At 45.4% G+C, this 1,001,300-nt stretch overlaps 8 protein-coding genes, 1 long non-coding RNA gene, 3 other non-coding genes and 1 pseudogene across 21 annotated transcripts; 3 read left to right on the plus strand and 10 right to left on the minus strand.

Moving 5' to 3' along the window:
* Positions 1–27,667: 27,667 nt before the first annotated feature.
* Positions 27,668–657,915, plus strand: ALK (ALK receptor tyrosine kinase). Its single transcript, XM_053924484.1, has 29 exons — positions 27,668–29,277; positions 212,946–213,065; positions 230,945–231,109; positions 364,271–364,472; positions 505,303–505,430; positions 554,086–554,217; positions 561,432–561,563; positions 563,843–563,943; positions 579,959–580,128; positions 594,606–594,700; positions 594,877–595,005; positions 614,194–614,356; positions 623,768–623,918; positions 629,705–629,836; positions 630,557–630,701; positions 633,267–633,449; positions 634,688–634,786; positions 635,271–635,423; positions 636,407–636,511; positions 638,154–638,340; positions 638,987–639,077; positions 639,157–639,221; positions 640,548–640,677; positions 644,666–644,763; positions 648,296–648,388; positions 650,570–650,671; positions 653,939–654,073; positions 654,826–654,916; positions 657,232–657,915. Exons 1-29 carry the CDS (start codon positions 28,593–28,595, stop codon positions 657,913–657,915), a joined length of 4,866 nt encoding a protein of 1,621 aa, XP_053780459.1. The 5' UTR covers positions 27,668–28,592.
* An 8,468-nt stretch (positions 657,916–666,383) lies between these two features.
* Positions 666,384–728,698, minus strand: CLIP4 (CAP-Gly domain containing linker protein family member 4). 6 transcript variants are annotated; one of them, XM_053925371.1, is made up of 17 exons: positions 728,326–728,698; positions 718,663–718,799; positions 706,508–706,655; positions 703,906–704,045; positions 703,054–703,147; positions 701,911–702,072; positions 700,073–700,191; positions 694,164–694,400; positions 690,050–690,185; positions 686,003–686,143; positions 681,842–681,931; positions 680,936–681,079; positions 679,119–679,253; positions 675,997–676,120; positions 673,753–673,817; positions 669,764–669,836; positions 666,384–668,080 (listed from the first exon to the last, which is right to left on the minus strand). In XM_053925371.1, exons 3-17 carry the CDS (start codon positions 706,638–706,640, stop codon positions 667,762–667,764), a joined length of 2,112 nt encoding a protein of 703 aa, XP_053781346.1. In that variant the 5' UTR covers positions 706,641–706,655; positions 718,663–718,799; positions 728,326–728,698; the 3' UTR covers positions 666,384–667,761. The 6 variants fall into 6 exon arrangements, with proteins under 6 accessions (XP_053781346.1, XP_053781345.1, XP_053781344.1 ...); XM_053925370.1 differs by having other exon boundaries at positions 727,217–728,698; XM_053925369.2 differs by lacking the exons at positions 718,663–718,799; positions 728,326–728,698 and adding an exon at positions 713,581–713,847.
* Positions 728,699–729,202: 504 nt separating this feature from the next.
* Positions 729,203–738,662, minus strand: LOC123478971 (uncharacterized). The gene is made up of 3 exons (XR_006654406.3): positions 738,236–738,662; positions 731,172–731,289; positions 729,203–729,682 (listed from the first exon to the last, which is right to left on the minus strand). It is a non-coding gene; the product is annotated as an uncharacterized lncRNA (long non-coding RNA).
* Positions 738,663–738,909: 247 nt separating this feature from the next.
* PCARE (photoreceptor cilium actin regulator) lies at positions 738,910–748,463 on the plus strand. The gene is made up of 2 exons (XM_024552836.3): positions 738,910–742,838; positions 747,086–748,463. Exons 1-2 carry the CDS (start codon positions 739,168–739,170, stop codon positions 747,264–747,266), a joined length of 3,852 nt encoding a protein of 1,283 aa, XP_024408604.2. The 5' UTR covers positions 738,910–739,167; the 3' UTR covers positions 747,267–748,463.
* Positions 748,464–758,378: 9,915 nt separating this feature from the next.
* TOGARAM2 (TOG array regulator of axonemal microtubules 2) lies at positions 758,379–806,882 on the minus strand. 2 transcript variants are annotated; one of them, XM_024553089.3, is made up of 20 exons: positions 806,672–806,882; positions 797,699–797,832; positions 795,609–795,734; positions 793,698–793,979; positions 793,372–793,583; positions 792,405–792,595; positions 788,503–788,549; positions 786,063–786,229; positions 783,374–783,524; positions 782,994–783,158; positions 781,292–781,445; positions 780,497–780,602; positions 779,525–779,760; positions 777,549–777,707; positions 774,445–774,562; positions 773,985–774,079; positions 772,367–772,559; positions 771,259–771,475; positions 762,569–762,655; positions 758,379–758,846 (listed from the first exon to the last, which is right to left on the minus strand). In XM_024553089.3, the coding sequence occupies exons 2-20, from the start codon at positions 797,724–797,726 to the stop codon at positions 758,590–758,592; spliced, it is 2,991 nt and encodes a 996-aa protein (XP_024408857.3). In that variant the 5' UTR covers positions 797,727–797,832; positions 806,672–806,882; the 3' UTR covers positions 758,379–758,589. The 2 variants fall into 2 exon arrangements, 1 of the variants encoding a protein (XP_024408857.3); XR_008426930.1 differs by having other exon boundaries at positions 758,810–758,846; positions 771,259–771,452.
* Positions 806,883–827,274: 20,392 nt separating this feature from the next.
* WDR43 (WD repeat domain 43) lies at positions 827,275–857,978 on the minus strand. Its single transcript, XM_024552609.3, has 18 exons — positions 857,723–857,978; positions 852,316–852,453; positions 850,212–850,333; positions 848,540–848,660; positions 847,651–847,790; positions 845,789–845,891; positions 845,012–845,076; positions 842,631–842,802; positions 841,075–841,161; positions 840,104–840,235; positions 838,511–838,642; positions 835,428–835,514; positions 835,228–835,259; positions 834,174–834,237; positions 831,896–832,009; positions 831,175–831,244; positions 828,986–829,032; positions 827,275–828,887 (listed from the first exon to the last, which is right to left on the minus strand). The coding sequence occupies exons 1-18, from the start codon at positions 857,945–857,947 to the stop codon at positions 828,708–828,710; spliced, it is 2,031 nt and encodes a 676-aa protein (XP_024408377.1). The 5' UTR covers positions 857,948–857,978; the 3' UTR covers positions 827,275–828,707.
* LOC112298230 (small nucleolar RNA SNORD53/SNORD92) lies at positions 839,743–839,818 on the minus strand. Its single transcript, XR_002974135.1, has one exon. It is a non-coding gene; the product is annotated as a small nucleolar RNA SNORD53/SNORD92 (small nucleolar RNA).
* LOC112298229 (small nucleolar RNA SNORD53/SNORD92) lies at positions 840,572–840,649 on the minus strand. The gene has a single exon (XR_002974134.1). It is a non-coding gene; the product is annotated as a small nucleolar RNA SNORD53/SNORD92 (small nucleolar RNA).
* On the minus strand, positions 848,091–848,175 carry LOC112298231 (small nucleolar RNA SNORD53/SNORD92). The gene has a single exon (XR_002974136.1). It is a non-coding gene; the product is annotated as a small nucleolar RNA SNORD53/SNORD92 (small nucleolar RNA).
* A 227-nt stretch (positions 857,979–858,205) lies between the features above and the next one.
* Positions 858,206–859,355, minus strand: LOC112298118 (small ribosomal subunit protein uS2-like; annotated as a pseudogene).
* Positions 859,356–862,850: 3,495 nt separating this feature from the next.
* TRMT61B (tRNA methyltransferase 61B) lies at positions 862,851–873,081 on the plus strand. Its single transcript, XM_024553023.4, has 7 exons — positions 862,851–863,580; positions 864,737–864,839; positions 866,941–867,131; positions 870,223–870,314; positions 870,719–870,945; positions 871,906–871,983; positions 872,068–873,081. The coding sequence occupies exons 1-7, from the start codon at positions 862,885–862,887 to the stop codon at positions 872,127–872,129; spliced, it is 1,449 nt and encodes a 482-aa protein (XP_024408791.2). The 5' UTR covers positions 862,851–862,884; the 3' UTR covers positions 872,130–873,081.
* On the minus strand, positions 871,686–900,831 carry SPDYA (speedy/RINGO cell cycle regulator family member A). 2 transcript variants are annotated; one of them, XM_024553024.3, is made up of 7 exons: positions 900,588–900,831; positions 897,340–897,592; positions 895,326–895,384; positions 893,121–893,206; positions 889,644–889,815; positions 880,816–881,113; positions 871,686–872,458 (listed from the first exon to the last, which is right to left on the minus strand). In XM_024553024.3, exons 2-7 carry the CDS (start codon positions 897,572–897,574, stop codon positions 872,367–872,369), a joined length of 942 nt encoding a protein of 313 aa, XP_024408792.1. In that variant the 5' UTR covers positions 897,575–897,592; positions 900,588–900,831; the 3' UTR covers positions 871,686–872,366. The 2 variants fall into 2 exon arrangements, with proteins under 2 accessions (XP_024408792.1, XP_045045225.1); XM_045189290.2 differs by lacking the exon at positions 900,588–900,831 and adding an exon at positions 899,154–899,342 and having other exon boundaries at positions 872,367–872,458.
* A 1,985-nt stretch (positions 900,832–902,816) lies between these two features.
* PPP1CB (protein phosphatase 1 catalytic subunit beta) lies at positions 902,817–938,067 on the minus strand. 3 transcript variants are annotated; one of them, XM_053924043.2, is made up of 9 exons: positions 937,945–938,067; positions 937,550–937,689; positions 924,448–924,579; positions 922,196–922,426; positions 918,551–918,655; positions 916,336–916,407; positions 910,621–910,772; positions 906,967–907,101; positions 902,817–904,626 (listed from the first exon to the last, which is right to left on the minus strand). In XM_053924043.2, exons 2-9 carry the CDS (start codon positions 937,599–937,601, stop codon positions 904,522–904,524), a joined length of 984 nt encoding a protein of 327 aa, XP_053780018.1. In that variant the 5' UTR covers positions 937,602–937,689; positions 937,945–938,067; the 3' UTR covers positions 902,817–904,521. The 3 variants fall into 3 exon arrangements, with proteins under 3 accessions (XP_053780018.1, XP_024408376.1, XP_053780019.1); XM_024552608.4 differs by having other exon boundaries at positions 937,908–938,001; XM_053924044.1 differs by lacking the exon at positions 937,945–938,067 and adding an exon at positions 937,866–937,884.
* Positions 938,068–1,001,300: the final 63,233 nt, after the last annotated feature.

Below are 1,001,300 nucleotides of genomic sequence, written 5' to 3' on the forward strand. Positions count from 1 at the left end.
CGTATCCTTTCCTTTAAAAACAGGGGTTGGGAAACTTTTCTGTAAAGGGATAGATAGTAGAAGCTGTAAGTTTAATGGGCCATACAGTCTTTGTCACAACTACTTAACTCTGCTACTATTGTTTAAAAGCAGACATAGACAGTACATAGGAAGCACGGCCGTGTGCCAATAAAACATTATTTACGAAAGTGGATAGCAGGCCAATTTAACCTGTGGACCATAGTTTGCTGACTGTTTTGTTAGAGGGGCCCCTGTGGGATCGGGTGGTTTCCCGTTCCAGTAGAGGTTGAAAGATCCTCTTAATGGTGCCAGGGAGTGTGGCCCTGCCTTGGGTGGGGGTTCTGATTAGCTGGCCCATGGGGTCTCTTCTCATACTAAACCCCACCATACTTAGCGGATGGACAGAGGGAGAAACCATGGGGTCCTAAGTGTCTGTGAGGGGGCAGAGGACCTTGGAAAGAGAAGCCGGGGCTCACAAGACGAACTCCACAATTACCCTGGGGCTGCTGCCATCTACCATTTACTTTTGATTCCTCTCTCTTTGGAGGAACATTGTCTGAGAAGGATTTTCTTTTCTTACAGTTTTGGCAGGTTTGAGGGGGACCTCATGGAGATGGTCAATGATTAATATGTCAGGTGGGAAAAAATTTCTTCTTTCTTTTCTCATTTTGGTTCCCCCTTCCCCCATTTACCCAACACATACATACACACGCGCACACACACACATGTACTTCACCACTCGCTAGTTGTGTTTACATGTCTATGCAGACCAGCCGAATACAAAGCAGACATCTAATAACCCAAAAGAAGCCCAGTGTGAGTAGAAAGCTGTAGCTCTCTCTCATCCCCATGGCCTTCTTTGCGTGGTTTGCTCCGATAGGACATCATACCCTTTTGGGTTTCCTTCATAATCTGTCAGTCTTCCAAAAAATGTAGCAGGGCCTGAAGCAGAAGGAGGGGTTTGGGGTTGCTGGAGGGAACACCGTGTGTACACACCCGTGCTGCTGCCGTGCGACACCAGGCCACCAAGCGCCATGTGGCGTGTAAGACACTGGGCTCCTCCAGGGGCTGCCAGCAGCTCCCTGTGGGTCCTATAAGAGGCCACTGTAAAGCCCAGCTCAGACGAAGCCAGGTAAGCTTCTAGGTCTTTATTTGTCCATTTCCTCCAGTCAAGAGCCAGCTGGGCATTCTTACAGACCAGCACTGAGTTATCCTTCAGTCTCATGGGGAGGCTGCCTGCAGATTTCTAAGACCTGACCTGCAGAACACTGGCCTTTTTGCTATTTTAGCATCTTCACTGTTTCCGAGTAGAAATACGATGGGAGGAGAAGTCAGACCATTTGGGTTCAAGTCCTTCCTGACTCCATCAGTTAGTAGGTGCAGGGCCTTGGACGGTTTTCAGCCTGGTGAGACTTAAGTTCTCCATTTATGAAACGGAAATTAAAAATTAAAAGAAAACAAAGCCCTTCTAGTACAGTGGATTTCTTTTTTATTCATGGTAGTTATGTTCCATAATCTATAAAATTACCCGAACATTGAATTAGCCAATCCTGAACCAGCGCTCCTAGGGGAAATGGAGTCAGGTTCCTGTGAACTTCTGGCCACACAGTTAAATCAGTCTGTCAACACGTAACATTGTCTTATGTGTGTTTCTGTTTAAAGACATCTTATTTAGTATACAACTGTTGATTCATTAATGTTAAACTCACGGCCAATAGCACCGTGACCCGTGCCTCAATGAAGCTAATCTAACACATGAATTTTCTCAGTAAGGCACATCACAGCCTCCTTGCTGTGCAGAACTCCAGCACTGTACTTGGGGGCTATTTTAAACAGTGAAATCACCATCATAAAGCACAAAAATGAGAAAAATCTGGTGCTAAATAGGTGGCAAAAAGGGCACTTGTTTATAGAATGAGAGCTGAAACAAAATAGGCAGGGCGTCGCCTCGTTTGCCCTCAGCTGGGAACTTGTGCAAAAATTTTGCTGCTCTGCACACGTCTGTAAATGACAGTGGAAGTGCTGCAAGAATTGATTTTGGGGTTACAAGTAAGCTTCAGCGAGGGGAGACTTTGCAGATATCAAATCTGTGAGTGACGAGGACCGGCTGCGCCTCAGAGAGTCACGGTGAGAGTCTGTGGCGATGAAGCCCAAGGGACCCTGCCAGTGTGTGGGGCCCTCCCAGGGCTGTCCCTTGTCTGCTCCTCCAGCCCTTTCGGCAGCTGCTTCTACGGGTATTCCAGCCGTCCTGCTGTTCTCCGGTCAGGAAATGCTCTTGCTTGCCTCAGCCCCATGGCACGCACTCTGTTTTTTGACGGAAATGCCCTCTTTGTCCTTACCAACGTATGCTATCATGCTTCTCCAGGGTTGCCAATATATAGGAAACCCGGTCTTCCACACAATCTGGATATTTGTCTTCAAGTAAAAGAGTTTGCTTTTTAAGATTTATTTTTTAAGACACACATAAGTCATGAGACAAACATGAAATTTTTTTTGTCGAGGACATGTTTCTTCCATTTCTCCTAATCACTGGTCACTGGCGAATGCCATCCGAGTCAGGGCTCCATTTTCTCTGGCTTTGAGGAACCCTCCTCATTCCCAGCCTGTGGTTTCCAACCTGGACCTAAGCTTTCATCACATAAGGCCCTTCAGAGTGGCAAGGTTGGAACAAGCACCACCAAAACATCATCAGAAATCAAGGCCAACACTCTGTGTCTCAGGGTAACAGCCTGGCGCTCAGCCTTGGTCACTCCATATCTGGGCTGGACTTCTTAGAGGTATAGAGCCAGGGATGCAACGAGCGCCATGGCTCTAGACCCCAGGCAGTGGCCTCTGAGCAGCTTGGCTAGATGTCACTGCCAGTTGGGTTTGGGGTCTCCTCTGTTCTGCCTACACCTTGGACATGCCTGCTCTAATTCTACCTTGATCTGGTCCTGGGGCTTGTTTCGTCTTCATTCTAGCCGGCTAATTTCTAGCTGCTCCAGGCTTCTCTACCTGTATGAACTGCCTCTCTACTACCTCTCCTGCCAAGGATTTGAGACCCTCTGACTCCAAGAAAAGGGAGCACTGGATAGCAAAATAACACTGGGTTGATAGTTAAGCAGACAGGGGTTCTGGCCCTGTTCCTATCTCTCGTTATCTGGGTGTTCTTGTGCTAAGCCTTTGTTTTTCTGTGCTCCTGTTTCCCCATGTATTAAGTGAAGAGCATTGACTAGATTACTGAGGGCTTTCCATTCACATTCTATGATGTCATAAGTGCTTGGAAGGGAGCTGAGTAGGATGCACCTGATTTGTCCACAGGTGGGTAAGTTACCTTTGACTAGCTCCAGGGCTCATGAAAAATCTGCTCTGTCACTGTGTGGTTGAAAGAGTGCAGGGCACACACTTCTGGAGGCCTGCTGGTGGTACCACCTATGCGGGTGCTGTCACAAAAATGAAAATTAGGCATAAGCAAAAGTACTCCAGAGGGTACATTATTTGGTCTTCCAAGTAATCTCACACTCATTTGTTACTCATTTTTTGGAGGAGAAAAACTTCTCAGGGCATTGGAGAGAGCCTTATTGCTCACTTTTCTAGTGTTGCTTGGAGGTTCAGTGATTGACTCAAAAAGGAAACACAAATAGCCAAATGCCCATGAATCAAGTAAAGAGAAGGTTCAGGAATTTGGGGCATTTACAATTTGAAATGAACAACACGAGAAGATAATGTTGAGGATGGTGGAGATGGTGGTGACGATGGTGATGATGATGATAACAATAGTCAGCACATACAGAGTATATATATATATATATATATATATATATATATATATATATATGATTGACCAAAATTTTTGTTCTGTTTTTAAGTAAAAATAAAAACATTTTTCATTGTGACCAATATCTTTATTGAACAACATACTCACTATTTTGTTCCACTACCTTCTGCCATCTTTAAGGCAACTTCATAATTCCATCTTCCCAGAACTTTTTGTCTTTTTGAGCAAAACACTGTTCCAGGTGCCTTTTGCAGTCTTCCAGGGAGTTGAAATCTTTTCCATTAGGAGAATTTTGTAAAGACTGAAATAAATAGAAACCCGAAGGTGCAACTGTGGATGAATCCGAACTTCCCAGCCAAGCTGTAACAGGTTTTGCCTGGTCGCCAAACATGCGGTCTTGCCTTATCTCAATGGAAGATTGTGTGTTTTCTGTTAACTGATTCCGGACACTTTTCGTCCAGCGCTGCTTTCAGTTGGTCTAATTGGGAGCAGTACTGGTTGGAATTAATCATCTAGTTTTCTGGAAGGAGCTCATAATAGAGGACTCCCTTCCAGTCTTACCATATACACAACATCACCTTCTTTGGATGAAGACTGGCCTTTGGTGTGGTTTGGAGGTGGTTCATTGAACTTTCCCTACGATCTCGTCTAATCCATGTTATTGTAAAGTATCCACTTTTCATCTGTTGTCACAATTTGTTTGAAAAATGGAATATTTTCATTATATTTAAGTAGAGAATTGCATGTATAAATAGGGTCAAGAAGATTGTTTTTGTTTGGTTTTTTTTGCTTACCTTATGTGGAACCCAAACAGAAAAAGGGATTAACATAACCCCTGGTACAGATGATTTTCAGTGCTTGATTTGGATATTTTGAGTATGTCGGCTACCTCCCACTTCGTATAACATTGATTGTTCTCAGTTCATGTCTCAATTTGATCGTTGTCAATTTCAACTGGTTTACGCAATCGTGGAGCATCGTTCGGCGAGAAATCTCTAGCACAAAACTTCACAAACCACTTTTGACATGTTCGATCAGTCACTTTCTCCGTACACTGCACAAATCTTTTTTTTTTTTTTGCATTTCAGTTGTGTTTTTACCTTTCTTGAAAGAATAAAGCATAATATGCTGAAAATGTTGCATATATTCCTCCATCTTCAATAGTAAAATGACTATGCAAAAATCCACCAATTTTGGTAAGATTTTTTTAAAATGCACACTGATGTGACAGCTATCATTATACAATCTAACAAGATTTTTTCAAATAAAGTTAAAGACAACTAAGTGCTACTAGAGCCATCTTATGGAAAAAAATGAATGAACATTTGGCCAGCCCAGTATTATGTGCTAGGACCTGTGCTAAATCTATATACCATCTCATTTAATCTTTGGAGCTGCATTGTACTCTTATCCAAGGTCACACTAATGAATAAACAGTGACACTGTATAAACCACAAACTCAGACCTGTTTAGGAAACAGTAGTAATATTAGTAAGTAGTAATAGTATCTTCCATTTATTTCCAATTTATAAGCCATTTCTTATCTATGATACCTTTTCTGTTTTGACTTTGGCAAGACATGGACAGGGTGAATGTATCTTGTGTGACAGATGAGGAAATTGAGACTTGAAAAGGCAAAGTAATAAACCAACAAACATGTAAGAAGTAACTCACGAAGAGCACTTCAGGGCAGCTGCACTGAGGATTCGAAGACAATCTCATCGTTGCAATTTGTACAACGTGAAGAGAACAAAGTATTTACTTTTATATCGCAAAGGCATTTGCTTCATTGCATGCCATTTGGCTATGTTCAAACATGATTTGGAAATATTTGAGACTGTGAAAGTTCCCTAAATTTTTTAAAACAAAATTGGTTCCCCTTCCCCTCCATGACCCTGGGCTTGCTGTTTTTCTGTCCTGGTGGGACTCTGGCCCTGCCTGCCCAAAGCTCATCCCATGAGTTAGCTATGGGGGGTTTGCTCTATCATTACAACTACTGCTAATCTCTGCCTCTCAGTAATGGCTGCTTTCTTTGTTGGGTTTATCTTTGAAATCATTATCCTTTGAAATGTAGGCATGCTTGCTTAATCTCCAGTTAGTGTTACCCTAGCTGCAACAAACCCTTAACTCAGGCCCTGCGTGGAATGGGCCGATGGGCATTGGAGTAAAGTCTGAGATCAAGGCCCTTCTCCTCTCCGCTCTGCCGTTAGTCCCCACGAGGAGAACCAAAAGGCTTAGACAAGAATTAAAGGTGGTCTCAGTGTGCTCACCTCCTGTGTCTGCATTCCAGAACTTTATGAACTCATTCTTTTTATCTTTCTTTGCATTTCTGCCTTGTCTCAGCTTAGTACCTTGTGCCCTTCTAACTTTCTTCTTATTTCACCTTCTAGGTCATTCATAAGGATGTTAGTCATTTAGAAGGATGTCAGCTTTCCTTACCCAGAGAAAGCTTTTTCCTGAACTCATCCAAAGTCTCTTTGATTTGCCCAAGAACTAAGAAAATAAAATCTAGATTCCATGAGAAAATATTCTGTGTGAGTAGCATATTTATAAGCTGTGGATGTTACATCAAAACCCCCACACTGTGGAGAGGACCGCAGGCTGCTCCCATGGGCAGAGTAGATGGCTGCCTATGTAATGTATTTTAAATTTTGCTAGAAAAAGCTTCCTGCCTCTAAATATATTGCCTTGGATTTTGCCATTACAGACATAGAGCTTAGTGTTAAATATTGCCTCTAATGTTCATGTAATAGGGGTGAAAACCTCTTTTAAAATAAGAATGCTTCTAAGGTGGTTTTCAGCTAGAATAGCGTTTGTCTGGGGTAACGGAGTCTGGATTGAGTTTTAGCAGGTAGAGCAGATGTCTCGCTCATCCATGCCTATATGAGATTCTTACTGCTACTGCGAATATCCCCAAACTGGTCCCAGGACCCTTCGGGCTGCAGGAGCATGTTTGGCCTGTCTGTGCGTAGGGCAAGCCCACGTGCTGGATAGTTAATGCACTACAGAAGCAGCCCTCTCCCAAGGAGGGATGGGATTTCATGGACGCATACCCTAGCTCCCTCTCCCCTTGATGGGATCATTGTGGTCTGTGTTCTACATAGTCTGTCAGGCTTGACCAGTGGGACTAAGCTCCAGTTTCCCATGGTGGTCACTGGCTTGATTACACACTATTCCTGGCTTCCTTCCCTTCCTGTGTTACTTCCTACCCCCCTATTTGCATTTCCTGAGAATTACTTCCCAAATAAACTACAGTTAAATTCTTGTCTCTGGGCTGCTCTGGGGAAACCCAAACCTAGCCACCAGGTAACAGCAAATAGGCACAATCTACGAGACATGGAGGACCCGGCTGCATCTTTCAGCTCCATCACTTGCGTCTGTGGTCTTTAGTGTCGTGGCAGCAAGAGACCTGTTGCCCCTCCAGGCATCAGATCCATGTTTCAGGCAGGAAAAAGGAGAAAACACCAAAAGCTGAGGCAGAAGCCGAAGCCTTCACCAGAGGTTTTACCACTGCAAACAGAAAGGGATGCCTTCTTCAGAGCTGTGCCTACATCTCTTTTGTCAGAATTATGTCACTCCCACTCCCACTAAAATGGAGAGTGAGCACATTACTCTGCCAAGCAAATCTGGGACTCTGTTGAAAAATAAAAGGAGAGGGGACATTGGATAGGTAAGCAGCAGTATTTGTTACAGAAGTTAGTGCCTTATTAGGTGTTGCTGACACCTGTGTGTGGCACGGGCTTATTAGACTCATGCTCCTCAAAGTGTCTGACTAGCAGCACCAGCATCACCTGGGGACTTGTTAGAAATGCAGGGTCTCAGGCCAACCCAGACCTGCTAAATCAGACTCCGCTTCTGAAGGAGATTCGCCCCGATGCCCCAAACAGGTCATTGGTATGCATGATCAAGTTTGAGAACCCTTGTCTTAAATCGCTTTTCTTCTGTCAAGATGAGCAAGGGAATCCCTGGCTCTTGGTATCCTTTCCTTGGCCTCACCCAGTGCTTTGTCAGTGGTGATTTCTGCCGAATGATTGAATAAGTGATGCCCATCCAGGCTGGGGGAGAAGCTTCCTCCTTAGTCCCTCACAGTCAAAGTGATCCCCTCTCATTTGGACAACCCCTGTCCTCCTCAAAGCCCTTTGCGTCTCTTTTCTGTATCATAGTCAGTTTTGAACATCTCTCATTGTTCCCGTGTATCAAAAAGTCTAGGGTCTTGTCTCATTCATCTTTGGCATCATTGCAACTTTACCCACTCCCAGCATCCACTGGGTGCTTCGCTAAGTTAAATTGAGCTGAGTTAAACTTTCTTCTATACCTAGTTGTACCTTTGTTTTTTTTTTCATTGCTTTGACTATTCATTTCTGTGTTTCTTTTTTTAAAGCAACTATCACAATAAGGTAGTGTTTTCTCTCTGGATTTTTTTGGTCTTGTTGCAAATGGCTATGGTATTTGAATAAACAGAGAAATGTAGTGCAGAGATTTCAGACAATTTTTGGCAGCAGGATTCTTTCTGCAAACCTTGAAACTCATTGTGTGTTCAGATTTGAGGCAAACTGCTGTGCTTTCATGAAGTGGTGTGGGGGGCCTGGACCCCGCTATGGGCATCCCGTGTGGGGTTCCTCCCAGCCCTGTGATTTTGACTACAGCCCACTTGCACGAGGCAAAAGACTCCATGACTCACCCATTCCCTCTTTCGGTGATGGGTAGGGGTTGAAGAGGGTAAGGAAGAATTGGAGAAGAACAAATCACCGAATTGTGATCAGCTTGTTACCAGTAAGAAACACATACTGCGTACTATTCACGTTGTGACAGAATAGTGTGCGCATATCCCGTCTGTGCGCTGAGACAGCGCTCTGGGAGCTTCAGCAACCCAGTGGTTTTATTACACTTCCTTTGACAGAAGGTTTAACTCACTCCGGTGGCGCAAATTCACGGGCAGCACATTACAAATTAAGTGTCCTTATAAAAACCAATTAGCACAGGGATATAAATGATTAATATTAAACTTTAATTGTTGGAAAAATTATAGGCCCGAAATACTGTTAATGCAACTATATATCACTATACACTGTAGGGTTAACCAAATAATTGATAATATTCTAAATTGATAATGAAGCTAAATGAACAGCAATTCATATTTTAACAAATCAAAAATAGCAGCTCTTGAAAACCTCGCCAGCTCAAAATAGTGGTGTTAATCTTGTTGCTAGTAAGAAATCATGAAGAGTTTTACTGGCATGATGAGTGAAACTCCGTAACACTGAAGACCTGCTGACGAGAAAGCCAACTTCCTCAAAATTGTTGGGCGTACAACTACCTATAAACAATTGCACGCACAGTAAGCAGGAGCTAGGAAACGTGGTCAGGCTTTGCCAGGCATACTTATTTTTTAGTGGATACTGAATTAAACTCCTCTGCAAACTCCAATGATAAGCTGTTTTTAGCTTATGAATGCCAATATTTAATAACCTCAATAACTCAATTTAAGTTGTTACTAAGTAGCCCGGAGTCCCATGTCATGATTCAAGTCTACAGAATAGCTCGTCATTCCCTGCAAGAAAGGGAAACCTCTTGCCTTTGCCAGGCTTTGAAAATCACTGCTGTAAAGAAGGCAGAGAGATTGGCTGGAAAAATGCTTTGCTTCCCTCAGAGGAGCCTCCTTCATTATGTCCTGCTGCTGGAGATAGAAGCTCAACTTGCCAGATGGGCTCCCTTGATGGGCCAGGCACACATTCATCTCTCAGTAAACTTGCCTTGATGTTGTGTGACTTGCGGGGAAGTAACTGGCCACGGTGCTGGGGGTTCATTAGCAGCGTCCTCGGAGGCCCCAGGAGGCCTGTCAGTAGAGCAGCTTCCGGGCGAGTGTTCCTTAATGGGCTGAGCTCCTTTACTCTTTTGCTTAAAGACCAGCTGAAGAGCAGTTCTGCAGTTCTGCTGCTCCTCGCCACCCTTGACCCTAACCGCAGGAGCTGCCTGTGGGTCTCCTCAGTGTTCGAAAGCCACTTTCCAAAGTGGCCCTGCCTCTGTGCATGTGAGCAGGAGACGATTTGTAAAAACGTCTGGTTGTCTCCAGGGATGCTTGTCCTCGTAAGTGGCTATAATTCAGGCAGGCTGCAGGTGAGATGCAGTGAGCATTAGCAGGTGGGGAGAGGAAGAAACAGGAGGAGGGCAGAGATGGATACAAGGCAACCAACTTCCTCTCACAAAAATGGGAGCCAGCAGACCAGCAATGGGGTGAGCAGGGCGTGCATCCGATGCCAAGCTGACTGCAGTCACCCTTAGTACCCGAGGCAGTTAGAGGCAGGCGTGGGGTTCTGAGACACTGCGCAGTTAGAGAAAGGCTTGCTTTGTGGGTGTGGTCTTACAGAGCCGGCCTTGGGCGCACTACTCTCTACAGCTGGAAAGATTTCCTTGTTGTAGGCTCTTATGGCCCATCCTAGTTAAGGCTGATTTCTCGAAAGAAGGTTCCAAGTTACCTCATTTAATTAATGGGCGTGTCTTGCCCGCTTTCTTCAGAATGTCCCTTGGAGTCTACCCAGGGATGATTTGCATGTGTCTCCATCTTCCCATGAATTCATGGAAACCCTTGGAGACTCTAGGTCAGAATAGTTTAGAAAAAGTGTCTGCTCCTTCTAGGGGGGTCAGAGCATGCTTATTAAACAGTGCTAGTGACAGCCCGTGCATTTAACTTGATCTGGAAGAATCGAGGAGGAAGAGTTGGTCCTTCTAGGTTCTGGGGGGAAGTTCACCAGCCCTTGTAACAGTGATGGAACTACAAGGCAGTGCTTCTTCGACGTCGGTTTGCAGGTCTCTGCAGCCCAGGATTCTACAGTTTTAAGCGAGCATCCCAGGCTATTCTTAGTTTATTGCGAATCCCTGCTGTGAAGTTTGGCTTTACAGCCTCCACAGTAGCTGTTTTGGGGTCAGGATAGAAAGTGTCTGAAATGAGTCATGAGTCCAGGGCTGAGATACACTTTGCGAATCAGAGACAGACAAGGACTTAGGGGGCTTAGAGGGAAGAGAGAGAGAGAGAGAGAGAGAGAACATAAGCGCACCGTCGCGAGGGCAAGCGCTTAGACAGATCAAGGTGTATGAATAGGTTTGGGTTTGAAGATCTTACAGGCATAGTTTCCTTTTCTTAAATGTTCCTTAAAAACTAGTCAGGCCCCAGGAACAACTTCTTACTCAGCACCCTAAACTAAAATTTTAGTGTGGTGCCATTTTGGGGGGTAATCCCTTTTAGAAGAGAATGTTTAAAAATATCCTGTCCTGGTCTCCAGGCCAGAGTTTTCCACCTGATTCTCGGCGGCAGACTCACCCCCCAGTCTGAAATGTGCACACGTTGTCTGGCAGGTGGAGGACGGGGCCCAACACACTGATTGGGAGAGCAGAAGTTTTGATGGAAACATGGAGGTTCGAAATGTAAGGGTCGCGACTCACTAAAAAGATGTATTTCTCAAGGCAAACTCCAGCATCTTAACAGTGAGATATTAGAATCATTCCCACAAGGTCAGGAGCAACACAAAGCCCTACACTCCATTCACTGTGATGTGCTTTTGTTTTTGGAGGAGCTAGCCAATAAAACTTCACAAGAGAAGGAAAGGTGGTACAATAATCAGAGAGAATGAAGCAGAATTATCATTGTTTGTGGGTGATATCATCGTATACCTGGAAAATCCAAGAGAATCAACTGATAAAATGTTGTAAGCAATAAGTGGTATCTAGTGAAGAAGGATGGACGCAAAATGAATAGAGAAAAATCAACGGCATCCCCATATACATTGCCGATCACCAGTTAGAAATTATATTTGAAAGAAAAAAATCCCATTTACAAGAGGAAAAAAACAATAGAAATAAACATTACAAGGAATATGCAAGAACTATATGAAGAAATTGTGAAATGTTACTAAGAACATGGTAAAAAAAATTAAGTTCTTGAATAGAAAGGCAACATTATAAAGATGCAGATCTCCCTATATTAACTTGTTAATTTTAAGTGATCTCAATAAATAAAGTAACAGAATTTTTTAAAAGTAGTTGAGTCAGTTCTAAAATTTATATGGTAAAATAAAGGCATGAGGATAGGGAACTTCTGTAAAGGGAGGATAATTGGAAAGAGGGAACGGCTTTCTATTTGTGATTCCCCTGGGGAGGGGTAGACAGATGGATCCATAAACAGAATGGGGGAGCCAGAAACAGATTCAAATACAGGCAAAAAATATTTTATACCAAAGGTATTTCTTATCACTGAGGAAACGATATATGTCTATATATCTGTATATCTATATATCTTCGCCCAAGGACATGCTTATTGATTTTAGAGAGAAGGGAAGGGAGGGAGAGAAAGAGGGAGAGAAGTGTCAGTGTGAGAAAGAAACATCAATTGCTTGCCTCTCTTAAGAGCCCTGATAGGCATGTGCCCTGCCTGGGAATCGAACCTGCAGCCTTTCAGTTTATGGAACAATGCTCCAACCAACTGAGTCACACTGGCCAGGGCTGAGGAAAATATATTTTAATGAAATAAATATTGAATTTATTCAGTGAGTCCCATATAGGAAGGAGATTAAAAAAGTTGGATTCTAATGTAATTCTTTTTTTTAAAGATTTTATTTATTTACCTTTAGAGAGAGGGGAAGGGAGGGAGAAAGAGAGGGAGAGAAACATCCATGTGCAAGAGATACATCTATTGGTTGTCTCTCGCATGCCCCTATCGGGGACCTGGCCCATAATCCGGGCATGTGCCCTGACCAGGAATCGAACCGGTGATGTTTCAGTGTGCAGGCTGGCACTCAGTCCACTGAGCCACACCAGCCAGGGTTCTAATCTAATTCTTTACAAAAAAAATCCAAATACATTAGAAAGATTAAAACCTAAAAACTCATAAAAATACTAGAAGAAAATATAGGATAAATTTAAAAATACTGTGTGTGTAGGTGTGGGACCTTATAACCCAGAAGCCATAAAAGAGATTATTAATTTGATAGTTGCAAAATTCATTTTGTGTGGTGAGATAAAATAATCAAAAGATAAAAAACAGAAATGTGCTAATTTCCTTAATATGTAAAGAGATCCTACGAATAAATAAGAAAGCACAAATCAAAAGACAAATAGGCAAAGCACATAAGCAGAAACTTTCCAGAAAAGATACAAAAGACTTTTCAAAATAGGAAACTATACTGATCTACTGTTAATAAGAGAAATGGAATTTAAGAGTAAAATAGGATACCATGTTTTTAACTGTCAGATATTAATGACCAAAAGTTTGATAGCATCCTGTGATGAAGGTGAAGTTGTGAGGAGGCAGTCACTCTCAGCTGTTTTGGTTATGTTCTCTGTGGAAGGCGATTTGGCAGCCCCTGTTTTAAATGTGTCTCCCCTCGGAGCCGGCAGTTCCACCACTGTGAGTTCACTGCAGAGACGTACCGCAGTCCTCCCTCATCTGCAGTTTGACTTTCCACAGTTCCAGTTACCTGTGGTCAACTGCCGTTTGAGAATGTTACATGGAAAATTCCAGAAATAAGCAGTGCACAAGGTTTAAATTGCACAGCATTCCGAGAAGAATGATGAAGTCGCATGCTGTCCTGTTCCTTCCCACCTGGGACATGAAGCATCCCTTTGTACAATCTCCCCGCCTGATAGAGGTGGGGGTCAGGCCACATTCACGTAACTTGTGTCACAGCATATTGTTATAATTGTCATATTTTATTATCTGTTGTCATTAAACTCTAGCTGTCTTTGTTTACAAACTTTATTATGGTTATGTGTGTATGTATAGGAAAAACAATGTTGGCAGAGTTTGGTACTATCCGCAATTCCAGGCATCCACTGGGGGGTTGTAACGTATCCCCTGAGGATTAGAGAACAAGGTTATTCTATGCAATATTGTCATATAATAGTAACGGTAGAAGCAAAGATTTGAAAAAAAAACATTTCATCAATAGGAGCAGGTTAATACATATGGAACAATCATAAAATAGAATGAAATCGTTATTTTAAAACACCAAGGCTGCTTTGTAGATGTTGAGATGAAATAATCTCAAAGATATATTGTCATATTTAAGAAGCTACAGCAGGCATGCCAACAATTGTGAGCATGTGTGAACATGTGCATGCTCTAAGGTCTGAACCAAAATATTTCAAAAATTTTGGTCTCAAGAGGCCCTTACGCTCTTAGAAATTACGAAGAGCCCCAATCAAGGATTGTCTTAGAAACGAATGTACAACCACACATTCCATTAGTGTCAAAGTAATGGTGTCATCACACGTCATGCAGCTTCTAGAAAATGCCTTTGTACACTTGTGAGAGAATAAAAGTGAAGCAAATGCATAGTGCCCTTGGTGTCATTATAAGAAGGGTTTTGACCTTGTGGACTCCTTGAAAGGGTCTTGAGGATTTCCAGGGGTCTGCTGATCTACCCATATTGATTATATGTGCATAGAAGAGTTCTTTACGAATACCTCAGAATAGGTAACAATTATTGCCTCTGGAAAAAGAAACTGGGAGGATCAGAGAACCCAGTGGGAGGAAGATATATTTCACTGAATAGCCTTGTAACTTTTCAATTCTATGCATGTGTTACTGGTTACGTTTTTTTAAACAAAGGAACTTAAGGATCCAAAGAAATGAAATGCAAACAGATTTATGAGCTACAGAATTAATCAGAGTCATGGACTAAGATGGATGTACATGAATGTTTGCCACAAAATTATTTACAACAGCAAAGACTTAGAAACAACCCACACATCCAAAATAGAGCCTGGTTAAACAAATAATGGTACATTTATACATAGTAATTCTTTGTAGTCATTAAAAATCATAAATCCCCAGAATGTTCTGTGAAATGGGAAAATGCTCACAATCTAATGTTAAAAAATATAGCAGGATATAACTTTGCATGAGCTAAATTGTACTAATTTAAAGCGATACTGGAATTCTGAGTCATTATTTTTGGATAGTGAGATTATGGGTTATTTAAACTTCCATTTAAATATATTTCTGAAATTTCCAAATTCCTATAATTAATATGTATCACTTTTATAATCAGGAAGAAAATGCTGTGAAAGAAGAAAATGTAAATGATTCATTCCCAGGGCTGTGAGGGATGTGTAGCTTCTGCTGCAGGTTCTGATAGAATAGGGAGGTGTTTTTGAGCGGTAGCCTGCCCCTGACTGCTGGGACTGAGGGGCTGTGTGTGGCCTGTAGAGATGAATGCTGTCTCAGGGATGTTTGGGCGCAGGTGGCACGAGCTGTGGTGGATTGCCCTGTAGCAGCATGGTTTGGCTGGAAATGCAGGGCAAGAGGAAATAGAGGAACCTCGTGAATTTAAAGGGGGTGGTGGTGTGTTCCTTACCTATTACTACACAACAAATTAAGCCCAAACTTAGCAATGTAAAATAACAATGAACATTATCATCCCACAGGTTACATGAATCAAGAATTTGACTTAGGTGGTTCTGGCTCAGTGTCTCTTGTGAGGCTACTGTGAAGGTATAAGCTGAGGTTACAGACATCTGAAGGCTTGACTGGGGCCAGAGGTTCCACTTCCAAGGTGACGTACTCACCTGCCTGGCACAATGGGACTGGCTATTGGCAGGAATCCTTTGCTCTTTGCCACATGGACCTCTTCATGGGGATTGTTGAATATCCTTATACCTTGGCAGATGGTTTCGCATAGAGCAAATGATCCAACAAAGCCACATCTTTTATGACCAAACTTAGAAGGCACGCACTATTATTACTACATACCTGTTGGTGACACTGGTCAGCCCTGATCAGTGTGGGAGGGCAATGCACAAGGCTATGCATACAAAGAGAAAGGGCCATCTTTGAGGCTGGTTACTACAGTGGGCACTTGGCTATTCAAAGTAGTGAGCAAGGCTCCAGAGCTTGGTTAATGCTGCATGGCCAGGCATCCTGGGCTGGTGGTGGGCTTGAGCGTCCGTTTTGCAGATGGGAACTGACTCTCTGGGCCGCACGGAGGCTGCTAAGCCACGAGTAGCCATCAGGCAGGGTTTGGGAGTTGGAAAGTGGAAGGATATATAGACAAGGCTCTTTCCTTTTGAAACTAGATGGCTTACTCTGTTTATAGCACTGGTGTCACATGCTGGGGGCCCAAGTATTGGTCACTGGTATTATAGCCTTGTGTTCTGGATGCTTTAGATCAGCATGATGTAACTTTATTTCTCATAAATCCTTGAAATAGCTGCAAAATATGAACATCGCAGCATTCAAATTGCCTCTTATGTGGAAACCTGCTATACACAGAGATCATATCAGACCACATGTCAAGATCTATGGCTTTGAAAATATGGTCCTTGTGGACTTCCGGTCAAGGTGGCAGCGTAGGCAGACATGGCTTGCCTTTTTGCACAACCACATCAAAATTACAACTAAAATATAGAACAGCTATCACTCAGAACCGTCAGGATCAAGTTGAATGGTAAGAGGGGCACAGATGCGGAACAAGCTAATCCCTCACCCATATGTGGTGGATAAAAACTCAGGAGGGATATCTTGGGAGTGAGGAGTCCCTGCCCCACACAAGGTCTCCCCAGCCCAGGGTTCCAGTGCCAGGAAGGTAAGTCCCCACAACTTCTGACTGCAAAAATGAGTGGGGATTGAGTTAGTGGAAGACACTGATGGAATCCCAAGCAGCTCCTCTTAAAGAATCCAAAGGTGGACTCACCAACTCATACTTACTGCGTCTGGGCTCTGATGCCAGGGTGGCAGCTTGAGGAGCACCAGTGGCATGCAGGGGGAGGCTGAAGTGTCTGGCATTGTCCCTTTTCTGGGCCCTCCCCCCAGAGAGCTGGCAGGCTGGTGCATTATCTGAGACTCCATCAACCTGGCTAACACTGACCCACCTTGGAGATCCCCAGAGACTGTGTCCACCCAATTTATGGGCCCACCCAAGCTGCTTTTCCATATGAATGGCTCATCTGGGCTTATGCTTCACAACTTCCTAAATTCTCTCAAACAAGCATCAGCTGGCCTCAGTGAGTCCCAGGCCTGGCACTAGCAGCAGCCAAATTATATTCACATCTTGGCTTCGCCTGGAAATCTTCAAGCCTGGCACAAGTAGCAGACATCTCAGATTGCTTTATAACTCAGGCAGGGTGGCCCTGGGCAAACCATAGGTGGGAGCTGATCTTGGCTTGTACCACTGGGCAAACCCCAGGGGCCAGTACACCCAGTAGACAGCTACAGACCACGTCAGAGCACCACCACTCTGCCCCTGCACAGCAGATCCTCCACAAAGGGTGAAGGTTTGTGGTCAGTGGTCACAGCCAATCAGCTGACTGGCCTGGATAAATCCCTCCCATTGACCTGCCAACAGCAATCAAGGCTCAACTACAAGAGGAGGGTGTACTGAGCCCACATGAAGGGCCCACCTCAAGTACCCGGCTTGGGTGATAGGGAAGGCTGTGGCACTGGACCTTATAAGACACTTGCTACACTAGGCCACACTACCAAGACACGGAGTCAAAGCAGCACTATCTAATACATAGAACCAAACACAGGGAGGCTGCCAAAATCAGGAGACAAAGAAACATGGCCCAAATAAAAGAACAGATCAAAACTCTAGAAAAAGACCTAAACAAAATGGAGATAAGCAATCTATCAGATGCAAGGCTCAAAACACTGGTTATAAGGATGCTCAAGGAACTTAGGGAGGACCTCCACAGCATAAAAAAGATCCAGCCAGAAACAAAGGATACACTAATTGAAATAAAGAACAATTCACAGGGAAACAACAGTAGAGTGGGTGAAGCCATGAAAGAAATCAATGATTTGGAACATAAGGAAGCAAAAAACAACCAATCAGAACAACAAGAAGGAAAAAGAATCCCCCAAAATGAGGATAGTATAAGAATCCTCTGGGACAACTTCAAGAAGTCCAACATTCACATCATGGGGGTGCCAGAAGGAGAAGAGAGAGAGCAAGAAATTGGAAATAAAATATTTGAAAAAATAATGAAAGAAAACTTCCCTAATTTGGTGAAGGAAATAGATATGCAAGTCCAGGAAGCACAGAGAGTCCCAAACAAGATGGATGCAAGGAGGCCCACTCCAAGACATATCCTAATTAATATGCAAAAGATAAAAGTAAAGAGAGAATCTTAAAAGCTGCAAGAGAATAGAAGTTAGTTACCTACGGAGGAGTTCCCATAAGACTGTCAGCTGATTTCTTAAAAGAAACTTTGCAGGGTAGAATGAATTGGCAAGAAATATTCAAAGTGACAGGAAGCAGGGAACTACAGCCAAGAGTGCTCTACCCAGTAAAGATACCATTTAGAATCAAAGGGCAGATATTCCCAGACGAGAAAAACTAAAGTTCATTATCACCAAACCATTATTATAGGAAATGTTAAAGGGACTTATTTAAGAAAAAGAAGATCAAAACTATGAACAATAAAATGGCAAAAAATACATATCTATCAACAATTGAATCTAAAAAGCAAACTAAGCAAACAAGAAGAACAGAGACAGAATCATGGTTATGGAGAGCATTTTGGTAGTTGCCTGATGGGAGGAGGATGTAGGGGAATGGGTGAAGAGGTGAGGGAATTAAGAAGTACAAATAGATATCCTAGAATAGCTATGGGGATATAAATTATAGTGTAGGAAATGGAATAGCCCATAACTTGTACCCATGACCCATGGACATGAACAATGGTAGGGGGATTGCCTGAGGGAGTGGGGGGTGCTAGGTAGAAGGAGGCAAAGGGGGAAAATTAGGACAACTGCAATAGCATAATCAATAAAATATAATTTTAAAAAATATGGCCCTTGTGGATCTAGGTCTCTCCAGTGCTGGCCAAATCTACCTGGTTACTCAGTTCGCAGTCAAAACAGAAATGACAGCAGAAGGCCAGTTCTCAGACTGTCTTAGTTTGATTTGCCAGGAGCAAAATCCATCCTGAATTTGCCCCCAAAGTGAGTTTATTCATTGTAAGGCCACAGATCTGTTTTAAACCATCAGTCCTCAGGGTGCCCCACTATTAACATAACTCTAATGTCATTTCCACACAGCCTCTTTGATTCCTAGTTCAAATTTTGGAGAGGGGAGCTGATGGGCTCAGCCTACTGTAGGGATTGGTCTTTCTAAAGTCAAGGGTTCATCTCTGGCCTAATCAGCTATGGCCATGGCTTGTATCCCATGGTAATTAGTGATACTTTCTCTTTGCTGTGGGCCCAATTAGAAGAAGCAGGGAAAGGAGGAAAGTTGGGCATCTTTATTTCACATCCCTGGGAGAGGAGACTGGGAAATAGTGTATCTACACCTGGGCCAACAGAGGATTGTGGCCTCAGGGAAGCCAGCTAGTGGAGAGCAGACTTCAGAGAAAAGGGTATTGCGTGGAGACAGGGCTAAGCCAGTCCTTTAAGAAATTAGGGATGAGGTGTGGCTTGGTCACAGGGGAAAATAAAATAGCAGTTATTTGAAATAGGATTTAAAGTAAGAGGATGTTTAGTATGAGAGTCAGATGATGCTGAGCCTTCTGATCTTAATTCTTCCTAAGTAGAACCAAGATTGGTCTCTGAACCTGGTAGGGCTCAGTCAAAGGGGTTCATTCAGCTCTGGGTCTGGAGAAGAAAGGAAAGGAGGAATAGAAGACCAGCCAGGACAACACAAATGTGAAATGATGGATCAGATAGGACTGGCTAGTGGGAACTGTCTGTTATGTTGGTCATTAAGGCAACTGGAGCAGGTCAATTAGATGTAAATCATTGCTCGGAGATTGACTTGTCTACAGTCGAACTGATTCATCACACAAACATGACTACTCTCTAAGATACCAAAGCCTTCTCCTTGATGCCAGTAAAGGTCACAGGCAGCACACTAACCCGTGTTAACAAAAGCCAGAAAGAGCTAAATGGAATGGATACTGTGCATTGGGTCAGAGGTCATTATCAGGCTTTTCAAGAAGACTATTGATAAACAGATCACCCCAAAAATGTATTTTCCTCTTCCTCAGCCAAAAAGGATGTTTTAAAAAATAAGAACTAAAAAGATATTTAAAAAGACAAGAAAATATTAGCATAGCAGCAGGTGATAAGATCAACACATGCTGCTCACAGTAATAGCTCACGCTCTTTTTCCCCAATGTACCACCATGCTTCGGCAGGCGCAGGGATTGCTGTGAAATACATAGCCGTGTACCGCTTGCTCTTATCTTCTTGTTCCTTTTCTCTTCAGTGAATGTGGTATTGTTTATAGTTTCTGGGAGGGAGCTGTCACCGTCCAGTGTTTGAGAAGGGTTTTCCTGTTGTATGGCCTCGTATCACACATCGGGAGGGGGAGAGTAGACTGAGCTCTTTCGTTGTTTCCATGATGACATATGCACTGACTTGAGAGGCTGTGGTATCTGATGGTGGCTAGGTTCCCCAGTTGGCTGTGGGTCCCAGGGGAATTAAGGTCTTTTTCTTCCAGTCTTCTAGAGCCCTCCTGGTTCAAGTCATCTAATGCAACACCTGCAGGTTTTCTCCCTCTTTGGAAGTCAGTAAAGCTGTTTGCTAGATATTTCTGACTGTCTACCTTGTCAGTCCTCTCATGAAAGGTTAGGACCATATAGGTATTTATAACCAGAATTGTGAGGGAAGATAACAAGTGACATTTCCAGGCTGGAGTAGTTAGTCGTTGGTGCTAGACCCTCCAAGTTCACAGTAGTAGCTGCTCCGTCAGCAGGGGTCCCTAAATGATGATGATTAACTCCCTCTGCTCACCTGAAATGGATATGGACTATCAGAAGAATATATTTTATTGTTTTAAAGTTACTGAAATTTGGGGGTTTTGTTTGTTTATTATTGCAACACAATCTGACTATCCTGACTGATACGAGGTCTGTCCAGAAGGGATCTAGCCATGTAATATGAAAAATAGAGACATTTATTGAAGAAGATACAAGGTACAAGAAACATTGTACATAGGACAGTGATGCCTTAGTCCCCTTCAAAGTAGGCACCTTGGGACCTCACACAATTCTCCCAATCACCATCAGCTGCTCCATCGTATTTACCTGAATCTCATCAACAGTCTGAAATCTCTTTCCTTTCAAAGGTGATTTTAGTTTTTGGAAATGCCAGAAATCATAGGGTGCCAAATCTGGGCTGTAGTGGGGCTGAGTCACCTAGGTGATTTGATGTTTCACCAAAAAATTCCACGTGAGATGAGATGCATGAGCAGGTGCATTATCGTAATAGCTGCCAATCACCAGTCGCCCATAGCTGTGGCCTTCTGAATCATCCAGATAGTTTCTGCAGAGGAATGTTCAAGCTTAGCGCAAAATTTGGTGCAGATTTGTTGCTCTGCTTGCTCAGTCACTTTGAATGTGAAAGCCACACAGTGCGCATACTCACTGAACAGCGTCTCACTCCCCCACAGACGAGTACACTGAAGCTGTAATTGTTCATGCATGCGCATTCTAGTCACCTCTCTCTGGCTGCCAGTTTACACTGATGTCGTGCGTACTGTTCTTGTTATGTTAACAATGGCCGGACTTTTCCCGGACAGACCTTGTGTACTTTATCAAATTCTATTACTATAGGAGTCAAATTCTATTATTATACAAACCACTAAAAGTTATTTGTGAAAAGAAAACAACACCCACAGTTCCACTCCAAGAAGTCTATTTTTCAATGTTTTCCTCTACTTTATTTTTTCTATTTGTAATAATTACTTGCAGCCTAAGCATGAATTCAATATTGTATCCTGGTTTATTTAATTTAATTTTATCAGGGCCTCATGTGGTTTTATTCACCACAGTATCTCTCCTCAGCACCTTATGCAAAGCCAAGTGCACAGTAGGTACCTAATAAATAATGGGTGAATTAATAGCTATAACTACTTTCTTCTTAGCATGATGATTATTAGAAGATACCTTATGCATGACTGGTCAGCAATCGCAGAATACAGATCTAGAGCTCAGATTTGTCTAGTGGCAGTTACATATATATACGTGTGTGTGTGTGTGTGTGTATACACATACACATCCATTCCTCACTTGAGGATATGTTCATTGATCTTAGAGAGAGTGGAAGGGAGAGAGAGAGAAGCACTGATGTGAGAGAGAAACACTGATTGTTTGCCTTTCATACATGCCCAGACCAGGAATCAAAACTGCGACCTAGATATGTGCCTTGACTGGGAATCCAATCCGCAACCTTTTGGTGTATGGGACAATACTCCAACCAACTGAGCCACTTGGCCAGGGTAAAGAAATCTATTTAGTTTTTCTACTCTTCAGCATTAGATCCAGGCTTTTTTCCTGGTTCCCATTGAAGTTCATAATCTTCCTTTAGAAGCTGTCAACTCTGGTCTCCAGTCTTGGATGAGATTTTTCTTTTTTGGGGCGGGGGGCACTTGGAGAATCTCACAGTGGACATGTGTCTTAAAAGACTATACCTGGTCCTTCCTTTAACTTGATACATGGGCCCAGAAAAATCAAGGTCTTCCCAAGCATATAGCTTCTGAGAATCAAGGTTGTGATTAAAATCCAGTTTCCTGAACACAGATCCAGTTTATTCTCAGTTCTAGCTCTTGGCTCAGGGTAAGCTCCTCAGGTTGTGGGTTTCCAAATGTCTTAGCAGCATTTCCTAATGTCTAGCTTCAGTTCAACCTACTGATATTTTTCTTGCCTGTCTGTCTTTCTTTCTCCTTCTCCTTCCTCTTTTTCTTGATCCTCTTTCTTTTTTCCTTCTTTCTTTTTTCTTTCCACCTTCTCTTCCTCCTCCTTCTTCTTGACCAACTGTAAATGCTTAACTCTTTAGGTCTCAGTCAGATTTTACTGTTGAGGGGTGTATTTTTGAATTAAGTCACACTGCCTGGATTTGAAATGCCATTTTTATTATTGCTCCCCTTACAGAGGATTCAAATGCCTCCTGAACTGAGTTGTCCATGTCCTCATTTCCAGAAACTGGAAATTTTCTGAGGAGGGTCTTAGTGCTCTCGGTGTCCTCCTTGGCCCAATCCCCCTCTTGGTACATTGTCTACTCACCAACCTGCCTCCCCAACTTAACTGCGGGAGCCCTAGGCTAGGTGACTCGGTGCAGCCCACTTCATTAACTGCGCCCTCAGGGCTTCCAGCGTCTGCACGCCCACCCTCTATTGTTCTCTTTTTGAGTTGGGTATGTAGTTTCTTCCTATCTTCACCTTTGCCCATCTCCGTTTATTCCACCAGCTTCATTTTCTCTCTTGGGAAGTTGCTCAGGATTTGACAGCATGAAGTTCTTAGTCAGATATCCAGGTTCAAATAATTTAACAAATCTTGTTACCTATGTCATTTTGTTGTTAGAAAGTTACCCTCGGAGAACCAAGATGGCGGCGTAGGTAGACACACTGCGCCTCCTCGCACAACCAGAACTGACAGAGAATCGAACAGCAAGGGGGACCGACACCAAGGAAACAGAAAATAATCATTCATCCAGACTGGTAGGAGGGGCGGAGACGGCACTGGGGTGGAGAGGACTCGCGTGGCTGTGGCGGGACTGAGACTGGCGGAGTGTGGGACAAATGGCGCAGGCAGTCCGAGCACTAGCAGACCCTGCGGCCCCACATTTGCACAGATAAACCCAGAGGGCCGGACTCAGAGTGGTGGAGAGTGGGGCAGGCAGAGTGGCGGATAGCACATTGCGGCACCACATTCGCCCACAGATAAACCGGACGAACGGCGGGCAGAGAAGCAGACCGCTGCGCAACCCAGGGCTCCAGCTCGGGGAAATAAAGCCTCAAACCTCTGATTGAAAGCGCCCCTGGGGGTTGGGGCGGCAGGAGAGACTCCCAGCCTCACAGGAGAGGTTGTTGGAGAGACCCACAGGGGCCTAGAGTGTGCACAGGCCCACTTACTCGGGAACCAGCACCAGAGGGGCCCAGTTTGATTGTGGGTAGCGGAGTGAAAGACTGAAATCCGGAGGAGAGTGAAGCGGGCACCATTGCTCCCTCTCGGCCCCGCCCCCACATACAGCGTCACAGCGCAGCGACCAGCATTACCCCGCCCCGGTGAACACCTAAGGCTCCGCCCCTTAAAGTAACAGACGCGCCAAGACAAACAAACAAAATGGCCCAAATGACAGAACACTTCAAAGCTCCAGAAAAAATACAACTAAGCGACGAAGAGATAGCCAACCTATCAGATGCACAGTTCAAAGCACTGGTTATCAATATGCTCACAGACTTGGTTGAATCTATTCGAAAAACAGATGAAAAAATGAAGCCTATGCTAACAGAAACAAAGGAAAATGTACAGGGAACCAATAGTGATGAGAAGGAAACTGGGACTCAAATCAATGGTATGGACCAGAAGGAAGAAACAAACATTCAACCAGAAAAGAATGAAGAAACAAGAACTTGGAAAAATGAGGAGAGGCTTAGGAACCTCCAGGACACCTTGAAACGTTCCAACATCCGAATTATAGGGGTGCCAGAAGGAGAAGAGGAAGAACAAAAAATTGAAAACTTATTTGAACAAATAATGGAGAACTTCCCCGATCTGGCAAAGGAAATAGACTTCCGGGAAGTCCAGGAAGCTCAGAGAGTCCCAAAGAAGCTGGACCCAAGGAGGAACACAACAAGACACATCATAATTACATTACCCAAGATTAAACGCAAGGACCTACGTCCAAGATTACTATATCCAGCAAAGCTATCATTTAGAATGGAAGGGAGGATAAAGTGCTTCTCAGATAAGGTCAAGTTGAAGAGGCTCATCATCACCAAGCCCTTATTATATGAAATGTTAAAGGGAGTTACCTAAGAAAAAGATCAAAAATAGGAACAGTAAAAATGACACCAAACTCACAGTTATTAACGACCACACATAAAACAAAAACGAGAGCAAACTAGGCAAACAACTAGAACATGAGGGTTGTCAATAAGGGAGTGGGAGGGGGAGAGGGGGGTAAAGGTACAGAGAATAAGTAGCATAGATGATAGGTGGAAAATAGACAGGGGGAGGGTAAAAATAGTGTAGGAAATGTAGAAGCCAAAGAACTTATAAGTATGACCCATGGACATGAACTATGGGGGGGGAATGTGGGAGGGAGGGGGGTGGGCAGGATGGAGTGGAGTGGGGGGGGAAATGGGACAACTGTAATAGCATAATCAATAAATATATTAAAAAAAAAAAAAAAAGAAAAAAAAAAAAAAAAAAAAAAGAAAGTTACCCTCTTTGAGCTTTCATTTGTGACCTGTAAAATAGAGGAGATACTATTACTTCCCCTTGTAGTGTTATTGTGAATATTATATTCTGGAAGCCAATCCAGAGTCATAATACATGATAATTATTTTGAAATATGCCGGCCCATATTAAGTGTACAAGACATGTTTGCTATTACCTTTTCTTACACTTTTGATCTTTCTGTCTCTATTTCCCCATTTGCTTTTAACTGCATTCTCTCATTTCCCCTCCTCTAGATGGCAATGGTATAGGATAGAACTGTCAAAATTATAGCTATCAGCATGAGGGAAGGGCCTTATTTGTTCCAGCAGGGTGTGTAAATTTGGGGGAAAGAATCACTGGTTTGAATTCCAGCTCTGTTATTTACTTGTTGTTTGACCTTGGGTAGATTATTTTGCCTCTCTGAGCCTTAACTGTTTTGTCTCTGTAATGGGAATAATAATGTATAACTTTCCACAAAAGGCTACAGTGTGATGTGGCGCACACACACAGACTCCTACCGATGCATTTGTATTGTGATTGAAAGACTTTATTAATGTTCATTCCTGTCTCCTTTTTTAAATTAACAAAAGGGAACATTTTTGAGATTTGGTATGATATAATCTACAGGAAGAAGCACTTGCCTTTATTTGGGGGAAATTTGAGAGAACTTAGAAAAGCATGAGAATTAATCAAGACCTCTGCATTTACTGGGTGCAAACACAATGCAATGAATGGTCCAGAATAGTATCCTGAAGAATGTAAAAACCCTGGCTACTCTTCTGAAGTTTCAAGTCTCGGCAGCCCCCTAGTGGCCATTGATTGTAGCAGATCTATAGTTACTGAAAAATTACTGGAGTCAATTTGATTTAGAACAAGAATTATATAGAGGATAGGGGATGGAGTGAGGAGTGAAAAGGCCTAAATTTTAGTTTAAAAAAACATTAAAATGGAAAGTTATTCTTTCATTAGTGTGCATGCCAGCAAAACCTGATGAAAATCCAAATACATAAGCTCACATACTAGCAAAGTTATCAATGTCTATACCCTTTCCTTACTCTTCTCTTTCTCCTCCTTCCTCCCTGCCATCCTGTACCTAGGGAGGAGCATAATTTCTTCTTAGGTCAAATTAATCTTTGCCCTTAAACTTTAAGAGCCAGTGTATCCAGTTTGAGTTTCAGGGAAGAGGCCAGTCGCCTGTCAAATTAAGAGAGTTGCCAAACATAGAGCAGAAAGCAAGTCACTCTTAGAATCAGTCTTTGTTGTTATTGTTGTTGTTGTTATTTGGTCTTCCATATTGCTAAAGGCAATATGCCACAGTGCTCAAAAGAGCCCTGCTTGGGAGAGCAGGGACCCTGCTTGGCCACCACTGCTGTGGGGCAGTGGGCAGGTTACTGATGCAGCCTTTTGAGGCTCAATGAGGGAAATTCAATTCAACACTGCTCTGACTCCACGAGGAACTCCTCTGCTACCTGCCAGGCTATTGAGCTCCTGAAGGGAGGACCTTGCCTTATTTTTAACTCCTACAGTTAGCACGAGATCTGACAATTGAGCTTTAAGAAGAAGGAACACAGACAAATTTGTGTCAACTAAAGGTTGTAGTTTTGTCTCTGGTCCTAGTGAATCACTTGTTATAAACACAGCCTTTATATGAGTTCTGAGTAGGCAGCTGGGAGAGAGATGAAGGGAAAGAGAGACCAGAGGTGCAGTCCTTACTTACTTCACAGGCAAGTAAAAAAAAAGGCCTGCGGTTCTGAACTCTCAGGATTGTGAGGAAGAATATCAGAACGTTACTCTTTCCAGCTAAGCCACCTCTAGATCTTCTTGACCTGTCACTCAAAGTTGGGGGTGGTGGTGAGGCAGAGCAGTGGTTAAGAGCACATGAGTATGACTGTGTGAGTTTGGGAGACACGTATGACTATGTGAGCCAAGGAAAATCAATTTAATGCAACAGAATTCCTAATCTTAAAACCGGAATTTAAAATATTTACCTTGTGGAGACAGGAGGTGACACATGTAAGTGCTATTCTGAGAAAACGCAGGGGGAATGGCAGGTCTGAAAACTACATCTATTCTGCTACATTTATTGTAGCAGAAGAACTCTGTGACATCACTGCCCTTCCCATCCACAACCCTGCCAACTTTCCCTGTGTAGATGGCAGACTGCAAGGTCCCTGGAAATGTGTTCAAATAATAGAAGAGTCAGAGAAAAGTCTCTCAAGGTCCTAATCCAGGCTTTCCTGGGATTTGGCAATGTGGCCCTGCCCCTTCTTATCCCTTCCTTCCTAATCCTCGCCTCCAGTTTTATTCCAGAACCTGATTTTTCCAAAGTCGGGCCCATTTAATCTCTTAAATGCATAATTAGGGAGAGTGCTTGATTGCAAAGGCCTCTTCCATCCTCCCATTTATCTAAAACAAGCTCTTGTTCACACTGCAGAGAAATAGGGCAGGGAATCTGGTGGAGAGGGAAGGAAGGAGAGAGGGAGTGGTGGAGGGAGGGCGGGATGGGCTCTGTGCTTTTCTCAATGAATGCCGAGGCCTCTGCAGATTTGCATAGGAACCGACATCGCCGCGCCATTGGTTGGCAGCTGCTAGAGGAACGGGGCAGGCCTGCGTGGGTTTGGCCGTGGTGGGAGGTGGCTTCTGAGTCCCACCCCCGCCGAGTCCCCGCCCCCACGAGGCGCGCGCTCGCGCCTCTGCCAGCTAGCTGCAAGTGGCGGGCGCCCAGGCAGATGCGATCCAGCGGCTCCAGGGACGGCGGCGGTAGCAGCTGGCACTTCCTGCCGCCGCTGTCTGGAGGGTCGCAGGGCACCGCGGCGCCTTGTGGCCTCCCTCCCGCCAGCCTACCCGAAGCCGTGGGGGCCGCGGGTGCGTGAGGACAGGGCGGCAAGATTTCGGGCTCTCCTGCCCTGAATGCGTTCACTCTGCTGCTGCCGCTGGGGCTGTTTTGGTGGTGCCTGAGAACTCCGAAGAGAAGGGACTGGAGGAGAGCAAGGACGCTACAGCAAACTTGCGCCTGAGCCTCCGCTGCACAGTGCGGGGGCTCGATTCAAGCCCAGAAGTTTAGCAAGCGGTGCAGTCCGAAGAATTCCCGCAGCAGGAGGGTTCTCGTGAAGCAGTCCCCGCCCTTGCCACCCCTTACCTCCCGAAGAAGGGGCGAGAAGCTCAAAGGAGCTGAAGGAAGTGCAGCCACCGTCCAGAAGAGCAGACAGTGGGAGCCACCGTTCCCGGCTGAAAAGTTGTGGAGGATTGGAAGCCAGTCCAGAGCAGACAGACCACAGCTCAGGCCACGGGGGGCAGGAGAGGACGGCAGCCAATTGCCACCTCCCTTCAACCTTAGTAGTTTTTCTTGTTCGGAGCAGGAGCACCGCGAGCCAGCTACAGACGGGGGCGCGGCGCACCGGAGGCACAGGGTCCCAGCTGGTGAGCCCAGTGCGCCTCAGCTTCTCTTGACACGCCCCTGAGCTTCCAGCTCCGTTTCATTGAGACTCCCGCTGGCCTCCTTGCAGTTGGAGGAAAGCGAGAGAATCAGTCGAGTGCACGAGCGGTTCTCCAGAGATCAGGTGGAAGGAGCCGTTCGGGACCAAAGACTGTTTGGAACCTCTTTCCATTTGGGAAGCGAAGGGCGAGGCTGGATTCCAGAGAGCCGGGAGCATAGTATAAATAACCTTTCCGTGGCGGGATGGCAGCCATAGGACTCCTATGGCTGCTGCCGCCTCTGTATTCAGCAGCAGCCTTGGGCCCCGGGACTGAGACCAGGACCGGGACCGACCAGCGCGTGGGCTCGCCGGCAGCTGGGCCGGCGCTGCAGCCCCGAGAGCCGCTTAGCTACTCACGCCTGCAGAGGAAGAGCCTGGCAGTGGACTTTGTGGTGCCCTCGCTCTTCCGTGTCTACGCTCGGGAGCTGCTGCTGCCGCCGCCTTCCCCCTCGCAGGCAAGGGATGGCCGGCCGGAGGCGCGCGGCTCGCTGGCTCTGGATTGCGCCCCACTGCTTAGGCTGGTGGGGCCACCACCGAGAGTCTCCTGGACAGGGAGCACCAGCTCACCAGACCCGGCGCGGGCGCTGTCCAGGGTTCTGAAGGGCGGCTCAGTCCGCAAGCTCCGAAGGGCCAAGCAGCTGGTGCTAGAGTTGGGAGAGGAGGCTATCCTTGAGGGCTGCGTCGGGCCCCCAGAGGAGGCGGCTGCAGGGCTGCTCCAGTTCAACCTTAGTGAGCTGTTCAGCTGGTGGATTCGCCACGGCGAGGGTCGGCTGAGGATCCGCCTGATGCCTGAGAAGAAGGCGTCGGAAGTAGGCAGAGAGGGAAAGCTGTCAGCAGCGATCCGTGCCTCCCAGCCCCGCCTTTTCTTCCAGATCTTTGGGACCTGGGGTGAGCAGCTCCCGCTTTAGCTTGTCGGGATTTGGTTTTTTTAGACATCAGTTTGCAGCCATTGTCAACTAACTTCCGTTTCCAAAACCTCAGCCTCTGGCTTTTAGCGCCCTTTTCTCCTTCTACAAACCTTCCCCCCCCACCCCCCCCCCCCCAGTTCGACCATATTTTCTTATTTTCTCCATGAAGGCAGTCATTCCCCAAAGGTCTTCCTTCCTCTCCAGCAACCAAATTGGGAGAAAAGTTTTCTGCTCTTGGCAGAACGCCTCCTCCTGACTTACACAGGGTCCCAGCCCAAACTGGATGCCCTTCTTTGGAGTCTTGTGTGACAGCTGAAATACCTCTATTATTTCTGTGTTTCAAGTTTAGTTTTAGATCTGAGAACTACTGCCCATCTTCCCTTCCTCTAGTTCCTCTTCCCGTCCACCACAAGTTTGGGTAATGTGGTACACTTTCTCAGGGAATGTAGAATTCCTCGTCACATTGAACTCCACCCAGCCGTTTCTGTCAAATGTTGGGTTGCCCAGGGATTGCCTCTTCTTTAGTTCATCTTACCCCCAACCCCATCTGCTATCTACTTTTAAACTCCTGTTATTCCCCTCAGATGTTGTTGGGACAGTGCCGGAGGGACCACGGGGCAGGGCGCAGGAGGGAGATGTGGAGAGAGGGAGTAAAGTTGCCAAGATTGCCTTTCTGTGAGGAGTCACTGTGGAGTCAGGGAGGGAATAGTTGATTTCTGTTCCTTCCCCTGCCCCCTTCTCTCCAACTCTTATCTTGAATGTCTGCAGCGGCAGCTCTGGATGACTGTCTCTGGCAGGCCTGTTTCACTGCAGTTCTGTCTGCTGGAGACTCCTGAAATGAGGTTTCTGTTTCATTTACTCTCTCATTTTCTTCCCATATTCACTGAGGTGTGTGTGTGTGTGGGTAGGCACTTACTTCTGTTTCTTCCCATAGTATCTTTTGACTGGATAACCAGGTGGTTTTGGAAGGCTATTTCTTTTGTAAGACCACTGGGGAAAGACTCGTGAATAAAATATACAATGTAAATGAATGAGAAAGCACAGAAAAGAAACCATGCCTTTTAAAAGCCTACACCAATTCCTTTGAGCAAACCCAGCATCTTTTATGTCATTCTTATCGTCAGAAATAAATGAAATTCTTATGCTCCACTGGTTACTAATGTCTAGTATTAATTGGATGAAAAGCATGAGAAAAACCCACTGTAGAGCTACAAGTATCTCCCATGCTTGTCCCAACACACACGCATATTCCCACATACACCCAGTACTCTCATGCAGCAGGGATATTCAGAAGCTGAGGCTCCTAAGTCATTGCACGGCAAACATACTGGTATGTGGTCCCCAAGCAAAAACAGAGTCTAGATGCATATTTTAGCGTTAACATTAGTGGCACTGACATCTAAAATGACCCCTTTGTGCTCAAGGCTGGAATATGTATTAATGCATAGTGAAAGGCAAGGTCTGCTTTCTGTGAACTGAGATAGGAGACCAATACTGTTGTCTCACCACAAATACTTTTGTAAAGAATAGCTGTGTTTTAATGTCATTGTGACTTCTGTGGTTTATACATACAACATTCTCTTTTAGTGCCTAATGTTTTTGTAGTGGATATAAGAATGACTTCTCTGGGAATGTGGATTCCCCCCCCACCCCGCAACTTTCATGTCTATGAGCATCTCTAGAGCTTTACCATTATCTCTTCTAAATGACCATAGGCCCTAGCAGTCTAGATCAGCTATTGTTAGATGTTGGCAACAGGCAAAAGGGGTTCTTTCTTCAGCCCTGAGCTTGCCTATTATGAACAGGCAGGTTGCATGAAGTTATTAGAGGGTGTCTCTGAAGAGTCACACGCTTATTGCATTTGAAGAATATATTCCAGTTGAGCCTCAGATAAGAGATGAAGCTGCTGAGTGGGGGAGTTTCATGTAGCTTCAAGAGCTGCTCTGATACTGAGAGTAGGGAAGCACTGTGAGCATCCCAAGTCCTCCCTCAGCAGCACAGTCTATTTGGCAGCTGGACCAAGCCCTTATGCATCATTTGACACATCTAGCAATCCTGGTTTCAGAAAGAGCCAGGATTCTGCCATTAAAAAGCTAGAAATTTTGGCCAAGCATTTTTCAGCAGGATTGGGATCAAATGATAATTGATAGAACCAAATAAGACACTAAGCGTAACTGGATGAGTTCCCCATGACCTCGAGGGAGACAGACAGCTTATTGAAAAGCACTTTGGGCCTTGTGGTGATCACACTTGGAACAGGCTGCGCTCTCCTGCTCTGAAGCATATGCTGTCTTCAGTTAGGCAGCTGGCCATGCAGGACTAGCCTCTTGTCTTCCCACTGCCTCCCCAGCCTCATGCAGATACAGTCTCCGCTGCAAGACCTCTCCACGGAGGGAGTGGACACATCCTGCTATATCATGTTTCATGTTTGGGGCAACATATGTCATTGTGGCTTCATTCATTTTCTTGTATGAAAATTTAAGCTTCGGTTATCACACTTGGATTGATTTTACTATTTATCACGTTTGAGGAAATGAGTTTATTCATTTTATATAGGCTGTGATTTATTGAAAAAGCATTTAACTCCTCCGTGACATAGAATCTTCAAGTATAAAAAGGGAAAATAGGCACAACTCAGTTTATATCGCCCTGCTTCTGCCCAGATGACTGGTGGTCTGGCCTCGAGGGGCACAATGATGAGGTTATCTGTGGGGAGGGAAGGGGAGAGGATGGGTGTCCTGCCACCCCTTGTGGTAAGGGGCCTAGAGTAGCCATTTGTCTGACTGACAGTAGCTTCCTCAGTCTAAGCGGGATCATGACTAGGGATGGGATAAAAGTGGAAAAATACCCTGTCAGGACAAAGCGGTATCTTTGTATTGATTGTGGTTCGGGTTGTCTGAGAGGACAAAAGGATTTCTGAGACGCCTTATAACACGTGACATGCTAATGTTTTTTTCTATGTGGATTGCTTTGAACTCACAAATGGGATCAGTACTTCAAAGTCAGAGGTGGGTCCCCAGAGCACCCATTTGAGGGGAAGAGGTAGAGAGACAATTGCTGGGACTGTACCGGTGGTAGTGCACCATCAGCCCAGACCTCAGAAAGAGGTCTGCCTGGAGGCTACTACATTGCTCTCGGCTGCACTCTGTAGCCTGATTTGTAGATGTTTTAACATCTTGCATGATGACTTGTGGTGGGATAGGAGGGCCTATTTCCCTGTGAGTACTCCCCTTCTTCCCATTCCAGGAAAGGGGATATATGACTGGGGACTTCATGTGTACTGTGGAGAGGCCTGAGCAATTTAAAGTAGATGTGTGCAATCTAATACACCTGACTCTTGACCTCATATATCTGTCAGTCCCTTCCCATTTCATTTCTGGAGAGGACAAAGAGAGTGAAGGAAGATAGAGGAAATTGGAGCTCTCAGAAGGGATATCAGTTGTTGGAAGTGAATTGGGAGAGATGGAACTAGTTCAGAGAAGAGCAGAGAGCTGATTTAAGAGTTGAAGGGACTGATTTGTGATGAAAGATGAAAAGAATTAAATATATATGGCTGGGCTACGTGGTGATGAAGAGGAAGGTGTGGTAACAATCTATAGATCTCTGAAGAGGGAGAGCAGCAGTGAAGGAGAGGAGTTATTTAGTGGGGCCCATAGAAGTAATAGAATGATACTTTCAGAAGGAAACTTCAGGTAGGGTATCAGGGAAACCTTATTTTCTGAAATTGATACTCCCTTGCTAGGGAATAGAATTCCAAGGGAGCAGAGAGTAAGGTGAGATGTGGGTCAGACAAGCCACGGAGTTCATAATTAATCAGTTCTATATTTTCAAATGTTGAGAAACCATAGGGACAGGAGAGCTGGGATGGCGAAGTGTCAGGAACCAGGATCCTTTGGGATACAACTCTCCTTTCTATTTCATTTCTTAATTTTTAATTTTTTAAATTTTCAATTACAGTTGACATGCAATATTATATTAGTTTCAGGTGTGCAACACAGTGATTAGACATCTTGGGATATAACTCTTGAGAGCCTTTGAGTATTGGTGTTTCCAGGGGAAAAAGAAAATAATTGCATATGTATTCAAAGTTGGTAGCAAGTGTTTATAAGAAGGTTGTTAGTGAAAAAAATATTTTGAAATTACTGGGTTTATTCTTCTCTGCCCCCAGATTAAACACAGGGTATTTCTCCAGGCTGTTGTTTGTATGCCCAGTGGGAGGAGGCACACTCACCAAAGCATTCAGATGCATCTGTAGGTGTGCGCATCATCAAGGCGTTGGGCAGGGCAGGAGGTACCTGGGTCTTGAGAAGATGAGCTCGGTTCTAGATTTGGTGGTCTCCTACTGGCTCCCCGAAAACCCTTTGCAGTGCTGAGAGTATATATGGCTATTTGAAAAAAGAAGTTCATCTAAATCCAATCGATCCTTTCACAAATGTGCAAAAAGGAAAAAGTAGGAAAGCGTTATCATTAGTAAAAATGAATCTTTATAAGGAAGTTTATCTGCTGGAGGTCAGGAGGGACTAGCCTGCAGGGAAAAGAGAGGGGAATTGGATCAGCAGAAGTTGCAGTCCCTTGCCACTCTTTGGATTATCGCTGGGAATTTGCCCAGCTTGACTCCTAGAAGACATTTTGCCTTTATGACTATTATTACCATCCTGTTATGGGACTTTACAGTTTATAAAGCATTTTCATATTTATTATTTTTACCAGTCCTACAGGAGGCAGGGCAATGGTGCCGTCTGGAGTTGCACAGTCCTTATTCGTGGCCATATGTGGCAACCCTGGCAGCAGCAGTTGTGAGACTGTGGGTTTCCCATGCAACTAACTTGCAATTCCTAACAGATGAGAGGTGGGCTCTGGTGGAAGTGGGGAGAGTGACCAGAGTGGAGGTTTCTAGTTCCTTGCTGTGGGAGGCCTCTTTCCCAGGATTGTGGATGAGAAGGATTGAGGTGTGGTATTTCATTAATTTTTATCAATTTGTATCCTCATATTCACAGTCCAGTTCTTTTTCTTCTACAGAAAGAAACCAAGCCTTAACTTTATAAGAGTATGAAATCTAATACTGAGGAAGATGAAGATAGAGGCATTACAGAGGGGTAGTTTTCAGATAGTGGATCCTCCCTGAGAGTGACCTCTGTAGTTCAAGCCCCTCCACGCCCTGATAAGTGCTGGGCCACTGGCCTCTGGAGACTCCTTTGTTGTAATTAGCTGGAGCTGTGTCCTTTTCTTACATTCCTAGCCTCATCATTCATTGTCAAGTGGAAGGCGGGAAAGAGCGATGGAAAGTACCAACTGGTTAATGGACATGAGCCCATTAAGAGCAGTTAAACCTTTGAGATTCCATGGAAACACCTGGCTCAAGGATCTGAGTGGGAGGCTGCCCCAGGAAAGTGCCTCAACCTGAAAGAAGCTGTTACACAGCATCCACACAGCATTTTATAGGTGATGTTTTTTTTATGAGCCGTAGCTGAGTGATTGCCTCCCAAAGAAGCACATGGACATCATCTCTGCTCGGGAGTAGATGAAGAACAGGGAGAATTGGTGAGAATGGTTATAGGTGTCCAGGAGTCACATGGAGAGAGCTGTGAACGAAGCTATCAAGGAGCCCTAGGGATGCGTTCTTCCTTAGAGACATTATGTGTCCTCTGGTCTAGCAGGTGGCCGGTGTTTCTTAATCCATTGGTGACCTGGCTCTTTCACACAGGTCAAAGTGTGAAGAAGGAGAAGTTGAAAGGAGGTTTTGGCCTGGCAGTGAGGTAGTGAGGGGGTAGGAGCTATCCCAGTACCTTGTTCAGTGAGCCAAATTTTTCAGAACAACTTTTTTTTTTTCTTCAGTAAATCTTGTGAAGGATTTTCCAGCTGGGCTGTTTTGAGCTTGGGTCTTTCCCCAGGGGAATCCTATCAGAGTCACTCGGTGATATAATGAGGCATTCCGGAAAGTGTAAGGGCTCAGACTAGATCAGACTAGACTGAAGGGGAGCTCCCTCAGAGAAGATACACCCAACACTTACCTTTGTGGTTAAGGGACAACAGGTGCGTGCAGAAGTAGGCAGTCAGAAAAGGGCTAAAGGCGGGCAACTAACCAAAGGAAAATTTAAGCCATTGGCTATAGTTTTCTTTTCCTCTTATTTATCTTTTATTCAGTTTTCGTTGGCATGTAGTTCATGAGGGTAGGCATGGGCAGGCCTCCTTTACAGATCCTTTCCACATTCTCAGCCCAGATCATTAAAGTAGGTGTTCTGTGGCAGAGAAGACACTACATTAGGAGACAGAAGACTTAGATTCTATTATGATATTTGCTTTGAAATCTTGGGAAACTCCCTTAACCTTGTTGAGCCTCTGGGTCTTGGTTCCTAAAGGAGGTAATACAAAACTTGTCTTGACTACCCCATGGAATCTCTATGAGCATTACGTGGGGTAACTTATGTGCGATGCTCCAGTCTGGATTATTTAGAAATATATATAGAAGGCAGTAGAGAAAAGAGTATACGAGATCATAAAAAGTGCTGAGAGTCTATGGTTTCAACCAACCCTTGGCTTTAGGAGCAGCAGTATAAAGCTCCCAGACTTTGAGGTAGGTCTTGGGGTTCAGTTAACAGCAATAGCTCAGTAGTCCTGAAAGGGGGTTATGTGGCCCCTCCCCAAGGTTTCTCAAAATGTGAGTTTTATTTTTCCACTGGAGTCAATTTTCTGAATTCCAGACTTTTCTGGAAATGAATCTCTGGTAGTGGGACATAAGAACTTGCATTTAACATTAGATTTAAAAAAAAACAAAAACGAGGGATGACAAATATACTCAATTGCATTGAATGCATTAATCTCTGTACAGCTTGATGAGAATTCACATGTGCAGAATCCATATGATCACTGCTCAGATAAAGATACACAACATTTCTAGCATCTCAGAAAGTTCCCTCCTGTCATTTTCTAGTCTGTATCTCCCCACACCCAAGGTAACATCCTTCTGATCTCCATGTCATCGGTTAGTGCTGCTTGGTTTTGAACTTCATGTGGATGGAAGTTCATATCACCTGTTCAGGTTTCTTTTATCAACATGACTTCTGTGGGCTTCATCAGTGTTGTTGTGTGTACCAGTATTCTTTCTTTTTTTATTATGGTGTTGTAGTCCCTTATGTGAATGTAACACAATTTATTTATCCATTTTCCTACCAAGGGTTAGATTTATGGAAAAGTAAATCTAAAGGAGTCTCTTCCAAATAATGGGTGGCGTAAGTCCTACATGTGGGGTTGGAGCCCTGCTCTACCATTTACTGGCCCAAGGCTATTTATTTTCTTGTCTTTGAACTTCAATTTTCTTATTCGTAAAGTGAGAAAAATAATACCAGTCTTCCAGGGTTATTGTGGTAATTAAATGGGATGAGGCATGTAGCAGTCCCTGACACACAGTTAGTATTCAAGAGTGTTCGTTTTCCCTCCGTTCTTGATTATATTTTTTTCCCCTTCATGGCCAGAATGGAGACTTCAGGAATTTCCTGAAGCAGGGAAGGGGAACTTGTTTAGGAGTGACATCATTAACTCACAGAGGTAAAAGTAATAATGAAGGACCATTAAATTACAGGTAATAATTTTTAATAAATGCTTTTATTTAAACTTAATACAATAATTTTAATAAAACAAATATTTTTACACTTTCAAAATTGACAACGAAAATAAACTATTCAATAAATAAATTAATTAATTAAAAAAATAAAACCTCTTTGGTCTCACATCCAGATCAATTAAAGAAGAGAGAAAACCTCATGCCTTAGGGCAGCTCGGGGCTTGCAAGGGGCCCTCTGGCTGAGACGCAGGCTTGGCTGCTCCCGGGGCCTCACTGGATTCCATTCAGCCCATAGGCCAAGGGAGTCCTGGACTTGGCACCACACCCTCTGCAGCCTTACCTGTGCCTTCTGTCATTGGACAAGCCCATTGGAACCTGGCTACTTTAGTGGCCATGTACCTGGAGCATTGGTGTGGCAGCTGAACTGGGTTGTTTTCCAGATTGGTACATGTTAGCTCCTCTTTGGCACTCGAGCTGTTCTGATGTGTGGAGCAGGCTTTACTGTTACTGATAATGTGGTGCGGGGATGCGACTCCAATAAAAGGTGACAAGAACAGCAAATCACCCAATAGCAGCTAGAGACATTTCAACTTTTCAGTCTTCGTTTTCCTCCAGGGACAGTTGACCCTGGCACTTGGGTGTTCTCCTGTGTCTGAATTACTCCAGTATAGCTCTTGGAGCAGCACCACTACTTCTTGTCATTATCTACCCCCTAATGAAAGGAATTATGTACTGACCTCAATTAGCCTTGGAGTTCACTTTTAATTGGGGAGCATTACTTGGATGGTATGCTGTCAGGGGTTCCTGTGATCCATCTGTTTGACTACCTCTTCATTTTTCTAGAATTACGTGGGCTCTAATATATGATATTATCTATGCCATCAGGACAAGGGAGATGATGCTCCAGTTGGTGTTAAGTCCACAGCACTGAGGTTTCGTGAAAACACCAAGCAGTGGCTTAGTGGCTTCAGTGCAGTGATGCGGGGCACGCTGAGCCTGGTGGGAGTGAACACTGGTCAGACCACGCTCTGTTACACTGCCCTGGCTGCTGCAGGAGCCCATCTGACTCACCAGGTTTCCAGTCTAGACGTCCACAGACTTGAGGATTGGTGGGATAAATTTTCTTCCAACCGAACAATAGGACTGATGGTACTTTTAGGGATTGTCCTCAGGAACTTGTGGAAAGAAAAGAGGACAGATGAAACAAAGAAAAATACAGATAGTAGAACAACATGAGCAAATGGAGTTTATCTAGGAATTTTTAAATCAGACTTTTACAAAACACTCCCAGGTCTTGTTGCTACATAATTAGGTTTCAATAAGAGTCATACACTCTGTGAACGAGTTAAGAACCTGGAGATGAAGACTTAGAGCATATTCGCCTGGATTTTAGTTCAAGTATTTACTAGACAAATTTTTCCTCTGTCACAGAAACGTGGGACTCTTCAGGATTTGAGATGACCTCGAGTGTTTAAGCTGATGTGATCTGCTCATTATAATTCTTCCCCGTAGTTATGGGAATTGTATGAGTTTTGGCTTTAAAAGAAACCTGACATGTATCTCCCCTAAATGAATGTCTATAGGAAAAATGGACTCTCTTTAGGGAAAAGTAAAAGCTACCACAGAGAGTTGGGGCTTATTGGTCTTTATTGTGACCTTTATTCACTGCCAAAAGCTGTAATTCAGAGAACTATTCTGTTTTTTAAAAAATATATATTTTAGGAGAATTTAAGTAAGTAAAAAACTTTCCTACTGTGACTGTAAAAAATAAAGAGAAAAAAAAGTGTAGAGGAGACAGAAAAAGGTGGACAGAGAAACAACCACATTTTAAGAAAGAGACAAAAATGACTGAGAATAACGGAGATACAAGTGGAGAAACAGAAGAATGTGAAAGAAGAGGCAACCCAGGAAAGCAGAAGGCAAGAATGGTCTCCTGGGCACGGAGATGAATAGATACAGATGAAGAGACCAAGAGAGTGACAAAAAGAGATGGGGGAAACAAGGCGGGAGGAGCGAGGGCACGTTTGATTATTTTGATGGGGAGGGATTCTGATCTGGTATCAAAATCTGCACTCCGATTCCATGGCCAACATTATATGATGTTTATTTTCAATTTCACTGAAGTATAACTCACATATGATGCACCTATTTGAAGTGTACCACTTGATTTGTTTAATAAACCTAACACCTGTACACCCACCACCCTAATTAGGATACAGAACATTTCTGTCAACCCCCGGAAGATCCTTCTTGACTTTCTACAATGAACCCTCTCCACTTCCTGTTTTAGGCAACTTTGGATTTTATTCCTATCACACTAGATTAATTTTGTCTGTTTTGGAGGTTCATATAAATCATACAGTATAGTCTCTTTTGCGTCTTGCTTTTTTCATTTAGAAAATGCTTTTATTTGTGTTTTTTTGTGTATTAGTAGTTTATTTGTTTGTTGCTGAATAGTATTTCATTGTATGAAAACATCACACTTTTTTAATCCACTCATCTGTTGATGGACATCTGTTTTCAATCTGGACTCTCAAAATAAAGCTGTTGTAAACATTTTGTGTAGAAGTCGTTTGTGGACATATGTTGTCAGTTCTCTTAAATCCATTATGGAATTGCTGGGTTGTGTGGTAAATGTATGTTTAACTTTATAAGAAGTGAAAAGCTGTTTTTCCAAGTAGTTCTACCACGTTATACTCCCCACAGTAATGTGTGAGAGTTCTGTGTGCTCCACATCCTTGGGAATACGTGGTATTGTCAAACCATGGGAGTATCTCATGGTTTTAATGGATCTTTCTTTGTATGGGTTATCTAATACTGCATAGGAAATTAGCCTGAAACGTAGGGGCTCAGAACAACAAGAACAACAGTAATCCTGTATTCTCTTTTATGGTTCCTGTGAGTTAGGAATTTCGGGGCAGCTTGACCGGGTATCTTTTGCTTGGCCTCTCATGAGATCGTGGTCAGACACTAGCCACTGCCGCAGTCATTTCAAAGCCTGACTGGGGCTACGGGGCTGCTTGCCACGGGCCTTGCTCTTGCAGCGGGCTGTTTGTGGGAGGTCTCAGTTCTCCAGGTGGTTCTCCCCATAAGGCTGCCGGAACATCTTTGTGGCATGGTATCCGGCTTCCCTCAGAGTGAGCATCTATTGAGATGGTCATATGATTTTTCTTTCTTTCTTTTTTTTCTTTTGTAAATATGATGAATTGTAGAGTTTGGTTTTTTAAAGGATGAATTAGCTTTACATTCCCAGGATAAACCCCACATGGTCATGATATATTATCCTTTCTATACATTGCTGAATCAGTTTACTACTATCTCATTTAGGATTTCTGCATCTTTTATTCGTAAGTATCATTGGTCTGTAGTTTTCTTGTCTTGTTTTTGACAGGTTTTAGTTTTGACAGGTTTTGTCTTTTACTTGATCTGGGTAATGCTAGGCTCACAAAATGACTTGGTAAATAAATGCTCCCTTTTCTAATTTTCATGGAAGAGAATTGCAATTTTTTCTTTCTTAAATTTTTATTGAGTAGAATTTGCCACTGAAGTCATCTTGGCCTGGTAAGATGGTCTTTGTTGGAAAGTTTAAATTACCAGTTAGATTTATTTTATAACAATTATAGGATTATTCAGATTACTTATTTCTTTTAAAGTGAACTGTAACAGTTTGTATCCTTTAAGAAATTGGTTCATTTCATCTAAGTTGTCGAACTACTACAGGTTAAGTTGTTTGTAATATCCTCTCTTTATGTTTCTATGTCCGTAGGGTCAATAGTGATGCTCCTTCTTTTGCACTTGATACTGGTAATTTACATCATCTCTCCCTTTTCTTTGTGGTAGTTCTGGCTAGAGGTTTACCAATTTTATTGATTCTTTTTAAAAAACAGCTTTATATGATACCAATTTCTTTTTTAAAATTTTGACTTGATTGGTTTCTGCTCTTATTATCTTTCTTTCATTTTGTTTGGCTTGAGTTTAATTTGCTCTTGTTTCTAGTTTCTTAAGGTGAAAGCTTAGATAATTGATTTAACACTTTCTTTCTTTTTCTAATATAAGCATGTAATGCAAAAATTTCCCCTAATAACTGTTTTAGCTGCATTGTAAAAATGTCATTATGTTATAGTGGAATTTCATTTATATTCAATTAAAATAATTTCTAATTTTCCATTTGTCTTTCTCTTTGACTCATGGTTATTCATGTGTGTTTTAGTTCAGGATATTAGGGCATTTTCCAATTATCCTTCTCTTAACTGATTTCTAGTTTAATTCTGATATTATCTGAGAACATGCTTGGTTTGATTTCAGTTATTTAAAAATGTTTAAGGTTTATTTAATGGTCCAGAGTATACCCTGTCTTGCTGAATGTTTCACGTACACTTGAAAAGAACATATTTTCTGCGGTTGTTGAGTGGAGTGCTCAATCAATGTCAGTTAGGTCAGTTTGGTTAATAGTGTTGGACAGGTCTGTGTCCGCACTGATTTTCTGTCTGTTACATATATTACCAGTAGAGGAGTGCTAAAGCCTCCAAGTTTTGCGTTTACTATTTTTCCTTGCAATTCTGTCAAATTTTCCTTCATGTATTTTGAATTATTAGGTGCCTACACATTTAGAATTGAGTCTTCTCTTGATGATTTGACTCCCTTATTATTGTGTAATATCTCTTTTCATCCCTGGTGGTATTCATATTTTGAAGTTTGATTGATATTAATATTGCCAGTCAGGGTTTTTTTTTTTGATTAGTGCTTGCATGGCGTATTTATTTTATACTTTTACTTTATGTCTTTATTTAAAGTGAGTTTATTATAGGAAACATATAATTGGGTCTTGTGTGATTTTTTAAAAATTCAGTTTTATTTATTTGTTTAATTGAAATATTGGGGTGACCTTGGTTAATAATGTTAAATAGGCTTCAGGTGTACAGTTCTACAGTACGTCATCTGTATATTGTGTGTGTGTTCACTACCCCACGTCAAGTCTCCTCCCATCACCATTTATACTCCCTTTACTTTCTTCTACCTCCCCGCTTAAGAATTTAGTTTTATAATCTTTGTCTTTTACTTGATCTGTTAAGCACTAGTATTTAATGTTATAATCAATATGTTGTATTTTGGTCTACCATTTTATTATTTGTTTTTTTGTTTGTTTGTTGCCCCGTATTCTCTTCCTTCCTTCTTTCCTTCCTTCCTTCCTTCCTTCCTTCCTTCCTTCTTTCCTTCCTTCCTCCCTCTCTCCCTCTCTCCCTCCCTCCCTCTCTCCCTTCCTTTCTTTCATAATATAAGTCTCAATACCATAATTTGAAAAAATCTGGTTGGAGAAAAATGTCAAGAAGTACAAATGCAGATTTGATACATCTGACCTTTTTTTCTCTGCAGAAAAATAAATGTCAAATAGCTTAAAATGACAGCCAGGATGGCTAGAGATTATTAACGTGCTTAAATAGTTAGGGAAGAAACATAATTTAGACTTAAGTCTACTTTATGTAAAGAGTCTGACCTAGGAGAATCATAGGCACTTTTAAGGAACCAGTATAAGCAGTGATGTTTACATTTCAGGAAGCAGAAAATGTGAAAAATCAGAATAGATTGAAGTGCTAAATGATTTGTGATAGGTAATAAGAACATCAAGATAGTATTTTGCAATGCAAAATTGTGTTTGGGTTTTCCTATCTGTGTGGCGTGGTATATTGGCATTCCAGAGAAAGACCCACAATCCCACATGTCCTTTCTTTTGATAAAATACAAAATATTTTATAGTATGTGCTTTTTCACTTGTATCTCTTATCCCCATTTTACTGAAGACATTTTATTGTTAAAACAGAAGGAGGGAGAGTCATCTTGCTCCAGCTGTGTAAATCCTGATAGAAGTATAATCCTCCAGCCTGGAGTGTAATTCTCTACTCAGCCTCATACTCAATTATCATCAGAAGCAGCAGCTTCCCTTTCATAGTGGAGGCTCTGAAAGGTGGTTTTGTTTTTAAAATAACTGTGAACACGAGTTAACCCATTTACTTCTGAAAGGACACAATATTGCACTGTGTTAAGAAAATAGAATGTAACGTTAGTTCTCAGTCTGGTACTCAGCTTCAGAGCTTACTAGTTACAAGTTTTTAAGGTATGACAATAACTTAATTTTTCTGCTCTTGGCATTCTCATCTATAAAATAGAGATTATTATAGAATTTGTTTTATAGGGTTTTTATGAGGAATAAATGAGATGATTTTAAGAAAGAGTATAGTATTAGCCCCTGCTACATGGTTAAAACACTGAAAATATTACCCATTATCTTCTGTTTTATTACTGTTGTTTTATTAAAAAAGGGGTTTCTCTCCTTATTATTTTTTGGCTTTCTTTTCATATCATCTTTGCTGAAATCTAACTATACTTGAAATTAGTTTACCTTGTAAAAAATAAGCAAGTAGAATAGCCAAAGGAAATATTTACATATTGTGGACTAAAACAGCCTGTTTCCTCAAACAGCTAAAGTCATCAGAAAATCAGTGTCATCCTGTTGTGTATTTTCTCAGGATTCCATTAGGAATCAGTAAGTCTTATTTATTTTTAATGCCAAATTATTTTAATTAAGTCATGAAGGTTATTTCTAAATTCTTTTTAAATTTAATTTATTTACATTTTTTATTATATTTTTTACAATGATACTTTTTATTAAATCATTTTTTATTGTTATTCTATTACAGTTGTCCCAATTTTTCCCCCTTTGCCCTCCTCCACCCATCCCATCCCCCACCCCACAGTCCTTTCCCACACTATTGCCCAGGTCCATGGGGCATTCGATTACCATTTGGTTACCTGATACCATCCTCCCCCTGCAATTACCGCACTGTTGTCCAGGTCCATGAGTCCTTTTTCCTTTTTGCTCAATCCCTCCGCTCCCTCAACTTTACTGTCATCTTGTTCTCTATCTGTGAGTCTGTCTCTATTTTCCTTGTTAGTTCAGTTTGTTCGTTAGGTTCCACATATGAGTGAAATGTATTTGTCTTTCTCTGTCTGGCTTATTTCACTTAGCAAAATGTTCTCCAGGTCCATCCATACTATCTATTGCAAAGGGTAAAATTTTCTTCTTTTTAATGGCCGAGTATTGTTCCGTTGTGTAAATGTCCCATAGTCGTTTTATCCACTCATCTACTGACGGACACTTGGACTGCTTCCATATATTGGCAACTGTAAATAATGCTGAAATGAACATAGGGGTGCTTATGTTCTTTCCAATGAGTGTTTTGGGTTCCTTCAGATATATTCCCAGAAGTGGGATTGCTGGGTCAAAAGGAAGATCTGTTTTTAATTTTTTGAGGTATCTCCATAATGCTTTCCACAGTGGGTGCACCAATCTGTATTCCCACCAACAGTGAAAAAGGGTTACCTTTTCTCCACATCCCTGCCAGCACTTTTTGCTTATTGATTTATTGATGATACGCATTCTGACAGGTGTGAGATGATACCTCAGTGTGGTTTTAATTTGCATTTTTCTGATGATTAATGACATTGAGAATCTCCTCATATGTCTATCCCTGTATGTCCTCTGTATGTCCTCTTTGGATAAGTGGCTATTCATGTCTTTGCCCATTTTTTAATTGGGTTCTTTGTTTTTTTGGTGTTGAGTTTTGTTAAGTTCTTAATAAATTTTGGATATTAACCCCTTATCAGATGTATCAAATGTTCTCCCATTCTGTGGGTTGTCTTTTTATTTTGTTGATGATTTCCTTTGCTATGCAAAAACATTTTAATTTGATGCAGTCCCATTTATACTTTCTTTTGTTCCCCTTGCCTGGGGATATACATCTGGTAAAAAATTGCTATGAGCAATGTCCAAGATTTTGCTGCCTATGTTTTCTTCTAGGATTTTTATGGTTTCAGGTGTAACATTTGAGTCTTTGACCCATTTTGAATTTGTTGTGTGTGGTGTAAGAACGTGGTCTAGTTTCATTTTTTCTGCACACATCTGTCCAATTTTCCCAACACCATTTATTGAATAAACTCTCTTTAGCCCGTTGTGTGTGCTTGCTTCCTCTGTCAACTATTAATTGACTATAAAGTTGTGGGTTTATTTCTGGGCTCTCTGTTCTTTTCCATTGATCTATGTGTCTGTTTTTATGCCAGTACCATGCTGTTTTGATTAATTACTATGGCCTTGTAGTACAGTTTGATATTGGATAGTGTGATTCCTCCAACTTCGATCTTGTTTCTCAGGATCACTGTGGCTATGTGGGGCCTTTTGTGGGCCCATATAAATTTTTGAAATAATTGTTCTTATTCCATGACATATGTCATTGGAATCTTGATAGGAATTGTACTGAATCTATAGATTGCTTTGCATAGTATGGACATTTTAATGATGTTAATCCACCCACTTATGAACATGGTATTTGTCTTCCATATATTCATATGTTCTTCAATTTCTTTCCTCAGTGTCTTATAATTTTCCAAATACAGGTGTTTTACTTACTTGGTTAGGTTTATTCCTAGGTATTTTATTCTTTTTGAAGCAATTGTGAATGGGATTGTTCTCTTGATTTCCCTTTTGGTTAGTTCATTATTGTCATATAAAAATGCAACTGATTTCTGGGTATTAATTTTATATCCTGCTACTTTGCTGAATTTATCAGTTCTAGTAGATTTTTTTGTGTAATCTTTGGAGTTCTCTATGTACAGAATCATGTTATCTGTAAATAAAGACAGTTTTATTACTTCCTTTCCAATATGGATGCCTTGTATTTCTTCTTTTTGTCTGATTGCTGTGGCTAGGACTTCCAGTACTTTGTTGAATAAGAGAGGTGAACGGGGACATCTCTGTCTTGTTCCCAATTTTAAGGGGAATGCTTGTAGTTTTTGCCTGTTGAGTTTGATGCTGGCAGTGGGCTTGTCATATGTGGCCTCTATTATGTTTAGATAAGTTCCCTTTACTCCCACTTTGCTGAGAGTTTTTTATTATAAATGGGTGCTGGATTGTATCAAATGAGTTTTCTGCATCTATTGATATGGTCATGTGGTTTTTATTTTTCCTTTTGTTTATGTGATGAATCAAATTTATTGATTTGTGAATGTTGTACCAACCTTGCAATTCTAGAATAAATCCCACTTGATCATGGTGTATGATCTCTTTGATGCATTGCTATATTTGGTTTGCTGATATTCTGTGGAGGATTTTAGCATCTATGTTCATCAGGGATGCTGACCTATAACTTTCTTCTTCTGTACTGTCTTTATCTGGTTTTAAAGTTAGGATAATACTGGCCTTGTAAAATGAGCTTGGGACCTTTCCCTCCTCTTGAATTTTATGAAATAGTTTGATAAGAGGTGTTAGTTCTACCCAGAATGTTTGGTAAAATTCTCTGGTGAAGCCATCCAGTCCAGAGCTTTTGTTTGTTGGGTGTTTTTTGATAACTGCTTCAATTTCACTAATCTATTTATTCAGATTCTCTGATTCTTCCTAATTTAGTTTTAGAAGATTGTATATTTCTAGAAATTTATCCATTTTGCCTAGGTTGTCCAGTTTGTTGGCATATAGTTGTTCATAATATTTTCTTACAATCCTTTGTATTTCTTTGCTGTCAGTTGTTATTTCTCCTTTCATTTCTGATTTTATTTATTTGGGTTATTCTCTTTTTGTCTTATGAGTCTGGTTAAAGGTTTGTCAGTCTTGTTTATCTTTTCAAATAAGTGCTCTTGGATTATATGATTTTTTTGTATTGTTTTTTTAGATTCTATTTTGTTTATCTGCTCTGATCTTTATTATTACCTTCCTTCTACTCACTTTGGACTTTTTTTTTTTTTTTGGTCCTTTTTCAAGTTCCTTTAAGTTTAAAGTTAGATTGTTTATTTGATGTTTATTTGAGCTTTTTCTTGTTATTGTTTGTTTCTTTCCCTCTCTCTCTCTCTTTCTTTTCTTTTCTCTCTCTCTTTATTTCATCAGCCTGTAATGCTATGCATTTCCTTTTTATTTTTCTTTCTGTGTGTCCCACAGATTTTGGATTGTTGTATCCTCATTTTCATTTGTTTCAAGGTATCTTTTGATATCTTTCTTGATCTCATTGTTGACTCATTCACTATTTAGTAACCAGTTATTTAGCTTCCATGTAATTGTGTGTTTCTCAGTATTTTTCCAGTAATTGATTTCTAGTTTTATAGCACTGTGGTCAGAGATGATGCTTGATATGATGTCAGTCTTCTTAAATGTACTGAGACTTGTTTTGTGTCCTAACATGTGGTCTATCCTAGAAAATGTTCCATGTGCACTTGAAAGGTATGTATATTTTGCTGCTTTGGAGTGAAATGCTCTGAAGATATCAATTAAATTCATTTGATCTAGTGTGTCGCTTAAGGCCACCGTTGTTGATTTTCTGTCTGGAAGGTCTGTCCATTGAAGTCAATGGGTTGTGAGATCCCTAACTATGGCTGTATTTCTGTGGATCTCTCCTTTTTTGTCTGTCAAGATTTGCTTTACATACTTAGGTGTTCCCATGTTGAGTGTGTAAAGATTTACTAGGTTTATATCCTCTTGTTGATTGTTTCCTTTATCATTATGTAGTGTCCCTTATCTCTTACTGTGACCTTTGTTTTAAAGTCTGTTTTGTAGGATATAAATATTGCTACCCCAGCTTTTTTTTCTCTTTCCACTTGCATGGTATATCTTTTTCCATCCCTTTACTTTTAGTCTGTGTGTATCCTTCGACCTGAGGAGGGTCTCTTGGAGGCAGCATATATATGGGTTTTGTTTTCTTTCAGTGCCGGTGGATGCCCAACCAACTGAGCCACACTGGCCAGGGCCTGGTCTTGTTTTCTTATCCATTCAGTTACCCTATGTCTTTTGGTTGGGGCATTTAAGCCATTTAAATTTAAGATGATTATTGATAGATACGTATTTAGTGCCATTTTATTGTTAGACTATTTTCCTCTGTTTTTCCCTCTTCTTCTTCCTCTTCCTCTTCCCCTTCTTCTTCTTTCTCCTAGTCTTCCTCTTCCCCTTCCTCCCTCCTCCTTCGTCTTCTTCCTCTCCTTCTCCTTCTTCTCCTCCTTCTTCTAGCAAGCCCTTCGACATTTGTTGCAGTAGTGGTTTGGTGTTAACACACTCCTTTACCTTTTTCTTGTTTCAGTCTGGTTAGCTCTTTATTTTTCCTTCAATTTTAAGTGATAGCCTAGCTGGGTAAAGTAGCCTTGGTTATAGGTCCTTGCTTTTCATCACCTTAAATATTTTATGCCATTCTCTTCTGGCCTGAAATGTTTCTGTTGACATATCAAATGATAGTTTAATTGGTACTCCCTCATAGGTAACTACTTGCTTTTCTCTTGCACCTTTTAGGATTTTTTTCCTCTTCTTTTAGCCTTGTTGTTTGAATTATAATGTGTCTTGGCATAGACCTCCTTGTGTTGAACTTGTTTGGGCCTCTCTGAGCTTTTTGGATTTGTGTGTCTTTTTCCTTCACCCAGTTAGGGAAGTGTTTGGTCATTATTTCTTCAAATAGTTTCTCAATCCCTTGCTCAGTCTGTTCTTCTGTCATTCCCATGATGCAGATGTTGTTATGTTTCATATTGCCCAAAATGTTTCCTAAGCTCTCCTCATTTTTTAATTCTTTTTTCTTTTTGCTGCTCTGCCTGGGTGTTTTTTTCTACCTTGTCTTCCATATCACTGATTTGATCCTCTGCTTCATCTAACTGACTGTTTTTTTCTTCCAGTTTTTATTATTAATTTCAAATATTGCATTATTTCCGCCTGGTCCCTTTTTATGGTTTGTATGTCTTTTTTCATGCTGTTGAGTATCCTTACAATCATTATTCTAAACTCTGAAAAATTGCTTGCCTCTATTTCATCTAGATCTTTTCTGGAGAATTTTCTCGTTCTTTCATTTGGGGTCTGGTGTTTTTATTTTTTTTTAATTTCTTCCCATTTTGGCTCCTTCTTTGTATTTGTTTCTATGTATTTGGTATATCTGCAAAGACTCTGGGACTGTCCTATGTCAGACGATGCTTGTACTAGCCCTGGGCAACCTGTTTGGACCTATCTGCAATACACAGATTGTGGCTCCCTCTCCTGGGCCTATGGCATGCAGAAAGAACCAAGCTGCACACCAAGGCCAACTTTTACTAGCACCAGCCCGGGGGAGAGTCCACTAGTCTCAGAGCTCCCAGAAATCTGCTTTAGTTGTTAAACTAATTAGCGATATAGCCTCAAGCTCTGCTGGGGCATCTTTGTCTGGAGAAGAGATTTTATGTTGGAAAGTATAGTTGAATGGAGAGAATGGGATCAAGATATGGCAGGTGGGCCTTGGAGAGAAAGTAATAGTGTTTAACCTCATAACAAGAAGTAGGCAGCCATCAATAGGTCTGATGTGAACAGCTTTTTAGGAATGGAATTGGTAATCGTGCACAGTCTGGATTAGTATGTAGAGACTGCAGTCAGTCATCTGGAGTGGTGGGATAGGGAAGATTTAGAAAGTTGAAATGGCAGAAAAAAATGACTCAAAAAAACTTCATAGATGTTGGCATCAGAGGCAGAAGAGGGAGGACTGCAAGTTTTTCTAGGACTTTCTGCCAGCAATGTTAGGATAACAATGGCTCATTTAATAGGAAAGAAGAATTGGGGAAGAAATGGAAGTTGGGAGGAAGAGTTAAGTTGTGTTTGCACATGGGGAGATGGGATGATAGCTGACTCTGGGCAGCAGTATCCTACAGGTGATTAGAAATGTGGGACTAGAACCCATGTAAGAGGTCAGAGCTGTAGGCGTGAGGGATTTAGGAGTCATCAGCATAGAGATTCCTCATACATTATGCACTTCGCTTTGAACTTAACTTTTGTGATTTTTAGAATATAAGAGAAGTGAAAAACTTGCTGAATTATGGATATGCAAATGTATTAAAAGCAATTCTCTCTTTCCCCCTCCCCTTTGCATCCCTGGTGATTTTCGTGTTCTTTCTTTCCTCTGATCTATGTCCCCTCCCCCTAATACTCTGTAAACTGAGGGACACAGTAACCTTTACTTCTGTCAGAACAGAAGATTGTCAGTGAAGGATTAAGGTGATCCGGAATGTTCACCAGAAGATACGATGATCCTCTTGACACCCTCTCCAATCCTTCAGAGATCAGAGGGATGCAAGCTTTCTCTAGAGGAAAGCAATCATATCTGTTTACATAAGGAAATGTTTAAAGAGCTAAATTCTCAGTTCCCTGGACAGCGCTGTTGTTTGATTTGCAGCTTTTCTTAAGTAAAGCACTGATTTTCAACAAGAGATGAGCTGCTTGGCAGATAATGTGCTCAGATGAAGTAGAGCTTGTAGAGCCTGGTGGATGGTCTTGAAGCTGGGCTTCCGCTCCTGGCACCAAGCTTTCATTTGCAGTTTTTCTTAAGCATTACCTGGTACAGAGAGCATCAGACTTGACATTAGGTAAGTTAATAATGGGGATGGGGAGTTGGAGAAGTAAGACACACCGTGCTAACATTTATTGAACATTATTATATGCCAAGCACTTGACATTCTCTTGAGAGACTTGCCTAGAACATACTACTAGTAAGTGGCTCAATGGAGATTTGGTTCCCTTAACTGGGATTAGGTACCTGAAGATCCCCTTCTTGTTCCAAGCTTGTGCTTTCTTCCCATCCCTATTATAAAGAAAACAACTATTTAAAAAAGGATCTTGGTTGTAATTTTCCAGAGGCCAAGGGAGTCGGACGAGGATCCAGTGGTGCTTATATCCGTCTACTCCTCAGCTATGTCACTCATTGCCTTTGTTCCTCTTTTCTTCCTGCATTCTCCTGTGTCACCTCCACCTCTCTCTCTCTTGAGCTGGGTGGGTTAAAGGATGAGGCAGAGTGGCGAAGCAGTACAGCATCATTTTTTTTTCAGCACCTTTATTTTTCAGGGTGACCTGTGCACTTTTCATTGACCTTCTATGCAGCCCAGTCAAGGGAGGTAGATACTACAGCGTAGCTGCATTACAGCCTCTTATTTTCACTTTGACTGCAGACAGACATTAAGAAAAAGTACCTACAATGTATGCACTTCTACTATGTACATAGCACAGTGAATGCTAGAAAAAATTACTTTGAAGTGACTAAATTAAAATTTCCTTAACATAAAAAAGAGTGCTTAAGTTTTGCATATTTAAGAACTGTGGGCCTTAGAGAAAGAAGTAGGGAGGAGAAAGAAGCCGGCAGCAACCTTGCTCAGAGGCTGAGTTCCTGGGCATAAGAGGCAAAACCAGCTTGATGTGTGTCCCTGGCCACTTCCCAGGTCCCCACCACATGGTCCTGCTTGGTTCATAACCCTCATGTGTCCGTGACTGTCTATGAGGCAGCCCTTTCCACTGACATCCCTCAGGTGGTGCTCCATGCAGATTCTCTACTACCCTTAGATTTTCCTCCCCCTCTGAAATCCAGTACATAAATGAATGGATGAGTTGGCTTATGCCCAGGGTCGATCTTTCTGTGCTTTCCAAGACCCCTTAGTCTGGGCAGAACAGGAAAACGAGTGGCCCAGGGCCCTCAGAGCACTCCCAGGTCAGTCAGTGCGTGTTACCTACCACCTAGAAATGTTGCTAATGTGAGGATTTTAGGTCAGTGAGGCAGTGAGGCCAGCTGTGAAGAGGATTGAGGTGATGCACATGAGTCTCCATAAGTCACCACAGCACTTGGCACATGTTCAGTGCCCCAGAGATGTTATTTAGTAGCTAAATAATCTTGTAATGAGAGCTGCAGAATGTGGCTCCAGGGTTGGTTAATTCAGTGGCACAGGACAAACTCAAGGACCTAGGTCCTTCCTCTCTGTTCACTGTGTCTTCTTCAGGGTTGGTAGCTGAAGAAGCTCCAGACACCTTCACCTACAGCTGTAAAGGGGCAAGTGTTTGCCCTTTGTTCTTTCATAAGAAAAAGGAAAACTTTTCCAAAGGCCGCCAGTGTATTTCTTCTTGTGCCCTGTTTGCTAGGGCGGCCTTCCATGACTATGCCTAAATCAAGAGGAAATCTAAAGGAAACAACACAATTCACTTGGTGTCAAACTTGAAAATGCAACAGAATCACTGGCAGGGCTTGTTAAAACAGACATTGCTGGGCCCCGTCCCCAGTTCAGTAGGTCTAGGGTAGGGCCTGAGAATTTGCATTTCTGCCAGGAGCTCTATTGGTGTGGGGACCACACTTTGAGAAGCATTGGCCTAAACTATTCAACAGTCATTTCCCAGGTGCAGGCCAGTGCCCTTGGGTACAGAGATGCCCCAAATCTGATCAAAACCGAGCTTCTGTTAGCAAGAAGGAAGGGGGAAATGTCTGCTGAGTGGCCACATCACCATTTGAAACTTTGGAGTTATACAAAGGACAGACAGTTCCATATAATGCTCTTCGTTTTCTCTGGGTTGTACCTTGTAGGGAGCTTTCCCTCATTTGGGACAGTCCTGGGCAGTGTCTGGATTGCAATTCCAACTCAGCAGGAGATAGGAGGACTTTCACTATCATTCTGTACCCAGGTTTGTGGCATCAAACACTTAGATTAGCGGAACACTGGGAGTGGTGCCAATGGCTTCTTGTCCCCCGCTCCTCTTCCTTCTCTTCTCCCTCCTTCATTTTCCTTCCTGCAAACTTCAGTGTCATATGAAAGTTGTACTTTCCAGATATAAAACATTTTTTGCCCTGCAATGAATACACTCAAAACCACTTTAGGGATGTGCAGCGTCTGTGGCAGCGAGGGCTGAGGGCCTCTCAGCTGGAAGCTGAGCGGCCACAGATTGAGCCATTAGGGAACTCGATGCTGCAGTTATTTCTAAATGAATGCTCGTTATTGATGCTAATAGAGCTTGTAGTTAATGAAAAGGATTATTTTACAGGGCTTAAGTCAAGGCCAAAATTGTTATTACAGGTTAATTATTCTCCTTAAAAGGTACCATTACAGCTATGATTGTTTTTTATCAGCCTTTTCTCTGGTACTGAAAGAGATTTCTTCGAAGGAAGATTTCTGATATAATTAGTCACTTCATCTAATTCTTAACCACCAATCATTTCTCTCTAGATAAAGGTTAATCAAAGGTATATAAGTTGGATAGTCGGCCTTAATTGCATTTGATCAGTTTTAAAGAAACTCTTTTCCATTTTTTGGTAAGGAATGTGGCCTTTCCCTGTGCTTTTAAACCTAAAATCTGGAAGAGGGGATCAGAAGGGGCTCACTGAAAGAATGTACCTGCTCTGCTGCTGGTGGCAGGGGGAGATGGACATCTCTGGGAGTTCCTGGGGCTGTGGTAGGGAGAGGGAGGGGACTCTCTTTCGCTCTGTTGTTGGGAATTAATGATGTAGAAACTGGGTCTCTGCTATCCTTTCCCTTCACTCTCCTTCCTTATTTTTTTCTTGCGTGGGTAGGGCGGGGAGGAACACAGTTCACAGCAACAACCAATGTACCCTCACAGCTCTGTGCTTTTGTCAAGTGGTTCCCTCTTTTTGGGTGCCCTTTCCATGTCTCTCTATCCTGGGAAATGCTCTTTCCCATTTTTGCTCAAATGTTAACTCCTACCAGACACAGAGCCTTCATAGGGCCCTCCCTGCCTCCCCACAAGCGAGACCCACTCCCTCCTTCATGCTCCCCAAGAGCTGTGACTGCATGCTCTGCCTTGCTGTTTCAGTGGCAGTGTCTGGGCCTCTCAACCCCCCCCACCCCTCCCACCTTCCCATTGCAGGTAACAGTTTGTGAACCCCATGGAGCCATTCAGTGTGTGTCCCATATTTCAGGATAGAGAGACCTGTGCCAAAATCTTCTGGCATGACACACAGCATCTGGTAAATGCATGGAAGGCCAGGGGAAGAGACCACACATAACATGTAGCCAGCCCCGTTCTGCACCCCAGGCCATTAGAATACCAGAGAACCACGGGCTCACGTCTGTGGTCTTCCTTTCGAACCACATTGGATAAAAGAAAGACTCTTGGGAGAGCAATAACCTGGCTGGTAAGCTGATAATTGACTAGATTGAGGCTCACAATTAACTCCTGAAGTGAGATGGTGAGGGACCTCCTGAATTAAGCCACTGGAAGGACTATTAAAATGCAAATGCTATCTAGAGGGAATAAAATAGGAAACTGTGGTCGATCATGCAACATTCATTTACTAAGACCATGCATTCTTTTTCACATTATTTAACCAGTTACCCAGTGGGTTTCTGACCGACTGGTGCAGGAACCGGACCATGGTTGAGCCAGGCTGGTAGCTACGGTGCAGGGATTCTTGGAGTGTAGCTTCCTGCCTCCATTCTCGGCTTTTGTCTTCCTGCCAAGACTACTAGTCATGTAACTCAGCTCACAACCCATTCTCTTTCAGAGTACAGCTTTGTCTTCTAACCCTGTTGTCTTTCAGTGTCTTTCAAAACGAACAGGATTTTTAATGGAATCCTGATTCACTCCAGTGTGGTCTGCCTTCCCAGGGTGTCACCCATTCACAGTGCAAAGTGGTGCAAAGGGGGCCATCCCAAGTAATAACTTTCAGGGCTGATTAAGGCTTTAAATTATTCTAGAGAATTAGCATCGACCAGCAGCCCTCCTGTATGCTGCTGTAACTTGCCAGCCCCCAATCCTACCTTATCTCCAGGAATAAAAGCCACATAAAGTTTTAAGAGCTGGTTCAAAACAAATTATGGTTAATGATGACACCTTGATATTAAGTCTGCAGAAAGGAGCCTGGGCATATGACTTGACATGCTAAGATTTTACCACTGATAGAAATGGTAGGGGTTTTTATGGTTTCCATTGATTGTTAAGCAAATACTACATCTTTCCACAGGAAAACCTGGCTCCCAAAATGTATTTTAAGAGGAATAATGTAACTTGTGTGTTGTGTGTGTGTGTGCGTGCTTGAAGCATCACTGTTCTCAGATATTGACATGTTCCCCTTGTCTTTCTCCTAATGGAAAAGCAAAATACTTGAGAATTTAAAGGGAGTCAAAAAATACACTGCATTAAAAGTGTTTAGGTGTAAGAATGAAACAGTATATAATAACACACTGATGTTTTAAAGTTTTATTTTTCTTCTGCAGTAGAAGAAAATATCCTGACTAGAAACCATGTTTCTTGGGCTCTCATTGCTTTCCCATTAACTCACCAGGTGATCTTAGATAGGTTATTGAAAGTTTTAAGAGCTAACACTTTACAGTGGGTTTTGGGTTTTTTTGAATTTGGTTTTGTCTCTGGGTTTCTTGACATTCTACTGGAGAAAAGAGTTTGGATCCTTGACATCCTTTCCATTTGAAAGCTTAAGAGCATTTAAACTATTTGCAAGGACTTCTAGTCTTCCATTTCTTTATTAATATTATTAGTCACACACTTTTATTGCATGACAGGCACTCTGCTATGGGTTTTTATAGGATCATTTAATTTAGTCCTCATACCAGTCCAGGTATGACTGCAAATGAGGAATCGGAGGCTCAGAAAGGTTACCTTGGCCAAGGCCATTCCGTTTATAAATGGCAGTGCGCGGATTTGAATCCAGCACTATCAGCCCCGTGCTTTCCTCATGCAAGCAACTTCTTGAGCTACTGCTCTCAAATTTAGTAAGCTCCATTCATTTAAATGAACTAATTCTTATTACTACAGACATCATGGAAATAGAAATGTAGGGAACCGAGCAATCTGGAAGCCAGGGCAGCAATCTGCTTATTATAGGCAGCGTTTTATACCAGGGAATTCAGACCTGGACGGCCTCAGCCCTGGCGTTTGGTTTGTTTGCAGCTGAGAATGTATCCAGGAGTCTTCATGGCAGTGAGACTTAATATTTCACCTCAGTGGATTGAACTTGGGATGTTGTTCGTTTTAAAACCAACAACAAAGAAGTAGTATTTATACACCTTTTTGTATTTTCCCAGGCCCTTCTACATCCATTATCTCATTTGGTAAGAGGAAAAGAATAATGGAATGAGTTGGAAGCCTGGAAATATATAAAATGATACTGAATCTGCCAGGGAGAAACTCAGAGCAGTGAGAAAAAGGAGCAGGGTCACCCGTCAAAGGAGAGGGGCTTATCTCTAAACACCTGATCAAGAAGGCGGCTGAGCAGTAGTTAAATGTATGAAGGCCCACGGAGCTGAGAATAAATGGAGCAGTCTTTTTCTGAATGGAAACTGGCAGAAATTCCAGGGCCAGGGAAGAGGAGGGGTGGAAATATTCAGAAATTATGGCCTGGGAAGAATCCCTAAAACTGTCAGTCAGTGGGGGATAAGAACAAGCCCATCACGAGTGGTCTGGAACAGATGAGGCTGTAAATCAAGGGGAGAAGCCATATGGCTGTGACAAGACACTGCTGTGCCTTCATGGGGACTGGGCTGAAGGATTTTGTAAAGCTGGGTTTGCCTGGTTCTGGGCATGATGGGATTGACTGTGTCAGCCTTGGGAAGGCCCCAGATTCAACTTGCTTTTAGGAATGGGATTGTGGGGTGCTTAGATCATTCTGGAGATCAAGTCATTTCCCCCCCTCTTCCAAGAGTCTTTTTGAAAATACAAAAGATTGTATTGTGTTGGGAGATAGGGTGTGTGTTGGGCAGGAGAGAGGTTCTGGTGTTCAGGCCCCTTTGTGTTCCAATCATCAGCACCTACAGACGCAGTCCAGAGTGGTGCTGGTGGGAGCCTGGGCCCTGGCCTGGATGCTCTTGGTTTCAAGTACCAGATCGGGCACCTCCAATTATGTGACCAATCCCTTTTGTTCTCAGCCCTCAGGTTTGCTCAGCCTTAACTCTATCGTGTGTCAAACGGAAACAAAATATCTCAGTTATTGCTCATTGTGATGATCAAATGAGCTAATGATTGTAAAGCACCTAACACCGTGTCTAGTGCAGAGCGAGTGATCAGAAAATGTGATTTAAGGGGAAAACAGGTGTGTCTCTTCCTTCAGAAGTCCCAATCCAACAACAGATGGAGTGTAGCAGAAAGTTTTCTCCGGACTATGCTGCATAAATGACCTCAAACTCTGGTTGGTTGCTTTCCAACATTTGCGCATTTCTCATTCATGCCCTGGTGCCCCGGGATGGCTGCTGCTGCTCTGCTCCAGGCTGTAGGCAGGTTCAGGTATGCCTCACGCATCTTTTCCCTCTGGGGTTCAGTGTGAAGGGGCTGCTCTCACCTGAGCCTTGTTTTCCCATGGCAAAGGCAACTGGTGCAAGAGCTCTGAGAGCCTCTGCTTGGAGCTAGTGTCTTGGTACTTCTGCACACATTCTAGTTGCCGAAGGAAATCCTGAGGCCGAGCCAACAACAGTGGGACAGGGAAATATACCCTCCCATGGGTGGGGAGAGGAGAGACTGAAGTTTTCAGGAGAATAAGAGTGCACCTTACTTAAGGGGTAGGTTTGGGACTGTGACTACAAAGTCATGGTCCGTGAGTACAAAGTCATTTGAGAGGATCAGGGGGAAGTTGGTCGAACTCAGTCAAACCAGCGTTTCCCCAACGTCCGCACCGTCCGAGAATGGGCTTTTGCTGAATCTTGCTCTTGGCTGTGGCCTTGTGGGGAGAGAGGCTGGATGTCAGGAGGGCTGTGCCCATGTTCTCCCCACCACTGTCACCCTTAGGTGTTGCTGTCTCTGTGCCTCCACCTGTGATATGGCAAAGACTCCATGACCCATGCCTCGCTCTCAGTCCCCAGGTGGCAGGTTCAGGTCTGTGTGGGCTGACATGAGGCAGGTCTCCCTAAGTAGTTGGGTATAAATGTTAGCACCTGTGCCCAGGCAGTGTCAGAATTCAGCAATTTCTTATAGTTCTCCTCAGAATTATAAAATGTCCTTCTTTATGGGCCCCAGGCTTGTCATGTACAAATGAAATGTGGTAGAGTGATTTCCTGGGCCATTTCCAGTGTCTGTGGTCTGTGAGCACGGTGTTTGGACAGGTGTTTGGCAGCACATATGAAATACTTGGTCTGAAACTTCCTAATGCATGTGTGTTAATCCCAACATTATGCTCGTGAAAGTCGCATTGTGTTACCCACATTACTGTGCGAGGACGACCGTCAGCCAGCATCTTCTCCAAGTCTCTTGTTACTCCGGGGTGCTCATTTCTCCTGCGTTCACCTCTTCAAAGAAACCTGCAAAGCTGCAGGCTGTCACTAAGGTGTACATGAGCGATCATTGTTTCATTATTCTTAAAGGGGATGAGTCTGTACCCCCAAAGGAATAACTTCCAAATACCATGGTGTGACAGGTAGTGGAGGAAGGCATTTTAGGGCAGGGAGGCCCTGTTTTTCCTTTTTTTCAATTTAATAAGTATTTATAGAGCACCTGTGTTTCTCACCAAGCTGTGTGCTTTCAGTTATGTTGGCTCACTTCATCCTCACTAAACCCCCTTGAAGGAAGTAGTAGCACCCCCATTTTATACATGAAAACTGAGTTCCGAAGAAATGAACTTACCTAAAGTCATCCAGCAGGAAAGGCAGATCTAGGATGCAAACCTAGGTCTTTTTCCATGGAATTTCCATACCCCCCCCCCCCCTTTTTGGTTATATGATTTTATTTTGGTTTTTATTTTATTTTAATTTTTTAAAAAGTTTAATCTTAAGTGTAGCGTTGCCATGGCGAGGGTGCAGCGCCAGGCCGCCCCTGCGGCGCCTGGAGAAGCGCGGGGCTTACTGACCGGTGGACCAGATCCGGTCCACTGCGCGAGGCTGAAGAAAATAATAATTAGAGGAACCAAGATGGCGGCGTAGGTAGACACACTGCGCCTCCTCGCACAACCAGAACTGACAGAGAATCGAACAGCAAGGGGGACCAACACCAAGGAAATAGAAAATAAACATTCATCCAGACCGGTAGGAGGGGCGGAGACGGGCACCGGGGTGGAGAGGACTCGCGTGGCTGTGGCGGGACTGAGACTGGCAGAGTGTGGGACAAATGGCGCAGGCAGTCCAAGCACTAGCAGACCCTGTGGCCCCACATTTGCACAGATAAACCCAGAGGGCCGCACTCAGAGTGGCGGAGAGTGGGGCAGGCAGAGTGGCGGGTAGCACCCTGCGGCACCACATTCGCCCACAGATAAACCGGACGAACGGCGGGCAGCGAAGCGGACCCAGCAACCCAGGGATCCAGCTCGGGGAAATAAAGCCTCAAACCTCTGATTGAAAGCGCCCCTGGGGGTTGGGGCGGCAGCAGGAGAGACTCCCAGCCTCACAGGAGAGGTTGTTGGAGAGACCCACAGGGGCCTAGAGTGTGCACAGGCCCACTTACTCGGGAACCAGCACCAGAGGGGCCCAGTTTGATTGTGGATAGCGGAGTGAAAGATTGAAATCCGGAGGACAGTGAGGCGGGCGCCATTGCTCCCACTTGGCCCCTCCCCCACGTACAGCGTCACAGCGCTGCGACCAGCATTACCCCGCCCTGGTGAACACCTAAGGCTCCGCCCCTTAAAGTAACAGACGCGCCAAGACAAACAAACAAACAAAAAATGGCCCAAACGACAGAACACTTCAAAGCTCCAGAAAAAATACAACTAAGCGAGGAAGAGATAGCCAACCTATCGGATGCACAGTTCAAAGCACTGGTTATCAATATGCTCACAGACTTGGTTGAATCTGCTCGAAAAACAGATGAAAAAATGAAGCCTATGCTAAGAGAAACAAAGGAAAATGTACAGGGAACCAATAGTGATGAGAAGGAAACTGGGACTCAAATCAATGGTATGGACCAGAAGGAAGAAACAAACATCCAACCAGAAAAGAATGAAGAAACAAGAACTTGGAAAAATGAGGAGAGGCTTAGGAACCTCCAGGACACCTTGAAACGTTCCAACATCCAAATTATAGGGGTGCCAGAAGGAGAAGAGGAAGAACAAAAAATTGAAAACTTATTTGAACAAATAATGGAGAACTTCCCTGATCTGGCAAAGGAAACAGACTTCCGGGAAGTCCAGGAAGCTCAGAGAGTCCCAAAGAAGCTGGACCCAAGGAGGAACACACCAAGGCACATCATAATTACATTACCCAAGATTAAACGCAAGGACCTACATCCAAGATTACTGTATCCAGCAAAGCTATCATTTAGAATGGAAGGGCAGATAAAGTGCTTCTCAGATAAGGTCAAGTTAAAGAAGCTCATCATCACCAAGCCCTTATTATATGAAATGTTAAAGGGAGTTACCTAAGAAAAAGAAGATCAAAAATAGGAACAGTAAAAATGACAGCAAACTCACAGTTATTAACGACCACACATAAAACAAAAACGAGAGCAAACTAGGCAAACAACTAGAACATGAGGGTTGTCAATAAGGGAGTGGGAGGGGGAGAGGGGGGTAAAGGTACAGAGAATAAGTAGCATAGATGATAGGAGGAAAATAGACAGGGGTAGGGCAAAAATAGTGTAGGAAATGTAGAAGCCAAAGAACTTATAAGTATGACCCATGAACTATGGGGGGGGAATGTGGGAGGGAGGGGGGTGGGCAGGATGGAGTGGAGTAGGGGGGGAAATGGGACAACTGTAATAGCATAATCAATAAATATATTTTAAAAAAGTTTAATCTTTATTATATTTTTTACATTACCCTTAGTCCCCTTCTACCCCTGTACTCCCAGCAACCATCTCACTATTGTCCATGTCCATGAGTACTTTTTCCTTTGTGCTCAACCCCTCCGCCCCCTCCCTTTCCCCCCATACTAGCTGCCATCCTGTTCTCCATCTATGAGTCTGTCCCCATTTTCCTTGTTAGTCCCATTTGTTCATTAGATTCCACATGCGAGTGAAGTCATATGGTATTTGTCTTTCTCTAACTGGCTTATTTCACTTAGCATAATATCCTCTAGGTCCATCCATACTGTTGCAAAAGGTAAAATTTTCTTCTTTTTTATGGCCGAGCGGTATTCCGTTGTGTAAATGTCCCATAGTCGTTTTATCCACTCATCTACTGATGGACACTTGGGCTGCTTCCGTACCTTGATGATTGTAAATAAAGGTGCAATGAACATAGGGGTGCTTATGTTCTTTCCAATGAGTGTTTTGGGTTCCTTCAGATATATTCCCAGAAGTGGGATTCAAAAGGCAGATCCACTTTTAATTTTTTGAGGTTTCTCCATACTGCTTTCCACAGTAGCTGCACCAATCTGCATTCCACCAGTGGTGCAAAAGGGTTCCCCTTTCTCCACATCCTTGCCTGCACTGGCCCATGTGGCCTGAGGCAAGGCTCTGACAGGGTGGGGTGGAGGCTGGGAAGTGTTTAACTCCTAGGGGACCTTTGTTTTAGATCCAGGTTCTCAGCTCATCCTTTCAATGACTTTAGATTGGTCACATACGTAAAGCAGGGTACCTGCCCTGCCCACCTCACATGGATTCTGAGGGAGTCTGAGGGAAGAATAAATGGGAAAATACTTTGTAAACCTTAATATCATTCAAATATATGGCATTGTTGGTGGTTCTCCTTAGAAGGAATGGGAACAAAGCTGACTGCCACTTCCCTTTTTAAAGACAGGTTCTGCCTGAAAGGGAAACCCTACCTGCCCAAATGTTTATTTTGAGGGTTCCAGGATACAGCAGATGAACGATTAAGTCCGTACCTTCTTTGCAGAAGAGAAAACAAAAGACAGAATTCCAAACTCAATTTTCAAAAACTCAGTGTGCAGAAATCCAGGTTTTCATCGAAGACATTTAGGGATTCAGGCCCAGGCTTGCTTGACTTTGAAAACTCCCACTTTTTGGGCTTAAAACACTGCTTTGACTGAGTACTAGTAGAGGTTACCAAATACAAGACATGGTCCCTTCGTTTTTGTAACATACACTCTGATTGCAATGGGGGAAAAGGCACATTTACGTAGAAGAGCTAAATCCCAGCGCAAAATCTGCAAAGTTGTCTGGGGTGTGGGTCTTGAGAAAGTGAGGGTGGAGCTGGCATCTGCTCTCTCCTACTGGTAGGCTCTTTATGGTCAACTGGGAGTGTGAGTGGCCTGGAAATGCTTGTTTAGGGGGCTAAAATCCTCAGCATATGCATATACTGTTATTTTCCTTTAACAAGCTAGGTCATAAAGAGGTGGGGTGACTGCTCGGTCACCCAGGATTAAGAGGGTCTGTAGCCCCATCTTCCTCAGAAGGTCTGTTCCCAACCCGGCACACCCATGTCTCATTCATTCTCTCAGGTATGTAGGTAGGTGTCTAGATTTCCTGCCTTCTTCTCTCTCTTTCTTCTACAAAGAAACCGTTATATAGCTCTGGAAACATTTTGTTCTATTTAAATGTACTTTTAAACATTACCAAGACATTGTAAAAAAAGAACAATAATAACATTAAAAACAAAACCCAAAGTAAAAAGAACTTTTTAAGAGAAAGCTGCCAAATTAGTTCTCTATTCAAAGTCACTTTCGATTTAAATGAACTTCTACCCAGTGTTTTTCCAAATGTGTCCAGACATAAAGATGCTGCTCCGCTGTAGACTCCGCCATCTCTGCTCTCTCTCGTTAGCTTCATACATGGGATCTTCTTAAGACCTCACTGGACAAAATGTTCTGATACAACCAAATGGCACGCAAATCCCTCTTTTACACCAACGGTGAGTCCCCAGGAGTCAGAAGGCAATGGTGTACCAGATATTAGAGTAAGTGAGAGTTTTCTATGGTAAAGGAACCATCTTAGAAGTCGGCATGTAAGTTGGCATTTTTTCCCAAACGTTTTTTGAATGAAAGGGTAAAAGAGGCAAAGATTGTGGGTATAATAAGAAGAACTCCTTTGGGGAAATAAAAAGGAAGTCACGTACATCTGTCGAACTTGACTTTTGTGAATTAGAGTGCTCCAGAGCTAATTGGGTACACTGGAAAGAAGCAGTAGTGGTTTCTTTTGGGAAAATTATGTCGTGTTTCAAGGCCCCTGGTGCCCACGTGCTTCTGAGTTCTGAAGTAGCTCCCGCGGCTGGAGCAGCACAGCTCCTGGAAGTTCCGGACCGGCCAGACTCACACTTGCTTTGGTTGAACAAAGGGGAGAATCTCTTTAAAGAAAATAGACGCTGCAGAGATGATAATTTGTCGCAGGTGAGAATCAACCCAGAAGTCACCATATTACATCTAGAGGTTTATAATCTTTTAAAATTCTGCTTTGAATTGTATCATTCCTTAAATAAACAAGTAAATGTTAGTAAATAAAGTGCTATTAGCATTGATCATTAGCTAATTCTTAGGGTCCTTTTTACAGAAAAAATAATTTACTGAACTGTGTACTCAGTGCCTTCAAGCCCTCAACACCCAGGAACAGCCGAGATAACGGGGTCGCTGACTTGTATGACTGGAACCCAAGGCATCGATATTTATTGTTCAGCGACTAGCTGAGTCACAGTTACTGTTTGTGTATGTCAGAGGTGATAAGCTGCCAGTGAGTCCTCATCTCACAATTGTCTTTTTGTGTGTGTGTCTCTACTCAAATGGGTAGTGGAGGAAAAGGTACCCGAAAGGTTTATGACTAGCTGACCTGACTCCTCCTTTGCCAAATGTTTCTCTTTAGCCATTTTATGCTCCCTTGTGAAATCTAAACACAGGGATGTTTCTTGCTTTTCAAATAAAGGTCTTTGAACATAGCAGTCCTTCCAGCAACCCTGAGAGAAGATTGGCTGACCGAGTTGTAAATTAAATGAAGCTACAAGGGAGTAAGACAACAGAAAAGTAAGAGAGAGGATGTTGGTGCCATGGAAAATGCAGCCTAATGGGTTGTTGAACCCTTTCCTACTGAAAGTGTAATCTATGGAATGACAGTATCAGCATCATTGGAAATTTGTTAAAATGTAGAATCCCAGGCCCCACTGCAGATCTAAATTAGAATCTGCATTTCAGCAAGATTTCCAGGGTGGCAGTTTAAAAATTGGGCCCCGATTCTTTGATACTCCTCTTGCTGAGAGGTGTGTATTCTGTGTCTCCTCCTTTGAATCCGGGCAGGCTTGTTACTGTTTGACCAGTAGTGTATGGCAGCAGTGACTCTGCATGACCTTCTGAGAGCAGGTCAGAAATGGCCATTCCCCTGATTCTCCTGAGATGCTCACTGTGGAATAAACCAGCTGCTATGGAAGAAGTCTGAGAACCCTCAGGTAGCCACGAAGGCACTTTGGTAATCTGTCCCTCCTAAGCCTAGATTTCCAGCCACTCGTACCAAAGTGCTAGATATGTGAAAGAAGCCACCGTGGGCCCTGCAGCCCTACTGAATGCCACCAAATGACCCTAGTTGATGCTACATGGAGCAGAATAATCACCCAGCCCAGCCCTTCTTGAATTTCCGAACCACAGAACTCATGAGATGTAATAAAATGGTGTTGTTCTGAGCCACTGCATTTGATGGTACTTTGTTAGACGGCAAGATACGTGAAATGTATCTGTGCCAGGTGAAGTGTATGCCCAATAAAAATTTAGGAAGCACAAGACAAAATAACAATAGTAAATTACTCAGGGAGGCATTGAGAGAAATGTGCAGAGTGGTCAAAATGCTAGGGTGGGTTAGGATGTTCCTGACTTCAAGTCAGAAATGTTCTTTTTGTCTTTCTCTTTCCATCTTTACTGTGTCACCATGGCATGTCTTACCATAAGAATTTCAAAACTGATGTCTGTTAAGTATCTACTCTGCCAAGTGTTGAGCTAAGTGCTTTACTGAGTTATGTCAGCTACTCTTTATAGCAACCCTGTGAGTTGGATGTAATTATTCCTATGGACTATGATGGAGCTGAAGCAAAAGAGGTTATGTAATTTGCCAAGGTCATTCACCTGAAAGTTAAATGTAGGTCTCCCTGACTCGAATGCTTCTTTTTCTCATGTTATACCGTCTCTCGATGGCATAAGGTTGAGTGCACTTGCCCTCAGACCAGACAAGGTACTGTCAAGGGCACTCTTCCTTCCTTCTCTTCTGTCCTGGGAGAAATGACATGGTTGGTGCTGTTGGCCTGAGCTTTGAGTTTCATCTTTTTTTTTTTTTAATATCCAGTCTCTGATGGAGGGCTAATGAAGATCAAGATGCAGGTGACCGGGGACGCGCAGGACCAGGGTGGTGCACAAATGTGATGGACACCTCTTAGGCATCCAGTTCAAATGTAATTAATTGGCCTAAGGTAAAATTCTGTCTTAGTCTTCAAAGAATGCGTAGGCCTGAGCCTAGTTTTACGCCATCGAGTATGAGTTATTCAGCTTCTCTGTATTCATTTTGGGAGAGAAATGCATGTTAATTTAGCATCTTTTCCTGAGTATCACTGTGTGTCTGGTGCAGTGCTGGCACTGCTGGGGGGATGCAGTGGTGAAAAAGCTTCTGCACCATCAAGGGCTTCATCGTGCACTGATGGAGATCACTGGGCAGAGGGTGGACAGTCTGGGAAGGCAGGGAAGCTTTTCCAGAGAAGGTGGGCTAAGGCGGGCCTAGAGGAATTTCACAGAGATGGGGTGGAAGGCATTCATCCAGAGGGACACTTAAAGCCCAGGCCACGAGTGAGGAAAAGGTGGGAGGGATTTGGGGAGTAGCAAACAGACCTCAGTGGCTGGAGTTAGTCCAGGCTTTGTGTTGTGTATGTGGATGGGGCGAGGTGGTGGTGGGGACTCCCCATTCCGCAGACCTTTCTAACAGGTAGTAAAGGACCCTTTAATGCTTTTTTTTTTTTGAGAAAAAAATTCCTTTCAATGTCAACAGTAAGCTTACTCGTTTTTTTCATTTATGACGAAGGGAAAAAAATGTTTGGGTACTAGATAGAGCTTCTAGATTTAGCAAATGAAACTACAGGATGCCCAGTTAAATTTGAATTTCAGATAAACATGTTCCCTACACTATTCAGAATACACCCATGCTAAACATGTGTTCTTTCATTCTTTATCTATAATTCAAATTTAATTGGGTGGTCTGTATTTTATCAGGCAGCTGTAGTGTTAAGAAAATATAAACAGCCCCTTTGACTCCTCACGTCTGTTCCACAGGTGAGATGAAACCTATCTGGTATTGCTTAGGTTTTATAAATAGATGAAATTTTAATTTAATGTTTATGTCAGACCTGTTGTGTTTATACATTACTTTTTGTTTCTTTTTTTTAAACACATATTTGTATTTTGTCACTTGGTTTCTCCCTGTCTTTATTCTCCTGATTTTAATACTTTCGAGTCTGACAACCATAGTTCTGGAAGGTGTTCTGCCTCAAAACAAGGTTTGCTTTGACGGGTTACCAAGGCTGTCATACTTAGAATCCTTTACAGCCTTTTGTTTCGTGACTAACTTGGAAATGATTATGTTTAGTCAGAAAGCCTCAGATACTATGTCCTGTTTGCAGGTGGGCAGACTGAGCGAGGGCTGTGGTATGGGTGAGGGTCTTCACCCGGCTGCTGAGGAGCTGGGGACCGGGAAGGGGGGCATAACCCCACAGGGCCTGCCCCCTCCTGGGGCCCAGTGGGTCAAGGAGCCTCTAGTTGTTTCCCCTCCAATTTCACGGCAGTAGAAATTTTAGAGAATTTGGGATTTCAAAACTAGGGAAAGCGGGGAGGAGTATATAATGAAAATAATGGTGAGAGGGTGATTCATTTTGATACTGAGAAGGTGACGGGGGTGCAGGCAGGTAAGGAATTAGGAAAAGATTCACGGAGGAGGTGGCATTTCAGCTGAGCCTTACAAAGTTGTGTGGAATTTGTGCCCCATTCTTGCCTGGGGAATCTCACCCACCCTTCCGGTCCCGTCATGTTACTTTGTGATGAGTACAACCGCCCACCTTGTCTCAGCACACTGAGGAGTCAGGGAGATGGCCAGCCGCCTGTTGTGTCTGGGTGAGCAGGCCTGGAGCCCGCTCCATAGGCGTGAAAGTTTGCCAGGCCCACAATGCCACCGAGCCCTTTGCTCCAGAGTCAGAGCAGTCCGGCTCCATCTCTCTCCCTTACTTCCTATAAAATGCAGAATGCTGCTCTTTGGAACTTGGTAAAAGCATTAACCTGCCAATCAGAAGAGGGAAGATCACAATTAATGATAATAGCCTTGTTTTAATTATGGCTATTTAGCAAGTGAGCAGAACAACACTAATAACAGCTCGACACTGAATGGGTTGGTAGCAGCCTGCTGTTTTCTCAGCATTCACGTGGTGCCCCTGGAAGTCTGCAAGGCTCAGCTCCCTGTAACTGGAGGGACTGCAAGTGAGAACTAAGCAGTCTGCGTCTCCTCCTTCCCCACAAGGTCTTTCTTTCTTGCTGTCTTTCATACAGTTTACCTCTCATGCCACATGCATCGAGCTTGAGTAGGTGGCCTCTGAGGCTACAAGGGTGAAGGTGGACCCACATTCTGTTGGGGTGGAGGCAAGAACCAGGGTATTCAGATGCCAGGGAGGCCCCTTCTCAGCTCTTCATTCTTGGCTCATCTCTCTGTCCTGGCCAGACCTAGAATCCTAGAAAGTTAGGTCTGGAAGGGACCTTAGAGATCCTCTAATCCAAAGACTTTCAAAATTTTTAAGGCCAGAAGACTTGCCTTCTGATTGAAAGGGAGGACTAAGAGAATGCCCACAAAACACTGCCACCTCGCCTGCATCTTGCCCCTCGCTACAGCCGCCTATTTGCTCCATGGAACCCTTAAGACTCCTTGAAGAAATTGTTCATTACCCTCATTTTTAAGATGGGGTACTAGAGGAAATGCATTTTTTCTACACCCAAACAATTAGATATTGGAAAAATTAAAACCCGGATCTTTTCCATCCCATGCATCTGCCCTTATAATAAACCCACTTAGGTTATTATTTCAATGCTGAAAATTCAAATCCATCTATTCATAGATTCCCTGGGTAGGTCTTCAGGCGGGGGAGAGCCCGTAAATCAGTGGCTTTTAAGCTGGGGTCCACAAGTGGGCTGGGGAATTGTGTGTGTGTGGGAGGTAGCACTTATGGGCACTTTTTTCTTTGAGAAGAGGGTTCATAGTTTTCAATAGATTTAAGCAAGATTCGTGACCTCCAGTATTCAAGAACAACTGCCCAAGGTTGCTTAGCAAGTCATTTGGGGGCTCTGACAAACCCCAAGCTCCTGTTTCCTTTCCAGATCAGACCATCACATCTACCCGCACTGGGGCACATCAGCCTTCCCAGCTGATTTTTACTACTTCACAGCTAATTCCAAATGACCACAGACACAGTCGAGATAGAACCTGACAGGTAGCAGAGGCATGAAGCAGAATGGAGAGGAACAGGTTCTTCCCCAAGGCAGCCAGGGAGAGATTTGCTCTGCGACATGACAAAGTGGCCTTGTCATTAATGAGGCAGACATCTCTCCAAGGATGGGTCTGCAGGAAAGATGGCATTTCCGCAATCCCCTTTTTGACATGACACAACCTTTAACAGATGCAGAAGAAATCTCTAGGACGAGGTTTCTTGGATCTGCTTTAAATATGCCATGGAACATTGGCAGTCAGAAAAAAATCATCTTGGATGATAAAGAGTTGGATCAGCATCAGATGACTATCCAGTAATAATTTGTCCCTTTGGCATAATTCAGGCAGCCTTCGTTTTCTCTCCCAGATTCAACCCATGAAGCTTTGGCCTTAGTAGTTATCAGATTTACAGGAAACTTATTGGCTGCTTCTTACCAAAGGGAAGAGAAATTTCTCTCTAATAGACTTTTTGGCCTGGCAGTTTCCTTTCCTCTTCTTCTGATTCATAGGTGGACATGCTCTCTTTTGTTTCCAAGGGGCAATAACTCTGTTGCTTTTGGCAGCAAAAGGATAGAGTAAGCTGGTGCCCTACAACTATCCCATCTTTTGGGTCAAGATGAATAGACTGCTGTTTAGGAGGCAAGTCCTGGAGGCCACAGCTTCCTGTGTTGTCAGTCTCCTGGGACACACGTGGAATTGCAGCCTTGGATTGGGAGAGGCAGGACATTGGGTCAAGGAGCTGGAGCAGAATAGTCTAAAACAGGCTGCCTGTTCACACACCGTCGCCTGTCATTGGTGAGATAAGGATCTTGAACCAGAATGTAAATGACCTACATCACTTAATTTGAGGGTTAGTTCAGTTGACCTTTTTTTTTTTTTTTTTAATTGCAAGACCTTCTTGAAGGAGGATTCAGCGTGTTGCCAGCTTGGCTTGGCTTGGTATAAAATCCTAATTTTGTCATAGACCAATACTTTTGAGAAGCACTGGTTGAAAATGAAAATATTTCCATAAGCTGCTTTGCTTAGAGGTTGAACATTTTCCAGGCCCGATGTTCTCTGAATCTTGGAAAGTTAATTGGAGGAGGGATTCCTGTCTGCTGGGTCAGAGCTGGTCCCGGTGGTTCCACGAAGGCCCAGGCTACCTGTAGACAGGAGCCTTTAGGACCACGCAGGGGAAGGAGGAATGCCCTAGCTCACTGACTTCAAAGAATGTCATGGTTGTGGAGTCATTGTTGGCAAAAGGTGCTGGGTGGAATTGCCTTCCCCAGGTGCCCTTGGGCCCATCAGGGTGCTTGGCATCAGTCTTGTTTCTCGTCTGCTCACTGGCTCCTCTGCCTGGACTCTGCCCAGCTAGCCTGTTGTGTTCCTATGCAGCTCTTTGCCCTGGCCTCTTTCCGGGCTCTATCTACCAGCTTTGCCTTCCTAACTCTGGATTCCTGGCTGATTTTGTCTCCTGCTGCTACTTTGCTCATAGACCCAGGGACTCTGTACTCCATACACCTGCCAACTACAATGCTCCCCAACCTCTCAACCCAGCTCTCTACTGGGCCTACTGCCACTGTGTTGGCCCAGCTCCCCTACTTTGGAGTTCTCTCTGCTACCTAATCCTATGTCAAGGACATTCATCATAGTGATTGGTAACTGGTTCATTCTCTAAGGTGGACTGGAAATTTCAAGGCCCCAGTAGTGACCTGGGCTTGCTGGTAACATCCATATCTGAGCTGGGTGAGGTTGTGTACAGAAGGCTCCAGCAAGACAGCTTGGCATATTTGCTTAGAAATGGTCAGAGATCAAAATCTAGGCCTGGGATTAAATCTGGGGTTGATGGTTACCAGCTGTTGGAGTTCAGGCAAGTCATGTGACTGCTAAGCCTCAGTTTACCCACCTGTAACATATGGGTAATCACAGGAATGCATGAGGACGATAGATGCAGTGGATGTACATTTGAAATGAGGCTTGGCTTATCATAATTTCCATTATAATTATTCAACTGCGTGGAGACCTAGACCCATACTTTCTTCTTTGTCTTTTCTCTCTGTTTTCTGTACTCCTGTACTCCTCAGTGGGTGGAATACTGTGGCTCCCCACTAATGCTTCTCAGAGGCAATCAAGTCCCTTTACAAATGGTAAACATGTGGTTTCTTGGTAAACAAAAAGCTGTGTACTTGATGTATCCTGCAATCCGACAAAATGAGAGACTGTTTTTCATTCTGTACAATAGCAAAAAGCTATTTTTACCAAACAATACTCTCCTCAGCTTGTCTGCCAAGTTTGGGTGGGTAGGATAATGGCCCTCACAGACGGCAATAGCAATATGCAGGTGGGCCCCTCACCCTCTGATCTGGGGCATGTCTTTCCTCTGGGTCTTGGGAGGAGGCCAGTGTCCTGGTGCTGGGCAGAGGAAGAGGGAGTTCCTTGCCTCTGCTTCTGGGAGCCACGTGACAGTGGGTCATCCCCCAGGGAATGCACCCTCCTGGGCAGCCCCTGCATTCTCCCACCACCGAGACATGGGTAGCCACCAGGGGCAGACCTGGCCCCCCTGCTGTGAGGGCCTGGTTCCCAAACCAGAGATGCATAGAGCCTTCACGTGGGAGGAGTGGGGAAGTGGGGGCCTTGTCCATAATTTGCCTTTACGGTCTGGCAAATTGGACCAGTTATGAATCAGTGGTGGACCAGGCCTCAGGAATTCATAGAATAAACAATTGACTAACTCACTGAATTAATGAATGAATGAGCAAATGAACAATCATTTATTTAATACCTATTGTGTGTCAGGCATCATTTCAAGCACTAGGAATACAGCAATAAATAAAATGGATAAAAGTTTCTGCTCTCATGGTTTTTATATTCTAGAGGGGAGGGCAGACAAATATGCCACGAAACACATAGCATGTCGGGCATGAAGGGGTAGGGAGAAAATGTAGCTGGGGAAAGGGTGGACAGTGACGTGTGGGGAGGGTGCTCATTTACGTAGGATGCACAGGGCAGGTTCTGTGACAAGTGACGCTAGAGCAGGAACGGGAATGACGTGAGAGACAGAGCTGTGAGATTCGGGGGGAAATTTCTCCAAGCGGAGGAGCAGCAAGTACAAAGGGTCTGAGGTAGGAGCTTTTTGGCCCACATCAGCCTCCTTTAGCTTACAAACAGATGAAAACGTTCCAAGGAGACTGATTCTCAAGCAGGTACTTCGTTGGACCTCTATGGTTTTGCCTTACCTAGGACCTGCACATAAATGAAGTGATGCAATATTTGCCCTTTTGTGTCTGGCTTACTTCACTTAGCATGACGTTTTCAAGGTCCATCCATGTTGTCAGAGTCTCACTTCTCTAAGGCCGAGTAATGTTCCGTGGTGTGTGTAGACTGCACTTTGTTTAGCATTCATCTGTGGATGGACATGGGGTTGTTTCCACCTGTTAGCTATTGAGAGTAATGCTGCTGTGCACATTAGTGTACAAGCATCTGCTTGAGTCCCTGCTTTCCATTTTGGGGGGATCTAAACTCAGAAGTGAAATTGCTGGATCATACAGTAATTCTGTTTGATTTTTGAGGAGATGCCAAATACAGGTGTGTTTTTAAAAGTTCCCTAGGTGTCCAGGCCGGTGTGGCTAAGTTGATTGGAGCATCATCCTGTAGACCAATGCCGGTTTGATCCCTGGTTGGGGCACATACCTAGGTTGTGGGTTAGATCACTAGGCGCAGTGCATGTGGGTGGCAGCCAATCCATTTTTCTCTTTCACATCAATGTTTCTCTCTCCCTTCCCTTTCTCTCTCTAAAAGCAATGAAGAAATGTTCTTGGATGAGTATTAAAAAAGAGTTCCATAGGCGATTGATGTGCAGCAGAGTGGTAAGAACTGACTATAGGCGAGGATGGCTGAGGAGGCCCATTGATGGGTGGAGAAGGATGCAGCTAGGAGTCAAGGCCGATCTTGGTAGTTAAGTGCAAGGTGTTTGTGTCTGTGCAAACTCACCTCCAGTGCCATTTGTTATATCTCATACCTGAGATATGACAGTTAAGTGTGTCCAAGTCCAGAATCTATTCCTGACCCTCCCATTTGCTTCCTGTAGGGTTTTCGGAAATGACGTTCCCATGTGTCTCTGTTCCCTCTTGGGAAAGCCCTATTGTGCCTGCACCCACCTTTCTTCCTGGCACGTTGAGGAAGGACATTGGTCATGTGGAGACAAAGTCTCTGAAGTGTGCTTGAGTAATGTGGGCCAAGAGGTTCTGCCCATGAGGTGGTAACTGCTTCAGGTAAGGACACCTGCGGGGTAGCTTACCTGCAACGTCTGAATCTCCTCGTTGGTTTGGGGGCTCCTCTCAAGAGGGAGGAAAATGTCTGATCTGATGTCGCTGTTATTCACTTAGTCCCTTTGGATTCAGCTTGACATCGCCAAGGTGTCTTTCAAGTACGTCAGCTTTTGTCACACCAACAGAGCATTTTTTTTATGCTGGGCTTCAGTTGACAGATGTCAAATGTTGCTTGGTCCTGGATGGTGGGCGTGGAGTGGGGACCAGTGAAGGAAGCTAGAGATAAGGAAATAATTCCACAATCTTTTAAAGCCACAAAAGCGATAGTACTGACAAGTGCTTTGGGGCGCACACATCCTGGGGAGAAGAGGGTTTGTACGTACATTTCTTTGCATCTTTCACATTTGGTCAGTAGTTGGATGCTTTGATTGTGGAGCAATTTCTGTTCACGGTTGGGAGGTCAGTGGGAAAATGTTCCCCTATGGAATCTGTGTTTCTTCACTGCTTAATTTGGGCCATGCCAAGAGAGAGCTTCCAGAACAAACCAGGTTCCCATGACACCTAGGGACGTATCTGCTTTACTGGCCAGAGGCCATTGCTTTGTTGGGGACATTTCAAGGGTCAGGCTTTTGAGGCCCAACCTGAGAGTGGAAGTGCTCACAGGCATCCGGGGTCTGGGCTGTGAGGAAGCAGCAGGGGTTCTGATGGTTCCGGTTGCATTTCCGTATCACAGAGGCCCAAGAAGAGAGACTTCAGGTCCGAAGTCTGCTGCTTTGCCCAGGAAGGGGCTACTGCGAGGCATCTGCTCTCCACCTGATTCTGCAGCACCCACGTCCTTTCTTCCTCTCCCTCCAGTGGGAAGTGAGGGCACTGTTGTTTGGGCAGCCGCACCTTCCTCTGTCCTCACCAACGGAGGCTGTGCCGTCGTGTTCCACTGTACTCTTAACTGAAGCGGGGCAAGGACACTTGGTCCTCAGGACAACCCTGAGAGGCGGGAAGGCCAAGAGTGGAGGCCTACATTTGCAGACGAGGAAACTGAAAATCCATGCAGTGAAAGAGCTTGTCCAGGGTTGTAAAGAACAGCAGCTGGAGCTGAGATGCCTTGACTTGGAGTCTGGGAATTTCCACTTAATAGGCCTCAGTTTCCGTCTGATGTGGTGACTGTCTTTGTGGCTCTGGGCCACTTCTCAGTCTCTTTGTTTCAGTTTCCCTAAAAGTGAGTCACAAAACATCCCAAGTTGTAAGCCCTGAAGTTGTCAGAGACAAAATAACATTGTTGCAATTCATGAAATCAGTTGAATGACATGAATATAGCAACAAAATGGTTGAATATCTCTTTAGGACAAGAGAACCTTGTAATCTGATGAAATTACCTTCCAGAAATATCATTGTGACTATTTTTAATACAGAAGTCACATACTGAGCAAATGACTATTTTGGTTATGCTACTTCTACTTCTGACAATCTCTCTTTTATTAAGGACTGAACTCTCTCGAATGGATGTGAGGACATGAGGAAGAAACTTAATTTTGCCTTCTTTGACATGCTTATTTGAGCTCTGGGCCACTATAAATTGGGAGCTGCTCTCCGGATAGTTTCTCTTCAACCTGTCATTCTGCTGTCGCGGGTGGGAGTGCCCTGCAGAATGTGCCGTGGGCTGGAGGTTTTCTTTATGTAAATATATTAGTCCTTCTACTGCCCTGAAAATTGTCATCCAGTGCCAGTCAGATCATGAATTTTGCCCTTCAAATGTTGAGTCAGTATATATATTTCATCCAAAAGACAGAAACTGGCTTGTGTGTAAGTGGCAAGAAAGGTCTAGGAATGTAGTTTTGACAGGTGCCCAGGGTCCCCAGGGTCACTGCTGTCTGTGAGCCACAGTCAGAGCGAGCAGGGACAGACAGCCCTGAGGAGCCTCACTGGGGTGCCTGGTACAGGTTTCTTGCCCACATGGTTGTGAAACCGGAAAAGCCGGTGTTCATGCCGCCTGTCCCCTCCCAGACCCAATAAGCAGAGACAGGGATTGAATCTTCACGGGCACTTTATGCAGATGGTTGGCGATCTGAGAATATGGTGCGTTTGTACCCTAAGACAGACTGAAGACAGACTGTCTTCAATTCCATTTTCAACTGCCCCTTTCTGTAAGGAGAGGAAAAGAGTAGGTAAGGGGCTGGAATTCAGGGAAAAGTTAATCAGATAAAAAGCTGCAGCGTTCTTTCACCTGTGTCCTGGGAGGTGGTCTTTAATTATGTGCTGGTCATGGGTGTCTCACCCTGGAGCACACTGGCTCAGACACCATCTTGATGGCTTGCAGTCCTCCTGGGGCACCAAGGGGAACGGCTTTGGTCTCCTAGAGTCAGGGTGGGTCATACCTTCAGTTCCTGAAACAATACCTTTTTACGTGCAGTGATTACTAAGCTTATCAACTATTACCTGAAACTACGTATGTTCCAGCATTTGAGTCTCCCATCAGTTGTTGCAAGAGTTTTGGAGTTTCAAGCAGGTGATTTGTACTTCATATGGCCCATTTTCAATAGGCCTTTGAGTACCTTTTCCTTCTGTTTATGTCTCTCTGAACCCCCTTAATTATGGAGCTGTGTTTGTCTGCTAACTCTTAATTCCTCCTTACATAGGTTCTCTTTAGTCATCACTAGTTCCTGCTAAATCTACATATCACAGTGATTAGCCTGGGGCATAGGGATGTAGCTCACAAATTTAGCCTGTAAATAGAACTGGAGTTTAATCTCCTTATTACCATAGAGATTAAAAATTCTTCCACTCCCATGTAGATTTGGTCCTTAGACAAGGTCCACTGAACCCACCGACTCCTAGCGGGCCGTGAAAGCCTTGTGCGTGCTGCTCACTGAGCTCGCACCTTCCTCTGAAAGGCGTCAGATGCTGCCAGCCCTCCCTGGTCCAGGCCCCTGGTGTATTGAGCTGTCAAATGTTGCTTTATAAATATCAGGTTGGCCAAAAGTTAGTTTAGTTTTTTCAGAAGGATGCCTCTATAAAGTGCTTAGCTGTCTTTAACTTCATTTGAAACAAATGTGTTAGAGTGCATTGTGACAGCATTTAAAAATAACTTACAAAAATTGGTGAATTTTTGTGTAGCCATTTTAATACTGAAGATGGAAGAAAATACGCAACTTTTTGGTGTATTATGCTTTATTATTTCAAGAAAGGTAAAAATGCACTGAAACACACACACAAAAAAAAGACTTGTGCAGTGTATGGAGAAGGTGCTGTGACTGATTGAACATGTCAAAAGTGGTTTGCAAAGTTCCTTGGTAGTGACATTTTGGCCAAATAATCCTTTGCTGTGGGGCCGTCTTAGGCATTGGAAGAAAGTTAGCCCTGGCCTCTACGCACTAGAAGCCAATAACAGGAGATAGCTGACATACTCAAAATATCCAAATCAATAAGTTATTGGTAGAAATGAAAAATGTCTTTTATTTTACAGAAAAAATTAAATGGACTCTTTTGGCCAACCCAATACAACAGGTTTCACTGCCATTCCTTTCTGTCCAGTTCCCAGTCAATGGGAGGGAGTTCAGTTCCTGGAGCTCAGCTGCAGATGAGAGATGACGCGGAGGAGGAAGACTCTGTCTCCTGAGGCACCGGGTAGCTTCATTCCTGTCTCTGAGGCGTGGGATGCTGCCTGTGGCCTGGTCAGGGTCAGCCTGCAGCTCTCCCTTGCTTTCCCTCATGCCCTTGTCTTTCTCTCCCCTGTAAAGAAAGATTGATGTAGCTGCGGTTCTAGAAACAGTGGAAACAACTGTTAGTTTAATTTGAAAAAAATTAAAGAACCCACTCCCTGCCAAGCATCAGGCCATATGCCAAAGATCCAATGCTGAATGACTGGTCCATGCTACCAGAGACCTCTGGGCATCCAGAGACCTGGTTTTAAGCTTTGAGTCCTCTCTTACTGATAATATGACTTTGGGCAATAATAACAATATCATTAATCATAATATCTTGTGTTTGGGGGCATAACTATGTACCAGGTATAATGTTAAGTGATTTCACACACATTATCTATTTAAGTAAATTTGCCTTTTCAACTTTCTTTTCTTTTCTTTTCTTTTTGATATTGGACATTTTGTCGGCCTAGCTTTTTATCCATCATAGTCCCATGTCCATGTCCCCATGGCTATGGTCATGTGATCTAGGGATGGATATCTGAGCAAAGATGGGCCAATAGTTCCTTTTCCTGGTATTTAGGGAGTGAGTTGTGTCAGGGAGAGAGAGAGGAAGAGGGAGGAAGAGAGGGAGAGAAAGAAAGAGGAAGAATACGAATCTTTGAGTCTCTGAGTGTGTGGTTATTCCACATCCACCTCAGGAGCAGGGAGGAGCAGGGAGGAGCAGAGGGAGTCAGTCCATGCTTGACAAACGAATAAAGCAAACTGGCAGAATGGTGGAGACAAAAGAAGGTGGGAGGGGTCCCAGGGACTCTCCAGGCCCAGGTACCCGTGTGTTGTGGATATCCAGCTGTTGATCTGTTCTTGGACTCTGAGAGACAGCCCAGATATTAGGAAAATCTTCCCTTCCTGGCTGGAGCTAGTATAAATTGGCTCTCTAGCCATTATAACAAAAAATCCTAAGTAATACATTTCTTTTGTGTAAAGGGGAATTGCCAGAATTAAATGGGATCATGTGTCTGAGGATGCTTTATAAGCTGAAAGAATTTATTGTTGAACGATGATGAAGGCCATAGTGATGATAATTAATGTTACCCAATGACAGGTTAGGTTGTTTACAAGATGAGAGCTGAGGGGAATTTTCTAACAGAAGTCAAATGATGCTAGTGTTACTGGTGTCAGGTGGAGGAGACTTGGAGTCGTTGCTGAGTCCGGTGGCTTCCAGGATGACTAAGTTGCTGATCTAGAAGTTTGAGCTCAGTGAGGATGGAACTTGGGTGAGGGGAGCAGCTGGGTTCCCTCCTAAAAGAGCTTCAAGGACCATGGCCCTAGACCTGCCAGAATGGGTCTCCATCCTTCCCCTCAGGAGAAGTGTTCCCGGCAACACTCGACCCTAACACTAACCCCATGACCTTGAACTGGTTTTGACCAGCTGTTCAGTAAGAGTGGGGGTTAAACTGAAGTCCCATGAAGTGCATGTGCCCTGAGCAGCTCACCTTAGGGTGACAAGAAGGTCATGGCTGTGTTGGGAAGATGTCATTGAACAAAATCACTCCAGCCACCAGCTCTATTATTTTGTCAGCAGCAGAGTTCTGCCTTGGGCTGACAGGGACAAACCCACTGAACTTGGTAGCACTAGGCCAGACTGTGGCTGAAAGGACTTGGCTGACATCGCTGACACCTTTGATGGATAACAGCCCTGCTTGATCTCCAGTGTCCTTCAGGGTTGAGGATTGGAGGTGTTTGTCATCACGATGTGACTTGCATTTGAACCGCTAGCTTTATATATACACGTCTTCCCAGAAAAACACTGCCATTTCTCCAAAGATGGGACACTTCCTCACAGGCTGCAGACTCTCCCCTTACCAGGGACACCCTGGCACCCAAGGCCATTTGGGGGACGTAAGGAGTGGTCTTTTTTCCCATCCAGTAGATTTAACCTCTGTCTTTTCTTTCCTTTATATTCTCTGCTCCCTGTCATTAAACAAGATAATATCTGTGGGAAGATGACATGCAAATGCATTCATTATTCACCCGTTCATCCCTCTATTCATCAAACATGTGCTGTGTGCCAGGCACTGTACCAGGACTTATTAATACACTAGAAAGAGAAGCCATGATTCTTGGTGTCATAAGACTTGCACTCTAGGGGCAGAAACAGATGAAAACACTAAGCAGTAAAGGAAAGGAAATAATCTTACATTGAAGTGAGTGCAATGAAGGAAATAAGCCAGGGGCAGAGATGGAGGAAAACAGAAAAGATATACTTAGGGAGGCCAAGGAGTACTCTTCTGCCAAGACCTAATGGAGGAGGAAGAGCCAGCCCTTTAAGAGAAGAGTGTCCCAGGTAGAAGAAACTGTGGGCAGAGGCGCAAGGCAGGAAGAAGTGGGTGTGTTCAGGACAGGGAATATGCCCAGTGTGGCTGCAGTGATCTTGAGTAAGCTCTTACCCATTCTTTGCCTCACCTGGAAAGTGGGGATAATAGTACTTGTGTCTTGGGTTATCGTAATTATGAAATGGGATAAAGCATTATATTCAGTCAAGTCTTTGGAAAAGCAGATCCATGATAGGGTTAGGTGTGCAACAGATTTGTTGGGAGAAACACGTTGGAAGATAGAGGAGAAGAAGCCAGAAAAGGTGAGAGGGTCTTCAGACGTCAGTGCAGGTCTGACATCTATGAAGGACACAGGGAAGGATGCTGTTCCAAGAAGATTTGGCCGGAAGGGAGCCAGAGGTGCATGTTGGAGGAGGCTTACCACTCAATGAACAGGTGTGGGCCTATAGCGGTCTCTCTGCTTTGCTTAGTCATTGGTTGGGAACTGCCAGGGAAGGGCGTGGCCTTGCCGTGGACCCCATGGCGCCAGAGTGGTGGCTGCTGGGGCTGTCAGTCAACTGTGCTCCCACAGCTGGAGATCTGAGCAGTACCCTTTCATGGCTGCCAGCAGTATGGTACCTAACAGGTGTTAAAATCAAGGTATAGCTTCTGTTATTACCAAGAAATCTTAATAATTACAATTGTTATCTTATCCTTGTTTTTCTGATTTCCTTTTCTGTTTCTTTCTCTCCTGCCTTGGCTGTCCTCTAGCCAGCTGCTAGAACCCTGGACATTACCTGTCTTCACACAGACACACAGAAGTACAAGTGAAACTGGGGAAATCTGACTCAGATGGTTGGATTGTCTCATTGTCAGTGTCCTGGCTGCGCTATTGTACTATAATTATACAGGATGTTGCCACTGGGGGAAACTGGGTAAGAGGTACACCACAGGATCTCTCTCTCTATTATTTTTTACTACTGCATATGGATATATACTTACCTCGAGATAAAAAGTTTAATTAAAAAAAATTGTTAGCACTCCTGGATCTAATACTCAGTGGTATTTGTTGAATTGAACCATTTATTTTTCAGCAAGTTCTGCCTCTTGAGAGTAATAGATTTCATAGGGTTTCCGTTCACCTAATGAGAGAATATTTCCACTTGCTTTCCAAATGTACCTCTGGCTTCAGCTTCTCCAGCGTCGTCTGTATTCTCATATTCACGATTTTGTAGACATCATTCACATGGCCCTCGGGGCTCTTGCCCGTGAACTGAAGAACCCGGGAATTTTAGCACAACCTCAGCGCTCCTCTGGCTGTTTAAAGCGCCCTTCTCTGGTCCCTCGCCTGTGCATTGTTTGCTCTCCACAAGTTCTGCGCGTCGTGGGATCAGGGCCACACTCAGCCGCCGCCCAGTTGTGATGGCGCCATGATGCGTCACAGCCAGTGTGGGATCTCCCCTTTGGTTCTTATTTCCCCTCATCCTCCTGTTTTTCTTCCCCACATGTCTGGCTACAGAAGCACATTAAATGGAAGTCTTTGGGGTCCAGTCTAGGGAAGACTCCCAGGGGAATGCCATGGGTCTTAACTGAGAACTTGGAGCTTTGACTCCTGGAGAGAGGAGGAGACTCCTCACTGTCTCTCCACACCTGTATACAGGGCGCTGCTGGCTTTCCCCCATCAGTTTGCCAACTTAATACCCAGAGAAACTTAGTGTCACCCTGAAAAACATGAAAGCATCCTGCACCATACTTTGGGTAATTTATAAGTGAGGTAAATAAATTTGAGCCCCATTCTCATTCCACAGAGGTGCACATTCACCCCTTCCAGATGTCTCCTATGTCCAGGTCAGCGTTCTGTGACGTATTTGCCAAATCTCATCCCCACAGCTCGCTGCGCTGCCTGCACAGTCACACAGGGACACGAAGATGGCTTGGCTGAATGTGAAACTAAGAACTGGGGTCTTACTTGTGACGAAATCCTAGGGGCAGACAAGACTGAGTCATCTGATTTCTAATTCAATGCTCTACCTAACTCAAGAGCTCATTTGTCAGACAATCTTTCTCATGGTGAGTCCATGGTTCTTGGCCCTCAGGAGGGACATGGGTCCCTCTACCTATGATACTTCTGTTCCCATTGATGCTCCTGCCCCCTCACAGTCACACATGCTTGTTTTTCCAGCCATTCTGTGCCTGTGAAGAGTTGACAGATAACATCACCCATCCTTATTTTTACCCACTTACAAGTGAGTGTCTCCACAGAGGTATGATTCGGCAAAAGCGGCCTGATGCTGGACTTACAAAGATCTGGATTCAAATATCTACTCCTGTTCCTACTAACTGGGTGACCGTGAGCAAATGACTAGCTCACCCTCAGGCTAGTTCTTCTCATGTAAAACCCTCAAAAGGCTGAGGTGAGAAGTGAGGTCATGGATGTACAATACCTGGTACATAGTCCCTGCCTTCCTTATGAGGACTTACATCACTAGTAGTGTCTGCAGAAATCCGTTGAACACTTAGTGCATGCTAGAGGCTGCACTGAGCGCTTCCCATGCAGATGCAGTTTTTACTCCTCACAACTACCCTGTAGTAAAGTGGCTATTTTTATTTTCTGCTCTACAGATGGAGAGCTGAGGCCGGGTTATGTCACTTGCCACGGCCACGTAGCTGGGAAATGGTAGGACCAAAATTCAACCTCAGATTTTTCTGACAGTTGAGGAAGGAGTCCTAACCCACGGCTCCACGTCCATTTTCCCCTTCCTCCTTCAGAGGACCTCAGTAGGTTAATCAGGCAGTCGCCTCACGTCTTTCTTAGGAAGAGACAGCATATCAGTGAAGAGAATATGCATATTTTAACTGGAAAGAGCCACGATACCTCTCACTCAATGTTTATGTAATTATTATGAATCTCAAGTTAATGTCATCTGAATTAATGAGGTCACACATTAAAGAAACAAAACATGGTCTTTAGGGCATTTTTTGGTTTTAAAATTTGATGGTTCTTTACACAAAGCAAATTGTAGGGAAGTAAACAACTAAATAATTGAAGAATTGAGAAGGCAAAACAGAGGCTAGTTTTGATCAGGGTTATTTTAGAAACCACAGGCCATGGCCATACTAAGACAAAGTGGACAGGCCGCCATCTGTCCAACTTTCTAGAATTTGTGGCTCTAAAGCAAGAACCAAGACATACATTTCTGTAACCACTTACTTAATGGAGCCATGGAGACTTTTGTCAGTGTGTTGGTTTCTACTAATTAATTTTTAGAATCTCTCCTGTTAATATTTCCTAAAGTTCAAGGGGCAATCTTTGAATATTGACCAGCTAATTAAAAGTTATGTATGGGCCTATTAATCAAGGTTTTCATCTTCACATTTCCATCTTCCCAGGAATGTGAGGCAGCAATGTGTTGGCAGAAAGAAGAAGGGGATACCTGTCCTAGTATCACTCCCAGGAGATGACCATGGCACTACATCAGGAGCCGGGTCGGTTGTGCATCTAGCCGGCAGCGCTGTGCAGCTTTGCGCACGATTCAAACTGACTCAGGAGCTAGTCTTTTAACCTACGAGCTGTAGTGTACTCAAGTACAGAGAGCACGTAACATCACTCATTATAGGGCCGCTGTGAAGATTAGATGAGGTGATGGACGTTAAGGGCCACAGCACCTGCTCCTTCCCTGGTTCAGTCAATAAATATTTAGCGAGCCCTCTGTGCGCCAGGCTCGTGCCGGGCACCAGGATTACAGTGGGTTACATTGTCTACATTAGAAAATAAGGCAGGTTGTTCCTACCCTCAAGGAGCTCACAGTGTAATGGAAAAGATGAGCAAAAAAAAGTCACAGATAAAATATGTAATTACAAAATATGTTAAAGGACATGGGAAAGAATACAGAATTAAAGTGAGTGTATCAGCGAGCGGCTGTAGGAAGAGGGAAATGGGAAGTTTCTGTTCAATGGGTATAAAGTGTTTGTTTTGCAAGGTAAATACATTCTAGACATCTGTTGTACAACATTATGACTTAAAATTTTGTTAAGTGGGTAGACCTCAGGTTAAGTGTTCATAGCGCAGTAAGACAAATACATAGATTAGTGTGTGTGACTACAAAAAAGTATGTACACACATCAATGAATTGATATTAGTAGCATTTAGAATATTGACTGATATGGAGGAAGTGCTAGAGAAGTGCATGTTGACTGAAATAGATAAGTTCAAATATTAGGGCTTTATTCCAAGAAAATAATTGTGGATAAACAGAGATTGAATCTCAATGATGTTTAATGCCAGGATTGGTTGGTTTTGGTGTTGTTTTGTTTGTATGTCACAGAATTTAATTTCCAGATTTTAGGAATGATGAATTAAAAATAGTACTAGTACCTTTTATTGCATTTATCGGAATAATATCTATTTCTCTCAGGCCAAAACTTTAGAATTTTCTATTGTGTCATCCTTCCTGTTCTTTTTTCTTTTTCTTACTATTAAAAAAATTTATTGGGGTGACATTGAATGCCAGGATTGTTACTCTGAAGTTGAAAGCAACCTAATGGTCCAATAGTGGATGATTGATTAAGTAAATGATACTAATCCATAAAGAATAAATACAAGAGAACCCAGGGAGCGTTTATATAGATAATGTGGATAGTGAGTGCCCCTTTGAGGAGCTGACTATCTGGTTAATGAATGATGGGAAAGGCTCATTCTGTGTGGCATGTTGTGGGGGGTGAGGGCCACTTAGGGAACAGTAAATGCAAAGGCTGGGAGGTAAGGAGGGGTTTAGCAAGTCTGAAAAATGAGCCCCAAATGAGGGGAGAACTGAAGGAGGAAGGAGAGGTATCGGAGAGGCTGGAGATCCAGACAGGGTCTGATCCTGCTAGATCTCCAGGCCATCGACAGGAATTTAGATTTTATTCCAAAGGTGTTGGGAAGAGTTTGAAAGGATTAAGTGGAGGATGGCATGATCTGAATTACATGCTAGGAAGACTGCTCAAATGGCTGCCTGGAGAATGGACGGGGAGGAGGGCAGAGGTGGAGGCCTGGAGGCAGGCTGACTCCGAGAGCGGTGTTGGCAGACGGGCTGGTGCGTGAGCAGGGGGAGCAGAATGGGTGGCTCTGTGTTTTTGGAGTCAGAACCAAGAGTGCATGCCGAGAGACTGGTTACCTGGATGAGAGGAGGGGGATAATTCAGAACAGAGCCTGAATTTCTGGGGTAAGTAATAGGAAGATTCAAGGTGTCATTAACTAAGATGGGGAAGTCTGGTTTGTGGGGAGAAACACCACGTTCTGCTGTGGACGTGCTGGATTTGAGGTGTCTGTGAAACACCCAATTGGAGAGAGAAATCAGGCTGTGGAGAAGCTGGGACTGGAGGTCGGAGTTTGGAAGTCAGTGGATTGCTACTTAATAATAGCACCTTCTAGTGTGCAAGTTTCCCCTGTTGCTCCTCAGGGATGGCTGTCAAGTGTGCCCAGTAGGTGGTGTCCCGTCAGGAGCTGTAACTGAGTGAGTTTGGGTGAGGGGAGCATTTGTGGAGGAAGCTTTCAGAACTTTGGGAATTTTCTTCTGGGCAGGCTGCTCCTCCAGTTCCAACTCCTATAGCTAGGATTTGAGATACCTGCCCCATGGTGTGAGACCTTGATTTTGGAGAATACATTAGCACAAGCTGTCATACTCCTAGGCCCCCCCTGGGGTGGCTTATATTGGTGAGCCTGGGTGATGGTGGGCGAGACTGCTGGCCTGTTTGTGAGTCTGTAAGGGTTAGGGAGAGCCTCATAGATTTCACTGCAAAGGAGAAGATTCGTAGCCTCTGCACTGACGTGCCTTGTCTGCCTGTCGCATCGTCACCTGGGTGGAATGCTGTGATATCTGTGGAAAGGAAGATATTGTATGAATTACTGGTTCATTGCTGCCTTAGCTGCCTTAGCACACACAGCTTAAGGAATCAAACTCCGTGCCCCAGAACATGTGATAAATGCTACATAATGGCCTGGAGTTCTTATTCCTGAGGAGGCACCTAAGGGAGAAGAGAAAAATCAAAGACAGTTTTTGTTCTTTTCTCTATCTGCGCCCATAGGCAAATATAGCCAGAACAGAGTAACAGTATGAAAAAGTTCTCTTGGGCCGAAACGGGAAAAATCAGGTTCTAGCTTTCACTGTGGTGTTTACTACCTGTCTGACCTTTTCCTGCAAGTTCTCTGGGCATCCTGAGTCTCCGCTGGTCCAACTGGAGAGTAGGAGCAGTCAGCACCTGCCCCTCCCTATTCCCAGAGCTGTTTTAAAGATCAAATGAGACCACATGTGGAAGGTTCTTTGGTAACATTAAAGTGCCAGAAGTCAAACTTTGAAAAAGCAGGGGATTCCTGTATTCAGCCACACCCCTGCCCTTGTGGAAGGTAGAGTCTGGTGAGAAGGATAAACACCAAAGGAACAATGACAAGTGTGGCCACAAAGGGGATAAGAAGAGATGGCCTTGGAGACTACTTGGTCTTGACCAGTCCCCCTACCAGTAATAGTGTCACCTGGGAACTGGCTAAACATGAAAATTTCCAGGTTTCACCCCAAACCTGCTGAATCAGAAAGGCTGAGGGCTTTGTGTTAACACGCCCTCCAGGAGATTCTGGCTCTTGGCCAAGACTGAGAGCCCCTGGTCCAGGCACTTGGGAAAGCCTTCCTGAGAAAACGACTTCACCAGAACTGGAGAGGCAGAATTGGCTCACAGAGGAGGGGAGCAAGGGTCAACAATACCATTCCAGAGGAATGCCCTTTTGAGAACCTGAAATTAGTCCTATGTGGCAGGAGCAAAGAAAGAGCAAATGCAGAAGGGAGGGAAGGACGCAGCCCAGTGGAAGGGGCCATGTAAACTTTAGGAAAGATTTTGCAGTTTATGCTCAGGTCAGTGGGGCTCCATTAACAGGTTTTAAGAAGGGAAGTACTTTTTCTGGTCAATAACATACTATTGTAATTTTAAAACATTTCCTTACAATCCAATAAAGGCAGTTAATTATCTTAATTAGAGCTTATGCTCTAATTCAGGAAAAGGTGCACTATAACTACTGGGCAAACCCATGAATGTATATCCACCACTGATTATGTGTGTGGCACTGTGCTAGGCATGATAAAGGATGCAGAAAACACATGTCTGCTTCTTTCAAAGGATGGAGAACCTGGATGAGAAGACAAAAGTACATGCACACAGTTCCCATCCAGTGAAGGATGCCGGTCATTCCTCGTGGCCTGGGTTGGCAGGATTCTAGAGACGGGGTAGTTACAGGAGTGCTGGGGCAGACAAGGCTTCCCAGAGAAGGAGGGGCAGGAGCTTGGCACAGCAGAGGAGGAGGACCTTGGAGGAAAGTGTAGACGCAGAGATTTGCCAGGAATTTCTCTGTATCCTTGGGGAACGGGCTAGACAGGAGTTCAAAGATCACAGTGGGAAGTATTGGAAACTACTTTGGGAGGAGTGGCTGAGGCCAGATTGTGCAACCCGGTGTAGGAGGAGGAAGCGCCCCCGTCTGGCCATATAGGCCCTGAAACTTTTCTGACCTCAGATGAAGCCATCCCTGGGCTGCTGGCCAGGGCATTGATGGGAGCCCTCAAGCAGGACAATCAGTGGGGGCCATTTTCTGCAATTGCTGCTGAGAATTTCTTCTTCATCTCTTTGCCAGGCTCTTGGGCATCCCTGATAGTTGATTGCTTTGTGTTTGTGTTTATATCCTCTTGTTGAAATATGCTAATCACAGATCTTAAGTTAACAGCATAAAGAATTTCCCCAAATAAACACACCTTTGTTAACCCCACCGTGATCAAGGAATGGGGCATTTCAGCACCCCGAAATCCCCCTTCCCCCGCCATTTGCTTCCAAGTGCCCATTTTCTAGAGAATCACTGTTCTGGCTGCTAACTTGCTTTTTTTTGTAGCTTATGGGTTCTCTGTTTCTGGATTCCCAACGGTACGTTTGTGAGATCTGTCTGCATTATTGCCTGAAGTTGCAGATTTTTCCTTCTCGTTGTGCCCATTGTGTGGGTGTGGGACAGTGTCCTTCTCCATTCCACTGTCGATGAGCATTTCGGGTCTTTCCCGTTGGCAGCTACTACTTCGTCACACTTTAGCCTTTGATCCGGGCCTTCTTCTTCAGTTTGCTCGGATTTCCCTTTTTGTCACTAAACTTATCTCCTCTAAAACTTTGAATGCTCTTCCGTACTCGTATGTGCGTTTGGCAAAGGAAATAAATAGAAATGAATTTTAAATAAAAAATGAACAGCAAGCAATAGGTGGTTTGAGAAAAACAAAACCGCCTCCCCCATCCTCTGTCTCCTCCCCGCTCCTCCTCCTCTGCAGGGAACCCAGGGAAGTCGCTGCAGCCTGCGCAGCGTGCCGCCAGCCAAGCACTCCTGCAGCTGGGCCAGGTGGATCGCTCTCCAGAGCCTGTGGAGGGTGGGAAATATCACTTGTTCGTTTTTATAAATGGCTTGGTGCAGGCACTTTGTAAATGTTTCTTGAATGAGTGAGTTTCTAATAAAACAAAGCACTCAAGTTGCTGTGAATCTATGATGTGCCAGGTAGGCCCTGAGAATACAGCGAGGTATGAAATCCTTCTCCTGAGGATCTTCTGAAAAATGTTTGTCAAGTACTTCTCTCTATGCCAGCGGCCTTAGGTGCTTTATATCCCTGGCCTCCTTTAATTCTTACACAGCTCTGTGGGGTAGTTACTCTTCTAACCCCCATGTGCAGAAGGGGAAGTTGAGGCACAGCTGGCCTAAGCAGCGTTCCAGGCCCGCACTCATAGTCTCACAGGTAACATTCAAAGCCAGCTGGTCAGGCTCACATCTGTGCTCTTCACTGCTACAACTGGGGTCAAATGAGCACAGCCAGCAGTAAGGGTTGGGGGGCAAGGGCAGACAGGGAGCCATTCCCAGGTGTGGCCGTGGGATCCCTAGCTTTTCAGAGGAGATGGGACTTGGGTGGGACCGTAAGAAGGGGTGATGCTTGCTCTGGTGGAGAAGCGGTCAGGTCCTGTGAGATAGAGGACCAGCCTGAGCACCCTCCTGGGGTATGCATGGGAGTGAGAGAGCTGGGGGCCCAACGAGGTTACCAGAGGGGGTGGGAGAGGCATATCCCGATTGTACTGAGAATACACACTCTAGGAGGATGTCATGCAGCTCAGTCCACCAAGTACTGCCCAGTCATTATTTCCTACTCCAAGATCTCTGTGGCTTGGCCTCTGTTCGGCCTTCTGGCTGCCGAGTCTCTGGGGCCCTGACTCCTGCATTTCCTGTGAACTCAGCTTCCTTCCTCACCCGGTCTCCTGAGTTAGCTGCTGTCCACCACCCTCAGGACTTGGCCTTCCTTGGGGCGCTCACCTGACACTCAGAGCAAGGCTGCCCCATCTCATCCCCCTGGCACCGGGCAGGATCAGGAGCCTCAGGGTCCAGACCTACTGAACCTCTCCCCTCCTACAGACCTGACAGCTTAATCTGCACTCCCTGTCTTAGGGAAACCTCTGGACAGCAGTAACAAAAAAAATCCATTAACATTCACTAAGGTTTTAGAAGCTAGGTATTAAAACATTATGCAGAAACCCTGCTGGTTAGTAGAGACACTTTAGATTTCTCTTCTCATCCCCCTTTCACCGCTGGCAATTTGATAATTATCTTGAAGACCATATGGTTTGAAAACCCATCATCTGCATAGAGATGCTCCTTTCCTGCTTCCCTTTAAGTCTAGCTCAGTGGTTCTCAAACTGGCTTGTGAAAAAGCTTTTCTGAACCATGCGGTAAACACAAAGCATGTACGCTGCACTTTATAGGCAATTTATAGGATTTTCAAGCACAGTTTTGACTCTGTGTGATGTTTTCTAACCTTTTCACTGACTTTTGAATTGAATTCCCACTGTGCTGCTGAGTTGGCTGGGAAGACAAGTCCTGCCACCTCCCAGGGGCACTAGGGCACACTCATGCCTCACTGCCCGTGAGCCCCCAGGGACCTTGGCAGCTGCATACCCAGCCTCACCAGCAGCCAAGAGGACACTTCCTGGAGAATTGGAAATCCCTGCCACTTACCGAGGGATTTACATCCAGTTGGCTCCTGAGCTGAGTCCATATTTTTGGAGCTGGGAGTCTATCTCCATGATAGACAATGAGCTCATCAAAGGCAAGATTCTTTCCTCTTCTCCCTCTCCTCCTCCTGCTCTCTCTTCTCATTCTCCTACCTCTTCTCCTCTTACTTGCTTCTTCTTTTTTGCCCTCTTTCCTCTTCCTCTTACCTCCTTTTCCTCCTCCCTTTATTTCCCCCCCCTTCATATTCCACTGTTGAGCAGAGTGCCTGGCACAGAACAACTATTGTATAAAGTATGATGAATGAATGAATGAGTGAATAAATGAATGTCATTATTTGGCTTCAGAGGAAAATTCACCTTTTTTTGGTCTGGGGTACATGGAATTGGATTGTCATGTTCACCTTTCTGTCTTTTTCATTATTCTCTGAAAGCACAAACTCAATTTAGGCTTTAGTGAAAAATGAAGAGCATTAGACCAACCTTTTAAAATTGCTTGGTCAGTGCTTCCTGCTCGCTTGTACTTCATGGTGCTGTCATCACCCGGTAATTATAACATTAAGTATGTACCTGATCAGCAAGTTGCTTTAATTAAAATCCCCGGTTGGTTTTCTAGCACCTCAGGGCTCCTGGAGCATTTGTTCAGCTCCTTGGGCTGCTGGCCAAGTTTGAGCTCCAGGGGGAACAGAAGCAGGCTTCCAGAGGGCCTGGTCAATGTATCCCCCCCAATCCCTCTTCTAGCTTTCCCACTAGTATTTTTGCCAGCTCTGTGGTGAGCAGCTCGTCATGTTCCCCTCTAGAAGGGAGCTAACTGTCCATAAGCTGGGGAATGCTGAGGCCCCTCAAAGAGAGGAAGGAACCTGTGGAGCCAGAGCTCTTGGTGATTCGTAAACTACCTGCAGTGAGATTCCTCCCTGTGCCTTAGCTGGTGGGGCCACCCAGCCCCTCTTCTTGTGTTTCTATGCAGGGGAGCTGGCAAGTGTGGCAGAGCTATTTCTACTGCTCTCCCCTTCACGTGTATTTACAGTTCTACAGCTGAGTGAGAGTCTGGTTCTGGGGACAGGCAGACCTGTTTATAAGTCCTAGGACCGGTGACTTTTTTCTGAACTTCATTCCTCATTTGTAAAGTGGAAAAATAATAGAACCTATCTCTTGGAATTCTTTTGAGGATTAAATGATGTATGTAAAAGGCTTTACATGTTCACATGTTTGCAGCATGTAAGCTCTCAATAAGTAGTGTCTACAACTACTGTTATTACTACTACTACTGGCAGCAGCAGAAGCAGCAGAAGTAGTATTTCCTGACAAATGCCCAGGAAGGAAGTTGCCCAACTTTGATGGTCTCCACAGGAGGATGGCATCACTTTCTTGCAGTGTGGCATGTCCTTCAGTGCCAGGGAGAGGAGGTGGGTCTTGGATCCCCCAGAAGGCTATATGGATGGAGAAAGAAAAACCTTTGCCAAGGTAGATTGAACAGCAAGTGGAAACTGAGAATCTAAAAATGACACAGCATCAATCTTTGAACGTCAACATTAGTGCCAGTAAAACTCACTTACACTTAAAGTAAATGGCTATTTCTTTCTGCTGAAAGATTATATCCCCCTCACCCATATAAACAAAAAATGATGTATTATGGTTGTATTTCATAAGAATTTATTCAACACTTGTAGATCATCTAGTGGATGTGATAAATATTTAATCAGTCACTCAGCGACGTTTCGTGTGCCTACCCCGAGTTGGGTGTAGGTATACAAGGGTGAATGGCTGAACTGCTACAGAAAAGGAGGAAATGAGGCACAGAGAGGTCAAGAGCCTTCTCTACGGGGACACAGTGGTAGAACCACGATCGATCCCAGGCTTCTTCTCACCCTGGCTTCCTTCTGCTGCACTGCACTGATGGCAACGGTCTCTGCCCTCAAGGAGATTGCAGCACTTCTTAAGGGACAAAAGTTAGAAGCAGCAAATCTTCGAGAACATTCGTTCATTCAACAAATATTGAACATATCTACTATGAGCCAGGTTCTAGGATGAGTACAAGAGACACATTCTTATTCTCGTGAAGCTTATATTTTAGCAGGGAAGACTGACAGTAAATAAGCATATAAATCGATGAACAAGGCACTCTTACACAGTGATAAGTACTATGAAAAAAATAAAATAGGGCAGTGGAACAGCAGGCAAGGCAGAGAGGGGTGCTGCTGAGTTCCAGTGGCTGATGAGAAAGAGCCAGCTGGCCTGAGCTGGCTGTGGGGCAGAAGAGTAGACAAATGCAGGAATGACCCTGACATGTTCAAGACACAGACAGGAGCCCAGGGTGACTGGCCTAGGAGAGGACAATTCCAGGTGATGTCAGAGAGACTAGAAGGGTCAGACCATGAGACTTTCAAGACATCATATTCCTAAGTCCTAATTAAATCATGGGCTAAAATGTGTGGCCCAACCTGTAAGCACTAAATGTAGACTGGACTGCTGGAGAAGGCATCCCCCACGAAGCAGGATTTAATATGAGCCTTGCCTGGGAAATGAGGCTTCTGCCTTGCGCTATAGGGAGCCCCGCCATGAACCAGGGCGTGGGGGTCTTTCAGGAGCACTTTGGAGAGCCACAGTTCCCAAAAGTCTGCCTTGGAGCACGGGTGCTCTGAGATGCTCCTCAACCAAAGGCTTCTGGGAAAGTCTTTAAAGACTCTGGGGAAATAATAAACTAGATCTCCTTCTCCAGGGTTAAAAAAAAATGTCATAAAGGGTTGGGGGAGTCTTGCAGCAAAGATATCTGTTTTACCTTTTGTGATCCAATGTATCCCAAGTTTATACGACCATGGAATCTTATTTATTTTCAGAATTCTTGTTAATTCCCCTAGGATTAAGGTACCAAAGAACACCTTTTGGGAATCAATGCTGAAGAAAAAGCTGGGGCTTTTGCGGGCCTGAGGGATCAGTAGCTTCAGCCTCGGAATCCAAGGATGAATGATTCACCACTTGTGCCTACGATTGTTCACGCTGATGATCCCCTCCAGTGACTCAAATCATTGAGTGTCAACTGTGCCTTTGTTGGCTCGGATCCACTTGCTTTATTTTCACTTTGCTAGCAGGACAAGGGAGGCCCTGGAGAGAGGAAGTGACTAGATATGTATTCATAATCCTGCCTGACTCAGCTGCAACTGAACTGGTTATGAAAATGCTCCTGGGCCTTTGACGACAGCCCTGTGAACCCCCAGAGCCAGTGTTTTGAAAAGATCAATTATCAAAACCCTGTGAGGGTCTTTCCTTAGATGGGCTGTGTGTGTGTGTGTGTGTGTGAGAGAGAGAGAGAGAGAGAAGGAGGGGGGGAGAGAGAGAACGGAACCAGTGGGAGGATGAGTGTATTCTGTATTCTGATGACAGCAATATTGAACCCATGTTTTCTAACTCTGAGCTCTAATTTCTCTCTGGTGACAGTGAACTTTAGTTTGTCAGCTCCTTAGATGACTCAGTGTTAGTCTTAGGCTCACGAATCTCAGAGATGGAAGGGACCCTAGTGAGAGATCATCCTCCAGTAAGAACCAGGATAAGGTTCTAACCTCTGGAGGATCGTGGACCCTTTTGGGAATCTGATGACAGCTATGGACCTTAACCCTGGAGCCAAAGTGCAGACAGGTACTCAAATAACATTTCACCTACCACAGCAGAAGTTTACAAGCCTTTCAACATTCCTTATCTATAGTATATTCAGTACCAATTTCTTGAGTACCTGTTTAAATCCCTTTAATTGACTCCCTTTTCTCTGTGGATAAAGTGAAAACATTCTGTAAAATGGCTCAGATGGCCCTGCATGAAGTGACCCCCTGCCCACTGGCGCCACCCGGCCCTACTCATCTGTCCCCATTTGCTGCCCCCCAAGCTGTGCTGTGACCCGCTGAGGGCTCTTGTGCTCGCTGTGCTCTCCCTACCACAGTGCCTTGGCTTATTCTATTCCCTCTGCCTAACACATTTTTTCTTCCCTTGTTGCCCAGACAAAACCATCCTGTCTTTCAGATAGCAGTTCAGGGGTTACTTCCTCAAGAACGTTTCCCCGACTTCTTTCACCAGGTCCTATATGCCAGGTTATTCATCCTGTGCCCTCATGGCACTGTGGATGTTTCTTTCTAAGTGCCTGTCACTGTTGAGTTTACCTGTCTTTGTGAGAGTAATGGATTGGTTGATGCCTGGATCCCCCACTAGGTGGTAAGCTTCATGAGGGCAGGGGCTGGGTCTTTGGTGCCTAATGATGTGCTTGACAAGCAGTAGGTGCTGTTTGGTGACTGTGTGTGGGATAAAGGGACATTTTTTTGTCACCAATGTGCACTGTATCTCGAGGTAACCCATTCCATGTTCCCAGTGCTTCTGTTGGCTGCTGGTTTTGATAAATGAAAGTTTGTTGATTGTGTTCATTATACTGACAAATTATGAGAGGCTTTGTCCTTCCCCAGGTAAATCAATGAGCACTTCAGTCTTCACAACGCTGTTGGCCAGGTCTCTACAGTATGAATTTCCCTAAATGAATGAATCTGCGGGCAGAACTCGGACCTCACTCTGCTCACTCTCAGGCTGTAGGAGTATATGAGATCTGTCCAGAAGGTGTCCAGCCATACAATATGATAAATAGACCTGGCTGGTGGGGCTCCGTGGGTTGGGCACTGGCCTGCGAACCAGAAGGTTGCAGGTTCAATTCCCTGTCGGGGCATATGTGTGAGTTGTGGGCCAGGTCCCCATTTGAGAGGAGAGGCAACCAATTGATGTTTCTTTCCCTCTCTTTCTCCCTCCCTTCTCTGCTCTCTGGAAATAAACAGATAAATAGAGACATTTATTGAAGAAGATGCAAGATACAAGAAGCATTGTACATAAGACAGTGATGCCTCAGTCCCCTTCAAAGTAGGCACCTTGGGACCTCACACAGTTCTCCCATTCACCATCAGCTCTCCATTGTATTTTCCTGAATCTCACTGACAGTCTGAAATCTCTTCCCTTTCAAAGATGATTTTAGTTCTGGGAAAAGCCAGAAGTCTCAGGGACCCAAATCTGGGCTATAGTGGGGCTGAGTCACCTGGGTGATTTGATGTTTCACCAAAAAATTGCACCAAATGTGATACATGAAAAGGCACGTTGTCGTGACGAAGCTGCCAATCACTAGTTGCCCATAGCTGAAGCCTTCTGAATCATCTGAATAGTTTCCGTGGAGGAATGTTCAAGCTTAGAGCAAAATTTGATGCAGATTTGCTGCTCTACGTGCCCATTTTGAATGCAGTGGCTACACAGTACACATGCTCACACAATGGTGTCTATGCCCCCACTGACTAGTAAAGTGAAGTCGTCATTGTTCACACATGCACATTCCGGTCCACTCTCCTTGGCTGCCAGGTTACATCAATTCTGGCAAACCATTTTCATTATATTAACAATGGCTGGACTTTTTCTGGACAGACCTTGTATAATAACCACATCCAACAATAGCCTCTATCCTTCCTTCCTTCCTTCCTCTCTAACTCCCTCTCTCTTTTTTCTTTTTTTCTTCCTTTCCTCCTTCTAGCAGTTGCATAAGCACCGTCAGAAGTTAAGAAGTTGTGCGCACACATAGAGAAATGTCTTGGAGGAAATTTTATGCATGTGTGTACCTGGTGGGTGGGACTAGGTGCAAAGTCGGGCAAAATTTCCTTATCAGTAATTCCAGTTCATAGTTGAAACTAACTCTGAGTGGTGGTGGGGCACTAAGACCCCCTCTAGCTGATAACCCTCTTTCCCTTCCCCCTCGTCCCATCCCGTTTCCCTCCTCTCCACCAATACCACCTCATGATGTCAGTATTACTCAAGTTAGAAGTCCTAATATCTTTTTCACCCAATCATCCTTACATGCTCACCCTTCCCCTGCCACTTGGTCAGCTATGTCCTGGGGACTTCCCACTGTGGGGAGGAAAGATCTGAACCTAGTCTCACAAGAGGCGAGAAGGCAAAGGCCTTTCCCTTTTTCATTTCCTCTGCCTATAGTGTTAGAACATTTCCTAAAATGTCCTAAAATGTCCCCTCTCCTTCAGCTTTCTGTCACCCAAATATGCATGGCCTTTGAGCCCACAGTTCCCCAGATGAACCCTACCACCCCACTTGTAAGAGAGGAACTTGGGTGGAATGAGGTGTGGAAAGGTGTGCTTCCACAGCCCCAGGTGCTCAGAGTACACTGCGTGCTCTCTGAGACTACGCAGTCACATGAAGCGCTTGGCAGAGCTGCCCTGATGGAGAGGGGTCCTGCCTGCCCAGCACCTCTTTACCTTCTTCCTTCCCCATGTGGCCCAGTCCCTATGTTTGGTCCGTGCTGTGGAGGCCTGGCGGCCGGTGGTAATATGCTGTTGCCCTGTTGCTGTTGGAAATGCCCAGGGGCTTTACTGCCTGCCCCTTAAGCACCACTCCCCTAACCCAGAAGCATGCGTGTCTTCCTTACAGAGTTGGGTGATAACCACGTGCTATAAAAAGTCCATTGTTAAAGTGATAAAACAACATTGTTAAGTGATAAAAACAACAACAACAACACGGACACATGGGATGTGGCCGTGTGCCCTGGTGGAGCACTAGAATGATGAGGGAGCCCCCAACACACCCACAGATTCACATGCACCCTCCAGCTTCTGCTGTTCCTGAAGTGTTATGGCGGGGCTCTGCTTGAGCTCCTGTACTCAGGGATCCTCCCGATGAATCCCGTTACCTGAGATAACTCATCGCAACCACTTGTGTCTGTGTAGCCCAAGCCTCTCCTGGGGTCCTTAATATCTCTCCTTTTAAACAGAAACACTGTAGTCATGAAGACACCCGTTCTGTTTTCCCCACCAGATTATAAACTCCACGAGGCAGGCTCCAGTTCAAAGTCACCTTTCTAGCTTCCGATAAAACTTGTTAGAATAAAGAGAAAGGAAGGAAGGAGGGAGGACAGGAGGGAAGGAGGGAGGAAGAAGAGAGGGAAAAGGGAAAAAAGGAGGGAGGAAGGGAGAGAAGGAGAAAAAGGAGAAGAGGGTGAGTAAGAAGGAAGGAGGCGTGGGGGAAGAGAGGAATGGAGGGAGGAGGTAAAGTTCATTTTTAGGAGGCGTGTGGTGTCCTGCGTGACCTAGATGTCATCACGCTGTACGCCATGGCTGAGGTAAGAATGTGGAGGAGGTGGGATGAGGGTGAAGGACATTTTTCATTAAAAAAGGCCAGACAAACTTGATTCAGAGCTGAGGTGGTTTTTTGTTTTGTTTTGTTTTTGTTTTTTAGAAATTAGTTTTGATGGATATTTTTGGAAGTTGCGGAAATGGAAGTTTACTTCATTGCCCCGTCTGCCTTATTTCAATTTGGCGGACACAGATTCCTTCACCCTGCTTTGTGTTTTAGACGGCACATCAGGGGCTGTATTGGTTCTGACGGTGGATCTGTTGTAGGTCTAGCTCTCCAGACCTCAATGAGCAGAGCCCCAGCGGAGACCACCTGCTGTTCCCCAGAAGGCCAATAGAGGGCTCCCAAGAACACTGAGCAAAATTGGGTGGATGTCTCCAGAGAGGTTCCACTATAATGACAATGGTTTTTATGGTTACCTCACACAAACAGGTAGAACCAGATTCAGATGGTAAAGGTAAAAATGAAGGCGTATTTGCCATGAGTGCAATAGAATCTTCTGCATTGGAGGGAGCTCAGGTTAGATTAATTTGCATACAGTACGTATACAGTATGCTGGATATGTTAAAACCTTGATTCTGTGCACTATGCTATTTTGAAAAAAATCACTTATTTCTCTAAGCCTTAGTTTGCCTACTTAAAAAATGATGAAATGATATCGAGATAGTGAGAGTCTGGCTTTCCAAGGTCTTTTAAGGCATAACTTTCTATTACTACGAGTTCCAGGAACCACATTAGAAATGACCTGACAAAAATAGCTTACTCAAAAGGAAGAGGGTTAATCCTGCCCCCCAACACAGGCCTAGCAAAATGGCCACTTACCCGTTATATATACACTTAGAATAATAGTGAGAATAGGGAATGCAGTCTCTGATGACCAGTAAGCTGGATACAGTATGGGGTGGCTGAAATATAACATCTCAGCCAGAAGACCTAGCCTGGGAGCTTGACTTTATCTCCTAGCTAATCCCTTTACCTCCAGAGTCTCAGTTCACTCCTGGCAGAGTTGGGATAATCCAAATTGCCTTGTCTGTTCTGCGGTGTGAAGGTCAGATAAGATAATACAGGGAAGCACTTTGCCTACTGCAGTGTGTCACACAAGTGTCCAGTTGTTAGCAGATGCACTAACTCACGTGGTCCAAACTTAGCGACAGAGTGAATGCTTTAATCCTTTCTTTCCTGAACTTAAGATCCCATTAAACTGCATTATAGCCATAGTTTTCCTTTGTAATCTTCTTCCAACAGAAAACAAATTAGAAAAGAGATATAGACATATTTCTGAGGTACAGAGGAGCAGAAACTAGCCTTACAGATCTTAGAATGGAAGGGAATTCACGAGACTGAGTGAAACCAGATGATTTATAGCCAATATTGAGACTATGTTTGAAGTAGGAACTAAGATTTGTTTGTAGTCATTTATTTATTCATTTATTCATTCACTTTAGTTGCTTAAGGTTCTAGGAATATAAATTTCTGAATTGGGGAAAGAATTAGAATCTCACAGTGGGCTTGTCTTGCTATTCATCCTTCCAAGCATATGTTGAGATGTATCTATTTCTCAGGTACCATGTGAAGTGCAGGCAGCAATACAAGGCTGTGCCAACCATGATCCCTCCCTTGAAGGGACACTGAACCGTCACATTGCAAGTGCTACAGAGACAAAGACACTAGGCTTTTGTTGTTATTGTTTGAGGATAAACAGATGCAGGATGTCTGGAGATAGAATCATGGTGAAGAACAAAAGGCTGTGTGAGTCAGGCAGCTTTGGGGCTGATCCTGCATCTGCTAAGTGGACTAGTTTTGCCCTTGAGCAAGTTTGGCTTGTCTAAAACCTTGGTCTCCTCTTTAATGCTGTCTGCCTTGAGGAGTGGCTGTAGGGATTGACCGAGTTGATGTATATAAAGCACAGTGAGTAGCGTGGATTAGTAAACCCATAATACAGGGTTGTTACTGTTGGTGTCATCATCATTATTACAAGTCACAGTAACAAGGCAAGTGAGATTTCTGAGACAGGCACTGGGAGTCATGGGAGTTCAGAGGAGGGAACACTCAGCAAAGGCTTTGTGGGGAGTGATCCTTGGCTACAAGGATGAAAGGGTTTTCCACTGGCAGATACAAGGAAAACAGAGAGAGGGAGAGAGAGAGAGACTGTGTGTGTGTGTATGAGAGAGAGAGAGAGAGAGAGAGAGAGAGATGAGCCGAAGAAGGAAGCAGGAGAGAATGTGGCAAGTGCTGGGAATCTGGGACTGGGGAGACATTCATTCTGCCATGAGCAAAAAGTTCATGTTGTGATCTACTTAATGTATTCATTCTGACTTTGAAATTTCTATAAAAATGTCTTGCCATGTCTCTGTGTAGGAAATTGCCTCAATTATCCTAATGTTTTTCTGGTCTGAATTGGAAGGCAGTTATGTGAAATCTTGAAGATGATGAAATTTGTCTTCTGGAATTCTCAGCCACTTTTCTGTCTGCCAGTTTTGTCATCTGGCTGAGTCTCCCACCCTGCCTAGTCATCCAGGATCTCCACGTACTCAAAACAAAACAAAACAAGAACCTTCATTCATTTTTCTTAAGACCCAAGTATTATATGTTTATTGAGAAAAATTAGAACACACAAGAGAAAGCTGTCCCGACCCCGATGGTATTTGACCCAGCCGTCTCATTCTTAGAAAAGGCATTCTTAGAAAAGACCCTGATAAACTAATTTATAAATAAAGTGAAAATGGTTTTCAATATGACTTCATTTAAGGGTTTCTGCTTTTTGAACAGGGATGGAGCATCAGATAAATAAGTGGAAATTTTAGGCATTCATAGCCTCACAGGAAAGTCATTGTAGGTGATAAAGGTAAAACCAGCGTGTACCTAAAAAATGAAGTATGCTGTTTGTTGACCACTTACCCATAGATGTCGATTTTCCTTTAAATTTTTTTACTGAAGATAAAATATATACCATGAGATACACATATTTTTAGTGTACGGTTGGACGAGTTCTGACAATTGCATGTACCTGTGTAAACCTCATTCCTGTCACGGCGCACAGTTCCATCGCCACAGAAGAGTCCCTCACCCCTTGCCAGTGACGCCCCTACAGAGGCAACTACTGTCATTTCTTCAACACAGGTTTGTCTTTCCTGTTCTAGAACTTCGTGTAAATGTAATGATATACTGTGTGTTCTTTTGTGTTTGGCTTCTTTCACTTAGCATATTTTCATAGCAGTACTGTTTTGTGTCTGGCTGGCTTCACTTAGCATAGTATCTGTGGACTCAAACATGTTGTGTATATCGGTTGTTCCTTGTTATTGATGAATACTATTCCATTGTGTAATTATATTACAACTTTTTATATATTCTTGTTGATGGATTTTTGGGCTATTTCCAGTGAGGAGCTATTATTATAAATAAAGTTGCAATGCACGTTCTTATACAATCTTTTTTCTCTCTATCATTGGTTTTTTAAAACAATTTGATTACGATAATGCTTTGGTATAGCCTTATTTGTATTTATCTTGCTTAGAATTCATTGAAATGCTTAGATCTGTAGATTTTTTGTTTTCACCAAACTCGGAAAATTTTTAACCATTATTTTTTCAAAAATTTTTTCTGACCCCAACTCTCCTCTCTTTCTGTTAGTCCTATTACAGGCATGTTATACTGCTTAGTAGTTTTTCATAAGTCACTGAGGCTTTGCTCATTTTTTTGGTCATTCTTTTCTCTTGGTTTCTTTTTTTATTAATGTTTTATTGTTTATGCTATTACAATTGTCCCATTTTTCCCCCTTCCTCCCTCCACCCAGCCTGCCCCTCAACTTCCATAATCGATCCCCACACCATTGTCGATGTCTGTGGGTCCTTCATATATGTTATTTGGCTAATCCCTTCATCCTCTTTCTATTAGTCCCCATTACTTTCCTCCCCTCTTACAGCTGTCAGTCTGTTCCATGTTTCCATGCCTCTGACTCTGTTTTGCTCATTAGTTCATTTTGTTCATTAGATTCCTCTTATAAGTGAGATCATATGGTATTTGTCTGTTACTGACTGGCTTATTTCACTTAGGATAATAGTGTCTAGTTCCATCCATGCCGTTGCAAAGAGTAGGAATTCCTTCTTTTTTCTGCTGCATAGTGTTCCATTATGTAACTTTTTAGTTTAGATTGTTCTTACTGACTGCTTTTCAAGTTCACTAAGTTCACTGATCTTTTCTTTCACAGTGTCATCTGTTGTTAATGCCGTCTAGTGAAATTTTTATTTCAGATATTACATTTCTCTATTCTAGAATTGCCATTTGGTTATTTTTTTACTTATAATTTCTCTGTTGTGGTTCCTTCTTTGTTTTCTCATTATGTGCATATTTTTCTTTAAATATTTGATTGGATATAATACCAGTATATAATTATAATGGATATAATTTTAAAGTCATGACTAATTCATTGTTCTCTATTATTTCCAATGTTCTTACTAACTTTTCTCTTGGCTACTGGATCACATTTTCTTGCCTCCTTGCTGATCTGGTTGTTTTTATTGCATGCTGGCTATTATTTATGCTACTTGGCCTTGATTTTGTTGTCTCCCTTAATAATTAAATTTTGTTCTGGCAAGCAATTTACTTGCAAATCAGTTTAATACTTTTGAGGCTTTCTTTTAAACTTTCTTAAGGAATACTTAGAGTAGCCTTGAACCTAGGGCTAGCTTAGGCCTACTTTTAAATCATGGGCTTTCTGGGGTTTCTACTGAATTCATTGATGATTTCCCACTTTGGTTCGTGAGGACTCTAATGTCTCCCAGTCCTGTGTAACCTCTAGTAAATATGGGAACAGTTATTCTCTGGTCATATTTCTTTCTCAAGTAAGTATCATCTTCCTTGCCCCTGAAGTCTTGCCTTGAATATGGCGACATAGTGTTCAGCCAAACACCAAAGGACAGCCCTTTGCAGATTGTGGATCTCCTTTGTGTAGTTTCCTTCTTTCTTGTGCCATGCCCCACAAATTCCTGCCACCTCAGTAGCCTTGAACCCCAATATCTGTCTCCTGGGCTCAGCAATGTCATGTTTGCGTTCCTTCTTGTTGGGCCACAATCCAGCAAGTGTCTCCAGACAGAAAACTGAGTCCATTGCATAATTCGTCTTGTGTGTTTCTCTTTACTCAGGAATCAGTTTTTTGCTGCTTCCTGAACGGGAAATTGCACCCCTATGATTTGGACGTTGGAACGTTTAAAGATGTCCTGGAGGTTCCTAAGCCTCTCCTCATTTTTTTGAATTCTTGTCTCTTCATTCTGTTCTGGTTGGATGTTCCTTTCTTCCTTCCTTCTGGTCCACACCGTTGATTTGAGTCCCAGTTTCCTTTGCATCACTATTGGTTCCCTGTACATTTTCCTTTGTTTCTCTTAGCATAGCCTTCATTTTTTCATCTAATTTGCGGCCAAATTCAACCAATTCTGTGAGCATCCTAATTACCAGTGTTTTGAACTGTGCATCTGATAGGTTGGCTATCTCTTCGTTGCTTAGTTGTATTTTTTGTGCAGCTTTGATCTGTTCTTTCATTTGGGCTATTTTTTTTGTCTTGGCGTGCCTATTATGTAAAGGGGAGGAGCCTTAGGTATTCACTGGGGTGGGGTAATGCTGGTTGCTGCTCTGTGACACTGTACATGGGGGAGGGGCCAAGAGGGAGCAATGGCGCTTGCTCCACTCTCTGCCGGTTTTCAGTCACTCCCCCCACTACCCACAAGCAAATTGGTCCCTTCTGGTGCTACTTCCCAAGTGGGTGGGTTTGTGTACATTCTAGGCCCCTGTGGGTCTCTCCAACAAGCTCTCCTGTGAGACTGGGGGTTTCTCCCGCTGCAGCCTCAGCACCCCTAGGTGTTTTCAACCAGTGGTCTGAGGCTTTATTTCCCTGTGCTGGAGCCCTGGGTTGCGCGGTCTGTTGTCGAGTCTACCAGCTGCTGCCTTGCCGGCCAGCTGCAGCTCTGTCCGCCCCAGTCCACAATCCGCGACCTCGCTGGGTCTGCCAGCCACCACCTTTCCGCAAGTCCTCTCTGCCCAGCTGCCCATCTCCGCCCCTCCTACAAGTCTGGATGAATGTTTCTTCTTTATCTCCTTGGTTGTCTGACTTCCATACAGTTCAATTTTCTGACAGTTCTGGTTGTTTTTTGTTTTTAAATTGTTGTTGTCCTTCTTTTGGTTGTGCAAGGAGGCGCAGTATGTCTACCTATGCCTCCATCTTGGCTGGAAGTCTCTTTTCTTTTTTAAAATTGTTAAATTACAGTTGTCCCCATTTGCCCCCATTACTCTCCCCACCCAACCCACCTCCACCTCTCACATTCAATCCTCCCTTGCCCCAGTTGTCTTTGTCCATGGGTCCTTTATACATGTTCCTTGATGACCCTTCCCTTTCTTTCCCCCATTATCCCTGTCCCACTGTGGTTACTGTCAGTTTGTTCTTTATTTCCATGTCTCTGGTTCTATTTTTCTCATTTGTTTTTTCGATTAGGTTCCACTTACAGTTGAGATCATATGGTATTTGTCTTTCACTGCCTGGCTTATTTCTGTTAGCATAATGCTCTCCAGTTCCATCCATGCTGTCATGAAAGGTAGGAGCTCCTTCTTTCTTTCTGCTGCATAGTATTACATTGTATAAATGTACCATAGTTTTTTGATCCACTCATTTACATCAGTGGGCACATAGTTTTTTGATCCACTCATTTACTGAGTGGGCACTTAGGTTGCTTCTAGCACTTGGCTATTGTAAATTGTGCTGTTAGGAACATTAGGGTACATATGTTCTTTCGAGTCACTGAGCTTTTGCCCCAAAGCTTAGTATTTTTTCCTACTTTCTCATCCTCTGAATCAATGTAGAGCAAAAGAGACCTTCAAAATTTGCCTTCAACCCTTGTTATTTATTATTTGCTGGCTGCCATCAAGGTACTCAGACCACTTTGCTGTACAAAAAGACATGGTTCACAGTTGCTTGTTTCCTTGTCACCACTTGATTTACTCCCTCATCAGCCCAACTGAGAGATGCTGTCTCCTTATGTAGCTTAGCTCTCAAGGCTTTGGGGAGCTTGGTTAATGGAGATAATTTTTTTTCTTTACTAATAGAGCTGAATGAGTTACATTGCCTTCGTGCTCTTTAGAAAGGTAAAGCAAATGGGATTTTGCCTGCCACAGTTGGAAGTGAAGGTGTGTGATTCTTTTTCTGTAGTTGATAGTGCAGTCAGTGCTAAAGGCAGATCAGGGCATCTCTGGTCTTTGTGTTTTGGTGTGAGTGATGTGGACCGATTTCTAAATTAGGTGCAGTAAAGTGGTTTGCCACCAGTTGCCAATTTGGGAATATACAATCATTGCCCTGTTTTGCTTTCCCTCTTTTTATGGTGATCTCCCTTCTCCACACTCAGACCTCTTTTATTTGTTTAAGTTTCTAGACAAAATATTTCCTGCTGTAATCTCAGTTCTTCAACTTGATTTTTAACCTGATAGAATGTTTCTTATAAAGGCATTATCATGATGTCTAAACCAACTTCATTACTAACTTTGGAAAATTGTTATTGTCCCTTCACAGTCTTTATAGTTGCTACATGTTAACATTGCCTTAACTGTTTATAGTTGATCCTTCCTGTAGAATCTTCTGCCTCTAGCTTTGTCAACCCATTTGCCAAAATAACCTGTCAAATCAGTGGAGAAAATTGATGAGACTGGCTACCTGGCATTCAGCTGACTCAGCTGAATTTTTCATATTTTTACTAATTGGGTGGGTACCATGTACCCAGTAAAGATACCATGTAAATTAGATCTCTCAGTCATAAAGAAGCATTCTTCTCACATTGCCCCCAAACAGCACTGGCTAAGAAGTCAGTGGCTTGTACCTTACTAGATGTGTGTGACCTTGCTAGATACATTATCTAATTTTACTAGCATTTTGGAGTCTCACATTCCTGATGTGTATCTTAAGATATTATAAATAATGCATCAAACACTTGTATGGCCCTTGGTAGTTTACAAAATGCTTTATATATATCTGCTTTCATTTTATCTGCCCTACTTTGTGCCCTTTTGACTTTACATTATTAAATTGTGTGGCCTGGCTTAAGAAAATGAGGGCTGAGTTGGACTGGGAAATGCAATTGCTGTTGCTAATGGCAAAATCTGTAGACTTTGGGGTCTCCAGAAACCATGTAACTAAGCTTCCAAGGACAGTGACACCAAAACTGCCTAAAACTGGAGGTTGTGAGTTACATTTGTAATTTTGCAGGAAGGGAGATATAGGGAAGACCTTTAAAATCAGGTAGGCTTAGGTTCTACTCGTGAATCCACCACGTACTAATTGTGTCACCTTGGGTAAATTCTACATCTTTGAGTCTATTCCCTCACTTGTGAAATGAGAGTTAAAATGCCTACAACATGCAGTACTGTTGTGAAAATTAAATAAAACAACTTATGGGAAGCACATGTACTATGCCTGGCACATAGTATATGTTCACTAAAAGGCAACTATTATTCCACTTACTGAATAATCCTTGCTATGGGGACTCCTTAATCATGTTTAACTTCAGTTTCTTTCAGAGAGATCAGAATATGGAAAATGACTCTGAATTCTTTAACCCAACTGGAGAAAATTCAGGTGATGGAGCATGGGTGACTGTTATGTCCTAAGATGGACCTGATAATATGCAGAGAGCTAGATATTTTTTGTCTATTCTCTTCCAGATTCAGGGCCAAGCCTCAAGGCTGCTACATTATTTATTGATTGAGAATTGGTTCTCACACAGGTGATATGAGGGGTGGTGGAGGAAGATACAGACAGAGGAGTGTAGAGCTGCCTTTTCATCATTTATTCCATCAGATACCTACAGATATTCAGAAAGAGGAGAGGAGAATAAGGGCCTGGTACTCATTGGCCTTCTGGGCATGAAGACTTCTAAGTGGCTGAAATCTGATGGCTACGCTAAAGGTTTTGTCCTCCGATAGACCTCTCTGTCCTGTGCATTGTGACTCTGTCTCCCTGGGCTCTCCACCCCATCTACTTTGGCCTTCTCTTGGCTCTTCCTACCCCTCTTTGCCAAGTCAGTTCCTACACATCCTTCAGAGTTCAGCTCAGTTGCCATTTTCTTAGGGAACTAAGCCTCTGCTGAACTCTTAACTACATCAAATTTCCTTACATGCTCTCATACTAGGGTGACAGTTTTACACTCATTTCTGTGCTTACTTGATCTATGTCCACTAGTCTTAGAGATCCATGGGGGTAAACACTGCCTCTCTCAAAGCCTAGCACATAGTAGGTACTCTATAATTATTTGTAGGATGGGTGGGTAAATGAGTGGATGGGAGAAGATTAGGAAGCAGACACAATGGCCTATGGCTGGCCCAATGTGCTGGAGAAGCACAAGCTCTAGCTTTCCAACTGGCCCTCAGAAGCTGAGTTCAGAAACTTTAAGATCCCTGGGCAAAGCAGCCACATCTGTAGTGTGATGAGGTGTAACAGGGGAAGGTAGGGCATTTGTGTAAACCCTAGTGTGCACATACCCTCCCTCTCGTGTGCATTCTTCATATTTTGACTCTCCAAAGACAACTCCCTTGGAGCTTCTTGATTGTTGTTCCTTGGTTTATCCCTTTGAGAGATTAACCCTTTTCTCTTCACCATGATTCCTTGGTTCTGACATATTGGGCTCTTTCTCTGCCTCTTGGACATACTCCTGCTTCTAAGACCTACTGCCAGGGGCTAATTTGATAGGATCCCCCACTCCCAGCATTCTGAAATTGCCACCTGCTGGCCTCATATTTCTGATTTTTGGGTCTTCCACCCTCTCCCTTCTTGTCACTAGTCCAGAGTCCTATGGAACTGGCTTCTGATGGTCCAGAATTCCAATCCACTCTCTCCATTATATTGAGTAAGATATCCCACGTTATCTTCCCTTGCTTGTCCATTTCCATGGCGATGACAATTCAGACAGGAGACCTTACCATTCAATATAGTAAAGATTCACCTTTACTCAAGATTTCTTTCCTGTTGCTAGAGGTTCTTCATAAAGTCTGCTAAGTACACTGAAGTCTTTGAATGATAAAATTTACCTAGATGGAGAGCATTGTGAAACCCCAACTTTTCTAAAAGCCTTACAATTAAGTATGGGATGAAAATGGTTAGCCTATTCAGGAGAATAGTGGCCATTAACCCAGACAGATGCTCACAAATAATGCCTTGCATTCTTTGTATAATAATGAGCATTGTTAAATATGCATGACCTCATTTGTCCTCCTGGCATGTGTGTCCCATTGAGAGTGACACATACGTATATCACCATTTAGCACCTAGAGAAATGGTAGCCTAGACAGGTTAAGTGATTTTTTATTAACAACAGAGGCTAACTATTAGGTATTAAACCTTGAGAAGAGATTGAATTTGGCAAACTGACTTGGGTCAACAGTTCTGGGACTGGGTCCTCCTGGGACACAGTATGAAGTAAAAGCAGGACAGTTGCTGATTAGGAGCTAGGAGCTCAGCCTGTAGGGGAGTCCTTATACCTAACAGCACAGGGGAAAGAAGATCTAAAGTGCACTTCTCAAAGTTTAACATGTACACGTCCTCTAGGGATGTTGTTAAAATGCAGATTCTGATTCAGGAGGTCAGAGGTCAGGCCTGGAACTCTGCATTTCTAACAAGCTCTGAGGCCATGTTGATGCTATTGGTTACTGGATCATCTTGAATAGCCAGGGCCTCAGGGGCCCTGGGCTGGGACTGGAGAAGACCTTGCATCAGTATGACTGCTCTTAGCTAAAGTCTCTTTTGAAAGCCTCAGATCTATTTCCCCAATGGCGTCTTTTTACATCCTAGGAGTGGGGAGGTAATGACTGTCAACGGAGCATGTTGGTATGCCCACATCCTGGAAATTGACCAGTGATTGTATTCCTTAGTCCGTATTAACAGCAACCCTACTTTTTGAAGATTAGGAATCATCCCCCCCCTCCAATAATTAATTCAGGTGAAAGGACAGAGAACTCTTTGCTGTTGGTGTCTATGTGAAGGACAAAGCATGTATTTGTTCACAGAGATGAAAGAAACTATTGAAAATATGTTTTCCTCAAGGTATTTACAGCCAAGAGCCTCACTAAAACATCCACTCCATGCTGAATAGAAGGGGTGAGAGGCTTCATGAACACTCTGTCTTCAAAATCAGCACCAAGTCAACGTTAAACCTGCCGGCAGCCTGTGACTCCGTGGCACTTTGGTTTGCCAAGGGAGTGGTGAAGGTTGTCCAGATTGGAAAGCCAAACCTGGGAGAGACAGCAAATTATGGCATCAAATTAATGGAAATCTCCAATCTTTACTTGGAGGCTGATAGCTCCTGTTCTCCCACAACCCGGAGTGTTTGATGAGACTTGAAGCTACTGAGAAGAGAGACCAAAGTCAAGTAGAGGAAAGAGCATCACAGACCAGGATCATGACGGGCTGGAGAGGAGATGGATGCATGCACCCATAGTTCGGAGTAACAGGCTCCAGAGAAACTGGGACAGCCTTGCACTGGTATTCTGGGATTTTCCTAACACCAGAATGTGGTAGCAGTGGGATGGGTTCACTGTTCACTGAGGGTTAATATAATGAAGAATGCACTTCCCTGTGTAGGTGTGGAAATGATCTTAGAAGTATATCCACCTCATTCATACAAGTGCAGACAGTGCAGACTGTTCCCAAAACAACTGTGACAAGCCTAAAGCTTGTACAACCTTGCTTGGTAATGACCTTAAGCAGTAGGACTGAGAATAAGGCATATTCTTGATCTCTGCCTTACAACTACCCAGCCTGCTCCCCACCCAGCTCCCTTGTTTTGTGAGGGATGCTAGAATCTATAAGTTTAGCTTCAGCCAGCCCCAGGAGTTCCACTGGGTTAGTTCAGTCATATGCACCCGTCATCCCAGGTCCCCTTGCAAAACCAGTGGTGGGAATTTTTCTCGGACTGTGGAACTAGTTTCTCAGTAGGGCCACTAAATCACCTCAGATGGGTTTTGAGCCTTCTTTTGGTTTGCAGAACGATGCCCAATCCACTGAGCTACACCAGTCAGGGGTATTTTGAGCCTTGTAATCAAGTCCCTGACCCTGCCTTCAGCCAACAGAGCTCACCAAACAGATTGGACGAAGAACTAGGGATAGTAACCAGAAAGCATCTCTAATATGTAAACTCTGCTGAGAACTCATCATTTGATAGCAGCTCATAACAGAGCAGACCTGTGCATCAGGGAATATCACATCATTACAGGGAACCACAGGGAGCAAATGTGTTTCTTGTTGGCAATGTTTGGCTTGTCCCTTCTTCTTAAAAGGTCAGTGGGGTTTTGCATTACACAGTGAACCACAAATTAGGGATTTTGAATAAATTCCTCAGGCTCTCTGGGCCTTGACTCCTCACATAGAAATTGATCTTAGAGGTCTTCCCTTCAAGCTCTGATGTTCTAATTTCCCTGTGATTGGCAAAAGCTATGCATCCAGAACTGTTTCTAAACTGTACGCTGTCCTGAGACCATTACCTGTTATTTCTTAGCCTGTCTTTTCCTTTTAGCAATATTTGTTCCATCAAATACCTTACCATCATTGGTTGAAAGATGCTGGATTGAGACTGATTTCTCTGTTAGTCTCCAGCACTTGGATTTAAGTTAATATATTTGGAAATCAATCTCCTGTAAGCGTGTGGCAGCCAAAGGCAAACCTTTCTGAAACGTCCCACTATTAACATGCCCCCTTAAGCGGGTTTAAAGTTTGACATCTGACTAACACCAGCATAGCAGATGCCTGTAGAATTGCAGCCAGGAGATTAGATAAAAGCCTTCTGAGCGCCAGTCCCATTCTCTGTTCTTTGCAGCGAAGAAACCGGGCAGTGTCTTCTCTTCAGCGCTCAGTCAATGTTTGGGGGGTCCCGAGGAGGTGGCAGGTACCTGGGGAGAAAGAGAGCTGATTCATTGCTCTGATTAATCATGGAGGACAAGACAGGAATTGCTCTGGCGTTGGCCTTTTCCTGAGCGAGTGTAAGAGCATTATTCTCCTCAGTCCTTCCACACCAGGAACATTTGCTGCTGCTTCAAGCGCAGAAAGGGTTGCACAAACATTTGAATATTGCATGAGGCTTGTGTAAAACTGACTGAGTACGTGAATGCTAAATCCTGACATACAAAGAGACACAGGAAGAGAGAGAGAAAGAGAGCGCCTGGGAAAGACCTAAGGTTGTTTGTCTGTTTGTTTGTTTGTTTGTTTGATTAACCAGGAGGCTGGCTGTAGTAACTCAGCATGTTTTGATGATTCTTACTGTAGAATTTTGTCATGGTGATATATCAAAGCCCATGGTAAATCAAGCCCAAATGCCAAGAACTAGAGGGGTAATTCCTGTTTTTGCTTGATTTTCACACACAAAAAAGTCTTATAAAATCAAAGCCACTCTGTGTTTCTTTTTCTCCACGAGTATGTGGTTTTGCAGTTGGATTTCTACTAGCCCAGATGAAGAGGCAGGCTTCCTGTAGGTTTCAGAACCACGATCTGTTTGTTCTCTTACAGAACCATAGGGCCATGGCAGAGCAGCTGCGGAAGGGGTTGTAGGGCAGCTCAGGGCAGGCCAGTCCTGGTGGGTGCCTCTCACTTAAAAGGGCCCCGGAGAGAACAGTTGTGGAGGGAAGACTTACTTTGTTGGGTTTAGCACTCAGGGAGTCACAAAATCAAGACGTGGGTCGCCAGGCATTTTTAGTCACGATTCCCCCGCCTCCAGAGCATTCCTTATAATCACTCTCTTCCAAGCCCCACCACTGCAACATCTAGTTGCTTGTTTGTTGTTTCAATTCTAGCTTCTGAATTTCATTTCTCAGACGCTTCCATGAGTCTCCATCTCCATCCTAGTGCAAGTTCAAATCACCTCATGACTGGAACACTGCATTGGCCTCCTAGCTGGTTTCCTTTATCTTCCTCTGACCAATCCATGCCACACAATAGTGTTCTCTCTCTCTTTTTTAATTGAAAAATGATCTTTTCAAGACAAAAACCTACCTGCATCACAACTATGCTTAAAATCACTCAATGATCTTTTCTAGGATTCCTTTAGACAGAAAATATCCTCCTTAAACTGAAGTATCTGGTCCTTCAGATCTGCATCCTGCCTGTTCTCCAGCTTCAATTACCATCATTCCTTGACTTGTACTTCATGGCCCAACCCTATTGACTTTTTAAAGTTGAATTTATTGTGGTGCCATTGGCTAATAAAATTATATGGTTTCAGGTGTACAATCCCATAATATATCATCTGTTTATTGTATTGTGTGTTCACCAGCCCAAGTCAAGTCTCCTTCCATCACCATTTATCCCCCTTTACCCTTTTCTACTTACCCCTTACCCCCTTTCCCTCTTGTTGTTACCATATTGTTGTCTGTGTCTATGAAGATTATTTTTGCTTAATCTCTTCACCTTTTTAACCCAGTCCCCAATCCCCTTCTTCTCTGACAGCTGTCAGTCTGTTCTCTGTATCTATGAGTCTGTTTGTATTTTGTTTGTTAATTTTGTTCATTAGATTCCACATATAAGTGAAATCATATGGTACTTGTCTTTCTCTGAATGGTTTATTTCACTTAGCATAATACTTTCCATATCCATTTATGCTGTCCCAAAGGTAAGATTTTCTTCTTTTTTTGTGGCTAATATTCCATTGTGTAAATGTACCATAGCTTTTTTATCCACTCATCTACTGATGGGTAGTTGGGCTGTTCCCAAATCTTGGCTCTTGTGAGTAACTCTGCATTGAACATAGGGGTGCATACATTCTTTCGAATTAGTGTTTTGAATTTCTTTGGACATATTGCCAGAAGTGGAATTGCTGGGTCATAAAGCAGTTCCATTTTTAAATTTTTGTGGTACCTCCATACAGCTTTGGACAGTGGCTGCACCAATCTGCATTCCCACCCACAGTGCAGGAGGGCTTCCTTTTCTTCACATCTTTACCAGCACTTGTTTGTTGATTTATTGGTGATAGCCATTCTGACAAGGTGTGAGGTGATATCTGATTGTGGTTTTAATTTGCATTTCCCTGATGATTAATGATGTTGAGTGTCTTTTCATATGTCTACTGGCCATCTGCATGTCTTCTTTGGAAAAGGGACTTTTTAGGTTGCCCATTTCTTAATTGGATTGTTTGGTTTTTTGGTGTTGTGTTTTATAAGTTCCTTATGAATTTTGGATATTAAGCTCTCATCAGATATATTGGTGAATATGTTCTCCCATTCAGTGGGTTGTCTTTTCATTTTGTTGATAGTTTCCTTTGTCCGAGGAGATATATCAGAAAAAATATTGTTACAAGAAATGTCCAAGATTTTACTGCCTATGTTTTCTTCTAGGATTTTTATGATTTTGAGTCTAACATTTAACTCTTTAGTCCATTTCAAGTTTATTCTTGTGTATGGTGTAAGAAGGTGGTCTAGTTTCATTTCTGCATGAATCTGTCCAATTTTCCCAATACAGTTTTTTGAATAGCCTATTTTTAACCCATTGTATGTTTTTGCCTCTTTTGTCTAATATTAATTGACTAAAGGTGTGGGTGTATTTCTGGGCTCTCTATTCTGTTTCATTTACCTATATGTCTGTTTTTATGTCAGTGACTTAAAAAAAATACAAAAAATCAATGAAACCAAGAGCTTGTTCTTGGAAAGATGAACAATATTGACAAACCTTTAACCACACTTACCAAGAAAAAAAGAGAGAGGACCCAAATAAATAAAATAAAAAGAGGAGAAGTAACAACTGACACCAAAGAAACACAAAGGATTGTAAGAAAATATTAAAAACAACTATATGCCAACAAATTGGGAAATCTGGATAAAATGGATAAATTCCTAGAAATACATGATCTTCAAGAACTAAAATATTGGGATGAATCAGAGAATCTGAATAAACAGATTACAACTAGTGAAATGGAAGCAGTAATCAAAAAACTTCTATTGACTTTTGTTTTTAAATTCCTTGAAGCACCAAGGTCTCTTGTTCCTTTAGCTCTTCACACATACTTTGTGGTACTTATTTCATTCTCTGCCTCTCCTCCTTGACTGTCGTGAGCATATTCACACAACCATGACCATCTTTCTCATTGCTATGTCCCAGTGCCTAACAGAAAACCTAGCCAACTAGCGACAACAATATGTATGTGACAAGTGAATAGACGGACAGGTGAAGAGACGAAGTAAAGAGGAGAGTCAATGTCTAGAACAGACTCTTTCTACCATAGCTTCTTCCATGTCCAATCACTGAATTTAGAGATAGAGGCCAGAAGTGGGAGGGACCTTAGGGAGAGTTTAACCAACTGCCTCATTTTATAGGTGAGAGAATCAAGGCTCTTTCAAGTAATTCACCCAACATCACACAGCCAGCTAGTGTGCTAAGACTAGAATCTAGCTCTTCCAATGCCTATCCAATAATCCTGTATCCCTTTCTGTATATCCAAATGTTTCATATTTATCAACTCCTAGAACTTGAGAGATGGGAGGAATGTGTTGTTTTATGAGTAAAGAACACTGCTGAGGCTCAGAAAGGCAGAGGGACTTGCTCCAGCTCGGGTTTTGCAAATTGCCAAAGTCCTAGAGAACAGGATGGGCATCAGCCACTCAATGGTAGCCACTTTCAAGCTGAAGTGAGGCAACCCATGACTTTTAGCTTGAGGCCAATAGCACATGACTTTTGACTACTTATGAGGCCAGAGAAATGGAGAGTTCAGATTTAGCCATACCAGTTTCACATTTCCACACTCCACTTCCCAGCTGAGAACTGTTTCTGCCTTTGCCTTCCCTCTGCTTAATTGCTCTGGCACTTAGCTCCCTAGGCTGGTTCTGTAAACCACCAGCAGATGCTAGGTAGTGGTCCAAGGCAAACAAGGTGGAATTCCAGACCTCCCCCACAGGCAGTGGGGAGATGTGCTTTGGTTCCTCTCTCAGCTGCCTCAGGAGGCATCCAGAGCCAGTGAACTTTCTTGACTGGGTTGCTGGAAAAATGTGGATTAAAATCCTTTGTTTTATTTTTGCATGAATCTGTCCAATTCATGGACTCCTTGGGGGAAAGGGCAGTGTAAAGCCCAGACATCATTTTTATTTCTTCCTGCAGAAGAAGGACTGATTTTAGGCTTAGAAGCTAAGGAAATAGGGGCTGAGGAAGCTTCCTGAGATCCTTTTACTTCCTAGTAGGCCATGAGGAATGTCAGGGCAATGTATGGGATAGCCACCTTGGAGTGGCCCATCAGCCCCTAAATCCCCCTCTGTGTTCATCTTTAGAAGGGCAGCTGTGGGGAGGGGGAGGTCACACAAGACTGCTTTTCCTTTGTTAAGACTTAATTGTGGCTGGCAGGTGGGAGATTGAGTTTCCCTCTTGTCTGCCAGTTCTGAGGATGGGAACAACAGAGGGAGGCCAGGACAATTCACTTTGTGAAGTGCATTCCAGAGGTCTTCCAGTTAGTGCTGGGACTAGTCAGGAGCTGAGTGGTCTGGAGTAACTGAGCACCCCAGAACCCCTCCAGATGCAGGGCTGGGTGGCCAGGGTTGGGGGTGGGGCTAGCTTCCTTTTTATTTCTATTTGTGAAAGTTGGTCTTGACTTTCTTAGGGCAGGAGGATTAAGTCACAAGGATCAGAACTTATCACCAGGAGGGTCTCTTGGTTTTGAGGATCAGGCTTTCTTCACTTTTATCTCCTATGCAAGAGAAATTTGCCAAGATTAGTGCCAGTCCTCCTACACAAACTTTCTAAGAGGTAGATCCTTGAGGGGGGAGGGGTGGAGGAACAGAGAGTGCAGAGGAGAGGAAACCAAGCAGGGTGGGAGAGGGTTGGAAGGTAGAGTTGGGGAGAGTGGCCTCCATTACTCATAACCTGCCTCTTTTTTCTCTGGCACCAGTGTGTTGGAAGAACAGAAGATGGTTCCACATAGTTCCACACGGTGCCACCTTCCCCAGGCATCACTGGGGATGCTTGTTTGACAGCACTGTCAGCCACTGCTCTGGTGGGGGCTTCAGTCGGACCCCTCCCCTCACCCAGATGGAGTGCCATCTCCTCCCTCCCCCTTCTCCACATTCCTCCTTCTTCCCACCTACTTTCTATGACAGCAACATGGATCCCCAAGGCAAATGTACTGGGGTTAGGTTAACAGCTGGGTGGGGTCTGAAAGCTAGAAACAAAAAAAGGAAAAGGGGAAAGAGGAGAAGTATTGTATAGGGGTAGCAGCTCCAGTCCTCAGAGACCCGTATGTTAGGTCTCTGACCTCACATCCCCTCTATTCTTCTGAGAGGATGATCAGTTCAGGGACCCTTTCAGTGCCTCAAAACCAGCCAGTGGCACAGCCAGGATCAAACTCAAGTCTTCAGGCACTGAAGTCTGTGTCCTTTAAAGTTACTAAGAATTCAAGGATTTCACAAGGCCTCATATTCTCTCATGGCCTGAGACTTGCTGCTTTTTCAGCCTGATCCCTGTCCTCCTCCATTCCTCTGCATTACTCAGGCTTTCAGGAGATGTCCATTTGACTTTTACCAGGCCAGTGTATTAGTTATATACTGCTGCGTAACAGATTTCCCCACAACTTCGTGCCTCAAAACAGCAAAAAACTTTTATTGTACCACACAGCTTTGGTGGGTTAGTCATCCAGAAGGGCCTAAGCTGGCTAGTCTGGGCTTAGGGTCTTGCCTGAGGGTGCATTCAAGTTGTTGGTCAAGGCTAGAGTCTTTTGAGGGTTTGACTAGGGCTTGAGGAGCTGCTTCATTATGGCCCACCCCCAGGGACTGAGTTCCTCCCTATGTGGACCTCTTTATATAGCTGCTTGACTGAGCTCTTGCCATGGTAACTGGCTTTTCCCAGAGCAGGAGATGTGAGAGAGAGAAAAGAGGAAGCTGTCAGGCCACCTATCACCTTATCTTGCACTAGACAGGGTCCAGCAGAAGTAACACCTGCTTGAGTGTGGTTGGTAGGGTAATAACATGGGTGGAATACTGTACAGTTTTAATTTGAACATTTCACCCAGAATGTCACATTGTGTGCTTGAGTGCTGGTATTGTTATGTTACAGAATTGCATGCTTATGGTTTTTTAATAAAAGATTTTGTAATAAAAAGAGGTATTATTTGTGCCGGACCATGTATATTCTGTTCATTAGAAGTGAGTAACTAAGTGCTGGTCACTTTCAAGGACAGAGGAGTTAAGGTCCATCTCTTGAGGAGAAGGGTATCAGAGAACTTGTGAACATATTTGAAAACCACCTAGCCTGTTACCCACATCACCCCAATCATTGGGACAGATGATTTTCACCCTCATACCGGGTAAATGTGGGTACTGGAGTTGCCTGTCCCTCCTCACCTTCAGTGGAGCCCAGTCCCCAGAAAGACACATTGCATTCTGGTCCACTGAGGGAGCATCATGGGTGGTGTGGATGGCATAAGGCAAGCTTTTGGTGACATCTTTTAGTGCCCTGCTGACGGTGGGGAGTCTGTCTCTCAGAGTGAAGTCCTTTCAGCGAAGGAGAACAAAGGTACATGTATCCTAGTGCTGAGTCTACTTGCTTTAACACTTTCCTAGTGCCCTCCTGCTACCATGCAATCGGTAACACCGGTTTGGAGTGTCCACAGACTTCTGTACACACAAGGGCGTGTGGAAACACCGGTGCGCGTGCCAGTCTAGGGTCTCTCCCAGTCGTCCCTCTCATGTAACAGTGACAGGGAACACCTACAATGACTCAGCCGTGTTTCAAGCAGCATCCACTGATCTCCTTCACACAGCAATTCAGTGAAATAAATGCTGTAATTTATTTTACAGATGAGAAACTGAAGCATAAGGAGGCTGTATAACGTATACAGAGTGAAGTAAGTAGCAGAGTGGTTTTCTCAGGTAGTGTCTGACTGCCGCCCTGGGCTCCGAGACGTGAGTCCCAGTGTCTGTACACATAGCTTTGAATGAAAAACGGGGCTACGACTGTTTCTCAGTCCGTAATGTGAATACGAGTCCTCTGGAGTCCAGCAGGACTTGCTAAAACGAACCCTGATTCAGTGGGCTCCTGTTGGGGGTCGAGACTGCATTTTTAACAGGCTCCCAGGTGATGTTGATGGGGGTGGGTGGAACTACACTTTGAGTGATGAGCCGTCCTCCGCCATCTCCTCATTCTCCTTCTGGAACAAGGGTCCTCCACCCCGGCTGGACATCAGAATCATGTAGGGGTAGCATGGAGTATGAAGACATTGAAGAAACAAAAACAAACAGACAAAAATCTTCTGCTGATGTTCCATCCTCGGATGTTTCGATTCACTTGGTCTGGAGCATCTTTCTGGGGAAGCAGTGTTTTTAAAGCACTCGAGGTGATTCTCATTTGCAGCCAGAATGTGGAACCAAGGCCCTAGGGGTAAACTCGCAGTCTGGGACCGCAACCGTCTCACTTCCCTCTGCGGAATCTTTGGGATGGAGGTCCCACGATGAGGTTTGGTAGTGCCTGGCCCAGTGTGGGCCGACCCATGCCGAGCCAGGCGCTGCCAAACCCTTTATCTGCTGCCTAGCTGCTGAAGGGGTTGGGGACAGAGCAGCTCAGAGCCGTATTGCATAGGCACCGGAATATTCCTGGAGCGCTAATGGGCTGCCTTGCTGTAGGAAAGAACAGCAGGTCCCAGCCTAGAAATCCTACACGCTGTTCCCGGCTTGTGCGTGTCGGAGATCGTGCGCACGTGTGCCCAGCCAGGCTTCCTGTAACGTCTCATTTTGCATAACAGTTTTTGTTTTCATTATGCCTAAATTTGGCCTGCCCAGAGAGCGTGATTAAAATGAAAACCTAATTCTAATAGAGCTCAGAAAATAGGAGAAGGAACCTAAAAATAGGCCATGGAAAAGGGAAGAACTCAAGTGGTATAATGACCAAGTTGGTTCAAACACACACTCGCAGTGGTTTCTCTTGGAGAGAGAAAACAGTGGTGACGTCCATGCGGGTGTTTGTAAACTCCGGGTCACATCAACACTCCTGTCTGTCTCACAAACTTAAAACCCGGGTTGGCGGGGGGGGGGGGGGGGTGGAAACAAAGAGTAATCAGTAATAGGAGATAATAATAAGAATAATAAGTCTTACTCCCTGCCTCTCTCAGAATTTGGTGAGCCAAGAGGGTATCTGTAACACACTGTACTCTGCAGAGAAATGCTGGATGGCAAAGGAAATACTGTAACATGCTAACGCAAAGCCTGAGGAGGACTGGCCATGGGCACTTGGGATTTGGTTTCCTTCCTTGCTTTCTCTATAATCAGATAACCCACAGCTAAGAGTTCTGCCTAAACTTAACTCCTCGTAGAAGGCATACTCTAGTCCCCTGGCCTAAGTTAAGTTTTCCAGATGCAGGTTCTCAGCACCCCCACTCCATTTCCCCATTAGGGGACTCTTTTCTCTTTATTACTTTTGTTTAACCTATGTTTAACTCAGCCTACATCCCCATGACTTTGTACAATACAAAACACATAGAAGATGCTTAGTATGAATGAATGAATGAATGAATGAATGAATTCCTGGGAAAGTCACTTAAGTTCCTTAGGCCTCTGTGTTCAAGTCAGTAGAATGTTGGTGGAGAAGTTTTGGGCAGGTGACCTTGAAGCACCCTTTCTCACCTGATGCTCCATTATGAAGGCTCTAGTTTTGCTGGCTTAGCAGTGCAGTGTGTGGGGTGGTGGTTGGCTGGGCCCAGCGGTGGTGGAAGACTTGGCCCTACCCTTGTTACTCAGAGGATCCGAAAAGGCCACTAGAAAATGTGACTCCATCTTGCAGTCACCTTGCTTGCTTGTCTCGCGCCTCGTTTCCCCCACTGCATTCATGCCTTTTGATCTCCACTTTGTTCTGCTGGTTGAGTGTGGATTGCGTTGGCTCTGGGATCTTACTGCCTGGGTTTAAATATCAGGCCTTGCTCCTTACTTTTGCTAAGTTGTATGACTGGGGGCAAATTACTACCTACCCTCCCTATGCCTCTGTCTTGTCCCTTGTAAAAGAGGGGTGATAATTTTTGTACCTTATAGAGTTGTTGTGAAGAATTAATGAGTTAATACACATAAAGCACTTTATAACAGGGCCCAAAGTAGGTACTCAATAAATGTCAGCCTTTTTTTATTACCCCCTTTCTCTTGTATATTCCTGTCTCTGCCTCTGCACCTTTATTCATGAGCTCCCACTCCTCTACTCAAATTTGATTCATCTTTCAAGGCCCAGCCCTTCACAGCCCATAGATCACAGCCTGTCCAGCTGGGAGGAGCCATGCAGATAATTGAATTCAACCCCCTCATTTTACAGATGAGAAGTCAGAGGCACAGAGAGGTGCAGCCAGTTGCTCAAGGTCGAAGAGCCAGCTGGTAAAGCACCAGCCACAAACCCACGGGGACCAACTTTGCAGCCAGGGTTTTCCTCCTCACACTGGGCAGCCTCCCTCTTTGGAACTCAGAGCTGTTCTTTCCATCTGGTGCCCGCTCTCTTGTGAAGCCTTATTACTAGGATGTGATTCCTAATTACTTATAGAGCAGTCTTTCTTTATTAATCTTACATCCTCATGTGCTGAGCATGTTATTTTGTCCATAGTAGGTATTCACTAATAATAGCAATGAGCTATATTGGATTAGGAGTTCATTATTTACAAAGTACTGTAATAAGATATATTACTATCTTATTGATGCAACAATGCCAAGAGGCAGTGATTATTTTTATCTTCTCTAGAGAGGAGAAACAGGTTTACAGAAAGAAAGAGAATTGCTCGGGGCCACTCAGCCAGCATGGAGGGTACCCGTCTGTCTGCAAATGGCCCGCTCTTCCTGTTTGCCTGAATGAATGAATGTTACTTAATGTTTCATGTGGATTTGTCTTGTTTTCTTCACTGGAAAGCCTGGATCATGTGTTAAGAATTCTTTGTATTCTTAAAGAGTCTATGGTAATCACAGCAGGCTCACAATATGTGTTTGTTGAAGACATTATTAACAGTTTTTTACTGCTGCCTCCAACCCCGAAGAGATAGGGCCTGTCAGACACAAATGTTGTTTTCTGTGTGGCCTCAATCCACTTACTCACCAGTCTGTGTTTCTCTTCTATACAATGTGGTTGAAGCTGTTTGCCTTCTACTTCTTGATGATGCTTTGAGACCAGGCTGGCCACTGACCATTTACGGTCTCCTCAGACTGCGTGGACCCAAAGCCAGGGGAAGGAGAACATACGGGAACTTCAGGGGCTCAGTCATGGGACAGAGTGTTTCAGGATTCCATCAGGAAGCAAAAGTTCGGGGGGCAGGGGCAGGAAGTGGGAGGGAGGCATGCCCTGTTTCCTTGGTCTTTAAATCCTTCCTTATTTCATGAATGAATGATGGTATCGCCACCTGAATATTATTCATTAAAGCAGTTGATTTCATGAAACTCTGCGTGGCCTTCTCTGTGAATCCCACCAGAGAGGCCCCTCCACAGTCTAACAGCAGAAGGCTTCAAGAGCAAACCTCTCCTCTGTCAGAAGGGGACCAGCCCTCAAGACACCTCCCTCACCTCTGGGTCCCAACAAAGAGAACTTTCTGAACAGATGGTGGACCAGGAATAGTGTGGTCAGTCACTCAAAGATAAGAATGAACAGCCCCTATTCCCTCCCTTTAATTTTTAAATAAATTTAAAAGATCTATAAAAACAGATCATTTTAATTGACTCCAAAGGGATCACACATTTAAATGCCTCATAGGTGAAGGCAATCTATGCAATGCAATGAGAGATTAAAAGGAGCCCAGGCTGATAAAATGGGACAAGTGGCTTGAAGGGAAGTGGCCAGGGTCGGCTTAGGTTGACTCTTGCCCAATGGGAACCTGAACCCTAATGAAAGCTTGCTCTTTTTTTAAGTATTGGCAACTGATTTAAAAGGGAACGAAATAAAATGGCACACACACACAAAACGTGGGATGAACAAGACTGAGTGTAGGGCGAGGTGCAACCTGGGCCACCAGTTTAAGAGACCCAGCAGTGCGACTGCATCCGTGTGAGTGACGCCAAAGGACCTCACTCTGGGGGGAAGAGAAGCTTTTGTAGGTGTTTGGGGGTGGAGGGGCAGAGCAAGTGTTTGCTACTTATTTATTTTTTTTTAGTTTAAGCCAAGGGGGGTTAGTAGTGACTCTATAAAGAAATGCCAGGGACTGTGTTAAATACTGTACACACTTTGGCTCTTATCCTCATGACCCTGCCAGTTGGCTATTGTTATCTGCATTTGACAGAGAAAAACAAAGGCTAGGAAAGCCTGAGTAACAACTTAGCCAACGTCACACAATTACTAAGTGACAGAAGTAAGATTTTCTCCAGTTTAGCATGCTGCAGCAGGAATATCTGAGGTCCCAGCAACAATGCGCAAAACACTGGGTTTTTGTGGTTCTCTGCTCATAGCCTGGAACATGCCAGAAAGTGTGTTACGCTAAGACAGGACCTACTCAGCCCCATTCTTTCAGTCACCCCAGACTGTATTAGGGGGTCTCTGGGACTTGCCGTGACGTGGGTCTGGGGCGCAGCACCACCACTGCTGCCAGCGCCGTTTTCCTGCATTGACGGCTTGCTGGGGGGCAGGTTCTGTTCTGTGTGTTTAATTGCATGCAGTCCGAGTACCAGTCCTGTGACATAGGTGTCGGTCCCATTTCAAAGAGGAGAAAGCGGAGGCTCGAAGAGTTAAATAATGTGCTCAAGTTCGTGCAGTAATGAGGCAGACCGAGGACTGGGGCTAGGATGTCAGACTCTTAATCCCTGAGCAGTGGTGGAGCGTTGCAGAAGGGGTGTGGTCTGTCTTCCCAAGGGCACTGGGAGAGCTCTGCTGACTGCCTGAGTTGGGGTTAGGGCTCCACCGTTTACAGTAAATAGAGTGAGTGCGAGATGGGCAGTTCGCTTGGCCTCATCTGTAAAGTGGGATGGCAGTGGCCCACCTACCTCCCAGGGTTGTTGTTGGGTTCACACACAGGGAGGGGCAGAAGGAGGTTCGCAGTGATCTGAATAGGAAATAATGCAGGAATAAGCTATGAACTCACAACTGTAAACTCACTTTTGCCACACCCTGTGTATGCGTGCTCAGAGCCATGCCTGACCCATACTGAAGTGTTCAATTATTGAAGTATTCGTTTTTTTACAGTCAGCTGCATGTCCTTCCCTCCCCTGCACCACGGAGGGAGAAACGAGGCCCCAGACTTCCAGAGAGAGGCTCGAAGAGACAGCCTCTCTGATGTGAAGGAAACATCAACTCATCCTTTCTTCCTTTCCTTAAGTTTCTTTCAGCCATGACACAGCCATGGACTTAATAGAATTTAATTCACTAAAGTAGTATTAGTTCTGGATATGAGTTATAGAAGGAGCTTTCCTAGGAAGCTGCTTATGGGCCCGGCAGAGCAACAGCTATTTGCCGCACAGCTGTGGATTAGAGCGCTCACAGGGAGGACGAGCTGGAGTGGTTTAGGGGAGACGCGCCCGAGCAGCCGGGTGCGTGTGCCGCGGGGGCGTGTTGCAGAGCTCAGCACCCGGGCGGGCAACACGCTGGTGTGGCTACCGTGGAGTATTATTTGCGCAGGGGTGGGAGGCCTCCCATTTTTTGAGGAAACATGCCCTCACCCCTGTAAGTTCTAGGAGGTTTACTTTAATGCTTCTTTCTTCATCTAAGTAGTGACTGTTTGGAGGGAGACATTGTCTCTGTGCTTCTGGTACAACAAGAATATGTAGCCAACTTTGAGCCCTTGAGAGAGTCATTGTCATGGCCTGCTTCCCTCCTCCTTCATCCACTTCCTGGTTCCTCTTGCACCTCCGAGCTTAGTGCCAGAGATTCTAGCTCGTGACACAACTGCTTTGCGCTTCTTTGGAGATGGCTAGCCAGACCGAAAGGGTTGGTGGGCTCCTTCACTGAAATACAAGAAAGAACACACTGACCAGAGGGTGGGGGAGCCCAAAAGGGACATCGTTCTGTCTCCTTTGACATCTGGCACGATGTGGAACCTTTAGTAGGTGCCCCACAAATACTGGTTGGAGGGAGGCATGAGTGTTCTGTGCTCAGAACTGGCCATATGTACTGGGATGCTCATCAACCCTCCATCACTTCCTCAGTGGTGTTTGGCCTGATTACATCTTCATCCAGAAATGCTGTCTTCCACTGTCATATCCCAGGAGGTTTATCTCTACCTCTTAGGAGAGTGTCATGCTTCACATGGTGTCAGGTGTAAGTCCTGGCTCCCTGGAAGAAGAGCACATGTTTTCAAATTAGGGCCGGGGCCCCCTCTTCAATCTCTGAATAGTACCTAGCTTGGAGCTCTTAGTGAGAGGGGTGTGTGTGTGTGTGTGTGTGAACTTGAACAGCATTTTCTCTACAAGTGTGGTTTGCATTGTAACTTATAAGTTGGCTCTTCCTCCAGACTGTGGACTTCTTCTAGGTCAGCGATGGTGTCTTACTCATTTTTGCCTCTTACCCTAGCCCATGGCAGAACCACATGCTCCTCACACAGCCAGGTTCGTGCTTGCCCTCCCCCCCCGCCTGCCACACAACTGCTCTTGTCTTCTCTTCAGCAACAATGCACATTTCTTCTCACCTTTCAAGACCCTGCCAGGTACCCTCTTTGAGATTTCAGATTAAATTCCATTTGCCTTAGGATGAGTGATGCAAAGAAGACACTCAGCAGTTGTTAATAGCCTGGCATTTCCCTCCCCTCAGAGGTGTGTTGGAGTTCAGTTCACACGAGCCCCTGAGAGCCAATTTTGAATGTTTTCTAAACTGTTCTGTGACTTTTTGTTGGCAGCTAGAAAGTGACAATGGCGGGGAGGGGGTGTATTTATACCGCAGAAATTGGCAAATGCTGCAAATCAGAGCTTATCTTTTCTCCTATGCGTTGCTAAATGTTTACCAGCACGCTGCCTCACCCTCCTTCCCTCTCACTTCCCCCTGACCCACTGTTCCAGCAGGCTGTGCCTGTGTTTACCTGTGTGCAGCCTGCAGTGGACTCAGCATAGTAAAGTACATGAAGGAGAACCGGAATGTGGACTATGTTGTAGCCTTCTGGGTCTCATACTTCCTTCTTCCTTCAGGTACCTGTGTGCCCCTGGCAAACACCTGGTTGGTACGAGGAGATGTGGAAGACCTGAATTACTACAGTTTAAAAACAAGGATGTACCTTGTCATCTTTTACATTTATCTGTGCTTTCCCATTTCTGTCTTTTTCCCCTTTCATCCCCTACTTATTTTTTTCCAAGTCTTCTATATTTGTGCCACAGAGCTTTGCCATATTAGCATGACAGAATCTATGAGCATTTGAACGAAAAGGGACTTAGACACCATCCAGAACCCAGGAAGGCAAATAGGTTTTATACCTTGTATCGGATTGAATCCACTAAGACTTACCTTTGTTGTTAGTTGGTATCTAAGCTCAGTCAGAATGAGAGCCAGGGTTGATTTTTGTTTTTTCATTTTTTTGCCTGCCAAGGGTGTGGGTATGGGAAGCAGGACTGGCTTTGCACTGGCCATGCACTCGCAGACCCTGAGTTCCAGCCACTTCATGAAGTGGGTAAGGAAACTGGGGATCAGAAGGATTAAGTGGTTTGCCAGGGCCACATAGCTCATAAGTAGTTATCCTGGGATTTAAACTCAGTCTTCCCCAGCGCCTTAGCTTATATTTTATTTATGCAGAGCTCTGCAGCCTTGAGGGAGGAGAGTAGCATCGCCAAAAATTTGAACTTTAAATCCAGATCAGAACCAGGAATGGAGGAGCAAAGAGATTTCAGACCTTACAGTTCACTCTACCATCCTCTGCCTGGTCTTCTTGCTTTTGTGCTTCAGAGTCACCTCCTGTGTGGAATCAGCTCGTGCGAAGAGGAGAGCAGGACATTCCCTCTGTGAGCCCAGCAGTACCATCTCACACCCTGTTGCTGAGCCACGTGCCTGAATCTGTGAGAGCTCTGCTTGTGCCTAGCCTTGGGAGTCAGGGGCACCCAGTTAGGAAGGACTGTCGCATTTGGTCTAATCCTCTTCTCTTGAGATGTGGTTCAATCTCACAATGACCCAATGTAACTGCTATTTTAAAATATCTCATGGGCTGGCAATCTCCACATCTTAATGTAAGATCTGCAATCTCTCTGCTTCTCTATTCCTGGTTCTGATCTGGATTTAAAGGTCAGCTACTTCTTAAGAACCTTGACCCCTAACTACCAAACTTCTGTCTCGTGCTCTTCCATTGCAACGGACGAGTCACATGTGCCCTCTCTACTTGTCATCTCCCCCTTGCTTCCTCCCAGCCTGGCCTCAGAACACGTGGACGTTCCTCTCTTGTGCGTCACTTCGCCACTCCTTTACACCTCATCTTTCCGGACTCTACGGTATCCTGACCAGCTGCCCTAGTGAACACCACAGACGTGGTTCAAACAGCAGGAATGTATCCCAGCTCCAGAGACTGGGAGTCCAAGGTCAAGGTACCATCAGGCTTGGTTTCTGGTAAGGCTTCTTGTCCCGGCCTGTGGATGGCCACCTTCTCACAGTGTCCCGACAGTCTTCCCCCTGTGCGTGTAAGGAGAAAGGGAGAGACCTCTAGTGTCTCTTCCTTTTCCTGTAAGGACACCCATCCTATCAGGTTAGGGCCCCACCTTTGTGACCTTATTTATCCTTAATTACCTCCCTGAAGGCCTTATCTCCAAATGTGGTCGAGTTGGGAATTGGGGCTTCAACCTGTGAATTCTGGGGAAACACAGTTCAGTCCATAACAGGCCCTTAGTAGAAGGTTCAGGGGACAGTCGGGACAGTATTGTGACCGTCATTTTAATAGTGTGGGATCTGAGGCTCAAATCTTGGCAGTAGAGTCAGTCGACTCGCACAGGGTTGCCAGCTGATCGATGTGGAAGTTGTGGAGAGCAACTGAGTTGTCTGTCTCTGCCCTTGACCTCTTCCCATTGTGCTCCCAGGTCCCCCACCACAAGTCATTCCTGACCAAAAGGGGCAACAGTCTTTTCTCGGTCCTTGTCTCCTTGACAGCATTTCACAATAAGACTACATACCCATTAATTTTTAATGATGACATCTCTGGTAATTTAAATTGTGAAGAAGAAAGTTTTACCCAAAACACCACCATCTTGACAAAATCACGGCTCTTCTTTGTGTCAACTTTCAAGTTTTGTCCATACATATTCATTAGCTCAGTCATAACGAGTGACTTGGAGCAGGAAATCCAGGGGCTTGTCAAGCTCGTTCAGTCAATAACTTGGGAGGATTCCAGAGCCACAGGCGGGCACAAGCCAGTGCAGCGGAAACTGGTTGCAGATAGCATGGTTTTTCCCTGTGAGGCCGGGAAGCCCAGCAGCTACTCTGTTGCTGTCTTTGCACATCAGCGGGCTAACACTAGTTGCTCTCTGCAATTTTCTGGCCTTTATGTGCATCTCTGGGAAGGAATAATTGGAATTCAGGACAGGGCAGCACAAGACACACCAAGAGCCCCATGAAGCCTACGTTCTGACTGTATCTGAAGATGGGAAGCGGGTGTCACTGGGATTTCACACACTCTTCCAAATGTCCTTCACCTCTAACCTCAGGATAAGGGACTGGTAGGATGCAAGGCACCAGGAAAATACATCAGGAAGAAGCAGCCCCCTCCTGCCCTTAAACCAAGCTTTCCCACTGAGGGAGAAGTGGGAGGTCTAGTACAGTGAGTGTGGATGGAGTCGGACTGACCACAGTTCACATCCCAGCTCGGTCATGTAGTCATTCATTCTTTCACATCCTCTCTCATTCCTGCAAAGTTTTTAAATGGCTTGCTCTCTTGCTACTTGCTATTGGGGTGATATTCGTAAGCCACTTAGCTGATTCTGATTCACAGTATAATGGAGATACTAACAGCCTCCTTGTAAGGCTGTTTGGAGGATTAAACAAAATAATACATGAAATTTCCAAGTAAAACATGTGGCAGATTGTAGATGCCCAATAAAGAGTATCCATTATTTAAGAAATGGAAATGTGTGATAGTCCCTGACCCATACTCTTCTTTAAAATTCATATGCTCTTGGATGCAGTTTAGCTTCTGTGTAAAGTTTATGCTGCCCCAGCATCATCAATAAGGGACTTATCATTTCATTGGTTTGGCGAAGCAATCCCTGGAAAGGCATTAAGATTTGGGAATGGTGGGTCATTATGGATGGGGCTAAGTTATTGACTTCATCAAAGCGTCTCTGGGATTTATCATGCAGACCTGTCACAGGAAGCTGTTCATAAAGATGAAAAATGGCCCCTTTAACTCAGGGGTCCGAAAGGTCGCTAGGACCGTGGCAGACATACAGAGTTGTGTTTGCTGCATCCATCAAGATGCAATTGTGTGCGGGTGTGATGCATGGCAGGCCGCGTGAAGGTGGACTTCTGCTTTCCGCTTTGTATTCTGGTCATGCCGGGCTACCACCTGGAAAGGCAGCGACTAGCCCTCCCGAGGCCCAGGATCCCGCACGTACACCATTCTGTGAAGCCACTGCCTCCTGTGGTGGGGCGTTCGGGACATCAGGGGTTTGGAGAACAGACCAGTGAGTATAGGGTAATGGCATGTCTGATTTTCTGTCTGATGGATGTCCTGGCTGGAGCTCAACTGTTATCTCCCAGGGATCTAGGAAATTGATGTAAAAGGAAAAGAAAATGAGGCAAAGTGACTTATTCTATCATCACCACACAATGTACTTACTTGACTCTTGGTTGTAGGTTTCTTGGCCTGAGAAGGCCCTCCTGCTGAGGATCTTGGGACCCAGAGCTTTAGGGAAATCATGTGGTTTCTCTGAGCTCCACATGCTTTTTGGACAAGGCTAACTTTTACCTCCGCTACACCTTCATACAATTCCAACAGCAGGAGGGGAAGACACCCACCAAATATGCCTCTGTGGGCAAGTCTTCCGCTGCTCAGGGCCCAATGTCTTTATTCTCCAAGCTCTAGTCACCTTGGTGCCACCTTCATCATCTGCGTTCTCTTTGTGTAATGTGCACTTAGTATTTTCCCAGTGGACTAACATTTTATTTCAATAAATTTATTTTTAAATGAGAAACCTTATATTGTTAGAGTAAATGGATATAGAAAACGTGTGAAGAAATAATTAAAATGAAAACCAAACAATGAAATAAAATCCTTGCTAGAGACATTGGTCAAACAGTCCCAACGTTAGAAGTTTGTTCTCTTTTTGTTAAAAAGGGAGTTGGCAGGCGCTAGAGAAGCATTGAAGACATCATGGCTCCCAGCTCACACTTTCTCTTGGAGGTGCCGGGAAGGGCTGCAAGAGAGTGGAGACAAGGAGCAACTTTCTCACAATATAACTTGATGTTATTTAATAGCCCATACTGATGTCATTCCTTACGGCATTTTCTGGGCCACCTAAAATCATGTATAATATTAACAATGGCATGAATGTTATACTCTGAGGGAAACGGTATTAGGGATCTTTCGTTCCATTCAACTTCAAAGTTTTGTTTCTTTCTTCTGTTGTCCCTAATGATCACCTGACTAACCCTTTCTGTTTCCACTTTCACTTTACTAGTTGCTTACTGGCCTGCATTAAGCTGGTATTTATTTGAACCACTCACCTAGCACTTTGCACCTTCAAAAAACTTTTAAGTGCTAATTAAAAACCACTGACATCTAAACTCAGCAAATGACTGGAGCCTGGCAGCAGGCCAGGGAGCGAGCCTGAGAACCCTTGTGCCTACCGCTCCTGGCACGCACTGGGCTCTTGACTACAGAGCCCTTCCTAGAGGAAGGGAACCTCCTCGCGCCCTTCCTGAGCCAGCCGCCATTCCAGTGAGTAATGTTTTGAGACAGATGCACAATCGATAGCACTAGACTCACACCGCTCTGGTTATCTTCTATTGTTTTTCATTCAGCCTCCCTTGGCTTCCACAGATGAGAGTCTGGGGAGAGATTCATCTCCTCCCTTGTTGCTTATTATATCGCTGTGGTAGCCACAGGGACGAGAGGGACTGGTATTTCCAGGCTGTCCAGGGAGAGAGAGGAAAGATGAGCTCTTTGTAGCACCTGCCAACTCACTATAAAAACTCAAAGTACTATTTGTGGGTTTAAAAAAATTAACATTTTAACTGTCATTTTCAGTCTGCACAGATTGTAATCCTTGCTGAGGATCGCTCCCAAGTGAAGTTTGAAAGTGCTTTGGGTGGTTGGGCTGTCTGAGATCTCTTTAATAAAGGTAGGGATGTGTGTGTGTGTGTGTGTGTGTGTTTCCCCTGACAGTTGTTTAACACGGACCAATGATCTTTTCCTCCAAGACCCCTGCTTGTTCTTCTTATCACCACTAACTCTAAACCTCCTTCCGCGACTCCCTCCTTTTGTTTTCTGTCTCTTAGCCACCCCAAAATGCCCCGCTGCCCAGGCCTCACTGTTCCCCTTGAAGTGGGGGAACTGTCATGAATCGGTCATTTCCCCACCTGGACTCCTCATGGTGCCACCAGTTCTTCAGCGTCCCGCTGGGAAGCTTAAAGTCCTTACCTCTCCTTCTTCCAATCTCAGAATTCATCTGGAAAGATCCACATTGCTCAGGTAGGAAATCTTGCCAGGAGAGCACATGGGAAGGATGGCCTCCACCAGCCCTAGGTCCCACCCACATGTGCCAGCCAGCCAGCCACTCTGCAGTCTTCAGGTAGATTTGTATTTGTCCCCATGGACTTGGAGTTCCTTCTCCCTAAATTCCAATTCTTTAACAGTAGAGTCTACAGCTCTCCTGCCATTTTGCTGGCATATCCCTAGTCTTCTATCTCATCTTCTTTTCTAAATTATTTTTTCCTTTTCTTCTACCCCATGGGCCTTTTCCCTTCCAGTATATAACACTGTTAGTCTTCTTCAAATGCCGCAGAGAAGGTAGTCTCAGGAGTTCGCCATTCCATGGCACCCCCTGCTCCCCAGCAACATCCACAAGGGACACAACGCACACGCATACACGCTGTGCTTTAGGGCTTTCACTCAACTTTCTCCGACCCTGTCTTCAGCTCTGAAACCTCCCTAAAGCTTCAGGCCTTTCCATACGGTGACACAGCTAGAAGACAATGGAAAAGTGTGTCAGTGCATTGGGAGTTGTAATTAGACACCTGCATATTGGAAAGCTCCTGGAAGTCACTCACCCACTGAGGGCTGAGGTTGTGCAGACTCATCTTTAGTTTCCCAGATTGTTCTAGTGGGCGTGCACCTGTGCGCGCGTGTGTATGCACACGTGCACAGACACACACACACGGCCCTCCCTTTCACCTCCTCACTCACATGTACGTGCCTTGCCCAATATGTCAAGTGTCTTGCAGACTGGATCTGTTCTTCTCAGCTGGTCTTTGTCTGTCTCACCCAGCACTGTGAAGAAGAGGGCGTTCAGGTAAAGAGTGAGACAGAAGATGAAGAGACAGGGACAGAGGGCTGGAAGAAACTAGCGGTCTGATACTCACAAGCAATGGCTGGAAGGGGTGGTAGTGGGAGAAACTTGCTCCGTGGGGCTGATGCCCCCACGTAGGGTTCCTGTCTTGCAGTCCTTGATGTGTGTGAGGCCTCCTTGTCTATTCTCTTAGCTGCTCCCCACAGTCACTCTGTGAGGTTGGGGCGTGGACACTATTCTTGCCTCATTGTATAGGTGATGGATCTAAGAAAAAGAGCACAGACATGTTCTGGGAGGTGAGAGGTAGGCCTGATGGGCCAGTACCCATGATGAGCACCTTCATCCCAATGCTCGCATCCCTCTAGAACATGCAAAGCAGCAGAGGGATGGTAGGGGCCACGGGCCCTCCCTCCATGTAAGCTGTTATTAGTCCAGTATCCACTTTGAACTTCTGCTGCCCTAACAGTTGAATGCAGACAGTCACTGTGGCCTCACTTCCCTCACATGGTCCTGGTCATAAGCTGCATATGACGTGAGGGTATAAAAGTTCTCTGTGACCTGAAGAATGCTGTACCAATGTAAGGCCCCAGGGACTAATTCATCCCCTGCATGCAGGCCCACTGCAGCTCTCAGAGACCTCATTGGTTCCAAGTGGGATGAAGTGGCATTGAGGGGGACAGAGTGCTGGCTGCTCTGCCTTGTACCCAACCTGTGACCCCCACTCATCTGTCTGTGGGACCAGGAGCAGCAGGCAGGCGCCTTTAATGTTCACTTGGAAATTTGTCTGTAAGTACAATAGTTAGCTCTTGGAAAATAAGATTACTGTTCCAAAAATGTTCTAACCGCTGGCTTCACAGATAGGCAGTCTTTTAAATTTGCAGTGTAGTAATGAGGGGAAAAAAAGAGATTTAGTTTTCCTGGTTTGCCTCTGAGTATTACCCAATTGTCTTGAAAAACAATTGGTACGGTGTTTCTTACTCTGCTTCTAACACTTAGCATTACATATATTCTGTCTCCCCGCTTACTTATCTGCTGCTGCTGTTGCTTGGGGAAGGTTAATTTCTCCTCAGTCTAAGTTGTTTGTTTCCTGAAAATGCTGCCTTTAAGGGACGTCAAGGCTGAGCCCATATGGGTGAATGGGGACATGGAGAGCTGTGTCATTTACCGAGGCACAGAAAGTTTGGGCTGCCTTCCTTCATCCTCGACTTCCAAGCTTGGGATTCCATTACCTGTGTGTGTAGCTGTCTTAGATCTGCCTTGCACTATGTAGACAACCCGAGACAGTGGTTATTCTACCTGGTGCAGTTAATTTATTTCTCTTAGTTACTAAGAGACTTAGTTACCAAGACTTAGTAGGATGAAACGACAGTCTCCACCTGATGGATCTGGTCACACGCACAGCGATCTGAATTTATGTTTTAACAGGTGAAGACCAGCACCCTGACAGCCAAGGCAATTAAAACAGTTAAAACATTCTATTTAATCTTCCACCCCTTGACTGCGAAAAATCCCCCAAACATGATAGTGGGGCAGCGGACTTATGCAAATAACCCATTACTGTTTTAAAGAAGTTAATAACCAGTTACCAGTCACTTAATTATTATTAAACAATCAGTTAAATTCAAGCAAAAAGGGTGTGCTTGACTATATTCAGCTTTTCCATAATAGCTTTGGGAGCTTGATCTCTTCTGTCTCATTCCCTGCCCAAGTCAGCTGCCTAATGAGCTAAGCTGCTCAGAAGCCCCTGTTAATGGAGCTGCGGCGATGGCAGACTTCTTTGGTCTGAATTATGTGGACAATTGCCCGAACTACCACTTTGTTTTGCTGGCATGGATACAGCTCATTGAGAGTGAGTACTGTATCTCCCTGAGGTTGCTTTAAAAAAAGATTTGGCATTTAATAAAAGCAATTCCTCACTTGCATTACAGTTTGAGCTTTTTAGATAATTAAGAAAGAATTCCTTTGAAAACCTCTTAACTATTTTTAAAAGTACTCTTATTTTTTAAAAGAACCCATTTAGGTTATTTGCACATTCGAGGGGAACAGAGAAACTGGACTTGAGCCAGAATCCCAGGTTTGGGAGCTGGCGTAGACGGAGGGGCTGCAACCATCTCAAATGTGCCGTGGGCTTCTGTTCTGGTTTTAAACCTCACTTTTTGTTGTTGTTGTTGTAAACCACAATACCAACCACACAAATTAGTTTCAGTGTTTTGTTTGTTTTCCTCTTTTCAGTGTAGGTACAAGGGAATATAGCATTGATCTAAAAATCATACTGGCAAAGGAAGGTGAAAAAAGCAAAGATCCTGAATAATCTGCCAACATGACAATCAGCCCTTGAATACAGAATCGGCTATAGAGGGTTTTCTTGTCTTCTGTCTTCATTCTCCCCACCCATGCCCTCCTCCTCCCCTCCCTTCCCTTCCCTCCCCCTCTCTTCCCTCCCCCCTCCCTGCTCTTCCCTTCCCTTCCCTTCCCTCCCCTCCCACTCCCTTCTCTTTCTACTTCTTCCCCTCCCTTCCCCTCCCTCTCCCCTCTCCTCCCTCTCCCCTCCCCTCCCCTTCCTTCCCCTTCCCTTCCCTCTGTAAAATGAGAGTTGCTTACTACAACTGTTAAGATTTCTTCTCCTCTCATTCAGTCTCCATACTTGACTGAGCTTAAGTGGGTAGCTATTTTGGGAGACATGCGTGGGTTTCTTATGTGACTAAGCAAAACATATTTGATCTTAAATTAGATTTGGGAGATTTTATTTTGTTTTGTTTTGACATTTAAACCAAGTAAACATTTAAAACAGAACTATTTTCTTTGACAGTACAGTTTACCTTCCAACACTAGAGGTAGATTTTGGTTTGGAATCTGTTACTGTTACCGTCACTATTGTGTAGCCCTTCTAGATAGGCCTCGGGGTTCAGAAGTCGCTAACTCTCACACCCCAAAGTGCTTTGCCCTGCAGCCACGCTGCAGAGCCACAGTACAAAGACTGTGGACAAGGAGTCGACTGACCTGGTCCCAGAGCTGACTCCATAAACAACTGTGATTCCAGGCTGTGATTTCTCCACCTTGATTTCCTCAATGTCAAATGATGAGTTACTGGAAGATTTCTAGAGATCCTTTTAACTTCAATGGTTTGTATGCATCCAGAAAATGGGGAGATGTGTTTCTTTTCTCCTGGGGTTGGGGTGGGGGGAGGGGGGAGGGGGATAGGCAGAAGGAAAGAAAACAGAAAATGAGGAAGTTAGGGAAGAAAAGGAGGAAAAAACAAGGAATAGAAGCAAATTTTTATTGAAGTAGCTGTGTGGCTCCTCTGATCCTTCGAGGCCGAAGGTAGCAGCAACACACACAATACGTGATGCAGGCAAAACTTACACATCTTGGAGCTGAATTCACAGTCGTTAGAAGTGAATTAGAACATGGGAATGTTGCTTAGTACAGGTAGCAATCAGAATGCTCTCTTTTTAAGAAACACAAACAAACAAACAAACAAAAAACAGTCTCTGGAACCAAGAGATAGATGACTAGTCATTAAGCTTAAAAAATTCTGCAAGGTTTTCAAATTAGGTGCAATGAAGGGGAACTGCATACTGGGAAAGAAAATGGGTCCTTGTTTACCATGGTTCTTGTTTTCTTCTCTTAAACTCTTGGTGACAGGCATTTCTTCCATCATCCACTAGTTATTATATATAGTTTTCTTTTCCTCCATCATCTAGGTATGGGAGGGGTCTCCTTGGACTCCACAGTCTTCTCTGGGTTCAAGGTTGTACACATCTTGCTACCTGTGGGTTCAGGGGAGCCTGGGAGAGCTGCCTCAAGTACCTGTCACTCCCCGGGGAAGGCTGTGCGTGCCTTCAGGTTGTTCTCCCCTTAGCTGTGAGTAAGACCCATCTGAAACTAAGTGTGTGTTGGGTGGCGGGCGGAGAGAGGGAAAGCAAATATGAACATGGGAGCCAACAGCATGGACATTCCCAGCTGCAAGACTCTCCTCTGTCACTACATATCAGAGTTTCAAAGTGAGTAAGCTGTGAGTTAGCTCTCCAAGTTGAATTGCTGGGACCTAGAGGCCCCAGCCCTTGGGGAAGTTCCCTTTTGCCTGTGTTCCTTTGTGGTGGGAGCTGATGGGACTAGACTTGATTCAAAAGGACTCTTCAGCCTCAAAGAGAAGAATCTGCTGTTCAGTCCTAGGAGAAGGAAATCTGAATGCCCTCTGTGTCCTCCCTGGCCCTTCTGAAAGATCTCCAGTTTCCAGCACTTTCCACTAGAAGCTTCCAGGGGCCCTAATCCCATTTTTTTTGGGTGGGGGGAGGGTGATAACAGAGGCTTGTGGGCAGTATGTTGCATTTTGGGTCTACTATTGCATTCCTGTGCAGTCAAATGTAATTTGTTAATGATAGTAAAGTATTTCATTTTTCATTTTGAAATATTCTTTTATAATGCTTTCTTATCCTTTTCTCCATTTTTTTTGCTTTTTTGGCCAACTCTTCTCTAACTTACAAACAAAACAAAACAAAACCCAAATACTAAGGTTCTTAAAGTGATGCATGGTCATTCTTCCTGACCCATCTGTTCCCTACAGCCCCGTTCAGAAACACTTCAGTGTCCTCCTTGCCACCCTGGGTGGACCATTCAGGAGGTTTTCTTTCCTTTCTGTTCTTTATTCTTTTTTAAATTAGAGTGGAAGTTTCTTTCTTTCGTCTTCTTTGTTTTTAATGTGTTAACTCTTTTATTTTTTCTTAACCTGTAAAGATTTTTAATATTTTTAAGTATATTTTATTGATTATGCTATTACACTTGTCTTATTTTTTTCTCCCTCTTTATATCCCTCCACCCTTTACCCCCTCTCCCTCCAGCATTCCTGTCCCCCTTAGTTCATGTCCATGGATTGTAAGTATAGGTTCTTTGGCTTCTGCATTTCCTATACTATTCGTAACCTCCCCTGTCTATTTCATACCTACTGATTATGCTTCTTATTCTCTGTACCTCTTCCCCCCATTCTCCTCCTCCCCACTGATAGCCCTCCATGTGGTCTCCATTTCTGTGATTCTGTTCCTGTTCTAGTTGTTTGCTTAGCTTGTTTTTGTTTTTTAGGTTCAGTTGTTGATAGTTGTGAGTTTGTTTTACTGTTCATATATTTTTTCAATTATTACATTTTTATTCATAGTTTCCATTTGATTCTTTTTTATATTTTCAACTTCCCTGACAAAATTCTCAATCTTGTCATATAAACCCTTACACATGTCAGCTATTTAAAACCTGTGTTTTATATCTGCATCTCTGTGGTGTACTTCTACTGGCCACAATTTCTCTTAATTTTTAGTCACTTGCATGACTGAAGTCTTTTTATTTTTTATTTTTAATTATTTTATTGTTGTTCGATTATAGTTGTCTGCATTTACACCCCACCCGAGCCATCCCTATCTCCCTCCCCTGCAACTACCCCCCTTGGTTTTGTCCATGTGTCCTTTATAGTTGTTCCTGAAAACCCTTCCCTGCTTCCCCCCATTATCCCCTCCCACCTCCCCTCTGGTTACTGTCAGATTGTTCTTAATTTCAATGTCTCTGGTTATATTTTGTTTGCTTGTTTGTTTTGTTGATCAGGTTCCACTTAAAGGTGAGATCATATGGTATTTGTTATCTTCTTTTTCTTAGATAAGTCCCTTTAACATTTCATATAATAAGGGCTTGGTGATGATGAACTCCTTTAACATGACCTTATCTGGGAAGCACTTTATCTGCCCTTCCATTCTAAATGATAGCTTTGCTGGATAGAGTAACCTTGGATGTAGGTTCTTGCCTTTCATGACTTCAAATACTTCCTAGCCCCTTCTTGCCTGCAAGGTTTCTTTTGAGAAATCAATTGATAGTCTGATGGGAACTCCTTTGTAGGTAACGGTCTCCTTTTCTCTTGCTGCTTTTAAGATTCTCTCCTTATCTTTAATCTTGGATAATTTAATTCTAATGTGTCTTGGTGTTTTCCTCCTTGTGTCCATTTTGTTTGGGACTCTCTGAGCTTCCTGGACTTGTATATCTAGTTCCTTTGCTAGATTTGGGAAGTTTTCCTACATTATTTTTTCAAATAAGTTTTCAATTTCCTGCTCTTCCTCTTCTCCATCTGGCACCCCTATGATTCGGATGTTGGAATGTTTAAAATTGTCCTGGAGGTTCCTAAACCTCTCCTCATTTTTTTGAATTCCTGTTTCTTCATTCTGTTACAGTTGAATGTTTAGTTCTTCCTTCTGTTACAAATCATTGATTTGAGTCCCAGTTCCCTTCCTTTCACTGTTGGTTCCCTGTATATTTTCCTTTATTTCACTTTGCATAGCCTTCACTTCTTCTATTTTGTGTCTGTACTCAGTCATTTCTGTGAGCATCCTGATTACCAGTGTTTTGAACTCTGCATTTGATAGGCTGGCTGTCTCCTTGTTGCCTAGTTCTTTTTTTGAGTTTTGATCTGTTCTTTCATTTGGTCCATATTTCTTTGTTTTGGCACACCTGTTACATTGTAAGGGGTGAAGCCTTAGGTATTTGCCAGGGCAGAGCAACCCACAGTGCTGTGTTGTGGAGCTGTATGTGGGGGAGGGATTAGAGAGGGATCAATGCTGCTTGCTCAGCTCTTGGCCGGCCTTCAGTCTCTTCCTCTGCTACCCACAAATGAATTGGGCCCTTCTGGTGCTGATTCCCTGTGGGTGGGTTTGCATATGTTCTAGAACCCTGTGGGTCCCTTCATCAGACTCTCCTTTGAGACTGGGAGTTTCTCCTGCAGCTGCAACCCCCACAGATTTTTACAGCCAGAGGTTTTTAAGGCTTTATTTCCCTGCACTGGAACACTGGATTGCACGGTCTGTCTCACTCCCCAGTTGTTCCTCCCGGTTTATCCACATGTGAATGTAGGACCTCCTGGTCCACCAGCCGCCGCCTCACCTGCCTGGTCTGCCAGCTGCCGCCTTGCCATGCATCCTCTCCACCCCAGCTGCCTGTCTTCACCCCTCCTACCAGTCTGGATGAATGTTTCTTCTTTAACTCCTTGGTTGTCAGACTTTCATACTGTTCGATATTCTGGCAGTTCTAGTTGTTTTTGTTTTTAAATTGGTGGTTGTCCTTCTTTTGGTTGTGTAAGGAAGCAAAGTGTATCTACCTACACCTCCATCTTGGGTGGAAGTCTAGAGTGGAAGTTTCTGAATGTTTCTTCTTTAGTTGAAAGACAAGTTAAGTGAAAAAAATGTATAGAGTATGTCTATGGAAACTTCGTTGTTTTCATTCTAATCTGGCTAGTGAGAAACGCCACATCAAAAATAGCTCAGGGCAATTTTTGTCAAAATATCAATGGTGTTTTTCACAGAAGTAGAATAATTCAAAATTTTATGTGGAACCACAAAAGACCCTGAATAGCCCCAGTGACCTTGAGAAAGAAGAGCAGACTCAGAGGTATCACAGTACCTGATACCAAACTATACTACAAGGATATGGTAATCAAAACAGCATTGTACTGGCATTAAAAACAGATATATAGATCAATGGAACAGAATAGAAAGCCCAGAAATAAGCCCATGTTCATGTGGTCAATTAATATATAACACAGGAGGCAAGAACACAGACCAGGGTAAAGACAGTCTATTCAATTAATGGTGTTGGGAAAATTGGACCGATACATGCAAAAAAATGAAGCTAGATCACCTTCTTGTACCATGCACAAGAATAAACTAAAAATGGGTTAAAGACTTAAATATAAGATTCAAAACCATAAAACTCCTAGAAGAAAACATAGGCAGTAAAATCTCTGACATTCCTGTTAGCAAATTTTTTTCTGATATATCTTCTTGGGCAAGGGAAACAAAAGACAGAATAAAGAAAGGGTACTATATCAAGCTAAAAAGTTTTGCACAGCAAAGGAAACTATTAACAAAATGAGAAAACCTACTGAATAGGAGAAGCTATTCAACAATGATACAACTCATAAGAGGTTAGTATTCACAATTTATAAAGAACTTACACAACTTACCACCAAAAAGACAAGCAATTCAATTAAAAAAATGGGCAGAAGAAGAAAAAAGAATAAAAAAATGTTATGATAGTGTAAGTAGCCTCTAGGACAAGTTCAAGCGTACCATTATTTGCATCATAGGGGTGCCAGAAGGAGAAGAGAAAGAGCAAGAAATTAGAAACCTATTTGAAAAAATAATGAAAGAAAACTTTCCTAACTTGGTGAAGGAAACAGACAATCAACTGCAGGAAGCACAGAGAGTCCCAAACAAGGTGAACACAAAGAGGCCCACTCCAAGACACATCATAATTAAAATGCCAAAGGTTAAATGCAAAGAGAGAATCTTAAAAGCTGCATCAGAGAAGCAGTTAATTATCTACAAGGAAGCCCCATAAGACTGTTGGCTGATTTCTCAAAAGAAACTGCAGGCTAGAAGGGCTGAAACATTCAAAGTGATGAAAACCAAGGACCTACAACCAAGTTTACCCAGCAAAGGTATCATTTAGAACTGAAGGACAGATAAAGAGCTTCCCAGACAATAAAAAGCTAAAGGAGTTCATCATCACCAAACCAGTATTATATGAAATATTAAAGGGTCTTCTTTAAGAAGAAGACCAAAGCTTTTGACAATAAAATTGCAATAAATACATATCTATCAAAAATTAATCTAAAAAAACAAAATAAACAAGCAGAACAGAAACAGAATCATAGATACAGAAAACATTTTGATGGTTGCCAGATGGGAAGGGGGGTCAGAGGAATGGTTGAAAAAGATGATGGGATTAAGAGAAGTATAAATGGATAGTTACAGAATAGCCATGGGGATGTAAAGTACAGCATAAGGAATAGAGTAACTAAAGAAATCTATGCAGGACCCATGGACATAGACAGCTGTATGGGAATTGGCTGAGGGCTGGGTGGGGGCTGGTGCAGGGGGACAAGAGAAAATTTTGGGCAACTGTAACAGCATAAACAGTGAAATATAATTTTTAAAAAATGGGCAGACAACCTGAATAGACACTTCTCCATAGAGGACATACAGATGGCCCATAGACATATGAAAAGATGCTAATGTCCCTAATCAGCAGAGAAATGCAAATTAAAACCACAATAAGGTATCACCTCACACCTGTCAGAATGGCCATCATCAATCCACAAAGACAAGTGTTGACAAGGATGTGGAGCAAAGGGAACCTTCGTTGGGAATGCAGATTGGTACAGCCATTATAGAAAACAGTATGAAGGTTCCTCAAAAAATAAAAGTGGAACTGCCTTATTACTCAGCAATTCGACTCCTGCATATACAGTATCCAAAGGAATTCAGAGCACTAATGTGAAAGAATGTATGCACCCCTTTGTTCATTGCAGCGTTATTTACAATAGCTAAGCTAGGGAATCATCCCAAGCACCCATCAGTAGGTGAGTGGATAAAATGTGGTGGTACACATATATTAATTATTAACATATTACCCAGCCATAAGAAAAGGATGGAATCTTACCGTTTGTGACAGCATGGACCTAGAGGGTTTTATGCTAAGTAAAGTAAGTCAGTCAGAGAAAGACAAATACTATATGACTTCACTTATATGTAAAATCTAAAGAACAAAGTTAACAAACAAAATAGAAACAGGATCATAGACCCAGAGATCAGACTGAGATCTCTGGGTGCCAGAGCAGAAGGAGTTTGGGGGCTGGGTGAAAAAGGTGAAGAGATTAAGAAATACAAATTGGCAGTCACAAAATAGTTATAGGGATGTAAAGTGCGGCCAAAGGACTGTAGTCAATGTTGTAGTAACTGTGGTGCCACCTGGGTATTTGAAATATCAGTGGGACCACTTCGTAAACTATATGATTGTCTAATCACTATGCTGAACACCTGAAACTAGTACAAAAGAATATTGAATGTAAATTGTAATTGAAAAATTTAAAAAAATAGCTGGAACAGCCATGGGTTAAGATTTCAGACGTTTTTACATCCCCACATCTTACTGATAATAGCTCTGTGAGCTAGGTGGAGTAAATCTTTATAATATTCTCATTTTAAATGTTGTAAACCTGAAACTCAGACATACTCAACAGTGAACTCAAGTTCTCATGGACAGTGCGCTCGGAGGCAGGGCTAGAGCCAGTACCTCCGACTGAACACATTGTTCCAGCCGCTGCACCAAGTAGCCTCCTCTCTGTCTCTGTCTCTGTCTCTCTTTCTCTCTTTTCGGAAAAATAGTGCAGAAAAGTCGGCATCCTTTCCTATCTGGGACCAAGCTTTCTGAACACAGCCTCCTTAGGTGCGAGATAAAGTCTTCTTAAGTAGGGTTTGGAGGATGAGTGGAGTTCTTTGAGTTATTACCATTGCACTTGGAATGTCCCAGGAGGCATGATGGGGTCTAGAAATGGAGGCAATTTATAAACATGACCAAAGATCACATCCTAATTCTCAACAGCTTCGCCACCCCTTAAATACAGGTGAAAGTACTTATTCTACAAAGAGTTGGCACTGGGAGTAGGGAATTTTGTAGTTTGTGGTGAGAAGATGACATTCTACATATTTTTTGTCCAACAAAAATCTATGTCATGTATAATTTCTAAGTTCTAAGTATTCTCATCCCAGCAACATTTGAAACTACAGTTTTTCAACTTCAATAAAACAGGAATCTAATTCCTTAGTTTTCCATTTAATGGGACTTATGTGGGTAGCTTTGCTTCTGTGTGCCAACCTACGGCTGAGAGCACTTGGCTATCCCAAAGTGAAGGGGAGCTGGTGAAGATACTGATGTAGCAATAGAGCACCCACAATACGTCCACACATGAGCAGAGAAAGAGAGGATTTGGCTGTGTTAAAATTAGCAAAATGGTGGCGATTATTCCCCTTTTGTGCTCATTTCCTGATTAGCTATGAAGGGCACTGGAAGGTGTGGGAAATCTGCCTACCCACTCTCGCATTCCCAGATCAGGGTCTGATGGCAACACAATGCAATCAATGCCCAAGCTCAAGATACCCGGTCGTTACCCTCAGGCAGCTTCCCCAGCTGCAAGACTTGCTCGCTGACCAGGGAGATCCAGAAGCTCACTACCCCAGTGTCTTCTGCAGATGGTCTCACCCACCCATTTTTGCCTTCCTCTTGTGCCCATTGGTTGGCTAGGGCTAAAGTGTTGCTTGAGTCAGACCCTTGGACCAGTGGCTGCACGAAAGAACAAGTGTAGTCCTTTGATGAAAGTGAGAAATTCTTCACATTTTGCATTTGATTCAACAGATATTTATTGAGCACCTACTTTATGCATGAATATAGACATAAGTAAGATTCACTGATCTTAAAGAGATTTAAAATCTAAGAGTAGACAAATAACTAGTCAATACATGAGTCGTTTCATCACTCAACAAATATGTTGCAAGTACTTTTGTGCCAAGCCCTGCGCCAGGTATTTGGGCTTTATTGATGGATGAGTCAGACATGGTTCCTGCCTTCGTCCAGCAAAGGAGGCAGGGACAGGCGGGGAGTCTGTTGTCCAGCAAGGGAGAGAGACAATTAAACAAGCAGCAGTAGTAGGAATAATGACTAATTGGATGGAGGGTTGAGAGGGTGGTCTGGGATCTCATAGGCTGGGTGACTATTCTAATCAACAGGTTCTTCAGACAGACTCAAGGCAAGAAATAACTGTAATTGGGGATGGAGAGGCAGGATTCAGAGGTTGCTTCAAGGAGAAGCATTTGAAAAAAGTCTTCCATAGACCAGTGAATAGTAGTGGGAGGACGGCATTTTTGGTAGAGGGTACGGCAGGAAAAAAAGGCAAGGGGATGGGAAAGCAGAGAATGTGCTCACGAAATACTGGTTAGAATATAGAATGTACACCAGTTATGGAAACAGGACCTAAAAGAAGTTCCAGGACAAATGTTTTTAATTTATTTTTAAAATCTAAAAGTGATTCAAACTTAAAGAAAAATGGCTAGAATATATAAATCGCCATGTATAGTTCTGTTAGATTTGTCAATTCTTGACATTTTTCTATACTCCCCCTCACTACAAGTGTACATGTATACATATATGTGTATATGTCTGTATATTATATGTATATATGTGCATCTACTTACAATTTTTGTTATTGTGCTGTCATTGAACCGTTTGATAATAAGGTGTAGACATCATGACCGTGTGTATATCTGCTAAAATCAAGCAAGTAGGATTTTATTTGAACTTAATCTTTTACATAAAAAAAAAACATTAATGGACAGCTCAACTGGTCTTCCCTTCCCCCATGACATTCTTCATAAACTATTCCCACGCCTCCCCGCAACCCCATCCCAGCCACCCCAGGTTTTCTTTAAGGTAATTTCATCTCTACCTTCATCTTTCTGAGCCTTGAAATGAGCAGCTGCTGAACAGCCAGGCTGCTTGGAGAAAAGGAACAAGTTTAAACAACTCCCAGGTTGTTCGTGCACTCTGCTGGGCCCGAGCAGACGGGGCCATCTGTGCTTTCTGTTCCTGTTGCAGGGCCTCAGAGAAAATGTTCTGTGAGGCTTAGGAGAAAATGACATAAAATGAATCCATTCTGCTGTCAGGGATCATGATGAAACTGGAGAAGAGGTACAAAATCAATTCATTCTTATTACAGTTTTCAGATTGCCATCTTCCCGTTTATTCAGACGTGGGGCTGATGGCTCAAATTGGTCTTTGGAATATTTAAGGAGCTTTTTTGGTCTCTTAATATTGGCTTATCAGTTCCTGTAATTTTACCTCCCAGAGTGAAATTGGCTGCTAACATTTGGAGGAAATCTGTGCTATATTTTTTTATAAGTTTTGCTGATCGTTACCCACCAGGCTACAGTAAATGTGCTTCTGGCTTATTAGGAAGACAGCCACAGGGACTGGACGCTTTATCACAAAATCTATGGTCATTACAGGCGCTCTTCCCCAGCAGAGAGAGCCTTTGTCAAGCATTTACCTATTTTTCTCCCGCATATTGCTTTAGATCTCCTGTTTAGAGGAAACCTTCCCATTTGGCTGCTAGGATAAAAGGGAAAAGTCAGGCCTATGACAAGTAATCCTTTTATTCCTCTTTCAGGGCTATATATGTGGGCTTCATAGAGAGAGATTAGGAAAGAAAAGAAGGGTAGAAAGAAAGGATGACTGAGTTTGAAAACCCCATCCCATTTTGCTTGTGTTGTAAAGTAATAACTGGAATGTACACCTGTGCTTTGTTTATAAAGCTACTATTTTAATTGTAAAATAACATATTAATTTTAAATAATTGAAAAAATAGAGAGTAAAATAACTATTCTACCAACCCAAAATAACTACTTTTAGCAATTTAATATTTCCTGTCAATCTTTACTTTATGAGTCTTAAATGTAGAGGCGAAAATATATTCCATATAATGTTTCTAAGGTGTTTTCACTTACCATTACATAAACTCTTAATCAACATCTTTTTTAGAGGTTACCCTTTAACCTGTGGACGTCCGTAACTTACTTTATCCTTTCTTATTTTGGGTAGCTAGTTTGCTTCCTAGTTGTGCTGGGGTTTTCCCCCTTTATAAAGATTGGAGCAATGAATATCCTCATGCAAAAAACTTTTATGTGTATTTCGGATCACTTTGTTGGGATGGATTTTAATAAGTGAAATTACTGTGTCAAAAGGCATATTGTAAGGACTATCTACATTTTTCCTTCAGAGAGTTTTTAAAAATGCTCTGCTAGGCCCTGGCTGCTGTGGCTCAGTGGATTGAGTGCTGGGTTGTGAACCAAAACATCGCCAGTTCGATTCCCAGTCAGGGCACATGCCTGGGTTGCAGGGCAGGTCCCCGGTAGGGGAGCGTTTGAGAGGCAACCACACATTGATGCTTCTCTCCCTCTCTTTCTCCCTTCTCCTCTCTAAAAATAAATAAATAAAATCTTTAAAAATATTAAAAATAAATAATGTTCTGCTTGAAAAATTTACTCCCTTAGCAGTGTCTGAGAAAGCCTATCTCAATGAACACTTGTCAGAACTGAGTATTACTTAAAAAATATGTTAATTTAGTAGGTAAAGAAAAACATACTATCATATTTTAAATGAAAATTCCTTGCTTGTTAGTGAGTTTGCTTATTAGTGAGTTTGAACAAAACTTTGTTTTTTAGCAATGTGTATGTGAATTTTTGGTATGTTCATAGTATTTGTAACTGCTAGTCTTAGTTTTTTCCTAAATCACTTCAATGATATCAGGAGTAGCCCTCTGTGTACCATGTCTGTTGTAAATTTTTCCCAGTTCGAATGCCTTTTAGACAATTTTTATACAGTTTTAAAATTTCACATAGTAATTTTTTTCTTTTTAACAATTTTCTACTGTTTTTAATCTTAGAAAATCCTCTTTTATTTAGAGATTGTGTGAAATGCTACTTTATATTTTCATTGAGTTCTATTATGGATTAACTTTCTTTTTAGACTTTGATTGATCTGCCTTTCATTGTGGTGGATGATTTGAACTGAGGTTCCGCAGGTAGTTAGCCAGTGGTTCTAGCAACATTTATTGACTAATCTCACCCTCCTTCTAAACTGAGATACTCCATTTATTATATATAACTAATAAATTCTTATTTAGATCTGGGTCTGTTTCTGGCATTTCCATTGAGTTCCACTGGTCTATTTTTGTATCAGCACAAACTTTTTAAGAATTAAAACTTTATAAAATACATTAATGTTTGGTTAGAGAATTCCTCATTCATTATTCTTTTTCCAAAAAAAAGGTTAAAACTATTTGTTATAAGAGGAATTTTAAAGTTATTTTTCCAAGCTCCAAAGTAAACCTGCTGGTGTTTTGGTTAGAATTGTTAACCCTGTACATGAACCCAACTTTCTTCAAGGTTCCAACTTAACTTCTATTTCATCACTCATGTAATGATCAGAATTGTTGATTCCTGAGTATGAAATACTGAATACTGATTTTCAGATCACTTGGTGCATCTAAATTATCCTGTTTTTTGGAGAGAGCTCAGAAATGAAATGTTTTAAATTCCCTAGAATTTAAATTATGCATTGATCATTAATGACAAAGTCTGTCTCTGGGTCTATATTGGGCAAAACACAAAAATTAGTTGAATGTAAGTCAATGAGTGAATGATATTACAGATAGACTGTGAAGAAAAAAAAATACGGCTTACTAGATGCCTTCATTGCCACCTGGGTGGAGTGACTGCTACTTGAAAATCCTTGATATTAAGTCTGATAATAGCAACCAATGTTCCCCCATTTATTGTCCAGAGATTGGAAACTAAACGTTTATTGACCTATACAAGGTGTTTTGCTAGGTGCTTTTCATGCATTATAAAAGAAAATATGGTACAAAAAAGGAAGAAACTTGCCTAGAGGTCACAAAGGTTATAAAAGGTGAAGCCAGATACAAATTCCTATCTCTTGGTCTCCGGAGTCTGTGTGATCCATTCCAGTTCCTATCACCTGTGCATGATGAGCAAGGCGAATGTACAGGTTCTTCAACAAAGATTTCACCTGTTCCAATTTCAATGTATGAGAAGGAGCACAGAGAGTAATATTTTAGAAATGGAGTCCCACTGATGACTATTTATTCTTTGAAGAGACCTATAGGATTCACCTTTTGTTTCTTTTATATGAAAGTAAGTCCACAAAGACTTGGGCCTCAAAGTAGCCTACTGGTACGTGCTTGAAAACCAGAGGGTTCTGAAAAGATTAATATTTTTGAAGTCAAGTCCATGTCAATTGTGATTGAGTAGACATGTCTCATGAACACTTGCCCTGACATCTCATCTTAACAAGAGCAAACCTTCTTTAATCTACTTTCCACTCTGATGCTCTCCATGCAGCCTGGATAGTCTAATTGTGGCAGATGCAACGTTGTGAACTATATAGTTTATTCTTGCTTAAAAAAATGACATTAATGTTGCTGTAATCATTCCTTAGCTGCGTATATTAGAGATTCCTGCCCCAGAGCCCCAAACACTTTGCAAATATGATCTCATTAACCCACATACCAACCCTCTGTGGTAGGTCAGCCTTCTTGGTGGCATTCGGGAATTGAATTATGCAAAGAGAATGTGGTCTTTTCAGAGCTGTCTGCCAGTTAGGGATGGGATCGAGAGTAATAGGGATCTTAGAATTGTGCAGGTCCCCACCTATCACTTGGTTCAACATTTTCGTTAAATAAAACAGAAACCGAGGTCCAGAAGGACTATCTTGCTAAACTTCTCAGTCATGGCTATGTGTTAGTATCACCTGGGAAGCTTTAAAAATATAAACCATTGTCCAGGCTCCACCCCAGATCAATTTAATCAGTGTCTCTGAGGTCTCACTCTATCAAAGATTTTATTTTATCTTTTTGGTTCAGAGTCAGATTTTTAAAATTTTTTTATTGTTGTTTAATTACAGTTGTCCCTGTTTTCCCCCATTACTCTCCCCTGCCCTCCTCCCACATATCCACCTCCCACATTCAGTCCTCCCCCCATTGTCTTTGTCCATGGGTCCTTTATACATGTTCCTTCACTTGACCCTTTAAAAGCTTCATAGATAATTCCATTGAGTATCCAGAGTTGCAATTTAGCTGGACAAAGGCAATCTAAGAGGGTGGGGCCCTATCTATCTATACATTCCTGTCTAGGGATCTGTCCATGGCTTCCCTTTGTCATTCTGTGTCACACAGTTTGTCTATGTCAAAAGTTTTTGAGGTTTTAATAGTCCAGGCTAGTATTTTTGATACAGGAAATATTTGGAGTAATTTCTTAGCTTTTCACTTTATTTCACCAACAGAGGCACATCGCAAAGCTATGACAACAAGATGCTAAAGTAACTGTGTTATGCTTCCAAGGTAGTCAATCAACCAGTCATTTTACTGGACAGAATCAGTCAAATCAGTTTGTTGGCTGGCTCGGGCATTTCAGATAGAAGGGTCTACTTAGTCATCTGACATTACTTTTCTAGCCCTTGCCTGTTCCAGGGTGTATAATGATATTTATTTGCTATTAGGAGCTTAGTGCCAGGGGACACTGGAGATTCTCAGCATTAGTTCTATAAAGGATGTATGAAATCCAATCCTCTGGCTCTATAAAGATTAGTGATTCAAGGGTTGATCAGTGTCCATAGTAGGTGTTCGATAAGTGGTAGTGATTATTGGGTTGGCCAAAAGCTTAGTTTAGTTTTTTCCATACGATGACTCTAGTAGTGCTTTGTTGTCTTCAATTTCTTTTCTTTCTTTTTTTTTAAATTTTATTGTTATTCAATTACAGTTGTCTGCATTTTCTCCCCATCCCTCCACCCTACCCCAGCTGAACCCACCTCCCTCCCCTGCCTCCACCCTCCCCCTTGATTTTGTCCATGTGTCCTTTATAGTAGTTCCTGTAAACCCCTCTCCCCACTGTTCCCTCCCCACTCCCCTCTGACTATTGTTAGATTGTTCTTAACTTCAATGTCTCTGGTTATATTTTGTTTGCTTTTTTCTTTTGTTGATTATGTTCCAGTTAAAGGTGAGATCATATGGTATTTGTCCCCTACTGCCTGGCTTATTTCACTTAGCGTAATGCTCTCCAGTTCCATCCATGCCGTTTAATTTCATTTGAAACAATTTTGTTAGAATGTATTGTGACAGCTGTCATACCAGCATGCATTTTAAAAAAAGCCTACCAAGTTGGTAAATTTTTGTGCAGCCATTTTAATATTGAAGATGGAAGAAAATACTCAACATTTTCAGTGCATTTTGATTGATTATTTTAAGAAAGGTAAAATGCAACTGAAATGCAAAAAAGAGATTTGTGCAGCGTATGAAGAAGGTGCTATGACTAATCGACGGTTTCAAAAGTGGTTTGCGAAGTTCCTTGGTACCATTGATATTTTGGCCAAATAATTCTTTGCTGTGGGGCTGTCTCATACAATGGAAGACGTTTAGCTTCTAGTGGTCTCTACCCACTAGAAGCCAATAGCGGGAGATAGCCAACATACTCAAAATATCCCAGTCAATAAAGTTATTGGTGAAAATGAAAAATGTGTCTTCTATTTTATGGAAAAAACTACATGGACTTTTTGGCCAACCCAGTATTATACTTTTGTTGCCTTGGGATATTGCGCGACCTAGGCCCATGGACCTAGGCACGATCCAGACAAACACTTGTGTGTGTGTGCATGTACCAGTATGGGGCATGTTTTTAGAACTGGCTATTTGCAAAACTTGGCTAAAGTTGAGGGTGGGAGGAAGAAACAACCAGATATGAAGTAATAGTACAGAAAGTGAAATTGGTTGGGGAGCTGGAAACACAAATAATATAAAGCTATGTCTGAACAAGAAAAGGCAGTTACTCACGTTTTAGCTTTATATGGGGTGCACTACAGTGAACTTCTTGGCTCCTGCTCCTTAGCTCTCCGGCTCCTGAAGCTCAAGCTCCTTCACCCTGGAATCTGGAACCATTTCTATCCCCCAGCTCAGCAGCTCTGTATGTCCCTCTCAGTTTTGTTATTTTTGACAGTAAGCCAGTGCCCTTGAGGTCTTGCCTGGACCTGTGCTCTGTTCCCAGTAACTTGAGTCTCGCTTGGTTCCTGGGAAACTTGTCCTATCTCTCATTCAGGAACTGAATCCTTATCTAGTTCTCTCTCTTGCCCTTTCCTATGAGTTCCTGGGTCCCCATACAACCTGTCAGTTCTCATGGGCCCCAGGAATCCTGCCTCTGCATCACACAAGCCCCCAAGGGAGGCTGTTGGAGGGACCTCTCTGGTTTCATCAGTTCTATCTCTTCCTTCCCTAATGAAGAATGTTATGTTAGCATGCCCACTGGCACGTTCCCTTACTGCCTGCCTTCCATGACACTCTAGCCCTTCTTGTTGTGAAACCTGTTATGACAGGTGCTATGGCTACGTGGCCAAGTCATGAACTTGACAAATGCACTGAAGCACTTGACAGATTATCACTAGGCCCCTTAATCTAAACAGCTGTTTCTCCCTCGGATGGCTGGGTGAGCTAAGACAACTCCGTTTCTTACCCCTAAAGGTAGGCCACAGTCTGAAGAGCAGGCAGAGGCTGCGAAGCAGATCTCTTATCAACTGTAAGCACTGCTTGCTTTCAAGAAATTCTCTTGCCTTCATAGGAATTCTTAATGTCTGCGGCAAATGAGAATGTGTTTCCTTTTCCACAAATATGCATACATGCCATACCTAACCAACATTATCATTAAAGATACAAAGTCTAACCTTGCTTTACTGGGATTAATGCGTTAATGAGGATGAACTATCATCATATGGATTACTGGGATGTCAATGTGCGCTACCTAAAGCCTGAGTACCGACGGTGATCATTAGTGGCTTTGACACCTTTTTTTCTGGTGAGGGGCATGGTCAGTTATTTACTCCCACCCCCCTTTCCAGCATCATTTCCTGCCCTTCCTTCAGAAAACCACTTCACTGTCCCCTGTAGGGAAGCCAACCTTCTCTCTCACAGCGCCATAGTTCTACACTTGCTTCTTCCTCTCTCTGGAATGTTCTTCTCCTATTCTCTTCCTGGCTAATTCTTCCTCACCTTTCAAACCTCAACCCACATGTCAGCTCTGCTATAAAGGCTTCCCTGAGCTGTCCTCCTTCTCCCTCCCTGTGTGAGTACCTTTTGTATGCATACGTCCTATGGCCCATTTATATTTCTTTGAACTCTTTTTTTTAAATCCTCACCTGAGGATATGTTTATTGTTTTTAGAGAAAGAAGAAGCGGGGGAGAGAGAGACAGAGAGTGGAAAACATTAATGAGACAGAGAAACATGGATCGGTTGCCTCCCGTTCGACCGGGGATCGAACCTGCAGTCTTTTGGTGTATGGGAAGGTGCTCCAACCAACTCAGCCACCTGGCCTGGGCTCTGTAAACTCTTGAAGGAGAAGCCTGGCTATCATTTGGTTTCACATACATGATATATACAGTATAAGCACAAATAGTGTTTTTGATACAAGTGAATAAATTTAAGTTCCAAGTAACAAACACCAGGCCTTGTATTGCCATCTGTTACTTCTGATTCAATCATTGAAAAATGTTAAGTGGCTTGAAGAGTGAAGCACTGATTTATTCATCTTAGTACCCATCAGCTGACACCTAGCTCTGTGTCTAGTACATAATAGGTGCATAATGCGTGTTTTCTAGATGAATGAACCATCACCACATGAATTACTGCGGTACCACTGTGCCCTACTTGAAAATGATACTTGCTTGGGTTACATTGAACCTGACGAGGAACATGCAGGAAATTGGACTTCAGGAGAATTTTCTTTTTGTTAGTAGGTTTCCATCTATTTTGAAAACTCCCAGAGCAATCCTTGGGACATTTGTCTGTGCGAACTAAAGAAACAAAGGGAAGGGAAGGAAACTTCATTTTCACTTACCAGTAGTTTTCACCTGGACTTGGGGCTCCCACCACCGAGACTCTTGAGTCCTCTAGTCAGACAACTGTTATTCCCCTTGAAGTCTAATTTCCTAGCTCAGTGCCTGGTACACGCCCGGTGCTTTTTAAATATTACTCAAGGAACACCCACGTCATGATCTCTACATTACTCAGGGAAGCCCTTTTGTACCATCTCTCCTAACACACATTTGGGATTAACATCAATCATTATGGATGCATTTCTTTCCTAGGCAAAGGTTTTTGTTCAAATGCAACTCACTTGCTTGTCCTCAGAAAAAGAACTCCTGCCCATTGAGCTGATGCTTCAATAAAGGGAATGAGGTGATTTCCATTTTTGCATTGTTGAAAACTGCTGTCATGTTGGCTTGGGGGTGGGGGTTAGAGCTGGGGGAGCAGACTTGTCCTTTCTGGGCTCTGTGGAAGTTTCAGGTAATGTGAGGAAAATAAATGAAAGACTGGATGGAAGAAGGGGGGAAAACTAAGCAAGGCAAAGAAAACGAATATGAAAGAACTCTCCAAAGGACATAAAACTCATTGGCATTCATCATTAAAAATAGGAGCATCAATCATACCCAGTCTCATTTTATTTTTATTGTATATGTGAGTGAAGGCACAAGTAGAAGTGACAATGGTGAATAACTTTTAAAAGGTACTTTATCCAGGAACAGTGAATAAAAAATATATTTAATTCCAACCTTGCAGATAGGGTAAAAAAAGAAATCTATCAACTCTAAAACATTGTCCTCCTGGGTGGAGGAAATTCCTCTGAACCTTTCTGGTGCTTTCTAATACCGAGGGAATGAAAGACAAGGTGTAGTCAGAGCTCACAGGAACATGCCCTTGAGGAACCAGGGTGGGGCTCAGTGGTGGTGCCTGGCTGTAATTCATACCAAATTCTTTCTCCTGCTGCAATATTTATTTTCAGTCTCAGCTGCTTTCTTTCTGGGTCTTAGTCTTGAGTCCTGCACAAATTTGCATACTTTGCTGTGTGTTTTACACATTTTTCCAAGTCACATGGGCTTATACCCATGTGATTCTCCTTTGTTAATGTAAGGCTGTGTGAAGGTTGTGGACAAATGGAACTTTTGTAAGTTTAACCATCTTTTAAATATACTTGGAAGCTTTCTATTTAACAGAAGCCAGGCTGAGTCTTGCACAAAATAAGAAAGACTTTAACATTCTCACTCACATTATCAGCGTATCAGTTTGTCTGCTCTGAAAGGCTTTTTTCTTTTTTAACCATCAATTTCTTAAGTATATTTTATTGATTATGCTATTACAGTTGTCCCAATTTTTTTCTCCCCTTTATTCCCCTCTTCCCTGCACCCCCACTCCCCCCTGCATTCCCCCCCCCCCGCCCCCAATTAGTTCATGTGCATGAATTGTACATATAAATTCTTTGGCTTCCCTATTTTCTATACTGTTCTTAACCTCCCCCTGTCTATTTTGTACTGACAATTTATGTTTCTTATTCTGTGTACCTTCCCCCCCACCCCGATTCTCCCCATCCCCACTGATAACCCTCCATGTGATCTCCATTTCTGTGATTCTGTTTCTGTTTAGTTATTTGCTTAGTGTTTGTTTTTATTGTTTAGGTTAAGTTGTTGATAATTGTGAGTTTGTTGTCATTTTACTGTTCATAGTTTTGATCTTATTTTTCTTAGATAAGTCCCTTTAACATTTCATATAATAAGGGCTTAGTGATGATGAACTCCTTTAACTTGACCTTACCTGGGAAGCACTTTATCTGCCCTTCCATTCTAAATGATAGCTTTGCTAGATAGAGTAATCTGGATGTAGGTCTTTGCGTTTCTTGACTTTGAATACTTCTTTCCAGCCCCTTCTTGCCTATAAGGTTTCTTTTGGGAAATCAGCTTAAGGTCTTATGGGAACTCCTTTGTAAGTAACTGTGTCCTTTTCTCTTGCTGCTTTTAATATTCTCCCCTTATCTTTAATCTTGGGTAATGTAATTATGATGTGCCTTGGTGTGTTTCTTCTTGGATCCAATTTCTTTGGAACTCTCTGAGCTTCCTGGACTTCCTGGCAGTCTATTTCCTTTGTCAGATTGGGGAAGTTCTCCTTCATTATTTTTTCAAGTAAGTTTACAATTTCTTGCTCTTCCTCTTCTCCTTCTGGCACCCCTATGATTTGGATGTTGGAGTGTTTACAGTTGTCCTAGATGTTCCCCAGCCTTTCCTCATTTTTTTGAAATTTTGTTTCTTCATTCTGTTCTGGTTGGGTGTTTATTTCTAACTTTTGTTCCAAATTGTTGATTTGAGTCCTGGTTTCCTTCCCTTCACTGTTGGTTCCCTGTATATTTTCCTTTATTTCACTTTGTATAGTCTTCATTTCTTCCTTCATTTTGCAACCAAACTCAATAATTTCTGTGAGCATCCTGATTCCCAGTGTTTTGAACTCTGCATCTGATAGCTTGGGTATCTCCTCGTCGCTTAGTTCTTTTTCTGGAGTTTTGATCTGCCCTTTCATTTGGGCCATATTTCTTTGTCTGGGCACACCTGTTATGTTGTAAGGGGCAGAGCCTTAGGTATTCACCAGGACGGGGCAGCCCGCATCGCTGCGTTGTGAAGCTATATGTGGGAGGGGTCAGAGAGGGAACAATGCCAATTGCTCAGCTCTCGCCCCACTTTCTGTTACTTCTCTCACTTCCCACAAGCAGATTGTGCCTTTTTAGGTGCTGATTCCCAGGTAGGTGGGTTTGTGTACATTCTAGGATGCTGTGGGCCTTTCCAACAGACTCTGCTGTGAGACTGGGAGCTTCTCCCGCCTTCACAACCTCCATAGAATTTTACAGCCAGAGGTTTTGAGTCTTTAGTTTCCATGCTGAAACCCTAGTTTTCTCAGTCTGTCTCCCTCCCTGTTGTTCTTCCCAGCTTATCCACACACGAATGTGGGAGCACCCAGACTGCTAGCCCTGGCCTTGCCTGCATGGTTCTCCATCTTGCTGCCTGTCCTCTCTGCCCAGCTGCCCACCTCCCAGTCTGGATGAATGTTTCTTTATCTCCTTGGTTGTTGGAGTTCCACGAGGTTTGATTTTCTGGCAGTTCTCTAATCAACAATTTTCCGAAAGCTGAGCCTGACTTTCCCGAAGCAATGAATAGGAGCCTGCAGTTTGCAGGGCATCAGTGTACTCTGCTGAAACAGCTCTGATCTCCCTCATCCCCTCACCTATTCCCAGGAAGTGCCTGGAACAGAACTGTCCCTTGCTTAAATGTAACAACTTATACCTATTAGCACATGTGCACCCAGGTTTTCTACAGTGCTTGGATGTAGGGCAGATAGGGCCCAGAAGAACCATGCCAGAAATCTGTGACACGAGTCTAGACTGGGCCCTCCAGATTTCTAAGCGAGTGCTTGTCCCTCTTTTATGCCGTAGTGGGATTCATCCTAAAACATGATACTTCTTGTCAATGATTTAGGGTATGTTTACCTTTACCTTCTCCTTCTACATTAGGGGCATATTCAGAACTGCTGATGGATAAAGATGCTACCTTCATGGATTTTTGATAAATCCTCTCCTTGAACTATACTTTAGAAACTCAAGCAGAAGAGAGCACTGATCTCTTGCTAAAGAATTGGAAGAGTGGCTTCCGAGGCAGTGTAATATTACAGAGAGACTGGCTTGGGTTCTCGGGTTCAAACATGGGCCAATTAATTATTAGCAGAGTGAACTTGGACCACTTTCTTAACCTCTGTGAAACTCATCTGTAAGATGGATGTATTAATACTAACCTCAGAAAGCTGGGGATATTAGAGAAAATGTGTGTATAGCACAGTAGGTTCTAAATAAACAGACCCCATCGCCATGGTGTTTATTAGCACAAAAGTTATTTTGACCTCATCTTTTTATCCTTACCTCCCCATTTTGTCTGCCTTTCCATTTTCTGTTATTATACTTCTCATGTGGTTGCCTACAGACATATTCTATCTTATGTCTCCTCACTTCCTAATTTCTCTCTCACTCTCTCTCTGCTACTTTCAATCTTGCTCTCCATCACATCTAATGTTACTGTATTCCCCATCTAAGAATCATAACATGTCAGAGCTAAAATAGTCCCTGGAGATTTCTGTATCCAGCTTCTGTGTGTCAGATGAGACAACTGAAGCCCAAGGAAATTTACATAGACACAAGGTCACCAGGTGGTGGAATCCTGGAGAACTCTGGTGTGTGCTCAGTGTACCTGCTCCTGTGTGACTCTGTGTCCCTGGGGGGACCATGTGAGACGTGCTCATCCCTAATGAGCCTGGTGAGGACAGGGATGTTACAGTTCTCAGTCTCCCTAAGGGAGAATGTTTTTTCACTTTCCCTTCTAATCCCTCAGGAACATTTTATATTTCAAAGCTCTTTGATAAAACAGCTAAACCAGCTCATCTCCTGGGGCGGCAAAACTCAGCTGAGATTTCTTATGAAATTCTCTTGTGGGACTGGGGGTATTTACACTTTTTTCAGTTATATAAAAGTCTACAGTTGCTCAGCATGGATAATACATCATGAATGAACAATGTGAGCATTTGATCTAATTTGTGTGTATGTCTGCTTTCTCAATAATAAATGGGCTTTTGTTATGAGACTGGTTGACACTTACTGAGTTTGCTTTTCATTGGTTCATGGTGAGTTGGGAGCAGCTGAGGATGTGCTTGCTTTTCTTAGTCCTATAGCAAAACTGTGACTTGACACGTAATTGGACATTGTTGCTTAGGCCCGTTCAATATTCTGGGCATTGAAGAGAGAGAAGATTGTGTTCCATCTGGGAGAATAGCATCCAAACTAAATGTCAGGTGACAATTTAGCATAGTGTTGCCTGATATGCTCCATCACAAAGGAGAGAAGAACTATTGATTATGATGCTGAAAAGAGAAAAACATGTCCCAGAGAAAAAGATAGGGGAAAAAAGGGAACCGCTAATGTAGCCTGCTATCTGTAAGTCACTGACCTTGAGTAATGACAAATGCCTTGCACTGGTTCGGATTTCTTTGAATCAGCCTGGAAATGGAGCCCAGCACCTTAGCATGGAAGGCATCAGGAGTAATGTTAAAGAAATCCTCAGCCTGTCATTCAAAGCTTTTCATACTTTGTCCTTTCCATCTCTTTTCATTCTTATCCTGAACAAACACTCCCTTATATCTTGTTTTTCAGTCTTACTGACTTGTGAGCCCTCCTTCAAAACTCCATTGTCATTTCTCACCTGTGGGCCTTTACCCAAGCTCCTCTACATAGAATATTCCCTTGCCCCCTTACAAACTTAAAAAGAAATTGAGTTATACAAATTCCATTTAAATTCTTCTCTGAAATATTACTATTACCCTGGCTGGGTGGCTTAGTGGATTGGGCGCTGGCCTGTGAACTGAAAGGTCACTGGTTTGATTGAATTCCTAGTCAGGGCACGTGCCTGGGTTGTGACCCATGTCCTCAGTTGGGGGTGTGTGAGACGCCACTGATTGATGTTTCTCTCCCTGTCTTTCTCCCTCCCTTCCCTGGTCTCTAAAAGTAAATAAATAAAAATCTTAAAAATATTACTCTCTCTTTTATTTAGACTCCCTCATTCCTTTATTTCTTCATTCTTTTTTTCTTATGATTGTATTTCATATTTAATTGTTTTAAACATTATTTTAAACATAGTAGTCAAATGAAGAGAGAGAGAAAAAAATAAAATATAGGCTAGTGTCTGTGATAGTCTCAGGTTTTTCTTCCTTGTGTGTGCTTGCTGCTCTAGCCCAACAAGAAATCAAGTCTATTTTCCTTTTCCTTAAATCTGGACTGGCTCTGTGACTTGCTTTGACTAATAGAATATGGTGCAAGTGGCAAGCTCAGACTTTTGAGTCCAGGCCTGAAGAAGATTGGCATTTTTTGCCTCTTTCCTGTAAAAGCCAGATACTTTGTAAGAAAATGAACTACTGGGCCACCATGTTGTGAAGAAGCCAAGCCAGTAATGTGGAGAGGTCGCGTGGATGAACACAGCCAGGGAAGCCTTCTTACAATGTCCAGGCCATCCCAACCTTCAGCTAACTGCTGGTGAGTGAGTTCCTCCAGCCAGTGACTGTACAGCAAAAGAACCTCTTGGAAAAGCCCAACCAATGCACAAAATCCTAAACTTGTTGTTGTTTTAAGCCACTACATTAAAGATGTTTCAGTACTAGATAACTAAAAGTTTCTTTTTAAAAATATATCTATTGATTACGCTATTACAGTTGTCCCAATTTTTCCCCTTTGCCCCCATCCACCTGGTACCCCTATTCTCTCCAGCAGTCCCCCCCTTAGTTCATATCCATGGGTCATGCATACAAGTTCTTTTGCTACTCCATTTCCTATACTGTTCTTAACACCCTGTTGTCTGTTGTGTACTCACCAATTTGTGCTTTTTAATCCCTGTACCTTTCCTCCCATTCTCCTCCTTCCCTCTCCCAACTGATAACCCTCCAAATAATCTCCATATCTGTGATTCTGTTTCTGTTCTGTTTCTTTGCGTAGTTTGTTACTTGGATTCAATTATGTATAGTTTTGAATTTATTGCCATTTTAATGTTCATAATTTTGATCTTTTGATCTTTTTCTGATATAATTCCCTGTAGCCTTTCATATAATAATGGCTTGGTGATGATGAACTCCTTTAGCTTTACCTTGTCTGGGAAGCACTTTATCTGTCCTTCCTTCTAAATGATGGCTTTGCTGGATAGAGTCATCTAGGTTGTAGGGCCTTGCTTTTCATCACTTTGAATACTTCTTGCCAGTCCCTTCTAGCCTGAAAAGTTTCTTTTGAGAAATCAGCTGACAGTCTTATGGGAACTCCTTTGTAGGTAACTCTCTGCTTTTTCTTGCTGCTTTTAAGATTCACTCTTTAACTTTAATCTTTGGTATTTTAATTATGATGTGTTTTGATGTGTTCCTCTTTGGGTCCATCTTGTCTGGGAATCTGTGCTTCCTGGACTTGTATGTCTATTTCATTCACCAAATTAGGGGAGTTTTCTTTCATTATTTTTCAAAAATGTTTTCAATTTCTTGCTCTTCTTCTTCTTCTGGCATCCCTATGATTCGGATGTTGGTACATTAAAAGATGTCCCAGAGGTTCCTAAGCCTATCCTCGTTCTTTTGAACTCTTGTTTCTTTCTTCTGTTCTGATTGAATGCTTTTTCCTTTCTTGTGTTCCAAATCATTGATTTTATTCTTGAGTTCCTCCCCTGCACTGTTGGTTCCCTGTAGATTTTTCTTTATTTCATTTAATGCAACCTTCATTTCCACCTGGGTCTTTTTTATGGTGTTGAAGTACTCAATGAGTTTCTGGAGCATACTAATAACGAATGTTTTGAACTATGCATCTGATAGGTTGCTTATCTCCATTTCATTTAGTTCTTTTTCTGAAGTTTTGTTCTGTTTTTTCATTTGGGCCATATTTCCTTGTCTCATCATTTTGTCAGCCTACCTGTGTTTGTTTCTGTGTATTAGGTAGAGCTGCTTTACTCCCTGTTTTAGCACAGCTGTTAAGTTGTATGGGGTGAAGCCTTACATAGTCACCAGGGTGGGGCACCTTGTGTCACCACTCTGTTGCTCTGTGGGAGGGAGGGCTCACAGAGAGGACAATACTGCTGCCTGGCCTCTGGAGTTTTGCCTGGGAAGAAGCTGTCTCCCCACTCACATTTCACTTTCTCCCCTTATGCCGCTGGTGCCCTTCCAGGTATTGCCCTGGTTCGGAATCCCAGAGAGGGTGGGTCTGCATGATTCCTAAGTCCACTGTGGGCCATTTAAGAGGGTGCAGTTTCTTTTGCCATTCCAACCCCCACTGGTTTTTATAGCCAGAAGTTATAGGGACTTATCTTCCTGGTGCTGGAAGCCTGGGCTTGGTGGTCTGGATGGGGGCTGGGATCCCTTGCTCCCGAGGTATCCCTCCTGTTTTTTATTCACCACACGTTGGTGTGGGACCACCTGTTCCCATGTCCGTGCCTCTCAGTGCCACTCTGCCTCTCCATACCTCTCCACACCTCTCCTCATTTCTCCTCGTCGTTGCTCCTCCTACCCATCTGGGTGAATGTGGCTTCTTTTATTCCTTGGTTGTTGCACTTCCACACAGCTCAATTTTCTGGCAGTTCTGGGTGACATTTGTTTTGGAGGGTAGCTATATTTGTTGCTGTAGTTGCGTGCAGAGGTGAGGTGTACTTACCTATGCCTCCATCCTGACACGAGTCTAAAAATTTCTTAACTGCTTAGTGTCTGATTTAGGTAAAAAGAAAAGTTTTTGCTCTTAAGAAGATTGAAAGTAGCAAGCAAACAAATTAGAGATTACCTGTAAATACACTTCAAAAATATTATCTTTTACTTTTTACTATTACTGGTCATTTTTAAAATTCATTATTGGTTGGTTGAAAATTCTGTCACAACTACTCATTAAGCTAAATGACTCGTCAGTTTACTTTATCTCTGTGCCTCATTTCAATCATCATTAAAGTGGAGATAATAATATTGTCTCCCTTGGAGATCTGTTGTGAGGGTCAAATAAGTTAATGATGGTAACATTCTTAACACAGTGCCTGATTGAAGTAAGGCCCTATTAAGTGTTTGCAATTATGATTGTTATTACTATACTCAAGAAATAAGTAAGTCTCAAAAATGCCTGACAAGAAGAAAGTTGCTAGAAAATCATCACTCTAGGAGAAGCTCAAGATGAAGCATTCCTTTTATATCTAAGTGCTGCGAAATACCCGTGTTTGCTTTTTCTGAGGACCCTATATTGTCTCCAAGGTTTTGCCTTTTGATTTGCCATTAAGGAATTTCATAATCAAATGAAATTTAAAGTTAGCCATTGCAAATGTGCAGAATCTTAAGGCCTGGTTATCCTTTTTTTTTTTTTTTTTTTTTTTTTTTTTTTACTTTGGAAGGAGTTTGCAACTCAAAAATATGCAAAAAATGTGAATGGTTAGATTTTTAAAAAATTTTGGTTTTGAATCTGTCCAAATTTTTTTTTTGCCAACAGTATGCAAATATGAGCTAAGTGTTAAAATATATTTATATAACATATGCAAATGAAGCTTTCTGGTTTATCAGATAATACAAATTTGTAAAATGTTATATGTAGTTTTGTCATTAAAATCATATTGCTAGTTATAAAAAAAAAAGAAAGCCCTTTTGAGTAATGTTAATGAATAGCAGAACGACTCACACAGCAGGACATCCCTTAGAACGTGGTTGAAGGGCACTCTGCAACAGGGTCTGAGAATAAGGAGGAGAGGCTAGGAACTGGCATGAACATGTCAAGAAGGCTCATCTTCCTGTGCTCTGGCAAAGGGACGGGAGAGGCAAAGCCGGAGGCTGGCTCTGGGGAGTGATAATGGTTTTTGGAGCCTTTCACTTCAGTGCAGGTCACTGGTTCATTTCAAACCCTAACTGCTGGAAATTGTTACAGCTTGATGGCTGATGAGAAATTAGGTCCTGGCTTTCAGTTGACTTCCTAAACGTATTCACTGTAATTGGTCTCCCTTCCTGGAAGACTGCCGAAGGCTGTGAAGGGCAATAGGTACAGAATTGTTGCGAGGCCAGAGGGGATTCTGCAGGGGTGGGGTGGGGGAGTTAAATGCTGGGCAGGCATGGGATGAAAGGTAGTGAAGTGGAGGGAAGAAAATGCTTTCTTTATCCCTCTGGCTCCTCAAAGTGTGAGGGCTGCAGGGACCCTAAGGCCAGCCCATTAGCGGACCAGCTTGGGAGCACAGGACGGGAGTCAGGCTGAGTCCCATGAAGAAACTCTGCCTGACCCACAACGGCCTCTTTGCCCCTCTGATTTGCCTCTCTCTGCTCTCCCTCCTCTCCAGGCTTCAGAGAGTCCTAATGTAATTTGGGGCAAGGGAGCATGATTTGGGAGCTAGCTTCTGAATCCCTTTCATAAGCCTCTAGCCCTTCAAGTCTTAGGCTGATGCAAAGCCCAGGCTCTTGTAAAGCAGAGCTTTGGCTCTTAGATTTCAACCACTTCTCTTGGTTTTCTATTGTCACCCCTCTCCTGATGCAGTGAATGGGAAGGGGAAGTGTCAGTAGGTAAGGGACATACATGGAATAAAAAGCCCATCAATTATTATCTCCAGCTGACACCCTGTTCTACTTCATTACTCGTGTTTCTTTCAACACTTAGCTTATTTCCGAGCTTTTGAAGCCTGCACCCAGGTCAGCAGGGGGCATCCATCTGTGAGTCCATCAGCTTCTTGTGAAGAAAGAATTCTTTCTGTGGGCAATTCTAAAAGTCCAAAAGCGCCACAAATATCTATCTTATAGAGTGAGATAGGAGATAGAAGACAGGAGGCAGAGGAAAGAGCCCATGAGAAACCTGGAAGGGTCTAATATTTTATGGCTTTACAACCTCTTGGTCTGAAGCAAGGGAAATGAGAGGGGGAAAACGCAATACGGCTCTTCACCCATCATCATAAGTAGGCAGTGTCATTTCTGTATAGATGAGATAATTTATATTTGTTTACTTTTCATATTGTAATGATTTCATGTCTCTTTGCAGGTGATGTTTCTAAAATGTGTGCCTAGCATGTTAATTGTGTGATCACGGGCAGGTTCTCTCTCCTTGGAGGCGGGAGCCTGGTTTCTGCCATGGAAGGCCGTAGGAGAGTCGGGAAACGAGTGTGCTACCGCTGTTGGGGAGCCTGCGAGAAGCCCAGAGGGTGGTTTCCACTTGTCTCTGCAGCACAGGATTTGTGCAAAAGCTTAAATGCTGGGGTGCAGTTTTTTGAGGGAAAGACAGAGGATGGGATGGAAAACAAAGATGGCGTTTTCTGGAACAAGCTGCTGCATTTGCACTCAGGGTCGGAAATAGGTGGGCGTGTCTTAAATATTTCTATGTAACTGCCTCCTCTGTTACAACTTGAACTCCACGGAGGCAGCGTCTGAATCATTGGTGTCCCCTTCTTTCTTGGCAGCTGCCAGACACAAAGTAGGCGCACAGAGAGCACCTGCTATAAGAATAAGTGAGGGGAGAACAGAGCTTGGGGTAGTTCTAACTTTACTGAAGATGGTGCTTGGCTGCTTTGACGTGTTTTTCGGTCAGTTCCTCCCGGACCTTCTCTTCAGACTACACTTAAACATCCAGAAAGTCATCAAAGAACATTTTGCTGAGTAGGTGAGAAACATCTTAAAAATTAGAACTTAGGCTTTCATATGATGATGATAAGGTCAAAGCTTAGTCAACAGAAAGGGTGTCAGAGATATCGGGAAAGCCTTTGCCAGCATCACCTTCTTCAAGCAACGCAGGCTCTTCCTGTGGCATTTGTTCCCACCTACAGCCCATGAGCTGTGCTTCGCGGCCGGTCCACTTCAGTGGAGGGTGCGCCTCCGACCCCCCTCAGGGTCCAGGGATTAGTTTTCCCCACCTGGCTCCCTCCTGCATGCTCCTGAACCCAGGCGACGCTGTCATGATGCAGGTAGGTCCAATCAATAGTCTTTTAAAATAAGCTTTGCCCTTTGAAAGCCAGCCTGAAGTTCTCTTCATCCCTTTCCTGTTTGAAAAGTTCAGTTTTGTTCTATGCTCAGATTTAAAAATACCCATGTGAGTCGAAGGCGCAAGCCGTGCAGTTCAGAGCTGTTCCAGCAGGTGAGGGTCCCCGGGCTTGACAGTGAACTTGTGGTGGTGAATCCATCGTGCCTCAGGAAAAGGTCTGCGTGAGAGACAGAGCAGGGAAGTGAGCAGTCTGTCACATGGCAATGTCAACTCCGTAGACAACAGGAGGGCACCAAGATCCTGAGAGCTGTCGAGATGCCAGAGTCGAAAATTGCTGTGACATGTCTCAACTTCTCTTCTTCTCGAGCGGATGCAGTGTGTAGACAGTACTGACCGTAGACCGACTGAGAGTCTTCAGTCTGTGTTCTTGAGCACGCGTGTGGGGACCAGGAGCCGGTACCCATTGTCTTCCAGGCTGGGATGCTTGCTCCACGATTGATGCCTGTTATTTGGTTCTCAGCATTCCCGAGACTAAAGAGCCCTGTAAGTGAAAGACTATTTACTGTTTCTGAATATGAGTGAAGTAATATGTTTGTCCCTTTTGCTTATAATTGCCCCAAAGCGGGTAGCAAAATGTCTGTTTTGTCTCCATGTCCTTGGAGAATAAAGGCACAAGGAGATACATGCTGTTCAAACACTAAGCTTTTTACACTCTGTTTATTTGATTCTTCTGTTTAATTAAAGTTACCCTCTATACTTGATTGGTTTTTAAAGCCTAATATTTGACAATTAAACCTTCTTTCTTCTAACAACTAGGTGGCACTTCTCTGAGTGATTTCGCACATGATGTAGTATTTACAGAACCAAAGACGGGCTCCCTTGGAGAGCTTCATTGCAGAATTTAATGTCTGGATGACCACTCTGAGCACCCACCCAGGAATTTGTAGGTAGAATCGTGTGGATTAGTACCATATGGTACTAATGGATTAGGAATCCATGGATTAGGAATCATGGAGCTGGTATGGAGAGAGCCTTGGCTTGAATTAGGATTCAGACACTTGATGTAATGCCCTGTGAGGCTGTTCTTCTAGAGCTCCTCAAGGCTTTCAAAGGCACTTTATCCATGTCTACCAGTCACAGCCAAAGAAACGCTGGCGTAGCTGTTAGCAGAGAAACTGGCCTGCCCCCACCATTCCAGCGGGCCTGTAGCCCAGTCAGCCCGGGCCTGTGCTAGGCCTCCCTGGTACATACTGTGCTTTGCTTGATGGTGGGCTGCTGGTGGGTCTTGGGACACACACAGCTTCCAAACTGGACGGGCAAAGACTCCACGGGTAAATCACCTCCCCTCGGTCCTTCCTGGTAGTCCAGTCAGACACCACAAAGCTTGGCTTCGTTCCATGTCTTCTCAGACGGGAAACCTGTGGCCAGCTGGACATTCAGGGAGTGGAGAGGTCACCGAGATCACAGTCATAACCCCACCCCTCTCTTCCTGCGAGTGGACCGTATTTCCTATTTAAGTTGGTTAGACTGTTGAAGGATGGAGTTGTAATGTCATCTTTTCCAGGGAAATGGAGAAAAGGCGGTTGAGTTACCTTTCAAGTGCCCTTGAAAGGTGGATGCTAAGGAGATGGCAGCCATTTTACAGAGGGAGGGCCCCCGTTTTACCTCTTCCTCCCTGCTGTGCTCCTGCTGCCCTCCCAACACATACATGCACACGTGCACACATGTGCACACATGCACACACAGCCTGGCATGTGCAAAGCCAGCAAATCTCAGCTGTCTAGGAACAAACAAGGTACTGTCATTCTGGTCTGTTCTTATTCTGGTGGGAAGACATCTTCTCCAAGTCTGGCATTTGAACTGAAATTTACTCAGCAACAGCGGCCACTCCTCGGAGCCTGGTCCAACCACATAAGACATTCTTTATTTGTTTGAGAGTCTTTTCAGTCATTTATCCTCACATATGAGCCCACAGTGATGCTTAAGGGAGGCTGAATTACTGCCACCAACCCGATCTGATTCACTGTGAGGTGATTAGCTCTGCCTCCTGACACCAAGGACTGTGGAGAGCATCCTAATGTGTTTGTGTTTCCTGTTCTGTGAATGCAAATGATTTAGGGGGATTCTTTTAGACTTCTTATCCTTTCCCGAGGACTCCTCCGGGGAGGATAACGGGAGCTATTGAAGGCCTGCTGTAGTCGTTCTAAGGGTCTGTAAGCTTCGTTAGCAACACCGCCTGCCTGGAGCGGAGGTGTCCTCCTGCCCCTGGAGTCCTTCCACATCTGGGCTTCATGGTTTTTACCAGGTGGAGGACTGGGCTGGTGTGTGGGGACAGCTGGAAAAGCAAGTGGTCTGTAGGAATGACTCCTGAGACTGCATTGTTTCCTGAACTTCTGGCCAAGATGGCTCTGGCTCACAGGCTTGAGGCAGCCAGAGCTGGAAGGGTCTCGAGTCCCTCCCTACACTGTTGCAGGCTGACGACCAGCGACATCAACATTATGCAGGAGCGTGGTAGCACGTGGAGTCTCAGACCCCCACCTAGACACGCTGAGTCAGAGTCTGCACTTCACCGAGAGCCCCAGGTGGTCTGTAGACATGTTAGAGAAAACAGCCCGGCAGCTCCCTCATCTTACGGGCTGTCCTTTTAACCACGGTCCCTCTGAGACATGCTGCACGGAGGAAACGTACGTGTGGGGACAGAAAGGAAGCAGGCCTGCAGGAGTTTGCTGCGTGGGTTTCTGACTCGGGGTCTGGGTGGCAGAAGGACCAAGGCACCCAGCAGTAGGCAAAGGAATAGCTGGTGACTCGAGAGGGGCCAGTGAGAGGTCTGATTGGACTTTCTTGACATCCCTTTCTCCTTTTCTCTTTCTTCACAAGCCAGCTGCCACTCACTTCATAAACTGCGACTTCTAGGCTGGGTGATGATTTTAAGACACCCTGGTCCCTAAGAAGTTTATGGTATATTCATTTCCCTGCTCCTACCATAAAATTAAAAATAAAATAGCAGTAAACTGTAAAACAGGTATAAAAAATTTAATGAAATTATAATTTCCTCTTGATGAATATTTTGATCTTTGCTTTAAAGTAGCAAATGCAAGTTTTGTGGGTGAGCCCCCAGCATTGCTGGTGCCCCAAGCGTATCACTAGGGCATCAGACCTTGCCCGCTGACCCTCATTGTATCCACACTTCAATTTGAGGAGACTCCTTCCTAATACAAGATGAGAAGGCTAAGGTCCCAGCTCTGTGGTTTCTTCTCAGTGACAGCGTCTTTTACCAGCAAATAGAGGGCCATAACCTGGTAATTGGGGTCCTGCCTGGAGAGGTGCTTCTACTCAGGTAATCCTAGGTCCACCTCGGCACAGCCGGTGCCCTGAAGGAGTCATGAAAATAATGTTGGCTGCCAGGGTGTGACACAAACTAGGACCTGTTCTGAATTTCTCCACATCTTAGCGTGTGGGTGCTGACGAAAAGCAGACCCGACTCAGACTTGAACGAGCCAACTAGGCATGGAACCACCGCATTTCACTACATGCTTCCGGGTCAGAGGGACAGCTTGGCTCCCTGACAGACCCATAGGAGTTACACCGCAAGGAATGGGTCCCTGACAGACTCATTCAGAAGGTCAGAGTAGCCAGGAAGCAAAGGGAGAAGCCACCTTCCTGAATGCTAGCCTCAGCCTCTTGCCCACCGCTGCTTCTCACCCAGCACTGAGTCAAGGCTGGGAGTGGAAGGACTGAGGAGGAAGTTAAGAATCTTGGCTGCTTTACACTTGTCTCTCAATCTTTTTGTCAGTCAATTTTTGATGAACATCTTTCTTGCCCATGCTTCAAGGGTGAGCTTATCAAAAGTCTTGTTGACAGTACACTCTCTTTTCTAAAATTCCATCGCTTTTTAAAAATTCCAGATAAGGGATATATATTAGGGATATACAGGGTCTGGCACAAGTAATACCGCTTTTTATTATAAAATCTTTAATTACAAAATTATAAGCATGTAATTCTGTAACATAACAATATCACACTCAAGCACACTTGAGTGTATAACATTTTAGGTGAAATGTTCAAATTAAAACTGTAAATTATTACGCCCATATTATTGCCCTACCAACCACACTCCAGCAGGTGTTACTTCTGCCGGACCCTGCACACCCTTCTTCTTTAAGGACGTGTTAAATGCAACTTTGAACTTCCTGTCAGGCCCAGCGCCAAGCCTGGCAAGGAGAAGGTGATCAACATATGTCTAATTCAGGGTGTGTGATAGCATCGATCCCATGGTTCACTGCTTCTAAAGTGGACATTAGAAAGTGTCCCTGTCCGTGCCTTACACATGTTCTCTTGTAGACCCGGGGGTTCTCTAGTCTTGAAACAGGCGTGTGACTTTTTCAAAATGATCAAGGTTTGTGAAACACCCCATGATGCCAAGACTTTTCTTGCTGTGACTTTCGTGGCTCTCCTTCGGGGCAACACGCTCTCAGTGAAAACTTCGACCTACCCCAATTGCTCGTTCTAGTATCCATTGGGTGGTTACCATGTCCAGCAAGGAGGCTCAGTGACTCTCTTCAATTTAGTTCTGCAAAAGCCAATTGCTCAGTACTCTGATTTGCACACATTTTACAGATTAAGTAGCTGCCTCAGAGTCCCCCAGCTAGTACGCGGGGAGGCAGGGATTTGAACCCAAAGAAGACTTTCTAGAGGAGCTAAGCTGTTAACTGCTATGTTGTCATCTTCTAAAGGTGTATTTTCCCTCTCTGTCTCTCTCGCCACCTGCTTTAGTGTTTTTGCAGGTGAGGGAAACTACTCACATCCCACATGGTGGGCCAGGTTCCCAGCTATGAGGAAGAGGTATAACATTTCAGTCCTTCATCTCATCCTTCCGTGTGTGTTGGGGGGGGGGTTAATCTTAATCTATATTGTATTTTTCCCATTACCCTTTAGTCCCCTTATTCTATGATTACCTCTGGTTCCTCCGGTTAGCAAGCTAGTAAGGTTCTGTCACTTTCACTGAGGTCGAGTGTTTTGGTAACAGAAATAGTCAGCTCCAGTGAGTGAGACAGTACCCCGACTTCCAAGTTAGAGAATGGTTTTGCTCAGAGTTAATCGAGACCTGAGCATTATACGGGATTTTAAAGGCCCTTTTGTCCAAATCCCTATCTAATGGAGGACTCCCCTTTATAACCTCCCACCAAGCATCATGCATTTCATTTTATCTTTGAGTCAAAGGGAAGGGCCTTGTGCTTGTTGACACTTCCAATAATTTAATTAACTGATCCCCAAGTCAAAATTTTGAAATCATCTTTTTTGGCAACTCTTTGGTGAAGTTCATTTCATCTATTGATTTTTCTTGAGAGTACGGTTATGTCATCCATTTTCAAAAAGAGGTCCTGTATGCACAGCCGGAACTGTTTAATTGCCCTCTCCAGTTTGTATGCTTTTCTGGTTCACAGTGTGGTGGTGCCTTGTGCATTCTGTTGGAAGAAATTTCTCCAATGTGTAGCATTCTATTTTTACCTCTTAAGTCCATTTCTGAGTCCAAGTGTCAGCCTTTCATGGAAAGGACACTGGGCTAGAAGCCAAAATAACCGAGTGAATCCTAGGTTGAATTCTGCCCTGAAAACTTGGGTTTCATCCTCACCAAGGAAAATGGTACAAGGAAAGTGGGCTTTATGCCAGCTCTGCCCTAGCCATAGGATTGTTGAGAGCCTCAAAATGTGTGTAAGAGCATTCTGTACACGGTGATACAGGATGGCAAATACAAGGCCAAGGCCCGGGCTCCCAGAATGGGTATGAAGTGGGCAAGTATGGAGATGGGGAGCTAGTGAGCAAGAGAGCCCCAAGCTTTCAAACTGGCATCTGATTCTTGTCCGTTCGGAGTGTGTGTCTGCAGATGTCTGGGAGGAGTTGAGATTAAGCTGCCTCAGAGCTGAGCATTCCTGTCACTCAGAAATGGGTCAGCCAGGGAGTCTCAAAGCAGCGGGAGAGGAAATCCACTGACGGCCATTTGTACCAGTTTTGTGGACACTAACTAAACAGCCTGTTTGTGTGCCACACATCTCACCTGGGCCTTTTTAGGAGGCGGCATCAGCTAGAGGTGTGTCGTTCCAGCCGCCACTGTGCTTTGGTGCCTCATTTATATCGTTTGAACATCTTCCTCCATGGGACTAGCTCTCCATTGGCTATTATCCTACCAAGTTACATTTTTCCAAAGATTTTTATGTCTGGTGCCATCCTAGTTCTAATACCTTCTCTTTAAAGAAGTCCTCACATGGAAGAAGTCTTCGTAGATCCTCTTCCTTCTCCTTGTTCCCTTCAAGATTTTAAATTAATTTCTTCTTCCTTTGATGTCCTATTTTTTTGTGCTGTTTTTTGAAAAGGTTAAAATTTCATAAGGAAATGCATGAAACTGAATGCAACCAAAGATGCATAGTGCTTAATATAATACATAGTTCAGTTGTCATTTCCATCATCCATCCCAAGGGATGAATGTTTTAGTTGCATTTCTTTAAAAATTGATGAAATTTTTAGCTGTCAATAGTTCCTGATTTTATATCAAAGAAACCCATTTTATGTAGTGAGTTTTGCCCACTATGGGCATCAGTGCCAGAGCCCTTTGGGAAAAGCCACCACGTTGGTCATTGGCGAAGTCAGAGCTGAGACCTTCCCGAAGGGCAGAGGGTTCCTCTCCCCATGCAGCAGAGAATAACGAGGTGAGGACAGAGGTCGCTTCCGAGAACACCAGCCCTGAGGAATGATTGGCCGGTTCTCTGTCTTCAGTCAGGATTTCTCATTGCTCATCCCTGAGCAATAGGTCTAGGTCCAGGGGTGTGCTGGCAAATGACTTTCTGAAAAGAAAAGAGAGTGAGAGAGTGTGTGTGTGTGTGTGTGCCTATGTACACACACACACATTTACTATCAATTTTACTGATCTAAAAGATGCGTAGCACACCATTTACAAAGAATAAAAATGCGTTTTATATTTTTAAATTCATATTGATTCTCACAGGATGCTTTTGTTGCTTTTGGCCAAAAATTTTATTTGTAGCCAACATATGGTTGTAATTAAACAAATGGGTATGGTTACGGCATCAGTGCTGTTTGATGTGTTTGCTCGTGTTCGCAGGTAAGGCAGACGCGAAGCAGTGGGATAGATTGGAACTGCAGCACGCGGTTCTGTGAGCCCCGTCCTCCTCGAGCTGGGAGGAGGAGGAAGTCTTCCCACGTCTAAGCCCGAGTCCTTACGTCGTATGCTGAGCCCGTCCTCTGCCTTGAAAACTGGTTTAGGCAGGAAAACTGCTACCACCTCTGAGAGTGAAGGGCACTTGGACAATTGAGAGTCCCCCCTTTTTTAGGTTCTAGTATTTTACCAAATTTTGTACATGCCCATTGTTTAAAATGTAATTTACAAGACTTGTCGTGGAAAACAGCAGCCCAGCGCCCCTCACCCTCCGTTTCCCTTCACCAGAGAGACAACTTTCAACTCAGGTAGCTGATGTCGGGGCACCCCCTGCTCTCTGTCTCTAAATAACATGATTATATTGTTATGTCTTGATTTGGGGTTTCTAAAGCAATCTGTTGAGTTCCCATGATGCTAGGTGAGGAATGGATTCTTTCATGCTTCCATAATCCCCTCTGTCCTCCCCAACTCCCCCACTGTGCTCTGCGTGCCAAGACGGGCCTTTCTTTTCCCTCCACTCTCCCAATAGTGTTACATTTTAATTTTGTTCAAATCAATATTCAGTGTTTATATTATATGGCAATGCAAATGATATTGATGGCTAAGCTTTTCCTTTTCCTTTCATGCACACTCTTTTATTTTCTTTAGAGCTTTTGTTTTGTTTTATATTTACATTTAGATTACATTATATCACTTTATATTAGCTTAGTCTCCGCTGAATTTATTGCTATTTCAACCCCAAACTCTCCGTTAGCTGTCTCAGTGTTTTCTCCACATGTCAGATGCCTGTGCTCTGCAGCCAATCTCATTTTCTTTAAGAATTCTCTCCTGGAACCCTCTGCCCTGCTCTGTCCTGATGGATGGGTTACCCGCTGGCACCCCGGGCCCGCCCTTCTGCCTCATCCCGGGAATTCCCTTTGTCTCTCCTGTGTGGGACCCCACTCTTCCAGGATCCCACTGATACTGATGGAGCACATCCGCAGGCAGCTCCCTGAGAGTGACTACAGGGAGACGCGCCGTGTGGGGCCTTGTACATCCGACAGAGCCATCGTCGTACCGTCACATCTGGTCAGTGGTTTCTCTGCGTATAGAATTCTAGGGTGGACGTTATTTTCTGGCTCCTGACATTGCTATTGAGAAGTTCAAGGCCTTTCAGAGTCACAATCTTTGGATTGGGATGCTTTGTTTTTCTCTCCTTGGAAGTTTATTTGTGTCTTTGTGCTGTGATCTAAAACTTCACGACACTGTGACTTTTGAGTTTACTTTATCTATATTGCTTGATGGACCCCCTTAATGGGAAAGTCAAGTCTTTCAGTTTAGGGACATTTCCCTAAATTATTTTATGGTCTGCTTTTTTCTTTTCATTGTGTACGTTTGTGTGTGTGTCGTTTTTTCTGTCTGGAACTCTTATTGCTTGCATGTTGGGTATTCTGGACTTGCCATTTATTTTTCTTATCTTTTCTGTTCTATTTTCTGTCTATTTTATAACCCTCTGTCAACATTTTCCATTTCTACAGTAATATTTTTAATTTCACCAGTCTTATTTTACTGTCAGTGTTCATTTTTTATAGTATCCAGCTTTTTTCATAAATGCAATATATCTTGTTTTATATCTCTCAGGATATTAAATATATTTCAAATATAAAATGCCTTTTTTTTTTTTTTTGCATAAACCCTGCTAGGTTGCATTTATCCTGTTTGTTTCATTTAATTTCCATCTTTTATGTTAGAAACTTTCCTCAAATGTCTATGAACTCTAGTTTCTGCTCTTATTCAGGGAGTGCTCAGATGCTATCTGAAGTTCTGAACCTGCCATTGGGGCCTGTCACCTGTGGGCTTCCCTGTAGGGTGGGGCTGAGCTGGTTTGTTGGAGAACCTCAATTTCAGTGTCTTTAGATCTTTCCCCTTGAGCTGTTTAAATTCCTCTAGAAAATTCTCCCAGTCTACTGCTTGCGGGTTTAGGCCTGGTGGCCACATTTGTGGAAACCCAACAGGGAAGAAGGTCGGAGGTCTTGGCATTTAAGGTGCCAATGCTCACGCCGTCCCCCTGTGCCCAGTACTCCGCCCTCTTCCTCTGCTTGTGCCTGCTGCCCATCGGGAGTCTCCATTTCTCCCAGGCCAGAGAGCAAACACCTAGTTCCTCCTGGGGATGCAGAGGTGATTTGTGGATCCCATTGCCTCTCAGGTAGACTTTGATCAAATTTCTCTACATAACTCCCCTCCCTTCCCACACTCTCAGAGGCAGCAACATCAGTTCTGCACTGTTTGCGGGGTTCTGCTGAAAAAGTAGGGCTGCTGCTCGGCCCTCGCACTGTCACCTGAGGATACGGTTTTCTCACATCTCTTAAATCAGTTGGACCTTCGTCTCGTTATCCATTTGCTGCCCGATTTCCAAAATGTTGCCCTTGCCTTGTCATTCTCTTTGTCCTTGCACGTTTATGCCCCCTTTCCTTCCCTAGCATTCATTTCAGAGCACGTTGATTTCACCACACCTCTTTCTGTTTGTCACAGTTCATTGTAAATCGAATTTCTCCTCTGAAGAGGGCGTGCCTCCGAAGGAAGAAATGCATCCCGCGTATTTAATAGCCCTCAGTACTTAGCAGTGAGTACATAGCCATGTGCTGAAGTGTGTGTACCCTAAGGTCAGTTCAGTGGCCAAGCTAGACGCAGGGCTGGGAGCTGTGGCTCAGACAGCAGTGGGCCAGCCTCCGCCCTGACGGAGCTTACTACTGGGTGATGTTTTCCTCCCTTCAACCACAGGGAGTCGGGTTCTGACTGTGGGCATCTCAGTGGCTGAGGAGAGACGTGATGGTTCCAATCACAAGCTTTTGTTGCTCTCTCTTGATCAGAAAAGAGACATGGGGGAGGTGAAGGATAACCAAGATCCAAAGAGACGCAACGTTCTGGAGGCTGGTAGGACAGGGAAGGGCTGCGGTGAGGGTGAGAACCGAGAAGCCTCAACCCCTTTTCCATCTTTGCCCTTTTTATATGAAAGATTGTTTTCTGATTAGAAAGTAATACAAGTTCGGTGTGGGGAATTTGAGAAGTAAAGAGAAGTGTAGAGAAAATACTTAAAGTTGCTGATAATCCCACCACTTTTAAAGATTCTGTGATAATTCTGTGTGTATATGTATATATATATACACACATAAATAAATATATATAAAAATATATATAGGGTGGGGCAAAAGTAGGTTTACAGTTGTTTGTGTGGAAAGTAATACAATAATTAATAAATGATAACATAAGAATTATTTCTTTTTATAATAATAAAGCATAATTTTAATAAGAATTATTTATTCTAATCTGTTTCTTGTATGTACAGCTGTAAACCTCCTTTTGCCCTACCCTGTATACACATACACACACATATAATTAACTGACACTGGAATCATGCTGAATACAGTTTTAAATACCACTTTTATACTCATTATTACATAGTGAGCTCTTCTTATATCCGTTTCCTTCGAAAGCATGATTCTTAATGACTGCAGAATTTTACTGTGTAGATATATTTTTAATTTTAAACTAGGCTTTTAAAATTTTTCATTATTATAAATAATGCTTTAATTATATTTATTTAGAGATTATAGAAATGGATCTACTGGCTTATGGGGAATGGGCATTTGTAAAGAGGTTAACTCATGTTATAAGATTGCTAAAAAGACCGTGTAGCACTCATACCTAATACCCCCACAGAGGACAGAAGAAACTGTCTAGTCCCTCACACATGTTCGTGTGTCTGTGTGTGTTGCACAAGCAACATTTATTTTTAAAATTTGCAATTCTACATTTAGTTAAACTATTGCCCTTCTTATTTTTTTTAGTTATTAGGTAACTTTTTTAAATTACTACTTTGTTAATTTTGCCCAATTTAATATCTCAAGTTTTATCATTTTCAACTGATTATTAAGAACTCTACATATCCATCTTATCAGCGTTTTATTGTGTCTTTTCCTTTTTCTGCTTTTCACATCTTCTGACATGGAAATTAGTAGATTTTTATGTAATCAAACCTCTCCATTTTTTTCCTAAGACACTTTACCAAGCAAATTTTCTGAACAGGACAGGAGCAGCCATATTTTTCCAGAAGCTGTCAGGTTTCCTGCGGTCGCTCAATGATCACGCATTAGGCTCACACTTACTTGGAACCTGACAGCTTGAGGGTGAGGCTCTTTGGAAGTCCTGGGTGCCTAGTTCAGTCCGTCTGTTCTCCCCTCTGCTGCTTTCAGGGGCAGGACCTGCTAGCTGCAGGCAGAACCACAGACTTTGCCACAGCTGTCATCAGATCTCTAAACTGAAAATTCCTAGGCAGCCCCTTGGGATACTCCAGCCTACATCCACCTTAATTTGAAAGTCTTAGGAACCTCCCCAGAAGACTTGCTAAAAAGCCCAGCGGCAAAGACTGCTCTAGGCACCAACTGATAGTCGGGCTGTAGCAAGTAATTCTGCTCTCCTTATAGCTACCTACCGAGGACCCACCAAGACTTCCCTAGAATGGGGCCAGGAGATGAGCAGTGTTCCTGGGAGTTAATGTCCTTTCATTGTGCCTGTTTGACATCCCTGTTGACAGGACCTGAGGTGGCGGGCCAGATGGTGCTAGGCACATTCTACAGATGAGCGGCAGGAGCCCAGGTGTGCTGAGCAGGGGAGGAGGCGGGGGAGACACTGGGTACTTCATCACTGGAGTGTGCTAGAAAGCACGGTTCCAGCTGGGGTCCGTCTCTTCTTGAGAGCCTGGCTGATTGATGTTCTAAACAGATTCCAGAACACCCGTTTCACTGAGGGCTCAGGAAAAAATGAGCGTGTGCATCCAAATGACTTCATCTTCCCCTGTGAAGAGAGAAAACACGGTTTGTGGTAGAAAGAGCCTTGTGTTAGGAGTCAGAGGCCCTGGGTTCTAGTACCTTACAGGGTGAACGGTCATCCTGGTTTGATGGGTTGCCCAGGACATAACACATTTCATTTTACAATTGCAACAGTCCTGGGCACACTGGGATGGTTGGTCTCCTTACCAGCTATGTGGCCTTGGCTGTGTCCTTCATTCTGCTGAGCCAGTCTCTGGACATCTATCCCTGCTCTGCCTTTAAAAAGTTGAAGAAGGAATGCCAAGGTATTGGGAGGTAGAGTAATTTATAAGTTGTATTACCTTGATCAGGTTACTTAACCTCTTTAAGCCAGACCTCACTTCATGGTCTCTACGATGGGGGTAATACTAGTGAATACCTCATCAGATTACTGTGAGAATAGAACGAAAAAAATGTAAATTCCTGATCACAGTGCCTGACACACAGTAGGCCTTATTAAATGTTAGCTGTGGCTCTCATTTTCAGTGCATGTAAAACATTGTCAAAAGTGGGCTATACTTACAAAATAGAAACAGAGAATAGCTGACAGAGGGCAGGGGGTCGGGGTTGCTGGGTGAAGAAGGTAAAGGGATTAAACAAAGAAAGAAAATCGTAGACAGAGACAAGAGTATGCTGACCACCACAGGGAAAGGGCAGTGGGGGGAGGTAGAAGAGGGTAAAGAGGGAATAAACGGTGATGGAAGGAGGCTTGACTTGGGGGGTGGAGAACACACAATACACTATACAGATGCTGTATTATAGACTTGTACATCTGAAACCTATATAATTTTATTAACCAATGCCACTCTAATAAATTCAATACAATTTTTTTTAAAAGTAGGTTACACTTATATCATTGTTACTGGAAGAGCCCTTGGGTTTGGGAAAGTCAGCCCCACCCTCGGGGTTGAACTGACTTCACCAGGAGGAGTCAGAAGTCTCAAAAGGCCAGGGTGAGCAGCGGCTTCTGGAAGAGCCTTCTGGAGGCTGGGCTCTGGGCAAATTATTAGTCACACTGAGAAGCTGGCAGTAAAAATCTCCTCCTCTTCCCCGAACAAGTGTTCCAATTCTGTCAGGGACGGTTCCATGCCCCTTCTGAGAACGTAAATGCTGGAGGGGAGATGAAAGTACATAAAGGATTTTATTTAACAATCGTTACCAAGCTCCAGCTCTGCTCCGGGCCTGATTCAGGTTCTTTTGCACACAAAGTTGCGGAGGACTCAGTTCCTACCACATGTTTGAGGAGCAGCAGCCCTGTTGCGCAGACGGATTTGCATGACCTTGGGCCATAGACACTTGTTTTGGTGCCAGGCGGAGGTGTGTGTGCAGTACCGGGCAGCTCGGGGAAGGCACTGACCGCCGCCATGGGTGTGTCTTGAGGAATGAGCAGGGGATGGTGGGAAAGAGAAGGGGACTTCAGAGACCAGAAAGACAATTTTCAAATACACGAGGCATAGCCTGTATGGAGCCTGTGGAACAATTCATGATGATTGAGGAAGAGAATGGAGTCCATACTGTGTAAATTTAAATACCCAGCGTACCGTCTGAGAGATGCCGAGCATCCTGAAGGGCACCGAACACTCTGTGAAGGAGCTGGGCTTTGTAGGTGGTCCAAGGGGACCCATCCCAGGTGTGTAAGGGGAAAACGGGAAAGATGAAGTTTCTGGGTTTGAACTTGCTTTGTCTATACAGATTTCTCTTCGGTTCCGTTCCCCAGGGTTTTGTTTATACTAGCAAAAATTAGAGTTTTCACGTTTAGTTCAGTGTGCACGGATACAATAGAATATCATACACTATTTAAAGTTATATTGGTGATGTATATTCATTGGCATGGACAAACTTTGAAGAAGGGGTTACAAAAAAGGATGCAGTGTTTCCACACTTCACTTTAAATTATGTGTGTATTTTACAGTGGTCTGCAAGAGCCAGCTCTTAGGATCTTGAAAGAACCATATTCTTTTGAGCATCTCTTCCCAAGTCCATGTTCAGTGACATCATCCTAATAGCTTGAAATCAGCCGAGTGGAAGTATTTATAAAGGGAATCGGCAAATACTACAAATCAGGGCTTTTTGTTGTTGTTAACAGAGAGCAACGTGTTGACTTATCAGCACATTACTCTGTGTGTGTGTGTGTGTGTGTATTCAGGGAAAAGCCTGGGCACCACTGAGTGGTAAGCTTAGAGATGACATGCCTTACCTCTGTTTTCCAAGTTTGTAAAGTTAGCACGCATTTCTTAGGTAATTATTTTAATTTAAAAAACAAAAACAGGCTCTCTCTGGCAGCATTGTCATGATGAGGGGTGGGAACAGGGAGACTAAGTAGAAGAAGATCATTCTGACGGTCCTGGAGGACTCGTGAGAGCCTGGGATGAGGCACCGTTAGTGCGGGGAGGGGAGGGGGTGCATTCAGATTCCTGAAAGAGGCCACCCTGAAACTTCGAAGGCTCTCAGTCACTTTCAGGTGAGAACTGCATGGAAAATGGGTACTTGGCTAATACCTTTTCTACAACCAACCTAAGGAAGCCCAGAAACAAATGTGATGAAAATAAAGCATCCGTGGCTTTGAATGGGATTGCTGACCTTCATTCTGGCCTAGAATTTCAAATCCTTTCTCAAGCACATTATTATTGAAGCTGATGACAAAAAGCAAATTGGCTAGACTTCAATGTCTCTGCTCTTGGGATCCCACGGACCCTCCAGGGATAGATCAAACCAGTGACAGAACAAAAGACATAAGCAGACAAGATCTGTTACCCGTTTATATCTGCAGTGCCTTGCACAGGGCCTGGCCCAGAGTGAGCGCTCAAAGAAAGTTCAATGAATGCACGAATAAAAGACGGGCCCACCCCTGTGCTGTGCTGGTGAATGTTGAACAACCAGCTCTCGGGAGAAAAAATCTCGTAATCTGTCGTTTGTGGTACAGATACTCTCGCCATGGCCACTTTCAGGTTCTGCATGTGAAGTTACCGAACTCGGGGTTAGACAGTGATCAGCACAATGGGCTCTTGGGAGCTTGTGGGAGCAGCTCCAGCACACAACTTTCCACCTGGTACCGGGGCCTCCAGTCACCACCACCAGGCACCTCTCTGGCTGGACCCACCATCCTCCTACTCTTTTGGAGAGCCCTGCTTTGCCCCTTGCCCTGTAGTCATCCCAAGGCCTCTCCCTGACCTTGAGAAAACTTGCAGTGAATGCTGTGGTCCCTGAACAGAGTCTAGAAGAAGTCAAGGATTGACACCAAATAGAGAGTCCATTGGAAATGTTGGATTAGGGTTGAGAAATCTGGGTTACGGTCGTGGCCGACCCCAAAGAGGTCACAGGAGGTATCTGGTTTCACCCTCTCATCTGTTCCTTGGTGGTTAGTGATTTCCACCTCCCAAGGTGACTATAAGGGCAAAATAAATAAGGTCTTACTGGAGGGAGTTATTAGGGATTCCTGGAAGTGGGCATGGAAGCCTGGAAGTCATTTCTTTCCCTCCTCCTCTCTTTCTCCACCCGTTTGTACCCTCCTCCCCAAACTGGCCCAGGCCTTATTGTATAGGAACAGGAGCTAAGACTTCTTTTTCAGTGTCCTGGGGTTAGGGGACATGGATTAAGGTTTCAGTATCTCTGGGCGCTAAGACAAATCACAAACAAGGTGTGGAGTGTGGAGTGCAGCCCTCAAAACTGAAGTGAAAGGGGCAGCAGGACAGTGCTCTCAGCCCTCCTGCTCCAGCCGCTGGCCCGTCAGGCAGGCCCACCGGCTTCCCTTACAGCAGAGGTGCCTTGGGCTCCCCCAGAGGCAGCTTGGTCTCCAACGGCCAATAAACGTGGGGGCTGAGCCTGCTTTGATGGGGAAACACTTAATTTCCTGATTTACGAATCACTGATTTTTATTAACTGTTCTACTTTATTAGGCCTCACTCACGACTTGGGAAAATCCCTATCCTTATGGTTCTCAATGCCAAGATTACCACGTAAGCAGAGATGGTCAGGGGCCACATGTCTGGAGAAAAGCTTACTCACAAAATGACTAGAGGAGGTAATGGCATTTATAACCATCGTAATAACACTGTGTTGGTGCCTGCCATGACCTGATCCTGGGCTGGTGCTTTATATGTCGTCCAATCCTCAAAGCAACCCTATGGGATGGGTGTCATTACCTCCATTTTGCAGATGAATAAATCAAGGTTTAGCAAATGTATGCAACTTGTCCAGTGTCACACAGGTGGACAGTGCTGGTGCAAGACCTATACTCAGGTCACCTGACTCCAGAGCCCATTATTGAGGCACTCACTGCCTTATATTCTCGGAGCTAGAAGGGGCTTACAGCTCTCCCCTACAGCCTTCTTGGGGGCTGGGTACCTTTAGCTAGTTACTTATACCCCCTTGTATCCTCATTCCTCCTTCTGTTTCACAGTTCAGAGGCACAGTGGGGTATGTCTCCAAGAGGTGCTATATTTTTAGGGCTAACATTATCTCCGCCATAACTGAGTCCTAAGCCAGCCTTTACTTTTCTGTGTCTCTCCTGAAACATGACTCTGGTATGATGCTTTTCTCTTGTCAGATGGATTGAGGGTTACAAGTTCTTCTGCAATATATACTCATGGGGAGACTGCAAAAAGCAACCCTCTGCTCAGCTATTAAAATAACCTTCCCTCTCTAATGGATTAGTTATTTCAGCAATGAGGCCCATTTGAAGGGAGATCATGAGACAATTGACTGTCAAACAGTTGAGCAATGTTAAGGTCAATTGTAGTGGAGGTCAATTCATTTGAACAATGGGCTTGCATCTGACAGGCTTCATAATGTTGATAATAATAACTTTGGTTTAATGGAAGTGTTCAATGATGTTAGAGAAGAATGACCTATTAGATGTTCAGATTAAGTATTGTCTAAACTCAGAAGGTTTTCGAGATGGTTTGATCATAGCAAATGCAAAATCCTCGGCTAGGGAAAAACCAACTTTAAAGAACAGCTGGATTTAATATTAAACGATTTTCTTTCCCTCTTTCCCGATTGACTTGAATTTACACTGTACAGACCATGATTATTCCCCAACTCTGTATTTATAGCTGCTCATTTGCATTTTCCAGAATAATTAAGAATTTAACCTGGAATGAGCCATTTTTGAGTAGAGGTGAATGACTTCTGATTTTTAAATGAGCCGTCTAAATTAGATACTAAATATACATTATACTCTCCTTGCCTCCTGCTTAAAGTCCTTCTAAACTCCTGGACGCATTACCGGAACCCAAGGGGAGAAATTGCTTGCCCCATCCAGAAGCCTGACTTTTTCCGGGAGGGTGACTGTCATCTGCAGAGGACGGCGGGCTGTTTTACAGGTGTGACCCTCCACCCACGGTTGTGTAGAGCCGGAGGGCAAGCCTGCAGTCTCTCTAGTGGGGCCGCCGAGGGACTCCCCAGCAAGTGCGCAGCAGACGCCAGAAGGGGGAGGCAGCTCCATCGTCTTTGTTTAAATTCTGCTGGAAGTCATTTCCAGTGTCTTTTGCTTTGCTTGCCAGTATCGGCTCTTCCTTGTGTGCTTTTAAAGGATGTACTTCTTCAGGGAGATTGTAACTGCACACCCCCTCGAGTAACGCTGCCCTTCAGACTCCGAGGAGAAGGGAAGAGCCTCCTTCTGTGAGGAGTGTCTTAATCTTTGCTGCGGTCCCCTCAGGCACAGGAGGTCTGAGCCTCTCAGGGGTAAGAAACATGCCCCACATCACGAAAGGGCTAGAAAGACTAGGAACTTGACCCACATCTTCCATAAATCTCTGCTTACTCTTCCTCTCCGCTCTGATACCTCCCACGTTTATAAACAGGTGCCTGGTGGGTGTCTTCTCCCTGAGTTTATTTTCTGTTAGCGAGTAGGGTAGGGGACCACTGAGGCCCAGTTGACCCTGCAGCTTCAGGATTCTGTAATGTGACAGAAAGTTTCTAAGGGAGGGGATGTGTTCTCTCTGGGCAGGTGGGCCCTGTGTCCCCTGGCAGGCATGCTCAGAGCTTCAGAGAGAATTCATCAGAGCTTTCTAGAAAACTTTCAGCCACAGGCAGTTGTTTTTCCTTACAGCAGAAGGGAAGGAGGGGGCACCACGCAGCTCTGTAGGTATGAAAACAGCAGAGACTTCCTCAGAGTTCCAGGAAGGAGGCAGGGGGTGTTGAGGTATGTTGAGGATGGCACATGTGATTTTACTGTAGATTGACAAATTGTTGGCAAACTTCTCTGGTGGACTCCGGGGTCCCAAGCACTCCTTCTGTCCTGAAGGAAAATGAGCAGTAATCCTAACATTAGTGTCTAGGATAACCGTTGCAGGAGACACAACACAGGGTCATGCAGGGTCACTCATAAATCCATGGGCACTCATCTGGGCCGGGGCATAGGTCAGACTAATGAGCAAACACCAAAGGGGATTCCATGGTTTTATGGAATCTCATGGGTCCATCATGCTGTTGAAATCCAGCACTTGTGACATCCCTGGGAAGGACGGGCCTTGGTGAGGTTCTGAGCTGGGGGGAGCGTGGCCAGCAACAACAACAATGACAACAACAACAATGACAACAACAACAATGACAACAACAACAATGGCAACAACAACAATGACAACAACAACAACACATGTTGACGTTTAGCAGTCCCTCACTACATGCCAGCTGTGGCAACCAGGACTTTGACACGCATTTTCTCATTCCATCCTCACGCAGTAAGGATGCAGGGACTGCTGTTATCCTTGGTATCCAGATGAAGAAACCGAGACTTGGAGAGATAAATAGCTTGCCTGAGATCACCCAGATAACAAGCGCCAGTACCCAGAGTCTCACACGAGTCAATCACTCAGACTCCAGGGACAGGCTGAGCAAACAGGAAGGCGTGCGTGTCTGTGGCGGATGAAGATGAAAGGGGAGGGACTTTGTCTCTTTCACAGTTGTCTTGAGTTGTGCATTCCTGTGACTACATGGGAAGAAGCAAATATATATTTGCCATCACTTTCTTTCCCATGTTAGGGCCATCAAACAAAATTCTCAGTATAAATTGTGACGAACCATTGCTCTATGTTTATCTGGAAGGCTGGTATAAAATTCACAGCCAGAGTAAAGCACTTATCAAAACAATTTTTCCAATATCGAGGAGATAAAATAATATTCATGCATGCTCAATAAACAAGCCTGTCCTGAAAACCTGCAAGTAACTCTCCTTTAGAATTCATCTTCCCCACTTTCCGACTGGCCAGAATGAGGCCAAGCGTCCTGCCTGGCCTGAAAGCAAGAGAATGGTGGCTGAGTAAGATACTTGTAGCTTAGTCATACTTCCTGTGATAGAAAAAAAGACTTTACCTCCCTGAGAATGACAGGCAGGGTTTTAAAGAAATACTGTAATACTTCCTTTGTTTTGGCCTTAAACATGCTGTTGATAGCAGCTGTTACGAGTGTGCAGTGTGTTTATCGTCGAGTAATTGCGTTTTGTTTTCATATTGGCAACGCCGTTATTGGGCTCTCAGGTGCAGCAGACATCTCGTGTGCACAAATGCCTTAATGTGACAATGGCTTTTGACTTTGGAAGCAGTGAATTATTAATACTTTTATCTGCAATGTTGTTAAATAAATATTCACATCTGCTCATCACGGTGCCTCTCACTAATGGGTTTCTTCAGCTATGCATTCCACCGGATCGTGAAACCCAAAGGACCAGATGACAGAGAAGAGAGAAATCGTGGACATTTCTCTTATGATTTTGAATCCTGTCCAAAAGCCATAGAGTGTTTCTGATTTAAAACAGATTGGTCAAAGCCAGACATTGGAAACTCCCCAGAGAGGATGTCAAGGGAAGACTCGTGTGGTGTATGCTGTCCCTAGAAGACTAAATCAAAATGACATTTCTGTCCCTTAATCCCACGCAGATGTGCGTGAGTGCGCACACCCATATTCAGGGATCTTTCATTTCTTTCGAATTTCCTAAGTACCTGGTGGAGGGTTCATTCAATAGTATTGTTTGGCTGTTTTATTATTACTTACCGTTTCTCGTACACCAGGCAACCTGCAGTTAGCTAAATCACCCACTAAATTGCTTAAGTGGAAAGGCAGACAGAAAACCTAAGTTAGGTGAAAGATGATGAGAATTCTCAAGGAACAGGAAGGTACAATAATGAAGAGAAAGGTCTGGTGTGAAGATCCTGTAGACTTACATTCAAATTGGTTAACTTCAGAAAAGAAATGAGGCTGGCAAGCAGCAAGGAGACAGCTTAGACACACAGAGAAAGGGGAATTCACATGAAAGAATTCCACTGGGCAAATATTCTGACACCTTCACTATGTACAAACAAGTGTGGATTGAAGAAAAAGGGAGATCTGCTTTGAATCCCTGGAGAAGTCAAATCTTTAGACAATGTACACCAAGCCAATAAAGAAGTGGTGGTTTCCATGCATACGAAAGGGCTTTGGGGGGGGGGCACTGTGAGAACAAGAGGGGAACAAGGCTTTGCCTCTGAGAGTCTCTCAGGCAAATCTGAAATGACTAGAAAATGGGAAACTTGAAGGTCTGATGGAGGAAGGAATACGTTTTGGCTGAAGCCTTTTTAATTAGGAGGAGAAGAAAGAGAAGAAGAATCAGGAGAGGCCAGGAGGGGGTCACCCATGGGGACAGGTGATGAATAAGGCAGCAGCAGAGCCTGGGGGGAGAGGAAGAAGTCCAGGAGAGTGATGGGGCCCAGAAGCCACACACAGAGGGACGGGAGCAGAAAGGAGCCCAAGGAGACTGGTCTACAAGGTGCAAATCCTGCTCATCTCTGATACATCACATGGGCATGGAAGCGTTGGGGTCAGATCACCATCCCAGATGCAGCCAGGACAAGCCTGATCCTCAGAAAAGGCTTATCCAGAGCCTTGTTAGTCAGGAGCCATGCTGAACTGGAATGCCAAAGTGAGTGCCGACTCTAGATCGGCAGGCAGCTGTTCCTCTTACCGCAGCCAGCCCCCCAAGCTCCCTGAATAAAAGTGTTGTGGGTAAGGTGTGAATACTGTCTCTTAGGAGTGTGCAAGAGTTTTCTTGAGTGCAAAGAATCCAGACCCAAGTTAGATCATGTCTGTCTAGAACCTTCTAGACCAAGGATCCCAAACTTCAGGTGGTATATACCCTGTGAGCTAAGATAGTTTTTACATTTTCAAGGGGTTGTTAAAAACACTCAACAGCAACCAAAAAACAAAGAAGGATGTTTGAAAAGAGACTATATGAGGCTTTCAAAGCTCAAAATATTTACTATCTGTTCCTTTGAAGAAAACGTTTGCCAACCTCTGCTCTAGAGGATTTTGGCACATTTAGGAAAAACCTAAGTTCATTACGGCTTACAGGAAGTGTTGACAGGTCAGACAAGTCACCAGCAATGAGAACAACGATGGAAACAGGATGTCCACACAACATTGCAGGGGGGGGGTGCTCATACTAGAAAACTACTTGCTATTTATCTGAAATTTAAGTGCAACTGGGCATCCTGTATTTTATCTGGCAACCTTAAGTACAGAGCATGGGCTCTGGAATCAGGCTGTCTGGGTTCAAATCCCAGCTTTGCCACTTACACAACTGAGTGCGCCATTGACTACTCTATGCCTCAGGTTGCCATCTGTAAAATGTGGATGATGGCATCTCGTGGGCACCAGAAACAGCGGCTGACACTGGGAAGATGATCAGGAGCATCAGCTGTTGTCATTACATCATCTAACTCCAGGGTATCTGTCTGACTTCACTCCCTGCCTCTCTCTACACCCAGACTTCACTCCAGCCACTGCACCTGGCCTTGCCCACGCCCTGCCACAGGGGCTCCCACCTTAAAGCCTGTGCACCTGCATCCTTGGCCTGGAACTCTCTTCTGGAATTCTGCTCAGCTGCTGTCTCCTTAGGAGGCCCTCCCAGACCACCCTGTCACTCCCTAGCCCTTTATTCTGCTTTACTTTGTCCTTACAGCTTTTACCATTCCCTGACATTACACACCTATGCTGTTGGCTCCTGGTCTATACTCCTACTGGAATGTCAGTTTTCTGGGGGCAGGATCTTGCTGATCTTATTCACTTGCTCCTAATCTCCAGTACAGTGCCTGGCATTTATTTGAAAAATAAATGAATTAATAAATGATGGAATGTACTTCCATAAGGAGCTTAGTTCAGAATTCCAAGGCTGTTATAAAACAGTCAACATATGTTTGGGAGGGCCTTCTACCTGCAGGGAGATAGAGCCAGCCTTGGGTGTTTTTCCACTGACAAGCTATAATCGTGGACAAGTTAGTTACCCTCAACTTCTCCAGGTATAAAATTGGGAGATGAATATGATATGTACCTCATAAAGTTAACAAGACAATCACATGAAAAGGTATATAATATGCTTGGTGTGTTGTCTGCCACAGGCAGGGCACCCAAGAATGGTGAGCTCCTATCTTCCACTTCCCACATCTCAAACCCAGCCTTCTCCTACTTGGTAGGATCCATTCTGAGGAGAAGCAAGACTTTAGCTTAGCATTTTCTGTTATGTGCCCTTTGAATCCCAGTCCCCTGAGATAGCCTGCAGATATAGGTGCTGTGGTAAAACAGTTCCCCAGAGAAGTCCTCCCCTAAAACCTCAGGGTTCCTTCTCAAAGCACCAACCGGTGGATTTGTCTCAGCACAGAGCCAAGGATGTGTGTGTGTGTGTTTTATGCCCTGGAGCCTCCTAGCGAAGTCGTTTTGTGATGCAGCATAGCTCCACATACAGGGTCACTCATCTGTGGAGAGTCAGGCCTACAAATCTAGGGTTGAGGTGTTTTGAGGAGAAACAGATTCATTCCAAAAGAAGAAGTCCATGCATGAGGGAAGGTGGGGCTAAGAAACAAGCATCCCAAGGACAGGGAGTTGGCCACTAGCTTCAGAATGACATCACCTCATTGTGGACAATTGCCAGAAGACCCCTCATAGCTCCACCCCACAACTCCCCCCACGCCGAGCACCCCCCTCTTGAAGTTAAAGCTGTTAGAGAAGCTGCTGGTGGGGAAACTTTGTGAACATTTTTTTCATAGTCAACCAAGCTCAAAATCACCTATTCATACGCCCTTCACACCAGCTCTGAGGCTGGATCTGGAAGAAGAGACCTGGCCCTTTGTATGTTCATACTGACACGCAGCAGCTCCTCAGACTGCGGGAACATTTGTCCTGCACATGTCTGTACTGCTTTTCCTCAAATGAATATAGAAGCTGTTGTCATTAGGAAAGTATAAACTCATTCAGAATTTCCTTCTTATTCTTACTGGTAAATAATAGCATTGACTACTAATGTATACCTATCATCATGCATGAGTTGACAAAAATGTTTAGTCTTAGAATAGATCTTCATTCCCAAATACATTTGGAACGCTGCTTTAGAATATTTAGCATTCCCTCATCAGAGATGAAGGAGCAGTCAGGGAGTGGCTGATTTCCGCTTACGGTCAGCCAGGGTGGGCAGGGGATACGTGTGTTAGCTCACAGCCAGTGTGATGAGGTCACTCTTCAAACTGCTCTGTCCTAATCTGCCACCGCAGGGAGATGCATCTAGGGGAGAAAGGGTGCTGCGTTTTGCATTCTGCCACGGTCGCTCATGATTAACTCAATGGCCTGGATTCAAGGCCCGGCTGCCTTCTCTGATGAGGCCACTCGTCTTTGTTTGGGCCAGCAGTGTCCAGGAAAGGTGCGAGGAAGAGCAGAAAGAGCGCTGCCTTAGGAGTCAGAGAACCTGGGTTCTAATCCAGTTTAATTACATGCTATCCATGTTTCTTGGAGCCAGTCAATTCTTTTTTTTTTTTTTTTGGTATCAATGTTCACATCTGTATAATGGGGGGAAAACTCCCTTGTCTTCCTTACAAAGATGGTGCAAAGTTGTAATAAGATGTCAAACACTTTGAAGACATGTAGAGCAATTCAGCCAGATTCAGGCTGCAACTGTATTTAGGTGTAAATGTCAAAAGCAAATGTTTTCATTTCTTTCGGCATGTTTAGCATCAAGATCCATGGCCTGAAACTATAAAAAATTGACCAGAAAAAGTTTCTTGGAGTCTTTCAAGGGCACCCAGTTATGGTTCAGTTGAGTTTAAACCTTGGGACGCTGCAGGATGAAATTGGAAATCACCCTGGGTAATGTAGAGCCAAATTGGGCCTCAGAGCGGGTAGCGGGGTGACTTATTTTTTAATGTTTCTAACATGAAAGAACACAATTGATTTTTTTCCTCCTTAATCCTTCCAACTCTCTAGCTTTTATTGTTTCTAAAATAAGATAAACCAAGCAGGTGTTATTTCAGCTCAGTAAACAATCTTTATTTTTCTGGCTGATAGGAATAGAAATTGAGACGGAGACCAGGCTTGCTAGGGGGGAAACAAGGTAATCAAGGAAATCATTGATCCTAAGACTCCAACTACTTCTGCAAATGCTGGCAGTGGTCCTGTCCCCTCCCCCCAGTCTTTGTGGATGCCTCATGGAAGTTCGGAGCCTCCGGCAGCGAAATCTTCAAATGCTCTGGTTCCTTTCATGGCTCAAATCATACTCATTATTTTCTAAGATTAGTGGCTGCTCCAAAAATGACTTCACCTTCTCGATCCAGGCAAATAATTGTCAAATGATTTTATTTTAATGTCTCAGTGCTAGAAGCACTGCAGGGGGTTCCATTTTATTGCACATTCTGAAATTCTCAACCTGTTTCTCCTCCTTTTGTGTGCTTCTGCCATGGGCAGAACAATGCTAGCTTCAAAGGCCTTGTCTGAGTTGGCACACCCTCAGCCGCATGTTGACAGAATGAGACTGAACGGGCCTAACAGAGGGGACAGGCACTTTATCCCGGGTGTGGGGCACACAGCCCCACTCCCTCTAGCCTTAGGACCAAGTGGCAGCTGGACATGTGTGGCCCAGAGGATATCCCCTTTTTGACTCCACTTGCAGGCTCTGGCAGACACCCAGCTAGCTGCTGCCGGAGTACAGGCATCCAGCCAGCCAAGCCGCAGTGCCTGTTCCAGCTCAGCCTTGGGTGTGTCCCTTGACTTCTTGGGGAGTGAGGTTGGTGTAGCTGGCTGGATGACAAGACTGTTTTTCCTTCGTCCTACCTTCCGGGGCCGTTCTACAGGGCTGGCATAGTACGTGAGAGGAGAAGCAGCAGGATATAGATAAAAGCACAGGGAACGTCTTCGGTGACAGGCCCAGGTTAGATGGTGGTAGCTTTGGGCAGTAACTTTAGCTTTCCAAGTCTCTCTTTCCTTATTTCTAAAAGGGGGAGATGTTTTTTCTTGTCTCCCAGCTGAGGTGAGGAAGGGGGCCAAGACGTGGGGGCCAAGCTGGTACATGAACTTGGTGGCCTCCTAAAGTACCTTCCAACCCTGAGATCCTGTGAGAATCTCAAAGATATTCTCTTCTGATCCCTTCAAAATTAACGTACCCACATGGTGAATCAATGGTGTCCATAAAGAAGATGATGGAAACTTCCACTTTAATTGGTGTGAAGATACTGGTTCATTCATTTGTTCATTTGTTCAACATTTAATGTCATTTGTTCAGTGATTCTGATGTCTGCTACTTGTAGATAATTGTTCCTTAATTTGTTTTTCGGTTTTATTATGGAAACAGTCTTACTTAAGAGCACCTGCTTTCAAAGGCAAGTTTTTAAAATTTCAGACTAGCTGGAACATATTATTATGAATAAAGTGCTGATTAGAGAAGAAATGGGCTGTTTGCCCTCCTGTTTCTTAAACAGCAGTTTGAGGAAGGTCAAACTGAAGTTCTAAATAAAGAGGACTTTCCATTAGTCAGCACTGGCCACTCATGGATTATAGTGACTCTCCCCACCCCCCATCCTCCCACCCTTGAAAACACACTTGAAACCTTGTGGAGGAAAGGCAGCAGGATCCGCTGCTATTACCAAGGGCTTTAAGCTGGTACATGAACTTGGCGGCCTCCTAAAGTACCTTCCAACCCTGAGATCCTGTGAGAAATAGAGGAACACATGAGATTCATCTCAGAGACGGTGGTTCTTTTAGCATAACGATACCTAATATATGGCTTATTCCATTCTGTTTCTGTAGGATGAGCAGAAGGGCTGGCAAGTGCACGATAGATTCTATTTTTCTCTCCCAGGTGAGAAGACACTGGGAAGATGGCTCAAACACAATGGACTGAGCAGAAAACATAAAAGGCTTAGAGTGCAGTAGGTATCTCAAAGCTAGCAACTGGGAACAATTATAGATGTTTTTGTTCCTAAATTAGCCCGAAGTTCTGGGGTTGCAGAGGAGCCCAGCAAACATCAGGGTTCTCTCACTAACAAGTCTCTCAGTTACATGAGTGCCTCACAAGACACAACTAGGAGAAACGCCGGAGGTGACACGGGGCCAAGTTCTGTGTCAAAACCTATTCCTAGGTAGAAAACTGAGAGTTTAGTATCAGCTACATTAAGTCATCCTCTTAGTTAAAGGGCTCAAGCAAAGCTGAACCTTTTCGCACCACTCCTTGTTTGTCTTCTGAAGATCCCATCTTCAAGTGACTCACGAACGCTGCTCCAGCGATTTGGGCACTGTCACCAGCAAGCAGGGACCCAGTCCAAATACTAGCTTTATGTCAGGAGTGCATTGTCAGAGATCCTGGTGTGCACTTCTCATTTTTTTTTTGTAAAAATTGTTTAAAATTGACCTCCAGTTGCTTTTTTATCAGACCTTTAAAGAAACCCATTGTTGGCAGTATTACTTAATAGCAGAGAGACCAGGCTATGGAGCCAGGCAGACCTCCGTGGGAATCTTAGCCTTGATTCTTCCTAGCAGTGTTAACTTACAGCAGGTTCCATATCTTCTCTGAACCTAAGATTCCTCATCTATAAAATGGTCAGGATTCTAACACACATGCTACAGGGTTATTGTAAGGATTCAATGTCATACCTCTCATCGAGAGCTAGCGGAGTATCTGGCTCATAGTTAAGTAGTTCATGAAGATGGCTATTATAACTGACTCTTCCATAGTGGGGTTTGAAGGTACGGACCTATGGCCATAGCATCCTGGAGGTCAAGAATTGATCTCAAGATATTCACAGTCTAGGATCGTTATTTCATTCATTCATTTGTTCATCCCCAAATACTCTCTACTAGGCACTATTTTAGGCACTTGGTGTAGATGAATAAGATAGCAATTTTCCCTGCCCTCGTGGAGCTTACAGTCTAGGAGGGGAGTCAGACAATGAACAAGTGATCAAACGGGTGGATTGGGATGGACAATGTGAAGGACACAAACAATGGACAGTGATAGAGCATACCAGTGTGCAGAACCTTCTCTGATAGGGTATTAGGGAAGGACTTTTTGAAAAAGTGTCATCGAAGCTGGGCCTGAAGGATGAAAAAGATCTGATCAGCAAAAAACTACTGACCCTGCCAACAGCACACAAGGTGGACGTGGTTTTACTAGTACTCCATCCAAGTGGAGAGTTCCAGTTTTCTTCCTATTTGTGTAAGACGTAGACTCTGCCAGCAACTGTGAGAGTTCTGCTAATTTATTGCACATCACGGTTCTCTAGGGCTCGGTATTTTTTTTTAGGATGTTGCACCATGTACTAGTCAGCGTCCTCCAGAGAAATAAGACCATAAGATATATATGAGGTTTTCGATAAGGAATTGGCTCCTGCAATTATGAAGGCTGAGAATTTCCACGGTCTGCCATCTGCAAACTGGAAACCCAGGAGAGCCAGTGGTGTGATTTTCAGTTGGAGTCCCAATGCCTTAGAACCAGGAGCACCATTGAAGGTGTAAGTTTCTGCCCAAGGGCAGGAGAAGACTGAAGTCTTAGTTCAAAGAGTCAGCAAGAGAGAGAAGATATTACCTTTTCCCCCCTTTATGTTCTATTCAGTGGATTGGATGAAGCCCACCCACATCAGGGAGGGCCATTTGCTTTACTCAGTCCATCAACTCAAATGCTAATCTCTTCCAGAAACACCTGTACAGACATACCTGAAATAATGTTTAACTAGCTATCTGGGCATCCCTTGGCTGAATGAAAGGTGACGTATAAATTAACCATCACACATCACCAGGATACAGTTCCTGCCCACTGCTGACACGCAGCTTGTGAGAAGAGAACGAGCTTTCTCTGCCAGTTCCTAGTTGAGTGAGCTTAGGCAAATTAATTCTCAGAGTCTCAGTTTACTCATCTGTAAAATGAGAGTGGGGTTTCTTGTTGTTAGGAATAAAATTGAAATGAGATAATGCACATAAAATGTTTAATATAGTGCTTTTTATAGAGGAGGCACAGAGTAAGCCAGTTTTCCTGTGGGATTATTTAAAATAGTGGAAACCCTTTCCTATTTTCTACTCCATGTGGTAGAAAAGGAAGTCTTTGGCTATGGTGACTTTAAACATGTCTGCAAGTTCTTTGACACTCCTCGCTTCTCCTTGGAAGTGGGTTTGCCTGGGTTATTCACACCTCACTAACAGACAGCAGTGACATTGAGTGACTTCTGAGGCTACACTGGAAAGGGTAATAGCTTCCATCTGGCTCTCTCTCGCTCTCTCTTGGGATGCCCCACCCACCCAAACCCTAGGAACCCAGGAACCTAGGAACTCTTCACAGCTCCCGTGCTGTGAAGAGGCCAAGCAGTCGCGTGGAAAGGCCACTTCTAGGTGTTCCAGCCACTGCCCTGGGGGATGTCCCAGCCAAGAGTCAGCATTGACCACCTGACCTGTGAGCAAATGAGCCTTTGGATGATTCCAGCCTCCAGCCTTCAAATGCCCTAGCTGATTCTGAGTGGAACAGGGATAAACTACCCATGCCAAGCCCTGCCCACACTGCAGATTTGTGGCAAAACAGATGTTGTCATTGTTTGAAGCCCTAAATATCAGAGTGGCTTGCCACATAGCAACAGACAACTGGAAAAGCACACTTCCCTGCCTTGACCCATCCTGCTCCTACCCAGAGCCTCTCCCATTACCCTGGGCCCAAAGTAGCAGAGATATTAGGAAGGACACTGTACTGTAGAAATCCTATTTCTTCTACCAGCACTATGAAAAGTTTTGGGCAAGTAGTTTCTCCTCTGTGGGCCTCAGTTTCCCTCCAGTGCAGTAACTTTGGGTTAGATACTCTCGGAAATTTGCTAGTCTCACGGTCATGTAGGAAACTGATACGGAAATAAGAAAAAAAAATGCCAGCTTTCGGTACTTTGGATTGCAAGCCTGTTGTTTGTTTGTTTGTTTGTTTTTACATTCTGTAGTATAGAAATCCATCATTGTGTTCTCTGAGAGCTTGCTTTGTGGATTTTCAATTAGAGAAAACAGAGTCTACGCACCTTTGACCTGAGAAGGAGCGTTTACATGTCTGGAGACCTCCGCGTGAACCACCAAACGGGCTTGGCTGGAGCCTCACAGGCCTGTCCTGATCCAATTGTCTAGTAATTCTCAGCATCCTCATGAGAACCTGTGCCCTGAAGAGGCCTGCCATGGGGAGGGGGGGGCACTTAACACCTGCCAATTCTCTTAAAGTTTAAACAAAGGCTGGCTAACAGAATTGTAGGCCCTTATCTGTTGAGTGGTTTCTGGCAGATGGTCTCTAAAGGGTGCTGTGTGTTTTATCATTTCAGTTGCTTCTGAAGAAGGATTTAAAATCAATTTCAGGGTCATGTTTGAGGACTTTGTCAAAACTACAGGCTCCAAGTCAAACAGGAATCAGCCCTCAGGGGCCTGTAATGACAAAGAGAAAGGGATCTGGGCTGTTCTGAGCATCCCTGTTCTCATCCCCCTTCTTTGCCAAGCGGGTGGCTTTTCTCTGGAACTCTATTGCCTCCTTCACTTATTCTTTGATTTTATACCACCGAGGTGAGTCTGCTCTGTTTTGTGTATGTAACTACTCTGTGAGCTGGGGTTCTGTAATGGACAAAGGCTAGCATGAGGAGGGGTACTTTGAAAAGCAGGTCATCATGCCAAACATCACACCTCTAAATGAAACAGAAGAAACTCTTCTAATGAAAGAAGACTTCTGGGCAAGCTTTGGACAGGGGAAAAGAAAACAATAAATTGTGGAGACTTTAGAGGTCTCTGCTAGTTTATGGGATATCAATGTGGGAAGGTGGGTTGGTTTGCTTTTCTTCACCCCCGGCCCTGAACCCCTACCCACGGACAGGCGAATCATGAAACAATGTCAGAAAAAGCTGGTACTAAGAACCCAGCAAGAACACAACTTGTTTCTCCCAGTCTGTTTAAGGCTACTGAGATTGGATTATATCCCTGTGACATTGGCTTTTCTCTCCTCCTACTGCCCAGAGCTTGGCCATTATTGATATTGGCAGAGATGTTGCCAAAGTGCAAGAAATGCTTGGTGTTAGGAGTCCTTCACTAAAGGATGACCAACATACGAAGGGCTCTGCTCATCAGCTAGGTTACGCAACTGTCACCCTCGTGCGGGCTGCAGCTGTGTGTAGGGTTGGCTCTTGTTCTGGGACGCTCTATCTGTCCCAGAGCAAAGGAGAAGCAGAGAATATGCAGTTCCGCTCACCTGGCTAGAATGAGAGAGTAGGTCAGACATGCCAGTGGTCTCTTGCCTGGCGGGTCCCTGGCCCTGAGCTGCAGTGGCTGGCTTCCGTTGGTTAGAGCACTGGACTAAGGGATCCACATCCAGTGTTGGATCCCTAGCTGGATGAAGGGTCTAAGATGCGGATATAAAGGCTGGAGGCACAATCAGAGCTAGGAGGGACCCTGGCAACCAATTATTCCAGCCCCTTTATATTACAAATGCAGAGTCTGAGATTTACAGCCAGGAAATGATTTGCCCACAACCTGTAACAGAGGCAAGGCTGCTCTTCTTTTCTCTCAACTCCAGCCTAGGTGTCAATTCAGGTTGCAGCCTCTAAAGGCAAGCCCTTGATCACAGAGGTGACCAGAGGAGCTGTTAGCACCAATCCATATCTGCTATGGGAAAGGCAATTTAGAGTGTTTGCTCTCTGAGTACTTGTCACCAGTGACACCTTCAGGTTAAAGATGGCACCTCACGTAATGAACCTGGCCCTGTGTCTCCTCTAGCCGGAGGGCCCTGGACAAAACAACCTCCCTGCCCTGTTCATCCGTAGTCATGCGGGCCCTACCGTGTGGTAGAGGTGTTTTCCGGTCCCAGGGGAGCCCTGTGGCAGTGAAGCTGTTGGTGTGGAAGAGGCTGATATGCTCACTGATACAGGAGGCAGATTTTAGGGTTTTTTGCAAAAATGTATAGTGGTTTTTGGGGTTTTTTTTTTCCATAGATGATGAAAACTTCTCAGTCCCAGCACTTCGGTTAAGTGGTTCTCCTTCCCACCCAACTCCTCCTCCAAACTTCCTTTGGACCCAGTCAACTACCAGTCAGGCATTGCCATTTGAGTCCCTCTGTAGCTACAGAGGAGCCCGCAGCTTGAATCTGATTCTGTTTATCTGTGTGGCACCTTCCACTTGCCCTGGGGAGATTTGTAAGAGGATACCGGCCAAAGAGGCTTTTGTGTTGGTAGAATCACCATGAATGGTTCTCTTAAGAGAGGGGTCGAGCCTGCTCCCTGTGAACTTCCAATGACTAGGTGCCTGTCAGTGGGGGAGACATGGGTCATTAGCATGATAACCAAGCAGCTTCACTGAAAGGCTCAGAATTGATGTGACTTCCTTTTTAGATTTTTGGATTTAGATTTTTGGCGAGGATTGATTGGTTTCAGTATGCTGATTATAGAAATGTTTAAAAATTAAATATACTTATGTTAGCATGTTTTGTCTTTTATTTGACAATTAATATTGACACTTTTCATTATCATTTAGAATCTAATACTCTCTTTTTTTTTATTCTTACCCAAGGGCATTTTTTTCATTGCTTTTAGAGAGAAAGGAAGGGGTTGGGGGTGCGGGGGAGAGAGCTATCCATGTAAGAGAGTAACGTCAATCAGGTCACCTTTCACAGGCACCTGACCAGGGATTGAACCCGCAACCCTGTGGTCCATGGGATGACACTGACCAGCTGAGACACCAGGACAGGGCTTCCTCTCATTTTTAGAATGTGTGTTTCAATGGCTTGTGAGGTGGATAAGATGCTGTCGTGGTTTAAATATAAGAGGTCAGAGTCTTTGGCAGTCTGACTGTCCTCTGTGTAAGTGCCTGTCTTTCTGAATGTCCCTTTGTCTTTCTGACTGTCCTCCATGTCTGCAACTGTCCCTCTCTTTCCTTCCCTCTTTCTGTTGTCTTCTGACCCTTCCTTTCTCCTTTTTTATTAAGTATTTGATCTCCTACTCTGTAGAAAACATTGTTTTTTGTTAGTTTATGAAGCTGGTAGAACTCCTTTGTACCAGCATGGAGCTTAATGGCCAAGTAAACGGGCACTGAGGGCTGAGGACAGAAAGCCTCCCGATGTCAGTCAGAACAAGAGATTGGAAACACCAGTCTCTGACCTCACATGGGAATGCAGTAGCTCTCTGAAGTTCTGCTGAACTAGAAAATGAATATGGATGATGTAGGCACTCAATAAATGTTTGCTGAATTGAATACAATAAAAATGATAAAAGAGACATTACAAATGCATTCTTTAAAACTTCATTACATGTACTGAAAGATGTTTTTGACGTTTTATCTACATTTCTAGTTGCATCTCTAGCACCAGGCACAGGCGATGATAGAATTCCTCATGCTCCCATGTTGTGAACCAGCTGGCACAGAGTCGAACCCGTGCTGGCCTCCCATAATTGGACTCTCACGAGGGAAGGGGAGACTCGCATTAAGGCAGTCACTGATATGTGCGTGGCATTTACAATACACATCTCATAAAATCTTTTAATAGTCACATAAAACAGACTTTTCATCTGTGTTCAGTTTTTTAACTGATGAAAAAATTGAGACTCAAATATGCTCATATCATATACCTAATAAATAGTCAGATAGAAATGTAAATTCAGGCTTATCAAACTTTGAAAAATATGTAACCATGTTTTTCCCACACTTTTCTGTGTTCCCTTGAAATCACATAATCACATAATTGGTCACAGAAATTTATTATCATCATTATTATTTATTATTATTATGATACTATTTTTGGATTTGAGTTATCAGTGGAAAATATCCTTCCATGTTCTAACTTAGAAACATCTCATTTTGAGTCTTAATGAAATTTTGAGCATAAAGCTTTAAATAAAGCAAATGGCTCATGGTGTTCTTACCATGTTTTAGCTTTAAATCCGGGCCAGTCTTTCATGAATTCATTTTCAAAAAAGGATAAATGAGTTCCATAGTCTTTGTTTGATTATTTCAGTTTTTCATTTGACACCTTTTCTTCCTGTTGAAAAGTCCTAAGATCTGCACACTTAAATCATGCCTCAATTTTAATTTTTTTTTTGGTCTTAAAAACCTGGGCACCTTACTCTAAATGATCAGGGATTCATACATGAGCCACTTTCTGGCCCCCCTGTACATCTGGAGTGACAACAAAACAGGAGAGGACTGTGCCAGTTAAAGAATTTGCTCAGTGGGCTTGTGAGCCGAATTATGCTGTCAGGACATAAACATGGAAGCCTACTTTATGATAAAAAGTAATGACACATAGAATTGGAGCATGATTCTTCTGCAAAAAGAACATGTGAATTTGTAATGTGTCATTTATTTTTCAACAAAACGTATTTGGTCATTCTTTTCTATCGACACGAGCTCCTCCCCCCATGAGGGCCTAGGACACCTGGATGTGCAACTCAGTTTTGTGTCCCCAGCACCCGAATACTCAGGTAGTATTTGATGAATGAATGAATGAGTATAACATAACAAGAGCCCCTTCCTGGCCTGAGGCACTTGGAAAGCTACTGCCGAAGCCATCTTTCTATTTGTTGTTGCTTCTCACTTCCTCCCATGCCATCGGGGCTCCAGGCTCTCACTCGGCCCCCCAGGCCTGTGCTTTTGCCCCTGTGTTCTCGTGTGCCTGCCTTTCTCCTCACTTTCACTTGGTTCCTCTCCACAGGGCCTTTCTGACCCTGCTGGGCCTAGCTCCAGCTCCAACTCCAGCCATTTCCCACCCTCCATGCAGACAATACTGTGCTTTTCTGGGGAAGTAGCCCAGGACGTTTCCCAGTGGTAGATACTTAGGGAGGATTATGTAAAAGGGAATGATAGCAAGTTGGGAAGGATGGCTTAGAGGTGATGCCTCCCAGTAGACTCTGCTTTTCTGGGCAAACTTTGCTTATGACAGATGTCCCTGCCACCTGCTGCTTTGCTCTGGACTCCCTGGTTTGGTGGTTCTTTTCCTAAAATAATGCCAAAAACTGAATGCAGTATTATCTATGTGCTTTGCCCATTGCGGAGCCCAGGGGAGTCACTGCTGTCCATAGTCTGGAGGTTTTGCCTCTAGTGGTGTCACTTAAAATTGGAATTAACGTCTTTTTAGCAGCCATGCTGTGTTGCTGCCACGTAAGAGCTCAGGGCAATCGAACAGCCAGACTTTGTTTTTTTCTTTTGGTGCATGAAATGTTATAAAATCAGCACGAACTGCAACACCCCCAAATGTATTATAGAGTTGTAGAGAAGATATTTTTACATTAAAAAAGTAATTTCGCATTTAATAGAGTATCGTGAAAAAATACAAACACATAAAGCTACCTGTATTACATCATGCAAAGCTGTGTGCCACTAACATTTTAATATATAGCCTTCCAAACTGTATTCTATGTGTTTATCTCTAGCTACTTACCACTTTTATATTTTTAACCAAATCAGGATCATGCTGTTTGTATTGTTTTGTGAGGTCTGTCCAGAAAGTATCCTCCATCTACTATTAAAAAATAAGAGACATTTATTGAAGAAGATACAAGAGACATTGTACATAGAACAATGATGCCTCAGTCCTTTCAAAGTTATGACCTTTTGAGGAAATCTGGTTCATTGGCAGTGGTTTGAATCAAGTCATTAGCAGCTGCACCACAATATTCCTTCTGCTCTGGTAGAAGAAGCTACAGAATGAAATTTGCCATGACAAGTTTCATGCCAAGATCCTGCGTCAAAATCTTGGACATAGTAGTTTTTGGAATCCCCAGATCAGCTTCTGGTTCTCACACTGTCATTCACTGATTTTTGTTGATTGCAGCCCATACATGTTCAACATTCTCAGGTGATCTGCTTGTTGCAGGCCTTCCAGAATGTGGGTCACTTTCAACAGATTCTCTACCATCTTGGAAGCGCTTGTGCCACACTTTTATTTGTGCTGCACTCATTGCATCGTCCCCGAAAGGATTCTGAATCATCCAAATAGTTTCCGCGGAGGAATGCTCAAGCTTAACGCAAAACTTGATGCAGATTCATTGCTCTACTCACTCAGTCATTTTGAACGTGATGGTCACACAATACACATATTCACTCAACAGCATCTACCACCCCCGCTGACTAGTACAGTGAAGCTGTCATTGTTCACACATGCACATTCCAGTCCACTCGCTTTGGCTGCCAGGTTCCATTGATGTCGCGTGAACTGTTCTCATTATATTAACAATGCCTGGACTTTTTCTGGACAGACTTCGTATAACCGAACTTTTTAATGTAACATATTATGGAAATACTTCTACATCAGTAAGTAAATTCTTACAACAGCCTTTGACTGGATAACATTCTGTTTTAAGTATACCCACAGTATATTCAGCCTTTCATCCTACAGATCTAATCGTTTCTAATCTTTGGGTGCATCAAGGAACGTCACTGGAGCTAAGCCTTTGTGCACTTCCATAGTGATTTCCTTGGGGTGTTTCTTGAGTCAGTAAATCAATGGATACGTCATTTTAAGACTTGTGATAGATAAAAAGTTGATACTTGGGAAGCTTTATTGAGTCTTACGTTTTATCTGAATTTAGTGTAGATCATTGCAGATGTGACTGTTTCCTGCAGCATCAGTTATCACAATGAATTTGGTAAACAATTCTTCCATGTTTTGTCATTGATTCTTTAAAATATTAAATAAGAGAAGGTTGCTCATTCTGAAAATATTTTCCAAAAGTTAACAATGAATAAGACACTGTTCGATTCTGGGGTAAAGGGACCAGAAATTCAAGAGGGCATAAACCTTAATTCTGGCCCTCTTTTATTTACTTAATACAAGAAGCATTGTTCCACTAATAAATCATTGGAGACACTTTATATTAAACTTGTTCCCTTTCTTAACGCACTAAACACAAGTTACTTTGTCAAACTTTAAAATACAGTATCAAAATGGAGCTAAGGGTGATTGGGCGTGAGCATGACTTTTTTCTACCCTGGATTATTTTTAAAGCACTTGCTTGTTTTAGTAAACTACAAAGATTCAGAAAAATAAAAAGAAGAAAATAATTGACCAGACCATTCAAAGGCAATTAGTATTAATTGGTGTGTTTTCTTCCAGGCATTTTCTTTTTGTGCGTGTGTATGTGTATGTATATATATGTAAATATTGCCAAAGTTGCTTCTATGCACTTATCTACAGTATTGTACAGTTTGTTATTCTCAGCAGGGAGATGACTGTGCCCAAATCAGAATAACCTATGGGACTTTTTCAGTTCTGCTCCCGTCTTCTCTCTCCTCCTCCTCCCTTCCCCAGATGGCAAGTGAGAATCAAAATTCTACAGCACTTGAAACTCTTATCCTCTTAATGTCTTCATTAATGTCTGCAAATTGAAGATATCACTGTGTGTTGCCTGGAGTTGTGATAAATAAATAAAACGATGTGTGTGTGTTTAGGGCTTTACACATAGTAAGCTCTCGTTGTTAGCCCTAATTACATTATTATCACAAATAATTAAATTTATTATGTAAATTCCTCTAGGAATGGATAAAAAATTTTTTATTTTATTATCCCTACCCATGTTGGGCATAATTATTTAAAAATTTATTTTAAATTAATTTAAATTGTTTAAAATATTAAATATTATTTTTAAATATTTCCTAGTTCAGTAAGTAAAAGGTAGTATTTCAGTGTTTTCATTTGCCTTTCTTCGGTTACTGTTGGAGTTGAACTTTTCTCAACAATTAATTAGCCATTTGCATTTTCGTATGCGTGTGTCAGTAAAAGGGAGGTTGAAAGAGAGAGAGCAGGAAGTACTTATTGCAGAGGGGTCTGGATTTTATACTTCTTTTACTTTTTGGGGGGAGGCAGGGAATGTGGGGGTAGGAGCGTGTTGCTTTTTTGATAGCAATGATATTATCCTTAAGACCTAGTTTTGTCTCCCTGTAGTTAGTGTACGTTTCTGAAGCTCTCTAAGCCGTCTGGTTAATTATCTATTTTAGAATTTTACCAGAGACCATTTTTAACCTTGTAAGTCTATGGTTCCTGAACTCTATTTTATTTTCCCATTAAAAAAAATCTGAAAACATTAGCCAATATTCTATCTCTGGCACAACTTGAAATCTTCATGATTGCTCAGAACTTCCAGAAGGTGACGGAAATTTTCTGCAGTACCTTCTGCTTGGACTTGAATGTGGGCAAGCGGAATGACTACAAAGAGCACAGACTACTCGATTATAGTCAGTGAATCTGGGACATGCGGTCAGAAGGAGGCTGACACCTGGGCCCAGTCTCGGTTCTCTATCCTTTCCTGCTGCTTATTCTCCACACTTCCTCTACTTCTGCCACTCCCCGCCCCCCAACGCACAGCAGCCGGGTCCCTATTTTCCATGCCTGAGTTCTTGACTCGGTAACCTGACTTACGTTTTGCTGGCTCCCAGACTGACAACCTAGCAGACACTCTCCACTGTTGGTGAGCATTCACGCTCCAAGTTCAGGCCATCTACTGCTGGCCTCTCTGATACTGGCCAGTGGTCTATCAGGATCTGCAGCCCATGCTCCCATCGCCACCTCTTCCTGAGACAGTGCCTCTAACCCCTCCCGTGGCTGTGTCTGTGGCTGTGGCTGGGTGCCCACAAAACGCATGTTCTCCCTTGTAAGGATCATGTAGGCTCTTTCCTGAAATTTTAGAATTCAGACCTCTTATTGGCTGGGCTAAAATTTTGTCCAACATTTACGTTACTCACTATAATAATAAATTATTATTTATGGTAATATAATAACATTTCTAAACACTCTACGCTAAGTATTATACTAAGAGGTTCATACTTTCTCTTTGCAACTTCAAGGCAAGCAAACGGTTCTATCATTGTTCCCGCATCACAGGTGAAGAAAGCAAAGCCTAGAGAAGTTATAGTTTGCCTGAGGTCACATGGGTGACAGTAACCTATGAATTGATTTCAGGTCAAACTGATACCTAAGCCCATGGTCTAAACTCCAAGATAATATGGCACCATCTGGGATTCCCCATCTGACCTCCTCTTCCTAATCTAGTTTACAGCCCCTTTTATAAGCCCACATCTCGTCTCTACCAACAACGGCAGTCCAAAGCTGGGAGAGGCCCCGGCTGTCACTTCATTCCATTGGGGTGATACCAGGTTTTCTCATCCCTGATCCTGCTTGTAATCCCTGCGTGACTCTCAGGGATGCTGGCTGTGTTACTCTTCAGCTGTGCGCCCTCGCAGGGGGCCAGTCGTGTGTCTGTCTCTGGTGTCACATTCTCCTATTTGCTGCATGAGTGGATTTTCTTCTGCTCACTTCCTAGCTTCCTTCCTGCACTCCCTGGCAGCCTGCTTCATATCCTAGAGTTTCTGTTTCCCTTATGTCCATTCCACTTTATCTTTGGGATCTCTCTAACGGTTAGCAACCCAGATACATGCCTTCCTCGAGTCTTTTCACTTCAAGGCTGCGTTAAACCTATTGTGGACCTAAGGGCTACTGATCTCGGATAGGAAAACTGCATAGATCTACAAATGTGGACAGTGAGGAAACCATGCTTAGTTCGAACTTTTGGGGTGTGTGCTACCAGTTATTGCGTCCCGCAGCCCCTGGCCTGTTCAGAGTCTGGACCCCCAATATACTCTCAGTGAATTTCAGATACCTGGAAAAGTACTTTTTATATCTGATTATATTCCTCTTTTATATCTTGATTATAGCAACTTCTCAGTGGTGGCAGATTTCATAGTCACAGTTCTTACTATTTGCAAATGACTCCAAATTCCATGATATGCAATAAATTGTCATTTTGCTGAGACACGAATTTGAAAGTCTCATACTGTTAGGCTGGGTGTGGTCACAAGTCGCTTAGTGAATGACTGTTGTTTTATGCCCCCTGTGGCAGTCCATTTTATGAAGGTACTGGTGTGGTACGGCACGATTTAAGGATGTGGGAATCTCAGAAGTCTCTGGGTGGATCTGCCCCAAATTGAGGGTTAACCTGTGTGTAAGACACAGGGCAAAGAGATGCCTCTCCTCCCCACCCAGTGCTAATGGGAGCAATTAGCAGGCAAGTGACTTTACCTTCCTACAGCACCTTTCCAGGTCATTGACAGAGTGTCCCTAGAAGTCAGGCATGCTCTCTATGCAAAATTATTAGTGATAAAAGTAGTAGTATTTGGTTAGCCCATGTTTCATTCACCTGCTCCAAATATTTTTAATGCTTGCTTCTGACTGCTTCTGTTGAGTTGGATTGGTTAGGGCACGTTATCCTGATGAGAGTGGAAACCTTTGGTTTGCACGTGGAGATATTCAGGGAACTCAGGAAATATTTTTATTTTTCCATCCAGAGGTTTAACGTTGTGAAGACGCTTCCTGAGTATAACTTGCTCGTGTCGAACATAACCTTTCGTTCAGCGGGCTAGAAAGCCTCGGTTCACACACACCTGGTGCAGCAGCCATCGTGCCGCAGTGCCGCCCAAATCTCTGGTGACCGCGAGACCTGGGAAGTCTTGGGGAGATAGAGTGTCACTTGCAGAAAAAGAGTCCATTATCCTGGAAGCCACTCCTGGAATCATTGCTGAAAGCAATTTCTCAGAGTTAATGCTCAAACCTTAGAAGGCTCCTCCTGCCATTATGATTGAAGGGACAAGGGAGGGAGCCAAGCCATTTTGGTCGACAAATGACATCAGTCATGATGAGCCACTAATCCTGATGAGACTTCTGATAAGACTCTGGTATGATGACAGATGAGGCAGTGTACAGCAGTTAACTCAGTCATTTGTAATCATTACTTTTTGGCCATTCAGTTACCATCCTGTGAAATTATTTTCTGCATTTCTCAGAGTAGAGAAAGGAGCTGAATTTTACCCTTTTTCTTCGGTGAAGCAGTCCAGCAGTATAAATGCTTGAAGGGAATGTTCTAGGGCCCCATCAGAACCAACTTCAGCACTCTTGTTCACCCAAATCACCTGTATTGTGTGGGTGATGACAGAGCATTGGACACCCCTGCTCTTTTCTTGACTCTGCCCACAAACTAAGTCAGAGTTCTTTCCTGGCTCGCATCTGTATTGCTGTTGCAAATGTCCCCGGGGCAAGATGCAGGGTGGATGGCACTCTCCCACTTCTCACAGTGTCACTGGGGCCACACCCCTGGGCCCGGAGCTCCCTTACCGGCAATGGGCGTTGGTCGAGGGAGTGCTACAGATGGCCAAGTGTGCAGAAGAGACACCAAACTGTTGGCCCCCGCAGCACTCTGGGAGGCTGGGCTGGACCAGGAGCGGCTGAAGCACTCGGTCCAGTTGCCTTTGATTGTGGGCAGCTTCCTCTCGTGCCCCAGTGGGCTGCACAAATATTATCATTTTCTCTGTGTGGCGTGATATGAAAAAAGGTTAGAAAGTATTGACTTTGTTTTTCATTTTCCTCCTCTGTAAGTTGGGCTTTTAAAAAATTATCTTACAAGACCACATTGAGGATCGAAGACTTGAATGCATGTGAAGGGCCGTAAGAGCTGTCATCAGGCATTAGCACCGGCCACAGGGCGATAGGACTGGGTCTTCAGTTTACCCTCACAGGTTGGAATTCCAGTTTTTAAAAATCTTTTTCAAGTCATGAAATCACTGTCCTGCATCTCTCATTGAGGTTCAAGCACTGACACGGTTCATTTTCTATGGTTTTTGGTTCTTGCGACTCCTTTTAGGCATCTACCGAAGCAAAGGACACAGGCGGCTTCTGTTCCTTGCCTCTCTGCCCAGTGATGCTGAAGATACACAGCAGCGTATCCACCTCCCCCAGTCTGTCTGCATGTACATCCCAAACGCTCTCAAGTCCACCCAGGCTCAGGCCTCCCTCCCCACTGAAGACTGGCCTTTGCTCTCTCATAGCCTGCGTTACCTTTGAATGTGGGCCAAGAGCATCTCAAGTTTCCATACTTTCAGAATGTGTGCTCTAGGCTACGGACTAACTGGTGCTGACGCCTGAGGTAGTTCCAAAAAGTGACTTCTCCTCCCTCCTCTCAGCCCTGCAGACAGAGATTTCATGGGTTGAGAGGAACTCCCTTCTGTCCTTCTCCTCGTCAGGCCTGAAGCCAAATGTTACCTTGATAAATGTATGAAAACCGAATCACAAAACAATATACCATAAAATGTTAACGCTTGTTTCACGGATGCGGGAGGTGTGGGTTATATTTAACTTCTTTAGACCTTCCTGATTTTTTCAGATTTTCTATAGTGAAGCTGAGAGTGTGTTAAATTATATTTCTAAAAGATGCACTCAAGATGTGCTTCATGAAGGCAAATAACAGCTCTGACATTCCTTCACACTTGCTGGCTCAAAATTACTGCCTCTGCTTTTAGAGCCAGGCTATTTGGAGGGGGTGGAAGTCAGGAGGGAGGGAGAGGAGGCAGCAATGTGGGCCATTGAATTTCCTCTTTTCAGACACTGCTCTGGCAGCTAATTCCAGGGTGCTCATCTGTATGGTGGCAGCTTGACTTTCATGTTTTCCCCAAGGTGTTTTATGGCCTTTTTACAAGGGTACTTTGAATAACTTTTCCTCTCCCTCGTAACTTCCAAATCGTGAAAAATACCAGATGATTTCTCTCTCTGTCTGCACTTTTCTTCTTTGTTTCTGCCCGTTCCTTATTTTATTGTTAGTATCTTCACTGTCTCTTCTTTCAACTTCCTCCCTCTTCTTGTTCTCTCTTTTTCAGCTGCCCTCCCACCCTGACTCTCTTCACCTAGTATTTAAAGCAAAATAAAACATGGTGGTGAGAAAGACGGGATTGGATTAGGTAGCAGGGGCCCTGGGAGGGGAATGGAAATACACGTTGATCATAAGGAGCGAGGTGGCTGCAAGAGTGGTTCCAGGGCAGTTTTATCCCTTTACTTTGCCAGAAGCTAATTCAGTTTTCAGATCTGTAACAACGGACATACCTTTGTTTCCCTTCATCCTTAAGGTCAGGGGAGAATTGCCTGAGAAATTGATGCATAAGCTGAGGCCCTAAAGTAGATGAGTAGAGTTAACCAGTTAGAGAGAGTGGGCTGGGAGGGGAGGCCAGAGGGGTCATTTGCCCTTAGTTAGGGAATGCTGCAGACATCTGTGAGCTGATCTCTCTTTCTGCAGTACTGAGACATCCCTGTTCTCCAGGGGAATCGGCTTCATGTCTAAGAGGTTTTGAAATAAATAGCGGCGTCACTGGTTGGTCCATGCAGCAGGAATCCTCAGTAATACCTCACCTTTCCTGGTGGTGATTGAGGAGCAAGTGCTCTGGGCTGACACAGACTTGGGCTTGAAAAGACCCCTGCACTCTCTGGCCTCCCACACCATCCAGAACCCTTTAACTAGTTAACTCTGCTCATCCACTTTAGGACCTAGCTCAAGCATCAGTTTCCTGGGCAATCCTCCCTGAGCCATAAGGATGAAGTCAATTTTATGCATGCTCCTACGACTGTGCATTTCTCCTTCACAACATATACCAGCATTGAGATGTGGCAAGGATCTGTGAGGTTGTTGGCGTGCTGTCTGTGGCCCTACCACACTCTAAGCTCCTTAGCCTATAGCTTCTAACAGGGTAATGTTTAATTCTGTGCACTAATGTATCCCAACTGCCAAGGGCGGAGCTTGCCACATAGGAGATGCTCAGTAAATATTCATCGAAGAATTAGGTACTCTTAGCTTGGCTGTAGGACCTTAGACAAGCTACTTACCCTCTCTGAGCCTCAGGTCCTTCAATGGACATAGGGATAACAATCCCCCCACTGAGAAAACTCTGTGATTTACATGGACAATGGTTGTAAGCAACCAGTATGGGGCCCACATACATAGCAGTCACACACACATGAAGTAATGGTTTCTTTCCTTTTTCTTCCCTCAGTATTGCAGAGTAGCTGTTTAAAGGTTTAAAAAGCAAAAATACATGTGCCCTCTCCTCTCTTCCCTTCTTGGTACCTTCTTCCTTGGTTGGGGGAGGCACAGAATAAAAGGTTAGAAGATCAGATTCTTGATTTTTCACGAATAAGAAGACCTTGGGTAAAGCATTGGTCCTTCCTGTGTTTCAGCTTCCTCGTGTACGGGATGGGAAGATAAGTGGTCTTCAGTCCTCCCCAACTCTCTCATCCTGGGCCTCTGTATAGGGGTTAAGGGTGATATCAATCACTATTATTCACAGCACAAGATGAATGGAAGCAACCAGGAAATGCAGCATCAGAACAGGGAGAAGCAAATTAGGCTATTGGCCTATCTATTTTTAATACAAGCTGAGTTTATTTTAGTTATACAGGTGAAGGATGTTTTAAAATGTATCATCATGACAATGCCCTTTGGTAACAGCGCAAGGAGTTCTAGTGTATCTCTCTCCAAAGAACCTGAGGGCTTTGTACATACCGTCTCATTAATTCTCAGGGCATCTCTGAAGTTGGATGGGAAAGCGTGATGAGTTCTGTTTTATATGTGGAGAAACAAATCTTCCCAAAGGTTAAGTAGCAGATGCAAGGTTGCACAGTAACATCGCTGTTCCCAGGAACCCAGGTCTCTAGCTAGCACACCAGCCTGTTAGAACATTCTGCTTCCAATCTCTGGAAATGTGCCCACCCACGGGTGAGGTCTTTGTTCTGAGCAATGTGACAGTTAGTGTGGTTTCCTGGAGGATAGACTGTTTTTGCTGCAATCAGAGGGGTGACGAGCAGATAAAGAGGGATTGAGAAGGCTAGATGTTAGTAGAAAGTTTTTTCCCCTCTTCCTCCTCCCATCCTAAACATTCTTTCACTGGACCAGCTAAGGCCCCATCTCAAGGGCCAAGCATCAGGCCTGGTTGCCATGGAAACAGTGCTAGTTGAGCCTGAGGCTCTGGAGAGCCAGCTGCATTGACTAAAGGTGCGTGATTCTAGGTCACTTTCCTGGCTGACCTGAAGGGATTCTGTCATCCTCAGTTAGGAGAGTGTTGCAGCCCCTGCAATCCGATCAATCTTTCTGCTGTATTTAACTCGGTGCAGCTGTTCTCCAGGGCAGTCAACCTGGTCTCCAAGAGAGCTGTGTGGGAGAGTGGCATTTCCGGTTCCACATATCGGGGGTCCTTGGTCGCGCGTCCTATTCTGGTTCTCATTAGCTCTGGGACCTAGGGAAGAGCAGTTGTGCTTTCTGAGCCTCAGTCTTCTCACTTATAAACGAGGTTAACTAACAGGACTATTATGAGGATTTTGAGAGTACATGGCTCTGAAAGGCATCAGTGAGCCACAAATCATGATGAATGTATAATAGTATCCATTCTTCTGTGCTCACCAGTTCTTGTGAAAGTGGGCCACGACCTTCCGTTGGGTCACCCTGGTAACTGTCTCTTCCCAATTTGAAACATCAACTCAAGAAAAGAGCCAGTTTTTTCTGGATAGTTTGTAGCGTCTTGTCTAATTTACCCAGAGACTACGGGCTTGCTCTGAAAGAGAGAGGTCTTTCATTGATGGACTTGGTGTTCTGGCTGCCAGGCCTTTGTGTCACTTGCAGTACATTAATTATTTAGTGCCTGGTAAAGTTCCCTGAGATCACAAGATGAAAGGCCTAGTGGCAGTTCTAAGTTTCCCTTTTGATTATTATTCTAGTCAACATATTTTGGGGAGAGGAAATAGGCTTAGATCACAGTGGAGCAAATTTCTTAAAGAATAGAGTAAAAGCAAGGCACAGAAATGGGCCCAGAGTCCTGTTGCCCTGCTAATGGAAGCACTCAGGCCTGGCATGCGTGTGCACGCGCGTGTGCGTGTGTAGAATCTCGCCACCTGGAGATACCCTCTTAGCTGCTCTCTTGGATTAGTACTGATGTCAGTTAGTCTTCTTTTGCTCCCACCCTGAGAGCCCACCCTGGCCGGGTCGGTTGGATCGGTGACCGAGAACACTTGGAGCAGAGACTCCGGTGCCGGAGGAGGTATCACGGGGCTTACAGGCCAGGCAGGAGCACTTGCTGGGGACAGTGAGGCCATCTCTGGGTAAGTGAAAATGTAGCGATTAGGGGCACAAATTCTGAGGGGGTGGCATCCATGGTCACATTGCCTTTATTATCTAGTAGCTTACATAGACATGGTCAGGAGATGCCTCTGATTTGACCCTGACCTTGCCCCTGCCCTTGGGAAGCATATTCTGCATAAGACTGAACAACAGCCTCATGAAAAGTTTTTCCCTAATTTCTTCTAAATATGGGATCTTGAGATTTGTAAATGAAATTAATATATTATTATACTCCATTGTCAGGATCAACCAGAGTAGCTTGGACAACATGTTTGATAAATGGCCTAGTTGTCATCGTCCTAAGTGGCAATAGCAGTGGCCGTTAAGGAGGTAGGTAGGCCCAGCTCACATTTCGTTTTGCGCACACTGAATCCCAGTTCAACGCCTTTGGTACTTCAGCCCAGGGAAGATGGGAAACCTTGGGGAAGGTGGGACTTGGACTGGGCCTTTAAGAAAGGGTAGGATTCAGAAACACTGTGGGTGAGGGAAGACATTTGAGGCAGAGATCAGCGTGGCCAAAAGTTTGGAGACTTCTGAGTGACTGAAGGGATAGAATGTGAAAGGATCTGGAGTGGGAAATAAGGCTGAAAAAAATAAGTAGTAGCCAAAATGCGAAGGCTTCAAATTTCAGCTGTTTCTGCAGTAACCACGTTGTTGTTCCCGTTGTGGTGTGGTGTAGTACGTCCTGGAGGTAACCTGCTTCCTGGGGCCAGGGGCCCCGATAACATCTTCCTTTGTGTCACCCTCAATAGTCCTTGATGCTGTGCCTGGGGAAGGAGTGCTGCTGTTATTAAATGAGATTTGATTCACCACTGAATGAATTCAGTAGTTCTACACAGGTCCTTCTGGGGCTGGGGAGAGGCGAGAAGCATGTTGAAATGATAACCGTACAAGAGAATATTATAGTAGGTAATTTTTGCTTCAGGACCCGAGCTACCAAAAGAGTGCAAACCTTCCCTGGCAGGGTGGGGGCGGGGCTTAGAGGAAGGTGAGGTGCGGTGGGGGCTGTTCCGTTCCATTCAAATTCCGCCCCTGGCGTTAATAGCTCCTCTCTGAATGAGCCAGCTGGAGGAAAGTGAAAGCAGCTCTGGAGAACTGACAGTGTGTGAACTGGAGAGGACCTCAGTGAACAGTTAGCTCAACCCCCTCGCTTTCCAGGCCCAAAGAAGGTGTGGGAGGTCTGTGTGTTTAGGACAAAGGCCACATCTGCTCACCCTCCTTTCTTTGCTCTGAAAACCGTATCTGTTTTTCAGACTAAATGAACTGCCTATTACTACTTCAACATCACTGCTGACTCTGATAGTCATATAAATTCTCTGAGAAGGTTTCTTTGGCTGAACAGGTACGGGCTAAACACAGTGAATACTGAAGCCTGTTCTCTAGGGCTCCCAGTCCCAGACGGGAGGCCTGCCGAGCCTGCTCCCCGCCACCATTTGACATCCGGACTACTATTTATTTGGCCACATTAAGCTTTGCTTTGTGTGACAAAAAATCGTTGTACAAGAATGCATTATTAAGAGTGTTTTCGAATACAGAGGGAAACTAGCAGGCTGTCACTGATTGCTTTATTATTGGAAGAAAAATAAATAATTAAAATGTGTACAAGGCAGGAGCAGTTCCAAGGAGCATTTAGAAGAGAGACATTTTTACATTTTATTGAAGTAGGTTTGTAAAACATGCTTGCTAGTGAACCCAGGGCATTCGTGTGAATAAGCATCGCACATGTATAGCTCTTGATTATTTACGCCGACACACGCACGATACATTCACTACGTTATGTACATTGGCCGAGGAATAAACAGGCACAGAGTGAGACATGTAAAAATAAAGACTGGAGATAGGGATACTGCCAACGGGCTGAAATTGGGGTAGCAGAGATCGTGGACAGCTGGCAGAACTAATCATTAACGAGTGAATAATAGAGAAGCAGTTCTTTGGGAGCACTTTGGATTTCTGGACATTGTATTCAAGATCTGGATATAGGGAAGAACCAAGACTCCCATCCACTTTGGATTCTGAAGCAGAGACAGGACCACAAAACTCCAAGAATGGCATGACTGATATTTAAAGAGCATGTCATGCACACGTTGTCCTCTGGCCCTTAAGAAGCCCTGAGAGTTGGTAGAGCGTACGTTACTCTTGTTCTCATCCTCTTTTTCAGAGCATTGAGGTTCCACAGAGTTATGTGATCAGCCTGCAGTTTAACAGCTAATGAGTACTAGTGCTAATAATTTTCTCCAGGGCTCTGGTTTCATTCATCTGACAAATACTTATTGAGTGCCTAGTATGAGCGAAGCATGGGGATACAGCAGTGACTAGCGCGGCAGATACACAATAAACCAATTACTATAACTGTAAGAAATGGTTAGTGCAGGGCAAGGGGATAGGGAGTAGCCTATGGGGGGTGACATTTTTCTGCAGGATGATCCAAAAGCTGTTTCTGAGGAGGTGACACTTGGGCAGAGGGCTGGGCAGAGAGAGGCGATGGCCTATGTGTCCAGAGGAGGGGAGCTTTCCGGGAAGAGAGCACCCCCTGTGAGTGTAGTTGGCAAGCGTGAGGACCAACGAGGAGGCCTGAGGGGCTGGAGCTCCACAAGCAAGGGGAAGATGATTGGACATGAGGCCAGAGAGAGAACCAATGCCTGGTCATGTGGGCCTTCATGGGGTAGGCAATGGCAAGAAATGTGAAAACTATTCCAGGGCTCTAGTGTCAGTCTAACTGCTGTGTGGGGAACACCCTAAAGGTGAGCACCAGTAGAAGCAGGGAGACCAGCTGGGAGCTTCTAGCAGTACTTAGGGTGAAAGATGATGTGGGAGAGATGAGAAGGGATAAAACTCAGGTAAAGATTTATTGAGGAATTGATGTGGGTGCGGGAAAAAGAAGAAAGTCAAGGATTCAACTTTGGTTCTTGGCCCAGTGGATCACTTTCTGAAACGGGGGCCACCTGGGGTTTAGGAGGAGTGGCATTATGTTTATCTTGCATGTGTTAAGTTGGAGATATCTATCAGGCAACACGATGAAGTTCAGACTGGCAGTGGGATTTTTGTTCTGTTGCTCAGGGGAGTGGGGGAGCCTGGAGATGTAAATGTGGCAGTCCTGGTATACAGATGCTGTTTAAATCTGTGATGCTGAATGAGATCATTTTGGGAGTGAGTTTAGATGGGAAAAAAGGCCTAAGCTTCCCAGCTTTTAACAATTGTCAAATAATAAAACAGAAAACTCCCCTCCCCAAATAAAGTGTTCAAAAGCTGAGCTTATTGACATGTCAGGCAAGAAGTTCCCTGAGTATTCTCTAAGGAAGAAAGATCAGAGTTGCTAAAGCTCTAAGAAGAGGGTCATGTGGCGGTCATGCTCATTCCGAGCTGAACGTCAGCGCTTTGGATAGGAGAGAAGGGGTGTATACGTCTGTATGTGATTGGTTGAAACAAGTCCCTTGTTCATTGAAGTCCATGAAGGGCCTTGTGTCCTGGGGTTGTTTGGAATTCATGGTCTATGATCTCTGTCAGCTGATTAAAGCCACCGTAATGAAATACAGTATTCAGCCATGAAATCTCCTAGGCATATGCTGCTGGAAAGTGGAGACTGTTCGTTTTGTACAGCCTAGAAAGTGAGGAGACTTGGCAAAGAATAGTACAGAGGACCAGCCACTCAAGTAGGAGACAAGGATTATGGCAACCAACGACCATGTGGTCACCCAGATGGGAGGAATCCAAGGTGGTTGGCAGGGTCCAGTGCTACTGAGAGGTTGAGTAAGATAAGGACTGAGACATGTCCATTGTATCTGCAACTTGGGGTTGCCGGTGACCTTGACCTGGAGTAGTGGAGACAATCTTGATTTTATTGACTTTAAGAGAAAATGGGAGGGAAGAAGTGGAGACAGGAGCATAGGGAAGTCTTTTAAGAGATGGAGCTGTGAGAAAGAGCAGAGTAATGGGACAACGGCTGAAGGAGAGTGTGAAGGTCAGGGACACTTTTTTCTCTCTTTTACTACTTAGGATGGTGTATATTTGCTGCAGATAATACTGACTCGGTAGAGGGGGGTGGATTGTTGGTAGAGGAGAAAGGGGGGGCTATTGCAAGAGCAGATTTCTTGAGAAGGGATGAGATTCACGCCCAAGTGGAGAGGCTGCCGCTGCAATGAGTGTACACAGTGTGAAATGGGAGGGAAGGTAGCATGGAGGGCTACTGACCCCTGTAAGTTGGTGAATTTGCTTCTCTTTTCCAAATGAAATAAGAAGCAAGACTACTAGCTGAGAATGTACATGAATGGGGGGAGTGGGAGATGTGAGGGGTAAGGAAAAGTGGGGAGTGGTGGTGCTGGCGAGAGAGAAGGGAAGCTGAGCTCAGGGAATGTAGTAGGATTCCCGGGCAGTCCTGAGGGTTCGCCAGAGGTTTGTGGTTATGAACTTAAAGTGAGACTTGTCCGCACGGTGGTGTATCCCTCCTCTCCACCCCCCCATTCAGCTGCTCAGGACAGTTGTGAAGGAGGAGGGAGGCAAAGGAGGTGCATTGTTTGCAAGGGAATCATTACAGTGATGAGCAAGAAGGAGAGGCACTGTGGAAAGAGTTGTGTCAGTAAGTCCAGGGTTTCACTCTGCCCGCTACCCTGCAGTGCCTGGAAAGGGCTCAGGGAAAAACAAAAACCCAAACCCTGAGCAGCATTATCTGTAGCCTATGCAGTGTAACAATGCCTCAGTGCAGCGTGCATTCCTTTACTTCTCTCTCCTCGGGTGGTGTTGGGTGGCGGGCCTTAGCTGGGTGTTTGAAAGCTCTTGCTCCTACTTTCCCCTTTCCTTTCCTTTCCACCCCTCTTCCCCAGGGTCCAAGATACCCTCTTCCTGAGCCAGAGGGTCCTAACTCACACCTGCAGCCACCTGTTGGTTCTGGTTAGGCCAGTTTCACCCTGGATCCTCACATTTTCAGAGGGGAGCCCCAGAAACAAGCTTTTCTCTTGCTTACATGGATTGTTCCTCATGGCCTCACTTGGCCCTGTGCTGGGCTGAGGACGGGGAGAGGAGGGGAGGGAATGTGATGGCAATGGACAGCCTCTTCCCTGCCCTTGCTAAGTGCAGAAGTACTTCCTTCTTTATATTCTAAGTTTATAAATATTCTAGGAACTGTGACTAGAACTCACGCCTGTGTCAGCGCTTTAGACATTGGCAAACAACTTCATTCATGCTGGCTGTGTTTTTCTTGGTCTTTTCCTTTTCAGGCGAGGAGGCCCATCCTTTCGGTTGATCTCTCTGTTTATACCCCTAGCCTCATCCAGTAAAGCACTCCCCACTACCCTTCGAGAGCCCTGCGAGCTCAGCCTGCTGGCAGAAATTCTAGGAGTTCCTGTAAGGGCGAGACAGAAATTCCTGCTTTCTCTCCAGTGTTGGACTTTGAAGATGGCCAGTAATTTATTGGCATTTTTTTTGATACAAAATGCTTTAAGCTTATCTTTCGGGATGACCCACAGTGGCACCCATGGCTCTTTGCTGGGCCATGATTCAGTTCTCAGAACCCTTCCTTTTGAATGGTCTCAGATATTTTTCTGTCCCTGAATATATAACCTGGCCCTTGTCCATATTGAAAGCCATCTGTCATTCTGTGCCCACTCACAGATCCGTAAGTGCTTCCTGAAGTCTAGCCCCATCTGCTTGGTGCTTCACATCCAGGAAGAAGTTCATACCATTCCCAAACTGTACATTTAAGAAAAATGACCTCACTTGGAAATCAGGAAATACAGCTAGGCTTGATCTTTCTGTTGCTCAAAAGTACTTAAAATTTGATCTACACTTATGACTCAGACATAGAAGTGCTAATTTTTATTCACAGGAGATCATCATAGGGGTTAGTTGCCAGGATCTTCTCAGACCCCTCACACTATTGTCCTATTCAGGAGCATGCTCCGTGGTGAACTCTGACTTGCGCTGTTGCCCTGTGGGGGCCCTGAGTGGCCCTGCAGAGAGCTGCAGAACACAGAACACCCTGCAGTAGTTTGTGGGGGTCCATAAAGAGCAATGAAGAACTGTAGGTAATAGCATCAGACCAAGCTAGTCTGTTGACTCTGGCCTCTTGCCTACTCGCTGGGTGGCCACAGAATATCCAATCTCTCTCCACCTCAGTTTCCCTGGCTACAAAATGAGGACCAACAATAGTACCTATTCACAAGGTTGTCATAAGCAGTGAATGTAATCAGACATTTAAAGCACTCAGTGTAATGCCTGGTCCCTAGGTGCTTAGTTCATACGATTAATTATTTGAAAGTCTCATAACTCAAGCTTGCCCCAGGTAGACCTATCTGGCCTTGGGCCTCACCTCCCTCGGCCCCGTCGCCCATCTCTATAGCAGGTGCGGCGAGGGTGAAATGAGATGACCTCTCTCTGAAACTGACTAGCAGAGATCCTGACCCCTTTCCGTGTATTTCCTCCGAGCCATTGTGTAGAAATGCTACCAGAAAGCTGTGTCTGGGCCACATATTTGTTTACTAAACAGAATTTATTTTCAAACCCTTCTTTCTTTAATAGCAAATGCTTTGCATGCCCTAAAACATTAGCAAAAACAGTGATTGAGTTGGGGACTTCGGGGAAGAACTGCAGAAGAGCCTGTAATGTGTGTTCATTTGATTTGTAGATTAATTAATTTTTTAAAAGTCTAATAAACTTAAACCTGCCCCCACGTAGACCCGCATGGCCTTAGATGAAATTACTTTTCACCACACAAAGCCCGTCAAGGCGCTGTTACACAAAGGAATAATGTTGCTTTTGCTCCTTTTCTCCCAGTCCTTTTTTCTCCCATGCAGATGAGGAACATTAATACTCTGGGGCTTTCTGGACTCTTGGCTATGGGGAAAAAACCCATCACCTAACTTTAAAAAAAAATAACATAATTGTCAAAAACTCATAATTTCTGAGTGCAATTCCACTCCTCTCATTGATAAGGCAATAACCCAAGCGAACAACAGGTAATGAAGTTACGAGTCTGAACATAAAGTAGAGTAGAAGCATTGTTTGGGTGAGACAAGTTGAAGTTCTCTAGAAAGCTGCACAAATTCCTGTGGGCAGGATAGACTTTGGACAGAGCTGTTAGACCAAGCCATCAGGTAGCCGGGCTTCTGGTTCACCTCCCAGAGACCTTCGGCGTGGCCTTGGTCACAGGACTCAGACTTCTTCGATTTGGCTGCCCTTGGTAACAAGTGTGCATTGAGGCCCTAACGTCTACTCTGTATTCTAGTGGCTCAGTCTTTCCCCCTCGTTTTCCAGTGGATGTCATGAAAGCCTCTTCTTACGAACTTTCTTTGATAAGTGATATGAGTGACAGATGAAAGATACATCCCCAGCACCTGTATTATTATTCTCTTTGTTTTTACATCCAGGTCACAGCTCCTTAGAGTCACCGACAAATCTGTCTTCTCTTCCTTCTGATTCTTTTGCATGGAATTTGACCTGGATAATGAAAGACTCCTTCCCTTTCCTGTCTCATCGCAGCCGATACGGTGAGTATTTTTTTGAGGTACAATCACCATCTCATGTTTAAGGAAGTTGCAAATTTCAGTGTGTTATCTATCCATGGACCCCTCAACCCTCCCCCCCCCAACCATACACCAGGGAAGTCTTTCTGTGCCTGTGGTCTTCCACTGATACCCAGGCCTTTCCCCGCCAGGCTCGTAGTTGCATTCTGTGTCCTGAAGGAAACCAAGGGCTTTACTGCTGCCGTATCTCACTGCCCCCAGCCTTTATGGTATTCCCAGCACCCCCTTACCGATCATTAGATGTAATGCTTACTTGCATTTTGACTGTGATTTTCCAGAAAAAGGGTTCTAACCAATGAGTGTTGTTAATAGTGCTGATCTCCTGAGAGAAGATTGTTATTATGAGGGTTGCTGGTCTAATGGAACCCTCAGGTGACTCCCTACGTTTGGTATCTCTTTGGAGGTGCCTAAAAATGTTCCTAGATATTATTTCAGTTCATTTGATTCTGCAGTATCCTTAGTGGTAAAGAGGCCAAGTCTCATTCCACTTTAACAAATGTACACACTGAGCCTAATAAGATCACACAGAGTAGATTCCCTGACTACGAAACCAGAATTCTTTCCTTGTGTTCACTTTGTCTCCCAGGGATCTATCTGCCTACTCAGCCTGCTAGGTCCTATCCTCGGATCACTCAGGAGGCCATGTTCATGTGAGATAGGATTCCTTTTTCCCTGTGCTCATCCCGACAGCTCGCAAGAGCTGGGCCTCTGCAGAGGAGTGAGCAGCTTTGGAGGAGAGCTGATGTATTTCCAGGTGGACATTTTTTTCTTCTCTTGAACTTCTCTAGAGTGAGCCCCATGAGGGCAGGCACTAAGCTGTGTTTGCTCCTCGCATTATCCCATCACATAGAAGACACTCGCAAAGGTAGTGCATGATAAATGAATGAAGGCCTCCAGGGATGGAACTCACTCATCAGGCCTGAAATATTGATGAACCTGGTACGGCACTGAGTTCTGGATCTCTTCTGGGCATATTTACCTATTCCAGATACTCAGTCTCTGCCCTTGAGCCTGAGCTTTTTAAAATGCGCCTAACAGAGATTTTCCACTCACTGCTGTCCCTCATCCATAATGCAGTTAGTCTTGGTTAATAATAGCTGTACCTTTCATTTAAAAATTAAAAACATAAATGCATCAAAAACCCTAAGGCAGTGCAGGATTATGCTGTACTGGGACAGCTCCCTCCTAGTCCTAAACCTTCCCAGTGGGAGAGGAAGATTAGTAGTTGTCCGGAGATTCCAGATAAGAATTGCTTCTTGATCTTATTTAACCCAGACATTGAATGTCATCTTATAATAAGGGCAAGTGTCTATAAATAACTGAAATATGGCCCTTTGTATCATTATTGCCTTTTAACCAGATTTGTGATAAAAAACTAATCTTTGGATAAAATTTTGAATTTGCTTTTCAGATCATTCAGTATCTCCACAGAATGACAACTTTTATAAAATGCAGAATTTCCAAAAAAGGCAGGTTTACCTCCTGCAGGACACAGAGGACATTGCATTTACTCTCTGCGGAGAATCCAGAAGGAAGTTGCAGGTTGAGAGTAGAGCTGATCTAGCTGCTGGCTCCCACGGGTTGGCCCTGACACACCTACTTCCTCTCCCTGGGCCTCCTCTTTCTCATCTGTGTAATTAGGGTGGAGGGGCAAAGGAGTAGATCTGGAGGATTCCCACGGTCCCTTTCAGGCTCTCCTTGTCTCCCAGAATCCTCATGATTTTCCTTCTTGAGAGAGGAGAGGACCCACATTGTTGGCCAGACATTTGCGATACGCTCCGGGAGGATACCGAGGTGGGCACCATTATCACCATTGATACACAGGGCAGCAAGAGCTGATTCATCATTTCTTATTATATTTAATTCAACTGAGAATTCAACTGAGTCTGAGTTAAAGACTCAGACCTACCCCCACCACCACCTCTGTTTGCCTGGTCCAGGGCCAGATGCTGGAGGTGATACAAATACAAAAATGAGTAAGACTTGCTCCTGCTCTCTCAGAGCTCAGAAAACAGAGAAGCAATTCTGTAGGCAGCTAGGCTCATTGCCCCGAGGGCCTCTGGGGACTCACCCCAGAGCACCGAGGCTGAGGACTCACCCTGAGAACCACTGCAGAGCAAACTAAAGGCAGGGTTAGGGCCAGACAGGGTTCCGCCCATGTCTCTCTATGAACCAAAGAGGCTGCCAGGCTCCATGGTGATAAATCCACACCTTTCAGTTGCCTACCATGAAAGACATTTTAAGAAATGTTAACAACTTCATTAATTTTAAGTCTTCAAACTTGGGCAGAGAAATTTGACTGGGAAATTGCCGCCTGAAGGGGTAGTACTTCATACAGTGAGAAGTAATCGAGTCTCCACAAGGCGACGCAGGCACTTGAGTGATAGAGCTTTGTGCCCAGCTGGCCGTCCTCACCTGCCTCCTGGGGAGGAGGAGCCAGGAGGGGTGACAAGAGCAAGCACCACCAGCCCGGCCACAGCGGCAGGCAAGCTGTCCAGCCCTGCACTGAGTGTGGCTTTCTTTTCACAGGTGTTTTATGGGAAGAGACAAGGTAGAGAGAGGCCAATCAAGTTGACTCAGCCCTAGCCCGTAATTACCCACCTGAGGAAAAAAGTTTGACCTGCCTTTTTGAAGTCTCTCTATATTTCTTCTAACTTACATCAGGGCCTTTTCTGTTGTGTAAAATATATTCTCTTCACTGGCATTGGGTATCGGATTTCAGTTCTCACTGGCCTCCTGTCCTGAATGACAGAGCCTGCTAATTTCATCATGGGCAAGCAGAGAGCTGCCCATTCATTCCCCTAGGCTTTGAAGGAGGGAGGACATCTGAAGAAAGACTTTTTTTTTTTTTCCTTTTATCATCAGCTCTGATGCCCGAAGACTTATTTATATGCTTGACTACAAGGACTGGGCTCTAACTACCCCCCCAGATAAAAATCTGTTCCATCCATTAGCTCCAGGTGCCAAGAAATTAAGGCCACTGTGGGGTTTGATGACTCATGGGAGGCACAGAGTTCTAGAGCCACAGAACAGATGGTGTCCCAACCAACCGTAATTCATGTTTGCTCACTCTGGGTGTGGGAAAATCAGATGAACGTTTAAAACTGAACAACCAAAGGTTCAGGCCCAAATAAAGAGGAGAAAGAAAATTTTCATGTTTTGAAAAAAGTTTGATACTTTACAAAACTCTTTCATACTCCGTTTTAAACTTAAACTTGTTATAAAATTGTGGTAGGTGGCTATTATTTTACATAACATTTCTATAGAAATGTAAAGTGAGGGCCAAAGAAGTTTAGTAATGTGCTCCCAAGCTATGGAGCAGGTGAGCAGGTAGAAAAGACTGAACACAGGTTCTCTGGCTCCAAGGTGAGTGCTCTTTCTGCCACACCACAGAGTTAATTCAAAGGTGAAGTCTCCTCTAAAAAAGAGGGCTCTCTCTTCCTAGACAACCTGATGTTTGGACGGAACGACAAGTCTGATATTCAAGATTTGGGCAGCTGGAGACCAAGACTTGATGTCCCTGAATCGAGACTGTCCCCACAGGCCAAGTAATGTACCTCTTCCTAAACATGGGTACAGACCCCCAGGCACTGTGGTCCATCTTGTCTTCCCCACCATGGACTGTGGTCTCTGTTATCAGGTGGACTGTGTACACCTAGTACCTGGGAATGTGATCTTACTTGGAAACAGGGTCTTTGCAGATGCAGTCAAGTCGAGACCATACTGGATTAGAGTGAGCGCTAATTCAGCATAACTGGTGCCCGTATCACAAGAATAAACAGACACAGGGTGAGCACCATTTAAAGATGGAGGCAGAGATTAGAGCGATGCATCTACAAGCCAAGGAATGCTGAGGGTTGCTGGCACTCACCACGGGATACGAGAAAGGCCTGAGGCAGATTCTCTGCTAGAGCTGTGGAGGAGAGCCTGGCCCTGACAACACCTTGATTTTGGACTTCCGGTCCTCCAATGTCCGGGACATTAACTCCTGCAAAAGAAGGATTCCTCCCAACACCTCAACATCAGGGCACAACAAAGTCCTTGCTGGACTTTAAATAAAACTTCTATTAAAACTTTGTTTGCTTTCAAACCCATGGGACCATCCAATTTGGGGACAGGTGCTTTTGGAAAGAAAGAAAAATTAGACTTTTTAATTACTTTCCCTGCTGCAGTTGCCACTGTCACCTGTCCTGTTAATATATCAATTTCTTTGATTGAAAAGACTGGGTAAATTAAATATATTTCTCCCTCAAAAAAAAATCAACCTACCACAGAACCAAAAATGGAAACCAAAAGGCCCTCTAGTCCCCTGTAGGATTTGCTTCATAGCTCTGACAGGAAGTCAGTTTGATCCCATTTCTGAAAGTACATATTTAATGTGGCTGGCTACGTTCAGCCACTCCACCCTCCAGAGCCTGGGATCAGTGAAAAGCAGCTCCCAGCTCCCTTGTGGACCATTGTCAGGGCTGAAAGCTTTCTTACCAATTCTTCTGCCCCAATAGGCCAGGCCTTTTTGTGTTCTCTCCCCATCCCTGCTTCGCTGAGCTGGGAAGTCACGTTCTTTCTTGCTCCATGCTACTGCATTTTTATCTACAACATGGTAAGCAAAAGGCTTCTGGGTGCAATCACCATAAAGGCTGAGTCCCAAAGGGGACAGCAATGCAAAGAATCATACAAGAGCAAGAGCAGGGAACATCTGTCGCCCTGAGGGCCACTGGCCCTGCTGGGAGCCAATGAACTCAATCCATGGAAATAAATAAAGAGAAGTTGGTGTTTCGAGGAGAGGCTTGTTTAAAATGCTCCACTTGATCATATCTTGTACCTTTAAAATGAAGACACAGAGATCCACTCAATAAATACCAACAATTATTTCTGTTAGTGACCGACTGAATAAAAAGAAGACAGGAAACAAGTCAGATTGAAATATAATAAATGATTAACCAGCTGACACAAAGACTAGAAAAGCAGGTCAAAAAGAGATCCACTTAAAACAATTATCACAGCCACAGCGGGAAAAGCATCAACAAAAGGGAAAGAAAGAGAGAGAAACCGAGAGCAAGAGAGACAGACAGTCATGGAAAGGATCACTCAGGGCTGCTGGGCTTCTGTCTACATATTCGTGCTCCTGCTGACAAGCTCTCAGCTTTCACACCTGGGCGGGTGGCTCCCAATTTTGTCCTCCCTCCTGAGGGTCATTTGTGCATCCCCACCTACATACATTATTTCCCTCTTAGTGAATGGGAGGATGGGGATACACATTCTTTGAGCACCAAAGGTTTGCCTGGTTCTGCTCTAGGCATAGCAGTAATTAGGACAAATAGACACACACTCCCTTCCCTCGAGGAGCTCTCAGGGAGAGGCAGACTTGCCTGCTCTATGACAAGTGCAGTCACAGAGGCATGTTCGAAGCTCCCTGAAACTCAGCAGGGACCAGTTCCATAGAAGACTTTCTGGGCTGGGCCTTGGACCCCAGGGACAACCAAGACTAGTGAGAAGGGCATTCCAGGCGGAGGGAATGAGTGTGCAAATTGATGGAATTTTAAAAATAACACTAGAGTGGTATCATCCCCCTCTTGAAATCTGAGAAAATTCTGATTTATCCAGGGAATGGTTATTTCCTGACCATCGCAAATTCTCCAAGAATCCAATTGGATGATGCCCATTCTCACAAAGCCTGGAGCTTCCCTGATGTGTCTTTCCAACCAAATCACTTTTGTACTTTATCCCTTTTATGACCCAAATGTAAACTAGGCTACCTGATAAGCAATCATAGATGAGTCTGACGCACCCAACCAAAAAGCAGAGAAGACGTCGAACGCCACATTTACCTCTTTCTTCCTTTCTTCCTTCAGTCCTGCCTCACTTCTTTCCCTTCCCTTCCCTTCCCTTCCCTTCCCTTCCCTTCCCTTCCCTTCCCTTCCCTTCCCTTCCCCTCCTTCCCTCCCTCCCTTCCTGTCTTCCTTCCTTCCTTCTTTCCTTCTTCCCTCATTTATCCACTCATCCAATGAGTGTTTACAGTTTGCCAAGCTCTTGCCCCTGCTTCTCGTCGAGATTCTAACCTAGTTCGTTTTCCTTTTTATTGTTGTTCAGTTACAGTTGCCCCACTTTTCCCCGCTTTGCTCTCCCCTGCCCCCCCATAGTCAATCCCCACCCCATTGTCCATGCCCGTGGCTCCTTTACACATGTTCCTTGACTTGCGCCTTCCCCTTCTCTTCTATCACTGGTCTTAGATGGTCCCAAACAACTATCTGAAAAGTGCTTTTTAAATACTTGTTACATGATTGGGTTTTTTTGTTGTTGTTCTATTACAGTTGTCCCAATTTTCTCCCATTGCTCTCTCCTGCCCACGCCTCCCCCCACAGTTGTTACCCACTCCCTTGTCCATGTCCATGGGTCATTTATACCTGTTTGTTCATTAGACCCTTTCCCTTCTTTCTCCCTTGTCCCCCTTCCCCCTCCCCTCTGGTCACTGTCAGTTTGTTCTTTATTTCCACATTTCTGATTCTATTTTACTCATTTGTTTGTTTTGTTCATTAGGTTCCTTTTATGGGTGAGATCATATGGTATTTCTCTTTCACCACCTGGCTTATTTCACTTAACATAATGCTCTCCAGCTCCATCCATGCTGTCGCAAAGGGTAGGATTGTTTTATATGTATATGCAGTACCTCTGGGTTGAGGAACCACCAAACCTAATAGGAAGGTTTGCTTGGCAAACAAAGCAGTTCAGTTTTAGCAAAGACATAGAAGCCCTGTTAGATTTAGAAGAGCTTCTTTTTGGAAGCCATACAGTGAGCATTCACAGCTAGCAGCTGGGGACCACATTAACCCCCAATTTTAATAGCCTGCAAGGTTGTGGGCCTCACTTTCCCCATTTTGCCCCAAGGGAGGTTATATAATGTCCTTCCACAGCACTTTCTGTGCCTGATGTCAGTTTTCCTGATACCTTAGTTATTCATGTCCCCGAAACATCATGATTCCTAGATGGTGAGCTCTTTGAGGTTAAGGGATCCACATCTTGTTCCATTTTGCATCCCCAGGACTTAATCCAGTGTTTTGTCCTCAGTAGGGTTCTTAATAAATATATAATTGATGAAACTGCAACATTTGCTGAACAATCCCGGGGCAAACTGGGAGTGTATGCAGGTCTCTCAATTTACAACCTGGACCTTTTCAACCCCTGAGGGTATCTGTTTCATTTAAAACAAAACAAAACAAAACAAAAAAAACGGGGATGTTCCCAATAACCCTCTCATTCCTAAAGTCATATAATTTGTTCCAGGAAAGACATATGGCTAAGGGGAAAACAGTAGCTGGGCTGACATACTTTGGTTTAGAATTCAAAGCTGTGACTTTAACTACTATGGGAAATCTTATGTTTTCTCTTAATCCAAAACAGCATATTCAGTAAGCGGGAGTGCGCTGAGAAGTTTTTGTTTTGACAGCTTTGGGACATCTGAGATATTATGTACAGAACATTTCTAGCCAGCTTAGAAAGACATGTGGCCAAAGCATATGCAGGGAAATGACTGATCAAGAGTGAGAAAAACGAGAGGAAATCCTCTTAAACTGAAATGTTTTGTCAAGGGCAACCTTGGATGCAAAACTTTATGTCAGAGGAGACCTCAGATTAATAGGATTTTAACTAGCCCATTTGGGTAGATGACTAGTACAGTTTGTCTATGGGAGATTCGCAGCGACTGTGAGCTGTCAGGACCCACAGCTGTCTGGTCAAATAGTCTCATCTCACACGCGGGGAAGTTAGGCACAGAGAAGTCAGCGCCCTGCCTGAGGCTGGCCGTCTGTTTGGCAGAGCCCACATGTAATCCCTCCAGAGCAGAGCGGCCCAGGCCACGGTTCCTGTTTTCCCAGACTTGGACTACAAAGCATTTCCTCACATGTCACTCCTGTCTATTGCTTTACCCATCCCGTCACTTTAACTCCGAGTCGCCACCAGCCCAGTGGACTTGTGCTATCCTCAGGGTTGCCTGTCAGTACCATCCCGGTATGGGTGGGCCCAGGGCAAGGCCCAGTCTAGTTGCCTCATTGTCACCTGGAGAACTTCTTAAAAACAAGACCCTGGGTTCTGGGGACTGTAGGGTAGGTTTGGGAACCACAGGTGTCTCATTCAACTCTTCATTGCCTATTTCGATCTCCTTTGTGACATCCAAGCCAGCGGTCTTCTAGCCCCTGTCTGAAAGGAAAGAGCAGAACAGTGGGGAAGAAACGTACATTGGGAGCCGAGAAGTGAAATTCATTCCCAGTTCTGATTCTTGTGAGTTGTTCATTACCTTTAGCCAGTAAACTACTCTTTTGATTCTGTTTGTCATCTGAGAATGGGGATGGTCATGATTCCTAATTGACAGCATCATCGTAAAAACTCTGGGGACAGGTACCCATGTGTCCAGAACACCGGTGCCCTCTGAAGAGGACTGAGGCTCATTCCCGTGAGAGGCCAGTAAAATAGCCTGCGTTTTGGTGGCACAGCTCTAATGCTAGAAGGTTTTTCCTTTAAACTCTTTAGTCCTTAGTTTTGCCCTTTTCAACCTCAAAGCACTTCACCTTTAACCATGATACTGTCTAAGCTAGGATTTAATCCTGTTCAGTCCAGCTTCAAAATGTATATCACTACACAAAAATAAGCAATACTAGTTCCCACCTGCCTGGAATAACCTCATTTGTTCCTCTATTCTTAACAAACATCCTAGCTAAACTTTACCATCTATAGAAATCCTTTCACTCTTCAAGATGCAGTCCAAAAGTTGTCTGCTTCATGAGCTTCTGCCCCCCCCACCCCCAGGTAGTAAGTCTCTTCTGTTCTATGTCCCATGGTCACACTGTGTCTGCTCACGATAAGCGTCAAGTGTGAGTAAGTCCATCTCCTCCATTGGACTGGGAATTCCAGAAGGGCACAAAGCCCATCCTAGGGAAACCTGGTATCTGCTGTTTTGTTGAGATCGGTATCAGAGAAGAACTCCATATTCACCTGCAGCCTCCAGGAGCTCCTCACCGGCAGAGACAGAAGAGTAAGTGGGCAGGACCGTCCTGCGTGTTCTGAGGCAGAGACCTTCTGTGTCCAACAGCCTCCTCTGGCTGTTGTGGATACCGCACTACTCAGAGCTGTCGGCCCACCTGCTGGTTTCAGGAATGATCTCGTCTGGATGGATGTCATGCTGAGCAGTCTACACACCACTAGGGTTTCTATCAGGCCTGCTTCATTCTGTTAGAGGCCCCACAGGGGCGGTTGCTTCTGTGGATGCTTCCTGGAAATCACGAGCAGAGAAGCGGACTGGAAGTCCAGGCTGAGTTCTGATCCCCACTCTCTCACTTCTCCAGACCCTAGCTATTCCAGTTTAGGCAAGTCATGTCACCTTCCTGAGCTTCCATTTTCCCATCTGTGAAATGAGGAGGCTTGGCTAGTAACTTCAGAATGCCTACGATTTTAATTATTTTCAGTGTTCTGTTTTGGAATGAGGGGCAAAGTCCCATTTGCTTATTCTGTAACATTGCTATGGCCACAGATAAGAGAAATGAGAATTAAGCTTTTGGTGCCTAGCTCCCACCATGTGGGCATGCGTGCTAAACAGCCTCTCCCAGGACTGTCTTCCAAGGCTGTGTTTACATAATTGATTCATTGAAGGAGACTTGGCCCTCCTTCACTGCAGCTTGATTACAAGTGAGCTAAACAGATGTCTCGGATTGGGTGATTGGTTCCCAGATGCATTCTAGGGAGCAAACTGGTGGGAAGTGAATGATTTCAGTTCCAGGGCCCCATGACAAATGAAGAGTGGCTGTGGGAGGGGCCAGGCAGGTGCCAGGTTTGGTGCTTGGTTTTATGAAATGCATGACCAGATGTTGACGACAGCTGCTGGGTTAATATCAAAGGTGACTGGTGGGCTAAGTGCCCCTTTAGGAGACAACCCAGACAGGGAGGAGTAGAAGCCCCTAATTATTTGAGCCTGGGCTGGAAGTCAGGACTCTTGGGATCCTGCTGACTAGCCGACTAGAGCCAAGCTACAGAGCTCATTTCAGCCGTCTCCCCAAAAGGTAAAATCGGTCTTAGAATGGTAGAGACGGAGGAGACCTGAGAAGCATTTTATTTCTCCACTTTATTTTTTCAGGTGGGGAACTGAGGCCTAGAGAGGCCTTAAATGACTTGCTTGAAGTCGCACCACAGAGCCAGGGCTAGCATCCAGCTCTTATTACTCAAGGTCTAGTGTGACTTCACTTCCAAAGGGAAGCTTGATCAACACATCAAAAAGCAAAAAGCTTGAGTAAGGAGTTTCAACAAGGGTGGACATAGCCACAGTTTTCTGCCTTCAGTGCTGGGCATGCGCCCCTTTAACTCTCCCCTGCCGTGGCCGACCCCTGGAGCCACCTGAAGAGCCCCAGTGACGGCTGCCGTCATTTCACACTAAACCATGTGCGAGTCACTGCACGAGGTGCTTCAATTCCATACTGCATTTCGTCCTCCTCACAGCTCCCTGAGGTGGTCCCTGCTTTAATCCTCATCTTACAGACGAACCACTGAGGCACAGAGAATTTGGATGATTTGGCGTGAGAGACACATCTCGTAAAGTGGCAGAGCAGCCTGACTGTACACAGCATGCGTGCTCCTTAGTACTCCAGGGGACACCTGGGTGTGCAAGTGCTCAAGAGCAAGGGAGGAGGACACCTGTTCTAGTCAGCCTTTCCGGGGGTCCTCCAAGGTTAAATCAGTTCAGTTGCTCGTGGTAAATCTGAGGCTCTGGGTGGTAAGGACATCCACTCACAGAATCTCAGTTAAGAAAGCACTTCCACATTCAGTTCCTTATTTCTTTGTCACAGCAGATATTATTTTTATCAGCATGATTATTGTGATAAACATCTCAGGTTTATACACTAGAAAACCAAGACTCAAATTGACCAAAAGTATAGACCGATTGGCCCACTGTTGGAAGTTTCCAAGAATTCTCTAGAGATCTTTCTCCTTCACTCCTAAGCTGCTGCTTCCCCTCCCTCTGTTCTCTCCTCATTTCTGTCCTGTGCACAGACTTGCTCTTTAGCAGGGAGCTTCGATAGCCGTCAAAAAGCAGCTGGTTGGCAGAAGAGTATATCTAGGATGCAAGAATCCAGCAAGCCTTACTGGAGATTATTTGAGCTATTGAATTATTGGGAGATATTTGAAACCTAGCCATTATGTTTTTGCTAGCTTACTCCAGAAAACTATACTCTAGATTTTTGAGAATTTTCCTAATACTTTAAGGCACTGTTTGCTCGTTTGTTACCCACAGCTTTTATTCATCATCATCATTAGTGTCAGCAGCAGCAGCAGCAGCATCACAGGGTTAGGAACAGGATTTTAGTACCAGTTTTGCAACCCACCCTCTGTGCACCCTTAGACGAGCTCCAACATGTCTCTGGGCCTCACTTTCTCAATGTCAGATGGTCTTCAAGGTCTCTTGTGACCCTAAAAGGTAATGATTGGGAAGTTCTGAAGAATCACTTAAGAAAAAGGGACCCTGCCTCATGCCTCAGGATAGGTGATAGCCTAGGAAGTGCCCTCGAGCTGGATACAGTCTTTAAGGACTGACAGTGTTTTGAGAATGCTGATTTCTGGGGCTCTGTATAATAAACCATAGCTTCAAATATGAAGCTCTGTTATGTGACCTGTAAGAGAACTGTGTAATTCACCTATAAGAGAATTGTCACATGGGCATGATGCTTCTATATGGCTGTTTGTTGAACACACAAATCAGGCTTGTCGGGAAAATACTGGCATTTGTATGTGTCAACCATGAAGCAATCCAGCCTCGGCTTAACTGTGCCAGTAAGCTGAGCCTGAGGAAGTGAGGTCTGGTGGTTTAGTAACTGGCGTCCAGCCTAGGCCAGGCCTGGGGCTGCCTGAGAGGATGGCACTCAGCAAGGCCTTCACAGCTAGTAGAAATGACTGCCACACTGTGTGTGAGGGACTCTGACCAGCCACATGACCCTGGGAAAGTCTTTTTTCTTGCCTGGGTCTTGGTTTTCTTTCATCTGTCCAATGGGAGAAGCAGTTGAGAAATGTTGTTTCACGTTTTAATAGCCTCTGACTCTGTGAATATCTCCTAAAGGCAGACATGCCACCCTTCTCACAGTATACCGAAACACTAAGGGAACGGTCACCTTCCATCGGTTGGAATACCCTACACAAATACTGCTTCTCAGGGTAAACATGAAATGTGTTCTCAATGGGCATGGCTGTGTGCACTGAGTCAGCTCACGTGCACTGGAATTTCCCCATTTTGAGCACATGCGTCATCTCACTGGGTCCTCCCAGCAGTTCTGGGAAGTTAGGCTTACCACTGATGTCACTGATGCTCAGGGTGAGGGAGGGAGCACCCCGCCCCCTACAGCACACGACTGACAGGTGGCAGCATTGGAGTCAAATTGTAGGTCTTGCGCTCTCTCCCTGAGGAAGAATCATGGCGATACTAAGGTCACTTAACACATACGGGTACAAATACATAGGAGAGGATTGTAGGGCTGGGTGCTATCTTAGAGACTACCATTTAACAAGTGAGGCGTGTCAAACCCAATATCAAGGCCATCTGAATTCTGGCAGTTAAACATCAGGTCAAAAACTAACTAGAGATAGGAAAATAACCCCAGGACATAGTTACAATCATGTTGTCATATTTTAAACTAGCAGCACACCTGATAATTCTCTGATTTCAGATGCAAATCCCCTGGCCAAGTATCCAGTTGGATAAACTCCTATGGCCATAGGAACCTTGCAGACCCCACCCTCAGTTCCCTCTTCTGGGACCCCTAGCCTCACCCAATAAACACAGCAGATCCTGGAAGGTATCAGGACACCTAGATGGGAACATTGAGCCCTGGGACTCCCTGTACACGTAGCCTTGGCTTCTTGAGTCATATACCCACTGGGGTTAAGACTTGCGTCTTGGAGATGTGTGCTCTGACTCACTCCTTGCTAGAGCCCCAAGTTCAACTTTATAAAGGTGGTGTCAGGTCTTTTAAGGACAGCTCAGATGCTCTGGCTTCTGTCCTGCCTCCAGCTTGGCCCTGCCTGTCCCTTCATGGGTTTGGTTGCTGTCCTGCCTCATTCGAGGTCTCAACCCCTTCTGGCGTCTGTGCCTCTGAATGTGGGGAGCTATTTCTGCTACCACTTTGATTCACAGTTCCCTGTTCGTGAGATATTGACATCAAGGCCTCAGGCGTCCCACGGAAGAAGCAGATCAGTGGTAGTCTACTCAGTCACTTCCCGTCTTGGTCACCTCAGATGTGACTTCTCTAAGCCCCAGGGTCTTCCTCTGTTAAATGGGAGATAAGACGCCTGCCTACATCATAGGGATTGAATAAGGTAATGATGTAGGTGCCTGACCTAGCATCTGACCACAGAAAAACCTCAGGAAATGTTACCAGTTGTGAGAATCCTTTCCAAGGCCTTCATGGGGGTCCCACCCTCTGGGTTTGGGGCTCTTCTATAAGCACACACCCAGTGCCACCAGAGTCAAGGACTTAAGTGTGACCCCAAGCTTGACTTCTGAAACACTTGTAACAAGAGACAAAACGAAACAGTGTGAGTGTCCATGGGATTGATAAACACGTGTTCTTCTCTTTTTTTATTACTGGTTTTCACTTTGTAATAATTGCTTCCTGATCTTGTTACGACTGAGACTGAGTCACATTAACCAGTGGATTCCTGTGACCTGCTCCAGGACAGCTGCTTTTAAGGCCTCTGCCACCTTGGGGCCATCTGGAAACTGGTCGGCCCCTGAACGAGTGTCTTAAAAACTAAAGGGGGCTGCTTGTCCCCTAACTTGAAATTGACTCAGGGACTGAAGAAAGGAGTGGGAGGTCCCTGGGTTTGCAGGGTCAAGATCTGGAACGCACAGAAGGCCTTGACTCAAGGGACTTTTGTAGGTTTTTGGGGGGCATTTCTCAGCCTGCCCAAGCGAAGATCTGAGTGTCCAAAGTACCCAACTCCATGCTATCCTTCCGTGGTGTTACCGACAGTGCCTGAAACTTCGGTGCAATCCCCTTCACGTGGCTCAGGCTGGGACGGCCCCCATCTCTGCCAGGGAATGACCTTCACAGACAGAGGGCACCGTAGAAGGTGCATGCTCAATTTACTTCATTTTTCAAATGCACAAAACTGGACACAGAGCGGGGAATACACCTGCTGAGGTCCTTCAGCTGCTGTTTGCAGGACTGAGCCTGGAACCATCCACTGTCCTGCCAAGACCTTTCCCTTAACAGCACTTGACTCTCGGCAGGCTGGCTCTTTCCAGGAGATTCCATGACCTTATTTTTCTTTCATGATGGAAGTGACTAGAAAGTGGGTAGTTGTGATTTCAACTATGTGATCAGCAGTTTCTGGAAAGTTCATCTATTTCTCATTGCGTTTTTCAATAATTAGATTCTCCTCCTAGGTCCTAACTGGTGCAAAAAGTAAGGTTGAGATCTTAGGATTCTTCCGAAGATCACTGTCACTTTGCAAAATGGGCCTGACACAGAGGAAATATCGATCTGTCCCCTTAGGGTAGTGGAGGAGCCTTCGCAGATCTGATGAGGTTGCAGACTTTGAGTCTAATAACCAAATCTAATAGTGGATTGAGGTTTTGAAGCTGTAGAGGTGCAGTGAAAAATACCTGGATTTCCATCATTATCCAGCCCTGGGTCATGGTTCTGACCCAGGGCTGGATAATGATGGTTCTTGATGGCATATTCTGGTTCTACCTCAGGGTAGCTCTTTGATCTTTGGGCAAGAAGAATAAACTTTCTGAGCCTCAGTGTTCTCATCTGTACAGAGAGGACATCATTCACTTCTCATTGTTTTTCTGCAGATTAAATGTAGTGACATAAGAATATACCTAGCATAGTCCCTGGCAGGGAGCAGGGACTCAGTGAGTGTTACTTCCCCATCCTCCCCTCAGTATGGACCTGCCTTTGCCAGTGGGTTACTTAAAGCGAAACACTGTGCTGAAGCCCTTGACCCCTCTGAGGCCCATCTGTAAGGCAGACTGGATGGTTCCAATCTCACAGGGACTGTGTCAGAGGAGGGTTTAGGAGAGAGACTCAAGAAGCACCCTCTGTCTAGAACCTCAGAGAAGACCTAAGGAGATGAGACTTCACCCGGGTTCTGAGAGCAGACATATCCCGGGTAGTGTAGCGTCGCACAAAAGGCAGCGAGGCTAGCTCAGGAGAAACAGCCCCATCTTGACGTTTTATGAGAAATGAAATCAGAATGTAGAAAAGCCCAATTTAATTTCACCCAAAATGAGCAGGAATGTTAACTCCATTTTTATTTAAAACCAAATAGTACAGCTTTGACAGCTAAAGGGAGGCTGCCTTGGAGCAGGAATTTCAAAATGAACCCATTTGATAATCGGAATATCTGCCTACCCTGTTTCACTAGGCAGGGTCTGGTCCAAAAACGGCCGATTATTAGACTTTGCAGAGTTCAAAGATCCCGATATTGATGATACTTGATGATGGGATTTGATATTCTGTTCTCTGTTTATCTATAATATGTACACAGGGGACATTGGCCAGGCAGTGTCTGAGAATGCACACCATGCCACCGTCCCAAACAGAAATAGGATGACTTTAATCGATCGGAGGGAAAAAATCAAGATAGAGGATGGGCCACAGAAGTTGAAGCTTTGAGAAAGGTACCAATAGTTGTCGATGTGGTTTGGGGATGGCCAGAAACTTTCTCTCCCATCTTCCAACTTGACCATTTCCTAGTGTGGATGGGTCTTTTTGAGCCTTCCCAGAAAAGCCAGATATAGCGGCTATACCTTTCATTATGAGGATGGTTTTTGTGTTACAGAGTACCAAATGTTGCATCAGTTTTCTCCTTGCATTTTGCTATCAAAACCAAATGTCTGGCAACAAAGTCTTGGAGATTAAGGCAGCCTACAAGTCATGGACACCAATTCATAGCAGCAGCTCAGCCCCCAGAGGCAGGCAGAAGGTCTTCAAGGCTGATAAAATATGTAGGCAGCAAGTGTCATGTCAACTCAAACAAGGCCTGTTTCAGCTTGCCATTATAAAGGTGAACTGTCTGGATCGTGAAGGGCAAGTGGTATTAACCTTAGGACCAGGAGAGTGGCAGCTTCTGCAGAGTAGTTGGTACATAAATCTCTTCTGGCCGAGAAGCAGAAAGATACTTAATAGAAGTGTAATTGAAAGGGTTTTTCTCTTCCCCTTAAACTTAGATAGTTTGGCTGGTGTCAATGGGTATTATTTCACTCCTACTGCAGGGCAGGGCCAGCTAGCTGCCTACAGGTATGACAATCCAGTGACCCAACTGCCTATGTTAGAATTGTCCCCACTTCTCAGCATTCTGAAATCCTCAACACCAGACTCATCCTGGAGCACAAGATAGCAATAGCCCCAGAATCAGCTATTGAAATATTGAAATGCACACTGATAATAGGAACTTAGCACCCATTAGCTCCATCACACAGACGGATTTATCAAATCAGTTATAACCATTCTGAGTGCACGGATGTGCAACCTTAAAAAAGTTACATCAACATGGAGCTTCAGAAAACAGCTAGTCTAGTTCTCAGTTTGAGGAAGTGGAGGCTCATTGAGGTTAAGTGGCTTATTAAAAGTAACCAACAAATCAGAGGCAGGGCTGGAGCTGGAACTCAGGTTTCACTGGGTTCCTGTTTCTAGAATCATGTTGTCTAAACCCCTCATTTTGCAGTTGAGTGTACCAGGTTCCACATGTGAGAAGACTGGCCAAGCCTGGACACCGCCATATTCCCCCAGATTTCCAACCCAGTAGTTCATCCCTGCTATCACATTCTTTCTTTCTTCACATCCCCACGCTAAGGAGAGACGATGAAGTAAAAGGGGAATGAATAACTCGCATTTTGGCACATACTCTGTCGACGCATCAGCCAGCATTTTCCAGCAGCTAAAAAGTACTTCACCCACTTTGGGTAATGCACAATGAGCAAGGAAGGGAAAGAGAGGTGAGTGTATCCTAAAAGGAGAGCAAACATGGGATGATTTGGATACAAGGATGATTCTCCCCCAAAGAAGCCGAGAAAAAGGTCATAAAACATCCCAGGGCCTGGCCTCTTCCTGCCTCTCTTTTCTATTTCTTCTTACCCAGTGACCTTTCCCATTCCCGCCCCAAGACACTATATACCTGGATTAGCTGGCATAGCCTTGGCCCTCTTCTCTGGTGAGGGGTCGGAGGGTAGACAGGGCTGGCAAACAGGGCTGTGAGTAAGACTTTCATTCCATTTGGCTTCCTCTTCTCAGGTAGGGCAGGCCCTGACTCGTATTTTTCCTGAGCATTGACGATGGACTGGGCTCATGAATGTAGATAATGCATTATCCTACGAGTTCTGACAGCAAACTCTAGAAGTAGTTATTACCACCCCCAATGTACAGGTGTGGAAACTTGAGGCCAGAGGGGTTCATTTGATCTCCCAGCATCGCCCGGCTGGTAAATGGCAGGGCCAGACTTAGATTCAGACCTATCAGGTTGCAAAGCCAGGCTCTGCCCACGTGACCTCAGGCCCTCTCCATGTCACCAGGCAGCCTCCTAGAATGTAGAGTGTCTAATGGTACAGGCTCTTTTTTTTTTTTTTTTTTACCTGCCTTCCCTGAAGACACCTTCCATCATCTGAGTCATACGAAGAACACCTTTTTTCTCTTAGTCTCTTTTTCACCAACATGGAGCCCAGCCATATGTGAAATTGACAACTTGCCACCCAAGAAAGGGTGAAGACTTGTAGGAGATGAAGGCCAGCTTCCGAGAGTGGGGGAGTGGGACTGAAAAGTCACATTTGGGAAGCGGCGTGCTCTGCTGAGTGCCGGCTGTCGTTGCAGGTCTGGAGTGCAGCTTCGACTTCCCCTGCGAGCTGGAGTACTCCCCTCCACTGCATGACCTTGGGAACCAGAGCTGGTCCTGGCGCCGTGTCCCCTCCGAGGAGGCCTCCCAGATGGACCTGTTGGACGGACCTGAGGCAGAGCATTCCAAGGAGATGCCCAGAGGTAAGGGCAGAGGCCACTGCAAAGTGTTCTGGATGGGTCAGGACCGGGCTGGAATGTCAGTTTCTGTTTGAAAATTTTAAGGTCTCTCCACCCCTGCTCTATCCTATTTCCTTTGAAACCTGCTTTTAATATCTGGGCCTCTCCATGTGTTCTTGGACCATGCAAGGAAGGAGAGGATGCAAGTCCAATTTCAAGATCAATCCATCCTTTAGTCTCTTACCAAGGGGAAAAAACCCCCAGGATTTCAATACTCTCTTTCATGCAGATTTCCCAACCTAAGATATAGGAGAAAGTGCTGGTCTGTTTGTCTATGTGGAACAGGGGTGCCAGGTAAATATAAGACACCCAGTTAAACTTGAGCAACAGATTATTTTTTCATATAAATATATCTCATGTAGTACCTGGGACATACTTATACTTTAAAAGTTATTTGGATTATACTAAAAGAATTCAAATTTAATTGAGTGCACTGCACTTTTATTTGCTAAATCTGGCAATCCTAATTTGGAAGATATTGTGTAACTAGATTAAATGTTAGTTTCAAAGCCATTAATGAAATTCAGTGTACTTATTAGCTGTGCAAGGTGCTCCTAATAGTCCCGAGCTGTCTGTGAACATCCCCTTCTGAATTATCACGGGCTGGTAAAGGCTGGGTCTGGGTAAGTAGTAGGTGCTTGTTAAAATAAACATTTGCTGAGTGTTTAGAGAGAGATGTGGAGACCCTGAGCCCGATTCCTGCCTTCAGGTCTCTCTAAGGCAAATCTTAGAGTTTCTAATTCCTTGGACCCAGAAAACTGCTGACTGCGTTTCTGCCTCTTAGGAAGAAATAAGAATTGACATGGTCCTTTCAGTTTGCAGAGCCCTTTTGCCTCCACTCTCTCACTGGATTCTGCTTTTATGAGGGAGACCATGAAGACGAGAAGGCTAGGGTTCAGGGAGAGGAAGTGACTTACTAAAGATCACACAGCTTGTGTGTGCGGGTCCAGGTCTAGATGTCTGTTGTGATGTGTCCTAGACAAGGACACTTTCTACCACATTGTGTTTCTTCTTTGTAGAAAAAGTTACAGCCAGAGCTTGCCCTGGGCCCCTCGCGCAGCAGCGATTACCCTAGACTCATGTTAGCGAGCATCTAATGGGAATAGGGCTCGGGTAAGCTCACGGGGGTCATTGGAGGTGGCACAAAATTACCCGGTGCTCTCAGGCTTCCACATCAGCCCTGAACCCTTGAATCCTACAGACTCTCCTTTTCTTTTGTTCTCTCTTGAATTTGCCCGACTTTGATTTATGTGGTAAGCTGCTTTCACCAGGATATCGATGTGTATCGTAGGATGTGTGTTTGTATGTAGATGGTCGACTTTTGACTCGATAGTGCGCCCAGATCTTCTGGAGAAGTTATAAAAACACTGCATAGGCCCCGCAGCCTGAGATTCTGATTCGACAGATCTGAGGTGGGTCTAGAAATCTGTGTACTTTTAGATTTTTATTATAGAAGTTAGCGTGTGCAAAAAAGAAGATATAACATACATGCATGGCTTAAAGATCACAATAGAGTCAACACTTGTATTCCCACCGCCAAGTGTAAGAATTTGCACATGGTCCGTGCCTTTACAATCTCTTCTGTCCTTCGCCTAGATCAAAAATCTCTTCCTCCCTCAGAGGTAACCTCTGTCCTGCATTTCGTGTGCATCATTTACTTGCTTTTGTTTATGGCCTTATCACTTCTGTATGTGGCCCCAAACAACATATGGACTAGATCTGCAAACTGTTATACCAACGGGATAATACTGTTGTTTTGTGATTTGTCCATTTTGATGCATGTTGCTATGGTTCATTTGGTTTTGAATCCATTGCATGAAAGTACCACAGTTTATCTCTTCTACTCCCGTTAGACATTTGGGTTGTTCCCAGGTTTTTGCTGTTACCAACAACACTAATGTGAGCATTTTTGTGTATATTTTGGGGCATGTACATGTCTAAGAGTTTCCCTAGAGCGTAGACCTAGAAATGGGATTTCTGGGTTACGGGTACGGCTCCCACTTTAATGGGTAATGGCGATCTCTTTTCCAAAGTGGGGGCACCAAGTCATACCCCCACTAGTGATGTGTTAGTGTTCTTCCCGAGGACTGTGCATTCGCATGGTGCTGGTACTGTCAGCTCTGTCGTTTTTGTTCATGCGGTAGATGGAATAGAGTATCTTATTGCAGCTTCAGTTTCCATGGGACTCTGTTTTATTTTATGTTTTTGTAAGCGTCTCGGTTGATTCTGAGGTACCGCAAGCTTTGTCATGCTGTTGATGTGAACCCCTTTCAGACTTACTCCCATTCAGCCGCCCCTAGGGATTATCTCTGGCTCTCAGTCCCCAACTTCTAGAAATAGTCCTGCAGTGCATACAGTTTTCATCTTTGTAGGGGTTTTTTTTTGATAACTGTTGTATTGTGATCACAATTCAGTGAGATCAGGAGAGAGAGACAAATATCAATTGTATACACTTTGTGGAGTCAGACTTTATAACGTTGAGAGCTGGGGCTTTTCAAATTTTTAAACAATTTTTGCAACAGTGCCAATAGATTGTGCAGTGACACTCTGCCCACCCCTCCTCTCCATCTTCTCTATCTTGTGATCTCTGACATCTGCACGTTGCACGGGTCACTGTGAGAAAAAGGAAGGAAGAGGGAGCAGAGGGAAAGACACTCACTTATTGGTGTGGAAATATATCAGTGCCTTTATGTTTTTATAAAGCTGGGTCCCAAGAACCAGGGCATGTACTGAATGTGAACCTTTCTCATTAGATAAATCAGCCAAGATTGGAATATCTAGTTTTTAGTAATTATTGCCAACTTCCATCGCTCTGAATAATTATTGCTCTTCCAGTGTGGTGGTATATCACGTCACTGAGGACGATGATGTGAATAACCATGACAAACGCCACTGTGGATCGACCAATCTACTTTATCAAATGTGTTAGTGAGCAGACACATCCAAACATAACTTGGGGAAAGCTCACCACTGTCAAAAAGCTTGTGTTTATTTTTCCTGGACTATAACAGGAGAATCTATACGCACACAGCCTTCATCAGTCTTAGAACCAAGGGACCCGCATCCCAGATTCCATAGGGACACTTCTGGAATGTCGCTGAGAGGTGTTCAGAACTTCCAATAATGGGCCGTTCATTCCTTTTTGAGTCAACTAATTTTACATCACTACCTGTTCCCTGAGGTAGGATTGTACCTCATGAAGCAGGCCGATGCATCTTTAAGTCCCTTGACCATCGAGAAAGGTAAAGGTAAAGGGCAAAACCCTTGTTAAAGGGTTTAGCAAGGAGTTTGCCCCTTGCTAAAGGGCAAATGTCCTACATTCTATTTCTAACTCCCAGCTCTTTAGAATCTCACTTTCTTGGTCTTTTTGGCAGAGAGTATGCTGGTAGTAGAGGTAAGAAGGAGCGATGAGTGCCCTTTAGACTAGTGTAGTCACTAGAGTTTTTTTTAACTCAACATTTATTGGTTAGATGGTATTTAGACTCTGTTGCCATATTTCTTGTCAGGGGATATAGAAGGGCCAGAAAAAAGCAGTGAGATAATACCAATCATAGATAATGAACTGTAAGATTATAAATTCTGCATGATTTTAATTTATGGCCCCAGTAGATGAGAATAATAAGGGAGATACAATTCAGAGCAGCAAGATAATAAAAAGTGATGATCTTGATGGAACACAATATTATAAATTAATAAAGTCTTGAGGAATCATCAGGTTGATGAATTCTATGACTTTTCAAGAAGTCCCAGGGGCATATTTGATTTCTGCTACCTCCAGTGTTTTGGAATGTAGTCAAATGAACATGTCTTTCTTCTCCAGAAAGACAAGATTTTGATCTCTAGCATGAACCCTAGCTTTAAAATGGAAAGCAGATTAGTAGCCCCTCCTCAGAGCCCCTCCCCAGCCCCTCGCTCATACACAAAAAGAATGGGAGTAGACTCAGCTGCAAGGGGCTGACTCTTCCTATATCAACTCAACTTTTGTCCAGGGTACCGAGTCTCAAATTTTTGTTTTCGGTTGAGGATCTGGGTAGAGAACTCTGCTACTGAGATTCTTCTGTTTCCCAGGGTCACTTCGTTTGCAAAAGGTTGGGAAACATTGTCCTAGAGCTCAGGAACGGCTGACAATGCTGCGATGGGAGACTAGGGTACTGCAGTGCCAGAATGGGGTCATCCGGTCTTTTGGTCCACTCCTGTTATACCTGTGTGTCTTAGTTTCTTGCAGTTGCTATAACAAATTAATATAAACTGGGTGGCTTAAAGTAACAGAAACTTATCCTCTTCCAATTCTGGAAGCCAGCAGTCCCAAATCAAGATGTTGGAAGGGTGGGTACCGTCTGGAGGCTGTGCAGGAGAGTCCATTCCATGCCCTTATCTGGCCTCTGCGGATTGCTGGTATTCAGTGCTGTTCCTTGGCTCGTAGACACATCTCTCCAATTTCTGCTCCATCTTTACATGGCATTCTCCTCTGTGCCTCAGTGTTTCAAATCTGTCTCTTGTAGGGACACATGTCACACTGGATTTAGGGCCCACCTTAAACTCAGTGTGATCTCATTCCAAGATCCTTGATTACATCTGCAAAGGTCCTGTTTTCCGAGTCCATAATTATTCATTACTTTTATAATAAGATAAAACATATTATTTTTAATACCAGTGGATCAAAAATTATCAGTTAATAATCTATTAAATTATTTTTTACTTTTTGGGGGGAAAAACATGTTAACTACTTTATACCACAACAATAACCGAAAAAGCCGGCACTACTGATTGGGGTGAGATAGACTAGCAGACAGACGAGCAGGTGGTTTTCCCTCCTGCCGGGGTGGGCACAGGCATCAGCAGTTCACGTGGGCTTACAAATCCAGAGCACCCCACACTAACCTCTGCCTGTTCGGCTTATCCTTAAAGGGTTGGCCTTAAAGGCACACCCCATGTGCCACGGGCTCAGGAATGCACGCAGGGGTCAAGTGCAGAATGTAGGCAGGAGTGACCTGAACGTGTTCCATTTCAGTTCAGTTTCTGCCCTGCCTCCGAAGGGTTCTGGCTCGTCATGCCTTGCATTTGAGCATGACCTCTCAACATCCTAAGGTTACTGGGGGGATTTGTAGCCTCTCATCCCTGTCCCTCTTCTGGAACTTTCCATAAGAGGCTACATTAGTGCGCTAGTTCTGTTTGTAGAAATGTATCCCTTGGATCCTGAGCAGTGAGGTCCCTGGACCTTAGACCCTGACCCTTGAGCAATCCCTTCCACAAGGTGCACCTGGTGATTCTGTCATCCTCGAGAGGTTATGGTGCCATCCTGGCAGCTGGAGCTCGAGCTCCAGAGAGGGACTTGCCTTACGGAGTGGGGCATCTGGTGAAGTATCTTGCTCCTCCCCATCAGGACGGGCCTCTCCTAGGCTGTTGCCTCTGTCTTCTAAGGAAATCCTTCAGTGGGAGGGAAGGAATGGATTAAGATGGACCTAACAACTCTGCCCACAGGGCAGTGGGAATGAAGGCATGTCGAGTAAGGAAAGAAGGACAGATATTGCAGGTAGAAGGGACTTGGGCTCTTGTCCCAGAACTGCTGTGAGAGATGCCACTTTATTTCTTTGACCCTCCAGTTTCACATTTGCAAGGTAAATGTCTCAGACTAGGTTGCCAATGAGGCTATTTCCTGCTCTGATGTAAGAATGGGATTAGGCATATCCATTGCCAAGGGTGGCCATGTGTCCTTGGCTCAAAATTTGTGAACCACAGAAATCCCCCCAACCTTGGGAGAAATATCCATCTCCTGAGGTTTGGCCATAGCTTCTGGAAGCCTGACAGTCCCATGGATTGGGTTACTCTCTGAACTGCTACATCAAGATGGGAGCATTGCCTCTAGAAACCTGTGTGGCACCTGGAGGAAGAAAGAGGAGCTCCCACATCCATTAGCACAGACGGATTGGTCAGGTCAGCCCCGGGAGGCCAGGGGCCTGAGGCACAGGGCCGTGGGCTGTGTGGCAGCTAAGATGACAACTGCCCAGAGCAGTCCTAATCCCCAGAACCTGGGACTATGTTGCCTTTTGTGTCAAAAGGGACTTTGTAGATGAGATTATCCTGGATTACCTGGGTGGACCCAATGAAATGACAGGGGTTCAAATAAGAGAAAGAAGGAAGCAGGAGAGCCAGAGCCAGAGAGATGTGAGGATGGTGGAAGCAGAGGCCAGAGAGTGACAGAGATGTGGAGGGCATTATAATTAGGCGGTAGTTTGTATCAATTTTAACATTTCATTTATTCTTTGGGTCATATATTTCTTCATTGACCTAAAACTAACTAAGTCCCTACTGAAAGCAGGACACTACAGTTGAGAATCTAAGTTGGGGGATATCTAAAATCAAGGGGGGTGCAGTTCCACGTACAGCGGCAGCACACAGCTGTTGACATCGAAGATGGAGGAAGGGGCCGTGAGGGTAGAAGCAGGCAGCTTCTAGCAGCTGGAGAAAAACAAAAGGTAAGCAATTGGATTCTCCGTAGAAACTTGTCCAGAAGGAACAGAGCCCCACCAACCCTGTTTAGACTTCTGACCCCCAGAACTGTGAGGTAATACATCTTTGTTGTTGTAAGCCACTGAGTTTCTGGTAATTTGTTACAGCAGCCACGGGAAGCTAGTACAGCAGGTCTTGACCAAGTCTGGAGAAAATGTGGTGTGCTCTGGCGTCACCATTCCAGAAAAAGCAGGGCTTGGAGGGCCTCAGGGCCTCGGAGAAAACTTCCCTGTAGTCATTGTAGAAGGTGTCCCATGAGTTATTGCTGGGAGGACAGTCTGTAGCCTCGCCCCGCCCCCCCAGCAACACAGCAAGCGTCTTTGTCGTTCACAAATGGAACAGAAGTAGTAGCAGCAGGATCTGAGGCGAAAAATGAGCAGCTGGGTCTGGGAGTTTGTCTCCTGTGGGTCAGAGGGACTGGAGGCAACCCTGGCAGGGGCCTGGAGAGGGGCACTGCCTGAACTGCTGGAGCGGGGTGAGCCATCCTCACCAGCAGAAGGCAGCCACGGCATGGCCCAGGGCGGCTCCTGTGGAGTTCCTAAGCGATGGTGGCTGGGGGAGGTGTGAGTCACTGCACAGGGCCTGTGGTGAGCTGTCAGCTGGGCTCAGGGACAGGCCCTGGGCTCTGTCCCAAATGAAACTGGCAAGAGCTACAGACTCCAAAGTGCTTTCCATGTGCAATCACGTTTGATTTTCATAACATAGCGAGATAAGTATTACTTGTTTTCCTAACTTAATAGCTTGTTAAACTGAGGCTAAATCCTAAGCTTTAGACAGAGGAAACTCGGTCTTTCTCATTCTTGTGCTGTCCCAAGAACCTGGCCTAAGTTCCAGGATGAAGTAGATACTCATGAAACATTTCTCGACCCACAGATGGAAGCTTGGAGAGAAAAAGTGCATTGTCCCCGCCTGCAAAGCCAGTATGTGGCAGAGCTGGATTTGGATTTCAGTTTTTGAACTCTGAACCCCACGTTCTTTATGTTATATTAAACCCTTCCTAAAACACAGTGTCTTACCTACCTAAGGCTTACCTTCCTTGATCGTCTAGCAGTACATTCAGAAATTTAGGGCATTGTTCACAGTCCAGCGATGCCGAGGAGACTCACTCTGCTCTGTGACACAACCAGATCGTATCCCCTGTGGTGTCCATTAAGGGCAGAGTGTTCAGGAGAGTCTTAGGAAGCCCACCCTCACCTGTATCTGCTTGGTAGATGGACTGGGCGGGGTGCTGCCTAAGGCACCGCAGCATGAAATATGCCAGCCAGGCTACTGAGTGGCGCAATTAGTGGGAGAAGACAGAGTCAGGTTATTCTAACCAGCACCGCCTTTCAGAAATGAAAAGAGTCCTGTGCTGAGAGTCACAAGTGCACAGTGGACCTGCCACTGGCTGGCATGTGACCCTTGGCCTCAGTTTTCAGTTGATAAACTGAGTGGGCTGGGTTGGGTCACCTCTAAGAGTAAGTGAATCTGTCTTTCTGAGTTCCTTACTTCCTCTTGTTGGGGACCTAACCTTGGTGTTATCTGGGGTTTTTCGCCTCACTGAGTTCTGTAGGGTGGGGCAAAAGTAGCTTCACAATTGTGAGCATGTGAAACACAGAGTTTATTCTTATACTATTATTTATTAATTATTCTATTTTCCATATGAACAGCTTTTTCTGCATCCTGTACATATCAAATGGTTCAGATAAGACACGTGTTAAAGAAATACAGGCTCTGTCTAAGAAAAACCATGAGCTGCTCTGAATTTATGCTTGAAGAGAATTGAAGGAAAGCCAGGACCTTGCAAAGAGAAAGAAAATAAAACTCTCTTGAATGCAGATAACTACAGTGTAATTCTACTTAAAATGGAAGATAATCTTTATTCATTCAAGATGGAGAAAGACTGGTTCAGTGTAAGGTGAAGAGAGATCTGGGGCTCATTTTACCTCTGCGGCTCTCTTTCCTAACTTATTATGAATAGAAATGGAAATAATGCACCAGAAACCACTCTGTGAACAGGAAAACGGCCTGACGCAGTCCAGTTGGGCAGCAGTCATCCCAGGCACAGCGGGCTGAAGCAAGAGTTTCTGCTCTGTCTGCATTGAAGAACCATGACCCTGGAAGGCAGGCGGCTTATTCCACCCAGCTATCCATGTACAAGAGTTCTAGGAGTATATCTCAATTTAGGGCTTTTGGACATGACAAAAGCATTTGCTGGGAATCACTGAGCCCTCGCCCGTGACGGTGGCCATGCACGTTTACAAATGGAATGACGGGATCTACAGATTACGCACGTGTTGGGATCTCAGTGTCCAGTTCTCCCCACCGAACAGCTGGGAAAAACCTTTAACCTGGGTGGTTACGATGGTAGTTTGGGTTATTCTTGTCCAAAGCATTATGATCTATTTTGATTCTTTTCACTTCTTCCTTTAGAATTCTCAGTACTGGTTGCTAGTCATGCTTGATTGATGTGCATTTCTTGGGTATTGGGTCTTCCTTAGTTGATTTATATTCACACTGTTATCATTTGAAAATATGCTGGATGCTGGATTTACTCGTTAATGAAGTGGGTTGCATGCATGGGATGGAAGCCCCCTGGTGTCTTTGTCATGTGCTCCCTGACCTGCACTTTTGTTGTCTCTGGCAACTATCTTCTCTCTAATGTTGTCAGCATTTCTGCACCTGGAAACAATGGAAGAGGCATTTAAAATATTATGCTGGCCCTGGCAGGGTGGCTCAGTTGGTTGGAGCATCATCCCATACACCAAAAGTTTGAGGGTTTAGTTCCTGGTCAGGGCACATATCTGGGTCGTGGGTTTGATACCCGATCAGGGTGCATGTGGGAGGCAACTGGTCAATGTTTCTCTCTCACACTGATGGTTTTTGTTTCCTCTCTTTCCCTTCCTCTCTCTCTAAAATCAATTAAAACATATCCTCGGGTGAGGATTAGAGAGAGCGAGAGAGAGATATATCGCTGGCAATAAGGAGCTCCTTATTCCTTACACATAAAATGAGAATGATTTTCTCATTGTAAAGTGGATAGACATTAAACCCACTGTGGCAACAACAGCGTAGGGTACTCTTGTTTAATACCCTTGTCTCCAGTATTGCTTGGGCGATGCAAATATGAAGTATCGTTAACATATCATTCCTTAGATTATACGAGCATCCTCCCCCTCTCCTAAGAATTCTTTTCCCTTATTTGTTAACATGATGTGTTTGTGTGTTTACACCGGATAGGTACCCATTGCGCAGCGGTGTGCATGCAGGGGGCTGAGTGTGCGCGTGCTCAGTGCAGTTGCTGCTGTTCCCGCCCCCCATGTCCAAGCTCTTAACACAGATTATACCCTATTGAGAGTCTTTAACTGTAAGCTTGATCAAGAACATTGACAGCATAAAAAATAGAACAATTAAAGTAGTTAATGCTTCCAAAATGGGATTTGGGGGAAGGTGAGAAAGTCGCAGTCCTTCAGGCATGGCCGTTCTCCAGACATTCCCACGACGGTCCAGCCTTCACACTGCGTTTCTTCCTTTTCTGTCACATGCTTTTTCCTCTCTCTTCTGTCCCCGTGTGCCTTTTTTCTCTTCCTTCCTCAGCCTCTTTTTCTCCTCAAAAGCCAGAGGCACCCTCCCCATGTATAACTCTGGAAGCAGAAGGGCCAGCAGGTTTGGCGGGCACACAGCTGAGAGTGGGCTTCCCCCACCAAAACCACAAAAGGCCTATTCAGACCTGTTGGTCTCTCGTGTGATGTGTGCAAGGGTACATTTGAGAAACATTGCTTGCTAGAGGAACAAGAGGGTTAGGCAGATTCTGGAAGTCCTCTGCTCCATGAGGAAATAAATTAAAATAAAAATCTCATGTAACAGAAAAATAAGCTGAGTCAATTGGCTTCCTTGTTCCTGAGTGAAAATCAGTGTCCTTCAGAATGAAACCAGGTGCCTATATGGAGTGAAAGAAGGATCCTGGAGGGGCCCTCTGTCTTTCAGAGGGATTCAGAACCTGAGTTTCTGCAGGAAATCTAATTAGCAACACTTTCCAACACCCCACCACCAGTGGCAGCAGCAGCAGCACCCCACAACTTTTTAAAAATTCATGATTCTATAAATGCATGAGTAAAGTCACCAAGCCCATTTACTTGGAAAGGGAAAGAAAACATAAAGTGAAAATAGATGAGAAACAACCAAAGAGCATGAGACTGATCCGGAGCTCTTGTGTGAGCATGCTGGGCCAACTCAAGGTAAAGGGCTCAGCCTGAACCAAGGAGGGCTGGGACCGAGGGGAGGGAAAGCAACAGGAGCCAGTGTGCCGGAACCAGCAAAGCTGTGTGGCACCTGTGTGTTAATTAGAAAAACCTTTCCTTCTCCGGGTGAAGGAATTAGGAAGAATGCCTCCTCTGGATGGATGAAGCCAGGGCTAGAACCCAAGCGGAGAGTGAGCTGAGTCTTGGCCCCATGTACCCCCTCACTCAGCATGTTTTTGCAGAGCACACATATCAGAGCTCACACGTATCAGTCAGAGCACATGTATCAGTCAGAGGTCACATGTATCAGAGCACACGTATCAGTCAGATCCCATGTTTCAGTCAACTGGGTGCAGTGGCCCTGTCGATGTTTACTTACCAAGGGCTTACGTTATGCCAATCATTCGTCATACATTGCCTTATATGATTTTTACAGTAACCCCATAAAATTGTTTCAGAAGCATGGATAACCATGTTCCAGACTAATGAAATTCAAACAAGGAAGGTGAGGCAGGACTTCCAGCTATTTCAGTTGAAGAGAGTAGCAAATTCTCTCCCCCAAAAGCAACTCTAAAGCTGGACAAAATTGACATAAACAATGAGACTGTATATATATTTCCAGTGGCGATGGGAAGGGGTCCAAGCTAGCCAGAACCTTCTCACTAACCCTAAAACTGTGTGTATGTGCAGAGGAGGCATGAAAGAGATCAGCAGCCTGAAAATGGGAAGCACTCCCCTACTGACACACATCGCTGCTGGCAAAAGACAGAGAAGACTCACTGGTCAAGGTGTCCGGGCACATCCTCTGTCTAATGTTAGTACGCCACTAGGCTACACACAGATGTCCGCTAGGAAGCCAGACTGACAAGCCAAAACAAGAACATTTTTTAAAAAGCTGAACAGATATATTAGCAGTCACACACTGCAGGGAAAACAGATTTCACAGATATAGCTCAGCCAAGTTATTAAAGAAACAAACTAACTTAAGCAAGAAATAAAACAAAATAGCAACAATAAAAGAATCACCAACAATCTTCATAGCAGAAAATTGGAATCCGAATTTGCTAACAGAGTTGCCTTACAATAAATATTACAGTAAGTCCTTCAGACTGAAATGAAATCACGCCAGGAGATAACTTGAAGAACACCAAAAATAGTAGACACGTGGGTTAATAAAGAAGACTCAATAGATATGTTTTCTCTTACTTCTTTTCTGAACATCTTTGGAACGCATAAGATTATATAAAGGCATAGCCACAAAGCTACAGTGTTGGGCTGATGCATACAGACAACTAGTATCTATGACAGTGAAGGGTAGGAAATGGAATGGAGCTGTATTGGAGCACAGTTTCTATATTTTACTGGCATTGGGTAGCATTAATCTGAAGTAGACTGTGGTAGGTTCAAATGCATATAATATAGAGCAGCCACCAAGAAAGTAACTCCAAAAACATTTTAAAAAATCAGAGAAGTTTTTAACACTGAAAAATACTTTGCAGTCAAGTAGGAATAGAGGAACCAAAATGAGATATATAAAAAATAAATAGCAAAAAGACTAATGTAAATCAAACCAATCACTAATTATATTAAATGCAAACAGTTCAGTCAATCAAAAGACAGAAATTGTCAGACTAGATTAAAAAGAAATCAAGATCCAACAATATCCATTTTACTAGTTGTACACCATCTATTCAAAGAGGTGGGAAGTAAAAGGATGGAAGAAGAGACACTGTGTAAACAGTAACCGTGAAAGAATGGGAGTAGCCACATTAATATCAGATAAATGGACTTTGACACTAGAAATATTACTAAAAAAGTAGATATTTAATGATGATAAAGGAGTCCATTCACCAGGAATATATAACAATTATAAGTGTGTATGTATCTAACAATAGAGCCTCCAAACACATGAAGCAAAAATGTCATAACTTAAAGGAGAAACAGATAATTTAACAGGTATAGGTGGAGATTTCAATTACCCGTTTCCTACAATGAATAGAATGACTAAACAGAAAACAATGTAGAAGACTCGAACAGTACTGCCAACCAACTGGACTAACTGAAAAATATCGTACATTCTACCCAGGGGCTGTAGAGGACACACTCCTTTTCAGGGCACAGAAAACTTTCTCCAGCATAGACCACAGGCTAGGCTATAAAACAAGTCTACTAATAGAATTCATACAAAATAGGTTCTTCAACCACAATGCAATATATTAGAAGTTAATAACTAAAAGAAATGTGGAAAATCCACAAACATTAAGAAATTATATAATCAATGCATAAAGGAAGAAATCACATGGGAAATTAGAAAATAGTTTAACTTAAAAAATTAAAATAAAATATATCAAAACTTATGGGACAAAACTTAAATGCCTAGGGAGAAAGGTATAGCTTTACATGTCTATATTAGGAAAAAAGTCTTAAATCCAAACCTAATGTTCTACTTCCAGAAACAAACAAAAATCAGTGTAAACCCAAAGCATACAGGGGAAAAGAAATAAAGATTAAAGCAGAAATCAATGGAATGGAAAACAGAAAAAACAATAGTGAAAACTAATGAAATCAAAAGTTGGTTCTTGGGAAAGAGCAACAAAATTGATGAACCTTTACTTAGACTTACTAATGGGAAAGAAGGAGAACGAAGACACAACAAATGACCAAAATCAGAAATGAAAAAGCTAACACCACTACTCTCCCTAAAGAAATTAAATGGAAAAAATAATCAAATGATTATAAGGATATATTACACATATACTTTTGCCAATAAATTAGACAACTTAGGTGAAATGGACAAGTTCCTAGAAAGACACAAATTACCAGAATTAATGAAAAAAAGTGAAAATTTTGAACAGACCTATAACAGATAAATAACTTGTTTTATTGTAGTAAGTGAAATCTTTCCACAAAAAAAAGCCCAAACCCAGATGTCTTTGCTGGTGAATTCTATCAAGTATTTGAGGAACAAAGAACATGAATTCTTCATATGCTCTTTGAGGAAATAGAGGGATGAACACCCCAACTCATCCTGTAAGACCGCTCTTTTCGCCGATACTACAGCTAGAAAAAGACATCACGAAGAAACTAAGCCACCTACCAACAACATTCTTTATGTACATAGACACAAAAATCCTTAACAAAATACTAACAAAGAAAATCCAGCAGCATATGAAAAGGATGATACTGCAGTAAACTGGAATTTATCCAGAAAGGCAAGGTTGGTTTAACATCTACAAAGCAATCAGTGCAGCACTGCATGTTACCAGGGTAAAGGATATAAACCATCTCAATAGAAACAGAAGAGGCATTTGGTAAATTCCAACATCCCTGATGATTAAAAAAAAATCTCTCTAAAAACGAGGAATGGAAGGGAATTTCTGAAACCTGAAAAATAGTATTTTTGAAAAACCCATACCTAATGGCATACTTGATGAGAGACTGAAAGCTTTCCTCGAAGACTGGGAACAAGGTAAAGATTTCTGCTTTCATCACTTCTGTTCAACAGTAAACCGAGCCCGTGCAATAAGAAAAAGAGAAAGGTAAAAGAAGAGAGGGAGGGAGGGAGGAAAACAATTCACACAACAAAGGCATCTAAAAGAAGAAAATGGGAATAAATTTAACAAAAGAAGTGAAAGCCTTGCACACTAAAAGGTACAGAGCATGGTTGAAAGAAATTAAGGATAATGTAAACAACAAGAGAGACATCTCCTTTTCACGGATGGAAAACTCAATAGCGTAAGATGGCATTTCTCACCAAGTAGATCTGTAAATCCAGTGCAATCCCTGTCAAAACTCCAGAAGGCCTTCTATTTTGTAGCCTAAAATTTGTATGAAAAGTGCAAAGGACCTGGAATAAATAAGACAATCTTTAAAAAAAAACTTGGAGAAATTATGCTACCTGATTTTAAAACTTGATATAAAGCCAAAGTAATAGAGACACTGCAATATTGGAGCAAAGAGAAGCATATATATCAAAGGAACAGAATTGAGAGCCCAGAAATAAATTCTTGTATTTATGATCTTTGGATTTTTGATGAGGGTGCCTAGGCAGTTCAATATGGGGAAGATAGTCTTTTCAACAAATAGTGCTAGGTTAATTGGATATCCATATACAAAAATAAAATAAACAGATCCTTACCTCATGCCATATATAACAATTAATTCATTATAAATCATAGATGTAAGTGTGAAAGGTAAAACTAGAAAAGAAGGAAAAAATCTTTTTGATTTTGTATTGGGAAAATAATTCTTAGGTATGACAATAAAATCACAAGGAAAAAATGAAATATTGATAACTTGTACTTTATCAAAATTCAAACATTTGTGCTTACAAGACACTATTCAGAAAATGAAATAACAAGACAGACTAGGAGAAAATATTTGCAAATTATATATCATGTAAAGGACTTATATTCAGAATATGTAAGTAAATAACTCTTATAATTCAATAATAAGACTAAAACTCCAATTAAAGATGAGTCATCTCATGCATTTCAAAGGGATTTAAATAATGCACTAAATTAAGGTAATGTACTAAAGCTCTTTCTGGCATAAAGTTTGGCATATAGTAAATACTCAATAAATGATCAGAAATGTTATAATTATTTTATAAATAAACTGAGCTCCAGAGAAAGTAAAGAACTTGCCCAAGGACACTCCGGGTATAAGCAACAGCATAAACCAGGCTCCAGCCTGCAGCATCCAAGGAGGATTTGGAAAATTCCACGGTGAACGTCACACTGGGCATGTGAAAGGTGACAAGATGAGGCCTCCTCCCCGTCTCTGTCCCTTCCAGTTCTGCTACTAGGGGAGCTTGGGGAGAGTGAAAGAGGCAGGCTGCGTTTAGTGGGTCACTCTCCTGGTCTCACAGTTCCCACCCTTCCCCTCATTTGTTTTCACTGATCATGTAAACATTACTATAGTTCATTGTCAGTATTATTTGAAAGAGAAAAATTGAAAACTATTTTAAATGTCCATTAACAGGGACCAGCCAAATTAACTAGGAATTATCCACACAAATTTAATTACAAAATCAATACACACTTACTGTGAAAAAGTTTTAGGTAGCTGTAGGCACTGACATGGGAAACATGAATAGTTAAACTAAGAATGTAGGTTGTAAAACAATATGCATATCATGACCTCATTTTGGTTTCCTATATATTTATGTAGGTATAGGGAATATCCTGGAAGTACACATCAAAACATTATCACCAGTTACTAGTGGAAAGTGGAATTTTGGTTGGAGACCCAAGGGGAAAATACATTTCTGTATCATTAGAGTTTTTTTTGTGTATTTTTTTTGTAATTAAAAAGTAAAAAAAAAAACATTTTAAATGTTTTTATTTCAAAATTTTTATTTACTTCCCATTTAAAAAGAAAGAAAGTGACTTAAAGTCACACAGCTAGTAAATGGCACACTCAGGATTTGAGCTCAAATCTGTGCTCTCTTCTTTTGAAGGGACCTGGATGAGAAATTAGAAAGTGCTTCCTGACTCACAACATAAGGTTGTGAATCATTGATTCATTTATCAAAAGAGGTCTCAGATTCTCCTGTTTGGGGACAGTGGTCCAGGGGGATAATGGACAGTCTGAAATAGTTCGGGATGTGACCAGAGCCTTGTGAAGAAACAGGGGCACTGACCATGTGACTCCTGGAAACCCCTTTTGTATTCTCCTATGATTCGACTGAATAGAGAAATACCATTTTGTTGATACTATCTCGTTAGGTAGCAGACTTTCAAAGCGGCAAGGGAAAAAGGGATCCTAGAAATGACCATCTAGTAATTCAATCCCTGGTCAAATAGTGGAACAAATATTAAGAGGAAAAAATACTATCTAGGATAATGGAATTATGAGCAATAAGCATTATGGGTTTTAAAAGAACAAATCATGCCAGACAAAGTTGATTGCTTTTTTGATTAGTAGACTAAGGGAATAGAGTAGATGTAATATATCTTGATTTTAGCAAAAGGCTTGATAGTGTCTCGTGAAATTTTACTCAGGAAATTAATTGAAAATGGCCTAGAGATGAGCGCTGTTGTGTGAACTCCAGCGCGGTGGCAGGGTGGCAGAGGGGAACAAGGAATGGCGATGCATCACAGTGAGGAGATGTGGGGCGGGGAGGTTCAGGTCAGGGGCCAGTTCTATTTAATTATTGCATCACTTCTCAGGAAGAAGTGGAGGCAGCTCTTACGTGAGTAAAATTTATAGTCTGTCTTATCTGTGTGTTTTAATGAAAAAACCCTTGGAAAGCTAGCATGTCTACCTGGTTTCCAATCACAGGTGTAGCCCCATCCTGGGTCCCCTGAGAAGCCCTGCGGATGCAAGCAACATCATAATGAGCTTCAGTTCTAATTCTGAATGATGAGTAAGTGTGATCGCCTTAGACAAGAGCCCCACCTGTCGTTGTCGCCACACCCTTATCCTGTTTAGGGACCCTCTCAACCAATACCAGGGAGCCCTCCAACACCTTGGATCCCAGCGCTCAACCCTGTAATTAAATACTGAATACCTACCATTGTCAGGCCCACGTAGACATACAGGATAGAGGATGTCACAGATACATAAACATGAAGGATAGTCCTAGTTTAGAGTAGGTGACAGACACATTAACTGGTAGTGGTTATTGCTGTAATCAAATTTAAACAACATTCTGTGGGAAAACAGGGGAGGCTGAAAGTAACAGTAGATGGGAGGTAAGGGGAGTTTGGGAGAGCTGGAGGTTGCTGAGACTGGCCTTGAACAGGAGATGACATTTTGCCAGGGGCTTAAAGGAAGGTTAGATTTTTATATAGGATAGAAAAAGAAAGGGCAATTCAGCCAGAGGACAGAGACTAGTGGGGGAACCTGGACAAGTTACTGAAGCTCTGTAAATGCCCTGTACAACTCTGCCAGGGCTCACATCAGTCCTAGGTGGTTTGTGAGGATGGCCTAGCACTGTGCAGAGCAGAGGAGAGGTTCAACAGTCGGAGGCCACTATGGGTGGGGGCAAGGGGCCGTGGGGGATGTTGTAGTGAGACATGGGTACGAAAAGACAGGTTTAGAGCCAGCGTGTGAGGCAGGACCTTTAAAGTCATAAGGAATCCAGGCTTTATAAGGCAGACAATAAATAGAAGAACTGTAACGAGTTTATAGAGGAGTAACTTGACCAGATCTTGTTTTACCAAGATCACTCTTGACAGTGGTGGAGGAGGAGTATAGCACGGAGTGGCCGGAACACAGCCAGGTAAGAGGCTTCCTAAGTAGTCAGCTGACAAAGACTGAAACTAGGGCAGTCACATTGGGAGTAGAAAGAAAGATCTTTGAATCTGAGATCTGTCTCGGTAGCCGAAGAAAAGAGCATTAATATTAATTTAATTGTATAGTGCAGACAACTGGATATTTAGTAATATCACTATCCAAGAAATGGAGCTCAGAAACAGCAGACCATGCGGTTGGCTTTCGTCATCCCACGGAAAGTTTCTCTGGACGTATTCAAATCAAGGCTCTGAACTACGTGGTAGGGGTGCCATTCTCATCTTCATTACCTGTGCTTGTAGAAGTCCTGATAGGCTGACCCGGAGCTGTCTGTTCTGGATCCCAGAAACATTGGCGATTGGAGCGTTACTTGGAGGTTTTACCCGGGGAAGAACTGGAAAAGCTGTACTAAGTAAGAGGAAGTAAATTAGGCATCAACAAAACATGGGAGTTCCCAAAGATAGTACCCTCCTTCCTTTCTTCCAATCTTGTGTCGTTTTTTTTAATATAACAAAGAAGCGTTTTCAACAGTCATTTTCAGGGTGCTTTCAGCATGGGCCCAAACATTTCATTATTTCTCGACTTGGCATATAGGCAAACACTAGAGGGAAGTGTTAGAAATATCCTGACCTGAAACGTATCAGGTTATACACTAGCCTTACTTGCTGTGGTTTCCTGCATTGTTACATGGAACCAAGTCTAAACTTTCACAACCCCTGACGTCTAAAGTTCAATTATGGCCTGTGCTTTCTTTTAAACGTTAAACAAAACAGAATGGAATTAGTTGATATTGCCTGATTCATTGAAACCTATTGTGAGAAGATATTAAATGACTTAGATCAGTGATTTTCAACCTTTTTCATCTCATGGCACATGTAAACTAATTGCTAAAACTGCAACACACCAAAAAATATATTTTTTGCTGATCTGATAAAAAAAGATAGGTATAATTTTGATTCATTCACACCAGGCAGCTATTGTGTTGGCTATTGTCATTTTTTTTTAAAGATTTTATTTATTTTTTGAGAGAAAGGGGAAGGGAGGGAGAAAGAGAAACATCAATGTGTGGTTGCTTCTCGTACACCCCCAACTGGGGACCTGGCTCGCAACCCAGGCAGGTGCCCTGACTGGGAATCGAACCGGAGACCCTTTGGTTCGCAGGCCAGCACTGAATCCACCGAGCCACACCAGCCAGGGCTGGCTATTGTCATTTTTTTAAAATTTCACAATCTAACAGAAAAGAGGGCAGCGCCCCTGACTAAACAGTCAGGTGCGGCACGTTTTAAAAATTCTGGCAGCACACCAGTTAAAAATCACAGTCTTAGATACGTGACATAACTGTGAGTCACCCAAAACGCAACCCAGTCCCTCGAAATGGTCCTCCTGGGGAGGAACTCACTGGAGGGAAATGGTGCCGGGGTCTCACAGCTGTCCTCGCCGCCTGTACTCTTCCCTGGGTGAAAGGTGCTGAGGGACTGGCGGCCGGAGTGGCGGAGGACAGTGGGAAGGAGAAAGGGAGGGAGAGCAATCATTTCGGGACCAAGAATTTTCTTTCACTCCCTTCCTTTAAAGCATTGACTGATTATGTTTACTTTGAGTCACCTGAAGTGATTAATAAGGGTGTAAATTCGTGAAGGAATATTGTGTCAGTGTAATCAAGACAATTTTACTTAAACTTTTTTCAGTGCCCCCAGGATATAATCACTAGGTCATTTTGGAATCATGTTTTATGGTTGCTCGGGAAGATGAATATTACGAGTTTCAATGGGGAAATTAGGCTCACAGTTTAGTCTGCTCTGATTTATGAATTGTCCTTTAAGAAAATATAGTGGTAGCTGCATATGGATTTATGGAGAGTCGGTGTTGTTCAGAGAATGTGTTCAGTGCAGGGAGTATTAGTCTAATAGTTGGACTTCCTGTGAGTGGAGGTGGGAACGTACAAATCGCGTTTCTCCTTTGTCCTCCAGCAGTGCTTCAGCACCTAGTACCCAAGAGCGCTCTTCTAGGCGCGGTGAGAAGCACGTGCTAGTGCTGGACGATTCCTGTCCAAGGACCTTGTACTTCGTCCAGGCGACGCGTATCACAAACATGTGCTAAGGGTCAAAAACTGCGTTAAGAAAGCTGGCACACAAATTCTTCTGGAGAAGAAACTGTCTCTGTTTGGAGAAGCATCTTAAGATGGATTGCTTGAAGGATGGATAACAGATCTTACGTCATGGATGCCCATATATTCTGATGCAAATAACGAGAGAACATTTCCAAAAAAAAGAAAGTGGGGAGAGAAGACCAGTGAAACCATATTTTTTTCATTGGTCTGCACTTTAAAATTTGTTTCTTTGTTTTAAATTTTCTTTTTCAGTTGTAGTTTACATCCGCTGTTATGCTGTGGTGGTTTCAGTGTGCAGCACAGTGGTTAGATAATCACATACTTCGCTGTGATCCCCCGGATGTTTCCAGGGCCCTGCTGGCACCATGTACAGTTACTACCATATTACTGACCGTATTCCCCAGGCTGCACTTTACATCCCCATGACTATTTTGTAACTGTCAATTCGTGCTTCTTTGTTGTTGTTGTTGTTGTTAAGAGATTATTTTAAACAAGCATCTGGGAGTTTTTCTTTATTTCTTTTTTTAATTTTGCCTCCTTTACTTGTATTAACATTCAATAACTGAATAAAACAGTTCATGAAATCTAATTAGTTAATTATCTTCACCCAAGGACATTTTTGCATTGCTTTTAGAGCAAGAGGAAGGGAGAGAGAGAAATACTGATGCAAGAGAGAAGCATCAACTGGTTGACTTTTGTGCCGGGACCGTGGATGGAACCCCCAACCCAGGCAATATTCCTTGCCTGGGAGTTGAACCTGCACCCTTTTGGCTATAGGATAATGTTCCAACCATCTGAACCCCACTGGCCAGAGCCAGTTCATGAAATTTAATAATTCTGAATGAGCCTTGGGAAAATTGGTGAAGAAATACTGGTCTTTGAGGGTCATCCTGAACAACTTTCACTTACGTCTTTCTCTTTCTTGTCACCCATTTCCCAGTTCCTTTCTAGCTTTTAGAGAATCATTTCCTAATTTCCCAATCCAATGGGTCATACTAGTGTTTCATATTTTTCCTTCCTGTAGCACTGAATGGAAGATAAGCTTACTTCCTTGATTTCTGTCTCAGAAGTCTGCCGATATATTTGTACTTCCTTTCTGACTTTTTCAAGTTGCTCTCCTTATCCCTTTGATGAGATTATCTTCTGCTCTCTGCCCATTAAACAATTTTCCCCATGCTGCCATTCTTCTTTCTCTTCTCAGCTGTAATACACTGTGAAAATCTTCTAAAAACTTGAATCTTACTGAATTACATTTATTTATTTTTTATTTTTTTGGTTAAGAAAATATTTTTTATTTTCAGTTATAATTGTCTGTATTTTCTCCCCTTCCCTCCACCCCACCCCAGCCAGTCCCTTAAGAAAATATAGTGGTAGCTGTATATGGATTTATGGAAAGTCGGTGTTGTTCAGAGAATGTGTTCAGTGCAGGGAGTATTAGTCTAATAGTTGGACTTCCTGTGAGTCGATGTGGGAACGTACAAATCGCGTTTCTTGTTTGTCCTCGAGCGGCGCAAGTCACCCAAAATGCATCCCAGTCCCTTGAAATGGTCCTCCTGGGGAGAAACTCACTGGAGGGAAATGGCACCGGGGTCTCACAGCTGTCGTAGCTGCTCCCCTCCCCCTTGATTTTAATCTCTTCCCCTTTTCCACCCATGCCTCCAACCCCCATCCCCTCTGGCAACCATCAGTCTGTCCTTGCGTCTCTGAGTCATTTCCATTTTGTTTGTTCACGGAGACATTCAGGAAGAGACAGAAAATAATGGAAATGAAGAGATTCCACAGGGAAGAAATCAGTGCACTTTGGTGCAGCTGTACACACTTTTGACTAGAAGGAAAGTTCCAGCCTTCCCTGGCTCCCTGCTCGCTGCCTCTCCCTTTGCCCTCCTTCTCCTCTTTCTCTTGCTTCTATCTCTCTATTTCTATTCTTTTCCCCAGTCATCTCCCTGTTTCCTTCATCCCCCTTGTGCCCTCACCTCTTCCTGTGTGGCTTTCTTTCTTTCATTCAACATCACATTGGTCTGAGGGTTGACTGATATGGGCAGATTGCATTCAGGCGGTAGCCCTGCCCCCTTGGCCAACCTCCAGACAAGCGGGGGCCCTGGAGGGAGCCGCTGAGACCTGCATTGGGCACTTTTCTTACACTGTTTGTTCCCTACTCCTCTGGACAAATTGGGCACAGATGACTCAGATTTTAAAATGTTCAATGGTCTGTGTTCACAGTCAGTCTGCCTACTTCATTATTTAGTTGGTACAGCATCTCCTGGACCAGAGTTAAATCACAAAGTCAGCAAGCGTATTTGGGGGTCTGTGGGTGCAGAACCCTGGCTGCACTTTGCGTCCCAGAGGGACCATCCTGGGAAAGCTCTCAATGCCTCCATTTTCTATGGTACATCAGGGACATGCTGGCTAAAGGCAAGGCTTCCTCCCAGAATTCTATGTATTAAAGGGCTGTTCTGTGATGTCCTGGGATGGGAGTGTTGATTTTTTCAAAGGATATATTCTAACTAATAATATAGAAAATGAGGATATGCAATAAAGGACCATATGAATATAAGGAAAAGGGAGAAGGCAGAGTAGGAGAGGAGAGATGAGACAAGGTGAGATGGAAGAGAAAGGGGGGTAGAAGGGTAAAAGATTGATCAAATTGTTTGTATTATGTTTAACAAAGATCAAGACCCCAAAATAAAAATACATGTATACATACATACATACATACATACATACATACATACATAAATACATAAGTTACATTTTCAGAAACTAACAGCCACACTCACTTGATAAGTGAATATTGCGTTAGAGTGAATTGTCCTTGAGGACAGATATTAAAAATGTAAAGATGGGTTGGTTTTTATATTGGTGTCTGTTTACCTGGTAGGCTGGTGGAATTTGTTTGTTTGCTTGCTTGACTTTTTAATATCTTGGGTCTAGTCTCAGCCTTGAGACAAGTTCAAATATCTCACCTTTCTTAAGGGGCTACTCATATAAAGCATGTGGCCAGCTTTTGGAAGCAGTCCAGGCCCTGTGCAGTGCTAAGTCACAGAAGACAGCAGCAGCAGAAGAGACCCCCAGAATAAGAACCACCCCCAGGACAGACCCAACTAAAGGGCGGGCATCTCCTTAGCTCACTTTCCCAAAGCACAGGAGCCCACTCCTGGGTTCAGCGATGTTTAGTCATAGACTAGCCGAGGGACCGTCACCAGCTGATTTGTCATGGGATTGAAGTGCTGTCTGTAAATGCAATGCTTATTTCATTAAGGAGCATTGTTCTGGTGAGACTGCAAATCTCCCTCTCAGCCACTAATTCTTTTGTCTGAAGGGAGGGGACCCCAGTCATTCCTGTTAACTACCTGCAGCAGGCTTGAGAGAGTGTGTGTGGAGGAGGCAGGAGGAGAGGAAAACCGTAGCGCATGAGCGCCTGGATAGGCACTAAAACTTGGGCTTTAACATCACAGTGAGGAGGTGGAGGGACGGCAGTTCTGAAAGCCCAGTAAGATGTATGCAGTGACTTGAGATAATGAGCCCCTCCCCAATTTTATTTTTTCTTTTTGCTGAAACTTTTATAATGTCAAGTAAAATATAAGAGATTTAAAAACCACAGGAGCTGAACAGTCGCTTAAACCGGCTCAAAGAGGGGATTAAACTCACGGTCTCTGCTTTAGTGTAGCTTGTCTTGGTCTATTCTGGAAGTGAATATGTAATAAGTATTATATATGTATATATATTAAGCAGCACACATAATTAAGAAAGCTTGTATCGCTTAATCCACCCTAGAAAATAAATGTACAACATGAGTTGCATGCTAAAAAGATAGCATTCGCTGTGCTTGCATACTATTCATCTTTAAAAAAAAAAAAACTAATATTTTTTGAGGCCAGGTCAACCTCTCTACAAATACATGGACTTTTTTTGGAACACTTTCTTAACCTTGTCTCTTCCATCTCTGAATAGGGTCTGTACTAAGCCACTGATTTCTCTCTGAGAGGGTGTTCAGAGTTATTTGGAAAATGCCTTTTTCTCTAGACATTTCCCTAGAAGAGATTGAGGCGAACTGAGAGAAGCCTGGAGAGGCAAAAGCAACCTTATCATATAGTTCTAGAAGTCTTCATTGCCGAGTACGGGCATACAGTCTGGGCTAGAACTTTTGCAAGCTCTGCAGTGTTAGTTACATCATAGCACTCTGCTTCTCATTGGAATGATGGGTGTGCAGAGGTGGAAAGAACCTCCTTCTAAGTATTCTTGTCTTCTCTGTGTCTTGTGGAATTCTTTCACCTGTCTAGAGGGGTCACGGGGAGAAAGGATCAGGAAGAGTGCTGGAATGGAAGCTCACGTTTCGTTGTCCTTGTAGCTGACCCCACCTATGCCCAGGACTAGGATATACGCATGGACTGGAGACACACCTACCATCCCTCTAACTGTTCAGTTGAGTGAGACAAATGAGCCAGCCTTGCAAGTGACCTGAAGTGACTGGCAAAAATTAATTAACTTGTTGCAGAACTAATAATAAGCTGCTGGTTTGTTTTTTCTTTTCCTAACACCAGTCGCCAAAGAGTTTTTCATTAGGGGGCTGAATGCTTCCTTTGTAACCAGAATAACCTCATTAGTTATGGTCCCATCACGGCTGGAGAGTTAGACAACAAATCATTGTCTCCTCTTCAGCCGCTGTGACCTAACTTGTCATCTTTCATTGTCTTGCTGGGAGGCGTTTCTCTCCACCCCCAACATTCTCCATCCCTTCGTTAAGGTCTCTTTCAGAAGGGACTTTCAAACAAATCTACTTATAGTTTTGCATTGACAGCACAGCCATTTGGGTGACCTGGGCACTTGCTCTGTGTTTATATCACCAGCCTTCCTGGCCTCTCTGCCCAGCCGCCCTGGTTCGGTGTTCGGCCATCTTGATTCATATGTGCAGGGTGCTTTACAAGGTGCACATCAGCTTGACTTTTTTGGTCTGCGCAACAGCCCTGCGATGCTATCCCATTTTACAGATGAGGTCACTGAGGCTCGAAGACACGACGTACCCAGAGCCGAGCTTCCTTTGAAAGGTGCAGCTGGTAGAAGACAGGGCTCCCGACCCCACATCAGTGCTTTCCCTAACCCACCCCAGTTGCCCCTTGGCCCCTTGTTTTCTTCGGTTATCTTTGCAGTCCATGTTTTCATCCCCCACACCTCTTTCTTTTACCTCAGCCCCAATTGTTCCTTTCTTGGAGACTTTTGGGCCCAACTGTCTTAAAGTCACTGTAAGTAGATTCATTGGCTCATTCTCCTAGGGACCTCAGAACTGACACCCCAGTCCTTGGTGAATGCTTTGTGTGCTTAGTGAGGAGGAGAAAATGAGGAGCCCGACTAGGGAGGCATGGTGCTCTTTATATAACTAGGAAGAGGTTTCTAAGATTTCTTCCCTGAACAATTTTATCTCATGCAAAAAAGGGATGGAGTAGAGGACCGAGGACAGTGATGTATGTCAGTAACGGGGACCCTAGACTCCAAAATTCCAGATCTGGCCATTGGGAGAATTGTGTGAGGTCCCAAGATGCCTACTTTGGAGGGGACTGAGGTGTCATTGTTCTATATACAAGGTTTCTTGCATCTTTTTCAATAAATGTCTCTATTTTTTGTATTACATGTCTAGATACCTTCTGGACTGACGTGTGTGTGTGTGTGTGTGTGTATGTGTATACCCCTTATTTATGTTAGGTTGGGTTATTTGAGTATTTAATACACAAATTTACATTTATAAAATTCATTTTTTGTAATGTACTTTCCCATGAGTTTGGATAATACACGCAGCTGTAAAATCACCACCAAAGAAAGAAAAACTTTTCACCTTAAAAATTTCTGTCATGCCTCCTCTGTGTATTTGAATCTGTATATACACATATGCTTTTGACCCTCAGGCAGAATTATAGATTCTTAGAGCAAGCAGTCTGTTGATAGAGGTAGCCATAGAAATAAAGATAGAGATAGAGATGGAGATAGAGGTAGATGCATTTAGTGGAATGGAGACTCAACTCCTGTGACCCAGTCTTTAGCTATTATGTGATTATATGTCAATTAGTAGAGAATGCAAGAATTACTGAGAGACTTGAGGTTTAATTCAGCATTTTTCTAAGTTATTTAAGCTCAATCCCTCAGAAAAGAAAAATGGAACTATATATATTTTTTTCTACAAAGAGTAGCTATTTTTAATGAACCTGATCTCTGAAACCAGTTGAGCCTTTACACTACAAGGTGAGGGTGGTGGAGTCCAAGGGTCATAGGCCTAGAACCGAAAGGATCCTTCTTGCCCCACGTGATCATGGCTGAGCCTACGTGGACACAGCTCAGACCACTGGAGGGAGGACTTTGTGAGTTTCTCCTGGAATCTGTTGTTAGATTCATGTGGATCTCCTGAGATGTTATTATGTTCAGTATCTTTTCAAGCACCCAAGAGACTGGCTTGGGGAAACGCCTTAGGGAGCGGGTATATTATCATTTACTATTCCTTTAGACATCTCGATATCTTTCCAAAGTCATGAAGCTCAAAACAATTCATCCAGGTCCACAAAGTGCACAGTTCCCAGTTTCCCCAAATACCCAGTCTATTAATGCCACCATCTTCAACACCCACCAACATTTCTACAATATCCCAAAGGTGCCACTTTCCACTTTCAGGAGCAATCTGAGGTCACTGTTCTCTAATTCAGACACATCCAACCTCCTTAGAATTTGAAAGGTGGTAAATCAGAGGCAAATATGGCTTATTTTCTTTGGTTTTTGCATACTTCTGTTAGTATTTTTTAATGTTTCTCTGAATTCTGTTTCTGGGAACCAATATCTGGTCTTCAGTAGCTAAGCTCCATTTTTAAGCACCTTGAAGATGTCTCTAGTTGGTGAAACAAAGACCTGGTTTTATTGGCTTGTGGTAAGCTAGCAATGACAGAAGCAGCCAGTTTATCATCTTTTCTTTATTAACAGATGTCAAAGTAATTGATGAAGGCTTTTTTCCCCCCAACCTCTAGTATATTTTTTAAATGGATTGATTCTGGGGCATTTCAGTTCATTTGCTGACAGTGTCTTAAGAAGTAGAATGTGACTATAATCAATTTTCATTATCATTGTGTAGCTAATAGGGCTAAAAATAAGAACTTATAATTTGCTATGGCATGATTGATTATCCAAGAAGAATATGGAAATAGTGTCTTTTAATATGCCTGGAGAGTTACACCAGACCTTTAAAGTTTTTATCCTCAAAACATCATTTCCTGTAATTTTCTATCCACTAATAACAATATCCTTAATGTCCATGGGTAATCTCCAGTTATAGTTTGCATACCCAGGGTTCCCTGTACACATACATAGTCATGGGCCAGGCTTTCTTTTTTATTCTCTTCATTCTTGTTTCTCTTGGGATATTTGATAGAAGCCATGCTAGACTTGGAAGACCCAAAGCAGCTTCCCAGAGTCCTGACTCTGCTTGCCTAAGTTCTCTCCAGACCACAAGCCAGTCATCTGGGCGGGGGGGCGGGGGGGGGATTCCTCACAGAGTCCTGGAGGTAGTGTGGTCAGGATGGAAATTTGAGGATCATACGGTCTCATGAGCAAAGTACTTGGCTGGGGATAAGGAGACGTTTCATCGTTTAGGCCAGCTCTTTTCTGTCTGGAACTTCAGCCTCTTCATCTATAAAATGAAGCGAATACCTGTCCCGTCTCACAGGGTTGTTGGGATATGCCCAGGATACAAAGTACATAAATTTGCATTATAACTATAAAATTCTGTATATTATTTTTACTACTTCTCATATTCTTTCTCTCCCTATATTGCATCTTTTGTTCCTCACACCACACATCTTCCTCAATTCCTTTACTTTCCAATAAAACTTTGGTTACGTTTACTCCTGACTAATATTCAGTGAACATCTACACAAATCTGGTCCTTTGGGATGTGTTGAAGCATTTAATCCTCACAATAACTCTGGAGTGCTTATTGCCATGGCCTCTTACAGACAAGTGACTGATGTTCGAGTTAAGTTAACTTAGGTGAGCAAGGGGCAGAGTCCTGCTTTGAACCAAAGACTGTCTGACTTTGGGGCACCGTCCTCAGCAAGGTCTTCTCAGGTCTGAAGAGATCGCTATTTCCTGGCCTGGCCTAATTAAAAGACAAGGTATGATTCACTGAAAGGCAGAGAGAGAGGCAAAGAACAGACACTGGAGAAAGCTGCAAATGTGTGAATTGATGGCTTTTTTCCTTCTTTAGGACTGATGTTTTTTGAGCCCTTCAAGTTATCCAGGAAACTTTCGTTATGGAACAAACAGGATAGTTCTCAGCAGAACACCTTCACCATTCTCCCCTTTCCTTTTAAATTACTGAAGAGAGTGCTTTATCACTTGTTAACTGCCCTCGATCATTCTTTCCTTCACTATGGGAAGGACACCCTAAGCCAGGCGTTTCTAACCTGAGGCCTGTTATACTTGGGGAACTACGATACAGAATCCCAAAATCTGTGGACTAAAAAGATAAAATGCCTTACACTCCTAGATGCTACTTTTCAAAATTTTATAGAAGCAATGATTAAGAACAAAATACAGATTCATCTGAGAGCATCACTAAATTCACAGGACAGTAGAAGCTCTCTTAATTAATTTCCACTTTACCAACTCACTGTATTAAACCACTCCCTCAGTTAAGCGTTCTGATTGATGACCATAGCAGCCCAAACTGGAGGTCAATGGGCTTTTTTCTACTGTACCTGCACATTTCTGCTGCCGGGGGTAAAGGTGTTAGTTTCCCAAGAGTCCATTGTATTTGTTCTCAAAGTTATTTATGGTAATTACAAAATTCAATTACAATGCAAGAAGAGAGCTATTATTTCTATGAAAATTCAGTTGAACGCTTTGGAAAGATTCAGTAAAGTCAAGCCAGTAAAAAAAAGAAGTTGCTGCTGAAGGAGGCAGAACCACTGAGAAGGGCTCTGCAGGTTGGCACTGCACAGCTCTAGGGGGTGCTCCGGAAGTCGCCCTCCTGTTGTGTAGGGCACAAGTGCAGAGCAGTATGGAGCCTTTGCTTTAGGAGTATGAGGATGAAGTTTGGAAGGAAAAGTATTAATATTTTTATCATCTTATTACTATTTTAATATCTTATTAATATCTTAATATCTGTAAGAATTTTCTATTTCAAATGCTCTGCAAATCTTTTTAGGTTTTTTTTCCCCTTTACATAAACCCAGATCAGAAATTATAGACAATACGTTGTCTTAAGGGTATGGCGAGAATGTAAGGAAGATGACTCATAAACAGAGGGCCCAAGACCTTGGCCTTGGTCCTATATTAAAACATCAGTGTATGAACATATGTTTAAGGTATGCTATTTTATGATTCTCTGATTTAACTGGCTTTTTTGATTAGCACATGAACTTCTAGTCCATGGGGAACCTAGCTTTTGCTTGTTTTATATGTTCCCAACCAGCAGATATTCAAAGTACGGCCACTATCGTGTTATGAAGGGTGGTCTGTGAAAAGTTTTGAAGTTACAAAGGAAATTTGTTTTGGTGGCACTCAGTCAGCCCTTACCTGAGTACAGGGCTAGGTAAGGCTGTCCTTGTCAGAGAGAGGACTGTGGTGCCTGTGAACACCCACATCCGTTTCTGTGTATGCCACTCACACCCTGAATGGCCCTCCCCACTGTTGTTCCAAGAGCTCCAAGTCACTGTGAGGCAACCAGCAGACTCTGCATTCTCCATAATTATACCCAATTTTCCAATTGAATTATCGCATGATTTAATTCATTGGCTGCATCTGGAGAGCATCAGCATTGTGCAGCTGTTGCAGCTTCAAGAGCTAATTGTTGCTAAGCACATTAGAAGTAGCCCTATTGCAATGCACTGGAGTCAGAAGGGGAGGGGTGCAAACTTTCACTTCCTATTTTCTCTTTGGTTGAATCATCACCCAAAGAGCCTGAAGGGGTAGAAAACATTTAAGCTCTGTTAACATGGAGACCTCATCGGGTATGGTTAGTGTCACTGGATGAAAGCCCTTAAGTGAATCAGACATATCTAGATACCAAAATACACAGAGACCTGAAAGCTTTATTTGGTATGTCTCAGAGAATCATGACAAATGAGATTAAGTTAGAAACTAAAGGCCTTGGTAAAGGGGAGGCAGTACATCATCAAAAAAGTATTAGGAAGCCAATTGTTGATACCCAAAGACCCCAAATCTTAGTTCCAACAAGAAGCAACCATATACCCGCCAGCCAATGCCTATGTTAAATTCACCTTAATGTATTTCCATAGAGCATCTACTATGTGCATACTCATGCGAAGGCTTGCTTCAGTTTAAAATACTTCCTAGTGTTCATTTTCAATCTGTTGTTATTTTGTATCTTAAAGCCAGAGATCTGAAACTCTGAAAGACATTGACTGGGCATTTCCCTTTCTTTAGTCCCTTCCTGTTGTTCTAAGGGTGTGGAGTTTGATTCCCAAAAGGTCTGGGTCCTCTGCCTAAATTAGGGATTTATACATAGGTCCCATTTCATATGTGAAAGATAAAACTTATGAATTCATTAAAAATATCAGAAATATGTCTTAACTGAAGGCTGGCAGGGGAGGAAAGCAGGCATTGGGGGAGACATGTGTAAAGGCTAAAGGGTGCAGGGGGTCAACTGAAGAAAAGAATAGAGGGACCCAAAGTAGACTCTAAAGTCAGAGTCCCAGAGACAGGCAGAGATGAGAGCTTGGGTGGATTACGGGAGAGTAGTATCTGAATGGTGAGATTCCCTAGCCTGCTCCTCCTCTGTGCCCCCAGGCTTCAGAAGAGTGGCAGTCAGGCTTACATCCTCCCACCTACGAATGAAAGCAGAAGGTTTCTCCTTGAGGGGCCTGGCAAGCCCAAGAGAAATGTCTAATGATAGAGATGTGAGGAAACCTTTATGCAATGGTTAGGTCTTGGCCCGATCACCCTCCTGTAAAATTTACAAGGCGACAGCCCTTGTCCATGTACACAGAAATGCTGATTGGTTCTTAACTTATCCCAATATTCAACAAGAAAGGATAAAACGAGCACCAGATGTTTAATAATAGACTTCTATCAGAAAAAAATACAAAAACAAAAGCAGAGAACAAAACCAAAACCAAGTAAAAAATCACAGCAAACAGGTTTCTCAGAGTCAATGCTGAGAAGAGCAATCAACTTCGAACACAACACACACACACACTAACCTCAGGAAGTGCCTAACATGATTAATTCCAAAATATGAAAGCTGTATACAATAGCACATAATTGCAAAATTTTGAAACACTAGACAACAAGGAAAGATTGTATATCTTTCATAGGACAAAATATAGATCACATACAAATAACAGAGAAAGAGAATAGTTTCTGCCTTAATATTTGCAATTTTGGGTTCTAGAAGTCAATTACAAATGTCTTCAAAATCTCAAAGAAAATTACTTCCACCCTAGAATTCTATACCCAACCAAACTATCATTAAATGTAAAGTTAAAGTAAAGATACTTTTAGAAATGCAAAGTCTTTAGAAATTTACCTTTTGTGCACCTTGCTTAAAAAGATACTGGAGGATGCACCACATGGAAATGAAGGAATAAAACAAGGAATAGGAAAATATGGGAACCAGGAAGCAGAAGAGCCATCCCATAAGGGAAACAAAGAAAATTCCCAGCCTGAAGGAGAAAAGAAGTCCCGGGGTGAACTGAAAGTGTTGCGTGCTACCATACAACATAGGTGAACCTCAGAGTCACTATGCTAGGTGAAATAACCCAGCCACAGGTCGACAAATACTGCCCAGTTCCACTTATATGGGAGTGAGAGTAGTCAAATTCATAGAGAAGGAAAGTAGAGTGGTGCTTGCCAAGAGCTAGGAGGATGGGGAAATTGGAAGTTATTTTTTAATGGGTATGAAATTTCAGTTTGGAAGAAGGAAAAATTCTGGAGATAGATGGTGGTGGTGATGCACAATATGTGGTTGTACTTATTGCCACTGAACTCCACACCTAAAAATGGTTAAAATGATAAATTTTATATTGTATATATTTTATGACAATTAAAAGAAAGAATTGGAAGCGTTTTCTCTGTGGAGTGGGAATTAGGAAGGAGGGACAACTGCTTGCTATTTTAAGTCTAAAGTACAAATTGACTATCTAAACTGTATATATGTAATGCTTCGATTTTAAACACCCTAAAACTAAATTTTTATTATGATAGGCAAAGGGAACTGCATGAAAAAAGTCATAGAACCACGAAACAGTGTGGAGTGAATCCTAAGAAGTTCCATGTTCTTGGAGGGAGTTGAATAGGCCACGGGAAAGAGCTAGGGCTTTGTTCTCTAGGCCAGTGCTTCCCATTGTGTGGTGGGTGCTTACAGATGTACCAAATGATCTTTGTCATTGGAATAGTTATATATTTAATTTTAAGGTTACCTTCAATTCATAACAAATGACACTGGTTTCTAGTTTATGGTGGTAATAATGCGATACGTTTATAAGTGTGAGTTGATTTTAAGAAAACCATTAAGTGACCATTCACTCCTTCATTCATACCACAACTGTTTATTCAACACTTATGTGCAAGGATCTCTTCTAAAACTGGAGACCCATCAGTGAACAGAAGTGACATCGGTTTCTGTCTTTCTGATGCTCAAACTCTCATAGAAAGAGACAAAAAATAAATAAGTAAAATATACAATGGGTTGGAAGTGAATGTGTGCTATAAAAATAATAAGGCTGGGGGAAAAGATAAAGCTGGGAGGGCAGGAATGATGGGTATCATTTTTGAAAGGATGGTCAGTTAAAGCCTTGTGTGGGGGTTGACATAAGAGCAAAGACTTGAAGGAGGTAAAATAATGAGCATGCAGATATTTGGGGGAAGAACGTCCAGGCAGAGGGAATAGCAAGCATGAAGGCCCTGAGGCAGGAGAATGCCTGGAATGTTCAGGAATAGCCAGCAGTCCAATGTGGCTAGAAGCAGGGTTAGCAACTGGGAGAGTATCAGGAGCTGAGCTCAGGGAAGTGTGGGGGCAGTGGGATGTGCAGGTTCCTATAGACCATTATAAGTACTTTGGCTTTTACTCTTAGAGGAATAGAATGCCTCTGGAGGGTCTGGAGCAAAGGGGTGACATATTCTAACAAGTTTTAAAAGGACCCCTTTAACTGGTATGTTGAGCCTAGACTGCAGTGCAGCCAGGGATGAGCCAGGTAGATGTGTAGAAGGCATTTGCAAGAATGCAGGCAAGGAGAAAAAACATTAACTTGAATCAGATGCTAGCAGGACAGGGGGTAAGAGGTTATCAGACTGGAGGGATATTTTGGAGGTAGAGTGAATAATTTGGATGTGGAATGTGAGAGAAACATTCTAATGCTTTTGGCCTAGAAGAATGGAGTTGCAACTAATTAGAGTTTTGAAAGACTATGAGTAAATCAAGTTTGTGTGGGTGATTATGAATTCAGTTTTTGAAACAGAAAGTTTAAACATCTGTTAGCTGCCCAAGTGGAGATTTTAGGGAGACAGAGAGATAAATGGACCTGAAACTTACTGGAGTGGTCTGGGCTGCAGATCCAACTCTGGGGTCTCCCCAAGGGAGATGGGCTTCCCCAAGGAAATGAGTGTAGCTGAAGAAGAGCAGAGGTCCAAAGGTTGAGTCCTGGGGAACTCCACCATTAAAAAGTTGGGGAGATGAGGAGGAAGTACAAAAAAGATTGAAGAGAGTGGGGTCGTGAGTGCGGAGGAAAACCGAGAGGCTTTCCTGTGTCCTGGAAGCCCGGGGAAGAAAGTGTGGGAATGGCCTGTCAGTTGTGGACAAGTGCTGCTGAAGATCGGGGAAGGGGGTCTGAGGGCTGACAACATGGAAGTGACTAGTGACACTGACAGGAGCGGCTTGAGGGAGGGTGGGGGCACCAGCCTGGTGGCATAATTGCTGGACTCGGTCCACGCATGCTGGGTGACTTTGGGTAAATCACGTCACTTCTGTGGAGTCAGTTTCCTCATTTGTCAAGTGAGGGGTGTGCAGGAGAAGATCTCTAAAACTCCTTCTAGCTCTAAAATTATCAGCTTTTATGATGCTCCTAATGGAACAGGTTCTATTTTTGTGAAACTGATACCGTGAAAGTATTTGGAACCTGAAACTTGCGTGTGGGGCGTCTCTTCCCTCAGAGGGAGAAAAATGAGGGTGGAAATGCAGGACGTGCAACAAGCTGACCATTGGCCCTTATGTGGAAAAAAGCCAAGTTAGTTCATAGATTCTTTCCATTCAGTGCGCGTGCGCACGAACCCACACATATTTTTTGCACTTTTCCCACAAGGAAAGATACCTCATTTACATTTGTATTTTTGTTTGTGTTTTGTGTGTAATCTGGATCCTATTTAATTAAGATTTCCAGACTCTCATTAAACAGAGCTTGTTTCAGTAATTTCCTTGAAGTGAGCCTTTACACTCTGATAACTCCACCTTTCCCGAGGATGCACCTACCTACTACCACCTGGTGGTAGCAAAAATATTACAAAATAGAGCAAAGGGGAAAAGCAAAGAGCCTTTCTTAGTCCCCTGCTCTTGAGGATTGGTGCTAGGTCTTTCGGGGCAATACTGACTTGGTGAGGCTTCCGAGGCCTCTGAGGCGGTGGGATCTGCATGACCCCAAGGAGGTCTGACAGCCGGGACTTGGCATGGCATCCTTACGCCCAAAGCCAAAGAAATCCAGATGCGCTGAACATATTCTGAATATTCTTGGAGGAAGGAACCGAGTAAGGGAGGGCCGTTAAAATTCATCCTGACTTTCCAAAACTGCTATGATTCCCTGTTTCTGAAATTATCTATGCAAACAGGGTTTTTATAATTTCCTTTTTGAAGAGTTACCTTTAGAAAACTTTTTAGTAGAGGTTGAATTTTTGTATCCTTGAGGTCTTCCATTTGTGCCAGAGACAAACTGGGAGCGTATCTGGTTGCTAAGGGATAGAAAACTTCTTTTAAGTTATCAGCCAACATAATAACTAACAACTGGATTCCTACATGAATGGAGAAGATTCTGCTATTCCTGGGGAGAGGGAGAAAAAGAGCAAAACCAAAATTCCCTTTAGTTTGGAAAAAATGTTACTGGGATTTATTCTGCCAGTGCAAAGACATACCAGCATGATAATTTCTCTGTGTTTCTGAAACCACAGGGAAAGCTGGAAGCAGCTCATAGTAAGGAATAATGAAAGACAACAGGAAACTGCTAGAGTTCTATCACTGTAGCAGCCCATCTCCTCTCCTCCTCAGATTATCCTGAGCCAGTGCCGTCTGAGGTGTACGACAGGGACAGGCCAAATTTTGACCCACGCCAAGGGGAAGGGGCATTTTCCCCCGAAGAAGCTGGTGTTGTCCTGAGCAGCCCCAGGATTCAACACCAGATCAAAGGAGGGAGATAAAGCTGTGAGAGTTTCTCTTAGTAAAGGCAGCGATTAAAGACCATATGAATTTAAGACCACTTTAAAGGATAATTTTACCTGGATGGTTATTTCTTGAAATAGCTCTATATAAATATAGAAAAGTTTTAAAGTGTACTAGGTAATATTTGAGTGACAGTTTGTCTAATCGTGACAGAAAATGAGAAGAAACAGGCGGGCTCAAACTGAGGACGGAGACCTAAACATTCTACAATCCAATTTTATAATTTGATACGGGAAGAATTGAAGCAGCAGGCAGACCAAGTAAATTTAGAAGAAGTGTCAAATTATCAGTAATTTGGCATTGGAAAGGAGAAAATGTAACGTGTTTGAGTGATGTCATAGAGAGGGCAACTGCTGGTCTTCATATACTTCACAGAAGTCACAGTAGAAAGTCACAGACTGTGGATCTCCTCCTCTCTACTGCTCTGTAGTCCTCTCTATGTTATTTATTTTTTTTAAAGATTTTATTTATTTTTAGGGAGAGGGGAAGGGAGGGAGAAAGAGAGGAAGAGAAACACCAAAATGAGAGAGAAACATCGATTGGTTGCCTGTCTTATGTGCCCTGACCAGGGACTGGACCCTCAACCCCGGCACGTGACCTGACCAGGAATCGAACTGGTGACCTTCTACTTTGTAGGACAAGGTCCAACCAACTGAGCCACACTGGTCAGGGCTCCTCTTCACTTTAGATGCAAAGTCAGGACCAGAGAAGTGGGATTGTCTACCCCACGTCTCAGGGAAATTAGTGCATGCGTGCTACACTAGAGTCTGGGTTTCCCAGGCCAGTGCTCTTCCTAAGGATTCAGTGGCCTCTGTAAGCCATCTGTGAAGTGTAAGACTCGAGGGGCGTATCCGAATGAGAAGCTTTGATTGACACAGGTGGGGAAAGCTGCTGTGAAGGACGGACAGATGGCGGAGAGCATGTAGGTAAAGAACTTTCGGCTCTGCCGTGTTGGTATCAGAACCCTTGGCAATGTCCTCTTCCTTCTCCTCGTCCAGTCTCATTCAGTCCCATGCCCTTAACTTCATCTTTAAGATGGTGGTCCCAAATCACTGCCTTCAGTCTCTTCCAGTCTCAATTACACATTTCTGAGTGCCTGCTGGACATTTCCTCCTGAACTCTCCTGGCATCTGAATTTACTGGATTTACTGCCTTTATTTCAAGATGACCATCTTGATTCCCTAATTAGTAGCATTGAGATCCAAACTTTTAGCATCACTTTTACTTCTTTTCCTTCCTTGCCAACATCCAATGAGCTGCAGGCTAGTTAGATGCCAGTTGTAGTCTTTTATGACATTATATCTGTTGCTCCTGCCCCTCTTCACTGCCTGCGCTTAGCACACGCCTACATAGCCCTCTGCGAAGTCTTCATATATCCTTCCTCTGGGCTTTCCATGTCCAATACCTTATCGACAGGATTTTTCTCCAAAATCTCAGACTAGGCTGTGTTACTCCTCTGTTGAGAGAGCCTTCAGAGGTGTCTGTTTCTAATAGAATAAAGTTTAAATTTCTTAGCCTAAAATCTGAAACACCCACGATTGTTCTGGCATAGTTTTTCATTATTTTGTCTTCAAACCAGGGCCACTCAAGTCAACTCTGCTAGATTCAGTTGGCCACTCCCCCTAATGCGGTAGCCACCAGGCCTTTGAATGTGCTGTCCTCTTTACTGGTGATGTCTTTCTTTTGCAGGGCCAGCCCTAGAAATTTAACACCTACCCATATTGTTTTCACTTGTCAATGTATATTTCAAACCCACTGTGAGCCTCAAGAAATCTTTAGTCCAGAGCAGGAGCTCTGTGATCACACAAGCTGGAGTCAAATCCTAGCCAAGCTGCTGCCAACTATGTAACCTGACGAACAGTCTAAGGTTTGAATGTGGTTTCACCAAGTTTCTAAAAAGAAGTGAAGAAAGATCCTGTCTGCCAGGAAGGGGAGTGTGGGGTGCAGCCCGCAGCCAGGTCAGGGCTCCTCATCCATGCCTCAGAACCTTTGCACCTGGCTGGTGACGCTGGTGGCCTGGGTGGCCACGGAGAAAGTGCACCTGGCTCCACACCCCACAGAAAAGATGGGGGGGTCCCTGAAGGAGGTGGGTTACATCTGGGCAGGATTTAGATGGCTGCAGCACTTGGCTTTGAGGAGGCTCTGTCCTCCAGGACCCTGGGGAAGGCATCAGGTGGCTTGCATAGCTGGCACCCAGGCTGAGTGAGCTCTGGTATATGGGGCCTCCAGTGTCCTGAACAGTCCCTGCATGGTGGCCTGTATGGTGACAAATGCCTGCAACCCACTGTAGTAAGTCCCAGGTGCTAAGGAGTCCAGAAGGGGTTGGCCAGCCATGGAGGCCTCATGCTTTGCCCTTTGAGGCCACTGGACTCGCACGGGCACCTTTCTCTGTGATGTGGCCATGGAGGCATCACAAGCACCTGCCTGAACAGTTAGTTCCATGCATGCGAGACCTTGAGAAGAGTCAAAAGCTAAGGAGCTTTTCCAGTTTTGTACTCCATTTTCACGTTTGTTTAGCACACAACTGGCTCCATATGGGCTATTTGCTTTGTAAGTTTTGTCTCTCATCTTACTACTGTCCCTTGCACAGTGGCCATCACCCGGTGGCTTTTCCTGTCTGCTGTGATGACGTCTTGCCTGACCAGGAGTGCCCCGCTGCCTCCACGTCTGCCCTCCACCCGGGTCACAGGCTGTTTCACCAGGATGGTATGCCTGTACTCGGCTTTTACATTGAGCTGAGGGGGCGGTATCTAACCTGCAGGCCATGTGTTCCCCTCTGGGGATCCTCCCCTTAGGGAGTTGTAAGGATGCTCCAAAGAAGCCTGTGCTGTCTGCCTGTAATTTCATGATATTTGGACACTCGAGAACCATAAATATCCCTCCTTCGGGGCACAGATTTATTCTCCTGAGTTCACCACCTGAGTAGGTGGTCCAGGCTGTGAAGCCTGTTTCGTTCAGTATCATCTCTTTTGCCCAAAGGAGGTGGAGGTAAAGTTCCAAGAAGAGCCCCTAAAGGGACGGCAAAGAACGAAGAGCATCCCATAGAGACCAATGGACAGGTCGGCCAGAGCAGCCCCTATAGCAGTGGGGCTCTACCCTGTCGTCTAGGCTCCTAAAGACCAGTGGGGTCCTCCCTTCCCTCAGTGCAGTCCTAGGCCTCTGGACCTCCATCCCAAGCATCCACAGGACAGCTTGCATGAGAGTGCCCAGATGTCTCCCGTGTGTTCCTCTCCAAAGGCCAGGTGGTCGCAGGCTCACACAGCCTTGCGGGAGATGCCCTGCCTCCCCTGAAGCCTGAGTCAGAAGCAGCAGTGCTCTCTGACCCAACCCCATGCTGCTTCCTGCTGCCGGAGATCCACAAAGAACATGCTGGGGGAAGACCATCCGCCCAGCTTGCCAGGTCCCTGAGGCCGGGTAAGGACATGCATAGTGGAAAGCCTTTTTATATCCCTTCAAGGAACTCTTCTCCAGAAAGTACAGTCTCCTCCACTGGACCACCTGCACCAAAGGACTCCTGCCCTCCCCACACCATCCCTTTGGCCTCCAAACCACCCCTCATCGCACATTAGGGGCCCCTCATGGTCAGCAGAAGAGAACCTCCCCCCGCCCAGTGCTCCTGTTAGCTAGCGTCAGTCTCTTCCCGTGGATTCTGTGCTCCAGTGGACAGCACCTCTGCAAGCTTCAACCCTGCCATTGACACCAACGCTATGGACACCATGCCTCCTTCCCGGGCTGTCATTTCCAGTCTCCCCATCTCCAGGGAGAACCACTCCCCATTTTGCACGGCACAGGTGGTGTGGAGATGGGAGGCGATGGCACCATTGCCATGATCGGAGGCCCTAGTGTTCGCACTTGCCCTCCGTGCACCTGCGGCCAACTGGGCATAGAAAGCCTCCTACACTTGCCACACCACCGCCATGGAGAAGAGATGTATATCAAGAGACACATCTGTCTCCACCTGTCATTAGACCACCTGGAGCTCACCTGGCTACATCACGTCCATTATAGATACCAGTGCCCACACCATTCCTGTATTTAGACACACTTCTAGTTCCACCTTATTTCCCAGCACCTGGAGCCCACCAGTGCGGACTCCAGGTGCTGCTATGGGAGCGTACGTTACTCCCACGACCGGAGGATGTGTTAGTCTCACTTTCTGTCAGTACCGCTGGACCCAGCTGGCCAAACACAGGTGGTGCACTCAGAGGGAACAATGTCTCACCGGAGGTGGGAGGCCACTGTGTCATCAGGCCATCAGAACACTTGGAGCCTAACTCTCTAGACCACAGGTACAGTAGTGGGGGACAGCACCATACTGCAAAGGTTGTGTACTTAGGGTCCCCTGTTCGTACAGAGCGCCTGGGCCCCCTTACCAAAGCAGTAGTGCTATGGGGACAACGCCACTCTCAGTCAAAACACCTGCTTCCCTCCCCCCGCCTTAGGGTATCCCGCTGACCTTGGAGGAGCCAGGACTGTGTTTAGAGGACCCTGCTCAGAGCAACTGTGCCTGTACTCTGTTCATGACAGATGGTAGCCTTGAACCTGGAGCACCTGCCCAGAGACTCAGAAAAGCCACCCATGAATTCTGTCATGAATCCCAACACATTAGGAGCAGATCTTACACACACTATGTGTGGCATGAATGGACTTTGCTCCACTAGACAGGGGCTTAGCCCCTTTGAGTGAAACCTAGCCTGCTGTTGGTCGAATATCAAGCAGAAGACCACACCTCAGGGTCCTCCTGTGCTGTATGTGCATGGGTGTGTGTACTGAGGGGCTCTTATCCTTCCCAGATTGCTTGTGTGTGGGTATATATATGTATAAATAAACTCTTGTTCTTGTTACCAAAGAAAGAAGAGTATCTTCCCCAACCAAAAGGGATCTTTCCTTTGGCTTTCTCCCAAACTATTTTATCTCTTTCTTTTCTGAAATCTTTACTTTGAACTTTCTGTTAGGTATTATCATTCCTGAAGTTTAAATCCCTAATAAACTATGTGCTTCCAGAGGGTAGAGACAGGTTCAATTTAACCTCACCTAGTATGCTATGTGGCGTATCATACTAAGTAGGTGCTCAGTAAATATTAGGTGAATTAATGACTAAATGAATGTTAATGAATAAATTCCTCAAAACAGTAGGCAAATCGAATGTGAGTAGAGAGGAAAGAGAGTTGGCATTTATTCATATACTACTGATGGAAAGAATTACAACAGGTTTTTGTGGTGGTTGTTGCTTATTTCATTTGCCTCTTTTTAAACAGTAGATGAAAAGGTGAGATCCAGGTCTGAGAGGAAGGAAAATGCAGAACATAACCCAGGATGAGAAAGACCCCGTGAAAAAAGAAGTTGAAAGGGAGAAGGATATACAGTACCCCTGAGGAGAAATTTATATTGACCCGGATTTGACGTCAACCTCTGATTATCTACTATTTATATATTTTAAAGAAATATGCACAGATTTTAGTGCTTCCTTTTTTTCTTTTCTCCCAATATATGCATGAGCCAGCACAATCCAGGACTTGATTTACCTTTGTTGATTCGGCTTCTTCTCTCCAAGCTTATTTATGGCTGTGAGAGAGACAGTGTGTCCTTGTTGATAAAGGACAACCAGTATTCCAGGCTCAGCCGGCGAGCTGCTGTGTGACTCCCAGGAAGCTGAATGTTCCCCAGTGGCCGGGTTTTCCTGAACTATAGGAAATGAGGACCATGTTTGAAAGGTAGAGTCCTAGACTAGAGCACCTACAATTTTAACATGAACTCCATCTCCTGGGACTTTTGTTTAGAAAGTAGGTTCTGTTTCAGCAGATCGGGAGTGGGATCTGAGATTCTGCAAGTCCAACCAGTTCTCACACTGAGTAGCAGGGTCCTAGACTTTTAAAAACAGAAAGAATCTTCGAACTGAGCCAAGACTGATTGTGGGAATCACAGGGGAGCATTTTAGAATACAGATACCCAGGCGCCACACTCAGAGTCTTGGATGGGCCCAAACAGCTAAGTTTTTAATAAGCTAGTTCATTGTGACGTACAACTGGGTTTGAGGACCACAAATATTGCCCGATCCCCCTGCCCCTGCAGACTGGAAATGGCTAAACTGAGGCCCAGAGACCACTTCAGTTCCATGAAGAAAGATTCTGTTAATATGGAAGAGGTTTTCCTGAAAAAACTAACCCCTATGCATTTTGCTACCCGAATGGAAAGTTCTCCTTTAAAACCACAGAAGTAACTGATCCCTGTATATATTTTATTTCTTTAAATCTACTAACACAAAAAAACAATTTTTTTCTGACTCTTTTAGAATGCTAAATACTCCAGAATATTGTGGTTTCATTGTAATAGTAGGGGGTGGTAGTGCTAGTGGTAAGGAATAGCTATTAAGCAATTATGCTATTCAAACACATCATCATTATTATTACCGTGATGAGTGGACTCATTATAATTGGACAATAGAAGCACAAATGACTTTGCATTGTTATTAGTGTCTGTCTGAGGGCCCCTGCCTTTCCCAGGGGCTCTTGCGTTCAGCAGACATGATTCACGATGTACCGTACTTGCAGTGCCACACTTGCAAGCTGCTGAATTGATTTTCAGCATCCGATGTAGTCATCTTTTCTGGTACTGACCTGTCGTTCATTCAAGACTCTTCTCTCTCCCAAGACCCTTCCCTCCCCCATCCCCTACCAAGTAACCTAATCTGAGGAAGAGTTGGGGCTTTCTGCCTCCAATCTTGTCCTCCCTATTTATTCTATTTTATTTTTCCACACAGCAGCTATTGATCATCAGAAATATCGAGTGGTGTTACAATTCTCTTGCTTAAAATCTGCCAGTGTCTGCCTGTTTCTTTCAGGATAAAATAAACATCCTTGGCAAGGCTTCCCAGGCCCTTAATAAACTGTGCCGCTTCCTTTTAGCAACCTCATTACCAGCCACTCTTCCTCTCCCTCTCTCCAGACTGTTTTGGGGCTCTGCAATGTTCTAACATCTCTCGCCGAGGGACTTTGTACATGCTCTTCTTCCTGTTTCTAAAATTCCTTCCCCAGCTATGTTCTTTTCATCCTTCAGTTCTCAGCTTAAATTTCAGTTTCTCAGGGAGACTTCCGTGATAAGAAGACTAAATTAACACCCCCCAGCCAGCCCCTCTATACTACCTGGTGCTTCTCCATTGGTGACACCAAGTACACCCATAATTACTCAATGTCTTTGTTCTCTCACTCATGATAAACCCCCAAAGGACATGACTGTCCTTTTGAAGCTAATTCCCCATTGTCCAACACAAATCTGGCTTACTAGTTATTTGTTGGAGGAATGGGTGTAAGACCAGGCCCCTGAATTGGCCACACAGAATCATGGAGATCTAAGGGGAGACAGAGGCATGGGGCTTACCCCTGCCTATTCCCCAGAATAGGCACTGCCTTCCTTTTCTTAGTATTCACAGCTCCCATATGTTTTTAAAAACTTTAAGTGATTAAGATATTTTTATCCCTAAATTAAACACCAAGACCCAACATGTTGGATATGTGGTCTGTCCAGAAGGTATCCAGATATGCAATATGAAAAATAGAGAATTTTATTGAAGATACAAGATACAAGAAACATTGTACATAGACCAATTATACCTCAGTCCCCTTCAAAGTAGGCCCTTGGGACCTCACACAGTTCTCCCAGTCGCCATCAGCTGCCCCGTTGTATTTTCCTGAATCTCAGCGATGGTCTGAAATCTCTTCCCTTCAAAGGTGATTTTAGTTTTGGGAAAAGACAGAAGTTGCAGGGCACCAAATCTGGGCTGTAGGGGGGCTGAGTCACCTGGGTGATCTGATGTTTCACGAGAAAACTCTGCACAAGATGTGATGCACGAGCGAGCGTGTTGCAATGAAGTTGCCAATCACCAGTTGCCCATACCGTTGGCCTTCTGAATCATCTGAGTAGTTTCCACAGAGGAATGTGCAAGCTGAACACAAAATTTGATGTAGATTTGTTGCTCACTCAGTCATTATGAATGTGATGGCCACACAATATACATGCTCACTGAATGGCATCTACCACCCCCACTGACTAGTACAGTGAAGTTGTCATTGTTCACGCATGTGCATTCCAGTCCACTCTCCTTGGCTGCCGGGTTATATTGATGTCGTGCAAACTGTTCTCACTATATTAATAATGGCTGGACTTTTTCCAGACAGACCTCTACACTTCTGGAAACTGTTGCCACAGTATTACTCTAGAACAACAATTTTCAACCTTTTTCATCTCGTGTAAACTAATTACTAAAATTCTGTGGCATACCAAAAACTACATTATTTCTCTTGCTGACCTGACCCTCCACAAAAAGGTATAATTTTGATTCATTCACACCAGATGACTATTGTTGTTTTGGCTGTTGTCATTTTTTAATTTTATAATCTAGGGCAAGGTGTCCAGTCTTTTTGGCATCTCTGGGCCACACTGGAAGAAGCAGAGTTGTCTTGGGCCACACATTAAATACGTTGTGACACGTAATCACAAAAAATCTCATAATGTTTTAAGTAAATTTATGATCTTGTGTTGGGCTGCATTCATAGCCATCCTGGGCTGCATGCAGCCCACGGGCCACAGGTTGGACACCCCCGAGGGGAAAAGAAGTCAGTGCCCCTTACTCAATGGTCAGGTATTACATGTAAAAATTCTTGCGGCACAGCAGTTGAAAACGGCTGTTCTAGAAGAATACATGGGTGCAGCTGTGCAGAGTCCAGAACTGTGCTTTGTGGACATGTTGTTGAGGATGCTGTTTGCTAAAGCACTTGGTGTCCCTTACAGAAAGGCTCACCCAAGAAGTGGCTCCTTTCGATTTTTGCCAGGGAGAGCTTTGCTTCCTTCAGAAATTGTTGAGTGCTTTCCTTACGTCCACTGAGTTTGTGTACTGCAGTTTTTGCTGTTAACTTTTCGTGCCAAGAAGTTCAGAGCCATAGTCTCAGCTTAACTGTTGTAACTGTGGAAACCTATGGCTTGCATACTTGCAGTGTAGCTTTGCGCTGGTCTCAGTTTTCTAAATTTATTTTCTATGGTCTTGATATATTAGATTACTTCTACCTTTTTATTTTAGAATATGAAGCCCTGCTAGCTTCCTCAAATCCTTACTGGAATAAGGTAGGGAGATATGAATATGAAAAAAACTTCACGTGTCTCTGAGAGACAGTCCCCTTAAAGGCAGAGTGTTCGCCTCTGCAAGTAGCATTGGCAGGACCCAGGAACAGAGAGAGTCCTGCGGGCAAGGGTGTGCCATCGCCATGTGAAGACACGGCAGGGCTTCCAGGAGCGGGGGGTCCTTCTGGAACAGCTTATTGGGGTGATTTTGTTTCTTGTCTCTTGCCAAAGCTGTCCTCAGGTGACCCACTTCTGTGTGAGTGATTGTCCCGTTTGAAGTCTGAATCCTTCTTGGAGGAGTGGCTAAATAGAGTGAGCTTTGTAATCTCTTGAAATTCTGTGTGAAAGCTAGATTCCCATTGGTATAAGGTCTTCTTTTGTTGACAAGACCAGTTTTAGCTACTTCCTGATCCTTCATAAGTGTCCAGCATTGCAATGGAACCCTATTTACTTCCTCTGCCTCTGTTGTTAATCATCCTCTGTGTGTGTGTAATTACCTTCTGCCACTTTCTTATAGGGACACTTGTGATTGGATTTATCACTTGGTTAATCCAGAATAATCTCCCCATGTCTAGATCCTTAATTCAATCATGCCTGTAAAGACCCATTTTCTTTGTAAGTTAATATTTAATTTACAAGTTCCAGGGATTAGAACCTAATATTTTTGGGTGGTTGTTATTCATTCCAACTATAAACCTGTGTATCACTTTCAGCTATGTCTCTTCATTTATTTACATCTTTTTTGATTTTTTTCATCAGTATTTTGTAGTTTTCACAACTCAAGTTCTGTACAGGTTTTGGTAGATTTATACCTAAGTATTTAATTTTTTGTGAAATTTTTAATGGTATTTTATTTTTAATTTTAATTTTGATTCTACATACCAGCAAAGAATATACTCGTATATAGAAATATCATTGGTTTGAATATGTTCTCATATTCTGTAATCTTGTGGAGTTCACTTATTAGTTATAGATTTTTTTGTTGATTCCTAGGGGTTTTCTGTGTAAACAATCATGTCTTCTGCAAGTAAGGACAGTTTTATTTCTTTCTGATACATATGCCCTTTATTTCCTTTTTTCCCTTTATAACCTGGCTATAACATCTTGTACTGTATTAGACAGCAGTGGTTAGAGTGGACAGCTTGCCTTGGTCTCAGTCTTTGGGGGAAAGCGTTCCATCTTTTACCCATAAGTGTGATGTTAATTAGAGGGTTTTTTGAAGACTTTTTTTTATCAAGTTGAAGGAATCTCCTTCTGTTCTTAGTTCTCTAAGTTTTTATCATGAACAGGTGTTGCATTTGTCTGTTGCTTTTTCTGCATCAATTGATATGATCATGTGATTTTTCTTTGTTAGCCTGTCAATGTGATGGGTTATACTGATTGATTTTGAGTATTGAATCAGACTTCCATCCCTGGAATAAACCCCAGTTGGTCATGGTACATAATTATTTTTATATTTGCTGAATTTTATTCACCAATATTTTGTTAAGGATTTTTGCATCTATATGCAGGAGGGATATTGGTCTGTAGTTTTCTTTCCTTTTTTGGCGGGGGAGGGGGGTACTGTCTCAGTGTAGTTTAAGTATCAGGATAATTCTAGCTTTATACAATGAACTGGGAAATATACCTCTTCTATTTTCTGGATGAGATTCTGTGAAATTGGTATCCATTCTTTAAATGTTTGGTAGAATTCTCCAATGAAACCATTGGGGCCTGGAGTTTTCTTTTTTGGGAATTTTTAAATGATGGATTCAATGTCCTTAATAATTATAGGGCTGTTTAAATTATCTATTTCATATCAGGTCAGTTGTGATAGTTTATGTTTTCAGTAATTGGTCAATTTTATCTACATTGTTAAATTGATGTATAAAATTGTTTATAGCACTTTCTTACTATCCTTTTGATGGACATGGGATCTGTAGCATTCCTTGTTTTAGTCCTCATTTTGGTTATTTGCATCTTATCACTTTTTTCTTTGTTATTCTTGCTTAGAAGTTTGTCAGTTTCATTGATATTTTCAAAGAACCACCTCAATATTTTATTGATTATGCTGTTGTTTTTTCTGTTTTCAATTTTATTGATTTCTGCTGTTATATTTATTATGCCCTTTCTTCTGCTTGCTTTGGGTTTATTTTTCCTTCTTTTATGTTTCTTAAGTTAAAAGTATAGATTATTGATTTGAGAATTTTATTCTTTTCTGATGTAGGCATTTGGTGTTATAAAATTCCCTTTCTACACTGCTTTAGCTCTGACTCACAAATTTCGATATGTTGTTTTCTCATTTTCATTCAGTTCAATGTATTTTTAAGTTTCCTTTGAGACTTCCTGTCTGACCCACAGGTAGTATTTGACATGGGTAAACTATTCTACACCTCCTAAGCACATACCTAAGTGGAGCCTCTCATGTTCTAAAGATCATTTTAACATGATAATTGTTATGACTATGACTAAGCAGATTCTACCAAAGGAAGAAGTAGAAATGAAGCCCTTAACCATGAGTTGAGTCATCCTGGACTTAGTTCACTAAGTTCAGTGTGTGTCCCTGCTGTCTCAGGCTGCTAGGGATGCCATAACAAAACGCCATAGACTGGGGGCCCTTAAACAACAGGAATTCACTTTATCATAGTTCTGGAGGCTAGAAGTCCAAGATCAAGGTGACAGAGTGGTAAGTTTCTGATAGAGCCCTCTTTCTGGCCATCAGAGAAAGAGAGAGAGGAATATCTTCCCAATTAAAAGGCCACCAATCCTATTGGATTAGGGCCACACCTGTAATTGCCTTTTTTAAACCTTATTTCTTTAATCTTAACTTTGTTGAGCCTTAATTATTTAACAGTAATTAACTCCTTGGTTACCTCAATTTAACCTTACTTACATCCTAAATTACCTAAATTTCACCTTAATTACCTCCTTAAAGCCATATCTCCAAATATAGTCACAGTGGAGGTTAGGGCTTCCACCTATAAATTTGGAGAGTGACACACACTTCACTTGGTAGCACCTGCATTCCCACCAGCCCCACACCCTCCCACACTTCACTGACTCTCAGCTCTTACAGGTTCACGTTGGCATCACTCACTTTTGTTGACTTCACACTCTGTGGGAAGCTCTGCATCAGACAGCAGTGAGGGATGAGAGGGAGCAGGTTTAACCCTCTAGGAGTTTACCACCGACTCCAGGGAGTGACGTGCAGAAACTCTATCCAGGAAACATCACTATGACACAGATCTGGACTTAGCGGCTGGCTCCGCCTACTTGTGTGGGACGTGTGCAGTTCACTTATTTCCACCCTTATCTGCTAATTAGAAACAATCTCTATTCTGTTTGCCTTAAAGGGTTAAGATGATTAAATGAGATATGCATGAAATATGCAGGTGTAACACAGTAAAGTGTTAGGAAAGTTGCCATGTGGCAGAAAACGGCGATTTGGTTCATGTTGCTAGAGCAGAGGGTGCGTGGATCAATGGAGAGGACGTGGGGGCAGCGTATGTGGGATGGGCTAGACGGCGTAGGGAGTTCAGGGCTGTGTGGCAAGATCTAATCTTTATTCTTAAAACAGGTTAAATGTGAAGTTAAGTGCATATCTGTTTTAACAGCTTTCAGAAAACCTTGACATCCATTTTCATTTGATGCACAATCCTTTTGCACATGAAGGTACTATATTCTCAGTTTTAGAAATTAAAAGAAGAAGAAGAAAAAAGAAGCTCGGAGAGGTTAAGTAATATGCCAAGGTCAGGCAGCTAGTCACTGGCGGAGCTGGGATTTCGAACTCCTATTTTAGTCCGTTGTCTGCTGCCCCACCTAGATTCTCTAGGAATGGATGCGCACGCCCTGGATGGGACCTGGAACTAAAGCCTGTGTTCCTGCTCCTGGGTTTACACACGTTAGCAGAGCCAGGGAAGTAAGGGCTTCCCTGCGTCAGCAAGATTTCCCTGATTGAGCTGAACTCTCTTGAATTTAGGAACAGCTTATAGCTCCTACCTGGAGTGATGATTAATGCCGGGTTGCCTTTGATTTGTCAAAGTTTTAGATTTCGTCTGCATCGCCCTCTTCAAGAGATAGGGTGCAAGGGCAACCTCAACACTCGTTTAATGACATCTACTAACAGGAAATTTTCTTACGTGAATCCTAATGAACAACACTTATGATGTGGAGAATGCAGGACTTCTTTTTGAATCTTAAACTTCTGTATATAACTGTAAGAGCTTGTTCTTCTTTTACATTTTTATTTAGTTTGTATTTAGTGCAGTTTTGCTTTGGTCATTTTATGTATCTATAGACCTGTGAGTTGACTTTTTTATTTGAATATTGTGAAGATGCACATTTCCAGGTCCCCATCTTTCATAAAGAATGTAAAGTACCATGTACTACACACATCACACCTAAATACATCTATCTGTGGAAGGGTTAGTAATGGACCCTCGATTAATGATGGCCGTTGTGATGCCGGGCTTGTGAGGTTAGCCCACCAGAAAAAAGGATATGAGTGGGTAACCAGCGTGTGTGTCCTGCAGTGAGTACCGAAGTTCCTCAAAGACATAGGATGACCAAATTTCAAAACGTAACCTGTGATAACTAGTATATATTTCCTGTGAAAAATAGGTCTTTATTCAGATAGGAAAGCATTAATCTAGGAGGACTGCTAATACTTGGTGGTTTATGAGACATTTTTGTGATACCCTTAAAAATAACATCTAAAAAATTATGTTAAAACTGTAAATACCTAGAATGCTCAGGTACTTAAAAATTGCCAACCTTGACTCCATGTCTCTTTGCCTTCTCTGCTTTCAATAAAAGCTTAACATTTTCTTCTCGTTTACAGTAGATTTCAGTGTCTAAGTCCCTAGGCTACCATATAACTTCCTGGTGCTTGGAATTAGAGTCACTATAGTTAGGCTTAATATTCTTGCAAAAAAAATGAAATAAAATTTCTCATCTATGATGGCTCTATTAATACCAGAAAATCCCTAAGGTCACCTTTTAGTTATTGTTTTATTTCCTTCTTCCTTTGAGAAGAGGAGGGAACTTATTTTCTCACTAGTGGCTTTGGAAGAAACCTGAGAGAAGAAATACCCATAGTCCTCTCTGGCCACTCCCCTGTTCATCCACAAGTACTGTCCTCCAACCAAGCATTCTTTCACCTCACCCTCTTCCATGCCAATTGCCAGCCCCTTAAGGTTCACATGGCCATTAACATTCCATCAAGTGTCTGTCTAGATTCTGAATTGTAGCTGTGATGCCTGGGGAAGACGAGTGACGTGAACCACCTAAAAATACAATGTGTTACTATTGAGTAGGAAAACATTTTACGGGCAATGGTGGGGAGTAGAATGAGAACTGAGTTTGGGGTATACTACTGCCTCTAGGGTACACCCATCATTTTATAGGTCTAGGAACGTGAGGCAGCCCCGCATGGGTTTGGAGTTGGGCTGACTTGCATTCAAGTCCTGACCCACCACCTGCCACAGTGTGACTCTCTGTTCTGAGTCCACATTTTTAGTAGCATACTCACCCCAGAGGATTGTCAGCATTAACCAAAATCGTGTATTCAAAGGACTTAGTGTCATGCCAGGCAGCGCGGTAATTTTAGACATTGTTGTTGTTGATGTTGAAAGACAGATGGGGTTACTAGTGGACAGTAATGCCTTGGATCTGGTTTCTTGGAGTCTGTGCTTGGTGTTACAGAAAGAATCATGAGAGCAATTTAAGATTATTCAATTTAAGCTTCCGCTATAAACCTTAGCTTTGAAAATCCTAAAAGAAAAATCAGACTACTCCGTGGGCAAATTCAATATTCCATTTCAAGAAAGATTAAAAAAACCCCTTCTGTTGTAGGTCATTGTGTATTTCTTCACATTATCACAGATGTCTGCTTGAAAAAACACCTGTGGTTAGGAAACATTTTTCTACTTTCCCCATTCTTTCCTTAGACTCTTGAACTCTCTAGCACTTGTATGTATTTATAGTTACTTTTTAAAATACTATAAAGTTCTAAATATTTGATGTGACAAATTAGTTTAATCCTAGTTAGTAGGCAGCAGTCCCATAGATTGACTTGGAGCGTGGGGCGTCTTCAGTGCCCAGAAGCACGTGTGAGGAGGCAGCCCTCACGGGGCGGGGGCGCCCAGGTCTAGATCCGACTCCACTGCTTTAACGCACACACAAGGAAACAGGGAGCTGTGTGCCCTCTTTAGACAGTGACGTGCAGCTCGCCATAGAAAGCACATAACGTGGCCTTCCCACCACTCCCATGGCGGCCTTGGGCTCCATTTCTGCTCCAGGTCCTTGCACCTCCTCTCCAGCAGACGGAACACTATCCCTGCGCATGGGCTCGCTCCCTGTGTGGGGGCTGCCCCAGCTGCTGTGAAGAGACAAATCACGGAGTTTTCTAACATACTAAATCCATTATCATGTAACTCTTTTACTGTGGTCTTTTAAAAAAGGAAATAAAAGACTTTTCTTCTTGAAAACGTCATTAATTTAAAAGTTGTTTCCATTGAATTGCTTGGGATGACACGGTGAGCTATTTTAGGAAACAGGTTTTGCAGTCTGGTCTCTGCCAGACATTTGGTTTTGGTTATTAAGGTGGCCAGATGTATTTTTCTGACTCAAGCATTTCAAAGAGAATTTCACTAAGTTTTAAAACAGAGCTGTAAGCCAGTTTCTTTATAACACTACATAGTATTTGCTATGCAATAACAAATGAGTACAGTATACTTGCGAAGTGGTACAGCTAAATTCTGTCCAAGAAAACCCCGCCATATGGTTCCTCCAGCTTATAAGTTTGGCTGCAGTCCTGAAGCAGTCTCCTGGTACCATGGCTGCTTGTACACTTAAATCCCATGGAGTCACGAAAAATTGAAGTAAAGTGAAAATTACTTATATAACCTGTTTTAATGGAGAATATATGTGATTCATCCTGAATGCGCTAAGATTATATGGAAAAGCATAGATTTTTCTTATGGTTTTGTGGGACGATTTAATGCTCAAAGATTGCACGTTGACAAAGGTAGAATGCTTGCAGTGAATCATAAGAGGCCTAAATGGCGCTTTTATTGTATTTTGGGGTCTCAAGGAAACATATCTCTGAAATCATAATGGAAGTCAAAGGGAGAAGAATGTGGCTTAATGCTTACTTTTTAACTTTACACATAGCTCTTTGGGGACTGCCTGAGATACATAAAGTAAGATCAAGCTTTACTGAATTTACCAATTTTTCATCGAAGGAATTCTTAAACTAAGTCCTGTTGATTTCTCAATTGAATGCTAAAGGGGAATTAATGATATTTCCCAACTCAAATGAAGGTTTGATGCGGAAGATTATTTCACTCCTTTCCCTCTTTTGGCTCTTGCTTTCAACCCAGGCCCTTTTGCAGGGCCGTCTTAGATGGAGCATACCGAGCCTTCCAGTCTTTATACACACAGGATCACTTCTTGCTCACTTGGTAATGAATAAATTACTTTCTGCTGCCTGACAGAAAGATGAATTGTTTAGCACTTATTATGCAGCTATCTACTTTCAGCCCTGATTACAGTTTAGTTCATATTTGATTCATAGAACTTGAAGTATTCATCATTGCACTCCCCCCCCTTCAAAAGGTCCCGGGACGTCTTCCTGTTGTGACAGACAAGAGCTTTCCCATTCCTCTCTGACGCTAGGGTCTAAGCAGTAAGCCACCCAGAGACACGTGTATAAACATGAGGAAGTTGGATGGATCACGTGCTTCACGATTCCCCGCCCACTACGGTTCACATACATAAATGCAATAATCGCCTTGATTTGCTAAATTAGGAAGTGGAAGTGGGCGACTTGCCATCTAATGCAGAAATGTGCAGCATCAACAGTGAGTGGGTCTTGCAAACAGCCCCGCCTTTAGAATTCATGAAATGATGTGTTGTTCTCCCTGGGTACTGTGTAGAGGGCGGCCGGGGCTGGAGAACAGAGGAGAGTTTTCTGTTATAATTGGGCTGAAGAGAAATCCTTCGCCATGGTGGCCTGGCAAAGGCTGCTGTCTGCCCCTCAGAGAGCATCGAGCCCAGCTGAGCCTCTGTGTGTCAGCCGGGCCTCAGAGCCACAGCGTCGCCTAGTATTAAGCATCGTTAGGAGATGATGCACATGATTACCTGACGTGAGGAGACTGCAGCCAGGTTCCTAGAAGCAGGTCTAATAACTGCTGTGGGCAGATGGCAGGTGGTGTGGCAGAGCCCTGGGTGCAGGGATGTTCGGCAGCTGGGGAAGGAATGAGAGGAGCCTTCTTTTTACTGCAGGTCTCCGTGCCCCTGAACCTCCACTATCATCTCGGGCAGAGATGGAGGCCTGTCTTGCTAGAAGGCAACTGTGTTCGAAGTAGAAAAGTAGAGTGGGAAAAGCATACTGGGCTTCTTGGAATGTTGTAACAAAATACCACAGACAGAGGACTGACCAACAGACATTTATTTCTCATGGTTCTGGGGGCTGGGAAGTCCAAGGTCAGGGAACCAGCATGGTCAGGTTTTTGGTGAAGCTTCTCTTCCTGGCTTGCAAATGCTTTCCTTCTTGCTGTGTCTTCACACGGAAGACAGTGAAAGAATTCTGGTCTCCTTCCCCTCCCCCTTGTCCTCCTTCTTCTTTCAGTTAAATGTATCGGGGTGACATTGGCTAATAAGACCATATAGAAAACATTTATTCACAAAGATATATGCACCTCTTCTTATTAAAAGGATACTAAGCTCCTCACGTGGGCCCCACTTGTCCAAACCTAATTGCCTCCCAAAGGCCTCACCTCCCAAAACCATCACGGTGGGGATGTAGGGCGTCAACACGTGCCTGTGGGGTGGGTGCCACAAACATCCAGTCCTAACACACACCACCGGCATGTCTCCAGAGCCCCGTGCCACCGCTCGCAGCTTTGCCTCTGTGTGGGTTGTTCCTCCCACTGGAAATACCTTTGTCTGTCTTGCCCTCTTGGCAAACCCATGTGATGCAGTGCGAGGGGTCCTCGAAACTCTCCCCAGCCTTACTAGATCCCAGGTGAAACACAGAGCCCCCAGTCTGTGCCCCACCCCAGCACTCTTCTTCCCTCCCCCCTCCAAGGCAAACAGCGCACAGGGGCCCCCTCCCACCCGGCGGGGACTGAGCAGGATTCCTTCCTCCCAGTCTCCAGGGCCAGCCCCTCCTGGCCGGCGGCAGCAGTCAGTGGAGACTTGCCGGATGAGTGAGTGCAGCAAGCACGGAGCTTACAGTCAGAAAAGTGGCTTCATGCCTTTACTCTGCCACTTACCAGTTTACTTCTCTCTCATGCTCACATGACCACTTTTCTAATCTGTTACGTTGAGGTAATCATAATTACTATTTTTCTGGGCTATTGGGAGAATTACATTAAACACCTAAAGGAGAGGAGCTTTGAAAATGGTAAAATATTATTTGATTCAAACCCTTTAGAAGGTTTTTAGGAATACATACAAATGTACACATATATACACATGTGTGGGTATTCTTTCATTCTACCTATGGATTTTGAAATCAGAGTTACTTTTGAAGTAGAACTCCCACCCCTTTCTAGCTATGTAATCTTTAGTGATTAATTTTTTCATTCGTAAAATAAAAAAATAAATACAGGATGTTGAGGAGGATAACAGAAAGCAGCGCAATAGCTTAGCGCAGGGCCTGAAGACTGTCCGGGCTCACCCTGCTGGCCCACGCATGGCCCAGGCAAGCCGCGCTGGCCCTGCGCCGCCCGTGGCCATACCACTCACCCTGGCGGCTGTGAATCCCACACAGTGTGGGCCCATCAGTTACCTTTTTTCTGGGTGTTGACCTCAGTACCCCAGCAAGTATACAGACTTCTAGAGAAGAGGTGCGCCTGCCTCGTCTAGTACAGGCTCTGCCCACGTGACCATTCTCCCTGTGATTATCGGCTGGATGGAGTGGAGCCTGGGAAGGAACGCAGGAACAGTGTGTCTCCGGTGTGGAGTGCTGGTGACGGTGCTGTCGGTGTTCCTCCTCACTGTGCTGCCCGGGCATAGCTCGTGCAAAGCTGGTCTGCTCTTCTCTTCTGCAGGCCTGAGCACCGATGTAGGACGGGGCCCAGCCCCCAACACTTCCTCTCTCTTCACAGTCCTCACTCCCCTTCGAATTTTTCTCACTCATCTACAGACAGTAAGTCTCCCTTTGTAACACAGAAACGTGCTCTCTCTGTAGCACTTTTGTGCTGGAACTCCAGGAAGTCTGGACGGTTGGTTCCGCTTTCATAAAATACCTCAAATCTAAAATACCTCAAATCTAAAATACCGTCTCATACAAAGTGGAGAAATTAAGAGCCCTGTTAAAAGAGGCATTCATGACAACAGGAAGGCAGACTTTACTCAAATCAGATGCACTTAGAAGAAACGTAAAGATACCCTTCCTTGTGCCCCTGAAACAGGCACAACACTGGTCTCTTCTCGCATAGCCCCACCTGAGCAGGGCCCCAGCACTTGGCCTCGGGTTCCTACTACCAGCCAGACAGAGCAGGGCTGGAGTCAGAGCACTGGGAGACCCCCGTTCCCTCACCCACCCTCTCACACTGCGGTGAGCGTACTTTGCAATCAATCCGAAAGCGGGAGGCATGGTTTGACAAAGGATTTTTTTCCTGGCTAGTGAATTGATTTCTTTCTATGAGGAGTCTTGCTAGGATATAAACATCCAATCCCATATGTTACAAATTACACTGACTACACTTTATTGAAAAGGGAAAGAAATACATGAGCAGAAATACAATTTTAGCTTTATGTGTCTATCTGTATGTGCATCAGATAACTTAGTATTTAACAATTTGTATGCAGAAAGTTCCGGAATATTTAACCCACCAACTGAACAACTGTTGTGAACTTGCAAGTAGACATTTGAAGGAGATTTATATGTTATGATTAAATTTATAGCTTTTTTATTTAAAATATTATCTGTTATAAAGGTGGTATAAACATTTATAGAAAATTTGAAATAGAAAAGGAGAAAAGTCATCTGTTACTTCACAACCTTAAAAAAAGCAATAACAGTTTGTTTATTTTCTTCCAAGCCCTGGGTGAATTTTATAGCATAGTGGCGAAGAGCACGCAGGCTGGGTTCAGGTCCAGGCTCTGTCTCTTACTAGCTGTATGAGTTAGGACGAGTTACCTAACCTCCCTGTACTTCTGCCCCGTCTCATACAAAGTGGAGAAATTAAGAGCCCTGTTAAAAGAGGCATTCATGACAACAGAAAGGCAGACTTTACTCAAGGGAGCCTACAGCAGTGGGGTTGGCAGTAGTGGGGACAGGTGGGTTCAACTCTGCCTATGGGGGAAAGTGAGAACCTACAGCCAAGGAGCAGGGTGGGGGTCAGGGGATGGGAAGAGGGAACATCATGGGTAAGGGAGGATTCTGCCTAAACTGACCTAACAGGGTTCCTGCTGAAGGCACATAAGGACAATTAAACATCATCTGGGAACTGGTGGAGAATGAGGAACTGGATCAAATATTGAGGATGATAAGATTTTTAGGGGTCTGGCTAAGGGTTGGACTCTACAAAGAAGGACAGAAGAGCCCCAGTTCGGGCCGACTTGAAAAGGGAGCTCAGAAAAGCCTGCCCGAGTTTGGTTCAGGAGGGACTCGCTGTGAGTTCCTGCCACAAAAAGTTAGTACACGTGAAGTATTAAAGTGGGCCACCAGTGTGTGCCAGCTCTTATTTTTAGTTCACGTAGTCATGTCATTCTATGTGTGCATTTTGTATCTTTTTCATTTAGTGTTTGATCATAGTTCTTTTCCATATTTGACGTCGGTTTTCATAACCATGACTTTCAATGGTTGCAGAACATTGCATCAGATTGCCGTTTAACCGTTCCTCTGTAATTGGACACTTGAGTTCCTTCCAGGTATTTTCTATTTTAAATGACACTGCCCTGACGGTCATAATGGTGGCTACCTTCCCATGGTCTGTGTTATTTCCTGAGAAGAGCCGTGCCAGAAGAGCCGTGCCAGAGCCAGAGGCTATAAACTTGCCATTGCTCATGATACACCACGCCAAAGGGCTTTTCAGAGGCCTTGAATCCGCTGGTATTTCCACCACAAAGAAGATGAGTGCTTCCACCCACCCTCACCAGAACTGAGCTCTATCATTTTTTAATGTAACGTTAAAAAAAAAAAAAAGGTTCATTCACAATAGTGATTTTCAGCATTTCCTAGGTGCCCGGGACCAGGTCTCACGCCAGGGATGCCCAGATGCAGACTGTTGATTTTGCCTGTGCCCTGGGGGAAACTGGGTACGGAACTAACAGTTACAGCCAGAGTGACCCGTGCTACAGGGTGTGGTGGGGAGGACCCTCACCTAACCGGGGAAGTCAAGGAAGGCTTCCCAGAAGGGGAAGGCTGGAGTTTAGTCTTGAATGAAGAATAGTGGCTAGCCAGGTGGAAGGCCCACGAAGGAGACGGCATGTGCGGAGGAGGTGTGAGAGGGCTGGCACACTGGCGAACTACGAGAGATTGGGTGCAGGCATGTTTGAAGGAGTGTTGGAAGGGGAGGCTGCGGTCAGGTCATGCTGAGAAGCCAGGTTCTCTAAAGTCACTTCTTTAAAGCTTGTTTGTTTTGATAATAAAAGCAGCTTCAGTAGAACCCAGGAGAGTGTCTGACTGCATACAGTCAGGTTTACCAACTAAATCACAGTATGAAGTGGTCAAGTAGTTCAGCCATATTGATGCTTCCTTACATAAAGTTAACTTGTAAACTACTAGTATTGCTGCTTCACTAGATCAGGTTAACCTGAACTGTGGCCCATGTGGCCGAGTAGTGAGCCAGGCAGAAATGATATTCAGTGTCTTCCCACCCCCCCCCACCCCATTTTGTTCTCCTCCTGCCCAGTTCCCAGCACGGGTCTGGGGACATGCCCTGCCTGGTTCCTCTCTAACCTCTCAGTATATGGAGAAGGATAGCTGGGACAAATTCTTTCACACTGAAATGCTAGTGGTTAGTTAAGAAGTCCAGTCTTACTGTCTTGTGTCCACGAGTCTTTTTTTTCTTAATCCCTTCCCCCTCTCACCCAGCCCCCAGCCGCCCACCCCCGACAGCTGTCAGTCTGTTCTCTGTATCCATGAGTCTGTCTCCAGCTTGTTCATTAGATTCCACATGTAAGTAAAATCATATGCTACTTGTCTTTGTCTGGCCGGATTATTTCACTTAGCAGAATGGTGATGGCCAGAGGGAAGGGGGGTTGCAGGGAAGTAGAAGAGGGTGAAAGGGGATAAGTGGTGATGGAAGGAGACTTGACCTGGGGTGGTGAACACACAGCACAATATACACAAGATGTGTCATAGACGTGTATGCCAGAAACCTATATAATTTTATTAACCAATGTCACCCCAGTCCTCACCTCTCCAGGAACATTTGGATTTTAAAAGAGGTGACTTCGAAATAGAATTCTTGCAACCCCAAAATCTCCAGTAGTGGAATTTTAGGCCAGAAGGTAGGCCAGTGAACGAGCTGTTCAAGGTTGGGGTGGGCAAGCAGCGCAAGTCCAGACTTTTCGTCCTCCTGCTGAGGGTCGATTCAGCCGCAGGTCGCCAGCCTTCAGTGTGCCTGCTAGACGGAGTGTGGGACCAGTGTGCCGGGCTGGAGTGCGCCTCGTGCCCAGCTGTCTCCAAAAGCGGGTCAGAATGAGGACAGTGGCCGGTGGCTGGGAGCAGGTGGGCTTCTGTGAAATGGCCACATTCCCGCAGTCTCAAGCGCACTTAATTTTTAGCCATTAGAACAAAATTCATATCTTTTTTCCACTTTCAGGTGCCCCCCCAAATGTCATCTAGAACAATACTTTTTTCTCACCTCAGGAAAACACTGTAATTCCCTTCCCCAAAGATTTCCTGGATCTTAAATACCAGCTCAAACATTTATGCATGAAAAATTAGAGGCCATGAATGATGCATGGGTTCTGGAAGGTCTGCTCATAAATCTCCGCCCCCCCGCCCCCGCCTTTGGGAAGTCTCAGGATGGCAGCCAAAGCCTCATTGCCAACCCCTATTTTCAAGCCACCTGAGGAGAAATGTTCTGTTTATTTCTGACTTGCCCGGCCTCTGCCTATTCAGCTCTCCCTCGTGGCAGATAAGTCTGCTATTATCTTGTCTGAGATATTGTTCTTTTACTTGACCAGATTATAGCACAATTGTTAGTTTGCTCTTTAATAATACTACATCACAGGAGATTTGTAAGGATTAATGAATAATGTTTGAAAAGCACTTTGAATTCATATGCACTCTTTCTGCAGAGGCTCTGGGGTGATTATTTCCTAGTGTTTATACTGTATCTTCCATGAAAGAAGTTTTAAATGCTTAGCAAACATTTGGATCCATTTCAATTAGATAATGAAGCTATTGACTGTTAGAGCTGAGGGGATCATCCAAATGATCTAGTCCCTCCTCCAGACTGAAGGAACACGGCCGAGGTCTTAGAGCTGAGTCCGCACACTCCGCAGCGCACCCTGCAGCTCACCGCTGCCCAGTGGTAGAACCGGTGCCCCAAATCTAGGTGCCCCGACACCTCATTCAGGCCTTCAAGTCACAGATTGACCTGTGCCCCTCTAAAATTTACGTGTTGCAGTTGAACCCCCCAGTACCTCAGAACGCGATCTGATATGGAAATAGGGCTGCTGCAGATACAACTAATGAAGACGAGGCCATTCTGGAGGATGCAGGCCCCTAATCTGATATGATTGTTTCCTTATAAAAGAGGGAAACTTGGACAGTGGCAAACAGAGAAGGTGAATACCATGCAGACATAGAGATGGCCACGTATAAACCAGGGAGAGAGACCTGGAAGGGGTGCTTCCCTCACAGCCCTCAGAAGGAACCAGCCCTGTTAACACCTGGATTTGGGGACTTCCAGCTTCCAGAATGGTGAGACAACACGTTTCTGCCCTTTAAGCCACCCAGTTGCTGGCACTTCTTTATGGCAGCCCTAGCAAAGAAACACAAAGTCTTTGTTACTTTTAATACTAATTATTGCCATTTAGCTCATTAAGAGATTGAGACAGGAGGAAAGAGAACCCTTTACCCAGGGCTGGAAAGCCGAGTAATACACCCAGGACCCCGGGCCCTTGTGCCCCCTCCCCCGGGGGCTGCTCTCGGGGATGCTGCTGCTGCTGCTGCTGCTGCTGCTGCTGCTGCTGCTGGGGTCCTTTGGAGGACTTGGACGGTGGGTGTGTAGGCACCTGATACAGCCCATAATGATATGCCAGTGCCCCAGGGGCTACTTCCGGGTAGGCCTCTGATGCTCTTCCTGTCACTGGAAGGCAGCAGCAGCCTGGGGACCCTAGCTGCAAGTTGCTGTGAATGAATTTAACTATGCATGAATGGAGATAGGTTCTAAAAGTCACCCTATTAATGAGACAGTAAGAGTTCAGAATCCATTCTCCTGGGATAAAGGCTCACCTTACCTCAGGGTAGGTTCCCAGGCCTGTCCACAAAGTCCGAGTAAGTTGTATTGTTCTGGAAGCTGCTTAGTAGCAGCACCGCCTCCTGTTGTGCAAGTCACAGCTACTGAAGAGGGCTCTTTCAATGGAGTCATCAGGCTGGCAGGCAAACTGTGAGGATTTTAAGGGAGGGAAGAGGCAAAGAATGCGTTACTCTCAGAACCTGTATACTCGAAAGTGGGGGGAGAGTGAAGAGAACTAGAACGTGAGTGTTCAGCACACCCAAGGAACAGTCTGGGGAGGGGTTTTTCTTCCATACCGGAAAAACCTGAGCACATTTGAAAACTGGGGAAGGAGCCAGCCCCATGCAATCACAAATGATCCCAGAGGAGGCCCAGAGATGTGAAGGCATTTGTCCAAGGCCAGACGACGCGTGTGTGGCCTAGTGGAGACTCCTGGCTGCCAACCCAGGGCTCTCTGCAGCGCAAAGATTATGCCAGCTTCAGTCCCTGGTTTCCAAACCATCACTCATGCTATCACCTACGTGGTATTATTATTAAGTCAGTTAGCTTTTGGGGGGAAAAAAAGTAAATATATTTGACCTCATCTAAAGCAATTACATCTGCAAAATTATGGGTTTGATGTGCTAGGTGTAAATTTTGTTTCTTAATACATATTCAAATAAATGCCTAACAGTTTTTAAAATGTTTTGTTTTTCAGTCATCTTGCACATCACTGGTGGTAACCACCCATCCCTTTCTTAGTTTGGGCAACTCTGCACTGAAATGTAGCAGGTGATGGGGAGAGGGGAACTAGGGGCAGGGGTAGCATCTGCAAATCTTAGAGGGGAAGGAGTGGGTGGGGCAGGAACACAATGGGAGGGGTTGGCTCTGGAGAGGGGCTGGGACCACCTCCCCCCACAGTGAGGGTTTGTGGGTTCAGGGAGGGAGCACCATTAAAGTGGAGGTGAAAGAAGATGACAGAGTTCATGCCTATTGACCTTGATTTTCTTCAACAAAGGAGTATAACAAACTGATGACAACTTGAACCGGGCACCGAGCCTTAGGTTTTAAATTAAAATTGTAATTTAGTCCCCTGAGACTCAACTTGGTTTGTCAAAGGGCAGAGGCAAGTTGTTTCAGAAAAAAAGGTTGGATGTTGAGCTTCAAATGTGGTTCTTAAAACTCTACTGTAATTGCTTCTGGATTGGATTCTGAGGTTGACCTTTGATCATAAACATTGGTTTCCTAAGATTAGGCCTTTCTGTGATTAAAAGCTTGTTCGATGGCTCTGAACTGGGTTGAATGTGGGTCAGAGACTAGGAGCAGCTTCTAAAGCGCTGGCCCAGCCCCTACTCGGCAGTTCACCACATCGACCCTGAGGAAGGAGAATGCTGGCTGTGCTGGAGCAGACTCGATTCCTCTCTTCCACTTGACCCCAACCCCCTACCTGTAGTTGCCTTTTAAGGGCAGTTTCCCCTGGCCCAACTGGTGTCAAGAGGGAAGAGTTATCACATGACTGTGGAAATGCTGTCTTTTCAACCAGGAACTAGCTAGACAACTTTTACAACCTCTTGATTGCTAGAAGGGAGGAGAGAGAATGGCAATAATCGTTGGCATGTTCTCTTAAAGAGGAATGATTTATGACACTTGTTAAAATGATAAGAAAGACTATATTTAAGACTATTGCAAGAGGGGAGAAAGATCAGGCTCAATTCTGAATACAAGGAGGACACATGGATGAGAGGATCAGTGAATGGAAAATTACCAAGAAGAAACTTCAAGGGTAAAGGATTTCTTCCTAACCGACTTAGCAGGATTCTTGCTAAAACTGGGCTAGGCAGGCCAAAGACAGTGTGGGGGCCAAGAGAGGCCTCCTTGAGAAGTGGACTCAGAGGAGCCTAACTAAAGTCAAGTTAGGTCAAGGAGAGTCTTTGTCAGTCCTGAGTAGTCAGTAGGTACCAGGCACTGGGCTACAGGGTCATATCCAAAAATTATCACTAAGATCAGTGTGATCCAGCAGTCTCACTTCTGGGTGTACAGCCAAAGGGTCTGAAATCGGGGTCACCAAAAACCATCTGCGCTCCCATGTTCCTTACAGCGTTGTTCCCTGCAGCCACGATATGGAAACAACCTAGATGTCCTTTGATGGATGAACTGAGAAAGAAAACGTGACATATATAGCTCATATAGAAATGTAATATATGTATATATGTATACGCATACATGTATGTATATATGTATATATATGCATATGTGTCACACACACACATATATGTAATATATGTATATCTCCAACCTTGAAAAGAGGGAAATCCTGCTGTCTGACTGCCAGTCTAGAGGGGAGAACCTTGAAGAGAAGGGACAAGCTGGGTGAGTCTGCGGGGAGAGGGACTGGAGAATGAGAGGGGAATGGAAGTAACCGTAATGAAATATTTCCTGGTGGCCTGACGTCATGCCAGGCACTTGAAATAAGTTAAAAAGTTTAAGAAATTTTTCAGCTTTTTTGAGATATAATTAACACACAACCTTGTGTGAGTTTCAGGGGTACGACCTGATGGATGACCTGATACTTACATGCTGCAGAGTGATCACTGCCATAGTATTAGCTCCCACCCCCATCAGTCACATAGGCACCACTTCCTTTTCTGTGGTGAGAACATTCAAGGTCTACTCTTTCAGCAGCGTTCAAATATATGTTACAGTATTACTGGCTACAGTTGCCTGTTGTACACGAGATCCCCAAACTTTCTGAATCTTATCCCTGGAAGTTTGCACCCTTTGAGCAGCATCTCCCCACTTCTCCCATGCCCTCCCACCCCGGCAACCAGCACTCCCTGTTTCCCCAAAATTATCTCTTTCAGACTCCATGTGGCAGTGATATCATACAGTGGTTTTCTTTTTTAGTCTGACCTATTTCTCTTAGTGTAAGGCCCTCGAGGTGCATCTATGTTATCCCCAATGGAAGGATTTTCTTCTTTCTCCTGGCCGAACAATGTTCTGTGATGTGTATATACCACATCTTCTTTACCCATGCATTTGTGGGTGAACACTTACATTGTTTGCATGCCCTGGTTACTGTGCAAAATGCTGCAATAAACATGAAAGTGCAGGTATCTTTTTGACATTCCATTTTCACTTTGAAATCAGATCGAATTTAATCATGATATGAGGATTATCTTCCCTGTTGGGCAAACCCAGCTCCTAAGAGGTCAGGTGACATGGAGCTGGCAAATGGCAGAGCTGGGGTCCCATGATACCAGCCACCCCTGGAGCCTACTGCAGGAGTTGCTGTTGGGGGAGGTTTTGAGGAAGCAGCTGGCCCTGGTCAGCAGGTATCTAAGCTGCTGGGGCCCAAGTAAAGCAGGGCACCGGTTTAGAGAAAGAACCACGGACAGGGCAGAAGGAAACGAACACCGCCCCAGCTCCTCTCCACTTTTCCTGCTTCCTGGCATCCCTGCTGAGTCTCCTGCAGCTTCGTCTGCCTGGGCTGGATCAGCACTGGTTGGACGGTGGAGTTAGGGAGCAAACAGTGGCTTCTGCCTCGTTGCCCATCAGTTCCTGTTCCTGTGCTATACAGAGCTCACCTTCACTCTGGCGGACTAGAAGTGAATCCATTTTTACTTAGCCAGAGGGAAAAGCAAGTCCCGCTGAATCTCACAAAGCTAAGTAACCAGGTTACCCCAGGCAGGATAGGAGTAAATCCATTTTGATCATCACATTTGGCTATATTCCAAGCCATTTTGCTTGGACAGTGCAAATTCATTTTCCGGTATAAAATGCTGTTTACTTGTTGTGAAAAAACTGAACTTCGGCCTACTATCTAGTGTTCAAAATCTCTGTTCAAGAAGAACAGGGTTTTATTTTCTTAATGGAGGACGTAGAGGTGTGTAAGGTGCTTGTGTACCAGTGTGATACATGCCCCAGCTGAAGCTTAAAGCCAGCTGATGTCCACAGCAGGGAAGAACAGTGTCTCAGCCAATGGCCCGTGTGTGCATTTACACCCATGTTTTCAAGCTAATTTTTTACAGGAAGGGCTTATTCTTTGAAAGGAAGTGTCAACATCTGAAAATATTAGCTAATTTGACTTCCTGAGGAGAAATGCAAAAGGGATTAAGTGTTTTATTATGTTAAATCTCAGATAAACCTGGACAATTAAAAACGGACAGGGAGCCAAAACTAATTAAAAGAAGAGAATGAGAAGTGCCAGGCATCTGGGATAAGTTTATTATTGCAGTTGAGCACTAAATTTAGCTCTAGGCTTCCTTTTGGCACCGGCATTCAAAAAATAATTTGGGTTAATAGAGTTATTTAGTTTCATTTACAGAAAGTAGCCGATGACCACAATCACGACAGAACACTTAAGGCTAAATAATGAGCTTGGGAGATGGAAATGTAAGTAGGACTAAAATTCATGGAGTTGCTCTCAGAGTTTCCCTTTCTGATGCAGCTCACGTCTGATACTGTACCTTCCCGTACTGCGACCACCCTTCGTGCGAGCGCGCACCGGGGGAGGGAGGGTCGTGCTCCCTAAGTTTTGTTTGTTTTGATTCTTTCCTCCCCAAACTGGTCTACAGTTGTTCAGAGGGAGAGGTGTAGTACAGAACTCTAACAATCCAAAGGCATTTGTGGAAGCGTCAAAGAAAACCAGCGCTGAATAGCAGTTACAGCAGTAAAAGCAGATTTTACTCAGGGACGCAATTGCAATAGCAGCAAAGAGAACTCAGTATACAACTGGGCTCAATTCCAAACGCGACAAGGAAAAATGGGGACTTATAGCCAAAAGCAGTGGGTGGATGGAAATTACTAAGAGAGTGGGGTAATTCTTGTTGCACTGACTTCACAGAGTTCTGGCTGAAGGCAGGTGAGGGTAATCACACACTACCTGGGGGACTGTGGGGGGATGAATCACTTGGCCGATAATGGGGATGGTGGATACTGGCTAAACCGACTTGACAGCATTCTTACTAAAATTGGCCTCTGCAGGCCCGACAAGGATGAGCACTGAAGGTCCAGGCCTAGAGGGCTTAGAGGAGCCTGACTACAGTTAGGGCAAGGAGAATCTTTGTCTGAAGACGGGAAGGAAGACAGAAAAACTGCCCGTTCCCAGACTCACCTCCTCATTCACATTAACATTTCTAGCTCTCAGTGAGAATACTGGGGCTCTCCCATTCCCATCCCCACCCCCGGTGTGAGCTAAACCACCTGGAGAAGCTGCCATCATGGACTCCCCCACAGCAGCACTGGCCCTCCAGGGTGTGGGGCCAGGGGAAAGAAAGAGCAGGTCCACAGGGCAGCGGCTGGAAAGAGAACGGCCACAAGGGAGCTCCCCTCTGGACCAGCGTGATTCCGCCCCAGTGGGTGTGGTGCTGGTTGAGCTCATGATATCTCTGGGAACCAGAGAGAAATTCTTCATGTTGGAAGTAGAATTCCTATGTTTGTCTTCAGTGCGGAATGCTGAAATATGGACTTAACTGCCATGACTGAGTGAGACGCAAAAAAGCAGAGTGAAATGAAGCTTATCGGGGACTTTACTGATCATCCAGATGAGGACTGAGAAAAACAAAAGCATAAAACTTGGGTCTAAAAGGAACATAGGATTTGAATGAAGGGAACACTACCGAGAGGGTGACTATAGAAGTGTCTTGTAAGCACAAAGCCATATCGAGCAGGTCATCAACATGGAAAGCAGGGGGCGGGGAAGGAGGAGGAAGCATGGGTTTTCTGTGCTGCTGTCCCATCCCCATGTCCCCCTTCTGCCACTCCCTGGCTATGTGATCTTGGGCAAGCTGACTTGCCTAGATCTGCTGCAGGCAGGAGGTACGGGCAGTAGTACTGTAAAGGACGAATCTATTTGTCTGTCTGCTGTTTATTTGTTTATTTCAATCTCCACCTTCCTCCTGGTAAGAGTTAAGATGGTTGGCATAACCATTTAATCAAGCTGCTCACAGCAAACAAACAAGCAGGAAAAAGCAGGACATTAACGCTCTACCTATTTCACATGGTTATAATGAGAAGTAAATGAAGCACTGTTTATGAGAATGTTTACTTTTGGGATGGGCACACAGTAGATACTCGGTAAATGTGTATTCAGTCTGAATATGTGCTCCCCCAGTCCAGGGAGGTGGAATGGTGTGGCTCCTGATCACAACGCCCCCAAGAGAGCTAGAGAAAGCCTCTTCTGCAGCAGCCTCCTTTCCCTGTGCCTGACACATGCCTGCACCTCCCACCCCTTCGAGGACTGTAACTTGGACGTGGTGCTCTTTGCTGCCTTTCTTCTCTGCAGCCCACCCATCCCTGGAGGTGAATCGTGTTTGGTCTCATGGGCAGCATTTTCCCACCTGCCCCTCTCCCATGCTCTGCCATTGTTACTGTCTCAGGTCACTTGAAGGAAACTTCTGTTCTTCCTTGGAAGCTGAAGCCTGAGAAATGGGCTCCAACAGGGGTCTGGGAGAACCAGTTAATGCTTCCAGACACCTCAAATAAATTTTTCAGTGGGGTCCTGGAGAAAGCACAGTGTCAGCAACTCCAGACTGATCTTGGTGTAAGTGAAATGTACTCAAATAACGAAATTCACAAGCAGACCTAGAGCGTGATTTTATCTAGTCATTTTTTAAATTATTGTTGAGAGGCAGAATCTAGTTACCGAGAAATGATTTGATGCCAGAGCCCAGGCCCTACCTGTAAAATGAGATACAGGGTAACATTTGCCCAATGACCTTTTCCTTCCACAGGACAATTAATAGATCTTATTCTTGTAGAGCTATGATCTTGTCAGTTTAAATCCCGCGTGCTGACCCAACTGGAGAGAAAGCTTTGTCTCCAGCAGACCAAGTGCTCTGGTCTGCCGCTGCCTGGAGTCGAGTTGGCTGGCTGGTGTGAGTGGAATTTTAGCTTTATCAGACCAGCAGCAGAGTGGAAATAATAAACATAGGATTTGAATGAAGGGAAAGCAGAGAGTAGAACTCATCTAAGAAAAATGAAACCCTTTAAATGAAAGTGCATCTTTCTCAATAATGGGAATTCTAATGTTGTTGGAGCCATCATTGTAATAGCTTTCTCCAAAGTCGGCAGTACATTAGGGCATCCCAGTCAAAGCAAAGGATGAGTGGCTCTGAACTATTTGTCCCCTGAGCCAGCAGCACGTCATCTGCCATCCACACGCCTTGGTGTGCCCATGCATATCCTGGTGATGGCAATAATTTAGATGCCTGTTGCAGCCTGCGGGTAAATGGAAATATTTACTAACCTATATGCGATTCAGTAGTCCACAGAGTTATGCTGGTATCTAGGCCCAAAATTAATGGAATGAATGCTTTTCTTCATGCTCCCAGGCCCATCGACCTAGCAAATAAGTGAAACGTGAGACTTACATGAAAGGAGGTCCCAAAGACAAAATCAACACCAACATGTGGACACTTTAGGGATCTGGTTTGGACTCAACCCAAAGTTGTACGAGAGTAAATATATTCTGTTTCTAACGGGCTCAAGTGAAGATGACCCACATGTCACAAATGTTTTAAGGGTCACTGCCCTGGTGCAAAGTAGGGCAATTATGACATGCAAGATCCCATGCCAACCCAGGTTCTAAGATGTCATTCACTCTGAACAGTGCAGATGACTGAGGGAGGACCTCTGACACAATGGCTCCTAACGTTTTTCCTGTGTGCCAGCTGGCCAGGCTGAAGACCTCACAGAGCCCCTTCTGCTCCTGCTTGCAACCGTGTAGCAGCTTTCCCAGCGGGGAGGAGCAGACTCGCAGTGCTCTGGACTAGACACCAGTGAGGGTGAACAAAATTAAATCTACTCACTTTGATAAGGCGTGGGCATTATAAACTGGAAATGCAAATGTGAGAGACCAGCCACTTGATACTGGGACACCTCCCAAATCATGCAAGACACCCACCACTTGTCAATAGTTATAGTTCAGGGAGCTGAAGAAGTTGCCTTGAACGTGAGGTATACATTCATTTCCTGCTGCAGAGTCCTCTAGGATTTGTGCCACATGGAGGAGTAACACCCGTTTAAAGACAAACATCTTGGCCTCAAAGGGTCATTAGGATGGTGGTAAGGAGGGACCATGAGAGGGACCTAGCCTAGCGGTCAAGGAGTAAGTTGCCCTTGCCTGTCAAAGTAGGTCTTCCTTCCTAAAAGCAGAAATGCGACCTGTATCCCACTGTCCATCTCCGTGCCTGGCACTTAGTAGAGACTCAATGGATGACCAGGTTTCTAATGTCAGTCACTAACAAGCCATGGAATTTGAGGCAAAAACCCCTCAACTTAGCTCCCCCAGCTATGAACGTCTATTGAACTCTACAGTCCCAAGGTGGACAACTCACACCTCTATTCATCATCCTAAAATATTTACATAGTGCCAACTCTGTGTCTGTTAGGGTTCCAGGCCCTGGGATTAGAACAAAAAAGTTCCTGCCTTCATGAAACATGTTCTAGAGAGAGGAGACAAGCAACTAATAAATACCTAAGCAGACAGAGAGGCTGTCAGATTGCTAAGACAGTTAAAAAAAACACATGGTAAGGGAACAATGGGAGGCAAGGGTGAAGGGGCGAAGGTTGTTTATACACAAATTTATACAGAGTGGTCAGGGGGACCATACCGATAATGTGATGTTTTGGCAGAAACGTGAAAGAAGTGAACCAAGCAAACTTCTAGGGAAAAGCATTCCACACAGCGGATGGAGGCGGAAGTGTGGGAGTCATTCATAGTTAAGTCATGGACAGGATGAGATCACCTGGAGAAAGTATAAATAGAGGGTAGCATTCCACTGAGGTGCCTTGAAACACTTCAGCACTTAGAGGTCAGGAAGGTGAGGGTGACCCACCGAGTAGCTGAGAAGGAGGGGAGATAAAGCAGAGTGGGGTCCCAGGAACCAAGAGGAGGAAGTGACTGTGGGAGGGAGGATCACTCTCCGTGTAGAATGCTGCAGATGTTTTGAGTATGATGATTGAACCTGGACGATTGGGTTTAGCCACACGGAGTTCGTGTGACCTTGACAAGAACCACTTCAGGGGAGGGGCAGGGGATAAAACCTGACTGGAGTGCATTCTAGACAGAATAGGAAGAGGGATTGGGAGAAATGAGTATAGACAATGCGTTAGAGGAATTCTGCTGTAAATGTCAGCAAAAAAAATGGGTGGTAGCTGCATGGGGATTGGGTTCAACAAAGGGTTTGTTTTGTTTTGGATACAAAAGATAGTATGTTCTTTGCTCATAGAAAGTATAGTGACATTGGAGGGGGAAGCCTCTGGCTCACTGAGGGTTCTCCCCAATTTTTGATGTGGTCTTCTCAGGGAGAGAGGCCCTTGTACCTACCACTCTGGCCTCAGGGGCACACCACAGCCCTTCCCTCAGCTTTCATCAGCATAACAGTCACTAGACTGGAAAACCTAAGCTAGGCAAGTCCACAGGCTCTGGGAAAAAAATAAAAAGAAAATCAATTCAAAGAACAGTAATAAGCAACAAGATTGGTGTTTCGCCGAGTGTGCTCCTTACGCTCCGTGGAATGTTGATAGGGTCAGGTGCTTCTGAGGAATGCTGAGTTAAACAACGTTAAACAGAAATGGGCTGCAAGACTTCTTGGAGCCTTTGAAAAGGCTAGTGAGCATCTGGTGTGAAGAATTTTCCAGGGCAGCATCTGGTGTGAAGAATTTCCCCAAATGTGTTTGGGGGAGTATCACACAGGATGAGAGTTGCAAGACGCACAGCACAGGAGACAGTGAATCAGATCGGGGGCCGGCAGGCTGTTTCTATAAAGGGCTATCTATCCAATATTTCAGGCTTTTGGGGCCATAGTCTGTGTCGTAACTACTCAACTCTGCTGTTGTAGAACAAAAGTAACCATACACGACAAAAAACTTTATTTACAAACAGTCCACAGCTGGATCGGACCTGAAAGCCATGGTAGTTTGCCAACTGTTGCACCAGATAATCTGCCTCAGGAGATGAATTCATTTTCCTTCATTCTACCTCCCGCAGGGATGCTCGGTTCCTAGCTACCTCTATGTAGCAAAGGTTATTCTTTCTTTACTTTCCACTTAAGTGCATTCTCAAACACAAATTCGTTGAAGGTTAGCATGGAGACCCAAGACCTGGAATGGCCCATCTAGATTCCCACGTTCTTTCTGCGGTCCTGCCCCCTTCTCCTGTGGTTGACCAGGAGTGTCTACTCCTCATGCCATGTCCACCAGACAGCTGTTGGGTTTAAATGGAAAGCAATTCTTAATGATCCAGATAGTGACTTCTCTGACTTCTCTGGTAGGCAGGCCTTTTACTTACTTGCATCTCCTCACTTTCTCATTCATGGAAGGAGACATGGAAGGGGAAAAGAGTGCGCATCTATCACCTTGGCTGCTTATTGTCCCTGTTGAAAGCTTTAGTAGAAAATGAGACTTGTAATCATATCATATGAAGAATGTTTAGAAGATATTAGCTTGTTGCACCTGGAAAAGAAGACAGATAAGGTTATGGAGAGGTAGCAATGGGAGTTGGAGGTGGAGACAAGGTGGAATGGTTATGGGGCTATTCATGAAAGGAAAAGTAAACTTTCCTTTGGAATCCCAGGGATGGAACCAAGACCATCGGGTTGGACTTACAGGGAGCAAATTTCAGCTCATTATCAGGAGTCATCTTGATTTTGTTGGAGGTGAGGAGGCATCATTACGTGGTCAAACAGAGGCTGTGGAGAGGACACTCAAATTCGGGTATGCAGACTGGCTGGTGTCTTGGCTTGGGATGCTGTAATAAAATACCATACACTACACACTTATTTCTTATAGGCTGGAGGCTTAGATGTCTCAGATCAAGGCGCTGGGAGATTAGGCTCCAGGTAAGCACTTTTTTTCTGAAGCACAGTTAGTCACCTTTTCTCCAGCTACTACCTCAAATGTCAGAGAGAGAAAGAGCTCTGGTCTCTCTTCCTCTTCTTATAAGGACACTAATCTCTTCATAGGGGCCTCACCCTCATGACCTCATCTGAACATCATGACCCCTACCCCCCCCCACCCCCCGCCACCGAAAGGCCCCACCTCCTAATACCATCACATTGAGGGGTAGGGCTTCAACGTGTGTGTTTTAGGAGGAGACAAACACTCAGTCCATAATGGCTGGATAACCTTTTAAGGCCACTTCCAATCCTGAGAGTTTATGAGATCAAAGGTATCAACTCAAAAATGGTTTCTCCTGGGCTATACATTGTGTCTTCCCCATAACTCCCTCCAACAACTGCCCTGGCTCCTGCTGTCATTCAACATCACCTATATTTATTAGGTGGCGTGCAATATGCCAGAATGTCACAACTGTAGTGATTGACCTGAGGGTTCACCTACTTTCAAGTCACTTGAATTAGCATCGGTGTCACCACTAAAACGGTTCTGGTTTGAGCAGGTCGACCTGAAGCAAGACGCTCCAATCCAGGGGCATTCGTCTGCACAGGACTGTGGCTTTGTTCCCATGTCAGCAAGGCAAGCAGGTACAAAAGCAAGATCTGAAAGCAGAGCAACGTGGCGCCAGAACCTGAAACTCCTAGGGTAATTTCATTGTGTGATAGAGTGGACACCAACCTCAACTTCGCTACAAACAGAACACATCAGGCCTTTTCCACCAGAAATGCTTTTATCCCTTTAAGTGTCTTTTCTCAGGGAGGTGTTCAAAGTGGCTTTTAACAAAGCACCTTTTATCCTAGGCCCTTGGGATATTTACCTCTCATGGATATCAAGAAAACCAGCTGAGAGGGGCCAGGTTAGATTCTGGGCCATGGTGTTTGGAGTTCTCTTGCCACTTTGGAGAAATTCAATAAGTAGAAGCCCTGCAGGAGTTTGAAAGGTCTGAGTTTAATCCTTGACACGTGTCTGAGCTTTAGCGTTGCCCTTCTCTCCTTTTTCTCTCTGTTGTAACTACTCAACTCTGCCATTGCAATATGCAAACGGCCTCAGTAGATCTGCAAATGAATGAGCATGCTGTGCTCCAATTTACTTGTTTTATGAAGTTTGAATTTCATATAATTTTCAATGTCATGAGATATTATTCTTCTTTTGATTTTTTCCAACCATTTAAAAATGTAAAAACTGTTCTTAGCTCTTGGGTCACACAAAGACAGATGGACGACTAGATTCGTCCCACGGGCTGTACTTTGCCAGCCTCTGCGCTTAACCTTGGATGCACAGAAGTGATGGTGATGGACATAGTCCCAGCCTCATGGCACTGTTGATGGGAGAAGTGGATATTAAACGAATAATTCAAATCACTTTGATGTAATTACTAATTGCACAGGGAGGAAAATAAAGGGTATAATTAGGAATTAGAACAGGGAAATATTTAAATTGGGGAATCAGCAAGTGAAATGAGAACAGAGACCTAACGATGAGTGATGTTTACCCAGGAAAGAGTGGATAACAGGAGGCATTCTAGGCAGAGGGAAGTCATAGCTCACGCCGATAACTGAGTAGTGGTTGTTACCCTGCTTTGCTGTCCTATCTAGTGAGCAAATGCTCCAGGAAGTTCTCAGAGAGAATGTGGCGCTCCATCGTGAAAGAATGGCCTTGTCTCCAAATGTGACACAGGAAAAAAATGCTCCCTGTACCTTCCCTATTATCATCGTGTATTTTCACAGAGGGTCAGACTTCTCTATCCTGATCTTAATCACTGTCATTTCTACTCTGGGAGGCAAGTGAGGGACAGGGACAGGATGAAGCAGAACAGGAACTCGGTACAGCTGGGAGTGATGCTGCCTGAGTTCTAGGTTCATTTCTGCCGTCCTGTCGTTCTAATGACGTCACTAAATCTTTCCCAAACTGAAAAATACAGGGCTTTTGTACATCAAGAGTCTCCTGGCAGGTGACCTAGGAATTACCTTTGGTTCCTTCAGGGCAGCCCCATTTGTATGTTTATGTACAATACCAAGGAGCTCTCTCAGAAAGAGTTCCATAAAAAGTCACTGGACTTGATGGCCCTGGTTTCTCCCCAGGCCCGCCCCCCTTGATTCTGTGGTAAGAGTCTCTTCTCCAAGGTTGTCCACGTTGGATCTCAAGCTAGGAGGGAACCCAGGCCTGGGGACTCCCTGGGAAAAATGTATTGTGGAAGTCCATCCAAGCCCTCTGCAGTGAGATTCTGGGAAAACCAGGAAAATGATAAAAACCCATCCAGCTGGCAAAATGCCAAGGAAAAGAAATACGATTCATATCCAGGTTGTTCAGCCTTGTGTTGCATCAGTGGCACCACAGGTGATTAGTGACATAAACTAGGTGGAAGGCCTTTCCCTTCCCAGGAAATCAGCATCCTACAGGAAGGTTATACCCCAGAGAATGCTGAGCCAGGCTGAGTTCATGTCGCCCTCGCAACCTCACGTGCCATCGGAGGCAGCCTTGGGGCCTCCACCCAGCTCCACACAGCTGCCTTTTGCGCCACCTTGAACGTGCTTCGGTCAGAGCTTCTATCTCCCCCTCGGTCCTGGTAGGCCAATGAGCTTTATCTCTGAGTCAGGTGAGGGGTGTCTAGAGAGCAATGCCAGAACAAGGTTCAGGACCCTGTTTTCCGAAATCTGCCCACCCTGTCTTCTGAGCCCAGTATTGCTCCTCTGGAATTTTTTTTTTCTTTAGAGGTTCTCCTCCCACACTCCCTTCACTCTACAGAACATGCAGAGAAGCTAGGTGAGCATTGTAATTCTGTCTTGTCCTTGCCACAGAGCCATCACTCTGAGAAAAACTCACTGGTACTCTGAACATTGCCACCAAGATGAATCAGTCTTTAGAATCCAGGCCTTGGGGTGCAGCTCCTTCCCCTGGGGATCCCCCTACCTCAGCCCCTATTCTGGTTTCTCATCACAGCTAACAAAGTCCTTTTTTAATCTTAATCCTCACCTGAGGATATGTTTATTGATTTAAAAGAGAGAGAGAGAGAGACATCAATGTAAGAAAGAAACATTAATTGGTTGCCTCCTATATGCACCCTGAACCCCAAGAATCGAACCTGCAACCTAGGTATCTGTCCTGACTGGGAATCAAACCCACAACTTTTTGTTGCACCGGACAACGCTCCAACCGACCCAGCCACCTGGCCAGGGCAACAAGTTTTTTTATTCATATCCTTGCAATGGATACTCAAGAACCCTAGTAGGTAGGCCAAAGAGGCATGATTATCCTCAATGATACATGGAGAAACTGAGGCACCAGAATCAAGTTATTAAGTGGGGATGGAGCTATAACTGGTGGCCAAGGTCATATTTAAGTATGAAATTGATATTTTGTAATTAAATAAAAGTGCTTCGGCGCAGTCTGGGGGCTGCTGCCGCACCAGGCTCCCACTCTCCGGTCCTCCGCACTCAGTTTTTTCTGTATTGCTCGCGGAGGCCATAGGTGGGGCTCTGAATTGGCCAGTTTAAAACTGTTTGTAGAAGGGGACAGAGCAAATTCCTCTATGTCCAGGCACAACCGTGTGCTGGTGCAGTTCTGGTTGTTTTGAGCTATTTTACAGTGAATTTGAGCTTCGTAAATAAGTGATTTCTGAGGAATTATAAAATAGGTTACAAACTCAATTCTGAAAACTTTAACTAAATATAGTCAGTGACCCAAGCAGCCCTCTCTCCTTCCACCTAGATGGGTGTCCCTCTGGGCTGCCTGTCCAGAAATTTGCTGTTATGCTTCAGTAGAAACACTTAGCCCTTTCTTAGCTCTTCAAGCTATAAGCTGTCTGTTTTCAAACATACGACCTGGGCCCTTCCCACCTCACACCTGCCACCATTCCTCCCTTCTCTACTTTCTATTTTGTATTTTGTATTTTTACTACCCCAGCTCTGAAAGTGTCTGCAGCCCCTCCCTTTGAAGCATCTCATCCTCCCGTCTAGCTCCCACCAAGTTCAGCCCTGCCCGAACCCTCAGAGATCTTAGGGGCACCGCCCTGTGCAACCAACCCTGCGCACAGCCAGGGCCTTACCTGGTGGCTCCGTGGTCTCCATCTGGACAGCTCACCTCCCGCCTCCCAGCAGCTTTCAGAGTCAGCTGCTGTCATCCCAGTCTTTCTTTTTGCTGCTCCTCTGATGCCAGGAGCTCTGTCTTCAGCCTCAGCTTTTCATTTCCCACAGAAACAATGGTGTAATTTTTTCTTCTACTTTTACAGCCTTCATTTCCAAAACTTCTTTGTATTTTCTTTTTTGGAACTACCTCTTCTTGTTCCATATCTTCTATTGTTCCCTATGAATGCCATTGCCTCCTTCACCTCTTTGGTCTGACCCCTCCTTGGTGGACGGTGTGGTGCTCAGCCCTGTCCCCACTAGTGCGATGCAGCTGTGGGTCCTGGTCTCAGGTGGCTGGAGCGTTCCTCACCCTGATACAGGTGACAGTTTGACATCACCCTCACTCAAACTTGGGAAGATGGCAGGGGAGGGGGTCGACACAAACTTTGTTCTGCAGTATGATGAGAATTGTGCCCAGGCCCCAGCCTCGTGATAATGGTCTTGGCCTTGGTATAGGCAAAAAGTGTTGACCCTATTGTTCCTGCTGGGTTTCCTTTTTTCTCTTCCTTTTTGGAGTTTACAGAATCCCTATTTTAGTCTAATGAGAAATCTCTCTCCTGTTTGGGGGTATGGGTTTATTTTTGTTAATTCATATATATATCTTCTTTTCCTGTGTTTGGGATGGAAAGTGAGGTGTCAGCTTATGCCATCTTGAACAGAAAATCTGCCATGTTGAACAGAAAATTCAAGGTCAAATTCCACCCTTCTGGTTCAGGCAGATCCCCGAGGCCCTGCATTTTTCTACAGACCATTCAGACAAAGCCCTGGTCACTTTCTTACACCCCAAGAGCAGACTCATTCAACAGCTTAATCTAAAAGGCCCCTTGGTATGTCATGAATACAGCCTCAGCTTCCTTAATGACAGCTCTTCATCCCCTGCTAAGGGGTTTTTCAGCTTCAAAATGTATCAAGTAAGGGAGCCCCCATGCTACTCCTGGCTGTCAGTCCCTCATTGACTTGGAAACATTCAAAAGTACTTAAGAGCTCACATTTTTCTTTTATCTCATCCACGATTGTCCCTTATGCTAAGGATGTTCTTGTTACACCATAGGCTTTTCAATTACATAGCCCTCCTCTAGGACGGTGCAATTCTTTTTTTTTTGCAGAGTCAGATATTTAAGTGAATTTTATTGTCAGGTTCCCTTTGTCGTCATTTTACAGCCAGCCGTGGTTTCTGAAGCTGCCTCTGAGGTAACTTATCTCCTGATGACACAGCTGCATCCTTTTATACTGTTCCCACCACGCAGCTCAAGGGCCTGGACATCGTCATTTTAAAGTACGGGTTTTTCTGTCTGTGATTTTCTATGTCATTTTATATGTAGTTTAAGGCATCTATATATTTTCTAATAAGGAACAGAAGACATGGCTTAAGGTGCCTCATAATTTAAAACATAGTAATTATTTGTATAGTATAAATTATATGTTTATTTCTGTCATAAGAGCAATTCATGCTCGTCATAGAATACTCATAAAATACACAAAACGTGTAAAATAAGAAAATACAAATCATTCATAATTCCGTTAGTGAGAGACTGTTAATCACTGTTGATAGTATAGAGCGTTTCCTCCCAGTCTTTTATACAGACATGTAAATGACCCAGCGCGGGTGCCCTCTGTTGTCTAAATCCGCCGGCGCTCGCCTCCTCCTCCACACGCTGGTGAGGCCGTGAGCTCTCCTGGTGTCCCTGATAAAAGGTATTAGGATGGGGACAGTTTGCTTTAGGATCGTGTGGTGCCCTTGTGTCACCCCTAGTATCCTACTGAGTCCCCATACTCTTGTCTATGTGTAACAAATGAGGACAAAAATGTGTTGCCTTTTTATTTTTTTAAATGTATTTTTCAGTTACAGATGACATCCAATATCATAGTAGTACAGCAGTGATTAGACGTATACGTTATGAAGTGGTCACCCCAATGAGTCCAGCACCCCTCTGCACCATACATAGTTATGACAATATTATTGACTACCATTCCCTTTTAAAAGTACCCTCTGAGCCGCAGTTGTCTCCTCTGTAAAGCAAGGAGAGAGTAGGATGTAAAGCTTTGGGCCTGTCACCTGTCCACCCCCCTCCGCCCTGCACCCCTGCTTCCTCTCCCTCCCTCCAGAGGTGCTCTGCATCTTCCCCTCTGCTAAAGGGAAGGGAGAGCTCTCCAGGAGCTTCCGAGGTTTTAATTAAACATGACTCCAGTCAAGCAGCAGTACATATTAAAACTTTTATTAAAAACACGGCTAAGGCTCCACGTTAATCAGAAAGCCAGCCACATATTCCCTTAATGGACAGAATTACTCATTAGATCGTTAGAATCAGTTGAGACCTTTCAGCTGTCAGATTTTTCCCCCTAATGCAAAATCTATATGAGTCACGCTGATGTTAGGGTTTAATAAATTTATTATTATTTGATTGGTTATGTAATTTTAAGAAAAGGGCACCTGGCTTTATGGAGAATTTCTGACCACTCCATGGCAAATGGAATAACTCGGCACCAAATTAGCAGCGTTGATTCATATTCTTACCTGATTTATCGTCTTCCACATGCTCTGAAGCACAACAGGTATGATGGCTCTAGGAGCGACACTAAATCTCCTGTCCCTCACCGCCTGGCTGGTAGTAGCTGCTGACGAGAGTCTGATTTGTGAGGCTGCTCGGGCTTGCTTGTCCACTACCTCTGTCACCATGAGTCAGGGGACTGGATTTCCAAAGACTATCCCTTTCCTTCCAATTTCCTTCATCTAACTTTTCATAATGGTCTCATATATCCCAGGCACTTTCCTGTGGCCTTAAGGAATTTCATTGACCTGTCTTATTCCCAGTCTGGAGTGAGTGGTATTTTCCTGTCCATTTTGAAGCTGGAGGATGCTGAGAGAAAGAGGTACTGACTGGCCCATAGTTACACAAATTAAAGATCCAGTGGCCTAAACTGAAATGTTCCCTCTGGGGAGGAATTCAGTACTGGGCAAGGGGCCTTTCCACCCCGCCACAGGGTAATGATGAAAGACATTGTGGGCCAGTTTATGAGGCCTGGCCTCATTCAAGACATAGTAGTCAGTGTGCACCCCGGAAGTGTTTCCCACATGTTCTCAATGCGCCTCATGAGGGATGAGGGCCTGCCCCAGTGTGCCTGGGGAATAGTGGCCAGAGCCTTTGCCACCGTGTCGATGCTCTTCCAGAGTCCATGTTCTCAAAGACTCCTTTGTCTACAGCCGGTCCCTTACCCTTGGAGTTCCCCCCTGGGTTCCATGATCAAGTCCTAAACCTTTAACATGGCCAGATGCCCTCAGAACCTGGCCCTGATCGCCTCTCCAGGCACCCCTCCCCTCCCCATCTCCCAGCCATTCCCAATTTCTACCATTTCTTTAGATGTCTAAATTTTTCTCTTGCCACCAGTCTTTAGGCATATTGCTTCCTCTATCTAGAACACTTTTAGATGAGGAAAAGCAGTTTTGGGAAAGGTATAGTAAGTTTTTTGGACACGGTGAATGAAGGTGACAGCAAAACACTCAAGATACCTATAGGGCCCTAAAAATGGAGGACGCAGGGAATGCAAGAGGTTGAGGCTTAAGTTCCAGACCTGAGAGTCATTTTCAGAGATAGGGAAATTGAAGCCATCAATTGAAACGTAGTGGGAAGGGCATATGACCCAGAACAGAACCTCTAGTGAGCTTGGGGGGAGGAAAATTCAATGGAGAAAGTGGAGTAGAAACAGGTCTAACTGAGGGGAATCAAGGGTGAGAGGAAAATCAGTGTGTGGCTTGAAGCAAGAGAGAGTAGCTAACATTTGCCGAGTGTCTGGTCAATGCCAGCACTATATTAGGTTGTTTATGTAGATGTAGCTGAACTTCAGACTGAAAGCTCATGCTCGAGTCAGGGTATCACCCGAGAGGTAATCCCAGTGCCAAGTATTACAGAGATCAATAGGATGAAGTTTGAGAATAGCCATTGAATCTAGCTCAGGAAATCATCGACAGTTATCAGCAGATGAGACACTGTTGAAACAAGGTCTAATTTTTATTAATATTTATCATCTTTGGGATATAGTAGAAGCACTGGACTAGAAATCCATCCTTAGCACTTCCTTTAATTAGAGAAGTCTTTCATACGTTCAACCTCCGTCTCAACTGTGGAACGACGTATGTTCTTAAAGGGTTTGGTCCTTCAGCTCCTGGTGGAATCCATAATCCTAATCTAGAATATTTTCCTACAAATATATGTACCTGACATACTGCGGTGTGAGGCAGAGACATTATCTGTTTTTTTTTTTCATGATTGTGTCCACAAAACCTAGAATGATGCCCTGAATATATTAGACACTAAATATATATCTGTTAAATGAATGAATTCAAATCACTTTTCATCAATCTAAAACTAAAGTATAGGCATTGTCATATTGGGAACCTGGATAGTTCAAGAGGGCATATTAAAATCAAACTTCAAAAATAACAGGTAAAAACTACTGAAATTTTTAAAGTGAATATTCAGATATATTTTATTCTAGTTATAAAAGAATGTGAAACTAGAATCGAAATTGAGGAGTTGAGCAAAGTGTGAGAATTGCTGGTCTAAATTGCTCTGCCTTTGAGGTATTAAAAGTCAGGATAATGTGTTAATCTAGGTCTTTGCCGACTCTCAACAGTAGGGTAGGGTGCCGGTACTATTAGGAAAACAAACCCCAACTGCAACAAAGACAGCTTGGTGCTGTTTCGGGCCGATCATCTTGAACTATACTATAACCTGGAAACACAGACCACTAACATGTGTTTACTTCTGTTCAATTTCTCTTTTTAGAAACACCTTTTTTTTCTGGTTATAAATATCTCTTGTTTGTGATAAGACATTTTGAAAATGCACAACTAAAGAAAGAATAAGACAGAAACTCACCATAACCCTGGCTGGTACTGATGCCCCGTTTTACTATTTTGGAGTGTTCTTTCCAGTCTGTTCTGTAGGATACTAATTTCTCAGCAGCCCCTCAAGCTGAGGCTGACTTGGCATTATGAGTAGGCTGACCACCGGGAGGCCCCGCTATGGCTGGTGAACATCCCACGTGCACCTCCACCGTCTGGACTGTCAGGACTGGGCTCAGTTGTCTGGGCTCCCGGGTCTGAGGGGACACTCTTTTTTTCCTTAACTTTTTGTTGTTGTTCAAGTACAGTTGTCTCCATTTTCCCTCCACCCCTCCCCACCACCCCAGCCATCCCTGCTTCCCACCCTTGATCCTACCCCCCTTTTGTTTTGTCTGTGTGTCCTTTATAGATGTCCCTGAAAACCCTTCCCCCTTTTCCCCCCATTATCCCCTCCCACCTCCCCACTGGTTACTGTCAGTTTGTTCTTTATTTCCATGTCTCAGGTTATATTTTGCTTGCTATTTGTTTTGTTGATTAGGTTCCACTTATAGGTGAGATCAAATGGTATTTGTCCCTCACCGCCTGGCTTATGTCACTTAGCACAATGCTCTCCAGTTCTGTCCACGCTGTCACAAAGGGTAGGAGCTCCTTCTTTCTCTCTGCTGTGTAGTATTCCATCGTGTAAATTCTCTTTTCTCATGCCTCCTGAACACAGGCCCAGCCCCATGTTCTCATTGTCCAGCCAGCTCCCAGCTCCTGGAGCACAAGGTGTCTGGTTTCAGAGCACACTTCACTCCTAGCAGGGCACAGGGTTCACTCCACTGCTCCAGAATTCTCTCAGCTGCAGAGAGCCTTTTCTCTTGCTTCCCTCTCTAATCCAACATGCGTTTCATGCATGTATTCAGTTTTGAAATGTATAAACTTCTATTATACTTGAAAATATTTTCTTTTCTCTTCGTTTTCCTCTCCTCCCCTCATCTTCTCTTATTGAGAGAGACTCTTAAGTCTGTTACCACATTGCAAAGTGATCTCGAACTCTTCACAAGATAAGTGGGTAAGTCTGGATAAGGTGTCCTAGCTTCCACTTGGATTATTCTGAAACTGACTTCTCCTTTAGCACAAGTACAATTGCTTTCAAATAACTGAACAGCAAGAAAAAAAGAGAAAAGGGTCATCTTAATATTTCCTAATATTGAGACATCATGCTTCATGTCACCTATTCAAATATTTACCTACTCGACATCACAATGAACGGACAACTGGTGAAGGACTGCTTGCTCACTCTCCATCCACACGCTGCGATAGTGTAAAGGGTTAGATCCAGATGCATGGCTTCCTTTCCATTTTAAGTTGCTTCTTGCGACCAACCTATTCCTCCAGTTCCTTCCTTTTGCATTTTCATCAGGGACTTCATTTTTTCAGTCTTCTCTGGCTCCCTCCCTATTTTTTTTTAGAAAAATAGAAGTCTCCACTCCACTTTGTGTGTGTTTTTTAAGAGAAGCAAAAAAGAAAGAGAAAATGCCACCCTTTCATAGCCTCCATCCATACCTCCAGTGCTGTGTGGTGAATGTTTCACAAGTAGGTCTCCAAGAGAGGGGGGCCCTGGTTTTTTCTGTTTGCCTGTTTCCATGATTTTACTGAATGTGGAGTTGGAAAGAGATGCAAAATTCACACTATTGCATGGTGTTTCTCCATAAAATATGTATGTAAACACATAACCTCAGAACAACAGACACTGGTAAATAATGAGGAACTGGTGACTCTTGATGTTTCAGTCACCTTTGTTTTTAATTTAATTTACGTAATTCAGATTTCTCAGCCTTGGCACTGTTGACATCTGGGGCTAAATAACCCTGTGTTCTAGGAGGCTACGCTGTGATTGGGTAGGATATTCACAGCATCGCTGGCCTCTACCCATAAGAGACCACACTCCAGTTGTGACAACCAAAACACTTCTCTGGACCTTGCCCAATGACTCCTGGGGTACAAAATCTCCCCCGCTCCTCCCCGCTGCCGTGAGGAGCACTACATTATAAATGTATGTACTTTAATAATAGCTGCATTTAACAATCTTTTTTCAAAATACCTGAAAATTTAACAATCAGCTCCCGCTCACCCACCATTATTCATCTCTCTTATTCTGAGACCGTAATGGTTTGCCATTCTGACAGTTTGGGTCTGTGCATTTAACCACCGAGTTCTTCTCATCCCTGTCTGCAGAGCAACACCTTCCTCTCATCACATCTTTGGTTTTCTCTGAAGTAAAGGGTATCTTGGCTGACTGCCAATTCCCCCCCCCCCCAAAGTGGACTTTGTTTAGTGCGCAGCTCTGGCATTGTGATTTTCTACTCAGCCAAAGCTCCTTATGTGCTTTCCAAGGAAGCGGGCTTTGGAGCAGGAGGTGCAGGGAAGAGAATGAAGCGGTACGAGACCTTGAAGGCAGGGTTAGGCAGTGATCTGGGTGAATTGAAGAAGGGCCAACTCTCTCATTTTCAGGAGAGGCTATGACCTGGAATAAGAAATCCTAGCCTGTCCCCATCTTTATACCCTGCTGGGGTGGGGAACTGGAATGTGGAAAGTGTGAACTGAGAGCTCTGCCAGGCCATGGGGCTAGGGATGGGGGGCAATTCTGACTCGTCTGTAGTCAGTGAGGTCAGTCCCTGCAGATAGTTGAGATCGTCTCCCACCATTTCCCTCTCTGGGCCTTTCCTCATGTCCTGGTACCCTCATTTTTTGCTCACACTAACTGCCTGATAGCCCTTCATGGACCAAAGCCACCCAAAGCTCCCGCTGCCCTTGCCAGCCAGGCCCAGAGTAACACAGCCTGTGGACTAGTTGGTCTCACGCCGTGAGGGCCAGTTTAGAACCCTGCCGCCTGTTGTGTGTCGGCAGAATCCACTCCACTCACACACAGTTTGCCTAGGCCCCGAGCACATACGGGTTTCCCGGGACTGCCATAACAAACTGCCACACACTGGTGGCTTAACACAACAAAAGTTTGTTCTCCCCTAGGTTTGTAGGACAAAGGTCTGGAACTAACCTGCCGAAAAGGCCACGTTCCCTCTAGAGGCTCTAGGAGAGAAGCCTCCTTTTTCTCTTCCAGCTTCCAGGGGCCCCTGGCATTTCTGAGCTTATGTCAGCGCGGCTGCAGTCTCTGCCTCCGTCTCCATGTCCTTCTTCCCCGTGTTCCAAATTTTATTCTCTTGTTTCTTATAAAGACACCGGTCTTTGGGTCCAGGGTCCATCTAAACCTAATTGCTTCCAAATAAGGTCACCTCCAGAGGCACTGGAGTTTAGGACTAAAACATACCTTTTTGAGGGACACTATTCAAGCCACGGCAAGGGAATTGGGAGTAAGGGTTATTTCTCCTGCTCCATGAGTTATGCAGTGTGCCTGGCCACCCAGCACTAAAACTAGCCAGGGAGAGTGAGGAGAAGGTGACTTTGTGGCTTCCAGCTATCTCTCTCTCCAGGTGCAGGGAGGGATTCAACACCCGCACTTCCTCCTTCTCCTATGAGCTTCATGTTGGGGAGGTAGCCCCGACGCCTCAGTCAAGAGGGACCCTTTCTAACTCCAAGCGGCCTGTTTAAGCCAAGGAAGGTTAAGCAGAGAAGGTGTGCAGGCTTGGCTCAGGCTTGGCCTCAGAGAGCAGGGAGCCCGGTCCTAGGGTGCACAGTGCTTCACGACCAAGTGCTGAGGGCAGCAAAGAGACAGGGTCACGTGGCTGCAGCCAGGGCAGGATGGCCTGGTGTACTGCAGGAGCAAAGGAGGGATCTGGAGGGAGCAAAAGGGGCTTTGGGGTCCGTCTGAGCATCCAAGGAGCCATCAGCTCTTGCTGACTGGGGTTTTGGCCTCTTTCCTACCCTCCTTTCACTCCCTCAGGCCCATCCCTGAGGATTTCTCATCTGGGTGTTCTTGGGGGCTGGGTCTCCGAATTTCCCCAGCCTTAAATGTTGGTAGTTTTGACTTTGTACCTGAGACAGACTGGCTAACATGGATCTTCTGCCAAAAAAGGATAAAGACCAACCCATGAGAAAGACAGCAGAAGAAATAAAACCCATAATAAATTCAGGTCCTGAAAAATGCCAGCAATAGGCCAAAAGGTTTTTTCTTTTCCTTCTTAGCTCTAATAACAGTGAAATGAGAGGGCGCAGGCCACCTTGAGAATATATATAACTAAGGTTCTGGGAATTGAGTTTTTTTAAATTTTTTCTTCTCTTACCAGGCTCCCTTCTTCCATTTCTATTTCCCTCCATCTCTCTCTTTCTCTGTCTCTCTCTCTCGCCTCCCCTTCTTCCTTGTCTGCCTCTTTTCTCTAACCTTTAGTAAGAAAAAACAGCTTCGAAGGGGTTGCTTTGGAGCTCTGTGTTTATTTCCATCTCTTTGAATTCTGACAGTCCAGCCTTCGCCTGCGCCCCTCTGGGTTTTACATTTTCCTGTCTCTCTGGCCATCCCATTAATGTTCTGCAGCTTTGCAGGGTGATGGAGGAGGCAGCCGTTCCCACTGGCTGGCCTCCAGCCCTTCCACACGCCTCTCCGCCTTGTTGTCTGTGCCTCCTTTGGTTACTATACTGGCCATGGCTGGCTGGATGCTATGGTCAGCCAAATATTCTTTGAGGTCCCAAATTTAAGAGGATCCTTCAATCTTCGAACTTCATTCTAGTGCCCAAAAGGAATGAAAGAAGAGTTTAGCTTGTCCGAAGGACCTAATAAATGAAGCTGATTTGGATGGCATTGCTGTTTTGGCTTAAGATGGGCGTTACTGAACATGAACATGAGTTTGGATGTAAAAAATTCAAGCTTTAGAAAGGACCAGCTGAAGACAAACTCTGGAACCATGCGTGGTTTGGGCTATACCCATGCAGAACAATTAATGCAATACAAATCAGTGACCAATTTTCAAGGGATTAAAATGTAATAAGACTACCAACAATATTATGTTTATAATAATTAAATTGTTTCGTGATTAAGAATGCCGTGTTCTTTTTAGAGAGCCTCTAGAGATAATTATGCACATCAGTCACCATTGCCCTATGGATGTGGGCGTGTGTTGGCTAATGAAGTAGTCTGTTCTATGACAAACCAGACAAGCTAGCTGTGACTGAGGCTGGATGGTGCTCTGGGGGCATTCTTTCCTAATGTGCTCAATGTCTTACTCCTCGGCACCTAGAGAGTTTGACCGGATAACCAACCCCCCGCCCCACAAAGTCCTTACGGACTGGTAATTTGATAAGCATTCTATAGGGTGCTTTGCTGTCTACTTTATGTTCTGCCAGAGAGCTTTTACCCGGCACAAAAATAACTACTCCCTGGCCACCAAGTCTGTCTTTATAGAAATACTGTGTACCAGTTCTCTGAATGTCAGTGGGACCCGTTTGACCAAGGTCATGTTCTAGGACAAGCTTACTCATCTGTAAAATGGGGAGAGTGCACCTTTCAGTGGTTGTGTCACGGCCCCAGCTCTGTCCAATGACGGTGCAGTTACCCAAAGCCCCCGGGGTGGGGGGGTGTCCTAGTCACATGCTGAGGACAGCGCTTCGTGAGTTTTTGAGGTTTCCCTAACACCCGTGACACCAAAAGTTGTGCGGTGTAGCGAAACCGACAGGTTTCAGGAGTCCAAAGATCATTAGAGTTCCAGCTCTACTGCTCGAGCAAGACGGTCGGTCTCTGTCCTTGTTTGCGGAGTGTGCAGACTTAGGCCCGCCACATTTTCCCTGGACGCTTCCTCATGCAGGGCTGTGGGGAATACCGCTCCTCACCTGGAAGAGGAAGAGGATGGATTAGGTTAGCAGTCCTCCACCTTCTCCCATCAGGCAGCGCTGGGGCATCGGTGTCAATTTGTCCGACATGCAAACTTCACTTGTCATTCGTGTCCCAGCAGACCCCTTCTCTCTCCCCTAACAAAGCAGATCAGAATGCAAGTGAGGCAGAACAGCATTTTATGAAAGCATCGAATCTACTCTAGTTTACATAGGCATAAATTACTTGTAAGCTTTGGTGGTTTATCAGCAGCAGCCAATTCCTTAGGACACACCTCGTCTATCGCGGCTCTGTGGTTGAAAACTGCAGAGGTGATAAGATTGCTTCCACTCTGAAGATCTCAAACCTCATGCCTGTCTTCAGGTTATATAAATGTAAATGTTAGCAGTGAGGATACCAAACGTGTACAGAGCAAATGGATCTGACAAAGCCCCTTTCGGAGGAGACCAAGGGGCCTGCTCACCAGCACCGCGTGTGTTCAGTGGCCCAGGCTCAGCTCTGACCTGCAGGCCCCATCTAGCCCATGAGTGAAGAATGCCTATTACATTTCAAATGGTTGAAAAAAAATCAAACTAAAAAAACTGTTTTGTAGCTCATAAAATCATATGCAATTCAGACTTCTGTGTCCATAAACAAAGTTTGGTTGGAACACAGTCAAGCTCGGTTGTTTATGTATCGTCTGCGGCCACTTTCCTGCAGCAGCTGAGTTGAATTGTTGCAACAGACTGTCTGGCCCATAAGGCCTAAAAAATTTACGATCTGATTCTTTGTAGAAAATGTTTGCCAGCTCCTGGAATAGCATGTGACTCACCTTACCTCGATCCTCAAATCTAGAGAGAAGAACGAGAGTTTACATTTCTACTTCATCACTTTCTCCACAAACAATCAGGGGACTGTAGAATTTATTGTCCAAACTGAGACCTTTTTTTAGAGTGTCTTCATCATATTTAGGCTGTTATAACAAAATGCTATAGATTGATCGGTGGTTTATAAACAACAGAAATTTATTTCTCAGAGTTCAAAGCCAGGATGTCGGGGCCAGGGTGTCAGCAGGGTCAGGTAGGGCTCTCTTCCTGGCCCCAGGCTTCTAGTTGTACCCTCATAAGGTGAAAGGGGTGGGAAGCTCGGCAGCGGCTCTTCTGTAAGAGTGCTAATTCCGTTCCTGAGGGCGGGGTCCTCCTGAGGGCCCACCTCCCAGTACCATCCCTGGAGCGTTAGAATTTCAACAATTGAAGTTTGGAGAAACACAAATAATCAGATGACAGCAGACAGTGAAGAAAAGGACAATAGGCATAAACTAAGGACTGGGAAAGCTGGGACACGTGGTCACCCTACCTTCTATCCTTGGGGTGAGCAAACTAAAGTGCATTTGTCCAGGGTGGGGACAGAAGGCTGTGTTGGCCCCAAGGCTAAGGGATTCTTTCCCTGGCTTCTTGAACTATAAGGGGCATTTCTTTGCCTAACAGTGCAGAGTGGGGCTGAATTCTGGGAGAGGTGACCTACCCTCTTTGCCTGGACCCACACTCTCATTGTTTGGGCAATATTTTGATATTTCTGTATGTTATTGCTTTCAGAATGATATACTACTTTAAAAGTTATTTTAAGCCCATAAGAGAATACTGAACACAACATGAACAGTCTCTCACCTTCATTCAAGTTTTTTAAGTTTACTCAAAATATGTCCATCACCCAGCCTCTAGTTATTTGTACAGAATATTAGGAATGAAAGAATTCAGAGAAAGAAGTGTAGAGATGCTGACAGCTATGCATTTTCAAGAAAATCAAAGCAAATGCTAACTATTCGCCCCAGGTCAGCAAATTGACAGATCAGCATGTGGTTGAACCAGGAAGGGAAACAAACACACAAACAAAAACCTGATTTCCTCTGGGAGGGGCAGAAGGAGAAGTGATCTCTCAGAGAAGTCAGGGCCCTGTCACCTTGGGCTTTATATTTCATTGTGCAGGCAGTGCTTTGAGCCGTGCTTAAAAGTAAGCTTCCAGCCTAAGCAAGTGTGAAAAACAAATGTAACACATTAATCAACAGCCAGGGATCGCGGGTCTGCTGTACCAGGAGACCCCGGACTTTGTGTCTGTGCCCAGGGCTGAAGCTTGGGAGCATTCTGCCCCTTCTCCAGTACACAGGAAATGTATTACTGTCCCTCCAGTTGCCCTGGGGGAGTGCCTAACTCACCACAGTCTGTGGGAGGAAGGCTCATGCTCAGGCTGGGGAAGGCAGGAGCAGGAAGTACACATGCAACACTGTGTCATTCAGGCCCTGTCCTCAAGAGGGGGGTAAAGCCTGTGCCCACCTCGGCCTCATGGGTCCCCTTTCCCAATGCTTCTCCATCCTACATGTTGTCCCACTGAGTCTGGGACTCTTAGCTTAAAGTCTTAGAAAATAACCACCCCTAACTCTGGGAACCAAGTTAAGAATTTTGCTTTCCCGGCTTTTGGGCTTTGTTTGTTTGCTGTAATCTGTGGAAAGACAAGGGTGGGTCCTGTCCATAGATGCTAAAGATCCTGCATATTTTTTTGAGAGGTGGCAATGGAGGGATTCACTGATTCACTTGAGATCATCCTGTGGAAGTTGTTACCAGCATTACTTTCTCCAAAGGCAGCAGCCTAAATTAGGAATACTTAACTGAGCCCCTCATTTCCCAGGAGAGAGAGCAGAACCACGACCCCGGGGGATCTGGGAGAGGACTGATCCATTCCCACAGGCTCAGTCCTGGAGCCTTCAACAGAAGATCCGAATATACCAAAATAAATTTTAGCTGAATTTAGTTAAATTTAAAAGATCAAAGCATCTTTTGAAACTTAAATATAATATACATGAATAGTTATTTTATTCATGTATATTCCTCAAATGTAGATAAGAATTAAAATAAATTGAATAAATCTGTTGAGATGACTATATAAGAATTAAAATTCTGTAATCGAAAATGATTTAAAAAATGGAACACCAACGTATTTTCCAAAACCACATAGGAAAATAGTTGAAGTTAATATACATAAAAAGTCTCACATAAATAATAAAGAAAAGCATTAATCTCCCCAAAAAGAAAACCAGGCAACTGTTAGGAAGCAAAATCCAAAGAAAAACACGTGAAACATAGTAATAAAGAGTTACAAAGTGATTCAGATTCTAGTAATCAAAAATTCAAATTAAAAAGTAAATTGTTTTCAACTACAAGAACAGCTAAGTTTCTAAGTGATAACCACACAATAATGCCACTGAAGTTAGGGTGAAATAGGCATGTTTCCTATGCTGCTACCAGCGATGTAGACCAACGCAATGTTCTTGGAGAGCAGCTCTATAATACTTGTTCAGAGCATTAAAATGTTTACATCCTTTGACCAATCCCTTCACCTTCTTTCGGTCAGTCCCCACCTCCCCATCCCCTCTTACAGCTGTCAGTCTGTTCCCGGATTCCATGCCAGGAAGGACCCATGGGCGTGGTGGACACATGTGGGGATTGACTATGGAAGTTGGGGGTGTGCTGGGTGGAGGGGAGCAAAAGGGGAAAACATGGGACAACTGTAATAGCATGAACAATAAAACATTAAAAAAGTAAACTTAAAAATTAAAATGTGTGTATCCTTTAAACTATAACTTCGAGGAATCTATTCTAAAATAACTAGAAATTTGAAAATATATTCTAGAAAGCTCTTTAGTACATATTATTTATAACAGCAAACAAAACAAAACCCTGAAAACATGCTAAAAATCTCTCAAATAAGAAAGTATCAAATATAGAGAATATTTAATGTCATAGAATATTAAATACTGATAAATGGGAAAAAGCAAGATATGAACTTATATGTAGTATATGATTCCAATATTTTCAAAATGATTGACAGAAAATGCATCAAAATATTAGCAGTGGATAACTTTCTCTAGGTGTTGGGGTTATAGCTGATGTTCACTTTCTTGCTTCATCACTTAAAATGAGCATTTAAAAATTTTTAATTTTGCATTTATTCCTCATCTTATTCCATAAAGAACTTAGGGTTTAAAAATATGAATAATTTTTTCCACATTAAAATACATTAAAACTAATTAAGTTAAGTGAAGTAAAAAATACGAATAGGAAATTTACTGTGGGTCTTGGAATGTCCTTAGGACCAAACACCACGCCATGTATTACCCAGCACCGATGGAGGAAGCCACAGGTTAGCCCGCAGGCCTCCTCTCAGCCCTCACCAAACATGAAGTGCTTTCAGTTACAAGATTCCCAGTGTGTCTACAGTAAAACCAAACCAGATGCCTATTAAAAATATGTGTGTACTGAAGCTGACCAGATAGAAATGTTTTACATGGGTCCTCAAAGAAAGATCAACACTCAATATCATCCAGGTAATAAATCCCGGCAATGCATTTTATTCAGCATTGCTTTCAGTGAGTGGCCTTTAAATATGGGCTGATGTCACCATACTGAGGCATAAATCAGAAAAGCAATTCTGATCGCTTGGCTAAATTCAGGGGTAGATGCTAGGACACCTAGACCAGCCATTCTAGAATGAGTTCTGCAGATCCTTGGCGGCCACGTTTCTCCGTGAGAAGAGGAAGTATTTACCTGGTCACGGAGGCTGAGGACACCTGTGTACTCCGTGCGCCTCTCTGACAGCCCTGGTGCACGATAGGAAACCAAACTTTGTTTACTTCAGGTTTGCCCAATTTATTTGACTAATTTCTTTGCAAAATTCCTGTTGACCAGGTGGACAAACCATTAGTCTTTTTCAGATTTTGCTTGGGAAAAATTCCCAAGGAACATTGATTGCTTTTAAAAGCAGGGGCACGTCATTTAACATGGAATCAAAGAAGCAGCTCCCTGTGTCACGGAGTGGCTGTACACGTGGTTTCTTGTGGATTCACTGTGTGCTTGGCCTGGCATTAAATCCTGCTAGAGTTGACTCCAGGATGGCTCCTAGGGACTCATCCTTACAAAGATGCCACTCAGATCTGGTGATTCTTTGGAGGATTTTGATGGGGAAGGGAGTTAGTCTTTTGAACTTCCCCTCTTACCCCTCCCCATCTTGGCTTCATCTTTAGCACACCGCTTCCTGCTGCTCCAGGGCCAAAATCCAATAGAGGCAGACTACTTTCTACTGTTACAGACTGTGCCTGGAGTTTCTGGGAGGCAGAGCTGGGGAAAGTGGGGACACCTTTGCAGACACAAAGTAAATAAACCAGACCTCTAATTAAATTTATATGATAAACAGGTTGTCTCATTTATTTGGTAAACAAATTTGGGCAGATAATAAGGTTTCCCCTGGAGGCCTGACAAAGCCTCTCCAGCACTTGCCGGGAACCACCCTGTTAGCATTCTGTGCTTTCTGTAGAAGGCTTTCTCTGGCTCATCAGGTGGCCGTGTCTGCAAGAGATGGGACAGGTGGCAAACAGCAAGGAAGAGGCATTTTGGGTCCACATGGGGGTCTGTCCTTCCATTTGTGGCCACAGAAGAAATCAGAGAAGAGCACCCAAGAAAGGCTTTTTAGGGAAGAAGGGTGCGGGTGGTGGCTCGCGGTAATTGGAACAAGAAAAGCATAAGAATGGACGGAGCATTTTTATCTCAGTGTTAAAAAGTCAGAAAACAGAAAACTTAAAAAAGGGAGGGAGAGGTTAGAACTGGTCTCCAGACGAGACTGGCTCCGTGTTCTCTGAGCAGGGCACAGCGGTGCCTGGCACCTGGGCGGAGCCAGGACCTTCGGTTGCTCCGCGGAAGGGCTCTTAAATTAGCAGAGAGGCAGGCTGTGGGGTTTCCCCCTGACTAGTGGGGCGACCTCAAGCAAATCATTCCACATCTGTGTGACTCAATTTCTTCATCTTTAAATAGAGACTAATAATGGTGAAAGGACCACTAAATCGTGAGACTTGGAATGCCGTGCAAATTGTGAAGAATGATGCAAATGTTCAGTTTTAATGTTGTGAATAGCAGCAGGAAGCAACGTGCAGTGGAAAGAACTGTTTCTCTGGATTAAGAAGACTCTGGGCTTGAATTCTGATTTTTGTTTTTTCTTTTTTTCCTATGTGAACATGACATCATAATGTTCTGCCTGTCTGATGGTCTGTCTTTGTACCCACGTCTAGTACTCTGTCTCCGTCTGTGAAACAAATGTGACCACTTCTTAGAAGGAAATCTTGGTGCCAGACTTTGGAGAACTGTGTTCCCCAGAACTACTGTGCAGGTGAACATTCTTTAGAGCGCCACCACAGAAATAACAAAATGAGGTGGCGTCACAGTGTCCCTTTCATTTGCAAGCTTCTGGAGCTTTGCAAAAGGCTGGCAGGTATAGGACAGGTAAGAATGCCCACGATGGAGCACCTGAATAATCTGGCACTTGTATGCCCCCACCAAAACTCACGGCCCCAGTTTTAGGTCTTAGTGACCAGACTGGTCCTAGGAACTCCTGCCTCAAACTCACAGATGCTGTGATTAAAACACAGGCCAAAATCCATTCTGCACTTAGGGAAACACACACACAGGAGGAAAGTGAGATTTACATTCTTCCAGGATTTGGGCTCAAGTTTCTAGCATTTCCTCAAACATCTCCCCCCACTCCACGAGCCCCACCGGATTGCCTCAGCAAGAAGTCCATCTCCCTCTGCTGCACTGGCATTGAGTTTTGTGTCTGACACGCTAGTCACTCTTCCCATTCTCTCCTCCCGATATGGTTTCTCTGCTGATCTCCTCCTCTCTAAAAAGTACAAACAGCCCGCAGTTAGGAACTACTGCACAGGGGAGATATTTCTGCACCTTCACCACATGGGCCCCTCGCCTTGCCAACAGACAGGGACTAAAAAGTACTTTTGGAGTGGACGTTTGAGTTGAGCCTGCGAGGATGGGGAGGGGTAGAATTGCCTGCTGGCCACCACCCTGCCACGCACTCTGCGAGGACACCACCCCCACATCCCTGCCTCCCTCATCCTGGCCTTTCATACTTTTCCCTCCGCTGAAGTGATGAGGAAATGAGGCAGGGTGGGCATTTAAGCTGTCATTGGCCAAAACTTGGCAGAGCCAAATGCCTGTCTTTTCAGAAATTATTCCAATTTGAAAAGAAAAAGAGAAGAAAGAGACTTCTTCCTGATTTGGGGGCCCAGGGTCTGGGCTCCCCGTGTCACCCTCAGAGCCTTGGTCCTCTACTTGGTCATCACTTCCTGGAACTCTGGGTTTTGGTCCAAGTGACTCCCATCTCTAGTCTTGACCTGAAGCTTCTAGACCTCAAGGCACCACCAGGCCATATTTCACTTTCCCAGCTTCTCCTCCCCATGTGTTCTGACAGCAGGAGTGGCGAGCAGAGCCTGGTGGGAAGTGGGCACAGCGAAGTCATCCTAGCTGGTGTTTCCTCGGCTCTGGGGCCACAGGTGGGTTCTACCAAGTAAGACCCTTCCTCTGAGCTGCCACTGTGTACGGGCTCCGCTCCACGCAGTTCTTGGCGGATGTGCACTGTGAGGCCTGAGAGCCGGGTGGAAGACTTTGACCTTGGGAAAAGAGGCAGCGTTTGTTCACCCAATACTGATTTATCCCTTAGTCTTGGCCTTGACACTCCTTTCTCTGTGCCTGAGACTTGAGGGGACTGAGACAGGAAGGGCGTTTAAGGCCTCACTCAGCAGAACCCGCGACCACTGCCGAGCCTGGGGCGTGAGTCTGCCGCTCAGTGCCTTTGACCCACTGCCACTGGACAGCGGGATGGCATAAATAGCCCCAAACCACGGCCGGGCCTGCCTTTGTTCAAGCTGAACTAAACTGTCGTATGCAGGGCAACTTTCCTCTCCACATCTGCTTAGCGTAATTTAAAAATCACAGCCCCTGCACCTACACAATCGGCACCACATGTTGCTTATCTTCCTTATTATCCCAAATTAAAGCGTGGCCTGGCGTCTGGATTTTCTGCATTGACTCTAATAATGGAGCTCTAATCAGACTCCCAAACTTTGGGAGAAAGCTTATTGAATGGGAGGGGAATCACGTAAGCCTGATTTCCCCGTGCTCGCGGCAAAAGAGACCTTCGCTGTGTCTGAGCCTGAAATCCCAGGCTTCGGTTAAAATGCTGTTCAGATGCCAGCGCTGGCCCTGCGGTTTGGCTCCTGTGCGTGACAGAGAGCAAGAGTGAGAGAGGACACCGAAGAGAGTACATCTGGGCTTCATTAGTTGCAATGTAATTTACAAAAGGCAGCTTTTCAGATGTTGGGATAATCAGCAGGCTGTTATCGAGGTAGCGCGTGGTAATCATGGATTGACATGAGCAATCCACGCTCAGGGAGATAAATGGGTTTGACTGGCAGGGCAACGGTTGGACTCTAATAAAAAACAAATTGAATTTTTTTCCTGTGGCTTAATATAAGAATCATCTGGCCATATGCATAAAACCCACACAGTAGCAAAAACCTCTGGCAGAAAGAAAATACCACAGTGCTGGGTCTCAGAGCCCATATCTGTGTTATAAATTCTGTGGATGTTTGGGCAGTGGTTGAAACGGGGGTGGGGGGTGACGAGGGGAAAGCAATGCAGGGACCTTTCAGCCCAGTCCCAGCATAAATCACATAATAATGGACAAGTAATTTAATACCATTCTGAAGCCTCAGAGTGAATCATTGCTTTTTCCTACATTGAGTCTGGGCTCTGGTGAGTGAAAAACTTGAAGCTGTTGACTCCTAGAATTATGCCCGCTTTGGGGGCGGTAGATCCATATGTCTAGCTTCGTCAAGACTGCGGGTTTTTACCGAGGGGTCTGCTAACCTTTCCTTTACATATCCGGTGTCCAAGGCACAGAGAACTGCCTTCAGTCTGCCACAGGTACTGTCTCCACACCCGTAAGAGTCCATGGGGGTTCCTGCCATCACTCAGAGCAGCTGTTTCTTAGCCTGACTGGGTGGCTGTATGAGTAGTTTTTCAAGTCTAGCACGTAGTAGGTGCTCTTGGAGAAGCCTCAGAGGGGCTTATGTAAGCTGAGTTAGTTTGCAGGGCATAGAGGAAAAGAGCACAGAGGCCATCGCTGAGGCTGTGTGGGGAAGCTGCCAGAGCTTTCTTTGCATGTAGCAATCAACAGGCATGATCTTCAAAGCTAGACCAAACATGTCCTTATCATGTCATGCCTATGCGGATCAGAATGTCACCTTTTTGAAGGTCAGATTAAATATGCCACGGGGTCCTTAAGTCACCTGAAGCTTGTGAAGCTAGAAGGGAGCAGCAGAGACCTATTTTTTATGGCAAGTTGATTTAAAAGACAGACATTGGTGCAAGGATGAGGCTGTCGTTAAAGATCAGAGAGAGAGCCTAGAATTCTAAAGCTAGAGGGATTTTAAAAATAATCTGTTCGTATATGAGAAGATGCCAAGACAAAATTATTTGCCCAAGGTCACAAGGCAAATTGGCTGCAAAGTCAGGGCTAGAACCTTGGGCTCTGAGGTCTTCGGCGCTGCTTCGTGTCCTGTGGAGCCCCAGACCCATTCAGCAGGGCTACCTACAGATGCTGAAGAAGGGGCCTGGCAAACAGAGAACGCCCCCAGACGTCACATGCAGGTAACTGCTGCTCCTTCAAGAGGACGTGTTCCCACATCAACCTTACTCAGACTCCCTTTCACTTCTCACACTCAGCTGCCCATGACTGTACTTCCTGGCATCACCAGCCAAGAAAGCACAGAGGTAGCCCTCAGATTTCTTGGGGAACAGGTGGAGGGGGAAAAGCTCAACTAACCGGCTGGGATCTATACTATCCAGCTAGGTGACCTTGGGTAAGTCTCAGTTCTCTGGACTTTAGGCTCCTTTGGTTAAAATGTGGACATGGAATAAATCAGCTCTGAAGCCTTAGTGGAAGTTTCTGTTTTGCTACAGTGGAGCCCCTTATTCTAGGTGAACCTTTCACTGGCCATCCACACCAGCATTAAGAGGGAGATGGAGTGGAGTGGTTCTAGTAGAAGGCAGGGAGGAACACGTGCCTTCTCTATCTCCTCTGCACCCCCAAGCAGGCCCTGAGGTCCCTTCTTAAGCTCAGGACTCTGCAGAGCATAGTTAGGAAAACAATGGAACAAGCTCTCTCAAAGCCCTTTCCGCTTTAGCACTTTATGATTCTGTTAATAGCCTGGACTCAGGTGTCTGAACAGAGACCATGTTAATACAGGGCCCTGAGATCTCTCCCCAAGCTATTGCAGATCAAGATTCTCTCTAGCTCCTCTTTGCCTAAGGCAAAGAGCCCAGTGCCTGGCCTGCCCATCTCCATGGTACCTGCTGCCTCTCTTGGCTTTGCCCTGAATCAAGAAGTAGTATGGCTTCAAGGATTGAAAGCCTATCCCGCAAAAGGAGGGGCCTTGGGTATCTTGAGAATTACATTAGACTGTCCATTGAGCTTGCTGGGGAAAAAAGTCATCACCTGCCAATTCATGTGAGAACTTGGCCAGAGATTCACCAGGCACGTGATTTGCTCTTGGACCAGTGTTTTAGGCCATCTGGGAAACAAGGAAGTTGTGAGGAGCCCTCCTGTGATTGCAGGGGAGTTTGCATGTGCTGGAACAATGGCCACACGATGGGCAGTACTCCCAGAGACGCAGCATCCCCTCAGACCAGACCCTCGTCTCCTTTCCCCACCTTCACTATTCTTTCACCATCTCCGCCCCAGATCTGCTTTGGGTGGGCTTTCCAACCCACTGCTTGCACCCACGTATTATTAACTATGCTACTTAAGGAAAGTATACATATCCCTAGCATTGGGCTGCTCACTAAATCCCTTCTTGCCTTTTTTCACACCTGAGGAAAGGAAGGGAATGTGACTTATTCAGTGACTGCTGGGTGCCAACACAGGGCATAAGAGGACTGCTACAAATGTCGTCTGCTTTAAACTCATCTGAAATGGATAATTTCCTTCTAAATGAAGAAACCGAGGCTCAGAGGGTTAAAATGACTCAAAGAGAACAAAGGGTGGGCCCAAGAGTTGCACTCAGACACACCAGATTTATTTTACGAACTTCCACTGCCTCAGTATGCAGCAACATAGTAAAGTCTTGGTCTCCGAGGACTGCGAGGGGCTGACAGGCAGCTGGGAAGCTTGACGGTTGGCAGGGCACCTGCTGAGGGCGCTGGCCCCTCCCTCACCATGTTGGCACTGACAGTTAAGGGGGGAGCTGCCAGGCTACCCTGTGGTCAGTGGGGAGTGGGCAGGGTGTCAGGAAGGACACCGGGGGAGGAAAATGAAGAGTGGGACCCCGACTGGGGCCTGCAGCCCTGGCCCTGAAAGAGGCAGGAAAGAAGGACGTGGGATTTTCCTCCTGGTCTCATTCAGCACGTCACTTTCTCTGTTTCATTCATTTCACAGTCTCTAAAACGTACCTGTTTCACTTCAGTCTTGAGCTGCAGCGAATCCATGAGCCTCGGGGCTTGACCCTCCACCCTGTGTGTCATGTACCATCTAACGGAAAAGGGGGTCACTGTAGGCTCTTCTTGCCCGGAGCTCCTCCTCCTTCCACCTGCAGCAGTGAGGCAGGTGAGAGCCTTCAGGCACGTGTTGCAGGGGAGGCTGAAGAGGTGTGCAAGGTGTTCCAAATAAAAACGTTTTCCTGGCAGCTCTCTGGTTTTAGGCTATGCCTTGCAGGAAAACATCGACCAGGCCCCTGATATGAAGCCCCCTGGACTCCACCCTGTTTGCATTTTGGCCAGCCTGGCACCTAGGCAGACTTGGCTACCCTAAACACCATTCGCAGCCACAGCCCTGCAGAAGAGCAATCTTCTGTCCAGAAACTTTCCAGAGGGCTGGGAACTCACTTATCTGCCGGCAAAATTGCTAACTTGGGGATTCAGCGAGGCTTCTCTGCAAAAACAGGCGCTGAATTACCCCGCACTTAACAAATGGTTGCCCTGCTCTCCTAAAGCTGCCAACACAAATTGAATTGTATTTTTTCATTGGTGTGTACAGTGGGTGTGCTCTGGAGCCAGCACTAATTTCCCCCAAGCAAGATAAATGCACAGACCTGAGCCTTCCTGCTTATATTCTGTCTCATTCTAGCAAATTAAAATGTCACAGCGCTACAGTGATCCTTTAGGAGACCCAGTCACTGGGGACGGTGCAGTGGGGGTGGGGAGGCTGGCATTGGATCCCATACCTCAGCCACCACTTTGATAACTAGGGAGAATGAAAACTGATAAAACCTGGTTAAAATACTCCCAGCTTGCCATAAAATAAGAGTCTGTAGAAGGCAGTGTGGAAGGAATCTTGCAAGAAGCAAAAAGCTATTATTTTGGCAGTTTTCTTAAGAGTTATTTTTACCTTACTGGTATTCTCTCTTGGATTCCCCCCGCCCTCCCCTCCCTGTTCACTCTTATAACCAACCACAATCAATTTGGCTTAATTGAGTTCTATGAAAATTTTCACCCAGAGTGGCCACTTCGTGAATCAAAGTTCATCGGCAAACAAAGTTCACGCGATCCGAAACAGAGTTTGATTTGGAGAGGCTCTCCGAGGGGAATTGCAGCAGGAAACGAAATTGTGTTTGCAGCTGAATCAACGCTGGTCGCGCCGCCTGGGTTCTCGGAAGTCGCAGAAGAAAGGGCGTGAATAATACCTGCTTTTCAGGCGCTCTTTTTCTCACAGTCTCCCAGGCATTCAAAGCCACTACAGCGAGCTCCCTTTCGTCCTGAAGGCGTGCTGTTTTCCGAGAGCAGGGCACACAGGCCCATGAGAAGCTCCTGAGGACTGAGCAGTAGCTGAGAAAGGAAGGAGTCCGGGGCCAGCAGCCCCGCGACCCCCAAACGGGCAAAATGGTGGAAGCTCTGACCTCAGAGAAATTCCAGAGCCCTTTCCCCTGTTCCTGCCACGTGCCCAGAGCTCAGGCTTTTCTCACCAAATCGTCATTAACAACAGTCTGCAAAGGGGCACTCCCTGGGAGAAGCAGTCAGCAGGTGTAGTTTGGAGGCCGAAACATGAGACTTTCTGGGACATTTCAATGGTTTATAGGGCCAGTGGTGCCAAACACCTGAAATCGTAACTGTCCCAGAAAACTCAAGATAAATGGTGGCCATCCCGTGGGGCCTTACAATCAAAAGCAGAGAGCACACCGGCAAAGGCAGGCAGATGGAAACCCATTGCAGTGATATTTAACCACCCCATGCATGTTTCAATTTAGACAAAGCCTTCAGATTCTTGACCTCATCCAACATCCCAGGGATGGACTAGGGGGAGGCGTCATGGCCTTGCTTCATGCAGAAGGAGGCTGAGACTCAAAGAGATTGAGTGGCACGAGTGAGTCTCTGAGCACAGCTGGGATCCAACCATCGCTCTCCTGATGCTATAGCCATGTTCTAGACACTGCACCACACTCCCTCTGCACACAAGAATAGAAGTAGTGGAGCTCATTAACTCTGCTCCAGTGTCAATGAGCGCCGTGAGGAAAGTTAGATGAAAGGTTCTGTCCAGGGTCTCTCCTCCGTCAAGGCCTTTGCACTTGGTGTCCCCAGTGCCTGAAATTCCCTTCCCCTATGTCTAGTCTCCCTCCTGTGCATTCATTCCTCAGGTCTCTGCTCAAATGCCAGCTCACCAGTGAGGTCTTTTCTTACCAGCCACCCATGCCCATCCAATGAATCTTCCTTATTCTCTTAAACTTTCCTCCCCAGCATGTCTTCTTTTTACTTTTCACTGGCCAGTCCCCTTCCTGAGTCCAGCCATGACAGCAGAGACCTTGTCATGCTCCTTGTACCCCAGTGTCTGGGTTAGGAATTGGCTCTTTCTATAAAAGGCTGGATAGTAAATATTTTAGGCTTCTGGGGCTGTGGATGCTCTGTTGGAACTATTGAACTCTGCCATTGTAGCGTGAAAGCAGCCGTAGACAGTTGTATGCAAATGGGCATGACTGTCTTCAATAACATTTAATTTATGGACACTCAAATTTGAATTTCATATACTTTTTGTGTCATGAAACATTCTTCTCCTCCCTCTGCCATTTCAAGATGTGAACATTTTTTACCTCTGGGGCATACAAAGCAGGCGTTGGGCTGGATTTGGCCATAGTTTGCTGACCTGCGGTCTAGATCAGTGGATGATACAGAGGAGGCATACAGGAAAAATTGCTAAATGAGCAACTACACAAGTACATAACTCGACCATACCGTGCAATTGCGTCAAGGACCAGCTACTCAGCCATCGGGTATTTCCAAAGCAGTTGGGTGCCATGAGGGGTGCTATGGAGGTCAGACTCAGCCCTGTGCCCAGGGAGCCCACGGTCCTCTTTTACGTTAAGCAGAGGGTGGGCAAGGAGGAAGCTGTAGGAACTCTTTATCAGTTCAAGAGGAAGCCAAGGAGCTATCCCAGCTTCCCTGAAGCTAACCTAGAGCTCGGGTCCCCTTCCCAGCAACCTCTTTGGACCTGTGGAGAGACAGAAAGATGAACTCAGAAGCCAAGGCCGGAGGAGAGCAGTGTCATCTTGGGGGCTGGTTCTCTAGAGAGACACTGAAGAACACTTGTCCCCAGACACACATAGACAATGACAGTGCTGCGTGTCTCGGGCTGAGTGAAGGAATGCACGAGGCAATGTGGGGTGGCAGGGGATGAGGACCCTCCTCCCCAGGACAGCCTGGGGAAACTGGGTGTATCACAGGCCCCTTCTCAGTAGGAAATATTTGAGAGAAGCCTTCATTCATACATTCGATAACTACGTGTTGAGAGGCACTGAGTAAAGACAAAGACAGGCATGAGCTTTGCCTCTGAAGACCTCACAGTTGCCCGGGGTCCACACCCATTAACCATTCTTTTATGCAATTGGTGTAGCTATGGAGAAGAGACAGAAGGTACTCTGAGAATATGATAGGCACCCAGGTTAGGTGCCAAGGAGAGTATGGGTATGTATGACAGACCAGGTGTGGGGGGCCGTGCCAGGTGTGTGGGGCACGTGCAAATACCCAGTGGCATGAAGGAGCCATGAGTGTGGCTGCCCTGTGAGATTTGTGCTGCGGAGTGGGGCTAAGGACCCCCCCACACCCCCCGACTGTGAGGGAGTACCTAGCTCATCCAAGACCTCTCACCAAATATGCCTTTCAGGGCAATTTCCAAGAAGAGAAATCCTTATCTCTCCTTAGGGCTGAACAAACCCAAAATGGCTTTAAGTGACACCAGCCAAGATATGCTAAACAAAGTACCACAATTTGGAAATGATACTCTGAACCCAGGCCTTTAAAATGAGGTGTGACTCTACCCAGTTTGTAAGAGGAAGAGTTTAGAGATGTCTCCAGTGTCAGGGAGGATGAGATGCTTTTCCCCACATCGCCCCTTAGCCATGTGTCACTTGTTCTGGAGGGTCTACTAGCATGTTCTCCATCTGCGTCTTCTTTGTGTTTGCTGGTGTTCTTGTATATAAATTACCTCTGTGTGTGACTGAGCCCCTGTAGGTCTCTGGGTGACTCTGCTTAGGTCTCCTTTGGCCCATCCCTCCACAGAGTCTTCCTTTTAGTGGTTCATCCTGAGGGTGGGGGTGGGGGGTGCAGGAAGAATGTGATACTGTGCCTCTCCCATTACTCTGGGCCTGTAGATGCCTTGTGTGTTCCTCTGTTTTCATTTTTCTCCTCCAGCTATCTCTTTCCCCTCTTTCCCCCCTTCCCCTCTCCCTGAGTCTCTGCTCCATAATTATGCATAATACAAACAGAAGATTTTATAATTTTGTGGTAATTTGGAAAGATTTTATATTTTCTACTTCTAGTTTAAAAAGGCTGATGAGAGAACGGAATTGTATTCCTCTTTCAGAAACAGGTAAATAAGTTTTTCTTTGTCGATGAGCCCTCATTGGATAAAATGTTCACCATCTGCTCTCTGCACGAGTATGCCCTATGCCAGGGAACTCTGTTCTCTTCAGAATCCCTCTCAAGCAGCCAGCTGTCCTGCTGAGAGAGGAGAAGTCTAAACGAGATAAGCAGTGTTTGTCGGGAGCTCTGAGGACCATTACTCTGGAGCTGGGGTTGCCAGTTCTGGGAAAGAACTTCTGCAAGGGTGTAGCCTCAGGACCGCCTGAGATTGTTTCCATCTCCACGGGAAGCACCATAGTCAGGGCTGGGCCACCCTCTATGAGCCCTTTCACCCCAGAGCGCTTTCATCAATGCAAACCCCTTCTCTTCAGACGTTTCCCTCGCTCGCTACACACAACACCCCTAGAAGTTTCACATTCTTGAGCACCAGCTCTCCTATGGGAGCAAACTCGCCAAGCTCCCTGGAGAAGAGGTCCTTAAAAAAGAAGCCAATTTCATATGCAGAGATGACTACATAGGCATGTATTCACTGCTCCTGAAACATCATCTTCCAGGTCTAACATCTCTGTGATATCTTGAAAATCCATCTCAGTTGTTTATCTTCTCTTTCTTTTTAGAAATGTTAGATTCCTAGGTTTTAATAGTTGTTTCCTTGATATAAGGAGTTTAATTGTGCAGCTCTTAGCATGCCCTAGAGAGTCTAATGAGAAATAAATAATCTTAAACAGCCTCCCTGAGGAATGAAGGGTACACTCTTTACCCAGAGGCTCTTGTTAAGGAGATTTGCTAATTGTTTCAACAGTGGTAGACTACTCCCCAATTAAGTGGGGGGGGGTTCCTTCAGAGCTGGGAGCATTTCTTGTCCCACTAGGGTGTCCCCCTGAAGTCCTTAGCACAAGTGCTGGGCCGGGGAGGGAGCCAGTACAGCCCCCAGAAACTCTTTTGTCCCCCTTGGTGGTTTGAGCAATGGCTAAGGAACTGCATCATTTTCCTGTGGCTTCCCTGTCCTCATTTTTAAAAGAAGATGGTCTCTGGGCCTCACTTGGGGGAAGAAAAGGGAATGGGGCATGAGTGACACCCTGTGCTAGGTGCTTCTTCGTCTGTTCTTACCCCCCGTCTCTGTGAGGCACATTTTAGTGTCCATCCCGGTTTATATATGAGGACACTGAGGCTCGGTGAGTGCAGCTAAGTGATTGACGCAAGTAAAGCAGTTATTAGGTAACAGAGTTGGGATTGAGTGGCTTACTCCGGGTAAGGACCAAGAATGGCATTGGCAAGGGCACAGTGGGTGGTAATCGCTCTTCCTGCCCCAGCTGCTGTGGTTACAAAGCCAGGCTATCTGATTTCCATGCCCAGGCCCTCCGGGTGAATGAGAGGAACCATGCAAAAGCCATTGAGATAGGGTGAGGAGCTTCACACACTGGGTGAAATTCAAGTAGTTGAAGCCAAGTCAGGTGCAAATTAACCGCCAGTGTCCAAAGGGCTTGCCAGGGGCCCTGTGGCTGGAAGCCCTCTGGGCACGCAGCCTCTGGCCTGCTGTAGAAAGAGGGCACTGCAGGGGCCCAGGCTATAGCCTCTAGAGAAGGATTCACCCCTCCCCCCCACCCTCCATGGCAAGAAGTGAAAAGAGCCAGCCTAGTTTTGGACAGTGCTCTGTGGGTCCCACCTACAGGTTGCATGTAGGAGCCAGGAGGAAGAGATGCCATCTCTCAGGACCACCCCGGAGCCAGGCAATTGCCTTCCCACCCAGGCCCACTGAGAAAATATTTGCAACCCATCGATGTTAAGACCCAAAAGGGAAGGAGGACTTTTCCCCAAATTCAAGGTAGCTCTTTCCTCTCTCTGCCAACCAGGAGGCCAGCCCTCACTTTCTCTTCCCTTACTTTCAAGACCGTGGGGTCAGAGAGCAGGTAGTGCAGGGGGCACAAGGGGTTACTCAGCCCCCCACTTCTAGTGGCTGTGCTTTGTCTGCGGACCACTAGGAACCTCGACTTGAAAGGCCTGCCCTGCGCTTTGAGTCACCACCAGAAAAGCACGCTGCGCATTCAGAGTTACTGACTGAAACCAGTTTGCAATTCCATTTCCTCCGCCCATTCTCAGCTGCGGACTTCGGGGACGCCACTTGTTGCCACCACAAAACGTGGCAGCAGGAAAGGTGGCTCTGTACTGTTGACAAAAGAGGAAAGGCGCTCTGTTCAGTCAGCTGTGGGAGAGGCTGAATTATTTCCACTGCCTTTGTCAGTCACTGGGAAAGGTAATTTCATTGCTGAATTTTAAATCTTTCATTAATTAACCACTTTTTCAGTTCAGTGCTCCACAGCTAGGCATAAACCCACGGTAGAGTCATTCTGGAAGGGGAGGGGGGCGGGGGCGTTGGCCTCGCTGCTCGCAGTGACGTGCGGATGTTCTCGTGTTTTTGTTTCTCTGCAGTTTCTTTGGCTGTGGGCTGGTGCAGACATCGGACGTTTCATTTAAGACTCCGAGTCTCACCCAAACTGCCTGCAATTTCATATGTCACAATATATGCACATGTGGGTAAATCATCTCTGTCATCTTCCTCGGCGTTCTGTTATTAAAGCCCATTTTTCATGGTAAAATATTCCTCCAAGAGATGGCAGGAGGTGCGCACGTCCCAGAGACTAGTATTTAACACTAACAGGCCGAGCCTTCTCTCTGAAACTAAACTAGGAACTGAGAAAATGTAGCAGAATCAATCAGGAAAATGCTTTCTTGGAAATGGAACGAGGTTTAGACTAGAAAGGAGATTCAGGAAAAAAAGCTGACATTTTACCTGAACTCTCCAGATAATTGCTTCGTCTTCTGCACTTCGCCTGGAAAGCAGAAACCTGGCTAGGCTTGCACAGGGCACGGCAAGCGCCTTGTTTCGGGGGTCTGTGCCGTGGTGCTCCGTCAGAAAGAAGCGCGCACGTTTTCAGAACGGTTTCAAGTGTAGCATAGCAGTAAGTTGATGTCACGAGAGGGTGAAACTTCTGTCTGAAGCATCTTTTGGGGTAAGAGTCTTTGAAATAGCACTCCTGCTGGAAGAGGAGAGCAGATAAAAGCTTTGTCGATTTCAAGGAGACACCTGCGTGCCTACTCTGTGCCAGGCACAGGACGGGCTGGGCGTGTGGGGAAGAACGTGGGCTTGACCCCTGCCCATTGATGAGTGACCGCACTGAGATGGAAGACGTCCGCGTGTCCTGTTTGCTGGCTCTTGGCAAGGCCAAGGCTCTGGGCACACTATCCTACTACTTCAATCAGCGTAGGTAGTCAGCCTGTCTGGGCGGATGTGCTGACGACCTGCCGAGTCCTTAATGTGGGGAGAATGCAGAAGACGGTAGGACAACCAAGTGGCGTTTTCTTCTTTCTGTTGCCTTCAGTCCTCCCAACCCTGTGACGCCTTCATTTATACAAAGCCACTCCCAGAATTCACTGCATCGATTTAAAAGTCACTTTGATAATTTATTTTGATTAAAATAACATATTCATTGTGAAACAATGAGAAAAAGATAAGCATAAAAATTCAGAAAAATTGTTCGTAACGTTATGACTTAAAGATTACCACATTTAACATTTTGGTGCATACCCTCCCAGTCCCTTTTTTATATGCATATATTTGCATATTAATATGTAGTGCATATATCACAGTGCAGTTCTGTTTTGTGAACTTTTTCACTACATATGGATATATCAGGATCGGCTTCCAGCCATTAATTGTTCCCCCCCTCCCCCCCCCCCCCCCCCCCCCCCCCCGCAACCTTGCCTCCTGTCCCCCCTTTGTGTGTGAATTACTTCACGTAATCATTCTCCCTTTCAGGCTTTCTTTGCTATTGTAACCAATATTTCTTAGCAAATTCTGGAAACTAAATTTTTACTCATCTCCATATCATTTCCGATAAATAAATTTTGAGAATTTGAATTGCTTGGGCTAAAGTTTTTGCCAAAGTTTGAGGTTCTTCCACATGTTTTTACCAAAAATCTTCAGCCAATTTGCATTCCTACCAGCAATGTATGCAACCACTTGTTTCCCCCCAGTCTCGCCTTGGCTTCTTGCAGGGGTTAACTTCTTCACACTCTGAGTGTTTGGGAGAGATCCTGCCCCCACATGCCATCAAAGTTCTGTGTAAACCCAAGTCAGAAGAACAAGAGCACTTTATTTCTGGTACTGGGACAAAGCAACATATGGATATTGATTTTGCTACTATTGCTGGTTTCTTAAATATAATGAGGCAAGCTGGCCGTGCTTCCCTGATGCTCTGGTGAGTTCAGGGTACACAGGATCAGCCCTCAAATGCACCCTGCTTTCTTCCCAGGGAAGGAGGAAATTTTGTCTGCCTTCAGGTCTACCACTCACGGATCTTTCCAGAGAAGCAGGACAGCTAACTCACAGTGGGACCTCAGGTCTGCAGGCCACGTATAATAACCAGGGGCATTTACCAGAACCCTTTGGGAATAAATGTCTAGCCTAATGACTTGAGACCATGTTCAGAAAGGAGAATAACATCATAATAACAACAGTACACCCGAGATGTCCAAACCAAACATGATGTGGCCACCAAATCACTGGGGTCCTCGTAACTGCCTAGAGTTCAGCAGTGGTGAGTGGCCACCATGAACACCCCAGAAGCACTTGGATGGCACATAAAGCGGTCCAGGCGGGGTGGCTCTGGCTCTGGCCTTCACCTGTTTTTCTGGCCTCGAGTTTCTCCCTGCAAGCTCAGGCAAGAAACACCAGGTTCAATTTTCTGTAAAGGGCAGCTTCAGTGTGGGAAGAGGCAGGCAGAAAAGCTGACTGGGTGCTCATCCACAGCGGTTTGAGTGTTAATAGTAGTTCTCACATCTGCCCATAGGTTGTTCTCTTTTCTCTTTCTTTTTCCTTTTCTTCCTCTTCTTCTTCAACAAAACTGCTCTATTTTAATCTCACCAAGTATTGAACACATATGCAAAAGGCAATAAAATCCTTTTAGGAATAAAACAGAGTTTATGTTCAGAATAACAGAGTTTATGGTCAGAATAACAGCCTATCAGCTTTACAAAGTGCTGTTGCCGTCTGCCATGATGACCGGGTGAGGCGAGGCTGGCTGCCTTTGTCTGGCTGCCCTGCTTTTCCACATGATAAACCAAGGGACAGGAGGCTGCTGGTGGGCAGGGGAGCTGGGCTGCTGCCTAGGAGAGTCTCCCCTAAATCATCTGACTGGGAAGGACATCCCCAGAGCCCTTCTCATTCACTGAAGCTCCGTTGTTGTTTCTTCAGTAGCTATCCACTACTACTTGTCCGTACTCTACTTGCTTGATGCTTGGTTTCACTTCGCCTCCCTGTGCTCTGACCACCCTCCCCGCACTTACCAGTAAGTTTCCTTCACATTTCCTGTTACCGCTAGAGTTACGTGGTGCAGTTGTCCCTTCTCCAGCTCCAAGCCTAGCACAAGCAGGTGACCGGGAAATGGAAGCTGTGGTCTTTATTGTTGTTTTATTATTTTATTCTCCTTTCTGAAAATGGTCTCAAGTCATTAGGCTAGACATTTATTCCCAAAGGGTTCTGGTGAATGCCCCTGGTTATTATACGTGGCCTGCAGACCTGAGGTCCCGCTGTGAGTTAGCTGTCCTGCTTCTCTGGAAGGATCCGTGAGTGGTAGACCTGAAGGCAGACAAAATTTCCTCCTTCCCTGGGGAGAAAGCAGTGTGTGTTTGAGGGCTGATCTGTGTGCATTGTTCAGGCAGAGCAGGCTGGTACAAATGCTACTTATACCTGTGAGAATGAAACGAGGTGCCTTGGCTGAGCTGCCCTAAGATCCCCGTCAGCAGGGTGCTGAGGTTCACGTGGAGCCCTTCATTCAGACACTGTGGTCAGAGTTTGGAACCGACCTAACTATCAATCTGTGCAATTCCTGAATCTGTTCTAGAAACTGCTTTCCAACAATTCATCCCCGTGGTACCCAAATTTATCTGCACATTAGAATTTTCTGGAAAATTTTTTTAAAATTGTCAAAGCCCAGGCCCTACCAGACTGATTAGTCACAGTCTTGGGAGTGGGATACACACACCCGTGTTTTTTTAAGACCATCAGGTGATTCCCACGACAGGCCAGTTTGGGAAGCACTGGCTTGGCCTAAGGTGGAAGGTGATTTAGGCTGCGAAGCGGCTCAGAGCCTGCCACAGTCCCCGCCCGCCATCAGGGGGTTCACCCTAGTGCTTTCTGCCCTGAGTAGGGTTGCCGGGAAATCTGCTGTGGAGTGTGTATCATTCCATCGACCGTGATGCCATTCTGTCTTTTCTTAAAGCCACCTTGCCATATGCTTCATGGGCACAGCATCTAATATATATTTCCCTGGGAAGAACTCAGAGGAAGCTTTGCAAATACTATACTCAGAGCCTTAAGAGAAAATAAACCAAAATAAAAGTTTCCAATCACTGCCCTCAGCAGGCAGGACTGCCTCCCCCGGTCTCTCTGTAATAAAGCGAGAAGGCGAGGGGTCCTCTCAGACCAGGCCCTGGAAGACGTATGCAAAGATCACGCCGAGCAGCACAAACACACCCAGATGTGAAGCAGGAACCTGAAGGTGACAGGAGTGGCTCAACCTGTCTGTGACAAGGAGCAGCGCTTTAATGCCACCTCCATTCTCAGGCCGGAGTCCTCACTCAGCAGGATCTCAGTGGATCTACTCGGCTCTGCCATTCACTCCAGGACTCGGCAAATATGGGAGCTTTTTGTTATATTCAGTTATTTCTTAAGAGGGAAGTGGATAGGCTGACCAACCCAGTGCGGGGCATCCCCCATCACGAAGACCGCGGCAGTGACAGGACACCTGGGAAGAGACGGGCGTTTTGCCGCCACCTGGTTTTAACAGAGTGAGGGAGCAGCAGTCTGCCCCCCATTACGAGGGATGGGAAGTGATGGCGGAGAGCCTCCAGGGCAGGCAGGGCTAGGTGTTCTATGCTGTCTCGTTTTTACTGGAACACCCATTTGACCGTGTGTGCACCTCTGTTGATTTAATTTTGTTCTGATTTTGATAGTTAAATAGATAAGATGGATAAGAGAAAGTGCCTGTCGCCCCTTGAGACTGGCCTTTGAGAGTCCGTCCACATTGGAAAAGTCTGTTTTCAGTGTTCAAAAGACCATCCCCTGCGGGGTGTGTTACCTGGGGTGGGGCGGGGCGGAGGCAGAGACCTCTTAACACCGTCATGGAGAAGCTGTGGGTTTCAGAGTCACAAAAGTGTCCCTGAGCCTCCCGGTGCCCTGTGCAGCCCCTGCCACATCTGCCTGTACGATGCTGCTGATCTCAGGGGGCAGGAGACCTGCTCCATCCAAGCAACGTCGCTGTGGAAGGCAGTGTGGCAAGTTTTGAAAGTGGTCTCAGTCTGTGAACAATCACAGGATGAGGCAGGACAATCTAATATTCCTGAGTTTTCTCTCTTACTTCGCTGGGTCTTCTCCCAACTCCAATAGCAACTCTCCATCCCCATGGAGCCCAGTGATCTTTTCTGAATATCAATCAACATCCCCCTTCCATTCTGTAATCCACGTTACCTCACTGCCCCAAATCGGACATGTTTATATAATAAGCCACATGCAAAGGCACCCTACCTAGGTATTTATCATAGAGTGAGTACTCAATATACATAAATTGAATTTGAAATGAATTGTCTTTGGAGAGAGAGGTGTATAATTAAGCCGGCTGAGAAGCAAATACCTTCTACCTGTGTCTGGGCCCTGTGCCAGCACAAAGGAGTCGAACATGGCCACTGCTCTTTGGGGGGCCCTGTGTTTGTGAGCAAAGCCATGGAAAGCCCAGCTTTAATTCACAGCACAGAGTTTAGATGGCCTCCCCAGGCAGATGGATTTGCATTTGATCTGGGCTTATCTTTGGGAACCAAGCTATTTCCCCAAAGAGAATGTACCCTACCCAAGATAGACCAAGCCCTTTCAGACCAGCTAAGCCCTTTGCTGAGTATTGTCATTTTGCCAGTGTTCCCAAACTTTGATCCCTGGAACTCTTGATGAAACCCTAATAGTGAAGAAATAAGTGAGAATAATGAGAATTCCTTTCTCTGCCCACAACCCCTCCATTCTCATAAATTGGGCCCACTTTCACTCAGATGAGGATTTTGTGAAGTGCCGTACTCAAACATAAACATTTCACAGATGAAAAATTTCAGGAATCTAACTTTCCTTTTTTTTCCTTCCCGCTCCTCATTCCAATTGTTCCGCTGTTGAGCCAGTGCAGTGTGGCGATCGCGTTGCTAGGAATGTAACAGCCTCATCAAGGAACGCAATTGGCCGGCTGTCCCAGCCCCAGGCAGGTGCCATCTGGAGGATGAGCATTCGGAGTCTCCACGTTTTAAAGGGGATAGTGACGAACTCGTGCTGAGAGATGGTTACAGGCCTGGAGCGGGGGCCATGCCAGGAGCAAGTCAAGAAACTGGCAGTGTGCAGTGTAGAAAAGGGAGCTCAGACAGCCTGATAATTGTGTTCAAATAATGGAGAGATTGTTGTGTGGGGAGAGGCCAGACTTATCAGTCTTGTCCAGATGGCAGGATAGGACTGAGAAGTGGACATTAGAGTGCAGCAAGTTTGAGCTTGGGCTAGGAGAGACGCATCTCTCCATTAAAGCTTGTCCAGCCCAGGGAGAGCTGTCTCATCGGCTGCAGGGATTTTCCGGCAGAAGCTGGCCCACCGCTGGGGAGAGCAGAGGGGGACTCCTGCCCTGGCTGGGAGGAGACTGTGAAGTTGGCATTGGTTCCTGCTTGTCCATCTCTTCCTCCTCCTCTCTCCTTTAGTCCAAAGTCCATTATTAAGTGCTCATCGAGCAAGGCCCTGGCTCCGTGACTCTCATGCCGGCCTCTATTAGAGTTACTTCGAAAATCTTTCAAAGTATCGTTACTAGAATCCTACCCCAGACCAGTTAAATCAAAATATCTGGAGGTGGGGCCCAGGAATTCACATACTCTTAAAGTTCCCCAGGTCATTTTAGTGGAAACCACTGATCTGGAACCCACTGGCCCCAGACAAGGAGAGAAAGTGTGGACCTTACTCTCCTCACCTCCCCCCCCCCCGCCCCAGGCCGCTACACCTACCAGTGCAACATGCTGTATGATATGGTTTTAAAAAATAAAACTTAGTTCTGTCTCAATAAATTGGCAGCATTTAAACTAAGATCCTCCTAGATGGTTTTGGTAGTTTGTATTCTTACACTATTTTACCAGGTAACACTGGCGTTGACAGATAAAAAGGGTGTGTGGACATGTGAATGTTCAATGAACATGATCCATTCTCAGACACGTTGGCCGCTCTGCTGACACTGAACTTGGTTTTCCCTTTTGCTTCTGTGTCTCTGTGCCCAACCCAGCACCTCTCTTCTAATCACCAGAGTACTGTTGTTTAGTTAGTTGCCCAAACAGCTGCAATCCATGTGATTTCTCCCAATTTTAGAGTCTTTTGAAGGATGCGAGCACTCGGTTCCCATATGAGACTGAGTGTGAGCCAAGAAGAGGAAAGTACATTCTCTGAAATGGAACACAGTTAGGATTGCTGAGTCGGTGTCATGGAAACTTCCAAAGTTTTTCTGTGCAGCAGAACCAGAATGCAAGCAACATATGTAATTTGAAATTTTCTAGTTTAAAAAAGGAAAAATAAACAAGTGAAATTAATTTTACTAATACATTTTATTTAAACCAACCTATCCCAAACATAATTTCAACATGGAAGTAATGTAAAAACTATTGCATTAAAAATTACATTGGGAATTGTTACTTACCGAGATGTTGACTATAACATAGTACAAAATTTCCTTATTTTAGGGTTGAGATTCTATTATTTTTAGTAACTTTACCGAGTTGTGCAACCATCACCACAGTGTAATTTTTTATCACCCCCAAAAGAAGGCTTCAGCCCACATGTGGTCATTCTCAGTTCGCGTCCCCAGCCCCGGGCCGTCACCAGTGCATTTCCTATCTCTGTATCTTTAAAGGTAATCCTGAAATATGTGTGGTCTTCTGTTTGGCTTCTTTTATTTAACAAAGTGTTCTTGACTTTCATTCATGTTGTGGCATGCATCAGTCCTTTGTTCCTTTCTATTGGTGAATAATATCCCATTTACGGATATGCCACGTTTCATTTATCCGCTCACCAGTTAATGGACATTTGAATTCTTTCTAGTCTTTGGCTATTTTTTTAATCCTCACCCAAGGACATGCTTATTGATTCTAGAGGGATGGGAAGGGAGGGAGAGAGAAACATCAATATGAGAAAGAAGCATCGATTGGTTGCCTCTCGTACACGCCCCAACTGGGGACTGAACCCGCAGCCTAGGCATGTGCCCCGACCAGAATTGAACCTGCGACCTTTCAGTTATGGGACAACACTCCAGCCGAGTGAGCCATACTGGCCAGGGCCAGTCTTTTAGCTATTACATACAAATAAAACTGTTATGAGCATTCATGTACAAATCTTTGTGTAGATATGTTTCATTTCTCTTGGATAGGTTCCTAAGAATGGACTTGCCAGGTACATGTTAACACTATGTTTAAAATGTTAAGAAACTTTAAAACTGCTTTTAAATAGTGAGATATTTTACATTCTTAAAAAACAAAGTCTTCACAATCTAGTGTGTATTTTATACTTATAACCCATTCCAGTGTGGATTTGCCACTTTTCAAAAGATCAGTAGCCACATCAGGCTTAGACTATCATATTGGATAGTGCAGAACAAAAGTGTCTCTGCACAGCCCTGGCTGCTGTGGCTCAGTTGGTTGGGGAATTGTCCCATACACCAAGAAGTTGTGGGTTCGATCCCCGGTCAGGCACATACAGGGGGCAATGAATCGATGTTTCCCTCTCACATTGATGTTTCTTTCTCTCTCTCCTTTCCTCTCTCTGTAAAATCAATAAGCATATTTTTTTCTAAAGTGTCTCTGCACAGACATTCTATTCAAATCCCAAGACAAGTCAGAAGAATGTGTTTTGTAGATCAACACACACACACACACACACACACACAAGCATCTCCACACATGTATGTACACCCACCATAAACACACGCACAGCAGCTCTGCCCTCATTACTCTTTGTTCATTACTTATTCATCTGCCTTTACTGAATGGTACAGTAATTAGATCGCACTACATAAATATACTTTACAATAATTTATCCATGACTTGCTGAAATTTCTCATGGACTGAAGGTGATGAATTAATAGAAGTATATCCCCCAAAATGAAGATATAGAACCTCATTAAGGGTTGATGGCAAATATTAAAAATGTGGAGAGACAACAGAGATTAGAAAGCTGAACACATTAAAAATTGTGCCATTATTCTGGAGATCTCTGTTACTTGTCATGGATAACAAGTGTTCAGCCAGTGACCCTCGGTTGCTCCATTGACGGGGGGTTGGGGCTACTTCTCTTACTCGTCACTCATACCCAGTTTTCCAAGATCCCAAGATGTTCATTCTTGTGGCTCTCTGGACCCTAACAAATAGCCTTGAATATCATTCTGAGTCTCCAAAATCACCTACAGAGGGACAACCAAGGCTATCAGATAGGTTTCCCTTCAATTCAGATTCCTGGAAAGGCTGTTGAAGTTCAGTTTGGGGTTTTCTATACCACTTCAGGCAACTAAGCTAAACTCCATGCAACTTTTCAGGAACTCCCTTTGCTTTGAGATCTGGGTGGACTTGTCTGGACCTTACAAAGGGTATCAGGTACTAGATGCATGTTGACTGGAAAGATGGTTTTCTCGCCTGTGCGTGTTTATGGTAGTACTTATGGACAGAAATTTATAAACTACCCTCTTAAAGTTTTTAACTTTGATCTATTAAAGCAATTAATAGATTATTTCACATTTCTAAACCTAAATTCCATCCGTTTAATTCAAGAGTCCCTCATGGGTATCTACTATGTGCCAGGACTGGGATAAATGACTGGATGAAGGAACGAGTGCCGAATGAATCATGATTCGTACCCTTGGGTAGAACACAGACTAGCTGGAAACATGCGTACACACTCATAATAATACACAAAGTTGCAGATATAGGGAGGAGAACAAGACTCACCTTGCTTGAGGAGGTTGGAAAAGGCATACCAGAGGGGACAACCTTTGAATAGGACTTGAAGGGTGATTAGGAGATTTCTAGCTGGAGAAGGGGAGAAAAGGCAGAAAAGATGATCTGTAGAATTGGAGGAATGGCAGCTTGGATGGCAGTGACCAGCTCTGTGGATTGGCGGCTGGGTCATGCAGTCAACTAAAGGAACTGAGGTCAGGAAGGTACGGAAAGGCTGTTGGGCCTGGCGAGAGAGTTTAGACTTCATTCTGTAGGCAAGGCTAAGAGTAAGAAGTACTCCTGGAAGAGGCAGAGTGAAAGCATTTAACCAAGGACTAAACCTGAAATGAGCAGGGGTGTCAGACATTTCCAATTTTAAGAGTCCTTTCAGGTTCAAGGTTCTCTGATTTTGTGAATGATCTGAAGTGTTATAGCATGTCATAAGCAGACAGACATAATGAAAATGAAGGAGAAATAAGCCCATGATTAAGGATGATCATGTAGTTTTTACACATGCCAGAAAGAAGGAAGAACTTTTCAGATCAGATTTGGTTGGCATCAGTTTTTTCCAGCAACCAGAAGAACTTCTGAAACACGGATTCAAACTGGGAATGCAATGCAGATGTTGTTGGCCAGACAGAGAAGAAGGAAAGAGATGATCTTTCATCTCTTCAAAGGCAGTGTGGGCTCCCAGCTCAGAGGACACCTTTGCCAGGGGTTCAAAATAGCACTGCATGCAAGCTCAGGCGGCCTGAGTCAGCTTGGAGGAGAGAGCTCAGGAGACTGGACATAAGCAAGTGTCTAACCTTGACTCACAACCTAAAATCTCAGCATCCCTTATTTTACAGCCCTGGCACCTGCTACCTATCTGTGCCTTTTGTTTTGTTCTTGTTGTTCTTTCCACTATACTCTGTGTTCCCTGAGGGCAAGGAGAGCATATACACAGCTTTAGAGACGTTCCCCCACTCCACTCAATATAATTGGTATGTAATAGATGCTTAAAACAATTTCATGACCTACGAAATGAAGGAGAATGCTTTTATGTCGAGGCCCTTGGTCAGTTTTGTCTCGTGCTCAGCTGTTAGTTAAGGGATCAAAGTAGAGGATGCTGATCTGCTCTTGCTACTTATTCCCAGTCTATCAATCTGCCAAAACATCCGTCTTGCCACGTGTACCCCAGGGTCTGTGATCAGTGAGCTCTGAGCCCCGAGCCCTGATGATCTGATTGGAGTTATTGTAAAGGTAGTTCCCTAAGACAGTGTCGGCATCTTTGTCTAGACAGGCATTTCTCATGACCATTTGGTTCCTGAAAACCGAGCACTTTCAATACGTCTTAATGTTTCCAAATGGGCTATTTGATGATCTGCTCTGGGCTACTTACAGGCAGAATTTAGAGGATATGTCTCAATTTCAGGATCATTCTTAGCTCCTTTATTCTTTTCATTTTTCTATTAAAATGGTTGCATTTGCCGTTTTCAGTTAGTAAACATCTACTTGTCTAAGACCTACACAGTACTTAGAGAACAAATTACAAGTGATTTTATTATTCATTTCTACAATAAATGTTATTATCAATGGAAGAGACCACATGTTGAGTAAAATATTATTGTAGAAGGGAGTCCGATAGTAAAACTGAAACACTTGTAAAGATATTTCTAACTCAACCAGTTAGTATTAAAAGAAGGAAGAAATCAAATTATGGAAATGTAGTTTACTACAAATTGTCTGGAAGAGAGATATTTATAACTTATAACATATGGTATACAGTATAAACCTATAAACCCCAAATGGAGGCTAGCAGAGGTCCCTTGAGGCTACTAACGAGCTTTGAGAAACCTAGGAAATGTCATCGATATAAATCTCTGCAGGTAGAATATTGATTAGAAAACTTTAAGCTGAATGTCACTTCCAGGTTTAAATGAAACCTGGGTAGTTCTTATAGGCCCCAAATCACCAGGAAAACCTAGGATTTCTTGACAATAAGTCCTGTATTTAAAGAAGAATGAGCCTTTGAAATCACAGTGGCTGCCCTTCTAATCCCTCTACCTGGCTCTCCGCCATGAGGTTCCTAGGTAGTGACTGTGACCTGCAGAATGTGTCCCTGCTGCGTTTCTTGTAGCCCTCATCATTGGTAGTTGCCCTGGCAGCCACACGAGCGCTCAGAATAGTCTCGTTTGCTGTAGTAAGGATCGTGTTGTCAGTAGTCATGAGAGTGAGCAGGTATCGAGTCCTTGCTGAATACCCGAGAGTGTGCTAAGTGCTTTTCACGGCTTTCCTCTGAATCATCACCACGACTCGTGCAAGTGTCCTATTACTGTCCCTACTTTACCTATGCCAAGGAGAGGCTGTGTCCCTCATCCTGCAGGAAGCTCACACAGCCAGTAATGCAGAGCCAGGATTTGGCCCAGCTGGTCATGCTCCAAGTGCTGGGCCATAAGCAGCCACTCCAGGCTGAGCGTCTCCCGGGTGAAGTCCCAGGTACACGTTGGGCGTTGCGAGTATAGAGCTCTGGTGCCAAGTTCCCCTTGGGGCCGATGCTGTGTCCTCACTCAGAGGGAATGCAGCTGCTCCTTTGTCAGGACCCTTTAGCTTGGCTCTACGGACAGTTTCTTTCTGTACGAACTTAAACCTCTAATAGGAAGAAAAGTCATTTTTTCTTTCACCGCCAAGAGGTTTTTTTTTTTTTTTTCTTCTAAATCCTATTTAGAAATATTTAACAGTTATTCTTTTCTTTTTCTTTAATTCCAAACAACTGACTGATCTTTGGTCCTTCTTGTCTTCTTCTTCTTCTGATTTTTGAAACTTGAAGGGTTATATTTTCCAAAGAAATTGAGAGTCTGCCCCTATTTATTCACCTCATTACCAGCAGCCATTAGGTGTAAGATAGAAAATACCAACTGCATCTTCAGGCTCTTGCAATGGGGGTTATTTCAACCTCTTTCTATTTTACTGGACTTCAGGTAGAGAATTTCTGAATTGAAGTCAATGTAAATCATATACATCAGATCCCATGAGGTAGGAAGCAGGCAGCCGTTCCCACTGACAGAAACGGAGAAGTCAAGTGCTCACATGTTGACCCTTCCCAGTTCGGAAGAGGGTTTAAATTCCGTCCTCATAGCTCCATGCCTAGTGAGATCACCAGGCAGATTCCAGGAGCCTGATTGGGTGTCCTAAACCCAAACTCACGTGCCTTCAGCAGCCTGGCAGGCACAGTCACTGAGTGAGGTGGGCCAAGAATGAGATAATAAATGTCCCCTGACCCTCATCCTCAGTGATGGGACACCAGGAAATGTGAGAGCACGTGGCCCTCTGAGGAGGCAGGCACTCCAACCCAGCTCATTATTGCCACCAAAAACACAGGCCTATGGTTGCCAGAACCGTGCCCCCTCCACGCCCCTGCCCCCTCCACGCCCCCGCCCCCTGCCCCCCGCCCCTGCCAGAGCAGCGGGACATGCAGATATTCATGTGATTGAAGTTTCCTGACTTTGGAACATTGACTGCCAATCCAAATCTAAAAGCCAGTGCTGATCGAGAACTGGGCCCAAGGAAAGCCCACCCGTGGACAGTGGGCAGTGAGGGCTGACTGTCTGCCATCTCCTTCCTAAACCTTCAGGCCTGACTATGGTTTTGCAGCTTCGATCTCACTTGGAATTTAGGGCTTTTTCTCTCCCTAGCTCTACCATCTAAGGAAGGCCTAAAGAAAGCTTAATTTACCATGTAAAATTCAGTGACTTCACTTAGTTTCTCCTGTTGTTGTCTTTTTCTGTTTGTTTGTTTGTTTCTTTACTTTATGATTACTAGGAATATAATTATGCTTAAAATTCCATCCAAAGATTCATAAAGCAACTTGAATACCTTCATATAATGTTATTATTCTTACCAAATATTATTGAAAGTAATACTACCAAAGCTATTGTAGAACATTTAAGTTCATCAATATAAAAAAGCAAATTGATAAACTTAATATGTAAGATTTGATAGCATAAAATTGCGCAAATTTTATGCATTAAGAACTAAGTTAAATGACAAAGAAAAATGGGAGTACTTTCTTTTAGCAAATATAATAGACAAAGCATTAACAGCCTTGCTTTAAAAAGTTCTTACACATCAATGAGGAAAACAATAAGCCTCCTATAGATAACTGAACAAAAGAAATGAACAGACAATTCACAAAAGAGGAAAATAACTAATTAAGGAACATATGGAGAAACGATTCAACCTCGCTAGTAATTAAAGAAATGCAAATTGAACAACAAATGTTACAATTCCCAGTGCAGACAAGAGTGCGGTGACACAGGTACCTCTATGCACTGCTGATAGACAAGGTGGAAAGCCTTGTAGGTTAGCAATTAGTTAATGTAAATCAAGAGTCCCCTTCTGTTAAGCAAATACTGAGCTCCTCCTCTGTGCTAAGAATTGGTGTGTACAGATGACAATGGTCCACCCTTACTCTCGGTGAGTGAGTGAGTGAGTGAGTGTATCCTGTGCAGAAGAGACCCAGGTAATTCCGTCACTTGGTGTTCAGTGGCAGAAGCATCCACAGCATGAGGCAAATGCCGGAGTTAGGCCATAGCTCAGCCTGGAGGGTTTGGAAGGATTATTTGAAGAAATGACCCTGAGCTGAGTCTTAAAGGGTGACTAGAATTTAGCTGGATGAAGAAGAGCAATGAGGAAGAAAAGAAGGGTAGGCAGCGTCTGCAAAAGGATGTCAGCAGGAAGGTGGGAACTGCTGCCACACTGAGCGTGAGGCAGAGAGCCCGACAGGAAGCTGCGTGAGGTGTAGAGCAGGGAAAGGACCCAGGCAGATGGGTACTTTTTTAATTCTGCAGAGAAGTCACTGTGGTTTAGCCTTCTAATTTAAAGTGTAAGAGATGAAAACAAACAACCCAATTAAAAATTGGGCAAAGGACTTGAATAGACACTTCTCCGAAGAAGATACACAAACAGCCAATCAGCACATGAAGAGATGCTCAACATTACTAGTCTTTAGAGAAATGCAAATGGAAACCACGATGAGATACCACTTCATATTCACTAGAATGACAAATATTTTTGTAAAGTAAAATAACAAATGTTAGTGAGTATTTAGAGAAATTTGAAGTGTTGCTCATCGTTGGTAGGAATGTAAAATAGTAATACCACTGTGGAAAACAATTCGCAGTTCCTCAAAAGGCTACACTTACGACCTGACCCAGAAACTCCGCTTCTAGGTGTATGCCCAAAAGAATGGAAAGCAGGGACTCAAACAGATACTTGTATGCCCGGGCACATGGCAACGTTATTCACAGTAGCTGAAAAGTGGAAAACAACGCTACTATTCATCGGCTAATGAAAAGGTAAACTAAATGAGGTATATACATCCAACTGAATATTATCTAACCTTAAAAAGGAGACACATGCTATAACATAGGTAAACCTTAGAAAAATTACGCTAAGTGAAATAAGCCAATCACAAAAGAACAAATACTGCGTGACCGCACTTATGTGAGGTGCCTGGAGCAGTCAAATTCAGACAGAAGGTGGAATAGGGGCTAACAGGTTGCTGAGAAACTCAGCAAAGAAGGAGAATTTGGGGTCAAAGAATAAGGTGTCCGTACATGTCGGTGAACCACCCCTCCAGAGAGACTGCCATATTGGAAGGAGCAGGAGGACAACTTTATTATAGCAAAACGTGGGAAACACTTAATTGTCTAAACTAAAGAAATAGTTTAAATGTGATGTTCACTTATTGGAATATTATACAGGTATTTAGGTATTTTTGCAAAGCCTACATAAGAGAATAGAAAAATGGTTATGACATTATGTTAAGTGAGAGAGCAAGTAAAAAAGTACACTTATTATAATAATACATTTTTTAAATCCTATGGAGGAACAACAAAAAAATGGAAGTTTGAGTAATAGATCTATACGTTGTTTCCTCTTACCATTTTTTTTCTAAATTGCATTTAATGTGTATACAATGTTTATAACAAAAGAAAAACAATTTCACTGGGAAAGCATGATTTGTTTCTATATATTAAGGCTGTTATTGAAATTTAGTTTCACATTGAAAATAGGTCTTTAAGTAAGCACCCCTAGTAATGAAGCTCATATTTCAATTTTCTGCTTGAAAATTTTTTAGATACAAAGTCACCTTCGTGACTCTTATCTATATATTCAAAGATTGGAGCTGAGAGTTTTTTTCTGTGTGGTGTGGAATCAGCAGCAAGATCAACAGACATTATTTCCCAAAGGAAATCAATCTAACAGGACTCTGGGAGACACAGCTCCATGTTACCTAAACAGAGCCCAGCTGCTCTGGGAAGGCCACAGTCCAGGGAACGGCCCTAAGTGTTCAGTCATTTGCATGGACTCACTAGACCCTGGGCTCCCAGTCTACACCACCTTGAGGTAATAAGCACATTGACTGATGTCTCTGAGCCTCAATTTCCTCATCTAAAAAGTGGATATAATAATCTGATGCCCACCCTGTTGGGTTGTTGGAAAATCAGATGCAGTGAGCCTTGTAAAATGTGAACCCGGTGCCCATGACTTATAGTCACTCATTAAACGTTGGCCGTCGTTACTGTTGTTATCATCCTCCAGCTCACTCACTGCTTTTAAAGAACTGCCAGGCGCCGGGAGTGATAGTAATTCAGGGGGAGGGGCCCTGGCTTTGGAGTTCAATGACCCGGGTTGTCTAGGGGCTGAAGGGTTTACTCTCTCGGTGGCCTAGGGCCAGACACTGAAGTGCAGCGCAGCGCTGTCCAAGGGAAGTGTAACATGACCCAAAATGTCACTTTGGATTTTCTAGAAACCCCATTGCAGAAAGTAAAAAGAAACAGGTGAACTTAATTTTAGTAACGTATTTTATTTAACCCAATATATCTAACATAATCATTTTAATATGTGATAAATATTTTAAAAATTCATAAAATACTGTCTTTTTAAGACTAAATCTTTGAAAGCTACTGTGCATTTTATACTTAAAGTATCTTTCAACTTGGAGGCTAAAATTTTAGCTGCAATATTTTATCTGTATTTCATAAAGTGTATAGTTGAAACATTAGATTCACATGCCCAAGCTGTTCCAAACATATTATTCTGATAACTAAATCGTGTTTCAGTTTTTAAATTTAAATTAATTTAAAGTTAAATACAATGAAGGGTTTGGTTTCTCAGTTGCATCAACCATGTTTCAAGTACTCAGTAGCCCCATGTGGCCAGTGGCTGCTGTATTAGACACAGTTACAAGGGGAGGTAACATCTATTTCACCGAGTCGTTACAAGATTGTTTGTACGAGAGAGTTATAAATCATGAAATGCTGTCCAAATAGATTACTTCTCCCAGAGCCATCCAGCTAATGAGAGGTGGCTAGGGAACCAGAATTAGGCCAGTGTGATTTCCATATATGGACATTTGAAATTTGAACAATACTCAGTGAGCCTTCCAATTCTTTTAACTGTGATCCACAGTGAGGGACGTGTCTTTCATAACACCATGGTGCACACACGTGTGTACAGTAGATTAGCTGCCATTATTTCCCAAAGGAAAATGCCAACGTGGGTATTTTAAATTTCACTTTATTTTTTTCTCCTCCTGATCCCCTCCTTCTCCTTCTCCTCCTTTTTATTTAATGCCGGCCATGACCCACTAAACTGATTTCATGGCCCGCTAATGGGTTCCGAACCGCAATTTGAAAAACAGTGACCTTAAGAGTCTAAACACTGGAGTGTTTTAAAAATTGATTTGTTTTGCATTGCAAATAACACCTCTCTATAAGCTACCAGTCTGTTCAAAAAGGGAAAATGTTTCCCCAATATATATAAGAAGAATGATACTATTTTGGACAAGATACAAGGAAACAAGCAAATTAGCCATTTGTTGTTTTTGTTGTTGTTGTCTTTAAGTATTATTTCTTTATCCTTTCACAAAGGAAGCACTGCCCCTGTCATTGTGTTAGGCACTAGACAGCTGGCCCAAGACAGACAAGATCCCTGATCACAGAGCATCAGCTGCAAAACAACAAAAGTCCTTGCTACAATGGCTCGGTCAAGTAAAGACCTTGGGTGTTTTGTTTCACTTTTCCTGTAAAAAGACCAGAGACAGGCAGCGGTGCGGATGTCCAACACCATTAGTGCCTCAACTCTTGCTTCTGTCCCACATGCCCATGCTTGTTTGTCACTCGTGGTCACAAGGCAGCTGCCACATCTCCGGGCAGGATGCTCGCGCTCTAGGCAAGGAGAAGAGAAGCAGAGAGGGGAAGCTTTCTCCAAATTTTTCAGATAAAACACAGGATCTCTGGTTAAATGTGAGTTTCAGAAAAACAACAAATAATGTTTTTAGTATTATTTGTCCTGAAAAAAGTATTCATTATTCATCTGAAATTCCCACTTAATGAGTGTCCTGTGTTTTATTTGCTGACTTTGGCAACCCCACGAGCACAGTTCTGCTCAGATGTCATTGGCCAGATTTGTGGTAGGTGGCCACTCCCGTCTATAAGGAAGTTCTTTTGGATCAAATCATTGTTTATCTTCCAATCTCAATAAACGGGAAAGGCAAAGAGAAGGAAGTTAGTCAGAAAGTTGAGTGAGCCAACCTATGGCGTCAGCTATGGGTCAGTTCCCTTCTGATCTTCCTTGTAAATTATAGTAAGGAATTTACATTTCAATCCATGATCAATGGGAAATCATTGAAGAGTTTAGAACAAGGGAGTGACTGTAAATTATAATTAAGAAGATGGCTACAGCTGCTGTGTGCGGAATAGGGGGGGCGGGGTAGGAGAAGGGAGAGAGTAAGTGAGAAGTGGGAAGATCGGTTGGAGGAAGCCCAGGTAGTCCTAGCACCTTTGGGAACTCAGCCTAGACACCTTGCTCTGCCCTGCGGCACATGCCTCACCTCCCTGCAGGTGAGTTTCCTGTTCTGAAAAACAAAGAGTTGGGAGGGGCGGCGTTTTAGTCCTCCATTCGACAGTCCCTTGGCCTCCCCCACCCCCCATCTTCCGCTGCAGGGCTCAGTTGTCAGTGTTTTGTTCTCTTTCTTCAGCAGTGGGGGGTCTGAGAGCCTGGTGCGTGGAATATCAGAGTTTATTGTTTACAAGGCTGCGATCCTGTGAGGCTCCCACAAGGAATACATTGTTTCTGTTTCCTTCCATTTCTTGGCTTTGCCTTTTATTTAAAAATTGCTTTTTAACATTTTTAATTTAAGAAAATCAATAAAATTCACCAAAAAGATAATAAAATCTGCTACCTCTTAGCAAAATTTTAAAAATGACATGGAAGATTTTTATACCCTGACATCTGAGAATTAAAGCAAAAATTGAGCAATCCGATTCCAGAGCTAAGAACCTACGTGAAACACGGAAAACTTGGTTTCGTGCTTCTTTCTCTCCAAAGTGGATTTTGTTACATCAAAGGCACTCTGGTCTCCTAACTGCCTTCCCTCCGCTGCCTGCAGCAGACGCTGTTATCGCCTCCCTCTGGGCTCTCATTGAATTACATTGGTTGTTTAGTTTTCATTTGGCTTCTTTCTCCCTCTTGTCAGATCAAGTGCTTTTCTATTTTCCTTGAGGATTACCAAAATGAGCTCTTAGGGGAAAAAAGGATTTCTCAGCACTTTAGCTTCTGTTTCCTTCTATTTATTTGCTTTGCCTTTTATGACTTTTTTTTTTTTTGCTGACACCCCAGGACACACATGCAGTATGTAGAGGTTATTGGCTTTTTCCTTTCTTTTCCTAAATAAAATCTGTTGGGTAAACACACACGCACAAACAAAAACCTATGTGTCTTCCCCCCAAAAGGTTTATTCTTTTTAACACGGTCAGAGACCCTGTACCTATACATACACAGTTGAACAGCATGGGGGTTGGGGCGCCAACCTTCCGCGCAGTCAGAAGTCCATGTATGACGGCCGTGGGCCCTGTGCAGACATGGATTCCCAACCACAGGGTTTGACCCTAGAGCAGGGGTGTCAAACTCATTTTCACCAGTGGCCGCGTTGGCCTCACAGTTGCCTTCAAAAGGCCTGATGGTGCCGGGCCAGATAAAACAAGGTGGAGCGCTGGACGTGGCCCGAGGGCCTTGTGTCTGCCACCTGTGCCCTAGAGCAAGGAGGGTTCGAACTGCGCAGCCCACAGAACTGAGCCTGAAAACAACTGGTCGACTGAAAACAACTCCCTGTATAGGTAGGTGGGCCTGTGCAGTTCAAACCCGTGTTGTTCAGTGGTCAACTGTAAATACGTGTGTGTGTATGTATGTAATAGATGTAGCTATATATATGCAAACACACAAATATACATGTGTTTACTATGCACACACGCAAGCATAGATATGTTTTACCATTCCTGGGGCACTCTTGCCTCTGAGAGGTAATTTACAGAATGCCACCAGACATGCAAATGTACTACTACTTTAGGCTACAACTGAACTCATTATGTTAAGATTAATAATACTGTCAAGAAAAATACACTCCCTCCACCTCCCTTTCCTCCCTTAATGAACACACTTGGTTTTTCTAATCATCTGATCTCAAACACTGATACCATTTCTCTTCAAAGTGCTTCCCAAAGAGGGTGCAGAAAAACAATAAGTGGGAGTCCTGGTAGAAGAGGGTCGCTGAGCTAATTCCAAGTATTTGGCATCATGGCAGAGTGAGGCAGGCAGTGAACAGCGTAGGACCGGGACCAGAGACGCCAGGCCCTAGCGTAGCTCAGCTACCCGGGCGTTCTTTTCCCCTCGCTGGACTGAATGTCCTCGCCTGCACGGTAAAGAGGTGGCACTAAATGATCACCAAGAGCTCTAGGTCTTTGAAGTTCTGGAGTCCTGGGTTATTCCAAAGCATTCCAGTGACGGTGATTCCACCTGCTCCTTCCTATAAATTTCAAAATTCTGCTCTCAAATCTAACACCCGTGTTGAGGCTACATAGGGAGTAGAATTAGAACTAGTGAAATATACAATAAGGGAACTCTTTCAGTGACCCCAGTTTGATCTGGCCACTTCATACGGCCACATGAACAGAGGAGACCCTCCAATCCTGCCCAGCCACTGGTGACCATGCTGAAGCCCATTTGTGATGTTCAAGGGAGGACTAGTATGCCTGGGTCCTACCTGCCCAGACCTTAGTCTGTGACCTCTGGGGACAGTCACATGGGCGGGCATGAGACCTCCCGGGCCTGTTCCTCAGAGCTGTGAGGGTGCAGAGAAAGGAAAGTGACGGTGGGGCAACTGGGGACCAAAACCACAGGATGTTTGCCTGGAAACATTGTGGATTTCTCTCACAGGCGGGCAGGGACCAGGCTTCCCACTGCACAGGGGCGGATACCTTGCTTCCAATCCCAGACCCAGCACTAACCTGCAGCGTGAACTCAGCCAGGTCCTCCAAGTGCAGCAAGGACCTTGCTGGGTGACCGCCATGTTTGTGTCTGTCTCTGACATTTCCAAAGTCAGATATGGAATGTAGCATTTTTACGTTGCCTCGGGTAGAAAGACCAAAGCAGTAACTCAGAGGAGCCTTTCCAAAAGCACTATTCTGCCATGAGGAGCGTAGTTCCTGCTAAGAGGACAGTTTGAAAGTCAGACAAACAGAGAAGACATAAGATTTAAGAGATGATATGAATGTAGATATAATATAGAGATATTATTCCCCCTCTAGAATGTCGTTTCTTCTTCATGATATTTTCTTCCTTTCTTACTTTCTGCAAATGGTCTCTAGAGCAGAAATAGATTAGAGGAGGGTTTCCGAAGCATATTACATGGCACATTATACATAATGGCAAAAAGAGTTCTGTGCTTAAAGGAGTTGGGGAAATCTTCATTTTGTATTCCACTCTTGAAGACGTACAACTCTCATTGGCATATTAAGGTTTTCAGAAGTCCTGCAGTAAAAGAGCCCGTTTATTTTTGTTTAACCCAGTAATCCTCAAACTTGCTTGATCCCAGAGCTTTCTCATAATACCCCTTAACACCTTGCAGGGCTGGTGTTCCGTGGAGAATTGCTCCCTGACCCCGCCTCTAGTGGTGGAGGCCTGTGTGCGTCACACTGCACTCCTTCGGTCCATATTCCAGCCCATTAAACTTCTGCTGCTCCCTAGGTTCCACCTGATATGAATGGCATTATGATCACTTGAATAAGTGATAGCTTACAGTAATGATCTAACAGGCTAATTGCAATATATACAATTAGCCAATAGTGCCAGAATCATGTGTGATTTATTGAGATGGCAATCTGTCCATTCAGGGTTTTGTTTATTCAGATTCTCACTCAGAGAATGATTAAGAGCCTTCTGGTTCTGAATGGTGGATTGAGCACACATTTGTCTCCTCTCCTGCAATCCCACTAAAGTGATAATAAAGGATTTAGTGGAGGAATAAATTCTGAATCGTAAACAGAACAGGTAGGGAGCCATGAGTGATATCTAGGGCAAAAACAAGAGATGGAAGCTCTCCATGGAGCAAATATAGTCACCATAGCTGCAAAGACCCACAAGGGGGTTAGAGCAGAGGAGGGAGCCCGTCTGCTGGGAGGCACCACGGGACTACTGATAAATCTCCTGCAGAAGGAAGTATGAGACTGAGGAGGAAGAAATTCCTCTGTGGTGTTATTAACCCATATGGTCTCCAGCCCCTTTTCAATACCGTTTTTCAGGCTAAAAGATAGCAGGATGCTTAACCACAGGGGAAAGACAAAGGGAGATCTTTTGTAAAAATCCAAGTGAACTGGAAGAACTAGGGCTGCTCCTATGTGAACTCAAAGAACTAGAGAAGGGCAGTCATGCCCAGAGTGACATATCCATTATGCTGGCATTGGAGAGCAGGCACCTATAAAATGGCCTGTCCCTGACCTTTGCCATCAGGCCGATTCTGGCATAGAGAAGAAGCATAGCCTATGTACATAGAAGTTCTACCAGCATTCCTAGTCTCTCCTATGAAAATATAAGGGACTGGTCCAGGATCATCCAACATATGGTTAAAAAACAAAATTCAACTGAGAAAATTTTAATCTTACTGGCTTTGTTCAATGATTTATGACTGGGCAGCATCTCCTCTAGCAAATAGGAAGGGCCTCCAAGAGGCTGTACAAAACGAAAGACTTTTATATTCAGAAGGGAGCGGGACAAGGCAGTTACACTAGCAAAAAGTGGATTGGTTGTAGCAAGGTCATCTTCCTTTAGGAGACAGCAGCGTCTATCAGACAGCTGACCTCATTAGTGCTGACCAGAGAATTCCAGGTTGGCTAGTTTAAGATTCCATTCCTGGGAGAGGCTAAAACTGGAATTAAGGTAGGTATTAATTCTCAGGTTGGTGATATGGGGCTTTGTACAATTGACTCCACTTTGGGCCTGTTGTCTTTTTTTCCTGACAACATTAAGAGCCCAGAAGCATGAAAATGAAATATCAACATAAAAAATTGACATCAGAGGAAACAAAGATAAATTGGGTAAAAGGTTACTTATATGATAAAGCTCTTCAGAAAGATTCAAGACTGAGAAGACGGGTGGGGAATGAAAATATCAGATAAACAATAAAACACACTTATCAAAGATGAAAGAGACGTGTATTTCTGATTAAAAGAGCCCATCAAATGCCACGTAGGAATTCCCATAGAGATCCGTACCTAGATATGGTATACTGAAGTTTCAGCACCGCAGTGTTAAAGGAAGATCCTGACAGCTTCCAACGAGAAAAAAAACAGACTGACTACAAAGAAATTAACAATAAAAACCACCTCAGACTTCTCAGGCACTGATGCTAAGCAACAATAAAGCTGGGCATTCACATTTCTACAGCATAATTCCTAATCTAGAAACTGTGGCCAGCAAAGCTACCAACCAAGTGTGAAGGCAAAGTAAAAATATTTGAGATATTCAAAAAACCCACAGAGAAGTTTCCCCCTGAAGAAGTGTCCTCAGGATGGTGGGACTAATGGAAGCGTCCCAGTGAAAAGAAGTTCCAGGATAATATAGCTGTACCGGAGGCCCAGAAAGCAAAGGTTACAAATTAAAACAGGAAGTCAGTGACTTCCAAAAGATGTGAAAGATCTTCAAGGGGTATATAGAAGTGGTAGTGATATGGTCAGATAGGCAAATAGAAAATAAATAAAAGAGAGGAAGGAAAGAAGATAGAAAATAGAGAAAAGCAATTAGAGAATTCTAGAAAAACAAACTGTGCAAGAAAGTCCTGAGTCAAATACTCGGCAAATCAAAATATAGCACAATTTTGAAAAGTGGCTGTGTGTGCGCGTATATGAGAGAGAGAGAGGGAGGGAGGGAGGGGGAGAGAGAGAGAGAGAGAGAGAGAGAGGGAGAGAGAGAGTATTCATTTGATCGTGATACTGGAAACATTCTCCATGGAGGGGATGTATCATTAGACCTGTAGAGAAGATTATAAATCCAACCTTGTTCACCGCAGTGCACAAATATACAGTCATCAGTATAAAAGATTTGCTTATTGATCTTCAGTGTTTAGAATCAACTTGCAAACAAAACACAAAACTTAATCATCCGTATACAGCCTTGACAATGGAAAGGAAAGGCGCGGCTGACTTGGGGAGCGGACGTGGGAGAGGAAAAGTGCAGACAGAGGCAGAAAGACTAATGGCTTCATCTTCCGGTGAGGAGAGTGAGGTGGTGCTGTCTGAAGCTGATGGAGCCAGTAATAAATTTGCCATGTAAAATTAAAAAGGTGAGTAATAAAAGAGTAAAAAGGGATTTAAAAAATCAAGTATTAGAAGGGGGACAGCATCATTCTTCTTACTGTACGATCAGTGGAAGGAACTAAATTTGTTGGACCCACAAACACTATGATCATAATATGTAGAGTCATGAGGCAAAAGAAATTAGAAATCTTTCTTTATGTTTTAATAGTTCATTTTTATTGTATTTTTTTCCATTACCATTTATCCCCCCTCTACCCACCCTCCTTCCTGCCCCCTCAGCCCCCCATAACCACCACACTGCTGCCATTTTTTGAGACTTCGTGAGAGGAGCATCATTTGGGGATAGTTTTCTTTTAATTATTATTATTATTAGTCATTCTGAACAATTTTATTTATTGCCATGTGTGTATATTACTCTGGTTTTTAAAAGTCACTGAACACCCACCTGTGGTAAGCGTTGTGTTATACCAGACAGTCAGCAGCGGTACCAGCCTTACCACAGAAGTGTCTGCAGAAACAAATGGCGCGAGGACAGGTGACCCAGATGCGTGTGTATAAGTTGGAAGTGAGGGAGCGGAGCAGGGAATCACGGTTCACAGAGTATTTGGCCAGTTGACTGAAACTCTTGGTACAGAACCCCCAGAGAGGTGAATTAGGAGAAGTCTTTAGGACTTGGGGGCTTGGAGACTTGACAGGGTTCCCTTAGATTAATAATATTCTAGGCAGGCACATAGAATGACTGACAGGTTGGGGCTGTAGGGTCCTTAGAGAGACTCTAGCCAGCCCTTTCATTTCACAAACAAAGGAAATTCGGTAGTGGCAGAGCTAGGGCTCAGATCCCATCCTTCTGATCCCAAGTACAGTGATGAATAAAGGATTTCTAGATTAAGACACCCCTCGAAGCAAGAAATCACCGTTTACCACTTACCTACTAAGAGCCAGGACCTATTCTGGCCACTTTATGCGTATTATTTAATTTAATCTCCACAAAAGCCATAGCAGGTAAGCTATACCCATACTGTATTTGAGCAAACTAAGGTTTAAAGAGCTTAAATAATTTGTCGAAAGCCTAGAGCTGGATAGAGACAGAGCCTGGATATGAAAGGGTCTGACCTTAAGGCTCACGGCCTTTGGTTTCTGGCCTGTAATTTGAGCCCTGCTGGCTGAGATGAGAGCAACACATCCCTGTATTGGTGACGAAAGGTAAAAATAATAACTATTTCATATTTAATCATTGGACACATCAACACAATCCAATAATAAGGAAAACATGACCTAATCCTAGCACTGTATGAACGCAGCTTTTGATCCTCTCCATTCCCCCGCGGCCTACAATGGGGGAAGGTCTGTGAGCGGCCAGGCCTTCCTTCTTAATTAAAAGGGACCCGGGAGCCTTCACACAGCCCCAGGCTATCCTGAGCAAAACAAACAGGAAACAGAAAAGAGAGAGAGGAGAGGTAAATTCTCACTGACTTTAAAAGATTTATACTGACAATATCCCAAGGAGTTTATGAAATGTATTCTTTTTCTTTTTCTTTCTTCTTTTTTTTTTTTTTTTGGTTGAGGGACACTGCTGATGGAGAGATAGCTCTCAACAACAGAGTTTCATTGAAAATACTTTAACTTCAGTCTCTTATTGATAGTCCAGTTGCACCAAATAAAATTCCTCTAAACATCGTCTCACATATTAGAAGTGGAGAAACCATCCATCTTGCAGTCAGCTTTGAAAGAGCCCTGTTACTGAGGTGCTGGATCACAAGGACTGAATTTGCATGTTCCCACGCCCACCGGGAGGAACAGTGGGGCAGGAAGGTCCTAAGTCCCAGCATCTTCAGCTTCCTGTTCTCCTGCTGGAACTTGAATTTTCCAGGGGTGTGTGCGTGTGTCTGCATGTGTCTGTGTGCACGTGAGCACACGCATGTAATCTGTCTGAGCAGGGTAACACCTCCTGTATTTTCCCACGTTCTTTCCTTCAGAAGCCCCCAAATTGGTTTCAGTTCGACTTTCCATCAATTTGGATACATCAGAGCAAGATCTCAGACCAGGGCACCTTATGTGTGACATGTGTGGGTTTATCTTAACCCCAGACCATGCCGCCAAAGTGCCTGGAGCAAGAGTCCGTCCCATGGGTGTTTCCCAGCTCTCACCTGCTCTGGACAGGCACACCCTAGTCTAGTACAGTGTTGGAAACCCCAGTCAGCCCCAGAGTCTGTTCCCAGCACAGTGACTCTGCCTGAAACAGTAACTTACCAATCACATCGTGCCTACATTCAGTCGCATCCTTGTTGAGAGAGGACTGCTGGGGTAGGATGAGGCTGAGTCACTGCTGATCCCCCTTTGCCCCCACTGTGCCAGATTAATCTTCCTGAAGCACCTCCCTGATGATGTCACTGTCCTGCTCAGAAACCTTTTCTGGCTGCCTATTGTCCACAAAATAAAGCTTAACATCTCCAGCCCGGAATAAAAATTCTGTATGGTCTGGTCCCACACCCATCACCCTAGCCTTTCTTATTTCCCAGCTTCTCTTCATGCACTCCGCTCTGCAGTCGGACGCCACGGCACACTTTCTGCATGCCCGCACATGCCTCTCAACTCCTGCACGGTGGATTCTGCCAGCACCTTTGTTCTTCTTGCCCTTTAAGACCCAGCTCCAAGGTCATCTTCTCTATGAATCTTCCCAATTGAACTGAATGTCTCCCTCCTGGAGCCTCCCGAAGTGCATTCCCTGTATGTGTCATGACTCTGGCACCTCTACTTTTGATTGTAGTTATTGCAGACCTCTCCACACCTCTCCAGATCAGACGTGCCTTGAAGGTCAGAGCTGCGTCTCGTCCATGTCTGTGTCCCCAGGGCAGAGCCAGGGCCTGATATTTGCTTGTAGGCACACAGTAAATGACATCTGAGGGCAGAAAGGAGTGCATAAGGAAGCCAGTGGACAAATCGGTTTGATTCAGCACCCACGTGCCTGTCTTTCTCCTTCCCCATCCATCTGAATTCCTGTGCTACACAACTGGGCCACAGGCCACCTTGGTCATGTTTCAGGATAAAGGACACAGTGGGACGATGAGAAAGGCAGAAGGAAATCAGCACTGGTTAGGAGTCCAGAGACCTGGAGTCTGGTCTGGACTTTCAGTTGAAGAAGACTTCGAACAAGTCATTTTTCCATTCTGATCTCGTCTGCTTTCATAGAAAAACAAGGGCGTTACATGACATGATCGGTGAGTCCTTTTTAATTCAGAGTCTGTGATTCTAATCCTTTTATTTTACCTCACGTCCATGACAAGAATGTCTCTCCCATTGTAAAACAGGGTAATAATGTAGATTATCTACTGAGGGTTGTAGAACACTTTTCAAAGGCCCATGTACCCTGCTAAAACTTTCTAACAATTACAGAGGGTTCCATTCCCAGTACTGACCCATGTCCCCCATCCAGCTCAGAAATAGTCTTGGGCTGACCTCATCCTGATTTTAATCAGAAGTCAAACTTTCCTACTTCCAGGATATTACGGATCTCCAGTCTCAACACAATACCTTCTCCTTGGAAACTGCTTTGCTTCTCCTAGGAAGCCCCCCTCCCACCCTGTTTTTCTTTTATCTGCATCATTCTCTATTGCAGGCTGCTAGTTCATTTGCCTACTTGGTAAATTGAGTTATCTGGAGGAGACTAATTTGAGGTGCGGGGGATGTGGAGAATGGTAAAAGGCTGAGCACTCATTAGCTGGTTCCCACTGGAAGCGTTAGGGATCTTGTTGGAACAGCTGCCACTGCAAGAGAAGCAGCGTCCAATGGTCCCAAAATTCAATGCAGAAGCGTGGCCAGTAAAGTTAATGCATCAGGAGGGATGCTCTGCTTTTATGCTGACAGTAATCCCATGAATGTGAGTTTCTTGCAGGTCACTTGGCCAGTGCTACTGGAAGTAGGGTGGGCTCGCCCCAGAGGGACACTCTGCCACAGGCACGGCACCAAGGGGGTTTGCAGGGCTTTCTTTGTGGAGACCAGTTGCAAATTCACATGACTCACAGACTCAAAAGCAGATATGAATCTTAAGGGATTACTAAATTCAACCAACCCTTCTCACCCTATTTTATAAACAGAAAATTGAATCCTGAGAAAGTCAGTGCTTTGTCCAAGATCACTCAGCTAGTAAACAAGGAGCAGGAGCCGTGATCCTAACTACTACATAGTAAGTGACCCAAGTACTTCCTTTCCAAGCCACTCACTCTCAAGGCAAACCCTGAACCAGTCATGACTATGTGGGAGCCTAGAGCCAACCCATCCGTTACTGGGAAACACTGAATTGTCCAACAGTTGTGAATTGTGTCTCGCTTTGACTTGAATGTGATACGGAGAACTCAGGTCAGCTCTGATTTAAACTGTGACTTGTAGGACTGTCTGAGATACCCAGAATGTCCTGGTTTGTGGGGGTGAGGTACCCTGCGTTGGTATTTACAAGATGGCACTGACGTCCTGGCTTTACTTTTGGCACATTTTTGGAAAGAGTGACTCTATCAGGCTGTCCCCTAGACCAGAATGTGGATCTGTAAGAATGTCTTAGCACCTGGGTTGGTTTCTGACTCTGGGCACTCTTTGGGGATTAGGTAATATGCACTCGTCTTCCCCTGTTTCCTATGGGACTTCGTGAATTGGGCCTATTGGCTGGCAAAGAATCTGTGAGCTGTCATCTCTACTTTAACTTAGAAGGCAGTTGAAATCAAATAATTGGTTATGTAATAGGGTGCCTCCTCCCTACTTAAAACTTGGTGAAGTACTGTCCATGCTCATCTCACATACCCCTTGCAACCACCCTTTGAAATAGATGTTTTCATTTCCGTTTTATAGGTGAAGAACCTGAGACTCAGGGACATAAAGCTAGTAAGCAGGGGCGCTAAGGTGAGAACCTTGGTCTGCCTAATTATAAAGTGCTCTCCTCAGTCACCGTTCTCTTACAAAGACAACCTAACAGAGGGGGAAGAGGGCTGGGGTGTGCAAGGAAGGTGATAAAGACCTCCAGCGTTGCAGACTTTGATGCCACTGGTCTCTAAATCCCACCACAGAGCTCCTGTGGGTGCACCGGTCTGGACACACCTGCAGAGTCATGTTCCCTGTCTCTCTGCAGGCTCCTTCCTCCTCCTGAACACCTCAGCGAACTCCAAACACACCATCCTGAGCCCGTGGATGAGGAGCAGCAGCGAGCACTGCAGGCTGGCTGTCTCCGTGCACAGGCACCTGCAGCCTTCCGGGAGGTACGCCGCCCAGCTGCTGCCCCACAACGAGGCTGGAAGAGAGATCCTCCTGGTACCCACTCCGGGGAAGCATGGGTAAGTTTTTTTCCCATTCCAAAATTCAGCATATCAAAGGCAATTTGGCTTTGGGCTGCAAATTTCCAGAGTCTGTGACATCTACTTAAAACTCAAAATTGCCCTTTAATGGGTAGGGACCAGATTGAACCATAACTGCTCATTTTCCCTGGACAGTGTCTCAGGCACTGTTCTGTGGAGCCCTCTGGCTGGCCAAGCTGGTGGCCCTTCCAGAGGCCAGAGAACCAGCTGGCAGAGTGGATATTTAATGAGTGGGTATTCATTTCCCAAAATCCAGATGGAGCCAAGAAGAGAACAGCCAAGGGGAGTGTTAAAAGGCCAAAATGAAAGTAATTTAATATGCTGGAAACTGGGTTGTACCAGCAGAATTTTGGCGGGAAGGCAAAGAGCAAACTATTGTAGCCACCCAAGCAGGTCCTCCAGGAGTGTGGGACCCCAGAGCAGAACTGGTCAGGGAGACCACAACAGCATCAATTCAACAGAGTTTGGAACAACCTGTGTTCTAGAACATCGAAGGCTTACACAACACAGAAGTCACACCCAGTACTCATGTCAGTGAGCTATTCTGTGCTTCCAGAAGATACTCACCTGCTTACTTAGTGATCCCTTGTGCCTCTCGAAGTGGTGACATTAGGAAGCCAACTTGAACCAGGGCGTCTCTGTGCCTGCTTTTTTTCTCATTCCATAGGTGTAAATACCATTGTAAGACCCCAGTTTTGAATGGCCCCAGATCTGATTACTTCATAATCAATAAGAATGAGAGATCCTTCTTTAGGCATGTTTTTAGGAGAAAGATCTCTAGTTTTTAGCTAAGCTCAGAGTTATCTTCTCTAAGAAAATACCTTGCAGAGGGTCCCATCTGAACAATGATGTTACCCATCCTCCACCTCCATGATGTGCTGGGTTGGGGAAGGGGGATTCTGCCTGCTGCTTTTTCAGTAAAGCTATGTGGCCTCCTTAGTAATCCACCCCACTCCCCTGCTGACCTGTCTACATTTAGTTGTGTTTCAAAAAACTACAAGCGGCTACAATCCCAGCAGGAATGAAATCTTGGCTTCAAGAAGGATGCTGTCCCCGTACATAAACTCATATCCATCTTTTGTCTCTGAAATGCCTTCTGGGGCTGGCTGGGAGACCCCAGCCACCTAGCTCCTCTTGCTCTCTTTATCAGAAGGCAGGAATGTTGGCTGTCGGGCTGCCCATTGTTTTGAATGAGCTGTGTGCTCTGGGCCAAGCCTCCCTCCAGCATGGCCTCCCTTTCTTGTGAGAAGTCCAGGCAGTAAGGCCACTGATCCATGGGTGGGGCTGGTGGTGGCCTCAGCTGCTGTGCCATCCTATAGGCATTTGCCCAGCCTTGTGGGCTGTTTGTTCTGACTCCTGCCCCGCAAGCCTGACAGAGACCAGAGGGGGCCGCTCAGAGCTCCTGGGACTTCAGGGCATCAATCTGTTGAGGTGCTGGGTCAGGGAGTGGGGGGACTCACTGATGTTGCAGGGGAAAGTGGAGTGGGGGGTCTCCCTGAGATGTCAGCTGGGAATGTGTGTGAGTGTGAGAGGAAGAGTGCCAGAGCGATTTCAGCACTTCCTGAGCAGCAGAGCCCAGTCCCGGCATGGTCCCGTCAGTGTGATGGCATGGGGGATTGCAGCACGCCTTACCCCCTTCCTCTTCCGATGCTCCCAACTGCCAAGTCAGCTCCCATTTAACCGATGGGAAAACAGCCAGAGAGACAAAATGGGACGTGATATGGCCCCAAATGGACCCCAGGTCTTCCCGTTCCTCATCGGTGCTCTTTCTAGGAAACCCATAGCCTCTCAGCAGGCACTCAGAGGAAGGGTGGCATCAAGAAATAGCCTCAAGACAGATGAGCCCAGGGGGTATGTGATGGCAGTGTCCCCCCACATGTGCTGAAAACAGGGAGATGGGCTTCCTCAGAGGCTGCCATGGCCACCTGTCTCCAGGTCCCCCCCACAATGGCCAGTGCATGTTCTTCCCATGATGACTCTCCCATCACCAGAACTGGCTGATCCCTGGAAGGTGGGAGTTGCAGTGGGAGAATGGGAACAGGGGTGCAAGGGCAAGGCCCTGAACTTGATGGCTTTGCCTGGGGCTGCCTTACCCTGACAGGATCTCTGCCTCAGGCTGGGCTCTGTGCATCAGGTACACGGATGCTGTCCCCGAGCCCTGCCGGAGCCGTCTTGGAGTCTGGTGATGAGCAGGCATGATTCCAAATTTAAATTAGAGGTGGCTGAGCCAGCCTCCCTGCCTCCAACAAGATCAGTGCGGTGAGGACGGAGGGGCAGCTGAAGGGGCGCTCCGTAGACTGCTCTGCTGCGTGGAGGGGTTCTGCCGTGCTGGGCGTTTTGGCAAGCTGCAGGACACAGGCACTCTCCCAGCCGTGCAGAGAGCTCTGGGTATTTGCGGAGAGCTGGATCTGGGCTGCTCAGTCCTGGCATTATTGACAGCTAGGGCCAGACAATTCTTTCTGTGGACATTGTCCTGTGCATGGTCCCTAGCCAGCTTCCCAGGCCTCTACCCATGAGATGCCAGTACTGGTTGTGACCAAAAAAATGTCTCCGGACATTGCCAGATGTCCCCTGGGGTACAAAAGTCATCCGCATTGAGAACCACTGAAATAACCAGAGCGTTGTGGAGCTGGGAAGAACCGTGGGATCTACCTTGTTCAACTTCATCATTTCATGAATGTGGGACCTGAGGCCCAGGAGAAGGAATGGGCTTGCTCCATGTCACATGAGGTGTGTCAGTGTTGACAGGCAAGTGTCTTGAGCCCTACACTCATGTGCGTGTGCCAACCACTATACTAAGTCCTGTCTTACAAAGATATGTAACGCCCAGTCCCTCGAATAATAATAACTATCGCTAACACTTATTAAGCACTTCCTAGAGCTGCTAGCCAGTCACTACTGTGCACTTTCCATGCACTTTCTTATCTAACACTCAACCACACAGGGAAGCAGGTGCTATTGTTATCTTTCATTTTATAGATGCGAAAATTCAGTGGCTGGACAGGGCGGAGGGAGTCTGAGCTAACTAGCCTGACTTCAGGCTGCTTGTACCCATGGCTGCAAAAGTTCAATTAATCTACAGTAGCACAGCAGAAAAAAATTGTTATGCTGTGAATCAAAGCCCTGAATGCAAGTCATAGTTCTCTATTCAATCATCAGTTCAATGAACAGTCATTTATTGGCTGTCTTCTATTTATTAGAGGCACAAGTAGAGGCACAAGAAATACAGAAGGCCAGCATTTGATGGTCCACCAAAGGATGTTCCATGAGAGAGCTCTATGACTTTAGGCAAATCCCATCCCCTCCCAAACCTCAGTTTCCCATCTGTACAGTAGGGATGATGCTGCTGGTCCTGTTCACGTGGTGCCGTGGGGTCAATTCAATAAAGGGTGTGAAGGGTTTTGCACCCTCTGAGCCGGATGCAGATGTAAGAAGCCATTAATACCTTAATTGGCTCTGCACTGCTCAGAATTTTGGCACAAAGGACTGAGACTTGTCTACTCTCCGATTATGGGTCAGTGTCAGTCTCAAAAATCCTTTGGTTTTGCGATCCTGGGCATTTTGCCCATATGGACACTCACCCCTTTCAACGTCAGAGATGCCCCCGACAGCACAGTCTTCAGTGTGGCAAGGGGGACACAGTGAAATCCTGGTGGTAAGCACGGTGATGATTACAAATGAGGCTAGCTTCTTCTCAGAACAGAACATGATGGTTTGGGGACCACTATTTGGAAAATGACATTCAGCGTTTATAGTAATGAGGCAGGAAGTTGTCATAGCAAAGTCAGCTGGGGAGAGCCTGACGCAAAGGAATGAGCTGAGGAATGACAAGTCAGAGAGGCCACCAAGGCCCCACAAGCCATGAGTCATGAGCAGGCAACATCAGGGGGATCAGCAGCCTGTTTGGAGGCACTGGAGATGGGAAGGCCGTCAGAGAATCCCAGCAGCTGCTCCCTTCCTTGTCTCAGAAAGCAGCAGCATGCATGAGGTCTAATGAATCACAGAGAGTGAGCACACGCCAGCCAAAATGTCCTGGCTTTGGCCAGGGTCTCCCAGGGCACAGATGATGATGATGAGTGCCCGGCCTGTTCATCTGCTCATCTGGCCAGCCAGAATGGCACGGAAATAAGGAAGCAGAAAAATGGGATGTCAAATGGCCCAGCCCCACTGGCCACAGAATCCATCAGGCATAGGCTAGGGCATCTTAACCAGACATTAGAAGCCACAAAGTCCCCATGAATTAAATGAACATGATAATAGCTATTTAATATGGTGAGTTGTGAAATGGCATAGGAAAATGGCCAACAATTTGCCCAATTGTAGTAGACATTTAATACATGCTAGATTCTCTCCAGTTCATACATTTGTTTAACAACCATGGGTGTTGTGCACCTACCATATAACAGGTGCTGGGAATACACAGTTGCAAACAACACAGACACGGCTTTCAGGAGCATCCAGACCAATAAGGAACACACAGGCAAAATAGCAACAGCACATGCTTGTGCAGACGTTTTTAAGTTGGGTCCCAGGGATATTAAAAAGCTAAGCTAAGACCACTGGCCAGCAGGCCAGCACAGGAAGCCCGGCCCCTGCTTCTGCCTCCTACACTTCTCGCCTTTGTGCGGAAACGTGGTTTGGAAAGAGCAGTCCAGCAGCTGGGCAGTGTGAAGTCAGTGTGAAGTCGGTGTCTTCTTGGACTCAGAAACACAAGCCCAAGGGCTGGTGGTGTTTCTGGCTGCAGAAGTGACTCTCCAGGGCCGCTTCCAGGACATCCGTCACAAGCGTTTCTTCTCTGAGCAAACGCTTTCTCCCGCAGCCTTGGGTATCTGGGGACTTTATTATGTGTGACCAGCACTCCGCAGTGTGTGGAGGGAAGAATTGGGCCCTGAGGGGATAGAAGTTGCCAATCATTTGAATTACTAATACTTGAAAAGATGTTTTAGCTGTTCATCGCCTTAACCATTCGGCCACCTCGTCCCTAGAAAAGATGATTTAAACCTAAAGGATTTGGTGGTACCCAGGCTTGAACCAAGATGAACTGTCAGGACCATTTCATAGCACAGACAAGGCTCATTCCAGAGGGTGGCAGGGAAATGAGAGTATTCTCAGCACAAAGCTTGACCTTTCTGCAGGGTCTTAGGCCCTATACTGAGAGGAGACTTGAGTTCCATTTTTCCCAGTTGATTTCCTGATGGGGACAGGGAGGGGAGGGGTGGGAACCGAGCCTGGAGGCAGGATGTGATGTGACGAAGGTCAGAGTGCACACTCCTGGCACGGTCAGGACTCATGCCCACGCTGACCCTCAGGAGCCCGGCCGTCCTGTGCTCTGTCTCCCGGCTGAACAGCTGTGTCAAGAAGTCCTGGAACCTACTGCCCTTAGATTAAAATCTGCAGGCGACCTTCCCAAGTAAAGAAAAACCAATGTCAGTGTGTTTGTCAACCAGTCACTTCTGAGCAAAGATCCCAGCTGTAAAACCAGGAACAGTTCTAATGGGAGACCTGCCAAAGTAATCTAACCCAAAGTCCTTTAACCCAGAGGGTGCCAGGCGGTGCAGTTTCAGTCTTCGTTTGACTGCTAATCTGCAGCGTGGTTGTGGAACCACCACAGCCCTTCCCAGCCTTAGCTTCTTACCTAGAAGGGAGCTCCCAGCTGCACTCTGCTCCCTTCCTTTATCCTGCGATATCAGCAGCCTCGCCTCCGGTTGCCACTCAGGACTGGGATAGCAGGACATGACTTTCCCTGCCCCAGGCTCCTGCTCTTTGGCCTACCCCTCCCCTCCCATGCTGGCAAACAGCACAGTTACCCATCACTGACCTCCAGAGACTTTCTGCCACTAATGTACAGAATGCAGAATTTTCCTGTAAATAGACCAGGTCTCAGCAGGCTGAGCGAGGAACAGGCTCAGGATAGGGCAACATGGAAAGATGCCACAACAAATTTGCTTCTGAAAAGATGCCTGACTGCCTTTGTCAAGTTACATGGGGTCAACTCCAGTTGGCCCAGAGCAATGCGGCAAACCTGGCCAGTGTAGGGAAATCAAAAACCGATGGCCTCCAACACTGCCCAGCCCAAGTTCTCCTTGCATCCTGCCTACATGGTACACGGATCAGAAATAAAAAAGGTGATCATTTACTGGAATTGATGCCCTGGAGTGGCAGTGTCACGGTGATTTAATTTCAGGCCCAGCATTTTCTCACTTTCAAAGTCATTGATGGTGTCAGCTTTTCCCTTTTCCCCCTCGGTCTGGATAACACGCTGATAAATATACAATAAGGGCTTTAATGTTCGGGTGATTTACACTAAAAAGAGAAAGCCATTCAAAGGCTTTAAAGATAATTTTTTAAAGCCTTAAACTCACACTCAGGCTTGTCAAGGGTGTATTTCCCAGGCACAGGAACAGTTGGGAAGCCAGGAGTTCTCTGAGCATAGTGCGGCCACCAGGCGTGGGTCCTCAGGGTGATGGGAGGCAGTTCCCACACAGCATGAGCTCAGGCAAGTCTTTGAATCTCTGTGAGTCTCAGTTTCCCTACCTGTAAAATGGTAAGAATTGGCCCACCCCACAGGGTTGTGGTGAGGATTACATTAGATAACACACAGAGTGGGTGCTAATTTGCTCCTCCCACCAGCGTCCTCCCTGGCTGCCCCTCCAAGAGGTCCAGGGCTGGCCTCCTCCAGGCTGCTCTGGGTAGAGGGGAGTGGGGGTGAAGAGAGCAGATTTAGTAATTTTACACCCCTCGTGCTTGTAGTAATCCCCTGTATTCCCTAAGTTGGACCCCAAGTCCTACCCCTACTGACTATGCCTGGATTTAACTGATTTCTCACCCCTGTGGGTAGTAATACTGAAACAACTACTAAAATGCTGGACCTCTCTAGAGCGCCTGGACTAGACGCCATTCATAGGGAAGTCCTTCAGCTCCAGGGGTACAAATCAGAACCACGCGTTTATATAAAAGTCATATGGCTGAGTGTCATCCCAAGTGATTCTGATTTTATTAGTCTTGAGAAGGAGCACGAGCATTGTATTTCAGAAAGTGTCACAGGGACTCTGGTATGCATCGACAAGTAAGAATCCCTCTAACATCTCAGCTTGAATTGGCTGATAACATAAGCTGGTAGCTTTCTTATATCCATTTACTAAATAGTAAGGGGAAAAGTGAAAAAGAAAGCTTGAAGAGGGACTTGACTGCAGGTGTGGAGAGTCATTTTTCTCCCTCACATAGGTGGACGGGTTACGACAAGGCTTTCCAACCCATGGCTGAACCTGTGTGTGCGGCCCCCAAGCTGGGGCGGCTGGAGTATATCTAAGGCCGTCTATGGGACTGGTCTCTCTACCCATAGCTCTACTCAGGACATGCTTGTTATTCTCTCTCCAAAAACACTGTGGCTTTCAAGGCCAGAGGGGCCTGAGAGGAACATCAAGTAGACTAGAGAGACACAGATCTTTCAGAACACAGGGAGCCTCCATCCACCCAACCAGGCATGCATGCATCCATCCATCCACCATCCATGTGTGTTCTTCAGAATGTCACGTGTTGATTCTCATCTAGGTCCGGGTCAACAGAAGAGCCTCTTTGTTCTCAGGAGGCAGATACTATGTTAATGTTCATGATGACTCTGTATAGTGCACGTTCAGGTTACCAGGTGCATCAACATCTATCCACTCATTCCATCTTCTCTGTTATCTGTCGTGTATAGTATCACCGTCATTTTACAGATGAGTAAACTGAATCTCAGGTGGGTTCAGTGATTGGCTTATAGTCATGGGGAACATGAGATCTTTGGGGAACTCAGATCTTTGGGGTCTTTTTTTTCCTTTTCTCATGTCACTTCCCCAAGCAGGCCTTGCAGTTGAACCCTGGCATCACTCCTGGCTCTGAGAAAACTGATACGTATTCTCATCAGTCAGGAAAAGCTCTTTTCAAGAAGACGCATCTGATTTTTGGCTTTCTAATTTTGGGCCACAAGTCTTGAAGGTAAAGACCTAGGCTTGTGTATCTTCTTATACTTTACACGGCACCTAGCACATAGTAGGGGTTCTGTGTTAGGTGAATAAACACCAGATCGATTTATGGTGATTCTACAATGTTCTTCTCAAACCTGAGCTCTGGGTCTGAAATTAAATCCCAGTCCAAGATCACTGAAGAGTCTTCACTTGATGAAAAGTATTTTCGCCTGCCCTCTGCCCAGGTGCAGGGTAGATGTTTAATCCTCCCCGGGGCTCAGGAAGCAGCTGTCAGAGCTCACCTCAACTGTGAAGGTTGCCACTAAGTACAAAGGACAGTTCCTTTCCTGGCAGGTACAACTTTTACTCACAATTGCTTTCACTGATGGGCGTCAAGAAAAATAAATGAAAAGACCACGGGCTTCTGCCAGCTTTGACCTTCGAGATTTGACAGCCCAGGGCTTGTCGAGGGGCTCTTCTGAGCCAGTTGCTTTCGTTTTCCCACTCTGCCCCGGATATTTGATGGATTGAGCACTAGGAAGATGAGAGAATTGTGAATACCTGTAACTCCTGGGCTTGTCAGAATGACATCTTGACAAATCCCATAATGATAAATATAGGTTGTATACAAAGAGAGGTCAAAATGCATAGAGACAATCACTTCTCATCTCAGAAGTGTGTACTGAGCCTCACCATTCCCAGTGTGGAGGGAGATACTGGAAACAGGTAGAGGAGTTGAGGCAAGAGACCGCTGGTGTCGAGGGATTCACTCATTCGTTTCAGCATGTGTTTTGTCAACACTGTTTATGAGTCTGGGGCAGCTGTTCATGACTCATCCTTCACTGGGGTTCACAATGAGGTTTGGCATTGGACGACAAGGGACAGTTACAATGCTATGGGGAAAGGGCTGTAATGGATGAGTGCACAGGTGCCAAAAGGGTGCCTGAGTGTGCTGGGGGCTGGCAGGCAAGCCAGCCCAGGGAGGATGTGTGAGCTGGCTCCGAAGGGAAAAGGGGAGTGGCTAGGTGCAGATGAGAGGAAGGCATCCCACCCAGAGAACGCAAGTGTGCCAATGGTTGGCAGCTTGAGAATGTGGGTAGTACTGTATTTTGCCGTGTGTCATGCGCACTTTTTGCCCAAATTTTTGAGGGAAAAATGAAAATGCAAATTTTAAGAGGTAGTACAGAACTATGCATATGCGTTATACACGGCAAGATGCAGTCAGTATACTGTATCTGTACCATCCCTGGGTCTGTCACTCAGCTTCCCTGCCCCTACCCAGTTGCTCAGAGTGCTCGTGCTTTTGTGTGTCTGCGCCACCAGCTTGTGTGGCAAGAAAACCTGTTGCCTCCCCACCAAAGCAGACTCCAAACAGAAGGATCTCATCCCTGGACCCCCCACATCACTTCCCTGCCTCTTCTTGTAGCAAATGTCCTGCTACAAGCTCTCAAAAGATCTCACCCTGGTTCAGGCACTTGTCTCACACTCTCCTTCTCTCCAAGAGTGTCTTCCTCCCAGTGAAGGGCTCCAGGTTTCTGTAGACGGCCCATGTATGCAACTGTTTTCCACCCCAGCGCACGTGGGTTTCAGAATGCAAGCTATTCCCACTTTTGGTTACAATTGACTGGGCTCCAGGACTTTCCTGGGGCCCCTCCTTTCCTCCCACTTTGCAAGAAGAGTAGCTAAAGTCTGTTATTCTTGGTGGGTTGCCCTTCACCATCTTTTCCACCAAAGACTCACTCATTTTCCAGCACCCAGTTCAATGTCTCATTCTCTGACAAGCTCCTTTAGGGTTTCTCGGATGGCACTGCTCCTGTGAGCCCAGCCTGTGTCTCCTGTCAGTCAGCGGGGACCCAGTGCGCTTTCACTGCTGGCCCCTGAAAGCCTACACATAGCGGGGAGGGAGAGGGAGGCCCCTGGCGGGGGGTGAGCCCAACCTGAAGCCCTTCCTTTCCTGACTCCCCTTCATTTGGATAACAATCACAGTAGCAACAGTGAGGAGGAGGAGAAGTGTCTTTGGGCAGCTGTGAGAAAACACTACCCGTGAGTGGCTCACAACCAAAGATACTTATTCCCCGCAGTTTTGGTGGCTGGTTGTGTTCTGGTAAGGACCCTCTTCCTGGTTCCCTGTCCATACCTCCCTGCTGTGTCCTCACCTGGAGGAAGGGGACAGGGAGCTCTCTGGAGCCTCTTTTTATAAGAGCACAAATCCCATTCAAGAGGGCTTCACCTTCGGGATCTAATCAATTCCCAAAGGCCCCGCCTCCTGAGTCATCACCTTGGGGGTTAGGTTTCAATACATGAATCTGGGGGACACATTTAGACCACAGCCAGGAAAAAGAGGCATAGTTACTTCATGCCTACTCTGAGGTTCCAGGGATCATTCCAAATGCCTTCTCTGTGTCATCTCAGTCAATACCAGCCTTCCACCACTCAGCGAGGGAGGCAGCTTGGTTACCTGTGTTTTACAGAGAGGAAGCTGGGACTGTGAGGTTAAACAGCTTGCCCAGAGTGACACAGCAAGTAAGGAACAGACTGGGTTTGAACCCTCACTATCTAGTCCACAGTCCAGTCCCAGCCACTACACTGTGGGCCTCCCTATCACCAGCCAAAAATTAAGAATATGTTATTGTTTATGTGTAGTGATTACCCATTGTTTATTCTTAATAAATACCCAGCTGCATATTTTCTCTGGTGTACATGTAATCTTTTCCACCCTAAACAGAGGGCAAAATCTCAGACCTTAGCCTTCAGAAGCAGCACATTTGGGTGAGCAGGCAGCCTCGAGAGCAGGGACTACCACAGCTCTCAAACCTGGCTCTGCAAGACGTTATAAAAGGTCCCGTCAGAGAGCATGATCTTGGCTTCCCTGTCCCCCGAAGCTCTGTGCCAGTCCAGTCCCTTCACCTGCAGATAGTGGTCTCTGCCCGTGTGGAGGAAGCACTCAGGTGATGGAATCATCAGCTCTTGTATTTATAATGGAAAAGTCTAGGCAACGAGTGCCCACGGCCCACCAGTAAAGAGACACGGGACTGCTTCGCAGCTCAGCTCTGCCTTGTGTTCGCTCCAGGCCTCAGAGCACACCTCCCCGATTTTCACTTCCTGGCCTGCTCCTGTGTTTTCTGCTTTCCCTTTTGTTTTGTTTGTATACCACACTCACATATCTAGCTAAATTTCTTGCTTTTTATTACAGGAATGCATTTTCTTATGGCTCAGAGCTTTAGTTAAAAGCTGTATCAACCACGGGATTTCACATTTAAAAGGCTTTATAAAATCTACACAAGGGTTTGGTGGAGTGTTTATTCCTGAGAGGATCTTACATCACTAAGCTCCTAGAAGCACTGTTCCCACTATTACTTTCAAATTACTGATAGCTTTCCCTCTGCCAGTGGGTAAGTCTTAGGGTGGCCAGAAAGGGGGGGTATGCAGGGAAGGCCACCGCTTACTAACTGAGAGCAGACTGAGCCAAAGCACGGGAAGTAACATTGCTAGTAGCCTGGGTATTTCTTGAGACCATTCACACAAGAGCACTGGGTTACCTGAGAGTCTGGGGCCTTCCCCCACCCCCCAGGGCAATTTCACTTAAGTGGCTGGTGAACAGTGGGAACCTGGGGACGGGGGCTGGTGCTTGCTCTCCTCCTTGGCTTCACTTCCTGACTCGGACTTGCAGTTCAGCTGAAGGAGCATGAGGTTCTTCTGTGTTGTTAATACTGTGAAATGTTCCCAGAAGTCTCTGAGAATGCTAACTTCTCTTCCTGAGCATCAGGAAGTCCCAAAATGGAACAAATCAAGAGGTTGATGAGAGAACTGTCAAGTGAACATTGTAGGCTATTAATCTTCAGCTTCTAATCCTTCTGTGAACCCCTGTGAAATTGAGGAGCAAGCCTGAGCTCCCTATTAGCATGGCACTTGATCTTGATCTGACCCACCCCTCTTGAGCCTGGCTTACCACTCCTTTGGACCCATACTTCATTTATATCAAACTACTCACAGTTGCCTCAAGTGAAGCAAGTTGTTTCAAGCCCACTTACCTCCTCCCACCTCCCTGACGAACAAGTATAATTTGTCTCCTCCTTCAAGAACCAATCTCTTAGCTCCCAAACCTTTCTTGAGACCCCAGCGCCACTCCAAGCAGGGTTGATTACTCCACCCTTTGCACCAACTTCTGTTGTCTCTTCCACATCTCTGTTAGAGTTCTCAGCGCTGTACCACATGTGTTCTATTACGTGTCTTTCCTACCAACCAGGCTCCCTAAGAATAGAGAGAGCATTATCTACCGTTACATCTCTGGTGCCTACCACAGCGCCTAACTCACAGCAAGTGTTTCCGAAATGCTTATGCAATGAACAGACCCCCAAGCTCATTGGACCAGGGACTCTTTGAGAACTTGAGGTATGGTTTTAAGAAACAAAATGCATCTCTTGGCCAAAATTTTATCTCCATCCTCTATAACAACTCACTTCCTTCTGCCCAACCCCAGATATAATGACTGTCCTCAGCCTGGGTCATCTCCATTTGTAGCCCGAATCACTCACACGGCTGAGCAAATGATGGCATACATTAGCCTCGAAGTAAGATGAGTCCCATGCTTTCTGGTTGCCCTTTCTGTAATCCTTTTAGCCCCTCTGATTTTCCAGGTAGTTTCTTATATATGTTCCTAATCTTCCACAAGCGACTTCTACTCAGTGTTTTTCCTCCATTTCTCCCTCTCAAGCACATTGACTCCTGTTGAGTTTTTATCTTTTCAGACGAGCTAGAATGAATTTCAATTGCTTTCTCTCCAACTGTTCCTTAAATATTCCCTCCTGTGGTTTGTTTTTTTTCTCTCCCAGGACTAAAATTCCTTCTAACTGCATGAAACTCTCATCATTATCCCATTGGGTGTTCATGTGCAGACCTTGGAGTGACTGCTCTTCCTGGAATTTCCCTCCCTGGTCATTTTCCTTAGGGACCCTCTTGGTGCACATTGAATGGTCATCCTCTCAACAGACCCAGATGACCCCATTTCTAAAAATCCTCTGCCTGTCAACTTTCTTGATTAACCCTCTGTCACCTTGTCTAACTTAAGGCTAGCCTCTGCGGTTTGGGGAGCTAGTGGCAGCAGGTTCACTGTGTATGGAACTGAGTCAGGCAATTGGGGAGTTGGCAAAGCCAGAGTTCAGATGAAAATAAAAACTCCTGTAGTTCACTGTATGTTCATGGTCCTTGAGGCCTTGGCCTTCTTCTGTGGCTGCCTTTCCAATCTCACATTCCCATGGGACCGTTTATACTAAGATGTGTTAAAAGCACGGTATAGCTAATAGAACTTGAATAGGTATTTCAATCATAGAATCACTTAGCAGAAAAGAACCTTAAAGTAATTGAGTTCAACAACTTTACCCTCCACCCCAAACCAATGCAAGAGCCTCTTCCAAAGCTCATCTGGCTTCAGCTCACCTGGCTGAATGAGTGGGGCGCTCACCCTCTTGCAGAGCAGACGATCCCACCGTGGGGCAGCTTGAGGTGCTAGGAAGGACTTGCTAATGGCCTCCTTGTTTTGTAACCTTGGGAAAATTACTGAATGTCTCTAAAAATGTACTTAACTTGGACAAGCTTCTCGTGTCTCATCCATAAAATGGGAATAGTAATACCTACATTGTAGGAGCTTTGTGAGGAGTATTGCTTTTAACATTCCATAGCTGATATGCACTGGGAGTTTACCATGTTCTTAGCACTAAGGCATAAGAAGCCATACTGTGCTAATGAATTACTTAGAATAACTTGAGCCGTGACTGTATGTTAGTTAGTTCCTTCTCCTATTTTACCATTATCCAGTTGATCTTGTATTTCTTCTCTGGAATTACACAGAACAAGCCTACTTGATCCTAACAAGGCAGTTTTTCTTTCCTTTGAGGATAGTTTTTATGTCTCTTTTTAACTTTTTTTTTCCTAGGCTAAACAATTTTAGTTTCTTCTATAGTGTATTGCCCAGAGCTACATTCCTGCAATGTGATTTTACCAATGAAGTGGTCAGCAGGCTCTTCTTCAGTGATCAGAGCCTCCACCCATTGTCACAACATGGGTTCACGCTTCCACTAGCTGCCTCCTGCTGTCCAAACCCCGATACCTTGAGATTGACATCAGGAACCAGGGAGGCTGTTGGAGCATGTCATCCAAGTCATTTCTTAGACTACTTGCATCTTTTCTTTCCGATGGAGCATCCTCAAGTTGCTTTTGCCAGCAAATAAGGCCTTTCTTGTTTGCTTTTAACATTCCCAAAAATGTCTGATTCAAAGAGAAATTTAATTCTCTCCCCAGCTTTCATGTCATTTTGCTTTGTTTGTCATCCTTGTGGTCCTCCAGCTTTGCCCCTTTGTTCCCCTAATTGCCAGAGACATTTTTATACTGAGTAAATTGCATCAGGCCCACTGCAAAACGAATCAATTTGGGAAGAGTATGAGCTGCACTGTTGTGTAAGTGTGCATTAACATTTAGATATGTTATTTAAAACGGGTCTGGGGTTAGTGCCAGGGAGACGGCCTCATGACTATTCTGGCTCATTCCCTGCAGTCAGACTCCGCAGAGGGAACTGGGGAGTCCTGGAACCCATTCCCAGCCCCTTTGCATTCTCCATCCCTCTAGGGAGGGCTTGAACTTGGCAAGGTCTTTTAAGAGCTCAGGTTTGGGAACTTGATTGACAAACTGAGTTTGACTTGGTGATCTCAGAGTAAAACACAGCCGGGAGTAGGAGACAGTGGGGAGCAGAGGTTTTCTTTCTCTCAGCATACATCGGGCACACCCAGGACATTAGGTTTAAGTACAAATCGGATAGCCGGAAGTCTGACAGTAGAATAGAGCACACACAACGAATTGGAAGACATCGGCCAACGTTCCCTGGTGTAAAAATTAAACGGTGTCCCAGTGAAAAGGAAGAGCTGCCATTCAGATGATCGTGTGGTGATTCAATGAGCTAATTCTTTAATCATAAAGAGAGTCAGGTAGTATCTCCATTAGTAGTAAAAGCTTTAAGAATTGGAGAGAGTGGCAACACCAGGACAATTGCCTGATTTATGCTTTTTCAATCACCTGGGCTCATGTCCTAAGCTGGTAATGGACTCCATCCATCAAAAAATTATTCTACCCGGCACCCAGGTTTCTGAAGAAACCTGGACGTCTTCACAGAGAATTAGCTAAATGACATAATGCGTGTGAAAGCCCTTAGCACAGTGTCTCAGTAAAAGGTGGCTGAATCTATTCAGTCTATTTTAATTTTATGTTCGGAGATATGATGGTACATGAGATGCACAAGAGAAATAAAATGTCAATTGTATATAAAACATCAATTGTATAATGCCACAATTAAGGGCCTGGAGCCCTGAGATGCTCAACCAGGAGCACTGTTAGGCTGGCACCTTCTCAAGGAGATCTTCCCAGACACCTCTGTCCCCTGGCGTCCCTCTGTCTGACCCTCTAATGTCCTTAGAAAGTGACAGCTCCAGTCCCCTAGAAACTCAGTATCTGCATACGTTTCTGCCGATTTCTCCCAACAGTCTGAACGTCACGCAGGCATACACCGTGCTCTCCTTTTGGTGTCCCCAAAGCCCAACACAAGTGCCTGACACAGAATAAGTGTTCAGTAGGTGTTTGTGGGCTGAGCAGTTGGACCTGGAAAAATACTGTCATGCTGCTGTCCAAGTTGAAGTAGGTGATGAGTAAGGGTATCTCACACCTTTGTGCTGGGTAGGAATAAAGCAGTAGGATCCTCGACTAGAGATAGAAATCAGTGCATGAAGACCACTGCTAACCAGCTTGTCTCCTGAAAATGACAACCACTGTCACTGGTATAGCACTTTCTATATGGTGGGCATTGTTCTATGAGGTGACATATTATTATTATCCCCCTTTGTGGATGGACACACTGAACTTGCCCACAGTCCAATAAGCTAGTAATGATCAGAGCTAGAATTTGAACCCACAGGGTCTGTCTCCAGAGCCCATGACAGCACACTACATGAAATGAGATGTGGAGAGGTGGCTTCCCCTACTCCCACCCCCGGAGGGGAGAGTTCACCAGTAGCCCTGCCAGGTGACCTGTGAGGTGGACAGAGGCACACACTGGGGAAGGGACTGTCTCTTGTACATGCTCCACGTAAAATAGCATCTTCGCTGCCTACCCAAGGACACACCACTCCCTGCAGAGTAGAGAAGTGGGGCCCTTAATTCAGCTTCCATTAGGCCCTGGGAGGAGGATGCTATGCATGGGGCTGGTTGGGGGAAATCAAGAGCAGAACCTTCGTAGGCTGCTTTCATTGCAAGCCGGAGAGAGGCTTCCTGCATGGCCCAGTGTCCTGAGGACAGGAGTGGGCAGGGGGAGGGGAGGCAGATCAGATCTGCACTCCATCCAGTCTCCCAGCAGTGCACTTAGTCCTTTCCTTCTATTCATAGGAGAATTAAATCACCACTAAGAGGAGGGACGAATACATAATGTATGATTGGATAAACTGAGGCAAGATGGACATAACAAGGTCTGCATGCATTCTGCTGCTGGGTGGGAAACTCTGTGCTGGGCTGAGACCCAGACTCCAGCTCTCTCGCTGCTGGAGCCCTACCCCCACCCCAAATCACGGGCTCCTGCTCTCCTCAGCCCTGCTCAGTCAGGCTGGAACGGGTCTTTCACATCAGTGTGAATAGGGTTTCCAAAAGCTCTAGGGGAAAAGTGAAAAAAATCTCTCTCTTTTCCATTTGGCTTATGAAAATATCCACCTCTAATTGAACTTTCCCCTTTTGCTTTTGCCTTTTGATGCCTGAACTTAATTGCTTTGAAACAGGAAGCTGCTGTGATCAGAGAATTCAGTTACATCTGCATCTTTTGTGCTGAAACGACTTTACCATATGTTTCTAAAGCTGGCTACAGGTTGATTTTGATGAGAGCAACATAATTCTCACCAGTCTTGCTATAATTAGTTGTCTGCTTATATGAAGGGGGAAAGAAAATCATTTCTTAATTCCTGATTCGGAAAGAAAATCAACAATCACGTTTCCTACAACCGCATGATTCCATTCTGACCTCCTTCTATTGGTGAGATCGTGCCCCTTGGCCTGTCCCGTTTCCTCTTCCCATCCATGGGTGCCCTTCTCTGTCTTCACTCATTCATTTAGTAAATACTTAATAAGTACTCCTCTATTGGGTGCAAGGAAATGCGCTGCATGGCGGGAATAGAGCTGGGGACAGGCAGAAACAATTGCTGTCCTCGTGAAGCTTCCATGCTAGGGGAGAATGAGCGTACGTTACTAGTTACATGTATAACCATGAAACCACCACATGATACATGACGGAAGAGCACAGGCTTCTCTGAGCTCTTACAGGAGGGGGCCTGGCCCAGACCGGGGGATCAGGAAAGCCTTCCCAAAGTAGTGGCTTTGGAACTGAAGTCTGAAGAGAGGATGGTAGTATGACAAATCGGCAAGACTCTTTCCGGCTGTGGGGGCAGCCTATATGAAGGCCCTGAAGGGAAAGAAGTGAAACTTTTTTTGAGGAAATCAAGGAAAACTGATACATCTGGACCTGAAAGTAAAGAGGCCTGCCGGAGGGAAAAAAAAAACCAAAAACTGGTGACAGACAGGCACAGGACAGACCAGGCACACTTAGGGTCACAACTCCTATCTCAAGAGCCACGGAAGAGCTGGTGTCGGGTTTTAAGGACAGGACCGAGTGGAGGCTGGGCAGCAGTGGGTGTGGAGACGCAGGCCTTCGCCGCAGCCCTGGGGACAGGCGGGGAGTCCAGACTAGAGAGTGAGGGGCAGAGAGGATGAACAGGCTTGCACATCTGTGTACACACCAGGGGCAGTAGACAGGTGTAGTGGTAGATTGGATATAGATGGGAGAGAGAGGAAGGTATTTTTGCCTTGACCGATTGGGTGAATGGAGCCATTCACTAAAACAGGCAAAATGAAGGAGATGCAGGTGTGGAGAGGAAAGTAGGAAGTTCAGTGCGCAGATGCTGAGGTTTTAGAAGTGGATGTGCGGGCGGACATGGGGTTCTGGAGCTCAGAGAAAAGACTTGGGTTGGAGAAAAATAATGTAGGATTTGCTGGTATGTTGGCATGACCTTGGAGCCAATGGGAGTGTATTAAATTGCCTAGGAAATGAACTGTTAATAAGTCGTAGACTTAAATGTAAAATCTGAACTACAGCGGGTCTTCAAATAATGTTGCTTCCTTAACATTGACAGCAGAAAAAAATCGATCGCCAGCAAGGGCTACTGTCTGGGTGGAGTTTGTGTGTTTGCCCCATGTCTGTGTGGGTCTTCTTCAGGGACTCGCTTCCTCCCCCATCCCAAAGCTGTGCATGTGAGGAGGACTGTATGCCTAGTTGCCCCAGTCTGAGTGTGGGCGTGTGTGAGTGGCCCTTTAATGGACCAGCATCCTGCCCAGGGTTCCTGCCTTGTTCCCTGGCTCCCCGGAGGGGCTCTCACCACCCGCTGCCCTGAACTAGAATAAGCAATTAGCTTCTTCTGGAAAAGAATTAGCTTCCTTGTTTTTATTAATCCTTCTCAAATGAATGTGTAGCTCACATTTCTTCACTGTTTAATATTAGAGGTGTTTTGTGTTTTTCTTTAGAAGTTTGGTGATGTTTTTGTGACCAGAAATATGTCACAGGAACTTAACTCTTGTTTATGTCAATTAGTCTGTGGTAGAATTGCTTTTGTTGTAGATTGGTTCACTTAAAGTCACAGTTTCCAAGAAACCTACTGATGATATTAAATGAGGACTTACTATATAAGATCTCTGCAAACTTAGATAAGCAAAGATTTCTTAGGTAGCACACAAAAAGCATAAACAATAAAACAAAATATTGATCAATTAGATATAATCCAAATTAAAAGTCTGCTCTCAATGGATTCCATTTAAAAATAGGAAAAGCCAAGTCGCAGAATAGGAGAAATTATTAAGAAGCCAGGAACAAAGACCATGTGGCGTGTGCTTCCATTCGCATACAATTCCAGAAATTCCAGAAAATGCAAACTAATCTGCTAACCTACAGTGACGGAAAGCAGGGCGGTGGTGGCCTGGGGAGTAGGCAGGACTGACTTCAAAGGGGTGAGAGAACTTTTTTTGGGGGGGGGAGTAGACATCTATATTTTGAATGTGGTTATGGCTTCATGGTATAACAACTATTAAAAGTCATCATGTTGCACCCTTTAAATGGATGCCATTTATTGCACATGCATTGTATACCTCAATAAAGCTGATTTTTAAAAAAAACCTAGAGAGAGAATAGAGTGGGAAAGCAAAAGAAGTGAGAGTAAAAGTGGGGAAGCTACTCGTGTGTAGACAGATTGAAGAGCTTAAGAGTGAAGGGCGGTCAGAGGTGGCAGCTGAAAGGGCAGAGAGATCGAGGCCACTTATTCAAGTCCCATCTGTCCCTCAGTCTGACACGCCCAGCTCAGACACAGCCCCTGATTCATGAATGGCCTCCCTCATGAAGGGTTCCCAGGAGACTCCAGCCGCCTCTGTTCTCTTCTTTTCCCAACTCCATAAAACCGTCTAGACTACCGAATAACACTCCAGTGTCTCATCTGGGCGGACAATGCCTTTAGGTTGCTATATTCAGTTCTCTGTCTCCTGGGTCTATCACTATCCGGTGTTACCTTTGTCTACAAATTGTTTTGTGTAGGTGTTTCTGGTTTCCCCAAGACTGTTCTCTCACTACTAGTTACAGAATTGTTGCTATAAAAAATATTGTTCATACCGAGTACTTGTAACATCCTATGAAGTAAGTATTATTAACTGCAGGTTACAGGGTAGAAAACAACAAAGGCTCAGGGAAATTAAGCAATTTCTCAAAGCAGTAGAACTGGGATTTGAACTTAGGTCTTTCTGAATTCTGAGTTTTTGTTTCTTCTGGAGTTCTGAAGCCTGTTCATAGGCATGGTAGCCACGGCCTCCTTCCAACTGGGGCATGTTTTAGACTTATTCTGCACACCTTTGCAACTGGTATGGTGCTCAGCACCCTGCAGATGCTGGACAAATATTGATTTATTCATTGATTGATTCCCCCAGCTAAGATCTTTATGCTTTAAAATAGCAACCACCTGCCACCAAGGACTCCTAAGGGGTTTTAAGAATGTCAATTACTAGGTACATTTCATCCTCCTGGGGCAGAGTAAGGGATTAATTAAGGGGGTCCCAGGCCTTTTGTCACTGTGGGGCGGGGAGAAGAGATAGGGGAGCTTCCTTCTCTGCTCATCCAAGCTGTCTTTCCACCTCCCCTGGGACTTCTTTCCCTTCCCTCCATCCAAGCCCCAGGACTGACAGAAGACTGTGGCCCCTTCCACTTGTCACTCTGGCCCAGACCAATGTGGGAACTTCCATTTCCACTCACAACCCCACAGGAGATCCTGGAGCAGAGAGTGGCAACTAGCTCCGCTAACTGGCCTTTCTTCTTCTGGCTGCAAAGTGATTAAGTCCCAAACTTGAAATACAAATGGATCATAACTGCCCATCATAAAAACTGCTTTTCAATTGCCTTGCAAATAAAGTCCCCTCTCCAGTTTTCTCCCTCCATTCCTTCTTCCCTCCCTTTTTAAATGTCTCTCTCTAACCTTACCTGCTATGTGGCACTCTGATGTCCCCAAAACCCTGCATTGTAATTGCTTACCTAAAATGTTCTTGTAGTTGTAAAAGGCATTGTATTAGAAATACATTGGAATTAGACCCAATTATGTGTCCTTGATTTTTGCATAATTTAGGGTGAGTCACTGTTCTTTGGTGAACCAGTTGGGGGTGGGGATAAGAATTCATTCATGAATGAAAGTTTCCAAGGATTCATGATGACCCAGAGTGAGATACTTGCCTAGAAGATAGAAAAACTCTTTTCTTTCAGATTTCAGAGTCAAGATTCAGCGTAAAGCATGACAGTAGGGGGGCTGAAAGGGATTGTACAGGTGAGCACAGAAAGCTTTTGCTGATCTAATTTACTCTTAAAACAGCCTTCTCCATGGCTGAAGGAATCCCTGCTTTCCCTAAGCCTTTCTATCTTGGCTACACTTTTTAAAAATAAGCTGCTTTTTTTTTTTTTTTTGTATAGAGGAAAACCAGGGATGTTTTGAAAATGCTTCAGAGACAGATGAAGCTGAAATTAGTAGTGGTGGTAAAGGTGAAAGTCAGAATTATTTAAATGGTGAATACCCAAAATTTATTGTAAATTGTTTATAAATGTTAGCAAAAATCAATGCTCTTTTTTTCTAGAAGCTTCCACTATAAGGAAGCCTTTTGCACACGACCGTTGGCACTGTGGGATTGTCCATGTCCCAGAAACATGTGGCCTGAGTATTTCTCTTCCCTGATGGTTCAAACATGGGAGTGTCTACACAGGGTACCATAGCCCATTAGGAACCTTTTTTTTTTTCCATTAAAATAAAAATAACGACTGAATCAGAATCACCAAGGGAGGAGCCTGGGAATCTTCTTTAATAATGCACCCCAGCTGACTCCCAAAACCCAGCACTTTGGAAACAAGAATTAGGTAGTCTGAAGCAAAGCTTTTCAAGGTTTGTTGCACATATGGACTCCCTAGGGATCTAGTTAAAATGCAGATTCCATTTCAGTAGGTCAGGGAGGGAGCTGAAAATCTGCATTTGTAACAAGCTCGCAGGCCAGGCTGATGCTGCTCCAACCACAGGGTTGTAAGGGCTCAAAGGAAGTGCATCCGAATGTCCGCACACAGATGTTAATTGAGGCTAGAGGTGAGAGCAACAGAGACGATCCCAGTGCACCTTCTGCTCTTGCGGCTCAGCTGATGAGTGATAGTAGCAATGAATCTCGATTCTCTAGAAAGCCAGTGAGGCCCCGCAGGGCAGCAATTTTTCAGTGCACTGACCTAGTTCTGGATGAGACCTTCAGTTCTGGGGGATAGACATGCTCAGGACTCAGGACTCAGGCTAAGCACCCTCCCAAAAGACACATGTAAGTCATCTGTGCTAATTTTTAAGTGTCCAGTAACACATACGATGACTGGTGAGAATCCTCTCCTAAGTGAAACCCTCGCAAGCACCAGGTGCTGTGTGGGGCACCGAGGCCACAGACACGTCAGTGAGAATGGGGTTCCACTCCTCTGATTTGCCCCTGGAAGCCATTCTGTGTCCTTGAAAAAAATAATTTTTAACCTTTAAAAATTGGTAAAACACAAAACATGGCCATCTTAACCATTTTTGAGTATACGGTTCAGTTAAGTATATTTACATTATATTGCATTGCATTCAGTGTTGTGCAGCCACTACCGCCCATCTCCGAATTCGTCATCTTTCCAAACTGCAACTCCAACCGTCAAACACCAATGCCCCGTTGCCCTTCCCCTGGTCCCTGATTATCACCGTTCTACTTTCTGTCTGAATTTGACTATTTCAGGTCCCTCATGAGAGTGGCATCACACAGTATTTGCTCTTTTGTGAGTGGCTTATTTCACTTAGCATAGTGTCCTCGAGGTTCATTCATGTTGCAGCCTGTGTCAGAATCCCCTTCCTTTTAAAGACTGAATAATAATCCATTGTTTGTATACACCACATGTCGCTTATCCATTCATCGGTGTATGGGCATTTAAGTTGTTCTACATTTTGGCTATTGTGCATAATGCAGCTATGAACATGGGTGTGCCAATATCTCTCTGAGACCTACTTTCAACTTGGGGGTGGGTAGTATATATCCACAAGTGGAATTACTGGACTGTATGCTAATTCTACTTTTAATTTTTTGAGGAATCATCACCCATACTAATTCCACAGTAGTTGCACCATTTTTCATCCCCATCAACAGTGCACAAGGGTCCCAGTGCATTCACACCCTTGCCGCTGCTCTAAGCGACCTACTCAGCTATTGCCTGGGCAATTGCCACAGTGTCCCACCCGAAATATTCTCTCAGTCTCCTCTGCCCCTGCCAAATCCTGTTCAACGTTTAAAGCCAAGTCAAGCCCCAGGGTTTCTGAGATGTCTGATGACATCAGCCGTTGATGCACTCTACCTTGTCTGTGCCTGAGACCACTCCCGTTTTCCCTCGATGATGAGCATATCTTTCTCTGATCGCCTCCTGTTGCCCCAAACAGAAGTCATGTTCTGTGCTCCTTGGTTTAACCTAGCAGTAGAAGCAATTGCTATATGCTGTAACTTATTTGATAGAATAATGTAAAGAAAAGAAGTGTGCAGACTCTGAACAAGAGTTAGGGTTAGGAATCAAAGCTTGATTCCTGATCTGAGAACTCTGTACATGGAGAAAAGAAACCAAGTCCTGCTGTCCCGGATCATTGTCTCCGGTGGACACTCTTCTGATCCTCTGCACCCGCCTAGCCAAACACCCTTCCCACAGACACAGTCCCCTTGGAGAGCCCTGACACTAACGATCAGCAGGTGAGGGGAAATCCTCCTGGGGCAGGGCTGATGCTGGGCGAGCTAACAGCAAATTGCAGCCAACCAGAATTCATTACTTCAGAGGATTGCGGCAGGAGCCCGTGTGGGTTCCATTACAACCTCGGAAGCTACTTACACAAGGGCTGAGTTTTCTTCCGTATCCATTTACTCCATGGTGGATGTCAATAAACAGCCCCGATGGGGCTGCTGCTGGCTGCCCAACCAAACAAATATTACTCTATTTCCCAATTAATCTGCCCCCTTTTGAGCCTGAATTCATCCCAAGCTCTCACTGTGCTCTCTTTAGAGAGACTACAGCACTGCTCGGCTACTTTCTGTGCTGCAGAAGGAGCTGAACCGTGCTGGGGTTGGCCTCTTGAAAAGATGATTTCACCCTTCTGATGCGTGTTATGGCTGTTGGTGCCCCTGGCTTGCCCTGCACCCCTTTGTCAATATGAAGCAAATCCCTGTAGCCCCCCAACCACCAGAAAAAGGGGGCTAGGCAGCAGAGTGTTCAGTTCCAATCTCCTTTCAAGCTCTTCCACCCAGAATGGAATTCCAGTCATATCGGAAGTGCTGGCCCAACATAGAGCCCCTCCCAAACTCATCAGAAGCAACAGGAAAGAGATTTTTAGAGCATTTAGTACAACTTCCAGCTGTCATTAGAAGCCCCTGCCAAGTGGTTGTCAATCTATCTGAACTTCTGTGACAGGGAACTCACTGCCCCTAAGATAGTTTAATCATCTCTAGATAGCACATGTCTTCTGGGGTCACTGATGCCCCAGGAGTCTACTGAGAAGGACTGGTCACACACCCAGGGAGGAGAAGCCACCTGCCCAGCTCCTGTCTAACAGCAGGTCCCTGGTCACCCTCCCCTTTCCTGATAGCCACGGGAAGCTACGCAGAAGACAGCATGAGGTCTCGGTGCCTCAGATGGTTAAAAAACTGCCCCATCTAGTAAGGACTTTATCAACTGTCCCACCCTGAGAGCCAAAGAGCCTCCCAGATGCTTCCCAGTGATGCCCCATCGAAGGCCCCAAAGGTTCTATGGATACTCTAGGCCTTGCTGGCTTCCCTTCTCCTGCTTTAATTACTAATTCCTTCCACACATGTTATTTTTTCATAATTTTGACAGCTGGACACCTGAGGAATACTCATACCATAAGCAGCCTGGGGACTCTGCCATATTTTAGAGTCTAACCTCAAAGTCTAGATTCTTGTCTTGACTATTACAGACCTCCTGAACTCCCTCCCTGTCCCACTCTCCACCCAGCTATCAAAATGAGTTTCTAAAATGCCAGCTTGAGCATGTTATCTTCTACTCAGCATCACTCAGTGGCTCCCCATCTCCTGTGGGATCAAGCCCAAACTTGCTGCCAAGCCTCAAGGTCTCTAGTTTTTCCCTGTTACTCCACCCTGGGCTGACTCCTTCACTGCATCTTAGGAAGAGCCCACCATCCAAGCATTACCCAAGAGGGCGGTCTTCCTCATCTCTTTCTTTCCTCTTCACCCTACATCCACCCATCAATTCTGCCTCCAAAATATACATTTACCCACTTTCATTCTGCCTCCCAGCATCCTGGTCCAAGTCACCATCATCTTTCACTTGGATCATAGCAATAGCCTTCTAACTGGCCTTCCTGCTTCCGCTTTCACACCCTTCTAATTCATTCTCTACACACAGGGGTGGGCAAAAGTGGGTTTACAGTTGTGAGTGTGTGAAACATAGTTTATTCTTGTATTGTTTTTAAATTATATTTTATTGATTCTGCTATTACACTTTTTCCACCTTTCCTCCCTTGGCTCCCCTCCACACAGCACCCCCCACTCCCTCAGGCAATCCCCACACTATTGTTCATGCCCATGGGTCATGTGTATAAGTTCTTTGGCTACTCCATTTCCTATGCTGCACTTTACATCCCCATGGCTATTCTATGACTACTTATTTGTACTTCTTAATCCCCTCACCTTTCACCCATGCCCCTACATACCCCTCCCCTACACCCCCCTACCATCTGGCAGCCATCAAAACTCTCTCCATATCCATGATTCTGTCTCTGTTCTTTTTGTTTTCTTAGTTTGTTTTTTAGATTCAATTGTTGACAGGTATGCATTTTTGCCATTTTATTGTTCCTGGTTTTGATCTTCTTTTTCTTAAATAAGTCCCTTTAACATTTCCTGTAATAAGGTTTGCTGATGTTGGACTCCTTTATTTTTTTCTTATCTGCCCTTCAATTCTAAATGATAGCTTTGCTGGGTAGAGCAATCTTGGTTGTAGGTCCCTGCTTTTCATGACTTTGAATATTTCTTGCCAGTCCCTTCTAGCCTGCAAAGTTTATTTTGAGAAATCAGCTGACAGTCTTATGGGGACCCCCCCCAATAGGTAACTAACTAATTTTCTCTTTCTGCTTTTAAGATTCTCTCTTTAACATTTGGCATTATAATTATGATGTATCTTGGAGTGGGCCTCTTTGCTTCCATCTTGTTTAGGATTCTCTATGCTTCTTGGACTTGCATGTCTGTTTTCTTCACCAAATTAGGGAAGTTTTCTTTCAATATTTTTTCAAATAGATTTCCAATTTCTTGCTCTATCTCTTCTTCTGGCATCCCTATGATGTGAATGTTGGACTTCTTGAAGTTGTCCCAGATGGTGCTTATACTATCCTCATTTTTTGGATTCTCTTTTCTTCTTATTGTTTTGATTGGTTGTTTTTCACTTCCTTATGTTCCAAAACATTGATTTGATTCTCAGCTTGATCCACTCTACTGTTGTTTCCCTGTAAATTGTTCTTTATTTCAATTAGTGTATCCTTCATTTCTGACTGGATCTCTTTTATGCTGCTGAGGCTCTCACTAAGTTCCTTGAGCATCCTTATAACCATATTTTGAACTCTGCATCTGATAGATTGCTTATCTCCATTTTGTTTAGCTCTGTTTCTGGAGTTTTGATCTGTTGTTCTTTCATTTGGGCCATGTTTCTTTGTCTCCTCATTTTGGCAACCTCCCTGTGTTTGTTTCTATGTATTAGGTAGAGCTGCGTTGACTCCGTGTCTTAGTAGTGTGGCCTAATGTAGTAGGTATTCTGTAGGGTCCAGTGGCTCAGCCTCCCCTATCACCCAAGCTGGGTACTCGAGGTGCACCCTCCTTGTGGGCTGAGTACACACTCCTCTTGTAGTTGAACCTTGATTGCTGTTGGTAAGTCAATGGGAGGGATTTACCCAGGCCAGTCAGCTGCAAGGATTGGCTGTGACCACTGACCACAAACCTCCACCCTCTGTGGAGGATCAGCTGTGCAGGGGCAAGGTGGTAGTGCTCCAACATGGTCTGTAGTTGTCCACTGGTGCACAGGCCCTGGGGTTTCCCGGGTGGTGCATGCCAAAGTCAGCCCCCACCTGTGTTTTGCTCGGGGCCACTCTGCCTGAGCTATAGAACAATCTGAGAGAGCTGCTACTTGTGCTGGGCTTGGAGATTCCCAGGCGAAGTCAACCTGTATATCTAGGCAGGCTGCTGCTAGTGCTGAGCCCAGGACCAATTAGCAAGTAGTATGGGGGCTGTGGGTTCATTGAGGCCAGCTGTTGCTTGTTTGAAAGGTTAGGAAGTTGTGAAGCTCGAGCCAAGACCAGCCATTTATATGGAAAAACTACTGTTAACAGCTGTAAGTTGTGTCGGAGGGAGCCTCAGGGGACCTCCAGGGTAGGGCAAACAGTTTGATAGAGTCTCAGGCCTGCAGGCTCTGTGGCTCTGCCCACCTTTCTGTCTGGGAGAACGCTGTCCCCCAGCTCTCACCTTGATGCCAGACACTTCCGTTCTCCCAGCATGCCACTGGTGCCTTTCATGCTGCTACCCCAGTGCCAGGGCTCAGAGGGAGTAAGTCTGAGTAAGTTTGTGTGTGGGTTCTTTAAGTGGGACTGCTTGGAACTCCAGAAGTTTCTTCCACTTACTCAATCCCCGCTGGTTTTTGCAACCAGAATTTATGGATACTTAACTTCCTGTCACTGGTACCCTGGGCTGGGGGGCCTGGTGTGGGGCTGGGACTCCTCACTTCCAACATATCCCTCCCAGATTTTTATCCACTACACGTGTATATAGGACAAGCCTGTTCCGTGTCTCTGTCCCTCCTACCAGCCTGGATGGATGTGGTTCCTATAGTTCCGTAGTTGTCAGACTTCCATTCAACTTGATTTCTGCTGGTTCTGAGTGATGGTTGTTCTATAATTTAGTTGTAGTTTTGATGTGCTTGTGCAAGGAGGCAAGGTATGTTTACCTATTATTCTTGTATTATTTATTTATTAATTATTGAGTTATTATTATTAACCCACTTTTGTCCACCCTGTAGTAGCCAGAGCAAGCTGAAATATATAGATCAAATTATGTCTTTCACTATAAAACCTTTGAATGGCTTCCCATTGGTATAGAATAACATCTTGGCCAAACACTCTGTATGACCAGCTTCACCCACACATCTGACCCTGTATCTTAATATTCTCCCTACAGTTATTGTCCATCTCTACCTCCCAATCACAGGCCACTTATACTCACTGCTCCCAAGCATGGAACACCCTTCCCTGGTTCTACACTGTCATCTCCAGCTCCTCCTTTAAGTCTCGGCTGAAACGTCGCCACCATAGGAACGCTTGCCCTGACCTTCCTTTCTCTGTCAGAGCACACTGTTTAGTTCCTTTCAGCACGGCTCACTATCTGGTAATTTATTAATGTATTTGGTTCCTTGTTTGTGCCTAACTCCCTCACTAGCAAGAAAGCTCCGTGAGGGCAAGGACTTTCACTCTCTGATTATAGCCACTGCATAGGCAGCAGCCAGCACAGTTCATAGTACTTGGTGGGTCCTCTATAAATGTGTCAATGTAATGCTAAGTGAAACTATCCCTGCTACTTCTGCAGCCATTCTTCTCATTCCGACGCCTACTTTCCAGCCATGCTGACAGGAATTCCTGAAGATGCCAGCTGCTGCACCTCTCTGTGCCTTTGCACAGGCCCCTGGCCTGGGTTTCTTAAGCCATTGTCTCTCTCTAGGAATCTCTGATCATCTCTTCCATAAAGCCTTTCCAGCCTCCCCAAGCAGAATTAGTCCCCCAGACCTCCATGCGCCAAGTAGGGTGCCCAGGCTTCTGTTCTTCCTCTTGGCAACTTGGTGGTAAGGAGTCATTTTCATATCCACATCTTCTATAAGCTGTGATATCCCTGAGGAACGAGATCATGTCTTCTCCATCTCTCCAGCCTTCACTCAAAGCAGGTACAGAACCTGTACAGAACGTAGTAGTTGCTCAACAAACATTTGTTGAAAAGACGAATGAATTAAGTGAAGAGCAGTCCCTGCATGTAAATTCAATAGTCCAGATGACTAATCTCAGTTCCCTGGTAATTCAGGTGACTCAAAATGCCACTTTGTGTCTCAGTTTCTTCACCTGTAAGTTGGGAATAATGATTCATTATCTATCTTATAATATTAGTTTAAGAATAAAATTAAGTGTCGAGACCTTAGGCAATGATTAGGCACTCAAATTGCAATTATGCAGACATGATCCCTTAAAGGTTCTAATCTGCAAGTTGTCATCATTGTTAGCTTCCCACCCACCATAAAGACATGTCTACCTCTTACTATCTTGGTTCTTGATCTACAGCATCTCTTCATCTTTGCCTTAATCTTTTACTGTTAGATTCACTGCATAGCTGTATAGGCGAGTTTTATTGGGGGCCTCTGCATGCTTTCCAGCTGTAATAACAGCTGAATGATTTCCTTACCGATCCTGGTTCCATTTCAGGAAAAGTGTCAGCAGTACACACAGCACCAGGCTCATCCATCTGTGTAAGAGATAATGTAATTCTAAGACAATATTTAACAATGTGGGACGAGGCATAAACTCAATATGTTTTCAGGCAGAATAGAAAAAAGTATGTCCCCCATCTCATTAATCACAATAAGAATGAGGGATGGGGCAGATACCCAGGCCGGTGCTGTTCCCTCAAGTTAATCTGTCTTCATACTAGGCCCTTGATAAAAAGAATGCCCATGTCATTGTTCTGCTTGTTCAATGACAATTTACATTGGGGAGCTCAAGATTTATGGAGTAACAGGAGCCTCTCAGTAATAAAAACTTGAGTGATCCATGCTGTGTTTGGAGGCAACTTCTACTGCAAACACTCCCTGGGGATGAAACTTCAAGAGAAAGATTTCAAAGTATGTATTTATAAGACTGATCTATTCACAAGTGCTTATTGGGTTCATTCATTCACTCATTCAACAAATTTTCACTGGGCCCCAACTCTGAGCAAGGACTTCTGCCAGGGGTTTGGGCCTGCCAAAGGGGCCAGATATGGTGTGTATCCCCAAGGGACTCTGGTGAGGGTAGATGTGACTCACACCCCATAATGAGGGCACCGCATGTAATGTAAGCTCCACAAGGACGGGGATGATGTCCGTTTGCTCTGCAGTGTATACCAGTGCCTGGCACAGGGAAACTCATAAAAAATTTGTCAAATGACCAGTGTGAATCAAGCGTTGAGTGGATAAGCAAAAATGTGGTATATGCATGCAATGGAATATTATTCAGCCTTAAAAACTAAGCAAATCTTGACATGTGTCATAACCTGGATGAACTGGACACCATTATGCTACGTGAAATACGCCCTCATAAGAAGACAAATTCTGTGTGAGTCCACTTATATGCAATACGGCAAGAGGTCAAATCCATGGAGACAGAAAGTAGAATGGTTTCTAGGGACTGAGGGGAGGAAGGAATGGGGAGTTCGTGTTTAATTGGTATAGTTTCAGTTTTGCGAGATGAAAAAGGTTCTGGAGATGAGTGGTGGCCATGATTTTAGAACAAAGTGAATGTACTTAATAACACTGAAGTGTACGCTACAAAATGATTAAGATGGTCACTTTTATGTTATGCATATTTTACCACAACAATAACAGCACAAATCTTAAAGGGTTAGCAAGATGTCTGGAGAGAGCTAGGCAGGGAGGCAACGGGGCATTCCACAGAGAAGGGGTCATGGGGAGGACATGCGCTTTTCCCAGAGAGGGAGGAAAGCGAGGGCCTGGAATTGTGCTGAGGACACACTCCACATGTCAGGGGAAGGAGGCCAAGGAAGAGTGGTCAACACTTGCAGGAGCAGCGAGCCAATTGGGGACAAGAAATGAAGGGGCAGAGAGTTCCAACAAGGGTCTCTTAGAGGATAGCAGCTGTTGACCAAAGCCTTTTGATTTGTCAAGTAAGAGGTAGCAGGTGACCCCGGGTAGAATATCTTCAGAGGATTTGTGAGCCTGGCAATGAGGCTGCCCAGGGTTCAATACCAAGTGAATGGAAGAGAAGAGATTGAGATGTGGTCATGAAGGAGAGTGATGGTAGAAACTTCAAGGAATCAGTGAGGGGTAGAGAAAGGCTTAGCAAGAGACAGAGGGATCAAAAGAAAAGGTTCAGGAAGTATCTAGAACGCCTGGAAAAGCTGAGTTGGACAGCTCTTTTTTTCTCCCTTTAAAACAAGAGGGCAGGATAAGAAGATGGAGGAGGTGTCAGGGCAAAGGTGGACAAAAAGGAGCTGCAGGCCCCCTGGTGGACAACCCGGTCTCCTCGGGGAGGCAGGAAGCAAGACCAAGTGCTGACAATGAGAAGAGGAGCATGTAGTGAGCAGAGTTAGCAAGTTTGGGGCTGGTGTTGTCGGGCATGTGGATGGGCACACGTTGGAAAAGGAAGCAGTGGATGGAGCTGGTATCAGAGCCCCTGTGTGAAGAGGAAGACCAGCAGGTCCTGAGACATAGCAGTGCTGAGTTCCTGTGGGGGAAGATTTGCCCAGTGGGCATGGGTGAGACAGGCTCAGCAGCAGGCACAGGGACACGCCTCCTCAGGACAGGCAAGAACACGGATAGAACCAGTGTCCAGGGAGTCCAGGCAGATGGTAAGGAAATGAGGGTCCAAGGGAGCAAGAGGATGTTAAATCAGGGACTGGAGTTCATGCTAAGTGTGTGGAGATGGTTCTGGAAGAAAGAGAGGGTAGGCCAGGATGAAGGAAACGAAAAGGTCGCCAAACAGGAACCCTGGAGTCAGACGTGATGGTCGAGGAGCAGCAGGTCCAAGAGAGTGGTGCTGACGAGTGGACAGCATCCACATTTAAGCCCAGGAACTGGGAGGCCCAGGTGCTGTGGAGTGTTGAAATGTCCCCAGCAATGGGGACAGGAGGGGAGGCGGAGAAGAGTGTGAGGTGAATAGAAAATCGCCCACTGGGGAGAGAAGTGAGTGTGAAGGGGAAGGGTTACATGGTCAGCAAGGACAAAAAGAGGAAGAGCTTGCTGATGGGGGTGCAGCTTTGGGGTGACAAGGACAAGGGAAGACCCAGTCGGTCAGCCAGGAAGGAAGAACTGGGCTGGAAGCATGGATCTGCCTCCACTGAGGTGGGGGTTCACTGGGGGGAGAGCAGAGCCCACCCATGAAGGAAGGAGAGGTGGAGAGGGAAAGCTGGGGTTTGGATTTATTGCTTAAGCAGCAATTATGAAGAAGCCAGATGAAGAGGCAGGCTAGAAGGATGGGAGAAGAGTCCAGAAGGGTGGGGCCATTTCCCTGGAAATGTGTGCTTAGGAAAGCATCAAAGTTCCAGGTGTCTGTGACACCAGTCACCCTTTGACCTGAATGTGGAGAGAAGCCCTGGGAGGATGTTGGATTGTCAAGTGCCACAAAACCAGGGTGACAAGCATATGTCTTGAGAATGGAGGACTCCTGCCTTTTATGTGCAGGCCTGCCAGTCAGGATACCAGGGTTCTTGTCCCAACTGCCGCCAGCCACCTTTATAAACACTTTGTAACAAGTTGTTTTTGTTTTTGTTTTATGGGTTAAGGGAGTTATTTTGAGTCTTGGACTCCTTTTCTGCAAAATGGGTGTTTGGAATAGGTAGGTGATCTTCCAGCTTCAAAACGCAGTGGTCTTGTGGATCTGTGTCCTTGACCTCTTCGTGCCATCGTGTCTTCCTGAGTTCAATGATAATGATGACGCAACTTCGCATTCTCTCCACTGGTGGGAGGGATAGACTGTCACTCAGAAAAAGTGGAAGCCCTTGGCTGGATAATAATGTCAGTGCACACTTATCTCAATCCAGGTCACTGCTAGCACCTACGGCCCCTTCTTGCAAATAAACAGATGAGCAAAAGGCTGTGGTGTGGCAAGTGGAGCCAGGCTGGACAGGGGGTGCCCTCGTCCCCTCAGCAGGGTGCCCCATTGAAGTTCCCAGTCAGCACACCTGCGACCATGGTTTCAATCCTCATGGCATCGGATGTGTCATTTACACTGAGTCAGCACCCCCATTTTACAGAGGAAGAAATCAGAACGCAGAAAGCTGCAGTAATTTCCCCCACATTTAGTGGCCCTCCACACAATACCCCAACCCTACATGCTTTGTATTTCTGAAAAGGGTTGCACTGGAAAACTGTTCTGTTTTGGTTTTTGTGTATTTTACATCAATGAGTATTTCCTGACCTAAATAGCTTAACACTGACTAGAGGATACCCCCTCTCACCGCAGCCTGGTAGCCACGCTTCCAGGCATTCATCATATCAGCCACAGTCGAAATGCCGCTGACTCTGGAAGGAATATAGCTGCAATATCAGGAAAACATAGAATAAATACCGAAACCCATAATTCTTTATCACCCTCTCAGCTCCTAGGTGCACTTACTGAAATGCATTTGGCCAGATGAGAAGGGGGAGGGGGGCGGAAGAAGAAAAATGAATCCTAAAGAAGTTAACCGTAATGGCACAAGAAATTGCATTTTGACTTATGCTATTATTACTTAGCATTATAAAGATATCAGGAGTTCTTAATTAGGTTTTGGGGTTTTTTTGGACTTACGAGAGAAAAAAAATGTAAATTTACTTTCTGGACCAGGAGAGCAATAATCATTTTACGACTATATTCCATTTTCTTAGCCTCACATGGAAAAGGTGACCAGGGACTAGTTAGAACAGATGATCATGCCTTATTTGTCAAGGCCCCTCCATGACCGAAACAACATGGTGTGTGGAGTTCCCATGTGAGCCGAGTATTGAATGTAAAGAGCAGAAAAAGATACTCCCTTCAAGGGATTCGCCTTCTTGATGGGAATAGACACGTAATAGTTATAATCAGTTTTACAGAGACTTACAAATCACCACCAAGTGCTGACGAGTAGCAAGCAACAGAGCGTGGGTCAGTGCAGAGCTTCTAGAAGAGAGAAGGGACCTGGGTGAACTGCGGTCCACGCATAGAGCTGGGAGCCCGGATCTTCTGGGGCACAAGCATAGCATCTGACACAGACCATGGCTTCATTCACATTTGATCAACGGAGAGGCAGGAGCCAGGCATTGGCAGGAGAGAGAACGGAAACCCAAAATGGGAAGAACATTCCCAGAGCTCCAGTGGAAGCGTTGTGGTCTCAGGGAGCACCAATCACCATGATGTCCCAGGCACTATAGAGTCATCACCCCGAAATCTCTACAACACCTCTCAGGAAGTAACAGCAAATAGGCGCCCACTGACATGCCAGCCCCATCTCGTTGGGAGTAGTTGCTTAGGACATGGTGTGGGTTGCATCCAGACTTCATGAGAGAAAGGGTCGTGGTGGGTTACTGGGGTCTGCAGCGGGCAGAGGGTGCCGTGGTGCCCATGGCTAGTATTTGCCGTCTCTATTCTAAGGGATGCCCATTGATCAGATTACAAAACCAGGGTTAAATTAAAGAACTTTCATAAACTCATAGAGTTGCTTTTTATGAAGCTCTAGGGTCCTAATGCCTTGCTCAAGACTTTTTATTTTCATCTGTTACGGAACTGTCATAATATACCTATTTTAGCAGAGCAAGCCACTTTACTACCACCTTCTGGAAAATTATCATAAAAAAACATTCAGAGCCACAGCCTCTATGATGTGAACGCCTTAGATGTAGCATCCTCGAGCATGGGACAGGCTACACAGCCGTACACGGTGACTGTGAGCCAGGATTTGAATCAAGAGGGTCTGTATTAGTTCCACTAGCCCGCGCTGCCTTCATGAAAAGTGAGGGAGTTTTAGAGGAGAGGAGAGGCAGAACGGTTTTAGAGGGCCTTAACGTTTTGCCTAAAGCGCGTGGATCTGATGTAATAGATAATGATCAAAAAAGCTGTTTATATGCATATGTTCTCCTTAAATCAAATATTTATAAGTTGAATACCAATAACATTTCACATTTTATGAAGCATATTACAGTTTTTTAAATACTTCAAATAAGTTATTTCATTTGATCCCTACATGTGGAGGCTCGGGAGATTCCAAAGCAAAGAACTGTTATCAGTTGCGGGGGTTGGGGTGGCTGGAGAGGGAATATCAGACCAGGGGTTGTATAAAACTTCCATCTTTAAAAAAAAAAAAAAAGCATGTAGACTGTGCTCTTTTCCTGAACTAAAGTTTAGATTCTCTTAAATCCAACTTAAATGTGTGTTTTATTATTAAATTTATCAGCATCTTCAGTAGACATGCTAAACCATAGCCCCATTCATGGTATATGCCACCATAATTGATTATACTGTGAAACCTCCTGACAGCATTTTCAAGGACTGAGAAAAAAGACTAAACATAAGAAAACAGGGAAATCTGGGTCCTGGCTTTCTATAGTCGAGTGACCTTGGACAAGTCACTTCCTGAGTTTCCTCTGTTGAAATGCAGAGGTTGAAATAAATAGTCTTCATCACTCAAGGTTGCAGGAGGAAACAGATGGCGGATTAAAATTGGATAATTTTAGGTGAGTTTAAGAAAGGAGATTGTATAGAAAGCCATGGGTAGGGTAGAGCTGTATCCCGAGGCCAGTAACCAACCACAGGCCAGGCCTGCCCCAGTCCTGAAGGAATAGGGAGCTATGGTTCCTAGAATACAGAGGGAAAGTGCAGTGGAAAGAAGGCTGCCACCAGAAGGGCAGTGACCTTTGCTGAGTGACAGTCAGACTGTGGTATTGCTGTACTAGGGGAGTAGAGAAATACATTCCCAATGCCACTCCTCTCCATCCCTCCCTCCCTCCCTCCCTCTGTAATGCTGCCTGATGGCCAAATGCAACCAGAAGCCAAAAAGAAGGGAGCTGTGGATGCACTCCTGCAGCTCAGGCTCCTGCAGCAGGGAGCAGGGAGAAGAAGGGCAGAGGGAAAGACCCGGGCGGGGGTGGGCAGGAGACACCCAGCACACGCCGTCAGCCCATCGGCAACAGGAACTTATTTAATGAACACTAACCACCCTGTGCTCTCAAGCATGCCGAATGGAAATGTGTGTGTTAGAAAAAATTTTGAGTAGAGAATGGCTAGTAACTTAAGGGCAATATGGCAGAAAGCATAGCGTTGGCCTTAGCAGGTGAGCAAATGTATAGTTACAGAATGAATAAGTAAATGCAAGAAAGAAAATACCTCCAACTGGTCTAACAGCAAGAACTACGAGACCACCCCCCCCACCCCCCACACTAAGCTTCTCACAATAGCATGGAATTTACTAGGCACTAAGTCAATCCTGAGATTCCAGCCTTCAGACAGCATTATTGAGGCACCTGAAGGGCCCAATGTAATGGCATGTCGCAAGTCCAGGCAGCCCTGGAATCCTAGGATTTTCAGTCTGGGAAGGACTTGAGGGGGCACCTTGTCCAACCCGCAGCTTCCCGTTCCAGGTACAGTTGGGTCAAGCGGCAGAAGGGCCTGGCTGGTCAGACACACATCTGGATGGAACAGAGCCTGTGTTGGAGCCGTGCCCAGCCCCCACTTCCCCTCCAGCCCCCTTAGGACCCAGTGCTTCACTCCAGTGTCTCAGCCTGAGTGTAGGAAAGGTTACTGGTTTCTAAGATCTCAGAGCCCCCAAACTTTGTGGGTCTTCCCAACACCCTCTGCCTAGCAAGCCCTCTGCAGCATTAGCATTCACCTCTCATCACATATTTCTCCCACAGCTTCTGTTCAAGTTTTTTTTTAACTGTATTCCCCCTCACCATTAACAGAAACCTTAAATGGATTTATACCAGGTCTGAAGACTTAAAGGCTTGAGGCTATTCTTGATACTATTATTACTACAAATCATTTTTAAAACTGCCACTTATTCAGTACCTCCTGAGCGCCAGGCTCTGATCCAGCCAGTCACACCTACCTTATCTCAACTAAACTAACCTTCCCCAAACCCATCAGGGTGGGGTTCTGCTTCTTATGCCTCATACGAGGACCCTGGCAAAATGCCCGCAGATACTGAGCAACCTGCTGAAGATTCCATGAGAAGTTAACCAGAGACTAGTGTATCTCTCTGCATTCCCCCTGCTGCCTGCGCTCTGCTCTGCCAGAATCAAAGACCTTCAAAGGTAGAAAGGATCTGCTACTTTACCACATGTGGGGCCATAATATCCTGGCAGCGGTGGCCTTGCAAAGAGGGACTCTGTGGGCTGCGTCACTAACCTCCGCATGGCCCCTCAGGGAGCCTCGTCCAGGCTCCTTCCAAAGTGCACGCCCTAGACCTGGGTGCTGGAAGATGGGAGACAACTAACATTTATCCAGAGCTGACTGTGCTCTGGGCATTGGACAGGCATGTAATCCACTCGTACCTTTGTGCAATAGGAGATAGTATTCCCATTGTACAGATGAGGAAACTGAAACTTACCAAAGGACTAAAGGATGAGGTCAGTTCTCTTTTGAAAGCTAGTGTTCTTTTCATTGTGTACTGCTCCCTAAGATCATAAAAGGAAAAAAAAAAAAAAAAGAGCAAAGAGGAAAGCTTTAGAAATCACCTTAGTTAACCCTTCACTGATGCAGGGACCCAGACAGCGGCCTTTCTAGAACCCATACTGTGCTTCCAAGGCAGTGCATTCCCGTTGTTATGGGACAACTGGACAAGGCACCCACTCTCTGATGTAATACGCCTTTGGTTTTGCCTGGGTTGGGGGATAGAATTTTGGAATGAGAGGAGACCAGGGTCTGAATCAGAGGAGTTCTTGAAGCAACTGGAGACACCAAAATCTCAGGAGTGAGTTACCCGGGTACAGCCATTTGAAGGTCTAATTGGCAACCTTCCAGTCCTCACCCCAGTGCTGGATAAAAACCTCCAGCAGGACAGGGCAAAGGACAGGGAGACATTAATCCACACTCCTTTGCTGTTGACGCTAAGTAACTGTAAATCCACTTAATGCTGTTATCAGCTAATCCACATCTATCTTATTACTCAAAGGATAGAAGGAAAGATTTCATCAAAAGCTGAAATGAGATGCACGCTCCCTACTGCATTAGGCCCCAACCTTGCTATGCGCCAAGACTGTCGGAAGAGAAAACAGATTGGTTCGCAAGCCTGATTCAGTCATTCCTGCGTTCTTTTCTAAGTGCTCCCAAACAGTCTGGTTAGAAACCTGTTTTAAAATCTGGCCAAGGCTGGATGCCAGCACTGCCACTATGAAGCTGATTTTGTAAATCAGAACACGTATCTAGACCCAATCTGTAACAGGCCCCAGCAGAACCAGGTAGCCTTGGGTTACCTCCACAGCTTGACAAGCTCAAAAATCTTCTTTAAGAACCTTTAGAAACTGAAGTCAGTCCCCCATCTGTACTCTTGGCTTCATTCTTATTAGGCAGAATCACTGGACTCAAGTGAAGTCATCAAAAGTTTTGCGAAGCACTCACTCTATGCTGAGTGACGAGCCAGGCACTGGAGAAACCCAGGATTAAACAGGACCCAGTTAGGCCAATGCAGAGCCTCACCCTGAGGCCCCGACTTTCATTCCATTCCTAATACCTTTTCCCCACCTTTTTAAAGCAACTCTGACGGGAACCACCAAGGATTTGCATCGTCGTCTCTTCTTTCCTCAAGGGCAGACACTGGCATCTTACTTCTTGATGCATCCCCAGCGAGGAGCCTCACGTCCTCCCTTTCACTCAGTATGCCAGTGACAGTGATAACAAGGGCGAGGAAGGGGTGGGGCTAGAGGGCACGGTCTGAAGACAAATGAATTTCTGAGTCCGAAGGAAAGGGTGATGGAAACACGTTGCCTCTGATGTTGCCAATAAATATGGTTGAGTGATAAAACAGGCCCTGCGATACTGTAATCTGGAATGATAACCGTAGCATATATTTCCAGTCAGGACAAGGGCGAAATTTTTCATGATTATCTTTTGATGAATTCTACTGCACAGATATTTCATTTATAGCCTATACATTTGTTCTTAAGGGTTTAATTGCTCTTGCAATTTCTAAGCATTAGAGTTGCTCTTATGTAAATGAATTTCCCCAGCATTCAATTCACCTTTAAGGTAATTAAATTAAGTGTGGCTAGTTAAGAGTATTAGGCATCTATGTAAAGCCCCTGAGAAAAATTTGGTTTGCTCAGATAAGAAAGCAGCCTTCTTAAGTTTCTTCCCCTAATTTTGTATTTCTCCCCGAGCCTGGGCCCTCTGTGTCCCCTCCCCTATCAGTCCCTGCCTCTCTCCCTTACTGCCAGCACTACCCGATTTGTCAGTTAAAGAAGGTTACGTGTTGAGTGGAAGGAACAACCTGTTTCATAAACACGCTCCACTGTTTCTAAGAGAAACCAGAGGAATCCATGCTCCTTGCTGAGATCCTCCTCTTCAATTTGTTGAATTGTTTTCCAATTTTGATGGCATGTTGCTTATGAGCTGTGTGCTCAAAATGAAGTTTTGAATTAAAGCTCAGCTGTTGGGTCTAGCAGATCAGAGAACCGAACTTCCCTTCCTTCTCTCCTGGAACAAATACGAGATGTCCTGTTTTATCAGTAGCATGGGGAGGGTGGCAGTAGAAAGAGCATGGGCTTTTGAGGTAGGTAGGCTTGGCTTTCAGTCTGCCCGATTCAGTGTAGTCTTTCATTCAGCATATACTTACTGAACACACGCATGGACCCAGCCCTGTCCTGGGCACTGGGGAGAAACTGGTGGATAACTCAGGAAAAATTGGTTGCACAGTGGCCTTTGAACCTGCACTGAATATCTTACTAGCTGTGTACAACAGTGAATGTGTTTCTTCCATTCTCTGAGCATCAATTTCCTCATCCATAAAATACGAATATTAAGAATAATATTGTTGTTAAAATATACATGTGGCGCCTGAATATGACCCATCTTCACGCTATAAAATGGATGATGGATTTATGAATGGCCATGCTTTAAAAATCAAATAGTTGTTGATGCCTACTATGTAGTAGGCCTTGATGATTATGAGGATTAAAAGATGAATAAATTTAGAATAAAAAAAATAATGTTAAAAGAATAAAATAAGAGAACGTTTAACAAATACTTATGCCACAGATCTTAATCCTGGGTCCATGGATTCTTAGAGGTCTGTGGGTAGAATTGAAAGGTTATAAACCTGGATGGAAAAATTACGTCTTTATTTTTACTACTTGTAATGGAAATTGAGCATTTCCTCAGTTGTCCATGTAGGGAACAAATCTACCGTAGAAATCTCATACACTTCGCTGTTGCGGCATCCTGAAGCACTCTTTAAACTCGTCACTATTCAAATTTCCAGATATTAGGTCTGCCATGAGACACTGTTATTAAATGTGTTATATCATAACTTTTTGTGTATTGATAACTATTCAGTACAGTTGGTTTCCTTTACAGTGCTAGTACTTAATCTTATGTATTGGAAAACATTACTGTAAGGAGGGGTCCATAGGCTTCACCAGCCCACCAGAGGGGTTCATGGCAGACACGAGAAGGGAAACCCCTGACTTGGATGGCGCCTACCGTCGCGGTTCTCAAACTTGAGTGTGCACCAGCGTCACCTGGCGGGTTTGTGAAAGCACCAATCGCTGTCTCCCGCCTCCACACTTCAACACAGGAGGTCTGGGGCAAGGCCTGATAATTTTGTTTCTAACAAGTTCCCAGGTGAGGCTGATGTTACCGATTCACAGACCCCACTCTGAGAGCCCTGGCCTAGTGTATAGTAAGTGTTTAAGTGTTGTTTCTCCCCCCCACTCACCTGGTATGTGCATACTTTCAGGGCAGTAGAATGCTTGCAGATGACCCAGAACAACACGTGAATATACCATCTGACTGCTGGCCATGCGCTGCTGGGCTTTAGCCCCTCCTCTGCCCACGGCCAGGGTCATGTGACCCTGCTGGTTGCAAGCTCATTTCCTCCCCTGCCTCTAGCTCCAATTCTGACTTAGGCAGAGACAACTTAGGAAACACTGAATAGTCTGGGATTTAGTATCAAATCATATTTGCTGCCTGGCCAGCTCTAACCCCTTATCTCTTGTCCCTGGGGATGATACCAGGCTTCTGCTTCATTCCATGAGCCCTGAGGTCCTGACTCAGGCCCTAGTCCATGTTAGACAAGTTCTGGCCCCCTTGCTCAGGGCTCAGAATCCTAGCCCAGATGTGGTGCTACAACTGAGTCCCTGCTACCTGAACAGTTCCCACCTTCCTGCATTTACAATCATTGCCTGCTTTTGGTCTTCATATTGCCGTGTTCCTCACTGCTGTGGGGCTATGTCCTCTTCAGAACACCTGCAGAGCCAGCTTTCCATGGCTATTTCCTTCAGGTACCAGGTCTTGGGCCTTTCCGGGCTCTGAACCTGAGGCAGCTCCCCACCCTGGATAAGCCTCTGGGGTCCAGGTTTCACCCGTTCCAGTTAACTCGCTCTCCTTGAGCCCACTTTGACACACCCCCTCTTGACCTAGGTGATGTGTGTGTCGTACTTTGTTTATTTGGACGGGATCAAGCAAAAGGTCTTTGGAAGTGCTTATATAGTAGCATATTGAGTTTAACCATTTATTGAGCATCTAGTAAGTACTAGGCATCATGCCAAGCCTTAGGGATAAAAAGGGGAAAAGCTAAGATATAGATCTTGTTTTAAGAAATTCAAGACTAACGAGGAGGTCAAGAACCACTGCACTCTGACTTACGAACCTCTGGGACAACCTGAAACATTCCAATCTCCAAATTATGGGGGTGCCAGAAGGAGAAGAAAAACAGCAAGAAATTGAAAACTTACTTGAACAAATAATGAAGGAAAATAGACTTCCCCAATCTGGCGAAGGAAATAGACTTCCAGGAAGCCCAGAGAGTCCCAAAGAAGTTGAACCCGAAGAGAAACACACCAAAGCACATCATCATTAAGTTACCCAAGATTAAATATAAAGAGAGAATTCTAAAAGAAGCAAGAGAAAAGGAGACAGTTACGTACAAAGGAGTTCCCATAAGACTATCAGCTGATTTCTCAAAAAAACCTTGCAGGCAAAAGGGGCTGGAAAGAAGTATTTGAAGTCATGAAAGGCAAGGACCTACAGCCAAGATTACTCCATCCAGCAAAGCTGTCATTTAGAATGGAAGGACAAATAAAGTGCTTCCCAGACAAGGTCAAGTTAAAGGAGTTCATTATCGCCAAGCTCTTATTATATGAAAGGTTAAAGGGACTTATCTAAGAAAAAGAAGAGCAAAAATATGAACAGTAAAATGACAACAAACTCACAACTATCAACAACTGAACCTAAAAGAGAAGAAAAACAATGAAAACAAAAACTAAACAAACTAGAACAGGAACAGAATCAGAGAAATGGACATCACACAGAGAGATTTCAGTGGGCAGTGGGAAGGGAGGAATGGGGGGAAAGGTACAGGGAAGAAGAAGCATAATTAGTAGGCATAAAATAGATAGAGAGAGATTAAAATGGTATGGGAAACAGGACTCAAAGAACTTATATGTACAACCCACAGATGTGAAGTAAGGTGGGGGAGAATGCTAGAAGGTTGGGGGTACACAGTGGAGGGGGGATAAAGTGGGAAAAATTGGAAAAACTGCAATAGCATAATCAATAAAAAATACTTAAAAGAATAAAGGACCACTGCACTCTGGCAGAGAAGCTGGGGGACAAGCCTTTGGGAGCCCCCCCACACATACCGCCTGCAGCATCTGGCAGCACCAGACCTGCCTGTGGAGGTTGCAGGCTGCCCGCTTCCTGCCAGACAAGAGGAGCTGGGGGGTCCCAGCAGAGCAAGGCCAGTCTTTTCACTCAGTTGCCAAAGAGCGCCCCCTCACCCTTCGGACCTTTCTCCTTTCTCCACCCGGGCCAGTTGGGACCCCTCCCCACACCAGGATGTTCATTTCTCCGGTTCCCCTCCCTTTGTCTACCTGGCGGCCACTCATGGAAGCAGGGCCAGTCAGGGGCCTTCAATTAAAAAGAAAGAAAGAAAGAAAAACACAACAATAGAAAAAAGAAATGCACAGACTATAATGGGATGTTAACATGTACATAAATAATTGTAGTCCTTTTCCTCTCCTTTGCCGTATTCATTTGCATAGTTCTGCTCTAGGTAACAGTTCGTCTCTCATTCTTCTTTAAGTGGACTTTAAAAAAGCCCCTGAAGATGACCAGTTGTGAGTTTTCTTTGGTGAATTTTTTCTCCTCAGAGCTTAGAGCCCCATTCACAGCTCCGGTGGCCCCGGCGGCCACGGTGGTGAGCAGGCTGTTAAAGGGTTCTTCTCCTCCTCTGCTCTGTGAAGCCAAAGTCATGAGCTCCGACGAGGACAACAGCCTTCCCAGGTGGAGGAGGCCCCGGGCTGTGGGCCCAAGTGCTCACCTAACTTCACTCCCTTGCTAAGTCCTCTGGTGTTCTGCTTCCAACAGCCGCACTTCCCTTTGAAGATACACCCTGGCCAAGGGATCCCACTGGGTCCGAATAACCGTTCTCCCCATGTAGCACAGGCTTGGTCCTTCCGGGGCTTGTCTTCTCAGACAGGAGATAACATAGTATGTACTGACTTCAATGCTCCGAAAAAACGGGATTCCCCGTATGTTCTCCCCGTATACCATTATTATTAAATAAGAGGTGCAAGTCGTAAGTAAATTATGGAGAAAAGGAGGTCAGATGTCTTTTTTCTATTCTTTGCTTTTACAACTAATCTAAGCATAATTTGTAAAATACGGCCGTGAAAGGTAGCTGGGTGCTTACCAATCTAACCTGGCCCAGACCAGCCCACAGCTCCGTTGTGGTCAGTCATGCGGGGAACCGCTTGGCACGCCCTGCACCGGCGCTGCCCTGCTCCAGCGCTTCTGTGATTAATGAGATGTTTAGGAGAGCTGGTGAGTCGCCACTGGCTGGAGTTTCAGGTTGAGGGGTTAGGGAGTGACCCCAGAATTCTGTTGAATACAACGGCATGATGAAACACAATTTATGCCCCAGGAAGCAAGCACCTGGTAGAGCGTGGTGACAGGTTATTGAGGAGTGAATAACAGGAACTTGTCAATTACCCAAAAAGCAGCCTGCAAAACTAAGCGAATGCACTTAGTTGAATCTTTCACACAGACGTGTATTGATAGCATCTGGTTTGCCTGGAGAGCTGTGCTGGGATTACCTAAAACTGCATGCGAGAATATCCCTGCTGCGATGAAGTCAGGTCTCAGGAGGGCGGGCAGAATGTGGACGGCTGTTGGTGTCGTGTGTCTCTGTGTGCACGCATGTGTGTGCAACGACTATGGAAGAGCCCAACAGAAACACCAATGACAAGAAAATAGAGATCGCCAAAATATCCCCAACCCCACTTGGGTTCCTCTCGCCTTCGAATATGGGCCGAGCTCCAGGAACAGGCCCAGGATAGCATGCGGCCTGAGGGGAAGGGAGCAGGCGCATGCTCTGAGGGCTGGGTGGGTCTGGCCCTATCTGTGGCCCCGATCCTGCCTCAGTAAAATGACAATCAGATCGGTAAATGGGCAGGAAATGGAATGAAATAGTGTTACCTGGTAAGGTGGCTGGTACATGGTAGGCACTGAACCAATGTCTCCGCATCTTCCCAGGCGGCTCCTGTTAACCCCACTTTTTCAGATTAGGAAACTGAACCTCAAAGAGACTAAGTGATCTGCCCAAGGTCACTGAGCTGTTAAACTACAGACAGGACTCCCAACCTTGAATCTGTGCTCTGCACACTAGAGTCCTTTCTTCAGCAGCCGTTGGAGTTCACAAACAGCACAGTCCTAATCAGGTGCAGCCCCCTTTCCTCCGAATCCAGACTGGGACTTGGAGAAACAGTCCCACCTTATTATCTAACCTGAATCCTGAACCCTGAGCCGCAGATTCAGTCACAGCCACAGAGAGCGGGGGGTGTCAGCAGTCCCCTCCCATCCGGCCCTCCCCCTCAAGCTCAGTTGCCACCCTGTGTGCAGCAGAGAGCTGACAGGAAGCTTCCACACGGGCCGATTTGTGTATCTATCTCAGTCTCTTTTGGGCCACGATTCCAAACTGTCAGCCCTTAGAAATCCATTTTTTTGTCTACTTTTTTGATGACTTCAAAGTTCAGAAAGTTAAAGTATTGCTTTTTAATTAATTCTACTTCCCTGAAGCTCAAAATACATAGTCCTGCTAACAACCGTCCACTCTAACTCTACTGGAAAATGTATATGGACCTGGTAGTTGGCACTGTTTTTGGTCATTGTTATTCTCTTAGCACTCTGCTTTAGAAAAACTTGCATTTTTAAACATTTCTGTCATTTAATTCCATAGGCGGTTGATTTAAGCTTTTCATTTCCCCATTAAGTAAAAATTAAATTAAGTTCATTATTGTATTAGACAGGCATTGATTGTATTCACTTTGGTTTTAATTAAATGCTACTATTCATTATTTCCTCCTGTGTAATGCTTTTAATTTTATTTGGTATATAATTTAGGACAACAGCAGTATTAGTAAATTATTTCTCATAAATAATATTCAAAGAGAAAGACATGCGAAACACACCGTGAACGCCATTTGAAGGCATTCGCTGATTGTTTTTAATTTACTGGCCGGATGTATATCAGGGGCTATTTTTCCACGTTGCTCCTTTGTGATAAAACAGGGCATTGCCCATATCTCTCTTAAGCAGCCCTGACTTTTGCAGTTAATGGCTGACTTCAAGACGTCATCGATCTTAAAAATGTGCCGACTTTATGTGCGGCACCGAAGTTATGATCCAGAGGGTAGGTGTTTGAATTTAAGTGTAAGAACATTATCACAAAGGTTCAGAAAAATGTCCAGAGAACCTTATTTGGTTTTTCTATGACACTCGTGAAGTACTCATTTCAGCCAAACAGCCTCCTGGGACCTGGAAATGCATGGAATGATAGGGAAGCACAGGCCCAGTCCTTCTGGGGCTTGCATTCTAAAGGAGAGCAGATAACATAATATATACTGACTTCAACCCTCCAAGAAACTAGCATGACCTGGTGACAATGGCTACTCTTGCAATTCCTACTCTAGTTCTCTTTCCAGGCGCAAATTGTTACTGGTTTCCCTCTAGTTCCTGCCCCTCGTGTTTCCTATTGCAGGCCCGCAGCTGTGTAGCCACAGCCAAGTGAAACAAAATCGGGCAGACCCAAAGCGTGATGGAAACCTGGCCAGGCTGCCGTGGGCATTCTTCAGATGCCCCCTCCCCATCTGGTCCCCCTCCAAGCACAACGGGAAATGCTCTTGGGGAGCTTCTTGCCAAGGATTTGAATAAGTAACGTCATGGAGGAATACAGAACTTTCTTCTCCAAAGACCAGGTCTCTGAGTTTTCCAGTTGTTTGTTTTGGTGCGGTTTGGTTTTTGCCTTGATTTCCCTCTACAGCACTGGCCTGCTCCCTCACGCTGTGGGTGTCCAGCTGAAGAAAGCCCTAGCACGTGACCTCCGGCCGCGCCATTGGCTTCAGTGTGGGTTTAAGACGTGAGGTGGACTGTTCCCAGGTGCTCCCAGTTTTCCTTCTTCTCTTCTTGCCTTGACCTCTGTTCTTCCTTGCTAATCCACCCTGATGTGAAACTGCCTCTCTCAGATGTAGGCATAGACGGGTTTTTTTCTTATTTCTCCTTGACCTTGAAACAAGTAGGGTTTATGCCTGTACTCCAAGTCCACCTTCAGATACAGAATCCTGGAACTAGGTACTGTTAAAGAGACTAGAAAATCTTGCACACCGACACCTTCCTTTTATAAAACCAAGGCCCTGAGCAGTGGGGTAAACCCCCCCCGCCCCCTTCATGGCGTGCTGTCCAGTAGTGTGTTCACACTGACCTACCGGACCCTGCCACCAGCAATATCTTCACAAACCAGAGAGAGCCGCTATGATTCCAGCACTACCAGGGTTTTCATTTCCTGTATTGGTCTCAAACCAGAACTGTCTCAGGGCAAAAAGGCGATGGCTGGTGAGGATTTACCAGAGGTTACGCTAAAGGTTTATACTTTGTCTGTTTGAGATCTGTGTTCACAGGCAGATAAGGGAAAGTCACAGTTGTCTTGACTGGGTTTTCCAACAGGGCCACTGCACTGAGCTTATTCTTTCTTCTAAGGCACGTAGGACATGGAACAATTAATTACCTTCTTTCTTTCTTTGTGTGTGTGGGGGGGTGGGGGGAAGAACTGAGGCTTTAGAGCCTTTGAAAATCAATCAATCTACCAGTCATTCCATTGCTGGATTTCAAATAAGACCTTGCCCCTCTTTCCTGAATATAAACTAACTGCCATATCGATAGTCCTCCCTTTGCTCATCACTTTTCTGGGCAGGAAGGCTGTGAACCATGTAAAGAGAGAAATGACAGGTGGGGAGAGGAATCCCAGAAAGCCATAGTCAAGGTAGACAAAGAAGGAGCTTTAGGCTCAGAGCCTATAAAACTGAAAAGACCTTGGAGACAACGAGTCCAAAACCATTTTTAGGTGAAGAAATTAAAGCCAAAAGGAGTAGCTTTACCAAAGTCAGGGATTCTAGAAAGCTAAAGAGAAACTGGGACCTGGGCTCCGGCAGGGACAGAGTAGTCAGTTAAGGGTGCCCTGTGTTTATGCAATGCGTGCTGATGAAATCGTTTGTATAAATCGATTTTTGGTAAAATCAAATGATTTGTGAAGTCTATTATGTGAGGTTACCGTTTACAGGAATCCTGTGATAAAAACTGAAAAACAATGTTTTTCCCTTTCCCATTGCTCTTTTATGTTAAACCTGCAGGGGACTTGCTTAGAGCCATTCAATGCATTTTTACTGTTGAGTTTGTTTTCTTGCTAAGATGAAAATGATGAAATGCTAAAATATTTAAAGCACTGAACTACAGATCAGGAATTCAAGTTCTAGTCCAGATACACCACTAACCAGCCTTCACTGAGCCTTCATAGGCAGCTATTTTCTCCCCAGCTGTTCTAGAATAATCTGCAAGGCCTCCCCTTCATTGAACCTGGAGCTCATCTTCAGACATAGGAGCAAGGCCCCTGTTAGAGGAAAGCACCCAAGTGCTGTATGGGGCGACTCAAAGAACCACGCTGAATGTCCTTTTCCATCCCGGGACCTCGACAATCAATGTGTGGTCCTTGCACAGGCTGCCGCAGCATCACCGGGGATCTCATTAGAAATTCAGACTCTCAGGCCTCACCCAGACCTGTTGAGGCAGAATCTTCATTTAACAAGGCCTCTAAGAGATTCATCCTCATATTTAAGTTTGAGAAGCGCTGGCTTAGGATACCTCCTCAGTTTCCCGGATGATAAATAGATGGCTTTTCTCTGAGCTTCCTCAGTGCCCACTTTTGCATCCACCTGAATACAGAGAAAGAGTGCTGGGAGTCCTGCTTGCCTTCCTGTGTCTGACCGGGCTTTCCTCTGGGCTGGTGAGGAAAGTAAGTAGATAGGTTGACTGAAAACATCCAGAAATGTTAGGTGCCCCTGGGACAATGGGACAATAAAAAGCAAAAATATAAACAGACAACCTAGGACCACTTAGTTTAGAGATGATAAACAGTTCCATACAACTCAGCAAACTGTAAATACTTAGAATACAGTACAAGAAAAGGGTTATGTCTATTTAAAGAGTTGTTATACAAGTTTTTCTAGTTCAGTGGTGAAAAGAACAAAAGACAAAAGAAGAACAAGTGTGTGAACAGGCAGTTCACACACAAAAAGCCAGAATGGTCAATACGTCCATGAAAATATGCTCAACCTCAGGAAGTTCAAGTTAAAACAGTGAGACATCATTTCACCCCTCTCAATATAATTTTTATTCTTTTAAAAGTAACATTTTACTTTTAATTGTGAAATATTGCCGACATACAAAAACAACATACTGAGTATAACAGACACCCTAACCAATGTGCCCCATTGGCTCTAGTCCACCCCCGTTTCAACAAAACTAACGCCTCACTCCCTTCCCCCTTCATCTTCTCCCATCACGCTCCCGAAGTTCCTGGGTGTTATTCCATGTGAGACTTTATACTTTCTCTATGTTTGAATGTGCCCATAGTTAAGGCATATGCTTGTTTTGTCTTTAAAAAAATGTTATTGATTTTAGAGAGAAAGAGGGAAGAAGAGAGAGAGCATGTGTTGGGGGGGGGAGAAGAGAGAGAAACACTGATTTGTTTTTCCACTTATTTATGCATTCATTGGTTGCTTCTTGTATGTGCCCTGACCTGAGATCGAACCTGCAACCTTGGTGTATTGGGATGACACTCTAACCCAGTGAGCCACCCAGTCAGGTCTGCATATGCTTGTATTGATCATACTGTATATATCTTTTGGGACTTGTATTTCTTTATCCATATTATTTTCTTGGATTTTTCTGTGTTGAAGTAGATTGAGTTTATTCATTCTTTTTAAACTGCTGTTTAATGTTTAACTGAATGAATAAAACACTCAGGGATAGTCAGGTTGAAGAGAATGAGAAAGCCTATTTAGAAAAAAAAACCAACAAATTTCAGTTATGTGACTAGAGTATTTTAGGTCAAAGATTTTCTGTACCAGATTCCAAGAATTCCATGCCTCTTTTCCTGGTCTTAACCTGTCTATGGCTTCCATCACTGAGAAGAATGTTCTTAACTTCTCCCGAGGTCATTGCCTGGGCATAGGCACCCGTGGGTGGTGACAGAGGGCAGAAGACAGGCAACCCCTAGGGCTCACAGTCAAGCTGCCTCGTCAAGTTTTCCTCTCTTACTCCATGTTCTGCAGTCGACCTGCCCTGACCGGAGAAGGCTTAGCTTCCATAACCCAACAATACGTAGAGGAAAAGCAAACACTTCATTGCTACAATTTCTCCTAAAGGAGATTTGCAAAGCTACACGCCTGAGATTTATGGTGTGACACCCAGAAATTTCATGCACTGTGTTTCTCATTTATGAGCCTCAATTTAGTTAAGAGAAAAGAAGCTTTCTAGAACAAAAACACCCTAAAGCTTTGGTAAGATGGTATATTTAATTAATTCCAAATCACCAAGCGGGTAAAGAGTGAGTTTCAGACCTGCGCATTCAAGCATCCCCCAGACCTGCTTATTAGCTCCCTCCTAGTCTCCGCGACAAGGCTGTGCAGGGAGAAAGCTGTAGGATTTGAGCCCTTAAGTCCTACAATTGTCTCAGGCAGGCCTGGGGTCCAGGAAGCTCAGGGTGGAACCTCCCCTCTAAATAACCCACATGCAAATGACTCATTCTTAGGTAGGAGCTTGAAGGCACAGAATAAATCCTCTACTTCAAAGTTCTGCAGGTTGGCTTAGAGTATGGGGACAGCAGCCACCGGGGAGGCAGACTCTGTATCTGCCCACAGCTCTTCCACATGCACACAGAGAAGGCAGCACCCGCCCTGCCTTTCTTGGAAGGGGCTTGTGTGGCTCCTGGTAGACAACGGATGTGCGAGCTGTTCTGAGGCTCTAGTACTTTTTACAAAATAAGATTCATCATAGTTGTGTATATGGTAAAGGGTGGTTTGTCGATTGGCTCTAAAAGGAACATGGAGTGAGCTGTCTTCCCCCCGAGATTAGGGGAGAGAGAGGTACCATATTCACATGTATTTTTAGGTTTTGTGTTTATGAACATATTTACGTTCATGTGTGTGTCTGTATTCATGTTTGTGATTATATTAATATTCGTGTGTCTAGCTTCTCGGTCTGGAGCCAAATTCAGGGAACCTGGGGAGCTCTGAGAAGAGGGAAATGAAGGCTCTGTATTTCTTATGGATGGAGAAACATGCCAAGCGGGACGGTGCTTTGCACGGCTTATCGATATTGAGCTTATTTTCAGGAAAATCGTCTTTTTTCTTCTTTGTTTAAAATCAGTGTTTTATCTGCCAGCAAAAGACCTTCACTTGCCTTGCCTATATGCTTCTGCACAATTCCCCCAGCTGCAACCTGAGCTTTTGGATTCCAAGTCACATCCGGAGCCAGCTCAGACTTTCTGACCGCCTACCTCGTGCTGGCCCGGAAACAGATTTGCCTTAAGTCATCCAGCCGCATCTGAGGCCCCCACGTTTCTTACTGCCCCTTACCACACAGAGCCCCTTGTTTCCTTCACATCTCCTCACAGCCCTGAGGCCTGCCCCCAAGGCCCTCTGAAACTGGCAGCTGGGTGAGATCTACCACCCTCAAGAGCTGCTGTGCCCCAGCACAAGAAGAGCTGGCACCTTTGAGGTCATCCTTTTCCTTTGTGACCTTGGGATTCTGGGAACCACTCTGGGACCACATAATGGCCCTGAAGAAATGGCCTGATCCCAACAGTGGGGAGTGACTGGCTGGCTTAGCTGGGAAGGAAAGAGAATCTACATTAATTGAATACACACTGTGGGCCAGTCACACAGTTCCATGGTTTCTATCTTCCTAAAAATCCTCCCAACTAGAGAGGAGGGTACTGCGATTTATTTTATGATAGGGCATCTCAGAAATGTTAAGAATGCACTCCAGACCACAGAGCAGCTGTCTCTGATGCATGCCGCTGCCTCTGGCTAGTGGGACAAGGCGGTACTGAGCATATTGATGATGGTTATGTAATTTCCAGGCCCCCTTGCTCATTCCGGCCTCTGTGACCAACTCAGACGTTCTGTGCCAGGAATCCCGTCCCTGCTCCTGTCCACATACCCAAACCGTACCCAGCCCGCACTACTCAGCTCAACTCCCCCTCACCAGCCGCCTCTTCCTGTGGGCACCCACAGCCTTGGTAGACTGGGTGTCCCCCCTGCAACTTGTGCGCACCCCAGGGTGTGGGAACACCACCCGCCCATCACCCAGTCAGGCCCCCACAGGAACTTTGAGTGTGTGTGGGCCTGACGACGTCCATCGATGGTCCTCTGTTTGGCTGGAATTCCACGACTGCATTCGTTTATTTGGCCCAAGAGTTTATCCTGGCTAATGGGGGAAGTAATAATGCTCCGAGTCTAATCAGACACGCGCATACTTCTTTGATCTCACTCTAGGAGAGCAGTTTTGGTAAGGAGAGGAAGGATCCCCTTGGACTTGCTTGAGGACAACTGGAAGAGTAGCAGTTGGGAGAAGGAGATAGACGGGGAAAGGGTAAGAGAGGTCAAGATTGGCTTCACCCTCTTGCCTAGTTTGCTTGTAAAGGCTGGTGGGTAGTTGCTGACTGATTAGTCAGGGATTCAGAATGGGAGAAGCAGAATTCTTAGGGACTCTCTAGACCTGTTCCTAGAAATTACAGAAAAAAAGATTAAGGTTCAAAAGAGGCAGCTGTCACCTTTTAAAATCACGATGTGACTGTGCCTTTCCCGTCCTGCAGACCCTTCGGCCTCGGTCTCATGCATGTCACACGTCCATCGGCATGTGCAGATCTTGACTTTCTTCCACTCCATACATACTTTTTTAGTACCTGGAGCGTTCCAGCCCCTTTAAAAATCAACTGAAATGTCATTTCCTCAGCAATGTCTCATCACTCCTCGTCCAATGAGCCCTCCCCGTGCAGAACCCCTGTATTGTTCAGTCACAATGTCTGTCACCGTTTGTAATGAAATGCTTCTGGTGTATTTATTTGATTAAAGCCTGCCTCTCCCACAGCAACTAGACTATGGACTCCATGAGGCAGGGAAGTTTTTTCACCATAGTGAGATGTGTGCATTGTCAGACACACAGTAGGCATTCGATAAATATGTATTAAATGAATAAAGAAATGAATTGTGCTAGCAGCTGCCGATCTGGCAAACATTAAGACAAGTGTGGACTCTGCCCTCACTTATACAGTCCGTGCAGGTAGGAAGAGGAGACAAAACAGATAACCATCAACAGGGCGGGGCGGGGAGGGGTGTTGTTCGCCATGGGGGAGGTGCCACCCTGGCTGCTCTTCCCCTGCCCATCCACTCTCAAAGCAGACAGTTGTGTGGATGAGTGAGGGTGACCCATGGGAATCCACTCTAATGGAGATTAACTATAACAAGGCAAGGCCATCAATACTTGAAGAGTCATTAGTAACAAATTATTAGAAACCCAGCTCACGACTAATTTCTGCAGTGTGACAACAGTGGGGGAAGGGCTGCCGATGGGAGCTGAGCTCTGTGCAGGGCCCAGGGGCGCCTTTGCGAGCTGCCTGTCTAGTCTTCTCAGGCCCTGCTCCCACCTCCTCCCCCTGGCTGCCCTCGCACACCAGAGGTCCCAGCCCCCTCACCGTGCTTTCCTGCCCCTTCTGCACCCCTCCAGGGAGGCACTGCCTGACTTCCACCTGGAAAGACCACCTGACTTCCTGGGCCGCTCACTCCCTCTCTCCTGTGCTCGAACTCGTGTCCACCTCTTCCATGGCACTGGTCACAAGGGTACGTGAGCTATGGCCATGCACCTAACCATGTACATGGTTACCCGTACACCTAAGTGTGTATACAGTTGTCCATACATCTAACTGCGTGGGATTATACGTGGTTTCTATTTCCTTCTAGCTACTACTTTTAGATCCTTTCCATTTTTTTCCCCACAATACGTCTTTCCTACAATTGCCTTCATAAGTAGAAAAAATGCTGATGTTTAAGAAAGATTGTGGTTATTTTATGTCTGTCACTCCCACTATGCTATGGAATCATCAAGGCCAGAAACCTGGTCTTGTTTGGTTTTATCTTCAAGGCTCAGAACTCATTATGTACTTGCTGTGTGTCAGGTGGATGGATGAATGAATAAATGAGTGAGCGAGAAGAACAGGGCAGCGACCGAGTTAACAACTGAAAACATGGACCTGAACCTCCGTTCATCACCGGGAAAGCCGGTAACACCTGTCACTGGCCCCCGCATCACAAGTTAATGAATTGTTCCTGGAGTCTTGTGACCGTTTTCTCATGAAGCAAGCACGGGCGGGCATGCAGCTCCCTGACTGGGGTGTCTGCCCCACTGTCCCCAAGCTCTCTGTCTAAGGCAGCTCTGCATGGCACAACTGAGACTTTCTTTTTGTTGCAGTTGTGGGGTTTAATGTTGCTGGCCACACCTGTCACCGAAAGTGCTTTATAGACACGCTTTCTCTGTTTATTGCAATGTCGGTTGCACAGTCTCTCTTCAGGCGTTCTGAGCCTTTCCAGCACGAAGCTCCTAGAGATGAATGAGCCTTTATCGGGGTCTCAGTACTCTGTACTCAGTGGGAGCCAGCTGTGTTCTCGGGCTGTCTTAAATTTCCACCAAGATTTTCCAGGCCTTTGACTGAGAGGCCAAGGCCAAATGGATCTGGCCCTGGGGGGTTCACCCTTATGTCCATAGTGCCAGTGGGGATTCAGCCACTCAATAAGATGGAAAAGTGAGGATGGTGCCTCCCACCTCCCTCTGGTGCTGGCTCAGAGGGCCTGGAGGTGTAGTCTCCTGCAGCTGACCTTCAGCAGCCCGGAAGGTGCACTGGCATGGGGACTCGGAGAAGGGAGAACTCTTTGAGGGGGATGAGTGCGGGGGAGGCTATGGGATAAGACTGGAGAGGCAGGTGCTGCTCCCTAAGTGACCCTGGGCAGGAGACCTCACCTCTCTGAGTATGCTTTCTCGTCAATCAAATGGGGTAATGTTACCTGAGATAGTGAGGAGTGCGGAGTGGACATTCCATACCGGGAAATCCTCATTTCAGTGCTGCCTTCAGGCTTCCTGAGACTCAGGCCGTCCCTGAGATGTGCCTCGGGCTCAGCAAAGGAAGGGCTTTCTCTAGGACGGCTGCTGGGCCTCTGATCTCACCTACCGCTTTCCTCGGTCTCTTTTTTTAAATGCATTTTTCTGACATACAATATTTCTGGTTTCAAATTTATTTTACTTGACATACAGTATTAGTTTCAGGTGTACACCATAACAATTAGACATTTACATACCTTAGGAAATGATCGCCCCAATAAGTCTGGTACCCACCTGGCACCACAACAGTGACTGCAATGCTCTTGACTGTCTTTCCTGTGCTGTACCTCACATCCCTGTGACTGTTGTTACAAGTGTTTCTTCTCCACTCCGTCCCCTCTGGGGTTGAGGTTGGGTACCGTTGCTTCAGGGAGCGAGCTGGAGGAATCAAAGCTAGAGTTGATGGTGACTGGGGCAGGGAGGAGGGGACTTCAGATTCGACAGAGGAGCCACAGAGGCTGCTTCTGAGAAACTTCAAGGGTTCCCTAAGGTCTCCCTTCAAAGTGACACCAAGCCTGAGCCCTGACATGTGGCAAGAGCGTCAAAGTGCTTTGAAGATAATTAGTTCAGGTCTTTGTGCTCTTCTGCCTTTGCTTTTCAATTTGATCTGATGAATCACCCCTCCTCATACCCATCTTTCACCTCCTCCCCCCTCCCTCTTGTCCCTCTAGAAAAAACACCTGCACTAAACCTCCCCAAATGCAGTGGAATAAGAAACGAATTCAGGAGTGATTTTCTATTCTGCAGAGCTGACTTGTGAAAAATCATATTCCTGAATTCACACCTTTTTCCCAGAGGCAAAATAGGTAGTGTTGCTGCAGCTAGTTACACGGTAGTAACTGGGCCTCCGTGTGTGGCACTTGCAGGAAGCCCGCGCCTCCGGCATTCGGCCAACAGCACGCATCTGCCTGGGAAGGGAAAGTCACCCCAGTTGACCCCCAAGCCATCACTCGTGGCCTTTCTGTTTTAATTGTTAAACTCTTTTTTTTTTTTTGAGATATTTTGTCTTTATTAAGTGTCCTAGATACTTCTAACTTCTTGAGCCACCTACACCTTTTTTTTTAATATATTTATTGATTATGCTATTACAGTTGTCCCATTCCCCCCCCCACTCCACTCCATCCTGCCCACCCCCTCCCTCCCACATTCCCCCCCCATAGTTCATGTCCATGGGTCATACTTATAAGTTCTTTGGCTTCTACATTTCCTACACTATTTTTACCCTCCCCCTGTCTATTTTCCACCTATCATCTATGCTACTTATTCTCTGTACCTTTATCCCCCTCTCCCCCTCCCACTCCCTTATTGACAACCCTCATGTTCTAGTTGTTTGCCTAGTTTGCTCTTGTTTTTGTTTTATGTGTGGTCATTAATAACTGTGAGTTTGCTGTCATTTTTACTGTTCCTATTTTTGATCTTCTTTTTCTTAGGTAACTCCCTTTAACATTTCATATAATAAGGGCTTGGTGATGATGAGCTTCTTTAACTTGACCTTATCTGAGAAGCACTTTATCTTCCCTTCCATTCTAAATGATAGCTCTGCTAGATACAGTAATCTTGGATGTAGGTCCTTGCGTTTAATCTTGGGTAATGTAATTATGATGTGCCTTGTTGTGTTCCTCCTTGGGTCCAGCTTCTTTGGGACTCTCTGAGCTTCCTGGACTTCCCGGAAGTCTATTTCCTTTGCCAGATCGGGGAAGTTCTCCATTATTTGTTCAAATAAGTTTTCAATTTTTTGTTCTTCCTCTTCTCCTTCTGGCACCCCTATAATTCGGATGTTGGAACGTTTCAAGGTGTCCTGGAGGTTCCTAGGCCTCTCCTCATTTTTCCAAGTTCTTGTTTCTTCATTCTTTTCTGGCTGGATGTTTGTTTCTTCCTTCTGGTCCATACCATTGATTTGAGTCCCAGTTTCCTTCTCATCACTATTGGTTCCCTATACATTTTCCTTTGTTTCTCTTAGCATAGGCTTCATTTTTTCATCTGTTTTTCGAACAGATTCAACCAAGTCTGTGAGCATATTGATAACCAGTGCTTTGAACTGTGCATCTGATAGGTTGGCTATCTCTTTGTCACTTAGTTGTATTTTTTCTGGAGCTTTTAAGTGTTCTGTCGTTTGGGCCATTTTTTTTTTTGTTTGTCTTGGTGCGTCTGTTACTTTAAGGGGCGGAGCCTTAGGTGTTCACCGGGGAGGGGAAATGCTGGTCGCTGCGCTGTGACCCTGTATGTGGGGGAGGGGCCGAGTGGGAGCAATGGCGCCCGCCTCACTCTCCTCCGGATCTCAATCTTCCACTCCGATACCCACAATCAAACTGGGCCCCTCTGGTGCTGGTTCCCGAGTAAGTGGGCCTGTGCACACTCTAGGCCCCTGTGGGTCTCTCCAACAACCTCTCCTGTGAGGCTGGGAGTCTCTCCTGCCGCCCCAACCCCCAGGGGCGCTTTCAATCAGAGGTTTGAGGCTTTATTTCCCTGAGCTGGAGCCCTGGGTTGCGCAGAGGTCTGCTTCGCTGCCCGCCGTTCGTCCGGTTTATCTGTGGGCGAATGTGGTGCCGCAAGGTGCTACCCGCCACTCTGAGTCCGGCCCTCTGGGTTTATCTGTGCAAATGTGGGACCGCAGGGTCTGCTAGTGCTCGGACTGCCTGCTCCATTTGTCCCACACTCCGCCAGTCTCAATCCCGCCACAGCCACAGGAGTCCTCTCCACCCCGGTGCCCGTCTCCGCCCCTCCTACCAGTCTGGATGAATGATTATTTTCTGTTTCCTTGGTGTCGGTCCCCCTTGCTGTTCGATTCTCTGTCAGTTCTGGTTGTGCGAGGAGGCTCAGTGTGTCTACCTACGTCGCCATCTTGGTTCCGATCCCCTAATTGTTAAACTCTTTATGAAATGTAATATATACACACAAAACCCACACTCCAGTGGATGAATATTTACAAAATGAAATTATTTATGCAATCACCGTGCAGTCTGTGTGTGAGAAGCCTCCCTCTTCCTGCTGCATGACAGATTCCTTACAGACGATTATTATTCGGGCTTCTTTCCCTACAGCTCAGGTATTTCTGCTTTTAAAATGTAATTCACTTTATATGAGTAAGCATATGAATAGTAGTAGTTATTTTGTATCTGTGAGATATTTCTGTTTGGTTGTATGTAGCGGTCACTCAGTTTTCACTGTTGTATAACATTCCATTGTATAAACTTACCACCTTTATCCAGTGATTAGGTTGTTCTTGTACATGTCTTTTCCTGCAAATATGTATGCATTTCTTTTGTTTATTTGCCTAGGAGGGTAAAAATGTGTGTGCGTGCAGTCTTAATTGATATTGCTGCACAGTTTGCCAAAGTGGTTGTACCAATTCACACTCCCTCTAGCCATACATGAGACTTCCAGCTGCTCCACCTTCTCACCAACTTGGGAGTGTGTCATTTTTTTTTTCTGTTGTGTTTGTAGTCATTTTGGTAGATATGACGCAGTATTTCATTGTGGCTTTAATTTGCATCTCTCTGATGAATAATCAGGTTGACCATTTTTTCCATATGCTTATTAGACCTGTGCAAATCTTTTGCTCTTTTGTTGTTATTGTATCATGAATATTTTTCTTATTGGTTTTAGGAGTGTTTTATATATTCTAAACAAAAGTCATTTCTTAGATTATGCATTGTGAATATTGCAAATATTTCCCCCAGTCTGTGGCATGCCTTTCCATTTACTTAATAGTGTATTCTAATGAGAAGTTTTTTCATCGCTAGGAAGTCCCGCTTACCACTTTATAATTAGCACATTTTGTGTCCTGGTTAAGAAACCTTTACCTGTGTTGGCATCATAACATATTCTCCCATGTTATCTTCAAGCAGCTGCATTGTTTTGCTTTTCATATAAATATCCCATTTATTCAACACCATTTGTTCAAAAGATTATATTTCCCCAGTGTATTACAGTGGTAATTTTGTTATTAATTGGGTGATTATAAGTGTGGGTTTGTTTCTGGACTCTATTCAGTTGGTCTCTATGTTTCTGTCTTTGCGTTAATACCCCTGTTTTTTATTAGTGCAGCTTTATAATCTATTTTGACATCTGGTCCTTTAAGTGCTCCTATTTTGTTCTTCTGCAAGATTGTCTCCGCCATACTTAGCCCTTTACATTTCCATGTACATTTTGAATCGTCTCACATTTTTAAAAAACCTGCTGAGATTTTTATTGGAATTGCATTGAATCTAGATTAATTTGAGGAGAACTGACATTCTTAACAATATTGAGGCTTCCAATCTATTAGCATAATAGAGACTTCCATTTATTTAGGTCTTCCTTAATTTCTGTCAGTAATATTTTATAGTTTTCTTTGTGTTCTTGCCAATTTTCTTCAGATTTATTTCTTTGTGATTTTCAAGTGCTTTTGAAAAGACGTCTTTAAAAATTTATTTTCTTTTGTGACTAGAATTTTAAAATACGGTTTTTGTTCTACGTAGACTCTGCATCCAGAGACCATGCTAAAGTTACTTCTTGATTCTAGAAGTTTTTAGATTAGTTTGGATTTTCTACCCTAAAATCTGCCAAAGTTGATAGTTCTCTTTTTTAAAAAAATATGTTTTCTTCCTTCCTTCCTTCCTTTTCTTTTTCTCTCTCTTTTCTTGCCTGTTGTATTGGCTAAGAAAACCAGTAAAATGTATCTTAGAAGTGGTGATAATATTGTTTCATTCCTTAACGCAGAGGAAAACTCTCAATATCTCATCATTAGGTGTGATGTTAGCTGTAGGATTTTCAAAGATGTCACTTATCAGAGTGAGGAAGTTTCCTTCTGTTTTAGTCTCAAAACTTAGTGGCAAAAAATAACCATGCATTATGTTCTCAGAGTCTGAGGGTTGGGAATCTTGATGAGTAACAGTAGGGAAGGCTTGTCTCTGCTTGTCAAGGTCTGTCCAGGGCCTTGGCTGGAAGGCCTAAACTTGTTCATCATCTGATGGGCGGTGCTGGCTCTTGGCTGGGGGCCTCTATTCGGCTTCTCTGTGTGGTCTATCCATATAGACTTACTTGAGCTTTCTCGTAGCATGGTAACTATCCTGTGAGAGAGCTGGGTGGAAGCTGTGCTGCCCTTTATGATCTGGCCTGAAAAGTCACATAGTATCATTTCCATTACATTCCATGCAACAAGATAGTCACACCTCCCTGCAAGTTCTAGAGGAGCCTGTGGGAACAGAAATATTGCTGCGGCCATTTTTGGGAAATGTAATCTGCCACAACCTCTATCCCTACTGTGCTGCAGGCTTTAATAATGAATGGTTGTCAAATTGTATCAACTACTTTTTGCATATCTTTCAAGTCATCTATATAATATGTATTCTTTTTTCCATTAATGTAATGAATTACACTGATTGAATTTCGAGAATTAAAGCAATCTGATATCCTGGAATAAACCCAACTTGTGCTGGATTCTCCATTTTATACGTAACTCATATGGACTTGCTCAGATTTTGTTGATAACTTCTGCATCCATGTTCATGAGAGAGATTGGCCTGTAATGATTCCTTCTCGTGAACCTTCTTAGCTTTTGTTATCGAAGTTATGCTAACCTTATAAAACAAGATGGGAAGTATTCTTTTTTTGTTGTTTTTTAAAATTTATTGTGATTATGTTGGTAAATAACATCATATAGGTTTAAGGTATACAATTCCATAATACATCATCTGTATATTGTATTGTGTATTCACCACCCCAAGTCATGGCTCTATTCTTTGTTTATTGTATTTTATTATTTATGCTATTACAGTTGTCCCCACTCTTTTCCTCTTTGCCCACCTCCACCCAGCCCCCCACCAAGGCAATCCCACACTGTTGTCCATGTCCATGGGTCCTGCATATATGTTCTTGGCTATTCGTATCACCCTCTTTCATCCAGTCACCCCCTCCCCTCTTCCCTCCAAGAGCTCTCAGTCTGTTGCATATATTTGTGCTTTTGTTTCTATTTTGTTCATTAGTTTATTTTGTTCATTAGATTCCACACAGAGGTGAGATCATATGGTATTTGTCTTTCACTGACTGGCTTATTTCACCTAGCATATAGTCTCCAGGTCCATCCATGCTGTTACAAAAGCAAGAGTGCTTTTTCTTTTTCACTGCTGCATAGTACTCTATCGTGTAAACCTACCACAGATTTTTTTTATCCACTCTTCTCTTAGGCTGTTTCCAGATCTTGGCTACTGTAAATAATGTTGCTTTGAACATTGGAGTGCATATATTCTTTTGAATTGTTGTTTCGGGATTCTTAGGATATATTCCCAGAAGTGGAATTGCTAGGTCAAAAGAGGCAGTTCCATTTTTAGTTTTTTTGAGGAAACTCCATACTGTTTTCCACAGTGGCTGCACCAATCTGCATCCCCACCAGCAGTGCCTGAGGGTTCCCTCTTCTCCACATCCTTGCCAGCACTCGTTGCTTGTTGATTTATTGATGGTAGCATTCTGACAGGTGTGAGGTGCTATCTCGTTGTGGTTTTAATTTGCATTTCTTTGATGATTAGTGAGCATTTTTTCATATATCTATGAGCCATCTGTATGTCCTCTTTGGAGAAGTGTCTATTCAGGTCCTTCACCCATTTTTTAATTGGTGGTTTGTCTTCCTGGTGTTGAGTCATATGAGTTCTTTATATATTTTGGAAATTAAACCTTTATCAGACATATCATTGGCAAATATGTTCTCTCATTCATTGGGTTCCCTTTTCATTTTAATGATGGTTTCTTTAGCTGTGCAGAAGCTTTTAAATTTGATATATTTAAAAGCAATATAATAGTCCCAACTATTCTTTCTATCTTTTTTCTGCTAAACGTTTAAATATTTGAAAGAATTCACTAGTGAAGCCATCTTGGCCTTGAGTAATCTTTGTGAAAAAGTATCCTATTAACTTGTTCATTGTATATTCTTTTATATATGTTACACTATTTGTTGTTACCCAGGGATCATCAGAGCAGGTCTTAAGTGAGTGTGCTCATCATTCCTGAACAAGGCAAGAGCCTTAGATCCCTTACATTTCCTGCACTAGATGATTTTAAATCGCTTTGATGTTTGAGACTCGTTTTATAGCTCAGTATGTGCCGTATTGTGTCACCTTTTAAGGTGTTCTGCCGTTTTGGGTGGAGTGTCCTGTGAAGTTCACTTAGGTCACTTTGGATGACACTGTTAAGCAAATCAAGGATGATACTTTATCTTTCGGCCTTTTGTTGTCGTGCATTTTATTGTTACACATATTCTAAGTCTCTCAAGGCATGTTACTGTGTTAAACTGTCAAAATTCATTTAAATATTTCCCCATGCTTTCCCTTTCTTATGCTCTTTAGTCCTTTGTATTACTGTGCTTTTATCTGGGAGCATTTTCTTTCACCAGAAGAGTTCTCCTTCATATTTCCTTCAGTGAAGATCTGCAGGAAAAGACTTCTCAGCCACTTTGTCTGAAAACATCTTTATTTTACCAGCATTTTTGAAGGCCATTTTTACTGGGTAAATAATTCTTAGCTAATAGTCACTTTCTTTCTGCATTTAACGTATTCACTCTGTTCTTGGCTATTTTAAAGATTTTTCCTTTTGTTTTTGATTTTTCAACAGCTTTGTTATGCTGTGACTAAGTGTGTTCTTCTTTATATTTATTCTGTGTCAGATTGATGAAGAAACTTGACGTTTTTGTTGATTTAAAAATTTCTCAGCCAGTGTTTCTTGAGATATTATTGCCTCTACAGTTTCCTCTCACCTGTCTCTCTGGAACTTCAGATTCCTCTATTTTCAGCCTTTTCACTGTGTCTCATATGTCTTTTGGACTCTCTGTATTTTTCTTTTTTATTTTTACCCTTCTGACTCAGTCTGGGTGCTTTCTGCTGACCTCTCTTCTAGTTTACACACTCTATTCTGCTACGTCCAATCTACTACTAAACCCATCTACCGAATTACTTACTTTACTTGTTAGATTACGTTTTTCACTTCTAGATTTCCATTTGATTCTTATGTCAGAGATTCATGTTCTCTGATGAAATTCTTTATGTTTCATCAGTTTTCTTGAACTTCAGATATTTTAAAGTGTGTATTTGATAACTTCAACATCAGACTTCAAGGTTTGTTTTCCTGTGTTGTTTTTTATCTTGGCTTTGGGTCATTTGGCTCTGTTTTCTTTCATTACCGATAATATTTTATTGAATTCCAGAATCTCCAAATGGTGTTGTTGTGCCTCAGAGAAGTTTCATTTTCTTTCAGCAGGAATGTCGTGTTGATCCAATCAAGGAGTAGATGACTCAGGGCTGTGGCGTCTCAGGGAAATACTGGACAGAAGTGGCAGGACTCCACAACGCATTGAAGACCAGGGGCTGGAGGAAAGCGAGTGATCAAGACGGGCAAAAGAGAAGTCAAACATTCTAAGCTGGGAACCTCAGTGACAAGAGGTTGATGGCCTTAAGAGAGCTTCAAGGAGGCCCCAATTAGAAAAGAATAGGAAGGGATTTGATTGCCTTGGAGTTGGAGCATGCGTGTGAAAGGATGTTGGGGCTGGATAGACCCAGTGACTTTAGCTTTTTGCAAACCTTGGAATACAAATCAAAAATTAAAGTGAGAGGGCCCTTATCAAAATACTTAGGCTAATAAAAGCTGTAACAGCCTAAGACCACCTGCTAGTTTTTATGTGATGTTCCTGTTAACATTACTGGCTCCTCTTGGTCCCTGTCAAATCGAAGGCTCTGGGTATTGAGAAGTCAGTTTGGCACAGGACAGCGACTGGTGACCACTGGTTCCGATAATTCCCTACGTTAGTCCAGCATACCCACAGATGTGAAGAGATCGAACGTTCATCTTGTCGACAAGATGCCTGCTCCGTCACCCACACTGGTAGTGTGGGTAGCTTCCGTAGGAAAGCTTCTTAACACCATCTTCACCCTCTGCGGCCTCATGAGCGCCAGCTCCTTCCAAGGTACTTTACACTGTGCCGTGAATATTGAGGCAGGTACTAGTTTGTTTCTTGTTAATTCAGTTTGAACCAGGAACGTTTCATTTAGAAGAACAGAAGGAAGAAATATATATTCAGGAACTGATACTGCACTCATACCTCCAGTAAGCTGGCGTTCTTCTATTCTGTATCTTGATGATTCCTGAGTTTGACCACAAGATATATCTACTTACCCACCAACTTGTCAGCACTCATTTAGACTGGCAGTTCTCAAACATTCGCGTCTCTGGATCACTTGACACTTTTAAAAATTATTGAGGATCCCAAACAGGTTTGTTCATGTGGGTTAAAGCTATTGATGTTATCATATCTGATATTAAATTGAGAAATTTAAAAATCTATTAATTCGCTTGGAAATAATGATAGTCCCATTATATGTTAACATAAATAACACATTTTAATGACAGGGAATTATATTTACCAAAAACTAAAACAAATTTAGTTGTAAGGGTGGGATCATACATTTTTGCAAATCTCTTTAGTGTCTGGCTTAATAGAAGTAAGGTTGCCTCTAGAAAACTCTATTATGTACTCATGGGAGAACGAAAATAGAAAAGTCAAGTAACCTCTAAATACAATTATAAAAATGTATCTCATAATTATGAAAAAAATGACAATTTTTGCGTTTGTTAACCCCCTGAGACTCGGGAATCCTCAGTCGCTGCATCGCGCTTTGAGAAGCTCTGGTCTAGCTGATAGGCTTTTACACCAGGACGAGTGACAAGATTCAAGTTCTGGTCTTAAACCGGGCTCTTCTTTTTCAAAGATCCTCTTAGCTTTTTAAAATCAGATTTAATAGTGTATTTGAGCTCAAATACACTATCCTAGTGACCTCAGATAAACCAAGTCAAAAAGGAGGATTAATTGGCTTATACAACGAAAAGTCTGAACTGGAATCTGACTGGGCTTCAGATTCTGCCCTATCAAGGGACTCAAGAAGTCTCTGGAATGTAGCATCTAAAGGACTTGTTCACTTTTATACCCCCAAGGCCAAGAGTAGTGCTAAACACGTAAGTACTCAGTATACATTTGCTAATTTAGTAAATAGTAGATTAATTACTGTTATCAGGACTCTGTTTCCATCCTTCAACTCTGCTTGCCTTTTAGGTTTTCTATTATCAGTGAGAGACTCTATGGCAAGGTAAGATGGCCACTGGCAGCTCCGCCCCAACTTGGTCCTTGGTGCCTGGAATCCCAGACAGAAAAATCATTCCTTCCACCACACTGTGTCTATATTACGCCCCTGAGAGAAAAGTTATTGTCTAAGTAGCATAGATGATAGGTGGAAAATAGACAGGGGGAGGGTAAGAATAGTGTAGGAAATGTAGAAGCCAAAGAACTTATAAGTATGACCCATGGACATGAACTATAGGGGGGTAATGTGGGAGGGAGGGGGTGGGCAGGATGGAGTGGAGCAGGGGGGGGGGATGGGACAACTGTAATAGCATAATCAATAAATATATTTAAAAAAAGAGAAAAGTTATTGTCTCTTTTTGGGCCATGTGCTCAAGCTGAATAAATTATTGTATGCTAGTGGAATGGGGGTTGCCAGCTTACAAGGGGAAAAGGGGTGAAATTATTAACAGTCCTATCAGAATCAAATTAAGTGAAAAAGTGGCATTTCCCCCGAAATAAGCAATTCTGAGCATACATCACACAAAATTACAGATATTCACTAAAGATATCATAAGAACCTATCAACAAATGGCTTCTGTAATCAAGTATAATCTCATTCTGTATAACCTGTGGTCTGGTCACTTCATACTCCAAACAGAGAACTGTCTGCCAGCCAAGCTAACAATTCAGTGATGGATTTGTGATTATTTCATTTACCTTTAGTCACTAAGCCTCAGAATAAACCACAGGCTTTTTAAAAAAATATTTTATTGATTATGCTATTACAGTTGTCCCAATTTTTCCCTCTTTGCCCTCCTCCACCCAGCACCCCTGACTCCCTCGGGCAATCTCCACACCATTGTTCATGTCCATGGGTCATGTGTTTTAAGTTCTTTGGCTACTCCATTTCCTATACTGCACTTTACATCCCCATGGCTACTCTGTAACTGCCTGTTTGTACTTCTTAATTCCCTCACTTCCTCATCCATCCCCCTACACTGCCCTCCCATCTGGCCACCATCAAAATGCTCTTCATATCCATGATTCTGTCTCTGTTATTCTTGTTTGCTTAGTTTGTTTTTTAGATTCAGTTGTTGACAGATGTGTATTTATTGCTATTTTATTGTTCCTACTTTTGATCTTCTGCTCTTTCTTAGATAAGTCCCTTTAACATTTCATATAATAATGTTTTGGTGATGATGAACTTCAGTTTTTTGTCTGGGAAGCTCTTTATTTGCCCTTCAATTCTAAATGATATCTTTACTGGGTAGAGCAATCTTGACTATAGGTCCCTGCTTTCCATGACTGAATATTTTTTGTCAGTCCCTTCTATATTTTTTCCAATAGATTTCCAATTTCGTGCTCTTTCTCCTCTCCTTCAAGCACCCCTATGGTGTGAATGTTGGACCTCTTTAAGTTGTACCAGAGGCTGCTTACACTATCCTTGTTTTTGTTTTTTATTCTTTTTTTATTCTTATTGTTCTAATTGGTTGTTTTTTGCTTCTTTATGTTCCAAATCATTGATTTGATTCTCAGCTTAATCCATTCTACTGTTGTTTCCCTGTAAATTGTTCTTTATTTCAATTAAGTTCTTTAATTGTTCTTTATTTCTGCCTGGGTCTTTTTTATGCTGCTGAAGTACCCAATGAGTTCTTTGAGCATCCTTATAATCAGTATTTTGAGCTCTGCATCTAATAGATTGCTTATCTCCATTTTGTTTCATTCTTTTTCCGGAGTTTTGATCTATTTTTTCATTTGGGCCATGTTGCTTTTTCTCCTGACTTTGGCAACCTCCCTGTGTTTGTTTCTATGTATTAGGTAGAGCTGCTATGACTCTCTGTCTTGGTAGTGTGGCCTAATGTAGTAGGTGTCCTGTAGGGTCAACTAGCACAGCCCCCTATCACCCAGGCTGGGTACTCGAGGTGCACCCTCCATGTGGGCTGACTACACCCTCCTCTTGTAGTTGGGCCTTGGTTGCTATTGGCAGGTCAATGGTAGGGATTTACCCAGGTGAGTCAGCTATAAGGACTGGCTGTGACCACTGACTATCAACCTCTGCCCTCTGTGGAAGATCAGCTCTGCAGCAGCAGGGTGGGTGGTGCTCTGACGTGGTCTGTAGCTGTCCACTGTTTGCACAAGATCTGGGATTTTGGGTGGTGCAGGCCAAGATCAGCCCCCACCTGAGTTCTGCCCAGGGCCAGGTAGTCTATATGAGTTATAAAGCAATCAGAGATGGCTACTACTTGTGCTGGGTTTGCAGATTCCCAGGCAAAGCCAAGGTGCGAATGTAGGCTGGCTGCTGCTAGTGCTGGGCTTGGGGCCACATAGCAAGAAGTATAGGGGCTGGTGGCTCACTGGGAGGCTGGCTGTTACTTGTTTGAGAGAATTTAGGAAGTTGTAAAGCATGAGCCAAGACCAGCCATTCATATGGAAAAGTCCCTATTAACAGCTTGGATGGGTGCCTAAGTTGGTTGGGATGGAGCCTCAGGGGATCTCAAGGGCAGCACAAACAGTGTTAGTCAGGTTGATGGAGTCTCAGATATGGCACTGGCCTACCGGCTCTTGGCTGTGTGGGGGGAGGGTTCAGAAAAGGGACAGTGGCTTCTGCCCACCTTTCTGTCTGGAAGAAAGCTGTCCCCCAGCTCTTGCCTTGATGCCAGATACTTCAGTTCCTCTTTGTGTGCCACTGGTGCCTTTCAAGCTGCTACCCCAGTGCTGGAGCTCAGAGGAAGTGAGTCTGAGCAAGTTGTGTGTAGGTTCTTTAAAAGGAACAGCTTGGACTCCAGCATTTTTTCCACCTACTCAATTCCCACTGTTTTTTACAACCAGAAGTTATGGGGATTTAATCTTCCTGGCACTGGAACCCTGGGCTGGGTGTCCTGGTGTGGGGCTGGTGCTCCCCGTTTCCGAGATATTCTTCATGAATTTTTATCTAACTGTTCCATATCTCCAGCCCTCCTGCCAGTCTGGATGGATGCAATTTCTTTAATTCCATAGTTATTGGACTTCCACTCAACTTGATTTCTGACGGTTCTGAGTCATGGTTGTTCTATATTTTATTTGTAATTTTGATTTGGTATTGCGAGGAGGTGAGCCATGTTTACCTACACCGCCATCTTGACTGGAAGTCCATAGGCTTTTTCTACCTCACTTTCACCAGATGTAAAATGTGTCAGAGCATTGCTATTATTTGTCACAGCATTCAGAAACCATCAGTGATTGCTTGTTACCTATAAGAAAGAGTCTCAAACTATCAAGGACTTTCATTCATCATAGCGGTTCCATGGTTCCCAGCCTTTTAAAAATTGAAGAGCCCTTTTCATGACTCCCATGTAGTAGAAGGTAATTGTTTTTGTAATATTAATTGACTTAAAAAACTCATGATGACAGCAAATCCTGTAAATTTAATAACACGTTAAAATAAATTTGCATTATGAGAGCATCCACATGCTTTTGAGATTGTTCTGCATATATTTGTGAGACATATTTAACCTTCAGCCTCCAAATGAAGTTTGGCATGTGTGTGCGTGTGTGTGGTTTCCATAACTCTCTGGATATAGAATGACAGCACATATTGAGGACTAAGATATCAGCACTGTTACAGTGGTTTAGAGATTCTTTTCTGGGATTCTTTTCATGGCTTTCTAGAGAATAAGGAAGAAAGCTATCCACATGGTGCCCAGAAGCCCTGGGACCATCAATAGCTTCAGGTTACTAAAAAAAAAAAAAAAATCCATTTTAGCTCCATCTATTGTTTATTAGCTATACTTCTTTGTTTTTATATCTTAGTATGTATTCTAGGGGTTTTAGTATTCATTGTAAAGTTATCAAAACCTACCATTAAAAACATTAATTTACATGGAGTGTAACATTGTTATATTAGTGTATGTCCAATCCCCACCCTCCAGCCTTTGTGCTGTTCTTGTATGTTTTAATTCTACATATATTAGAAACCCCACAGTATCTTGCTCTTGGTTTTTGCTTTAAGGTGTCAAATCTCTTACTTTTTAAAAAATATTTTATTTATTTATTTTCAGAGAGGGGGAAGGAGAGAGAGAGGGAAAGAAACATCAATGTGTGATTGCCTCTTGAGCACCTCCTACTGGGGACCTGACCCACAACCCAGGCATGTGCCCTGAGTGGGAATTGAACCAGCAACCCTTTGGTTCATAGGCCAGCACTCAATCCACTGAGCCATACGAGCCAGGGCTGTCACTGTTTTTAAGCAATTTGATTATGATGGGTTTTGATGTGATTTTCTTTATGTGTCTTTAGTTTGGGGTTCCTTGAACATCTTGGATCTGTGGATCTATTGTTTTCAACAAATGTGGAAATCTTTCCGCTAGTGTTTCTTCAATTTGCGATCTCCCTTTCTGGGACTTTACAGATGTTACATTAGTTTGTTCAGTAACTGCCCCATAGCCCACTGATGCTCTGTTAATTATTTTTTATTCTTGTTCTCTCTGAGCTTCATTATGGTTAGTTTCACACTGCTTTGCATCATTGAGCATATTTATAATAGCTGTTGTAAGATCATTGTCTCCTAATTCTATTATCTCTATCTCTTCTGGGTTTCTTTCCATTGACTGATACATCTCATGATTACGGGTCATATTTTAGTCTTATTTGAATGCCTGGTAATTTTTGGTTGGATGCTGGACATTGTGGTTTTATATTGTTGGAAGGTGGATATTTGTTATATTCCCCTATTATAGAGTGTTGGACTTTATCTTGATGTACAGGTAAGTAACTTGCAGATCAGTTTGATCCTTTCAAGGATTGCTTTTAAGTTTTGCTGTGTCAGGTTTAGAGTAATTTTTATTCTGGAATTAATTTAGCTCTACAACTACTAAAGTATAATTCTTCTGAGGACTCTACTGAATAGTATTATAGATCTCTCCACTCTGGCTGGTTGGGACACAGACTATTCATAGCCTTGGCTCTGGGAATTGTTCAGCCTATTGTTTTCTGGTGTTTCTCTCTTTGTCCTGTGTGATTTTTCTCTCATACTTGAATGAATTAGTACTTAGCCAAAAATTCCAGAGGAATCCTCTGCAGATTTCCAGGGCTTGAGCGCTCTCTCCTTCCTCCCCACTGCACCTCCCAGCTTCCTCTCTGATCTCTACCTTGAAAAATGTACTAGTTTGGTGTCCCCAAACTCCCCTCTCTGCCTCTTCAACTCAGTAAAGTCACCATGCTGTGCTTGGGTTTACTCTCTCTAAACTGCAACCTGGAAGCTGATGAGGAGATTATAAGGCTCATCTCGTTGATTTCCATTCTCTCATGGATCACAGTCTTGTGCTATATGTTGTGAATTGTCTGATACCCACACTTTGTATAGATTTTTGGTTTTCTAATTGGTTATGGCAGGAGGCCAGCCCCTGGAGTAGTTAATCCTAGTGGACTGAGTGGGAGTCTCCATGAGAAGCTTGAAATAAACCAAAGCAACAGTAGACATTTACATTTAAAATGTTATTTTTTCCATATTAAAAATACCACTCCTGCCATTGTGGATCTCTGAACAACAGTCATCATTTTCCATGGGATTTCAAGTAAAGGGAATATTTGGAATATTTCTGCTTGCTGCAGCACTGGGTCTAAAACCAGAGAATGCATAAGCACCAATTTTCTTTGATATTTCACACTTACACTTTAGATGTAAAACTCCATCTAAAATCTCAAAGAAGCAAGTAAAATTATCATTCATTACGTATTTTTGGTTTATTATTGTTAGCATGTTAGTTTTAGGTCAGATTTATGGTGTAGATTTTTATGTTTCTATATTATACGGCTACTTTGATTATGTAATTAGACCAAATGTGCTATAAGATGTTCAATATATTCATTCCCTAATTTTATAGAACATGGGTCATCATTTTATTATTTCAAATAATTTGCATCTTGCTCTGCACCTTGTTATTGGCTGTATTTATAATTATTTGGTTCCTTTTTATGACATAGTTCCTATGGGGAAAATAGGAATCATTTTGTAATAATTTGCTTTACAACGCTGTTTTCAGGGATGTATTATAGCGAAGAGTAGCCATTGCTTTAAACAGCTTTAGCTTAACTCTTGTGCTGTTTCTCAGCATGGGATGTGTGTGTCTTATCTCCTTGAGTAGACAGCAAATGAGCTGAGAACAATAACCAGGTATTGTAGTTCTTTGTATCTACAGTGCCTTACATGTAAGCACAAAGAAGCATGGTATAATGATATTTTATTTTAAATTGTTTTTTTTAATCAGCAGAACCCTTTTCTTTAAATTATATCTTATATGAAAGTCCAATTTATAAAATCAATTAATAAGAATTCTTCTGGTTGCAGTGGGATAAGGAGCCCAGACTCCCTCCCCCTCCCCCCACACACACACTGAGTTTCTTCTACTTTATTATAATGTAAAGCTTCAGAGTCCATGGTTCAAGAGAAGTCAACCTGGGTTCAAGTCCAGGATCCACTATCTACTTGAAGAGAGATTTTGAATACGTTACTTAACCTCTCTGAGGCTGTTTTCTATAAAACCCAGATGTTAATAACTAATATATGTGTATCAGGAAGGAATGCTTTTAGCTGAAAGTGACAGAGAAGGTCCAATTTGTAGTGACCTAAACAGACTTATTTTTCTAAATTAAAAACAAATTCAGATGTAGTTGCTGAGGTTTCATCTTTCTGTTCCACCATATTTAGGCTTTTTCATTCTTATGCTTGTTGCTTCAAGGTCATCAGATGGCTACTTATTTGTGAGTTTCAGAAAGAGAGAGTGGGAAAAGGCACCCACCTGTAGAAGTTGATTTTTTTTTAATTTAGGAAGAAAATCTCCTCCAACATACTTCTTTTTATATCTTATTAGCTAGAAAATGCCAATTATTTGCCAAAAGTAAGGAGTTTGGACCAATCAAAACATTTCCCTGGGAATGGGACAAGGGATCATGTTCTCAGGTTTCATGGGCTCTCTAGCCCACACCTTACTTAACACATCGGGTCTAGTGGGCAGGGGAGAAAGGGCAGAAGAGGGGTGCTCACTGATGTCTGCCATATCTGCCCCATATCTGCCCAATGGAGTTTAGATGGCTGGTGTGAGCTTCATATGAGGGCATGAGTGAAAGTGACTTTTAATCTGTACGAGCACCATAGAAATGAGATTTTTCGTAATGTTGATCTCCTAGTGAATGCTTAAGAAATGAATGATGGGAAAATTTCAATAGAGAATAAGAATGGCATTGATAGTCCTAAGTCAGTGCTTATCAAAGTATAGCCCCATTATACCTACGTTAGAAGATATTAGAAGCTTGATAATTGAAAATATAAATTCACACCTACTGAAGGTGAACTTTTAGATAGATCCCAGGAACCTATATTTTAAAACATTTCCCAAGTGATTCTTATACCCACTAAACTGGAGACACATGGTTCTGCGTGACTAGGGACCATCTGACAAGGTAGAACCAGGTATTCTTGTGTACCCATGCATCTGCAGTGGGTATTTTGAGACATTAGAGAGAGGGACACAAAACAAAGGAGCAGACTCCTGAACAGCAACTGTACCTTCCTTTTAGCTCAGCCCCTTACACAGTGTAAGCACTCCGTAATGTTGGCAACTGGTAACACCATGGACACTATTCTCCAGCATCAGAGGACCTAGATTTTAATGGAGCCCTCAACTATGGTTCAGTTGTTCAGTTACCACCTGTTGAATGAAGTCACTATCACTCAAATCTGCTAGCAGTAGACACCATTGAAGTCTCCTAATTCAGTCCACAGGGAACAATAGGAAGATTCCAATGCATTCTATAGGTCATTGAGAAATTTCAAGCCTCAAGATTGTTTGGAAGGTAAGATTGATGTAGTCTCTATAAAGGGTATGGAGTCCCTCCAAAGAAAGACAACCAAAAACAAATTCAAGCTGTAATGATTAGAGTCATCTTCTTATCCCAGACTGTTGGGAAGGGCAGATGCTAAATTACTAAAAAACCCTTGGCAGAATGCCGAAAGTTCTACATAACATAACATAGCATGTCTGAAGCAAAGTATCTGTGTGTGATTGATCAGGTGGTTTTCTGGTTGATTTTGGAACAAATTAATCAACCTAGAAGTGATCATTGTAGCTTATGTGTCCCAAGTTACATAAATGGACCTGAAATTATTTGTCAAATGTATAATGCACAAATATGTATAATGCACATACATATATATTTAAATTTATGTGTATGTGTATGCATACAGATATATGCATCTACATGTACACATATACATATAATTAAATTTATATATACATATATATGCACATTGTAAAAATACTAGCACATGCTCAACATGGTTATTGGTTTAAAATGTAAATTGCATGTCTCTATTTGTTATTCTTTGGACCTTCTTTTCTTACAAGCTAAGCATACCTCTAAGGCTTGTGCAAAAGTATCGGTAGGTGTAGTCTTTGAGATTTTCCTAAACTTCCTAAAACTAGCGATAGTAACTTCAAGATGCTGAAAAGTTAGAACTGGATAGGGAAGAAAGTATATGAAAATAAGGAGGGTTTTTTAACTTTGGAGAAGGTATCTAATCTCTTTCGATTTTAGCTTCCTCTTTCATGAGATGGGAATAACAGTATCAGCATCCAAGGATTGTTATGGGGCTAGACCAGAATAATGTATAGAAAGCACCTAGTACAGTCTCTAACATATAGTAGGCTCTTTATAAACCACTGTTATTTTTACTTTTATTACTCCCTATACTTAGATAGAAAGAAGTGATTTGAGCCCAAGTTTCCTTACTCATGGTGGTGGGCAAAGGCACCATCTGAGAAAGAGGGACAGAGTTAAGACAGCACCACATCAGTCCAACTCCAGTCCAGCCTGGCTAGATGTGCTAGAGGGCTTGGACCTGGCCTGGGCTCCTGCTGGGAGCGTTCTCCCTGAGACCTGGGGCTGCAGCCTGTAATCCAACATGGGGGCCGCAGAGGCACTGAAAGTTGGATTTGGAAGAAGCCGGAGAGAAGAACTATTTGTTAGCATTTCTTAGAAGTCCAGGCGGCTGCCTTCAATTTTCCTCCTCACTCTCTGAAAGTCACCTCAGCAGAGGTGGGTAGGTGTAGTGACTCTCTGCCCAGACACACCATTCAGCAAGGTGGGCGAGATTCCGGTTCCCACACCTGAGTCAGGCTGGCGCTGAAACGTTTGTTGGCCCACAGATCTAGGTGGGTAAAGGTACATTTCTTCACTTTTGAGACCTAGAAAGGTATTTCTCCCTTCCCGTTTTAAACTCAAGGAAATTTACAATGGTCCCTCAGGCATGTCTTCCTGTAGTCAGTTTGCTTCAAGAAGTAGATTATTTTTAAAGCATAAGATGGAAGGAAGCAAGGCCTCAAGACTGAGCTACAATTAACATCTTCCCTCTTTGAGTGTGACCATCCTTGTGCGGAAATTTATTCTGCACCATCTCCATCCGTGTGGCCACTCTGCAGTCATAATCCCCTGAGTAAGAAGCCAGAGACAGGCTCCAGGTAAACTGCACAGAGAAGGAAACCAGTGTGTATGGGACAACTACTATGTGACAGGCTTTGCTCTAGATAGTTTTCATATGACATCTAATTTAGTCTTCAAAATAACCCTCAAGTTAGGTGGTGATATTCTCTTTATTGTGGGAAAAAGTACCTAACATAAAATTTACCATTTTAACCAATTTAAGTATGAAGTTCAGGGGCATTCACGTTTTTGTGCAGCCACAACTCGTCTCCAGAACTTTTTTCTTCTCCCCAAACTGAAACTCTGTACTCATTACATGCTAACTCCCCATTTCCGTCTCCTCCCAGCTCCTGGCACCCACCACTCCACTTCCTGTCTCTATGAATTTACTACGCCAGGTGCCTCATGGAATTGGAATCATACCGTATTTGTCCTCTTGTGTCTGGCTTATTTCACTTAGCTTGATTCCTTCAAGGTTCATGTTGTAACATGTGTCAGAACTTCCTTCCTTTTTAAGGTTAAGTCATATTCCATCATCTGTATATATTGCATTTTGTTTATCCATGCACCTATGTAAGGGCATTTGGGTTGCTTTTACCTTTTGGCTTTTGTGAATAATGTTGTGGTGAATGTTGGTGTATAAGCTTCCTCTTGAGTCCCTGCTTGCAGTTCTCTTGGGGGGAATTGCTGGATCATATGGTAATTCCATGTTTAACTTTTTGAGGAGCTGCCAAACTGCTGTATATAGGAACTGCCCCATTTGACATTCCTACCAGCAATGCATGAGGGCGCCAATTTCTCCACATTCCTGCCCACACTTGAGATTTTCTGGTGGTGGTTGTTTGGTAATAGCCATCCTAATGAATGTGGAGTTGCATTCTCATATTACAGCTGAGGAAGCCGAGGCTGAAAAATGAAGGGTTACTTAGTCAACATCAGGCTGTTAGTAAGTGAGGGAGGCTCAGTTCCAATCCAGAACTCTTAGACCTCAACTTTTTGCTGTAGTTCTCACATCAGTGTGATGCTAGGAATACAGGGCCCCTGGGAAAGCCATAGAGGAGAGGGTCCATTTAAGAGAAGAGCCTGGTTGAATCTGTTTTCATTTTCAAGAGCCACCCAAGAGTGGACAGGCTGTTTCCATGATGTAATTGCCTAGTCAACAGCGCAGCTCAGAACTTCAGCTTCCACGGTTATAAATAGAGGCTTTTGAATTCCTGTTTCTGTTACTTCTCTTGATCAGTCAAGTGGTTTTTGACCTTTTCTTTCCTGCATCCAGACTAAGGTTCCAACATTGTGCATGTTCCTTTCTGTAGCCAATTAGATCTTTGTGATTGTGGAGCTAAGAAACAGTTCTTATTTGAAAACTCAAGAGTGAGAGAAAGAGAGAAAAAAACAGCTAAATAGAAGCAGTGAGGGAGAGAAGAAGAGAGAGGATTGTGATGGACGTAATTTGCATGGCACCCACGTTTCGGCCAGTTAAACAACTTTCACGTCCATCCCTGACACAGAGGACAAGCGACTCCAGACTTCAGGCCCCACCCTGCCGCTCTCCTGGGGTAGAGGAGGGCTTCCGTCTCTCTGTCATCTGACACAGGGCACAGCTAAGGCTCAGACAGGGCAAACGTCTCGGCTGAGATCCCACAGCTAAAATGATAGGAGCGGCGGGACAGAACGCCAGTCGAATGACAGTCCTCCGGGCATGCTGCACACTGTCCCTGCCGGCCACACACCTTCACACTTGCACTTTGTGAAAGAGACCATGACTAAGGATTCCTGTCTCTTGAAGTCCAGTCCGTCTCACCTGCTAATGCTGACTACTGCGGCAGGAAGGGTGGATCCGAGCAGAATGGAGTTTAGGTCAGATGACTCTGGGATGCTTTTCAAGAGCTCTGGATAAAGAAGAACTGGCGGTGAGTTTCCGGCTTCATGACTTCAGTTTTGTGCGAGTTAAGAGCAATTGTCCCACCTCTCTGCACCTCAGTTTCCTCATCTGTGAAGCACAAATATTAACTTAATAACAAAGGGAGTATGTAAGTAGATGCTAGGCGCACAATTATTAATTGAGGCAGAATTATTTTGTTTCTTCTACTGGAAAAACACCCCAAATTTTGAGCTCTTTTTATGTGCTTAGATTTGGAGGACAGCAGAGTATGTAAATTTATGTATCCTGCAGTTGAAAATAAATTCAGTTCTGTGGGACGTTCCAGGATGTGTTTTACCGAATTAATTTTGCTCCAATTTCCAACAGTCTGTAGAGACTCACTTACCCAAAGCCCTCAGGGCCCAGGCCTTAAGACTGTGCCACCCTATTCAGCCGAAGCTATTAACCTGCCCACCAAAGGCTGAAGAAGTCTCATGGGAGGACATCGCATGTGTTAATCCAACCATTGCATTTAATCCAAGTCATTAACTACTGTAATTAAATCAAAATCAATAAGCGTGTATTGAACACCTAGAATATGGCCTGGGCAATAGGTTCTGGGGACAGAAAGGTAAGTAACCACAGCCCCTGTCAGAGGGATGTCATGGCAGGGGACAGGGCTGTGAGTGAGCCTTCTCCCGGAGAACTCCAGCAGGTCTGGGTGTCCCACATCTTCCCCAAGGGACACCCCAGTCTCCCCATGCTGCACGCTCCCTTCGTTTCACACATCCTTCAACTCTACTCCCTCCCTCTCTCCCTTTACCCGTTCTCCTCTTCTCTATCCTGTTCTCTTTTCATTCCCGTCCTTTCTCCCTTTCACAGGTAGTTAATACCAATGATGCAGTAGCCACGGTTCTAGAACGAGAGAGAGAAGCACCTGCTCTCAAGAAGCTTGTATTTTTAAGAAAACCCTTTTATTGTGAGGTAATTTCAGACACATAGAAGTTGCAAACATAGTAGAGTTCCTATGTACCCTTCACCCAGTGCCCCCTTTTGCCAGCATCTTATATAACCACAGTATAAGTACTGAAACAAAGAAATTACCACGGATACATTTCTACTGGCTCTCCTACAGATACTGTTCCGGTTTTTTCCAGCTTTCCTACTCCCTTTTTCTGGCCCAGGACCCAAGCTGGCTTTTTGTATCCTGTTTGCTTATCATGTCTCCTTAGTCTCCTCCAGTCTGACAGTCTTTCAGTCTTTGTCACGACATTGACACTTCCGAATAGAACTGGTCAGGTATTTTGTAGAATGCCACTCAGTCTGGGCTCATCTAATGTTTTCTCAGGATGAGACAGAGGTGCTACATCACTGGGAGGACACCACAGCAGGGCTGTGTCCTTCTCAGTGATCAAATCGAGGAAGTACATGATGTCAGAATGTCTTGTCACCAGTGACAGTAATCCTGGGTTATACTTGGAGAGGTTGACACTCGGGGAGGGTGATGATGGATAGTTAGTTCTCTTCTCTGTACTAGTCACTTTCTCCTTTAGAATTCATTCATATTTTGTAGGGAGATATTCTGAGACTATACAAATGTCCTCTTCCTTATCATGCTTTCACCTACTGATTTTTCTTACACTTTTTTTAGTGCTTCCTTACTCAAGAAGCTTACCTTTTATTAGGAGGAATTAGACAATCAAAAAGGTAGTCAAATAAGATGATTTTATATGGTGCAAGTTTTAAAGAAAGTATAAGAAGGTGGAATGACAGAAAGGGAGGTGGGCTTTAGACGGCACAAGAGGGAAGTCCTCTCTAAGGAGGTAACATTCCAGCTGAGTCCTGAGTGACAGGAAACCAAGCTGAATGAACAGAGAGAAAAGCACTCCAGGCAAAGCACACAGCAAGAACAAGGGCCCGGAAGCTGGAAGGAGCAAGGCCTGTTCGAGGAGGGAAATGCGCCAGGTGTGGCTGGAGTGGGGTGAATAAGGGACAAAAGGATGGGAGCTGAGGGTTCAGAAGGAGGAAGGAGCAGATCCAGTGACCCTGAAGGCAGATAGACAGTTTGGAAGTTTTCTAAGCGCCATGCAACTTCTTCCATTAAGTGTGCTCTCTGTCCGTGCTGTCCATAGGGGATTCACCAGCCATGTGAGCTACTTAAATTTAAATTTTGATTAATTGAAATCAAATCAAATAAAAAAAAATTAGCTCCTCGGTCACACTAGCCACACATTTGAGTGCTCAGTAGTCACCATCGTAGCTAGGGCTGCCCTTCCGGGTCAGATATAGAGCATTTCCATCACGGCAAGGCAGAAGGTTCTATCGGACGGCGCTGTTGAATAGGACTTCTGGGGGTCATTCCTTATTAGCTGCTATGGGAGAGACAGAATTGAGTGAGTTACGGCCCCTGTTCTCCAGTAACTTCAAGGTTACACAAACACGCAAATAAATGCAACACCCATTAGCATGTGTAAAGACCAGGAGCATGGCACAGAAAAACTGCTGTGAGATCTGGATGAAGCACTCACAACCGGAAGGTCGAAAGGCTTCATGGAGAAGCTGTGCGCGGATATCTAGAAGGATGGTAAGACTCTCACGGCTTGAGATGAGGAAGGCTTTGCCCATGAATGGTGTGATGTGAGCTGAGGTGGGAGAGACACAAGTAGTCTAGGTTGGGTGAGTGTGAGGGGCGGGATTAGCAGGCAGGTGGGCCGTACAGTGAGAAAGGCCTCCGAGCCAGGCTGAGGAGTTTTATCTTTGTCACATGAGGAGTCTTTATGGTTTTTGAGAAAGAGGTAACCTTTCCAGAGCTATGCTTCAGGAAGATTGGTCGGTCTGCAGTGCGGGGGGCGGATTGTGTTTGGGGGAGAGGGAGGCTGCGGGCAGAGAGGGCTGCAAAGTCACTGGCAGTAGTGTGAGCGTGCGGTCAGTCCTCTCATGTATTTTTCTAAAACCTAAAAGCATCCTCAAGCACCGAAAGAAAGACTGCTTGAACTGTAACATTCAGAAATAAACTCTGAGATTTGAAAGCATATTATTTTCTCTTGATAACTAGTAAACATCATATGTAACCATAGTGTACATACACTGGCGTTAACATTAACATACAAAACCCATAGGACTTGATTCTGAGATTTCATAAACAGGCGCTCTCTGTGAATGTTTACTCACCCACATCAGAGCTGCTGCTGTTCTTTTTAACGTTAGTGTTCATAAAAATCACCGGGATGGTTTGTTACAATGCAGAATCCTGGGCCTTACCCAGACATTCTGATTTAATAGGTTTGGGATGGGGCTTAGGGACCTGGATTTTAACAAAAGGAGCAATAATCTGAAAAGCACCCGGGAAACAATGCCCAGTCCCATTTCCAGTAGACTTTCTATCCTGAAGTTAACAGATTCCTATTCTCATTATTTATAGGCTCCAACCCTGCAGGTATTTTAAAAAATGTATTCCTCTCCCATTATACCTTTTTCTCCCACTCCCTTGAAATAATAGATTGAGGAGAACTATACCATGTTTTGCCACGTATACTTTCTTATCTTATCCACTTAAAATAGGCTTAAAGAAGTATCCTTTCATTTTCCTCTTTTTCCGCAGGTACTGATTTCCAGAGCTTGATCTGTCCACCCCTCACCCACATACCCCTTATGTTGCCATTTGTTTTGCTTTGCCCTGTCTGCCCTACACAAGGGACTCCTTGTTGGAGTCACTTCCATGAACCCTGCAGGGCTTGGCAAGTGCCCGTGGACCGTCACTGTCAGAGCTTGTGTGGCCCTCAGACCTCTGGCCCAGCTGGTACCACAAGTGTTCTAATGACCTTGCCAAAGCCATTGCCCAGGTGAGGCAGCCCAGTCTCCGGGGGTCTAAGTGGCATCCTCAAGGGCACACAGGAAATTTCCGAGTGGTTTTGGACCTAGGACTCTGACCCCAGGGTCCCACAGGCTTTGCTCTTTACTGCATGGTCCCAGAGAAGGTAGGTGCTTGGTGACTCCAGTGTTCTTTCCCTGGGGTCATAGGAACATTATTGCCAAGGCAAGAGCAGGAGGGTGGCAGCATCTCCCCCTTTGCCCTTTGGGTTTTGCTGCGGTCATCCACTCTACCCTCTGGCGCCTTCTCTTCCCGTTTCTCCAATGCCCGTGTGCCCAGGTGCAACCTGCATGACAGGCAGCTGTTCCGTTAGCTCATCTTCAAGAGGAGCGTTCCCAATTCGCAGGTACATGGGGAGTCCAGAGGGTGATAATTACGGACCTTTCCTCTGATTCCACACAGGTTGGGAGCTTTCACAATTTAACATGGCCCCTTTCTTCCACATATGCCATGCTGCAGACAAAATGCTTGCAAAAGGGAGCCTCCAGATTTCCTCTAGTAATCCACGCCTCTACGAAACAGATGCGGGTTTTGACACAAGAGCCTCATCTGCACAGACAATCCCTGGAGGGAAGTGACTGGGGAGGGAACGAACATCCATGAGCCCTCAGTTCTTGCACCCAGACCCTTGAGGTCTTTGTCTTCTCCCAGGGGCTTCCCTACTCCCGATGAGGTGGCCTCAGGTTGCATACCCAGGTGAAGCAAGTTAGGGTTAAGAACAGAGAAACATCTAAATCTTGACTGTCAGAGCCTACATTAATGGAGACCCTGATACAATGGCTGGGCAGACAGTAACATGCAGATCTCTTAATAAATTTGCAAAACGTCTTCAAGAGAAAGGAGGAAATATGTAGCCCTTGGGTCCAACAGCAAAGCCAGCACCATAGGAGGCCTTCTCTGCTTCCAATTATCCACCCACCCACTGGGCAAATAAATATGTTCTCCAGAACACACCTCCCACCCCAGATGACCTTGTTTAGACCTTCACTTACCACAGTCAATTCAAATTAGCTGTTAGGCGTCTGGCTCCTTATTATGTTGTGAGAGCAGGTTTCATATCTTATCCACATCACATCTCTAGACCCTTATTTCTGGCACATACTAAGTGCACAATGCCTGTTCGGCTAATGATGTAGAAATAAATTAACCACATGACAGCTGTCTGCAACTATTGGAAGATTGTCGTGCAAAGAGGAATTGTTTTTACCCTTTCTGCAATAGTTGATCAAGTAGTAGATGCTATGATTTTAACCGCGTAAAGTACAGGGTTTTGTTTGTTTTGTCCTGTTTTGTTTTTTAACAGTCTGGGCATTGAGAAGTTTGACATGGGTTAACTCTCTTGGGGGGGGTGGGGCAGTGAGATCCCCAGTGTAGAAGGGGTTCAAACCAGAACCTGGAAGAGAATATGCAAAGACACCCTTAAGAGGATGCAAGTGTGGGGTTTGGATGGGTGGTTGCTTTAGACACCTTTAAGTGTTCTTCCAACCTTGAGACTGATTTCAGGATTTGTTTTTATTCACCTGCATGGCTACTTTATTGGCCTGAATAAAATGGGGATATTTTTCATCTTCCAAAGTAATTTGAAGGCAGCCTTTCCACTTACCTAAGGAGTTTTTGGTGGGCGCCGTGGATTGACTTATAGTGGGGCTGACTTGCATGTTGCATGATTCACTGTGCTCTGTAGATGCCCCCAAACATGTATATCATTGTGTCTGCTGCTTCAAGATGACACTGTTATGTCCCACCTGTGCAAATACAGCTGTAAAACCTGATGCATGGCCAGCCATCCCTTCCCCAGAGTGTAGGCACAGAGCACACACTCTCTGGCTTAACACACCCGCAAAGCGTCCACACCCTCTTCTGAATTTCGGCAGTCATTTCCAAGCCTGGTAAGAAGAGAAGAGAATTGCAAATGAACTTGCATTACCAGCAAAGCAAAGCCAGCCTCCCTCCTAAATTACTTTGTATATTAAATCTGGGCTACAGAAACCCCTGCATTCTTTGTGGCTTCCTGGAAAATCAAAAAAGGTTTCCAGCCGTTTCAGCAAACAAGCAGGCTCTGAGCCTTCTCTCTTTGTTATAGATTTGATTCAAACTGTGTTCGCTAGCAGTGAAATACAAAGGGAAAAAAGTCAGTATGATATAACTTTGAAAATTTTAACAAGCACCACAGGAAAGAATAATAAAGCATCACTTGCTGCAACTGGCCTTCAATTTGTAAAGAAAACAATACTGCAAGGAAACAAAAATGTTGCTCTTCATTGTCATTAAAAAAATAGTTTTGACTCTTTATCATGCTTTGTTCACCCTTTTACTTCATTAATTGCAAAATTGCATCAAAAGACACATCAACCTCTCCCATCCCTCTATTAGGCAATAATACACTTGTGCTGAAAATTCACACAAATTTAAGCAGCAAAGAGGTAGGGACAAGTTGAAAGTGGTAAGTCTCTCCATGCCAAAGACAAGTTGTATGGGTGCGTTTCCAGTTAGGAAGCAAAACCAGGAGCTTACCTGGAGAATTTATGCCATTGAACCTGAAATTTCAAGCGGCCATCTGTGTTCAAGGTGAAATTCCTCCATTTCTCCCCCAGCCACCCTCGTTTTACCAAAGGTGCCACTGAATTGTGTCATCTCTTAATAGAAGCAGACCGTGGAGAGAAGGACAGGGCCAGACTTCATTTTCTTTTCTTTTATGTGTGCTCAGCAAACCGGGACCAGTTCTATTATATTTCATTCATTCGGGGCAATCATCTCGGACCGCATTATAATAAACACATTGGGTCTTTTCCCCTCCTGAAGCCACTGCTTGCTGCACTGCTCAGAATAATTTACCCATCTGACAAAAGCACCACGTGTCAGCAGACCGGTTCTGTGTGCACTTTCTGCCCTCATCCTACCCAGAATGCTGTGCTGCCCAGGTGTGGGTGTACCTACCAGAGAGGTTTCTGCAGGAAATCATAATGGGCAGCACTAATGAACAACCTCTGGACAAGCAATAGGACTTGCCCCCGGAGGGTCAGAGTTCAGCAAGGTCTGTGCTCTGCTTGCTCCTTCACCCAGAGTGGGAGACAAGAGGGGGCTGGATGGCATATCAGTGCTGCAGCGGCGCTGCCACCATGGCGAATGAACCAGATACGGGGCATTTTGGTGGCGAGTCAAAGGACACAGTGAGGGAGCCACTTCACCTCGCTTCTCTGCAGCCTGGCTTTTCCAGGGATATTAAAAGTACTGCTGCCTGGACCTCAACCCCCGAGATTCTGTTTAATTCATCAGGGTGGAGCCTGAGCTCTGATAAGTTTCAAATCTCCCCAGATGATGTTAGTGTGCAGACAAGGCTGAGAACTTCAGGTCTGGCCTCTGGAGGAGTGGAAGAAGGTCGCACGATGCCCAACCCAGAGTTAATACACAGCATGCTTGAGCTGCACTCATTATTATTATTATTGTCAATTTAAAGGCTGGTAGCACATCCTGGGAGCGGCTAGATTGTAATCCCCCAGAGGAGATGACCTAGTCCTAGAACTTCAGTGTCCCCATACTAGTTTCCACCTAAGGTAGCTGTTAATCAACATAGCAGGATTTGTTTAGATGACCCCATGACCTTGACCCACCTGTTATAAAGAGTCCTGGAATCAGGTCAGGACACTTGGATTCTTGTTCTAGCTCTACTGCCTTGATCAAGTTCCTTCTATTCTCTTGGCCTCAGTTTACCCATTTATAGAACAAGGGTGTATGATTCTATGATTGTTCACTAAAGTCTCACCTGATGTCTTTGGCTTTAGAAGTGTAATTTAACAAAACACTCCCATTTGTCTACTCACAGGAGACCCAGCTGGGAGCAACGATATGATGCTCTTTGGTATTTGGGAAAAAAGCAACATCTGAGGCACTGAGAAGGGGGACGGGGTCAGCATGTTTGGAAGAATACTAAATATTACATACTAAGCATCTGGGAAAAAGCAGAGGTTGTGTGAAGAGGGGAAGGGGGGAAGATTCTGGTGGAAAGGTCAGTTGGAGCTAGGTTGTGGAGAGTCTTGAGTACCTCAATCAGGTATTTGGACTTTATTCAGAATGGAACCGGGCCCTACCCATGAGTGTGTGCTGAGAAACTGATGCCCTAGCTGTGTTTTAACAGCCGACTCTGGCATCCACATTACCAAGGAGCTGCCCAGGGGAGGGCTCACCCCTTACTCCTCTTCCAATCATTAAGCACCTGGCACCACCACTGTTGAATGGTTAATGATCAAAAGACTTTGCTGAACTGATATCAGACATCCATCCCAATGCAAACTGAATAACCGTGGTGATTATCCCAATGAAAGGATAATAACCACACTAACTCCAGGTTCTCTCTATATTTTTAAAACACTTGGAAGCTCGCTGAAGTTTAAAATGTCCTCATGCCTTTGACCATCAGATTTTTCTAAGCTAACACAGGGACACTATTGGCACATTACTTTGCATGAAATGTAGTCATTTACATATATTGGCACAATGCTTTTAAAAAGCCTTAATTCCAAGTAAGTCAAATAAAATAAATTAGTGTAATCTACTGCCATTGTGTGGCAGCACAGCTCTGGGATCTTGGTGGTGACGGGGCGAGCAAAGAGCAAACAGCCAGCTTTGGGGAAGAAGCCACCTCTACTAGCTCAGTGTATCCAGAGGAGGACAGCCACGAGCCTGAACACAGGGAACTGGTGGGCAGGGTGAAGTCTCAGGCATCCGCACAGAGCTCTGCAGTTCACAAACCTCATTTACATCCCTTATTTCATTTAAGCTTCACAAAACCCCGTGTGTTTGGCAGGGCTGGGAATGTTCTGAACTTTTAATTAGTAAGGGGATTAACGAAGTGGAGTGGCTTGCCCGTGACACACTAGTAAATGGTCTTGGCCCTTAGAGTCTCGATGCTCTGAGGATCGATCCGGAGCTCCCTGGAGGAGAGGTGAAGTGTCCCCACTTGCTGCCAATCCAGCGTCTCCTCTTCGGTCACTCCAGTGCCATCAGGAAATTGTACGAGGGAACCCCCGATGGCTCAGGGACAGCGTTGCCCAGCCTGTGCTGCAGCTGGCCCTAAGTGATCGCCTTTTTATTGTTTGAGACAGTTACTTGAAAGTTATGGTAATGGGGTGAAAATATAAGCAGCTTACAGTTTACTAGAACATTAATTCTCTGGGAATGATTTCCTCTTCCTTCTGAGCATCTTTCCTTTGCTCCGTGGGACCTTTTCCACTGCATTGTGTAGCATTTATGTTTAGATTTTCCTCCCTATGATCTACTCTCACTGATTCACCATTGCCTAATTACGAATTTCCACATTTGCTAAGATATATATATATATAACAAATATGGAAATATATATATATATATACACAACCCTGGCTGGTGAAGTTCAGTGGATTGAGCACCGGGTTGAGAACCAAAGGGTTGTGATTCAATTCCCAGTCAGGGCACATGCCTGGGTTGCAGGCCAGGTCCCCAGCAAGGGGTGTGTGAGAGGTAACCACACATTGATGTTTCTCTCCCTCTCTTTCTTCCTCCCTGCTCTCTCTAAAATAAATAAATAAATAAAATCTTAAAAAATATATATATGTACACACACAAATACAGGGGCAGGCAAAAGGAGGTTTACAGTTGCATTGTGGCGTTCTTTTGAGTTAATAAAGCTGTAGTAATAATCATAACCTGCATGTCTTTTTGCATAGGAGCAACTGTAAGTATACATATATATATTTCTGCTGCAGAGCTCAGACAGGGAGACCTCTGATCTGGGGACGTGGTGTTCAGCAGCAGCCCAGATACACAGAATGGGAAGTAGGAGTCAAATCACGAGCTTTGGACAAATGAAGCTAAGTTCAAATCCTGCCTTCTCTGTCTGATAATTTGACCTTGGCCTCTTTGAGCTTCAGTTTCTTTATCTGTGAGGCAATGATGTATTTATACCCCCTACAAGCTCAAACCTATTCTTTGAGGTTGATCTTGTAAGTTTGGGTGAGCCCAGCCCGGACAGGCTTGGGCAGACTGGGGGTCAGCAACTACAGCCTATAGGCCCAAGAGCCAGAAAATGCTCCCCAAGGCACAGTGCCTAGGGCCCACAATGGTTTAGGGACACATGAAAACATTTTAATTTGTTTTAGAATCAGAAGGAAACAAAAAATGAGCTTTTAGGTCAAATAAAGTTTTGATATAATATTAATATATTTGTCTTTATACTAATGCCATTGTAAGATAGGATTTTTAACTGAATTAATTAATTAATTTATTTATTTATTTATTTATTTATTTATTTATTTATTTTTGGTGGAGCAAACATCCCATAAAGACAAAGTGTCTGTCCCTCAAAAGTCATAATGCAGCTGTGGATGCTCCCACCTGGGCACCCATTCTTCATCTGTTCATTTACAAATTGCAGGCTGTGGGTGACTCAGCCCTTAACATATGAAGATGCCCACCAAGAACCCACTTTTCTGAGAATGTAATGTATATGGAAATGAGCATTGGTTTATTCAGACTTAGCTGCCCGCTTGCCCTGCATCTTGTTCCAGTAGGCGTCATTCCACATTGTCCTCATGTTCCTGCCCACAACCCCCCCATTGCGTCACGCCAGGCAAGAGAGAGGACAGAGAAGGGAGAAGCTGCCTGGGTAACTCAGAGCTCCTGACTGCTGTTCCAGCTGCTCCCTGCCCTCCTCATCAGGTACTGTTTCAGCAGGGTAAATAAACAGCTTACTAGCAATCAGTGTCCTTTACTGTAGCTTATTGGACATAAACGGTTGAGAACATAAGGGGACTAAAGACAATTTATGGCGTGACTTTCTCCTTTCTGTGGCTCAGTTTCTCCATCTGCAAACTGGGGCTAATAAGACCAGCCTTATAGGAGCAATGAGCAGAGGAATGGAATTACAGCTGAGAAGGTACAGAATGCCTTCAGAAGAAACACTGTAGCTGAAATAGCAGTTATTATTAGATTGATTATCAGGGAGCTCAAGCGACTCAGAATGCCCATTGCGTAAGGACTTCCTGTGTTTACAGGGCTCAGTGTCCTCCTCCACTGCCTCCCTGAGTCACCATTAGTTAATTTCATCACGACTGAAAGGGCCCTGATTTTCAGTTACTGTCAGTCCATGGCCATGACCTGTGCAAGGCTGAGTGAGCCGGTGATTGGTTCAGCTTAGAGACTTAGCAGTGCCCCTTCCCAAGCATTTCTGAAATCTTTGCTCAACCTCCTGGCAGTCCGGAAGTCTAAGGGATGAGGAAGCGGGAAAAGGGAAGGAAGAGCAAGAGGAGAAAAGGAAGATAGAGATGTCATGGGGAGGGAGAGGACACCCTCAACTGCCTGAGTGCCACTTCAGCACTGCGGCCTCATCCTCCTCCATTGCACGGTTGTCCTTTGAGTAAGACTCTCCGGAAGGGCTCCCCCAGCCCCACGCCTCTGTTACAGTGTAACTACGCGGTGTCACCTGACCTCAGCCAGTGGCAGAGTCCTGGCTTTGTCGTGTTCGTGTCCCGAGTTAGAATCAGAGGTCTTTGACCAGAGAAGGACATTGGAAATCATTTGTCCAACTGTCTTTTTATAGATAAAGCCCAGAAGGTTAAGAGACATGCCCAAGTCCACACAGCAAAGAAGTCAGGACTAAAACTCATGCACGTGCGTGCACACACACACACACACATTTCCAGATGCTCAGGAGTCTAGCTGGGCTTCATCCGTACAGCAGCCAGGCCTGGAGAACGAGTACTACAGGTTTGGGCACAAATAACGCCCCTTTTTATTACAAAATCTTTTATTACAAAATCATAAGTATGCAACTCTGTAACACAACAGTATCACATACAAGCACACCATATGACATTTTAGGTGAAATGTTCAAATTAAAACTATAAATTGTTACACCCATATCATTACCCTACCAACCACACTCAAGGAGGCCTTACTTATGCTGAACCCTGTATATCTCCATTTTTACCAAAGAGGAAGCTGAAGCTTAAAAGGCCAAGGGAGAACGCTTAAGATCACCGAGAATGTTGTAGCAAAGCTGATGTAAAGCCCAGTCTCCTAACACCAGATAGCGCACTTCCCAGCCCCCATGCTGCCTACAAGTCAACTGTCCAGAGCTCGTGGCTGTGGCTACTGTGAAGGAGCCAGGGTTCCCATCCATATTTATAGGAAAACTTCTGGCTTAACTGCTTTCGTGCTCAGAAGTCTCACCATTTTTTAAAATTTATTGGAGGAAAGAGAGTAACAATGGAGTTGATGGGCAATCTGTGTAATTGACGCCCCAGAGCTCCTAGTACTATAAGGTTTTTTGATTCCGTGCAATCTCCCAGCAGATGCTCTTTTTACTGGTCAAGTGGCATTATCACGCAGATTATCAGGGAGGGGGAAAGATTCCTGCCAGAAGAGAGTGGAGGGTAGGCATGATTTGGGTTTGTCATTAGTGACCTTAGGCGTGCTTTGATGTACCTATGAGCCCGCTTGCTGCAAAAATTTGAACGATGAAGCCAGCAAGTTCCAGACAAGGAGTAGGACATCTGCTTCTCAATTAGTGCTCATTTAGCTGGTTTGGAAATGATTTGCGCCTCTACAAGACAGTATAACTAAAAATCGTTTTCTTTCCTCTGACTGTAACCTTTCCCTCTTCTCACAATGGGCCAGATGGATGGATCAGAGGGGCCTCGTTGGGCTACAGAGGAATGACGGGTATTCCTGTTCCTGCCAGTGTTCAAAAAGACATTGCTACTCCTTAATCGCACTGCAATCATAAGACCCAAAATCAAGGTCTTGAGAAATGTCCAGCCCCTTCCAAAGCACTTCGTGGAAGCACATAATTGGCTCTTCAGTGGTAGTTAAACCAGCGCCGATGTTCAGGTGGCACACATCACTACAGTTGCGCTGGTTATTAAAACACTGATGCATTCCCGATCAGTTGGAAAACAGCCACTTCTCCAGACCCTGCAGGTCCCCCAACACTTCCCCAGGTGCCCCAGACTCAAGGAGACCAGATGAGCACCAATAAGGTGCTTCCCTGGCACCCTCCAATTTGCCAACCTGGCACCCATGGCTTCTGTGTACCTGTCCCATTATTGCATGTCCCCCAGCCAAACAGGCTGTCCCCTGCTGAGGGAGACGGCATCCATGACATTTATAGTAGCCCCAGCAGGCAAATGCCCATTCTGTGGGTCCCCTGGAGGGACTCTAAGGGAGTGGTTGCTAAGGTTTTACATCACACTGTGTGTGCAAAGTCCTTAGTGAGGTACACAGGGAAGTCAGTGCTTCTCACAGGGGCCTCTGCCCAGATGGGGCCCTCTTGGCTGTGTGGTTGACTTGGACTAGCCCTGGAGCACAGCGTGCCAAGCCCTCCCTCTTACAGCGGTTGGGTGGACAGTGCTAGAGGCTGCCTGCCCAGACCTTGACTGCAAGACCAAGCTGAGGTCAAGTGTGATGGGGAGTAGCAGTCCAAAGTGACTGTTGAAGCCAGAAGCTCTTAATCCAAGAGTTAACAGCCAGGGCCCAGAGCCATACAGGAATAAGAAAATCAGGGGAGGCCAGAGGGAATGAGAAATGGACAAAATCTAGCTGTTTCTGCCCCTTAATCAGAGTTCATGGACACACAACAGTCTGTGAGTTCTCTATAATTATTTGTTTGTTTGTTTGTTTATTTTTAAATATACTTTATCGATTATGCTATTACAGTTGTCCCATTTTCTACCCTTTATTCCCCTCTGCCCTGCACACCCCTCCCACCCACATTCCACCACCTTAGTTCATGTCCATGGGTCGTACATATACGTTCTTTGTCTTCTCTATTACCTATACTATTCTTAACCTCCCCCTGTGTATTTTGTACCGACCATTTATGCTTCTTATTCCCTGTACCTTTTCCCCCATTCTCCCCCTTCCCTATCCCCACTAATAACCCTCCATGTGGTCTCCATTTCTGTAATTCTGTTCCTGTTCTAGTTGTTTGTTTAGTTTGTTTTGGTTTTTGGTTTTTTTTAGGCTCAGTTATTGATAGTTGTGAGTTTGTTGTCATTTTATTGTTCATAGGTTCATAGTTTTGATCCTCTTCTTTTTCTTAGATAAGTCCCTTTAACATTTCATATAATGTGGGCTTGGTGATGATGAACTCCTTTAGCCTGACCTTATCTGGGAAGCACTTTATCTGCCCTTCCATTCTAAATGGATAGAGTCAATGGATAATGCAGCTTGGTTGAAGGTCTTTGCCTTTCATGACTTTGAATACTTCTTTCCAGCCCCTTCTTGCCTGCAAGGTTTCTTTTGAGAAATCAGCTGACAGTCTTATGGGAACTCCTTTGTAGGTAACTGTCTCCTTTTCTCTTGCTGCTTTTAAGATTCTCTCCTTATCTTTAATCTTGGACAATGCAATTTTGATGTGCCTTGGTGTGTTCCTCCTTGGGTCCAATTTCTTTGGGACTTTCTGAGTTTCCTGGACTTCGTGGAAGCCCATTTCCTTTGCCAGATTGGGGAAGTTCTCCTTCATTATTTTTTCAAGTAAGTCCTCAATTTCTTGCTCTTCCCCTTCTCCTTCTGGCACCCCTATGATTCAGATGTTGGAATGTTTAAAGTTGTCCTGCAGGTTCTTCCTAAGCCTCTCCTCATTTTTTTGAATTCTTGTTTCTTCATTCTGTTCTGATTGAATGTTTATTCTTCTTCTGGTCCAAATCATTGATTTGGGTCTTGGTTGCCTTCCCTTCACTGTTGGTTCCCTGTACATTTCTCTTCATTTCACTTTTCATAGCCTTCACTTTTTCCTCTATTTTGCAACCATACTCCACCATTTCTGTGAACATCCTGATTACCAGTGTTTTGAACTCTGCATCTGATAGATTGTCTATCTCTTCATTGCTTAGTTCTGTTTTGGGAGCTTTGATTTGTTCTTTCATTAGAGGCATATTTTTTTTTGTCTCAGTGCGGCTGTTACATTGTAAGGAGCAGAGCCTTAGGTATTCACCAGGGTGGAGCATTGTAGCTGCATTGTGGTGCTGTATGTGGGGGAGGGGTCTGAGAGGGAACAACGCTGCTTGCTTGGCTCTCTGCCAGCTTTCAGTCACTTCTCCCACAACCCATAAGCAAATTGGGCCCTTCTGGTGCTGATTCCCAGGTGGGTGGGTGTGTATGTTCTAGGACCCTGTGGGTCACTCCAACAAACTCTTCTGTGAGGCTGAGAGTTTCTCCCACCGCTGCACACTCCCCACCCCCCCAGATTTTTACAGCCAGAGGTTTTGAGGCTTTATTTCCCTGTACTGGAACCCTGGGTTGCGTGGTCTGTCTTGTTCCCCAGTTCTTTTTCCTGGTTTTCCACACGCAATGTGGGACTGCCCAGTCCTCCAGCCACCTCTTTGCCCTGCCTCCTCTCTGCCCTGGCTGCATGTCTCTGCCCCTCCAACCTGTCTAAATGAATGTTTCTTCTTTAACTCCTTGGTTGTCAGACTTCCATACAGCTCTATTTTCTGGCAGTTCTAGTTATTTTTTGTTTTTAAATTTTTTGTTGTCCTTCTTTTGGTTGTGTGAAGAGGCAAAGTGTATCTACCTATGCCTCCATCTTGGCTGTAAGTTCTCTCTATAATAATTTAAGTGGTTTGTTTTTATTTTGATAATCTAAGAGAAAGATATTTTTGCCTCTACTTCAGGGCTTATGTTTTCAATCACGTTGGTATCAAGGAGTGGTACTTTAATTGACACGACACATGGAAAAATGAGCAAGGCAGACTTGGTGAGGATTCATGCCCTTGACAAAGGACCATAGGGGACCCTTATAAGAGTAGGGCTTGCAGCAGCTGACCTAGCAAAGACTCTTGGGAGAATTGATTCATTACAATCCCATGTAGTACAGGACTGTCAACCTAAAAAAACCTATAATCATTTTCTAGGGTGGCTGCTGTAACAAAGTACCACAAAGTGGATTGCTTATTCTCTCACAATATTGGCATGCAGAAGCCCAAAATCAAGGTGTCAGATGGGCCATGCTCCCTCAGAGCTTTTTGTGGTGCCAGTTGGTCCTTGGCATTCTTTGCCCTGCAGCCACATCACTCCAAATCTCTATCTCTGTCATCCTCTTGTCTTCTCTCTGTGTGTCTTTCCCTTTTCCTTCTTATAGGACACCAGTCATATTGGATTAGGGTTCACCTAATGACCTCATCTTAACTCATGAATGTGTGCAAAGTCCCTATACTCATATAAGGTCACATTCACAAGTACCAGGAGTTAGGACTTCAACATATTTTTTTGGAGGACACAATTCAACTCAACAGAACATGAGTAGGAACAGTCTGTGCCCTAGTTGCCCTGTAAGCAGTGATATTGTTTCAGCAAATAACACCTTCCATCACATTGAATTGATCTGTTCACTTGAATTGCATGGTATTGACATTTGTTTGTATTTAGCTTGTAAATAGATATTGGGTTGCTTGGTTTGATTTTAATAGTCATGAAAGAGCTATAAGCATAAGCAGTTTATACCCACCTTTATGTTGTACATTTTAAAATAACATTATTATAACAATAGTTTGTCAGCTCAGGTAGTCCCTGACAATTTTCCTTTGTTCTTTTTAGAGTAGTTGTATGTTATTTCACTACTAGAGTCCCTGGGGTCTACATGAATTCTAGATGTGAGAGGAGATACAGTGTTTTTCTTTCTTTTTTTTAAAATTATATTTTATTTATGATGCTACTACAGTTGTCCCAATTTTCCCCCTTTGCCGCCCTCCACCCAGCAACCCCCATTCCCACAGACAATCCCCCCACAATTGTTCAAGTCCATGGGTCATGTATATAAGTTCTTTGGCTACTCCATTTCCTATAATATACTTTGCATCCCCAAGGCTATTCTGTAACTATCTATTTGTACTTTAATCCCCTCACCTATTTTCCCATTCCCCCACATCCCTCTCCCATCTGGCAAACTTCAGAACACTCTCTGTATCCATGATTCTATCTCTGTTATTCTTGTTTGCTTAGTTTGTGTTTTAGATTCAATTATTGATAGATATGTATTTATTGCCACTTTATTGTTCCTAGTTTTGATGATCTTTTTCTAAATAACTCCCTTTAACATTTCATATAATAATGTTTTGTGATGATGAACTACTTTAGTTTATTCTTATCTGGAAAGCTCTTTATCTGCCCTTTGATTCTAAATGATATCTTTGCTGGGTAGAGCAATCTTTGCTGTAGGTCCCTGCTTTTCATGATTTGGAATATTTTTTGCCAGTCCTTTCTAGCCTGCAAAGTTTTTTTAGAAATCAGCTGAGAGTCTTATGTGAATGCACCCTGTAGGTAACTAATTTCTTTTCCCTAGCTGCTTTTAAGATTCTCTCTTTATCTTTAACCTTTGGCATTTTAATTATGATGTGTCTTGGAGAGGGCCTCTTGGCATCCATCTTGTTTAGGATTCTCTGTGCTTCCTGGACTTGCATATCTATTTCCTTCACTAAATTAGGGGAGTTTTCTTTCATTATTTTTTCCACTAGATTTCCAATTTCATGCTCTTTCTCTTTTCCTTCTGGCACCCTTATGATGTGAATGTTGGAACTCTTGAAGTTGTCCCAGATGCTGCTTATACTATCCTCATTTTTTGGATTCTTTTTTCTTCTTGTTGTTTTGATTGGTTGTTTTTCACTTTCTTATGCTTCAAAACATTGATTTGATTCTCAGCTTGATCCACTCTACTGTTGTTTCCCTGTAAATTTTTCTTTATTTCAGTTAGTGTATCCTTTTTCTGACTGGATTTTTTAATGCTGCTGAGGTCCTCACTAAGTTCCTTGATCATCCTTATAACCATATTTTGAACTCTGCATCTGATAGATGCTTATCTCCATTTTGTTTAGCTGTTTCTGGGGTTTTGATCTGTTCTTTCATTTGGGCCATGTTTCTTTGTCTCCTCATTTTGGCAGCCTTCCTGTGTTTGTTTCTATGTATTAGGTAGAGCTGCTATGACCCCATGTCTTGGCAGTGTGGCCTAATATAGTAGGTGTCCTGTAGGGTCCAGTGGCACATCCTCCCCTATCACCCAAGCTGGGTACTCGAGATGTACCCTCCATGTGGGCTGAATACAGCCCTCTTGTAGTTGAGCCTTGGTTGCTATTGGCAGATCAATGGGAGGGATTTACCCAGGCCAGTCAACTGCAAGGATTGGCTGTGACCACTTACCACCAACCTCTGCCCTCTGTGCAGGATCAACTGTGCAGGAGCAAGGTGGTGGTGCTCTGACATGGTCTGTATCTGTCCACCAGGTGCATTAGCTCTAGGGTTTTCCAGGTGGTGCAGGCCAAGGTCAGCTCCTACCTGTGTTTTGCCAGGGGCCACTCTGCCTGAGTTATAAAGCAACATGCAATGGCTGCTACTTGTGCTGGGCTTGGAGATTTCCAGGCAAAGCCAAGCTATGAATCCAGGCTGCCTCCTGCTAGTGCCAGACCTGGGCCTCACTGAGGCCAGCTGTTGCTTATTTGAGAGAATTTAGGAAGTTGTACAGTATAAGCCAAGTCCAGAAGCAGCTTGGTAGGAAAAAAAAAAAAAAAACCAGAAAAACAGCTTGGGTGGGCCCATAAGTTGGTTGGGGTGGAGTGTCAAGGGATCTCCAAGATGGGTCAGTGTTAGCCTAGTTGATGGAGTTTCAGATATGGCATCTGCCTGCCAGCTCCACGGCTTTGCAGTGGGAAGGCTCAGCAAAGGGATAATGGTCTCTGCTAGCCCTGATGCCAGACACTTCACCCTCTTCCAGTATGCCACTGGTGCCCTTCAGCTGCCACCCTGGCATTGGAGCTCTGAGGGTGTGAATCTAAGTAGGTGAGTCCATGTGTGGGTTCTTTAAGAGGAACTGTTTGGGGCTCCAGAAGTTTTTCCCACTGACTCAGTCTCTACTGGAGCCAGAAGTTGTGGGGACTTATCTTCCTGGCACTGGAACCCTGGGCTGGGGGGCCTGGTGTAGGGCTGGGGGGGCCTGGGGTAGGGCTGGGACTCCTTGCTCCTGAGATATCCCTCCCAAATTTTTATCCACCTCATGTGGATGAGACACCAGCTTGTTCTGAGTTTGTTCCCCTCCTACCAGTCTGGGTGGATATGGTTTCTTTAATTCTGTAGTTGTCAGGCTTCCATTCAACTTGATTTCTAATGGTTCTCAGTGATGGTTCTATATTTCTGTTGTAATTTTGATGTGGTTGTGCAAAGAAGCAAATCATATCTGCCTTCACTGCCATCTTAACAGGAAGTCTCAAGACACTGTTTTTCTCAAAACATATATTTGTGGGTGGATCTATTAAAAGGAACTTGTCTCAGCATGTGATTAGATTTCAAATTCCCTGAAGGCTTGTGTACCTCATATAACCAGTGTATGCCCCCCAGACAAATGATGGGCTTTGATATGGCCTGGAGCCAAGGTCAGTTCTCCTAGGGTCTCCTCCCCTCCCCCATGCCTCTCTATGGCAATAGCTGTGCCAGAGGGGGGAAGATTCTGGCTTGAGTCCCACAGAGAGAGCTGCTCTGGAGATAGCAAAGCTCCAGAAAGCTGGGTGTTCCCTGGAACCCTAGAGAAGAACTGGTGTCTAGGACAAGGCCACAGCTCCCCTCCTCCAGAATCTGTAGGAGCCTCAGGAAACACTGTATCCAACTCGATTGACCCTCATGGCCCTGAGGACAAGTTGGTCCTCAGGACTCTAATAAGAGAACCTGAATGTCAGTTCAAGGTGTTTGTTTCATGCTCTTTGATCCAGAAATAGATGGATATTACATGGACTTCTCAGCTCCAAGTATGCCTAAATATAGACCCTGGGGTTGAGGGGAGGGGAGTTGAATCTCAAAGAGTAGCCTTAAGCCACTTGTAGCAAATCATGAATTTTTTTGCTGTCCTTTATCTTTAATTTGTTTTGAGTTTTAATTCCAAAATGTTTAAACCTTGTATTTTAAAAAAATATCAAACTAACTTGTTTCCTCAAAAATATTGATTAAAATTGATGCTGCTGAAAGATATTTGAACCCCATTCCCTTCTCACCTGTGTCAACAGAGTGTAAGTGAATCAGGAGGCTTCACTAGAATTAAATGAGAGTTTTATTCCAGGGTCTTAAGATTCATAAAGCAGAAATACTACCAATTAATACCAGAGTGTTCCAAAGAAGAGAAAAGTTGAGAGTAAAAAGTACATTCTTGAGAAGAATCAGTCCTGCATTCTTAGCCTCTGGGTTGGTCTGAAATAATAATCTTCCGGATATCTGGTGGTTTGGATAATGGATGTCAGGCAGTCTGGACAAATGAACATTTTTTCCCAAGTTCTTCATGTGAATACTCTTTCCTGACTTCTTCAAAGGGTTATCTATAGGATACATATATACTCTATAGATAGATAGATAGATAGAGATAGAGTCTCCAGGCATGCGTGCACAACTGAAAAGTTCAAAAGTTTAAGTTTTCAGGTTAGTTAAAGTAAATTAAAACATATTCCTCATGTTTCAACCCATTCCGATTTAAAGAATTTTTGTTAGCTTGGCTGTAGTGACTCCATTTTGTTTCTGCACTCTTTACTTGCTGCACTCTCCAGTTGGAAAGGCACTAAATAAATAATTGAGGAACTTCTTTCTTCTATGAGCAGCCAAGGGGATAAAAACACTGAATAATTGTAACAGTGAAATACTTGGTTTCTCTGACTCCCATCTTGTTCAAACCTGTGTTGTTCCCATGGCCTTCAGGCTAATAGCTCCTGCTGTCTTGCCTATAGACATACTAATCATGAGTGGGATTCTGCTTGAGGCCTGTGTTATACAAGAACAGCTCTCTCATTTCCCCTTCCCTTTACATAAAAGAAGCCTCAACTCTGTACTTTCTTAAGATGAATTTGAAGATTAGATCTCCCATCTTCTTGGTTGTCACCTTCTAAATCAATAAACCTCTCCTTAATCTAAACTCCCATGTTTTGGGTTTGGGCCTTCCAAAGCATCAGGCATATGGACTTCTGATCCATGACTGTAACATATGGAACAAGAAGACTTGGCTAAGCCCCAGTTCCACTACTTAATAGAGCTTTGAACAAACATAACCCATTTAACCATACTAAGCCTCAATTTTCTAATCTGGAAAATGGGTATAATAATACCTGCCGATCTTCCACATTGTCGTGAAGATTGAAAAAGATATTGGGTATAAAAGTGTTTTAAAATATAAATTGCTATTTAAGTGTGAGCTATTTCTGTCACTTATCAACATTCTTCAGGCAAAGACCACCAGGAACATACCAGCCGTTCAAGAACTTGGGTTTATTACTGGTTGCAGTGCAGTAGAAAAAATATCATGGGAACCATGGGGTGTCTCATCTCAATAAGAGGGAGTTAGGCTTTGATCAGATGATTTAAGGGAGGGTCTAAGTAAGCAGGATTTTGCTCTAAGTTGGATGCTGTCAGAAAGTGGGGCAGTATGACTGGATAACTCAATAAATCTCTACGGGGAGGGAAAACTAGAGTGAGTATAAAGCTGTACTAGTAACTGGCAAGAAGCAACTCATCTTGGGTGTTTAGTATTTTGTATGCAGCAAAGTGACTTTTTTTTAATGATGTGTGCTTAGAAGTGGCCTTGCTTTATCTCATCGCATTGTGATCTCAGAGTAACCTTGTCTGAGTTCAGTATTCTGTATTCATATCTAACAGGAGGATAACATGGCTGAGTTGTGAGTGCCAGGTCAGCTTCTGAATCTCAGGGGCTGCTTTTAAATTCTCTTTAATATTACACATCTTCAAACCAACAGATTCTCTATCAAACAATGGGCCCACCTGGGGTTTCAAAAATAGATGAACTCAGGGTAGGTAAGAGAATGAAGAAGGGAGGGAGAAAAACAAGGAGGAAGGGATGAGAAGCTTAAAGGGGAGAAGAAGTTATTGTAAGGCTGTAGTGTGTTTGCATATCCACCAGGACTCCAGGATCAAAGGAAGAACTCAAGTGAATTGAGCTGATTCTGCTTCATAACTGGCCCAAAAGGTCAACCTAGAAAACATCAGAGCCACTCAATTCTCTTAAAGAGGCTCCAGGTTAATCAAATCCTGGGATTGGCTATAGATTTGGCCCTAACTACCTCTTCCATTCTCCCTGAATTTCATGTCACATAGATCTTGGGGCCTGTGCTTCCTAACTGGTTTGAGGAGGATCTCAGAGCCATTTTCTCTTCTGGCTGTTCAATGATCAGTGTGCACAGATGTTTCATAAGACTTAAAATGACTAAGCCATTTACCTCAGGTGGCTAATCAAGCAGGTTTAAAGAATTCCAAGATATCAAGAAACCACAAGTGCAGAGTGGAAATTGAATTGCAGTCACAAATAGAATTTGGCCATTAAAAGCTAAACTTGATGGGCTAATAGAGAGTTATCAGCTGATGAGCGAACATCAATATGATAGCAACAAAATTGGCCTCCATTGAATGGAGCTGTTCTCAAAGACCTCATGATACCCAGTAGAAGATGAACTCTTGATATTTGCCATATCTCAGTTAATAGCTTCAGCTGAATCAGACTAATGTGAAGGGGCTAATGAACATGATGTAGGAAAAGAGTTTGGAGGTGATAATTTGATTTGGAGGTATCATTTGAAAGATGACAACATCATGAAACAGGTCACCTGGGGAGTAGGCAGTGCGTGCTGGAAAGGGAGAAGGGAGCAGAGGGCCCCGCCTCCTCTCTGGCAGTTCACCACGTCTCTCCTAGACAGGAAGGTGTGGCAAAATTGGTTGACGTTTACCTGTAAAACAATTTAAATGACTATCAGGTTTCTCAGGAGTTCAAGTCTTACTGATGATTTTATAATGTATGGATTCTGCATTTTTCTTACATTATAAAAGTTCTGTAGCTGTACTTGCTACATTGGTTTGGTTTTTTTTTTTGGCCTCTTGCTATCATTTTTTGGGGGGAGAGATCAAAATTACACTCAAAGCCAATCTTTGCATTATTAAGGCCACATCTTATACAGAAAAAAAAAAAAAACCTAACACAGGTGGAAAATTAAATAGTTAATGAGTAGAAGGAAAGAATATTAATGGCCAAATGGATCCCATCTTTGTACTCATTTTAGTACATTCAGGCTGCTATACCAAGAATACCACAGACTGGGTGGCTGAAACAATAAATATTTTCTCCCAGTTCTGGAGACTAGGAAGTCCAAGATCAAGGTAAGGCATTTTGGAGTCTGATAAGGACCCACTTCCTGGTTTGCAGGTAGCCACTTTCTTGCCTATCCTCAAATGGTGGAGAGAGGAAGCTCTGGTCTCTTCATTTCCTTGCAAGGCCCCTGGTTCTATCATGAAAATTCCACGCTCATGCTCTAATCACCCCCAATGACCCTGCCTCCAAATATCTTTACAATGGGAATCTAGGCTTCAACACATGAATTTGGGGGGGGACACAAACATTCAGCATATAGCACTACTTTAAGGGTTGACGTTGCCAAGGCCTGTTTAGCTGACTGCTCTTGACAAAGTTCCTCAATAAAACTGGCAAATAAAAGGCAAAACTTAAATTGCTCTAGAGTCAACTTTACCTGTATTCAAATCTTAGCCCCAGCTTTTATTACCTGTGTGACCTTGGCTTGACTTCATAAAACTTTTCCCAGCGTCTATATTCTTATGTGTGTTTGTTTTTAAATGTAGGGAGGAGACAGTACTTCACTCTGTTGCTGACAGAACTGGGAGAGATCGTGGATATGAGAACATTTGGCACTGCTCTTGGAGGTTCAGAACTTTTTGATGCTTTTTGTTTCTAGTGCTCAGCAGGGCCACCTTTGACAGAGGAGTAAAGTCATTACTCTTGAAGTAGGTTCAGCAGAGTGGTTTTGGTGCTGCTAAACACTCCTGTGAGTCTTTCTGGTGAGAAATGAGCTTCGAAGTTCTGGGTAAGAGTTCAATGGCTCCTCGAGATTTAATTAGTTGAGTATCTGGCACATAGTAGGCTCAAAATATATTTTGTATAATAAATAAATGTCAAGTAGTAGAGACTATTTGTTTCCTTTAATTGCTTAGTTCATTTCCACTGTGTTTTGGGTCAAAGCCACAAAAACCTATTGGTAGAAATGGTAATGGCCCATTAAGTTGGGGCTTCCAAGGGCATCGCATGATACGAGGCAGGTGCTTTCTTGACTGTACTGGTCTAACAGCCAACAGATCTGGGCACTTTAAATAACCGTGCAACGTTGGGCAAATCAGTTCAGTTCTCTAGGTCTTAGTTTCCTTATCTATGAAATGACGGCTTTGGGCTGAAAGATTTCTATTATTCCTCCCAGTTCTAATGATCTGTGATCCAAAATGACCTAATAGGAAAAGATACAATTGCCTCATCACTCAACCATAAGCCCAGGCATGTCCATTAGAATTAGAAGGCGAGGTTTCATTGTAAGTGAGTATTATACATGTTGGGGACTGATCAATGCCTTTCCTTTGTGGGTAAAGTGTTATTTTGATAAATGCCTATCTTATGAATTTTAATCATACGGTCTGTCAGCACCCCTCAAATTCTAAAGACCAAACTATTGTTATTACTTATTGACTGGTTTAGAGCCATGTCAAAGAAACAAGTCCCAGATGTTGACCACTGAAATATTTATGATGCGACTAGCGTTGCTTCCAAGGCATGCACACTGTATTCAGGAAGAAACACATTATGGCTTGCCAGGGCTGAAATTGATGACCACGTTTCTATTTTAGCCATGCATATCACTCATCAGAGAGCAATCAGTATGAATTTGATATTCTTAGGAGACAGACAGGCAGGGCAGTGGGCCTTGGGACAGATTCTGCTTTCTCAACTTTCAGAAAAGGAATAAGCTGTCCCAATATTCCATCATAGCTCAGTCCCATTTTCCTTAGTCCTTTATGCCTCTCCATCTTCTTTTAAAGGACAATGTGTCTACTTGAGGTGTGCCATATAGATGTATAAAATTGAGATTAGGAATTTTTGAAAATATTTAGTTAAAAATGTTATGTATTCCCTTTCTAACCAAGGCTAACACATTGGGGATTCTTGTACAGATGCAAGTAACAAAGTGGTATGGAAAATGTCCCTTATAAAACTGCAGGCAAAAGCAGGCATCCCCGTGCCCGCCACCTCTCTATACTTTATGAAAGCACATTGACTGGTTCCAACTATTGGGAGTGTGGGGTCAAAGAAGCTCCAAGTTTTAAAATATCTTGTAAATAGTCCATTAAACTTTGCCTAAGAAATCTAGAAATTCTTAATAGGAATTGCCAACATGATAGGGTGTGATATTGCAGGTAGGGGAAACCATTTGAACTATACTGCCCTAGGTAATGAAGAAGGAAAGAGATGCATTTTCTTCTAGCCTTTAACAAAAGAATAAGATTCATCCATCAATAAGCAAGCACTTACTAGTTACCTGCTTTGAACAAGGCCTTTGGATAAGCGCTTAGGGAAAACACAAGTTAGTTGAAATTTGGTATTGTCTCAGACATAGTATTAAGCCTCCTAATACCAGTCTCATGTCTCTTAATAAAAACTTTCTAGAACCTGGCTACTCAAAAGTGTGGTCAACATCAGTATTAACTGGAAGTTTGTCAGAAATATAGAATCTCCAGTCCCACCCTGAACTACTGAATCAGAATCTGTATTTATAAAATTCTCCTGTCACTTACACGCACATTAAAGTTTAAGAAGCACTGTTGCAGACCACAGGAGTCTGAGAAACAATCACTTAGCCAATCAAATAGCACCCACGGGGGACATCCTAAAATTCCTACCACGCATGCAGTATTGTCATAACAGCCTCTTACAGTGATTGAATGCTGCCTGGTCACTTGGGAAATAACTAGGGATTCTCTCTAAGGGTCTGATAAAGAGGGCAGTTTTTTGTAGGTTATGTAAAATCATAGATGGTGCAGCCGGGAAGGATCTTACTGACTTACCTGTTTCTCTCTGATAGAGATAAGGAAACCTCATAGCTGGTAAGTAGGGGAATCGAGGCTAGAACGGAACTCTCTGAACTGATTATCTGGTGCTCATTCACCTCCACTTCACTGAGAAGTGAAGACAGAAGCTGAAGGGCATGTCTGCATGAGTCATCTACAAGTCAATTGCTGGGCAATGGATCAGGGCAGTCAGTAAAAAAATGACTACATCTAATTTACCATTGGGCGATCCACTGCTTAGACACAAATTCTCAAGTGGAGAAAATGAAATCATGGTAACATGGCCATTTTCCATCATAGTTAATGCCATGGAATGGGGCCAGTGTGGACACTGACCAAATTTAATTATAAAAAGAAAACAAAAAAAAGACCTAGTTATCATACAAGCTAAGGGTATTTGTCCTCCAGCAAATGTGTGTCAGAGAGAGGGCTACCTGTAACCTAGGCCCCAAGGATTGAGAGGGTCTCCTTAAAGTTCCTTTTGTGCTAGAATATCCTCCCCCAAGCCTCATTCTTCAAAGAGCAGCTGAAATGCTGCCTCCTCCACTTAATGAATTGGCCAGAACATTCTCTCTTCTCCTGGCCTGGGAGCTCCTGAAGACAGAATGCACATCCGATTTATATTTGGGTCCCCAAAGCACCTAGTATCTAGCAGGCCCTTAGTCCCTATTTGCTTGATGGAACATTTAAGACTATTTCATAGTTCACCTTTTGACTCAGCTTCCATCATAAGAATGGCTGTAAGAACTTTGGAGAGCCCCAAGTCTTCTGGCAACCATCATCGTACCTGAACACCTACCTGAACACCTCCAAAGTCTCTGATGGTGTTCTCGCTCGCAGTTGGTGTGGTACACACACTTGTCCATCAGCTGAGTTGAGGGACAAGTCAGCAGTTTGCTTAGAATCCTAAGCAAAAAGGAAGGTTTGACCCAAGGTTTGATTTGTCAGTCTTCATGTGCCTAGAATAAATCATTATGAATAAAAATAAGTAAATCACTTCTGTGGTTTTTATTTGTGATTTACTTTTGGCTGAAATTCGGAGTCAGTTGGTTACAGGCATCAAAAGGATTGACTCCCATGTCCTATTTAATCCATTAGCCTGAAGGTCCGGCTTTCACACTGTTGTGTTCCGCCTTGTAGGCACAGCCTTAAATACACATTAATGACTCTTTGGGGATAGAGCCTGAGAGCATGTTATCTTCCCAGATTTATCATTTGGTCCCTTTGTGTTTGATATCAGAAATCATTTGATTGAATCACCTAAATCAATTTCCCTTCACTTTCCCCTAGTTTCCTGTTGTCCTTTCTGGTTCGTAGCTTATAATGATTCTCCTGTGTCTAGCATCTCCGAATCTGTCTCTTGTAGAAATGATTATGTTTCCGAGAGCTCTTCATTTTATCTCCCAGTCGTAGAAAAGAAAAAAAGCCTTCCCTTCGCAGTATAGCCTCCTTGTCTTCACCTTGCACGTCAGCCCAGCCCCATGGAGCGGGATGCCGAGCGAGGGCATAGCACAGCCCTGGCTGGGCTTTTTCTCTCCCACAGCTCTCAGTGGAGGGGCCCCGAAACACAGGTGGGAGATTTGTGTGGAAACTTGCATCAGAGTACATAGGAAGTCACGCACAACATGTGGTCTGTGCCTGGCCCCATTCATTGTTTGTTTGTTTGTTTGTTCATTACTTAAACAGTACTCATGGGTTGTTCTCTTTATGTCAGGACGTGAGCACCTGTCACAGTCTGGGTATGCTCATGGATTCCATTTTACCCTCAGAATTGACATATTAGCTTTTCCTCTTCGTTTTGTTTTTTTCAGAAGTTGATCCAGTTCTGGGGTTGGCAAACTATGACCCACAGGACAGCCACCTGTTTTTATAAATAAAATTGTATTGGAACACAGCCCTGTTTATCTGCTGCATGTTTTCTTTAGCTGTTTTCATGCTACAAATGGCAAGGTTGAGTGGTAATAGGAGACTGTGACCCTTAAATTAAAAATATTTACTGTATGGCCAGAAAAATCTCCCTGTCATTGGTTTACAGCATCTTTTGCACATTTTTAATTGGTTAATATGTTTTTTTAAGTAATGAGTTGTAATAGTTTTTTATGTATTCTCGATACAAGTCCCTTATCAGACACATGAATTGCAAGTATTTTCTCCCATTCTGTGGATTGTCTTTTCCTGATTGTACCTTCTTTAGCACAAAAGCTTTAAATTTTGATAAATTCCAATTTCTCTGTTTTTTCGTTTGTTGCTTGTACATTTCGCATCATATCTACTAATCCACTGCTAAATCTGAGGTTATAAAGAATTCCCCATTCCCAGGAATGTCATAGTTTTAGCCCTTAACATTTAAGTCTTTGAACATTTTGAGTTAACTTCTATGAGGTAAGGGTCTAACTTCATTCCTTTGCATTGGATTCCCAGTTGTCCTCCACATTTTTTGAAAAGACTATTCTTTCCCCCATTCAGTTGTTTTAATATCCTCTTCTCTTAAAAATCAATTAACCATTAACATTAGGGTTGATGTCAATTCTATTCCATTAACCTATGTGTTTATCCTAATGCCAGTACCCCATGGTCTTCGATACTGTTGCATTGTAGCAAGTTTGAAGTCAGGAAGTATGAGGTCTCCTACTTTGATCTTACTAAAGAGTTTTTGGGCTGTTCAGAGTATATGGCAATTCCATATGACTTTTAGGATCAGCTTGTCAGTTTCTACCAAAAAGTCTCCTGAAAGTCTGATAGATATTGCATTTAATCTGCAGATCAATTTGGAGCTTATTGCCATCATAACAATATTAAGTCTCCCAATTCGTAAACAGAGGGTGGTTTTTTTCTTTATTTAGATCTTTGATCTCTTTCAACAAAGTTTTTGTAGTTGTTTAGAGTGTAAGTTTTACACTTCTCGACAAATTTGTTTCTAAGTATTTTATTTTTATGCAATTGTAAATAGGATTGTTTGCTTAATTTCATTTTTGGATTGTGCATCACAAGTGTATTAAAATTGTATCCTAAATGCTGAACTAGTTTATTAGTTCTAATATTTTTTAGTATATTCTTTAGGATTTGCTCTGTACATGATCATGTCATTTATAAATATACTCTTACCTCTTCCTTTCCAATGTGAATGCCTTTTAAATTTCTTTTTCTTGTCTAATTGCCCTGGATAAAACCTCCAGTACCATGTTGAATGCAAGTGGTGTGACCGGATATCCTTATCTTGGTCCTGATCATAGATGAAGCCATTCAATCTTTCATAGTTAAGTATGATGTTAACCATGGGGGACTTTTGTACATGCCCTTCATTAGCTTGAGGGAGTTCCTTTCTATTCCTAGTTTGTTGAGTATTTTATCATGAAAGCATTTTGGATTTTGTCAAATGCTTTTTCTGTGTCTATTGAGATTGTCCTGTGGTTTCATTTTTTATTCTTCAGATAAAGTGTATAACCTTAATTGATTTTGGATATTAAGCCAATCTTGCCTAAGCCCCACTTCATCATGGTGTGTAAACCTTTTCATGTTGCTGGATTCAATTTACTAGTATTTTGTTGAGGATGTTTGTGCCTATATTCAAAAGAAATATGAGTAGTTTTCTTCTGATGTCTTTGTTTTTGGGATCAAGGTAACACTGGCTTCATGGAATGAATTGAGAAGTGTTATTTCTATTTTTTGGGAGAGTTTGTGAAAAATTGATATTATTTCTTTAAATATTTGGTAGAATTTATCATTAAAGCCATTTGGGCCTGAGATTTTCTTTGTGGTTAGTTTTTTTTTTTTTTTATTACTAATTTAATCTCTTTACTGGTTATATCTCCATTTAGATTTTCTATTTCTTCTTGAGTTAGTTTTAGAAGGAATTTATGTCTCTCTAAAAATGTGTCTATTTTATCGAAGTTATCTAATCTATTGTCTAGTTTTTATTGTATTCCTTTCTATTTCTCTTAGGTTGGTAGTAATGTACCTTTTTCATTCATGATTTTAGTGATTTGAGTCTTCTTTCTTTTATTTGCAGTCAGCCTACCTAAAGACTTATCAACTTTGTTGATTCTTGCAAAGAACCAGCTTTAGCTTCCTCTATTTTTTTCTGGCCTCTATTTTATTATTTCTGCTCTAATCTTTATTCTTTTCTTCCCTTTGCTTGATTCAAGCTTAGCTTGCCATTCTTTTTCCAGTGTCTTAAGGTGGGTGGTTAGTTTATTGATTTGAGATCTTTTTTCCTATTTTAATATAGGCCTTTACTGCTATAAATTTCCCCTTAAGGACTGCTTTAGCTGTATCCCAAAAGTTGTGGTATGTTGTCTCTTCATTTTAATTCATCTCAGTTTTTCTTGTGATTTCTTCTTTGACACACTGCTTCTTTAGAAGTGTGCTGGTTAATTTCCATATATTTGTGAATTTATTAAATATCTTCCTGTCATTGATTTCTACTTTTATTCTGTTTGGGTCAAAGAAACTAATTTGTGTGATTTCAATTCACTTAAGTTTATTGAGGCTTGTTTTATGGCCTAACATATGGACTAGCCCAGAAAACATTTCATGTTCACTTAAGAGTAATTTGTATTCTGCTATTGTTGGATGAAATGTTCTATGTTCTTCTATTAAGTTTTGTTGGATTATAATGTGTTCTAGTCTTCTATTTTCTTGTTGATCTTCTGCCTAGTTGCTATCCATTATTGAAAGTGAAATATTGAAGTCTCCATCTATTATTGTGAATTTTCTATTTCCTCTTTCAGTTGTATTAGGTTTTGTTTCTGTGTATTCGGGGACTCTGTTGTTGGGTATGTCGATGTATGTAATTTTTGTATCTTCTAATTAACCTTCTGTCATTATAAAATGTCTTCTCAATATATAGTAACATTTTTGTCTTAATATCTACTTTGTCTGATATTAATATAGTCACTTCAGCTTTCTTGTGGTTCCTATTTGCATGATATATGTTTTGCTAGCTTTTTATTTTCAGTATCCTGTATTTTTCAACTAAAAGTGTGTCTCCTGTAGACGACATGTAGATAGATCTTGTTATTTTCACCCCCGGTCTGACAATCTGGCAGTTTCTCCCTTTTAATTCTTTAACCCATTCACATTTACTATCATAATTGATATACATGGATTTACATCTACCATTTACCTTGTTTTCCCCATATGTCTGATGTCATTTTTTGTTCTTTTTATGTCATGCTGTTTTCTTTTTTATTACACAAATATTTTCTAGAGTAACATACTAATTCTATCTGATAATTTTTTCTTATATTCTTTGTTTCCACTTTTTCTTCTTCTTCTAGAAAGACTTTTTTTTTATTGTAGTTCAAGTATAGTTGTCTGCATTTTCCCCCAACGTCTCCCCCCAACCCCAGTCATCCCCACCTCCCTCCCCTGATCCCCGCCTCCACCCTTGGTTTTCTTATATTCTTTTGAGTTATTTTCTTAGTGATTGCTATAAGGTTTACCATATACATCTTAATTTATTAGGTTCTACTTCAGATATAGTAACCTAATTTCAGTGAGATACAGAAATTTTGTTTGTATAGGTCTATTCCTCCTTCCCTTTTTTATGCTGTTATTGTTACACATATTATGTCTATATGTGTTACAAACTTAAATACATCATAATGATTATTCCTTTATATAATTTTATACAATTTTTAAAAGCTGGGAGAAAAAAAGCAAGTATATATTCCTAGTGTTAGTTATATTAACCTTCTTATTTATAATTTCTCTAATGTTCCAATGGGTTAAAATTACTATCTGGTATCATCTTATTACTTCATTACAACTTTTTTGCACCATCTCTCACTGTTATTCTAAAAAATGTTACATCTCTATATATATCTCTATATATTATACATCTCTTTTATACTGTTATTCTAAAAAATGTTACATCTCTACATATTATAGGCCCAACAATACAATTATATACAATTGTTTTATACAAGTGCTTTTTAAACCATTGAAAAGAAGGAAAGAGGAAAATATGCATTTATACTGTCTTTTATAATTATATATTTAACTAGATCCATGTTATTGTGTGTGGGGGGATGTCTTGCTTTAAGCCTGAATAATTTTTTTTTTAGTGTTTTTTATAAAGCAAGTCTACTAGCAGTAAATTCTCTTCATTTTTGATTATCTGGAAATGTTTTTATTTAACCTTCACTTTTGAAAGATATTTTTGCTGGATGTAAGATTCTTGGTTGACTACTCTGCCCACCCCCCACTCCAATACTTTGAATATGTCTTCCCACTGCCTCTAGACTTCATGGTTTCTGATAAAAATCCAACTGTTAACCTTATTAGAGTACTTTTATAAGTAATGAGTCGTTTCTCTCTTGCTGCTTTTAAGAATTTTTCTTTGTCTTTTATTTTCAGCATTTTTACTATAATGTGTCTGTATGTGGATGTTATAGGTTAAATTGTGTCATCCCCCCAAAGATGGTTGAGGTCCTAACCCCCAATACCTGTGCTTGAACTTACTTGGCTTTAGTGAAGTCCCCCCTGCTGTGTGAAGCATCTGAGGTCACTTTTCAGAGGGTGTAGTCTTCATCATTCTAAAATGGCATCCTACGATGACAGTGTTTTCAGCAGGGTTCTCTTCTACTGTCTCTTTCCCGGATCTCTGTTAAGCTGTTTGGCTTTGCTGGCACCACATCCAGCTCTTGGCTCCCACTAATTGCTAGCTGATTGCTCTATTATTTCTGACAAAGCTCTGAGGCATATATTGCTCCAAATCTGATCCGATTCAATTTGGGTCCCTTTTCAGTCTTTGAAGTTTCTTTTGAACTCAAATGAGAGCTTCTTAGTTGTCTCTTTCCCTTGTTCTCTCTGGTAAAATACCTGGTCTACTATTTTGTTTCTTGTTCTCATATAGCTACCAGTATCCTCTCAATCAGCATTAACTTTGAAAGCATCCTAGGCCTTGAATTTCTCCATATTGTTTCAAATTAAGTCAGTTCCTTTGCAGAAAACTTTTTAGCTCTTTGTTCTTATGCTTGCCCTTCCCTGGAGCTGGGGGCAGGAAATAGTGCCTATTTCTCTTAGGGCGACACTGCTTTATGGTCAGGGTGCAGGGCAGGGTTAGTAGCTTCTCTTCTCAACTTGCTTCTCCCAGCTTGGAACCTCTGTCATACAAGTGAGCTGTGGTGAGGCCAGTTGGGACCCCAGCATTACCAGTGTGCCATACCTGATATAGAGCCTCCATTCTGTAAGTGGAGGCTGGCCACACTCATCTGGAATTTAGTCTCTGCCACATGTAGCTGGGGAAGATGAGCAAAACAGGTGGCCTCCATTTCCTGGGAAGGGACCAGAACCCTCAATTGGGAGCTGGGGAGTAAAAGGAAGATGCCCTGTCTTAACCTGTCTAGAGTGGAGTTTCCCTCATGTTGAACAGGGGAGAAGGAATTTAGATGTCAAAAATTCTCACTGTTCTTTTAGCAGATTTTTTTAAATAAATGTTTTTTTAATTTGCTGTATGCCTTTAGGACAGTTTTCAGAGACTTTAAATGACTGGGTTTTTAAAAATAAGGTTTACCACCAATGCTTGTTTCACTGGGGAGCAGGTCTACAGAGCTCCTCATGTCACCATTCCAAAGTGGAACCCCTCTGTAATTGTTCCTTTACTCCTCTCTCTCATACCAGACAGTGAGCACCTTTAGAACAGGGGAGGAGTCTAAATAATAGTTGCTGTCTACATTTGCTTTGTCCTAGAAACGATGCTATTCTGTGAATGGTATTGCTAATCCCCTCATTAGCAAATTGGTTATTATCACCAGTCCACAGGTGAGAAAACTGAGGCTTAAGAGATTAAGTAACTGCCTGAAATCTCACCATTAGTAAGTATTGGAGCCAAAAGCCTAGACCAAGTCTCTGTAGTCTCCACCCAGCTACCATTGTGTCTCTGCCACCCGGCATGGTGCTCGGGGTCCAAGTGCTGGGTAAATGAGTGAAACAATTATAAATAATTAAATGAATAAATGATTATAATGAATTAATAATTGAATGAATGAATAATCAATGAGTGAATAATTAAACACTTAGGTACAAGAAGCCTAAGAATATCTATTGGCACATGGCTACTGTCAGCTCCTTTCACATTTTGCTTTCAGGCTGATTGATGTACCTTTACAGCAACCTCTCTGACTTTGCTAATTAGTTCCTTTGCCTTAATGGCAATCGTAATGTAAAAGAGCAATTTTAATCCTAAATTCATTAAATTAGATCAATGGGTATTAGGTGGCCGCAATGTGCAGGTAGCCTAATACTAGGCTCTCTGGAATTTGCAAAAGGTCTGTCCTTCAAGTTTATTTCAGGGAGAGATCACAGTAGTATTTTTTGTACTATTTGATTTTTTGCATAATTCATCGGTTTGGCTATTTTTAGGTCAGTCATTTTTATAGCTGTATTGTTAAGAAATTCAGGTCAGATACACCATTCACAGAATTATTCTACCTGAGTCTCTTTCTGACAATTACATTGACGTGCTGGACACCTAAAAATTGAATCAGTAGTTTCATTCCAAACGTGAGCTTTATTTTTAAGTTCCACTTTTCTTTCTTTTCTCTTTTTTTTTTTTTTGGTTTTAGAATTAAATTTTCATTACCCAAGTAACCACATGAATTTATTCTCCTTGTGAAAATCTCTATAGGGGCATCTGTGGTGTGTGTGTGTGTGTGTGTGTGTGTGTGTGAGAGAGAGAGAGAGAGAGAGAGAGAGAGAGAGAGAGAGAGAGGAGAAGAAAGGCCTGAAAATATATTCCATATTTAATATAATAGTTACCTCTAGGGATGGAAATTAGAAGGGGAAGAGGGAGCCTGCTGGTCAAAGAGACACTAGGCTTATCTGTAATGTTTTAATATTTTACAAGGAGAAATTATCCTCCTCCTCTTTCATTCCCTTTCCTCCCTGTGACTCTTAGTGCAAATACGTGAATATATATATATGTTTCCCCACATGTATATTAGGTAAGTTCAGCCAAAACCTCTTAGTGGGCCCCCAGTGTCCTGAGGAATCACTCACTCCTTAATTGTTCTCTCTTGAGCAGGAGAGATGGAGTATCGGTATTCTTGCCTTTGCCTTTTTCATCCACAATGCACATTTTCTATTAGCTTGGTCTGTCACAGTTTATGGCAGTTGTATTACTTAGATTATTTGCCAGTAAACACCAGCTTGATCTTGAAGAAGCAGAAGGAGTTGAAGAGGTACTTCTAAAGGCATATTCTGTTAACAATAGCAAGCTACTTCCTTGCTTAGAGATTCGAGAAGAGGCAGCCTGGGGAAGATGGGTTGGGGTATGGCACAATCCAGGTGTGTATCTCAGCCTTCTCCACAAATGACACTAATTGCTCCCGTATAGTCAATCACACAAGGGTGCAAACTGTTGGTTAGTTCAATGCAATGTGGCGGAGAGAGCAAGAACTTCGTGGTTTCACTTGCAATACAATTCCTAGCTACATCTCTAGCTGAAGGCTCATAGGCAAATCACAGTCTCTTTGATATCAGTTTTTGTTTCTCCCTCCTCCCCACTCTCCTCCTCCCCCTCCTCATGCTCATTTTCCTCCTCCTCCTTCTCTTCTTTATAGAATGAAATGAAATAACAATTGAAAGAACCTAGTTCCATTAATGCAGGGGCACATAGAAATATTCTGTGGTTGCCAGTTTTCTTTCCCCGTGCTAAGACAGAAACAGAAATTCTTTCTCCTTCTGGCATTAATGTGCCCTCTATTTCTCCTTCTACAAATATGGGAGCAGTCCTCACCCATGCCCATCCCCTATGGCATTGTTACTGACACTTGATGGGTAAGATCCCTTAGACCAAGGAGAGATTTGATGCAGGAAAAAAATAAAGTACCAAATGCTGTTCTGATTGAGGTTTGGAGTTGGTATAGACCCAGGCATACTTTCTGAAGCAGTTCCTGAAAAAAAGCTTTAAAGATAAAAGGTTTCCAGTATCTGTAGGAGGAGTGAGGCTTGGACTCCTTGAGGAACAACCACCCCAGGCTATGCCAAATGCTTCCATCCTTTAGACTGGGGACTCTTGTGAAGAAGCCGTAGCTGGCAGGAGACGTCCCTGCCATCATTTCCATATGAAGCATATCTAACAGTCTGAAAAAGAAAAAACTAAGTAACATCTTCTCGAGTGGCATGTTGCTTTCATCAAGCATTTCCTCAGAAAGTGAGTATTAGGGAAGCTGGAAAAGAGAGAGTGTCACACCCAACTAGCACCTCAGGAAACACCCAAACCTACTAACCCCTAGGCGATGCTCATCATTCGAGTAATGAGCCTGGGGCTAGAGAGGCCTCCAATAGGATGAAGAAGCAGGCTTTCTCAGAGTGAGTAGGTCCCCACCAATTGGGGGCCTGCAGCCAGTCATTGTTAAGGCTGTCCCTGTGCCAAGGGGTACAGTGTGTTCTATGAGTGAGAAAGTCTAGGGACCCTACTAACCTTCTGGGATCTCAGAAGATTCACCTGATTTTACTGGATACTTTCAGGGTCTTCGGAAAAGGACTCGACTATCATTAAAGTCAGCCTTTCACTTCCATGCCCCTAGCCTAGAGGGACGGAGTCACACCCACCTCCAGGTTCCTATAAACTACCCTGCCTTTCATCCCCAGACGCTCACTCCTTGGCCTTCATGGACAGAGCCCACAGAGCTTCCGTGTAGAGACCTTATCAAAATGAAGTTGTGGGAGAATTCCAGAATGGAGTTCTCCTAAAAGCTAATCCTAAACACTCTTGGCAGTTAAAAAAAGAGAGAGAGAGAGAAGTTGGCTATAAAATGAATTGCTTTTCTAGAATTTCTAGAAAACAAAGGCTCTTCCTCAGGACTTTACAGTGAGGTATTTTATAGAGCTTATGATTTACAGAATGGGGCTCTGCAGAGAGGTTTGAATATAAGGGCTCCTCCTTACCCCAACCATGCCCATGGTCTGGGCAGAGGTTACTCAGGATTCCTGATCAAGGCCTGGCACTTAGGATTCTTATGCCTGACTCACAGACTCTGGCTTTATGAGACATAGGAGGCAGCCAGGCTGAGCACGAATCCCTGAACCAGGAACCAAGGCCCATAGCTCTAATCCAGTGCCCATCTCTACCAGGGTCAGAGAACCCAGCCACCACTCACAGGTTGCTGGAGGGGAAAGCGCCTTAGAAATGATGCCTACCACCCTTGCTTTTCAAGGAGACTCTGGCCAGAGACACCAAATGGCTTTTCCAAATGCCTCTACCCCCAGCACATCCCTCAGGGGTCCCATTCATCTGAATGCTCTCAGCTGCGCACATGCTTCCAGACGCAATAGGTGCTCAACAAATGTTGACTGAATGAAAGAGTACACTTTGTGCAGGTGACTCAGCTGAATTCGCACACAGGACCCTTTCGTGCCCCTCTCACTCATCAGGTCTACACACAGCACTACTCAATTGACACACTCATGCACAGTCACTTGAAGCCAGAGAGACACACCATAGGGGGCCTCCTGCCTGCACTCAGTCTGGGCAGCTTTTCCTCTCGTGCTCTGGGGACCTCTGGGTCCAGGGGGCATCCAGAGGTCCCCAGCACCAGCAGAGGAAAGCCATTGACTTAAGGGATGGATTTGAGTCCCTTTCCCCTTTGGACATCAGCCGAAGGGAACAAACAGCGCTGTTCTGCCAGAGCCACCCTGGGCTGGACATGGACTAACGGTGAGACAAGAGGTGTCCTATGCCACCAGCAGCCCCCCTTGGCCATTGCTTTCCTGACAAGTCCCATGATGGAGGAGGGCATGCCACCTCCAGGTCTCTTCTGCTACTTCTGCTGCAGCTCTGAGTGTGTAATTGCAAAGCAGAGGGGGCAAGTTTGTCGGTGTGAAAGGAAGGCTGGCCAGCCTCCCATTTCCCCAGACTTTTTAAATAACAGGCTGCAGATCCAGCATTTCCGCTCTTTGTGGTTATTTCCTTCTTTTTACAAAGCAAGACATTTCTGTGGAGGGCACTGGGATGGGAAGGCAGGTCATAACAGGTGACAAAGCAGAGATTGAGGCGCCCACAGTGTCTCCTCTGCCGGTGATTCTCTCTGCTTGGTTATTCATCTGCAAAGAGGAGTCACGGGCCTCATTCTTAAATGGCTTCATTCATGATAATTGACTTCAGAAATTTATCCGTGCCTTTTGCAGAATGTTAAGAAGGAAAGGATTCTTCCTTTCTTCGAACCAGCTATGTCAGGAAGCTCTGGTTTCAGCCCTTGGTGGGAATGCTCCCCTAATGCAAATAACCACCGGATAAGTAGGGTAACGAGCCTGGGAGCTGCTGCATCGGAGCAGAATTGATGCCTTTCCATACTCGTCATTTTTCTGACCAGTTCTAAAACCTTCAAATACCGGTAAACGTTTGTTTCATTAACATACCATCAGTTATGTCTACTGACTGCCTTTGATCTCTACGTTCCAGAGGTTGAAGAAGATCAGAAATTAAACATTGTTTTTAGAATGCCATGTCAGGTGTAGTAGTATAATGTCTTGGAGACCTTTCCAGTGTAGACCCCACCTTCCTAGTCAGATTCTCACCATCCCACTCCAAGCCTCATTCCCTCAAAGCTTGACACTTAGGTTCCCATCATGGATCTGTCACCCCTTTTCCCAGTGCTCCTATCCCTAAATATCTTTATTGTTGCTAATGATAAAACATTTTTTCCTGTGGGCCACTTTACTTATTTAACTTCCCCAATGACAGTAAACCTTCAAAAGCTAGCTACTGACTCTCAGCAAAAACCAAACCCCTTCATAAGAGTGGGTGAGGTCTTTTGCTTTGTATCATAACAATCTTCTCCACTCTCCTTGCCAGCCAAGCAAGTTCACTCCTCATTTTTAACCAACCTTCATACCTTCCCACTCTGTAACTCTCATTATGAATGTTCCTCCACCGGGAAGGCCCTCCCATCCCATCTCTGTCCATTACGTTCCAACTCGTCCTGTAGGGTCCAGAAATCTTTATGGATAACCCCGTTCCTGATCTTCTTGCATTGTAACATATGAGTAAATATCTTATCTTCCTCCTAGACTATAGGATTATTGAGAGCAGGGGCCACGTATTTTTTGTATTTCCACCCTACCCCCTTCACTGTGGTAGCCCCCTCCTTTATAGGTCACATGCACTTAATAAACAATTTTAACATGATGTATGGATACATAAATGAATGAGTGATCAACAGATGAATGAGTTCATACTTTTAACCTCCAATCTCTATTTTCCTATGCCACCAAAAGCAAAGGAGCTTAGATTTTAGTAATGTGATTTGAAAAGCAAGGTTGATTATGATCTTTCTCTGAAATCCTTTGTTGTGAAAATACTTCCAGAGAGTAGAGCATGAAAACTTGGAACTAAGAACTGGGTTTTCTGGTCCCAGGAATCCCCAAGGAGTGCTGTGGTATAGAGACGGAACAGCATCAGGAATGAGACCAGACAAAGCACTCAGAGGCTGACTGCTTTCTGGTCTGGGTGAATGTTTTTTCATTGCACAGTTGATTCAGTCCTCAAAGGTCATAAACATGGAAATCTGACTTAAGGACAGGTTACTCAGATTAGGGACTAACTGCATCCTGCCCATAAAAGTAAACCACTTCGTGTGGGTTGTCAGTATAGGGTAAGAGAAAGATGCCAGGAAGCATGAACTTAGTGGGGTGCTGCACCCCAAGGGTGTGAAGCTTAAAGGACTCTTCTGTTGATTTCACAAATAGAATTGCAACTCTACTTATAAAAAACATAAACATAAAAAAACATGTCCTGAAGCCTACAATTTATAAGCCCAGCCACTAGGGTAAGTGCAGTCTTCATCTCAAGCACAGCATTAGGCTGTGTTTCAGTACATGGGACAATCATACTTAGCAGCTGCAGGAATAGAACACAGCAGTTCTGGTCCTTATGCATTTAAAGCACAAAGGAGGGACAGCCTTGGGGAAAAGTCTCTTTCTGGTATCATATCGGGGATTTTCATTTGGTTTGGAAGTTGTCTAGTTGGTGATCATGGGATGTAGGCTAGAAGCTACTTAATCAGAAGAAACAGTCTTGCCTTGGAAGGAACATGCTCTATCACTAGCTATGTGATCTTAGGCAAGTCACCTCCTTCTCCATCAGTCTCCTTATCTGGTGAACTAAGGGATTAGCATAGAGGGTCTCAAGGTCTCCTTTTGACCCCCTGGCTCTCTCATCTGGATGAAATTCTATTTGTCTATGAATCTTTGTTCTATATAGCATCTACAGGACTATCACTTTGCAGTTCAAGTTTGCCTCATGAGATACACCAAGAACAAGTTTGGGAATTTGGAGGCAAGGAAGGAGAAAGTGTTTCAAAAGTTGATTGGCAAAGCAAAGAAACAATCCTAACATTGATTGGCCTGCTAGAATGTTTAAATTCAATTCTGATGCACCAAACATCTGTAAGAGAGGAGTAATGCTTGTCTTGTGGGCAAATATTTATTGACGACCTACTACAGGACAGATACTCCACCAGGTACTAGCAATGCAACATGGATCGTATCGTCTAATTCCTTACTACAGATGGAAAAGAGGCTAAGTCATTGGCACAAGGTCGCATAGCTATTGGTGGGTGACATCAGAATTTGAACCCTCAGACCTCTGTTCTCCACAGTACATCATGTTGCTTCCTAGAAACTAAGACAAAAGGACCAAAGGAGTAGTATCTTGAGCCTGAGACTGGATCTGACATCTTGATATTCTTCTTAACAGAGCCACCAAAGTGAGCTTTTTTTTGCTTCCTGATGCTGTACCCAAAGTATGATAGTCTCTGAAAATCCCTCACTTCCCTTAATAATTGTTGTTGAAGTATCCTCTATAAATCAACCTAACCCCTTGGAAAATTACTTCTGGAAAACTCAAAACTAAACCTCTCAAGCCTGGCTCTTGGTGCCATGTTTGATATTTCTAGAAGCTGAAAGAGGACTTAGTGCTATTTCAAATCACAAATCAAATACTTGAAAATTTAGCTGAAAAATGACTCTCCTGCAATTTAGCGTTTCATTCCCTAATTCCATTCCTATAGTCCCTGGCATTTTGTTGGGTTGACATATAGGCATTCAGGCACCTGGCAAAAGACTGTGAGGTGGGGCAATGGAGCTGATTCTGTACTCATCCCATCCTCCCACTTCTTCCGACCTGCATTCTTGGGCTGATGTCCTCAATACAGTGGTCCAGACTGGGGAGCCTGCTCCTTCCAAACGTGTTGGGTTGAAGCAGTACTGCACTGTTGCCCACTGTCTCCTGAAGGGCTGCAGAGTGGATATCTGAAGGATCACAGGCACCAGGGTGGTGGCCTGGGGGAAGCTAATGACCTGAGTTTAGACTCCATCTTACGCTAGAAGAATAAAAAGAGTTTTCAAGGAGAGCATGCCAAGTTAGGTGACCAAATAGAGCTTCAGCAGAAGAAACTAGATTAGGGATAGAGCACGCAGTTTGGGCGCACAGTGGAAAGATAAGGGTTTGAGTGCCAGCTCAGCATACTAACCGTGTGCCTTGGGTTGCTAGGCATTAATGTTTCCCTCAATTGAATGGAGATAATAACACTTCCTTTGGAAGGTTGTGATAGATAATTTGTTAACATAGAGCAAAAGTCTAGTTTATAATAAAAGGTACTTATTATTTTTGCTTTATTTGCATTATCCCTCGTGAACCAGGCAAGATTTCAGACCTGGCACGTCAGCACCATGGCATTCTGGATACTCATATTAGCGAGGGAAGGAGAAGGTTAACTGTGAATGGAAACACATTATTTTGTTTTAGGTTTTAGGTCTACATGTAGTGGGTATATCTGCATACATGTGTATGCATGTATCCTGTGTGTGCGCATATCCTGTGTGTACACGCCTGTGTACTCATGCCCCTGGGCATGGAGCCGTGTCTCCCTGTGACACTTCCTGAGGTGATTGGGGGTTTTGATAACCTCTCTTCCCACGCAGCCTGTCTTGAATGTGGCACTTTGAGAATCCCAATTGTAGACTCTTGTCTCAAAACCACATGTAAAGCATAGAGACAAGCTTCACCAACATTGTCTCATTAGTTCAGTGAAACCTTACTAATTTACCCTAATTGTGGGGAAGGACCGTCTGTATGCGGGAAATGTCTGAAAGGGCCTGCTTTAATAAACAGACAGGACGTGTCTGTAATTAGCGGTGCCGCTTGTACACAGACAATCAATGTGCTCAGGTCCTTAAAACAGTCTGTTCTCGTAAGTGGGTTGCGCATTCTCATTGTCATTTTGGAGCTGCTGATGTAAGCAGTGACCTGCATGCAAAGGTCCTTTACTTTCCTTCTTATACCCAAGTAAACAACACTCTAACAGATGGCCAGGGGATTGACCTAGGGTGGGGAGAGAGGGAGACAACAGCAAAGCTGAGAGATTTGGCAAGAGTCAGGACTTAAAAGGCCTGAGTTCTAAACCCAGCTTAGTACCCAGACTGTCAGATTACTTTATCTTTCCAAGTCTCAGCTTCTCATTGTTCAAATGAAATTGTTTAGCTAAATGGTCTCTGAGTGCTTTTAAATCATAGCATTGAGAGCTGTACAAGATTCTAGAGATCATTTGATTCAACTCCTTGATTTACATGTGAAGATAGTAAGAGGTTCTTCCCATACTGTGATCCTCTGAGTTCCTGAACTACAAATTGAGATAGAACATATGTTTGAAGATGTATATGACTGAGATAAAGGCTCAGGCAAGAGAGTGGGACTGGAAGAACTTGACCCAGATCAAGGTCCAAGCAGGGAACAGGTGAACAGCTAACAAGGTACATGGAGAATAGGCAAACAGAGAAGCCAGAAACAGGGTAGAGAAGTGGGCGACAGGGCCGGAGAATCCAGAGCTCAAGGAGCAAAATAGGTCTGGGGTCACCAACGGAGCAAGCAGGGAGGCTGGATGTCCCCTAGGAATCAAGGACCCAGATAAGAATTTTGGCAAAGTAAAGCAAAACTCAGGAAAATATTGGACCACATCCTGGGGCATCAAAGAAGAGATGAGGCTTGCTTGGCCCTGCTAATGGTGATAATTACAAGGCTGGAAGTCCAAAAGCATCTTCTCTGATTAAAGAAAATCAAAGAAGCCCTGGACTTGTGAATTGTTTCCTGCTTTCTGGAGACATGTAGAATGATGGATGGAATGACTGGCTGATTGATTAAAGGGAGCTCCATGTGGTGGAGGGCATCCAGGTAGAAATGGCTCAAAGATGCAGGAAATGCAGCACTGATGGCCCAGAAGAGTCAGCAGATCTGAGCTAAAGCTGAAGATCTGAAAGTCATCCTCACAGAAAGCAGCACGGAACCTCTGAGAATGGACAAGCTCTCCTCAGAGAGAGAAGGAGAAAGGTCAAAGATGATCTTAGATGATCTTCCCATTCTAGCTGGGCAAGTAAATTAAAAAATAACCTATCCTTTTACCTTACTAGAGATGAATAGTGAAGTATATATTGAGGACATGTGGGATTAAGGGTGGGTGGCGTTTGAGAGGACACAAGAATAAATACGGGCTTTCCTCCTTGAGTTGCGTTATTATCAGTCACCTGTCTGTGCTTTTCTTCACTTTACATTATTGTTCACTGATGAGGTGGCATCGCCATTGTCCTCAGAATGCAAACAACAACAAAACAAGTCTCGAGTTTTCTTTTCCTTCCGAGAGTGTGGGTTGAGATGTGGAAGCCACAGAAATAAATCAGCCTCTCGGTATGGATGTTTGTTTCCTTCTACCTGAGCAATTCCATTTCAAAGAAAACATCAGCAAATCCTGCTTTTGTCTTGATTCAGTTTTGTAACCTAGCATTCTCACGCTCAAAACTGGCGACCTTGAGGCAGTGGGCTAGGGCGGCAATCTCAGAAAGGTCTGCCCACCTGTCTGCTCAGCCTAAAATTCCTGGAACTAAAAATTATCTCCTCTACCCATCCCCCATTTTGTTGGGTTTTCTTCCTCTTCTTTTTTTAATGAAAAATGAAATGGCTTGCTCAAGGTCATTAGTGCATATAACAGATTAGATAGCATTTTTCAAATCAGAGTATTGTATGAATACCCTTTAAAATAAAAACAGATATTTTATGAGTCCTTATAATATATACTTATCCCTCCAGAGAACCCCAGACTCTAGGTTAAGAGTCCAAAGACTAGTTCAAGGAGACTAGTGACAGGGACTTGTCCCCTGAAGAGCCTGGATGAGGTGTGCCGCACGCCCCGCCCCAGGAATCATATCCTGAGCTCCAGTTGTCCTTCGTGGCCCACTCTCATTCTAAGTTCCATCTAGGTTCTATAAAAAGGTTTTTTCCTGAGTACCTTTACCTCCAGGAATCTTCCCAGGCCCCACCCCGTAGCCTGCTCACTCTTTCTCCTTTGACCATGCTGGTGTATCTTTCTCTGTGTCCAGTTACAAGGGTCTCTGTGGCTTTTTTGGTTTCCAAGGCCACCCCACTGGGAGTCGGCCTTTATTTGGTTCACTTCCTTTCTCATATCCACACTTAGCCAGAAGGCAAGGAAGACACGGATGGAGGGAGGAGTTTACCAGATGATGTGGTGGCTGGGCCACCATGACATGACACTTGGGGAGAGAAACGTCAGTGGCCCAGTAGGAAGAGGGAACAGCCCTGAGAAACTCAGAATGGAATGTGGGGTAGAAAAGGCTGCTGGGTCAAAGAGGAGGTGTGAGGACTTGGTCCATGGCATGTAGAAGCTGGAAGGACCTAGGAAGTCACAGACCTAGCCCCTTATTTTGCAAATAAAGAAGAAACGAAGTGCAAGAGACCCAAAGGAGCTGGCCTGGCTCCATATAGACTGGGAGGCAGGTCTCGCAGTAGTTAAGAGCAGTGGTTTTGCAGTCGGGCAGACCTGGGCCCTCAGTTAAAACTCTAGATCTGTCCCTAACTGTGTGATTTTGAGCAAGTCACCTAACTTCCCTCCATTCCTGTTTTCTCATCATGATAGACCTCCCTGATATAGCTGGGGAGAAGGCTGAACGAAATAATGGATGTGAAGTGCTGACCATGATGTCCAGCACCTAGTGAGAACTCAGTAAATGTTAGCTGTGATTAGGACCAAAGGAGGTGGAATTAGAAGCACAGGTCTCCTGAATTCCTCATCTGAGATGTTGCACGTCTCACCCAAGGAAACAAATTCAATTTGCGGGTTTATTTATGGTGGAGCCTAGTGGAAAATATGTTCTGTTAAGAAGGTAAAGGACTACCTCAGATCAGAAAACTATGAATTCTGGGCAATTAGAAGTTGGCTGGAGAGTTGAGGGGCAATCCTGCCTGCCCAGGATTGAGCATAGAGCATAAGTGATGCATGTAGACTCCACAGTCAGAATAAGATGCGCTGCTAATGGGAACAGCAGACACATGGGCAAACATCAGTGTGTGGGGAGGGGGTGGTACGGGCAGGAAGTCCTGTCTCTCAATCATTACTCAGGCCAGTTTCCCTGCCACTTCCTGAAAATTCTATTTTAAATTCCTAATACAGGAGGTCCATGAATTGGGCAGCCCTCTCATCTGTACACAGTCTCTACAAATGAGGGCTGGACTTCAGAGGTGTTGGTCATCCCCCAGACTGAGGCCTCTGGGCCTAAGAGGAACCTCATGTTTACTGAAGGCATGTGAGAACGGACTGAGAATAATTCAGCTCATTGCCTCTTAGATTCTTGTTCCACCTCAAACCCTAAGGAGTCTCAGTGCAAAGGAGTTCTGAGCAGGAGAAAGAGAGAATGGAGATGTGTGAGAGAGGGCTTTCAGGGGTCAGCATTTCCTAGGGAAGACTGGATAGATACAGGGCAGTGAATTTGGTGGAGTGATGCATTGCTTTCTTTGGCCTTTTCTATGGAAGAAGCCGAGGGCATCCCTGATTTGCATCCCAGGGAAAAGTAGGAGTTGACTTGTTTCAAGGTCATGCTCATCACTGACAGGGATGGAGAAATATCACTCTGGGCCTTATTGGATCAGTAATTATTCAAATGCTTTGCTTGTAACACAATCACAGCTCCTAGCTCTGATTATTGGCATCATCAACATCATCTATTAATGGATGTTGAGCTCCTGTGGATACAGGGCATTGTACAAGATGCTAAATGATTCCAAATACAGATTCAGAAAATGAAAGACAGAAAAGAGCAGCAAGTGGACCAAACAGGGCATCATTCTGAGTAGCAAGATCTAAATCAGCCTGAATCCATTCATGTGAGCTAATCTTAAAGGGCCAGAGCCACCTAAGTTCCTGAAAGGCGTTAATTATTCCAGGCTCTTCTTTATCATGCCTGTCTTCATTATTTCCAGCTGCCTACTTTTAAGCAGAAGTATTTAAACTTCTATTAATTTTCCTATTACCCCTTTTGTTAAATAAACGTTCTCTTTATCACCTATCAGCCTCCCCTGGTGTGGCTGTCAGCAGGGGGAGAGCTAGCAGAAATCGAACAGAACAAAATGCATAGGTAAAGGGGGACTTGCCTCCAATGGGCCAGACCTTGCAGTGCATGCGCAGTGGTGCCTTGCTACCTGCAGTTTCTACTCGATGGCACCTTAGGAACTCAGCGCGCAGTGAGGAGATTTGCTTTGCTGGAAATGCCTGCCACCCCTGCATGAAGCATTCTCAGCCCGCCGCAGAGCTCCAAACATCTGTTCTGCCTTTTTTTTTTTTTTTTTTTTTTGTGCATGTGCTTTTAAGCTGATGGTGGGAGACAGCCTGCCAGAAATGTCTGAGTTCTCACTGAAGACATGTTGCAGGTTAGAAGGCAGACAGTTGCTGCTGTATTGAAAACCTGTTCATCAGAGTTTCTGAAAAGAACAGATATGAAAGGTTCAAATGAACCCTTCAGGGTGTCTCCGTCTAACCAGGCCTTAAGCTCTGCCACTCATTAATCTTTAATGAACAACAAAGAAAATGTGTCGCTGGCTAATTATTGTGTAGGATGGCAGATGCTGAACAAGAAAAAGTTCCCAGAGTCACATCATTTAAAGGGATACTGTCAAAAAGAAAGTCTTATTTTGAAAGGGACTCTCTGACCTGTAACATTATCCATTTCTTGTTAAACTTGAATTACCATGGTCTGTGTCTGGGGATCTGAACTTTAAAAGTTTGGAGCCATCAGGTGATGGAATCTCAAATTTGTCCTCCCACAAAGAATTCTCATCCCCGCCCCCTGGAGCTGGAGGGAGGGACTTACACGCTGCTTTTCCTTAGGTCATGATGTCTGTCTGGAATGTCTTTCTTCTGCCTCTACCTCCTTCAAATTTCACTTTTACCAACTACAGTCAGGCATCACGTAACGTCATGGTCGAGGATGGATCACATATACAACAGTGGTCCCAAAAGATTGTGATGAACTGGTTTTTCTGTTAAAAAGGGAAGAATATGTGGTTCAGAAGAATGTTTTTTCCTCTGATGGGAGCAATATCTGTGGGGCTTAGCAATAGATTTCATTCCCAGCACGTCGATGCTGAGTGCACAGATTAAGTCCCAGTCAGTCAGTCAGCCTCCGACCAGGCTCAGCCCCGAGGAGCTGTCCCCTCTGAGGATGCTCCAGCGCTCCCGGGTCTAGCCTGCTGGTCTTCAGAGAACGTCGCTGTACATTCTTTGTTGAAGACCTAAGATCCTGTACAAGGACACTGGTCCACAGGAGCTATTTTAACAACTATTCAGTGCCACTGCCACTTCAGTAAAAGATTTCTGTGGTGGTGCGGAGCCTGCCTGCCCCTGGACCTTATGAATATTTTCAGTTTGTAATGATGTAAAGCATAGACAAATTTTATTTCTCCCATCAGTTCAATGCCGGAGAGAGCCCTTTGTGCCAGACGGGGTCATTGGAACCAAAAACTAATTTCCGAAGTCAAAATACTGAGTCCTCAGTTCTCCACCCTCTCCATATTGAACACCCTCGTGTGTGTGTGTGTGTGTGTGTGTGTGTGTGTGTGTAGATACTACAGAATTCCTTAATTGGACTGCTGCTCCGCCTCCAGGAGCCAAATTCCCTCTGTTCCTTTCTCTCTCCATCTTCCTTCTTGTTCCTCCTGAGCCTCAGGCCACCTCTCACACCCCTCCACAGTCCCTGTCGTGGTGACCTACATCCTACCCAGCCAGTTTCCCCTCTGTATTTCTGGCCAGTCCACCCTAAATCTCTGGTAGAGCAGCAGAATCGGCAGCTTTGATGTTCTGTTTCTGACCCTGTCGGAAGGAAGCAGGGGGAGGGCTCGTCAGAAAGGATTTATAAAGTCTACGGGTCTGTGGCCCGGGAGCAGTAGGCTATCCCATATAACGGAGGTGTGTGGTGGGCTGTACCCGTCCAGGTTTGTGGAAGAGCACCCTACGATGTTTCCACAGTGACAAGCTTTCCTGACAAGGCATTTCTCACAGGGTGTCCCTGTCTTTTAGTGACTCGTGACAGGAATTCTTTAATCCTGCCCCATGCTGGGCAAAATCCCTCTGTTTGCATTCCCTCAGCATGTGTGAATTCTAGAATATACGTTCCTTTAGGGCAGGAACCGCATCTCATCATTCACACTCAGTGCCTACCACACACCACACTCAGTAAGTGTTTGTTAAAGTGGGGAAATTGCTGATATGTGCCTTGGGCTTACTTGTTTCTTATTTCTTCCTGCCTCTTTAGTCATCACAACTAAAGATTCCTTAAGGGTAGGAATCTTGTCATATTCTTCCTTTGCCCTACCCCTAGAACATGCTATAGATTTATATGTGTATATATAACAAGTTCCCCACATATTGGATGGCCATGTTAATTGCTGATTAAACTCAGTTTTTTATAGCAACACAGCATGCATTACGAAGTGTCCTGGTGGAGTAAATAATTACATGTAAGATGAAACGAGGCTAGTCTGAATAGATTTTCATTTATAACCATTTTCTTTTTGATTTGAATGCAAGGTCCTCAATGCTGTATGTTTAGGGTTCTTTTTACTTCAGGAGTCAATGTTTGAATGTAAAAATATTAGCCCCAGTCAGATTCTAAACAAGTTGCCGAAGAAGTGGTTTTGGAATATTTAGAAAAGAATGTGGGGACTCCAAGACCCGCCACAGGCGTACCACCCGAAACAAGTTCTAGAGAAGTCCGGAAGTACGGTTGGGGGATTAGTATAGGGGATGTGACAGACAGAATCTCTCAGTGTAAGAACACATTTGACAGGGTTTCCCTTGGTATTTGGAAGGCGTGTCTGCAGTAAATCGGACACTGGCCAACAGAGAGGCCCAGTGAGTGAGCTTTGTCCATCTGGCACGTGTCTCTAGTAAAAGCAATAGAGGACTCTGCCTTGCCCTGTGGCTCTTCCATGTTTTCGATGCACGTTTGAGAGGGTGGCAGAGAGAGGACCCGCTCTTTGTTCAGACCTGTGTTCCGGCCACCATGCTAAAAGCTGTGTTCTCAGGATTGCGTTTCACAGGAGGCCTGGTCTGCTGATGGCTCTGAGCTTGGTAGGAGAGCTAATACCCCAGATAACAGATTCTAAATTCCAGGAACCAAACTAGTTAAAGTTTGCTGCAGGAAATGTTGTGACCCTACATCCAGGTTCAAAATAATCGGCTGCTTTGAGTCCCAACCTATAGGGGCTGGAAAATTTGGTTTGGAAACAGTTTGTGAGGAAAGGCTTCTGGGTAACCTAGAGAAGGGTAGGGAGAGGGAGGGATTCCAATTGATCGCAAGTCAGCAGAAAGCCATGTGTATTGCAACGGCCTGAGAAGATAATATACAGAGCCCAATCCCAGGGAGGTTGATCCTAGCATTGGCCAGACAAGCACAAGGCACCGCCATCGGCCTAGCATTCAGGAGCTGAAAGGAACTTCAGGAAACATCCAGCTGTATTTGTGTCAACAAATTTTCAGAGAATCAGCATAAATCCAGAGGAGAATGACCACATTAAAGGGAGCACCAGGAACCAAAACAATACAAACCTATTAAAACACTCTCCTGTTCATTCTACCATTTAAGTCTCCCAGCAATCCTGGGAGGGTTTAATAAAATACAGGAACTGTGGGCAGAGAGGTGGAATGGCTTGCCTAAAGCTCCCAGCCAATGAAGAGGCCCGGTCATGGCCAGGATCTCTTCCTTGGCGCCCAGCGGCCTCTCCACGGCAGCTCTCAGGCCACCCCACGCCCGGCCACTGCTCTCTGAGCAGTCTGGCCCAGAGCAGCTGTGTAGCAGGCAAAGGCCATTTGCGCTGCTGACTTTTCCAGCCCAAGCAGAACTTGGGCTGGAGCTCGCTGAGAAATGGCTCTGCCAGGTTTTCATTCAACACTCCTCTGCCAAGCCCTCCTCCTCCTTCACTATCTGTTGTAAAGTGAGGGAGGTAAAACACAGCCCAAGGAGAGCCTGCAGTTCCCGCCTGCCCTCCTTCAGAGCTGCCCCTGCTCCCAGAAACAATACCTGATTATCATTCATTATTTCTACTTCTTAGTATTAAAACCCTTTTAATATGGCATTGCAGACCATTGGGGAGTTTTAAATTTCATGTCAGACCAGGATTTATGGGCCAGATTTGAAATTTTACCTCTGGGCTCCATAATTGCAATTCCCTTTTAATCGCTCTCTTAGACACCTCTGTTAAAAGACTTCAATTATTTCTACACAGTGGCCCCCCAGGATTTGGCCGATCTGAATGATCAATTTGTGTCACCTCCTTTGGAGTCCTACCCGGGAGACTTTAGCCACGGGTCTGGTCGGAAGATGCCAGGTCTGACAAGCAGTCCCACCAGGGAGCCTGGGGGTTCTTAGGAGGAATATTCCCTCACAAGGAGTCCTGAGCTTAGGGACTGTGCCCCACCCACCCTGGCCTTCCACTCCCCAATGGGAAGCAAGAGATTAATATACTGGGATGGATACATTGGCCCGTGCTTGTTGTGTAAGCTGTACAATTCCGAGAACGTGCAGATGCATGCTGGGAGCCCTTCCGTGGGAAATTACTTCAAGGAGTGTGATGCTGGGAGCCGGTGGGAGGCACAGACAGGGCAGAGTTCCTTCAGCTGTGCCCTCGAGGGCCCTGAGGTGCTTTTGGGAAAGTAAAGGCTGTCTGAGGTGTTGCGCAGTATTGGAAAGGGACCCCCTCCCACCACCAAGGACAGAGTGAGGACACCAGAGCAGCAAGAGCCTGAAAAGGGCAGTTTTGTGACAGAGAGGAGAGAAGAGCTGGAGTAACTGCAAGCTCCTGAAGCCCCCCGCTGGGTCAGCGTGCGCTGACAGGGCTAAGGCAGAATGCTGGGGATGGGGAACAGCTAAGGGAGCCTCCTTGGAGTTGTCATTTAGTGCTTTATACCTGGTGAGAGCAATTTGCATGGGACAGATGCATAACTCTGTATCCAGAATGACCAGTTGCTGAAAGAATGTTTAATTGTGGACCCAGACCATCTTCTGCTGGGTGGGGCACTGAGCTGAGGCTGGGAGAGGGGGAAATTCCCCAAGACTTGGGAGGAAAACAAACAAACAAACAGGGCTAGCGGCCTCATACATTGATGCTCAAAATCCTGTCCTGGGGTAAAGGCAGCCAAGAGGGAGCAAGACTCCCTGACCTTGGCAGGGCAGAGCCCCCGGGCTCCCTGTCAGCAGCTGTGTCCAGGCTCCCTGAGGGATCGCCTGCCCTGGCTGGCATGGCCTGCGAGAAGGTGACTGATGGACCACACCGAGTGAGAAGAGGCTTCATCACTCAAGTGTCCCTCTAACACAACAACAATCCAGGCATCTCCACACTGAGTGCCATCCCCCGGGGGCATGCACTGTTAATGTAGCTTATTGTATATCGTACTCATTTAAAAGCAAGGCATTACATTCTACTAGTATTTAATATCAGATTAACAGGATTATATGTGCACACTTAAAAGATGTTTATAATAGAGGAAAATAAGTGATACAATCTGTTAAAGTCTATGGTGGACTTCATACTAAAGGATTCAGTGATGTATGCTTTAATTCAACCTGGGGCTCCGGCCCCTGACCTGGCCCAGGCCCGTACCTACAAACACCACAGAGTCAAGGGTCTGTGCGCTTTTCCTGTCCGCAAAACTGGGATCCATTTCCTTCTGCTTTCCAAGCCTGTGTTCTCATCTATGAAACAGGGACAGTCAGTCACATGTCATCCCTGTCCTGCAAGAACTGATGCCAACGGTGACTCTAGAAACAGGAGAGCATCATCAGTCAGGCTCAGCATGCCCCAATACCAAGCAGACAACATGGCAGCCAGTCCAGACACTCTGGGGCCCGCCTGCTCTCAGGACTGTTCAGGAGATGGGCAGGAAAGCACCAGCCCTGGAACCACAAGACCAAGCTCTAGCACTTCCTAGCTGGTCTGTGAACAAGCCCTGTAACCCTTCGTTCCTCGCTACCCGGTCGTGTGACAAAGGATAGGAGCACCTGTGTTCTCACCACCCAGGGTGGCCATAGGATCAGATGAGAGGGTGTGCGTGGAAACACGGAGCCCCTCAGACGGGAGCCAGTTGCTGAGGCAGAGGTCCCATTGCTGTCTCAAGGAGCACCTGCCCTGTGGACCTGAGCGTGCTGGACTGAGGGCCCATCCTTGCCCATCTCAGGGTTAAATCTCCTGGGAAATGTGGGAAGTGCTGTGCTCTGCACACGGCAGGCTCTCAAGAAACTAAACCGTCCCTGGGATCTCTCTCAGCTCTGAAGTTGTGGGATCTCTCAGTGTCTGAAGCCATCGTCCCCTGTGTTTTCGCAGCCCAGGTTGCCTTCTGTGTGTAGCGGGGCCAGAGAGGGAGCAGTGGACTTGGAGTGTGACAGGCCTGGGTTCGCAGCTCAGCTCTGTTACTTATTAAATCGAGAACAAGATAACTCACCTGCTGGAATGTCAGTTTCCTCAACTGTACAGTGGGGCAACAACTCCTACCTTACAGTTCCTAGGAGTCCCTTCAGTGTCTGGTACAGGATTAGCGTCCTAGGAGTGGTAGACGTTAAAATAATTACGATAATTCAACAGCCACATTACAATTATTACCATCAGCACTTGGATGACAGTGCTGGCAGGCTTCCAACGCCAGAGAAGCCTGCAGACCACAGATCCCATCCACGCTTCGCTTTTCAGGATCTGTCCACAGCAGCCCCGTGAGCATGAAGCCTGGGAAACGTGTGTCCACTTCCCTCGTGGTGCAGAGGCCACCAGCCCCTGGAATCGAAACTTGGACTGTTTTGAATGATGTCTCTGAACCTGCTCTGAGCTGCTGCAGAGCTTTGGAAGCACCCACAGAGCTTGTGCGAGCCAGGAGGCTCTTCCTGGCCTTTGTCACCGTTCGTTCCTAAAGTCCTCTGTCCTTTGAAGAGGCCATAGCCTGAGAAGGCGAAGGGGACTTCTGCTGTCCCTTTTGGCTTCCTGAGAAACATGCCACACAACTGGATAGGCTCCAGCTTCTGTGATCTGTCAGCAAAAAGCCTGAGCCAAGAGATGGGTTTTACTACCTCATCTCTAGGAGTGAGTTTTTATTTACTCTTTGGAGGTTTCTGCTTGGTTTAGTTTTACCAAAACTGTATTGCAGGCTAACCAGTGGCTGTGGGGGCATTTATGATGCAGTGGATATACAGGCAGCCTTTTCTAAGATGCTTTGCATCCTCTCTTGGGAGGCAGGTAAAGGCAGGCGGGCTATTCCTATCTTGTAGATGACTGACCCCTCCTCAAGCCCTTATTGATTAAATACAGGGTGGGGCAAAAGAAGGTTTACAGTTGTACGTGAAACAGTTTATTCTTATATTATTATTTATTCATCGTTGCACTATTTTCCATACAAACAACTGTAAACCTACTTTTGCCCCACCCTGTGTATTACTGAAGTACTGAACCAGCCTAACACCAGGAGCCTGCCTTTTTCAGAAAAACCACAGCTTCCAGGACACAGGGTCAGGGACAGGGTCAAAGAACTCTGAGTGTTCAGGGGTCTCTTACCGTAAATATTCCAAGTCCAAGGGGTGTCAGGAGAGGGGATGAAGGCCAGTCTCATGCATGGGGATCATGGCCCTCCACCACCCCAGCTTAAATCTTCCCGGCTCCCCACATGCCTCTGCCTCTAGGGCAGGCCCAGCATCCCCCCAAAATGCCAGGTCACTATTTTGAGCTGACCCTCTAATGTCTTATAAGAATTGGTAGTGGCCCTTCTAGCCCAGAAACTGGCTCCCACGGGAACACATCACTGGCACAGTCTCAAGGTTCTGAAGCAGTTCTGTCTGCTCTGTGCAGGAAAGCTCCTAACGTCCAAATCCCATTAGTTTCCTCAAGCACGATTAAAGGTACTGGTATTACCTGGGCAAATCTAATGGGCCCCATGATTCCTGAGCTTTAGCAAGCACTTCCTAGTTTCATTCTGCAATATAGGGCCTCCCTAAAGGCAACGGTGATATTATTCATCTGGGAGGCAGAGATGAATGTGTAGAAAAATGTCCCATGCTCTCTCTAGCCCCAAGGAAAATGGGATTCCTTTGTGAGAAATGGGTTATATTCTCAGCAGCCTGTGGGCTGCCTGTCATGAGCTGGTCATCACACAGAAAGATGATGCTATTCATCAATAGTAAGTAAAAATATTTTAAAGTTTGTTTCTCCACTTAGAGGGGATGGGTTTGAACTAGCCACTTATATTCGTTTGCTGAGGCTGCCATAGCAAAGCACCACAAATCGGGTGGCTCACACAACAGAACTTTATTATCTCACAGTTCTGGAGGCCAGAGGTCCAAGCTCAAGGTGTTGGTCGGGTGGGCTGCTCCTGAGGGCTGTGAGGAAGGATGTGTTCCACACCTCTCTCCTGGCTTCAGGGGCTGTGAGCAATCTTTGGAATTCCTTGGCTTGTAGAGACATCACCCCAAATCTCTGTCTGCCTCTTTACGTGCCGTTCTACATGGGTGCATATCTGTCTCTGTGTCCTAATTTCCCCTTCTACAGGCATGGTGACATTGCATTAGGGCTCACTCTAATGACCTCATTTTTCCTTGATTACTTTTGTGAAGACCCTTTTTCCAAATAAGGTCACAATCTGATGCACTGGAGGTTAGGGCCTCAATATACCCTTTTGGAAGGGCATGATTCAATTTTGTGTGGGATATGAGGTGGGTCTCTCTCCAGCCCTCAGCTCCCCTCTGCCACGTGAGAGGATTAGACGTGGTGGTTTCCAAGACTCATGCCTCTCATACATCTCTCAAACCCATGACAATGTCATTATCAAGAGGCTCAGGACATGATCCATCAATGCCACTGGCAATTTCCTCCACATCCCTGGACCACCATCCAAGCAAAGAGGCAGAGCAGAAACAGGCTCATGGAATGGGATGGGGGGAAGTTCATCCCAGACAGGTTCAGGTCTGTGGGCCTTCCTCCACATTCTCACTAGGCCCCGTTAGCCTTTTCCAGCTCAGCTGATGACTGTCCCAGCCCAGAATTTGCTTACAGCAAGGGCACAGTTTATGGCCTGGCCTACCCTTCCATACAAAGTTCAGCACAGTTGCTTGACTTGGCCAGAGATATATAACTGAAACAGAATCTCTGAGCTGGGGCGTCAGCATTTTGATTGGTTCTGAGGCTCACGTATTGAACTAACCAATACATTTATGCATTAAGTGGCATTTCGGTTGGCTCTATAGGAAGCAGGATGGGCAACTGGATATCATTTGAGCATGAGCAGGGGGGCTCCTTCGAGGCCTGGCAATTCCTAGGCATTGAGCCCCGAGACAGGGATGCAGAATAAATGCCACAAACTCAGCCCCACTCAGGACTCAGAGCTCAAGCTGGAGGCAGACTTGAATGAAGCAGAGGGAGCCGACAGACTTAGCCATGGTACGGTTTCCATGTTGTCTTTCTCCCTCTCCCTGGGGAGGATGTCCTTAAAAAAAAAAAAAGATTGCATTGAGTTGGCTTGAAAGAAGAGATTGTAGTTGAAAAGAACAGATGGTGCTAAATAGTTATTGGAAGGAAAATAGTTAGGAAACTAAGTTCCAGATTACCCTGGCTGCTGGTGTGGGTGATGTGCCCAAGCCTCTTCCCAGAAAGAGATCGAAACAGTCACCTGGGACTCTTGAGAAAACTGCCCACGGCCCGGCCAGAGAGATTGACTGACAAATCCGTGGAGCGGGGAACTCTTGTGCCCACTGCTGTAATTTGAAGTGATTTCTAGAATGCCAGCACCAACCAAACTCTCTCCCCTCTCACTCCCCCTGCCCAGCATCCAGCTGAGTCCCTCCCCACAGGATCCCTGCCCCCAATCCCATGAGGGATGTTCAGAGGCTGCTGGAGCGGGTGGTGCTTGCATGGGAGCTAATCCAAGACTCAGAGAAACTGATAAAGAAACTTTAGCACTTGCAGGACCACTACTCTTGCATTGAAGAAATTTCCTCTGTTGATTTTTGGCCTGGAAAATCAGTGCTTCTCCCTTGAAGGAGATGAAAACACACTAGTGACTCCTCTATGTATTTCTTTGTACAAACTAGAGCAAAGAAGAAGCCCACTTAGACAATAAGCTTAGGAGCAATAGTTGCTTGGGAATCAACTTAAATCCCTAAAGAATTTATTTTAACTTGCAACTTTGGAATGTATGCAAATTTCATCATTCTCTTAATGTAGGGCCAAGACCTTGGCTTCCAGTGTGGGTCTGTTGACTGGAGTTCTGCACTGTCTTTCTGCATAAATTCCATTTGTGACACCACCACACCACATCCATGACTTTCAGTTTTAGTTTCTCTAAAACGGGAATAACTTTAGAACACTTATGAACTAATCTGAACACTTTCTGGATTTTTAAGATTTTTTTTCTATCTTCTCTGTTGCCCTATTCATGCCTCATTAAACAATACTTATTTTTAGTGATGTATCCCTTGGAGTCTTTGCAAAAGTAATTCAAATTCTTCTTGCTCGTGGTGCAGCAAATTAATGAGTACAGCTGACATACAGAGGCTCGGGAACAAGCATAACTGACCCAGTAGGTGTACAACTCAAGCAATAGGAGTGGAAGGTCGTAGGAGTACTGGAGAGTAACCTTGAACATTCAGTTAACCTTGGAAGTTCAGGGAGCAGTGGGTGTTTCCTTGAATGTAAAATGTACAGATTGTGCTAATCCATCAGGGAAATTAGTCACATGGAGGCCAGTTAAGAATGCTTCTATGGTTTTTCCTTACAACTGTGGTGATGATGAGTCTGCTCCTCCCCACCCCCACTGATTTAGGGGCTAGGTCAGTAGAGGTGGACTCTTGGTCTCTTCTTCCTGGCCTGCTACATAGAATGAAGGAGAAAATCTCAGCCCGGGACCAGGGTGGATGCCTACCTCCCACAAGCCTTTGTGTTCTAACCTTGATTATGATGATGTGGAACTGGAGTGGAGAAGGGATAGGATAACCTGGGGCAGCATCAGGAAGAAGCCAGAATACTGCTTGGATGTATCCTTTTCAGAGTACTGTTCTTCCTCAAATACTCACCGACCCACCAAAAAGCTCTTCTAAAAATCAAAGCACTTAAATTTCACAGATTTAAACTTACGTGCAGTATAGCGGAAGGTGCAAGAGTTTTGAAGATAGTCTTGGATTCGTATTACCTCTTAACATTTACTACTTGGGCAAGCTATATAAGCTCTCCGAGCCTCAATTTTTTTGTTTGTTTATAAAATGGGAATGATAATATCTGTCTCATACATTGTAAAAATTAAGTGAGATAAAGTAAAATAGCTGCTTTAAATCCTTTCTGGAATGAGGCGGAACATAAATAAACATATACTCAAACAAATGAAATGTGTTTCAAGAGCCTGGCGCAATGTCCCCTGGGATATCTGCATTTGTACATTTGTCTGTCTATCTCCACATGGGGGAATAAAAGGAGTCCCCAAAATCTTGGTGCTCTGGGGTGGGAGGTTCTTCCCAATCCCTGAAATACCATCATATATTCCTATTTCACCTTCTTTTACAGTCATTTCTTGTTAAGGTCATCTGTCACACTGGGTTTAGGAGAAAAAAAGCAACACTAATATAATAACAGCATTAGCTAATGCTTATTGAGTGTTAGCTAAATGCTCTACATGTCTTAGCCCAGGTAATCTTCACAACACCCCTCTAATCCTCTATGTTCATCCCTGCTTCTTAATGACAGAACTCAGGCACAGAGAGGCTAGGTTAGTAGCTGGCCAAAGGCCACAGCCAATAGGAGGCAGAGTTAAGATTGTAAAGCAGGAAGTCTGGCTCCAAAGTTTGAGCTCTTAATCAATATATTTCTCTGGAAGGAAGGAAGGGAGGGAGGGAGGAGGCAAAATTAGAAGTTAAAGAGAGGGGCCAGGGCAATGAACCCGAGACCATTCATTTTTCCTTCGCTCAAAAGCCTGAGACAAAATTAGGGAAAACACACCTTGGGAGCACCTTCTTAGCCCTGCCTCCTCCCCGCCCCCCACCCTGGGAAGGCCAGGCCGCTTTCCAGATCCCTGTCACCCATACAGCTCCTCTGCCAGTGCTCAGGTCTCAGCCGAGCCCCTCTGTGGCCCCAGCCAGCCCACCCCTGTCTCAGAACCCCCTTTGCTCCCGCAGGTCCCTCCAGCAGAGCCAAAAGCCACCCGCGGCCTCAGGGCGGCTCTTTTTTATCCTGAGCCACTGGGAGCCATAGCCCGAATCAACCCGCAACCTAGTTTCCACCCAGATCTGATCCTTTCCAGGGCATATTTACCCAGCCTCCAGGAAATTGTGAAGGGCAAGGGAATAACAAAGTCAAGGCTACTTGGATAAAAGACCTTGTGCCACATACCAAGTGGTATTATTACAGAAAATTAACTAGCAACAAAGAACTCCACACTAAAATTTACATTGATCTAGCATTTTTCCCCTTGCTATCTCCCATAAAAATGCTTTAAATGCAGGCTGATTTAATGGAAACAATAAAAAATAGTGCTGAATGGTTTATATTTGCTGCAGAATTACTACAAGGTATATTTTAAGAAAAAACTTGAAAGTTATATGTGGCTTTTTTTCCCTTTAAGGTAAGATTAGGGAGAGAAGTGCAATTGCCTTTTTTTTTTTTTTCTGTATTGATCTAGAAGAGCTTCCACAGGCTCAGTTTCTTGTTTCTAACAAATCTTCACACCTTCACATTCACGTCCGGACGCTTGTCAGCTGTGAGGCTGAGCCTTCAGCCTGAGCCTTCGCAGTGTTACACTTGGTAATAATGATCATCGTGTGGCTGAGCTCTACGTGAAAGGGTTGTGTATGGCCGGTTGTCTAATTTATGTCCTTCCCATCATCCTCGAGTTTTCGCTATCCCGGCAAGGGGGGTTTGTCACTATCTGAATGGCTTAGCTATGGCGACTACTACAGAGCATGACAGTGGCCACGTCTTTTAGTTTCAGGTCCCCAACCATGTTCACTGGGGCCAGAAGTTGAAACAAAACCTCAAGGAGATAGAGTTTCTAACCTCAAGAAGCTTCAAAAGGCAGTTTAAGGCCAGAAGACTATGGAGCCACACTAACCTGGGTTTAAGAGTCAGCTAGAAGCAGAGCACACAGTAGGCCTTCATGACATGTTAGGTGTGGTTGATCCCATTATTAGTACTGTTACTATTGGTGGTGTTGCTGTTGTCAGTGTTCACACTGACTTGGTTCCAAGCTGCCTGCCTTTAGAGTGCAGTGGTGCACCAGGTGGCACCTCCCCTATTTGAGTACCCAGGTTGCCTCCGCGTCTCAATTACTATGATTCCCCGATTCCTTTGTTGGGTTCTAGGTACATGATTACGAGCTAATTTGATTGCTGCTTCCCATGGTTCTGCTTCTTTAAAAAAGGTGAGGGGCTTGTGGATGAATGGGGAGCCAAGAGCTATGTGAGAAACCAACTCCCAAGCTTCCCTCAACCCCCAAAGTTCCCCAGTCCTTAGGTTCCTCCTAACCGGGAAGTCAACTTGAATGGATGAGAGCTAATTATAATGAGTTTACATCAACTCTCATATTAGCTCAGTTTCACTACAGTATAAATTTTGGCCAATAATGCCAAAAATCTTATCTGATTTAACAGAAATCTGTTTATGCGTTTGCTCTCTCATTCAACATATATTTGTTGAACATCTGTGATGATTTAGGCTCTGGAGACGCAATGGTGAATGGTCCACCAATCCTGGCTTTAAGGAGGTTGGGGGTGGGTGGATAAGACACGGGGACCTTCCTCCCATAGAGGCCAGTGGACGACACTGACTTGTGCCCGACTGGACCGCCTGTTCTCTGAAAACACCGTCTGTATGGCCTCTGCTCATGTGCCCATGTCATTCTGTCTTTCTGCTTTGCCCGTTTCCCAGTTCCCGCCCACTCTGCAAGGTACACCTCTCCTCATCAGCCAGTTGGAGACACCACTTTGCCCTCTTGTATAGAGTACCTAAGCCACTTACTTAGCTCTTGATACTTTTACTCTTTCTCACTAGTCTATAAGTTCCTGGAATGCAAAGCTAAATCCTTTAGAGTCCTCATTGCATTTAATAATTTATCTAGTGTGTGACGATGCACCAATAACTACCTGAGAAATGGAATTGAGGAAGTTTAACCAAGATCTATACACAAGGCATCTTTCCCATGCTACAGGAAGACGCAAAAGTAAATATGAGGTTTTTATTGTGAGATGGGGTACTTTGGAGGTTCTGGTCAGAAGGTTGATCTGCTATTGTCCAATCTTGATATGTTGTAAGGGCATTTCAGCAGACTTTCTTGGGGTTGTGTTTAATATATAAAGGTTCACTTAACTAAGAATTTTTTAATTTAAACAAATGAGGTGGCTGCTGGTAATAAATTACAAATATCTTTCTCACTTTCTTTCATCTACATTCCTTTCCCCCTTGAATCTCATAAATGAGTTGAGATACCAATAGTGTCAGAGACCCATGCCGTTCCATGAAGAAAGCTATGGTCTTCTGTAAGAACAGCTCCCCCTTAGTGAGCCCCCCGTGAAGATGTTCCTTTGCATACATGCTTCTCACAAATCCTCACAACAATACAGTAAGCTAGGTCTTACGACTTCCATCTTAAAAAAAAGGAAACCGAAAGTCAGAGAGGTTCCATCATGTGCCCAAGGTCACTTAGCTAGTAAACAGTGGAGCTGAGAACTGGATCTAAGCCTCGGGGTGTGGCAACGGTTAAAACCGTCTCAGAATGACATTCCATTGAAGAGCACATTGGGTTTCAGGGCTCATGTCTGTGAGCTGGCCCTATATCAACATTGTGCCTATTGGAATGTCACACAGCCACAAAATAATACACATTCTTCTATCTTGTCAACTGCCATCTATGGCCCTCACACACTGTCAAAAGTGTCCCTTTATTCCGGGTTTAAAGTAACTCAGTGCCTTTGTCCTCTCGAGACAACTGCCAACACTGCAGTCTCATCATCAGACATGCCAGACAATTCCCTTTGAGCACGTGGAGACTAACCTGGGATGGAACGGAGGGAGCCTTCGAGGTTCTTTTTGTTTCCATGCCAGAGCTCCTTGCGTTGCCTGTTTCGTGTATGCACTTGCTGATACTGTATTTTACTGTCTGGTTGATCTGTCTATCCTCAAAACCCAGACTGGTGATCCCTCTAGCAATGCTAAGTGGACTTAATCCTTTTCTATCTCGGTGATTCTAGGGATATGAAAAGCAACCGAATATATAGACTGATCCATAGTTTGCATTGTCCCTTCTACTGGCAGTCAGGAGACAATAACATACATGATTTTAACTTAGTTCTGTAGGTAGCCAAATGTGTGACCTTGGGCAAGTCTCTCCACTTTTCCAAGGGGGTGAAAGTTAGTTTCTGCAGAAATAAAGCTGTGGGGTTTTTTTGACTAATACCTCTTCCACCTTCTGTAGACTCTCATTTGTCCATTGCAGCTTTCAGGGCTTTCCTAAGTGTTTCATCACTAGGACCCCTGCAGTCTGGGAGAGAAGGAATAGGCATCAAATCAAGGAGGGGTCCTGGAGCACTTCCAAGTCAATGTCCACGTTTTTGCTAATGAAGAAACTAATACCCAGGAGTTGCAGGGACTTACTGTAGCCCGTGTAAATCCAGGACCACAATCCGTGACACACTCTCAGTTGAGTGGCCTTTGTACAGCCCCCAGGTCAGAAGTGAACCTTGATATTCACAAACCAACCCTCCTACCTTTTCTAACGGGCTCTAATTGATTCATCAGGATGAAGCCGCTCAGCAAAAATGTGTGGTTAGTTTTTCTCCTCAGCAAATTCACACAAAGTTGAAGACACTTTCTCTGGCTAAGAATACAATTGGTCAGAAAACACACAAAATTTCTGGCATTCAGAGTAAAGTGCCTTGTTCCAAGTCATCAAATGAAGGACAGAGCCAGAACTGGAAGCGGAAAGCTTCAGAAAGACCCTGGGAGATAACGGATGGTTACAGGCTGCCCGTACAGTTTTTCTGGCTTCCCAAAGTGCAGGCGGACTCCCCACACTGTCAAATTGATTGAGTGAAGCATCATTGCTAAGATGTTCTCAAATCCCCAGCACATGGACGCGGCCGCACGTTTGTTTCTAGGATACTCTCGGTCAGAACATAACCTTCCCTGTTGTGAGCACGAGCAGAGTTGCCACCCGCTAAGAGGAAAACGAGACCCTAATGAGCAAGTTTCGTGACCACTGGGATGCGAGCGAAGAAAATGGAGGCAGACGGAAGAGAGAGCTTGGATTTCTTTTTCATGGGGTTTTTGGCTCTCTCTTAAACAAATCTGACCCTAGGTATAAGCCTGCCCTTTTTCTGGTCCCAACTTCCCTGGTGATAAAATACATGTTTGGCAACCACTCTGAAAGTTATTAAAGTTGCAGCAGTAAACTATGGGAGGCCAGAGAATTTCGGACAAAAGTTATTGCATCAGTAACTCAGAAACTAATTCCTAAAACTCTTGACACATTTATCCAGAGGGCTAGTGCCAATACAGAAGTGGAAATCACTGTCAAGGGCCACCGTGTCCCTGGAATTAAAATCCATCATTCCTCGGAGCAGAGAGCTAAGATTTTGGCAGAATATGAATAGTCATGCCTTTCACCGTCATCTTCCCTCAGAAATAAGGTCCTTTATTTTTGAGAAGAACACGAAAGATGCTAATTTCTTTGTTTGTTTTCATAAGAAATCCTTGTTTACATTTTCTTTTCAAATACTTCTTTCTTTGACGGTCCCACATTTAAACCAAAAAGCCTCCTTGTCGTAATTTAATTACACGGTTATATTTTGGGCAGAAAATCTTCTGGGTACAGTAACAGAGAACAAACTTTACAATAGCAATAATCCCTTCTTCAGCATCTATTGTGGGGAAACTTAATACACTTTTATTAAATGGCTGAGGCATTGGCTCCAGTGGTCTGAATTAACTACAGAAGAGCATAGAATAGGAGCAAAACCTCTTCACTCAACAGACTCCCAGTGTCCGGCCAGCTTAAAACTGCCACCCAGGAGCAGCCCCCTGAGAAACCACTGCGTGCCTTAGGCTGCGCCTTTGTCACCGGGGGGTAGCGAAAACGGCCAGACCTGGTGGGTTCCGAGGGTGCAGCCAAACAGAGAAGTGGGCCTTCTGACTCACGGTTGGAGGACTGACAATATGCCTCAGAGTTTTAATGTCCATACGCTTTGACTCAGCCCCTTAAGAACTGGTCCAGAGGCAGTATCTACATGTAAGTACACAGGGTTAGCTTCAGCATGACCATAAAGAGGAAAACTCAGGAGCCATGCAGAAGTCATTAAGAATGCAATCGGTCCTGTAATTTATATTGATTGTCTCATAACAATAAAACATACTGAGACGCGCCATGAGAGGCCAAGGGCAGCCACAGAGAGCATGTGTGGTATGGTCTCATTTCTGTGAAATCACAGCTGAAAGGCTGCTCACTGAGGTGTTGGCAGTGGTTGTCTCTGGATAAGGAAATTCCAGGTGGCTTTTACTTTTCTTTATCAACCTTCCTGAATTGTTGGACTTTTCACATTTTTTATACTAAGCATCACTTTATACTCTTGGGGAAGGATACTTTAAATGTTTTTAAAAACAGAAAGCTAGTCTTTCCCTAACCTCCTTAGCACTTGCACGGCCGTACCTAAGCCCAAGCTAGCGGTAGGACAACACGAAGCGCTGTGATGAGTTCATGCGTGTTCAGTACTCCGCATTATCTCCGGGTGGATGTTCCCAGAGGATGCCTGAAATTGCGTGTAGTGCCGAACTTTGTATATGCTCTGTTTTTTCTCTGTGCACATGCATGCTAAAGTTTAACTCACAAATCAGCCACAGGAAGAGATCAACAGCAGTAACCTAAAAAGTTATAACAATATACTATAATAAAAATTATGTGAGTGGCTTTGGGGTCGTGATGAGGTAAAATTGGGGTCACTTGCACATAGCGCTGCGGTCCCAGGAGGCCGGTCTGATGACCTGGACAGCTGCAAAGTGACCCACTGCAGAGCAGGGTACACAGCGTGGCTGCGCCTCGCGAAGGGATGACTCACGTCTGGGACAGACAGAGCAGGACAGCGTGAGACTTCATCAAGCTACTCAGACCAGCGCACAGTGTAAAACTTAGGAATAGTTTATTTCTGGAATTTTCTATTTCACATGGGGAACTGAAACCTGCAGAAAGCAAAACCATGGATAAGGGGGGGCCTCCTGCATACATACGTCAAAACTCATCGATTTATACACCTTAAGGCATCAAATCGTGCACTTGTAGTACATGCAATCTATTGTATGTCAATTACACCTCCATAAAATCCTTGTCTTCAAATAGAAGAAAATGGGAAGTAGTCCCTGTAGTTTCCAGCCTCCACACAAAATTCTCAGAATGACTATATATTTCTTTAAAAACTTGAGGCAATGTTGGAAAGCAAACGTGATGTTCCAATCAGTAAGAGGAGGCTATTCCAAGAGGTTAATAGACTGAGTGAGGTGTAATAACGTTCATTCAGCTCATTCTCCGGCCTCCCACGGTGTCAGTGTCCTTGATTATAGATGGATACAAAGCTCCCCGTTTGACCTGCTTTTGTCTTTTTCTGTTTGCACCTTTTCGCAGAGTCCACGTCAATCTTAGGTACCTTTTACCCCAAAATGCATGCTTCGGTGCACTTTAATTTTCCTGCAGTAAATAAATGGCCCTTGAAAGCTTCCCTGAAGTAACTATATAGCAAACCTGAGGATTCTGAGACTGTGGGATCAGATAAAATTCTGAAAACCAAGCAATCTTTCCAGGCATAATTATAAATAGGTGAATGTTTTAAAGACTATTCCTTCACTCTGCTGCCAGGTTTCCTGAAGTATGTATAGTCTTCTGGCTACTGAAATCACCTACAGGTCTGAATTGCCTAAAGAGAGTATGACCAAGAAAACAACCCCCCAGTGGCCTCTGTGGGTTTGGAAACTGGGTCTCTGAGTTAGCTGGATGAAAAGGGAGCAAAAAATGTTTGTGTGCTGCTCCCAGAGCCTCTCTCCTCCGAGCCACTCAGGGTTCCCTCTCTTGCTGCCAAGGGCTGGTGAAGGGTGTGGGCCCTGAAGTCCCAGCAGGAACAGGACCTCTCTGAAAGCTGGGCCTGCTTCTCACCACTGTTCTCTGTGGTTTCCCCTCTGCTTTTCATTGCGACCAGCTGGACAGTGCTGCAGGGAAGGATTGGGCGCCCAGAGAACCCGTTCCGAGTGGCCCTGGAGTACATCTCAAGTGGAAACCGGAGCCTGTCTGCAGTGGACTTCTTCGCCCTGAAGAACTGCAGTGAAGGTATGTGAGCCCGGCTTTCTGCTTCCTCCTCCATAGCTCGTGGCCTTAAGTGTGTCAATAGCCTGCCACCGGGATGAGCTGGGAATGTGTGCACTTCCATGGGAAAGCCCACAGTGCTGAGGGGCCCATTCTAAATATCATCCAGTGCCTCGTAGCCCAGGTGACCGGTTTGTAACAATTCGCTGTAACATTATATCTGCTTCACCTAAGACTTAGAACATATTACCTTAAATTCTCTGGCTGCCAAGTGATTTCACCATTTTTCTTAAATTTTTATTGTGGAAAATTTCAACCATGTACAAAAAAACAGAATAATGCAATAGAGTAGAATAATGAACCCTAATATACCCTCAACCCAGTTTCAGTAATTATCAGCATTCTGCCATTTTTGTCTCGCCCATTTCTCCACCCACTTGCAACCCAGTGTTTTAAATGATTTGGCTTAAGCTACTATCAAGGGACAACATGAGAAATAGTCGAACGTCAAGGTTTTCACTTACTTAGTAAGAACCGTGAGAGCACGGCCCATGCCGTGGAACTCCCTCGGCACAAGCCCCACATCGAGAGTTCATTTTGAGAAGGCATCTCTCTCCCGAACGTAATTTATCTTTTTTTTCCTTTTTGCCTTTGTTGCCAGAGAACTCACTAAATCACAGTAATCGTATCTGTGTAGTTTCTTGATAAGTGTATTTCCCCCTTCCGCTACAGAATTTTTGATCTCTATTCCTAGTTTTCAAGGTCATATTTTATGTGATTCTTTTTGCCTCAGTTCTGATTGGTGAGCAGGATGAAATAGATCATGAGTAGATACGGGGTGGGGAAAAGTAGGTTTACAGTTGTTTGTATGGAAAATAATACAATGACCAATAAGTAGTAATACAAGAATAAACTCCGTTTCACATACTCACAACTGTAAGCCTACTTTTGCCCATGGTGCGTATGAGGCTGGTCTTCCCTTGACCCTACAGAAGGCCTAGGATCGTGATCACAGGCGTCCTTCACTGTTCTCCACGTGTAAAGGGTACAGGAGACAAGAATAGGAGAATCTTCAGGAAGAAGTTGATTTCATTACTGCTCTTCTCCTGCTGCGCCTGCTCTGCCCAGAAGTTCACTGGGGAGGGAGCTCTCACCTATACCAAGGAGTCTGCAGTGTTCGAGTCCCAAGGATGAAGTGTGGACAGGAAGGAAACCCGCAGCACCTGCAGAGCTAACGTCTCGATTTAGACCGCCCAGGCATCACCATGAAGGCCTGCAGCACACAGCCATCCGCTGCATGTACAGGCCTGGTTTTCAATCTTGTGCCTCCTGGAGCTTGGGTATGAAAGACTACCTGAGGTAGGGAGCTACACTGGCTACCCAGCTCCTTATGCTGCTGTGTCTCTTCATTCATGCCTTGTTTTACAAGAACTTTTACAAGTGTATGTGTGTGTGTGTTTCCCTTTAATCAAAACTGGTTTCTGTGTGGAAGAAAGAAAAATCACCATAATGTGATAGATTGAACTTCAGTTCAAGTTGAAGAGGTGGTTAACCTGTGACGTGAAGCAATGTACAAGAAACATGTGGTTTGGGAGTATGCCAGGAGCTTGTACAAATGTTTCCCCACTCACAAACGTAGGGATTTGTGTGTGCCTCTGGACATCATCAATCCTTGCAGATGTCGAGGGCCTGTGTACCGTCCAAAAGGGGCCCTGTGTTGAAATAGAGCCAGTTTCAGGAAAGTGACAGGGAGAGGGTATCAGTTCCCAGAACTGACCTAATCTCATTTGAGCAACATCAGGAGAAGGGACTAAGAGCCTACAGATCTCCAAATATCAGGCTCATCACAATTACTCCTGCAAGAATTATTTGTGCCGTTGATCGAGGATCTCAACCCGTTGTACAAATGTTTTTCTTCCTCAGCCCTACAGCTCCCTTTACCTATGAAATTCTTATTCTGTAGCTTCTGTTGCATTTGCAGCGAGTCTGTTGTAGAGTTTAAAAAGACCTGTTTATTGTCTGCTTCTCCACTCTTATGAAACCAAGAGAGTTGATCTCTTTATCTAATGATCCAGAAAATGTGTCTTCTGGCAGGACGCTTTCTTAGTGGAGGGAGGAAAGAAGTCTGCCTCTGATTCTCTGGGGAAGGTGGGTGGGCCAAGAGACTAGGAAGATTCTAATGGTCTCGCTCTCTTCCTTCAGAGACTACAGGTCCAAGAAAACACACCTGGGGCCCACGGGGAAGCAGACGTTCTCTGAACTCCTCCTCTGGCTTGGACTCTCGTGGCCCCCAGGGGTGTGAAGGGGTCGGTGTGGATGAGGAAGGCAGAGAGCAGAGAAGAACAAAGCGATCCCGGTGTTTCCCGAGCGTTTCTAGCTTTTCCTCCCGCAGCAGAACAGATTCAGGTGCACACCGGTTGGTGTGAACAACAACAAACAAAACCAGAAGAAGCCTCCTAAAACCGTGCTCATGTATTTAAAGAGGATTTGTTTGGGGGGCTTCCTCAAGGCCTGTTTGACGTAGGCAAATGTCCACGTGTTCTGAGGTCATCGCTTTGCTCAGGTCGTGAAGGGGAGGACACAAGTCGTATCTCTGAGAGGGGTGAACAGGGCTGGTGAAGTGCTAACCAGGGTTGCAGATGGGTCTACAGGATGTCTGGCCTATTTTCTGACAGTCACTTGGTCCCCTCGTATGAGGCACAGACAGTGCATGGAGGGAAATGCGTCTGTAGAACTCGACCGCTCTTCCTTGGCTCACATGAAGAGCGGTGCCATTTTAGTTAATCCAGAGAAGCCCTTGCAGGGGATATTGAGACAATTTTCCCTGCATAAGAGATGGTATCTGTCTGTCAGTATCGTCAGAGCAGAGGCCGTGCCTCTTTCCTCTCTGAATCCTGACACCTATCACAGTGTATAACAGTGAAAGGTGCTCAGTTAATAAGCCATAACAGCTAACATCAGGGGAGTACTTACCATGTGCAAAGGCAAAGATAGGTGTGTTATCTCATAGGAGCTTTACAGTAACGCTCTGTACTCGGCAGGGCGGCTGTCATAACCCCCACATTACCTACGAGGGGTTATCCCACCAACTTTGGTAGCTCAGAAAGGAGGAGGACCCAAGGTGTGAAACACAGGCCCAGCACCCTGAACACCTTGAAACACATGGCTCAAAAGAGTTAGAAATGTACAGACATCTTAACTTTTCTGAGCCTAAAATGACGACATTTAAACTAGATCAAGGTCTTCAAATATTTTTTAGAGGCTGAACACTTATCCAAAGTCTTACACGGAAGTCCATCATATAAAGTTACGCAAGCAGAGCCGCCCTGGGGGAGGGAGGGCGGGGAGTCCAGACCCACCTTCTCCACAGCCCTTGACACCCCCTTACACACAAGGCATTTTATGAAGTACAGTTTGAGAACCCCCAGACAGTCTGCTTTTCAACCCCCCCCATTAACTGAAGCTTTTTGATCTCACAATTCTGCACTTGAAATGTGAAAGCCAAACACAGTTATATTAGCCATACCTCCTCTAAATGATTAAGATTAGGCACAAGGCTATTATACATTGAATGTAGGCCATTTTTACAAAGCAGGTTTTTGTCCCAGTAGGTCCTGGCTTTGAGATGCTAGGTATGGCGCTAACACGAATGTTTCCAGTGAAAAAATGTGCAGCATCTCCCAGTCCCGTCCCCTCTCTCCCCTGCCCCACCAAAGACAATGATGGGTAGTGGAGGATGTCTTCCTTGCGCCAGGAAGGGACAAGAGGAAATGAGCGGAGCTAAACAAGCAGATTCTGATGTTGACCAGCCAAGTGGGCCCAATCAGCCTCTGGAGTAGGCTTCAAAATCCCTGGGTAAAATCAGGGATAACCTCATTGGCTCCTGGCAGCCTAGCCCAAACTGGGCATTTTCTGTTCCAACAGCAAGCAACACACCACAGAATTCTCAGTCTACACTTGTTACAGTCTGTTACCGTGGTCATCTGTTTCGGGGCTGCCAGCAGAAAAGTCTATATGTAGCAGACACATCCATCCATCCATCCATCCATCCATCCATTCATCCATCCATGCATTCACTCATTCACTCAACAGACATTTACTGAGCAAATACTAAGCTAATCGCATCCTGATACTGATATAAACGTGTTGCTTTAAGTGTGTGTGGTGGCTTTAAGATCTCCATTCTACTTTGCACAGAAACTGTTCCCCAAAGGGCATCCCTGACTGACATGTAATTTGCACCAGAGATCTTGAATAGTTTCTCCATTTGCAGAGATGTCTTCCTCCTAACTAATGCCAATGTGCCTTTCTCAAAAAGACACAGAGCGAGCACTGAACTAGCAATCAGGGGCTTTAAGTCCCCTTTCCACCTCTTATTTGCCATAGATAGCCAACTCTGGATCAGAAGGGGCATTAAAGGCCTCCCCTAGAATGGCACACTGACTGTCCTTTTCATTTAAAATAGGACTAACGATATGTCCGTGGTTTCCCAAAATTGGCCTTAATCATGAGGACAAGGAGAAGATGGCTGTGGAGGTGCGTTGTAGATTATGCCCTGAGCTGCCTGACCTCTCTGGGCCTCACCTGGCTGAAGCCTTGAAGACAGAGCCTCTTCCTCTGTGCTGCTCAGTTTCTCATGGAGAAAATGCCATTCACAAAAATAAATCGGCTCTCAACTCCTTCTCCAAACCTTTGTGATGTTAAAGCCCAGGGGGCGAGAGCCTCAGCATTGTCAGGCACCAAGGTGGCTCCACCTGGCTCAGTCACTTCAAGTGACTGACTCAGCTATGCAGTGGTGGGATGTGTGCTTGGAAGTGAAAGCCAAGGAGAAATAGCAGCCACAGCTTAGCGTCCTGTTAGTTCTCACTCTGTCCTCCGGGTGGAAGGTGAACCCCGTTTTCAAAACACTCTCCTTTTTAACTCCCTCTTTCTAAAACTTCCTGCTCATAATTTATCTGCAAGATGGTACTGCACTGTTCAGAAGGTAAGCACTAAAATGAGGATTTCGTCTAGCCGCTGAGATTTCTCACACTTTCCCAACAGCACACGCCCCGCCCCACCACGCCTCTGTTCCAGCTGGGGCACAGGAAGAGCGCTCTCCCTCTCTGCCTCTCGTTCTGTCTTTCGAAATCCTGCACCTCTTTCCCAGCTCAGCTCAAATACTGTCTTCTTCAAGAAGCCTCAGCTCAGGGTCGTTTCCATATATTTCTATTTTAGGACAGTTGACTTCTTTCCGGAGTTATTTAGGTGTCTCACTCAATAGATGACAAATCCCTAGAATCCAAAGACCACCTCTTAGTCTCCGTATTCAGATTATTAAAAAATAATCTATGACTCCCTACAATCTATGCTTTTATCCCTAGTAAAGTCATTTTTCCCTTCGTGACAGGGTGCATGAGATTCATTGTGCCGTGAAAAGCAGAGGGACAGTTTGATCCTGCAGGGGCGGGTGGAGGCCAGGGAAGAGCCTGGAAGTCTTTTGACCTGCTTCTCACACGGCCTTCCTCAGGCAGACTGGGCTCCGGGTCTAAAACAGCCAGGCCCACAGCTGGAAGAAGAAGGAAAGGGTTTTGCCAGTTCCTCCTTTCCCTACCGATGTATAACTGCCATTGGCAGAGATTTCCTGACTTTGGAATAATCGCTAATAAAGCCAATTAAAAATGCCCACCGAGCGCTGAAGAACAATAATGATCGCTTGGGCACCTATTTTAAATATTCGACTGTTGGAAATCACCCAGAAGTAGGGGCAGACACAAAGGTTTTTAAATATAAATAAATAAGAATCTAGTGTACTGAGGTCATCGTACTCCCAGAAGGAAATTACTTTTAATTTACAACTACCTAAATGAAATAATTGAAAAGATTAATCACACTCAAATAATTGGTCTATTTTACAAGTAATTTGGAGCAATATTCAGTCATTGACATCAATGTCTAGTGGTAAAATAGTAATGAATTTTGTTCTTTAATGTATTTATTTTATTAATAGTACTAAATGGTGTTGTTACTGCTTATACATATTTCATAACTTCTCATTCATTAAATGTTCAAAGAATTTCCAAAAGCATTTATTAGTTTTAAGTAACTCTGAGGATTCAATATTTGATTGACACTCTGCCTGGGTGATTAAAGAAATTATTGTTTTGGGTAATGGGGGTCTCTTTGAACGTGGAGGATTAAACCCCAGTTATTAGTGAGACCATTGCTGCAGCTGGTAGTGGATGAGGCTGTGTTCCCTTTCTAGGTCTCCAGGGCCCCTCTTACAACCACTCCTTAAAATCTGTGGCTCTGAGAAGAACAAGGTGGACCAAGATAAATTAATTCCAGAGATGATAAGAGAAACGTCAGTTTAGACATTGGTTTCAACCCACTACGTCCCCCACACCCTCTCCATCTTCCTGAAACAGCTGATGGTAGAATTCATACATCCCAACCTCACCTGCTGTCCCTGCGCCTTTCATTCTTTGCTAGATGCCTCCGTGAGTGAAATGGGCAAAAGGATGCAACAGAAGGAAAAGCAAGGGGCACTGCATCATGGACAGTGGAAGGGAGAACAGGATTTGGATAAGAAAAACATGGATCTGAATCCTGACTGAGTTGTGTGGGTGCTGTGTGTTCATTACACCCAGCATAACTAGGTCATTCGTGTATGAAATGAAGACAACGGTCCCTGCCCTGGGGTCCGTGTGAGGATTAAATGTGACAGTGTGACACAGTGCCTGCAGCCTAGTGGGAAATCAGACAGGGTCAGTTCTGCCCCTCCCTAGGTCAAACAGGGTATCGTGGCGGTGCTCACCAGGTGGCGTTGGCAACTCTTAATTGAACATGTGGTGCGAACAATTGATGCGAGTCATCAGGAAACACTGGATCAACCATGAAACGCTCAACTTGGGGCCTTGGTGAAGTTTAAAGATGTTCCCTGGAGGAGAGATGGGATGACTCTGTTCTCAGTGCTCTGCCTCAGATTGGGCTGCCTCCAAAGCCTCGTCCACACAGGAACTGGCTAAAAGCATTTATTTGGCTGTGGGCGAACTGGGAGGGGCCAGAATCCAATAAGTAGGTCAGGACAAAGCAGGGCCGCCAGTAATTCTCACACTTGGACACACATACCTCGAGGATACGTAGTGGTGTCCTGGGAATGTGCAAACCCATGGAATCAACAGTTTTAGCAAAAGGTGGAGGGGGACATTTTTATATGGAAACTAGCGCAGCTATATTTTGCACTCCAATACACACTACCCACAAATGTTAAGATAAAGCATGGGCTTCAAAGATTTTTCTTGCTAATAGTGATCCCCAGATCCTGGGGGATGACTTCATCCTTCTCTGCTATTTGGGGCACATCAAGGGGATGTTGGTGAAGCACCCCTCCAGGGAGACGGAGAGATATGGGAGAAAAAGGAGGTACAGCCAGGCCTGGGATCACCTGCTGGAACGCTGGAGCGACAGGGCAGGTATCCTCTTGTTGCAAGCCATAGGTGTGCGGATGGTAGGCAGAGCCCCAAGCCCATACCAGAGACAGCGATGGGGCTCTAACCCACCAAATCAGGCAGAGAAGGGCTCAGTTCCTAAAACTGAGGCACAAGGTCATGGCCAGTTTAACCAAATATATTAGATTTTAAAGTCTCCTGTGCATTGGCCTAAAGCTGCTTAAATTTTCCCAAGGACAGAATTGATCTCAGAGTTGGTTTTGTTTTGTTTTATTTGGAGGGGGACACAGGGAGGGGTGCTAACTTATCTGAAGAACTGGGAGCCATTGTAGTTCCTCTCTGCCCAGACTTCTGGACAGAGCTCCTCCCACCTGGAGCTGTGGGAACCAGACTTCAAAGTCCTCCAGAGTGGAGGGCCCTGAGCAAGGGCTGAGGGAGCCCTCCGCTTGCTGATGGGCAGAGACTGGGAGGACGAAAGCATGCACTGTTGGGATACGATGCTTTTTTTCTTTTTACTAATGGTTAGTTTGAAGTTTCTGCCATTACCTGTCTTCAAGTTATGCTGCAAACACGGTTTCTGTAGCACTTTCGTTTGCCTTTCTTGCTGTGGTTTTTGGAGGAGGAAACACTGGGAGGCAGTTGCTGGCAGCTGCCCAGAAGGCCCCGCAATGCACAGTGTGTGCACCACAGAGCCAGTGGTCTCTGTGACCCCTCCTTTCCTCGCGCCAGCGTTCTGGGATTCTCTGAGCAACGTTTGGGTGGATTACAGCCTTTTGGATTTTGCTGCTTCTGCTCTTTCATTTAACTCCTAGCCAGCATTTTGTATCTATAAAATGCTTAACAAACATTGACTAATTATCCTTCATTAATCATTCATGCAACTAGTAGACCAGGGTCTTATCATTTCCTTCCAGAACAGGGGTGTAATATCCTGTCCAGATCCTAAGTCACACGCGGGGGAGATGGCCCATCACGGCAGTGCTGGGACCCTCCCAAGTGCACTGCGGGCGTGGGGCCGGAAGGTGGGCATGGGCTCTGTGAGGCTGCAACCTCACTAGGCTGCCTTTTTGCTCTAATGAACAGGAAAGACAAGCCACATCGCTGGCCAATGGCAGCTGAGGGGCAATAAGCTTTAATTAGAAGCTTCTTCCTGGAAATTCACATGGACATAATAAGTCTGTTGTTTTAACAGGCCCAGAGAGGTTGAATGCCTCAACTTTCTTTTTGCTTTTCTAAGCTGATCCTTTCAATCATCTGTGAAATGTGGATATAATGAAGACATTGGCTTTGGTTAGCTCCCCAGTGCTACAGGGACAGGCAGCCTGGGTCAGGAGGCAGCCTGTCTGTAGGTTTATGGTTCAGAAAGACACAGCAGCGCTGGCGAACGAGCTGTCACAGCTGGAACAGCAGGAGAATGCCCTGTAGAGACGGTCACTCTGGTCTGCAGAGGGCTGGGAATGGGGAAAGCTTCCTACGCTCCACTCCCCAGAGGTCAAGGAGAGCCTTTAGGTAACCTAGAGCCTCTGTCCTGTGCGTGTGGGCTTATGAGTACATAAAGTTGGGGGTGAGAAATTCCTAGGGTTACGTTATGTGGGTTAGAACAGAAAGCAAAAAATTATAAGGAGAGATGGTCTCTATTTTCCTTCTTTTCTTACTGTCTCTGTCTTTCTTGTTAGTGCCCGGACTCAAACTCTTACTTGCTGGCGTTCACACACTCTCCCCCTAATACATGTGTGTATGGATGCTAGAGGGCTGTCCTGCCCATTCACTGCCATTTCCGCCCCCGCCCCTGACATGGCCCTTTTGCCCATTCCTCTCTCCAACCCTAACCTGTGGCTGTTTGTAATGCCAAAGCACTTACTCAATTCACAGAGCTACATCATTTGTTTGCTCTGTGTGATAATGAGTAAGTAAAGATATACTGACCATGTCCCTTCTCAGATGTTTGTTTTGACATCTCATGAACAGCCTCTCCCCACATCTCCATACCCTCAGCCTCTCTTTGCTCTGCTTCTCTCAGACTCTGGGTGTCTTTATCTTTTTGCTTGTCTATTGATTCATTCTCACTCCTCAACTTTCTTCCTCTCATTATATAAGGAGAAAACTGGGTCGTTGAATTGGTCATCTAATCACGGTGGCCACACCTCAGTTACCAGAGAAGCCTGCTCTGCTCTTGCCCCAGGCTCTGCACCCATGGACAGGGGCTGAAATGGTCAGATGGGCTACACAGGGGCCAGATCTGGGGTGTGCACATATAGCATCGTCTTCTCTTTTATTCCTTACTCTAAGCATAGATTTCCTTCTCTCCTCCTTTTTCCCTTCACCTATTATTCCCCCTTTCCCTTCATGTGCCTGTCATTCCTTCAATAGGAGACATCACCCCATGTACACACACACATATGTGCACAAACATGCATGCACTCACAAGCACATGCAGACACATGAACAATGAGGGGTTCGTGGGACATTTGGACATAGTGACCCTAAAGAGCAGGGGCAAGGCCACACAGCGTGCACTTGGAAAGTGAGGTCTTACCTAAGGCTGAGGCTCTTCCCGCTGTCCACCACACAGCAAAGGCAAGGATCTAGGTAGATAAGATGGTCCAGCATTCTTCTCTGGGAGTCACGAAGTTAAACTGGAGTGAGCTCCTGGGTAATGGGAGCTGAGGTCACACTCAGCACATAGGAAAACCCTGGAAGCCAGGAGGAAGAGTGTTGGGAAAACTCATGGTCAGCAAAGCACAGAGGTTAGGCTCGTAGCACACGCCGGAGGCTTTCTGCCTTGTCTTTCCCAGTCTTTCGTGAAGTCACACTGAGCACTCCAACTTACCGTGGTTGTGGTCCAGGAGTTTTTTCTGGGCCTTGGCCAGGGCTTTAAAGGATTTAAGCATTACTCCTAATGTCAGATTGATGATGGCAGTGTGATCCACAGGATTCTCCAAGGAAATGAGGAATCTCAGGAAAAGAGGGAGGGTGGGAGGGAAGAAAGCAGGGCGGGGAAAAAGGCTGTGTGCTCTAGCCACTCCCCCCACCATGTGCCCAACTTGAAGGTTCTGAGCTTGCACTGATGAAGGAAAATGGAGCCCCCCTACCTGGTAACTGTCCAGGTGCACTTACTGGGCTCTCCGTTTCACCACCGCCTAGTAACTGGGCTCCACAGCAGGAACCCGTGTTTCCAGAATCAAGGCTGGAGACTTTATTAAAGAACACAAATTCTTTTTTTCTTTTTTAGATCATTTTTGCATTTCTATGTTATTATGTTATCTGGTACAATATCATCAGAAACCCCACTGACTTATGAGGTGCCACCATCTCTCATCATTGTTTTTTGCCTTATCAGAGATAAAAAATAGCAAAGAAGCCACATAGTCATCATTTGATGGGATATTTTGTAAAGTATAGAACTCCCCCTGCACATCCAGCCCCACCCTTGGTCTAGGGCACCAACAACCCCATCAAGTGTGATATGGGGAGCAGCGCGGCTCTCTGTCTGCAGAGCTCCAGCAAGGCGTCATTCAACGCAGGTGGATCATTCAAGTACCACAGCCAGTTTGACTTTTGCTTGTGCTATTTTTAACTCCTGCTAAGTTGCAAGTCTTCCACCTCATCTCCACATCCCTAACACTTGGCTCAAAGCCTGGCACACGACACGGACTCCATGAATTTTTGTGGAGTGTTGAATGAGGGAATGAACAAATAAGTTGAGAGAGGGTGGTGTGGGAAAGTGTCTATGAATGCAGAGTGGGAAATTGAGATCAGGAGCTAGAAAATGTAAGCAAGGCAAATCCATCAGTATTGCAGATAATTTCAGATATGCACACAATCATTTAAGGGCATTCTACTTTGCCAGTATAAGCGTATGCTACTGGGTGCGTTTGTCCCTGCCTAAATTCCTGATTCTTCCCTGCCAAGAAAATGATAATAATACTCAATAATAATAGTAGTAGCAAATATGAGCCCTCCCGTTCACACCGTCTAGAACCTTCCCCAAGTCCCTGAACTCCACCAGGACCACCCAGACAGGTGATCAGAGATAAACACACCCCACAGGATTGCTGAAGGTAGAGTTCTGCCGTTGCTCTGAAGATGTTACCAGAGAATCAGACAGCGAATGTACTTGTACTCACTGTTTCCCGTCAGTTCTCTTGTCTACTGGGGCTTCAGTTAACAACACAGTTCTTCACTTTTGAAAATCACAAGTTTCATATAACTTAGCACCTGGGAAGGGCCTCAGGGATTCTTTCTGTCTTCCCTGCTTCCCAATTATGCAGATGAATAGACTGAGGCCCAAAGAAGTTAAGGTTCTGTAATTACCCAGTGGTCAAGTCATGAGTTTTTGCCTCCTGTCAGATTTTTCCTCCAACACCTCCTTGCTACTTCTCAGACTTGGGAAGACTAGAAGGTGACTTTAACATCTACATGTTCTGTTTCCCGCTGCACGGGGAGCTTCACTCCGGGTCCCCCCCATCTGGCAGAGAGCCTGGTAGGCAGATGCTCAGTCCATGGTCTTATATTGAAATAAATGGAATACACGGCATCCTGATAAAGTTTCCCATGGGTAATAAGCATACCAGAACCTCAGCTTATATTTTCAAAGAGAGGACTAGCCCACACTCAGCCCAGCGAAATGGCAAGCTTCAGAAGAGAGCTGCAGTGGGGGAAGAAAATCCAGGCCAGTTGTGATGTAAAAGAACCAGCCCATTGGAAAGGATTTTAAACATCATAAAGAAGATGTAAATTTTACAGTCTGTGTACAAATATGAAAAATTAATCTTAATGTGACTCTTAGAAGAACGTCCCACATTTCCATTGACGGCAGACAGCTTAATTTAAAGTCAATTCTAAAACTCTGACGTGAGAGTTTTCTTTATCCCTTTGGATAGATATTTGGACAGTTCAGAATTCTTTTCTATCCTCCTTCCCATGCCTCTGCAGAGTGAGAGAAACAGGAAGGCTTCTCTGCCACCTGGTAGTGAAGAGCTACCCACTCTGGCCGCCGCAGAGAGATCTGTTCCCTGTTGGTCTCTGGTCATCAGGCCAACTCTGTGGGTATGACTAAAGGAGTCCTTGTTGGCAGGTCATTTGGTCCACATGGTCACTCCAGCTCCCTCCACAAGTCCTCCACACACCATCTTGGCCACCTCTGGGCCCCTGTTGGGAAGACACCAAGACTCTTGACGCTGTCTCATGGAGCTCCGCTCTCGGGCTCTCTCTACCCACAAACTCTCAGCTGCCCCCCTCTGCTCTCCCAGTCTGTTGAAGAGCCCAGAGCTAACCCAGGGCACACATGTCTTTTTCTGGTCCTTCCCTCCTTCTCCCACTCCATTAGGCCAAGTCCCAGGTAGGAAAACACAGACCTTGTTGCCCTAGGCTCCTCACTGGCTCTTCCTAATCCTCTCCTCACCACTGTCTTGAGCCCCAGTTCTCCTTCATCCATATCACTAAGGAAGAGCTTAGCAAGGATCCCCGAATGGGTCTTCAGGTTCTTCTTAGTGCAAACATGTCAAGGCTTCCAGCTTTCCTAAGCTGTGACAAGAAGCCCATAGCAAGGCAGCCTCCTTAACTGTCCCTTCTCCAGCTCCACCCCTGCCCTCATCTCAGAGAAGTCCCCATGCTCCCTACACTGCGTCACTTCCTTTCCCAGGAGGGAATGGGGAAACATTCCTGAAAGCAAAGCCTGTCAGCCACACTGGGTGTTATTGTTACCCAAGCTGGGCATTTTTTTCGTGGTCTGCATGCACCAGGTGTCTGCCATGGAGGTCTGGTAGCTCTTAAACATGTGTATCTGGATAGAAAGTCTCCCTATAATTAATCTGTAATCATGAAAAGACTCTCATTCAATGGAGAACATTAACTCAGTAATATTTAGATTTTTCCCACTTTAATTCTGTGTTTATAACCCATAATAATGAGGGACTATGAGATTGGGTGACATTTTTAAGGGCTTAGATTTATTTCAACAAGACCATTCGAATTTCATAATCTCACTCCCACAATGGGAGGAAGAAGGTCCCATACGGGAGAGAGTGCCTATTCTTGCCAGAGTTACCCTAGTCTCCAGCTAAGGTGTAATAGTCTCCTGATGCTTTTCACAAACATAATGCAACCTGGCTTCCTCTATACACTTCTTAATAATTCTTCTGAAGGGATGACTGAGTCTGAACTGTTGTCTCAGATGGTACCATCTTTCCAATCCTGCTTTCAGAAGTGGAAATGACAAATTGAAGAGTTAATAATTTTGATTTTTTAAATGTGTCCATCACTGAGGCCTCTGGGCTTGTGTACAAAGATTAAAAGACACAATTCCCTCAAAAAAATAGGCTGAGTAACCTGTATGAAGGCCAAGCCATCTACAGTCTGGACAACCATGTAGTCCTGTACCTTAGATCCAGAGGGGGTCCATTGAGCTCAGAGACCTACAGTGCGTGTCCTGGTGGAAGTGACAGTTTCAAGAGGGTGTGAGAGACAAGGCCAGGTGACTTCCACCTATATTTTCAAGTTAAGAGACCAACAGCTTTGGGGCTGAATGGTGTGAGCTCAGAGACATTGCTCTGTGGAAAAGGACAAGCCTCCAGTTACCTGGATATGTTGTTTTCCAAGAAATAACACAGCAGCAACGGATGAAGGTCCCCTAGGAAGAAGAAGAGAGCCAAAGTGGAGTCTGTACTTCCAGGGAAGAGACATTCCCAAGAGCCACTGATTTATTGTTAGTGCACACCCCAGGCTCTGCCTGAGAAGAGACCCCTGAAATGTCACACTCCTTAGAAAAACATTCTAGGTAGTCAGTATGCAAGAGAAACTGAGGCTAACCCACTTCTACTGGGGCCTCCCGAAGAGGGGAAGAGGCAGGTGCAAAAGAAACAGAAGAGAAGGAAAAGGAAGAGGGAGAAGAGGGAAGGGAGCCATGGATATTGATAGAACCCTTCATTGAAACACCATTCCCCAAAATGGCAGCGATGTGATGGAAATAGAGGGCAGGAGTTAGTTCTTGTGATAACCTGTGTAAATGGGGTCTGGTAAGAGAGAAATTATATATGCCTAATACTTTCACTCAATGTGGGCTTTTTGGTTTTTTTGGTTTGGGGGTCAGGGTGGGGGCATTGCATCTGCTGTTTGCAGGCACGGTGCTGGGTAGGTCCTGGAGAGTATAAATATGAAATCAACTAAGCTAAGTTTCCTGGCTTTAAAGAACTCAGCCTGATGAGTGAAACAGATGTGGAAGGAAGTGATTACAACACAGGGAGGTGAATGCAGTTATGATTGTCTCACAGCACCATGGAAATAGGGAGAGCGGAGTGACTAACTCAGGGCCTGCATGAAGGAAGATCACTCTACATAACAGAAGAGCACAGACATTCTTCTCACCTCATGAAACCCACCCAGTTCCATGAAGCCTCCCTGACCCTCCTTCCCTCCGCCAGTAGAATCGACCCACTCCCCTTGCCATGTACACACCACTCCTATGATGGTCTTTCCACGCCTCGTCACATACACACTCAGCCTCCTTCTAATGTACTATAAACTCCTTTCATGCCAGGCCAATGTTTTATTCATGGTTAGCACCATGACTCACCCATCTTCAGCACCTAGAATGTTGATGAGAATATTGTGTGTCAGAATGTTGGTTGCTAGTAAGTATTTGTTGGAAGGAAAGAAGGAAGGAGAAAAGGAAGGAAGGAAGGGAGGGAGGGAGGGAGGAAGGAAAGGAGGAAGGGAGGGAAAAGTAAGGGGAAATGAATTTCATAAACTTCTAGGACTTATTTCCATAACGTCCATCATTCTCCTGTACTTGGCCACCTTCCAATAACCCCTTCTCCAGGAGTTTTCCCTCCAATTCTCTTCTAATTCTCCTCTTCCCTATCTATCCCTCCCTATCCCTTTTCATCTTTTTCTCCATCATTCTCTTCTCTAATTTCCCATTACTTTTGTGGTGTCAGAGGTCTGATAGGGATCGTGAAAACAATGAAGTGAAGAAAGGATGAGCCAAGTGTAGTGTTTTTCCAAGGCAGCCTGTCTTCGTCCTTTAGGTCAATGAGGAGCAAAGAAGAACCAGGCCCAGTGCCTCCACAGCCTTACTCTTCGGGGCTGGTGGCAGTGGGTAGGCTGCAGTGTCCAAGGATCATGTGGCCAATCTGTTTTGAGAGTTTCCAGAACAAAGCAAGAGTTATGGAGACCCCATGCTCTGCTCATAAAGACACCACACGGTGACCTCCAACTGCAGATTCCAGAGGAATCACCTATGCCCGCCTCCTCACATTACAGCTTAGGAAACCCAGGCACCAGAGAAATTAAGTGACTTACCCAAGGTCACACAGCAAGTCACAGCTGAGCCAAACCCAGAACCCTGGTCTCCTGACAACTAGTCCAGTGTTTTTCTCCCTATAATGTGTCACCTCTCACTCCGGTGATACATTTCCTGCGTGCCTGGATTGATGCAGCCGCCACACGCGCACGCACAGGGAGTCATTCTTCCTGCCAAGAAATGCATCCAGTTATGGAGAGGAAGGTGACAGCTGTTTAATAGCAGCTCTGTGGGATGGTTCTGGACTTAGAATGTGGAATATTATCTCCCGCTAATGCGTTAGAGGAGACGCAGGGAAACAGAATGTAATTATCCAAATGGCTGTTTTTCCCGGATACTAAAACTAATTCTCCCGCCCTGGTGAATAATGCTGAGGGGTCTTTAACAATTAGTTTATGTCCCGTCTGAAAGCTGTCACCACTCCTAATAGCACAGGGACCTGTTTTGCCAATCGGGGGTATCGATTTGAGACTGCCTCGGAGATCAGCCTGCAGGTTCATCAATTTCCTGAAGGCTCCAGAGAGAGTCTCTCCAACAGGGAGGATCTGGGGATACTTCGCTGCTCAGTTCTGACAGCAAGGCCTCTGGGAACCTCCCTCCAATGTGGTCATTCTCCTCCACTTCCCTTTGTCTTCCTCTGAGCCCGCAGCAGCCTATTTGGCTCCAGGCCCCAGTGACAGGGATGCACAGGGAGTAGGGATTTAGAGAAACCCCCTCTTCTTAGAAGAACCCAGACAAGTGGGCTTCCTACCACCCCTCTTTAAACAAACCTTGTATACAAGCATCTCAACTATAAAGCACATAAATTAAATATAATTAATTCATCTTATCAACGGAGAAATAACTTCTCCTCTAAATGTCTGCAGGCTTTTATTTTTACCACCATTATGGTACTTAAGTTTTACCACAATTCCTAGTTATCTGTGCTCCTGTCACATCTGCCCAAAGATTCCTAGTCTTTGAGGATGAGAGTTGATGATTCATCTCCGTATTTCCGCAGCGCCTGGCACCTATCACAGAGCGATATACAGGCAAGATGCCAAAGGAGTAAAACCTTAACATGAAGTAACTCACAAAAACATGTTTAATCCAGGGCTTTAGAAAAAGGTACCCACTATGTGCAGGGGTGTGCCTTGTGTAAGAAGCTCTGGGTAACGTGCGCCCTTTTTACGTCCTGCTCTCCAAAGGCCGGTTGGCTACACAGAGGCTAGACCTGTGACGGGAGAGGATGGGCTGGCCAAGTTCAAGAGAGTGTGCAAACACTGCAGCAGCTCCTTACTCAGAAAGAAAGGAAACACAGCCAGCTCAGGCTGAAACAGAGCCTGGTACCCAGAAGGCTTGCTCGTGGCTCTGTAGACTTTCCCGTAACAGACTGTCAGTGGACTGGAGAAGGCCAAGGCCACTGGAGCTAAGCCGGAAAAGCCACAACTCACAGCTTTAAATCTGGTCAGGCTGTCAGGCAGTGGACACTTACTGCCCTGGACATCAGGAGGGAGCTGACGTGCACGTCTTCCTCGCATGGATGAGGAAGCATTTGGACAACGTCTGCAAAGACCGAGACACCGCCCAAGGGCCAAGCTGCATAAACAGTTGGGTAAAATTTTCTCCAAGGTGCAGAAACGAGGCGAGAAAGTAGTGAGATTGCCCCACCAGACCTCCTGTGCAGGTTTCCACTGGGGATGAGCTGGATGGCGCTGCCGCCTTCTGGGAGGGGAGAGGACTGATACAGCTCACGAATGATGCACTTGAGAGCCTTTGTGAATTGAGTCTCTGGAAGTCCAACTAGAGAGGGTATTGATCCCAAAGTCACCCTCAGATGCAACAGCCATAAATTACAAGTCAGCTTTTATCATGTGAGAGAGTTTCACATTCTAAGAGCTTGTCTTTCTCCCTTTTATTATCCTAACGAAATGCCATGACTTGACCTAACCACAAGAAAGCATCCAGTGCAAAGGGAACAGGATTTCTGGGCTAACTGACTAAGTTCCTCACCGAGAAGGAACTAAGCTGCCAGGAACCCTGCTGTTTGTGAGGAACAATCTGGAAAGTGAGTGGCACAGCTTCGGTGACACTCGAAGGGGATGAAGTCTGGAACGGGGTGCAGAGGAGCACTGGGCCAGCCCAAACAGTCCCCTCTTGCTGGGTGGGCACTGGCTGCGGTATGAACCCTGACTTGCTGACACAGGGAGGCACCGGTTCCAGCTGATATGTGTGCGGATACTACAGTGCAAGTGGGTCGTCCTTCTACACGTACCTAGAAATTTCTTAATCGTTCATCCCTTAGTTGAAAAACACCTACTCCAGAATCATTTATTTATCAATCCCCTAAACATTTGTGAGTATCTGTGAATGTGCACAGTAAGGAATTGCTGGTCCTCAAAGAACTCGCATGGTAGAAAAAGAAAAGCATGTGTGATAACTAATTACAATGGAGTGAAGCGCCACCATGGGGAAGAGCAGGGACATAAATGAGCAGGTGATCCCACATGGGAGAGATGGCGTCCGTGCCACCTCTCCCTGAGCCCGCACACAGCTTATTTCATGGAGACGAAGACGAGAAGCTACACGCGAGGCAGCCCCCGCAGGCAGGGTAAATCCACGTTTGCTATACCTGGTGAACGGTCAACTTCCCTGATGCTTGAGCAAACTTCAGAGTGAAGCAGCTTCCCCAGAGCCCTTGGAAGGATTTGCTGTCAGGCAGATTGCTTCCTGGGGGCCGTATGCCGCGTGACTTTTCCTCTTACTTGGAGACAGATGAGACCGAGGGCCCTACACAGAAGCAGGCTGAATCCCTAACATTCTGCGTGAGGCTCAAATATTTATCCGAGTTAGGTGTTTTCTTCATCTTTATTTTTCACCTAGGACCAGAACATGTATTAAAAATTAGAGAATTTGATCAGTCTTATCGGTTATCATTCAGAGATTTAAATTTCCAAATAAATAAGATAAAATACCTTATGAGGACGTTATTGCTTCTTTCAAAGAACAGCACCTATCTCGGGACAGTTACTCTTTTCGTTCACAACACGTGTAGGTTTCCTCACACGAGTAGTTCGCGACGTCACAAAAACTTTAGAGGAACCCCTACAAACTCAGTGTCGTGTTGGTTAAGAGCTCTGGCTCTGGAGTCTGACCTTCTGGGCTAGAGGCTCCATTCTGCTGTTTACCAGCAGTGTGAACTTGGCCAGTTCCTTTGCTTCTCTCAGCCTCAATTTACCCATCTGTAAAATAATGATAATAATAACATCTATCTCATAGGGTTGCCGAGTGGAGCAAATAAGATATTGTATATTTTGTGTTTATCACAGTGATTAGTACATAGGGACATTTGATAACTAGTAATTACTCTTTTTAAGGACTGAGGAAGGGCCAAGCCTTGGAGCTATCATTAAGCATTTCAAAAATCGAGGGGACGGGTTCTAAGATACACCCTTGACCGCCACGTACAAGAAGAAAACTCTTCCCACCCACCCCAACAGGAAGACCTTGCTAAGTTAGCCTGCAGGTTCTAAAGGGGAATCACTAGCATGAAAGAAGGTGAAAGGTTGAATCCCAGCTGGAACTTGGCTCTTGACACAAGAGACCTTGAACCTTCTGAAGGACAGGGAGGCCAGGGGCTTGTCGCAGCACTCGCCTATGATCAGGAGGACAGAATGGCCTTGAATCTGGCCCTGGTATGACTCTAAATAGCATGGGCTATCTGCTATGAAAGTTTGCCAAGACTGCTGAGACTTCAGGAGTAATGTAACTGGCTTTCTGAGAAGCCAGAAGCAGTGTTGTGACATACCGCATGAAGGGGCAGAGACCACTCTCCTTGGAAGAGTTTCAGAGGTCTTCAAAGAAGCATAGTATGGTGGGGCCCTGTGGGGTGTAACTCAGGCAGAGAGAGGTAGGGGTGGCCAGGTGCGGAGACAGTGAGGACGGTAGTGAGCAGGGGCTGAGGGCAAAGCCTGACCCATATCCAGTGCTGGCCAGGAACCAAACTCTGAACTAAGCACTCTAGATGGGTTATCTCACACTCCTCTGCATAGCCCACCCAGTAGTTCATTATCCCAATTTTAGAGAGAACTTAAGAGACAGTGGCTTTAATTAGAGCTAATGTGTAAAAACATAGGTGAGGGCCCCAGCCTCACTGAATCTTTTCATTCAGTTTGGTGGGGGAAAGCCTGGGGCTTGCCTAGCAAACTGAGTGATGCGGGGTCGCTGAAGGTCCAGAGGTGGAACTGGGACTTTTGGAGGAAAGATGGACTTGGAGCTGCCCAGGATGGGTTACAAATGGCAGGGAAGTCTTGAGGCACTGGGGTGTCAGCTCATACCCAGGTATTCTTTACCCTTGGCTGACCTCTTCTCCATCCAAGGCAACCCAGAATAAACAGCACCCAGCAGATGCCTGGGAGCCCACGCTGTGTGTGGTGCCCAGATGGTGCACTCGATTTTCTTTATTTATTTAGATGTCATTTTCACCACAGCTGAGTGATTCTACACCAAAGTGGGTCTGCTCAGTCTCCCGTCCTAAAGTCAGACAGGAGGGGTGGAGAAAGTTTGGGGTGCCTGAAGTATACTTATCATTTATTGATTCAGCCAACTCTGAGCAAGCACTCTCTACTAAACTTCAGGACAGAGGCAGCAAAGTGCAGGAGGGTGGAAGGGAATGCTCAGGTCTCTCAATTAGTACTTGAGTGAAAATGTATTCACTCAAAAAATGTTAGTTGATTTTCTAACATTGTTTTACCTGGGAATTTCTTTTTCCCAAATTAAATCTCATGTGGAAAAGCAATAGAGCATAGAAGGCGAGAGTGTGGGTTCAGAGTCAGGCTGCCTGAATCCAAAGCCTGGTGCCACTCTGATTAGCTGTGTGATCTCAGGTGAGTTACTTGACCTCTTTGAGCCTCATTTTCCTCATCTGCAAAAAGGTGGTTAATAATACTACCTACTCTTAGAGTCATAAGGAAATAAAGTGAGTCCACACTTGTACGGCCCAGCATAGAACTGGGCACGTGTTACTCTGTGGGACAGACAAAAGCATGGCTGCCCAGGTTGCCTGATGACCAGGGGGCCTGCAATTCTACCTGGTCAGCCTCCCCCACATTCCCCACACTGACTCTCGTGGTACCCTGGGGGGCCCTGGGCAGTGGTGATCTAGCAGGTGTTTAACAACAGGCTCTCCAGAGGGATAGGAGAAAGAGAGCCCTGATTCCGGCATTTGTGAATCTCTGCCTCATAAACACTCCCAGTAATGACCAATGTTAAGATACCACCCTGAAGTCACGTGCTTACAGAAGCGATGCAGGCCCACAGCCGGCTCCAGCCCGCCTCTGGCCCTGGGACGCGGGAGCCTAGTATGGAACCCAGAGAAGATACCTCCTAGCTCTGGCTCTGTGTATTCTACCTCCGGTGAACCCAGACTTTGCAGTTAAGCCTTCTGTTCCCAATGGCGGGCAAACACCAAGGATTGGACAGAGTGCAGAGCAAGAACAGAGTTTGGAGAATTCAGGGTCTTGGGTTTATGCCCAGTCCAAAAGGTAATGTGTCTGATGGCTCAGTAACTCTTAATTAGATGAGATTGAATCAGCAGAACTGCTTCCTGTGGCTAAAAGGCTTTCCCTTCAAGTACAGCCATTCAGTTACTGCCAGGGCCCACTGGGCAAGGAGCCTCAGCTGAGGGTGGGGGAACGTGGTGTGATGGCATGTGTGGCACAGACCTTCAAGGACGGCGTGTTGTGTGTGTGTGTGTGTGTGTGTGTAGGGGTAGCACAGGCCAGCAGGGGCTGAGATCCTTGGACTGACAAACTCATTAATTACCCTAGTAGAAGGCAGCCCAAGAACCAGAAAGAACGTAGAAAAGCACTAGACTGGGAACCCAGGGGCCTGGGTTTTAGGCCCAGCACTGTGTGACTTTGTTCCCCCTTCTGGAAATAGGAGACTCGTGATGCCGACCTGGCCTTTTTCACAGGAATATTGGAGGAGCAAGTGAAATACTATCTGCGAAAGCTCTATTCAGAGAAGTGGCAGAACGCCCCACCCAGGGGTTGGCCTGTTGGCCAGGGGCCTCTGCAACAAGTCAGTGGCTAGGGCAGGTGTGAGACCCCACTCCTGGCAGCACCAAGAAAAGTGGGAGCGTGGCCAGGGACTGGAATCAATGAGCTACCGGTGCCAAGAAAGCAACTCTTTATGTCCTCCAAGGAGATGGGAGAGCGTCACACCTCTGGTCCTCTCTGTTAGGGATCATCAATGCCTCTGGGTTTTCGCTTTTTCTCTAAAATCGGGATCATGAGGAGAAAGGATGAAGAAGACAATGAAGAGTTAGCACAGTGCCCCACGCATGGCCCCTGCTTCTGCTGGGGTGCTGCTCTGTGCTGCTCACTCTGATGCCCAGCTGCCTCAGCCCCAGACCTGCTCCAGGGCCTTCAGCTGAGCCCTCCCCCAACAACCAGCGCTGCCTCGGTTTCAAATCTGAAGACAGACATCTGACGGGCCCATGTGGGCTTTTGAGCAAGGCCACATAAATTCTGGGGCTTGACCAGCCGGCAGAAGGGCTGTTCTTCAGCTGTGACCAGGAAGGGGTGACACAGCCTGGAGAGGACCGGCCACATAACGCAGGGCAGACTTCTTTAGAAGCCAGTACAGGGAGTGGGCCACACACGGCCTCTGCATCTCCTGCTTCCTTAGGTAGCTTTCTAGTCTTCTCATGGCCCTACTCACTCAGAAATAAACTCTGAAAGCGTGTGATGGCACGTGAGACCACCCTGGAGGTCATACCAAAAGGGCAGGTGGCAGTGGGGAGACGGTTGGGGGTATTAGAGCTGTAGGTGGAAGAGACGCCTCAGTCAGTCTCTGAGCAAAGGCTCTCTTCTAAATAGGCCCCAAGAGCTGTCCTTTGGCAAAAGTCGCAGCATTCGCCCAGTTCTCTCCTGACCTTTGAGTCTCATTAACCTAATCAGGCAAAAAGAAGAAAAAGTGTTTTCTTGGTGGAGTTTTTATGAAAAATTCAGCAGTGTTGGTATGTATTGGGTAGAACCATATGAAGTCACCACATCCACGGGTCCCAAATGGTCAGATGTCAGCAATGTCAACCGAGTAGGGAGTTGTCGGCCGTCACCCTGCCAGGACCTCCTCCCTCAGATAATATTACCACCTCAACCCACTGCCCTCAGACCACCCACAGCTCAACACAAGTGTGTCAGGGACAAAACATGTCTTCCCCGAGTGCAGACCGGAGCGGGGTTTAACTCGGTGCTTCGCAGATCCCCTGCCCTCTGCCAATGCGGCTTGCTGTTAGCGGTGCCAGACCGAGACTCAGTAATGCAACAAAAGCTCCGTGTTCTCAGGTTGGAAAAATCCAGAGATCACTCTTCTGTTCAATTATGGGTTGTTTTTTTTTCTCTTCCCTTGAAATTGGGGCAATGGCGAATATAAATATACAAAAAGTAAAAAATGGACGGTTGACTGACAGGGATGTGCGTATGTGTTCACATGTGTTGTGTGGTTCAGAGGTGGGCGGTGAAGGCCGCAGGATGATATTCCCAGCACAGGCATGTTACCCATGCCCTGGGCTTTGCCTGGGGTGCCCTCCCTTCTGTCCTTGCCCAGTTGCCACGACTGAAGTATCATAGCCCAACGCAGGTGTTACCTCCTTGGTGAAGCCTTCAGTGAGAATGAGTCAGCCCTCCCTTTAAACTTCCGTAAATCTCTCCTCAGTTTTCACATGTGTCTTAACCCCAGGAACATAAGATCCCAAAAGAATGGAAGTATTTTTTACCTATCTTTAATAATTCTATATATTAACTTTTTAAAAAGCTCTGATGTAACTCAGTATTTCCTAATACTGTGGGGCTGAAAAAGTGCCCCATCTTCAAATTCATGTAATGAATGTTGAGTTTTACAGTGTTGCCCAGATTTCTCCAGTGCAGGAAATTTAGTGCTTATGGTGCTAGTGTGCAATATAAATCTCTGAGAGGAAAATAGAATACGTAGCCTTCCTGTACTTATTGCCATGAAATTACCTTTTTATGAAGCACCAAAAATAGCCTCAGAACCAGCGTTTTCTGCCAAAAAGCAGTTTAGGAGACACCAACGTAGCAGAAGTTGCCTCAAGTCAGGTGCAGATGAGTCATAGTTCGGATTTGGCTCTGTGACCTTGGGTTCTCTGGGCCTGAGTTTCTTCACCTGTTCAACAGATAACAATACCTACTCATACGGCTGGTGGAGGATGAAGTGACATGACGTGTATGCAGAGCGACTTACACAGTGACTGGCACTGAGCAGGTTCTCAGTCCATGGTCACGGTTCGTTCTTGGGACTCCTCTACCACTGAGTTTACTCCAGAGCAGGTACTCCGCGGGTGCCCATTCAGAAGCACGGCACCATGGAGAGGTCTGGAAGGCTTCTGATAGCCAAGAGAAACCCAGCCAGGCCAGACACTCAACTCAGGGCAGGGGTCTCCAGAGGATCTCCACATCTGCCCACCTCCTTAGCAAAACCAGAGATCACTGATGGGCCGCTAACTTCTTTGTAGCCACAACAAATGCCTACTGGCCCCACTTGGCCACTCGGGCTAGTCCGTGATAAATCACTCTATGCAGCACACTGAATAAAGGAGTAAGTCACTTTCCTCTGTGGCTTCTGTCTCATCACCTCAACCATGTCTGACAGACCTTCTGTGAAACGCCCTGAAGCTGTGCACCAGGGCAGTTCTAATGCCAGCAACCCTGTCAGCAGACAGGACAGGAATTATTCACACCCGTCTTACAGAAATGAAAAGCAAGACTTGGAAAGAGTAAGCCAGGGGTCTGAGCCTTTGTTTGCCCTGAGATCAACAGTTGATCAGCCTCACCTGCTGGACATGATCTTACTGATTCTCCATCAGCCTCCAGGGCTCTGGGACCTGCCTGAGGTCCCAACTTGAGTGTGTGATGCTCTGGGTCCACTTTGAGTGTGTGATGCTCCTGCTGTCATTGATTCCTCCCTTCCTGTCTCAGTGATTCCTCCCTTGCCTGAGCCAAACTGCACAACCAGGTCCCCCCTAAACAGCCCTGTCTAATAGCCGTGGTAACCGGGACCTTGCAGGCACCAGTTCCTTTTGTCCAGTTTGAAGCCTTCCCCCTACAGGCCTCACCATATACCCTAGGCTGCTCTCCACTGGGCATGGTATATTCCCAGGTGTTGAATGTTTGAGCCACGTCTTCATCCCTCTCCCTAATCACCTGGCCAACCTATACACATCCTTCATGCCACATGCAAGGTGTTCCTTAAAAGCTACAAATAATGAAAAGAGAAACCACCGGCCAGGACACAGGCTGCCACCGATTTTCGCATTGGAGGGTTGAAAACAGCCCCAGTACAGTGGACCCCTTCTTCCTGTGTGTGAAGTTTTGTGTCTAAATGAACCTCTCTCCTCAGCTGCTGCCCCCTACCATAGTCAATGCCATGCCAGCTGCCTCCACGTAATACACTGTGATCTCCCACTGTGATTCCTAACGGATTACTAAGTCAGTGTTGCCCCGTGGATCTTGGGCTACGAGACAACAATCACAAGCAAGCAGTTTCAAATGACTTTCCGTAGATGAGGCCACAAGCAAACAGAGGCCATACTCAGGCCAAGGCCTATTGTCAAGATATCAGTCAGAATGGGGTGAAGAATGAATGGATAGGCTGTACTGCAGGCCAGGGAAACCACTGTTTCCTGGTAATTAGGACCCAGCGAGCCCCATAGAAGAAAGCCGACTCCACTGTCCTCTCCAGGCCAGTGGAGATGGCAACCCTGCAACCCATTCCATCGGGGACCGCGAGGGTAGTGCAGCCAACATGTATCAGGCTGTGGTCCATGTAATCACCCCCGGGAGCTTTGTGGACACTGGTTCATTTGCTCTTCACACAGACCTAATGAAGGTACTGTTATTACCTCCATTACACACATGAGAAGGTGAGTTTTGGTGAGGACGAGCTACGGCCCAAGCTTACAGAGTGAGTATGTGACGGAGCAGGGTCAAACGCAGGCAGCTCATCATCGGAGCTCGGCTCAGGACCCACTGAGGAGTGCTAGTTGAATCTGGGCCCCTTTTAGGGGGCATCTCCGCAAACACTGTTCACAGGACGAGAGCAATGAATTGGGGGTCCGTCCCAACAGAGGGAGCTGTAAATACAGGAAAGCAAGCCGCCTTCAGATCTGCCTCCTTCCTTCTATGTGATCTGGACAAGAGTGAATCTCCTGGTGGCTTTGTAACTACCTCACAGGATGAAGACAAAGACTGAGTCTCATAATGATGTCAGAGTGCTTCAGAAACCATGAAGTTGACCGGATGAGCCATTAGTACTTGCTGTCGTGTTCTACGAATACACAGTATATGAAGAACGCCGGTCCTGCTTCCAACTAGCTAACTGAAATGTCCCAACTGGCTTTGTGACTTGGTACCTCCGAGCTTCAGCTTTTCAGCCGTAGAGTGGCACTGCTGATACATGGCCACCTTCTCACCTTACTTCCTCTGACCTGATTGCCCAGGTTGTTGCAAAGCCGCATGAGCTGAGGCCAGGGGCACTGAGGACACACAGCATATCGTATGAACGGAAGGCATTTGTTATGAAGGAGATTGTGCTAAGATGCCCTCTCCAGAGCTGCCAGCACTTTGCAGACACAGTTTATTCATTCTCATAAGCAGACCCAGATGGACCACCCTAGGGGACCATCTGCCTGGGTAGAGGAGCCAAGCCGGCCTCGGAGAGACGGGGAGACGCTGGCCCACTGCGGTGAGGGCGAATCCTGTCATGGATGCTTTCAACACCCACCCAACCTGGCACAGACCATGCTGCCTCTGAGAGAAGAGAGGGACTCCTTCACCCCCAAATTTCCCCTTGTCTGGAGGGACCAGTTCATCAGCCCACATCAAGTTCATGAGAAAGTCTTCAAGGTGACACGGAAAATGCTGACAGCCTTGCAGCCAAATCCAAGGTACAGTCCTAGGACCAGCTCCACCAGAATTTGCGTAATTAGAAATACAGCCTTTGGCCAGATAGCTCAGGTGGTTAGAGCGTCATCTCAATACACAAGGTTGTGGGCTCAATCCCCAGTCAAGGTACAAAGAATCAACCAATAAATGCATAAATAAGTGGAACTACAAATCAATGTTTCTTCCCCACCCTGCTCTCGCTCTCTCTCCCCCATTTCCTTTCTTTCTTTCTAAAATCAATAAAAATTTTTTTTAGAGAAGCATAATTTTGATGCATGCTAAAGTTTGAGAACCACTTCTTTGGAGTAAATCCCAGTTACATCTGTGGCTCATGGCAGGCACTCTGCAGATGTAGAAAGTGAGCTTTACGCAGCCCATTTCCTGAGCAGTCACTAATCCCAGGGCTGGAGCCTGAAAGGCAGTGGAGTTGAGTGTCCCCCCTGATTTTTCCCTTGCATTCCCCCTACTCTCCAAGTTGTCCCTGCATCTTAGGAGTGAATAGGACCATACATCAGTCCTTTTATAATAGGTAAGTGGAGGCAGGCTTCCCAAACTCTTTGCTTTGGGGCCCAGAACCTGGACCCCAATCTCCTCTCTGCCCTCTGAGAAAGGTGCCAAGGTCTTAGCTGCAGGCGCACCCAGCTCGGCGCACTGACCCCGTCACCTCGTCCCCTGCCCACACACCCATACGCCCTTGTCCCATCCAAACCAACTGATTATCTGATTATCTTTAGTGGTTCTGTTCCGTATTTCTCCCAAGTGCTAATGGAAGTGCTCTCACCTCTTGTTGCTAAGCAGAGAAGTCTGCTCTTGACAGATAGCTCCAGGTTAACCAATGCCTGGGATGTGAACAGAAGCAAGCAGACCCACTTTCCGTCTAGTCTGCCCTCCCCCAGCACACTGGCACATCTACTTGGGAGCTGCAGGGGAAAAGACCATGCCACGTCTCATTTATCTCTGCAGTCCCATATGGCCTGTGGAGGATGCGCTGCAGTAATTTTGCCTGGGGGCAGCCTGCCCTGGGTTCGCCAGAGTGTTATCAGCAGAGCCTGGGTTGAAGGAACACCGAGTTCAGGGGCTGGGCTACAGCCTGGTGGCTGACATTGCCTGCAGGGAGATGGATCTGACTCAGGATGCTGATCAGGGAGAGCTTCACACAGGCCCGGGGGAGCAGGAGTTGTCAATAAGGGATGGTCAGTGTTGTCTGGGGCCATAACCAACTGCCATCCCACTGTCTTCTTCATGAGGCATCTCTGTGCCCATCAGGAGGCAGTAGTAAGAGAAAGGCCAGGATTTGGGTCCTGAGAGACAACTCTAGAACTAAACAATTGAGTGTCTTTGGTAAGTTACTACATCCTCAAGAATTGTTTCCCACCTGGAAGACGGAAGGCGCGAACCCAGGTCCAGGGCTGCCATAAGACTCCCGTGAGCTGTCACACACCAAGCGCTTCCTCCTCTCTGCAGCTCACCTTAGGACTCCGTGCTTGGAGGTGAGGATATAGGAATGTTAGAGTCCTCAAGTTTGAAGAAAACAGGTTCCAAATGAGTTGCCTAAGGGCTTGCAGAAAGAGTCAAAAATGGAATGATCTGGCCACAGCAATCACAGAGTTAGGCTTGTGCCCAGAAGCTGCTGGCGGCCACAGGCTACTCGGGGTGGCTTCTCAGAAATTTGTCATGAGCCCCTCCATGTGAAGACACTAGCCTCAAACAGATGCCTCCCCACTACAACTCCCACCCCACCCTCTGGGGCCTGGGCACTGAGTTCAACAGGTGGTGTGACCGAGAATGGAGGAGACACAAAGGAGTCAGTATCACATGATTCCATTTTCCTAAAATACAAGTGAATCCAGAGTGACGAGATGCAGACCAGTAGCCGTGTGGGCCCAGAGATCCAGGAGAGCATGGACTGCACAGCGCACGAGGAGTGTCTTGGGGCCGAGGAGATGCGCAGCAGTGTTCGATTATGGTGATGATTTTGCCAGCGCACGGCGCTGCCATGCTGCCGGTCAGCAGGCTCTCCACCAGTGCAGACACCCACCTGGCAAGCCAGGATTGAACAGCGGGAAGTGCCAGGGCTTCAGGGTCCTTCTCCTCAAGCAGGCTCAGAGGATCCCACTCTTAGAATATTCTAGAAGGTGTACTGGGCTGGCACCCAGAAGATCATAATTCTAGCCCTCTCTACCCTTTGCCACCTATCTGACCTTGAGCCAGCCAGCTTCCTCATCTATAAAATCAGGTGACAGTAACATGCCATAAGGCTGTTGTCAGGATCCAATGAAATCGTTTATGTTTTTGAGCTTCAAAAAACGGACAGTGCTGAGCAGGTGAAGATCTTTTATTCTTTGCAGTCACTCTGCAAAGGCGCCAAGTGAGGTCCAAGGAGCGGGTCTAGACCAAGTCTGACCATCAGGGCAAGAAACTGTAAGTGCAATTCTCCCACCGACTGTAACGGAGACCCAGGAAATGTGTTGCAGAGTGAATGACCAGCTCTTGGGGACTGCCTGCCCACGTCAGCTGCCTCTGATTCATTCATCTCCTCCCAGGTCAGACATTCTGACAGATGGGCGCGGGAATTGCTTCCTAGTTCAGTGAGGGAAATGGACACACTGAATGGTTTACAGTTACCCCTGAGCCGGTAAATCCAAACTCTTCTGTACAGTGTGGTGTCTGGAACACATTAAACCTGGCACAAGACGAGACGTAAAATATAGCGGAGTTTCGTTGATTTGTTAATGTAGCCGTCAGTGGAAATCAGATGTCAAGATTCACTGCGATGCAAAGTGGCAGTTTGTGCCTCTGTTAAAAGTGCAATCTAAACCGTGATTTAGAAGCCTTGCCAGGGCACTGTGGGTGTCTCGAGGATGTGGGTCCCTGAAAGCGTCAACAGCTGGCAGTTCCACTTGATAAGGTCCATCTCCCCATCCCTACCTATGTCCTCACTTGTATCAGCAGGAGGTTCTCAAGCAGGTGTGGGTCAGGGTGTAAATAAGGGGTGGGTTTCTAAAAATAAAGCAGAGACTCCACTCCAATGGTACCATCCATTGCATCATTTTTTTTTCCCTCTAAAAGTGGGTGGAATCTCTGCCCTGCCTGCTTCCTGGAGTAACTGTGAGACCGTAATGAGATAATGGACATGAAAGTGCTTTGAAGAGTTTCATGAATAGAAATGTGGGGTGAATAGGTGTCCTTAGAATGTAGGCATAGGTCCCGGAGGAGAGAGAGGATTCTTCTTTTAGAGTAGCTGCTTCATTTTTTTCTGATCATAAAAGTTACATACGCCTATTATAAACCACATAAATTCAGAAAGGTGGAAAAAAGAAAACTCGAAGCATCCATAATCCTCCAGCTCAAAGGTGGCTTTGTTAACAATGTTACACATTCCTTTAGTTTTTCTTTCTGTGTACATAAATGGGTTTTGGCACGCTGTTCCAACGGTCTTGGATACAGGTCGGCGGGGGGAGGCAGTCGTTAGTTAATTTATCACGAAAATTTTCTCATGTTAGTAAAAGTTCTTCAAAAGCATCTCTGTGTGAGATAGATGTGGCAGCTTTTATTATCATTCCCTTCACTGGGTTTCTCGTTTCTTTGTTTTTACTTTTATGCTATTATAATCTACTGTGAATATTTTGAGGCTAAGTACCTGTATAACTCTCTGTTTCCTCAAGGACGTTTCCTAGAAGTAAAATTTAGAGGTTTAAAAGGCTGAACAAATTTTTTTAAGGTTCTCAAAACATTTGGCAGAATGTTTCTAGAAAAGTTCTATCAGTTCACAGTCTCACCAGCAATATGTAAAAGTCTCTACGTCTCTTCCAGTACTGAATATTATGTTTAAATCTTTGCTAATCGGAGGCAGCCCAGTTTTGAAAATCCAACCCTCAGCTGACTTCTGTGCTTCAGAGACAGCACCATAAAAGAGGGCGAAGGGGGTGGGCTGTCGTCTGACCATGCAGATGCAGGGGACTGTCTCGTCAGTGGTGGCCCTGCGAGGACCCACAAAACAACTGGTCCTGGAGCGCGGTGTCAGAAAGAGCATTCGTTTCTCCATGAACACGCTGCATCTGTAACTGATCTTACTTCCCTTCTGCTTGGGCCACAAGGAAGCGCAGAAGTGTACTTCAGCCACGTTTTAGTTCCCATATAGAAATCTTATGGCACAGTTATGCTAACATATCACCCTTCTATCTCCCTGATTTATTCATATACTTTTACTCTATGTAATTGCAGGTCACCTCAAATCCTTTTTTGAACAATGCAGAAATAGTTAACATTTTTATCTATTATCTTCAAAGGGCTGAGCTTATTTTCATTGAAGAGAGTAGCTTTGCCATCACTAAAACGGACTTTATAAGAAGTTCAAGCGGTGCTCACCTTCATCTCCCGTCTGAAACTTAAACCCAGAGTGACGCACACAGGGGTCCCCAACACCGGGGTCTTGGTGATTAACTAGTTTCCCACTCCTTCCCGTTCCCTCCCTCCCCCACCACTGGCAGGCGGGCGGGAGCCCTCGGAAGTTGCAGGACACAGGCCGCTTAGCGCTGAGTTGGTCTGTGTGTGAGCTCTTCCTGAGGATATTTTCTTAGCTGTCCCCCTTTTGACATAAGATGTCCCAGGCTGACAGATCATCGATACAGGTGCTGCTGGTCCTCGGCCAGAATCTGCAACAGGCAAGGAGGCTGCTCCGCCAGCATGTTGGCAGGGCTCCAGGGAGACCCAGAAATGGCTCTGCTGTGGCTTCACGTTGCAGATCAGACTGCAGAGCTCCCCAAACCCCTCAGGCCTGAGCCAGCACCCACACACCCACCTGGCGCCTGCCCTCTCCCCTTTGCCGTGCCAAGTGCTTCAACAGAGAGGCACGTCGGGGAGCCCCCACAGTGCAGCCCCATCTGAAGCTGGGGTCTGCAGTTGCCCACCAAGAGGCAGCGCTGTGCAGATGAGGGTGGCACTCCTTGGCCCAGAGAGCTCAGCTGACAGGCAGACCGGGGGCTGCCGATCTGGGCTCAGAGCAGAGCCTCCTGCCCGTTCTCCTCTTCGGTAAGATGGAGTCCCAGGTGGGAACTGGAGAGGGAACCAGCCTCTGGCTGCTTGCCTAAACTCTACTTACCCTTACAATTACCCTGCAAAGGAAAAAGACATTCTTCCTCAGAAGAAGCAACTGAGCCTCAGACAGGTTAGACCATCCAAGGTCACTCAAATAGTAAGTGACCAAGCTGAGCTTGAACTCCAGAGCCTCCTCTCCCTTCACTCACTGTGCTCTGAGGGAGGCAGGAGTGGGTGGCTGTGGCTGGGAAGGCTGTGACCCACAAGGAGAAGCCCCCTGTGTCATCTCTGCCACAAGGGAAGCAGGGCCAGAGCAGTGACATGGCTGCCTGCCTCTCTCCAGACACGGTGACACAGCCACGCTAGGGACGACTGGCTTCACAAACTGTCGGCGTGTGTTGCAGGTGGTGTGGAGAAAGAGGTGGACTCGTGGAGTGGAGAAGGGGAGGGAAGAAGGCATCGCTCCATCCTCAGGCCAGTCTTGGCTTCACTAACAATTCACAACACATAACCCTTTGTGGTGACTGCACCTGTGGAGCCATCTGCTCTCAGCCCCAAGGAGCACCCTTGTGACGAGGAGCTGGTGGAGGATGACAGGGAGGAGGAGGCTGTGGTGGTGTCAATAGGGGACCACAGCCAGCTCTTTCTCCACACCGCCAGTCTGCCAGCCCCTCCCACAGCCCTGTCTTCCCAGAATGTCCCCTCACCTCAGGACCATCCCAGATGTGAGGAACCCTCTTGGCACTCCCCAAGCCCACTCTGCAGCCCTACCTCCTGGGCCTCCCTGACGTCACAGCAGCTGTTCTGTGAGACCCCAGAGGCCCTGCAAGAGGAAGCGGTATGGGTGGTCCAAACCACCAGCCCTCCACACAATCCCACCAGCAGCAGCCTCCTCCTTTTTTCTGCCTCTGCAGATGCTTAAGCCTCAGTGCCATCTTGTACTGCTTCTTCCATCATCCTGCGGTCCAATCCTATCGATGCTACCTTTGAAATAACTCTCACCGGCCCCTCCCCTTGACCCCACAGCCCTGTGCTGACCCAGGCCTTGCTGGGCTCCTGCAGTGGCCCTCTGGCCGCCAACATCTCTAGCCCCTCCCCACACCATGCCTTTCTCCACACCCCTGTAGGATGTGCAGAATACCTTGTAGTCCCAGTCCTGTCCCGTGCTCTCATCCTATGCCTTCTGGAAATATTTTAGATACTGTTTGTCATCTGTGGGCTTGCAGCCCACAGTCCTCCCTGTTGTTTATTCCAGAGACTCCTAAAGCGGCCTTTTCCTCCCTGGTGGGTCCAGCATATTGATTAAGAGCATGGGCTTCAGAGTCAGGCAGCCCTGTTCAAATCCTGGCTCTGCGGATCCTCTCTGACCTTGGAAACGACCTTATAAGTGCTTGGGTCTCAGTCTCCTTCTCAGTAGGTGGAGGTGACAACCCCTGCTTCTCGCATTGCCGCGTGGTTTAAATAAGATAACGCCAATAAGGCCTGAGGTCAGAACTCTGCAGCCTGTCATTCAGGGCGTTAGTGGCTTGCTTCCTGCTTGTTTTGCCAGCTTGCCCTCCACCCCAGATCCCCAGCCAATCCGCTGTTCCCTGAGCCTTCCATCCTCTCCCTGGGACTCCCTTGTCCGTTCTACTTGTCAATTCTTGGAGCAATTCAAGTGTCACTTTTATGCAAGAGCCTTCCTTTGTCCCACAGTCAGACACCCCTCCTCTGTGTGCCTGTCATTCATACATTTTAGTCGTCTACTTCTAAACTACAAATACTCCAGAGTGTGGTGTTTAAAACAACTGCTATATTTTGTGGGACTAGACTTCAGTCAGGGCTCAGCTAGGTAATTTTTTGTGTGTGACATTGACAGAGGTCATGCAGTGGCATTTAGCTGACAGATCAAGTGGCGTGCAGTGTCCAGGTTGGCTTTGCTTACATGTCTGCTACATTAGCAAAGATGGTAGGAGGCTGGGCTTCACTGGGACTGTCCCCGCAGCACCTACCCTTGACCTCTTCAGCATGGTAGCCTTGGGTTAGTCAAACTTCTTGCATTGAAGCTTCAGGCTCCAAAGCCAAATGCATCTATGAGGAAGGTGGGAGCTGCATAGCTTTTTATGGTCTGGCCTCAACAGTCACATGGTGGCTTCCAGCACTTGCTGTTAGCCCAAGCCATCGCAGGCCTGCCAGGTTCAAGGGGAGGAGACAGGTCCTTACCTCTCAGTAATTATCTCCAGAAGATTGTTTAAAATGTTTTAGATGTTTTAAGACTGTTAACACACATCTATTTTAGCACATTATTATTATTATTATTATTATTATTATTTGCCCACAAATCTGCCCCCACATACAGAATACCTCCAGAATGTAGACTATGTTTTCTTCATCGTCTGCCATTCACTGAACACCCACTATGCACCAGGCATGGATGCTTACCTGTAGTATTTCTAAACCTTGATACAACCCTGCAAGATAGATTCTGAAGTTCAAGGCAATCGAGTACGTGGTACAAGACCAATTGTTGGTCAAAATTCAATTTCAGCCCATCTATCTCCAAACCAATCCTCTTTTCTTAGGCTCTGAGTATGCTCACCAAATTACAAAGACCCGTGGAGATCCAGGACAGCCATACAACTGAAACCTTCCCATCGGTCCATTTAGAACATGTCACGCTCCTCCTCCCGGGAGTCCCATGGCAGAAGCTCTTCCCACTCTGGGCCCTTCCTGACTGAGAGGAGGTGTGTTCCGCTGCCCCTGTGACCTGGCAGGCCTGCCTGAGACCTGTGGGCGTGAACAGTCCCATGGGCGTCCTCACAGATCTGTCCCATCAAGTCTCGTCTGCCTTCTCGCCTATTTTCTCTAAAAGAAATTGTAAACTCTGTTCAGTGGCACTTCACTCTCAAGCACATAGCACCTGGCAGAAATCCCCTGGGAGTTCAGGAAATACTCATAAAAATGGAAATGGAGCCCTGTGTGCCGGGGGACCTGCTGGGCCTGAAGCAGCCCTCTGTGTGAGGTGTCCCACATTCAAGAGCAAGAGTGGGCCTCAGAGGGCTCTAGCGGAACTAGAGTCTCCCGTAGGCTTTCCAATGTGTCTTCCACATTTATCATTATTAATACCAGACCCTCCTCCTCCCACACTGGCATGTTCCTCCTACACGTGGGACTGCTCCCCACCGTCCCCTGTTGTTGGCTGACACCTTGACCCACAGTGGAGGGGGAATAACGGCCAACCCTGTCATTTCACAGATAAACAGACTGCAGGTGAGAGAGGGCATACGCCCGATCCCATGCCACTCGGCTCGTGCACGACAGTGTCAGAGCAGATCTGAGGGTCCTCGCTTCCAGCCAGTGCATTCTGGCTGTGTCCACTGTCTCACGCGGCAGCGTGTTCTGCTGGAAGCCAAACAGGAGGGGAGTTTAAAAGAAAAAATGAAGAGAAGAAGAACCTGAACTCCTCGCCAGGGCCACAGCAACAGACATGTCATTGGGCCATACTGTTTTCTTCTTGCCCTGCCATCTTAACTGAGATTTACTTTCAAGTCCAGCCATCTTTATGTTTAATTGTGGTAAAACACGTAAAACATGAAATTCACCACCTTATACCATTTTTAAAGAGTACAGTTCAGTTGTGTTAAAAATATTTACAGTGTGCGACCAATTTCCAAAACTTTTCCATCTTGCTAAATTGAAACCTCTACCCATTAAACAAGGCCCTTCCCACTCGTCCCTGGAAACCAGCATCCCACTGTTTGGCTCTGACTTTGACTACTTCAGGCGCCTCGTAGAAGTAGAATCAGGCAGCATTTGTCTTTGTGTGGCTGGTTTATCTCACTAGCAGAATGTCCTCAGGGTTCATTTATGTTGTGGCATGTGCCAGAACTTCCTTCCTTTTTAAGGTGGAATGATATTCTGTTGTCCATGTAGACCGCATTTTCTTTATCCATTCACCTGTTGATGACATTGATGTCCCCTCCATCTCTTGGCTGTTGTGAATAATGCTGCTGTGAACATGGATCTGCAAATACCTCTTTGAAACCCTGCTTTCAATATTTTGAATATATACACACCCAGAAGTGAATTGCTGGATCATACGATAATTCTGTTTTTAATTTTTTGAGCGACCACCATAATGTTTTCCATAGTGGCATGGAAAACATTATGCATTCCTGCCATTTTGCATTCCTGCCAAGGGTGCGCGGAGATTGCAGTTTGTTTGCTACATCCCGCCAGTCCTCATTTCCTTTTTTAAAAATGTATCGATTTGAGAGAGAGGGGGGAGAGAGAGAGAGAGAAATATCGATTTGTTGTTCCACCTATGCATTCATTGGTTGATTGTTGTATGTGCCCTGACCGGGGATTGAACCCGCAACCTTGGTGTATTGGGATGATGCTCTAACCAACTGAACTATCTGGCCAGGATGTTTTCCATTTTTTTATAATAGCCATTTTAAATAACTTATCTCCGTGTATACTTAAGTTATGTTCATTCAAAGAATCAAATAAAAGGTAAAATACAGAAAAAGAAAATGTCTGGTACGTAGTAGATCCTCATTGATTATTATTTCTTCTTCTTTTCATCCTTCCTCCCTGGCTATCATCCAGTGAGGTCTTTCCTTTTCGCTAGATCTCACCAATTTCATGGTTCTGAGAAGGTCAGACCCTGACATGAGAGCCTTAGAAAAGAACTAGAGACTAAAAAATGTAGATATTCTTGATTCCTAGCCAACGCAAGTGACCTTGATCTTTCCATAGGAGCCTCTGCCTCCTTTCCACATTTCTTTGTCTATCAAACTGAATAACACAGATGCTCTTCACAGTTCCTCCAAGGAAATCCTGCCTCTCCTGACTCTGGCTGCAAGTGGCCCATCCACTGGACACTGACAGCTTGGGGCCGGGACCCAGCCTCCCTCTTGGTTTTGAGTCTGAAATGGGCAGTATTTTCTGACAGTCTCCCCGCCTCTCACTGCCTACTGTAAGTTGGCCATCACTTCCCTCCCCTGTGCATGGCAGGCTCCTAGCAGTCCGTGTCTGCTGCGGCTTCATTAATGCCCCGGTTAGTGTTCAGTTGTGCGTATGACTGCATGTCGTCCTCCCAAATGGAGCTGGCAGCACTGAGCAAGGCCTTCAGGAACAGAGAAGGCCATGATCTCTGTGATGAGCCTCTCACGTGATTGGCTTTTTGTAGGAACAGACCCCAGCCTTGTACACATGCAGCCATAGGGATTGGGTCTGCATGGAAGTTCTCTTCAGTGAGATGCCTTTTCTCCAAAATGCCAGTTCTAAAGTGTAAAACATAATAAAACATAAAGTCCTGCTTCTGAATCCATTGCCAAAAATAATTTATGAAAGAAATCCATTCACCTGTCCTCTCAACAGACTTAGTGAGATCCCACTATTATGTACTGGACACTGTAGTTTCAGCAGGGAAATCACTGCTAGTGGGGGAGACAGACTAGCGACGAAACCAATATGGAACATGTGCACTGCCCAAGAATAAGTAGCCAGGAGAAACAGCACAGCAGGGAGCAGAGAGGAAGTGTCCCTGTGTTGGGTGGAGGCCACAAGAGACATAGATAAGGTCACCAGGGAAAGCTGCCCTGGGAAGGTAACATTTCATAAAGACAAGGAAGTGAGGCAGTGAGCCTTTTATGGCTTTAGTGAGAGTCTACATAATGTCAGGAGGTTTATTATAGAAATAAAATCTTAATCATTCACTGGTACTCAGTGGTTTACAAAGTACTTTTCCATAACCATCTCTGTTGGCCCAACAACCTCCAGGAGAGATGGGATTTTTGCCTGGCCCAGGAAACTATGAATTCAGATACTCATTTTCCATCTGGTTCCCCTGTGTCTGGACCCTATCTTAACACCTACCTGGTATATTATTCCCCTAAAAATACTTTTTAAAGATTTTATTTATTTAATTTTAGAGAGGGGAAGGGAGGGAGAAAGAGAGGGAGAGAAACATCAATGTGTGGTTGCCTTGCATGCACCCCCTACTGGGTACCTGGCCCATGACTCAGGCATTTGCCCTGACTGGTAATTGAACCAGTGACTCTCTGGTTCATAGGCCAGCACTCAGTCCACTGAGCCATACCAGCCAGGACCCCCAGAAACTTTTTTATTGGGTCTTTGAGGTACAAGAACCCCGTGCAGAATCCCAGCCAGCCTTCCTCCCCACCCCTCCAGGACCCCGACGCTGCCCACTTCCTTCCCTTGGCCTCTGTCACCAGCCTGTTACACACAGTTTCCCTGCTGCCCCACCGCTGGGCAGTCCACATCCTCTCTCTCTCTCTCTTGTTTATTCCTGGGGCTCCTAAAATGCACTTCCCTCCTGGTGAGTCTAGCACATTGACTAAGAGTATGGGCTCCAGTGTCAGGTTGGCATAAAATTTGGCCTTTAGGACTTTGGGAATATCTTTACAAATCCATAGGTCCCAGTTTCCTTCTCAATTAAATGAAGATAATAAAAACTATTTTACATAGTTGCTATAAGGTCTAAGTAAAATAATGCATGGAAAGCCCTTAAAACAGTACTCAGCCCTGGCTGGGTGGCTCAGTTGTTAGAATGTCATCCCAGGCTCCAAAAGGTTGCGGTTTGATCCCTGGTCAGGGCACATGCCTAGGTTGTGGTTTCAGTCCCAGCTGGGGTGCGTCCAGGGGGCAACCAATCAATGTTTCTCTCCCACATTGATGTTTTTCTCTCTCTCTCCCTCTTCCTCTCTCTCTAAATTTTTTTTTTCAAAGTACCTAGGAGATTATAAGCATTCAATAAATGGTGAGGGGCAGTCATCATTATCACAGACAGAGACCAGCATCAGCACCCCACAGCTATCTCGTGTCTCTAGCAGATAGCCAGACCGTCCCCCATGGCTACCATGGGTTCAGTGGCGGCAAGATGACCTCCTGTCTATTTCAAGGGGCTGAATCCAGCTGGCGCCTTCAGTGGAGGTGCCTCAAGAGGCCACTCCCTGTGATTAGTGCTCCTGTCTCTACTCCTCCAATCCCAATGGCCCAGGCTCACCTTTGCCCTCTGTTCCAAGCAGCCTCCCCCACCACATAAGTGGTAGGCCCTCCAGTGGTGTCCACTGTAGCTATGATTTGTCTGTGATTAGTATTAATTCTCCAAGCTATGATTGGAATTGTTCATTGTTTACTGGCAGACATAAAAGGAGGAAACAACATTTTGTGGGGAGCTGTGGTGCAGAATGGTTAAATGTCACCGCTTTTCAGGGAGACTAATGGCAAACTGTTCAGAGAGGTCACTTATAATATTAAAAATAAAATGATTGCCATGTCTTTTCAGCAAAGCGATGAAGATAAACGTCGAATAGGGAATCCTTGGGGAAAGGACCATGCAGATAAAGGGTCTGTTGAGGGCACAAAGGAATAAGAAACTTTCTATTTCCTTTGGAGACTGAGTCTCGAAAATGGAACATATTCTGCTTTCCTACTAGTGGCCTAAGGGGATCTTAATGGGTCTTCATAGATGCATATGGAGGCCGACTCTGTCCAAGGAGTTGGGATTTTGAAACAAGCGCTCACTGGCTCTGTCCTGCCAGCTGGCAGCCATGGCCTCATCCTAGTGGAGTCCTCGATGTTGCCCCTCCCCCGCCCTCACCTCCAGGCCATCAGCCCTCCTGTCAGAGTCATCTCCAGCTTGTGACTCGCACCACCCACTTCTCTCCATCTCCACCATCTCCAGCCTTCACCACTTGCTGGATGGTTACAACAGCCTGCAAACTGGTCTTTCCATTTCTCTTGTGTTCTCCAATCCATTCTCCCTAAGTTGCTCAGAATGATCTTTTTAAAAACTAATCAAACTGTTTTATGTCCTTGTCTAAACTCCTTAAGCAAAATCCATCCCCCTTTCTGCAGCCTGCAAGGCCCTGCTGATTGGGCCTCTGACCCCCCACGCCCCACCCCAGCCACCTTTCTCAGCCCCCATGACCCTCTGGGACCCTCCTGAGCCACACAGACCTTTGCTGTTTCTAGGTCATAAATGTACATTCCCTCCCCCAGTGTAGCAGTTACTGCTTCTCCGGACGTTTTGCGTGGCAGACTATCTCTTACCCTCAATATCAGCTCAAGTGTCAGCTTCCCAGAGAGAACTCATGTGGTCTGCCAATCAGACTAGGTCACCCATGCTGCCCCCTGTTCCCTCCCTTAACCTCAGTGCCAGGCTCTTCGCAGAAGCTCTGAACATAGTCCCAAAATAATCCAAAGGTTGAATGGGATGGGGGGGGGGAGGATTTCTATGGTATAAACTAGAAGAATTAGCAATTTCCAGAATGCAAGGAAATTCTACCCCACCCCATTTTCTATGTAAACTTGGTGATCTATTTGGCACTCCTTCACTCTGCATTCATGAGTGCTCACTGTGCTGGACACTCCGGGAGATAAAATAAGTAAGATTATTTTACTGCCCCCTGCCTCAAAGAATTCAGAATCTCATGGGAGAAGCTAGCAATGCAGACATATCATGCCGTAGGGGAGGTGAGTACACGGTTCAAGGTGTGTAATGATTACCAGAGCGCCCCAGAGGGGGTCAGTTATGTGTCTCTCCTAAAGGAAGAAGAATAAGCCATTGGGGAAAGTGACCTCTGAGTTTGGAGGCATTGTGCAGGTGGATAAGGTGACTCTAGACAAAGGAAGCGGGTGATACAGAGGCTGTGGTGCTGGCCTCGTGTTCAAGCAACTGCAAGTCACGGTGTTTAGCTAAACACGCGAAGGAGCACAGCACAGCTGGGAAAGCAGGCTGTGCCGGGGCCGCAGAGCCGCGATTGGGGAGGAATGCCGTGCAAACCAGCAAAGCCTTATGGCAGGCCTAGCCTCAAAGCAGCTGGGCTCGGAGAGCTAACTCTGGTGGCAGGGCAACTCCAGAGATAAACAGGCTGGAAAATTCATCGTTGCAACCATTATTTTTCATAGCTATTATTGTGTTGCAAATTATTGTTGGGTTTGTTTCTATCATCGTTTTGCTGATAGGTTCTGGCCCTGTGGATGCTCACCTCTACTATGGGGTGTGAGAGATTCCCGAGGTGCTGTCTGTCCCCAAGATCTGGCCTGTCCAACACTCTTACTGATCCCTTTCACCAACCCTTCATGGCCAGTTCTCCCAAAGCCCTTGGGATAGTCTATGACATTTGCTCATAAGCACCCCACATAGTGTTTGTGTATACAGTTTCATTTGATCTTCACCAGAATCCTATGAATTAGATAGCATCCCTGAGTTATAGAAGAGAGGAGCCCTGTGAACTGTTGGAGTTCACACCATTAGCTAGTAGAAGAGGGAGCCGAGAATTCTTTTCTCTGCACCTCGGGGGTCTCATCAGCACGAACTGAACGAATTGATGGCGTGGGCTCCTGGAGTAATAACAGAGATGGGACCTGGGTGTAAAAGGGGCTCTGATAACCGCAGGCCCAGGAGGGAATTGTCTGGCGAGAGGGTATGTAAGGCTGAAAGGCTCAGGATCCTTCCAAGGGAAGAAGAAACTAAAGACCCACTTATTTCTCTAATACTAGAGGTTCTCAGACCTTGGTGGATCCAGTTGTCGCCCAGAGAACCTGTGGACATGCTGGTTCCAGGGTTCCACCTCTAGATACTCTGATTCTGTAGGTCTACCCAGGGCCCAGAAAGCAGCAGGATTAGCAAGTTCCTGTGTGACTTTGCTACGGAGGGTCTGTGGACACACCACCAAAGGCTGACTTTAGAGGTTCCACAAGCAAAGAAGCTGAGGCCCAGAGAGTGGTGACTTGCTCGTGGCTCCAGAGGCCTTACAGCAGAGCTGGGCCTCCAACCAGCTCTCCCAATTCCCAGCACAGTGCTTTCCCTCCCAGCCTACTGTTGGCCCTCCATAGCTAGGCCCTCTCCTCGCCAATTTACATTTTGAGCAGGAGCCCAAGATGCCAGTTCTTTAATGAGGCTGCGTTCACACAATTTACGAGGCTCAAAGCCCTCAGCAGGACTGGTCTCTGCCAGGCCTAATTTACACAGTTCGCAGGCCTTCCATTAATGTCAGCGCAGCAGTAACAGCTGCTGGCCTGCATGTGCTGTTTGGCTGCATCCTCCTCACGTCAGCACCCTTCTTCCCATCTCCGGGCTTGGCCACCCCTAGGTACCCGATTCTCCTCCTCCTGGGAAACAGTAAGTTTCTACTGGTGGGAGCCCGGCCCAGCCCCACTCCGGACCTCCCCACCCTCCAGAAGCCAGACTCCTCCTACACGTCCCAACCCGTTGCCTTTAAGAGTAAGGCCCCCATCTCACTGAAGCAGCACTCAATTCCCCCCCCTTTAACGAGTGTCATTGATTAGGCAACAGCCAACAGGTGGGAGACCGCCCAAACGCTGACACAAATGTGCCTTTTTAAATGCCACATAAATCACCTTAATTAAAAATTAATTAAGTGACCTAAAATTTGACATTCATTTAAAAATGAAATTTGAGCAAGGAGAGTTGTGTAGACTTCGGAGCATGGAATCTCCAAGCCATGACTGAAGGAGGGGCGCACGTTGGCTTTCTGCTTTGAACGCACAGCTCGGGGAAAGGAGGCATTCTCAGCGAGTGAACCCAGTGAGTCACTCCTGGGGTGGAACAGTGACTCATGTAAGCTGCCCTGGGCTCCACGTGTCTCAGACGCCAATATGAACTAATTTCTAGTGTACTGGAGAGAAGATAAATGGGCAAACAAATGTGGCGTGCTGTTTCAGGAGACATGTTCCAGGATGCCAATGACAGTTGACTAAGACAGGAAAAGCTAACATGAGGCAACCGAAGGAAGCTTGCTGGGTGAGTGGCTTAATAAAGGCTCCTGGGAGGGAAGAAGGCTTCAGGGGAGAGTCGTTAAATGGCCAGTATTAAAAAAGAGGGCACTAACTATATCGAATCAACCTTAGAAACATAGCCACCAACAACCACTGCCCAGAGCTCCAGAATCCAGATGTTGCCCATGGATGGTGGTCTTAAAGTTTGGGTCTGAGCCCCCACCCTCACTGAACCAAGGCCAGTGGAGACCCGTGGAGGTAAAAGATGCACCCAAGACATAGAGGTGCTCAAGGGCAGGCCTTCCAGCCCTCCGAGGAAGTGGTTCTCCACCTGATGCCCATGAGAATCACTCAGGTAGCTTTTAAAACCACCAAGGCCACGCCTTCGCTATCCACTGATTTCATTGGTCCAGGTGGGGCCTGCAGACCCACAGTATTTCTAATTCCCCGAGTGACCCCCACGGGCCATCAGGATGCTGCTCCACGAGGTGATCTAATCCAAGTCTTGGGCGAGGAATTCTGCCTGGTTCTTAGGACCAGGCTCTGGGCTTTCCCCTGGGGTTGTTTGTTGTGAGACCACAGCAAAGCACCAGGCAAGTGACTGGTTGCATTTTGTAGGGCCTTACTGTTTAGAAAACATTTGTCTAAACATGATTTATTCTCTTGAATCTTCGATCTCCTAAATAATCAAACGGAAATAACAATAACTACTCTGCAAGTTTTTTAATGAGGTTCAAACAAGAGGGGACCAGGAAAGCACGCTGTAAACTTCCAGTGCTGGACAAAGGCAAGGAAGATGGTAATTTACTACTCCCTGGGACTTACATCGTTGTTCTGGGAAGACCTGCTGTTTCAAAGATAATAAATAATCTCCCAGGAAGAAGACCCTTACTTACAAAAGATCCCCAGGCACAACTCTCCCCAAGAGCAGCTCGGTCTCAGATCTCCCTAAGCTTTCCTTTGTGATCAGGGCATTTGTATAACAATGGTTACCAAGAATCACTGGCGCCCATGGGTGGAGAGCATCCGGAAGTGCCAGCAGGAGGCTCTGCTGCTCCCAAGGCTGGCTATGACCACCCAGGGCCTCAGGCACCGTACTCAAGCCAGAACAATCATTTCACAGCCACAGAGAGGATGCCGGTTAAGAAACTCAGGCCCTTGATTAAAACCATTCCCCAATAGTACTTCCTTCCTTGGAATTTATGGGCCCCATAAAAAGAGAACTTGAGAAGACAGAGTGGTTGTTTCTGTTGCGCCTCATTAGTCTGGAGTTGGGGCCAGCAGTAGAGATCAGAGGACCAGGCATATGTCTAATTGAACTCTCACAAGCACAAATCCCTGTGTACAGAGGAAGCGATGCCAGGGAGCCTAGCCACCTGCAGCCAGGGGAAGGAGATGGGGAGGAGCCGGGGGAAGGGCTGAAGAAGACAGCTTCTCCAGGCTGCGGCCGTGCTTCACCTGAGAGAAGAGAGGTTTGGGGGATAAACTCTGGGACATCTGGAGGGGGAAAGCAGCGCGACCCTCCCACTACCAGAACCCCCTTTGTCAAGGTTTGGGGTGGAGGACAGAGATGCCAACTTCCTGCCCTTGTGTACCCACAATCACCACTCCCGAGGACACCCATCGCCTGGGGTGGGGGGCCCTCACAGGCAGACACAGCACAAAGAGTAGAGAAGAAGATGTCAGAAATGTGGGTTTTCTCCAATGCCTCAGCGAGCCACGTAACCACACTAAGCCTTTGTATTCTGAACTATAACAGGTATAATAAAACTCTCCACATGTCATATGCAGAATCAATTCAATCCCCAAATACTGGGGCGAGGAGATCTCCATACATGATACTGCTACAGACTCATGAAGACAAGACCGGGTAGCGCCCTTCCAGCCGCCCACAGCTCAGTGAGGAAGACAGGCATACAAACAGCTAGTTAAAGCATGAGGCAGCGTGTCTGCCGTGTTAAATGCAAGAAGTAACGAGCAAGAGGAGTCCAAGCGAAAGGACGGTTCATGGAGGGGGACCGGGAGAGCCCACCGAAATGTCGTTGCTGAGGTGGTGAGGTCTAGGTCCCCGTTACTGAGAGATGAGATGATGGTGGACGATGTTCCCAAAGGAAGGGTGACCCACACATGACCAACCCCACGTGGAACAACCTGTAAGCGTAAAAGAAAAAAAGAAATCACTAAGGGAAATATGGATATGTTTGGATTATGTGCAAACTTAAAACTCCTGTGTATCAAGACACATTATAAACAGAATGAAAGTACATGTAAAATATTAGGAGAAGTGTCAAATAGGCAATAAATAGTTTCACATCCTTATTCCTAATCTCATACCGTTCTATGGGAAAACCTGAAGAGCCTCCTAGATAAATGGGCAGATGGAAGTGGGCAATGTAAAGAGTAAGATAAAGCTAGCAACATGTGAAAAAAATATTCAGCCTCACCAACTACCGAAAATATAGAAAATAAATCAGCAGGTGAATACCTTTAGTTAAAAATGACAATCACGGTAATACCCAGGGTCGGCCGGGATTCAGTAAGAGGGGCATGTCTGTCTGAACACAGCTGGTGAGAGTACAAATTGGATTAGCTTCTAGAAAACAATTTGGCAGTATCTATTAAGGGCCTTTAAAATGTTTACACCCTTTGATTCAGTAATTCCACTTCTGGGAATCTATCCTATGAAAAACAATCTGAAAGGCACACAAAGGTTTATGTTCGAAGATACTCTTTAAAGAGTTGCATAAACAATCTAATAACACAGTCATTGAGTAACGTTTAAATGAATCATGGTACGTGTCACAAAGTATCGTAGCCATTAACAGGCATTCTCCTGGAGAATTTTTAAAACTTTGGAAAAGCTTGTGGTATTATTTAATTCTTTTAAGGCACATACACATAGGGTACAACTATACATTCTTTGAAAGGATAGACCAAAAAAACTTCGGAGGTGTTAAAAGTGACAGCCTCTGGATAGTGAGACTCTAGGCTTTTTCTTTCTCTATTTGCACCCGGCTTGCACACTCCAGCCGGCAGGCACGTGTTTTCGGAATGGAGGAAAGTGAAAGAAGCCCTAAGACATGCCCAGGGAATGGCGAGTCACCGATGCACAGGATGCCCTCACGAAAACTCGCAGTGAGAAATCAGGTCTGATTGCAAGGCGGGAGTAGAGCACAGCGCTGCTTGCTTGTGCTTCATTGGATGAGATAGGCCTCACAGGTTATTGATTGGTTGGTTGGTTGATTGATTGATTGACTTACATTTTCTTCGTTTGGGCCGGGAGCAAGGGTAATAAGTTCCTACCTGTATGTAATGATCCAACATAAGAAAAAATATTTTGAGAGCTAAAACTCACCAAGCAAATGTGAAGACTTTTTCTTATTATTCTAAATACCTTTGCCTGGAAAGCGGGGCAGAGAGGACTGGCCATGTCACTGGGCAGGCAGAGCCCACCAGCCTGGGGTGGACACACCAGTCTGGTCCTCACAGGGGCCCCCAGCTGGAGGCCACCTGCCTGCCAATGCCCCTCACCCTCACTTAATTGGCAACTCCCCCTTAGTAAGTGGGAAAAAATAGTGTTGCCCAGTGCTGGTGGGTATAGTTCAGTGAGCAGGCAGGGAAAGTGCGGGGCAGGTAGCAGGTACACTGTATATGATGCCAGGTACCCCTGCTGTGAGCTTGATTTCTGCAACAAAGCCCACAGCCACTCCCAGAAAAGCCCCCGCAGCCCTCCTTTTAGGGAGGACGCCCTCCGCAGGGGGAAGGCTGCACCTTCCAGCGACCAACACCAGTTTCTCAGAAGCATTTCACTTCCTGGCTCCCAAGGGAAGATGACTGGGAAGTGGTGCATTTCGTCGCACTTGGAATTTGGGGGGACTTGGAGAAAACATTGGCTTAGGCTGTCTTGAGGCACAGGGACAGATAGGGGTGTCAGTCTTCCTTCTGCATGAGGAAGAAAGGGGCAGAGATGACCAGTCTAGGGAACCACAGAGATCTACTCACAAAGCACGTTAAGGAGCAAGAAGCTGATCTAAAGCTATGCTGGGCTTCAGGTGACCGGGGCCTCTGCTAACATAGTGTCCGATTGCAACTGGGGTCGGGTTTAGATGGTGTATTGGTTTCCCATGGCTGCTGCAACAAACTACTATAAACTCAGTGGTTTAAAACAACACAGATTTATGCTCTGAGAGATCTGAAGGGCAGAAGTCTGAAAGCAGTTTCCATGGGCTGCAGTCACGACAGCAGAGCAGGCTGCTTCTGCAGACCCTGCGGGAGAATCCCTTGCCTTGCCTTCTCTGGCTTTAGGGGCTGCCTGCATTTCTTAGCCCGTGACTCCAAACTCTGGCTGTTACCGTCCCATCTCCTAGTTCTTACTTTGACTTTCTTGCTGCTGTCTTTATAAGAACCTTATAGTTATACCTGGATAATCCAGAATAATCTCCCCATCTTAACTTAATCACATCAGTAAAGTCCCTTTTACCACAGAAAGTAACGTATTTGCCAGTTTGGGGGATTAGGATGCTGGTCTTTGGGTGAGTCCGTTATTCAGCCAGCCACAGGCAGGTGACCTAATGTGCAGGCGCTTTGTGAACAGTTTTAGGGGCCAGGTAGCAGCTCGGGCCAGGAGGAGGGGCAGGGGGATGCACAGAGGCTCCAACAACTTGGTGATAGGATGGGAACATGCACTAGAGCTGGTTCCGAGCCAGGCTTCCTGGAACCAATGCCAGATGAGTCTCATGGGGAGAGGCGGACAGGTGAGACATGGAAGGAAATTTGGGCCCAGATCACAAAGGACCTTGAAGAGCAGGTTTAAAACTTAGATGTGATTCCCTGAGGGAAGCAGCACCCGTCTTTCTTTCCCATGTCCAGGAGTTAATGAAATGCCCAGCCAGGCCGACAAGGCCCAGAGTCCATCTGCCCGCAGCTGATAAATTGAGCCTTATCTGGATGAGCCTAGCAGAGAGGGCCCAAGGCCACCTCCAGTGCTCCCCTCCCATGAGATGGAGAGAGCAGCTTTGCAATCTGACACATGGGCCCAAATCCCATTTACCAGCTACAGGACCGTAGTCAAGTCACTTAAGCTGCTGACTCAGTTTCCCACTTAGGAACTGGGTGCTGTTAAGACTCGCCTCGCTTCCTTACAGAGCCAGGCGTGCTGAGGCACAGAGGCCCCCTAGAAGGAAACAGGCTGGACTTGATGACAGTTCTGGTTCATTCTCTCCACCATCCAGCTGATGGGATGGGGGTGGGGAGACTGTTGAGGCACCAGCTGCCGTGGGGACAGACCTAGAAAAGAGGGCAGACTGCGAGGGAGCCGGATGTGGGATGGGTCCTTCCTGCTCATCTCCCCAGGGTCCAGAGGCTCCCCATCCCACACCCACCAAGAGCTGGGTGACAGGAGGTGCCACCAGAAGCACCAGCCAGGCCCTTGCTAGGTGGTCCCAGGCAAAGTGCCCATTCAGTAGGGCATGCTGGGCCAGGGCAGCTTTCTCTTCCCTGATGCCTGGTTCTCTGGGGTCACAGGTTAGTTAATTATCATAATGCATGGTTCTTGATACAGTAACAAATAACTGCTAGCATGTTCCTTATAAACTGCCCCCGCTCCCTTCACTGGATAATATGATTCACCTAGAATTTCAGAACTGGAACAGGCCTTAGAAATATGGCCAAAGCCCCTCCTTCTGTACATCGAGAGGCTGGGGACAGACAGGAGGGGCGTGGTCAGCTCCGCAGTCAGTCTGGGAGGAGCCAGTGGCCCTCACTATGCTGTTCTCTGTGTTCCACAGCCCAGAGGAGGGCATATTGCTAGACTAATTCCAATGGTGGGATCTAGGGTCAAGAACATGGGGGACATACACTGAACCAGATACTCCCCTGAATATCCCAAACTTGACCTTGAAGGTAGGGCTGTCTGCGTGCAGATGAGGCACTACCTGCAAGCTGTCTACCTGGCACACTGAAGCCATGGGTTTGGGGACCCCAGACTTTTGAGGGGTTGTGGACCAAACCTCAGTGGCTCTACTGGTCCCCATCACTAGCAAATGAATTTCCAAGGGGGCTGTGGGGGTGTTAGGGCTTTGACTTCCTCTCAGCCTCCTGGTGTTGGCCCTGGGTGTGGCCAGATTGAGAGGCCAGTGTCTCAGTCAGGCCACTGGCATGGGAGTGGCAGGGCCACCCACACTGACCAGGGGTATGTATCTCTGTGTGCTCTCCAGGAACACCCCCGGGCTCCAAGATGGCCTTACAGAGTTCCTTCACTTGCTGGAACGGGACAGTCCTCCAGCTCGGGCAGGCCTGCGACTTCCACCGGGACTGCGCCCAGGGAGAAGACGAGGGCCAGCTATGCAGTGAGTAATGGGTGGTCTCTGCCCACCTCACCCCAGCCCATGCTCATAGCCCTCTTCTGCCCCCATCACCCCTTGCACTCGAACTTGGACAACCTTCCTTATGTCCAGTGCCATTAGAGTCTCTTCTTAGTGGCAACTTTCGAAAGCTACACAGTCTTCAAGAGACAGAGCTCTGATCTGTGGTCCAGAAGCAGCGTAGAGGTTAAGAACCGAACAAGACCTTATAAGTCATGCTTTCAACTTCCTTACGCACAGAAAAAACCATTCAGGCCAAAGCACAGCTCCATAACATGACATTAGAAGCCTTCCTCGCCCGGACTTCCCTCACTTTTCAGTCCTTATCTCATCCCCCACCTGCTTCTCCCATCCTCCCAATCTTCCATGTACCCCAGCCCCAGCCATATCAGCCCACCCTCAGCTCCCTCATGCCTCCATGGCTTTGTGTGTATCATATCCCTTGCCCAGCATGCCCTGTCCCTTCTCAAGTCACATCTGCTCCTTCAAGACTCACCTCAACAGCTGGTTCTTCTGGGAAACCTCCTCTGACCGTCCCCAACAAGTACAGGTGGTTCTTCTTCCTCTGTACCTCTTATTCTTCTATCCACCACTTCTTAAAGCTTTTTTGAGATGTAGTTCCTATACCATATAATTCACCCACTTAAAGAGCACAAGCCGGCGTTTCTAAGCACAGTCACGGGGTTGTGCAGCCACCACCACAATCTAGTTTCAGCACATTTTCCTCATGCCACAAGGGAGCCCTAAAATCTCTCCCTAATTTCCTCCAACTTCGCCCCCCCCCTCCTCTAGCCCTACAGCAACCACTAATCTACCTTCTCTTTCAAAGGATTTGCCTATTCTGGGCATTCACAGAAATGGAATCTTACAATATGTGGTCTTTTGTGACTAATTCTTTCACTTAGCATATTTTCAAGGGCCACCTGTGTTTCAGCTTGTATCAGTCCTCCATGTATTTTTATTGCCAAATAATATGTCGTTGTAGAGATATACCACATTTTGTTTATTCTTTTTTCAATTGGTAGGCATTTGGGTGGTTTCCATTTGGGGCCTCTTATGAATAATGTTGCTGTGAACGTTTGTGTACAAGTTTTTGTGTGGAGAGATGTTTTTATTCCTCTTGGGTATACACTTAGGGGTAGAGTTGCTAGGTCATATAATAACTCTATATTTAATAGTCTGAGGAACTGCCAAGCTGTTTTCCACAGTGGCTGCACCACCTTACGTTCCCACCAGTAATGTACAGTGGTTCTAATTTGTCCACATCCTTGTCAACATTTATTATTATCTGCCTTCTATTTTAGCCACCTGAGCAGGTGTACATCCATTACGTTTCATGAGGGTGGTTTCCACGTTTCCTTCCCTCTCTGTAGGCATATTGGGTATAGTACTCTTCCCTGTACTGAAAATTCGTGATTCCTGGCAAACTAACTCTTGTTGATAGAAAGTTGGACTCCATGAAGGAAAACAAATTGCTGAGGTCTCACTGCTAGTTAGCAGCAGAATAGACTCCCAGCCCAGTGCTCACTCCACTTCAGTGTCCTCAGTAGTTATTTGGCTAGGAGTAAAACTCTACAGGTTTTTGCATTTCGTCCAGGGAAACCAGAACATAAGAAATTTGAGATAGAAAATATGCTAGGTCCTGGAGCAGAGCTTAATGCCACAGCACCTTCCCTCAAAGTGCTGAAAATCCAGCGTGGGGGCAGGAAGGGAAACAACAGAACGGGGGTGGGAAAGATGCAGCAGATGTGTGCCTGGGTGCTGAGGGGCCCAGACCCAGCAGCAAATGCCTCACCCCTGAGGTACCAGTACCACAACGCTGGCCTTCGAAACAGCTGTAGAAAGCTAACAGTGTTTCCCAGGTCATCTGGAGGACAGATTGCCCCTTGAGGGGAACCGGTTTTATTCTCTTTTAAATGAAGCAATAAAGAAATCCATTTTTTCAACTTGAAAAACTACCTTTTATGCCAAACTTCCAGTGAAGTTTCCCAGTAATCATGGAATTGTGGTTGTTTTGATAAAACTCAGTCAAGAGTTGCAGGTAAGCGCTTTGCTTGTCCCTCCGGTTTGGCTGCCGGCCTTTCTCACAGAGCTCTCGCTCTGCCTGTGGACAGAGTGAAGCCTGCCCGCCCATGCTGCCCCAGGCAGAGACCTAGGTGTGTCTCTCCATTACTGGTCTCGGCAGTATTTCCAGCAGTGCCTCTGAGCTGTGTGATTTTGCTTTTGCCTTTGTTAAGTTGTTTGATATCCACTTCCCAGCAGGGACACAGCTCAGGCAGGGCATGCCCTGATTTACAGTTGAGGAAATGAAAAGCACAGAGAAGGTAATTGGTTTGTTCCGGTCACACAGCATGTCGGGAACTGAGCCGTGATGAGAGCATTGAGCACGCGGGGTCCAGCGCATTACTGTGCCCTCAGGGCATTTCCCTCATTCTGGGACGTGCCACCATCTCCTTTCCAGGACCAACCCCAAGCTTGAGGGCAGCCTGGCTCTGGTCTGGAGGGCAGGCGCCTGGGGCCCGGTGGCCTTTGCAGCCACTCTGGAACAGCTGCTCCCCCGGCCAGCTGTCAGGATGACAGCTCCACACTGGAGAACACCCCCACCAAGTGCTCGGCTACTGGAATCGGTTGCTAGGGAGAGAAGTTCAATTTCAAAGGAGGGTTTCTCGATCTTTTTGCCACTCTGATCTGCGCAGTACACTTAGGAAATATCCTTTTTCTTATTTGTGTGCCCCGTTCTCTCTGGGGTACTTGCTGTTCTTCCTTTCACGTTGACTGATGTTGATTCTGGAAACCATTCCCATGGAGATAGCAACGACGATAGTAATACTGGCTAACACTTAGTGAGCACTGGCCATGTACTGCAGCTGCTCCACACACTTTTCATGTGTTAACTTATTTCCTCCTCACAACAATCCTATGTGATGCTATTAAACCCATCTTGGAGATGAGGAACCTGACGTCTATGGTGAGGAACCTGAAGCTTAGCCAGTGGCTGAGCTGTGATTCAGACTCAGTCTGACTCCAAAGCCCACACTTGGAACCACTACAAGCCAGATGTTTTTGCTCTGTGAGTTCCCAGCAGTTGGTTGTGAAAAGCACAGCCCTAGCTACATATCCACCCCGGAAGAAGGGACCAGGAAAAAAGGCAGGGAAGGTGCAGGGCTCTGCCACCACCTTCCTGGGAAAGGGGAGGGGGTAGGATCATTCATCCCACCTCCGGGCCTCAACTCCACACCTGTAACATGAGTTGGAGCATGATGCCCACTGATGTGTCAGTGTCTATAACGCACAAAGACAATGCTCTTGACCATACCTGGCCCTTCCCGGGTGGCCTGGATCCTATTAGAATGCTTTCTCTGAGCAGGTGTTCACCTGTCGGGAATGTCTGGGTCTTCTAAGGAACCCCCAGGAGGGTCCCCAATCTTGGTCCAGGGTAGTCAGCCAAGCAGGTTGTATCCCATCAACTCCCAGCCTCAGGTCCACACACTCCCCAGAAGGAATTCCCCACATGCAGCGGAGCTTCATTCAGATGATCAGACTCAACCCTGAACAACATTTCCGTCTGAGATAAGTGGAGGACCTGAACGGAGGTGGGGGCACTGCCCTTGCCCTTCTCCCTCCAATCACAAACATGTCCGTTCCCACCCTGTCCTCCAAACCCCATCCGACATCTTCCTCCCCTCCTTCCAGTTAAACATTGCGATGCAGGTGAGACATCCGGGATGCCGTAACCCATCACGGGTCGTCTGCACAGTTCCCTGTGTGTCGGGCAGCGGCCTCCGTGGCACGTGTCTGCCCAGGAAAGGGTGAGGCTTCCCACCTCATCCCCTGACTGGTGTCTGCAAGCAGCTCACTTCCCCTCCATGTGCTATGTGCTCAGTAATCTCATCTGTTGGAGGGGGTCTGGGGGGTGTATACTCTTCCTGCCAGGCGGAAAGAGGCTTTTTATGTTTCTTTATTGTAAAATAAAACATGTTGGTTGTAAAGTATTTGAAAAACCTAGAAAAGTACACAGGAGAAAATAACTATCGCCCATAATCCTCCCTCTCAGACATTCAGAGATAACCATGATATTTTGATGTATTTCTTCTAACATTTTTCCCATGACTATATTTTCAAGGAAATGTATAACACGTATTTATCAAAAATGTTAACAGAGTTGTCACACAGGAAGGGAAAGAAGTGGTGTCGTTTGGCCTGGGGTTTGTACTTGGCAGTTCCTACAGCTGTTGCCGAGGTCACATCTCTGTGACTCCACAAATTTGTCTCTCTTAGAGTGGAATCAGGTGTCATAATTACCGAATGTTGCGGGATGGATTGACCCACACGCAGCCCGATTTGGCCATCGAGCCGGTGAAATATCTGGCTGCAGCCCAAGAAGGGGGTCAGGTAGAGCAGCACTTTGCAGACATTAGGAACCACCTGGAGATGGTTATACATGCAGATTCTGATCCTGGGGATGGGGTGGGGGTGGGGGACCCGAGATCCCGCACTTCTGAAAGTTACACGGACAATGCAGGTGTGGCTGGTCCCTGGACCGCATTTTGAGTGGCAAGGGGTTAGAGGACTGAACTCACTCCCATTCCATTCACCGAGTATTGAGATCCCACAATGTGCCAAGCACAGCACGGGTGCTTGGGGTGAATGCAAGGAGAAAGGGATGGTAGAGGAGGGGTTGACATTTGACCCAACCCCGCGTGCCAACGCTGTGCTCAGCAGTCAGCCCGAGCTGCAGTTCCCCAAACCCTGCCTGAGCCACCCATGGCCTTTGTCCTGATGCCCACGCCCACACACACAGCTTCCCTGGGAGCAGCTTCTTGCTGAGCACACGCCCCTCATGCTTGCAGCAGGAGAAACCCACTCATCACCCCCTTCCCCTCCCCTTCCAGGTTGTAACTGTCACACAAATTGTCCATTGACCAATTGTGCCTACTCCTGACAGAAAGCTGCTTCCCATCCCAGCTCACCCTGCATCCTTTGCCAAGCTAGAACGGAGATGGGCTTCTAGAAGGCGGAGAATGCTGTTGGCTTTCCTCCTTCCTGTCCAGGTAGAAGGCGGGCCAAGCTACCACAGGCATTTCCTGAACAGCAGCAGAGGGGCTGTCTCTGCCTCCAGGGCTGTGGCAGCTAGTTTAGCGTGTGCCCCGCCCAAGGTGTTAAGGATAGTCGATAAGGCCACCGCCACCCTATCTTTTCTCAACTCTGGTTGCAAAAGTTTCCGCACTCTCTCTTTTATTTTGTCCTCAAAGCAGCCCTGTGAGATTGACACTAGAATTACCCCATTTTACAGATGAGGGGGCAGAGGCTCTGAGGGAGGAAGTGACTTGCCTAAGGTCACACAGCAGGAAGTGGTGAGGCTAGGACCAGAGCCTGGTGTTGGGTTCCAGCTGTTGAGGCACCAGCACCTGCCCGCCCAGGAGTCAAGATCTCTGCCTCACCTCCTGACCCGGTGAGGGGAGAGTGATATGCCCTGCAGGCCCCAGCTCGGCCCTGCCTCCTCCTGCCAGCGGCCCCTTACCTGCTAGAATCTTCCATTGTAGCTCCTGGTAAAACACGCCTCTAAAGGATGCTTCATGGAAGGTCACCAGTTAGTTTTTGCAAAAGAAGTGGATGTGGGATCCCTTGAGGGGGGCATAAAAAATAAAACAGAAAGATCTCCTTAGCTTTTGGATTTTTAATCAGAGGAACATGCAGGGCTTGGGGGAAAATGATTTCTTCAGGGGGGTATAAATGGGAAGAGATGTTCAAAGTCACTGACAGCCTGTTTTAATTTATAATCTGCCTCTGTGTGAAATGCACAGAGAATCAGGGGGAAATGAGTAATAATTCACTAAGGTGCTGTCACAGGCAGGAAGCGTTAGGGCCCTCTTTGTTAGCCTGCCGCTGCCAAGAAGGCTGAGACAGAGGAAGGACACAGAGCAGCAGGTCCAGCGAGAGAGCACCTTCCCTCCCGTGTAGGACACAGCCCGGCCGCTTCTCCATAGCCTGGCCAGGGGCTGCTGGGCATGGTCCCAATAGCCTGGAATGGCGCACCCCAGGCCCAGTGCTTTCCCAGCAGCTGGTCTCCAAGGAAGCTGCAGAACTTAAGCTCTCTCTAACCCTCTCCCCTTTCCTCCTCCCTCCTCCTCCCTCCGTGGGCAGCAGGGAAATAGATGGTCTATAAAGCTGACTGTGGCCTCTTCGATGGGACCTGAGGTCAGTCTGATGCAGAGGAAAGGGTAATGGGGCCCTTTACGCTGAGCCAACAGATGATATAAAGAGGCCCCAGTGACTGGGATTGCTTGGTCAGGATAGGCGAGGTTATGCTGCAGTAATAAACCATGCGGCGCTTCAGGGGCTTAACGGAGCATCTACAGGCTCAGTCCACCCACCGAGGGCTGGGGGCCCCTGCTCCACAGGATCTCTCCAGGGTGCAGGCTGGCAGGGGCTCCATCGTCAGACAGCAGTGTCCCCAGGAGCAAGAACTCTCCTTGGTCCCTCCTGCAGGGGAAGGGGGGGCTGAAGAATTGCACACGGGCTTTTCTCAGCCTCAACCCAGAGGAGACACACATCGTTTCCTCTCACATTTCAGAACAGCTCCTGGGGCTTCACTTAACTGCAGGGGGTTTGGGAAATGAAGGTCGAGCGACAATAAAGTTCTGAACCCGTGTGTCTCTGTGAAGAGGGGTGATTTGAGGGACCCTAACCAAACTCCTGACCAATACCACCATTGCTACCGGTACGTTCTTGCCATTGGGTTGGCCATTCGAAAGTGGCTCAGTGAGTTACATGTTGGCTTCTCCTGAGGTCAGGTTCACTGTGGAGCCGTGTAAAGAACACAGCATTTAGAAATAAAAGAGCTAGGTTCAAGTCCCCGCTGGGTTCCCTAACGGCTGTGTGACCTTGGTCAGGTTGCTTAACACCTCTGAGCTGCTGCTGTGTCCTATCTACTACTGGGTTAACGATACCCATTGCTGTGGAGTTGTTAATGTTACTATTTTTTTTCTGAAGATTAGAGCATTGTAAACCAGCACATGCACAGGTTAGGGACTGGAGCCTCTCTTCATTACGACCAGTATCATTAGACACCTAGAGTCTGGCTGGGAGCTGTTATTAGTGAGAACAATTTGGTCACACCGGGCCTATTATACTTGACTTTGGCATATTTTGCATTTGGCCTTCCTGGAAATGACTGTGTCCCCGTGCTCTCCCTGCAGGTAAACTCCCTGCTGGTTTTTACTGCAATTTCGAGGATGGCTTCTGTGGCTGGTCCCAAGGCTTGCTCTCGCCCCACACGCCCCAGTGGCAGGTCAAGACCCTAAAGGAGGCCCAGTTCCAGGACCAGCAAGGTACTGCCACCGCCTTTCCCTCCCCCAGGTGCCCACCTGGCCAGATGAGGGACTTAACACACCGCCCCAGGACAGCTGACCTTGCCCCACCCTGAAGGGCAAGCCCAAATGGCTGTCCAGGGCTTGCCCTGGGTGCTCCCACATGGTCCCTCTTCAACCTTCCTGGGCTCTAGAATGATTAAATCAGACCCAGGTAGATGTTACCTTTTGTAACTTAAGATGAGAACCTTGGTGAAGGATTAGCTGAAAGATAAGAATAACAGCATCAGTAAGACTAATCCATTCATTCAACAAGTATTTCTTAAGACCTACTAGGTGTCAGGCCCGTTACTTGCTGAGAGGTAAGGAAAACAACAGTCCTCTTTATGGCTGGCCAGGCTGAGGCACAGGGAGGCCTGTGTCCTTGGCCCCAGGGCGATGCCCTGGGAACCGTGCCCCCTGTCTGGTCCATCCCCTGCAGCCCGGCCTCCTCAGCCACACCCCCACACTCACATCCAGCTTACACTGGCAACTCCCTGCTCCCCATGTCACAGCCCATCCTCCCGAGACCCATGCTTGACTGCCAGAGGGCAAAGGGCCTTCACACACCCAAGAGATGGCCACCCACGCCTGGCTGGGCTGGCTCCACACTTGGAGACCCTGGGTGTGATGGGATCAGAGAGGGCCTGGGAGGCCAGCACAGCTCTGAGAGTCGGGCTGCTGGAGAGATCTAGGCTCGGGACCAGCGGTGCTGTGCCCAGGGGTGAGGCCTGGGCAGGCCTTGGGGCCCTCCTCTCCCCAGGACGGGCTGGAGGGGGGCCTCTCTCCCTCTTTCCTCCCCTGCATTTGCTTGTTCTGTGTAGAGCTAGAGACCCTCATACAAGAATCCCTCTCTTTCCAAGAGATCACACATCCTATGGATTCCTTCAAGAATTTACAATTATTATTATAAAAGTGTGAAAGTGGACAACATATGGGGCAGCCACTGAAAATCCCAGAGCCTGTACAGTCCTGTCCTTGGTCCTCAGGGCGAGGTGCACCTGAGTGGGCTCTGCGGGGACCTCACCAGATGTGGAGGCCCGAGGGCTCCTGCCTGTCCTCCCAGACTCCTGGGCATGCTGCATGGTCCTCTGCACCCCGTCTGCAGGATCAGAGAGAGAGATGGAGCGCAAATGAGACCTGATCTCCGTGGCTCTGCTCACTTTGATAGTCCCCTGACAGCACCCGTAACGAGTAAATGTTTAGCACTTGCCGAATACCTCGAAAGCCCCCACAGTGTAATTCATCCCAGTGATTGCTCTGATCCCAGACCAGTTTTCCTCACCTTGAGATAAGCTCTACCTTTCTGTAAATTCTACTCACTGCTTGTGCTTTCTGCCTCCTGGAGCCCCCCAGAACCAAACTGCAGCCTTTCACACACAGGCCACCCTTCACAACCGTTGTAACCCAGGTGCCATGTGAGGTCCTTTCTCTGCCCAGTCACATAACCCCATCAGCTCAATTCTCCCTGAAGGGCGGGCGGCATGCTTTCCGAGATTTCTGGTGCATCCTGGCTCCTCTGTTCCGGACCCACCTAAATGTGATACTTGGTAGTAACTCAGTCACAGACTTTGCTAAGAGACAGGGGAAAGTAGAGATGGATGGCCACAGTCCTGCTGGGGCTCTCCGGGTACCTGAGAAGTTGTGGGCTCACTCTGGCCCCGGCCTCCAGAGCCCTGACCGTCTACAGAATGCCCTGCAGTTCCTGGGGGCTGACAGTTGCTTCTCCCACTGCCACGTGGGGTGGGAACTCACCTTCTCCCAGACTTCCAGGCAGGCTAGTGCTTGGGAGACACGAGAAATGAGTCTTCCTGGTCAGGGCCTGTGGCGCAGGATGACCTGGGCTCCAGAAGGGGGAGAAAAGAGTGAAGGTCATAGAGACCATTGGTGGGCAAAGCACTGGCATGACTGGAAATGGGGAGCAGCGGGGCTGAGGGTGGAGGAGTCCAGGGTGCTTCAGGCTGCTCCTAGCCTAGGGGCTAAAGCTGGTGACCTTGAGACATCAGGGATGCAGTAGCTCAGACACATGATGCTAGGACATCACAGGCCCTTTAGAACGAAGACCTTTGCATAGCCAAGTTTTGTTGACCGTGACAAGTGGCTGTCTTATCCATTGGAAAGAGCAGAAAGCCCCCACCTCCACGATGTCCTGAGGCTAGAGAAGATGTTCCCATTAACCCTGCACTTGTTAACTCTGCACCCTTGCAGCCCTTGGCTACACGATGATAGTGTGTTCTTGACTCCTTTCCTCTCTGCCCCAGACCACGCCCTGCTGCTCAACACCACTGGAGTCCCCACTTCTGCGAGCGCTGCAGTGACCAGCACGACGTTTCCCGCACCGATGAAGAACTCTCCGTGCGAGGCAAGTCTCAGCGCTCCTCTAGCTCTCTGACCCTCCCTCCCCCCTCCCCTGCACTTCCACAGGAGCAAAGCAGCCGAGATGGCCAGGCTGCTGTCCTCCTGGAGGGAGGGCAGCAGGGCCACTCTGCCCTCTTCTGGGCAGAGAGCACCTACCAACACAGTACAGCCCCGTCTGCAGAGGGTCTCTCCTTAAACAGCCACGCTCAGCAACACTGAGCTTTTGCAGTCGGGCCTTGATTTAAGCAAACTCAGGACAATACTTCCAAGGCACCACGGTGGGGTGGGGAGGTGGGGGGGTAACAGTGATTTGCAAAAGACTTCCTACAGGATCTTTTTTAAAAATAACTATCTCTTGTTGTACAACTCAAATTTTATAGAGCATCAAAAATTCAATTTACATAGATTTCACTCAGACATCAATGGCCTTCGGTGAGGCACCTCCAGAGTCACTTACCCGAACAGTTCCTGTGGCTGTTACCTCCTTAGGGTGGGGATGGAGGGAGGGGCACCGTGTTCCTGAGCATAAGGTCATACATATTCTGTAGGGGCTGAGAAATGTGTTTGGACCCAGCATGGCCCCATGGTTAAGCTTGTGGAGGCTGGAATCAACCAACTGAGTCCAAGCCAGGTTCTGCCCCTGACTGGCTGCACAATTTATTTGAGCAGCTAATAACCCCGTGGGGCCTCAGTTTCCTCATCTGGAAAGTGGAGACAATAAGAGGGCCGACCCCAAGGAAGTGAGAATTAAATAGGTTAATGCGTGTAGAGGGCTTATCGCAGCTTCTGGCGCAAATTAAGCACCACGAGAGTTAGCCAATATAAACACACAAAAGGAGACTAGGGGAGGAGAAACGGGATGTGAGCCCAAAATCAGACTGTCCGCTCCAGGAGCCAGCCACACCTGTGCTTCTTTGCTCCTCCCCCAGCACTGCGTCAAGCCCCTGCACAGGGTAGAAAGCCAATACTGAGGGTTGGTCTGGCCAGCCCTGTCTTTCTGGAAGCTCAGAGGAGAAATGCCTTGCTGGCTTGTTTCAGGAATAGCCATATGGCCTCAGAGCCCTTTGTTTCCCTCCAGGAGAGGGACCCTGTGAAACTGACATGACCTGCTTCTCATCTGACAGCTGGCAGGGGCCCCAGGTCACAGTGGCCCTCACAGGCAGCTTTCCTGCCAAGGCTTGGGTACACCCAAGCCTTCCAGGCTTTCTGTGCAATAAAAATCCACACATATAAACAAATGAGAATAAAATGAGAATAGAAAAGATGTTATGGATGAAAATTTTTTAATCAGAAGAATGGTCCAGTTAAATCTGGGCCCAACATCTGCTCCGTCTTCCTCACGCTCCTCTAGGTCGGGTTCTCTGACCAGACCGTATGCACCTCTGTGAGCTACCTTACCCCTTCCTGGCAAAAGGCAGGGCACAAAAAAACAGGCTCATTACATCAGGTTGTGTTTGAGAAACCACGCTTTCTGATGCATGTGGTGGGATCCCAGTCCTTGCTGATATTTCTCAGGCGCCTCGGAGAAGACGCCTGGAAAGGAAGGCTTCTTAAGAGGAAATCTAAAGGAGAGATGGTGGGCACAGCTGGGAGGTGAGGGGTCCCTTAAAATCATTTGATCTTGAAGTGTACTCTTCACTGGATTTACTAGAGCCTCGTTTTAGAAAAAGAAATGTCAAGGTAAAAATGATACTTTTTTCTAGCACTTTGTCATTGCTCTAATAACATTTGGGTTGATCAATAGCTTAAACGGGTGTTTTGTTTTGCTGGCCTGTTTCATTTCCCCCCCAGCCATGCTTGCTCTGGGCTGGCTCTGCTGTTCCCTGCCCTTTTCCAGAACTTCGCCCAGCAGGAGTGATGAAGGGAAAGCAGTGAGTCCGTTCCACTCGCAGCTCACAGTCGCTTCGCACTCAGGCTTCCAGACATTCATCCAGCGCTGATGGGCCTTTGAATTCACAGCGTTGGGGGAAGTGTTTCCATCAGAAAAATAAATAACCAAAATAGAAATATGCATTTCCAGCGTTGTGCGCCTTGACATTTATTTCCTCCAAATCCTAAATGCAGAAGGCAGGAAGTGGATTTTCTCCTCCTGGGTTGGCTGAATGTCAGTGACAGGGAAACGGATGTTGCATTGCTAGGAGACACTGTGTGAGGTGAGCTCGGGGCCTTCAAACCCCACCGGCCCTGCAGGGCCCAAGTGCAGGGAAGTGGGTACTCAACAGAGCCGAGGGGGGTCTCCAGTGAGGGTCAGGTCCACAGGGACTGGCGGCTAGCCATGCTGAGTTCGGGGCTGAACCCACCACCAAGCTCCTTCCCCACACCTAGACCAGACCTGGTCCATGGGACCCCCAGAGACCCCCAGAATGGCCAAGGCATTCTTACCAATCGTGACCGAAATTTATCCTGAGCCCATGCTGAGAGTTTCCCTCCAGTACCTAGTTTGTCTTTCAGAAGGATGAGTCAGAGGAAGAATTAGAAATGACAAGGTAGGGGACAGAGGCGATGGAGATAGAAGGGGCTGGGAGAGCGCCCATCAGAGCCCACAGGGAGCCACGTCAGGTGTTCACCAATGGGAGAGACATAGCCAGGGTGTGCCTTTGTGCCAGCCAGCTTCCAGGGCCTTCCAGAAGCATGCCGGCTCTGGCCTCCTCCTTCTCCTGACGCCTGCAGCTGCCACAGCCGGCCGCCTCTGGCCCGGCTGGCCACGCTGCAAGCCCAGCCACCTCCACCTCTCTGCACAGTTACATATGGGGCGTGACTATTTAAAGACGTTTTCCTAGCCCAGCCACAGACAAGAGTGCTTTGTGGGGTTTCTGCCCCCCACCCCATTCCTCACCAGCTATTCTCCATGGGGAACAAGGGAGTTACTTACAATGTATTCAGATTTTATTTTATTTTTTATTTTTATTTAGCTGAGCTCAGGTTCAAATAATTAAAGTTGCCACCAGGGAGGGGAGTCTTGCGGTGGCTTTTATGTGTCGCTTGCTGTCAGACCCGCTCGTTCACGTCGCCTTGGCTGGGAGACGCTCTCGGATGTGTCTAGCGTCGCAGCTGCTAGGAATAAAGAGGACTGGAGAGTGGCAGGGCCGTCTCCGCCCCGCCCCCTGCCTTTCACACACCCTAGAAGCCTGAATGTCTCAACAAGCCCCGTGTGGTTTGAGATTCTATTTTATTTGAATAGCCTCCCTGTGACTGGAATATTTTAAACCATGTTCTCAGAACAGAACAAGGCCTGAGGGGAAGAAACCGGGCTCCCCTCATCCTCCTACCCCCTCCAAAACATGGAAGCAGTTTTCCTTCCATGAGCTGCAGGGATGAAATGGGCCCAGGAAGTTGGGACGAGACCCACTGGAATGGTGGCGGGACGCCAGGGCAGGTCAGTCCCCAGCTGCTGGTTATCCGACCTTACCAGAGCAGTGGCCACCCATGTCCTCTCCCTACACACGTGTGCACACACGTGCACACACTGGGACCCTGGAACACAGCTGGGCCTTTCTGCCCCTGATGGCAGCTTTGACAGCCACTCAGGGCAGAAGGGACTATCTGGCTTGCCAGGAGGGAGGCCTCCACTCAGCGCCATTAAAACCAGCAAGTGTGGCCCAGAGCGGGGTGGGAGAGGAGGCAGCATCGGGCCTTGCCCTCTGCCATCTGGCAAGCCCCTGGGAGGGAGCCTGCCTGTGGTCGTGCGCAGCTGGCCAGCAGTGCAGCCCAGTGTCCCTGAGACATAACAGTGTCTCCTCTTCCCCCGGGAGACCTCCTGTGAATGGGACAGCAGCAGTAAAAGGGGACAACAGACAAAGGAGAAAAAGACTAGACTGAAGTCACCCAGGCAGGGAGGGAGTCTGGGAAATGACCCAGAGCCAAACATCAGGCACCCCCAGTTTTGAAAGCCCAGAGGCAGTGCTCCACACCAGCTGCTTTTCTCGGAAGCCCAAAGGCCTCCCCACCTTGTGTGACCTCACTCTGCCCCAACCCCAACCTCATGTGTCACCCTGACCTGGTGCTGGGTATGAAACTCCAGGGGGTGCCTCAGCTCACCCCTTCAGTGATGGAAACAGTTATCTCAGAGAGCCTTGGGCTGGGCCTAAGAATGTGCCTGTTTGCATCAGAGGGGACGGGGACAGAGACCAGAAATGGTTCCTGAGGCATCTTCTAAATGGCTTTTCCAAAACACCACTGGATAAGAGATTTGGGGCCCTGCTTTCAGAATCCAATAACCATCTCACACACCTGTAATAACATTACTGCTCTAAGAATGCCCTATATACAGCCCTGGCTGGTATGGCTCAGTGGATTGAGCACCAGCCTTCGAACCAAAGGGTCACTGGTTCGATTCCCCATCAGGGCACATGCCTGGGTTGCAGACCAGGTCCCCAGGAGGGGGCGCATGAGAGGCAACCACACATTAATGATTCTGTCCCTCTCTCCTTCCCTTCCCCTCTTTCTAAAAATAAATAAAATCTTAAAAAAGAAAAAGAATGCCCTATATACATCCATCAAAGATTATAGAGACGATCCAACCCCTCATAGTCACCCTCTGAGGTGACTGAAATCTTCCTGGTCTACTGAGGAAGAACAAGCCTCAGAGGCCCCGGAGATGCTCCAAGGTCACAAGCTCAGACGTGCAGAAACCAGGACTCAAACCCCAGGCCCCTGACTTCTAAGGTAGCTCAGTGGCTTTCTCTGGAGAGTCAGGGGGTTAGCACCCTCAGGATGAGAAGGGCGGCAACCGCAGGGCCTGGACCAGAGAGGCAGCATGGGAGATGGCTGGGCGGGGGGGAGCGGCACAGGGTCACCTGGCAGGAGGGTGAGGGAGGGAGGGGCACAGAGGCTCCCCGGTCAGGCAGCGAGTTCTCATTTCAAACCCACCATGTGGCCGGCCATGCCAGCGATACCGCAGGAATCTGGGATCTCTTCAGAGTCTGTATTCAGCAGAGGAGTGAAGAATACTTATTGTCAATACAACAGGTCCTGGTCTCCAGGTTACTTATGGATCGCTCGGCTACATTACATTAAAAAGCAATCCCAAAGTCTGACCTAGGGCCCTCAAACTCCCTAACTCTTTGTACCCCTAGGAGAAAAAACCTTCCCTCAGTGAGAGAGAGGACCCTTCCTTAATGTTAAGCCAACTAAGGGAGCATTTTAAAACTATTGATCCCGTATTAAGTGACCAGCCTCTCACTGTGCTAAGAATTTCACTTGCTTTATCTCATTACCAAAACAGACCTGTGAGAGATTGTTACCCTCATTTCCTGATGCAGAACCTGTGGCTTACAGAACTTAAATGACTTGCCCAAGGTCACCTTGCTAATAAGGGTCAGAGCCACGATTCAGACCAGGTATGTGCAACTTGCACTCCGAAGTCAAATCTGTACACACTCTAAGGTCACTGAACTTGACTTAGGTCACCTGAGTTAGCACCCTGCCTCTGCTATGAGCCAGTCACTTCCTCGGACAGGGGGTAAACGCACCTGTTTTACCTGCGGGGATCCAACAAAAATGTGAACACTGTGCTCTCTGCAATAGTCCAGGAGTGCCAGTGATGACTGTCATCGCCCTCCCTCTCTCACGTTGCACAGGCTGAGGAAATGGCTGCGAACATTAAGTCAGGCGCTGTGTGCGTTCGTTCTTCTCCTCTGGGTCGATCAGCAACGTTCGGGAGGGTTGGGAGCACTGTTCTGCACAGTGCCTGGCAGTAGCCCCCGGAGGATGTGCCCAAAGGACTTATTTAATCAAAAATTAGTTTTGATGAATTAATTGCACAGCCCCTCAGTTCGGGCGTGACCCTGGTCCGGGATGAGAACTAACAAGGAGACTCCCCATCGATTGTCAAGGATTCACCGAGTGTGGGCCCCCCCCCCCGAGATTTCCGAGCCTGGAGAATTCTCACCTCGGTACCAGAGCTGTGAAGCTGCTGGGTCCTGGCATCCTGTCACCTCTCACTGTGATGCGGTTGACGCTGCCAGGACACATGCTAATGGGCTAAAGTAATCAACAGCAATTTTAATTGCAGTTGGACATAATTAATTCAAAACCTTTGAGCCATTCAAAATTAATACCTCTGCCATTACATGATGAGACAAATGAAGAATTACTGTCAAGGTGTGGGTGTGAATAAAAAAATCCTCCTGGGCACTTGGCAGAGCCTTCGATCTCCTTCAAAATCCACGGGTTAAGGTGGACCTCGGGGCTCCTGCTGGTGATGGTTACAACGTATTCAGGTGGCCTGGACATGGAAGGACCCTGCTGAAAGCAGAGACTGTCCCAGCTGTCAAAGAATAAATACTCCCTGGGTGCCTACGTCCCTGCAGACACTCACGTGCCTGGAGTCCCTTCTCTTTCTTTTTTTTTTTTTAATATTGTATTTATTTTTGGAGAGGGGCAGGGTGGGAGAAAGAGAGTGAGAGAAACATCAATGTGCGTTTGCCTCTCGTGTGTCCCCTACTGGGGACCGGGCCTGCAACCCAGGCATGTGCCCTGACTGGGAATCAAACCCGGGACCCTTTGGTTCGCAGGCTGGCACTCAATCCACTGGGCGTTACCAGCCAGGGCGAGTCCCTTCTCTTTCCAATGGCCGTCTATAACATACATAGGAGTTGCATCGCATAGAGTCGATCCTGTTCCCAGCCAGGAGGTTACAAAGCCACTTCACAGCATCCGCGCCATCACACACAGAGAAACTGAGGCACGGAGGAGGCTGTTAGCCCCCCTCACACCACTACAATGTAACTCAAAGGAAAATAGCATTGTTTTCTTCCCACGAGACTGGAAAGGTAGCTTTCTGGGGAACTTGGGAGATAAAGCACTGGGCTGAGACGTTTAACCCAGCATTCTGCACCCTGCCCTGTTGTTTCTGCCAGATGTTTATGGTGTTCCCTGCCTGTTCTTTCCAATGCGGAGGACAGGAACTAACGCTGAGCACAAGCGTTTGGAAAGCCGGGCCCAGGGCTCACCCACTCTTCCTGAGGTCTCTCAGGAACCCTGAAGGAGGGTGCGACTGGCCCCATTGTACAGAAGAAAGCTGAGGCCCGGAGGCGTGATATCTACATAAAGACAGAACCGCTCTTTCTGCTGCCAAAGCCCACGCTCTGTCCTCAGCACGACCCCACCTCATCCCCCAGAGGCCGCCCCCTCCTCTCTGTCTAGAGGGCAGAAAGAGAGCGGGCACTCTCTCTTCCTGCTTTCCAACAGCGTGGGAGCCCTCCTCCCTCGCTGCTTTTTTAATACAGTGTTTATTGTTTTTTCTGATTACAAAAGTGCTCTATGTTTGTTATGGAGCATTAGGAAAACGCAGGAAAGAATGAAGAAGAAAATTGAAATTGCCCACGGTCTTAGTCCCCAAAGATAACCCCTGTCACCCTGCCACTGCATTTCCTTCCAGACAGATATGTGTAGCTTTGAACACAGTGATAAACAGTGTATACATTTAGTATCGCACCACATGCTGTTATATTTTCCTATATCAATACCATCCTTTATGAGCATGCTTTTAATAGCTGCAGGCTCTACATTTATTGTATTGTTTTTGTTCTACTTGTCAAACGTAATAGATGTCCATTGTAAAAACTTTCAAAAAGTCCAGAAAGGGAAAAAAAAAACCTTTAAGTCTATAACCTCACCAGCGAGAAGTCCCACGGTTATTATTTTTATACAAACCCTTCATGTTCTCTTGCTGTGTTTTTGCCAAGGGGGCATGTGGATGACCCTGGCTGGGTATTCTCTGCCTTCGATATGATGCCTCGGGAAGAAAGGGACGTGGGGTACTGTCCTTTTCAGAAAGGATCTGAATCTTTTGTCTCCACCTGGCCAGGAATCCAGCAATTCTTAAGCCTCCATAATTGCAAGTATTTGCCAGCTTATTTGATTTGCTTGTTATCAAAAATCTGCATCTGGCCTGCTTCTTGCTGTGTCGGGTTGATTTGTCATTAGGCTATTTATAGCTAGAGCGTTGGTGTTTGGTTTTTCCAGGTGAATTAGGAGATGGTTTACAAAAACAACTGGGTTTTGCAGTGAGTCAGTGCTCTCCAAGTTAGTAAGAGACCTTGTTGAACTCAAAGAACTTTTACAAATGGCAAGTCCACACCTGTGACACCTTAGGCTGGGAAGAAGTCTTAACCTTCATTCAGAGCTTGCACGCCCCTGGTGAGGACCCCAGTCCGGGTGGTTCGGCAGTGACTGGACGTGGGGAATATCCAGGAACTGCCCACCGTCCGCCCCAGGCAAGCACGTCTTTGAGCATCTCTGTCTGTCTAAAAACATTGCTTCTGTGGAAGTGAAATGCGCAGTGGAGTGTCCACCCTCGGTTCTGTCTCTTCTGCGGGAATGCACGCAGCCCACCAGAAACGCGAGGAAAGACACGCCTCCCCCGCACGGCGTTTCCTGCATTTGGGGTGCATGCAGAATGGACATTAGTGGACACCTTTGATTCTCTTTTGTCCAACTGCAGCCTAAATCCCGTGCTCAGGAGATTGTTGTGAAGGTGCCACGAGGTATGCATAGCAAACACGGGGCATGTTCTGACATAAAATTGCAGTAATTACCTCTGGGGGAGGAAGGGCCGTGGGAGAAATAATAGCATCGGGCCCAGCCACAATGCTGCCTCTGCTTTACATACAGAACTTTAATTAATAAAATGACAAACACTGGTAGCACATAATTGGAGCGTCTATCAGGCCCCAGGGAGAGGGAGGGGCAAGGGCCCTTAGGCCAGCGAGAAAACTGCTTCTTTTCACGGGTCTCATTTGCTGCCTGCGTGGAAAGGGGTTTGTTAGCCCAAAGCTGTCATGTGTAACCTACTTGGGTTAGGGCATGTCTAGCAGGATCAAAAATTTTATTGTCGCAGGCCCCAACAAGTGTTATTTCTCAAAAACATTATTTAGGATTTACATAAGATGTCCCATATTTGTGCAAATACTCGTCCCATATTTTTGTGAATATATGTATATTCACAAAACACACACACACACACACACGACTATTAACCGTTTGGCAGAGACAGTGGTTATAAATGGGTTAAGATCCGCGATCTCCCGGGTTCTCCCCAGGTGAAGGTATCCCTGGGAGAAGACCTTGTTAAAGTGTAAGGAGGGTGGGCCCGAGGCCCTGCAGCTCTGACAGGCTCCCAGGTCCTGCCAGCGCTGTTGGTCCGCAGGCCACGCCTCGAGCAACAAGGGTCCGGAAAACCCCCACGGTGCACCCCAAAGATTGAAGTGCGTGTTGCTACAACATGTTGCATGTCTGCAGCACAGTGGACACGGTAGAAGGAGCGCAGGGCGTAGTGTGGAATCCAGGCCTGCAGCACGCAAACTTAGTGACCGTGGGTGGCTGAGTTCACCTGTCCAGGCTTCGGACTCCACATCTGGAAAATGAGGGTGGTAATACCGACACTCACGGTGAACATAAAGCGGGAGCACGTGTGCAAGTCCTGCGCACAGCTCGCTAGCAGCCAATAAATAGTCAATTACTTTATCCGATAGGCCCCCCAGATAGAAATTGGTCTCACTAGGATCAAATTCCAAGAGTGGGTTTGCCCGCTCTGGGCACCTGAACAGCGACCCTCCAGATCAAGCCAGGTCTACCTGGCGGGGGCACCTACATGTAATGCTATCAAGGGACTCCTGACCCTAGGACAATGGGAGACTGACAGGCACCTGACCTGGGCTCTGCTCTGGGAACCACAGAGAGGTGCTCTATTCATATAGACACAAGTAATTAGTAAGACATGTTCCGTAAGAATTGCTACCAGTCCGTCCTTCGGTTCTTCTGATGAAGAAATTGGTGAGAGCCATACGCAGGAGGACCCTCCTGGCCCCGTTTGCATTCTCAGGTCATCCCTGCTCCCCGCAGCCCAGGGACCTCTTACTCTCCGGGTGGCTCTCATCCCTCGCCCGGGGCCGTGTGGCAGCCACACAAAGGCCTTCGGATAAGGGCCATGTCCTCCCTGCTGCAGGAAAAACACCCCTCCTACACCTTGGCTGTGGGGGGGGCACATTTTAAGCCACACTTTGAGTTATTAAGAATTGCTTCTTAAGGTTCAGAACGAAATGGACCCCTCACTGAGAAGGCCAGGCTCCTTCCTGCTCTGAGTGGCCCCTCTCCCCAGCGGTCACAGCTCCAGCTGCACTTTAGAATCACCTGGAGAGATTTGAAAAACTGCTGCCGCCCACGCCCTCCCCAAGGCCAATTAAATCCAAATCTCTGGGAGCCCAGACCTGGGTTCCCTAGGGGATTCTAACTTGCAGCCCGGGTTGAAAACCACCAGTTTAACCATTTCATGCAACCTGTGAGCTCTGCTGCCACGTCGTTCGCCTCGCTCAATCTTTAGAACCACATTCTAAGGCAGGCAGGGGAGGTCTCACAAATTCGTCTATAAGAAAATAGAGGCTTAGAAAAGGTGAGCGGTTGGCTTGAAGTCACGTAGTTGATTCCCTTTGGCCCTGGAGCCTAAAGTCCAAGTTATCCCATAGCCAACAGACAGGAAAACAAGGATAGTTAGACAAACCACCAGAGAACGGGTGTTGATTCAGAGGGGAGTTGCTTCCGGTGCCTTCCTGAAAGGAAGCAGGGCGCCACAGGCTGCTGTTTATCTCCCGGCTTCTCTGCACATTCTGATGTAGCAGGTCTGGGGCCGGGCCAGAGACTCTTACAAGTGTCCAGGTCACACCGACAACACCCACCTGAAGATCAGACTCTGAGCAGCAGAGTACTGGCTGACCTGTAGCGGCAGAATCTGGAGTCACCGAGGATAACTACAGGGGAGAAGTGGGCCACCGAAGGCCTGCGTGTCAGCTTGAGGGAGAGTCCCATCTGCCTGGGTGCGTCTCCTTACCGCACACTCAGTGGGTGGAAAAAAAAAAAAAGACCAAGAAAACCAACCTTGCTGGCCCCTCACTGGCTGCCACTGTGAGATCTTACCCCAAACTTTTGTATCTGTTTCTAGAGCGAGACTTTGCTGACTCTCAAACAATGCACTCCTTGTCTTCAGTTTGGCCACAGATGTGGTTTCTGCCATAAACATAGGTGAGAGTATTATAAGAAGGAAAGAAACCCAAAAGTTTCATTCTCCTATTTCTCCATAGCACTGAACAGTTGGGTCAAGTGGCTGTCTGGAGCCAAGCCCTGACTGTGTGTCAATTGTCACAACTCTCTCTGTCTTATGTCTTCACTTTTGAGTGGCTTTTACTGTTTCTCCTTCTGCTACACTCATTTAAATTCAGACCTCCTGGCTAGAAGATAAGCAACATGGGGTAGGGGAAGATATGCATAACATGCGCGCAGAATAGCTCTGCAGTAAATACTTGTTGAATAGAGACGCGATCATCTCCCACAAGCACTGAACCAAGAGGGATCCTGTCAAGGACTGGCCTAAAAAATACTCAGTGCAGGAAGATGCAGAAAGTTCAGTGACCCGGTCAATGTCCCCCATGCTGGTGTGACAGGGCCACAGCTCTCCAGCAGGCTCAAGGCACCAGCATACTCTACCTCAACCTGGAAGTTTCCTGAGAGCAGCTGAGAGCTGGACGGAGTTGACTACAGCCAGTTGGCTGCGAAACGGGTGGAAACTCTCCCCTTTTCTGGAGCCTGACCCCTGGAACGCAGGACAGCGCCATGGAGCTTCATGGGATGGAAGGTTGGCTTCTGGCCCAGTGAGGGGGCCTGGTACTGACAGGAAGGTCTTCCTGTGAGTGTGTACACGTGTACACACCCATTCTACCATGGAGAGCTCCTGCATGTGCCCTCACTTAACAGCCACTGCCAACTCAAGATGAGGAAGGCGGCCCCTGCCTTGAAGGAACCTGTGGTCCCAGGGGTGGAGGGCACAGAGGGAAGACAAGGACGCAGAACTAGGCCCTGCAATCATCCCAGTAGCCTCAGTTACAAGATTTCAGAGGAGACAGACATAATTTCTGAGATGGGTGATGATAAAAGACTCCCTGGAAAGAAAGTAGGTTCAATCTTTTTGAAGTGGAGAGAAGAGTAGAAGAAATAGAAGAATTAAAAGCAAGAAGCAGATAAATGCAAGGTAGTGACAAAGCTGACAGGAGGCTGGGGGGTCTAGGAACCAACATTCATTGCGTCCCCATGTGTGGACTACTGGGTGAAGGCGGGCAGACCCCACCACTTATCTGCTTGCTCTAAGGTAGTACAGACAGTTCTTCAGTCGCTTCAGAAAACAAAGCACAGGCTTATTTAGAAATTCAAGTGCCCAGCGGTCAAAATTTCAAACTTTCTCTCAAGTCAGGGCTTCTTTCCTCCCCCTTCCCTGCCCCCACCTTCATTGCGGATGAGAAGCCTGAAATCAGAGAAAGGGTGGTCATTGGTCTCTCCCCTTCTTCACCCAGCTCTTTCCTCTCCTGTGCCTTGCTAACTTCTGGCCTTTCAAAGCCTTCAGCACACGGAGGGAGAAGAGGTTAGGGGAGCAGGAGAGTTCTTCTTTGCCCAGGACTGTTGTGGTCAACTGGCACTGGCATTCTCTGGGTGTGACAAATGTTTAAGGCTTACTGTTTCTCTCAGGGACACTTTGTGCTTTCTTTGGAGACCTGCCTTTGTCCTTACCCCCTCCACGATGGCTGGGAATGTTTTGCCTTGACTGGGACATATGTACCTCCATTCGAGGTGGTCACTTACTCCTTCCCTTTCCCTTGGACACCTCGAGATACCTGCAGCTTCTTTCTGCGGTGTGCTATCCACCCCTCCATGCAGCCCTCTCAGACAAGATCTAAAATGAGTAGAACAGCTCGCGTGAGCTCCCTGTCCGTGGCTCACTCTGGGCTGCGTGCGCCCTCCTGCACTTCTTTGCCTCTGCAAACTCTGCGAGGACAGGCCCCCAGTGCTGCCGCTTCTCCTCTGCTCTGCCAGCAGAGCAGCTGCCCAGCCCCTCGTTCACACTTCAGTTTTTCCAGGAGGGAGGAAGACGCTAGTGCACTGAGCTCCCCAAACTGCAGGGGCTACTATCAGTTGCTCCATGCGGTATCATCAAAACCACTTGCTCTTGACTTGGGATGCAGAGGGATCCTCCTCAGGGGAAGGGTGAGGTGAGATGGATGTGCCAAAAGCACATTCCTGATAGTCAGCCACCAACTTTTTATGTCCAAAGTATGGATGAGGGATTAAGAATAATGTGACCTGTTTTCATCCACCTGTCTTGAAAGTTCTGTATCATTGTGCTCTCAGACCTCCTTTGAAATGTAGGGTCTAGTGCCTCAGTGCTTCAGGCAAAATTCCTTTTTAACCTTTTGTTACATTATTTATTATCTAAGCATCATGCTAACACTATAAGGTAGATGAACCTATTTCCACCTTAGAGAATAGAGAACTGAGCTTCAAAATGACCAATGTGGCAAGCACTTGTTTTGAATCCAGATCTCTCTGACTCTAGAGCTCTTCAACCATTCTACAATGGAGGACGCATGTGGCTCATCATAAATTCTCACTAACTATTCATTAAATGAATAAAAAATTGACCTGCTTAGATTCCGGAGGAACGTGAGTGCCTTGATAGTAGTTGATAGGGGGCGAGAAACCACTGTAGAACCACAGATGGAGACAAACACTGGGAAAACGTGACAGATACCCAAGCGCAGTTAGAAGGGAGGAAGGGTGGAGAGAGAAGGGCGCTTCGGGAGACTATGGAAAAGTTCACAGAGTAAGTTATAGAGGACATGGTGAGTGTTCCTTTGTCTGAGTAATGAGGATAAAAATTAAAGAGAGACTGGGTGACAAGGACAGAGAAGCAGCAGTCGTGCACCAGCTATCCCAGGTGTGACGTCTGAATGCAGGTGCAGAGATGGCTTGCAAACCAGAGGGGGTAGAGGGATCAAATAAAGGACAGTTTTCCAGGATGGGCGAAAGCTTATCTTATTTGTAGACAGAGAAGCAAGAAGACAGAGGCTCTGAAGGTGCGGGAGAAAAGAGGAGAAAGAAGTGAGGGGACAAGGACTAGGGGGAGGTGAACCTATATGAGTTCGCACAGAAGAAAATGAAGGATACACCTTCCTCTAAACAGGAAAGGAAGAGACACACTGCAGGGGGGAGGGAAGAAAAGAAAAGAAAGGAAGAAGAGAAGAGGCTAACGGACATGACACTAGACAGAGTGGATGTTATCAGTAAGGTGGGAATCAGAGTAGTGAACTGGGTGCTGGGGACCAGGAGGGGGCAGCACCTGTGTTTGAGCGAGAGTGTGAAGCACCCGGTGCGCTGTGTGTGTTTAGAAGGCAGCTGTGGAAACCAGCGGTGGGGGAATAAATACCACCCACCATCCAGGGCATTGAGGTTCAACAGTCTGACTTCACAGAAGCCCGAACTAGCAATATTCTGTGGCCAAGAAGCAAAAGGAGAGAAAGCATGTGGCAAGCATTATCTCCAGCTGGGCACAGCAGGGCGTGGGCTGAGGGCTGAGAGGGTTTAGTTTGCAAGGTTAGGATTAAAATTTCCAGTCATTAAGTCCAGATTGCACAAGAAAGCCAAGTGGGGCCAGAAAAAAATGAACAGTTTTGCTAAACGATCCTGAGAGGTCTCAGTGGAGACAACAATTTGCCACCTGCATTTGGGGAAATGGGAACGGTGTGGGTAAAGAGGCAAAGGTCAGGCTTACCTGACTTGGGGTCTCAGAAGTACAACAGCACTTGGGCACCCCAGTGCCAGGTGCAGCCTGGCTGGTGAAGGGGTTGTATGCAACATAACGGGAAGTCTTTGGCTTAAGTGCCTCATGGTAAGCAGTCTTTCTGGTCAAACTATGAGACAACCATGAGCTCAGGGACTGGGAGACAGAGTGTTAATGTCAGTGCTTTATTAAAAAAACACAAGAATCAGAAAAAACGGGGGCACTGTAGCTGATGAGAGCCCCAGCATGCGTACGACGTATTTGACTTTGCTTTCTACAGTAGCCACTTTTTTCTTGTAGCGTCCGCACAGAACTGTTTGGGGCAGGGCTCTGGTGAAGTTGTCCTAACTTCCAAATGTTGTTTGCAGATTGTTTCTATCAAACATACAGCCTCTACTCCTTTAAACACCAAGATCAGAGACCTTGTTTATAGCGTGCACTGCCTGTGGGCATGACTGTGCTTCAGCCTTCTCAGCCCTGGCTGCTGCGGCTCAGTGGACTGAGTGCCGGCCTGCGAACGGAAAGGTCGCCAGTTCGATCCCCTGTCAGGATCGCAGTCCAGGTCCCCTGTTGGGGGCGTATCTCACACATTGATGTTTCTCTCCCTCTCCTTCTCCCTTCCCTCTCCTCTCTCGGAAAATAAATAAATAAATAGAAATCTTTTTAAAAATACAACCTCTACTCCTTTAAACACCGAGATCAGAGACCTTGTGTATAGAGTGCACTGCCTCTGGGCATGACTGTGCTTCACCTTTCTTAGAAATGTCCGCTACATTTCCCTCTCACATGTCGAAGGAACAAAGCCGTGGGAACCTTTAGTGAATACATACTGACTACACAGGATTGTGGCTTTCCTTTGGCAAAGTGGGCATTCTCATTCTGAAAGATCTTACTATATACACTTCTGTCTCTCCTTTGCCTCCCAGTGGCCACGGGTGTCATGTCACAGGGTCTTTAGTTAGCTAATACATGATATGGTTCCCTTCGAATAAAATTGTTAGCCTCTTCAGGGAAGAAATTTAAAAAACCTAAGACACTCACATCACTAAAAGAAACTGAGTCACAAAATTACTTGCCCAAAGTCACAAAGTGAATCGGGGCCACAGACAAGAATGTGTGGGTCCTCTCCAGGAAGTTCATGTCATACCCCCACGGACCTCGATGTCACCTCAGAGGCAGAATCTTGTGAAATTTAGCATGATGACATCAACCTGAACCAAGTTCCAGAACTGCGCATGGGTCGTCCCCGCCCAGCCCACTGAGCATGGAGCAAGATCAGGCACCAGGCGTCCAGCAGTCCTCACTGGGCAGACCTCAGCCACGTCTCTAGCAAAATCCTTTAGGGTTGAGAACTTTAGAAAGGGAACCTGAAGTTTCATTTCAACATCACGTCCTCTGGCTCTTCTCTCCCTTACAGCTCCGAATGGCCTGGCTCATCCATGGGGCCTTGAGGGGAAATGTCTCCTTGGTGCTGGTGGAGAACAAAACCGGGAATGAGCAAAGCAGGGTGATCTGGCACGTTGCCGCCACTGAAGGCTTGAGCCTGTGGCAGTGGACAGTGCTGCCTCTCCTCGACGTCGCTGACAGGTGAGCCTCCCCCGTCCCTACTGCTCCCTTTTCCTCTGTCGCCGGACTGCAAAAGGGAGCCGTGTCTTCCCTCCCCCATCCTCTCTACCCAGGACACACATCCAGATGTGCACACAGGCATGTACATGCACAAATGTGTACACGTGCATACACCCACACAAACACCCACACACTCTCTGCAGGCTCACAGAAAGTGCCAAGGGATGTCAGTGCTAATGAGCACTCTCCTCCCCCACCTCTGGCCTGGCCTGATTGTCTGCCTCCAATAGTGCAGGAAGAAATCAAATGAAGCCACTCATGTCATTCCCGAGTAATAATCAGGCTTTACATGTACACAGCATTTTCTCTTATTAATGGGTTTTCCTCACTTTGCCATTTGACTACTTGATAGTAACAAATTAACAAAACCTGCCACGCAGGTGTGACAGGCCTTGTCATGTTCCCCACTCCTGCTCTTTTCGCGAGGGAAGAACCTGAGAACCAAAGAGGCGAAGCACCAGCTGGTTGGCATCAGAGTGAGGACTGGCGCTCGGGTCGATCAGAGTGCGGTGCTCTCCGGGGTCTGGTCCCCGAGGCAGGGGGGTGAGGTGGATGACAAATTCTTCAGTAAACAGGGGAGTGCTTCCACCAAGGCCCTGCTTCCTGATTAGAGTCTATCACTGATGACCTTTTTGACCTTGAACTTCTCCTGGTCTCAGTTTCTTCATCTTTAAACTGAGAGGGTTACACCAGAGGATCATTAAGTCCATGTGGCTCTGAAATGGAGCCATAACCCCAGAGTTCAGCTGCCACTTGTCTCCCTGGGATGGCACCAGGCTGCCACCTGCAGTTGGCCTGGGGCAAGCAGTGCTTGAGTAAAGATGGCCCGGCACAGCTGCTCCTGTGACGCTCCGAATGTCATAGTGAACCTAGGCGGTTGGTGCCGATCTGTTCCACACTAAAAGAGGCAGGATGTTATTTCTATAAAGGGGACAGATGAATGGATCTGGACAGGTAAAAGCCATCTTTAGTAGGCTAAATATCAAACCCCACAATCCAGGGCAGCCTCTGCATTAGACTCCTGAAATACATTTAAATTGCCATCCTGGTGGATCCACCTTCAAAAAATGAGAGAAGAGGGCTCGAGACAAGGCAGAGGATGATTTCGGTTGGTACAGAGCTTTGTAAATAGAACGCTGGGTCTCAAATTCTGCACCCAAACTTCACAGAGTCTGCTATTTCCAGAGCTCATAACTCGGGCTCTGCTGTCAGAGGAAGAAAGCCTCGCCCTCACACTGAGCACCAGCTTCCCACTCCTTCGAAGTCTGTGGGTTAAAGATCAAAGCCTTTGGACATCCCAAGGCTCAGTGGGCCCAGGACAAATGGATTTAATTAGAGTGAAGGAAGGGGCAGCGTGGGCACTCCCCACCATCAGCTAGTCTCCTGTCCCGCGGGATTGCGGGGGCCGTGCGCAGGGGATGGAGAGCAGGAGGGCGATGCCACAGCCTTCCCTACTGAGAGATGTTACATTAATTCAGATGAATCAAAGGGGTTTTTTCTCCTCAACCCAGCAAGTCCTCTCTCTTTCATAACCACTCCAGGGGATTTCACAGCAAGTAAGATGTCGACTCTGTTCACACCCATACACTAGAGTTTTGTGGGAAGGAGACTTTGTTCTCAGCCTCCCTCCTCCTTGTTCAGGGCTGTTTACCAGACTGACATTTCTGATATTGATGAGACCAAACTCTCCAGTGGGGATGCAGACAAAGGCCAGCTTGGTTTGATGATGCCTCATGACCTAACAAGTGTGAACTTACAGAACATGTGAGTGCCCCCATTCCCCAGGAGCCTGCACGCCATGGACATGCTCTGATGTGGAAAACCACCCCCCCCCACACACACACACACATTCCTAGCCCAGAGCTAGAGATGATAAAGGAAGCATCAAGACCCAGAGGCAAATGGAGCTGCAGGGCGACGAGGCCAGGGGCTCTCACTCGCTACAATCCAACTAGACTATAAATGTGACTGGCCCATCAAACAAAAAAAGCACTGTGGATAAAAAAGCAGAGGCTTTAGAATCAGAACATCCCAGGTTGAAAAACTGGCTCGGCCACTTAGTAATCGTGTGACCTCAGCCAATTATCCAACCTCTCTCAGCCTCAGTGTTTACATCTATAAAATGAGTACAACACCATAGGATTACTATGAAAACATCATAGGATTGTTATAAGACTAAATAAACAACCACCAAAGGCGTCCATATATAGCAGATCTCAATGAATTTTATTTCCCCTGACCTCTGTTCTCATCCCTAACTCATGTAACCTCAGATGATTTACTGAATAGCACAAATCACAACCACTAATCTTCCAAGTCAAGCCATGTTCTGTAAAAGAGCAATAACAGCATCTGCCTCTTAGGGGTTGGGAAAAGGAAGTGCCTGGGGAACTGCCTGGCCCCCAGTAAATAGTCAATAATTAATCATCATCATCATCTCCCCACCTAATGCCTCAGAAGAGGCTGGTACGACCAATTTCGCAATAATAACCCGTGACCCAACCCTAGGATGGAATGAGGGTTCCTATGAGTTTGCTGTCATCAGTGCTCTGTAGATTCCTTATAATGGTAAGTTTCTGATGGAGGAAAACCGAGGCACAGTCTTCCCACTTTCTTCCAGGGACAGTGAGCTACAGCTGCCCATTTTGTCAGAAAATGAAAATGGGAGGAGGGAGAAGGTAAAGGAAGGACATAAAAAGGAAATGAGAAAGAGAAAATAGATAAAAGACCAAGAAAGACCAGCAGCTCCCTTCCTCCTGATCCTGAGGCAGGTGTTAGCCCCTCGTACCATCTGTCCACATCCCGTGAAGCTTCCTTAGGCAGGTCCTGGCTTAGTTCATCAGCACCCAACTCCTGGACAGCTCCCCACTGAGGACCTAGAAGAGGCAAGACCTTCAGTCCCTCTGCTGTCCCAAACCACATCTGCTCCCCGGCGTCCCAACTGCCACACCTCAGCCAGTTTGTTAAAGCGACTTGATCAGGGCTCACAGGTTGGCCCTAAAGAGCTCCCAGACTCCAGGCACCGGGCATGGCCCCTGGGCATGGCATGAACTAGCTGAGGCCATCATCCCTTCGCCTCGGTGTGGCAGTGACCTCCATTTGTTCCCCACCCATTGCTTTATGAAATGTAAATCTACACATTTTCCTGTTTTACAAACCCTTCAATGGCTTCCCATGGTTTTTAGGGTGCCTTTCAAACTCCTTCAGAGAATTCCTTATTTGGGCCCATGTGTTATCTGTCCAACACTAACTTCACCAACCCCTTTTTATGCCGTTCACCCTCTATTATTCCACCTGCTAACCTCACTGCGCCTCTTTCAACCCAGTTGTGCCGTGCTAAATTCTCCCTTCCAGGCTTCTGTGCCTGCCCTTCTCTTCCCCTGAAATGTTCTTCTTATACCTTTCATCATCCTAGCTGCCATTCTTCCTTCACCTTTTAAAGAAGCCTCCCTAGGCTATATAGTAAACCTATAATATATTCTCATGGCCCTATAATAACTTGTCATATTTTATTATCTGTTTTTTTCAATATCTGAGTATATACCAATAAGGGAGAAATCAGGCCTGTCTTCTTTCTGTATCACTGTTTCCTGAACATTAATAACACATAGTATGCCTGATAAATATGTGTTGACAGAATGAATTGAGGAAAATTGCATATATGTCCAAATTCTAGGTGAATGAACAGAATTTCACGTGTTGAGGCCCATCTAACATTCCTCCTCTGTTCAACCCGTGTCCAACAAAACACACGTGAGAACAAACACTAGTGCAAAGCGTGCTCCCTATCGACACAACACCAGTGTCCCACCAGATGAACCCTCTCCCCCCAAATCGCATTTGTTACTCTTAGGACAGCTAGCTCTCCCTAGAGACCTGCCTGGTACCTATGCTTTCTTGGTCTCTGGTCACCGTCCTGTCAGAGTCTCTTTACATGAGAGACTTTGGTCTTAATCATGTGTCCTGGTCCTCGTGAGTAGCAGCTGAGAGCTGAGCACTTGAGAGCAGAGGGCTGTACCCAGACTGCTGCCACACGTAGCAGCCCTCCCTCAAAGATGCCGACTCTGCCATGGCCACGTGAGGGCTGAGGACAGGGAGCCACGGGTCCACAGCATGATATTTCTTCCATCCACGTACAAACAGCCGAAGTGATAGGAATAATGTCATCGTCTGTCCTCACTGTGAAATGATATGAACTGTACAGCTACACTATACAGGGTGACAAGAGAAATCTCCAAGAGCAGTGCCCACAACGCTTGAGCAGCGGCAACAGCCCTGGAATAGGTACGCACTCTCAAGGTCCATGTGGAGGACAGCACCGATCTAAATACTGGCGTGATTGTGCCTGCCCGTCATCTCACTGCTTTACCCCCGCCCCCTCTGACGAGTTTTCTTCGCTTTCTCCCCACTCCGTCATCCCCTCCCCCCTTCAGTTGCCACTCTTTCTGATGGAATTCATTCTTTCCTTTTCTCAAAATGGAAGAAAGGAAAGTTCTCTCCCTTTATTCTAAATGGCAGTCTGTTGCAGGGACATACTCCAAGTTTTCCTCTTTATAATCCTGTGTCTTACTAAATGAAACACAATGTTCCCACACCATTCTAAACTTCGACACGCTTAAAGAGCAGAAGCAGATGCTAAGTTCAGCTCAGCACGAGATGGATTTGGAAACCCCATGGATCAAATCACGTCCCACAAATCACTGCCGTCCTGCAGCCAAGGAGAAAGCACATAACCTGTCACACGTGTGCGGGCTGTTCCCCCGCATTGTCATTATGGAGGCTTTTAGCTGTGCACTGTATACAGGGTCTAACGAGAAAAAATGTCCCCTCTGGAGATATGTAGATCCCCTGTTCCATTTGCATCTTTTGCCCTAAACGACAAGTGGTATGTCTCACAAATGCATCTTTCAAATGGGGTCGGCGAAATGCAGAATTATGTCTTCATGTACTTAGGCCAGAAACTCCACAGAGCCAAGACTTTTACCCTGTTCCATTCTTGTTTCCCACCTGCAGAACCCCCCCTTTTCTCTGGGTGCTATCAAAACAATACTCCCCCTTTGTGGGGCATCTTTCTGTGATGAGAAAGGCATTAGAGGGGCATTTTCATCACGACATATTCTTACCTGAGTAGAGAAATAGTCAATTCCAGTGAATGGAAATCCAGATATTTCCAATGAACCTTAGTTTGCAGGTCTAGACACACCTCTGAAAAAGTTGTGTTGAATTCACATTTTTGTAAATGGAATCGCAGCTTTCTCACAGGGCCACAGGAAGGATCCCAAATAGCGATGATTAGATTTGCTGAGTACTTACTGCGCGCCAGTGACTGTAACAAGTGCTCAACACGCGTTATCTCATTTCATCCTTAAAACCACTCCCTCGGAGTAGATACTATAACTCATCCCTTTTTTTCATAAGAGGAATCTGAGGTCTAAAGAGGTGGAATAATTTTCCCTTACCCGTTAGGCTACTCTGCTTTCTATGGATGCGCCTGAGGAAATGAATGCATCGTGCTGGCATGTAGTAGAAAACTTGATATATGGTAGCCATTGTTGCTAACAAAATATTTTGGTTTGGGATTATTTTAGGCCACACCTCTTATGGGGAAGGGGAGGGGGAGATCCCAAGGCTCTGCTCCCCCGGGGTGGTGCTGCCCCTCCTGAGGTGGGTCTGACTGCCTGCAGCCCACATACGCAGGCCGGACCCAGCTCTTCCTCACTGTGGGAGATGAGAACAAAAGGGGCCGTGCCCTGACCAGCTGTGGCAGCACTTGTCCCTTCCTGGAGCCGCAGGGGCCGAGCGCCTCGGCAGGGCTGTCCTCATTAGGCAGAGCCAGTTCTTTGGGAACACCGATTCCTTCGTTAGCTGCTCCACGCGTTGGTAAGTCTTGCGTCCTGGGCCCCACACACAGAGACGCTAACTCAGTAGATTACACATTGGGCCCAGGAACGTGTATATTTTCAAAGTTCCCTCGGTGATTTTGATGTTTGACCACATATGGAAGTCACCGGCATAAAATGTCAAGTTCAGCTGTCTTGTAGACAAGACAGAGCCTTAAGTAACTGGAGAAGTACTAGCCGTCACATCGTCAGCAAACATCCATAAGCCCCCAACAAGTGCAGACGATGCGAAGGGTGAATGGCCCAGCCTCTCGCTGGGTCACCAGGCATGCACTCGCACTGAGAGGCACACAGGCACACGGAGACACTGTGCAGGGCCCCACAGAGTATGGCTGGCGTGCAAATGGCGCAGTGACCTCCGTGTGTCAGGGGAGCTGTCGTGAAGAAAACGGGATCATTCAAAGGTGGAACTCGAGGAAAATTTAGGTCTTCGGGAGATGCAGAAGGCACAGAGCGTTCCAAAGAAGGCTGTCAGGGAGAGCAGAGCTCAGCAACAGGACTGTCTTATGCGGTTTAACTAGGCTGTATCAGAGAGCCCTGAGCGGTCTCCTCCAGAGGGGCTGCGTGTGGGTATTGGGCCAGGTGTTTTGGACTCTGGGCTGTGGGGAAGAGAGAGCCACTGAGCACCGAGACTGGCCGTAGGCTTGGAAACCAGAGCACAGACACATTGGAGGCTCTGGGGAGGGACCAAACGTGACATGATTTAGCCTCAAAATGGAGCTCAGAAAGGGGAAGAGGAGCCAGAGGAGAAGAGGTCCCTTCTGCTGCTACCTTCGAGTGGCACCGTAGGCCAGGACAGCCCTTGGCTCGGCCCTCCGAGAAGGGGGGTCGGGGGGTCGGGGGGAGCACTGTGGCTGGTGCTCAGCGGCTCAAAGTGCAACAAGGCATGGATGTGTACAAATCAAACATTCCCAACTCCGGAAGGATCTGGCCTTGTTCCTTTCTCAGAAAATACCCCAGACCATTGGAGCAAGGAATAGATTAGCAATTCTGAGCTTTAAATCCTATTTCTAACGCTGATTTACTGTGACGATTGGGACAAGTTGTTGCTTTTGATTGCTAAGTTTTCATAATCAAGAGTGCAAAGCGCTGAGACAGATCCAGCCTATGAGCCTGGTTTAAGAGGCAGCCGCTCAAACTGGCAATAAGTGAACCCCTTTAGAATAAAGGGATGTTCAGATCTGCTTGAGATTTTCTTGGTAATGCCCACAGCTCAGTTCACAAGTCGCCAGATGCATGTTTTTCATAGACAACTCTTAGTGCCTCTGAAAATGTAGCGCTACGTTCTGAGCCCCCTCTCTCCCCAGGCATGAAGTTTAGAACTTAAGGGATAACTGGGCTGCTGATCCCTGAAGCAGAGTCCAATTCTCTAGGTGCTATTCTCCAAGAACCTCACTGGTACTCATGGCTTTGTTCCTCACGTCCATGCAGATAATTCACAGTCGTTATTTCCACCTGAGTCTCCAACTGGGGTTCCAGCTGCCTGATTGGCATCCCTCCCACACCTGGAACACAGCCCCCACCAGCACACCTGCCCCTGAGTGATTCTTCCGTCCTCTGCTCCACCACCGTTCTCCTAGGCAATCAGTTCTTCAGAGTATTTCTTGACTCCTTCTCTCTCACAGCCCAGATGCAATGTTCTCCCAGGTCGTGCAGATTTTAGCTCTATGAGGGAAGAACTGAAAAGCACTTTAGAAATCCCCTAGTCCGTGAATAATGTGAATTGCAAATCTGTCCAAATTCCTCAAGGTCAAGATCCACGCGTCATGTATCTCTGTATTTCTGGCTGCAGACACAGTGCCTGACTCAACATACTAAGTGCTCGAGTAATCTTTGCTCAAAGGCAGTGGGGGGAGGTACGTAACTTACAATACTCCCCGGAGAAACACAGATTTTTTAATAAAATGTAATATAAACAATGGAACAATGAACTGGAATTTCCCATGTTAAAAAAAAAAAGTATGTCCACTGTGAAAATACCCACGTGACAGATTTTCTAAAACCAAGGTGGCGCTGACCGAGTTTCAGTGACTTGCTCAGGGTCCCACCAAATATATAGCCCAGTCTTCACTCTCCCTCTGAAACTCAGCCTCCACCCAACAGAGAAGGCTGTTAATTCACCCATATAAACTATCAGAGAAGAAAATACCTCTTTTCCTGGGTCTTTTCCCCATGGGAAGTGCCACCATCTCCAGCACCACCTCAGCCCTCTAAGCTGCCTACCAGCACAGCAGCAGAGGGCCGTGGAAGAGGCCAGAGTTGGGGACGTCTCTCTCTGAAGGAGGCAGAGCAGACATCCCAGTCTCTGAGAAGAAGGGATGCAGGCACTTTCTAGCTCTGGACAGCCCTCCAGGTCCCCAGTTGCTCCCAGGGGCTTATTGCACTTCACCAATATTATGGAGTGCATAAGAGACGGAATGAGATGAAAGAATTGGGAGAGTTCTGCAAGGGACAGTGAATGGAGTTGCCTGGGATTGAGAGGCCTGGGGTCCCATCTTGCCTTTGCTACTATCTTGGGCGAGACAGATGATGCTCCCAAGAGGTTCCTGCTCTTTCCTCTTTTGCTGGCCTTCCAGACCTAGTCTCACTTCAGCAACTCCTACAGGAACATCCCTCCCCCACTTCCAAGTCTATTACCTCTCTTTCCTCAGGGTACTTGACCCCTTCCAGCCTGTGGGGCAGGTGTTTTTGTGCACAGGCACCGACCGGCCCTGCTGGGCCAGGGCTGCTGTGGAAGTCAGATGTACTTAGTCTCAGCCTCCAGGGGACGCACAGCCGACGCCGGGCAGCCAGGGACTGAGAACGTTAGAGTCCCAGGGGTTATTTATGTGTGCTCAGCCCGACTGAAAATTCATTTTCTGCCCTCTTCCACCCCAAAGGTGGAAGTCACTGTGAGGTCATTCCTGAGTCATTGTGAAAAATCTCGATGGCCCTCAGCCATCCTGGTGTCACCCTGTGTTGACTTTCTCTCACTGCTCTTGGTGTCATTAAGCTCAAAGGGGAAACCAAGTCTGGAGACAGTAAAGTACTTCCGAGAGTGAGAGGGAGAGTGATCCAGTGGCCGAGCCTGGCCTTGAGTGTCCAGCCATCCCCACTGTCCAGCACAGAAGCTGAAGATTCCTAGAGTCAGGGCGCACGTGTCCAGCCCTGGCGTGTCCATCCTAGTCAGCGCTGGTCTCGGGAACCCAAAGCTGGCCATCGGCCCCTCCTCTTCAACCGGTAACCGAAGCCAATTACACAGATAATAGGATGGACTCGGCAGGCTTTTTCATCACATACGTTATTGTAATAGAAATGCATACTGCGCCCCAAGCTTGGTGACAGGCCATTTTAGAAGACTTTTGCTGAGCAAATCAACTGTGCAGTGAGAAATTGGAGAAGGTGGTTTTCCTCAGCTGAATCTGCCAGCTCTATCCTGAGCAGCCAGAGTCCAGACAAGCCCCAGCTGCAAGAAGGAATGCAGAGCCTCCCTCCTTCCAAACCCACTGAGTGGTTGACGGAGGAATCAGAGACGTGGAGCCCATCCATCAAATGCCTTTTGCCTAGTCCAGCCATTGTCTTGCCCTCTCTCCAAATCATTCCTATTCCCTCAGTCTACATGCAGACACACACCTTTTTGTCAGCGGCTTCAAATCATTAAGTGAACTTAATTAGGTTTGTCAATCCCTAAGGCTGGCAGAGTGGCAAATAAGGCATTACACTCACTGTCCATTAACAGCCTGTAGCCTGGATGAGACTGAGCATTTTTGAGCTGTGTGTGAGCAGCATCAGCACTTTCTCTGCACAGATCTGCCCAGTGAGTCTGAGAGAAACCCCATTCCAAGGCCACGCCTCTAAGCCTGGCACACTGTCCAAATGGCCCTCTCCCAGAATCCTTCAGGGCCAACTTTCAATAGGCCTCTTTGCAAAGCTGAGCAACATGGAGTCAGGACGTGCATTCTTTGCAAAAAGCCAGGCTTCCAACAAGATCTCTAGCTGAATCTGTTTAACGACAAGCTCCAAACCCCACTGGCTGGATTAAAGAGAAAAGGCCAAAACAACCCATTTAATTAAATGTGTCTTTAGAGAGACCAAAAGAGATGAGCAGGTGTGAACTATAGAGGGACAGGTCGTGAAACCTCCAGTGCTAAGGGCTGGACCAAGGGGAAGTCAGCTGCCATGTTCTTCAATAGCCCAGATCCGTGCGGGAGCTGGAGGAGCCCCAAAGAGCTGGCTCTTCCCTCCTCCCTGGCCAGGCTGCCCACAGAGAGGCAGGGCAAGACTTCTGTAGCCCTGGGGGCTCAGCTGCCTTTCCGCACACGGAGCTATGGCTCTGGGGTAGGGGCAGCAGAGTGACCTCTGTGCATTAGAACCACCTGACCCCTGTGATCCTGAATGGACCTGGCTTTCCCTCAAACCCAGAGCAACTTACCTGGTACATGCTAGAACTTTCCCTCCGACCCAGAGCACTCCACCTGGTACATACCAGAACCCTCCCTTGGTCTCAGAGTGGTCTACCCGGTGTGTGCCAGAACTTTGCCTCAGACCCAAGCACTCTACGTGGTACGTGCTAGAACTTCCTCTTAGTCCCAGAGTGGCCCACCTGGCACATGCTAGAGCTTGGGACCTGAGGCCATGGCTGACTCTGGAGAGTAACTGGGTATTTGCACTTGGGTGGGTGGGTGGGAAGGAAACAACAGGAAAGAGTGGCTGGGCCAGAAAGACCCTGAGTGCCCTGAGGAAGTCTCCCCCCACCGTCTCCAGCAGGGAGAGGGTGAGCAGAGCCAGGAACAACTCTTCTTCACCTAAGGTTCAGGTACAGACACGCAACCAAGTGCCATCCAGAGTAAAGAAGCCTGAATCTGGCTTGCCCCAGTCATCACCTCTTGGCCAGGGCCCCCACAGATCAGTTCTGCTGTCCCCTTCCTACCCCATCACCTACCATCCCCAGACTGCATTCCCACTCTGCTTCTGCTTCACCCCTGCCCCTCCCACAGCCTTTGTCCCACCTGTCCCTTCCCTGTAGCATCTGGAGTCCGGAGCATTTGGGGGAGGGTTGGCTTCCTGGGTAGATAGAGGCAGCATCTCATGTTTACTCCGATTTGACATCTGATTGAGTCTTCTCTGATTGTTACGAGTGTTCCTAACTCAAAATATGTGCAATTCCCAGCGTCAATCAAACTCTGTTAAACAGCAGCTGCCACTGCCAGTGCCTCACAAAGCACTTTGGAAACTCTTCTGTTCAGAAACCATTCCAGCCCTGGTGTGCATCACGCCACCCATGCTAAGAGTCCCAGTGGCTGCTTGAGAACTTTGCTGCTCTAATCTCTCAGTAATGAAGAAGGTAGGAGGGGAGATGGACAGTTTCTCCGGCAGGCCCATTTAGGGGAAAACAGGGATTTCTGTCCCCTTCCCCCATGCTTGATAGGCACACATGTGTAAGTTACAGGCCCAGGCACCCCAAGCCCACAGTGGTGGTAGACCCATGATGCAGCTCAGCATTGACTTCCATGACCGGCACGGCCCCCTGGCCTATGGATGTCAGATTAGGGGGTGACACATTGGAGAATCAGAAAGGTGTGCCGCGGGCCCCTTACCCACTGCTGTGCGGGAGCATCAGGCAGCTCTGCATTCCTGATGCTTCCACCCGCAGAGAACACGCTTCTCTCCAGACACCATCCCGGAACCTGGGAGCAACATCTCCCTGCCCCAGGCCACTGCTGTAAAAAGAACAAGCGAGCAGTATTAGGGCCCTCATTGAGCACCCGAGAATCCCGGGCCTGGCTGTGTGCAGGGGTACCTAGGCTCGGCCAGGAGCACACCCTTGCAGATGTGGGGAACTGGAGCTGTAGCTTTGCCAAGACTCGGAGAAACCTGCTGAAGGCATGTGAGACACATGTGCCTCTCACCATCTTTACCCCCTTCCACACCCTTCACACTCAAGCCAGAGGGCCCATCTGCTCTGCCACATCCCTCACCCCAGTTCCCCGTGCGAGATGCCCTCCCCTCCCGGCTCCTCCTCCCCACATGCACACCTTGGAGTCCTTTTCGCTTTTCAACACCAGCTTCAAAACCACTTCCCATCTCCTCAGCCTGGTGCAATTCCTCCTTCCGCATTTTGGCCACATCTCTCATGTTGCATTTGCTTGCTACCTTATTCTGCACTGACGTATTTTTACACCCTTCATCTCTCCACTAGACAGGAAACAACTTGAATACAGTGTTCCTGCTGCATTTCCATTAGAATTCCCCCTAGGCCTTAAAAAGGGCCCAATACAAGACGGGTGCATTTGAAATGTAAACCTGTTTGATAGGTGCTCATCAAAGTCATAAAGAAAGATGGCTCCCAGAGGCATATACCCATGTGCCAAGAGCTGGCTGCACGAGATGGGTGGTCTTTGTGCTATCCATCCCTCATGCACACTCATCAGCATGCCCAGGCGCCCCAGAGCAGGATTCAGGCATTTTCCACTGGGCGCATTCCAATCCATGCCCTGCCAACCACCAGCCCTTCTTGCTGGTCTGTCCTGACTGGGCAGGGGGTCGCGGAGGGCGGGGGGGATGCAGAATGTAGGTCCTGACATGGGGAATGTGGCCAGAAGGGCTCCAGGGGGCTTGGCCATGGGTACAACAGACTCAGGCATTTCCTCTTTAGAGCTGAGCCACATTTGGGCCCTCTAATTGTCACTTGCACACAAGAAGAATTATTTGTGAATGATCATATTTCACAAGTCGAGTAAAGGCATAGATGGGCTTACTATGTAGTTCAGTTAAGAATAACCAATCACGAACTTACTATTTAGACAAAAGGGTGCTTTCAGCCTCAAGTACTCTCCGCACAGGAGGCAGTGCTTGTTCTCTGGCTGGGAGTAACCACGCCAGCGCCTGACCGGTCCTTGCACTGGTTGGAGGCCATCTACTCACGGTCACAGTGGGGCTTCCATCCTGGCTGGTAGCTCACTCCTCAACTGTAAAGCACAAATCCCGAGTGCATGTTCCTTCCCCTGCGTGCTTCTTCCCCGGGGGCCTTTCCTCCCTCTGGTAACGTATGTATCCCACATTGCCTCTGCCCCACGGTCTCCACACTGCCAGTCTCCCATTCCCACCAACACCCTGGTTTTCTGCTCCCGCCACCTACCCCAGCTGCCGACATTCTTCTCTCTCTCTCTCTCCCCCCTTTACTCCTGACAGCTTTATTGGGCTGTAATTTACATACCTAGTTATTCACCTGATCTAGGTGTACGTGTCAACGACTTCTAGCAAATGTCCAGAGTTGCACAGAGAGCACCACAGTCCAATTTTAGACTAGTTCCATCACCCCAAGAAGGACGCTTGCTGGTTTACAGTCAACACTGTCCCCACGCCCAGCTGTAGGCAACCATTAATCTGCTTTCTGTCTCTATACTATAGATTTGCCTCTTCCAGGCATTCCATGTAAATGGAGTCATTTATATAATGGAACCATGAGGTCTTGAACTTGTTGTCTGGCGTCTCTAACTTAGCATGATGTTTTCGAGGTCCAGCCATTCTACAGCCTGTGTTCAGTCCATTCTTTTATATCGGCGAGCAGCATTCCACTGCATGGCTGTCCCACACAGGGCTTATTCAGTCACCCGTAGAGGCACAGGTTCCCTCTCTTGATGGTTTAGCATCCACACCAGGGACTGCATCTGGTCATTCTGCATTGACTTCCGAAAGGGGGAAGGTGTTTGAAGTTCTCGGGAAACTCTCACTTCACGCAGGTTGACTGACAGCCTTCCCAGAGGATGACTCCCTAGGAGACAAAGGAACGGAAGATATTTTCTGTTTCTCCCCCCTCCAACGCCTTCTCTGGCCACAGGGCTGGGAATGACCCTGCAAGGCTATGAAACAGGTGGAGAGCGATGATATCTCAGAGGGTTTACTGTGAATACACATGACCCACTGAGTGTTGTTTACAAACCCCACCCTACCCCACCCCTGCGGCTCATAGTCAGCTCATTTAATATGTAATAACCAGTTGGGCACTACACAGACCGACCCCAGTCAGAACTGATGCTGGACCCCAAGTCCTTGAGGCCGCCGCCGTGCGAGTGACTGACATTTTGCTTGCTGGGTGATGGGGAAATCCAGGGGTACCAGGGAAGGAACCAGGCTGCCTGAAGCCATAGGTCGGAGACTCTCAAGGGACAGTGGCTCTTTATTAGTTGGTACAGAAGCATTTTATAATAATGACTTCAACTCCACTGGGGAGTACCAGCTGAATATCAAGCCTACCCATTTCCACCCACCCTGCACACCCAGAAAGTGAAAGGTCTCCTCAGAGTTTCCAGGAGTCCTAGACCCAAGCCCCAGATTCCACATTAGGTTAACACATGGAGCAACCCCTCAGGAAGGGCGGTGCTTTGTGCTGGAGAAGAAGGGGCAATGCTGACTGCTTCCCTTGGACAGCCGCTCTAGGTTGGGCGAGGCGGATAAAAACTAACCACGAGCAGGTATCAGCACCCTTTGCTGCATGCTGAATCCTAAGACACAGCCAACCCAGGGTGTCCTCATGCAGGCTCCTCTTCACACGTGCAGGTTCTGGCTGCAGATTGTCGCTTGGTGGGGACAAGGATCCAGAGCCACCGTGGCTTTTGACAATATCTCCATCAGCCTGGACTGCTACCTCACCAGTGAGTTCACCCTGGGCCCAGCCCCGGCCCTGGCCCCTGTTCTGCCCAGACCACCCCGGGCCTCACTGTCCCTCCTTAACCTAAGCCCTCTTTCTCCCTCCTTCCCCCAGAACATATCCATCCCTCTCCCTAAAGAGCCTCCCTTAACTCAGCCACTGGGGTCTTCTCTATTCCAGTCAGTGGGGAGGACAAGATGCTGCAGAACACAGCACCCAAATCAAGAAATCTGTTTGAGAGAAACTCAAACAAGGAGATGAAATTCTGGGAAAATACACCAAGAGAGGCCCCCATCTTTGACCCTACAGGTAAGGGTTCCACTTACAAATTTGAGCAAAGCTAATTTTTTTTTCAAAAGACAGAAAATAGATACGTGTTTTGACTGGGGCGGGGGGCTAGGTTTAAAGAGTAAAAGTGTCAGCCCTTAGAAGGAACGGTGACCGTACTCTGGCTCTGGGGCTCCAAGAGGAAGCTGTGTGGTTCTCTTGTTACCTGGGCAAATGGAGCTCCTGGAAGTTGTGCAAAGGGCATCTGTCCTCCGTGCCTGGGGAACAACACCCAGGCCCCGACAAACAGCAGAACCAAGCCGGTGTCCTCCCAACTCGGTCCCTGAAGCCACTCTCCGTTACTGAGCAAAGCAAACCTTCGGTAGACTTTTCTCCTCATAAGGACTGTTGGGCCCAAGATCAAGGTCATCTGTCGCACAAAGGCAGGCCAGCCCATCGTGGCTAATGGCCCCAAAGCATCAGGTTCCACACACTTCCCCAAAGCTTGGCTCCCCTCCAAAGCTGCTTGACTCAGCAGCCCCCAGGCCGAAGGGCTTCTTGTGGGGGCTCTGCCGCTTCAAACGCTGGCCTCTTCAGCCTCTGGCCCTAAACCATGGGTGTGAGTGCTCAGCTACCCTTTGTACCAGGAGGAAATCTCCCGGAATCAGTCTCCAACCCAGCCTGATGTTCCTTAGCAGTTACTAGCTCCGTGAGCCTAGCCCCAGAGAAGCTGATGAAGGTCGCTGGGCCCAACACCAGCAGACCAAGGGGCTCCGCCTAGTGGGTGGTTGGCCTGGGTACGTGAGGCTTCTTCCGACTTGAGTAACCTGGAGAAGCAGGTGTACAGCACATGCTCACCCACACTTTTTCCTACGAAAGATAATTCTTTACTAAAATAACAATAGAGAAATGGTAAATCTCTCATTTCCACATATAAAAGTGAAATCCTCATTTAATGCAAAATACAAACAAAAAGTAGCGGTTTATACCTTTGCGCCCAATTCACTGGCTCTCTATGCACTATGTACACATTAGCTTCGCTTGCTTTTGAAGACATCCTTTCCTTTCTCTCCTCCAAAAGCTGCCCCAGGACTAACTGTCCTGTCCGAACTCCTGCCTGATCTAACAGCTGCCAAACCAGGGGAAAGAGAGTGCTGCCTTTCCCATGGCCTCTCCCCTTTCCTTGCTTCACCTTTCACGAGAACCTCAAAATGCCTTTCCATGTCTCCACACAAAGGGACACTAGGCCTCCTAAACCCCGATCTCTGTTTCCCAAACCTGCCTCGTGGTTCATGGTTCATGAAAACGTGGAACATGGGGGAGGCCACCCACTGTTAATCGTTCAACGGCCTCCCCCACCACCCCATCCCACTGAGTTGCCTCCATTACTTCCTGGCCCTTTGTCAACCTGCCTCCTGCGATAAATTCAGGACGTGCTAAGCAAACATCGCCGCAAGCTGCCGCCCTGCCTCGCCACCAGCACTGATTACATAGCAGGGGTTCCAGATACACTTATTGATTGACTGGTGGGCACTTAATGCTTGAGCTCAGTTCTCCAATGTCAGCTGCTGGCCCCCCTGCAGCCAGCATTTAGGACCCAGCCATCCACCCTGCCTGACTCTCAGGTTTATTGCTGTATGACTCCCGCTGTCCTAGAAGGCTGACCGAGGAGGGCCTGCCCAATGGCCACTCGGACTAATGAAGTCATGCAGTGACTCGGAAGCGGTGGCGCTCCCCTACCACCTGCAGATGAAATGAGAAGCGAGTGGCTGCCTGAGGGGCTGGAGATGATGATGGCTGGAATACACCTTCTACTGTGTGGCCCCAGCCTCAGAGCAGGAGTGGTGGGCGAATGGCTTTGGGCCAGCATTCTGTCTCCAGACCCCCTTCTGGAGTAGCCCCAGCTCAAAGGGAAGAGGACACTGAGCCTTAGTAGGCTCCTTGCGAAGGCTTTAGAGAACCAAATAAAGAGCCAGTGCTTTCCCGGGACCCACTGCCACCTCGGGGAGTAGCTCAGGTGAGGGAGAAGCTGAGGCAGGCTCCCAGCCCCTCTTCGCCTGCTATGTTTCAGTAGCAGGAGGCATCTCCCCCCAGCCTGGCATATCTCCCAGTCCCACCTTGCTGTAGATGCTAGCGGGGGGCGGGAGGGCTGTCTGCATCAGGAGGATTTGTAGGGAAGAGGGGAGCAGGGCCTCCTTTCCCCACCACCCACAAGACAAGGTCCACTGGGCCCTCTGAATCAGCTCTTGGCCAGGACTCAGCCTCATGGTCAGGGAGAGCTGAGGTTCACTCTTGCCAGCTTGAATCTAGACCCACCCACGGTTCTTTCCCACTTCCTGTGAGGGGAGTTCAGCATTCAGCTGTGCTGAGCAGAACAAGATCCAGGTCAGGAGTTCCAAGGACTCACAGACTAGAACAAGAGAGTACAGGTAGACAAATGATTGAGGCTGAGCTACGTGCCTACAAGGAGAGAAGTGCAGGGAGAGGAGGGGTCCTGGAGGAGGAGGGACCCAACAGGCTCACGGGGAGGCTGAGGTCAGGGCCACACCCACTCAGAAATAATCACCAGGGCAAACACAGCTCTGGTACACACCTCCCATGGGCCAGGCACAGCGGGGACAAGGTGAGCCCACACTCATCTGGAGCTTCCAGCCCAGGGCAGCCAAGTGGGCTGGCACCCGGCAGATCACAGCCTGCAACTTGAAGCTGCACCCCAACTCAGTGCTCCTCCCTGGGAGCCCCCCTGGAGAGGCAGGGAGGTCTGGGGCCCAGGAGGGAAAGGAAAGGGAAGGAATAATTGGTAAGCCTGCCTGACCCAGGGCTAGGGTGTTCCACACGTCAACCCCTCCTGTCCTCACTGTGGCCCAGGGACAGACAGCTGCTGCTGTTAGCAGTGTAGAGATGAGGAAGGTGATCGAGAAGAATGTAAGTGCCCACAGCTGGTAAGGAAGGGCACCAGCCTGTGGCCCTGAAGTCTACATTTTTTCAGCCAGCCAAGCTACTTCTGAGTATCCAGGTCTCCAATCAGAGATCATCAGCAAAAAAGGGAAAGAGCAGGTAGCACATCCCAGCTGAGAGCCCCTGCCTGACCAGTAAACAAATCAATTGTCAGAGGAGACAAGATAATAAGATTTTCTTCCCAAAGTTCAGCGCTGTCCGTTTCTGCTGGGCTGGAACAAGGGCGGCCGGTGGCATTTCAACTCTCCTCTTGCCAGGTGCTAGAGCAGCCGCTGGAAAGGCGAAGGCAGTTTCAGAAGACACTCATTCATGAAGCTATCAAGTTTTCCTAAACACTTCTCACTTCCTCCAAGACAGTCCTCCCCGCTCCCACGAGGGCCTGACACCTGGGTCCCTCACCGCCAGCCCCTGAGGTGGAGCTGAGCAGCCAGTCAGGGGAGAGCCCAGCCAGGTGCCTCACAAAGAGTTCTCAGAGCCTGAGTCACTTTAGCTAATCAGAAGGAAACTGAGAGAGAAAATGGGGCAAGTATTAAGTCTGAGAAAATTACGTTTGTCAGCTTTGCACATACAATTACACTGACCGAATGGCTGGGATAATGCCATCGCAGAGCTCCAGAGCTCTCCTCTCCCTCTCCCTCTCTCTCTACCTAATGAGCGTTAGGGGTGAGGAGGTGTGGGCAGGCTCTGCCGTCCTGCCTCTCTCTAAAAGCCCAGGTTAGGACAGGCAGGACCCCCAAGGCCCAGTGACCCCGCCTCAGCTTCCCTACCCCTCTCTTCTTCTCCTGCAAGCTCACAGGTTGTGTAGGGACAGTGGAAAGGAGCCAGTTCAGTTCTATTGAGAAGCAGCCTAAACCTTGGGCCCAGCCCACAGGTAACCCTAATTCATGGAGTCCTGGCGCCACATCACAGTCTAGCCCCCGAGTTGGCCGATGAGAGTTGGTTTACCATTTTATGAGTACACATCTCTTGCCAAATGGGAGGTGGGGGCAGGGGGAGTGGTAATTAAAAACTTGTAGGGTCATGAAAAGAGCAGGAGTCCGAGCCCCTGGGCATGGCCCTGGCTGGCCTGCTGCAGCAAGCTATGACCCTGGGCGGTCCCACCTCTGTACGCCTTCCCTCCCTGGTCTGATGCCTGGACACATCAGCCCGCACACAGGTAACAGAGCTCATATAAGAGGGGCGCACGGAAACAGACAAGGGTGGAAAACTGGTATTTTTAAAAGTCAGGGTTTGAAGTAGATGGTCTCCAGGTCCCTCCCCACCCCCAGCTCCATGGGTCTGCGGGGTGAAGGGATGCGGCGTGAGGGAGTCCAAGCTGTATGTGGCCCAGCTCTCTAATTAACCCGTGGCACTGCTAATGTGCCCAGAAGGAAGAGTGACAGACTGTCCATTCCCACGTAACGCTCCTGTGATTCAAGAACAGATGCCAATTCCAATGAGGAAGTTTTATGTGTTTCATATAAATTGATTGGGTCTATTTCTGCTAAATGCATTATCCATTCACCGCAGAACAACTATTAGAGTTAATAGAATTTGTAGCTAGAGCCATTACGTCCCAAGCACGCCCTTCGGGGGATGACAGCATTGCTGGAGGGCAGGCTTTGCCAGACCAGCCCCCCTGACCCAGAACCTGTCCTCTCACTCACTGGGGGTCTTCGTTTCCAGCAGAGCCCTCTGTGCTCAGGCCCTGCGGGCCCAGCCAAGCTCGCTTCAGCAGCACGCCCATCAGTAAGGATTTACCCAGCTCCTAAATAAATAAATGTATTCCAACCCAACTTTGAAAATCCTATCATCTTATACTTGTTGGCACTGCAGGCAGCCTGTTGCCAGATCAGGGCAGAGAGGAAGCTGGGGTTCCTGCTGTAGCCATAGCTCTTGCCAGTTTGGAAGCAGAAGGCCCAGGCAATGGAAGGAAACAAGTAACAGCAGGAGGGCCAGGAAGCTCCACTCACTCTGGGAGCGCTCAGATTGGGCTCTTGGGTTCATTGCCTCCTTAACAGCTTTCCCCAGAAATGCCCAGCGACAGAATCTGGACTTCGGGGGTGCCGCAGTGAGCAGGTTGGCCGTCAGTAACCTGGAGCCAGCCAGGGGTTTCTCCTGTGTTCCCTCGCATCATCTGCTCTGGTCACCTGGCTGGGGAAAGGGGCCCCTCAGGGGCTGCCCATCAAAAACACAGATTCCTGGGCTCCACCGGCCTGTGGAATCTGAATGTCTGAGAATGGGAGGTCAGACTCTGCATTTGTAATGAGCTGTCAATGAAAGCCCGATTTGAAACAAAGTTTTAGGTGCCCCAGACGGCAGCCCAACTTTCTCAACACAGAGGAGGAGCCTGGGCCGTGGGAAGGCGAGGAGGAGTGGGCTCAGAGCCCCAGGGCATCCCTGTGAGGTTTCGGCTCTCAGGCAGCCAAGGCCTTGCTTGATGCTGTTTGCCCCTTACACAGTGATGACAAGCGCTGGTCGCTGAGCAGGGCTGCGTGCCGGCAGCTGTGGCGGGCTGTCTCGGGCGCATCCCCCCCTCCCGGTGCTGTGATAGGATGCCCCTTTCACAGATGAGCTAACTGAGGCCCACAGGGGTTAAGTAACTTTGCCCCAAGTTATACAGCTGATGGAAAAGGCTAAAGAATGGGGTTTTTTATCACATAAAAAAATAAAGTTTTCTAATCCAGGTAACATTTGGAAGGGCGCAGTTGTGATCAAGAAATTTTAAAGGAATCCCACTGTCAAAAAGGTCTTCCAGAGGAGTCTCTCATCTCTGAGAAACCTTGTTTCTAACATCGGTTTTTGCTTAAACAGAGCACATCTGCATCTTCACTAATATTCGAAACAGCGCTCCAGGCACACAAAGCCCCCACGCACACGTGAGAGCTGCACGTTGCAGCTAATCACGTCCCTCTGTGCACCCCAGCCTTCACGGGGGGCGGGGCGCGGATGGCACCCCGTCAGCACCCATTCAGCTGCGGGTAGCAACTCTAAGAGTCAGGTGGGCATGGGGCCATAGATACAGCCCCTGGAACCGGTTAGGGCACTGGCATTTCCCTGCTCAGCTGGCCACTATTTAAGTGCTTCCAACCAAGCACTATTGCTTCCTGTTCTCCTCATTTTACTAATTTTAGATTCTCATCTATTTATAGCAAGCAAACCAGTGATGACACATGAAGCACCAGCCTTAACGAGGCTCATGGGCCCCCAGTCACTGCAGCACGTTTGGCGTCGTCCCAATTAGGATGTCACTCTTCATTTGGATACATCTCCCTCCCCAAACACGACTCCAGGAAGAGAGGTGGCGTGAAACTAATTCGCGACTCAGGGTCCCCATTACCGACGTTAAGGAGTCCCTTCTAGTGCAAGCAGCTTTGCTCGCTGGAGAGCCAGTCCACATCCCTCAGGGGTGGCCAACACTGAGGTTCAGGGCCTGCTTGGCTGCCAGGGGAGAGAAAGCACTTCCACAGGGACCTGGTGATGGTGACAGGTTAGAACTGAAGGCTCCCCAGGCAGAGTGCCCACCTGCAGCAGAGCATCCCAGGTGAACAGGTGAACGCTCCCTGTGTGCACACTGCCCCCTTTCATCTGTACACAGCCCACAGCTACTCGGCGTGTTCGGTGTGTCTCGTAGGATCCTTCCAGGCCCCCCCGCCCCCCACCAGGCTCCCTGAGGATGACATCATTATCAGGAAGCACTGTGGCATGGTTTTTAAGCACACAGACTACCTTTGTTCAAGTCCCAGCTATGCCACTTACTTGAAGCCACTGCCTTCTCCTTTCTGTGCCTTTGTTTTTCCACCTTAAAACATGGAGCTGATATTCTTAGTGTTTACATCCCAGAGGTTTGGTGAAAGGATCACGTGAGTGGGTACGTGTCAAGAGGGCTTGTGTGAGCCACGGCTCTTTTCCCCACTTTAGAGTTGAGGAAACAGAGTCAGAAAGGTTCTGGGACTTGCCCCGGCAGTAAACTGCAAAGCCAGAGTCCAACTCAGGCCAGCGCACTCCAAAGTTCCACTCTCGCCCCACACCTGGATGCTGACCATGGTATGGGGGGAGCTCCTGCTGCATCCGGACTGACCCATTTCCTCCGCCCATTCAGGAGATTTACTCAGCGTTCAATGCAGAAAATATCATTGCTTTCTAGCCAATGTTTTGACAATTCCCTGAGTCCGAATTCTAAAAAAGAAAAAACTCATGTAGAGCCCAGTTCATTTTAACCAGCACGTGCCGTGCGCCTGCTCTGTGCCAAGCCCTGTGCTGGCGCTGGATTTGAACACTCTGCTGCCCCGCGCTGGGGTCACGTAAGCCCGAGATGAAGCCACTGTCACCCCAGCACGAGAAGGACTCCGGTTCCCTTTCCGATGTCTGGTCACACACACCTGAAAGTAGGACGGGACCCCCACCCCATGGCTCTGACTCCATCTTGCCACAGAGGGTGAGAAGGTCTTTATCCAAGATGGGTACTTTGCAAATTATACTTTGATCATCCTTTTTCTTTTGAAGAAATCCCGTGTCCTTTGGGAAAGCCAGGAATCAATAGCGTTACTGTGGAAATGCCCAACCCTGGGCCCCGCTGGAGAAATAGTCCAGCATTACCCAGTTCTGACAGGCTCCAGATCACCTCACGGGCCTCTGACCTAACACCGTAGACTAGTGGTCGGAATTATGGCAAACCGAAGACAAAATGCCTCAACACCATGTCACAGCTCCTCTTAGTGATGGAGAGAACTCATTCTCTCTCTCTCTCTCTCCCGGCCAGCCTGAGAAAACAAGCTGTTTTTTCCCATTTGCTTCGGTGAAAGGTCACAGAAGTGGGAGACAATAAATGGTCCAAGAACTCTGGTCTCAGCACGCCTTGATTAAGATCATTTAGCTTCAAGACTAGCAGAACACTAAAGGCCCCTCCATCAGTGCAAGTGCATTAGGCACTTATTACTTGGGAAGTTCACTTTTAATTATCGTCTTTCTCCCAGACTTGCTGGTTACGCCTGCAAAACAGCCCTGCATCCCCTCGGAGCCCATTCGGCTCTGTGCTTGTTGAAGCAAAGCTTCAGTGGTCCTGGACAGAGAGATGTTATTTTGTTTAGATTCATCTGGGCCTGGAGCTGGACAGAGGAACTAGGAGGAGGAAGACTGAAATCCTAACTCTAATCACAAAAGGGGATTCCTCCCACCTGGGCCGAAGGGGAAACGCAACAGGAGGTGGAATTATCGTAGCCATCACTGAGTCAGGGAGGAGGGGGTCCCTGGGAGAACCTCAGCCCACCCAGTGCCCTCCACACTGGGTGCTGACACAAAAGATGAGAAGGCCAAAGAAAGTACTGACCACAGGCAGGGGCTTCGGAGAGGCTGGATCGTTATCTATTGCTTCATAACAAATTACCATACTGTAGCAGCTTAAAATAACATGCATTTGTTATATTAGTTTCTGTGGGTCAGGAAACCAACAACAGCTCAGCTGGGTCCACAGCTTCTTAACTTCCCAGAAGGTCACAATGTTAGCCAGGGCTGGGGACTCTTCTGAAAGCTGGAAGAGGGGCATCATCACTCCACGCTCACATGGCTGTTGGCAGCTCCTGGTCGGGGGAGAGGAAAAAAGTATAGAGAAGTATATACAGGGCTGGGCGCAAGTAGGTTAATAAAAATAAACAGTACGATAATTAATTAATTACTAATACAAGAATAAACTGTGCTTCATGTACTCACAACTATAAACCTATTTTTCCCACCCCTGTATAGAGAGACTGCTAACAAGATGAAAGTTACAATCTTAAGTAACAAAACCGCAAAGATACCTTGGCTGTATTCTATTAGTTAGAAGCAACCCACAGGCTTGCTCATACTGAAACGGACGAGGCTGTGCAAGGATATGACAACCAGGAGGTAGAGATTTTGGGGGACCATCTTAGAGCTCACAGACACAAATATTCACAAAGCACCTACTTACTGAGTGCTAGGTAATAGCAAGATGCTAAGTGGATCACCAAAGAATCCCAGAAGCCAAGGCTCTAGCCATGCAACTTCCAGAGAATCGAGCACTCTGGGCCCCAGTTTCCCCTCATCCATAATGCAGGGGTAATAATTATATCTGCCACAGTTCTTTCTCAGAGCTGGCTGTTGGGGTGAGCAAATGCGGTCACTTCTGACAGGCTTTGAAACGTACAAAAGAATATACTAATATCAAGTGCTCAGTGATATTGTTACCAACATTATTAAAATGGGCCCATTCACTCATCCTTCATCCGTTGCCTTGTATAAGTTTTCAGTGTGTTCATATTTCTCCTCCTCCCCGACCTGTGAGCTGGGCACTCATGTTTGTGTGTGTGTGTGTGTGTACTCGTGCGCTCTGGGAATGTTCCCTCAAGTTCTGTGCAAAAGTCTCAAGGAAATTCCAGGTTCTGGCCTCTTAATCCTAACCTAGCCATGTTAAAAGCCAGGGGGGTAGGGAGGGGGGGAGGTTGGAGGGCAGCAAGTATTTAAGGATTTTGCATTTGGGGTTCTCTTGTTTAATCAGTTAACTAATCGTCAGTTTGTAGGTGAAGCCCTCCAGCTCCTCTTGGGGGAAATAAACAACTTGTGTGGGGGGAGAGGACTGTCCCAAAGACCCACTCATCAGTATAAATTGAAAGAGGGCTTTTAGTCTTTTAAAGTTTGTCAAGATCTCAGTCGTAATGGGGACTCCCGACGTCTTCGAGGAGGTTTTCCAAGCAAACCCTGGGTGATTGGATCTGGGAGAGCTGGTTCGTGTTTTACAGTGAATATTGACAGTTCCTTCAAAATAATGTGAGAGCACATTTTATTTATTAATACATAATAATTAGATATGTGTATTTAATTATTGTTTACTTCTATTATTTACAGTAAGTGGGTATCCTTTATTTATTATTCATAAAATTAAATAATTGTAATTATTATTTATTAAGTAACTGACAGATTGCATGATCCTGTTCCGGGACCAAGGTTAACAAGTCAGGAAAATAAGCCGTATCGCAAGCTTGTCCAGTCATCTAACTAAGAGTCAGAAACAGGGCCCGGCCTCAGAGTAGCTCCCAGGGGGAGAGGGCCGCCTCTTTTCCCTCCAGCAGCTTCACGACCTTGACCCTACTAACTAGTCCATTCAGTCTGTCCACTGGGTGGTTGAACGCCATCAACCCTCGGGGCAGTGGAGTGTCCACACCGCTGAGGGGTAGGACTGGAGCGTGTTCTTACAGATCGCAGGGCTCTCTGGACCTCAGCAATGTGGGTGTGGGTTTGCAGATACGCGTGTGTGCCAGTGTGTGTGTGAATGAGTATGCGGAGGAGGGTGCTGGCCCCCAGAGCACCTACCCCCTTTCTGCTGTGCAGTCCTGGGTTAGAGACAAAACACCTTCCAGCCAACCCCCACCTGTGCTGCCAGGACTCCTCCGGTTCACTCCACCCAGCATAGCTCCCCTTCTATACAGGAGCTCCAAAGGGCCGCAGGTGTTTCCACTGACCCCCAGAAGGAGTGAGCTCCCCTTCTGGCCACTCAAGTGGGTGTGGGGGCTGGCGTCTGGCCTACTCTCTTCTTTCTCTTTGGTTTTGTTTGTGGTGTCCATTTTCCAAGGTTTTATCCTCCACCTTCTCTGTGACCAGCACTGTTTTAGGTCTTAGAGAAAAGACAGTGACCAAAGCCAGCTAAGCCCCACTCCTACAGAGCTGGCACACTAACTGGGGAGACAGACGATAACCAAGAGTACAGAGGAGATAGTCTCAAATAGTGACATGAGAAAATAAACAAGTTAAGGACACAGAGATGACAGCGGCAGACAGAGCATGCGTACTAGGAGGGGAGTGTTAAGGGAGAAAACTTTACATTCCTTCAAAAGTGCATCAGAACAGAACTGGACAGTACCATTTGTTATTAATACTAAGACCCTACTTTTTACTCCTAGGCTGCTGTGGTCTGGGGAAACTTCCAAGGCCCTCCGTGACATAACTATAGTTCTCATACATTCTAACGGCCTTGACCATGAAGTGTGTGGAGACACAGCAAAGGGCAGGTGGAGAAAGGGGAGCAGGCTGGGCTGGGGAAGTGACCCGAGCCTGGCTCTCCACCAGGGATGGCAGGCTGCAGGCCACATGCAGTGTCTCCAGGAGCCGTGGAAGCCCGGGCCAGTCCAGGCTGGCATTGTTGTTTGAGGGGTGGCAGCAGGAGCCTGGTCAGCGGTGTTCTCACTGCAAGGAGGTGGGAGATCTGGTTCTAGGAGGCTCCATTCAGACTGAAGACTGTCCCAGCCACTTCTGGGAGCCCAAGGAAGGGTCCAGTCCCTAACTGCTGATGTTAGTTCAGTGGCCTCGTATGTGACCACTATTACTTGTTCAATGACTGATGACGTCGAGACTTATATCTCTGTGAACCTCTTGGTCTTTTCTTACGCTTGTTGCCTCGTGGCCACTGCGTCTCAGCCACGATGCTGCACTGCAGGTGGGAATAGAGGAGAAGTATCTCTCCCCTTCTTTTCTCTAGCCTCTAGTCTTACATATGTTGCTTCTCTTCCCTTCCTTTCTGCCCTTGACATTTGGATTTCCCTCTTTTTCATGTGTCCCTGTTCTCCAGTTTATCTGAGGGGTCTGGGACCCAGACCCAGGGGCCGCTGGTTCTTCCTAGCTCCAAATCACTGGGCCGCTCGGGCTGCCTGCACCTCCTTCAGCCCACCTGTCTGAGGTGTTACAGTCACAAAGGGCTTGTAAGGGTTTCACCCTTTGCGACTTAGAGCCAAACACTAAGCGAGATTGACTAAGAATGAAGCAGTGAGGGGCCCTGGCCTCCCACACTGTTGGCTCCCTCTCAGGAGCCAGGGGACCTACAACAGGAGGCAGCAAATCCTACTAACATCTCCCCTGTGGGCAACATCAGAGCAACGCTTCCTCTCCCCAGTCTGGGGACAAGGGCAGATAAGGGCAAAAATCAATGACTCTTTAGGCCTGAGTGTGGCAAAGCTCGGATCCGAACCACGCCTCCTCCCACTTAAGCCTCAAAACCAAATCCATTAGGTGCAGCCACCAGATGGGCGAGTCCCCAGCCCCCACACAGTATCAAATACTCATTAACACAGCTCTGGCCTGAAGCCAAGGGGGGGCAGGGGGGTGGATCACCAAATTAGCCCCTAGGCGTCCCTTAACTTAATTTTTACAGTTCTGCTTTCAGGAGAGTGTGTTTCCCTGTGACCTTTCTCTTCTCTCCTGTGTCTCTGACTTTCCCTGGGGGAGCAGAAGGTGACAGAGAACACAGCAGAGCAGCCATTGCAGGAGCCATTAAAACACCCTCGGGTTCCCCCTTCAGGGACGTTTAGGGTAACTCGGCTCTGACGGCAGCTTTTATGTCCACAGCCCTGACCTTTGGCCCTGCTGGGGGAGGGGTGGGAGGGGGTGATGTTGGCTTACCCGGTGCTTCCTCTCAGTGAAGTAGTGTCTGCCTCCTGGCAGAGAGAGGCCTCTGGTCTCTGCCCCTGGGGGACCGGGGCATTTTCGGGCATCCTGTCTAGAACAGCTTTGTGAGGGCAGAGCAGACAAAGACGTGAAAGTGAAAAAGAAGTCGTGAGTGTGAACGCAGCCAGCACAAAGCACAGGGCTGCTGTTACAATTACTGATGTTATCACCTGCTGACTTCTCATCAAAAAAAAAAAAAAAAAAATACCCAAGAGAGAAATGGCCGGAAAGCTTAGCACAAATGAACGAGGCGTGTGTGGGGGTGGGGGAGTGTGCTTGGGCACAAGCGTGTACATGCAGACAAACTCAGACGGAGAAACAAACTAGAGCAGCGTGGAAAAGCCCTCCACTGAAAACGTGTCGCAGAACAAGTAGGCGTGACCTGCCCCACCTGGGCCTGAGGCGTGCTCTGTCCTGCGGGGCGCTCGTTTATGTCTCCCACCAGGCTGCCTGTCACTGACAGAACAGTGATAATGCTTCCTCCTTTCCTATCCGCTGACCTAACAGGTTTTAAAAAGCTACACTCACTGCAGGATGAAGGTGCTACCTAAACGCACAATAAGTAAACACATCGAAATCGAAGGCCTAAGGATTCCCGGCCCTGTTTGTTCCCAACCGTAGTAACGTCCTTTTTTTTTTTTTAAAAGAAAGAATAGTCAATCCCTTTTAGATAAAAATCTGAAGAGAGTTTCTATATGTTTTTAAAGATTTAATTTTTTTATTTTTAGAGAGAGGGGGAGAGAGGGAAACATCAATGTGTGGTTGCCTGTTGCACACTCTCTACTGAGGACCTGGCCAGCAACCGAGGCATGTGCCCTGACCGGGAACCGAACTGGCAACTGTTTGCTTCACAGCCCGGCACTCAGTCCTCTGAGCCACACCAGCCAGGGCAGTAACGTCCTCTTAGCTGAGATTATACTTCCCCTATCTTCCACCATCCACCAGAAATGTTCCAAAATATAAATACATTCCAAAACTATAAAATAAAGACTTCCTGCATCCAGCTGTCCCTCAGCCCTATATACAAGAGAAGTAGCGGGCCACTTCCACACCCTCCCCCAGCATTGGGTGGAAACAGGGTCAACTTAGGACGACATGCTGAAGCGCTAAGGAAACATATCTGACAATAGAGAGAGAAGAAAATCGGTATAAAATATTTACTGGGCCATTCAGTGAAGGATCAAATAGCCCTGAACAACTGGTTAATTCTGAGTAGCACTTTCAAGAAAAAGTTAAATTATACTTAGTGGGTGCATTTTCAAACAAAGGGCAGAATGCGATGTAACAGCAGGCTCTAGGCCATGGCCATGGGAGATGCCAATGAGATGAAATCTGAAAACCCCCGCAGCCCCAGGAATAGAAGTGCAGGATAGGACCTGACCAGATAGATGGTAAGAAGGGGTTAATCATAGCAAATGGCCTCAAGCGTTCCTACATTAAAATTTCTTCAAGGATCCTGGCAATCTGGCGGTCTGGCCACCGAGCCGCCCTTCCAGGGAACAGCCCACACTAAGAAGGGAGTGAAATCAGGGTTGGGTCAGATAGGGGTGATGGAGAGAGAGGAAAAAAAGGGCATTTCCAGGTATAAAAGTAGGAGAAAGAAACAGAGCCAGAAACACCAGAAAGCAAGGTACCATATTTTAAAACGCTATATATTTTTTAAAACGAAGAATAATAGAGGGAGTTCTGTGAAGTTGGAAAATCTCCTAAAAGTTCTAGAAAACTAATTTCACATAGAAATATATAAGAGAAGCATCAAGACCACATCACATACAGAATTACAGTAAGAATTTTAAAAGAACACAGAGGACAGAATAACACTTGTATGGAAAAAATGAAAGCATCCCCGGAAGACAGATCAGAAGAATAACCTTCTACGTCAACATGAGTTAAATGATCATTAAACAATGATACAAGACATGAAAAATAACACGTCAGTATCACAAAAGATGAGAAACGAGGGGGCAGAACTCAGAAAATAATGTAAAATAAAAGGAAAAAATAATTCAGAGATTAACATTAAGTTAGAAGGAATGCAAGAGCGAATAAACACAAGTTAATGCCTTACAAGAAATAGAAGGAGAAAATAGAAAATTGTTTTAAATAGAAATGAAGACACACTTCAAAGCTGGGCGAGGAAGCTCCAGCGTAGAGCGAGCAGGCGCGCCTGCAGACGAGAACCTAAGAGCTGGAATTCAAAAAAAGTTTCTCATTGAAACTAGTTATTAAAAGAGTACTCTGCATCTGACAATATTGACCCAGAATGAACAATACCAAAGAACATTCTAGTGAAATCACCAAACCTTTAAAGAAAAAAAAATACTTTAGGCACCTAAAAAAAAGGGGGGGGGGATTTATTAGACAATAAAATTTAGATTATTATCAGAGTTTTTTATACTAATTCTTTATGCCAGAAGAAAATAGAGTAGCATGTGTAATATACTCAAAGGTAAAAAAAATTATAAAAAATCAAGAACTCAAAGAATATTGCTCCCATGAGTCCTTCCTAAGGAATCTACGTGAAATCAAGTTTCAGACCACCGCACTGACTCGCGGCCTACCACATGACTAACGGGAGCACTGAGCACTTGGCACTTACAGAAGAGAGACTGGGGACTGGAGGGAGGAGCGCCACAGTAACGGCAAGAGGCCCGAAGGTGCGGCAATGTGGGTGGAGCGCAACTCCAGGGAATTATAGGAGAATAGAGAGTATATAAATGTATATGTATAATGTAAATTTATAATTTAATAGTATATAATCATATGTATACATAAAGTAAACATATTTCAGGTTTTATATATACTTATAATTTAAAAGTATATAAACATATGTGTGTACATACATAAATTTAACAGATTTCAGGTTTTCTATTGATGATGGTATTGTAGGGATATTTTTACTCTGATACTGTTGCATGTATAATGAAGAGTAAAATGAATGAGTAATTATTTCTAATTCTGTTCGAATATTCCTGAGAACCAAGAGTCTCCGTGTGGGAAAAGAAATACAGACTAATGTAGAAGAGGTTAAATCTAAAACTCTGTAGCCCTGAATATGCATTGGAAGTGCCAGTGGGAGGTCAGGAGGTATTCTGTCACACTCAATGTGTGTTTGCACACACACACGTATTTCCTAGCTCTGCCCACTGAAGAAGCCTAACAAGTCACCAACCCAGTAGTTATAAGGTCTATAGCCCTCAGATTGTGTAATCAGAATACCTTTTCCCAAAGAAAGAAAGATCTTGGAGAAAATGGTTGACCCCGGCATTAAGCTTCGACAACTGCTAACATCAAAAAGAGAAAGCAGTAATCAGGCATCGGTCATATAGGTAGAAGGGTCTCTGGTCCATCGTTTACAGAGTTGAGACAGATGGCAGAAATGCTTTAACCTCACAACGGCTACAATATATACCTTATTTTCATTTCACCCTAATAAAGAGAACAATTTATTAATTTTCACTATGTATTCAAAAAGGGTTACCTTTTCCAATTCATAATGAAGAATGGTGTTGTGTACGTTATGGATGACGAATGATTATCCTTACTTCGAGATGGGTCATGACTGCATTTAATGGGACCATCACAATGACCCGACATGCCGCGGGTCCCATGAGGTTCAGCTCAGTCCACGGATGGGGTAAATTTCAGTTCCCAGGGTCAGCATCAAAAGGGTACAAGAGATCCACAGGAGCCATTGGGTGCTCTTCTGTGGTGCAACACCTAGGCTTCAGCCTGAGACAGACCCTCATTATTGTGATTAATAGCCATAGTTGGGAACTTACTCTCCTTTGCAGAGAGCTTTCTTTGCATCTCGTTGAGCAGATGAGATGGCTTAGCAACAGTAGCAAAGCCAGCTCAGTCACTGCCTAGCCTGTGTGTTTTTAGCATTGTGCTGTACATTACTAACTGATTTGTTTCTTCTTGGAGGACCCTGCAGTATACCTAAAATGAAACCCAGTGCTTAATAAATTTTCCTTTACTCAAATGTCTATCACCAATTAGGATTTTAATACGTGTGGGTTCTTTATACAATTCAGATGTGAATGAATATTAAACTAGACTTCCAGTGTATGGTATAAGTAAGAATAACATAAAAAAGTTTTCTTTTCTCTTTCATAAATGAGTTTTTAACACAATCGTTTTTTGTTTTGTTTTTGAAGTAAGAGAAGAAGAGCGAGCCAGCCTTCCTCCCTCCCCTGCCCCCAATCCAGGCTCCTCCTTGGGGTCCATTTTATCCTCTCTGAGCCAAACGTTGTTCTGAGCACTTCGCTCGGGTCACCCCACAACACCAACAAGAAGTCTAAGTGACGGGTGTGGGTATCTCCGTGTGTTCATATCAAGAAACAGAGTCTCAGAGAACCTGCACAATTCACCCTGACCTTGAAGTTCACCCTGAGCAAAACTGAGGATGAGAAAACGTGGCCCATGTGGATCCAAAGCCCACACCCCTCTTCCTGCTTCACCAGATGCTCCCCCTGGCCAAGAAGTAGAAGCCAGGTGTCTCCGGGAATATATTAGAACCTTCAGAACCGTGTTAACCTGGGCCGAAGTTATTATGTATATAATATCATATGTGTCTGACCCAGTGAAATATATATATGTGTGTGTGTGAGAGAGTATATATATATATGTGTGTGTGTATGTATATATATATATATATATATATATATATATATATATAACACTTCTTTAATTACTAGGACTGAATTAACTAAATGAACCGCCTTGCATCTACCCAGATTGATGAGGCTGAGGCTGAGGCTGTCCCCAAGCCTGGGCTGCTTGCTGTAGGCACGGACGGGGCCTGCGGGATAGTCTTTGAGGAGCTGGAGATCGTGGGAGGAGTAGATTTTCCAACTCCTTTTCTGAGCTCTTCTTTTTCTCGCGCCCTATCCTCTTCCCCAGCTCACGAAGTTTAAACTCCTAGGTGCGGCTGACACGGGACCCACCGTACCCACAGATGCTTCTCTGGCCGCAGTTCCCGTCGTTGGCAACAGCGCCAGCCTTGGGTGTAGGCAGGAGTCACTGACACAACTCACACTGTTAGAGTTTTGAACTTTACAATGACCCTTCATCCCCTTGCTTCCGTTAATCCTAATGCCAATCGAGGTCCCAGGATCAGTAAGTGATGAGGCGACCCCCAAACCCAGGTGTTCTTGCTGATTTCAAAACCTGGGTCCTCTCCATTTCACCCACCCCACCCCCTCACCCCTGCATAGCCCACTCCTAGGATTTGGGCAAGAGAGCACTTCTGCTAAAATGCCTTCAGTAAAGAGTTAGAACTTTGAATTAACAAGTTACCCCTGTATAAATACAAATAGATCAGAAAACCAGCATTCGGCCATGCACCCCAAAGACGAATGGATTCATCTTGCCCTAGAAACAACCTTCAGAAATTGACATCGTCATCTGAAAAAAATGAAGCAGAGAAAAACGTGGAGCGCTCAGTGTCCAGGAGCTGTGTGCACCGCAGCCCCAGGGAGACCTTTGGCCTCCTGACCTCGGGGTGGGGGCAGGGTCACGAAAGCCCACACAGCTGGCCGGGTTTTCAGACTGTCAAGGTTGCCCATGTAATCTCAGGCTGATTGCTTATAATTAGTAGCCCAAATTAACCTTTCATTAAATCACCTGAAAGTTTTCTAAAATTTTCCCTTCAACGTTTTACTGAACAAAGCTCGATATGCCCAAATTAATCTTTCCATAATTTTCTATAGGTAGAATTTGATTTAATCTCTTTAAAGGGAACTAATTTCTTTAATCTTATAATGAGATTTTTGTATTTGAAGTGAAAGCCATTTATCAAGAATACAGGGTTTTTTTTTAAGTTTTTATAGATTATAAAAATTTTCTTAAGTTTTTAAGGTTATAAAAGAGGTTAGCATTCCAGCCAACATGAAATCTCACAACTAACTCCCCAAGATGCAGCCCAGCTCCGAGAGAAAGTGTGAAAGGAAATGGCCCAGTGGTGGAGGAGGGGTGGGGCGTGCTAAGTGTTCCCCCCCCCAGGCACCCCCAGGAGGTCATCTAAGGACATGGGGTGCTCCAGATGAGGACAGAGCCCCAGGTAGTGGGGAGGGGCTTGGAAAGGAGAGCATGCCCCGAAGACAATGTAACCAGCTTCCCCATTTTTTCACACTGTTTCATCGAGAGCCGGAAAGTTGCTTTCACTGCATTTCTAGATCCAAAGGTTAATAATAAGGAGGCTGAGCCCTGTTGAGGCCTGACAGATACATAAAGACATTAGCCGGGAGTACAAGTCTTCCTGACCCCACCACTGCCCTGGGTCCCTGGGCCCCTGAGGGGTCATGGAGCTGGCTCTGTGTCTAGTTTGCTCTTTCGATCTCCAAGCTATGCGGATCCTATCCGAAGAGGCCAGATCTTTGGGAACACATTAGATGCAGTCACCACAGCTTGGTGCCCGTGGTTTGCCCAGCACTGCCCTGGCCTTGATGAGAAACCAGGGAAGGACCCAGCCCTGGCCTCACCTGAAACCTGCCTCACCTGAAACGGATCTTCTCCCCCTCCTCGAACCCCCCCAGCATTTCTTCATTGCCTTGTATTGTAGCTGATTGCACCCTTTTTGGTACCACTCCGTAAGCGGTGAGCTTCTCGATGCCAGGGCCCAAGTCTGCCCCACCTGTGTCTCTCACCTGACCCAGGGCCTGGCGTGCAGTTGATCCTCAGTAGCAGTTTCCAGGTTGAAGGACTGAGCGGTGTCTCTTGCCCCGATCTCAGTGCCGTCTCAGAATGCTAGGGTCAGGGAGCAGACAGCTCGGAGGCAGCCCTTGGCAGAGGGAGGGTCAGGCCCAGTGAGTGATTGTCTTTCCTCTTGTGCCCCAGTTCACTGGCTGTTCACCACGTGCGGGGCCAGCGGGCCCCATGGCCCCACGCAGGCCCAGTGCAACAACGCCTACCGGAACACCAACCTGAGCGTGGTGGTGGGGAGCGAGGGCCCACTGAAGGGCATCCAGACCTGGAAGGTGCCAGCCACCGACACCTACAGGTACGTACAGGGCAGGGGGGAGCCAAGGGGTAGAGTCGCCCTCCTGAAGGAGACTGGGGTCCTGCCTGTGGGTGCATGTCCTCAGGGTACCTGGGTGGCACACCAAGGTTCAGAGGCCATAGATTCTGGCCTATGTCAGGGTGTAAGAACTGGACATGGGGAGATTTGAGATAATGGAATATGGCAGCAAAGAAGGATGCATCCTCCACCCTCGAGGAGCCCGCTGACTATTTGTGGAAATGATAGACATGCATGAGCCTACTTTAGAACATTTGTTATTTTATTATTAATCACTGTAACTATAGTGGGCTACTCTTTGCATGTTACTCGGTGCTGTTCAATGAGGCAGTGCGTGCGGAAATGTGGGGGAAACCAAAGTACGGTGCACGTGAACGACACGACTTATCCTCGAGCCTCCTCTCCCGGGTCTTCACTGTTCTCAAGGCACGTGACTGTCCTCGAACTCGCGTCCCATGTCCAACCCCCAGCCTCGGTCCTCCACCAGAGCAAAGCTGGGCTGACAGGAGGCCGGGCTCCCCTGGGCCACTTTAAGGTCATGGCCCGAGGCACAGCTAATGGTGGTGCTTAGGCCCCTACTCTCATCCCGGAGTGAGCCTCAGAGTGACTGGAGGTTAAAACCCAGATTGCTGTGCCTACTCTTGGAACGTCGGATTTTGTAGGATTGGAGTGGGGTCCGACAGTAAGGATTTCTAACAAGTCCCCGGGTGATGCTGATGCAGCCCCAGAGAACCACGGAGTTAGGTAGGACCCTGGCCGTGGTCCTCGCACAGCTCTGTGCCGCGGGCAAGGACAGTGCTGCAGTCCTCACTTTACAAATGGGGAAACTGAGGCTCAGAGAGTCAGGAGCCTCCCTCAGTCCAGAAGTCCAGAAACCTCCTGCAGCCCCAGAACTTCTGAGGCTCCGCTGCACTGCAGCCCCTCCCACCCCACGGCCAGGCTGTTTAAACAGAAGGCATCATGACCACGCCCTTCTTGGGGCAAAAGCCCCCAGAGGCTGAATGCAGTGGGAAGCTGAGCTCCCCTTCCCTCTGTAGCTGCCAATCCCCAGCACGTCCTAAGCCCCCTGGGAAGAAAGGAGGCTTCTCCAGTTGCCCAGTTTCCTGTGGCGGCCCCACCCCTGGGGCCTCAGGGCACAAGCATGTCAGGGAGAGCCCTAAGTGCTTTTTAAAGGACATCCTGGGCCGGAATGCAATGACAAGGGTAGGCTGCAATCAGATCCGCTGCTCTAGGTCCCACGTTCCCAGTAAATGGCCAATGACATGCAGCTACCACTGACCCCAGCACCTGAGCAGGCCAGGCCCCCCCTTCCTGCCTGGCTGAATTTCCATGGGTCATCCACTGTCCCAGAGCAGGAGGAAGGACTCCGGGAGGGAAGGGGGCGACTATTTGTTGAGGATCCCCTGGGTGTTTCTCCTCCTCTTAGGAATGAGGTCGTGTCATTGTTGACATTCCCTTGCTGCTGGTGAGGTGAGCGTGGTCAGAGACTGGCCCCACAGACAGCAGTTTCCAACTTGTCTGCTTCTGAGCACGTTTTTCTGACTTCCTCAGAGGCTCTCCATGCTTTGAAAGATTTTGCCTCCCAGACAAACTGCTCTATTAAATAAAAATTAATTCATCTTCCCACTTGTTGTTAATCAGAGCTATATCTGAGTCTAGCCAGGTTTCCGATCTGCATGAATTGGCACAGTATCGCCACACTGTGCTGACGTCAGCCGGCATCGGAGCACTGTTCCCACCCTCTCTTTGGGATGCTGAGCCTCGCGCTCACAGCCCCCAGCATTGCCTGGTGAACGCTCACTGGAAACAAACCCAAGGAGCCGTTTTTCTGTAGAAGCAGGACGCTGTAAAGTGTCCAGATTGGTAAAGGGGACACTTTGAACTGGCCTGAGACAGCACCATATCAAAGTGGAAGAATCAAAACCAAAAAGCAGTGGGTTTGGGTTGTCGTTGAATCTTTGTTTTTTAACCAGTTAAAGGCTGTTACAGATACAGTCATCCAGATGCCCAAACCTGAGGATGCTCAAGTCCCTGATGTGAAATGTCCCAGTATTTGCATATGAACTGTACACATCCTCCTGTATAATTTAAATCATCTCTACATTGCTTACAATACCCAATACAATGAGAATGCAAATAGTTGTTCTGTTGTATTGCTTAGGGAATAACGAGAAGAAAAAAGACCTGTGTATGCTCAGTGCAGATGCAGCTAGCTGCATGTGAGTGGTCACATCACCAACAAGTAACCATCTTTCAAATGTCCTTGACCTTCAGCTGGTGGAATTTGCACATGTAGAACGCACTTGATATGGAGAGTCAACTACTTCTGACCTTCACTTCATCCTTGACCCTGGATAAGGCCCTGGGCTCAGATGTCGACGTCTGTTTTCCATGTTACTTAGTGTTCAAAGAAGCAAAAGTTTAATGGTTTGCTTTTTAGACCACATCGAAACGTCCCCAAGCCAGAGTACCCATGTTGAGAAGGCAGGTGCCCTTTCTCTGGAAGACAGTGTTTTCATATCAACTAATTTTTATTTAGTAAGGGCAGTTCATCTGGCAAAAGAAATACAGGACACATCAGAGGACGTGAGAAAAAGGTTCTTGGAAGCAAAGGGTTGGAAGCATAGCTGTGCAGTCCATCCACTCCTGGAAGCGTGGGCGCTCCGCTAGTGCCGCCTGCCTGCTGCCCGGGCCCTGGCCGGACTGTTGCTCCAGCTGCCTTCTCTACCTCCTGGTCAAAGGGGTGAGGGAAGGGGCACTAATGCCCATCGGGTACCTGCTGTATTCAGAGGTGAGGCCACCATTGCTGGGGCGTTCTCAGGGATGCACACAGGGACGCATATGTACCCCTCACCCCACTCTTCACTGATCGTTTATCCTGGGCCCATCTCCCACTCTCTGCTACACTGCACACCACGAAGGGAGAGGCCCAGACAGGGGTGAGGGGTGGAAATCAGGGGCAGCACCCAAACCTCCATCCCTCCCCAGCCTCCACTTTGCCACTTCCTCAGTCACAACACTGGGGGTGACACAGTCCGCTCAGCCTGAGAACTCAGGTCCTGGCGTCCAGACCTGCTTTGCAAATCTCAGCGGTCCGTATTAAACACACTGAGTACAGTATATAAAGACGAACAAGATGCCCCCTGCCCGAGAGGAGCCCCAGCTCCCGAGGGTGGTGGATGTAGCTTTTCAGAGTGCTGTGGGAAGTACCGTGTGGAGGTTCGCACGGAGCACTGCAGTCAGAGGCTGGGGGAGGGCTGAGGGCGGGAGTGGCTTCTAGACTGTGTTAAGTCTAGAAGGCGGTAAGAGCTGTCTACAGAGTGGAGGGGAGGGCCTCCTGGTGGGGGTGGTGTCCTGGGCAAGGCCCTGGCCTGCCAGATGAGACACCCGGCAGTGGGGCTGGAGCCTCGCCTGGCAAATGCCTTTAGCTCCCTCTGGTGACGGCATGGGGTGGCAGTGAGAGAAACAAGCCTAGAAGCAGAGAGAGCAGGGAGAGGCTGAGGGCCACCCACGCAGGAGTTAGAAAGGGCTACACACCAGGGCAGGGGAAATATGGATGGAGAGAGGGTGCAGGGCCAAGACCTGTCGGGGAGGTAGAATGGGCAGAATTGGAGGACTGGGGGAAGAGGCGGTGCCAGGGTGACAGCCATGCTGGGGGTGCTGAGGAAGCCGAGACAATGCGTGGCCGATACCATCTCAAGGAGCTGGATTAAGGTAATGGCGAGAAGAGCACCTGATTAAGGAACATTTGCGGGTACGGTCCAGTATGGCTGAAGCAGCACACAACAAAAGCATTGATTATGGGGTGCGTGCTGGGGTGGGAGAGATCCTCCGCCCCACAGTGTCATGGAGACAGTGCCAGCAGAGCTGTGCTCCAGGGACCACTGAGATTCAGTGTGGTCCTGTGCGTGGCATCGCCATGCAGAGGCAGTCCACACCAGCAGATGCCGGCCAGCTGTCTCTCACTCTGCCTGACTTCTTCCCCTCTCGCTCCCCCTCTCTTCCTACAGCCCGCCTGCCTTCCTTTTCTTCTTCCTTCCTTCCTACCTCCCCAGGGCTCAGCACCCTCCCCAGCCCTTAGTCCTCCCCCACTGCACGCACACACACACAGCGCCCACAAAACATTTGTCGGGCAGCCCACAGCCCCGGACAGCAATTCTCTCACAGTCCACTTGTTCCTCAGGCATAACGTACAAGAGGTCCCTGACCCCAGCTGGAGCCAGCAATGCTGCCAGCTGACCTGGCCACAGCTGTTCCTGTCGCTCTCCATCACTGACACTCATCTCCTCCTCATCACCTGGCTTCAGCGACCACAAATAGCCATGGGGCTCCTACTATGTGCAGGGCACTGGCCCATGGAGCTCCCACTCTGTGCAGGGCACCGAGTAGATGCGGTGGGACTTAGATGACTGAGACTCTGGAGCATCACAGTCTTTGGAAAGACCACAGGGCGGCAAAGTTAAATAACGGTCCACAATATCAGTCAAGCCCTGGATGATTATAGAAGAGAGTCGCAAGTCGTGACTGGTTGTCACAGTGACGGTGCAGGTAGCCATGGCCATGAAGAGCACAGAGCAGCAAAAGCAGGGAGAGGGGGATGGTGCACAGATCAATGGGCTGCAGGCAGAATGGAGTTTGGGTCTGATTTCGCCATGTCCATTGTATGACCTTGACAGTGTGTGTGCGTTCCCCTCCCTACAGCAACCCCTCTGCAGAGGGAGGGGCCACTGAGACCTCTTCCAGCCCTGGCATTCCCAGGCGCCTCAGGCTGCCCCAGTCAGGTGGGGTGCCGGGAAGAAGTGCACCCTTGCGCACGGGTGCAACCTAGAAGAGAACTTGGACAGCAAGAGGTAGGCGCCTTGACAACTGGCCCTGCTGGCCCAGGGGTGTCGCCTCATGGCTCAAATGACCTGCCTGGGTAATCGACTCCCCATCTGAGCAGGAACTTCCCACTGACCCAGCCCCATGCACACTCACACGCCTCCTGTGCTCACGGTAGCCCTGTAGGCTAGTGTAGGCAGGGCAGGTCTTACTGTCCCGACTTCGGGAAGGGGGAAACCAAGCCTCGGGGGAGGGAAAGGGACTTGCCCAAGGTCCTGCTGGGAATTCCAGGCTGAGCCCAGGGTGGGATGCAGGGGAGACATGAGGTGCTTCCTGCTTCTCCAAGCGGGGCCTACTCACTCCTTGCCCCCCCTGCACCCCCAGCACCCCCTCGAGGTGTGGCACCCACGCAGCCACTGGGCCGCACACCAGCTGTGCCCTCACCTCGGGGTCCAGCACGCAGCCACTATGATTTGCTGCTAATTCTTTATTTAAAAAAGATTCACAACTCAATAACGGCACAGAACAATAGCAAGCAGTCAATAATACAAAACGCAAACCCAATAAACATCCATTTTGACCAGGGGCCATGGACGTAGATGAGGAAAAGCAAACAAACAGAAATACGGCGCCCGCTCATTGAGAACGGTACCTTGTAATTGCCAGTGAATTGGAATGACTGCGAGTCATACTCCCCACTTGAGTGGCAGGTAAATTAATTTGTCATTTGTCAGCCATCAAAAATAAATTGTTTATAAGGGATGGGGAGAAAGCTTCCGAGCTTCCTCTGGGGTCTTCAGAAGTGCCAAGGCTGGCCTGAGTCCCACTGGCTGTCTACAGAGGCAGGGCCTGTGGGACACTGAGCAGCCTTGGCCCCAGGCTCCCTCGGCCACACCCTGCTCTGCCGATTGCTCTCTAGGAATCAGGGGTCACTGACTCTTCTCACTCCCAGAAGTCACTCCCTGGAGAGCAGTGGACAGGCTCAGCCACAGGGGTGTCACGACATCCCAACAGAAGCTACTCTGTGTTGCTCACTGGCTGCCTTTCAGGCACTGAGTGAGGTCCCTTATAGGCATTGTCGCACTTAACTCTCACAACAGTCCTTCAAAGTAGCTATTAATATCTCCCTTATATCGATGAGGAAGCTGGAACTCAGAGAGGGTAAGTAACCTACCCAAAGTCACACAGCTAGTAACATTGGCAGAGCCAAGGCTGGGGGAGGGAAGCAAGGTGCCTTGGACACAACATTTAAGGAGGCGTTGGCTCCCCGGGGGACACTTAAGTGCAGGGTTGGCACCTGCGGGGGAGGGTGCCTCTCTTGCCTCACCTTGGTCTTGGCCCTGAGTATCCGTGCTGTTTTTATTAGGATACATCCTGCTCCAGAGATTGGCCTGGTAGCAGCTAGAAGCTTCCAAAGGAATGAAGCTCAGTGGTGAGATTCCAGCCCTCAGAGGGCTGACCAGGGAGACACTACCTCCCGAGACCCCTACAGTTACTCCAGACAGGTAGTGGTCTGCTCCCCATGCCTTTAAGCCAGTCCATAATCCAGGTAAAAACTGTGGGGCTGAGGCCATCAGACAAGAAAGTAAAATCTGGCTGTTGGCTCCCAGTCATCAAGCTCTCTGCCTGCTTCAGGCTCTATGGAGTTGACCGAAGCCAAAAGTCCTACCCCTTGGCAGCGGTCTGCAGTCTTTTCAGATGCACTGTTTGTCCCCATGGGGGTGGGAGCCCTTGACCTTGTTTTTCTCCTTGGGCGGGAAAGCTGAGGTTCAGAGAGGTTAACCAAGCTGGCCCACGTCACACAGCCAGCAGAGCAGAGCTCACGGCTCTTTCTATCCCATCGCATCGCCAAGGACTCAGTCCAGACTGAGGGGAGGCTGGATTTTGGACTTGCTGGGAGGTGGCAGAAAAAAAGAAAGATGGCTTAGGGAGGGGGCAAAGTGACAGGAACAACTTATAAAATATAATAATTTGGCTAAATTTAAACACGTGAAAGATTTCAGATTGATTCATAATGCATGCAGATTGATGCAAATGACTATGTAAATGATGCAGAAAATGATGAGAAGTGTACAGCTTACCTCTCAGCCGTAAGCGGGAGTGGGCAGGACCAGGGCTCCGTCTCAGGTGGCAGTTTTCCACACAAACCACCCCTTCAGGTCCAAAGGCTTCCCAGTGCAACAAGACGGAGCCCCAGGACAGAGGCAGGCCACCCACACTGCTCATCTCTCAGCTCTGCACAGAGAGTCTCTGAACTCCCCCCACTCCCCCCTGCCCCTGCCCGGGCTTCCCTTCCCTGAGCTAAATAATGCTCTGTGCTTGCCTTTACTAAAAACCCTTTCTTTTCACTCAGCTCGTTAATTGTCCTTATCACCTTCTCTGTTGTTTCTAATGGGTCAAAAGCAGGGTTTGTCTTCTCAGACCCCCTGACCAGGAATGGAGATAAGGCTCACAGCAACACGTTAGGAAGGAAATGGCCTCCATGACAGGAAACTCGGGGGTATGGACCAGGCTCTGCCAGGTGTGAGGACTCAGATGAGTCACTTCATCCCTCTGAGCCTCCGTGTCCTCATCTGTCAGATTACTAACGGCTACTGTTTACGGCCATTGGAGCAGGGACCTACACATCCATGCCTGGGACATTGTAGGGTGTGCAGGCCCCGGCCCCTCCCACTCTCTGCAGCCCCACAGCCCCTGCCCCTGCCACAGCCACCCGCAGCCACCTGCCGCAGTCACAAGTACCCCAGGAGTTCCTGCCTCTTCACTCCCATTCACACAGGCCTGACTCCTACCCTCCACCCCCTCTGCTTATCTGAGAGTCCTACCCGTCTGTCATCTCCACCGTGATGCCCGCTGCCCACCTGTCCCCCACACACACCCCGCAACCAGCCGAGATCTCCATGCCTGCCACTGGCCTCGGTCTTCCCCCTGGACCCTGAGCACCAGACGACCCTAATTTTGTGCAGAATTCCCACTTTCTCTTTTTACCCCATTAGCTTCTTTTGATGTTGACCCCCACTAGCCTGTGAGTTCAAAAAATAAGATATGGTTCCCACTTGATTAGGGAAGAGGTTGGGATTCTGAGAGGGCATACGGCTAGGAAATGGCCCGTTCTAGTGAGGGGACCCCAGAGTCCTTGGCTCCCTCCACCTTGTGCCCCCAGCATAGCCCCCCTAATGGTGACTCCTCCCTTTTCCTAACTACAATCACGTCCCCATTTTCTTTGCAAGCCCCTGACGGTCCGGAGCCCGTCACAGGTCCTCTTGTGCACAGAATGCCACACCACGCCGGCTCGTGGTGGGCACCGGCAGTGCCCGGCCACAGACAGGGTGGCGGGTGCCAGCTGTCCTCCACATTCTGTGGAGACCCCCGTTCCTCGCCTGCCACACTGGCCATCAGTCAGCCCTCCAGGCATGTCTCTGCAGAACAGGCCTGAGCTCCACCTTAGGGAGCCCCCAGCAGGTGCCTCACAGGCGTGGAACGTGGGGAATTTCCTGGAATCATATGAGGAGAAGCCACGTGAGCAGGACCGCCTCACCTCTCTTCCTGGAGGCTTCCCCTAAAGGACCCTGCATCTGAGTACATGGAGATATGAAAACCTCTGGGTCCCTCCCTCGCAGCCGGTCTCTGGGGGGGCATTTGTACCTGGTATGCTAGCTGTCTGTAAGACATGCCCCTCTTGGTTCACCAGCTGAGTCATTTCTTCCCCATCCTTGCTTGACTTAACCTCAGCAACCTGAGAGGCAGCGGAAATAATCCCACATCCCCACACTGTTTTTATTTTTATCAGGATTGGCTTTGTTGTCTGCATGCAGATCGCCCCAGAAGGAGTTACCGGTGGGGTGGGAAGCAACAGTCTGTGCTTGTAAACAGTGCTGTCCTCTTCATTCCATGAGGGACCTTCCTGCGTCTAGACTCCCATGGGGAGAATTTAAAACTGTCTACAAAGTCAGTTCCTGCTAGTCCCACCAATAATAATGATAATAATAACAACAACAACAATAATAATACGTTTGAGTGCTTATTGTGTACCAGCCACAATTCTAAGACTGCATGTCTCAATTCCTTTAATCCTGGCAACACGCAGGGGCTAGAAGGTGAGTTCTCTGATTATCCTCATTTGACGGGTGTGGAACAGAGATGCTAAGTTACTTGTCTAAGGTCACATGAGCCCTTTGATTCTGGACAGAGGGGTAAATCCGTAATGGGAAAACCCCGAGTATTCAGAGCTCCCTCAGCTCAACACCCTACATTAGCACAGACTTGCCCTGTCCTCCCCCCACCTCTTTCTTCCCAGTCTTCCTCTTCCCCCTCACTCTTTCTTCACCCTGTACCAGCTCTTTACCTTCCAGGCTCTGCCAGTAAGACAATTCCCTGTCCCTCTCCAGACTCTGCTGTCCTTTCCTGACTGTGGGGAGAGGGGACTTCCTTGCTGACCTCGGGGCCTGATGCAGGGGAGAACCCTGGGGACCAGCGTGGGGGTGCATTGGCCCACGGGAAGATGCCGGCCTGGCCGGAAGGGAGTCAGCCCTCATCCCATGGCTGAAGCCCGTGTGCTTTGTCCCATTGCAGCATCTCAGGCTACGGAGCCGCTGGCGGGAAAGGCGGGAGGAACACCATGATGCGGTCCCACGGTGTGTCTGTGCTGGGCATCTTCAACCTGGAGAAGGGTGACACGCTGTACATCCTGGTCGGGCAGCAGGGGGAAGACGCCTGCCCTAGCGTAAGTGCCCAGAGCAGGGGGGTCTCCTCCATGTCCACCCAGGACCCTGGAAGGCCCCACAGAGGGCACCAATACCCAACACACTCCTCCGGGAGCTCACGTTCAAAGGTGGCAGGACTCTCCCCCTGTCCTGCCTGCAAGTGCTCCTCCCTCTCCAGGATCATCCGGGTGCAGGAGAAGCCTGTGGTGTGGCTGCTGGGATTTCACAGCCCCACAGGGACCAAGGCTGAGGCACGGGTCTCAGAAGTGACCCTTAAAATGAAGAACCAAATTGCATTTGAAGGAGCAAATGGTTCCCTTTAGCAGAAGTGCAAGTTGCAGCTACTTCCTAGACTTTCTTGCTAGGGCACCATTGTCTGTGTCAGTACAAACAGACAAATACCAGCTTAAACATTTCCAGTTCAGCTCTTAGGCATCTGTATGTCTGTAGCTGCATAGGAAAAGCGCTGAAAGATACAGACAGCAGTGGTTGTTTCTGGCGAGGGCACTGCAGGTGAGGGTGCTTTATCAACCAGTAAGGTCTGATGTGGCTGGAAAAGGAACGCACTTGTATATTATTCGTTATTTGTGTGATTAAAACGGTAAAAGTGGTAAAGCACAGATCAGGGCTGGAAGACCATGCAACCCACTTGTCCCATTTTTACAGATGAGAAAATGGAGGCCACAGAGGCGAAGGGACTTGTTCAGAGTCACTCATGACACAGCACAAAATAGGGACTTGGGCTCCTGATTTTGCTGGGGCCTCGGTTTTTATAGCCTTTTCTTCTTTTCCACATACAGCCCACCACTTGACAAGCCAGGCTGCCCTTCTCAGCAGCCCCAGAGACAGCCAGTCATTCCAATTTCTGCCCCCGTCCCCGGGGGGTGGGGGTCAGCTGTCACATGTGGGGAGCCCCAGCAACAGGAGCCAAGAAAGCTGGTGGTGGTCCGACATTACCGGGAGAATGAGAAGTGCAGACTGATCAAGCAGCAGCCGCGCCCCCAGCACCCAGTTGTCTGCTTCTTTCCCGCATTCAGGAGAGTCAGGCCCTGGCAGTGCTGGCTGCCCTGGCAGGAGCTCCACACCCTGGGGGGCGTGTCTCCCTTTGGGCCAGACCCCGCCCTCACCTGAAGCGCCGCTTCCCCCTGGGGGTAGCCTTGGGGGACAGGTGTGAGAGCAAGGGCCACTGAGAAAGCAATTCAATTCCACAAAATAAACTCAGGGCTTCTAAGAGCTACACGCTGGGCCGGAAGCAAAGCACAGCCTCCCCCGCCCCTACCGGGTTCGGGGGTTGAAACAAAGCAACGGGAGTAAGCTTCGCAGGTACAACCTTGTGAATGAGAAATGGCTGGACTCCCACTTTTATTTAGCAACTATAATCAGGACTTTTCAACCTGATATAATATATTAAGTCATTAAATCGCAGGCTGCTGTAATTTCCACAGGTATTTATCGAGTACTAATGTAATTCTTTCATCTAAGCAGAAAGATTGCATTGACTTTTGCAAGGAACTTTTACTTGATTAGATTGTAATCAGTTATGTCTTTTCACAGGACCACATCCTTTTTAAAAAAAATTCAATTATAATCTACTGGTTCCTCTGGGTTGCTGCACTTTATCATTTCATTAATCAACCTCCTTGCTCTCCAACTTGGTGGATGCGCAGGGAGAGTTCAGAAGTCAATTCTCAGCCAGGGATGGGGGCAGCCCCCTCTGCTGGTCAGACCGAGCATAGCATGGGCTTGGGGCAAGGAGTTGGTCTTCCCTGTTGCTGCCCACCTTCAACCCCGGGGAAGTCCCTGGGAGAAGGAGAAAAAAAAGACTGTTTACAGGCACTACCTCAATCTCGAATTTTCCAAAATGATGTCTAGAGAGGGAACTCTAGAAGATGAAGTGGACTCTTAAAAATTAAACCGCAGGATTTCGCAGGTTTGTTGGTTCAGCTGCACATCCGTGTAGAGTCGCTCTTCCCACGTGCTTGGCTGCATGGAGCCTGGAACGAGCGCCTACTGCTGGGCGCCGCATGCATACATCCCTCAGCCCCTGCTCCAGCAGCTGCTTCCCAGCCTCACCTGGGGCGAGACTCGGGGTTTCTTGGCATCAGCACCACTGACATTTGGGAGCTGGTAACTCTTTGAGGTGTGGGCTGTCCTGTGCGCTCTAGGCGGTTTAGCAGGGTCCCTGGCCTCTGCCCACCAGATGCCAGCAGCACCCCCCAGTAAGGACAATCAGAAACGCATCCGACATTTCCAGTTGCCCCCGCGGGAGTAACCACTGATCTAACTGTTGCATCAAACCACTACCACCACTCGCCAGGCAGGCATTGTAAGGGCCAGCACACGCTCGGGCAGCACCCACGCTGTCCAGCCGGATTCGGCAAATATTTACTGAACACACACAACATGCCCGTCACTGTCCTGGGAGCTTGGAAAATATCCGTGAATAAGAGAAATATCTTTGCTCTCAATATCTTTGCCTACATTCATGCCAGGGGGGTGGAGGGACAGACAGACAACTAGGTCACCAGTTTGTGCAGATGTGAAAGGGTTAGAGTGTGTAGAAGGCAGGAAGGGAAGTGAGCTGTGCCAGAGTTTGGGGGCAGGTGGCAATTTTAAATAGAGTGTTCAAGGAAAGCCTGCTGGACAAAACAATGGTTGAGCAGAGCCCTGACAGAGGGGAGGGACTGACCAGGAAAATATCTGGGGAGTCCAGCAGAGCAGAGTCCGAGTCCCCAAGGGGGGAGCAAGAGGGAGAGGCGGTGGGAAATAAGGTCAGAGGGAACGGGCACCAGGTCAGGCCACGGTGAGGTCATGTTTAAGCCTTAAGAGAGTTTTGAGCAGCAGAGTGAGAAGTGACTGATGCAGTTTGGGTATCTGAAGGCCCACTCCTGCTGCAGAGAAGGGACCAAACCCCAAGGGCCCAGAGAGAGAGTCTGGCAGAGACATCAGTAGCTGCTGCACTAATCCCAGCACGAGGTGACAGTGGCTTCGGCCAGGATGGTAACAGCAGGAGTGGAGGAAAATGGTCAAATTCTGGGCGGATTTTGAATGTAAAATCCAAAAGGATATCTTGCTCAATTAGATGATGAACTGAGAGAAAGAAAGGATCCAAGATGACTCTAAGAACCATGCCCGAGCCGCTGGAAGGAGGGAGCTGCCCTCCCCTGGGTTGGGGAATGCTGTGGAAGGAGCAGGTTTGGGGCAAGATCAGGAGCTCAGTGTCGGGCATGCTGAGTCTCAGAGCTCTGTCTGGTAGACAGCCAGACGGGGACTTCGGTGGACAATAGGGGATATGCCACTGGGAGTCAGGGGAGAGGCCTAGAGTGGAGATACAAATTTGGGAGAAATCAGCATAAAGCTGAGACAGGACGAGAAGACCCAAGGACTGAGGTCTGGGGAGCCCAGCAGGGAAAAGAAGATGAACCAGCAAGGAGGCTGAGGAGGAGGCGCCAGGGAGGTGGGAAGAAGCTCAAGAGGGTCAGGGGAAGAAACTATGTTATGAAGAAGTGATCAGCTCTACCCTGCTACCAGCAGAGTCTCTCGAGAGCCAGACTAGATTAGCAAGAAGCTAAATCAACCATCTCCTGCCTCCCTCCTCCCCCATCCTTTAAAGGAGACACCCTGGCAGGGGCAGCAGGGGTGAGCGTGGGTCTGGGCTCTAGTTACACAAAGGCCATTGTCCAGCCCGAGGGCTGCAATCTCTAGCTGTCTGCAGATGCTGTTCACAGGAAGAGGCATCCCCAAGGGCCAGACACCCCAGCGCTGGTGGCAGAGGAGAGGAAGAAAGGGCTTGAGGGGATGGGCCGTCCTAGCACCATTGGTTGAGACTGGGCATCCCCCTGATTTACAGAGGAGGAGACGGGTCCAGAGAGGTGAGGAGCCTGGGCCAATGTGGCTCAGCGAACCTCTGGCAGAGCCTGTCAAGCCACCAGACTGGGCCCTGTATTCTGTGCTCCACTCTGCCCAGCTGACCGCCCACATTTCTGTCCCCTGACCCAGGGCTCAGGCCGGCGTGCCTCTTGCATCTCATGCCCCCCTCAGACAGCGGTTAGTGGGGTTCCCTTCCATCAGTGCCCCCCACCTCACCGCACCCCACCCCCCAGTCCTGGACGGTACTGCACGTACACAGGAGAAATGTCAGCTTTCCACAATAACAATTCACAGCCTTCCATCCACACCAAATCCTCTCTAAAAAGTATCAAATTATTTCCATCATTAAATCCAAAATGCCATAAAACAAATTGCATCTCAGCTATTTATCTGGAAATTTCTTTAGTGCTCATTGCTGGCACCCCCGAGTGCCTTAGCATAAGGAGTGGCTAAAGATGAATTGCCACATCCACCAGCTGGTTACTCAGCAGCATTTGATGGAAATTTGATGTTTTATTGGCCTTTTTTCTATTAAGTAAAAGAAAAGTCATTTTCCTCCGAGGTCAGGTCGACGTTTGCAGAGTTCATTTTAACTGCTGCAGCCGATAAGGATGGTTGTTCTTGAAGCACTGACCCCTTTATTCGGGGGTTCCGGGATCTGTGTCACAGGAATTTCCACACCCTGCAGAGACTCCCAGGGGCCTGGGCTCATACCAGCACCATGTGTGGGCTCAGACGTGAATCCAAATAGCAGCCATTTATTTAGTCCCTGATACATGCAAGACACTCACCTAGACACCGTCCTCTGCTACCCACAACCTATGGTGTCTTTGTTCCCATTCTACACATGTGGGTCAGAGAGGTCAAGCACCCCCCCCCAGTTGTTTGAGGGTGTCCAGCTGATTCCAGGAGTCATGCCATTCTCAATGGTAGACATAGCGAGCTCTATTTAGAGTTGTGCCAGGGGTTGCTGGAGGCAAGAAATGGGACATGAGCTGAGAGGAATTAAGTTGCCCAAAAAGGAGAAACGACTTAGCAGAAGATGAGCTGGGAATACAGCCCGAGTCTGGTCTCCCCCCGGTGTTTCTCTTTCCATGAGGTGTCGGAAGTCCAACTTCCTTAAATACCTGATGGCTCCCCACTGTCCAGAGAGTGACGTCCAGCTCCCTCTGGGATTGTCCCCAAAGCCCCTGCCACTGTCCCATTTAATGCCCTCCACCCACCCCCACTCACACTCCCTCCAGGCCTATCTCCCCACTTAGGCCCTTGGTCACTCCCTCTTCAGAGTCCAGAGGACCCTTACAGATCCTCCTGAACCATCTCTCTGTCCTAAAATGGACTTTTCTGGGCCAAAAAGACTCCTTGGCATTTCCCCAAATATTCCACTCATCTTCTGGGTTCATGCTGCTCTCCCCCAAGCTGCTCTAACTGCTTCTCTCACTCTCTGTGTTTAAAAATCTCTCTGTCAGATGTAGTGTAGTATTCAACATGTGGAATATAGTCAAAAATACCATAACAACTTTGTACGGTGACAGATGGTCACTAGACTTAACATGGTGATCACTTCCTAAGATAAATGTCAAATCACTATGCTGTATACCTGAAACTAATATAAGTGCTCTACTTTTTTTAAATATCCTTATTCTTCAAGGCCCACATAAATGCCACCTCCTATAGGCAGTCTTCCCTGATCACCAGTTGGCAACAAGGGTTCACTCTCCCTCCCCCAACTTCCCATGCATTTTCTGACTAAGCTATCCTCGTGGTCCTTCTCTAATACTGCCCAGAGTGACAGTTATCTGGGTATATTTTTTGGTCTCTTCAACTCAACTGTAAACTATTTGAGAGCTAGGCCCTATCTTTAAACATAGGAGATCTGTGCTGGGAAGCAGAGAAACTTGAACACAAACTTGAGGTGCTTTTTTTGTTTCTACAGACAAACCAATTAATCCAGAAAGTCTGCATTGGAGAGAACAACGTGATCGAAGAAGAAATCCGCGTGAACAGGAGCGTGCACGAGTGGGCAGGAGGGGGTGGAGGAGGGGGCGGAGCCACCTACGTATTTAAGGTGAGGTGGGCTGTGCCAGCTCCCCAAGGCAGTGACTTCCGTGTGTCATGGGGTGGAGCCTCACGACAGCCCTGGCGCCCACATGCCACTTAGTGCCACTCGGAGATGAGGAAACCCAGGCCCAGAGGGATGCAGGGCTCCCTCTCCCTCCAAGAAAGGGCAGGCTCTTCTCCTGCCAGGGTAGCAGCCCCATTCACCATGCAGGCCTTCGCCCTCCCGGTCCTGAGGTGAACTTGTCTGGCATCATCATCGCAGCCAGGCCTGAAGCTAAGGGCAGAGGCTTCCTGCTAGGTCCTCCCACAGACAGGGACACTGAGGGCTTAACCCTGAGGTCAGGGGAGGGGGGCTCAGAGCCAGAGACCCTGAGAATGCAGAGGAAGGAAAGAGCAAAGGGGCCTGCTCTGCCCCCCCCCACCAAAACTTCTGAGGCTACTCCATGAAGCTTCAGGAAAGGGGCCCTGTAAACAGCTTGTAAGATTGGGCCCCCAAGTGGTTTTCCTCTCTGATGGAACCCTGACTGTAGCAGGAGCTGGGGTGGGGGAGGGGGTGGAATGGGAGCTGTTGGGCTGTCATAGCAGAGTTCAGAGGCCTCAGACCTCCAAGTTGTCACCCACTGCCCAGCAAACACTGGGACACCTTAAACATTTAAACCAGGACGCTGGGGGCCCCAGAGAGAAAGCCCAGCTCGGTGTGCCAATCTCTGAACGTCTCTCCGGCCAGATGAAGGACGGCGTGCCGGTGCCCCTGATCATTGCGGCTGGCGGTGGTGGCAGGGCCTACGGGGCCAAGACAGACACGTTCCACCCCGAGAGACTGGAGAATAACTCCTCAGTTCTAGGACTCAACGGCTATTCCGGAGCCGCAGGTACAGTGGTGCGAGCCCACTCTCCCAGAACGTTCTCCCGGACTGTGCGAGCTCCTGCTCAGCCAGGGCCCTCACACACCTGTGGGCATATCAGTCACTGGTACCTGAGAGGCTGGGGGCTCTGAGATAGGTCCCGGCACCAAGGGAGGGAGGGCAGGCAGCATCCTTGGGCTGCAGAGCGCACCCTGCTGACCTCGGGGTTGGACTTGTGGAAGGTCACTGAGAAAATGAGACCCGCCCCAAGCATTCAGATGGCCAGCCCAGCCCTCCCTGGGGTTTTACTGAATGCACCTGGCCGTGAGCAGATGGGAGAACTCTGGGCGGAGTCAGGCCCTCCAGACCCCCGGGGTTCTGCCTCCAGGCCTGGGGCGGCCAGCTCAAGCAGCCCCTCCCTGGAGGAAGCTCTGTCTGGAAAACGGCGTGGCTGGCTCTCCCTGCTGGTTAGTGAGAGCCCACCGCACAAACGGGGCCAGGCCTGAAGCGGGGGGGGGGGGGGGGGGGGGGGGGGGTTCTCTGATTCTTCCAAACTCAGCCGTCCCTAAAGAGAAAAGGCACTGCATTTCTGTATTTTCTCCGCAATCAGCGTGAGTGAGGGTTTTTGAAGGCATCTATCATTTGAGATTAATTAAAGCAAATACTCAAACTTCCTCTTTAATCAAGAGATGACTAGGGACAGAAGAAAGTAGAAATTGTTACTGGGTTGACAGTGAAGAATTGTCCCCAGCAAGATTTATAGTGCTCCTTACATAGGTACAGATTTAATAAATTAAAAAACACTCCCACATCTATTATACATATGCTTTTCAAAGCGATCCTGCAGGGTTTTCCAGAAAGGTGCTATTATTCCCATTTTACAAGAGTCAGTGGGCTTACAGAAAGTTAGTAGAATTTTTTTTTCTCGACATGGCCAAACTGTTTCGTACTCAATCCATTTAAAAAAAACAAAACATCGTTGTTGATTTATCTTTATGTCCATTATTTTCTTTCCCACACTTTTGCTTGAAGGAGTAGGGGCCTACGCCGGGCAAGGGCGGGAGGGTGGGGCAGGGGACAGCGGCAGAGGTGTCAGGCCCAGCTCGTCCCGATGCATTTACTCCGTGTGTGGCTCTGCACGGTGGCGTCCAGAATTCACTTCAGGCCGCCAGGGAAGCAGGCCTTCCCTCTGCCACCTGGCACCAAGAGCCACCCACTGGTTGGCAGGAGACCAGCCCTTGAAACCTAAGCACCCCTCTAATTTCCAAAGGTGACAGAGGGTCCTCCCCATGACTTGGCCTGAGGGCCTTGGTTGGCTCTGTGGGTCCCCATGCTAGACCCACGCTCGTTCCTGACCTGGGTTTCATTGTCTGAATACTGGTGCCTCTTTGTAGCACAGCAGCCATAGTTATCCACACCCCCACACCCCCACACACGCGCACACCCCAGCCTCCCTCTGCAGCCCCTTCTGGGTCCAAAAGAATCTCCCAGGTTCATTAACCCTTACGGTTCCAGCAGACCCATACACTGCTGTTTCTCCAGGTGCCCCACCCACCACCTGCTGGAGCCAGAAGTGCTCTGGGGTCTTTGGGGTAGGCTGCTGGTTGCAACGTCCTGTGAGACAGCACTGGGGGAGAGAAGGTCCTGGAATCTCTAGAGCCAGCAGGAAAGATTTCCCGGGATCAGCCTGTGGCCTTCGGATACAGTGGCATTCCACCTCTTCTCTGTCCGTAGTACATCCTTGGCAAGAGTTCAAAGCTGCCCCGGGCCTTGGGAAGCACAGCTCCAGCGGCTTCCAATGCCACCAGGGTATCCGTCACCCCTCCCCTGCCTTCTCTGCTCCTGACCTCGGAGCAGCTCCCTAGGAGCAGGCAGGCAAGATGCTGCTTGAGCTTCAGGGGGTGGGGCCTTCTGCACCATGTGCCCTGCCTGCACGTGCCCAGTAAACCCTACGCATGGTGAAGCGCTTCACATGCTCACTACCTCCTCTGATCCAAACATCGACCCGCTGAGGCGAGTCTCTATCCCCAAGTCACAGGCTCAGGATGAGGAAGTCCTTGCCCTGGCAACAGTAAAGCCCGTTGGGTTATCTGGTGCCTAGCCCAGGATTCCTGCCAGGGGCTTCTCTGTGGCGGCCTCGGCAGGGCTTTGGCAGTTGGCTGCTCGGGTTCTGGTGGGTCCTGGCGCTTGCTGAGATGGGAAGCAGCTGACGGAGCAAAGGCTCAGCACTTCGGGAGCTGGTGGACATGGAGAGAAGGCAGAGGAACAAATTGAGTCACCGTGCTGCCTGTCCCCCACCGACCCCATTCCTGGCCAGGCGTTCTCAGGGCTCTCAAGCCAGAGGCCTGACGGGAAGCAGTGGTACAAGGCGTGTGCCCACCGGGACACACGGCCATAGCCAAGGTGGGTCCCTCTAGGACCAAGGCCATGCTCCTGGTCTTCCAGCTACGGACTGCAGCTCCCAGGCCGCACTGAAGACGGGGCTCCCGGGGCCCCTCAAAGTGCACCAAGTCCGGCTTCCTTTGCCAGATCCAGCGGCTGACCTAGCCTAGCCAGCAGCCTCACTAGAGTCTCCTCTGTCTCTCCCCGCAGGTGGTGGAGGTGGCTGGAATGATAACACTTCCTTGCTCTGGTCTGGAAAATCTTTGCTGGAGGGTGCCACCGGAGGACATTCCTGCCCCCAGGCCATGAAGAAGTGGGGGTGGGAGACCAGAGGGGGTTTCGGAGGGGGTGGAGGGGGGTGCTCCTCAGGTGGAGGAGGCGGAGGATATATAGGTAAAGATGATTTGTGTTCAAGGTGTCACTCCCCTCTCCTCTTAGTCCTAGGCACCTCCCCTCCCCATCCTCTCCTGCCCTCGCCTGCCCTCCCCTGGCTGCCCCCATGTGGACTGTGATGTGACCGCGCACGCCTTCCGCTCAGCCCAGGGACCAGCCAGAGGCAGGGTGTTGGCTTGCGAGCCAGCATCCTGCCTCAAGGCTTCAACAGCGACAGCATCAAGATCCCGCATGGTTCTTGATCGCCCCAAAGTCAATGATAAAGGGGCTTTGGCTTCTCAGACTGTTCTCTGAGCCGCCCCTAAGGATGTGCTGGCTTGAGAACCTCGGAGGCCAGGCTTCTCAACCCCATGCCTCCCTTGGGATGGCCTGGCCCACGTCCCTGCCAAGCCAGCTCCCTAAGGGCCTGGTTTGTGGCTTCCAGCCTCCAGGACTCCTCACTTTCCCTTCCCTGCCCCAGCCCACCAGCTTCAGAACGCCACTCACTATGCTGATGGGCGCTGCTCCAGAGGGCAACTGTGGGCAGCGTAGCCCAGCCCTTTAGCAAGCAGCTGGCCCCTGGCCCCTGGCCCCTGGCCCCAGCTCTCCTCCAAGCTAGAACAGAGCACAGGAGCCTTCTGAAGCTGAGAGGCCGGGAAATGGTGGCTCCACTGTCCCCACAGACTAGGACACAATGCATGCACAAACTGTGATGTTCTGTCTGTGTTTTGCTTAATGCCGTGAAAGATGCTTGCATTAACCAGATGCTCTTCTTTTCCAAGCCATGGGTGGGTGGGCGGAGCCCAAGGGGGGTGCCCAGAGATAACCCAGCCCCAGCTGAATGGAGGGACAGGAGCCTAAAGGCACAGGGGCCCCATGTCCCAACCCCTACCCAACGGGACTGCAGAGCAGTTTCTTAGTGCCACTGCCCCAGCCAATCCCAGAAGAGGCACTATGGGACTCACCAGCCTGGTGACACTAGAAGCTTTCCAGCTCTCGTTCACATGCACTGCTTCCTATGGGGCCCCAGTGGAGTGGGGACACCCCATGGGAGCTGGCCTGGACCCTGGAGGACCCCACACACAGCAACTACGAACCAAGCCCCACGTGCAGCCCCTGTGCCCACGCCTCCCTTCCCTCCCCATCACCCCTCCCTCCCAGGCGCCTCACTGACCCCACTGCATGACCCGCTGATGCACACGTGTGTTGAGACTGGGCACCCACCTCTCTGCGTTAAACTCTTCTCTGGTTTGCCACAGGTGGCAACGCAGCCTCAAACAATGACCCTGAGATGGATGGGGAGGACGGGGTGTCCTTCATCAGTCCCCTGGGCGTCCTGTATACCCCGGCTTTGAAAGGTACCCTCTGCCAGGTGCAGAACCGTCTTCCTTAGGCCAGGTCTTCCACCCAGCTTCCCCCTCAGAGCTGCCGAGGACATAAAGGCCTGACTGTGGGTCGCGGGCAGACAAGGCTGCCGGGTACTCATCTCACCTAGTTTTCTGGGAGTCAGGAGGTGTGGCCTGATGTGGACAGAGGCAGAAGACCGACCACCAGGCAGGCCGGTCCTAGAACGTGCAGCAGGCCCAGGGTCTGTACCAACTTAAGGGCCAGGCGAGCGGACCCCCCTACCCACCTCCACCAGTGCACACACACATCTGAACTCCACTCCCCGGTGCACCGGGGACTCTCCCACACAGAGCAGTGCTGCGGAGGCTGTGGGACATGGGAACAGGGACTAGCGGACCCACACTGACCGGCTGGAGAGAGATGCAGGGGCTGGGCGGGCTGCAGGGCGGCCTCCGCTGGCCCCGCCCAGGGCTAACCCTCCATCCTCGTCCACAGTGATGGAAGGCCACGGGGAGGTGAATATTAAGCACTACCTGAACTGCAGCCACTGCGAGGTAGACGAGTGCCACATGGACCCTGACAGCCACAAGGTCATCTGCTTCTGTGAGCACGGGACGGTGCTGGCTGAGGACGGTGTGTCTTGCATTGGTAAGGGGGTGGGGGCGGGGCCCAGAGATTGAGCCTCCGCTGGTTTCCATGGTTCTGGAGACGCTGGATGCAGTTCTGTAAACTTCCTGACCGCCCCGCCCCATCGTCCGCCCCGGTGTGGATCCTCTGACAGCCAGGCAGAGAGGCCTGAGTGTGAGGGACAGTCACGGCTCCCGAAGGATCCCGACGTCATCTAGCCCCACCCCGATGCAGAGCGTGAACCCTCACACCCCCACCCACAGGCCATGCTGCCTCCACGGGGACACCCCGAGTTCCAGGGACCCAGATACTTCTAAGGCATGTGCTTCCTCCAGACCGCCCCCTTCAGCTCCCACCCTGCCGGTCCCCACTGGCAACAGCCCGTCAAGAATGTCCTCCTCCTGCACGTCTTCTGCAGGTTAAATGACCCTTGAATTTCGATCCTTCACGTGGGACACAGCTTAATGTCTCCTCTCCATGCTGGTGCCCCACGCCTGCAGATGTTTCCAATGTCCCTTCTGAAACATGGTGTCTGGACCAGGCACGATTCTGCCGTGTGGTTGATGTCACTGTGGCGCCTGGAAGCCCCCCTCCCGAGGCCACAGGAAGTAACTCAGCCTCAGAGTGTCCCTGACGGGCACCCTCTGTAGTTGGGTCAGACCAAGTTCATTGCCACCTACAGCCCCAAATATCTTCTACAGCCACTGCTGGCTCACCTTTTACCCCCAGCCCATCGTCATGCCGTGGATATTTTGGATTAATGTCCAGAATTGTACATCTAGGCCTGTTCTGTGCTTCCTTCACCCGAAGTCACTCTGAAGGCTGTAAAGCAGGATAAACCTGCTTTATGCCCCAGGTCCTCTGAAAAGAAGGGTGGACGAGATTTCCAGGCATGAGAGGGGCAGGCAGCCTTTGTCCTGGCCGGGGAGGGCATTTCTGACTCGGGTCAGCTCAAAGGAGAGCCAGTGCAGTCACTGGTGTCTTGGGGGGAACCTGTCTTCCAGTGTCGCCCACCCCAGAGCCCCACCTGCCGCTCTCGCTGGTCCTCTCCATTGTGACCTCGGCACTCGTGGCCGCCCTCGTCCTGGCGTTCTCTGGCATCATGGTCGGTGAGTGTGCCCCAGCCCTGGGGCTTCCCGGGGAGGCAGGAGGGCAGATCTGGCAGAGCAGGGCAGCGCCTCGGGCTCTGCCATGGACCCTGAGTGTCCCTCTGCGTGGGTGGTGGCTGGGGCAGCCCAGGCCCCCAGCACAGCTGTGAGTCCCTAGGAGCCCCTGATCCTGAACCTCAGCCCCGTAAATAATTTCCTGTCTGCCCTCAGACCGGGGGGTGGGGAGCACTCTGCAGAGGTGGACACCAGAGCTCAATCTCAGCCCCGTCCCCAGATGTCACTTCCAGGTCCCATCAGACACTGGCTTCAGCAGGCTGCAGCCAGGCTCCTACTTCTGGAAACACCCAGGGCAGGTGGGCAGGGATGTGAAGGAAGGCAGAGGGAAAGGCTCCAGGTGGCACTTTCAGACCAGCCTCCTCGGGGGAGAGAGACCCCATAGGTGGCCATGGAGATGGCAGCACGTGTAATTCCCACAGGTGCATCCTTCAAAGGGACAGGATGATAAGAGCAAACATGTGTTGCACAGTTGCTACATGCCAGGCGGTTTACACATGTTAGTTCACCGAGGAGGGGAGGCAGCTGAGCGCACAGCAACTGACCGATTCACTTGCCCTGGCCCAGAGCTGGTGAGGCTGGGCTTTAAAGGCAGAATTCCCCCTGTGAATCACAGTTTCCAGCTGCCTCCCCTGGAGTGTGCCTACAGAGTGCTCTCCCATGTGTGACAACAGAGATAATGGTCCCTTGGGATGGTCGAGCTCTTTAGAATTTTTCAAAACCATTTCATACTGGTGAGTTTATTTTATTGAGACGACCCTAGGCAGTGGGGCCTGGGGGGGCTTAGGGGACAGGGCAGGAGTTACTTTCCCTGCTTACAGAGGAGGCTGGGGGCCAAAGAGGTCACATGACCCGGCCAGCATCACTCCACCTGCCTGTAAGTAACAAAGGTGAAGTTAGAGCGCAGGCCCTCAGGCACCAGCTCAGGGCCCTGTCCACTCTGGCCGTTCTCCAACTACAGGAAGCATGAGTGAGTGACCCAGAGCCCCCGCTGCTCTCAACTCCGCTGCCATGTGTGCCCCCCTCTCCCCACAAAGGCCAGGCACCTCAGAGACACCAAGCAGGCTGGTTCTGGAGACGTGGGACGCCTCTGAGGGCCAGCTCGGCTCCAGAACGTCCCAAGAGCCCCACTGGGCCGTCTTTTGACTGCATGGCCTTCGAGGCTTTTTGCTCAACCCTCAGCCTCCTGCACGCGGGGCCAGACTCTCAGCACCGTCTGATGGTCCTCCCAGCCTCCCCCAGCTCACTCCCCACTTCCCCTCAGAGCCATTTTCCAAAATCCTGTCTTGGGTCTGCTTCTCAGCGGACCCAAAGTAATGTGTCTCTGCCCCTGTATGACCCAGTAAAATCTTTTCCATTTATGTGATTTTAATCTTTATATTTACTTTAAATAATCTTTTGATTAAAAGTGCACTTTCACATCTATAATCATTTTGTTAACATTACTAAGTGTGGTGGAAGGGTTTTGATCTCAGAGGAGGGGATAGAGGTCCAGGAAGGCTTCCTGGAGGGGGTGGCCTGTGCCAGACTTCAAGGGCCAGGCTGCCTGGGCCAGGCCACACTGAGGCTGACTTCCTCCCGTCTGCAGTGTACCGCCGGAAGCACCAGGAGCTGCAAGCAATGCAGATGGAGCTGCAGAGCCCTGAGTACAAGCTGAGCAAGCTCCGCACCTCGACCATCATGACGGACTACAACCCCAACTACTGCTTTGCCGGCAAGACCTCCTCCATCAGCGACCTGAAGGAGGTACCTCGGAAAAACATCACCCTCCTTCGGTGAGTGCCCTGCCATGTTCTAGGGAAGGGGGCGTTCCGGGGGCCTGCATGTCATCCCAGCACCACGATTTCTCTAGCCACAGGAGGCTAGCCCAGCCCCACCCTCCCAGAGGGAGACAGGTTCATGTTCAAGGCCATTTGGGGGGTATTTAATTGCTTAACACCCTGTGTACTCACAGGGTTTGCACAATGGGAGGACAACGAGTTGGGAGGAACCAGGACTCTCCTCAAAACCCACACAGGTGCCCCCTCCCTGAGCTGTCATGGCTCCTCCCTCCTCCTGATGGAGCAAAGAGCACCCTGTGCCTGTCTGCCCCTCACCAAGTGCTCCCCACCAAAGTATATGCAGAGATCTGTCCCACCCTCCCTCCCTGGGCAGTGTAAGCCTCCAGGCCAAGACCTCCCCTGTGTCCCTGACCAATGTCAGGGACTCGAAGTTCTACCATTGTCACAAGTCCCGAGTTGGAACACCTCTTGCCAGTTTTCAGATGAATCCATGGAGGTCAGGATGGAGCGGCAAAGCCAGGCTGAGGGTGTGACTCCTGCACTGAAGCCCCCGGCCTGCGTGGGCAGCCACTCAGTGTGCACGACCCCTTTCACAGCCGGCCTGCCTCTGCCTCATCGTGCTTTCTTCTCCTTTGCGCAGGGGTCTGGGCCATGGTGCGTTTGGGGAGGTGTATGAAGGTCAGGTGTCTGGAATGCCCAGCGACCCGAGCCCCCTGCAAGTGGCTGTAAAGGTAAGAGGGGCTCCCTCGAAGACCCGACCGGGGCCAGTGCTCACTGCCGCCACTCACGGCCTCCTCCCCTCTGTGCCAGACGCTGCCTGAGGTGTGCTCCGAGCAGGACGAGCTGGACTTCCTCATGGAGGCCCTGATCATCAGGTAGTCCCGCAGACACGCCCTGGGCCCCGCCTGGGCTGGCTCCGCACGCCTCTCCCTCTCCGGCTGGAGAGTCCCCCAGATTCTTAGCTTGCCTTACCAGGGTGGAGCAGCCCCTCGTGGTTATCTCAGAAAAAAATCTCTGACCTAACCATTCAGTTCATACCCCTCTGCCTTCAACCAGCATCCCTGTGCCATCCTTCATTCTCTTTCCCTTCTTCTTAAGCACAGAGCGTGCTAGTGTTTGACGTGGAAGATATAACCTCCCTCCGGTGACTCCACTGCCAGACCTTTCACCGGTCCTGCTCTCACAAATCGTGCCCCCAACGTGAGGGGGAGCTGTCCCACCTCGGCCCATGCAGGAGGCCTGGATTCCTTCAACCGGTGGCTCTGGGGCCCCTAACTGGAACCTCAGTATCCAGGGCTCTGACCACAGATCACTTTAAGGAGGACGCAGGGGTTTGACCTTGAGATCTGGCTGGGTTCATGGACTCCTGTGGCACTGGGGAGCCTCACACATCCTGACAGGGTCGGGCAGCCTGGGGTCTCCCCTTGGTGGAGGCGAAGGAAGAAGGGAAGGAAGCAGGGCAGTGTGTGGTATGCCTGTGGTGTCCAGAGCCACAGGGGGACAAACAGCGGGCCCCCTACCTTGCTTGGAAAATAACTCCTGTTATGATTATACATGTAATACGTGATTACTGAATGAAATTGGAAAGTAGAAGATTATAGAAGAAGACCCAAATCACTCTATCACACTGCTTGGCAAAACCATTCTATTCCAACTCCTCATGGGTGTGCCCGTGTGCAGATTCCGGGCCCCGCTGCCCTGTGTGTCCTAGCAGCAACACGTTAACAAGAAAACCCAAATCCCTGGGCCTCCGGGAGGAATCCACGGTGGGATGGATATGCCCCTCTTTCTTCTCAGTCTTTCACACAACACCCCCTGGCGGGTCCTCCAGCTTCTGCCTCGGAGGGCTCAGATGTGCAACCCAGCAGGCAGTCCACGCACTGGTCTCTGAAAATGACACTGGGTGCTCTCCTGTCTCCCCACCCACTTCCTCGCCCAGGTGTCTGTGCAGGGTCCTCCCACCTCCAGCCAGACACTCTCCTGCAGACTGAGCTCCTGCCAGGCCTGCCCCCTGGTTCTTCCACCTGCTCAGTGACGAGACAATTCTCAGCTTACGTTCAGCATGGGACCCCTGCTACCGTCTGCAGAATGCATTTACCTAACGTGTCTGCTGAAAACATAAAGTTATATGCTGCTTTCCCCACTTAAGATTTTCCCAGACTCAGCTCAGTTACATTTGCTTCCTCCCCTGTGCTCTGCAGCAAATTCAATCACCAGAACATCGTGCGCTGTATTGGAGTGAGTCTTCAAGCCCTGCCCCGGTTTATCCTGCTGGAGCTCATGGCAGGAGGGGACCTCAAGTCGTTCCTCCGGGAGACTCGCCCTCGCCCGGTGAGTGAGAACCGGTCTGTCCCTGGCGCTTGTGCCAAGGAACAGAGTGGGGTGGGAGGAGCAAGAGTGGGCAGCCTGGGGAGCAGCTGCAGTGAGGGGCAGGGAGTCAGCCCCTGGGCCCAGATCTGGGGAGATGGCCAGGAGAGAATGCACAAAATGTGGACAGTGGCCGTGGCAGCTCATGCAAGCCTTGTGCAATGGGTTCTCCAGCCTGAGTCCATTTTTATGGCCAGCTGACCATGGAAAACCAAACTAGGGACAAGCACAGAGAGGGACGTTTATGCCAACTAGGTCACTTACCCAGACAGCCGACATGGGGTGAGTCTATCTGTATCCACTTGTTCTGACCCCACTGTCACTTCTCAAATGGAAACATCCAACTTTGTAGTTTTACTATCAGAATAACATGCTAAAAATGTTTAGGAAGGTGCTGTGTGTGTTAAAGCTGGAGGGCTGGAGCTGGGACAGTGGAGAGACCTGCATGGATCCAGGAGTGCCACACCCCAGCCCGGCCTGGCCATTTGGCAGCCACGTGGCTTAGGGCAGACTACCCAATCCAGCCTCAGTGTCTGCAGCGTGAAGTCCGAGGGCTGCACTGGAACATCTTAGGCATGGTTCTGAATTATAAAACGCAGCACACTGGGAAGCCACCCGCTCCTGCTATTGCCAGGCTCTTCGGGAGGCCCTGGGTGCCAGGGACCGGAGCAGACCCCGGAGTCCGGACCTGGCTTCCTGGAGTTGCCACTGGACTGTGAGGACTACAGAGAAGACTTACACCCTCCCCACCCCCAGGAAAACAGAGGAAGACTGACAGACACCTGCTATGGAAAGCCCAGAGCTGAACATTCTGCTCTCAGAGACTCCGGGTGTCAGCAGAAACCTTGAAAGGTCACATCTGCTCCAATCCCCACCTCCGGCCAGGCTCCAGTTAGAATATCTTAGTCTGGGAGACCCATCTTGACATTTAAGCATCCCATCTAACTCCTTGAAACGATGAGTGTGCGTGTGCTCCCGAGCATGCCTGGCAGGGGGATATGGGGGAAAGAAACATGGACCCACTTTGTAACAGTCCCCATCAGCTTCCTCCTTTCTCCAAACCACTGAGTGAACAGCACAGGTCTTTCACGGAGGAGAAGACCATGGCTCAGAGACAGTGAGGGACTCGCCAGGGCCACACAGGACGTGGAAGAGCTGGGAGGAGTTGGGACCCAGAACTCAAGGCTTATGACTCCTGACACAGTGTTTTTTCCAACCCACTGTGCCCTTTTCCCAATGACCCTCTTGGGGATGCCACAGACGGCCACAGCGAGGCTAGGTCGTGGTAGCAGCTCCCCAGAGGGTTAGAGAACTGGGCCTGTGTGGACTCTGAGCACCATGAAACCCAGCGTAGTTGGGCGGGGTCTGGTCAACCACAGAATGTGATTGGAGTCAGCAGCGGGGGCTCATCTCAGTGAATCCTACCTGCGCTGAAGGAGGGAGGGACAGCTAATGGATATCGAGGCTGGAGAAATATGGGGGGCGGGGCAGGGCAGGGAGTTGGTCCGCCAGGCTGTGGAACTCACTGAATTCAAAGGCCTGAATTCCACCTGGCTCATTTGTTTGAACCCCCTAGGCTGTCAGGGCCAACGTGATGACCTACGGTGTGTGGGTTCTTGTCTGGGCACTCAGAAGCAGACAAGGTCTCTACCCTCCCTTCCCCCCCTCCCCAGAGCTCAGAGGTTCCATGGACTTGCGGGATCCAAGCACCCCCGAGGTTGTGTAAGGGGCTCCGGCTTCAGACAGCAAATGGACAGACATGAGTGGCTGGCAGATTACAGACGCAAGGGACAGAAAGCACGCCCAGGCTAACCACGTTGGGCGTGGCGATGAAATTCACTGGTAACCGATGAAAATGCCACTTGGTCCTGGGACTCCATCTTTTCCAGAAGACAGATCCTTTGAAATGTCAAAAACAATGTTTTTGCAGACCGTTTTTTCTCCACAAATGTTTATTGAGGCTTTATTACGTGCCAGACACGGGCTAATCAGTCTTTTAGGAGCTGCCGAGTCCATTGATAATGACAAAGGCCATTAAGAAGTCAGGGATCTCTTCACTCACGGTGTCATTCGTCATCCCCCAGTGTCCCTGTGTGTGTGTGGGACATGGTGACATCCATGGGGAGTGGCTCTGGCACGTGCTTAGTGAGGGGGGGGGGGGGGGGGCTCTTTGGAGCCCAGAGGTCGCCGTGTACAGGGAAGCTCTGATTTGGACTAGTGCTCAGGTTTGGGTCTTTGGCTCTGGTCCTGTAACCCCAGTGCTGGCTCCAACTGCGTGAAGGGGCCTTGACGCCCTTGAAAAGCCGGCCCTGTGGGGAGCTGGGAAGAGGGGGGCCCACCGGCCTCAACTTCCCATCACTCTTCAAAAGACTTTTTGCCACTTTCATATGTTGCGTTCCCTGTCTGCATCTGCTTCTCCCTCCATCTTTCCCCTTCGCTCTTTGCTGCATCAATCTTAAATACGTCACCGTTCTGTTTTCCACTTGGTGTAACAGTCCCTGCCCCATGTCCTGTGGTTCTTCCTCTCCAAATGACTCAGGAGAAGCTCCTTCAGGAAAGACTAGCTATCAATATTACTCTGTTTTTTATTAGCATATATCATCCTTTGGGAACAGCCCCTCAGAAGCTGTGACGAAGAAATCACCCCACTTCACTGGCCCTGTTTTCTCACCTGTAAAGTGGGAGACTGGTCTAAAGGGTGTCCCCAAAAGGGACACCAGTGCTTGCGGTGCCCATACTCACACGCTTACTCGTGAGGATTCCATGGCCAAAGGCCATGACAGCCCCCTCATTGGTCCTCTGTGGGCATTACCGTGTAGTGAAGACCCTGGCAATTCCTGTGACAGAGAACCCACTGGACCCAGGCGTTCCCATGCCTCTTTGATCGAGTTCCACCCCACAGCCCACTTTGAGAAACAGGGGACAAGATCCTCTCTGAGAGTACTGGACGGGGCATGAGCATAACCTCCACGGCCTGAGGTTGCCAAAGGAAGGGCCACACTCAGGAGCAGACTGGGGGGAAGCCCTGATTCGAACCCTGCCTTTGCCCTGGATGGATACAACAGCACTGAGCATGCTGGCTGTGCTCTGCACGGCTAGTGTGAGTGTCCACTTTGCCACACCGTGCACATCTCCCTGACCACACACACACCCCTCACCAGTGGGTCATTTCTCTCCCTTGGGTGCCAACTATCTGCTTCTGTGCAGAGTGATTAGCGGAGCAGTTAATTTGCTCTGAGCAGCCACAGACAGAGAGCCCAGATAAACCTGGCCCGCGGGTTAATGCCTGGGAAGATTTAGTCCCTGCAGTGTGCCAGGCTCACGGAGCATTTGAGACATCAAAGGCACTGCCGTCCTGAGTGATGGGGGACAGAGACACTCAGGGGAAGCCAGGAGTTTGGTCAGAACAGAAAGCATCTTCCTGAAGAAAGAAAAGATGTTTCCAATTCTAGAACAACATGGATGAATGTTTTCCTCAGAAATATATTTACTTTCCCTTTTCCCAGGACATGGGGACGGTCTCCCTCATGGTACCCAGTATTTCCGACCGAACAAGGCCCCTGGAGAGACCCAAAGCTCGGACCTTGCGGCCCTCCACACTGCAGCCCCGCCCATAACCACAGGGCCCTTCAGGGAGCATTCCCGCTGTGCCCTGTCTGTGTGCCCTCCCAGCAATACGGCGAGGCCGAATGCCACGCCACTGTCGCAGATGGGGATACTGTGGCTTGGAAACTGACACAGCAATTAGCCCCAGGTCATACAGCCAGCGAGGGACAAGGAGGAATGAAGGCCAGGCTTAAAACTGCCCCGTGATTTTTTAATGAGCAGCCGGCTGGGACCCCAGGGGGACAGCCAGTCCAGGCTTGGCCCCTTGCGATCGCTTGAAGCTAGTGTTTCATATCTTCTCTCCCCGAGAGCTTCTCACCAGTGGGTCATTTCTGTGTCGCCACAGAACCAGCCCTCCTCCCTGGCCATGCTGGACCTTCTGCACGTGGCTCGGGACATTGCCTGTGGCTGCCAGTACTTAGAGGAAAACCACTTCATCCACCGGTGAGTCACGGGCCCTGCCCCTCCCCCCGACTTCAGCTGGCTTCCTTCCATGTCTCAGGGTCCCAACCTCCCCCCGTGGAGCACACAGTCCTGGGTCCTCTCCAGTGTGGGTTCAGCTTCATCTTTATGATGACTACTTACTGTATCAGGGCTTCACTTGCCCCGTATGTAAAGTGGGTGCCATCAAATGCCCACCCTGTGCTGAAGGCCTTGATGAGCTAGCTGTTCTTGACCTCCTGTGGGCGCCTCCCCCCCACCCCCCACCCCCCGCCTGCGTCTTGCAGTGAATCCTCCAAGTCCCGTAGCACTTTAACAGTTCCTCTTCTCAGAAAACTGAGCTCCTTGCGGGAAGTTAAAAGAGCTCATGTCTTCACTACGGGTGCTCGAAGGCAAGGACCTGTTTTATTCATCTTCGTATCCCTGGCATATAGTGAGGCACAAGAAATGTTTGTTGAATAAATTAATTTTTTCCTAAAATGCCCTGCAATGAGCATGATGATTATTTGACTTACTTCTACCTTCATTTCCTCCGCTGCACACGATCCTCATGTTCTGGTGGTGTCTGGGCTGAGACCTCCAGTCTGCGCTGTAGACACCCCAGGTTACACAGAATTCTTTCCACGTGGGCGTGGGGGGCTCTCTCAGCTGACAGCTCCATTCCAAAGCTCTTCCCAATGAGTTCCCTCTAGTTTAGGAAGTCACAGCCTGGTGAGTTAACAATTACGTGTTAACTCGCATCTTCAAAGAGGATGGGGCTGTTCCTAACCATTAGAATACGCATGTGCAAAGTAGAAAATGAGAGATGCTGCATGAGGTCACACATAGAAAAGCCGTAGGTAGACAAGAAGCTATGCTTTCTCCTAATAAAAATGGAGGAATTAAAAGTCAAGGAGCACACTCACCTAGGTGCCCAAAGGCATTCCCAAAACAAGGCAGTGACCTCTCACGCTGGCTGATCCATTTACAGTCTCTTCACTGTTCAGCCTTCTGTTCTTCCTTGAGTCTAAGCCTTTCCTGGTGGAAATAACAGGAGCAGAGCAGGAGCTAGGGCCCAGCCTCTATGTTCTCATCCAAAGCTATACCTTCTGCTCCGAATCACGGCCAGTCCTGCCATTGCTATTCTCGCCCTCTCTCTCTGTTGTGCCCAGAACTTTCCATGCATCTCAGCTCTGGGCTTTACTGGCGCTCACATCTGACAAGGTTGTGCTCTTTGTGGAATTCGTCCTTGGTTACAGCCACCTTTGCCTCTGCATCTATGTCCTTTACGTCTGGACTCATGGGAGAGGAACCTGTGCAGTCACCTTGGTGACTTCAGATATCTCCCTTTGCTTCTCCCGAGGTCACTTCTTTTTCCTCTCCTCCCCGGGCTAGTCACCGAGCATACAGATCCACTGGCTGACGGATCATATCCATCTTTCCTCTGGTGTTGTCAAGTGTGCCTCCCTAGAGCCGTGATACATTGGACCACATCCAATGCTCTGTTATTAGAGATGATAAGATAACAGGATCACATTCTCTCAAGATTTCTATCGCCACCATATCTATAAATAGTCACTGAAGGTCAGAATTTGATCCCAGAGAAATAGTTTGCTGCTGCTTTTATCCTTTTTTGAGAAATGAAATTGTCAAAGATAAATCAAGAATGTATCAGATGATCTGCTTTATAAGCAAACGGCGACTTCTAACAGAAATTGACCATCTCAATCCAAGCTTTTCTCCTGGGGTGATTGGCATGAGGAAAGCATCTTTCGCATCATCTAACTGGCCAGGAGGTCCGTGGCCCACTCCCACAGAAAAGTACTACCTCTGCTTCTCTCTCCCCGACCCTGTGTCTGCCTCATGGCTCTCAGGCTTCCAGCAAGTGCACCTCCTGAATCCGGAGCCTACCAGGTCCACACACTCCCATTTTTTCTACTAGGTCTATTTCCTTTGGTTATTGTTTATTACCATGTCAAGAATGATATGTCATTCTACCAACTCTTGGTGTGCTCTGTGACATTCTATTTACTTTCTTGCCATTGAATTCAAGATGACTTTTTTAAGCAACCTTTCCCTACACAACCGCATCAAGACCTAGCTGGAGCCATAAATATAGTTCCTGGTCTACATTGCTGTATTTCTCTTGAGAAGTAATGGCTATATATCCCACTATTTTTCTTCCATTTGATGTCACGCCTGTTACGCTTCTATAGTTTTATTAGGGCACTTTATGCACCATTGCTCCTCAAAATTCAACATAAACCTCTGGATGTGGCCAACGGCATTAACAACATCCATCTCCCTCCCTGGCCCCTTGTTCTTGTGCTCTAAGCCATAACCTTCAATCCAGGTCCTACTTTTTAAATACTATCCAGTTGTTTATTTTCCATGTCTTTCTTGACCAAAGAGCCAGACCTTCACGAAACCAGTCAAAAATATGAAAACGCCACCTGTGGCCCCAAGTGCTACCACCTTTTTTCCTGTCCTGAACTTTAATATCACTAGAGATGGCTGTACCCTGCATCCCCACATGCATGTCAAGAGCGAGTGAGCAGGCAGGCAGGGAGCGGGAGTGGCTGAGTCTTGGGCAGTTTCTGATCGTGCCTTACAGGCAGGTTGCAGGCAGACAGGCCATCAGAGCAGGACCACGGGGACGACACGGTAACTTCACAACTTGACAGAAGCCATTCTTCAGCCACTTAGCTGTGAGGCTGACAGCTTAACAAAGACTTTAGATAAAATCACGGATGCAAGCCATAAGGGCTTATAAAAGAAGAAAACTATAGCCCTGACTAGTGTGGCCCAGTGGGTTGGACATTGTCCCACGCAGCGAAAGATCACCAGTTCAATCCCCAGTCAGGGCACATGCCTGGGTTGTGGGTCAGGTCCCCAGTTGGGGGGGGGGCATGGGAGAGGCAACCGATCGGTGTCTCTCTCACATGTCGATGTTTCTCTCTCTCCCTTTCTCCCTTCTATACCTTCTCTCTAAATATAAATATGTAAAATGTTTTAAAAAGAAAACTATAAACATTTGGAAATACTTTACCCTACTTGAACTTGATGTAAGGGAAGCTCTGCTAAACCAAGCGGCAGTCTGTGCAAACAATAGCCTAAGGACAAATGGCATCTCTTATGTCCCTGTGTTATCTGCTTTTAGCTTAATTTGTTTAATAAAATGAAGATAATAATAGCCTCCTCTACCCCATAGGGTTGTTGTGCGAATTAGATATGAAGCACTTAGAACAATACTTAGTACACAGTAAAAGGCCAATAAATTCTAGTTTCTATTATAGTTATTTTCATGTTATTATCCTATTAAACATTTTCAATCATCTCCCTAATCATTTCCCACTGCCCTGTTAGTTCTGAGGCCTAGAATTGGCATAGCTATTTCTTTTATGCCACAGTATGATATATTAAAGGAAATGTAGAGCAGAAGATGAAAGTGTTTGAACTTCAGATTAGAGGTGAAAGTCCTGGCGATAAATATGTTTACTTTCCCAGGGACAAAATAAGGAAATAGATTTGTCTCTCTCTTTTTTTTACTTCCCAGGGACATTGCTGCCAGGAACTGCCTCCTAACCTGTCCAGGCCCTGGAAGAGTGGCCAAGATCGGAGACTTCGGGATGGCCCGAGACATCTACAGGTGCGTAAGGACAGCCATCGCCCCTCACAGCCCATCCCCTCAAGAGAATGGGACATGGCTGATTATGCCCGAAATCATCTCTGGCACCTTGTCAACTTGCCACCTAAAATTTCACTAAGTTCCTTTTCAGAATATGGGAAACCTTAAATAGTGCCCATGCCCAGCGAGCCTAAATCTAGGATCACACTGCCTGTCGTAACTGACACCAAGTTCTTAAGTAAGTCGTCTCTCTGGTTCCAGCGCTCTTACCCTAACCCATGCTGAGACACGGAATAACTTGGATACATGATACGGGAAACATTTCTAAGTAAACTGAATGGCCTTAGCTTCCCCCACGCTGGGCAATAGTGCCCAGAGCTGACAGGTACAGGGCCCAGCTCACTGGCCATCGTTACCAAGAGACTCAGAAGTACAGCCCCAAAGCCTGTAGGTACTTAGCCCGATATCATTTCTTTTTCCCTGTAATAGTCTCAAGGCTACCTATAGAAAGTAAAATAACCCTGGCTGGTGTGGCTCAGTGGATTGAGTGCCAGCCTGTAAACCAAAGGGTCTACTGGTTCAATTCCCAGTCAGGGGACATGCCTAGATTGCAGGCCAGGTCCCCAGTAGGGGGCATGTGTAAGGCAACCACACATTGATGTTTCTCTCCTTCTTTCTCCCTCCCTTCCCCTATCTCTAAAAGTAAATAAATAAAATCTTTTTAAAAAATATTTTTAAAAAATACTTCTATTGCACTTTGCGTCACATTACCTCGTCTAATTATTTACAACAGTTACTTGCTCCCTGAGCCGAGCAGCTCACTCACAATCACAGATCACACCTTCCCCAATCCGGGGACAGAGAGAGATGGTCACATAGAGGTTTCACTATTCCGAGAGCAAGAGAGACCCCCGAAGGCCTCCGTCAGAACTGGCACCCACCTCCGGCTGGAGGATGCTGGCACCGTCCTGGACCCACAGGGGAGCAGCACCTGGAAGATGATGAGTTAGGGAGGACCCTGACCACAGTCACCTACCACTGGTCTCTGCCATGGTACCTTCTTTACTGCCCACAGTCTCAGGTCCTTCCCCTCCTTCCTCAGGGAACCCCGGGAGTGGCTGTGGCTGACCACAAACACTGCCGCGTGACTTAGCCGGCCCTTCCTCTCCACCCTCAGCTCTGGCAGCTCTCCAACTCCAGGCTTCACCATCCCAACCTCTCCACAGCACCCCCATTCCCACATGCACTGTGAGATTTCCACAGTCAGGAATGGGCCTCCAGGAGAGCTTCTTCACCCCTTAGCCCCATCAGCCCCCCAAAGCACTCCTGAGCCCCGCCTGAAGCAGGAATCGATTCTTCCTCTGGGTCGGGAGCTTCCTGCGCACTGACGTGATTACAAGCAGTGTCCTGTACTGCAGTCCTCACTTCTGTTTCTGCCACTGAAGTGTATGTGCCTAGAACACATCTGTGTGCTCACCACATGGCACAGCACCTGATGCATTCTGAATACTCGGTTCGTGTTTGTTGAAGTAGCTATTGAATGGAGGCAGCTGGCCCTGGCTGGAGAGCACAATGCGGGGGGCGGAGCCGGTGGCAAAGGTGCAGGAAGCGATGTATTAGTGTTTGTCAGTGAGCGGCAGTCATGACATCACATGACGTGACAAAACGAGCACAGGATCGCAGGCCTCCAAAGCCCCCTCTGACCCGTGCTCTCCTGCGGGGCCGTGGCACTCCCTGTGCCTGGAGCATCTGGTGGGCGCCTGTGTTGCACTAAGCGCTCCACGAGTGCGGGGAGGGAGCCGAAGCTAGTAAGACGCGAGCCCTGCCCTCAGTGCTCCCATTTTGGGCCTTGCATTACTGTGGATCATCAGGAACAGGCTGCACTTACAAGGCTGGAGTGATGTTATTCTTGGTGAGTTCTCATAACTGAAACCCAACAGGGGAATCCAAGCACCCTCCCGCAGGTATTTCACTCATTGCATAGGTCTTTCCTCACACCTCCAGTGGGCAGTTTGCCTCTGACTCAGAGACACAAAATCCTTCACCAAATGACCCTGTGCCCTTGCTCTCCTCCTGAACCACACGGCCCTCGTTAGTGTCAGTCCTTCAATGGGTGGGCCTTGTTGCCACTTTCTCAGCTGCCTGCAGCTGCTGCACTGAGCCGGCTCCAGAACCAAGTTCCCTTCCTCTCCTCCCCCACAGAGCCAGCTACTACCGGAAGGGGGGCTGTGCCATGCTGCCGGTGAAGTGGATGCCACCAGAGGCCTTCATGGAAGGAATATTTACATCTAAAACAGACACGTGGTGAGTCTCTCTGCTGCCCTCCTCCAGGTCTCCCCCTGGGCCTTAAGGGGGTGACCCCACCCTCTCAGCAGGGAGGCCCTGGTCAGGGGAAGGGTCAGAGAGGCATCAACAAGCCTGCAGCACCAGGGCAGCCCTCAAAGGCAGCTGATTCTGAATCCTCAGGAAGGCTCATTAAGACAGGGTACTGGACCCCACCCTGGGGGTTTAAGATTCAGGCTGAGAATCTTCATTTCTTACAAGTTCCCAGGTGAGGCTGATATGCGGCTAGGGGACACCCACCCACCGAGAGCCTGTGTGATTTCTCTTCTTTCTTTTTTTTTTTTCCTTATACACAACAAAGTTGATTTATTCCAGGAGTGCAACATTAAGATTAGAAGATTGAGCGTTGAGGTTCTCCACTTTAACAGAATAAAGGAGAAAAGGGGGGAAGCACTGGAGGGCTGCTGGCCATGGGGTGAGACCTGTTCTACAGCTAAAAATAAGTTTGGGAAACACTGTCTGTACCTTAGCTCCCCAGAACTTACTTGTCCAGGGTGACTGCAGGGCGTGCTCCCTGCCTGGCGCCTCCCATCCCCCCGCCCTCCTGGCACCGCTCAGCTGCTGCTGTCGCTCCACATACAAGTGAGCCCGCGCAGCACCGCGCTCAGAGTCTGGCAGAGTTCACTTAGCATGGCGCCCTCCAGGTTCATCTGCATTGTCGCAAGAGGCAGGATTTCCTTCTCTTTAAGGCTGAAAATATCCATTTTATATATAATATATATGGATGAATTGTGAAAGGTGGTGTGTGTGGTTATATATACACACATGTATTGAATGTATGTATGAGTATATATTAATCTAGACAGCTAGTTATTAATTTTAATAATTATATTAATTAATCAAAAGGAAAAATATATACACACATCACCTTTTCTTTTCTAAAGATTTTATTTATTTTATTTTTAGAGAGGGGGATGGGAGGAAGAAAGAGAGGGACAGAAACACCCCTGTGTGGATGCCTCTCGTGCACCCCCTACTAGGGACCTGGATTTGTGTCCTGGCTGGGAATCGAACTGAAGACCCTTTGGTTCGCAGGCTGACCCTCAATCCACTGGGCCGCATCACCCTTTCTTTAGCCAGTCACCCACTGACTGAACTTAGGTTGTTTTTGTGTCTCGACTGCTGTGAATAACACTGCAGCGAGCAGGGCGTGCAGCCATCTCTTTGAAACACTAATTCCTTTTCTTGGATAGGTACCCAGAAGGGGGACTGCTAGGTCCTAAGGTAGTTCTAGCTTTCCCTTCAGCTTATCCTAACCCAGCGGTTATCAAAGTGAGGCCCGTGTTCAGCAGCATCAGCCTCACCTGGGAACGAGTTAGAAACAAAGTCTGAGCCCCCACCGCAGGCTAATGAAACAGAAACTCTACAGGTAAGCCCAGCGCTGGTGGTTTTAACAAGCCCTCCAGGTGATTCCTTTGTGCACCTTCGTGAGAGCGCCACCACCTGCCCTCTGCAGGCGCGGAGAGGAATTGAGGTAATTCAGTGTTTGTTTTGAACACAGGCCAAGCCTGCAGCCCAGCGATTCTAGTTCCAAGTTAGAGAGGATGATGCAAATGGATGCGGACCCCGAGGCTCCTCTGCAACACTGTTCGCAATAGAGAAAAGCTAACACAGCCTAGCTACCCTCACGTAGGGAAGAAAAAATAAATAAACTGTGGTTTACTCACTCGTATATCATGGGAAACAATTCCGCGGTATAAAAGAACACACTTCCCCCACATATATCAACACGGATTAATCTCAAAAAGTGTATGGGGAGGGGGGTTGGTGACGCAAGTTCCAAAAAGGAGCAGGATGTGAAGTATGCAATACACATAATTTTAAAATACACAAATTAAGTCTATACTATAGAAACTTTATCGTTTATTGTTTCACACGTAAAAAACAAACAAACACGGGAAGAATGTGTGCTAACTTCAGCGGAGGGAAGAACAGAGGGTGGGGCTTATCTGTATCGATTTTATTTTTTCAAAAAGAAATAAATAAGGCAAAGCATTAACATCTAGTTACACCGGTATCTATCGGTTTTCCTTTTAAAGTTCAGATGGTTTTATAAAATGCTTTACAAACAAATAAGTCACATAACTCCAGATACTAATAAGGGCTATGGAAGCAAAAAAAAAAAAAAAAAAGCGGAGGATGAAGTGTGTGTGCGGTTGGGGGCCAGAGGAGGGAAGCTGCCCCAACGTGGGCTCTGGGGAGGGCTCTATGGAGGAGGGGCCACGCCAGCACCCAAGGACAGCAAGGCACACGTGGGCAGATCTGCGAGAAGCGCTCTCCAGGCTGAGAGTCTGCGAGACGAAAACAAATCTTAAGGGCTGGAGCCAGTGAGCACAGGGCCAGCGGGAGTGGAGTCGGCAGGGGCAGATAGGCGCCCTAGGGCCCAGGTGAGGGCGTGTGGGTTTTATTCTGAGCACATGGGATGCCACTAAAGAACTAGAAGCAAGAGTGTGACATGATCTCAGAAAAAAAAGTCACTTGCTGCCACCGAAAACAGAATGGAGTAGGACAGGTGAAGAGGGGAAGGCATTAGGAAAACACCGCACATTTCTATAAAAGAGAAGAGAGGGGCCAGGCCTAGCGGTCTCAGCGGAGGCCGTGAAAAGCGCTTAGATTACCCCCTGCCTTGGGAGTAGTTACGTACTTAGCTGACTGCGGAAAGCTGGCTGCGGGAGGGGTGGGAAAGACTGGGATCCAGGCAACGCCTAAGCTGACGGCTATCGCCAATACCGGGCAGGTGGTGCCTCGGGGCTGCACGAGGGAGCGGGAGCGGGTAGGGGCGCAGAAAGAACGCTCAGCGCCGCTGTCTGACGCGTCTTGGGCAGCGCCCGCTATCGGCCGGGGTGACTCACTGCGAAGTCAAGCGAGAGCTCGGCCCCGACTTTCTCAGTGTTAGTATTCTTCTGATCGCGTCATTTCGTTAGAATTACCCTAGAATTTACTGGGATATTCTAATCTTAAATTCAGGGAATTTATCCTAAGCAAACTGCCCTTTTGAAAAATGCACAAAGATGTTCATCACAGTATTTTAAATATTTTAAAAACTGAAAACGACGTGGAAATGACAGAACAAAATATGGCAAAATGACTCAGTGGACTGTTTTTTAGCCGTTAAAATTTTACATCTGTGTCTGTGTGTGTGTGTGTCCATGAGTGTCTCCGTGTGACCATGTGCGTGCACACCGGTGTGTCTTGTACCCACACCCACACCTCCTGTCCTGTGTGCAGGTCCTTTGGAGTGCTGCTGTGGGAAATATTCTCCCTTGGATACATGCCATACCCTAGCAAAAGCAACCAGGAAGTTCTGGAGTTCGTCACCAGCGGAGGACGGATGGACCCCCCTAAGAACTGCCCTGGGCCTGTGTACGACTCTTCTAGGAACATTTTTAGAAGTTACTAAGCACAGCTCTCCTTTTCCAAAAAAATTCTGCAGCCACCTATGGGTTTTTAAGATGACAGGGCAGATGGCTGACCTCACTGAATGTGCCCCAAGATAGGAATGGGTCTGTGACTCCGAGGAGAAGGGTTAGTCTCCCAAAGCAATGTCACGCCCGAAAAGGCATCCTTTGTCTGCCTCAGAGCTATGGACCCACCAAGCTCACACTCCTCAAGGAATTTGTGTCCTGGCCGCCACCCCTCCGGCCCAGCACCGTTGTACTGGAGTGCCCTAAGTACAGGGTGGGGCGAAAGAAGTGGTTCACCTGTGCACAACTGTGGGCCTACTTTGGCCCCACCCTGAGTTTCCACTCCCTGCCCTTTCCGCTGTCCTGTCTGTCACCCCTCACCTGCTACTCACAAGCAAGGAAGGTGGGTGATATGGTTAGAATGTTCCTCTCCAGAGGTGGCTTTGTTCAGAAATGGAATGGGCCCATAGTTAATGGGCCCAGCAGGGCTGTGTAGATGAGCTTCTGTAGCACACCTTTCCTACCTGGCACGATTCCTTAGCCCATCAGCAGAGGGCAGCAGATGCCAACCACACAGGACCTAGATGAGTTGCTACCCTCCGAGAGAGCGCCACCCCCACCCCCATCCCAGTTAGAAAAGTGCTGGGAGAAAAAATGGATTTTTCATCCTTGCTTCTCCTGATGTCAATGAACGTGCTCGTTTTCTTTTAGATACAGGATAATGACCCAGTGCTGGCAACATCAGCCCGAAGACAGGCCCCACTTCGCCATCATTTTGGAGAGGATCGAATACTGCACTCAGGTACCAACATTTCCCCTTGGGGCAGCATTTACGTGGAAAAGTATTAAAGATGGAAAACACGAAATGTGAAATAAAAGTTAAACCAGCTAGAAAGTGTCAGTTATGATCAGGAGAATGAATGTTAATTATCTATAAAGTAAAATGATTTGTTTCTCAGTTTCCGCATTTTGTAATAAATACCAGTAACTGCCACCTCCTTCACCAGCCTGTGACACAGCCGCAGAAGCACAGTAAAGTATGGAATCGAGTCAATTCACAAGGATGACTGAACCCCCACTGGGCACCTAGTGTTCTGTGAAACAAAACTGGAGCTTCAAAGGAGTATGGAAAACACCTGCCCTTGAATAGTTGCTAGCCTGGCTCGTGAAATAATTAACAGTATATAATAGTTAAATTGTACATCTAATGACATATGTTAGAGGGATTAAAGGAAGGGGCGGGTCAGAACAGTCTGGAGAAATTTACCATCACCAACAGCATTAGTGCAGCATCTGTAATACATGAGCCACTGCCCATGAATTTCATTCAAGCCTGTTGGGGTACATGAAGTATCCCCATTTTCTAGATGAGGAGGGGAGGCTCCCAGCACTCCCACTGGCCAGGGAAGATCCCTCTTCTCCCCCATTTCCAGCAGATGACTAGTCCTCCTACCTCCTCTGCACCCACACCTGTCTTACCACCTGCCCCCCAGGGTCAGTGGAGGTGCTGTCTTTCCCGCCCTTGAAGGCGAACCCTCCACCTGCACCGCCAGCTGCCCCTCGGGCTTTCATTCTGCTGTTACCTCCGCTATATTCTGCCAGGATATGTAATTGTGGAGAATATTGTGGGAGTCGGCCAACCACTCTCTCCCTAAATCCCCTCATCTGAGCTGTGACAAAAGATGTATCCATTTTCAAGATGGAACAGTCATCTCCTAGCCTCACGAATCCATCCTCCAGCTGCACTGAGTAGGTGGACCGGCATTTATCTAGATGGGCTTCATTGATCCAGGTATTTGGGGTTCTTTCAGAAACCCTGATATTCAGTGGCAGTTTAGGTTATCATGTTGTAATGCTAATGGAATACACCACTTAAATGCAGGGTCGGGCAACAGTAGGTTTACAGCTGTGAGAACACAACACGGTTTATTATTCTATTGTTACGCTGATTACTGAGTTGGTTTCCATACAAACAACTGTAAACCTGCTTTTGCCCACCTTGTAGATACACTTCGGAGTAAACTTCCTCCAAAGTACATACTATCCCTCTTACAACCAGGCAGCTCCATAGGAGCACATTCGGAATCACTCACCGTAGACATTAGTAACTAACAGGAAAGGAGCTGAAACATAAAAGAGAATCAGAAGGTAGTTGTTTCTTATTCTTAAACTCTTTACTGATTAATACACTTCTGTTAAACTGCAGTAATAGTTTTCCCAATTTGCATAAAATAGTAAAGAATTCAACTTCCCCAAATTTACATTTCCTTCCACAAATTCTCCTGGAACCTCTGGCCACTGCTCTTGCTTTTCTGTATTACAAACTAGGGCTAGGACGTCCATCCAGCACAAAGCTGGGCGTGGGAGTGGTTTTCCTCACGGTGCTCCAGTGTGTCTGGGGTGTCACGAAAGGCCTCATCAAATCCAGGCGAGTTGCAGAACCACAGCATTGAGACAGCTGACGTGTAGTGATATGATGGCACAACACAGAAAAAGCTATAACCTCGCATAACAACCCATCCAAATATGAGAAAAATGGGAGGTAATACGGAAGAGAACAAGAGATGGCCCTTGGAAGCCAACACAGGATGGGTGTCTCTCTCCTCCCCTCCCCTCCCCTCCCCTCCCCTCCCCTCCTGGCCCCTGGCCACCATCACACACACACACACACACACACATGCGCACACACACACCCCCCTGGGGTGAAACACGTAGTTTTCTTTTTAGTTGTCAAGATTTTATTGGGAAATGACTGGAATAATTTTTTAATCTAATTTATAGTTTGGGTTTTTTTTTTTTAAGTCCACTAATCTGCAAGATTTGCCCAATAGCGGTGGGTGCAGCGCCTTTCCTGCCCCTACCCCTGCCCCAGGCGGCTGGGTGCTTCCCAGCACCCTGCACGCACTTGTCACAGAGCATATTCTCGAGCTCTTCGAGGATGAGGTGACTTCCCACTGGTTTCTCACTCCCCAGTGCCCATAAATGAATGTATTCCCCATGAACAGGGAACGTTCCTCATCTGTGAAGTCTGGATGAGATCATCGCTCAGGTGTCTTCCCGACCCAACATTTTGGGTCTGTGATTGAGTTTTAATCGGTTCATTTCTCCCACCGGTAGGATCCAGACGTGATCAACACCGCCCTGCCCGTGGAATATGGCCCACTCGTGGAAGAGGAGGAGAAAGTGCCCATGAGGCCCAAAGACCCCGAGGGAATCCCTCCTCTCCTCGTGGCTCCCCCACCAGCTAAAGGGGAGGACCGGCAGGACCCCGCCGCCCCGCCGCCTCCGCCTTCCACGTCCTCCGGCAAAGCCGCGAAGAGGCCCACAGCGCCGGAGGCCCCCGTTGGAGTCCCTCGGGGGCCAGCTGTGGGAGGGGGCCACGTTAACATGGCATTCGCGCAGTCCAACCCGCCGCCGGAGCTGCACAAAGTGCAGAGATCCAGGAACAAGCCAACCAGCCTGTGGAACCCAACCTACGGCTCGTGGTTCGCAGAGAAACCTGCGAGGAAGAACGAGCCTCCCGCAAAGAAGGACGAGCCCGCGAGCGGGCTCCCGGGGCGGCAGGGCGGCCGTGCGGTGCCCCCGAACACTGCGGCCGGCGCGGCCCCCAATGCCGCCCTGCTGCTGGAGCCCTCCTCGCTGACCGCGCGCGTGAAGGAGGTGCCCCTGTTCAGGCTGCGCCACTTCCCGTGTGGGAACGTCAACTACGGCTACCAGCAGCAGGGCTTGCCCCTGGAGGCCGCCGCCCCCGCGACCGGGCACTACGGGGACGCGGTTCTGAAAAGCCCACCCGGGCCCTGAGCCCGCGGGCACTCGCTGCTTTTCCGTGGGAACCTGAGCCCACCACGCGGGGACAGGTCCCGAAGAGCCCCTCCCCAGACCAGAGACCAAATGTCACTTTTCATTTTGTGCCAACTTGTTTTGGAGTGCCACACAAAAGACGCTGTGTTCGCAAAATGCTTTGGAAAGGTGTCGAGCGTGGGCTCGCCCCACTCTTTCAAAAGAAGAAAACATTGGCCAGACGAGTGAGAAACGCAAGGTTCTGGCGCGCGGTCGGTCCCCAGTGGCTGCGCGCCCCGCTCCCCGCGCGGTCGGAATTGGCTGCTCGCGTGTCTCACACTCGGACCCACTGTGCTCCCTCGCCTGGTCCGTGCAGACTGGGACCCCACGAGTGGAAATGGAGGTGACGTTCCCGCGAGTGGAAACAGAGGCGACGTTTGCGATGAGTCAGCAGAGGGAGAGACGTCGTCCTTCACTCGGAAAACTCATGGAACTGAACGTCACACGTTAGGTGACATTTAGACGCCTTCGGTAATGCCGATCCACCCACGATCGTGGAAATGTGACCCGCGACGGTAGCACAGAGAAAACACGTATGTCCTCGTCTGAATGAAGCGCAGACACGCGCGGCGCTTTGAGGATGAGAAGGCCCCAGGACAGACCCAGAGATTCAAAAGCACCCTATCAATATACCTCATGCCTTAAGAGAAACTCGCCAACAGACCGTGAACATCTGAGTGTGAGGTTTCCTACGGGATAGAAAACTGAAGATTTAAAGCAATTAGTGATTTTAACACTTTCCCCTAATTAAAATAAACTGATCATTTGAGAATACAAATTTGAAGCAGCAGCGGTACACCGAAGCATAGAAACATACCCCTTCATGGGCATGATGTCAACCCGTCTTAGGCCCCAGCCGTCTCACGATTTCAGTCACCAAAGCCCCCAGACCGAAGTTTCTACTCGCAGGGACAGAGGGTCCCTGGAGCCGCAGGCCCGCGGCCAACCCTTCCTTCCAGCCTTCGCGTCTTCCCGCCCCTAACCGCGTGAGCCCAGCGCACCGAGCAGACACGAGTTTGCTGGGACACACATGGCATAATTAGTACAGCTATCGAATGCAGATTCAAACCAAGAGTTTTTCCTCTGGGGGGCAATGAGGAGAGGAATTAAGGGACATTGGGAATGCTGAGGTCGACAGCGACATGTTCTGAACGTGGCTTTCGCAGATGACGTTTATTTCCACAAAAACAAATTGGGGATCAATTAAACGTCTCGTGTGCACTTGTGCAATGATGCTTTACTTTACCAGTGAGTTTTCATTTCATTCTTTCTTTCCGCTTTGCCTCCACTCGCTCGCCCTGGCAGTAGCCGTGCCAAAGCATCGCTTCGGGAGGAACGTATTTATTACTTGCCGGATTCGAAGCATTCCCAAGCGAAAGGACTGTATGTATATATACCTTTCCCCGACCTCCGCAGTCTCACCAAAACCCAAAGCTTCACTGTGGATGTGGGAAAGCCATTCTGCTCCAAACAACACAAGACAGTGTCCACGCCTCCTGTGCGGACCCCCCTTCCGCGGCGCAGGTCTGCACCCTGCAGATGCTCTGGCCCCCGCCTCCTCACCTGCTTAATGTAACAGACTCATCTCTAAATAAGCATATCAGGAAAGTGTTGGCTCATACCAGGCACAAAAGTAAATAGTCTAATTATATAAACATTAATCTAATTCATAAACCACCTGAAGGGGCCCAAGGACCACACTTAGAGAAACATTTTCCTAAAGGATGATGGCAGATGTCAAAAACTGAGGTGAATTTCATTTCATATTTGTAACACCAGTAACCGATTAAACAGGGAGCATGCTACATAGTTCAACAGCTGACTCTTTATTGTTATTAATGGGGGGTGGGCACCTTATCCCTTTCTCTCCTTAAAAACTAGAAATAATCATATTTTCAGGTTGTGCCTTACCATAATTTCTGTGTCAAGTTCAAAGACAGTCAAGTCTTAAAAGCCGGTGTACACAGATAAGCAAACAGCTCCACACAGTGACACGATGCCCTCGAGACGTTTCATTCACCTCGCTGTGGCCTCGGTGCCGCACGGCGCTCAGCTGGACCACTAGCCACTCACTACTGCTCCAGCTACTCATACAGATACCGTGGCTTCTCCTCTTAACTACGATAGAAAGTTCCACCTAGAACGTGAACAGGCACAAGTAAAGTGTGCAGAAACCATGTCAATTAAACCGTAAACTAGAATAATTATTTCTACTCCATGTCTACAAAGAAGCTCATCAAAAGTTCACAGCCCTTCCTTTGGGACAATGGCAGTTTGTGAAGAAGTACCAGTTAATTCAATGTGGCGCCTCAAAATTAGACCAAATCAAACTAGCAGAAGTCACCCTTATTTTTTTAAAGAGTATAATCTACTTAGTAGTCAAAGGGCTGGATTCTCTTCTCCCAGGTAGGGTGGGATTCTGGCTCTCCTCAGGTCACGGGGCTGCCTGGGCCTCCATGTGTCTCCGTAAGTAAAACAAGGACAGTCACTCCCTTTCTCACGGGCCTTGGGGAGACTATAAACCGCTGAAAGCACAAGCATCTCCCCCCTCAGGCCCCCCACCCCCCTCCCCCAGCTCTTGAATTCCTAAGTGATTTGGGGTGGGGGTGGGAAAAACTGCAAAAGCCAAAGTGTCTATGCTCGCCCCCCACCCTTGACCACCACAGCTCAGTGGGGGTTCCTGTCCCTGTCCCCTCCGGCGTCCCTGGCTCATGTGTGACTTCATCTGTCACTTGTTTAATGGTGGTAGCAAGAACCTTATCAGAACCAAGTCATTTTTGGCTCAAAGGATGAACGTAAAACTTAGAATTAAGTGTTGTAAATAAGCATCACAGAAAGGAAGATGTTCAAGCGACCTGAGTAATCCTTTTTGCTTTTTCAAGTTTCTGGCATCTCCATATAATACTTGGTAACCCTGTAGTGGTGAGGTATGATGCAACCGTAGATGATTTTTATTCCATTAAGACATTCTAAGTGATCAGGCCATTTCAACAGATTTCCTCCAGTACTGGAAGGACTAAAATTCATGAGCTCTGTAGACCTAAACCAGATGCATGTGAATTCAGACTACTCTGCATAACAGGCGCCCACGACAAGATTCCTAAAATTGTCTGGAGTGAGTGCATTGTCAACCTGTCTTTAGCTGGTGAGTTTTTAAACGGGTCCCCAAAGAACATACAATTGGACTTCGCTAATTTCATTGCAGCAGATGGCTCCCCGTGCCCTGCGAACACCCAAAACAAAACCCAGCATCCCTGTAGTTCTCCACTAAATGCCTAAAATGAGAGAGATAATTGCTGAGAACAAATAGTAAGGCTTCTCTGTTAAAATTCTATTTTCATTTGGTATCCCAAGTAGGTGTGTTTAATATCTAATGCAATGCTCACATACAAAGCTATTTTTAGCTCTTGTTTAACAACTTTAAAACACTGGAGAAGCTCAGAGTAAGAATAGACTAGTACCTACATCTGAGAGGTGGGCGGAACATGAACCAAAACCACCAAACGGAAGCAGTGCCTTTCCTATCTACCTTCAGCGCTGAGCAAAGGTAAAACAAGCGTGTGACCCTCACTTGTAAAGTGGCACTTCCAGGCTCACCTCAAAAACACTGCAAGGACCAAGGTGTTTCCCGTGCCTTCCCACGTCCAGTTTTTCGACCCCTCTGCCTGACACACTCTCAGGCGCTCTCACTTCTCCATTGATCTAGGCCAACCTCCCACCTCCAGAAAGCAGCTTCAGCACCATCACTAACATCAGCAGATGCCTGTCAGCCGGTAGTAGTTGAAAGACCATTTTATTAAAGGAACTCTCACTGAGCCTTAGCAACTAATGAGGTAGTGCTCCTTCGAATATTTACGTTTTAAGAGAGCTCACTTTCAATACAGATGAAGAGCAGACTGATAAAACTTCAGACAAGTATAATATTCTGGATGGTTTAGCACTAGTCAATTACTTGAGAAATGGCAAGCGGACTGGGCAGGACCCGGGTAACGAGACAGCAATTATCCATCTACAGGGTGGGACAAGAGTAGATTTACTCAAGTTCCTTAAACTCTCATTTACAACTATGAGCAGTTTGGTCTCAAAGGCCCTTCCAACTCTGAAGTCTGAGGCTCTGTAAGACTTCTCCGTGTAAGGTAAATTCCCACCACCCGTGACGGGTGTGTGTGGGCACACGTGTGCGTGTGTTCTTTTTCTTGACCTTGACTCTTAATTCATTTAGAGCCAAAGCCAACTAATTCAGCGCACAATCCCAGGGAGCCAAATTATATTTAATCTTTACATGGAATAGACCGGAAAGAAGTTCAGTATCAGTTTGCTTTTTATTTTTTCTGTTCAAAAGCCTCTTTAACAAATCATAAAATCAGGACCATAGCAAAATGAAGTTAATCAGGATGGGTTCCCGGAAGAAACAAAGCTGGCAAGACTACGAGAATCACACCCCTCCTTTCTCTCTTGTTACATTTGCTACAAGTGCAGCCTCATTAGCAGAGCAAAATTATAAAACTTACCTTCTGAAGGCTATCCGTTACCACACCCAATATTTGATGAGAGATCTGATGCACTTTCTGTCAGTTGTCAGTTTGCGCCTGCCATCCCAAAGTGAAGTACCAAAGCCCAGAATGAGGCACTTGTCGGAGCCCGGGGGGCATCGCGGAGCCCCGCCTCCCCGAACAGGCTCCCCGCAGTGCCGTTACCGGTGAGGAGTTCACTAGGAACAGGTGTCCTCCCTCCCAGGTACCACGGAATCGAATAGAATCCCTCCTTTCAGATTTATAGAGACACCTGCCGCTGCTGGATGGCAATTTGTAGAGACCTGTTGTGAATTATATAGCTTTATAGCGGATGTACAATCTGACAAAGACAGCCTGTTCAAATAACCCACCAAAAGCTGAAACTAAAGACTGCAGGCAAGCTTTCCACATTTCAGTGCATCTAAAGGTCAAGGAAAAAAACTGATTTAAATCTTTTCACATTATTTCAAGGTAATATTTATATAGTACTTCACAGTTCTCAGAAGAAATAAAGTAATACTAAAGACAGAAATTCTTTTCTCCTCACGTGTGTGCAGGAAGCAGCTGGTGAAGTTTTCTAAGATAAGAAACCAAAGCAGAACCGGCCTCTCCTTGGCCGCACACCGGGGAGTAGGCAGCGAGGCCCCAGGAAATCTCATGCCATTTCTTAAGTCCCTAAGCCCTCTTCCCTTCAAGAAAAAGATCATTTGACAAAATTACATTTTAACTAATACGTATAATCTATTGGAATTATTATTAGAAACCATTTTTATTGGCAAGTTCAATAAACAGGACTCATTTTTCACCTTACTCTTCTCCTCTGTTGTCTATAACGCAAAATCCACTTTCCCCTATCAAAACGGGGCTTGTTATGACCATTAAAATTCATTTTAAAATCCATTTTAGGGTTTTTTCCCCAAAAAACATTGGATAGTAGCACCTATGCTTCACAGCAAGAACTATCAGGGACAGCCAATGCTATTAATACTTGACCGGGACGTAAGCTGAATCCAGAAGGCATATTAAGAAAGAATAATAATAAAAAGAACAGCGTGAATCTGTGTGTATAATTTCAACATGATTTACTTCCATGTCAGTCTATTTTGATTTGTCTTGTGGAGATAATTAGTTCAGTCTTCAAGAAGGTACGTCTACTTCAGGCAAAGCCATGACAGATTCAATTAGGCTGAAGCTGCAAGAACTCAACCTCTGTGAGTTTGACACACGTCAAGAACACAACATCTGGCTCTTTAAACTTCCTGCTCTTCAGAGATACTCCAAATTTAAATTCAGCGCAGTGCAAGTCGATTTCTGCGACGATTTGGTTTGATTTATGCAATTCAAACAACTCTAAGTGCCCACTTCTGCGAACACACTCCTCTGGACAAAGCAGCTTCCGAGGTCCACACACGTGTAAATGCCTAAACACCTGCAGTAGCCACGCCCTCGTAGGTCTGAGCTCACTTAGGGTTTCAGAGCTGGACTTAAACCAGATTTATGAGCGTTTTTTTTTTCAGTGACACCACTGATCACTGGGAACAGGTTACAGTTGAAGCGAATAGCCTCCATGTAAACACCTAAAATACCTTTACTGAGATAATTCGGAACTTCCTCCTCCCTCCTCAGCACCACACTTCCCTGACTGTACAGTAAGTGATGAAATTTGCTGCTGCTTTATCATGAAAATTCCATCCATTATAAGCTACTCTGAAGGGATAAGAGGAGAAAGGGTCCCCCCACCCCTTGGCACCTTTCTCCTTAAGGGAGAGGCTGTAAACATAAAAATAGTCTTGCTGTCACCAAACGTAATGAAAATACACTGTTGTCAGTAACGTGCTCGGCACTCCGATTCCTCCACGTATCCTTCTTTCCCTCCTGTGTAACAAGAAGCGTTAGCAAAAATTTTGGTAGAAAAAATTCTCTTTACCTATACAAAGGCATCATGCCCTGCTTGTTGTAAAATCTTCACGTGTCCAACTTGTTCAGCCTACACACAAGCTTCAATGGGAATATCTGTTGTATGTTAAAGCAGCTGATGTGACATTGTTTGTAAATAAGGGTCTATGTATGCACCAAGGGGGATTATTAAACAATTACTAAAAATATGTGTGATAACGTGAGTTTTGTATTAATGCATTTGTATTTTAAATAAGTGTAGTGAAGCAAAGGGCATGAAGAAAAATAAAAAGTAAATTCCCCTACTGGCTTGCAATGTGGCGATACACATTACATGTCTCTGAGTGAGTCATTTAGATAACAAATGACTGGCGGAGAGTTAAAATGACTAGATCTGTCTCTTAATTAAGAATGATTCTCCATGGCTGGTGGGGCTCATTGGATTGAGTGCCAGCCTGCGAACCAAAGGGTCACTGATTTGATTCCCAGTCAGGGCACGTGCCTGGGTTGCAGGCCAGGACCCCAGTTGGGGGTGCATGAGAGGCAACCACACATTGATGTTTCTCTCCCTGTCTTTCTCCCTGCCTTCCCCTCTCTCTAAAAAAGAATAAATAAATAAAATCTTTTAAAAACTTTTTTTAAAAAGAGAATGATTCTTGCCCTGGCCAGGTAGCTCAGTTGGTTAGAACATCGTACCAATATGCCAACGTTGCAGGTTCAATCCCTGGTCAGGGCACACACAAGAATCAACCAATGAATGCATCAATAAAGAGAATAACAATTCAATGTTTTTCTCTCTCTCATCATTGAATAAAAATTTTTTAAAAAGAGTGATTCTTAACACATTAGGTCTGCAGTCATCGGTCACTGGGGCTTAAACAACATTACCGTATATGCTGTGTATGTAGGTCCAGAAGAAAACCCTGAAATAAAATGCTTGGTATCGGAGACCAATACTGTGCACACGCAGGTAAGATCCAGTCGTTCCCTCTAGGTTAGATGACCCATATCACTGTTCCCTAACTTACAGCAAAAGAGAAATTCACAGCCAGCCCCAGGGAAAACAGAAAGGCACTTGCCTTAGGTGCTCCTGTTGTGTCTTCCGAGTCCCCTTTCCTGCCCCTGACGCCCAGCATTTTCTACCTTCCTGATGTCACTATTCTGGGGTAAAGTTGGGCTACATGATTCAAACTTTTCTTACCCTCTTTCCTCCCTTACCTGGTAAAATGTCCCCATACCGTGGCCGGCTCTCTCAAGGACCCCGTCTGAAGCCAGCTAGACAACGTCTCTGCTGGAAACAGCCGGTGGCCTGCAATGCCTCTTTTAACTCAGTGACCATTACCAAGCACCTGCAAGGAGCCAAGTACTATCCCAGGTGTTGGGAACCAAGTGATGAGCAAAACAGCCAAATGTCTGTCCCTTGATCCAGTGAGGGAAGAAACAATAAGCAAAAAGTTCACCATGATCAGGGGTGCTGAAAGCTCAGGAGAGAACTGCAACACGAGGGGGGATGAGGAGTTCAGGAGAGGCTGGTGAAAGGACTTGCTCCGGGATTACAACGTCTCGGTTTTGGAGGCAGCAAACACCTGCATCTGAATGCTTTTAAGCCCTTAAAAATGTCCCTACCAAGTTACCCTGAAATATAGGAACCAAGTTTTTAGTAGAAATGTAGATAATTATTTATATATTTTTAAAGTCTAAACTCAACGTGTTCTATCCTACCTTAAACAAACACATGAAATCCCACCAGTGTAAAAGACATTAAGCAATTTCAGAAAACTGCAGAAACACATTCTTTTCCTTAAAGGGCTCTCTCAGCCCATCAGAACAATACAACAGGGGTGGCTAGAAACATAACTCTACTTGCTGAGTGGAAAGCTTGACACTTTTTAAGAGTCTTTGCAGAGATGGGGCAAACCCGAGTCATTTAGGGGGGAAAAAGTACAAAGCATCTGTATGTACTCTGAGTTAACCGGGCAAAGCGCGGCCGCAGATAAATGACATGAAGCACCATTCCAAAACCCAAACATCTTCCCTTTTTATTAATGCTCAAGAAGTGAACTTCAACATTTAATAAGCAAAACACAAATGAAAACACTGAATCTGTATGTATAATATCTGTAAACATACACATTATTACATGGATTTAATAATCCTAACCTAAATAGAACAATTGGTTCTCTGATCTCAAAATGAATTCGGTGTCGGCATTACTGTTTCTAACACACAGTGGTTCATATTTAACAGGAAGAATTATAGACACCCAAGTTCAGTATAATCAGGGATTGCATGTTAAAGTATAAATAGAGTCTTTAAGAAATAAGCTACATAATAAAATAAGTTTACTTTTGAATAGCAGTACAGTCATTTTCTTCAATCAATAAAAATATTCCTTGGTTATAAAGCAGCCTCATTTTGCAAATGTATTTTAGGAAAATAGCTCTAGCAATATTTGAAATGCCACACTTCTTTTTAAAAAGGCAGCAAAGCAACAGAATTTAGATTTTAAATAGCGTATTACAAAATAGTTCAACATATTATTTCTAAGCACAAAGTAAACTCCATTCTGAAGGATAATTTTAATCTCATAAAGCAAACTGTCCCGATATTTCTGTTGTCGTTTAAGGTCTAAATGTGTACAATTGGAGATAAATCATTACAAATATAGGACCATAAGCTTCAACACCGTCCACAACACAAATGCCCTGCATTATTACATCACTCTGGACGAAGCTCAGTTTGTTACCATGTGCTCAGCAAGGAAAATAAAGGCATGATACACTTCTGCAGCCTTATAACAGGATGAATTTGCAACAGTCAGCCTTATGAATGATAAAACAAAAAAATCAAGAAGTAATAAAACAAATGAATACTATATTCTCCCAAACACATCTTAATCTGCACTCTTCTCTTAAATATAAAATCTTTCAATGTTTTTCACATCCCGGAAGGAAATGATGGCAAAGACGAAAGTGCATCGTGTTCTAAAAGTGCTTTGTGTGTCTGTGTGTTTTGGAGATCTGTCCAGTAAGGAAGTTAAACATGTGCAAAAAATCAAGTCCAATGTCATGTGCAAAAACGAAACAGAGTAAGCAACACCAGTTGGTCACCTACTGGCACATTTTTTCCTATCTCGCAGAATCTTCTTGGGTCTAACTGTTTTAAATGCTGATTTCAAAATTGTTTCTGAGAGAGCCGTGATTCCCACAGTTCACACTGCTAGCTTTTTTAAGGAGTCTCTCTGAATTGCTATAATGATTTTTCGGAAGACAGCCGTATTTTCAAATTTTAAATAAATGGCTATGGTCAACATGTGCCACGGACTCCTCAATTCACGCCCTAAATATACATGTATATGTACACACACGCGCGTGCCCTCTGAACACTCCGGGTCAGCTCAACAGTTCTCGTCCACCAGCTTCGAGCCCTTTATCCCCCGGTAGGTGACCCGGCTCGGCCTCACCAAGACGCCGTGGTTTGGCTTGCAGGTGAAATAGCGCGTGTCACCCACCGCTCCATCGTTCTTCCCCTTGGCGCTGCGGAGCTCCAGTCCAAGCCAGATGCCTGCGGCGAAGTCCGTGGGGCCCACGTACCTCACGGTGCCCATCTCGTTGGAGCTGGTGAGCAGGACCTGCGCGCCCTCGCGCAGCCGCGCGCCCCGCTCCGCGCCCGCCGGGGCCGCGCCGCTCCAGCTGCGCCGCAGGGCCGGTCTGGACCTGCGCACGGGGGAGAGACGGACAGACTGACGCGCCCAGCCCTCTCCACGCACGCCGTGCCAGCTCCCCATCCGGTGGCCAAGTCCGTACCTTACCTTCACAACTGGATTATTTATCCTGAATAGCAATTATTGGAATATACTTTTGTTTGATAGTTTAGATTTAGAAGATTTGTTTCTCCTTTGACTATTTTAATTCTACACTAACTGGATTTAAGGCGTACACATAAAGATGTATATAAAGATACATTTAAGACCCTTGAACCAGCCACCCTCTACGGTCTGTCTTTTGTTCTTTTGTTCCTTGCAACACCAGTCACCACGCATTTTGGTCACACTCTCTATAAATAAAAATCACTGAGCTTTAAAATTGAATACGTATCCTCAAGAGTATTCTATTCTCACACAGGTGTCGAGTCTCCATCTGTAGGAGTCGGTAAAGCTTCATCCACTCCCTCTTCACAGCACGCGCAGAGCGCAGACACAGTCCTCCCGTGACCCCGGTCGCCTCGGGCACGCAAGGCCTCGCAGGCCCTGGGTCCCCACGCCCAGACCGCCGCTCCTCCCGTCTCTCTGCAGCGTGCCTCCCACCCACCGACATCCCGATGCTCGCTCCGTGCCTCCCCCGTCAGCATCCTTACACCCTGGTGCCCCTTAGCACTCTCTTCCATTCTGCCTAAGAATTCCTGAATACCTTCAATAAAGTGGAGCATCAACTCACCGCCCTTAAACTCGCTCAGCTCCTCAAGTGAGGGGACGAATTTCAAAATTCTCAAAATCACTGAAGGTTTTAAGGAAGGGAAGCAAACACCCACCCAGCCCCGCTCAACAGCACCTCACAGCTCCGAGGACCCAGCGCTAGGCTCCCAGGGAAACCTCAGGTCTACGCAAAGCCGCCCAGCCTCAGGCCAGGTGAGTGTGGAAACGCCCCCTTGCGGCTCAGCGGATGGTCAAGGTCCCCACCTGGGCTCTCATCTACAGGGGCTTCTAGGGTCTCACTACCTGAGCAAGGATACGCACTTCCCTGCTCAGGAACCAGTCCCCCCCACCCACGACATCATTCATAGATTTATTGGAAGGATTTAAAAATAAAAAGAAAAAAGAATCCCTTAACCCAAACAATCTGGAAGAGCCTCACATTCCTCTAAAGGTAAAATAGTTTCTAAAAGTCTTAGAAAACTGTGAGGGGAAGTAAAGTGGGTGTAGGATCAATAAATCTAAATGAAAAAAAGAGAGAGAGAGAGATTCTCTCTATGAGAAACAAAGGGGAAAAAAAAAGCATTTTGCGCAGTATACCCCGGAAGATGAAGGGGGAGTATTTTTTTAAAGGCTGGTAAGGTTACCTTTTGCAAACAGGGCTGATATTTCCTTTGTATATTGCTGAAAATGTTAAATCTCTAATTAAGTAAACAGTTTTAAAAAATCAATCCACCCTATTCAATTATAACAAAGTGTAAATCCCTCCCACTTTTACTGAGTACTAAAGGGATTTGAAAACACATGCAGTAGGGCACTCAGTCACTGCTGACACTCTTTATTGCAGAAGAGAGAGGGCGAGGCCTCTCCCCGGAGTGTGAACACTCCACCACCAACGCAAAACACTCCGCATTCTACTTCCCTCTCTTCACAGACTCTCGCCATGTTGGTCTTGAAAGGTGTTTTTCTAAATCTTCTTAATACTCACTTGGCAAAAGCATTTCTTCTGTTAATCTCTTTTTGGGAAGAAGCAGAAGTTGTACTAAAGCTTCTCCTAAAACCTAAATATGAAAGTTAAGGTCAGAAGAGGAAAAATAAATCACAAATTTGCAGTCCTTATTAAAAGTTATCTTTTATCATTTCTTCTATAGATGTTCTATTAGCTCAAATGTTTCTTTGAAACAGAAAGCAAAGAAAATGCACGCATACAGAATGCAAAAGCCGTTTAGATTCCATGACAAATTTTTATCTTCCCTTTCTCACACACAACACACACACAGGAGGAACAAGACCATGACATCACTTCTGGAAGTTGTGTTACAAAATTTCTTGAAGACCAAATGAAACTGAATTATACATTGATTAAGCCGAATCTTTGTTTCTGAAATATTAATCTTGATAAATCACACAAAAAGGATAAAATAATTTTAAAACACTATCACTAAATATATCCAATTTATAAAATATTAAGTAGTAAGTTTCAGAGCTTGTGATTGCTGTCATCCCAATGACAGAGGAATTTTAAAAAAAAAGATTTCACACCAGGTAAATTTCTAAAAAGCTGTTTTTAAAAAGAATGGGACTTCAGTCCTGGCAGTTAAGGGCAGACCAGATGTGCTCAATGACTCTCTTGATTAAAGCAAGTACAATTTAAAACGACAGTGTTTTCAATACTGTTGAGCTGACACAAAAGGCAGAATTTCAAAGAGGCCGAAACCTAAAAAGAGGAACCATGAGAGGTGAGGGGACCAAGCACCAAAGCCATCTACCACCATGGACCACGGGATGCTTCCGCCTCACCGACGCCCAGGAGACGGGGAAGGACACCTTCTCCTGGGACAGACGGCCTGGAGCTGCCGAGATGGGGATTCTCACAGGTCTCCTGGTCAAGGTGAGGATCCCAAACTGCTCACCCTCGGTGTGAGGTTAGCGAAACCAGATGAAATACCGTTTGACAGGGACAAAGGGAAGCTGGACTGTGTTAACATCAATGCTCAAAAAAAGGCAGTATTTCCTCCTCTCAAAATTGGTGATCATACGCGAGTTTTATTTTATCTGTAATATTTTTTAAAAATTGCAGAGCTGATAAATTAAAACACTTCCAGGCTGTCAGTGTCTCCAGACAACTGCCGGAAGTAAATGTAATTTTCTCTGCAGGCCTCGGAGATCCCCATACATTGAATTCTGAGTAAAAGGAGCATTTTACAATAATAAACTACAAAACTCACAAGGATAAAAGGCACCATAAGTTAGGCTCAACGGAAACATATGGCAGAATCAGATTCACAAAGACTTCAGATATTGAATTATTTAACATAAAATAAAAGATAACATTTAAAATGTTTAAAGACACAACATAAAACTTGAAGATATGGGGAAAGAATGAATGACAGTAAGTAACAACCAAATTTACAAAAAGAAATTAAAAATTTATCATCAAAAACTCTGTGGTTAGGTTAAGCAGCTAAATAAATGTAGCTGCAGAAAGGACCGGGAAACGGAAAGGTCTGAAGCCGTCGAGATGCCGCCCACTGAGACCAAGTTGTGAAAAGGACGGAAAGGGCATGGGAAAGCGAGAGAGTCTACTCTTCTCCTCACCCGAGTTTCAGAAACTGATAATAAAGAGAATGAAGGAGAAAATAACTTAAGTATGGGGACAAGGGTTTTCACAGAACTAGTCAGGCATTAACTTCCAGACCCAGGAAGCCCCGCGGTGCCAGCAGGAGAAACAAAAGGAGCCTGCATGGAGACGAGTCACAGTGAGACTGCAACGCAGAGGGGACGGAGGCCTTGAGGAGCGATCAGCAAGAAAAGTCACCGACTGCAGTATGACTTACACTCCTGGCTGACTTCTCAAAAAAGTGACAGAGACAGAAAACAGAATTATATTGCTAGTGTGCAGGGAGGAAATATTTCCAAACTTAAATTTTCACTAAGTTTTCAATTTACCCAGTAAAACTGTCATTAGAAAAAACTGCCCTGGCTGGTGTGGCTCGGTGAACTGAGCACTGGCCTGCGAACCACAGGGTCACCTGGACGGCTCCCAGTCAGGGCACACGCCTGGGCTGCGGGCCAGGTCCCCAGTAGGGGGCGTGGGAGAGGCAACCACACACTGGTGTTTCTCTCCCTCTCTTTCTTCCTCTCTTCCCCTCTCTAAATATAAATAAATAAAATCTTAAAAAAAAAGAAAAGACAAAAACTGAGAGACTTTGCTACCAACAGACCCTTTCTAAAAGGACTTTTAAAGAATGTACACGAGGTAGAAAGGAAATGATTCCAAGTAGAAGTTTCGAGGATTAATGACCAGAGATATTTGAAATATGTGAGCAAGTTAAACAAGTATTGATTATATATAAAACTATTATAATAAGGAAAATTTGTAGGGAAAATAAAATAGAAACTGAATAACTGTTTCTAAAAATTTTCTAGTATTTGGGAAAGAGTAAACATGATTACTTAGATTTCACTAAGTATGTATGTCAAAGTACCTCGAGTAATTACTAAGAAGCATATTTATAGGTATAACTTTTATACAAGTAGAGAATGAAATGGGGTAAAAGGAAGGTAGGAACATAGCCAGAATTACATCAAGAAAGAAAAAATATTTGAGTATAAGAATATTGAAAAAATATAAAACAAAATAGCATAGATAATTGCAAAGAAAGCTGATATATGATAAAAAGAATTATTATAAAAGCAATACCATTATATTAACAGCCAGAAGTGAATTAATGTAGGTATAAACCTAATTAAACATGTACAAAATCTACATGAGGGAAAGTATAAAACTCTGATGAAAGAAATCAAAAAAGATCTAAATAACTGGAGAGGTATTCTATATTCATGGATAGAAAGACTCAATATTAAGAGATTCGTTTTTCCCAATTTGAACTATACATACAATGCAATCCCAATGAAAATCCCAGCAAACTATTTTGTAGGCATCAACAAATGGATTATAAGTGTATATGAAAAGGCAAAGGCCCAGAATAACCGACAAAATATTGAGGAAGAAGATCAAAGTCAGAGGGCTCACACTACTAAACTAAAAGAATTGCTACAAAGCCACAGTAACGAGACAAGGTGTGTTAGCGGACACAGGCAAAGACCGGGTGCGGCAGAAGTGAGGCCTGCTTCAGTGTGGCTGGTAGGGTAATAATATGGGTGTCATAATTCATAGTTTTAATTTAAATATTTCACCTAAAATGTCATATGCTGTGTTTGAGTGTGATGTTATGTTACAGAATTACATGCTTATGATTTTGCAATAAAAGGTGTTATAATAAAAAGGGGTGTTATTTGTGCCGGCCCCTGTAGATCAAGGACCAGAAGAGAGAGCCCAGACACACAAATACAGCCAACAGATCTTTGACAGACGAGCACGGGAAGTTCAGCGGGGAAAGGACGGTCTTTTCAGCAAGAGTGCTGGAACAGCCAGACAGCCCCATGCCCAGATAAATAGATAGATAAATAAATAAATAAATAAATAAATAGAAACACAGATCGCACACTTTTCATAAGAAATTAGCTCAATGGATCATAAATGTAAATTAAAACGCAAAATGATAAAACTCCCAGGAGAAAATCAGGACAACCTTGGGTTTGGCAAGGATGTTTTAGGTACACCCCCCAAAAAACACACATTGGTGTTTCTCTCCCTCTCTTTCACCCTCCCTTCTCCTCTCTGAAAATAAATAAATAAACTCTTTAAAAAGAAAGAATAATTAACATAAAATTCAACGTTCATAACCTGAGCCCAGCCATGTGAAAAGGGAGGTAGAAGAGCTAGGGGGTTCCGCTCAAGTCATCGTCCCCTTCGGCTTGGGGGTGGCTAGCAGATGTCTGCTTTATGAGTACCTAAACTATACAGGTACATTTTATATACTCTTCGGTATACATACAGTCTTCCCAATAAGATGCTTCAGTAAATAAAAGCAAAGAAATAATTACTAGAAACATAAAACTGTGTAATCTTACCAGGATAAGAATGATTCTGTTTATTCGAAGAAATTTCTGAAAGTGTATCCAGGGAATCTGGGACTCTGTAAATGAAACAGGTAAAAACTAGGTAAAAGGCAGGTGTCAGGAGAAAGCCACCCAAGCAGAGGAAACAACGTGCGCAAAGACTGTGGGACAGGAGGCACATTTTTAAATGGGAAGGGAGAGAGAGATGGCCAGCTACAGCCTGGAAGGGTGCTGTGCCAGACTGTGACTGGTCACTACTTTATTAAGACTGTCCTCACGCAGTCCCTAGTTTAAAATTCCTCCTTCTTGAAAATCAGGGGTGTCGTTAAAGAGCTCCTACGTTGGCTTAAATGAGGAACTCCTCGAAATCAGGGACCATGTCTGTTTTATTTGCTCACAGAATGCCTACACAGCACAAAGTGGGAAAAGACACTTAATAGTATTTGATGGTGATGAATGAGACAATCAGAAGATGACAGGAAGACAGCTGGATCGCGACAGCAGTTCATTTAGAGAGAGCCCCGCTTCTTTTCAGAGGGGGCTGCTTTTAAATGAATCACCTTAAAGAAGACCAAATAGAAGGCAAGAAAAAAAACAAATGAGAAAACATGTGTTCATTAACAAAGCGAGAAAAAGATGAAACCATGGAAAAGAAAGTGACTTCACAATATAAAGGAGATGAAAAGCTGGTTCAGCATAAAAAACACTGCACTCGACTTGATCAATACTTACTGTGCCTACCGTATGCCACACTGTGTTCTCTGGGTAATCAAACATGAAATGAAGAACCCCTGACCTTGCGACTAGGAGACTGGAGCAACGCGTTAATGAAGATTTGTCCAAAGTAACCTGAGAACCCAGAAGACCGTCCCTCCCCTATTAAGATGGTCCATAAACGCTCCGACCTCACAGTTCCTTTGGGTATCCACCTCCTTCCTTCTGTGCTGCCCCACACATGCAAAAAGAGAATGTTCATCTATCTGTCGTCGGTTTCATTCACAGACCCACCCCCACCCCACCCCACCCGACCCCACCCAACCCCGGCTACTGATCCTGAGGGTACAGGAGAAGTTCGTCCGCCCTACACGAGCTGTGAGACTTCAGCTCAATTACTTCATCTCTTGAAAGTTTCTTCACCTTGCAAATGGGAATGCTCACAGTACCCCCCTGGGTCTGTGAGGACCGATGAGACGTGCATCCAAAGTGTGGCGTGCCGAGGCCACCACTCACTAAACACTCACTGCACGTTCGGAATAGAGAGGTACTGTGATTTCCCAGCTCACCCGACCAGATTCTTATTAGGATCGAATAAAGCAACATTTAATCGAAGAGCCTTTATAAACTGCAAAGCATGGTATGTTAAATGCTACATTATCATAAATAATAAAATCACAACAAGCACATCATGGAAACAAATACAAACATTATAAGTAATTACTCAACGTGAAAAACAAAGAAAGGAAATGGATATAAAAACTGTTCCCTGTGGCAGGATGTCGTCACACAGTCCAGCTGGAAGAGAAGTGGCGGAGCTGCCAGGCTGCGCCTGTAGCCCTGCTCTCGTGAGCCAGGTTATACCCTACATATTACCTTCTGCTTAAAGATTAGCATCCCACTTCCCCTCTGCAAAGCAGACCAAGCCAGCCTCTTCCGGCACGTAAGTCATGCTACAAAACAGGACCTGGAATTTCATGATGACTTAGTTTCTGCTCAACACATTGTTTCAAACCAGAGTGAGCTGGTGCAAGAGTGTGTTATCTTAAGAAGAGATACCGAGGAGGTATATATCACACATAAATCCTTGAAGCTTCACTTCCCCCCAAGATCTACTGCCTATCTATTTTTGAAAACTAAAGAAATCAGAAGGAAAAGCCATTTTGGTTCCATTAGGTTTGCAGGAGAATGAATGGGGTGCCTGAGGCAATCAGGGAGCATTTTTACTTTTGTTTGCATGACAGATTAAGCTTGCCGCTCTCACTGTTCTTAGCTGCAGACGTCATTTCTAATAGCCCATGCAGTGCTCATAGCGTTTGCAAATGAGGAATAAAGGAGGTTTTTAAAATTGCAAATCTTCCGCAAAGCAGATTTAGCTTTCCTGGGGCCTTCTCTCCGAAGGAGGTGGCTGGTTAACCCCTTGAGAGACGACGAGGGCTGCAGCCCGTGCACGTCGTCCGTATAAAATCAGGGGCTCTCACCACAAACCACGCAGATTACAGAACGTTCCTGTGAGTAAACACGAGTCCCACCTCTCCTCACCTCTGAACCCTGGATGGGGGTGCAAAGATTCCGTATCTCGGAGAACAGCTGAAGTACTGCACGCCTCCGACGGAACCGTCGTTCTTGCCGTGGGGCTTCTCAAGCTCTATCCCGTACCAACACCCTGGAACGAGAACGGCTACGCTGTTGCGCACGCCCGGAGTCTAGATGGCTGCGCGTCTCCACAAATGACCGAAATGAGGGACAATCACCATGATCGCTCAGCTCGCAAACGATAAAATTTGAAAAGTGGAGAAATGAACAGGAAAGGCATTTTACAAGCTTGATTGCAGAGCTGTACGTTAAGAGAGAAAGCTAAAATGCACACACTTGGGCGAGGATTAGCTGTAATGCAAGTAGTATGTGACCAAAATTTATCTGAAAGCCATAATGAACAAGACACTGTCCTGGCCTGGGTGACACGGTGTGTCGAGAGGGGAAGTGCAGCCTCATATTGAGGTCTGTAAGTGAACAGGCGATCTGTTCATTTTACTCCCCCAATACCAGAAACGCCACAAACAGTTCTTAACTAATTAAAAGACAAAAGTGATATGGAAAACATGCCACACATCATGGCGAGTCCTTGTTTCCCATCCCCCCAGACTCCCACTCAGGATGAAAAGAAATATTCTTTCTAACCTGAATGAAAAGATTTAGATTCATTAAGAGGAAGGAGTTTCAAAAAGGCTTTTAAGTCTTTAAAAGGGTCTACTCTAAGAAAAGTCACACAATTTCCTTTCCTAGAGAGCCTAAATTACAGTAGCGAGGTTGCTCTTAGTGTGGTAAATATTAGGTAAATGGACAAACACACCTCAAGTAAAGATCCTCGAACTGAGGGTACCTCAAGACCAGTTAAAAGTACCTAATAACCCATTAATTTTTTTTATTTAAAAGGAAAATACACTAGTAATTGTATTCAGTCTCTTAAATCAGTATGAAATAAAAAATAAGGATATAGGTATTGAAAAACTTACTACAAATTATAAATTCCAAAATACAAAAACACTGTTTCTTTCAAATTACTAGTTTGAAGAGTCCATTATGTAATGCCTAAGAAGGCAAACTAGAAGTTCTTAGTATTTTTCCCTCTTACGTTCAAAAGGCTGACACTTGAGCCCATCTCCAAACACTGGAGTTTGGGTTGGAAACATTAATTGCGTGGCCATGTCTTTTGTGTTGAAGCAGCCCTACTATGCACAAGCAGAGAGCAACGTACACGAGCCTATTGCGCAGGCACAACCGATGCTCTGAAAGCAGGTCACCGCCTGTCTGCAGGCCATTAGCCAGCTTAGCCTGGTGGCCACTGCTCTCTCTCTGGCTGCCGGAGCTACGACTTTCCATATTTTACTCCTGCCACTGACACTTTCCTACATGACCTTTTGCATTTTCCCATGTTAATATACCACATAACTGCTCCGTGTTTACCACATAACCTTTGAAAACGTGTAACACGCAGCAGAAGGACATTATGACAAGTGCCAACAACAGCGGGTGCACACCGTCGGGTGGTGACAGGCATGCACACCCTCCGTGCGAGTGGTCCTGCCCTTCCAAGGCGGCACTGATAACAGGCAAACGGGGACAAAAGGGCACCCTCACAGGGCCGGACCCCCTCATCCACGGACACCTGGAGAGGAGAGTGCATTCGATAGTCCTGAACCATCTAACTTCTGAGGCCATAAGAAATACATGTCACTGCTTTCTAAAAGGCAGCATAATTTTAACAAAAGTTTCTAACTTTTATTATATTTGCTTATTACTTCCCAAATGTCTAAATGCTTCACATTAAGAATTTAAAAATTAAAAGTCAGACCAAACAATGAACTGTACCTGTTGAATCAAACCACTCCTGCCTTGTCTGACATAATCACAGAAAGAACCTCAAAAACATACATGGTGACTGTGCAAAATAAGCCTACCTTTAGGGCTCCTAAGTTTTCATCTGGGAACTAGATTAAGAGCATCCTAACTGATGTCCATTACTACCTGGAGGCCTAGGAGAAACATAAACTATAAAACACACAGCCCCTCTCAAACCAATGGTTAGACCGCAATCGTAAGTGGTATTAGTGAAAGAATGAGTTGGGAGAAAATTCTCCCTGGTGCACTCGGGTGTCTGCGTGTCTCTGTGGACAGAGGCAGTGACTGGCTTCCCGTGCATGTCTGCAGAGGACAGCCTTGGAGGACAGACGGAGAGTCTTCCCCCGGACAAAAGACCGGTGTGCAGGTGTGACCGGCCCTCTCTGTCTCACCCTCTGGGGACTGGGGCTCAGGGAACAATTGCAAAAAAAACCCCCAAATGATGACCCTCTGGCTCCTGCTATTGTTGTCAGCACTCAAGTCCCCTGTCTCTGACCCAGGGGCCCAGCACCTTCTGACAGCCTCTGTGAACCCTGGCGACTTAACCTGCCAGCTGGCAAACACGGCAACATCTCAGACCCTTCACAGTTCTTCCACAGACTGCTATGAACTCTTTAAAAAAAATCAACGTCCTCAGTAACCTGGTCCTCACAGGCTGCGACACCGCCACGTGCCAACACAGCACAGTGCTGTTCAAAACATGCGAGCACAGACCACTCGACTGGCTTCTACTGCAGGCCACAGCCACTAAAGATAACCTCTCCTTTGGGAAACACAATACAAGCCCAGCTTGGAGTTAATACATAAACACACAGCGGATTTTTAAGGCCCCGCGGTAAGCAAAAGCTCTGCCATTTTCCTTTGAACCCGTGTCTCCCTTTCTCTCCAGCCCACTCGGACAAAAGCTGTGTGCGGTTAGCTCATCACTGACTCATGTTCAAGATTATCTGCAATAAAATTTAATCCTAAAAAGTTGTCTCTGGTATTAAGCACACTCAGGAATCCGTGAGAGTAAAATTGGAGAGTGACAACTAATTTTAACACTAGGCAATTTAAAACACAACTGGCAAGAAAGTTTTATGGGTAACAGTCAACCTGAGTACAAACAGTCTGCGTTTCAATCATTGTTTTGCATTTTCTGCACCACAGTTACCAAATGTTGATCAAAAACTCTCTAAAATGAAAGGGCACTTACGCATAACATTTTAAACCCCTTGTATTGTAAAGGATTCAAATTGAACAAAGAACATCAGATGCATCACCTGGAGCAAAGTTTGTCGTCCCAAAGAACCTGATGGTGCCAATTCTCTGGCCGACCACCAGCACCCTGTCTCCCAGCTGGAGCTCTCCTTCACAGCGGGTGCTGTTCGCTACAGATGTTGCTGAGGAACTCAAACCTGTTACGTTGTTTGGTGGGGGAAGGGGACAGGGCAGGAAAAGAGGAGAAAAAACAAAGGGGAAAAAAATCAAAAAGCACATTAGCCAAAAATGTATGATATATTCTCACCAGTCTGGCTGGCTGGAGATTTCCATACAGGATGCCTTTCATTACATCTCATCACAGCGCTGACTTCCAACCTTGCTCATCTCATGGCACACAAACTAAATACTAAAATTCTGCAGCACACCAAAAAATATATTGGTGTGTCGGCTGTTGCCATGTTTTTGCTTGACAATCTAAAGGGAAAGAGGTTGGTGCCTCTGACTGGTCCCTTGTGGCATGTGGCACACCGGCTGGAAACCGCGGCTCCACACAGTTCTGTTTCTCGTGTGTGAGGCTGAGCTGCCCGCACAAGTGCCAGGGACGATGCCTGCTGGCCCTGTCTCAACTGTCTGGTGGCGCCCCCTCCCAAAGAAGAGGGGACAGCACACTCTTCCTGTCAAGGGCCAGACAGTAAATATTTTAGGCTTGGCAAGCCACACCATCTCTGTCACAACCACTTAACTCTGCTGTGGCAACACAAAAGCAGACATAAACAGAATGGGCATGGCGTGTTCCAATAAAACTTTATTTACAAAATGAGGGGGTAGGTGGATTTGGTCTATGGGCTGTCATCGGCAGCTGTAAAATGCTTCAATTAGAGTAGTTCACGGGAACTCAATGTAAATGATACATACAGGAATGTGATTTGAAAGTGAAATTGCTATAAGGGTTCAATGACCCCAAAGTGATTTCCTTATTAGGAAAGAACCCACTCCATCCCTCACCTTAACTGAAACCTAAACCCTGAAACACCCCTATTTAACATCAGAAGTCCTGCAGAAATGCTGCCTAGAAAGCTGTTCAGTTATAACAGAGAAGAGGTAGGCCCTTGAGGCTTCTCCATGAATCCATACACAGATTTGAATAGCTGCTCCCTGGGAAGGCCTACAGAACCCCATGGGAGGGCATGGTGCAGATCAGTCACACTGAGGAAGGGGGATAAACTAAAACCATGGCAACAAGCACGCAACATAAACCCCGGGAGGAACAGGAAGAAAGTCTGGATAAAGTACAACTCTAAAAAGTCCCAGGCCGCATACTAACTGATATTTCCATAGCACGTCACAGTCTCCTCACTCGTAAAATGAGGATGAGGACTACAGTACCTGCCTGTCCATAGCTTTATTCTGAGAATTAAATGCAATGAGATACGTGAAGTATCTCACGTATGGTACCTAGAATGGCCTAGAATGGTACCTTCTATAGGACGTACCTTCTCTCGGATGCCTAGAATAGTACCTCCAATAGGACGTACCTTCTCTCAGATGCCTAGAATGGTACCTTCTATAGGATGCCTCAGAAAGTTCTATGATGAACCTGAAAGGGTTGGAGGCCTCAGACACGTGGGGAAGAGAAGACATCGACCAGACAAGGAAATGGGTGAGTAGGGCCCTAGGAGACAGCCTGAGAAGCCCGGAGTACACTTAAGAAGGGAGGGGAGGGAGGTGGAGGGCTGTGGGGACAGAGAAGGGTGCAAGTAGTTCAATCTGACAGAAGTAAAGGGTTCCTTCTACACATTTAAAAAGAGCAAATCTACTTACAAACAAACCGAGACAAAAAACACCACGAAAGCCCGGCTGAAAAAGTCATAGATACCAGCACTGGCTCGAGATGAAACAGACGGGCTTTTGCTCATGGTCTTCTTGCTGTTGCTGCGAGCGCTCAGCTTCCTGGGGTTGCTCTGTTTGTGCTCCAGGGAAGATGCAGAGGACAAGCTGCTGATGGATCCGGGCAGGTTGACTAAAACGGGAAAAGGAAAAGCATATATCCTGGGGCTAAAAATAGGAAGTGAGCCAATGAGATACTTCCCCAGGTAAATCCTCCTGAAACTCTCCACTTAGCTTCTTCAATTGTGGATCACCTGGTGTTGAATTAAATGCCTGGTTTCACCCAAATGCAGTTGAAACAAGAGATTTTATAACCCAAGCAACTGTACTGTAAGGATTCACACTATACGGTGACAAACTTAGGACAATGTCGTCACATCAGTTGACTTAAACTGACCTATTCTAACCACCACTCTCACCTGTCCTTCAGAGGGGACAGTAGAACCCCATTTTATTTATACAAACATCGCTGTTAATAAGTTTTAAGGTAACAAAGTTTAACATTGAACTGCTTTGAGTTAACCGGAAGGCAAGCAGGAATACTTCTGAATTTTCTATTCATGTTCTACTCACCCAATGATTTGATAGCTGAAGGCAACTCTAAATATTTTATCAAGCCATCTACACTAAGTGACTTCCTTTCACTCTCTTAATATAGTCCCATAGTTCTCTAACCAGAGTGTACATAAGAACCCCAGCACAGGATTTTATATAAAAGTGCAGACATACTTTAGTATGAGCTGCTTAGGGGATTTTCAAGGATAAATTTTTACTGTAATAATCTTTCCCTAAAAAAAACTTTAAAATTTAGCCCCCATATAAGCTATATCACTATATTATCTTAAAGTTCCATTGTGAAATTTAATTTTGAGAACAAAATTATCGAGTATATTACCATCTTTCTCCATTACAGTTTTCAGTTCCTCACCAGGAGGCAGTGAGAGTGTTGGTTCGGAAGCACCGTCCTTTTTTGGTGGCACCAATCCTACAGTACAGGGACAAATCGCTGTCAGCAAGAGCGTTCTGTTCAACGTCCAACATAAAAATGTGCTTTCTTTTCAAGCACAGGCATCCCTCATTACCTAAATCTCACCCACTTCTGAAAACACGCTGGATCATAAATTCACAGACAGCAGGGGCCAATAATTCATTACTGAAAGGGAAAAGAACACATTCCTGGCCCCCCTGGAAACCGCAATTTCCCCAAATGTCGCTACAGTATCTTTTAAACCTATTGAACACTCCATTAAGGAATTCTAAGTGATATAAAGCATTTACAGCCGAGCTACTTGTTTGATATTTAATGCCCTCATTAGTGTGTTTGCACAGCGCTAAGCAGGTAGAGCAAACCGAGTGCAGCTGAGACACGTCTGTTGCACACTTGCCAGGACTTGTAAACAATTTACATGATTTCCCTGGTGTGTGCACGCAATTTCATTATAGAAGATTCTCTATTTGGATAGTGAATTTGGGGTAAAAATTTTTTACAAATAATTATAACAATTACTCACTGAAGTGAGTCAGATAGTAAGAAATCCTATTCTTTGCCCCTGGGATTTTGAAAATCACTACTCCACTCTCAGTACACCCAACTCGCACCAAAAAACTCACTTAAAAAAAGAAAGCTTATGACTGACACTCTACCTTATTAAGACTCCTGTATCAATTCTACAGAACCAAATTATATAAATAATAAACCTAGTGGACTACGTCAGTCTTAAATTCCACCAAGCATTTATTCCAATGCCACTCACAAAGCATGTTGGGTAAAGAACTGAGCTTGGGACATTAGCATCACAGACATGAACAAGATATGGTCTTAACCCTAAAGGAGAACTTTTTCAGTTTCGTCAGGTAGAAAGACATAGAGATGAATAACTAAAATAGGAGGACATTTTTGATATAATACCAGCATAGAAGGAGGAGACAACAATCGTGGCTACAGCGATAAATTAATGCCCAACAAGATCACATTTTGAGACGGGTCTGGAGGGACAGGTCAGATTTCTTCTAGAGAATACTGGAGGTACGGTCATATGGTCAGAAGGAACTGGGGGTAGGCATGCTGGGTGGACAAAAAAGAAAAATATCTTAAAGACAGGGTCAGAGAAGGATGAGTAGCTTGGCTGGAGTACGGAGCACTCTAGGGATGGCGGAGAAGTGAACTGGGTAGAGTAGGTCACAGTAAGATCTCAGAAGGGAGACTGCTGGCTGAGGAACTGGAACTCTTCGGTGAGGAGCGAGCCTCTGACGGGGGACTGGCACGAACAGTTACAGGTGAATGGTGTGATCCTGGCAGCAAAGATTAGAAGGAACTAGAGGAGGAGAGACTGGAAGCAGAGACCAGCTGGACATTGGTTACTACACTGGCCAGGAATGAGGGTCAGAACTGCAACAGCAGGAACCGAATGGACACGTGGGTAAGGGACGGCAACCCATAGAGTAAATTTCTTATTTTTGTTATATTTTTCAGTCCTAAGATATCCATTTGGTCCTTTCTTTATATCAGATAAACTGGAGATTCACATGCTGTTGTAAAAACAATACAGGAAGACCTCTTGTACACTTTGCCTACTTTCCCCCAATGGCAGCATCTTACAAAGCACTAGTACAGTACCGTAACCAGGATGCTGACAGTGATACAGTCCACCAATCTCACATCACCCCCGTTTGACATGTATCTGTGTGTGCACGTGTGTACGTGTGTGTACATGCATCATTTCCTTCCTTTATATCTTCATTTCTCTGCTGACACTTTCTTTCCACTTGTCTAGGGAGTACTCCCCCTTAATTCTTAGAGCATTGGTTACTGTATGTTATTTAAACCCTTTATCTACTAAATATCTGTATCATCTCAGGACTGGCATCTTTTGACTGCCTTTTTCCTTGAGAGGTGTTGAGATTTTCCTGGTTATTCATATTTTGAGCAATTTCGGACCACATCCTGTGGATTGTGAATATTACTGTGTAGGACTCTGGGTCTCGTTTAAACGCTATGTGCTATGGAGAATGTTGTTTTGTTCTGTGTTGTGTGAGCAGGCAGCTGACCCAGTTAGGTTTAGGCTGAAAGTGCGGACCCACCTTCTGTGACTGTGGCTCCACTGTCAGCTTGGTTGCCAAAGGCTTTTTGGGGACCCATCTCCTGTGTTGTGCCGTCCAGCATCAGTCTGGGACCCGGGCACACCCATGCACACCCAACTTGGAGGAGCCCAAGACTTCACAGCCAACACGCCAAGGCCACTTTCTTGAGCTTCCTCCCCTCCGTGGTCTCCCTGACACTTTCCTGCCCCCAGGGGGCACCCCTCCTGGTATTCCGGGCACAGCGAGCAGGCTTTAATTTCCCTGCTCTGTCCCACAGCCTCCTCAGACTGACTCTGCCTCAGGGCCCAGGCAGTGAGAAAAAAGAAGAAAATCTAATGCGGATTCCAGGCATGTTCTTGGGAGCAGTTTCTCTGTCAGAGACCAAGGGTCTCCTCCTTAGAGGTGGGGGCCTGCCCGCCCACCGCTGCTGCTGCACCACACAGGGCTGCCTAGGGGCTGGGGAGGGAAAGAGCCAACAACGGGGGAGAAAAGCACTCAAAGCAAGCAAGGGATTTCCTCCACTTTCTGTCTAGTAGGGGACCCCCTTCCCGCTCCTCAGACCAGAAATAGAGGGGCTTCTCGGTGAGCTTTCTTTCCCTGCCTGTTATGAACCTCGGGGTTTCAGCTTAAAGGATTCCATCTACAATAGCTTCATAAAGTATGAAGTACCTAGGAATAGATGTAACAAAACAGGCACATAATATCTATAGAAAAAGCTATAAAAACTTGTTAACATATTTTCGAAAGACCTAACTAACTAGATATCCCAAGCTCATAATTAAAAGACTGAATATTGTAAAATTGTCAATTCTTCCTACCCTGATTTAAAGGGTAAGTGCCATATCCATTAAAACTTCAATGAATATATTTTAAAAGAAACTTAACAGCTTATCCTAAAATTTATATGGAAGTGTGACAGATAAGGGCCCAAATACGGATAGATCAGACACTGTCCAAGTTGGGAGGCTCTCCTCTACTGGACATCAAGAGGCATTTTTCAAAAACTATGGAAATTAGGAAGTACAACATTGACACAGGGATATTCAAACAGCCCGATGGAACAGATCAGAAAGGCCAGCCGCATTCCTGGACAAAACCCTTTAACCACAGTAGAAAGCCCTTCTGCATTGAGTGTTAATTAAGGACTTAACAAGTATGCCCCGAGCTCCTACTCTGTGCTGTGTGCTGCTGTGCACACCAAAATACAAAGGACTCTCACCGTCCACCCAATGTTTACGGTTTTAGTGAGAGAGTGGAAGATCAGCCCAAGTGAAGGAGTCAGAGGACAAAACCCAAGATGACAACGAACGATCAGGGGGTACAGATAAAAGTGGGGGTGAAGTTAGGGGATGAAGAGAGCAAAGCGATCTGGGGTCATCAGGGAAGTCTTCATGGAGAAACAGGATCTGACAAAGGCGGGAAAGACTGGCTGGGACCTCACGAGGCCGAAGTCAAATGCCTGCACTCGGGAACCAGCCCAACACAGAGTGTTCAGGGGAGAGTGAGAACAGTGCACACGGAAGACAGGGAGCTGCAGGAACCCGCTCAGCCTCAGCAGCCAGAAGACACCACCAAGCAGGGAAAGAACTCTGACCGCCAGCTTCAAGAGCCGGAATGTTTTCTGATTTTAAAAACAGGCATTAAAATTCTTGAATGGGTGATAAACATAAAGCTAGATGCACAAAGATTCATTAGAGGTATACAATCTCGCTGTGAGGTCATTTTGGGGGGTGAGGAAGGTGTGGGGGTGGCAGGAGAGAAAAGGAACAGCTCTGAAATGCACTTGTCAGGAATAAAATCATAAACCATGACTGAGGTCTAAAAACACGGGGTTAAGATGCAGGTTTTATGAGGGTCAGGTTTCACAGTTAGGGAGCAAAAAATGGTGTGAAGGAGTCTAGATGTAAGGAATAAGGCACTCCACAAATAAAATTAAGATGCTGAAGAAGACGTTTAACTTTCCGGTTCGACCTACCAGTATTCACTTTCGGAGCTACATGAGCCACATCGGTTTTCTGGCACCTGGTGAGAGGCGCGGCTTTGGTGGAGGGGGTGCAGACCAGATTCTTCCTCCGATCTTTCGCTTTACTTATCTTTGAAAGAGGTGCAAAAATACCTAAGGGAGAATGTAGAATTTTAGTGTTAAACAATTAAAAGCATTTCAAATAAAGGGGCCAATACAAGTGTTTTTTCCAGATCTTGACATAAAATTGTAAGGCTTAAGAAAAATAAACAGATAAAGAAGAATCATTTTTTAAAAAGAAGGGTAGTACATTTCCAGAGAAACATAGCCCATTTGTTTAACTACAGTCCCTCCCTAACTCCACTAAAATGTATGTATTTAACATGTATGTTTCACTCCAATTTCTCCCAAAACTTCACTAAAATATTAGTAAGGAGTAAAAGTCATATAAACTCTACAAAAAAAAGAAAATTACAAAAAGGAGAAAAAATTCTAAAAGCGTCCAAAGAAGCTCCCAAAGAGAGGGGGAAAAGTCAAACACACAAGACAGAAAAGCTCTGAAACTTCTAAACAGCAACACTGGAAGCTCAAGTTGGCAGAAGACAGGGGAAAGCCGGGACCGGCCCAGGCCTATTTTTGTACAGCCGTGCTGGAGACAGCCGCGCCCGGCTGTTTACACAATTGTGTCTGGCTGTGGCTTCACTACAACGGGAGAGCTGAGTAGCTGCAACCAGAGACGGCGCCCCACAAAGCCTAAAATACTTACTGTCTGGCCCTTCACAGAAAAAGTTTGCTGAACAACACTAGACAATAAACTATCACCTCCAAAAACACTGAGAGAATATGAATTCCACCCTAACATTCCTTATCGTACTAAACTATGATATGAAGTGTGAGGGTAGAAATAAACATTGTTTCAGTATAAAAGGCTCAAAAAATTTATCTCCCATCAGTCCTTTGTCAAAAAGATACTGAAGAATGTGCTCCATCAAAACAAAAAAGGAAACAAACAAACAAACAAAAGAAACTGACTTAGAATAGAACAAGCGCCAAGTCTTTCTCTTCGTAGTACAAAGTCAAAAGATGGGAAAAGTCTAACATTGGGAAAACCAAGAAAGCTTCGTGTATTATTTACAAATGTGAACATCGGAAGATACAGCTAACGGAGCTGAAGAGTTCTTGTCTCGGAAGGGCAGGCCTCAGGGTCAGGGAAGGGGTTACCAAGCCACTAAGGGGTTAGTTGTTGTTATTATGACAACAAACCTTAGAATAACAAGTTGACTTGTTAAACTGGGTACATGTATTCACCTCGGTAATTATTAAATGGCATAAAGCAGTATTACCCATATCAGAATTTACGATAAAATGTTCATGACTGCCCAGACTTAGAAACAACCACGAGACCCCTCCCTAGGTGAGAGGGTAGCCTGGGGCGCACACAGACAATGGAATGTCACTCAGCAGTAAAAAGACCTGAGCTATCAGGCCATGAGAAGGCGTGGAGGAAACCTAAATGCATATTACTGAGTGAAAAGCCAACGTGAAAAGGCTTCCTACCTGCTGCATGACTCCAGTGATGCGACCCTCTGGGAAAGGCAAAACTACCGCGAGAGGGAGAGGCCTAGCGGCTGCCAGGGACAGAGCGGGGATGAGATGAACAGGCAAAGCACCGAGGGTTTTTAGGACAGTGAAACACCCTGTGTGATACTGTGCTGTGCTGGTGGTACATGGCGTTGCACACTTGCCCAAACCCACAGAATGCACAGCACAAAGAGTGAGCCCAAGGGAAACCACAGACTTAGGGCTTGTTGCGTTGACATCGATCAATCGGTTGCAAAGAACACACCCCTGGTGAAGGGACGCGGGTGATAGGGAAGGCCATGCGTGTGGGGCGCAGGGGTGTACAGGAACCTCCGCACCTCCCCCTCCATTCTACTGTGAACCTGAAACTACTCTGCAAAGTCAAGTCTTAAGTCATTATAAAATTGCTACAATTTGAAAAATGCAGTATGCGCTAGAATTGACAGATCAATGGAACAAATCCAGCCTGAAACAGACGACGGCCTTTATAAGGAAACGGAAGTCAGGGGGCAAATGACAGGTTTGGAAAGACAGAAAAAGCTGCTGCTGAGAAGAGACCAATTCTTTGGCTTCTGTTGAATCAGGGGATTCTTCGCCACTCCGGCCCCTGCCTCTCTTTCCCCCAGAACTCACGTAGCTTGACGTGACCTGGCTCGGAAGACCAAGCTGGCCCAGCAGGAAGACCACTCCCACTTTTCACATAACCCCACACATGATCCTCGCCTCCCAGCTTTCCTTTAGGCTTGTAAGGGAAGACAGAGGCAGGGTTCTCGGGGTGTCCAGCTTTGTCCTAATCAAGCCTGCCTCTCCTGCGGGTAATGAGATTTGGGGAGCCCACACACGCTGTTACAAGGTAAGTGTTCCCCGGGCGTCCGATTCACATCTGCCACGTATGCTGCTAATGGTTTTGATCTTGACTTTCGTCTGCTTGACGGGTGCCAAAATTAGCTAACAGAGGAAAATTAAAATTAAATTCTTAACCTCTCCCAACAAACCAAATAAATTCCAATGGGTTAAGTAATGTAGTTTAGAAAATTTAAACACTTAAAAGAATAAAATATATAACTTACAACTAATCATTGGATTAGGAAAATCTAAGCTTAACAGCAATGTAAGACATTATAAGGGAAAAGTCTTTTAACTACATAAAACATTGCAAGTGACATTCAAAGGCAAATGACAAGCTGAATAAAATATCTGTAATAAATACAAGGGCTTAATATCCTAAATATGTATTTGTATTTTTAAAAACTCTTACCAGTTTAAAAAACACTAACATCCCAACTTTTTAATGGACAAATAATATGAACATTTCTTGGCAATTGCCAAGATAACACAAAAAATACATATACTACAATAAAATATTTAAGTGTTTTATTTCACCAATCAGAGAAATATGAATTCAAACACAGAAATTTTCACCCATCAATCTAGAAAAATCAAAGGAAATGGAGACATAAAAATCACAATATTTAAAGATTTGAGGAAATTATATTGGCAGTCAAGTAAAAGTATAGAATATATAGCTACATATAATCCAAATTTTGTAAAAAGTTAAACAGAATAAATATACAGGTGATTTTTTCTTCTCCTTTTTTTGTTTTTCAAATCTTATGCAAGGAGAATTTTATAAACAAAAAATATTAATAACTGGCCTAGGAAATGAGGCTCCATCTTAACTAAGTGTTTGACAAGAGGGAACCGGTCATTTTAACAAACTTGTGACGGCTGGCAAATCACTCACATTTTTGGTGCTTACAGGGAATCAAGCACTATTCTAGCCGCTTTACGTATCAACACAATTCAATCCTCACATGAGTTCTCGGGGTGTTGCCATCCCCATTTTACAGAAGATAAATTGAGGCACAAGGAAAGAAAAAGGTCACATGTCTGGTAGGTAGAGAAGCTGGCTCTTCCCCGAGCACTCAGACTGCAAAGCCCATACCGGTCGGCAATACACCCTACGGCCTGCCCGTGGCCCTGTGAGAGGAAATGCTGACTGTTCTAGAGGAATATTTCATGGCCAGGAAAACTATTCACAACATAGTAAGTGACAGACAAATTGGCATCAACGCATCAAGGTGTGTGTGAGAGAGAGAAAGCGATTGTGAGTTTCATTAAACAATCATTGATCAGAAAGAGAGTCATCCCAGCTCAGGAGCATAGAAGTAAAGTTGGCCTCACTTGCTTTTGCAGTTCTTCAAGTTCCAACCCCCCGAGTGCTGTGTGTCCTTGGTCACAAAGTCCTTTGCTCAGTCATGATACGACTTCAGCAGGGTTTCAGGGCGGTCCAGAGAGCTGGGCATGCTCCTGGGGAGACGCCGTCTCCCACCCACTACACCGCTCACGACAAGAAAAACACAGCCCTTCGTGTATTACATAAGGGACCGGGGGAGGGCTTTATTTTAGAACAATAAAAGAGTAAACATTTGACTAGTTTAACTTAATTATCGTTAAGGTAGATGGACTCTCCCTTACCATATTTGGGGGCACATTTGAAGTACTGGACTTTTCCAACACTTCCATCGTTTTTTCCTTCTGGTTCATCCAGCTCAATGCCAGCCCACCGCCCACTTGCAAATTCAGTTGTTCCACAAAATCTTAATGTTCCGACCTGCAGGAAATATAAATTAGAATAACTTTGAGTATAACTGGTAGTTCTCAGTATCCACTCTTGCAGTTTTATCAAAGAAGTTTAAAAAGCAAAACCACAGTCTCTCAAAGTATACTTCAGAACAAGGAAATTACCAGGGATAAAAAGACATTAAACAATGATAAATGAGTCAATTCACCAAGAACATATGAGAGACATAAATCTGTATGCACCTAACAACTGAGCTTCAAAACAAACTAAGTAAAAACTGATCAACCTGAAAAGAGAAACGGACAAATCCGCAATTACAGTTGGAAACTACAGCATACTTCTCAGTAATCAACAGGCCAAGTAGGCAGGAAATCAGTAAGAATTTAAAAAAAACACACACAACTAAGCAAACTGGATGTAACTCACATGTATAAAAACTTCCACCCAAAACAGCAGCATACAAATGTAGAAGAAGAGAAATCATACAAAACATGTTCTTAGACCAGAAATCACTAACAGAAAGATATATGCAAAATCTTCAAATATTTGGAAATTAAACACTATACTTCTAAATTACCCATGGTAAAGAGAAAATCACAGGGAAACTAGAAAATATTTTGAAGTGAATGAAAACGACTACACAACATAGCAAAACATATAGGACGCAGCAAAAGCAGCGCTAAGAGGAGGATGCATAGCATTTGAATGCTCACATCGGGAAAGGCCTCAAACCACTGACTCAAACATCTGCCTTAAGGAACTAGAAAGTGAAGACCTGACACAAGCAAAAGGAAGGAAATAATACAGGTAAGTGACTAAGAACAGAAAAACAAGAGAGAAAAATCAATGAAACCAAAAGCTGGTTCTTTGGAAGAATAAGACTAAACTTTCAAGGGGGAGTTAAAAAAACAAATTATAAACATCTCAAGTGAAAGAGAGATATTATGACTACATTTCCTAAGTCATTTAAAGAATAGTAAGAAAATACTATGAGTAATTCTATGCCTATAAAATTGGCAAATGAGGTGAAATGTTCTAGTTCCTTAAAAGATACAAACTGTCAAAGCTCACGCCTATATTAATTTGTAGTTAAAAATCTTTTTTAAAAAATTCCAGACCCAAGAAGACTCACTGGTGCATTCTACCAAAGAATTTAAGGAAAAATAGTATTGCTTCTATATAAACTCTTCTAGGATATAAAAATAGAGGAAACAATTCCCAACTCGTTTTATGAAGCCAGCATTACCTTGATACCAAAACCAGTCAAAGACACTACAAGAAACTATCGACCAGTATCCCTCAGAAACACAGACACAAGAATCCTCAACAAAACAGTAGCCAACCAATGCCAGCAATACACAGGCAGGACAATACGTCACGACTGAGTGAGGCTTATCATGGGAATGGAAGGCTAGTTCCTCGTTTCAGTATCAATGTAACTCATCATACCCACACACTAAAGGGTGAAAGGAAACCTTGTTCACTTGACATATGCAAAAAAAAAAGCATGTAGCAAATTTCAACTTTCTTCCATAATAATATTAATTTTTTTAAATGCTCAGCAAAGTAGGAGTAGATGGTGACTTTCTCAACTTAATAAAAGGCAGATCTATACAAAATCTACAGCTGACAATTATTCTTAATAGTGAAAGACTGAGTGCTTTCCCCATAAGACTGGGAACAGGGCAAGGATGCTGGCTCTTCCCATTTCTATGCATTCTAGGCAACGAGATAGGTGAGAAAGATTAAAGGTACATAGATTGGAAGGAAGTAAAGCTGCCTCTGTTAAAAGACGGCATGATTGCTTACAGAGGCTCTCTTGAATCCACAAAAATATAGGCCAGGAGAACTAATAAATGGAGCGAGGTTACAGGATACACAGTCAATAAACAAAAACGAATTGTGCTTCCATATGCTGGCAATGACCGACGGGAAAATGAAATTCAAAACCACCGCTGTTTACAATGGCATCACAGATCATGAGACGCTTAGGAATAAATCTTACAAAGTATGTGTGATATCTACATGAATAAAACTACAAAACTGATGAAATAAAACAAAGGCCCATTAAATAGAGAAACACAGTGTATTCATGGCTGAAAGACTCAACAGTTTGAAGATGTCAATTCTCCTCAACTTGGTCTGTATTTAATACAACTCCATTCGAAATCACAGCAGGGTTTTTTAATAAAAATCTATAAACTGATTCTAAAATGTTGATGCAAAGGCAAAGGAACTAAAAGGAAAAAGAAAAAATTGAAGGTCCGAACATGCTTGGTGGCAAGAATTACTATAAAGCCACAGCAGTCACGACGGAGGAGCGCTGGGAAAGGGTAACCATCAGGTGGACGGGCCAAAGCAGAGTCCAGACATGTGCCCACACGTGTGTGGACAACTGACTCAGAAGTAAAGGTGATGAGAGAGACAGACAGAGAGAGAACAGTCTTTTCAAAAAATGGTGCTGTTTGGGGAGTCGGGGGGAGTGGTGAGATTTACTGAAGCTGGAGCAAACACAAAGGGATGTCCCCCGGTGCCCAGTGTCTCAAAAATAAAAAACAAAAAAAAATGGCATTGGAACAAATGGATGGATGGATGGAAGGAAAAAGAGAAAGAGAGGGTGAGGGGAGAAGGAAAGAAAGGGAGAGAGGGACAGAAGGAGGGAGAGCTCTATACCTAGTACTTTACATAAAAATTAACTCAAAATTGAATATAAAACTATATGTAAAATCTAAAATTATAAACTCCTAGAAGAAAACATAGTAATATTTTTAGACATACTAAACACATAATCCACGCAAGAAAAAGTTGGTAAAATAGACTTCCTCAAAATTTAAAATTTCTGTTCTTTGAAACACACTCCTCAGAGAACGAAAAAGCAAGCAACAGACTGAAAGAAAAGAAAAATATGACAAGACTGGAACAAGATGACAAAGGTAACCCCAGCTGGCTGGTATATGCATTATATGCTTCTACTTTTGTATAAATTATCCAAAATAAAAAGTAAAATAAAACAACAGAATAACTCTTCTAAAAGTACATTTTTAGACGTAGGACAGGAATGCTAAAGAAGCTGCATATTAACCCTAAGTTTAAAAAACGCTCTGCAGTCATAATTTCCTGATAGGTTAGCCCCACCGACAGGACAATAGAAAGCTAACAAGTGTCCTACGAATGTATTCTTTGGGAAGTTAGAAATGTCATTCTCAGCATAATCATTTGTAGCTTATCATCCTTTTCAAAGCAACGTTCTCAATCAGTCAGGCTTCCAAATTTCAGTGTTTTCTGAGAAACATGCATCTCCTCCCCACAAGCCTACCCAAATATTTAGATGTAAATACATTAGAAAATTCAGTTTCCAAGCAGGAAGTTCCTGTTCCATTCTCCTTAACCCCCAAATCCTAAACAAAACAAAATGAAACAAAATACCTGTCCCACAGGAGGTATCAAAAAAAGAGAATGGCAACGAGTGAATGTCACGAGGAACCTGAGGCTTTGGAGCATCTTCGACGGGGTGGCCTGGGGTGGGGTCCCTTTCTCCACAGACATTGTCATTTTCAGGTTAAAATTATATCAAAGACTTCGCTGTCTGTACGATCTCAAAGCCGGATGCCCATGAATGGCCAGGTCCCCTTTGCTCATTTCTGGGACGTCGTTGTGGGAGAAACACCACAGAGGAGGGGGGGGGGCGGGGGCGGAGGGTACGCAAGGACGGACCCCAGGCTCAACCATGCCCCTAAGTTCACCCAACAGCCCTACTTCTTGGTCCACCCCTTTCCCATTCCAATAAAGATGTTTTCAGTATTAAGTTCAAATTGTTTATATCCCTAAACCATACTTCATGGTAAATGTGAATTTCTGTTTCACATTTTCCATTAAGTATCTCTCTACCTCCATACTGAACTTTTTGTAAAGACTCACAACTGACCACGCCGGATGCAAACTTGGCACACAGACTGCGAACACAGTGACCTTGGACTCAGCTTTCGACACTGCAGTCACTTACTATACCTTCTGTCCTGCGATAACAACACGGTCCCCCAACTTCAGGCCAGCTGACGTCAGCACTGCCTTGCTAGTGACAGGATTGTAATTTGGAAGCAGGGGCTTGGAGACATCACAGGACAGAGGCAGCGCATCTAACAGCATCTGCTTGATTTCTTTGGCGGTGGCCGCGGCATCGGCCATCTCCAAGGGCATTTCCACTGGGTCTGGAACCACATCAGCTGGTGTCTCTCCTTTGTCGTTCTGCAAATAAAGAAAAAGTTTCACATCACACCTCCTTGGAGCTCTACAGTCATATAAAATTATTTCTGTTTTAAACATTTAACATCTACTATACGCCAGACACCATTCTAAGTACTAATGATACCACGTGCAGAAAACAAAAGCCCTGGCCTCAAAGAGCACATTCTGGTGGGAGCGGCAGACTCTAAATAGTCACACAAGTAAAATACCTGGTGTATTAATGGTAAAAAGTGGCAAGGTGGAGGGGAACGGGGGACACAGGGACAGAGGTGGCTATTCATGCAAAGTGGTCCAGGAAGGCTTCGCTGCTAAGGCTGAGGCCGAATCCTCAGGCCTCACTGACGCAGAGGCCCACAGATATGCGGGGAGTGTGCAGGCTGGCTGGGAGGGAAGAGCCATTCCAGGCACAAGGAGGAGCAAGTGCTAAGGCCGTGAGGCACAGCACACCTGGCTACACAGGTGTAGAGAAAGCAAGTGTGGAGACAGAAGTCACAGGACTGACTGGCCTCCTGAGACCCTCTCCACCGTTCCACACTGCCACCTCAGCGCTGTGACCTCAGCCCCTCCTGCACACTCAGGGGGTGACTCAGCTTTCAGGAATAGAAGCTACATATAGTTTCCCCACTTTTCAGATGGGGGCTCTGAATCAAGAAAGCGGCTCTGTCCTCACTATGAAGGAGACACGTGTCCTGGAACTTACCCTGCGACAAGGTGGAAGGGTCAGTTACTAGCCCACTAACATCTGCAAAGTGTTTACATAACGAAACCCTATCATATAAATTATCTCCTTTGGCTCTCACATCGAGAAGAAGTCTGTGAATAAAACAGCTAAAAATCCTTGCCCACCAGGAATTTATCATAGGACGATCTGTAGTAGGAGACACAATCACCAACTAAACAAGTAAAATATCACTAACACATCCAGTTTCCCAACGAGGAAAATTAGGCCAGGAGAGGTTAATGACTCGCTCAAAGTCCTTTCCATGACTGCTGGCAGAGACGGCACTGTGAGCCCGGTCTGGGCCCCAGCAGGCTCTCAGCATTTCTCCTCCACGCTATGCCTTTCCTCTGTGTTCCCCAACCAGAACACTTAGACTTAATGAGACTGATTCCAGACTGCAATCTCCTTTTAACATGATGAATCAAGATTGTTTTGCTGAGAAGCTTTTTTCCCTTTTCTTCTCCACTGATAATTATCTTCAAATGATTAATATGGTGATGGTAAGTGTAAAAGTGCAATTTTTTATTTAAAATTTGAGTCAGAGCCCTGGCCAGTGTGGCTCTCAGTTGGTTAGAGCATTGTCCCATAAACTGAAAGGTCGCGGGTTCAATTCCCAGTCAGTGCACATGCCGGGGTTGTGGGCCAGGTCCATGGATGGGAGAGTGTAAGAGACAACTCTTGATATTTCCCTCACATATTGACGTTTCTCCCCCATTCTCTCTCCCTCCTTTTCCCTATCTCTAAAATCAATAAGCATGATATCAGGTAAGGAAAAAAACTAAATACAATAAAATAGAATACAAGTCAGTTTGGCCCTTAAGTAAAAACATGATAGGAAGAATGTTATCACATTTCTGGGATGGTTATGGGCTATTTTAATCCCAGATTTCAAAGAAAAAAATACAAAATATAATGAAGATATGTATAATATTAATGTATTTGATAAAAAGAAACAGAAAAAGAAGCATATAATTTCATTTACATATGAAATACAAAACTGAAAGCAACAAATGAACAAAAAAAACAAACAAAAGCTCATAGACACAGACAACAGTCTGGCGGTTACCGAGGGAAGGGGGAGGGGGGAGTCCAGGGTGAGGGGGTCAAATACACGGTGACAGAAGGTCTGACCTTGGGTGGTGGGCACACAATGTAATATGAAGGTCATGCACACAGAAATGTACACTTGACACCTATATATTCTTATTAACCAATGTCACCCCAGTAAATGTAGTCAAAAAAGAGAGGTGGAAAATCTTAAAAATAAATACTTGCACCGACAAGTTGTAAGCTATATTTACAACGAACATTTTACTTCATCTTTTTGTGAAGTCCTCACCTTTCTAGAGTAAGTCACACACTTATGTTAATTCTTATAACATTTAGCAACTGAAGCCTCTGTTAAAAAAAATAGCAGTTTCTGGTGTGCTACCATAAGCAGGCTTGTTCACGGTTAGTTCCAGAACTCCGTTTGTTCTAAAACAGTGGCTATTGGAGCGTGATCCGAACCACTCACTGACTGAAGTTTCCTTAGGTAGGAAACTTCAAACCGTGGTGATCTATTATTATTTCTGGCCTAATGGGTGATTTACCTCAATGACATACCTCGCTGCATCTTACTCAATTCAAATACCCTCTCCGCTAACGAGGTATGTCAACAGTTGTACTCGTGTGACAGGCGGGCAGACAGACAGAGCAGAGCAAGGACGATGGGCCAGGCATGGAGGTCACCAGGGCAGAAGCTCCAGGGGCCTAGCAATGGGGAAACAAGGACCTCGCCCCCAGGGTGACCTTTCCGCCCCTACGTGTCCCTGGTCATGTGGTTTAAACCCCCTGACCTTCCACACGCTGGTCATGCTGTTGGCTCCTACCCTCCCCTGGCCTTTCCCCACCTGACATGTTGCTGGCCCTGTGGGTGAGACCCCCTTAGAAGGGAATGAAGAAGGGGGCCTGGAGTCAACAGCTCTTAAGCATTAAGTCCTCAGGACAAATGTGTCTGGGCCTCAGTTGTTTTTTAGCTCCAAGACCAGAAAAGCATCAAAACCAGCAGGTAATGCCAGGACCAGCCACACTGACTAATGGCCCCCTCCCCTGGCACTGACCAATCAGTGGAGACCACAACCCTGAAAGGACACACATGGAAAACTGTTGAAAATACTCTATGGAGATCCTTCCCCTGGGACCACCCCTAAAATGCCCTGCCCCTTAAAAGCCCTTCCTTAGGCCTGAGGACCCAGGAGCACAATGCCCAGTCCCTCTTCTCTTCCCCGCAGGCTTGTTACCTTTACCATTCTCTCTCCTAAGATCCAGTGGCCCTTCCTTCGTTAGCCTCTGTAACTTGTTCCCTGAGTCCATTCCTTCTACCACTCCTATCGCTGAGACTTTCTTAATAAACAAGTCTCTCATAGTCTGAGTCTTGGCTCTGATTTCTTTCCCAGCCAGAACTTAAGTGTAGAGGAAACTGAGCCAAGGTCCAGTCTGACCCCACCAGTCTCACACCTGCTGCCATTCTCGCCACTGCCAACACTAGCAAAAGCAAACAGGGATCACCTCCCATTCCAGCCAACCTGAATCATCGCCTCCTAGCCTTTGCTCATGCTGACGTCTCTGCCTCAAATGCTTTCTTCACCTTCCCCCTCCGTGTACTCAGTTACCTCTTAACTGTTTGGGCACTCAACGTCACCTGTGCCAGGAAGCTTTGGACAGACACCCTTCCTATGTGGCCCTCTGTGCGCACCCCACCTGCTGCTCTAAAACTAGACTTAACACACTGCGACAGGACTGTTTACTTGTCCATCCTCCACTCTAGAGTATATTCTGTTTGAAGACAAAGACTTTTACCTTATTTATTGTTGTTCCCTCCCAGTGCCCAGTAAACAATAGGGGAGGAAGAAAGGAAGGAAGGGAGGAAGGGGTTAAGTAACTAACTGATGGAGTAAAACAGAAAGGAAAGTGGCAAAGAAGTAGGGAGGAGGCAGAAAAAGAAAACCTGGGAGGAGGAGAGGAACCTTTTTCAAACATTCCCCACCCCTGACCCTTCAAGGGCAGGGACAGAACCAAGTAAGAATCCCTATCAGGGGAGGTTGCCAAAATGAGGAGACAAAGGAACATGGCCCAAGTGAAAGAACAGATAAAAACTCCAGAAAAAGAACAAAACAAAATGGAGATAAGCAATCTATCAGATGCAGAGTTCAAAACACTGGTTATAAGGATGCTAGAGGAACTTAGTGAGGACCTCCACAGCATAAAAAGCATCCAGTCAGAAAGGAAGGATACACTCATTGAAAGAAAGAACAATTTACAGGGAAACAACAGTAGAGTGGATGAAGCCAACAAACAAATCAATGATTTGGAACATAAGGAAGAAAAAACAACCAATCAGAACAACAAGAAGAAAAAAGAATCCAAAAAAACAAGGATAGTGTAAGCAGCCCATGGGATGACTTCAAGAGATCCAACATTCACTCTTTCTCTTCTCCAGAAGGAGGAGGAAAGAGCAAGAAATTGGAAATCTATTTGAAAAAATAATGAAAGAAAACTTCCTTAATTTGGTAAAGGAAATAGACATGCAAGTCCAGGAAGCACAGAGAGTCCCAAACAAGATGGATACAAAGAGACCCATTCCAAGCCACATCATAATTAAAATGCCAAAGGTTAAAGACAGAGAATCATAAAAACATCAAGAGAAAAGCTGTTAGTTACCTACAGGGGAGTTCTGGTAAGATTTCCAGCTGATTTCTCTAAAGAAACTTCCGAGGCTAGAAGGGATTGGCAAGAAATATTCAAAGTCATGAAAAGCAGGGACCCACAGCTAAGATTGCTCTACCCAGCAAAGACATCATTTAGGATCAAAGGACAGATAAAGAGCTTCCTAGACAAGAAAAAACTGAAGGAGTTCATCATCACCAAACCATGATTATATGAAATGTTAAAGGGACTTATTTAAGAAAAAGAAGGTCAAAACTATGCACAATAAAATAGCAATAAATATATATCTATCAACAATTGAATCTAAAAAACAAACTCAGCAAACAAGAACAGAGACAGAATCAGGGATACAGAGAATGTTTTGATGGTTGCTAGATGGGAGGTGTGTGGGGGGGAATGGGTGATAAGTGAGGAGGTGAGGGGATTAAGAAGTACAAATAGGTAGTTACAGAATAGCCATGGGGATATAAAGTACAGTAGAGGAAATGGAGTAGACAAAGAATGTATACACATGACCCATGGACATGAACAGTGGTGTGGGGATTGCCTGAGGGAGTAGGGGACGCTGGGTGGAGGGACACAAAGGGGTAAAAATTGAAACAACTGTAGTAACATAATAAAATACAATTTAAATAAATTAATTAAAGAATCCCTATCAGAGCAGTCACTGACATTAATGTAAGGGAAAAGAACACTGAGAGCCACTTTTGTGAAGACAGTAAAATACCAAAGGATTCAACAATTATGAAATTCACTCCCATGTGGTAGCTTTGTACATCAGTAGCATTACATGAAACAACACATTTTTTTCCTTTGATTTTGAAATGCTTACTCCATTCTTAAATATGCATTTTTTTAAACTGTCTGAAATAATGATTTTTCCCAAAGAATTTAAAATACAGAAACAAAACTTTAAAATACGCATTAGTATTTGACAGTTAACTTTTACAAATACATCAAAAGCCTGTGAAAGATCCTTAAATTAAAAGATGACAACACTTTAAGGAACATTTTATTTTGCTGAATGAAAGTAAGTTTTGTAGAACTTATCAATATAGGGGGGCTGAAATTCACTCCTATGCCCTAAATTTAGTTGTGATAAAGTTCATCATCATACCTCTTCCTATGGGACACAAAAACACAAATTATCTTCTTACATAAGAGTTTAGCAACGACATCTAGATTCAGCTCTTTACTGGGAGATAATGTTAGACATTTTAATTCTTTTAATTTAACCTCTTACCCTAAACGCGGGATTTGCTCCAAGCTCCAACAAGCATCTGACGGTACCTGAGCACAGGTTATACGCGGCGATGTGCAGAGCCGTTCCGAAGTTAAAGTCGCTGCAAGTGGCATCCACGTCTGCAATCAAACGTCACAAGCATATTAACTAAAATTTTAAATCAGCTATCACAGTGTAAAGGGAGACAGGTTTTGGGCTTTGGAGGGACGGCTAAAGAGGGAAGCTTTATTACCCAATTATTAAGACTTAACCCACTAGAAGCAACATTTCACAACGGAACAACATTTTCGTATTACAATATGGTTAACCAATTATTTTCTTGGGATAAACAAATTTTATTATAAAATGGATTAATGTTATCATCGGTTTACCAACTATCACAAACTAAACTATATTTAAAAGCCACGAATGGCAATAATTCACGTTTGCAGAGACAACTTAACGTAATCTCTTGTTAAACCTCTCATGCATCTGCCATGACGACCACAAGGAGGTAGTAAGGTCTAGGTCAGCCCCAGAAATCAAGGGTCCGTGGACCAAACTGAACTCACCATCTGTTTTTGGAAATAAAGTTTTATTGGAACACAGTCACACACATTCACTTATATACGCTATCGCTACTTTCATGCCACAACTGCAGAATCAGGTAGTTGCAACAGAAACCATAAAAAGTCTAAAATATTGACTATCTGACTCTTCACAGAAAAAAATGGTAGGCAAAAAAATGCAGAAATTTCAAACCAGGAAGAAGTTAAAGACTAAAAATATAAATGCCTACATATTGCACTCGGTCATAATATTTTATTCAATCAATGAATATGGACTTCATGAAAGAAAAGAAATCTTGCAATTCTAAGGACATTTGAGTAACTTTCAATAAATCATCATGATGCTATATTTAGACACAGGAAATCCTCCAGATTTGGGAATCCCTCCCATCTTGAGTGCTTTCTATAACAGGAGTTTACTATACCTCTGCTTCTGCTACTCCTACCTTAACCTAATCACACCACCCCCCGCCTCACCTACAACTGAAAACCACCGAGATGTGCTCAATACAAACTCTCCTGAGTTACAAAGACAGCAAACTATCGAGAAAGGCCTTTCTCCTCACGTTATTCAAAAAGCAAGAAGGTTAAAGAGACAACAGACATTTATACAAGGCAGAGGTTACAAACAAACATTCTGGGAAATTCACCTACTGAATCTCTAAAACAAGTCTTCTAAAAATGGGGAAAACACAGCATACGGCCTTTACGGTTAAAACTCCTGGACTCGCTCTCCTATTCTCCTCAAAAGAAAACTGACCCACTGAGAGGACCAGAGAAAAAGTCAAAATACCAGGACTGTAATTCAGACATTTTGATGTTCGAGTTTAAGATATCAACATCAACATAGGAAGAAAGAACGAAAGAAATGTCATCCGTTCACAGAATCACAGAATCTAGAACTAAATGCCACCTAAAATAAATACTCTTTATGATTTCAATGCTTACCTCTGAAGACTTTATTGCTCTATTTCTGGCTACTCAAATAAGACAAAGAATTATATAGTACAAAGATTCAATTACACTTTATAAAAGCCATGTTATAGTGGAAAATTTGCAGAGATATAAAACCCAGAAAACACTTTTTATTTTGTATCTCTTTGTACTAAGCCTTTTGTGAAAGGATAGTAATTAATCTTCAATACAGAAAGTTTAAGGTATTTTTTTAAATGATGGGAGGCCATATGGAACAAGATGGATCAGAAGGACAAAGCTCTTTGAATTATCATTTTTATGCCACTAATACAATGTTCAATTAGTAACATCTAACGGCGATCTCATAGTACTTGCCTTTTGGTTTAGATGTCTTCAAAATCACTCTTACCAGCTCAGGGACATCAAAATAAGCGGCATAATGCAAAGCATTCATATTTGTCCAGCGACTCCGCAAACTAACATCTGCTCCCAGATCAATAAGTTGAGTTGCAAATTTTACAGCTGTATCAACATCACCTAAGGAAGGTTTGCTAAATTACTTTCTTCGGTACATATTAAGTTCCAATGGATCGCTATCCACTACCTCATTTAAAAAGCCAAAGCAAACGGCATATACTGGATACACACTTATACCTCAGAAGTTTCACTTACAAGGAACTTATTCTAACAAAATAAACATACTCAGGGATATGGATAAACACTTAGCTGTAAACATGTTCACCATGGCACTTTTTATCACGAATAAAAATTCGGAAACAACCTACAAGTAGGACAGTAAGAAATCGGTTGAACGAACTGGGAGACACCCGTGGGGCGGAACGCCGCAGAGCCACGAAGAGCGAGGCGCTGGCCCGGTGCTCCACGGCATAATCTGTTTGAACTTTCTGTAACTCTTTTCTTTTTTCCTATGTGGTCATTTCTTACGAATATATTAATTGAAATGTCATTTTTTGCCTTTTGAAAAATATTTAGGCTTGTGTTTTATACGTCTTTATTTCATTTTTCTATTATAATTTTATTTTTATGTTATTTTAAAAAGTATCAGTCCGTGATAGACTGCAAAAAAAAAAAAATCTTCACCTTCAACAGTTTAAAAAGCACAGTATCAGACAGCTGAAACAGAGAGAAGGTCCTAACAGTTAAATAACAGAGAGGGGTTATACAATAGTAAAGCAAAGGAGAACACCAGGTTTGGAAAACATAAGCGTATGTTCTGTTTGGAGGAAGAGACCTTAAACAGGCCTGAGCACTGGGGCCTGCAGGGGCTGGGCTGCCCGGACACCGTGCTGGGTCCAGAAAGGGTGGGGGGTGCCACAGACCACCCTGAGAAAAGGAAGAAAAGGGAACAAAGTTTGTGGAAGGACCTGAGTCCTCACTTGTTCAGGGAGTACGACCATCGGAGCGAGGTGGCCTCGCGGGGACCGTGGTCAGCACAGAGAGCTACACAAGCCCCAACACAGAGGTGCTGAGCACCTCACAGGGCTCCCACATACGCACCAATGCCATGAGCTCCGGACTTGCAGGTGTAGTGCAAGAGAGTCATATCTGTCAGTCCGTCTCTGTCGTTCACGTTGCAACCTCTCTTAAGAATCTGAGGAAACCAAGGCAGACAGTGACAACCTGACCACTGAAGGCAACTGATTCTAAACCAAAGCTCCGAACTAGTTCTGAACAAAACGTATAGACAGAACCGGCTTCTCCTGAGGATAAATTGTAAATCTGAGCCCAAGAGTAATGAAAACTGAACTTGTCAACAGACTAAGGAAATTTTTAAAGAGTATTACAAGGTGACCTAACACTCCAAATGTGTTCCTTAACCCCTCTCTCAAAGAGTAAGGAAGACTTTCTCTCTAATGTTTGCAAATTTGAAAAAAAAATAAGCTCTCTCTTCTTACCAAATGACAATAGGCTGGTCAAGGGACCTAGTTACTCTTCCGTCTCTCCTTCAAAAAGTCAAGTATTGTTTTAAATCACATTTAAGCCTAGATCTTTAACAAACTACCCAGCAGTATAGATAAAACATGATGATAATCAAATACTCTCATGAAAGAGTTTTTTAAAGTTTACAAAATTAATTTGTACAAGAAAGAAAATATGAAAAATGCCTGCTTTCACAAAAAGTCTATAATGTCAGAATTCCAAGTGTAAGAAAGTGCAGAGGGAACAATGGAGAATTTAAGGTACTAATTAATTAATTGCTTCGTGAAAAACCTGGAAATACAAAGAACAAACATCAGACTCTAAAGGGTCTCCCCTCTATCACCATTTTTCCATTCAGATGGGGGGGAGGGGAATCTATGTGATTAAGCACCCTAACAATGCAAAACTTAAAATGCAGTAATTCCTTACCTCATTTCCAATAATGTCGATGTTTTGCTGGACCTGAGGAACCCACTGTCTTAAAATGGCAAACAATTCTGATACAGAAGTTTTGGGATCAAAGAGAATCTCCTGACATGATGTATCATTAGGGTCAAAGAAAGAAAACTCTGAAATAAAACAGGTGCAGATTAAATTTATTCAAAGTTGCAAATAAATACATTGAAAATAATAAACAGTAAGACCAGGGCTTAAATGATACAAATATTTTTAGATGTTAGAAAAGGTAGGTTTACCCTAAGCAAGTCTCAAAAGCAAAGTCAAAATCACCAAAAAGTATGAGGTATTCCTGAGCTGTTGTGAGAAGGAAAGTGTGATGTAGCACGCTGCATTTTCTGACAGCTAAACCAAAACCAGGAGTGCACAAACCCTGATCTCAAACCCCGAATTTTCAAAAAATTACTTCTAAGTCCGAGAAAATTTGTCAAGTTTTATCAATATTCTTGCCTCTAAAAGTATAAATATGTCATGAAGGGTAAGTGCATGACTAAATAAATGAATTAGATATCTAAGCCATAAACTTATAAAGATAGGTCTCAAAAAACATTGACCAATAAATTAAGTTGAAGAATAATATACACTATCTATTTTTTACCTAAAATTACAAATATACATAAATACTGCATACTGTTTCTAGGCACTCCTATAAGTAGTAAAAGGATAATATCAGGGTTTGGAATATTCACACTAAACATCTGATAGTAGTTTACCTTTGGGGAGCAAGGGGAATAGGGTCAGAAAAGAAAATGGAGGGAATTTCAACTTTATCTTTAAAGTTTTATTTCATTTAATTTAAACAAACAAGAGCTAAAGGAAATGTGACAAAATGCTAATATGTGTTCATTCGGATGGTGAACATGTGTGATATATATTTTTGCTATCACTGTGTTTTGCACTTGTAAATGATTTCCTATTTTTAAAAAAGTGAAATACAATGAGAAAAACCAATACACCATAACAGTAAAAGCAACAAACATGCCAATGAATGTGTGAGGCTCATTTAAACAAAACTGGGGGTAAGGGAGACTTAAGTGCAGAGAGAGACATGATGTTCCTGCATTGGAAGACACCAATTTTCCCAAGAACATTATTTAACATAATCTTGATTCTAATCAAAACCTCGCCAGGATTGTAGGAAGAGACAGACAAAACTATTCTGTTCTCCATCCTGCCTGAGCTTTTCCAACATTAATGTAAATAGGAATCACCTAGGGGTGCTGTTACAAGGGGATTCTAATCCAGTGAGTCTCAGGTGGGGCCCTGGAGTGCACTTCTAACAAGCTCCCGGGGATGCCAATGCTACTAGACTAAGAACCACCCTGTGAGTGGCAAAGATCTAGAAAATAAATGTAAGAGAAATAAGCACGAAGATTTGAACCAGGAAGAATAATGGCAGGTGGGGGTAGCCCAATAAATACTGAAGCGTGTAACGATGCTTCGGTAATTATATACTGAGGTAATGGCAAATTGCAGAATCATTTAAATAATAATGATAATAAGTTATACTTATTAAGTGCTCAATGGGTGCCAGAGACTGTTATGTACAGGGTGGGGCAAAAGCAGGTTTACAACTGTGAGTCCGTGAGACGCAGTTTATTCTTGTATTCTTATTTATTAATTACTGTGTTATTTTCCGTACTACAGCCGTAAACCTACTTTTGCCCCACCCTGTACACTATATGCACATTACCTTAGTTCATCCCCATAACAACCCTAAGAGGGGGGTATTAGCATTAGTCTCATTTGATCAGAAAAGAAACAAGGGAGAGAGGAAATGAGAAATATGCCCAAGATCACACAACCGGTAAGCGGCTGAGTCCGGATTAAAGCCAGGATGACCTATAAACTCAACTATCTGATAAAGTATGGTCTTGGGGAAATAAGTTTAAATAGATGAAAACTCGAACACTTGTAAATTTATGTTTTACAGAGGAGATTTAAACGAACCAATTTAAGTATGAACCAATCTCATTTCACATCCCAGGTAAAGGTCTCGCCTCTCTGCGTGTTCTTTAAGTTTTACTCTTTTTTGACTATTCCGATGGGAGATGACCGAGACAGGGACCAGACTCGCTGGCTTGGGTACCGGAAGCTGTCATCACATTGTCACCCAAGTCTGGGTCATGTCAGGAGTGACTATCTACCGTGTGGATTAGAACTCTGGCATTTCAGAGACAGCAGGGCCCCTGGAGATGGGTAGTTAACAGTGCTTTTAGGTCTTGTTTTTTTTTAGTATATGGCTTTTTCACAAGTCAGTATATTTACCCACAATAAATCCATCAATAGCAGAAGAATGCTAGATGTCTCAGCACCACTGCATCCTAAAAATGAGATCCTCTAAATCCATCATGGTGCGTAAAATGAACATTTTTACATAATAAAAATGAAGATAGCAGAAATAAAACATTTAGGTTAAGAGGCAGAAAAAGCCATTGTATTTGGGAAAAACGAGAACTAGCAATGTTGTAAAAACCACAGCAAACTGTTCTCGGAAAAATTACGAGTGTGAAAAGGACATAAGACAGAAGTCAAGTCACGCTTCTCAGGAATTCCAGGCAGCCGCCTGACGTACCGCAGTCTGAAGGCATTGGTGCTGCGGAGACAGAGAAGACCACCGACGCGTCAGAGCCTGAAAACAGAAATGGGTATCTTCCAATCAAAGAATTTTCTTCTAGTGGAAAATCTGGAAGGTCCTCTATGGTCATCTTCTAGAAAGCCACCTTTAGTGAGAAGAGGAGAAAGGATATCTATTATATCTGTATGCACTAAGGATGACTGCCTTCAGTCCCCAAAAGACTACATTCTTTTCATAGCTAACTAGCTGACATTTTTAACTTCAACCTTCAAGAATCTCCTTTCAAGAGGAAGGGGGCAGAAAGTTCCTTATTGTGTATAGAGTCAGCAGCACACATAATCTTTCTAGACAAAGCTCAGGAGTAATATTATTTCCCAACAGGAGGCGAGAACATCTTTAAATGCTGAGCTAATCTAAATCGGTGCTGTTCTCTTTACCCGCGGTAATACACACGGGCATATTATCCCTTGTCAATGGGTCTTCAGCTTCTCCTAGGAGCTGGTGCAGGTTATTCCATCTCCACCCAACAGCTCACGCCATGTACTCATCACATGAAAATAACCTGGTGTAGGGTATGCTCATTAATTCCCGACATCCCCGAAAACCTCAGCGAAAATTAATCCCATCACTGATATAAATCTAAGAGCTTGACATGGTTCCACTTCTTAACGACACGTAGGACCGTTTATTCCATCCAAGCAGCAGATGGAAGGCCAGGCCTTTTAAACTGCATCGCTGATGTCACCTCTTCTTTCCGGACACCAGGAGCACTTTGCACAAATCTACTGTAACTCAGACGGGTGTGTCACCAAGCCCACACACCAGAAATGATGGAGAAAGCAAAGAAAACGCTAGTAAAGCTGAACTATGAAGACAAAATCCTTTCAATTTATTTTACATCACATCTTTAAAGTATGAAACATTATGACTCTCTGTTTTTAAATATAAGCAGAAAACCATATTACAAAACCAAATGAAAATGATTTTAGTTTATTTCAGTAGAAAAAATAGAATAAGTAAAAGTAGATGAGAGCTTACTGTAGCAGATTATGCCACGCTGGGAATCACTCAATGTGTGCTCTGTTATACTTGGTTAACCAAGCCCACATCTAAGTTAATCCCCTCTACCATCGCCATCCTTCTCTCAGGAAATAGTCGCCTCTCCAAGACAACTGGGTCCTTTCCAACTTGATTTACGGGCTTTCTGAATCCTAGCAGGAACTGGTGAAGAGTAAGATGCTTTCTTTTTTCTCATGAAGTGCATGTTTATATGGATATTATTATATATTAAATAACCTAATGCAGTGTTACTAACATTAAAGGTATTCAAGTTTTCATGGATGCTAAAATTACTTGCCACCCAATACTCTGAATCATTTTGACATTAACCTTGCCACATAAATAGGAAAACAACAAGGAGCTGGCGCCATATAGCATGGTGATCTCCCCTAAATACCACCAATTCCAGAAAGTGCACACCACAAAGACAGCTCCCCTTCAACACTGTAACTTCTCAGTGCGGAAGTAACTCAGGAGTGCTACTTGGTGGCCTCTAGTTGTTTGGCAGTTAAGTTTGAACAAAATATCCTATGCAGAGTATGAAGCTATGTGTGAAGTCAAGGAAGAGAAGTAACATTTAATAAATATGTAACCACTATTTGCACAAGGCACTACACTACGCTAGAGGTTTCAGGAAATACAAAAATGAGTAACAGATGGTCCATGCTTACAATCTACTAGGGTGACTACAGTAGCACTAATTACTACAGGCGATGAAACTGAATGGATTTTGCTCTAGAACATAAGGACAAGGAACATGTTCTGTGGCAGCTCTCGAGAATCAGGAGTGGTGTGGGGAAGAAGACATCACCTAGGATGAGTCGTGGAAGATGAGTAGGCAGAAACTGGGGCAGAAATTTAAAAGGGGAGCACTTTAAAGGAGCAGTGGGCTAGAATGTGCACTACATCCAGGAAAACAGTAAGAGGTAAGGCTGTGATGGTTTTTAGGGTTATACTCAGGAGCACTTCAAATACCTGATCAAAGACCAAGCCGTCTCATTCCACGAGCACTGAAAACCACTGATGGTTTAAAAGGAGAGTATCGGACAATCAGGCTGTGACCTAGGAAGATTAACCAAACTACAACCACACTTTGAGACTCGGTCATGTTTTTTACACTCATAATTCTTGGGCAAAGTGATTAAGTGGTTACCTTTCTGAGTCAGTTAAGAGGAGCCACCTTTGAAAATCTTCCTTTCAAAGAGTGGGTTTTCCATTCAAAAATGCTTTTTTTTTAAAGCAATCCCCAAAGCGGCTTTCCTTTCATTGTAGACTGTTGAGATTCTTACAGAACTGCACCTTACCCAGCTATCCCTCATCACAGAGCTAGGTTAGTGGCTTACACACACACTGAATAAATATTCAAGTCCTGCATTCAAGGTGGAAAGATGATTCATTCAACAAAATGTGATCAGCTCCATCATTGTCCATATCCGCTACTTCTAGCCCAGAGAAGCTCCAATATTACCTAACCAATGTAGTGGAGATTCTTTGTATTTTGTCTTCATTGCATTTCTCCTCAGTCTCATTTCCTTTCCTTCATTAAAAACTCAACATTCTACCTGTTGTCCCACCAAAGAAAATGATACACCTCTCCAAACTTTTGTGCAGTCTTAGAATCCTTTTCTAAAAGCAATCTCTAGGTGCAAAGATCCATGATACCTGGGAATACTGGTCAAGCTCAGATGCCTAAAACAAAAAGAAACAAACTGAATTGAGTGCACACTTTCATGTGAAATTCTACTATGGTTAACTGGTGATAACAGATTATACAAAGTAAGCCTATGATAAAAATATATATAAAAGGCTGGCCCTAATTAACTCTATACATAACATGCAATGAGTAGACTCAAGTTCCCAAAGCTCTGTTTTATATAGGAATCCCATCCTACTCCATCACCCCAAATCAGCTCTGGGCAAAAACATCTAGTAATATGGCTATAATATCTCATGATTTCTCAAGGATCCCTGGTCCATGCCCTAACACAGAGTGGTGTTGAGTGGAGAAGTCCACTAACTTCTTCCGAGTAGTTGAAGGCCGTTAGGGCCTCGCTAAGGAGCCTCACTAAGGCCAGGAGGTGCCCTCAGATTTTTTTTTTTTTTTGGAATATGGTGTAAGGGCAGCATCCTTGAGCTGATCAACTAACAGGAAACCCAAGCTGTGTCCACACAAGTTGGAGTCATGGGACCCTTTCACTCCATACAGCATTTTCTCATGAGTCTTCAAGAGAGTCCAGCCCTGGCCAGAGTGGCTCAGTTGGTTGGAGCATCATCCCACAGAATGAGGTTGTGGGTTCAATTCCCAGTCAGGGCGCATGTCTGAGTTGAGGGTTCAAACCCTGGTGAGAGCACACCTGAGAAGGCAACTGATTGATATTTCTCTCTCACATCAATGATTCATTCATATTCATATTCATTCTCTCTCCCTCTCTCTCCCTAAAAGCAATGAAAAAACACCCTTGGGTGAAGATTAAAAAAAAAAGAAAGATTCCAAAAAAAGTAATCCAACCAAAACAACAATTTAAAATATATCTCCAACAATCCATTTATACAAAATCTGTTCGGGCACTAAGCAGAGATTTGCAGTGTTTGATACTTAGGTCTGTCTAGGCCTTAGAGAGAATATAAAAGATACCTGCCCTCCAGAAGTTTATTTAGTCATTCAACAAACACCAATCAAGTGTTTCTTACTAAATCCTAGGCTGGGCTTAGCAAAAGTAAAGAAAACAGGTAAGTCCTTGCCCTCATGTATTGATAGATTACAGCCTAGTGTAGGATTCCTACAGGAAAGCTGGAATTACTTGTACTAAGTGCTGGATTCGAGAGAACCAGGGGAGGCTTCCCGAGAGACCAATAATTAAAGTTGCGGGGCCCAAGCAGGTAGCTTCCAGCTGCATGTGGTCATGTAAGTCAAATTAAAAGTTCAGTTCCTCCATCTCTCTAGCTCCACACAAGTACTCAAAGCCACAGCGGAAAGTTCCCCCGAATACTGCCTCAAGAGAACAGTGCTGCTTAAAGTGCAGGTGGGAAAACAATATACAGGCGCCTAAAACAACAAGAAACAAATATAGACTAACAGATGACGCAAGCCCAGGACAGCACGGTTAGTTACACGTAACGAATAAGGGAACAGTAAGCCCAAAAGTAACCAGGTATTTGTAGGTTTAAACAGGAAGAGTTCAGCTGACTCTGTAACATGAAGATCACTAGCATGTTTCAAAAAGTTGGAATTATTAGAAGAGAAGACACCATAAAACATCACTTTTCAAAAAGGCCTTGCTGGTGGGAACTGTATCTGGTGATATGAAATGTCTGAAAGAAATCCCACATATATTATTTGTGCCAAATCATCTACAAAACATAAACAAACATATTCATTACTTTTCAAGATCGAATCTTACAGCCCTGGTAGTCCATATTGAATGAAAGCATTAAAAAATGCACACTTATATTAGCAACATAAGATAGAACCAGGAGGATTTTGTAGCATAAAAATGCAGAAAGCTAAACTTCTGCCATTTTCCATCCTTTTCCCCTCCATGGTTGCTGCGTGCCCTGCACCACGTGATCTGCCATTTCGACGACTTACTTTAAATTGTGCAGAAGATTCCTAAATGGCAAATGTCAACGTGAAAGTGAAGTATTTACAATTAAAGGATTCGGGAGATGTTTCTGCGAAGAGGGCTGAAACATTTCAAAGGCGCGATTTCTCCATGATATTGCTACAATATGCGCCACAGTCCAGCTGGGAGCATAGAGCACGTTAATATCCCGTGAGAATATCACCCTCTGATACATATCAAAACATTGTCTCAGAGTTTAAACCCAAATTGCCTGTACAGTCTCTGAATGAATGAACAATGCGACATCTAATTTAAAAGAAAGCTGATTTATAAACCCATCAATCTAATCCACAAGGATAAGGTCTAAACCCCGTCTCTGTTTAGGACAGGTCTCAACGAAAGGGTTTCTCCAAACTTCCAAATTCCCACGATTTAGAATTAAGGAATCTTTGGTTAGCAAAAGACGGGAAGCAAAGTCATTTGGTTTAATGTTGAAATTCCACTGGCAAAAGGTTTCTTAATTTAATAAGCAAGGAAAGATCTGAAGAGGCCCGTTTGAAGAAAAAGACTGCGGGCTGAGCGCAGCACACAGCACAGGGCGTGCGCGGGCCGGGGCGCTCCCGGGGCGCCAGGTCGGTCAAGGTTGGAGCTGAAGAGCTCCCGCTGCCGGTTCCAGCCAGTCCCACACCCCGGGGGCCTCTCATCCTAAAGTTAAACCGTCAGTGGGGGACGGAAACGGGAATCCACATCCCCACTGGTGGGCCGCGCCACCCCTGAGAGGCCTCAGGGAGCCGGTGACACCGGAGGCGGCCGCCAGGTTCCCCGACCCCCCAGCGCCTCCCTCCCGGAACCGCCAACTGCCCCACCGGCACCCGCGCCCCCGCCCACCCGGCCTGGAGCCCCGCGCGCTCCCGCCCCACCTGCTAGGGTCTGCTCAGGGCGGCAGGCTGGGTACGCCGGGAAGCCGAGGAGAGGCCGAGAGGCGCGCTCCTGCGCCCGCAGCCTGTCTCCAGTGGACCCCGCAGAGCCTCCCGCGCGCAGCTCCCGACCTCCGCCGGCCCCTCCCGCCCGCCGCCTCCACGCGCCGGAGCTGGGTCCCACTCAGGGTCTGCGCGCGCGCAGTGCAGGCACCCAGCCGCGCGCAGGCCTCGACCCGGGGCGCGCGCACGCGCCAGTAGGGGGTGATGGAGGCGGGGGCGCGCCTGCACTAGCTCTCCTGCTGGCTGAGTCCTCATCCCCTCGGCAGAAGGCTGGGCTTTGAGGTTAGGACCCTGGGGTGGGGCAGAGTTTCACGGGTTCCCCTTACGTGGAGGTGGCGCTGCTGTGACATTTCCACCGCATCCCGAGGTGGGCTCTGAGAGGAACCCCGCCTGGCCCAGGGCAGTGAATGGGGGAAGCAGCCCACCGCCTGCTGTACAGACCCTCTTCCATTACAGCCCTTAGCGCAAGGAATCTGACCTGCATCCTGGGCTAGAAGCACTCCTGCCACCTTCAAGGCAGGGGCACCTGGTCTTGGACCTGGACCCCCCTTTTGGACTCCCCAGTGTCTAGCCCCGTGCGCGGCCCAGAGTATATCCATCAATTCCCTGTTTGCAGGTCATGCTGTGAAACGCCTAATGTGTACCCAAAGTTGAATAATTACACCCAAGTGCATCAGTGTAGAGGCAGAAGTACGTAGTCGTTCCGGAAGTTTATCTCCCTACTGCTTTGCACCCCTCTCACCCGCCTCTCTCCTGGTCGCCTTAGGCAACCCCCAAGAACCAGAGCGTGGTGAAACTGTGACAGCTCCCAGAGCTGAGTGCTGACACCCCGGTTCTCATTATCCAGTGGGAGGAAAGGTGTTACTTGGCGATGAGTCCCCACAATGAAGAAACGTAAGGAGTCCATTGTTCCCCCATGACTGAGGTTTTTAACACTGAGTCAGGAGTGTCGCACCGGAACAACTCTGCTGCCTCTTTGTTCGGCCTCTGATGTACACACTCCTACACTCTACCCCAGGTTCGCCTCGCGCAGTGCCTGGCAACAGCTGATGCTGAGTGAATGTCCAACCGCGTCTCTGCAAGAGCAGAGTCAATGTTCGGGGTACACCAGAGCATCTTTCCTTATTAGAATCATTGATTCCGGGCACTAGAAAAGGCTACCCGCCCCACTCCAGTAGCTTGAGTCTCCCTTACAACATCCTCCCCCCGAAATGACCGTGGCTGAACACCTCCAGTGACCGGGAACGCAATTCCTTTGAAAGCAGCCATGTTCTCTTTGATCAGCCTTGTTGAAAAGGTCTTCCTACCTTGGAGCTAAAGTCCAGCTCCCTGCATCTCCTCCCCATTGTGTTTTGTTTCTACCCCAGGGAACTTCCAAATCAGGTCTGACTCTAATTCGGGGTACTCAGCACAAGCACTCTCTGTCCCGTGGCTGCTCTTTATAGGACATGGTTGAGACCCCACTCACCAGCATGTTGAGGGGCGCGGGGTGAAGCATCTCAGCTTGTCTGGAGCTCAGGAAGGAACTGGGCGTCCCGCTGAGTGCAGAGAGGAAACTGCCACCACTTTCTACACCCTATACTTCTACTAGCGTGGCTCGAAGTATCGAAATAGTTGTTTGCAGCAGTCACATCATACTGTTGCATGGGGTGGGGCATACTGTCAACTAAAACTATAGCACTTGCGCAATATGTAAACACCATGATCATCCCACAGCCCCTGGGCAGCTGCCAGTTTCTCTGCCCCTGCAGGTTTAGCATCTTCCTGCTCTTTCAAGGACGATAACATGACGCAGATGCTTCCTTCTTGGGCTGGCAAGGGGGGGGGGGGGGGGGCGGGGCTCCACCTCCCTCTCCCAGCTCTCCTCATTGCCTGGTCTTGTCTGACCCCACCCACCTCTTAACTGATAAAAGGAAGGCAGGCAATCTACCCTTGGTTGGCTTTAAGCAACTATAAATGTTCCCTATTGTCAGTGAGCCACAGAAACTCATAAAGATCTGTGTGTAACAGAATGTGCTCTCCGTGAAGTTTCTACAGGTGCACAGTTCACTTTTACAGCTGCTTTAAATTATTCCCCTGAGATATCGCTTTTGGTAAATGACAGGGTGTGGCTAGCTGAGTTGTTCTTAATGATGATAACAGTCTCTGTTAGAACCAGCCAGGCCACTGGCTTTTTCTGCGACACCTGCACACCACACACATGCCAGGATACCAAACCATTAGAGAGAGTCTCCCACTCACCTCACTGCCTTTCCTTTAAAACTGAGGTTATTCCCTAGACCATCATCAAGAATGTAAGTGCCCATCACAGTTTTGCCCCCTGGAGCATTCCATGGGTCCTATACTTCTTAGAACCAAGTATTGCCAGGTTAACAAAAGTGGTCTGGGCAATGATATGGGACTAGAACTTGACCTTGAACCTTCCACCAAGGTGAGAAGGGACATGGGGATATGGTCCAGCTGCAGCTGCTAAGCTTGAATTATATCTGAAGGTACAAGGTTCCTGGACAATGCAGCAATAAACCACAGTCCCAGGAGGCGGTCAGCATTGGTGGTCAGCATCAGTGTGGAGAAGGGGCATAGCCACTGGCCACTGTATGGCCCTTTGCCTATGGAGTCTTACATGCCTTCACTTTACAAAGGAACAAACAGACTCCAGGAGGCTGTGCAGTTTGCTCCGTGTACCCTGGGGCAGAAAGAAGATTCAAACGTAGGTCTGTAAAGGACACATGGACAAAACCAAGGGGGAGGGTGGAGGTGGGGGAGGGAGGTGGGTTCACCTGGGGTGGGGTGGAGGGATGGGGAGAAAAGGCATACAACTGTAATTGAATAACAATAAATTAAAAAAAACAAAAAACAAAAAAACGTAGGTCTGTAGGATATGAAGGCCTATTTTGACCCACTAGTTTAAATCACCCACACAGAAGACACAGGGTGTCTTTCTGGGCACTCAGGACACAGAAATGCTGCATTGAACAGGCAAAAGAAGGCAATGTCACTGCTCCTACGTGGACCGAGGGATTGAGCAGGATAGTATTTAGAGGAAAGGAAGAAAACTCTGTTTCCAGAATCTGGGTGTACAAGGCATTAGGACCCCAAGAGACATCCAGCTGGCAGAATTGGGGTGCCACAGTGGAGGCGAACTAGCAGAGGCAGTTAAATGCATAATATCAGAGCACAAGGCAGAGCCCCTAAAATATTTCTGTTGGTAGATGATATAATCATTAGCATTCAAAACCCCAACAGAATCAACTATTAGCAGTAATAAGTGAGTTCAGCAAGGTGGCCAAGTACAAGATCAGTTTCTAAAAATCAGTAGTTTCTTCTACATCGGCAGTAAGCAACCAGGAAATATAATGGGCAATAAGAGACCACTCAGAATAGCAATTAAACTCTAAAGTGTAATATCCAGGAATTAACTAACTACTTACAAGAACTTTATGGAGAAAACTTCTAGATTCTATTTAAGGACATACAAAAAGATTGAATAAATGAAGGCATACTATGGATAGGAGGACTTTTCATTGTAAAAATGACCATTTATAGTCTCTGAACTTACTGTTCTAACCACCAAAATTCCATCAGGAACTCAAAGTCTACGGAACTTCGATACACTGATAACCTCCATAAGGAAAAATGAATTTTGAAACAGTTACGTCATTTTGGAAAAGAGAGGAAACCTGCCCTGCCAGGTATTTCGTCGTTCCCACGCAGCGCAGGAGGGTGCGGGGCTAGTGCGCTAGCGCCCGGAACAGTGGCACAGAACTCGGAGCTCAGGAGCAGACCCAGGGGACCACAGTCTTTGTAAAAGTGGAACCATACATCAATGAGAAAAAGGTCAGTTATTCAGAAGATGGTACTGGGGAAACTGGCTTAGTTTATAAGGAAACAATGAAATTGGATTTCTCATATCCACCACACACAAAGATGAACTCCAGATGGACTAAAGACCTGCATTTGAAAGGTTAAAAAGAAAATCTAGGAGAATATCTTTGTGAATGTGGAGGAGGGATTGATTTCATAAAACCAGACTGCAAAAGCACACTCCTTACAACAAAAGACTGGAAGACCTGACTACATCGCAATTTAGGTTTCTCTGGGTGAGGAATACTGTAGAAAAAACCGACAGCTGATGAATTGGGGACAGGATGTATATTTGGTGCACTCAAAAGCACCTAGGGAATAATATCCAAAATATATAAGGAACTTTTGCAGATCAACAAAAAAAAAAAAATCAGAAAATTCAATCTAAACATGAGAACAGGATAGCAATAGGCAATTCCCAGCAGGGAAAGCCATAAGGCTGGTGAGTTTGAGCATCTCACTAGCAATGAAAGAATAGAAATACAAGCAGTAAGATTCTACCTCTAGCCATTGGTATTATTTAAAACCCAGTCTGGGGTTGGCCTAGTCCTGATTTACAGTGTTTGCCCATGTCCACAGTGCAAACTCTCACCCCTCCAGCTTCAGGCTACTAGTGTGAGGTCACTGAACACAGAGTTACTCTCACCCCTCCAGCTTCAGGCTACTAGTGTGAGGTCACTGAACACAGAGTTGGGAAGAAATGTGTCCAATTCATCCTCACGAGCCAGCTCCACCAGACACCACTGCTTTACCCACCAGTTTGGCAAAAATAAAAAGATAATCTCAAATATTGGCACCCATATGGGGAAATGGGAATCCTCACGGGCTGCTGGTGGGAGTTTAAACTGGTAAACACGTTCTGTAGAGCAATCTGGCACTATTTAGTGGGGAAAAAATACCAGCATGGTTTATGACTTAGCAATCATCTTCCTAAACATGCCTCAGAGAAACCCTTACAATGGTCCTACAAGAACCTTCTTTCTGCGTGTGGCCTCTAGGAAGCCACGCTGTCATTTACTGGATGATATTATCCAGTCCGTGGCTTTAAATGCCACCTCTATTTTTATGACTGCGAAACTTCTATCTTCCACCATGAACTTCAGACATACATATATCCGACTGCTAACCAACGTCTAATCCATAGTGTAAAATGAGCATCCCAAATATAACATATTCAAAATAGAATCTTTCCCTGTAGCTTTCACATGTTGTAAATGACAATTCAATTCTGCTGTTTGCTCACTGGAGTCCTTTCTTTCCTAATTCTGAATTCCCCATTCATTTACTTATGACATCCTTTATCGATAAAGACATTCATCAATACCACTGAAATCCCTATAAACCAATCGCCACTGGAGACTTCCTTCTGCTTGTCACTTGGACTTGCTTTCCCCTGGCCCATCTCCTTTGCTATCTCAAGGCTTCCAGCGGGGACAGCCTGCTGAAGCAGACCACAGACCAGAGACCTCATTAGCCTTATATTCCGGATCTGTGGTTCTCATTCCTGGTTAAACATTCGAATCTCCTGGATATCTTCCACAAGGTAAACCCTGCAGACCCCCTCCGATATCCTAATTCATCTGATCTAATTTAGATTCTGCTATTCTATACATCTATTCTTTCATTAGCCTACTTCCCAAGAAGTCACTAACATGAATTTTCAAACCCAACTTGCCCTATGTGAGGAGTAGCTTCCTGGGTCCTCCAGTTGGTACCTCTCCCAATACTACATGACACAGCCACTTTTTAAAGTCCTCTTTACAGACCAATATGAAGGAAGAAGGAGCAAAGGAAATGTTTAATGGCATCAGGAACAAAATTGCCACTGTTGTATGAGAGCTAGGTTTTCACACTGGCCACCCAAATTTTGGGCCACCAAGACACCTCCAGCTCTGGCACACAAAAAGAGCATCTAGCCAATGTCCGCTAAGTTGTTAGCCAAGGACAGGGGACTATCACGAAAAACACCAAGAAGATGCAATCAGCCAAGTCCGAAATGTGGGAACTTCTACAGGGCAAATAACCCAATTCCTACAACCAAAAAATGGCTGAGGGGAACTGGTGTAGATCAAAAGAGAAGTAAGAGTGCTCTCTGCCACCGATAATGTGCAGACCCTGTTTGGACACAGTCTCAAAGAAAGATCAAAAAATTCTTGGGACAATTGAAGCAAATGATATCGAGAAATTTTTGTTAATTTTATTAGGTATCACGATGACATTGTGATTATGTTCTTATCTGAGATTCATACTGAAGTATTTGTGAGAAAATGTTTAACGTCTGGGATGTGCTCCATTAAAAATAAATGTGTGCTGGGAATGTAAATTGGTCCAACCACTGTGGCAAACAATACGGAGTTTCCTCAAAAAGTTTAAAATAGATCTACCATACGATCCAGCAATTCCACTTCCGGTATATACCCAAAGGAAATTAAAATGAGATTCCAATGAGATATACGCACCCCCATGTTCATCACAGCATTATTCCCGATTGCCAGGCTATGGAAACCACCCCAATGCCCATCAGTGGGCGAATGGATAAAAAAGGTGTGTTACATATACAGACCTACCTCATTTTATTGCACTTACCTTTATTGCACTTCACAGATGTCACTTTTTTTTTTTCCAAATGAAGACAAAAATATCCACCAGCAAAAAAGATTACAACTTGCTGTATTGCTATACTCACTCTATTGCGGTGTCTGGCACCAAACCCAGTCTCTCCGATGTATGCCTGTACACAGTGCGTTATTATTCAGCATGAGAAAGGATATTCTTCCACTTGCAACAACATGGATGGGCCTTCAGCACATAATGCATATAATGCTAAGCAAGATAAGTCAGAGAAAGACAAATACTGTATTACGTCATTTATATGGGGAACCTAAAAAAGTTACACCTCTAAAAAAATAACCCAGAAAATAAAATGGTGGTTACCAGGGGATTGGTGGAGGGAAGGGATAGGGGCAGGATAACAGTGATGGCGTTTAAGGGCACAAACTTGTAATGAGTATTAAATAAGCCATAGACTCCAATGTGCGGTACAGACAATAATATTGTACCATAATTATGTAATGTCATAAATATCACTACATCAGCAATCATATTACAATACAGGAATTTGTCAAAGTAACACACTGTATACCTTAACTTAGACAATGTTACATGTCAAATTTATTCAATTAAAAACATGTACAGTGAGAGGGATAGATGAAAAATGAATGATAAAATATTAATAATGATTGTAGCTGAATGATGTACATATTACTCTTTCTTCTTTTACATAAATTTGGATTTTTTCCATAATAAAAAGTTATAAAAGGAAAAGCTCCCAGGGGAAATTTAGTCTGTTCCTGTCACTGCTTTATCCTCTGCATAAAGCAGAGGATATGTCACTGCACCTAGAGCAGTATCTGGCACATAGTACAAACTCAATAAATATTTGTCGATCAAATACACTGGTTCTTTAAGATTTCAGTCTCAGTAAAGAGAGACTATTATGTCCAAGGAATTTGGAAAGCACAGAAGTTGCCTTTGTAGCACTGGCATGCACACACTCTAAAATAGGAAGCATTCATACATCAGTAAAAGTCCACCAAGCTGTCTTTCCAGCAGCTGTTGACAAAACCAATACAGTTTCCTCCCTGTTCACTGTAAACCATCAGCTGCTTTAATAGCATCTTGGTTAGAGATTGAGGGAAGACAGACCCACTGGAGCTCCCCCAGAGTGGGTAGAGCGCAGCTTGCATCATGTCAACAATGAATCAAATGGTTCACCTAACAAAGAAAGCCATTGACAGACCAGTTAGCTCATAGTGAGTCATGAGAAAGTCTCCTTGGTGACAAAAACAGCATCGATAATAAGATCAGTTATGACACTTCTCATCTCACCATATTTGCAACAGTAGGCAACAGTTAAGGTGAAAATAAATGTTAATTGCCTTTGGAGATTCACATGGGGTTCAACCCAAGAAGAATAAGTTATAGTCTCTCTTTTATCGGCCCATCAAACTGTATTATAAAATATCTTAATCATCATTGAGATAATCACAACCATAAGGCACTGAACAACACTTTGAAAGGCAACCAAATTGCATCTCGGTCCATCGAATCACCAGAAACACAGCGCGAGCTTACTACCTGCAGGGCAGTAAGGGGACTAGCACGGTGTAAGATTCACTCCTTATTTTCTAGCAAAGCAGGGAGACTCCTGGCTGCCACTGTGGGCGACCCTGATAGGAACCTCGGCATCATCTCTCCCTACATAAACCTGGCAAATCACTTAAGTCCTCGGAGCCTTAGGTTGCTTCTTTGTAAAATGAGGTAAAGACGACCTGCTCCAAGCCTCATCACGACCTCTAGGCCTGACTCAAAGTGAGTGCTCATACCTAGCTGGGCGAAAACGACAGTGTGTGGTCATGAGAAAAGAATATCAAGCACCGGCCAAAGCAACAGTGTCAGTACTGGGGATTTCCCAAGAGGGAGCACACGCTGCAGGATGGGCTAATCGGGAAAGGTTTCAAGGAAGACACGTTTAGAACCAAGTGGGGAGGATGATGAGATCCATTTATATAAATGAGGAACTAGCATTTACTGAGTGCTTTGTATGTGATGTGTGTTGTTCTAAGCATTTTTGTGCATTATTTTACTCCTGCTGAAGAAATATCACTTTAGTTTCATTTCCAGTAGGCGAAATCAAGGCCTATAGTCGTTAGGTAACTTGCCCATTAGCACACAGTAAGCAGCAGAACGGAAATGAACCCGGCTCTCTGGCTCAAGAGATTAAACTCTTTAACCTTGGCACTTTGCAAAACGAAGGCTCGGAGGCAAAAAAGCTAAACGTGAGCTTGAAGGAGAGTAAAGAGTCTAGTGGAGCAGAGCCTATGCAACAGGCTGGAAAGTTAGGTTGGGGCTTGACTGGAAATGGCTTCGATTATCCTGTGGGGAAAAGACCCCACGAGTTTCTAAAGAAGATGAGACTAAGGAATCTGTCAGTACTGCTCAAAATAGAAACCCCCGCCTAGCCGTTATGCCCTGTGTCTCTTACGCTCTCTCGAAAGCCTGAAACAAAAGCGTATTTTAAAATTCAAGCATTTTTATGTTTTTAAGCATATTTTATTGATTATGCTATTACAGTTGTCCCTTTCTTTTTTTCTCCCCGTTATACCCTTCCACCCAGTACCCCCATTCTCTGCAGCATTCCCCACCTTTAGTTCATGTCCATGGGTTGTATTTATAAGGTTTTTGGCTTCTCAGTTTCCTATGCTATTCTCAACCTCCCCCTGTCTGTTTTGTACCAACCATTTATGCTTCTTATTCCCTGTACCATTTCCCCCATTTTTCTCCCTCCCTGATATCCCCCCATGTGATCTCCATTTGTGATTCTGTTCCTGTTTGAGTTGTTTGCTTAGTTTGTTTTTGGTTTTGTTTTTTTTTAGGTTCAGTTGTTAATAGTTGTGAGTTTGTTGTCATTTTACTCTTCATAGTTTTGATCTTTTTCTTAGGTAAATCCCTTTAACATTTCATATAATAAGGGCTTGGTGATGATGAACTCCTTTAATTTTACCTTATCTGGGAAGTACTTTATCTGTCCTTCCATTCTAAATGAGAGCTTTGCTGGATAGAGTAATCTCAGATGTAGGTCCTTGCCTTTCATGACTTGGAATACTTCTTTCCAGCCCCTTCTTGCCTGTAAGATTTCTTTTGAGAAATCAACTGATGGTCTCATGGGAACTCCTTTGTAGGTAACTCTCTTCTTTTGCTGCTTTTAATATTCTCTCCTTATCTTTAATCTTTGGCAGTTTAATTATAAGGTGTCTTGGTGTGTTCCTCTTTGGGTCCTTCTTTTTTGGGACTCTGAGCTTCCTGGACATGCATGTCTATTTCCTTCACCAGATTTTCTTTCATTATTTTTTCAAATAAGTTTTCAATTTCTTGTTCTTCCTCTTCTCCTTCTGGCACCCCTATGATTTGGATGTTGGAACATTTAAAGTTGTCCCAGAGGTTCCTCAGCCTCTCCTCATTTTTTTGAATTCTTGTTTCTTCATTCTGTTCTGGTTCGATGTTTATTTCCCCCTTCTGTTCCAAATCATTGATTTGAGACCTGGTTTCCTTCTCTTCACTGTTGGTTCCCAGTATATTTCACAAATAGTGAAATATTTGTTTATTTCACTTTGCATAACCTTCACTTCTTCCTGTATTTTGCAGCCATACTCAATCATTTCTATGAGCATCCTGATTACCAGTGTTTTGAACTCTGCATGTGATAGGTTGGCTATCTCCTTGTCTCTTAGTTCTTTTTCTGGAGTTTTGATCAATTCTTTCATTTGGGCCATATTTCTCTGTCTCGCACAACTGCCACATTGTAAGGGGAGAAGCTTTAGGTATTAGGGAGGAACAACACACTTCCCTTCCTTGTGGTGCTATATGTGAGGGAGGGGTCAGCGAGGGAACAATGCTGCTTGCTTGGCTCTTCCCCACTTCCAATAAACTGGCAATTCCTCCTGCTGCCACAACCCCCACAGATTTTTACAGCCAGAGGTTTTGAGGCTTTATTTTGCCTGAGCTGGAACCCTGGGTTGTGGTCTGACTCACTCCCTGGTTGTTCCCCTGGGTTTATCTGCATGGGAATGTGGGACTACCTGGTCTACCAGCTGCCTCTCAACTTTCTGGTCCACCAGCCAGTATACCAGCCACTGCCTCACCCGCCTGGTCCACCAGCTGGTCTACCAGCCACCGTTCACCTGCCCAGTCTGCTAGCTGCTGCTGTGCTGCGTGTCCTCTCTGCCTCGGTTGCCTGTTTCCGCCCCTCCTACCAGTCTGGGTGAATGTTTCTTTTTTAACTCCTTGGTTGTCAGACTTCCATACAATTTGATTTTCTGGCAGTTCTGGTTGTTTTTTGTTTTTAAATTGGTTGTTGCCCTTCTTTTGATTGTGCAAGGAGGCAAAGCATATCTACCTAGGCCTCCATCTTGGCCAGAACTCTAATTTTAAAATTCAAGCATTTTAATGTGAAATTTAGCAACTAAAAATAAAGTTGCCTTAAGAGTCTTAGCCTTTATCAATTCGATTTATATAAATATTCTTAAAATAGCAAATAATTTCTCCACAGACATCTTAGTTTTCATATTTTGTGTGTGCTCAATAATGACCTCCATTCAAAATGAAGTTGAGACAAGTTGTACAGGTGCCCTTGGGGGGACAGTAATCTACTGTTTCTGTCTTTCCCATCACACCCACCCCCCCTGCCACTCTGCAGCCTAACAACAACACCTACCTATCCTCATGCTAACCACTTGGTTATTATATAATAATGTAATAATATCATAATCTTTTGGATATGTGCCCACTGCACAAAAGCACAGTGCCAGCAAGAAGAACACGAGCCTCTCAGAGAGCTTTCTTGGGTGCTGTCCATCCGGAAGGTGCTGATGAGCTTGCTGCCCACCCTCTGTGCTGCACTCCTCCTGGCGCCAAGGCTCCTGTTTCTCCAGCCTCGCGCATGCCCTAGCTCAGACTTCAGAGCAGCAGGTCTCTCAAGGTTCTGCTTGTCAAGTGAGGCACCTGCCAAGAAGCTGCATTTTCACTTTCAATGTAGAAGAGCTGTTGCTGGGAACAATAGCCTGACATCTGTGCAAGCAGTGCCCAGTGTCATCATGGATGCTGCTCATGCTCAGGTCTTGGTTGCACGTAAGATTGGCCATCCCTAAGCACACTAGTCCATACGGTCCTCAAAATAAACAAATAAATAAATAAGGAGCAGGAGAGGCTCCCACATTTTAAAGTTAGACATATAGGGTTAGCCCCAAACTGAGAGGATGCCCAGAAAAGAAGCACTTCCAATATTAAAAGCAGAACAGTGCCAAGGGTACCTGAACAAGTTGGTCACCCTCAGACATATCAAAGTTCAATGTTAATCAGCTTCGGGATCTTGAACAAATAAAATAACCTCTCAAAGAATCAGCGTCCTTATTTATAAAATGGATATCATAGTAGTACTTACCTTATCACATATTTCTTGTAAGAATTCAACAAATTGTATGAAAAACTAAATACAGAGCCTGATATTAAATGATTGCTCGATGAGTGTTGATACTATGTGTATCATCAATAACTACAAAATACCATATAATGAAAAACTGAAGTAGACACTTGAGAAAATAAAAGAAGATAAGACAGAATTTGGGCAGGGTTGACAGGTAAAATATAGGGTGCCTAAGTAAATGTTAATTTCAGAAAACCAGATTTTTTAGCATAAGTATGTATCATTTTAAAAGCTTTTGTTGTTTATCTAAAATTCAAATTTAACTGAATATCTGGGCATTTTATTTGCTTCAAATGGCAACCCTACATAGAAAAAGTAGAACTTAAGTTGTTCTTTGGAGGAAGAGAGAAGAGAGAATACGTGAGGCGGAGAGGCAGAAACATGAGCAGCAGTGGACCAAAGACAGGCGGGATGACACATGGGATGGTCTTGTAAGTTTTTAGAGGGCATGTCTTGAGATCCCAGCCAAAGAACCTAGATTCGGTGCAGAGGGTACAGGGGAGTGAGAGGTAAGGTGCTGAGGTCCTGGACTGAGGGGGGAATCAACAAGAAGAGTGAATGAGAGGCTTCACAAAGGAAAAGAACGTTTTGAACCCAAGACACAGAGAGGGACTATATAACCAAGGAGAACAAGTATGCAGTTGGCCTTGTAGTCGGGTGGTGGCCTGAACTCAAGGTGGTGGCATTGGGATTGGGAACAAGACTTGGATGCAGACAGACATTATGGAGAGGGCAGTAACTAACATCTGACAATGAATGTGTGTTTTCACGATGAAAACTTTAAAATTTCTGTAGTGTCATTACTGGTCACCTGAATAAGCCATTACATGTAACTCCAGAGAAGCTACTTGAGGTTAACTCAGACCAAGAAAAAAAAAGAAATGTAATGCCCTCTTTGTTCTTCCCTTAGTGGTGAGTAAAGCAATGGAACTTGTGTGGTTCCTTTTTACTTTCCCCCCTCCTGAGAGACCCCCAGGGTCCTCTTGCCCACCAGAAATGACAAAGCTCTGTAAAGACTGACTTCAATACAGCCAGCCAGGGAGGGGCCTGGGGAGCTCAGGACAACTTCCCCTGGGGTCTGCAGTTACTGTTTCTGACCACCCCAGCAGGTCCCCTGACACCTCACCCCGCCACCCACCCCCCTGGTTTGTATACACAAAATTCCACTCTTGTGAGGAATGAAAAGGCTGCAGCCCCATTTGGTAGCTTTTCCCCAGAAGGGTAGTCCTTCTCATTAGAAACACTCCCTGGCATGAGCCTGTAATTCTGATTCAAAGATGCAAATAGTTCAGGTTTGCAAAGATGCAAATCTGCCTTGAGGTATAAGGGAAACCCAATCCAATGGTCCTAAAAGACCCAGACCCAAAGGGATCTACTCAGATCTTATCTCTAAGCACTTTATCAAGTTCTGATTACTCACACTGGAGTTCTGCAAGACCAATTCCACCTCTGCCTGATGTGATAAGCAAAGCCCATCCAGTCACTGTCCCCACCCCTGCAACCCCAAGCAAGCCAGTCCTTCTGCTCATACTTTGCCCCTTAGGTACCTCCACTTATCCAAATCCTATTACTCTTCTAGAGCCTTCCTAGTCTCACCTCTTCCATGGAGCACTAGCCCCTAACTGCTCCACCCCACACTAATTTCTCCTTTTTGCTAAGAAAGGACATGTTTAAAAACTCAAGTGTATACTATACAGGGATTGGGCAGAGGGGGGTTAAAGAAGTTCTCTGTAACGTCTGCTCAGTTTGATGTAAATCTAAAACTGTTCTTAAAAAATAAATTCACAAAAATGAACTCAAAATGGATCACAGACATAACTGTAAAGGGCACACTATAAAAGTTCTAGAAGATAACATAGGAGAAAATGTAGGTGACCTTGAATTTTGTAATGACTTTTAGATACAACACCAAATACACAATCTGTAAAAGAATAAATTAACAAGCTAGATTTTATTAGAATTTAAAACTTCTCCTCTACAAAAGACCCTGTTAAGAGAATGAATAGACAACCCTAGACTGGGAGAAAATCTTTGCAAAACATATATCTGGTGAAGGACTTGTACCAAAATATACAACGAACTCCTAGAATTCAACAATAAGAAAACAACTCAACTAGAATAATGGACAAAAGATCTTAACAGACCTCAACAAAGAAGATATACACATGGCAAGTAAGCATATGAAAAGATGCTCAACATTATATATGCTATTAGCAAATTACAAATTAAAACAGTAAGATACCACTAAAGACCTATTAGTATGGCTCTAATCCTAAAAATTAACAATTCCAAATTCTGGCAAGGATGTAGAACAAGAGAAACTCTCATATATTGCTGGTATGAGAGGAATGAAAAATGGTACCAGCCACTTTGAAACAGTTTTAAAAGATAAGTATGGTCTTAGCAATTTCACTCCTAGATATTTACCCAAGTAATTTGAAAACATGTCCACACAAGAACCTGCACACAAATGTTTTAGCAACTTTATTCATAATTCCCCAAAATTGGAAACAACCACAATGTTTAATAAGTGAATGGATAAACAAATTGTGGTATAGCTATGCAATGGAATATTATACAGCAGTGGAAAGTAATGATCTATGAAGCCATGAAAAGACTTGGAGGAACTTTAAGTATACATGTATTGTTAAGTGAAAGAAGCCAGTCTGAAAGGCTACATACTACATGATTTCCAACTACATGATATTCTGGAAAAGGCAAAGTTAAAGACAGTGAAAAGATCAGTGGTTGCCAGGGGCTTGAAGAGAGGGAGAGAAATGAATAGGTGGGGCACAGGGGATTTCTAGGGCAATGAAAATACTCTGTGTGATATAATGGTAGATCTGTGGAATTACGTATTTGTCAAAACCCATAGAATGTACAACACAAGAGTGAATCTTAATTTAAACTATGGACATAAATTAGTAATGTATCAATATTCATCAATTACAAAAAGAGGTAAATTGTGAAGCATTTTTAATACTCCCTTCAGGTTTTTAAAACTGGACTGACTTTCTACTTTTTGATGTAAAATATGCCTAAATTGCCTCACAGTATATATGTTCAGTTACTGAAGCCCATTGTCAATCGTCTAAAATAAGAGTGTGTTTAATTCAGGATGCTTATCTTTCCCTTAGCAGGAATGAGGTCTCATTGGAGGCCTGGGTGGGCACGAGATTCATTTGATAATGAAACTTACCTGAATCATGTCACTGTCTCCTCAATGTCACCCAGAAATGTTTTTTTCAAATCCTCATGGCTCTTCCTGAGCAAGAGTGGCAATCGTTTAGAGTGTTGGCTGGGAGTGTATGGAAATAGCTGTTTTCATAATGGGCTCCTTCAAGCCCATGCACAGATTCCAATTACAGAAAGCCAGGGCAGTCGTGGCAGGCTTTGACTTGCCCCCCTGTGGTGGAGTCCTCCTACTGAGTACACCAGCAAATACATAATAATGGCCCTGCCTGAATTGCTATGGATACCAGATTTAAAGGGCCAGGCACCATTAGTTAAGACCCTTAACCAACCTCTTTAGCACGGCCACTTCCCAGAAAGAAAGAATCCTGGGGAGCTGAAGAGACTCTCCCAAAGGGAGATGGAGGAATCAATACCCCAACTCATGCTTCTCCCTCCCTCCAAGCTCCCACCCAAGCCTCTAAGGGCAGGGTACCTGGGATCTGCCTCCCAGGGCACTGAGAGGGATGGAGAAGAGTGCAGGCTGGGTCCGGAGGGCCAGACAGCAGCTATTCAACACAACCTGCAATTCCACACCTTCCCCCATTGGTCACGGGGTTCCAGTCCAGCCTGGGCCTCCTCAGAAGTTGAAAAATGTATTTGTTCCACCAGCAAGTGTTAGCTCTGCTCTCTGATATAAAGAGAACATTTTGAACAGAAATTTGAATGGATTTCATCATGATTTCCAATAAGACATTGTGTTGACCTTTTGTGCTGCAGCCAAGATCAGGTAATAACCTGGAAGGGCAGCCCATAATGATTCCGTCGACTGTCTTGAGATTCTGCTGTCACCTGGCTGACTGTAATTATCGGAGCCAGTACCAACTTCACAGTCACTGACTAAAGTGTGCAAAAACGTTATTTTCTCTGTTCTCCCATAATTGAGTGTAATTTCTGCCTTGAGCTTCCGTTCTGCCTCAGAGCACAGGAAACTGAATGTAGTCACTCTCAGATAAACTCATCCAAATTTAGTCATTGTCGATTCAAGTTCATCATTCAGTGACAATTAGGTTTAAAACTCTTTCATCTCTCATCTTTCTCTTCCCTGGAACTGAATCTCAGTTCTCAAGGACTTACCTGAGGAGCCCACTTGTTGGTCTTAACCTGTCCTGTCAAAGCCGGCATGCTTTACGCTCCTCTGAAAGGTGGCCTGGTTCGTGTGTTGGTCCCAAGGGGGTCCTCATTGGTCTTGTCCATTGAGACGGCAGCTCCAGCCTCAGCTAGTTCTCACGCCTCACCTGGGCTGACCCCCTGGCTCTCTCTCCTTCTCTGCTAAATTGCATTCCCCATAGAAGCCTTCGGGACATTGTGGTGGCCCTCTTATGCCCCTCTGATCTGTAGGAGACTGGGGCAGACAACCTCTCATCCTTTGTACCTGGACATGCCACATCACCATTCCAACTCTGCCACATCAAGGGGACACGAGGCATTTCTCCCCAAGGCTTGCTGGTTCACTCTCTCCTCAGCCTCAGAGAATGTATGACCCAGCAATGGGGACACAGGCTTCTCTTCTCTCGGACCCTGCAGATGAAGCCTTGAGATCAGAGATGGGGCACAGTATAGGGAACTGTTCCACACATGGGAAATGTAGCCCAGATCCCACTTGGAAAAGCCAGTGGATGCGAGGTTCCGCGGGCAGGACCCACACCCACGGACAGGTTCTCCCGTGTGAAATCAGGCCTGCATTGTACCTAGGCTGCTATGAGACTTGCTTTTGCTAAAACTCCCTCACCCTGGATTGAGGCAGCAAACGTTTACTGAGTATCTTTAACTTCCTAAAATCTGTGCTAAACGACCCAAGTATGGAGTGTAACCAGTTCAACCACTTTCCCCCTTGAACTGTAAACATCCTTCTCTTTGAAGTAATTAGCAGTATTCTGTCCTTTGTTTTCTGTAAAAGGTGATCACCTACAGTGAACTTGTGCCTAGTAAATGAGGACCATCCTCGATGTGCCCAGAAAAGCAATACAAGCCTGTCCAGGCAGGGTGGGCTCTCTCTTGGGCTCTCTCTGGCCCTCTCGCCCTCTCTCTCACTTAGAGAGTGGCCATACCACCCCTTTTCCTCCACAGGATTTCTGTGTATATTAGTAGTCCGTGTGTATTTGTCTATTGCTGCCACAACACAGGATCCCGCTGGCCGGGATCCACATCAGCACAGAGGGCCCCACACTCACACATAACCCGGTGGCTTCTCTTCAAACTCTTTCCCATTCCTAGCTCAGGAGGTATTTCTTAACTAGTGGGGAGGGGGTGCAGGTAGGGACACTGTTCTGTTCTGTCTCCTCCAAGTCCCTTGAAGAACTTTCTGTCTCATAACTGAGTGGAGCCTTCGAATCTAGCAGTCAGCGATTCACTGACTTGCTCTCAGGTTCTCCACCGAAGGGCTTTCCCAACCTGGCCACGAGGAAAGGGACTTGTGACTCACTCTTGAAGCCTGAGAGCGTAAGGAGAGAGGAGAGTGCCTCATTAGCATTCTGTCCACACCCCAGTCTGCCACATATAGTCTGGCTTATTTCCATTTATTATTTTACCTTGTGAAGTACATCTCATTTTATTTCATGGCTGAAATTAGCTCAGAAGAAAATGCTAATGAGATTGTTCTAAAAATATTTTTAGGAAAGAGCTATTTGTTGAAATACATGTTTATGGCCACCCCCACCACCCCAGCACCCCCAAGCCCCTCTCTCCCTGCTCTGAGTGCTCATTTGGATATGTAGATTACTGAAGGATGGTGATCGAAATAGCCTCCTTACTGAATAATCACACTTCCTTTCCTCCTACACCCTAAAGCTCATCTCTCACAAGGCTCACACATTTTAAGTCATCCCATTAGTTTGCCATCAGCGGCCCCAAAGAACTTAGTATCACATGTCAGCCAGTTCACTTTCATTTGGAGAATTCTTTAAAACATTTAAACCAGCCCCAGAAGCCCCAAAGAGAAAGCACAATTTACATTTGCCCTTCTTAATGTGTGTCCACAACCAGTTTCAGAGACAAAGCTCAAAAAGATTATGTTCTCCCATTTCATGGGAGCTCGGCTTTTAAAAACAGTAACTTCCAGAAATAGTAACTGCCTAAGTATGAATTTGTCCAGGTATTTCACAAAATATAAATTTAGCCTTTTTAAATGTGACAACAAAGAAATTATGAAGAAAAAAACTGAAAGAGTTGATTATGTGAAATGAAAATTTGCATACTCCCAAAAAGATCATAATCAAAATCAAAAGGCAAAAGGAAAACTTAAAAAAAAAATAATACTGGCCACATGGCAACATATATGACCAGTTAAACTGTTAATATCTTGAAAATTAACAAAACATAAACACCCCAATTTTTAAAAATAAACCAAGATGTACAAGTACACCCTGAAAGAAAATATAAAATGTCCAACACAGCATATCATTTTTAAAATAGGCAAACTTTTTAATAAATTTATAAATGCAAATTGAAATGAAATTTCGTTTCCCTCTTTCAAAGGAGAAGATTTTTTCTAAAGGATAATATCCAATACTGGCAAAGTTTTCACTAAAGTAGATACATTTTCACATGGCTGCTGAGAATGTAAACTGGTATAGTCTTTCTGGAGAGTCATTTCACAACTTGTCCCAAAGCTTTAAAAATGTTTATATTGAGGGGGAGCATAACTCCCCACTCCTCAAGTGTGGCTGCTCACAGTACTTGCAAAGAGTACAGAAGAGAAAGGCGAGGGGGACCCCTTTGCACTTGAGCGACCTCACATACACTATGTCAGCCAGGTGATCAAGGTCAATATCAGCAGTTGTAAATTATATTGAGAGTATGTGTTCTTAATATGATGTAATAAAAATGCTACATTACTTCTGTGACCTTCCTCTCAAAAACCCATAACCCCAATCTAATCACAAGAGACACATCAGACAAATCCCATTTGAGGGACAACCTACCACATGACCAGCAGTTCTCAGAACTGTCAAGGTCATCAAAAGCAAGGCCAGTTGGAGAAGCTGTCATAGCCAAAAGGAGCCTGATGACTAAATGGAATGTGTTGTTATGGGCAGGATCCTGAAACAGAAAAATATTAGGTAAAAATTAATGAAATCTGAATAAAGTATGGACTTTTTTGAATAATTATGTATCAATATTGGTTCATTAATTGTATCAAATTTACCACACTAATGCTAAGATTTTAATAATAGCGGAAACTGGGTAGGGGATGAGTGACTCTGCATGGATTGTTCTAAGGTAGATGACAGTAACCAGATTGATTTTTTTAATGATGGTCAATGATTCTCCTCAGCAAAGCAGGGGAGGTCAGCTAGTGAAATGACACCTGGAACACAAACACTAGCTCCTTCTTCCTGCCAGCTCACTACAGCCGTGGCTTGTTTGTTGCCTGTTCATCCCACATCTGGACCAGGGAATTGTGTTGCAAAGAGCATCCCCGAGGTCAAACTAGGAATGCCCTAGACCTTAGCTAGTGACAAATTTTTCTTAGCTTTTATGGTTCAGAAGAACTCATTGGTAAAGCTGATAGAACTTGAGACATAATACATTTATTTCAGGTTGCTTAAATGACCTAGTTTTGGATGGACTTCTGGTCAAGATGGCAGAGTAGGCAGACATGGCTCTTCACACAACCAAATCAAAACTACAACTAAAATATAAAACAACCATCACTGAGCAACATCAGAAATCAAGCGAAATGGAAGTCTGACAACCACAAAATCAAGGTGAATGGAAATCTGACAATTACAGAATTAAAGAAACTACATCCATCCAAACTGATCGGTGGGGGAGGGGGGGCACAGAGGTGGAACAGGCTGGTCCTACACCCATATGGATAAAAATTCAGGAGGGATATCTTGGGAGTGAGGAAACCCAGACCCACACCAGGCCCCCCAGCCCAGGATTACAGTGTCAGGAAGATAAGTCCCCACAACTTCTGATGGCAAAATCCAGTGGGGGGTGTCAGTGAAGAAACTGCTAGAGCCCCAAGCAGTTCCTCTTAAAGAACCCTGTCTTGCAGCAGCCGTTCAAGGCCGAGCAGGTTCACATGGGATACAGGCAGACGGAAGAAAATTCATGGAGCCACTGGGATGTTTGACATGCATTTATTCTGGGGTGGGGTGACCCACACACAGCACAAGCCACATGTCTTGCCACAGGAAGTCCCAACTCCCTTATATACTAAATGCACGCAGAGCCGGCAGGATGCCAAGATACTATATAATAGAGTGTGAATCTGGGCATGTGGGCCCATTCTCGAGGTTATATGAACACTGCTAAGTCATAGTTGCTTGGACATCTGGGTGAGGGAGTCTGACTAACTTCATTTTCCCTACAAATCCACACACAGACTCACCTACTCAGAATCACTCCCTCTGAACTCCAGCACCGGGTAGCAGCTTGAAAGTCACCATTGGTACACAGGGAGGAACTGAAGTATCTGGCATCAAGGTGAGCAGAGGCCATTGTCCCTTTACTAAACCCTCTCCCCACAGAGCTGACAAGCTGGTACCAAATCTGAGACTCCATCAGCCTGGCTAAAATGGTTTGACCCACCTTGGAGATCCCCAGAGGCTCTGCCCCACCTAGCTTATGGGCTCACCCAAGCTGCTTTTCCATAGGAATGGCTGGTCTTGGCTCCTAAATGCTATCAAACAAACAACACCTGGCTTCAATAAACCCTAGCAACAGCCAGATTAGAGTCACAACTTGGCTTCACCTGGGAATTTCTAAGCCCAGTACAAATAGTAGCCATCTCAGATTGCTTTACAGCTCAGACAGGGTGGCCCTGGGCAAAACACAGGTAGGGGGGTGACCTTGGCCTGTATCACCTGGGAAATCCCAGTGGACAGCTAAGACCGTATCCGAGCACCACCAACCTGCCCCAGCACAGCTAATCCACCATGGACAGTGGAGGTTGGTGGTCAATGGTCACAGCCAGTCCTTGCAGCTGATTGGCCTGGGTAAATCCCTCTTTTTGATCTACCAACAACAACCAAGCCTCAGTTATAAGAGGGGGCTATACTCAGCACATACGAAGGGTGAATCTCAGGTACTCAGCTTGGGTGATAGGAGAGGTTGTGCCACTGGACCCTCCAGGGAACTACAGTAGGCCACACTACCAAGACAAGGAGTCAAAGAAGCTCTACCTAATACATAGAAACAAATACAGGGAGGCTGCCCAAACGAGAAGACAAAGAATCATGGCCCAAATGAAAAAAACAGATCAAAACCCCAGAAAAAGAATGAAACAAAATGGAGATACGCAATCTCTCAGATGCAGAGTTCAAAATACTGGTTATAAGGATGCTCAAGAAACTTAGTGAGGACCTCAGCAACATAAAAAAGATCCAGTCAAAAACGAAGGATACACTAATTGAAATAAAGAACAATTTACAGGGAAACAACAGTAGAGTGGATGAAGTCAACAACCAAATCAATGATTTGGAACATAAGGGAGCAAAAAACAACCAATCAGAACAAGAAGAAGGAAACGAATCCAAAAAAAACAAGGATAGTGTAAGCAGCCTGTAGGACTTCAAGAGATCCAACATTCACTCTTTCTCTTCTCCAGAAGGAGGAGAAAAGAGCAAGAAATTGGAGATCTATTTGAAAAAATGAAAGAAAACTTCCTTAATTTGGTGAAGGAAATAGACATGCAAGTCCAGGAAGCACAGAGAGTCCCAATTATGATGGATGCAAAGAGGCCCACTCCAAGCCACATCATAATTAAAAGGCCAAAGTTTAAAAGCAGCAAGAGAAAAGAAGTTAGTCACCAGATTGTGGTGGGGGGAGGTGAAGAATGGGTGAAGAGGTGAGAGGATTAAGAAGTACAAATATGGAAATAAAGCACAAACTGGCAGTGACTAGAGGGTACAGTGTAGGGGGATAATGAGGGGGAGAGGGGGAAGGGACAAGCAAAGGAACAGAATAGAGGACTCACACGAAAGGACAATGCGGGGATCTTCTGTGGAGGGGGCAGGGGAGGGGAGTATGGGGAACCGTTCCAAGCATGGGAAATGTGGCTCAGCCCCCACTCAGAAAAGCCAGTGGGGAGCGAGGTTGGCGGGCAGGACCCGCGTCCATGGATAAGTTCTCCAGTGGGAAGTCAGGCCTGCATCGTACCTAGACTGCTATGAGACTTGCTCTTGCTAAAACTCCCTCACCCTGAGGCAGCAAATGTTTACTGAGTATCTTTATCTTCCTAAAATCTGAGCTAGACCTTCCAGGTATGGAGCATAACCGGTTTTGACCATTTCTCCCTTTACATTGCAAATATCCTTCTTTGATGTATTTAGTGACATCCTCTCCTTTGTTGTCTGTAAGATAACCACCCAAAACAAACCTATGCATAGTAAATGAGGACCATCTTTGATGTAAGGGACCTAGAAAAACAATAAAAGCCTGTCAAGGCAAGTGTTGGAGCGCTCTCCTCTTGAGAGAGTGGCTGCGCAGTCCCTTTTCCTCCACAGGACTCGGTCGGTAGTCTGTGTGTATTTGTATATTGCAGCCACAACACCTGATCCTGCGGGCCAGGATCCGCGTCAGGGGAGAGCAATGGGGGAAAAGGTGGGACAACTGTAACTAAACAACAATAAATAAAATTGTTTTAAAAAAAGAAGTACAAATAGATACAGAATAGCCATGGGGATGTAATGTATAATACAGGAAATGGAGTAGCCAAAGAACTTATACACATGACCCATGGACATGAACAATGGTGGGGGGATTGCCTGAGGGAGTGGGGGACACTGGGTGTAGGGGAACAAAGGGGAAAAATTGGAACAACTATGATAACAATCAATAAAATATAATTTTTAAATTTATTTATTTATTTATTTTTAGAGAGAGGGGAAGGGAGGGAGAAAGAGAGAGAGAGAAACATCAGTATGTGGTTGCCCCTCACGTGCCCCCAGCTAGGGATCTGGCCCGAAACCCAGGCATGTGTCCTAACTAGGAATCGAACTGGCGACTCGTTTGTTCACAGGCCAGTGCTCAGTCCACTGAGCCACACCAGCCAGGGCAATAAAATATAATCTTTTTAAAAGTGACCTAGTTTGGGCTCAAAACTGAAGATGCCACATTAGAACCATCTTTTGCTGATCAGTTAGTTCAGGGTCACTTAACAAAATGGGGTGGGATTTATTTAACATGCTGAAGGGCAAAGGCAAGCACTTAGTAAACTAATGTTTGCCAAGTTATGCTCTGGACGTCATGGTTTTACCTATGATATGTCCAGATATTTTTTTTTTTCAGTGATCTTTGAACATAGAGCCTAATTTTTCTCTCCTTGAATCTGAACTCTACTTAGGGACTGGAGTCTAAAGAAACAGGATGTGGAGAATGTGAAAGTGTATGTCGTGGCTTCTACCATTAGGAGAGAGTGGCCTGCCCCTCGCTCTCTCTTGACCTGCTCACTCTGGGTGAAGCCAGCTGCCACGTTGTGAGGACACTCGAGTAGCCTCATGGAGAAGCCCATGTGACGAGGAACTGCAGCCTCCTGTAGACACCCAGCAAAGGATCGAAGCCCCTGTCAGCAGCCACGACAAGGTGAATGGTCTACCTTGGCAGCGAATCCGCCAGCTCCGGTCAAGCCTGCAGAGGATTGTAATGCTGGCTGACGTCCTGACCACAACCTCATGAAAGACCCGTAGCCTCCACCACCCAGCGAGCCGCCCCCAAATGCGAGACCCACAGAAGCAGGTCTCATAATGAGATCATGTTTGCCGTTTTAATCTGCTAAATTTGGGGGGTAATTTGTCCTGTAACAATAGACAACTAATCCAGGGGCTGTCTTAGGCACCAAGTAGAGAGTACAATACTGCCTTTTAGTTAAGGGTGTGTGTGTATTCACATACATAGAACAAAGGGCACAACTGAAGTGTACACTCAGGGAATTTTTACTTACGTACATACCCATGTAACCACTACCCAGGTCAAGATATAGAGCATTTTCATCACTCTGAGAAATTGCCTCAGGCCCATGTCCATTCACCAACTCTTCCCAGAGGGAAGAGGGAGCCACTTTTCTGAGTTCTATAACTAGAGATTACTTTTGTGTGCTCTTGAACTTCCCATAGGCGGGACCGTGCAGTGTAGTGGGTGTTATATCTGCCTTTTTTTCACTCAGCATAATAAATTTTAAATTTGTGTTTTTACGTGTTTCAATAGTTTCTTCCCTTTATTGCTGGGAAGTATTCTACTGTACAGTCATGCCAAATTTATTTCCCTGTTGACAGACATTTGAATTACTTCCACCTTGAGGCTACTATAAACAACACTAACATGAATATTCTCATGCCAGTCCCTTTTGTAGCCCTACATATCCAATACTCCTGGGTAGAGTCTTGGGAGCAGAATTGCTGGGTCCTAAGGTCGGTGTATGTTTAACTGTCAAATCATTTTCCAAAGCAGTTGGGTCATTTTACATCCCCACTCACAGTAATTTTTTTTTTTCACTTGAAGCAAACCTAGCTTGAAAACAAAGAAAAACAGAAGTCAGTCGTCATGAAAAACGAGTAGCAATGAATAAAGAGCTTCCGAAATTATTTGGAAGAGGCAAGAAAACCGGTCTACCAGGCAGAGCCATCTGACAGCTGTACCTCCTGGCACATACTTTTATTTTGATCATTGGTTCGGAAATATCTTTAGCCGCTTAGATCAAAGGTTTTCACAAAGATGATTTGAGCAGGGACCCAGATCCTGAGGGGAGAAGAATTTGCATAAAGAACCCTTCTGTTAAATGGAAGAGGAAAGAATCTTTCCTCCCAGTGCTCTTGTTTCCTGGGCCAGCCCAGCGAAGTGGCAACAGATGCCTAACACAGCGCACCCCCAGGCACTGAGTCAGCTTTGCGTGCCCCAGGAGTTCTGTTTGAGATAAACAGACTCAAGAACTTTACTAAGGATGCACTCAGGGGCCCAGGGTCGCCACAGGCATCAGGCTCCGAGCGCAGGCCCGGTAGCCCGTCTCCAGCTTGCTCACGGCGGACGAGCTATTTCCAAGTCCACTCTGTTTCTGGAACTGCCCAGACACCCATGGTGCTATTTTCATTGGTGGTGCAGACCTTGGCAAGAGACAACAAAAATTATAAAGCCAGAATATCAACTCCAATCCCAGCAACTTCAGGAGATGCTCGATAATTTTTTTTTCTATTAGGAAACTTAAAAATTGCTACAAGCTGTAGGTCCCAAAATGGGAAATGGTTAAGATAAAAGCTCCCCTTCCTCCTGCCATCAGTGGGAATGTGGTTGAAGAGCAGAGAAGGGACTCAAAGAGGGCCATTCGGCCCAGACAGAGGAGATCAATGACCCCTATCCCAGGGATCCCCACCTGCCGGGGGACAATTACTTCCAGACAACTCAGGAGAGACTGGGGCTTACTCCTTCACAACCTGGTGAAGTTTCTTGTGACTTTTATTATTATAAGAGGCCTAGATTCCAGGGAGAGAAGAATAAGAAATTGCTTTGGTTTTTTTTTGTAAAATGTGCTCCCATGTACAATGTTGCACCCACATTTTGTGTGCATTACATGTGGGATTATTGCACCTATTATTACACCCATGGTATGTAATCATCACACCCACCCTTATTTTTCCCTCAAGAATTTGGGGAAAAAAGTGCCCATTATACATGGCAAAATACGGTACCTACCGCTTGCCGGCACTTAAGCCTTAAATTGAATTAATCCACACAACAGCTCCCTGAGGTAGGTACCATGATCCCCGCTGCCACGAGGAAGTTAAATAACTCGTGGTAGTTCCCCAACTAAAAGGATGAGGAGTCAGGATTTAAACCCGAGTCTCCCTACTCCTCCTCTTTACTAACAGCAAATAAAGGGTCGAAGGAGTTTTTAAATGAGCAGCTACTACACTTAGCCGCAGGGGTAGGGGTAGGGAAATACACTTGGAAAGGAGAATACCCTTTTACCTTAAGTTCTATTCCTAATGACCAAAAGGCTCTCCACAGCCCAGTTCTAGCTTGCATTCCTAGGAGAAAGGCTTACCAAAAAGCCTCATTCTGTGAGCACGTTGCCTCCCTGCTCCTCCACGGTCCACAGTGACTGGCTGTGAGCTTTACATGGTGGTGAGTTTTTCTGCTTTCCCCTCCAAACAGGGAGGATGCCTTCCCTGCTGTCCAATGCTCTTTTCTAGTGTCAAGGAAATGCCACCTTGCCTTCTTTATTCACTGTCTTTTCTAGAGAACTTCTCCAGCGCCAGACGTGTGGCATTTGCCTAAGCCGCCCAGACAAGAATGCACGACTTCCATTACCATCTGTCGTGTGGTTCGGGGTCTTCCTGACAATAGCAGGTCGGAGCACCCTCGTCTGGTTTGCCCTTATTAAACCGTGGAGGTCACTTCTCTGCCAGGAACTGTGATCAGGGAGCCCTGGTTTCTTTTCCATAAGTGTGTCTCTTCCAGAGCCTCTTGCAATTATGGCTCATTTCTCTAGGTTTCACATGGCAGGCGTCTGAACAGAATTAAAAGCATAAGCACGTGCAAAAATAATCTGCTTCCCAAGATAGTAAATGCTGAGAAGTTCTATATTAGAACACACTGTGAGTGCTGACTGGCTGGGGCATGATTAACCTAATAGGCTTAAAGTTCCACTTGCCATCCACATCTGTCAGGATGGAGCAAAACACAGGCCCCTAATCCATGAGCCTGAGGTCCTTTACATTGCGCTGCTGCTCACTAACTGCAGAGGATCCCAAGTTAGAGCAGCAGACGACAGCGGGCACCACCACCCCTACACAGTGGGGCCTGGGAAGTAAGAAAGCTCGTGCCGCACTGAGGACACGGCACCATGGACTCCAAAGGGTTCTGGCCTGGAAATTGCCTGGATGGACTAGTAAGACCGCCTCTTGCTGCTCTTTCGAATATGATTCTGTGGAAATTATGAAGGTAGCGGGTGGGAGATGACTGCAGGCTGACACCATGGGGTGTGCACCTTCCCACAGCAACATTGTTAACAGTGTGGCTAAGAGTAGCATCCAGTTTTTTAAAAAGCCCAAAGCAATTCTGCCAGGGAGAAGTCAGGGGGACAGTGAAAGATGTCCCGTCCCTTTGCTGGCTCAAAGCTCCACCTGCTGTGATTCTGGGGGGATCTTGTCCCAGGGACAAAAGCCAACAGAGGTGCAGCTGGATCCCAGATGGACCCAAACCATGGCTGAAGATTCCACTGCCAGCAAAAAGAAAGATCTGGAAGGACTGATCTCAGAAACCAAAACTTCCCCATCCCAGCTGAACAAATCACAAAGCCACATGGCTAAGGACATTCCATTCAAGACACAGAGCTCCCACGAGTCACGAGGGGCGGCCTTTTCTGAAGAAGAGAATGCAGGAAGTATTACCCATGAGGCCTCCCTGTGGGAGAGGGAGCCAAAATGCCACAGGTCAGGGCAACAAGGTCTTCGTTGCCAGACCACCCTCCTTGCTCCGGGGTCCAAAGGCAAAGTGGACTTTCCTGAGCCCCTAGTGACAGCCCACCAGCATGCTTACACCTATCTGCACTCCTGCCTCTCCAAGTACGAGGCAGTTCTGAGCCTCACTCATCAAGCCACGCAGACCCAGGAGCTGCTGCAGCCCATGGTCAGCCTCCTGCTGCTATGCTGTGATGAGGTCAACCAGCTCTTGGGAGAGATCTCCAAGGATGGAGAATTGCTCCTCCGGGAAGTTAGGGAGGATCTGGCTTGGCCGTTGAAGAAAGGGGAGCCCCAGGAGCAGCCAGATCTCTTGCCACAGCTCCTGCAGTACACAGTCAGCAGGCTGCAGGGGCTCAGTGGCACGGTGGCCTCACTCACCAGTGGCTTCCTGGAGGGCTCCAGCAGCTACCTACAAGCCGCTGCAATCCACTTGGGAAACACGCTGAGCACAAAGAGGGGTGTGGATGCACGCCTCCTACAGGCTCTGGGGCAGCTGGAGAGCTTGGCGAGCGGCCACAGTGACCCTGGGGTGCAGGGTCTACCCCTATGCTCTGAGGACAGTGGCATCGGTGCAGATAGTGAGCCTGTGCACCTGGTGGACAAGCTGGGCCAGCAAGCCAGCTGGGACCTAACGCCAGAGCCTGCAGACTGGAAGCTAGGGACTTCACCCCCAGTGGAGGCCAGGCTATTGGGACATACCTGGCAGCAAAGCCCTGTCTGGATGGGTTCGGACAGACCCCAGGACTGCCCACTTTCAAGGCCTCTTGTGGCAAAGGTTCAGCCAGTGGCAGAGGGTGGAGCAGGGAGTCTAGGCCCCGCCTGCTCAGGCCCAGAAAATGCTGTCTCCAGGCCCCTGGGGGTAGGCAAAAGCAATTCCTGTGACTCCTCTGGGGCCGGGATCTCTGTGGAAGCACATCTTTCTAAAGGCTCCGGGTTGATGGGTGCTCCATCCCTCAGCGAAGAGGAAGACAGGAGCACAGAGGAGGAGGAAGACGATTTCCATCCCAGGCCGCAGTCTTCTCCTCCTGGACCATTTCAGCCATACCCCAGGGGGCTTAGGAGCCTCCAAGCCCAGGAAATGATTCTGAAGATGAAGGAAGCAATCAGTGAAAGGATCAAGTTTGTCCCTGTGTCCACTGGGCACCAGGACTGGGCTGAGGAGGAGGAGAGGACAGTGGCCCCACCAAGACCTAGCACGGTCAGTGGTAGCTGGAGGGCCCCTGTCAGGCAGAGGAGGTCCCAGTCAGAGGGGTGTCTTAAGAGCCACGTGGAGGAGCCCACCCTCCAGGAGCTGCAGCGGGTCCAGAGAGACCTCAGCCAGAGGCTGGAGGCATTCTACTCCCTGGGCACCCGACCGCAGGAGCTGAGCAGGGATCAGGTTCTGCAGTCCAGAGCAGCTTCTTGGAAGCCCGACAGCCACCACAGGGCCACCCCAAGTAGCCCCATCAGCAAGCTGAAGGCATCTCTGACCAAGAACTTCAGCATTTTGCCAAGTCAGGACAAGAGCATTTTGCAGAAATGCAGTCCCCGCCCTGAGGGGGAACAGCCCTGGCAGGGGGAAGCTGAGGGGTTTCCAAATGCCACCCCATCAGGGCAGAGGGCCAGGGAGGCTCCCAGAGCTGAGGACTGGGATGTCAGGGGCCATCCCCCCAGGACATCAGTCAAGAAACTCATTGAAACGTTCAGTTCCAGTGAGAATCTGCAGACCCTGGGGGAGTCCAAAGACTCTGGGCCGAGCCCCTGCCACAGGAAGTGGGGGGTCCCCATCATGCCCCCCAGATTTCCCATTTACAGGGGGCTTGCCCCTTTGTATCCAAAGCCCCGAATTTCTCCTGCAGTGCGCAGAGGGTATCTCAGGGGGGGCTCAGGCTGCAGGCCTGCAGCCCCTGCCTTTCCCCCTCTGCAGGCAGCACCCATGAGTGAGGAGCTCCACGGAGAAACGGAGGGGGAGGACCCAGAGCACCTCCCTCCACCACCTCTGGAAATCCTGATGGACAAATCATTCATTGCTCTGGAGCCCCCCGAAAGCAGCAAGACAACAGGGAGCTCTCCTGAAGGGACCCACATGCCAAGGCTGGCAGAGGCTGGCCCTGACAGGAAAACATGGATGTCTCCAAAGCTAAGAGCCTCCGTGAGTCCCACTGACCTGCTACCCAGCAGGAGCACTGCCACCCCTACTGGGCCCTGCAGCACAGGGCCAGTGAGCAGCGAGAGCGGCTGCAGTCCTGGAATACTGGCCTTGGACCTCAACCACCCCTCAGCAATGAGCCCAAACCCAGAGGAGGAGGGCAGTGAGGCTCAGAGCCAGGCACACGTGGCCAGACCTGCAAGCCTCTCCAGGCAGCCCAGGAGGGCAGGTGCCGGGCACCACCCCAGCCACATCGCCAGGCAGCTCAGGGCCTCGGAACCCAGCCTGCCCAGACCAACTCAAGGGCCACATTCTTCTGAAGCCCCAAGGAAGATCCAAGAGAGAAGCTCCCCACTGGTCAGGAAGGCCTCTCCTACAAGGGCACCCAGAGCAGACAAGAGGCACCCGAGCCTGCCCTCGTCTAACAGACCTGCTCAGCCAAGCGTCCGCTCTGTGCATGGGTCCCCCAGCCCAACAGTCAGCCCTCTGGCGAGCCCCAGGGCACTGAGCCCCCCAACAGTAACAAAAGGGGCGCCCCCGCCACCCCAGTACAACCTGCCCGGCCTTCCCCCTGAGAGCTCACTTGCTCAGCACAAGATCCCCAACCCCCCTACCCAGCACACAGAAGCAAGTTCCCCTGCCTCTGGCCCCTCCCCATCCCCACCGTTGTCCCTGCCACAGGAACAAAAGGAAGAAAGAGACTCTGAAAATGGTCGGGCAGCCACATCCAAAGCATCTCGGAACACTCGGGCCCTATTCTGCCCAGCCACCTCCTCTCTGTTTGAAGCCAAATCACCATTCTCAACAACCCACCCAGTCACCCCATTACTGCCACCTGAAGCTGGAGGCCCTCGGGGGGCCCCCACAGGATGCTGGAGAGGCAGCTCAGGGCCACGACCGAGGTGGGGCTCACAGCGGGGAATGGCTCTGTGTGCCCTCAACCCTCAGCCCTTCATCAGACGTACAGTCTCTGACCGCCAGCCGGGCGTTCGCCTTCACCTGCCTGTCCCGGGTGCCACCAGCAACGCTCTCGAACCCCAGCTTGGCCACAGCAGGTAAGGGGAGTGTCCGGGGCCAGCGCCTTCAGGTACTGGAACAGAGCCAATGGGCCCTTAGGATCATCTGAGTCAATAACTTTCAAACTGTGCTCCAAGATGACAGGCAATTAGCAAAAAGGGTCTAGGAATGTCCAGCCTCCCCCCACCACTCCCCCCCCAAACTCTGAGCAACTGTGCTTTCATTTGTCACTCATTTCAGGTTCTTGAGGTCTTAATTGAAAAGAGGTTCTGCTAGATTAAAAGTCTAAAACAATCAAGTCAGTCTAGCCACACACAGCCCTTTCTTTAATGGGCGGGGGGGGGGGGGGTGGGGTGGGGGGGGGTGGCTGAGATAAAGGGACTTGGCCTCCTAGTGGAGTCGCTGTCACTCTGCCCAGAACCAGCAGCCCGATCGTTTGCATCTAGGTGGGAAGTCCTCAAACGCGGAGTCCTAGCACCCCTTTAGAGTCTTACAAATTGTCGAGAACCCAACAGCCTTTGTGTATGTGGGTCGGACCCGTCACTTTTTACTGTGTTAGTAGTTCAAATGAAGAAATATTGGAAATGTTTATTAATTAATTTTTGAAAGCAAACACGACCCCATTATATGTTAGCATGAATAATATATTCTTATGAGAGTTAACTATGTTTTCCACAACAAAAAAATGCAGCGAGGCGTGGCACTGTCTTACATTTTTGCAAATCTCCTTAGTGCGTGGCTTCACAGAAAGACGCTAGATCCTCAGATCTGTTTCTGCACTCTGCTGTGGTATCACACATCACGTAGACAGCCAAACTCCACTGTACACTCATGGAAGAATGAGTGAAAAGGGGAAATAATATCTTAGTATTACTATTGAAATAGTTTTGACCCCATAGACCCCCTCCACAAGTGTCTCGGGGACGCCCTGGGGACATGCCTGGAGATGTGCAGTATAAATGTTTAGCTTCCCCACCCCCCCGGAGACCTGCCCTCACTTCTCTTCCAGTCCAGCCTCATCTCCACGCCCCCTGCAGAAGTTTGGAGAGTAAGAACGAGAGTCTTCATTAGCACTGAGAACCAGCATCCAGGAGAAGGGTTAACATCCTTCCCCTGGGCAGACCGAGTTTGTTTGTTTTTTAACTGAACGATTTTGAGAGAGAAAGGGAGAGACATCGATTTGTTGTTCCACGTATTTATGTATTCATTGGTGGCTTCTTGTATGTGCCCTGACCAGGGATTGAACCCTCAACCTTGGTATATTGGGTTGATGCTCTATAACCAACCGAGATACCCAGCCAGGGCCTGGCATGGGCCAGGAGTCAGAGAACGGTCTGCAGAGCGTTGAGCAGACTGGATGCTCAAATGGCTGTTTTGCAGACTATGTGGAGAAATGTGTCTTTTCCAGACTGTGGCATGGCAGGGAAAATGTAAATCTGAGGCCTATTAGAGATGAACACTTATCAATGAGTCTGGATCACAGATCAGACAAAGCTCAACCGGCACCAGCCCTCGCTCTCTCTTCATTGCCTGCGATTGTGTAAACCAGCAGTTAACTTCTGCCACACTGATACGTGCTAGAGACCTCCCCATCTGTCAAGGCATAAGTGGTAATTTCTTTTTATTTTTTTACAAAGTACTCGGCAGTCAATTTTAAATAAAGATATTATCTAGGGAAAGTCATGCATTATTATAGTTATATAAACTTCCCTAGCCACCTGAAAGAAAGGAAGTATTGATTATTTTTGCAAGAATCTTAATGTAACATTGCTCTTTTCTTAAGTCTGAAATGAGCCTCCTACAGCACAGCGCCTTCCATCTGAGAACCTCCGTGAATGTTAATGCATCATTCCTCACACTAGCCACTTATTCAGTTATTAGATTTCTAAAACGGTGCCCTTCAGGAGAAAAACTGGAAAAAAAAGGACAATAAAATGGCATTAATTAAAAATACTAACATTTTAAAACACTGGGAGCAATAATAAAACAACATAAAATTGTTCAGGAAGACAATGACGCCCTTGTCTCAGGCGTTTCCCCAGAAAAGGGCAGCCTGAACGGTTGTTTTAGGTCCTAAGTCTCAGTACTTGGAGACATTGGGGTGAGGGGCGCGGTGGTTGTAGCTAGAAAGAGCAAGGAGGTTCATAAACAGGCCGCTGCCCAGGCCACGTGGAAGGTCTCACAATGGCTCACACCCATTCCCCTGTCTCCTGGTAAGACCACACCGCTGAGCTGTTCCCAGCTGTGAAGCTTCTATGGGTGTGAGGGGAGAGTGCTCACCCCCCCACCCCCCCAGCCCCCCACTCAACCCTGGGAAGTTGGCATCTGGAGCAGAAGCATGCCGGCTACAAGAACGCTGAGCTTCTCCACTGTGTAGATGGCACGCATTTGTTTTCCTGCCCTCCTGCCTAAGGGAAACTGTACCAGGAAACGGACCCTGCAACAAGCCAACCAGCCTGTGCCAGAGCCAGAAACCGCTCAGACCCGGCTGGTTCCCCCAGCAGGACTTGCAGGGACAGACACAACCACACCTGTGAGATCTCACCACCAAGGCAGGCTCACAGGATGAACCAGCCCGCAGCTGGTGTTACCCCTCTCAGGTCATCCCGTGCCAGGCGCCAGCCCCACTCGCAGAAAAATGACGACATTCATTATCTTCCCGATCTTCGGGCTCAGGGGCTTGGGAAGAGTCCCTGGAGGTGTACCCAGGCACCTCAGTTACTGAGCTCCAGCTGTCACTCATGTGTTGAATCCCCCAGTGGAGGTGCATGTCCCTAGGTCTCTGCATGCTGGGGCACTGTGAATATCCAAGAAGGGTCCAGACGTTTTCCCCTAAGTGCGGTGCTCTTCGTCTTTGCCAGGACTGGTCCCCCAGGCAAGGTCTCTCTACAGAACCCCCCCCCACTTCCTGGGTCAGACTACCTGGGCAGCCTGCATAATAGAACTCACAGAATAGTCAAGAACGCACTATGACAGGCAGAGTGAAGGGCCTTCTGCTCTGTGCATGTGGGGGCTGGGTCTGACCCTGGCCCTACGGTGCCTGACTGATCAAGGGGCCCAGACCTTCAGGCAGCAGCCCCAAGCATCCTTTCTAGGTGTGACTTCCTATTCATGCAACAAAGCAGCACCAGAGCGGCAGCTGGCCATTTATTGAGTACTTGTCACACGGTAGTTATCATTCTAAGAGCTTTACACGATGCTAGTTAACATTCTAAGAGCTTTACACGCTTCACCCAGTACTGATACCTTTGAGCACCCCGTGAGATGGGTACTACTATTACCTTCCCTTTACAAAAAAGAGAATTGAAGAGATTAATTAACTTGCTACAGGTCCCACAGCTAGTCGGCGGAAGAGCCAAGACTTCAGCCCAGACAGCCAGACTCCAGCCTCCCTGCAGTAATGGTATGGCTAGCCTGTCAGCACACGGCCCATGTGGCTTTCTGAGCTGGTACCCTCCTGGCCCAAGCCTGCTCCATGCTTGTGACTACCCTCCATTCTGTGTTCCCAGCACATACTGGGTGTCCTTCTCCACTCAAAACCCCTCTCACCATAGCACTCAGCAGCCAGGAGGGTCTGTTCTAGCCACAGGCCAGCCCTGGGCCAAGCAGTTTCCATTTGACGCCATTCAGGAAGACGGTGGCAACGGAGCAAAGCATGGTGGGTTTGGGTGGGTTTGGGGCGGAGGGTTGGCTGTCATTGTTAGTATTGGTTGTTTTTTTAATTGATTTTAGGGGGAGAGAGAGAAAGACATAGATTTGTTGTTCCACTTATTTATGCATTCATGGGTTGCTTCTTGTATGTGCCCTAACCAGGGATCGAACCCACAACCTTGGCGTATTGAGACAATGCTCCAACCAACTAAGCTACCCAGCCAGGGTGTGGGTGTTGTTTTTAATTCAACTAGCTGAGCCTAGCCCTTTATTAAATTAGAAGCACTTCAAAAACAAACACAAAATAGAGGCCTGCTCCCAGAGCTCCTGAGGGAGCGGCTCTGTTCAGAGCAGCAGGATCCTGGGCGAGAGGAAGAACAGGCCTCAGCCTGTCCATCGAAACGCCCCAGAGCCTGGCTTCCACACTGCCCCACCCGGCCTCAGTGGGCAAGCACCAGGACAGCACCAGCTGGGCAGGCCTGATACAGAGAGGCAGAGGCCAGGCACCAGGGCTCCACCAGGCCTGTGGGAGGGACAGGCTGGGAGGGACAGAGAGGCAGAATGGAGAGCAGGGGCAGGGGCCAGAGGAACAATAGAGCACTGTTTGATCTGCACCCATACTTTCTCTTGGCAGCGGCAGTGAGGAGAGCCCCAAGAAGGACACAGAGCTGTGGAGCAGCCCCTGTGCCCCAGAACTGAAGGGCGGCGGCCGGGCTGCATCTCCCCCCGAGCTCTGCGTGCTGGGCCACAGGCTGCAACGGGATACCAGTGCCGGCCGCACCCAGGACAAGTCCCAGCAGAAGGAAGTGGCCTGACCAGCAAAGGGGGAGGCCAACCACACTCCTCCTAAGGTGTCCTGGGAAGGCCTGGAAGGTGCACTGCCCAGCAGGTCTGCTGAACTATAAACATTCACTGTTTTGGGTCCTAGCTCCTGGTTTGCCTTGGGGTCCAAAAGTGAACCATAACTTTGGATCCCGCAATGGCACTCTTAATCTTTCAAGTACTGGCCTTAATTTAGAGGAAACACGAGTTTCATACTTGATGGGCCGGGTGTTGTCCCTGCGTCAGCCCCCTGAAGTCACTTCATCCTCACCACAATACAGGAGGCAGATAGCATTCTCCTGGTTTTGTGGGTAAGAAACCAAAGCGCCCCCACCCAGTGACTTGCCTGAGGTCACACAGCAAACATTTGAACGGGTGTAGGGGTATAGAATCCATTGTCTTCCATCACGTCTCACTGCTCCTGAGCATCCCGTCACTCCATCTGCCTCAAACATATTGTTGTGCAAAGGGTCGGAAAGCTTTGTTTTTTTAAGGTTAAACACTGGCACAGCATGCAAGTCCCCAAGATGAGCTTTGATTAGAAATTGGTTGCTCCAGTGATGAGAGCCCACCCCCTTTCCTGCTTCTCCTCCTTCTGCAGCTCAGCACCACAGCCCAAAAGACAAAGTTCCCAGCCCACTCAAGCAGCCGCATCACCTCTCAAGCTAAGCATGTCTCAGAGACGTGTCTCATGTGCTCTGCCCTACGCGTCCACATGCCTCTCAGACTGAGTGGGCACGACCAAGCCTCCCAAACAAGGCAGCCTATTCTCCAAGCGCCATGGGGGCTGGGGCTCAGAGGGGTGTGTGGGTAAGGTCCCTTGTACACGTGCCATCTCCCCCAGAGGCTTCTCAGCCACCTCGCAGGGTCACCTATCTGGGTCACCTGCAGAATTTCTGCTGGAGTTGAAATTGAAGTGAAGAATGAGCGTTTGTGCCAAAAAGTTGCTGCTGCCAACGAGCTAGATATTCGCCGCAGATCCTGGAAATTTTCCATTGGGGGCTGTGGAGAGCTTTCTATTCAGAAAAGAATTTGCAGTCATCGGGTGACTCAATGGGTTGTCACAAGACAAGAATTCTCACTCACGGGCTAGAACTAAGAGGCAACCCTCCAGATCTGCTGCAAAGCTGATTTTTTCAGTTTGGGAAAATTATAGACATCAGGTCCTTTTTTGTTGAAATAAAACCTGACACAAGAGCTTGTTTAACTGGGTCCTAGGGCCTAAGTGGCCTCCTCTGCGGTAGGCATGAGTCCAAGGTAATGAATCCCATCTTGATGTGTCCAGTTATTAAAGTAGGGGTGACAGGGATCAACTCTTCAAAGGCACCCAAGGAACAGTGACTGAACCACCAAGAGGGGCCCGACTGACCCCTGTTGGGAAATGTCTGTGTACACCCCCCTCTGTGTGCCCGTTTGCTGGTAGCTGCACTAATCAGCACAGCAGAGCTCGGGCGGCAGCAGGGCAGGTTCTGACTCCCAGCCACACCCATGAGCGTGTGGGTGGGCCCTGGGAACTGCCTGGGCTGCAGGAAATGGGAGGACGTCCAGCTGCCCAGGCAGGGCAGGGCTGAGGTAAATGTGTGAGAACATCTGGTTTAGGAAACCTGCTTGGTACAGAGCTGGGCAGCCTATCCACATGGTTAGGCCTGCAGCATGGGCAATAGGGTGAGGCTGGGGGCTGGGGGCTGGGTAGGCTGAGCACGCAGGAAGCAAGCAGTAGGGAGCCCACCTTGGGCCAGAGTTTAGGGGTGGGATTCCTGGAGGTCTGAGGAAAGGAAGCAGAGCCCCAGCTGCCGGAAGACTGGACAGGGGCATGGTTGATAAGACTGGGACACAACACAGAGGTATGACCACAGGGACAATAAAAAGTCCAGTGACTAGAACCAGGATAGAAGCGGGGGCCAGATCCACACACAGGTAAAATGGGTCTCAGTGTGCAGCCCAGGCCACCCTGAATGGGCCTCGTCTTAGAGGTTGAGGCTGGCTTGAGTGCATAGGTGGGAGCTGAGTGCACAGGTGGGAGCTGAGTGCACCCAGCTGCGGCAATGAGAGCTGCAGATGGGAGCTAGGCGGCGAATTCTATCACGGAGGGGGTCCGTGTCAGACAAACACCCGGAAGAGTCTGGAATGAGCCACTGCTGGTCTCCCAGAGTGAGCCTGGTGGGAGGCTCTTTGAGACGAAGATCTGCCCTGCCCCCAAGCTGGGCTGCTCGCAGCAGCCAACACCCACCCTCCGGAGCTGCAGGCTGGATGCCTGCCATCGGCCAAAAGCAGTTCATGCCTCCTCATCCCTCCGCATTGCTGAGCACCCACCTGTGCCAGGACAGTGCTGGGCTCTGCCTTGTATCCCCACGTGCAATGAGAGGTCCCAGGAGCCTTCAGGCTCAGGCAACAGGGACAACAAGCTCCTGTATACATACTGTTGCCAAAGGACCCAAAGGCTTCAAGAGTCCCAAATCAGCTTCCCTGGGGCCGATAGGAAGGGGTTGCGAAAGCTAAGGAGCTGGGAGGCAGTAAAGGTGAAGTAGGGCCAAGCCGGCCTTGAGCTGATGAGTCCAAGCTGTGTTTTTTTGGCTACCATCCTAACTACCAGATTTAGCTCAAATTATTTGCAAATTAGGCTCTGTACAAAGAAATTAAATTTACTGCCATGGACCACTTATGTGGCGTCACCCCAATTTCGGGCCTTCTGGAGACCTGGCCTTTCTTTCACCAAACTCTTGCCTTGGGGAGCACACTGCCGGTGGCCATGGGGACAAGCCCAATTCCACAGCTTCTCAGGTGGGTCACTCTTACCTTCCCCTCAAGAACCTCGTCCTTGCTCAGCTCAATCTGCTTCTGTGCTCAAGGGAGAAGGGAAGGCAGGTTTTTTGCTTTGTTTTGTCTCTTTAAATGAATTAAACCATGGACCCAACCCATGGAGGACTCAAGAGCCTGTGCTTTATCTCCATGGGGTTAGAAACCAAGGAGGAATGTGGGGTAGAAAGACAAAAGGGAGTCCACCACAGGAGATCCATTTAAAGGTACATAAAACACCCATATTTTTATTTGGGCCAACTCCCCTGGATGGGGGAGCTTACTGCCTTCTTCTCCACACCCACGAGGACCTCCAACAGCAGAGAGGGGGTGCTCAGCCAGCTCTTCCTCCAACACTTCAGCCACTTAGCAAAAAGTTCAGCCCCAGAGGGAAACACAACTCTCTGGTTTCATCAAAAGGATTCATGAAGAATAAAAACAACTATAATATTCTGGAGGAACAGTGATAGCTTTTTCAAGTATAAATACAACCTCAAAGCTGAACTGTAGGTTGGGTCTGAGCGGTTGTTTACCATAAACAGCACCTATTTTCCTTCCCCACATCATATACCCAGTTCAGAACCTAAAGTAATCCATGTGGAGAGAAAGTGCAGACAGACCGAAGAGACTTTTTTCTCTTTATGAAGAGCCTATGTTTGACAAGACTTGCCTCATAAACCCTACAATGGGAATGTAAGGGATTTTGAGAAATATATTCTTTTTTTCTAAAATAAACCCGTGATTTGCATGTATCGGGGAGACAGTGCAGTGAATTGTCTCAACATGTTTGTCAACTGATCATCTGGTTGATGGTTTCCAGGCTGCCAACACCCACCCCATTGTCCCAAGGCAACCTTTTCAAAGAGAATCTATTTTTTAAGTAGCTCTGTCACAAAGTCAGTGTTCTGAGCCTGCGTTAACACAACATGTCAGACTGTGCTGTGCGTTACTCCCTGCGCCCCCCTGGAGTTGAAGCAAAGCTCCATCAATCCATCCAGACGGTTTTATGAACTGTAATTAAAGATGCAGAGGAGCGAACAGCTAATTCGCTCAGCACTCTAACTTTTTGAAGGACCCTGGGCACTGCCGGCCTGAAGACACTCAGGGACTTCAGCAAGTGACTTGGCTGATAGTCTGTGGGCCCTGCATCAGGCGGCTGTAGAATTCAACGGATCTAGCAGCCCAGGTTTGGAATGCTGTGATCCCAGCCAGACATCTGTTCCGGCTGGAGGGATGGCACTAGCGGGTCTCAGGGGACGCCCCCAGACAAACTGGATGCGCCTACACTGGAGGAGGAAGAAAGAAACAAGGAGGAGGAGAATGAAGGAGGAGTGCAGTGAATGGGACAGTCACCCTTGGGAGCCAGAGCTGACCACACTCATCACGGTTGGAATAGGGACACCTTCATCACCCCGCTCTGAGACCCAGCTTCTTTCCCAAACCATCTTTCGAGCCACCTTGGGGAACTGAACTCATAGTCTCTCTGCCATTTTTGTTTGTAGTGTTCATCTCTGGCCCTTGAAGATTGTGATCGAGAGCAGAACCCAGGGCCATTTTCTCCTCCTTCTAGATCTGCGCTTGGATCCTCGCGGGAAGTTAGAAACAGCTGTGAAACTCAGCTTGCGCTGACTTCCATCTCTGAAGGATTCCGTGTCTCTCAAGGTGGAAAGACTCGAAAACATTTTGCTTCCAATCACAACTACATTACGTCAAGTATACCAAACAGGAAAAAAACAAAAACAAATTAAGCTTCAGAAGCTCCCATTTGCTCTCGTACTGAGCCATGGATGACCTGCCAGTCGGGTGGTTCCGACGACCTTAGTGCCTTCTGAGCGGCAGGTCTGACTGGGATGAGGCTGCAGGTAAGAATGATCCCTTTCCTCTGTGGCAACACTACATTTTCAAAACACAATTATCTGCATTATTTTATTAGATCATTTAAAAATCCTAGTCTACGGAAAAGCAAGTTGTTTTCAACACCTTTTACAATTAAAACAGTAAGGCAAGAAAGGCCACCTGTCTTGCTCCAGGACACAGCGCCAGCTACTGGGAGAACAGGCCCCCTGGCCCAGGGGGGTCCAACCTGTGGCGTCTCTGGGACACACTGGGAGAAGAAGAGTTGTCTTGGGTGACATATTAAATACATTGTGACACATCATCGCAGAAAAATCTCATGATGTTTTAAGTAAGTTTACGGTTTTGTGTCGGGCTGCATGCACAGCCATCCTGGGCCGCATGCGGCCTGTGGGCTGCTAGCCCCTGGCCACTCTGGGTCCTAACGTCTGCTCCAGCAGCGTTTACCCTCGGGGGTCAGCCGCAACCTTCTTGGGAAAACATTCTCAGTTTTCTGCAACATTTACAAATAGGATATTATTTTTCATATCCAGCCCAAGTCCAGCTGTCCTTTCAGCCATTGCTATGAAACTAGTTTTCATGGAAGCTCACAACATAGTATCCAAGAGAATTTTAAAAAACAATAATTCCCTTTACACACCTTAGCCACTCCCCATCCCTCCCACACATGTACATATAAAATGTTTTAAAAAACACAATAAAGTCTTTTCCAAAAATATATTTGTTTCTCATTGTCATGAACCCCAAAGGGGGCTCTCAGGTGAGACCCCCACAGGAGCAGATGGCACAGGACACAGGGCTGACACCTTCCTGCAAGGCCCCAAGATGGTAAAGCCTGGTGGATGAGACACAAGGGGACACAGGCCCTGGAAGACAGGTCGCCTCTAGGAAAATTATTTATCTATTTTATTTTGTTTTTTTCTCCTTTGGAAGGAGACGGGATTGCCTGTGCTTATAACAGCTGGTGACTTTTTAAAGCTATTGTTCAGTTAACGGCTTCTGACACCAGCCCAGGAGGGGCTGGATCACTTTCTGGATATAAAAATTCTCAAGGAGAACCCAAGGAGATGCTAATAACAGCTGTCAACCCACACAGAGGCAATTACAAAGCCATGATTAAAACAAAACAAAACCATCTTCACTGAAATTCCAAATGACGGGATATGGAGAAGCCGTAACGCCCCCAGAACAAGCTTCAGAAATGGTAAGGACCATCCTGGAACCCCTGCATGCCCCTGCCTCGGAAACACCCACCCGTGAGCAACAACCTATGTGCACGGTGAGGCTGCTCTGCCCACGAGCCCAGCTGGGACAGCCTGCCTGAACTCAGGAATCAGCGGCTGGTAATTGGCAGACTCCTGTGCATGTTGCTCCAGGGACGGATCTACAGCTAAGACTAGGAATCTGGATTTGTAACCAGCACCCCTATCCCAGTCTCCCTCCCTCCTTCCCAAGCAATTATTCTCATCAACCACATTGGGGCCATGCTGGCTCAGGGACACTGGCTCCCAGTGGGGGCAGCCTGGGAACCTATCCGCCACTGAGAGCTCTGAGACTGTGGCAGAGGCACTCGACCTTGAGGGTGAGAATGTTCTGATTCACAAGGTCCGCAGTATGACCCAGGGCTATGCTGCTGTCGTCAACAGTACACTGTGCCTGCACCTTCCCATCCAAACAGCCTCCTGTCACAGGTTATCTGTGCCCTGCTCTCCCTTCCCCTGAAGCTCATCTTTTCTGCTCATCTGCCTGCCCGTGAGTCTCCGCCAACACACAAATGCTCACGGCCGACCCCTATGCCGTGGGCCGCAAGCTCTGAATGGAGGCTTGGCTTTCTCATTTGGCCGCTCTCCATTTATCTCCACAAGTTCTATCTTGTCCAAACGTCCACAGCATGCTCTGGTGACCGGCGCCGACCAAGGCAACACTCCCTGCCCTCGAGTTGTATGGGTGAAACTCGGAGCAAGACTAACTTCAGGAGACCGTGGTAGTTCAACTGGTCCCTCAAAGGGCTCAGACTGACACTGCTGAAGGAGGTAAATATCTTGGAAGCCCTTTGGAGTCAGACAGCCCTGAGCACAGATCTGAGGTCCAGTCACTTCCTAGCTGTGTCTTAGGGTCTGGCCCCCATAATGCAGTCCCCACCAGACCGGTAAGCATCAACGTCACCTGGAAATGCCAAAGCTTGCACCCCACAACAGACCTGCTGAATCAGAATCTGCACTTTCACAATCCTGGGAAATGCGGAAAACAGTATCTTCCCTTGAGCGGTCCAGAGGGTGACAGACTGGGAGTGTTGCAGACACCCCACCGAGAGGCTGGCTCCTCCTCTCGTCTTTCCCTCCTGGGGCTCTGTTTTCCTCCCTCTGTTACCAGGAGAACAGACCGTCCTCTTTACCCTCATCATTTCTCCCTTTCTGTCCCTAACAGCAGCTATAATAAAGGAAAATGCTGTCAGCAAGATGCTGCGTGATCCTCCAAACCATTCTGCCCCCAGCTGGGGAGGGGAGGGAGGGCACCTGCCTGGACAATAGCTTCCAGATTTCACAGCTGAGGGTGGCTGTGAGGGGCATGCCAAGTAAGGAGCCGAGGATGGCAACTGAGAGATGACAAGCCCAACTCCAAGGGCAGCAGAAACCACAAGACCCTGATCCTAGCTGCTCCCAAAGTTCTGACCCCCACCCCCCCAAAAAATGTAATGGCCTTCCAGGGCTTCCTGGGCTCTTGGCCTTATGCTAAGTACTTTACAAGAATTATCTTGATAATCATCACAATAGTCCAGGGAAGATGGGCACTGTAGTCATCTTCTCCCCTATCCACCTGTCACACACACGTGCACACACGCACACACCTGCACACACAGGATTGATAAGGAAAGATCAGAGAGCTTGATAAGTGGGTCCAAGACCACAAACCAGCAAGTCACAGTGTCTGGGCCTGAGTGCAGCCTCTCTGACCCCAGTGTCTGACCTTAGTCTCTACCCTCAATGCCAGGACACCCCACAGCTGCCGGGTGAGCACAGCTGGCCAGACAGAAGCCTGGAGGGTCAAAGCCATTGTCACTTTCCTATACCTTCAATTTTACTGTGGTTTCAGAATTTGGCCACCCATTGGAATCACCTGAAGAGAACCAAGTACTACTACTACTACTACTACTACTACTAATACTAATACTACTACTAATAATAATAATAAACAATAATAGTAATAGAGAGATGGAGAAGGGCAAAGAGAAGGGAAGGGAAGAAGAAGAAGAAGGAGGAGGAGGAGGAGGAGGAGAAAAGAGAAAAAGACGAGATAGCTATCTGGGCTTTACCCCAAACCAGTTGAGTCAAAACCCCCCAGGGATGGGGCCCAGAATCAGTACTGTTTTAAGTCTCACCAGATGATTCTGAAGCACGGAAGGGAGGAGATGAGGCAGGGAAGAGAAAACAAGACAAGAGGTAAACCTTAAGGAAAGTTTTCTAAAATCTCAAAAATTCAGTTGATGAGAAAGGAAGTCCTAATCAGTTAGCTGTTCTCAAACCAAGTCTTTGGTCCTTGATTCTCACACTGAAGAGAGGGAGGGGGGCAGGGAGAGAGAGAGAGAGAGAGAGAGAAAGAGATTGGTTTTCTGGAGGCTATATTCCCACCCCATATTCCCACCCCAAGGAGCATCTTAGGTAAGTAGAGTTTCTGGCCACACACATTACCAAGCAAAGAATGGCAGCTCATCTCAAACCTACCCCGGCTCCCAGGCCAGCCCTTAGTCCCTGTGGCTGGCCTCCGTGAGGCCCATTCTTGCCAGCACTGCCAGGACCTAGCCAGAACCCCCAGCCTGTCACCCAGAGCCCAGGTTAAAACCTGAAATAGTGAAGGAAAACAGAACCAGGCAAAGATGTATTCTTTGTTTTTCAGCTGTTTTCAGTTGTTTTAAACACCTCCACCGTGGGGGTGAGTACAGAGCCCAGGGAATGGGAAGCTTTGGTTTGAAAGTGGACGTGGAAGATAGGACAGGAACACAGGGAGAGAGGACAATGACACGAAGCTTAATTTCAGCCTTTAAAATCCCTGCCAGACATCCCTGGGCTCCTGCAGTTGTAAAAAGGCCCTGAAATGTTCTGATATGTTCTAGAATCTTGACAAGCAGAAAATTCAATCTCCTGACCAAACCCCAAAAGTTCGCTCAGACTCACAGCAAACAAAACTAACTAAATTGTGTAAAACTTGGCAAACATTGGAAATCAGCCTCTTGAGCATCTTGGATGGCTCCCTGTCCAGCAGGCCTTTAACCTGGTTCAGACCGAATCAACAAAGGGCAAGGAGGTAGCCAGGGAGCAGCAGCTGCTGGGTCACAGTTAGGTGATAAGTGCTCGAGCTGGGGCTAGAATTACCCAAAGTCACACTTAAGCTGCCTATTAAAACCCAAATCCCAGGGTGGTCGTGTGGTGCCCAAGCTCACCCCGGGGCATCTGGGGGAGGGGGTGGCCTAGTTACACCTGGCAATGTGGGCAACATGGAAAAGTGGCCTCCTCTGTCGGGGCACCCATGGGGTTTGGAAATACAGGGGTGAGTCAGTTCCAGGCTTCCCAGCCTGCTCTGGGCTAACTCCCCAGAAGAGGCCAGGACAGTGGTGCTGTGCTCTGGGGAGGTGACAGTGGAGAGAGAACTTGCTGTTGTATTGAGGGGTGCAGGAGGGGTGGGGCCCTCAGGGCTTCACCCCTGGGATCTGCTGCAGCGTATCACCATGGACCTGGGCTCCTTGGCTGGGACTGGGACGCAACCCGTCAGCCTTTAATTTACCCACGTGTTTGGGGTAATGACCTGCCCTCTAATTCTTCCTGATCACACCAGTGTCTCGGCAGAGCCCTGGTCAAAGCAGGGCCACTCCTGCTGTGTCCAGAGCCCCGGCCCCGGCCATCCCCTCTCACGGTGCCATTTCTCTGGCTGCCCCATTAGCAGGCAGCACCTCCTCTCAGCTTCCTCATGTCCTGGCCCAACTGCAGCGGTCTGTACGATTTCAGAGCTTCCATGGGACATCTGCGTGCCGTGTAGAGCGGCGTGCTCACCCGAGCGAGCGCCTTCAGTTGTGGTGCTTCAAGTGCGCACATCATCCGGTCCTCCTCAGAACCAGCCCGAGTGTCAGAAGGCTTGTGGTAGGCGTTCAGGCAGACAAGAGCAGAGCGAGGACGGAGGGCCAGGGACAGAAGGTCACTGGGGCAGAAAGCCCCGGGTGCCTAGCAACGGGCAAAACTGGGAAAACAAGGACCTCGCCCCAGGGTGACCTTTCCTCCCCTAGCATATCTCTGGTCAGGTGGTTTAGACCCGCTGACCTTCCACATCGCTGGCCATGTGGTTCAGCCCCTCCCCTGACCTTTCCTCCCTAAAGGATGACATCTAGGCCTCAGCTGTGTTTCAGCTCCAGACCCAGAAAAGCAGCAAAACCGGGCGGGCGATGCCAGGACCAGCTACATCAATTAATGACCACCATCACCACCACCCACCCCGCGCCAACCAATCAGCAGAGACCACGCCCCTGAAAGAGCACACCTGGAAAAACTGATGCATAGTCTGAAACCCTCCGCTAAGACCTACTACTCCCTGAAGATTCCCACATGCATGAGAGAAATAAAACCCCTCAAGACGAAGGATCCCGTGCTCATTCTCCCTCCAGGGATCATGCCCATGGCTTTCCCCTCCCCTCATCTTCCCCCACAGGCACACATCTCCTAAACTTTAAGGGACCCACGAGACTTGTAAACAGGGAAGCAAGGGACGGCAGCAGCTCATCCCGGGCTAACCCCCTGACCCTGTCCCAAGGGCCTCTTTTCTCTGACTTCCCAGTGAGCTAACGCAGCCCCCCCCAGGCTGACTTCTTCCCTGTAACATTTCTAGAGAACCAAAGCAGCCCAGTGTACAATCTCCTGGTCCTTCTGTTCTAAGCCCTTCCTTGTTTCACTGTCCCAGCTTTAACAAACACGCCCTCCGAGTCACCAGGACTCATGTTGTGACATCTTTCCCACATGAAGTCAAGAACCCACACACTACTGGCTGGCCCTGGACAGACCCGCTCAGGGCCAGGTCCCCTGTCCGATAACAGCTTTCAGTAACACAGATGCCAAAGTCCCCTTGCCTTTCGATATGCTGGATAGATCTCATCAGGCGGTTTGCACAGGGCCGATCGACACTGCCCAGGAGACCGTAAGGCAGAAGCGCGATGCCCCCAGAGTTGTTCCTTACGCTCACCTCCAGTCAGGCCAATGGCAAATGCACTGGCCGGGAATGACCAACTCAGGGTCCCTAGGCTTGGGGGTGGGAGTTGCAGCTGCTCAAAGATGGGGAGCTTTACCCAAAAAGCGGCCTGCGACATGTGAGGCTGTGCTATGCTTGTTCTCCCTAAGTCTTGGTCTCAGGGTCACCTACAGCTGGTTTTGCTGAGGTTAAAAAGTGGAAGATAAGGAAACCTTGGAAAAATAAGTTACTCTTTTATTTCTACTGCAAAATATATTATATACATCTGGAACTCTAACATAAAGTACAGCTGGAGATGAGGCCAATATAAAAATAAAATAAGGTAAAAAATAATGATTGCACATTTCAGATCTGTCTCTAATCCAGTGGAAAGGGGCGTGGGCCACCAGAGGTCTCGCTGTTGGGTGCCATCACTCAGTCGGCCACCTTGGGGCCGCCTCACCGGGATTCCGAGTCTAAGAGTTCCTGGAGCGTTCTGAGGACCTGCTTTGGCTGGCTGGCGGCCACGTCCTGCAGCCGGGGGCCCATGTGCTCCTGGAGGCACCGGGACAGCTGGCCCACCGCCGTGCGGATGTTCCCGCCGTGTCCAGGCAGGATGCCGCTCCCCGTCGTGGTGTTCAGGAAGTACCAGAGGACTGGAAGGACGTGTCGCTCCACGGCCTGGGGCTTTCGGGGGTACACCGAGGCCACCAGCACTGCCATGCAGAGAGAAAGAGGAAGAGTTACTTGAGTCGGGCACTCTCTTCCTCTCTCACTGCTGTCAGTGGGACACCAACTCTGTCCCCAAAGGGCAGGCACAGTACCTGGGTCTTGTGACATGTTAGGGGGCCCACAAACATGTTTTAATTTCTTTTAAAATCAGAAGAAAATATGAAGATATGCAGCCTGGTTTATATTTGTGTTTATAGCAACTGATACAGTTTTTAATTTTTCTTTAATGGAGGAAGGGTAGGCAAAGGCAAAGTGCTCAGGGCCCAGGACAGACACAATGGGTCCTTCCCTGCGGCCCAGCGGAGGGGAAGAGGCAGGCACAGCTGGATGGCCACCCATTCACTAGCTGTGGGAGCTGGAGAAAGCCACCCAGCCTTTCTGAGCCTGTTCCCTAATCTGTAAAGATCATCGTAATCCTGAACCAAACGCTGCGGTCATTAGAAATTAGGTAATAGATGTACGTGAAGTACCTAAGTAGGTAGGCAGGTGACAAAGAGTAGCTAGCACTGGTATTGCTTAAATCCACATTACCACTGAGGAGCCTTCATGCAAAGACAGAGAAAACTTGTCCTGGAGAGAGAAGTCAACACTCTTTCCAAAGACATTCTGGAAAATAAAACAGCCAGCAGGAGGGCAGACCAGCATGGCCTTTCCAGTGTCTGGAGGCTGAACCTCACCATGAGACCAGCAGCAATTCCAGAAGCCTGAACGCATGACTCCATTCATTCGTCCTTACAGCGTCCCAAGAAGCAGGATGCTGGTGCGTTCACAGAGAAGGGGGCCAAGGCTCAGGGCTCGGAGCTGGCTCAACGCCACGCAGCGAATAAGGGCAGAGCGGAGGCCTGCCTGGACTCCACAGTTCATGCTCTCTCCACCCCTCATGCCCCTGAGCCTCTACAGGTTCTGCATTTCGGAGGCTGATCTGGAGTTTTATTTTCAATGAAACTGCCAATTTGTCCTTCCTTCATCAGCTTAACATCACCCTATCCCCCAAATTATCTTCCAGAAGGAGTCCCACGGGGCATCCTGATTTCAGAGCCAGCCTGGGATGCTGGGGGACCAGGGAGGACCTGGACCCCCTCAGCTCGGCCTGCCATGCTTGTGGGGCCATTTCCCGTGGACTGTGGACACTGACTTTCAGGCCATGCACTGTGGGGCCCCCAAGGGCTTTCCAGTGTCACAGAGCCCCTCCGAAGTAAATGTGATCCTCATTCCTGGGAAAGGCAGGCCCACACCCAATGAGTCCCCCAGCCGTGTCAGGCTTCACTAGGAAAGTCTCCCAGAGGGGAGGAGCCTCGAGCAGCTTCATAGAATCAGGTGAGTGCTTGGAACAGGCTGTGAAGGGAGGGCGCAGTTAACGGGAAAGCCACCCCAGTCGGCCACAAGGGTCGGGGAGCAAGGGGGAGACCCCAAAAGGAACCAAAAGAAAATGCTCCTGGTTAGCTACCTACTCTGAACACCTATACCTCAAAGGTTTCCTAGCTCTCTACCTGCAAAAAAAGGTGAGAACTTTCCCAAGAGCCAGGCCCAGGCAGGGCTCCGCTGCTTCCACCAAAGGGTGAGGGGTTCACCTGCCCCCCATAGAGCCCCTTTCCTGTCCTGCCACAACTGCCACACTGGAACCCTCTCCCTCCCACAGTGGGGCATCAACCCTGCCCGCCTGAGTTCCACACTCCCCTGAGACAGGCAGGGGAAGGTCACCTGGCTGATGGGTGGGTCTCTCAGGCTGGCAGAGACTGGCAATGGCCCTTCTGGGCATCATCATGAGGAAGAAAACCCATTAAACTTAAGCTTAAAAGGCAGCTGAAGTAATTAGCAAAAGATTTACTCCTGGTAAGCTGTGCTATTATTAGTCCGCACCTTGTGTCAGTTGAAATTTTTTCTGTGTTCCTGGCTGACTCCTGGTTAACAGAAGAGCTATGTAGAAACAAACTCTTGCTTTGGGGTCTCTTGGAAATAGGTGGAAAATACAGTAAGTAGATACACAATCTAAAGTGAAGTACCTACCCGCCTCTGGCCCCATAAATGACCTACCGAAGCACACGTAAGCTTTCACCCAGAAAATACTCATTTTGAGCAACAGAAAGGGTTCCTTGTCTGGTACCCAGGGTGGTCTCAGTTATGTGGCCCCTTTTCCCTCCAGCACACCCACCGCATGACACTGTGGCTGCATCATGGCCCCAGCCCCACCTCACTTGCATCATCTGCTTGGAGAAGGCCTGGCACCTGGACGGGAGGTGAGGGGCCACTCCAAGGTCACTGGGAGAACTGAACCAGGACAAGCAGCAAGGCCAGGAGCAAGAGAAGGGGTAATGGAGGAGCTGGGATAATGCCCCCCGTCAGGCAGCAGATGCTGGGCACCCCCAGGGCCAGGTGCTGTAGGTGCTGGCTGGGCCAGCACTGTGGCGGATGAGCTCTTCAGAGACACATGGAACCAGGCAGGAGGGCTGGGGAAGAGGGACGCAGAGGAAGTGATGCCAGAACCAAATGGGCATCGCGCAGGCGGAGGAAGAAAGATGGAGAAGAGCTCTGCAGGCCGGGAGCCACATGCGGGCAGCCCGAGGTGAGAGCACGGGGGACCGGCCTCTGTGAGGAGGGTGGCGTGCTGGCACCTGGGCGGCACAGGCTCGGGCCCCCTGGGGACAGGCGGCAGAGCCCTGAGGTTGAAGGCTTGGCTCTGCAGCCAGGCTCCCTGGGACAAAGCCTGGATCACTTGTCCAGGGACCTTGGGCACTTAACCTTTCTGAGCTCCATTTTCCTTATTTCTGCTAAAGGAGTAATGGAACCCACGCCGTCCTTCTGGGGTTGTTGTGAGGAATCTGATCCAGGACCTATACTTGGGGGTTGGGGAAGGGGGCAGAGGCTAGAGGGCCAGGCAGAGACAGGCGCTGTGGGCCACTCCAGGGAGCCCAGTCACTCCCCTGCAGACTGCTGGGGAGCCATGAAGGCTTCAAGCAGGGGGGTGGCACGATCCATCCGCACTTTAGGGACCTCCAGAGTCCAGGGCACAGACTGCGTTCCATGTCCTTCCTAGATGGGACCTTCCTAGATGGGGCAGGAGGCTTTCGGCAGGCAAGACAGATGATAAAATCAATGCAAGCAACCTGCCCTTAGGTCAGGGTTGGCAGGCGGCAAATGGGTCTGTCCCGCACAAACTGTGTCCTTTCCATGCTGTCACCTCAAGGACCACGGGAGAAGGTTTCAGTGCTGGAATGAAATCACTCGAGGATAGTGCTGCAAACTCGAAGCAGACGTGAGCTCAGAGCCAGCTTTCCTCGGCTGAGGCTGAAGCAGGCCCAAGCGGATCCAGGCTGAGGCCCCGTCTGCGTGCAACACCATCCCGGGCACCTGGCCGAGGGCTCGAGTGCGGCTGAAACCCAGCCCAGGCTCCGCTTGCCAGGCTGCACGTGCCGAAGAAGAGGCAGCTTTGTGGAGCAGTCACGACAACACTGCAGCTGACCCAGCTGTGGACCCACAGGCTGTGTCTGCCCTGGATGGGGAGGGCGGGGTGCCGTGTGGAGCGGTGGCAGAGAGGGAGAAAGGCAACGGGTTTCTTAGGAACCATTTTGCTTTTGTACAAACCTGCAATGTGGGGATTATGTTTGAAAACCAGATTGTGAAAATTTTCAACAATCTGGAGCTACCGGCCAGTGGAGAAGAATAGACAGGGACCAGGAGGTGGCGGGGGGCGGCGAGGGGCGCTCACCTGACAGGCGGTCTGTGACGTGGAGCACTGCACGGCCACTCAGGAAACGCACCCGCCCAGTAAACACGGGCAGGAGGCAAAGGTTGTCTGAAAGAGACAGACAGTGTCCACGGCGGCCGTCACACCGTGGCTGAGCAATGGCGCCAGCTCAGCGCCCGGCACCCACAGCGCCTACGCGGGGAGAGGGCCTTTGGGGGCCGAATTAGTTTTCCCAGCTCACAGTGAGGCCACTTTAAAAAGTGAAGGTTCATGGGTTGTGTGGGGAAGAGCGATGTAGTTAAGTGGCCCCAAACAGGCCTCATTTCCTCCCACAGACCTCCTTCAGCTTGTCGGTGCTCCCCCAAACTGCTGTGAGCTGTGGGGGCAAGAGGGCACAGAGGTGGAAACATAGACAGAGAGATAGATAGATAGATAGATAGATAGATAGATAGACAGATAGACAGATAGACAGATAATAGATTGACAGACAGATAATAGATGACAGGTAGATAGATGTTTGATAGATTGATAGATAACGGATAGATGATAAATCGATAATTGCTAGATGATTGATGATAGACAGATGCTGGATGATAGGTGACAGGTGGATGATAGAGACAGACGTAGATGTGGATACAAAGATACAGTTTTAGGGGAAACTGAGGCACTGAGCCACAGTCACACCAAAGGGTAGGCAGAGGTGACAGACAGATAATTGATAGATTGGTAGATGACTGATGATGATGATAGATAGATGATAGACAGACAGACAGATGATGGGGAAGAGGGACAAGAGGAAGTGATGCCAGAACCAAAGTGATGCCAGACAGATAGATACGTGTTGAGGTCAGAAATCACGGCTCTCCTCATGCCTGAACTTCTGCTCTAAGCAGTGGGATATACTCAGAGCTGGGTGGTCAGCCATTTCCACATTGGACATTTAGTGGAATCCTCAATGTATAGGCATGGAGCTAGGAACTAAATAAGACCTGTCCCCCTCCTCCTCCTGCTTCCCCTCAAGAAGGTGAGGAGACAGACACTTAAATGTGAACTCTAAGTCAGTGGGAACTAAGGGGGGGGGGCGCAGGGCGGTGCCTGGAGCTACGGTGACTGGTGACTGACACAGCTCACACTCTGCAGACCCTCCCAGCTCCCGGAGTCCTCCCGGAGTCCTCCCAGCCCCTGTCAGACCCAGACGGTCAGTCACCCTGTCAGGAGCTAATCTGGCTCTGGAAAGGTCAGAGGAGGGACTCTGAGGATTGGGGGCGGGGCAAGTGTTCTCTCTCCATAGTTTCCACATAACCTCATTGTGAGACCCAGGCTCAGGTGACAAAAAGAGAGCAACGTTGTCCTCCACATGCCGTGCCCCCCATTCACCTTTCAGAAGGTTCAGGCAAAAGACAGAGTTTTAATCTTTTCCTAGCTATCCAGCACCCCCACACCTGCCCGGCACCCCAACCACGCCTAAACCCAGGAGCCCAGCTTCCCTGCGACCCAGCCATGACCATGGGTGAAGCCCAGGGACCACATACTTCCTCACGGAGACCTTGAAGGAATGTTAATCACAGAGAGGAACCACTAGTGGCAAAATCACGGCAGATGGGGGGAGAGATGTTGGGCATAGAGAGGTGAGCCTTCCTTATTCTTTGATGGTTTCTCAAGCGAACTCCAGTAGGACCCCACGGAAACTGAATTCAGAAGCTGCTCCTTCCTCCCCATTCTAGAGGACATCTCCAGGCTTCTCAAACTCTTAACCTTGAAATCCTGAATCCCTCACAAAGACACGTAAGGTGAGGAAGGTGGCCCCTCACCCAGGGAAATACACTAATCTAAAAAATACACAAGGTAGGAGCAGCTTTGCCTCTGCCCTGAGCCCGGGAGGCAGCCAGCACACCCAGCTCCCATCATTCTGCAACCACAGCAGTCACAGCATGATCCAGTGGGAGGTGGGGCCGGTAACAAAATGCATTTCTCGGGGCTGTGGCTGTGGCTGTGGAGTCTGGGAGGTGAGGGGCATTACCAGAGCAGGCCCCGGCAAGTGTGTCCTGGGGTCCCAGGAGCTGACCCTCTCAAGGCCCGATTTCTCTGTGCAGAGGACCGCAGTCGGGGGCCCGCCTGAGGGATCTTTTCCGGTGAGCTGCACCCTTGCTGAGTTCCTGTGCTACTCAGCCTCACCATGGCTGTGCCATCACACTTTCTTTTGCCACCAGGCAACCATTCTAGCTAAGAGCTAATTCTGCTTCCCTTGCTCTCTCCCTGAGACCTGTAAGGTATACAGAAGAGAAAACATTCATCTCTGCTGCTGACAGAAGCTCCGTCCAGAAGGCAAGGGGCCTTGAAAATAATTTGTGCTGGGAGATAAAAGAGATACCAGCCTCTAGAATATTGCAGTTTGCAAGAAGTGGTCTCACAGTGTCCTGATAAAGCTGTAATTGTATACAAACAGGTTTTTATATTATCCCCTGCATTATTGCATGCCGATGCTTCTGTTCCTCCCCCCACCCCACCCCCATCATCAGCCAGGAGCTCACCTCTGAAGACAAGGCTTCCTCCCCCCAGAGCAGGAAAGAAGCAAAGACTTGGGAAATACTTAAAAAGGCACATGCAGCAGGCATCTATGCCACGCCATGCTCCCACGGTGCCTGGCACACCACGGGTGCTCAGTAAATGCTTGCAGGGCACAGGGCAATGTTACAGCAGAGACACCAAGTTTGCCCAAGCACCATGCCCTCAGGTAGCTGGCCTCTCTTCCTCTGGCTACTTTTACAGGGAAGCGTGCTCACCTTCCCAGTCACACCCAGGTTTCATGAGCAGCAGGAAAGCCTAGAGGTTAAGAGTGTGGGCCCGCAGTTCAGAGTGCCTGGGTTTGGATCCTGGCCCTTCCACGTTTTACTGTGTAACGTTGGATGAGTCACTTATCCTTTCTAAGCCTCAGTTTACCCATCTATAAAATGGGGATAATACTAGTACCTTCCTCATAGAGCTGCTGTGAGGATTACATGAGTTAATATAACGCTTAGGACAATGACTGGAGCATATAATTACCATGTGAGTTTCAGCTATTATTGTTGCTATGCCTACTGTTACCCTAAAACGCTCCCAAAGCCCAGAAAACTTCACCATGGAGAGATCAGTTAAGAAGCTGGAATCTAACTTTTGAAACCTTCAATTCCATGCTCCATTAGCCTAGTCCTGGGGGTTCAGAAGCTCTGCTGCTGCATCACAGGGAAGCCATGGCGGGTCCTGGCGCTGCCCACACCAATGGGCAGGCAGAGCCACGCAATGGGGAGCACAGCCACAGGCTGGCAGGCCAGACACCCTGCCTCCCCTGGGCCTCGCCTCCTTCTCTGCACTGGGGCGGTGGAGTCCAGGGGGCTGGCACTGCCCCCCATTCAGCTGACCCCTGAGGCCACATCCTCCTCTGGCTCCTGGGAGAACAGAGTGGAGCTGTGAAGAAAGTGTAAAAAGCATGGTAGCACATGGACACCAGCTGCAAAGAAACTGGAATCAAACTGGACTCTTGACGATAAGCTTAAGATACCATATGATCTCACCTATCAGTGGGACCTAATCAACAAAACAAGCGAGCAAAATAGAACCAGAGACATGGAAATAAAGAACAAACTGACAGTGACAAGAGGGGAGAGGGTAACAGAGGAAAGGAGAGGAAGGGTCATCAAGGAACATGTATAAAGGACATATGGACAAAGCCAAAGAGGGGTAGGATTGAGGGTGAGAGGTGGGGGGGGTGGCGGGGTGGGAGAAAGTGGTGGCAGGAAAATGAGAACAACTGTACTTGAACAGCAATAAAAAGTTTTTAAAAAACCAATAAGCTTAAGAGTTATGATGTCACACACACACACACACACACACAAATGGCCCAAATGAAAGAACAGTTCAAAGCTCCAGAAATAATTCAACTAACTAAGCAGCGAACAGGTAGCCAACCTATCAGATGCACAGTTCAAAACACTGGTAATTAGGATGCTCACAGAATTGGTTGAATTTGGTCAAAAATTAGATGAAAAAATGAAGGCTATGCTAAGAGAAACAAAGGAAAATGTACAGGGAACCAATAGTGATGCAAAGGAAACTGGGACTCAAATCAATGGTGTGGACCAGAAGGAAGAAAGAAACATCCAACCAGAAAAGAATGAAGAAACAAGAATTCAAAAAAATGAGGAGAGGCTTAGGAACCTCCAGGACATCTTGAAACGTTCCAACATCTGAATTATAGGGGTGCCAGAAGGAGAATAGGAAGAGCAACAAATTGAAAACTTATTTGAACAAATAATGAAGGAGAACTTCCCTCATCTGGCAAAGGAAATAGACTTCCAGGAAGTCCAGGAAGCTCAGAGAGTCCCAAAGAAGCTGGACCCAAGAAGGAACACACCAAGGCACATCATAATTACATTACCTAAGATGAAACAGAAGGAGAGAATCTTAGAAGCAGCAAGAGAAAAGGGGACAGTTACCTACAAAGGAGTTCCCATAAGACTGTCAGCTGATTTCTCCAAAGAGACCTTACAGGCAAGAAGGGGCTGGAAAGAAGTATTCCAAGTCATGAAAGGCAAGGACCTACATCCAAGATTACTCTATCCAGCAAAGCTATCATTTAGAATGGAAGGGCAGATAAAGTGCTTCTCAGATAAGGTCAGGTTAAAGGAGTTCATCATTACCAAGCCCTTATTATAGGAAATGTTACAGGGATCTATCTAAGAAAAAGAAGATAAAAAATATGATCAGTAAAAATGACAACAAACTCACAGTTATTAACAACCACACCTAAAACAAAAACAAAAGCAAACTAAGCCAACAACTAGAACAGGAACAGAACCACAGAAATGGAGATCACATGGAGGGTTGTCAATAGGGGAGTGGGAGGGGGAGAGGAGGGGAAAGGTACAGAGAATAAGTAGCATAGATGATAGGTGGAAAATAGACAGGGGGAGGGTAAGAATAGTATAGGAAATGTAGAAGCCAAAGAAGTTATCAGTATGACCCATGGACATGAACTATAGGGGGGGAATGTGGGAGGGAGGGGGTGGGCAGGATGGAGTTGAGTGAAGGGGGAGAAATGAGGCAACTGTAATAGCATAATCAATAAATACATTTTTTAAAAAAGAGTTATGATGTCACAATTCAGTCAGTTCAGTAAGTTATGATGTCACACAGCCAAACACTCTGTGGCCAGCCACCAAAACGAGGTCTGTTCATCACAAGAAGAAACTGGAGTGATCCACCTAGACAGAAAACGTAGGCTGGGGCGTAGCCAGTGACAGAGCTGTGAAAAGCGGCTCAAGTGTATAATTACATGTAAATGCTATGCTTTGCTTTTTTAAAAAAATCAGGATGCAAATTCAAATGTATAATATAATCACAGCCATGTACACAAACAGGCACTGAAAATATCTATAATGAAAATGCCAAATGTTAATAATGGTTTATTTAAGGAATTGGGACTGTGAGGGGTTTTTTCCCTCCAGATGCTTTGCATTTTTTATTTTCTCAATAATTAATAAGTATACTTTTACAGCGGTGGAAAGTACACATTCTATTTTTAAATGAACTAGAAAGACTGCATAACAGCCTGGGAAAAGGGGTGGTAGTAAATGAGAGGCGCAAAGCCAACACTGCACTCACATTATGATTTTTAACCGGGGAAATCTGTGTGCACGTGGCCCAGAAACAAACGCCAGGAGAGGCATTTTTAAGCAGCCGGTGTGTTCGAGGGGCACCCTGGATGAATTTGTAAATTCCGTTAACGATATAATGTTGGGCATATGATTTACAGAAGGTAATAAGCTTAGAGTCAAAGAGAGAAATAGCCAAAGTAGATCGGAAGTCACCCATTTCTGAGCTTGCCCGCTCTCTGCAGCCCTGCCAGGGGCCCTGGTGAGTGAAGAGGGCGTTTGGCGCTGGGGAGCCTGCATGTGGAGGTCGGACCCGGAGCGGTCGGATGTTTTCACCGGAGCGGTTTCCTCTGTGACTCACCCCGTCACGGAGACCAAAGAACCAGCCAGTCAGCTCAGGAGCTGCCTGGACACCTGGACAAAGGCCCTGAAAACCACAAGGTCTCAGTGCTGAATAGAGAAGGTGCCACTCCAGCCTCACCCCTGGAGAGGCGCCAAGGCAGGCAAGGACAAAGGGCAGAGGTCAGGGAGCCCAACATGTCTCCTTCCTTACTCTCCCCCAAAAAGGAGACATGGGCAGAAATCCCACCTGCTCTGTCAACCACCATACCACCTGTCCCTAAAAAAACCAAGAATCTAGGAGAGATGGGATAGCTGATGAGTCAACTTTATCACTGGCTTCCAGAATGAGAGGGATCTTAAGAAGTCACCTGAGAAGTCAGCCTCCCAGTGTGGTTGTGCCATCTGGACCTTCTTGTGCCAGAAGACGGCCTAGCCTGGCTCTGCTCTTGACCCCTTGGCCCCCACAGAGCAGGAAACAACACAGCACGTTGAGCTGTTGCTCTGAGACTTTTCACATTTAAGTATTTCACAGTATTTCACAGATTCTCTACAGCTCGGAGCCTGGGATCTCTCATGGGGCATGGCGGGGCAGGCTTGGGAGAAAGCTCCCTCAGCCCAAAGGGCTCCACACCACTTCCAGGAGGGGCTGCAGGGTGCCAAGGGTCCCCCAGGAACCACTAGGGCCACCAGGCTCAGCCTGGGTGACATGGGAAGGAAGATTCACACGCCTTCTCTTCTGTCCCACCTACCTCATCTCTACTTCTACCACCCGATCCCCTGGGACAGTGGGAAGTTTAGTTGCTTGCATCCATTTTACCCTCTGCAGACCAGGTTTAGAGCATTCCAGACACGAGAACCATTCCTGCAAAGAGTTTGCGTCTACCATTGGCACACCCTGGCAGTGGTGAATTCTCCTTGTTGGCAACTTAAATCCCTTCAGTTCTGACCTACATGGATATAGAAATTGGCTCATCACTTCACAGTTAAGAATGTCTCCAAAACCACCCTGGCTGGTATGGCTCAGTGGATTGAGCACTGGCCTGGGAATTGAAAGGTTGCTGGTTTGATTCCCACTCAGGGCACATCCTGGGTTGTGGGCCAGGTCCGCAGCTGGGGGTGCGTGAGAGGCAACCAATCGAAGTATCTCCCGTGCATCGATGTTTCTCTCCCTCTTTTCTCCTCCCTTCCCTTTCTCTAAAAATAAATAAATAAAATCTTTAAAAAGAAGAAGAAGAAGAAAAAGGCTAGCTCAATGGCAAAAACAGAAAGGAAAATATTTGGAAAGGAAGAGTTAAAAGCTCCTCTCCCCAAAGGTGCTTATCCTCTTCAAATAGATAAACCCTATTTTGCTTGGTGTAGGTTTTCCCAATAAATCCAGGTCCTATGGTGATTTACCAAGAGCCTTGGTTATTGGCAACAGCAATCTCACTTACCCACAGCAGCACTAAGAACAAGCCATAATTTAGAGCTGGATTTATATTGTTTGTTCTACAGCAACAAACCCAGCAAATCATAAATTCCCTCTGAGATGAAGAGAGGAAATTGACAATATTTATGAACTCGAGAGGCGGAGGAAGACCTGGCCAGGCCTTTGATTTGTGACTGAAACTTCTCCTGGAGGCTCTAGCCAAGGACGTGGTGCTGTCCCAGCCCCAGAGAGCTGGGCTCAGGCCAAGGTGCAGGGATGAGGTTGTGGGGGAGGTGTGGGCACCAGGCCAGGTTCTAGTTTCCCTATGGGGATGCTGTGTGGGTGCCAAAGACAGGACATTGCTCTGTGCTCACGAGGACACACAGCAAGCCACAAGGCAAACAAAGACGGTCCTTAGATCAGAAGCTTTCTTGCATCGAGGCAAGACTGGTTTGCAAAACTCTTGATTCTACTGGTTGGGACATAATTCTACTCACAAACTACATTCTCACATGTACTGGGGGTTGTGAACTTGCACTTCAGCCTGTGTACTCGATACACTAAATATCACCCTAAAGAACCAAGACATGATACTGCAAAGCCCATAGGAAACTGGGGAGTTCTCCCCTTTCCTGATGTCTCTCCCATAGTTCCCTCCTGTTTTTCTTTTCATTCCTTCCCCACCCCACTCCAATTTCGCTCCCCACCCCTCACACCAAATCCTCCTACCTGAAGCTCTGGCCCCAAACAATTCTCCTAAAAGGCAGCTCTGATCCACTTCACACTCAGAAAGCCAATGGGACCCCAGCCTGATTCTGTGCCAGTCACTCAAGGTGGCCTGCCATCCAGGCCCACCTATCTGTCAGCTTTGTCCTCTCCAACTGGCTTGTCCTGCGGTCTCACCGGCATCCTGCCTGGTCCCCATACACCCCACATGCACTGCTTCCACCTCTACAACTAAGAAAACTGTTGACGACTCTTCCCAACTCCTTCCTGGCAATCCTGACCTGTTCTCCTTCAATACCCTGTGGGCGTGGGATGACCTCAGGTGAGTCATTTACATCGCCTTCACTAAAGGAGGCCAGACTACATCATCCCCGTATCTCCTCAGCTTCCCACCATCTCTGACACACAGGTGGAAGTGACATGGAAAAGTTGCCAACCAAGAACCTCAGCCTGCCCTACACAGCCTCCGGGAAAATGCTGAACCAGTGTATTGCACCGCTCTGCGGATTCCCAAGCAGGAAAGGCGGGTCCAACCCAGGGCGGCACTGGGGAGGGGGCCAGCTGCCCACAGAGCCAAGCAGGGGCCACAGTAGGAGGCTCACCCAGACTCTCAATCATGGCATCCAGTGCGGTCACAGCGGCAGCATAAATCCCAGCGTTCTTGGAGTTGAGGTTGTCTGCAACGGCGATGAAGATGGAGAGCAGCATGGGGTGTAAGCTCCCTCTGAGGAGGGGGATCATCTTGGCGAGGGACTCCAGCGCCCACTGGTTCACTTTCTTGTTGGAATCCTGAAGCCTTGGGGTGAAAGCATCAAAGACCTATTGAGGGAACAGAAACCAAGAGCCCATGGGAACCCAGGCTGGGCAGGAGTCCCACAGCCCAGCCAACCACCCTCAGCAGGGGTTCCTCCTGCATCCCGGACAGGGGTCATCCAACCTGTGCCAGAGCATTCTCAATGATGAAGAGTCCGCCTCCTCAAAGAGGCGTGGGGAGGGGGCGCGAGAGGGAAAGACGACTGTATACGGAGCACTCACGGTGTGCCAAGTTTGAGAGCGACTTGTTAGGTGCTCGGCACCCTCCCTTTCCTGGAATGACCTTACAACTTACACGGCATGTGTTCTCGCCCTCACTTTACCATTAGAAACAAAACAACAACTGAGGCTGAAAGGGTTAAGCCACTTGCCCAGATCACACAGCTGGTGAATGGAAACCCAGGTCTGCTGACTTCACGCCTGTGTCTTAACTACTCTGCACTGTAGCCTGCCTGTCATCAGCCTTGCCCCTGCGTCTGTCCTGTTTTCCAGACTGTGAAAAGGCCATGCCTGCTCCTAACCCATCCGGGCCCCATCGCCTGGCCAGCTCCATGCTCTGCCCCCCAAACATTGCACACATTCTAGACCAGTAATGGCCCTTGGCCACAGCATCCTTCACTTCTGCCCTCCTCCCCATAAATCTGCAAGAAGGGCAGCAGACGCCCAGGACACCTCCAAGCAGTCCCAAGGTGCCTGGTAGGAGGCAGTGCCCTCACCCCCTTCAGTCACTCCCAAGTAATCTTAGAGCGTTACCATGGCAACTGGGTAGCAAATGCTTATTAGCCCCCTTTATCCTGTAGGGTCTGGCACAATGTCTAACCCTGCTCAGAGTTTTCTGAGTTGAAGTTGCGCCCATGGGGAGAGACAGGTGGCAGGGCGGAGTGGGGCGATGCTCACCTGGACCATGTTGGCAGTGATGAGCTCTGGCTTGGCCTTGCAGTGCTCAAGGAGCTGCCCCACGCCTTCCCTCCGAGACTGGTAGTCCTTGGCCTCCAACAGCCGCGTCAGCTCTCGCACCTGCTCCACCATCTCCGAGCCACCCCGCTTGGAAGAGCGTAGCCCCACCAGCCTCGGGCCATTGGAGCTGAGCCTAAGAGAAAGGGGCCTCTGACCTGGGCAGCCCAGGGGATGGACACACCTCTTACGTCATGCCCCCTCCCACAGACAGGTGGGGCTTGGGAAATCTGGAAATCCCTTTTCCTCAGGAGACAATATGGTTTATGGAGCCCCAGGGTCAGAGCTTTCTCTTCCTGCCTTTCTTTCTCTTTTCAGAAGACAAGTGAAGCTTAGAGTGAGGGGCTGGGGACCCACAAAAGGATAACTGGGGCCCATTTCATCTAGGAATGGGGGAAGATCTTGCCAGGTGCCCAAATCCTGACCCTTGGTTGTCCAGGTCTTGCTCACAGTCCTCCAGTAACTAGGGAAATGGTGAGAAGCCCTGTTGTCTTAGGCTGGGATCACGTGCCCATGGAACCCCAGGCCGGTTCTAGCCAGCACGAGAGCGGCTCCACCCCAGCCCAGAGCCCGTGTCATTGACCTCATGCCCTACACCCCAGCCCCACCCTGCAGAGCCCAGCTTCATTCACTCTGTCACTCATCCCCACATTCCCCACTCTTTGCCTGCGGAGTGCCAGGACCGTGCTGGGCACCGAGGACAAGGCTGTGAGAGAGACAGTCTTTGCCTGAAGGGCTCACAGACAGGACAGCTAAGTCAATGGGCTGACAGAGGACTGAAGAATAGGGATGACCTGTCCACTCAGAGAACACGGGGCACAGTGTCAAAGAGAGCTTCTGGGAGAGGGTGGCAGGTGAGCTGAATCTCGTGGCATCTTGGAGAATAAATAGGCATGTTCTAGGTACAGACGGCCCAGTATAAGGCAAAGAACCAGAAAAAGCAAAGGCACAGTAGGGAGAGAAGGTGGAGGGGCCATGCCCATGGGCTGCTTGGTCTGGCTGAGAGGAAGTGTAGGAGAGGGAGAGGAAGTTACTCCTGAAGAGGTGGGCAGGGTCTTGCCTGGGGTCCCTGCTAGATGTGGTGCTCAGGGAGTTTACGTTTTAGGCACACGAGTGACCTTTAGTTTCCTACTTGGTTCCTAACTCCTCCTAGCAGCCACCCTCCAGCATCTCAACCCATTCCTCTTCATCTGCCTTTGTCCCAACTCTGCCTCTGAACTAGTCCCAGGCCGACTGCTTTTCTGGCAAAAGGATCTGCTGATCCAAGTGAACAGAGAACCGCTGAGTTCCCCCAGGTGGCCTGACTGAGGACACGTTCCACCAATACTGGTGGGACAGCACCCCCTGGGCCGCACGTCTGCCAACACAGGCTCCGAGCCCAGGACATGGTCTCCCCAGGATCTGGATGGGGGAACACATCCTATAAATTCTTCCACTAGTGCTGCAGACCCAGCTAGGTCTCCGGTATAGCCCAGGTCCGCCCTCCCGCCCAAGGCCATCTCAGGCTGCCTTCAGCAACAGTGTTGGCCGTGGAGCCCCAGAGAGACGAGAGTGGCCGTACCCGTCCTCACCAGGCAACCCGTTCTGACACACCACCAGACTCCTCGACACGCTGCGGCCTCTGGCAGATGGCAGTTCATCGCTATCTTCTAGTCCCTTGAAAAATACACACAGAGCTTGAACCAAAAGGAGTAGCCTCTGGGGAACTGCCAGACACTCCAGCCTTGACCATAACCCCTCCCACCTGGGAGGGCCTCCGAGGGCACAGGGGCGCCTTCCAGAGTGCAGGGAGTCAGTCAGGGGTCCAAGACCCCCATTGCACAGATGAGGATGTGGAGGCCCAGGGAGCCTCAAGGCTCCCAGGCAGTGAGAGGCAGAACCAGGCTGAGCAAAGGGCAAGCAAGTCCCTTGACCTCCGCCGGCAGGAGTCAGGGGTGTGCAGTCCCCGACCCCTGACTAGCATAAGGCTGCCAGCTCAGCGCTAGTCCCCACCCACCACCCGCTCCCACCCACCAACTCACCCGCTGTTTAATGGCCGCCATGACCTTCCGCAGGTCGTGGGACGGGAGGGATTGCTTCAGAAATGCATCGAACTTTGTGTTCGACATCAAGGTATTCACCATCTTCCGGCCGTAAAACCTGCCGCAGGGAGAAGAGGGAGATGGAGAGGCAGCCACAGAAATGCCTCGTAAACGTGCTGCACAACTGCACACAGTTTTCTAATTACAGTGACAGGGTTTGTAATGCTTTTTCTGATTATGACAAGAATCTTTATCCAGTTCAAAACCAGAGTCACAAAAAGTTAAACACCATTCATACTCCCATTACCAAGAGAAAAACCACTAGTACAATTTTACATGTTTTCTTATTGCCTTTTTCCCATGTGCATACATTTGGTTAATATCAGAATGCATATACAACTTGTATCGAGCTTTTTTCACTTAATCCCTAGTCATCTTCCCATGTCACCCTTTTTAATGGGTACATAATATTCCATTGGATGGCCATACCAAAAATGTACATAATGTTTTTTTGTATGGGACACTTACAAGTCTGAGGAATGGTGCAAGTAGGGCAATATAGAAGGGAGTGGTAAATTCTACCTGGTGAATGGTGGTAGGTGGAGAAAGGAATCCAGGAGGGCTTCATAGAAGAGGTGACCCTTGGGTTGGGACTCAAAAAATGAGTAGGAGTTCACAAGTGGACAGGATCGGGGAGTAAATCAGAGGGAGGAGATAGTCTAGGGTCCCCACGACAGCCTGACACCTCAGCAGGTGTGTACTTGGAGGAAGGCAGGCAGGGACTGGACTCAGGTACAGAATAGGCGGGAGAAGAAGGTAGGACCAGCTTAGGGAGCTGGGAAGGAGTTGGGCTTTAGTCTGCAGGCAATGGGAAGCTGAGGAAGGATCTGATTGGCGCTTTGACCAGAATGTCTGGCAGTGGTATGGAGGATGGGTCCTTGGGGACAAGCCTGGGGCAACGTTCACTGCCTTCAGGGACTCACCCTTGAGTGCGGGGACAGCCCCTTCACCTGCCTTCTCAGGAACAGGCAGTGACATTACTCATGGGTAGTGTTCTTCTTTCGGTCAGGTAAAGTACTTGGTGGTGTCTTTGCAAGAAAATGTGGAATTTTGGCCATTCCTTCAATGATGAATGTTTGCGTTAACACCTAATTTACACCCTGTCGCTCTATTTGCATGCCTCTTCTCATAGGCAGTAACTTTTCATTTCAGTGCTGAGTAATGGTGTAATATTTCTAAGGCATTTTAAACAGCAATTAAGGTCAGCAATTCCTCACAGAGCATCCACGGTGACTTATTAGAATAAATATGAAAGTCTAGCAAGTAAAGAAAGGCTCGTAGTGTGGTTCCTACAGTGAAATTTTAATGCAAAGGTTTATACCGTGAGTGCTTGCGAAAGTGCAGATAGTAAAACCTAAGTCACAACTGCTCCCTGGTCAATAACTGTGATTTGCTTCTGATTGTAAGATATTAAAATGTGGGGAGGAAATGCGTGTCTTAGAATCAATGAGGTATGAAATTCCCCATTCTGCATCTTAGATGACTCAGTAAATAACAGTGACTTTTAACAATAGAGGGAACACAGCCAGAGAGGCAGGCTTGGGAGAAGACAATGAGTTCATTTGGGGACCCTTGGCACTGAAGACGGGAGGTGGACGTCCTGGTGACGGGTCCTCGGAGCGTCAGAGATGTGGGGCTGAGAGGGTGTGGGCTGGAGCCACAGGCTGAGACGCATCAGAGTTTGCTGGGGCGGGAGCCACCAGAAGTGAAGACACGATTCAGGGCAAGTTGCAAGAGGAGGACAAGGACTAAAGACACTCCTGTGGCCACCTGCCTTCAGAGGGCAAGTAGCGGGGAGAAATGGCCCCAGAGGGACAATGAGAACCAGGGACTCCAGTGCCGTGGAAACGAGAAGCATAGGTTCCAGGAAGGAAAATGAAGTGCGGTCAACACCGCCCAGTATAAAACAAAGGTCAGAGTGGGGGGGCTGTTGGATCTGGAGCAATACTAGACTTCGACTTCCATCTCCCACCGACAATGAAAATGAACCGACCGACACTGCTCATTTCAGTAATGGCCAAACCATTCACCCAATTGCTCAGTTTACAAACCTAAGTGCCATTTTTGCTCCCTCTTTGAAGGCCTCCCGCCCACCTCCTGTGGACACTGCCTTCAAAATACACCCAGATCCACCCTCCGCTCCCTGCAGCCAGCCTTCCGCACCTCTTGCGCGATGGGGTAGCCATCCATCAGCCTGGCGTCCCTCCTCCATCCTGCCCTACCTCCTATCAACCCTCCAATGCTCAGCCAGAGAGGTTTGTTGTTTTTTTTTTGTCATCATTTTTTTATTTTTTTGTTGTTGTTTCGCGAGGGGATGGGAGTTTTGTTTGTTTTTAATGGGATTTTTGGTTTTATTTTTGGTAAAAGGCTAGCAAGCATATAAAAAAACATTCAAATGAGTAATCGGGAAACAAAGAACTCCGAAACCAGGAGCTGGCACCTGTGCCCATTAGATCAGTGGAAGTTAGAGACCCCTGCACAGCGCCACACAGCCGCCCTGCCGTGAGGAGGCAGCTACACCTTGGGCCCTGCGGGAGGGAGCTGTTTGCAGGAGGGGGCACGTCTTGTGTTTTCCTCTATATCCCTTAGCTGTATCTAAAATTCTCATAATTATTTATTTGTTTATTGTTCATCTACCCCACTAGGAGGTAAACTCCAAGAGAGCAGAGGCCTAGTTTTTCTTATGCGCTGTCACATCCACAAGAACGAAAAGGGTGCTCATTACATATCTCCTGAAAAAAGCGTCTTTACAGAGAATGGAGCCGAGGTGGGACAGGAACGAGAGTGAACACAGCCGTGGTGGCTGCAGGGAGAACGGAAGGTGGAACGTGGAGGTGAGGAGTGGCGACCATTCCCTGGGCAGGCCTGGCAGTCACGATGGGGACACGTGGGCCAGCGGTAAGGAAAGGACACAGGCCTGTCCTTCCAACTGTCCGTCCACATGATCCGGGGCGGCTGCGCTGTGCAGGCCATGGCTGGCTGCTCACTGTATCTGCCCTGGACTGGCCCGGACAGCAGGCCCCCACTCCCTGGCCCTGCATTACCTGGTGTCCTGGTTGGAGTCCTGGGCCAGTCTCACCAGGTTGTGCATCAGTGTGTCTGTACTGTCCCTGCTGCCCGAGAGAAGCTTCTCGGCGCCTATCTGCTCCAGGACGGCCGAGAGGTGCTCAGCGGTGCATTTCCGGACTAAGGGATTTCTGTGGCTGAACAAAACAACGTTCACAGTCAAGGGCTCAGTCAAGGAGTGGGATGTGGGGTCCCCAGCCTGGCACAGGTAGACCTACTGTTGTGTGCCTGCGTTTCACGCTGTGATGCGCTCCAAACTCTGTCCCCTGCAGGCTAAGGGGACTCTTTGAGGAAAGAGCAGAGCCCTCCTGACAATGGAACTCAGAATGATGACAGCCACAGTGGGACAGGAAGGAAAAGTGAAGCCACCCGGAGTTCCCCGATACACCTGTGCCCACCATTCTCTGCGCCTTTGTGAACTTGCAGTCTGCCTTTGCGTAAATGCCCATTCCCATCTTTTCTTCTATCCAATCAGCATCTCCTCTGCCTTCCCTTGCCCCCAGGCAGACCTAGATGCTCCCTGGGGTGGCACTGCCCCTGTCCCCTGGGAAGCTCAGGTGCAGCCCTGTGGCTCCCCAGTGGGGCTGGAGCTCCAGGGAGAGGACAACTTGTCTCCCTCCCAATTGAATCCCCAGCACCCACTGGTGTCTGGCACCTGCCAACACATAGTAGGAGCTTACTGTTGAGCTGAAGTGGGACTGAAGGGAGGGACGGGAAGTTGACGGGTGACTTGGCAGTCCTAACAGCAGGAACCTCAAATCTTATAAAAGAACTCCATGAGGATGTCACCTCTTTCTTTTTCACTGTTATCAAGCAGGGTCTCTGCATCCACAGTCCATTAGGCACCACTAGCCCCATCCCCCACCCCTCCCAGGTCCTTCCCAGTAGAATACAAAGGAGCACTTCCGGCTCTCCCTAGTCAGTGTGGGCCAGGCACCAGCGCCCTTAGCGTCTGAATCAGAGCCTGCCTTTGAGCAGGTCCCTAGGAACCCAGGGCTCCCCTGAGGACACTTGACCCTGGTTCGTAACAACAATCAATTATCTCAGGTGGCAGTGAGGGTGCACTGCTGAGCACCTTCAGCCATTGTCTCCTGGACTCCACAAGCTGTTGTTCTCCTCATGGTGCAGGTGAGGAAGCTGAGGCAATGGGAGGAACCCAGGAAGAAGTACAGTTAATGGCTCCCGAGTTAACAGCAACCACAGTAAGCAGGCCATACAGGTTAGGTTGGGGGAGGCAGGAGGCAGGCTCTGTTCTAAGTGCTCTTTCCTGGATCAATTGGTCTACTCCTCACAACAATTTTATTGTTATTCCCATTTTACAGATGAGAGAACGGAGGCACAGGGAAGTTAAAAAACGAGGATGTGACCCAGCCCCTTGCCCTTCACACTGGGCGGAGGCCCAGAGGCCTGCTGGCAGCTCCCCGCACCAGGGGGCTCTCTGAGCAGCCTCTGGACGGAGAGAGAAGTGTCTGACCCGCTTGTGGCTGACAGTGTTCTGCTGTCTGGGAGAAAGGGCGTGAGAGATGCTTTTGCTTTTGCTTTTCACCTACAGGGAAAAGCAAACATGGCAGCGGCGGTCATTAGCCCTGAGAAGGCTGAGCGCACCCACTAAAGAATGATGTTGTGTGCCTTGCTCTGCTGACGGCCGGGGTTTGATCAGAAACGCCCCTCCCTACACAGGCAGACCGGTCCCTGGGATGTTACCACGGCCACTATGAGCTCCTCAGTTCCAAACAGAACAAAGCTCTGCCTTTCCAGCCAGGACCTCAGGGCTGCCCTAACTCATCCCATCACCTGGCTCCAGAGAGGTGGGGCAGAAGCCCACCAGAAGCTCCCCCAGCTAAATGCATGAAGCACTTGCTCCATTCCCTCCCTCCACTCCCATCCAGGGCCATTGCTCTCCCCTCACCTTTCTGGACCACCCTCACCCCTCACACAATTGGCTGCTACATACTAGATGCCCGCTGACGTGAGGGCCACCAGGGATCGGGCAGGGGTCACATGCTCCACCATGGCCCCCAGGGACCGGTTGGCCGCTCTCTGGATGAACTCGCTGGCGTTCCCCATCTTCTGCAGCAGACAGCAGGCAATCTCTTCAGCCTCCTGGTCCATATTCTTTTTCAAGGCCCGGAAGAGGTCTCCCAGGGTGCTGATGGCCAAGCGGGACACCTTGGAGCGGAGGTTGGTGACCTTGGAGAGAGATGGGAGAGGGACCCTCCAGCACTGCTGGACCCTGTCAAGGGCTCCAGAACACATTGAGAACGGAGCCCCACACCTCCCCCTACCACCACCTCACCCTCACCCCAAGCCCAGGCCTTGCCAGGCTGGAAAGAAAACCCTGCAGCAGCTCTAGGCAAAATAGTTCCATTTCTTTAAATATTACTGTTGTTATCATCACAATTACTAATTCCATCATCATCTGAAATTTGTACAATGGTTTCAAAGCTCTTTTACAAATAATGTTCAATTTGATCCGCACAAGGCCTTCACTAGAACAACTGGTTCCCAGGGGAGTGGGGGGCAGCCTCCATCTGTGATGAGTGGCATCTTATTGTCCATCTGGGTCCAGGCCAGGCCCAGCCCCCTGGGGGAGAGGACCTGGGAAATGCTACAGCCTCCCTGAAGCTGGGGACCTGGCCCAGAACACCCCACCCCCCTCTGGCATTCTGAGCACAGGGGATGATGCAGGGCTGTGGCCCAGAAGCAGGGAAACCCCGGGCCTCAGTTTTCCAACCTGAGAAACGGGTGGCTACCTTCCACCTCCATGGCTGAGGACTGAGAAATAAGTGGGGGTGATCCTGTTCCAAGGAACCAGAGGCCCCTCCATGGCTGTTATGTGACCCACTTTGGACCGCAGCCCCAGGGAAGGGGGCCTGGCTGGGGGTGGGCAGGGTGCACCGTACACAGGCGGTCTGGGAGGCCTCACCTCCCCAGTCACGGCCAAGGACACTTCGTGCAGCCTCCCAGCGAGCACCTCCGAGTGACAGGCTGCCAGGCGCTGGATGCTCACCAGGCCTTTCTCCTTCACGTGCCTGAGAAGCAAGTCCAGGCCCTGTCACAGTCAGGTGGGGTGGGGGACCCTCGCCCTCCACCAGCCAGGGGCACCCACAGGGCCTCCCTCCTCTCACCAGAGCAGGGTGGGGGTTGGTGGCCCCTAAGGCAGGGCGGCCTGGTATAACACCCAGGCGGAAACCTTAACAGTCCAGTAAAAGCCATTTTAGGGGGCCCTTGGCTCAGCCTCCCCTGTAAGAGAAGCCCACCCCCAGACCCTGGGAGCACACCCGACACAAGCCGCCAGTGCCTTTAAGAGAAGGTACTGGAACGTGAGGACTGAAGACAGGGAGGGCTTCCCGCAAATGTTCTGGACCCCAAGCCACGGCTCTGCTCCGACTCAGACCATGTGTCCCCTAGCGCAGTGGCAAGAACGCTGGGGGCAGACCCGATGTGATGTGGAGGAACAGAGGGCTGTGGCCTTTCTAAGGAAGGTCACCCCTAGAGAAGTGTGGAGCCACGTGCCAGCCTGACACCCCCCAATGAGCCACAGTGCAGACACAGGAGGCTGGACTCACACACACACACACCACACACACAGAAGCCCCTCCTTCCCCGGGACCAGGCCTTTGCAGGGTCGGGGAGGGCTTACAGGAGGACAGCGGGGGGCAGGAGCGATTCTGCGGCTCTCCCCTGGTCACAGTGCACAGAGGGGAAGGTGTCATCTCACCAGTCACTGCTGTCCAGGCACTGGAGGGCATCCATCAACGCCAGCTCCGGGTTTGAGAAAGGCCTCAACTCCTTCAAGTCCCGAGGATCCATCTCATCCTCCTCTTCCTCCCACTCAGGCCACCCCAAAGTCAGCACTGCGGGTAGCGAGTTAGCTGCACCCACAGAAGAGAAGAGGAACACGGGAGCTTTCACCAGGAGGACCCCAGGCTTGGCCCGCAGCGCTGAGCCCACCTTTAGTAGGGGTTGAGGGGCATCCGGGGAAGGGGCTGGGGAGGGCTAAGAAGCCAGCGCCTGGGCTCCGCTCCCTGGGGAGCCACACAGACCACCACCTCTGCCTGTCGTTGCCTTCCTCCATTCCTGCCTCTGCCCACCTGAATATTACTGTAGCAGCAACTAGCCTGTGATGTGCTGCTTGATACCCTGGGATCAAACCCATGCAGCCAGCGACATGCCCCCAGTCCCGCCCTATCTGTGGCTGAGTGAGCACAGTAGGTCCGTCAAGGAAGGGTGCCTCTACTCGCTGGGCACTCTAACCTGCACCCACCCACGAGCCTAGGTTACCAGCTCCTCCTCCCCAGCCCCCCACTCTTCATCCTTCTGTGAAGTTGCCAAGGGCAGGGAGGTGATCCAAGGCAGGTGGCCAGAGGGAGCAGGGGACAGAAAGCCAGGCACCTGGGGTCAAGATGTGGCCTCATTTGCAGGACTGACCACACCAAAATACTGCCATGGTATTTTTCTTCACGTTAAACCACTTTCCAAATCCTACACCCATTCGTTTTAAAGGGAAATTTATGTTACCACCATCATTGGTAAACTAACAATATTTGTCATAAAATATGGTAAATATTCACAGCAAAAGTAAAAGAGCATCATAAACTCCCCTATAAAATTGCAGCCAGCTTCTGATGTCTCAAGTCTGAAGGAAGATGTCTATTTGAAAAGGACACAGTGTTTGCGAGTCTTCCAGACCGGCCAGAGCAGACTTGACGAATCCCCGGACAGAGAGAGAAGGGGAAGGGAGGCGGGTCGATATTATTTCTGGCCCAAGAACGATGCCTGCTCTACCATCGATGACCCACCACGTCCCACACTTAAAGAAACTCTCACCCAGGTTGGTGGTTTTCAGTGTTCCTTCGTAGCAAAACCTTTTAAAGTGAAATCTCAAGCAGAGACCCAGTGTACAAAAAAGCGAGGTGAAACAAACATTCCCCTGGCTGAAGAGGGATGGAGCCTCCCTCGGCCCCTTCCTGAACATCTCATAGAATCTTTGGCTCCTCAGATCCAGTCTGTGCCCAGCACTGTCCAGCCCTGACATCTCATGAGGCAACATGCAGGAACCCATGGTCTTCCCAGAGCCCTCTCTCTTCTTCTTCCTGGCGTTTCCAGCTAGTGTGGGGATATGGTTTCCCAGCATCTTGGTCCTGGCGCTCTGGGGAGTCCTCCAGAACCTGCCACAAACCCCGGTGTACCTGTCCACCCACCACAAGTCCAGTGGGGATACCCTGGGCCACCAGCCTGGCCCATAGATGCTTTGACTCCCAGACTCTGTTCCTCTCTCTGCTGAAAGAGTAGGGGACCACCACCCCTACTCTAACCTGGACAGAGCAGAGCAGCCAAGTTCACCCGCGCCACGCCCACCACATCCAAAGACAGCCCAGCAAGAGGGACAGGTGCACCCCGCTGGCCGGTCTGCGCCCCACCTGAGGCATGGCGGGCGAAGCTGGGCTCCCGCCTGCTGACAGGGATGCTGGGCAGGGAGGCCCGGTTGGCTCGCTTCCTCAGGATGACGCCGACGTTGTTTCTGCGCGGGCTGCTTATCCCTGAGGGCACAGACAGGGCCCCCCTGCTCCGGAGGGGAAGCAGGCCTGTGGAGGTAGAGAAAGCCCTGGGATGGAGCTGGTCTGTCTGACCCGTGACCCCGTGTCCTCCTTTGGAAATGGGCCCAAGAGCAGGTTTCAAGGGAGCAGGTGTGGCTCCCTGCCCACGCCTAGTGGGGGGCTGTGGCAGCCTCTCTTTTGGCCAAGGTGTTGGCCAAGAAGTCTCCCCAGCCCGAGGGAGTCCTGCCCCAGGCTCCCAGTACCTTCCTTCACCCAGGATCTGCGGGCGCCCAGGCTCTGGGGCGTGAGCTCCCTCTGCCTCTCTGGCCCCTTCGCCCCCTGGAACACGTCCACCTCCTTCATCTGCTTTGACCGCATCTTCTCCTGGGCGGACTTGGAGATGGTGACCTGGATCTGGCACAAGGTCAAGGCAAACTCCATTAATCCTGGGGACCCAACTGTGCTTTCCATACCTTCATTCATTTAATCGTGTGCCAATCACTGTTCTGAAAAGAAAATGACAAAGTCCTTGCTCCCAATAAGCTGTCATGGAGGGCGGAGCTCAAGGGACAAAGAACAGACAGACTGGTCTGTAAGAACAGGTGATGTATGCCAGCAGGAAGTAAAGCCCAGAGGGTGAAGGGCTTCTGTTTTAGGTAGGAGGGCCCAGGGGGACTGAGGAGGTGAAGTGTGGGCGGAGATGGAAATGAAGTGAGGTGGCAGGGCATGTACAATTTGAGAAGTGTTCTTCGCAGAGGGAACAGCCAATGCGGATACCCTGAGGCTGGAGTGTGCCAGGCGTGCAGGGAGCAGTGAGGAGGGCACTGGCTGGAGCACCTGGGCAGAGGATGACAGGCGAGGGCTGGCGGTGGCAGGGTGGGGGCAGGAGTGAGCGTGCCCTGTGCTTGGTGGTCCATGCTGAGGACTTGGGCTTTTCCTCTGAAAGACACAGCAAGCCCCTGGGGGTTCTGCGTAGAGGAGTGACATGATCTGACTTCCATTGGTGGAGGGGTTCTAAGTGTTGTTTTTTATAACTAATTTTGAAATAATTGAAGACTCACAAGAAGCTGCAAAAATAGAACCAAGAATTTTCACGCAACAGGGTGACGGGCTTGTGCGAGGGTAGCAGGAATGGGGCTGGCAGACTGGCCGGTTCTAGACCGTTTCAAAGTAGAGCCTGCTGTTCTTGCTGACATGTGAGGTGTGCGACGGGCGAGCAAGGGGAGGCATGGACGGCCCGAGACTTTGGCCGGAGCAGCTGGATGGCTGGAGTTGCCCTTTATTGCCTCTCACAGAGAGGGGACACTGAGAAAGAGAGGTTTTTTGGGGGGTAGTGTTTCAAAACAGTTGAGTTTTGGAAAAGGTAAGTTTCAAAGATAATTAGATACCTAAACGGGATGGTGAGTGTCCATCCATATATATACACATATATATACACACATACATACATAATATATCTATAATTTATACATATAATTATATATGATAATTTAGGGTTATATATATAATTGAACTACTACTTGATGTCCAGGGAGGTCTGGGCTGGAAGGGACATCCAGGAGTCCTCAGCAGACAGATGGGACTTGATGCCACCGAGTGGATCAGGTCACAGGGGTCAGAAGAGGCCCCTTCAGGGCCTCTTAAATGCATAAGAGGCCAGAAGTCTGCACAGCTCAGGAATGTGACGAGGACTGGCCAAGAAGGCGCTGCCTTTCTTGGCAGAGAATGTGGGCAGAGAACCAAAGAAGAAGCCTCCATCCCTAGGTGGGAATTCAAGTAGAATGAGCTAAAAAGGCTGCTGAAAGGTCAAGTAAAAAAAGGACTATGATGTGCCACCCCTGAGAAGGTGGCGGTCATCAGTGGCCTTGATGTGAGCTGTTCAGGGGGGCAGTGGGGACTCAGGCCTGGCTGCAGTGGACTCAGAAGAGAATGGGTTCTGGTTTTCCAGAGAGTTGTTCTGGTTTTGTTCTGTTCTGTTATGATGAAAGAAACACCAGAGAGCTAAGATGCTGATAGGAAGGATCCCATTTCGAGGAGAATATTGTTTTTGCAAGAGAAGGAACAGAATGCTGGAGGTGGAGTGTTAGGTGGATTGGGCTAGAGCAACAGGAGACGGTGGTGAGCGAACTGGTGCTTGAACTTGAGATGCCAGCATCATTCGCGGTGGCGAGGTCTCCGGTGTGACTGTGGAGTGAGTGACTAGGGTGAGGTGGAGGAGGGGTCACTTCACAGCACTGAGCCATTCTTCCCCGTCTCGCGGCCTGTCGCCCCCACCGCAGTGGGAGGGCCATGGGCGCTCACCTTGCCATCGTCACCACTGGACTGAGTCTCAGCAGTGCACACAAGCACAGCAGGCCTTCGAGACGTGTTCGGTGCACTTCCACACCTCTGCTTCAAAGGGGAGCGTGAGCCCCCCTCACAGTGACTCTCCCAGCCTTACTGAATTCATTCAGACCCGGGAAGAGAATCGCCTGGGGCAAGGTCACCTTAGAAGTGCAAACTATTTGTCAGCCTGTCAAGCACAGCCTTTGGCTGATATCTGTCTCAGTCAGCTGCCTCTGGGTTGCTATCTTGGGTGTTGGCTCAAATTACTCGGCTTGGTTCACCTAAGCCCCTCTGTACTCCCCTCCACATCCTGCTTCCTTCTGAACCTCGGGTGACCTCCTTCGCCCTCCCTTGCTCCCTTGTCTCTGCCCTCAGGTCCTCTACCCTGTACTTTTCCCTCACCCAGTCCCCCTCACGCCTCCTCCTCTTCTCTCTTCTTTCTCTTTTCTCAGCCTTCTCCCCAAGGCCATCTATAGGTTCTTGCCTTAAGTACTACGGACAGCTGCCTCAGAGCTCTTCCTTGCTTTCCTCGAGCTGGACCCACACTGGTTATTTCAAAAACACACGTGCGTTCAGCTGGTGGTCCACTCTGACCCCAAGTTCCTCCTCCTCTGGATTTCCAGATACCTTGGTGCTGCTCTCCTTCCGGTCCTCGTCCTTTAGCAGGGGGTGGGCTTCCTTGGCGTGGCCAGAGGAGAAGGCTGTCCGTGAGGCAGCAGACTGAGATGAAGGCACAGCGGGCTTCTCAGGGGCAGCAGACCTGTCTCTGATGGGTGGGGCCAAAGGTTTTGGCTCTGAGGAGTCAAGAATAAGAAGGGAACTGAGGACACCCAGCACCCTGACCAGCAGCTGTCCCTTTGGGGAGCCCTGAGGCTCCATGACCCTGTGACTAATGTGACATTTTAGTGCCTAAGCCCCCCACCCTCAATTCTTCTGCCCAACACGTCCTGGATGGAGAAAGACCCACAGTAAATTCACTGGGCAGAGATGCCCCGACAGGCATGGCACAGGCTGTCCAGAGACCAATTCCTCCTCCTTCCGTTCATCCATTCACTCAGTAATTACTGCACACCTCATCCTAACACAGGGAAGGCGGGGAGGGAGCCTGGCAAGACACAGGGCCATCTGACCTGTTACCAAAGCGGTTTAAGATATTTCCTGAGAATATAAATCCATCTTACCTGGGAGGTCGGCACCTCAGGAAAAAACAAAACGAGCCCACTGACCATCTCATGCCAGCTGCACCTGTCTGAAACTGCGACCCAGCATGAAGGGATCAGAGAGCTGACCCAGTCCCCTCATGTCACAGTTGGGACAGCTGGGACCAGTGACCCTCAGATGCCACTGGGACACAGACTCATCGCCAGATGACATCAATCCACAGCATTTCTTCGTCATTCCACATTTCCCCCCTCGAGTGACTTTAAAAGTACATTTCTCATTGTGGAAGCAGGGCAAGGGTAGGGTCGTTAGTTGTCTTTCAATGACAGAAATGTTAACCAGTTTCTCCGGCTCACAAAATTTGGAGCTCACCACCCTTGGGTGAACCTGCAAATCAGGGGCCTGCTGGGATGGGGGCCACCTTCTGCGGCTGCCTGAGGCTGGAAAGGACATCTGAGTCTGGGGCCCCATGGGGTCCCCAGGTCACTGTGGCCCTCTGCCCGGCCTGTGTCTTCTGTGAAGGTTCCCTCTGCTTGGTGCAAGGAGCACCCAAGGCCCTGGGGAAGGATCAATGGCCAAGGAGGACGAGGGGCTGGCTAGCCTTCCGTCTGCCCAGAAGTAGGGGGCAGGGCTGAGGGCACAGGTGCCCTGGTGCCGGCTGACCAGGGCGAGGACTGCAGGAAGCCATGAGTTTGGGGCAGCCCTCAGCTTCAGACAATACCACGTGAGCCCCTCTGTGCCAGGGGCATTACATGTATTGGGCTGTATTACCCCCAGCAATCGGGGAGCCCTATAAGGATGTTGCTGCTTTAAATCCCCCCTCCTCACCTACACCTCCAGGACACACCCTAGAAAGCCTTGTCCAAGCAGCCTGCCCCTGCCAGCAGGCCGTGGGGACCTGGCTCCTCAAACAACAGGTAGTCGGGCAGACGAGGGAGTGGTCACAGACCGGGGTCTCCTGCCCCAAGTCCCCACACCAGCACTCTCGGGGTTGTCTCTGGGGAATACTTGGGTTGGCAGGGCACATCACACCAGACTCCCGAGCTCACCCACCACAGCCCATCCTGGGAGCGGGGCACACAGCTGCCACAGAGGTTTCTGTGACAGGCCTGCCTCCCGGGCCCAGCTGCTCGTCCTGACCTGAGGGCCTCTTGGGCCACAGCCTGCACCTCACCAGCTGACCACCTGCTGAGCTGATTACGAGTGGCCTGCCAGGAAGCTGGACTAGGAGTCCACCCCTCTTGCCGGTGAGGCCAGGTTCAGGGTGCTCTGCTAAGGTCCCCTCACCTAACCTGCCCAGGGCTCGGCTTCGGGCCACCTCGTCCACCTCTCCCCAGATGGGTCACCAGGGTGGAGAGCCTCCTCCTCCCTCGTCTAAGCCTGTCTCCCTGCCTCCCTCCAGCCCCGTTAGCCCTATTCCCCTGACACTGAAACCGCCTGGCTCACTTAGGGGCTTGTGGGGTGTGGTTGAACTTCCCTCTCTGTCTGGAGAGGAATACCCTCCTCCACCTGCCTAACATGGTGCGGGGCCAGCCACGCGGTGTACAGCTTCAGAGCCATGGGCCCGCATGCCAATGTGATGGGCTGGCGGCCTTCCACGCCCTGAGACCAGGACCAGGTCTGGCTCCCTGAGCCTCAGTCGTCCCTCCTTCAGCCAAACGGGGACAGTGCCTCCTCTCTCAGCTGGGTCCTTGTGAAGCCCCTCACATTGGTGCTCATCACCACACGGGCACAGCAGGGGACACCAGTGTGGCACAACAGCTGACATCAGCGTCCCCATCCAAGAAGTGAGTGGCTTGGGTCCGGCAGCTCCCAGGTCTCTTCTGGCCCTAATTCTGACCCCATGACTCAGCACAGGAAACCGAGACTTGAATGACAAGTGGGGGTGCATGTGGAGAGTACGTACCCAGAGATTTAGGGGTCTTCTCCCGAGGCCCACTCTCCCGAACCAATCTTAAAAGAATGGGGGAGAAAAAAGCACTGTGAGCAATGGCAAGGGAAAGTTGCTGCCAAAAGGAGCACGGGGTAGTAAGTAGCTCGAGGACAGGGTGACAGGCGAGGTGGGGGACTCTGTGGAGGGGGCCCTGTAAAGAGGCTCTTGGCCAGGGGTTCAAAGCTACAGTAATACAGCTCCTTCCACAAACTCAAGGTCAGCCTGGGTTTCCAGACACAGATCGGAGCCCCATTTCCTGGCTGCATGGACCCTCAGTTCCCCAGGAAGCCAATCAGTACAGAAACTGCTCCGTCTTAAAGGAAGCCCACCCCCATTATGAACTCCTCCCAGCTCAGAGCAGGCTGAGCTCAAGTCCTTCAAACTGTCCCCATTCATAAAAGCCTGACCCCTAAAGCCCCCTCCCATGTACCGCAAGAGGGATTGACCCCCTTCGCAGCTGATGAGAAATCCCTACTGTTTGTCTTAGAGCTTCAATCCCAAACTGCCCAAGGGAAGAGAATGGGTAGGCACTCCAGTGCCGGTTTTCATTGTTAATGTTTTCAATAGGCAGCACCATTTACTCATTCAACAGATACTTGGGGTTTTTTAAAGATTTTATTTATTTATTTTTAGAGAGGGGAAGAGAGGGAGAAAGAGAGGGAGAGAAACATCAATGTGTGGTTGCCTCTTGCACACTTCCCACTGGGGACCTGGCCCACAACCCAGGCATGTGCCCTGACTGGGAATCGAACCAGCGACTCTTTGATTTGCAGGCCAGGGCTCAATCCACTGAGCCACACCAGCCAGGGCTCACTCAACAGATATTTGTTCAATTAGCCCCGCACTGAGCATCTACTCTGTGCTGAGCACTGTTCTAGACCCTGGGAGGAGAGAGTGTCAATAAATCAAAAGACGATCCCTGCTCCCCCCACCCCCAGAGCTTCCACTCCACAAGGACCAGGTGCATGTTATCCAACGTGGCTTTTCTCGTCTCGTGGGGAACTGCACGGACACCAGGACCCCCTGGAGTTTGACCAGGGTAACAACCACAACAAAAGGGCTGGGATCGACATCCTGTGTGCTGACCTCAGAGGACTCACTCAGCAGAATGACCCAGGCTGGGGTGACCGGAGGACAGACAGGAGGAGAGCACACTCCAGTGCCCACCCAGACCCAAGGGACCCCTATCCCAGGAGACCATGGCAGTCAGAAGAAACTTACAGCTCCCTAAATGCCTCGGTCACTCCTCCTTCACATCTCTCCCACTTCTCCTTTTTGAAAACTCTACCACAGCCTTCAAAACTCAGCTTGGGCCTCACCTTCTCCAAGTCTTCCCAGCCTGATTGAGATCGTCTGCCACTGGGCTCCCCAGAGTGACAAGCAGATTTCTGTCTTAGCCCTTAGCACCTCCAGGCAAAGGTTTACTTATAAATCTCCCTCATGAGCGACTACAATAGAGATGTCAGGACTGGTTTGGCCTTTTTTCTGCAGCACCTGGCAGATGAGTCGGTGGAAGGATGGATGGAAGGATAGACGGATGAATGGATGGATGGGTGAAAGAATTAACTAGGCTCCTCCCCACCCATTTGCTAGAGCATCTCACAGAGCCAGCACGGAGAAGGCCGTGTCCCATCCTGACAGCAGGTGGGCAGATCTTTATGATGCGACAACCCACGGCAGGTGCTGAGCTTGGCAGCATAGGAGCCGCAGGGATTTCGAGATATGGCCCCTGCCCCTGCACTACAGTGCTCCAAGTTAAAGAACAGAATGGGTTCAAATGAAAGTTGAGCAAATCAATGAAAGGCTGCGGGCAGGCCCTCCAGGGGCTCTATAGTGGGTGGACCCTGCAGAGAAAATGCCTCCCTCCTTACCACCCCAAGGAAGGCAGGGAAGGCCTTGGAACGAGGCCTTCCTCACTCCAGTTTGGCCTTAGTGAGGGCCAAACTGGAGCTGGGGCTTGATGAACAGTAGGAACTGAATGGGGGGTTGGGGGGGAGGGTGAAGAGCTTGGGTTGGAGCTTTAGGGACAGAGAGAGGGAGGTGCCATTCAGGGCTCAGCAAGTCCACAGGGGGTCTGGTGGGTGGGAGGCTCCTGCAGAGCAGCAGGAGAGAAAGGGTGTGGAGTGGTAAGCTGGGGCACCTCGAAGGGCAGACCAGTGAGACTCATCTTTAAGCTGCTGGCACCAGGAAGTCAACACAGGTGAAGTGCATGGGCGAGGTGTATGGGGTAAGGGGTAAACACAAAAGATTAGAACGCAGGGCCAAAGGGCTGCAAGAAGACAGGTTCGGAGCTATGGGGGAGGGGGAGGAAATCCATAAGTGCGAACTGAGAGGAAAGGCAGGGTCAAGGGAGAGGCAGGAGCTCTGTCTTTTTCTTGTTGTTCCAGAAAGACTTGGTGGATGTGGTGATCTGTTGGGAACAGCAGGCAGTAGGGGCAAGAGTCAAAGATGGTACCAAAACGGGAGGACAGAGGATGATGCCTGACTTCCTTGGTGGAAGTCAGAGGTCAGGGGTCGTGGGAGGGAGGCAGTTGGGGGAGACAGGAGGTGCTCAGGAGTGCTGCCCTGATGGTGGCATATCCTCCCTTCCTGCTCCCCTCCCTCCCCCCACCCCCAGGGCTGGATATGCATCAGCCATGAGGACTCAGGATGCCCAGCAGGAGGGTGGAGCACAGAGCTTGACTCTGGGGAGGCCTCAGGGCACAGCCAGGGCATGGAAGCTACCCACACAGAAAAGATCCCAGGGAAGGACAAACAGATTGGAGACAGGGCCCTGGAAGGAATTTCAGAAATGGCCACCTTTAAGAGATGGATGAGGGCACATGGGAAGATGCCTGGAAGGTGGAGAAGCAGACATAAGGAAGGGGAAGAAGGAGAGTTCAAGGGCACCAACAGCTCAGAGCAATGTGTCGGCCACTGGTCTGGAGCCACAGAGTCATTCTAGCCCCTGAAAATGCCTCTCAGGGGAGAAGGGGCAGACGTCCAAGCAGGAAAGGAGGAGGGACGTCTGACGGACGGTGGGGGAAGCAGAGGTGGTAGAGCAGGCCATGGTGAGAGCCAGGCAGAGTGCTCAAATCCAGGAGCGGGTCCATGGACAGCTTCCCACTCCAACGGGGGAAAAGATGGGGACACGGGGACAGAGGGAAGGAAGCAGGAGAGATTTAGAGAGTAAAGAGCGTGAGGGAAATGGAAGAAGTCAGTACATCAGGCCCCAGTGAAAGGGGAGAGAAGTAAGTCACAGCAGGAAACTGACCTGACCATGACCTGTGCTGGGGAAGCGAGGCCATGAGTCCTCCTCTCTCTCTCCCTCTCTCCCTCTCTCCCTCCCTCATGCACACACACACTCCACCTTCACTCAGGACTGACCACACGTGTGTGCCTGTCCACAGCAGAGCACTGTCTGTCCCACTGACACTCCATAAACCCAAGTTCATTACAACACAGGATCCTCTCCCCTACTGGCACCCAACCTTTTTGGGGGTATGAAAACCCTTTCAAAGTTTTGTGGACTACCGCCTGCCTGCAGCCTCAAACACATAACAATGCTTGCATTTTTGGTATCCATTTGTTAAGAGAATATATAATAATAGCAAAGGGCTACCATGAATTCAATCAAACTTTCAAATAACTTGCATTTTATCCATCACGGCAGCAACCACACACACACCAGGAAGAGAGAGGACGGGGAGTGAAGGGTCAGAGCAGGGTAACAGCGCTGCAGCCTCCCAGCTCGAGGGTGGGAGCCCTGCCCTTCCCACACCCGGTGCCCAGAGCTCCACCCTGGCATGGAGGGTCAGCCATGGGGACCCCAAGCAGGTCTTGGGGGGATAGAAGGAGAGAGGATATCAAGGTGGTTTTGACTTAGAGCTGCTTACCGTGTGGGGGCGGCCCTCGGGCCAGTGAGGACATCCTGGCCTGGAGGCAAGAGGCTGGGGAGGGGGCCAGGTGTGCAGGAGGAGGTCCCTGCGGGTACCTTTGCCTTTGGGATGGGTGGGATCACAATGCCCCCGAGTGACTTGTGCATCTCCTGGTCACTGCAGTGCAGGTATTGCTGGGAGATCTGCACCTGGGGACAGAGGTGGGGAAGGCTCTGGTCCACAGAAAGAAACCCCTGCAGACACCCGCCTCCTAGGCCCCTCACACAGAGCAGTCACTGCTATCTAGAGCCACCTGGGCGGCGGTGCTGGGAAGTGGCCTCCGGTTTCCACATCACCCCGGGACCCCCGGAGAGCTCAGTCCTGAGAGCCCCCTGACCGCTCCAGTGACAGACTGGTCAAGGGTCCCCTCATCCCTGCTCCAGCCCTGTCTACTGTTATTAATATTCTCCTGTTCCTCTCATTGCAGAAAAATCCTAGAACATCAGAGCAGGAAGGGGCCTTCAAAAGCTGGCCCAACCCGCTCTTTTTATAGATGTGCAAACTGGGGCCCAGAGAGGGCACTGACGTGGCCAACATCACACAGCCAGTGAGGAGTAGAGCAGAAACCAGAGCCCAAACCCCTGAGGCATCCCCCAGCACTCTTCCCCTTCTGCCGCACTCCCTTGCCTAACGTGGGAAGGCTCAGAAGCATGAGGGATTCTGGAACATTTAGACCCGAGAAGGCCTGGGGCCACCAAGGACAGATGGTCACACAGCCTCAGGAACTCGGGAGCAGCCACCTGGAGCTCCCAGGCCAGCAGTAACAGTGTTGGCTGCTGTGGGGAAGATGCGATGAGGCCCCAAGCCCCTCTGGTTCATCCACATCCCTGAGATACCTCTGGGCTTGGGAACAGGGGTTGATAAAGGATGGGAGGAAAGACAGAGGGACAGAGAGGCAAGACTCAGAGTAGCCGAGTTTCCTTACCTTCTGGACACTGGGTCTCCTCTCCTGGGGCCCCTGGCTGCTCCCAGGCTGGTCCAGGCTCCTCTCTTTGGTTCCACTGGCCTCAGGGGTGGTCGGGATGCTCTGAATGGGAGGCATCGGCCTGGGCACTCTCAGCAGCCTCTGAGGGGTAGCCCGGGGGATGGCACTCCTCAGGGGAACCCCTTTGGGGCCTCCCCCAGGATCCAGAGAGGCTGTATGGGGTGGGGATGGGGAAGAAGTTAGTCCCAGGAGCTCAGAGAGTGGGGAGTAATTCAGAGGCTGGCTTGGGGTGGGTGGAAGGTGGGTAGGCAGGGCCCAAGGCTCACCTTGGGTAGAGGCTGCCAAGCCCTCCGAGAGCTTCCTTTTCTTGAGCTTGTCCTTGATCTGAGTGGTGTCCCGGGCCACACTGCTGGCCTCTGACTCCAGCGAGGGGAGGGGCACCAGGGAGTGGGGCCCCTGAGACAGGGCCCCGAGGTTCCTGGGGTGGCCATTCCTGGCCTGCCAGCCTTTCAGGGGAGCACCCAGCTTGAGGCGGCCAGGGTCCCCACGCCCACTCAAGAGCTGTGAGGGCTTCTCCAGGAGGACGCTGGGCGTGGGCTGGAGGGAAGCTGAGGGGAACAGAGGCAAGAGTGCCTTGGCACACGGAGCGCAGGGTGGCACAGGGCGCCAGCAAACTCTCTGGCGCTACCTCCTGGGAACCACCAGCCAGTTGCCCAGGAGCCCACCCCTCGATGCTTCAGCTACTTCCTGGATCGATTCTTTCATTTGCCCGTGTCTAGGAAGCCCCTATCCTGAATAAGACCCATGTCCTGAGGTGACTAGAGGGTGAAAAGGGGAGTTGACGTGGAGCCTGTCCTAGCACCTAGTCTAGGGGCCACAAATCCTTAGGGAAGGCCTTCTGCCCAGGGGCCACCGCCCACCAATCTCCAGGACCCAGCCCACTCACTCCCGAGTGCCCCACACACCCGACACAGACAGAGGAGGGTCGTTCACGCGAATCGGAACAAATCACACTCCCACACAGACACTAGCTCATCCAATCACTCTCCAACAAACACTCGGTGAGCATCTACTGTGTGCTGATGGTTAGAGATTCAGACACGTGAGAGGCACGCTCTTTTTTTTTTTTTTAATGGAGGTTCTTTTCTTACTATGTTACCATAGGACAAATTATTCAAAAATAATTATGCTATTATCATGAGAACACATAGACGAGATATAGCAGAGCCTTTGTGAGGTTTCAAAATTTCTGAATCTTTTTCTTTGTTCGGCATTAAAACATTTTAACAATATTGTTCTGCAACATAATTGCTACCTGGTAACTCCCCAGAGTTTTCTCTTTTCTCTAGGATCTTAGAGTGCATATTATCTCATTTTAGGATTCCGCCCAGCATATCCCTTATGACAGCTTGTGTAGGAATAAAGCAAAACGTAGAACTGCATCTCATTTATATTCCACTTGTGTGAACCACAGCCTTTATCACTAAAGGGCTTTCAATCTATTAGAGAAATAAGATATGTTCCTAAGTGGCTTCATTACAGGCTAAGATGTGAGACGTGCCACAGAGAGACAGCAACAAGACTCCTGGTGCGCGTAGAGGGAGACGGGGGAGGACCTGCAAAAGCTTCAGGAAGCGAAGTGTTTGAAGTAGGCCTTGAAGGAGCCTGGACCCCGGTGGGGTGAGGGAGCGGCAGGGAGCACACAAACATCTGCTTGTACAATCTCAGTCACACCTACAGCTCTTCTCCGAGCACCTTGATGTAAACGCGAGACCCTGATGCCAGACCACCAGTACTGGCCTGGCGCTGGCACCAGACCCGAGGAGAGCTGAACTCAGAGCCAGCCCCAGGCCTGTAAGGGGACTGGCCTGAAAGAGGACAAGTCATCAGACCAGATTCTCCATCTAAACACTGGAACTGCAGGGACAGCAGAGTCTGTCTTCGTGGGGGCTCTTAGGGCTTCCCCTGGGTTTCTAGGAGAGCCGGGCACAGGCTGAGATCCCCTCTGAGGGTCTCCCTCTGTCCACCTCCATCCCCTGAGGCCCAGAATTAAAAGAGCCCACCTAAAATCGAGGCATTTTCAGCAGGGATGAGCCCCATACCTGCTCTGCAGCACCGGCCCTGACTGGGCAGCTGCCAGGTGGAGCCCCACGTTCTCTGCCCAAGGGCCCCAAAAAGGTCACCAGGGCACTTGAAAGCCACTTGGTGAGACACCAGGCCAAGTCCTCCCATCTCACCTTCTCCATCAGCCTGCAGACTGGAGTCGCGGCTCCCACCTGGGAGTGCACCAGGTCCGGAGCTGGTCCGAGGGACACTCCCACAGTACACCGCCACTGGAGCCAGCACCTTGGCTGGGGACAGAACTGCAAGGAAAGTGGCATTTTAGAGTCCTCCGTGACCAGCCCTGGGGAACAGGCTGCCCCAATCACTCTGTCCCTCTAGTCTCTACGGCCCATCCCCCCAAATCAGAGCCTGGCCCTGTCACCCCCAGCCCAGCGGGCCAGGGCACCATGGTCCCCCCCAAAGCCCATGACCCCATTCCACTATTCCCAGCCTCTTGCCCGGCTGCTCCCTCTCCTCACACCCTGTCTGCCTTCTCCCTCTTAGCTTGGCTCCAAACCCACCACCCCGCACCCCTTTGCAGCCTCCTCATGGGCTCCCTTCCCCCCACCTCGGTCCCCTGCACATCTCACACTAGCTGCTCTCACTGGGCCACCTCTTCATCGTCATGCCTTTAATTGTCACCCTCACACAGTGACCCCCTAAGCTGTGTCTTTGGCTCTGACCCCTGACCCCAGTGGCAGTGTAGAAAGACCCATTACCTGCTCCACTGACCTCTCCTGCGAGGCCCGAGCACCTCCTCGGGGGTCCTACACAGACCCTTCCCCTTCTCTCCTAAGCCCCCTGCTCAGCAGCCAGCACCATGGGCCTCCACTGCACATGCTTGTTAGCAGCTTCTCCGTCAGGCCCTCAGCCCCTCACAGTCCCTGGGGATACCACACAGGCAGGGCTAACTAGGTCCTCAGGGGTGCCCGATGTCTGGAGCAGGGACGACAGTAACCAGCAATAACAGTGTGGGGGGTGGGAGCCCCCTGGGGCAGGACCCCTGAGCTGAGAGTCAGATCAACAGGAGGGGAGACTCAGCTAAGCACAGGCTCCTTTAAGAAGCCCTGCGTCTCCTCTGCGCTCCCACAGCACCCAGGCCCCCCTCCATCTTGGATTCTGCCCTCCTTACTGCTCCCCACCTGGTCCTTATTCATCTCTGTAGTGCCTGAGCCCGGTGGGCACTTACATGTTTGCAAACTGAACCAACAATCCTGCCCCTTTGTGGCTGGCCCCTCCCACACACACCTTGGGACCACACATGGGGCCCTAACCCACCACCCAGAGAAGCCCCTGCAAAGGCAAAAACCCAGCACACCCACCGCAAGGTGCAAGCTTCCTAATCAAGGAGTCAGGGGTCTGGGCTCCCATCCTGATTCTGTCCCCTGCATGCCCTTGGGGAAGTAAGTTGACTTCTGTGAGCCTTGGTTCCCAGATCAGTAAAACAAGAGCATTGAACAGGACCAGGGGTTCTTACAATCACATCTTCATTCTATTTCTAGACTTCTAGAGTGTTCTGAAGCCTGCAGCGCCTCCCACGTCCCTACACGGAACTAGTGCCCGTGGACCTTGGTGCAGCGCTAAGTTAAACAGCGGCTTTCACTCTGATGTGTTGAAGCCCCGGGGTGCTCTGCCCTGGGCTCAGTGAGCCCCTCGCTCCCTGACCAACTCCGTCCCTGGGGGCCCTGCACTGCCTCCAAGTGGGCACCTGGCTTCTGCTCCAGCCTCTCCAGGGAACAGCGGCGCTTCACCCCACAAACACCCATTCCATCGGGATAGGGCCCGTTGACTCCTTACTCTCCAAGGGAAACTGAGGCTCACACAGCCGGCTCCTAGAGTCAGCACCAGGCCTGGAGCCCATCTCCTGATGCTGAGCCAGCCGCACAGTTCCCATTGTTCTATCTTGTCATCTGAGGAAATGGGGACACACAGCCCCCTGCTGAGGGCCCAGCCCCATGTCCTCTACGCATCCCCGTTCTCCCACCACAGAAGGGGGCAGCCCCTCAGCTGGCCCACCAGCTCAGACAGGAGACAGAGCTCTGGCCGCCTCCCCAGAACATTCCGAGCCCCTCCCCAGGCCTGGGAGCCCTCAGACAGCGAGCCGAGCTGAGCCAGAGGGCCTGCGTTAGCCCATGGAGAGCCAGCTACATCTGCCCAGCAGAGCTCAGTCCCCAGGAGAGTCCAGGGAAGACCCTGACCCACGGCCTCTGCTGATGCCTCTCACCTGGTGGGGCAGTGTCACGGTTGCCCATGCCCTGCGTGGAGAAGGTGCCTGGGAGGCTGTCCAGAGGCAGCGGCTACTTTCTGGCCGTGAGTACAGCTCTCCAAGGGCCCCAACCCGCAAACATCCAGGGACCACTGGCGGGGAGGGGCAAAGAGAAGTCAGCGCGCAGATAACAAATGCTTTTTAAACACTTCCCGGAGCACCTGTCAGGAACTAAATAAAGCATTCTACAGTAAAATCTGCTAGAGGACAGTTCTTTTCTGACATTTGGCTTCTTTGAACACTTCAAAGTTTCCAACTGCCAAGGCCGCGTGCCTATGGGCAGACGCCTTCACGAAGAGTGTCAAGGAGAGCCACACACCTGGCTTTGACGCAGGTGCCTTGGGGCCACAGGGACGGAGGAATCTGTCAGGGGGCCTGACACTTCGTTTCTCAGTCAGTTTCTGTTTTCTGCAGCAACCGTTACTCCGCCGGATGCCCTGGGGAGTCCACGATGAAGGTCGAGCTCTTCAATCCCGATCATCACCCGGGTATCTGGTGGCATCTCCCAGGACCCAGCTCTCTAGCTTTCTTTCAGGGCGTACCTGTCTCCACCTGCCTGAAGTTCTTGGCCCTCGTTCTCACCTCGCTGCCAAGCCAAGCCTTGACCCCTCCGAGCCTCCTCCCAGCCTCCCTTCAACCTCCAGGGCCAGCCATCAGCCCTCCCCTTCAACCTAACTTCACTCTCCTCGTGACAAGGGTCTCACCGCAGACTCTGTGTGACTTCATAAATGTCATAAATTCTTTGCAGAGATGAAGGTGAGCACTTTTCCCTTGACAGATAGGGAGATGGGTGGCCAGCGCGGATCAGTGACAAAACCGGGGTAAAGGCCACGTCTACATCTAAAAGGCCACCAATTTCTACTCGAGGGTAGCTCCTTCGAGGGTAGTTCCTTCGAGTATCATCTGGGGACAGGGCAGGATGCAGTGCCAACTCCCTTTGGCTGAGCAAGAAATCCCATCTCAGGAACTGAGAGAACCTGCCCTCCAGCTGGGAACCAGCCCCACCCAGGCCCCAGGGGACAGAGCAGGTCCTGGTAATGCTTCTTGCCAAACAGAGGCGCCGGCCCAGCCTGTGTCTGGTCTCACCACTTAGGACTTCCAGCCGCTCCGGTTCTCTGTCTGCAGAGAGTTTTCCTCACAACAGGGTGGGGGCAGGATGGTGGGGGGAGACACAGGCCCCTGTCTGCTGACTACAGGGAGAAGGAGTTGGCCACATGGTTGCGAGCAGCAGCCAGCAATGGCCGGGAGTCACAGCACCTCTCTGAGCAAGGGGGCAGAAGGTTCTCACCTGCACATTCCAACACCCTGCCCCTTGCCCCAGGGGGCTGGGAAAGAGACAGGAGATGGGTAAGGCAGCTGCTTCCGGCAGAAGCCAGCAAGAATGTTCCAGAAGAGGACAGACCTTCCACAGCTGAATTTAAGCAAACAAGCTGGAGTCCTGGCTCTGGGGGCAGATTTTCTATGCAAATTACATGTAGACAAGCGATATTTAGCTACAGCTCTGCTCACAGCCTCAGCTACAGCTCAGAATCGCCTGGGGACTGATTAAAATGACAAATTCCAAGGCCCAACCTCAGGCTCCTACTGAAACAGTCTTCTAGGGAGCAGGCCACAGGGGTCTGTTTGGTTTTTCCCTTAACCCTTGTGTGACCCTGACGCTCAAAGAGGATGGACAGACACCGGGCGGCACAGCTCAGATTCACGTCACCATACGACCCCAGACCTATTCCTCGCCTTCAGCCATCAAAGTGGCTATTTCTGTCTCAGTTTCCCCAAAGTGAGCACTCTCCAGAAGGCTAAAGAAAAGGTTGGAGCTGCCTGAGAGTACAGAGAACACGAGCTTCAGGGGCCCCTCGATGGCAAAGGGCCTTCCAACAAGATTGTCCCCCACCACGCCTGGCACAAACTTCTTCGCAGGCAGAATGGCCACCAGCCAAGAGCACACACTACCCCATGCCCTGAGGGACAGCAGCGGTACAGAGGGAAACCTGGGTCCCCTCCACAGCCTGCCAGGGCAACCCGGCAGGCAGAGCCATGTGTAGGCCTGCCCCCTGCCCGGGCCTATGCCTTTGACCTCTCAGCCCTCAAGGTCTAAAGTGCAGGATCTCCCGGGCACCTGCCCAAGGGGAGCGCTACAGCTGCATGTGGACAAACGACCATCTCCGATGTCTTACGTGAGAGCAATGGGTGGCACCTCCCAGGAAATCACTCAGGCCCAGGCCCTGGTAGGAACTGAAAGATCTGTGTCCAAAGTACAAAAACTAGAATCAGAAATTCCAGCCCAAAGGTAGACAAAGCCCTGGGGTCTAGTGTGGACAGCACCTAACGCCTGAGCCCCAAGGCACAATTTACTAAGCCCCATGTGCACCCAGCACCCTTCTGGGCACCTGGGAGCTGCTGTTCCCTATTGGAAGAGCCAGGCGCTGACTGAAAAGGCTAACAGCAGGGGGTCTGGGGACCAGGGTTCTGTCCTCACTCCCGATGCTCTGGAGTGCCCCAGCTGGGCGGGCCCTCCACCCTCGGCCTCAGTTTTCCAGCTCCAGGAATGGGGCGGCCAGATGTAAATGAATGCTGCCCACTCCTTCCACCAAAGCGATGGCTATAGCAGTCCCGTGGTGACCAGGACCACAGGAATGAAGAAAGGTGACAGAAGGGACTCAGGTTTCAAGTGGAAAGGAAATGCAAACTAGGACTGTCCCAGTCAAGGATGTCAGCCCCGAGGACAAAATCCAGACCGCCCCGGTGCCTTGCAGAGCCCATAGGGAGCAGGGCCCTGCGCCATATCCACCCTGCTCCCCAGGGAGCTGGCAGAGACCCGCCCTGAGTGACCAGGCCTCGGACAGGAGGGCGAGGGCAAGAGCAAGGCTCTGAGTGGAGAGGAAGGGTCAGGGCCCAGAGGGCAGGAGGAGAAAGGCCCCAGTCCTGAGACACAGCCCCACCTGCCCCCCCAGGGCTGCCGCCCCCACAGCTTCTCTTCATGTGGGGGTGACGCTGCCCACCTCTCCTGCAGAGACCTCTGAGCGACATGGGCTCCAGAAAGTCAGGGTTCTCCTCTCTCAGATGTGTCTGGTGGGAACCATAGTTAGTACTCACACCAAGGTGAGCAAAGAAAAGAAAGAATAAATGAGCACAACTAATAAACCAGATTTTTGAACCCAAAAATATGTCTCCCATGGAAATACCCTCTGAAGAGAGGCTCAGATCCAGGAGCCTCTCCCATCCCACATGCCCAACTCCTGAATGGCACCCCCGGGACTCCTAGAACTTTGGCTTTGGGGTCGGACAGCTGGGTTGGACACCTGTCCCTGCCCTTCTTGTATTAACTTGGGAAATTTATTTAATTCCTCTTTGGTTTCTTCATCTGAAAAAAAAAAAAGTCCTAATAAAGGACAATTGTCAGGATTACATAAAGTCACGTATAAAAATAATTTAGGACCATCACTGGTACAGAGAAGTTGCTCCTCCGTCCCCCCACACACGTTCACACTCGCCTTCGAGCCCCAGTCCCCCAAAGGTGAGCCACACCCCAGGAGTCAAGGCCGTCCATGAGGAGATCCAGCCAGGAGAGTGTGCCCACAGCAAGGACAGCCCGGGAGCAGCGAGGCAGGGGCCTGGGTGCCGGGACAGCCAGGAGAGCGCAGAGTGAAGTATCAGCTCCGCAGAGAGGTTGGGTGGGGTAAGGACTGGGAAGGGCCATTGAATGTGACTGTTAGGGAATCATTCAGAAGGTTGGTGAGAGCAGTTTCTGTGCACGGGAGGGCCCAGAGGTCACAGGAAGTCCCTGTTGACAGTGCGGAAGGTCAGGAAGTGGAGACAGCGAGTGGAAACCACTCTGGAAATGCCGGACAAGAAAGGGAGGAGATTGGGTGGTAGCTGGAGAGGAATGAGGGGTGGATGGAGTTTGCGTTATCTGCATGTCTGTTCTGTGTGTGTGTGTGTGTGTGTGTGTGTTTAAGGATAGGAACTACTAGAGCATGTTCACTGGAGGAGAGAAGAGCCAGGAGAAGGGAAAGGCTGAAGATGTGGAAGGAAAGAAGAGCACTGGTGGAGCAGGATCCCAGAGCTGATGGGTGGGGCGGAGAAAAGGGCGCAGGCACAGGCAGGGGATCGCCCAGCGGGGGAGGGCACCAGTCCTCGGGCGTGGAGAGAAGAGCAGCCCAGGCGGTCCAGAGGGAGCGGGCAGGGAGGCAACAAAAGCCAAGCTGGAAGGCTGTGATATTGTCCATGAAGCAGGAGGTAAGACCAAGGTTCAGAAGAAGGTGTATTCTAACCCCAGAAAAAACAAGTGATTCTATTCCTTTTCCCACCCAGCCCCAGCCTCATGCCTCTATGTTTGTCAGCCCCGGCAGGCCTGATTTCCTCCCTTCTTCCTCCCAAACCCAGGAGATGGTACCCATCCCACCAAACCCTCTGTAGGGGGCATCCCTGGGCCCCCACTCAGCCTCTGGGCTCCAGCTGTGGCTGGCACAGGGCCAACAGGAAGGCAGCGCACAGATGAGCCTGCCCGCCACCATAACCGTCCTTGCCTGGGCCCGTGGCCAGCTCTGGATCACGTCCACGGGTGGCTGCTGCCACCAGCTCCCCTGCCCCGGGGCCAACGGGATCAGATGTGGCCAACCTCCTGCAAGCACTCTGCCCTCCAGACAGCGTGAGGCGCAGGCCAGCTCACGGCCCCAGGGAATTTAAAGGAATGCAGCGCAAGGGCCGACAGGGGCCTGCACACAGCATACCTCAACAACCGTGTGTGGCATGAATGAACGAAGAAATCGAGATCAAACCACATCTCTCTGGGCTGTCTTATGGAGAAGAAGCTAAGTAAGGGGAACGAATGGTTCTCAGTTGTGTGATACTGTGCCAGGCACCAGACTAGGCGCTGCCAAACAGTATGCCATTGAAATACAGCCACAAGGGAGACTGTTGCCCTCGTTTTATGGATAAGAAGATTAAGGCTCAGAGAGGTTAGGTAACTAGGTCAAGGCCACACAGAGCTACTAAGTGGCAGCCTCCAGGCTGACGGCCTCTGTTCTCGGTGGTAAAACACAATATTTCAGAGTCTGTGCTTAGAAATCGACAGACTTGGACTAACGTCCATCGTCTGCTGGCCATGGGACTTCACACAGCTGACCTCCGAGCACACGGCACATTACGAAATTCTTCCGAGCCTTTATTTAGCTGCAAAATGGAAATAACGTCTATGTCACAAAATTATTGAGAGTATTCAATGGAATATGAAAAGCATTTAATACTGGGTCTGACCACTAGCAAGTACTCAATACTCAGTGGCTCTTAGTACTGTCGTTTGTTTAATAACTATTTTACCACGTGTGTTCGGATGTCCAAGGAGAGCGAGAATGTCCTTTCCCAAAGCCTTTGGGGCAGGAAGCTCCAGCGGCCTGGCTGAGGCTGCGTGGCGGAAGGGAGAAGTCACCCCAGGGAGCAGGATGCTCCTTACTGGGCACGTTTCCTGGGGCGAGCAGGCGTCTGCAGGCAGGCTGGGCCAGGTCCTGGGTAAGGGGGTGGGGACGGGCAGGTCAAGCACCTCCCAGCTGGGGAACGCTCCCAGGGATCTCTTTTCATTGTCAGCGCCCCCATCTCATAACCGCCAGGCCAGGGCGGGCCTCCTGGTCAAGAGCTCAGAGCAGTGTTTTTGCACCCGACACAGACACAGCGGAGGCACGCGGCCTTCCATTAGTGACAGTGCGGTGTGGGTTTGCGGGGGATGGGCAGGCTAGAGAGAGGAGCGGGGAGCCACATAGGGGTCGGGGTCTGTGCCATTCGAAACAGCCGCAGCACCCCCACCCCAGGAATTTCAATATGAGAATTGTTGGTCTAGAAGACACGGGAAGCCTGTGGGTGGGAGGAAGTTCTGTTTAAGCTGTGTTTCTCAGACAAGGAAGGCAGGAGACCAGCAGGCTACTCTGTTTGATCGTCCATGTTGGGCAATGCACAAGGACATCATAATTCAAGGGGCATCCCCAAAATAACAATACTTCAGGGGATATGGGGCATGTACAAGGGGGCGGGGCAACCAATCAGTGTTTCTCTCTCACATCCATGTTTCTCTCTCTCTCTCTCTCTCTCTCCCTCCCTCTCTCTTTCTGTGAGGAAAGCTTCCTTCTCCCGTGTCCCCTGCAAGGCATCCCCAAATGGTCACTTCAGAACTGCAGGGCCCTGTCAGAGTCGCGACACCCGTTCCCCAGGACTAAGGATCTTGGCAGGCTTGGGCACCCTTGCATCAAGCCCTGGCCCAAATTGCTCAGCTGCTGGCCAGGGCTGCTGCCCACGCACAGGTTCCCACCATCAAGGTCAGAGTTGCCCTGGAGCCTGCCCACAGTGCGGGAGTCCTAAGCAAAGAGCGGCCGGTGCACTGCCCGGGAACGCCTCCTGCTGGTTTGGCTCTTCGGGGAGCCGGGCCCAGTGGCTGGAGCTCCAGCCTTCACACTGCAGCCTGTGACCACTTACAGGTACCAGAAGTGACTGGGAAGAAAAGACATCTTTTCCAGTCTGTCTCAGCCAAGTCATGTGTCCGTGCCTAGCATCGCAATGTCTGTCACTTCCAGGAGAGAGCTCTCAACAAACGCCTCCTTGCAGGAAGCTCAGAAGACGTCAGACGTCTCCAGTGGCCGCAGGAGAAAGCTGACTGACCTTGACCAAGAGCTAGAATAGTCCATGTGCCTCTCCAGGGCATGTGCCAGGTTTTGCCTGGGAAGCTGAAATGGCTTCTGTACAGGGTCATTTTTTTTTCTGTCCTGATTGTGTGCAAGGGAAATCCAAAGGCCAGGAAGAGCTATGAATAGAACCGATAACCAGAGATTTTGAAGCAGAGACAAAGTGGAAATCTCAGACTTCCAGACAGCTGCCCTGGAGCCCAGGTCTGTGCTCAAGGACCAATGACGGAGAAGTCACGTGGATGAGAGATCGGTGTCCCAAGGAGAGGAGCGGGAGGCTAGGGACAGTGGGGACAGTGGGGCAGGAAGGCAGAGGGAAAAAGGAAGGTCAGGAAACTGAGCATAACAAGGGAGATGGGAGAGGAGACAGGGGAGAGGGCGCACCCAAAAACAAAGGAAAACGGGGAAGAGGAAAGGCAAGCACAGGTACGTGGTGATCAGGGAAATACAAATTAAGTCAGAATGAAATGCCACCACTGGTCTGCGAAGATTGGCGGAAGTTAAGATTACACCTGATGGCAGGTGCAGACGACAGGCGGAGAGAACCGCTCTCAGGCACAGCTGGTGAGGCGCAAGGGGGCGCGGCCGCTAGGGAAAGCGGCCTGGCTTTATCATAAAATGAAAGATGTACAAACCCTAGGCCCAGCAACTCCACTAGGTAACTAGCCCAGAGAAAACCTTGCACACGTGAACCAGGACAGAAGGATGACAATGTTCGTAGTGGCTCTGTTGATATCAGTCGAAAACTAAAAATAATCCCAACCCCCACAGGAAAATGGGGAAATAAATCATGGCGTAAACACGCCGTGGAATATTCCACAGCAGAGAAAACAAACTCAGCCCTACTCGGCACCACAGGAGACCCCACAGGTAACACTCAGTGAGAGAAGCCAGACACAAAGACTCGGTGAAGTGTGACGCCGTTTACATAAAGTTCAGAGGAAGATGAGTGTTTCTAGACCTGGGTGGTGGCAGGATTACTATATAATCCTTCTTTACACTGTGAGTTTTATGCACTCCTCTGTCTGCAAACTGTTGAGTCTAAAGCAAATAATAAACTTCCAAGCATGCATGCTGGTGAGCAAAGTCTGGTGCTTTTGGGGTGTCCCCAGAGGCAACAGGAGACCTTCAGAAGGAGGTCTCTCCAGAGCTCAGCTGGGCGTCTCCCCATTACTTGTTCCCACTACACTCTCCTTTCTTCAGATCTGCTAGGCCAGGGCTCCATGGGCTGAGACGGACCAGTGCTGGGAGCTGGCTGGGCTGGGGCTGGAAGGCTGCGGGGTCCCACCCCGCCAGGGTGCACCGGAGAGCCACATGGGGCTTGCCCAGCTGAGCGCAGCCCAGTTGCTCACCCTGCACACCCCCCTGGAGGTGGGCACCACTGTGCCCTAGGACCCTGCTCAGGGATGCACCAACAGAGCACAGCCCGTCCAGTCCCCTCCAGTCCCTGGAAGAAATACCAGGCCTGCAAGGTCCCCACCCAACGTGGGTCCTTGTCCTGAAGAAGGGGTTCGCGAAACCCTTGTTTCAGAAGCCTGAAATCTGCTGGGGAAAGGAACACGATTGTCTCCTCAATAATAATGGCACTGACAAAAGTAGCTTCCCTTGGGCATGGGGGCTACCGCTCCAGTTGCCCTCCTTCCTATCTTCCCTCCTCATGAGCAGCCCTGAGGGAGAGCTGTTCAGCTCCCCCCTTACAGGTCAGGAAACTGAGGCTCAGAATGAGAAGAACCTGAGTTCACACAGCCAGTAGGAGGTGGGGCCGGAATTCCCACCCAGAGCAGAGCCCCTCCAAGGCCTGCACTTTACCGGGAACCCCAGGCCCCTGAGTGCAGAGCCTCCCCACTGCATGAGCCACCCCACCTGGCCCCGGCACCGGCAGCCTTGGCACCTCCAGAGAGCCTTGGCTGGCAGGGGGTTGTGGTGGGGGGTCTGTGCTGCATGCAGTTTACCCCCAAATCAGAAAGCTCTGACAGAGGGCATGGCTGAGGGTAGGGACAGTCCAGAGCAGCCCCTCCTTCCTTGGCTCACAGGCTCGGAGATCAGCAGTCCCACCTCCTCCAGAGCTGCCGCTGCATGGCCCAAAGAGAGGAAGGGACCTCCCCACAGTCACACAGCCTCCTTTCATGGCATGGCGCCTCTCCTCCCAATGCACCCTGCGTCCTTGCTCCTGAACAGGCCCTTGACACCCCTCCAAAGACTTCAGGTGCGTGACCCACCTCCCATTCCCCTCCCCCTACAAAAGGCTTGGTGGACACATCACCTCTGACTGCTCGGTCCAGAAGCTAAACCCCTGTCACCGCGGGAATCCGGGTTCCATGATCTCTCCACTGGTGCGTCCAGGGAGGCAAGGACACGGTGGCCCCACACCCGGCCTGTGCTGGCCAGGGCTCAGCCTCGCGGCCCCAGGCCACGGGCCTCCTGTCTGGGCAGGTGCTGGGGGCAGCCACCGCCCTGGGTGTGCTCCTGCTCTCCGCCAGGCTCTCCTTGAATAAACAAGGCTGCATAGCAACCACTGCTTGGAATGAGCCCATAGCTCCCCGCATGGGGAAAGAAGGAGCCAGGAGACCGTTCCCCTTGGTTTATTTCCTCTGCGGCTCACCCAGGCACTGGGTACTCCCAAGGGGGCAACCTGTCCTGGGGGGCCACCAGAGAGAGAGCTGGGCCCCACTGCATGGTGACTGAAGCAAAGGTGTGTTCGACAGGCTTGGGGCAGGAAGGTCACTAGCTGTTAACCCCTGATTTGGCTGCAGTTGGCCCCTGGGCCCAATTCCAGACGGCTTGAGAGCCGCTTCTAGAGGCAGGCAGGCAGGAGGTGCGAGCATCCAGGCCTTGGCAGCAAGTAGAGCTGGGTTTGAATCCTCCTCTGGCTTCTAGCTTTGTGCCCTCTGGCCGGTGCTTTGCCTTCCTCAGCCTCAGTTTCCTCATCTATAAATGGGGATAACCATGGTGCTGACTTGTTGGGCTGCTGTGAGGATTCGTAGGGCTCATGACCGGCTTGTGATTATGTCTCCCCGCGGCAGGTGCTTCATCACTGCTAACCCTTCCCCCCAAACTGCTGAGACGGCAGAAAGCCCATGGCCTCCTCCACCGCCAGACCCCACAGCCCTGGCGCCCGGAAAACGTGAAGCCTAACAGCCCGTATGTGCTTCCTCATGAAGGCTGGGCCCTTAGATGGATGGATATACCTAGGCTGGCACGTGCCCCCTCACATGAAAACTGTTCCCACTCTTCCCCTTCCCCCCTTCTAACCCTTATCATGCAAGGGGCACAGGGGGAGCCAGGGACCTCACCAACTCTATGCAGTTTTGCGAACACCCACTTTCCCAAAGACACTACGAAGTTTTCCAGGCAGACCGCCCCCCATGCTCTTTGCAGAGGAATTGGCAGGCGTGTGAAATATCGAGCAGGGGAGCCGGTGGGAGGCTGTTCGCACAGGCAGGGGGCCTGGCTGACTGAGTCACACGGGCCCTGGGCTTGCTGGTGGAACCCCATCCCCACCTTCCCAGTACTTTGCTGGGATTCTCTCCTCTTCTTTGAGATACCACCTAGGGCAGGCCTGCATGGGGCCTCCTCTGGCGACCAGGAGGGAGCAGCTGTCAGTACTCAAGCTCCTGGAGGGGGCCAAGGAAGGCAGCCAATGAGCAGCAGGAACAAGCTCCCAGGGCGGGCACTGGCCTGGAGCCAGAACCCACAGGCACGCTGGGCTCCACAGGGAGGCCTGTTCCACTCCACGGCCCCTTGGGGTTGGGGCAGTGGCGGACAAGCTGGCAAGTTGAACTAATGAACTCCCTCCAACCGGAAGAAGGTGCTTCCCCCAAACCAGGACTGGTGGCGGCAGGGAGCCAGAAGAGACTCCTTGAGTTTTGCATTGGGTCCCTCATGAGGTAGGTATGAAGACACCTGAGTTTACAGATGGGGAAACTGAGGCCTGTAAAGGTAACCCCTGCCCAAGTTCCACAGCTGGTAAGGAAAGTAAGCCATCAGTGGGAACCCCAGCCAGGGTCGGGGCAGGATGAGGTCTGCCTTGATGCCCTGTAGCTCCACCTGGGAGGGTGTCTGCCTCTCCTCCCAAACCCACCCTCGCATCACAGCCTCAGTGTCAGAGCTTCTAGAAATCAGATCTGATGGTCATTCCCCAGCCAGACACCCCTCGTGGCTCCCAGTGTCCTTAGGGTAATGGCCCACCAACCTGACCCCTGCTCTGTCCTTCAGTGCTGTCTCATGTCACTCCCCTGGCCTGCACCCTGACCCGGCTGGACTGTCAGACACACAGCTGCCTGTGCCACCCTCTGTGCCAGACACTACAGATACAGAGGGGCCGCCCTGCCCTCAGGAGTGGAGGGATGGGGAGAGATCCCAGCAGGAGCATTTCTGCACTTCCTGCACTACCTAGAATAAGGGAGGTGCATTTCGCACAGTCCTTGAGAGTCCACCCAGCAGAGCCCAGGGATGAGTGGAGCTTCCACCCCGCCCATTGGCAAGGCCTGACAATAGGAGGCTTTTGGTGGGATGGAGTCAGTGGGTCCTGATGAGGAATGGAACATCCATCTCTGTCTGGACCTGTGGGCTATACCTAACCAAAGAGATGCCTGCTGAAAAAATTAAATAGGATCGGCTTGGCCGGTGTGGCTCTGTGGTTGGCCTATGAACCAAAGGGTCACTGGTTCAATTCCCAGCCATCCCAGTCAAGGGCACATGCCTGGGCTGCGGGCCAGGTCCCTAGCAGGGGGCACGTGAGAGGCAACCACACATTGATGTTTCTCTCCTTCTCTTTCTCCCTCCCTTATCCTCTCTAAAAAATAAATAAATACAGTCTTTTTTTAAAAAAACAAGATTAAATGGGATCTAGAGCCTCACAACATAACACCCAAGTGTCCAGGACACAACTCGAAATCACTTACCAAGAACCAGGAAAACCTCATCTTAAATGAGAAAAGACTGCCAGTGACGGAACACCCAGGCGACACGGATGTTCCTGACTTGGTGTTGGAACTATCTAACAAGGATTTTATAAAATACTATGATGAGCGGTTATGTACCTGCTTGAAATCCACAAAAAATGCAAAGTCTCAGCAAAGAAAGAGAAGATATAAAAAAGAACAACAGAAGTTTAAAGCTGAAAAGTACAACTGAAATAAACAACTCGATGCAAATATGACTCTGACGGAGGAAAGAATGGTAAACATGGAGACAGAACACCAGAAATCACCAATATAAATAACAGAGAGCAAACAGACCAAGTAGAAATTAACAGAGACTCGGGGGCTGTGGAGCTGGAGTCAAAGATCTAGCATGTGCAACAGTGAGGCGGAGAGCAGGAAAAAATGTGGAGCTAAAAAGGTATTCAGAGAAATAATGGCGGAAAACTCCCCAAATTTATTAAAAGACACTAATCTATAGATTCAAGAAGCTCAGCAAATACCAAGTGAAATAAACCCGAAGAAACTCAGGTCAGGATATATTATAATCAAAGTTCAGAGAACTAAAGACAAAGGAAAAAAAACTTGAAAGAAAAACAAACCTGTCAACTCGGTATTCTGTACCCAGCAAAAATACCCTTCAGGAGTGAAGACGCAATCAGGACATCCCCAGGTGAGAGAAAGTACGAGAACTTGGCGCCATCAGACCCACCCTAAATGAGTGGCTCCAGGTGGTAATGCAGAAAGAAAGAAAGTGATAAAAGAAAGAAGCTTATAACATCAGGAATCAAGAAAGAACAGGAAACAGTAAAAGTATCCCCGTTTCTCCCCAGAGCAGGAAGGCATGTAGGGTGAGACTGTGTTGCAAACGCTTGGCGATCCCCAGGCGCGGCCTTCACAATTGCGCACCACAGGGGGAAGGAGCGTATCTGAGGGGCTCTGAGTAGGGCAACCCTCAGGCTCCGCTGCTGAATGCCAGAGCTGGTGTGCTCACAAAGGTTCTTCCTTGTTTAAGACACTTCGAGGAGGGTTTTCTAGTACTCGAAGATGACAGCTTCCTAACTGACACGGCAACTTGCCGACACTTTCTATCCAGTCAAAGACTCTTGTGCTGAGAAGACTAAAGTGGAAAGCCTTGGCAAATCTTTCTTATTAGGGCAATACCTAATGCAACCATGGGAATACAGCTCACGTTCCTGGCATGGACAGACTAGTCAAAGAAACTTTCCCCAACGCATGAGTTGCTCCCCTAGGAAATGGGCAAGCAGGTGACGATAGACTGGACCCTTCTGGACCAGAGACTGGGGCAGACGCTGCTCTGGGCCCTGCAGGGAAGCACTCAGTCTGTCCAGATCTGTTTCTGCTCACCGCGCTGTGGGAAGGACACCAGCAAACAGCAGCCCATGCAGCAGGCAGAGAGCGTGATGATGGAGAGCTCTGGACCACATCGTGCAGGCAGAGAGCATGATGATGGAGAGCTCTGGACCACATGTAGGCAGAGAGCGTGATGATGGACAGCTCTGGACCACATTGTGCGGCAACAGTGGAGCCCCAGAGAGACAGGGCTCAGAGGGAAAGGGAGGGCTCCACTGAGCCCCTGTAGGGATAACAAGCCACAACGGACTCAACCAGGCCATACAGCTCCAGGGCCAGGGCACTAATTAATGGTGCACAGGGGATGAACTTCCTAACGCCCTAACAAATGGCTTCCCCAGGAGGCCCTGAACTCTCCATTCTTAGGGATGTTCAAGAAGCCAGACAGCAACCTTCCAGGATGTTTCATAGGAATCCAGGCTCCCTGCCCACTCACCTCCCATTCCCCAACCCCACTAAGATCCCTTATAGCTCAGGGATCCTGGGATATAGAGGAAATGAGACATACAGTCCCCTGCATTTCAGGTGGGTCCTGTGTTTCATTCCAACTCTGTGCTGGAATCAGGCCATTGGCCAAACCTGCCCCAGGACCAGTGGGAATCTCCAGCCCAGCCATTCCACACTTCTGTTTTGTGGAAGAAATGTGAATGCAAAAAAAAAAAAAAAGAAAAAGAAAGTTCGGGAAACATGAGCTTAAATAATGCTGAACTAGTTTCTTAACTACACCATGTCTCAGGGCCTGTGATACATGGTGGGGCCTAAGTGGTTTTACAGTTGTGATATGGGAAACATAGTTTATCTTGGATTGTTATTCATTAATTACTGTATCACTTTTCCATATGAACAACTGTACACCTACTGTTGCCCACCCTGTGTGTCCTATGCATGGTCATAAAGGGTTGGAGCACGAAGCACTTTCCAATCCATATGACCGTGGACCCCGTTGTTCATGAAATATTTCTTAGGGCCAGAGTTTTGAGGATCACGTGATGCAAAACTGCTCTGGCCTGTCTCGGCATTTCCAAGGCCACTAGCTCAGCACTCGAGCCCAACTGAAGTAACACATTTAGAGTTCAATTCAAATCATATTTTATCTCTTGGGACCATCAAGACAAATCAGATTTCAAGAAAGGTCCCCAGATGAGTCCCAGTGTCTGTCTCCCTCCTCAGCTGGTACCAGAGCATCATTACTTCCCTCCAGAAAAGTCACTGGAAAAAGAGGAAGAAAAATCCGTTGGAGAAAAAAATACCTTGAGAAGATACAAAAGCAGTGTCACGGGCAAGGAGAGAGAAAACTTGTCTTCCCCCCATCAGAAATTTGGTCAGGGATCTTCCCCAGCTGCTGCTGATCTTCTCTCTAGAAATTATAAAGCACCACCAAACGCAGGCTTTCTCGAGCAATTTCAAGGCCCCTGTGGCACGTGACTGACAAACACTTCCCAAGCTTTCACGTGTTACCTGAGGAGCCGGGCTTCAGGGGAGTTTTCCAAGGTGTGAAGTCACAGCCCTGGTTCCGCAGTCCCCAGGTCTGTGGGTCCCCAGCACCTCCAGCACTCAGCCAGGGCTCCCTGGCAGGGAAAAAGGAGGAGGAGGAGACACACCCCTTCTTTCTGAAGAGATGAGCCAGAGCCAGGAAGGAGAGTCGGGCCTGGTGGTCTCTGGGCACTGGCTCTGTTTGATGCAATGGGAAGAAAAGACTCTGGTTTCCCACTACTCCCCTAGGTGACAGTTGCCATGGATATAAATCAATTTTTGGTGGCTGTCAGTGGCCCGTTGAATATAAAGAGGGAGCTCTTCCTGAAGGACAATCAGAGACGCACACGGGGAGGCAGAGACAGACAGCAAGCTGCGCTCTGCCTAGGGAATGAACGCGTATCATCCCACTGTACAGATGAGGAAACTGCGGGTCAGACAGGCCACCCAGCCAAGGCGGGTGGGCCAGGGCTAACCCACAGCTTGTCCATGGTTCCCTGTACTGTCAGGATGTCCAGGGTCCAGAACCAGCTCTGTCCCTGCGGCCTCGGGCAAACCATTAAATGCCTCTGTTCCCATTTTCTCATGTCTCAAAAGGGAATAAAAATATTTTCCCTGCTTATGCTCTAGGACTGTTGTAAGAATCACATCAAAGGTCATCCAAAGTTAGGAAAAAGAAAACAAAAGGAAATTAACATTCATTAATCACCTGCTATGTCCCAGAGCAGTTACACTGCTACTTACAATGGCTTATAGCTGATTCTGCAAGAAAGATAAGGAACCCAAGGGGAATGACTTAGGTCAAAACCTCATAGCCCTAGAAGCCCAGGAGTCTGGATTTGAACAGAGGTTTATCTGGTTCCAAAATTTTTGCTTTTTATGTTCTTTTTTAATATAATGATGTCACAGGTACAAAAAGAACCCATTAGCCTTAATAACCCAAGTCCCCTTGGGACTCGAATCCTCTGGAATCCTCATTTGCCACACCCCTGTACACATGTCCTGCTTCATTGGCCTCAGAAAGGCTGCAGCTTTCAACAGCTGTGCTTGGGAAAGGTGCCCGCCCCAACCCCAGATGCCCTGCCCCTGAATCCTCCATAGCACCCACTGTGTGCCACACCCTGCCACGCAGTTATAGACCCAACACCACCGCCTTTAAAGGAGGCTAAAACCAGAACTGAAGATCACCTGGCAAATCCCAACCCCAGGGGTGGTCCACAAGGCAAACTCTGCAAAGTTCCGGAGGCCCAGCGGGAATCCACCCGAAACCTCTCCACGCACAGAGTATCCCCGCATTTCATCTTGTCATTCCTCCTGCACATAGTGATAGGAATGATCTCACATTCTTATGGCGAGATGAAAGAGCAAATATTCCGTGTCCACCTCATGCTGAGCTCACAGGGCTGCCAGGAGATGGCCTCATCCACCCCAGAGCAGGGTGGGCATGCTGAGGGCCCTCTGCAACACTAGACCAAAGCAGAGGCAACAGCTCTCCAAGGGCCCTGCAGGGGGATCCCCCCAGAGGCATGTTGTGTGTGCACACTTCCCTTAGGGCGGGCGTGGGTCGGAGGGAGAAGACAAAGGCATACGAGGTCTGTCCGGAGAAAGTCCAGCCATGGTCTACATAACAAGAACAGTTTGCAAGACATCAGTGTAACCTGGCAGCCAAGGACAGTGGACTGGAATGCACATGCGTGAACAATGATGACTTCACTGTACTAGTCGGTGGGGGTGGTAGACGCTGTTGAGTGAATATGTGTACTGTGTGACCATCACATTCAAAATGAGTGAGTAGAGCAATGAATCTGCATCAAATTTTGCGTTAAGCTTGAACATTCCTTGGCAGAAACTATTCAGATGATTCAGAAGCCTCTCAGGGATGATGCAATGAGTGCAGCACAAATAAAAGTGTGGCACAAATGCTTCCAAGATGGTCGGGAATCTGTTGAAAGTGACCCACGTTCTGGAAGGCCTGCAACAAGCAGAACGCCTGAGAATGTTGAACATGTATGGGCTGCAATCAGCAAAGATCGGGACTGACATGTGAGAACTGGAAGCTGATTTGGGGATTCCAAACACTACTGTGCCCGAGATTTCGACTTAGGATCTGGGCATGAAAGGTGTTGTGGCAAAATTTGTTCCACAGCTTCTGCTACCAGAGCAGAAAGAACATCGTGCTGCAGTTGCTAATGACTTGATTCAAATTGCAACCAATGAACCAGATTTCCTCAAGTAGGTCGTAACTGGAGATGAATTATGGGTCTGCAGCTATGATTCAGAAAAGAAGGCCCAGTCATCCCAATGGAAGTCGCCTGGTTCTCCACGTCCAGAGAAGGCATGGCAAAGCCACAGTAAGATCAAGACCATGTTAACTGTATTGTTGATTGAAAAGGTGTTGTCCATCACGAGTATGCCCCTCCAGGACAAACAATTAATAAGGAAGACGACCTCAGTGTTCTCCATCAATTGGGAAATGCAATATAACAAAAAGGGCTGCAGCTATGGGCAACTGGTGATTGGCAGCTTCATCATGACAACACTCCCACTCATGCATGACGTCTCATGAAGTTTTTTGGCAAAATGTCAAATCACCTAGGTGACTCAGTCCCCCTACAGCCCAGATTTGGTGAGTTGTGACTTCTGGCTTTTCCCAAAACTAAAATCACCTTTGAAAGGGAAAAGATTTCAGACCATCGATGAGATTCAGGGAAATACAATGGGGCAGTTGATGGTGATTCCAACAAAGGATTTTGCAGTGTTGGTAACAGTGGAAGAGATACTGGGAGAACTGTGTGAGGTTCGAAGGCGTGCACTTCGAAGGGAACTGAAGTGTCACTGTCCTGTGTACAATGTTTCTTGTATCTTCTTCAATAAATGTCTCTATTTTTCATATTGTGTGGGTGGATACTTTCTAGACACACCATTAAAAATATATCTATTTTTAATTTACCAGGTTCCAAACAACTTAACTTAAAAAACAAAAACTAAGCAAACAACTAAAACAGGAGCAGAATCATGGAAATGGAGATCACATGGAGTGTTATCAGCAGGGAGAGGGGAGGGGAGGAAATGGGGAAAGGTACAGGGAATAAGAAGCATAAATGGTAGGTACAAAATACACAAGGGGAGGTTAAGAATAGTATAGGAAATGGAGAAGCCAAAGAACTTACAAGTATGACCCATGGACATGAACTAAGGCGGGGGGGGGATGGGGAATGCAGGTGGGAGGGAGATGAAGGGCAGAGGGGGAGAAAGGGGAGAAAAAACGGGACAACTGTAATAGCATAATTAATACAATATACTTAAAAAAATGTTTTTCCATGGCTGGGTAGCTCAGTTGGTTAGAGTATCATCCTGAAATGCAAAGGTTGCAGGTTTGATCCCCAGTGAGAGCACATACAAGAAGCAACCAATGAATGCATAAATAAGTGGAACAACAAATCAGTGTTTCTCTCTCTCTCTCTCTCTCTCTGAAATCAATAAAAAATGTTTTAATAGTGGTTTTCTTTTAAACCACTATTTAAACCACGTGGAATTTCTCAAGTCCAGGGCCCTGCAAATATTCCTGCAACGCAGCAGGGCTGTCTTGTGAAACTCACGAGCTCTCACGATGCAGAGGGAAATAGGTGCCGTTTGTCCTGTGTTCTTGGGACTAGGCAGCGGTTATAAACCACCGCTGGGGGGGGACAGCGTGGCCTTATTTCTTGTATTTATAGGCACTAATGCACATAGAAAAGCCAGGAAGGATATATGCTAAAACATTATTTCTGTTTACTTCAGGATGGCGGGGATTATGGATGATTTTCACTCCAGTTGGCATTTCAAGGTTTTCTGCTTGAACACGGATTATTTATACTCATTTTTAAATTACTGTAATAAAGACCATGTAGCCCCATAAAAGAGATCAAGAATCAAAAGTTAAATGAGACTTCTCCTTCTGACATGATGAAATAGCACAGACCACACTTACCCTCCCACAGCAACCAACTAGAAAACCAGACAAAATATATGAAACAATCATCTTCAGACTTTGGACAACAGGCAGCACAGCGAAACCAAAAAGGAAAAAAAAAAAAAAAAGATGAAGTGAGGCCCGTAGGAGCTCTAGCTTTCTGCTTGGAGACACACTCCAAACCACAGAGCAGGGAAGGGGCTCCCCAATCCAGCCGTGTTGTGGAGACAGAGATTGGGGTTCACAGAAGCTGACGCAGCTAGAAGTTGCAGAACAGAATTCTGGCCAAGAAAGTAGATTTAAAAAAAAAACAGCTCCCAAAATAATCTGCCCAGGAATGTGCCCTGCAGTCCCTCGTGACCACCAGGATGCCCACGTGTGGGGGTCCCAGCAGTTCAGATGAGGAGCCACCAACAAACGGAGCCGAACAGCTGCCTGAGCAGGCACAGCGTTAAGTTCCCATCAGCCGGGAAGCAGAGCCCTCGTGGAGGACCCAGGGCAACCGCTGGGGAGCTTGGTGAGGCCACGCCCGGGGTGAAACTCCAGAGCCACCACTGAAGAAATAAAGGAGAACACATAAGCCAATAGGGAAGATGAAGTAGAATTTTAAAAACATTCAACCAAAAGTTACAAAAATAGGGAGAGAAGGGGAACAAAGAACAGATGAGACAAACAGAAAACAAATAGCAAAATGGCATGCTTAATCCCGATCACACTGGGATTAACATTCAAATTAAAAGGCAGAGAGAGCCAGACTGGGTGAAAGTAAGACCCAGTTCCATGAAATACACTTTCATATTAAAAGCACAGATAGGTTAAAAGTATGAAAAGTGATAAATCATGAAAACAGGAAGTGTAAGAAAACTGCAGTGGCTACATTAGTATCAGATGAGGCAGGCATTAGGACCAGCGATCTTACCAGGTACAAAGAGGGCATTTCGGTGACAAGGAGACCAATTCATCACGAAGATAAACCCATCCTAATTGTGTATGTACTCAATAGCAAAGCTCAATATACATGCTGCAAAAACGAGCAGAATCGAAGAAAAAGACGAATCCACATTCACAGTTGAAGCATTCTTCAACAGACCTCTTTCGGTAGTTGATGGGTAAGTAGACTTTACCCACAAGAAGTATAAAGGATTAAGTCACATAGAGGGTGTTCTCTTACCGCAACGGAATTAAATTAGAAATTAATAACAGAAAGATCTTTGGAAAATCCCCAAATATTTGGAAATTAAAAACCATGCTCCTAAATAATCCATGTGTCAAAGGAGAACTCACAAAAGAAAATTAGGGAACATTTGGTATTGAATGAAAATTAAAATGCAGCCTATACAACTTGTGGGGTGCAGCAGCTAAAACTGTGCCTAGAGGAAGAGCTGACCTCCCACCACGGCGCAGGAAAGGACCCCAGTCTCCACCAGCAACAGAGGGACAACAGACCGCAACACAGCCATATAGTGCGGCACCACTTGGCAACGCCAAGAGCAAACTATAGACACGAGCAGGAACATCCAGGAGTCTCAGTAACGGTAAGCCGAGTATCCTCCACTGGGAACTCAGAATCAGAAGTGTAAACTTACGTGATTTTGTTTACATGAAGCTCTTGCAAAGACATCCATTCCATAGTGACAGAAAGCTATCGGTGGCTGCCACTGACTTATGGGAAGGGTGGCTGTTGGGGGTTAACTGGGAGGACGCACCAGGGAACATTTGGGAGTGATGGAAATATCCTGTGTCTGCACTCTGTCATGGTTATACAGGTGCGAACACTGGAACACCACTGCGTTTTACATTTGAAATGGATGTCTTTACTGGCTCTAAATTACACCTCGGTAAAGGACGTTTTTAACTAGCATCACTGACAGTGGGACGACGTTTCGTTGTCTCGGCACCTGATGTGCTGCAGTACGAAGCACAGCGGTACCTCGGTACTCGGCGCTTGTCCCAGAACTCCTGGCGAGCACTGAACGATGAAGCACTTTCCCTCACCAGGCAGCATATGACTCCATCGAGTTCTAGCAAGTGCGTCGAGTCCCGAGCGAGCGTCAAGTGCTGAAACATCCTTTTCTTGTCCAAATGTGACGAGTACAGGGTTTGATGCGTTCCAAAGCCACCGAGTACCGAGGTATGAGTGTATGTACATCGTGGCCTCTGACGTCTTGTCCAAACTATTAAACCTCAATCGAACCAAGCCTTGAGATCTGTGCTGTTCCACAACACAGCCACTGAGCTACATGCGGCTACGTACTGTCAACTAACAAATGAGAGTGAAATAAAATTTCAAACTCCTTTACTCAGGCCCACTGGCTACATTTTAAGGGCTCGATGCCCACATGCCGCTGTTGACTACCACCGGGCATCACCGAGACCACTTCCACCATCACAGAATGTTCTGTTGGAGAGCACTGAGATGTAACATCCAGATTACAGAAAACACCGAGGATGGAGCAATGAGTTCAACCCACAATAGAGAAACGCTCACCTCCAACATGTGCTACACACATCAGGGTCGCAACTAGCAGCTGCTCCTCCAGACGCCTAGTCTCTGTTAAGAAATTTGCACGAAATAAGGCTGCCACCTAGTGGTCATTTTTTATGTTGGCATTGCCCTTCTAACCGGAAAAAGTAACCAGGGCGATCTGGTCAGGCCTGGTGAAGATGAGGGAAAACGAAATGAGCACACCCTGGTTCTAATATGCGTCCACTGAATTCAGCAAATCAGAGCAAGAGCAGTGAGCAACACACACATGTGATCTGAACTCCACACACAGGCTGTCTGGTGAGGGAGAAAGTATTTGGGGACACCTGAGAAAAATTTGCCATCCATTCATCCAAAGTAATTTTGGGGTCTTAAAACTAGATAGTCTCACCCTGGCTGGTGTGGCTCAGTGGATTGAGTACTGGCCTGCGAATCAGAGGGTCACGAGTTGATTCCTTGTCAGGGCACATGCCTGGGTTGCGGGCCAGGTCCCCAGTAGGGGGCGCACAGGAGGCAACCACACACTTAGGTTTCTCTCCCTTTCTCCCTCCCTTCCACTCTCTCTAAAAATAAATAAAATCATTTTTTTTTAAAACTAGATAGTCTCCCACACTTAACTGAATCAAGGACCTCGGTGCCAAGCTTTCTGAGTTGCCAGTTCCTAGAATGCATCTATTAGCCGCTCACTTTAATTGGTCTTGTTCCTGTAAGGCCCACACAACGTCCTCACATGCCCAAATCTTCTGATTTCTGGGTGGGAATAGATCCAGCTCTCCTTTCTCATGACTTGCACAGCACTTCACTTGTGAAAGTAAATGGCATTTACTTCATTCTACCTTGAATTCTAATTAGTGGCTAGATTGCATCTCCCTCCTCACCCCCATCCCCGTATACAAGCGCCGTAACCCCAGTCCCAGGGACACTGCGGTGTGTCAAACGCAGTCCAGGGTGTGCGAAGCACCGAGGACTCAGCTGTGAGAAGAAAGTCCAAAAAATTCCTTCCCGTTGAAGAGACTCCCACCTATGCACCCCCAGTCCTTCCCCGACTTATTAAACTGGAGCCCTAACTTAACGTGCGAAGCCATGCGTTTATTATGAGGTGAGAGCTTGCCAAATGCCTTGCGTCTCATCTGTCTGCTTTGCCCGGGAGGGGGGGGGGGTGCCCAACTACACACTCGTACAGGGGCAGCCAGGTCACTCTTCCCAGTGCAACTGCCCCAGCCTGAGGAGACAGAAGCAAGAGCCACCATTTCCCAATTTTTTAAAAAAATCATATTACTATATTCCTATTAAATGAGAAAAGGAAATGTTAATGTTATAATAGTCCATGACGAAATCAATTCTCTTCATCTGTTGGGTTATCTCAAACCCAATCAAAATTCCTACGGGACCTATTTTTAACTCGGCGGTTTCCCCGGGGTCTGTGTCAGTGGTGGGAGCCCCAGCAATCTGTACTTTCACCAGCCCTCCAGCTGAGCCCACGCAGCTTAGAAGAATGAGGCAGTTCTCTTACTAACTTAGAAAGTCCTCCAAGATACAAGCGGGTCATAAAAACAAGTTCAAGTAGCGGAATTCTATACATAGTATGACGCCGCTCCTGTGAGAAAAAAGGAGACTTACTTTCTAAGAGCACATCTGTAAGTATACAGACGCACAGAAAGACATACAGAAATCCAAACTCTTAAAGTAACAGCGGCTCCCTCTGCATGTAACCCTTGCAAGTAGGGAGGGCGGCAATCAGAGGGGTGTGCAAAGTCAGCTTAGCCCTACAGGTAACGTTTCATTCTTTTTTACAAGAATGCATTTCTATATTTACGTGTCTAATTAAAAATTGTTTTTTGCTGAGGTACCTAGAGTAATCAAATTCATAGACAGAAAGGAAAACGGTGGTTGCCAGGGACTGGGGGGACAGGGAGTAGCGGGTACGGAGCTTCAGTTGGAAAGGAAAAAGGAGATGGTGGTGATGGGCACGCAACAGTGTGAAGATGGGTAACGCCACTGAACCAAAAGCTTGAAACCGGTTAGAATGGTAAGTTTTTATTATGTGTATGTCAGCGCAACTTAAAAAGTGGAACGCGTTTTCAACGTGCTCGAGCTGCCTGTGAGGCCGACCCCAGCTCGGTCGCAGTGAACCTGCTTTTCGCAGGAAGGTGCCCTCCTCGCGGAGTACACCGCAGCGGTCACTAGTGTGGTGTGGCACTGCCCCATACACGGGTGACCGCACACAGTGGACAACTGAACCGAGACACAGCCCGTCTCTCCAGGCAACAGGCAGTCTGAACAGGCTTAGGCTCCCAGCAGGTAATGGAGGTCACACGCAGACAAGGCGCCTTCGGCATTTCATAGACTGCTTACAAAGGTGTGGGTAGAGTTCGGGAAGTCAGCAGGGGAGGGTGTCTAGGGAAGACAAGAATGAAAAGTAACCTTCAAAGTGCAGTCACAAGCCCTGGCTGGGTAGGTCAGTGGTTAGAGTGTCATCCCAATGCACCAAGGTTGCAGGTTCCATCCCTGGTCAGGACACATACAAGAATCAACCAATGAATGCATGATTAAGTGGAACAACAAATCAACGTCTCTCTCTTCCCCCCATCCTCTCTCTCTAAAATCAATAAATAAAATTTAAAAATTAAGTAAACTGGAGCCACAAAAGAGCAAAAGACTCCCACTAGAGTTAAGGCACAGCTGGACACACCCAGAGCTCACCAGGGTAGTAAGTATTGACTCCCCTCCCACCCCCCAGTTTCTTGCCAGGACCACCCATTGGCTGGTCCCAACCAGAAGCCAGGCAAGGAAGCCGGGCTGGGCTGATGCAGTGTGTAAAACTCAACCTCCTGGTGCACAGAGACATGGGGGAGGGCGGAGACTGGATCAGAGAGGCAGAGAATAACCCGCTTTCCCACAGATCAGCAAGTGGCTGGACTGCAGGACTGGAAGGCAGACAGAAGACCGGCAGGACCACGGGGCCCACGAGGGGCCACACAAACGCCTACTGGTTCTTTCCCCACCTACTTGAAACCCTTCCTGGGGCACAGCTGTTTCCTTCTGCGCCGAGGTTCTCCGAAATTATGTATTTATTTTGTTTATGCTGCCTGTAGTAAGTTTTTGTTTCTTACAACCAAAGAATCGTTACTTAGCAATATGGAAGAATAAAAAGGCAAAAACATTATTTAGGAAAACATGTCAAAGAGGCATAGATTCCAATAACGAGTCCAGACTAAGGCTGAACTGGCACAAGAGGGATGGATGGACTGGAATGGATGGCAGTGAAACGCACCCACCACGTGGCAAAGCAAGCTCAAGTCTGTGGGATGAAAAAGGGCGTCTTTGTCCATCTGGGCTGCTATAACCCCTTACCAGACTGGGTGGCTTAGAGACAGAGACTTTTCTCACAGTTCTGCAGGCTGCGAAGTCCAAGATCAAAGTGCTGGCAGACCCAGCACCTGGGGAGAACCTGCTTCCGGGCTTTCGGATGGCGGTCTTCTGGTTGCACTTTCACACGGCAGAGAGGAACCAAGCTCTGCGTCTTCTTAGAGCGGCAGTCACCCCATCACAAGGGCTCCCCTCTCAGGACTTAATTACCTCCCAAGGCCCCATCTCTAACTACCACCGCAGTGGGGATTAGGGTTTCGACGTAAGAAACGGTGGGCGGGACACAAGTTCAGCCCAAGGCAAACGGTGTTGAACAGTGTGCAGAAAACTGGCGTGCGGGACGCAGGGGTGACCCTAAGTCAGAGGCTCACCGCCCGGACCCACAGAACCGCACACGGATCGCAGCTACAGCACCCAACGCCCGACCCGCAGAACCACCTTTCCCTGCGCGCCCCAGCACACAGGCCCCTCTAGCACGATTGCCACTGAGGACGCGCACTGCGCTGGTGATCTCCCTGCAGATGCCTTTTCCACTTTGCCAAGTGGTTGCAACCCACTTTATTTCACAATCAATGTGCTGATAAACCACAACCAGGTACTACAGAGAGGTAAATTAAAAAATATGTATTAAAAAAAGATTTAAAATGACTAGAAGAAACTACAAGGAGTATCTTCCAAGGGGGGAAGACTTTTAAGCTTATAAACAAGAAAATTATAAACGAAAAATGGTATGAAAAAATGGAAAGGCAAATTGGGGAAAATATTTGCAGCATATTTTTGGCAAAAAAAAAATGAGTATCGCTAATATACAAAAAGCCTTTACAGGGAAGTAAGGCGATCCCTTTAAGCACAGACTAGGACCTGAACCTGCAATACTCTGAAGAAATATGGTGGCAAAGGAAAGGAAAGGAAGGGGAACTGGGGACCATGAAGGAATGGAAACACAAGCACCGCCTGCTTATGGGGCTTAAAATCTGGAAAAGAATTTTGGCAAATCTCTTCAGTCTGGGAGAATATCCTTGTATTTTATTAAGCACCACTACTCCTAGGAATATCTCACAAGGGTACAGGTAAAGGAAAATATAAAGTGTAAGAACGTTCACCGCAGCCTTACTTACAACGAAGTGTAACCGGAGAATGTTTAGTTCAAGTGCAACACGGGTGGAATGCCGACAGCCACAAGCATTGTTATTTCTCAAAGGGTAATCGTATGACGTTATGTGACAAAGGATAAAACACGGATTCCAATTTCGTACGAAAAAGGTGTGTGCACTCATGCGAAGAGGAAAAGATGAAAAGGAGATACACCGAAACACTACAAACGGCTATCTTTGTTAACATGGTTTCGTGTTCCTTCTTTATGCTTTCCGGTATTTTCCAAAATTTACTCAATGAACTTCTTTTCTTTTCAAACAATCTTTTAAAAATACATTAAAGAAAAGGAGAAAACTTTAAGTTCTTTGTCACCTGTGGAAAAAAAAGACTGTTTACCCATAAGACTATTTCGATTTCTTAAAAGTGTCAGAGGTAAGAGGGGGTTAGTTTCCCTTAGACCTTGCGCCCCATCCTCCCTTCCCACACTGGAAGAATGTCCAGCAATCCCTTTGCCAGGGCCACGCTCTGGTGTCCAGGATTCCAGACACTGTCCCACTTGGTTCTCACAGCATCCCCGTGGCAGACAGCGCTACAGGAACGAGGCGAGACGGGGGAAGAGGAGGAGGCAGGAGGAGGAGAAATCGAGTGACTTTCCCACTGCCATGCTGCAGCGTGGACCCAGAACTAGAGCTTCGGACCCAAAACGCGGTCTCTGCGAGACTGACTATAATCACACTCACCCTCACCTCCCGGGCCCGATCCTGCCGCGGAAATCACCAATTAAGAGACCTGTCCCGGCTGCACAACCATGTAGATGGACTTACTGCCACAGAACTGTACACTTTAAAATGGCTAAAATGGTAGTTTACATAGTTTACCACAATTTTTAAAAAGCGGGGGCAGACTTTGCTAGGTTGAGAATAATTAACAAGGTCAAGTTTGGCTGAAAAGAGCAAGTTTGTCTCATGGGTGTAACCACATTCCTGTGGTGGCACCCACGGCCATCTGCCCCCTGAATCAGTAGAATGCACCCTAACCAGCAGTCCGAAGTGGGTGCCTGAGGAGACCCAGACACCGACACCCCAACCGCAGTAACTGTGCTATTAAAAGGGTCAGTATACAGCGGAAGGACAGATTACTCTTCCCCACACTTAGCTCCGAGACCAGCCAATTCATTTGTTATTCCAATTTCACACTCTGGTTCAAAGACAATCTTCCAATTATAAAATGGGCTTACTGGGTAATTTTCTTGTGCAGAAAGACCTGTCACCACTCAATGTGAACACTGACCCACCTGAGAGGTGTATTAAAAATAAATGCACCGTTTAGATTCCAGTTTCTCCTGGAGGCCTGGCTAACGATCCCACCGTATGAGCATTCCATCAACTCCAGAGACAAGCACGAAATTAAGTTTCTGAACTTGTGAAGTTTCAGCCCACTTTTTGAACACTGTGACCACACAGGGCCCGCCGGCGAAGGCAGCTGCCGAGTTGTCTCTTGGCTTTGATGGCTGCTTCCGCCAGGCAGCCATACCCCTTCCCTTCTTCCCAGCTAGAAAAAGTCAAACTACAGCAGGGCCAAGGGCTAGTCTACAACAAATTGTTTCCACACCTACTTCCGCTAGGAAATCCTTTATAACTTTAGCATCCAAAAAGTGTACTTCCTCCCCCTGTGCGCTGTTATCACCAAGAAAGAACATGCCAGGCTTTTTAAAGTGGTGATTTTCAACTTTTGGGTTTTTCATTTAATATTCATCTCACTCGGTTCTTCTCAGAACTGAGTGCATATTAAAAATTACACACACAGCCCTGGCTGGTGTAGCTCAATGGATTGGGTGCGGGCTGCAAACCAAAGGGTTGCCAGTAGGATTCCCAGTCAGGGCACACGCCTGGGTTACGGGCCTGGTCCCTAGTATGGGGCACTCGAGGCAACCACACACTGGTATTTCTCCTTCTCTTCCCCTCTCTAAAAATGAGTAAATAAAAATCTTTTAAAAAAATAATAAAAATCACGCCCACATAAAATCCGTGACAGTACTGACGAGCAGCCACGTTTTCTCACACCAGCCGGCCAGCCCTGTACAGAAGGGTGAGCACCAGCCATCCACGCTTCCTTCCAGCTTCCTATCTGAATGATGCCAGCTAATCCATTTACGCTGCTGCAGCCTCTCATGCAGCCAGTTTTGTGCATCAGTGTAAGAGTTCAGGAGGAACTGTGCTGAGGTGCCACCAAGGTTAACAACAAACAATAACTAGATTAATAAAAGAAAACTTTTATGCGTGCCTTGCCTTCAAATAAATGATCATATGAAGGGCAGTACAGAAACCACTGAAGCCTGGGAGGATTTATATCAATTACAGCTGAAAGAAACCCCAGCTGAGGATCGGCACAAATTCAGATTCATTTCCTCCCGGCGCTCCTCAGTGCCCCTCGGGGTTTCTCTTCTCCCCCCGCCGATGCTGGGGCTCCAGGCCTGGGAGCTCTTCCTGTGCACACTCAGTCCCTGGGAAGCTCACCCAGTCCTGCATTTACTGTCACTTCCGGTAACACCAAATCTCCACCTCCATCCCAAACTCTCCCCAAAGTCGACTGCGCACGTGGCTGCATTCCTAATAGATACAACTCAACACGTCCAAACCCAATTCCTGACCTCCCTTCCCAGCCCCACCCCACCCACAGCACCATGCAGGTGCTCCGGCAGAAAAGTTGGCAGTCATAGCCCTGATTAATTCCTTTTTCTCACGCCTCACAGAAATCCCACTAGCTCTAAATTCAAAACAATCCCAGAAACCAATTCTCACCGATTCTGTTACCACCACCCTGGTCCAAGTCACCACCCTCCCTCACTCCGCCACACTGGTCTCCCCTGTTCCAGCACATCAGACATGCCGGCGAGAGGGGCTGTGCTCAGAACTCTCTTCCCCAGACGCCCACCAAGTGAACCTCCTCACCTCTCTCCCCGGTCCGCTCACATCCCGTCCTCTCAGTAAGCCCTGTCCTGACCACGCGTCTGCAATTCTGCAACCTCCGCTCCCCCCCCTCCCAATTCCTATTTCCTCACTACACTTCCGCCCCCCACCATCACCGCCTTCCAGTATTCCATATTAAATCTGCTTACTCAGCGTGTTGTTCACTGCCTCTCTCTGGCAGAGAGAGTATCAGCTCCTCAAGGCAGGTATCTTTCTCTTTTACTCAGTGATGTTTATAGCAAGCGACTAAATGACCCCGGCACGGAGTAGGCAGCAAGCGTTACATAAACAAATGTACACGCTGGGAATCAACGTCCACGGTAAACGGTAATGGTGACAGCCTCACATGCGGCATCAACGTGCCCACCGTTCTGTCAGCATCCCGTCCTGACACTCGAACACCTCTCTGCAGTAAGGCTTCCCGCACCCCAAACCTGAGGTCTCAATATCTACCCACATCACACATACTAATCCAGAGAACTTGTTCTTACAAATTCACCTCCAATACAGCCGCCCATCGAGTATTCTTGCCAAAGACATTTAAAGCAGACTCTAGTAAGGAAACAGACAAATCCGGATTAATTTGTGCTGACTCACTTAAATGCCAGGGTCGTGCATGCACGCGCGCACGCGCACACACACGCACACGCCTGGGAATGTTCTGGGTTAACACAGCACTGCAACCAAATACTGTGTGTGGTCCTTGATCCTTCGTGGGATCACGGAAGGTTAGTTTTTCAAACTCAGAAGTTGGAAAGAAGTATCAGCCTCACAAAACGACACTATACATACAACTCTGCCGTGTAGATGAGGAGCGCAACAGTGGGATACCTTGTAACAAACCTAATTTAACTCTGGATCAATCTGCAACAAAAACAACTAGTGAGCCATCACCACAGTTAGTCCTTCACTTCCTCAGGTGGTCAGGTGCAGGGAAGTCTGACTCACAGACCACCCAGCAGGAACCACAAGAGTGTCCCACCACCAAGGCCCCTGCGGCCTTGGGCTGTGGCAGCAGGACCCAGCCAAGCAGGGCTGCATCAAGAAACAAAGTTACAACAAAGTTCTTGAGTCTGCCGCTTCATTACAAATTGTATGTTACCCAACAAATGCTGAAAGCATTTACCTGTTGCTGTTAGTGGAGTTAAGATTGCTTTTATATGGTTAACCTTTACACCACAAGCCCAAACATGTGGCCATTTCTCTACATACACCACAAGACAAGCAATGGGTAAAGAGGAGTATTTATTCACTTTACAAAGAGAATGGTATTAAATTCCCATAAACAGCTCCATTTATAGACAAATATAACTGTACATTTAAACAGCAGCTGGCTCAAACGTACTTTCCCAAGATGCTCGTACAGCTCCAGCCCTATTGGTTAAACACAAAAATCTCTGTCCTGCCACTGATGGTTAAGAAGCCCCTCAGAGACCATGGTTTTGGGTTTTACACATTCACAGGTGGGAAAAGGAAAACCATCTCCCCAGCCCCTCCTTAGGAGTTCAGTTTCCATCCGCACATTCCCTAGAGAGCACTAAACAAATACTGGCTTGTTCTTTAAAAAAAAAAAAAGTTACTGATAATTTGAAAAGGCTTTTGTAGCACACCAAAATACTTATTTATACACACATAAAAAATCTTGAGTCGGACTTATTATTTTAAAGGTAAACAGACACCCTAACACTGCCCAGAGTGGGTAATGAAAAGGAAGAAAAACATTAAATTACGGAATTATAAAAATATTTTCTTTGGAAAAAAAACTCCAACAAGGTTATATCATTAATATCTAAAACCAAAGACAAAAAAAATAAACAATTGTTCTTTGATCCATTAGTAATTTAAATAAAAATGAAAGTATCTTCAAAAGCAGCTGTAACAGAAATTTTTAAAGTTGCAGGTAATGAGCACTTTTAAATCTAGACATTAATGATTCCTTACAGGTAACCTGCAGTCAAGAAAAATCCTTAATATGGCTAACTCTTTAGGTTTTAATTACCATAATTTTTTTATTTTTAAAAAATATTTCACATGACAGCTTAAAAAATAAGTTGGTTGTCTTAGGGAAGCACGCCAAATACCCAATCTGACTCGAATCAGATTACCACAGTTCACAGACCAGCTGGGGGACACTGGCGATTTCATTTTCAGTCACAATCATTTCTGCTCGGTTTTTTTTTCCCTTCATACTTTATGAAAATGTACCAAATAAAAAACCTTTTTCACTAGTGCTGCTTCCTATCTGGATTTGATGAAAGATACCAACCTGAGATAAGAGCTGACTCCTTCACAAAAGTCCAGTTCTTGAACCCCTCCCTATCTGGGAAATGTCTGTATCTTCACTGATGTCAATTCTTGGTATGACCAAGTCATCCTAGGATATTACATTATAAAAATATACCATATATTGGACACTCATGTCAGTACATTGCAGAAAATGTGTCTATTTACTGTGTAAAGTTTATTAACATTTGAATGAACCACGCTCTTATTTACACAGTTAAGTCTTGCTCGGGGCAGCAAGGCGGCCGGGGAGCCACGTCAGGAATTTGGAAGTGTGCACTGGTCATTGGCCCGGTCACAGAGACGCGCCTCCAGACCTCGGGCAGCACTGGGAAGCCTGGGCCAGAGTGCACACGCCCTGGCTTGCTCTTCTGTCTTCACTCTTCTTCACTTTCATTTTCAGGGTCTAAATCAGAATCTCCATTTAATTCCTTTTCACTTGCCACATCTCTGTCCTCACCATTTTCATCTTTTTCTTCTGAATCCTCATCTTCCTCTTCATCAACATCCTCATCCTTCCCACTTTCTTCCTCTTCCTCATCTTCATCCCAATTATCCTGGCAGAAACATTAAGCAAGGAAAGCATTCATGAAGGTCTTGTTCTCACCGAGGACAAGGCCTGCAAGACTTACGTTCCAGCAAACACATTACTCACGTCAGAATCTTTATCTATCTCATCGTCAGACTCCTCTTCGGAAGACTCTGTAAGGGGGAAAAAACCCAGCCTTAATTTTGTGATCGAAAAAGAGGGCAAAGCCCTGAAAACTAAACAGAATCAAATACCTGAATTTACTTTCAGAAATATTATGTTGAACTACGATCCATCTAAGAAGTAACATTAATATTTTTATCTGCATAAAAACACGTATTATTCCATCAAGATTTCATTAAGCAAGACCAAGTACCAAAACCCTAACAAAAATCCCATCTTAAAATCACAGCAGAGCCCTGACTGTGTGGCTCAGCTGGCTGGGCATCGTCCCACAAAGCGGAAGGTCGCCGGTTCATTCGAGGTGAGGGCACATGCCTGGGTTGCGGGTTTGGTCTCTGGATGGGGTGCGTACAAGAGGCGACCAACTGATGTTTCTCTCCCTCTCTTTCCTCTCTAAAAGTAAGTAAGTAAAATCTTTAAAAAAATTTTTTTAAACACCAAAACCCATACACAAAGCCAAAGACATGGAAAAAATGGAACCCTGTACCATGTGGATGGGAATGCAAACTGGCACAGCCACTGGGGAAAAGAGGATGGAGGTTCCTCGAGAAATTCAAAATAGAACTGCCATATGATCCAGCAATTCCACTTCTGAGTACGGACTAAAGGGAAACAAGGCCAGAACCTACACCCCACCTTCACGGCAGCATTATTTGTGACAGCCAAGGCACGGAAACCACCTCAGCGTTCCTGGCATGTGAATGACTAAGGAAATGCAGCGCGCGCGCACACACACACGCACAACGGAATAGCCATAAAAAAGGAGAAAAAAAGAAAAAAGAAGCCCTGCCGTTTGTGACAACATGGATGACTCCCGAGGGCACTGTGCGAACTCAGAGAGACAAACACCGTATGATCGCACGTGTGAAACCTGAACTAACCGAACGCACAGGTACAAAGAACAGACTAGTAGTTGCCAGAGGTGGGGAGTGAGGGAACTGGATGAAGGTCACGAGGTTCCAACTTCTAATTATAAACCCTGCATGTGCACAGCATGGCCTGCTCTTACGTCCTTCAGCTATGTCTTGTTACTCACAAAGGGCTTGTTTCCCTGTTTAGACGTATCTCTAGGTACTCCGTAGTGGCATGATTGCAATGAATGAGCTCTTTCTGCCTAATACATTTTCTGACTGTGACATACATTACTAAACACATTACTGGGATATAATAATGCTACAGATTCCATTTTTACCTATATTGGTATCCAGTAAGCTTGAGTATTTACATAGCTCATTAATAACGGTGTATCTGTAAATTCTGCTGTATTTTCTGTGGCGAGGGATAATACCTGCAAAGTTCGTTCTAGAATTTATTTCTTTCACACAGCACTAGGCAGGACTTCCAGATGCAACAAAAAGTACATTTATTGTCTTATTCCTGACTTTCTGAAAACGCTTCTGAACTTTGATATAAAGGAAATCCTTTCAAATTCCTAGATTGCTTACATTATCAAATAATGAGATACATTTGATTTTACTGAATTTGTTCTATTAAAATATATAGTGTTCCCTATTTATCTAGCAATACAGCGACAACATTAGATTTCTTGATGCCAAATCATTTTACAATCCTTAAATAAATTCCACGTGGTAATAACTTAACTATTTAAGCACTTCTATAATCAATTTGCTACTTCGGATATTTAAAGGCTGATCTAAAATGTTATTTTCTTCACTTTCTTTGTCTGGTTTGGAGTAACAAAATGGCTAAATTGTGTATGGCAAAAAACAACTTAGGCCTTGAAAGACTGAAAAAGTTCACAGACAAAACCTCTACATCTGGTATCTTGTGAAAGAGTTTTGATTAAATCAATTTAATGCTATTGGCTTATTCAAGGTTTCTACTATTTTAAGTTAATTCTGGCCATTGATGTTTCCTAACAAATTACCTATATCATCAGGTGTTTTAATGTATTGGCATAAAGTTCGTTCAGTGTTCTATCTAAGTCTCTTCCACACCTAGCGCCCCTTTTTTGTTACTGTTACCATGTTTGGCCTATTTTTGCCACAGGCTTGCTCATTTTATTAGAGATGGGGAGCCGACCCGTGGTCTTACAGTGACAGTTTTACAAAATAAGGTAACAGAACTGAGTCAATGTGAAAAACAATCTACCCTGCACCCCCACGTTTTACCTTCTTCATACACTAATTTTGCTTTCTGTTCAGGACAAGGCATTCCTTTCGTTTTTTCTGAAGCTGTAACCTGAAAGATAATAAAATACAATTATGTCGTACGTGTAAGTTTACCTCAAGTATCATAACCCAACCTTCTCCAACAATAAACTCACCCTCAACCACCATAATGGATGAACTCAATATAACATGGACCAAACACAGGGCAAAAATAAGACTCAAGTATAGTAAAGAAAGAAGTACTCTGTACTTCTGGTTGAAAACCTTTTAGTCCCAGCTGGCGTGGCTCAGTGGACTGAGTGCTGGCCTGCGCACCCAAAGGTCACTGGCTCGATTCCCAGTTGGGGCACATGCTGGGGCTGCAGGCCAGGTCCCCAGTAGGGGGCATGTGAGAGGCAACTGCACATAAATGTTTCCCTCTCTTCCTCCCTCCCTCCCTAAAAATAAATAAATAAAACCTTAAAAGAAAACCTTTTAAAAGATGATCAAAATGTCTTCCTGTGCCAAAATTTTACCTGTAACTTTTTGTTCATAGTACCACAATCATCCTATTAACAACTGAAGTATAATGAGAAACTTTGAGTAAAAGCTGAAATAGGCACAACTAAGTTTACTCAATGTCAAATACATATCATTTCCAAGTTACAGACTGGCTCAGGATTTACCAATTTCTTACTGAGACAGGGAGCTTTCAAGGCACGAAAGTTTGTAAGTTACTCACTTGTGTGATTAGAAGGATAAGCTTTCCATGAAGGTGGGAGAGTTTCTGAAAAGTTTTAACTCTGCTCTCCATTAACTGGTATAGTGTCCCCAGCTGGGGTACCAGGTCAGGCAACTAAAGAAGAAAAAATCGTTTGACACCATCATGACGTGACACATAGTAAATACACAGACCACGCTCCGACATGCCTGGGCACTGAGCCACTGCACCGCAAGCCCTTTGCTGGCACTGCCGGTGGCAGTTGCTGCTTGTGACACAGCCCAGCAACATCTCAGACTTTCAGAGGCTTCCAATGTCCTAACGGCAAAATATGACGGGGTTTAAAAATAATAGTAAGGAATCAGAAAGAAAAATGCAAGGCAGGACAAAGTGTAGGGTGAGACTTCTTTGTACTCATCACAGTATTTCAGAGACGGTCAATGTGGGGGAGACGCAAAATTAAAAAGATTACCCCCACCACATACCTCAGGGCTGCAGGGGGTTCCCTCTGAAACGTACTCCCTGATAGTACCCCATTATCTACCGCAGCTACTAGGCCCCAGCAAGCTGGAGGAAGCTTTGCACAGCTTCCAGACACCACCAGGAGAGAGTGACAGAGAACAAAGCTGGCCGTCCAGTATTCCAAACATACGGTAACTAACCCTCTGAATCGTGCTTAAGAAATTAGAGCAGTTAATTTTGTCTCTCCAGAGCTACAGACAAAGGGACCCCACTCCTTACCCGTAATTAGCCTTACATGCCCTCCTACCTCTGACATTTTAGTATAAATAAAAAGTATTTCATTCAAATGTTAAACCTTAAATGGCAAATATATACAAAAATAAAAATGAAGTTTAACGTAACTGCATTTCAATTACCATCATCTCCTTTTCGTGTGTCCCTATGCAGACTACAAGCTCCAGAGGACGAGGACCAGAGACTCGCATACTCACTACCAAAGTGCCCATGCCTCGGCTGTCCTTGGCTTGGAAAAGGTACTCAGCGGTGTCTAATTATGAATGCAGAGCTACAGGAAAGGCAGGAGGAAAAGCGCTGCTTGCTGAGGAAAGAACAGCTACGGGCTGTCAGTCCTCCACAGGCCAAACACGTTTTCTCTGCTTTTTGAAAGTTACACAACTGCTCCGGTAGTTACACCTTAGGAGTTGATTCCACAAGGAATTCTACTCCAAGGCTTCCTAAGGCTCTTTGCACTTCTAAGCAGGTGATTTAGATTCCGGAACGAGTGTTGTCTGTTTACCAGTCAGAGCCCCAAGACCTGAAGCTTCCAGTGATCTTTGCAGCCCATCCCCATGCTACTCGGCCACTCTACTCTTCTCTGCCCCCCCCCATTCACCCCAAGATTCCTGGGGCCGGGAAACTCAATATCCATTCTGTTTCTTGTCTCTTTCCCCGTTCTAACAGTTTAAGCAGAATTCTCCATGGACACATGAAGAACAAACTGCTGGCTGCAAAGCAGCTCACCCAGTAGTTTTTCCTTATTTCAAACTACTGAGGGCAGGAGGAAGGAGCCTGAGACAGAGAACAAGGGCCATGGCCAGGTAGGAGTTGGGTGAAATGGTGGTAAGAAAGGAAGTGCTATAGTTTAAAGAGCAACTAAATATACTTAAACTATCCACTATACCCTTTTAAAAAACCTACTATAAAGTGACAAATAATCCAAGAAAATAAAATTTCTTCTACCTTAAGATGTAACTGATTCAATGGTGTGGCAAAGAACCCAACTCATACCCTGACATGCAACATCTTTCCTCATGTTGCTGTAGCTGCTGTGCCCCCTCCCTGCCATGTGTGCACATTAACCGAGCTGGGAGCAGCCCCAGCAAAAGGCCCCGTGTTGAATGCTTAACTTATGTCACTGAAGTAATGAGCTACCTTTTATCCTCCTGGGACCAGGCAGGGCAGACATGGTAGCACATATACAAAACTGCTAAAATTGGCTACGTTTTTAAGAGGGAAGAAGAAATACACATACATTATAAAGACACTTTTCTGAACAGGTTATAGATATAGAGAAGTATCTGAAGGCTAATATGTCAATATGTATCTACCTCCAAGTTCTCTATGAACATGTCGTTTTTAAATCCAGGAGTCAAAAAGACCAATTTACAAGACAACAACGGTGACATTACGACACTGCACCTGGGGAGAAACAACACTCTCTAGAAGCAGCAGCTGGCGGCCGAAGGACAGAGGCAGGAGAGGGCGGTTTTGGTAAGCCGTCAGTTTAGGGTCGTTATCAAAGCCGAACTACGCAGCAACTGTAGCCGAAAAGACTTACTGTGGATAGGTATGAGGCATGGACTGTTAACACACATTTCAGCCATTGGACCATTAAAACAGCACTGGAGAAAAGGGAAAACAATGCAAGTAAACTAATGGACACTAATTCAAAATTAAATACAACTGAGTTAAAAGTTAGGAAAACTCAGGCAAAGTGAAGATCTACAAATTGTGCTCTGAGAAAATGCGTAGAACAAAGAAACCACTGTGAATTTGATAGCCCTTACAGTTCTTCGTGAGTATTTCAGATCTGTGTAATACACCAATCCCCTGGGGGGGGCGGGGGAGACTGACTGGGAAACAGGACAAAATTCCCCCCTCAAAAATGACTGGAGAACAGAACTCAGGCTTCAATCATAACTCACTGCCATCAGGGCTCCAACCTGGGCCCCACTGACGTTGCAGTTCATGTCCGGAACACTGAGCCCGCCCTCTGCCCATCATCAGGCACGGACAGCCCGATTCCCACACCAGCATTAAAAGACATATATAGACCAAAACGTGTGAGCTGGGCCTAATTAATAAATTCTTTAGCTTTTCTTGGTGGAGCCTATCAGAAAATAACTTAGAAAGAAAAACTGCCTAGTACAGACACTGATAACACTATACTAAAGCTTAGGATCTCTGAAATATCAGCTTCCTATTTAAATATTTAGTCATCAGATTCTTAACAAAAAAGACCCACAAAATTTAGTCTTCTGTAGCATATTGCCTTATGCTGTCTTAGCAGCTACCAGAGGTCAGGCAAGTTCTACAAGTGGCAATTTTAAACCAAATCATTAAATAAGACTAATACATTAAATGAGCTGTTAATAAAACTAAAAACCCTATACAGCAGTTTTCTAACAGAAAAAAAAAAATAAGATTTTAGGAATAAAGAATCTTTCAAGTTAAAATGTGGGGAGAACAGTATCTGACACTTGAAAGGGCTTTTTAAGTCAGAACTCAGGCTCCCCACTGTGTCATTCCATGCCATCAGACGTTGCTCTTTTCCACAATCACCTCTAAAATATTTATAAAAGCAGAGCAATTAAGTCACCTGCACAGCTTACCTATTAGGATGTCCTTGCAATCTCTTTGTAAGCTGAGGGGGAGAAGAACAGAGTGATAAGCAACAGCACTTCGAGGAGAGCCCACCTCCATCCACTGTGAATACCCTTGCTTACATACTGCAAATCCATTTCTCTAAATACCGGATCTAGTCTTCAACTCCCAGCATTACAACCTTAAAATGAACCGAGTGTTCAGTTACCTCTTGCAACAATGGAATAACAGCATGCAGGGGCATCCTTAACACAGTCCTCCTTATTAGGTTTGAATTCTTAGTTTGAAGCACTTTCTGTGAGAAAATAAAAGTAGAAGCATACTCAGAAGCTAAGAACACTACAGGAAAATATAGTAAAATAACTTTAAAAGCTAAGCAATAAAATGCCAACTTAATTTTAGCAAATACAGGATGGAGAAACTGAATGAAAATGTTGTATTTTATGGCTACCAGAAAAACTTTGGGAACTTTGGAAATTCCCAAACATTCATTTTATGAATTAGAGATATATCCACAGAAGAGTGAGCAAAACATATTAAAATCACACATGAAAAGCAACAAACATTTTAAAAATTAAGTGTCAACTTCTTCACAATAAGAAGATCACATAATGAGTGCTTTGAGGGTGTATCAATCAGAGAAACCCTGTCTCCACCGCCAGGTAGAGAAGGAAACAGAACAGATCAGTCCTAATCCTGGGTAGGCCTTTCAAGTTCTCCAAACCCCAGATGCCTCATCTCTAAGAGAGGGTGAGAAATAAAGAGTCCTTCCAAATCTCAAAACCCTGACGTCCCCTTCCTCTTGAATACTTTTAAATCCTTATTTTTCAAAAGGGTTTGCTCCTAGAGGAACTTCCCCAGTGGCTGATGCATGCTGTTTGGTGGTGGTTGTTGCTATAAAGGTAACGGTCAGGAACTAAACAGCACAAGTACCAAAGGACAAGATACAGAATGTTATTTCAGAATTCCCCATGGACTTTATTTGCTTGTAATATCTTTACATCAAGCCCATCAAGTACTATTTAAAACCTATCACTGGCATAATTATATTGTTCCTTATGCAAAAGAAATAAGACTTTTTATATAGTCACTGGGAAACTGAGAAATGGACTGTCCTAATTTAACAGTCCCACTTAACCTAGTATTTTCATTTTCAAATAATCAGAATACCAGACTCAAAGCAGAATATGCTGATGAGAACTTCAACAAATAATTCAGGAGGTGCCTGATGATACTAAACATTCCTGAAGTCACCTCCTTATCATGAACAGTCATCGTCAAATTCTAATAATGTGCAAGCTATGGGGAACATTCTGCCTGAGTACACTACAAATTATTTTTCAAGATACAGCATGTTCTTGTTAAGGTCCTCGATTTTCAAAGGCTGTTCACCAAAACAGCAGGCGTCCCTGTCTTCAGTGGCCAGCTAGGGTCGCAGCACTACGGGTCACATACACTGCATTCTTGAACCCGTTGCTGTACATTACACCAAAAGCTTGGTTAAAAAACAGTTCAGGAATGAAGCTCTGAAAAATAAGTTTGTGAAATCCTCTAGTGCCCTAAATGTAAAATGATCACAGAACTGGTTGTCCAAGGGACACTTCTGAGAAGGAAAGGGGTCACTATGAATAATCACAGCACGGGAAGAGATGGAAAACACAACCGCTGCAGGCAAATGAAAGAGTATCATCTGTAGCCCAGCCACCAGCCACTCCAGACCGCAGGGCAGGGTAACTTCTAACAAGCTCTCAGACAATTCTTATACCCACTAAAGCAGGGGCTCTACGATAAATTTTCAAATTTACAATAAGCAAACAGGATGTAATATGCAGATGATGTGTTAGAGATGCGTACACTTGAAACTTGTATGGTTTTATTAACCAATGTCACCCCAACAAACTCAATTTTTAAAAAAATCTTCAAAAATAAATAAAAATAAGTTATCCCATATCAAGCAAAATTATAAAATGGATACAGGAGGTATTAGCATTAATTTCTGCCGAGAATGTTATTTAAAGAAACAACTCTATAAACCACAGCCACAACTATCAAGAAGGTAATATTGACAATGGGTTTCTTCTTTTACAATTTTACTGCGTTATAACTGACATGTAACAGTGCACATTTAAAGTGTACTATTTGGCCCTGGCTGGTATAGCTCAGTGGATTGAGCCCCGGCCTATAAACCAAAAGGTCACTGGCTCGATTCCCAGTCAGGGCACATGCCTGGCTTGTAGGCCATGTCCCCAGTTGGGGGCCTGTGAGAGGCAACCATGTATCTCTCCACAATGATGTTTCTCCCCCTCTCTCCCTCCCTTCCCCTCTCTCTCTAAAAAAAAGTAAATAAATAAGACCTTTAAAAAAATTGTAATAAAGGGGCGTTATTTGTGTCAGATACTGTATGATCACAAAGTATTTTAAAAAGTAATTTTAACTTTTTAGACATGCTGGTTTCCTATCTCATTTTGCAAAATCACCTTAGATAAATATAAGATATTCCCATTAAAATCAAAATATAAATAAAAAATAACCTATTTATAGGTTACATATTAAAGCCACATCTTTACTAACTGGTACTGTAACATCATCGAGTCACTAAGCATAAATGACTTAGCCATGTAAATCGCTATGAGCTGATCAAGCAGTGCTGAAATACAATTTTTTACACTTAAATTTTTTCTACAGACCACTGTCAAACTCTGAAACTTAAGAAGACTTAATTAAGTAACTTCATACAAGCAGTCACCAACTTACAAGCACAGCAATCCTCCCTCTATATAAAATTTCTAGTACTTTTACCTCTAAATACTTTATAACATAACCCCCAACCCTCTTGAATTTTTCCCCAAACCTCCTACCCATTGCCAAGGTTCCACCTCACCGCCCCCTCTCACGGCCAGGGGGAAATAAGTTTCTGGAATCCAGAGTAAAAACTCAGGAACGCATTTTCCTACAGAAAAAAATATAAATTGTGATCTAGAATGCTGAGTATTATAATTCGGGCACATTATGTTTAATAAGGCTTTTGTGAACTAAAGCCTAAGAACCTAGTAACAATTCTGAACAATATTTCTATGAGAAAATGCATTCCAGGTTCAAAATAATTTCATACAATCCCTTTGTAGGTTAGTGACTGTCTGTATAATGCCACCAAATGATATATATTTGACCAAAGTTACAAAATATTAAATTCAAAATGGCTATGTAACATTCACTCTGAATGTGCTATGTCAATCATGTCTAAGAAAAACTAGCCATCTTAATTCATTCAAAAACTGCTATAATACTTACATTTAGCATTTCGAGATCATTACTTTCTAAACCCTGTGCCAGAAGAACGGGAAAGCTGTTTGTCTGCGGCAGGTCATCCTTTTCTTTCTTTGACTCGATATCCAGTGCTCCCAGGCGTTCTTCAATGCTAACCTACAGAAGAGAGGTCCCTGTTAGTGTCAACCAGACAAGGAAGGCCAAAGCAGTTCGGTCAAATACTCCGTGCTTATGTCTCAGGAGACAAAAATCACGGACTGATTCACACCTCAGCCCTAAAAACACAAGTATGCTCCTTCCCATTCTGAGAGCATCTCTTTACCAGAAAGCCAATGTTGGAGACAAGGGTGATGCAATTCAAGCTTCCAGAGTCTAGCGAGCTGCCGAAGCTGCCATGATTTTAAAATGTAACTCACAGTGAAGATTCAAAAAAGGCAAACACCTGGCATCTGATCACTAACACACAAGCAAGGACCTGTTTCACAGAAGCCCCTCCCATAACTATTCCTGGCCACCAACCTGAGACCGGCAGAAGGAAACAAGCACTACTGAAAGAGCATAAAGACAGGTATGTTCCAAAACGACGTGTAAATTGTCTCCCTATTTTTCTCTTTATCAATCAGTTCCAGATGCTGATTTATTTTCTATAAGATGCTATACTACAACCAAGTTTCCTTGATAAGTATTTAAAATAAAGTGTAAATAAGCATGATGAAATATGCTAGACAAAAACTTAATTGTATAAAACTGATCCTTTATAAAACCAAGTCTAACCAAATCAAAATATAATGTTCTAGGACTATCCAAAGCAGAAAGAGATGCTTTGGTGAAACCTCCTGTTTGGGTCATCTTAACGTATGAAAAACATGAACAAGGCAGGAGGAAATTAAAGGGTTGGATCTAAGCCGCCAGTTCAAGAAAGTTAGCACACCATTTTTAAATACAGATATCAAATTATTGAGAAACAGTTTTTTATGAACAGCAATGCTATCCCAATCCACCATTCACAAAGCCATTTAAATAAGGTAAAGAAACGTAACAATTTTCTCCGATGATAAACCACTTTAAAATGCTAGGTTCCTTAGACAACAGTGGCACAGGAGAATGGAAGATGAAAAGAGCACTCCACACAGACCAGAACAGTAACCAGAGGAGGGTTTGAGGAGTCGGGAAAAAAATGAGGTTTATAAACACTTCAAGCAGCTCTATTAACCATCACTTTTAAAGACCAAATGGCACTACTAACCCAGCCAGGGGTGCTCAGACAGCCAAGAGACGAGGCATCACTGGGGCTCAGCAACATGCGAAACCCAATGAAAATCATCACAGCAGGTCCTGGCTTAATCTGTTCAGTTATGTTATCCGGTCAACCTAACCACTGACCAAAACAGCACTTTCTTTAGTTAGTAAGAATGCCGCCTTCTCCATTAACAGTGGCTTTGTGCACAAGCCACTTACTAGCTTAGTGACTCTTACAAAGGTCACAGTCTGAAATTTCAGAACCTACACTGCTGGGATGACAGAAGGCACCAGCAGCAATCTAAGAAAGTCTCTGAAGTTTCAACTCCCAAGGATTCATACATTTCCAACTCAAAAATGGTCAGGAGATTTTATTACCTCATTTTCCCCTAATTTTCTCTTGCTCTCTACTTCCTTGGTTGGTGCAGGAACGGGCTTGACAGCTGCATGATGGCCAGGCACCCCAGGCACCAGGACTTTTGCTTCGGGATTCATCACTGGTGTTCTCACCTGTTGGCCAGAACAGCAGGGGTGGGACAGGAAATTAGGCCTTGATCACCAAGGAGGAAATGCAACAGCTTTTAAAGGGCTTTTCTACTAGAAAACTTACTATAACTAACTTAACATGATATGAGTTAAAGATCAACTTTAACTGAATGTTGACAAATAAGCTTTAACTTATAATCTGAAAGGTGATAGTTTTAAAAAGCATTCACAACCACTTACGGATAAAAACCAGAAAAAAACAAAACCTACGGATTACACAGGAACACACTGATTTGGAAATGTTAAAACGTAAAGCTGTGTACCCTACAACCACCGCCACCATTCATCTGTGCCAGAAATATGCTCAGACAGCCAAGAGAAAGGTGTCATCTCTGAAGCTCAGCCAGAAGCGAAACCATGTGGATGTCATCACAGCATGTCGTGGCTTTCCCCTCCTCGTTAAACTACCAAACAGGAACCTACATGCAGATGCCACTTTATGTATAGCCTCGTGATGATGCTCTTACATATAATGCCGAACTGCAGCCTCACCATGGTTTTAGGTCTTACTCCGCCCTGAGAAACAGCATTCCTCTCTACAAAGTCATGCTCCTTTAAGTATTGAGATTGAAAAAATAATGTTTTAATAAATTCGATACTGATGTTTACTCAGTGATCGTGCATGGGGGGGCAGGAAGAACTAAATCCAAGGTCTTCACCTTCTAGTCATCTATCCACTTACTCAACAAACCAGGAGCACAGAAATGAATACTTAGAGGATATTAAAGAATCTAAACATAATGTTACATAACAATTCAATCCACCCAAATCTTTTTCTCAACTTCTGTATGTAACGCACTCACCTTTGTGATGGCTGTTTCTACTTTTGGAGCCCAGCAGTTTGAAATATCTCTTACCAAACACATATGAGATTCTTTGGAATTTAAAGCCTGAAAATTTTAAGGGGGTGGGGGGGAGAGAGTGTCAAACAAAGCAACTGGCAGTAAGAATAAAAACGCCTACTTGTACATTTTTATACAAACACAGGAAAGTGTGGAAGGCGTCCACACGGAACAGCAGGCCCTCAGACTGAGGGCGTGGAGGACATGGGCGACCCGACAATGAGCGTGTTTACTTCCCTCAGTTATGAACTGCTCCTGTTTTTCACACGTACAGTTTTTAAAAATCACCAGATTTTTTAAATGTGACAGACTTAAAAAAAATCACTTCATCACCCTTGCAAAGAATTACTCTGGGCTGAGAGAGCGGCCCTGCCCCACAGCCCCTACTGCTAACGTTTCCCTGAGCGCGTCACAGACGGCACTGCCGAAGGACACCATGCACCAAGGTGGCGCTCTGCACACGGTACTGCACGGCAGGAAGTCCAAGGCAGCACAGTCCACACGTCCCCATAGAACTGGGAGGCGGGACGCTCCGTGCCCACATACTCAGTCGGTATCTGGAACGACACAGGACTAGCGGGAAACAACGGCTGCACCCGGAAAGGGCGCTCAGCAGGGTCCGCCCACGGCAAGACAACTTATAGTTACGACCTAACAATTTTCTTTTTTTAATCAAGCCAAATCCATGTATTAGATTTTAATACTTAAAAAATTTTAATGTTTATTGATTTGAAAGAGAGAGAAACATTGATTGGTTGCCTCCCATTTACACCCCAACCAGGGATCGAACCCACAACCTAGGTGAGTGCCCTGTCTGGGACTTGAACTCCCAACCTTTGGGTGCACGGGACAAAGATCTAACCAACTGAGCCACACTGGGCTTTAAAAAGCATTTTTAAATAAACTTAACAAGAGCTTTCTTGGGCAAGTTCCTCTGAAGAGGGCCTTACTGCATCAATACATTACAAACGCAAGCGCAAGAAATCGCCTACTGGACACACTCATAATAACTCACCCAAAGTCTCCGCAGACACTATTGTAATCAAAACACGGTACCACCCATTTCATTTACACTTAGAAAATTCAACGGGTGCTATCACTAAGGGCTCTTTCATTAAATTTACCTTTCAGGTAGCTGGGCAAAATTCACCCGCATCTATGCAGGTGACAACAGCCACGAAGTACGTGCGGCTGCTGAGCACTTTAAAATGTGGCTCGTTCAGACCGAGATGTGCATGTACACGAAAAATATACACCAGGCACAGTTCTCGGTACACCTAACAGAGAAGCAGGAGTCAAACATCTCTAACAATGTTTTACACTGACTAAGCATTTACATAGTTTGGATATGCTGGTTTAAGTAAAAGTATGTATACAGTTCTCACAAATCAAAATAAACCACCCAGTGAAGGGTGGTGACTTCCAATAAGCAGATCAATGCTTGTTCTATTCCATAAAAATCATTCTTTCCCACAGACATGCCGATACCGCTTTACTCCAAAGCAGCGTCTACGTACCACTCGCTCAATGGTGGGCTGGAACCAACTGCCGTACACCAGCAACAAGGACATTTTGTCTGAACAAAAACCAGCTGCTAGAACGGGGATGGGTTTTGGTGTTGATTTCTTGCCTTTCCCAGGTGTTGATATCTGAATTGTGCAGTTTGAAGTCAAAGGCTTTTTGCAGTATCTAGAAGTAAATAATAATAAATAATTAAGTTAGAACACTTAAAATAACATCTAATAGTATTTTGAAGTTGGCATGAGATGTGACCCTCCTCTGGCCTTCACACTACCATCGGGGTGACCAGGGTCCCCACAGCACAAGTGTTCCTGGACTTCACCTGTCCCCACCCCCACCGCCAACACTCAAGACCTCACCACCAGAATCTTCCTTCACCCCCATCTGCCCTTCTCTCCCACTTCGTCCACTCCCATAGGAAGCCCCGCACTCCCAAGAGCTCTCCCACCACCCCGAGCTTCCGTCCCAAATGGCTCCGTACATGCCCGAATGTAAGGTCCCAATTCTAATTGCTCCCAACCTCTAAAAGGCTCACCATGCTTCAGCAAGAGAGCTCAAGGAGCAAAATTATCAGCAAAATATAATCGACAAGATTACATCCCCCGTGTCTTATCTAAGAGGGCTCTTCACCTTGCTGTACGCTGGCTTGCTGCGGCAGCCCTCTCACGTTGTAGCTGCTTGCCCCCGACACCCTTTGTGCCAGGGGCCTAGGACATGGTTTAACATGCTTCTTGTGCTTTCAACACTCCAAGACACTCTCTCCCCCTCCTTCATCTCTAAGACCTTTGAAACTTGTCACCAGATACCAGCCACCTCCCTCCCCTGCTATCATCCAGGGACCTCTGGGCCACTCCCCGCATTTCTTAAAAAATTTTAGCGGCTCCCTGTCAGTCTTTCCAACACTCCTCTGAGGAATTCCTTTCTCGGTGGTTTCCATACCCAGTCTGCAGGTCGGTGATCCTTCTCACACCCTGTCCTCTCGGTTCCTTAACCTTCTACCTCCAACAACCGTGTCCCTCACTGTATCTCAGCCACTCACCGCTCACACCACAGGCATCTCATGCACACACTCCATAACCTCAACGGCAAGCATCCCACCATCTACCTTGCCAATTCACCCCTCCAAGGACCCTGACTCTGAAACCATCTCTATTCAGGACTTTTGGCCTCTGCTTTGGCTTTTACCCCTCTGTAGACATGAGACAGGATGACTTAAAACTTAATGTCTTAAAAGTTAGGTCAAACCCCATCCATCCTCTGCTTAAAATCCATCAACAGCTTACTACTGCCTAAGGAGAAATGCCCACATCCTCACCACGGCCCACCAACTTCAGGGCCCTCAATCACACGTCCCATGTACACATGACTATTAAATAAAGGCATCATGTTATCAGTTACCGCTAGAGAGTAGAACTCAATAGAGGGAGACTTGGGTTTTTAATTGTCTACGCATCCTCAATGCTTGAAAATATGTGTATGCTGTTTTCACAAATAGTTTATATTTAAATAAATTACTACACTAGGATTGTAAAAGGAATGGTTACCTATCAACTGACAATAAAAAGTTGCAACTATGTTAGAGTTTAACATAATTATGCACCTGACTGAGTCTCAGACCACATCTGTAGTGTGTGGACAGGTTGGCAAACTCTCTATGAAGAACCAAATAGTGAATATTTTAGTTTTGGGGGCCACATGGGGTCTCTTTTAGGTTTGGCCTCCAGCCCATACTTTGCCGACCCTGATCTATGACTACCATGCTTCCCACCAGCAACATCCTCTCTCATCCACAAAAACAGGGGCATGGCCATGCTGCTGATCCACGTGTGTGACAAGGGGAAGCACTACCCGCGTTAGAAATCCAGCCTTCACCCACAGTTCACAAGCAAAACTCTAAACTAAACCATTTTCTTTTACAATGTATAGCCAGAACTACCGACATTTACTAAACGTGCATCATAAACAGCCATTCTCCTAGCCTCAAGCCAAAAACTTAAGTTTTTACTGGGAATGTATACAGTCACATGGATAAAGAATTAAGGATGCTTTCAAAACAATCTAACTGAAAATATAATGCAAAGAATATTGAGGTGAGAGTATAAAGTGACAAGTCAGCAAAGGAAAATAAATTTCTGACTTTAAAGAGTTCTTACCCAGCCCTGACTGGTGCAGCTCAGTGGATTGAGCTTGGGCCTGCGAACCGAAGGGTTGCAGTCAGATTCCCAGTCAGGGGACACGTGCTTGGGTTGTGGGCCAGGTCCCCAGTAGGGGATGCACGAGAGGCGACCACACACTGATGATTCTCTCCCTCTTTCTCTTTCCCTTCTCCTCTCTCTAAAAATAAATACATAAAATCTTTTTTAAAAAAAGTTCTTACCCATTTAATATGTGTTCAAAAAGATGAACTTGACCATCTCTGCAAACAACAGCTAACTTGACAGGCTAAAAAAAAAATGTAACTGATTACTCTAATGGGTCAATCTATTCCTAATGGAAATTACTTTTACATAATATACTTATGAAACTTCAACTCTCCTTCCCACTTTTTTTTTAATTATTTTATTGTTGTTCAATTACAGTTGTCTGCATTTACTTCCCACCACTCCCCTCTGCCAAACCCCAGCCATCCCTACCTCCCTCCCTTGCTTCCCCCTCCCCTTGGTTTTTTCCATGTGTCCTTTATATTGTTTCTGCAAACCCTTTCCCCTCCTTTAAATGACCAGAGAAAAAGTTAGAACAACAGCAAGGATGTACAGCTGTTGCATTTAAAAACAATTACAGTCTTCAAAATAATAATTCAAGTTGTCAAAGCTTATAAATAAGAGTTTTTAGGCCAAGAAGATAATACGGGCAAGGAGAATGCAGCCTGGAAGTTAGATGAGAAAAGTCACTACCAAGTGCACAGGCTGACAACAGGGAACTGGTGGACCCTGCATGTAAGCGCAGTCGGGACTGAGGGAAATGCCACTGCACCCTGTCCCTTCCCCTCAGGAGAGTTGACCACAGTGACCTAATGGTTACTTCAAACAGTCTAAGATTTTTGTTTTACTTCCTCCTTCTTCCCCAATGTCCCCTATTTCTCAAATCATCAAATCCAAATTTTAAAAATATGAGTGAAATCCAAAAACAAATTCTCAAACATTGAGCCATTTACCTCTTCTTTGTTTTCTGATAAAGTCAAGTCAATATACACAGGTTCATCTGTAACTGTGAAAGACATCACTGCATTCTTTTCTTTGTTTTCTGACCGGACCTGCCTAGATAACAAAACCAGCAATTAGACAGTAAAACAGATTTTAAAAAAGAAAGCAAACCGCTAAAAGGAGGCACAGCATTAGGTTTCCAATAGTTTTTCACCGTTTGAAAGCTAATAAGGTGACTAAGGACCAAAATAAGGAAGCGCCTGTACCCCTACCACTCTAACATGGCAGCATGGGAAAAGAGAAAAGCATGAATGCATTTCTGGCAGATTACACAAGAGAAACATTCTCTATTTTTTCCATTCATCTACATGTCTATTTCGATGGTTGCCAATATCATGCTGCCTTGATTTCTGTAGCTTGACAAGTTTTAAAATCAGGCAATATGAGTTCTCCAACTTCTTTTTCAAAGCCCTTTTGGCTATCTATGCCTTTGCACTTCCACTCAAACTTTAAAATCAGATTGTCGATTTCCACAAGAGTCTACTGGGATTTTGACTAGGTTTGCATTAAATCTACAGGCTAATTTGAGAATTACCATCATAGCAATACTGAGAAAAAAAGAATCCAGACACACACATTTCTTCAAACACCAGAAATCACTTTTTCTTTTACAGAAGAAACTTTGTAGCCAGAGACCCAAAGAGGTAAAGATTTAAGATTGAAGCACCTTAGTAATGTCGGAAGACTTTGGTGGCAGATTTTAGCTTTTTGCCATTAATAATTTCTTATGTAAGTGTTAAACCCTCTAGAACTAAAGAAATCATCCCAATAGCCATTCCTCAAGTATCAGACACAGAAAGGAAAACCAATGTAACCTGACTGAAGAGACATAATTAGGAACTACAGTTCAGCTGACGGCTCAAAGGTAAACAGCGACCCTGTGAACCTCTCCCACACAACTACTTTAAGGAACACATATTTTGATGAGGCCCCTTACATCTGAGTATTATTTGGTATAAATTCATAGTAACTTTATATGGTCAAGAGAATGCTCAAGTAACTGATTACTAGGATGAGCGACTACTTTTACTTTTTAAATCTCTACTTATTTTGCCCATGAACAGGTTTAAAAAAGTTAACTTTACCATCAGATGTCATAAAATCCAATAAATTTCTTACATTTCTTAAATTTAAAAACTTTTTGATTATCCTTACAAAATTAATACAATTAAATACAAAATTAAATACAAATTTAATCCAAAATTAATTTTTACTTTTAAGGATTTTATTTACTTACTTTTAGAGAGGGGAAGGGAGGGAGAAAGAGAGAAACATGGATCGGTTGCCTCTCACACGCCCCCAGCGGGGACCTAGCTCACAACCCAGGCACGTGCCCTGACCAGGAATCTAAAGGGCGATCCTTCGGTTCTCAGACCAGCGCTCAACCCACTGAGCCCCATCGGCCAGGGCAATTTTTACTTCTAAAAGTAGTTTCAAAAACACAGCCAATTTAGTGTACTCAGTAAGCCATCAGTAAATACACATTACTGTACTAACCTAACCCAAAGTCACCTATTTCAACAAAATCAAAGGTTTTCCTGAAAAAAAAAATTTTTTTTAATTGCCCAGTCATAAAAATATTCAGCCCATTACATCTCTAAACAAGCATGGAGGTGGTTCTATTATGCAATGCTCTTAAATTTTTCTGGTACAGATCTGTTTAAGGCAGGCTCAACTCTTCATCAGAAGTCAAGATAAATCTAACATTAAGTACAATAAAGCAAGTCTCATATTCATCATTTATGTTAACCATATAAGCCGTGACAGAGTCATTCAAGACCAAGTTATCTCCCAAATCCAAAAGATTACGTACCACACATTAAGTAACCGGTCATGTACTGCTCCAGATAAAAAATAAAGACCTGTAATTCCGTCAAAGGGTTGGCTCTCCTTAGGAGGTCTGACAGTAGTGAACATAAGTGATGAAACCGGCGTTGCATGCCCTGTGAAGTGCTAAAAAAAAGTTACATCACACTTAGGAGAGGATGGATACAAAACACTAAAAAAAGTTAAGAGTCCATATGTATCATAAGATATATATCCTAAGTCTGAAATCAGAGCTCCAGACTAAAGGTAGCAAATTCTAAACCACCAAGGTTATCTGTTGTATATTCTTCTTGCTTCTTAAAACTCCATCTGAAAATAATGAAAATTACAATTTTCTTTTTAAATGACTATAGCCCACAATCTGTCTTTCTTCTATTTTTGAGTTAAAGATTCACTTTAATTCCATTTATTTTTAAAGGGTAGAAGGTGCTCAGACACAGCCAAGGAATTGTAGGTCTTCATTTTACTCTCAGTGAGTCGAAACCACAATTTTAAGGCATCATCACAGCACCAAAAATTCAGTAACCCCTGAGCGCACTCAAATCTAATACTGAATCTCCACAGTTAAATACTGTAAGTGGACCAAATGCTGGATGCAAGCTAGAAATCAAAATCACTAACATCACTGCATAGTAAAGGATTTTTCATTCCAATTCCATTAAATAGTTCTATTCATTTCTCTAATGATAACCTGTTTAATACTGAACACCAACAACCCAGATTTAGAGGCTTTTATCTATTATTAATTCTCCTCTCAGTATGCTTGAAAGTAAACAATCTGTGTTCCTGAAACAATACTCAATGGCTCAGACCCTACACTTCTCCACGCTTACTCCAGATGACCCTTATGCTCACAACTAGTCTGATTCACTCACTCTGTAGACTTCTTTGGTCTCCAAAACCCATAGTTTGATGGTTCGACCGGCTGAAAGCAGCATCTTCCCATCTGGGCTGATACACAGGCAACTGACGCTGCTATTGTCACCTTTCCATTTGCTACATTGAGAAGAGAAACAAAAATATGTAAATAGAAAGAAAACTTCATTCAGAGCAAAAACACAGCAAAACTATATAAGGTTCTATACCCAACTGCATGTCCTAAAAGCTTGTGTCAGGTAACTAACCCACCACTAAGCAAAACCTCCCTGACAGAGAGGTTCACAAGAGGAGATGCAACATCTAGACCAGCGGTCCCCAACCTTTTTGGCACCAGGGACCAGTTTCGTGGAAGACAATTTTTCCATGGGTCACTAATGGTCCATGGCCCAGGGGCTGGGGACCCCTGATCTAAACAGTGAGTACTAGAGAAAGATTTTTAAACAGCAGAGAGGATGAACATAGTACAAGAAAAGTGAAAAACACAAATTTCCAAGATAAATGGTCCCTCAGATGCCAATATAATCCAGTGACTGAAGGAAAAAAACCTCGGGATGTTTTAGAGTACTGAGGACAACTACCACTGACAGCTACAAAACCAACGAACCAAGTGCTTCAAAATCCTGAGGGAAAATTACTTCCAGCCTAAAATTGTATATCCTCAAATTTTGAATCAACTGTGAGACTTGAATAAAGACTCTAGTGGACAAGTAAAACCTCAATAAATTTACCATCCACGCACCCTCTCTCAGAAAGCTACCAATTTGTATGCCTCACCAAAAGGAGCAAACCAACAATGAAAAAGGGAATTTAGGAAATAGAGGATACATCTCACAAAAGAATTTTCAAGATGATGGAGAAAGGAAATCCCAGGACAACTGCTTGTTTGGCAAACCCTGAAAGAAGGCAGAAGTCCTCCAAGAAATAAATGTAACTGGAGGAAAGCCTCCAAGAAACAGTAAAACCGATTGTGTCTAAAAATAACTGAGAACTGCATGACTACAGGAGTCAGACCGAAATGACAGGTATACACAAAACTACCAAGTGAACAATAAGTCCTCTGAACTAGCTTTTTCCCATATATTCTAGCTATCGCTGACATTTCTTTTCCCCAAAGCATTATTTTGGTTACTTTATTTCTAAGACACTGCCCTTCCCTGGCTCTCTCCTGCTTACCAGATAGCTAGCTGTCTGTGGTTCCTATCTATGACACTTAAGGCTACTAGACCCTTAAGATACTTGCCGCATACCCTCTACCATCATAATCTCCTAGTACATCCCTGTTCCACATTATTCAGGTCTAAGTAAATCTTTCATGTCCCTTTCTCCTAGCCTTTGCCACTTCCCCACCCTCTTGTATCCAAATCTTACCTGTCCTGGAAGGCCCAACAGAAAGCCCTTCTCTTCCACCAGGACTTCCAACACTGCCCTACTCACGTGACCAGTAACCACATGCTACCTTATGACATCAGGTGGGCAGTTATCTTTTGTGCCAGTATTTGCCTTTAATGTGTTAAAATCTTACAAGATTTAAAAGTTCCTTGAAACAGTCCACACAGCCTTATGGTGTCAACATTCCCCACTCTCACCAACTGATCTGTCAAATTCTAACGCATTTCCCAAGTAACCAAGTCACCCCTCCGACACCGCAGAACCGCCAACACTACTCACCACTTTACTTTGCACGTCTGTGTATTCCATTCCACAATATGCTTGTCATCTGAACAACTATATAAACAGCCATTTTCTTGGTGCCACTGTATGCAATTGACTTTGTTGTCATGTCCACCGTTCTATAAATTTAAAAAATGTTAAAAAAAACTCATCCAATGTAATATGATATGTATCCCGGAATTATCACTAAACGGTCAACTGTTATATTAGGCTTTAACCTAATTTAAAAAAGGCCTACCTGTATCCATTCCTACCATCAAAAATGAGATAAATCAGCTATGACGTCATCAAATGTTAACTTCCCTTCCTCTGCTGGAAAAACGTACTTCTACATGCTAAGCTAGAGGATACTACTCCTAAATGCTAACTGCGTTTCACAGGAATGCCAGCATATCGCATGATAGATACTTCATCGACAGTGGCAAAAAGTTTGTGACACTTGAATGAACTACTGAAATCAAATCCTAGAGTTTAAAGTCAACATCTAAGATAAAAATCAAGTCCAAAGTGTCATTGGAAATTTTTTTTTTTAAGATTTTATTTTTAGAGAAAGGGAAATGGAGAGAGGAAGAGAAGGAGAGAAACGTTGGTGTGTCAACCGATAGGTTGCCTCACTTGCCCCAACTCGGGACCTGGCCCACAACCCAGGCATGTGCCCTGACCAGAAACTGAATTGGCAGCCTTTCCGTTCACAAGCCAATGCTCCATGCACATCAGAAAGCTACCAATTTGTATGCTTCATCAGCCATGGCCACATCATGGCTGTGGCGAAAATGTTTTTTTTAAGTGCCAAAAATATCTCTCAATAAAGAAATCTGGTTGTGCAGGTAAACACTAAATGTTTCCTTGTGTTAGAAATCACTCCATATTAAAGATACTTTAAACATTCTCAGCATAGCAAGATGCTTGCTCACCCAGAGGCACAAGATTCAAAATCAAGATAAAAAATTCCACCTACCAAATTAGCTGTTTTTTTGTGTTATTGCTGTTTTAGTGAGAATATTTGATGGTGGCATTAATACTACTGAAATACAGGTACCATCCTTCCATTGTTGGTTATGTACAAACTAGGAAAACTCTTCTAGAAAGTATTTGTGTGCTGTGTATGAAACACTGTAACACTCAAAACCTTTGACTCATTAATTGCAGGAATCATGTAAGAAAAAAATGTATAAACAAATACAAATTGGAAACCACCTAAATGGTCACTAGTAGTTAAATCACCAAGGGACTATCCAACTTAGTGATATTTTAGCCAGTCACTTAAAATGTTTATAACTAGTTCTTGACAAATATGAAAATTGTTTATGTTTTAATATAGTGGGAAATATCAGGGTATTTCAAAATAGATGGACAGAACCAAATGTACTTTTTAATATATTCACAAAGCAAAGAAATACACAATCTATTAAACAGAGGATCTTTCAGTGATAGATTTAGGTATAAATTGTTTTCTCTTTTCAACATTATGTAGTTCCAAAATATCTATAGGTAGATGTTACTTAAAACATTGTTTTATTCCTATCTACAGAAAGCATTCCTATCCACAGACAGGAGTCAGTGAACACCAACATGTATTGCAATAGATACTGTCGAAGCAAATTGTGTGGGTTACCGTCCGGCAGAGCCAAACCCTCCCCTCTGTGCCCTGCAATGCCGGGGCCGTGATTCTGCAACCCACATTTCTGCTTTGCCAGCTGGATGGCCAGCAAGCTCCACCAATAAGGGGTGCTAGGGGGAGACAAGGCTGGAGGGGGAGCTCCTCTTAGTTTCAGCAGTAATCCCAACCACCTCCTTTGTCCAGCCAGAGAGATGGTGGGCTCCTTCCTGCAGCTAGCTGTGATCCTTAGAATTCTTTTCACCCTTTATTCTCAATCTAGTCAACAATTTTTAATATTCTGATCTATAAGAAGAACTATTACCTATCATAGCTATTATCAATTATTACTGTTCAGAATTTTAAATGTAGAAGGGGCAGAAAAATGCCCCCATAATATAGATCCTATAGCATATCCTGAACAGTTTTGGTTTTATTTAATAAATCTCTAATATATCAGTTTCCCTGACGTATCTCTTTTACATAAAATATATACATACTTACTATTAATTTACTGTGTAATTCTCCTTTTACTGTACTGTATAATAAAATACTACCAACTGCTGTACCAAGAGCCAACAAGTCAATCTGGTTACTTGTTTCTACAGGTTCTGATTTCCTTTTTTTCCTCTGAGGACTTTCCTAAAAATAAAAGAAAAAAAAGTTTATTTTCTATTTCCAACACTGAAACATCACTAATGCATAAATGCAAATGTCCAACGGCCCACAAATGATACATGATTGCTATTAAGAGGTACTTCCTTTAAAAAAAAGGTAGGATTCCCTCTTTCTTACTACTTAGAAAAAGAAAACCCCACTCCAGTAGAAGAGCTCATAATTCTCGTCCCCATCTCCCACCTCTGTATAAGGAAGGCGCCCAACAGGACCAGTCGGCATGCTCTTGGTACTGACAGGTCCAGTGCTCCCTCCCAAGCAAAGCGATGACAGGCCCATGCTCAAACTGCCCCTTTTCTCCCCCATCTCTTCTTTCACTCTCCCTTTGTTTTCAGGAAAAGGAACTTCAATGTTTTTATGTTTATAAAATGCACTTACTTCAACTTGAGTCAAAAAAGACTAACTATGGAGCAGAACAGAGCGCACACTAGAGAAGTTGCTCCAGTGTCTGACTGCGGCTCGTCTCAGTCCCATGTTGTCCTGGTGATTACAATGACTGAAGAGGCACCAGTTTAAATCTAGTGCCAAGTGCCACAGGATTGTGATTCATTTCAAAAATGATGTTAACAGCTCTTGTCTGTCCATCGAAAAGACAATGACCCTAGCTTCAGAGTACTGCATCAGTTTATAATTCTGAAAAATTATTTCAGAACTTCTCTTCCAATGTTTATATTTTTTTAAATTAAAACTTGCCAGCCTATATTTTAGCATCAAGAAGCTCCAAGAAATCTGTTTAGTATAAAACAGACCAATACTATAGAAAAAGGAACTTTTTCTCAGGCGCGCAAGACCTTCGCTCTACACCACAAAAAAGAGGCCCAGGGTACAAGAAAGTCTGCTCAACCCCACCCCACCGATGGAAACTATGTTACCAGTACCTAAAGAGTATCAAGGAGTAGATCTGTAAAGCGTTTTCCTTTTTTTTCCTTTAAGTTATTTTTGGGGATGGTACGTTTGAAAATTGTGATTCACTGGACATACTTGACAACAATAAAAAAGATTTAACTAAAAATAGGGTAACATTCTACATACAGAAAAAAAAAACGCAGGACTTTCTCAAGTCCTGAAAAATGTATCTACATTCATAAACCCAAAAGAAAAGTTACAATTAAAAGCCAAGCATAAAACAATCTTTTAATCTCAACAGTAACATTTAATTTACTTGAAGCTTTAAAACTCTAGCACAAGCCTTGTCCTAGATCCCAGCTCCAGTTAAATGAAGTTCGAAAGCGGCCTCTAAATGATCCCAGAAAACAAATGTGGTTTCTGCATTAAGGTTATAAACACAAACACCTGCTTTGGACAAAGACAATGGGAGAAAGTATACCAACCTATTACTACCTCAACAGGAAACTCTGAAAGATTCTAGAAATTATTTCTTCTGGTTTTGGTTTTCTCCAAATCAAATTACAATGATCTACACCGAGGTTTCTAACGTGTGAAACACAGGCTGGTCCAGATATGTACAAGACGTTTTTCTGCAGGCCTGAATTTGCATTTCAAAGCAAAGAAATTTTAGAAATTAAAAATTAACATTCTCAAAGCCCTGGTTCCCCTACCAGCAAAATCTCTGTATTTTGGGGAGAAGCAAGCAGAGTAAACAAGTGGGAGGAGTATCCACAGAATTCATGCCCTGTTTTGAGGGTTACTGATCCAAACTTAAATAACAATCCAATTAATTAATCTCAAAGAATTACTGACTCGTTTGTTTTCTCAGATTTGATCTTTTTAAAAACAACTTCCCATTCAGCAGGATGAACACGTCCCAACATGTAACACATCAACCAGGTAAGCAGTTTAAATAACCAATGTGCATTTTAGCAAACTCCTAATATTTTAATGATTACCCCATTACTAAGTATTTTTGAAACCAAGAGTTACGTGGTGCGGATGACTATGGAGTATAACAGACCTTCGTTGGCATTTTCCATCTGAACCCGTTTTTCCTGTGATCAAAAACTTCAGTGACTCCCCAGAGAAAAGTAAATCAACATTAATTCTCTGGCATTCAAAAGCATCCACAATTTGCCTGTAACCCATCTTGTCCAGCCTTATTTTCAATTCCATCCTTACACTGCACACCCCAATCACAAATAAACTTTCCCATTTTGCCTTTGCTTTTCATGGCACTTGGAAGGGCCTCTTCCTACTCACCTCAATTTCCATTTGGTTTAATATATCTGAATTGTTTTTATTTCTTCACTGATATTTTAGACATAATTTTGTTTCCTCTAATGTGCCTAGCACAACGTGATATGTACATAAATTGTACATGTAATTATATAAAGTAATGGAAAAGGAAGACTAAGAATTTAGTTCATGGATCTACTTGTGATTGGAAAATATGAGTTCCTGAAGGCGCCAGGAGTGAAGACCAGATGATTCTAGCCTAGTCTTTCTCGATATGAAGACACGACTGAGCTGAGCAGTAAGAGCCAATCAATACCAGTCTGAAGAAGGCACTTGACCTAAAGGCTGCGAGCAGGCCGAGTGGCACATGAGCATAATTTGTAAGCAGCAAGGCTCAGTACAGCTGCGGGGAAGACAGAGAGAAAAGCACATCCAGGTAATGAGAAGTCTGAATTTGATCAATTAATTGGTGACTTTTGAGACTGAGATCCTGCAGTAAGAAAAGTGTTTCCAAAAAGAGAGAGTACATACTCATAAGAACCTATGTAGAGAAATTTCACCAAAAAACCCTTAACATGCAAAATATACTGATAACGTCTTATGCCATCACAACCCACTAAATCTGTTTCACAATCCCCCAAAAAATCAAAACCTATTTTTGAAAAATGTCAACCTCTAGACACTGAAAATAATGCTAAAGTTTCTAATTTAATTCTGCAATTAGTCTCCTATGACACTTCTTGGCATTAGTCATTTACTCAGGCAAACGTTTCATGGATAACAATGAACAAAATGTGTGCATTTTATATATAACTACATGTATTTATGTCAAAAACAATTCTAATACACTGGAACGTCTATTTCTGTCTATGGGATCTAATCTGCAAACTTTACACCTTTTGAACTTTAAATACCGGAGACCTTAAGACAGAGCATTACACAAGAACACAACCGGACTGTGCTACCTCTCGAAGAGACAGGAGTGGGATGCTCAGCTCAGATTTTTCCCAGAAGCATCTTTAATGCTACTATGCTTGCCCTGCCCAATGTCTGAAATGCCATGTGCTTCATTCAGCAAGCACTAAGCTGTGTGGGTGTGCTTTGCAGTGACAGGAAAGCAGCACAAACACATTTACTGTGGTAGCCAATAGCAGACAAGGTGTTTCTGCAGGGCTCTACAGCAGTTAGGGAAGGAAAAGGAGAAAAGTTTGAGACTTACGGGTGGGAATGAAATAGCAGAGTCAGTTGCTAGGTGGCTCCGCCACTTACTGTGTGGCTTTGGCCTACCACAGAACATCTCAGCCTCAGTCTACCCACCTAAACTAAGGGACTCAAACAGCAGCATCCATCCATAGTCCATCAGCCTTGTCTCCCTGCACTTTTCTTGCCATCATTGTAGGTCCTAATGGCTCCATCAACCAAATGGAAACGCTCAGCTATGCAACATGTGAGAACACCCTCTACAAACTACTGTGGCATAAATGCAAAGTATTATAACCATTCTGTGACTGAGAACAAGCAGCAGCAGTCTAATTTTGCTAAACATCTATGAACTGCTTTAAGTCCAGTTTAAGAAAACAGCTCCAACTCATTTTTCTCCACTGATAATGCCACTAAACTTTGTACTTGGGTGGTGACTTGCCAATTACTGGAACAGACAGATACTCTTACAAACCGATTTACATTGAGGAATGTAGCAGTAAACGACCAATGAGCCCACAGGGAACACCTGTTGGTTTATTCAGTAACGACAACTAACATTTATCGAGCACCACTCCTGTGACTTTTAACACAACATTTGACACTAGACAGATGTTTTATTCCTGAGGCACACAATGCGATTGTAAGTCAACAGAAAACCAGAGCAGACAAAAAATTTTGCCAGCCTAATATTAGCTATGTGTTGCAGGTAATAGAGAACTGAGTTCTAAACACCTGAGATCTAGTCCAGCTTCAGTTTTTGGCTTTTTGCAAGTTACTTAGTTTCCCAGAGCCTCAGTTTCTTCTTCCCAAACAAAGCAGAAAGTTAGTTCTTACCTTGCAGGACTAACCAACCATACAAACACGAGATACTAATAGTAACAAAAACTTGAAGCACTTACACATCAAGAACTATTCTAAATGGTTTATGCATTATTAAATTTTAACCTTCACAACCACTCTATGATGTGGGCACTATTACCCCATTTTAGAAATGGGAAACTAGAGGCAAAATTACTGCTAGGAAGCCAGGCCTGCATTCAAACCCAGGTAGCATACTTAACTGCAGTTCCCACGTGCGCGTAGGTTAGAATAGATGCAGTCGAGTGAGTCCACAGGGAATGGCATCTTACCTGCGATGGCTCCCCAACAGTGAAAAGCCTTCCCAAATTCGGCAGTGCCCCCATCTGAGACAATCTTCACCTGGACGCCTATTTAAGTTAAACTACTTCACTGTACTTCCGTATCCTAACGCAAACTTCAGACTCGGGGGAAATGGGTTTATGAAGGAAAGTCGAGCCGATGTTAAAAATAAAAAAGCAAGACTGTTCAAACGGCTGAGACTGGAAATGAGCCTGGGAGAGTCAAGAGTGAAAGCGTCTTGGACGTAAAAGACAGACAACACGTGGTGAGCGGGCACCCAAGGGTGGAGGTGCAAGGAAAAATAGACTTGTTGATTCCAACCACCCAAGACAAATCCGACGAGAGAATAGTGAGCGTGCCTGTAGCGCAGCCCCGAAGCGGACCTCTGTCAAAAGCCCGGGCTCAAAAGATCGCATTCCGCTGAGCGAGGCCCGGCAGCCCCCGGAGATGGGGGGGCCGCCGGGGCCTCGGCGAACATGGCGGCCCCGGCGACAGCGGGAACAGGGGCGACAGCCACACAGAGCCCGCTGGGTGGGCTCCGGTCCACTGCCGGTCCCATCGCGCCGAGCCCTCAGTCTCTGCGTCTGGACAGGCTGCGCAGAGAACTGGCGGCGTGGGCCCACTACGCGCCGCTGCACTCAGTGCCTCCTCGCCGCGGGCCTCCGAGGGCCACACGGGTTGCAGGGCCACGCGCCGTAGCTCCTGGGGGCGCAGAGGCCGAGCCCCGGCAGGAACCCACCTCCCGCCGTCCCGCTCGCTTTACCTTGGCCTGTAACCGCGCTGGCGCCCAGGCCAGGCAGGTGCAGGTACCGCTGAGGTGCGCGGAAGGCACGTACTCTTGGTGCAACCGGTTGTTGGCTGTCTCCCACACTCGCAGGTGACCGTCGGCAGACGCCAAAGCAAAGTAGGCCTGACTCTGCGGGGAAAAGGAGCAGGGCAGCCCCGCGGGAGACAGGGGGTCGGCAACTCCGCCGCCACCCGCCGCCATTGCTCTCTGGCTCCGCGGCAGCCACGTGTTCGCACGTGCGCAGGCGCACGGGGCCGGGGCGGGGCCTGGAGGGAGGAAGTGGGGCGGAGGGACGTCAGAGAGCCCGGGGAGTGGCTGTTTGAGACGCCAGAGAAAGTTGGGCTGGCGCAACCCGTGGACAGTGGCCTGCTGGGCCCAACGCTAACTTGTACCAGGGAGAGAGGACCGGTGGAGGAACTTGACTGTGCATTGCAGGACAGGCTCATTCTTTAGAAAGAAAGAGGTTTGGGTTTGTTTTTGAAACTGTTTCTTTTCTGACAGCCTTCTTTCCAGTCTGTTTAAGAGTTTGTGGAAGAACAGCTTAGGACCACTCAGTGGTTTCTCCTACCCATTCAGTGGCCTGAGCAGTGGGGACTAAACACTAATCTTCAGTGGCAGGCAGAGCGCTCCAGCCTTCAGTAGGAAACCGCTGATTAGCCAGAGGGCACCTGCACACCTTCAGACCAGTCTGCGACCTCAGGTTGAGCTGCAGTGAACTCAGAAGCCGGAGCAGTCCATGCACCCTGAAATTCCTCCTCTTCCTTTTCAGTCTCTTCAGCTTCTCTGTACAAGTAAAGATTGGCCCTGACCAGTGTGGCTTAGTTGGTTGGGCATTGTCCTGAGAAGCAAAAGGTCACTGGTTGGATTCTTGGTCAGGGCACATGCCTGGGTTGTGGGTTCAGTCCCTAGCCAGGGTGCATACAACAGGCAACTGCTAGATGTCTGTCTGTCTGTCTGTCTCTCCCTTTCCCTCTAAAAATAAATAAAATCTTTTTAAAAAGAAGAAGTAAAGATTGGCCATGACCTTCCTTCCATGGGTATTCGTGGAAGGTGGTGCCATGGGTGCACAGTACTTCCCCGCCCAGCATCCACCACATCAGACCTACTGAGTGAGCCCCCTTGTTGTTGCAAGGGCTGGCAGTGAACACGTAAGGGCAGAGGGGAGTCTGTGATACACAGATCAATGGTAGGCAGGATAACATAAGACATCTCTGTGAGAAGCTGCTGGTCAGCCCTGGGATCAGTAACCACCAGTCATCTCAGCTCCCAGAAGGCTGCCTGGATCTGGTTAGTGAAGGTTATAGAGGTGACGCGTCCAGCAATAGGAGTGGCTCCAGTGGCAGCAGCAAACCAGCACAGCGCGCTGGCCATTGTTCCTGGACGATATGACACTGACATGAGCAGGGTTTTCGATGGCAACAACGGTACAAGCTGCCAGCAGAAGCTTCTTCCAGATTCCCTTCAGATATATGATGTAGATGCCATCACTTTTCCTTTTGTTGATGTCCTGTTCCATTCGGAAGTCAAGGTTGGTAGCACCTAAGAGGGTTCCTGCTGCAGGGAATTTGAGGACATCCTTCATTTGCAGGACATCAAGGTCTCTGGACATTGTGAAATTTCCCTCTCAATTATGTGGGAACCAAGAACAACACAGTATGGGCCCCTCTCTGGGTAGCACAGGAAGCTATTTCCTTTCTAATAACCTGATTGAGCCCTGGCTGCTGTGTCTCAGTGGACTGAGCACTGGCCTGCAAACGGGAAGGTTGCCAGTTCAATTCCCAGTCAGGGCACATGCCTGGGTTGCAGGCCAGGTCCCCAGTAGGGAGTGTGTGAGAGGCAACTGATTGATGTCTCTCTCCATCTCTTTCTCCCCGCCTTCCTCTCTCTCTAAAAATAAATAAAGTATTTAAAAAAAATAACATGATTGAACAAATGTTTAAAAGAAATATTCAGTCATAACTGCATGATTGTAACAATTATTTACATTTTTGCCCATCCACTTCCAGTCTGTAATCATATATACACATAGTAACAATTTAATCGTAACAGTGTAAAAGTAACAGTGGGAGCACCTACTCCCTCTTAGTTCATCACGATTTATCCCATGTTACTACATCGAATAGAAAAAGTTTAATGTTTCCATAATGTTTCACCAAATCTATGCTTTCTGATTCAAAAAATGTCAAATACTGTTCAGCCCACACAGACCTCATAGCCTAGCAGGAAACAAAAACTATCACCCTCATAGCTATGGGGAGACTGACAGGTAGGAAGCAGCGTGATGAACACGACACAGCCCTCTCAACAGTCTTACCCTCTAACCTGGGAAATGGCAAATAGTGACTTCTGCACAGTATGACATGTGCTATGACAGGTCTAGAGGCAGGGCACACCAGAAGGGGCACTTCTCCCAGTCTTTTGTTGTTAGCCACCATTCTGGCAGCAATGTGAGGCTGATACCTGAAGGACAAGGAAGTTATACATCATAGAAGGAAGATGCGTACGCAGGGAGCTACGGGAGATTTGTAGAACTAGAACTAGTGATGTAGTTTGACTGGAGGTTTAAAAATGCCAGCCACCATCCATAGTATCCTTTGACAGGTATTCTTTCTTTAATGTAATTGCTTGACTAAATGCCACTACATGACTGTGTCTTTCGGGCCTTATATGGTAATGTAAACACATGATTGATGATGCCTCATATTTTCAGAGAATAGTTTCAGAGTGCAGGCTGGCAGTTTTGTGGGGAAGACAGAAGGAAAAGTATAGCCGGAAAGAGAAGGCACACATAGTGATCTTTTCTGAGAGCCTACATGCTCTAAAAGATCACGCCTAAATAATTCATATTTTTCAAAACGTGTTAATGTGGTTAACACACCTTTGAAATAAGCCATAACCACTTTCAAGAGCACATAATCTTGGTAACTACCCTGTAATCCAATCCCTGCCTTACTTCCTTCCACCTCCATGCAGTCTTCCTTACTTCCCCATCTTCCTTTCAAATGAGTAAGAAAAGCTGCCAAACCATTATTTTCTGGAGCACTTGAAATCTTGATCCCCAGAATATATCCTCAGTTGGGCTCAAATAAACTCTTATAAAAATTGTAAAAATGTGTTAATGCATGTAAGACAAACTACTTATAACTGTATCTGTTATTCAAACAATAGAAAGAAAGGAATGCCATTTAGTGTTTGCAGTTTATCTCAGAACTCAAAGGCATGTACATTTCTTTCCCATATTTTTTCAATATAACTTCTTTCCAATTCCTACTCCTTCTGAAACAACAGTCAAATATCATTTAATAGTATTTAAGAGATAACAAAGTAGGAGTGATAAAAGTGATTGTAAGGTTTAGAATTCACAAGGTTCCAACTCAGACCCATATTTGGTGATGATAATAAAAAGACTGGTCATAAGGACTTTTCTTTTAAAAAAAAATTAAAACCAAAAGTGAGACGTGCATTTAGAGTGAGGGGGAGAGCAGTTTCTTTATTCATTTTAGGATTAAAATAGAGAAACCTGATGATGGAGTTTATGGTGGCTTATATTTTAGAAAGCACAGATTATAAAAGTATTATGTCTTCAAAAGTAATGACAAGACCTGTTTTATCGAATTTAAACTGAAATTACAGCCCTGTGAAGATACTTCGACTTTAACTCTGAGTCAGTTGTACTGTTGACAGGTCTTGGAGAAGGGATGTTAGGGTACCAAGAGCACGGACTGCTGAACCCAAATGATCTAGAGAGGAAACCCTGTCACGCGACCTGTCAGTTATGGGATGTTGCCCATATCACTGAATCTCCCTGGGTCATTTTCTTGTGTGTAAAATGGGAAAACTTATTTGTAGCATAGGGTCATTGCAAAGTTAAATGAAATAAATATCTAGCATGCCTGGTATTGCCAGGCCTTCAGTAAATATTTGCCAATTAAATTAATATTAAGTAAGTAGGTTAGTGATAGTGCTAAATGAGCCTTTGGACTCCAAAGATAACCTTTTCCTGGTTTGGTTTTGTTTTTAGGAGTAAATAAATTTACTTTTATTTAATTTTGGGGAAGGTGTCAAAACCTTTTAAAGAGATCCAATTAAAGCAAATCAGAAAATATAGTTAATGCTTTGAGCAGGGGTAGGAGGTTTAAACAACAAAAACTTCTCACAGTTCTGGAGGCTAGAAGTCCAACATCAAGATGTGGACACGTTTGGCTGCTTCTGAGAGCTCTCTCCTTGGCCTGTAGGATGGTGGTCTCCTGCCTGTGTCCTAAAGTCTTCTTCTGAGGGTAACAGTCATACTGGATTAATGCCCATTCCAATGATTTCATTCCAACTTAAATACCTCGGTAAAAACTCCGTCTCCAAATACTGTCACATGTTGAGGTGCAGAAGGTTAGATTTCAGCACATAAATTTGGGGGGGGGTGGATAAAATTAAGCTTTTAACACATCCTGCTATTCGTTTTAGCAATGGTCTTTTGAGATGCTTCTAGTTTGGGGGAGGGTAAGACACTTAGTTAACTAAATGTTATGTTTTAATTATTAAAGACAATTATGCTAAATAAGCACAACGTGAACACTGCCACTGTAATCTCTGAACCCGGGTCAAGCCTGCAAGGTGTCCAGAACCGAGTCAGAGGCACTTGGTAGGGCCGGGGAAGGAGCGCGGGTCAAGCGGGTGGCCAGTCCAACTGCCATCTGTCACAGGCAACTCTGGGCCAGTTGTATACGTCTTGGGGGTGACCAAGAGACGTTCGTGTTCCCGATTACTAGAGAACTAACCCTGGCGAAGGACTTCGGTTTACACAGAGCTTTCACAGGCTTTGTCTCTCTTAACTCCCCCTGTCCTCAGGCGATGCTGGTGGAGATCGGTCTACGGTCATCATTTAGTCTGCCCACGTTCCAAAGAAGAATTCGGGCCCTGACGGCTTTGAGCCACGATCCTGGCGCGTTGGTGATCAAGGACTTCGCTGCTCGGGTCCCCGGCTCTGCCTCTCCGCCCCCTCCACACGCAGGCGCAGTCACAGAGCTCTCCTGCCGCTGGAGCCCCGAAGTCCCCACGCGGCCGCGTAAGTGCGTCGGACAGCGAGAGACGGGGCTCACCCGGTCTTACGTCACTCGTGTGCGACAGCGCCTGCGCAGGTCAGCATGCTGGCGGTAGGCCGCCGCGGTCCAGTCTTGCTACGGCTGCGGCGCCTCTGTAGGCAGCCAGTGATTGCGACCTGTCCAGTACTGAGTGGCCTCGGACAAGAGCCCTTCGAGAGAGCCCGGTCACTGTGTCTCAAGTCCTCTCAAAGGGAAGCGCGAGATGGAGAGGGGGAGCACAAGGCGACACCAAAGAAAGTCCCCAGCGCAGAGTCGCCTCCATCTCTCCCTCCGAGCGTCCGTGGCATTGGGACCAGATGTCTTTCGTCCCTGGAAAGCCTCAGACTGCCGACGCCTCGAGAGGAGTCACCCCCTCGAGAGCGCGAGGACTCGAGTGAAGATCAGGGCCAGGCCAACCCCGCGCGCGGGGGACCCGGGACTCCCTCACAATCCGCCCTGGTTGAAGAACTTCCCGTCCCCTCTTCCCGGTCAGCTGCCGGAGAGGAGCCCTTTCGGGCTGGGGAACTGATTTTAGCTGAGGTCGGGCAGAGAGAAACACAATTTAAAAAGTTATTTAGGTTGCACAAGGTCGGACATTTAAATAGTAACTGGGGGGCAGTCCCGTTCAGCGACATCGTGGGGAAGTTCCCAGGCCAGATACTAAGGAGTTCCTCTGGTAAGCACTTCATGCTGAAGAGGCCGGCACTGGAAGACTATGTGTTACTGATGAAGAGAGGTCCTGCCATAACGTATCCAAAGGTAACGCGATGGAAGTTAGGCGCACATTGGTTCCAGAAAGAGCAAAACTGATGCACTGCTTCAGGCCCCATTCACGTACTCAAAGCAGTAAAGCACATCTCATAAGTTTCGGCTTTTTATTGTTCTCAGCCTTTGAAAAAAAAAATCCACGGATATGGCTTTTACGCTAATTTTAGGAAACAGCCAGATTTTAATTTTGGGAGTCTCTCAATTCTCTGATCTGTCAACTGAAGAGAATGTCGACTACTGTGTAGAGTGATGTGGACTCACTAGGCACATAATAAATACTTATATTTGCTCCCTATAACTCTTAAGTTTACAAGTTTAGCACCTGAGAGCATGTCGAACTCTTCTGGGGACAATTTTTAGTACCATTATGGTGGTATTTTAATCATTTAATTTAATAAGGCATGTTACTAGAGGTATATGTTACCAACAGTGGATATAAAGAAAGATAACATTCAACATAAAAGGATTATGCTTTTAAAAATATATATATTTTACTTACTTATTTTGAGAGAGAGGGGAAGGGAGGGAAGCAAAGAGGGAGAGAAACATCAGTGTGTGGTTGCCTCTCATGCAGCTGACAGGACCAAACCCACAGCCCAGGCATGTGCCCTGACGGGGAATGGACCAGCGACCTTCGCTTTGCAGGACAACACCCATCCAACTGAGCCACGCTGGTCAGGGCCCTGTCAGATTAATTTTCATAAAAAGCCATTTATACTACCTCAGTGACATGTCCCAGTTACTTACCAGGTCAAATTTAAGTGCTTTAGCCTGACATTTAAATCTCTCCTTATCTCTCTTCATCTCCCCTGAGATAGGCAATTGTGTTTACCTCTGTTTTGTTCCAAGCTGTTTCTACCTTGTGGTTGTTTCCTTAATTCAACACTCTGTCTTTAAACTAGGAGAGTCTGCTGATTTCTCCTTTCTCTGAGCTCCTATGGTACTTATCTATAATTTCAATATTATACTGCTTTATTTGCTAATTGATTCTTGAATCTCTTATCTCCTCAAGTAAAATATAAAGTCTTGCTACCAGGGCCAAGGTTTAATCCTTTGTTTTCACTTTTTCCTTCTCCGACTCCAACATAGTATTCGATAAGAGTAAGTGCTTAGTGCATGTTTATTGGTTACTGTGTTTAAATCATAGGATGTAAATATGATGCTGTCGATGATGGATATCCACCCAGGTGATACTGTTTTGGAAGCTGGCTCGGGTTCTGGTGGAATGAGTTTGTTTTTATCCAAAGCAGGTAAGAGATTGGGATAAATGAGCTGAATTTAGATAACAAAGAAAACATTCAAGTTGTTCATAAGTTAAATAAAGATGTTTTAGAAAATATCGACATAACTTTGGGATATAGAGAATTCTCTTTGAAACCAAATATAAGCAACTAAATTTACATTTTGTACATTTTTCCAGTCACTCTCTTTCTAAACCTTATTTTCTTTGATTTCTCTTACTCTCTTCATGCTTTTTAATGCTTCTACTTTATTTATAAAAGGAAAAAACAAACTTTTTTTTGGAGCATAACATAGCTACAGAAAAGTGCCAGATTGTAAATGTATATCTCAATGAATTTTTTAAAATTTTTATTTATTTATTTGTAGAGAGAGGAGAAGGGAGGGAAAAAGAGAGAAAAACATCAATGTGGGAGAGAAGCATCCATCAGTTGCCTGTCACGTGCCCCAACCGGGAACCAGGCCCACAACCTAGGCATGTGCCCTGATCAGGGAGCAAACTACAACCTTTCACTTTGTGGGACGACTCACAACCAACTGAGCCACACCAGTCAGGGCTTAATGAATTTTTACACAGTGGCCACCCTCGTGTAGTTATTACCCAGACCAAGATATGCTGCACCACAGAGCCCCCTATGTTTCCTCTCAGTCCTGTCCTCCCAGAGGTAACCACCGTTCTGACTTTTATCATCATTAATTAGTTTTGCCTGTTTTAAACCTCAGATAAAAGGGATCACACAGTATGTACTCTTTTATGTCTGGCTACTTTCATTCAACATTTTGTTTGTGAGATTCAGCCACTGCATGTAGCAGTGTTTCTTTCATTCTAGTTGCTACATAGCGCCTTCATTTTATAAATAAATCACAATTTATCCATTCTACTCTTGATGGGCATTTAAGATGAATATTATGAATAGTGCTGCTCTGAACATTCTAGTACTTGTCTTTTGGTTCACATACATACATATTTTTGTTAATAGTAGTGCCAGATGAATTCTCAGTATGAAAGAACGTAAACAGAGAGCTGTCAGCTGCTGGGCTGGCATACTATTACAGGTAAAGAATTATTGTTGGTGTTCATAAGTAGATTGATCATAATACAGAACTAAGTTAAAGCTAGATCATGAAGAATGGTCCCGTCTTTAGGAAAATCTATATGAGCCCTGGCTGGTGTAGCTCAGTGGATTGAGCATGGGCTTGTGAACTAAAGGGTTGCTGGTTCAATTCCCATTCAGGGCACATGCCTGGGTTGTGGGCCTGGTCCCCAGGAGGGGGCATGTGAGAGGCAACCACACACTGATGTTCCTCTCCCTCTCTTTCTCCTTCCCTTTCCCTCTCTCTAAAAATAAATAAATGAAATCGTTTTTTAAAAAATCTATATGAATTGTCAGTTGGTAAAAGTACTGCTTGAAGGGAACACCTAATCAAAAATCAAGAGGTATATAGTAAACATATATGTATCTGTTCATGTTCCCACCGCTTGATGTCTAGTTACTGTTACCCTAGTTGATTATTGTTCCCTATGACCACTTAATTCCTCTGAGTGTCAGGGTTGCTTTCTGGCTGCCTGTGCAGTGTTCCCTTTCTCACCTAATAGATTCCTGAGCAGTGACAGAACTCTATTTGGGTAGGTTTTTCTTTCTTTTAAGATTTTATTTATTTACTTTTAGAGGGGAAGGGAGAGAGAAAGAGAGGGAGAGAAACATCAATATGTGGTTGTCTCTCGCATGCCCCCTACTGGGACCTGGCCTGCAACCCAAGCATGTGCCCTGACTGGGAATCAAACCAGACCCGTGACCCTTTCTTTGGTTTGCAGGCCGGTGTTCAATCCACTGAGCCACACCAGCCAGGGCTCTATTTGGGTAGTTCCTTAAAAAGTCATTTATGTTGTTCTTTAATGCATTCTTCTTCTTTTTTTAACTAATAAACTGTTAGAGCAGTTGTAGGCATGTATGAGTCAATTTTATAAAGATTACAGATAGAAATATGCTACATTATACTTGAACTATTTGAGTTATTTTTTCACATCTACATAATAATACATTTTCACAATGTTTTTAATATTTTTATGAATTAATACTATAAAGTCTCATAATTTTTTTTTTAATTAAGTTGGGTCACAAGGACAAGTCATAAGTTTTGAAATACGAAAAGACTTCCATGAACTGGCTAAGAGGAATTACAAACACTGGCGTGATTCATGGAAAATTAGTCATGTAGAAGAGTGGCCAGACAATGTGGATTTTATTCATAAAGATATTTCAGGAGCAACTGAAGACATAAAATCTTTAACACTTGATGCGGTAAGTTTTCAAAAGTGTTTCCTGTGGTATTATCTAATGCAGAGTACGAAGAAAACAAGGATCACACTTCTTTTATATGGGAGAGGGTCTTCCTTCAATATTATGGTGGGCTTTAGAGCGGAGAAACTTATTGAATCAGTTGCCAAAGTTGTTAATAAATATAGGGTAGTGACCTGGGAGGAGTAGTTGAGCATCATAAACCTCAGCGTTTCTAGGATAAAGGAATAATAATTTGGAAGCAGCACTGGGAGCATATGAGACCAGCACCTGACCTCACGTTGTGAGATTTGGGGGAATAAATCTCCTCCATTTGAGAGGGAACCGGCCAGAGGCATCTTTAGACAGTTAAAGTCATGATGAAGAGGAGGATTCATTAATGATGTTGAGGATAGAAAGATTTATCATGAACACATTTCCAGAAAGTGGAGTGGAGGTTGGGTAAGGGGAGGAGCAGAGTAGTATGAAGATAAAAGGATAGATGACAAGAAGATGACATTTTAAGCTGTGAGCAGTGATGGTGGAGATGTGGGAATGGAGGTCTTAGTTGACTTCAAAGTTTTGGAAGTCTAGTATAAATTGCTTTATCTTTGATGATGCCATTATCAATTCATAGCTTGACATTATGGACTGAGGTCTAGGTAAGGAGTCTTCGTTTTTCTTAGTTGGCTGTTGGAATGTTGGATTATTTAGGACCCCTAAGGGAACCTAGGTGAGAAAGTCAAAGAGGAGAGTGATAATTTTATTAGGACTGGTTCTTTATCGAAAGCCTATAGTTTTAAAGATTTTATTTATTTAGTTTTAGAGAGAGGGGAAGGAAGGGAGAAAGAGAGGGAGGGAAATGTCAATGTGTGAGAGATACATCAATCAGTTGCTTCTCACACCCCCCCAAAGGGGACCTAGCCTGCAACCCAGGCATGTGTCCTGACTGGGAATCGAACTGGTGACCTTTCAGTTTGCAGGCCAGTGCTCAATCCACTGAGCCACACCAGCCAGGGCCGAAAGCCTACAGTTTTAGTAGTACAGCTTCCTGGACATAAAGACCACAGATCTTTTTCCTCATCCTTGTTGGCTTGTGTATTACAGCTTAATCAGGACAAAAAACCCCCATCAAGTTAGGGGGTATGGACATTATTTTATAAATTATGGGAAACTACTGAGTTTTTAAGTAGGGGAGTAGAATGTCCAAATTCCTGATTTAGAATAATTCTGGTGTTAGAATGCAGGCTGAGAGTCTATACAGAAAGCTGTAATGTTCCAACAGATATGACGAGGTCCTGAACTAAGGCAGTAGCAGTAGATGACTTGGAGAAATACTTAAGAGGTAGATTGGTGGGACTGGATAATTTTAACCCACACAGAAGCATAAAACCCCACAGATTCTCAAAAGATAATTCAAGGTAAAGAAAATGACGACTCTGAGTTTCTGGTTCGACTGACTGGATGAATGGTTAATGTTAACGGAGAACAGAGCATTGAAGAAGGCTGGCAGGTGTCTTGGCTATCTGATTTTGGTCCTTGTCAATAATCCAGTGAAACTACAGTTGAGAAACCTAATTAGGTCTGTCCTGTTGATCCTTTGAGCCAGTTGTTGAGGTCTTTACTTGGCTCTCTAATAGAAAACTAAAACTCATATTCAAACCTAAATTCTTGATTATTTCTCCTCAACCTTGATCCTCCCATAGTCTCCATCACTTTCCCTGTTAACAAATGACATCTCCATTCTGGCAGATTCCTGTGTTTCTCTTCCACCTCATAGTGAGTCCCTTAGCTCTTAGCTTTTCAAAATTTATACCCCTTCTCATCACATCCAATGCTGTTTGCTGTTGCAAGCCATCTTCATCCTTCCTTGCCCTCTCTCAGTCCTTTCTACATACAGGTTTAAAAAGTAAGTCATAATGTGCATAATGCCACTAAATTATACACTTAAAATGGCAATTGTTATTATGTTTACCATGGAAGAAAGGTTTTTTAAAAAGTCACATTATATCATTCTTTAAAACTTTCCAGTGGCTTTTCCTCTTCCTGAGTAAAGCTAAAGCTCATAAAATTCTACAGAATCTGTCCCTCTCCCACTCACCACGTCCCTACCATTTTAGAACTCGTCTCTTACGATTTTCCTCATGTTGTCTCCACTGCAGCGACAGTGGCCTTCTCAGACTCACCTTTGTATGTGCTGCTCTCTCCATCAGGAGCACACTTTCCCCTTAAATTTCTGCAGGGCAGAAAGAGATGAGGCTTACTCATCTCTTCAGGTCGCTTCACTGAGCAGCCTGTGAATACAATAGCACTTCCCTGCCCTGCCACTCTGTCCCTCGTATTCTGCTTTGTAATTCTATAGGTCTTCATGACACTCATTACCCTCTGACTTATGCATTTAGTGTTTAATGTCTGTCCCTTTATTAGGATACAAGTTCCCATGAAACCAAACGGTATGTAAGCTCCCATTATATTCTTATCACTTGGCAAAATGCTTAGTGATTTGGCACGTGGAAGGCACTTGAATAATTAGTGATTTAATTAATAATGTTGTTCCTTGATGCATCTCACTATTTTAAAAAATACAAACAATAGATAACTTATAATTTAATAAACATATTGATATGCCAACTATTCTTAGTTGTCTGGAATTATCTTTCAATAACAGTCACTTTATTTTCTATTTTGACCATATTTTGTTTTTAATTATTTCTTTGGAAAATTTTATTTACTCATTGTATTCATTTGACATCTTTTGTGATTATAGCCCTGTATTCTGTAACTGAAGAATTAAGAAATAAGGGCACACTTGTAAACCTACTTTTGCCCCCCCCATATATAAGTATACGCATGTGTTTAAAATATATCTGAAGAAGGATTCCTGTATTACCAGTATGCCCAATGCAAGGAGCATCATTACAATCTTTGTGTAGTTAACTACTGTGGCAAATTGTATAGTAATAAATATGTCTTTTGGGGAGCAGTAAAATGAGTTAGTAGTACTATATTCTGAAAAATGAAATAGTTTAACTGGGTATCAATTTACCATGATAAAAAAGGAAAACCTATGCTTTACTTAAACAGAACTCAGTCTGATTCTCTTTTTCCCCCGCAGGTAGCTTTGGATATGTTGAATCCTCAAGTTGCTCTGCCTGTTTTATATCCACATCTTAAACAGGGTGGTATATGTGCTGTGTATCTAGCAAAGTGAGTGATGGGACTATTACTTTTAATGTGATTTTAAATACTTGTCATTTTGTAACTGAGTTAGATAATACACATTATGCCGTAAAATTTATGAAACGATGTATGTCCCAAATCATTTATATTACTGTTTAAATCATCCTTTACATAAATGACAATATAACATGCATATTTTTCTGGCAATTTAGAAGAAAAGTTTTAAAAGTGTTATGTGAACAATAATGTTAAATTATGTTCTCCATATTTTTTACTTAGTATTCTATGAAATTGCTTATTATGTGCCCTCACTTGCATTTTTACTTTTTTCCCCTTCATTTAACAATAGCATTTAAATTTGGATAAGAGATACAGTAAACTTAAAGTTGTTGTACTAGAAATTTAAAGTACATTGTTTACTTTTCTGAAAGCATCACACAGGTTATTGAACTTTTAGATGGAATTCGCATCTGTGAACTTGCTCTCTCATGTGAAAAGATAAGCGAAGTCATTGTCAGAGATTGGTTGGTTTGCCTTGCAAAACAGAAAAGTGGGATTTTAGTTCAAAAAGTAGAACCTAAAATCAACGTGGATTTACAATTACATTCGCAAAAGAAAAGCAGAATTGAAGGAGAGATGTTTCAAGAGGATGACTATGGTGAGCTTTAATTTTATTTTATACAGGTGTTTGCAATAATAAATGAAGACTAGTTTTCTGAGTGTATTGACCAATAAATTATAAAAATATTTCTCAAGGATTCTTTTGTATCTAAATTGACATGTGGTATTTATGGTGTTAAATTAAAACCATAAGGGATAGAATAATGACTTTGCTTGCCTTTTCTGTAAAACTCTGATACCTTTGAAGAACTTAGCTTATTATAATATTCATATTTTACTGTGACAAGGAGGTTGGCTTATGAAATACTGTGTGTGTGCACATGTGTGTATATACACTGAAGAATTTTAAAAATTTAAATCAGTGATTATTAATGAAGGAAAAGAATTTCATGGGACCTGCTATGCAAATAACTAATATTTGCTATTTATGTTGATAGAATTCTCTAAATTCAGGTCCTCGTTGTATGTACATATTATTTTTTTTTTAAGATTTTATTTATTTATTCTTTAGAGAGAGGGAAAGGGGGGGAGAAAGAGAGGGAGAGAAACATCAATGTGCAAGAGATTACATTGATTGGTTGCCTCTCACATGCCCCCAACTGGGGAACCTGGCCTGCAACCCATGCATGTGCCCTAACTGGGAATCAAACCTGTGACCTTTTGGTTCACAGGCCAGTGCTCTATCCATGGAGCCACACCAGCCAGGGCTGTACATATTACTTAGGCTACAAACAAGCTTTTTCAAATATTCCTTGATTTATGATATGGATTTATCTATTTGGTTATAAAACAATATATAAGTTTATCATGTAATCCTTGACAAATTGTTTCTGTAAGATAACTGGTATAGTAGCTCCAAAACAAGTTCTAAAAAAATTATGTGAAAGAAAAATTTACAGTAAAGTGGCATTAATTTGTATTTTAACAGTTTTGAAATATTTGAACAAATTATGAAATATTTTACATAGCTTATAATATACATTTTGTTCTACAACAGAAGAATCACATTCTGATTTTCCATATGGATCATCTCCCTATATTGCTAGACCTATACACTGGCAAACTGGTCATACAGGTGAGTAATGTTTTCAGGCCATATTAAATGGTGTTTTCTTCTAATTATTATAATGACCTCACTTTTTTTTCCCCCTTAAATTAGCTTTTCTTGTCAAGTTGAGGAAGTTCAAACCACAACTGGGTACCTCAGATGACAACAACTGATTTGAAGACAGAAAAGTATCAAAATACAACTTTATATTGCAAATCATTACTTTCATAGATTGGTATTTTTAGCCATTACTATGATTTGTATAACTTTTACATATAATTTTGAAAAATAACAAAAGCTAAAGAAAGATGTGTAACATTTCAAAACTACTTAAATGTCCCATTTTGACACTTGTCGTGTAGTTAGACACATTGTCATTAATGATTCCAAGTTGGTCTAGTTGAGCCATCTCATTCTTCACTTTCTGTAAACCACTCCATAGATTTGTCTTTCTTCGTGAAATTGGTTTTCTTTTCTTTGTTTGATGGATGGTCATTGGCTACTGAAATAAAATATGCATTTTAAGATAAATTTAATGTACCTGTATTTTAAATACATATTTTAATGGCTTGTATGTATCTTTAAAAATTACAAAGTATACTTTTTACTTCAGAATCAATAGGGAACTTTTACAGGTTCCATGGTCATGTAAAAGGAGGTAATTTTTAAAAGTCTGTTAGTGATAGCTATGAGTAAACTGGAAGCAAAAAACTGTTAACTCAGAAATTTCATAGTAATACATAGTGTACAACAATGAGGTGATTGGTAGTGATAATATTAAGGCAAGGAAAAGGGGCAGATGTAAACAAAAGATTGTGAAGGAAGAACCAGATAAGCTGGTAATTTATTTAATGTAATGGGAGAGAAGCTATATTTCACTTTTTTATCCTCTATTTGGAAGCCCTTTCCCTTAATTCTCTGGGCAGAACTGCACTCAGTCCATGGCCAGCTCATATACTTCCTCTGAAAAGTTTTCACCAAATCTCTCACCTCACAGAATTAATTCTGGAACCTTTTGTGCTCCTAAATGTTGATCATATAATTAGCATTGCCCTTATCACATAATTTATAAACCCTGATTATATCTTCATTAAGTGTAAGGACTTTTAACCTGGATGACTAGAATAGTAGTGACAAAAATAAGAAAGTTCAGGGAAGGATTTATTTTTGAGGAAAAATTATTTGGTTTTAGATTATGTAACAAAATGTCCCATGCCTGCCTGTAAGACCCAGAACTAAGGTTGGGTATATGGCTTTTTTCCCTTGGCTTCACTCTAAAGTCTTGAGGAGTCCTTAGGTAATACATAATGATGCATATCCATGTTTCAGATGGACTGGCCTAGGTGTCATAAGGCTTCAGACAGTGTAAGGTGAAGAAAATCACTGTACAGTTGATTCTCAAACAGTATGGGGGTTAGGGGCATCAACCCCCCATGTGGTTGAAAATCTGTATATAACTTTTGATTTCCCCAAAATTTAAGTACAGTTGGCCCTTTTTATCCACAGGTTTCCCATCCACAATTCAACTGTTTTCAATCCAGGGTTAGGATCAGTGGATGCAGAGGACGAACTGTACTAATTGTACACTGTTGACTGGAAGCCTTACCAATAACAGTCAATTAACACATTTTATATATTATATGTATTATATACTGTATTATTAAAGTAAACTAGAGAAAAGAAAATGTTAAGGAAATTGTAAGGAAAATACATTTACTGTATTTATTGAAAGAAAAAGCCACATACAAGTGGAACTGTGCAGTTCAAGCCCGTGTTGTTCAAGGGTCAGCTAGTTTAGTCAGTATAGAAATGTGCAGCCCTGGCCGGTATGGCTCAGTTGGTTGGAGCATTGTTCAATTTCCAGTCAGGGCACATACCTGGGTTGCAGTGTGATCCCTGGTCCAGGTGTGTTTGGGAGGCCACCAATCGAGGCTTCTCTCTGCCATCAATGTTTCTCTTCCTTCCCCTCTCCCTTGCTCTCTAACCTTTTGGTGTCTCTGGGCCACTTTGGAAGAAGAGTTGTCTTGGGCCAAACATTAAATACATTGCTATACATAGTCAAAAAAATCTCATAATGTTTTAAGTAAATTTATGAATTAGTGTTGGGCCGCATTCATAGCCATCCTGAGCCAGCTGTATACCCCTGCTTAAAGGGAATGAAAAAATGTCCTCGGGTGAGAACTTTTTAAAAAATGTGCAGTATATTCAGCTGCAACTGGGTTCCCATCTTGCTGTTTTTGTTTTGATGTTGTTTTACCTGGCAACTGTGACTTTTCTGAGTTTGTCTCTTTATTAGTAAAACGAGTGTCATAATGCTACTTAAGGATTTTCAGGGGGCAGGTCAGGTGTTAAATGAGACTACCTTTATATGCCTAGCACATGATTGGTGATTGTGATGTATCTAAATTTGTAAAAAATGCCTCATCTATCCCTCCCCATACCCGCCTTGCCAAAATCAAAAATATTTTGCTCTTAATAAATGTCATAGCCCTGACCAGGTAGTTCAAGTGGTTAGAGTATTGTCCTGACATGCCAAGGTTGCAGGTTCAATTTCCATTCAGGGCACATATAAGAAGCAACCAATGAATGCATAAGGAAGTGCAACACCAAATCAAATGATTGATCTCTCTCTCCCCTTTCCTCTCTCCCTAAAAATAATTTAAAATTTTTTAAATAAATGTCATAAACATGTTTATGTAAAGCTTGTTTGAACATTTTGTTCTGTGGAAAGAATTTTAAAAGTAGAAAAACACGTTTTACCTGAAAAGTGAGAAGTTACTTGCTTGTGTTTGAAAGATGGAAGCATTGGTAACCATCTATGGCTAAGTTTTAGTGTAAAAGCCTGGGGGAGAGCATCAGTTCTTTCTCTCTCCTGGAGCATGCTGCATTGAGTTTTCTACAACCAAAAACTGTTAGGTGATTCCAGCCACCCTCATGTGGATGGGAGGAAGAAAATCTTGCTAGCAGAGGTCAGTAAGAAGAATCAGCAGCCGCTGAGGCAGTGAGACTGGCCACTGCTCCAGATAATATTGTGTTACCCTTAACTGCTCTCCCCTTTCTACACTCCCTCCTCCCAAATAGCTTAGTCCCATATTAAGCCTAATGAGGGAAAACGAGTGTAAATGTTTAGGTATGCAAGTTGATTTATTTGTATTTCCTACCTTCTGTCATCCTGAAACATAAGATCTTACATTTGTTTTTGAATTAACAGCTGACAAATAAATACTTGTTCCATCCTGTATTGCAGGGGTCCCCAACCCTGGGACCTAGACCAGTACAGGTCCCCTGCCTGTTAGGAACCTGCCAGGAGCAAAGCTAGCTTTCTGTCTCTGCCTCACCCTACCCCCCTGTCCACAGCAAGAGGTGAGCAGGTGAGAGCCTAAGCTCTGTCTCCACACCCCTGCCCCAACCCCCACATGCATGGAAAAGTTGTCTTTGCCCTGGCTGTTGTGACTGTATGGATTAAGTGCCGGCTTGCGAACCAAAAGGTCACGGGTTCAATTCCTGGTCAGGGTTCATGTGGGTTACAGGTCAGGCCCCTCTGGTGGTATGTGAGAGGCAACCAATGGAGGGTTTTTTTACACATCTGTTTCTCTCCCTCTTTTTCTCCCTCTCTTCCCCTCTCTCTATAACATGTGAAATCTTTGAAAAAAAAATTTTTTTTTAAAGAAAAGCTGTCTTCCAAGACACTAGTCTCTGGTGCCAAAAAGGTTGGGGACTGCTGTTGTATAGGACCTGTATATCCTAAACCAGGGCTTCAGGGTTTTCATCCAGGAATGGAGTGAAAGCACAGTTCCATTTACAACTCCCTTAAGTCAAGTGCTTACCTATTATAAGGATCAAAGAGTGTAGGTAAAAGGAGTTGGGAGAGGTGGGAGGGAAGCTAAAAGGAAAATCCTTATTTATCCTATGGTCGACCCTATTTATCTTCAAATATGAGGGAGCCAGTAAAAATTATACTTGGAGGTGTTGCCAGGGGATAGAATATATGTTCCGTCAGTCAAATCTGTGTAGTGATTACTATGGCCAGGAAATGGAACAATGACTGAGGCATGACCCTTACCTTCCTCAAGAGTCTTAAGAGTCTACTTTTTCTTTCACTAAAATTTCAGTGGCCACTTTTAATCTCATAAGGATGTGGTAAAAATAAATAGGTGAAATTCTGAAATAAGGTGGGTCTCATAGAGTTAGAAAGAACCATAAAAAATCTGTCAGTCTTATCTTCAGATGGGTGAAAATTTGGAAGAAAGGCTTTAGAAGACATGAAAAAGATCACTGCTAGTAAAATATTATTCTGGTTCTATTTCAAAATGAAAAATGTCAGAGAAATACTATAGCTTTATAAATATAATTTAAATAAAAATTATGGTGTGATTGAGCCCTGGTTGGTATGGCTCAGTGGATTGAGTGCCAGCCTGTGAACCCAAGGATCACTGGTTCAATCCCCAGTCAAGACACATGCCTGGGTTTCGAGCCAGATCCCCAGTAGGGGGTGTGCGAGAGGCAACCACACACTGATGTTTCCCTCTCTTTCTCCCTTCCTCCCACTCTGTCTAAAAATAAATAAATGAAATCTTTTAAAAAAACTGTGGTGTGATTGACTAAAAGTATTTCTACTTTATATGATTTTTTTGTAATGTAAAATATTCTTCAATGCCACTTAAATCCCAACAAAAATGAAGTATGCAAATAATTAACAGTATTTGTACCATGTCATGATTTAAAATCAGGTTTTCAAAAACTAATGACATGGGCAAATGCTTTATGATAAGCGAAAAAAAAAAAAGTAGGCCTAGACATGGTATGGTGCTAATTTCTTTTTAAATAAAAAAGTAGAAAAAGTGTATAGTATTCCAAAGCTATAGTAATCAAAATGATATTGTATTGGCATAAAACAGACACCAAGATCAATGGAACAGAATAGAGAACACACAAATAAACCATCATATCTATGGTTTGTAGTCAATTAACTTACAACAAAGAAGCCAAGGGTATGTGTACAATTGGGAAAGAATAATGGTGTTGGACTGCAAAGAATGAAACTAGACCAGTATCTTACACCATGCACAAAAATCTGCTAGCAAAAGGCTTAAATGTAATTTCTGAAACCATAAAACTCAGAAGAAAACAGAAGGTAAGCTCCTTGGTATAGGTCTTGGCAATGGTTTTTTGCACTTGACACCAAAAGCAAAGAAGCAAAAATAAATAGTGAGCCATCACACTAAAAAGCTTACAGCAAAGGAGATGTTCAACAAAGTGAAAAGACAACCTATGGAATGGGAAAAAAATACTCGCCAATTATACATTTCATAAGGGGTTAACATTCAAAATATATAAGAACTCATATAACTCAATAGAAAAAAAACCCTAGCCAATTTAAATGGGCAGAGGAGATAACCATTTTTCAAAAGAAGAAATACAAATGGCTAACAGGTACATGATAAGGTGTCCAACATAACTAATTATCAGGGAAATACAAATCAAAACCACAATGAGCTATCTCACACCTGTTAAAAAGACAAGAAATACGTGTTGGTGAGGATGTGGAGAAAAGGGAACCCTTATATGTGGTTGGTAGTAATGTAAATTGGCACAGACAATATGGAAAGCAGTATGGAGGCTCCTCAAGAAAGTAAAAATAGAACTACCATACGATCCAGAAATATCACTTCTGGGTACTTGTGTGAAGGAAACAAAATCACTATCTCAAGAAGACATTTGCACCCTCATGATTACTGACACATTATTTACAATATCCAAGCGTGGTATGTATATGCAATGGAATTATTCAGCCAAAAAAAAAGGAAATCCTGCTGTTTTCAACAACACAATGGACCTTGAGGACATGATGCTAAGTGAAATAAATTAGAGAAAGGTAAATACTGTGTGATTTCACTTACATGTGGAATTAAAAAAAAAAAAACCCCAAACTCATAGATTCGAAGTACCTATTGCTGGTTTCCAGAGGTGGGGGTTAGGGGAGCAGGCAAAATGCATGAAGGTGGCCAAAAGGTACAAACTTCTAGTTGTAAGATAAATAAGTCCTGGGAACGTAATGTACAGCATGGTGACTACAGTCAACAATACTGTATTGGATACTTGGAAGTTGCTAAGAGAATAGATCTTCAAAGTTCTCATCACAAGAATTATAAACATGCGGTGATGAATGTTAATTTATTGTGGTAATCATTTTGCAATCTATACATACATCAAATCATGTATGCCTAAAACTAAAACAATGTTATATTTCAATTATATCTCAATGTTTTAAAAGTATACAGAAAAAGAAGGGGTAAGACAAAGGACCTCTGTGTTTCCTTTCCAACCTTATAACATAGTACTATTAAACTTTTAAAATAAAAAGAAGTATAGATAAGACAGAGAGTTCAGACCAAGATGGAGGCGTAGATAGAAACACTTCGCTTCCTTGCACAACAAAAAGAAGGAAACAACCAGCTTAGGGGGAAAAAAACAATCAGAACTGCCAGAAAACCAAACTGCATGGAAGTCCGACAACCAAGTAGTTAAAGAAGAAACATGTATCTACTCTGGTAGGAGGGGTGAAGATGGGAAGCTGGGGTGGAGAGGACTTGCAGCAAGGCAGTGGAAGGGAGTTCCCACATTTGCTTGTGGATAAGCTGGGAAGGAAAACTGGAGAGCAAGACAAACCACGCAACCAAGGGTCCCAGCATGGGGAAATAAAGCCTCAAAAACTCTGGCTGTAAAAACCTGTAGTGGTTGCAGCAGCAGGAGAAATTCCCAGCCTCACAGGAGAGTCTGTTGGAGAGGCCCACGGGGTCCTAGAATGTACACAAGCCCACCCACCTGGAATCAGCACCTGAAAGGGCACAATCCACTTGTGGGAAGCAGGGGAAGTGACTGAAAGTGGGGTGAGAGCCAAGGAAGATAGGAAGCGGCATTATTCCCCCTCTGATCCCTTCCCCACATACAGCACCACAACGCAGCATTGTGGATTACCAGCCCTAATACCTAAGTCTCTGCCCCTTACCATGCAACAGGTATGCCAAGACAAAGAAACTTGGCCCAAAAGAAAGAACAGATCAAAACTCCAGAAAAAGCTAAGTGACAAGGAGACAGACAACCTATCCGATGCGGGTTCAAAACACTGGTAGGATGCTCACAGAAATGACAGTTTGGTTGCAAAATGGAGGCTATACAAAGTGAAATAAAGGAAAATATACAAGGAGCCAACAGTGAAGGGAAGGAAACTAGGACTTAAATCAACGGTTTGGAGCAGAAGGAAGAAATAAACATGCAACTGGAACAGAATGAAGCAACAAGAATTCAGAAAAATGAGGAGAGGCTAAGGAACCTGTGAGACAACTTTAAACATTCCAAAATCCAAATCATAGGGGTTCCAGAAGGAGAAGAGGAAGAACAAGAAATTGGAAACTTATTTGAACAAATAATGAAGAAAACCTTCTCCAATCTGGTGGAGGAACCAGACATGCAAGTCCAGGAAGCTCAGAGAGTCCCAAAGACATTGGACCCAAAGAAGAACACACCAAGATGCATCATAATTAAATTACCCAAGATTAAAGATAAGGACAGAATCTTAAAAGCAGCAAGAGAAAAGGAGACAGTTACCTACAAAGGAGTTCCCATAAGACTATCAGCTGATTTCTCAAAAGAAACCTTACAGGCAACAAAGGGCTGGAAAGAAGCATTCCAAGTCATGAAAAGCAAGGACCTACATCCAAGATTACTCTATCCTTATCATTTAGAATGGAAGGGCAGAGAAAGTGCTTCCCAGATAATGTCAAGTTAAAGGAGTTCATCATCACCAAGCCCTTATTATATGAAATGTTAAAGGGACTTATCTAAGGAAAAGAAGATGGTCAAAAATATGAAGAACAAAATGACAACAGACTCCAACTATCAACAACTGAACCTGAAAAACAAAAACAAAAACTAAGCAAACTACTAGAACAGGGGCAGAATCACAGAAATGGAGATCACATGGAGGGTTATCAGTGGAGAGGGGGAGAGGAAGAATGGGGTTAAAAGGTACAGGGAAAAAGAAGCATAAATAGTAGGTACAAAATAGGGGGTGGTTAAGAATAGTATAGGAAATGGAGAAGCCAAAGAATTTATATGTACAACCCATGGACATGAACTAAGGGTTGGGGGCGGGAATGCTGGAGTGTGGGAATTGCAGGGTGAAGGGGGATATAGGGGAGAAAAAATTGGGACAACTGCAACAGCATAATCAATAAAATATATTTCACAAAATATAGAAGGAAACCAATAATTAATCACTGGTAAAACTAGATGGTGAAATTATAAGTGAATTTATTTTCTTCTTAAAACTTCTTTTGAATAAAAGAAACATATCAGCCTTGGCTGGGTAGTTTAGCTAGTTAGAGCTTCATCCCAATATACCAAGGTTATAAATTCGACCCCCACTCAAGGCACATACAAATATCAATCAATGAATGCATAAATGGAACAAATCAATATTTCTCTCTCTTCTCTCTTTCTCTCCCTTTGTCTCCCCCCATCTCTCAAATCAATAAACAAAAATTAAAATAAAAAACATTTCAAATGCTTTCAAAGATACTTACTACCTAAAATACTTGGGACCCATAGTAATTAAATTTCACTTTAACATAAATCATGTTAAAAATCTTTTAGTTTAGGTAAGGTATCAACAAAATAGTAACACAAGACAAAAAGTAACTGAAAAGGGGAAAACTTTCAATACTGATTTAATTCATAGTGTTGCAGTATATGTTATTATGTTTCCCTGACTGTTAAGGACTGACTGTAGGTCAATAACTAACTTGGGTTTATTAATAACTTGCATAAATCTAATTCTGACATATCACTAAATCATACCTTGAGAATAGCTATAAGCTTGAGAAGGATCAACTATCATGCCCACTGAGAATGGGTTGTGGGATTCCTGAGAATGCTTCTCCATCACCTGCACTGTATCACTGGATGAAGACGATGATGAAGACAATCCCAGTCTAACGTATCTTCCTTTTTTACCACAGAGTGAGCAATCTACCGGTGTGCCACTAGGTCCCCGGGGCAGTTGTACTTCATCTCTGTTGTAGTTTCTAACAGCTCCACTGTGATGCACAGAGCGTTCTCGTTGCCATATATAATGGGTCGGAGCAATGGCCATAACCTACAGTGGAAAGCTTTCTTTTAGAATTTTAATAAGTTTTAAGAATTTAGTAAAATTAAGTATAAAAATTATAATCTAAGAACAGCTATCTCTAAAACTAGATTTAAAAATCTAAGTTACCGATGTTGAAAAAAACAGCATCTCCAGATATGGCAGTATTTACCTATAAAGTGATTCATTGCTTGGATCCTTAAAACAATAATTGAAAGTATTTAAATTATTGAAAATAGGAAATAGGACTGCAGCAGCCTTCTTGAGTTTTTGAATTCTGAATACTTTAAGTTCATAAAAGACAATATAGTTATCCCAAAACAATTCTTAACTTTGGAGTGCACTGAGCTGAAAATACGTTTAATTGAGGTTTCCAACTATATATGTTAGGCTAATCTTAAAATGTTTGCAATTATGGCAAGGGATGTAGAAAGAGTACAGGTAAGTTATTTAACCTTTCTGTTCCTCAGTTTCCTCATCTGTACCATGAAGAGAATGTGTTTATTTTAGAGGGTTGTTGTAAGGATTACATAAATTATTTATGAAGCACTCAAGATTCCTCACTACATGTCAGGCATTGTTGTCTAAGTTTTGTCAGATGAAACACTGTCTTTACAGTCAGGATAGACGTCATTTCCTATCCTGATGCCCATGTGCTAGCTCCATGATACTGGGCAAGCTACTTACCCTTTCAGAGGCTCAGTTTCTTTGTATCTAAAATGTGGACACTATCTGCTTCATAGGATGTTCTGAGGATTAGATAGGTGTAAAATCTGTATCACATCATAAACAACTGACAAATGTTAGCTAGTTAAGCCAAGTTGGGTATCTATATGCTGACCTCATGATGTCTAAAACTCCTAAGGCAGGATGTTAGAATGTTACTTCTAAGCAAAAATGTTTAGTTGCAGTTACCAGTGACCCACAGTAAATGAAAACTGTGGAATCTAAGCATTAGACAGTGCCCTATTAATTGTATAGGCCAGTGATTTTCAAACTGTTTTGAGGAGCCCTGAGGTTTCACAGACTATTTGGGGGGATTTTAAGAGGGACTAGGGGTACCAGAGCAGGTAGAGAAGCTCAACTTGGGGGACTGTGTGTAAATTTTTATTTGGAAAGGAAAAAGGCTTTTGCTGTTAAAAAATGTATACCTTGAAACCCCTAGATTAAGACCAGTCCCCCAAGAAAGTGGGATTACTGTAGCCTTCTTGAGATAAATGGCATAAATAATGTTAGCTATGCTAATTTTTAAAAAGTATACTTTAGGATTGAATTTATTTTATAATCCACTTCTTTTAAATCCTTCAAAAAAGCTTTCAACCAAAGACATGTAATAATTACACATATTTAAAAAGGTAGAAGTAAATAAAGGTGTTAACTCTACAAACATATCTTTAACAATAAAAAACTAGATTCAGAGCTATCTAAGTAAAAAAGTAGAATACCAGAATTTCTTATTCCTTCTATATGTATCTATTATTTTTCCTCAACACTTCAATAGCTTTACTTAGCATGTCTGAAGTGTCCTCTCCCTTTGTCTTAGTGTTACCTTTCCCTCGATGCTCAGCATAACTCCCACCTTTCTAAACACTCCTGCTTTCAGATTGTTTTGTTTTATTGTTAAGGCTGTATTAGGATCTTTAGCATATGAGTGTCTAGTACTCAGATGTATCTTTTTATACGTGTAACCTATCCTCCTGAAAGTCCCCTTTGTGCAGGAAGTCTCTCATATACCTCTCTATCAAATGCCCTCCACACAATATTATGCAGTCATTAAATATTTTGAATGACATAAAAATTAAGAACTAGAGACCACTGATATTATGAACCTTCAATAATATTATCTTTGTAGGAATCTTATAGCAAAGTCTAGTGAGAAGAGCAAAGGGAAATATGAAGTAAAGGATACAAAGTAGGTTTGGTAAACTGTTCATTCTGGAATAAACTAAGCATCATCGTCTCTCCACATGCTAACTCAGCTAGACCAATGCATGCTTATGTGCTTGCTTACTTTTAAATATACACTATGTTAAAATATAAACATTTTATACACAATTAGAATGTTATTGTGATAACAACAATGAATTAAAAACAAAATTGTACCAGAGTCAAGAGGGCAGGATTTTTGTCTTAATTCTATTAGCTCTATGACCTTAGGTAAATTACATAACTTCCTGGGCCATAAGGTATCTTTTGGAAAGGTAAGTGACCTTTAGAAAACAGGTCACTTACAGTCATCAGAGTCTATGATTCTATGAAAGTGATTATTCTGAAGCATTGGTATTTGACCTACAAGAAATGTTATCCTAGCTTTTACTTTATCTTATTCTTTAGTGATTTTTTTTGTACCTTTGGTGGGTGTTTCTAAAATACAATACTTGGCCTTCTGGGTTTTTTTCTATGCATATCTACTCTGTAACCTCAAGAGGTAGTATAGTATAAGTGTTAACAGCACTGCAATCAGACTGCCGGGGTTGGAATAAAGCTATGCTGCTTTACTGATTGTGTGACCTTGGAGAAGTCATAGAGCCTCTCTATGCTTCGATTTCCTCACCTGGGATTACCTAGCTAGCTAGAAGAATTGTGAGTTAATACATGTGTAGCACTTGGAACAGTGCCTGGCAAGTGATCAAAAGTATTAATATTACCATCACCTTGGATCTCTTCTCTACCAAGCTTTAAACGTCACTTGAATGTTATGACTCATTTTACTCATACCTATTGACAATTCTCTTAATTATCCAATTATCACTTTAAATTTATATCTAATACTAAATTCCTTATCATCCCCATAAACCAGTTTGCATTATGGAACCCTCACTCTTTTTGTTATATAGCTTTGCAACTCTGACAACTCATCCCCCTGTGTGCCATATATCCAACTGGTCACCAAACAATAACTCTGTAACATTGATTTTTCTTTGGCACTGGGTTTACACCTTGCTTCCTGACCTATGGTGAGTGTAGCACTCTCCAGCACCTGCCCTATATTGGGCCTGTCATTGGATTATTTTCTTCATAGCAGTGTTTATATCACATCACTGCTTCCTTTCTAAATTCCTAATCTGGAGTCGAGTAATAGCTGACAGAGAAATCAGCTATGATGATATTGTGCCAACTAGGCCAGACTATTGCCAGACAAGACAAGAATAAACTTCCTCTTGATAAAATTGCTACTGGAGTCTAACTCTTTCTCATCAGATTGGCATTCTCCGGAATCTGTGAACCAATCTAGAAATTAATCTATCACCAACCTAAATAGATTCCACCTCAGAGGAACTGATGTCCAAAAAGATAAACTGGTTCTAAGAAGATAAGATCAGAATAAGTAGGTTGAAATACTCTTTATTCTTTTTTGGAGACTCCTTACATACATTTTTCTTTTTTTAACAAGAGATTTTATTCATTTATTTTTAGAGAGGGGGGCGGGGAGAGAGAAAGAGAGGGAGAGTAACATCAATGTGTGGTTGCCTCCCCTGTGCCCTCTACTGGGTTCCTGGCCCGCTACCCACGTACGTGGCCTGTCTGGGAATCAAAGGTGACCCTTTGGTTCGCAGGTCAGCACTCAATCCACTGAGCCACACCAGCCAGGGCCCTACATACATTTTTCAATTTAATCATTCCTCATCTCTTTCCAAAAAAGGATTTGAGACAGTTTAAAAAAAAGAGCAAATGAAAAATTTTTCATTTAATAGGACCTGAAAGGGAAAATATACCTAAAGTGGGAAAGCAGACATGCCAGTAATAAAGGGTAAGAGTTAATGTGGTTAAGGACAAAAGTTAGCTCTTAGTTTCTCTGCAGCAGCCAGGGTTTAAATAATAGGAGACAAATTACAAAATTCACATTATCTCAAAGGAGGGAATAAGTTCTTTTGATGGTGTATAATGGAAAGAGTACCAAATTTAAGTACTAGCTGGCCCTGCCACTTACTGAGTAACCATGGACAAGTCACAACCTTTCTACATCACTTTCTTCATCTGTAAAGTGGAGAATACTTATGCTGTTTAATTCCTGAGATAAAATAACATAACAGAAATGCATTTTCTAAACCAGTCAATAAGAGGTGGAGGCTAGATGTCAGAGAAAACAGAACATTGTGAAGTCCTTAGTTGTGAGGTCAAGTTCTGACTCTGACAATTAGCATAAGATCTTGAGTAAATCTCAACCTTATTGGTCCTCAGTTTCACCAGCCTTAAAATGGGAATACTCAACCCTCACAGCCATTTTTGTGACGATATATGAAAATATTTATGAATATATAAGTATAATGTAAATGTAGAGTATTATTATTGCAAACCAGTTAGTAGCTATCATAACAGTTTTATTGCACAATATGAAAAAAAGAATTGGCTTGGCAGTATGTCAGTACCAAGCTCTCAATAACAAAAGCATAGAGTACTTAACTAAATCTCTAAGCGTGTCTTGCTACTTTAATGCAGCAAACTTCAGGGCAAGGATGATGTAACACTTCTTTATAATAAACACTGAACTTGGTGTCTTACTCATAAATTAGCTGTTGAATGAATACTTAAGAGAATTGGATAAAATCTAACTAGATAGTTGCCTTTCCTATACATCAACATGATTCAATTCAAGTATATCTGGTTGGAAGAGAAAAAAAAAAAAAAAGCCTATCTGCCACTAGGGTAAGTGCTGAGAGAGCTCCATGAAAAAGCATTTTAAAGTTTTTTCTTTTTCATGTATAAACAGGTATGAAAAAGAACTGGGAGCCTTAAGTTTCCATCATTCTGTCAGTAAGCACTATTTGCTGAGTATCTACTATATGCCAGGCACTGTTCTAGGCACTGGAGATATAATAAGAACAAAGTAAAGACCCTGCCCTCTTGGAATTTATATTCAAGTAGGGGAAAATTGACACTAGTAAGATAAATAAGTAAAACAGAATATGTTATACGGTGATTAAGTGCTATGAAGAAAAATAGGAAAAGGAATACATAATAATAGTGGGAGGTACTACTTGCTAATTTACTGGCTTAATTGAGATATTACTCAAATACCATACAATTCACCCATTTAAAGTGTACAGTTTAATGGCCTGTAGTATACTCATAGTTGCACAACCATTACCACAGTCAATTTTAGAACATTTTCATCATTCCATAAAGAAAGCAGTCACATCCCATTCCCTCCCTCCCTCAGCCGCTGGCAATCACTAATCCACTTTCTATCTCTTTCAATTTGTCAATTCTAGACAGTTTATATAAATAAGAATCATACAATGTGTGGTCCTTTGTGACTGGCTTCTTTTACTTGGCACAAAATTTTTGTGTTTCATCCATGTTGTAGCACGTTACTTCATTCCTTTTAATTGCCAAATAATATATCATTGTATGGATATATCATTGCTTATCTATTCATTAATTGTTGGGCATCTGGATTGTTTCCACTTTTGACTGGTATAAATAATGCTTCCGTGAACATTTGTGTTCAAGTTTTTTATGGACACAGTTTTCATTTCTTAACTGCATAACTAATAGTAGAATTGCTGGGTCACGTGGAACTCTATGTTTAGCTTTTTGAGGAAAAGCCAGACTGTTTTACAAAGCAACTACACACCATTTTACATTCCCAACAGAAGTGTATGAGGGTTTGAATTTCTCCACATTCTTATCAACACTTGTAATTATCTGTCTTTTTATGATGGCCATCCTAGTGGGTGTGAAGTAATATCTTCTTGTGGTTTCAATTTTGCATTTCTCTGATCACTAATGATATTGAGCATCTGTTCATATGCTTTTTTTTTCCCCCCATTTGTATATCTTCTTTGGAGAAATGCCTATTCAGATCCTTTGCACATTTTAAAATTAGGTTTATTATTGAGTTGTAAGAGCTCTTTCTATTCTAGATACAAGTCCCTTATCAGATGGTTTGCAAAAATTTTCTCCCATTTTGTGGGTTATCTTCACTTTCTTGATGTTGTCCTTTGAAAGACATTTTAAATTTTGATGATGTCCACTTTGTATTTTCTTTTGTCACTTGTGCTTTTGGTATCATATGTAAGAAACCTAATCCAAGGTCATGAAGAATTACCCCTATGTTTTAAGAGTTTTTAGTTCTTACATTTAGGTCTTTGATCCATTTTTAATTAGTTTTTATATGTGATATAAAGTAGGGGCCCAACTGCATTCTTCTACATGTGGATACCTAGTTGTCCCAGCAACATTTACTAAAAACACTACTCTTCCCCTATTGAATTTTCTTGGTACCCTTGTCAAAATTCAACTGAACATGAATGTGAGGGTTTATTTTTGAACTCTTCTATGTATTCCATTGAGTAAGACACTATTCAACATAGGGTGGTAAGGCAAAGTTTCTCTGAGGTTAGCATTTAAACAGAGTCCTGAATGAAGTGAGGAAGTAAAATATACTAATATCTGGGGGGAAACCATTCCAGGTAATGGGAATGGCAAATACAAAGACCCTCAAGTGGGAGTGAGTGCCCTTGGTGTGTTTGAGAAACAGCAAGCAGGCTACATGGCTGGAGTGGAGTGAGAAGGATGAAGCTCAACCAACTGAGCCACACAGGTCAGGGCAGAGGTTGGATATGTTTATTTAAAAGATTTTTAAATTTTATTTTTATAGAGGAGAAGGTGGGGAGAAAGAGAGGGAGAGAAACATCAATGTGTGGCTGCCTCTGAAGCATTCCCTACTGAGGACCTGGCCCGCAACCCAGGCATGTGCCCTGTCTGGAAATCGAACCAGTGACCCTTTGATTTGCAGGCTGGTGCTCAATCTACTGAGCTGTACCAGCCAGGGTCAGATATTTTTTTAAGATATGGATGTAAGAAAAAGAAAAGTCTAGGGTCACAGCTTTCTGGTCTGAACAACCAGAAGGATGAAGTTACCATTTATTAATATGTGGAAGATTGCAAGAGAAGCAGGTTTGAAAGTCTGTGTGGGGGAATCAAAATTCAATTTTTAGTATGTTAAGTTTGAGGTATCTACTAGATAATGAAATATGAATAGGAAATTTAATACCTAGGTCTGAAATTAGTGGAGAGATCTGTTAGGTCTCCATGCTGAATCCTTGAGAAACTAAACTTTTCTGTAAATCCCATTACACAACTGAGTTTATAGCTGTCTGAAACTTTTTAGTCTTTTACACATGCACTGTTAAGTCACTCCATTCTCTGGCTCATTAATAGTCTGGTGGCAGCAACTGTGGTAATTCCAGCTCCAATAGTGTAAATTAAAGTTGTTGCAATTTAAAAAATACTGGTCATTATATCTTAGGAGTAGGTGAGCAACCTGCCATGAGGTGGGTGTTGTCTATCCTGGCCTCTCGCCTCTCATGCCCCCTCTGTGTTCTTAGCTGAGTGTTCCATGGGCTTAAAGTGTTTGCATTGGAAAAAAGTATGAGTGTTCAAATAAGGCCTTGCTCGGATTATCACGTGCAAGGATGGCAACAGGTGCACAAATTATCCCTCTTGACATGGAGAGGTAGTGACAAAAAATAACAATACAGGACTCTTTCAACACCCTGTAATTGGAATGAGTCATATAAACCCTTTAATTAATGAGGATCCTTAAATTATGGGGGCCTTATACACCCAATCTTTTATATTTTTCTATTGGATTTAATCTTGTAAAGACTTGGCCTGCTGTATGGTTTTCTAAGTTATCTCTGAATCCTTGCATTTTTCCCAACAGTCAACAATCCTCCTAATTTGATCTACAAATATGCATACTTGCTATATCTTTATCTCATTAATAAATATAATTAACATGAGTAGTTCTGGGCAGAGTTTTGTGACACACCCCAAAAGTTCTCCCTCAGGTTTGACATTAATCCATTGTCTGTTTTGCTCTATAGTCTATTTAATGGATATGACTTCATTTAATTCTAGTATTATCTGGCTCACATTTACCAAACTTTTCTGAACTAGATGGCTTACAGTGATCACTACCTTCATTTAACTTTCTACTCTATTATATTTTTTAGTTTGAAACATTAATTTTATTCTTTATTGAACACCAGAGCATTAGATTAAATAATCAATCTTTTAATTTTTAGTGTCTTTCTGCTTTATCTTAATAAAATCTGGCATCAAGGAAAGTATGTGTCCTATGTGAAAAAAAGGAATGTTTTCTAAACATATTTAATTTTATATAAATTTTATGTCATGCAATGCACATTTCAGTCTTGGGGACTTGAAATTTTATATAATTTATTTAATGAAAATTATTATTCAACTCCAGTGATATTTTGAAATGTGCACACTATCCTTGTTCTGGTGTTCTTTTAGACAAGAGAAACTAAACACTACAGTAAAAATACTACAGAAGTAGGCTGCTCTGAAAAACACAAATGGCAATTTTAAATTCTTGGGGTATAAAATTAAAACATCAACATCATAATACACAACTTGTATTCATGGTAACCATCAGGTTAATGGTCTACCCTTATATATACAAAAACTAAAATGTTTGAAGCACATTAAAAAATAACACAAGGAAAATTATATGAATAGAAGACAGAGATTATATATATGCATATATAATATTTTAATATCTTACCTCCTCACAGCATCGCCTGCTTACAATAGCCCTATAGTCAATTCTATCCCAGAGTTGGTCCCTTAACTTTAAGAAATTAGGGAACAATTTTCTCCAGTTTTTCCCTAAAGCCCACGGAAATATTTCATATTTGGATTCTTCTTCATCTTCTTCTACTGTATTAGCCAAGTACCTAACGAAGAAGACGAACAACTCAAAAAAAAGAAATAGATAAAGGACAAGAATTGGCAGTTCACAAAAAAATGCAAATCACTATAAACACATTAAAAGATGTTCAACCTTACTCATAATTAAAGAAATAATAGCTCAAAAATAGAGATACAGTGAATTTTCCTTAATGAGTTCTGAATATTTGTGTATTCCTATAAATCTTAAGCTTTGTTCTGGGATGCAGTTACTTGGAAACAGTCTGATCCTTTCAAGTCTTGCTTTTATGATATGTTAGGTAGGTCTGGAGCAATATTCAGTCTGAGGCTAGTTATTCCCTACTAGTGAGGCAAGACCTTCCTGAATACTCTACTCAACATCCTGTGAATTTTGAGATTTTTCAGTTTGGCTGGAACAGACACTATTTCCAGCCCTGGATAAATGTTAGGCACTTATCCCTCTAATCCTTTCTTTTGGTCTTTCACCATAATCAGGTAATGTCATTATACACAAATGGAAACCAGTGTCCTTCCTGACAAATGCTTGAGCAGAATCAGGCATACACAGAAGCAGGAAAACACAACCCATAGTGAGCAGAACAATTAATGAATCAAGCTGACACACATAGTAGAAGTAACATACAAGAACATTAAAACAGTTGTAACTATTCCAGATGTTCAAAAAGATAAGAAGACACACTTCTAGAGATGAAAACTATGTGTACAATGAAAAATATACTCTATGGAATTAATAGCAAATTAAATGTTGCAGAAGAAAAGATTTGTACATTGAAGACGTAACAGTATAAACTATCCAAAATTAAACATGCAGACAAAAATAAACAAAAATAATAAATAGTATCAATGAGCCATGAGAAAACTTCAAGTAGCCTAATAAAATAAAGGTGAAATTGGAGTCCATAAAGAGGGCAGTGAACAGAAAAAAAATATTTGAAGAAATAAATGGCTAAAAATTTTTAAAATTTGATGAAAATCATAAACCCACAAAGAAACTCCTTGAAGCCCAAAGCACCAAGACACATCAGAATAAAATTGCTCAAAATGAGTGATCAAGAGAAAATCTTAAAAGCAGCCAGAGGAAAAAAAAGTAAATTGAATAACATAGAAAAGAAATGAGAATGGAGCAGATTTCCCATTGGAAACATTTGCAAACCCCCTTGATTACTTTCCAAGAAAAATGAACTTACAATAAAAAAATTATAAAATACTTAAGGTATCAAGATGAGAAACAGACCCTGAAGTTTGAAGATATTTAAATTAATAGATAAACACGAAAGAAAAAGATGTCTTAAAAGCAGTCAGAAAAGAAGACAAATGATCCTAAGTGGAAGGTTTGAGATACAAGAAGGAATAGGAAGCAAAGATATAAATATGTGGGTAAATATAAACAAATGTTGAATGGACAAAACAATAACACTTTCTGGCATCAGAGAGAACTACAGAATTGCAAAACAAGAAAATGTAAGTTGGGAAAGGAGTTGATCAGTGTTCAAATGCTTAAGGTTGTGTGATTAAAAATAACTAGGGTGCCGCCCTGGCTGGTGTAGCCCAGTGGAAAAATAACTAGGGTGCACTGGCTGGTGAGGCTCAGTGGATTGAGCACAGGCCTGTGAACTGGTCTGTGAACCAAGAGGTCACAGATTCGATTCCTAGTCAGGGCACATGCCTGGGGTGCTGGCCAGGTCCCCAGTTGGGAACGTGTGAGAGGCAACCAATTGATGTATCTGTTGCACATTGATGTTTCTCTCCCTTTTTCTCCCTTCCTTCCTTTCTCTCTTAAATAAATAAATAAAATCTTAAAAAAATAACTAGGGTAATTGCAAATAGATATGGACTGCATAGCATTTAAACAAGTAGAGGCAAAAAAGGTATCAGAAAATAAAAATTTTAAAATCTCAACAAAAAAAATAGATAACAATGGAGTGGAAAGAAGAAACAGGTAAAAATGGGACACAGAAAGTACAGAACAAGATGGTAGAAAAAAAGTCAAATATATAAGCAACAATATTATTCTACAATAAAAATGAACTATAGCTACATATACCATGTGCTCTTTTGTACATACTTCACATTAAAAAATTTAATACTGTACAGAAGGAAATAGTACCCTTCTATTCATGTAATATACATACTGCTTCATGTATTGAAAATTATTTCTAGACAGATAAACATGAAACAGTTCATTGTCCTTGCGGAGGGAGGCCAAGGTCTTGAGAGAGGAAGATTTACTCTTAATTGCATACCCTCTTATGTACTTTTTAAAACCATGTACATGTTCATATTTAGTTAATTATAAAATGAGTATCTACATATTATTTATCCTTCCTTAAAATGACTGCATATTTTAATGTTATTTTATTATAAAGCACCTTAATGTTAAACCCATTTAGTTACATGAGTCAAATCCTGTCCTCTGTAAAGTTACCTAAAGTAACTTCTTACTTTTAGTATCCCTGATAGTTCTTTTTTTTTAAAGATTTTATTTATTTGCTTTTACTGAGAGGGGAAGGGGAGGAGAAAGAGAAGGGGAGAAGCACCAATGTGTGAGAGAAATGTTGATCAGTTGCCTCTCCCACACCCCCAGCTGGGGACATGGCCAAATTATATTCATACATTTTCACCTGCAGTACTATATTCGGGTACTGGGTAGAACAGGTTTTGAGACTGAGATACATATTTTTAATTTACATTGATTCTACCAGAATTTTGACTTACAGATTGGAAAGCCATGTCACTAAGACCATTTACCAGATCACAAAACTAGTAAAAACTGTCTAATACAAGCCAGTGGAAGAACTGGAAAACAATATGGCTTGGTCAAAGTACAATGTGTTAAGTGAAACAATGAGAGGACACTATAGGTATCAGATATGAATAACTCCTATGTTATAGACAGAATTTCACAGTGAGTACGTCCAGAGCATTTTCTGCAAGTTGTTCAATGTAAAAGAGCAATGATGATAATGATTTTTATTGTATATTAACTTGAAATTTCAAAGAAAACACTCTGGCTTAAAAAAAAAAGTCCAAAAGAGGAAAATTTGGGACAATTTATAATGAAACACTCTGAAAAATATAAAAAGTGCATTCAAATTCAAGTGGAATATTTAAAAATAAATCTTAGGCAGAAAGCAAAATAAGATCAGTGAAAAGAACATAAAATATTCTGTTAAAGTAAAAAATGTATAGCTTTTACATAGGAAGGTCTACTCAAAGATATATATGAGGTTTTAAACAGGCTGTTTTAAATAAATTATCATATATAATAAAAAACTACCACAAAAAATCACTTAGTAGAAAGCATACTTACAGAGCAATAAAGAAATTTATCCTCGTATGCTCATTTATAGTAAATTTAGCTCTCTTGAAATAAACAAAGGTCATAGCCAAAAGATACTACAGGGAAAAAATTAAAAGTTAATATTAATGTTTTGCCTTCATAAGTAAAACTACTTTAAAATAGTTACCTTTATGATCAATAATAAGCTAAAACAATTAAGCATTATTTATTCTTATAGAATTACCTATTTCAGTCTTTATTTTTTGTCTTCCTATAATCCATGTGAACATTGAGAAATAATTCATAATCATTTATCATGAGTAAGATTATAACTAGAATGAACTCCTAAATTTTATTGCCCAGATTTTTGTAACCAAAACCCCATTTTTTCCTACCTTAAATTTCAATCCTATAGAGAAGTTGAAGTAATCATAAAATAAATGAATGTATATCTTTCACCTAGATTCACCAATTGTTAATATGTTGCCACATTGGCTTGATGTACATGTATATACAATTTTTCCCCTGAATCCTTTTAGTTACAGACATTCATACTCACTTTTTAAAATAACCTTTAAAAAATAACTCCAAAAAAAATAGGATAACATGGCTTTATTTTCATTGAAAAAAAGTGTTTTAAGTTCATTATTAAAAATACATGTGTCTAGCCTGGTATTAGGACATGCCAGGTTCTGGCTGTTAACTTAAAAACAAGTAATACTGATGTATCAGGTTCTCTCTCATAAAATGCCTATTCGTCCTACCTTCACAGGATTGGCCATAAAAAAAGTTCCAAGTTTTTAATGTAATTTTTAGTAGAGGACTCTTGAAATAGTCCTCTACTATAAATAGTCCTTTAAACAGTGTTAAAATACAGTGTTCCTGGTTAGTTAGTTTAAAAGCAGTGCCCCCTGCTGTCCAACAACTTTCATTACTGTAACGCCTTAAAATCATAAAGTTTGAAACAATGCCAGATGAGTTAGATATTTCATATTAAGGCAGTACCATTAATTTTTAAAAGTGTTGGTGACATTGTGATTATGTTTAAAATATATCATGTTTTAGAGATACATCTTGAAACACTTATGGATAAAATATTAGGATGCCTGGGATTTGCTTTTGGGGAAAGTGATTGGGAGAAACAAGAATAGTCAACAGACCCTGGCCAGGTGGCTCAGTTGGCTGGAATGCTGTCCTGAAGACCAAGAGGATGTGGATTTGATTCCCTGTCAGAGCACATATCTAGGTTGGGGGTTCAATCCACGGTTGGGGCCTGCACAGCAGGCAACCGATCAATGTTTCTGTCTGTCTCTCTCTTTCCCTCTCCTTACCTCTCTCTCTCTAAAATCAATAAACATATCCTCCAGTATGGATTAAAAAAAAAAAAGGATGGTCAATAGTTGATTGTTATAGTGGGATAGGCACTATATAGGTCTTTGTTCTCATCTCTACCCTAAGTTGTGTATGGTTGAAATTTTCCAAATTTAAAGATTTTTCCAATTTTATCTCTGTTATCTTATACCTGAAATTTAAAAAAGTTCATACCAGTATTAACTTAGTGGGTATTTAATCATAAACTAGTCTTCCATTCATTCCCTTTTTTATCAGTTGGCACATGAAGTGTGATGTGAAGTCATGCTAAATTTTCTGATACGATTACCTGGTCTAAGATGGCATTTACAAAGTTGAAATCGTAACCATTCAGCTACATTTTTACAGTATAGAAACATCACAATCCCTAGTATGCAAGTTAGCATAATTTTTTTATGAAACATTGATTCCTAAATAAACAACATGATAAGCTAATTTTGCTCTACAAGATTTTTGGGATTTGTTTTATCTAAGTTACCTACAAACTATTAAAATGTGTAACAGACTGCATTAGTGGAATGAATCTCAGAATATTCTTTCTCTACAGCCTGAAAAATGGTAATAATTCTGGTCAAAACATATTAAGTCTATACTGTTTCTTGTTTTCAATCAAACAGATATAGTCTTAAGGTCTTTTAAATCTAATTAGTAATATTCTACAATTCCCTGAAATAGAGACTTAACCTATAGTATATGCTAATTTCAAAAAATTAATGTGTAAGGTTTCCACATTGAAGGAGCAATGCAAGGTAGCTCTTTTCCTAAATTTAATAAGACAAGAAATTCTTATAAGATTTCATTAAAGTTCTGATGGTATAATAATACAAAAATGCTGGTTAATGACTACATTGTTACTAAATTTACCTTGTCTGCAATTTTACAGCAACAGTCCATCCACAAGAAATCTTGAATCAAATCGTCATCTACAACAAAAGGTAGCTATGACTTGTCTTTTAAAAATAGAATGTTTCCTTTTGAAGAATTTCTACATAAGATTATACATAATGCTTAGAAACAAACAAAAATGGCTGGACCAGTGTTGTTTGAGGTAGTTTTCAGTCCTTTGGTTTATTTACCATTGCAAGCACTGTTCAAAAAGTTATTGCTTTTATTCTTCAGTTTACCATCTGAGTTTCCTTAATATAATATAGGAATGGATCAGGAATGGTAGAAGTGTTTGATGTATTGAATATCCCAATAGCTCTTTGAGAAAGATGTCTTGGGTACTAGATTAGCTATTCATTACTTTCCAAAATCAATCTTTAACACGTGGAAATGGAATCTGATAGAGAATTTAGTCTTTACAAAATAATGACTTAATGAATACTCTGTATTTTTAATGTTTTATTTTCTCTAAATATTTTATCCTTTCTTGTTTTAGTTCCCAGGGTATTTTTAGATTTGGTTTCTTCTCTCTTCCTATTTATCTCTGTCCAATTACACATTATCCAATACACATGAAAATGTCTATATAAAGAAGATTCATAATTCATTATTTATAATTAACATTTAATTTTGGAGCAACTGAGTATTATGACAAAAAGATCAACAGAGAAAAATACTATTAAAAGAGTAACATCTAAAAAGATCAAAAACACTTATTTCAATTTTATAATCCTAAAATATATGGGTAGTTGTAGAATATAATCTGAGAAAATCTGATTTTTCCATTTCCCTTTCATTTTAAGTAACAAAACATAACTTTTTAATATTAATTTTTACATTTGAGAGATATTAATATAGTCAAATACATGAAAAGTTCCAAGAGTATGTAAATGATTTTCAGAGAATAATTAATTTCTGCCTTATTAATTCCTCTTCTATTCCTTAAATCACCTAAAATGGTATAGGCAGGAACATTCTCTTATTTCTCATGATTAGTTATGAATAATAAAAAAAGTTTGTGGGTAATAACTTTACTCTACTTTCAACAGAGAGGCAAACTTCTAACAGCATTATAGATCCTGACTGGGAATATCCTTATAAGTTCAACATTTTTCTACTTATATTACTTATATTTTGTCTTCTTACCTCATGTTGCTTTTCTTTAAATTTTAACCAGCTTGCCTTTAAAATTTTTCTGTCCTCTAAGTAGGGCAAATACACTTGTTCTCAAGTGTCTCCTCGTACACCCTTCTGCCTTTCTCTATAAACAAGGAAGCTTGTTACCTGGATCTACACACTGTGATATCTGCTTGACTTCCTTCCTGCAGGGATTTACTAGAATCTGTCTATTTTACCCTTTATTTTGTCTGCCTTACTACCTTACCTCAAAATAAACAAACAAAAAAAGTCTCTGTTTTGGCCAGTAGAAATACTATAAAGATGTTTCTTTTTGGTGATTTAAAAAATTTTATTATCAGAGTAGCACTATCTCATAGTCTGAGCAAATTCAAGCTGATTTTTACTATATGAGCATGATAATAAAGCATAGTTAATTTTTAACAATATTCCCCTGATACAATACTGAAACTTCTCCAGGTTGACTAGCCTTCCCAGTGTGCTCAGTGATAGCACTGAGAGTCTTGGGAAGCCCTCAGACTGTGTCAGTTGGCTTGGCTGAGAGTTTATATAGTATTCTACTTTATATCAAAGAAAACTCATGCTATTAATTTGAATTGCCCAGGATTTACATTTGACACTTGGATTCAAGTAGCCAAGAAGTGAGATGAGTCTGAATTTGTAATCCAAAAGAATCAAAACAAACAAAACCCAACATTTAAAAAGACTAAGTAAAACAAAAGCAGATTTGGTTGGAAATGAGAAATCTGACAGAAAATAACAGCATCCTCTTTTATTATGAAAGATTAATAAATCTTTACAGTCTCTCATTTTAAAGTACTCTCTAATTACCATTATTTCAATATTTTAAACCTACCAAATAATTTAAAGAAAGCAGTCATTTCCTGACGCTGTATAACCAGACAGGGTCCTTTGGGGCGTTTAGACTTGTTGCTATTCTGCGCATTTTTTTCAGATGCTGGCCTACTATCTTTAAAAATAGGACGCTTCAGATTAATAGGTTTTCTAGGCTGATGTGATCTACTTGACCCAGATTTTACATGAACAGTAACAGTAGGTGGTGTCTCACAATACAGCTGATTATGCCTCATTTTGGTTTCCCAAGATTCCTGTAAAAGTAAAACATACAATTACTTATCACACTCATTTCTATATAAAAACAACTAACTGAATGACACCACCAGAGGCAGCCCTGGGAAATGGTATTGAACTTGCTACTAAAATATTGTGACAATGATTCACATGAGAAAGTGCTTTTAGAATTCAGTGCTAACAAATGCTAAGCTTTTTTTGGTTAACTGATATACCTCCTCTTTACAAAAAATAAGATCCTATACACCATTTTGCTTTGACTACTGAGGATCTCAAAACCAAATCTGAAAGTTAACTATAAAAGGTATGCTGAGTTTATAATCTATTTGCGGTAGCCTTTTTTCCTGATTAATTTTGGTTCTGCTTGTATTGACATACTTTTTATCATATGTTTTTTATATGCCACCTCAATTTTTTTAATAGATCAAGACAAACTATTTGCATAACTTAATTATAATCAATTTCAAGTATTATATTAAAAAGCAACCCCCCCCAAAAAACCCGTATTTTCTTACTGGTAAATTCCTTGATATGTGACAAAATTCACTTATTCAAGAGCACTTATTGGTATTTACTGAAAAGTTAAAAACAATTCTAATGAAGAGATGTATACGGTATGTATTTTGAGGGATTCTCATAAACTGGTCACTTTAACATTTAAACTTGAGTGTATGAGCATGCTATTGAGTGGCAGATTATAAGTGTACATGAATACACAGTGCTACAACCTAATAAAATTTGAAACAAAGTTAATCCATTGATATTTAACAACACACAAAATCACTACCATGTGTGCTCATATGGCAAAATCCTTCAATGAGTTTTTTACAGGGACTCCACCACATGAAAAAAATCATACCGGAATTCCTACTTGAATAGAATGTCTGGAGGTGGTTTTTTGGGTTTTTGGCGGCGGTGGGAGAGTAAGTAGACAGCAGCTGATCTAGAGGCATCTGAACAATTCCTTCTCCTGCGTGTCATGTAAGGAGTGTTGGGGTGTGTCACAGAACCATCAGTGGAAGCAGTCCTTTGGAGATCCATCTGCCTCCAGGACCGAAGTCCAACAGCAGCGCCGACTGGCAAGTCAGGACAGGCAGGTAGCCTCGGCCGCAGCCTCACACTGAACACTTACCATGTGCCAGCCACTGTGCGAGGAGTTCTACATGCGGTATCTCATTCAAGTCTCAAAACCTCTCTATAAGGTGGGTATTATTTTATTCTTACTTTCCAGATTAGAAGTTTGAGGCTTAGAGAAGTTGAGAAATTTTCCCATTACCACATAACCAGTGAGTGATAAAGCCAGGACTTGAATCCAGGACTGTCTGACACCACAGCCCCACATTCTGTAATCACTAAAGAACTGTTTTAAAGATTAAGTGAAATCGTGTATAACACACACGACACGTGGCAAGCAGTCCAGTATTACTGTCACTTTGCCAGGAAAACATAAACACAGCTATCAGATTACACTTCACAAAAAATTTAACTCAACCATTTGCAGTGTAAAAGTGCGCACAATAAATTGTGACTTGGGGGTTAACAAGCCGTTGCTGTTGGAAAGAAAGATGGACTTCCCACCTTTGTGCTAAATTAAAATGTCTCTTTAAAAACATCCTTATTGAAACGACTGGAGCATTTTTGTTACCACCACAGACTAACTATCGAAAAGCAGTGCAGCGAGTTTAGGAAAATCAGTTCGGCAGAGTCGCCGGAGGCTTCGCTGCGGCCATCATCACCTCTCCAGTCCCCACCTTGACACCTCCCCCGTCACCCGGTCACGGAGCACGCGCAGCCCGCGCCCGCGCTGGGGGCGCCCCCCGGTGGAGGAGCCGGGCGGCACAGCCGTCTCCGGTCTCCGGGAAGGTCGCCCCATCCGAAGTCCCGCCCCTGCGCGAACCGGCTCGACAGTACCCGCTGGGCGGGCGGAGGCCGGGGCGCGGAAACACGGGATGCGAGCCGGCCGGGCCCCCCCAGCCTCGCCGCGCGGGGCTGCCGCACCTCCCCCGGGATCCTGCCTCGGCGTGTCCAGGCACTAACGGCGTTCGCTCTCGGGAACGCCGTTTTAAAGAACGCGGCGCACGGTAAGTACTCGGGACAACGGCCGGTTCCTGGGCATCGTTAAGTACCCAGACTTCGTGGGTCGGGGAAGGGACGGGCACGAGTGATGCCAGCGCGGCGCCGAACGCCCCCCCAAACGCGACACAGCGCAGCGCTGGCATTCTGTCCTCTCACGGGGAGGGCGTCTTTCAGCAAAGCGTGACAGGTAACCCAGTGTCCCCCCCACGAAGAAATGTAGTTTAAGTGTTAGGAACTGCGGTGTTTTAAAGTGTGTGGTTAGAGAATAAAGGTGTGAACCGACCCGAGCTCGGGGGGGGGGGGGGGGTGTTCCCGTCTCCGGTGGAGGCGGGGCGGCCTCCGGCGGCCGGGAAACGTGGCGCGCGCCTTCTGCGAGCTTCGGCCGCCCGGCGGCCCGGGCTCCAGACCCCGGCGCGGACGCCCCGGGGAGGGGCGTTTCGCGGGGCGCCGGCAGGAGGCGGGTCCTGCTCCGCGCGCCGCGGCGCCCACCCCCGACGGACCCGGTGCGCGGGCGCCCCGTCCTGGGGGGCGGCGGACGAGCGGCCCCGGGGAACCAAACTCCGGGCCGCGTGAGGGACGCCGCGGCGGGGCAGTTGGGAGCGACACCGCCCGTGTCCCCTCCCTGCCCCCGCCTGCCCGGCCGCGGGAGCGCGGCGCCCCCACAGAAGGTGCCTGCCCACCCGTCTGGGCAGCTCTCCCCCCGCCTCGCCCAGGCCCACCGCCGGGAGCGGCCCGCGTCCGACCTCCGCGCCCCGACGCCCCGCCGCTACTGGAAGGGTGTGTTCTCGTCCCGGGCCCTAGTATGTAGGGAAGGGGCAGAGTCACCGCCACATCTTCACACACAGTGGACGGCGCGGTTGGTTGGGTGTGAGAGGGAATGAAGGGACGGGGCACCCCCGACCCAGGAGTCGCCGGGAACGCTGGGGACTAAGGTACCTGCGAAAACCTGGGGCTGGCGACGGGGGCCGGGCGGGCGGTCAGCCTCCCCCAGACGCCCCTTGGCCTCAAACGGTAGCTCGCAGGCCGCTCCACAGCTGCACGACCTGCTCGAAGACCTCCCGCCAATGGAGAACGAGGCCAGCGCGGGCCAATCAGCTCCCAGAGACCGCCGCCGGGGGCGGGGCTGGCTGGAGGGTGCGCGCGCCGCTCCGGAGTCGCTGCCACCTGCGAACCACCGGTATCCTGCCAGGCGTACCCTCCGGGCAGAGGAAAACACCACGACGCTCCGAGATCTGCCCAGGCAGGGGTCCTACTTTAATCCCTTTCCCTCCGACACAAAGTCAGGCGTGTATCGGAGCCATTCGTCTTCCCCTCAGCTTGATGGAGCGGCCCTGCTTTGTTAATTGTATGAACAGACCACTTAAATTAACAAAAGGTGTGACTACCAAGGCTCTGTGATAAGGAGTAATACTTCCCATTCTGTTAAATCTGTTTGAAGTTGTAAATTCTTCTACAGGAGTCGTTCTGGCCTCATCTTAACACTTGGCCAGGTGCCTAGGATGTAGTAGGTGCTTAATGTTTGTTGAAGGATTACGTAAAAAGACCCTCCACAGCTACCTGAGGGATAACCTGCCTCCCCCTGCCCCCCCTGGGCTGTTTTCATGTTGCTACAGTCTTGCAAAATATTTCTTCTGACTGCGCAATATTCCAGAGTGGGTGATCAAATTGAATACATCAAAATTGTTAGTGTATCTAAGTCACTTGTTGAATAAACATTGTAGTGTTATGACAAAACGTGAGGTGGATACTTAATGCAATCAGTTTGTCTTATTTCACTACTGTTCATTTTGTAAGGTATACTGTCACTTCAAGATCCTTTTAACCATTTTTCAGCTGTTTAAGGATATTATAAAGCACTGATATCTAGCAAAATGTGACATAGTACAGTATTTCTAAGCGGATGCCACTGGGCTAGTCCTGCTGACCCGCGTGTTCTCAGGCGCGGCTGTCTCAGGGATGGATCCACAAGGGCGAGAGGCGTGGACTGGGCCAGGGCGGCCCGAGAGGAGTAAGCTCAACCACCTTCCGTCTCTCAACACGTTTTTAGCATAAATATGTTTTTTAAAAAAGCTGAATTCAAAAGTTATGGTTGCCAAGGAGCCAAAATGTACCTGAACTTAAAAATGAAGGTATATTTCATTTCCTTGGCTCAGTATGACACACTTTTACATTAAGGGACACATGCCAAGATGTTCCTCCTGTCTTTCCCTCAGATAATTTTTTTTTGAAATGCATATAAATCCTTTAAACATTTCCAATTAGCCACCATTTTAAGCTTTAAAATTTTTCTTCCTGGTATTTGATTCCACATTTTGCAAACCAGTCTTGCTGGTCACAATTAAAATTTGTCCCTGGGCAAAATTAAAACAATGACTATTAAAGCTTCAAATGCAAGGTGTATACTGTAGTCAATTATTTTCATTCCAGAATAACAGAAATTGATGCAATCACATTATCTGGTGAGGTTTAATGAATTTGAATGTCATGACATTTGGATTATAGATACATTTGAATATAGAAAATTATTAAAAATCAGAGAGGAAGGACACTATAAATTAGTGGCATTAAATTACAGGGTATTTTTCTCCTAAGAAATGGAAGTTTTATTTCAAGTAGCAGTGTTACCAAGTAAATAATTTTAATAAATAATATATAAATAAAAGCTATTAAAGTGGTTTAAAGACTGCTTGAATAATATTTAAACATGGTAAATTTCCATCCTTTAAGATTTAGTGACCAGTATTTATTTGTTTAATTAGTAACTGATTTCATAATCAGTATTGACCTGGATATATTATTACAGACCTCCAGTAAGTAGGATCTAAATTAATATGGTTTTATTAATACTGAGATTAATAAAAGACTACCCTGTTTTCTGTCAAAGGCTTATTTTCTAGGCTTGCTTCACTATGACTACTAAAAGTACATCTAAAATTGTATTAGAAATTGCTTGACTTACACTCCAGTTAAGATATTTAAAAATCACATTTGATAAAAGCCTGTGTGGCCTAACCTAATCTACCATATACAGTACACGAACACCTTCAGAAAAGGATCGATACAATATACATCAGACACTGAAACCTATCTGGATAAAATGTGCCTAAATGTCTCACTGTAAAGGAAAAAAAGGGGGGAGGGTAAAATAACCAGTCAGGCTTCATATCAATTAGACAACTTTTACTAAATGAGAAAACTACATTTAAAATGTGCTTTAAAACAAAATGGAATTAGAAAAAAAGACAGAGCATTTGAAAGAACATTGTCCTGTGCTGAAAATCAAATCTCTTGCAGAAATACAATACACGAATTCATAAAATGTTAACAGAGTTCTCAATTTAACATTTTTAAAGCCAATATTAAGGTCAAGAATTTCACAACTATGGTAGCACACATAGAAGGGCACTATAAATATGATGTCCATCCCTATGAAGCTTACAAATTTGACAACGCTCAATAAAAGCTTTTAGAATCACATCCAAAAGTACTGCATCAAAAAATCACAAATCTGTGTTCTCTAAGTTCTCCTTATAAAATCTTTATGTTCACTTTTGTACTCTTGCCATTTGTTAATACTAACCCTTAAAAAAAAAAGAGAGAGAACAGGAAAAGAAATACTGCAAAAAACCCTTGATCATGTACAGAAATTATTGCTACTATAGTTCACTACAAAGCATGTCTATACAATATGAACTTTGATCATGAAAAATCAGAATAAAAGTCTTTAGTGACATAAGCCTTACAATCGTATACAACATTCACATGGCAATATTAGACAGTTAAGCACCCAATACTCATAGTTGACAGAATGTCCCACTGACCAGCATTCATTTAAATACGTCCTTCGTACAGAGTGAGGGAAAAAGAAATAGTGTCAGCTTTCTAAGGCTTGTCAAAAAAGGATTCTGTTTTGTGGATCTAGAAACAAAAAACAATAGTAATGACAACAACAAAAACTGAAAAAAAACAAAGATGATGCAGGTGAGAGTGTTACCAGAAAGTTAAGCATGCCAAAAGGTGTTTCGTGCAAATTAAAACCTAAAACCAAGGTACCACATAATCACATTACCAACTAGCTGGGTAATACTATATGAGCCTTATCTTAAAGTTAAATGAAATGCTACTGCACAATAGAGAATAAGTTAAAAATTAGAGTGCACAAACCCAAATCTGTGGCAATTTCTGAATGAAGCAAAATATTCACTATCAGCCTCAAAGTTTACCCAAACTGTTTGATTAAATCACTGGATTGGACAGGTCGCATACTTTTAAAATATCAGTCTGTAAAATTCCTTTTTACGATAAAGAGGCATAAATTTTCTTAGTTAAGCTCAAACAGATACATAAGTAAATAAGCAAGAAAAAAATAATAGTTGGTGAACGTCTAAAGCTCATCCCACATTTCACTTTTAAAAATGTTTAGGGAAAGAAGTTTAAAATATTTGCAGGTATTCTAGCAAAAACAAACAAACAAAACAAAACAAGCCCAAAATAATTAAACAACCAAGCAACATTAAAACCACATTACACAGAAGGATCATCATGCTTTCATCTGGTTTGACTATCACATCTAGTTTAATTGGGATGCTTTTCAACTTTAAAAACTGTGATAAGTGAAGATGGTTCTTTAATGGGTAATTTTGAATTTGGACTTAACTTTGTTGAATATTTTAACAGAGTATACTTATTACAATACAGTGTAGCACATCTTTCTATTAGAAAAAATTTAAGATCCTTTACCCGTCTCCTTAAGTTAAAGGTGTGACATCATAAAGGGTGTCAAATGGCTGGATGGTTTTACAGTGCACACTTATATATTATGAAGTATGTCCTTAACAAATCTGATGGTTTCTTTACACAGTTCCTTTCTTCACCTTTTCTTCGGTGGATTGGCTGTTCGAGGTGGAGTGACGGGACGTCCTGAATTCAGTCCACCATACTGGTACTTAGCTTTCTTTTCAGATGGTTTCAGTATCTTAAAGTAAACAATTTATTAACAATGTTATTCTTTAAAGTGCAATAAGTTTAAGAAAATTGTTACAATTGTTTTTTTTCAATAAATGGTACAAATTATAAAAGTGCAATAAAAATATAGCAAAGGTCCATAAATATTTCTCACATTTTAAAGAGTGCAAACATTCGAATATGTGAGTAGTGCTATTGTCATTCCATTGATACGTTAGTAACAAAATGCTCAAGTACACGAATCCTATCAACTGACCAATCCTTAGATTTAAGCAAAAAAATCAGTGTATATCTGTGGTGAGGAAAAATCCTAGCTTTAAGAGTCAAAAAGACCTAGGCTTTCACCAATTCTGCCCCTATTTAGAGGGTGACTAGTCACACACTCTTCAGACCTTAATTTTTTATGTGTAAACATCTTTTTGTTTTTTAAAAAAGCTTTATTTGAGAAGCATGTGAGATCTGGCTCCCCAGCGGCATATGTCATCAGTTTGGCTCAAATAAACTCATAAAAATTCTCCACCCCCCCCCCCCCAATAAACAAAAAAACACCAAACCCTCAGCTTTATTGTTACATATAATAAAGTTCACATATTTAAAACATGTCAATAATTTTGAGTATATATATTTACAGAGTTGTACAACCATCACTATAATCTAATTGTAGGAAATTTTTGTCATGCTAAAAAGAAACCTTGTTCCCATCCCTATTTCCACTTTCCACTCCCCTAACCCCCTTTAATTCTAAGCAACCACTAATTGACTGGATCTACTGCCCTGTCTTTTCTGGCTCTCTCTTTGTGATGGGCTTTTTGTTTTTAAGGTTCATGCATGTTGTAGCACATATCAGTTCTTTACTACTTTAAATTGCCAAACAATATGCCATCTTATGGACATTCCACATTTTGTTTATTCTTTAGTTGATGGGCATTTGGGCTGTTTCTACCTTTTGGCTATTATAAATAATGTTCATATGAATACGCATATACATGTAATTGAGACCTATTTTTAATTCTTTTGGGTATATACCAGTAACTGGATTGGAATTGTTGGGTCATACAGAAACTGTTTAACTGTTTTCCAAAGCAGCTGCAGTATTTTACATTTCTGCCACTTATGTATATTCCTACTATAGATGTAGGAAGGTTCCAATTTCTTCACATCCTCACCAATACCTGTTACTGTTTTTTTTAAATCATCTTTATTCTGGTGGGTATAAATAAAGCTTTAACCTAATTGCAGATAGGAAATTTCTGTATTTACATAAAAAATGAGTATAAAAGATTTATGAAGTATTTCTTAGAACTATTCAAAACATCACAGCACCTCACTGAAAAAAAGTCAACTCCACTACGCCACCTGTTGAAAGATAATGCCTGGTTACTATCCTTAATGAGAAGTCAAACATTTACCACTCAATTATATTAGTTGTTACAAATAGTATAACATAAAAAGAAAGAGGGACGGTCTATATTTAAAAAGAGATAGCATGCTGCATGTTACGGATATAAAATAACCTTTGAAAAAACAAAATATCAAAGTTGTCTTGGTCTGTGAACAAGAATGATATTAAGTAGCACATTAAAGCTAGAGTTCACTTTTTAAAAAAATAAATATTTCTATAGTTATAAATGGGCACTTTAAGGTCATCTAGAAGGTTTTTTCTTAAATAAATATTCTACGTTATTTTAATCTGAGTTTATAATTCTTTCTCCTCGATGTCTATCCCACCTAGTCATCTTGTAAAAGAAAACAAAATCTAAACAATTCATTGAATTTGCAGGCAGGCAGGCAGACCATTATTCAAGGAGTCATAAAGGAGTTTAACAATTTTAAAACCTGCATTAAGAATGACTGATACAAGCTGATGACTATTCTATTGAGATTCTCCCTTAAGACCTCCCCTAAATTCCCCAGTCTTTAAAACCCTCATACCAATGGCCCCACCAGGTGATGTGCCCAGCCTTTCCCATCTCCTCTCCTTCCCCCCAGGCAGCTCACCTACCTTTGCCTTTCTCTCTCCTAAGCTCCAAGGGCCCTTCTTTTGCTTCTGTAACTTGTTTCCTGAGCCTACGCAGCCCAGCTGGCTCGCTTCTATTACCTCTGCAACTTTCTAAATAAACTTTCTCTTATAATTTGGGGTGGGGGTGGGGGGACGGCGAAGAATGACTGGTATAACTTAGATTCCCTAAACCTCTAATATCTGATACAAAAATAGAAATCTCTAATGAGTCTATGCTGAGAATCATTTCTTAGTAAAACTAATTTTCTAGATTTTCTCAATAACACAAATCTAAAAGAAAATGCCTTCTGACAAGTTTTGATTTCTAGTTGTTATAAATTTATATTATACCTGAAAGGAACACATCAAAGTTTCATCCACACTCATCATTCCACCAGCATTATCAAATTCACCACAGTAATTTGGGGCTGAAAATAGGGTTACCAATTGCCGTTTAGCAAAAAATTCATATCCATCTTCCACCACCTGTCAAACAAAGTGTAAAAGAAAAACAACAGGTAATTCTCAACTGTCTGTACTCACCAAGATTAATTAACAAAGACCTAAAAAAACAAACACACTCTGTTTTGGAAGCTTGATTTTTATTCTTAAACTTGCCTTAGAATATTGTATTTAGTGTGCCTTCTCTATAATGGTAAGGATTTAGCTTAAATGAAATCGTAATAAATTTATGATTATTAAGAAGTTCAGAAATCATATCATTTCCATCCAAGGCTCTTCATATGCTAATGTATATGTGTCTACAGAGAGCTGGGACACTAGGTACTTCTTAGATGACATTATAATCCAACTATAGAATCCTTAATTCAATGAACAATAACCAAACAAAAACATTACAGCAAGGACATTTTTTTCTTGCTTTACTCTTAAATTTTATGTATTATGTAACTACACATTGAAAACTCTACTAAATTGAGCTTAATTTACACAAATCATGCTCCTAAAAAATAGCTTTGTAAAATTTTTATATATAACCCTTCTTTAACAATTAAATGTAATTTCTAGAATCTGTTGTCAATTCCTGAGTTAAACAATTGTTTCTCAGCTCTACAGTTTGAGAGGTAGCCAATGATATGTAAACATTTTATATTTATATATGTTAGGCAAGAATACTTTTTGAAGTTTTTTAGGTATCCTTCCATTAAGCAAAAATTATCCTACGATACTTTCTAAGATATGCGAGTACCTCCAGAATCATGTTTATTTTTAAATAATCCCTGCCTTAGTATCAGATACATGCTCCTGTTGTAAGTATCTCATGGCAGAATTTAGACATTACCCTTTTTGTTAAGACCTTGGCCACCTTATCTACTCCACGCTCAGCATGGAGCTTGGCACTCAGTACATCCTTTTAGTTCTTAGTTTCCCTGTTCACTTGTTCACTCGATCACTCATTTGCTGAAGGAACACGTTTTTTTTTCCTTCAGGAAATATTTGGAGTTTGTGTTATTCCTCATCGCAGGTCTCTTAATTCTAGAAATATGGGTTGTGTATTGGTTTGATATGATTTCAAATTCCCTTGTTTATGACAAAAATAAGGTTTTTAAGAGTATAGTTGCTTTGAGGTAAGAGCGAAGTAAGTTGTGTCAGGATGCCATGCCACTACCTCATCTGTTGTCACTGATTAGCACTCAGGAGCTCACCTGTTGAAGGATGCTGCTGGGGGCTTATCAAAAAAACATGTGAAGAAGCAACTATTGCAAGGGGACATTTAAACTATAAATACCCAGAGTTTGTGAAGACCACTGGGAGTTTCTAGAGACTCTGCTGACTTAAATAGCTTCCTTAAGACTTCTAGGGCAGTAGCTCCTCCCCTGGTAAAGGCTGACACACAGGGCAGAAAGCTCTGCAGCAGCCCCCACAAAGATCATCAGATCATCTTACCTGTCAGCCCTGGCTCCACTTTTGCCTAGCAACAAGGAACTTTTATGTCTTAGCTCTTCTTGGCTAAACCATCTCTCCTAAACCTGAGCTGGAGCGTGAGTACCAACCAACTCCTATATAAAGGTACACTTCAATTTAATTAGGACTTTATTCCTTTTATTCCCCTTGCCTGGTATAAAAGTTTGAGTAATCTATTGTTGCTTTGGAATATGTTATTTCTTCATTGGCTTATTTAGAGACATAATCTTCTATACTACTAGTTAGTGAAATTATTGTAATTCCTGCAGTGAATCTGTGTTAAACAACTGACAAAGATAACCTTGTTCAGAGCATAATTTGCCACCCAAAACAAAACGATGTATTTGAAACTAAGCAGAATAGGATTTTTGAAGGTGTCTGGAAGAAGACCACACAAACTAAGGTAGTTCAGTAACCTTATTAAAAATCACCTTTTTTGAAAAGACCAGTGAATAGAGATCTACAGCTATAACAAAATGAGTATCAGTGGCTATATTATTAGGAAACTTAGCCACTCTGCCCTCTTATCTTAATTACTTCACTCATAACAAAATGAGTATCAGTGGCTATATTATTAGGAAACTTATCCACTCTGCCCTCTTAATTACTACTTCGCTCATAAATACAATGTTTATTTATTAAAAGACAACTCTGCCAAAAGCAAAGAATTCGGGGACGTGACTTCATTTCAATTGAACTAGGATATTCTGCAAGGAAAAAGGCATGTGATATACAGTATGTGCAGAAAATGAGAAGCCAGTCGCATGTGTTTTTCACACAGAATCACAAAGAGGTAGTAGTAGTCAAGTGTCATGGGGTATAAAGTCCCAGAGAAAAGGAAAGTACTGTGGAACAATATATACTTAACAAATTTTGCTTTAACAAGAAAACAAAGAAGCTTTAAAAATATACTTACAAATTTCAAATACTTTAGTACACTTTCAAAAATAGCCACAAAAGGTTTTTAAAAATGCCTCTGAATGTACTTCATATAAGTTATGTTTTAGAGAACACAGGTCTTGGTATATTAAATTGTTAAAATAAGCTTTTGTTAATTCTTTTATTCAATGAACACTAAATGCATCCTATAATTTGTAAGTTTATAAGGCACTGGATATTGAAAGGTCAACAAGTCACAGTCCCCTTCTCAAAAAGTGTACACTTTAGCCCTGACCAGTGCGGTTCCAGCTGGCTGACCATCGTCGCACAAAGAGAAGGTTGCTGGTTTTATTCCCGGTCAGGGCACATCGGGCCTGGTCCCTAGTTGGGAGCAAGTGAGAGGCAACCTATTGATATTTCTCCCCCTCTCTTTTGCCCTCCTTCACCTCTCTCTAAAAATAAATAAAATCTTTTTTTTTTTTTAAACAGTGTACAACTTAGTAGTGGAGGACGAAAACAAATAAACCTAAATTGTATATACATTTTTATAACAAAAATTCAAAAATACACAAAAGTAGAGTTTTACTTAAACTCTCATTTACTAAACTACCCTGATTAAATAATCATCAGCATTTTGCTACATTTCCTTAATTTATCCCCCTTTTTTCTCTGATGTATTTTAAAGCAAACCCTGGCCATGTCATCTTACCGTTGCATACTTGAATATGCATTTCGGATATGGACATCCTTCTTACGTAACATATCACTGATATGTTAATGACATATCATTGCAGCTAAAACAATTAACAACAACTACTGGATATCTAGGTACCCTGTCTATAATCGAATTTCCCCAACTTTCTCAAAAATGTCTTTTTACAGTAAGTGTGGCTTGTTCTTATCAATACCCCCACAACTCATTTGACTACTATCTATATTTAAACATCATATTAAAATGGGACCAAGTATTTCTAGAAAGCTTCAGACAAGCACCAAAAACTTTGCTAGAATTGCAGTATACTGCAAAAATATATTCCTTTGAAACATTTTCTCATAGAGGGTAAGAAAGGGTTAACAATCATTAGCTTGTTAATTGTGAGAACAAGGTAGAGGCTTCACCTCTCAGTTTCCTCAAAAATAAAAGGAGTGGACTTGGATTAAGTTAATAAATATTAAAATATCCAAAAGTTTTATATTTCATACCTGATGTGCTCGACAAATCAAATCTAAATCATGACGATTCAGAAATTTACTGACTACATCAGCTCCAAAAGTGAAGGAAACACCACGATCATTCTCTCCCCAGCCTTGCACATCCTTATCTGGGTCAGACCACAGCAAATCACAGAGCAAACCTTTAAAGGATAAAAACAGCAATGAATAAAACAAAATAAAGTTTATAAAGTATATCTTCATCACATTTCTTCTCCTGTCCTCTTACCCTTTAATAAACAATTACAATCTCTTCTCCCCTGCTATCCTAGTTTATCAAACTTAGCCACTCTTTCATTAATTTATTATTATTTTTAAAGGTTTTATTTATTTAATTTTTAGAGAGAGGGGAAGGAAGGGAGGAAGAAAAGGAGAGAAACATCGTGAACTCCCAGGGGCTCAGCTTGCAACCCAGGCATGTGCTCTGACTGGGAATCGAACCAGCAACCTTTTGGTTTGCAGGTTGGTGCTCAATCCACTGAGAGACACCAGCCAGGGCTATTTATTATTATTATTAATCCTCACTTAAGGACATTTTTTCATTGCTTTTAGAGAGAGAGGAAGAGGGAGAGAGAAACATTAATTGGTTACCACTTGTACGTACCCCAGCCAAGGATCAAATGCACAACCTGGGTATGTGCCCCAACTGGGAACTGCGACCCTTTGGTCTACAAGGCAACACTCCAACCAACTGAGCCACACTGGCTAGGGCAAACTAAGCCATTGTTTGTTAACGCATCATACAAATATAATCTTCCCTGGCTTCTTCAGTATTTTCCAGCCCTTTCCACATACAGGAAATATGTGTGTGGCACACTCTAAGCACACAATATATGGAAAAGGCTGTTCATCCTTTGTACGTAGTTTCTCCGTATGGATAATCAAATGACCCAGCAGCAGTTCCTGAATAGTCAGTCCATCCTTGCCTCACAGAGCTACCTAAAATTGTCTATGTCTGGGTGTTGTGGTCTACTCCATTAATCTATTTTATTTATCCTTGAGCTAACAACGCATTAGAGCTTCAAATAAATCTGTGGGGCTAGTATCTCCACTTAGTATTTTTTCTTCAGGATTGTCTTGGTTACTTTGAGTCCACTGTTCTTCCACATAAAAACTTCTGAACCAGTATGTCTTAAGTCCACAAACCCAATGAGATTTTGCTGGAAGTGCATTTATCTGTATATCAATTGAGGGAAGAAAACATTTTCGACTAAGGCATGGAGGATTTAAAGTATGAACAAAATAAGATCCGATCCTTGGCATTAGTAATGTTTCAAGCTTAAAAAAAAAAGGTCTAAGCTAAAAATGCTTATCTGGGTATCTTTATCATATACAACAATAGTGTAAATCTTAGGAGGGACTCAGACCATCTTGGGAATGAAAAGTGAGAAGAACAGTAAATGAATTCTGAGGAATTAAACATTTAGTAAGTAAGCAGAGGAGGGGGAATGACTAAAAAATACTGAGAAAACATGGTCAAAACAAGAGATGAGAATAGTAAGAGATCTCCTAGAAGGGGTAAGAATTATCTACAAGTAGGAAACGGTTAAGTTGCAAATATAATGAACAAGTGGAATAAGTTGAAAACCAAAAAAATGTGCCATTTATAATCAGCTCATCAGATGTTTAATTAAAGCAGTTCCATGATGGCCGAAGGAGAGTGGGTCAAAGTTAGACTGCAGCGAGGGGATGGACGCTGAGATGTAGTATTAAGCACTTTTCTAAGAACTATGGTGCTAACGGCAGGAGAAATCAGTGCTAAGGTTTTGGTTTTTTTTTTGATAATTCATAAACTTCATAATGTAGCTTATCAAGAAAGGAGATTTTCATTTGGATTCATAATATAGCTTATCTTGATAGGAGAATTACCTTGAAGAACTGGTTGCAATGCACTCTTAATTTCTATCATTTCCTAAGCTCCTGCTATGTCATTTTAAGAAATGTGCCAGCAAGGTGATACCCCTAGGGACAGTCTCAATTTATAAGCTCTTTGTGATTTCTAAAAAAATCACAAGCTGATTCTTTAAGAAAAATATCACAAAGCCCCAGTGCTCTAATTGCTCATACTTTCTATCCAGTCTACAGTAAGCAGGAGGCCAAGATATCAGTCTATATTTTAATGTGACAATAAAACTAGAATGTAACTGCTTTTGGAATTATTCGGTCTGTATGCATACAAAATCACCTAATGGTAGCAACAACAATCTGGCATTCTTCAACCTTACTGGAATCAAGATAAGAATCTCAAAGTTCAATGTGTTATAATTCAATTCCTAGTAAACAAGTATCCCAATATTAGGCTATTGTTTTAAAAACATTAGTCAGTCCAGACTTGTGTGGCTCAGTGGGTTGGGTGTTGCCCTGCAAAGAAAAAGGTCCCAGAGTTTGATTCACAGTCAGAGCACATGCCTGGGTTGATGCCCAGGTCCCCAGTTGGGCGACTGTGAGAGGCAGCCAACTGATGTTTCACAATCTATGTTTCTCTCCCTCTCTTTCCCTAAAATTAAAGAAATAAAATTTTTTAAAAAAATAAAAATTTTGTTAATTTATAAATTCAATTTCTGTAGATTACATGGCTTAAAATGACCATTTGAACATCTCAGAAACTTGCCGTTAAAATACAAAGAGAAACTTAAACTTAACATGTCACCCTTGAAACTGACTTTAGCTGAAACATACCATTAACAGAAACTGAAAATGTAACGACTCGAAATATATTTGTACTGTATCTCACTTAAGAAGCATTAATTTTTCTTTTTTAAATCCTCACCCAAGGACTTTTTTTTCATTGCTTTTAGAAAAAGAAGAGAGGGGAGAGGAATAGGAGAGGGTGGGGGGGTAGGGGGGGAGAGAGAGAGAGATATCAATGTGAAAAAGAAACATTAATTGGTTGCCTCTTGCATGCCTCCTGACGAGAGGGGTAGGGGGGAGAATCAAACTAGCAACCTAGGTACGTGCCCTGACTGAGGACTGAACCCACAGCTATCAGTCCATAGGACATCGCTCCAAACCAACTGACCCACACTGGCCAGGGTTAAAAAACAGCATTTTAAAATAAATGCCCTATTATATAAATACTAGTTTCCGGCCCCGACTGATGTGGCTCAGTGGATTGAACTTATCCTGCAAACCAAAAGGTCACCAGTTCGATTCCTGGTCAGGGCACACACCTGGGTTGTGAGCCAGGTTCCCAGTTGGGGGTGTGCAAGAGGCAACCAATCAATGTTTCTCTCCTTTCTCCTTCCCTTCCCCTTTCTCTAAAAATAAATAAATGAAATCCTTAAAAAAAATACAAACAACTAGATAAATACTAGTTTCTCTTAGGTTTAGTTTAATATATTCTATAATTATAATCAAAATCTGGTAAAATGTATGTTTTCTTTTTATAATTAACACAGATAAGTGGGGTTGTTTACATAAGAAAGTTATTAAAGCAACTTATTACAATATGTAATGTCAGTGGCTTACTGACCAGAGATCTATACAACCATTTATAATGGTTGATGTTTAGTCATAAGTAGCATTTGGAGTGATATTATTAGGCTTTCGGAACACTGAGCAAAACAATCCAATCACCCTGGAAAACAAGCAAGCAAATGCATGCTTTTAACAGTCTACTTTAAAAGTTTAGGCATTCTTTGCTCAGGCACTGGTCCATGAATATTTTTTAATGCTCATCTTTCTAGAGAATTTTTAGATTTTTAAAATTATTGTTTATGCCGTTATAGTTGTCCCAGTTTTCCCCTCTTCACGTCTCTCTGCCCAACCCACCCCCCCCACTAGAATTTTTGGATCTTAAGAGCATGGGACATAAACTTAGTAACCAACCAGCCCAACCATATTTGATGAATAATCAAAATTACCAATAAATAATCCTCATCATAAGCTGAAAGACCTTTGTTTTTTTTTTTATATAATGATGTTCCTATTATATAATAGGATTTCTGGACCCTATGACACTCTAGACAATTCTCATTTTAAAGCATTCAAGTTGGTTGAGAACTGATTAATATAATACATAATGGGTGGATCTGATTATGCAAATAATGGGACAATTAACCCCATGTAAATTTAAAATTTGTTTTAAAAATCTGGTAGACACTGAGGGAAAAAGGCAGTTTTATGTTAATGCTTTTAATAATGATATTTTGATATAATAAAATTATACTTGGTCTTTGTTCCTATTCCAGGCACAGAGTTCCTAAAACCCCTGGAATTTCTTCAAGTAATAGAAGCATCTTCTGTTATTCATAAGGAGTCTCTTTCATCACATCTGAGTTTATACTAAAGAAGTTACCCAGGGGCCCCTAGGTAGTTTCAGGATGGGGGCTAGTCAACAGAAAGACCAAATATCTGATTAGAAGGTTGAGACTTACAGCCCTCCTACCCTGTCCCTGTCACCTCTGGGAAGGGATGGCTGGAAACTGAGACAAAAACTCTTGAATAACTAGATTTGGGGAGCTTGTAGGTTGGTGAACACACTGATGCCAAATGGTGTGGAAGCTGTTCATCACCCAAGCCCCACCCTATACCTTGCGCTATGCATCCCCTCCATTGGCTGTTTCTGAGTTGTATCCTGTATGGGTAACTGGTAAATGTAAGCAAACTATCTGGGGAGGTTGTTGTGGGAACCCCCAAACTTGCAGTCAGCCAGGCCGAAGTATGGGACTCCTAGGGACCCCATTTGAGGCTGGCGCCTGAATTTGGGGCAGTCTTGTGGAACGGAAGCCTTAAATCTGTCACGTTAGTGTCAGAACTGAATTGTTTGACACGCACTTGGTGTTGGAGAACTGGTTTAGTGTGGAAAAACCACACACATTTAGTGTCAGAAAAATGCCACATAGAAACGTACTGATGTTTTAAGCATAAGTTCAACTGTGAAACAGGACAACATAACTGCATTAGTCACAGGTCTCTGTGGCGTGTTATTATATGAATATCACAACAGATACATACCTACACTGGTGCTCAAAAGTAATTACCATGTAAAAGCCAATATTAAAGTTAGGGCAAGTGGCAACCGTGCCTAGGCATTTATTTATAAAATTACATTTGGTTCATCTGTTAATCAACACAGCAATTTATCCTCAATTGGAACGTATTTACTTTTGTTTTGACTAACTTAGTAAGAGTTATTCTAAATGTCTGAATAGTCAATTTCCCACATAAAATTTTCATAATATTCATAAAATTCACCACACATCTCTAGAACTTTCTGCCTCAAGAGTGTTAAGAGGTCCAAAAATTTAAACATTAAATGACTCAGGAAAAAACCCCCAGAAAACTAGCAGGTAATTTAAAGGTTAAAATTGTATCCTTAGCTAAGAAAGAAAAATTGTAGTTTAAAAACTGTTGACTAATTTTTAAGAAGTCTTTGAAGAACATACCTAACCAATGCTGGTTGACATGATGAGGAAATTTAGAAAGATAGGAGGGTAAGAGAAATCAATAGCAAGATCTTTTGTGATAAATTAGTTTGACAGAACCACATTATGGTTATAGATACAAATTAAAGTCCTATACTTTGGGAAATAATAGAAAGTGAAATATTCTATGTTACTCCAAGTAACCTGTAGCTTACTGACTATAAAAAAAGCTCTATTATTTATTATATAAAACCAATCCTACTGCCACTAAATATAATTAAATTCAAATATGCCAACAGTTTACATAAAACAATTAAGCAAACTTCTCTATATACGTAACCTGTATCAGGGACATCAGTGGGTCTCATAATTCTCCGAATCTGCTCCATAGACTGCAGGTCTGGAGACAGTCCTAGCAATAAAAACATGAGTCATAGTATCAACATCTAAAAAATTTTCAATCAAATAAAAAAACATTCAATCAAAGTAGACTCACTATGTGAAACTAAAGATATTTAAAGTGTTCCTTTTAATATGTTGTTATTAGATACAATCCCACTTTGATATAACAGAGTATTATAATTAGGCTCTCTCCACTTTTCCCTACGAGGGAATGAAATTCCCTTTCATTTCGAAAGATTTCCTATAGAAAGAAATCCTGCCACTTTCCAACCATTCCCTGTCTTTCATAGGAACATACTCAATTCCATTATTTCCTACCACTTTGCCACTTACCACCTTTTCTTAAACATGCTTCCTTCCAGTGTTAAGTGCTTCACTATGTCCCATCATACCTTCCCATAATCCACTCCAACACGCTCATTCTCCTCATAAAAGTATGACTGTTGCTCAGAATGATAAACAAGAAAAAGCATGCAAAAATACTTTGTAATCTTTCAAGTAGCACATAGGTAACAGCCAGTATTTCTCTTTGGTGGACAATCTAAGCATCATCACAAAGAAAGAAACAATATTCGCCCTGGCTGGTGTGGCTCTGTGGACTGAGTGCTGGCCTGTGAACCAAAGGGTCACCGGTTCAATTCCCAGCCAGGGCACATGCCTGGGTTGTGGACCAGGTCCCCAGTAGGGGGTGTGCGAGAGGCAACCAATCAGTGTTTCTCTTCCTCTCTTTCTCCCTCCCTTCCCCTCTCTAAAAATAAACAAACAAATAATTTAAAAAAAAAGAAACTAAATATTCATATTCCATACTGCTTGTTACATTTCTATTCTTAGCTATACTAATGTGCAAGAGCTACAATTTCTTAAATGTTTAGCATGTACTGTAAAATGTTTCAATTAATATAGTGAATTATGTACTATTAGAGAATAAACCATTTATTAGCTCAGGCTCAGAAATGCGCATCTATCTTTTTAGCATTTTTCCACTTAATTCTTCCCACATATTGATGGAAAACTACTTTTCTTACAGTATTTTCATTAAATTACTTCCCTGTATAAAAACCCAATATGGCTATCAAACCATTTAATAAACTCCTTTGTTCAATATTCAAATCTCTATACTCTAATTCCATCATTCCCCAACATGTACTTGACATTCTAGTCAGGTCAGACCTCACACATTTCTTGAACTAAACATAAAAAGAATGCCTTACAGTGGAACCATGGTTCTTGAATTTAATTCGTTCCAGAAGGCTGTTTGAGAAGAAACTTATTCAAAACCTAATTTTTTCCCACCAGAAATTCAGTACCAGCATAAAGGGTTGTCGGGTCAAGAACCAAACTGTTCAAGGTGGGAGACGCTCAACAACCAAGGTTGGACTATATGTTCCACCTCTCCAAAGTCCATTCATCCTCCAAAATCCATGTCTCTGTAAACATCCACCCAACAATTCTCTCCCTTTCTTGACTCCTCACAATTACCATCTCTATAAGTACTTTGACGTAATTAAATTCATTTCATTACTCAATATCTATGTGAAAGTATACATTTTATCAATAGGTTTTTAAATTTCTTAAAGATGGCCAGATCATACATTGGCTATATATTTTCATGTCATCTAGCCAAGTGCTGGAATGCTAGAAATATGTTAGTTTTTCAGATAAATTTCCACATATTTAAGCTTTACAGAATAACTTATTCTACCAAAAATTATTTTTAGGACTAAAGCAGACATATTTATTACATAAAGCCTAGAACTCTTGCCATGTGGGAATATTAAATTATATTTGGATTCTGATGAAACATTTAATAGAGGCAGGAAAAACAGTAATAATTCTCTTTTTACAGATAGAGGCATTTTCCTGTTAAAACCGAGGCAAAAGGAAGGCATTTTTTTTTTTAAACAGAACTACAGTAATATTCCTCATAAGTGACACTCTTCAAAGGCAAATACTAAATTTTCATTTTAATCATGTATAAAATAATCACAAATTTCTAGGTAGAAGAGATGTTAGCTATGTTTAAAACAGTTTTAATCATTTGAGTTTTCACAAAAGCACTGCTTTGTTTTCTGATAACATCTTAAATATTACAACTTTTTTTTCTAAATAACAGAAGAGTAAGAAAAACCCATGAGGCTAATTTACTAGTCTACCTCCATGACAACAGAAGATCTTCTCATCCACAATGGCAGCTATAGGCAGGCAGTTGAAACAATCAGTGAAGGTCTTCCACAATTTAATATTAAATCTTCGTTTGCCTATAAAAAGAGCAGCAAGTAGAATAAATAAATCTAAAACCATTCTCATCGGATATCTCACAGCCACAGGATTATGACGATTTCAATTTTCTTCATCATGTTTATCTAGCACTGGGTTTTTCTATAATGAATACATGTTACTTGTGTATTTTTAAAATAGTAATAAATACAATAAACATTCATGCCTTCAGTAAAATTGCAAAGACTTCAAAGATTGTGCCAGGTGTTTTATAAAACATACCCATTAAACACTTGTGTTTTAAGATCACTAAAATAGAGCCACTCTGAAACAGTCTAACTGATGATCAGTTTATTTTTTCCATTCAACATGTGTATTAATTAGTTAAACACCTAGACAAATCAGTAAGCAGAAACAAAGGGGTGCCTCTGGACACTATACATCTTCACTCTAATGCACTGAGTAACAGCATAAACTTATTGCCAAGAAAGAACTTCCAAGTGCTTAACTGGTATTCACTTTTGAGTGAATTACAACTTTGCACTATGGTAAGTATAAATAGAGACACAAAGGCTATAATTTTTCTTTAGTCTAGCATAAAGAGCTACAATAAAGACAGTCTCACGTGTACACTCACCTTTTTAGTGTTACTCAATTTTTCTGTATTTGGTAGTAAGGTGTGACAACTAACCCAGGGGAGGTACAAAAGACACAAGCACTAATTTCCTATGCTTTTATGCCATAACCTGCCTCTCAATGAGCAAGTACAACTCAAAGCGGTGTTTATAAGCTGTTCTTACATGAGAGCACATTATTTCATTTGATATCACTTGAATACCCTTGAATATCCCAAGGGTATTCAAGCCTGTATTCTATCATTTAAGAATATACCTCTATTTCTGATGTAGCTTTAGAAAAGTGGTTATAGTTTGATATACCACAACCCACTTCCTGTCCCCTGGTCTGATTAAACAACTGAAACCACATACTATACCTCAGAAAATGTAATAAAAAAATCAAATAAAGAATCATTCCCATTAGAACATAAGCTCCATAAAATAGTGATTAGAGTATCTTAGAATTCGAAAAGAACCGGTCTTTAAAAAAAAAAAACAAAACAAAAGCCATATTGCCCAATACAACAGAGATACCAGTAAAACCACTTTGGCAATCATTTACACATCTAGTGAAGTTAAAGATATGCCTATACTCGACCTAGGAATTCTCCTATCAGATATTCATCCTCAGAGATAATACTTAAAGCTGCTGCCAGATCTTGAAACTTTTTTGAGGGTGGTGGAGATTCTGCAGTGAAATCAGTTGTTTCTTGCTTTTCTCCACTGAGAATTCAGCCCTTTCTAATTTGCTACACGGTTACTCTTTATAAATTTGTAAGTTTATGCATTAAAAAAATAAAATCTCCTTTCCTGTTGTTTTAGGGGAGTTACTGAAAAGTTGAAGTAGGTACATGTGTTTAATCCACCATTTTTATTTGGAAGTTCCATACCTTTTTCATCATGTATCAAACTCCTACACGTTGTTCTTAGTGACTAACCTCTCTCTCTACTATACATCTGTCATTTCTTCTACTGGGGTCCAAATAGTACAATTGTAATGGTGAAAGACTGAAATATTTATCACACGATGGTTAGTAATCAAGAGGGAACTGGAATAAGGGTAATTCTGAAGTTTTATTTTTCTTCCTTATGTCCTAATATACTTGTTAGCTGAATGGTCCTGTTGACCAGTCAGTGGCTTGTGGGGGAAAGAGGGAGCTAACACACCACGCATTTAATATTCCATACTCTGTTCATGCGAGGTAGACTTAATCAATTTTGGTATGACAAGGGCACAGATGACTGAATGAATGGCTAGTGAACTCTACACATGAGGCCAGTTTTCAACTGGTTAGATACTCAGGACCTACAATTTAGGTGAACTAGCTAGAAATAGTCCTGACAATTTTTTATCATTCCTCCTAGGCACAAAGCATTGATTACACTGACTAGACCTCCAGGGCACGTCCACACTAGATGTGGGGGTGTGCTCAGATCCAAGCTGTCTTTAGAAATACAGCACACTAAGAGGCTAACTGGAGTTCTACTGTTATAGCAATTCCAGACTGACAGATTCTTAAAGGAGTTAGTTACCTGGGAAAACTTAAGAAACCAACAAATTCACATCAGTATTTACTTTGATGATGCTTAAAATGTAGTAAAATTATATTAGAGATAGCACCTGAGCCTTTTAAAAATAATTTATATTTTGGAAAAAGGAAAAATATACATACTCCTTGCAGAAGGTCATAACATACAATTAAGTAGATGCTGAATCAGTTTATACCCCTACCAGAAGAGGCTTGAGCGTACCTCTTTTTCTGTATTTTGGTCAACACCAGGTATTAATAAGCTTTGTCAAGCTGACAGGTGAAAAATAGTATCAATTTAATTTGTTTCTTTACTAGTTAGGCTAAAGACTTTTTATATATTTTTGCCCACTTCTATTTCTTCTGTGGTGACATACCTATTCATATGTTTTGTTGATTTTTTAATTAATTTGTGAAAGCTTTTTGTATTTATTAAGGATACTAACACTTTGTCTACAACACATTACCCATGGGCTTCTGTTCATAGTTTATTTTGTACTTAAGGAATCTTCAATGACTTATTAAAAAGTTTTACGTTATATATTATTTGAACTTACAACTTATTAATCATGTTAGTAAGTACAATAACAAAATAAACGCCTTCAAATCCAAAAAGAGAGAGAGCATCTGTCTTGTGCACTACTGCATTCCCAGTGTAGAGAATAGTTCCTTGAACATTGTCAAATATATGATTATGTGAATCAAAGAGGCAGGAATTTGAATAGGACTCTACCATATTTAAGGATAGAAAAAGCAAAAAATAGTTTCTAAAGGAAAATCCAGAGCTCAACAACAATAAATTCAATTTGAAAATCATTGTTTCTAAATTGTAATTAACCAAATCTAGCACAAACAAAAGACCAACTCAAATGTAATAGGGTAATTCAGTAGTAACACGTGGCAGCAGTACCACACAACAACGAACCAGTGATTTGTTACTGATGAAGAAAGTACAACAAAATAAGGATACCTCAGAATTCTCAATATCTCTATTTCTCTAGGCTTATAGGCAAAGACTAAAATCCTGATAATAAATTTGAACCTTTAAAATAATTTCAGAATGTCTCAGTATTTCTTTGACAAAGAGCCAGTAAGAGTTTCTGTCATATCACAAGAATGCTGAGAGCTAAAACTTTAATGGACACGAGAAAACCAGAAGCTACTGGATATTTCACTATGTAAACTAATTACAAAAGGGCCTTTGGCTGAATAAGCCATAGTCAACCTGAAAGAATATGACTACAGAGATCGCCAAGAACCAATTTAATTAGTAGTGTGTCGCAGTTTTAGGTTCCTCTTCCGTGAAAAGCTCTCTTCTTGCGCTTTTGCACATTGGTTCATATTTTCAAAAAACTGTGAAGTGAAAGAACCCTTTTGAAACAGAAAATTAGGGAATTTCTCCATTAATAAAAAATAGGTTTTTATTTTTACTTACATTCATCATAGAATCCATAAATGCGATTGATGCTAGCACACTCATGGTTTCCTCGTAAGAGAAAGAAGTTCTCTGGATATTTGATTTTATAAGCCAGTAGTAAACAAATGGTTTCCAAAGACTGCTTTCCTCTGTCCACATAATCTCCTAAGAAAAGATAGTTGGCTTCTGGTGGAAAACCTCCATATTCAAATAACCGCAGTAAATCTGTATACTGTCCATGAATATCTCCTAAAAATAGAAAAAGTCAACTTTAGAATATCTGATTACTGTGGTAAAACCAGCTTTTATGAAATGACTCCTCATGTTTACTCTCTTGTATAATCCTCTCCCCTTGAATGTGGGCTGTAGAGGTAGTGACTTGCTTCTAACAGAGCATATGGCAAAAGTGAGAGGGGCCATGACATCTGAGACTACGTTACAAAAGACTGTCACTTCCATCTGCTTGCACTCTCTTGCCTTCTCTCACTCTTAATCATGCAGAAGCACACATGGCAAAGAACTGAAGGAGGCCTCTGGCCAACAGCTCATTAGGAACTGAGCCCTAAGTCCATCAGCCCATGAGGAACTGAATCCTTTCACAGTTGAGCCTTGAGATACCACAGCCCCAGATGACACCCTGACTGCAGTCTTCAGAGAGCCCGAGAACCAGAGGACCCAGCTGAGCTGGGCCCAAATTCCTGACGCACAAAAACTGTGAGATGATAAATTAATGTTGTTCTTTTAAGCCACAAAGTTTTTGGGTAATTTGTTATGCAATAATACAGAACTAATACAGTTAATCTTATCATCTGATAGTTTAATTTAGGTCATTTTTATATACCAAATAACAGAATAAACAGCAAGAACTTAGAAAAATGTAGTATAAATAACTTCTATTACCTTCAAATTCTTTCTGAATTAAAGCATTTTAAAGACAACCTTGCAGAGCATTTGAATCATTTTAATTTTTTTAAAAATAAACAACCCAATATATTATCTTAATCCTCACCCAAGGAAGTTTTTATTGATATGAGAGGGGGGGGGAGAGGGAGAGGGAGGGAGAGAAAGAAACATCAACGTGAGGGAGAAACATCTGTCATTTGCCTCCCTTACATGCCCTGACCAGGGACAGAACCTGTAACGTTTTGGTGCACCACATGATGCTACAACCAACTGAGTCACCAGGATAGGGCTGAATCATTTTAATTTTAAGGTAACTTTTAAGCAACTACATTTGCTTCATTGGAAATCATAAAAAGGATAAATCATTTCCACAAAATTCCAAACTCTAACTTTTACTTAATGGTGACACTATAAGCTAATTAATTTTTCAACAAACATTTACTTAACCTATTTCATAGCCTCTGAACAAAGAAGCAACCAAACACATGACTTAAAAAACCACATGGAGAAAAAGGAAAAAAGAGCACATGAAGTACTGCAGGTTACAACATGGTGTTACTGTAGATCACTAAGAAACACGCAGAATAAAATTTGCATATAGCAAATAATCCTTGATTGGGCAAAAACTGATGGTTAAGTCCATAAAAGCTAAATCATAAACACTAACAGCCACTACCAAGAAAAACTGATTAAACCAAAAGCCAGGACATTACTTATACCATGCCTGCTGTTATGTGAACTATGGAAGAATGTAATCACTCCACTTAAGTTTTTGCTTTTGGACAAAAGCCAATATAAGACTTAAAAGAACAAACTGTGTAAAGTTACACAATTTTCAAAATAAACCAAAATAATCATAACAAAGCTAGAATACCATGAATATTACTATACTGACCCCCCCAAATTCTGTACCTGTTTTTTCTAACCAGTGTATTAACATGCCTTTTTCTCTACTTCTTTATACACCAGATATCAATTTTTGACATTTTTTTCATTCTGATTAGCATTCAGGATTTGTTAGTAAACTGCACTTCCCTGATTACTAGTAACACTGAGGATCTTACATTTATTTATTGACCATCTGAATCTCTTCTAAGATCTGCCTCTTTTTATTTTTTGACTATATTGTCTTTCTTATTTATAAAAACTATAGTGTGAATAGCAATCTTTTCATCTAGCAAAAATTTTGCCTATATTTTGTCATTTCATGAAAGTTTCCATTTTTACAGAATTTTGTAAAATAAAACTTATCTTCTCTTTTACACAAAAATTGTAAAATATTTTCTCTAGAGTATCCTCAATGTAAATATGAGAGGAAAAATTGGGATTCAAAAGAGACTGTTTCCAACTTTTACCAATTTACATACCACAAATCTTCAGCGGTGCTTCCAATTCCAGAAGAATAGGCTGGCTGAGAAAGATCTCCCGAGACTTGATACATAAGCCCCGAACTTCTGCTTCAGTCATCTGTACAATCTTTCCTGGACGACATCCTCGTACTGATAAACAATGTATAAAATGATCAGTTTTCTAAAATTGATCCATAAAATAATAATCCTTAAAAAAGACTCACGTCCATTATTTTGAAGATAAGAACACACCGGCAGCAAACTACCAGATACACTGGTGTGTGGCTAACAGTAAGGTTATGCTAGCTTAGATTTAAGTGTCTATTTAGATAGACCTTTGGCTTCTATCTCCATCATCGCTAGTTCTTGATGATGCTCAGTAAGGCCTCTACCATGGAAATGCAGTCATCCTCTGCACTCCAGGGAGAGGTCTCACAGCCCAAGAGACCTAAGAGGTTTCAGGGACAGCACTAAGTGTCTGGCCTACTCTCTGCAAAGTCTTGCATTTAGTAGTAAAAGGCCAAAATAGTATTAGTAAGAAGGTGTGGCTATGAAGAAAGAAGATTATGAAAAGTAGCTGACAATTAAGTGATTTAGCTTCATACGCTTCCTTGGAATATCATCAGCAGTCCCAAGAATTTTAGCAACTACCACTTCTATTTTCTGATCAAAATGAAACAGATTTTAAAAGATACTAGATATTTAATAAATTTTAATGCATTATTATGATTACAATAGGGCATTATATTAAAAATTCTATAAATGGAGGAAAGCATTTTTCACATGAATAACCAAATAAAATCCATTAACTAGTATGGTTCCCAATGACTTCTGGGATGGAATGGGGAAACATGGTACATGGGGAGTTCCTTATTTGCCCTACTGAACTGAAGTTATACTCATTTCCTCTCCTTACCTTCTCCACTAGCTCTTTCTCTTCACACACGCACACGCACACGCACACGCACACACACTCTTAAGCCTCTAACTGTACTGCTAGCTCCCATTCAATCGTAACCGAAAATACATTTAAACAAAGAAAACAGAAACTATATCTCTATATACCCCTATTATTTCCCATTTACAATAAAGTCCACACATTTCTTGCTTAAGTTTCTATGATTCTTTTGTCAGGGCAAAAGAGGCTTTAAAAAAACAAAAACAAAAACAAAAAAACCCTCCATTGCCAAAAGCCAATCCATGTATACTTTCCATTAATATAGTAATATACGAGTAACAAAGAGGAGAAAGAGACAAATGTAGAAATGTGCTTTGGCAAATATGAGTTGGTAAGACCATCCCTGAAATTCAAAACAATGATCAGCAGAACTACTTTTGTAATGGGAACTTAACTTAATTAGCTCTCAAACATCAATTAAATACTTCCCATGGACATCTGAATTTTTCTAAGACCAAAAAAAGACATTTACCTTTGTACCTTCCATTAAGTATGTAGAATACTAGTTTAGATTCAATGCCCTGTGATAGGAATAATTCTTAATCTTGGCATTAAAAGTTTTAACTGTGGGAAATGACGGTGAAAAATACAGTTCTACAATCAAGACAAAACGTATCTATTTTAGGTTAAGGAAAAAAATGCATTCTCCTTGAAAGAGTAAAGATCTCTGGTTGCTTTCAAATGACAAATATACTTTGTAGATTACCATTATTAGGTCGAGACTAGTGTGGGGTCACTTTGACATGTCAACTTAAGGAGTCTAAATTACAGTGGTGAGTATTTTATGTCATAGTTGTTTTATTTTCTCTGTAAGTTATGTGTCTATTTAATCTTGATCTTGCAAGTGAGCAATTTAGGTTATACAAGGTGCATTTTGACTTAACATTCTTACAGAGCTAAAATGCTGCAACTATGTAAGTCATGCTAATCCACAGCAACTAAAAATTTGCCCAAACAAAAATATACTACGTAAAACACCTTAAGTTTCTGACTCTGAAATGCATGTTTTCCCCCAATTAATATCTCTGAAGGTGGGACATATTTTTGCAATCAAAAATTTCTTACAAGTATAATTGGCAGTAGCTCCCCCACTGCAGTGGTGCATTAACAGTGTATTTCATAATCAATCACATTGAAAAGTTGATTAAATGCAGTTAGAGAGGCTAAATGTTCTTCAGAAGATTAAGCCTTTGATAAATGACCCCATTTTAAGAATAAATTAGCTGAATGTTTCGGAGATTAGGGCAGATAGATGGCTCAGAGCAATCCCAGCTATCTTTCAATTCAAAAGTAGTGCTCCCTTATATGCAGAAGTTCCCCTTTGTCTGCTGGGAAGTGTTACCTCTGTCAATTTTCTGTAAGAAACTGTATAAAAACTGATGAAAGGTCTTCTTTAAATATTTAGGTCACCACTGAAACCATGTGGGCCTAGAATGTTCTTTTTAAGAAGTTGTTCAAGTACAAATTCATTTTCTTTAACACATAAGACTATTCATATTTTCTATACCTTGTATCAGTTTTGCCAAGATGAGTTTCTAAATCATCAAATTTATTAGCATTATTTATAGTATCTTATTGTCCTAAAAATATATATATTTTTTACTTATACCTGAACCATTTGAGAATGGACTGCATACTTCATGGTCCTTTACTCCTTAACACATCAGTATAGCCCTGACTGGTGTGGCCTCCAAGAGTTTAGAGGAATACTCTGCCAAGGGCTAGACTGAGGATCCCAACCCTGTATTTTACCGACTGTGTCAGTCACGAAACTTTGGTGGAAGCACCAAGGTCTCCTGATTCCTGGTGAGTTACTTCCTCTGCACAATCACGTTTACATCAGAAAAGGCGGAAAACATTAATGCCCGAGAGTCAAATTTGGCCCCATTTTGTGTGTGTGGTTTTTTTTTAAATCCTCACCTGAGGATATGTTTTTTACCTATTTTAGAGAGAGAGAAATACCAATGTGAGAGAGAAACCTCAAAATCAGTTGCCTCCTGTACGAGCACCCTGACCAGGGATCAAACCTGCAACCTTTTGGGCATGCTTATGGGACCAATGCCTGTTTTTGCACAACTTGTGTTTTTACTTTTAAATGGTTGGTGGGAAAAAAACCAATACTTTGTGACATAAAAATTACATGACAAAGACCACATGGGGCGTTCTCATCACTTGGCGCTTCTTCCCAGTGTACTATAAATTGCAGAGATGCAGTTATAACTCAACAGTGTCTCGAGTGCCATGCTTACTGCTGTACCACAATATTTTATTTTACTTTTATTATTAGGCATATTCGTCATGTCAAAGCAATGTAAGTGGAATGTGAACGTTGTGCTTTTAAGGCACAGCGGAGTGTGCATTATTATGTTACTGAATGGGGGAGCTAGGCACTGTAGTTATGGCATTATAGCTGTGTTAAAAGAATCTATGTTCATCACAACATTCCCAATTCAAAGGAAAGTGAGTCAAGAAAAAATTTTAAAATTTAAATGGAATCGCACCACAGCAGAATTTCTTCACAATGAAAAAGGCTGCAATGAAAGTAAGTTTCCAACTTGTTCGTATCTTAGCAAGAGAGGAAAACCATTTACTAATGGCAAATTAATCAAATCATGTTTGATTGGAAAAGCCAAATAAATAAATATGTCTTGAGACAATAATCTTGCTTAAGACTATTAGACTTTCTGTAAAATAAACAGCTGAGGACACTGGAGGCAACATCAATAATCAGTTAAAAAGACGAAACAAATGATTTTGAGTGGTTTTCCTAGGCTCTTTGAGTTCACAGGTATTACCAATACTTAATTGTTGCTTTTTGAGGAGCTACTAGCGAATCTGAAGTGAATGGGAGAGAGTTAGTCTCTATAAATAACTAATGTAGAACAAATACAGGTAACACTATTTTCAAAGAAGCTGTGGAAAAAAAATACCAATGGTGATAAAAATACACAGAGCAGAAAAAGACCTACTTGGACAATTTTACAGAGCTTGTGAAAATTTAGGTGTTTGAAGTCTATGCAGCAATTACTCATCAGAAAAAAATTTTAATCAGTTATGTATTATTGAAGTGGTATCAAGGGTGAAGTTCATTAGCTCCCATGAACTTAACCACTTTCAGTTCCATGAGTCTTTATCAGAAATAAAAGCTGACTGTCTTGACTTGCCCTACCACACAGCGGTTCGATGGCTTAACGATGATAAAGTTTTATTGTGATTATTTTTTTTGAGGTTAGGGCCAATACTGAAATTTTTCTTATAGAGAAAAATCACCTTCAATCGTTACTATCAGACACTGAGTAATTTTATAAATTAGATTGTGCTGTAAAGTCAGTAGTGTTTCTTAATGAGTCCTAAAATTTTAAAGCCAAAAAAAAACCCTGACTGAAATGTATGCTGTGATTAAGTCATTTTGACAAGTAATGTCGCTTGAATCACAAGCAAATGTCAAGTTACTTCATACACTTCTAGTGCTGTCAAAGTTAAAACGAGTGAGATCTTCACCCCCTCAATGTTTGCATGAGATGTTTTCTAAACTCCAGCCACAGTTCTAATAGCATTCTTCAAACATCACTGCTAGTGCAAAATACATCAAAAGCTACCTAATTGTGCAGATGAGAAGCTTTGGCCTAACCCTCTCCTGGAATTGATTAATCTGCAATGTAATGACATGCTAAAAGGCAAACATCAAGAGAAGGCTAATAGAGTTCTATAAATGCCTCCCAAGCGATGACTAAACCACTTAACTAAAGTCATATGCTTGTGGATAGGTATCAGTATTTGGCAGTACCTGTGTTAAAAGACATCCTCCAAGATAAAATGCATCAACAGATGAACACTTGTGATTGATTTTGATATAGAATAACAACTGAACCTCAATTAAGCAAAATGTTATCTTCCTCCCAAAGAATTCCCCTCTTCTCAGGATTACAAAAATATTGTACTCAATCATTGTATTTCAAATTTTGTATCGTGTGAAAACTTTTTCAATGAAGGTTTCTCTTTTAAATTACAAATGGTGTGTGCTATGTATGTATGTTGCATGTATACTAAATTTTATCTTTCAATAAACACTTGCTCTTTCCTCCATCAAGTTCTTATTAATACCTGCCTTTTCTAAAACAGAAAGGATGCCAAGAAAAAAAGAACTAATTCCACTATCATGTCTATCCCATGAAATCTTAGTAATCCTCATTAATCTTTAATACCTTAATTTCAGTTTGGTCTACCCCACCTCTACCCTAATAAAGATTAATCAACAGCAAAGCTCACTTAAATCCAGGTTTCCTACATTTCCTAAATTTTTCTGTACAATGAAATATCAATTGCAACATACATGGTGTGGCAAAAGTAGGTTTACAGTTGTTTGTATGGACAATAATACAATAATTGATAATAATATGAGAAAAACCTATAACCAAGATTACTCTATGCAGCAAAACTTTCATTTAGAATTGAAAAACATACAAAGAGCTTCCCAGACAAGAAAAAGCTGTAAGAATTTCATCACCACCAAACTAGTATTACGTGAAATGTCAGAGGGTCTTCTTTAAGAAAAAGGAAGAAAAAGATTTAAAAAATATTAGGGAAGGGAGGTGGGAGGAACTGAATGAAAGAAGGGGAAGGGATTAGCCAAAACATATATGCAAAACCCATGAACACAAACTGTGTGTTGACTGCCAGACCGTAGGGGGGTGTGGTGAGGGGGGTGGGGACTGGGTGGAGGTGGTCAAAGCAGGGGAAATGGGGACTTTTGTAATACTATCAATAATAAAAATAAAGGAAAAAACAAAAATATGAATAAAATGGTAATAAATACGTATCTATAAGCAATTGAATCTAAAAAACAAAACAAGAAAAAATAATACAATAAACTTTCGCATACTTACAAGTTTAAACCTACTTTTGCCCCAGCCTGTATTTTGCACATAAGTCTATCTTTAAGCCACAAAAAGGAATAAATGTGTAATTTTTACAATTGGTTATAATGTGGAATTTCAGTTTTAAGTGAAAGAATTAGGCAGGTGCCATAATTTCAATTTACTTTAAGTGTGTCTGACAGGAGTAACTAATGTGGTTTCAGAGCCTACAGATGCCTTCAGCAGCCCTGTATACCACCACCAAATGTCTATGATATTGTATACGTACACGAACATATATGTATTTCTGAGGAGACCCATGGCTTTCATGAATTCTCAAAGGGGTCTATGAATCATCTTTAAAAATCATTCCAGGGGCACAGGTAAACAGATACTGAGAAAATGTAAACAAGTGAAGTAACATATAGGTGAGGGCTAGACAATTCAGGGGTAGAGGAAGGAGTGCCGTAGCCCTGTGGTTCCCCGAGTGTGATTCCTTTTCCATTGTGTGGACATCTGCATGGTGTAAAAGCAATGGCTGGTAAAACGGTGGGCACCTTAGCACACACTGAGCACCCAGTCAGTGGTGCCAAACATGGTGTGTTTCTAGCCATGCACTTACAGTGAAACACAAAGCAGCCCACTGTCATTAAGAATGCCCTTGATGAAGCAGTAAAAACAATCACTTTATTAATCTCCACCACTGAGTATACATCTTTTAATATTCTTCTGTATGGTGAAATAGAAAGTGCCCATAAAGCATTTCCGCTGCATACCAAAGTACAATGGTTGTCTCCCCTAAAAGCACCCATGCGACTGTTTTAGTTCCAAGCTGATGTAGCCACTTTTTTTTTTTAACAAAACATCTTTTTTACTAGAAAGCACAACTGACAAGCTATGGTTATTCACACTTAGATAGTTAACAGACACTCTTGAAAGGAAAAGTGCTTGTCATTTCAAGGAAAACAATTGACAGCATTTCTTGCTAAAGATATGCTTCAAGCTTTCCAGTGAAATTAAAAATTTTGGAAACCTTGTACCCAGCACCATGAATTTGACAACTTCTCCACACTTAAGGACTATAATAATACTTCACTGCAATATTAACAAATGTGGTTTTTTGATGTTGTATAAGGTATGTCAACATTTGAACACCTGCATAGCTCAGTATTAACCAGTATTCTCTAAATGACCCATGCATGTTACAAAGTCATGTGTAAGATCCATTTAAAGTGCAAGACAGAGCAATGAATTTTAATGTAAGAAAACAAAAAAATCATTGATATTTTAGATCCCACATTACAGTTAGCTATTAAGAAATTACCACTTGTTGATATTTTGGTATAATATTAAAGAATACCCACAATTATATAATAGATGTCCATAAACTTCTTTTATAGTGGAAAGTAACTTTGATTTCTTTGAATCTTGAACATGGGGGATAGGATTAGGGGAAAAGTAAAAATAGTGTTAGGTAAGTATGCAAAGCCATGAAAATGTTTCGGTCACCCTGTAATTGACTAGTTGGGAACTCGGGGATATTCTGATGAATATTCTGGGAATAAATTTCCTTTATAATGAAATAAAGTGTGTTAAAACCTCCAAATTATATAGTGTCAGCACAAATGAAGTCCCAAAGGCAATGTTCCCACTAGATTATGCACATGATATAAATACCTCTCTCCTTGTCCTTGTACAAATGCAGGTAAATTTGGGAAGGGAGAGCCCCGAGGCCAGTGATTTTCAGGAAGGTTATGTATACCTTCACAATAAAATCACAATGTGAACAGTGCAGAGGCAGGATAAAGGACAACTGTCACTGTCCTTTTACTACTTTTTCTATTGTACAAGTACTCACCCAGACCAGAAACTGAATTCCTCTAATTCCTCTATCAAACTAGGAGAAGACTGGCTACTGATTATTTATACTTATTCACCTTCAGAATTCATTTCTGCACTTTTAGTCTTCTACCTCTAATTGTGGAATAAATGTTATTTCCATGAAAGCATTTTCATTTATCCAACAGATGGAAAGTCTTGGTTGCATGGTATATTTTAGAGAACAAGGTATAAAAACAATTACATTTCACCCACTAATAACCAAGACTTCAAAAATAATCCGGTTCAGTCTTAGGGGGAGCAGATGGAGGGTGCACAAAAAGAACTGTGCCAGGGATCTCTTTCTTCTGTCTTCTCTGCTCCTCTACTTTCCAGGAAGGGTAAGCCTTGAAATGGTTACTTACAGCAGCTAGAGAAGCAGTGATCACTGCCTGAGGGTATAAATTTGTATCCTGGCAAAATTAACCCTAGAAGATTGGACTGGAATCCCTGTTCTCCCCACCACACTACTGCTAAGCCCACTGACATTTACAAACCATTTCTCCTCACATCCCTGTATCCCAAGACTTCCAGGATAACCTGTTTCAGAAACACTTATTTTAGTTATTACTTCTGAATATCTTGACATTCTTATGAACTTATTTTACATGTGTTAAAGTTGTTCAAGAATGCCTGCCTTTGGAATGGATACTCTTTAACAGAGATACGAGAGAAAAAAACCTACCAGATACTATTTACTACCTTCTTCACTAATCCAAAATCCTAATGTACTCCTGTCTCTAGATTCAAATGTTAACAGATTTCTAAATCCCAATGAATCCTAATCTTGGATTTAGATATTTACCAGAAAGCTCTAGCTCTCCCATTTAACAAAACAGAAACACTTCTAGGCTACTTCTTTAAACAGTCCAACTTTCCCTCACCTGTAGGAACTACAGGGAAAAACCAGCCTAATTTTTAAATCAGTTTTAAAAAAATGGACCATCTTTATGCCTTCTCTAGCCTCTCATCCAAGAATGAGGAAAAGAAGAAAGTATCTCTCAGTTCATCTCCCCTGCTCCCCAACCTGCTCTTTTCTAGCAGACCTGGCTTTGGATCTGTACACTTTCCCTACAGAAGTTGAGGTTGTGAGAACCAACCTAGCACTTCCTTCACACCTTTAGACTGCAGGGTCATAATTAAAGAATTTAATCAGAAAAAAAGGCTTTAAACAGTCTGGCAGTTCCTCAAAAGGTTAAACATGGAGTTACCATGTGATGCAGCAATCCCACTCCTAGTTTGTATTTATATTTATACACACCCCCACATACACATATTCAAGGGAACTGAAAATATGCCCAAAGGAAAACCTGTATACAAATATTCATAGCAGTATTTTCGACAATAGCTAAAAAAACAAGCGACTCAAGTAATGAATGAAATGCTATTTTTATAATGAAATATTATTCAGCCATAAAGGAAATGAAATACTGACATACGCTCCAACATGAGTAAACTTTAAAAGAAGTCCATCATAAAAGACCACATATTATTCAATTTCATTTATATCGAATGCCAAGAACAGGCAAAACCCAGACAGAAAATAGATTGGGGGGCGGCCTAGTGCAGGGGAGGAGGGAAGGGGCAGCGAAGAGAAGAGTGGCGGCTAACAGGAACAGAGTGGCACTTCAGGGCGGGAGCTGAGAAAACATCCTGAAGGTGGCCGTACTGAGTTGTGCAACTCTGAGTACACTAAAATCACCGAATTACACCATTCAAATAGCTGAACTGTCTTGTATGAATTACATCCAAATAAAACTTACTTAAAAAGGGGGACTTTAATATAGTTCATTAATACATTTTATTTTTCAAATGAATTTTTTTTAACCTTCAAAAGGACATGAAAGAGGAAAATTTCCTATTTTCTTAGTCTGTCAGTCTAAGTAAATTTTAATAGTACAAAGGAAAGGGAGATATGTACTACATGATCACAGCAATTTCACAAAGTCAGACATCTGACAGGTTCAGACAAAGTGAAAAATGGATTTGAAAACAAAATAAGAACACTCATAGCCCAAGATTTTCATAAAGCTATTACTAGGCCAAAAAATAAGCACAATCATAGTCTACCACAGAAATGTATACAGTGCTAATATTCTGCGATTCATGTTGTCATATTCAAGCTTAACTTTGTGGCCAAGTCAAAGAAAAAAACTTTTCTATCATACAGCAAATAGCTTTTGAAATACTTCTTAAGATTGGTCTCTACATTGTGGAATTAGAGGAGGAGTTGGGTTTTTTCCCATTTATAGTTTTCTGTTTCACAAATTTTCTACAAGAATACTTTTATAATCAGGAAAAAAAACAAACCCCAGAACAGTTTTACATTTATGTATATATTGTATCACATATATGATATATACAAATATATATCATATATAATTAGGTATCTGATATATATAACACACATGTTAATTATTATTAACTGGTACAGCCCACTTTTTAAACATTTGGATGAAGTCTGTGCTGGGAACAGACCTAGTACTAACTTAGCTGGTGGAAAGTAGCCTTCCATACTTAACCTCTTCCCAAAACATTAGATTCTACTCATCCCATTTCACCTCCCCCAAAATAAACTCAACATTTATAGTTTGAATAAAGTCCCCCAGGTGACTGTGCTATACTTCCACTGCCACCCTAAATTTTTTTGGAACTACTAATATCAAAGATTTCTCAGGATCTGCATAGGAACTAGCTGCAATTTAAACCATCAGTCAAAAGCACTGCAATAAGCCACAAGAATGTGGTAGCAGGGTCACTACTGGGGGTACAGTGGCTTATACTTCTAAGTAAAATTTAACCCAAGAAAATATAACTGAAGAAATATGCACTATCCAAATAATAAGTCAGTACATTATTTTGCACTGAATAATAAAATTTAAAAATTGTTGTGGGCACTTTGTAAATATGGCATCAATGATATGTCCACCCAAAAAGAAAATACAAAGCAAAACTCAAAATACAGTTACTAAGAGTTTTACAGTTAATTTTCAATTTAGTAAAATAAAAAAGAAAAAAGAATCAAGAATATTGTGGAATTGTAATCAACATTTAAAAATGAGATCAAATCCTGCTGATTCCCCACTCCCTACCCATGTAGAGAATTTGTGCCAAATTTAACTTGTGTGTCAATGTAATTAAAAAAAAAAAACCAACAAACAGTAGCTATTCTGTTGGGCAGCTTTTACAAAATATCATCACTTAAATTTGAGTTAAATTTAACTAGCAAGTGACATCACGGAAAAAAAATCACATTTTTTATTCGAAGACTTAATTACTGATTAGAAAATCCAAGTCTGTTTTGGATGTCATTACATGGGTCTAAATTTTGGAAGTGGATAGGAGAGGAGGAGCCTGGAGAATTTAAGAATCTCCGGAGGCACTGTCAAACTAAATATGTATTCTCTGGATTAAAAAGAAAGTAATGAAACTCTTTAGTGATAGGTGTGTTGAAAAGAGAGGAGGCTAAAAAAGCTCCCCCCCCCATCACTTATTTATATTGGGAGTTCCTTGAGTGAACAGCCTGTGTCTTATCTTTGGATTCCTGGTGACTTGGCAAAATACAGGTCCATAAATGTTTGCTAATTTAAAAGGGGAAAATGTCTGGACTAGAACTCTCACCAATAAAAGGAAAAATGATCGGCTAAAGCCAGAACCAAACATTTCATTGGAATTCACAAAAACAAATAGAAGCTGTCACTTCTATTTTCCACACCTTATCTTTTTTCCCCACTAATAAAGATTCTTAAGTACCTACAATCATAAAAAGGTGCATTTAACTTAAAAGGCTCCAGATCAAACACTTTAAAACACCTAAGCCTACTGTGTTTTATGCCTATGAAATATATAAATACATGGAAAACAAAAGAGAAAAATTGAGATACATCAGATTTTAAAAATATTTAAATTTATAAGCCAAATTTAAAAAGTATAAAAACGGTTGTGGGCCTAATATTCCTTCAAAGTTAACAAGATATTATATTTTTAGAATAGCTATATTTCTCTTACAACAACACAATTACCAAATACAATTTCTTTCAAAGCAAATGCCTCAAACACTCAGCAAGATTTTCAATCTGCCTAAGTCCACAAAGACTTAAGTAGTGAACACTAACTGCAAGCACCAGGGGGCCTCCCAGGAATAACTTAGTAGTAAAGAAAAAGGTAAATAAGAGTTCCCGGTAAAACTTTGCTTCTTACTCGGTCTTCGATGGCTGGAAGGCTTTCACATCTGGAGCAAATATACTGTACTTTGTTACACAACGGGTACACAGAGCCGAGGAGATCCCGACAATGGCTTAAGAAAAAGAAACTGAGCGCCCCCCCAATCACACAATCTCCGATGCTTTTCCAAATGTAAGTACATATTGCATTACTGTATCTATTACCCTCAGGGAATTTGAAAACAAGTAAGAGTTGCCACATATGAAATTTCGGACGGTTTCTGGGAGAAAAGACTCAATTTGTTTTTAAGGCTTAATTTCCCCCCTACACATCCACAAAGCAGTGATGACGCAAATTTTAGGGTAAAGCGATTCACTGGGAGAAGACCATGATTAACTCTGAATAATACCCTGGCCTCCCCATGTCTCCACTTTCCCTCAATACCTCACCCCAAAATAAAACTATTCAATAAAAACTGAAGGGTCCGGAAACTTCAAAAGCTGCGAAGACTTGTAAATACCCAGTAAAACACAAGTGGCCGTTCAATAGACCTTCCCTAAGTTTGTGCAGATACTGAATCCTGTTCAAACCTGTTAAATCCTCAAACCCGAAAGCTAATACTTTCAGCAAACGTGTCTATAGATTCCATTTTTCTTGCGCACATCTTCAACTTGATCACTTTTTATTTTTATTTTTTTACCAAAATAATAAATGGGAGGTACTCCAGTCCCGTTGTTACCCTCTCCTGGAACAGATGTGGTCCTATAGCATCATATAAAACAGCAGAGCAGATCAGACAATCGTCTACAGATTTTTTAAAAAATCACTCCCGGAACTAGAACCGGAGGCAGCCAAGGGCAATGCACAAAGCGAACAAGAGCAGAAATACACCTTCCACGGACCCACAATGCGGAGGAGCACGCATCCTGGCACCCTCCCTGGGAACGGTCACCCAGCACCCCTGGGCTCCTTGCACCCCTAGGCTCGCGCGTCGCCGTGCCGGTCCCCGAAGGTCCGCGGGGACACTACCCAACGGGCCTCGCCCGGCAGCCTGCGTCGACAGCCCCTCTAGCCTGCCTCATCCCCGGCCCAGTTCCCGGAGGCCGCTCCCCCCCCACCCCGCCGCCCCGGCCAACCAGCCTCCTCGCCCCTCCTCGGCGGCCGCCTCGGGGCGGGAAAGCCGGTCCCTCCGGTTCCGCAGCAGAGGGGACTGGGGACTTGGCGAGGCGCCCCCTCCCTGCGGCCGGCCGAGCCCCGCACTCACCCTCCAGCAGTCGGGTGATGAGACTGTCCACGTTCAGCTCCCCGTCCGCCATCTTGTCGGCACCAGAGGCTCCTTCCCGGCAGCCGGAACAAGGGCTTCTCGGCGGCGGAGGCTGCAGCGACCGCTCGGCGTTCCCTCACCTGCAAGTCACGCGGCGTTTCGCCCCGTTCCAGCGCCCCCTTTTCCCGGGCCCTCCCCCCACCCCCTCCCCACCAAGTCGTGGAGCGCGCTCACTCGGAGGCACACACAATAAATAAATAAATAAGCAAGCAAGCGGAGCCCGCACGAACAGGGCAGCGTCAGACCCAGCCGCCACCTCGTCCTCCTCCTCGGCACCGCCCAACTCCGCAAAGCTCACCAGCGCCGCCGACGGCCCCACCCGCAGCGCCACTCACTTCACACTGCTCAGCCCCGCCACCGCGCCACGCAGCCCCCGCGCAGGCGCACGGCGCTCTCCTTCGCGGACACCTCTCGCAGCCCCTGCCTCCGCGCAATCGCACTGGACTTGGTTCTCCCGCCGCCACCGCGGCCGCTGGCGCCACCGCCTTCGCGCGTTTGCGTCGCCCGCTCTGGGCGCTTCCACTGCGCCGAATCGGAGGCTCCCGGGGTTGGCTGCGCGGAGGTAGCGCCGGCCTTCCCGCTTCCCAGCTGCTAGGCCCTGGCGCTCTGCAGATGTAGTCGTCGTGCCCTTCCCGCCTCGCTTTTCTTTTCTTGGCTTCATTCCCGGGCTTTGCAAGCAATCCTTCCTGTTTCCGTTAATCGGGAAACGCGGACTGCATCACACATGTTTGAGGCAGCAGCGATAGAGGCAGTTCCAGTATAAGGTTCAAGAGTAGTTGGGCACCAGGGAGAAGCCTCGCTTGGCCCATACTGAGGAGGCTCTTGGCCTGAGTGTGAGCAGTGGCCTGTGAGCAGAGTGGAGGTCATCAGTTAAGGAAGGCCGCAGCTTGGAAGCAGAGACAGGAGAAGGCTGCCAGTGGTGTAGGATCCATTGGTTGGACCAGGCACCGAGGAGGGCAGCAGCTCTGTGTAGCACCCAAGCCCAGAATCCAGCAGACTTGAGCTTGGGACTCAGGTAGTAGTTCTGATTACATGAAGGAAACTGCCTCCCATTCTTTTTGGACCTGTGGACATGATCCCTTAAAAAAGGGATCAGGCTAAGCTTCCTGCTCCTTGTTAGTTAGACTAGAATTGTTAATATGACAAACTGAAGGGCAAACTATTAGCTGGGACTCCCAACCTAGTGGGGTTTAAGAGAGTGGTGTGCTGGAGCCAGCTTACACTGGCTCATGAGAGCCAACAGTTAAACTTTCAGGAATTTTGCAAACCAGTTGTTAAACAGAGCTATTATTTAAAAATTAAATTATATGGACTTACAAGTAAATTACACAGTACTAAAAACAAAGCTAATGATTACTCAAAATTCACCACATCCTATTTACATTGCTACATTTTATTATTATGTATAGTCTAGAGGTTGTTTACATCTGCCCTATCTTTGTGATGGAAATACCACATAATGATACGCTGCTATGGATCTTTTTGCAACTCCATGTTTAGTGATGTCATATTGAACATGATGGGAGCTTTTACAACAAGGAAATTAGCAAATGCTACAAATCTGTTGCTTTTTCCATAGGAGAGCTGGTTGTTAAACATTTACCAGCACACCACTGGGTTTAGGGAGACTTGGTCACGTATGCCAATATCCTTGGTTAATCCCAGAAATGTCTGTGGAGGAAAATTGGACTTCCTGATTGCAAGGGGCTTTGGGAATCATGATTTGGGGTCTTAATAAAATCATGATCTTATCTGTACTTACTAACAGGAAATGTCTGGGGCAGATCAGTGCCCTTTAGATAAAGGCAGGGCAGTCGCAGAGGAGCCCAACCATCACTGTACTGAAACAACCCTATGGAGCGTCCTCGGAGAAGGCACTCTGGAACACAGTGAATAGCAGCCTCATTTCTTTTAGTAAACATGGCACAGACTTTCATAGGGATGTTTTATATGCCTCTCAATATCAGCCAGTGGCCAATATAGTGTGGAAGTGAATAGGTTTAGGTAGCAAAATGTGGAGGTTGTGATAGTGATATACAGCTTTTTGCTCACTTGACTAATCAAAGATAGCTTATAAAGGAAAGAATGGATATTTATTGGGCTGTCTTTCCGTAAATATGATTCCTGTTAAGCCTTTAATAAGTCTTAAGTGGCAGTAAGTTCTAAATTTTACTAGATACACCTTGAGGGCAGCCATTCTGTATATCAAATGTCTTCAGCTTTTGTAGTCAGCTCAATTCAAGGATGTTGAGAAACCAGACAAGGACTCGTGCATCAGGAGGAGGCCACCCCTCTCCATACAGAGGCAGGCCTAGGAGGTACACCTGGGCAGGGCCAAGATTTTTCCTTAAGACTTGGCTTTGGTTTCATTTCAATACACATATGAGAGAATAAGCACCAAAGTTACCATCTAAGTCATAAGGCGTTTTCTCAGTTAATTTAGTCCAAAAAAGTTATAAAGCCAGGTATTACCAAAAGCCTCTTCCCCTACCCTTGGCCAATAAACAGCACCCTCCCCTGCACCTCCACCCCCATCTCCCAACACACACACAGAGTCTCACTGGAGCCTTGTCTCTTAAGCTCTCTATCCTTCAAGATAAAATGATCGTAAAATAAATGTCTAGTAATTGAAGGAGTGAACTCCAAGTTAAGGTTGGATGGGCAGCCACTACAAAGGATGACTGTTTAATTTTTGAAGAGTTGGTGGGTGGCCCTTCTTTCCCTTGTAATTAGATTACCGCGCCAGCTGTCTGTGTAAAACTATGTCATCTACATATATGAGGCTGTTTCTCTTTCAGTGCTCCCCTACTCTGCTCAAGCAGGATACGGGGAAGTAACTAAATGTGTGTATTGGTGAAGAAAAGTGTACAAAATATGAAAATTTGTTTCAAATAAAACAATTTAAGTAATTTATTTCTAATGATGTTTGCTCTTCTCGTAATATACAAATTATGTGCGAGGCACCTTTTCAATTGGAGGTTTACTTCTGAAGGGTTTCATAAGTCTCTTTCAATTGGCTTTGGTAACGAGAACAAACAAAGCATTAGTAAGTTTTCTAATGTAGTTATAAGGTGAGCAGCTCTTGCCTAAAACCACATTAAAATTAATGGCATGTATCTTCTAAACTAAAATGTGTGTGTCAGCTGTGAAAAATACGTACTGGAGTGACATCCAGCACTGACAGGTCCTTTTACATAGGAAACGCTGGTTAAATAGAATAGTTATGAATTATTATGCAAGTCTTAATTTAAACCAAATTCAGTCTATTATAAACAAATTCTTAATTGAAGTGCCCCAATGGTACTTGTTATTTAAGGAAATCTTACAGTGAATAGACCTCGAAAGCAAAGTGAATAATGAACCAATTAACTTTATGAAACATTTAGTATGTTTGATTCTGTGCTGAGGAAGATATGATCTTCCCAACTGTTAAATGGCTTCATGATTATGTGAAGAAAGGAGCACAGAATGATTTTGATAGTGGGAAAAGTATTGGCTTGGAGGTAGGAGACCAAACTGTAGACAAATCTCTGTCTTTCTGAACCTTGGCTCCATTACCTACAAAATTACTCCATTAATAAATCATCTCTAAAGTTTCTTCCAGCTCTAAGAAGTCTTTGATTCTGGAACACACAAATTAAACCCAAAACGTAACATAATATTTATTGTACATGCCGTCCCCAACTTAGGGACTGGATCAACTCCAAAAGGTCAATTGTTTGGAACACAGACTATATTTTCCCACAGAGACTGTAGTGCAAATGGTGGTTAAATTCCCAGATCAGTCTGCAAAATCAATTTAATTCTTAATGTAACTGTAGATGAGTATCCATGGTAATATGGACTCTAACCACCAATTACAACAGAGTTTTATGGGGAAAAGCCCTTGAAGGTTCTAATTTGGCATGGCAGAAAATATCTATCAGTGTTTTCCACCACCCTGAGCAATAGGCATGAATACAATCCTAGTTCTAACTCACAGGCAGTCCTGGGCCCTAAATGCAAAACAAAGGCTGGGCCGGCAGCTTGAAGAATGAGGGAGGCTCTGATACCTCTGATCCAATAAGGGGGGTGTGCTGAGGACAGTTCATGATGTTTGGGGTTTTGGTTGCCAGGAAGGAATTGTTTCTAAACCAAAAGATAGGGAATGTAAGGGCAGAAGGAAAAAAGAGTATGAGCATATGTGCTGGGAACTTTAAAAAAAAAATACAATTACTTTTAATCTCACTCATTCTGAAGTTGAGGAAATTGAGATCCAGGAAGGTTAAATTGCATTGACTTAATAGCAAAACTAGTACTTGGACCTGGAACTTATGATTCTTAGCCCAGCTATCTATTCATATCTGTCTCTTTCTCTCTCTGATTTTTACTTGAAAGCTATCACACTGTGTAAGAACCTACTTTTTTCATCTCCTGCCTATGCAAGAATCCTTTAGAACCCTGCACCCTCAATGCCTAGCCTCATCCTACTTTTTATCCACTAGTCTTCCAGGACAGCCTGGTCAACCATCAGCACAACAGTTTCCTATTTGGCTCCAAGGGCAACTTTCTAGTTGCTAGAAAAGAGATTGCGCGGGCCCCTCGTATTCCAGTCTAGATTTGAACAAACCACGCAGAAAATGAAAGTGAATACCAACTCTAGTAACACTGGAGTACTTCTAGTAGTGGTGCTTCTGTTACAACGCAAACTGGCTGGGAAGGCTAGTGTTTCAATGGCTAAGAGATGAGCATTACTCTCTTGTGAGAAAGGCTTCTGGCTGGAACTTCCTAAGTGAATTTTTACTGGGAACTTCTACGTACTGGGAGTTTTCACTGATGTCACATTTAACCCCACTGAAAATCCTGTGACGTAAGGAGTTTTCCTTTTATAGATATGTGAATGGAGGCTCAGAGGCTTTGACTCACCTCTAGTCACCAGGCCAGTCTGATGCCAGTTTCAGCCCTGGCTGGAACGCCAGGCACTGTGACTTACAAGGTGGGGCTAATTAGGTGGACCAGCTCTGGGACAGCATTGTGAGAGGAAGAGAGGGGTGAGTAGATGGGCAGGCTTGGTCAGTGGCTATAATCTGCTTTGATGGCTGGAATAGTTAACTCACAGCAGTTAACTCAAAGGGGTGGGTGATTTCTCAGTAGGGCAGAGTCTTTAGGAATGAGAGGGAAGGAGGAGTCATTCTTGGCTACACCCAGGGGAAGGTGGATAGTGACACATTAGTGCAGCGATTTTCAACCTTTTACATCTCATGGTACACAGAAACTAAATTACTAATTGCTATATTCTGTGGCACACCAAAAAATATATTATTTGGCCATCGACAAAAAGAAAAGAAAACATATAATTTTGATTCATTCACACTAGATGGCTATTGTTGGGTTGGCTGTTGTCTTTTTTTTTTTTTAAATTCAACAATCTAAGGGAAAAGAGGGCAGTGCCCTTGACTAAATAGTAAGGTATTGTGTGTTCAAAAAATTCTTGTGGCACACCAGTTGAAAATCACTGCATTAGCCCTGGCCAGTGTGGCTCAGTGGATTGAGCACCAGCCTGCAAACCAAGGGGTCACCAGTTTGATTCCCAGTCAGGCACATGCCTGGGTTGTGGGCCAGGTCCTGGTAGGGGGCACTTAAGGGGCAACCACACATTGATATTTCTCTCTCTCTCTTTCTCCCTCCCTTCCCCTCTAAATAAATAAATAAGTACATAAATAAATAAAATCTTTGAAAAGAAAATCACTGCATTAATGTCATTTTAATTTGTGTTTTTAATGAAACTCTTCATTTTTTTGGATGGTGTTTTACTACATTTATAATTAAATGTGCAGACTTTTGATTCATTTTCCTTGATTACTTATGGACTATACTTAATCTTAACCATACATATTTGAATCTATACTATACATTTATATCAATTTCTATCAATATATCTTAGAATGAAAGATCTTATTGTTTATATGTAGCATATGTATCTTTCTTTGTTCTGTGTTTTTACTTTAATATATATTTTATGTTTATTTGAATTTATCTCTTTTATCTCTACATATGGTATCCATTCAGTACAATAGTAGCATGTTAGAGCTTGGAGGAACTTTAGTGTTATAGTCTTTATCATTTTTAGATGAGGACTCTGAGGGTCTAAATGAGGAATCTGACTTACTTAATGCCACAAAATTGTCATTTTTAGTAGTTAAAGAAAAATTTCTCCTGTTTCTGGGGTGAAGAGAATGTTTTCTGGGTTTTAAAAATATCTCAGATATCCCTATATAGAATGGGATTTGCTTAAGCCACGAGACATGTAAATGTAATGTTTAAACTACTCAGAGCATGAGAAGAAACATTTGTTTAACACCTTCTGCTGACTACGTATTGGTGTATGTGTGTGTTTGTGTCGGTGAATGTTTGAGAGTGGTAAGATAGAAAACAAAAAAGAGACAAACAGACACAAAAAGTTAAGCAAAAAAGAAAAATTGATAAATTGGACTTTATTAAAATGAAGAAGTTTTGTGAATGGACAAGTCACAGACTAAGAGAAGAATATGTAAGAGTATATGAGGTCTGTCCAGAAGGTATCCAGCCATGTACTATGAAAAATAGAGACATTTATTGAAGAAGATACAAGATACAAGAAACATTGTACATAGGACAATGATGCCTCAGTCCCCTTCAAAGTAGGCACCTTGGAACCTCATACAGTTCTCCCAATCACCATCAGCTGCCCCATTACATTTTCCTGAATCTCATCAATGGTCTGAAATCTCTTCCCTTTCAAAGGTGATTTTAGTTTTGGGAAAAGCCAGGAGTGGCAGGGCACCAAATCTGGGCTGTAGGGGGGCTGAGTCACCTGGGTGATCTGATGTTTCACCAACAAACTCTGCATGAGACAGGTTCATGAGTGGGTGCATGGTTGTGATGAAGCTGCCAATCACCAGTTGCCCATAGCTGGAGCCTTCTGAACATCCGAATACTTTCTGTGAAGGAATGTTCAAGCTTAATGCAAAATTTGATGCAGATTCGTTTTTCTACTTGCTCAGTCATTTTTTATTCAATGGCTACACAGTGTACATACTCACTCAATGGCATCCACAGTCCCCACTGACTAGTGCAGTGAAGTCATCATTGTTCACACAAGCACATTCCAGTCCACTCTCCTTGGCTGCTGGGTTACATCGATGTCACACAAACTGTTCTTTTTATATTAACAATGGCTGGGCTTTTTCCGGACAGACCTCACATGTCTAACAAGAACTGGAATCCTATAAACCAATAAGAAAAAGGCAAACAACCCAATTGAAAAATGGGCAAAGATTTGAACAAGCATTTTACAAAACAAAAGATCTCCAATGTCCAATATGTGTTTGAAAAAGTGTTCAACGTCATTAGTCACCAGGGAAATGCAAATGAAAACCACAATGAGATACCAACTCACACTCTGCATAATGGCTAAAACTGAAAAGATCGAGTGTCGGGGAGGATATATAACAGGGTTGAGCAAAAGTAGGTTTACACTTGTGAGTGCACGAAACACAGAGTTTATTCTTATATTATTATGTGTTAATTATTTTATCTTCCATACAAACAACTGTAAACCTACGTTTGCCCCGCCCTGTAATGGCACTTTTACGCATTGCTGATGGGCATGTATGGTGTTACAACCAGTTTGGAAAACTGTCACAGCTCTGAAAGCCAGCTCCAAGGCTCCCCTATGACTTAGCAATTCTGCTCCTACTGTATACCCAGCAGGCGGGGATGTGTATGACCACTAAATGACACAGACAAAATGCTTATGGCGGGCTTATTTTTAATAACCAAGATTTGGAAACAAGCTAAATGTCCCTCAACAGAGGAATTGATAAATTGCAGTATATTTACACAGTGGAATTTTACACACCAAAAACAAACAAACAAACAGTCTATCTACTGCTACATGTAACACATGGATGAATCTCACAGCCATTAGGAGTGAAAAAAGGAAAACAAAAAGCGTATACTGTATGATTCCCCCTATGTGAAATTCAAAAGTGGATAAAACTAATCAAAAGTGATAAAAATCAAAATAGAATTTACCTCTGGGGTGTAGGAATATTGACTGGGAAGGGGCAAGTAAAAGCTTTCTGTAGTGCTAGAATGTTCTTCATGCTGATCTAGGTTTCGGTTAAGTAAATAAGTATACATTATGCCTATATGATGTATTAAAATATCTCTAAGATTAGTATGCTTTACTATGTATATTATACATCAATAAGGAGTATTACAGGAAGTTTTAATTTTCTTCTTTTTGCTTTGTGTTTTAGTTCTCACCTTTTTCTCAGCTATATTTTCCAAAAAAAAGTAAAATGAAGAGATGGTTCATTGTAACAAGAAAAAAATAGAAGTTATTATTTTTCAAAGCTACAGCTGAATCTTAGCTACCTGTCCAGCCGAGTCCTGGACCCAGGTAAATAATAGCTCAGAGCCTTGCACTGATGATGGCCTGGGACCTGGTCTCCGTTTAGCAGAAACCAGTTGGTGAGTGAAATGGGTGGAGCCAGGTAGCCTGGTAGGCATGGCTCTCTCAGTAGGCTGTGTAAGCCATACTTGTCATGAGTAACTCAGACTGTTTCCCCTACTGCAGGTCAACAGTAGAGTGTGGACTCACAGTTTACTGGTAAGTGGAAATGAGAGGGAGGAACAAGAATCCATATTTATTAGCAGGGAGACGGGTCCAGCACTGGGGGAGCAGATTGGACATAGAGGAGGTCAAAAGTAGCTAAAACCTGGCTGAGCCCAGGATATAATTCTCTTTTTTATTCACCAGGTTAGACTTAATTTGTGGTTTTGCAAAAATATATTCATTTTCAACAACTCAATTTTCAATGTGAAGCTTATGGAAACCAGTTGCAGAACTATTTACATTACAATGATGAAAAGTTCCTTGAGTGGTTTTGCTGCTGATTCAGCCTAACCTGAAGAGTTAACTTCGAGTAGTGATTGCTGGGGGGAGGGAGCTATATGGGGACTAAATGGTAATGGAAAAAATATATAATAAAAGTTAAATTTAAAAAAAAAGTTCACTTCACTTGACTCCTTCCTTCTTTAATGTGCCCACCTAAAATGCAGGAATCAGTGTTGTAATTATCTGTGTCCTGGGGATGTTTGGAGGCTTAATTAATGCTTATAACCGAATCTGAAGAATTCAGATGAAGAGAGAGTTGACGGGAATGTGCCATTCTAAATTCTACTGTACTTACAGATTCTACTTCCAAATGTACTAGCATGGTACCTCCAAGATTTAATCAGAATCACTGTCACCCAGCCAATACTAAGTTGAGAGGTCTCTTTATACATTTGTTCATTTTTAAAAGGAAGGTGCAAATATGAGAGTAATTCATGACAAGTGACAACATTTCGAGAGAAGAGTTTAAATGAGTTGTATGTTGCCATTGTCAGTAGAGAGAGAAGTTTGAGACCCCAAAGTGAGATACAACCCAAGTACAGGGCAATAATGTACCAAACGCTGAGATCAAAGGTAAACTTTAAGTCAAACACTGTGGATGCCATTAGAAACCTTCCTAAAAATGAAACCATCCTGTTGCATGATTTGGAAACGGGTCAGGATACTCTCTTTTCCATCCTTAAGAAGAAGAAATCCTGAAATATCCCCAGTGAAAAACACTCTGGGAGATACTATTAAGACTCTGTCAAGGGTGTGGTCTCCCTTACTATGGTAACCAATAACCTTGGCCTTATTTCATTAAGAAAAAAAAATCTGTGCGTAAACAGGCCTGTGGTGGGATGAATGAAGACAATGGAGATGATGAATGACGGTAGTTGTGGTAATAATAACAGCAAGCGTGTACCGAGGGCTTACTCGGTGCCAGACAGTGTTCCGAGGACTTTACACATCTTGACTCATTTGATCCTATTATTATCCCTGTTTTACAGACAAATAAACTGAGGTTTGGAGAAGTTAAGTAACTAACTTGTCTGAAGTTATATGGCTTAACAGGTAGCATTGTTTTTTCAAAACCTTAGTGTGTTTACAGTCCCCCAAAAAACTAGGTAAAATTAATATTCCCAACCGAAGACCAGAGATTCTGATTCAGAAGTATGGGATGAGGCTTAGAAAAAATGGATTTTTAATAAATACCCAAAGCAAATTTGCTGCAGGGAGACTTCAGACCACTCTTTGAGAAACAGTGGACCAGACCTAGAAATAGGAGAGACTGGGAGTAAAAATTTGCTAGCATTTCTCCAGGGCTAGCCTTCTCTGTCCAGCTGAGTAAGTAGACCATTCCCCCATTTGGGACTGTATGTCCCTGTAGTGAAAAAAAGGCTGTAGCAGGCTGCCATTGCTTAATGAAAATAGCCCTTCAAAACATCCAACTTGATTTGTTCAGCTCCCATATTTAACATTTAACCTTCTGACTTTAATGTGATTTCTTAAATAGATTTTCCTACCAGGAAGAGTATGTGCTGACCAACAGGCAGGAATTTCAGCTCAGAGTTCTAACTCTTGCAGGTAATGAATAAAATGGCATCCTACTTTATTAATCAGTCTACTATAACTCTGATTAATGTGACTCAGTTCCCTAAAGCCAGCTCTCTCTCGAATGAACTGAGAACGAAGAGTTGATGAACCTGCAAACCTCAGGGCCAACATACATTTTGAGGCCTGATTTATTCTTTCCTTTAAGACCCAAAATCCTGTCATCCCCACCCCTCGAAAAGGGGAAATTTTTCAAGTTTAATAAAACAGTTTATAAAAAGTCACTCACGTGGGTCCTATTCTTCCATGCTTGGCTTTTAAACACCTGCAACCTCTGAACCATTGAGGGGCATGGTGATGAATTTTTAACAGCCTCACCTTTTTGTTCTTCTCAAATGTCATTTGTCTGATTTGGAACACGGTATCACCTGGTAAACCTGGAAAAGACACACAAATGAGCTGGGCCAGAGACAGCAGTGTGGAAACTGAACAAACCCACGTTGCACACCCCTTTTTCCTTATGAGATATTTTAAAAACAGAGCAAAAAACACAAGTCAGGGTAAAGCAGTTACAGTTTCCATGGTCCCTTTAAATGAGAAAAATTTCAAGGTATTCGCCCCTGCATGCCTTCTACATCCTATGCTCTGGAAGACTTTTTCGTATTGCCACTTTCCTCCTTGCCGGCTGCACTCCATAAATCTTCTTTCTCTTCACGCACTCACCGAGCCTGCTCCTCCTTTTGGGCCTTCGTCCCTGGCTTTTCTCCCTGCAGTGTTCTTCACCCTCTTTTTCTTATAATTGTCTTCTTATCATTCACGTCTCAGCTTGAACATCAACCTTCACTGATAATCCCATCTAAAGTAGGCACTATTTCATTACTCAGTTATATTCTCTGTATAGCACTTAACAATTGCTGATATTTTTCTTATTTACTTGTTTGTTCTTTATAGCCTGTCTCCTTCAACTAGAATGTCAGCCCCATTAGGGCAAGAATCTTCTATTACATCATATGTTCACTGTTATGTCTGCGGTGCCCAAAGCTGTGCTAACACCAGAGAGAGACTTGGGGAGGAAATAAAGGGCGACAGTGAGAAAAGATATTTCTGATCTGAGGCTGATTCTATTGTTGGAGGCATCCAACAGGGTATTTCTTTGCTTTAAAAAATATTTTTATCCACCTCCTCTGGAAATAGATCAGAGATTTTAGAGATGTGTTGAGTTTATTGCATAAGACTATTTGATAGTGGTTAAAAAAAAAGGTGAGTTAAACTGAAAGTCCTCACTGAATGTTTATCTTCATTAGCTCAGTCTCATAAGTTATTACAATATAAAGTCAGGAAAAACTGCTTAAGTCCTTGAATTCAGGTATTTAAGTTGCAAAGTATGATAAAAACGGTTATGCTAAAGGGTTTTTTTCCCCCAAAGAGCTCAGAAATACCTTGTTGGCAGTAAATGGGGCAAAATAAAATGTCTTTCAAAGAAACCTGGAAATAGAAAATAAGGTTGCCTTCTAAGTTAAATCAGCACGACACACACGCAATACATTGGCCAAAGGAGTAAACCGATAGACAACTGATACGCCGATAAATATGACAGGTAAGATTTCGAAATACCTACAACTTCAACCAAGGTGACTTGCAGGAAATCTCAGGATGGTAAGCACCAGAACGAGACTGTTGATTTAACAACTGCAAAACTAATCAATTGTTTGGAGAAAGCCTGGATGAACAGAGGAGGTGGGCAGAGGTGCTGTTAACCCATAGTGTGGAAAACCTGAGCCAAAGGAGCCGGAAGTTGGTCGCACCTTCCAAATATTGTTCAGAGGAGAAGGGGCCTTGGCCCAAGGACTTGAGCTCTCAGGTCTCTGTGGCAAATGTATCCTTGGATAAATCATCTACCTACCCCTCCTTACTCAGATTTCACATTCCAAATATAGAATTTAAATCACGTCTCTCCCTATCCACAGGGAGCAAATTCCTTGATCTACTGATGTGAAGGCCCGTCGGCTTACTGGCTGCGTGTATCATTAAAATGGAACAAACTTGAATTCTGGCCGTACAGCAGTCTCTGTGGGCTTGGGCTAGTGTGTCTCTACCCCTGAGAGGAGTTCCAGGGCAGAGAGACTTGTGCATGGCAGACAGTGGACCAGAATTTGTACTGCCTGTGACGGGCTGGCTCTGAGAAGACAAGGGCTGCTCTAAGCCCAGTTTCTTCTCTCAGATTCACCAATCATGTAACTCACATGACTTCACAGAGCGGATACTGAGTGAGGGACAGACGAGAGGCCAGGAGCCTATTCTAGCTTCATGCATCCTCAAGAACCCACAAGGTCCCAACCAAGGGGCCATAGGTACTCTAGTTCATAGGTTAAGAAAATGTTTCTGTAAATTTCCAGATCATAAATACATTATTAGGCTTTGCTAGCAAAGAAGACAGGTAGGCCCCAGAGGAGAACAGAGATCAGTGGGGCCGGACAAGAGCTGTTACCTCCTAGAACACTTGGGAGAACAGGGTAGAGGAGGGGAGGGCAAGATGAGACTTCCTAGAGAAAGCTAAGGAGAAAACCCCCTCGGCCAGGATGAGAGGAGCTCAGGTAAGTGGTGGAAAGCACCAGACCCCAGGGCTCTCTGAGACCTCTCCTAAGTGTCTCCAAGCTACACACTCACTTCTCTGTGGGTCTGTAACTGCCCAGCTGCGATGGGCCTTACCAGCTCTCTACCATTCCTCTGGGTAAAGGGATCTTCCCCAGGAGTTAGGATAACACACCTAAATTGTACCCCAGTGAATGAATGGGCATCATTTTGAAACTGGATCCTCCAGCTACAAACGAATGTCTGTTTCCTTGAGGGGGCAAGGAGACATACTGAAAGAACCTAGTTAAACAAAACTTTGCTGTTTGTTTGGGGGGTAAGTGTATTATAGCAGAGAGTCTAAATATATGTTTTCCATGACAGCTTTTTCATTGTATATTTTATTCTTTGGAATGGAAATCACTTTAATTTTTTATTTACTAAACTCAAAATATGAAGATAAACAGATTAGTGTGACTGACCAGAGGGTGAGCCAAGACCACAGAGCGGTTGGGGAGCTGGTGACAGACATGTAAACAGAGGTTGGGCTCCCGGTTCTAATCCACCATCCCTCTGCCCGCAGTGATTCTCAAGGGCTGCAGTGGACAGGGATGGGCGGAAGGACATCCCTGAAAAAAGCTCTTTTCCCTCTTTACCCACAGTTGAAGTTCACTGATCTACAACTCATCTCATTTTGCTCTGAGTCTTCTTGAGACCTCTTCAAACAAAATAAAACAAACAAAAAACGAGTTTTACAACAGAAGCTGGAGAATGATCCTACTTATTTAGAAGTGGCCAGCTGAAGAGCTAGAAAGTGCAGAATGATTTCCGAATCAGCAAACCCCATGAGCTTGGATGATGCAAATCAAGAGACTGGCAGGAAGCCACCCAACAAATCACTAGACAGAACCATTTGAAGGCCTTTCTTTTCTAAAATAGGAGAGAGGAATGTGTCTCAGATTTGTATTCATTTCGAAAGGATCGAAGACAGTAAATTCTCTCAGAATTTGAATCTGTGGCAAGTAGTAACTGGAGGAAGATGACAAAACAGCCATTCTGCACCAAATGAGTGTTGATGAAATGGGCATTGCATTCTCAAAACACACCGCCACCAGCATCCCTTCACCCCAGCAGATAAAATGTAAGTGGAGGCTTTAGGTAGGTTAAACCAGGGGTCCCCAACCTCCCGGCCGCAGACCAGTACCAATCCGGGCCAGTACCAGTTAGGAACCCAGCCACACAGCAGCAGTTGAACTTGAATGTAATGTGCTCGAATCCTCCCCAAACCTTCTCCCCACCCCCAGTCCGTGGAAAAATTGCCTTCCGTGAAACCAGTCCCTGGTGCCAAAAAGGTGGGGGATTGCTGGCTTAAATAACATCAGGGCAACACTAAGAGGAGTCTGGAAGAGACTAAGACTACTTCTAGCGTCTGCATTATAGAAGTACTGTAGACATACGAATGTAGCTGTAAAATACCTTATCTGAAATAACTAGAAACCTGTACATTTTAGAGCTTGAATGGACCCTAGAAAAATGATACAGACGAAGAAACTGAATCCCTGCTCCGGACTCAAAATCCACGGGCTGGCCTGGAGCAGGCACCTTGCGCAGGCCTCCTGCACACGTCACACAAAACGCCCATCGTCTGCACCCGCCAGGCTGAGCTCCTAGACCGCCGAGTCTGCATTCCATAACTCTGCATTCTTAACACCAAGCACAGTGTCGGACACTTAGTGACTGCCCAGTGATGTTTATTAAACTAGTCAGAGGAAGCAAGAGTGAAAATCCTAGGGCAATGAGAAAAAAGATTTACAGGAAAAATTCCTGTGACCTCCCAGGGCATGGTGAGGCAACATTACCCAAAAAAGCAGCAGTGAGCTTGACCTCATGTATCTTTTTTCAGACGATCACCCGAAGTCACAAGTAAACAGTTGCTAGACTGCCCGAGAGCTATCACTTCCATCATCGCTATTAACAACATGACCTGCTTATTTTATCTGATTGGAGTATCAGAATGAACTCACTCGCAATTCCATCCCCTCCTTGAATTACAGCTGAAATAAAAATTAGGCAGACTGGTGACTTTCAATCAAGTATTTCAGAACTGCTTCCATTTTTGAAGTCTTGAAGTATTAAGGGTAGATTAAAAACAGCAGAATCTTGAAGCTAAAAGTAGAGGTTATCTCCTCATGGAAAAAGATTAAATGTAATTCTATCTACCTTGTGATTATAATGGCTCATTAGATTTAGTAGCTGTTGAAAAACAACCATATCTTTTCTGCATCGAAATTATTTGCTTTTTTTCCCCTGAAAAGACTAAAAATATTCTGAACCCTGAATTTCAATGGCACAAAGAATTGTGCGTTGCATATTTATAAGCCAGGCACAGGACAAAGGGAAGCAATAAAGAATTAAACATTATATTCTCTTAAGAAATATCTTCTTTCAGTATTACATAAATATCTCTGAGCACTTCCACTTTCTTTTTGAAACCAGTAACCCTATGACATTTCAAAGTGAAATAACTACACACACAATTTTTATATAGAAGCTATATAAGGATGACTTTTTTAGAAACAAGCATAATTAACCACACATGACATATTATTCATTGTCCTGTGACCTTTGTTATTTAGTTTCATATTCTGAAAATGTTTGCTTCTAAATTTAGTCAAGAAAATGAGAGAATGTCATGGTTGCTTTGCTGGCTATACGTTACAGTGGACGATGCCTAGAAGGATTTTTCAAACACAGGTGTTTAAAATGTAGATACATTGTTTGTCTTTGGTTTGTGAAAGGCTTGATAAAGTCCAGTAATTTAGATTTTCAAAGAGACTCCCCATCCAAGGTCCTGAAACTTCTGAGTAGCTGTAAAGGACCTGCTGGGGTCAAGGAGAACAGCACACTTATTGCTATGGAAACAAAACCAGCGGCTAGTGATGTCCCTGAAAAGGGCACCCCTTTGTGCCTGGCTGACCCCTTCCTTCCATTACTCCCATAGACCATGATGTGGCTGGTCTAGATCTGGAGTTAAAAATTTTTTTTGTAAGTTGTGCCATCCCCTTTTCCAGACAAAACCCCCAAACTATGCCGCACAACAGGCAACAGGGACGTGCTGTGGTTGATGTGTCTTTTGGAGCTGGGACAGAGGCACCTTGATGGAATGTAGGGGTACGTGGAATGAAGTTTTGTAACCTCTGCTCCCTTGTGCCACCCCCAGAAGTTGGGCCACCTTTCCTGTTCTGGTGTGGCTGCCACTGCCCAGGCTAGAGCTACACGCGTGGGGGTGCAAATTGTGTGCCTTGCTTGTGCCCAGCTAAGGGGCCCACGGGGGGTGGCTAAAACCCAGACCTAGCTCCTCTTGCCACACCAAGGTCCCTGGCCCAGGGCTGCCTCTGCAAGGAGGAAAGGGAACCTTTTGTATTTCATCTATCTAAAGGGGATGTGGTTTTCTCACTTGCATAAAAGTCTGAGGAGCTAGAAAGGCCCAAACTTAAGACTCTAGATGTTCTGGAGAGAGCTTCTGACCCTACTCCTGTCCCTGCCTTCCTGGTGTGCCTGTCCCTGGGGCTTGCAGTGCTCCAGCGAGGGAGATGATCACCCGGAATAAGCACTGTAAGGCAGCATCTCCCAGGGTTGATTCTGACGGGGAGGCCATCTCTCAGCTTTGAAGGGGCCTCGGTGAGGCGGGGTGGGAGGCCTTGAACGGCTCCCTTCACCCCCGCTGGGAAGCAGTTGTGTGTGGGACCCTTTTCTGCTTTAATTTGCAGAACTGGGCTGGAGAGTTGGGCTTGTTATTGCTTCTCCTTTCTCTCCTCCTTCCTCCACTTGACCCTCTCACTCCAAAGGAAAAGACTCATCAAATGGTTCCATCTCTAAGGTTTTAGGGGCTTGATTCATTTTCCCTCTTAGGTGAATTTAGGTGTGCTCAGAGAGTATGGCTACCCAAAGGAATTCCTGGGATTTTTATTTTTATTTTGGGGGAGAAGGCAAAGATTTGGGCCTTCCCTCAATCTTCCCAACTCATCCCTTAGATTTCCTGGGATAACCTGGACCCTACTGGCAGCAGGTCAGGCAAGGGCACAAAAGGACACCCACGTACCCTAATCCACATGTTTAAATATTGCAAAAAACGTTTAACAATGCAAAGAAATAAGTTTTCTCCTTGTATATTAACAATTCAATGAGAAAATCCAAAAACACTGATAAAGCTATGGTCTTTATATGATGAAAGTTAACAAAATAGCAAAGATAGTTGAATTTAATTATTTTTGCCCATGTTTGGATGAGTTAGTGACATTTTGTACAAGTAACAAAATAATTCAGAAATTATTCTTTTATTCCACAATATTTTATTTTCTTGATTTCAGTAAAACACTAATTATGTTGTTAAAATAAAGATTTTCTGTAATTTGTGTTCAACTAACAGTAATAACAAAAAAATTAAAAACAAAATGCAATTATGTTCAGGATGTTTAATATTTGAGCATATTTTTATCAAAATCAAAGTTAAAGCAAATATGAATTTGCAATTAAGATTTTTTGTATATTTTCAAGAGGTCATTGTTTTAAAAATACTTACACTATTATAATTAAAAGGCAAAATAAATAATACATGAATACACCAACATTTTATTTATTTATTTATTTATTTATTTATTTTTCTAGGTCAACGTGTTTTTTTTATTTGCACTCCAAAAATAAATACAATTTCTTTTCCATTAAAGTAGATGAAATGTGTATTATTCTTATTGCTATAATATAATAATATCATTTTACATTTCTGATGTTCTTTTCCATCTTCCAAATGCTTTCAGAGACATTATACCAGTAATTCTTATAACAACCTTGTGAAGTAAGCAAGAAAGTGTCTTAACTTTTGTTACTAAAATGGAAGTTGGGGTTCACAGATGTAGCAAGATTATAAAAACATTTGCCTTAGATGCCGAAAGCTTGCCCTGAGTTCTGTTTTTTATGTTGCAGTTCAAGTCCCTTACATATTCAGTATTGTTTTAAGTTATACGTACATTTTATTTTTATTATATTTTATTGAGTATGCTATTACAGTTCTCTTTATTTTCCCCCTTTGCTCCCCTCCACTCAATACCCCCCCACTCCCATAGGCAATCCCCCCACCATTGTTCATGTCCATGGGTCATGCATGTAAGTATTTGGCTGCTCCATTTCCTATATTGCACTTTACATCCCCATGGCTACTCTGTAACTTCCTCTTTGTACTTCTTAATCCCCTCACCTCTTCACCCATTCTCCCCACCCCCACTCCCACCTGGTAACCATCAAAATGCTCTCCATATCCATAATTCTGTCTCTGTTCTTCTTGTTTGCTTAGTTTGTTTTTTAGATTCAATTGTTGATAGATATGTGTTTGTTGTTGTTTTATTGTGCATAGTTTTGATCTTCTCTTTCTTAAATAAGTTCCTTTAACATTTCATAGAAATGTTATGGCTTGGTGATGATGAACTCCTTTAGTTTTTTCTTGTCTGGGAAGCTCTTTATCTGCCCTTCAATTCTAAATGATAGCTTTGCTGGGTAGAGCAATCTTTGCTGTAGGTCCCTGTTTTTCATGACTTTGAATATTTCTTGCCAACCTCTTTAGCAAATCCCTTCTAGCCTGCAAAATTTCTTTAGAGAAATCAGCTGACAGTCTTATGGGAACTCCCCTGTAGGTAACTAGCATCTTTTCCCTTGCTTCTTTTAAGATTCTCTCTTTATCTTTAACATTTGGCATTTTAATTATGATGTGTCTTGGAGTGGGCCTCTTTGCATCCATCTCGTTTGGGACTCTCTGTGCTTCCTGGACTTGCATGTCCATTTCCTTCACCAAATCAAGGAAGTTTTCTTTCATCATTTTTTTAAACAGATTTCCAATTTCTTGCTCTTTCTTTTCTCCTTCTGGCACCCCTATGAAGTGAATGTTGGATTGCTTAAAGTTGTTCCAGAGGCTGCTTACATTACCCTCATTTTTTGGATTCTCTTTTCTTCTTATTGTCCTAATTGGTAGTTTTTTGCTTCTTTAAGTTCTAAATCATTGATTTGATTCTCGGCTTCATCTGCTCAACTGTTGTTTCCCTGTAGATTGTTCTTTATTTCAATTAGTGTATCCTTCATTTCTGACTGGATGTTTTTTATGCTCCTCACTAAGTTCCTTGAGTGTCCTTATAAACAGTGTTTTGAACTCTGTATCTGATACATTGATTATCTCCATTTTGTTTAGTTCTTTTTCTTGAGTTTTGTTCTGTTCTTTCATTTGGGCCATGTTTCTTTGTCTCCTCATTTTGGCAGCCTCCCTGTGTTTGTTTGTATGTATTAGGTAGAGCTGCTTTGACTCCATGTCTTGGTAGTGTGGCCTAATATAGTAGGTGTCCTGTAGGGTCCAGTGGCACAGCCTCCCCTATCACCCAAACTGGGTACTGGAGGTGCACCCTTTGTGTGGGTTGAGTCTGCCCTCCTTTTGTAGTTGAGCCTTGGTTGCTGTTGGCAGATCAATGGAAGGGATTTACCCAGGCCAGTCAGCTGCAAGGATTGGCTGTGACCACTTACCACCAACTTCTACCCTCTGTGGAGGATCAGCTGTGCAGAGGCAGAGAGGTGATGCTCTGATGTGGTCTGTAGGTGTCCACTGGGTGCACTGGCCCCTGGGGTTCCCCGGGTGGTGCAGACCAAGATCAGCCCCAACCTGTGTTTTGCCTGGGGCCACCCTGCCTGTGTTATAAAGTAATCTGAGGCGGCAGCTAATTGTGCTGGGCTTGGAGATTTCCAAGTGAAGCTAAGCTGTGAATTTAGGCTGCTAATTCCAGGACTGGGGCTCACTGGGGCCAGCTGTTGCTTGTTTGAGAATTTAAGAAGTTGTGAAGGATGAGCCAAGACCGTTCGTATGGAAAAGCAGTTTGGGTGGGCGCAAAAGTTGGGTGGGGCAGAGTCTCTGGGGATCTCCAAGGCAGTCAAACAGTGTTAGCCAGGTTGATGGAGTCTCAGATATGGCACCAGCTTGACTGGAAGTCCTACACCAACATTTTAAATAAAATTGTTTAAATATAGCTAAACTTTTAAATATTTGATTAAATCTTATTACATATATTTATAAAAATTATTGCAATCCTAGCATTTAGTATCCATCTAGTTGTCAGTATAAAGAATCCATATTATAGTTCATGCATGCTGCAGCTACATCTACATATTTACATTTTAAAAGTCAACGTGAATTATTTGCTATTGCAAAATATCCTCCATCATTGTGTGCAAGTATTGCAAATGCCATCTAATTCTCAGGTACCTCCAGGACTATGAGATGGAACACAATGAGCAGCCAGAAAAGGGATGCTCAGCACTCCTGGATAATGATACTCTGTTATGCAAGAATGTTTTGCATTCATATACTTTGAAGAGGAAGGATTTGACAACTTAATTAGTTTGTCTTTTCTTATCTAGGAGCTTCCACCACTTAAATCTTTTCAAGGCAGTTTTTGTTTCTAATATCGGCAGCAATACAACCCACAAAACTTCTTTTGTTTTGAAGACAGAGGGCAAGAGAGGTATGAAGTGTGTCTGTGAGCCCTGGATGATGTTATCTCAAGAAGAAGCGTTTAGGGTCACGGTTGCACTGGGCGAGCATGGAGTGCTGGATCCCTAGGGCCAGAGTCACCCCTACGTTTTTTAATCAATTTAGTGTGTGTGTGGTAGACATAGGGGGCAGGTTAGGGGTCGGGGCTGCCTGGGTCTCAGGGTGGTACTATCTGGAAGTTTAGGAGAATTCATCCTTAAAAAAACACCTCTGGTGTCAGAATTTAGAAGCAGATATTTACATGGTAGAAACCCCACTTAATTAGCAAATTACAAATAACTGTTAATGTTAAATTTTTACTTCCCATTTTGCTGTTGTTCTCTCTCTCTCTCTTAACTGCCCCCGCCCCCACCCCCCATGTGTATTGCCAGCACAAATCTAAACTGGTCTGGAATCTGTTAGTCGATTTGTATTCTGAATGTAGTGCCCCAATTTTTTCTTTTTTCTTTGGGTTAACAGTCTTACCGGGATATAATTTACATACTGTATACTTTATTCATTTTAAGTGTACATATCAATTTTTTTTTGTAAATTCTCAGAGTTTTGTTACCATCACCACAATCAACTTTAAGAACATTTCCACCACTCCAAAAGGAAACTACATAGCCATTAGTAGACACTCCTTATTTCCATTCAAACTTCTTTCCCCTCCTTCTCCCTCCCCTTCCTGGCCCCAGACAACCACTAATCTACTTTCTGTCTTCACAGATTTGCCTATGATGGACCTTTCGTGTAACTGGTATTGTACAATATGTGGTTTCTTTCACTCGATGTGTTCCGGTTCACCCAGGCTGCAGCATGTGTCAGGACTGACTTCTTTTTGTGGCGGAATGATATTCCGCTGTAGGGACATACACATTTTATCTATTCATCGGCTGATGGGCCTTTGAATTGTTTCCATTTCTTGGCTGTTTAGGATAATGATGCTATGAATATTCACGTACAAGTATTTGTGTGGACATATGTTTTCACTGCTCTTGGGCACATAGCTAGGATTGGAATTGCTGTGTCATATGTTATGGTATTTCTATGTTTAACTTTTAAGAAACTGCCAGGCTGTTTTCCAAAGAAGCTGCACCATTTACATTCCCACCAGCAATGTATGAAGCTTCCAATTTCTCCATATCATTTGTTATTGTCTGTCTTTTTTATTACAGCCATCCTAGCAGGTGAGAAGTGATATATCATTGTGATTTGCTTTGTGTTTCTCTAATGACTAATGGTGTTGACAGTTCTTTTTAACCGGCTATTCCTGATGAGAGAGAGAACCAACATCTTTGTGAATTGCCCTCACTCAGTGCCGAGCTCATGGTGTTTAGATATGAACCAAGTCACAGAACGGAAGCATCGGAAGAGACCCTAGACCCAGGGCAGGCACCTGATTTACACCGAAGCTCATCTGCAGGGCTGGGTGTTTACCACTTCCGCTGTCAGAAAGTTCTGATCTTTAGTGAGATTTTTTTTTAATTTGAAACTTTTTTAAATTGTAAGAGTCTAGAAATTTTATCCTGATTTCACAGCAATTTCAAAATATATACACATTTTATTTATATTAACACATGCTGTTAGTTTAATAAAGGCTCTTTTACAGATTGTCTTAAAATAAAATCTGTATACAGTATAACTCATTGAATTGCAAGAGATGAATTTTCATTTAACTAGGCATATAAAAATCTTTGGAAACCACAAAATAATTAAGATATTATAATTCCAATTTCCCATGCTCTGGGATTAATCTAATGTTTCTTCTATGCCCAGGTCCCATTTAGTCACTGGGTCTAGCTTTGCTCTCGGAAGCCAGACAAGCTGTCTCTTCACCCCAGCAGTCTCCTCCTTCGCTTGACTAAATCCATCCACATATTTTTAAAGACAGGGTCTGGCAGACCACTAGTTGTTGCCTTTTTCCTTTCCCTTCTGAGCTAATGAACAGTAGCCTGAGGCTGGAATGCAGATCTGGTCACATTTACAAGCAGCAGGACGCTCAGCAGGGATTGGCATGGAAATTCCAGTAGGTCAGACAGACCAAAGGGGAGAGACCAAAACCTGCGCAGAGGGGTAGCGATGAAAACATACAGTAACATACAGAACACATAAAATAATAAAAAAAATTCTGAGATCACCTTGCTTTGTTTTTAGTTACTAGATTTATTGTAAACTGTCAAATGACTTTAAAAAAGGGCACGTGAATTTTATGTTCACTGAAAGGGAACAAAGGTTAAAAAGGTGTTGAAAATGCAGTCTGTGAAAACAGGCTTGGCCATCCTGCTTCCAGTATAAATATAAAAAAGGATACATTTAGTTCCTTTCCCTCAACATGGCACATTTTTGAAAAGGCACCTGGCATCCCCGCGTGCCTGTGTGGGTCCATCCGCCTTCCCCATCCCCTTCACAAACTGGATCCTCCTCAGATTCACCTGTCTCCACTTCTCAGACCTCTAAAGAGGACTCTCTCTCTGGCTTCTACTCAAACTCTGGCCCTCTGTGGGCAAAATGCCCTAAACTAACTTTTCTTATTTCTTATTTCCAGTCCCCCATTCTTCCTCACCCAGACTGACGATTTTCTCCTAAAGGCACCATGCTCCATTCTCCCTTTCATAAAGAGACCTCATCTTTCTCTTGCTCTCTGTCACCACCTTTGCACTCTCCCCTCTCTGGTCCTCAGGCTCCAGGCTCTTTCTGTTCAGGGCCATTGCCACAGGCCACCATATTGATTTTCTGAAACCACAGCCACCCCAGCCCCACTAGCTAGGAATGGAATTAGAGGGCCTTTGTTATCTGAGTCTCTTACCTTCAGCAGAGGACATTTCTTTCTTTCTTGGCATGGCTCCTGCCTAGTGACCTAGCAGCTACAAGTGGCCTTCGTGTGTGGGTGACTGGAACCCAGGAATGACTCACCACATTCCTTCCTTTTCCTGGAATGCATGGGACTAATGCTGTTCGCAAAGCCTTTGCACTGGGCTGTTCCCCCTGCCTGGAACAGTCTTCCAGGTGTTCTCCCCTGGGCTCACTCCTTTTCATAGTGAGAGCTCAGCTCACAGAGCACTGCCTCTGAGAGGCCTTCGCTGACGACCCTCAAATGGAGCTCAGTGACAGGCGGGACCTCTGTCTGCCTTGTTCACGCAGTGTTCTCAGCACCTAGAACAGAGCTGGCACATGGCACGCACTTGATAGATACTTACAGAGTTGTTAGACTACAGCAGCTTCTACAAAAAGCACTAGGTTGCATTCGTCCTGCTGTTCTCTGTGGGGCCAGAAAGGTGCTGAGGGATGAACAAAGAAAGGAGGGGCAAACCAGAGAGGAGGGGCAGGGAGTCCCTTGCAGGGCGGAGGTAGACATGGGTCCCTGGAGAGAAAACAGAGCACAGGGTTCAAAGCCTGCACTCCACTTCCTCTCCTGTGGAAAATGCTTTCTGCAGTGATTAAAGCAAAAGCTGTGTTTACCTCTTAGAAAAAGACATTTTTGAAGAAACCATAAAAGGAGACAAACGCCCATACCTCCAGCCTCTTTTCTCAGTTTCCAGTTTTCCCCACCAAAATAAAAAATGGGTGGGTAAATGCCAATTCCTATTGAATATTAGAGAATTCCTTAGTTAAACATATCGGCAAAAATGAGTCCAATTCAAGGAGCACAGATTGCCTGAAATTATAAAAAATAGTTCACTATGTCTAAAGTGCACATTATTTCCTAAGGCTTTTTGGCTACTCTCTAAGGTGTTTTGTTCACGACTGAGCGAATTACCTGTCATGGTAGAAGCTGACAATGTATAAAAGATGTTCCCAACCCAGAAGCCCATGGTGCAACTATTCTTGATCTTTTTTGTCAAACTGGATCTTCTGCTTCCTTTGCCAATTGAAATCAAATGAATGTGTTAGGTCATGGCATGAATATGAAATAGTTTCCACACTTGTTTTTCTTTCTCCTTTCTTACCCTCTGTCTATTACATGTTAGGAATCAGACTGTAATTATGAAAGTGAGCCACTAAGGCAGCTCGCTAGCACTCTGAGGCTGAGTAATGCTGCTGGTCTTGTTTGGACCTCTCGGTGACAGCCGGAGGGTGTTAGTCACATGATTATTCAGGACGTGCAATCACCCAGGGCTGGAATGACATCACCGGAGTGAATTATTCTGGGACTTTGAAATCTGCAATGAAGGATTTGCCAAGAAAAATGAAAGCATTAGCTCTTTTTGCTCCTCTCATCCCCTGTGCAAGTAAGTAGTATTCTTTTTCTAGTGACTTTGGTTTTATGCTGAAGAGGAACTTGGTCTAGTTCTTTTTTCTGGTACAGAAAACTCACATAGAAACTAAGTCTTCATGAATGTGAACTCACTACCACTTACCGTGTTTTAATTTCTCTTTCTCAGTGTAATTACCCAATGCTTTAGGCCTCTGTCCGAGCTAGGTTTCCTCACCTGTCTGGTGTTTGGTGTGTGGTGTTTCCTCAGGCCGGCATGCCTTTCTCTCTGACCCTCTCCTCTTTTTCTATCTGGTGAACTATTCATCGTTTAAGACCATTTCAAATGACTCCTCCTGTGTGAATTTTAAGGACATCGAAATTTAGAGTTGTTATATCTCCCAGAGGAAAACTTTTATCAAAATGCAGTGATCACCTTCTCCCAAACTCACTTGTCTGATAGTAATAATAACCACATTATCTTTTTCTTGTCAGTTCTATATTTTTTCATACTTCCATTTTCTGTCCTTCTGCAATCTTACAGTTTAGCAAGTCTCTTATAAAAAGTATATCTGGATTTCTATTTTTTTCAATCTAATATTTTCCATTTTTTAGCAGGCCAGTTTAATCCATTTACATTTATTGTGATTACTGATATTTAGATTTCTTTCTATAGTCTCATTGTGCTTCCTATGTGTACTGCTTTTACTCTGCTTCCTCCTCTCGCACTTTTTCTAATGTTGTAATAAACTGAAACTTTGTGATTCTTCCTTTTTCATAAACAAATTTGATGTGCTTATTCATATGGGAGGATTGAACTAATAGGTTCCTGTCTTCCTGTTTCTTCTTTTAACTAGGCAAACAAGAAGTTTCTAGAGAATATTTATAACTACTCATTGCATCATGGAGAAAGAAAGATAGTTAAGAGGAGACTTGAAGAAAAACTTTATTTCTTAACAATTCTCATAGGGACTAAGCAGTTTAACAGCCAAGGAGCTGGTTCCAAAATGATGAGTCAACATGTGTGAGATGCTGGATATAGAAAGTTTGTAACGTGTCTGCTTCCAAGGTGAGGTTGGTACCTAAGGGACAAATCCTTGTGAACTTGGCACGCCCGTACCACTATGTGCCGTGTGACCGCATGAACAAGCAATTCTCCCATGATTTGTCTCTGCTCAATCTACCTCAAAACCCTCACTTGTGTAATGTGCCGTAATGGTATTTGGCCTCCTCTTGGCTGGAAATCAGTCCTAAGAAAACACAAAAAGGAGCCGCTAAACTGCTCGACAGGACTCAGTTATGTTTGGACTGCCCAGGGACCAAGATTATGCTTATGTCAATTTTAAAATTATCATTTAAATAAAAATAAATATTTTAAACACACTACAGCAACCTTTGCTTTGTGATATAATTTTTTGGATTACTTTTCTGTACAAACAAGTACGGCACGGCAGTTAACAGCCTGGAATCTGAGGTTTGAGGCAGACTGAGGTTTGAATGCTGATCCTTCCATGCACTAGACCCGTGGTCTAAGGCAAGTTACATAATCACCCCAAACCTCAGTTTTCTCAGTCTGCGTAAGGCTAACAATAACTATACAATAGGGTGGTTGTGAGGGTATAATAAATTAAAACACAATAAATTAAAAGCTCTTTGGCATAGTAAGTACTAAATAAAAGTAGTAGCTATTATAATGATTTTTGAAGGAAATAAATAAGGAGCTTTTTGGAGGCACTTGTTCAACCCCCTGTCCCGCAGCATAGATGAACAGGTGGAGGATGCGGCGTTGGGATGGAGCTGGAACGAGGTGAGCATTGATCTCTCGGCTTCGGGGAGTTAGCAGGCTGAGAACGGTGGAAATCCCTTTCTATTTGAAGATGGAGGCGAGGAGTGTGACTCCTACCCTCTTGCACACCGACCTGAGCCAGCAAGTAAACTCTGTAAACTCTGCTTCAGCACAAGCGGCCTCCTCGAAAAGCTAGCGTGAGCTTTTCCCTTCACATCCAATCTCCTTCTCCAGCCCAGCTACAAAGCCAGCAGGTACCACAGAGGTGCCAGCCTTCTCATTCTCGGGAATCCTTACTTCAAGGTCCAGGGGGAATGGTGTCCTGGCATGCCGAGTTAGAATTGCGAATGCATTTCCCTCTATAAACACGTGATTATTTGTAGGTGATATGTACCATTGGACTCAGTGCTATTAACAATGGGTAAAATAAGGCCTTTAGGACCTACCTGAGATCATAACCTCTTAAAAGAACATGTTTCCTTTTGGGAAATGTATTCTCAGTTCCAAATAACTGATTTACAAATTAAACATTGAAACATAAGCCATTAGGAAAACGGGGCTGCAATCCTTCACACCTTTAGTGCAGGAAAAGGAAGGGAAATTCCACACACTGCTCAAAGTATGGGAACAGTTGGGTACTGTGCCTTTTTCTAAACTGGAAGTCAGCCAGGGCAACGGATGAGCAGTTTCTTGCAAAGAGCATCACTGGCTCCTTAGTGATCATCAAAGATGGGGACATTGAATTAAGCTTGGCCCCAGAGCCGTCCCTGTGCCCTTGCAGTATCTGGATGCCTCATTATCCTTGAAAAGTCTTCCTTGGAGGAGAAAAGCCCTCCTACCTTCTCAGGGCTCTCTGGAAGTTCCTGAGTATTGCCTAGAGGGGGTCTCTGTGCCTATACCCCACCCCACCCCCCAAATCAGCCTGGCTTTTAGCAGCTCTCCAAACGCTTGGCAAAACCCCTCCCTATCCTTGGGCCACTCCTGTCTCTGGTATTCGACTGCCCAGGGCAGGCACCTCCCATCAATCAGTGAGTTAACAGGTAGATGCCTAGTGACTATTATTACTGGGGATTCTTCTAGGCTCTGCAAGGGTACAGAAACAAAAAAGACAGGATCTGTGTTCTTAAGGACTTCACAAACTAGTTCAGGAGGCAGTATATCTTAGATCAGCGATTTTCAACCTTTTTCATTTCATGGCACACATAAACTAATTACTAAAATTCTGCTGCACTCCAAAAATATATATTATATTTTTTGCTGATCTGACAAAAAATAGTTGTAATTTTGACTCATTCACACCAAATGGCTATTGCTGTGATGGCTGTTGTTGTTTTTTTTATTTGACAACCTAAGGGAAAAGAGGTCAGTGCCCCTGACTAGATAGTCAGGTACTGCAGGTTTTAACAATGCTTGCGGCCCACCGGTTGAAAGTCGCTGTCTTAGATGTTAAACCACAGGATTCATGCCAGCCAGCCCTGCTCTGAGTCCCAGTCTACCATTTCTCAGCTATGTACCCAAGGCTCAGCTTTTTCACCTGTGAAGTGGGTGGTATGAAGGTTGTCTTGCAAGATAAGGCACTTAGCAATGCCCGAACATAGTAAATACTCAATAAATGTTAGCTGTTATTATTATCATCCCTATTCAGAAAGTACAAGATGGGGTATATACTAGTCTGGGCCATGTAGAAACACCTGATAACACTTTTCTCAGACATGGGGAGGAATCAGTGCTTTGTGGGTCACAGAAATGGGTAGGGATGGACTGGTGAGAGAGGGGCTTTGGGCACACTGAAGAGCTGCTGTTGACTCCCTGGCGAAGGCAGTCTGCCTGTCTTGGCTCACTTCTGCACTGGGCACCTTGTTGGGCTTGGAAACCAAACAACTGGCACTTCCTCTGCCTTTGGAGAATTTGCTAGCTAGGCGGGGCTTTGGAATTTACACACAAGATGCAGCTTTTAACATACCGAAGCGGCCTCTTAATTAAAAAGAATGAAATGACATAGTAAAAACTCAATATACTTATGATAAATATTCAGAGCAAGAAACGCTAATTGGTAAGTCTAAATTCTGGACTCTGGGCAAAATGTTCCGAATGTGTTCATACCTTCTGTAGCTCTGTGGCAACCACAGCAGAGAGGCCCTTTTCTTACCCCCACCTCCAGAACCCTGCTTCTCTGTCCCTTCTGTGGATGTTTCTCTCTCCAGACAAACTGGGGTCTGCACCAGCCAGTGAAACAAAATTCCGAATCTTGCCCACAGGCTGTGGGGATTTTGGAAGAAAGGCCAGTGATTTCCTAGGGGAGCCCTGTGTTTGTTTCAGGTTTTAAAGCAGGGACTGGTGCAGGGATGAATGGTGAAAGAGCTCCCTTGAAAAGAGTGAGCTTTGCTTTAGGTGACTGCAAACTTGGGCTTTTGCCGAGGGCCGTGTTTACACTGCGGGCTTAATGACAGGGCTGGCTTTCTGGGAGTGCTGCGATGAAAGGGGTTCACACAGAGGCCTCCACAGACCTCCTCCCTGGCAAGGCTGCTCCCGCCCCGCAAGGGCAGTTCTGTTGAGCTTGGGATTTGGGTGTGAGACACCCTCTTGTCAGACTTTTTAACCAAAGTCCATGTGGTTTTGCCCTCTGGATAAATGTATGTTGAGCAGTGATCATATCTCCTTGCCTCATTCTCTTTGAAGAAGAAAAACAAAAACAAAACAAAAAAAATATGGTTGTGATTCTATATTGGTTAAAAATATCCTACAGAATCTGCAGGCACGTAGTCATCACCTGCAGATGGGAAATGCCGAAGCACAGAGAAGGGAACTGCCTTTGTCCAGGGTCACACAGCAAACGGGCGGGAGAGCCAAGACTGACACCCAAATATGCGGCTTCTGGTCCTGTTCTGTGTTCGTTATTCTACCTCTGTTGACAACCACGGAGAGTTCCTTCTCCCTTTCACTGGACTCGCCTTCCTCTCCAAACCCCCCAAAGAGCCAAGAAGATCCAGGAAATCTTCGTTTACTTCCAAAGGCAGTTTGCTGTCTGTTGGCCACGCTGCACGCTGTGCTATTTCAGTTAAGTGTTTCAACACTTCATACGAAAGCATGCTAATTACCACGGATTCTAAATACATCCATTTAGGTATTCAGAGTTTATAAATGTAGACAATTTTCCTTTCCCTTGCGTTTTTCTCTCTTTCAGGGCATTCTTTATTCACTTTTATTAAGATCTTTTTTTTTTTTTTTGAAAGATTTACTTGGGATACATAGTTTGGAGAATTCCTCAACATTTTTTTCTTTCCCAGTTTTTATATTATTGTTATAATGACCAATGTTATAATAATTTAAATTTTGCAGATTTTAAAACTATATCAATTTTACAGTGTAAATCTCTCAAGCTTTCTAATGAGGAGGAGGGAGAGGAGGAGGGTGTGGATAGGACCAGGCAGAAAGACTCTGGAAAATGTGGGCAGGGCGTTTGTCAATGTCTGGGCAGCTGAGTGTTTTCGCAGCACGGTGGGTGTTTTGAATTCTCTGGAAACTAACAAGCAAGCCCCACACGTGCACTTGACGGCAGCCCCCCAGGCTCTGGACAACACAGAAGCCTTTCAGAAATCTGAACTACATCCAAGGCCAATTACAGCCCAGCGTGCTAGTGCAAGTGAGGGGTAGAGAGGATCAGAAGCAGTGACATTGGTCTGGGACCCAAGAATCCCTAAGGTCCAAGGCTGTTTTACCACTGGCGGTAGCTTCCTTGTCTGTAAAAATGGATATAATAGCTCCTACCTCATGGAGTTGTTTTGATGATAAGCAGTTATTTGTATGAGATACCAATGGGCTTCTGGAGAACCGATAGGCAACAAGAGAGGGTGCCCACTCGAACGGTGAAGCACTAAGGCCAGGGCCACAGGCTTTGGAATTAGCCTCGGCTGGGCTTAGATCCCAGCTCTAGCGTTTTCTAGCTGTGTCAGCCTGGGCCAGCTACTTCACTTCTTTCAGCCTCAATGCCCATCCCACGGGGTCATCGCATGGTTAGCGATGCAGCCCGTGTGAAGGCCCTGGCTTCCTTCCTCCCATGTGCTAGGTACTCAATAAATGGTGGTTATCGTGCTGGGTTCTCAGAGAAAGGGGCCATGTTGAGGAGTGAGGCAGACAAGACAACTGTTAAACTAGGGGTTTGGGAAAGAGCTGGGAAAGCAAGGTCAGTCCCTCTGGCGCCCTTTTTAGTTTCCTGCAGCTGCCATAACAGTCACACAAACTTAACGTTAACACGCCTCGGCCCAGATGTGGGTGCTGAGCTGCACTCTGCCCCACAGCTTCACTGGGGTCACCCTGCCTGTCCCCATGTGGCCCCCATCAGCCCCCCCACACCCCTGCTCTGCCCTGCTTTGTCTGGCCTTGGCCCTGGTGACAGCTCTCCTCCCCTCCTCAGCACATGCTGGCCTCTGCCACACCACCTCAGGGAACAGCCAGCTGGGCTCCTCTCCCAGCCACTGTTGCACCAGGCCCCGTGGCGGGCAGGGTGACACCTCCCTCCCTGGAGATGTCAGGTCCTAACCCCCAGAACCTGCAAATGTTACTGTCTGAGAAAAAAGGGCAGGTGTGATTAAATTAAGGATCTGGAGATAAAGAGATTATCCTGGGTTATTCAGGTAGGTCCTACCTGCTACTTCAAGGGAGAAGTAGAAGATTACACACACACACACACACACACACACACACAGGAGAAGGAGAAAGATTGGAGAGACACAGCCACAAACCAAGGAATGCCAGTGGCCACCAGAAGCTGAAAGGGGCAAGGATTCTCTCCTGGAGCCTCCGGAGGGAGCATGGTCCTGCTGACACCTTGGTGTCAACCCTGAGATATCGACTTTGAACTTCATGCTTCTAGAACTGCAATAGGACACATTCCTGTTGTTTAGAAGCACCAACTTTGCCATGATAACTACGGGTAAGTGAGCCAGGGTGTGGAAAGCAGGGGGAGGCCTTGGGTATGTCCGACTGAAGGCACTCACTAAAGGCACTTCAAGGCAGACGGAGCACTCACTGACAGGGCCACTTTCAGATGAGGTGTTGCGGTGGAGTCTCTCCACTGGTTTCCCTCACCTCACCCCTGCGTGGACTCCAGCCAGTTCTTACAGTGCCCAGGAACGCGAGTATTAATTTAGTTCCAATCATGGGCCTGCTGCACGGGGCTCTAGGGCGACACCCCTGCCCGCACGGAGGCCCCGCCCAGTGGAGCAGCGCCAGCCCTCAGCTGGCGTCTTGAACTCTGTTCTTACTGTCACCCACACGTGGATTTGACAGGAGGGCGGCAGACATCGAGTTGTGACCTTAAGCTATTTTCGTCCTACTTGTCTGCAGCCTAGGCTATTTCCTGGTCCCTGCTCATCGTCCCTCTGCTCCTTTCCCTTTCCAGGCTTGGCTCTGGGCTCCTGCCCTATGCCTGGCCAAGCCGGGCGCTCTTGGATCGGCTGACGCTGACTGCTCCGTCCAGCCAGCACCCCATCGTGGACCCGTCCACAACTGGCGATCCTTTTTTCGGGCCTGATCTCTTAACACACTGCTTCACCCCCCAATGTAGCTTCACATTCCTACTGTGGATGAAAAGGGGGTTCTATAATAAAACTGACCAGTCCAGTGACGGAAAGTAACCTCCCAGGTCATCTGATCGTAAATGCCTAACTGGGCAGGTCACAGAGGGTAGTCACACTCCAGGCATGTAACTTATTTAGAAAAGGTTTATCTTTGCCATAAGCAGGCCCTTTCCATCTAAGTTAACACACCCTTGAAATGCCAGAGTAATTCTCCTTTCAGACCTCTGAAGCATAACTACCCTCAGGAGCGCATATAATCCTCACTATCCTGTAATCCAATCCCCACCTGGCTGCCTCCCATGTCCTCGTAACCTTCCTTATGTTCCCTCCTTCATTCCAGATTCATAAAAGCTGCTGCAAACTGTTACCCTCTGAAGCATTTTTCTTAGTCTGTTGAGATCTTCCTTCCAGGTGTATCCTCTGTTTGGCTGAAATCGTACCTTGTAAAGATTCTTTACTGGTTTGGGTGTTGTTAGCACAACAGATCTTTGCACTTAGCCACTCCTCTTGCTCTCCTGCTTCTGATCCTGAATCCAAAAGATGGTTAGTAATGTATTAGTAATTATGGACCTTCCCCAGCGCCCTGGGCCTAGGACAGGGGGACACCCAGAGCAGGTGTGAGAAGGCCATAATGGCCTGGACAAGATACCTATGCTATTGAGATCTTGGGATGAATGCCAGCCGCACCAACTGACAGTTAAATTATCATAGTGCTTGCAAAGGAGGGGACACTTGGCCGGTTTCTTTTGTACACATTGCAGTTTAGGCGAGGTTAATAATGCCACTCTGTAGACTTTAGATAATTTCTTCGTTCAAAGCAATCTGTTTATTTTGGTGTGTCGCACTCAATGACCAGCATACACAACTCTCCAGTTCATCTTTCCCTTTTTTCTTCTTTCCTAGCAGAGGGTAGGAAAGGGTGAAAGTGAACATTTGAAGTCATTAAACAAAAGGAATGTGTGTCTGAGGTTTTTAACAATTAAATGTATCTCCTTTTAGAACACGGGCTACTGGAGAGCTTTGAATTTATCTTTCTGTTTAGTTCTCTTCAGTGCTATGTAGCAAAGGAGTGGGAATGTGTGTGGGGGTGGGGAGAGAAGGAAACTCACTTTCTTGAGGGCTAAGTACCAGGCATTGAGGTAGATACTTTGCAGATCTTATCACATTTAAGGCTCACAATAATCCCAGAGTTAGGCACCATTATTTCCTTTTGTAGACAAGGAAATTGAGACTGAAAGCCCACAAGAATTGCCCAAATCCATGCAGTTGTGATTAGGAGTTTGAATTGGAATCCATATGCTGATGTGGTGCCCAATGCACATGGAGTAATAATGATGAAATGCTTTTTAGAAATTAGCTAGGAACAGAACTAAAACTCTGGTCCGAAACACTGAAGGCCGATCACCTGTTTGCTAGAACAAGAGCTGACATGGGCTTTAGAAACCTTGAATTTCTTGAGGGAGGCTTATAAGTAAGTATAAAAGGAACCTCAGTTGTAGTTGGAGGCAGCTGCCTGCCAGTCTGCTTTTTTAGGCTGTCTTGCATTCGTTAACATTCCCAGAGCTCTTTAAGATTGAAAGATAACAGATGTCATAGGTGTGACAAGTATGACTATAATACTGTCCCTAAAGCAAGGAAACATTTCAGAGACTACGCCAGGGCCTGGCTGATGCCTGGGTGGGTCCCCATGGGCTGCATGGTCCATCTCCCTTGCTCGAGTCCAGTCTCCTCCCCTTGGAGATGCACCACAGGGAAATTCTGCAGAGAGATTTCAGTGCTCGGGCAGAAAGTTCTCGCCCTCATTCAAACCTCTGCTACTTTTACCAGAGTGGAAAGGAATTTCAGTTCCCTTCCAGAGATCAGTTTTGATTAGAGGGAGGGAAAACCCAGGACCTCAGGGCCTGGGAGGAGGGAGACAGCAGCAAGCTGAGCTCTACCCGATCCCACAGTTTGCTTGGGGTTGCTCCTTGGATTAAGACAGTGTTTTAAGTCTCCAGCTAAAGGCCCAGGAACAGGCCCATATTTAGGCACTAACCACAAATGGGGATGGGAGTCTCCAGAAATAGATAGAAACGTCCAGGGAAAGAAAACATAAGCATGAAGAGTGAGCAAAGGGCAGAAAGGTATTTCAGAAACTGAGGTTGAAATGATTTCCCAGGGCAGGGGGTGAACACGGAGCCAGAAAAATAGCAACAAGAAGTCCACAGGAAGTGGGAAGAAGATTGAGCACCATCTAATGTTTTTTGCTTGTCTTCAACAAGACTCAGAGAAGGTTCTGTGTTGGCGTTTTCACCATGATGGATAGCTTTACCTCTCTCACAATGCCCCTCCCAAGTGGTGTTGTTTTCCATCTGACATGGGGAAGCTGCGGCTCAGAGAGAGAGGCAGCTCACCAGTTAGCAGGTCACCAGTGCCCAGGTCACCAGTTAGCAGGTAGGACCTGGGATCCGGGTGTTCTGACTCCATGGCTTTGATCTTCCCACCGGCCCCCGGCTGCTTCCTGCATTTGTCATTATCGAGGATCCAAGGAGCCAAGAGAGGTGAACAAACACAGTGGAAAACGATGGGAGCTGAGGAGCCAGCAGATCTTTGTTTGGCTCTTGTCCCCAACACTCATTTGCTGTGTGGCCTTAGCAAGTATTTGACCTCCTCAGCCTGGTTTTCCCTAGTTATAGAAGGGGGCAGAGTTCCCACCTCGTAGAAGTCACTCATTTCACGCTTAAAATAAAACGCAGATGATGGTGATGATGAAAATCATAATAGTTCATGCTGACTGAGAGTGCCAGACACTGGTCTAAGCACCTCCCACAAATTAAGTTATTTGGTCCTTACAGCAACTCTGCTAGATTGTGATGATCATTAACCTCATTTTACAGACGAGGAAACTGATTCGCAGAGAGGTTCAGTTGCACAAGGCCCCATAGGTAGTAAGTGGGAACATTACGTTCAGTAGGAGAGACACAGACAACCCCCGGGAGTGGGGTGTGGGAATCTGCAAGCACTGGGGAAGGAAGCGGTGGTCTCACGTCCTCTCTGGCACAGTCTCTGCCCAGACGGGAGCTCCAGAGGTAATGCTGACAATATTCGGTGTCTTCTTCTAGATCCTTGCTGCCTCGGTCATTTCCCCCAGAGCCTTCTCTCTCTGTCGCCAGTCTTGATTTCCTCTTTGCTGTTTTTCAGCTGCTGCCCTGGTGACTCTCTTGCCAGGCTCTCTGAAGGAGGCTCCATCAGACTTGACTCCAACCTCCCTCACCAGATCCCTCCCCCACCTGACTCCCCATTTCCTATCTGTTGCTTCTCTGGCTTCTCTGTTTCTGGGCACCCCATCACTTCCCTCTCCTCGCCTCTCAGAGTCTGTGTCTGGGAGGTAACTTACACTGGCCTCAGCTCTGGAAACTTTCAGCTCCAGGAGCACTCAGCCCTGTGGGGCAAGGCAGAGGCTGTGGGGGCAGCTGCATGTCGGAGTAGGAGGGAGGTCAGACGGGGTGGACCTGTAGGAGTACTCTGTCTCAGAGCAACTCTCCTAAAGCGAACAGAGAGCTGCCTGTGCTGGGCCTGTACGGGGCAACAGTCAAAGGGAGGTGCGTCTGGAGCTCCTGGTCACATGTGGTCTCCAGACCCCATTAGGCCATGTGGCTTCAAGTTTGAATTCCAGGGTCAAGCTGTCAATTCAAGGCCTTGGAAAGTAAACTGAGCCCCAACTGCCAGACTTCCTGCTGCAGTGCAATTCTATCCCCCTTCTCCAAATGTGTTCAAAAACCTACAGGTGTTGGCAGTCCGGTCATTTGATGATGAAATTAAAAGAAAAATCCACTTGGTTACACCAGGCAAACCTGGACCAGGAGAGATCCAGAAAAGGCCACACCTCCCTGGCCTAGAAACAGGTTAAAAGGGTGAATGGAACTTGTGACCCTACACGGTTGAATAGCCCTGTGCTGCTAGCTGGTCTGGGAGTGTATTACACAGGTGCCTTGGAGAGTGATGGACAAGGTGCTGCCCAGCTGGGCACCTCAGGCACAGCCAAGGCCCTGAAGCCTCCTCTCTGCTATGCTGCTGCCATTTGGACCCCATGGGCCCTTTCTGGAGGTATAGCAACCCCCTTACCCGCCTCCCCACAGCAGCCCTGGAAGGGTAGGTGGGTGAGGCTTGGAGCTTTGGGTCTGGAGGAGGCAGCAACCTGTCCAATTACACCCACCTCCCCCAAAGCTCCTTTTAGCACCGGGCTGTTCCACTTTCCCTGTAGCTTAGCAACCTGAGCCCCTGACGACTGACTTAGTAAAAAAAAGCTTGACTTTCTCCAAACAGGTTTTCATTTTCCTCCTTCCTTTTCCTTCCTTCCTTCTTTCCTTCCTTCCTTCCTTCTTTCCTTTCTTCTTTCCTTCCTTCCTTCCCTCCAAATAATCAAACCTTCACTACAGGCATACCTTATTTTATTGTGCTTTGCTTTATTAAGCTTCACAGATGTTGCATTTTTTTTACAAACTGAAGGTAGGACCCTCCACCGGCAAAAACACTATGACTCGCTTTGTTGCAGTGGTCTGGAACCGAACCCACAGGTCTCTGAGGTTTGCCTGTATAATGAGGTCCTTGTGAGTCCCTCCCCGGGACGAGGACCTCACCTTCCTCTGCTTGTGTAGACTTCTGCATGGACGCCGGCTTTCCTCCTGGTCTTCCACGTCAGTGCCCCCTGCAGCTGCAGCCAGAGTGATCTTTCTACAGCTCAGTTCTGATAAGCTTTCTCTCCTTCTTAAAGCCCTTCAGTAGTTCCAGAGAAATACTCTCACGTGCCCTCCAGCAACCAGCCCTGCTTATCTATGGGATGTCACTCCTGGTCACCACACTGCCACACCCTCTGCCCCACCGGATTGCGATTTTCTTTGTTGCCTCCATGTCTTTGCATCTGCTGCTCCCACTGCCCAGGAAGCCCTACTTCTGTTTACTTAGAGGTAAAATGTTCTTCAGGATTCAGCTTAAACATCAGCCCCTGTGGGAGCCTTCCTGACCACCTCCAGGAGGAACTGACCATCCCTTCTGCTACTTCTGTGGGTCATCTAAGGACCTGTACTGTAAATATCTGTTTATGTGGAATTGTCACTAGATGGTCACATAAGTTGTCTCATTCTCCTTGTCCCTAATGCCCAGCACAGTGCCTGACCCAGAGAGGGTGATCTGTAGATGATTAAATGTGTGAATGAGGAATAGCGGAGGAAAAAGGAAGAGAAGGGAGGGAGGGAGGACTATGTAGTGGAAACACGTGAGTCTGAATATCCAGAAGCCATCATCCAAGGGGCCGGGGGAACGAAATCAAGAACAACATTTGGCCACCAGGATGAAAGTGGCTTCTCTTTGACTCTCAGGCCCCAACCTGGAGGATCAGCAAGGTGGGCCCTGGAGGCCTGGCTCAGGTACATGACAAGGGGAAAGACAAAACCCAAACAGCTGCCCCCTGAGCTCAGACCTGTTCCTCGCCTGGCTCCCTGTGTCCGCTCAGGGAGGCTGACCTCTGACAGCTTCCTTTGTGTCAGGGCTCCCAGCTGAATTTGACCAATGGGAGGTCTTGGTGGGAAACTGGAGGGTGAGAAGGAGGGAAAGTGAGGATATTTTCCCATCTCTCTCAGCCGCTAGTGGCGTTTCCGGCAGTGACTGTTTTTTGGGTTTCTGGTTTCTGCCAGATAGGCCTGCTACTCTTGGCTATTGGCAGGTGACCCTGACCCCTGGGCTCAGGTAACTCTACCTCTCCCTCTCTGTGTCCTTCTAGCCCTTGGGGAAGGGGGAGGGGTAACAATTGCTTCCAGCTGAGTCACCTCATCCTCCTCTGTAGATTTCCTAGCTCCTCTGTCACTCATGGGACCAATTCCCTGCCCTAAATCCCCTTCGTTGTAAATATTCAGAGTGGTTTATGTTTTCTTGGTTGGACCCTGACTACTCCATCAGTTTAGTTTAGTGATCTCACCGTAGGGGGTAAGGTCACTGGTGTTTACCTTGGAGGAGGCGTTGTATTTCTTTTTGTCTTTTCCTAGCTAATTATGGGGCAAGGTTGTGTGGTGTGTAAGTTTAGACCCATTGGGGAGGGTTGGGTACATTTGTTCGGTTGGCCAGACCACATTGCTGCTGAGTTTGAGCTCCGGGGCCTCTGTGCAAGTTCTGGGTCAGCAGCATGGCCCAGGCCTCGGTGACTGCCCGCCCCTGTCCCAGCCTTCTGCCCCTGGGAGAAGATGAGGGCTGGGCCTCAGCCCCTGAGTTCCAGTTGGAAAAGTAACATAAAGGAGGATGTCAGGGAAACAAGGAGCCGGTGAAAGGAGAGACTGAGAGGCATGAAGAAGTGAGGAAAGGAAAGGGGAAAGATGGGGAAGGGAGACAGTGGGAAGGATGTATCTGTATGTAGTACAGTGTCTGTATACAGTAGGCCTCAACTGATATTTGCTGAAGAAATGAAAGAATAGAGGAAGTAGAAGAGGTGGGAGGCACAGGCAGTACTGGCAACGAGCAAGAGGACCTTTGTCTCCATGCCCTCTGCTGTCTCTTTGCTCCAGGGCTTTCCAACAGCTCACCTGTGACTACAGCCTCCTCACTGATTCCCTCATCTTCCTGACCACTGCTTCAGGGGGCTTTTCCAAAATCACAGTGGCACCAGCAGAGAAAATGGCTGTGGGCACTGGAGCACCAGAAGGAGCCAAAGCTGATTCTGGGCATTCCAGGTGTTCCTGAGCCTGGTCAGGGCTGTCGCGAGCAAGGGACAGAGTGAGGTTATAGGACCTGGCTGAAATGGGGTCTGGTACTCCATCATCAACCTGCTGACATACTCAGTAAAGGAGGGAACCCCAATCTGAGTCTGGGAAATGGCAAGAAGATTGACAGCCAGGGGAGGTGCATCTGTGCATGGTGCCGGAGAGGGTGGCCTGAGAAAGGGGTGGTGACAGTAGCAAGGCCAGTGGGGGAACAAGCATGTGTATGGGGATAGGTTGGTTCAGAAATAAATTCTGAGAGTGACTCTGAGCATTTGGGGGTCAGGGGTGCAGTTTTGAAGGCCCCCCTTATGTGGAGCAGTGTTGTTGGCAGAAACAGGGGGGAGAATATAGTTTCACTTTTGGATTTGAATATGAATGGAGGTATTTGGGGGCCGAGGGCTGGATCTGTGATGCTCACTTTCTCAGCACTAACACCCAGAGGGCTGTCGGGAGATAGAAGCTTCAGTTTTGGAGTTTTGGGTCAACAACTTTAAAGAGATGGTTGGAGCGGTAGCAGTGAGCCCACCCTCTGAGGGGGATGTCACTAAGGGAAGGGGGCTGAGGACCAAAGGCGCAGAGAGGCTGAAGGAAGGGGTTCTGGCAGAGAAGTCCTAGGGATGTAATCAGAGAGGTGGGATGTGGACCAGAGGAGGCAGCTTGCAAGGAAACCCAGCGACCCAGGCTCCCTGGGGTCAGGAGGGAGCCTCTTTCCTGGGGAAAGGTCTGAATAAAAAGTCAGTATCAAAGGGATGTCCGTGCAGGCTCCTGGTTAATTCACTTTCTACCAAATGATAACCCAAGCTTTTCAAGATAAAGAAGGGAGAGGCGAGTTCATTCAGACCTCATAGCAATTTCATTTCATATGCATGCTGGAGCTCAGCAACAACACCACCCAAAGTCTCCCCAGTGGGCTTCATGTGGCCCTGACCCCTTGCCTCGTGAGAGGGAGCAGGTGCGGATTGTGGAGGGGAACAGGGACAGCGAGAGGCACAGAGGGGACAAAAGCACAGCCAGCTCCTTTAGTGTGTGGGACTCTGGTGAAGAGACATAGAGAGCAACAGGACAGAGACTGACCTCAGGGAACTTCCAAGTTAACAGAGTAAGGGAGGCCCAGTCCCGGGTGGAGCATGACGGGTGACACCAGGCAGGTATAAATTGCAGGGTTGTCTCGGGATGGAGCGGAGTGGGCAGGAAGGGGGAGGTTATGGATGGATCGCGGAAGCCTCTACGAGGGAAGGGGCATTTGAAGCTGCCCTGAAAGGGCAGGCAGGATTTCAAGTAGAGCCAGCTGGTGGGAGACCAGCATAGTACTGGGGTGAAACTGGAAGGGTAAATGCGGTCAGGTGGTAAAGGGCACTGGACGCTGGGCTGGGGAGTTTAAACAGGAGCTCGGCAATGGGAAGCAACCATTGAAGTTTAGGGCAGGGACAGGCTGACAGTGACATATTCGAACTGGCTTTTAGGCGGTTCAGATGGGAGTCCCATGTACCATGAACTGAAGTAGGCTGTGCCGAGCACCAGGAGACCTTCTGCAAGGCCCTGGCTACAGTCTAGTGGTGGCCTGAGCTTTTTCGTTTTCCTGACAGGGACCTGGAACCACCTTGCCACTGTGCTGACCCTCGCACGCTGCACCAGACAGAGCTCCTGATAAGGCAGCTGGGTGGCATGGGTTAGTCTGGTGGTGGCCACAGCTCTGTGGCTTTGTCCCAGATAAGCGAGGATCCTCTCTCATGCCCTGACCTTACCCAGTCACTTGGGGGGGGTGGTGCGGTAAGAGAGGATCAGGTAGCTGCACCTGCCTCTTCCCTTTCCAGTTGAATCTCTGCTTCAAAACTCAGGCTTTTTATGAGCACTTGCCGGGCCCGGGGTCACCCTCCTTTCTGACTGCCGTTCCTTTTTATTTACCACTATTTGCTTCCCCTCTTGTATTAGGGACTATCTGGAAATCAAGAATCCCATATTTTCCAACTTTGTATACCTCACACGATGCTTTGCACATAGCAGGCATGCCATATATCTGTCCAACTCAAACCCAGCTAAACAAATTCTCCCTTTCCCCCAAGAATTATCCAGTCCTGTCCCGAGGTGCTGAGACAGATCCTGCCCTGGGTTTACTGGAACTACAAGATCTCATCAGGAGGAGAGGGGACAACAACCAAATGAAAACATTCCCACAGCATCAGCACTTCTCTGGATAGAGGAGGAACTGTTCTCCCATGTGGGGGGTTGGTAAAGGTATGTAAAGAGTTAATTAAGTCCCTGCCCACGGGACTTGGACTTGGCCATATAAAGGCATTCCACCCAGAAGGAATGTGGGAGTCGTGCTGGGAAGCAGGTTTCTCTCTAGGCCTGAGCCAAGGCTAATGTCTGGGGCTGCACAGCCTGCTGACACAGGGAGACACAGGTCCCCTGCGGCCGCCGAGCGGGATGTGTAGCACGTGGCTTCCTCTGCCGGGCCTGTACCTGCAGTGGAGGTACCCACGTGAGTCCAAGCTGTGATGTGGCCCCTGAGTGGGGAAAACTCAAAACAATGATAATCATTACAGTAGCTGCTGTGTGCGGAGGCCTCGCTGGGAGCAGACCCTCTGCCAAGATGAAACCTCATGTCCACTTTTCACTCTGGAAGCCGGTGGCTCTCAAGGACACCTGCTCGTGGCACCCACCTGGGACGCTGGTCCCCTCTGCCTTTACCAGTCCTGGATCTGCTGCTTAGCTCTGGGTTTTGTTCTTGGCTGAATCCCCAGTACCAGGCACATAGTAGGTACTCAAGGCTGAATGATGTTAGTTGTCTCACCTTCAACTTGAGCATGAGGGAAACAGTTTGCTCTCCGCCCTCAATGTCTCTGGCTCTGTGAGGGGTGCTGTCTTTGCCCCTTGGCTTGCTGGGTGGGAATATTTATCCTTTCTCTCCTCTTGGTTGATCAATGTTTACTTGCTGTAAATTTCCCCCAATATGTGTGTATGCATATGTAAACAATTATATAGGGTTTTTTAAATATTAATCAAGATGTGTTTTTTTTCTTCTAAGCATTTCACTTTCCAGCCATAACACTCATCCCCCTTCAAGCAGCCAGACCTTCTGAACCTGTCACCTCAGGGGAGGGATGCGACGGGCAAAGGAAGAAGCAAAGGCAACTTCCTATCTTTGAGACACCACAGTCTTTATCTTTAGGAGACCAGAGGGGACTCTGGACTCAGACAGAGGGTTGAGGGGACACATCTGGGTAAGAGCAAGAGACCTGACCTTGGTGGTGGGAGGGGGGCAGCCGAGAGGCTGCGGGAGCAGCACACGGGCGGAGCCAGTGCAGGAGGCAAGACCTCCGGAGGGGATGGCCACGTGGTGAGCCTTGGCCGGCCTCACAGAACTTCCTAGGCCCAGAGTGGCCCAGAGTGGCCCAGAACAGGGGACTGAGGCCCCTGACCTGAGCATGGGGCACCCCATTGGAGGACAGGAACAAAGAATAACTAGGGCAACCACATGGGGCGTGGCAACTGAGGCCTAACTGGGGCCGTGAACCCCAGACCTACCCAAGGATGAGAGGCCCTTTGGCACATTGCAAGCCCCCCAGGACTTGTACTTCAGAGGTAAGGGACGAGGATCATGAAGCGACAGAACTTAGGTCTCTGCTTTCCCAGTGGAGGGAGAGTGGGCACAGAAATTCAGTTCTTACAGAGGAAGAGTATGCGGAGAAGCACTCAGACTCTGGAGCCAGACTGCTTGGAGTCCTGTCCCCGCTCACTGTGTGACCTTGGGCAAGCCACTCCGCTTTTTTTCTCTGTGTCCCAGTTTGTTTTTAAATCTTTCAAATGGCGGGCTCTAAAATGGTGATTTATATCAGTTGTAAGACGGACCTGGGTTCTAGTACTTCATCAGTTACTGAACAGCTGTGTGGCTCTGGGACGGTCACTGAACTAATTCGTGACCAAGTGTCCTCATAATAACCTTCACTTGGCCTCACAGGGTTGTCCTGAGGACCACGCGGGACAGGTGACCTTCCTTTGATGGTGCCCTGACGTGGAGTTAATTTCTAAATTCTACGCATTTTATACGTACCATCGATTTTGATGATGACTCATGTGACTCGTAAGTAGACTATAAACAACTCCAGGTGCCACTGGTTTTAAGCTGTGCTAAGAAATGGATGTGCCACACCTGTGTCCCATCCTACCCCAGCCCAGCTCAGGGCCCCATCACAGAGACAGCTCAATACAGGTCTGCTAATAGTGGAGATCTCAAGGAATAGATGTAATTTGATTTACACCGGAAACAAGGTTTGGTTCTGGAGGGCAGGTGACGTCATCCATTCAGGGATTGCCCTGCAGGGGCCAATAGAATTTTCAGGCTCAATTCTGCTCAACTCTGTGACTGGCCTTCAAGGACAGGGCACAGCTGACCCCAGGCAGGGGTCCCAGGAACAGATCTACTGGGGTTGGGGGGATTTCCCACAGGGCTCACTTCTCATTTCAGCACAAGCTCGCGGATTTTAGATGTGGCTCTAAATCTGAACTTCACCCTGAATAAACGTTGTGACTTTGCTTGAGTTACCTAGTTAATCCCCTTACAGCCAGTGTCGTCATCCATTGACTGTAGCCAGGACCGCCCGTGTTCCGGGGTTCCTGCGGGGATTAAGTGAGATCACGCACACCCAGCCCTGCGTCCAGCACTCAGCACGGAGGAGGGGCTGCCAACAGTAGTTTCGTGTTCCTCCCTTCCCTCTTGGGGAGCTGGATTAGTAGGGAAAATCTAAAAGCTGGGACCTGGAGTATTCATCCTGCCCTGAAACGGGTGGCCCACGGGGTTTGCCCCTGATGAGGGCGAGATTGACTAGATGTGCAGCGGCTTAAGGGACATGGAAAACCTCCCCTCTCCCTGGGGGTCAGCGAAGGCCAGGCTCCAGTCTGAGAAGCAGGGTATTGTGTTCGCAAGACATTATACACTGTATCAATATTTGATGCAGGCTGGGGAGTGTGGTGTGGTTGGCCGACTGATTCCACTGTGTGACTACAGGCTGTCCTGTGCCTGATGTGACATGCTAGAGATCCCTGTCCTCAGGGAAGGAGTGGCATTGTCCTCCGGGAAAGAGAGTAGGGCCGGTGTAACTCCACAGTAGCGATTCTCTTTTTCTTGTGAGAGGCAGATACTACTGAGGCCTAGGAATTCCTGACTGCTTATTCTGTGCCGGCATGTAACAGGTGTTAACTCTTTTGATCCTCAGAAGGCTCATTTTACAGTTGAGAACACTGAGGCCTGGAGAATTAAGACACGTGTGCAAGGTCAAATACTGAGTCACAACCCAAGAGGCCGACTCACCAGTGATAAGAGGTACAGGAGTCAACTTGACCTGGAGTCTGAGGACTGTGAAACTCTAGAGAACTTAGCAAAATAGAAAAAGGATGGGAAGGCTTGTTCCCCAAAGCCTGCAGGCCTGCCTCAGTCTTAACACAAGAATCGTGGGGTTGATTTTCATGCCTTCTTCCATTTTAGCTTCCCTTTTCCACTACTGATCTCTTTGCCTGGCCTTTAAGAGCAAATATAATAAAACAAGTGTTTGTGAGCATGACAGTGTCTGAACTGCAGCCCTAAACAGTCCCCTCCCCACCTGGTAGACTAGGCAGGAGGCACCCATTCTCCCCTGGGTCTGTTACAAAGGGTCCACCTCTCACCCTGCTCCCCTTGATTGCTGCTGCAGCTGGACTGTGGGTTCCATTGAATCTTGCATGTTCCCTCTTGGAGGCCCTTGGTCTTAGCATTGCATCATTTTTAGTGTCCATCCCTGGAAGGCTATGGAACATCCAGCCTGGGCACAGTGCCTTAAACCTGCCTGGCTGGGAAGTAGAGTGATGGAATCCCAGGTTAAACAAGATCATGTCTGCAAAAGCACTCACTACAGTGCCTGGCCCACGGCAGGTACTCCATACATGCTACTGGAACTTAATTTAGGGTAGATTTTAGTTTTATAAAGGCACGTAAAAATTCTTGGCTCAAACCCCACATTTTACAAAGAAATTGGGCCTAGAGAGTTGAAATGCGGTTACCCGAAGTCATACTCCGTGGGAGCGATCTGGGTGAGCACTGAGTTCCCGGATTCAGATTTTATGTAGTGATAATGCCTTAGATGCCCTCTCCTACCCTGGGACTTTATAGGACTCCCACTGTGACCCTCCTCCAGCCATGCCTCTCCCTGTGGGTAAGGAGTCTGCAGGGCCAAGCTGATGTGACTCCTGGAGTCCATGAATCTCTTCCAGAACATTCTCTGGGTAACTAGAGAATTCTAGGACATTCTCTGAGTACCTAGAGACTCTCGAAGTTACTTAGAATCCCCTGTTTCCAGCCTACTTCAGGCCTCTTTTCCAGGTCCCTCCTATCAAAGGCCAAGGTCACAGGCAGTATGGCTAGTCTGTGCAAAGGATGGCAAAGGGGGCACTGTTAGTGGGGGTGTGGGCGGAGATTGGGCATGTGCATAAATGGAGTGGGGGTGGGAAAAGAAGTCCAGGAGCTCAGGGCGGAGCATCTGGGAGAGGGTTCTCGCTGTGTAGCCGAATTCTGAGGAGGGTGAGAGTTCTAAGTCCAAACCTGGCCTTCTAAGTCATTGTGAATATTTGTTCATCAACTTAGAATGATATAACATATTTTATTTGTTTATTAGCTTGATCAATAACTTTTAAATATTAAACCTACATAAACACGGCTCTATCTGTACTCGTGCTGGGCCCCATAAATCTTAGGTGTGGCCTGCCTTTGTGAGAATCCCCAGGGGAACCCTGCCTGACTAAAAAGATGGAGAGCTGCTCACCACGACGACGAGAGCATGGCTGAGCATTCCTTTCTCTAAGGACAGGGGTTCAAAGGTCTCAGAAGGCTCAGCCAAGGCAATCGTGGCTGGGCTGGAAAGGAGGGCTGGAAGAATGAACCGCACTGTTTTGTTAACATACTATCCATTTTTGTAGAGAATTGACTCTGGCCTTCAGATCAATTTTGCATTAAAATTGAAGAAACTTTCACAAATGCTTCTAAGGGTTCCCCTTCTGGGCCTTTATCCAGACCAAAAAGACCTTCTGTCGTAGAGACCCATTTAATCCCCACTCCTTTAAACCGGAGGTCGGGGAGGGTGTGCAGTTCTCCCAGTACAGGTGTATGACTTTTCCCCTTTCCTCCTCTCCATGGATAAGTTTCTCAGGCTCCAGAGGTGAAGGGATGGATCCCATGAGCGAGGGTGAGGTTGGAGCCTTCATTCTACCAGAAGGAAAGCCCTTTTCTGGGGACTTCTGCTTGTCCAGAAGGCTGGAGGCGCTGCCTGGTCACAGACCTGCCCTCCTGCTGTGAGGTGAGCGTGCCCTTGGCTGTGAGGCTGCACTGTCGAGATTTATAGGAAGCTACACCCTCAGCTGTTGTGCTGCCCTCCCTGAAGGAGATCTCTTTCCCTCCCGAGATGGCACGTTCTGCCATCTGTGTTTATTGTCATGCCCAATGTCATCTCCAGAACTCCCTGGAGGATTCACAGCCTCAGACAGTGAGATGTCTTGTGTGAAGAGAAAGGGGGACACGGGAGTCACCAGCATCCATGTAGATGCAGCGACCTTGGGGGGCCGTGGCTGCTTGTTCCCGTCTGACTGAAGCCTACCAGTGGTGCACAGGGTCTAAGCGTGTTGCCAAAACGAGGAGGGGCTGGGAGGTGCTCCAGCTTTGGAGGAAGGCTGAGGGCTCATCTTAGAAGACAGAGGGGGATAGCCCTGTGACCCCTCATAATGTCATACTCTCTAGTTGTTCCCCTAGGGCCTGTGCTGGAAGGACAGACCTTCAGCAAGATTCCAAGGTCAGGCAAGTCTGTGTTCATCAAGCTACCCTCCATTACCTCTTCCCCTAGAGCCCAGGTGGGCATTTTATTTTTTGCCCTGGTCTCTCATCCAGCATTTACCCATGTCTCCCAGCTCCCCAGGGCCAGCCAACACTGGGCTTCCTGGATGGATCCTATCATACTACTCTGTCTACACACACACACACACACACACACACACACACACACACACACACACACACAATCCACTGTTGGCATTTCATTTCCCCAGTGTTCTAATTTCTAACGGGAGGCAGGGGGAGAGTGACCCTCCCATTCCAGGGAACATGTGTTTCTTTAAACCAGGATCACTTGTTTCTAACCTCTAGGAGAGGACCATGTGGCAGGTCATCCATGAGTATCAGCAAAAAGCACCCCTCCCTCTGCATAAGCATGGGCCCTCGTGGGTGGGGTTTGGGTTGGACCCCAGACCCTGCTTGCCCCTGGCCCAGACACCCTGCTGCTCTGAGCAACCTCTCGTCTGAACATGCCCCGCAGGTGTGACTGCAGTGGGAAGAGTTCCAGGTTGGGCAGGAAGGGAAGGTTTGGGGGCAGACGAAGCCTCGTAGCTACCCCCAAACCACGTGTGGGTATCTGTCTATTCCGTTTACTCTGACTGCTGGCGCTGCAGGCTGGATTGAGTCTCACTGGCTCCTCAGGGTTAGTTACTTGGAGCCCCTGCGAAGTGCCCCACACTCCCAGAGGCATTGACGGCAGTGTGTGTGTGCCTTTATCGTGGGACACATTTTTAGAAACGTGACCTCCCTGGATCTGGTGGCAGTTTGGGGAAGTTGGCAGGGCAAGAAGATTATGCCCATTTGATAGGTGAGAAAACGGAGACTCCAGAGAGGCGAAGTGCTGTGCACAGTCTCCCAGCTAGTAAACAGCAGAGTTGGAACTGCAATCCTCCCACCGTCTGGGTCAGCAGCTGCGCCTGTTACCTCTCAGCAGGCAGACTCACAAGGTCCAGTTTTCACCTTAATTTTCTAGAATCTACAAATCTTTAAGAAGTCCTTTGGGCCTCCAAACTCTGGACCACTTGCCCCACACATTCTCTCCTTCCTACCAGCTGTTTTGACTAGATTCTTCTAACGATGTGACCATCTGTTCAGCACCATATTTTAGAGAGACCTTTCCCCAGCCATCTTGTGAGGCTGCCAGGGCATTCTGCTCATTACAGATAAGCAAATGGAGACCTGAAGAGGCTACACCTGTGAGCTGTCAGGCTCACACACCTGGTTTGGGACCAGTATCCAGGCCTGCTCGTTTTTAGGTCCACAAGCTTTCGGCTTTGTCATGCTGCCTCTTCCCTAGAGGGCTCGGGAGACATAAGCAACTGCCTACAGGAAATATGCTTCCCCTTCCTCCACAGACACAGTGTTCCAGGAGAACCAGACTCCATGGAAACAGAACAGAGAGGGTGTGTATGAGCATTCCTTCCAGGCCCACTTGGATTCTCCTTAGAAGCTGAAGAGCCACTGCATATTTTCATGGCGGGACTGTCCCAATCTGTATTCTCTTCCAAAGAGACCAGAGCCCTGACCGGTGTGGCTCAGTGGGTTGAGTGTCATCCTGGAAAGGTCATCGGTTCGATTCCTGGTCAGGGCGTACGCCTGGGTTGTGGGCTGTGTCTCTGGTTGGGGGTGTGTGAGAGGCAACCAATCGATGTTCCTCTCCCTCTTTCTCCCTCCCTTTCCCTCTCTCTAAAAATAAATAAATAAAATCTTTTTTAAAAAAGGACCAGAAATATTAAATCTCAGAATATTGGAAAAGAAAGGAACCACAGAATCTTCTATCTAGTCTAATGCCTTCATTTTTTTCAGGTAAGGAAATAGTTTTTTGTTTTGTTTTTTCACTTTTTCTGAAGTAAAATTGACAAATAAAATTGTAAGATATTTATAGTATACTATACAATGATTTACTACCCACACACGCACACATTGTGAAAGGATATCCCCCATTGAGTTAATTAACTCATCCATCACCTCACGGTTATTTTTTTTTTTTCTGAGAACTTTTACGTTCTATTCTCTTAGCAAATTTCCATTGTGCAATACAGTGCTGTCAACTACAGTCACTATGTTATATATTAGATCCTCAGACTTACTCATCTTCTGAGTAGAAGTTTTACCAACTTCTCCCTGGAATCAGCATTCATAACTTGGGCTGTTAAGTGGCCCCATCCACCTGTTATAGATGCTGAGCTGCCTTTTCTAGCCTCTGGGTCTGAACACTGTTCCCTGCTTGTTTCTTGATGCCCATCTTGGACCCCAAACCTTGATTTGTGGGTGCTATGTGGACAAGCACACCTGTGTGTTCTCCTGCCTGGTCTGAGCACCTGAATTTATCCCTGTGACTGATAGTGGGGATAGGAAATAAACAAGTCAGACATGGCTCCCACTTTCAGGAATGGATGCTGGCTCCTGGCCTGTACGCTCTGGCTGGGGCTATGCATGCTTTCCCTGTTCACCTGGAACTGCTCAGCACTAGCCTTGGCTCTCTTACATAGATTCTGAGTCTTATGTGTGTCTTCCCTTTGATCTCATGTCAGTCTTTGCCCATGACGGACGTTTGGATTCATGGTAACTGCACATCTCCTTCCCAAAGAGCTGACCCTCAGCTGTAATCTCTGGCATGACAACTTCCTGCCACCATGCCCAGCAGAATGACTTACCTCCTGGATCTGTCTCTTCCTGGCCCACTTCATCTCAGGCAATTATGTCCTGAGGAGCTGACTCATCATCATAACAGGCCCTTGATAAGTACTTATAAATTAAATCAACTCCAAAGTGGTTTAAAAATTTCAGGAGCCCTGGCTGGTGTGGCGCAATGGATTGATCGAGCGTCAGACTGTAAAACAAAGGGTTGCTGGTTCAATTCCCAGTCAGGGCACATGCCTGGGTTGCGGGTCAGGTCCTGAATAGGGGACACGTGAGAGGCAACCACACACTGATGTTTCTCTCTTTTTCCTTCACTTTCTCTCTCAAAATAAATAAATAAAACCTTAAAAAAAATAAAAATTTCAGGAGCCTCTAAAAGAACCTAGAAGCGTTGGCTGTAGTCTAATGGTACAGAATGAGAATAGCTGGTGATGCAGCTGGAGTGGAGAGTAACTCTCTTCCACCCCTGTGTGCCTCTGTGCTGCAGGAGTTCAAAAGGAGGCATAGCCAGTCTCATGGTGCGTGGGAGTCAGGTGAGACCAAGGACGCAGGACTTGTGTATCCAGGGTGGTCATCAGCCTCAGGCCCAGCTGTCTAGGGCGCCTGGGCAGCCTCATATGGTGAAAATAGGTGCTCCCTGGTACTGGCTGATCTGGTGAGGTTTTCTTCCCTCCACACTTCTGCATAACAGGTCTTTCCACACAGAAAGCAGAAACAAAGCTGGCCTGGGAGGCGTTTTGTCTTCCTTGAATGCCTCTTTGGATTTCTGCGTGGGCTGTTACTCTGGATTAGTAAGCTTTGTTGCATTCATGAACTTTCCTTCACACCCACATAAGGTAGATTGTGGGCAGCTCGCTTGAGCAACAAAGCTAAAGCCCTGTGAGCAGATGACCAGGCACCTGCTGAGGGGGCAGCCAATGGCAATTGCTTCTGCCATCTGGCAAAACTCAGTCACCAGGTCACTCACTGGAGCACACTCTTGTCCCTGCTTAAGGTGAGCTTAGGACTTTCCCCAAATTCTGTTTGTCTCTTAATGATTGCACCCCCGGGGTGAGAGAAGGATGTTGATGTTGCTTTCTGAAAGAGCTGGTTGAGCTTTTCTATCCTGATAGGCAGCCTCTGAGATGGCTTTAATGATCTGCACCTCCCAGGATTCACCCTTATTTTGTAATCGATTAGATTATAGACTGTGGCTTCTGCATTGGAACTTCACTTGTCTCTCCTCTCCTCTCCTCTTTCCTCCCATCCCCTCCCCATTATCTCTCTCCAACTCACGTTGGGGGAAGCAAAACCACCTTGCTGAGGGCACTCTATGAAGATACCCACCTGACATGTCAAGAAACTGAGCCCAGCTCAGCCCAATCGCCCACAAGGCACTGAAACCTGCCATCTTCTCTGTGAGTGAGCTCACAAGTGGATCCTTCAGCCCCAGGAGACAGCTTAACTGCAGCATTATGAGAGCCCCTGAACAAGAATCACTCAGTGGAACTGTCCCTGATTCCCGACTCACGAAACCAAGACAATCAATGTTTGTTCTTTTAAGCTACTAGGTTTTGGAGTGATTTGTTATGCAGCAGTAGATAAAAAATACACACCCCATAGAGGAGCTCCAAATACATGGCTTTCACTTCTTCACTAGCCATTTATTCATGACCTTCTTGCCACCTGCCTTCATCCCCACCAAGGCTGCTGCTAGCCCATAAGGTACCCTTGTGCCAGTTAAGAAAAGGGACCCATTCCTCAAGACACTTTTCTCCCTTTGGCTGGAAAATTGTCATGCGCATTCACTCTGTGATGACTGGGATGGGAGCGGTGCCTTCCACATGGCCTGTTTTTGTGTGGCGAGCCTGGCCCCAGTGCTGCAGAAAACTCCCCTTCCAACATTAATGACTTTGCAAATCTGATGATCTTTCCTTAGTTCTCCTTTTTTGTTCTTGTCTTTTCCCTCTTTTTGAATCTTAAAGGTTAGTTTTATTGTATTTTTTTTCCATTACCCTTTCACCCCCTTTTACCGCCCTCCCCTCTGCAATCACCAGTTCTCCTTTTCTTTGATCTGTTTTACTTGACTGCTGTGAGCCGCCCCTCATCCTCACAACTCATTGTGAAAGGCTGAAGGAAACAGACCGGGACAAAGTAAGGACACAAGGAGGAGACTGCTAAAAAGACTGACTGGCTATCCCAACAACCCCAGCCCAGCCCAGCCCAGCCGTGCGTGAAGCCAGGCCTTTAAGGTAATGTACCCCAGATGTTGCCTCCCCTCCTCATTCTCATAGTCACCTTTGGTTTCAGCTTCCTGTCTCCGAAGAGTTCTTGTTCTCTGAGCGTGTCCTTTCATTGCTACCCTGGGGTTTGCCAACATGGAATTCATCTTTCGTTTCTTCCTCTTTACCCAAACCTCCCTACTCTAATCAAGTTTGATGAAACAAAGGCAGTGTGTTTTCATTTCAGAGTCACAAACAGCCAGTTCCTTGGACACTCTGCAGTCCTGCTAGCCCTCCCCTTCTCTCACCTCTCCATGGATATAGCTGTTTGACTTTCTCTTTTCTTAGCTTCCCTCCTGCCAACTTACCCATCCAGTCATACCTGCCATCTCAAGTTTTGTGTGTTTTTTTTTCAAGTTTTATAAAGGTACTTTCCTAGAGGAAAACAGTTTCCTCCTTAAGAGGAATTCTGTTTCTGGATACTAAGCTAAGGGTTTTTTGGTTTTGGTTTTTTGGGGGGTTTTTTACATGCCTTAGTTACTTCTTAGTGACTACAGATGAATTAAGTGTTAAAGGCCACCTCCTCAGATTGACTTAAAGTGGAGTGTTCAGTTTTAAGATGGTGAAGATTCTTTTCCAGAATTCCTTCTCTCTCCCTCTTCCCTGGCATTTCCCCCAGCACACTGCAGGCACTTTTTATTCTGTATTTCCCAGTTCCTATCACAGCTCCAAAACTGACTTTTGATTCTGCGGATTCTCCATTGTACTGCATTCATTCAGGCAGCCTCTTACTCGGAAAATGATTACAATGGAAAGGGTGCCTGGGCTGTTCCTCATGCAGGCCCACTCTTGCTGTAATGACATTTTTCTTGACCAGCTTTGAAAAACCCGGTTTAGATGGTCACCACCTGCGGTTTCAATCTTGCATTCAATGCTAACTCAGACACTCCTTTGTTTTCAAAACAATTTGCCTAGACTTTGCTGAATAACCTCTCTCTCTCTCTCTCACGCTGTCATTGCTACTTTCCAAAAGTTACCTAAACATGTCACAAATTCTCTCCCTCTTTGGATTTTGTGACATAATATCTTTTCCTTCCTCTCAGACCAACTGTCTTTCTTCAGATCAGCTTCCTTCTTCTGTTCCTCAAAGCTGAGTCCTGCTGGCCCACCTTTTCTTCTTCCCAGGAAACCTCATCTACTGTTGTGGTTTCAGCTATTACTTTTTAAAAAGTTACTACAGGACTTCTGGCCAAGATGGAGGTGTAGGTGGACACACTGTGCCTCCTCACACAGCCAAAAGAAGGACAACAACAAATATAAAGACAAAAAACAACCAGAACTGCCAGAAAATCAAACTGAGTGGAAGTCCAACAACCAAGGAGATAAAGAAGAAACATTCATCCAGACAGGTAGGAGGGGTGGAGATGGGCAGCCGAGTGGAGAGGACTCGTGGCAAGGCGGCAGCTGGCAGAACCGGGGTGAGCGAGGCAGCAGCTGGAGGAGCGGGTGGTCCCACATTCACGTGCGGATAAACTGGGAGGAAGAACTCGGATTGAGACAGACCACACAACCCAGAGCTCCAGCGCGGTTGGGGTTGGGGGAGAAAAGGAATAAAGCCTCAAACCTCTGATTGAAAACACCTGTGGGGGCTGAGGCGACAGTGGGAGAAACCCCCAGCCTCACATGAGAGTTCGTTGGAGAGACCCACAAGGGCCTAGAACGCACACATACCCACCCACCTGGGAATCAGCACCAGAAGGGCCCACTTTACTTGTGGGGAGCAGAGGGAGTGACTGAAAGCCCACAGCCACCGAGAGACCAGCAAGCAGCATTTTTCCTTCTTGGACCCCTCCCCCACATACAGCATCACAGCACAGCAACCAGCATTACCCCGCCCCGGTGAACACCTAAGGCTCTGCCCCTTTACTTAACAGGCGAGCCAAGACAAAAAAAAAAAAAGGCCCAAATGAAAGAACAAATCAAAGTTCCAGAAAAAAATACAACTACACAATGAAGAGATAGCTAACCTATCAAATGCACAGTTCAAAACACTGGTAATCAGGAAGCTCACAGAAATGGTAGAGTGTGGTCGCAAAATAGAAGAAAGAGTGAAGGCTATGAAAAGTGAAATAAAGGAAAATGCACAGGGAACCAACTGTGATGAGAAGGAAACTGGGACTGAAATCAATGGTTTGGACCAAAAGGAACAAATAAACATTCAACCAGAACAGAATGAAGAAACAAGAATTCAAAAAAAATGAGGAGAGGCTTAGGAATCTCTAGGACAACTTTAAACATTCCAACATCCGAATCATAGGGGTGCCAGAAGGAGAAGAGGAAGAATAAAAAATTGAAAACTTATTTGAAAACATAGCTAAAGAGAACTTCCCAAATCTGGCAAAGGAAATAGACTTCCAGGAAGTCCCAGAAGCTCAGAGAGTCCCAAAGAAGTTGGACCCAAGGAAGCACACACCAAGGCACATCATAATTAAATTACCCAAGGTTAAAGATAAAGAGAATCTTAAAAGCAGCATGAGAAAAGGAGACAGTTACCTACAAAAAGTTCCCATAAGACTATCAGCTGATTTCTCAAAAGAAACCATGCAGGCAGGAAGGGCCTGGAAAGAAGTATTCAAAGTCATGAATGGCAAGGATCTACATCCAAGATTACTCTATCCAACTAAGTTTTCATTTAGAATGGAAGGGCAGATAAAGTGCTTCTCAGATAAGGTCAAGTTAAAGAGTTCATCATCAACAAGCCCTTATTATATGAAATGTTAAAGGGACTTATCTAAGGAAAAGAAGATAAAAAACTATGAGCAGTAAAATGACAACAAACTCACAACTATCAACAACCAAACCTAAAAAACAACAACAACAAAAAGCAAACTTAGCAAATACCTAGAACAGGAACAGAATCACAAGGTGGGGATCACATGGAGTGTTATCAGTGGGGAGGAGTAGGGGGAAGAATGGAGGAAAAGGTACAGGGAATAAGAAGCATAAATGGTAGATTCAAAATAGACAGGGGGAGATTAAGAATAGTATAGGAAATGGAGAAGCCAAAGAACCTATGTGTATGACCCATGGACATGAACTAAGGTGGGGGGGAATGCGGGTGGGAGGGGGGTACAAGGTGGAGGGGAGAAAAATGGGACAACTGTAATAGCATAATCAATAAAATACATTTAAAAAAAGTTTCTAGAGATTTCCTTCATTTATCCAAGTATATATGTAATTTTTAACCATCTGAACCATTTTTAAGTGTGTAGTTCAGCAGCATTAGGCACATTCACATTGTTCACAACCATTGCCACGATCTCCAGAACCTTTTCATCTTCCCAGACTGGAGCTTTGTACCCATTAAACACTAACTCCCCCAGCCTGCCTCCCCTAGCCCCTGGCAACCAGCATTCTACTTTCTGAAAGTGGAGTCGAACAGTATTTGTCTTTTTGTGACCAGCCTATCTCAGCATAATGTCCTCAAGGTTCATCCATGTTGTAGCATGTCAACTATTACTTGCATGTGAATGATTCTAAGACCTGTGGCTCCAAGTCCTTACCTCTCTCTCAAGATTCACTTCTATACCTCCAGCTCCCTTTTGAATTTTTTAGCATGGAATCGTTGCAGTCACCTCAAAGTCCACGAGTCTAAAACCATACTCATCATTCTTCCCTCCAAATCAGAGTTCCTCATATCTACTGACAAAAATGAGCTTCTCCAGGCTCTTGGCATCTTGGGTCATTTCTAGTCCTTCTTCCTTTATCTCTCCATATTAAGTTACTCCACAGCTTATAAAGAATTTATAGTTCTTTATTGCCTATATATAAAGTCCAAAGTCCTCAGGTTGCTCATAATCTGGCCTTGAATTAGTTGAGATTAGGCTCAGTTGCATACGTCAGAAAACCCAAAAAAACAGTGGCTTAAAAATGAGATAAGTATACTTTCTCTCATGTTAATGAATTCTGGGGATAGACAGCCAAGGACTGGTTCACAAAGCTGTTAGGGATCGCAACCCCTTTTAGTTTATTGCTGTATTATCTCAAGAACATCCCTATCCTCATGGTTTAATATGAAGATGGAGCTCCAGCCATCACATCTCCATTCCAGGCAACAGGATGGAGAAAGAAGTAAGGGAAAAGGGCACATGCCAATTGCCATTTAAGGAGATTTCCTGGAAGTATACCCACACCATTCCAAATCACATCTCACTGGCCAGAACTTAGTCACCTGGTCACATCTAGTTGGCCAGGTGGATGGAAAATATAATCTTTATTCTCGGTGGCACTTTTGTTGCTAAAGAAGAAGAATAAATAGATACTGGGGAGAACCTAGCCATCTCTGCTACAGGTCTCACCGTGGCCTCAGTGTGCGCTCTGCACACCCTCCCATCAACATGTGCTGCTGAAATGGGACTACTTGACACTTGCTATCACTCCCACCAGGCTGAGAGCTCTTTAAGGCTGACACTCTTGTTGGCTTCATTTTCAGACTATGAAGTGCTTAGCAGGGAGAAGGGGCTCAACAAGTTTTGATAAATAAACAGATACCATTGGAAAAAATATCGGTGGGCTGTCTGGCACAGGGGGAAGCTACTTCGGGGTAGATGGTCCTGTGTGAGAAAAAATAACAATACTACTAATAATGCTACTAATAAATCAATAATGTCATATAGCATCATTGTGCCATTTATGTAGCCCTATGAATTAAATGTGACAGATTTTTCTTCCCCTCGACAGAAGAAACAACAGAATCACGGATGTTGAGACACTGCTTATGGTCACATGTCCAGTGAGTGCGGAGCAGGCCTGGAGCCTGCCTGCCTTCACTCCAAGGTTCTCTTCCCTAGAAAGTAGCAGGCTGGAGCAGACTGCCGAATCACCTTACCTCCCGTGGGCCAGGCCGCGTATTCTTTTGTTTTGTAAATGAGTGAAGTCCTGAAGTCCTGGAGTCCTGTTTCAGGAGAAAGCAGCAAATCCAGGAGAGGCCCAAAGGGGAACTTGAGAGCCGGCCTTCCGCAGGGGGAGGGGCTGCCCCTCATTGGGCTGACCTTCTGGCCCCTGTCAACTGCCAACCGTATAAACACGTGGGAGGCCGTGAACCTGGAATCTGCAGCTGCCTAGATTTCAGTAAGAAGTCTTGAGGCTCATCCCACATGCTGTGTTATTAAAGTACCATGAAAGTCTCATTTAATCGTCGATTGTCCCAAAGCAGGAACTCAAGGACATTTCCAGAGCCAGGCCTCTGCCCAGGGTAAACAATGTCATATATTGGATGAGACAGGAGGGCGGCTCATGTACTTTTCCTGTCTAGTTCCATATCGGGCTGAGGACAGAGTTTTGTAGAATGGTGAAGTGCTGGTGGGGCCTTACACTAACTCAAAGCTCTCTCAGGCAATCACCAGCACCATGGTTCTCTAAGGAAGCATCAACATCACCTGGGTATTGTTAGAAATGCAAATTCTTAGACTCCCTCCAGGCCTACTATATTAGGTAGATCGCCTAACAAGCTCTTCAGGTGAATCTGAGAAACACCCTCTAGCAGGTACGCCCAGGTGAAAGTTGAAAAGGGTAGTAAGCAAGGGCCAGAGGTGAGAGTTGTGGGGAGGCTGCTGAGGTGCATCCTGGCCTGCTTGGGGTGTTGGTTTTGAGGAGGCACTAAGGCATTTTACCAGTGCAGGTTGTTTCCTGGGAGGAGGAGGCCCAGCTAGGGGGAGGAGCCGTGGCTAGCAAGGGGCAACATGTAAGGAAACAGAGGGAGAGCCTGGAGCAGCCAGCTGGAATCAGCAGGCCTGGCCAGCCTGGTGGCTAATGTGAGGCCGGGCCAGAGCAGATTGGTCTCTCGGCCATGTGCGCTGTGTGCAGGCCAAAGAGTCTGGGCCGCCCGGCTGTCAGTGAGTTCCTGCCCTTCCTGGTAGTGCCCTTCCTGGCTACCTTGCATGAGCAAACACTGTTGATGAACAACTGGAGCTCTCCATATTTCACAGCTCATTACCCACCTTTCCCCAGCTCTTTGCCATGATGGTGGGGGGACATCGCCTCCCTCAGAGGGGTACAGTGGCACGTTTTGCAACAGGCACCGTCAACCTGATTGGTATTTCAGGTGTTTGTTTCACATATCAACCACCCCGTGTTTCGTCGTCTCAGGAACAAGAAGATGGATGGGATATCAATATTACATGTGCTCAGGGACTGGCGTGCTGAGTTAGATGTCTCATGTTAAAATCCATACATCACTTTATGAAAAGTTACTGGTGAAAAACTATTAATTGTCCCAGGCAGTGATTAAATCCTGCATGTTTACTGTCAGGCAGAGAAAGTTCTGGCCTGCACGTTTTACCCTGGTGCTAATAACGTAGCAGTGATCGCAGCCCCGACACCATGGCTGCGTCTGCACCCGGGAACAGTCGCGGCTAAGCTGGAAGCCGTGCTGGGATCTAAGCAGTGGAGGTGGGGAGGAGGGGTGACCTGTTTGGGGAGCTGGATTCTGAGGGCCATGGCCAAAATGTCCTGTGTCCGCATCAGTAACTGGGTTTGATAAATGGGAATGATGAGGGCTTGCTAGGGTCCAAGTGTGGGACAAAGACAGGGGGTCTCTTGGTGTAGGTGGGTAGCCACCTGAAACTCCATCAGGTTTGGAGCTGGACGAGGCAAAGACAAGGCTTTGTACTGAGAACCAGCCAAGTAAACAGGGGCTACAGGCTAGAAATAGGTGCCACCTCTGAAATAGGGTGGTGGCTGGGTGGCTTAAAGAAGGCTGGTGGATTTATGGGTGTCTGTTGCAACAGACGTGTGGCCGAAAGGGTGAGAGGCTGCATACCTGCCAGGACCTGCTTCCCATGACGAAAGGTGCCAGGGCCTGCAGGAGGCAGGACTGTCGATGCCGGAGCCCAACTGCACGGCCAGGAAACAACATGAGTTATCAGTTAGATAGTTTCCAGGGATGTCATGGATTTTCCAAGCTTTAATTACACATCGACCTTCCACGTGGACGGCCCTGCCTCTGCCCTCCCTGGTGGCAGTTTTTGGAGCTTTGTTGCATCCTGGACACAGCGGGCTGTAAAGGAAAGTACTGTGCAGTCAGGCCAACAGGGTTTTGAATTCTGGTTTTGTCCTGTGAATCCAGGTATTTCAAGAGTTCCTCTTCATCTTGCTAAGCTTCGGTTTCCTCCTCTCTGAAATGGGATGTGTCATGCCTTCTTCACAAATGTTATTACAGTCATGAGGATGGAGGAGGCCAAGCACTGTTTCATCATGGCGGAGGTTCCGAGTCCACGTTAATTTCCTCGGGTTCTCCTGTCTCCCCCCTCCCAGCCCACATGCTGTACAGATGACTTGGGTATTTTGAAAACACAAATGCTTTGGGTAAACACACATTAGCCTATCTATGTCAACTTTGTTGTAAACAGGGGTTTGGGGAGAAGGCAGTTCTATATTTCTTTCACTTGGAAAGCCAGAGGCAATTTTCTTTCTTTCCTTTCGGTAAGGGAGAATCTACGTTGGATATTCTATCCTAGAGATCAAGTTCAGTCCTCTGGGCATAGAGTCACACAATATCCACCGCAGTTACGGGGAGGTTGGGGCGGAGCCTCATCTATAGCACTGATGGAGGACAAGAAGTCTAGCTGGTTGCAGGCTGGGGAGAACCAGGGTGGGCTGTGGGCGCAGGCGCTTGAAAAGGCCATCTGCTCTGTACCACCAGGTTGGAACAACCCAATGCTTTATTCCCCTCTGTAGGAATGAATTTCTAGAATTCCTGCCTCATAGCTAGGAAGCGAATTTGGATCATACTACCTCCAACAACCCTGCTTGCGCTGTGTTCCCCTGCACCCCCTGGAGTTTGAGCTGTGTTTGCTGCTATTAGCAGAAAGGGGGAGGTCTATTGGACCTTCATAATGGCATTCAGCTTAGGGGCCGCCTGGCCCTCACAGCGTTACAGCTGCATTCAATCTTCCTGGAGGCTGGCGGCTCCCAGCATCCTGGCGCCTGTGGGCGGGTGATTGGCTTGCTCCAACTATGCTTTTCGGCTAAGGAGTCTTCAGAAAGAAGAGTCAAGTTACAAAGCCGTAGTTATCCCTACGTGCTGTGTGTCAGGGTTTTGTGATCATCCACGCTTAAGACAAACTTCTGAGAGCTGTTGGATTTCCAGTTCTTTTTGCTACACAGGGTGGTGACATGTACATGGAAATTTGGGGAAGATAGAGTGGAAAAATGGTAGGAAGGAACAAGGGAGGCTGCTTGGGGACAATTCTGGAGGAGAAGGACGAGGAGGGAGGAGAGGAAGAAGAGGAGGGAGGAGGGAGTGGGCGGGAGGAAGGAGTGTCAGTTTACCACAGTTGAGCAGTTCAGTTCCTGGTACTCACAGAATGCCCCTGCTGTGTGTCCTGTACTGATTCCACCGTCTGCGGTCATACAGCTCACTGAGCTCTGCTGCCCACAGCAAGGTGAGGTATGTACAGGGGAAAGGTGTCACAGGTCATGTCCAGTGCTATGGGCAATTCCCCGGATACAGCCAGGGAGGCACCTGCCTGGAAAGGCTGGCGGTGAACATGACCTTTCCCGTTCCATTGGAAGTCATCTCTGTAAGCTCTTTTAGGACCTAGACTGGGCCGATGTTGTTTACTGCCCTGTCTCCAGGGTCGAGCACCATGCTTGGCACAAGGTAGGTGCCTAATAAACATCTGTTGAATGAAGAGGAATGAATACTTAATTTCATACTATGAAAAATAACACCAGAAGACGGTTAGCCCAGACATGGCTTACTGTGCTCGTGCCTCTTAAATTTATTTTGAATGTTGTGCTGCTGCCTTTGAAGATGGAGGAAGAGGCTTAGAGCCAAGGAATACGGGTGATCCCTACAAGCTAGAAAAGGCCAGGAAGGGGCTTCCCCCCCTAGAGCCCTGAGAATGAGTGCCGCTCTGCTCACACACACAGTGCATATTAACCTCCCGAGAACCCTGTTAGGAAGTAAAATGCAGGTTCTGATTCTGTAGGTCTGGGCCGGCGCCCAAGACTGCACTTCTAAACCTCCCAGATGATACTGAGATGTGGGCCATTCTGAGCAGCAGGACCTTCATCTTCCCTAAGAGCTGGCCAGTCATCACCCACCGACTTGACCAAGCTCTCCTCTAAGGTCAGAAGCAGTGCATCCTCACTGACCGATTTGAGAAAGCCTGAAGGCTACATCACTGGAAAGTGGAACTTTGCCGGTCGGAACTCGAAAAGAATTTCAGTCCTTGTCTGCAGCCTGCTGAGCTCTGCTGTCTGGTGACCCCGGGGCCAGACAGAAGAGAAAGGAAGTGTTTCTGCTCTTTCTGCCCTGGCATCCTGGCTCACCCCTACAGGAGAGAGGCGTGTGACCTGCAGCCTCCCTGAGCACCCTTGTAACCAAAGCCTTCCGAGATGCCAAGAAGATGGTCACTAGGGTCCCATGGGCAGGGGAGGCCACGGTCCATTTTGTTAGGGTCTTTGCTGTGGTCTAGGCCCTTTGAGGTTCAAAATTCTCTTTTTAGCTTGAATATTATTTCTGGTGATTTGGGGGTATACCCAATTATTCTTCTGTGGAATCCAATCCAGCTCTATTCAGCCACCATTGCCTCCTACTATCACGTGTGTCTCCACCCAAATTACTATCACCTCTATCATTTCTCCTGCCATCTCTCCAGTGTGCCCACCTCCACCACGTCTGGCTCACACCCATACAGTGTTGTCACACATCAACCTGTGGATTAAGCAACGTTATCTCCTTTTAGAAGTATAGGGGAAAGAGAAATGAAGTCCTCTGTCTGAGGTCTCAGTGTTAGTTAGTGGCATGGCTGGGACTAAATGTCTGATTCCGGAGCAATGGTTGTCCCTCACTGGCCAGGGCCTCCTCTGGGAGGCCCTGTATGCCTCCTCCCCTCCAGTCTCAGCAGAAAGCCTGTGGCTTTTACCTGCTCTGTGGAGTGGTGCAGGTTCACCCGACCCTGGGCACAGTGCTTAGCCAGATGGAGAGGGAACCCAGATCTCCCTGGGTCCAGGGGCCAGCCCCACTGTGTACACGGTCATGCTTCTGTGCCAAAGCAGCAGGCTGAATGGATCACTTCATTCGAACTCGTAATTCAATGGGGTGGATGGATCGGTGACTCACTGTCATTTCAGAACTTACGCCTGCAGGGTCAACAACCTACGAAAGACACTTATTTGTTTCTCAAAAAAAAAAAAAAAAGCAACACTTCCCCCCCGCCCCCCCACCCCAACTCTGCCCCCATCCTAAGCCTGTGATGTGGGTGAAAAGACGCTAAGTCATAAAATACAGGTAATAATGCCTTACATTGTTATAGCAATGCACACCTCAAAGGGCCCACAGCACTTTATTTCATCTTAATCCTCCTGATGCCTCCTTTTAAGGTAGGCAGGACAGCGGTTATTATTCTTATTTTATACATGGGAAAACCGGCGCTCAAAGTCTCAGATCTAGGTCCAGAAAGCAAATTGTCTGCCCCTAGTTACAGTGCTCTTTTCGTCACATGCACAAGGTCCCCTGTCTGGGACACACAGGTCACTGTAGCCAAGCCCTGGCAGATTTACTACTAGCAACCGTCATTTCTTATTTTATTACCCCCAAAATGCAACTCTTAGGAAAACATCTGAAGATTAACCAACAAAGCGCTCTGAAAGCTGAGTTGGCATTGAGGGTGAACAGGACGTGGAACACCAGGGGCGGGGCAGGAGTGTTTCTAGAGGAAAGGGTACAGGTACTGGAAACCAGCAGATCGAAGATCACACCCAGAGATAGCTAATGTGGGGAGCAGTGGGCAGGGGTTTGTCCCCTGTCCCTAGCAGGCCAACTCAGTTCTGGAAGGGCCAGAGTCTGGGTTTTAAGAACCCAGACCCAGAATTCTGGAGAAGAATTGTTAAGGATTCAAGTCTGGAAACCAACAGTCTGGGAAGAAAAAAAAAAAAAAAAGGTTGTCTAGGCAAGAGACCAAGAATACCAAGAATGGAGCCTGACACTGACTCAGGCTGCATAAAGCAGAGGCTGTTTTTAGACTTCCTGTCCGAGCTAGAACTAGGTGTAAGTGTTTAGGTTGGTCTGAATCCACGGCGGGAGGCCAGCAGGCCGGCGGACCTTACCGGGAGAACCAGGACGTGAAGAGCAAGGGCGTCGCTGGCAGACGAGGTTTGCACAGCTGTGTTTCCCAAGTGGACAGTGTTCAGAACACTGTCCATCCTGTGCTTCCCAGCGCGGCAGGAAGGAGGGTGTGTTCTCAGCAAAGGTGGGAAACACTGGGCCAATAGAGTTACACCGGCTTCTTTATTTCAGGAATTCTCAGCACCTTTGATACGCCATGTGAATTTCCAGTGAGAGCTCTTGAAAGCAGTTTTCCAAACTTTTTGAGTCCCCCCTTCTCACACCCCTCCCCCACCCTTTTTTTTTTTTTTTTTTGCCTTGGCTCACATGTTTACATCTCCTGGAGCACAGTATAGGGAACTCAGTCCAGCCCCCCCTCAGCTGGGCCATTGCACACACCTGGGATAGTTTCCACTCGCCACACCCGGGCCCTGGTCAGTCCCTCATCCAGAGTGTGCTGGAAGAACAGAACCCGGAACAAGACAGCATTGCGATTTTAAGTTTGCCTACCATTCCATTTCTAATTTGATTAGCATGTTTCCTTCCAGCTTTTTTTCTATGCCTTTTTAAAGCTCACTTATAGTCTAATATATTTAAGACTACTGTTTGAGCTCTGTACACCGGGGTTGGCAGCCAAACTATACTGAAATTCAGAATAGAAGATCAACTAAGACCGAGGATCCCAGCCTTTCTCTGACCACCAGTACATAAGCAGCTTGCCTTGTTCACCCAAATGAACAGGAACCAAGGAGCAGGGTAGATAGAGCAGGGGGCAGCCAGACCCCGTCTTTCGCTTGCGTCAATTATTGTGACCACAGCCATCTGAGCTGGACCTGGCAACCCCCCTCGATGTTTTTCTGTCTGGAATCTGCTCTCCCTGTTTCTCCCAACTCTGGCCTCAGCCCCTCTCTATTGGGAAGTCTTCAATGGTCCGTGGTCTACCACAGTGGTTCTCCAAGCTGGACATTCATCAGAATTACCTGAAAGGCGTTTTAGAGATGCTGGT

This window comes from Desmodus rotundus, chromosome 5 (assembly GCF_022682495.2).
Source record: "Desmodus rotundus isolate HL8 chromosome 5, HLdesRot8A.1, whole genome shotgun sequence".
NCBI lineage: Eukaryota > Metazoa > Chordata > Mammalia > Chiroptera > Phyllostomidae > Desmodus > Desmodus rotundus.

Coding starts and splice junctions, on each gene's coding strand:
- WDR43 (XM_024552609.3), bottom strand. CDS start 857,947: ATGGCGGCGGGTGGCGGCGGAGTTGCCGACCCCCTGTCTCCCGCGGGG. Junction 852,454..857,722: donor CAGCGCGGTTACAGGCCAAG/GTAAAGCGAGCG, acceptor TTTTATTTTTAG/GAAAGTCCTCAGAGGAAAAA. Junction 834,238..835,227: donor TTGCAAGGACATCCTAATAG/GTAAGCTGTGCA, acceptor CCTTTTCTCCAG/TGCTGTTTTAATGGTCCAAT.
- ALK (XM_053924484.1), top strand. CDS start 28,593: ATGGCAGCCATAGGACTCCTATGGCTGCTGCCGCCTCTGTATTCAGCA. Junction 554,218..561,431: donor AGACGAGGGCCAGCTATGCA/GTGAGTAATGGG, acceptor CTCTCCCTGCAG/GTAAACTCCCTGCTGGTTTT. Junction 580,129..594,605: donor CTCCTCGACGTCGCTGACAG/GTGAGCCTCCCC, acceptor TCACACGTGCAG/GTTCTGGCTGCAGATTGTCG.
- PCARE (XM_024552836.3), top strand. CDS start 739,168: ATGGGGTGTGCACCTTCCCACAGCAACATTGTTAACAGTGTGGCTAAG. Junction 742,839..747,085: donor CCCCAGCTTGGCCACAGCAG/GTAAGGGGAGTG, acceptor TTCTCTTGGCAG/CGGCAGTGAGGAGAGCCCCA.
- PPP1CB (XM_053924043.2), bottom strand. CDS start 937,601: ATGGCGGACGGGGAGCTGAACGTGGACAGTCTCATCACCCGACTGCTG. Junction 916,408..918,550: donor GATCTTCTGTTGTCATGGAG/GTAGACTAGTAA, acceptor TTTTATTGCTAG/GACTGTCTCCAGACCTGCAG. Junction 904,627..906,966: donor CTTTGATGTGTTCCTTTCAG/GTATAATATAAA, acceptor GTTTACTTTAAG/ATACTGAAACCATCTGAAAA.
- TRMT61B (XM_024553023.4), top strand. CDS start 862,885: ATGCTGGCGGTAGGCCGCCGCGGTCCAGTCTTGCTACGGCTGCGGCGC. Junction 870,315..870,718: donor TGTGCTGTGTATCTAGCAAA/GTGAGTGATGGG, acceptor CTTTTCTGAAAG/CATCACACAGGTTATTGAAC. Junction 870,946..871,905: donor GTTTCAAGAGGATGACTATG/GTGAGCTTTAAT, acceptor GTTCTACAACAG/AAGAATCACATTCTGATTTT.
- CLIP4 (XM_053925371.1), bottom strand. CDS start 706,640: ATGACCATAGAGGACCTTCCAGATTTTCCACTAGAAGAAAATTCTTTG. Junction 700,192..701,910: donor GAAGACATCTAAACCAAAAG/GCAAGTACTATG, acceptor GTTTGATTGCAG/ACGTGGATGCCACTTGCAGC. Junction 669,837..673,752: donor ACAGAATCATTCTTATCCTG/GTAAGATTACAC, acceptor TTTCATATTTAG/GTTTTAGGAGAAGCTTTAGT.
- TOGARAM2 (XM_024553089.3), bottom strand. CDS start 797,726: ATGGGCAACCGTGACACTGCCCCACCAG. Junction 779,761..780,496: donor CCTTGGCCGTGACTGGGGAG/GTGAGGCCTCCC, acceptor TCTCTCTCCAAG/GTCACCAACCTCCGCTCCAA. Junction 758,847..762,568: donor CGTCACAGACCGCCTGTCAG/GTGAGCGCCCCT, acceptor TCTGCATGGCAG/TGCTGGTGGCCTCGGTGTAC.
- SPDYA (XM_024553024.3), bottom strand. CDS start 897,574: ATGAGGCATAATCAGCTGTATTGTGAGACACCACCTACTGTTACTGTT. Junction 895,385..897,339: donor TGCTTTCTTTAAATTATTTG/GTAGGTTTAAAA, acceptor CTTTTGTTGTAG/ATGACGATTTGATTCAAGAT. Junction 893,207..895,325: donor GCTGTAAAATTGCAGACAAG/GTAAATTTAGTA, acceptor TTTTCCCTGTAG/TATCTTTTGGCTATGACCTT.